Below are 1,023,178 nucleotides of genomic sequence, written 5' to 3' on the forward strand. Positions count from 1 at the left end.
CAGCGAGTTCAATGAATTATGGCAGGACGGGAGCTGGGGGTCAGTGAGATGACATGGCATCAATTTAAGAGAAATCTCCAGGTATTACAGATAGTAATGTAATATGGCCAAAGGGATGGTATTAAGGGAAGTTTGCAGAGAACAGTAAAGGAGACAAAAACACATATGAAGGATGGAGGAAGGGCAAAAAAAAAAAAAAAAGTCTATGGCTCTGAGAGGAGAGCAGTTTGGGGGCAGGATCTATGTCTCTGTGGGCAGTGGAGTGGATTTGGCTGACGCAAATGAGTGGCCCTTCCCCTTTTTCCCCTCTGTAATGTTTCCATCGCATCTGAGGGGAGCCATGCTTTCAACAAGGACGCGTTTCCTTTGTATCCCTCTCAGCTCATTTTCCCCTTCCTTGACTTTCTATTGTTATCTTTAATCTTCTTTAATACTGAAGGCTAGGACAGGATTTCTACTTGATACTTTTTGGCATAAATGCACCAGGGGACATTAGAAATAAGTGACTGCTGAACTCTGGTTACCCCTGACACACAACTGGTCAGCTATTACTATATAAGCTATTATGTCGCTTAAAATGTATTGCTACAGGGCAATCGGTGGAAGAAATATGGAGATATGGAGGGAAAAATTGTTCAGGGAGCTTCAAAAGCCAGAGCAGAATCTTAACTTTTATAATAATCCTAGGGAACACTTGGGCAAGGTTTATAAAAAGCCAGATATTCTTCTGAATGCCTTATACATATTACTTCTCAGTTCTTACATAGTAAATACTATGATTTTGCTCATTTTACAAGTGAGGAAAGCTTACATTAATTATCATCTTGTCCTAGAGACCATGAATGAGATTCAGGGGTAGATGGTCTTGATTTTAAGGCAGAAACAAATACAGATTTCTTTGCAAGGACAGCATTAGAGCTCAAGATGGAGTTTTGATGTGAGAGAAAACAAAACTTTCAGCAGAAATGAATGTTTGAAAGTCAAATTAGGTACATTTTGTTTCCTCTATGTGAATTACCTGATTATATTTATAAAAGTCATTTTAGCTTCATTTATATTTTTTCACATTTAGACATTTAACCTGAAAGCAGTTCAGCAGTTCTAGTTTTGTTTTGTTTTTTTGTTTTGTTTTGTTTTGTTTTTGTTGTTTTTTCTGTCTTATATTTTAAAGACCCACTTTTTCCCACTGCCCACTATTTTCAGACTGAACTGTTGACTAGATTTTGTTCAACAGCAGTCAACAGGACGACTCTTGTTACCACCTGTGTGGGTCCCATGACCCAAGATAGTATTTTAAGTTCTCTGCATTTGAAACATTTCTACTTTTCTATTTTACACGTTCCTATTAAAGGCATATATTTTTAGGAAATATTTCATTAAAAGCTTAGCAGGTTGGGTGTGAGGGAGCTGCAATGAAATGATAATATCAGCAGAATAGAACATTGTTTCAAGATAACATTCAGCTCCCCGGCTGCAGCATAAAAAGGGGTGGTGCAGAGCAGAAGCACTGATTTTCCAACCAGGGGACATTTATTTGTTTGGTGACAAAGTCTGATTACAATTAATTGACTTTAGTATACAAATGACTGAATGCAAAAGTAATTGTTGTTCCTATAGATTAGGAGGCATTGTTTTCCGTATCCCTTTCTTCCAGTCCAGCACAAGCTGCAGTGAATATTTCCTTCTGCCTAATGGTGATGTCGCTCACTTTCCCATTACAAATTTTTTTAGCAGTTTCTTTCCCTATTCTCCTCACGCCCTCTTTCTGTTCCATCTCTCCCCGTTGGCTTGTTATTTCTTCTGCTGATTTTTGTGTTCATTTATCTCAGACTAAGACATGATTTCCAAACCCGACGGTCCATCAGAATCAATGGAACTTTTTTCAAATCAAAATAATTATTGCTGGGTCCCACCCCTAGGGGATTCTGACTCAGGAAGACTTCACTGGGCTGTGAACATCAGCAGTTTTAAAAGTCCGTGTTTTGTACAAGAGTCCCAGGTGATAATTAGTTGCAGTCAGACCTGAAGATCCTGAATTGATACCCTTTCAACGGCCTTAGTCAGCTCTCAACCGGTTGTTTCAAAGCAAGAGAATCTTTAAAGACCAAAATCGGTGCGTCATCCTCTTTAGAACAAATGCCCCCGTGTGCACATGCGCAGAGCCCTAAGTCTCTCTGCTCTGACTCCCGCAAAGAGCAGGTGAGCTCAGATTCCATGCGGAAGGTTTTTCTGGTTGCTGACAGTTCTGAAGAATACAAGATTAATCAGCTGGTGGGCCTCCTGCCCAGAGAGGCCATTTTTGAAAAAAAGTGGACCATGATTGAGGGAGCAGCCAGCAACTTTATCTGAGATTCATGCCTCTTCCATCTGAGCCTTGCTCACAGTCAAGGGAGATGCCATGCCTCTCAGCTCTCTCCCCCATACATTTTGCAGAGTATCTGGCAACTGCCTGACAGGCACAGAGAGGCTTCGTTTGCTATTATTAGGCTGGTTCTTCAGTGAGTGGTGTGGAGCTCAGTCCCAAAAAAGAGCACACAGACCCCACAGAAAGGGTATGCAGCACCTGTGATCGTGAATTATTGAGTCACCGAGAGCACTGTGACCATGACACCAGCTCTTTTAATGTCCCTGGAAAATTCTATCATGTGATTCACCATGAAAATATATTATTTATGGAAAAATGTAAGGAAGGATGTTTTGGAAAGTCTTTTACTGTATGACTTTCAGTACAGTGAAGATAAAATTCTTATGTGATCTTTCCAGACAAAAGGAAATGCAAATATATATTTGTATTGCTTAAGTAATTCCTACTTATTTAAATTGTGTAGGTGTAATGTGGTTTGCTAGCATACCCTCAAACTCCAGAAATTAAGTCAACATTATTTCTTCTTTGTTTTGATAAGACAGCAAGTTACCTCACCTCTACTAGTTAGCTATGATAATTATAATAACAAATAGACATTGATAGGTCTGGTCTTGCCAGGTATTGACTTCCTACCTTTCTCTTTTCAAAATAAAAACAATTTAATTTTGTTCTTATTATAGAATATTATGTGGTCATGTTTATTGTTTTTAAAAATAGATAATATACAAAAGAAATAAAAAGGCCCATCAAAGTTTTATCTCCCAGAGATACCCAAATCTTGTACAATCTTGTTCTCTGCAGAACTCTTGTTTTAACTCTTGGAATTGCTACTCTTTTTCTTTTTTTGGCACCAGTTCTAACCAGACCTGGACCATCATTCCCATTCCCTAAAACTCTGTCAATACAAGATTGTTGCATGTAACACATGGTTCACCAAAGATCCGATATTAGCAGAGGGGAAGCCCAGAACAACTAGGAGAATAAATAATTTTAAGATTAAGTATTATCCAGCTTTCATTTCGAGCACTTTTTTACTCTGACCAATCTTTGGGTTTCTTAGTGTCCATCTTCTGCCATAAACTCCATCCTGGGATGTGACCATTTTCTCTCCAAAAATTCTCTCCCTGGCTGAGAATTAGAATTTCTGGAAAGACTTCATAAAACTGTTGTCATTCAGCACCCACCCACACCGAGTAAATTAGAAACTTTGGGGAGTGGAACCAAGAAGTGAAAGTTCCCCTTGTTAGTTCTAATGTGCAGCCAGGTTGAAAATTACAGTTTTAGACCCTTCATCCAATTCTATTCTTTCTGATTCTTGATTCCTACAATCCTTTAGCCTACCAGCCAAAGCCTGCAAATGATTATTTCTTGTTTTTGCTGAGCAAGCCATTTCTTTACTTTTTTTTTTTTTTTTTTTTTTTTTTTTGGTATCTTTCTCTTTCTCCCCCCTTTCTGCATAGTGCCGTAGGGCATGACCTTTTCATAGTCAAAAAGGTGATTTCTTAATTAAAAGGGAAGCTCTTTCCTAAGGGAAAATTTGCCATTTTTCCAAGGCAATTGGGTCAAATGTAAACCACCCCCCCTCCCATCCGCAGTAAAATGTCAACCTCTTTTAAACTGTGGAGGTTTTTTTCTTTTCTCCCTGATCTCCGTAATAGTTTTCAACAAATTAAGTAACACATAGACATTCTAACCTCAAGCATATCCCATCATGTTTGTGGTATTGATGGTAAAATAAATAAATAAATCTATTAAAGTTGCAAAGGCTGAAATAATCAAATCAGTCAGAGAATCTTCTGCTAATTGCCATAAAGTTGTGGTCTCTGACTTAATCACAGGACCTATGGGGAAATGGTTGAGAACCAGGATGTGGCCGGTGAATCAATGCGTGCCTTTCTTAAGAGCATGCATTATTCCAGCCATCTCAAATTTACACGCTGACCCCTCTACAAGCAAGGCCAACAAGTCACCACACTGTCAAGATCACTCATTTACCTCCAAATTTTGTAACATTCAAGGAACAAAGTAAAATTTCATATTATATCACTTTTAAATACATCAAAATTTATGGTTAACATGTTTTATATGACAAACTCTGTATGTCTAGAGATGAAGCAAATGTCTTTGACTCATAGTCAACTTACTTTGTAGTTTAATTCTCCAGTGAAAAAGCACTACTCTAGGAAACAAGTTTCCTTAGGTACGTTTATGACATAACAGACCTTTCCTAGTGCAGTTCTGCCCTGGAAATTATACATGACCGGCTATCCCTGACAGGTGGGTTCGATGGATTGTTTCCATTATTTTCATGGTGACATTTGCCTGCCTTGCCTATAAAACAAGACTCAATGGAGAAAACCAGAAGAAGTGCAATATATATAATATATATATTATACATACACACAAACACAGGATATAGTATATGTATACATATTGTATAATATAATATATTATATATTATATATGCATATATAGGATATATTATCTATATGGCAAATGTAATGTATATTACATATCATATTCATATTCATAAATATACATATATTCTCCTTGAATATATATATATATGTGTGTGTGTGTGTGTGTGTGTGCGCGCGCATGTGTGTGTATTCAACTTGAAAGGAGCCCATTTGAAGTTCCTCTTATTTTCCTTGCTGGTATTTTGTATTGTCAATGTCCCAGATTTTGGCCACTCATTTTTTTAGAGAATTCTTTTCCTTACTATGACCCAAATGATTTTTCCAATATCAATGAAGGTGAAATTTTCAGAATTCTAGAAGTACGATATGAGTTAAAAAGATCTTTCAGTAAAATCCTTTTAATTCAACTCAATATAAAATTAGGTAATTATCAAACCACCCATCTGTGTTTCTCAGTTTTTTCCAGGACCTTATTCTCTTCCTTAGTTTCTCTCACTCTCTTCTTTTCTAATTCTTTCAGTCATATGACCAAGATGGAAAATGGACCATTTTTAGGGGGCACAAATAGAAGAGTGTCTACAGTTAAAGTCTATGAACAGAGCTGGTCACAGCTCTTCTTTATTGAGATCTGTCTTCATTTTTAATATACAAAACAACTGACAATGACGACTTAGAAATATAGCCTTTCTATTCTCATGTGGGCTAGTAACAGATACCTAATAGGCATTATAGTGAAGAAACACAATCTAGGATTGCCATGTATTTATTTTATTGCCTCATCATAAACCAAATTAGGTTTTTTTTGTCGAATTGGAATGCCCTATGCCTCATACCACACACTCTCTTAGTGACAGACTTATCAAGCCCCCATGTTTCTAGATCAGTGATACATTCGTGATCCCATGACAGGTTGCCTGGGATGTCTCAGAGCTGCAGCTGCAGGTTTGTCCAAGCATCTCCTAACCTTGGGCATGCCCCCACCAGAACTCGGTCAAGTTTAATGGCAGTAGGAAGACCACAGAGGAGAATGGAAATGAGAAATTAGTACCCTTCATGGGCAAGGAAGGGGAGAAAATCAAGAAAAAACTTGTACCAGATGCCTTTACTAAAACAGAAATATAGAATACGTGGGATTTGTAGACTCAATCTGAATAATTAAGATATTTAAATGTTGGGGCACCTGGGTGTCTCAGTCGTTAAAGGTCTGCCTTCAGCTCAGGTCATGATCCCAGGGTTCTGGGATCGAGCCCCACACTGGGCTCCCTGCTCAGTGGCAAGCCTGCTTCTTCTCCCACTCCTCCTGCTTGTGTTCCCTCTCTTGCTGTATTTCTCTCTGTCAAATAAATAAAACCTTTAAAATATATTTAAATATTACTTTTGTACATCAAAAACAATATTTTAGGGGCACCTGGGTGGCGCAGTGGGTTAAGCCTCTGCCTTTAGCTCAGGTCATGATCTCAGGGTGCTGGGATCAAGCCCCACATTGGGCTCTCTGCTCAGCAGGGAGCCTGCCTCCCCCCAACCCCGCTCTCTCTCTACCTGCTTCTCTGCCTACTTGTGATTTCTATCTATCAAATAAATAAATAAAATTAAAAAAAAATATTTTAAATCATCAATGACATTCATATCATGTTTAATACTCCTTCCAGGATAATTCAAATTAACTGAAAACAAAGAAACCAAACCAATTTCCTGTCCCTTGTCTATATATATTCAAGACAGTCCAGTTTTTAATGACAAATTTTCATTTGCAAAGTCATTGAAATGAAAGGTTTTTTTTTTTTTAATGAAATCGTTTTGAGAATATCTGAGACACAGATTTTCTTCCTCCTCCGCCTTCCCCTCTATCCTTCTTGTCTCTTCCTTTTCCACCACTCCCATGTCTACTCTCCCAACAAGCATTCCTAAACTCCTTCAAGAGGATTTAGCAAGCACACAAAAAGGATGCCAGATGTAGCCACAGCAACTCAGAGAAGATCACATCTCTGAACACAGAAAAATCCAAAGCTAAGGAGTCATTCTCAGTGATGTATTTGATGTATTTCTCTTTCTATTATTTCTATTGCTATTATTTGTTCATCCCTGATAAATCTGACTACATTTCCATGTGGAAAATCAAGTTTGAGGGAGCCCCAAGTGCATTTCTAAAGCATTCATTTTCCTAAGCTGCAGCTAGCTGATGCCACAGGGGATGGAAATATAAATAGCCAGCTGATAAAATGTGGCTGATAAGAAGATTCCATGGAAAGTTTCCTCTCATCATGGTGTTTTTACTTCTCCTCCTTTAAAGGGCTTGCTTTCTTTGCTTGGATGATGGAAATGAGCCAAGGAATAAGTGCGATCATTTACTTTGCTTTTATCAGTTCTATAATGTTACCCTCCAGTCCTTAGCTCCAAAAACGTTGCAAATAGTAACATATTTATCACTTAGCAGCATCAAAAAATAAAAGAAAACAACACAAAACCTCAACAAATAATAATCAGAGAGATAGACAGATAGATAGATAGAAAGGAATGTATAGATACATGTGGAAATAGAGACAGCTTTGTATTCCAGGCAAATTCTCTCCAAAGGACCCCTGAATCAGATGTATTCTTATAGAGAGTCCATATAAATACAATGTTAATAGTCATGAGTCACAAGTATTGGGAATTTGAAACACGTTAACTTCATGCATGCCCATGCCTACTGCTTATAAGCTCTTTGCTTCTTCCTCACCTGGGAAACATGGGAGGGGTCTTGGAAGTTGCTCAAGGAAGCTTCTCTCTGATCTTCCCTAAAATCCCTCTCTACCAACCTCAGCTACAATATTCCTTATTTAGGAAACACGTCCTTTGTCTCACTTTTACCTCAATGTAAATGATCTGGTTTCCACTGATCCCACACCAGAGTAGTAGAACATTCCTCATCTTCTGTCATCAACATAGTATTCTTAATCATGGTAGAAAGGAAGTGACAGATTTAAGTGATCCTTTTGAGTTGAAATATCAATCAAACTTGACTCTATGACTGTGGGAGGTAAGAGAGAAGAAGGAAATCAACTGTGAATCAAATATTTTGGCTCAATATCTAAACAGTTGTTATGGAAGTTTACAATGTATGCACTTTGTTTTATAAAAATGACTTTGGTCACTATTGGTCCATTGCAAAATCGCTTAAGTGGCCAAAATAATATGTGAGCTAGTGAAAAGGAGCCATCATTAGATAGCATTTGTATATGCAAAATTAAAGAAAGATTGAGTAGTGATTCAGTTACCCTATAGATTTTCTCCCACTTCCCTGCTATTTCAGCCTTTATGTATTCATATATGAGTAAGGGACCTTATCACACAATACTTTGATAGAATTAATTGGCTCAGTGATCCAATAATTGGCCTTTACATTCTTGGACCGTCATAATTTTCTAGCTAAGACCAATGAAAATGACAATAATTAACATATATAATCATTACAATCTCTTATCATTTCCCTATTTCCTGATTAAATAGACTACAGTGCCTTTGAATATACCTAAGCTCATTTAAACAGCAAAATAGTACCTTGAACTAGGTGTTTGCTGAGATGAGTAGTTCTGACCCAATGCCTGGAGTTTTCATTTCATACAATGTCACTTATGGCTGTGATCCAGGCATCTCAGTAAGTAGAAGCCAACCTCAACAAGGACCAGAGATGCAAATATTTCTATTTAAGTGCTCTTTCTGCTTATATATGCTATGCTTATGAGTGGGATTGTGTATAATGAAAAAGGATTCTTGTCTTGAAGATAGATTTCACTATGTGACCTGAGTAAAATTAATTTGCTTCCATTTCTTCCTTGGCAAAATGGGTGTAATAACGTCCTCTCCCTAATAAGGAGTTTGTAGGAATAATGTAAGATGGTTTAACTCGCTGACTGGCACATTGTAACCTTTTAATAAAAGTTATCATTATAATCATGACCAGTATTCTCTTGATTGATGATCAAGAGATATTTCTTAGTTCTTTGATTGGACTATTTTCTTATGATCGAATTCCTACAAAGGTAAGTCTAAAGAGAAAACAATTTGTTCTGCCCTGCTTCTACTGGCATTTGATATATTGTCTATCCTTTACTTGTATAGCACAAGCTTAAATCAATAACTACCTCTCCATTACATTTAATGTCCCTGTTTTGAAAATGTAATCAGAATAAAGACATATATAGCAGAAGAGTGATTGCAGAATTGTTTACTATGGAGAAAAAGCCATAATTTACAAATGATCTAAATGATCATCAATGGAAAATTAAAGAAATGAATTATGGTTCATTCTCGCAATAGAACACTATGTCATTTCTAAGGACAGTGATGAATCTCCATATACTTTGATGTAGAAAAATAAAACCAGTAAATATTTAATAAAAATATTTTAAAGAAAAATATGTACCTAGAATACTATCAATATTTAATTTTTAAGGACTTACTTATTTTTAGAGAGAGAAAGAAGGAGTGGGGTGAGAAACAGAGGGAGAACGAGAGAGAGAATCCTCAAGCAGATTCCACATTGAGTGTGGAGACTGACATGGGGTTCGATCCCAGGGCCCTGAGCTGATGACCTAAGCCAGAATGAAGGGTCAGATGCTCAACTGACTGAGCCACTCAGGTGCCCCTTTACTGCTGGTATTTTAAATAAATACAACAAGATGACTTACATAGAGCATCATGCCTTTATACACACATTATCATATAGGATTACTGTATCCTGTAAACTTTATCTTCAGAGTGTAAGAATCTAGAGTATTCTCTTTGATATTTCAGACAATGTTGTATTATTTGTACTATATTGTTGAATTTGGCCATGATTTGAAGACATAGAACTTAAATATGAAGATAAAAATCTATGTAAAGCCTATAAGATATATTTTACAAAAGTAAATAAAAACTGATAGTTATGGTAGAAAGATTCTTGAGCTACAGAAGTTTTTTATTTTTATTTTTTAATGGACTCATTAACACAATTTAATAACTCTACTATATTCCATTATGTTTCTGTAACATGCTTTGTCATTATCTTGAACAGCTTAGTCATTTTATATATCTTACTATTTAAATAAGAATTTAAAAACTTCTGTGAATAAAGTCTTTAAAAAATTAAAAATGCTTTATTTAAAGATTTACATTTCTTTTATTTTAGAGAGAGAGAGAGACAGCAGGAACGCATAAGCTGGGGGAGGGTCAGAGGGAGAGAGAGAATCCCAAGAAGACTCCATGCTGAGTACAGAGCCCGACCTGGGGCTCCATCCCGGGACACTGAGCTCATGACCTGAGCCGAAATCAAGAGTTGGATGCTTAATCAACTGAGCCACCCAGGCACCCCTAAAATACTTAATTTAGAACAATGTCCCAGAAACGGGAAAAGTACATGCATATTTTAAAGATCTTAACATATGTTTCCAAATTGCTTTCTAAAATGATTATGCCCATTTAATCTACATGGGTGGGCTTGCCTTTTTCTGCATATTGATTTTTAAGGTCTTAGGAATTTTTAAAATCGCTCTCAAAACGAAAAATACTCTTATATTTTGTATTGCTGAATATTTTGTATATCTTGCTTTATACACAATGGTATTTGGTCAATATCATGCCTTGAGGGATTATCCTATGAATACATTCAGTTATCAAAAGTTCAGACCAAAAAAAAAAAAAAAAAAAAAACAAGAAAAAGGAAGTGACCCCTATATTTGTATGCCTTTGCCTACCACTAGCATTTCCCCATTTTTTTTTAAAGATTTTATTTGTTTATTTGCCAGAGAGAGAGAGAAAGAGAGCGAGCGAGCACAGGCAGGCAGAGTGGCAGTGGAGGCAGAGGGAGAAGCGGGCTCCCCGCCTAGCAAGGAGCCCAAAGTGGGACTCGATCCCAGGACACTGGGATCATGACCTGAGCTGAAAGCAGCCGCTTAACAAACTGAGTCACCCAGGCACCCCATCATTTCCCCATTTTTAAGAAAGAATGAATAAGTGAAAGCAGAGACATAGAGAATAAAGAAAAAAGTCAGAAATTTGAAAGGAGCCTGGGTGTGGTGCCTAAGCAATGAATTTTGAAACGCTGAAAGAAAAAATAAAATTTAAAACAACAACAACAAAAAGAAATTTGAAAGGAAAATACTACACTGATACATTGCTGTAATTAATATTTTAAAGGTATGGATATGATTAAACTACATAGTGCAGGAAAATAATGTATTGAACAAAAGCCTCACATAAGCATGTTTTATAATGTAGGATGGATTATAGGTAAAAAAAAAAAAAAAGAAATTTAGTAATAGAGGTATAAATAAGAAACAGGTCATTTTTTTAACATTAAAATATTGAAAGAAAGCCAAACAACAACACGAACCGGGTGGGATTTCCAGTTCTGACCACGTCGTACTGCAGGCTTCCAGCAGTGCACCAAAACCATTACAATGATGAAGTATTTTTATTTCATTAACACAGAGATACATACCCACTTTGAAAAATAATGCGATACGAATCCTGGGCATGATTCTGAAAGATAAAAAGTAAATGAGCTGAGGTTAGAGATAAACTTGAGCTTCAGAGTGCAACGCAGAGATGGTAAGTGAGAGGTATTGAGGTCGCCCAAACCAAAAATAAACTCTTTTCTACAAAAGTACCAAACTGATTGGGAAATGGTGGGGCGGGGGATGGGGTTGGGGGAGAAGAACCAGCTGGAAGAATTTGGCCTATATGTTTAAGGAAATGGGCTTCCACTATTGATTCTTAGACTTCAACAATCAAACCACCATCACGGAACCAGTATAGGGCACTACACAAGGCAGAAAATTGTTTCTAAAACACGCGCTTTGCTCAGCCTGAAAGAGCAAAGCACAATTCGTGTTTTATGGATAAGGCTGCTCCCAAAGAACAACAAAGTATGCATAAGAGTTCTCTGGTCCACAATTCGCAATCGATGCATTCCTCCATCCCCAGGATGCTTAAATATGAGCAGGAGAGAAGCACAGGCGTTTCATCCTCGCGGAACTTCCTCCCCCCCAGCGAAGAAAACATCAGGTGTAGGGAAGAAGTGTGCCTCACACTGAATATTCCCAATCTCCTTGTTCCATTTTTCCTTCACATTTAACTATTAAGAAAATGGCCAGCCAGCAGTGTAACCATCTCACTTGTGGGAGGAAATCCAAATCCATCAGGGCCGTCCAGGCCCTAGGCATTCATCATCTCTGATGCTCTAGAGGCCTCCCATCCCCTAGCTCAGGAATGGTATTTGAGACATTGCATCTTCTTAAAATACTCAGAAATTTGCTCCATCAGAGCTGCCCCCATCTCTCACAAATACGTTTTTCTTCCTGTTTCACAGTGACTACCTCTACGGTGGAATTGCTTCAGCTGTGAAGCTAGCCACGAAGGAATGCTAACATCTGGTCTTTGTTTTTTTTTGTTGTTTTTTTTTTTAACTGGAAGACTCACTCTCATTAGATTCCTTAGCAAGAGCTACTTGGGAGGACCCTGCAGAAACCTGAACCCAGTTGGACCCCTTTCCTCTACCATGTGCTCTTCAAGAAGCCTCTGCTTTGTCAAGGACATGAATGTCGTTCTTTCTTTCCCTTGTTTCTGCAGTAATTGGAAGTACTCTTTGTATATTCTTTATCTATTATCATTTATTGCAGAGTCATTTGTTGGGGACATAGCAGAGGGATCAGGGGGAGTGACTATTGATGAATATGGGATTTTTTTTCTTTTCCTTTCTTTTTTTTTTTTTTTTTTGAGGGATGGTGACTGCCATGACCACTGTGACCAGAGATGGCTGAAAGACTTGCTGCTTCCTCAGGAATGCGTGGGCCAGGGAGCTGGTGCTGGTCACATCCTTCACCAACGGGAGCCTCGCTAGAATGATGCCCCTGCTCAGTCCATTTACCAGTAACCACCGTAATCAACCGGACCATGCCCTACAACTATCCAGTGCCCCTCTGGGGTGATAGGAACAAGACCCATGTATCCAGCCACATCCAGGGCACCCAAGACACCCAGGACTCCCAGGGCCCAAACTTACAGTGGCTGAAAAAAGTGTGAGCACCTCTGGTGACAGAGAGGATGACTCCACTCCCGTGGCCAATAACATGTGGGGGAAAAAACAGTGACAATGGTTACACAACTTTGTAGATATACTAAAAACTACTGGATTGTGTACTTTAAAAGAGTAAATGTTATAGTATGTATATATATACACCCAAGCACAACTAACTTCCTTTATTTTATTGGAGGGTTGATTTTCTATCTGTTAATAAAAATAACCTAACAATCTTGAAACCATTCTCAGTATTCTAGGTTTGAACTTTTATTTTATATCAAATATTTATTATATATATAATATATACTATGTATTTTATATACTATATTTATAATGCATATGTATAATATATATGTAATATATAATATAATGGACATAAAGGGTAATGAGAGACAGTTTTTTGACTACTGGAAAGGGGAGTTACAAATACAGAAAGGGGGAGACTGAAATATTCCCTGTGATACAGTATTGGAATTAGCATGAACTCATATCACTACTACTATCTATTACAAGATAGGCAAATCGAGGAATACATAGGTATGCCCGTATATAGAGAGAGGTAGCTGTGTGTGTATGTGTTTGCGCATGCCTGTATTTTCTAGCTCTGTCTGCTGGGTTGTTAATGATACCACAGTAAGAATGAGTTTATTTATTCCCTAGACTGAGGTTCTAAAAGCCCGTCTCTTCTAAAAAGGAATCAGGACTCATTGAAGTAAATACTAACGCCAAGCCTGGGGCAGAGAAAATCCAACATGGGTCTGGAACATTTTCACTGTAAATTAAAAGAATGCTCAATAAATCATGGAGCTGAGTCAAAAAGATTGTAAAACTTCCCATGGTCAAGTTTAGGGCCACTTGAACATACAAATAATAACAATAAGTTATAACTGAATAAAACAGGAATCCATGAATCTATATGAATGTGCGTATATATATAGAGGAGATAAGAAATCTCTACTAGTGCCAACTAGTAAATATAGCAGAAATGATAGGGTTAGAAGTCATCAATGTTTGCCAAATTCAATGGATTAAAAACAGTTTGATGAGGAAGAGGGTATTTATGTAGTCTTAAACTATCCATACCCATCCACAAATTATAGACTCATAAATAGAAAAATAACTTACAGTGGACACTTTTCAGATACCACCTAACCTCATGACCAAAGTTCATGTTTCTGATGTTGGAACAAATAGTCATTATGTGCCTCCTGGTATGAGAAGTGAGAAGAACACAGCCCTATATCTGTGGTATTCTTGCAAAAAAAAAAATGTATAACCTATATTAAATCGTGAGGAAACACTAGAAACAAGGTACAGGACAGTTTACAAAATCATCATCATTATTATTATTATTATTATTTATTATTATTTTCTCCTAAAATATCAAGGTCAAGAAAAACAGAAAGGCTGAGAATCTTCCAGATTAATGGAGACTAACCAGATGTGCTAAGTAAATGCAACATATGTTGATTAGATGCTATATTAAGAAGAAAAAACTATGACTGGCAAATGTAAAATATGTGGATTAAATGACATATTGCAACAATGTTCAAGTTCTTGATTTTTACAGGTGTTTAGGAGTGAAGATATAATACCCCCAAATGACTCAGGAAAAAAAATACGTTTGCATACGTATCTAGTTATAAATATTTATGCAAACACAGATGTGTGTGTGTCTGCACATGCCCACAGGTGGGAAGAGGGAGAAGGTGATAAAGCTAATGAAGTCAGATTTAACAGTTGTTAAATTGGATTAAAGTATCAAGGAATTGATTGTACTCTTTTTTCTTCTTTTTTTAGAGAGAGGAGGAAGCAGGCTCCCCGCTGAGCAGAGAGCCTGATGTGGGACTCCATCCCAGGACCCTGAGATCATGACCTGAGCCGAAGGCAGAGACTTAACCCACTGAGCCACCCAGGCGCCCCTGACTGTACTCTTCTTGAAAATATTCTGTATATTTGAAATCAAAGCAAAATAAAAACTTACCAGCAAAAATATAATAATTTGCAGGAAAAGAAATAAAGCAAATGTACCAAAAGGTGAAAGTACATTGTACAGGTGCTAGGAAAGTTTTTACTTGCTTCCTTTTCTCTTATTTCACCCACACCCCTTATATAATATAATATGTATTTTATATACTATATTTATAATGTATATGTATAATCTATATGTAATATATAATGTCATGTATATAAAGGATAATGAGAGCCAGTTTTATTAAAAGTCTGTTGTAAATCAGCAACTGTAAAAGTGGTGGGCACTGGGGCACGTACCATGTCTCTGTATCAACATACGTTCACCTTGACTCTTAAGTAGAATGTGGCATTGCCGGACATCTTTACATTTTTCTTATTTATGATGATTATTTATTTTTATTATTTATTGTTTTCATTTTTTTTTCTCCTTTAAGATTTAGGTCTTTTTACCGCAGTATTTCAGAGACAGCCTGTGGCAGGAGGGTTCTTACTAACATACATGAAGCAATGAATTATAGCTCTCTTTTCTGAGGGAATAAAATCCTTAATTTATTTTAGGGATTGACAACGAAGGACAGAAGACATCAACAGTAACACTGATTTCAGAGGCAAATAATACATGAACTGAGGCTATCTGTTCCTCCATGTTAGTTCACCCCTGGCTAGACACTTTTTCCCCACTAAATAAAACAAGCCTGTTCCTGTGCTCTCAGCTGTGTAAGGTGAATACACAATTCTCTCTTAGCCCCACCTGGAAAAGGTAGTGTACGTGCCCAGTTCCAAGTATCGGTGTTAAACAGTTACTTAAACTTGGCTTATCTGTTTTGATCTTCTCAGGAAAAGGTATTCTATAAATGTGCCATATCATCATTAAATACCGACTTTCCCTTCCTATGTTTTGATCACTGACATTTAAATGATTTTTAATTAGGGTTTGCTTAAAAATACCACTAGCTGAATTTCTACTAGAACATATTTTGGAACTGGCAAATATTGACAGGGATTTTAGAGGTATTTAGGAAATGTCCACAAAATAAGGAAAACATTGTTTCTTTTGTAGCTGTTTTAGATAAAGGACTAGAGATCAGATCACAAAAACAAAGTTATCTCCACATGGTTGAGATGCCTTCGCTGCTGGGCCAAAGGAAAGAGGAGACACTTGTGGTTGGAGGTTAATGATGTCATATTCTTCTGGCAAATATCCTGTGACAGGAATTATTCTATGGGAATAATAGTGTTTGTATTTTAAGTCTTTATGTATAGCTTTCTCAGATTTGGTCACCCATCTCCTTGGCAGAGCTGAAACAGAGTCCATTGCCATTTTATCATATAGTCCCTATTTTAAATAATAAAAGAGGGAATTCATATTTATCCAGCATTATGTGCTAGTTCGGTACTTGTCCCGAGACATACATTATTTCATTCTGATAGACAAATAACAGTCCCTCAAAGATGTCTGCGTCGCAAACCACAGAACCCGTGAGCATGTTACCTTACACAGCAAAAGGGATTTTGTAGATGTGATTAAATTAAGGGCTTGGAGATGGAAAGATTCTCCTGGGTTATCTGTGTGGGTCCATTCTAATCCTGCATCCTTACCACCAGCGAAAATTTTCTGACTGGAGAGATGAAAGCAGGAGAAGGACTCGACCTGCCCTTGTTGGCTTTGAAGGTGGAGAAAGAATGCCATAAGTCAAGGAATGGGGATGGCCTTTAGAAACTCAAAAAAACAAGGAAATAGACCTACAGGGAGGAATGGGGCTCTGCCAACATCTTGATGTCAGCCTAGTGAGATTCATGTCAGAATATTCCTCTTTAGAAAGATAATACATTTGTTTTATTAAATCACCAAATTTCTGTTAATTTGTTACGGCATCATCAGGAAACCAATAGACTTATGAAATTCCCACATATTCATTTCACATGTGCAACCATTTCTCCACTTCACAGTTATCAAAAATGAGGCAAAGGATAATTTATTTAAGGTATCAAAGGTCCCGTAAGTAGTCAACTGCAAAATCAGAATACTCTGGCTTTGGAATTCTACAGTCCTTTAGGAATGTTGGTTTTTCACGTGTTATACACAGATATCACTCCATCTTTTAATGAACATGTTTGCTAAATAAATTAATAAAAGTAATAATCTGTATATGAATATAATAAGATTGTACTATTTCTATTGAAAACAATAGCAGACAGAAGAGCTTTAATCACAGAGTTATCTAGGCTATGGAAAAGGCATTCTAATGGCTTCACTGGATTTTTTATTTAAGAATTGAAGAATAAGATTGATGTACTCAAAAAGAGACAATAACTATTGTTGGCAAGGGTGTAGAGAAGTTGGAATCCTCACACTTTCCTGGTGGGGATGTAAAAAGTTGCAGTACTGTAAGAAATTCTTCGGGAATCCCATAAAAGTGAAGCAGAGAATGACCATGTGGCCCAGGAATTCCACTTCTAGATATAAATCCAAGAGAAACGAAGATAGATGTTCACATAAAAACTTGTACACAAATGTACAAATGTTCATTGTGGCATTACTCATCATAGAGAAAAAGTGCAAACAACCCATATGTTCATCAACTGATGAAGGAATGAACAGAATGTAATATACCCATAAAATGGATATTATTCAGCCATATAAAGAAATAAAGTAACATGCTATAACATGGACAAGCTTGAATATGTTATGCTAAGTTGAAAAAGCCAGACACAAAAGGCCACATAGTGTATGATTCCATTTATATACAATGCCAAGAAGTGGCAAATCCATGGATACAAAATATCAATTGGTGGTTACCAGGAGTTGGGGGGAGGGGTAATGGGGAGTGATTGCTAACTGATATGGGCTTTCTTTGGAATTGTTGAAAATGTTCTGAAATTAAATAGGGAGGATGATGGCACAACATGGTGGGTATACTAAAAACACTAAACAGGTATTAATGTTGTGTGGTATGGGAATTGTATCTCAAAGAGTAAAAGATGAAGGTGGTGCCTTTGGTCAACCAAACGTGAAAAGGTGGATCCAGGGAGCTTAAAATTTTATAAGCAATTTTCATCATGGATACTTACCAGGTAGTTTGAACAAGCTGTATGTAGTCAACATGTTCAAATTTGGTTTTAGCTCCCTTAAAATATAATAAAGGCCAATCTGAATTGAATTTGGATCATTACAATGTCAATTAAAAAGTTTTAAAAATATATTTATGATTTCTAAATAACAGGATATAATTATAAGGAGATGAGATACAAATTGATTTAAGCTAAATTTATAAATGCAAATGCATTCACGTTTAAGGTTAATAGTTTGTCCTTCTCTGAAACTCTCTTGCTCGACTTGAATAATCTATTGATTTGCTGTCTCACTATAAAAGGATTTTAGTCTCTAAAACATAGCTGTTTATCCTAGAAAATCTGCATGCATTATATCACATGAAGTTTTAATTGAGGCATGTTTTATAATAAACGGTATAACCTGGCATTGTTCTATTTGCTTACATAACAATATCTCAATTGACTATACTCATTCATAGTTAATTAGCCTCTTACCAAAGGGTGTTGGCTGAGTTTCCATAATATTCTTAGCAAATCAAATAAGGGATATAAAGAAACTTAAGAGACTCTGAAGCTCTTATTTCCAGAACTATTACTTCAGTATTTAAGCATAACATCGGTCTATTTTTGGATGCCGGGTCCTCCCTTTAGAAACAAGGGGAAACCTGCTACCATGCTGAGTCCCAGGCATCATTAGCAGGAGGGAAACCTGCAACATAGTCCAGGCCAGAGGCAATATGTAAACACGCGAGCTTTCTAGAGAACATGTTTGAGAAAAAAGTCTCTTTTTCCTTCCATAGAATTTTTTTTTTTAAATTTATCAGAGATATGTGAGGACTTCAATGTAATCCTTAGCCATCCTCCTTGTCTTTAATAACTGCAAATTGCAAAATTACCTGCAAATTTAGTTTGAAACATAAAGGTTGGTTATTTGCATTTTAATTTTGAAGTCACTGATAATATCCCACAAGCTTTCTCTTGTTTCTTAGTTCTCAGAACACAAATTCCAGGGTTTTCATTTGATACCTGCATGTCTTTCTGGAGCTGTAATGGATACCTTTTGTTCCAGGTGTGAAGCAATAGGAAAAATACACCAACGCCTGGATCTCTGATTCTTTTTTGGAGTGCTGCACCTGACCTTGGCAATTTAAAAGACGGGCTAATTCAATTTTGAAAGACAATTAGTCAGATGTTGGCGTGTTCTGTGGATAGCATTCCTAGAAATGAAAAAGTACAAAAGGCAGAATGGTGGGAAACCACTGGGGATATGGTAGTTACGGTCCCCTTGTATTACTCCATTGCCATATATGCTCCTTTCCCTCCCTGGTCTGGGCCCCAGAACTGCCGTTGGGTCACATTAGAAATTGCCTCAAGCAGACTCTTAGACCTCCAGTGTCTAAGTGGACTCTCCCAGTGGGAGACAGAGGATGATAATGTCAGATTGCTTAGCCTCCATCTCCCGGGTGCCTCCCCTAGGCTGTGGCTGTGGAATGTCCATTGAAAAGTACTGGGTGGGCTGAGTTCTTGGATAGCTTCAGCAGGGCCACACTTCTTTCTTGACAGACTGTAGAGAGTAAAGACAAGGTGAGAGGGACTGGATCACAAAGGGACACAAAGATTTTGACTAAGGAATACAAATACTTCCTGAAGATATGGGGACCACTGAAGGATTTTGCATAAAAAGGTATTAAATGAGATTTAGTTTTTAAAAAGGCAACACTAACAGCAACGAGAAGAACAGAGTAGAAGGAAGAGAGCCTGTAAGAAGAGAGGTCATGTAGGAGTCCATTAAAATAAACCTGGCAGGGGCGCCTGGGTGGCTCAGTGGGTTAAGCCTCTGCCTTCAGCTCAGGTCATGATCCCAGGGTGCGGGGATTGAGCCCCGCATAGGGCTCTCTGCTCAGCAGGGAGCCCGTCTCCCCCTCTCTCTCTCTGCCTGCCTCTCTGCCTACTTGTGATTTCTGTTAAATAAATAAATAAAATCTTAAAAAAAAATTAAAATAAACCTGGCAGGCAATGAGGGTCTGAGCTAAGGGAACAACAGTAAGTAGCTAGAAAGTGACACTGACCAGACTTACCACTGAAGTAAATGTTTGAACCTAGGTTATTTTCATTGATAAAACAGAGTTTTAATATCAATCGTTCAGTAGAATTAAAGTAACATAATAAAATGTATAAAACTACTTTTATTTTATAAGAAGATGTGAATAAGTTTATGGTTCCTACTATATGAATTATTGTTCCCAAAAGAGAAGTATTTTATAATGGTATCAACAGTTGTTTTTGTTGTTGTTTTGTTTCGTTTTATGATTTGTTTTGTAGCATAGCTTTTCCAGAATAAGTGCTATTTCTATTTGGTTCAAACTCTGCTAGTACTCACTGTAAGAAAGCTGAGAAGTAGAGACTAAAAGAGCAAAAGGATTTCGATAATACTATTTCCCTCTCTAGGGTAAACACTTAAAAAGTTTGGCATTTATCTTCCTGTTCTTTCCTCCTTTTGTGTGTGTATACACACACACACACACATACACATAAAGGTTTTTAGAGTGTTGGTAAATGGCATCACACTCTACAAGTTTTGTGAATTACTTTTTAGGCTTTTTAATTCCTACTGGAACTTCCCCTCATAAATAAAAAGAAAATATTTTTACCCCTACATAATAGTTCATGTAGGAATGTATTCTGATTTATGTATTTCCTTTGATGGACGTTTAGTCTTTTATAAAATCTATTTTTGCTGCTATAACATGTATGCATAGTATATGAATAGTATTTGTTCACCATGAGGGGTCTTCTGTCATATACTCTGAACAGGAGCACTGCTGGATCAGTGGGCTATACATTTTTAAATTGTAATAGATACTGAACCACTACATGAACATATGGATACCCCAATCCATGGCATGTGTGAATGTTATTTTGTTGCATCCAGCCAATAGTAGAAATTGCCACTCAACTCATTCTTTATAATTTGACAAGAAAAAACATTTTACTATTTTTTATGCAGTACTTTGATCACTAATGAGGTAGAGCAATTTGTCTTACATTTATTCATCTTTTTTCCTTCTGTAAATGTTCTATTCACATTAATTGTCCATTTTTCTATTGAAATGCCATTTTCTTAATTATTTCAGAAGCTCTTTATATTATTGCTCTTGGTTTTATTATATATAGAAAACAAAGAATATTTTGTCCATTTACCTGGAATGTGGCAGTTTCCATGAAACAGAAGTTTTAAAATCCCATGTAATCAAATTGGCAAAACATATTAATTTTTGATCTCCAGTGTTTATGACATATTTGAAAGATCTTCAATTTAAGTTTACTGCATTAGTCAGCTCGGGTTGCCATAACAAAATACCACAGACCGGTGGTTAAACAATAGGAATTTATTTTCTCACAGTTTCTGGAGGCCGGGAGTCTGAGATCAGGGTGCTAGCCTGGTCAGTTTCTGGTGAGAGCTCTCTCTTCTTGGCTTACAGAAGACTACCTTGTCATTGAATCCTTATATGGTCTTTTCCTCAATGAGTGTGTGTGCATTGTGTGAGAGATCTCTCTCTCTAAGGCTATCAGTGCTAGTGTATTGAGACGTTACTCTTATCACCTTATTGAATCTTAATTACCTTCTAAAAAGCCCTGGGGATTTGGGCTTCAACATACGAATTTGTGGGAGACACAATTCAGCCCAAAGCAATTACAAAGAGACATTTTTCTGATTCTTTTAAACAGATATTTAATTCATCTGGAATTTTATTTTTATGTCTATACAGAATTCATTTTCTGAAACATGGATCTAACTTATTTTTCCATGTTGATACAATTTTCCCCATATTATTTACTGAATCCCATTATTTTCTCACATATTGATATGAAATATCAGTATTATAATATAAAATAATTCAGTGGATACATGAATTATCTGGACTTTCTTCTATTCTGTTAATTCACTAGTTTCAACACCAGAGCCACATTTTTTTAACTTCTGGAGAATTACTCCATGCTTCGACATTTATTAATCATCTTATGGGCATTAAAATTTTCTAGTCTATTTTCATCCAATTTGTTTTTGAAATCAACTTTGGAAGTAATGAGATTTCACTTATGAAATAAAAAAGTTTACTGGAAATTCAAGCCTTCTTTTACATGTCTTTCGGCAAGTTAATAATGCTTAAGAATCTTGCCCACTTCAGGCAGGATGGCAATTAATTACAATAAACGGTGGTCAGGAATCTGTGCCCCCACTTCTAGCTTGTCCCCACCTCCTTTCATTGGCTTCCCTCTAAGCCATCTGTGGATCGTCCCTCAGAGTCAAGACGGCTACCAGAAGCATGAAGAGTCTGTTACAATCAAGCAGCCATTCTAAAAGCCAAGTATCTCTGTTCCAATTGTTCCTGAAGTTGTCTGCCATAACTTCCTTCTCAGAAATGTTTGCCTTGTGTGAGCAACATGTCCCGCTCCGAGCTAGTATCAGTCTCCAGTGAGGTAGATTATCTCAATGGCTCAAGTTCTCACTGAGCCCACCACCAAATGGACTGGGATATCCCATGCTGCCCTATACGGAGGACTAGAAGTGGCGTGGTTGTTCTGAAAGTAAAATCCAGATGATATTCTAATCAGAATAAGGAAAAATTGATGCCAGTAGTCAAACAAACAAACAAACAAAAGCCAAAAAACCAAAAACCAAACCTGCTCACTACCCACACAAGACCCTGTTCCTTTTATTGCCTTCTCATTTCCTTTCTTATACTGGACTGAACTTTCTTTGTGATTTATATCTTTATTTTCCTTTAGTAGTCTGGCATTTTAAGTCACATTTTTACGAGTCTGGTATATACCTTTTTAAATGGTCATTTACCAATATTACTTGACTGCCTGGAATCTGAAGCCCTAATAAGTAATTAGAGATTCTCATCGTGTGAGTCTTTATGGAAATACAAAAAGCCACATGGTTATTCTCCCTGTACTCTGGCAATCAGGGCAGGCAAGTGATCCACCTTCAAATAATTATATGTTTTTCCTGGGATGTTGAATAAATAAGAAATAGGTATAAACTACAGTTCTTTGTTTCAGCTGATGATGAATCTGGTATCTAGCAGTGGCTGGAACAAAGATAGCCCCAGTTTCTGTTTGCGGGATTAACACTAGTGTGCTAAAGAAATGAGTTCTGTGGCATGACAGTGAGTGTGCCTCTGGCCATAAAACACCCTTTGATTTCTGCTGATTTCCTGATCCCTGCTCTCCAGTCTTCCTATTAGCTACTTAATTTCCTTGGAACCAGTCCACTTCTGCCTAAATTAGGCATAAGGAATTTATGATGCTTCAAACAAGGATAAAAATTTAAGTTTTTGTATACATTCCTCTATAGTTTTATCATGCATAGAATTATTTTAGAGATTCTTTTTTAGATTTTATTTATTTATTTATTTTTCAGAGAGAGAGAGAGAGATTGAGAGAGAGAGTACACAAGCAGGCAGATTGGTAGGCAGAGGCGGAGAGAGAAGCAGGCTCCCTGACGAGCAAGGAGCCCAATGCAGGACTCGACCCCAGGACCCTGGGACCTGAGCCGAAGGCAGCAGCTTAACCAACTGAGCCACCCAAGTGTCCTGTCATGCATAAAATTATTTTAAATGGTGAAATAGGATAGATGAATTAGGATGAAACATTTTGACATAAAATCTGTTTAAATAAAAAACAAATAATGTCTTTGGAAGGAGTCCACTGAGCAAAAATTGCAAGAGATCAGGGTGAATGTGACTAAAAAAAATAAAAAACATTGAAATGTGAATTGACAAAAAGTGAAATAGAAAGGAAAACAAAACAAACATGTAAATGTATAAAAAGTTGTAGGGGAAATAAAAAAGTTGTAGGGAGCCACCTGGGAGACGGAAGTATGAAAGTTGGACAATTGAGCAAAATGAAACAGAAATAAAGATGGTAAAAGGACCAGGGAGTATGTGTTAAATAAGAGACAAATAAACAAGATCAAATGTAGATGTGATTGGAGATAGCAGTGATAGCAATCATAACAATAACAAAACAAATTTTTAAACCATGCATTAAGAAAATGTTTCTATTGGGGCACGGTGGCTCAGTCAGTGAAACGTCCAACTCTTGATTTTGGCTCAGGTCATGATCTCAGTGTTGTGAGATCCAGCCCTGTGCCAGGTGCTATGCTGACTATCAAGCCTGCTTGAGACTCTCTCTCTTCCTTTGACCCTCCCCCTGCTCACATTCTCTCACTCTCAAATAAATAAATAAATAAATAAAAATTTAAAAAAGAAACTTTTTCTTTAATAAATCATTTACACTTCCACAGTGAATACTGAACTGTGAAGGTTCAAACGATAGGCCTTGGTAAAATTATTGAGATTTATATTAGGACAGCTATGTAAAAATTCAAGACATTTTTGAAGAGAGAATAGTAAAGCTGACCTCCGATTTCTCCACAGAAATAGACAATAACAGAGACACTGGAAGAACACTTACAAGATATATTGGCAAAGACAATATTATTCAATAACTATTACCATAGCAAGGAGAAATTGAACTCAACCCCTCCAAAACAAAAGTTGGGATTGTTTTTTAGCACTGGGGCAAGATAGAGCAGAGGTACTGATGGGCATCAGGGCAGAAGATGTTCAATGTAAGGACACAGGCCATCCGTGTTTGCTAGTTGGCACATACTGAAGTTAGGCTCCTACTGGTTCCCAAAGACAGGGAGATAGAGGCTCTATGTTTCCTGATGATTACATTTCAAAGGGATGGCTCCCAGGTTCCTGAGAAAGACATTTCTAGGTCATAAAACTGGCAAGAGATTAGGAGAAAATTTCCATTTCAAAGGGGGCAGAGAAAGAATGTATAATTCCAAGTCTTTATAGCAAATGCTCTAAGAAAAGGGAATTCAGGAGCTTATCATAGGAAGAAAATGTTAAAATTAGTCAGACTGAGAGGAATCATAAGGCTGTGTTGGTCAATATGAAGGAAGAAAAGTGTGAGCCAAGAATTTTATATTTATCTGGGCTAGCCCTCACCTAGACCAGCTCCGTGATGAGAAGGAAATTGGGTCCCGTGTAGGTGGGTGCTGGTCCCAGTACTGGCAAGCAAGAGTATGGGGCATCCTTTCCTGTCTTGTTTCTGTTCTCCTTGAAGCCTGTACTCAGGTTGCCTTAATAAGGACTTGGGGAGATCCAGAGGCCCAAAGTGCCAGGGCAGGCTTCTAGTTGGCACTCACAGAACAGCCCAGCCCGTGCCACCCATAGGTCCTGTCCCCGTGTCAGGGAGGAGAGGTCTGTCTAGGAGACTGCCGCTGCCTTTTGGTCTTCCAACACCCTGTAGAACTTGTATAGAATGTATTTAAATCAGAGCAAGTGTATCAATCACAAGTTCAATTCTGACCTTCTTTGTTTAGTTTCCTTTGGTGAAAGGAAGACAAAGTAAAATGCAATTTTAAGGATATTTAACTAGGTTAATTATGAACATACAAGGACTTGGAAAATACATCGCCATGATTTCTAAGCATGCTTGAGGAAACCAGTAAAATGTCAGTCATTGCAGAAGGTGACCGCAAGAAATGTGGCAAGAAACCTGGTGCTGAGGAGCTGTTGTAAGAAGTGGGACTCAAACAAGTTAGGAGGTTTAGGTAGCAGAATGGAATTTAAGGATTATGTTCCTTGATAATGTAAAATGATACAACCAGTAAAATTGGAAAGGGAAGGGAGGAAGGCTATCAGACACAATTTGTGTTTATCACTGTCTCATCCCTGATAGCTGGGAAGAAATAGGATACCATTTAGATCTAGAAACATAAGGTACTAATGTCAAGCATTACAGAAGTCAACATTGAAAAGGAAACATTATTTACTAACGTTGGGTGATAGAGAATAGAATAAGCACAGTAGAAAAAGAAATAAAACATTTGTATGATCCATCTGAATAAGGATCCTCATGGGAGCTAAATGAAAATAGGGACCTGTAGACATTATGTTAAATTATATCCATAAAGAAAAACACCAGAACACACTTACTAACTTTTTAAAATTTGAGAGTAACATGCACACAAAAGAACATATACTTTATAGTGTATACATTTTTAAAACACAGAAAAAATTTTATTAAAGATTTTATTTATTTGTCAGAGAAAGAGAGGGAGAGAGAGCGAGCACAGGCAGACAGAGTGGCAGGCAGAGGCAGAGGGAGAAGCAGGCTCCCTGCCGAGTAAGGAGCCCAATGTGGGACTCGATCCCAGGACGCTGGGATCATGACCTGAGCTGAAGGCAGCTGCTTAACCAACTGAGCCACCCAGGCATCCCTAAAACACAGAATATTTTTAAAAATTGGTAAAATCAGCAAAAGAAATAATAAATGCAGTTATAAGGAGCAGAATTTAATAAAGTAAATTAGAAGAACTACACAATAGAGCAACCTCGAAAGTCAGGACAAAAAACTAATAAAATTTTTAAAATTATTGACTTTATGTCCATTAATGGAGGAATTTAGATGAAATTGACAAACTCCACAAGAAACACAACTTAATGAAATGACATGAGAAAAAATTAAAAATCTCCTATCAATGAAATTTCATTAATAAATAAAACTTTTCTTAAATAAAACTCCAGGATACTCTCCTAAAGCACCAGTAAACTCTCCTAAACATTTTAAAAAGAAGTACATAATTCTCACATAAATTCTTTCAGAAAACAGAAAAAAAAAATCCCTAACTCATTTTATATGGCCAAAATAATTTTGATATCAAAAGTTGACAGGAAAACTGCAGGCTGATGTTTCTTGTAGACATACACACATAGACTTATCCTAAAAAATGGGGGAAAAAAACCAAAAAACAAACGTGAAACAGATCTTCATCAGAATACCTTAAAAATAACAAGACATGATGATCAAGGTAGGTTTATACTAAGAATACAAGGTTGATTTAACAACCAAATCAGTACATTTCTACCATAAAGTAACATTTAAAAATGAAAAAAATCATGTCAACGTTTTAATACAGAAAGAAAAAGTATTTTTTTAAAGATTTTATTTATTTATTTGTCAGAGACAGAGGGAGAGAAAGCAAGCGAGCACAGGCAGACAGAGAGGCAACAGAGGCAAAGAGAGAAGCAGGCTCCCTGCCAAGCAAGGCTCCCCATGTGGGACTCGATCCCAGGACCCTGGGATCATGACCTGAGCTGAAGGCACCTGCTTAACCAACTGAGCCACCCAGGCATCTCCAGAAAGAAAAAGTATTTGATAAAACTAACTTCCATTCAAGGAAATCAGAAATATTAAGAAATGTTAAATAAAATATCAAAAAAAGTAATCGATAAACTTAGAGCACATTGGAGCACATGACTAATGATAAATGATGACTTGTTCTTTGCCTGAAATGGGAAATGACACACAGATGCTCATTACTCACAAATCCATTAAACATTTTGCCTAAAGTCCTAGACAGAACAGTGAGGAGAAAGAAGATATAAAGATTGGAAAGAAAGAGATAAAAGTGCCATTATGTACCGCCAGTGTGCAGATGAATATTGAAAATATAAAAGCTGTAATAAATTGTTATAAATAGTGATTTTTTTAGAATTGCTGGATACTATAATAAAAACAAAACAAATATAATTTTTCTATATAGTAGCTATAATAAATAGCTACTAAGACATTTAAAATATGCTATTTTAATAACATCAAAAATGTAAAATATTTTATATAAATCCATACTTCTATAAAATATAAATCTAATTATAGGTGCATAAGACCTCTAGTAAGCAACTTATAAAACATTAACCCAGATGCCTCCAAACTGTTTTAAAATTACAACTGAACAGACTTTGTTTTCCATAAATAAATTCTGGCCTTCTCAACCCACCCACTCTTGGAGGACATTACATTATATCAAAAGATTTTTAGGTTAGAAATCCAAAGTTTCTGAATAAATGTATTCAGATGCAGAAAAAAAAGGTTGCCAGATAAATTTTAATGTCAGATAAGCAATTTTTGGTCTGAGTACATCCCATGCAATATTTAGAATTACTTACCCAAATTTTTCTAAAGTTCAAATTTAGAACTTTAGAACTTAAAACTTAGAACACACACACACTTGCTCTGGCAGTCCTAGCAGAGAAAAAAGCTGTATTTTGCTATAGCTTTATAAATAATTTTTACAATGTCTCTCTAATGTCTGTCTCTTCTCTATTAAAAAAACTTACGGTTAAGATTCAGATTTGCATCACTGTCTATAAAGGAATAGATAAATGAACAATCTAATTAACATTAATTCTGTTCACACTTCTGCTTTGAACACTAATTATTTAAAGATTTAATTAAGACCTCAATTTAAAATTTAGTTCATCTAAGTGTTTAGGAATCTTAGATTTGTAAAATGAAATAGAAAACTGGTACATTTTAATTACAGTTGTAAAATGCAAATGTCATTTCATTTAGCAATAGAGAAAGAGAAAGAAACTAAGCGAAAAGAAACCTACTTTGAAGTGAAGAGTAATTTTACACAGTGTTCCTTTCTACTACAAACACTAATCCACATCCTTTTATTTAACTGTTACATGTACAAAAAAGAACTATAATTCCCATCATCTTACACTTCTTATGAGGAATAGTAACTAGTGCCTCAATCTCTATTATTCAAGAAATCCTCCTTTAGGCAAATACTATGAAATACCATGCATGGTTTGCTATTTTTTTTCTTTTTCAAGTTTTTTTTTCAAAATTCCAGACTGTAATACTAGTTTCAGATTTAGAATTTAGTGATTGGTCACTTATATGCAGTATGCGGTGGTCATAACAAGTAACGTTTTCTTTTTTTAATAAATATTTCCTTAAAGTAGTTCTTCAAGCATTTCAATTATTTTATGGCATTGGATGTGTCTATTATAATTATTTAAAATAATTCTTTTGGCATACACAAAGAAAAAAAATAACTCCATTTACACATTATTAAATAAAAGCACCAGTATTTTTTTAAAAACCCCAATGGTTATAAAAAGCACCAAATGAATTTTTCTGTGTTTTATCTATAACGGTTACTCTTTATTTAGTATCTTTTTTCTCTTTGTCTTTTTTTTTTTTTTTTGCAATACACATAGGATACTTTGCTGATTTTTGGTAATGGTAAATAGCTTGTAAAATTAGGCCACCTGGGCAAAACTTTCAGAAGACAATGATGGCAGTGATGATCATGGTGATGTCACTAGCATTCAATTAGTTGCTCATTTAATTCTCATGGCCCTAGGAAACTTGTGTTGTTATTTTTTTTTTTTTTAAGATTTATTTGTTTATTTGACAGAGAGAAATCACAAGAAGGCAGAGAGGCAGGCAGAGAGAGAGGAAGAAGCAGGCTCCCCACCGAGCAGAGAGCCTGATATGGGGCTCAATCCCAGGATGCTGGGATCATGACCCGAGCCGAAGGCAGAGGCTTTAACCCACTGAGCCACACAGGCACCCCAGAAACTTGTGTTGTTATTAACTCCATTTTTATAGATGAGGAAACCGAGGCCATTTAAATAGTTTCAGTAACTATTTAACTTCTCAAAGGCAGTAAGAGTCAGAATAGAAATATTAGGGCCAGGAAGCTGGGCTCCAGAGATGTACCATTTTCAAACTACCACAGTTTTTTAAAAATGGAAGGTGCACTAAAAGTAATGAAAATTGTTCAATTGTTGAAATATACATTTTTCAAGATTTCATTTATTTATTTGTGAGAGAGGGAGCAGAAAAAGAGGGAGAGAGAGTGCATGAGAGTGCAGAGAGGGAGGAGAAAACTCCCCACTGAGCAGACGGTTGGATGCCAGGCTCAATCCCAGGACCCTGAGATCATGACCTGAGCTGAAAGGCAGATGCTTAACGACTGAGGGTCCAGGCGCCCCTGATATATTTTTGACAGTAAATTAGCTTTGTTATGTTGATAGACATAAAATGATGTAGTCAATAGAATACAATGATAAAATCCTTTCTAAAAGTAAAAATAACATAGGCAACAAAATGAAACAAGAACTTGTATCTATCTATCTATCTATCTATCTATATATATATATATATTTTAAAGATTTTATTTTTGAGTAATCTCGACACCCAACATGGAGCTCAAACTTATAACCTTGACATCAAGATTTGTACACTCTACTGACTGACCCAGCTAGGAGCACCTCCAAAATATTTTAAAAATATACAATCAGGGGGTGCCTGGGTGGCTCAGTCCTTAAGTGCCTGCCTTTGGCTCAGGGTCCTGGGTCCTGGGATCCAGCCCAGCAGCCGGCTCCCTGCTCAGCAAGAAGCCACTTCTCCCTCCCCCACTCCCCCTGCTTGTGTTCCCTCTCTCGCTGTGTCTCTCTCTGGCAAATAAATAAATAAAATCTTAAATATGTATATACATACACACACACACATATACATATATAGACACACACACACACACACACAAATAGGAGAGGGGAACCTGGGTGGCTCGACTAGTTAGGCATCCAACTCTTTATTTCTGCTCAGGTCATTATCTCATGGGGCTGAGATCAGGCCCCACATTGGTCTCTGCACTGGGCTTGGAAATCGTTTGGGATTCTCTCTCTCCCTCTCCCTCTGCCACTCCTTTCTCTCTCTCAATAAATAAATAAATAATAGATAAATGAATAAATAAATAAATAAAATTTAAAAATTTAGGAAAAATTAAATACAAGCAGAATAATTAATTTTGGCACTTAGACACATTTCCTTTAAATAAATTTCTTAGCTGCATTTCTCTTACACTGTAACATTGGGATTTTTTTCCCAAGGAATGCATTTTGGGGGTCCCTGGGTGGCCCAGTTTGTTGAGCAACTGCCTTTGGCTCAGGTCATTATCTTGGTGTCCTGGGATTGAGTCCTGCATCGGGCTTCCTCCTCAGTGGGGAGCCTGCTTCGCCTTCTGACCCACCCACCTTGTGCTCTCTCTCTCTCTCTCAAAAAGAAAAAAAAAAAAATTAAAAAAATAAAGAATTGTATTTTTAATATTGTTTTACTTCTTTTAATTTTTCATAAAATTGGCATGATCTCCCTCTCAGGGATTTATTTTATAGTTAATGAATTTGAAATTATTTGTTGGTATCTTCTATTAACTCCTCTCTGTAGAATCTAACTGTAGAATATCCTTTTTTTGCAGGTGTTGAGATACCTGGTATGCTCAGAGAAAACTATGTAAAAAGAATATCCTCAATTCAATTTTCAGTTAAAATGCATAAATATTTTAGGTCAAATATTTTTGTAAGTACCATAATTTACCTCCATTCAAGTTATTGTTTTGGACAAATATGTTCATAAGTTAAAACTCATCAAAAGATTTTTATTCATGATTTATTTGAATTTTTAGCAAAATGTAGTTGCCACAAAAATCAAATGTCTAGTCAAAGTGGACATGAATCCAATTAAAACTATCAGCTTCACTCAAAGCTTTTTCCCAAAGTCAAGATATCACAGAGCACAATTATGTAATTTCAGTATAAAATTCTATATGCTTTTTGCTTTCTGTGTTTAATTTCTTCCATTTTTCTTTATTTCTGTAGGGATATATTTCAATGCCTTTTTTGATTTATTTTTAATAACTTATAATTTACTAAATCTTCAGAAGTTGAAAAATTTTGGCACTCATTGAATCCTTTAGCTAAAGATTTCTAAAATTTCAAACTAAATGCAACCCAGATCAGAAGTTTCAGTTTCAAAAGTTAGCAAGAGCATCTATAATTGTGAAATAGTTCACCTTCTCATCAATCAAGTTCCAATCATTGCTTAAATTCAATGAACTGAGTTTAAAAATGAATTATTTTTGGAATTAACTCACTTTCTCTATGGAGTCAGATGCCCCTGATATAATACTGAAATCATTTAGCAATGTCAAGTTTTTCTCCTAATGGAACAAGTTTGCAAACTCTCTTCATACATACATGAGAAAACTTGAAATTAAAAACAAGTGAAATTTGGGGTACTTGGGTTAGCTCTGTCCATTGAATGACCAACTCTTGATTTCAGAGCAAGTCATATCTCAGGGTCATGAGACTGAGCCCGATGTCGGGATCCATGCTCAGTGGAGTCCGTTTGAGATTGCCTCTCTTTCCCTCTTCCACTGCCCCTCCCTGCCACTTGCTTGGTTACTCTAAATAAATAAATAAATCTTTAAAAAAATGAGTGAAATTTATAAGAATGATTTTTTGATCTAAATGAAAAATGACATGCAGTGATGTGAACATGTGCCTTCTGCAGCTCTGCATATAAAATTAGTCTTATTAAAAGTCTTCTTAGAATAACTATTAGCTTTTAAAGTAGATGCAAATGCTTATTCAGCAGATTTCAGTTTTTCATGTGTTGAGGGACATCTCCACAGCCTCAGAGAAGAATGGTAAATGTTGACAAATAATTTGTGCAATTCAGCAAGAATCATTAACTTTTTAGAGAAGTGTAAGTGTACTTATTTTTTAAATTTTACATGCATTTGTGTTTTTTGAGCTCATTCCTGCTTTTAAAGAGTATCTTTCAAAAAGACAAAAATTAAATATTATAGATTTACACTACAAAATCTCTCTAATAAGAGATTTCAGACTATTTTCTATCAACTCTATGACTGAACTACTTAACCTCTATTTCCTGTAAAAATAAATTCTTCATACTAGTAACCTATAATTTCCCATATTTTCTACCGACCCTACCAGCTGGTTGTGTGGCGGCCTTGTGCCTCTTGAAGCCATTGACACAGGCCACAGCACAACTAGCTCTAGCATCTAGTGGCTGCAAGAACCAAGCAGAGTTGAGTACTTTTTTCCATTGATCAAATGAATCCTAGATTTTCCTATCAACATGCACTTTGTTTTATCAGCAAGTACCAGCTGGCTTATACTTAGGTGTTGGTTAATTATGGAAAGCTTTGGGGAAAGGAGAGATGGGTTACTACAGGTCTTTAAGATTTAATGACATGTTAAAGTCAGCATACTATTCACTGTACACATCTTTGTGCCTTTTCTCAAACACTATTAGATAAGAACATGACAGAAGCTTAAAGTACAAAGTCAAAGAATAATAGATTCTCATTTGTCCAAAGCCACCAATAAAATAGGGTAAATCTAGGATTAAACGCAGGTAGCCTTACTTCAAAGCTCTTGAATTTCACAAACTTTTGGAAGTAAATTGGAATCTATATTTGTCCAATGGGTTTAGAAATCACCAAAAATGGAATATTTTGCAACAGACAGACAGATCTATTTTCCTTCATCTGAGCGAGATTCTTTGTCCTCACACTGGCTAAGAGTTTTACAGGCATCCCAATCACTGGAACAGTCCTTTGTAATGAGGATGAAAGACAGAGAACAATCCCAAAATACATTTTCTATCAGAGTATCAGGTCAGAATATAAACAGGTAGATTGGCAGAAAGAAAATGGGGAAGCTGCCTTTAAAAACAGCAGACAAGTCTCGTAAGCTAGCTTTCTGCTTTGCCTTGACCTGAAAATCTAAAACCACCGCTTAGAATTTTTATCTTTTTTCACTCTGCCATACTATTTTTGGTTTGTATCTACTGTGCCTGGAGTATTTAATACTTTGCTCACTGAGCTCTCTCTTCTTCCTTTTCAAAAGCAGTCCGCAAAACATTGTCAGATTAATATTACAAAAAACTGTTCCGTATGAGCCAATCATTTAGCTCAGAATTCATTAGGAGTTTCAGAACTGTCTATAAAGTTCACAGTAAAGTTCAAGGTCCAACTGACCGTCCTGCCTTCCATAATCATCCACTACCTCTTTCCAGTTCTCCACAATATTCCCATTTTTTTTTGTATGTATGTATGCATGTACATTACACCCTCTGCAAACAACCCCCAAACCTGTCACCCACATTCATATCACTCCGCCCACATTCTTCCTATTCTTTCGGGCTAAACTGTTCTCCATCCCACTCCCCATCTCTATAAAATATACTCTTAGATGCAACTTAAGTCCCATTGCTTGCCTCCGCATTTCAGGCACAAGATAGATCTTTCCTGCCCTGTACCTCAACACTGTTGTTTTTCATACTGCCTTGTGTCAGAGTCCATAAAATTCAGCTTTCTCGTCTCAAAATGAACAGCGTCTTCAGACAAAGACCGTTGACGATACCTTTTGTATATTATATGATACCTCACATAGATCTGTAAATATAGTCAGAGCTTAGTTGACCCATATTCTATTAATAAAACCCATCATTAATTGGTCACTTCTCAAATTACCAACTGTAGAGTATATTCATCCATTGTAAGATTGTGACATTTGGGCTTCACCCAAGATAGAAAATCAACACAGCCACCAAGTGAGCTCCAGAAACAGGAAATACATGAGAGATCTTTATAGAAACCAACACCAAAATACTAAACTGAAAAAACTTCTGAGGAATCAGAAGAGAACTATTACTTCTGATACATTTGTTTTCTGAGCTTTTAAACTATTTACAGCGGCTCTTCTTCTCATGAGTTTGCTTTTCCATATTCAAATTTAATGCAGAATGTGCCTGAATTGTTTCTCATGCCATAATTAGATTAGGTATTGGCTTCTCAAGCCTAAAATCTAGACGTTAAAAACATTATAAATATCACTTCTACTTATTCTAATATTGTTCAAATTAGACATGACACATGAGCCCAGAGCTTTGTCCTATATAACTATAGGTGCAGAAAAGGCAAAATAGTTTTTTATTCACCCCCTGATTCTGAAATCAGGGCTACAATGATGTTCTGTTCTCAGTGCTGAACAGAGATACTCATCAGAAATGTTGATGCTCAGAGAGATGCTGTCAACAAATTTTTAAATATTAAATTGAATAAATGAATATTGATATATTCATTCATTTCTATTCACAGAATGTCAGTCACAGATCTTGTGAGAATCAATGGGAGTTTTCACATGAAAATGAGTTAAAAAGACTAAATGGCAATACTAACAATCATTTTACAAATGAAGAAAAAGAAAGGAAAGATTTGTGTCAAACAGACAAGACCAAAGAAATGAGAACAGCTATTTAAGGAAATTTTATTGTTATTTGTAAAAATGTAAATATTTGCTGAAGTGGGTTCTGTCTTTGAAAAATATTTTAAAATATTTAATGAGACATGTATATCAATCTATGAGAAAAATTAGGAATAAGAATCATTCATTCAAAATATTAACTCTGGGGCTAAATTCCATTGTTAAAAGGTTAAAAATCTGCCATAAGCCAAAAAGAATAGTTTTCTGGGGCACCTGGGTGGCTCAGTGGGTTAAAGCCTCTGCCTTCAGCTCAGGTCATGATCCCAGGGTCCTGGGATCGAGCCCCACATTGGGCTCTCTGCTCATCAGGGAGCCTGCTTCCTCCTCTCTCTCTCTTTCTCTGCCTGCCTCTCTGTCTACTTGTGATCTTTGTCAAATAAGTAAATAAAATGCTTAAAAAAAAAAAAGAATAGTTTTCTCTTTCGATTTGAGAAAGAATATTGATTAAATGCAAAATAATTTTCAACATTTTTATTTCCTAAAATCTAAAATACAACAGAACACAAATTAACGGAGAGAAAATTTTTACTTAATATTTTCCAAGTCCTACTTTTCAATTAGAAGCCAACTGATAACGAACAACGTGATGAAACGGATGGAGTTAGGATAGTGAACAAATTTGTGGCTTTAAAACTGGGAGCTACCTCCTTTTCTGACATTGTGACCCAGAAGGTGATAACTTCAGTTACTCGAGTAACAGGCCAGTCTATGGAGAATGCCAAAATTCCACTAACCATGTTGCTGTCTTCCTGGTAGAGATTGATAGTAAAATGGCCAGAGTTCATTTGACTACCTACTTTCTGTGACATAAGCATAAATATGGTTATGAGATTGTTCCACAATTAAGATGCTTTATGTATGGGTTGTCTGGGTGGCTCAGTTGGCTAAGCATCGGGCTTTGGCTTGTGTCATGACCCCAGAGTCCTAGGACTGAGTCCCACATTGGGCTCCTTCTCAGAGGGGAGTCTGCTTCTCCCTCTGCCTGTGCCTGTCCCCTGCTCCCCGTTTGTTCTCTCTTTCTGACAAATAAATAAATAAACTCTTTTTAAAAATCTCTATATTTGAAAGATTCAGACCTACTCTTTTTATAGCTTCATGTTAGTTCAAATCTGTATTTCAAAAAACGAGGGGCAGATTTTTAAAAATATGGCATAGGAGGTAAAATAGCAAAATGGCATAAATTAAAGGCTATAATTGAATATACGTAGAAGCAAATATAGACACACTGGCAAGACTGGAAGAAAAATTTGAAGAAGTAAAAGATATGGTGCCGCGTTGTAAAATATATGGATCCAACTTAAATTTTCCATTCTCAACACCCTCCTTATGTCTGCCTGCACCCCCTCTCCTACCATTCCCATAGATTATACAAATATCCACTTTAAACCTGTTAGATTCTTTCTTTCTTTCTTTCTTTCTTTCTTTCTTTCTTTCTTTCTTTCTTTCTTTCTTTCTTTCCTTTTTAGCAATTTCTACAGTGTAAGTGGCCATGGTTACTTAGGCAGGAGTTTTGGGCCTCTGAAATTGATGGCTACATGGTTGTACACACCAAGTTATTCTGTCCCTTAGGAATCTCTGTGAGTTTCTCAGGATCTCTCTTTTTACCGTGGTCTTCTTGCACCTGTCTTCTCCCTAAACCCCGTGCAAGCAGCAGACCGCTCTTCTCTCCTCCCTGTCCTCTCTTCCTTTCTCTCTTGCTGCACAAATTCTTGTTTTTCTCTTCAACACTTTGTTTCTATTTCCCTACCTTGAATAACAAGTAAACTTTCTTCCCATACGCCTGGCTAATCATTCAGAACATGTTTTATCAAATGCCAGGCCCCTTTGGGGGTAAGCCCCAGGCTTTGGAATCTGGGGTCTTGATCTACGCTGTCTTACCTCTAGAGTTCTAGAAGAATAACTCATTTGGACTCGATTTTCAAACAGGCAAGTTCAGAAACATTTATTAGGGGATTATCATCTGCCGGGCTCTCTGCTGGCTCTGGGAAAATAGAGGTGAGTAAACCAACGTTCTGCTCTGTTCCATCCTCTTCTCGTCCTTAACTCTACCTCCCTTTGACCCGGGGCCTGTCTTTCGCTTTCCTTGTCAGTACACCTTATGCTGGTACCATCTTGTCACACCTGACATTCTGCCGCTGGTCTCTCTCTTTCCATCTCTCTCTTCGCCAACAGGTGACTTATGAATTCGATTAAGAGATGAAGCCATGGTGTCTTTTTTTTTTTTCTAAGCAAGAAGGACTCAAGAAAAGAAGAGAGATTAAAAATGAAATATGCATCTTTAGAAAAGAATAATTCAGATTTCTAATTCAAAAGATTAATCAAGAAAATTTATTTTTTAATCAGATTTACATCTACAACATGCTCAAGGTCACAAGCAGTCATTACCAAGGAAGGAAAATAGGGTCTCTTGTGCATTTTCCCCTCTCCCTGGGTATCATTAGTCTAGTAACAATAAGATGCTAAAGAAAAGAATGTCACTGTATTTCCATATTAGGGCATCTTGACCTTCATTTACAGTGATGCACAAACCCTGATTTTGTCCTGTACATTCAAGGCCAAGTTTCTCTTGTTAGGCAACAAGTGCATTCTATTAAGAGCCCTTCTTGATAAGAAAGATGTCACCTAAAAGTGCATTTCAAATAGTTGTAGCTGGCTCCCTGGGGAGGAGTCTCGTGTCACTAGTTCAGGGCGGCAGTGTTGGCTGTTATCTGGGAAAAAAAACAAAGCAAGGATGATACCTAAGGAGGTGTGCGAGAAACTGCCTTTCCCCAGCAGGATTTGGGCCACTGGCAGGCATTGTGTTGAATCAGTCCCATGAATCATATCATCAACTGGAGAAAATATTGCAAGTGTTGTCAGTATCTGAAAAAAATCAACAGAAAGAAAGAAAAAAGAAAAATCCTTCTATCAGAGAATATGTGTCATACTAAAAATAGAAGTGAAAGCCTTTATAGGATTCTCCCCACAGCCTTTATTAAGGACATGCAGCCCTCCACCTAGGATTCTCCTTGTGGATGGATTTTATTTCCATTCTGACGTGTGCAATGACTTCTATTACCTTGTGTGAGAGTACATTTAAATGCCATGCCAGCTCAAATAAAAATAATCAGACTCTGCCGTTAGAAGGAGTAGTAGCATGCTGTAAGGTTTGCCGTTTGGCTTCAAACTTCCCTTAAGGTATATATTGTGCTGAGGTGAGAAGGGCTCTGTTATTATACTAGTGCTTCGAGTTGAAAAGTGACTTTTATTTCTTGGCTGTGCTAAAATGAGAGCATTTGCATGTACTCATGTGTGCACACGTGTCTAGCAATAGACACCAGTAGGAACACAAAAGCAATTTTGTTGATAACATTCCTTTCCTTGGGTTCATTCATGCATGTGGTAAATTATGTGACCTGCAACGAATCCGTGTATAATGGACTAAAAATATCCAAGGGAGCAAAGGCCCTTGGGAAGGTAGAAAGAGATGCTTTAAGTAGAAGCATTGCTTATTGTCTCCTACTTTCTTGACCTTTTCTTCATTTAAGGTGATGCCAGTGCCCAGAGCCAGGCTATTAAATTAACAACATGAGAAATAGTCTCTCTTTCCACGCGGCGCATGTGTGCCTGGGAAAGTGACGCCAATTTACTACCTAAGCTAACCCTGACAGAAAAAACTAAAGGGCATGATAATGTGATTTAGTATTTAATCTATTAGTGTTTATTCAAAGATCCTGTTCATGTTTTGTTTCTGTCTCTCTTTCTGCTCCATTTTGTATTGAATGATACTTTACCACCTTTAAAAGAACCAGAAATAAAAGTGCTCATAGTTAGGGAGGCACAAACCAGAATTCCTTGGGGACAAAACCTTAGTTGGAGTAAATATCATATTGTTTTGTTGAATCTGTCAATAAACCAATGATAGCTGATGAAAGAAAGGCTGCTTACCTGTGGGGTGAAACGGGGAAGCAGGTTGTGAACTCCAGGCGCATAAGACCGTCACCACCCAACAGAGTTGTCAATGGTGCGGGGTTGCGCGTTCCATGATAACCGTGTACTCAAGTGGCCACTAGACACGGTCAGGACATGGTTGAGAGGCAGGTAGTCTGTGTTGCTAACACCATCTCATTCTGTCCAGATGAGCAGTCTCTAGGAAGGCCAACATATTCACTAAGCAGAAAGGAAAAAGGGCACCAAAAATTAAGAACCCACACATAATAGCAGGGGCTGTGATCATAGTGCCTGGGCCAAAGCTCATGAGCTCTCCTAAGCAGAAACTTAGCTCACGGGCATGTGTGGGTAAATCCAGGGCAGAGCAAATGCCAGAGTCTTCTCTAGACTCCAGCGGTGCTTGAAGGTCCCCACATTCTTGGTAACCTTGTAGAGGACGACATCAGCCACCCTTGGCAAGTGCAGAGCACGTGGTGCTGCGTTCCTATTGTAGTCACGCTGATAGGTCACCGTCCCCTTTCCCACCGGTTCACAAGGCCCTTCTAAGAAAAGCCACTAATGCTGTACACAACAGAGCCTTGAAGTAGCTACTTCCCCATCTCCAGAGCTTTCAAGGGTTTGGTAAGAAGCTAACTAATTTGCTTGGGATAAAGTCTAATTACAAGGATATGTGTTCTGGGGGGGGTCTCAGTTCTTTGGTATATGGGATGTATTCCTTTTTTTGGTTTATATTCTTCTAGGGCTTATCTTTCATTTCCTATGGTTCCCACCTTCTCACCTACATGAGGTCGGGTTTATCTGAAAGGGATTTTGGCTTATGCATCTGTAATTATGCTTATTTAATTTCTCTGGAAGGATAGGAACAATGTGTTAGCCTTATCAGTGCAAACTTGGCACTCTTTACCATTAGATTTTCAGCTTCCATTAAGATCATAGTAAGCTAAGCTGGGGAAGAAAAAAATAAACTCTCTTTCTAAAGGTCAGTCTTCTTAATTAAATGAAAACTCAGGCAGTAGCACTATAAACTGAAATGACTATAGCCTGTGCTCTTTCGGAGGAGACCCTACAGGGTATTGAGCTGACCTGCTGAAAGCAGGCCAAGCTGAATTATTCCCTGATGGGTAGGAGGGTACGCCATTACAATGGTGGTTCCTTTTCGGCAAACAAATGGAATTGATTGTATGTGGCTGTGGCCACACTGGAGGTTTCAAGTCTTGCAGCGGTGCTCTGTGTCCAGCTCACCTTGTTGTCACCTCATTGTCTTTCACTTACTACCATGGCGACTGCCACTCCCTTACACTTCTGGCTTTTGCTACCACTATCCTTCAGCCAAGGCCAATGTGTAGGAGAAATCAATAAAGAGGCTCTGAGCTAGGTACTTTCACATTTAGGAGTTCATATCAAGCCTGTGAGGAAGGTATCACCATCTCCTTTTATATAAAGAGCAAACTGAAATTCAGAGAGGTTAATGCATTTGCTCAAGGTCACACAGCTAGTGAAGTTCTCAGGCAAGAATGGACTAGACTATCTCCAGTGCCCATTCTCTTTCTTTAAGAGTTAATGTTTGTATTGTTCTGGTACCGTTCCCACTGCCTGCATTCAGGAATCTTCTGGATAGCATCTGAGGATGATAGTATATCCACCCACTATCACAGCAATGCCTACTCCATCTACACTCTTAGCCTACCTCCATCCTGCCCCTCCCTTGCTTGGGTTGCTGTTTTCCAAGAAATCAAACCACTTTCAGTTGGTAAGGAGCTCTGTGAAGTCCTCACAAGAGTAAATGAAGTCAAAGGTTTTCAAAAATAGTAAGAAAACTCTAAGAAGTAAGAATGGCAGCTTACTGTAACCATGACATTGTTCTCCAGCTCAGAAATTAAAGCATTTTACCCAGTTTTGTACTTGTGATTCTATATGTATAATCAATCAAATAAATACATCAATTATGATAATTTTTGATACATCTAGAGGATGTTCAAAGTTGTTAAAAATGACCACATAATCCTTGAAGAGTTAGAAAATCTTTTCAGGCTCTGATTGGCTTCCTATAAATGAAGGATTCCAGTTAATTATACTTATTACAACTATTGGATTCGAAAGGTTTGTTGTTTTTTTTAAAGAATGAATATGCATTGAGTCCCAGCTGCCAAAATATACATCTTCGTGGGGCACCATCTGCATTGAGCTCCAGGGGGAGTCATGGAGGGTGTGTGAAAGTATGGCATCTTCCAAAACAGAAGGCAGTGAAGTAATAAGATGTGAAGCAGCAGTTTGCATCTCTAGCTGTAATTAGAATTGCCAGGGGAGCTTTTAGGACCAATGCCTGAGCTTCACTCGAGGCGATTAAGTCAAAATCTCTGGGGGATGAATGTAAGCATCAGTCAGGTTTTAAAGCAGTGGCTTAGAGTGTGGGATCTGGAGAGATGGACCGACACTGGAATCCCAATTATTAAACTCTCTAAGCTTAATGTTTTTCTATACTATGAGGCTATGAGTGGTTCTTACTTTATAGGATTGTGAATGTAACCCCCATCATGGCACTTCTTTTCTAGTAAACACATAAAAATGATGATCAGTTCCTCTTATTAAAAAATGAATCACAATACAGTAGTCCCGCTTTGTCATTTTTTTCACTTTTCACGGTTTCTGTTACCGGAGCTCAACTGCAGTCTGAAAGAAAATGATCCCTTGGGCCACCTGGATGCTCCAAGGCATGTACATCCTGGATGCACCTGGATTCTCAGTAGGTTAAAGTCTCTGCCTTCGGCTTGGGTCATGATCCCAAGGTCCTGGGATCGGGCCTCACATTGGGCCCTCTGCTTGCTGGGGAGCCGGCCCTCCCTCTGCCCCCCCGCCGCCTGCCTCTCTGCCTACTTGCCGTCTATGTCTGTCAAATAAATAAAAATAAATAAATAAATAAAAGCAGATGATCCCCTTTTCTGGTGTATCATCAGAAGGTCAATAGTAGCCTAATACTGTGTCACAGTACCTACATCATTCCCCTCATAGCATCTCATCATGTAGGCATTTTATCATCTGAAACCATTACAAGAAGAGGAAAGGTGGGTACAGTGCAATAAGATATTTTGATAGAGAGAGACTACATTCACATGACTTTTCTTATTAAAGTACATTGTTACTCTTCAATTTTTACTACTTATTATTGTAATCTCTTACTGTATCTAATTTATAAGTTCAATTTTACCATAGGTATGTGTGTATAGGAAAACACACAGCATATGTAGGATTCCATGGTTTCAGGCATTCACTGAGGGTTTTAGAACATATCTCCATGGAAAAGGAAGTGGGGGGAACTACTGTAATTACTACTAATTAGGCCCAATCTGTGCCCAGAGATTCAAAAGATATGTAATATAGATTAAGAGGACTCAGAAGTTATTTCATCCAGTCAAACCTGAAGAAATCCTACTAAACTCTGAACATGCAGTCTGCTAAGACCTAGCTAAGATCTGAAATGGAAGCCCTGGCATTGGAGTTTTGCCCTTGGCTAACTTATCTTTCCATTCCAACTATACTCTGCTTTACTTCATACACACAAATAACTTCAACGCTCTCTCAAACAGTAAGTCTGAATTTAGAGTGCCCTGTTACCTCTAGTGACCTCAGCTCTTCAAAGTTAACTTTCTCCTAATAAACTCCTTTACAGTTTAAGGCAACCAATAGCAAGTTCTGTCAATAAGATATCATAAATGTCTCTCAGGCATAAATCCTCTTCTCCGTCTTCTCTACAAAGCTGAGGACATTACTTTCTTGCACTATTTTGCTTGCTACTACTGCCTAATTAATTCTCTGAATGCTGTTGAAAATAATAACTTTCAGAAAAACAAATACAAACCACTCTCTGTTTTAAAATTCCCTTTATTTATGCTCTATTGCCTACAGAATCAAGTCCAATGTCCTTAGGTCAGAGGACCTAAAAATCAAAAGTTAGCTTTCGGAATCTTCCTTCCATTCACCCCCTTCTTTCAATAAACATCTTGATAGCATTCTGAATTCCACATCTCTGAACATGCCAACGTGTCATTGCATATGCTGTTCCCTTCGCTTATTTTACTGTCCTCATATTCTTTGCCTCATTAACTCCTAATTATCTTTGAAGTCTGAGATCAGGCATCATCCTTGTGATGTCCTTTCCTGACTCTTCAAGCAACATTTGTTCTTTCCCCTTCTGTGCTCTGTAATATCTCACTTAACTGTGCCTTAATATAATTGATTGAGAATGTCTTTCTCACCCAATAGCCTGAGAATTCCTTTAGAAATAAGACTCACTAGACTGTGATGAGGGTCTTAAAAAGTGCTAGTGGAAACGAGAACTCAGACTATAGATTAATGAATGAACTATTAAATGCATAAATGTTTCATTCGATATGGATTGAGAAACGGAGCTGTATCCTTAGGAAAAATCTCCATTGAAGTAGAAATATTTTCCTTTTCTATTTACAGTCTAACGTGACCTGGAAGAGTCACAAAGTGTCTGGAATTGATCTTGAGTTTAATTGTTGAATTAAAGAGAAGAAAAACTGTCTACTGCTCAGACACTGGTATTGACATAAATAGAAACATTAAAGGAAGGAAATTTGGTGGAAGTCTATTTGTGACCATCTCTAGTACATAATGCTTGCATATGAATACTAATATTTGAACATGTCAGGTCACAGGCAAGAGGTTAAAAGTCTCTTGTGAAATTTGTTCTCTAATTCATATCTTGCTTTTGGACAATGAAGACTAAACAAAGGACTTGAAGATGATCAGAAATCTCTTTTGAAAAATGTTCCTTCCCTAAAATTTCAGATTAATCATTTTTTTAGGAAGCTAAATTAAATAATTAAAAATGACCCTTACTGGCATGATTAAAAATTAGCCATCCATGGGGCTCTGGGAAGAGGGTAGAATCGAAGTACCAGGAATCTGTCTTCACACCTAGACAACAACAATCCTGGCAGAATTTGTCTGATGTAACTTTTTCAGAACTCTGGATACTCTAGAAAGCTTGAAGCTTCCAAAGGAAGTCATGGACAGAAATTGTGGCTATTTTCAGTCTGTTTCAACTCTTAGCATGGTAGCAGCTATCCATCCCAACTCCCAGTTGCATGGCTGGTATTACATATGTTCCTGGAGCAGCCTACACACAGTTTGTGGGAGCCAAGTTGGGCAAAACAGACTCTGTCTTCCAAATATTAGGGATCTATGCTCTAACCGCTCGTTCCTGCTCTTGATCATACAGATACAGACAAAGAGGTAGCAGCCATATTGTACTTACCCCATTCTTCCCCTCTGGCTGATGTGACTTCCAGGGGACTTAAGGGGCCACCACCCCTTTCCCTGTCCCTTCATTTTTTTCATTTCCCTCATTTGGGGAGCCAGACATTAAAGACTAGGACCCTCAAAATAGCTGCAAATGTAAGAGATAATAGAAATTAACCACACATGCCCAACAAAAGACTCAGAAAAAACCTGAGATGACCTGATGTTTACATCTTAGACTGATACGAAAAGCTAGTATCACTGTAACTTTTTAGTCTACAGCAATCAAACAGAAACAACAAAAACAACTCAGCGAATCCAGTTTTATTGAAAGCTGGAATCAAATTTCCAGTTTTCAATAAAAAATCATAAGGCAGAGAAAGAAATATGAATGCATGGCCGATTCAAAGGAGAAAAAAAATCAAGAGAAGCTGCCACTGCAAAAGAGTTGATGGCAGATATCCTAGGCATAGACTTTAAAACAATCATCTTAAAGATGCTCAAAGAACTAAAGAAGATGTGGAGTAAGTTAAAAATAAACAAACAAACACACACAAATGGAAAAATCAATAAACAGAAAATCTAAAAAGAAACCAAAAAGAAATTCTGGAGCTGAAAAGTACAATGATCAAAATGATTTTTTAAAATTTTTTTAAAGATTTTATTTATTTATTTGACAGACAGAGATCACAAGTAGGCAAAGAGGCAGGCAGAGAGAGGGGGAAGTAGGTTCCCTACTAAGCACCATGTGGGGCTCGATCCCAGGACCCTAGGATCATGACCTGAGCTGAAGGCAGAGGCTTAACCCACTGAGCCACCCAGGAGCCCTAAAGTGATTTTTTGATAGAGGAATTCCAAGACGAATTTGAGCAAGCAGAAGAAATAGTAAGCACACTTAAAGTAATGAAAATGATGAAGTCTGAGGAAGAGAAAAAATAAAAAGATTGAAGAAAAGTGAATAGAGTTTAGGGGACCTAAGCTATTGATAGCACACTATCAAGTGGACCAACATACACATTATGGGAGTCCCAGAAATAGAAGAGAAAGTTATAGGGGCATGGAGAATATATGAAGAAACAATGGCTAAAAATTTTCCAAATTTGATGGAATACATGAATATAAGCATCAAAGAAGCTCAACAAATTCTAAGTAAGATGAGCTTTAAGAGGCCCATATTGAGGCATATTATAATCAAACTTTAGGAAGACAAAGACAAGGAGAAAAATCTTGAAAGTGCAGGAGCCAGGCAAAGGATCTTCAATAAGACTGTCAGCAGATTTCTCACCAAAAAAACTGGAGGCCACAAGGCAGTGTAATGATAAATTCAAGGTGGTAAAAGAAAACAACTGTTGGATCAAGAATCTTACATCTGGCAAAACCATCCTTTGAAAGTGAGAGAGACATTAAGATATTCCCAGATGAACAAAAGGTGAAGGGATTCATTACCATTAGACCTGCCCTGCAAGAAATGTTCAAAGGTGTCCTGCAGAATGAAATGACAAGACGCCAGATAGTAACTCAAAGCTATATGGCAAAATAAAGATCTCAATAAAGGAAAATAAAAGGGCAACTCTAACAACTTGTATTCTTTAAACAACTGTGGAGTTTGTTACTTCACTTTTTGTTTTTTACATGATTTATGAGACTAATTCATTAAAAAAACCCAACTGTTAGTCTAAAAGCTAGTATCATTATAACTTTGGTTTGTAACTCTAAATTTTGATTTCTATATGGTCTATGAGACTAATGCATTCAAAAGAAATATTAGGTGATGTTTTTGGACACACAATGTAAAAAGATGTGATTTTGTGACATCGATAACCTAAATGGGTAGGGATGTGGTTGTGAAGGAGCAGAGTTTCTATATGTTATTGAAAGTAAGCTGGTATATATTCAAAAGAATGTGTTTTAACCTTGGAATGTTAAATATAATCCCCAAGGTAACCACAAAGGAAATAGCTCTAGAACGTAAAGAATTTAAACAACAACAACAAAAAAAATCAACTAAACACAAAAGAAAGCAATAATATAGAAAATTCAGGATAAGAAAAGGTATATGGCATAAAGAAGAAAAATAGGAAAATGACAGAAGTCCCTCCTTATCAGTAATTACTTTTCTAATGTGAATTGATTAAACTTGCCAATCAGAAGACAGAGATTAGAAGAATAGATAACATCACATGTTCCATTACATGTATATTGAATTTACATGATACTCACCTTAGAACCAAAGTAACAAATACACCAAAAGTGAAAGGAAGGACAAACATACTCCATAGTAATCAAAGAGAGTGGGAATGGTTATATTAATATCTGACAGACAGACTTTAATCACAAAAGATGATAAAACAAAGAAGGCTGTTATATATATTTTTAAGGTTTTTAAAAAATATTTTATTTATTTATTTGAAGGACCAAGATTACAAGTAGGCAGAGAGGCAGACAGAGAGGGTAGAAGCAGGCTCCCTGCTGAGCAGAGACCCCCGATGTAAGGCTCAATCCCAGGACTCTGGGATCATGACCTGAGCTGTAGGCAGAGGCTTTAACCCACTTAGCCACCCATGCATCCCTTTTTTAAGCTTTAATACAGCAAGACGATACAACAATTATAATCATTTATGCACCTGACGACAGACCATCAAAATACATGAAGCAAAAACTGACAAAATTGAAGAAAGAAATAGACAGTTCTACAGTAATAATTATAGACTTCAATACCCCATTATCAGTAATGGATAGAACAACCAGGCAGAGGATGACTAAAGAGATAGAGAACTTAATAATACAATAACCCAACTAGTAGACATATACAGAGAAGATGATGCAATGACAATAGCACAACCCATTCTTCGTAAGTGCACATAAGACATCTGCTAGGATACAGCATATTTTAGGCCACAAATGAAGTCTCCATAAACACAGAAAGATGGATATAATAGGAAGTAACTTTTCCTACCATCTTGGAAGTTAGAAATCCGTAATAGAAGTAAAACTGGAAATTTCACAATTTTGAGGACATTAAGCAATGCATTCTTTTCTAAAAAATTTTATTTATTTATTTGAGAGAGAGTACAAGTAGGGGGAGGGGCAGAGGGTGAGGGAAAGGGAGAAGCAGACTCCCCAATGGATCAACGAAAAAAAAATTACAGGTGAAATTAGAAAATACTTAGAGATTAATGAAAATGAAAAAAACAATGATCAAAACTTAGAGGATATATAGCAAAAGCAGTGCTTAAGGGGCAAATTCACAGCTATAAGTGTTTATATTAAAAAAAAGAAAGATCTCAAAACAACAACCTAATTTTACAACTTAAAGAACTAGAAAAAGAGCAAACTAAACCCCACACTGCAGAAGGAAGGAAATAATAAAAGTCAGGGCAGAGACCAATGAAATAGAGAAGAGAAAAAGAATAGCAAAAAAATTAACTAAATCAAAACATGGGTCTTTGCAAAGATTGACAAACTAACATGTAGCTAGGTGAACTAAGATGGAAAAAAGAGAAGACTCAAATTACTAAAATGAGAAATGAAAATGGGGACACTCCTCCTGATTCTATGAAGTAAAAAAGATAATAGAGTATTTTGAATAAGTGTACACCAACAAATTGGATAACCACTAAAATTTAACCAACTAACGTTTGGTAAGTATTCCTCACACAGGACATTAATGCAAGAGCTAGGCTGTTCTATGGTAATCTAGGATGGCTGGGACGCATACAAATATCTAATCTACTCCAAAATGGTTACAGGACCAAATATCAAGTAGAGGTGACAGAATCAGGTGGCAATTACAACTAATTGCTTGTCAGCTTAATTTTCTTATCCTCAAGCAAATGTACTTTCTCTGAGAAAGAGAGTGAAAGAAAAAATAAAATAAACATGATAAGAAGCGGAGAAGCACAGAAGAGTACATAAGATAGGCAATGAGAAAAAGGAGAAAAGAAAGGACCCAGGGAGACAAGGAAAAAGCAAGAAACAGTCAACAGCAACTTGTAATCAAGAAGCAGCTTCTCATTGACTTCCTCCCTCCAGCTGTGAGACGTGGGCTCTGGACCAGCTCTCATGTTAATTCTGTCACATTTCACTTACCATGGCTAGGGACTCTGCAGGCTGATGTGTCTGCCTCAGATCCTCTTCAGAACTCTGAAAGATTATTAATAGGACCATCATGAGAAGGAAAGGAGGGTACACCATGGATCATGATTACTGAAATAGACACACGTATGTCATGGTCATCATCAAAAGGAGTTTTCCACGTTGCTACTCAAGACCATTGATGTTACAAACCAACATTCCTCAACAGTGGTCACATGTTAGAATGGCCTGGTAAGCTAAAACAAAACAAAACAAATAAATAAACCAAAAAACAAAAAAATACAAAAAGCCAAACTCTACCCCTAGAGACTCAGATTTAATTGATCTGGGACAGGCCTCGATATTTTGTGGTCTTTTTGTTTTTGTTTTTATGTTTGTTTGTTTGTTTGCTTGCTTTATTTCCTAAATGATTATAATGTGATCTGGAGCTTAGGACCACTTTTACAAAAAAGAAAAATCCCAAAATATGCTGCATGATTATTTATTGCTAAAATAACGAATTTTGACTATTGTGAACTATTAAGCTCTTCTTCCTTGGAAATCCAGGGCATTTTCTGAATGCTTGGATTTCTTTTAACTGACAGGAAACAAAACAAAACAACAACAAAAATACCCCTAATTAATTGTTTCTAACACACAGTCAAAGCGCTCTGTTACAACTTTTATATTTTGTTTTATTTCATTTTAGCCACAACTTTACAAGGAGCTCAAGTTAGCCTGAGTCCAAAATTCATACCTTTTTCTAAAGTCTAAAATCATATCTTTTTCATTGCACTTCTCAAAAGGCATTTTAGTATCCTGTTTAGAGTTGGTACTATGCTATGTGTATAGAATGAAAATTAGGGAGTGTTAAGCCTTAAACAATCTCATCCTTTTCTCCTGCATTCGCTAGAGAAACTTACCTATCCCAGAGACAGAACAAACTGTCCACTGCTATTGTTTTCCTCATGTCTGCTCTGCGTGAACCTTTGGCAATACTACTCACTCTGCTGTTGAGAAGATACAGTGAGGGTATACATAGCTTCCTAAATCCTTACATCTTTTTTTTTTTTTTAAATAGGCTGTTAACATTCTTAGTTGTCATCATAGCAAAGCCTTGAGATTTCTTCTGTTTTCATTATCAAAGCACCTCATGAAGCACTTGAGTGAATGACGGGATTTCCCAAAGACAAGTTCAGGCACTTCTGATAATAGTCCCAGAATAGAGATGTTGGAATGAACAAGTGGAAAGAATCCTGGAGCTGCATTTGGAAGATACAGACTAAAACTGATTTGAAATACTTCCAAACGGCATGACCTTAAGCAGATCATTTAACACTTAGGAGTCCCAGTGTCTTTGGAGATGGTAGTTCCTTCCCCAGTCAGACCACAAAGAGATACAGAGAGTGTGTAAGAGACCCTCTTTTTTTTTTTTTTTTTACTTTTGAAAAGTACAGTGCAAATCGATGAGTTTGTTCCCTTTCTCTCTGTCACTTGTCTCCACCCCTCTCTGCAAGGTGCTCGGACTTTCTAAGGATCATGGCAGCAGAAGATTCCAAATAGCTGAGAAAGGCACCAGTACAGACAGGCAGAGCCCAGAGATCAGCCTGGGGTAGAGGAACCAGAGAAGATAGTGATACAATAGGGTAAAAGAATCAGAGAAAGGTAATGCATGTCTCCACTACGCTTTCTAGAATTTCTTTTGCAAAATATTGGAAGTTTTTCTTGTAAGAATATATCTTTGATGATACTTTTAAGTTTTCTTTATGGAGTAATCAAGGGCTTCTAAGACAAAACAGACACAAGGCTAATCAAAAAATCTACAGTAGGGGGGCGCCTGGGTGGCTCGGTGGGTTGGGCCTCTGACTTCAGCTCGGGTCATGATTCCGGGGTCCTGGGATCGAGTCTCACGTCGGGCTCAGCGGGGAGCCTGCTTCCCTCTCTCTCTCTCTCTCTGCCTGTCGCTCTGCCTACTTGTGATCTCCCTCTGTCAAATAAATAAATAAAAATCTTTAAAAAAAAAATCTACAGTAGGAAGCTCATTTGAAAAAACTAAACCGTACTGGGAGAGAAAATCAACACTTGATCTCCAGATGTCGTAAACACATGACCAATTATGACCAACAGTCACAGCTCCAGGAACAGAAGAAAGGAAGACACCGTCAAGAGCCCCAGTATGCTTATGGACATTTGTCTAACTCGCTGTAAAGGAAAGTCAAGGAGGTAAAATAAAATGAATATGTTTCTAACATGCAATCATAAAACAGCATAAGCCCAGGGAAGCCACTTACCTGTCACTTATTTCTGCATATTAAATTAATCATGAAATCGTAGATACTTCTTGGCAACTATAACTCTTGGTCAAGAGCTGTACTATTGTTATCTCAAATCATTTGCAGGATACTTCACAGTGTAATTATTATTTCATGCCTTCCTACCATCTTCTGCAGACTGGAAAATAGAGACAGAGAGACAAAGGACCAAAGTGCACTGATTCTAATGGGTTGTTTACTCTTTGTTTATTATCCTTTCTTTCCCTTGGAATCAGATTTGCCTTGGTTTAATAATTAACCATAGAAGACTGCACTTTTTCTTTTAATGAACAAATAGTAAAGGCAAAGACTGGGAGAAAGTTAAAAAAAAATCTATCTCTATCTCCTTGGTTTCAAGTAAGCAAAAAACTGGGGGCCCAAAACTTAGGGCCCAAACCAAACTCTTCTTATAGCCAGGAAGTCATAAAAATAAAATTTTAAGCTCAAAGAAGTGTATTTCTAAGTTAATAATAGAAGTAGGTATAATTATTAGTAAGGGAATATTGCTTTATTAGAGGAAATAAAACAGCAGTATCTTTAGCCAATTAGTATGTGTGTCACAGAATTATTTTAGAATCCATGTTTATTTGGAAAAAGTATGACGCCTTTGACAAAAATACTTTTATTTTGCAGTAAGTATAAAAATAAAAATGTAAATGAGTAGTTTATGTAATTTCTAATGCTAAAATAGCTCTGAACTATATCACTGGTGATATTGACAATCTTAATTAAGAAGTCATTTAATGATCATGTTAGCAAATTTGGCATATTTTTTGAGCCAGATTGACACTACTCAAGACACAAGCGTAACTGATGTTCCTTCAGTAAGATACAGAGTAGACTCCGTGAAGGAACATCTGATGCCTATGAATAATTAAGGTCAAGGACTTGGCAAAATATGTTATAAACTGTAACAGATGTTCCCAGATGAAATCACATTTCTATTAAAAACGATACAGATGCTCAGTCGATAGAACCCAGAATCTCAGAATTGTAGAACCAGAAGAAGAACCAATTTTAGAGACTGGCCATTCCCATCATTAAAAGCTGAGGAATTGAAACACACAAAATGTTAAAAGAAGATCTCAAGGTCCCACAGTTGGTTATGTGTTTGGACTAGAACTCAGGTCCTTTCTACTGTTCCAGGTTGTCTGTCATTATGACAAATAGAGAGACCTTTTAATATCTTATTTACCATAAAATCTTAATCTATTAGATCTAACATCTAAAGATTAAGATTAAAATCTAAAATACTTACGGTAACATCTTACCGTATTGTGTGGTGAAGTTAGGTACAGGAACATTAACAACACAGACCATTGCATCTTTTGGATCTTTCCTGATTTCTGCTCCTGGATATTGCCCAGTCTTATATTTACCCTTAAAGTACAAATTCCAGGGAATCTGCCATTTTCTAGGCATTATAAAGACACTGAACTAATGTGAAATCTGCAATACATTTTTTTTTATTTCAGTAGTACTATTAAGTATCAGCAAATATTAACACCACACTAGTATGTGGGTGGTACCTCTTTAAAGTCGGATGATGAAGAAATGTTTTCTCAGTTGATCTTTCACAAGATTTAATATTATCCAGAGTTTGGGTGCTAACACTAAACTTCTGTGAATCATGAAAGATTTGGCAACAAAGGGGCAGATACTTAACACTACCGAAATATAAAGCACTACAGTGAACTTCGCATGTTTTCTTTCACAGATTAATCAAGTTGACAGTGAAGCAACAACTTAAATGGGAAAAAAATATATATATTCTAAGATGCATGTAACTTATCACTTGGTATTTTTAAGATCTTATCATAGACTGAGAACTCTAGTAATCCTTTTTATCATGTCAGGAGGGATTCTGACCCCAGCTCGTCACTGACCAACTGGGATAGATTTTGTAAAACATGGACACCCATAAAATGAGGAGAAAAGACTGACTTTAATCTCTTTAATAAAGATGCAACCCTGATCATCTCTTTCCATTTTGGCCAATGGCAGAACTAGCCATTGTAGCTCATCACTTAAAAGTGAATAGGGACTCCTTACTTGTATCCATTCCCCCACGTCAAAAACTCATTCAACTTTATCTCATTATATTAAATTTACTTCAGTGGCCCTCAAATGTATGGCTTTCAGAGTCCCCTGGGAAAATTTGTACTGGTAAAAATATGAAGGCCCAATGATCTCTTCTACTTCAATGAGCCTGGACCTCTGTGGGCTTTAGTAGCTGTCCATGTGATTATGATATGCAACAAATTTGAGAAACACTACTTTGGCGTATGCTTGTCCCTGGAATATTTGCATTTGCTTCTTCATTGCTCTGGTTCCAGCTTCTTTCTGTACCAATCTGCTCTTTAGGCAGTCAACAAACCTGAAAATCTGAGCTTAGAAAAATAAAAATTAATGGCTGCTATCACCTCAAGAATAAGTCCGGCATTTGTCACGCATTTAAGACCCTTCAAGATTTGGCTTTTGCAGTCTTCTCCAGCCTCATTTATCATACTCCCCATAGGTGCACTTTCCCCTAATGCACAATGCCTTCCTGGAGTCCAGGCCATTTATAATTATTCCCATATTCACTCAAAAATTATTTATTGAACTCCTGCCATCAGTACAGCACTGGATCTAATTCTGCAGATAAGGCAGTAAATAAATGAAAATCATACCCATTCTCAAAAGGTGAAAAATATAAAAATGAACATATTTAACTTCATCAGAATTGTGATGCTGCAAAGAGTTGTAAGTTGTTATGTTGGGATTTTCAGAGGTAGCTTCCTCAAGCAAGTGACTTTTGAGCTAATGCTTTAAGTTTTTATAGAAGTTACAAAATAAGTGGCAAGAGGTTCAGAGGAGCCTTTAAAACTAGGGAACAGAATATGCAAAGGTCCAGCAGTGAGAGAACAACATTCTCGAGGACCTAAAAGGTCACAGAGCGGTATACCTTATTTGTGGGGATACTTTCCAAGAATCCCAGTGGATGTGTGAAACTGCAGATAGTACTAACCCTATATATATTTTTCCTATAATACATAATTATGATGAAGTTTAATGTATAAAGTAAGCCCAATAAGACATTAACAATAATAGTTAATAATAAAATAGAGCTATTTTGGGGGTGCCTGGGTGGCTCAGTGGGTTAAAGTCTCTGCCTTCTGCTCAAGTCATGATCCCAGAGTCCTGAGATCAAGTCCCGCATCAGACTCTGCTCAGCAAGGAGCCTGCTTCCTCCTCTCTCTCTCTCTCTCTCTCTCTGCCTGCCTCTCTGTTTCCTTGTAATCTCTATCTGTCAAATAAATAAATAAAATCTTTAAAAAACAATAGAGCAATTTTAACAATGTACTGTAATAAAAGTTATGGGGATGTGGTTCCTCTCAGACTATCTTCCTGTACTCTACTCACCATTGCTCTTCTTACGATGATGTGAGATGATAAAACATCTATGTGATGAGATGAAGTGAGGTGTATGACGTAAGCACTGTGATGTACTGTTAGGTTACTATTGACCTTCTGGTGATATGTCAGGAGGATCACCTGCTTCTAAATGGCAGTGAACTAGGTGTAATTTACTGTGGAAAGCTAAACCATAGAGCAGCGGTCACTGTTATAGAGATGAGGATGAAAAGAGAGAAGGGGTGGGTAGCCAGAGATGAAGTTGGTGATAGGGATAGAAACCATTCCACATAAGTACTTATTAACTGTAGTTGCTTTTTTAATCCTAAGGAAAACTGAGAGTTATTAAATATTTTTAAGGAGAGAATTGTCTCAGATTTGCATCTGAAAGGAATATTCTGACCACAGTGCAGAGGGTGGATCAGAGGATGAGAATCATGGGCCAGATACTACTTTATTAGAAGCCCATTGCAGCAGTCCAGGAGAAACAGATGCTGCTTGGAGAAGGCTCTAAGCACAAGATCTGCTGCAAGAAAAATGGCATGAGAAGATAATTTCATGGCATGCTTTACCCTCCACTCAAAGAACCATCTTCTTCCCACCTCATATTTTGTTCTCATCTGCAAGGCCTAGATTAAGTTGGGTTTTCTTACTTCAGTATTGTTAGCATTGGGCATTTACTCTTGCTACATTTTAACATTTTAAGTATTTAAATATTTTAATTTTTTATTTAATTAATTTATTTCTTTTTGAGAGAGTGAGAAATAGAGGGTGCACACACAGAGGGCGAGAGAGAATCTTAGGCAGGCTCCACACCCAGCATGGAGCCAGACACAGGGCTTGATCTCATGACCCTGAGATCATGACCTGAGCTGAAGTCAAGAGTCAGACTCAATGGAATCAGCTACCCAGGCTCCCTGACTCCTGCTACATTTTAAATATTGGTTTATCCCTCCCCTACACTGAAATACAGATTATTAAGGGCAGGTACAATGTTTTATCTTTATCTCTACGGCCCAACTAATTCCATGTTTCAATAAATATTTGAATGAATTGCCCATAAGTAGACCAGCCATGTGATGTTGGACAAGTAATTTAACCACTATAGACCTCAATGTCATCACTTAATAAGTCACCTCATCCCCTCACTCTCTATAAGCCCTTGGAGTTAGCTACCTGCAGGCAAATATCTTTTTCTTGGAACTGAGGATACATGGAAAATCAATCAGGCAGATTCCAAAGGAGAGACTTAACTGAAAAAAGATTTTATTGAGGGGGTTTGTATAGATATTAGGGCAGGGTTCAGGGTCCAACAATCTAATGTACCAACCTAGCTCTTCTCTCAGGCATCAGTATGTTTCCAGAGCCTCTTAAAGGACTGAGCCCATTTGAAAGCCAGAGGGCAAGAAAATCCTAGTGATTATGTTCTTGAGGTCAATCTTCCAGGCCACCTAAGCAGGAAATAGGAAAAAAAAAAAAAAAAAAAAAAGTTGGATCTAGTGATGCAAACAGAGAATAATCTGAATAGAAAGAAAAGGTTTACACAAGAAAAACATGGGAGATTGAATTCAGTAAACCAAAGGAGTCTAATGAATCCTTTTCAATGATGATGTTAGCTAAATATGAGCAAAAATAAGAACATGGAGGAATCAAAAAGGGGATGACAGAAGAAATAATGCCAAAAATTAAGTAAGTGGGCCAACAGGAGGACAATATAGCTGAATGTTCACTTTCATGTCCACAATTGTGTTTGAAGAGTAGCCATAAGCTTTCCAGTCAAGAAATCAAGTGATCTTGATAGGCACACCCATTTATCTAATGTCTTGGTAGCTCCAATGAAATACCTTTTTACTCTCTACGACTTAGAGACTCTTGTCCTGTATACTTTATTTAATTTGATTTAAAATATTGAAAACTCCATGACCTAGGAGTATAAAACTCAATGCAATTAGGTATATTGAATATCAGTTGGACGATTCTTCATAGTAACCCACATAATTAGGTCTCATCTCCGGAGGACCTATGTTCAAGATAAGGTTTAGAGGCTTTCCAGATCACATCCCGTCGTACTATCAAACTGCACATGGAAGAGGCTTGTAATCCACAACTCTCCTGAAAAGAGCCCGAAGTAACACACCCTAGGTGACCCAGCAAGTAGGAAGACTGAGGCTCACCCTCAGGTATCAGACTCTGTAGCTTTCACCCATTGCTTAACGTGCTACAAGCGGCCCGATGCAGGGGTGATGACTAGTTGTGGTTGAGGGATTTCCATGTTTAGACACAGGTGTGTTAATGGGAATTTACTTTCTTTTCTAATTAATTGAGAAAAACATATCAGAAGAGACAGAAATTTTGAGTTAATTGGTTCAGGGAAATGAGACCGCTTGATTAAGCAAGAGTACATGATACCCAATCGATGTTTATTACAGAGGGAAATGAGCCTCACCTTGAGTCCTGGGTAGAGTCAGTAGGCTGGGCCTGAAAAGTACAGTTTCAGCAGAATGAAAAGATTGGAGATGAGATTGCAAAAGGAAATATTTAGCTATGAGATATTGTTTGTGGGAAAGTGCGTTTGCAAGTCTGCCTTCCTGGGAAACTTCAGATATTTCTTTACATTATCTATTTCCTTTATTGACTCGTTCAATTTCTTCTTTAATTCCAAAAGCAAATTTGATTGCTTTCTACATTCCATGCACAATTCTAGGTGCCGGGCAGAGAAAGACAAAGTGACACACTCTTTCCCCTCATAGAGTTTTACATCCAGTGGAAGACACAGAGCCATGAACCAGCAAATATTATCTCCTATTACAGGTGTTAAAGAGCTGCTGAGGGGGCTTTGGAGACAGAGAAAAAAAAAAAATCGTCATTACTAAGAAGTCAGAAGGAGTCCTTTTTAAGAGCTTGGTCTTGAAGTGGGTAGAGAGGAAAAAGAAAATGAGAAGGTTTTAAGTAAAAAGAATAACACCTGGGAAATTCTTGAGAACATAGGCAAAGAATTTGCCGGACCAGAGTAGAGGATACTGGTGGGACTAGAATGGAAGATGAGCCAAAAGAAGTGGGCGGGGGTGCCAGGCCACGTACAGAAGCTAGGAAACTTGAGAGGATCCACAAAGCTCTGAGATAAGATTTAAATCAGCAGAGTGATAAAATCAGAGACAAGCTTAGGAAGGATTATATTGGATGCTATGTGAGGTGGATACAGGAGGAACTCCAGGCAGGAGGCACAGAGATCAATTGGAAGCTTGGTTGCAAAGCTGAGAGATTGTGCAAATGGTTGTCATGATGACTGACATGAAGAACAGAGGATGAGGAGTGGACTTAGAGAAAATAAGCTTTCAACCCAATTATTTTCCCACGATAAATTCTCATCCTCTCATCCTTAGCATACTAATCAAGAGAAGGAAGTTACATATAATTGATAAGAATGGATTTGAATATGCGTGTGCCTATTTTCTGGTTTTGATCTGAATGGAGTCTTCCAGGGAACTGTGTTTACTATAGACCCACAGAAGCCGGAGACATGAACTAAGAGGGACCCCGATGGTCAATGGTCTTGCCCTGTTCTCTCCAATCTTCACTCAAGATTTCAAAAGATAGGAAGGCACCTTTTCCCAGTGACTTCATAATGACCTTCGATGGGGAAAAATCTAAACCTTGGTCAGAAATAAGTGAAACCACTGAGAACATGATTTTTACTTTGATGCACCTATCTTTTTGCCAAGTAGTGTCTATTATGCCAAGATTCACATTAGCAAGCAGCATGTAGGAGGAAAAAGCAACTCACCTGCCCCTTTGGAGTAGATTTCTTACCTGCCCCACTGCAGATAAGGGACGTTATTGATCTGATCAGGGTAGTTCAGTTAGCAGAGCAAACAGATTCTGAGACTAGAGAAGCAGCTGAATGATTTTTGTCCTTGACCTAGAGAAATTACCTTGACCTAGAGAAATTGGGCACTACTTCAGTTTCTCTGTCTCCTACATGAGTCTCATAAGTGGTATAATATCCAAATGAGTGGGTCTCCAACCCAGATGATTTCAATGTAGTTTGGGAACCACTGCTACAAGTATAAAGACTGTAGGGTGCTTTCGAGAACAGATCTAGGTCATATGGGCTCCCTTCTCCAAAATGGAGTAAGCACAACCTATGAAAAGCAATGAGAGATTCAAGCAAAATGTGCCATACCTCGGTAAAGAAATGCTAGTGAATTGAGGAAATAAAATATTGCTGTAGTAAATAACTCTTGATGACAAAAATATCTGGTTATTTTACAGTATTGCTCAAACAAGGTAACAGCATTAATTTTAATGCTTTCTTTTCATTCTTGTATAGCAAGCAGGATTCTCTGGTGACGAACATAAGAAGCCAACTCTATAATTTAAGGAGAAAATTAAAATTGTAGAAAGTCATGGGGGTGGTGCATAGGAAAGAAGGGTAAGATGACAAGGAAGCTGGATGGAGATGGGACCTGGGTAGTAAGAACCAACAGAAGACTCTCCCAGGGAGCAGTTGAAAAAAGAGAAATTCTTATCAAATTGAGTCCTTTTGAAAATAATGTTCAAGGAAAAATGAGACAGCATGAAAAGGAGTAATTTTTAAGTAGAGAAAAGCATGCTTTAGAACTTCTGAGAAGCAGTCATTCAAAATGCATATACTTTAGTTCTCCAGTGAGTGTTGATCCCTTGATGAATTATACTAATTTGAAACTAGAAACAGCGCAACAAATACTCTATATAAGAAACATACCTTGGAGGAAGACAGCATGAGGAATAATAATAATTTTGTAAACTTGGCTGTACTATCTTGAGATCCAGCAAAGTAATGTAAAAAGATAGATTAAGTTGTGCAATGATATACTTACGAAGCCTGAAAGGTTACAAGAGGTCATGTGGGACAGAGGGAAAGAGAAGACAGAGTAGGTGGAGGAAGAGGAGGAAACTTACCTTCCAAGTAGTAAAATAAAACTTAATTTTGGCAGAATTTGTATGAACTGAAAATTAGTTCCTTACCATATGTGCCAAATTTTCTTAAAATAAATACCCTTACACAGATCGTGAATAGATATAGCCTGCCCCAGCCAATTGACAATATTCCTTAACTGCTATTTAGTTCAACAAAATTTTTAGACAATAATTAAGATGATTACTTTAGTGTTGATTGTCACAGAATTAAATCCAGAAGTCTTGATGATGGAATGATAGAGTTTATAGGACGAACTGTATGCAATGAAATGTATCATTTCCTTAATGCCACAGTAGAGAAGAAAGTCTTTTTCATCTTGAGACCTTTAGCTCAGTCTTAACACGTATTATCAATTAATTTAGCTTTAGGCAAGCATTTTGAACTTTTTCTTTAAAGCTTTTTATTTATTTGACACACAAATGGAGAGTATAAGTAGGCAGAGCAGCAGGCAGAAGGAGAGAGAGAAGCAGGCTCTCCACTAAGCAGGGAGCCCAATGTGGGTCTCCATCCCAGGATCCTGGGGTCATGACCGGAGCCAAAGGCAGCCACTTAACCAAGTGAGCCACCCAAGCACCCCACATTTTGAACTTTTTATGTTGCCATCTCATCATACAAAAGGAGACAATTACCTAATTATAAACCTTGCCTATCTCACAGGACTGTGAAGTACATTGGGCAAAATGATCGGTGGTAAATTCACTTTGCAAACTCTACAACACCTTATGAATGCAAGGGTTCCTTAAAGATATCTGGACCTACTATGTAATAATAAACTTCAGGGGAAAAATTCTAATGTTTTGGCTTTCTTGACCAAAGGCCCTAAAAACTGGAAGAAATAGAAAATTCTCGTTCATCACAACCATTTAGAGCAATATCTCATAAAGCCAAACGATGACTTTAAAGAGTTAACTTCGAAGTGCTAAGTTTATATTGTAACCCTTAAAAGGAAGTAATTTATGTCTCTAATACATGTATCTCCATAAACCATTTCTTTTTTAAGACCCTGTGAACAGAAGTAAGAAAAGCTGCTGGTGCAACACCACCTCTGATGTGACAGAGAATGAACATAATTAATATCACGTACAAATACAATCTTGAAGTATTAGATAGTGAGCTCACTGCTTAATTGTTCTGAAAATGATAGGGTATGCTTCTTTTAGACTACATCACCGAGAATTTTTTTTAATTGCCCTTTAATAGAAATCATGCTATATTTTTAGTCTAGAGAAAACAGAGTCTGTGGGAACCACCTTCTCCCACCCATGTCTTGGCAATGGGAACTAGTGTCTCAGATCAAGACTATTTACTGATCCCCATGGCAACAATGTGCTCTTTCTTGCATAAATCCTAATATCATAAGGACCCAGTGGTTCTCTAGTATGGCATCTCAATCCCAAAATAACTATATTGATGTGAAATATAAATGCTCTAAATAGGACTTTTTTTTTTTCATTAAAATATTGTGATGATATTAGAAAGCCCGATGCAGCCTTTTCACCAGAGTTTCATTTTGGAACAAACACTCTGCCATTTCTCGGTGTAGACACTGGACCCTCAAAGGAGCTGGGTCTTTTAATCGGTCACTAGGTGGAGTATTACGCTACTGTGGCCATGTTGGGGTTGGGGCTCTGAATGACATCCCTATAGCCACGGAGCAACCTTCCATGAAGCCCCTGCCCATGGGTAGCCTCGGTTTAGGGGTCATTACCTTCTTGTTTGCCAGGCTTAAAAAGAAACTAAATCTCTAAAAGGTTCATGTACCCTGAGACCTGGTCACTTTCCAGGTTGCTAGATGCATGAAAGCACATGGTTAAATTCCAAATAACAACAACAAAGATTGAGTTACACCCATAAGTTGCTTTGGGAGCCTCAAAAGAAAAATGCCCTCTAAATACCAACAAGTGGTGTTACACTTCTGTCTCATGGTCAGACCTGACATTTTTAAGCCTACACACCCATTTCAGTAAAAGTAGTGTTCCCCAGAACAGACTTCCTTCCATACACATACATTATCATTTGTGTTTGAGAGAGTGTAGGTGGCGGTACAGATCATCTATGTCCCTTCAAGAGCTTCCCCTCTAATGTTTCAAATGCATTAACACTCAGCAGGTGAAATTAAAATACTTTTTATACTTCCGAACCATTCCCCTATTAACATCTCTTGTGATTGTGAAATCAGGGTTGAGTGCGCTCTAACTGAATGTGTCATTCATTGATTTTTTTTTTAGGAGAGATTTAACATTTCTATGCATTTTAACACCCTCTTTTGGTAATGAAAACATTGGGAGCCAACTCCTTGTCTGCTCTCTCTTGAAGGCCTGCTGTTCTTTCTCATTTGTCAAGTGCTTCATGAACAAATAAAGTAACTTGGCATTGTCATGAAGGAGTGTTTCAATACCCTGGACCCACTGATTGTACTCCAAATAATTTGCCTCTGCCCTTTGCATTATAAAAGCAACCAGATGAAAAAGAGTGTTGTACATCTGAGCATCCACAAAGGAGTTCCAACAGTGGAAAGGCTGCCCAGGCTCCAGCTTGACTCCCAAGGTTCTAAAATAAGTGGTTTTTTTTTTTTTCTTCTCCTTCTTCTTTTTTCTTTCTCTGAGGTTGTCTAATGAGAATGCTGGTTGAGAAGGACTGGGTGAAGAAGCAAGTGAATTTCAATCTCATTGAGGTCAAGAACTTTATTTCATTCCTGTTTGTATTCCATGTGGTTATTGGCTCCCTCTAGGCCTTACAGAAAGAAAGAAAAGAAAGATTTATTAATCATCAAGCAGCCATTTTTGTAATACAAGCAGGAGAAAGATTTTTATTTAAAAAATTATGTTGTTAGATATACTAAACAAAGCATGAAGCCTAAGTTTGGGGACTATTTCTTTTTCCTTTCTTAAAATTTTATTTATTTATTTCAGAGAGAGAGAGTGCATGCAAGAGCAGGGGAAGGGAAAAGGGAGGGGAAGAAGCAGACTCCAAGAGCCAGAGACAACTTGGGGCTCATCTCAGGACACTGAGACCAAGACCTGAGCTGAAGCAGACGCTTAAGAAACTGAGCCACTCAGGTGCCCCAAGTTTGGGAAATTTTTCTTACATGGCTATGTGTCTTTCTTTATGTGTCTGCGATGTATTTGTGCGATACAGAAAGTATGACCTTGAAGTAATGAGGCCTAAAGAGACACACATTTCGGACCATATATTGGTGTTGAAGTGAAGTTTAAAGAAATTAGGCATGCTAACGTATTCCCCAAACTCAAGTGTCATCCAGACATGAAGTGTTGCAATTACAGATTAGTCAACAGCACATATTTATTGATAGACTCCTTTGATCTCCTTTGATCTATCTCAATAAAATAATGACATTGTTAGGAACCAGGAAGAATGAAATGACTTTGCCCATAGCTATCCAAGTCGAGAAAACAGAGCACAACCAATATAAAAATTGAGGGCAGGCTACAGAGGCAATGCATATCCAACACCATTTAATGATGAGTCACTCTTACCTGTCCCATACACAATTTGGCTTTGGAATATATTGTTACTTGTTTCTGAAGGAGCTTTTTTGTCCTTGTAAATTCAAATCATGACAGCTCAGAAGCTGTCATTAAGAATAAGAATACACTGAAGCACCTTTTTCCTCCTCCACAGTCTTGCAATCTATGGATGAAATGTGAACGTAGCAACAGAAAAAAAAATATGAAACCTGTCTGGTTTCAATAACTTCATACCTGGAGCCACTGGCGATTGTGTTTGCCCTTATTCTCAGCTGCAATCACTCAGTCTCACAGTTGGACAAACGTCTCATTCAAAATCAACCTCCCATTCTTGATTGCTCCCTATCCGGCTCCTGCCATTGCCAGCTGTTTCTTGATCAGAACACATTGCTTTAAGATTGGCCTCTTTATGTCCTCCACGCAGATGAACAAGCACAGAAATATTTTGAAACATCTTATTACACTTACCAGTGTTATTTGACTCTGCAATGAGTTAAAAACCAATCACAATGAGTAATGCTAGAGTTGGAGAACTGCCATTTCCACTTACCTGTATCTGTGGATAAGAAACTTGGTGAGATTTTGGACCAGAGACTCTCCATCCATCACGGTTGAAATTTCACATGCAGGATGAAAAGACTGGAGGAAAGCAGAGAGATTTACTGAACTGGTTGCCTTTAGAAAGCAATCCATTGGAAGTAGCTTGTAGGTAGTTCTAAAGTATTGCAAATAAAATAAGCTCAGGTTTGGAGAAATATAGATCTCCCTGTAATGTCTGGACACTTTTCTAAACACTTGCCACACTTTTTTCTATGTTAATGACTGGCTCACATGACGTATACAAGACTGGCTCACATGACGTATACTAGTGGCTGTGTGAGACTCTGGACATGGTTAGATTCTCAGAAATGCATAATAATGTATTTTTGCAAAGTCTCTTGACTTTTCTTTGGACCAATGGTTGAGTGTGTTTGGAGAAATGCTTCCTACAGTCTCACAGCTCAGTCCTTCCAAGTCCATACCAGCTTCACCGACCTTGCTAAGTCTGCCTCCTATTAACCTGACAGGATGATTCCTGGTTCATCGGTGCCTTTAAATCACCCTCTCCTGCAAACACTTCGCTGGGGTCCCAGAGGGACAGAATGCTATGGCATTCCAACATTTTCTCTTTACTCAGGTGTCCAGCAACTACAATCAAAATATGTTGAAATTTCTACCAGTGTTTCAGCTCATCTCTTCAAGCTATGCCCATAGCTGAATGAAATATTTGCAAAAACGAAACAAAAAACTTCTTCATTATATGTTAATGTCTCTGCCTGCTCTGTAGAGATAAGCCCGAGGACATCATCATGGTTAACTAGGCTATCTACATGGGAAGATAGAATAAGATAGAATAGACTTTAAATGATACACTCTTATAATTAGTTAAGGTTTTTAAACACAGATTTTTTTTAAATAGTATCTGATGACAAAAAAAAAAAAAAAAACCCACACCTAATAACAGAAGAATCTGAGTTGATTAATGTCCTTAATATTTTTTTAATTTATTTATTTAGAAACATTACTTTGGGAATTTATTTGGGAATACAACATTAAAATTAGGTACTATAAATAGATTAGATGGCCTGGAATCAAGAATATTCTAATCCAGTTTCAAAGGAGAATCTACAGTTTCAATAAAGAAAAAAAATAATTGAATTCTGTTACATTTTGGTTTTCTTTGTTTTGTTTTGTTTTTAATGAGATATAGAATTAAACTCTCAAGTAACTATGGCTATCCCGACTTGTGTGCTTGCTCCTGGAGGGAGGTCCTTAAGTTCCATATAAAGTCAAAGGAATATCATTGGACACCTATGAAGAGCTTGAGAACTTAAAACCTAGAGGAATATGAGACCAGTCTGGGCTTTCTATTCTGTTGTTCAAGGGCTCATACATTGGAAGACAAAAAAAAAATCTGCTTGCAATTTTTTTTTTAATTTTTCTTACAGCTTATGGGACATGAGTTTAGAAAGAAGCAGAGGCAAGAGGGCCTATCATTTGCAAATGGCAGAGAAAAGCAAAATCAAGCCCTATGAAGAGAGTACAAATGAGATGAATTTATCTAAGATCATCTCCCTGGATACTGCCAGCTCGGTTAGAGCCAAATTGCTATTGACAACTTCAAAGCACCAAATTATGTATATGATATATGACATGACATATGATATAGGATGCAAATAATCAAATATTTTAACAATGAAAATACCAAATGAATTAAATATTCCTCTTATATAGGGTTATTAAAATTACATTAAGAGACCTTCTAGATGCAGTCTGTTGTGTTGAGCACAACGATCTGCTTCTCAATGCTCTGGGCAGAATTTAAAATGCAAGTGATCATATAAGCACGGCAGACTAATTTTTAAACTAGGTGGAGCCCCAACACTTCATTCTGATGGGAGATCACACCTCTCTTCCTCTTCCTTCTCCTCTTTTAATGTATTCAATAGTTGACTTAGAAAGTAAGATGTACCTTTAGAAACAAAGAAGACATTAAGAATTTTCTTGCTGAGTAAGAACCCACCCACCTGCTTGTCTCAGTAAACACTTGCTTTCAAGATTGCTGTAGTATTCTATTTTATCAAGTCTCATCAAGAAGGAAAATTAAGTCTCATTAAAAAAAAAAATCACAATTTTGATTGTGCCCAAACTCCTCCCTTTAACTTACCCAAAACCAACATGATAAGCCTGTCAACTAGAGGTCCTTCAGGTTTTTTCCATTCCAAGCCTCAGCCAACGTGGGCTTCTCACAATGAGTCAAGCAGATCTTGCTTGACTTCTTGATTCTTGCTTCTTGGCAATGATTCAAACTCTGTCCACCGGGAATTCCTGCTTTCTCATTTACCCATTTTATTCACACAGGAACTCAGGACATATGTACTCATTACTTGGTCCATGCCTGTCTCAATTCTAACCCTGCTTTGAGACCAAGGAGTCTCATTCAAAGCCATGCAATGGATCCACGACATCTTTCTTTATCTTTCTGATCAAGAATAATTAGCCAATCTACTTATTTTGTCATTTATTCACTTAAATATTATATTGAATACCTATTGCATGCTAAGTCCTAATAATACAAGTACAAATGAAATATGTTCTCTGACTGTATGGAACTTGAAATGGAGTCAAAAAGCAAACCAGTGAAATAGTAGGTACCCCACAATGGTAGAGTGGAAGGGTTGTACGATGTGTGCTCCGGAACCTGAACCACATGGGAAGGTTTAGGGTCCTTTCCCCAGAGGAGAAAACTGCTGACCTGAGCCTTGAAATTAATTAGCTAAATATAGAAGAGAAAGAAGAGTGCTCTGTGCAGAAAGAAAAGCCACAGGAAAATAGCAGAAGAAGTCTGAGGAAAACCGTGGCTTTCTACCTGGCCAGGCTGCACACACACAGCAGTCACTCGAAGCTGGGGAAATGAAAGGACCTTGGTGGGTGGTGACCAGAGATGACATGAAGATCTGCACTGCAAATAAATTTTGAAACATATCTGAGAACTGTGCTAAGAAGTTTATATTTTATCCTAAATGGTTTGGGGAAGGATTGAACAGTGCTGAGGGTAGAGGGGAAAAATCAGAATTTGAATTTGAATGTTACCATCATCCACCAAAATACTTGGAACCGAAAAACAAACAAAAACAAACAAACAAACAAACAAAACCCAAGAACTCTCCACAAAAGCCTGATCTCTCAAAATGGATGAAATCCACTTTTTGTATTATTTCTGGTTTTCTTTTTCTCAAAGAACAAGAAGTCCAGGGGTGGGTAGTTCATTGTTACAGCGACTCAGTGACACTGTCAAGAACTGAAATTCTGTCTGTCTGTCTGCTCCAGCTTCTTCATCTCACAGGCCTTTGTCCTCCTTGTCCCCTCCTGCCCACTGAGAAGCTGCTGCGATTTCAGAAGTCAAGTCTATTGTCTGGGAAGGAAACAAGTGGAAGAGATATAGAGCCAAGGGGGGGGGGGCAAAAGCTGAATCTGTCCCTTTTTAATAAATAAACACTTTCCTGAAGTCACTCAGGTGATTCTTGTTTACACCTATGTGGCCAGAAACCTGTTACATGGTTGTCCCTAGCTGCAAGGGACAGTGCAGGGGGGGAAAAAGAAAAAAAAAAAAAAGAGTTTCCCTTTAGGATTTCTTTTTTAAGATTTTATTTATTTATTTATTTGAAAGAGAGACAGAGAGAGAGAGAATGAGAGCAACCAAGCATACAGAGGGAGAGGGAGAAGAAGGTTCCCCGCTGAACTGAAATCCCAATGCAGGGCTCAATCCCAGGACCCTGGAATCATGACCTGAGCCACAGGCAGACGCTTCACTGACTGAGCCACCCAGGCGCTAACCACCCCCCCATTCAGATTTCTAAAGCAGAAAAAAGGAAGGGAAGAAAGGGTCCTGAACCGCTTGTGGGTACAGTCACCATTCATCATATCCATCACTGAACTACATTTGGTCAACTTTTAAAATACCATATCTTAATTTTCCTTAGTTATACCTTATTGTTATATAGGATACATATTATATAGATAATATATTATTATGCATATATATAATACATTGTATAGATATATACAACATAAGATGTATTATTATATGGAATACATGTATGTATATACACACACATAGGTATGTCTGATTGAAGGGGAAGAAGGGGAGGTTTGAATATCAGAATATTCTGCATGAAAGAAAAACAAACAACTTGCCCCTTCTTGTTCTGGCTTTAGTGCTTTGCTTTGCCAAGATTATGCAAATCTAGAATTCCTCAAACTCACCATTAATATATCTATCTTGCACTCTCCTCTCTTCTCTTTACTTTTTTAAGATTTTATTTTTCAATAATCTCTTTTTTATTATGTTCAGTTAGCCACTGTATGTAATGAACATCATTCATTTTTGATATAGTGTTCAGTGATTGTGTATAACATCCAGTGCTCATCACACCACGTGCCCTCCTTAGTACCCATCACCCTGTTACCCCCTCCCCCTACCCCTCCCCTCTGAAACCCTCAGTTTGTTTCCTGGGGTCTCTAATTTTAAAACATACACAAAGTAGAGAAGATAATATATTGAGTCCCCTATTGAGCATTCAACCACCTGCGACGATTATCATTTTGCCAATCGTGTTTCATCTATCCTTCCCCCTTTTCCTCTGGAATGTTTTAAGCAAATTCGTTCCATTTCAGTATGCAAAAATGAATTAACCTTGTACACCTCCAATTTCTTCTTCTTCTTCTTCAAACAAGAGACTCTGTGAGAGTTTTAACATGACTCAAAAAAAAAAATGGTGAACGGAAAAATGTTACTTGGAAATTCTCTCTCTCTTTTATATATATGTACACACACACACACGCGCACACACACACACACGAGTAACAACAGACATGGGACAGAAAAAGAGAAAGAGAGTGAAATTTTAAGACGGAAAAGCCCAATTTCCAGGAACTAGAAGACTAAGTGGAGTTTCCACCACCCCCTGAAGGAGTAACTCTCACCAATACCTTTATTAGCCAGAGCCGAATTTCTCCTTCTCCGACTCCTACCCTTAAAATTTAGGTCACATTTAAAGTATCAGTCACAGTTAACAAATGTAGCAATTAGTATTCCATTCAAGTTTACATTTAACATTAAAAGGAGTTTTCTAAATCTCACGCTATATGCTAGATGGTAGCTTACTGCTGCTATATTCTAAATGAGAAGCTGTTTAAGGAAGAGGCTGGCCTCTCCTGTCTTAGCGATTTGATTACTTTGACCTTCTGCTCCTACCCGATCCTTTAAGACAAAGATTTCAGAGTGTTAACAACTATTCTTCACTAATTAAATGCATTAAATATGTGTGCATTCGTTCACACACACTGTCCATTTGTTCAGCCGCTCATTGATGTGTTCATTCATTCACTAAACCTTGTGCAGGTCCTGTACGTATCTTATCGCTAAATTCTGTAAGCATGAAGACCCTGGTCAGGAACTGTAATCGTGCCTCTGTTTTCATAAAGCTAAGCAAACCCACATCCTAAAAGCTCTATGTGGGAATGAGGGGGAAAGCGGTTATGTTCCAAACGTCTGAGGAGTAGAAATGCCAATCTGAAAGCATCTTTCCAAAAAGGCATCGTGGCAGGACGGCGGGGCGGGAAATGGGCCTGGCTGGAAGGATCTCTAGATGTGTATTTTTATCGTCCATGTGTTGGATGAAGCGGGGAGCTGCCAGATAGCTGCTTTTCCACAGCTTGCAGTTACTGTTGGGAACAGATCCATGTATGGAAGCGAAAGCCGAAAGGCACAGATAAGCAGAGATCCAGCTATGCAAACCATGTTTAGAGACACTTAAAGGACAAGCATCCCAGGTCCTTTCTTTCTGGTAAATTCGGAGAAGCCATCATCCCGGGTCTTTTTTCACATCCAGCCCATGCGGACTGAACAGCCCAGACTTGAGAGAGAGGTAGGTGCAGGGCTTTTGGGGATGAAACTTATCTAAAGGATCATTCAGGAATATTCCCTCCCGAGAGCTCTTGATGTCCTTTAAGGGAAGCTGCCAGATGACATTTTGGGGGGGGGGGGGGATAAAAAAAGGAAAGAAAGAGAAAAAAAAAAAAAAGAAAGAAAGATTTGGGTTGGAGCTGGTGACTAAGAGATATTTGACAGCTCTGCCTTCACAAAACAGGGCAGCTTGGTTGCAGAGAGAAGGGGACAGCACAGAATGGCCGCCAATTATAATCCCTTTGTCTGGGGTCACTTACCGTTTGGATTTTTGTGGATATGAATCTTCCTGGATGTTGCCAGCACCTTTGGAATGGGCCACAGCTTCCCTCAGGTTCTGATACGGGGTATTTTAGCCTGGGATTGGTAGGATTTGCCCTTTTCCTTGCTAGCTCCTCTGAAGCCGGCATAAACTCACACGTGGGGCTAGTTCTTCCTCAGACATGGAAGAGCTGCTTGTAAACGACATTATTATTTTTGGCAGGGGAAGTCATTTCTGCAGTGTTTCTCAGCAGATCGGAGGTTGATTACATCCTGTTCAAAGATTCTTGAGTTGCTTTCACAAACACGGGTCTTGCGCAAGTTGAAATTGCTGAAACCAGCTGTAAACACTGGATGGTTCTCGCTACCTTTAACATTTTTCTTTCTTTTTTGTTAATGACTGAAAACATAGGAACTTGAGGGGAGATTTCCCCAAAGATTATTCTAGTTTAGCTGTCAGGGATGTTTGAGAATTCTGGATTGGGACAGAACCACAAAAGCAGCATGTCTCAGGGGTTCAAAGTTTAAGTGTAAACGTGAAGGCAAGAACAAAACCAGGATCTCTGTGACTCTAGTCTATTTTCTAAAATACTCGTTAGCTCAAACAAGTCATATCAATAACACTTTGAAATGCTACTCTAGCTAATTACCAAATTGTAATAATTAGATCATTAAAGCAGTCTTTTCAAAATTGTTGGCAAAATCTGGGAACTATTGCCAAACACTCACGAAAGTCAAAGGAAAAATTTATAGGTCATATCTGTAAAATGTGTGTGTTTTTCCAAGATTGAATTAAAAGAATTTTTGTGCAAGAAAATGAAATGTAAATTTACAATTTCAGTTGTTGAGAATAATTTGTCTCTATTTCAAGCAAGATTTCAGCCCCCTTGTTATGTAGGTCTTCAATCTTAAAATAGCGCATAAGAGGGGGGAAAAAAAGAAAGAAAAAATTGAACGTATTTTTTCCCTCCCTGATGACAAAGGATGACATGCAAAATGTTTAATAAACAAGTATAAGAAAATAATAAAATGGTTTATAATAACAAGCAAGGAGATGTTCTTTGTATAAATTAGATAGAGGAAAAAACAATTCACTTAGGTAATATAGATAAGATGACTATAGTTATGTGGTGGCTTCTTTCAAATTGTGAAGTTTCCATAATACAAAAAAAAAAAAAAAAAGCAGCAGCGAAGGAGAAAACATTGTTCTACTCCAATAATAATACTTCATCATTACTAAAACAATTATAATACAAAACATGGATGTTTTCATAAAATTATTCCTTTTCATGTCTAGACTATTTACACTGACAACACGCTAAATTAACAGCACATTCAAACTTACCCTTCACACACCTCTAAAATAGGCTATTTGACTTAACAACACTAATATTCTCATGCGCATGCGCGCGCACGCATGAGCGAAACAGGCAATAAACTATGCCTTCTTTTTTTAAACCAACTGAGACAAGCTGTCATAACTTTAGCTAAAGTGGAACAGGCCTACAAAAGGATGGCTTTAAAATATTTAATTAAACACTACATACCAACCAGCTTTTCTAAAGGAACAGCACAACAGGAGTCTGGGCAATTTTCAATAAGTAAAAGGTTATTATAAATTATGTCACTAGTATTTGTGACCAGATGCAATGCATAGATGACATCATTGGCTGTTTTCTCAGTTGCTTACTGCCAAGTACATTTCATCTCATGTGCATTCCTCATGAGAAATGCCTATTCCTGTTCTTCTTTAGCAAGCAAATTTGAGAAGTGTAATATAAGTAATAAAGAGTGACTTACTGCTATTTTCATATGGACTATGTAAACATCTATGAAGAAAATTGACAAATAAACTACTTGACCTTTTGACTATGACCTGTGAAGCACTCAGGGATGACTATACATGTAGAAAATCTTGGGAAAGTCATATTTTGAGAGGGGAATTGAAAATATTGACAGTCTCGTGGGAAAAAAAAAAGAGATGTTCTATGCCATAGTTAGCTGAAGATATGAAGGAAATTCATGGTGACCAAGAATGACACAGGAGTTGAAATTTATCCCAAGAGCATAGAGCACGGATTTGAGGCTCCCGTGTATATGGCAGGACCAGAGACAATAGCTCCTGGGCTGGGTCAGCTGTGCCCCAATGAGTAGGAAGATTAAGGGCTTTTAGGGGCTTCAGCGGGAAACAACTTCCCTGAATACTGAAGGGGGAGTTTATATGAAAGTAAGAATAGAAGTTTCCTTTTCCAGAGATAATGAAAAATTTTGGCTTACAGGAAAATTCATCAAGTTTCAAGGAAATGATAGCATTGGTTACTTTGTTTTAAGAATCCCTTTAGGAACATAAAGTAAAATAAAATTCTCTCAGATGATTAAAAACTGTGGGACTTCGAGTGGTCTCAGACAAACCACTGATGGCTGCAAGAACCTTAAAGGTGACAAGAGACTAGGGAACAAATTTGAAGACCAGAGAGGCTGTCCACTTTCTTCAAGGTTAATCAATGGGAAGCGAAGTTTCCCCAGAATCCAGATCCTTTGGTTTTCCGATCAGAACTAGCCTGTTCTTGTAGCACGTCTTTCTTAATCTTAAAGTTACACGCTCTTTTCAAGTGTCATGGCAAGATATTAGAAGAATTTTATGGCAGAGGGTTTTTAAAGGCAGTTTTAAGGTATATAAAGTAACAAGAAGGTAATGAACTCTGTGACACTTGGTGCTGGTGAGAAGATGGGCTTTCCTCCCCTTTGACTTTTTCCCATGCTTCTCACTTCTAACTGCTCATTAGAAGCACTTGGATAAAGTGCTGCCCACACTACACCCCTGATGAACTACAAATGGTCATGGGGTCCAGGCAAGGGTAGTTAATTTTTTTAAATCTATCCCATAAAATTTAAATATGCAGCCAAGGTTAAGAACCACTTCCTTTTTGTAATAAAAAAGGTGGTAACCACTTCAGTTTATTTCAACTGGGGGAGTTAACAGAACCACAGCCGAAGATTAAAAATGAGCTCTTTCCCAAAGAGACTATTTCTTTGAAAGTTTTGTTGATGTAATCTTTGGTGACATGGAGTTCCTCCATAAAAGTTTCAGGATATTTAAAAAGAAGTTTCCTCTAAGCCATAGGATTGATACGAATCTATTTGACATTTCATATACTTCTTTAGCCTGAAACATATGCGTGTTAGCCACAATTATTGAAAGGTAAAAAAATATATGAATATATGATATTATGGTTCTGAACTACAGATGTTAAATGAAATTTTCTATTGTTTTAGCAACTATTAAACAGCCATCTTGAAAAGCCTTATTAATTTTGGATAGCAACTGTTTTCTAAGGAATAAGCAAATCATTGTCTTATTTATTTATTTATTTATTACTTTTGCATTTTTAAATGGCAAGACCTTTGAGAAGAGAGTGCATGATTTTATGCAAAATATATATTAATTTATCACATGTCAAAGTCTATGAACAAGAAACTAACGCTAGCCAAAATACGATGAGGACATGTAAGGCCACAAAAGACTTCTGCCATGTAGGTGGGAAATGAAGACTAGGTTGTCCAAACCCTGTAAGGAAAGAGTCTGGACTAAATGCAGGTAAATAAAATTTAAAAGCCTTAGACTTCAGCCTGGGCTGAAGTCTACCTCTTCAAGGTAGTGGAAAGCAGCCAGCAGAGTTCTGGTCGCTGTGGGTGGGTAGAGTCACACCCGCTAAATTTCATTCTGGCTCTTCAATGTACTCACGGCTGTGTGACCTTGAACAGGTGACATCACCTCTGTGACCTCCATTTCCTTCCCTCCATTTCACAGTGAAAACCACAGTGAAGGGATTAAGTAGAAAAATGCAAACGAGGAGTTTGGCATAGTGGCCAATAAATGGTGGTACCATCTTTGTAAGCAAGAATAAAATCAAATCAGTCTCTCAAGGAAGTCTCTGAAACTAGAAATACTAAGTAGAAGAGTGATCACATTTCAAGGAGAGTATAGATGAATTCCTTTTTTTAAAGATTTTATTTATTTATTTATTTATTTGAGAGAGAGAGAGCACATGGGAGCAGGGGCATGGGAGGGGCAGAGGGCTGGGCTCTATCCCAGGGCCCTGAGATCAAAACCTGAGCACATGGCAGACGCTTAACTGGCTTTGGGAGGTACTGATTAAACACTCTTTGGTTGATTATAAGCATTGAATGCCTCTCCTATTTCAAATCATATCATGAAGTTGAGTCTGCAAACTATTAATATACCAAGAATTAATAAATACAGATTTATATTTATTCATGAATATTAAGAGATATACAAAAAAGCAATCTCAAAATGGACTCATATCATCATAGAAAAGGGCACCATTAACAAGACACTTCTTGAATCCTCTTCTGAGCAAGGTGTGTTTTAGAAATAGAAGAATACATCGAATACTCTATTCAGAGTAATGCATTATGTTCCAATTAATAATAATATATAATAGTAATTATAAGAGTAATTATAGTCTGGTCCTTTCATCTGTCCAGCAGCTTGTCCCCTGAGAGATAAGATGTGATCATATATGAAATGACATTATCAATTGCAAGCTATTCTTAAATTTTGTTTAGAGAAATATAATTTTAACATATGATTTCTAAATCTTACCTTATTTACTGTTGTTTTACCTATATGGATAAAATGTATGCTATAAAATAAAAAGCTTTTTTTTTCTTTTGGTTAAAGCTCTGAATTCTAGATTCAGACAAATCTATTAGCTCCCAAATGTGCATCTTAATGCAAGCTTCCTTAAGGCAAGCTTCCTAGAAATGATCTTGACATGTGTTGAGGTCTATTATTTTCCAAGCATGGTTCTAAACAAGTCACATATGTTAATTTATTAATTCTGACAATTGGTTTGTAAGATAAGCATCCATTTTACAAAGAGTGCTACACAGAAAGGTTATGCGATATATCCAAGGTCACACAGCAGGTAAATAAAAAAAACAGGATTTGAAGTCTGTGCTTAGCTTCTGTATTACAACTGCCTCACAATTGTTTCCTGGCCTTTAAAAAAGGGAAACAAATAAATTAATGCATCAAAAAAGTAATGTTGAAAGTATTCAGTATAGTGTCTTATAAGAAAAGCAAACTTTTCTCAGATTAGTGTTCATTTAATTTAGCCTGTTGAACAAGTAAGCCAATCATTTGAAATAGTGCTTCTGAATAAGAATCATAAGAAATGTTTATTTAATATTAAGTATTATTTATTGTTAAATAGTTATTAAATAACACTTAATATTTCTGAATAAGATATAATATTGATTTTTCTTTATAAAGTAACATTTCCAAACTGTTGATTGGATACTTTCCAGACATAGAAGTTAAATTATTATTCTGTGACTATATTCCAACCTCTTCCCCTCGCTGTTCATTGTATCATGTTTCAATAAATACGCGTCAGAATCTTTACATCCTTCCCCCCATTCTTCATTCTTCCTGTTACGTAGGAAAATGAGTTAGACAAAAATCATAAAATGGGATAAAAATCATCCAAATGAAAGTTAGTATTATTTTCAGGGATCCATCTCTCAAACATATTAAATTGCCTTTAAATTCCAATTAATCTAAAATGAAGAACAGGAACTCCACGTGACATTCAACTTACATTTTAGTTTATGCTTAAGAACATGGAACTTTCAGGAATTCAACATACAATATTGCAGAATTATGTATTTGTTTTATGAAAACAATGATGCAATCTATTTTATCTATGGTAACAGAAATTATACAGAAGTTGGTTGCTTGTTTATTTATTTTATTTTTTGCAAAGAGCATGTCATGAAAACTTACCTCTTTTCTCCTCTTTCTATCATGTGTATGCAGAGAAATAGAGGTCAAATTCACTCCCTACCACTCTATTGTGTTCTGCCACACAGGAAAAATTATTTATCTTATTGTTTCCCCAGAAATTATTTTGCAACTATTAATTTAAAATATTCTTTTGCCTTAGAGAAATGTCTACTCTGATGCAGGTAGGAGAATGGGAAAGCAAATAAGATCAGAGGCAAGCAAAAACTAGAGCTCCTATAGGCCCCATATATTTATAAGCCTTAATAGGTTACATTTTTTAAACTACCAAAAGTCAACCACCGTATCAACAGTAAACAGCCGTAATAATTCATTAAACTAAATCGCAGTTTCCTGAGCAGTTCAGAGGGTGTAAAAACAAAAATAAAACCACAAACCAGACACCAAAATTTTCATTATTAAGGAACTAAATTTAAGTAACACTATATATTTAGCTTAAGTTCAGTCCCTGAGTCCCAAAGCCAAAATTTAGACCCATGCTTTTTAGGGAACACAGATGAAGTAAATACTATAGAGAATGTATGTCCCAAAGCTCATTTTGTTGTTGTTGTTGTTGTTGTTGTTTTCCCTTCAATAATCTATTTGAGTGTATGAGGATAATGTCTAGAGGTAATCTTTGCTGCTTCATGGTATGAGCTTGGTTAAGGGTAAAGACTGAAGCTCACTGGGAAGACAGAAGAAGTTCCTTGATACTTTGATTCCCTGGTTATAGCACCAAGACCAGTACCACTCATTGCATTCATGGTGGGTGGAGGAGATGAAAGATTCTCTCTCTCTCTCTCTTTTGTGGTCTTACCATTTAAACCTCTTTAATTTAAAATAGGATATTAGGGGCACCTGGGTGGCTCAGTAGGTTAAAGCCTCTGCCTTTGGCTCAGGTAATGATCTCAGGGTCCTGGGATCGAGCCCCGCATCGGGCTCTCTGCTCAGCAGGGAGCCTGCTTCCCCCTCTCTCTCTGCCTGCCTCTCTGCCTACTTGTGATCTCTGTCTGTCAAATAAATAATAAAATCTTTAAAAATACATATAAAATAAGATATTAGATGCATCTTTGCAATTTGCCTAATCAAAAGTTTCCAGGCTTATGTGTTTTTCTCAAAATAAATGGGAATCCAGTCACCAAAGATAAAGTCTTTTTTTTTTTAAGATTTTATTTATTTATTTATTTGACAGAGATTACAAGTAGGCAGAGGGGCAGGCAGAGACAGAGAGAGAGAGAGAGAAGAGAAAGCAGGCTCCCCGCCCAGCAGAGAGCCCAATGCGGGGCTTAATCCCAGGACCCTGGGACCATGACCTGAGCTGAAGGCAGAGGCCTTAACCCACTGAGCCACCCAGGTGCCCCACCAAAGATAAAGTCTTAACAACACAAAGAAAGCAGCTCGCTCTGGCTGGGACCCTCTTGGGCCAGCAGTCTCTGAGGAGAAAAGGTTTCTTAGCACCAGGTCCCAATAAGGATGCTGCTATGAGTTGAGGAAGGTAGGAACTACAGCTCCCCTTGGATGGTATATTCTTATTAATAAGGTCCAGTCAGGTCCACCTGTGTACTACATGAGATGGGGCCACAGAATTGAAATTGCTGCTAGGTGGGCAAGGGCAGCCCCCAAAGGGCATGATGAGGAACAAACCCAAAGAGGACAGATGTCCACACACCCGGTCAAGAACTTGAAGAAACACTTTTCTCCCTGTTTTCCCTGTCTTACTAAGAGCCTTACTGGGTGATCTCTAGAAAGTTCTTTGTCTCCAAGTGTCTCTGGCTCAATTACATGTCAATTTTCAAAAACAACGAATACAGATTGAATCCATGTTTTTTAAAATCCTGCGTGCTTGTCAAAAGACATTACTTGCCAATCAAAGCAAGTAATGTCCCCTAGAATGGTGGGGGGGAGGTGTTCATGAAAAAATTGGCAACATTATTTTAAAATGTCAGTTTTCTAAAGTGAGGAAGTGTGTGGAGTTATTTTCAATTACTTTGTTAATTTATGTCGAAGAATTGAACATAGTAGAAACTGTGTATAAAGAAGATACTTACACCTTAAGGTGTATATAACATATACCTTAACTGTAATATAAAGAGGATACATACACCTTAACAGAGGTTCCACAGTGCTAATAGAAGTGGGGTATCAGAGGTATGACTCAATACCAACACCAAATAAAAAGTACAGTAGGATAAGGAGATAGACAAAAAGAAGGAAAATCATTTTTAGAATAGGGTGGTTGGAGGAAGTCAAATTCAAGCAGAAAATTAAATATGGTGAGGAAACAAGTCACATGAATAATGAGGGGGAAGATTATTAACAGAGGGAAGAAACAGCGAGTTGAAAGGGATCGAGGTAAGAGCATCCTTGATCTGTTCTACAAACAGACCCAGTGAAACTGGATAAAAAGTAGGAGTGGTAAAAACAAACAAATAAACAAACAAACATCAGAGATATAGCCAGCTGCCAGTTCATTAGGTCTTTGAAGCCCAAAGATTTGAAGACTGAGTTGGGGGACTTTAATTCTGAAGGTGTTAGGAATCTGTTGGAAGATTATGGGCTCAGAAATGGAATGAACTCACTGACATTTTTTTTTTTTAAGTTAATTCTGGCTGCAGTAGGAAGGGTGAACTGTAGAAAGGTAAGCAAAACGAAAAAAGGCAGGGCTGACTGGGTGGCTCCATTTGTTGAAGATCTGACTCTTGATCTCAACTCAGGTCTTAATCTCAGGATTGTGAGTTCAGGCTCCAAGTTCAGTTTCACGATAGGCCTGGAGCCTGCTTAAAAATAAATAAATAAAAGTAGGTGATAATCATAGTGCCCTTATGGGTCGAGTGTCTATATAATTGGTCATGAAGACATTCTTGAGAACAAAAGGGGCAACTATTAATAATTACACCAGATCAGGTCCTGGGATCGAGCCCCACATCACGCTCTCTGCTCAGCGGGGAGCCTGCTTCCTTCTCTCTCTCTGCCTGCCTCTCTGCCTGCTTGTGATCTCTCTCTGTCAAATAAATAAATAAATAAATAAATAAATAAATAAAATAATAATTACACCAGATCAATGGCAGTGAACCAGAAATGCCCTGGGCGAACTGAGACATGGGCTTGCTATAACTAAGGGACTGTTTTCAAGAATAAATGTGTACTGAGTAGGTGTTCAAGGAAAAGCAGCTAAAAGTTATAGTTACGAATTGTTTCACCAAGTAAGATTTATAATATATTAATGGGCTATTGACTAAACATAATTCTGTGAAAGAATAAACTACGTACTACTATGTAAAACATAGGTAAATTGATTCTTGGAGCTTTTAGTAAGTTAATCTGCCTTGAGAATATCTAGACACTCTTTCTGGTATATGCTATTTCTCAAAGTCATTTGTCCATAGATTTTATTTTTTCAAGGAGATAATATCCTGTGACTTCAACCTTCCATGGAATAATGTTCTAAGAAAAAGCTATCATTCGGTGATAGAATAGAACGGATGATGAATGTGGTTTCAAGATTTGATCCAGAAATTTTAGTTAGATTGCTGGGTAGATAACTCAGTATTATGAAAAAATGCAAACCACAATTTAGAAGCAATCTCATACTGATTTAGCTGCTACCAGAATGTCAAGGTTGCTCTGATCTTCTAGAGATACAAATAAGTCTTTTTCCATTTTCCATGAAAATCTACTATTTGCTTTGTGCTTATGGTTCTATGGACTTCAGTTTATGCCTGGGAACTTTTAGAAGTAAAAGCTTCTTGGTGCTCTTTCATTTTCCCTGAATAAGGGCTTGGATTTGGTCAAGGATTCTGAATTGCCATTGATACAGAAGTCAAAAACTTGCATGGAAATCTAAAGTATGTAAAGTAAGAAGTCAAGATGAGCTCAGAAATAAAAGTAGTATCTAACCTTGTCAGATGATCAAGAAGAAATTTGTTTTGGGCCCTAGAGTAAAGCTACCACTTACAACTGACTTCCCATATAGTCTGATGGGAGTTGTGTAGTTGAATTAGCAACCAGAAGACTTGGAAACTGTCACCAACTTCTGGACACTGGCTTACAAATAATTCATAAATTTTAAAAAGCTGCTTAACGAGTACATCTCTAAATCTCTTTTTCTATGTAGTATCTCCTTGGGGGTGGAGGGCAATTGTCCTCTATGTTCCTGTAAAGACTAATAACAGTAGTAGCTAACACATAAAGCAATTTCTATGTGCCAGAGGCTTTTCTCAGTGTATTTACATGCATCAATTCATTGAATCCTTATGAACTGGGTCTTATCATCATCTCATTTTCTGGTAAGTAAAAAGAGACAGGGAGGGAGAAAATGAAATCTGCCCAAGGTGAGCCAGAAGGACAAATAGTAGTAAATAGTAAATAGTAGAGCCAGACAAATATGGCTCCAGAGCCAGACAAATATGGCTCCAGAGAAATGATATTATCCACTCCACTCTGCACAAGTGCATAACAGCACTTATTAATAAAGAAGGGTATTGTATTTATTTATTATATATTTATTAACAAAGAAGAGATTAATAAAGAAGGGTAACTTCTTGTATCTAGTAATGCTACTTCTAGTTCTTATAATCTTGCAAAACATAATTCGTATTCCAACTGACATCCCTTGAAGTCTCTGAGGACCAACAATTACTACATTTTCCTCGAACTTGCTCTATGGCTCCAGTGTCTCCACTGGAGTACTCCAGAACTCCAGTGTCAGTGGATTCTTCTATGATGTGTGTGTGAATTCTAGCTTAGTGTAAAGCCTAAAAACTCTCCTTTGAATGTGCACTAGTCTCTTCCTATTTTTTAATTTATTTAGTTTATGTGTCAAGGGGATTGATAACAACTCAGCCAACAAGTAAGTGGCAAATAATTTTGAGAGCTCCATGTGCAGGACCTTGAGACCTACCTCTATCAAATATCATCTGTTAAGATATTTGTGGATCCTAAATGTCATCCAGCCTGCTTTTATTCTTCAATTTTGGTATCTGTTGCAACCATAGTGAGAGTGGCTTTTATGTCTTTATCTGCTGCTCTGTCAAAGTATTTGGCCAAAGCCAAGGACAGTGCCATGCAGCACACCATTCACTTTCTATCCATCTTGAGTCAGCAGTCTTTGACTGCAGCTGTTAATAAGGATTCCACCTAATTACATTATCAATCAGTCCATATTTTTCCTTTTGGTCCAAAGCACTTTTGTGTAGTTATGTAAAATATCTTGATAAAATTTAAAAATCATGTGCCACTGAAAGACCTGCGGATCCCCTTACCCAAGAATCCAACACTGCCACTGGATGCAATCAGCAAGAGGTTCTTTATTGTTACGCAGGCGCCTGCGGATGGTCAGCGCACGCCTGCAGGTGGTCAGCAGCTCCTGCTAGCTGAGCACACCCGGCTGGGGTGGTGCCGGGTTTTTATAGACAGGTACAAACAAGTTTTGGGTGGGGCGCAACTGATTGGTTGACAGTTAGAACTTTTGAAAAAGGCATACGTGGAGTTTGCTGATTGGCTCTAAGGACCCACGCGTGGGAAGAGAGAGGCGGGAAGAGAGAGGCGGGAAGGGGGAACAAGCTGATTGGTTCTGAGGGCCCTCGCGCGGGAGGAGAGAGGCAGGGAGGGGGAACAAGAAGGGGGAAGGTAGGAATGCCATCATGGCGTCTTCTATTATTTCTATAAGCCAAGCAGTTACAGAAGGGCAAAAGAGCAATTAATAACCTAATTTACGCCTAAAAGCCAGCGGTTCACAGAAAAGCAAACAAGCGGTTAGTTATCCTATCTATCTTCTAGGGGAGGGGTCTTTCACCACCAGCATCTCTCTTGTCTGGTTAGTTTAAGATCCTTACATGTTATGAGGTTAGGCTGACTTGACCTTGGACATTGAAACTCTATTGGTTTATTAGGAATCTTATGACCCCTCTTCCTATCTCCAGAGTTCCTCAAGCTACGGATTGGCTGGAGGTTCTCTTTTGAAAAGTTTTCATACATAAGTATGTAATTTACTTATGCAAAGCAAATGAACAAATTTGGAGTAACCAAGTACTATCTCCACCACTTTTACCTTTGATTCTACTTTTCCTTACTAATGTTTACTGTCCAGCCTCCTATCCATACATCTGACTGTCTATTAAACCATGTCTGCAGATCCCTTGATCTACACTTAGTATTTTCAAAGTTACACTCATCAGTTTTACAATCTACCTGACTGATCTTTCTGGTTTATTGAACTTTTTGATTAACCTTAAATCAAAAAGTCAACTTGGACTCCTTTCCTTGAGTTGCTGTCTCCCTACCACAACAAATCAGTCCTCAAATCCTGTAGTTCATATCTCCTGAATGTCTCTCATATCCATTGCCACTGCCTTTTATAGTTATTACATGAATTACTGCAGTTACATGCTAAGAGAAGCACTTCCTCCAGCCTGGTCACTCCCAACATCCTCCCCCGACCCTACTCAGTTGCCAAAGTCTTCTTGCTAAAATGCAATTTTAATCAGGCATCCTCATCTGTAAAATTGTTTAATGATAACTTCCAGGATAAAATCCAAATTCACTGGGTAAGCTCCAAAGACCCATGAAATTGTGGGCCGGCCTATGTCTTTAAGCCTGTTCTTCTCTGTCTCCCAAGAAACGTTCTTTGTCCCAGCTTTACCAAACTACTCTTGATTCACTGAAGCAGTCAGAAGTGGCTCCGCTCTCCATTTTCTTACCTGTTCATACCGTCTTCCTTCAGTGTGTGTTTATGTTTTCACTTAACAAACCCTGCCCTTGCTTTAAGACTCAAAACAAGAACCATTCTCTCTGTAATGCCCCTCCCTGTTATCCTATTCTGATCGATATTCTCCTGCTGTGCACCTATGGTTCCCTGCCTAGATCTCCATGATCCTATTCCGTATTGTGGACGTGTATTTTTCCGCCTCCTCATTAGACTCTAAGCAACTTGGGGGCATGTACTTATCTTACTCATCTTTGTATAGAAGGGCTTGGCACAGTGTCTGACATACTGTGGGTGTAGTCCATAAATGCTTATGGAATAATGAAGCAAATGAGCCAAATAATTCTCATCAGATAGAGAACTAGAAGAAAATGTTCTCTCAGGAGTTATGTGTTTCTTTTGTATTCCACATGCCCCAAGCTGGGGGCCTGTCCCTTCCTTATTTAGCTCCAAACTCTTAATTGTAAGAATCCCATTGGTTCTTCATACCCTAAGGTCCACCTAACTAATAAACAGATTTTTATAACACTATTCATTCACATGTTGAAGGCTTTCCTTCATCCTATATCCCTATATCCAAAACATAGTCCATTTATTGTAAGAGTATCCAGACTCACCAATCTCAAAAGCTATCCACCTCACCAGCCTCAAAATGAGAGAACTTAAACAGAGGAGAAGATAATTAAAATCTTTCTCTTTTAGGTGAATATTCTTTTTCATTATTTTATATCCCAATACTCACAAATATTTTGAAGATAGCTTTTTCAGAATCAAGTGCCAGTTTATCCTGTTATGAGGGCAAAAATAACACGTGGTGATAGTGAGAAGCTTCCATTAGCATTTTTAGCCACATTATCCAGAACCTAATCCAACTGTTTGAGGTCCTCGCCATAGAGGGGTATTTTCTATCTTTAGATATAGTTCTGAAATCCTTTTGGGTGTCACTTTTAGAAATGGATTTTAATCTGACAATACCAGACACCACTTGGGTTGTGCCTTCATTTGGATCTGAAAACTTATCTCAGTTTACCAATGTATACAAGTAGACATGCCAAGTGTACCTCCTCAAATAATCTGTTTATTTAAACCACTGTGGATACCCCATTTGGGTAACATCTAAAAACTTAGGTAGCCTCTAAAATCTGACTCAGGTTTTGTATTCTTCCATTGATTAGAGTCAAGGTACTTCCTGCCAGTGAGGAAAACATGATGAAGAGTAGGTGCCTGACTGTAGCCCCTGAATGGGTCTTCTTTATTTTTTTAAAAAAGGATAAAATTATACCATTTGAGAACCAAATAATTTCTGACATCTAACCACTGAATAATTACTGACAGTCCTTTATGACAACGGCTCAGTCTATCAAAAAAGGAGATAAATCTTTATAGGCATTGATTTCAACTTGGAGACTAGGAATAAGACTACTACACTCAAAATCCTAAGTGCTGTCTTTAAGGTCCAATTCTGTCACGAAACAAATAGTTAGACCTCTGTTTTCTCTATGGGATGAGGAAATTGGACTTCGTAACCACTGAAATGCCTTTGTGTTGTAAAGTTCATGTTAAAAAATGTGTGCAACAAATAGACTTGTAAGAAGGCTTTCATGGTATCTGTCGATTTTTTACTCACTGACTGATATATCCCTGATTTGCTCATAAACACAATCTTTGTTCTTAGTATGGCTTCAAATTTTTATGTAAGTTGTCCTAGTCATCGTCGTCATCTGATGAAACATAAGAAGGCATAAGTGGAGAAGAAATAATAACATGCTTTAAGAGCTTGTCCTGACTTAGACCCTCCTCTTTGTCCTATATATTTAATATAGGATATACTGTTCCTCAAAAAATCATTAATCATTTACAACAACATAGAAGGACCTTGAGGGTGTTCAGTTTAGTGAAATAAATCAGATAGAGAATGACAGATACCATGTGATTTCACTTATATGTGGAATCTAAAGAACAAAACAAACAACACCCCTGAAAAATATGGTTTACTTTCAGACTAGAATAATAATAAAAATTATTATGACCACCACTTGTTGAGCTCCCACATTGGAAGGAGACAAGCCAGAATTTGAATGTATGTCTACCTAACATTAAAATCTATGCTCTTCCCATATTTCTTGGAATCTGGATAATCATCCTTCAAAATGGCAGCTTTTGTTATCATGAACACTGAAGAAATCATGTCTATGAGCAATTATAAAATTGGGTACCAGTTGATGTGCAACTTTTCAACTTTATTTATCAGAATACTGACATTATAAGTAAAGAGTGCAAAGTTGATAAATCTAGCATCAAAATTCATCGGCCAGGAGTATGACTTTTCAGTTCAGTTTTAGCTTCAGCTCTTCCTTTGTAAGTTAAAGATAAGAATAATGATTTCACTGCATTTGAGGGTGTGTAGGCAAATGAAATAATGGATGAGAAAGTTTAAAAACGTGATACATGACAAAGAGTTTTTTTCATTCCCCTGAGCCCATATTTTCCTCAGAAAATGCAACTAAGATCATCAGACAGAAGGACAGAAGCACTTGCCTCTGATCCCAGCTCTGCCAATGGCTGAAACAAATCCCATTCATGAATGAATGACAGGAAATTTTCTGAACATCAGCCAAAAGAATGGTAGAACTAAATAATCCCTAGGTCCCATTTGGCCTTACATAATTGTAATTTATTTAGGCTCAGAAACAATTTCTCATGCTTGTGCTTGCTCTTTAGAACCTGGAGCTTATTTTTGGTGTTTGCACTGAAAAGGTTTTTCAAAAACGTTACTGGATTGAGGACAAAAATGTCCAGGTACCTGAAAGAAATTACAAGTTAAATGGATGAGTCACCAAAAGGCAGTGGGATGGCCAGACCTGTCAGGCCTGTTATTCAAATTAGGGCCAAATGATTCAACTATTTGATCATAGTGATTGGCAGAGGCCTGCAGATGGGAGAAGGTACACGAGTTTGGGTGAATCAGGTCTGACCTGAAGTTTCTCAGAGCAGCAGAAAGGGGAAAAGTATCAAGTGTGTTAAAGAAAAAACCAATTTGGGAGAGAGAAAATGAAAAAGGTGGAAATCCTGTCACAGAGTCAGAAAATAGCTACTGACTGGTTGTCCACTGGCATAAATAATATGGGAAAGATTGCCGGATTGCAATAGAGCTGGGCCTGGTTCTCCAACGTCCCCGTTCTGTGATCTTGGTAAATTTATTTTCATTTTGTGGATCTAAGCTTCTTTGGCCATAAAATAAGGGCTTGACTTGGATGATTAACAAAGGTCCCTCACAACTATTAAATTGCATGCGCAGCAGAAACGTAGCTAATGTTATGAAATATCCCTTTTTTTATATGGAGAGAATCTCTTTTGTATTGGTTTGTCTTTTGGCCTTACAACTTCAAAATAAAAATTCTGTATTTTAACATCAGGCTTGTTATTTTCACATTCTTATTTGAAGAAGTATCACTATGGTAGAAAGTAGAGTGAATGGCAGGGTTTTCAAGCCCAAATTTGAGAAAATATTGTTACCAATCCCTCATTGTTATGATTTGTAAATATCCTAAGTATGACATGATTCACATCTTTGCCCATATGTTCCAGCTAGATATCAGCCATCCTAAAGCTTCACTGTACTTTATAATTTTTGCTTTCCAGTGATGTTACTAATACCTTGTGTTCAATGTCTTTGCCAAATGGACATCAGATGTCATCCCTTTTGAGTTTTATCCTCAGGCATCCCTAGTTATCTGAGTAGGCAATTGTGACTCTAGGACTCCATGTCATTCCACACAAATCATCTCAAAGTATTACTGTGTTATATTCAACTTTGCACCTTCAGCATATACCTAGAATTTTTCAAAATGAAGTTTCATTAGGGTGCCTGGGTGGCTCAGCGGGTTAAGCCGCTGCCTTCGGCTCAGGTCATGATCTCGGGGTCCTGGGATCGAGTCCCGCATCGGGCTCTCTGCTCAGCGGGGAGCCTGCTTCTCTCTCTCTCTGCCTGCCTCTCCATCTACTTGTGATTTCTCTCTGTCAAATAAATAAATGAAATCTTTAAAAAAAAAAAAAAAATGAAGTTTCATTAAATACCTAGAAGACACTCATCTTTGTTTCCTCAACACTTACTGAGATGCTAGGTATCTAGGAGGTTCTAATCAGTCTTGAATAAATTAATGTATTCATATTTATAAAGGGAAGCATAGTATATGCCTTCCCTATATGAGCCAAAGCTTTAGAAAAACAAACAGAGTATATGAAAGGAATAAATGAAGATCTGAAAACTTCACTACAGAATTATTCTCTGCTTATTACCTTTAGAAACACTAAAGTTTCTGTTTAGAATCCACATCAATAATCAAAGGTTAAAACAATAACAAAAAAAAAAACTTACCTCTCCATGCTTTCCAATGAGCCACATGTTTTAAAGTCAAGCACAGTGCATTTGCCCTCATAAATATGTGATTGCACATTCCAAGTGATTGATGATATTTAAATGATGCATATTTTTCTTGGGTACAAGTAAAATATCCACACTTACACCAGTTTCTTGGTGGAAAGAAAAAACTTATACATATTTAATGTCATCAGATTTCTCATGAACATGTCTTGACAGGTAAGGGAAAAACTATTTTTGTGTGTGTTTGTTTCTAACATAGATTTAATGGCACAAGGTAAAATATTAGAAGGGTATCCTTATGCACCCTTTCCCCCAGCCCTGGCAATAACCATTTTACCTTCTTTCCTTGTTTTTTTTTTTTTTTTTTTTTAAACATTTTTTAAATTGCCCCCTACATTCCCTCCCCAGTCTCTGGTAACTGTCTTTCTACTCTACGTTACTATGAATTCAATGTTTTTTCTGGTTTTACTGAGAAATAATTGACATACATCACGGTGTAAATTTCAGGCATACGGCATGACGGCTTGAGTTACATATTGTGCAATAAGCACCATAGTAGGTCCACTGACATCCATCATCTCATACTGCTATATGGGAAAAAGAAAGAAGAAAACAAAAAAGAAAAAATTTCTCCTTGGGATGAGAATTCTCAGGATTTTACTATCTTAACAACTTCCTATATCCCATACAGCTGCGTCAGCCATAGTCACCATGCCGTACAGCACGTCCCCAGTACTTACTCACCTTATAACAGGGAGTGCAGACCTTTGGACCCCCTTCCTCCAGTTCCCCCCACCTAACCCCTCTCTGTCTCTGGTAACCGTATGTCTGATCTCTTTTTCTATGCGTCTGGCTTTGGGGCTTTGTTTGGTTTTTGTGTTTTTTGGGGTTTTGGTACTCCACATGTAATAGAGATTGTGTAGCATTTGTCCTTCGGTGTCTGGCTTATTTCCCTAAGCATGACATCCTCCGGGTCCATCCATACTATTGCAAATCAATTCTGGAGGCAGTGGTGATGGTGGCGTAATAGCATGAGTGTATCTTTAACACCGCTGAACTGTATGCTTCAAAATGGCTGAGATAGTACGTTTGATGTTGTGCATATTTTACTGTAACAAAGAAATCAATTTTTTAACAGAAGTGTATCATCCCAGAGGCTGTGTGAGTTCCTTCAGTTTCACATGGGGCTGGGAAAATCTGAGGACTGGCTTTTTGATAAGGTGATACTCTCTTGTCTCCTTCCGGACTTAGAAAAAGTGTTTTATTGGCTAAATTTTGGGGATTGTTCCTATGCGAGAATTCTGCCAGCGAACCTGATCCTTTTCTGGCTCCGAAACTAGTTCCATGGAGGAAGAATGTCAGGAAGCCACTGGATGGCTCTTGTTAGAGCTGTAGCCTGGTTTAATTAAGTGCTGTGTCCGTCTCAAGGGAGACAACGGAGTCTGTCTGTTCATTGGCCCTCCAGCCTTCTCGTATTCCTTCTTTCTCCAACTGAAGTGTTCTAAACCCAAAGTAAAACTGAGTCTCCATCCTTCATCCCCTTCCAGAAGTATCCCACACTCCTCTTACCACCAGAGTAGACAAAACAGCTCTGGTATTTTAAGAGAGTAATGCTGAACGTCAGAAAGGTGAGAAGAGACTTTTAGGTTGGTGACAAGGCATCAAACTATGACACTGGGAAGGAAAGTTCCTCCTACTTTCCTCTGCCTTGTACTCTACCTTCTGAGTGGGGTACATTTTCCTTTCTGTGGGGTACATTTTCCTTTCTGCACCTGAATTTTACATCATGTTGTCCTTCACGCAAATGCTTTGGCATATGTATTTCTTCAGGGTCTGCGAGGTTCAGGAACCGCCATTTCAGCTTGGCAAAATTGGGAGGAATTATACCTTTATTTTACAGGCAGTGAAACTGAGCTGAGAGATCAGATTTCAAATTCTGGGTCTGCTGTAAATGACCAGCAGTGTGTCGCCTAAGCCTCTGTATCCTATCTGTAGAATGGGGATCCTGATAACCTCCCAGGTTGAGGCAACAGCTTCCTGAGATGTTTGCAGAGCACTCAATGCTATGCCTGACACAAGGAAGCACCCCATCAGCAACTGCTATTGTCGTAGGGAGATTATTATTTCCGCAATTGTGATTATCTTGTGGGATTCCAGCACAGATCTCCCACTTCCAAACCCACCATTCTCTTCTCGATCATGGGGCCAGAGACTCACACAGCATTGCAATCAACCTTGGGACGGATTGAGGGTTCTGTCAGAGAACAGTGTGCATCTTCTCTCCGCTCTCCCTGAAATATTACCAGGAGTAGCTACTTTTGAAGATATTAAGAGTGCTAAGGCATGAGTGCAGTCCTGAAAAATCTCAGTCAAGTAAAGAAATCAAACTATACTTAATACTAAGAGGGCACAAAGGAGGAACTCCTGTGAATTTAAGTCACCTTTCAGCTAGAAGGAAAACAAAATATGAATGAGGAGATTAACGGTTTAGTGCAAAATGCCTGGGTTTCTTCCCTTCCCCCATCCTGCCCCCCGTGTGGTCACTTCACTTAAAAAGAAAAGCAGTTGGTTTTGCTCAAAAGTACACTGTCATCTGAGACTTCCCTTTTGACAGTTAAAAGGGAACATGCTTATTCTTTCCACGTGCTGAGCAGCTCTAAAAAAAAAAAAAAAAAAAAAAAATCAAACCCCCCCCCCCAAAAGAAACAAAACAAAACAAAACAAAAAAACTCTATAAATTGGAGAGTAAGCAGCTTAGGAATCGTGTTTCAAGAGAACAAGCCTGCATATCTGTGAAAGGAGCCAGTAACCGTCAACCCGAGGGACATATTAATGGACCCAAACCTCTTATAGTCTCTCTTAACGGCAGTTCCCTGGCATTTAGAGTCTTTCGCCAGCTTTCTCAGTGAACTTGAAGGAGGAGAAGGAAGATTATGGACAAAAAGCCCTTCACTTGCTTTTAGTCTATTTATTTCTGTCCGCAGAAGGTGTCCCCCTTGTGGTAACAGCATAGGCTAGTCTGGCATTTCATCTAATCTTGTGATATTTCACACATGTACCAAGACCTTTTGTTTTCTGTCTATCCAGCCTTTAATAGCTCGTGTCTCTAAATGGGTTTAACTTCTATCCAAATACTCATTCGTATCTGAAGGTTAATGCTAAACTCAAAGCCAGAGATGCAGTCCACTGGCTTTCCACTTTATCACCTTGCTTACTATTATTATTTAAAATTCTCCTTTCCTGGGAATGGGTGTATCGTTCTTGCATGAAGTCGTATCAGAGATGAAGACGGTGTTAACGATCTATTAATGATTTACTTACTGGAGCTCAAGAAAGGGCTTAAGGAGAAGGGTCAGTGTCAATGCCGGAAGCTGACCATCAAGATTTCTCAGTTACGCAACCCACTCTGCCTTTCTAGAGGGGACGGGAAAACCAGTCTGAGTCAGCAGGCACCGCAATGTGTTTCTTTTATTCCTGTTCCTCTCTCCTTGGAGTCAGAGTCAACAGCAAAGTAGTGAGAGTTGGCAGTTTTGCTACTTTTAAAGGAAGTATCTTGATTGAACTGCTGGGTGTCTGTTTTGAGTAGTGAGTTAGAATACACATACCCCCCAGCCCCCAACCCCGTGCTGTGTCAATAGATCCAAATATCTTCACCAAAAGCTCAGGAATAAAAAAGGCTTATGTGCTGCTGTATTCTAGCAAAATAAAAGGTGAATAGGAGCTCGGAGACATAAGTTCTAGAAAGGAAATCCAAACTAGATTCTGTGTCCATTGGAGAATCAAAAGAAAAAAGGGGGGAATGTGAAATGTTCTTCTCAATCAACTGTCTTCTATTACTAGAGGAATTTCTATGAAACGTATGTTATGGATCTAAAGCGTTGAAAATTGCCAGTTATTAAGGAGAAAATCTGAGCAGTGGTAAATTAGTGTTTAGAGGTATGGATTTCTACATCTTATATATTTCATTTCTAATGCCACCTTCTCAAAGAAGCCTGACAGAATGGGTTTCTCACCTCTGGTGACTTGATAGCCTAGCATATTTCCTACACACAATGCATGGTATAGATTGACTAATGGGGGGGGGGAAATGAAGTGTATATTTCAATAATATTTGGTTTATTTATGCCATCTTTTTCTCAAAAAATATTAATGCAACAATATTATATACAATGATTAGGATGATACTAATAGGAATCCTCACTAATATGATATCCTTGGACATATTTTCCCATCTTCCACATATTTTAATCTAACTTTTCCTCATTGATATGTTATATTCTGTGATTTTCAAATATGTTACAATTTCCAAAAGTTTTAAAACATTGAATGGTGCCTATAATACACATCATGGAGCACGAGAATTACTTGTTAGAAAGAGAGAAATATATATCTTATTTTATGCAAGCAGAATTACATTTCAAGGCACATGATCTGATTAAGTATCCAGACTCAGGAACCCGCTGAAGTAAATTCCATCACATTTGATACTCAGAATAAAGCAGAAGATAGCCATACTCTCTTTCACGGTCTGTGTTATTATTCCTCTCATATATCCTCTTACTTATTTTTATGGCAGACATTCTTTGAGTAAGTTTGTTGATCATATGTTTAAAAATCCGTCGCATGAACAATTCTATTGCTTCGTATCATCAGCCTGTCCAAGAGGAGAAGGTGGAGGGGACACGTAGATCCATCCAAAACAATGGTTGATGGGTTCACTGTCATTGACATTTGTGAACAGAAGTGAATTGATAAAATACAACTGCACCTTCAGCAGTGATTGAGCTATTCATTTTTCCGTGGCATTGGGCACAGGCTAACTAATAAAAACAGTGCTTGGATCATGTCCTGTCATCTTAAGACAAATTGCCCGTGAGCGAATATTGAATCCTGGGATCCTTATGAAGCTCACGTAAAGCAAAATACCCACTGTTCAAAGAACTAAACTGTTCTCCTGGGGAACACCATACATAAGACATCACATATTTAAAGAGTGAAAATATAAATGAGCCACAAGGCAAAACATCTGGGTTGGTTGTCCGTGGCAATCAGGTGAAGGAGCCACGGATGTTTAAATGTATTTGACAAGACCTAAGAGCTTCCTTGCCATATGGGAAAGTCCATCATCCAAAAGTTGAGGGTTTTGTTGAGAGTGTAACCACAGAACCCACTGGAGATTCTACAGCACAGAAGAGCTCCAAACAACATAAAGACGTTTCCAATAATTTGAGAGGTACAGCAAAAGGTTGCGCTTCATTGCAATGAAGTGTGTTTCTTAAGGGTGATTAAAAGTGTTCAAAGAGTGCCAGACAACTAGTTTTCAGATGCGTGAAGGAAGGAAATATTTTATTACAAAAGAATTTAGACTCTACATTCGTAAGCGCTCTTCCAAATCAAATAATTTAAAATGATCTGATTAGCTGGATGGCAGCAAGTTATCAAAGAATGAAAGACTCAGAAGATAAATTCAGCTTCACATATAACAAGTGAAAACAGATGGTAATTGGAGAAATAAAGGAGAATTATTCGCAAGGGGCTTGAGTATGAAACCCACAATCGCAGAAGAGGCAGAATAGTGAGTTGGCCAAGAAAAATGACCCTGAATCAAACTATTGCTATAATATAATTTGCACAGTTCAGGGAAGCACAAAGTATGTTCTCAATTATTATTTGTGTGTTCACTCATGCAATGCCCAAATTTATTAGGCAGTTATTAAGGGCTGGGCAAAATTCTAGATGCGTATACTTTGCCCAAGGGACTACACCAGATGCTGGGAACAACAGAGTGAACATTCTTTGCCCTCCAAGAGCTTATTTCTCTCAGCTGTTGCTGAGCTAGATATGAAACACAAATGACATTTTTAACTCATTACAGTTATGGTAAGTATATTTCTAGAAGTATAGGGTATATAGCAGGGGATCTGATCTGGTCTGGGTAATCAGGGAAAATTTTCTTAAGGAAATAACATTTTCCCTAATGAGCTGACTGGTGAGAAAATAGCGACCAAACTTTAAAATGCTTATAGAATGAATATAGCTGTTCTACACTAAAAAAGTAAAAATGCATAAATATGGACAACAGAAAAGCATGTGGCACTATGGGAAGACATGTTAAATATAGATGGTATAGTCATATGCTATTTATATTATAGCATCATCATGTGTAATCTACTTGGTTATGATAAAAACATATGTCCTGCAGGTAAAAAATTACATTTAGCAAAATTTGGGCTAAATATTAGTGAAATTATCTTAAAGATCTCTTCTATAAGAGATCTATAAAACAATGATATCTACGAGACAAACAAAAATGCAACAAATTAGGAAAAATACAGAAAATGTTTCACCATTGGGGACGCCTCGGTGGCTCAGTTAGTTAAGCAACTGCCTTCGGCTCAGGTCATGATCTCAGGTCCTGGGATTGAGCCCCGCATCTGGCTCCCTGCTCAGAGGAGAGTCTGCTTCTCTCTTTGTGTGCTCTATCTCTTTTTTCCCCTCTCAAATAAATAAAATAAAAACCTTAAAAAAAAAAAAGATGTTTGACTATGAATCATTAACATTAAAATTAAAGTAATCGAGGCAATGCTGAGGAATATCTAGATTATATGGCATCTTTCACTGTGTTGATCACTTAACAGATTTCAACAAATAATTATTGAGCAATTGATTCTTTCCTCTAATATTTGAATTAATTAATTTGTTTAGAAAAAGCAGATTTTCTTTTCTCTGGAAGATAATGCTTTGTTGGTTTAAGTAATTATTAATCCCTCCAAAAGTAATTATTTGACAATATGGCTGATTTTTCATGACTAGTATTTGTTCTCCAAGCATGAATTGCCAATCTTGTTCCATCGATCAAACACCTGCTCCAACTTTTCACACACCCTCCTCTTGTCCCATGAAAGAGATTTGCTTCAAACTTTCCACCAACGCCCTCCATATCTCATATGTTTGCATTTGTATCACGTCCACCAATGGTGCTATCTATAAAACAGCATTTATTTGTTAAATTATTCATTCAACAAACACTGAATGCCTGACATAGTCAGATCATATATGAAATTTTCTGCATCATGGTTTTCGAGCATTGCCAGAACGGTACTGCATAAAAAATGTCTTCTCTTAAAAAAAAAAAATGTCTTCTCTTTTGGCTAGAAATTCCAGCATTGGCAGAATTACCTTTTATTAACCACCTTTAATACAATAAATATCCATTATAGGGACCTAATTTAGAAGAAAGTATCTATGGAAATCATCTGAACATGCTTCCAAAGGAAAAGCTTTAATGCTAATTTGATTAAGAGTAGTATGATTAGAATAATCGTATTTTCTCCTAGAGTGAAAGTTTGTAAGGAACAATTTCATATGGATGCATAATAGTAATGTATTCTTTTTAAATTTTTTATAAACATACAATGTATTATTAGCTCCAGGGGTACAGGTCTGTGAATCACCAGGTTTACGTACTTCACAGCACTTACCATAGCATATACCCTCCCCACCACCTTAGCCCGACCCACCTCCCCTAGGCAACCCTCAGTTTGTTTTGTGAGATTAAGAGTCTCTTATGGTTTATCTCCCTCCCGATCCCACCTTGTTTCATTTATTCTTTTCCTGTCCCCCAAAACCCCCACGTTGCATCTCCACTTCCTCATATCAGGGAGATCACATGTTAGTTGTCTTTCTCCAACTGACTTATTTTGCTAAGCATAATACCATCTAGTTCCATCCATGTTTTCACAAATGGCAAGATTTCATTTCTTTCGATGGCTGCATAGTATTCCATTGAATGATGCATGTTTTTAAAATTGTAGCTGTATAATGTTAGTTATAGCTACTTTATACAAGGAAATCTTAAAGAAAATGATGGCTGGAGTTAGCATTCTTGGTATAGGTTTTTATAAATTGGAATTAAATTCAGCTATAAATGAAAGAAACCCAAAATAATCACTTCTTAAATAAATAGTGGTCTCTCTCTGATAAACATAATCTGGGAATCAGCAGTTCTGGGCTGATAGAGAGATAGAGAGATCTTATGGTTGTTAGGACTCCTAACAACCATAATCTTGATGCTTTGCCAACCTTAGTTTGCCGTTTCATGGACCATGGTGGCTCATGGTCAAATTCCAGCCATTGGTCTGCATTTGAGCCAGGAGAAAGGAGAAAGAAGAAGTGAAAGGAACAAAGGTAGCGTGGCAGTTGTCTTTTAAAAAAGTTTTTTTGGAAGTTGCCTCATAACACTTCTGTTCATCTCATCAGGCAGAATTTAGTCACATGGCCACCCTTCCCTGCAAAGTCATTCTTATTCTAAGCAGTTAAAATTGAGGGGTGTGTTGCTAACAGAATATTGGACTAGATAATTAGCTGTCTCATTCTTTTTTCTTTCATTCTGTTTTGGTTTTGTTTAATGTAGCTATTCTTATGCAGAGGTTAGGAACGTGTCTCCCCACTCTTAATGCTGAAGCTTTCCACATACTTCCTCATGCTGCTTATAAAGTTCATGGTTATCTCACCCTTGAGATCTACCACCCCCTCTATTCACAACCTTTGCTTATTAGATTATAAATTTACAGGGGTGATAAATGTATCTTCTTTTACTTTTAACCACCCAGAGACTTCACATCCACTATATAATGCATAAAATACACACACATATATATGCATATAATACACATGTATATATGTATATATACACATATAATACATACATATATATGCATAGTTTCTCATATATACCTCAATATATATTGAGTGGTTGTGTATTTTAAATTTAGATTTTAGGGGCTCCTGGATGGCTCAGTGGGTTGGGCCTCTGCCTTTGGCTAGGGTCGTGATCTCAAGTTCCTGGGATCAAGCCCAGCATCAGGCTCTCTGCTTGGCAAGGGGCCTGCTTCCCCCTCTCTCTCTGCTTGTCTCTCTGCCTACTTGTGATCTCTCTCTCTCTGTCAAATAAATAAATAAAATCTTTTTAAAAAAATCTAAATTTAGGGGCGCCTGGGTGGCTCAGTGGGTTAAGCCGCTGCCTTCGGCTCAGGTCATGATCTCAGAGTCCTGGGATCGAGTCCCGCATCGGGCTCTCTGCTCGGCAGAGAGCCTGCTTCCCTCTCTCTCTCTCTGGCTGCCTCTCTGTCTACTTGTGATTTCTCTCTGTCAAATTAATAAATAAAATCTTTAAAAAAAAAAAAAAAAAATCTAAATTTAGATTTTAAAATATAAAGATATACAAGTAAATAGAGTAACTTCATAGTAACTAACAAGACAAGACTACTTGACTGATCATTTTATCTTTTTATTTATTGTAACCAGCACTTTATTTCATCCACTAAGAGTGTCACAATGGGTCCTGTAATGGAAATAAGAAGTATTGTCTCTCTATGGTTTTCAGAAAACAGGAAGTATCTCTAAAAGACTTTATGTTGTCATGGTGAAAAGAACAAAGGCTCTGGAGACAGACTGGATTCAAACCCGTGTTCTGCCACTTACTAGGTCTTTGACCACGACTAGTTCCTTCATGTCTCCTCGCTGAGTTTCTTCATTGTGTAAAATGGAGACAATAACGAGGATGCATTGTCATGCTGGTACTCGGAAGAGAATGTGCTGGGAAGCTGGGGAAGCTTATGCCCAAGACCCCCTTGTATAGCCATAGGTCTCTTCCCAGGCCCTGGAAAAAGTCCTGGCAATATGTTGACATGACCATATGCTTTGGCAACATTTACAAAAGTAATATTTTTTGTTTGTTTGTTTGTTTGTTTTTAAAGATTTTATTTATTTATTTGACAGAGAGAGAGAGATCACAAGCAGGCAGGCAGAGAGAGAGGGGAAGCAGGATCCCTGCTGAGCAGAGAGCCCAACACGGGGCTCCATCTCAGGACCCCGAGATCATGACCTGAGCCAAAGGCAGAGGCCTAACCCACTGGGCCATCCCAACACCCCAATCTTTTTTGTTTCTTTTCTTAAAACAGACCCCAAACTGCAGAAGCTTCAGTCCCCACAAAATCCAAGCCTCCTTTGGCCGTGCCCCTGAATCGGAAGCCATTTGACCCCACAGTGGTTAGACAGCCCAAGTCAGGGCTGTTGTGTGTGGGTGTGTGGGCCACTGAATCAGAGATACTTAGGACATTTGTTACCAGCAGGAGATGGGAAGGGGCTTGGTTGAACCAGGGGATGGGGATCAACATGTGAACTTATGGTGAGGGTCACCAGGTGATATATGGAAGTGTTGTATCACTAAATTGTATGCGTGAAACTAATATTACACTCTATGTTAACTAACTGGAATTTAAATGAAAACTTAAAAAAAAAATGCGGGAACTCCGAGCTTAGACCTAAAGAATGAGAACCTTGGGGGATAGGTCTGGCAAATCTCCATTCTGATCAAGCTTTGCAAGTGATTCCAAGGTACCTTAAAACTCAAGACGCTCTGTTGTAATAGCTCTTCCAACTCTGAAATTCTAACTTTAAACTACATAATTTCGATTCAAAAATCACCAATCAAAAGAATAAACGGAAGATTGTATGGAAGAATCAGAAACGTGGCTCCCTCTTCCAGGATTTGCCCAAGGCAAGGAGTGCTCTGAATTTTGAAAGAGACAGACAGGGTGGAGCTCAGAAGAGCTGAGATCCCACTTTCCAGCCTGTAAACACAACTTGTCTACAAGTGTGAAGACTTGTGAACCACTACTTCTCCTTAGGTTTATTTTCAAGAATAAATAAATTACTTCATTTCCTTCCCCTCCCCATAAGCCCTGTGGCAAAGATCATGATCATCCTCTGGGATAGGAGATTTTATTAGCCCAAGTCAAGCTATGTTCTTTTATGGGGAGAGAAAAGAGACCTAAATCCAAGAGTTACCATTGCTCTTTCCCAAACTCACTGTTAGATGTTCTACAGACATGATCTTGTTGAATGTCCGTGGCAATCCTGCAAGAAAGGAGTCATTCCTATTTGTATGAAATAATCTTGCATAAAATCACACAGCTAACATATGGCAGGGATTCACCCTGTATGACTGAATTCAAAGCCTATTTTGTCCACCCAACGCCATGGCGCTTACAAACAAATTTGGCTTACATTTGTATGTGCAGTGACATTCAAAGCCTAAACCTTAAGAAAATACAATATGACATGATATGATATGATATGATATGATATGATATACCTCAGAACCAATAAATTGCCCTCTCTCTTATATCCATTGCTCCCCATGGTAACTCATGTTCTTTAAAATACTAAAGAGCATAGTCTTTTTTGCAAACACACATACACACACACACACAAGGAGAACATTTGCTTCCTTTTGGAAAAGGACTCTGAATGACGCCATCTTCCTAAAACAGTTGTATCTAAGGTTAAAGAATATACTCCTTTCTCCCCCTTCCACATTAAAGGGTATCTCCATAATTAGAAGATTGTGAATGTGACGCTTTGTATTGTTAGGCATTGGTGCTGTAGCATCAGTCCAGCTGTAGGCCGTGAGGACTGTCTTCAAAACAGAAGAAGACAAGGTGGGTGAGGGTCACAAATGCTGTGGGACCTTGTGGTTTTCATCTCTTAGCATATCATTGACTTAATCCATTCCTGACAAGGTATGGACTGGGAAAAGAGGTGTATTTTTGGAGGCGACAATCATTCAGCACAACTTGAAAATGAGGCCTTCTCACCCGAGCAAGTCCTCTTGGTTAGGATTCTACTAATACACTCGACCTCCTTGATCAAAGCGTCATTAAGGCAACTAACAACTAACCTTTGGCCGCCAAAAGCACTTCATTCAGGAAGAGAGCAACATTTGGCTTCCTCTTTCAAAGCTTCATGAGGCTTTTTGTTTCAGTTCTAAACAATACACATTTGTAGCCTCTCTCCTGGCACCACAGAAAATCTGAATGGGAGAAAAAACAATAAAGAAAATATGCAGTTTTTATCTTGTGATCTTTCCTTGTCCCATTTTTGTCCCATTCCTCAGTAAAATCAAGTCACTATGGAAACCTTATCATGTGCCTTCAGTCGGTTTTCATAGCTATATCAACAGATGTGGTGTCAGGAAGAAATTGCCTTGCTACGTTAATTAACCACCCATGGGTGGGGACTGAGGACAAGCAGTTACACAGCTATTAAAAGGACCACTATGAAGAGACAAACAACACAAGGGACGTTAAATAGGCTTGTATTTTTCTCCCAATAGTCATGGCTTTTAAAATGGTTTCCGCAAATCCAGAAGTGTTAGATGTCAAAGCAGTTTGTAATTAAAGCTAAGATGGAAACATTTATCATTACTACTTCAGTGAAATTTCCCAATTAGAAACAAAACCAGTGTTTTCAGAAATAGGAACATGAAAGCTCTATTTACTGCCCCTGGAATGTTTTTCTCTTTCTAACCAAGAGGAGAAATTTCTGTTTCCTCATCTGTGGAATAGAAGAAGTATTTATCACTATTATCTCTGTATCAGGGAATCTTAAGGGGAAAAAAAAGTAGTATCCAGCTAGGGGACCAAGAGAAAGATTTTTATGAGTTTAAAGAACACTTATGATTTCCCTAAGCCCGAGAAAATTCATGATTAGAAGATAAAGAGTATATAAAAAGTTTGGGGTTCAGATTCTAGTGGAACAATGAATTCATTGTGATTATATGCTATAAACATAAAAAATTACACAAAAAAAGTAATTTTAAATTTGTAAGTTAAAATTACATACAAAAGGGGCACCTGGGTGGCTCAGGGGGTTAAGCCTCTGCCTTCGGCTCAGATCATGATCTCAGGGTTCTGGGATCAAGCCCCACATCGGGCTCTCTGCTCAGCGGGGAGCCTGTTTCCTCTTCTCTTTCTGCCTGCCTCTCTGCCTACTTGTGATCTCTATCTGTCAAATAAATAAATAAAATATATTTAAAAAATTACATACAAAAAAGGACAAATTCTGACATTTCTTGAACATTTACTTTCTTAATATACTGGTTTAGAATTCAATTCCCCCCAGAAAGGACCTCCAACATTCAGTCAAGTATTTTAAATGTTTATTCAATAATAACCACATGTCTAAATGTTTGCACATTCTGAATTAGTGGTCCCAACTGGCAGAGCTTGAAACTTTTCCTGAAATTTAAAATTAGTTGATCAATAATAAAGTGCAACATCCAGTGACATGGATGTGAATTTCCTTAGTAAATCTGTCACAGAGGGGCACCTGGGTGGCTCAGTCCTTAAACAGCCCCCGGGGTCCTGGGATCGAGTTCCACATTGGGCTCCCCACTGTGCGGGAAGGAAGCCCACTTCTCCTTCTCCCACTACCCCTGCTTGTGTTGCCTCTCTCGCTGTGTCTATCTCTGTCAAATAAATGAATACAATCATTAAAAAAAGAAAAGAAAAAAAGGAAAGGAAAGGAAAACAAAGAAAAGAAAATCCATCAAAGAATAAAATCATACTGAAACCTGGCTGCTTCGGAGATCCTTTGGAACCCATCAGAAACGGATCTTTTAAACGGGGGAAAGATATGCATTCTATATGATAGGAGAGTTTTTCAATGAGAAAACTAATCACCTGGCTTTTTACTACTCCAACAAAATCGTAGGCTCTTAAATGGACAGTGCATTTGATTCTCTAACACATGTTGCTTTAAAGACTTTTTCTAGTGTTTGGATTTATAAATACGAAGATGACTATCCATTGCAGTTTGTGGGGATAGTTTAGCTCTGTTAAGGTCATACCGAGTTTACTTAGCCTCAGCAATATGTAAACAGGGACTGAAAGACACCTGGTTCAGCCCAGTTCTCTGCTGATTAGGGCTTAAATCCATTGTCCTCCCTGTGACAAGTAGAACAGCCTTTAACAGGTGGCTTGTTTTGTTTTGCAGAAAAATGGAAATTGTGTGTACTGGAGTGAGTTGTTGAGGGGTCAAGGGTTGAGGGGGTGTATGTGTGCGTGGAGAGTAGAAAAACCATGCAAGAAAAGGACCTTGAACAGAATAAAGAAATTAACTCTCAAACAGTATTAATGGACAGGAGAGTAAAACAACCCTCCAGAAGTTTTATCGTTGGATTTTCACAGTTTGATGCCAAAATGGGTGGCCAAAGGAGGCAGACCAGAATAATAACAATGCCATGTAGTAATACAGTGTTTTTCTCAGAAAAACTGTTAACACATGGTGATTGTCTCCAGCTTTTTCCTGAGCTGCCGTCCAATAGCTCCTGAGAAGTACGGCATCACAACTATTCTGGAAATTCGCTATGCCATATCAAGCTACTATAATTCAGAAATGGACCTTTACCGAACATATTCTGGGCCTCTTGGAACTTTATTAACCAATGTCTTCGCATTCAGTTCCCATGTTGACCCAATCTCCCCCTATATACAAACACGCACACACACAGGCTACCAATACTCAACAGTTCAACTCAAGGGTAAATTACTCATGTGGCTTGAGTGTTCAGAGCAGGGAAAAATGCAGTGAAGTTCATCTTCAGCCAGAGGAAGGGAACTTTCCATGCCAGCTGACCCCTTTCCTTCCTTCAGCAAAAGGTCAAGAGTCTTTTTCATTTGGATGGTGACTGTAAAGTTGAGCAATCGCTTCTCAAATATTGTTTACGTGGCAAGAAATTACCTCTTTTTAATAATGTGAAACATAGAAATAGGGTGGGGGGCTGGGGGAGAGGAGCAGGTGGATTATTTTACAGATAACAACCTGAAGCAGAAAGGATTGAATTTATTTTATTTTTTTAAGATTTATTTATCTATTTATTTGGAAGACAGAGATCAGAAGTAGGCAGAGAGGCAGGCAGAGAGAGAGAGGGAAGCAGGCTCCCCACCGAGCAGAGAGCCCTATGGGGGGCTTGATCCCAGGACCCTGGGATCATGACCTGAGCTGAAGGCAGAGGCTTTAACCCACTGATCTACCCAGGCGCCCCATGAATTGATTTTTTGCATGCATTCAGAGGGTTTCAAGAATAGGGAGCTACAGCTCTCAGTCTAGGACTACATTGCAGAAGGTCTTCCATCTTTTAAGATAGTAGAAACCAGATGTTTTCTTCAGACTCCAGTGGTAGTTCAGCCTATTAAAAACAAATTTTAAAAGATTATGTTGGCCAGGAAATTAACCTGTTTATTTAACAAGCTCTCTATCCCTGTTTTCAGAAAACAGTATTTTATATATATATATATATATATATATATATATTTTTTTTTTTAAGATTTTATTCATTTATTTGACAGAGAGAGAGATCATAAGCAGGCAGAGAGTCAGGCATGGCAGGGAGAGGAAGCAGGCTCCCTGCTGAGCAGAGAGCCCAATGTGGGGCTCGATCCCAGGACCTGAGATCATGACCTGAGCCGAAGGCAGCGGCTTAATCCACTGAGCCACCCAGTCGCCCCAGTATCATATATTTTTAAACATTGAATGTTACAAGTAATGCATGACACTGTCATTGGAATGTTACGTTTGCTATATTTAAGATGCATCCATACATTTAGTCATTACCATATTTTCCAGACCAAAATATCACAGAAGATAGACTATTAACTTTAATTCATTGACTTAATCATTCATTTGCCCCTTCCAAAATTTAATGTGTACTTAATATGCAGTAGGCATCAGGTTTGGTGTTATATATAAAGGAGTGAACGAGACAGACTATGGAAAGGTGATTATATTAGACCATCTGAAATGGATGATCACTATTCCCAGACACTCAGGCATCAAGAGAATCATGCATGTCCTCCATCCCAATTAGCTTTCCTTGGAGAGAAAAGAAATGTACATTTCTCAAGAGATACTCCACTCTTCTTGATATAGTCATACCATCAGGACAGAAGTTAATAATGGAGGTGCCAGCCTCCAGTGTGCTCACCCCTTTTTTTAGGAATTTTAATAACCATACACGCATCAATAATGCTCGAATTTTTACTTCGGACCACAACCCCAGACTCACACACTCAACTGAGAAGACAACATTCCATCTTAGATACCTAGTAGGCATCACAAATGTCATACATTCAAAAACCTTCATTTTTAGCCCCTAGATTCTCTATCTTAGGAAAGAGCACTGACATTCACCCCGTTGCTCAACAGAAAAATCCACTCACCCTTGTTTACTTACTTTTTCATATATCCCAGTTTTGATCTGTCAATGAATTCCACTGTCTTTGTCATCCAAAAAGACCTTTTCTCCCACTGCTGATATCCTAGTGAAAGCCACTGACAGCTCTCCTCACACTGGTCTTTCTACATCCACCGTGTCCCTGAGGCAATTCTCCACAGTGGAGTGATTCTCTTTAAACATGACACTCTTCTACTCAAAACCTTCCAGGAGCTTCCAGCACTCTTAGAATCAATTTTAACAACCTTTCCTGGTCTTCATCTCATTTCCTGTATCTCTTTGACTTGTTCTCTTTGCTCTAACCACACTGGCCCCTGCTCTTTCCTCAAATGCAAATAATCTAAGTTTCTTCTGACCTGAGGCAATCAGCATGTTCTATGATCTCTACCAGGACTGTTCTTGCCCCAGAAATGACATTCCCCTTTCTTTATTCAGATTCCTGGACAAATGTTACCTACTGAAAGAGGTCTTCTCTGACCACCTTGCCTAAATCCCTCCTTTGTCAACCTCTATCCCCATTAACTTGATTAAGTTTTTTCTAGGGCCATTATTACCTAACATTAGATTTTATCTGTGTTTCTTGTCAGTATTCCTTGGCTAAGGCATCCGTCAGAAGGGTAAGACTTGACCTCTCTATCCCTAAGTGAATGCACTGATTCTAGCGGGTATCAAGAATTCAGCCTCCTTGCAACTGACCAAGACCTCCTGACTAGGCAAAGAAGTCTGGACAAGAGCACATGGTGTCCTTGGGAAATGGATAGGACTGTGTTTTAGGCCTAGGCCCAGAGATTTTATAGGATTCCTTTATTGGAAAACAAGGGAAAATAAGTTGCAAATTGGATGATATGAAGAATATGTACACAGGAAAAGTAATAATTCTTAAAAGAGACTCTTACACTCGCATAGAAAAATCAAATGTTCTACAATTGCCCTCAAAATGCTTCAACTGACTTCTAAAAATTGCTTTTAATTTCTCATTACTGATTTAGTCCCATGCTTTGAAACAAAACAAAGGCTCTTAGAGATGAAACAAAAAAAAGGCTCTTAGAAATAAAACAAGTCTGAGAATATGTTAAGGTTGTTAACTATATTCTTAATAAAAAATTGCTGAGGGGAGCAAAATTCCTCCAAACTCCTTAAATTCTGAAGCATCATAGGAAGCTATGTGTTTTTTTGAAAACAGAACTGAAAATAGGAGAATCTACGGCTTATGTAATTACCTAAAGGAAGTCCTAAGGTTTCTTTTGTTTTTCTCCTCGTCTGTCAGTGTAAGACAGCAGTTCTCAATGTGTGATCTGCATCCTCTTGAATACCTCGGAAATTCTTTCAAGGGCTGCACAAGGTCAATGTTGTTTTTTTCATAATAATATAAGATGTTATTTTCCTTTTTCATTCTTATTTTCTCACAAGTGTACATTGGTGTTTTCCAGAGGTTACATGGTGTGTGATATTGTCACAAACCAGATTAAATGGGGAATCAGATATGCAAATTCAGCTGTCTTCTCTCAAGCGAAACATCAGAAATATTTTCAACTATGGAAAACAAGACCATTCTCATTGCTAAATATTTTTGTTATAGAAAATGTAGTTATTTGGGTAAAAATTTATCATTTATGTTAACAGGTAGTAGGTATACTATTGTTCTCTTTGCTGAATAAATAACCACATAATAAATTCTTAACTTCTAATAAATATCTATACAACCACACAACCAAGGATCTGTTTGATCCTCACTAATTTTTAAGAGTATAATGGGGTCCACAAAGTTTGAGAACTGCTGATCTATGACACCAAACTATCAACAAATAGATTCCTCAATAAATATTTCATAACTTAAATTTAAGATGATGAAGACATAGTTAAATACCTTGGTTACTTTAGTTAGATGTATTTCTAAGGACTCCAAGAAAATCATGATTTTTGGTTTTTTTGCATTCATTATGCCTCCCTCTTTCCACAAGGTTTTTAGTGTACCCTCAGTTGTTTCAGCTTATTTGCACGTGCAATTAATTAAAGTTTTGCAAACATGAATCCAAATGGGAAGCCGTGGAAAATCTGAAGATCTAACACTGTGGCCATGAGCACAGGCTCCCCCAAAATGGCCTACATTTACTCAACCCTTCTATGCCTCAGCTTCTTTAACTTTAAAATGTAGATACTATTAGTACCTAAATCGAAGGACTGGTAAGAAGATTAAATAATTTCATACTTCTAAAGTGTCCAGAACAGTGCTAGGTATATTTAATAAGTGTTAGCTCCTATCATAATCAATATAGAAATGGTAGCTACCATTATAAGCATTACTGAGAATAACATGAAAATATTAGCAGGAACTGTGGAGGAAAAAAGGGAAGCTGACATCAACACTTTAGGATGTATTGAGATTTTCAAGTAATTAGAAACTGAAAGATAAACTTAATCTTACCATTGAGAAATCATATACGTTTTTATTCAAGAGTAAATTTCCCTTTCTGGTACTCTCTTTCGTAACCATGTGATAACTCTTCATTATGCAGGTTAAACGTATGCCCCAAGAAAGAAAACAAAGACAGTGTATTATGAAGATTACTAATTATAGGAAAGATAATCTGTGAGAGCTAAGAATATCATCTCCTGATAACGTTGTTTCCCAAGCCAGAACCCATATTTAATCATCTGGCCAGAGGGTATTGTCCCGATGAAGGACAGTGGGAGTCAGTAAAAGCCAGCCTCCTAGGAAGACAGCCTGTTGGAGAGCCAGTCTCATCCTTTGCACTATCGGGAAGGACAGCAGTGGAAATAATCTTAAATGGAATGCTCTAGATCACATAATTTTTTTTTTATTAGCACCATGACTGTATCTTGTAAAAGTATTATCTAGGCATGTTTTCAGTCCTAAATCGGTTTATGTCCACTTCTATATTGAATATCATTTCATATTGGAATTAAGATCACTAAATAGCAATTTCAGAGTGGCAAAATTTGGTTCAATGTGAGAAGAAAACATGAAAGATCAGAGTTGTCTACCCACCTCGCCTGAGGAAATGAGTTCCCCAACACGGGATGGACAAAAAGGACAAGTGTACTTTTCTATCATGAAAAAAATAGATCCATCTTGAGTGTACTCCTTACCTATTGCATTAATACTCCAATAAACACACCCATTAACTTTCAATCATCTGTAATAGAAATAAAATGTTCTATGTGGCATTTCATATTCTGGACAACTCTCACTCATTGATTCAACAAATATTCGTAGGGCAACATTCTTCGAGGATCTTTAAATATAGCTGTAAACAAGATGTATAAAATCTCTGCCTTTACATGACATATTATTTTGAGACAAGGTGGATTACTAACTAATGAGTGAAATACGTATATTCACAAGGTGTTATGTGCTTTGGAGAAAACCAATACAGGGAAGAGGATAAGGAATGTCGAAAAGGAGATGAGGGGATGTTAGCTGGATAAATAGTGAGGGAAAGGTATTTCCAGAAGGAATATAAGAAATGGGAGTGGGGATTTTAGGAAAATTTATATTTAGCCATTGACAGGAATATGCTATCTGAAATCATGCCAAATAAATTTATTTTACTTATAATTAAGTATTTATTGGGTTTTAGTGTTTAATAGTCCAAGATAAGTATCTTCAGTTTTTATCATCATTTACCAGGTGCTAGGACCTGTCAATCCTCTTTGTCTCAGGTCTGTCCCCCCGACATACTCACTGTACTCAAAACTGCAGGGCAGGATGGGAAAATTCTTTGTTCTGTCTTCCGGCATTCACAGTCCTTCCTGAAGGATGCTCTCCTGGCTCCTAAATCTGACTTCTGTGTCTCCTCATTGCATTATCTTCACTATACTGTGCTGTAATACAGTCCATCTTCAACCTGTTGGACTCCAGGCTGCCTTCTAAACCATGAGTTTCACCTCAGAGAGTGTGTCCATTCTATTCCATCATGGAGGTGGCCAGGAATATTTGTTGAGTTGGATGAATCAATGGCCCTTACAAATCTACTAGTCTATAATTTTGCTCTCCACTGATTGCATATGCAAACTCCAGAGGGGTGGTTACGTTTTCTTGTGCTATATTCACCGCACCTGGAACAGCCTGGTATGTCCTAGGCGCTCCAAAAACATCTGTTGGAGGACTATACGTATTTGAAACTGGCAAGAACATCATATGCAAGTCAGAAGGTCGCTGTTGACAGCACTTGGCTTTCCAGACCACTTTGATTCCTCTGCTTTTGTGTCCATGTTTCTAATCCCTCTGGCTTAGACATAGGTCAAGCGTGTTCATAGCACATCTCAGTACATTCCTTCCCCAAGCCAGAAAAGTGCTCTCTCCTATACTTGATGCCTCGCCCTTTTCATTTATCAGATGGTGCATCACAGATGGATAAATATCTTAAAATTTCTTGATTTTTAAAGATTTGCCAACATGATATAGAAACATGTATATGTACATTTGGTCTTAGAATATTTTGATTTAAAAATGAATCTTGCCCTATTTTGCCAAAGTTATCTGATATTTTCACTATTTGCTATTTCAAACAACCTGTTTCAGTTCACTGAAATTGCAGTAATCATTTCAGATTTCCTGTCAAATTTCTTGCCTTGGGGTGAATGAATAGGATATTCCCAGCCAGATATCTAAGGTCGGTTACTTCTTACTTTAATGAAGGGTGTGCTTCCTCTGTGTGACTGATGGAAAAACATTATGTTTAGGCAACACTAGCAATTTCATGTGCTTGCCTCACCATTTATGACCATCTCAGTAGCTGGAGTGGTGGAGGAAGTAGCATGTCCTTTCACAGGAGTTGAAGCTGTGCTCACGTGTAAGAGCTTAGACAATGATGGATAAGGTAATCTATTCCAACAGAAATGTGGTGGCAGAGAGTTAAGTAAGATATTCTCTGTGTGGTTAGGACTTGTCAGATAAGACTTTCAAGGCAGAAAAGAGGTGAATGAGACCAAGAGGGGATACAGTGGTCAAGCAGGCAAAGAAGGGACTTGGGAGTCAAAAATCCTGGGTCCAATTCCCAGTTTAGGGGTTTATTAACTGTGTGAACATGGACTTTCCTCTCATCTGTAAAGTGAGGTTATCGATACTTACACCACAGAGTGATTCTAAAGATTGAATAGTGTACTATGTGTAGAGTCTCCATAGACCACAGAACATTAACAGTGGCAAAGGCTTCTGTTTGAGAAACTTAACCTTCAGTGTAAAGCTTCCAGCAGCTCAGTTCAGTGTAAAATCAGCAATTTCACAGGTGATAAGAAGCATCATGTCCAGAAATAAAATTTTAAAAGTGGGAAGGTAGAAATCATAGCAAGAGCAAAACCACTTAACTCTTTGTAATCTGTACCATGACGTTTAAGGGAAGAGGAAAGGGTGATGTATGTTAGTTAAGTGACAATAAACAGGGATCTTCTTTATTTGCAATTGAAGATTTATTTATTGGGTTTTTTTGTGATTAAAGAAATGTTTTTTATCATGAGTTGAAAAATACTTCTTTAATCATAATGATGTTAATTGTGAAAAATAATTATGTATTAATGAAAGCAAGTAAAGTAAAAGAGAAAGTTATTCAAATGCCACAGTCCAGAAATCAGTAAATATAAATAACATTTGAAAGGATAAGCTTTCTTAATTTATGTATACACATATGTATATATATGTATGTATCTATTCTTTTGAAATTATTCTTTTTACAATTATAGCATTTAGCTATACGTGATATTTTATAACCTGCTTTTAACACAATATACGTTCATGTCAGTATAGCTCTATATTCTATATTGATCTATAGATCATTCTGTTCATGTCAACATGGATCTCTAATTCCATTTTTAATGGCTACTCATGGTTATCATGTGTTACACAGCCTATTGGTAGACATTTAGGTCATTTGTAATAATTTTTAGCTATTATAAACAATGCTGTGTTGAATTTCTGTGCATTTATATTTGTGCATACTTTTCAGTTGTTCTCTTTGGCTAAGTTGCTTGATGTAGAATTACTCTGACTAAAGGCATGTACAATAAAAATAAAAAGTTTGCCAGCTTGCCCTCTAAAAAAACTACTTGGACTTAAACATAACAGGAAATTTTAAAATCTCTGTATAAAGTATGGAGCTCTAACTGAATTAAAGCTGTTTTTAAATTTTTAATTAAATGCTATGTTAAAGGGGTGGGTTACATTAAAAAGTGAATTAAGCCAAGTAAGAGAAAATAGGGAAAGAGTGTGCATAGGCAGGATTAGCGAAAGTATTAAAATTGTTCAAATCAAACTTCAGGGTAACCAAATGGTTGGTGAGAGTGTAGAGGAGGAAAAATAATTTCCCCTCTACTTTTCTAGGTTCTTGGCAGTGATTCCCTGTAATAAAATACAGATTGACAGGAGATAAACAAACAGAAATTTAATAACATGTATACTTCCTATATATATGAGATATGCAGAAAACTGAGTAACTCCCAGAATGGCCCAAACCATCACCCAATTGCCATCTCCATGTAAAGACAAAAGAAAAATTGTGTGGGGGGGGGCAGGGGAAGCAGCCAGTTAATGGAAGGTCATCAAGAAAAGCACAGGTATCAAGTTTACTGTTGTTACTCAGATTTACTTACAAGGCTTCCTCATTGATAAGGGTTTCTAGAGATTTGGTCATCCCCCTTCTCCTGGTACACAGAGTAGGTCAACCTTACAAATGAAGATATCCCTATAAAAGTAAATGTTTCTTACAACATGGTAATTTCTATTCAGTTTTCAGAGCTTTTCCTGTGTTGTCTGCTTCTGAAAAATAATCACTCTGAAATAATTTGTGTACCAAAACATATTTAGGGTGGCAAATTCTGCTCCCCTTCAAGAGAAATGTCTGCTTTTATGAATTCCAACTAGTAAATTATGAAGTAATAACAGATAGAATATTTTCAATTTGAAATCTCCAATGAAATAAAGGATCCAGGCAATAATCAATGATGGCTGCTGATAACACCAAATGGGGAAATTGATGACAGATGAATCAAGCTGGTAATACCTGAATACACTAGGTTTATCAACACAGAAGGAGAGCCAACCAATATTATTGGCTTCTTTTTTTTTTTAAATTTTTTTATTTTTTATAAACATATATTTTTATCCCCAGGGGTACAGGTCTGTGAATCACCAGGTTTAGACACTTCACAGCACTCACCAAAGCGCATACCCTCCATTATTGGCTTCTTGATATGACAAAATGAAAGATATGTACACAAGTCTCCCTATCACACAGTCATGCCAGATAAGCAACAAGTTTATAGAAAAGATAGAAGACAGAAGTCTATTAAAAGATACCACAGTAATGTATTCAGTGAATTCTAGAATGTGTGAAACTTGACAGAACAAAGGACTTGATTTCTTAGGATATTAAATTGTAAAAATAAAAAGAAGAAGAATTTATAGAGCTTCTTCAAGACATTTTTCAAGACATTATGTACATACATAATGTTTTAATGTTATTTGGATCACTGTTCTCACAAACTACCTGCAAACATATTTATTCAGAGTATCAGAGAAATTTCTACACTGGATATCTGATAACATTAAGCAATTTTTGCTAGTCTTCTAAGTGTGACAATGTTGTTGAAGTACAAAAAACAAAGTCCTCTTTTAGAAATACACATTATTTACTGATGCAATAGTGTAATATCCAGGGGTGGCTCTGAAATATCAAACCTGGACAGTGGAGGGAGATCTAGATGTCACAAAGTCAAAAATTTGTTGTTAACTGGTGAAGCCAAAGATGGGTACGTGGGGACTAGCTCTACTTCTCTCTTTCCTTTTACTTATGTTTGAAACTTACTACAATAAAAAGTGAAGAATGTATTTAAATATAGATTACTGTATACAAAAAATTTATGCACACTGGGAATACATGAAATGCAGAAAAGAAAATCTACTTTTAATTAAGAGAAATTAAAATAAAAATGGAAAATTGTGATAATCTAAAAATTCTTGTGATTTCAGGAGAAGCCTACTTAAACTTAGTTGGCAATGCTAAGAACCATGTGGCAAAACACGACAAGTCTTCATTATCAAAATGATTGAGAGATTGTTAATTTTAAAAATTATTTTTTAGATGGATAAGAAAGAATAATTTTCTATAAAAAGCAATCACAATAAGCAGTAAAAAATACATAAACACCACTTATTTTTAAATAAATAAACACCATCGAAGTCAGTATTATCTGAAAGTTATCTTTCCAGAGAAAATGAATGACTAGATTCTTAACAAGATAAAGAGAATTTCCAATCATGGAAGAGGTTGCTGATAATTCCATATCACCTCTCTTATAAGTTGCAATGTAGACCAATGATGGAACATGAGCTTTGAAACCTAGAGTAAGCACTGAGACTTTATATCCTGAAATCTGAATGTTTTAATGGAAGAAAAAAGAGAAATCAGTTCCAGATACCCGCTTTACAGATGTTAAGCCTGAGATGTAGGATCCTGAAGTAGTTTGCTTATTGTTATACACACAGCTAATAATAATTAAGTAAATTTTGCACAGTAATATGGTCATACATGAAAAAGTCTTAATTCTAATTTTGTTACTAAAAATTCCTTTGTGAAGATTACGAGGTGAGAGCCATAAATATTTAATATCATGAATATCATAGAAGTGGTGAGCCCATTGCAAATTCAAATGTATCAAAGGAAAACACTGTTGTTCTCTTTGGGAAAAAGTGGAAATTAATCAGGATTTAATTAAAGCAAACAGCATTTTGGAGGTAATAAGAAGGACAGAAGATGTTTATGTGAATGTCAGATACAAAGAGACATTATATGACCTTTCACGAAGGAGCATAAGGTAGCAAATCACCATTCTGGAGAAGAGGCAAGAGGAGACAAAGATGGCAGCTAGCAACGTTTGGGAGGAGAAAGAGAATTTAGAGAAGGGAAGGAAACAGTTTAGAGTGTGTCCTTCCTCTGTTGTACTTAAATAATTAAAAGCACCATCACCCCTCATCAGAAGCAACTTGAACCCTCAGGATGCTGACCTTTGTTTCGGAGGGCAGTGCCGCTGTATGACCTACGGGCCACACTTGACAAAGCGAATCTTTTCCCTTTGAGCTGGTCTTCAGCAGTGGTACTGGGTCGGCACCCATCCCCCTTCACACTCTCAGCTCTGTGCAATAGGAGACATTTCCAAGGTAGGCAGCTTGGGCTTGCCAGCAAAGTCTTCGGACAGGTAAAAACTGAAGCTCAACAACCCTCCTGAGGGTCAGATACAAACTGAAAGGGGCACAATAAACACCGTGTTCTACCAGTGTAGACTCCAGCCAGCCTCAGGGATCCACTCCATTCGTTTCGCAGGCTTTAATTAACAGTTCGCCTGGTGGGATTCACTCTCACATTAATCCATCTTTTAAAACGCTTATCCAGCTTCTTGCCTTCTCTGTATATTTTGATTTTAGAATACCTGTTCTTATAAAATATATGATTATTTCTCCTCAATATCTAGACACTACCATATTTAGTGTTTTCTTGGGCCCTTTATGAAAGAGTTAATGATATCAAGTGATCATAGTTTTTTCAGGTACATAATACATGAGAATAAAGAAAGTAGAATCATCCATGGAAATATAAAGACCAAGTCAAAATTTCCAGAGTCTGTGCTTGTTGGGTTGAGAAGGGGAGGAGGACGTATTCAACCAACCAATATGAATTAAAGGTCTGAGGACTTTGGATGGTAAGAAGGTACAGAATCACATTTCCCCTCATGTTTATTGAACCAAATGATTCTCAGAATAATCCTCAAAGAGACAGAAAATTTATTAATATTCTCAGTTTCCAAGAGAAGCAAAGCTTGGTGCTGTTGTGGACTTTTTTTTTTTTTTTAAACGATTTTATTTATTTATTTATAGAAAGAGAGAGAGAGAGAGGGAGAATGTGCATGGGGAGGGGCAGAGGGAGAGAATCCCAAGCAGACTGTGCTCTGCGCTGAGTGTGGAACCCCATGGCAGGGGTCTATCTTCCAACGAGGAGATCATGACCTGCGCTGAAATCAAGAATCTGTCCCTCAACAGACTGTACCACCCAGGTACCCCCGAGTGCTCTTATGACCTTAAGGAAAGAGCAAACTATAGCAAATTATTGTTCTGTAGAAGAAGCAAAAGGAGACAAAGTTGGCAGCAGGGAGGTAGTTGCAAAACTATAACTACACACTCTTTCTGCTCTTCCGGTATGTGATCATCCAATTGGATATGAAAGCTTCAGGGAAGACCATTATGACCTGTGGGAATGATTGCCTCCAGTGGAGCTCTGGTGGAGGTCCTTCCCTGCAGTGACTCCCTAACGGGCAGACCAGTTCAGAAAAATTCTGATCAATTTTCGTTATTGAAAGAGCCTCATTATTGTAATTGACTCATTCATATGTATTATTAAATTTCTACCTCAGAATAGATTCAGAATTCTCCCACAGCTCCTGCCCTTGGCGCCGCAGACTGTATTTGTAAGTAATAGACATTTATGAACTTGGAGAGGTGATCAATCCCTTCAGATCCAATTTCCCTCTTTTACAGGAAAATGCTACAGCAACCTCCTCATTATTGCAAAATAAAATTAATTGATAATATAACCTATTCCATACATATTTCTTAATTTTATAAAATAGTCTCATTATACTATGAAAGGGGAATAAATATCAACATTTTATAATGAGCTGATATGTTGTTCAGTCTATACATCCCAGGTATGACTTCAGAAGATATGTGGGAGCAGTCAGAAGCTTGTCCTACTATGTAGAACTCCCCTGAGGGGAACAGCTACAAATGTTGGTTAACAAACAACATTGCCAACCATGAAGTTTTTCCAAAATGGTAAGCAGCTCTTGTTAAATTTCAAATAAAACAAAGTTCAATCTTCCCTCAATATACATAATAGTTTTATTCCTGGAGAAATCAGTGTAAGTTAATACATGCCAAAAATACTTTGTTCTTATACAAAAACTAGAGTAAGGTTGTAGGCTCAGATAATAAGTTTTTCACCTATATGAGGGCTTCGTAGAACATCCGAAAATTATATGAAAGGAAGGACAATTATTCACCATATGGGACTGACTCACGCATTGTAAGATGTGTTACATTCCTGGCCCTGGCCCAGTAAGTGTCTATAGCAACATCCATATTATTGTGACAACAACAAAACATCCCCACGAATTTCCAAATTGCCCCTAAGCAGCCCTACCACCCCAAGACCCTGGGGAAGAAGGGGATATTGTCCACATTCTGCCTGTCCTCTTTCCTCTACATTCCCAGACTGTTCCGGCTGGGAAGAAGGAGGGCTGCTGAGCCATCTTCTAGGTTATATGCTCAGTGTGGTTGGATAAAGTCCTCAGCTGTTCCCATTGGGGAGGGACACTTTACTCAGCATCTTTTCCAGGCACTGAGGAACTTCTGTGTGATTGGATTATTATTTTGAGTTTTAGTTCCTGTGATGGAATCCTTGGCAGGTCTACACCCCAATCTCATTTCCCTGAGGCAGTCCTATTTCTGAGACCACCACACCCCACTTCTCCCCAGTGGTCTTTCCACCACCTCAGGACTATAGGATGCAAAAGTGGACTGGAGACTAAGACGGAAATCAGCTGGCAGTCTCTGATTCTTCCCATCCTTAAAGCAATTCTGGGAGCCTCCCCTCTTTACCTCAAAGAGGAGGGACTGGTTGAGTACTACCTTCCCACAGCTCCTGACAGAGTGTGCAACACACCAGTGTGCTTATTTGTTTATATACCACATTCAGAAATTTTAATTTTGAATAAACAGGTAGAAATATAGGAGTCTTTCAGTTATGAAATGTGTTGTCTCCATGTCAGAATTGAGCAAGAATTAGTATTTTATTTTATTTTATTTGACAGAGAGAGACCACCAGCAGGGAGGAGGGGCAAAGGGAGAGGGAGAAGCAGGCTCCCCACTGAACAGGGAGCCCAATGTGGGGCTCAATCCCAGGATCCTGAGATCATGACCTGAGCCGAAGGCAGACGCTGAACCGACTGAGCAACCAGGCGCTCCTTGAGCCAGAGTTAATTTGTTCACTTTGGCTGTCAATATTTCTTCTAATCTATAAATGTAAGAGAGTAATTTCTAAGAGCATTTCTGGAAGATATGCAGATAAAACAAAACAAAACAAGAAACAACAACAACAAAAAACCCACAAAAAAACAGAATCTTCTAAAAATGGTCATCTTCCTGCATTAGGAATTATATAATTTGGTTAATGTCTTTTTTCTTCCCCAAGATGAAAGCTCCATTTTTTCATGTGTTCATTGACAATTCCTAGGTCTGACATAGTCCCTTGCTTAACAGTTACTTTTAAAAACTTAATAAATAAGTGATCCCATGAATAAATGATTTTTATCTTTCATTGTATAGCTAGCAAGTAACTTCCAAAATTCAAGGCCATTTCCAGAAGATTCAACCATGCATCTGCTCTGACCATAAGATACTTTCTTTCACAGAAAAAAGAAAGATGTTTCCAAACTTGTCAGAAAAATTCATTAGGCATTTTTAAATATTAGTATTAATGAAATTTTATTTAAATAAATGTATTAAAACTCAATCTTAATAATCATTTATTAAATTTATTTAAATAAAATAAATAACATTTCATCTTAAGACAAGGGGATGAAGATCTAGAAATCTAGCATATGCTTTTCACTTAAAAAATATATCCTACAATGTCAAGTAGTGTTAGTGTTAAATTAACACTAGATTTCTCCTAATGACAAATGTACAAACTTTCACTTTGTGTCAGAATAAGGGTGGGTCACAAGAGATGTCAGAAATACATATGAAAAATCAAGCTAACTTGTTCATCTTGGATCTGTTATCCAACAAATAAGACTAGTTTTAAAAAGTAAAACAGGGTTCTTATGGATGTGTGTGTGTTTGAAAGACAATAAATATTTGATTAAATGTTCTGACTACATTCAGCTTTCCTTCATTGATTCTGTATATTTCTAAAATAATATTAAAAACAGCTATAGTTAGGGGAAGCAAGAGGCCCATTATAAAGGCCATCCTTTGCCAAACTTAGCTCCATTTGGCTTTCCCACAGTGTCGATTTTAATGTCTGGCAATTTACTAGTAGACTGGCTGTAAAGGCGGATCTTGTCACCTGCTCCCAACTTACAAGTCAGATCTACGTCACAAAAAGAAGACCAGATAATCCCAGTCTCCTATAACCTATTAAGAACTCAGCCACACATCAAGGGGGTCAGGCACTGGGAGGAGTGATTCTAAGTTACAAAGTATAGAGATGCATTGTCCATAGAGAATTTAAAATCAATAATAAAACCAACTAAGTGCTGTCCTTGGGTCATTATCACCACGCACCACCCCAGGGATAAAATAGTCTCCTTGCCTGCTGAAGCAGATGACCCTCCCCCACCCCTTTAGTATGCCACACTCAGAGGAGACTTGTTTCCTAGAATACCAACAGCCTTACAGAAATCATATGTGTTCCAATTGGAACTATCCAGAAGGATTCCCCTGAAAGTGAAAACTCAGTAATTTTCAAAAGTACTGGGCTGGGAAAGGAGCAGTAATGAGACTCTGCTGAAGATCTGAGCCAAGGAGAAAAATAACTATATTCCCTTTCTTCTCTAGTCATAGCTTAGAGTCCTTGTACTGGCTGGGGTTTCCCTGAGATGACTGTAATCCTCTCCCTGCTGGACCCTTTATCCCTGCCATGTTCTCTTTGACATAACGCATACCCTCCCCAAGATGTACCTTCATGAAATGCATATTTGGCTATAGCACTCACATGCTCAAAAATCTTCAGAGTCTAATTCTTACTACGAAGCTAAATTCCTAGAGTTACCTAATTCTCATTTTTAAGTACCACAGGCCTTATCTCATGGCACCGGATGGAGTCATCACTCACTGTTTGCTGCCTGAATGATTTACAGGTTCGGCTAGGATATGGGCTTCAAAGTTTCCTTTATATGATTTTCCTATAATAAGGTGTGTCCCATTAATCTGCATCATTTATTCAACATATACTTATTGATCATCTCTTTGGAGTTAGGTTGGCAGTTTGTTGTGAATAAATTTCATCTAAAATTTCCATCTAAAATCTTTCCTAGAGCCATTTCTAGATTCAGAGATTTTTTTTTTTGACAAAAGAAAAAGGAAGACAAAAACCAAATGTCTCTCAAGATCTGTAAGTTGCATAAATCAAGTATCTTTTTTAGGCCTCAAATCTATCATCATTCTTTTCGAAAGAGAGCAGTTCCTAGGTGGTACTCTACATTAGCCTATGAGCCTCTAAGGAGATTTGAAACCAAGTGTATAGGACTTGGCCAATAAAAGGCCATGAAGGTTAAATAAAATTAGAAAGCAAAACAAAACAAAACAAAAAAATAAGCAAGAAGTCAGCTATTATTTCTATGGGTTTTTGCAAATTTGCAAATGGTGATTTTTCCAATAAGTAGATATTTAGTCACAGTTAAGATTTGTGTATGTGAGTGTGTGAGTTTGCGCTAGAGTGTGTGTGTGTGTGTGTGTGTGTGTGTGTGTGTGTATGGGTGTGTGGTATGTGTACTGTGTGATCTCAGATAAGAATATAGGAAGAAGGATACAGGAGGTGTGACAAACTCATGGAAAGAAGCCCTGGAACCATCAGTAAGCTACATGTTATGCCCCTCCCTCCTCACCAGTGCTATTGACTTTGTGGGAAGAGATCCCCCCATGAGAGCTCACTTGTGTAAAGTTGGTCATCCAATTGCATTAAATCACCATTCTTGAAATGAAACCCAAAGGGGTAGTCAGAATTCTTGCAACAGCTGTGCCTTAGAAAGAATATAGCCATTTTATGTGCAACCTCTGGGAGTTGTCTGCTGTTTTGGAACAACTCTTGGATTTATATCAGATGAACATGCACCTGAATACAGAGGTGGAAATGGTGTGCTTGGGCCCCGGCAGCTGAGTCTGACCAAGGCTGGCTGCTTTGAGGTGGGAATTCCTCAAGGAACTCCGACTCATGGCAGAAACTAAGTATCAAACAAACAAAACACTGTGCTCTATCATTTCATCTGTGTAGGACTCTCAAAACGGGGAAGCATGGTCGATGAGAAATTCTGACTTCACGGAGGTGTCCACAAAACTCACCACCAAAACTTGTACTTGTTTCCTGAGGTCACAAGCTTGTTTTCATTGCTTCATTTCTCCATAGCACTATCTCCAGCTGATACCCTAGCATGAGTTCATTTGTTTATTTTGTGTACTGTCTCTTCTTTTTCCTGTAGAATATAAGTTCCAGAGGATGGGAAATTTAACCGATGTTTCCTCCATTGTATCTCTGGGTCTGGGACAGTGCCTGGGAGAGGGTAGGCCCTCATCAGTAGTTGGTGAATGAACATAAAGGAATGAATGAGAAAATGAATTAATATGACTATTCCCAATTGTGTTCTCTTTGTCTCTGCTCTGTCCAGCTTTTTGCCTTTAATAAGAATTGCTTGATGACTTTGAACATATCAGAAAATTCACAGGTCCCTTGACTCTTGAAAAATAATCAATAAGGAAACAAGCACATATCCATAAATTATATGCTTAAAGAGCCTCTCTTAACAGGAAATAAGAGATTCTCTGACATTCTTACAAAGTGAGCCAAATGAGTTTATAAGTAATTCCTGAGATAATTGACAAAGGGTCAGTTTACCAGCATAAGCCTGAGGCTCGGTCAGATTGCCATCTCTGTGTGGTCTGGCCTCCTGCAATGTCACAGACAATCTGTCTGTCATCGCAGAGCAGGTGGCCAGGCAGGACTGTGGGTGTGGATATGGTGATGATATCAGTTGCTAACCAGGGCCTGCACTATAGCTACAAGGAGATGATTGCTATTGAGTTACAATTTGCACTGGACAGGGGCCCAACAGTTTACTTGACCCTAGAACCCAAATCCATCTTTTGTCAACACAGGGCAGTCCCTGACAGGGCACAATATATGCTTTATTAATTCATCTACCGTGTACCAAAAACTGTTCTAAATGCTGGGGATTGAGTGTTCAACAAAACAGAAAGAGACCATGTAGTCAATTGTCTCAATTTTCTTGAGCATCTCTTCCAATCTGCTTATCTATCTTTGGTCAATTACAAAACCCAATTGTGCCCCTTAGAGATGTAAAAAGACTGCCAAACATTTGTGAGCTCTCAAGTTTCCAGAAAGAGTCTCCATTTTTATATTCTATTAGATATCAAGGTTTGATGGAACCGCAGAATACAAGCAGTGGATGTCAAGGGATTTTTTTCACTCGTCTTTACCACTAATTAGCTATTTGATCTGAGGCTAGAGGTTCTCAGCTCTGGCTGAAACTCGGAACCATCCAGGGAACTTAACAATTTTCCAGTGCCCATTCTCCACATTCAGTCAGTGAAGGCAGAATCTCCAAGAGTAGGTCTGGGCTTCCTTATTATTTTGTAACAATATAACTGATACTTGTTGGGTTGGGCAAATCTCTTCTAGCTCAATCTGTAAAGTAAGGGTGATCATAGTTCCCTCATCAATGCCTAAGGATTTCTTAAATTAAAGTTAGGTGGTAGATAGCAAATAATTTTAATATCTACACAAATAATTGGTACAGAGCACGCTGGAGGCTTCGTCTTCAGTCTCTTTTGGTAGAGTCCTTGAATCAGTGTTGAGGAAAGTTTGTGCAAACTTAGTGAAGAAGTTTATGTCACAGATAAGTTCATCTATTAATATAATTGATAAGACGGACTCCTGGGTGGCTCAGTCCTTTAAATGTCTGCTTTCAGCTCAGGTCATGATCTCAGGGTCATGGGATCGAGCCCCACATCGGGCTCCCTGGTCCACAGAGAGTCAGCTTCTACTTCTCCTACTCTCCTCCTCCCCAGGTCATGCTCTCTCTCTGTCTCTCAAATAAATAAATAAAATCTTTAAAAATATATATGATTGATAGAACAAGCAAAATCTTCATTATAGTAGAATTTGTTTGAATTACTCTATCGGAAATTATGCCCCCAGATTATAACGGAGACGGGATGAAGTTAATACCCAGACATAAAGGAAAATAAATATTGTGAGTCAGCAAAAATGTTGTTTTGTTTTGGAAAGCAAATTAATGCTCAGAGACTGACGTTTTGTTGTTGTTGTTGTTTTGTTTTTTTGCCAGCAATTTATTCAATGCAGTTGCACTGTGGGAATTTCACTAGTCAATAGCAAATAGGATGTCTCTTAATAAACCAATAAAGAAATAATAAAGTCCAAATCAATGATAGATTAATCACACTATTATCCCAGGCAAGAGGAGAGGGAAGGAATAAAGTCCACCTTCAGTGGGGTTGAACCTTTATAGGAGGTGGTACTTGGGAGAGACACGTCCGCCAACTGTGAGCTCACGTCCAGCTGTCCCTTCAGAAGTTAAAGTTCCCTGTTGCTAGAGCGTGTTGCTAGGGAACGGTAGCTCTGGTGTTGATGGGCAAGATGATCTTTGCCAAGGGCTGTTGCATGGTTTTCACCACTGCCAAAAAGAGTCGCCTTGACCAAGGCAAGAGTGAATGCCCCAAGGTCTTTGGAGAGCTATTTTAGCTGAGAAGGAGTCACCTTGCCCAGACTGAGCACTCTCAGACAGGCCTCACAGACTCTTGGTATTTATAGTCTAAATGTCCCTTTGCCACAGTTGCCTCTTTATATGTTTTTATCGAGAAGCCCTCCCCCCAGTGCTCTACCAGCTGAACTGCTGAGTTCTCATTGGTGAGGAGAGATGAGATGATGATGCCGTGATATAACTTACCTCATGCTTACATCAACACAACTTTATTTCTATAAACAACTATTTGTTTTGGTCTTTGTCATGAATAAGTGGATTTGACATTGTACCAAGCCAATATACAACAGATAGAGTGCCCCTCTATGAGACAGATACCTGCACTCTGTACAAACAGAATTAGAAAGCATGCAACAGCTTCTTTCATTACAGAGGAAGGAAGTACTCTCAAAGTGTAGAGCATTCATTTTCCCTGGGTTTATTTCTAGTATAGAATTCTGTATAGTATAAATGACAGCCTAATCATTATTGATAATGAGATGGCCTGATTATGTGGAACTTAATTATATAAATACTTTTTTTTTTTACTTTATGAATATCATTTTTATGGAAACTTACCAACAATGGTAATAACAATAGCATCATTTATTGAGTAATTACCATAACCAGGGACTAAGTCAAGCCCATAATATACATTTTATCCTTCCTATAACTCCTTTAAGGAGAGTCTACAGTCTAGGTTTCTCAGACAAAGATACTGTGACTCAGAGAGATTAAAGAACTTCCCCAAGATACCATGGCCTCAGGTGAGATACAGACCCAGATACTCTGACTCCAAATCCTTAACTCTTAATCAGTTTCAGTTCTTTTATGATCTACTCATTGCTCTAGATAGTGATTCTGCCATGAAGTTACTCACTGGTCAAGTTGTGGGACACTGACTAGATAATGTCCTTAATGTGATGAGGCAGAAATGGAAAACAAGAGTGTCAGGATTTTGTACAAGCCCACTCCACGACAATAAATCGCTCAAATGTGGAAGTGCCGGTCCCTGATCCAAACACTGTAACAAATTCAGAGGAAGTGGGTGACCCCTTCCCAATGAAGGAATTGTGGGTTATAACTGTGAGTCTACTGGGGAGTCTGCTTCCACCCAGCAGTAGGACCCACTTACTGGATGAAATTCAGAATGTTGCTGACCTAGTGAAAATAAAACAGAGAAGTAAATGTTTACTTGTAGGAACAAGACTCCAGCGAGGAGGAACAATAGCACTTAGAAATCAATTTAAAAAAAGTCCCTGTAGTCCCCCTTGAAGCAAAGAACACTGGATCCAATCAGTAGCATTGGAAGCCCAAAAGACAAATGATGCCAGTGGGCTAGTTGAAGTTCCTAAGAGAAGGAGAATGGCTAAAGCTGAGCTCCTCGTGCTGACATGCTGGGACGAGCTATTCTACTGTTTTCTTATGTAGACATGAGTATCAGATTGAGCTCAAGAATGAGCCGGTAGTTGAGTGTGAAGACTGGTTGAGGAGGAAACAAGGTGGAGAATTACTAACTCCATATGAACACACTTGTGAAGACCCAAGACTAGAAAAACAAGGATGGTACCTCTGACCTAAGTAATTCAAAGTACAAATGAAAGAAATGACAACAAAGTACTTGTTTTTCTTATGTTGGAAAATTATTGAGTGTTTTAGCGAAATATTAAATATTTTATAAAATTTTGGTAGGCTTGATCGTATGTCCAATTTGTCTGTAGACTGGATGGAAAGTAGGGCCTAATTCACAACATTTACACTTGGTCTGAAAGTGAGTTTGCTATAAGGTCTCCCGAAGGTTTGTGGGAATTATTTCATGAGAATTTGAACCGTCTTTAGAATAGATCAAATCTTAGTGATTTTCCTGTAGAGTCCCCCAAATGGTCATGCCTTACTCCTTCAGATACCTAACAGAAGAGACCCATATCTCTGAATCCTAAGCCTGAAGAAAAGATTGGCAATCAAGATTCAAGAATACAATTAAGAAATAACTATTGGCATTGGAATGTAAATCACCACCTTCCTACGTAGAGTATTTCTTCTTTCCAAAGCCACGGGCTGCAGAAACCACTCTGTTTCCTTACCTAGAGCCTTGCTAGTGATGTAGTCTTTGATAATTCTTGCAATAAAAATCCAGTCATGTATGACATTTAGGAGGGAGCAAAAGGTCTGACTTGCCTTGGGGCCCTGAAACCTTTATAAAGAGGTCTTAAACGAGAAATGAAAGGAAAAAAGAAATTACGGACTCAGAAATTGAATCAAATCAGAAAGGGGGTGCCAAATCACTAGGCACTAGGCTGCCTTTTAATGGTTCTAGGTAAAGAGAGGAACTTAGGAAAGCCTGGGTGGCTCAGTCAGTTAAGCCTCTGCCTTCAGCTCAGGTCGTGATCCCAGGGTCCTGGGATTGAGTCCCACATCGGGCTCCTTGTCCAGCGGGGAGCCTGCTTCTCTCTCTGCCTCTCCCTGTAACTCTGTCTTCTCGTGCTCTCTCTCTGACAATAAATAAATAATAAATCTTAAAAAAAAAAAAAACTTAAAAAAAAAGGAGAGGAACTTATGTAGATTTTCCCACCAAATTCAAATTAACGTAATACCAGACTACATTGGAAAAGAGGAGGAATAAGGGGGAACAAGATGAAGTCTTAATGCTTTCTCAGCTACTGATAAAGTGAAATCTGGGCACCACTGGAATACAGACAGGGCTGGTGTCGCCCACATCACAAGTGTGCTTACACTTCTGAGAAAATCGGAGCTTTCACCAAGTGGTCCCTAATAGCAAGACTAGGTTACGCCCCTTCCACAGAATCTGTTCCAATGAGATGTAGTCCACTCACATTTTCATTCAGCTCTTCTGCTCAGTTCCTGCAGTTTAGCCTGGTCCTATTTCCTGTGGGGAGAGTCATTAGTTACAGGCTATGCTCTGTGTCATTTAGAAAGCAGCCACTTTTCTCTCCAAATCCCTTTCATTGAGTATGAGCCAAATGTCTGCCTCTCACACTCTCTTGAAATCAGTACCCTAAGTAATTTTTGGCTAAGGACATACTCTTACAGAGAGATGGTGACCTTCTCTGTCTCCCCACATGTCATTCTGTTTACACCCACTAGTCAGGGCAATCTAACAAAAAGTCTGTGGCAAGTCAAGAACATTTAACTCCTAGTGAGGAAAGGAAAATGTTCTCAGGGGAGAACGACTCCTGGGAATATATAAGACAAGAAGAAGCTTGCTTTCCACCATGAAGCCGTGTATCCCCAACCATTAGGTGGACACAGCCGAACCTTGTTAATTAAAGCACAGACATCACCCGGCAATACCAACATCACTTGTAAGTTTGCTAGAAGTGCAGATCCTAGGCCTGCTCCAGAGGAACCCACAAGCCCCAGGTGATTCGTATGCACATTCAGAGTTGAGAGATATTGGTGCTAGAACAGTGGTTCTCAACCTTGGTTACAGGTAGGAATCAATTGGGGTATTAAAAAAAAAAAGTTACCCAGGCCTGGGTCCTACCCCCAGAGATTCCAAGTTAATCAGTCTGGGGTGTGGCCTAAGCACTGGGATTTTTAAAAGCTCCCCAGGAGATTTGGAAGTGTAGTCAGCGTTGAGAGCCACTGGCCTCATAATCCAACAGTGGGATTCCTGGAGTCAGAATCTCCTTTCCCCTGTGGCCTGGCTGCCAGAGAGCTCCAGAGTAAGTAGTGGGGAGATCTCTCCTAAGGACTTAACTTTCTGCCCTATGCTTTGTTCCTCTCACCTTTTCCATACAGCTGTCCCTGACCCCTCACACGTCCACCAAGCTACACCAGTGGTGAGGGCCAACTGGTGCTTTACAAACAGAAGCTCGGAGTCACGCTTGAGGACTGCAACGCCAGAGTCTCAAGATGGGATGCTAAAATCTGCCTTTTTAAACAAGCTTCCCAGGTGTGTCTGATGGGCAGCCAGGTTTGTGAACTCCACAGTGGGTCTAGCCTTCCATCCTGCCAAGTCATTAAGGATTTGTAAGGATGAATGAGCTGTCAAGAGAGCAAGGGCCTGGTGCAATGCTCCTTTATTAATTATGGGGAAGTGATGTATTGGCAATGATAATGCTTCTCTTGGAAAGGCCAATGAATGATTCGTCGATTGCTGCATTAGATTTTTCCCAACTCAACCTTAATGCTCAGCTTTTACTCCTCCGTGTAGTTTAGAAGCAGCACGGGCTTTCGCATTAAACAGCTTCTTGGTCTTTATTCCCAGGTGAGCTCTTTGCAATCTTTGAGGGAAATACCAACACGGAGAATCTTTCAGAGATCTCGGTTGGGGAATACCTCTCCCTTCACCCCCACATCCTTATCTGCTTGTGTCAGCAGCGTCTGGGCACGGTACTGCTGTGCATGTCTATACGTAGGAAAAACACAGTGAGGATGTAAGAGAAAATCATTGATACATCCCCAGGTCCCCTTGCTAAGCCAAAGCTTCCTTTAGCAGAGGGCTAGAAAGCGGAGGAAGAAAGATAGATCTGGATGAACAATTCCAGAGGTGAGAAATGGGTAGGCAAGTCGGGGTGAGGGTTCTGCCTGGTGGGAGAGGCGAGGAAGGTTCAAAAGAAAAGTTGCAGCGCCCGTCTGCGCGTGTCATCGATGGGCTGGGCGCCCGAGGGAGCGCTAGCGCGGGGCCAGAACGCACTGCGGGGCCAAGGGCCGGGAGCAAACCGACAAATCTTCTCGGCGGCGGAGGCTGCTAGGCTGGGAGGCTGGAAAGGCTCCCAGACCGCTCGGGGCTCCAGAAACGCGCCGGCTCTCCCCACCTCGGGCGGTCGCCGAGGGCGCCGGGGTTCGGCGGCGGCGGCGGCGGGGGGGGGCCGAGCGCGCGTGTGAGCGAGTGCGAGGCTGCGGGCGGCGGGCGGGCGGCGGGCGGGCGAGTGTGCGCGGGAGGGAGGGGGAGCGCGCGCGCCGCCCGGGCCCCGGCCCTCCCAGCCTCCCGGCCTCCGCCGCGCCTGCCTCCCGCCCGCGCGCACCGGCTGCCTGCAGCCGCCGCTCCCGCTCGTGCCGGCGCTGCTCGGGAGCCTGCCCGCCGCCGCCTGCTTTGTGCTTCCCCCAGAAGATGGGAGCGACCTCTTCCCGGTCGGGAGCTATTTAAAAGGAGGGAGCGCGCCGTATTGCCTGCTAGCGTGGAGGAACCGGGGACGGATCCATCCACACTCCCCCCAGATCAGGTAGGATCTTATGATGGGCAGCAGAAGGGATTTGGTCCGCTACGGCCAACTGTTTGCTATTTCTTGTTCCTGAGGCTACACTTCCCTCCGCTTGGGCCACGGACCGGCTGCTGGATTGTGTGTGTGTGTGTGCGCGCGTGTGCGCGCGCGTGTGTCCCCACACGTTTTCTGGGGTGTCCGCGCTTGTCGGGGAGCGAAATTGCTCGGGCTGGTGCGTCTGGGCGTGAGTGTGCCTGCCTGCCAGTGCCGGCTGCCGGAGGAAGAAAGGGCTGCTAAGGAGAGATGCTGCACCCTTCGCCGCGCTGGGCTCCGAGGCTTCGGGGCGCGAAGAGCTAAGTCCGCCCGGAATGCCGCGCTACTGGGGATCCAGGCGTCCCCACCCACTGGGCTCTGCTCCGCGGTCATCCCACCTCCTGGTAATTCCTGGGGTCTTCCCCAAGGCCACGCTTGAGAGGCTCCTTTCCGGCCAGCTCTGGGTGCGCCTTCACCTCGGACTGCGGAGAGGAGGGAGTTGTGGCTGGGGCAGGAGGAACAGGCAAGGGGGCTTTACAGCGTGGGGAATGGGCTGGAGGGTTCCCGTCTCTGAGCCCTATGCCGGGGTGTGCCTTGGGGTTCCTGCACACACAGGCGTCTTTCCCCCCACGAGATTCGAAGGGAACTTTGCAGCTGCATTATCTGCCTCTGGAGATTTGCTGGCTCTTGGGGAAATGGTCTGTGTTCTGAGGTGTGAGGATATCCTTCTTGGCTCCTCCTTAATGAAGAAGAGGGAGGTCTTACGGGTGGACAGTCGGCTAAAGAAACCAAATCTGCCCAGAGGATGCTTTTAAAAAGACAGTATGATTGCATCCTTGATTTTAAACATCCCCCCCACCAAGGATTCTGTTGACTGTTTTGATGAATGACTGGGGCTAGCAATTTGTATTTCCCTCTCCAGACAAAGTGGCAGTGGTTGGGTTGAAAGCAGAGTGATCAAATTTAGCAAAGAATTTTCTGAACAGAGCAATAGTGCATGGTGTCCGCAGTCATTGGAAAGAAAGTCATGCCTTGCACTAGATATCTGCTTAACCCCCCCTTAGCCCGGCTCCCTTGCAGGCGCTCTGTATCTCTCCTGCTAGTCAGCCACTAGTGGTTGTGACTATAACAATACAAACTTTGTCCTGCTGGAGGTGTAAAGACTAAAAAGAGAAAAAAGGATATCAGTAGGAGGTGTAGTGGAAGAAGCTTTTTAAAAAAATGACAGATGTGGTAAAGACAGTCCTGGCATCCAGATCATGGAGGAGCTGGCAGGGTAGGTGGATTCTGATCAGATCTGGTTAAAGGCATAGCTTGAGGATCTCCAAATATGAGCAATTGGAGCACCCACAACCCAGCATCTGTAGGAAGATTTGCTAAGGGAAATGGGGAAATGGGGAGCAACTAGGAGGGGGTTCTGCAAGTAGACCTCACCCCCCCCACACACCCCCCCAACACACACATGCACACACTTGTATGTTTTCTTTTTCTCTCCAAGCTACTCCTGCAGCAAGTCAGGAAAGGAGAGTAGAAATGTATCTAGATGTTCCATTCATTTCAGATAAGAAAACAAAACCAGAACAGGGGTGATGGCTTTTACGTTCCTCTTTCAAATCCTGTGTTACTTGGATTTAGCTCTATGGGTTTGCTAAACTTGCTTAATGGGCTGCTTAGGCTGGTGCGAAAGGAGGAAGGAAGGGAGAGCTAGCTCCATCTTTGGGGCCTTGTGAGTGAGAAGGTGGGGGGAAGACCCACTTACTTCATCAAGAAGCAAGATGTGTTTTCTTAAACGGTTTTCATTTTACAAACCCCGCCTGCTTGAAGAATTCCACTTGGTTCTCAGGGCTGTTTTGCTAAGATTTCTCCTACCTACTAAAAAAAAAAAAAGCCCTGATTTTTTTTTCTCCCTAAAATGGCTGTTGTCTTGTCTTAAATATGGAATGACTAATTACTAGGGAATTAAAGAACTGGATAGAGGTAAACCATTATTGACTATTGAGCTGTGCAGTGTTGCAAAGAATGCAAGTGTCCATGATAATCAGACTTCATTTACTCTGTCCTGAAAGCTTCATAGGGCTGGAAGAGGAGAGTAATGAATTAAAAGAATATGAAGCCTCTGCTTTATATCTGTCTATCAATCTATCTATCTGTCTACCTACCTGTCTATCCATCTGTCTTTCTATTTATTTTATCATCACTGTTGAATGGTTTCTGCTATATCATTTTGGATAAAGATTAAGAGCTTTGTTGACCATGAAGGGGAAAAAGAGAAATGATAGCGGTGCTTTTACTCCAAATCATATTAACAAAAGGAAGATGAAGTATGGTTAGGACTTTATGCAAGAATAACATTAATTGTTCTTTGAAGCTTACTATGTTTTGAAGAAAAAAAAATCCAAGAGAGCTTCAGCATTTTGTTAGCAAGCTATATTTAACATGTTTTTTTATCAGACAAAAATAGACTTTTATTTATCTCGCAAAGTAAACGCATGGTTTTTCTCTCTCTCCGTATTTAATCTGTTTCTTTGAAAAAATAAATGATGATAAAAGCGCTGCAGATCCAATGAGGTTACATTCTTGCTTTAAAGGAAGTTAAAGCATTCATTTAGGTCATGGTTGTGTTTCTTTTAAAGTAAGTGCATTTTAGGACTTTGTCGTCTGATTTTTTTGCTTTGCAATTCAGTGAGAGGAGCTCTTTCTCCATGACGCCTTCAGGTAGAGGGAGCCTAGCATGGAGGTAAGTAGCAAGCAGTCTATCCCATCAGCGGGGAAATAACCAAGGGCCAAGTTGAAATAGAAATTAAATCTGGAAGAAAGAAATAAATACAGGATTAAAAGAGGACGGGAGAGCACCTATCTTGCATGTTTTGTATTTTCGCAGTGTAAATGTATGTTGCTTTTAGCCAAGAATTAAATTGTTGCTTTATGTTTGCTGAGAATTTAGTAATCAACGTGTTTCAGTCTCTCTCTTCTTCCTGCTTCTTTCATTCCCCCCCCACTTTTTTTTTTTTTCTTATGAGTGATAGATGTCTCTTGCCAGAACATCTTCCGTTATTGTCCATACCTCATACTTAGACCCCTCATCATAACCTCTACGAGATTGCCTCCCATCTGATCCAATTCTCCTGCTCCCTCTTGTGGCAAATACTCTCCCTGACTTTCCCCAGATCTCAGAACCACAGGGAACCTCACTCTGGGCTCCCTCAGCCGCCTATCACTTGGGATCTGATCTCAGTAATACTTGTGGCTACCCTAACCAGTGGACTGCTGAACTAGCCATCTCAAGTTTTCTCTCGGAACAAAGGGATGTCTACCCCCTGGAGACATACTTGAGATTTAGTGGAAGTAAAGGTCAGATGCTTTCTGATCCACGGGGACGGAATAGATCCGGGAAATGTGAGCTTTCAGAGTTGGCCTCAGATTTTGATTTGGACTCTGAGCTGGTCTAGTGGGGCCTCATTACATGGAGTGAGATGATTTTTAGTTTTCTTTTTTTCTCTTCAAAAGGTACCTTTTGCCTGTGTATCTGTGTCTCTCCATCTCTCTCTCTCTTATGGCCTCCCTCCTTCCTTAAGCTCTCAGCGCACACACACGCCCACACGCCCACACAACACAAGATATATTTTATACAACACATATTTTGAAGACTTAAGCTAATCAATAGTTAGGTTCTCAGGAAGGTTTGTAACTCATACAGCCTATGTTCTGAACTGGAGACTTCTAGGGTAAGCTACGCTCCCCGGCAGGTTTTTAGCAAGAGCAGCTCAGAGCACGAATGAGATCGGGAGCTTGCTTCCTGTGTGTTGACTCAACTTGGAAGGCTTGTCTCCCTTGCAGCCTCAAGTAGATTCTCCTTGCTGACAAATCTTGTGAAACTCTAAGTGTTTTGTATCCACTCTGCGATTGTCCTTTGATCTGTCTAGTCAAGAGAGTGTAGTACCGAACAAGAGAGACAAAGGTTCAAGAGAATCACATTTCTTCTTTACCTGAAACTTTCCAGCCAATTTCAGGAGGAGGTGGAGGATATGTGGAAGGAGAAGAGTCCCGAAGTGAGGGGCATTATAGGCAACTGCCTGCTAAGTGATCGGGGGAGGGGGGTACAAAGCATCCTTGGCGCGGAAGCATTTCTCCATCCACCAATGTAAGATCAGAAATTCTTATTATTAGACTTTCATTTGAATAAAGTATTTCTATCTCGTAAGTCCCTAATGACATACAATGACATCACTTAGGAAAGAGCTACCTTTAATTTTTTTTTTTTTTAAAGATTTTATTTATTTGACAGACAGAGATCACAAGTAGGCAGAGAGGCAGGCAGAGAGAGGAGGAAGCAGGCTACCTGCTGAGCAGAGAGTCCAATGTGGGGCTTGATCCCAGGCTTCTGGGATCATGACCTCAGCCGAAGGCAGAGGCTTAACCCTCTGAGCCACCCAGGCGCCCCAAGAGCTACCTTGAATTCTTATAAACAACTGGTATCTGCTCGTCTGTTAACTTTGGTTGGTTTATCAGGTCAGCTGACAGAAAAGTCCCGAGGGCCTGGAACACAGGAAGGTGCAGAGGAAGTGAAAGTAGTTTGAAACTGGGTTGGTGCCCAGTTTGTGCCCTCAGAGGCTCCTTCTGGTGGGGAAGTGTGAGGACCTGTGCGCCCAGGAATGGGGCTGCTGACAGGGAATAGAGAGTAGTCAGACAGACAGAGTGATGGATTCCCACACTGAAATCTTCTAGGGCAGCAAATATATAAAAAATCTGATCCTTTCTGGAAAATGTAGCCTTTTGAATTCTTCTGAGAATGGGCAAATTATGTTCCCCAGTGTGAAATGATATCCTTAAACTCCTGAATGGCTTCTACTCTATGTCCTTTTGGAATATGCATACCAGTAACCTACAAAATGCCCATGCGATACCAATTCAGACAAATGTTTTCTTGCATATACAATAGGTACAGAAAAGTAAATATAAATATTAGAGCCCATCTTAATTTTAAAAAAGACCCAAAACATCATCACATGTCCTTACCTGTGAAGTCAGAGTAATTACTAATTTCTTCATTGAATCTAATGTGAGATGAAGTCAGACAGACAAGAGAGTGATTCAGCAATTTATTCCAACCCAACCATGGTATTTATTGAGCACTCCCTGTATGCAAGGCACTGTGCTGGGCTTTTTAGAGAACACAGATGATGAAGAGGAGTTACTTGACTTTTGCCGAGTGCCCATTGTATGCCCAGGGCCAATCTAAGCACTCTGAGTGTGTTTTCTCTTTAATAGTCTATAAATGCTCCACAAGGAAGCATCCTTATCGTGATGTAAAACTGAAGACGATGGCTCTGTTAAATAACTTATCTAAGAGTTAATAGGTGATAGTACCAGTTTTTGATGCTGCTCAAAAGCCGTGTTCTTCGCACCATGTTCTCTAGTCTTAGGGATGTCATGGTCTAGAACACCTACCTGCTGAGCCACCTGGGGAATATTGCTTCAACTGCCTAATGAGCACAAAGCTGTAGAACAGAAGGAAGAAGAGAATATTGGAAGAGGCTTCATGGAGGAGGACGCATTGTAGTTTATTTTTCAAAGAGTGAAAAGGGCTTCTAAAATAAATAAAGCCAGTATGCCTGAGTGGCACAGTCGGTTAAGCACCCGACTCTTGGTTTTGGCTCAGGTTGTGATCTCAGTGTCGTTGAGATCCAGCTCCGCGGCCATCCCCAAGTGGGACTCCGCAATCAGACTGGGCTTGAGACTCTCCCCTACCCCTCCCTGCCACCATGCTCCCCCCACCCCGCCCATGCACACAGGCGTGTGGTGTGCTCTCTCTCTCTCTCAAATAAATAACTCTTAAAATAAAATAAATAAAGTGAGCATTTTGGGAACATGTAAACCAGCTCCAGCTAATTTATGACAAGGACAACCCTGAGGTCATGTTAGGGCCGTTACCAGGCTTTCCAAATCAGCTGTGTGTCCCAGTCAGAACCATGCCATGGGAACTGTGGCTCTGGAACCAGGGATAGCATCAGCCACCAAAATTCCAGATGAATTTCCAACATGACCTTTAAAGAGAGACACTGTAACCATCAGAGAGGTCAGACAAGGGACAGACCACCTGCTATCCTGTTCCTCTCTTAAATTTAATGGTTATGTTTTCTGGGCCATTACAAGTGGTCCCCCCCCCCCTTTTTTTTTATTTGGCACCAAATGGCTCTGGTAGTTTCTCCCTTGAGCTTCTTGAACTCCTGTTCCTCATTTCTGCTTCCCTGTAAAGCACAGGACCTGCTGTGGCTGTCCCTGCTAGATGTAGAACATCCCGTCCCAACAGCAGGTGTAGAGAATCATGCTGCTTATCCTCGCCGGCAAACCTAAACTTCCGGCATAGACTATGGTAGAGCCTCCAAAGTAAATGGCACTGGGCAGAGACGAAAGGATAAAATTTGGAGACGTGCTAAGTAATATGTCCTATGTCTCTCAAAAGTTCCAAGTCACTCTTCCAAAATAACCTACCAGCCAGGTAGTGGGGATTGTGAGCTCCCTAGAGCTGAAATTTGTGAATCAGTCCTGGGCAAAAGTGGTGACTCGTTCTCCCGGACTCCTCACTGCCTCTCTTCTCCTGGCCCGAGAGCTTCTCCTTCTCTTTGCTCTTACTGCTTAGAACCTCAGCCAGCTCCGGAAGGAACAGCAGAGATTCAGATAGTCCTTTTGAAACAAATGAGCCCCTGAAGGCCACATGAAAATAAATGACTCTAGAGAGTGAAATAGGAGAGAGTTGAATTCAGTTCTAGGGCTCTGAGGTCATGTCACCAAAGTCACATCTTCTGTTTTTGTCTGATAATGTAGAAGGCCTCCAGAAATGTATCTGTGTTTTCTGGCCTCAAGGGTCCCTGGGTATCTCCTAATGATTCCCCAAGGTGGAAGGATTTGCTTCTAGATTGAAGGTATTGACTAACAAAATGAGGGACCTTGGTATCCTCAGGCTAAAGTTCTCTGAGGTCAACAGCCATTTCATGACAGTCATAATATTTATTTGGACTCATGGCGTATTTAACTTCGTGCTGGGTACTTGACTTCTCTGTGCCTCAATCTGATCATCTATTCGATGGGAATGATAATAGCAAAAAGCCACGTGGGATTTTTGCGAGGAATAATACATTAATACTTATAAAACATATGGAACCGTTTCTGGCATGTGGGTGCTCAATAAGGATTTGTTCTGACTTCTTGAGACGAAGATTGAGAGTTTCTGTCCCCGCCTGCATGCCTTTATATGAACGTGCTAATTGTGGGAGGTTGCCATGGCGAGAAGAAAGATAAGGACACACATAATGACATACACCAGAGGTCACAAAACTGTATTTCAAAAGGCCGCATAGTAAACATTTTGGGCTTTGTGGACCACAGGGTCTGTGACAATGATTCGACACCGCTGTTGTAACCTGAAAGCACCCACTGATGATACTTAAATGAATGGGCATGTTGTGTGCTATACAACAGTATTTATTAATGCTAGAATTTGAACGTCATATAATTTTCACATCACAAAACATTGTTTTTCTCTTTGTTTCAGTTAGTTAACAAAGTAAAAAAAAATTAATGAAGTGGGTCTGTAAAAATAGGTAGCAGGCTATGGTTGACCTGTTGGCCCTAGTTCGCCTATTCCTGACACACAGCCAGACTATGAGAGACACAAAGGCAATATCGTTGAGCTTGAAGAATCTTAGCAGTCGGGGTTGGTGTCATGCAAAGAGAGGTGGCCTAGAAACGGAGACCTCGTTTTAGAGCCTAACTCTGTCAAATCTGAGATGTGTGCCTTTTGAAAAAGTCTTTTAAGTTATCATGGACTGAGTTTTCGTGTTTGGAAAAAGGGGGGTAGAGGCAGAGTTAGGTGGCTTTCAGGGGTCTTCCTAGGTGTAAAAGCAGTTTTATGAAGGGAAATTGGACATTTAAGATGGATCGTGGAGGGCAGGTAGAAAAGCATGAGAGAGGAAAACATAGTTCATATTTGGGTAATTTTTGTTTAGTAGCTCAGTTGATTATCAGGAACAGTAACCCTGGGAATGTAGACACGTGCTGTATTATGGATGGTGACCTTGAATGCCAAAGTGAGGGATTGGGGTACTCTAGCTTCCTGTTGTTAGCCTGAGTCCCAGTTTTATAGATCAGGTTGAGAAAGGGAAAATGCCTTGTCTTAGGCCACAGTACTGCTCCTTCAGAGCTGACACCAGCACTCATTTCTTCTGGACCCCAGATCAGTGATCCTTCTGTCTACCACATTGCCCCCAGCACAGTGGTAGAATGAAATTAACTGCAATTACATGATTGTGACCTCAGAGGGGCAAGTCTAAAAAAAATTACAGAAGCCACTTTGAGTATTCTCTTTGATAAAAAAGATATTTATTTATTTATTCCAGAAAAAGAGAGAGAGAAGGGGGAGGGGCCAAGAGAGGGAAGGGGGAGAGGCCAAAGGAGAGGGGGAGAGAGAGAATCTCAAGCAGACTCTGCTGAGCAAGGAGTCCCAGGTCAGGGTTCAATCCCAGGATCCTGAGATCATGATCTGAGCCGAAGTCAAGAGTTGGCTGCTTAACAACTGAGCCACCCAGGTACCCACCTGCCCTGTGTACCTCTCCCCTCTCCCATCCCCTCGCTTTGAGTATTTTCTAAACATGGTCTCATTCTGCCTCCCAGCATATCTAAGAAGGTAAGTCTGTGAGTAATTCCATTACAGAGAAGGTGAACTGCAAAAAGTCTAACCCAAGACCTGGCCCTCCAACCATCTTTGGTCTGGCTTCCTGCTGACCATCTTAATTTTCAGCTCAACGTGTTGTTTCTTCAGCAAAGCCTTCCCTAATACCCTAGTAGTTCAGGTCCTCCATTGCTTACTCTTGGAGGGTAGTGTCTTGCCTTTATAACATTTATCAGAGTTAATAATATTTCTTTTTGAAATAATTTAAATTAACATCTGTCATCAGTCTTCTCAGATACATAATAAATTCCAGAAGGGGAATTGTATCTGTTTACTTCATGGCTCTAGCCCCAGTGGCCCTCCCACTCCAGACACGAAGAGACATTCAGGGTTTGTTGAGTGAATGAGTGAATGAATGTTCTTGCATAAGTCATTGATATCGATGAAAGCAGTCTTTGCTTAAAAGGCAGAAGTTACTATCTTCACTTGCTAATGAAATGATTAAATGATTGGCATTTCTTTCTCCACTGACTTTTTTCTCAACTATTCTATTGGCTCCTCTCCAATCCTGGCCTATCACAAAAAGACCATAACAAAATAGTCTTGGCATAGTTACTTACATTGAAACTATAACACTTCAGCCAATATTGAAACAATTCTTCAAATATAGATTATGGGATTGGTATAAAGGGCATATTCACTAGATGCTTTATCTAGTAGAGAAACTGTATGTTTCATAAACTGTGCTCAGGGATTTATGTAAAAATTTTGTTTTCCTATAAGCTACCCAACTTATTCCTGTAAATACTAAAATTTGGCCAGTTCCTTTCTAAGCTGTTTTCATTTAAAATGAAGTATCTGTTCTATGTGTGTATATATATATAAATACACATAATGATAAATAAATTAATATATAATAATAATAATAAATACATATAAATAAATACACACACACACACCTGGTTTTAGAGCCATGTCACTGCGCATATTGTCAGCAACTTTAGAAAATTGTAGCACAGAATATTGAGAAAGGGTCACCATTACACGAGCATCTGTTAACTTGAGTTTTTTTAAAAAATATTTCTTTTTACTTCCTTCTGCTTTTCTCAAGAGCATTTTATTCTTTTCAAGGACTGTGATTTGACACTATGCAGGAAAATTTAAAAGACTCACAAGCTTCAAGTTGATAGGGTTCCATCTCCTGAAAAGCAATCTACTTGAAGATGAAGCTTAATGACTCAGGGAAAAAGCTGATGAAATTCACCAGCCTCTGCTCACATAACCAGCATTTTCCTTGTTATGAAAGATTTTTTTTTTTTAAAGGCATTCTGAATGTTCCTATCACATAGCTTGAAATTAGATTCTGTATTAAACATCTCTAGTCCTGAGAGGCAGACTAGAAGGCAGAAAGTGAACGGCAAAGATTTACTCTTGAGTTGAGGTAAACAGAGGGAGTGGTGATATTCCCCTAAAGAGCCTATGATTTAAAGAGCAGAACTTTCCTCACCACCCAAGGACCCAGTTTTGGGGTTTACATTTCAACACATTATCTACTCTATTCAGGAATTGTGCATGGAACTTGGATAGAAGGTCTCCAAGGACTTCCATTTATCCTCTGTCTTTGCTGCATGTTGATACGGTGTCTTAGAAATCCTTAGCTGTTTCTATTTAAAGAGGCACAACTAACCCTTTGCAAAATTATGAAGTAGATAGAAGTTACTCCCAATGCTTTAACCTCCTCTTCTGGGGACCCCTGTGATCTCCGGGTAGGGTCCATTCTTCTCCATTGTCCTCTCCCCCACCTCCCCACCAACTTACCTAGGGGCTCCCTATTTTCATGCTGTCTGGAGTCCCAATCTATGATATATTATTTCACATCATCATTTTACTGATATGACAAGAAACACTACATTCTAATTTGGGGCCACTGCCTTTGGTCAAGTACCTTGTCTAAGTGCTTTGCCCTGCCATCTGTGTTTGCCAAAGATACCGTATGCCCTGTCTACTCTCTACCCAGTTCTGCCCTTTATGCCAGGGTCCTTAAAGTATGGTGCCAGGACTGCCTCTATCAAATCAGCTGGGGTGCTTATTAAAGTTCAAATTTGGGTGTCCTCTTTAGAACTACTGTACCTCTGATGATAACCCCCACTTATCTGCATATTAATGTATTTCCCAGGTGATTCTTAGGTGAGCTTAAGTTGAAGAAGCAGCACTCTGTGCCTTTATAACATCATTCCTTCCTTCTGTAATGTCCTCTTACTCTCTCCAGCTTTTCGCCATCCTTCCAGCCCTCTCATTTTAGGGAATCTTCCATAGCCTTCCTAGTACTCACGGCCATTAGAGTAAGTAGTTGAGTTTGAACACTGTCAGTTCATTAGGCACAGGTGCAATTATCTTTGTAATCCTCACAGTGTTTGGTTTGCTGCTTTGCCCATAGATGCCACTCCAGGAATGCTTGATGAATATATGAGTGGTACACTGTCTCAAACTAGAAATACAGAGAGAGCTGTCCTTCACTCAAAAACAAACAAACAAAACAAAACACAAAACAAAACAAAAAACCCTCAAACAACAACAACAACAACAACAAAACAATCCCACAAAAACCCACACACATTTCTTAAGGTGAAATGTCAACAAGCTAGTGTGGAAAATATTTTTAGATAGTAAATCTTTTTTGGTGACCCAGATAGAAACGCATGCTTGTGACCTCATTTTTTTTTTTTGTTCCCAGTGTGTAAGGTCAGACATCAAAAAAAGGCGGCTCTTTCCCTTCAGGGTGGATGGTGAACAAATTAGTATCCGAAATAGTTATTATTGTCCATCATGAGGCCCCTCAAAGATGCACAGAGTACAGACAAGGTGCTCTAAGGCCCTGGCCTGCCTCGGGGAGTTCACCAGGCTTGAAAACCCTGGGTGGTAGAATTGTAGGCTGAGCAGTGTGAGGTTTCTAGAACCCTGGTTGTATTAACCTAAGAGCTCAGGTGCATTAACCTGGGAACGAGGTGGTCCACTTTGATTGTCTCACTCTCTTAACACCTGGAAAGTCTCTCCGTCTCTGTAGCAATGAAAGAGTTCTGTACCAGAAAGGAGACTCACACTCTGATGTTTGTAATCCATGCCCCCCCACCCCCCACTAGAATGTGATCTTCTTGGAGGATATTAACTTATTCATCTTTTAACACGTATCTGGCATATGTGAGTGGCTAAGAACGCTTGGCAGATAAAACCATGAATGAATGTGTTGTTTTCCTGTTTCTTTGAATTACTGGTTTAAAAATTAAAAAAAAAAAAAAAAAAAAAAAAAGTCTTGACCCCCCCCCCAAGACAGCGGATTTGTTGAAATTCTTGGAAAAAAAAATTTTGATTTATCGCTATCAGAGCAAAGTATTCCCTTGTTATGCTGAAGTTCAGTATTATTCTCCCCAGATCCATCCATCTGTCATTTTAGTTTTGCTTGCTCACTGCTAGAATTTCTTTCTCTAGTTTCTTTTCTCCTGACCAAATGGAAAAACCTTGAGATTATTACATGACTTTGGAGTGATTTTAGACCTCAGATTTTAGCTGATGATCTCCCAAATGGATTAGCTTTCGCTTGCTACGTGATAAATAGGAGTGCTTACCAAACCCTTACTCGGGAGTTGGGGAGGCAGGAGACAGGAGCCACAAACATGAAGGCTCTGGAGGAGGCAGTACAAACTACATGCATTTGTTCAGGGGGAAAGCAGAGCGCGTGGAAAGGTTACTCTGTGCTAAGTATCGAAGTAGGGGGCTCCTTGCTACCAGAGGACAGTACTGCTCACCTAGGAAGTGAAAACAAACAAAAAGATGCTGCCATTTGGGAAAGCGCGGTGGCAATGTGCTTTCCACGTGTAAGCACTGGGATTAAAATCCTAGTTCACCTCTGTTTGTACGACTTTAACCAGTTTACTTTTACGAACCGTTTATTTTTCTCATTTATAAAATGAGAATGATACTACCTCCTTGCCGTATTGTCAGAAAGGCCATGGACAATGAACACAAAGCAGTCGGTGAAGCACCTGGGACAAAGCAAGGGCTCGGTCAATGGCTTCAGTCTTTATTGTCCTCAGTGCCAATTTATGACAATAAGTGAGGCCCTCACTCTGGCTTTGGCACTGGCAAAATGAATCTGAGGACAGCCCTGGCCCAAGATAAGCACAGCGGCTTCCCTTTGAATTCCTCTTTATTTAGTTAGTTTTGAAAGACTCTTTATTCCCCAGCTTTCTTTCTCTTACTCGTATTTCCATACCGGTATGCAGAGTTAATATATTTAAATTGAAATTCGTGATGCACTTTCCCATTTATGAGCCTTCTGTAATGGAGCTGATTTTTAGTTGGTGCCTGACCAGATGTCTTCTTAATGCACTGGAAGGAGAAGATACGCTTTGTTGAGGATGTCTGAAACATTAGGACCCTCTCAACACAGTAGATGAACTTGGCATTCCAAAAGAAATCAGCAAGCTAGGGCTCATGGAGGAGGACCTGCGCCCAGGTACTGGGGAAAACTGCAGAGTCCCCCTTCTCTATGCCGGAGGTCAGTTTTTCCAGCCTGAGGTTCTCTGCCCATGAGCCTGAATCACATTTCCTCTCCTCCACTTAATCCTCACATTGGCTTTTCAGGGCGATACTGGCATCTGCTCATTTTAGGGGCTTCTGCTTCAGTCAAGGCACATTTTTCAGGGCAAATGCCTCGTCTCAGCCCCCAGATTCTGATTCACCTTCAGAGATTTGGTGAATCAGCCCATGACCCTATGAAAATGATTTTATTCATTCAGTAAGCAGGTGCTGTGTGTCTTTTATGTGCCAGATTCTGCTCTAGGAACTGGGTTGGGATCCATCAATGAACAAAAGAGACAAAAATCTCAGCCTGTACAGAATTTAACGTCTATCAGAGAGAGAAAGGCAATACACAGAACCATCAAATAAGTTATATTAGCACATAAAGAAGAAGTTCTATGTAGAAAAGCAAAGTAGGGGAAAGGGCCATGGGTTACATCTCATGACTTTTCAATAACTTCTTCATTGTTTAAAATCCTAAATTCATCTTTCTGTTTTTGGCCTCACTGTCTGACCAATCATCCCAGTGTCTTCCTTTGATGAATGAGGTGAGTGTTTTCTGACCTGGCCCAGGATCCTGGCTGTAGTCTCAAACATTCAACCAGAGGACTTGAGCCCCTTATATGAACTCTTGCTGCTGTATTCTAGAGGACCTGTCCCAATTTATTAAGCAACAAAAAGGAAATTCTTTCTTTAAAAAGAAAAAAAAAAAAAAAAAAGGTAAAAGCAGAGAGTCCTTGTGGGACCAGAGCTCCTCTGTAACTCGTGGTCATGGTCTGTTGGCCTGAGACTGGGTGCCAGAAGAGTAATTTTCACCCTGGATGGATGGTCAGATAAGGCAAATCATTTTGGCATCATCTCTTTGTCTAAAAGCATTCACCAGTGCTTGTCTCAGTAGTGGATAAGAACTTAGGGTTGCTTAAATGTTGCCTTAGAAACGGATGAATTGCTAAGCTTTGATGTTTTCACTCAGCAAGAGTTACATAGAAGGGAATTCCAGGTCCTGATGAGGGAGAGTCAAGGAGTTCCTTTGAATCACTTCAGCTGCCAATCAATGGAATGAGATTCGGCCGCCTTTGTGCACGGGGCTGGCGGGAATGCCAAATGTATTTCTTCTCTAAGAACCGGGTCCTCCTTGGTGGTCAACCCTAGCTCCAGCTTCCCATAAGGAACCCATTGCTCTGCTGCCTGATGAGTCTTTATGTCTCTGCCAGGGGGTGGGGGTGGGGGGCTCTTCCTCACCCTTTATAGAAGCCATTTGCCAAAAATATGTCTTGCAGGTACATGTCCCCTTCCCCTACCAAAAGCACATCCCTCTGTAGGAGCTGGGATTGTCTGTTGGCTTCAAGATAAAGAGTGAGCAGAAGACACTCTGAGTCTTCTTGCTACGGTGCTGAAGGCTCCTTTGGATGATGTAACGGCTATTCCTGAGCAAGAACTGGCTGAGAACTTAAGAGTTGTTTGGAAAGCACCATGAAAACCAACCTATCCTTGTTCCAGAGTTCAGGTGATCAGGGCAGAATATTTTAAAAAGCCAGGCAACAGAACAACATACTAGCAGCTTCTTTCCTGCTGAAAATTTATGGAAATACATATTTGAGGAGACAGTAGGGAGGATTTGCTTGAATCTGATGATGGAAGAAAGACCCTGAAATGAAAGAATGAAGAAGAACCTCTCGTTTAGATGCTGTCTTGCCCCCTCTCCTCCCAAACATTTGAATTTGGTGTTAATTTAATAAAAGAAGAAACTAAAGTCCAGAGAATTCTTTCCATTGCCAAAAACCTGTCTCAGTGTTTTGTGTCTACTGATTTCACAAATTATAATACTGCCACCTTTTGAATATAATCGTGATGTTTTGCACTTAACCTCAGAAAGCCCTTTCCTTTTTCTCTGATCGGAATTTTTACAGTTGCATCCACTCTTAGACATCTGTACCCTTTTGGCTAATAACAATTGTGAGATGTGGGGTGGGGGAGGGCTTTTTTTCTCTTTTCTTTCTTTCTTTTTTTTTTTTTTTTGGCTGACCTTATAGATTGCCCTGAGAATGTATGTAGGAAGAGGTGGTCGGGTAATTGCTAAAAACTGACCAGGTAAGGGGCAGTGATCTCTAGGGCATGTCAGCTCACACATTACATCACAGCTATGCATGCCTGTTTGTTGGAGTCTCTAACCCATAAGATAAAAGCCAGGCTATTGGAAACCTTCCATGGAACTTTTGCTACTGAGACCCTCCTTACCCTGCATGGAAGCCAAAAGGTTTTCCAACAGGTCAGTCCAAGCCCAAATCCAATACTCTCTGAGATGACTTCATACACTATCAGGGATGCTCTTATCAGGGTTTGGATCTTAGTTCAGGAGTTTCCTATCTGTATGACTTTCTGACAAGCACTTAACCTGTCTGAGGCTCAGTGAACCCATTTCTGAAATGGGCTAAGAATATCTACTGCAAAATGTCATTCTTAGGACACTGCATTGCACAACTCCAGGTGGTGCTATTCTCATGGACCATATTGGAAATGGCAACACCAGGAGCTGTGTAAAATAACAACACTTGTTAGTGTAAGTATTAGATATAATAATACACTTAAAGAATTTAGCATAGTGTCTGCCATCGTGTTTACGAATAAAATCTACTGTTAATCTCTTGGGCAACTGACCATGATTTGCTGTTGTGCCATTTTGACCTTTGCTTCTAAGAAACAAAATAGTTTGGAGCACAGAAAACACAATCTTGAATCTTACCTGGAGGTAAGAAAGTGTTGTCATGGTCAGGAAATGGAGAGAATTTCCATATTTTAGAACTTGGAGACTGGATCCTAAAAGGTCTGAACAGCCTATTGAAAGGATTGGGTTTATTTTTAGGGCAAGAAGCAACCAATGGAGAGCTTTAAGGGGGGGTAGGGGGTCACATCTGTACTTTAGGAAGCTCATTTTAGCTGAACTGTGAAAATGGACAGATGAGATTTGGCAGGAATTTAAAGGAAGTGGTTGATTATATCAGTCCTCGAGTTGGGCACAGGTTGGAATCACTGTTTGGGTTTACTTTCTCTTTTCCATACTACTCTCTGGGAGCAAATACTTAACCTTTCTGATCCTCACAGGTTCCCAAGACATTTGGAATTGTATATCTTCCAAAGGGTCACTACCAGTTGTTTCCTTCTCCTTTTTAAAGTTGAGATTGCCACTGTGTCATTTTTTATACTTGCCAGGCATTGGAATCAGTTGTAATTCTGGTTTTTTTTTTGTTTGTTTGTTTGTCTGTTTTTTGTTTTTTAATAAAAGGCAAAAACTGGTCTCCTTGTTTGCACTCGTATCCCTGTACTCTTAGTCTTTTTTTTTAAAGATTATATTTATTTACTTGACAGAGAGAGAGAGAGAGAGAGAGACACAGCGAGAGAGGGAACACAAGCAGGGAGAGCTGGGGAGGGAGAAGCAGGCTCCTCACTGAGCAGGGAGCCCAATGTGGGGCTCGATCCCAGGACATTGGGATCCTGACCTGAGCCGAAGGCAAAGGCTTAATGAATGAGCCACGCAGGTGCCCCTGTACTCTTATTCTTCATGGAGCCAGCAGAAAGATGTTTTTAATAGGAGACTCAGCGGATACCACTCTTCTGATCAGAACCTCCCCGAGTCCCATCTCTTTCACAATCAAAGCCAATGCCTTATGGTAGCCTCCCTGCCCCTCCTAATCCATCCGCTGTCTGTTCCCAGCTCCAGAGCTCTCTCACCACACTGGTTCCTCTGTGGTTCCTGGACTATGCAAAGACAAGTCCTTCCGGGTCTTGGCATTTGCTGGAATTCTCTTCCTGTAGATATCCACAAGGCTTGGTCTCTTACTTCCTTCAGGATTTTGCTCCAGTGTTGCCTTATCAGAGAGGCCTTCCTTAATCATCCAGTACAAAATCCTGCGTGCTGTGTGTGTACACACACACACACTCACACACGCAGACTCCTTGTCTTACTTAACATTGCTTTCTGCTCCATCCCTCTAGCACTTTTTAGCATCTGATATTTCTATTTATTTGTCTGTTTCCACCCCAATAGAATATATGGTCTGCAAGGACAGAGACTTTGTTTTTGTTGTTTGTTTGTTTTTAATTCTCTGATGAACTCTTAGGTCCTAGGAGAGAGCCTAGCAGGTGATTCTGAAACACGTGGTTAGGCAGCACCCATAAATATTTGTGGAATAAATGGCTCATAATGGAATTGGAATTAGAGTTAGACCTTCCACTACTCTTGCATGTTGTTTCGGTGACTCCTTGTGGGTTTTTTTTTTTTTTTAAGATTTTGTTTATTTATTTAACAGACAGAGATCACAAGTAGGCAGAGAGGCAGGCAGAGAGAGAGGAGGAAGCAGGCTCCCTACTGAGCAGAGAGCCCGATGCTGGGCTCGATCCCAGGACCCCGAGATCATGACCCGATCTAGAGGCAGAGGCTTAACCCACTAAGCCACCCAAGTGCCCCGTGTCTCCTTGTTTTGAGTGGCAGTCCCACCCAAGCCCTGTAATGACTGATTAAGTAGACCCACTGACCATGAATCTTGGCATATTTTGAAAAGACGCTTTTTCTATTTTTTTCAGCCTTTTATGTAGAATGTAATTCTGCCATTACAACCTTTAGCCGAGGCTTGTCTGAGAAAAATGTCAGAGCTTATCTCCCCATAGTGATGAGCTAAAAGGAACTTTAGGCCAATGGTGGGCTCTTTGAGGGTCTGCCAGAAAGTGCTGGACCAGGGGGCTCTGCCCGGGCCTTGGTGAATTTCCACTCCCGCCATGAGTGGCCAACCTGGGCCAGAGAACGTAGGTGAGTGCGTGGGTGGCTCTCAGACCACCCCAGGCCGTGGAAGGTTCCAGTCTAGCTCCACTGTGAACTTTTTATCGGGCCACAAGACTATGTTCTGACTCAGGATGCCCCCTTGCCATCACTTTGTCTGATGTTGGAACTGGCCTTCTAGGCCGGAATTACCCTGACTTAGAGCAGACCCTCCTCTCTGTCAGCACCTTACAAAGCCTCAGGGGCAGAAGTGATATCTGGGCAGAGAAGCATTTTGCCTGAGCTGGTGGGTGAATTCAGAGCCATGGTTTCTCAGTCTGCCCCTTGGCCCTGTGTGGCTCGGTGACTCTCCTGCTCGATCTGTAATTGCCTGCAGCCCTTCATCAGATGTGTAGTTTGTGGTCACTGCTGTTCTGCCACATGAGCTAATTTAGTTGGAATTATAGCTCCTGTATTTTTTATTTTTTTTATTTTTTTTGTCACTTGAACCCTCTGTAGAACTAATATGTGTTTTAGAATTGCCCTGGAAAGGATGACATCAACCCCGAGAAGGAACATTTTATGACTGGTAAAGCTGATTTCACAGCCTGCCAGACAAGGGTCTTAACACACAACTAGACCCAGGACTGTTATCTCCCTTTCCTGTTGCAGACAGCCACAGACTCTAGTGCGAGATCTGTCCCCAGATGTGGAGCGCTGTGCTTTGAGACCCAGGTGCCCAGCCACTAACACATCAGGAGCACTGGGCTTGCTGAAAATGAGGAGGAAATGTGCTCTCAGCAAAATGTGCTTTTCAAAACTGTACTTAATGTGCGGAAAGATTGCATTACAGAAGATTTCTTTTCCCCCTCAAGTACAGCTTCTGTTGAGTTTGTAGGAAAGCTTGAAGAGATCTCTGTGTTTCCAAGTCCATTTGGTGCAGTGGGACATGATTTAAAAAACTGTGGTACAAGTCTGCTCCAGCATTTAAGATCATCAAAAGGCCTTGTGTTGGCTAGGTTTTTAGAGTCTGAACTTTAAAGTATCAGTCTTAATAAGGTGATTTTGGTAATGAAATGGTTTCTGGAAGGTAATTGTACTAACCAGAATTTAAAAGAAAATCTGCATTAGCAACAAGGAGAAAATTATTTAATGCATCAAAAGGTTTTTTTCCTCCCCTTATTGGCTCTTAGCATGCGTAACTATGTAGTCAACAAGGCAAGGTTATAATTGAACTTTTCATTTCCAATAAGTCAATTGTGTACATTGCTCAGTGAATGGAGACTACAAGTAGAAAATTCACACGTGGAGAGATTGAATTGTAAATTTTTCAAAAGATTGCTTAATCACTGATGGACACTTAGAATAATTATTTACCATAGGTATTATGGTAGTCAAATTTAAACAAATCATTGGTAAAAGCAATAAAAATCAGTAATTGGTCATGCTTTGGATCTGCCTCTGATGATGTGACTTTTTTTTTCCCCACCCTCCCTCCATCTTATTTTTGCCAGAAGGTTGGGACACTCGGAAGTCTACCATTGTACAACATGCTGCGGTTAAGACCCTCACCTACCTTTTCGATGGGATGTCATCTGTTAGCCATTGTGGCTCTCTTATTTTCCCACGTGGACCTTATAAGTGCAGAGACAGAAATGGAAGGAGAAGTTAATGAAACTGGCGAGTGTACTGGCTCATATTACTGTAAGAAAGGGGTGATTTTACCCATTTGGGAACCCCAAGACCCTTCCTTTGGAGACAAAATTGCTAGAGCTACTGTGTATTTTGTGGCCATGGTCTACATGTTTCTTGGAGTCTCTATCATTGCCGACCGGTTCATGTCCTCTATAGAAGTCATCACATCTCAAGAGAAAGAAATAACTATAAAGAAGCCCAATGGAGAGACCACCAAGACCACTGTGAGGATCTGGAATGAGACGGTTTCCAACCTGACCTTGATGGCCCTGGGATCTTCTGCTCCAGAGATTCTCCTTTCCGTAATTGAAGTGTGCGGCCATAACTTTACTGCAGGAGACCTGGGTCCTAGCACCATCGTGGGAAGTGCTGCATTCAATATGTTCATCATTATTGCCCTTTGTGTCTACGTAGTCCCAGATGGAGAGACAAGGAAGATAAAGCATTTGCGTGTGTTTTTTGTGACAGCAGCCTGGAGCATCTTTGCCTATACTTGGCTTTACATTATTTTGTCCGTCACCTCTCCCGGGGTCGTAGAGGTCTGGGAAGGTTTGCTTACCTTCTTCTTCTTTCCCATCTGTGTCGTGTTCGCTTGGGTAGCAGATAGGAGGCTTCTTTTCTATAAGTATGTCTACAAGAGGTATCGGGCTGGCAAGCAGAGGGGAATGATCATCGAGCATGAAGGAGACAGGCCATCTTCCAAGACTGAAATTGAAATGGATGGGAAAGTGGTCAACTCCCACGTTGACAATTTCTTAGATGGTGCTCTTGTTCTGGAGGTCGATGAGAGGGACCAAGATGATGAAGAGGCCAGGCGAGAAATGGCAAGGATTCTGAAGGAGCTCAAGCAGAAGCACCCGGAGAAAGAAATAGAGCAATTAATAGAATTAGCTAACTACCAAGTCCTAAGTCAGCAGCAAAAGAGTCGAGCTTTTTACCGCATCCAAGCTACCCGCCTGATGACTGGAGCCGGCAACATTTTAAAGAGACACGCAGCTGACCAGGCAAGGAAGGCTGTCAGCATGCATGAGGTCAACACCGAAGTGGCTGAAAATGACCCTGTGAGTCAGATCTTCTTTGAACAAGGGACCTATCAGTGTCTGGAGAACTGCGGTACTGTTGCCCTGACCATTATCCGCAGAGGTGGCGACTTGACTAACACTGTGTTTGTTGACTTCAGAACAGAGGATGGCACGGCCAATGCTGGGTCTGATTATGAATTTACCGAAGGAACTGTGGTCTTCAAGCCTGGTGAGACCCAGAAGGAAATCAGAGTTGGCATCATTGATGACGATATCTTTGAGGAGGATGAAAATTTCCTTGTGCATTTGAGCAATGTCAAAGTCTCTTGTGATGCCTCAGAAGATGGCATCCTGGAAGCCAATCATGTTTCTACACTCGCTTGCCTCGGATCTCCTTCCACTGCCACTGTGACCATTTTTGATGATGACCATGCAGGCATCTTTACCTTTGAGGAGCCTGTGACTCACGTGAGTGAGAGCATTGGCATTATGGAGGTGAAGGTATTGAGAACATCTGGAGCTCGAGGAAATGTTATCGTTCCCTATAAAACCATCGAAGGAACAGCCAGAGGCGGAGGCGAGGACTTCGAGGACACTTGTGGAGAGCTTGAATTCCAGAACGATGAAATTGTGTAAGTTGTTTTTTTATACCTGTGTGTGGGGTCGAGTGCCTTGGTGGATGGGAGAGTGGATGTCATTTTTTTTTTTTTTTAAACTAAATGGCACACAAGGAATGGAATATTTGCTATACAAGACCACTTGAAAATGCCCCCTGCTGTGCCATACTTATCAATCTGCTCCATATAGAGATCTTAATTTGGTTCTATTTTTAACTACTGTACTTTTGCATAATTTAAGTGCATTATAGCAGTTAGGATAGAATGAGTTTTGTGAAACAATTTATCAAACCGCTTATGATGGGTTGGGAAATTTGTATTCTAGTTTGAATCACATAATACACACGCAGAAAGGGAATATTTATTTATTTATTTATCAAAAGGGAATATTTAGAACATTACAATAAGTGCCTAACTTATTACTGAGTACAAATTGGGAAAGCTTAAAAAGGAAACACCTTTGAAAAGAATTTCCTGGCTACCAAGGCTGGCTGGAATGTTTTTTTGCTGCTTTTATCTGATGCTGTATATTTGTAACGATGTAAGATAATGTTTCTGCTTACATGGTAATACTTAATTAGGAGTTAATGACCACCCCTGCTTTTTTTAGTCTTATGCCAGTGTGAGAAAAGTCATACAGCTCTTATGGAGTTCTAGTCTGATTTTATTTTCCATGGTTAGGTAAACCCTTCTACCCTATTGACAGAGGGATGGGGAGAGAATACGATTCTGTCCCAGCCTCCTTGTTGACAGGGAACAGGTCAGAGAAAAGAACTGGGAACAACTTACTCTTCCTATTGGCACTTCATGGTGACACTTGCTAATGTATCACCAGGTGCCTGGTTGTGCAATGATTCTGCCTTTGACAGCTGCTGTTTAGAACTGTTCCTCCTCCCTTGCCTAAGAGGGGGCATTATACTTACCAAATGCAAGCCAGAAAGTTGACTCAACAAGCAGTGTCGAAACAGGAAGGAAGGAAGGAGGGAGAAAAGGAAGGAAGGAAGGAAAGAAAAGGAAGAAAGGAAGGAACGAAAGAAACTATAATATTTGCAGTACAACAGAGGACATTACAATGATTGATCATGTTGGTTGAATCATTGGCAACTTAGGAATTTCCAGGAAAGAAAAAATATATATAATACAGTTTGTTCTAAAAATGGTTAACTCTTGCGTAAACGTTATGTGATGTGTCAAATGCCAAGTACATTCTCTCCAAAATGAAATTTCTCTTGCTAAAAGAAGAGGGTGGAGGGGGACGGGGGTGGAAATGGGCAGAGGGAAGAGATGTTCCTGCAGATGCCTTCCTTTTTACTTCTCTTTGATACTGTATTATAGAGATGAACTCTTACTGAGTGTGATATCATGATGAAATCAAAGCAAAGATGATAATATCCACCTTCAGATGTGTGGGGGTAACTTTGGATGAATATGTTTTCTGTTGGTTCTTATATTGTTAATGTTCCACGTGTTGAGGTGTGTTTTGTTGGACATGTATTTTACTGAAAGATAGTAATATAGAAGCAAATGAATATCCTGCATACTTACAGAAGGATTTTCCCAGAGGCCTTTTATTGAATGGGATCCTGCCCACAATTAGCTCATAAACTTGAATCCTTTGTTAGGGATTCTTTCTCATTATATTTTCTAATCATTTCAGTTATGGAACCCTGTTGTATGAGATGGCCCTTCTAATCCATGTAAAAGTATATTGCATGTTACTAAAGGAGTATTGAATATTCTTAAATGAACTCCCAAGGGTAGCACTTAAATAGGACCCAATGGGTATTTTGTTTTGTTTATTCATTTTACTTAGGATGTTTTCTCCTGAAAATTTGGTCTTGCTTTTTGCTAAAAAGAACGGCTTTGTATTGTTTATTTGAGAGGCAGTCTTTCCTAATCGATTCTGCTGTCCAGACTTTACCAAACTGTAGATAAATAACCTTTTTTTGGACACAATGTAGAAGAGGAAGAAGGGAAAAAAAAAAAAAGATTGACAGTGATTTGATGGAATAGTTTATTCTGCCGAACTCCATTTAAAACATTCACCCTATGCCATTAAATTGATTTAATTCTTGCTAAGGAAGGAATAGTGCCAAATTCCAGCTTTAGAGATTTAAATATCTTGTGAAAATTGGTAGGATGGGTAGTATTATTGGCATGCCATCTGTGTGTTTGTGTGTGTGTGTGTGTGTGTGTGTATTCTTAGGAGTATTCTAGATCAATCACTATTTCTCGTTTAATAAAAACTCTTACTGTATTTTATTCCCTAAGTTGAAATATGAAATTTTAGAAATGTCCAACATCTTACTTATCAGTGGGACAAAATTACAGCCCTCCATTCTTTTTTTCTAGAATTTTTATTTTAAAGAATCTTCATCCTGACGTTATAGACTGCTAAGAAGCTTTGTAGATGCTTACTACCTCTGTTGCTTAAATAAATGTGTTTAGGTGACTGGGACTTAGCCTTCAGCTAGGGATTTCAACATAATGCTTCTAGAAAAACATGATATTATCAAAGGCTCCTTGTTTTTCTCCTTCTTCTCCTTCTCTTCCCTTTTCTTCATGGGTCATTCTTCCTCTGGAAGTTGTTTCTAATGCCAGGTCCACACAGTCAGACCCAAGTGACAGAGTTGTTATCAGCTGGACCATGCGGACTTCAACCCGGTTTTTCTTGAAGAATGAATTTATATCTCATCCAATTACATAATTCATCTTGAGAGGTGACTTTCTTAAAAACCTACAATACATAGATAGGACTGTTGATGCCAGTGAACTTTATTAACTATTTTTTTTAAAACATGTTTTTTTTTTTTTTTTTTTTGCTTTTCTGTTTAATGTCGTGCACAAAGCCAGAATTTATGGTTTCTTTTCAGAGCACCATAAAGAGATGCTAGGAAAAGCCTGGATTTCAAACTTGCCTATTTTAAAAAGCCATAAAGACAGGTAGATAGTTTTACCTTGGGTCCAGTGTAATCAGGGATGGAGATCAAGAGGCAGGCAGCTTTACTGATTCTTCAGTTTCAAAAGCAAGATAGATTCCTAATCTCTGATCTTATTTTTGTAGAAATCATTTAAATGTATAATATAAGCATATCTGTACCTATTCATTCACATTTCTATATAAATGAGTTGAATTATTTCAACCTGACCTTTTTTTAAGATCAAAATCTGTATCTGAAAAAGATACTGATAAGTGATAAGTGGTGCTTGGAACCTTAAATAAAGTGTATTCTCAGTAAGGCGTTTTCAAATTACAATGCAAAACCCATTAATAGAGATAATTAACAGTTAGCACGTGCTTTTGTATCAACTCAATCAATGACAGATACTAAGCCCATGCCAGCTAATCTTGACTTTCAACAGGGAATTCTGTCTAATGTTAACAGCTAATAAAAAATAAATGAAGAACTTGCCAATTTGATTTGTGGTTTGGTAGGTGATATCCACAAATTTGAAGAGCCACTAATGGTTGTTTTTTAATGATGCTAGTTTAGTGGTAATAATTATTACAAAATGTTGTTTGGTCTTCCAAGGTCTAACATGCGCTTGACTGTTCTGGAAAATGTTAAGGTTAATTAACTAATGTAGATACAAATCAAATTCAATTACTTAATTATAACCCAATAACAATACTTTTGGAGGAGGACTCAAAAGATCACGAGCATTTACTATTACCTATTTAAAATACAGAGTTGAAAGATGAGGTGTGTGGGTTGGAAAATGCATGGAATATATTGCTCAACAAATCAGTTTCCTGGGGGTTCCTAGCTACAATAATTTATTAATCAATGGATCTGTCCAAAATTGATTTTGCTTTAATGACTATTATGTTTTCAGGTGTGATTGTGACTCTTATTTTTATGTTGTTAGCCACTATACAGTACATCATTAGTTTTTGATATAGAGTTCCATGATTCATTGCTTGCGTATAAAATGCAGCGATTGTGACTTTGTTAAGTTTAGAAAATACGATATGCAAGATGTCCCAACAAATATAGCTATTTGACACTCAATATTTATATTGCTTTTTCTGGAGAAAGAAACAGAAAAGAAATAAAATTTCAGTATTATATAGGCTCAATGGCATTATTATTATTATACTCCAGGAAGAAGAAATACTTTGTTTTTGCTACCTATGTTACCAGTATTCTATTCTTGCTCTATAGAATTCCAGGGAGTAAAGACCTCGCTTTATAAGAGAGAAGTTCAGTTCGGAGAGTAGGACAAATGTATAATGCAAGAAAGCAGCCCGCTGTTTAAGGAAAAAAAAAAAGATGAAACAAAAATTGTAAGAAAACTTCAGGTGGTCAGAACAGAAGAATAATTTTGTATCTTTAGGGGAATCAGAAATGATGAAAAGCACTACAGAAAATAATGCTAGACAGGAAAGGCCATTAGTACATATTTGAATTCAACATACTCAAGATTTACTTTATGGAAGAAGAATTTTATTTGATACATTTAATCTATTAGAATGATGGAACCATGATTTTATACTGATATAAAACTTTCTTAGGTAATATGCTGATGTAAGAAATTTAGATGAAATGATTTTAGGATTTTAATGGATTTCTGCTTTGGTGGATTATCTTCTCAGACTGCAATATTTGTCTCTTTTTAAATCCAAACCACATGTAGTATCATCTGCAAATCTAAATTATAAGTACAAGAAGTGTTTTTATAAATGCATATATTTTCATGAATGCAGAACTATTACAAACATAAGGCAGGGTAATAGCCAAAAAATATTTTGACTTCCCATTCAATAATTGCCAGAAGCCTAAATTGATTATGTGCTGCAGGGTTGTTTACTATGTCAATCAGATTGCCATGTTTACTGTGGTAATCTCATTTTCCCACTGCTGATTAGAGTTTCGGGTTATAATATAGTTATGTAAAGAAGTTTTATCTTAGCAAATGAGAAGATATCTTAGTTCAGACACACTGAAGTGTTTAAATTATGGACTCTTTTCTGAATCGTCATTCAAGGTCATTCCAGAGGGGGATGATTGCTTTACTTGGTTAGGGCTAGAATAGAATTCCTGTACCAATCACTCTGCACATGCTTAATAAGCTACTGATCTGTGCCCAGTACTGGGCTAGTTATTACGAAGGGAACAGAAAAAATCTATTCCTTATACTCTAAAATGGGAGATGATGAGATAACTCATATTTTGAAAGGGACACACACCATTATGAAGACACGGGGGACACAGTAGAACTCTAAATTTTGGACAAAATATTTGGAGTTGCTTTTGAAGGACAGAAGGCATAACCAGAGAGAAAAATGTGTTTTTTAAGATGGAGTAGTATCTTGGCAAACCTGAAAGTATGGACCATTTCACTAAGTAGACTGGATGGTTATCAAACTGAATGAAAGATGCAATGAACAGTGATTTTCTTTAATGGGATTTTAGATCCTCGTGAAGGTATTTAAATTAATCTGAGTATATGTCCCTTTAAGCTAGTCACAGAAGAGCAAACACCTAATGATTCTACTTATATGAGATAGCTAAAATATTCACTCCTAGAAACAGAAAGCAGAATTGTGGTTGCCAGAGGCGGGGTGGGGGGGAAGGAAGGGGTTCAAATCAGCAGGTATAATGTTTCAGTAATGCAAAATGAATTAGTTCTAGAGAGCTACTATACAACAACATTGAGCCTGTAGTTAGCACTATTGTACTGTGCACTTAAAATCTGTTAAGAGAGTAGAGTTCAGGGTATCTGGATGGCTCAGTGGGTTAAAGCCTCTGCCTTTGGCTTGGGTTGTGCAGGGTCTTACTTGCGATAGAGCCCCGCATTGGGCTCTCTGCTCAGTGGGGAGCCTGTTTCCCTCTCACTCTCTGCCTGCCTCTCTGGCTACTTGTTATCTCTGTCTGTCAAATAAATAAATAAACTCTTAAAAGAAAAAAAAGAAGGTAGAGCTCATGTTAAGAGTTTTACATTAAATTAGGTAAATATAAATAAAAGAGCTGATCTACTTTTAAAAAAAGAAAATGCTCAAGTGCTTGTCCCTCTCTACCAGATTGCCTCTTGTATTTCTAAAGAAAATTTACAAGATTTCTAATAACATGTGGTCTAATAACATGCACTTTGTGAATTAGTGGTTGATCTCTAGGGATGCTTTTTTGACTTACCTGAATCCTGTTCCCCCTTGAGCTGCCCTTAACCCATTGCACCTCCCCCTTTTGTCCCAGTTTTTCAGGGTTAGCAGGGCACAGCCACCCTCTTGGTAAAGACTGAGCATGTTTTATACTAAATTGTTGAAGTAGGAAGCAATTTTCTTTTTTTCTGAGGACGCTGGTAACCCGGGGAAGAGACTTAGGCATGCTTAATTCCTTTGAATGAGCAATCTTGAGGGTCTAACACCTATGGTGGGGTTATTTGTTGTTATGCTGCTCTGTCCTTACTAGCTCAGGTGTAGAAGCCTGCCTGTGGGTTTCAGTGTATTGAGAACAATAGAGGCTTTCCCATAAAATATCTCCATCATGTTCTGTCGTGGTTCCTGACATCTGCTCATGGGAGATACATTCTGGGGGGTTGGGGAAGCTGTTAGGCCGCTATTATATTATACACACCACGCGATTCTTAAGTGTTATCCTTGCGAGAGGATAGAACAGAAGTGGCTTTGGGCCAGGTGGCAGGAAAGAAAGAGAGGACAGCCAAATGTAAGGTGGGTGAGTGGCACTAGCCATGATCTTTGTAACTGCTCAGGACGAGCCCACAGCAGGGAGCCCTGTGGAAGGTGCCGGCCAAGGAAGCAAGAGACTGCGGCAGCTAGTGGCTTTAGCTCCTGGCTTCCCACACTGCCTTGTGCTTTCTGCTCTGATAGTGGGGAAGTCCAGAAGGCCCTGGGAGGGAATGCAAGCCGTCAACAATATGGGCAGAATTAAAGGAAATCTCCTCCTTCGCTTCCTCTCCTGGCTCGACATACTGCCTACGTAATGCCCATCTATTTGCCAAAGGTTGAGCCAGCCGGGGCTCAGTCTTCTCTCAGGCCCATACAGCTGTCTCACTGTAGAGCCAGGCGAAATAAACAATGCCTTTTCATTTCCTGCCTTTCTCCTGAGGATTTGTGCTCTAGATGACATTTTCTTTCCTTCTTATAATGTCTCCACAGGGTCAGATAGGGGAATAGACATTGTGTTCTTCGGGGACAGCAGAAGAGAGGGAGGCAGGGGGCAAAAACAGAGCCCAGCACAGAACTTTGCCTTTCAGGCTGGTGTTCATAACAGGGCACCCAGGGAAATTTCCTTACACCTGGTGATTCAGATAGTGATGAAGCAGCCTGGGATATTTTATTTCCAGGAGGCTGAGGCATGGGGGATCTGGAGTTCTGGGTACTCTTGAAGCCCTGCAATGACCCTGCAAACTAAGACCACTCCACTTTTCCATGTTAGACTCCTTGAGATAAAGATGGACTTAGAAGGAATTCAACTTGGATTCCATACCTATGGTTGAGCTCTACCTTGGTTTCCTCCGAGCTTCGTGATTTTCAGGAAATGACTTGCGCTCACCTCACCTGTAAAATGAGGATGACAGGGATAGATGGTGGCGGGGTAGTGGTGATTGGGGTGGTGATGGTTGTGATAGGGGCAGGGTGGAGGACGTGGATGTGGTGGTGGTGGTAATGGCGTTGGAGGTGGTTTGGGATGTGATGGTGGTGGGTGGTAATGGTGCTGGTGGCGATGGTGGTGGTCGTGCTGCTATTGGAGGTGATGGTTTTAGAGATGGTGCTGGCGGTAGTAGTAGTGGTGGTGTTGGTGGTGTTGGTGTTGGAGCTGGTGGTGATGATGGTGGTAGTTGTGGTTCTGGTGTTAGAGAGGGCGGTTCTGGATAGGGTGCTGGTCAGGAGGTGATAATGACGGTGGAAATGGTAGTGGTCTGAGATGTGTTGGGAGCCAGGTTTCATGCTGTTTTTCTTACAATGTTCATTTGATTTCATCTTCACAACTGTTAGCTAGGTGCTTTTATACTGCTTTCACAGATGGAGAACCTGAGGCTTCACACAGCTAATAGGGATGGATCTAGAATTTAGCGGTAGGGCTGCCTGACTATAAAATCTGCAGGGCTTCATTTGGGGTGGTTCTCCTTCTGAACAACTTTCCCAGGTGAGGATGAGCATGTGTGTGGGGGGGGAGGGGGCGGCTTTTAGTGTGGTCATCTGGACTGCAGCATCTACTCATGTGGTTCTGAGGATGAGAAACTAGAGCAGCGGTCTGTGTTTTCTGGAACTGCTGCACATGCATGAACCACACTGTACCCCACCCCCACTCTCTGTTAACTCAGAAGCGCCATGAGTAAGCTGACTGCGAAAGGCAAGAACATGCTAATGGTATAATCCTTCCATGTACCTGACCTGTTCAATTATTGTCTATTCTTTTGTCCCTTGTGGTATTTATTTTCACTTTGTGCCTAAATGAAAAAGAAACTTCTTTATTAGTAGCTATCTGTCATTGCCTGCACTGGCCTTGTATGGTGTAACTTCCTAACAAGGCTGAACAGTGAAGGTAGCTTTTCTTCGTTCTTAAAATAGTAGTTTCTTGGTCGATCTTTCTTATGTATGTTACAAGACAATGTAAATTAATGACGACAGAGAAGCATTACCAAAGGATGCTTGTTACCTTGTCAGCACAGCCAACAGCTTACCAAGTTCAGTTCTTGGTCCCCCCAGAAATGGTAAGAATTCTTGGTTAGGAAGTTTTCTAGAACAAGGGACGCATGTGACAGTTCCTCTGATACAAATCTTCTCAAGTGACATGGAAATTTTAGATACTTTTTAAAAAGCCCAATGCCAAGTCACTCTTGCTTCCAAACTATATTTTCCCTAGGGGACAAGAACAGTAACAAAGAAAACTTCTACTTAAAATCAGATGACTGTCAAATGATAACTTGCATACACTCTATACAAAAATCAGTGTTCAAGTGTGTCTGTCACTACTTTGCTTTTTGAATAGTTTCATTTTATTTGTTTTTTTAAGTTTTGGAGGTGAATTATTGGTCTGTTCGGAGTAAACTTGTTGTCAATGTGTTTATAAATATAATTAATTATAACCTCTAACAGAAGCCCCCAGAGGTTCTCTTTCAACAGGGAAGTTTTCTCTTACAACACATACACACGCACTCATTTACCAAGGTAAAGGTGAGAAAGTAAAATTAAGTCCTGTTTACATAGAGCTTAATATTTAGGGCACAGTTAAAAACAAAAACAAAAACAAAACCAATTCTCGGAGGGTAGCTTTCATTCTCACATATAAAATGTTATAAACTTGACACAGTTTTAAAAATGAGCTATTTAGTTCAAGGTGTGTATCTCTGAATGTGAGATTTAGGTATTAGCTGAAAGAGGGAGAGAGAGAGGAGGCAGAGAGAGGCGGGAAGGAGAGGGGTCGGAAGAGGGAAGATTGGGGATCAAGAAAGGGGCAGAGGGAATGGGGGGGAGGTCAGATGGGGGCAGAGAGGTGTGGTGACAGAGGTGTGGACACTGAGAAAGGAACAAAAGGAGGAAGCGAGGAGATAGAGTGGGAGGAGGGGAGGGAGGGGGACGGGGAAGGGGAAAGAGGGAAGGAAAGAGAAGAGAGGCAGAGAAGTACTTCCAGGCTGAGGGAGGAGGAGGACAAAAGGGAGCGGTGGGGAGGCAGGGGCAGAGCCAGGCTCAAAGAGTAAGGAAAGGGAGGGGTAGGCAGGTAAAGAGCCAGGAGGGAAGAAGGGAGGCAGGCAGAGGGACAGAGACAGATACAAAGAATTTGCCACCCTGATTAGATTTCAGTTATTACTAAAACGAAGTGAAGCCTGAAATTAGTCCAGATTCTTGCTCAAGCAAACAAAAGGCAGAAGGAGAGTACGAGAGTAGACAGGGGATTCACTCAAGCTGCTGCTTTGTTAAAAATAGACAACAACTTTGTCCTTGAAACCAAATGTATACACAGTTGCCTCAGGATGTTTGGGAAGCCAGAGGAAGCTTATGGAATCTTCTTAGATCTGAGAGAATGGGTAGGGGCGCTACCTTTTCACTGGTTCCTGATTTCAGCAAAGGTTTGAGGAGCACCTGTTCTGTGTCGAGGTCATTGCAAGGTTATGGAAGAACAATGGAGACAAAGATGTGGTGCCATGGATCTCATGTCCCTGAGGTGGAGATGCAGATAACTCAGTCAAACACTAGTGCGGGTGTTTCACTACCCCGTGCCTTCTTTCACATTCTCTCGGCACTCAGTATTGATGGGGCTCTTGCTGGTGGTTAGGCTGAGAACAAATGATAATGAGCTGGCAGCATCACCCGGCCATGGCCACCTCTGACAGCAGCAACCCACCCACTGCCTGCTCTTGGTTCATAGAAGTGATGGACTCAGAGGGGTGTGGTGTAAGGAAAGGAGGCCATATTGGTTTCACTTGTCTCGCACTATTTCCTTATCCTCTGCATTATTGAGGGAGCTTATGCCACCCCGTGTGAGTTCTTCTCCGAAATGATATTATATTGAGCATGAACGAGCAAGGCTATTACAGACACCATAGCTACCTAGCCCAGCAACTTGCTGGGCCTCGGTGCCTTCAGGGTCTTGGACTCTGGTAGGCTAGCATCTCAGAACATCCTGACGTGCTATTGAAGGAGGACACCCAGATTTCCAAGGAAAGACTGAAAGCTGTGGGAGGTCTCTTTGAGTTGCTGTTAATACGGACAAAAGGACTCTATATGGATGAATTCTGGGATACGTTTAAACTGTTGTATTATAGGAAGTGATTCGTCTGACCCACACATAGTCTCTAATAGAATGGTAGAATATGAACAGTATTAAATAATGTATCAATAACACAATCACTATAAACATGACTATAGATAAAATATCAAGTATCCTAAAATAATCACATAAAGCATATCAAGTCCTCATCTGGATGGGTACCTGACAATATCTATGGCCAAAATATCCTGCAAAACTTCATTGTTTGAGTGACAGGCATATTCTGTAGGTTTGAATTCTTTCAGGAAAGGAGCATCTTTCCTAATATCCCATAATCATTCTTCCATAATCATTGTATACTGTGATCTCTTAAATTCATCTGTTTTTGTTTGGGTTTTAATTTAATGACTCATTTCTGCATACGGAGCCCTTGAGATATTTCGAGGTGGATCTGGGTCTTGGGCCCTACAGTAAAGTGTTCCGGTCTTCTGGTCTACTGAGTTTTGAGTCCTTGCATGTGCTATATATATATAGATATATTTATTACATATGTAACATAAATATAGAAAATATATTTTTTCCTTTTTTTACAGGGCATCAGGGAATCAGTGCACCAAATTCTAACTATGTGCACTTTAAATTTGTTGCTTCCCAAACTTGCACATAGAATAAGTATGCATGGTAGGTATTCATGGTGGACACAAATGACAGCCTTACAAAGTCAAGTGCTTAGCATCTCGCTTGGGGGATAGGTTTCCTGACAGTTGTAATGGCCACCCATGGGCATCTTCTGCAGTGATGTAATGATCTAGAGCACAGGCTCTGGGGCTGGATTAGCAGGGGTTTAAGTCCTCCTTCTCACTCATAGACTTTGTAAATGCATAAATGTTTAGCCTGTTTGCATTTCAGTTCCATCATCTGTAGCATGAGGGTAATAGTACCTATTATAAAAGATTACATCCAGTTAGCCAGTACCTGCCTTATAGTAAGTACTTAGTAAATATTTGTTGCTATTGTTGCTGCTTTTAATTCCTTCCCAGATGACTGTGCCCACAAGTCAATTCTAGTCTTGCTGGGAAGTAGGCACAGGTGCTTCTTCTCTTATCTTCCTTTTCTTTAAAAAAAAAAAAAAAAAAAAGCACCCTATTGGATTTTTTGATTCTGTGCGTATGGTGTGCATGAGTATGTGTGTGTGTGTGTATGTGTGTGCGCGCTGACATTTAAGGTAGGGGCACTCAAGGCATATCGTTTTCTTCTAATACCCTAGTAAAAATGATAGCTAGGGAAAGTGATCAAAATGATCAAAATTATAACAAGATGCTGTCCAGAGTGTGCGCCATCAATGAAATCAGCATTTTGGTGGGGAAGTGGGGGAGAAAAGATATAACGTGGAGCCTGGAGTGTTGGAGCTGCTGGGGAACGTGGGAACGGTCAGAGAGAAGACTTTTTCCTTTTACGTAACACTGTACTATTTACAAGGTGCCTGAATGTCTGTTTCATCTTCACACCAACCAGGCATTAGCACATCTATTTTAGGGCACAGGGAGTGCCAGAGTGATTAATACCTAATAGGGGCTCAACAAATGGTTTTTTATTAGACAGCAGAAAGCCAGAAGGAAGCAACAAAGACTTTTACAGATGGGAAATTTAAGTTCAGAGAGTTAAATGAATTGTTCTAAGCGGCAGGACCCAAACTGGAAACCAACTACATGGACAGCTCCTCTGGTAATCCTGACAATCCCCCCAGCGGAGTAGTCTAGGACTTAGCCTGTGGCTCTTTCCTAAGCAAGTCCAGCTCCTGAGAAGCTGCCTGGCTGGGTACCCACTCACACCCACAAACCTTTCATGGTGTCTATTCACCTTATTATCCTTTTGAAGAGTATTTTAACAAGTTTCCTTTGGATTGGATTGTCCAAGGAGAGAAAAATGTGTTGCATTTTGATTCCCTGAGCCCTGCATCTCTGACTCAGAGGAATGTCTTTGGTGATGATAGAAATATGCCTGAGAAGTTTTCATAAGATGTACTGAGTCATTCAGGATTAGAGTTGGGGGGAGGGTTATGATTGAAACAGTAAGGATAATAATATACTGTATCGAAGTAGTGGGATGTTCACTTTTCTTACGGCTTCTATGAAATGAAATTCCTCATGTGATACTGCCAGGATCATGTTCTTACTCTTAGCCCAGAACAAAAAGGTGTGTGGAATGGGTGATTCCTGTTCCTTTTGCTGCCTTAAAAGAAGCCTGTTTGGTTAGCAACTTACCCATGAATCCTCCTCATACCTGACATGCCACTGTGGTCCTTATTATCTAAATTGATCTTTATTCCTCACCAGCTGTGATACTGCATACATCCATGTATTAGTGGACCATTTCATTCAACATAAATCTGTTTAACTTCTTTTTTTTTTTTAAGATTTTATTTGTTTATTTGGCAGACAGATATCACAAGTAGGCAGAGAGGCAGGCAGAGAGAGAGAGAGAGGAGGAAGCAGACTCTCTTCTGAGCAGATAGCCCTATGCGGGGCTCAATCTCAGGACTCTGAGATCATGACCTGAGCCAAAGGCAGAGGCTTTGACCCACTGAGCCACCCAGGTGCCCCCAAATCTGCTTAACTTCTTTTTTTTTTTTTTTTTTTTTTTTTTTTTTTTTTTTAAAGATTTTATTTATTTATTTGACAGAGAGAGATCACAAGTAGGCAGAGAGGCAGGCAGAGAGAGAGAGGAGGAAGCAGGCTCCCTGCTGAGCAGAGAGCCCGATGCGGGACTCGATCCCAGGACCCTGAGATCATGACCTGAGCCGAAGGCAGTGGCCTAACCCACTGAGCCACCCAGGCACCCTCTGCTTAACTTCTTAATTGTGGCTTATTTTCTGCTTAATCTAGAGATTTGAAGAATATCAGGAGAGTCCCCACCCCTTTTTATTTTTCCCCAAACTCAGAATTTAGTGGGGGAATAAAAGAAATATAATTACAATATAAAATGACATAGTTCTGGGACACCTGGGTGGCTGAGTCGGTAAGCGTCTGCCTTCGGCTTAGGTCATAATCTCAGGGCCCTGGGATCAAGCCTTGCATTGGGCTCTCTGCTCAGCGGGAAGCCTGCTTCTCCCTCTTGCACTCCCCCCTGCTGTGCTCCCTCTCTCTCTGTGTCAAATAACTAAAAACATCTTAAAAAAGAAGAATAAAGTGATATATTTTTGATGATAGCAAGATATACAAAATGCCACAAGAGTTCAGTAACTCTGGTCGGTAATTTACTACTTTAATTTGTCTTCTTTCCTTTCTTTTTCTATTTTTTAATGATTCAGGACAAGTTTGTTATTAAAAACAACAACAACAACAACAACAACAACAAAAACCAAAAAAAAAAAAACCAGCAACAAAAACCCAACTGAATCCTCTCAGTAATTGTGGAAAATATGTGGAAATCTCATCTGAGCCGTCTGGAAGTGTAATAAATTTTTTTCACAATTATGACCCTACTGGATATTCATAGCATGTTGACCAATTCCTTGGTGAAAATAATTCCTAAATAAACATGGTTCATCTGAATCTGTATTGGTGTAGGACAGACGGGGTCATCAAATTATATTAAACCTTCCTGCAAGAAATTTCAGTGTGTTAAAATCCAGTTAGTGAAACTGCTTCTTCTGAATTTATTGATAATATAAATTCTGTAAATAAACATATTTCCCTGAAGTCAGATGCACAGTCTAATGCAACTCAGTAACTAATATAGGACATAAATCTGTGTTAGGAAGGAAATAAAAGCACTTAAAAATGGATTTTTTACTATAGTAGTTTTACCGAGTACCTTGCTTTGAACACATTTCTATTTTTAAAAATTTTACCTTTAAACTCTTCAGCAAAACTTAATCCTAACACTTGCTTTAGAACCAATTAAACTTTATATTACACTGGATGTTAAGAAATAAATCTTGACCACATTTTTCTTTTTTTTTTTTTAAGATTTTTTTTTAAAATTTATTTGTCAGAGAGAGAGAGGGAGCGAGAGCAAGCACAGGCAGACAGAATGGCAGGCAGAGGCAGAGGGAGAAGCAGGCTCCCTGCCGAGCAAGGAGCCCGATGTGGGACTCGATCCCAGGACGCTGGGATCATGACCTGAGCTGAAGGTAGCTGCTTAACCAACTGAGCCACCCAGGCGTCCCTTGACCACATTTTTCTTAGTTAAACTCAGAAGTCCCAGTGATGGCTTATGGGCCAGTCCTCCCCAAGTCCCCACTCTTCTTTCGTATTAAAGTCTGTTGCATTAAAACCGGGGACAAGATGCAGAGCCAAGAGAGCCTGCTTTGCATTATTTCAAGAAGCAGTCAAATATCAACAGTCCAGGAAATTTTACAGTGCTGATTTACAGACACTACTTTACCTTGCCCCCTGAGAGAGAAGTTGGTAAGTTAAAATTTTCTTTTGGGGTCCTTTACTTTTTCTATCTCCCTTGCTCTATTGGAAAATGTACTATTTAGGGAAAAGCTAGATTTTGATCACTTTCTCCCTGCCAGGTGTATGGTCATTACTAAAATAAGTAAAGAGTTTAATGCAGGGGACAATGGAATGCGGAAAGGAGCACACATGTTTGACCTGAATCCTCAGACCTAGCTCTGCACTAATCAGATCCAAGACTTTGGGCAAGTCATTTCCTTTCCCTGAGCTTCCATTTTCTTGAAAGCAAAATCAAGGAGTTGAAGTAAATGTTCAAGGTTTTCCTCTATCTTGAAAATGGTTGTTGTTGTTCTGAGAGAAAACATTAAAAAAATCACCTAACACTGAATAAGACTTATAGTCAAGTATGAGGAAACTTAATTTATATGTGTGTTTTAAAATCACTCCTTGCCTTAGTTTTCTTGACATAAATTTTTATTGAAAAGAAACATGTGGGGGGAGGGGGAGTCCTGGGTGGCTTAGTCAGTTAAGCATCTGCCTTTGGCTCAGGTCTTGATCCCATGGTCCTGGGATCGAGCCCCATCAAGCTCCCTGCTCCACAGAGAGTCTGCTTCTCCCTCTGCCTGCTGCTCCCCCTTCTTGTGCTCATACATGCTCTCTCTGGAGTAAATAAATAAAATCTTAAAAAAAAAAAAAAGGAAAAGAAACACATTGAAGGACAACAAATGATATAAAAAAAAACAAATCAGAAAAGCTTACATCCTTTCTTAGGAAGCCCTATAAATTTCTGAACTTGCAAAATTTTATATGTCCACTGGATTGATCTGGTAAAGGGGTCATACCAAGTTTGTTTTTCAATGTCTTAACGTATATTGACATTCCTGTCACAAGGTATCTAAGGAAACCCCTTAATGCATTGTCCAAGTTGGAGCACTTTTTCGAGTAAAATGGGGCCCTATAATAATTTTGCAGGTATAATAATTAGGAAATACAGCCAACCATATTTTGACCACTATCTATGTGTGTGGTGTCTCAGAGAAGTAGAGATTGCTCTTCTGTTAAAGACATTTGTAATAAGAAAGCAATAGTCCTAAGAAATGAAAGTCTTTGATGTTTCTGTCTATTTGCATCTCTTGCCCACACCCTCTCCCATCTTTTTCAATGAAGCTATTCAAAAATCATCTTAGTACAACTTGGCTAGTAAACACATCTGCTGGAATGGAGACAGATATGAGGAATTAATTAGATTAGAGGCAATGGAAGAGGGAATCCATTATACTTAAACCACAACTCCAGTGGTTTGCTAGTCAAACCACATTGGCAGGGTTTTCCTTTTTTTTCACATGGATTAAATAATTGATTTTTCTCCTGTGACTTTAGGGAAATTGTAGGGTTGCTGCTGAAAAAGATCTGTAAGATTTTCAGTATGGTGTCTCTGTGTCACTCAAAAAGTTACCAGTTATGTCTTTAGGTTAAAAAAAAAAATCTCTGATGTCCCTTCTAGCTCTAAAATGTAAATATTCAGCAGTGGTACACCTTCATGAGACCCCATGACCTGTATTACCTTACCTTGCTCTTAGTCTTGGTTGTCCAAGTGTCAAGAAATGCCTGGTATGCTTCTAATCTACCATGCCTCTTTAGGCCATCCCCATCAGCTTTTTCTTGCTGATGTCCACGGATATTCCTCAGGAATCTGTCCTTAAATACTCTTCCATTCTCTTCTACAACAACCATCTGAGGTAGATAGTCCATGCTCTTTGGCATTCTGAGGACACAGATCTGTCTGTGTCCTTTCTCCCTTAATATTGCCATCTGCATAGAGTTTTCTCAACTTGCTGCCTATTGTCCTCTTATAAATATACAGTATTACCTTTATCTAACCAAAAGCATGTTTCAAGATGGCTGCAGGAGTAGAAAAAATTATAAATTGATCCCTAGGTATAAACCAATTCATTTCTAATTGTTAGCTCTGTTTCCTCTAATATATATATATATATTGACTTATCTTAAAGGTGTGACAAATGAAGCTTATTTATTGATTTAAGAAAAAAGGTAATGTGGCACCTCGGTGGCTCAGTAGGTTAAAGCCTCTGCCTTTGGCTCAGGATCTCGAGGTCCTGGTTTTGACCCCTACATCAGACTCTGCTGGGCGGGGAGCCTGCTGACCGCCCTCCCTGCCCCCCCCCACCGCCCCCCCCCCCTGACTCTCTGCCTACTTGTGATCTGTCTGTCAAATAAATAAAAATCTTAAAAAGAACTAAATACTGAAAAAAGGGAAAAGGTATTACAAAAATACATGAACAATGAGTGAAACTCCAAGAGACTAAAACAAGTCCTTACTTAAAAATAAGACTGTGGATGGAACAGAAAAATAATTGAAGTATGGAATATTTTAATGAATGAAGTGCTGGGTAATTATAGATCGGTGAAGGTTTTGACAATACAGAGTTTAGTATGAGGGAAAAATCAATCAGGCAAGAATCAGTTAGTTGCCCTGGAAATATTCAAAAGTAAAAGAATATCTGAGAGTTTTAATTGACCACAAGTTTGAAGTTACTCAGCACAGTGTATGGGTAACACGATGTAACGGTCCCAGTGTGTTTGGAATAAGTCATCTACACTGTCTCATTAGGACATAGGTGGTTGCTACATCCCATATGGGACCTTACATGAAAACAGATGTGTACAGATGTTTGCATCCCCACAGTCTAGTGCTCTCTGAGGCTAGAACCTCAATAGTTCTCAGAGTTTTGATCTCAATATAAGATATTTTTTGTTTAATAAAATCAATGCCTAAAATAAAAGAGATGACTGCAATTTCAATCATGAGTTGTTCTGTGTACACTTTGATTTGTATTTCATTTTATAAAATACTTGAAAGATATGAACAATGTTTTCATCTTGTAGAAATCAGGTGTCAATTTTCTGTTTATAAATTGCTCATACAATTAAGGGACCATTCACACATTAGGTTATTTCTCTTCCATGTTTGTCATGAATTTTCTTTTTCAACTGGTATAAAATGTAGTACTCAAGAAACACATTTTCTTAGCAGCTGTTAGGTGGTAAACTGGTATATATAATTACAGGCAACATGCAGTGAAATATCTCATCAAATGCTTACAATGGTTCAGGTCAGTTCATGAGAACATAACGCATCTTCTTCTATTGACAACTATTACATTCCCACCTATTTATCTAGAAATGAGTAAATATAAGTATCTGCCTTATAAACAAAGAAAGTTGGAATAAAACTTATTGACACACAGTACACCTTTGTATGCCTTTGAGTTCCTACCTAAAAGATGTTGATTTATAGCATGCTGTGCAATGATATTATATATAATAAAGCTTCAGACAAGCTATAGGACATTAGTGTTTTACTTGGCCTTAATAGGAGACTCATGTGGTATTTGGAGAGAAGAAACATACAAGGTTTAAAGTAAATCCATGCTAGCAATACGTGAATTCTTCCTGGCTGTTTTTAATTAAGAAAAACAGGGATCTGGTTGTAAATAGATAATTTTAATAACAAACAATAATACCCAGAAGAAAAAAACCCACTCTATATCAGACTCTAATTTTTCAGAGGGCTTTTAAGTGGAATCACTAACAACAAAAGTGTCCATTGGTAGTTTTCTTCTCTAGTAAAAAGTATGTCTGCATCTTCCCAGTTGATACAGTCATTGTCGTACTCCATTTTTGTTGTGTTGTGACTTACACCTTTGTAATTTTAGCAGCTGTGGTTTTGTGGACATGTTTGCTGGTGAATTTAACAGGAATTTCTGTAACCAATAAAATGACTGTGTTGTCTTTGATCTACATAGACATTAATGCCTAAGAAGCTATTTTGGCAAGAAATTATCTGAATCCCCCTGCTCTTAAAGTCTTGCTCCTTTCCTATGGACAAGAAATAGCTTCAGTTAAGGGTGCATGCTCCCTCCAAGGTAGTGTTAAACTTGTAGCAAGGAGAGCTATCACTAGCTAATTATTCTTGACTGTAGCACAGTGTTTCATATATGGTAAACAGATAATCACAAAATAGACATAAATGGATGTTAATGTCCCTTTAAGTTGAAGAGCCTGGTGTTCTCAGGATTAAGAAGTAACACATTCATGAAAACCAGTTATATAGAGAGTAAAGTACACTTGATACACCCTCAGAATCATAAGCCACCTCACCAAGAGGGTTCTAAAAGTTCATAGGCAAGGGTCACAGGTGTAAGAGATTGCTTTCTCCATGACCCTAATGTGTTCAGTCACATCAATAAGCATCTTCTGTAATATGAAAAGGATGGTATGGCCAGGAGGTGTATGAGTTCTAGAATCAGATGATTTGGTTCAAAACCCAGTTTACAGATTTACTTGGAAGGTGATGTGGGGCTAGTTGTTTAGCATCTCTCTGCCCCAGTTTTTCTCTCTTAAATGGGATAAATAGCTCCATATCAATAATGTTTTATAAGAAATAAATAAGATAATATGTGTAGGGACGCCTGGGTGGCTCAGTTGGTTAAGCAGCTGCCTTCGGCTCAGGTCATGATCCCAGCGTCCTGGGATCCTGGGATCGAGTCCCACATCGGGCTCCTTGCTCCACGGGGAGTCTGCTTCTCCCTCTGACTCTGCCTTCTACTCTGTCTGCCTGTGCTCACTCTCCCTCTGAAAAATAAATAAATAAAATCTTTAAAAAAAAAAAAAAAAAAAAAAGATAATATGTGTAAAAACATTAGAACCATGCCTGACTTATGGTAAAAATTCAAACCATGTTGACCATTGTTTAATTCCTGACTTTAAAATTATGTGGATGTCTGTATAAAAATAATATGCCCCAAGTAAAACATTTTTAAAAAGATTTTTATTTATTTATTTGACAGAAAGAGATCACAAGTAGGCAGAGAGGCAGGCAGAGAGAGAGGAAGGGAGCAGGTTCCCTGCAGAGCAGAGAGCCCCATACGATGGGTGGCTTGACCCCAGGATCCTGGGATCATGACCTGAGCTGAAGGCAGAGGATTTAACCCACTGAGCCACCCAGGTACCCCTAAAACATTTTCAAAAGATAAGGAGAGAATTGTAAATAATTTCACAAACCAGAGATGATTACCTTTTAGTATATGTAATCTTTGTTTTGCTCATGCAAATCTATGTTTAAAGTATTCTAACACAAATAAAATTCTTTAAAATAATATCTTAATAGTTGAATAATATTCTATTATATACATACAGTTTTACTTAATGAATTGCTATTATTGGTTTTTGTTTTGATATTGTTTTCTCTTTTTACAAGTGTGTACACATCAATAATGAGTATATGTGAACATTTAAACATTTAACAACACGTTATATACTTAATAGTTTAACAATGAATATTTATAAAAGGAAATCTTCCTTGACTTCTTAAATTAATTCTTTAGGTTAAATCCTTAAGTTGGAATAAATAGACCAAAATATATAGCCATATTAAGGCTGTTAATTACTTTCACCTGGTTTAAGAGAATCTGTATCAATGTGCATGTCTAATGTCTATGCAAAATTTTCTGATGGAAATGATTATTTACTGGAAAACTTTATCAGTGGGGCACCTGGGTGGCTCATTCGGGTAAATATTCCACTCTTGGTTTCGGCTCAGGTCATGATCTCAGGGTCGTGAGATCCAGCCCGACATTAGGCTCAGCATGGAATCTCCTTGAGATTATCTCCCTATCCCCCCCCCCCCGCCCCTCACCCTGCTTGCATTTGCTCTCTTTCTCTCTCAAATAAATAAATAAAAAATACACAAATAAATAAAGTCTTAAACTCATCAGTGCTTATATATGGAAGTGTTAGCTTTAAGATTATTTTGCTGTTATTTATCGAGTGCCTACTATGTGCAAATTATTGTGCCACTCATTATCATACTTTAAATTTGTTACCTTGAAAGTGTGGCTGGATTCAAATGTACCATTATTGTTCAGAAATCTTAAATTCTTCTCTTGAAAATTATTTTGAGAACCATAGATAATATCTGTTTCTTAAAAAATTCATATGGCATTATTTTACCCAATCATTCACTTTATTCAAAAATCTTTGTGCCAAACAACTTTAGGCTGGTCCCCAAATCCAATCCAATCTAAGGAAATTATTATTTTTAAAAAATTATGTATCAAGCTTGAAACTATATTTCAGTATTATAGAATGGGAACATTTTGGTGTTAAAAAACCTCATTTTGAATTCAATTCCCTGGCTTTAGAGGCATAGTTAATTTAGTTATATGTTCTTAGACTCAGTTTCCTTTTCTGAAAAATCATGAAATTAATTAATTAATCAATTTATGAAATTAGTTCTTAGCCAAAGTGCTGGGATGAGTGTCTTAAGATAAGGTATGTGAAAATGAGAAATGAGAGAAAATGATATTTGATATTATTAGAAAATATTGGAGATAATTTGTAGAAGAGTTCACAGAGCGGGAAGACATGTTTAAAGGGCATGTTCGAATTATGATGATGATTATATTTATATAATAGAAAAATCTCACAATAATTCTACTTTCCACTGCTATTTTTGCAAAGAGGTATCTGCAAAGTTTTATTCTTTCTTGTAATGCACATAAACATTAAACTATTGTTAAACGATATAGTTCTCCTTTACTAGTCATCATCTAGAAAGCTTTTGATGAAAACCAAATAAAATTACTTTCTGCGTGATCTCTGGAATTAGAAGTTAACTTCACCCTGACTGAACTGGTAACAAGTCCTATTGAAAGATTTTGCTGCGATTTCTGTAAATTGGCATAGGTTAGTGTTCTGATATTGATTTTTTAATTGCATCATTTTATTGACTTCAGAGGAGTACTCTCATAATCTAACAAAGCATCTCTAAAACTTACTGCCAAAGGCATTTGTGAAAAGAGGCATACATTCTTTCTTTGATTAAACCAGAAAGTTTTTATTTAGTAGGTTTCCTCTAGTACATCCTTCCACAGGTTGCCTCTTCATTTTCTCTTTCTTTTTTCTCCTCCCTCCCCTAACTCTTCTCACTCTTAGCCCATGGTTGCTCCTATATACCTGGGCTGTTTTTTCTTTTCTTTTTTTTTTTTTTTTATTTCTTTTTAGCATAACAGTATTCATTGTTTTTGAACCACACCCAGTCCTCCATGCAATCCGTGCCCTCTATAATACCCAACACCTGGTTCCCCCAACCTCCCACCCCCCCGCCCCTTCAAAACCCTCAGGTTGTTTTTCAGAGTCCATAGTCTCTCATGGTTTACCTCCCCTTCCAATTTCCCTCAACTCCCTTCTCCTCTCCATCTCCCCTTGTCCTCCATGCTATTTGTTATGCTCCACAAATAAGTGAAACCATATGATAATTGACTCTCTCTGCTTGACTTATGTTTTTCTCATGGGGCCAGCTCTTCATTTTTGGTGGTGAAGGCACAGGAGGTATGTGACAGCACCATTAATAAATGTGCAGCTGAGGGGTGCCTGGGTGGCTCCAGTGGGTTAAAGATTCTGCCTTTGGCTCAGGTTGTGATCGCAGGGTGCTGGGATCGAGCCCTGCATCAGGCTCTCTGCTTGGCAGGGAGCCTACTTCCCTTCCCCTCTCTCTCTCTGCCTGCCTCTCTGCCTACTTGTGATCTCTGTCTGTCAAATAAATGAACAAAATCTTAAAAACAAAAAAAAAGAAGTAAATTTGCAGCTGAATGTTTGGTTGATAGGCAGTTGTGAGACTGAAGGCAAAGCAGGAACAAGGCACCCGTACAGGGAGGAGAACATTCTCATCCCACTTCTGCTCTTTAGATTGGTAATGGCAACCATTGGACAATATGGCGCTGGAATGCATAATTTCTACTGTATTGTGAGTGAGATGATTTCTATTGTAATTGCTTCCCAAAACCCTGAGCATCTTACTTTTCTTATTCCTTTGCATCCTCCAGCCACATTATTTGCCATTACCTCCAACTTTTTTCTCCTCAGAAAGCTAGAGGACAGGGGGAGGTTGTGTTGTGAAAATGAGTATTCTAAATTGTTGATTACATCCCCACACAGAATAAACTGAAGCTCTGATGTGGTATTTTGTGGTCATGTTTCTGAAGGTTTCTGAATTTGAAAACTTTTGGGGTGAGGGGGTTTCAAATTTATTTTTGGCTAGCTGTTTGCTTTGGACAATTCTGAAGCAAGAGTTCTTGACAAATTGCCTAAGAATCCATTATCTTTTGGCTATGAAGTGAGGCAGAAACCCTGATTTTTCTATTGACTCCAAGTGTATTTCTAATCCTGAATCTGCAGATTTGTTTTCCCAATAGAAGAAAAGTGCAGAAAATAGCCCTGTAAAAAAAATATGACAGGGCACTTAAAGGTGTTATTTTATTCAACGAATAGGCAATTTTAAATGAGTACCAGAAGCTGAACAGTGTGAGTGTTTCAGGGAGATTTGATCTCTCTGAGAAAAGTACTTTGCATTCCTTGCTCAGGGTCTCAAAAAGAGGAAGAATTTTATAGGCCTTTCTTGCATTGGTGTTTTGCAGTCATATCAAAAGTGATGTTTAAATGTAATCATTTACTCTGATTTAAACGTGTTATATAATTATAACATATTTTTCATTCCTGTGCCTTTGCAGTTAAGTTACCAAGGAGAATTCATATTTAAGGCATCCTGAGGCTATAAATTATTCCTTATATTTATGTCTTTTAATCCAATATTGCAGTTTAAATGTGTTCCAATGCCGTATCTTTCAACGTAGCAGAATTGGTCAAGCCCAAGGGACAAGTAATTTATATTGCTAAACCTTGATCAAGCTCATGAATTTTAAGTATCTAACCAGAGCCACTCCAAAACACGGGCCTTTGATGCTGTTTTACCCCTTCTGTGAGCACGAAGACATGCTTCAATATGCCTGCCGTGGTTTATTAATTAGTAGCTCTGTCCCTTCAGTTCCCCTAGTTAGGCCACCTACTTGTCACTCTCTTATTTCCCAAAGCTGTCCTAATTGCTTTCTCCCTCGCCCAGATTCAGGCAGTTGAATTATGTCTTATTGTGTGAAGGGAATGTCCCAAGTACCAAAGCCCCATGTGGTTTCCAAAAGGAAATGTAAGAAAAAACAAACAAACAAAGCAATATAAGGTACAGAGTGGTGACTGGAGTTAATAATGTTATCTTGTATATTTGAAAATTGCTAAGGGTGTAGGTCTTAAAAGTCCTCATCGCTAGAAAAAAAAAAAAATTGTAACCGTGTGTGGTAGTGAATGCTTCCCACTCACTGTGGTAGCCATTTTCCGGTATGTGGTGAATCCCTGTGTTGTACACCTACAGCTAATGCATTGCTACAAGTCAGTTAGGTTGCAGTTTAAAAAATTCTTGAAAATCCTGCCCCCCAAAACAGATAAAAAACAAATGTTGATTAATTAAGGCCCAGGGCAGGGGGGTGTGTTATCTGAGAGCCTGCATATTGTACAGAGAGCAACGTGAGAGAAAGACTTTGAAGGGTATGAGTTTCGGATTGAATGGGATCTGAGTCAACCCTAAATAAACTTCCATTAAAAATATATTAAACCCAATATTTGACCCCCTAGGCTATGTCAGGAGCTGGGTGTTTGGAACAAAAGAGAGAAGGGAATTTAGAGGGATGAAGGAAATATGGCCCTTTCCGTGGCTGACCTTATGGTATAGTATGAGAGAAAATTATTAAATTGTTACAGAGATAACATATTTGTAACTTTATTACTTATGGGATATACTACTTAGGGCCGGACACAGTTATTTGCCTCCACTTGTGAGTGAATAAATGGGAAGTGGTCAGTCATTACAACAGGGAAGATCTATAGCACAAAAAAGTCACCTCAGAAAAGACAGCAGACAAGATGGGCTCTTTGTGAAGAGAACTGGACAGAAAAGCAAAGTGTGACTCCTCTTGACTCTTCCCTCTGCTGAAAGGGACCATCCAGGGGAAGGTTAGGAAAGTCATTTATTTAAAATATATTTATTGAATGCATGCTAAGTGTTCCAAAGTTGGGAACATGGAGAAGGTCTTTGTGGAAAGAAAGCACTGCTTGTGGAGGCAGAGCAATTGAAATGCAACATGCCCAGAGCTGTGGGAGCTGCAGTTACAGAGCCTGGTGTTTTCCCAGGGTGGCGGGTATGAGGTGGGAAAGGTTCCACGGAGGTGAAGGATTTATGACTTCCTAAAATAGAAATGAAATGGACACAGGCAACAGGCAGGGAGAGAGCAAAGTACCAAGAAAGGAGAAACCACTGAAATTTAGACATGAGGGAACTACAGATGGCATGGAGTTAAACATCTCCTTTCACAGATAAGGAAACAGTCTTTTTTTTTTTTTTTTTTTTTTTTTTTTTTAGATTTTATTTATTTATTTGACAGAGAGAAATCACAAGTAGATGGAGAGGCAGGCAGAGAGAGAGAGAGGGAAGCAGGCTCCCTGCCAAGCAGAGAGCCTGATGCGGGACTCGATCCCAGGACCCTGAGATCATGACCTGAGCCGAAGGCAGCGGCGTAACCCACTGAGCCACCCAGGCGCCCCGATAAGGAAACAGTCTTAAAAGAAGACTAGCGAGTGACCTCCTAAGATCACACAGTAGGAACTGCCTAGAACCCAGTTAGCTTAACCTTCATCTACTTTGTGCATTTGCATGACAAAGTAAGAAAATTATGCAGAAGAAGTGGGAGAACACAGCACAGAGAGGAACTGACTTGTTCCTGTTTTATGTCTATGCAGTCAGCCTGTGACATAGATATGGGGACTGTATATCATATGCTAACTTTCCTAAGTTTAAACCCTAAGTGGGAAATGTGGGACATTAGGTTCTTCTGTGGATGTCTCAGAGCTTCAGAGAAGTGACTCACCAAAAGGTTTTGCTGGGAACTAACAGAGGATGAGCTGATAATGGTTCCATGGTAGGCTTAGTAGAAATGCCCAACCACACCAAGTCTGTCTTCATGGCCAGGCCCTCAGAACCACACATGCAATAGCCCGTTGGCTTTCCCGCAGCTCCCCCTCGCTGATCTCATCAGTTGGTCTGGGAAGACATTCGGCTCCTTTGGCTTACTAGCATACCCTCCACGCCCAGCCCTTACCACAGGGCACATGTTCACATACTTTTCTATGCTTACCTGTCTGGTAGTGAAAAGCCGTGGTCATTGATAGCTCTGCAATCCCTTTCGAAGTTCTAAAATATTCTATTTGGCATTTGTATGTCTACTGTTATGTGAACATGGATTCGGGAACATTCTGGCATCTTGCCAAAACAGTCACACATTCGCCAAGAATTAGAAAGTCCAGGAATGCACAAAGCTCCAAGAACAGTGATATCTTCTATTATCTTTAAATTGCATGTCAAGGGGAGCATGCTCTCAACGTTCTCTGAGACCCTACTTAGCATAATCTTTGGCTTATTTTATAGATTTTTAAGGAAATGCATTATTTAAAACCTGGGGCTTCTCTGTGTATATTTGTGTACATGCATGTGTTGTGATGATAACCGATGACAGATGAATCCAATATTAATTGCATTTTCCCATGAGTGGAAAACATCTAGGAGCTCCAAGTTCTCTGTAGAAAGAGGATGATGTAGAGGTAGCATTCAGTGATGTAAGACGTATTGCCTAAAGTAGTTTTGCCAAGATTGTGATAGTCTTGGAGAACTCAGTTAACAGGATTTTCAAACCCATACTAATTATTTTTGAGAAAGAGGGCAAATTAATGGAAATTCAAATTAGATTTCATGTCAAAGCTTAGTAATACAATTGGAATAATTTGCTGCTAGTGTGTTACATGGATTGACCAGAGTAGAAAAAAAAAGTACAAGGGAAAACAAACAAACAAACAAAAAACCCACCTTTTAGCTCAAGTATAAACATTGTATTTTGTTAAAATTGCTAAAGACTGAGACAGTTGAAGAATTAACTCATCCTTCCCATTCTAATGCTTCTTAAAAGGAAGCACACCAGGGTGCCTGGGTGACTCAGTGGGTTAAGCCTCAGCCTTCGGCTCAGGTCATGATCTCAGGGTTCTGGGATCGAGTCCCGCATTGGGCTCTCTGCTCAGCAGTGAGCCTGCTTCCCCTCTCTTTCTGCCTGTCTTTCTGCCTACTTGTGATCTCTCTCTCTCTGTGTCAATAAATAAATAAAATCTTAAAAAAAAAAAGAGAGACACGAGACACGCCCAGACCAATCATAAACCATCCTTGAAGCACTGCAATGCAATGAAAATACAATGTAAAAAGTTGAAGTACCTTCTCTGTTGGAAATTGGAAGATGAACTGGGGCACGAGGTCTCGCAAGAATTCTAATTTGTAGAATGTGCTGGAAAAGGGCCTGCTGTTACATCATGACTCATCCATTTAAAAGATAACTTCCTAAAAACTACCATTTACAAGATAGGGAAACATCCATGTCCTTTTCATAAGCAATGTCTATTGAAGACATTGCTTGACTTTGATCTACAATGTTTCCCATATTTATCTTCTCTTGTAGTAATTGCTTTAGCAAATATAGGTATCTGGCCCATCCTAATGCTAAGCCACTAATTCTGCCCTGACACCTTCACCTAGCAACAAAAATGATATCATTTGTGCTCTGAAAATGTGGCTATTCTGTCCAACAATTGGGGTGTTTCTTACAGAAATTGAGCAGTATGTTTTCCTAGCATTTTTTGCCTTCCACCTATGAGAACTACCTCATTTACACCATTGACTCCATTTCTCTGTTGAAACGAGCTACATCCTATGGGCCTGGGGAAGAGGAATAGCATGGACTTGCTCAGTGGTTCAGTAAATTACAGAATTTTCATGGGATTATAAATCCACACACAGAGATAATTAGTTACCCATAAGCTTTCATCAGCTTCTGAGAAAAAGGAAAAAAAAAACAGTCTGTCAATTGGTTGGATTTAGTTTCTCTATAAAACAAAAATCACCATGGCACCCTACTTTTCAGCATTCATTCGAACAGTAATAGGGTCATTTTTACACAGTCTGTTTAGCTGTTCAGCAACTAGTTTTCTGGTTAATTACACATTTCAAGCCAGGAAGCAAAGTACTCTCGCCAGCCTAAAACTGCTGAAACGCTTTAGTTCTACTTTCTAATTATGAAAATGCAGGAAATGTCACCGTAAGTCAGACCTGTTGGCCTCTGTGCCCGTAGTCTATTTTTTTTTTTTTTTTTAATGAATCTAGGGCTTGAAGACCAGTGAAAAAATGATGATTCATTAATTTAGTTACATATTTCTTGAATTTGTTTCTCCAATATGCACAAACTCTTTGGGCTATTGCATTTTTACAAATTTGATCGTTATTGCATAATGTGATATATCTTAATATGGCTTTTCCAATTTATCATATCTGTTTCAGAAAATTTATTCCTGAAGGCATCAGCTAAAACCACATATCACAGATGGAGTGGAGAAGTGATTTTAGTGTTTGCAAATGACTAAAAATAGTGTCAGGTTTGGTGATTATCAGCATACACGCCTAAGGACAAAAAAACAGAGAAAAAGATTTATTGTCAGATATGTATAGAGAGAAGCATTTCTCCCACTAATGACTGGCAAGTGAGAAAGCTGTAGAGAACTATATTAAAATTCACGGTGCTACTTTATCTTGATAATATCAGGTTAATATGTTCTATTAGATACCAGTGGACCTGTAAATGCATATTATCTTAAATTTACAAAGAGTTACATTTAAAAATAATCAAGTGAAATACTGATACAATATTCAAAAGCAACAAAAGCTTTCCACTTATTTCCTTGAGGGCACATATGGCCTTGTCAGGAGTTTATTTTTACTTCATAGCTATATATTCCTGTTTGCTTTCAGAGACAATGCTATTATTATTCATTATTAGTTACACATTTGTTTTGGATGCCAGAGTGCTTTCTATGAATAGGTTCTGTACTTTTTTCAATCTCACACAATAAATGTTCTTTTACTAGTTTGAAGCTAATGTTGAATTTCAAGCTAGCCCTGTATAAGCAGAGGAATAAGAGAGAGGAAATTATAACCGAAGGGTTTTCCAGATTACTGTGAAGATTGCTTAAAACACCCAGGAGTCAATGACTTGACTGTTTTAGACCAGTTAAAGGGTTCTCCTGAATTTCCTCCTACAGGGAAATTGAAGGCAAAGTCCTAAGCACTCCCTCAGTAGACAATAATGTCTTCCTCAATAGGGGAAACTGTGGCTAATGGGCAAAGGTGTTGGCTGCCATGGCTTGGGGGGAATGAGGGAGCCGAATCTGACTGGGACTCTTTAGAAGCCACTGAGAACGCTCCCTGGGCTGTTGACACAGCTAACCTTGGAGCAAATGAATTTCCTCCTTGAGTAATTAAGACTCTACTTTCTTCCTAATGCTTGAATTTATTGGGAGGAGAAATTTTTGCTTGGGAAAATGTTTGCTTTTGAATAAAGGGAATTGGCATGTTACACTGAATAATGCCAAATTGCTTAGTGTTTTTCAAACTTGCCTCGTTTTTAATGTTTTCTGTTCAGCAAGGATTAACTTTAAATACCAATTTGGATCTAAATTAAGTTCCGAAATGGTTTCATGTAGTGCTATTGATGTGTTTCGTGCATAGAACCTATATCTTAGAACATTCGAGTGTCATTCGTGAAAGGCGCAAATGCCTAATTGGGGGAGAAATCCATGGCCTTAAATTTTGTGAACTGTGATTTGGAATAAGTCACAAGTAACAACCAAATGGTGCAGTTGTGTCCATAACTAACAGCAAAGGCTTTAGTCTGAGGGAGGCTTTTCCTGAACACAGAGTTTCAGGAGTGAGTAGGAAGGGATAATCAGGGTGAGTAGCTGAAGGATGACTCTGGACTAGCACCTGAAAGCTTTCTTTTTCACTTCCCTGTGGTGGGACAGGTAGGATGGAAGTGTGGCAGTGAGATGTGGTGAAGACACTCACCTGTGAAGGCACATATTTCTTTAGCACTGGAAACATGGCAGTCATAACTAGGGGAGAAATGAATACCAATCCTGGTCATGACAGATGTCAATGTGAAATCTGAGATTCTGTTAGCACCTATGTTTTACTCAATAAAAACCGAGAATGTACACCTAAAGCTAGAAATCCAGATGTGGGACAGTTGGCACTTGGATTTTCAGTACCTGAAATGCATATGATATTTCAACGGGCACTGACTTCTGTCTTTAGACATGACTCATAAACTCACAAAGATGAACAATTTTCACTCGTTTTAATGAATTACAGAGGCCTACAACCACACACACAAATTGTTGTGTCATTACATAGAAATAGATACAAATAGTTTCCATAAACATGGCATATGAAATTCAGTTAGTCAAACTTTATTGTAAATAGAAAAACCAATTGTAAATTAATTGTAAGTTAATTGTAATTACAATTACAAACTAATTATAAATAGAATCTGCTTTGGTTTTAGGGAATATTTTTCATTTAATGTACAAGGAAATACATGTTAGAAACTCAAAAGCTTTTTTTTTTTTTTGCTAGTCCATTCATTCAAACTAAATTCTTATAGTATGCAAAGAGTTTTAGTAGGCATTACAATGTTAAATTTAGTATGGGAGAAGAAATGTATATAAATATCTTTAATACAAAGAGTCATGATAAAAAATATCATGGAAGAAAAACAGTTAATGTGGAGATTTAGACCTTGAAAGATATGAGTAACATTCTAACAATCCAGATTGGGCAAAGGGAGTTCAGGAGTCAGAAAATAGCGTGAGCAAAGACATAAAGGCAGAAAAACTTGAAGCATGTTTAAGGAATGGTTCTTATACAGTTTGCCTTAAGTTTAGGATCCTGGAAATAAGTGGTGTCTGGAAGATAACACTGAAGCGATTAGTTGGGCTCAACTTTTCAAAGGCCTTGAATGCCAAGTTGATTTTTTTCAGAGGGCAAGTGGCTGAGCACTTTTGAGCAGGAGTTTAAGGTGAGGTTCATGTTCTATGAAAGTTAATTTGATGGAACTTTAGTGTAGGTTTGTGTGAGTTGGATTAGAATTGGGAAAAAAAAAAAACTTGAACACCAAAGGAAGGCAGAATGGAAAGAAGGAATACACCTTTGCAAGATCCAATGGCATTTAGAGATACGGTAGACTAATAATCTATAGGGTTTGGCAACTGATTGGAAGTCAATTAAAACAAAACAAAACAAAAACAGGTAAGGACTAGCCAGAAAGGAGACTGAGGTAGAAAGGGGAATTTTACAGTTTCAGATTTGGATTTGAATCCGTTCCTGAGGGATAGCTCTACATGCAATAGCATTCAGAAAAAGACGCTAGGACTGAGGGCAAGCCACTTCAAAGCCAGGGTACCAGAAGATTCTTGATGCTGCAGTTTGAAATTTGCATTTAGAAACAGATACTAGCAAGTAAATAAATAAACAAAAATAAAAACAAAGTACAAAATGGGACATCTTATTTTGTGATTATGTTCAAATTTGTAAGAATCTCAACCTGAAATGCCACATTAACAGTTACATGCATTGCATACAACGAAGCACAGGGTCTTCATGTCTTTTTATTGCTAAATTACGTTCAGAAATGCAAATGAGGGATAGATGGAATTACTTGTCATCAGCTCTGTGTAGTTGATTGTAAACTGTACAAAAGTGGGACTCTTCACTGGGTAGGAATATGGCCTCGCCTCCCAGGCTCCAGAGCCACTGTGGAATTGAGCCCTACCGCTAAGTAGTGAGTTCATCATGTAGGGAGGGAAGCCAAAGAACTGGTGGATAGGCGGATAGAACTCTGTGAATACAAACTTCCTTTAAAGGCAACATTCAGTTGTCAGCTTCATTCCCAGCTGGGCCCCCGGGGCTGGCCCCCAGGTAGGCACTTAGTAAAAACATTTGTGGAATCATTGCATAAACCATCATCGATCGTGTATGGATTGTCAAACTTATAAAAAGAAATAATAAAAAGTCAATTTCCTGGGGAGCCCGGGGGGGCTCATTCAGTTAAGCCTCTGACTCTTGACTTCAGCTCAGAGCTCAGGTCCTGATCTGAGGATTGTGAGTTTGAGCCCCCTATCGGGCTCTGTGCTTATTGTGGATTCTGCTTCAGATTCTCCCTCCTCTTCCTTCCTCTGCCCCTCCCTCACTCTAAATAAACAAATAAATACAACTTTTTTTTTTTTTTTTTTTTAAAGGGCAATTTTCAACAGATACTGTCCATCATCCTTGAAGTTTATAAATTAGAAGAGGGGAAACATGATTTTCTGGGGTCCTGGAGAAGGTTGAAAATTTTACAGTTCTAGATAGGGGGAAAGGGCAGCTTCCCTGTATCCTGATTGGCCAAGATAACTTGGTTACCTAACTTCACTGAACTTCAGTTTCTCGTGTGCGTGATGGGGTTTATTAGATCTACCGTGCGTGTTACCGTGAGGGTTAAATATATTCTATGTAGAGCACAGAGCACTGAAGAGGCCCTCGAAGAGAGCCACTGTTAGGATTTCGTAGCATGTCACTAGGAGGTGGAGATGGAATCAGACCATGGATTTGGATCTCTTGTCTTTCTTGTCCTGCAGCCTGTTGGCGATGCCATATTGTTTCCTCTCCCTGCCAAGTGGGAAAAGCTGCCCAAACCCTGATGTTCAACCAGGGCTTTCTTCAACAGTAAGCTCACTGTGCTCTCCAGCAGTAGGAAGTTAAGTGAGGGTGTCAAACCCAAAGAAATAGGTCTTTTCTGAAACAGATATTTGAATAAACACATAGCAAAATAAAAACTCGACTTGGATTCACCAGAAGCCTCAGATTTGTTACCGTATCCCCATTTATTTCCTGCTGTTCCAGAACTGTCCCTTACCTGTCGTGTTCTTAGAGAGGGCTGGCAATACATGGAAGGGGGGGTTGGGAGGCAGCAAAGTAAGATGATTCAGAAGCTAAGAGAGGCCAAGATCTATCCTCTCTGGGGGACACTGATTTAGAGGTCAAAGGAAGCTCTCCTGGTGGTCAGTGCTTGAATTAGGCCCTTGATATCACATTGTTTGAGGAGATACCTTAAGTATTTAGGAATACTTTCTTGTTTCCAAAGCCCTTCTTGTCGTATTCATTCAGCGCACACCTGCCCCAGAGAAGCCACTCAGATACACAGAGTAGAAAGGCCATTAGAACACTTGGCCTGTATGAGAAGACTTGCAATCAAGTCTATCACTTAAGTTTGGGTGATAATTTCTTCATCTGGGAAATAGTGATAATTCCGCCTGCCTCCCAGATCACCGTGAGGTTTCAGTGTGAGGGTGTCTGTGTTTTGTAAACTGTAACACACATACATCCGTATAAAATACGAATGTCTTCCTCACTGAGGATATCAAGATTTCTTGGGGGTCCCTCTCTCTCCCCTCTCCTGTGCTTCAGAGGTGGCTTTTCCCACTGTGTTTAATACTCCCAGCCCGTTTCCTGCCTTTCCTTATTACAAAGAGAATTGGCACTCTGGACCGTGCCCCCGATGCCAGCTGGCAAGTCCTTAGAAGGCAGATGCTCCGTTTCTGACATCACCACCAAAATCTCTCCCAGTGTTCAGAGAAGAGCCCTCCCCTGCCCCCTACTTGCGAGGGACCTGGTGCCTTTCTCTCCCATGGCGAGCTGTCCCTCCCCCTTCTTTCTTGCTCTGGCGTAGGCAACTCAATCTCTGCGGAGTCTGCCAGCAGGAACACCCTCTCATTTCCTCCTTCCCTGCCTGCCTCTCCTTCTCCCCTTTCCTCCCCGTCGGACCCACGAGAGTTTTACAAATGACCTTTACCCAGAGGCTGAGAGAAAACAGATGATCGGAAAAGAAGAATCCAATGAGTGTATGGTGTGATTGCAGATGACTTTGCCATGTTGCTAGGGATGTTTGGACTGGTGCAGCTTTGGTTTCCTTGGTGAATTCTCAGATAGCCCCGTCTGATGTCTGATTCCTTTGCTTTTTTTCTCTGCTGGATGTGTCTTCTCCTCAATTATCCACTGTTATCTTTCTGGTCTAGGCTCTGCCTTCAGCCTCTTTAGTCTGTTCTCCTTAAACTTAATATACCTACTTGTGCAACAGAATTTAATGTAGTGATTAGTGATATAGGTTGTTAATTGGCGATGGAATTTTTTAAAAAATGACAATTTTCATTTTGTCAGTTTTAACAGCTTAAAATAGCATCCAGTTCTTATCAGTGATTTTATTTTTTTCAAGTGTTCTGAGTAAAAGAGAGAGGGGCTATTACTGAATATTAGGGTTTCCCACAGTATAGCATTTTTGGAAACATCATAATTTAAGGCCCCTAGGGAACATTTAGATAGTTTTTCAGTGAGAGTCAGATAAAAATTGCAGTCTCTTTATTTTTTGAATCCAGACCTCGAGAGATGGGCCATTCTGGACCTGAGTGAAATTCCTTCAACAGATTTCTTCTCTAAGGGTCTGCAGAAATCATGCTAGAGTGCCCCTGATCTGGAGCAAAGTCCCAGGGACCACAACCAGTCTGCCATTGTTGCAGTCCTGCTGACATTGTTCCCCAGATGGCCCTGATCCACAGGTGGGGGATGTCAGGAGGACAGGGGAGGGAGGGTCTAACAAAACTCATGTCAGCCAATCTCGCCTTTGGTTTCCCCAAGGTATCTTGTTAGCCACAGTTTGCTGTTTCCTGTTAAGAGGCTCACGCTCATGGAGAATCTTCTAGCACTTCTGCAGTTCTGGTCTCACCTAGTCAAAGGGAATGAAGTCATTCTTGTCCTTTGCTCTTTTATACCCATGGAAATGTTAGCAAATAGAAGCAGACTTTCTAAATAGCAGCTAATCCCAACTGATGAATCTCTGAGAGATGTTCTCCCAACTGGCGTTCTGGGCTATTTGTTCCTCCGTGTTCCTCATTTCATTTGTAAAAGTCAGTTTTTTGAAATTTTTTCTCCAAATATGGATATCATATATCATATATATGTTTGCATTATGGTGGACTCTCTTGTTGTCCAACTTTAACAACACAGGAAAAAGAGATCTGCAAGGTCTAGGCCTGTACCATGCATGGCTACAGCAAAAACAGGACCCACTTGAACACATTCCTCCACCGCCCAAACCTACTCACAGGATAAATGTGTGCTACAATAAAAAAAAAAAGGAGTGGGGGAGGTGCCTGGGTGGCTCAGTGGGTTAAGCCTCTGCCTTCAGCTCAGGTCATAATCTCAGGGTCCTGGGATGGAGCCCCACATTAAGCTCTCTGCTCAGCAGGGAGCCTGTTTCCTCTTCTCTCTGTCTGCCTCTCTGCCTACTTGTGATCTCTATCTGTCAAATAAATAAAATCTCTAAAAAAAAAAAAAAAAGAACAAATTAATAACTTCAGTGATGAAGCACGAACAGTGATTTGAAAAATCTAAATTTTAAATGGTAACAGGGGGCAAGGACTTAAGATTGTGTCTCCTCACCCATTTTTTCCCCAATGAATAGTGAAAAAATAGTGACCAATAGGAGATTTGATTTATACATATATATGATTGCACACACACACAATACACACACACACATAAACTCTCCTTTCAGTGAACAGCAGTGCTTCCTTCTTTCGAGGCATTGGCTATGATGATAATACATATTGGCCTGTTTCTTGATAAGCCACAGTGACAGGCTTTGTAAACATCAGAATCTGTTGCTTTTTCCTAAGCCATTGACCAGTCATGATGGCATAAAGGCATTTGAAGAGCTTATGAGTATCACTGAAGCATAGTTTTTAACAGCAGAATATTGAAAACAACTAAATGTCAATGTGAAGATGGTTATGTAAGTTACAAGGAGAAGCCGTACAACCAGAGAATATAATATTCTAAATGGATCATTATTGACAAAAAGAGATAGTCACATTTTATTTCATGAAAAAGGAAGATAATACAATATTGAGCGTTTGTGATTGCATTTTTGTAAAAACAAAAAAGAGTATGTACATAGATAGGGAAAGCGCTTGGAAATTGTGTTAACAGCTGTTAACCTTTGGTGGTATGATAATGGACATTTTTTGTTTGTTTATAAATTTTATAATGAACTTGTACTGATATTATAATTTTCCAAGTTATTTAAAATTTAACAACATACAGGAGAAAAAAGTAATTAGGGACAGGCAAGGGTCTAGATATGGTATATTTGTGAGCAACATAGCTCAGAAGGCCGGTCTGCTGATCGTGTTGATAGACTTCTCTGGAAAGCCAGCCAAGTTGGAGCCCAGCTTAGTCAGAGGAATTGAAAAAACAGATCAGGACTTAGCAAAGAGGTACCAAGGCACGCTCTTGAACCAGGAATCTGGTTTGGCTTGAAAATAAACTGAAAAAGAGACCATGTCTCCATATTTTAAGAGCTAGAAGACTATGGATGTTGCTAGATTATCTTCTTCCAATGTCTTCAGGGGGAAAAATGCTGTTCTGTTACGCTGTCCCCTGTGTCAGTTGCACAGAGGGTCTCCCCGCTCTGTGATTTCTTCGGCTGTTGGAGCATCCGTTGGCTCAGCTGTGTGATGTGTAAGTTCAGGGTCTCATGGGCCGTAGCAGTAGCTATGCAACCATAATAAATTTGGTGTCAGGTCTGGATTCGGAGCACACTGTGTCCCACTTTAAGAAAGGGCTCTGGGTCATGTGGCCCACCATAGAGATCTGTGCAAATGCTGGGGATTCCCAGAGGAGAAAGAATATTTTCCTTTGACCCATGATCTCTATTTCTATGGATTCTCAGGGTGGTCATCTTGGTGAGAATCCTTTCCATTTCAGAAAGCTTTGCTCCACTTTTCTCAGGGTGGAGCGCAAGCACGGACATGTTTATGAGGCTGCATTAGTGAGTCTCGTGTGCAGCCAGAATTGAGAAGTTCATCTGGAGTGTTCAGGCCCAGCGAATGTGTCCAGATACATAATAATGACCGTATGAAAACTTTCAAATGCAGAGATGGTGCTCATGATGTGTGGGTGATGCTCCTTGCGTTGATTTTTCCACCAGAGAAAGCAGATTTGGGGCTGGTCTCTTCCCTCGTCTTCCCTTTGAGTGATGGGAAACTTGGTTGAGGTAGACTTGGACTATGGAACAAGACAAACCAACTAATCCTTGTTGGAACTGCCCCTGAACTCTATTGTCCACAATTCTCTCTCTTTTTTTTTTTTTCTTTTAAGATTTCATTTACTTATTTGACAGACAGAGATCACAAGCAAGCCGAGAGGCAGGCAGAGAGGGAGAGGTAGAAGCAGAGCTGAGCAGAGAGCCTGACGCGGGGCTTGATCCCAGGACCCTGGGATTGAGCCTGCTTCCTCTCTCTCTCTGCCTGCTTCTCTGCCTACTTGTGATCTCTGTCTGTCAAATAAATAGATAAAATCTTAAAAAAAAAAAAAGTTTACTGGACTAGAATAATGGTATTATTATTATTACTGAGGATAGAATTGAAGGTAGGTGTGCAAATGGTTTGCGGACCCATCCATAGATTCATGTAACCTTGGAGATTTATGAATTAACAACTGACCTCTGAAGGAAAGGTGATAACTTCTCAGGTTGCTTCCTGCTTAACAAATACCTTTTGTCTGAACTGAGGATCTAAAGCTGAACAGAGGTCTTCCTTACTGCCCTAGCATGCATATTTACTCTCAATTATGTATTTCTCACATTTTCCCTTAGAGACCGATTGTTTAAAAAACATTTCGTCAAATGTTTTTGTTATTGTAGCAGAGATTCATGCCTTTAAGAGAATTTTCAGCAAAACATCCAAGGTTTCAGGAAATAGTATCTTCCGTTTAGACCCTTGCCTAGTCCCATGAAGTTGAAAGGAAATGCACAGGAAAACAATAGGAAATGTGCTGAGTTTACAGGACAATACGGACACTTCTAAGGCTCTGTTTAAAAGGCCACAGTGTGTTCATTCTCCATGTATAGTCTTACTAAAAATGAATGGTCCTGCCCTTTATCCATTCTCATTTACAGCAGGTCTTTCTGGTTTGAGGCTCCTGTGTAAGCCAGGATCCACTTCTGGAAAGCCTTTGAATAAGTGACAGCTTTAATTCCTCCTTTTGAATCTTTTCTTTCCCAGGACCTTAATTTTGAGTTCTCATCGCTCTGATAGAAGCAGACATTTCTGAATATTGAGGACCCTTCCCTTCTGCCTTTGTTTCTCTCCCCTCTACAGCCTTTCTTCTAGAACAGTAAATAGGTCTGGAATTTTAGGGAGTCTGAGGTCAACCTTTGTTCCTTCTTCCCTCGGCTCAAATGCTCTGGCCCAGATTGGTGGCATTTCCCATCAGGTCTTGGGCACGCATATGGAACATCACAGACAGAGGAGCCAGTGGATTTGTCTTGAAAAATTGAGAGGAATCTGGCCTTTGCAGATCGGAGTGTCAGTTACAAAAATCCAGGTTAGCATAGACCATTGATTGTCATAGGACAAGCCTGGACACAGTTCTGCATAGGTATGTGTATAGGCATTCCGCAGCTGGAATTGCAAGGATAGATCAGATTTAAGATCTGATTACCTAATACGAGAAAGAATTCAGTCAGTCGGGAGACTCCAGAAGGATTTTCTGTTTTATCAAGAACTGAACGGTCAATTTTTGGTTTCTTCAACAAGGGATTCCTACTTCGTATGCCCATCACCTCAAAGGATTGTTTTGTCTTTATTGCTGTTGTTGCTGCCCTACCTTCAGAGGTAAGTAGATTAACTTCTAAGGTTCATCTTTGTCTTGGAAAGTGTTATGTAGTTAAGTCACTGTTTTCTGGACATCAGTGATCTTTGAAAGCTCTATCCAGGGGACAGACATCATATCGTACCAGGGAGTTTGAGGGTTCACACCCTGCTGGGTAACTTTGTGGGGAAATAGAGCGATCTCGCCTCCTGAGCTCCAGAGTCTTCTTTCTGTGTCCCATTTCCTCTCTGGGACTGGGGTAGAGTTCTTGGCACAAAAGATACTAACAATTAGCTTTTTGGAATTTTTGCTAAGTGACAACTTCTATGGCCTTCAACTTCCCTAAGCGAGCATAATGGGTAGATTAATATGTTCCTTCTTGGCAGGAATGGAAACTTAACATTTTTAAGAGAAGGAGGAAAAAACATGTTGTTGTGCTAGATCAGTGGTTGCTATGGTAGCAGTTACTCTAGACATATTAGAAAAAGAGGGAAAATGCAATCACCGTTCTCTAGAAAGGAAGAGAGTGGACATCAGTTTATGAACTCCCGCCACCCACAAATCAATAAATATTACTAGATCTTGGCTATATGCTCTGTATGATCTTATCGAACAATGCAGCAGGAAGTTGGTGGTAATATTAAATGTCATTGGCTTTGTCACAATGCTCTCTATTGCAGAAAATTACAATTTTCTGTGATAATTGAATATGTGTTAATGTTCACACATTAGGAACATACATCACATTTTTTTTTTTTTTTTAAGATTTTTGTTTATTTATTTGACAGAGATCACAAGTAGGCAGAGAGGCAGGCAGGGTGGTGGTGGTGGAGGGAAGCAGGCTCCCTGGCGAGCAGAGAGCCCGATGTGGGTCTCAATCCCAGGACCCTGGGATCACGACCTGAGCCGAAGGCAAAGGCTTTAACCCACTGAAACACCCAGGCACCCCACACATCACATTTTAAATAGCACAGTTACATTTCATTGCCTTGGTATATACACACATTAGAGGAGCAAAACATCTTACTTGTTTAGAGGTCAGAAATCACAAAGTGGAAAAAATGATTCTCGCTGAAACGGCTGCCTTCCCTTGACCGCAACCCGCCCTAGAATGCAAAGATTTGTACAACGTTGAAATGGCATTGGGTGTCCAGTTCTGAGTGTTTAGGGAAGGCTTTCTCAGCTTGAGCACTTTGGACATTTGTGCTGTCTTGTGCATTTGGGGTGTTTTACAGCATTCCTGGACCCTGTTCCTTACATTCCAGCAGCATCCCCCAAATTGTGACAACTAAAAATGTCTCTAGATATTGCCAGATGTCACCTAGGGGGCAAATGGCCACTGGTTTAGAACCACTGGTTTAGAGTAACCTAGTTGTGTTCCCAGAGCTTGTGGTATCTGCAGGAGCTCACTGGTATGCCAAGGGCAATAGGCCTAGGTATGAATGCTGAACTTTTCAACTTTCTGGTTGATTGGGTGACTCAGACGATGACTATCAGGGATTTAACCCACTTGGATTACATGTGTTCTTTGTCTAATGACAGCTTATTGTAAAAATAAAATGACTGATTTTTTCCAGCTGTATTTGTTTGTGTTGCAAGGTGAATTTTGACAAACCAAAGAACACAGGGATAATATTCCAAATCTTTACCCCTTTCCATTTAAAAGGTTTTTTCCTGATTGTTTTTGCTGGGAGCATCTTCATATGGGTTTATGGTGGAATTGGAAAGGATTTACCAAATTGCAGTATATATCTGGAGTTAAGATTTCACAATGAAATAAGAAGAATGCAATAATACTTTACGCAAATGGGAGTGCAGTTTGTTTTTATGGACTGAAAAACTATTGAATTAAAAGAGCACGGATAAACATTTGGAGAACAGAAATCCTTCCTCTGATCTTTTAAGTGCCTGATATATTTTATTTGTGAGATTTTGTTATAATACCAGATAAAGTGACCACAACAAAGATTGCTAGGTTTCTTGATGTACATATCCTGAGAAATGAGCCCAAAGTATGAGAGAATATTCTTAGATGGTTGTTGGAGTATGTTCTAATTGTCCCACTTTTTTTTTTTTAAGATTTTACTTATTTATTTGAGAGAGACAGAGATAGTGAGAAAGAGCAGGAGTGGGGAGAAGAGGGAGAGGCAAGCTCCCCACTGAGCAGAGAGCCCGATGCGGGACGCTGTCCCAGGACCCTGGGATCATGACCTGAGCTAAGGCAGAAGATGCTTAACCGACTGAGCCAACCAGGCACCCCTTGTCCCACTTTTTTGAATTTTCAGAAAGAATAGAGGGGATATTATTACTTCGTTCTTGACATTTTATAATTCTGTAGAGAGTTATCAAATGTAAAAGATTAGACGGTTCACACATTTTTAATAAATGTGAATTATTTTATAAATTTGGATTACAAACAATGAGAGACTGTGGACTCTGAGAAACAAACTGAGGGTTTTGGAGGGGAGAGGGGTGGGGGGTTGGGTGAGCCTGGTGGTGGGTATTGCATGGAACATTAAGTGTGGTGCATAAACAATGAATTTTGGAACACTGAAAAAAATTTAAAAAAAAAAGAAAACATAGTACAATTCAGTCAGTAGCACCACTGCTCTGACAATTTATTTCTCTGCCCTGTTTTGTCTACTGCCTTATGTCACCAAGAGTATATGCATTTACTAATACACTGTGATCATTAGGGGTCTCACATGCATAAATAAGTATTTAACTTCCTGTAGGGTAAGAGTAAGGGCACCTAGAGATGGATGATATAATCTGCCTCAACAGTTGGACACATTAATGCCAGAAGCATTTGCTTCATAAATCATAAGTGTGATGTTTCCTTTGTCCTCTTACTCACTCTCCTATCGTTCTCTGGACTACTTTGATCATCAGTACGCCATTGCCAACACAAAGAGTGAATGTGAAGAAGGTAGACAGGACAGCCCGAGTAGGTAAAATCTTGAAAATTCTTGTAAGTTTCCAAGATGTTTGAACAAAACACCAAGCAAATTTGGTAGCTCTTTAGCGGTTAGCCCTTACCTACAACAACTGATGCCAGTTTGTTATAGTGAGATAAACATGATACCCCATAGTGTTACTCAGATACCTAAAGTGATTTCATTTTGCTCACTTTCATCAGTAAATAAGCTTACATACTTACATGTCCTGAATTTATCAAGGCATTTCTCCCTTTTCTGGAAACCTCTAGTAACAGGTTTCTAGCTGTTTTTGTTCTCTGTTTGGTAACATCCGGGTACAAGGGGTAGATAAGATGGCCTCCCTCAATGTCTTCTGATCTGTAATTCTATGATACAAGTTATTTATAAAAGATCTTTAGGTACATGGATTTACCAGCGTTTTGCTTTCTCTGCTTGAAGACTCGATGAGAAGAAATGATGTTGAGCTTGGTCATGGATAACTTAGTTTAGCTCTGTGTAAAATTATCCCAGTGGTAAGGACATTTAGTCAATAGGATGATTTAGTCAATAGGATGATATTGGTAGCCATGGAGGATAGTGACTTGAGACTAGGGCTCTTCTGGACCATGGGGAACCCTGGCTCTTTGTCACTGTGAGGCATGGGTAAACCTCTTTGTCCACCTGACTTCATTTTATCAGCTGACAAATGGTTTCAGTGCCCCCTAACTTCCCTCTAAGGTCTGGTAAGTAAGTGTGGAGTCTGGGACTCTTGAGTTTTACAGTGTAGAAGCAGGATGACTGGTGAGTGGCTCTTCTAGTCCCAGTAGATTTTGAAGTAAAAAATTTTGGGACAAAAAGAGCATGAAAGACATAACGCCCTCATAAATCTTGGGAGATTTATAGAAGGAGCTTTTTATGGTTAGTGTCAAGTTCCTCATGGCTGTATGATTTCTGCACATTGAGTAGGGAGAGAGAAATTAGGCTATAAGCTCCTGGTTTACCATTAGCCCAAACAACTGGATTTTCTTAAAATAGGAAATGAGAGTTTCCAGAAAGTATTTCTAGTTCTGTACTCTGCTTTTTCCAAAGGATGCATACTTTTACTTATATGAATTTTTTAAAGTGATACCAACATCACCTTCTCATTCTAAACAATAACCCACTTTTCCTCTAGTAGGCTCTCCCCTAAAATGGAGTTATTTATATGTAATATATTTTAAAATATAAGGGTTTGGGAGAGCCTGGTGGTGTATTAAGGAGGGCATGTATGGCATGGAGCTCTGGGTGTGGTGCATAAGTCATGAATCTTGGAACACTGAAAAAATTAAAAAAATAAAACACAATACATACACATATATTTTAAAGGAGAGAAGAACACTTGGCAGGAAAGAACAGTAGAGGAGTACTCTTTAGGAGCCACATTTTTCAAGATAGGAGAAAATCAAAAGGGAATAAAGGCAGTTTCTCTAAAATGAACTATGTAGATACACTCTAAAGCATTCTAGCCCTGTCTCAAGATACATGCACGAAGAGTCCTTCGGTAGCTCCCATATTTACTATTTGCCCCTTCAGGCAGTTTCTTACCTGGGGATAGAAATGCTAGGATATGAGAAACCCTCCATCAAATTGGTTAGCCATCTTTGAAGAAATGGACTTCTCATTTTCTTAAGCCGCATGTTTGGAATAATCCCACCAAAGTATTCAGATTAAGATAAATGCAGACCAGTGATATTAAAATGTTGCTGGGATGAATGTTATGCATCAGATTGTTAAAAGAATTGGTGGGGGGCACCTGGGTGGCTCAGTGGGTTAAAGCCTCTGCCTTTTGCTCAGGTCATGATCTCAGGGTCCTGGGATCGAGGCCCACATCGGGCTTTCTGCTCAGCAGGAAGCCTGCTTCCCCTCCTCTCTCTCTGCCTCACTCTCTGCCTGCCTCTCTGCCTACTTGTGATCTCTGTCTGTCAAATAAATAAATAAAAATCTTTAAAATAAAAAAATAAAATAAAAGAATTGGTGGATGCCTTGGTGGGCTTATGCTCGTGTGGAAATGGCGTACCTCAACGCATGGTCTAGGTATAAGAAAATGCTTGAGCAAGCATCAAGATCACCTGGAGGTTTGTTAAAACACAGATTGCGACATCTAATCCCCAGAGCTTATGATTTAGTAGGTCTGGATGGTGCCCAAGAATTGCCATTCTAACAAACTCTCAGGTAACGCTGATATTTCTGGTCCAGAGATCACATTTGGAGGACCACTGGGATCATAATTACGTTCCTGTAGCTATTTAGAATAATTAGCAGGAAGTATGTGAGAAATTGCTATAAGTTTTGTAGCTGAGGTGAGACAGCCCCATTTAAGATAGCACCTTGTTCACAATTTAAAACTTTGGGAAAAAAAAGGGGTGAATAATTATGTGATTCTAAGCCAAGAGATAGTTGCAGGATAAACAGAATCTTTAAGGAACACCAATGAAGAGAACAGGGAAAGGCAGCCGAACCTGTCACTTAAACAGCATCCAAAAATATTAAATTTTCTGTAAGTACTTACTTTACTACAGTGACAAAGCAGTGCCATCCAGATCTTCCAGAAAAATACTTCTGTTACTCTTGCCCAACCATAAATTATGTTGTATCCATATAATGAAATATCATGGAGACACTGAAAAGCACATTTTGAGGAATTTTGAATGAGGAGAAAATGTTCATGACATGCTGTTAACTGGCAGAATACCAAATTGTGTGTGTGTGTGTGTGTGTGTGTGTCTGTAAATTGGAAGAAAGTAAACAGATTATTGGTTGTGGTAATTTTGGGGAGACTGCATTATAATAACTAATTTTCTTCATTATACTTTTCCATATTTCCCAAGTTTTTAAAGTTTCATAATAAAGATTTATGTGAAAGGGCACCAGGATGGCTCAGTCAGTTAAGCGTCTGCCTTCAACTCAGGTCATGATCCCAGGGCCCTGGGATCGAACCCCACATCAGACTCCCTGCTCAGTGGGGAGCCTGCTTCTCCCTCTCCCCTGCTCATTCTCTCTCTCTCTCTTAAATAAATAAAATCTTTAAAAAATTTTATGTGAAAACAGTTTCTCATAATTTAAACTTCTCTTCTTTGTTCCCCTATACCTGGTTATGAGACGCACAGACTGACATGGGGGTTAGGAAAAGAATAACCCTGGAGGAATTGGAGCTGCCCCTTCAGTTGGTGGGCATGGGACAATAAGGTTTTTTTTTTTTTTTTTTTTTAGGTGAGACAGAAGACCTAAGTAGTAGACTTGTGATTTTTGGTAACTGATAGAATTTTTTTTCTTTTAATTTATCAGACAGAGATCCCAGTAGGCAGAGAGGCAGGCTGCGGGGGGGGGGGGGGGGGGGAGGCATGTGGGAAGCAGGCTCCTCGCCAAGCAGAGAGCCCGACATGGGGCTCGATCCCAGGACCCTGGGACCACGACTTGAGCCAAAGGCAGAGGCTTTAACCCACTGAGCCACCCCAGGTGCCCCAACTGATAGAATTTTTAAATCTCGTTTAGTCTCCCATCCATATTAGAACAATTTCATTTCCTAACACTTAGGCTTCATGGTAAATATTTCAAAATATCTGTTGTATCGGGGGAGAAAACCCTGGAAGGTTAGGTTAGATTATAAACAGGAAATATTGTGAATTCATGGTTTAAGATTGCCCCCAGAGGGTTTAGGAATGGGGTGCTCTGATCACTCTCTTATAGAGTGATGATCACTCTCTTATATAGAGTATTCACCTGGTGATTGGAGACAAGTGATCCCGATCACTCTCTTGGGCAGCTAAAACATGAAGGGATAAGGGGGGAGGAGATATACATATATAATTAACATAAATAGACAAAAACGTAAATAATTAAATATATATACATGTAATTCATTTTCATTATCATTTGATTAAGCCCACACTTCTGAGCAAAACAAGATATTTAAAGATTTTATTTATTGGGGCACTTGGGTGGCCTAGTGGGTTAAAGCCTCTGCCTTCAGCTCAGGTCATGATCCCAGGGTCCTGGGATCGAGCCCCGCATCGGGCTCTCTGCTGAGTGTGGGGCCTACTTCCCCCCACCTCTCTGCCTGCCTCGCTGCCTACTTCTGATCTCTCTCTCTGTCAAATAAATAAACAAAATCTAAAAAAAAAAAAAAAAAAAAAGATTTTATTTATTTATTTATTTGGCAGAGAGGGAGAGGGAGCACAGATAGGCAGAACAGTAGACAGAGACAAAGGGAGAACCAGGCTTCCTACTAAGCAGAGAGCCCAGCCTGTTGCAGAGCTAGATCCCAGGAGCCTGAGGTCATGACCTGAGCGGAAGGCAGACCCTTAACTGACTGAGCCACCCAGGCGCCCCCAAAGCAAGACATTTAGAAAAGGAAAACATTCAGCAAAAATTGTCAGAAAACAGTGGCTTTAACAAAAGCATTTGCCAAGGTGTCATGAACAGTCACTCACAATATTACACAGTGTTGCTTTGACGTACAGGGTGATTTTGTGTTGCCTACTCCTCTCGATAAATGAGTTTAAAATTTAAATCTTAAATAGACCCTTCTTGTTGTCTAGAAACTTGAAGTCAGTATTGAAAGAGTTGTTTTCCAGTATTTTCTCTATTACCAGACATATTTTACATACTGTGGAGTGAGAGTTGTGGTACTTAGGAGATAATGTCATCTTCTAGGAAGGATACAGGCAGAACACATCCTGCAACAACAAATTTATATCTTATGTTAACTCGGGACACACACACATTAACATGATCCATAAACATTTCCAAATGTCTGCTGTATTTTGTAGCAATTCAAGTTTAATCACTTTCATGCATTTAATTACACTCTCAAATGCAGTACCCTAATCATGGTCTATAACAGGAATCCCTAAAGCAAGTTATGATTTCCAAGGGGCACCAGTCATCAATAAAATAAACATCTATTTATCTGGCCTAAGAGGAAATATTTTTTACAGTCACTGTCTTTGAAAAAAGATCATACAGTTTTCAGTCACAGTTGCCAGGATTCAGTCTGAGTTGCTTTACCAGGATTGTGCTTTTATCTGTATGGTAATTTCAACTGTATATCAATTTGACGAAAGCATTAGTGCAAGGGATTCCCTTAGTTAGTGACCCATCAGTCTCAGCGAATTCTTAACTCTAAGTTAATATCTTGCTGGCAACAGTTTAACTCAGCATCATCAGCATAACTAGTTATACTATGAAAATACACCCATAAATTCTATGGTGTCCCTTTATGCAGATATATAGCAGTGAAAGTCAGAAATAACCAGAAAGGAACAATCAACCCCTCTTCATTATATTGGCTATATAGTTATGTATCCAGCTTCGATTAGCTTTATAAAAATGTAGAAAACATATTTGAAGTTTGAATACTTCAGCCAGTTCATGAAGAGCTTGTTTCTTCCCACCTTTACCCCTGGGTGATATGTTAAGAGGACACATTTAAAACCACAAAATCAAAGTAAGGATCAATAGGTTCATTGATTCATTCATTGTTCAGCCATTGAGTACCTCTAATTTGTCAATCACTGTATCTCATACGCATATGTCAACATGCTTATAACCATAAGGTAATAGATTGTGCCTTCGCTAATACAAAAGGTAGTATTTACCAAATATTTAAATGACTCAATCAAGGAGGACATAAAATAGGGGCGCCTGGTTGCTCAGTGTGTTAATGCCTCTGCCTTTGTCTCAGCTCATGATCCCAGGATCCTGGGATTGAGCCCCGCATTGGGCTCTCTGCTCAGCGGGGAGCCTCCTTCCCACCCACCCCCGCCTGCCTCTCTGCCTACTTGTGATGTCTCTCTGTCAAATAAATAAATTTAAAAATCTTAAAAAAAAAAAAAAGATGGACATAAAATAATTGCAGTGGTATCCTTCTAATTTTATGTCTGGTAGTTAATCAAATAAGCAGGAATTTTAAATAAGTTTAGAATAAATATACATTTTTTAAAGGATTTTATTTCTTTATATATTTATTTGGCAGAGAGAGAGAGACAGTGAGAGAGGGAACACAAACAGGGGGAGTGGGAGAGAGGGAGAAGCAGCCCCCACCCCCCGTCAGCCAAGCAGGGAGCCGGTCGTGGTCATGGGGCCTGATCCCAGGACCCCGGGACCATGACCCGAGCCCAAGCACCCAAAGACGGAGCCACCCAGGCTGGAATAAATATACATTTTTAACTAAAACTAGAATAAATATACATTTTTAACTAAAATGTACTCATTCACCAATATTTTAATGGAATAATTAATTTTTTTCTTGAATTTCTTAAATTTTCTTAAATTTCTTTAATTAAGGATCCAGCAGTTGTAATTCTGTTTTCTTATTTGCTTAAACCATGCCCATAATGTACGATTTCAGTTTCAGTTTCTTTAAAGATAGTTGCAAGGCAGTTTATTGGCAGAGTTTGTCCATATTTTTCCCGATCTCTTAAAATTGTCTTGCTTACATAAAATCAGCTTTATTATTTTTAAAGATTTTTATTTATTTATTTGAGATAGAGCAAGGGCGAGCGAAAGAGAGCACAATCAGGAGGGGAGGGCCAGAGGGAGAGGGAGAAGCAGGCTCTCCACTCAGCAGGGAACCCAACACAGGGCTGGATCCCAGGATCCTTAACCCACTGAACTACAAGGTGTCCCAAAATTAGACCACTTAAAAAAAAAAAAAACTAGTATTAGTTGATTATTTATGAAGCATTCTACTTGATTGGCATACGACTGTCTTTTTAAATAGTCCTGTTGCATTAGTTCATATAATATTTGATCAAATTATGTGATGACAACCATAAAAGGGACATAGCATGTTGGGAATAAACAAATGGACCCTTGGTGACTAGACAGGTCTGCCGTCAGGCACACCGGAGAATAATCAACAAGGTGCAGTTGCTTAATGTGCCATGGAGAGCATTAAGCTTATTATCAACATCATGATCAGTTTATCATCAAGTAGAGATGGGTTAGGGGAACTTCTACTGTCAAGTTCTACTGGGCACCTACAAAGAGCAAGGCTCTGTGGAAGACCACTGGATTTAGCCTATCTTGATGAACTCACAGTCTAGTGAGGATAGAGATGTAAAGAAATAACTACAATCCAGTATGTTATCTATACTCAAGTTTTAAAAAGTAGAAATGATTATAGTATTGGGTGCCTCGATAGAGGGATGTGTGTGTCTGAAACTGTGGAGGAAGGTTAGGCTCACGGTATGGGACCAGGAGGAATGGGTCACCAGAGAGGACATTTGACCTGAATTTTATAAAATGAATAGAATTGTAGCAAGGTGAAGAGAAGTTTGTTCTAGAAGTAAAGGTGGAGGGTTTACAAATTCATGGAGATACGTAAGAAGTAGGAGCCATGAAGCTCATCACACTGGAGCCTCTAGGATTCTAGGCAGCTTGTTGTCATCAGTTGAAGAGAAGTGTAAAAGGAAACCTAGGGAAGGACAGAGGAGTGGAAAGGTTAGTTCCAGCTGGATGTGTGGTGTTGAGGGATAGAGGAGTGGAAGATGTGGTAGTTGGGAAGACTTCCTGGCGGAGGTGACAATCATGAAATAAACTGTCTCAGACAGGTCTAGTGGTATTGCAGAAGGCTGCCAAGCCCTGATTCTGAGGTCTAGAGCAACCACAGAGGTTGCTGATGTGGATATACAAACTGACAAGCTTGGCTAGCCTGCTTGGAAATTTTTTTTCTCTGTAGTCACATTCTCTTAGAGGAAACAGAGGTTCACAGGGTTGGTGGATTCTGGGTTGTTTCATTCTGGGGAAAACTTCAAACTCAGACACTGAAAGGTTTGGAAACTCAGTGAGTCAAAACTGAGGGAGGGAAAGAATCTGGCACGTCACAGAAAAAGGGACATTTTTACTGCCCTACTTTGGGTCAGATATGCAGGGTGATTTGTTGAAAAGTAGCACATTCCCTAAAGAAGTAGGACACCTGGTAACCCTTATTTCAGTAGAAAGGCCAAATTTGGCTGTAGCCAGATTAGTAAGTGATTTCTGCTTTCCTGAAGTTGTGAAAAGCCCACTTAGATCCATGTGGACCCTCGTTACTCAGGAAATTCTATTAAGTATAATCAAGTGATTTCCTAAGAAGTGTAGCAATAAAATAATTAAGGCGTTCATCACTTGCCAAGTTACTTTATTTTGCTTTATTAGGACGATGAAGCATGCTTCAAGCGCAGCTGGCGGAACCCACTTATGTGGAATAATTAGTGATGATTTCAGTCAAACTTTGACCAACAAATCAAAGAATTATCTAAACATCTGTCTTAGAGCCCCCCTTTTTTTTTTAAATAAATAAATAAAAAGTAGGATGACACAGATAAGTTTTTCCCATTGTGAAACATTTTCGCAGAGACTAGAGAGTCTCATGAAAATATCAAGTCACACATCCATCACACATTAATGCCTACATCTGTGGTCTTTCATGGCGATTCTTCTGATTGATTTATCTTTTTTCTAGGGTGTTTTGTAACACTCTTTGGTGGTAAGGACCTGGCACCCTTGACATGTAGTTGAGTTTAACTCCTACTGCCTCTCAGCTTGGCCAGGGGAGGGGGGCTTGACTCCAGTTTGGTTATAAGGAAAATAAATACAAGAGTAATTATCTGGCTGACCTCTTAATATTGCTGTTAAGAGGAAGCAACAAAGAGTGCTTTGCAAATTGCAAAGCGCTAAGCAAGTTAAAGTATTAATTTGCAGTGTTGCGTAACACTTATTGTGGACATTATGACACAATTATAGTACCACAAAGTGCTGGTGTGTGGTGTCAAGTTACACAAACCAGATGTGAAATACTTCAGTAATGTTCACACCTCAAAGAGTATTAGATCTTCCAGAGCTCGCTCGTAATAGTTCCACATGGGCAAAATAGTTGAGGGAGCTGTTAAGCCTTTACAGTAGGTATGTGTTTTATATTTAATTTAGCCTGAGAACTTCATGGTTTAACAGCAGCTCCTAGAACAGTGCCTGTCACATAGTAGGTGCTTAATAAATATTCAATGAGTAAATGAATGGATGGCAAGGCTTATGGGATTATTTTCTACAAACCCTGAGTTGAAGGTGAATTTAGAGTGGGAATTATAAGGCAGCAAGAAGGGTTATAGCTGAATGGAGTAGAAAATTTTCAGATGGCCATGAGACCTTCAAGATGTGAGGCTTTAGTCTTAGTCTTCAAGTGCATGGCTTTGAGTAAGTCACTGCAACTTTTGGGGACTTTATGTTGTCTATAATAGGGAGAGGACTAAACACTATTTGTGGCTACTTGCAGCTCTCACTCTGTAATGTAGTATCTAGAGCCCAAAGACCAAAAGTGTAGAACCGAATATTCTAGTGTCCACGTGGACATTGAGTGAAACACACCTAAGAATAAAGAATGTGGCAAATGTGTGTGTTAATTCCTTAGCATCTGAAGCACCCATCCCAGCACTTAAAGAGAGCATTTCACATCACTTTTTCATAATTCATATGTATCTATTTTCTATTGCTTCGTAATAAATTGCCAGCAACATGGCGGCTTATAACAACATGCATTTATTACCTCGTAGTTTCCATGGGTTAGAAGGCCTTGCAGAGTTTAACTGGGCCTCCAGCTCAGGGTTTCACAACCCTGCAGTCAAGGTGTTGTCCAAGGCTGGGGTCTTATTTGATTCTTGGGGGTGTTCTTCAAAGCTCATGCTGTTGTTGGCAGAATTTTTTTCCTTGCATCCATAGACTTCAGGGTGGCTCGCTTATTCAAGGCCAGGATGAGAGGTTCGTTCTTCCTTCCTTCGTTTTTGTTTTTTTTTTTCCTTTCTTTCTTTTTCTTTTTAAGATTTTATTTGTCTATTTGACAGAGATAGAAAGAGTGAGAGCAGGAACACAAGCAGGGGGAGTGGGAGAGGGAAAGCAGACTTCCCACCGAGCAGGGAGCCTGATGTGGGGCTCAATTCCAGAACCCTGGGATGGCTACCTGAGTGGAAGGCAGATGCCAGTGCCCCCAGGATGAGAGTTTCATGGCATATCTTCTTTCAGTGAGGGCTTGGACCCTCCCTTTAAAAAGTTTACCTGATTAGATCAGACCCACCTAGGAAAACCTCTTTTTGATTACTTCTAAGTCAAATTATTAGGGACCCAATATATTAGTGCTCCCAGGATGAGAGTTTCATGGTGTATCTTCTTTCAGTGAGGGCTTGGACCCTCCCTTTAAAATGTTTACCTGATTAGATCAGACTCACCTAGGAAAACTTCTTTTTGATTACATCTAAGTCAAATTATTAGGGACCTAATATATAATCATCTTTGCCATATTATGTAACTTAGTTTTAAGAGTGGCACCCCATCATCGTTGCCATATTCTACTAGTTAGAAGCAAGTACTTCTCGTGCTGGAGAGAAGGGAAAGAAACCATTGAAAGTCATCTTAGAATTTTGCCCGTCATACCATAATAGAGAGTTTGGTGATTATCATGAGATAGAAGAATTAACTATCCATTTCAGAAATAAAAATTGTCTAGAATATGGTGGACCAGGGAGATTTTATGGGCCCCACTGTACCTATATGAAGCATGTACAGAAGTAGCTCAGCTGCCCAGCATCTTGGAGATACTTTTCTTGATAAAAGTATCCTTGGTCCCCAGGTACGTGGGTGGCTCAGTCAGTTGAATGTCCTACTCTTGATTTTTACTCAGGTTATGATCTCAGGTTGTGAGATCGAGCCCCGTATCTCTCCCTCTTCCTCATGCTCTCTCTCTAATTTTTTAAAAAAAAGGTGGGTGCATGGGTGGCTCAGTCATTAAGCTTCTGACTTTGGCTCAGGTCATGATCTCAGGGTCCTGGGATCAAGCCTCACATCGGGCTCCCTGCTCTGCGGGAAGCCTGCTTCTCCCTCTCCCACTCTCCCTGCTTGTGTTCCTGCTCTCACTTTCTCTTTGTCAAATAAATAAATAAATAAATAAAATCTTAAAAAAAAAAAAAAAAAAAAAAAGACCATCAATGGTTCCATTATCTCCCGTTCCATGGGGGATCTGCCGCTCAACTCACCTGTATGGTCCTGCTGTGCCAGATGGTTACACCTGTCTCAGCATGCACATTTCTTATGAGGCATGACAGAGTGTCAACAGAATGGGCCTTCGCTGGTCTTACAATGTCCCTTTTTGTGCCTGCTTGTGACTTATTTATTAATTTATTTATTTATCTTAAAGATATTTTTTTTAAAGATTTTTTTTAAAAAAGATTATAATTATTTATTTGTTAGAGAGAGAGAGAGCACACAAGCAGAAGGAGTGGCAGATGGAGAAGCAGTCTTCCCACTGAGCCTGGAGCCTGATGTGGGACTCGATCCGGGACGCTTGGGTCCTGACCTGAGCCAAAGGCAGATGCTTAACTGACTGAGCCTCCCAGGCATCCCTATGACGACCACGAATTGAAAGTTTAGCAGAATTTAAGATTTGCTTTCAGGGAAAAGGCCATTTAACAGTGAAATCGTAGAAGAGACCACAGCTACCATCTACCTCTCATTTCAGGTGACCGTGAATCCTCCCCAGAATACGAAGAAGCAAATTGGTTTAGGTCAGTTTATATAAGAAAGAATTCATTAGGGTGCGTAACATTGTTCATCGTCACACACTGGAGGTTGCCAAGAAATACTAGAAGGCTAGGTTAGCAGTTAAGTCACAAATTTGTGTAGCAATTAGTGAAACTTAAAAATAGCATGATAATGATGTTGGAAAAATGGACTCTGGGGAACCTTTAAGTTGGAAAGTCTGCTTCTTTTATTCAGAGTTCTAAATACCTTGCTGAAGAAGTCAACCTACAAACCTAAACATCTGGGTCCATACAGTTGCTGAATTTTTCACTTGCTTTAATTTCGTGAGGGATGGCTCTCGCCCTATTTAAAATATGTAATACTTTTTAAGAGAATAATTGGCTAGAAAACTCTAAATCAATTTCATTTAATTCTGTGATAATGATCCAGAGTCAAATGTTATACATGGAAGTTTAATGAGGATGAACAGTATTTGACATCATGTTGAAAATGGAATATATAAAAAATCTTCTAGAACTCTCCATTGTGATACATGTTTTAAAAACGAGCAGTACTTTACAAAATTGATTTATTGTAAGTTTGCTCGTTAGAAAACCCTTTGCTCCAGATTCCATCGTCTTATAATTCCCTACTTGGGTTGAAAAAGAAACAAACCAACAGGAAGAGAAATACTAGTGATATCTTGAGTAAGTTTCTGGCTTGAATTCATCAAAGCTGAAGGCATAGATATCTGTGTTTGCTGTTCTACAAGCCCATTTTTGTGTCTGTTTGCTGTGTTTTGTGATTGCTAATGAACTGATTGAGGACTCCTTCAAATCTCTAAATTTCTTTAAAATATCAAGTGTGTCTTATGACCACCATCAGCTGCAAACACAGCATCAATTAACTTACCCAAACAGAGCCGTTGGTGATTAATCCGTAATGACAGGGCTGTTCTCCCGACTGATTAAATTCATTATCAAGCAGCCAGAGGTAGAGCGCTTTCCATGGAAGATTTATTGCTCTGGAATTACCTTTCTCCCTCATCCTGATGAAACTAGATCTGGTAAATAAAAAAGATGACAATGCAAGGGGCTTCTTAAGGATAAGAACGGTTCTTTTTTAAATGGATAGTCTATGTTTCAGTGCCTTAACTCCCACCCGCCCCCCAAAAACAAAGTACCTCCTTAAACACATGTCATCTTTGGTTATTCACAAAGCAGTTGAAACTGTCTTATGATCACAATGTGGAGTGGTGGGTTTCTTGTAGATCCTATGTGTGTGTCCAGACTGGGAAGCTGAAGGTCCCTTCTCTTTCTACCACCCCCGATTTGGGTAGTAGCTTCTGAATGATTTCTTTGCCAGTTCTTCCTCTCTATAAGCCTAATTCATAGCCGAATTCATTCTCCCTTGTTGTGATCTAGTCTCCCTTGTGCAAAATTATTCATACACACACACACATACCCCAGAATAGTCTATACCTTTTCTGCATTGAAATTTGATTAAATTCTATTCATTCATCCCATTCTTTCTTTAAAGCTTTCCTAATCACCTGAACCCAAAGTGACTTTCCTTTCATTGATTTATGGCATTTAAAGAGTTCTTTCTGTACCTTATTATTATTTCTGGATGTTGGTTGTGAATCCTCAGTGATCTTGTGGGTAGCCTGAGGGTAAAAAAAAGTTCCAATTTTCACTTCATTTTTCATACTGGGTCAGGCAAGGAATATATCTGTAAATAGACCAGTATCTCTGAGATTTCTTGGGAAGGTGACTTGAACTTATTTGTTCTTTTGTTCTGCCTCCCAACCCATCTGATCCCTATTCCTTTGAAGATTTATGAAGAATCCCTAAACTTATTACTTTGGGGGCAGTGTTAGGAAATGTAGAGCACAAAGAGGAAAGAGAGGGAGAAAAGAAGGTTGTGGAGATATATATACACATATATGTATACATATATATATATATATATATATATATATAGGAATCCATCTCTCTATGCCACTTGCCATTGATCCTTACCCTGTTTTGTTTATCTACTGGTTGGTTGGTTGGTTTGCTGTCAGGAAAAATGAAAATTCTGGGCTCCAGATCTTACTGTGCAATTTTATTACTCAGGTTCTCTGAGCATTGTTCCCTTCCTTATCTGTAAATTAGGCATATTAATACCTATTCCAGGGGTGCTTGGGTGGCTCAGTGGGTTAAAGCCTCTGCTTTTGACTCAGGTCATGATCCCAGGGTCCTGGGATCGAGTCCAACATCGGGCTCTCTGCTCGGCGGGGAGCCTGCTTCCTCCTCTCTCTCTGCCTGCCTCTGCCTACTTGTGATCTCTGTCAAATAAATAAATAAAATCTTAAAACACACACATACACACAAAAACCTATTCTAGTAAATAAAGTCGCATGTGTAAAACAACTTGCTAAATACCTACCTTAAAATACGTATTCAAGGGATTTTGTTTTCCTCCAAACACTGCATTAGTCTCAGACTCATTTTAGCAGGAAGGAAAGAGAGTGACTATAATGTTATTATTGGTGACTTCGGTTATTTTTCATATTGACATTGAATTACAGGCTGTAAATTTTGAGCATGGGCGATTTAATGACAACCATGATTATCCATTTTTGAAGGTAATGTGCTTTTGCTGAGATTGACCCAAGCAGAGGACCTGTGGATGGAAAAGTGGGTATAAGACAGTTATGTATATTAGCAAAAGGAGAGCCATATTTGCCACTGACATTCACCCTTTCATAAATTCCCTCTGTTTTTTTCATCTATTTCTCCTCCCCTCCCCATTCTTCCCCACCAATTTGTTCTCTGTATCTATAAATCTGTTTCTGTTTCTGTTTTGTTTTGTTTGTTAGACTCCACATATCAGCAAAATCGTATGATACTTGTCTTTCTGTGTCTGACTCACTTCACTTAGCATAATACCCTCTAGGTCCACCCTTACTGCAAATGGCAAGATTTCATTCTTTTTTATGGCTGAGTAATATTTAATTGCATATATATATATATGTATGTATATATGTATATATATATTTATATCACTTATATCAGTATAGATATAAATATCACTTTATATTCAGTATAGACCACCAGATACTCAATTGTTTATTTATCCATTGATGAACACTTAGGTTGCTTGCATATCTTAGCTATCATGAATAATGGTGCAATAAACATAGAGGTACACGTATCACTTTGAATTGGTGTTTCCATTTTCTTTGGGCAAATATTCAGTGGTAGAATTGCTGGATTGCATGGTAGTTCCATTGTTAATTTTTCAGGAACCTCCATACTCTTTTTCATAGTGGTTGCGATAATGTGTGCTCCCACCAATAGTGTACGAGGCTTCACTTTTCTCCACATCTTTACCAACACTTGGTATTTCTTGTCTTTTTGATACTAGCCAATCTGATACTAGCCAATGAGGTGATACCTCATTGTGTCTTTGATTTGCATTTCCATGATGATGAGTGATATTGGGAATCTTTTCATACGTGTGCTGGCAGTCTCTATGTCTTCTTTGAAAAATGTCTGTTCATGTCCTCTGCCTACTTGTTAATTGGGTTGTTTGTTTTTTGACATTAAGTTTTGTAGTTTCTCTCTATATTTTGGATATTAACCGCTTAATGGATGCATGATATCCAAATAGCTTTTCCCAATCAGTAGGTTGCCTTTTTGTTTTGTTGATGGTTTCCTGTCACTGTGCAGAAGCTTCTCGGTTTGATGTAATCCCATTTGTTTATTTTAGCTTTTGTTGCCCTTGACTGAGGAAACTGGTCCAGAAAAAAATATTGCTAAGACCAATGTCAAGGAGCTTACTGACTATGTTTTCTTCTGGGAGTTTTATGGTTTCAGTCTTAAATACAACTCGTTAATACATTTGGAATTTATTTTTGTGCATGGTATAAGGCAGTGATCCAGTTTCATTTTTTGCATGTAGCTATCCCATTTTTCCAAAAGCATTTATTGAAGAGACTTTTTCCCATTATGTATCCTTGCCTCTTTTGTCATAGATTTATTGACCACTGATGCGTATGTTTGTTTGTTTGCTTGTTTTTCTGAGCTTTCCATTTTACTCTATTGATCTATGTGTCTGTTTTTGTGCCCCATGCTGTTTTGATTACTATAGCTTTGTAGTATAGTTTGACTCCAGAAACCCGACATTGGCAGCTTTGTAAACTCACTCTTAATGTTGTGACAACACAAAATTTACTAATAATAACTTTTTAAAAGGATATTCTTCAGAGCAAAAAGGAATAAAAATATTATGGTTTACACATTTTGACATATCTGGATTCTGTTCCTCAATTTACAGTTGATGACACAGTTAAAAAAAATTTTTGTTCCTAAGTTGGATGTGTAAGTTTCAGTGGTGTCTCTAAGGCTGATAGGGATATTCTGTAAGAATTCATTTTTTCCCTTCAGCATTCTTCCTCCTTTATTCCCTCAACACCTCTCCCTGTAAACCACCTGGGACTTCCTTTCCATTCACTAGTAGATGAGGCAATTTGAGATCCCTTCCTATGTTAAGATCAAAGCCAGCGATAATGACTTTCCATTGTTACACCAGGGAAATGAAACAACAAACTATCACCCCGTAAACAATGGATTATTAACTGCAGGGGAGGAAGTGTCTCCTAAAAGATTCCTTAGAAGATATGGATCCTGGAAATGTCTTCAGCCTAGAAAGAATACAGGAAAATGTGGCCATTTCCAAAAATATTTGAACACTTTCAAAATACATTCTTTTGAACCTAAAGGCCAGAAAAGGCAAAGAGAAAGGATCGTTGGGGGTGGAGGTGGGGCTAGATAGAGCATTCATGAAGTTCGCCCCAAGAAAAATTAATTTCTTTTGCCCCCTCTGGGGCTGTTCAGCCCACAGAATATATAATCCAGCTGTCTTTGATGTTTGTTGTAGCAGTTTTTCTCTGTGAAGAAAATACTTCAGCATGACAAACAGAGAGATTTCCCAAAGGGAGGAGAACTTTTGGTTTCTTCCAACGGAGAGCGCTCCGTGTGCTTGAGTAAAGCTGATTAATGAACCTTACTTACAAATTTTGCCTGAGTTAAAAGATTCCCATGGTGGGGCAAATACACAAATTATGAGACATGGCATCTGAGATTTTTTTCCTCCTTCTTTTCCTTTTTCTTCCCCTAGGAGTTCTCTGGCCATATATAGCCACGGCATCAGTTTACAGTGTGTAGGATTAAAGTTTTCTGTTTAGATTCGGAGATGAAAGTCTGGAGTTGAATGTGATTATTGTAAATATTTCTCGATTTCTGGTAGTAAGCTGTCTAATCCTTCCTGCATTACGAGGGGCTTATCATCATTTTCTTCTTTTTAAATTACTGGCTTTTGCAACCATGCCTTGGAAGAGCATCGAATTTGCTCTGAAGGGAAGAAACAATGCTTAGAAATGAAGAAATGGGTAAGACACTGATTTCATGTACGAATATAGCCCTGCTTTTGGTTCTCCATGCCTGCCCCCTGAGACCTACTCCGAACCCTGTTCTGTTGTAAAACTGTGTTGTCTGGCTGCTGGGCGGCTGCTAGGGCAACAGAAGATCGAGCCAGTGAGGTCACATGCTCAGAATCTGCCCGCCGGAGACAGCCTTTCCACAGAACAGGGTCAACCCTACACAGAGACAATTTGGCATCCCCCATTCCAAAGATTTACAGCTTAACCTTTCATTTTTTTCGTGTTCTCTCTTTAGATATATTTGTCTCTGTTCTATCTCCAGAATCAGATAACATCTCATCATAATAAAAAGAGCTAGGATTGATTGAGCATTTACTCTGTACACGTTACTAAGCATTGTGCTTGGCTCTCAGTAGTTCCTTCAGTTCTCACAAATACCCACAGGGGGAAGATAGTACTTTTCTTCTGTTCCTTTACAAATGGGGAAACCAAAGCTTGGAAAAACCGGGACTCAAGTTTGCTGGACACAAGAGCCCATGTTCAGAAGCACCAGGAACTCTTACTGAACTTTCCCAGTCAGGTCCATCAGAGTTGACAGGGCTGTCCTGGACCTCTGGCCCCTTTTGCCTTATGCCCCCCACCCCCAAGTTTCCTGATTTCTGACGTTGTGATGTTGAGGTGAAAGACAAAAGTGTAGAGATTTTTTTAAATTGTATTTATTTATTTATTTATTTTTAAGTAAGTGCTATGTCCACTGGAGGTCTTGAACTCATAACCTGGAGACTGAGCATCCCATACTCTCCCAGTGAACCAGCCAGGCATCCCCACCACCATATAAAATTTAATCTGAGAAATCCTCTTCCACTTAATTCAAAGCTGACCCCTACACTTGAAATTCAGGTTCTTGTGGAAAGACCCTGAAATGAAGTAAACTAGAATCATTCCAGGGGTGGCGTTGGGACCACTAATCTCATAGCTAGATATCCTTGAACACTGGGATTTTGCCAAAAGAGACACAATTTTGTGATACAGTTTTTCTAAAAGAGATCCCTCTAGTTATTACCGCCTTGAAACAAACCTTTCTGAAACTTGGTAGGGGGTGGGGGGGATGGGGGGGCAGAGTGTCTTAAGGCTGCTGAGCCCAGAAATGAAATGCAGGTGGTTTTTATAGCTGTGGAGGTGGTGTGCTTTCAGAGAGCTACAGGTGAGCTGGTTCAAAAATTCAGGTGCCCTGAATTGTGGCAGCTTTGTGGCTCAATGGGTTAAGCCTCTGCCTTCCTCTCAGGTCATGGTCTTAGGGTCTTGGGATGGAGTCCCGAATCTGGCTCTCTGCTCAGCAGGGACCCTGCTTCCCCCTTTCTCTCTGCCTGCCTCTCTGCCTCCTTGTGAGCTCTCTGTCAAATAAATAAATAATATCTAAAAACAAAAACAAAACAAAAAAAACCCCTGAATTTAGAATCACGAACTTTGGGGTTAAATTCCCCAGTATCCCAAGTTATTTAGTTTCTCTGACTTCCGGTTTCTTTATTTGTAAAATGGAGGTGATAAGAGTAATGTGGTATTAAACACACTGTTACTACTGTGGTCATAATTAAGTCCAAGGGCAGATGCGAAAATGCTTGGTAAATTGTAAAACCCTAAAGTTGGTATTAATTTCTTGAGTTACTGACCCACGAATACAATAGAGCTTTTTTTGTTCTCACTGTAGTGTGTTTATTATCTTAGTGTACTTTGTAAATTTAACTTATTTTGTAACTCATTAGAGATAAACACTTTTTAGCAAGAAGCTCAACTCATGGGACGCCTGGGTGACTCAGTCAGGTAAGCATCTGCCTTTGGCTCAGGTCATGATCCCGGGATCCTGGGATCGAATCCCACATCATGCTCCTCACTCAGTGGGGAGCCAGCTTCTCCCTCTGCCTGCCCTCCCCCCTGCTTGTGGGCTCATTCTCTATGTCTCTGACAAGTAAATAAATAAAATCTTAACCAATAATAAAAATAAATTTTAAAAAGAACTTCAAGTCAGTCTGACAAGAGTGAGATACCTAAGAAAATTTCCACTGGGAGATTTTGTTAGACTCAAGGATAGGATAGGCTGTTAATGACACAGGATGGAGCAAAATTGCTTTAAAAACACTAGGCCAGTGAGGCCAACACACAAGTTTGAGATAAAATGAAGGGGAAATGAGAAAATAAGGTATTTGAGAGTTTTTTTGATACAAGAATTTGAGGGAAGGTAAGGCTGAAAATGTAAATTTATTTCCTTGAGATCTGGTGTCCTGTCCTCTGTTTACCTTTTAGAAAAATGCCCCAGCCCAAAGAACTTACCAACATATGGTAAGGTTCTAGGAGTAATTCTGAAAGGGTTATCAATCCTGTCCATACAGTGACTCAGTGAAAAGAGATCCTTTTCCTTCATTTTAATAGGCATTATATCTCTGTTGAATCTGTTGCCCAGAATTTACATCCAGAAATTATAGATGTGCAACTGTTTCAGTGCTGTATTTGTCCGTGCCATGCTTTCCAAGATTAACAGCATCACATAAGGTTTTATGGTTATCCTTTAAAAATATCACAAAGATGTCAAACCAAAGGGGAAGTTTTGAATTGTTTTTTCAATGTTTCAGACCAGTGTTTTGCCTCATTTCTGTTCTACCCCAGTAGCTCTAAGCGCCATTCCTTCTCATGATGCTCATCTCTCAAAATCCGCTGCCAGGCTTAACTTACAACTGATTCCCTAAACCGGCTCCAGCCAATGGCTCAACTATTTAACTGGAAAGACATATGTAAGAGCTGATAAAGAGAATCGAAGTGGACTTGCCAGAATTTTGTTATTGGAGCTAGAGCATACTGAAATGGCTGATAGCCACAGATAGAAGGACAGGGACCTTGGGACTGGCTAGTCCATGACCCATTGGAGTATAGTGAACCATCCCAGGACAAATGATGGCTGAAAAATAAGACAAATTCCTAAATTCACATTGCTAGCGCTGTCCAGTTTTTCTTAGAGTGGAGCTGTTCAAACCCATGCACATTAATAATTAATAGGTTATGCGCTGATGTTTCTGTTCCCAACTTAAATATTATAAGTACTCTGCTAATGGTTGTCATATAGTTACATCCCTGAACATCATGGAGGTTTACAGACACGGAGAACACAACCCATCTTGGATGATGACAACACGAGGGTGGCAAAAAACGAGTAATATTAGAAAATGTTCCTCAATTTTCATGAAAGAGAAGGGAACTATCTTGGAATTAACAAATCCCACTTCTTCCCAATAAACTTCAAAGTAAGAATATTAATCATAGCTAGACTACATTAAAGGAAGGATGATTATACTAATGATGAAATTAATATTACTTTGATTATATGAATAATATTCTAATAAATAATATTTGATTAATATTAAATAGATTATAGAAAGAATGTGAGATACACATAAAGAACTGAATTTTGATTTAAACAAGACACCAGATGAATAGTAAGGATGTGGGAGACCCTTGGCACCAGTTCCCATGAACAAGGTATGGAGGGTTCTGTTGCCTTCAAGGTTCACGTGGGTCAATGGGATAAAGTGTCTGTGAATAAAACTAGTGTTGTCTTAGATAGCATTTTAACAGAAGCAATGTATCCCAGACCCTTAGATGTCATTGTCTCCCTACTTACACTTTTTACTGGCTAGACCACAGCTCCCATATTCAATTCCATTGTGGACCTGCATGTTCAGATGGCATTGAGCGTCTAGAGGTTATCTCGATGAGATGGTTACCAATTACAGCAGAGTGGCACAGGCTGATAATACAGGCACATTTGTCTCACAGGAGAGTGAGTAGTTGGTATTCAACAGGACAAGGAAAAGACCTACTGCCGTTTAGTAAATTGTGTTTCCATCGGAAGAAGCAATTTCCCAGCATTTACCAGAAATCAACAGAGCAGGGGTAGAAACAGGGCCGGACTAGTATGTCAAGAAGCCACAACTTGGTGGGAAATCAGTAAGGGCAAAGGGGACACGTAGGTACCATGAATGCAGAGGACAAAGAACAGGTCACAGTTGGATGTTAGAAGTTATAGCGTGGTGGCAGAGGTGAGCGGGGGCCAATGTCAGGAAATTTCGAGTTGGCTGGAAGACCTAGGCAGAAGCAGATTCTGAGCTAGAGACTTGACATTTGATGTGCAGGAACTAGGGGAAGCCGAGAAGAGGAGAAGGAGCCAGGAGACCAGAAGTGGCAGCTCAGAGTCTGGCACAAGTGAGAGCTGGGATTACAGATCCTACGTGGTCACATCGACTTGATGAAGCAAGAGTTGCTGGGAGCTTTTGCCACATGAAAACTTGTCTTTGGGGACAGGCACACTGTCAGGGGGCTGGGCTCTTGAAGGGGGACCTTAAACCCTACCAGTTTGCTTTTGTGAAAAATCCCTGTGAAGTCACCCAGAAACCAGAGCAATTCATCTTTCTTTTTTGACAACCCCGCCTTCAAACCTTGAAACATCAGACGCCAGAGGTTAAAGTCAGGTGAAATTTTAAGATGTTTCTTTTTAATATTTGTAATCTCAAACTGATAGATGAAGTCCTTTTAGGAGCTCTTTAGATGGATTAAACTTGTTAATTACTGTTATTGGATTGCTGCCACATACTTTATTTTTTTTATTCCTTGGCAATGACAGAATATCCCTAAAATATAAACTATATTTTTATCAACATTTTCAAATGCCACTTATGAAAAAAAAAAAAAAAACAAGCATAGGAACACTGCTATAGAGAGATCCTAGCTTTGTATGAAACAGTTAGGAAGTAGTGAAAAGGATCCTGAAATTGGAGGTACCAAAAAAAAAAACCAAAAAAAAACCAACCTATTTTTGTCCTGAGTATTCCTCCAAGCCTCTAAATGACCTTGAGCAGTTACATAATCCTCTTTAAGCCTGTTGCCTCATCTATAAAATGGAGATAATCACATCCGCAGAACAGTGTGTTTGTGAGGATGAAAATAGGGTATAAACATGATAATTAACATTTTATTTCACACTTTATAATTTATAAAGCATTTCTGACATATATTATTCCATTTGATCTTCAGAATAGCTTTGTGAAGCAGTTTTCATTATTGTTATAGTCTTCTTTTCCTGATGAAATAATTCTCCCACGGATCACATGTTGGCAAAACCGGGACTCAGAGAATGTGCAGCTCACAAACATTTCTTTTGTGCTACTATGTGCTAGAGCTGTTTAAGAAGCATTGGCCAGGGCGCCTGGGTGGCTCAGTGGGTTAGGCCTCTGCCTTTGGCTCAGGTCGTGATCTTGGGATCCTGGAATCCAGCCCTCATTAGGCTCTCTGCTCAGTAGGGAGCCTGCTTTCCCTTCTCTCTTTTTGCCAGCTGCTCTGCCTACTTGTGATCCCTCTCTCTCTTGCTCTGTCAAATAAATAAAAAAATATTAAAAAAAAAAGAGGAAGAAGAAGCATTGGCCAATGTAGTATTAATAAAACTAAAAGCTAATGTATATGGAGTGCTTGCTATAAGTCGCTCAATGAACTTGTGTGTATCAGCTCATTTAACAGCCCCTCATGGAGGCAGGTACTCTAACTATCCTCATTTCACAAATGGGGAATACAGAGATAAAGGAGGTATATCCACTACCCATTTTTAGGGAACTTATAATGTGCTGGAGAAGAATGAAGACTGGGTTTTCGGGCTCCAAAATCTATTTTTTAAATGTATAGGAAAGCATTTCTTACCCTCTCCAGTAAAATGCAAATGAGTGACAGGTTTGTGTGTGTAAATGTCACAGGGTCAGATAAGGTCAGATTATTAGCTAAACAGGAAACCTGACCTATGTCATCTGCGTAAGAAGGACTATTCCTGAAGAGATCCTCCAAAGGGGTTCTCAGAGCCTCCATACCGCAGGAATCCTTAAATGGTGTGATTAAGTCCAAGAGTAGAAAAATGCTATTTGGCTACAGATAGGTAGGAGAAAAGTAAAATGGGCAGTTGACCATCTCTCTGTTGTGTGTGAATGCCAGAGATTTGGATAATTGTAAAAACACGTAAGTCACGATTTTATTTTCTGCAGGTTGTTTTAGGTGTTTGAACTTATAATGACGTATCTCTGAAGCAAATCCCCATGAAGTTACTAAGTATCAAAATATGATATATCAGTGGGTGGCTGGTAGAAGGACCACCAAGTTGGGTGCTGGAAAATCTTGTCCTATTTTCATCTTTTTGGTCCAGTCATATGTAAAATATGAGTGTAATTCTTTCCCAGCTGACCCTATGGTTTTCCGAGGTTCAAATAAGGGAAAGCATTTAAATACAGTCCCAAAATGGTAAAGTACCATAAATAACTCATTGAGAACGTGGCCAGTGTGGACCAGTCCCAGAGCGGTAGCAGAATACACGCCATGCAATATAATAATAGCATGAAATAACTCAAGTCCCTTACTCCATTTCTTGATTAAAGAGACATGTGCTCTAGCCATAAACTTAACATCCCCTTTTCTTCTCCCATCTGTTACCTCCACATACCCTCAAGCTGCTCCCTTTCTTCTCTCAATAAAAGGGATAAAAAATGTTGTCTGTTGCCTTTCCTCTTTCTTACCTCTTTATTCCTTTCCTCCTTGTTTTCCTCATAAAAGTAACTCAGGAAGCAGACTGGCAAGAGGGGATTTCCTGGAGGGTAGGGTCTTCTTTAACCAATGGGAAAAGAGGTTGGGGATGGATTAAAAAAAGTTTTTCCCCATTGTCTATTTGTAAATGCATGAGGGCTGGGGATGGGGGTGGTAGTGGTAAGAACGGCTAGTACCTTTGTCATCTCCCAAACCTAAGTCCCTGGGGATAGAAAAATAAGCTGAAAATATTAGATGGACATACATGTGAATGGATCAAAATAATTATTTAGAGAAGGGACAAAAAAAGTTGCTCAATTATGTTAGATTGTGAACTTTCTAGTTGGGAAGGCTCTAATTTTTTTAGTTTTACTTGCCATACCCTCTAGCTTATTTTATTCCTATTTTAAATAAATCATTAAAGCCTATTACCCTTAAAAAAAAAAAACCCATAACTCTTAGTAATTGAACAATTTCAATGAGCTTGAAATTGGATAAAATTAAGACCTCATGATTTTAGAACTCTTTTTCCTAAATCATTTGCTTCATGTTTCCATCACTTAATTCGTCTCCTGATTATTGAAAAAGTCGTATCAACTGACGTGTTTTAATTGTTTTTATCAACTGTTCTTTCTTTTTTAAAAATCCGAAACCTATACGATTACGCGAGTCAACTATTATCAAGCAGTTGTACTTTTGTACTGTCTTAGAGAGAGAGAGATATAAAAGCTGCTCTTATAAAAACTGTTTTTTTTTTAAGAGTTTTTATTTCTTTATTTGACAGAAATCACAGGTAGGCAGAGAGGCAGGCAGAGAGAGAGAGAGGAAGGGAAGCAGGCTCCCTGCTGAACAGAGAGCTGGAAGCAGGGCTTGATCCCAGGACCCTGGGACCATGACCGGAGCAGAAGGCAGAGAGGCTTTAACCCACTGAGCCACCCAGACGCCCCATAAAAACTGTCTTTAATGCTGTGGGTGCAGAGGTAACAAGGTGAAAAAAATCCAGGGTATTTCTAATTAGTCATTTTCAAAACAATTTATATTCTGCTCATAGATTTTTTTTCTCCCTAGTCTCATAGGCACACATGTAAACGCTACCCCAAAAAATCTCCCTTGGAAAATTTCTTACCCTACTGAACAGGCAAATAATGTGACTGTCCAAAATCAGTCAACCATAAAGAAATGGATGTTACAACTCAGAGCCCAAACACAAAGCTATCATTCGCAGCACTAGGCATAGTCCGAATGACAGCCAGTTATGCATAATCTAAACCAAGCCTGTGGATTATTGCCTGCCAGAGAGGTGCAAATTTAAAGGACGTCTCTGGTTCTGATGGGCTTGCTTCCATGCATATTTTAAGAAATGCGTCGTTCCTGGTATCAATAAATAATTACTGAACAACTGACATGACAGTAAGCCATGCTTTCATTTGAGTTATTGCTTCAGGGTGCTTTGGGATTTAACGATAACAGCTTTTGGTTTTTAACCCTTTATCACGTGTGAGGTGGTATGTCAGGTTATTATGGATCCTTTCTAGTTTTCACAAGGACCTTGCCAATGAGGTCAGGGGACTGTTGTGTAGTTCATGTGCATTTTATTTTATTATTTTAATTTTTTAAAATATTTTATTTATTTATTTGATAGAGATCACAAGTAGGCAGAGAGGCGGGGTGGGGTGGGGAGGGAGGAAGCAGGCTCCCCTCTGAGCAGAGAGCCTGATGCGGGGCTCCATCCCAGGACCCTGAGATCATGACCTGTGATAAAGGCAGAGGCTCAACCCACTGAGCCACCCAGGCGCCCCAGTTCATGTGCATTTTAAAGTACTTTGTTTGGTCGTGGCACAAAGTAAGTGTTTTAAGTGGATAGAGGTTAGCTATCTTATTATTTGTTCCAGGGGTACAGGTGTGTGATTCATATCAATCTTACACAGTTCACAGCACTCACCATAGCACATGCCCTCCCCAGGGTCCATCACCCAGCCACCCCATCCCTCCCACCCCCTGCTCTCCAGCAACCCTCAGTTTGTTTCCTGAGATTGAGTCTCTTATGGTTTGTCTCCCTCTCTGGTTTCATCTTGTTTCATTTATCCTTTCCGCAATAAGCTGTTAAGTTTGAAAGAGAAACTATGTTGAACGGATGACTTGTCTCATGGACTGGAAGTAGGGTTTTGGGTCTCTGAGTTTTATTTACATGAAGAAGAACAATTATAATACTCATCTAATTCTAACCTTCACCAGTGAAAATGATCTCATTCCTCTAGGTCAGGTGTTCAAATTGATACAGAAGAATCTTAAGCCAATAGTCCGTGAATGAAAGCAGCAGCCCCTGGGTTTACAGGTGTGGGAACGGGATGATTTGGGACATCTGTGGGGGCCTATTATTGTTCTCCTAGTGACTGTGAGGGAGCAGAGTGAGAATTTAGTGAGTGGGAGCTAAGGTGGCTTCAAAAACTGTGACGCGTGGCGTGGTCTCAAATAATAAACCATTGCCTTGAGTTCTTGAGGTCACTCTGAATGTCTCTGGGAAATCAGTTTGTAAGTATCTGATCCATAGAACCTACATTCAAAATGCAGAGTGGTCTTGGCAATGTTTTAATCTATACCGAATGTGTGAGTGATGCAATTATCATGTAAATGGAGGGAAGATTGTGTTTGACTTGGTTTAGAATTTTGCCAAGAATTAGTCACAGTTTTGGAAAATCGCATCACTCGGGCAGCACCAATTGTGGCCTTCAGTCACCAAGGCAACACATCCATATCAATCTGCAGTTAAAACTGCCCCATGCAAATATGTAATTTTATTAACAGTGTATATTGTTAATAACATTAAGTTAGGAAGTATTTAAAAATATTTTGGTTTTTGCTGTCCAGTATATTAAAAAAACTTAATTGGTGGCACAATGATAAATCTTTTCTTTCTTCAGTTTGAGTTGGTAATTTGTCCTGGACCTATTATTCCTACTTAAATTAAGATTATTTACATTTTTCTATTTTCATATAAGACAGAAGTCTGTCTGTCATTACTTATCCTGGGATAAGTTGTTTTTTTTTTTCTCTTTGGACCCACCTAAATATTGTCTGTTTTTCATTTCTCATTTAGATAGGAATAGCTTCTAATCTTTACTTTTATATCCATACTATTCATTATAGGAAGGTATAGCCATCTGGCTGCCTAGTGAAATTAATGATTAATTACATACTTTATTATAAGTTATTGTACAATATTTTATCATAAGTTAATTTATTTTGTATTCTTTTATCTTTTTAATTTTTCATTTATATTATAAGCCAGGCCTTATACTATATATTTGTCTTTGATTAGGGACATGGGTAAGCTTAATTATCTAAGAATTTCATTTCAGGATAATGAAGAAAGATGTTATAAAGCATTTGTTGTAAAGGGGAATTGGATCTGATGATTCCAAACCATGGAAATACAGCTAATTTAGAACCAATCCCTTAAACGTTCATTCATCATTATTTTTTTCCTAGGGAACAATTTTCATGAGGTAATCATATGGAGCTGGTGCTGAATGTGATAAAAAAGATCACTAAATTGCCTTGTTGTTCATATGGCACAAATATATAGTTTCCTTTCAGGATCTCCAAGAACTAGCTGTGAGGACTTTGAAAGGGTTGCTGTTCTGCATTACACAGAAATAGAGCCACAGAAATACTGTTAGTTCCTGCTGATGTAGACATGTTTTAAACTTACAGACTTATGTTGTCTGGAAGACACACTTGGTCAAGGTGAATTGCCAGATGGAGAAGAGATGAGCCTAGAAAGGCGAGTGGGGCGAGATTGGGAAGAACTTGGAGAATGCTCTTCTGCGGAGTTGAAGTGACACAAGCTACACAACTTGTTAAGCAGGGAAGGGACAGGATGAGGATCTGACATCACGACGATGGTCATGACATAATGAGGAAAGCATTTGCTGGGAGCCAACTGGGAGAGAAGAAACCAGTTTTGCAAGTTACTTAAATTTTAAACAGAGGTGCTGATGCTGGTGGAAATGTGGACAGGGATTTAAAAGATATCAGGAGGGACGCCTGGGTGGCTCAGTTGGTTGCACAACTGCCTTCAGCTCAGGTCATGATCCCGGAGTCCCGGGATCGAGTCCCACATCAGGCTCCCAGACCTTCTCCTCGCTCATGCTCTCTCTCACTATCTCTCTCTCAAATAAATAAATAAAATCTTAAAAAAATATATCAGGAAAAGAAAATTGATAAAAATTGGTTTCTGACAGGATAGGGGCAGAAGGAAGGAGGAAGCAGGAGAGAGACCTGAAAGTGAATGCGATCCCAAAGTTCCCACCTTGAGTAAATGTCTTTCATCAAGGTAAAAAACTCTGGGTGGTAAGGAGCTCTGGGGGGCCCTGGTCAGTTTGGTGCATGAGCCATTCAGCTTCAGATACCTATGGGACATCTGGATAGAAGTGCGAACTACTCCTATACTAGTTAAAAGGTTGGAAGATTGAGGTGGAAATGTTCTATAAATCTTAAAAGTAACATAAAGCACGTTACCTACCTTGTGAAGTTAATCCAGGTTTCCAAATCATTTGATCTTCTAAGAGAAAAGGACCTGAAGAAGCACAAACATGTAGTTGTTATATAACTTTCTTTAAAATTTCCCACTTGAACAAGTTTGCCACAGTCGTTGGTTTTGTCTACAATTGTCATTTTACTTGGGGTAAGGTGAAGTGGGGCCATGGTCCCATAAGTCCTCATCTTCTCCTCTTTCCATGGTGTGGAACCAGTTCCAGAATATTCCATACCAATTAGTTACCCTTGAGGAGCTAATGTAGGTTGCTCTTGCATTAAATTTGACAGAAATAAGAAACAGCTGATATGATGTTTAAAAGAAAGAAGTGATATTCACAGAGGAAGCTATCTGTGTTTCAAAGAATCTTTTCCTAGGTGAGTTATAAAAATAATTGTGGGGTAAAAATAATGCAGTGTCCCTTTTTGTTTTGTGTTACAAAATACAAAGCGAAAAATCTCTCACCTCCACTGTATCAATTCCTGATCTTTTCTCTCCAAATGAAATAGATTTGACTAAATATTCTTGAATGCCTTTATTTCTTCATTGTAATAAATTCTTTTATTTTTTAAGATTTTATTTATTTATTTGACAGAGAGAGAGAGAGACAGAGATCACAAGCAGGCAGAGAGGCAGGCAGAGGCAGAGAGAGAAGCAGGCTCCCCACTGAGCAAGGAGCCCGATGTGGGGCTCAATCCCAGGACCCTGAGATCATGACCTGAACCGAAGGCAGTGGCTTAACCCACTGAGCCACCTAGGCGCCCCTCATTGTAATAAATTCTTAAAATACTTTCAGTTATCCCTTTCCCTGCCACCTCCTCTCTCTTAACCCCAATCCAATTATTACCAGCCTTCATTTTCTGGTCTTAGAATATTGTATGAATGTTAGCACACTTAATAAAGGCCATCAGAGAACATTGTGGAGAATACATTTCTAGAACACTGTTTTCATTCTTCCAAAACTGTTAATTTACTGACAGTATCTAATGCAACATACAAAAGCAGTTGTATTCATTAATTAACCGTGTGTTGTGTGTCTACACTATGTCAGGCATTGTACTAGATGCTAGGGGTGTAGTCATTAAAATGAGAGATATAGGATTTGCCCTCCCAGAGTTATTAGTCTAGCAGAAGAGAAAATTAGACAAGCAATTACAATATAGTATAATAAGTTCTCTGACAGAACAAGTGCTGGGAATCTTGGCAGAATTACTTCTCATGGTTGCTGGGTGGGCATGGACAGTCTGGGGAGAGTCCCCCTCATCTGTTCTATGTGGTCACTGGGCACATAGAGCATTGGTCTAGTTCCATGACTCTATAGTGGCCCAAGATGACATCACTGAGTAGGGAAGCATCATGGTGCTGTCCGTCTCTAGGCAGTGAGGCACTTAGCTTAGACCACTTGATAATGAAGTCTTAATTGTACTTCAGACTATCTTGATGGGGCACCAGTGGGATCCCTTTGTATCAAACTGCCATAAACGGAATATTATACTAACATTTTTACAGGATTAGTAAGGCTATTTTTTAATAAAACAAAAACAACAAAATGTAATTCCTTTAGGAACTCTGGTGACATTCATGGCAATTTTCTTTTTCTTTTTTTAAAATTTTCTTTATTTATTTGACAGAGAGAGTGAGAGAACATGAGAGGGGGTCAGAAGGAGAAGCAGACTCCCCAAGGAGCTGGGAGCCCGATGTGGGACTCGATCCCAGGACTCTGGGAACATGACCTGAGCTGAAGGCAGTTGCTTAACCAACTTTGCCACCCAGGAGCCCCGGCAATTTTAAAGTCTCGATAGAAGTGAAATGTTCCCATCAGGTTCATATTTGGCCAACAGATTTTCCAAATCAAAACCCTAAGCCCTCTTATCCATCACAGCGTCAATCTCTAATTTGACCCTTGAAGTAAATGGCATAGTAAATGCCCGGATGGCTGGTCATAACCATCTAGTTCATTATCTGAACTGCTAGCAAGCACTTAATGCCCAGGGTGCCCAGAGAGTATCTTAACTATTAAGCTCCATCAGTGAACAAGGGTCTCTTGTTAACACCCTACTGAGACCGTCTCTGCTGCTGGGAAATCTTCCACTTGCTAAGGCTCTTGCCTCACCTCTTTCCCTTGCTCTGTCTGATGCTATCGGAGACAATTGACAGCTTCCTGCCAGTGGACGTTCCAAGACCCAGGAAAAATGTGCTCTTCGCACTGAATGAGATGCACAGGCTCTCTTTGTACTCCTTTTGCTCTGATTCTCCAAATGTCTGACTCACTATTGAGCTCTGAATGATTTCCTAGATTCACAAAGGGTGTGCCCTAATAAATCGTCACGCTGCATGGCCCCAGGAGAGGGTGCTGGACCAATGCCAGAAAGGCAGACTTTGTCTTCATCCTGGGGAGGTCTTTGCAAGAACTAGGGTCCCATGGAGTAGAGGGCTCCATCTCATCGTGGCTGTGAGTTTGGTGGGGGCTTTCCAGTTGGCTTCCTTGGGCTTAATTCTTTGACAGCTGTGTGACTTCAGGCCAATGACTGAACCTCTCCGTGCCTCAGTTTCCCACTTTATAACATGAGAAAAAGAAGAACACCCACTTCACAGAGTTAGTAAGAATGAAGCATAAATAAGAGAAATCAAGTGAAATGATTAGAACAGTGTCTGGCACACAGTACGTTTTCAGGAAATGTTGACAGTTTTTATTATTCAATGAAGTGTGGGATCGCCATCTGGCTGATAAAGAGCTCTTACGTAAATACCTGTTAACCGTGTACAAATATATGAGCTGGCTCTGCTTCTAATGTCTTTTAATTTTGACTTTGATACCCTGTGCCTGAGTGAAAATACAATGGAGCTGGAAGTTGGTTCTACCCCTCATGACCTGTCTAGCCTTTATTCACTCTCTCTGCCTGGATTTGTTCAGTATTTAGTCTATGCTGGGCCATACGCTGCGCATTGGAGATAGAGTGGGGAACAAGATCAAGGTGCCCTCTGTCTGTAGCTTCAGTCAACTTTTTAACCTCATGGAACTTCATCATCCTTATCTCTAAAATGGGTTAATGAGATGACTTCGTAAAATTCTTAGGAGGACTGAGTAAGTCAAACACAGAAAGCTCCTGGCACGTGAGAGTGGGCCCTGCCTAAATGCTAGCCCCTTTTCCTTTTCCCTTGAAGCCATTTCGGGGTCTCTTGCCCGGAGTTGACACTCATTATGTATCAGTTGATTTGAGACCAACTCTGTTAAAAGATACTGTTCCCACCAGAACGCAATTTCTTGGTGTGATGTCAGACCCTGACTTCCAGGGAAGCCCACCTTAAAGCAAGCAACAACAAACAGCAGAGCTGATGCTGGAAAGCACTTCTTCCCACTTTGTGACCCCACTACCCTGAACTGTGACCTCTAGTATCAGCCACAAGTTGTTAGGTTTTTCTATTTCCATGTATGTCTTCATATTCCCAGCTGGCCTTTCCCCCCCATGCAGATTCTGGATACCATAGCCAATTCACTACGATGTCTTCCTCCTAAAAATCTTTCTTTTCCCTCTGCTCATCATCTCTGGATGTCTTGTCTCTGTACCAAGCTGTTCTGAAACTTCTGGCCTGTCTGGTGCCGTACATCGCTGATTTTCCATCTCCCCTCTGTCTGCCTTGGGATCTGTTCTCCATCCAGAAGCTGGAACCATCCCGTCAACCCTCTGCCCAAAGCTTTCCAGGGCTCCCCATTGTGCTCAGGATAAAAACTCTTGCCCAGAATTAAAGGGCCCTGAGTGTACAACTAGCAGGGTCCAATAGCAATATAACGTGAGCCATGTATGCACCTTTAACTTTTCTAGTCATTACAACCAGAACATAAAAGAATTCAGGTGAAATTAATTTTCATAATGTCTAATCCATTGTATTTGAAATGTTATCATTTCAGCATGTAACCAATATACACAATTACTGATGTATTTTACATTTTTTCATGTTACGTCTTCAAAATCCGGGGCGAATTTGACGTTCACAGCCCATTTTATTTCAGACAGCTACATTGTGTGCCGAATGCTCCCTCCCCCACCTTGAGCTTCACTTTCTCTTCTTTTGTGGCTGTTGTGAACCTTCCAGCCACTATGACCTTCTTGCAGTTCCCCATTACTTGTCCTGTTCTGAGGCTTTAGCCCATGCTGTTCCACCCACATCCATCTCCACACCTTCTCCCGGGACTCTCTCATTTACCTCTAAGGTGCAAAGTGTCTCCCTTAGTGAAGCCTGCCCCCATGTCCCTGTCTTTGCTGGTTTGCTTTCCAAACTTAGAGAAGCAGGTCCCTCCATTAGAGCACATACTCTAATTTGTCATCATGAATTCACTAGTGTGGTTATTTTATCAGCATTTGGATCCCTAAGACATGAAAATCCCATGAGAGTGGGGGCCTTGTCTGTTTTTTCTCACCCTGTATTTCTACCACACCTAGAATAGCACCCTGGTCATTCAGGGCTTTTTGAATGAATGAATAAGCCAGATGCTTGTCATGTGAATTAACTTTTTGGATCCTCAGTTCTATTTGACAAAGTAAACAGAATAGTTAGGAGGAGACAGGGCTAGGTCTCTAACTTTGGATTTTCATACTCCAAACCCCTTGTTCTTTTCTTGATACTGCAATGAAGAAGAAAACCCAAACTTGCGAACTTTCTGATACAGGCATTGCCTTTGCTCTTCCCAAGCACTCAGGCACCCAGTTCTTTAGTTATGAGGATGTCTATGAAAATATGCTTTATGTGGACTACGGGTATTTCTGCAACCACACTTTTTAGGACATATTTAAACATAGGCACCATGTGGTAGGCTTTTATTTATTTATTTATTTTAAATCTTCTGCCTGGATTTTAATTTTAAAAAGTATATGCATTTGAGGAATGATGTAAAACCTGCAGCTAGTTACTGAATCTTGCTTGAATGAATAATGAATGAATGGGGGATGGGCAGGGAGTGGAGGGATGAATACATTCCTCAGTGTTCCTCCTGTTTTCCCATCATAGCAGGGATGAGGGCTAGGTCACTACCAACACCCCCACTCTGTCTTTATTTTTTTAATTTTTTTGCTTTGGTCACATATGATTTTTGGCTTTCAGTGAGCACAAATAATTTTGTGATGGATTCATGGACACATCAGGTTAAAATATCTGGCAGTTAGAGATGAAATGTGCAAGCCACCAACAAAGATTTGTCTTCCTAACAGCTGAGGTCTCCCTAATGTCAGGCACTAGATGAGAGAGGGAACAGGGGAGCAAGAAACCATCAGCCGGACTTCCCTTACGAAGAATGATGGGCACCAAAGGAAGGCCACAGAAGCCACTGGGGTCTGAATCTATTTGAGTAGCATTCAGTGATGTAGCTGGCATTTTCTATGACGGTTAGTAATGTGAGGAGGTGGCTTCCGCACTGAGCCCAGAAATATTGCTGTTTTCATCCTTTCTTTAAATACATCTGAGTATCTTTTGGAATGTCATTTCAAAGGTATGTGATTATCATAAAAAACTACACTCTCCGGTGATTTGTTCAGATGAAGTGGCATGTTTTTTATTTTATTTTATTTTTTTTTTAAGGCATGCTTTTTAAAATGCATCCTACCCCGGCATCCATTTCTGAAAGGCCCGTTGCAGGCTTCTATAGGTGTACCCACCCGGCAGGGCGGCTGGGGGGCTGTCATTGGGCTCTGAAGATATGTGTGGCATCCTTTATAAGAGGGCAAGGCAGTTGGTGATGAGAAGCGGAGAAGACATGACATGCACCATTTGTCACTTTTTTTTTTTTTAAATAATTGGGGCTTATGGAGATGTAAGGCTTGTGTTTCTGTAATTAAACTGGAAATGTGACTGCCATCATCTCAGAGTGGTTTTTTCCCCATGTTAACAGGCATGTGAGAGCCGAAGCAGAAAGAGATGACAGCCCCCCGCAAAGCGGGCAGATTCACACAGGGGGCTGTGCCATAGGTCTGTCTTGGCTGTGATTCAGTCTGGCCTCCCTTTGGGTCCTTCTCTGTCCAGGACCCATGACTGAGCTTGAGACCAAGATCAGATAATTTTAACACTATATGAATTCTCTGTGAAGGGTAAATTGGAACATTTCATAATTCAAAAATATCTCTGTATTTAAGAGGCATTCCTACAATTTGTGTTTAAGACATTATAAAGACGATACTGGGTTTTTAAAGTAATTTAGAAATACTGAGCTTGATTATGTGCTCTTTGAGAACAAGAAGTGTTTTCTCATACCTCAATCAATGAATCAGCCATAAATCTGGTTACTTCCTATGTGGCGGTCACTACCATAGAAGCTGAAATGATGGAGAATAAGGGCGGGGGGCAGGTATGCCGTAGTATAAGTGCGATGTTGGATCTGTAGAAGGAACTATTCGGGAAGGGAGGGGTGCGGGGGGGTGGTAACATATAGTCCAGACTGAGGTGAGGTGAAGCTCAGTAAGGCTTCCTGGAGGAGGAGGCATCTGTAGGGAGAATGGCAGAGTGCCTGGCATCCACAGGCTCAATACATTTTATAACCAAAGGAGTGAAGGGGCCAAGTAAAACAGTAGGCTTTTTCAACAGATCCCACTTTGGGCAGTTATAGAATATGGTTGTATCGTAATGATTTGGTGACATTGACAGATTAGAGTCTTCGTTGTAGTAAAATGACATAAAATACCAGCAAGAGCAAATGGCAGAGACACAGAATGATTAGAAGCACCTGTGGGTTTGTTTTGACATTTAACTGATGAGCCGGATCAGAGGACAGGCATACTGTATATGCGTGTCCCACAGGTGGCTGACTCGGGGACCCAACCTGCAGGTGAATTGCTACCTAGACAGGTAAGTCCAGAAAATCAATAAGAAGAGGGCAGGCTCTCCGTCTGAGAAGAATGATGATAAGTGTCAAGTTCTCCATGATATCGTGTGAGAGAAGAACCTCGCTGTTTCTTCGGCTCTTTCTTATGGCGTTGGAAAAGCGTTGACTCACTCCCTTTAGATAGTACCCTTCAGAGGGACCAAGGGAGCCACATGCTGAATGATCGAAAGGTGAAGCCATTAGGATGTCCTGGATAGCACGCTCCACCTTGTGGGTCAAAGGCAGTTAGAACTGAAGGTGACCTTGTAGGAAAGCCCCACTTTAGAGATGAGTAAACTGAGCGCTGAGAGGCTAAGACACATGAGACGCATTGTCATAATTCCGACTCTTCTGGATCACCTGGTTAGACGCTTTTCTCCCTGGACCGCCATTTCCCAGCATTACCACAAACACTAGATCTTTGTTTTTGTTTGTTTGTTGTTTTGTTTTTGGTTTTTGGTTTCTCCGGGACAAGGATTCTGCAGCTGGATTCTGCCAGGAGATAGATGCTGATTAAGGTTTCTTCCCATGAAAGGCTTTGAGAGATCCTGCGATAAAAAGCTTGCTTATCTTTATTCAATCCAGCACTTTCCATATATACTTGCCAACAGAACACTTATTTTTTTCAAGAAGTCCTTATTATTAGTTAATAGAAATTTTATTATGTACAACGCTCGGTAAGAGGTGCTTCTCTTACCGTGCTACCTGCTTACTCCCAAAGCTTTCCAGAGATTTCTGGAGGCAATCTGGAAGGGAGATGGCACCGTCGGGGCCCTCAGTGCTCCCCATATTTGTCAAAAAGTTACAGTAGGAAACTAAGACGATGCGATATATCAATTGTATCTCTGCTTTAAAAAGCAGAAGCAACAAGAGGAATAGATTAATAAACAGAACTTAATGAGAGGTGTCTGGAAATAGAATGCCATAAGCCACATCGAAGTTCGGATGGGAGAAGTTTTTCTTAGGATTTCCTCCCTCCCCCCTCCCCTCTCTTCTTTTCTTCTTTTCTCTTCCTTCCTTCCTTTCTTCCTTCCTCTCTTTCTTTCTTTTCCCCTCCCCTTCCCTTCTTTCTCTCTCTTCTCTTCCTTCCCTCTCTCCTCTCCGCCTTCTCTCTCTCCTCTAAGATTTGCACAAGTTTCAGAAGTACAAATACTACGTTTTAGGAAAAGGAGAAAGCAGATCCTCTAGGCGAGATTCCCAAATAGCACAGCACTCAGACTCACAGCACCAGCGACCCTCCCTGTGGCCTGCAGAGCTGCCTTCACGTGCTTCCTTCAGCGTCTGCCGAACCAGTAACGAGGGACTGATGATGAGAAGTACGAAGCCTTTGGATTCTTTTTGCTCCTTTGACACATATGTCAATCCGTTCTCACTGAATTCCCAGAGCATGGATAAGCAGCACTGGCCTTCTTTCCTTCAGATGGGGGGTGGGGGCTGCCTATGGGGTGTGACTGGAAGGTAAAGAAACTGTACTTTGGATTGAAAAATGCCTTCTGTCACATATGGAAATCTAAGGGAGAATACAAATGGCCCATAAACATATGATAATCTCACTCATAATAATGTAAATTCAAACTGCACCGAAAAACTATTTCTCATTCATAAGACTAACAAAATCTCAGTTGTTTGACATCAGGCTGGGCTGCAAAGCTGGGAGGGAAGCAACACTTCTGTACATCTCTAGGACGCACAAAGCGGTAGAACCCTCAGGAAGGACGATCTGGAAACAATGAACAGAATTAGAGATGCGTTTGTCCTTTGACCTGGCAACCTCATTTCTGGGACTCTGTCCTATAAAAACATCTGCACAAGAATGAAATGACTTATGTATAATGTTTTTCAATTGGGTGTTGTTTTCCATTGTTTGACCACTTACTGTGTATCCGGTCAGTAAAATGATATGTTTCCTAAAGGTCCAAGTCCCTTTCACTTCTCTGAGTCAGAGACTGTAGCAAGTAGCTCCTACGATGATCCATTCCTCCCTTTTCCGAGGGCTTTACCAGTGTGGAAGGGTGTACAGCTTACAGGGCGGACCTGTATCATTTCACACCATCAGGGACTGACTCAGGAAATTAAAGTGGGACAAAAGCTTCCAAAGGGCTGCATAGGAAGGGACTTGGGGAGAGGAAGTAGAAAGGTGTATGGATAGTGTTAAGGGAGAATGGTGGGTTATACGATGCGCGAAGTATGCTACCGTTGGGGATTCTTCTCACAGTTCTCAGCTCGAGAGAGAGAATGTTTTGTACTCATAATATTAGACTGTTGGACTCCATGTGTTAGCAACATTAGAGAAGACATTAGCAATGAGAGAAGGGGGGTTTGGGTGGAAATTGTTGAATCATCGTTGAGGGCCGTTTTCCTTAATGAAAAATCAGCAGTCCTTGGAGAGTCTGTGAAGAACAGGGGAAGAGCACAGATGAAGCCAGGTTTTCATGGTGGCGCGACGAGGAGGTGGATGGGGCCATAAGGAAGGGCTCTAGGAAGAGGACTGCTTTCTTTGCTTCATCTCTCTCTTTTTTTTTTTTTTTTTAACTGTCAAGAGGTGGCCTCCAAAGAGACTCAGAGACCTAGCCGTGTTTGAGGAAAGGAAGATTTGAGCAGGCGGAAGAAGCTTTCCTGAAAAAGTTCTTGTCAAAAAAAAATTTTTTTTTTTTCTAGCTCTGAATGAGATTTACCTCCTCTCCCCCTAAATGACTTAGTAGTTGATGATAGAAAGTTGTCGATGAGGACACCTGGGTGGCTCAGTGGGTTAAAGCCTCTGCCTTTGGCTCAGGTCATAATCTCAGGGTCCTGGGATCGAGCCCCTCACAGGGCTCTCTGCTCAATGGGGAGTCTGTTACCCCTTCTCTCTGCTTGTCTCTGCCTACTTGTGATCTCTCTCTCTGTCAAATAAATAAATAAAATCTTAAAAAAAAAAAGTTGATGAATCGGGAGTCAGTCAGAAGTGGAACACAAAAGCATGGCTATGAAATCACCCCTTTCGGAAGTCAAAGATAAGAACATTAAAAATAAGGTAGGGTGTAGACTTCTTGTAAATGAGCTTTACACCCTGCTAGCTTTCAACACCTTTCCTGGTTTTTCTTAGATACTACCAGATAAGCTACAAAGGCTTAGAAGACTCTTACTTGTACAGACGTGACAGGAGAGCAGGGACTAGCTCACCTGGATCCAACAGAAAAACATCTGTGCCTATTTTTAATGACTTAGCACCCTGGTATTAATTTAAAGCAGTACTCCCCTTCTTAAGTCCGTCAAGTTGTATGAAAAAATTAACTTTTTTTTCTGACTGAAATGTGACCATATCAGTTAAGACCACTGAAGTTATTCTTTGCCCATAGCCAATATTGCATCCGGATTTTTAGAGACTGAAGTTGTGTATTATATAGTCTTCATAATGTCTAAGAAATTAGATTTCACTCCCATTTGTAATAATGAATTCCGATGACTCACAGGCTTGTTTGAATTCCTAAAGATTATGGAAAGAGAACTTTACCAGCTTTTGGGTAACGATGAGAGATGTCCATTCCCCAGTGGAAGGAACAACGTGGAACACATATGATAGCTATTTGAGATATTCGTTGGATCCTAATGCTCCACAGGAAACATCATGGGTTACTCTTAGCTTTGGAAAATATTATTTCAGAGATAATCATCTTCATTCTCTAGGCAAAGTTTAGCTCCTAGCTACTTTAATTTCCTAATTGAGGATGTTCTTAAATTGAGTTGTTCACAGGATACCTTGGCTCCAAACCGTAATACAACTGTATGTTTCTTCTCTGAATTCTTGTGAATAAGTTAAAAAAAAAAAAAAAAAAAGCAAACTAAGCACATAAAAACCATCCATCTAATTTATTTCTGAGGGAATAACTTATCATAGGTGCTAGGTATAATTATTAAGTAGATTGATACAAGCAATGTCCATTTAAAAAACCTTTTCATTTTCCTTATATTTGCTTTTTGCTTCTTTTTGCTAAGAGTTGAGTTCTTTATAAATACACGTCTATGTATTTTGCATCGTCCGAGAGAGATCTTTGAAAACCCCTTAATTTGTATTTGTCGTCCGTTGCCTTTGGATCATAGGGGGTCATTTGGATAATCGGCACAACCTCAAATAGTCAGGTGAGCCAACCCATTTGCTGTAATACACAGAGTTCTTTTCTATCCCCATCAAATCTCCCCGCCCTGGCTGTCTTCAATTTAATGAGAAAGGAGCAGATTGTAGCGTATGTAGAGAGTTGTTGGGGAGTGTTTGGTCTGTCCTGGGTGGAAATGGGACTAAAATATAGGTTTTCTGGCTCTTTGCTGAATGCAGGAGGCAGCTGGCCAATCTTCTCAGATGTAATGTGTTGCTGAGAACAGACACTAGAGTGGAGGGACATTAGGGCACTGAGGCATCTCAGAAGGTTAAGTCCGGGCACCCAGGAAACCACATGGAAGGGGACTTGTTGTGTTGGATCCTTTGTGGCTGATGAGTTCTTCCCTCCTTTAGGATTTTCCATTGCAAACACTGTCTTCCTATAGTTAGGATGAAACCTGTATCCTCAGAGTTTAGATGTCTACTCTATGCAGAAATACAGTTCTGACTCCATCTCTGCCTTCTAAAGTGGGTAAGATGTGGCCCCTGCCATAAATAGCGAACATACAAATATGACAAAATATGATACAAAGTACAGTGGGGGGTTTCATTCTCAGAGAAAATCCAGTAATTATGCTTTCTCTGAGACTGTCTAAATTTTATTAGTGTATTCAATATTCGTTGGAAGGTGATTTAATCTTATGCATTCCAGGCAATGGAATAAGGATGTGGCTGTGAGGTTGGGGTTGATCTCCATTTGCTTTCAGCCCTATCAGGTAATAGCCCTGGGCCCTGGGACAGGTCACATTCCTCTAGAGGTCCCAATTTCATCAACTATAAAATGGCAACCTTAATGATATCTTCTTTACAGGAATATTTTGAGAATTAGAGATCATTTACAGAAATGAGCCTACCAGAGGATCTGGCTCACTGCAGATAAGCAGAAAATGGTAGTTTATATACTTGTTACCAAAGACTAGTTCCTGTGCCTTTATAATTTATAACATCTTTTAATTTTGTTCAAGATATATATTAAGCTTAAAATAATAATACACACATAAAATGAATGCCAAATTACTGACCTTTTTCTTTCAGTAGATACATAAGTGTTGGAGTAGATACAACATATGTTTTCAAACATATTAGATTTCATTTTAAAAAATTCTAATTCAAATTACTCATAAATCTGAATGTGCCTTTTTAGACCATGTGTGTGTGTGCACGCACAAAGGACATATTTGATGTGACCCATTGTTTTATTTCTCTTTTTTAATCTTTATTATTAGTGATGTGGTTGATGTGAAGGTGAAAATACATGGGCTTTAGAAGAAAAGAAATCTTCGTTTAAACTTCAGGTTAAACATGTATCTCTGTTGGCTTTCACATTTGATCATGCTAAGCCTATTTGCAAATATGTAAGATGGGGATAATAATAAATGCTTTTGCTCTTAGAATAAAGAGGGTGATCTATGAAAGCACCTGGAAGCCTGCCTTATTGAAGATACTTAGTAACTTCTACTTCACTAAATGTGTGTAATTAGTGAGGGAGGTACCAAAATATCTTTACTAACAACTCCTTAAATGGGATAAAATGGCTTAAGAAAGGACAAAATTTCCTAATTGTGTATTATTTCCTTTGAATACCCTCTCCTACTAACTCTTGAATCTTCCCTTGTCCCTAACAGGAAATGTGTGTTCTTCTCTCAGATTTCATTGCTGTGTTTTCCTTTTAACTAAGGCTACTGTGCTTGTCTGAAATCACAGACACCATAGGCGATGAATTGATGCATTTATTTAATTATGTCCTTTAAAATAAACACTGTAATTGCCAAAAAGATAAGTAAATGGGGACTAAATAAAGACCTCTCTTCTGGCCAATAAAGTTCGACTCTTTTTCAGGGGTCCTAAGTTAATGCAATGCACAATATTTTGGAAAGTATTTAGTTTCCTTTATTTAGAAATCATCAGTACAGGGTTTCATTAAAGCTTGTAGATGTTATACACAGCTGAAAGTAAATCTTGGTATCACTGAACGAAAATTATATTTTCTCACTGAGGGTTCAGAGCTCTGTGATGTTGGTGTTACACACATTTATAGATAAGGAAACGAAGGATCACAGAGGTTAGATAAGTAACTTCTTGGATGTCACATATATAGCAACAGGTGAAGCTAGACCTTGAACTCAAGTTTTCTGGCTCAAAACCATGGATTCTCCCCATTGTTCCACGCTGACTTCTTTGATAGTACGTGTAAAGGGCCTGTGGTGAGAGAAAGCACGGCATAGGAGATTCTCAAAATGATTTCTGCCTTTCATGTGCTTGAATTTATAGGTTAGAAGCATAAGGTGTGGCATTCTTTACTCTTAAGAAGTGTTGAGGTAACAATGGTTTACTATTTATTGCAACTTCAACACCCAGTCACATCATTTAAAAATGATCTTATTCTAGCCTGAGAAAAATAACAAACAAGTTTCCTTTGAAGGACTGAGATACTATGTCTCTCCTTACTATTGATTTACTGCATGTTTCTTACATGCTTTATACTGTGCTAAGGATTTCACATTTTATGCGCTACACACTCTAGGATGTGTCTACCATATACCTAAAGATTATGAAGTAGGTATCTTAAATTTAACCCATTACACTCCTTACCCACACCTGCTCCTCTCTGTGGGTTTTTGATTTCACCAAACATGATTACCATTTACCTAGTTCTTCCAAGCAGAAATCTGGCAGTCATCCCTGATTCTGGTTAGCTCCTCTGACATAGAAAAATGTGCTACCTGTCTATCTCTCGTCTCCTCTACAGCTTATCCAAGACACCACCATCTCTCTCTAGTCTCCCCCATTCTTTTCTTGCCGTGATCCATTCTCCCCTGTTAACTCCAAAGTAAATTCTCACACAGCTGCTAGAAAGATCCTTTAAAGTCTAAGCCAGACCCTACCATTTTCCTGGTTAAAAACCTTCAATATGTTTCTATCACACTTAAAAAAAGAAAAAAAAAGAAAAAAAGAACAGTACTACATGATACCACATATATGAGGAATCTGAAGTAGTCAGATTCCTAGAAGCAGAGAGTAGAATGTGGTTGCCAGAGAGTGGGGGGAGGGGGAATTGGAAAGGTATTAGTAAAAGGGTACTAAGTTTCAATTTTGCAGCATGAATTAAGTCCTGGATATCTACTGCACCATGGTGCCTGTAGTTAACAATAGTGGATTTTCTGCTTAAAGATTTGCTAAGAAGGTGGTTCTTATGTTAAGTGTTCTTATCACACACATAAAAAAATCCATAACCGTTGGCTACAGGCCCCATGTGATCTAGCTCTACTCTCATCCTCCCTTATGCCTCTTGGCTACACTGGCCTTCTTGATGCGCCAGCCACCTGACACTCATTTCTGTCCCAGGACCTTTGCACTTACTATTCTCTCTGGAAAATTCTTTCCCAGAGACTGTGATGTCTTTCATTTTATTCAGATCTCTGTTCATGTATCAGAAGCTTTTACTAAGCGTTGTGTTTAAGATGACACCTTCACCATCACCCATTTTCTGTCCCCACTACCCAACTTTATTTTTATTTAGTGTATTGATATTATTTTATATATTTAATTATGTGACTGCTTTTCTAATCTTCCTCTGGAATGTTTATTTTATGAGATGAGAGCATCATTCTTCACTGTGTTTGCACTCTGTATGTAACAGTTTTGGGTACATAATAGGCACTCAAAACATCATCATTGAATGAATGAACAAATCAATGAATGAGTCTTAGAGAGGGTAAGTTAGTTGCCACATTTCAAGTAGCCGGTAAAGAGCAGAGACAGAATGTGAACCCAGGCACAGAAAACGAACCAAAGTCTATCTAAAATGCTATTTATTACCTTGATGTGAAAGGTGTTCTTGGTGCAGGCTATCCCTTGATGTGTATACCAAAGGAGACATGGGAACTGAAAAGTGAACTATGTGTTTTTCTACCTTTTCACCTGTCTGTATCCAGGCTGATTCCTCAGGAGAGTAAAAGTCAGTCTGAAACTTGGTGGAACACACATGCTGGCTGAAAATATGCTCAGATTATTGCTCAATTTAAAATTACTCCAAACTTGAAAGATCATTGAGCTCCAAGTTGTTTTTTTTTTTTTTTTTTTTTTTTTTGGTCCTTCCCTCAGTTTATTCTCTGTAAATTTTGGTGCCTTTAGACAGGATGCAGACAAAACAACTTAGCCGTACAGGTCATTCTTCTCTGTTTGGCACTTGGGCTTTTATTTCCTCTCTGCCTTCCTGCGTGCTACATTCCATTTGGGGGACTGCACTTGAAAGGCCAGACTTGGAAATTCCGTCATAGCATGAGTTCTGGTGGAAGAGAATGAAACATTGACTCAAGCTTTGCACTCTTTCCCAGAAAGGGTCACAATAACTGATGGCAGGCTGCGACCCTGCGACGTAGGAGACTGTGACCGCAAAGCAGGGCTTGTCCCAATGCTGGGTGCTGGACTCTCCTCCCAGAGATGCAAATTCATGGGGGGAGGAGGGAGCCCTGGGATTTCTGATTTTTCTTTCTTTCTTTATTTCTTTCTTTTTTTTTTTTTTTTTATAGATTTTATTTATTTATTTGAGAGAGAAAGCGACAATGAGAGAGAGAGAGGGAGAGAGAGAACTTGAGTGGAGAAAGGTCAGCAGGAGAAGCAGACTCCTTGCTGAGCAAGGAGCCGGATATGGGACTCCATCCTGATCCCAGGACTCCAGGATCATGACCTGAGCCCCTAGGCACCTCTGAAATTTCTGTTTCTAAGAAGTTCCCAGCGAGGGTGATGCTGATCTACTTTAGCCTAGGGTAAGGTGAGTTTTCTCCTGATGGGGCAGGAAACAGCCCATCCTAGCTCTAGCAAAAGGAAAACTCAGGGAAAGGGAAGGCTTGGCTTTCTTGCCACTTACTCTATCCATGGCTCGCTGTTTGCAGTACAGGGCAACAGCAGTGACCCCACAAACAGAGGTATATAGCCAAGCTTCCTGAGAAACAACATGATTCAGAGTCTTAACCCAGCTTTTGTTAGTTTTAGAGAATACAGTTGAGAGCCTACAAGAAAGATTAGAGGTTCTCAAAATGCAGATTTGCTTCCTGGTCATTATAAAGCATATTGGTTCTGAGTTAAGGGAGACTCGGATCCGGATTTGCTTTAATTCTTTCTTTTACTCGTAGGCTAAGAATTCTGTGAATAAATCTGTCCTGCCCCTGTCAGAATTGAAGGGTATCATTTTTCTTTTTCTTCACTGTATGGATTTTTTTTTCTCTCTCTCTGACATTCTCCTTGGTCTCGGAATAATCTTCTGACTGCTTTCCTGCATAATTAAGACATAAGCTTCAATTTCCCCTGCAGGAAAATGGAAATATAATTTATGAAGCACCCCTAACATTTTTAAAGCATGTTTATTTTTAAAAATGTGTTTATCGAAGCAAAAGTGTAGTGATTCCTTTTAAGGCATGTGATAAGAGGTGGGGATCTGGGAAGGGCAGCAGGACCAGAGTGAAAGCTTTTTGCTGTGCTGGCATGGGAACCAAGGGAGATGAAACACCACCAACATGAGCATCCGCCCCACAACAAAGACAATGTTGGACTTTGGAGAAGCCACCAATATTGGAAAGGCACTGCCTTCTAAGCTTGGCCTACTCTAGTTGAACCAGTTATAAAAGGTGAACATCCATGGCTTTATAACACCTTTGCCCCTTTTTGAAAACAGACAAGCAAGACACAGAATGGGACTCTCAGAGCTCTTGAGGGTCTGCTCGTCCTGACCTGGGCTGGCTGCTTCGGTGTGGCTGTCAAGGCGAAGGGAATGGGATGGAACCGCATAGATATGTGCCCTGGGATCTCACATACTCTTTACTGTGTTTGATACTTGGTTTTGCATGTCAGGTTCAAGAATTCTTGGCATCAGTCTGGGAATCTAGGTTCTGCTAGGTATAGGGTCTACGCCCAATTCTGAATAAGAGTTTCCTGGCAGGCCCAACCGCAAGATTTTAGATTTGTATACATAGGGGTAGGTTGGCCCAAACTCAGGCTACTGAAAGACTTGAACTTTGGGGATTTCTTCTTCCTCACAGGCATTTAAATATTGCTTCATAAGAGTGCTTACTCTCAACAGATACTTTTTTGAGTGCATTTCTTCCAGATGTTTTCCTCTCTTAATAGTTTACATTAAAATAAATAGTGGATCTGGGTGTCTTACTCAAAGATGAACTTTCTTAGAGCCAGAACCACTATGGGATGTTTTCAGTGCACACCTGGAGTGACCTGGTGTTTTGTCCCTTTGCTTTTGTGTCCTTGAGGACTGGATGGAAACCACTAGAAATTTGTACCAAGTCCCTCCCTTCAAAGCACCTTACCTCATCTCTGTCAGTGTAGACTCAGACCTTGACACCAATATCGCAAAAAATTCCAAACATCTTGTGCAGTCAGAAGAGCTGATCTGAGTGGCTTAATACGTGTTAAGTGAACAGAGCTGTGCCTGGCAGCTTCTGAGTGCTATATACAGATTAAGTAAGTAATTGGTTAGAAACTCAAGTAACCTCAGAGGGGATGAATCAGAATTTCCTAAAGTGCTGCTTAAAACCTGAGTTTTCAATTCATAGGTTATGTTCATAGGCACATCCAGGTGTGGGACAAGAAGAGCTGAGGCAGGAGGAAATCAGCCTATGGCTAGAATGAGGAAATGTATAAACAGAATTGGGAAGGTTAACTTGCAGGTAAATTCTTTACAGGGTTGATGAGATGTTGCTCTGACTCTCTTTTTAAGTGGGTGTTTCCCAGGTTTTAATTTGATTGTATATCTTTGGCCTTCCCTTTTTTGTATAAAACACTTCACAGAGGAATGAGAAATTTGAGGTAGCCCAATATCCTTTTATCACTCACAGTTGAAATGGGGTCCTGAAAACTCGAGTCCTAAAAGCTCAGGCTTATGCGGAAATTTCTGGATACAACTGGAAGTATCTGTACAGTCTCTTATTGTATGCAGTGAGGACCTCTGCAGGGACAACATCTCACCCAGATATAAATCTGAATGTGGTTAGTACATTTAGTGTGGTGTCAAGGATCCTGAATACTGTTTGCAGCGACCAGTCTTTCTGGTAACCCCCCGAAACTCTCTGGGTCTCCACCATCTCAGACATAAAGTGTAAACAGATGATAATGTTCACTGAAGTTTATTCTGTGAGAATTTAGAATCACCGAGTACAATTGTAATAGTGTATATTCTGGTTATTAATCAGAAAGTGCCACTGTTTAAGCGAGTTCCCCAACTTGTAACCATAAACCCTATAATAACATGTTGACACCCCCCAAGAGAAATAGAGAAAGCAAATTTTAACATTTTCATTTAAATTTTCCAGAAACTATGTTCCAAACTAGCCATTCATCTACCTCTCTTCCCATTCCCATTCTAATATTCTTTTTTTCAATATCAGAATATATGCTACCATCTACCAAATCCCACTATACCTATCACCACAAAAACAAAATATCTTTATCCCAGTGAAAGTATAATTTTAAAAAATTAAAAACATGGCTTATATACATAAAATGAATATGTGTCAAAAAATTCATTCAACTCATTTATTATTTAGGACTCTAGTAAGAAGACAGGATCATTTTAAAGAGCTGAGTACAGTCCATTTAATAAATGTTGGAGTAAGATTGCTGAGTTAGATATAGAAGTGGTTAATATATACCTTATGGGTAATAAATTACAAGCTTTGGGGTTATCTTCCCATTAGAAAAAAAATTATTTGTATCTCTACCGCAAAGAATTTTCCAGGTTAACATGAAACTTCACTAAGTCTTGTACCTTTCATCAAAAATCAACAGAGTGAGTCAACAAAGTGCACCTTCCCTAAATAATTAGATAACCCTTGATTATTAGGTGTCTGTCCTTACATGGTACTTAAAGGACATGCTACCCACATTTCCCTTTCTCTCTCTTTTTTAAAGATTTAGTTTTTATTTGAGAGAAAGAGCACGCGTGCATGTGTATACCCACGAGCTAGTGGAGGGGCAGGGGGCAGAGGGCAAGGGAGAGAGAGATTCTCAAGCAGAGTCTATGCTGAGAACAAAGCCCTGATGTAGGGCTTGACGTGACTACCCTGAAACATGACCTGAACTGAAACCAAGAGTTGGACGCTTAACCAACTAAGACACCCAGGTGCCCCCACATTTGTCTTTTCTAAGGTTAAAAATATTTTTCCTTAATATCATAAACAGTGTCCATGCTCTCCTTGCTCTAGGCAGATAGCGTACATAATTTCAGAAGGATTCACTTACAGGCGAATCTACTTCAAGGATAAGAATTGTGTTCTTCCTATTTAAGCCCTGGGGGGAGGGGGGTTGGGAGAAGGGGGGTGGGGTTATGGACATTGGGGAGGGTATGTGCTTTGGTGAGTGCTGTGAAGTGTGTAAACCTGGCAATTCACAGACCTGTACCCCTGGGGATAAAAATATATGTTTATAAAAAAAAAAATTAAAAAAAAAAAAAAGAATTGTGTTCTTCCTTGGTGGTCTGTGCAGTGGGATTTGACCTACGAGCACTATTGCCCTATGGATGTCAGAAATGGAAATGATGCATAAAACTAACATTAATACTAATGTTCTAAAAATAACCTTATAGTTTAGAAGAATATATTCACATACAGTTGTATAATCTTAAAAAATATTTTAAGAAGGGCGCCTGGGTGGCTCAGTGGGTTAAGCCACTGCCTTCGGCTCAAGTCGTGATCTCAGGGTCCTGGGATCGAGTTCTGCATCAGGCGCTCTGCTCAGCAGGGAGCCTGCTTCCTCCTCTCTCTCTCTCTGCCTGCCTCTCTGCCTACTTGTGATGTCTCTCTGTCAAATAAATAAATAAAAAATCTTTAAAAAAATATTTTAAGAAGTAGGTGGTATTAATTGTATTTTATACATAAAAAAGAGAAACTCAGAGAAGTGAAGGGACTTTCCCAAAAACAATGTTAATATGTGCCAAAGCCTAGGACTAGAATTTAGATCCAGAAGCATGACATTTTAACCATGTATTGATATATTCTGGAATCTCAGAAGACCTCAAAGACACAGTAGTTGGATTTGTTTACTATTTTGAAAACACTAAAACATTTTTGTCACTTCTAGCAGAGAAAACATCCTTACTTCATAGAGGGTAAGTTAGGGAAGGACCTTGCAAAATCAACGAAGTCATAGGAGGAGCTTTCCTTTATTTTATAAAGTAACCTGCAAAAATGCTGAGTTTCCATCTCAGTTACTTGATTTGGACTCCAGAGTAATAGGAATGAGTTGTGATGTTGTGATTCTAATTTGCAGGATAGTCAAGTCCAGGTAAGAAGGCAACTCTTACCCCTACCATGCTTGCTTATCCTATTTATTAATCCATCTAAATTTGAGACATGCTTTTGAAAACCAAGCTAACCCAGGGACCAGAGCTTGCTAATACTCTTTGAGCTCTTTCCAGGCGATGGATTAACCTGTTTCAGGGAACCAGTGAATTGCTGATCTCACTTTTCTGCATATGAAAGCATAGGCACAAAGGACAAGCAAGCACACAAAGCAAAACTAGTACTACACCAGGCAAGGAAAGAGGTCAGGTTGCTCCCTCTCCTGGGTACCACTCCATCCTTCCCTACTCTTGGGTTTGCCCCTGCAAGCTCCTTCTCCCATATGAATCACATAAAACATTTCATAGTAGGTTTTAAATGGCTGGTAATAGCTCAAAAGGTAAACTTTTTCAAGGTAATTTGTCTTTGTGTAAGGATTGAAAACTTAAGCAAAAAGAACAAAAACTAAAGCATAACTTTCCCAGTATGTTTTGGGCAGAGAGAGGGCAGCTTGCCCTCTCGATGTCTCTGAAATAACTGCTTTAGACTTCTTCCTACCCTCAAGACCCGTAAGGCTGATTAGCATGATGAATTTGCATTTTCCATACTCCCACACGGAGCTGGCAATTTAGCAAGGAATGAATGAACCCAGGCCAGACTTAGGAATTAAATTCAGAAAACCTTGAACACTTGGAGGCCTTTCTACTGGACAGAGGATTGCAGAGCAAAAATCCTAAACCTGGGATTCTCAGGGAGGGGATGCGGAGCCGGTGTGTGATACACCCAGCATCCCAACTCCTCTTTTGACCAATTTGCCCAAGTGATCCCCAGAAATAGGACATTGGAAATAGGGTGTTTTGAAATGGACACATTCCTCATGCGTATTAAAGGTATATGTTGGTCAAAATCACAGACCACCATTTTTAATATGCAAAGAGTACCTAATTTATCTTGACTAAAAAGCAAATTGGCCAAAACTTACCAGAGGTATAGGCCACAATGAACAATGGGAGGTTCTATTCTCTGCATATGAACATTTTTGTTCTGCTTCACTGCAGGTTAAAAACTCTGAAAAATCATGTAATTAAGTAATTAACTATATTAAAATAATTAATATATATTAAATATATTTAAGATAAATTAAATATATTAAATTACTTAATATATTATATGTAAATATAGAATATACATAATATGTATATTATATACTTATTATATAATAAATTAAGTAATTTAATATATTTCTCTTTATCAGCCAGCATTTTCAACTGAATTTGTAAAGGTATACACAATAGGTATTCAATAGGGTGCATTGTGTATTGATAATTTTCCATACCATGATATTTGTTCAAGATTTTTCTGATTACATAGTAGCATCTACCAATCTAGACATGTTCTAGAAATTGAAAGTATTCCACAATACCCAACTCATACTTCATTATCCCAGTCCATTGCTAATAATCAGGTACTTTCAAAATTTCCCTCTACATGTGCTAAACATTCATTAGTTATCTATAAAATGGCAAAATGGGATCATAGATTGCAATCTGTTCTATACCCTACATTATTCACTTCATAGTACATTCTGGGCAGTTTTTCATACATGTACATAATTGTTTCAATTATTCTCTTTTCACAATCTGGTATTGTGAAAAGGGTGACATACATGTTTCTAAAATAAAGTGTATATAAAAGATAAGGAAGTGAGTTTTGGCTCTAAGCTTAGAGAACCCTGGCCTTCTCTGTAACTGGGTTGCTACAACTCCCAAGAGAGGCTGGAAACCTTGCTGTTGCTTCTGCCGAAGTATAAGGTAACAAGAGAATGCATGTTACCTTTATGTAATCGGTGGCCATCTTTAAACAGGATACTGGCTCTCGCATGAAGCATGACGGCCTTCGAGACAGCAGCTGCTGCTGGTAATGGCATCTTGGGAATGAGTGACTTACTATTTCCATGCTCACTAAGAACTAAACAAAGAAACATGAAAGAAGATGCTGGAGAGAAATAGCTGCCTTTGTCCATTAATTTGTTTGGTTCTTGAAATTTGGACAGATTCTGTGTGTGTGTATGGTTTCTGTGTTGTGGGTTGGCTAATTTTCTTTCCCTTAGGAATATCAGAAGAGTACATTATCTAAGGCCAACATTTTGCTTTCCAGCAAATTTATTGTCTCTGGCCTAGAGATAGTTTCATCAAGAAGATCATGTATTAGTCACTTAAATTTTAATCCCTGGTTTCCATTTCAGTTATGTTTATATTTATGTTTACTTATATTTATAACATATAGCATATTGTTTTCAAATATTTCAAAACACAGTTATGACTTCAAGCTAAGGTGGTATTTTACTGGATTCCTGTAGTGTATAGTATACCTTTTTCAGGCCCTATTAGGAAATTTTAAAAATCAGAAAGTCCAGTTACTGAAGCCACTCACCGTTTAATTTCAAAGTAAGACTCATCACTACTTGTTTTATTGTGACTGCCCATAGTCACTAATTTTACTCTCAGTAATCATTCACATATATTTATTGAGTGCTTTCTGTAAGATCTGATGCCATGTGAGGAAGTTTACAGAGCAGCAATGGAATTAAAACCATGATTTGTGGGCCAGAAGGTTTTTATTTATTTATTTATTTATTTATTTATTTATTTATTTATTTGACAGAGAGAGATCACAGCAGACAGAGAGAGAGAGAGGGAAGCAGGCTCCCCGCCAAGCAGAGAGCCCGATGCGGGACTCGATCCCAGGACCCTGAGATTATGACCTGAAGTGGGCCAGAAGTTTAACTTGGGTTGCATTCCATTCCAGAGTTATCTTCAGTCATCAGGCTGAGTGTTCTTAGATTATTGGGGTATCTCAGATTATCTGAGGTCCAATTTATAGAAAGCTGGCCTTGGGGTGCCTGGGTAGCTCAGTCAGTTAAGCATCGGACTCTTGATTCAGCTCAGGTCATGATCTCAGGCTCATGAGATTGAGCCCCAGGAGATAGGCTCTGTGCTGGGCGTGGAGCCTGCTTAAGATCCCCCTCTCTGTCCCTCTCTACCTCCTGCCTCCCCTACCTCAAGTAAGTGCACATGTGTGCTCTCCTCCTCTCAAAATGAAACAAAACGAAACAAAACAAAAAAAAACTGGCCTTTACACACACACACACACACACACACCCTATTGTTTGTTTGTTTTTAGAGGTTAGCAGGTGCCAAAGTTATTTTATTTGTGTCAGGATTTGTCTCACAGGCAGAATGGCTGTATTTCTATTGTAAATCCGTAAATATTCCTATTTTCTGGAAGTTACCAGATACTGACCCACTAGGATTATCCACTGGCTGAATTTTAACCTCATTGAAAAATGTATGTATGTGTTGGGAGGAGAAGGGAGAGAGAGATTGGGAGAGAGGGTTAAGATAGAGCACAGCTTCTGAACTTCCATATTTTCTAGGTTTATATGAGCTGGATGATACTGTTCCTGTTACTTTACTTCTCTGTGCCTCAGACCTCTCCTTTACAGTTATGTCTCATAATAAAATATGATTTTGTGAGCTAAATGATGGTAAAATGTATCTAAGTTTGACGATTTAGGATTATTGAATGAGAGACAGAACGGACGGGTGAAAAGAAATCAAGGAATTTCATGGTAGTATGTACTTTGGAAAACTTACAGTAATGAGAAGAGGCAGACTTCCTGGCAAAGTCTTCAGGATGGTATATTTCTCCACAAATAAGAAGAAGAATGTCATATATTCCTAAAGGTATAAATAAGAAAATAGGAATAGAACTAACAAAAAGTAAATTGAATGGAAGCCAAGGAGAAAAAGTCCAAGAGATGATGGGAAAAGTATATAGAGAAAGAGAAAAGTAAAAGATTAATCCATACCAAATATTATCCCTGCGTGTCTGCTCTTTGGATCTACAAACTGTGGGTACATTATTGAGGACACGCTGGGTGGAGATGAGTAATTTGTTGTTTTTCTTGTCTTTTTACCTCTTGTTAGGTACTTTCTTAAAGCTTAGAGAATTCAGGGTCCTAAGGCAAGAAAGTAAAACTGTTCTGCATGAATCAGCTGCTCAGAGCAACATTCCAGTGTTTACAAAACAATATCACTCTTTGTGATGATACATTCTTTCCTGGAAAGACATTCCTAACAAACTATTGCCATTCAGGTATAAATCTCAAAACACCATTCTGAGACAGTGAATTTATTTCCTCCCCTCCCCTCCCCCCATTCTTAAAGTAAAAAGAAAAGAACATTTATTTTACGTTTTTAAAGATAAACAGTAGCTGAAAAATATACTCAGTACATTAATTAACTAGTTAACACAATTACCATGTGTCTGTGTAAACAGACATTGGCCTTGTTTCCAACTCTCTTGAGAAAAATGGGTTGGCTTTTGTGCATTACAAAAATGTTCCTGTTTTCTTAGGCATAAGGTCACTATTTACTGAATACCTATTTGGTTCACTGTGTTGATGTATCATATTGGATGCTTACTACCCCTTAGGAATTAAGGACAATTATCCCCATTTTTCAGATAAGGACATTGAAGCTCAAGGAGTTAACTTATCCAGAGTCAAGCAGAAAGGTGGCAGAGCCGAGATTCTCGAAACTCTGGTCTCTGACTCTAAAGTCTATGATTTTTCCATGAATTAAATGCCTTATTTTTTCATTTTTTTGTTTACAAAGGTAACAGGAGGGGCAACTGGGTGGCTCATTGGGTTGAGCCTCTGCCTTTGGCTCACTCAGGTCATGATCTCAGGGTCCTGGCATTGAGCTTTCTGCTCAGCAGGGAGCGTGCTTCCCCTCTCTCTCTCTGCCTGTCTCTCTGCCTACTTTTGATCTTTCTCTCTCTATCAAGTAAATCAATAAAATCTTAAAAAAAAAAAAAAAAGAAAGAAACAGGAATAAAAATACTAAGGTGTCCTAAAATGGAACATGCTGGCAGGGCACAGAGGTTTGTGCCTCTTTTGGTGGTGAACCAAAGTGAACCTAGCAACGCGTATCTATGATAGCATCTCCAGAAATGGAGCCTAGACCAGGAGCTGGAGGAGTCCCAGTGGAAAGGGCCAGTTTAAATAACCTCCCTAAGGGATGTGAAGTTATTTTTCAGAGAAGAGAAGTTTGGTTAAACAAGATTTATCTGGAACTCTGGGGAGCCCTCTGAACCAATTTAGACTTTCCAGGGGCATTCAGAACAGACTGTCAATAGTATGGAGCATTCTGAGCTTTCTTAGTGAACATTGTAGTAAACTGCAGGCAGAGTGTCCCCCGGAAGGCCTTTGCTGTCTTAGCTACATCTTTATTCATGCATTGATCTGTTTTGTCATTTGAGTGTATAGAATATGCCAGACACTGGTGCCTTGTGATAGAAATATATCCTCTGTCTTCAAGTGGAAGGAGGAGATGTGCAGACAATTACAATGTAGCATAATCATTGCTGGACCAGAGATGCTCACATATTGGGGGTTCCACCAACACTAGGCCTACGGAGGCCAGAGTCATCCTTGAGATGGGAGCAAAGTGGAGAATCTTAGAGACCAGCCATGTGCCCTGAACCATAGGCAGAAATTTTGGTTTGTCACCACAAATGTCCTTGCCATCATAAGGAAGAATACAGCCCTATCTTCTCTGATTTGTAAATCCCATTTGTTTTCGAGATGTAGCTCTAACATTACCTTCTCTGTGGACTCATTCCTTCCTCCCCACTATTCTCAAACACTTGGTTCATCAGCCAGCTACCAGTGTTTTCCAAACTCATTCATTTATCTCTATCTTGACTTTTTTTCCATAGGCCCATTCCACTCACACCAATAAGGTCAGATTTCAAAGAGCCTATTTACACAGAGCCGGATAATCGTGAAAAAGAGCCTCAAAACACATTTATTTGCTGCTGAGAGGAGAAAATGAGCTTCTTTCAACTTAAACTTCTGTGAGCCAGGCAGTTTGTAGGAAAGGGTGATCCTGGGCTGGCTCTGGGGTCCATGGAAAAGAACCATTCCCATTCTTCTTTTGGGGCTGTCGTAGTTCTAAGTTTGAAGAGAGGATACCTTTTTATTATTCACATGATTTGTAAGAAAATAAAAGGGAAAGAAAACTATGCTCATCGTATTTCTTAAAAGAAGTTAAAGAAGTTTACTGTCATTTCTCTCCTATTTTCCTGTTTATAGACAACATTCTTTGCAGATTTAACCGGAGAAAACAATGTAAATTTTACCACAGTTACAGAGCAACCACTTTTGCTTAATTAGAGGAAGTGTGTTTTCCACATGAAGCCATATTTGAATCTGAAAGAAATCAAATAAACAGTAGATGTTAAGTTCTTTGAGAGGTTATTTATGGTTTGATATTTTAGGATATTAGAAAAATTTATGAATATGTTGCTAACTTTCTGAGCATATATCGATGCATTTTGTCTCAACAACTAAAATTCCTAAGATAGTAGGAATGAAAGTCACAGGTAGGAAGATGACTATATATATAAAAAATATATATGAAATCCAACCACCTGGATTGCTCAGTCAGTAGGACCTGTGACTTGATCTCAGGATTGTGAGTTCAAGCCCTACGTTGGGGATAAACTTTACTTAAAAAAAAAAATCCTTAATATCTATATCTATATAGATATAGATACAGATATAGATAATCTATCTATGTATATATGTAGGTATCTATCTGTCTTAACTAGAAACTCACTTGGGGTTCAGATTATGGCTATTTACAAACCTGGAACACCAGTGTCTACCTGGATGTTGAGATTGATGATATGATATAAATAAGGGTTTTGGCTCTTTGGCAGTAGGAGGGATGAACAACTTTTACTGAGGCCTTGGTAGAGGCCAGGGGATAAAAAAGGTAGTGGCAGCCTGGCACGAAGTGTCCCATCCAGACCCAGCAGGCTGAGGGATGAGTTTTAGGATCAGAATGAGGGAGAATGACTACAGGAAAGACACTGTTCTTTGTCACTGGATTTCATTTAAATGTCCCAGACACAAATTAGATGTCTTTTCCCTTCGCTATTATGGTGTTATCTGCCTGAAAATAGAACACATCATTTCATCAATGGTTTGAGAATTTTGTCATTATAACGCTTTGCTTCAGGTATTCATATTTATGGCTGAATAAAGATGTTTTGGGGGACATTTTAAGGGCATTCTTTTTAGAGTGATTCTTGCCCTTGGAGGGCTTTTCTTCTTTCTCCATAGTAGAATCACAGAGAGTGCTTTTGATTCTGGTACCGATCAAAAAACTGCTTTTAGGAATGTTGAAGCATACTCACTATGTATTACAAACTAAATTGGATCATAAATTTCATTTTTAGTATTATTTTTAAAATATGTCCACTGGCCATAAAGTATGTTGTTCTTGTCCAGATATATGACCTTCAGCTACACTAAGATATCTATATATAAAGCTGAAATGACAGTATATATGATAGTACATTGCTGAGTGTGTTTGAATGCACTAAAAGGCATTATACAGGCCTTATACAGTATTCACGTGGTGGTATTACTTTCCTCCATCCACAACATCATACTGGTCTGGAACTTGGGGTTGGAGTGGGGGATCAGGTACAAGCTTTTTGGGGGGGGAAATGATGAAGGTCCCTGAAATAAGGTGGCTTTGCTTCTGAAATAGGTGGCTGGATAATTTAACTGACTCTAACATTCTGTGTGTCTCTGTATATATTGGTGATGGCACCACAAGATGGGCTCTCAGTATGCAGAGAGATCGATTTATAATGTGACGATTACTGACTCCAAGCTAACAGGGGAAACTGATCATACGCTGAACTAATACTAAGTTGTGGAAACCCTAAAAATCAAAATTGGTGTCTGTTGTTGTTGTTGTTGTTGTTCTTCCTTAGACTATTGAGAAAATAGGGTGATCAGAAAAATGTATATTTTCCATTACAAAGCAGAACGTATTCAAATGGGAGGCCTGGGTCTCAAGCAAAATAGATCCGAGAGTTCCCATAACATTGGTTGCCTCACCATCCTGACGAATGAAATTCTGGAATGAAAGAGACTTTTTATTGAGTGCAACAAGCATTTTGGTTAAGACTTTTCTCCCCCACAATTTATCATCCTACTCAGCCAACCTTCAATCCAACTGGAAGTCCTCAAACTCTTAAGATAACATAAAAACATTAAAAAAAAAAAAGTGCAGAAAGAAAACTGTGTTTGTTTCAGCTTGTACAATATTGTGTTGAAAAGTACATTCACGTGGCTCATTGGCTTTTTCTGTCTGCGAGCAAACTTGGGCAGTCCCCAAGGGCATCCCTTAAGTTTCTTGCGCTCCCCATCGCCATTTTGGTTAAAAATATTCATGTAAAATATGTTGCTTTGTTTATCTGATAACAGATAACCCTGGAAAAGCTAATCAATCTAACATAACTCAGGGAAATATCAGAATGACTCAACAGGATGGTTAATTTTGGTAGTCTGGGATTGTAAACTCACTTCAGAAGATTTTTAAACAGGTTTGAAATTCCATTCCCATAAGAAAGTCTGTATATATTTGACCTTTGGAGTTTGGCCAACTTTGTTCTTTTCTCCAGCATTCTAGAGAATTATGTTCCTAACCCATTTTTGACTTACTGGTCTTTTTTTTTTTTTTTTTCCACCCTGACTCCACCACACAGTGCTGAAGCATCAAGTTAAAAAGAAGAGTCCGAATAAGGAAGTTTAGGGAACAGTAGAATCCTTTCATGAGAATGAACTGGCTTGATAAAGGTACAGAAGAAGGCACAAGGGGGAAGCACCCTTCTTTCCCCTGACGCTACTAGAGCGGGAGGATAATCACTTTGCTGTTTGAACTGAATTATGTGGTAAAGTGAAGGATAAATCCAGAGTCAGGACTTGCAGTACCAAAGTTCAAAGCCACTTAATGAAAAACAGAAGCTCTTCACCATCTCAAAAAGCATTTCCTAAGCAGCCAGTTGCGTCTGGTGCTGCAAAGTAAATTGCATAGACCCAGCCCATGACCTTTACAAAGACATGAAAGGATTTAGAAATAAAATGCTTAGAGTTTGTCAAGTCACCCCAGAAATCCCTCAGTAAATCTCTGTTTAGAAAAACAGTCATAAAGGAACATAATTGATAAGGCCCTCTACAAAGCCCGTTTATACAATGGAGATAACTCACACAAAACCCCACTATTACATAGAACATTTTGATTCTCCCTAGTGTTCTTTTTCTTTGCTGTGGGGTTGTGTATGCATCGGAATGGGCTATGGAAGTGAACCTGAGAAGTACCAAGCACAGCTGAGCATTGGGGAAAATAGTTCCTGTGTGTGTGTGTTTGTGTGTGTGTGTGTGTGTCTGTGTGATCTAGATTATTCTGTGAACTTCCTGTAGAATCTGAAGTTAAGGGCACTGTCTAGACTGTTCAGTTTTTTAGCGTCACTGATAATAATATTTATAAAAAGCCCACAGTTACTGAGGATGTATCACGTGTCAGACACTAAGCCTAGCATGATTTCTGGCCTTCTCTCAATTTGTGTGACAACCTCATAACATTGATATTATCAACCTCATTTTCCAAGAGAGGAAACCAAGGCACAAAGTGAGTAGGTCAACTTCCTGAAATCATGAGCTGGTAAGTTCTGGCAGAGGCAGGACTCGAACCCTTGACTGGGGACATACAAAGCCAGGACTCCTGGCTTGCACCTCTATGACTCCAAACAGCATAATAAGCACCCCACTATAGTTGAAAAGAAGAAATGATCTATGATTGTCTTGAGATAAGTGTATGTCGTGTGTGCCTCTTGTTTGCAGGTAACTGGGCAGTATTACATCAGATACTTAATCTCTCAATATTGGCCTGGATTTAGTGAGTACATTCATTAGATTGCAAATCAGTGCATTTGACCATTTGTCCAGAATGCCTTAATTTACTGAATCATAACAGTTCCTTAGCAGTCAGTGCAAGGAAGGGACTATGTTTTCATTTTCTTTCCTTCCCTGAGCTGGTTCTTGGTGAAATGATGACTATTTCTGCATCCAACTTTGCAAAATACTCAAGCAAATACTCAAGCAACAGACTCAAAATATGAGACGTTCTGTATACACTCTTCTGTCTTTGGGATTGTAAACTGTTGGCGTACATGCATCAGCTTGGAGTAACGGGCTGATTTCGTAATTTGGGGAAAGCATCAGGTGCCACGCTCATGTCTTCTAGCTTTCTCTTTCAATTTAGTTTATTAAATGTAGTCAGCCTTAGAGATTGCCTTTCTCATTCACTGGTTATTTTATCTTTTTCACACATTTAATACAACAACAGGTGCAGTTTTTGAACAAATAAGACTAAATTTCTGGGAGTTTAGCCTGAAGAATAGTGGGAGGAACTGCTCTTAATGAGACATGACCATTTATCCTCATTATTTTAATGTGTTTCTTCTAACAGTCTCACTTCAGGCAAAAGCAGATACTATCCTTATCATGCCTGTACTACGCCAATGGCAAAAACACACTGCCACCTAATGTCATGAAGCCAGGAAGTCAGAAATGGGTCTTGGGAATAACCCTGACTTCTCACAAACAAGGCTGTATAGATCATTCAAAAATATCACTTAAAACTCAGCTTTCTTTCTTTCTTTTTTTTTTTTTAAGATTTTATTTATTTATTTGACAGAGAGAGATCACAAGTAGGCAGGGAGGAAGGGAAGCAGGCTCCCTGTTGAGCAAAGAGCTAGATCCCAGGATTCTGGGATCATGACCTGAGCTGAAGGCAGAGGCTTTAGCCCATTGAGCCACCCAGGCACCCCAAAATTCAGCTTTCTTAAGATATGGCCTCTACTTTGAAAAAAAGACTCATGCTCCACACCCTTTTTTATTTAGAAACATTAGTTTATGTTTCTGATGTTTTAGCTCCTACTCTTTAAATAACTTGGGTTTTTTTTTTTTTTTTTTCATTTTTTTATTAGCTCAGTACTTTCCCAGGGTAAGCGATAAATAAAGTTGGAGTGCTAGTTGCAAATTCCCTTCTTTCCTCTCCTCTCTCTCTTATCTCAGATTTATTCGTAGACCAGGACATCCCACAGGGTGCTAAGGACACCAGTCAGCCTCATGTGCCCTTGAAAGGGATTGGGGGACACTTGCAACCTGGGAGACTTATGAACTTAAAGCTTTCACGTTAAAACTAAGCATGGGCCTTGAATGGAGACAAAAGAGCCAGGCACAAGAACTTGAATTTGCAATGCCATATTTATGTTAATGAACCCACTAGAACACGGGATTAGAGGTCTTGGCTCATTTTGAAGATAAGTCCTAAGACTGATTCAAAAGAAAAATCATTGGTAACTTCTCAAAGTGTTTCCTTCCTTCTTCCCTTCTTCCTCTTCACACCTTTTAGATAAAGATTCTATTGAACATCTTGAAGGCTTTAGGTTTGGCTGATGATCTTCTAATAGCCATTTATCAAATAGCAGGAGGAAGCTCAGCCTTTGGCTAGAGAAATTAAAAATTAAAACACACTGCATTTATTGAATTTCTTGACTTGGCCTTCAGAAAGGGAGCATTGTAGTTATACAGATAGAAATGTAAATTACTTTGTGCTGTAGAATACAGAGGTCTAAGAAGGTTTGTTTTTGTTTGTTTGTTTGTTTTGCTTTTTTGGAAGTTGGTTGAATCTAAAAATTGTATATGATTTCAGTAGGCCAGAGTGTGTGAGAGTGTTCAATTCAAAGGAAGTTGTAGAAGAAAAGGTTCAGCTTGGTGAAGTTCCACATTTGTTTTCATTTGTAGGGTGGGAGACAAAATCAGAGAATAGAGTGGGTCAACATCATAAATGACCAGGAGAGACACATCAGTGTGTTTGAATTCAACTCTACCTGCTGATTAGCTCTGTCTTTGTTAGACAAGTGACATAATCTACTCTATGCTTTAGGAAGGGACCTGGTAATAGTATGGAGCGCAGATTGAAGGGGATGAGGCTAGAGGCAAGCAGATCAGATAGGAATTCTCACAATGGTCTAGGTGGGGGATTTTGATTTCTCCTAAATAGGAGAAAATTGGATCTGCTGTGTCGTAAGGACCAAATTTGGAAACTTGACTGACTGTGAACTATGAAGATGGAAGAGCCAACAAAGATGGTATTCTTCTGAACTGCAGTGCTTTCCAATGATCTGGAGAACACAGAGTTTTTGGACATGTTGGATTTCGAATGCTGTTAGTGGCAGGTGGCAATGTACATATCAGGCCAACAAAGACAATCGAGAGCTGGAAATTGAGATTGGGGAGTTAGAAGCAAGAAGTTGTAGTTAGAGCCAACAGCTCAGATGACATTACCTAAGAAAGAATATAAAGGTACAAAAGGACTGGAAGAGAACTCTGAGAAATGCTTTATTTACAGGGGTTGTTGGAGGAAGAAAATGAAAGAAAGAAGAGAGGGACTGGTTAGAGGCAGAGGGAGGTGAACCTCCGTAGTGTCCCATCAAATGTAACAAGGGAAGGGAAAGTTTCAAGGACAAGGGTGAATAACTATTCGTAGCAATGGGACCATCCTCGGGGAGTTTGCAATTGATGTGGATCAGGCTAATGAGTTATATTTATTCTTATGATGCTCTGAGTCACAAGGAATTCCTTAGTGTTCTTTCTTACCACACTACTTACAAGCCTTGATATTTTGTTATCTCACATCATCCAAACCTACGAATGTCCTAAGACTCAAAAGCCTAACTCTTCAGCTACTTTTGCTGAAAATGATCTTGTTCTTTCTTCCCAGAATCCCTGTAGTTGATAGAGTTAGTCCTCTTTCACATGTATATGTCTTATTTCATCAACTGGACTGTACGATTTTCAAGGCAAAGACTGTATTTTAAACTCATTCATTTCTGCCTCAAACTATTCAAAACTTTTGTTTTTGATTTGTTTTTTGGAAAAAGCTATGATGTGAAATTTAGGAATATGTATTAGGTATCATAAAGTGGTTACCACCTTTGACACATTACTACCTCTTCTGGGACTGTATTTTATAAGCATAATCTGAAATGTGGAAATGCCATATACACAAGCATACTTGCCAGTGTTCTATTCAAAATAGTTCAAAGGTCCAGTATTGTAACAACTGAATGTTTTTGTGAATTATGTAAATATTTTATTCAATGGAATTACATAACTGTTAAAAACTATGAAAGCTGCTTACCAACTTAGGAATGTGATTATTATTTAAAAAAAAAAAGGATACAAATAATTTGTCTTCTATGGTTTCAAATGTACAAAATGTACATAGGAAAATATTGGAAAAGAATAAAATAAGTTTTGGTTTGTCGAAAGATGGCGGAGAAGTAGCAAGCTGAAACTGCTTCAGCTAGCCGGAGATCAGCTAGATAGCTTATCTAAAGATTGCAAACACCTGAAAATCCATAGGCAGATCGAAGAGAAGAAAAACAGCAATTCTGGAAACAGAAAAACAACCACTTTCTGAAAGGTAGGACCGGCGGAGAAGTGAATCCAAAGCGACGGGAAGATAGACCCCGGGGGGAGGGGCCGGCTCCCGGCAAGTGGCGGAGCAACGGCGCACAAAATCAGGACTTTTAAAAGTCTGCTCCGCTGAGGGACATCGCTCCAGAGGCTAAACCGGGGCGAAACCCACGCGGGGTCAGCGTGGCCTCAGGTCCCGCAGGGTCACAGAAGGATCGGGGGTGTCTGAGTGTCGCAGAGCTTGCGGGTATTGGAACGGGAAAGCCGGCTACAGAGACAGAGCCGACAGTAAGCTCGCAGCTCGGTGTTACCTTGAACCGGTCGCAGGCTCGGTGAGCTCGGAGCGCGGCCGGAGGTCAGGCAGACGGGAGTAACTGGGCGCTGTTCTCTGAGGGCGCACTGAGGAGTGGGGCCCTGGGCTCTCGGCTCCTCCGGGCCGGAGACCAGGAGGCCGCCATTTGTATTCCCGTCCTCTGGAACTCTACGGAAAGCGCTCAGGGAACAAAAGCTCCTGAAAGCAAACCCGAGCGGATTACTCACCCCGGCCCCGGGTAAGGGCGGTGTAATTCCGCCTGGGGCAAAGACACTTGAGAATCACTACACCAGGCCCCTCCCCCAGAAGATCAACAAGAAATCCAGCCGAGACCAAGTTCACCTACCAAGGAGTGCGGTTTCAATACCAAGGAGAGCAGCAGAATTCCAGAGGAGGAGAAAGCCAAACACGGAACTCATGGCTTTTTTCCTGGGATTTTTTTTAGTCTTGCAGTTAATTTGATTTTTTCTTTTTCATTTTTTTTTTTTTTTCTCGCCTTCGGGTAAATTTTTTTTTTTTTTAACTGTTACCTTTTTCTTTTTTAACGATTTTTTACTAGTTTATCTAATATATATATTTTTTCTTTTTTACATTTTTCTTAGGTGTTTTCTTTTTTTTAAAAATTCTTTTCTTTTCTTTTCTTTTTTTTTTCTTTTCTTTTTGTTTTTTTTTCTTTCTTCCTTTTTGAACCTCTTTTTATCCCCTTTCTCCCCACTCACGATTTTGGATCTCTTCTAATTTGGTTAAAGCATATTTTCCTGGGGTTGTTGCCACCCTTTTAGTATTTTACTTGCCCCTTCATTTACTCTTATCTGGACAAAATGACAAGACATAAAAATTCAACACAAAAAAAAGAACAAGAGGCAGTACCGAAGGCTAGGGACCTAATCAATACAGACATCGGTAATATGTCAGATCTAGAGTTCAGAATGACAATTCTCAAGGTTCTAGCCGGGCTCGAAAAAGGCATGGAAGATATTAGAGAAACCCTCTCGAGAGATATAAAAGCCCTTTCTGGAGAAATAAAAGAACTAAAATCTAACCAAGGTGAAATCAAAAAAGCTATTAATGAGGTGCAATCAAAAATGGAGGCTCTAACTGCTAGGATAAATGAGGCAGAATAAAGAATTAGTGATATAGAAGACCAAATGACAGAGAATAAAGAAGCTGAGCAAAAGAGGGACAAACAGCTACTGGACCACGAGGGGAGAATTCGAGAGATAAGTGACACCATAAGACGAAACAACATTAGAATAATTGGGATTCCAGAAGAAGAAGAAAGTGAGAGGGGAGCAGAAGGTATACTGGAGAGAATTATTGGGGAGAATTTCCCCAATATGGCAAAGGGAACGAGCATCAAAATTCAGGAGATTCAGAGAACGCCCCTCAAAATCAATAAGAATAGGCCCACACCCCGTCACCTAATAGTAAAATTTACAAGTCTCAATGACAAAGAGAAAATCCTAAAAGCAGCCCGGGAAAAGAAGTCTGTAACATACAATGGTAAAAATATTAGATTGGCAGCTGACTTATCCACAGAGACCTGGCAGGCCAGAAAGAGCTGGCATGATATTTTCAGAGCACTAAACGAGAAAAACATGCAGCCAAGAATACTATATCCAGCTAGGCTATCATTGAAAATAGAAGGAGAGATTAAAAGCTTCCAGGACAAACAACAACTGAAAGAATTTGCAAATACCAAACCAGCTCTACAGGAAATATTGAAAGGGGTCCTCTAAGCAAAGAGAGAGCCTACAAGTGGTAGATCAGAAAGGAACAGAGACAATATACAGTAACAGTCACCTTACAGGCAATACAATGGCACTAAATTCATATCTCTCAATAGTTACCCTGAATGTTAATGGGCTAAATGCCCCTGTCAAAAGACACAGGGTATCAGAATGGATAAAAAAACAAAGCCCATCTATATGTTGCCTCCAAGAAACACACTTTAAGCTCGAAGACACCTCCAGATTTAAAGTGAGGGGGTGGAAAAGAATTTACCATGCTAATGGACATCAGAAGAAAGCAGGAGTGGCAATCCTTATATCAGATCAATTAGATTTTAAGCCAAAGACTATAATAAGAGATGAGGAAGGACACTATATCATACTCAAAGGGTCTGTCCAACAAGAAGATTTAACAATTTTAAATATCTATGCCCCCAACGTGGGAGCAGCCAACTATATAAACCAATTAATAACAAAATCAAAGAAACACATCAACAATAATACAATAATAGTAGGGGACTTTAACACTCCCCTCACTGAAATGGACAGGTCATCCAAGCAAAAGATCAGCAAGGAAATAAAGGCCTTAAACGACACACTGGACCAGATGGACATCACAGATATATTCAGAACATTTCATCCCAAAGCAACAGAATACACATTCTTCTCTAGTGCACATGGAACATTCTCCAGAATAGATCACATCCTCGGTCCTAAATCAGGACTCAACCGGTATCAAAAGATTGGGATCATTCCCTGCATATTTTCAGACCACAATGCTCTAAAGCTAGAACTCAACCACAAAAGGAAGTTTGGAAAGAACCCAAATACATGGAGACTAAACAGTATCCTTCTAAAGAATGAATGGGTCAACCGGGAAATTAAAGAAGAATTGAAAAAAATCATGGAAACAAATGATAATGAAAATACAACGGTTCAAAATCTGTGGGACACAACAAAGGCAGTCCTGAGAGGAAAATATATAGCAGTACAAGCCTTTCTCAAGAAACAAGAAAGGTCTCAGGTACACAACCTAACCCTACACCTAAAGGAGCTGGAGAAAGAACAAGAAAGAAACCCTAAGCCCAGCAGGAGAAGAGAAATCATAAAGATCAGAGCAGAAATCAATGAAATAGAAACCAAAAAAACAATAGAACAAATCAACGAAACTAGGAGCTGGTTCTTTGAAAGAATTAATAAAATTGATAAACCCCTGGCCAGACTTATCAAGAAGAAAAGAGAAAGGACCCAAATAAATAAAATCATGAATGAAAGAGGAGAGATCACAACTAACACCAAAGAAATACAAACTATTATAAGAACATACTATGAGCAACTCTACGGCAATAAATTTGACAATCTGGAAGAAATGGATGCATTCCTAGAAACATATAAACTACCACAACTGAGCCAGGAAGAAATAGAAAGCCTGAACAGACCCATAACCAGTAAGGAGATTGAAACAGTCATTAAAAATCTCCAAACAAACAAAAGCCCAGGGCCAGACGGCTTCCCGGGGGAATTCTACCAAACATTTAAAGAAGAACTAATTCCTATTCTCCTGAAACTGTTCCAAAAAATAGAAATGGAAGGAAAACTTCCAAACTCATTTTATGAGGCCAGCATCACCTTGATCCCAAAACCAGACAAGGATCCCACCAAAAAAGAGAGCTATAGACCGATATCCTTGATGAACACAGATGCGAAAATACTCAACAAAATACTAGCCAATAGGATTCAACAGTACATTAAAAGGATTATTCACCACGACCAAGTGGGATTTATTCCAGGGCTGCAAGGTTGGTTCAACATCCGCAAATCAGTCAATGTGATACAACACATCAATAAAAGAAAGAACAAGAACCATATGATACTCTCAATAGATGCTGAAAAAGCATTTGACAAAGTACAACATCCCTTCCTGATCAAAACTCTTCAAAGTGTAGGGATAGAGGGCGCATACCTCAATATCATCAAAGCCATCTATGAAAAACCCACCGCAAATATCATTCTCAATGGAGAAAAACTGAAAGCTTTTCCGCTAAGGTCAGGAACACGGCAGGGATGTCCATTATCACCACTGCTATTCAACATCGTACTAGAGGTCCTAGCCTCAGCAATCAGACAACAAAAGGAAATTAAAGGCATCCAAATCGGCAAAGAAGAAGTCAAATTATCACTGTTCGCAGATGATATGATACTATATGTGGAAAACCCAAAAGACTCCACTCCAAAACTGCTAGAACTTATACAGGAATTCAGTAAAGTGTCAGGATATAAAATCAATGCACAGAAATCAGTTGCATTTCTCTACACCAACAGCAAGACAGAAGAAAGAGATATTAAGGAGTCAATCCCATTTACAATTGCATCCAAAACCATAAGATACCTAGGAATAAACCTAACCAAAGAGACACAGAATCTATACTCAGAAAACTATAAAGTACTCATGAAAGAAATTGAGGAAGACACAAAGAAATGGAAAAATGTGCCATGCTCCTGGATTGGAAGAATAAATATTGTGAAAATGTCTATGCTACCTAAAGCAATCTACACATTTAATGCAATTCCTATCAAAGTACCATCCATCTTTTTCAAAGAAATGGAACAAATAATGCTAAAATTTATATGGAACCAGAAAAGACCTCGAATAGCCAAAGGGATATTGAAAAAGAAAGCCAACGTTGGTGGCATCACAATTCCGGACTTCAGGCTCTATTACAAAGCTGTCATCATCAAGACAGCATGGTACTGGCACAAAAACAGACACATAGATCAATGGAACAGAATAGAGAGCCCAGAAATAGACCCTCAAATCTATGGTCAACTAATCTTCGACAAAGCAGGAAAGAATGTCCAATGGAAAAAAGACAGCCTTTTCAATAAATGGTGCTGGGAAAATTGGACAGCCACATGCAGAAAAATGAAATTGGACCATTTCCTTACACCACACACAAAAATAGACTCAAAATGGATGAAGGACCTCAATGTACGAAAGGAATCCATCAAAATCCTTGAGGAGAACACGGGCAGCAACCTCTTCGACCTCTGCCGCAGCAACATCTTCCTAGGAACAACGCAAAAGGCAAGGGAAGCAAGGGAAAAAATGAACTACTGGGATTTCATCAAGATCAAAAGCTTTTGCACAGCAAAGGAAACAGTTAACAAAATCAAAAGACAACTGACAGAATGGGAGAAGATATTTGCAAACGACATATCAGATAAAGGACTAGTGTCCAGAATCTATAAAGAACTTAGCAAACTCAACACCCAAAGAACAAATAATCCAATCAAGAAATGGGCAGAGGACATGAACAGACATTTCTGCAAAGAAGACATCCAAATGGCGAACAGACACATGAAAAAGTGCTCCATATCACTCGGCATCAGGGAAATACAAATCAAAACCACAATGAGATATCACCTCACACCAGTCAGAATGGCTAAAATCAACAAGTCAGGAAATGACAGATGCTGGCGAGGATGCGGAGAAAGGGGAACCCTCCTACACTGTTGGTGGGAATGCAAGCTGGTGCAGCCACTCTGGAAAACAGCATGGAGGTTCCTCAAAATGTTGAAAATAGAACTGCCCTATGACCCAGCAATTGCACTATTGGGTATTTACCCTAAAGATACAAATGTAGTGATCCAAAGGAGCACATGCACCCGAATGTTTATAGCAGCAATGTCCACAATAGCCAAACTATGGAAAGAACCTAGATGTCCATCAACAGATGAATGGATCAAGAAGATGTGGTATATATACACAATGGAATACTATGCAGCCATCAAAAGAAATGAAATCTTGCCATTTGCAACAACATGGATGGAACTAGAGCGTATCATGCTTAGCGAAATAAGTCAAGCAGAGAAAGACAACTATCATATGATCTCCCTGATATGAGGAAGTGGTGATGCAACATGGAGGCTTAAGTGGGTAGAAGAAGAATAAATGAAACAAGATGGGATTGGGAGGGAGACAAACCATAAGTGACTCTTAATCACACAAAACAAACTGAGGGTTGCCGGGGGGAGGGGGTTGGGGAGAAGGGGGTGGGATTATGGACATTGGGGAGGGTATGTGATTTGGTGAGTGCTGTGAAGTGTGTAAACCTGGTGATTCACAGACCTGTACCCCTGGGGATAAAAATATATGTTTATAAAAAATAAAAAAATTATAAAAAAAAAAAAAAGGAATAAAATAAGTTTTAAAAGGTAAAATTTTAAGTAAGTGGTTTCTATTCATTTTAAAATTTATTGTCATATATTATTGTAATAAGTCATCATATGTTTTCCTATGAAGGACCTAGTACTGGGAAGTGAACTTGGAAGGTTACTTGGGCCCTTGGAGGTTTCTACGAATGAGCCAAGGTCTTGGGATCAGTACCTCTGCACTCCAGTTAGGACCCTTCTCTCTTATTTCCACACATTCATCTTTATACTCACATTGTTGATCCTCATAGAACACATAGATTTGACTAAGGCCATACACTTAAGGTACACTTCTGGAAGTGGCTAAATATCTTATTTATTTATTTGTTTGTTCATTTGTGTATTTATTTTTATTCAAGTGTAATTAACATTACAGTGTTATATTAGTTTCAGGTATACAATATAATAATTCAACAACTCTATACATATCTCAGTGCTCATTGTGTAAGTATACTACTAATCTGCATTATCTATTTCCTCTACCACCCCATCCAAAAAGTGTCCTTTTTAAGTATATGAGCTTGTACCAGGCTGTCAGGATTCATTACTGGCCCATGGTAGTGACCATCACCGTTGAGCTGCACCCCCAATTTTTTTCAGCTTATAATATAGGACAAGGTGACCATCTCAGCCATTAATGGTTGGCAGTTCTAAGGGCAAAAGAAAGAAAAAGCAAGAAGAGAGGGGGTGCCTGGCTGGCTCAGTCATTCAGCATCTGCCTTCGGCTCAGGTAAAAGGAAAAAAAAGGCAAGAAGAGAGTCAAGGGGGTGGAAATCCAAGAAGAAGGGAGCAAGCAAATGTATGAGCCATACAAGAAATGGGAAGAGACAAGAAAAGACCAAGGGCAAAGAAGAAAGATTTTTCACTCTAAGATAAGTGTGTCAGCCTCCCTCTGATGCCTTTTTCTTCACTTCTGAAAAATCTCTTCCCTGCTGCTCCATGGAGCCTTTCAAACAGAGGCACTGTATTTTCAAAAGCCATGACTATTTTTGATCTTTCCTCTAATCAATATTCCGAGGTGGTCTTGACAAGAAAGAGAACTACTCTCTCGAATCGCAGAGTATACTATACCGGAAGTGGGAGCCCCGGGCTCGCAGCCAACACACAGGACAAAATAATGGGGTAAATAGAATACTCATGGCAGGAAGGGGAAGTGAGAATGTAGGTTTATAGGGAAACTATAGGATGCACGCCCCATGCACCATTTAGCCTTTATCACATAAGGTCCCCAGCTCTGCATTTGAGAAGGCCGGTACTGATGAACGGGTTCTGTCTCTCTGCTACCTCGGCTTGCCTGAAAAATCCAGAACAAATGATCCCTGATTCCAACACCACACCAAGCGCATGATGACCCGTACAGGTGCGTAACACGTGCTTGTGAATCGAATCGGTTCAGTTCAGAGCTGCAGGTTTTCTTTCTTGAGCTGCTGAAGAAGACAGCCCCTGCGTCAGGACACAATGCAGGCCCAGCAGGGAGCCCCAGCATAGACATGAGTGGGCATTTACCTTTCTACTTGCTCTACAGAACCTGTAAAGGTCAGCGACACTTAAAGAGGATATCAAAGCAAAGAGGTGTTTATTCTTTATGACAGTAAATCAGATACCTCTCAATTCAGGTTTTAAGACTGGATCTGAAAGGAACTGAAGCAAGGTTTTTGGTGGTGGTTATTTTTTTTTTAATGGTATTCTTGCAATATAAAAATATATATTACAATATATAATAATGAAACATTAAGTAGGTACAACTTTCTTCTATGTTCACGTGGCTCCTAAGTTGGTTAATAGCATTCTAGAGTAGCCATTCCATCCAGACTTTCTCAGGCACACCACTGGCCAAATTATTGATCTGCATGCCCCATTGGAAAGGAAAGAGCAAGGCTCCTGGGCTAGACTGGGACTCCTCCCTAGTTCCGGGGCCCTACCGGGCCTCTCAAAAAAATGTTCTTCTTCTGACCTACCTCAGGAAGTCAAGTTTTTTTCATAGTATTTGCTGGAAGGGGCAAAGTTGTGTTTCCCTTCAATCTCCAGGCATCAACCAAGAGCCTTCCAAGTAAACTGCCTTTTTTTAAGGTCCTGAAACAGAAGATATGTTATATGCTCCATACAAGAATGAATTGCAGGCTTTCTCTACAGAGTTTGTAGGGAGAAAGCAGACCTTTAAGTAAATCAATTGGGTCATTATTTGAGGAAAGAGTAGGAATGGATGTGTTGGGAATTTCCAGGGAATAAAGAAAGGGCGTTGGAGTGCTCAGTGCTGAGCACACCGTCAGGGTCTGGAGGGAATGATAGGAAGGAAAGAAGCAGGGACTAAAGCTTGTGGCGTATACCGTGGGCCACATGATCTGGTCAGCATGCTGTCCTCCCATAGCTGGAAGTGAGGTAATGGCAACACTCACCTGAAAACAATCTGCACCCTCAGAAGATGCTGTGGAGAGAGAGGCTTGAGTAACAAGTCACGGCACCGTGACATTGCTGGTTAAACCAAGAGCTTGGCAAGATACAGCTTTTGTGAGTCATCAAAAGTAGTCTGTTTCTGATGAATTTCAGATTTCAGACATGTATGCTACTAGTTAAAAGAAAGAGAGCAAGGGAAGAAGGGTGGAAGGCAAGGGGACAGAGAGAGAAAGGGAGGGAGAGAGAAAAAGAGAAAACAGAAAGCGGCCATCTTGTGGAAACTAAAACCTTACTGTCTTAATAAATGCAGGAGTTACTTCACTTTGAATCATATTTAGAACAGGAATTTTTGACATTTCCTGTTATAGTGACAAGAAAGAGAAAGGACACTTCTGCAGAGTGAGAAGAGAAGAAAATGGAATGCTTCGTCCTATTTAGGCATACGACAGGAAATTTGAATAATCCTACCATGCAGATTTAGGAAGTGCCTCTGAGATAGCCTCACTTTAATCTCGAACCCCATTTTACAGTTGTCTGTTCAAAACAAGACCAACCCTCATTCTCCTTGATTTTTGTGGACATGTTTGCTGTTTAAAAATGTAGGCCTTCCTTACCTTTGCCTTTACAGTGTTGATTAATGTTAAGTAATTACTTCCAGTTCAGTGTCTGTTTAAACGCTGAAAGCCCTTGACTGATTTTTAAGCTCATCCTATTTCATTCTCTTTAGTTATTTCTGTTTATCATATAAGCTTATTTATAAATAAGATAAGACAATCTCAATTTCATGAGACAATCTGGGTTTACACATATTATAATTATCCGTTTTACCCACCGAGCATTCCACTTTGGAATGTAAGTTTTAGGGTAAAACTCTGTTTATCAGTGATGTGTGCATGGAAATGAGAAGCTATCGTTACAGGCTATTTCTTATTCTAATAATTCTTTTTAAAAAATTACAATTATAGAACTAGAATTATCTCTCTCATCGTTTTCTGAATCAGAGACAAAATAAGCACCTTAGTAAGAGAATTATCGACATCCTTTCAAATCAAACAATCTGGAAGATTTCTGAATGCCTACAATGCATTTAGAGTCTAGTTAAACACTCCCAGAGGCTGCCTGGGTAGGAGAGTTTGTTTTTGTTGTATTTCCCCTTCCAGAAACTGGGCAGTGGGACAAATAATCATGGAGTTGCAGCTGTTTGGGTCATATGCTCCTTTATAATGCCTCTCTGTTAATTTTGCATTATGCTGTTTCCTGGTATTTGAATTTTGCCATACAAATATTTGTGGAATGCATGTTAATAGAATTCTTAAATTAGGAATTTTAAAAAGAATATTATGATAAACAAATGAGCCAGAAATCCACACTTGTTTTATGTCATATAGATTATTCAGAGTTATTTTTAACTAGGAAATTGAACTTTTTTGTAAAACCAGGTGAAATCATTTGAGATTCAAAAATGATAATTCTATTTCCAAGACCTTTGAACTTTTCACTGACAGTTTTTTATGAGGGTCAAAGTCTTAAGTTCCTTCTGTTTGTATTTCAAATCCTGAAAAGAAGTGTTGATAAAAATCAGAATTTTATTTATCAAATATCTACTGTGTATGAATGTCAATCTTTATAGCTTTTCAAGCAAAATGATTATCAACTTTGTATTTGTCTGTGATAAAGAGAGTAGAAGCTCTTGGGAAGGAAAGCATTATGGTGCCTATGCGGTATTGCTTTACAAAGAATTGAGAATATTTCTATAAACATTACCCCCTCTTTCAGTAACCTTAGAATCTACCTATCATTAATTTTAATTGTTATTTAATCAACTGAGTTTTAAATTATAAAATTCCTTGGACTAAAACTTTAGTAGGAGTGGAATGGACTATGACTCTGCCTTCTTGAACAATGCTAAATACATCTCAATTTATTTATTTTTAAATATTGGTATAAATCTATCATAAAGGATTGTTCTAAGGATTAAGTGGAAATATATATACATTTGTATTTTTAAAATGTTATATAATTATTTGTAAGATCATATGGTAGATATGTGTTTATATAGTAATATGTGTATATGTGTGTGTGTATGTGTATATATATATATATATATATACACAAATATACACAAATACATAATACCCAATATGTGATATATGAAAGCTGCAATACATGGAGCATTTATATGATCATCTTCGCTGTTATTTCTTAATAAATTGATTAAATTGATATTGTTCAGACTTGGCTTAATAATAACTAAGGAAGAATTACATATGATAACATTATGGCTTACTTGTCCTTCAACAAACATTGATGGATTAAAGATACTCCTGTGGGATAGTTCCTTGGAATGAAAAAAAAATGAATAAAGTAATTTTCTGTTTCGACAAACCTAGCTGTTGAACTAAGAGGGATACCTGGAAAACCCTGTTCTTATATTATGCAAAGCTACAGAGCAGGCTTCCTGAAATCATTACTGATGCAATCTTTTTTTAACCTCATTCGATGAAGTGTAACAGGAGTAAGGAAAGTCAAAGAAATTGATTTACTGCTTAAGAGTGTATGAATTTTATGAAAAAATGTTGCATCAGCTCCAGCAGCGGACATCACGGTCCTTTCCATTTTCATAGAGCCTCAGAAGCAAATTCTAAGGTGAATGATGAGTAACAGGATTCCTTGGTTGAAGCAAACAGTAGAAGCTTAATAAATGCTTGTGAATTGATGTAATGAGTAGGGAAATCTTTACGTATCTGTATATCTAGTAACTCATGACATAGACGATAACCCATAGACCCCATGCCTTAGTGAGAGCTTTCTGGTTTGTCTTCAGATCACTGCCTGTCTGAGCATGTCAATCTTGAGGCTCTGTTTCTTTTCTAATGAACAGAGTCCCAGTTACAACTGATGCAAATGGTCATCATGGTCATAAATGTCTTAGATAATTGACTTGTGCAAACCATAGACCGACATATATGAAGAATCAAGTACATTTCTCATACAGATGTTTTCTGTGCAATGTTAAAGGTAATTATTTCAAAAGGGAAAATCCAGCTCTTGGATTTATATGACAGAAAGAGATATATACTGGAACTTAGGAAAAATCAAGTGTCATATGCTGTTTAATTTATAGATGAGGAAATTGAGACAGTGGAACTGTAAGTAGATGTATGACCTTGAAAAACATAGCCAAATCTAACACAGGCTTTCCAACTCTCAGACTGGGGATTTTATAGACTTTTACCTTTGATTTGCATGGCTCTTTCTCACTTGGAGTCCCTTTACCTGCATGGTTCAAATGGGAAAGCCAGTGGACAGGCGATTAGAATGGGGGATAAAAGCTATTGATGACTAAGAGCCAAATCGGCTAATTTTGTTCTGATGGGATGTTCTGAGGGCACAGGGATGAAAGAAGTCAGCCACGTGTGATTTTAACGCATTTTCATTAGTTCACCAAATTCTTTTTTGGGGAGAGTCTTAAAAGATCAAGTTTAAAAACTACTGAAAATGGAGGAAAATGTCCCTTTTAAGTAATCTATGTTATATGATCCATTTAAGATCAAGCCATTCCTCACTGTTCTTAACAATGAGACACAAATCAAAGTCATTCAAAGAGGAAGTTAGAGTTTAAAGAAACCTAATACTTCTCATCTGAAAATATTTCCTTATCGTACTCATCCCCACCCTTATCTTCAGTTTCACTTTCTGTGGGTCCAGTTACCTTCTGTCAACCGGGTTTCCGGAAACAGATGATCCTCCTTCTGACTTACTGTTAGAAGGTCAGTGGTAGCCTAATATGATGTCATTCACCTTCCTTCTTACCATGTTGGCATTTTATCTTCTCACGTCATCATAAGAAGAGAAGTGTGAGTAAAATACAGTAATATATTTTGAGAATGAGAGACCATATTCACAGAATGTTTATTACAGTATATCATTACATTCATTCAATTTTATTATTGGTTATTGATGTTGATCTCAAACTATGCCTAATTTATAAATTAAACTTCATCATACATATGTATACACAGGAAAAACCATAGTGTATGTAAGTTGGGTTGGGTACTAGGCATTTCCTGGGGGTCTTGGAATGTATCCTAGTGGATAATGGAGGACTAAATTTCTGAGCTTAGGAAGATCCCATTCTTTTTCATTTTTAACATCAAGTTGTAGTTCAATGTGGATTTGTTTAGGGTTATTCTAAACTATCTTGAAACATACATGAAAGTGGACTCTAGGTTCAAAAAGACGTCAATAATCCCAGGTAAAGTGGACCAGCCAACTAAGCACTGGAGTGCTGTGGAACATAATGGTTTGAGGAATTACGTGATAATGGAGGGTAAGGTTGTCTCCCACCACCACGCCCCCCACCCCCGCGGCCCTTCAGCATGGTCAATATCTTAATCAGTATTTTGATAAAGACATAGGATGTTTATTAACTTTGCATTGAATAACAGAATAATCACTCAATTTCTTTCTGGAATAAACTGGGTATATTTATGTGTATGCATGCAAATGTATTATTATATGGTACTTAAAGAAATAAAAAAAACACCTGCAACTGCACAGGCTGTGACTTAGATAATGATGTTGATGGTGATGATGGCGACGGTGGTGACAGTGACAACAAATAGTAATATTAATTGAATCCCAACTCAATGCATGGTTCTCCACTTGATAGTTTACCTATACCCTGCATCCTCGCAACAACCTCACAAGGAAGTTTCCATAATCCCCAGAAACAGATAGAGCAACTGTTCCCTTATTCAAGAAAACACTGAATATTTCCTCTTTGCTCAAATGACACGAAGGTCAATGTACTGAAGGTGAATAATAGAGAAAGTTCTTCCTAGATCCTGAGAATACCCTTGTTTCTCCTGCTGTACCATTTATCTTTACATAGGCTAAGGGTACCTCCTAGTGCATTGCACGTGGTAGGGGTTCAAAAAATAGTATTTAGGGGCCCCTGGGTGGCTCAGTGGGTTAAAGCCTCTGCCTTCGGCTCAAGTCATGATCTCGGTCCTGGGATTGAGCCCTGCATCGGGCTCTCTGTTCAGGCAGGGAGACTACTTCTTTCTCTCTTTCTCTGCCTGTCTCTCCGCCTACTTATGATCTCTGTCAGTCAAATAAATAAATAAATAAATCTTTAAAAAAATAGTATTTACTTCCAATGTTTTTAAAGTGCAGGATTTAGGACAATTAATGATATTTTAGTTCATTGTAAGTTATTGTTCGCCTATAGTAACTCGTAAATTCTTGCAATCTATGGTGATAATGCAGACTAGTTTTTGGAGGCAGCAAGGGTGTTGGGAAGAAATGTAAGGATTCAAAGGAAACTACAATGTTGAGCTCGCATCAGGAATATCGTGCTCAGCTTTTAGCTGAGCTCACGTTTTCATGGGGACAAAGGCCAACTCTCTCTAGAGAAAGGTGATCAAAAGTGGGAAAGATGTAGAAGTCATATTATAAAAGAGAACACTGATGAGAAATGTGGAAGAAGAATTAGGACTGAGGCATTCCTCGGAGCTTCTTTTAGAAATTGAAAGAGTTGCTCTCTCGGGGAGCTGTTTGTAGCTCGAGAGAGGAGAGAGGCAGCGTGGTGGCTAATGGAGGATTGAATGAAGAGAGTGGTGTGTAACGTGAGCTGCTTTATGACAGGCGGAACTGCTCACACTTGGGATTATGGCACGGGCTGCTTAGTGAGGCATGCATTCTTTCATTAATTTAATTGTTTGTTCAGGAAACATGTATTGAACCTCTCCCATAAAGAACATATGGCCCAGGGAGGGATCGATACTGCCCAAGCTGGAGCAACCAGGTAACAAAGGAGGCTCTAAGAATTAATTGAATAGCAACTGTAAAGATCCATGCTGCAGGGATCCAGAGAGAGAGGAATAAAAGCCTAATGACGTAAAGCGAGGCACGGTCGGTCCCTCAGTCCAGCTGCCTCGGAGCAAAGTGAAGGAAAGCAGAATTAAATAGAGTCAGTGTTGTGCAATCTGTGTCTTATTCCAAATGGTATTACCTGCTAGAGGCTTCATGAACACCTGCTAATTGTTCCACTTGGGAAACTAGAACGTTCTCATTGTAATCGCATGCATCTCTTAAAATGATTTGTCACTTTGATTTCTCTCTGATGTGAAATGATGCCATTCGCACAACCCCCTAGAAGCAGGAGCACGCCAGGAAATACAGGCCCTCTCATGGTGTCTCTCTCTATTCCCTACTCTGGCTGCCTGCTCATGGCTTACTTTCCAAATCCAGGTTCCTGGAAGTGGAAGGCCCTCCAGGGGGCATTTTCATAGTACTGACAAACCCATGGAATGGTTGTTCACTTATGAGCCCCTCTAACATACATCCACAGGAGTTCTTTATCCCGGGCACCAATCTCACATTCAGACATCTCAAGAAAGGACACCTGGGTGGCTCAGTCGTTAAGCATCTGCCTTTGGCTCAGGTCAAGATCCCAGGGTCCTGGTTCCCTGCTCAGCGGGAAGCCTGCTTCTCCCTCTCCCACTCCCCCTGCTTGCGTTCCCTCTCTGGCTGTCTCTCTGTCAAATAAATAAATAAAATTAAAAAAATAATGAAACATCTAATGAAAAAGGTGAGAAGGAAAGACAAAACAAAACAAAGCAAACCTTTCAAAGAATAACCTTCCAAGTGCTGTGTACAAGGCACTTAATACAATAGTCAGGCTCCAGCCCGACCCATTGTCATGTAACTTCAGGTGTCCTGCTGACTGACTTTCAATACAGGTATTTTTCTTTATTGGTTACACTTGGTAGATTAAAAAAGGCATTCTTTTTTGGATCAGTTCTCATGAGCAGCTCTACGTTTTACTCAGATAGCAATGGTCTACATTGATATGAGGCATAAACTCTATGTGAGCAGAGGCAGAGTTGATAGTGATTAAGGGTGTGGGGGATTTTGGGAGCAGATGATTCTAGTCTTTTCAATTTACTGGTCATGTGACTTTGGGAATGGTACCAAGTCTTGGTTTCCTTCTCCGCAAAATGGGGATAATAATACTACTTGCCTCATAGAGTTGTAGTAAAGGTTATTCATCTAAGTAATGTGGTACCTAGAAATAGTTTGGTAGAGTTAGCAGGACGTGGTAAGTGTGACGTCAAAGCCAGCACCTGGGAAACTGTGCTGAGTCTCAGGATCACCTGGAATGGCTTTAAGAAAAAAAGGCAGATGTCCACCCCACTTCACGAGGGTCTCTGATGAGGCCGTTCGGAGATAAGGCTCCAGTGCTCAAATCTGGTCATTTGTCCAGGAAATTGTGATGCACACCAGAGTTTGAAAATCACCTGATGATTTGGATTTTTTGCCCTTCAAAACTTAGCGGGCATCTAAGTGGTTCAGTGGGTTAAGCCTCTGCCTTCAGCTCAGGTCATGATTTCAGGGTCCTGGGATGGAGCCCCGCATCGGGCTCTCTGCTCAGCAGGGAGCCTGCTTCCCCCTCTCTGCCTGCCTCTCTGCCTACATGTGATCTCTCTCTCTGTCAAATAAATAAATAAAATCTTGAAAAAACAAACAAACAAACAAACAAACAAAACCTTAGCCCTTGTTACCATAAAAACCACTCTTTTCCATCCAAATCATGGTCGGCCTCCTGTTGCTCTCATATATGCTCCTCAGCCCTGACCCCACCAGGAAATCAGTGCGGTGCAGGCATGCTGAACATCCCCGCAGTGACCTCAAAGCAGTGACCTCGAAGCAGCCCCCGCTTCGAGGTAAGAAGTGAATGCCAACATCAGTTCTCTAGAGTGAGGAAAATAAAATGCAATTTCTAACAACTGAGGAAATAGGACAACGTATTGTCTTATTTATATGCTGCCATGATTGTCAGACAAAAATAGTCCTTTTGAATAAGGATCACTTGAAGTGATAGACTTAAAGGACTTGAGGAATTTTAGATTCAAGTTGGAAATGGAAATTTTTTCATTTTTCAGTCTTTTTTATCTTTTAAAAAAGCACAGTGCGGAATAACCTTTTAAATAAATATTCCTATCTTTCTAATTAGATATTTTGTTTTTAAATTATTAGCACATAGCCTGTGTGTGTTTTTGTTTTAAAGGATATTGAGCCAACCTGTAATTAACCAATAGTTGTATAGAGTTGTTGTAGATTTTCTCTAATAAAAGCTGCCTTCAGTTTTTTTTTTTAATTTATTTCTATCAGTGCCTGGTTTGTCAGTGATTTGTTGACATGAATCAGAATTCTACTCTAACCTAAACCAAAACAGCTATTTTTCCTAACTCAAAAAAGATGAATCATAAAACCAGAGTGATTACATAAAGTGGAGAGCTTATTTTATTCTCACTAGCTTGCATCAATCTGAGAAGGGATGGATACTGTGTATCTCCAGTCTGGAGTAAAAATGAGGGAGAAGTTGAGCAAGAGAAGTTTGAAAATGAGATCTATACTTGAGTCAGGGAGAAATAACTCAAGTTCAAAGCTTTACTTTTTAGTACCTTACCAACATAATTCTGGGAGAATTAATTTTCAGTAGTATTTCACTAATTAATCTTACTAAAATGAATGTTATGAGTTTGGGGAAATTTTTGAACATCTACTACAAGCCAGTGAACAAAATTAATTCTTTGTCCCTGTGGAGCTTTTATTTGAGTAGAAGGGGGAAGAAATAAATAAATGTGTGAGGTGGTAAAAACATAAGGCAGGGTAAGAAGGGGCATACAGAGAGTTTGAGGGATGGTAAAGGCCCTGAAACCTGGTTTTTCTCTCTTATCCCGAGGAGACTAAAATTAGAGCTTGGCCACTTTGATCTTTATTTTTTATTTTTTTAAGATTTTATTTATTTATTTGACAGAGATCTACAAGCAGGCAGAGAGGCAGACAGAGAGAGAGGGGGAAGCAGACTCCCTGCTGAGCAGAAAGCCCGATGCGGGGCTCGATCCCAGGACCCTGAGATCATGACCTGAGCTGAAGGCAGAGGCTTAACCCACTGAGTCACCCAGGTGCCCCAGGTCTTGGCCACTTCGAGATGCTGGACGGGGTGATGTGTGGAGAGAAGATGCCAAACAAGGCAGGGCTCTGCGTGTAAAGTGAGACTCCCATTTGGAAGTATGCTCAGGTGGATCTGAGAAGCAACAGAGGTGAGGAGAATTGCATAAGAATACTATCTGGCAAAACCTGTGGGAGGGGAATCAACATTGACCTTATAGATTATCGTCTTCCTTTTGAGATGTCTTCCTTTTTCTGCTGCTTCCTGTGGGGGGGAACTTATTAGAAAGGCAAATTCTGGACAGCATCCCAGACCTCCTGAATGAGGAACTCTGTAAGGGGAGCCTTGCAGTCTGTGTCTGATGGGACCATCCGGTCATTCTGGAGCCTTGTTTTTGGAGAGGCTCCTAGCCTGTGAAGGAACTTCATTCTGTCTTCTGTTCCTTCTCTTGGAACAATTTCACTAAATAGGGCTGTTGACTAGCTTCCAAGGGCCCCATCATTAAGGTAAAGGAAGCTCTTTGAAGTTGTCTGTAGGATCTTTAAGGACCTGATGGTGCTGGGGACTTGGGTGCATCGTTTCTTGTTTTCCACCCCACAGCATAACAAAACCTACTCAAGTGTTAATAAAACTTGAGTTTTATTAGTTAATGGAAAACTTTCCATTACGGGAAACCTAGAATGAAAAGAAACAAGAATTTTAAAAAAGAGACACAATCAAATGGGCCAATTTGGAAAGCAACTGTGGAGGCAATGCTAGGTTGAAGTTCACAGGGTTTGCTAAGCTCTTAGGTACATAACATCAGAGCAATTGTGTCCACAGTGCTGGAGCAGCCAGATATGCTAAGAATGTATTGGAATGTGGCAGTCCTGTTCATAGGCTCTAGCTTCAAACTGCCTAGGTTCAAACCTTTACGCTACAGCAGCATTCAAAAGATAAAATTTTTTATCAAATATACTTTACTGGTTAGGAAATGGGGGCACTATGGCTCTGTTTCATCATCTTTAAGATGCAGATAATGTTAATGATGATAAGAGATCGTTGTTGAATGCTTACTAAGTACCACACACTGTACTAAGCGTATTAAATGTATATGCCATTTAATCTGCCTAACATCACTGTAGATAAGGTATAATATATTATTATTCCCATTTTGAAGATAAGGAAACTGAGCCCAGACAAATTAAATAACAGGCCTGAGACCATACTACTAGCTTAGTGGATGAACCAGTATACAGAACCAGGCAGTGTGGCTTAACTATTATTACACATTAATGTAATATTGTTCTAGTTCTAATTTTAAATTCACTATTATTCAAAGATAGTGTAGAAACACAACTCAAAGTCAAATATCAATGACTTCCAGATTATCTGTAGGCAAACACCTTTTCATTTTTCCCAGTAAAACTTCAATGGCATCCTCTCTGTGAAGTCTTCTCCTGACTCTCCCCTGAAAGTTCCTACTTCACCAGCTTTCAATGATGATGAGTCTCTCTCTGACCAAAAGGAAAAAAATGAAGGATAGGGGTTGTTTCATTTACCTATTTCTAGCACCCTCAGGTCTTCCTTCCTTTTTTTCTTGCCACATCCTTGCGTTGGTATATGTGATGAAGGGTTATGTTTTAAGCTGCAAACAATACACTGTAGTGTGAAATGACATGCAAGCCTATGTGTGCAGCACATGGAACAATATAACAGGCTTTCATTAAAAAAAAGAGTGTTAGAGTAACAGAGGCTTTCACTGGCCCTTGGTGAAAGACTTTTCAAAATGGCAGTGGATGGTGTACTGAGAACGCTGAGGACTTAACAGCATCAGACATCACACTCCAGTTATATTAGCTTTCTGCACACTTTATGCTTTTTTCACTGAGATCATCTTCAAGGGCGTTCTCCAGGTTTTTCATTGAATTGGGGTGTGAAAACCTAAAAAACAAACCCATATATTACTATACTACATCCCAAGACTACATTCAAAACCCGGGTAATGACTGGCAAGGGGGTAGGGGGGCATCAGAAGGGAATAGTCTCAAATTTGGTAATTGTTTAAACCTCATCAATTAAGTGGAAGGTCTAGAAGCTCTCAAGCAGCAGTAGCCTCGGAATTACAAGTGAACTTGCTCAACCCAGTGCATTTCCATTCACAAATCTATCTGGGAGACATTGCAGGCAGATTCTGAAAAACTATAATTCCGTTCCTAGAAGACCCTACTGACCAAATCCACCAGGTTTATCCTTTCTAATATTCCTGATAATGTATTCTGGTCTCCTGTTTTCTAAATTCCTTTCATTGTTTTTTAATTCATTTTGCTTATGCAAAAGTCTTTAGGAAACATCTACTTTTTCCTTGGCTGAGTTTTTGTTCAGATTAACCAAACTCACTTAAGTTTACAAGGCATTTAAGAATGATATATGGAGGGGTGCCTGGGTGGTTCAGTGGGTTAAAGCCTCTGCCTTCAGCTCGAGTCATGATCCCAGGGTCCTGGGATCAAGCCCCGCATCCAGCTCTCTGCTCTGCAGGGAGCCTTGCTTCCTGCTTTCTCTCTGCCTGCCTCTCTGCCTACTTGTGATCTCTGTCAAATAAATAAATAAAAATCTTAAAAATAAAAAAAAAGAATGAGATATGGAACTATTCAGGGTCTGCAGCTTTTTTGCTAAATTTAAAGAGAACGTATGCATTTTCCCAGAGAATGGAGTGAAATAGTTTGACAAGTATACCCCCCTTCCTGTTAATCTGTAGTTGTATATTGATTTCAGAATAGTTTTATTTGGCCCTTGTCATGATTACATTAATGATTAATGTAATGGAACATCAACAACAGTCTTGATTGCAGTGTTTTTCATTAATATCATGTAGCCTCCCAGGCATCATTGGCCTGTACACCACCAATAACTAGTTGACTTATAGGAATATCAGTAATTTTACCAAAGAAAATTATTTTTCTGAATGAATGATCTCAGGTAAAATGTTGGCCTTGATAAATCTGACATCAACAAGTACTTCTTTTTCATTAAACAGTTGAATATTAATGAACATTTAAATGGATATGTGCAGTTCTGGAATTTTTAATTTAATTTAATTTATATTGAGTATTGTAGACATTACTATTATTGTTATCATTTGCAATTCCCATATGACCTATGTAAGAATTCAGATTTTTTAATCAAAAATTAATTTAGAAATACTGCTTTAAAAGAGAAACAAACTTTGACAATGGAACATTCTTTTGTTGTGGAAATTCAAGATCTTAGCTAAATTGTTATCATGCTGAAACAAAGAAAATATGCTCTTAATTTTAATATTTATAATGAGCTAAGCAGACTTTTTGTATAAAATGTATTTATTAATATTTATCCCAATACTTTGTTTATACACGATGCTCAAATTAATGCAAAAAATCCTTCTAATCCCTTCAGCTCTTTGAGTGTCTCTAGGTCTTCTGCAATAAAGTGAACACATTGCTTTGTGGAGGTATCTAAACTTATGCAAGTGGTGTTCCTTTTAGTAAATTACTTTTTTCTAACAAATTTGCCTCCTAGTTCCTTATGCCCTTGAACTGCAAAAGAAGGTCTGGCTTACCCCAGAATCATACCAGTATGAATGGATTCTGGCTTATAGGCCAAATATGTTTTTATTGACCATGATCAGCACAAACCAACACTTCCTCTTGCACCACACATACTATGTCTAAGGAGTTCTACACACCCACAGAGGTTGTCTTGCCAAGAGAAACTCAGGTCTGCTTGGAGAACAAAAGACTTTCATATCATGGTTTTTTTCCACATAATGTTTGAATACAAAGCCTGTGAACTTTTTTCTGCATAGACGGTCTATAGTACACAATTTAAACTGGCCTGGGACCAGTGCAATTACTTATCTTGGTTGTATGCCCAGGTTCATTGCTTGATATAGCCCAGTGATAAATGTTCTCATTGCAAGAAGCTTTTGAATATCCCCTCCCCTTTTGTTTCTTAATGTATTGTAAGCATGGGCCAAAGGCTACATAGAATCAAGGTAAAAATCAGATAAATCCATATCTCTAGGACCCTGTTACTGGAAAATCATTTTCTAAGATAATTGCTACTCTAGCTTCATGAAAAGACTCTAGATAACTATTCCAGAAAGTTTATTTTGGATAAGTGCCATTAAAGATATGTGATCCATTTTTGTTTATAATCATCTGTTTTGACCAGTTCTTCAGGCAGAAATCATGTTTTGGGGCTACATTTTAAGTTACATATCAATTTTAAAATTGACTGCATATTTTCCCATTGCTAAGGCTAGTTTGGAGCTAATTCATTTGGGTCTAGCAAATACAGACAGAAAAGCAGTTATAACAGATTTAGACAATTGAAATTCAAAAGTGTTCCTAAGATAGAAAGTAGTTATTTATTTACTTAGCTCAGGCCAATCTAGAGTTACGGAGGCAGCAACCTTGGCTAACCTTCTGCTTATTCAGAAACTGCTTTGTTTTAGAATTTAACAGGAGTGAAAATAATAAATTAACTATATGCTTATGCTCATGAACACCATATTAACAAATTGAAAATGGCAAAACATATGATTACCTCAGCAGAAGTAGAAAAAGAATGAATAAGCTAAACATCCATTCTTAATAAAAACTCAGAAAAACTGGGGAAGTTCTTCGATCTAATGAAGGGTATATATGAGAAACTTAAAACTAGCATCACACATAATAATAAAAGATTGTTTTTTTCCCCTAAGATCAGGAACAAGACAAGGATCTCTGATCTTACCAATTTTATTCAGTGTTATACTGGAGATTATAACCAATGCAATAAAGGGGAGAAAAAAGTATCTAGATCGGAAATGCAGAAGTAAAACTATATATTCACAGAAGACATGATTGTGTATGTTGAAAATTCAACAGAATTTACAAAATTAGAATTACCAACATTACTAACACTAGTAATTTAACAAGTTTGCAGGGTTCAAGATGATTTGTAAAAATTAATTGTATTTTTATATACTAGTAATAAATGAAAATGAAACTTAGAAAAACAGTATGATTTACAAAATCCTGAAATCATTAAAGATAAATCTGACAAAAGATGGGCAAGACCTGTACACTGAAAACATCAAAACCAAGAGAGAAATTAAAACCTAAATAAATGGAGAGATGTACCTTTCATGAGTGCTCAATATTTTTAAGTTCTTTCCAAGTTGACTAAAGATTTAACATGATCCCAGCAAAAATCCCAGTAGGCTTTTTTTTTTTTTGTAGAAATTGTCAAGTTCTTTCTAAAATTCATATGGAAATACAAAGGATCTAGAATAGCTCAACAGCTTTGAAAATGAAGAACAAAATTCGAGGGGTAACGCTACCTGGTTTCAAGACTTATTTTGTAGCTACAGTAATCAAGATATTGTGGTAGTGGCATAAAAATAAAAGATCAGTCAAACAAAGTGGAGATAATAGAAATAGATTCGCACGTATGAATAGCTTTTTTTAATGAAAAACTTTTTTTTTTTTTAAAACAAAGTTGCAAAGGCAATTCAGTGAAGAACAAATGTTGAAAACATTGGATACCTATCTGCAAAGAAAGTTACCTCATACTTTATTGCAAAAATTTACTCAACATGGATATAAACCTAAACTATAAGACTGGTGGGGAAAAAAAAAAAGAGAAATTCTTTGAGACGTTACATTAGGCAAAAACTTCTTGGGTGCCTCACCAAAAACATGATGAAAATTGATAAAATTTAAACCTTCTGCTCTTTGAAGACACCATCCCATGAATAAAAAGATAAGCAAGACTGAAAGAAAATATTGGCAGATAATTTATCTAACATAAGACTTCTATCTGGAATATATAAAGAATGCTCATAATTCAACAATTAAGAACAAATAAAAATTGACAAAAGGTTTACCTAGACATTTCACTAAAGAAAACATGCAGATAACAAATAAACACATGAAAAAATATTCCATACCAATAGTCACTAAAGAAATGCAAATTACAATCACAATGAAAAATCACTACAGACCAAATAGAGTGGTTACAGTTTAAGAGACCGTACCAAATATTTGTAGTATGTGGAGGGACTGGAGACTTCCAACATAGTGTTGGAAGTGGGTTGGATATACAATGGTGTAATTACCTTAGGAAACAGTTTCTCAAGAAGTTAAACATATCTCTCCTCTATGACCCAGCCATTCTATTTCTTGGTGTCTATCCAAGAGAAAAGAAAACATACATCTATACAAAGACTCGTATCCTTAAAAACAACCCAGATGTCTATTAACAAGTGAATAAGTAAACAAATGGCAGTATATCCATATACCACAATACTATTTAGGAATAAAAAAAGATATGCATTCAACAATGTGGTTGACTCAAAATAATGATGTTCAATACAAAAGCCAAACTCACCCTTCTCCAAAAATATATAATGATGGGTCATTCTATTTTTGTGAAACTATTAGAGATTCAAACTAATCTACAGTGACAGATCAGTGGTTGCCTGAGAAGGGGACAAATACATGTCTGAGGAAAACTTTGGGGGTGATTGGATATGTTCATTATCTTGATTGAAGCAATATTTTCACAGATATATATTTCAAAACTTACCAGATTTATGAAATTGAATACTTATATATGTTCAGTTTATTGGATGTCAACAAATGTTTATTAAAGAGCTGGAACTATAGACATGGAGAATATGAAAATAATTATGAAAAATTTTAAGACATAAAACTGACCTATACTTGCTACCGTTAATCAAGACTAATACTCTATCTGACATACTATGATTCTGAATTTAAAAGTAGAGGCTTTTGCGTCTCTTTATATGATCAGCTTGCTAACCAATGGTATTTTGTATTTTTCAATGAAGGTAGTCCATTGATTTTGGAATTAGAATTCTATCCTTAAAAATATCCGTAAAATTTACAGGATACGTGAGGAAAATGTGCACGTATATGTAGTCAAATACTGATTAAAAATGGAATTAGATTAAAATGTTACAGAATGCAGTTTCCTGGACCACTATTAGAGAATGTACACAACACAACTCTAGAGAAAACCATCACTGTAACATATGGTGAAAATGGTGCCTCTTACAATTATTTGTCATTATGATCTTGGCAGTTTGAGCCCTTGGAATATAAACATGATCTATTTTTACAGATTTCAACCCTATGAATTAGGAAGGAAATGGAGTGATTCAAAGTGCCCTATTTTTTTTTTAAGATTTTATTTATTTATTTGACAGAGAGAGGTCACAAGTAGGCAGAGAAGCAGACAGAGAGAGAGGGGGAAGAAAGCTCCCTGCCGAGAAGAGAGCCAAATGCAGGGCTTTATGCGGGGCTCGATTCCAGGACTCTAAGATCATGACCTGAGCTAAAAGCAGAGGCTTTAACCCGCTGAGCCACCAGGAGCACCCAACGTGCCCTATTATTAATAGGACTTTTCTCTGAGGTAAACATTTGGTGAAAGCAAGCTCAGCAGATAGGCCTGTGGATGTGATGCACCTGTAAACTTTGCAACGGGACAGAGGTGACTTGCTTGTTTCAGAAGTAAAGTCCACAACCTAAAGCTTGAGAATAAATTCTAAACCATGAATTTTATGGCTGGTCTAGAGAGAAGAGGCTGATATAATAAATCAGAATAAATGAAAAGAAGCTGTACCCCTTTGAGCTACAAGGGCATGGGCACCAAGGGGGAGGGAAGGGAAGTAAATCAAGATTGTGAAGCTTCCTTCACAAGCTTCCTTTTGTACTGATTCATATTTGATGTAGAAGAACTGTATAGTTTCTGAATTTCCAAAGATGATAAGGACAACTAGGTTTTATTTTGTTGTGAATTCTGAAAGATCTTTTTTCAGGAACAAATAATAATGAACCTGTCTTACAATCACAATATTCAAAATGAAGTCTATTTTTAACATTTTTAATTATACAAAGGATTGTTTTCATTGTGGGAAAACTAGAAGATAAAGAGAAGAGAACAAAACAAAGCAAAAATCCTCCTGTAATTCCATTGCGGGGATACAATTCTTAATATGTTATGGATGTCCTTCCAGGTTTTCTTTGTATATATACCTAAATATAAAGTATATTTATATAGTAATATATGTAAACATAATGTAATATAATTTAATTTATATAAATATAATATGTATTTAATGTAATTTAATATAATATAAATATATGTTATATTTAGGTATATATGTGTATCTATATCTATACATATCTCTATCTATATCTATATATATATTTGTGTATCTGTATCTATATATACATAAATATCTCTATCTATATTAAACCTTAAATATTTCTCAGTATGCTTTATTCTCTTAACAAATTATCTCCATGTCAATAAATACACATCCGTACCACCATTTTATACCTTCAATTGTTTCATTGTATGAATGAGCCAAAAAACTCCTAGCCAATCTCAAGGCTGTTAAGGTCTGTTTATTTTTAATTTCTCTTGCATTTTTCTGAAGGAACAAAGATTTCCTCTATCACGTGATTCTAGCAAAAAAAAGATTAAAAAAACCACAGTTCCAAATTTTAAAAGTGCTTTGGAGTCATGCCTGTTGAACTGTTAATTTTACAATGCTGTTGAACACGAAGCTCTTTTTAGTGGTCATTACATGATATTTATGTGCAATTTCTGGGCATCACTGTTCTAACCACAGTAACAGAATTGGATCTTTCCCTTTGGCTGACCTCTCAGGGAATCTCATGCATTTTCCACAATATCTAAATCCATACATCGATACTAATTTATGAAATTTATTTAAAATACAAAGGAACCTCATCTGTTCAAACAATTAGCCAATAACCATTAGATCAAAGGACACCAAGTTTTTCTCTTAAGCTCATGTAAAAATATCTTAAGATATTTTGTGTATCATGGGGATATTTGCCTGCTAAGCTGCCTTTTGACACATACGACCAAATCCAACTGTTGGCCTTGTGGCCATGAGCTATTGTGGAAAATGTATTTTATGAGTAGGAAGGAGACTAAGGGGGTAAACCCTAAAGTTTGTGAACTTGGGGAGTTCTCAGCCTCTCTGGGGCCCAGACTATTCATCTTTAAAGTGATGGAGTTGGAGAAGGTAGCTCTAAGTTCCTCCAGTGCTAAAGTTCTATGAATCTGTTATAGAGAACTCTGGAGCCCATTCCTTTAGTCATGGCCCTGTTACAGACCCAGATACTTCATCCCTGGCTGCTTGGTTGTATTCCTAGCCACTGACCTCATCTCACCCACTTTTTTTCCTTGATTATTTTGCTTTCACTTCTGGTACCTAGATCTCGGATACTTTCTCCTTCTCCTTCTTCTTCTCCTTCTTCTTCTTCTTCTTCTTTTTCTTCTTCTTCTAATTCAATTAGCCAACATATAGTACATCTTTAGTTTCAGGAGTAGAGTTCAGTAATTCATCAGTTGCATGTAACACCCAGTGCTCATCCCATCATGTGCCCTCCTTAATGCCCAACACCCTGTTATCCCATCTCCCCACACCTCCCCTCTCGGACCCCTCAGTTTGTTTCCTATAGTTAAGAGTCTCTCATGGTTTGTCTCTCTCTCTCTCTGATTTCTTCCCATTCAGTTTTCCCTTCCTTCCTCTATGATCCTCTGCACTATTTCTTATATTCCACATATGAATGAAACCATATGATAATTGTCTTTCTCTGACTGACTTATTTCACTCAGTGCAGCCACTCTGGTAAACAGCATGGAGGTTCCTCAAGAAGCTAAAAATAGAACTATCCTATGACCCAGCAATTGTGCTACTAGGTATTTACCCCAAAGATACAGATGTAGTGATCCGAAGGGGCACCTGTACCCCAATGTTTATAGCAGCAATGTCCATAACAGCTAATGTCCATAAACTATGAAAAAAGCCCGGATGTCCATCAACAGAGGAATGGATAAAGATGATGTGTGAGATATATATATATATATGAACATATATGAATATGTTATTCATATTATATATGAATATATATATTCATATATATAATCATAATATATATATGAACATACTCAGATACTTCCTTTATTTTGCTCTTTCTTTCCTCACTCTCCAGTTATGTCCTATCTGTTGCTTATGTTCTGTGAAATCTGCCATGTCCCATTGGATTAACCCAACAATTTTTTGTCCTGGTAACCATTGGCCTGTACCACAAACATGTAGCTTGTGACCCTTGGCATTCAAGGCTAGTGAGGGTGTGTGGGATCTGCTTCTACTCCATATATCCAGAAGAAAAGAAAAGCTTCAATACCTAGCCATCCTGTGCATAGTAATTGCCTACAAGATGGTAGTACTGACACGTGCTATAACATGAACTTGAAAACATTATGCTAAGTGAAAGCAGCCAGTCACAAAAAGCCATATACTGTATGATTCCAGTTACGTGGAATATCCAAAATAGGCCAATACAGAGAGACAAACAGTAGGTTAGTGATTGCTAGGGCTGGAGAAAGAGGAAAGTAGAGTGACTGGTAATTGCTACAAGGTTTTTTTTCTTTTTCGGGTAACCAAATTTTCTGGAATTACAAAGTGATGATGGTTGCACAACCTTGTGAATACACTAAAAACTACCAAAATGATGGAGTTGGAGTTTATGATATGTAAATTATATCTCAAAAAATTTGGTTAAAATATTCAGGAAATCATTATTTATATAATATTAATTGCTCAGACATTTGAAAATATTTCAACAACCAGTTTTAGGGAGGTGGTCAGGACCATGGAGGTACAGCCAAAACACAGTGCCTTTTTATCTGGTGCTTTCCGGGGCCTAAGACTCTCCTTCTCTAGGGAGGTGCTTCTCTTGATTACTGTTGAGAGAGCTCTACAAAGGTCTGCAAACTTTTTTCCTGGGTTGGTAATGTAGTTCCTGACTAAAACATTAAAGTGCATCTTGACTAAGAAGGTAAATAAAGAAGAAATGAGATTCTGCCTGAAGCATTGTTCTCTTGGTATCTGGCCCCTCAAGGCTAAATTCAACAAGATAGTTGATGGACAGACAGATGGCAGGTAAGGCAACATCAACAATAACAAAAACAAGTTGGATTTCAGTGGCAGAATTTTTTTTTTTCTTCAAAGAATTGATTCAACTGACTATTGCACTGTGTCCCAGAGCTTTAAGTTGAATAAACATAATCTAAGTATCTTCGGTTAGCTTTGGAGTCCAACTGTCTATGAGACCCAATGCCCCAAATATTTTGGAAGGCCATCTCCCCTATTCGCTTCCCCCGGGGAGGTTTATACCTCGTCATCTCACCCGCTGAGAGCATGTCCTATTTTTAAAGGCCTCCAGAGAAGATGCCTCTTCAAAGAGATGGGAAGACAGAGCTTTGCCCTATGCAGCGTTCCCTGTGGAGCTAATTGGCCAGGTGTCTGATCTCCATGGCGTCTACCTGGCTCCCTCCTCCCCCACAGGACTGAACGGCTCTCGGAAAAAACTCTGAGCCCAACACACCTTTAGGGCTTTGTTGTTATTTTGTTTTGATTATTTTTCCGACAGAGAAACTCCTTCAGCTTAGGCAGGGCCAGCATTAGGATAGTGGTGATGCTCCCTAGAAGTCCTGGTGGCTCAGAGCCTCACAGCCTCACTTCCCAAGCTGCCCCACACGAACGACCCAGGTTCACCCAAGCTGAGGAGTCGCTGGTTACTTTCCGTCACGTGTTACCTCAGTGTACCCTCTGACCCTTCCATGTCACCCTCTCTCTCTTTTCCTGGTAGATTGGAAGGTATCTAGCACAGTCTTGTCACTTTGTGAAAGAAGAAACTAAGGTGAGGTACAGACTTGCCCAGGACGATCCAGTGAGGTACTGATTGATTGAGGTCCAGATCTGGAGCACCAGCTGAGGGGCTCCCTGCTCTCGGCATGCTGTGCTGCCGTTCTGTTAGATGCATGCCCAGTTAGATGCATGCCCCTTTCACAACAGTAAGAATTATTAAGATGATATCATTGCAGCAAAACATAGGCATTTTCTGCTCCAAAACTAGCAAAAGCCAGATGCCACAAAAACAAGAGCCCCTCTGCTTTTATAGGGACCAGAAATTCTCTCATGAGCCAACTTGGGTTTCTTCGGCATAAGAAACAAAACTCTTGAATAGTGTTTGTTTTGATGTGTATCATTTTATTTCATTTTATTATTTCTATTTTCTGCATGTCTTCATGTTTTTGTTTTTTTTGTATTATTTTCCTTGCTCTTAATGACACAAAACTGGCAATTGTCTTCAATGTTGATTGCTCGGGACGTTGCATAATCACAACACCATGCCGTCAATGGCAGCCAACCCAGACTCAGTACTGACTGTCCATCTTCTCCTCTGGACTGTTCCAGAGGCTCTGCTGTTATCACAAGCCAATGAAAGGCACAAACTAGATAGAACATGAGATTATAGTCCTAAATTGACATTTGTGGGTTTGCTTCCTTTATATGAACTGTGTTACTAACCAGATGCCCTGGGAAACAGGAGTTTAGACCGCCCTTCCTAAAACTCTAACCAGAGACCGTATCCTTCTATCCAATTTCTGATACTCAAACCAAAGGCTCTTATTATAGGGTTTGGGGTTTTCTTTGGTTGAATTACTTATATTATTATTTTAAAAATTTAGGGGTTGAAACAGAAGAAGCCCTTTTTATAGTAAATGCAAGAACACTCTGCATTAAATAACAACCCCCCGAATCAGAGAGTTGCCCTCTGATTTACCACAATATTCCTTTAGCATAGATTGGTGGAAAGGATTAGCTTCCCCCATTCTCCAGACAGGAAAATTGGAGCAATGGTGTTGTTTCTCAGAGCCAACCAGCCGTGGAGCCTGGCCTCAGCATCAGATCTGCTGATTTCCACTTCTGTGCAGGAACTGACATTGGGGTTTAAATTAAGAAACTGTATTCTAAAAGGAAAGGTTTGCCATTATTTGGGCCAAGGCTTACTGACTTTGGCAATGGGACCAAGTGTCACACTTTCCTTTGGCAACTGTGGGTATTCCAGTCCGATCGGTATATATTTCCAAGAACTTTCCCCGTGGGCCTCTTTTTTGGCTTCCATTTACAAAATGTTAAGGGATAATAACATCTACCAAGTACGTGTCTAAAAATTTTGCACTGAAATGTTCCATGCTATGCCCCCTCCTTCTCCATTCTTCTTCTTTTTAGATGTCCTCAAATGCCCTTGCACCTCTGTATTCTCCAGGCACAGACTTACTGTTCTGCTTCCAAATCACCCTCTTCTCTATTCCTGCCTCCTTCATAAGATAAATCACCCAAACACCTTCAACTTGCGACCCTGTTATGTGAATCCAAATGTCGACATTATTTTTGCTCTACCACTTGATGCCAAGACCACAACCTACAGCTCTGCTCCTCATCTCCATTCCAGAAATGTGAACTCTCCCCCAGCTTCCCTCTTACTTGGGTTCCCTAAGCTTATCTCCTCGCCGGCTTGCCATCCTGTTTATGCGTGGTCAGATGTCAGATGCATCTGTGTAAGAACAGGAGCCTCTCAGAATAGAGTGCCTTGGAAATGTATTCATCCTCACAAAACCTGTAGTGGAAAAGACACAGCTGCTTAAGAGAATACATGAAGGTGAGCCAGGCTACAAAATGCACCATTCTGCTCGAATTCATTTACAGAGTTATATGTACACACGCTCTGTTTTGTCATTTTCTAGTGTGAATGTGCTTATAATGTCAAAAAAAGAAAAAAGTAAAAACTTCCTTTAAAAAATATTTATTATTGGAAGAGTCTCATCTTTTTATGAATAACCCCACTCCATCTGAATTATTCTGGAAGATAAGCTCTCTTTCTTCCCTTTTAATGCACCTGGTAAGTAAATATATCCATGGAAATTCGTTATGTCAGTAAAATAGATGTTTATCTTTGGAATGTGCAAGTATCTTTTCCACTAGCTGAGGCCAGCAAGGTAAATTGTTACAGTTACCAGGGCATGTGAGGACATCAGCAGTTCATTTGTTTACCTAACAAACTTCACTTGAGCACTAACTATATATGTCTGATGTTCGTCATATGCTCCGAAATGTGGCCAATCTCTTTTCCTAAATTGTGCTTGCTAACTTGACCCTTCATTTCACTTATTATTAACATGTCTGTCTCCCTCCTAGACAAGATTCTCAACCAGGGGACATTTGGCCTGTACCTGAAGACATTTTTTTATTTTCACAGTGGGTAGGTGCTTCCCTAGCTTGTGGGCAGAGGTGCTACTGGTATATAGTGGTTAGAAGCCAGGGGTGTTGCTAAACACCTTACCATTCACAAGACAGCCCACCACAACCAAGCATCACATCAAAGTGTAATTAATTATTCACATCAAAATGTGACTAATTATTCACATCAAAATGTGAATAATTCTGAGGGTGAGAACCCTGTCTCAGACTATGTGCTCTTGGGAGACAGGGATTGTGTCATAATCTCTCTCTCTCTTTTTTTTTTTTTAGTTTTAATTCTGCTATAGTTAACAATCCGTGTTATGTTAGTTTCCAGTGTACAATATAGTGATTGAACAGTTCTGAACTTCATTCAGTGCTCATCACAATAAGTGTACTCTTAACCCCAACACCTAGTTCACCCATCCCCACACTCACCTCTTCTCTGATAACCACCCGTTTGTTTTTTATAGTTAAGAGTCTTTTTTATTTTTTGTCTTTTTTGGTTTGTCTTTTTGTCCTTTGTTCATTTCATTTCTTAAATTGCACATATGAGTGAAATCATATGGTATTTGTCCTTCTCAGACTTATTTCACGTAGCATTACACTCTGTAGACCCATCCATATTGTTGCAAGGGGCAAGATTTCTTTCTTTTTTATGGCTGAATAATATTCCATTGCCGTTCACACTGCATCTTTGTTATCCATTCATCCATTAATGTGCGTCATAATCATTTTGTATCTCTGCTACCACACACATAGTGGTGGCTGTGGTCATAAGGTTGAAATTCCAGGTGTGCCAAGAGGACCAGGACCAAGCCCCTTTTCTAGAGACTTGTTACTCAAGGTTGATCCTAGACCAGTCAAATTGGTGTCATGGGGGAAGTTTTTAGAAAAGCAGAATCTCAACCCCCTACTCCAGACCTACTGAAGCCTCATTTACATTTTCACAAACCCTCTGGTGATTCATCTGCACATCAAGGTTGAGAAGCTCTGACCAAAAGGGTTTTATTGTTAAATGGGTGGATAGGCTGAAGATGCTCAGAGGCAAAGGTCCAAGTTCATCTGGCAGCAAGGCGTGCAGGAATTCCACCTGGATTTATCTGTGTAGCGCGTGGTTTAGGTGCGCATGCGTGCAGCCTAGAAGACAGCCGGAACTGGGGACCGAGAGCCACAGCCGGGAACCCAGGAGAAACCATGCAGTACCAATAAAGTAGAAGGCTGTGGTGGTGATGAATGGGCAGACGCTAAGGCACAAGAGGCAGCGGCCAGGTCAAGGGAAAGGGGTGGGACAAGACTCTGGGCGTCCGTGTGGAAGAGAAGGACTGCCAAGCAGCGCCAAGGAGGCTGACAGTGGGAAAGGGCAGGCCCTGTGCCAAACCTGGGAGAGGCCAAGGCTCTGAGACTGCGGGGGTGAGAGGCAGCGGCCCAGACTGGCTACAGGCTGTTCATTCCATTGTCTGGGTGGCTTGGGTTCATTAGGGGAATCGAGTTACTCAGAATCCTTATACAATAGCTCCCAATCCTTCCAGGACTTGATAATGTGGTAATTAACATGGGGATTCCAGGAATGCCTTGGATTTGAGTTCTGTCTGTAGCAGGCTGATATGTCTGGAATCTGGACATTGGAAATTGCTATTCCAACATCCTCCTTATTTCCTTCACCAAGAATCAAGTGGCCTAAAAATCTGAGTGAAAGGGCAAATAGGAACCAGACGAAGGAAATCTCTGAGGGGGGTCGTTCCAGTAACATTTGCCAGGTTTCCCAGCAGCCCTTTTGTATTTGCCTGTGGTCAAAACACTCCCATTGTTTTGGAACATTATGACATTAGGAGAGCCTGTGACAGATGTTCAAAGTCTTTGATAGTGTGTGTTTTTTTACCAGCCACTGAAGCCCTTTTTTAAGGAGATATTGACTTAACCAAGCTCTCTTGGTAAATGACATCTGGTGTTTCAGGGCTCCTGTCACAGCCTAACCAGGGCCTGGAAAACTTACTTGCTCTGGAAGGTGAAGAAGAGTTGCCAGCTGGCCAAACTGTGGTTGTAGGAAGACCCATGTCTCTTAGTAAAGTCACTTGAATTACCTCAGGAACCTAGCATCCCGTGGTCAGCTGAGAAATGTACCCCTGGAAACAGCTACTTGTCCAAAATAAATCAGATTCTGGCAGAGTATAGACACAGCACCCAGATCCCAGATTCAATTCATTTTGCTAGGGCTTCCCTTAGGAGGGAAAAATTTGAAAATGCCTTATTGGCTTTGCCTCTTTTAGATGTTTAGATCTCCATGCATTCTCAGAGCTAGGCTGGCAAGCTCTCAGATCCTGTGGGGCCAAGTTCAGAAAGGCATGGATAAGGAAACAGAGACTTGAAGGACAGAGTAGACTTGAGACCATGAGTTTGAGTGTTGGATTCATTACCAGCTTAGCCACTAACTGTCTCTGTGACCATGGGCAGGTTCCATCAACTCCTTCACAGCCAGTTTCTTTCTCTCTAAGAGAGGCCTTGTAACACCTAGTTTAAAAGGTTGATCCAAATCCTAAATGAAACAATACATATAAAGTACTTAGCAAATTCTTGACATACAGAATTCAAGGAACAAAGGTCATCCCTGTTTTATTGTTTTCATGTGATTGTGCATAGTCATGGAGCTGGTCAGTGCAGGAGACGGGCTGCAAAGCCAGACCACCCAGTCACAGGAACTTACTGGAGCTCCTCCTCCCTCTGTTCCTACAAAGTTGTAGGGCCCAATCACATTTTCCTATTTCTCTTCACCTTGAAAAATCCAAGTCCTCCAAAAGGATGATTAAATATTGATTTTTCCCAAATTTGAATCAAGTTGCCTTAACCTGCCAGTGAGAGACACGTGTTAGTCACCCCTTCCCAGCTCTCTGGTCTATGTATTTGGTTAAATAGTTCTCCCTATGGCTCTTGAAGATCTGCAAAGCAAAAAGATTCTCTATAAGGTGAAACAAAGAATGAGCACCACTGTAGCTGGCTACTGTCTTCAGCCTTTCCCCGAGGAGGCTGCTTAGCTCAGTTTGCTTCTGGAGAGCCATCATTGCCCGAATACCCCAGTCCCTCTCAGAGATCAGAATGGCTTGGTATCTGGTCCCAAGTTTGAGCTCAGGTTCTAGGTTATGGCAAAATTCAAAGCTGCAGCTCAGAGCTTATGTCTGAGGCTTGAACTCCAGACAATTCCTTCACTCTTGGTACAGTGGGACCCAGAAGAACTCTAGTCTGTTCATCCCTTGTTTCAGCCTTCTATTGAGGAGCCGAAGCAATACTTTATCATGAGCAAAATGTACAAATAGCAAATGCACAGTGTCTTCTCTGTAGCATAGAACATTCTAGATTTCAAGCACCCAACTTTCTAACACAGCGAAACAGAAAGGCTTTGGAATCATCCAGATCTGGATGGGAAACCCTGGCTCCACAATTTACTAATTGCTTGATTTTTTTTGTTAATTATGTGACCTCTCAAAGCCTGCTTGCTCATGTGTGAAGTGGACATGATAGCAATAATGACTTCGTAGGATTGCTGTGAGGATGACATGAGACAGCATTCAACACACGTCTGGCATATGCTGGAGGAACTTAAGTGTCCTAGATTTTATGGAGAGAGCAGTTGGTGCATAGGGAATTGAAAAAAAAAAAAAATGCTTGTTTTCGATGTTTGTCACCAAAGCAAATAGTTGGCTTTATGTCTTTTCTCTTTGGAAGTACTAGTGCAGTGTGTTCATCTCTTTTCCAAGGGCGAGGATTGTGACAGAAGTAGCTATGTGTGCAGTGGAGTTCAGGGGTTCACAGGGCTCAGGGTTATTCACAGGGAGATTCTTTTGGAGACTCTGCCACTGTTTTGTTTGCGGGTGAAAATACAGAGCAATGGAATTGAAGGGGCATGGAGGCAAAAAGCCAGTCCTCCGGTTCCCTGGATCACCACCCTTGCAAGTCCGAATGTTTCCTAATGGGCTCTCAGTCCCCATTCCCGAGAAGCCAGCCAGCAATGTGGAACTTTCCTACTTCCACCCCCTTCTTCATGTCACATACGGTTTCAGGACAGGATTAACAGACGTCCCAGGGATGTCCACCTCGAGATGAGCAGCACACACAGGGGATGAGTTAATCCGCAATTCCTATTAGAGAATGAGCGTGTGAGAGAGAGGAAGAAAGGAGGAGAGCCTGACTGCTGACAGTGCAATCTTGTAGCTGAAAGTGCTTTAATGGTGGTTCGCCACTCTGTGGAAGGCAGGCAAATCACTTAGGCAATCAACTCCTTTCATGGATAATGAGTATGGACATCTTTCCCGGGATCCTGATGGCGCAAGATGTAGAAACAAATTGTTTGTGACACAGAGCCCCAGAAATATTCACTGGTAGGTACAGCGTGAACACCTCACAGGGCCCCGCTGCCCAGGGAGCTGGGTTGTGCGGTGCCCACCATCCTTGGATCCCGGTCACCTGGGGAGAGACGCCTGGCTAACTGCCTTGCTGGAGAATCAAGTCTGCAACTTTGCTTTTTATTACTCTTGGAAGAGCTTGTATCTCTGTTCCCAGTGGATCCAGGTTCATTGCCACTCTTCTTACTCCCTATATGTGGCCAGGACACGGTGGGCCGGCAGATTGAGCCCGGGGCAGAGTATGGACTAACTGAGTAGTTGCTGTAAACATCTAAGTCACTCAGTCAGGGTGCTCTACAGATACATTTTTTTAAGTCTAAACTATCATCTATTGTATTTCACCATCAATAAGAGTACTCTGCAATTATGTTTAATATATCATATAAGCTTTTATAGCCTTCAGCATTCTCTCCTGTGTTGTCTCTCACACCATCTTTAATAAGAGTGCCCCAGATTGTATAAATCATTACCATTTTACAAGTCCAACGCTGGCCACAGTGTTGAAACCATAGCTTTTTAACTTCTTTCAAAATGGAGTAAATGGTGGGACCTCTCTGGAACTAATCTCAAAGATTAAACTAATTCATCAGCTTGAGGCACAGTAAAATTTTGGTGATTATTGTCGCATATGTTTTTTTTTTCTCCTTGAAATTAATATCTCCATCCATTCTCCATATGCCTCATGCCTCATCCTCTAGTAAGATGCTCTTTTTTAAATAAAAACAAGAGTTTTCATTCATAAACCTAATTAAACTAAAGCTGCTGAAAATAAAACATACCCAGTTTTCCAAACCTTATAACCAAATCCATTAATGGGAAGAAAATAGCCAAGAAGTTGGTGTGACTCCCAGTAGGAAGCAGGTGGAAGCAATTTACTGGACAGAGTCGCCAGTTTATGACTGGGGTGTGTTCCCCATTCTACCAGCCACACACTAATTAGCCATAGTAAACAGACGCTAGGGTTTTTTAGAATGTGGATTTCATAGTTCTCCCATTCTGTATGAAGCTTATTCTTAAATCATTCTTCTTTTTCTTAGTTGTTCACAGATTTCTTCAGTTTATGTATTATAGTAGCAGTCCTTTATCTTTTTTTTTAATATTTTATTTATTTATTTGACAGACAGAGATCACAGATAGGCAGAGAGACAGGCATAAAGAGAGAGGGGGAAGCAGGTTCCCTGCTGAGCAGAGAGCCTGACGTGGGGCTCGATCAGGACCCTGAGATCATGACCCGAGTAAAGGCAGAGGCTCAACCCACTGAGCCACCCAGGGACCCCCAGTCCCTTCTCTTTAAAGGACTGATTGAAGATTAGTCCTTAAGGGCTCACTCATGCCCTGAAATCGTCAATCTGTATCAATCTAATGCTAAGATTATGGCACTTCCAGTAGGTTAGGGCTTCTAAGTTCATATTTACATATGTTAAATAGCAGGATGAAAAGATCCAGACTGCATTATTTTGCCGAACTTACAAGTGATTGGCACCATATTGTCTTTAGACATGTGATTAGATATTTGCTTTACACATGTGGAGCTAACATACTTGTTTTTATCTTGGGATATATTGACAAACTAAAATATGTATATATATATATAATATATATTTTTAGAGATTTTATTTATTTATTTGACAGAGAGAGAAAGAGAGCAAGCAAGCAGGGGGAGCAGCAGGCAGAGGGAGAAGCAGGCTCCCCACTGAGCAGGGAACCCAATGTGGAGTTCAATCTCAGGACCCTGGGATCATGACCTGAGCTGAAGGCAGAGGCTTAACGACTGAGCCAGCCAGGTGCCCCTAAAAATACATTTTTTAAAATTTCTTTCAGAGAAGTATGTGGAGTTCTGGATATAGGTCCCCATTCCACTTTGTTACAAGGTAAAGAGTGCTCAATCTAGGTAGAATCTAGTATCTGAAAGAAATCTTAGAATTCGATTCCAGTTACTAAGAGTTACACAGCAAGAAGGTGGCATGACTAGGACCACAGAGCAAGTTCTTAGAAAACCTGAGATTCTCCCAATAAAAAAAATTATTTAACGCATATTTAAGGTCCTGGGTTCCACTGGGTCTGAAACTGGAAATTCAGAGATGGATAGGATATAATATCTGCCCTTAGGTAATGCACTTGCTATTTCTACGTCTTTGACCTTGGTGGGAAGACCAGGAGAATACCACACGTATCATGTGCCTTTGGTTCAGGACAACATTTAAGAAAAGATTTCATTATAGTCATGTGACCAAGATGAGCACTGGGAGATTAGGGAGGGCTGGATTATGGAACTAGTAAGGGACTATTAAGGTGTGGTGCTCAGTGTCAGTATGGCCTAGAGGAAGTCTCCGGTAGAGTGACCTAGAAGAGTCCTTGGAGAGGTCCATCCAATGCCTCCTCTGTTATCTGGGCTGATTAATGAACCTGATAACATAACAAGAAAGAGAGCAAAAACTCCATATGGCAGTTTTAGTAGAATAAATAATTCCCACCAAAGGCAAAAATGAGTTAGAAATAAAATAAGGAAAAGTAATAGGAATAAATATAAAATACTACATGGAACCATCTAGCTTGATGATAAATACATTTAATTAAAATGGCTTAGCTGTTTTACTTCCATTGAACATTTTTAGCAGAGTTTTGTCTTTATTTTGTTTTATTTGATAAAAAGAGAAATAAATAAGAATCGGTAAATGTAAGCAATTGTACTATGAATATATATTAAGGGGTGGATCTATTGTTGCCTTAAGCAACAGTTTGAATTTTGTACATTTGATAGTGAATCTTTTATATTCAGTATTTGGTTTCAAGACACTTGCTAATGAAATGGTGGATGTTTTAGGAATATAGTAGCTCCTCCTTGAGTTTCATTCGTTAGCATTCATTCGTCTATAGAAAACATGCAGTTTGGCATTCAGGTCTAACACCAAATGTCCAGTTACCAGAAGTCACCAAAAGTTAATGGAGAGTTTGAAGAGACCACCGAGTTTCTCCCATGGATGTGGTTAACAGGGGAAAATAGTAAATGTTTCTTAAAGTTACAGAAGGTAGCAAAGCCTCATTTTCTTTTCTTTTCTTTTTTTTTTTTTTTTTAAGCAAAGTCTTATTTTAACTGGAAGTGTAATAGATTTCCTAAATGAAGCATACATAGTCATAAAAAAGAAATCAGTTTACTGTTATGGTTTGGCTGGTGTTATCTCTCTTCCAATAACTGGGAGGGTTTCTTAGGAGTTAGACTGTCACAAGTGCATATTTCAGGTTGTCCCCAACAAAGAGATGTCATTCCTAGAAATTTGGGGACCTACTCATTCTGCCCTTGGGCTCTCCTAGTTAAGGAAAAAATACCTGAAGCACTTTCTGGCATACCTTTTTTTTTTTTTCCTAAAATCACTTTTAATATTCTTCAGTTGCCATAGAGTGAGTACTAATGCACAATTCAAATCAGAGTTGACTAAATGGGTTAAGAGAGTGGATTGAGGCCTGTTCCTCATTTCTTGGCAAAACTGAGTAAAAGATTAGGTTTTCTAGCTGAAACTCAAGAGCGGCGACCGGTTCCACAGGCAGTAAGGACACTTTCCAAATTCCCAATATGGCACCTGGACACTCTGAGTTCTCTCTTCAGACTCTCTGAGTCTTTCCCCCATGTCCTGCTCACAAGAGTAAGAACTCTGCTTTTCGGACTTACTGTAGCTATGGCTCAAGATATAATATATTCTAAATGTATATTGTTTATGGATGGACTGATAGTCACATGCTTATGTTCACAGGGGCTTATTAAATTGAATTGAATTGAAAGGGTTAATACCCTTTTGGTCACATTATTACTTTATAAGACTTACCGAAATTCCATGTCAACATGTCATGATTCACAGGTATTTCTTGTATCCTATTTCTTTCTTGTGATCAAAATCTTGTCTTGGGCTACCATCCTGCCTTCCAACATTCATCACATAGATGGATTTTAGAGCATCACACGAAATAAACACAGCAAATATCAAGATAAAGAATTTCCTCTTTCTTTAGCCATATTTATCAATATTTTTAAAAATAAATTAAAAATATAAAAATTTAAAAATGAATCTTCTAAGCATGACAACAGTATACACCAAATTATTAGCAAATCAACTCCCATTATGATTTTTACATTCACTATATTTATTTTAACCCATTATTAATACTGTCATCTTTCTGGATTCATCATGTCATCGTTTTTCTCATGTATATGCTATGTGTCTAAAGAAGTTTGGGAATAGTTTTGGACTTAATATAATCTTAACTTTCCCTGTGTTCTTTCTGTTCTTGCACAAAAGTCATCTATTTAGGACTGTACATGTTACATATAGAATACAAGTACATGCAAAAGGAGACTGTATAAAATTGGACTCTTTAATAACTTTTTTTTTTATTATTAGGAAACAAAAATACAACCAGTAAGTATTACACCCTTTTAATTACTGCCTTTAGGTCAGGGGTGGGAATGTGGGATACATTTAATTTTATTTTAATAACCCAGGAAGTCATTTCTTTGCCATTTAAATATATAAAATTTAAATAATTCAGAAGTGTAGAAAACATAAAAGATGAAAATGCACTTTAGAACTCTGCTTAGAAATGAGTTAACAGCTCACTGGTTTGGATAGATGCTTCTAAATCTTTTCTAGACACTTATATACATATGTAGACATACATATAAAGCCTATTTATTTAGAACTATTCTTAATATGCAACTGTCTTGTTTTTTGTAACCCAAAAATGTGTCGTGGATAGTGGATAGTAAATTTAGGTCTACCTCATTTTTAAAAATGTTTGCTTAGATTCAAACCCTAGCTTTGCCACTTAGTATCTCTGCTACGTTACCTCATTTTTAAAGTGGAGACAATAACTGAAGATTGTTGTTAAGAAGACTGACTGTGTGAAAAATACTTGCAACAATTTCTGGCAGAAAGCAAACAATATATGGTAGGAGGGAAAGTCCCCTATTGATCGACATTTAAGTCGTTTCTAGGGTTTTTGTCCTTAAACGGAAATGTTAAATAATTTTTATGCACTTGTCCAACAATCTATAAAATAAACTCTTGGAAGTAGAACTATTGGATGACAGGGCACGCATAAATAATGTCCTTGTAAGTTTTGACCATAAGGTATCTCATTGCGGTTGTAGGCAAATCATAGCACGTTCTAGTTGGTTTCTCTCATACCATTCAGTGCTTTATACAAAACATTAAACAGGCAAAAAACAAAACAAAACAAAACAAAAACATTAAACAGAGGGGTGCCAGAGTAGCTCAGTCTGTTAAGCCTGTGCCTTCCGCTCAAATCATAATCTCAGGGTCCTGGAATTAAGCCCTGGATCAGGGGTCTCTGCTGAGCACGGAGACTGCTTCTCCCTCTCCCTCTGCCCTTCCCTCCCTGCTCCTGATTTCTTTCTCTCTCATGCCCTCTGTCTCTCTCTCTCTCAAATAAATAAATAAAATCTTAAAAAAAAACCACACACACAAAACATTAAACATCTTGTCATGGAATCTATTCATCTCAACACTTTCTCTACACAAAATTTACTAAACCTGCCACATAAACCTTTATATAATAATTGAAAATGCCTTGAACTCTGTACCAATCAATACTGTTTCTAAAGTCACATCTGGATACCTTATTTTACAATGGATTCAGTAACATCAAGAGTTTGACCTTTTTTCCTCCTTGATGACAGAAAATCATGTAAGTGAAAAGAACATAGATAAGTCTATAAAACCTACTCTATCTGTATGCTTCTGACTGGACAGCCCTGGAATAGCCACCCTCAAATTGTACCCGGTGGAGGACTTTTCAATTGCCTTCAAGAAACCAGAGAGAAAGAAACTAGGTCAACAGCTTAATAGAATTGCTTTTTCTACCCTTCACTTAGCGTCAATACAGTAATTTTTCTGGTACTTATAAAGCCCTATAAAGCTAGATATTAAAAAGCCCCTAATATTAAGGGACAATAGAAGTGTGTAAACGTCTCCTAGAGTACATGCTTCTTTTGAAGAAAATAGGATTTTAAATATGCATGATTGAGTCTTCCCCTGATTTGTGTACAGACTCTAAACTCCTAGTCTGAAGTTTACTTCATTGAACACAATGACATCAGCACAACTTTATTTAAAATCCACAATAATCGCTGCCAGTTTTTTTTTTCCCAGAAACCCTATGTATTCACATTTTAAATAAAAATTCCTCTCGTATGGCAAATATTTACTTAGCTCTTACTATCTGTTAGCCTGCGTGTTCCTTTGTGAGGCTTCCATGCCCATGGCATATACAGAAAGAAGAAAGGAGGCAAGCCTTAAGTATAAATGCAGATTGTGAAAAATGTGCAAAATTAAAAGCTTCAGTAAAGGTCTGAACAGGGCACCTGATTTGGATTCCTTTGCTAAGGAAGTAGTATTTAGATGGAAACCTGTGGTAAAAGTAAGATTTAGAAAAATGAGCAGTATAGAGGAAAAACATCCTAGATGAACAAACAGCATGTGCAAAGATTTTATAGCAGGAAAAAAAAGTATGCTGGCCTCAAAAAGAGAAAGAAATGAGGGAGAACTTAATGAGGAAGAAAGTAGCCCAGGATTAAGGTGGAGAAGCACATAGGCCCTCTCTCACGTGACTGATGGTCTCTCAAAGTCAGTTGAGGATGAATTTTCAAATGCCTGTTCTCTCTGCCTTCCTGCAAGTACGGTAGATGAAGGAAGAGAAGCTTGGATTACTGAGTTTGGTAAGACAATAGGAAAATAACAGAACATTCTTTTTTATCCTCTGTTGATGCTATTCAAGGTCTAAAATCCCCTGGCCCGGCCCTTTGCTCAGAATGGTTTAAGAAAAGACAAATCAAAAAAATACAAGTGGTGTGTTGAAAAGGGAAGCATGATTTTCTGAGGTCAATTTACAGAAGGCTTCCAAGGTTTTATTGACTTAAAAGATCACAGTCACCCCTCCAGGTGTCCTTTTCTCTATTAGGTCTTCTATCCGTACCATATTCTGTTCTGAAAGGAGCTTTCCTTGGATGCATTTATTCCCATGACCGATAATCATATCAATCATGGCAGATGACCAGGTATGTCTCTAGAGGGGTGTCTCTGGAAACAGCTGTCCATGGCAGCACGACTCCACACCAGCTCCCAGCTCAGGCACTGGAGACCAAGCTCAAAGCCTCACATGAGGCTCCCTGGTTCTTCTGGTTCTTTTATTGCTTCACTTTCTGAAAGCCACCGCATTATGATGCGAGGAGAGGAAAAATGACAGAGCAGATGGGTCCATGGTCTGACTTGGCCATCGTTGGCATTTGAAGTCTCCTCCAGGGTGGGTGGGCATTGTAAGTAGAAAAGTCCTGAAGAAATGTATTTTCATTTGTCATTGCCTTGGTGAGAGTGCCTAGGTCATGGAAAGAGAAAACTCTGGATATTGATCTCATGCTTCGTTTTTTCCTCCCATTTTCCCTGATTGCTTTCCACTCTTTCCCATGTAACGCTCTTTTTAGTTTATCTTTAACTCATAAGTACGCGTAAAGACTAAACATAAAGTAATCAACCGCTAACCACTTAGTGCTGTAGGTTAACGTGGCCTTGGATCGCTGGCGTCTGTGGGTTGTATGGGTGTTCTTAATGATTTTCACATTGTATGGTTTCAAAAGTGAGCAGGTGGGTAGTGATCGAGATAAAGCTGCCTTTTCCAATCATCAGTGTATTGTTGTGACTCAGTATGACCTCAGCCTCACAGTCAAAATTAAGTGTGAGTCTACTATAGCTTGTTTTATGAAACCATGGTAAGAAGTTTACGATGACTCAAAGATCCAATGGGTAAATACACTAATGTAAAATAACAAAGGGCCTTTGGAGGGCCATGAGAAGTTACTCTATGGTGCTTTCAAAGGTGACTTTAGCAGCATTGCTCTGGAGTGATGCCTCAGCAGAGTCACTGGGAGGCTTTTGCAAAATGCAAATCCCCAGTATAACATTTAAAGAAGCTCTCCCCACTTTCTTGCCTCTTTGGGGAAAATACCCCAGTGACTCATCTACAAATGGGAAAGATCATATTGTGACAGCAGAACCCTGGGTTTTATCAAGGGACTCTCGGTTTGGGATCTGGGTAATAACCAGAATTTTAGCAGGGAAACTCACCTCCCTGTTGCTCATGGACAGATTTTGTTTTCATTTTAAAATTTTGTTAGACACAGTAAGGCCCTCAGATACAAAGCCATGGAATCGTAAACTCTCAAAGCCCTTCACTTAATGCTGGGGACTCGCCTTCCCTTAGTTTTATCTGCGGCTTTACATCGTAGGCTGGCAAGTTTGTTAGCGAAAGCACTTCCTATAATAAAAAACACAGATGTTTAGTTGGCATAAGGTTTTCCTGCCTGTATATGACATTGAATTTTTACGTCTAGAAAATCTGCCCAGCGGTTATACGTTTTTGTCATGGGCACAGACCATGGGGGAAAATATCAGAGTTGCCAGGGGAGCCAATTAGAGTTTAACCAAGTTGCTTGAAATATTTTTGGTTTCATTTTTCTTATTTAACTGCTGTGTATCGAAGTTGAAGATGGGGAGGTAAGGATGGGAACCACTTTCAAATACCTGTGAAAGAGGAAAAGCCATTACTTATTATTATTAAATGTACCAGTGGGATCTTTGGGGTCCTTCAAATCCTGATGACTAAAACATAAAATTACCTACAGCCACTAAAATCCTCTTCATTTTCTGGTTTTTGAAAAATGCATGGTTGTGTTTTAGAGACCCAGTTTCTCCTTGCTATGATTCTTTTATTTGTGAGCATCTTACAAAACCTCCTAGGACAGTGAGCGTGGATAATAAGAAAGCAGTAAGACATCCCCAGAAATTCATTATTGAAAGTGTGGCCCTAATTCTGCCATGGTCTTTCCCTCTGACTATCCGTCAGCGTGGCTTCATCATCTATAGGAAGGGAAGGAGTCTTCACTGTAGGAAGAACCTAAGTTTAAAATTCAGTGTTCTCTCCACCCCTTGTGAGAATTAATGCTATAAAGGGTCAAAGAGAGGACATAGAATTTGCCTCAAACTCTCCTGAAACCAGTATTACCCTATATGTTAATTAGAATTTAAAATAAAAACTTGAAGAAAAAAATGAATTTGCTTCCAACTGTTCTAAACTCTGATAAAAACACAGAAAATTTTTGAAAAGTAGTAATTTTTTGACTTTCATACCACATTCCTCATTCATTCAACTGATATTTGAACTTTAATATGATCCAGGTGCCATCAGGGCACAGCACTGAGGAAGACATAGTCCTTGATTTAGTGGAGCCGACTGTCTAGCCTGCAAACTGACACCGAATCATGGGCAAAAATTCTCCCCCTCTCCAGTTCCCTTTAAGTGCCCTTACACTGTCACAGTTTCACTTTTCTTCTTCTTCTTCTTCTTCTTTTTTCTTTTTAAGATTTTATTTATTTATGTGAGACAGAGAGAGAAAGAGAGATCACAAGTAGGCAGAGAGGCAGGCAGAGAGAGAGGGGGAAGCAGGCTCCCCGCTGAGCAGAGACTCTGACATGGGGCTCCATCCCAGGACCCTGAGATCATGACCTGAGCTGAAGGCAGAGGCTTAACCCACTGAGCCACCCAGGCACCCCCAGATTTGCTCTTCTGGATCTCTTATCCTACAAGACAACACTTGCTTAAGACTTCTCAAAGGTCCAGCTACCGACCAAAATATGTTTGTCCCTCACCCCACTTCTCAAGCCCTATCTCTGTCCACTAATCTGATTAAAAAAAAAAAAATATATATATATATATATATATATATATATATATATATATATGTATAATTTTTGCTCATCTTTTATTGCCATGTTACCTTTCCAGGGTACCAGTGTGTATTTTAATGAGATTGTCTGGACATGGTAGCTCAATGCTGCAGATAAACTACAAGTAGGGCATTTAGGGCTTTAAAGCTCACATGCAAAAAATTCATGAGAGACCCTTTGGAATTCCCCACGTCCCTCCCCCCAACATGAAATGATGTTTGTGACTCAAAGAGGAAAAATTTGGGGGCTCCTTGGTGGCTCAGTGGGCTAAAGCCTTTGCCTTTGGCTCAGGTCATGATCTCAGGGACCTGGGACTGAGCCCCGCATCGGGCTCTCTGCTCAGCGGGGAGCCTGCTTCCTCCTCTGTCTCTCTCTGCCTACTTGTGATCTCTGTCTGTCAAATAAATAAATAAAATCTTAAAAAAAAAGAGGAAAAATTTTACCATTTGTATTATACCATAAGCCATACTCATAAATGTTATAACCAGAAACACTATTCCCAATAATTTAACAATTTTCTCAGACTCTATCAAATTATTCTTTGAAAAATTAGGATTTGGTTAATCTACCTGCTTTCCAATTCTTTTATAGCTTCCATCCCTCTACTTTTCCCAAAAGGAGAAAAATGATATTGCTTTTGATTTTATAATGCATTTCAGTGACAAAGAAAAAAAGTAACTGTAGCTGAGCACTCAATTTAGCTCTTAGGTGATGATTTTATAGAACATGTAGTTCTATAGTCTAAGTCAAAATATCAGGTCATTTGGTAGAGGTATTTTAGAAGTGGAGTACTTTTTGAGGTTCTCTGGGGGTGGGGGAAACGCTGTTTTGTTTTTGTTTTTGTTTTTACTTTCACCCAGTGGTATGCTGGTAGACTGTCCCCTGATTCAAGGCAGTTGTCTAGTCCCATGATATCCATACTTGCGCGATGGATGGCTGGAAGTTCCTAACATGAATTTCCTGAACACAGAATTGGAAGGGATATGCGTAATTGGTTCTCAAGAGCCAGGATGCGTTGGCTTGTGCACAACACAGGAGTCCGACTCACTCTGAAGATATCCTCTGCGTGGGAGTCTCAGCTGAGGGAAAAGGGGAAGTCAGGGGACAGGAGGTGGGGGGGAACTCTGTCCAAATTATGGCGAACAAGAACACCTCATCTCATTCTCGGGAGCCACACCAAAGCCAGAACTTTCCCCTGGTGGAACTTGTGTCATTTCTCTTTTTCTTCAACTGAACATACATTCCTTTTGAGGACTGTTTTTAGAACCCTTTTCTCTGGGTTAGGTTTTTTAATGACACATGAGTTAGCCTTCCCGAAATGTGGTTCTGTTCAATAAAAATAAGGCAGAGGAGAAGTTCATTTCGCGTGTGAAGCCCTAGGAACAATTCTCCAGGAAGGTCTTTATTTGCTTTTTAAATGAGAATTCATTGTAGTTCTGTCATGCATCCAGACTCCGTGGCAGGTTTATTACCAGAACAGACCACGTTGCCTTAAGCAGCCCATAGGGTTGGCATCGTCTGCAGGGGGCAGTAGGACTGAAGACAGTGGAAGGGAAAAGACGTGGTTTCTAAGCCAAAGAATCAGGACCTGCTTTCACACGACAGTCCCCTTCTCTTTCTCATCCTTGTTGTTTCAGGCCACCACCTATTAAAGTTTTATAGCCTGGTGTGTGCTCCTTCCCTTTCCAGAATCCCCGCAGGAACCATAATCAGGTGTGGGGCTTGGCGAGGCAGAACTGTCAGTGATGAGTAGTGGAGCAAAGGGAAAAGTGCCTTCTGTTTCTATCCTTCCTCTCTGCCCTCTAGAACCAGCCAGAAGTTCAAGAGGCAAGGCAGGGCTGCCTCGTTACGGGTGCACTACTCCATCTTTCTGCAGAGGCAGGAAGTGCATGGCTCCGAGTCACACCAGGAGTTAAGGAGGGGGCGGGAGGAGAGGAGACAAGCTTGCATCCTGGCATTTGCCAGGATGGCTTTTCGCAATCACACCCTGAAGAGCCTCCATTTTAATTTCCCATCCTTCCGTCTCCATCTCACACCCGCCCTGTCCCTTGCTTCAGCCTCAGGCCCCCGTCTTCCTGGTGTAGCAAGCTGGAACTAATGACACAGACAGACAGACACACAACCTCTCCCCTGCCTGGTTGGCCGAGAGGATCAGGACTAGAATTCTCGGCAGAAAGCTTCTGGGCAGGAATATTCCTGGCATTTCAGGTAGTTTTCCTCTTGGAACAATAAAACATCATGAGTTTGTATTCTTAAGTCTCTGGTTCAAGGGCATGCTATATAATGTAAGCTTTTGTAAGTGCCTAGGTCTCATTATTTTTTCGGAGACCATATGTAGATGGCTGCCAAGTCACAAACATGTTTTGGATGCAGAATAGTTTTAGACGCTCTTGACTCACTGACATCTCAACCAACCCCTTCGTTCTACACCTAGACTGCCTTGTATTGCTCTATAATTATTACATTTGTGTTTGTCTCTTCTATTCAACTAGACACCACAGTACTGCCTGTTTTATTGTGCTTTTTTCTCAAGGTGATATTGTTCAGTACAGAGTTACTGACAGCCTGGGAACATGGTGAGTCTTACATCCTTTTAAATATTCTCTGCCAGACAAACAAGACTTAGAAGCTCGGGGTAACATCACCTGTTCAGTTCCCAGTTGTTCGGTATATTTTTTAGGAAGTAGGGGAGGGGCGCTTGATGGCCTATTCCACTTTTGGAAGAGGGTGGACATTTCTTACGCACCCTGGGAAGTCATGTGTCAAAGTCTGACTCCGGTTGGCATTCATAATGGCCTGAAGGCATGACTCCATCCTGCCTATTGTCAAGGGATGTCTAAGTGGCAAGTACAAGGAAGAACACAGGTGCAGAGCTGGTCCAATCATAACTTTGTTCTGACCACTGAAACCCACGTGACTTAGAAGACATGATCCATGAAGTCCTAGAACCATTAGTTGCTCCAAGGGGCACGTGGTAGGCCCATGGTTATTTGGTTTTAACTGGAAGTTACTTTAAAAATGGTTTTCAATGGACTGTGTGTGAATGTAGTTGTCCATCTCAGCTCAAGGCTGTGCAGAAGGTCATTGGTGGACAGAGACACCAGTAGAAGTCGCTTGGTTCAGAGTTCAATAGACTGGTACTTCAGCCCAGTTCTCTTAGAATTTAAACTTGCCATCTTACAGCCCAACCATTACTGTCTTTCAATTGGAAAAACATATAGATATAGATATGTAGATATTTATAAGAGATATATGTAAATAATAAATAATTTTTAATTGGAATCTTCAGAAGAAATGGCAACAAGATGGACATGCAGGGCTTTCTACAGATAAAAATATGTTTTCAAAAGTAATCTCCTGAGCATCTGGGCAATATATATTTTCAGAGGCAGTCTATAATATGGGCAAGACCAATGCTTCTCTTAAATCACTAGGATTACACAAACAATTACAAGTCTACTTTTCCTGAATCCCTGGGTGCCTGGCTACACTGCTTTGCTTTTCAGGAAAAACACAAAAAACAAAAAACAAAAAACTGAGGGAGGGGGTGGATAACTATGCCAAACCACAGACTGTTCCAATTATTTTCCTTCCGCTTGATCATAGCTCTCTGTTTGCAAAGCCTTCCTCTGCCAAAGTCTTAACTCTGTCCCATCTTCAGTGTCTATTGCTGGGAAGGATACTTAAGGGTCGAGTAGGGCATTCAGCTTCTTCCGGAGATGGAGTTGTTTTGCATGTGGCAAAAAGGATAGCCGAGGTGAAGCCCAGATGAAGAGCTCAGGCTTTGACGTTTTTACGGACTGGGTGAAGAGAAAATGAAACAGCGTCCATTTTCCCTCTTCACGCTTTGTCTTGTTTTCTTGCATGATTCTGGAAAGGGCAGGCATAAAGACAGTGCTGGGATGATGTAAATTGTCCTTGGTGTCATTGACAGCTGACGGTGCCTGTCTTTGTAAGGGAGGATCTGAACAGACACCTTTCAAGCGGCCTTGTTGAACCATAAAACGCTCTCCAGATAACTGTTTGTTTTTCTCTTTTATGTCATTGCCTGTCAGAGATCCGTGTGTTTTACCATTTGTTTAACTTGTTTTTCAGGTTTATAATAAAAAAGAACAAAAAACAAAGATAGTACTAGCATCTAGCTCTCACTCTGACATCAGGACCACTGGGTGAGAAGTCATGAAATCTGTGGAGACACTAGCTTTATGTTCTTCACGTTTCCATCCTTCTCTTCCCATTGGGGAGAAGGAAAGGGAAAGTGTTTAAAGTTTTGGGAATTTCTTTTATTTTCACTGAATGGATGGTTTTTTGAACATCATGTTGCAACCTCAGTAGCTCCTGAAGTGTCTTGTGGTCTGGGAGAATATTTAACTTAAAAAAGCAAAACTAGGGGCGCCTGGATGGCTTAGTCATTGGGCACCTGCCTTCAGCTCAGGCCATGATTCCAGGGTCCTGGGATCGAGCCCCTCATTGGGGTCCCTGCTCAGTGGGAAGCCTGCGTCTCCCTCTCCCTTTCCCCCTGCTTGTGTTCCCCCTCTCCCTGTGCCTCTCTCTGTCAAATAAATAAATAAAATCTTTAAAGTAAAAAAGCACAAAACTAGGGCTTGCTTGAGAACCAAGGCTGTTTTGAGAATAAATTAATGAGAAAGAAAATTGATGAAAATAAGATCCTTCCAGGAAGCAGCTTTCATGAGGCAGGACCAATGGGGCGTGCACTCAAGCCATTGCTGCATGGACAAAATAATAAGGCTAGCTCCAAGCTTTTCAGTATTCCTGCAGGAGAGGGGCTCACGGTCAGGGATGTGAGAAGGATGTCTGTCTGCATCTGTCGGGTTTATACTGGCCCAGAGGTCAAGCTTCCCTTGTAGTCCGGGTTTGGATACTTCTAATACCTGTCTTTTGTTAGAGAAGACAGGTATTAGAGAAGATGATGATCCCTTTTAAAATTCCTGGTGATTGATTCCAGCAAGAACAAGACATCATCCTTCCCCCAAAATCTATAACATCTGTTTCTTATGGTACTAGACTGATTCAAACAGAAGAAGGGTGTGGAATGAAACTGATACATCTCACCTAGCATTGCAGTTGGTGGGAGGAAGTTCTCTTGAGAGCAAAGTTGTTCAGTTTCCGTTTATATTTTTAATCTCGGACAATAATAACATTGGCAGCCTCCGTGTGCCCAAGTGCATGACCGAATGTACATCAGCAGCCTTCAAAAGTAGACAGCCCTTTGCATTTCCATAAGTGGGAGACTTGTTCACAGAATGATACTCCATGTTCTGGCTAGCATGGAGATACAGAAGTTGTAGTCTGTGCCCCCTGCTGGGTGTGGAAAAGATTTCATCGGGCAACTGTAACACCTGTTCTTTCCTCTTCCAAATGTCCGCTGGCCTTCCTGTGTTTTGTACCTGGGGTAAGAAAGCTGATTAGTGGGGTTGATCCCGGATCAGAAATTACTTCCTGCTACTACCCCAATCCTAAGGATTTACAGAACCTTTCCTTTCAGGCTTAGATTTCTCAAGACGCTTCTGAGTTAGATAAGAAAAATAAATGCCGTGGAAGAAGACAAGAAAAAAAAGAAAAGCAGAAACGGTGGTATTTTATTGCCTTTTTTTATTTTGTTGTTAAAAGGAAGCAAGCTGATGTGCCCGCTCTAGTTACAAGGCTGTACTCTCCTGTTGATAGGGCTGGACTGACGCGGGGGAGCCAGGAATGAATCTCTCTTTACTACACTGTTAAGCATAAACAGGCTTCTATGAATCACCAACTTTGAGGATTAGATTAGGAAGAATCCAGGAGGGCTTTATTCTACCCAGGATTCAAGTGAAGACAAAGCCTCAGAAGCGCCAGGTTGAAAAATCACTTCCTGAGGATCAGGGAACATTTACCTTTAATAAGCATCATTAGCTGATTCTGGCTGCAGAAATTCTCCTGAGAACTGGTGTGGAAATAATCGCTGTTCTCTGCTTTACTTCCTTAAAAAAAAAGAACTCTGTTTTAGATGCTAGGCCTCTGTCTTCCCCAGAAATTCCCAGCTCCATAGACTTCAAGCTTTCCTTTGTTAAATTGCCTAAAGAGAGCGGAGCCCTACTTCTGCTCAGAAATGAGCGTGTTTCTCTGGGCGACCCGGCCAGGACCCTGGCTCTAGGCCAGGGAAGGTGGCTCTCCCTTCAGAGCGACTTTCACAAATGCTGGTTGGGACTCCAAAGTGGTGAGATGGGGCTCCCCAGCCCTGGCTGATTTGATTTGCCACACCGGATCTATTCTTGGCACAGGGCCTGGGGGGAAATGGTCTATCAGAATTTTCCCAGTTTATAGCACCTTTCAACTCAGGCACTGAGAATGCTGACCAACAGCGATGCTTTTTTTGTCCTTACTGCCTTTTCCAGAAACTGTGTAGAAGGCAAAACTATTCCCAGTCCTCCTTCTAGCCATGCCATCTGAGAGCACATTTCCCAGACCCTTTTTCCACTTGACCACAAAAATGTCTTAGGGATGAGAGTCGTTGAAAAGACTTAAGACTTAAAGACTTTCTCCTGCCCCTGCCCTGGGAATGGGGCCATATTTGCAGAAACCCAGGAGTTTCCCTTGTTAATGAGCAGTTCAGTGGATGTTTGGGCCAATATATATTTCACAGGTGATCTGATTAAAAACCTTATGGTAATTCATTTGTTCTTTCCATCAAACCTATGCTGGCAAGTTAAAAGCACGAGAAGCAATAGGAGGTCGGAAGATGGATCGGCTAGCTTCTCAGAGTTTACCGTGTGCCAAGGGCGACATGTAGATCAATGAAAATAGGCCTAAGATTTGTGCTAACGGAACTAGAGACAACGTGCTGAGGTGCTGTATCTGAGATTGATTAATTCTGTCTGAACAATGGTAAATGTATCTTACCCATCTGTGCTTTTGCACAAATCATTCTTCCTGCCTCGACAACTTCTACCTGGCTATCTTTATTTATATAGAGCCTTGAAAGACACCATTCAGATGTCACACCCCTTAGGAGCTTTTCCTAATGCTGCTGAACCAGATTTCTTGTCTCATCTCCATTCACTCCCTTTATCTCTATCACAGAGCTAATGACACCATATTTTATTGTTTGGTGCTTGATGTTCCTGGCTAAAGTGTGAAGAACTCAGAGCAGGGCTTACTTTTTTTTTTTTTTTTTTTTTTTTTTTTTTTTTTTTTTTTTTAATTTCGGCATTCCCAGTGCCTGGATGTCACTCACTTTTCAAAAGGAAAGGGAAAGGATGAGTTACATGAATGAGTTCATGAAGCAGGCAGGATTGGCATTGCAACTCTGGGACTGATCAGACTTTTTGTGATTGAAGGCAAATGTGATTTTTGTGTTTTTTCCACCACTGAGGGTTTTTTTTTTGTTTTGTTTTGTTTTGTTTTTTACATCAAGAAAGTAGTTATCTAAAAATGGAATACATAGTTCCATCTATGCATGTGAAAAATTCTCTGCGGGGCTCTTCAGAAATGGATTTTTGTAATTTTTCCATTAGAACAGATGTTTTATCCTGTGACTCTGCATGGCGAAATTAAATTTCAGGACTTTTAAGGAAGAGAAAATAACCTGCTATTTTCTCATTCTAATATTTCCTCAGGTTTTATTATCACTAGATTCTTTTATAATGGCGGATATCCATATTTTAGGGTCCTGTTTTAGTCGGGTTTACATTCTCAATGTTCATGTCTGCTTTTGCAGTTTACACGGGCCAGAGATAATCCTAAAAACTGCAACCCACATCCAAAAGTCTAAGATTTCTAATTTTTTTTTATTGTCCTCATCTAACTTCTCAATCCAGCATTCAATGCTCTCCATAGCTTGCAATTCAGAAGTGCTTTATTCTTTTTTTAAGAAAATGGGTTCCATGATTTTAAATATCATATGGTCTACATGGCCTACCACACGCAGATACAATGTATCGATCAATTATTTTTTGTCAGAATAGAAAAGAGGAAGGGGACTTTTTTTTTTTAATCAAACATTTTACAGTGCTTTCTCTGTGCCTGACATAATTTTAATATTTTATAAATATAAATGAATTTAACGCTTATCACAATCCTATGATATTATTACTACCATTTTATAGATAAGTAAAATAAAGAATATAGTGTTAATGTCAGAGGGTTGAAGCACGAGTGATCAAAATCTAAAAGCAAATGCAAACAATAGGAGGGTCAAGACCTAGAGCTTGTTAGCAAAGTCTGCACATTGCAGGCATGTTGGACGCAAAAACCAGAATGTATCCATTTTTTACCCTGGTAACAGATTTTACTTTGTACACCAGTGAGCTTTGGATTTCCAGTTCACACTCGTAAAGAGAGGTGCCAGGCCCTATAGAATATGGAAGTAGAGAGAACACTTCTAAAACCGTACCCTTGGGTAATACAAGTTGGTCAGTGGGAGCCTGGGTGGCTCAGATGGTTAACCGTCTGCCTTAGGCTCGGGTCATGATCTCAGGGTCCTGGGATTGAGCCCATGTGGGGCTCTCTGCTCAGCGGGGAGCCTGCTTCCCCTTCACCCCCTGCCACTCCCCCTGCTTCTGTGCTTTCTCTTTCTCTATCAGATAAATAAAATCTTTAAAAAAAACCATTTGGTTAGTTTGCCAGAAGGAGCTTTGCTTTTTTCCTCAATGACAACATCAGGAGGCATTCCACTGAGTCTCATATATCTCAGTGCCCCAAACCCATATGGCATTAATCACGTCTCCTTACACTAAAGAAGTTACCTACCCCCGACACTAGTTTATGCGATTTTTCTCTCAGTTTCTGCCACTTGCCTTTTTTTAATCCAAGAGTCATTTTCTTTTTCACTGAAGTCGCTCGTTTTTAAAAACTTGTATTATAGATCATTGCTGAATTGCCCAAGTACCCTGCGAATGCCTGAATGCTGTGAGGCTATAGTAAAAGACTAAGAGAACCGAAAATGGACGGTTGAAGGAAAAGCTGTCTAAAATGAGAATGAAATTAATAGCAGCCGCAGGAGGACTGGTCCTGGACTCTCCATGATGCCGGGCACAAAGAGACCACAGCTGTAAACCGCTCATAAATAGCTATGGGCCACACATTTCAAGATGTCTACATCAGTGGGAAAACAGTTTTGATTCTTAAAATTACAGACTTGATTCAGGATTTTGGCCTTGTAAAATAATCAAGCTGTCACATCTTAAAAGTCTGAGATCAAATTTAAAATTCCATGGCTCTGGAGTAACCATTAAAACCCAGAGCAACCAATATTTAAGCATCTGGGCTTAGAAGACAAAGGGGGGGAAATATATATATATATATATATATATATATATGAAAATCATTATAAAATAAGGAGGGAAAGAAGCTATAAAAAAGTAATACTGATGAAACTGTACAAGATTTTTAAGAGTGCTGTTGTGAAGTAGGGGCAGGCGGAAGGGTGGTTTGTTTTCTTATATAGGCTTTAGTTAAAGAATAGGAGCTCAATGTACAGAAAGAAAAGAGAGATAAAAGACCACCTGGTCATAAGTCCAGGCATCCCTTAGTGTATGCTTTGTAAGAAGAAGTGGGAAAGAGATCAAAATACCGTTAATCTCCAAAGCTTACTCTCCAACACCAAAAGGATATTGACTTTGCCCACATTTGACGAGAGATACTTGTTTTCCCCACCTCTGCATGAATGATTTACAAAGCAACTCTAATTTCCCCATATCATCATTTTTATGATGCCTCTATTTGGGGGGATACAAGGAAAGAAATTGGAGAGTTGACTTCTATTCTACAATAACGATTGCTTATTTTACACGACAGAAACCAGTGATGTGATAAATAAGACAATAAAAGCAAAAATGTGTTAATTCACTCCAGGAAAGATTGAGGTACCTGTAGATTGCCTGGCCAAATCCTAGTTCCATCATGGAGACCTGGGTGAGTCACTTTGCCTTTCTGTGCCTTGGTTTTCCTGTCTGTCCAATGGGGATAATAGTACCTTATGAAGTGGGTTGTTAGAATTAAATACATTAATAGATAAAATACTTGTATATATTTAGGACGGTGTCCAGCACTTAGTGAGCAAAACTGTATACATGCTTGTTTTTGTTCTCAGTCTTAGTTTTTTAATTCATTCATGTAGTCAAATGAGTGTTTACTGATCTTCTCACAGCTAATGCTCGTTGAGCATTTACAGTATTTCCACCACTGTGCTAAATACTTGGCAGTGATTCTTTCATTTAATTATCATGACGACTTCATGAGGTAGCTGCTATCACTGTCCCTGTTTGAAAGATGAAAAAGCTACAAATGGGAGAGTGACAAAGCTAGCGAGTGGCAATAGCAGAGCCAGAATCTGCCTATATGGTCATTGTTATTGTCAGCAGAAGCCGTTTATACTTTCGTTCTATTAGCTTCCTCTTCCTCTGTCCTTGCACCGTGGGCGGTGATGTTGATGCAGCAGGATTCCATCGCTGATTTTTAATTTACATGGCACGTTATTTTTAGTTGAATAACGTGAGGCTGCTGGGTTCTGAATCTCACTGTCCTTCTATGAAGACTTTCTAACCTAGACCATTTCACTCAAAATAGCCACTGTAAGCTGAACCACCGCAAAAGGTTAAGCTTTCCCCGTAAAATTCTCAATGTACATTGGGCACTGGCAGTGTCTGGAATAAGTTCTCTAAAGTGCATCATTTTAACGATGAGAAATGCCTCATAGAGACGTAAGCAAAGTGGAGAAACAAAAAATCCTTGCGCTCTGGAATAAAGATGTCCAGTGAAAATAACAGCCTCTCTAAAATGCATTTTGAGAGGCATCTGGGTGGCTCAGTGGGTTAAAGCCTCTGCCTTCGGCTCAGGTCATGATCCCAGGGTCCTGGAATGAGCCCTGCATTGGGCTCTCTGCTCAGCAGGGAGCCTGCTTCCCTCCTACCCCACGGCCCCACCCGCCGCCTGCCTCTCTGCCTTCTTGTGATCTCTGTCAAATAAATAAATAAAATCTTTAAAATGCATTTTGAAAGAGTAACAAAGTAGTAGTTTCCTGAAATTTATCAACACACTGAATAAGACAGAGCAAGAGAAGCCCTGTTCTTCACCATACCCCTCCCTGAATATTTTATAGCCTCCATTTTGCTGACCTTGATCTGTGTTGAAATCACTTGATTGTTTTGATCAGTAGCTGAGAGTCTCTGTCCTTTGAAGCCACAAGTCCACGAAGAACGAATGCACCGGCCTCCTTTTTTCTGTTGGCTAGAGAATCATGGGTTAGAAATAGATGTTCTCTGAAACGAGGAAAATGCATCAAATATGTTTTAGGCTCTTTTGTTCTCACCCATTGTCTCATGAAGCCTGGGAGATTTGATCGGGGCCTTCACCACAGGCAGAAGCTGCTTAGCCAACTTCTCTTGTGAAGACTTCCGCTTAAGGAGCTGGGAGTCACAAGAAGCCCTACAGATTAGGCAGCAAGCCCCTTTGCCCTCTGCTGTCTCTTCTTTCTGCCTTTAGAGCAGGTGCAAGAACAGGAAGTGAAGGGAGAAGCCCCCATTAATTAGCTCCCAAAGGTACACTTCCCAAGTATTTGCTAAATTTGCCAATATAAAGCTATCAAAGTAGCAAAACTTAGATCAGATTTCACCTGTTTGATTTTTCCAGCTAGCCGTAGAGATCTGTTCGTCTGTTAGGGTAGAGACATCCTTGGTGCTCTGTCAGCTCTCGTGATAGGTAACAGAAGTGACGGCGGACGAGTTGTTCAGAGTCCAAATGCACTGTGCTGTGAACGGGGGTCCAGCCTGGGAGTATTCAGCCCCCGCGGCCTAAGGAGACAACTATCAGGCACAGAAATTAACATATCCCTCTCTGTACCCCTCACCTCTCATGCATCTGGGCTGAAGCTCCCTGCAGAACATCGAGACTCGAATCTGGACGGCGGCCCGGTGCCCTGCCTTATTAATGTATTTCTCAATTGACAAAGCACCTTTCCCATAATTATTCCATGTGATTCTCACCACAGCCCTTCGAGGTAGACAGCGCTGGGTTCTTCTATCTTCATTGTAAATTCAGGGACATCAGGCTACTTGGGGACCGCAGCTTACCCACGCCTGCCTAAAGGCCAAGTGAGGAGAGAGGCCCCAGACCCAGGCCTTCTGGTGTTAGGTCCCGTTCTCCTTCCAGACTTCCAGACAATCTGCTACCGTGGAGGAAAGCAGGCTGCACCCCCGAGCAGCATAGAATACATTGCTTTTAGAAATCAACTTTAAGAATTTTCTCCATAGGTAGTAAACTGGCTTCTTTGCAAAAGCTTGTACACTTTATTTAAGGTTGGAGTGATGTTTGTAGCCAAGGGCTAACTCTGCGGATCCTTCACATAAAGCAATTCTCTCCTTTGTTGGGATAATGAGGATCTGATGCTCACAGCCTTTCTGTCCTGTAGGGACCTCCGGGTCAGAATGAGTAACCCAACTAAGGTGCTGTGGGCAGGGTCTTCAGCCTGTGTGCTTGTTGCAGGATGATAAAAACTGGAACACAATAGGTTCAACTCAATTTTAAGGTGCTCTAATTATAAAAGCACAAGCATATAGTTCCTGTTCCATTCATTTAAAATAAGGCAATACTGGGGAATTTAGCCATTTGTCATATATTTCAATACCAATTTGATTAACCTTTGTTTATGAAATAAAAATGTTTCAGAGTTGATGCCCTTCTGCAGTCAAGGAAGGAATGCTTATGGAAAACAGGCACTTTGTGCCATTATAATTTCATATCTATATATAGCCTCAATTTAGTATAAGGGGAAAACCAAATGGTCAGTGCACAACACAGCTTCAAACTTTGTCCATTAGTTGAGGGACCTTAGGATAAGCCAGTCCCCACTTGAAACCATCCAATTATATGTAGATGCACTTTGAGGTTTTGTAAGTGTCGGCTGTTCTTTTTTCTACAGAGATGTGTAACTTATAGTCATCTTTATTTACTGAGGTGTCCCTGGAACATTTTGATTTACTGTCAGTGGTAAAATTAGTTTCCTGATGAAAAGAATGAGAATCCCTGTATCTGGATTCTCTACACACAAATAGAAGCCTGCTGATAGTCATGCAGCATTATCCAATCTTTTGTAAAACTATTAATGGCATTTATAAAGTCAAATGGTCAGGAGAGTTTCCAGTCTCTTGATCACCCCCCCACACACACACACACACAGTCTGTAGGTCTCTCCAATATTCTCATTTTCCAGACAGCCCCACTCTCTGGCTTTCCACATGGCTGTGGCTGGAAAGTCTGGGGACACAGTTTCCCCAGCCCTTCAGTGTGGAAACTGGACAGCCTAGCTTTGGCATGACTAGTTTATTTTTAACCCTAGAAATTATGTTTATATGTACAACCAGCAAATTTGGATAAATCGATACATAGAGATGGGCCTAAGCACACAAGGGTCTGTGTGCTGGGTATCTTTGGTGGAAGGCATTATGTGAATGTCATCATGGGTTGGCAGATAGCCCAGAAGGCAGTAGTGCCTGGGGTCTTCTGTCCAGAAGGACTGTTCTGCATCCTCCTATGGTCCTCTCGTCTGAGACTACTCAGGGAAGGAAATGTGCAAATGTGACAAAATGATCTAGCAGCAGTGTGATGCTTTCTTTATAAGAGGCTGGAAGACAGGGCCCAAGAGGGGGTACATAGATCCTTCCCTGAGTACTGACACCCAGCAGTCCTGGGAGACACGGAGCCCCCCCACCCCTAAGAAGCAGTACCTCCTCGCTGTGCTCTGGTCAAGACAGAAGACTGCATGCCAACTGAGCTAAAATGAAGAGAGAAGATATAAAATAAATAAATAAATAAATATATATATATATATATATATATATATATATATTTTTTTTTTAAGCTCTTACTCATTGAGATAGAGAGAGAGTGAGAGAGAGAGCGCAAGTAGGGAGGAAAAAGAGAACCAGACTCCCCGCTGAGCAGGGAGTCCGACACAGGGCTCAATCCAGCATCCTGGGATCATGACCTGAGCCAAAGGCAGATGCTTAACTGACTGAGCCACCCAGGCACCCACGGAGTATGATGTGTTAACTATTTCTTCTGCCTCCTCTTTGCTGTGTGAGTGACTTAGAAATTGAGTAGTCTCAGACGAGAGGACCGTAGGAGGATGCAGAACAGTCCTTCTGGACAGAAGACCCCAGGCACTACTGCCTTCTGAATGAGTGACTTAGAAATTTCACCCCACCCTGCGGCATTAAATCAGAGAGAGAAAAAGTTCATAGAAATGCTATGGTGTTATTTAACAAACTTCTTTAGTGAATTCCCTGTTACTGAGCCTCACTTGCAAAATATGATTATACTTAGCCCTTATGAGTCTTTATTAGAACTAAAAAATGACACCAAACTTTGGATACCCTATAAAGTACTTTGTGGCTTTCCACATTGCTTGTACTTCAAAATAAAGCTTCTGACATAGTTTTTAAAAAAATAATTAATTAATTAATTTTTTAACCACAGATTAGCAAGCAGGACTAGGATGTGTGTGCCTTATATAGCTTCTTCTTGGTTCCTATGTTCTAGGAAGCATCTCCTCGTGTGTCTTAATTATTAAAGAGTATTTGAGATAAGTGCCTCTTCCCACAGAGAGCCCGAACTCTGCATAACGCACCTTGTAGTAGGCGCAGGGTGGGGTCCGTGCTCCCTATCTGATTTGCCACAGGCAACAGAGTGAGCTCCTGGTCTAAATTAGCTCCAGCTAATTTAGAGCCACTTATTTAGCATATGTTCTCTAAGTAAAACATAGAATTACAAGCAGAATGGTGAACAAGAAGGGAAAATGTTAAAAGGGCAATATCCAGTGCACGGCCGCCTAGGCTGGGCTGAAAATCAGGATTGCACACCTATTCTAAATTGGCCAGTGGTAAAGTAGGGTGACCTTCGAGAACCTTGTGGCAGGATCTGCAGAGACCTGACACCATCCGCGTGGCACAGTCTTTGCATGACTGGTACCGAGATCATGCCTCTTGCCTCCTACATTACTGACTACTTTGATCATCTAAGGAGTCTCTGTTGTCATTTCAAGATGCTTTCATTTTTGCAAAGGAATTCCTATGAGAAAAGAGGAAGAATTTAGGATTAGAAGAGGGAGACAATGGTAGGAGTGTGCATAGAACCTTTCTATCCCTTACCTGCTTCTGGTCATGGCCGCTAGCAAAAGTAACCTTCCTAAGCAATAATGTTCTTATTTCAGGGACAGGGACCTTTTAGGGCTCTAGCTTAGGTGCTCAAACTAAGTATGTGTTGATTAGTTGAATGAATAAAAGAATGAATGAGCCCAGGCGAGAGCCATGAGGTGGAAACGGGAATTAAAAAATAAACTTAGATCATCAGTAAACGTTGACTCTGGACAGGAAAACCAATGAGTCAGTGGGAGATTGGAAGAAAAGGGTAGACCCTGTGTGTCTTTTTTATTGCTGTATTACAGTGTCTTTGGCAAAATGAGCCCTCAACTGGTATGAGTTGAATCCATTCTTCCAGCAAATATTTGCCTGCCTTTGATGTGTAAGGCGCTGTTGTTGGCTTGTGGGAATTTCCTGCCCCTGAGGTGTGTTCTGCATTCTGGTTGCAGAGACAGATTGTCCACAAGGAGAACAAGGCAACAAATGCCATGTCAGGTCGCATAAGGAACATGAAAAGTAAATAAATATGTTCAGTTAGGGGGATAGAGAGTGAAGGAAGGTCTTGGTCAGAGGGAATGAGGATGTTTAAGAGTTCTCTGAGGAGGGGACGTGTCACCTGGGCCTGGAAAGAAGGGAGAGAACAAACCACACGAAGGGTTCAGTGGGGACCAAGGTGAGTGCTGACTTGCGGAGCTTGAGGAACATCAAAGAAAGGGTGCTGCTGGGGTCCAGGGACCCCGGAGGCAGGGGGGTGAGGGCAGGTAGGAGTGGAGTCCTAGGCCAGGCCGGGCAGGGCTCTGTTGGTCATGGTGAGGCGCTCTGGGGTCTTGTTGTAAATGTGAGAGAAAGGTATTAGAGTTTTGAACATGGGAGTGAAAGAACATGACTGAGTTTTTGGTTTTGTTTTTTAATATTTATGTGTGTGTGTGTGTGTGTGTGTGTGTGTGTTCCAAAACTCATTGTTTATGCACCACACCCTGTGCTCCATGCAATACGTGCCCTCCTTAATACCCACCACCAGGCTCACCCTCTCCTCTCCAAAACCCTGTTTGTTCCTCAGAGTCCACAGTCTCTCATGGTTCATCTCCCCCTCCAGTTCTCCCCAACTCGCTTCTCCTTTCCTTTTTCTAAGTGCTCCATGTTATTCCTTATGCTCCACAAGTAAGTGAAACCATATGATAATTGACTCTCTCTGCTTGACTTATCTCACTCAGCATAGTCTCTTCCAGTCCCATCCATGTTGATACAAAAGTTGGGTATTCATCCTTTCTGATGGAGGCCTAATACTCCATGATATATATGGACCATATCTTCTTTATCCGTTTGTCTGTTGAAGGGCATCTTGGTTCTTTCTACAGTTTGGCAACTGGTCATTGGTGCTATGGCTGAGTTTTTAAGGATAACTCTGACTGCTATGTGGAGAATAAGTTTGGGGACAGGGAAAATTTGGATGTAGAGCCACAGGGGACCAATTAGGAAGGATTGGTGCATAATCCAGGTGATAAGGGGTGGGCCAGGAGGACAGTACGAGCAGTGAAGGTGATTTTTTAAAAGTGGGGACTTTAGAAAACCAGCCAGAACTATTTAAAGGGTCCTGGAAAGATAGCACCAACCTGAGGCCCCACAAAGATAGCCTCTTCCAGCTAACTTTTTGTCTAGGATTCTTTGAATATCTGGGAACTTCCCTCCTCATCATGTTTTACCCCATGTGGTGAACAGAATAATGCCCCTACACACACACACACGCGCGCGCACACACACACACACACACAGCCAGTTCCCAGAACATATGAATGTGTTACCTGCCTTGGCAAAGAGGACTTGGCAGATATAATTAAATGAAGGACCTCAGGATGGGGAAATTCTCCTGGATTTCCCAGTGGGTCCAGTCTAATTACACGGATCTTTAGAAGAAGAGAACCTTCCTTGTCTGGAGTCAGAGGCAGCTGTGACTATGGAAGAATGTTCAGAGAGACACACTGCTACTGGCTTGCTGGCTTGGAGGAAGAGGCCATGAGCCAAGGATGTGTGTGTGGCTTCTAGAAGTCAGAAGAACAATACAACAGATTCTCCCCTCCAGCCCCCAGAAAGGAGCACAGCCTTGCTGACACCCTGATATCAACCTGATGATCTCTCTTTAGGACTCCCAACCCACAGAACTGTAACATCATAGATTTGTGTTGTTTAAGGCATGACGTTTAGGGTGTTCATCACAGCAGCATTAGAAAATAAATACAACATCCTATATCATTCCTTTTTTCAGAGCTCCTGGCCACCACTTTGGACTTGAAGCTAGAGCTGGAAAGTTCCTGACTGTATGGTAGAGAAAGTGGAAAGATTCTGGCATAAAATATTGGACTCTTGAATTTCCCCATAGACACAGTGGTCATAATTATGGGGCTCTGCACTGTGCCCAATGCCTCAAGGATAGCGTGGTTTGCACCAGTGCTGGCTTGAAAGCTTATGGATCACTTATCTTGGAAAGATGTGTATAGACTAGGGGCTTTAGTCTGGGGACTCTTTGTTAAGGATTTCTCAGGCTCTCAGACACTCCAAAAGGCAAATGGTGTAAGATATGCCATTCATCCTCCATTCCGTGTGCCCTGGGAGACCTCACCCTTTCCATGCCTCGGCTTGGCTGGTGATTTACAAAGAGCAATGGTCAACATGACCCATGAGAAGTAACTGAACAGCAGTGTGGTGATGGAGAGTAACAACCTGTAAATTCTGCTGAACCCAGGACCCAGTAGCCCTCATGCTTCGTTGTAATCAGTAGCTTCCTGCTCCAAGACCTGAGTGAGGTTCATGTCTAGACTGAGCTTGATAAGTCCTCCCCTGCCTTAAAATATTTCGCCCAGTTCTAGAACTTCTCTTCTTTCATAGAAATGGTTAATAATAGAGTTGAATTATAAAGCCTTGGGAATGCTAACTATTCTTTTCTACCAGGTTCCCTGATTTTCTCAGAGCGTATAGACCCGTCATCTTCACACTTAGCATGGGAACTCGAGGGTCTGGAAACCTGATAGACATCTTGAGTTCATATCTGGAGTTCTTAGGCTGTCCAAATTGTGTTTCTTGATTTCATGCTGCTCTCCAAACTGCCAAGTGAGGTTATTTGGGGTAGCAATGTGTTCTTTGGGGAGGTTATTAGCTTTTAACAAGTTTATTCCACACTTTATCTTTTGGGGATGATTTGCTTTATGTGTTTTCTTGCTATTGAAACTTCATTTCCTTAAATTTTGGACTTTCTCTGACCTCTCTTAGCTGTGGGGCTGTCACTCACCAAGGGAAGCAGGAGAGCAGGAGCCCTGTCAGGACTTTGGAGTTTGCTGATACAATGCAATTGTTTCCAGAAAGTAGCTAACCAACTGTGACCTATTTTCTGCCCTTATACATGTGCATAGGAATCCAGATGGTTTGATTAAATATAGCTTCTCCTGGTTCTAAAGGGAACACTTTTCAGCATGGAATTTAGAGAATTAGCCACATGATTGCCATTAACATTAATGGGGACTACCAAGGCATTCCTCATATTCTGAGCTGCAAAGCAGTCCTAACGCTTACTAGAGGGACATTTCTTCCATTTATAGAGCATCGGGCTCCTCGTGTTGTGCGAGTGCATGAAAAATTTCTTGCCCCAAGAATATGCATTTAGAGGCAGCTGGGTGTAGACTAGCACTTCTCAAACTTCAGTTGCCATTGGAGTCATCTAGTGAATTGATAAGACTGGACATTTGGGGGCCCTGTTTTCAGGAATTGCACTGTAATGAATTGGGCAGGGCTCCGGAACCTTCATCTTTAGCACCTATAGCAAAAGATTGTGCATTGGAGTTGGGGAAAACTGCTTCTTTTCCTCTAAATTCTCATTGCTCATTTGATTATAAGACCTCTAATGTCAGCATGGTAAGTTTGTTTCTAGGGTTAAGTGTGGTAAAGAATACAGCAGACACAGGAGTCAGTCAGTCAGTCATTGTGCTTTCCTTCTCCCTCTTATCCCATGACCAAAAGGTTAGTGCTCAACAGGCAAGGCAAGCTCTCATTAGCCTGTTGTTTTCATGCCATTCCCCTGGCTGGGCACAGGGACTCAGGGAAATATGCGGGAAGGGCCCTGATGGTCACACGGGAGAGTGTCACTGCCCAACCGTTCCTTATGTGATGGACACACTCCTGAAACTCACTGAAGCTGTTCCTCCTCCTATTATACAGGACAACTGATATCTACTTTATAGAGTGGCTTCAAGAGTTCAAAATATGGTTAGTAAAATGCCTCGCATCCCCCACCCCTGAGTAGCAAGTGCTTAATCAATGGCAGCTTCTATCGTTTTTTCTCATTCATTCATGCATTGAACTAACAGTTGCTAAATATCTTCTTCGCATCAGGTACTAGAGTGGCTGCTGGAGATGGCCATTGTGAGTGTTTCTTGCTTTCGCAGAGCTTACATCTGAGTGGGGGCAAGTAGGCTAGGACAGTACAGTGTGTAGAGTAGTTAGTGTCTCTCTCTGGACTGATAATACTAAGAAGAAAAGCATCGCATGTAGAAAAGTGGCATGGCAGGAAAATGTGAATGAAAAAAAAAATTGGTCATTTGTATGTGTCATGAGCTCACTCACCAAGCAAATACTATCAAGTTTCTAGGCTATCAGTCCATAGAGTCTCCCAGCCTACATCCCTTTACTCCTGTTACTTATAAATGATAAGGGTTATAGCCGAAGTTACCTGGAGACATGAGACTCATTGAGATGACTCAAGCAAATTTAGTTTACAGGAGAAGGATCCAGGGTCTTGTTAACATGTCGGCAAAGCTCTTGCTCTTTTGTTCTCTTGTTTTAGATCCCAGTTAATGGAAGTGTCTCAAGATCACTGTGGTAGAAGGGTCCCTTTCTTTTCCCCCTCTATTTTTAACCACTTTGCCCACATTTTAGCCCAATAAACCTAATGAACTGGGATTCCCAAAGTTCACTGATAAGTGATGAACCCCATACACAAAACAAAGTGCAAACAAGAAGAAAAGCCCCCAATCTCTGCCCTTTGGTTGTACATCTTTTATTTCCAGAAGGCTTAACAAATAACCTGTGTTGACAGGTTGAGCTGTCAAACCAGTTCAAACCATTTACTGATGAGCAAGCCATGCCTTGTAAACAACCCAAGTTAGTGAGAGTAGAAGCAGAGTCCTAATTTGATCCATAACCCACTTGAGGGTTATGGCCTGCTTAATGATGCAGGAAATAGTGATCAATAGGCATCAGCCTGGAGCTTAGCCAATATCATTAGCCTGATGAGGAGAAAGTGTGCAATGATCCGAGGAAAAGGATGTGGTATGAAATGTACACGAATCTGTGAATCGTCTCTGGTGTGGAGCTGGTAATTAACCAAGCTGTCTTCTCCTAACCACTCCCTTGGGAAATTGTGTCCTAGAAGAGGGTAGAAGATAAAATGGTAGGCACCATTCTCCACAGCCTTCTAACTTTCTAGTGTCTAGAAGCAATGGGAAGACTTCTTTCCAATGGTCTCAGAGTCATTTCTGTTTGCCCTCCTTGTTCTACAAGGTCCTTACCCAAACCTGGAAGTCACAGGTGGAAAGGAAATACAAAGTGACTCCTCATTATCAGATGACTGTGGGCCCAGGGCTAGGAATTTCGGGGTGATATGGTCGATGAGAAAAATTTGAACCTTGCACTGATGGGGTTGATTCTCAGATAGTGATAGACATATTGGGTTCAGTCTGGCAAGCTGAAGAGTAGGAAGCCTGGGAATATAGTTGTGCTGCAGTTTTGAAAAAAAAAAAAAAAAATGAAATAGCTACATATGGTGGCCCAGAAGAGACATCCTAGCATTTTTGTAAAAATGCCACATTTCCACATTTATTTAAAATTAAGTTGAAATATGCTGTGTGCACCAAATTCTAGAAACTTTTTGAACTCAGTCTTCAAGGGGAACAAAAACCATAAAATTTCCAAGTTCTTCATCCTCTCTTTGTTGAAGTTAGTGGGGAGTATGGATTGATATTAAGATGGCTCCCATTGGGAAATTAATTTGGCTTATTTACCTTAAATGGATTGAACTGAATAGACTGGAAGGTTTGGCCTTGGAAAGTTCTTATAATGGTTATTTTAGTGCATGTTGAGATCCTTGGCTTTTAGTAGATTTTGTTTTTTCCTTTTGCCTGGGACTTCCCTTAGTAAATAATTTCATGCTATAGAAATGTCATGCTCTCAAATCTTGTTTCCAGTAATGTATGAGGGGAGGCACGGTGTAAATAAAAATTAATCATTTTTCAACATCTAAGCAGCAGCCTGAATGCCACGTGGGGAATGAATTACTGCCTTTGGTCCTGAAGAACATCACATAAATCATTTAAAAATTGATTTTGTCGCTATTTTTGATAAGGGCCTTCCTTCATCCTGTGTAATCTTCAGGTCATGAACCTGTGGGAAATAAAGAGTTCTGCAAAATGAATGAATCTTTTCAACCAGTTATATTATCTGCGCACCTCTCTCCAACTTTTTAGTTACCCTCCATTGACCTTTGCTCAGGGAATTTTCTTCCTGCATCTGTGAGGGAAAAAAAAATTAATTTCGTTCCAAGTCAAGGATAAGAGCAATAGGGAAGTCAATTTTTCCCTGGAGAAGTTACATCCACTCGGTATCTCATTTTTAATAAGCAATAAGGTTATCTGTAAGGTGCTACAAGAAACATTGGCCTTGGTACCTTAAAACCTGAGTTTGAATCTTAGATCCAAATAGCTTTAATCTTGGGCAAATTAGGATAAGCAAGGTTTTGCTGTGGTAACAAACAACTCCAAAAATCTCGGTGAGAAAAACAACAGAGACTTCTTTCTTGCTCATCCCGCTTTCCATCAGTGTTCGCCGTGGGCTCTGCTCTGCACTGTAATCATTTTGAGACACAAGATGCTGGACAATCCTTCTTCTGAAACTTCACTGTTCATGTGGCATAGGGAAGGGAAGGTAGCTTTTTTTTTTTTTTTAAAGATTTTACTTATTTATTTGACAGAGAGAGATCACAAGTAGGCAGAGAGGCAGGCAGAGAGAGAGGAGGCAGCAGACTCCCTGCTGAGCAGAGAGCCCGATGCGGGACTCGATCCCAGGACCCTGAGATCATGACCTGAGCCGAAGACAGCGGCTTAACCGACTGAGCCACCCAGGCGCCCGGGAAGGTAGCTTTTAAAGGCTTTCACCCCAAAGCAACACATACCTCTCTCCTAATATTTCACTAACCAAAGCAAGTCACATGGCCATAGCTCCTTTCAATGGGGAGGTAAAGTGCAAACCTCCCCTGTGCTCAGAGCAGTGAATTGGTGTTCTATTGGTGTTCTACCCCTTTAAGCCTCAATTTTCTCACCTACCAATTATATATATTGCACTCCTCTGAGTATTGTGATTAAAAAAATGCGGGCTCTATCTCTATTGAATAATAATGTATTCAGCTGCGATTATGTGTCACTTGCCCTGCTCACAATGCACTGTATTATTTTATATTGTATTCACGACAACCCTGTAACCTAGGTATGATTATCTCCTCTCTACATATGAAACTGACACTTAGAAATGTGAAGTAACTTTCTCATGACTCAATCAGCAAATAGTGGAGCTACAACTTCAATTTATCCTTGCCAACTGACTCCCCAACCCGCTTTCTCCTGGTTCAAACCTTAGATCATTCACTGAAGGGAGGTTTACATTATGGAACCACTTTAATGGAGTTGGCATGGCCATCTCATGAGATCCATTCAATACTTAAATACCTTACCTTCTGGAAAATGACCAGAGGACCATTCGCTAAGAACGACCTTACTGCACTGATCCCCGGGCACCTCTCTTCCCACCTCCTTCTGTGTTTCCAGGTGCACTTCCTCCTACCCAACTGAGTTGATGAGAGGTGGCAGGAGCGCGAAATATAATCAAGATTTTAGCCATTTCTCCATAACATCCCCATCATTTGTTTAGAGCAGTTTGGCTTAAAACTGCCATTTGTGATTCCATGCCCACCAGTTTCAATCATATATGCATTATTAGACTGAACGTTTCATGAGCAATGGGGTGCCATAGTCATCAGGAATCAACAACAGTTCCCAGCATGATGCAGGGTCTCAGAAAATATTTCCTGACTGTATAAATGAATGTTGTTATAGCCTATCTTTAAAAAGGACAGAGTTAGTGTTTCTGTATTATGGCTTGAGAATGGTTTATGAACCAGTACACCAAAACGGACTAGGAAATATTATAATTTTATTCATTGGATGTCCAAGTCAGATATTGCTAGACTATCCCAATGAATCAGAGACCATGTTTACCAGCTAATCTTTATTCTGCTCCTAGCTTTGGTCATCATCCAGCCTCAAGAAAATCCATACCAACCTCACACTTGGAAAGGAGTGAGAGCCAGAGATTTAAAGGAGACAAAGTATTTATTTGTCCTTTCTTGCAGTGTGCCAAGAACTGTAGGTGGTATTGGCAATATAGTAATGAACAGAGCAGACATGTTTCCTGTCTCCATGGAGCTTAGAATTTATTTGTGGGGCAGTCACCAAATAGGACACAAAGGAAAACAATTGTAAACTTCAGTAAGAGTAATAAAGGAATGTCCTTCTCTTATCTACCCCAAAATATCCACCATCATCTTTTGTTTTTCTTAGGAAGACTTGACAAGAAAATCTTTTGTACTTCTCGAAAAACCCAGTGCAGAGGCTGAGTTTCATCACTGTGCAGTGCCCATTCCTGCATTTTCCCCTTTAAATAATTCATTCACATCTACACACAAATGAAGGCATAGTATCTTGACATCCAGAATAGCATAGGATTTTCCACTACTGAATGGCTGATGTAAAAGCTGCCTCATTTTCAGGGTCTACCAGACCTCCTGTCTCAAACTAGCATTGCCCAAATCTCAAAGAGCAGGAAATCAAGTCCCGCTAGTGAGACCTTGGGGTTGAAGTCACCCCAAACACCCTAAAATGTTCATCACATTTTGTTTGAGTCTTTCTACCCCAGGAGAACGCCAGCAAAATACCAATAGAGTCGATTCTAATGCATTCTCTTAGATTGGTACCTCTGCTTAGTATGAAGGAGAAACCTTTTCAGCCAAGGGGGAAAATAAACAATAAATGGAATCTGAAAGCAGCTGAGAAAAGATTGCCTCTGTGAGCACAAGCTGTTAGTGTGTGTGTGCACAGAATACCAATGGCCCAGGCTTCCCCTGTTCTTACCAAAGAGAAACTCCACAGGGACTTGTGGGTAATTGATCTCAACACATCCAGTGAGTGCAGTGGGGACTGGCCTGCCAGGGAGTGTGATAGAACCACCCCGCCTTTCTACTAGAGAAGATCCTTACAGCCAAGATTTCCCAAAGCACAGCAAGGGCCATTTTGATCTGGTCTGTTGCAATCCTCATGTACACAACATACTTAGACTGTGGAGAAGAATATAGAGAAGTCCTTCAATTTCTATCCCTTCCCGTTTCTTCTACCAAACTCTCTTTCCAGCTGTGGCTCCGTTAGGTAGTTCTACCCCTTTTAATTTGTGGATGGAAACAAGATGAAAAATTCATGAAAAAACTTTGTATTCTGAAATGTTTGCCCCATGTCTTAGGTCTGATTATGAGGGAAAGAACACTGTACATCTAGCTCTGGCACCTGTAAGAATTCAGGTATATAAAAGGAGCCACTTTGGCTCATGTAGAAGATCTAAAACAAACAAGCAAAACCACACACACACACACACACACACACACACACACACACACTCTAGACTTCATATCTCAGAAAGGAAAGATAATATATTCCAGTAATTCCAGTACTATCAAATGTTAGGCTATGTCATAATTGGATTTGAAAGGAACCCAAACTTATCATTTCAGCCTCTTCTTGACTAGAAGTGTGAGTTCATATTACCTTGGTTCTAGTGACTGTAGGTATAAGTGATATAAATTTAATGTTTCTGAATAAGAGAGAAGGCTTCTGAAAGCTAGTTCATTTATTTTGGTCTTCACTGCTTACTTTTGTGTCTGTTCAGCCTAGATCAGGCAGGGTAGGTTGGAAGCCCACAGGACAGAACGGGTGTTAAAATTGATCTGGTGAGTTTGGTTGAGAAGTGGTGACTTGTGCATTCTATAGCTGGAATGGGTTTTCAGTGAGCCCTGCAATCCTTTACCTGGTCCTTCCTTGTGGGTTTTCCCTTGGGAAACCAGCTTCTAGAATTAGATGAACAGGTAGTGGGGGCTAACTCACATTTGTCTATGAAGAGGAATGAAAAAGAGAAAAGATGGAGAGAGGAAGAAAGAAAGAAAATGAAACCTCTGTTTCCTTTGTTGGGCTAAGGAAATGAATCACTGTTGATGTGTAAATGTTAGTTGGGTTGTAATATATTAAAGCGTTCTTTTTCTTAAGTGTTCCAATAGAAGCTGTCAACACCCTAGTTTAAATTAGTCACTGAATTTATTAACAACTTTCTCAGATATGAGACATAGGACACACGGATTTTTGTAGGAAAGCTTGTTGGCACAGGTCCTAAGTGCCATCCAGTAGGGCTTAATCTAGTGAGAGGGTCCCTGGGCAGCCAGCAGTCAGCAGGGAGGTATTGAATGCCTGTGAAAAGATTAATAGAAGAAGCTACATGGTCAGGGGGGGAAATTAGAGCTCATTTACTCTGGGTGCTAACCTACAAGATTTGCTATATTCCAAGTAAAATGACTGTTGCCTTTTTCTACAAATTTACATCTAAATAAAAGGAAGATTTACTCTACTGATGATACTCGCTGACCGACCAAACTGTCACAAAAGTGGGTCCAGAGAAGGAAAGGTTCACTTGTGGGTGTAAAGATTGAGAAAAGGGTGAAGGAAGCAGTGGAAGTGAGCCCTTGCAACAGGATGGAAGGAAATGGATATTCAAACAAGGCAATAGATAGCGGGTAGGGGTTCTCACCCTTGAGTGGATCTTGATGTCGGGACAGGGTAGGAGGGACTGTCGCAGACCCTAAAGATCCAGATCTTAGGTTTTTCTGCAGCCAGCTGTTCCTAAGGGAAGAGCTGCCTCATCCCTAAGATTAGAAACATTCCAGGTCAGAGCGTCAGCCAGAAATATCATAGACCGGGTTTCTCTCATTAGCTGAAAAGGTAGATTATATGACCTCCAAGGTCCATTTCAACACTCAGCGGCCCAGACATCTAAGTTAGAGACTGCCTTTGGACTCTCTATTAAATCATCATATTAGTACCTATGTCTGTCTCATTGGCCCAACATCCCTGGGAGAAGGTCTCCTTGCGGTACTTCTCAATTTATAAGAGTAGAACTGAGCCAAAGGCTAAAGAAATTGGATTAGAAAAGTATTGTTTCCATTTCCTTTTCTTTCTGGTTCAATTACGGCCATTGGGGACATCATCTGGAAGTTTGATTTTACATTGAAAAAAATCAAAGCCCTTAAAATACACTTTCAGCCAAGTTCAGAAACCCAAAGTGGGTCTTGGGTGGAAAGGGAGGAAGACATGATAGTAAGAGCCTTGGTGCAAAAGATCCTATTTCCAAGTTCTAGGATCCGTGTGACCTAGGGAATCTAAGAAAGAAATGTGGGTGGCAGATGTTGTGTTTCATTTTGACATCTGAAAGGCAAGCAGCTTCCCATCCATTAAGAGGTGTTTTGTTCCTGCTCTTGGCACACTAGCTCTCCCCTACAGTGTCTAGAACCCACCCCAGCTACCTGCTCAATGAATGAGGGAAAAAAATTGCTGAGCCTTGCATTCAATCCTAGAGATGTCAGTCTGCAGGCAGTCAGGAAAGCCGGGGGTTGTAATTTGAACAAAATGTCACTGTTTACAGAGATTTTCTTTTTAATGCACTTTTTCTGTGATGATAAATCACAGGCCTGTGCAGGGGATAATAACACAAAATGTTTGACAGCTTTTCTTACAATTGTTTGGCATTCTGTTGGCCTAATTATTGTCAGCATCACCCACACTGGTAAATTATTGTAGAAGAGAGCTCAGTGGTGACTGTCAGAGTGTGCGTCCGCCTTTCTGCTCCTGTCACTGGGATTAGCGCTTGGACCTACCAGTCTTTGCTGTGTGAAAAGCTTAATGAACCTTGGAGTCCTGTGTCCATGTGCAAATGTGCTTCTACTGTCCCACCAGATAGGAGGACAAAGCAGAAAAAGTTGATGGAGAATTTCTGAAAGGTCACGTTTGAAAAAAAGGAGAATGGAGTTCAGTTAGGTTCTTTAACACATTGTGGGAAGTGCAGAGAAATCACTTGCCTTATGGGTATGGATTGGGGAATTATCTATTTATGTAATCACCCTGCTTTGAAAGGAAAGGGAATTAATTGCTTTAATTAACTCCAGTAAAAACTAGATGGTCACAGGGGGAGTGTTGACATAATATGCTTGGCCATGATCTGATACGCTCTTGGAAGTAGTGGCTATCTCTCTAATCGTTTTTCTTTCTCTGGGACCTTACTTGATGATGTTCCTGCTATAAACTAAGGCTGCCTATGAGTGAGGAAGATCCAAAAAAAAAGGAAGGAAGGAAGGAAAGAAGGAAAGGTCACCAAAAGGACCAAAAGGGTGGTAAAGGAGCTCATTTCTGTAATTGTCATTGATTTTTTTTTTTTTTAAACCAGGAGTTTCGTTATTATTTCTTACTTTTCCTCTGACTTTGGCCCTTTCTAATTCTCCCCCAGTAGCTGATGACAAGTGAATGGGTCATAAGGAGTCAAATGCTGTCATCTGTTTAGAACTGCTTGCTTAGAAGACATTGGGGAGGGTATGTACTATGGTGAGTGCTGTGAATTGTGTAAGACTGATGATTCACCGACCTGTACCCCTGGGGCAAATAATACATTATATGCTAATAAAAGAAGAGACATTCCCTTGAAGTATGTCTGAAAATATTTTGGGAAATACGTGAAAGGGTGTTGGTGTGTTAGGAAGCCTCCATTGTACACCGGTGTTCATTTAAAATGAGCTAAGACTGGGGCACCTGGGTGGCTCCCCTGGGTTAAGCAGTGGACCCTTGATTCAGCACAGGTCAGGGTCTCAGGGTCCTGGGATGGAACCCCTCGGGCTCCCTTCCCATCGGGGAGTCTCCTTCTCCTCCTCTCTCTCTGCCCCTCCCCCCAGCTATGTGCGCTCTCTTTCTCTCTTTCTCTCTAAAATAAGTAAATCTTTAAAAAAAAAAAAAAAAAAGATAAAATGAGCTAAGATCAGCAAGCAGTTTCCACCATGCTTTTAGCTAAAATGCAATTAGAAAGATTATAGCAGACTATAAGATTTAGACTAAGAACTATGAATATGTTATATGGCCATATATATGTAAATTACATGGATAAATATATATATACACACACATACATATATGCATACATTTAAGTAATGTTATTTTTTTCTTGATGGACTCAGCCCCATTTCTGGGCAGGTGGAGCTGCTGAGATGGTCAGGCTGCACTTGTGATGGGCTTGTCTCCTGTTCTAAATTGTAGCAGTATTTTCCCCACATCCTACCCTCACCACCTGCATTGCTACCCGCAACTACAGAGAGGGAAATACCAGAATGCCGTGTGACAAGCTGTCCTGTCTCAGGCAGCATGTTGGAGGAACAGACCCCGCATTCCCAACCCTGTGGGTGCAGGAAGTGCCTTTGTCGTCACCAATGCAGTGGCCTGGGTGTGTTCTGGAGAAAGCCCAGCTCAGGACTCAGAACTTCTCTACTGACTCTTCTGGCTTCTCTACAGACTATATGTTTCCCCTGACTACTTGGCTTAAGCAAAGGAAGCTTTGAGTATGTCAAAAACAATAACAAAAACAAAAACAGGGGCACCTGGATGGCTCAGTGGGTTAAGCCTCTGCTTTCTGCTCAGGTCATGATCTCAAGGTCTTGGCATCGAGCCCCGCATCAGGCTCTCTGCTCCATGGGGAACCTGCTTCCTCCTCTCTTTCTGCCTGCCTCTCTGCCCACTTGTGATCTCTGTCAAATAAATAAATAAAATCTTAAAAAAAAAAAACACCAAAAAACCAAAAATTATCAAGCTCACGTATAGAACAAACATATGCCCAAAAGGGAACATAAAATTTAATAAAGAAGAAACAAGAACTACCTAGATCCAATAAAAGCCTATAGATAGTAAAGACAGAATTATTTCCATTAAAGAGCATTTGAAACAAGGGTTGTGTTTTACATTCACTTGGGCATTTTTGTCATACAAATACCTGCACACGTATAGGGCTGGGTCATTGTACATTCTCAAATTCAGGAAAATGTATCTTGACCAATGAGCCTTGGTTTTAAATCATATGACTTACCCCCTTAGAAGCCAAGCAGCCACCCCAAAAAAGTAATTTTTATATTCCTTATCTCTCCTAACTTCTCCCCCAGAATTTGTGAAGTGTCCTTAAGACGGTGTTGACATGACGTTCAGTTAGGAGTGGAAGGGACCAATATCACTGGACTCAGGAAATAAATTAAAACGTTCTGTATCTTATGGTTTTACTAAATTTCTTACAAGGTTACAAGGTGGCTTTTCATACAAATATTTCCATGTCACTACTCCATTGCAGTTATCCCTCCTGTGGCTTCTGTTAGATTTTTGTGTTCCAACCTAGCACCGGGAACATGGTGTGCTCAAGGAACAGCACCTTGGTTCCCTCAGCCTGCAAACGGGGATGACTGTGCCATGGCCCTCACTTCCGTTCTGACACACACATGGACACAAGTTGGCGCCACTGAGGGCACCAAATGGAGTCATTGCCTCCATCTTTTTAGTCAGTCTCTTGGGCTCAGAGTCATCACATTTCCTCAGTTAATTGATGGGAAGAGTATGGCATTCTATTCACTTTTCCACCATAACTCTGGCCTCAGAGCCATATTTTGGAAGTGCAGTGATATTCTACTCTTAGCGTAATTTGTCAACCAAGGCAAAGGAGACAACCCTAAACTATGTTCATTCTTCTCTTCATTCTGCACCTATTTTCCATGAACAAAATCATGGAATTTTAAAGCTGGAAGCTCTCCTTTTTAAAATGAGAAACCCAAACTCCAGAGAGGTGGAATGACAGACCTAAGATCCCCAAATTGCAAACGGAAGACTCCCAAGGACTCGGTTTCCTGATGCTGAGTGCAGAACACCATCCCCTACTCTGCCTTAGCCTTGTGTTAGATCCTCTCTATACAGATTCCGTTGGGAAAATGTTTTACATTGTCCCTTTGAATGCACATGACAAGAGATAATCCCATAGCTGGGAAGCATCGTGAGCTTCTAGGACCTCCCAGAAGCTGAGGCTCTGGATCCTTGCCACGGGCTGCATCTCCAGCTGGTTTTCTGCCCACTCACAGCCTGCGAATGTGCAGATGGTGAGGATATCATCACTTCCACCGTGGAGGTGGGGGAGAGAAGAGCCACTGTTTCGTGTCAGTTTATTTCTAATTCCTTGTTGTTTGTCATGTTAAAATCCTCTCACATTTGCAGATGTTAACCAACAACCAGGAGGAAAGACTTCTTGTTTCAAGTGCAGCCGTAGAGATGGCATTAAAAAAAAACAAAACAAACAAACAAACAAACAAAACAAAACAAAACAAACCCTGTCATTTACTGGGGGAAAAGAAAGGCAAGAAGAGAAAGAAAGCAGGAAAGGAAGGAAATCTAGGAAGAAATAGAAGAATCTGGAAAAGACGAGATGAGAGGCATGGAAGCATCAATCCCATACTGTTCTTCTAATTGAACGGTGCCTTCCGCATCAGCCCAAATGTTCACTCTTTGATATAATTGTCTCCTCATTAACATATGCAAAATTACAATTGCACAGTATGAGCAATCCAGTAGAGATGTCCATATTACCATAATGAGCCTGTCAATCTTGTGAAAATGAACAGAAACCAATATGCCCGCAGGAGTTCACAGTCTCCTGAGAGTTGGGTAGATCTGGTACATTCACCAGCTAAAGACACTGACTAGATCTCACGAGGGTGGCATCAGCTTGGAGTGTGTGTCTTGATGGTTAAAACACAATTTTCTGGAGTGAAATTTGAAATAGAAAAGCCAGGTAATGTTTCACCCCGTGGTCTAAAGAAAATGATATTTTTGAGAGTTGAAAACAGTAATTCTTTGCTGCATTTAACTTCCTGCTTTCTGATGACCTTTCTGAAGAGGCTGTCTGTACGATGGGGCGGTGAAACAGCTCGCAAAGAAAAAAGCACCTTTAACAACTCAAGTTAAGAGCAGCTTGATAGGCAGTGTTATTAGTTCGACTTGCCAAGTCTGGGCACTGAGCGTTGGCTGCCTTCTTACAAAGCGGTGTTCTTTTTGACCCTTCCCATGTAGGGGAATGACTTAAGACCCCAATCTCATTTCTATTTCTAATCTATTGATGACTTAGCAATTGGAAAGAACTCTTTTTTTTTTTTTTCCTTTTTTTAATGTGTAACTACCAATGCTAACATTTGCCTTCTGATTAGGTGCAAACTTTCCAAGGAAGTTAAGAGCTGGTTTCAAATCTCATTTTAACCCCCATCAACTTCTACAGGGACAGGTTTGAAGAGACACATTAGAAAAAAGCATTTTCTTTAAAAAAAAAAAAACAACTTGCAAACAAACCTACAGATGTAGAAAGAACTGTTTTATGTCTTGGTTTTGTCAAACTTCGTTGTGCTCACCTCAGACTCTCTAATAGAAGAAACGGACAAAGTTCAACATCTGAAACCAGATTCGCATTAATAAAGTATAAGCTCTTATATAGGCACATCATAGAAAATTTGGAGGCAGAAATTAAAAGAAGGAAAGAAACAAGAATCCCTAGTTTTCAAATCCATCATTAACAATCCCTACTTACTTACTGATCGTTTGTTCAAGAGTTTTACAGATGTGTAATCATACTGCATAGATGGTGGTGGAAAAACACAACATTTTTCTCACTAGGGCTTATAATGAGAGCGTTTTTCTAGGCCGTGTACTGTAAACATCTTGACCGGGATCACTTGAAAGCCCACTGCATTTGTCTGTACTGCCCTGTATGTGTTGAAGTTAATGCGGGGGAAATAATCACATTTGGATATGTGGTTGGATTAGATAAACTTCCAAGAGGAAAGAGATGTACGGCAGATGACGCTTCCTCTGTATTTACTTGTTAGGTGGTGACCTCCATCAGTCAGATAGACTCAGTTACTCACCCTTTCCCCCAACTTCCAGGCGCTGCTCCGATCTGGAAAACACAAAGTAAACATAGACTGAAAGCTTGAATTAAAAGATCCCCATGTGGGGCGCCTGGATGGCTGGGTCAGTGAAGCCTCTAAGGACTCTTGATTTTGCCTCAGGTCCTGATCTCAGGTTCCTGAGACTGAGGCTGTCGGGCCTTGTGCTCAGTGAGGAGTTAGCTTGAGATGCTCTCCCCCGTTCCCACCCCAAAAATGTAAGCTATAAGACTACTTCCTCACACAGCTGAAGAGAGTTTCACAGAAGAGAGTTTCAAGTAGTAAGGGAATCCTGAAACAATCCATAGGCCTTCCAAGCTTTACTTCCAAGTGATTGACTAAGATGTCATCCCCGGTGGTCTAAGGTCATCCCTCACGGACTCAGATGCCCCTCTTTGGAAGAAAGAGTTTTTTTCCCTCTCTGCATGCCACCTCTTCCTGCTCTTCTGAAAAGAAGCACGCCCCACAACAATGAGGAGGTTTTCCACATTAGCCTGATTGCCCGCCAGTCACTTCTCTTTGTTTAAGTCTGTTTACACAGTCTCTTTGGCAACGTGAAGTAGAGGTTGATTTTTTTTTTTTTTTTTTTTTTTTTTTTTTTGGTACCACGGACTAGCAGGTTTGGTTTTCCCTTTGTCTGAAGCTTATCCACCTCACACACTGAGTTTTTTTTAAATGAGGTTTTGTTTTGTTTGTTTGTTTTAATTTTAAAAAGAGAATTCTTTCCATGCCCTAGTATTTGAGTAATATCCCATTCGGACATCCAGTATTTTAGGGTGTTCCTTAAAAAAAAAAAACCCTGCAAAATGTTTATTGAATACAGCATTTCTTCTTTATTACAACTTGCTAATATTGAACCCTTCCTAGTAATTTCAGGAGGTTCTGTAGATCTGCACACATTCTGCTGCCTGATTCCTTCATGCAATGGCTTAGAAGGGCCAGGGGCCCAGAAGCCAAGAAAACTAAAAAGCCTGAGTGAGAATCAAACTCTTACTTCCATTAGTTCCAGGATGCCATTATTAGTGGAACTACTGAATAGTCATAGGTACTTTTTTACATCAAAAATACATCAGGTTTCCCCCCTACCCCCAGCTGTATAACACTAAGATACTCGGAGAAAATATCCTGTCTGTCCCTCCCCAAACCCCAAATTAAATACAGGCCATAGAGAGACTTGGTTAGGAGAAAGTTTCTTTAGTAGCAGACCACTGCGATGGTGACCTAAAAATATTCCAAACACATCTCTATTGAAAAGATGGAAATTAACTTGACCAGTCATTCTGAATCAGAGGTCCCCATCAGAATTATCTGAGGAGCTTTCTCCAAACACATAAGTACCACTTGGGATTCAGACTCTCCTGTCATAGGACCAGAGCATGTGTATATTGAAAATTTGTCCAGATTATTTTATTATAAAGCGCTAGTTAATAATCGCCAACTTTAATGACAGTGATAATGTTAAGTACTTATTATTGGCCAAGCATGTCTAAGATAGTTTCAAGATAGTTAGTATTTATCTCTTCATAACACATATACTATTCTCACTTTCTAGACTGAGAAATTGAGCCCCGAGATGCTAAGTGATTTGTCTAATGTCACTTATTGATAGGGTAAGAATTTTAACTCAACCGAATTCCAAAATTCTCTTCTCCTTACACTATATTAAATCTCTCCCTCCCCAAATAACAAAGCAATACCGAAGAAACCATTTTCCGTACTTCCAGACGATTTTTATCTGGCTAACATTTTTAATATTTACCACAATATGCATGTAACGTTAAGGAATTGTTTCATAAGTTGTTAAGTCGGTTTGAGTTACTTTAAAAATGTCACACAGACATGCACACACACGTTTTAAGAGTAGATACCTAAAATAATAGATTTGGATATGTACTTTTTAATAAAGCCTCAATAACTTTTCTCTGAAACAGATATTCCTACTTATCAAAATACTTTTTTTTTTTTTTTTGCTCAAATAAAATCCACAAATTAAACATCATGAGTCATTTCCAGTGAAGTCTCCACCCTTCCTTGTCTTAAATAAGGTCTTGGTAGCTAATCAGATAGGGAAGCATTTTGAGCCACAGAATATATTACAGTTCATTAATACTCTCAGTATTTAAATGATTCTTGGGCAGTCTTTACTATCATACAACCTGAGAAACAAAACGATGGTGATATTCACCTTAACTTTACATACAATTTTTTGGTTCTTTTTAAATTTAAATTTATTTTTTTAGTGTTCCAGGATTCATTGTTTATGCACCACACCCAGTGCTCCACGCAATACATGCTCTCCATAATGCCCACCACCAGGCTCACCCAACCCCTCGCCCCCATCCCCTCTAAGACCCTCAGTTTGTTTCTCAGAGTCCACAGTTTCTCATGGTTCATCCCCCCTTCTGATTTCCCCCAATTCACTTTTCCTTTCTTTCTCCTAAAGAGTTATTATATTATTCCTTATACTCCACAAGTAAGTGAAACCATATGAAAATGGACTCTGCTTGATTTATTTCACTCAGGATAACCTCCTCTAGTCCTGTCCGTGTCGATGCAAAAAAATTGGGTATTCATCCTTTCTGATGGAGGCATAATATTCCATCGTGTATATGGACCACATCTTCCTTATCCATTCATCCGTTGAAGGCCTCTTGGTTCTTTCCACAGTTTGGCATTTTGGCCATTGCTGCTACAAACATTGGTACAATTAAAAAAAAGTTTTTAAAAAGCTTAGATATTTGAGGGCGATTCATCTAGAAAAATGCTTCACAGGGTGGGAAGTGGAAGAAGAGCAACACCTCCTTTCCCTCTTACCACCTGGGAGTGGTAAGACTTACTGGGAGGGGAAGACTCAGGCCTCTCCACTCACCCGAGAAGCACAAAGGCTTATGAAAATATGAAACATGGTGAATTACGGGAATGAACCATGGAGGAACTGAGTCTTGAAAACCACTGATGTAATGGAACACATTGCTTTGTGTGTTAACACTTATCCCAAGTAAAGATACTTAGAATCTTATAGCTGGTGTTCTATTTATTTTAAAAGGTGTTGAGAGAAACTACTTCCAAGCATGTATGGGCATTTGTAAAGCAATAGAGCTGTTTTCCATTTGATTGACATTGTAACAGAGACATTTCTGATGAGCTAATGACAGCCCTGAGAAGTGGCCACACCAAATGAATCCATCTGCTTAAGTTGTCAGGTGGTTCGCAGCTCTTAGCTTGGTCTGCTTCAGCAGTCATTGCTTTGTTTTATTAAAAAAATTGTTCAAAAATAATTTTTTTCACCTGTCTGTAACATCATGAAGAAAATTGGAAGGAGCCATAATTAGCATCCCTGGAGCAATAGAGTTCTGTGAAATTGGGGTTTTGTCTGTGTGTGTTTCCTAGCAGTATCACAGAGACCTCTGAGACACAGTCCTGTAACAACTGGCAGGCTTATCCCCTCTTCAGCCCTACTAGCCATCCTGTTCCCACTAAATACCCCTAGAAATAAAAAATCTTTTGCCCCTGGTAATGCGGAATCAAGGTAGAAGACATCATTGGGTATAGAATTTGTTTGTTTTGAAATTGCTTATGACCAAGATGTTACTTTACGATGAACAAAGAATGCAATCCTTTCAAAACCAGGAATGACCTAAGGCTCTTAAGATTAGAGCTAGATCTTCTCTATCAACGAGCAATAAGCCCACCTTGAGGTTTTTCCCTGGCTACCATCTTCTTAATTTGCTTCTATATGCAACTTATTCCCAGCTATACATCACTCAAAGGAGATTTATTAAGCCCAAGGAAAAAACCTGACATATATTTTTATCTCCCCCAACAAGACCTCAATAGGAAAACCTTATAATAAATTTCAGATGACTACGAAAAAAATAGTCATACATACATACGTATTTTGTACTTTATTTTTAATCTACAACCTGGAACATTTTGTTGGCTTAATATGCCTGAGTGTCCTCAAAAAACTGAAGATTTTATTTACTTATCCCCTAGAATGTGATTTTTTAAAAAAATTCTATAAAGAGTTTTGGTGGAATACAGAACCAAGATTCAAAAGAAAAAATCAAGCAATCTGTTTTAATGGACTCAGACTTCAAATTTCCATCAAGTTTGAAGTCAGGAAATATGCACTTATAAAATATTGTTGCAACATTTTACAGGAATGAAGTATAGTTGACACAAGTTAATTTTTTGCCCTCTATATCTAGTACATGTGGTAGTGGAAATAGCACTGAACATGGAGTCAGAGAATCTATATTTTAATCACAGTTCTATCCTTAATTACCTGTAAGACCTTTAGCGAGTCACTGAACTCCTCTGCAATTTGGTCTAATTCTTGACCTCACCTTTACAATGAGGGCTGGAGGGAGATAATCCCTAAGGTCCTTTTCTCTTGTAAAGTCTAATTATTTATGCATTTTTATTAGAATTCCCTGTGTAAATTTGCATTTTCTATTAACATATTAACAAAAAATTGAAAAACAGAGCTATAACCTGCAGTGATTAAAATGTTTATCATTTGAATGCAGGCCAGTATAGCTAATATGACATATATGCCCTGAGCCTTTTTTCTTCATTTTTGTAGCACCATCTGCTACTCTAGCACTTGGGAGAGTTTATTTAAATAACTGCATTAGTGAAATCTATGCCTCAGACCCATCTCTGCACACATGCACACACTCTCTCTCTCTCTCTCTCTCTCTCTCTCTCACACACACACACACACACACACACACACCTTTGCTGCGTTCTAAAATTGCTTCGGTCAGGCTCCTTCTGTATTCTGACATGAAGCATTTCCAATCACCTGTCAATTGATGTGAAATAAAGCCCCTCTGGGATTTGGCCTAACCTGGAGACTGACTGGTCTGGACTGTGGTGGGTCTCTGCTAAGCAGTGCACCTTGCCTGCACCTGCCATTCTCCCTGGGGGGCAATAGACTTCTTCATTCCAGGCTATAGAAAGCCAGTGACCTGTGCTTGGAAAATTCCCCAAAGCTCAAACCTTCACATAGTTCAGAGTTGATTCCACGATACCAATCCTCCCCCACTTTTGCCCAAGATGGTGACCAAACTCACTTCTAGCGGCAATCTCTAGGAAATGACCTTTCCACTCCAGCATGTTTTCACACTAAAATGACTGTTTTCCACCCTTTAGATATTACATTTCAGAAAATATGGGGAAAGAAGGGAGACTCTGAGGTAATGATGGAAAATGTTCATTTTTTAAAAATAGAAGTCTGTTAGACTGTAGGCTTTGGTGGACATCGGCAGCAAGATCGTGAATGCACAACCCTTATCACCTCTGACCATTTTCCTTTAAAGTGGCAGAATTAAAAATGAATTTTAAAAAATATATGTTCTTTAAAGTGTTGTAATAGAAGCCAATGGACAAGTAGTCAGAATTTTTGAAAAATTGTATGCTTAAGGAACACAAACCTCCTTTGAACAGATTTGGTATGAAAGCATATCAAAGCAATATGCATTCACCATCTACTTTCTAAAATGAATTAAACAGCAGCCACTTTTTCTTATAAAAGGTCTGCTTGGAAGGCGCTGCTGGAAACAACACACTCAACTGGCAGATCTTAAAGGTGATGGGCAGAGGGATCGACTGCCCAGCCCAGTGTCTGGGCCCCCCTCTCTGATCTGAGGTTCTGCTTAATGAAAGTCAAGAGGAACTGCAGTGAGCGAAATCTGTCATTTGGAAGCATTGACAAAGGAACCATATTGAATAAAATCCAAGTAGAAAAACATCATTGCCCTATTTGACTCTGGCTAAAAGTTGCATGATTATAGGGTAATAAAAGCAGGCATTATTAAGTAGAGTCAAGACCACAGTCTGCATAATTCAAGTTTTCTCTGTTCAAAATGGGTTTCTAAAGAAAAGTCTGGATGGACATGTATCATGTGTTTGTAGTGTGGGTGTAACCACCCGTCAGCAAGAAACACAACTAGAGTCTCTATCGGGAGCATGTGTTTGGTACTTTTTTTTCCCCCCATCTGAACTTACATATGTGCAGCTTAAAAATTAAGTTATTGACTAGCAAGGAAAAGAAAGACTTAAAATCTGCTGAAACTGTTAAAAGAAGAGAGGTTACTTGAAGAGCTATTTCATGAAGTTGTCCAAGATAGGTCATGTAGGACAGCAAATACAATCATGGGTCATTGATCAAGTCCCAGTTCAGCTACTTCCTAACTGCGCAAACTTGGACAAGTTGCTTGACCTTTGTAAACATCGATTTCCTCATTTATAAAATGGGTTTTGTGTAATAAAATGAGGGAATAAATATAAAACATTCAACATCTCTTTGACACATAATACATAATTATATAGTTACAGTAAGTGTTATGGTAAGATTTAAGACATCATTGCAGCTTAGAAACTGGACATGATGTCCATTTGGGAACACTTGACATTGTTTTAAAACATTTGTTTGCGTTTATCACAATATGCATCTCAAGAGAACAGCAAATAGTGTAGGAAAAGAGTGATTTTATTTTTAAAAATTTTTAAAATTTAAAAAGTTTGAATATAGTTGACACACAATTACATTACATTAGTTACATTAGCAATTACATTACATTAGTTTCAGGTGTACAACATAGTAATACAACAAGTTTTATACATTATACTATGCTCACTACAAGCACAGCCACCATCTGTCATCATACAATACTATTACGATATCATTGACTGTATTCCCTATGCTGTACCTTTTATTCCCATGATTTATTCATACCATAACTGGAAGCAAAACTAGAAACCTATATCTCTTCCTCTCCTTTACCTCGGACAACCATCCGTTTGTTCTCTGTATTGATTCTGTTTTTCATTTGCATGTTTTTTAATGTATGTATGTATGTATGTATTTTATTTATTCTTTTAAATTTTTTTAAATTTTTAATAAACATATAATGTGTTATTAGCCCCAGGGGTACAGGTCTATGAATCGCCAGGTTTACACACTTCACAGCACTCACCATAGCATGTACCCTCCCCAGTGTCCATGGCTTGTTTTTTATTTAAAAAATTTTTTAGACTATGTATTTATTTCAGCAAGAGAGTGCATCAGCGTTGAGGGAGAGGCAGAAGGTGGGCAGAGGGAAGCAAGACTCCCTGCTGATTGAGGAGCCCACTCAGCGCTGATCTCACCACCCTGAGATCCCTGAGATCATGACCTGAGCCAAAACCAAGAGTCAGACGCTTAACTGACTGAGCCACCCAGGCACTGCATAGATTCTACATATAAATAAAATGATATGGCATTTTTCTTTCTCTGACTTACTTCACTTAACATAATATCCTTCAGGTCCATCCATTTTGTCGCAAATGACAAGATCTCATCCTTTTTATGACTGAGTAATATTCCATATATGGAATATATATAATACATACACACATATTATATATATACATATTTTATACATATATATAATATCTTCTTCATCCATCTATGGATGAACATGTGGGTTGCCTCCATGTTTTGGCTATTATAAATAATGCTGTAAAAACATAGGAGTACATACATAGAAGGAGTGATTATTTTTTAAAAAAATGAGTCACCTTTATAAATGAGATGAAACCAAATGAAAATATTAATGCAAAGATGTACCTTCTTCGGTTTGGTTTCTTCTGCTAAATTAGATGGTTCTAGTGGGTCTCATATATTAATGGTTCTTTCCCAGGCAGAAACAAATAGATCTGGAGAGCATACAGTCAGAACATGCAAAAATTTTACCTTGTCAAATTCCATGCTTGCTAAATCGTCCTCCCAAGCACTCTGTCTTGAGAAATTCTCACTAATCTACTTTAGATTTGCACATTATTGTTTCCAGGTGGGCATTTACTATTTACTGTTAACTTTTACCATTAATTCTGTCACAGCATAAAAATGGCTTGAACATTTCTCTTCATTTACAGGCATTTGATGTAACTCTGTAGCATAGACTCTCAAAACTTGAAGAGGAGGGTGGCATGCTGGGGAGAAGATTTGTACATAGAACAGCACAAGGCATAGAATCCCAACCAATGTGCCACTTCCATGAGACTGGGTCATTTCAAGTGGGAATGATTCTCAATTTATACTGAATTCCTTTTCTTTTGATTTTCCATGGCCGTAACATATGATATGTATCATAGCCTGTTTCAGGTTACTCAATTATATTGATTGCCTATTTTTAACATCACTGTTTATATAATTCTTTCGAGAGCTAGGAAGCTACCTTTGAACACTGTAAATAGTCAAATGGCCTTTGACTTACTAGATTTCCTAGATTCCTTATCACTTGGCAAATATAGGAAACAGACATTTTCCAAAGAATGAGCGCACTGAGTCTTATCCTCCAGACATTCCTTCCCTTTGTTAAACACACCCAGAAGCTCCTCTGGGACTCTTCTTTCCTCGGTAGGAAGACACCTCTGGATCTCAGGAGTGCCCCCCTGTGGCTGCTCTACAGTGTAACTGATCTCTTACTGATTCTCCTGAGGCTGGCTAGGGCACTCCACCAAGAGCAAAAGCCCAGCTGAAAATGGAGGCAAATCTGTTCATTTAAAAATATCCAGCAGTAGGTAAAAGGCCTTGATCATGCGTAGAGGGACTGAAATTAACTAGTGCTTTATGTCACATTTCTCTCTCTCTCTCTGTCTCTCTCTTTTTGGGGGTGGGGGAGTTTCATATCATGCACAACACTTGCCTATCCAACTCCAAAAGCAACATTCTCTCACAGCAATTGCCAGAGAAAAACATAAGGTGGAAAAATCAGAGTAACGTCTTCCCTCAGGGCGAGATTATACAGGAAAAGTCATTGGACAACTCCCAGCCTGGGCTTCATAGGTTGGCAGGAAAGGCTGTCATTACCTTAGCATTGTTGGGAAATTTAAAGAGATAACAGATGTGAAAGGCTCAGAATAAGACTCTCACATAGTAGGTGCTCAGTGAACGAAATGGGGGTGGTTAGCCTGGGGCCCTCTTCGTTTGCTTGACTCTCTCCTGACTCACCTCCCATTGCTAAATCCAAGGGCCCAGAACTTCTGCTTACTTTCTAATCCCCTAGGGAGAAGGCCTGGAAGGCTTCAAATTTTTTAAATCGGAAAGCTTAGAGGAAGCAATCTTGCTGGACTGCAATGCTTGCAGCTGCGTTTTCACAGCTTCCCATTAAATTGCTCAAATATTCATTTTTCGTATCAGAGAAGGCGGGCTGCTGATGGAGAGTTGGCCCTCCGACTCCAGAACCTTCTGCACTCAGTAATTACTCAGAAATGTCACAATCTGCCTGCAAGCTGTCCCCATTCTACCTACTTCCCTTTTGTGTTGCTCCTGATTGAAGTGGTCCTCTTGAGGTCTTGGAAATGTTTCTTTCTCTAGCACTTAGACTTATCAGAGGGAGGCCCCTGGAGCATGGAAATTCTTCTCCCATCTGAGTATCTTTATCTTCATGGAAAGAAAAATAGATTCAACTATATTGCACAGCAGAGTCAGGGCCCTCTCCATAGTGACTATATTTCAGGGGAATGGGCAGACCCATCACAAAGGAGAAATGCAAGACTCCCCTTCAGAAGATAGAGGGCCTGGCCCTGGTGTCATTTTGCATTCCTTTCTCGGTTTTCCCAGAGGGAGGTTATAGGCCAAAGGCTCCATTTGAATGGACTTCTTAGTCTAAAACAGAGAAAACCAACCCTAAAGCCACGATGTCACTAAAATTTTGATAATGGAATTCAGAGTTCAGAAATTGTTCTAGTTTCTTTTCACGAGTCGAGAAGAACTCCACTAAGTACTGACTTTTTTGGTCTGAACATTTAGGTACTTAGTATCCAAAGCACTGTGGCTACTTACTGTAGAAACTACGGGCCATGAAATGACTCCTCCATGTCCTGCTGACGCTCAGTAGGCCCTTGTAGGCACGCTCCTTGAAGGAACACATGGTTTGTCATACACAATCTCCTCAAAGATCCCATATTTAGAAAAATAATCTCAACCCCATAGAATAAAGAGCAGAGAGCCCCATTAGCTTTGCTTTTCTAGAACGCAGATAGCACAAAGTACTTCTGCATTTCAAGTTCCTTCTTTCAGTCTGGCTAACTTGGCTCCGAGACGCAGATTTAGCTTCTTTTCTTTGTAAGCAAGCCTAGAAAGTCTTGAAACGCGTGATGGTTGCAGCCCTCTGTCTTCTGCTGTTACTGAGTAATTGCAGGCAGGCTTTCTTAAACTCCCTGGCCTTGGGTTTGCTCCTGACGGGATGGATAAAGTGGTACCCTGAGTCCATGTTGAAAGAGGCGCCTGGTGCAGAGAACCAGCAGCAGCTGTTTTCCTAACATATTTAGGCCTTTGACATTCAAAGTGGTATCTACGCCATTCTGTCTCCTATGTAGAGAGCTTCACAGAGGGAGGGTTCAGTTGCTGGGGGCTGCCATTGTTGTTGGTAGTGGACAGAGATTTATAATGATATCCTTTTCTGCTCTGAGCGTGTGGCACAGGGAGCAGCTCTGTAAATATGGGAGGCCTGACGAGGGAACAACAGTGAGATTCCAAGTTACACAAAGTCGTTTTACTATTGGTGGAATGGGCTTTATTTGTAATTATGACATGAAATATAGACTTTTTATCCATATGTCTTAGTTCGTTTTCTAGAATGATACTTAAAAAGGCCTAGATAGGCCTAGTTAAATGTCTTTGATGTTTTCAGTTCTGGCTTGTCATGAAATTCTAATGGACTCATTTTTCCTCAATATTCACATAAACATTCTCTCCCTACCCTCTCTTGCTTGCTCTTTTCCCTCTCTCTCTCATACACTACACATCTTTTCCTCTGCTTAAGAAAGTCCTAAGGCACTTCTGCCACATAGAAATTAAGGAATTAAGAAATTAAGGAAATCCTAAGGCATTTCTGCCCCATATCTGTAGTCAAAATTGAGACTGTATAGTCCCATGATATTCATTTCTTGGGAGTCTGCCCCGAAGTCACGAGCAAGCTATAGGAAATACACCAAACTGTTGAGCAGAACATTGCTAGAATTGTAGAATTATATGTAATGATTTTTTTTCCCCACCCCAAATATTCAACAACATAAACGTATTTATTTTGTATCTGTCTGGTCTCACTGGATTTGGACAAATTAGCAGATATTTATGCTGAAAATACTCCCACCGCTTTTGGATCTAAAAGTTGACAAGCCAGAGCCTATGGGTGCTTTCTTTAGAAGTAGAAGATTTCTCATGGCTGTCGCAGGCTTACAACAGATCACCTTCACCCCCTTCCTTGTCTCCCATGTTGAGGGTGGTTTGTAGAATTTGGAAGGACAGAAAGTTTATTCATATCCCAAAGCTGGGGGATGGGAAAGAAGAAATGTGAAGGGAATTAATATTCATGGCAACCTTCTACACCCCGTGTACTTTACTCAGGCTATGTCTTGTAATACCTGTGAGGAAGGAATTCATTACCTCTGTTTTAAAAGTGGCACACAGGTGCGTCTGTATGTGTATGCATATGCATATATATGCTGGAACAGTGTTCCATTGAGTACGTGCACAATACATATTTATGGGATGAATTATTCCAAGAATATAAATTTATATAACTTTGAGCACCTTATATACCTGTATATCTATATATTAAAAAAGTGTTTATAATCACATTCATCTGCAAACAAATGCACGATAGAAAGATGTCTCCCCTGAGACTTGCTGAATGTGGCCAGCATATTTCCCCTTGTCTAACACTGCAGTGGAGTTCAGTTCAAAAACTCCTCTTAACCAATCCAAATAATATCATTTTCCAGCTGTGGTATTACATTGGGGCCAGTTCAAGTGCCAAAGCCTAGCCCAAAGGAAGCCAAAACAATCCACATCTTGAATAGTGAGAGTATTTTCTTCCCATCATCTCCACATGACACACTGTCTCAGGGGCCTCCTAGAGTCTGGGGAGTCCTCAGCTCTGCCAGAGACTTGGCCCAGAGCCTGCTACACGATCAGCCCTTAACGAGCATTACATAATAAGTATTCTCTGTCTCTGGGAGTACCCATTCCTACTCATAATTTATGACCACGAGGACTTTCTTTCCCCACATATAATGCCCTATGTGCTCAAAATAATATACCGAAATCCCAGCCATCATCTAATAGCTTTAAATTCTGCCCTAGGGATGGGTTTCCCAGGCTCTTGACTTGAGGGTGAACGCTGATTTCACAGTTGGCTTTATTATAAGCCCAGAACATTTGATTCACATGACATCAAAGTATAGAAGAGGTGAAGCAATGATTACAAATCAAAAAAACTTTCCCTTTTTTTTTATTATATTAAGGTAGTAGTTCAGTTTCTAAAGTGCAAAGTAAGGATCCCCACATAATCAATAGATTTTGTGAGGAGACACATACTTTAAGGGAGAATTTCCAATTTTAATTCATTTGCCAAATTGGATTAGTTCATTTAAAGGCAGAGGTGGGCAATAAAGGTCCAGATATTCTAATCCAGAGCTTGACTTTCTCTCTTCATGAAAGAACGCACCAGCTTTCACTGGTGGAGAGGTGGTCAATATTCCCAAGGCAGCACAGTGACTGAGTATGGGGAGGAGTCAGGGACCTGACTTTTGGTCCAGGTACATGATCTTGTGTATCTTGTACAAGTCATTTACCTTTGTGGTCCTCGGTTTCCTCATCTGGAAAATAAGGGGCTGGAATAGATGTCTTTTAGGTGTCTCAGCTCTGAAGATATTGTAGCTCTAGATTTGTTTACCTTCTAACAACAAAAAGGCCAACGATGATGGAAACTAGAAAAATCTTCAGAGAACTCCATGATCTCAGTAGGCTCACTGGACAGCTAATGCTGTGCTTCAAGCAATGATGGGAATGGAGATTGAAAACACACAATGTTAAAGATAAACATTGAAAAGGTGGCATTTGGGTGTTTCACTTACCTTTAAACAGACCTCCTTTATGTTTTTTATGTATGCTTGACATTTACTGACTGTTGTCTCCTATTCAGATGAAGGTTGGCAATGTGGTTTTAGTAAGTTGTTAGTCAAAAACTTCACTAAATAATTTAAAATCATTCTCCATAATATTCTTCTTTTTTTTTTTTCCCTCTTACAGTTTCATTAAAATTTATCTGGGAAACTATACAGTCCTCAATAATAGAATTGTGTCTTATGGTTTGGAACTGTTTCCATGGCAACAATGACAGGTGCAGGTTCTGGTTCATGCATATGTTCACTTAAAAAGCTACTGCAATTATCACTGTAAAGGTAAATTTCATTGCAAATAACACCTAAGTGCCTACATTGTTATTCTTAGGAGAGAAAGTCTTCTATAGCTAATGATATACATTAATCTCCCTCAGAAGAAAAAAATTCACAAAAGAAATTCCTTGAACAATATTTGAGTTATTTTATACAATAGAAACACACTTAACTTCATAGAATATGCAACTTTAAGGAATTTGGAAGACTTACTGTATAGCTCTGACTCTGGGGGCTTTGCCAGCAAGAAACAGAAGAGGAAGTTGGACAGCAAGAGAAAGTGATTAGGACAACTTCTAGAAAGGCCGTTCAGTTTGAGGACATGTATCAAGTCTCCGTTTTTCTATCTAATCCTCTCCTCCTCTTCAGTCTCTGTGCCTACATAGATGCCATCTAAACAGCACATCATTCTGAATATATATATACATATATATGTATATATATACTTGTCATTCCTTGAAAAAGTTTTAGAGCAAAAAATAACGATCTGCACCATATTCTCTTGCTCCATCTCTTAAAATAACATGCTTTGTCTGTAATCAGAGCATCTATGTGCCCACCCAAAGTGGACCCCCTACTTATATGTCCCTGATTTCTTTGCCTTTCATTACTATCCTTACGACTTAGGTGCCCAGATAGAGTTGAAGGCTCAAAAGACAGGAGCACAAGTAGTTTTTGGGTCAACCCAAGGTCTCGTTGGGGTGTCTCCTTCCCCAAACCCCTAACTAGATTCTGACCCTTCACCACCTCTCAGGCCTTGCTTTCCCATTTGAACAGGACACATTCATTGCCTGCTAACACGTTCCTGGCCTGCTCTATCTTAGGACACAGCATCATTCTATTAGATCATGAGCTTCTGAAGCTCAGAAAATTTACCTTAGTTCTGTGGACCCCTCTAGCTCCTGGTCCAGTGTCTCCCACTTTCCAGTGTCCCAGGCCAGCGCCCAGGAGCAGCCAGGCCTGGCACCAGTGTCCCTGCCCTGGGCCTATTCACATTCAAACACGGATGCTGAAGGAAAGAAAAGAGTTTCCCAAGGTGTAAGATGCTTCCGCAGGTGGCAGTGAGGGTGGACGTTATTGATGTAGCTGCTGCTGGCACTCGATGAGAAATGCCGACAGCAGTCTAACCTGAGGGGTTTGCCTTCCAAGTGAGATTTATGTGAAGGAGATGAGAGAATATAATTGCCCAAAGCTCAGGGGAGGAGATTCGTGTAAAGGACTCTGCAGAAGAGTTAATGGTAAGAGAAAAGCGAGAGCACCGGATTCACAATAGCTGGCGAAACCCATCTGAATCCCAGAAGAAAAGAATGGATAGTTTAACCTCAAATCAAGAAGGAAGAAAAAGAGGGGATGGAACCATAGCACAATAAGGCCACTTTGAGAGAAATAAAGAGTCACTCCTCCTAAATGTCACCTATGAAGATCAAGTGGGAAGATCTGGAGTCCTGAGCTACCAGAAAGATCTGTAGATGTGTATCAGGTACTCCCACCAAAATTAGAGGTTAATGCCAAAAAGGTAATGGATGTTTTCCATCCCTTTTATGTGTACACATATTAAACTCTTCACAAATTTAACTCAATTTTTGCTTTATATTTTTCATACCATCTTTTTTCATTTCAGAAAGAAACTGTGCCAAGGGCCAGTCCATCTCTTGCATAAGTGGCATTTACTACATTTGTGGAAACACTGAGTATTCCTTACCATGTGTTCTAAGATGAAGAAGGAAGATTTTAACAAGCAGTGATGGGTCCCGTTCAGAGAACGAAGCAGGGCTTGAGAAAGTTGACACATCATTAAAGTTCAGGCTTGACTTCTCCCTTCCCTCTTGGTTTGGTGATACAGTCTGAGCATTTAACTACGTGCACCTCCAAACAGGTTTGTTTTAAACTGCTTCTAGCCATAGCCATCATTTCCGCCTTCCATATATATGGCAGCAGATATCTGCGAATGGAAAACTCCCTCCCACGTGAAGTAAGCTTTCAGACAAAGACAAAGGGGCTCCTCTAAATGGAGGGCAGTCATCCTTTAATTTATTTATAAAAGTACATTTAGCTATAAAATAAATATGGTAAGGAGCAGGATTTGATTTATATACAAAATTTGCATTGAATTGTTTTATTAAATGTCTATATAGGCTCATTATTCCTAAAGAGCATTCCATTAATTATGATTTTAAAGGAAAATTGAACAACGCATGAACATTTCCCATTCACTGAGCCGTTCATAATGTGCTCTTTGCCTGTCATGCACATCCTTTTCGTGATCAAGTAAAAGTATAGATGGAAAGTTATAATCATCTCATTTGTTGAGCTAAGATTGTAAAACAGATAAGGGCAAGTGTTTATCTTGTAGATCAAAGTAGTGCTTCTCATTTGACCTGAGATGTAATGCAAGAGTTGTTAGGATGAAAGCCATCCTCTGGAATGTACATTAAGGGAGCTAGAATGAACTAATGAGGGTCAGAGCATTCTGGAAAGTGGGAAAGGCCCAAACAAAGTCAAAACAGTAGGAAGGCAGAAGGGCCCAGGGTTTGTTTGGAGCTGAGGATTTGTATACAAAATGAGGGAAACTGGTTAAACCTAGCCAAAGCTTAATCTTTAGAGGAACCCATAATATTTCTGGATTGGCTGGGCTCACCATCGGCCAGTACCCTTCTCATAATACAGTGGCTTGTCTTTGAGCCTGGAGCCTGCAAAAATGTCCCAAACTGGGGACCTAGAGAAATTTTACAGCCAGAGTTCTGGTGCCAATTTTGGAACTTACTTAAAAAAATAAATCAGTTCATCTTCCTAGACCTTAATTCTCAATCTGAATAATGAGTTTTGTTTGGCTGCTTTTTAAAGAGCTTTCACAGATCAAAAGTATCTGAAACGATCGAGTAAGACAGGACCTGACTTAGCTTTTTGTACCAAGGTCACAGCCATTAGTGCCTGGACTCTCGTAGATATATGTTATTCACCACTTCAACCTGCAGAGTTTTTTTTCCTGATACTCTTTCTTTTACCCATGAATAATTGCTCCTTAGGGGAGCAAGCACAGAATACCATGGGGCAAAAAGGTAGAGTGTATGACACACAACACAAGTGTTGTCAGGCTGTTTCTAGAACATTCTTAGAAAAGTGTAGTCATCAGGGTATGCTCAGGAGATCCTAGTGAACCTTTGAAGAGAAGATATGGAGTGGAAACACCCTGACAATAGTGAGGCAGTGCTGTGAAAACAGAGACCCATCAGTATTTCTTCTGGAGATTGGTCAGCAGAGCACAATATGGACTCCTGACCGACTACACAGATGAAGTCTTGTAGCTGCATAGGAAGTACTGAAGAGAGAAAAATGCAAGGACAGGTTCTCCTAGCTTTGAAAAGAATTAAGGGGTTTCTCAGACAATAGATTTTTTTGAAGTGTTGTCTCTGTTTAATTAGTTCCTGAGTTGTGTTCTTAAATACAGATTATCTTTATTTATGGGAAAATAGATGTCTCGGGAGTTGCATTTTAATTTCCCTATCTTTTATAATTATGAAAACGGTATTCTTTGCAGCTTAGTGGGGTCAGAGGCCGTTAGCTATCGCTAACTGGCCTTTTCTATTCAAGTTTTATCCCTGTTAATTGCATGTGGAACAAATTCGGTGTATATGTGAACAGCAGTCAGGTAAACAGCTTTCTGGAACATGGTCAAAATGAAAGGTTGAAATCAGTTAGCTTTGTGATAACAGTCATTAGATTATATATAAAAATAAATACAATGTATTAACATGTGCACATTGTAGCATATAACCATTATGAAATTAATCCTGACTGGCACATCGCAGCTTTTCAATCAGTAATGACTTGGGTACATGAAAGAACAGTTGCTTTCCCTTCCTCAAAGGTTAATGAAAGGGAAGCAATTTAGCACAACATGTTATTTGCAAGAACTAAAAAGTGAGCCCCCTTCACATAAAAGAGCTGTTAGCCAATAACGTCTGTAGGTCTAGGTGTCTCTTCATCCCGCAACTGCCATCCCCACCGTGGTTCAGTGGTACAATCTAGAATTCTCGATTGTTTGTGCAGCAAAGAGGGTTTGTTTTAAACCACTTCTAGACACACACCCGCCCCCATTTGTGCTCTCCACATGGATGGCAATAGGTTTCTGCATGTGAAAAGCTCCCTGCCGCCCCAACCTTTAATGAGGACCAGAATATGGCAGTCGTGGAGTTGGCGCACGACGAAGACCTAGGGGTCTTTTTCATTAAGTGCAGTTCAGCGATGCCAATCCGCCGGTGCCTCTGCCAGGCCCCACAGCGCGGCTTTTGACACCCTGGGATTTGGGCTGCAGCCGTTTGCCTCCGCTGTCAAATTCCCCCGCTTTGTTTCTCAGGCTGCTGCAGCTGCTTCCAGTTGGCTCCAATTCCAGCATCACACCAGTGTAGATGGCAGCCTTTTCCACATGGTTGCATATTCCTAAGAGCTAGAATGAACTCCATCCTGCTGCTTTATGTGTGTGAATTCTCCTGTAGGCATCTCTGCCTCTGTCTTGTTTTGTGTGTAGGTTGTCTGTACGCAGGCATGGTTACAGCCCGTATCACTTGCAGGAAGAAAAAAGATACCGAGTATATGATCCCAGAGCTCAGGTATCCTTTATGCCGAGATGAAATTAGGTGGAGAATGACTGACTTTCCAGAGTTCCGTTATCTCCTAGCAGAGAGAGCTATGTCAGGGCTCCGTCAATAATTTTATTTACTAAGAGCAGTAATCAAGGCCAAAAAATTTTTTAAATAAATGATTTCATCTGGAGAGAGAAATTGTCATTGTAAGCACTCGTTATGAATATGCTAATTACATTTCGTCTTGGGGCTTTTATGCACCAGTGCAGGCTGAAGTCTATGTACATATGGCTAGACTCTAAGCACATTGACAGCAGGGGGCAAGTCCTTGTTCTCTTAGTTGCCTTACGTATGACATAGCACAAATGGAGTCTAAACAACATGATTATCTCTTTGGTCACAGTAATCAGCACAGCCCTGGCCTTGTTGCAGAGACTGGTTCTGGGTGTAGGGTACAAGAGATAAAAGGCAGGATCCCTGATTCAGAAGAAACTTGTCAAGGAGATGGGTTAACAGCTTTTTGCATATTAGGTTGTAAAGATTAGGTTATAAAGAAAGAAACAGAACACTCCAGGAGATCAGAGAAGAAGGGGCTCACTCAACCCAGAGCTGCAGTTTGGTGAGAAAGAAAACAGTGAGGGAAGACATCCTATTGTGATTAGAGTCTCTGGTTTCTATTGCTAATAATTTACAGCACCCATAAAAGAAAGAGCCATTAAGAAACTTGGAGTGTTGCATTAAAAGCTATGAGGTCCTTGTTATGTAATAAGGGTTTAGAGAAATGATCAGAGCTTTGACACCCAGTAAGAATAATTGAGAAAGGTCCTACGGAGAATGAGGGTCTCAAATCATAGTTGTCCACTACTTCATTTAAAACTCAGCAGTGGGGGGCGCCTGGGTGGCTCAGTGGTTTAAGCCTCTGCCTTCGGCTCAGGTCATGATCTCAAGGTCCTGGGATTGAACCCTGCATCGGGCACTCTGTTTGCAGGGAGCTTGCTTCCCTTCCTCTGTCTGCCTGCCGCTCTGCCTACTTGTGATCTCTCTCTCTCTCTCTCTCTCTCTCTCTCTCTCTGCCAAATAAATAAATAGAATCTTTAAAAAAAAAAAAAAAGAAAAAGAAAAACTCAATGGTGAGCCCCCTGAGCAATGACCCTGTTGTTACAATGTCTCCTTGCTGTGACCATTTTCCAGCTTTACATTTTTCAAGTGAGCTACTTTGATACAAAACAGTATTTGGTTTGCTTCCTCCGCATGTTTTATTACTCCTCCTGGCCATTACATTAGCTGTGTTACATCAGTTGCCCCTATTAATAGATGTTCATCAGTGGCACTTCCATTAACTAATTTCAGGATTAGACTAAAAGCCGCCGAGTAATCTTTTAGATCATTCATTAACAGCTGGAGGCCAGCATTTGCTACTTTTTAGGGACATTCAAGTGTGGATGCATTCCTCAAGGATGCTTCTACTTCATGTCTAACAAGGAAACAAAATGCAAGTCCATCTAATACCAACTCTGCAGTGACTCAGAATCATTTGTGCAACTAAAAAAACAAACAAATAAACAAACAAAAATAAAGCTCTGTACTGGCCTAGCTCTAACCCAAACCCCAAGGAATCTGAGTGTCTAGTGGGTGGTGGGTTGGAACACATGGGCATCTATGTATTTTCCCGTTGCCATGGGTGATTAGGATACACCATGGCTGCTGATCACTGGATTCGATGAGGTATGCATACCTCGAACCACTTAGCACAGTGCCAAGCACGTATAAAATATCCCCCTTCTCCAGCTATGATGTCTTTAACAGCTTCGTGAGATTCAGCTCCCTTTCCCATAAAGTAATGGAGTTGTAGCTCTTGGTATCTGCCATTCTAAATAGTGAAGTTAATGAGCTTTTCAGGAGGACTGATTCATACCAAATCTGTAAGAGAAGCAAGGTACATCTTCGGCTTTTCTGACTCCGTCTGTCTTGAAACCTCTCATTAACAGAGTCTCAGTCTTTTTGAATCTCCCCAGGACCCTGACTAGACTCTAGGAGGTAGCCGCTTCATCTCATGCGAAGTCCAGATCTTTGCCATTCAGTTACAATAGTAAGGAGCTAAGTGATCCACTAAAATGACTCTATCTCACTAGACAATTAGCTATCCTTCCTGCCAAATACCAAGTATGAGTCCCAGTGAAATGAAAATTTCAGGCCCTTTAGTATCTTTGTGGTGGACATATTTAGAGCTGAGCTACTTTGGACCCATACCAACTCAGGTGGCCCCCTGTATAGTTTCTGAGCAAGACCCGCTCTGGTTCTGGGAGGTTCATTTCTACTTTGTCTCTGATGGTTCCAAAGACAGGGCAAACCTCTTGCTCATCCTCCGCTACTTGCCTATTATAAATCAGAAAATGCTCGCTTCTAATACACTGACAATCCAACAGATTAGTGAACAAGTTGTTCTTGTGATAAAAGTATTTACTTAATGGAAATGAATCAGATATTTAATCATTTGTATATATAACCTATTCATTGCTGCTTGCTTTCCTGAGGCCAACATTTAGTACATTAGATATTGGGAAGCAATGATCAGTATATCACCAGGGACTAGTTACAAATGGGTCTTTCCTCTGTGTTCCCCCACCAGCACCCCCCAGCCCACAGTCATTTGCACAACCTAGGAAGAGATGGAGGGTGTAAGGAGCCCAAGAGAATTTTAACTTTTCTCCTAGAAAGATAAAGCCTACAAATAGCAAAGACTAAACTTAAGATCACTCAGACGTTCTCTCTCTTTTTTTTTTTAATTTTTATTTATTTATTTGACAGACAGAGATCACAAGTAGGCAGAGAGGCAGGCCGAGAGAGAGGAGGAAGCAGGCTCCCTGCTGAGCAGAGAGCCCGATGCGGGGTTTGATCCCAGGACACCATGATCATGACCTGAGCTGAAGGAAGAGGCTTTAACCCACTGAGTCACTCAGGCGCCCCTCAGACATTCTCTTAAGAAGACATTATATAGGGGCACTGGGTGGCTCAGTGGGCAAAGCATCTGCCTTTGGCTCAGGTAATGCTCCCAGGGTCCTGGGATCAAGCCCCACATCAGGCTCCCTGCTCCATGGGAAGCCTGTTTCTCCCTCTCCAACTCCCCCTGCTTGTGTTCCCTTTCTCACTGTCTCTTTCTTTCTCTGTGTTTGTCAAATAAATAAATAAAAGAGAAAGTGTTTTGTGTGTGTGTGTGTGTGTGTATTTAACCAAATATATATGTATTTGACCAAATATATACATTAATATATAAAATACACACACACACACACACACTCCATTAAGAAGAGAGGAGGCTGGGCGCCTGGGTGGCTCAGTGGGTTAAAGCCGCTGCCTTCGGCTCAGGTCATGGTCTCAGGGTCCTGGGCTCTCTGCTCAGGAGGGAGCCTGCTTCTCTCTCTCTCTCTCTGCCTGCTTCTCCATCTACTTGTGATCTCTCTCTGTCAAATAAATAAATAAAATCTTTAAAAAAAAAAAAAAAAGAAGAAGAGAGGAGGCTATTCCCGAGCTGTCCCCCTCCCTCATCCAGTGTGAACCTGTTACAACTCTGCACCGCTCTTGTACCCGTCAGGCAGCCTGTCAGGAGAAGGAGGAACAAAGAAGACAGAGCAGGGAAGAGTGAGATGAATGCAGAGAGCTGGAAGCCGAGCAGAGCTGTAACCGCCCCCACATCCAGGGCCTAAAATAGATGCAAAATGGCACATGCTTCTGTTTCATTGGCCAGGTTCAGAGTGAGCAAAAATTAATAGCTCAGTGCCTTTTTCTTAATGAAGTACTGCTCTGTCAGGAAAATAAAACAGAAGGGCCGTGAGAGGCGACCCATCTCTGGATCCGCTGGCTGAGCGGCCTGCCAGCGGCGAGCCAGTCTCCGGGAGACCCGTGCCCAGCGGGTACCCAGCCCTCCCAGCGGGCGCCCCGACCCCAGCGGTGCCGGCTAGGGCTGCAAGCCTGAGCCTGGCTTACTAATGAAGTCCTTCCGAAACACAGCTGTTCCTCCCTCACAGGGGAGGTGAAGGAGCCACCTTGGAGACCCCTCAAGGGGTCAGAGCCCCACTCCCACTCCCTTGGGAACCCTGAGGCCACAACTGGTTTTCTCTCCTCCTTTCTAACCGGCCTCTCTCTTCCCTCCCTGCCTCTCCCTCTTCTTTTCTCTCCACCGTTTTCCTCCTGCTTCCTCTTTCCCTGCCTCTCTCCTCTTTGTTTCTGTCTCTTCTTGTTCTTCAAAGAAAACCCTCTTAAGCCATGGCCTTGATTTTCTTTTTCAGGATCATTGTTAGCCAGTGGCAAGGTCGCAGGTTCAAAGATGTAAGAACAGCCAAGGGACTAGGGCCTGGAAACGTAAGAAATTGTGATCCTTCTCTCTTAGGCAAGACAAAAAAAAGTCATCTTATTTACTTGCAATTTCAGTCAAATTCTGCCTAACCAAACTTGGCAAGAAAGATAGACTGCTTTTAAAAAGTCATCCTAGCATAGGGGAGCCGTGCTGGGGCTGCGTCGTGGTCGCCAAGCCCTCTCGTGGACGGCAGACTGAACCAGATGACGTCTCTCCTACGGACCTAGTAAGACTAGTGAAAAGTCTGATCCCACTCCTTTAGGGTTATTTCTAAAACTTAGAATGGGCTGAAGTGACTTCAGAAGACATTACTTGTGAGAGAGCCTAACAATTTCTTTAGGATGAAGACCAAAAGGGGAAAAAAATGACTTGTAATGGGGGTCTTGATGGCCTTTTAAAAAAATGCCAGAACGTTCTATCGAAGATTAGCAAGTTTCACCAAAGGAGACTGTGATCGTATACTTTAACTGCATTTGGGGTTCTGTTGCCCGGGACTATGTCATGAGCCCTGAACTGGACAGAGAATTTCTGATGTTTCCAATCATCTCTATGGGTTGATGAGAGATTGAAGAAAATGTTGCTGATGTTTTGAGTGCTTGGAAAGAACTCCCTGCTGTCCTACCCATGGCGAACTTGCTGTGTGCTGACAGTAGGGGACGAGGCAGCTGCTACGATTACTCCTTGTAAGCCTCAGCCAGTTTCTGAAATTTAATGCCATGCAGGAAGCCTGCAAGGTCAAGTGAGGGCTACTCATCTTCACAATAGTATTTTTTTTGCATGTCGTTCCTCTTCTGTGCACATACACACTTCTTAGGGTTCATCTCCACCACCCCACCCCGCTCCTGCATGCGCCTGAAAGGGACAGCACCATCCACGGGGTTGCCCCAAACTAGGAGAGTCCTATTTCCCTTCTTCCCTCTTTAGCAGCGCCAACAGGGATTTGTGTGAATATGGCGATTCGATCAGCGCAGCGGGTCTGATTCTGGGCTGCAGGTGGAAATAGAATTTGAGTTTGACGGTTATAGAAGGAAAGCCCCGTTTCCGCTGATGCTCTGGCAGATCTTGCTTTCTAAGTCAAAACTTTAGCGTAAGTTAAAAAAAGCACTCGGGGGTAACTCCCTGCCACAAAAGCCGGGCACGCAGCCAGGACACTGTGCTCATTAGCCCTGGGGTGAGCCAAGATTCCCAGAACACACCGGTCAGCATTTTTCATCCAAAGATGGGGGTGTCCTGCTGAAATCTAAGATCCAAGAAACAAGGTTACCAATCTCGGCAAGCAAGGGAATTAATTGGTTTTTCTTCCCACAAGAATGTTTTCATCTTTTATAAAGCATTCTAGGCCCTAGATAAATGTGACCGTCCATAAAATCAAAAAAGTACACAGGCTAATGCCTACAGTATGCTTCCTCTTTATTCTCTTTGCTCTATGGACGTAACATTCAATAAATAAAAATATATAGTGGTGATCCTGACCTACTCGGTCGTGCCAAATTGGTTATCATTCAGAAACAGTTTTTATCAAGCTGCTTATATTTTATTCAAAAATGCTATGCCTAATTTATTGTCATTCCCTTGTCCACAATGCAGTAATTACACACAATTTGCAACAAGTTTATCAAAGCAAAACATAACTAGCAACAGGAAATAGGATATTTTTAATGTAAGTCAAGCAGTCCAGGCATCCTAACAGGTAGAAGAGGGGACAGGTACGGATAATGTGGAATTTAGATCCAAAATGGTTATTAATTGAAACTTCTATTAATAACAGTGCCAGAATTAAGTCAGCTTTACAAATTAACCATAAGTAGTTGAAATGTAACCTCCCGTGACATTCTGAAGTGTGTGTCCCTCGGCTGCCTCACTGAGACAAATTGTTGTTCCCTTCCTCTTAATACTGGTTCTGGATGTGAAGACACGTCTTCATGTAATCCGTTCACCACATGTTTGTTTGTTTCAGAATACAGAAATGCTTGCTGTTGGGTCAATATAAATTAAGCCAATGATTGCTTAACGTGTTTCACTTTTCAACCGCAGGTCTGTCGTCATGCAGGTGTGACTTCGATGGGCTTATCCATCCGTTCAGTTACATAACTGTATGACATTAGCGTTTTGTGTGTCAATGTTGTGATTAAAATCTTCAAACTAGTGGTTTCACAGACAGACTGATGGGATAATTTTAGCAGAGCCTTACCTTGTTGTTCTATTTAAGTTGGCTCCCGCACGTGGTCTAGGGGTGGAGGGTAGGATCCCAGTTCACTCTAACGCGGGAATCCTCTAAACTCAGAAGATGACTGCTACTTACCTAAACGTAAGGAGCTATTTAGGGTCAGGAAGAGAGGCATCTGAGAAACTATACAGGACAGAGGAGAAGCCGGAAAGCAGTGGAAGCGCTAGGAAGGCGTAAATGTCAACCCTAGTTATTTTGGCAGGTATCAGACCAGTGAAGAGGAGTCTGTTAGGATCATGAAGGACAGGGTGGTTGGTTAAGCATCTGCCTTGGTCATGATCCCAGGGTCCTGGGATCGAGCCCCGTGTCGGGCTCTCTGTTCAGCAGGGAGCCTGCTTCCCCTCCTCTCTCTCTACCTGCCTCTCTGCCTACTTGTGATCTCTGTCTATTAAATAAATAAATAAAATCTTCAAAAAAATTAAAAAAAAAAAAAAAAAAGCATCTGCCTTGGGCTCAGGTCGTGATTCCAGGGTCTTAGGATTGAGTCTTGAATTAGGCTCCCTGCTCAGTGGGGAGTCTGCTTCTCCTTCTCCCTCTGTCTGTGCCACCCCCCAGCTCTTGCTTGTTCTCTCTCTTTCTGACAAATAAATAAATAAAATCTTTAAAAAAAAAAAGGACCATGAAGGACAGAAGGGAACTTCCATTGGTTTTGGGGCCAGGAAACATGAACTATGATTAGCTTCAGCAACTACAGGATAAGAATAATAAGAGCTAACCTACAATGAGGTCTTTCTATATGCATACTTTTATAAATGTTTGAGCAGGGCAAGGAAGGGAAACCATTGAAGTACCCACACTGATTAGCAAAGAAAAGAAATTAGGAAAATATTTCTAGTGCATTTCAGAATTCATGAGACCCTGCCTGACTTTAGTGACTTTAGAGCATTCATGAATTTGAATATAGAGACTGACCCAAGCTGTTCCTCTGCTCCCCAGGAAATGCTCCTGTAATCATTAACATATCCATAAAAACAAAAATCAGGAGACAAAATGTAAGCCAGCAGCCTAGCCCAGTGAACTGGAGAGGGGAGAGAAACAATGGACTTCTAGCTGACCTTTGAGTTCTTCTGTTGGGCAAACCTCACATGGCTGGGATTGCTTTGCTCTCTCTGAAGTTAGAGGCACAGTGTGATCCTGGTCTGGATTCTATAATGAACAGATACTTGGAATGTTAACATAATCAGATGGCATGGTCCTGGAGCACAAATGTAGTAGGAGCATCTGAAAGTGGCTTCTACTTGGGATGAGACTCTCACCCCAGATATCCTTCCTTTTACCCACTAAACATCCATTCAAAATGGCCACCATCTGCATTCCTTTGAACGGTGGCCTAGAAATCCTCTGTGAAATACTGATGCATTAACATAATATGCAAATAGATGACCTACTAAGCAGTTTCTGAACACCTGGCTCAGGAAACACAAAAGACAACAAACACAAAAGACAACATATTTAAGGAGATGGAGGGGTTGAGGACAACTCCCCAACAGGACTCCCTGATCTAGAGGGAGGTGCTGTTTGGTTCCTGTTCCAAGGGTCCTTGGATGATCAAGGAGGCATACTGAGGGCACCAGAAGATTGAGGAAAGAGTAGAGAAAAGCTGACCCCAGAGGCTAGGAGGAAAACTTCCCCTGATTCATAGCAGAAGAAAGTATAACCCCTCCATCAGCATCCAACACTGGTGTGTTTTGGTCTTGCCCATGTGAAGGCTCACATGTGCATGTGTGTACATATTCATGCAGGGAAATGTACAGAAAGAGACAGATGTAGAAGCAGATGCCTGTGCCAACTCCTAACAGCCATGAAACCAGGCTTCTCCAGGACACGGTCATGACTCCTACCACTAGTGGCCACACTCAGGCTTTCTGAGGATTTCTGAATATCCATGATCATCTGTGGCTGTTCGTTTCCCATGGCTCATTTAATTGAAAGGTGGTGTGGTTACTGTTTTTCTTTCAGGAAAGTGGAGTTTATTGCCCTGCTGTCTCTGGAAATTAGCCACAGCTTGCAAATTTGGAACATCCAAAGCAAGCATGATAAATTATCCCCAGTGTAATATCCCCAGTGCTTCTGCCAAATGAAAGGCTTGGCAGCCTTCGAGAGTTGACGCAGCTCTCTTCTGTGTCGTACCAGCTGTGAAGTGGACTTCCCCTCATCCCACCCTTTCACCAAACCACAGAGTAAAATGATCACTTTTGAAAAACATTTAAGATGAAGGGGGTGGGGAAATGCACTTGGGGTTGTTTCCCAAATGCTGGGCTAGCGTTAGGCAAAATTGTAAAGAAATGAAGGGATTTTGAGTATCCCAAGTTTACTCTTTGTCCTACTGCTTCCCTTCATTACTCATATGTCCATATACATACTCATCTATCTATCTATCTATAATCTATCTATATGAATGAATGCCTCCCTCTTACAAAACATGGCGGGCAAAAGCCATCCATGTCATTGATTACATTTGCCAGCTGCAATTATACATTAAGTTCTATAATTAGTTATAGTAGTTTGTCTCTTTTTGAAAGACTACAGCAGTAACTAGCAGGTACAAGGTTCTGGGAACCACTCACTTCATCTACTGGTAAAAGACATTCTGTCTTGAAAAAGGTATTTTGACTGTAGACCCTATGGATGGTGGAGGGGTTGGGGGTGGGGAACAAGGTATGCCATTCTAAGTGGACCTCTTGAACCTTTAGCAGTCGCTTTCCTTCCTCAGTCACTTTGTGATTGCCCCAGCAAATTATCTATGCATGCTAATATCCCCAGGTACTGGATGAGGCTGGAAATTAGAAATGAAAATGTGCCATTAGTTCTGAAGTCAAAGAGGGGTCCTGCAAGGAAGTCAACATGGTCATCTATTTTAGATTGTCAAGATTTAAAGCTGGCACACCACAGCTGAGTTTTTAAATTTTGACCAGTATTGATCCAAAGCTCATGATGATGTCACTTCCACAAATCAGACAGGAGTGTTCTGTTGAGTTGCCTGGGGGCGGCTGCTGGCCCTGACTTAGTCTTGCCTCTCTTGTCCATCCCCAACCCTGCCTCCATACATGTACTTTGTTGTTACAGACTTTAAGATCCATCCATGGGACATGTGGGTGCTGGAAGCAGACAGCACAGCTGACTTAGGAGGAACTCTGAATCCAAGCCACTTTGCCTAAGAATTTGAAAAATGTTCATGTTTCCTGGAAGAAAGAAAGAGGCTAGAGGTCTTTACTCTTTAATGTTCCTTCCTTCTTCGAGATGCTCACAATGCCTTCAAGATACTGCATGTCCACTAGCGCTTGGTGATAGGTAGCAGATAGTCACCAGGAAAAGGAACTGTCACTTACATGTCCTCCCTTAGGAGCCTAGGAATTATGTCCTTTCCTCAACTCCCTTTCTGGGTCCTACTGAAATTCTTTTCTTTCTCCTCCTCCTCCTCTTCTTCATTCCTTATTTAAAATAAGGAATTATATAAACATTATAAAATGTTTATAGATTTTTTAAAATAATGACAAATGCAATGTGCTGGTGAATATATTTTGAATTTTATAAATTTTATTCAAATTTTATTTATTTGAAATTTAATTAATTTTATATTTTAGAATATAGTTTGAATTCATTCAAAATTCCTTTTGTATCTTTTAAAAATTTTTTTAAATTTTAATTCCAATAGAGGTAACCTACAGTGTTGTTTTAGTTTCAGGTGTACAATCCTGGAAGTGATGCAACATGTCCATACATTACTCAGTGCTCATCACAACAGGTGCACTCCTTAATCCCCATCACCTATTTCACCCATCCCCCACCCACTTCCCCTCTGGTAGCCATTAGCTTCTTCTCTATAGTTAAGAGTCTGTTTCTTGGTTTCTCTCTCTTTTTTTTCCCACCCTTTGTTCATTTGTTTTGTTTCTTAAATTCCACACATGAGTGAAATCACATGGTATTTGTCCTTCTTAGTTTTATCGTCTGTCTCCACCCATGTTGTTGCAAATGGCAAGAGTTCATTCCTGTTTATGGTGAACTAATATTCCATTGTGTGTATGTGCCACATCTTCTTTGATTTCTGCTTTACATTTTGGTCATTGAATTTTGATTTCATATAGAATCACGGTATTACATACAGTTCCATATTTTATTCATATGTCATATTTTTGGCTCTTATTGGGGTATTCATGAACTGCTCAACCTTCACAGATTTTCCTCCAGAAAAATCATTTCTTCTTCTTGCTAAAAGCAACATTCTTTCACCTGCACGTGGCCTCCACCCCTTCTGTCCACTCCTGTGAAATAAGAGGATTATTAGTCCCTTGGAACAGGGCTTTTTCACCCATTGTGTTGCTGAGTTAACCCCCTTAAGGATGACTGATTTTTTTCCACGTTCCAGATCTGTGAGAGTTACACAGTGCTGACCCCTAGAGCCTTGACCATTTGAAGTACCTTAAAGAGCTATTCCTTTGACTTCCTAAGTTTCAGAAGCCCGCTGCTTAGCTTTTTCCTTTGCCCCCAACGGGTCCTTTTATGGCTTGTCTTTCTCTTCCTACTACCTAAATATGAAAATCTCCCAAGATGCTGCTGTCAGCCACATCTTTGCCTCCCAGGGTCTTTTTCCTTTGCTAGACCAACACCTCCCCCTCTCTGCTTAGTATTAATGATTTTCTCAACTATCTCTTTAGCCCCAATCTTTGTTGTAATCTTCAGGTTCACATTAGTATTCGTCTATTGGAAAAACCCCACTATGGGTTCCACTGGCTCTTTGCAATGACACACAAAATGTCAAAACTGAATTTAAAAGTCCCAAGGTCATTAACAATTTTTATAGGACAAACTATGGCAATTATTTGTAGAGGGCCCAACCTGCATGAATTTCCAGTCTAATGAGCAAACACAATAAAAAAAAAAAATGAAAAGAGATAGGCTGGCCTGATTGTTGGGGGTGGTGGGGAGAGACTCTCACTAGCTCCACACCCCAGAGCAGGTCCTCAGTCAACAGCAGCCATTCATTTTGTTATTGAACTTGACACTGCAATTACTTCTGGGCTGCAAAAACAAAGAAAAGACCTACTTAATAATGGCCTGATTTTTCTAAGAGCGATAGACCACTTGAAAATGAAGGTCTTGATAAAACCAAACAGGGACTCTGCAGTGTGTGAGCTAGCCCTGGGCATGTGTTCATAATTACATGTGACTTTATGGTCTTCACGGTGCCTTATGAACTTATCCATTCTAAGAAACTGTCTATGAGAGAATGGATGAACTTATGAGCAGACTTAGATCAGCCCAGAGAGAGGAAATGATTGTAAAGGTTAACAAGCCTTCCAAGAAGTAAACTGAGTGGGAAGGAGAGTAGAGAGAGAAAGGATGAGAAGCAATTCAGAGGAGTGGGGAGTTCTGAAGGTCACAAACCAATTCCCAGTGTGGGTGCAGAAATGTCAATAAATGCTTTGATTATTCAGCATTCATTAGGTAAGATTAAATTACTGGTAAAGCAGGAAAGTCATTTGTGTTTCATATTTACCCCTTCACTAGCTTTTACTTTATAGCAAGAACACTTTCAGGATGACATAAATGGCCCTTGCCCACCGCCACCTCTAAATTGCAGAAGCAAACATACACACTACTAGTAACTAAAACACGTTCTTAATTATCTCCTCAATTTCTTGAAATCAGATGTGACTCTGTTGGGTCCTGTTTAAAAGTCATGTCAGTCAATTCAAAAGACAAAAAAAAAAAAAAAAAAAAAAAAAAAATTCCCTGGCTGATCTCCCTGGAACCTTTCGAAAAATGAAGCCCGAATGTGCAAAAGCTGTAACTTTGGGCCAGAATGTACAGAGCTAAGAGTTAAGTGGAAATCTATCGAGCAGGTAGCTTCTTCTTGTGGCATTAACAGAAATCTGTTTCAGACACTCAGCTGTAGCCCTCGGTACCCTTATCCTAAAAGAGGGAATTCCTGAAAACCGTGGCTATCAGGTTCTCATGGTGCGTGATATTTAGATAGATGTTCTAATTGTTTTTCTTACTAAGGCGCTTGCTAATTGGCAATTCAAATGATCCTCAAAGATGGAAATTTAAAATACACTCCCTGGACTTCGGTTTCCCAAAGGAGTAGGTTAGATTAGATCAAAACTGGCAAATACGCATGCTCTCCTCTGCCCACTCAGATCAGTCAATATGCCTGCCTAAAGGTTCTGGATGAACAAGGATTTTGATGCCTGTGGGAACGGAGCCGTACTGGGTAGTAAGCATTGATGATGTCATCGGTCACTGCATTTCCCTAGTTTTCATTTCCTCTCCACCATCTAGCTATTTCCGTCCAGACTTTTCCTTACTGGTTTGTCCAGTGCCTCCTTTCCTCTGTCCTCACCCCCAGTGGATGATCAGGCCCCGCATCTCCCAGAGGAAAGAGGAGCACTCAGAACAGACTTTCCACAGACTCCCACCACCACGCCGACCCATCTGCCCACATCTAGAGCTCTGCATTTTGCCTTCCTGAATGTTGCTGTTCCCTTCTGAGGCGCCACTGTCTTTTGCCTGAAGCTACCATGGCCTCCTCCTTATCTCAACAATCTGTTCTCGACAAATTGCCAGAGTGATTCATTAATGCTCCAGTCGAATTAAATCCCTTCTCTGCTCCAAACCTTGTTCTTGATTTCACTTAGAACCAAAGTCCTTTCCAGAGTCAATGTGGGGGGGCACCTGTGTGGTTCAGTTGGTTAGGCATCTGCCTTCCGCTCAGGTCATGATCTTGGGGTCCTGGTATTGAACCCCAGGTTGGACTCCCTGCATGGGATGGGGGTGCAGATCTGCTTCTCCCTCTCCTTCGGCCTCTCCTACCCCACTCTTGGGCACAGGTGTTCTCTCTCTCTCTCAAATAAATAAATAAAATCTTTTAAAAAAAAAACTCTGTGGCTCACTTGATCTGGCCTCACCAACCATCTTCCTCCTGACGTCCTGACCCTGCTCTTATCTCTGGGTCACTTTTTCTGCAACCACAACAACCTCCTTAAACCATAAAAAAGGCCGGCACTTTCCTACCCCAGGACATATGTGTACGGGCTGGACCTTCTTCACCTCTGCTCTGCCCATATCCCCGCCCTTGGCTGAAAAAATCTGGATAAAAAACTTCCTTGTTTCTTTGAAGTCTTTTCTTAAATGCCACATTTTCTTTCTTTCTTTCTTTCTTTCTTTCTTTCTTTCTTTCTTTTCTTTTTAAAGATTTTATTTATTTACTTGACAGAGAGAGAGATCACAAGTAGGCAGAGAGGCAGGCAGAGAGAGGGAAGCAGGCTCCCTGCTGAGCAGAGAGAGAGCTCAATGTGGGGCTCGATTCCAGGACCCAGGGATTATGACCTGAGCTGAAGGCAGAGGCTTTAACCCACTGAGCCACCCAGGTGCCCCTTAAATGCCACATTTTCAATAGGACCCCCTCTGACCATTCTATTTAAAGTCAGAACCGCGCCACCCTCTGCCCAGCACTCCTCTAACTCTCCTTTATAGTTTCCATAGCACTTCTAGCATACTCGATAATTATTTATTATATATATTGTCTACATCTGTCTCGCCTCAAGGAGAAGGCAAGAACCTTTTCATCTTCTGTTCTCCTGATCTATATCCAGCTCCAAGAACAGTCTCTGTGGCTAAATGAAGGAATCAGCGGATGACCCCTGGCATAAGTGGGGGCAGGGAAAACAGCAGCATTCCTCTCTGGACAGAACAATCTCGAAAGCCTCTTAAATGTGACATTTTCTGATTCTTTTCTTCTCAGAAGTAAGCATTCACTGAGTGTGCAGAGTTCTGAATTCTTTCAAGACGTTTATGCCCAAGTGGACATATGAGAGGAGAAGGGGGAAAGAGCCTCGCTGCCCCCTGGTTTCTCATTTCAGCTCTTGTTTACTTCCCATCGGGTAAGAGGATTTGACTGCCGAGACCCAGAGGATTCGACTGCCGAGACCCAGAGGATTCCTCTGGTACCCAAATTTGTTCAATGGGACCTTCTAAGCAGAGCTGACTGATGAATGTCAAAGAGAAAACTGTTGCCCTCTGTATAATTTTACTTCCAAGCATAGCAACCAAAACCCCAGCATAGAAGAAGGGGGCTCCCGTTGCTTTCCCAGACCAGCTTCCCTGCTCTCTGAAACAAAGTGTCAGGATCTTCTTCCCATTTCTTCCCTCCTGACCAGTGGCACGGGAAAGACGAACACTCCAGAATATTCACTTGACTTCAGTTTCACTCCCTATTGAGGGACAAGTGCCTAGTGATTCCCAGGAAAGATTTAATCAGTTACCTGTCATGTGTGTAAATGATATTTAGATCTATTCTAAAAGGATTTGGTAAGGAAGACAGGACGTGGGCTTTTGGAACCTTGACCAGAGAGAGAAATCTAGAACTAGAAAGTGAGAGGCTCAGGAGACCAACTTTATGAATGTACTTCAAAACTCCCTGGCTTAAGGCATAAACTGGGTAGAAGCGAGACAGTAATACCGTCCTTTCTTATTGCTGCCTCTCCTTCCACCCTCCATGTTCTCTTCTCTTTCCTTGGCTGTGAGTACTCAAGCTGCATAAAACATTTATAACCATTCTTTTGGATAGCTTGAATTCTAGAGAGAGAAGTCTTTCCAGCCATGTGGCAATGAAGGAGTGCTGGTTCATAAGCCTTACGGTTACTTCAGTCTGGCCAATTTCAAAGAGCTGCAGCGCACTTTGAAAAGTGATCTAGTACATATTTTCTGGTCTTGTCCTTGGAAACCTTTCAAATAAGAAAAGTTGCAACTAGTGGGAGCTCCAGGGAGCTGTACCCCATTGATGCTTACAAAGGGGAAGAAGAGAGGTTACATTTCACCAACTTAACACATTTTCTAGGACCAGCCATATAGATGATTAAACCGAATATTCCAGAAGTCATGATTCCATATTCTAATTAAAAACTTAGAACCGACATCTATGTCTCCTATTTTCTTGAGCAATCATTTCATATTATTTTTATCTTTTTAGTAAAGTGGATTTGTTAAATGTATAAATATAATCCATCTTGTATAGCAAAGTCGTTTCAAGTAATTAAGTTCGAAAATCAAAATCAAAACTTCTTTTGTCTTACCTTGGATCACTTGTTGAGGTTTAAGCAAGTGTAATCCTGATTTCGGTAGAGCTTATTCAGGAACTAGAATCCCATCGCTTGTGTAGACAGCCATCATTATACTGGCTCTAATCTCATGCTTTTGGTGATTGCTTTTTAGGATAATCAAAGGCAGTATTTGGGTCAGTTGATGAATCTAATTTTTAATTCCTATCAAACCCTCAGGCCTCCTCTGAATTTGCTAAGCCTAGATGTATCGTTATGATGAACCATAATATTAGCACGTTCTCATTTTGAGGCTGATGTTCAGAACATCAGGTAGAAAACAATTCTTAAAATCAAAAAGATGTAAGAATCCTGAAGGTGATTGTTCATATTGGCTGCTTGAAACTTGCATTAAAGAGGCATTGAAATCAAGGAATGAGTAAGTGAATAATGCAATCACTCTTTGAGTTAATAGGATTTTGTGACAATAGCTTGATGGAATAATTACATTCAGGACAGATTAAAATAAATGTCCCAAGGTGATGAAATGACATCTTTTAATTCTAGAAGTAGATATTGGGGGAAGTGGCAGGTACCCTGACTTTAAGACTAAAATTCAGCAGTCTTCCACAGCTCTGGTATTTGTAATAACACTGGCTTATTCATGCAGCCTTTCAGAAATTAGGTGAGGTTGAAATCTAATGTGGTCTCTCTTGGTTCTCCATAGCCCCAATCCTTTCATCCCATTATCATTGCCAAGTTCAACCTTAATTATTTCTTCTCCCCAAGTTTGGCAAACTCTCTGAAAACAAACTAATTTTCTATAATTTTGCTTGTTCCCGCCAAATCTTTTCACTAAATATATCTGATTCCTATGTCCGGATGAGGATTTTTACGTCCACAAATCACATAGGCACAATTCATTCCTTTGTCAGCTCAGGTTTCTCTACTTCTAGATAGGACGCTGTGATCGCGATACCTGCAGACGGGTTGTACACAACACAGCTGAAGCAGAAAGTTGACGAAATTTTGGAAATGACTGCTTTAAACTCAAACTTTCACACCATGCCTTTAGGTGCTTGAAGCTTTCTGTAACCCCTTACTTGAGAATAGGTCAGCAAGCTAAAGGGTTGGGCCTTATTCTGCACCTAGCACTTTTTAGACCTAAAAAAAAAAATGTGTTTTTCATCAGAGATGCTTTCCTTAATAAGGAGCAGCCTAGCTGTTATTCTCATATCTTTAGGTTAACTTACCATTATGAATGTCTGTATGTCTAGATAATGTTCAATTGTGAAAAGTGAAGGATTATTAAACTCTTGAAAAAGACTATGGATTAGGGCACATGGGGGGCTCAGTGGGTAAGGCGTCTGCTTCGGCTCCAGTCATGATCCCAGGTCCTGGAATCGAGTCCCATGTAGGGCTCCTTGCTCCACGGGAAGCCTGCTTCTCCCTCTCCCTCTGCCGCTTCCCCTGCTTGTGCTCTCCCTCTCTCTCTCTCTCTCTCTTTCTGTCAAATAAATAAAAATCTTAAAAAATTTAAAAAAAAGATACAGAGTGCTACATTGTACCACTCAGTCCTATGCTGTCCAATAATACATTAGCCATTAATCCTAGGTGGATACAAAAAACAATTGAAATGTGACCAATCCATATTAAGAGATGTCATAAGTGTAAAACATATACCAGATTTCAAAGATTTTGTAAGAGAAGAAGAATATAACATATCTCATTAACAAATGTTATATTGTTTCTCTGTTAGAATGATAATGTTGTGGACATATTGGGTGTATAAACCGTGGGATTAAAATTAACTCGGCCTTTTCTTTTTCCTTAAGTAAAATGATATATGAGATTTGCACTAATCCATCTAACCTGTTCATAATGGGGGAAAACTTCTCTGGGCTGTTCGGAAAGGAGATACCATTAGCTCTGCCAAAGGGATGGAATCATTAAAATGCAGCTAATCCAGGGTCTCTCACTGGTTGGGCTTTGTAAATTTAATTAGCTAATGGAGTGCTGGCTAAGAACAAGGTCCATATGGTTGTTTTCCCTTCAGTTAAGGGCAAAAACGTGTGGTTGCTTCTGCGAAAAAACTGAAGTACATAGTTGTTATTGTGGTTGCCCTTAATTGGGATGGAAGAATAATCTGAAAATCTGTAGTTGATTTTGTTAAAGGATCATGGGAAATATGAGAAATTTAAAATCCTTCCGAGGCATAGAGGAATTGACAGACCTTAGAATTTTCTGTAAATGTTGCACCTGGAATAATCCCCCCATTATTATAAAGTAAGTAGCCATCAAATCCAGTCTTAGAGGATAGACCAGCGAAAGCCACATTGAAGATGTTTTCTGAACATTCAAGCCTACCACCTGAATAGCAACGGCAACAAATGGCTTTTAAAAGCACGCAAGAGTGTTTCAATTGTCATCTAAAGAACACACAGATCTCTCTGATTTTTTTCCCTTCCGCTCTTAAACTTAGGTTTATAAAATTGCTTTGAACCCTCCTGGTGTCAGAATGAAGGAACTCGGGTTAAAGCTCCCTCCGCCCCATTAGCCACACTGGATTTGTTCATCTTTTCCCATTTAACCACTCTTTTGCTTTTCTTCCTATGTTGTAATTATGTATTTTTGGCCGTGGCTTCTCTGAGCTCTCCTTGCCGCTCTCTTGGACCACGAAGGGAAGCTTTAGCAGGAGCCATACCACAGAATGGCAGTTTTTTCAGTCCAGTGATTTGGGACTGGTTCATGGATGTGGAACGCTTTCAGTTTAGGCTCGCTGGCAAGCAAACCGGGCAAGCGTGAAGAGCCCCGGAGTAGCGGAACGTTGTCGGGGAGCAGAATGCCTGGTTTCCCAACCCACGTCAAGGAGGCTCGTTAGCCGTCGACTGCCCCAATCTCCCCTGCCCTTTCATTTGTTTGTCTCCGGCTACACTCTGAGCCTCTTTCCATTTGCTAATGAAAGCTGTGTGTCCAGGTTTATTACCTCCAGGATCAGGAATGCAGAATTCCTAATAAGGGACATTTGGAAGGAATTGCAAGTCAACATGCTTCAGGGAGCCTGGGCAAAAACCGGCACTAATAACATCAGCCAATTACGGAGACTGAGGGAAGGCTGCCTAAAGCGATCCCTTTGTCTTATCGAACGTGAGCAGTTGGTACACGAGCAGCGATCCCGAGGTGCGGTCTGAGTGGGATCCGAGCAGAGCACGGCTTGTAGGGTCGCCGAGTCCTTTCACATAGCGTGCGGGCTCTCGTGGCTCATCACGGGGGCACTTTTTATAAAGCGTGCCTGAAGTTGCTTACAGAGATGCCATTCTGGTTGGCATTCACTTCCTCGAGAAAAGCCAGCAAGATCTCTCTCCGGGCCTAGAGACAGTTTCTTAGTCAAGAACATATGCTTTCAAACTAAATGGTAATTGCGATTCATGAACGGTGACTTTTTAATGAAGTGACACACGGACTGTCCAGAGCCACAACTCCAATGACTCTGAGAGGTGGGAACCTCTCCCTGCTGACCTAGGCATCCACAGCTGAGTTCCAGTGTACTTCTAAAGTTTGCCACTGCCGCTTTGTGAGCCTCCGTGCTTTTTACAAATCCCTTTTTTTTTTTTTTTTTTAAGAATGGCACGGTGGGGGTGGAATTGGGGAGGGGGGTGGTATTAGCCTAGAAGCAAAAATACCTATGTGTGGCTATCACGAGATATTCTGATTCAAAAAATATGGATTCTGATGGATGGATTTTTAAACTGTTATCTTCCAAGTTCCAAGTGTTAAATGGGAAAGATAGTTGCACATGGTACTCTTACATACTGGACAGTAAATTCCAGAGTCGCCAGGGCCCAAGAAGAAGGGCAAAGAAAACAGGCGATAAAAGAGCTCCAGCCACTGGAAACTTTGGGCTTCTAACTACCACAGGAACAAGTACCTATAATTTCCTCCAGGAATCAAAGAAATCAGCAGAGAGGACATTTTATATTGCAGTGCCCTGAAATATGCTACAGAGAGATGTGGAGATACATAGGCTGTGAGCCAGCTAGTGAATGCCCTGAGAAAATCTCAACTCCTCCTATAGTTTGGGCTTGGCAAGTCCTCTGGAAAGATCTAGCTCACTCTCTCCATGACAGTATACAGAGGAACATTAGTGTGATCTATTTAAGAGTGATGTAAGCTGACTTTGTTATGAAAGCAATGTAATTTTAACATTGAAATGACATCTGGTCTGTGTCACAGCTCTATCAGGATGAATGATAATAGTAGGGGAGAGAGACCTGCCTTTGCCAAATACGGCCACTGATGAGTAATGCTTTATGCCTCTCCTTGTTTCCCTGTTAAGACTGGAACTAAGAACAAGAGCCTAATGTTTAAGTTCTGTCAATTTCCAAGTGATCAATTACTGTGTAGAATCATCAACATGTATCAAAACGCACACACCTTGAAGCTGAATTTCTGGAGTTGTGTTTCTCTAAATGAGGAGAGGAATTTTGAGGACATAGTTTCCTGGCAAGTAGTATAGGAGAATTTGCTCTGGTTGTTTCCAGAATCCTAATTCAAATGGTCTGGGAAATACAAAGTTTGAACAAGTTTGCCTAATCGTTAAAGCTTCCTTTGTCATCTCATTATTATTCTGGAGTAGAATCTCTCCCTTGGAAAAGAAATCTTATTGGCTGTGGGGGTTTTCATCACTTGTGTTTCTAGTTTGGACAGACTCTACTTATTAACCTTATGGAAGCTCTGTTCTCTAACCATGATGGGTGAAGAGCATCATGTGTTGGTCTAGGGGAGTGCTACTTCAGGACTCTTTAGCCCCTGTACCCCAGATTCCATCCTAAGCAAACCAGTGACCCAGGTCAATGCAGTCAATGTTCCCAAAGTGAGCAGCTTCTAGTTCCACTGCTGCAGGAGAGCTGTACAATGCATAGTATATTATTTAATTCCTCTGTTTTCTAGGATTCCAAGGAGGCCTCACCACAGACCTTTAATCTGATAACCAAAAAATACAGAAATATTTATATAGCCCCACTTTTGGGATCATGTTAATTTTTGGAGTTTTCAAATTGAACAAGTTTCCATTATATCAGCAGCCAATTTCTGTCTTTATTAAGTACATTAGCAAAGAACTTAAAAATATAATGCCTTCCACCAGGAAACTTCTATGGAGGATCATGTTATGGGCCCTACAGGAGATCCTAGTTCAACTCCTTCTATGTTTTTCTTTTCTTAACTGGCTTTCCATAAAGCTGGGCAGCTTCTCTGGAAGCTCAAAGTGCAGAACACTGAGAAATCCCTTCCATCCTGTATCCATAGTGAGAAGGACTGATGGTTGAGTTGATGTGAATTTTGCCACAGTTATAAGGGGCTGGGAGCTCCGCGTTGGAGTCAGTCCGAACTTCAGGCTGGTTAAGTGCCTGAAAGAGGAAACTACCCAGCACCACGCCCGTGTTATTAACATGCTTCCAAAGACTGCTTCCGGTGAACCTGGAGAGTAAGTTGGCCATTAAGGTCTTAGACTTGGTGGCTTATTCTCCTTACTTTCCATACCACTGTGCAATTCATTTTTCACTGTGAGTTACATTTTGTATTTACACCTTGAGTCAGTTTTACTACATGCTATCTGGCAAAAAAAAAAAAAAATCAATAAATAATTTTCTCATAGAAAATGAAATTAAAAACACTTGAAACATTGTATAGAACTTCTATGAGTTAGATATGTCACCAAGTGTTTGGGGATATGAGATTATACTCCATAAATACAGAATGTTGATACTTATTTATCATATTTCGAGGCTAGGGAAATACAGGTACCAACTCTGGTTAGTAGCATTCCCTAGAAGAATGTTCAGTCAGGGGGCACCTGGGTGGCTCAGTGGGTTAAAGCCTCTGCTTTTGGCTCGGGTCGTGGTCCTGGGGTCGAGCCCCACATTGGGCTCTCTGCTTGGCAGGGAGCCTGTTTCCCTTCCTCTCTCTCTCCCTGCCTCTCTGCCTACTTGTGATCCCTGTCTGTCAAAAAAATTAAAAATAAAAAAGAATGTCCAGTCAGTTAAGCCAGTGGGCATGTGACTAACGCCCCATTTGAAGCACAATTGTTTCCCAAGGGAAGGGTTTTTTTCTTTGCTACCATTATCTTCTCTACCACTAACTCCTTTATTTCTCATTTTTATGTTTTACCCGTGTGGACATGGTTTTATTGTACCTCTATCTTTCATTAGAACTACCACGGATTCATTTGAGAAGTTAACACATATGACTTTGTGAGTTGTTTAAGGTAGAAGTAAATTTTTGTTACATGATTTCCTCTTCTATTTTCACTGTAAAATAGACTTAAAGATCCTCAATATTTCCTTCTTCTCAAAGGCCTGACTAGAGTTGACAAGTCCTTCTAGAAATTTGGAGCTGATATAATCGTATGATCCTCTGCTTTTCCCCCTCTGGCTGGTGCCAGTGGGCCCTCATGAGGGTCCTTCTGACCTGGCTTCTATTTGGCACTAGAAGGCAAGTGAGAGTACTGAAGATACAGAAGAGAGGCACTACTTTTCTCTTACTAAAGCCATCCCCAGAACACTCTTGAGCAATCATTCTCTTCTGGAACTTTGACAAGAGATGCAATTTTGAACCTCATAGATAACACCACTCTCTTGGTTCCACAGAGGTGGGGAAAAAAAGATATAGCCCGACGACTTGGAGAAAATCCATTTTACTCTCAAGACTCAGTTCTCTCCCATTCTAAGAACACTCACTTTTGCCTGACAGTCCTTGTTTATAAAAGAGTTTGTGAAATGGAAGGAACCCAAGAGCATTATTTATCAGAGAGTGGTGCAAGCCAGAGGAGGAGAAGAAAGAGTGGTCTCGTGCTAAAGAGGGAAAGCACCTTATTTTATCGTAACTGTCTGCTTAATTAAATGCATTTCCTGGGCTGTTTTATTCATAAAAGTCAGTGTGTAGGTTAGGGAATAATTGATTGCCCAGAAATTGGCAAGTTCTTCCTAAGGAACATTTTTCTTTATGATGTCTTTGGCATTTGTGGTTTACTAGTTCCATTTCCAGCCTTAGACACCACACCATAAAATTATAGCTCCATCCTGAGGCACCAGCTGTTACTTCTGCCAAAAATCTCTGGGCTTGGAGAAAATAGTACCATTACCGCATGTGTGGAAAGTGGATCCCTCAGTAAATGCTAAATTTATCAGGAAGGATATCACTATTGAAGCACACTGACTATTATTTCATCTGGCCCCCAAATAGGAACTAGGGCAAATGACTGTGTGGAGCCCTGCCAGACAAACTTGGGGCAATTCCACAATAATAAATGCCAGACTTCATTTTATTTGCAGCCACTGATGTACGAGATATGTCCAGGAGCATTTCCATGAGACCTTCTAAGTGACAATTATACAGGTTACCGAAGCAATTGGTCTACCATGAAGAATGCCCCCTCTGCAGAATGCTTTATAGAGTCAGTAATTCAATGAGATAATAAATGGATGTTACCACTAATCAATGTCCTGAGAGTAGACTTGATAGAAAAATTACCTGCTGTATTACAGTGGGCAGAATCCACACAGGCTATAAAGAACCACCTTTTGCTTTTACCCTGAACAATAGATAATATGCCCAATTAATCTAAGAAATTGTTACAGAAAAGGATAAATTTCATGAACTGTTTAAATATGGGAAGTGAGATCATATGAAAGATGGGTCTTTAAAGGCTCTTCTCTTAATGAGTTTGCTGTTGAGCCCCTTAAGCTGAGGATAGGAGCAAGGCTGGTAAAATTTTCCTCATCCCAAAGAATGGATTATTGCTTTAGAATTATTATGGGAGCTTTTTAATGCTAGAGAGAGCCCCATACCCTTTCTCTACACATCCAGAGATTCTGAGTCTATGGTAAGGACAAGAAATCAATGTGTTTGGCTTTTTAAAAAAACTCTGCAGGAAATCCTAATGTTCAGCTGGAGCTGAGGACTTATTGTTCTAATATGATATTCCTTCCATAGGCCTCAGGACCCTACAAGTTTATAATCTGATGTCTCAAGATTCCATGAGTCTTCTTTTCACTAGGAATCCATTTCCAGTCACTTCCTATGTAGAAGTCACCATTCACCATGACTACCCCTACCATATGCCATCTCATCCCCTTTCTCTTTTGGGTTGAAACCAACAACAACATTACTAACTCAAAATCTTTCCTATTGTCCTTCAAATCACTACACAAATCAGCCCTTTGGCTTTATTTCCAGTAGTCTCTCCTTCGCCCAAAACGTGACCTCTTTTTATCCTCTACAATTGTGGATCTTCTGATTTTGACATGCTAGAGTTTCCCTCTTCAACTTAAAAGACATCCTACCTGAAGCTTCAATTTCCCACCTTCTGATGACTGGTGCCTTGATGTGTGTGTGTGTGTGTGTGTGTGTGTGTGTGTCTGTCTATCTATCTCCTCTTTTTCACACTGTTACCAAACATATTACAGTAGCAGGTTCTACATTCCTTGGCTTTTCTTCTCCCCCCTGAGGTCACTACTTTGTGGAAAGTCCATCAGCTCACATGATGGGCATCAATTTCCATGTCAATAGGCATGACAAATAGATAGGGACCCTTCATCAAGACACTTCATCTTCACTGAAGGCCCATATTCCACACATAGGATAAGATATTCCCATCATAGCTTAGATTAAACATATCAAGATCAGAGTTTATCATCTCCTCCCCATGAAATTCCTTAGCCTTCCATATTATGTCAGCTATCTCCCATGCTTAGACTCTTGAAAACACCATTTACTTAAGTATCTTACAGTTATAAATGATTACAAAGAAGGATATAATCATACAAAAGAGATTTGGGAGGAAGGAGGTAGAAAGAGTCTAAGAAAAGGCATTGTGGTAGCCAAATTCTGTCTCAGCTTTATCCCTTTCCTCAGTTCTCCACATACCTGGACTGACCCCAACCAGCTTTCTCAACCCCACCCCACTCTGACCTGAAGTGGGAGGGTTTTTAGAAACCTTAGCCTAGCCCTTTAGCCCAGCCTAGCCTAACATCACAATAAGCTTCTTAATCATCAGGTTCTGACCTCTTCTCCAGCCCAGTCTGTGATTTACCAGATACTGTGAAATTGCTGTGGACCCTATGAATTCGTCCAGGTGCTCAAGAAAAACGACAACAATAACACACAAGCAAACAAAAAACAGTCAACTGCCAGGTTTCCAAAATTTATCTGAAAATCAGGTTTGACTGCTGACCCAGCTTCTGTCTTCCTGTCTTGATTTCAGGACTTAATTTCATCCTAATGAAAGCACATCCTTCCTGCAGACATTTCCCTTGGAGGATCGAGGCCCTTCCCAGGAGAACAGGGTTCTGCCACGTGATACTGGCTGCCATGCTTTGTCCTCAGACCTCTTGGTTTTGTTTATTCTTGAGTCCCTCAGCTCCATGCTTCCTTGCCCATCCCATGCAGTGGTTTACCTACCTTCCATCTACCATTTCCATACTTTCTGGGTGCCATGTCTTAGTGTGTCCTAATGGAGTTCCTCCCCTTGGGTGGCTCTGTACAGCCTCAGTCATTTCCAGCCCCCGGCTCTTGTCCAGTAGGCTAGATCTTGTTCCAGTGTCATCCTCTCTCAGGCTGGTCCATCCCAGGGTGATGAATCAAGTCAGGCCCTCGGACATAACACCAACTGCTACTGCTGAACCCTTGTTATCTCTTTTGCCTTCAACCTCTCACTGCTCCCATCTGCTTAAACAAAGAAGAGCAAGGAGCAGAGGTCATTCTATTTGTGCCTTCCATCTTCTTGGATCTCATTTGCCTCCTATAGTAAATTACTATTTCTCATCAGAGACCTCAAGATACTATATTCTTTCTGTTTTCTCTTTTCTGCCTCCCTCTCTCTCTTATCTTTGTGTGTGTGTGTGTGCTCACACGCACACATGCACACACACACACGCACGCACACACACACACAGCCTGCTAAGTAGCTTAAGAATCAATCACTTTTCTTAGTGACTGCTCACTGTATCAGAAGAATGATATTCTTTTTACCCTTTCTACACCCCAACTTGTAAATTTCCATTTCATTACATGATTTCGGTTGTAATTCTCTCACCAATCCTCCTGCCAATACTGTATAAGATAATCTAATGTGACAGCAATTTTCCATGTAATTCATTAATCTGAAACTTTAGTTTTTGATACTTTCATTTAAAAACTCAAGTGTGTACGTCTAGATATTTTGTCATAAAGCTTGCCAAAACCACTCACACCTGATAAAAATAAAATGAAATATGTGCCCAGACCTGAATTGATGGTAGATAATTAGATTTTCTGTTCCTGAAAATCAGGTCATCTTTACAATCTGATGTTTTCTCCAGCAGAATTTTTATTTTACGACCCCCACCTTGCTGTAAGAAATTGACCGTTGCAAGCGAAAAGAGGAACTCAGAGAGACCATTTCATGGAATTTCAATTTGTTTTTCTCTAACCCATGGACAAATTTTCAGAAAGAAGAGGTTGCAGAAAAGAAATTAAAACATTAAAGCAATTTCTGTTTCTTCAGCTTCGACAGATGTAGACTAGAGGCTGGGGGCCAATTTCTCAAAATGTGCTGCTGGCGGGGTAACCTGGCCAGCTAATCTGGCAGGGACGTTAGGCTCTACCCATCCAGGAGATGGCATTTTCCCCATGGCTGCTTCCCTGCGCTCTCTTTCCCTGTCTTTCTAGTCTTCTACAACACAAGCTCTATTCAGTAAGACTGATTGTCCTTAAGGGCAAATCATGGCAGCCATAATCAAAAAGGCCCATTGGTTCTTTGTTACAAGATTGTGCCCACTTAATAGCATTTCTTCCGACCCCAAGCTCTCTTTCCTAGTTCATCTTCCATCAGTCCTCCAACTACACGAACACCAACTATAGCAGCACCTTATACTTCTCATGCCTTTTCATTTCTCTCTTATTTGCACCAAGTTTGTTTGTGTTTCCTCTTTTTGAGCCTAAATCTATTTCTGCCCGGCAAAACCCTACTCTTTGTTCAAGACCCAGTCCAGTTATTCCTGTCATTTGGGAAGTTCTGACACCCTCTGAGCTCCCTCTGCCCAAGCCCTAGCTTCTATGTAACACATAAGGAGGTAGATGATCTTTGGTTTCCATGACTGTCCTCCCTTTAAGCTGTGGCTTCCTAGTCTTTCTTTCTTTCTTTTTTTAAAGATTTTATTTATTTATTTATTTATTTATTTGACAGACAGATCACAAGTAGGCAGAGAGTCAGGCACAGAGAGAGAGGAGAAAGCAGGCTCCCCACTGAACAGAGAGCCCCATGTAGAGCTCGATCCCAGGACCCTGGGATCATGACCTGAGCCAAAGGCAGAGGCTTAACCCACTGAGCCACCCAGGTGCCCCCCTATTCTTCTTTCTATCCCTGACACCTAGCATGGACATGACACATAGTTGGATACTAGGTAGAGGTCTGTGGAATGGCTGGACAGAATAACAATGCCTGATAACTTCACTGGGCCCTTCCTAGTGAGGTCCAAGTTGTGAGCGTGAATCACTTACACGCTGCCCATTTTGCTCACTCCCATGGCCAAACCTACACTGTCATTTCATCTAAAAAAAAGTATGTGGGCTGCTTTTTACCAAGAAATCTCAGAGACCTTGATAGCTCAGTGCAAACTCAAGTACAAACGTGTGACGATGAGAATAGCTGTGTCAGCACAAAGGTCTGTTAAGCAAATCGTCATGTCGGCAATGAGCTCACTATCATGAGGGAGGCACATGACGTACCGAGGGGTATCCTGGCCCTTGGCAGCTGTGTTGCCATTGAGTACGGATGGCTTGGATAAAAGATTTTCATTTGGGGGGGCTCTAAAGACCCAGAACTGTGTTTTTATGGACTCTCTTCAATTTACCACCACCTTTGCTAAACTTTGAATCCCTAGATCAGGAAGTCTGACCTCATGGAAGAAATTTAGTTAAAACTATGGAGAGGGTTTTGATTATTCTAGAAGCTCAAAGATGATTTGGTAGAAAAAAGCATTCAGGCCCTATGAATGCTATACCAAGACAGCAAGTTAATAGAAAGAGAGGAAAATCTATAAATAAGTATTTAAGGCTTTTCTGATCTAATTAGTACAAAATACGAAAAAATTCTTATTTCTACTGAACTAGTAGGATTTACTCAGGAAATAAATCAGTCTGTGAGATGTGCCTTATGTCTCCCTTATTTCTTCATTTTATTAAATGAACCATATATTATAATTAATAATGAGTTAAATCGAATTCTATATAACAAAAGTTAATAGAAGTGTTAAAATCCAGTAGGACAGTATCATAATACATATGTAATAAAGTATTAGCTCATGTTCTCACACTCAATTTTATCTGCTGCTATAATTTCTGTGTTTTAGTGATATAAATGTAAAACCTAACTCTGAAAGGAGATCCATGGAGAGGCATCTGGTATTACTGCTGTGGTTACTAGTGTGACTGTTCACATAGTAAACTGTTATTTTCCAAAATGAATATTGGAAGATTAATATTAATACCCTATCCATATTTTAGAGTGTCACTGAGGAAGCTCTAATGGAAAGACAGTTGGAATCAAGAGACCTAAGTTTGCTCAGTTGTGAAATGAGAACATGAAAACTAGGTAGTTTAATAAAAGCACCTGCCTTTTGAAAATGCTTCAAGTGGGAAAGGTCCTTTCATATACGGTATTTCATTTGTTTTTCATGTCAGCTCTGGGGAGTTCTCAATTTACGTTTGATGAAATTGAAATTTGGAGAGGGAAGGTGAATTGACCAAGGTCACGGTGCTATGAGCTGTTAGGTTTATATATTTGCAGTTAACAGCTGTAAATCCATCAATGCCGCCAGTATCGTTCTAGAGATCATATGTCCTCTCCACCTACCAGATTCTCTGAACAAAAGTGCAGACTTTCCGGAGAATTTGTCAAATAGCACAAATCATAACAACAATAACCTTTCCCTGTAAGAAGATTATGCCTAGGTCAAAAGGTGAAATAATGGTCAGGATTTGCTTTTTGAGCACTAACTGTGAACCACATACCATCCTTCGCAAAATAAAAAATGGGGAAAAAATGGAAAATCCTATTTACAGATTTTCTCCTAAAATCAATGGGCATTTTAAAATGCCTCTCACCAGAAGCCCTGTAATTAATCCAAGATTTGCTCACCAAGTGCTTTCTCACTGTGTTTGGCCTAGCGGTTCAATTTTGTTAAACAATGGCATTATTTGCATTGTGCAAACCTGTTCAGGTTCTGGGGAATCTAACTAGGGAAAACTTCCATTACAAATAAAAAGCATAAAAGGGGAAAAGGCAAAACACATTTTCAGTTCAAAGCCAATAGATCCTATTCTGCTTTTGGTTAATTTTGACTTTAAGCTTTAAATTGCCCGCATCAGTAGGAGGCTAAATTGTCTTCTTGCTGATTTGCTCTTGCGATGATTACCTATCAAGTGCCTTGGGTCTCTTCTGTTAAGAATATGAGCTCCAAAATGATAACTGTGCTGAGGAGTTCCGAACCAAGTGAAATACCTGAAAGACTTTTAAACATCCAAATAAGCACTCCACCGAAAAGTTCAGCGAGAGTCCATGGCCAGTGAATCATTGTGTTTTGCACAGCGTGGAAAGTAGCAGCGCAAAGCAGGGGGCATACCGAGGCCCTTGATGTTTTGTTGGTAATTATTTTTTGATTCATGGTTTCTATCACTTTTAATTTTTGCCTGGTTGGATTAGACACCGAGGAGGGACTTTGCCACACAGAGGCAGATGGTTCAGAGCATTTACATCTGACCAGTTTGCTGCAAAGCCCATGCCTTCCATAGCTGCTCTCTTTGATTTAAGAAAATGGGGTCCCTTTAGAATTAAACTATCTTCTTTAAGTGGAAAAATATTACACATCATTATTGGGCATTCTCATCTCAGTACAAAGAGATCTTCAGGTTCCTCATCTAGTGACTACTAGAGGTACACCGTGGAAGAAGGAAGGAAACCAAGAAAAAGCCAAGATGCTCAACTGCTACCCATGAGGGCCCAGGAGACCTGAGATACAATTAAGACTATGGGTTGGTTTTGATTTCTCCTTCACTTTGTGTTTCTGTGGATGTTGTGGACCGTCTTCCCGTCACAGACTCACCCGGTCACGGTTGTACACAGCCCTCCTTACTAAAGGAAGTCCATGCTTCCTATGGGCCATGTACTTTATAAAGCCATCACCGGCATAACAGACAATGAGAAAAATGCGGGGACTTAACAAAGAAAATCATGCGTTTCCTTTTGTTACTAGCACCAGCGTTTACTTCATTAAAAAGAGAGGAGAGAAGGAAAGATTTTCTCTAGAGGGGTGGATCAGAGTCCAGCAGCACCAGACAAGAAAAACACTAGGATAATAACAGAATAAACAAATACCAGATGTGGACTGAAAGTCTGGGGATGAATTTTAATCCTGACTCTGTTATCTAGTTTTGAGGTGTTGGCCAATGGCAGTGCATGTGTTTGCTCACCTGTATCCTGAGATGTAAAAAGCGAGATTTCTGTGATCAAGGATTGGAAGACTGTGCTTCTCGGCTGGAGGGTGGGGTGTTTGTGAAGGCAAGGACTGAATTTGAGTAGAAAACGACTAATGCTATTTTGATGACAAAAGGGAGTGGGTGATTAGGAGAAGGGCATGAGCGCGGGTATTTGTGAGTGATTTAGCATGAGGAATTATTTGCTACGAAACGAATAGGAGCTTAGTGAGATAGCCAGAGTGGCCTTCTAGGGAAACAACATCGGCAGATGATTCCTGAAAAAATTTTCCAGCAAAACTAGCCAGACGGTTAGGAATGAGTGAGAAGAGGATTTCCCTGTTTAAAAATGGATGTACAGATTTTCTAAGGGGCAGAATTCAGACAAGAACTTCAAAGAAGGCCAACAGAAGATGGAGCTTCCACCTACATTAGGAGTCCAGAGTAGGACCCATGCATGTAAGGAAGATTGCGGGGAAAATAACCACAAAAAAGCATCAAAAGTTCATAATATTTTTGGCTTGTTTTATTTATTTCCCCCTATAAAATAGAGATCAGTCTAGACGGCTAAGGACAGCAAAGAGAAAAATGACTTGCAATCCATTCATAAAGAGTTAATTACATTATTGTAAAGACATTGCATGGAATCAATTGTGCCATTCTAAAGGAAAGGCTTTAAAAAAATTGTGCCCCAGGAAATGTTCAAGATACATTAGGTGAAAAATCTTGACACCGAATTTTATTTACACTTTTATACAACCGAAACATAGTCCAAATTCCGTAGCTGTGTATTTTAAAAGCTAAAAGTGAACATTTTTAAACATTTTTAAATGTTAAATGGTGATCTCTAGTGGTAACCTTATGGGAGATTTTAATTTTTTTTTATTTCTGCATTTGTCAAATTCTCAACAGTGAACAAGGATTATTTTAATAAGCAGGAAAAGCAATTTAAGAGAAATAACTGCAAATTATCTGAAAGCAAGTCAGATTATTTTAGCTGTATTTGGTGAAAAATGAACCCATGAAATATAGGCTTGCTGATATTTCACATGAATAAGGACAGAATTCTGTTCAGAATCAAATTGTTTGTTTGTTTGTTTTTCTTAGATTGCTGGGGAAAGCAAAAGCCAAAGATGGACACTGAAAGTTTGATTTTTTTTTTTTTTTTAAAAAAGGACTGTATTACCAATTCTACTAAGCTACCCCTTCATGCCAGGAACTAAGCTTCACTGAAATACTTCAGTTCTCTTTGCTCTCCTTAATAATGATTTTAATAACCATCACTTATTGATTGCTTACGATTTTGTTTTCCTTTCTAATCCTCTCAATAACCTTATAATATAGATCTAATTATTCCATTTTTAAAGAGGTGAAAATTAAGGGATAGATTAAGCCTCTTGCAAGAGTATTAGGCAATTCCTTCCCAAAAGTCCCAGTTCTTAACTTGAAACAATATCGGTCATGGCCATAATAAAAATAGCTAATATTCTTTTAGTGCTTAGTATACGCAACCTCTGTGTTAAGCATTTCATATGTATTATCACAATTACTGTTTGTGGCAATCAGTGGAGATAAATACCATCATTTTAACCACTTTACAGAGCAGGAGCTTGAGCCTTAGAAAGACTAAGTAATTCACACAGGTGCAACTAGTAAATGGCAGAGGCAGAATTTTGCAGTCTAATTCTTTTTTTTAAGAAAGCATCTTGGGAGGTCATTTTCTCTACCCATATTGTGGAATGACAATGACTCAGAGCCATAGACAGGGTCACAGAATCCTGATTCGCCTTAATAATTATGTTATTTGGGGGGAAAATAAATGAACATTGGAATAGAATTTCTGGAGAGCTCCTTACATGATGTCTTCAGTATAAACAAACCTTAGCCCAATCCGCATTTCTAACATTATACCCCACTGAGTATACCCCACAATAAATATTATTATTTGCTGTTTCTGATTTTTTGTAAACCATAAGCCCCACATTGTGAAATGCAAATCTAAAATCAAAACACAGCTATCGAATATATAGTATGAACGCCTAAGGATTGATTGCCTAATCTAATGTAAAATAGCAATAAGATGTTAGACAAGCATCAGAAATGTGAAATATAAAACTCAGCAACAATCACTAATTATTGATTTCATTTGGCTCTGTTCAAGAAAAATATGCAGCATCTTGTTTTTGTTTTTTTTTTAAGATTTTATTTATTTGACAGAGATCACAAGTAGGCAGAGAGGCAGGTAGAGAGAGAGGGGGAAGCAGGCTCCCTGCTGAGCAGAGAGCCCTATTCGGGGCTCCATCCCAGGACCCTGGGATCATGACCTGAGCCGAAGGCAGAGGCTTTAACCCCCTGAGCAACCCTGACGCCCTGGCATCTTTTAGAGTATTTTCTATGAGTGCATGCAGAGAGAGACTGATTTGCCATTGAATATATCGTGGTCATCGAGAAAGGAAGGGGAGGAAGGAAAAGAGAGAATGTAAATTAAAATACACACACACACACACACACACACACACACACAAAACAAAACTGAAGAGGGCCTGGCTTTATTTATTGGTGTTCTATTTTTAAAGCTGGCCTTTCTCAGATAGAGATGCTTTCGGCCTACACTATGTGCTATTCTGTAACATTCTAGGAGTGAAATTTTTCCACAGTCTTCCAAGGGTACTCCACTTTGAACAAAGAATCTTGACAAAGGAGGAAGGTCCAAATGCAGAAATGATCTCTGGAGAGAGTTCAGTAAAACCCATGAATGTTTAAAATGCCCAAAATGAAGAGAGCTTTTGAAAAGACTGGGTGGGGGGGCGCCAGGGTGGCTCAGTGGGTTAAAGCCTCTGCCTTTGGCTCAGGTCATGATCCAAGGGTCCCAGGTTCGAGCCTCGCATCGGGCTCTCTGCTCCTCTGGGAGCCTGCTTCCTCCCAACCCCTGCCTGCCTCTCTGCCTACTTGTGATCTCTGTCTGTCAAATAAATAAATAAAATCTTTTTAAAAAAAGAAAGAAAGAAAGAAAAGGAAAGGATGGGAAACCGAAAGCTTCTTTGCAATTCAATAGCATCAATTCCACTGAATTCCAAATTCTTACAAAGGGCAGTGGCAAACTGAGGACTTCACAGAAGTTTCTAAAACTAAACCAAAGATGTTTGTATTCACGTTAAAGAAAAGATGCTTGATGCCACACAAAGTAGTCAATGTTTATCCTCACCTTTGAGGGATTTGTCAAAACCATGTTTTCTAGAGAATTTGACCTTTCTCGTTCCCTTTAAGGAGGACAGCAAAGATCTCTATAGACAATTGGGTAGTGCTGACAAGTTTAAAAAGCTGTTAGGAGATGATGAGAACCCTCCAGCGTCTGGTTAAAAGTCTCTCTCTCTCATGGAACTGGCACAATGCTAATATTATGAAACAGTTCTTACAAATCTAGACAAAGATCTGTGTTCAGCATGAGGTCCGATGCTTGATCCATTTTATTTCTCACTAGGTTGACAAGTTGTCTCAGCATATACACTTAGGTAACAAACCCAGGATTTTAGACTCTACCCTCCTGAAGACCGCCACTACGGACTGCAGAAGAGTGGAGCAATAATCAGGTGTAGATTTTATATATCACAAAATGCTGGTCATTTTTTAACACATTAGTATCATTTTCTCTGAAACACTCGACTCATGTGGCTTTCCCACTAGCCTGCCATAATTGAATAGAACCTTGGGAAACGTGATAATTGTTAGCAGATATTTCATTGGAACAATAACTCCAGAATCCCTGCAGGGTCTCTGTCAACTGGTCAACCAGGCAGGTCTTCTAGGACCAGGAAGGTAGCTCCTAGGTTTTTCTTTTGAGACTAAAACTGACAATGCTAAAGGGAGAGAGATCAAAAATGAATTGCCTTGGCTCCCATTTTGCATTTGGAAAAAAATAAATTGGTGGCCCTTCAGTTACAAAAGTCAGCGGAAGAAAAGAGAATAGAGCAAGGTTCTACTGGCAAAGCCCCTCTCCAGTGCTCTGTATCATTCTCCTGGTATCGCCAGAGAACAGCAGGATTTTAGTTGTCCCTGCCTTTTGCCTTGCTTGAAGCAGTCATTTCAATTACCACTTGATAATGTAGAGCTCGGTGCATGGATGACAAGGCCTCCTGGAGAATTACTTTGGTTTAGCTACTTTAGCAGCTCTCAACCTCAGAGTCTATTTAAATTACAGAATAGTACTACCCCTGTTCATCAGGCTCTGCTTCATAGCAGGAGCTCCAGGAAAAGGAGGATTTCAGTCCCTTCTGTGTAACTAGCTGATGTGGTCAAATGCGACCTCACCAAGCTGGGCCTGAGACGCTGAACAGTAGCCCTTGTGCTTGTTTCTCTGAGTTTAGGGGCCCGTCTTTGCCCGTTATATGGGATGTGATCCCAAGCTACATATGAGAGTGAACTTGAGCTATGGCCCATTGCTCCATCAAATATTTCCTGACACCCACCTCCACCATCTGCCAACTGCCCCTTTGGGTGGCTAGGTGAACAGGCAAGTAAGAACTACAGAACAAACCACTCCTTTTCAACGAATAATAACAATTGTTCCTAACATCTTACAGTCCTTTGCAAAATTATTTGGCCTGCATTGAATTATTTGATCTTGGCAACACCCTGTGAAGTTGTATCATCTACAGCTGATGAATGATGACACCCATGATTTGATCGTCACAATCACTGTGAAGTGAGTTGTATTATTTCCATTTGATTGATGATAACACTTAGGTTTGGAAAGATGCCAGAACTGGTCCAAACCCCTTGGCTAGAAAGTGGCAGAACCAAGAGAGGAATTTGGGTAATCTGCATCCCGGGTCTAATGCTCCCGACATGTCATCAAAGGACACAAGAGCTGAGTCATGGCCTGGTCCCTTCTCTAAGACCCATCTTAACATGGGATCTTGAGCAAATTCCCAAGCGAGTCCATGCCCAAAGTTTCTCCTAAGCTAAAAATGATGGGAAAATGTTATTAGAAATAATGTGACTAGCAGCCTGTGTATCCTATTTAGAATATTCATTGGACAGAAGAGTTGATTTGGGCTGCTTATAGAAAATGAGATTACATGCCTGGGTCTTCTCTGAATGCCCCTTTCTTTCCATAACTCCAAATCCCCAAGTCAGTCATCAAACCAATTTTTGAAGAAAAGGGAAAAAAAATCTGAAAATGGTCCAGGATGTAAACCAAGGGATAAAAAGGTAACCCACAGCAAGCCCATAGTTCCTCGTAGGCCGAGAGAAATCCATGCCAGCGAGGGTGCTGGATAATGCCCGATGTGATGTGAACAGAGCTGGGGACTCTGTGAGAGGCAGCAGCATGACCTAGGATTTTAGTCCTCTTCTTTTCTTCTTAAACAAATGCCATGAAGGAAATGCCACTTCTGACATACTCCATAACACTCAGGCCAAGGAAACTAGGCCTGAGGTCAGAGCCACCAGAAATGTTTAGCCTGTTTAAGTACAACATCCGTAGCCCTTGGTCCTGGAGGGACCGATTCTGCGGGGAACCTGGGACAAGGGATGGATTAAGGCCAGCAGAATTGACAGGCTGAGCACTTAGCTTTGGGGCCCGTGGCTCTCCCTGTCTGGAGCATGTGGCCGTCTGGTTTTCTGTTTGGCGAGGCTGACAAACTTTGTAACTCCATACCAAAAAACCTAAAATGTTCTCATCACATTTTCTCACCCAAGGAATAGTTCTTTTTAAGGACTGGATTTATGCTGAAGCTTGCTTTTTTTTTTTTTTTTTAAATAAGAGCTTTGTTAAGATATAATTCACATGTCATAGATTCGCTTAATTAAAATAAGCTATTCAATGAGTTTTAGTGTACTTCTGGAATTGTATAACTATTGCTACAGTCAACTGTAGAACATTTTCATCACCCCCAAAGGAAAACACATCCCCATTGATCATCATGACCCATTTACCCCGTTCCCCCCCGCCCCGCCCCCGCCACAATTAAGCTACTTTCTGTCCCTGTAGATTTGCCTGTTCTGGACTTCTCATGTAAATAGAATTATATAATATAAGACCTTTTGTGTCTAGCTTCTTCCATTCAATGTAATGTTTTCTAGGTTCATCCATGTTGTAGTGTGGGGGAGGAAACGTAAATTTTCTTCTACCTTTTAGAGTTCATAGCTGAGATCATGTAATAAAAAACAGATAAACAACAGGAAACTCCCACCCAATTTATTAACATGTACACCTCATGCATACACGAGAGACACCCAGGGAAAAATTAGTCACTCTTGAAGGTAGCTGAAATGTAGGCTTAAATACCACCTTAGGAGGGAATGAGGTGGGGGATGAAGGCCTCTTGGGGGAAAGTAGATGATTTGGGGGAAAGATGAAGAGATCCTTAGAAGAACAGATGGGAGGTATGACAATCTGTGACAAACGTTTGTCAGGATGTGGCATCTACTTCTAACCTCCTCTCCTGTAATAATGGCTGACGACATTCCCAGGGAGGGAAACTGTAACAATGGAGATCATTTTGGAGCATCGGTGTTTAGGCAGATAGAGGAGTTCAGAGAAAGGCTCACCCTGCATCTGCTGTTTTTCAAGTGCCTATAGCTCCAAATTATCATTATACCAAAATGGCATATTTTGGGGTGGCATGTTCTGCTATCTTTTAGTAACATGTGTCAAAATCTCCTCTCTTTTTATTGTTGAATAATATTCCGTTGTGTAGACACACCACTTTGTGTTTATTCATTCATTAGATGGTGGCTATTGAGGTTGTTCCCACTTTGGGGTTCTCCTGAATGATGCTGCTATGAATATTCAGTATAAGCTTGTATGTGGGCATATGTTTTTAAATCTCTTATATACCTAGAAGTGGAATTGCTGGGTCATAAGGTCCCTCTGTCTTTACATTTCTGAGGAACTGCTAGGTTTTTCCAAAGCAGCTGTAACATACTACATTCCGACCAGCAGTGTAGGAGAGTTCTCATCGCTCTGTGTTCTCTACAATACTTGTTATTATCTGTCTTTTTGATTCTAGCCATCTTAGAAGGTTTGCATTGGTATCTCATTGTGGTTCTCATTTGCATTTCTCCGATAGCGAACGATGTGGAGCATCTGTTCCCATGCATATTGGCCATTTGCTGATCTTCTTTGGTGAAGCATCTATTCAGATCTTTGGCCCATTTTTAAGTTGGCTCATCTTTTTGAGTATTAAGAGTTTATTCTATTTTAATATCAGCTGTACTGGGAGTGAGATTTCAAATTTGCCTTACCTGATGACATCACTCTGTGGTCAGAGAAGTTGCCAGGTCTTTTGCCTTCATGTGTGATCAAACCTGGGTCATTGCTTTCTTGAGTCTAAGTGTGGTGGCCATGATGGGGAAAATTTCCAGTTCCACAAACGTGGCCTTTCACTGACATGGCTTAGAAACTCTCTGAGAGCAGAAGGATGAGGTTTTACTGTCTCACGTGGCAGTTGAAATCCTTAGGTTTTCTACTTTCCAAATAGAACTTCCATTGTGTAAAAGCCTATCACCAGACTTCCTATCACTTTGTCGGGGAAGGAAATCACTCTGTGTGAGTGTAAACTTTGCTGCCTGAAAGCTGAAAGTGTTTTCTCACCTGCACTATTAAAGTGGCCCAGGGAGACCAGCCTTTCATCAGAGGAGAAAACAAAATTTTAAATACTCTACATAATCCAGAAAAAACAATGGTGAAGAACAAAGCAAAATGGTTCTCCCATGTTTCAGTCTAGACTGCTATTTAGATCTGAAATTTAGTTTTACTCTGAATTTCTCACAATTCTATCTGTTCTTTATTTAATACATTCTTTGAAACATCAGGCATATATTCCTGCCCTCCATTAATTAGCCAGCTGCCAGTCCCTGCTGCATACTGGAACCACCCAAAAAACATTTAAAAACTTTATTCATGTTGGGGCCCCACAACTAGAGAGCTTGAGGTCACTGGTTTTGAGTGGCTCCTGCACCACACTCAAAGTTTGCTGAGCTCCAGGTGTGATTCTAATGGGCAGACAGTCCCTCTAAAAACACAAGCCCAGCTTTTAGTTCATTCTCTGGCTTAATAAAAGAACACATTGTTCTCTCTAGATCCATGCTTCTCAAACTTTCACATGTATAGCATCATCCTGGTATCTTGTTAATATATAGATAAGAGTTGGAGAGTCTGGCATGGCCCCTGAGATTCTGCAGTTCTAATAAGCACCCACTCCACCTCCGCATGAGGCTGAAGCTACTGGTTGGTGGCTCAAAGTTTCCAGAATTACCAAGTCCATACATACTCACGGCACTTTTCAATTACTTCTGATAGGAACTCTGTCTCCTCAATGATTCAACTTTTTAGGACAGCCATCAAAAATAGATGTGCTCCTCTCCTTTTAAAAATAGAGTTGAAATTCTATCATTGCTAATCTAAGCAGTCCTTGTTAACATAAAGATGAAACAATAAACCTTTATATTAATTTAAAATAATGATCCAGATCCTTTAAAGTGATCATAAAAATACTGCACAGCTGAATGAATAAGGAACTTTGTGGGTTATATAATTGAAGGTATCAGCCTTTGGAGCCAGTTACAGGAGTCTCCCTTTGTGACCTTTGGAGTTATTTAACTTCTCTGAGTCTTTGTTTCCTCTGTGAATGGTAAGTAGCAGAAGTTCCTTCTAGGGCTGTTACAAAGACAGGTGAATTAAGAAATGTAAAGTCGGGGTGCCTGGGTGGCTCAGTGGGTTAAGCCTCTGCCTTCCGCTCAGGTCATGATCTCAGGGTGTGGGATCGAGAGTTGCCAGACTCTCCAACTCTGCTCAACGGGGAGCCTGCTTCCCACTCTCTCTCTGCCTGCCTCCCTGCCTACTTGCGATCTCTGTCTGTCAAATAAATAAATAAAATCTTTAAAAAAAAGAAAGAAATGTAAAGTGCTCATAGGTCCAGTGACCTCTCAGTATGCCTAAAGTGAGTTTAATTTTTTAAATAATAATTTTTAAAACAGCCATTGCAGTATCTAAATATGTGAAATCCTCACTAACATCTTTTGCAGGGGGATTTAAAAGGAGAGTCTCTTCTCTTTTCAAACTCATCTTTTTCTCATTTCTCCTAATATCAAGGGCAGTCTTGAGAAGAAGAAACCACAGAAGAGCAAATTGAGGCCCAGATTACTTTGGCTTACTGAGGAGAGGTTAGAATGTATCTTAAAGATTTTTTTTTCACCTCCACTAATAAAGCCCCACCTCCTTCTTTCCTTTTGCACCGTCTGCCTGAGTCACCATCAGACCTACAAACTCCTTGGTAGAATGTTGGAAGGTGTTCAGGTCTTTTGAGACCCATCAGTTGAGAGAGAGAGACTGAGAAGTCAAGTATAGATGTTGGTTTAGGATTACCAAAAGAAAAGCACGGCAAAAAAAACAAAAACAAAAACAAAAAAACAACAACAACAAAAAAAAAACACCTGCCTTTTTTCACTCAATAAACTGATCTTTCTTAATCAAATCCTTTTATTCCCCTTAGAAATGGAACCAAGAGGGATTTCCATAGAAACTTTAGCTACACTGAGAAATTATTTAGTGTTATAAGATTTGTAACTGCTTTGCTAGTTTCCAGAAAACATCATTTTTATAGTACACTATTCAACTTTAGAGAAATGTGTAAAAAAATCAGATGAAAAGCTCTTATCTTCTTCATAATTATGGTAGTTGAAAAGTGCATAACATCAATTTTTCTATTTGTTTCTTATTGGGGCAGTAAGAGCATAAGAGTTGTCATTGGATGAAATGCTGTGTCTACCTGACTGTTCCAGTCTTGTTTGGATTAATTTGTCAATCTAAAGAATGAAAACTTGGGATGCCTGGGTGGCTTAGTGGGTTAAAGCCTCTGCCTTTGGCTCAGGTCTTGGTCCCAGGGTCCTGAGATTGAGCCCTGCATCAGGCTCTCTGCTCAGCAAGGAGCCTGCTTTCTCTTCTCTCTCTCTGCCTACTTGTAATCTCTGCCTGTCAAACAAACAAACAAACAAACAAATAAATCTTTAAAGAAAGAAAACTTGACTGCATCCCATTGGTAAAGAGAAAAAAAGAACAGCCAATGGACTAGAATGTCCTTTCATAAACAAGCTTCCTATTAATTGTTTTGCTATGCAAGAGCACCGAAATCAATTTATAATTTAATAGTTTGTCCTGTCAGGCACACCACTGACAGTATTATTAATGTTTTTGAAATACACCATTATGCAAATCTCATCTATTTTAGGGGTCTTGGTCAGGCACCTACAGAGGTACTGGTTTCTTTTTCTTCTTTGATTTTCCAGTGTCACAGTTATCAAATTCTGAAACATTTTCTAAGGATTATGATCTTAGTAAATAGTGGTAATCTAAAAATAAATTTCAGTGCTTATTTTATTCTACAAACAAACTGTGTGGGGCTTCATGTATCTCACACTCATCAGCTACTCAGAGTATAGGAAATAAAGCTGTTAGGACAATAGAGGATTAAATTTGCCAAGAATAAGAAACAATGTTATTTGGTTGCTTCTATTTATTTCTGAATGAGTGGTCATGTTGCTCTTTGGGAATAAAACTAGAAGCTTTTTCTAAACAAAGCCTCACCCTTTTAGCCAGGCTATACCAACCATCTCTACTGTACTCTATTTCTCTAATCTAATAAAACATGGGATGAGATGTAGGATAGGTTGGGAGTACTTGATGGAGAAAGAGAAGTCGAATGTTTCAAGGTAAGACAAGCAAGAGCATTGCAACATGGCATCCACCTTGGTGTACCCAGTCATGAAATGATAATCAACGTTGGGCCAAGAGGTCCAGAAGATGGTAGCATGGCCTTCCTAATGCCCATTAACCCTTTCCCATGCTTGCTCTTATAGCTGGTTACTTTAGTAGAGCTGCACAACTGCAGTTTGTGATGATAAGGCAGGAAGACAGAAATTAATATCCAAAATGAAGAAGTTTGATGACAAAAAGGGTAAACGTTTGGCAGACTTTTGTAGAATAAATTTGATTTCCCTTATAACATCAAATTCAATTCTGAAATAAAGAGTGCATATATCATCATTTCTTACATCTTCTTGTACTTTCTCTAATAATTTATAACTTTTGGAGATTGGGGAATGTTTAGATATCCTAGTGTAGTCAGGGTAGGCTGATTTGATATGTATATTTACACACACACACACACACACACACACTAAGTAAATAGGTCAATTCCACAGACTAGTTCCAGAAGTTAGACAGGAATTGTTCACTGTGTACATGTAGTTGGACTTTGTCACACCGTTGGAAGTCTGTAAATATCTAACTTCTCTGAAAAAATGATTATTGCCTTAGTCATTTACAACTGCTCATCTGGCCTTAGTATTTCAGTCTTTGAGGACACAGCTGAGGTAGAAAAGAAAAGGCGCTGTCATCAGCCCCAACTCCTTAGTAATGAGAAATTGGATATGAACATCATGTGGAGATATTTGTAAGCTGAGGAGCAGAGAGCTGGTTATGGGGCTCCAAAGGACCAGAACCAATCATCTGATCTCATTTCCCCAGTGTTAACCCAAGAAAGCATTTAACATTAAATGGGGGCTAGGAAATTTCGAGAATTGTAAGAAACTTCTACCTTTCTTCTCCTTCATACTAGGAAAGAACACTGATGCTCTTTGGCATATGTTGGTCGAAATAAAACTTGGTGGGTTTGATCAATAATTTTAAAAAGTGGGGTGGCACCTGAGTGACTCAGTGAGCTAGGTGTCCAACTCTGGATTTCGGCTCAGGTCATGATCTCAGGGTGGATCCCACCTAAGATCCTCTCTCCCTCCTCTGTATCCCTCCCCACCCACCTCTACCTCTCTTAAAAAATAAAAAGTTGCAAACTAATTTCCTTCCAGAAGACCTAGAAAATTCCACCAAAACTAAACAATGCCCGCGACTTTAAAACTATGCATCTGTGTAAACTCATTGTTTCAAAAGCCTTAGTCAGAAATGTTCTTGGCCAGTGTTACTGGAAGAAAATTTTTTTTCAAGGACAAACAAGGGTTTAGGGGGCTCTGAGTATGTGGTAATACAGGAAGTGATTAAGCTTTTATTAATTAGGGGTGCCTGGATGGCTCAGTAGGTTAAAGCCTCTGCCTTCGGCTCAGGTCATGATCCCAGGGTCCTGGGATCAAGCCCCACATCAGGCTCTCTGCTCAGCAGGGAGCCTGCTTCCTCCTCTCTCTCTGCCTGCTTCTCTGCCTGCTTGTGATCTCTGTCTGTCAAATAAATAAATAAAATCTTTAAAAAAAAGCCTTTATTAATTAGATAGATATATCTTCAGTCATCAGGTTTATGGGAAATTGAGATTTGCATAATATTTACATTTGTCCTACAGTCTGCCAGTCACTCACAACCAGAGGACCCTAAAGCTAGAAGTGCTAACAGATGGATTATGGGAAAAATTCTTAACTGAATTCCTTGGTGTACGGGTGGAGTTTGAAAGTGGTGTAAATGGTATATTTTGTCAAAGTTGAAACTCAGCTTTGGAGGGATGAGAATCAGTATAGCATCATGACTCCCATCCCCCACCTTTCAAAACAGCTATTGGGAGGCCTCAGCTTCCATCTTTAGAAAGACAAATAAAACATGAACATTTTCCCCCTGTGACCTAGATGGAAAATCTGACTAGTCTGAATAAGAGTTTGATTCTAGGACATTGGGTGGGGTAAGATAAAAGAGATTGATTTTATTTTGTGATGGTCTTATGCATTTATTACTTTAATAGCAGTTTATTACAAAAATATTATGTTTGGAAATAGAGTAAAGAGAATGAAGGCCCCAAAAAAGGACCAATCAGCCTATCACTCACAGATAACCTCTGTTGATATTTTGATGTGTTTTACTTATTTGTTCTAAATGAGTGAATTCCAGGGCACGGCTCAGACAATCCTACAGCTAAAGCATTTACCAAATAAATATATTTTTCTTTTCTTATTATTGTGATCTGTGTTCTGCTTTTCCTTCTGCTGGTGATGATAAACCTGTGAGTCCTGAGTGCCTAAAATCATCCCATGGCCTTGGGCAGGGGAGCTGTGCATTGGGTGACCTCTCCAATCTTTCAGAACTATCCCATACCCCTCCTGGAAGAACAGAGTCACAGTACAGGATTTTCTCAGTTGCCATTTGTCTGGAAGTGCAGCACGTTAACCTGGCTTTCCTCTTCTCTATGTTCCTTCTCTTCTCTTTCCTCTTCCCCTTGTTCGTCAATTTCTATTCTTCTCTGTTTCAGCAAAACAATATCAGTCAAGGTAATTGATGATGAGGAGTATGAGAAAAACAAGACCTTCTTCCTTGAGATTGGAGAGCCCCGCCTGGTGGAGATGAGTGAGAAGAAAGGTGGGGGAGCTGCTCCAGGGCAGAGCCCAACAGCTTCTGCTGGCCTGTGCCACCCCCTGGATGCCTGCACTCTTCAGACGTGGCTCACAACACACACATCCCTCCACCTATGTAACAGGGCATAGATCTCACCCCCCACCCCCAGACCACAGTAGGCCCAGCCTGGGGCTCCATCAGCCAATCCTGACCACTCTGCACACGGCAGGTCTGAGAGACGAATTTTCCGGGCAGTCAACCCGGCCTCCATTTCCGGGAAGGGCAGGGCTGATGCTGGCCATGCCAAAATGGAGGCCATGCTCTGATTTCTGGGTACTTCCTGCCAGCTCGTAGAAGCAGGAAGCATTTGTGAAAGTGGCCCACAAGGAGACCACGTCACGGGGGCCCCCTGAGAGAAGCCGCCATGCCCTGTTACATACTTGTGAGGCCCATGTGTTGCCAGTTCTCCCTTCCATAACATCACGGTAACATGCAGCTTGGTGAACCCCTAGCATGAGCGTGTGACTCCAACCATTTGTTTTGCCTTTGTCTTGTGTTCCCACAGGAAGATCATTACCATTAGAATATTTGACCGTGAGGAATATGAGAAAGAGTGCAGTTTCTCCCTTGTGCTTGAGGAACCAAAATGGATAAGAAGAGGAATGAAAGGTGTGAGAGTATACAAAGACATACCAGCGAGAAATTGTACTCTTCTCTCTCCGTGTCTCCTACTCTCACACTTAACTCTCTCCTCTTCCTCGGCTCCAAGTACTACTATCCTTTGTTTCCTTTGAAGCTTTAACAGTTTTATCTCCCTTCCCTGATTCACAAATGCACCAAACAGAGCCCATTCTCTTCAGGAAATGCCCCACTAACTTTGAGAGCAGACCCAAGAAAGACTAGAAGAGATTTCTGTAATTCAGAAGGGAGGACCTAAAAGCATGATTTCTGTGTTCAGGTATTTATGACTCAGGGATCGTTCTCGAATGTACTTCCCACTGCTAAAGCTCCCCTTGAATGTTCATGATAAAGACAACTTAATACCCACTAGTCCCGACAGATGAGTCCAATGGTAACTAATAGGAACTTTCGGGAGAATTCAGTAATTAGGCTTCTTCAGACAGCCCAGTTTTCCAAAAATATGTATTTAATAAGAACGAAGGTCCTTGAAGAGTAGCGTTATCCACATTCTAGTGTTCATCTTGGCCTGAGATTTTTAATATCGTCAAAAATGACATTTTAAAGGGACCAGATGTAGGAAACTATAGTCATACAAATTTCCTTTAGTAGGAAGGATATGGTCCTTCAGGAAGAATTTGACCCTTGCTTATGGCCTAGCCAGCTTTATGCTCAGAAATGTTTTGATGCTTATAGAATTGACAAATTTCTAACATATGTAGTAAATAAATAAATAAATAAATAAACAGCAGTATCCTCATAGCTAGGTTTTTTTAGTTGAGTTGCACTCACATATTTTTGGAAAATATTTGAATAAAGAAGCCAATTTCTTTGTCTTCTTTGGTTTTATTTCTATTTTCTATGGCTTACTTTTGATAAGGAAGGATAGGAATTTTATACCACCATCAAAGATAATTTTTTGTTCTGAGTTATTACAAGGGCCTCCTGCAATTATCCTCTAAGAGTGGCCATTTTAAAGGGATTGTGTAGTTATACATGTAAAATGAGTTTACTACACATTAAAAGCTCTTACGCATTTCAAACAATTGATGACTAGCATAGAAGATGATCAAATGGACCACTTCATAAGAAATTTATACTTTTACACATAAGGAAAAATATCAAATATATAGGACTAATTCCTATATAGACCCAACATTTGGAGGAATTTAATCTCACATTTGTAAGAACTCAGTGACTTCAGATTCTATGAGAAAAAAGAAAGGGAAAAATGTGTATGTCCCTGACCTAGTCATGTCCCAAATGGTACCAGGAGCCATTTGGAATGATGGAGAATGGAGCACTGGGGACCCATTTTAATGTGGCCTGTTTAATATGCTTCAATGGCAGTAGGCAGAAGGCAAAGACACTAGAAAACAGCTGATTTCTTACAAAGATGGGATCAAAAATGCCTCATTAGCATACAGGAAAAAAAGCACTTACTTCTAAATGTATTCCTCCAAAACACTGTCTTCTATCTAAAGGAAGAGCATCTTGGATAGAGCTCTTTCAATTGTCGTTTTAGTAAAATATGCCCTCATTTAAAAGCAAATTAAAATTCCTTGATAGCACTATCTGGTTTCACACCCTCCAAGTGGATTCTTGTCACTATAAATAAAATTACTGACTTGTTTTAGAAAGTATCCTCTAATGCCACTAGCCGTTAGCAGCAAAATGGGGCTGAAAACATAATTGTAGCATTCCCCACCGCTCCTAAAGAAATTTATATAATATGTTTAGCTAGGGAGCTTCCACCAAAATAAAGTGCTGCGGTATAGTCTGGGTTTAAAGCACATAACCCGGAAATCAGATTATGGATACGATGCCTCCTCCCCACTACCTGCCTTGTCAGTTCCCACAAGAAATATGATTGCCCAGTTAAAACACGCAGAAGTCATAGAGAAGAACGCACAAATAAATGCTCATTCCTGGTGCTCAGGTTTTGAGAATTTAAAAAAACATAAGCGTCCCTTCACTGGCCAAGAAATACCATGCAAATAGAACCTTCAGGGAGAGCTTTACGTTGGGCCAGTCTTCTTCAGGAAGGGCAGCCAGATTGGAATTTCCTAAGATGTTTCATCTGTTTTCATTGAAAGAAAGGTATAACACCTGAAATTCTGCATCATTTAAGAATTCAGTGGAATAAAAAAAAAAAAAAATTCAGTGGAATTCAGTGACTTCATAGCTCCTGGGCAATATTTACTGAGGAAGACTTACTCAAATGAAGTTAACAACAACTTCATAAAACGTTTCTACTCTCTTTGGTAAATTAGATATCTATATTATATAAGAATAGTCAGTAGAAATGTTTTATAAAGTGCCAAGAAATAACAGCTAAGGGTAATTGTATCTGTATCTAATCAGTCACACACATTTGCAAAAAATTCGTGTTGGGATTGTTTATTGGAAAATATTCCCAGTGCCGCATTTCCCTGGGAAGCACCCATGTTAGTGGTGGCTTCCTACCCACTGGAATCAGATCTGCCTGGATTTCTTTCTGCTGATATTCCTCTTACTTTCATTATTCATCTGGTCTCTTATTCTGTGTTGTCTTTGTCTGTTTCCTTCACAGCCCTGTTATTGAATGAGCTTGGTAAGCATTTCATTTCTTCCATTTCCTTTCCATTTCTCTAGGTGATTTTCCATGAATGTCAGGTGATACAGTAGCTTTCTGACTTTTATATCTATTGATTGACTGGCAAGACTGTTGTCTAGGGCCATTGGCCTCATTTTTGTGTAGGTTAGACAGTTAATATTCCATTTTTAGTTTAGTACAATCTCTTTAAAGACCAGTGATTGTTTAGGTATGCACGAGAATTAAATTTGTGCACTAAGTCCCATAATCTTAAAAGAATGAGTAGTAATTAAATTGTGAATGGATACTTTCAGATTTTTCTTAATTATAAATATAGTTTGGCAAGATGTTGTATCTTGGATGGGTGGCCAGGCAGTCCGATATCACTGGTATTTGTTATTTAGAATATAAATTAAATAAATTGTAACATTTATTATTTTTTTTCTTTTTTAGGTGGCTTCACAATAACAGGTATGAATTTTTAAAGCTAATGACATTGAATTTTTTTTTTTTTGCTGTCTTTGCCATATGTTGTTTACATTTTTAAAAATCGTTTCTCATTTTTATTTGCTTTGAATGAAGGGAAATACCTGTATGGTAAGACAGATTTATTTTTTTTTTTAATGTTCTTCATTTTCCCCCAAACACCCTGGAAAATCCAACTCGAACCACATTTTATGTAACCTGTGTTAATGTTTAGCTGTGGCACATGGTGTGCTCTTGCTGATTTTACACAGTTAACATTGTGCACATTAACAATGTGTGTGTTGTGTTGATGTACAAGCAAATTCGTATGGAGAACCTGTAACTGATCACGTTTTGATACTGTTGATATGAAAATGTTCACATAGCACTGATGGTGTACTGTGCATTCTGTTAGATGCTGCAGGGTACCAGATTAGATAAGACAACCGCTGGCCTCAAGGACACATGGGGTGGACATCCAGGACCAGGCTCAGGCACCTAATGCTACGTGATGCCCTGTGAGCAGAGGACAGAGCAGTCCCTTCCCCTCATCCCATGACATCAGTCTGAGCCCCTCTTTGAGGATTTTAGTTTGAGTGTTATTAACATGACCCCTATAAGTGCATTACACAGTGCTCTATACAGACCCAAAGTGCCACTCTAAGAGTTTAAAACTCTTACATTCCTACTGGCGTCGAGCCTGTGTTGATCACATTACTTAACAGAACTCTAAAGCTGCTTTCCCATGTACAGGAGGAAGAAGGGGTCCCCTTCCAGTATTCCCCCCCAACCTTTCGGAATCATCTAGGCAGAGTTAGAGAGAGACAGAGAAATATCAAGTGGTCGGTGTGATGTTTCTGAAACTGCAGGTTAAAGATGTCTCCAAGCGCATCCTACTACTGGCCAATCTATTGGCATTTGCCAATAGATTGTACAGATAACACTACTGTCATTATTTTTCCTGCAATCAGCTGAACCAACACATTTGAAGAAGGAAATATTCCTAAAAATTCCAATTTTGCTCAATCCTGTAGTAGGGGAGTTGGGGGTTAATTAAACCACTGTTCTTGTAAACTCGTGATCAGGTGGTTCCAACTAGATTCTGTCCAAAGTAGAACTTTCTGAAAATGAGCAGTTTCACAGGGGCTCTTAGTTCCTCACTGCTTCTTTCCAGACACGGCATCTAATGACAGAATGATCCACAGACTCTCAGAGACAGAGGAATTGCAAAGGATAAAAATGTTAAACAGGACAAGTCCTCATAGAGGATTTTTTAAATCTGAGCCATCCAAAGCTCTCCCAGGTCAAGTCTCCCTGACTGTGCACTGCTGAAGATGCTATTTTTGAATCAATGCAGGAATTTCCATTTATTTTTTAAAAAATTTATCTTCTTTTTCTCAACCCCTCATTTGAACTCACTGAAGTCTTGGAAATATACTGTTCCTGTCACCCAATAAGTTGGTTAACTTTGTGAGATTTGAGGGCTGTGGAAATTGGGGAAGGCAGCCTTCATGGCTTCTGAAATAATTAGAAAGAAGAAAGCCAACTGTTGTAGAAATATTGTAGTCTCTAACAGCACCCTTCAGCCTTATGCAGCCTGATAATGAGATTTTCACCAAAAATCTTGGGCTATAGATGCCTTGTTAAAATGCACTGATATATTTAGATATTTTCCTATTTTTCTTATTGAATATGTCAGGATTTTGCTTCGATGGCCTTTCTTCCATATTATCACTTGAAGCATCTTCCCTTTTAAGTATCTAGGTAATAACAGAATCCTAGTTTTCTTTTCACAGAAGTTGTTCCTATCATGTTCTAGAATATCTGTCCGGCAATGCCCAACATTTCCTGCCTCGGACACATCTTGCCTTCAAGAGAACAGAATCTTTTCTTCCAAAGAGTTCTATCATTTCATGTACTTATTTCATTAAGTTCTTCCTTATGGCTTCAGTTTGATATAATAGTTTTTCTATTGTTACCACCTCTTCCCAACCCTTGAAATTGATAGTTAGAACAAGACAATGTTCCAGAAGCTCTCTGGGAACCTCTACCTTGGCCTGTTCTTCCCGGTGTATATCACCCTTCTTCTCTCAATCCAGGTCAGAATGCCTGGGATCCACTCTCTATAGATGCCCTGGGGAAGGTTTTAGAACTGGGGTTTACACAGTGAAAAGCAGCTCTAAGTTGGAAGAACTTTTCTTTGAAGTCAGTTTGAGGCTTTAAAGTCACAGCTTTGAGATGCTGGGACAATAGAGAAGACTTAATCTAGCCCTCAGACTCTGCCTGCAGGTTTTATGTGGTCTTGTGCAGCTGAGTGTGAAAATCTAAATTTGAAGCAGGATATATGGAAATTGAAAAAGTCATTTGGTCCACAGCCCAATATATTTCAGAGATTTCATTAGTGGTGGACATTAAGTACTAGAGGTGATTCTGGAATTTACAAATCTTTACGTGTTGCTCCTAGACCTTGCCTCATTGAAAGGCCCTTGTTGGAACCTATGATCTCATTGTCCCTTGACCTTTTTGGCATATAACATGATAACCCCCTATACATTATAGCTCATCAGAGTTTGTGAAGCATTTCATATCCATTATCCCATTTAATCTTCAGCCTTATGGGTTAAGATTTTATTGTTCTCACTTACAGAGAGAAATGAAGGTCAGAAGTGATTGATCAGTCCACCCCAAATCACCCATCCAGGATTCAGAGCCTGGCCCTCTGACTTTAAGTCCATAGCCATTTGATGGGTGTCCTAACCCCAGCGCTTTTATCTCCTCCCTTTCAATCTCTTTATTCCTACGTTCATTTTAACCCCTTGGCAATCCAAAGCCCAGATGCTTCACAAATGCCATCAGTGTGTATTCCAGTCAAATGAAAAATGAGGGGGACCCCAGAAGGGGGAAACTAGAGCACATTAATTTGAGTTGTTTAATTAAACTAAATATCCTGGTTCAATTTGGAAAGAAGAGAGGCCCATCTGATTCCCCAAACAGACAGCCATAGAGTTATATAACAAAAGTCAATATACTTCCTTAAAAGTTGCTTTCCCAATTATATTATGCTCATCATATAATAGACTTAACAAGGTACATGGCTTTTTAAGAAAGCCAAAGTATGAAAATTTAAAACACTTTAATCACTCCAGTACCTACAGCAGAGGAACAAATCCCCTTCAACTTTAGCTTCATTTACAATTGAGAAAACTGAGTCTCAGAGAAGAGAATTGCTCTACCCAAATTCAGACAGCAAGAATTTGAGAGTTGGCACCAAGTCCCAACCTCACGATTTCCAGATATGTTGAAGGTAGCTCCTTGGTAGAAGCCAACAGCAGGTGGATTTGGCAGTCAACTGAACCAGAAGTTTAATGGAGACCCTAGGCCTTGCTAACCCAGCAGTTGCTCTGGTGATGGCATACCCTTGCAAAGCCTACCAGCGTATGAAACTTCCCCATTCAGATGCTCAGAAAATAAATAAGCATGTTCCCAGATGTTATGTTACTCAACAATCCTGTAATATGGATGGAGCAGGGGCTGCTATGGGGAAATGTGGGGAAACTGGGTAAGTGGCCTGCTCAAGGCTATGTCATTGGCACCCATAGGCTTTAAAACCAGGTTACCTGTAATCACACCGAGTGCTTTCCATTGTTTCATGAGGCCTCTGGAAGCAGTAACTTGAAGAACAAGGACACTTCACTCCAGATGCCTGCAGAAACCTAGCTGCAGGAGTGTGTAATTCACGTACATGACCTGGTTTGGCTCATAGCACACTTGACCCATTTATTTGCTCACTTCTGTGGCCTCCATTGGAGTGGCCCCTATCCACTCAGCCCCCAAACTAACACTGCTTGTGATGTGTGCATCTGGATGTGGTGTTTAACTGACTAATTCCACAGAGCTCTGGTAACATACCAACACCATCCATTCTGCTGATTTTCTGCCTGTCCTTTTCGCTAGGCCAACCTGTCTTCCGGAAAGTTCATGCTAGAGAACATCCGATTCCCTCTACTGTAATCACCATTGCAGGTACTCATTGCATCATGGTCCTTGAAAACCACAGTTTACTAGCTTGAAGCTAGCTATCTTCAAGTGTTCTTTAAGTCTTTAGACATTGAAGTAGCAGACTTTGGCCCCTGTCCCTAGTAGAACGTTGCTAAATAATGCAGGGGCTTCTCTGACATTCCAAATATGGTGGGTCGGCCACAAAACACAAGCCTATCCATGCAGGAGGGGAGGCCTGGTAGAGGGAGCACCATGGGCCTGCAGAGGAGATTGGACACCATGACCTCTCCCTTTCACGTCTCAATATATTCCAGATTTCTTACAAATCTGGCTTCTCACACATGGGTCTTTCATTCCAAGTATAATGAAGTTTCTTTAAAAGCAAGTTGTATTTCTTTGCACAACTTGCCTTTCTGGCCTCCAGGCAATATGTTAGCCACATATGCACGGATGATAGTACATCTGTGGGGGTTCTCCAGAGGGAACATTGCCAAGGTGACCAGTGGATCCCACAACCATCCCACATCTACTGTAAGCTTAGAGCCGGGCATCATCTCCAAGTCTGGATGATGACAAGGATATTCAATCCTCGGTCATCCCCATCACCGTCACTGGCTGTGGCGGTAGAAACACTTCTCCACTCCTCATCCTCATGCCCCACTTCCCTACTTGATAATCATGATACCCCGACCTGACTGCAGACTTGTTCCAGAATATTCCCGGTGGAAATAAATAAACCAGTCTCCTTAGGCTCTAACCAGAGAGGCCAGTCAGGAGCTGAAAACCGTTAAGAGGTCTCTACTCTCAGACTTGTTAGTGCAGATCTGAGCGAAGGATTAAAATAACCTTGAGCGATTGTCCCACTACTGGCCTTACACCCCTTTCCAAATTTGACATTGTTGGTTAAGATTAAAGATTGCCAGGATGTGAGAGAACAGCAACAGTAACTTCTCAGGTGCAGATCTGCATGTGGGTTGTTCTGTTTTCTAATAGGGACTCTCCCACTGAGCCCTTCAGCTCTCACGGAGCTGCTGCTTCAAAAAGTAGCCAAGCCAGAAAGCATAAGCGGCCACTTTTTCAGACAACCCAGGTATCTATTAGCTTCTGTGATTTGTCATTTGCAAAATCAATTACTGAAAAGAAGGGAGGTCCTCTACTGGTGATTTTATCACGGGATGGTTTTATGTTATGTCAATACGGATTTTAAGAGTGGGTATGAATTACCCAGTGGTCTTTAGGTTGTGCTGGTTAGTGGAGACCCTGATGTTCTGTGATTGATTATCAACTTTTCAGTTAAATATGGTGAATTCAAAAAAGCATACATGTATCTGTATGGAGAGACAGAGAGAGAGAATGCATTTTCTGTCTGAGAAGCAAAATGAAAGGCACAACATGTGGTCACTAGACATAACTAAGGAGGTGAAACTGACTTGGCCAGAGTGAAATGGACAGCACTTGATCCAGTATTCAAAGTGAAAAAGAAACAAAACAAAAACAAGAAACAAAATAAAACAAAGTAAAAAAGAAACAAACATTATAGATGATCCAAAGGGGAAAAAATGGTGTTAAACTACTTCCCCAATTAATAAAAGATATCTAAAGAGAGGACACTTTTTTAAAACACAGCTCCAGCTCTGTTCTTTGCCAGGATCTGCAGATCCTAATTTATCAGGATCGTCGTAGAGCAACAATAGGATTTATCCAGTTGTCTCTTCTCCATTACCTGTAATTCTCTCTTAAATGCTCGTGACATTTACTAAGTGAAAACAGCCCTGACACCTCCATGACATTATGCCTTTGTGCTTTGACTTCTGTCCGCATGGAATGCCCCCTCTTACTATACTACCTCCTACCCAACCTTAGCACCACCTTTCCCTGGCAAGCTTCTCTGGAGGCTTCAATGCCAATTTCAAGTACTTTTTCTTTCCTGAAGCCTTCCCTGACTCCCGTAGGCAGAGCAAGCTGCTTCCCCGCCCTGTTCCCTCAGCCCTCACCTTGCTGCACTACAAGTTGTCCCGTATCTATGCCTCACTTCCCGTGTGAACAATGAATAAAGGATCTTTATACACATAGAGTATATGTCAGGAACTAGTTACAGACACGATGGCACCAAACTAAGCATTTCTTCCTGATCAGAAGGATTGAGAGGTGGTTAAAATAGGAATAACCTTTTTAATCACTGTGATTTGATTTCATTTACTACTGCGTCCGTTTATCTAGCACCATGTTCCAAATAATTTCATTTTGTGAAATGGGGCATTAAACAATGCTACCACATCACCTTTCTTTTGTAATTTCCCCAGTTTTCTACCCAAATTGCCTTGAGCCCCATTTAAAGCAACTTACCATTTGTAAGTAAACTACAGAAAAGGAAGTCATAATAAATATTCTCTCCCAGGGGCTTTGCAATTCAAATAATAAACCCAGTTGTTCTGGGGGAAAAAAAAATTCCTTTGATGTAAGTCTCTAGGACACCCATGTTCAGCCAAGGTTTTGAACAAAGACACTCAAATGTGACCTGCTGCTAAGAAACTACCAATAACCTTAACCTGGGCTCCAGGATCAGAAAGCCATGAGAATCACAGTGTGATTGATTTGAGCACTGGGTGGATTAGACATCACATACCTCAGCCTCCCACTTCCATGGCTGCACACACATAATTTCCAGGACAAACCCTGTGGACACAAGTTGGAACCCTTTGCCCTCTCTTGGGTCATAACTTCCCAAGCCTACTATAAAACACATTACTACTTGTACAGTTAAAATTAAGTTCCTGGCACCTCTCCTTTGCATCTGCTAAATTTTAGCAGTTTCTGGCCAGTCTGAAATGCCTTATTTTTAGTCTTCATCTAATTTCATTGGGGGCCCTGTAAAAACTTGGGATAGAAAAACAGATTCTAAAATATTCCTTTAGGAAGAAACTATTGAATCCATACTAACAAATTAATGAATACGCTACATTCTGCTTCTGCCTTGGGTTGGTTTTGACACTTGGTATACAAAATGCCAGCAGTATTCCTAGCCCATCTGCTCCGGGCCCCAGCCATGAACAACTAGCCTAGGAACCCGTTCTCTACAAAATTTGCTAGAGCATCAAATGGAACCACCACTGTAGGGTCCTTAGCAGAGGGAAACCATGTCTTTGGAGGGGATGTGAGGTGTGGACTCCTACAGAGCTGATGCCTAAAGGCAAAATGCAAGAAGAGTGGGCTAGAAGTCTCTCCCTTTCTCATGTTTTCATCAGTCAACAGAGTCCTCCTGCAGGCACTTTGCTTGGAAAGTTCTAGAAGCAAAGACATCAGGGCTGAGGTCTTTCCATACCACCCATACTTCCTTGAGCTGAAGTACATTTGACTTGACTCTAAGGGGAAGTAGTCTGTCTTGTTCCAGAGTCCTGGGCCTGAAGGATAAGGAGGTAGAGTGATTATAGGAACAACATTTACCCTTCACATGTGCATGGCCTTTTCAGTCTGGGATTTATCCTAATGACCTTCACACAGAGAGGAGCCAACTGTGAGCTTCCCCTCATTAATGGACTCTCAAGTCCATTAACATTTTCTTAACACTCACTGGCCTCTCCTGCAGTGTCAGCTACATGGTGGTTCTGGAAATAATCACGCTCACATGGTGAGTAGTATTAACTCCCAAAGGCCTCACCTCTGCCCTCCCTGTTTACTTGAAGATGAACGTGGTCAAGGTCTTCCTAGCAAATTTGAACTTTCCACCAGAGAGAGGAAGCAATGGAGCACAGACATCTTAGTGAAATGGAATGGATGTTTTGCTTCTTGACTTGCAACAGAGGCTCTGGCTATCATCAGAATTTCCCTTCCACCAACTCAACTCATTGGCCCTGGAGGATTTTCTGTTGCCTCTAGAAAGTGGAGAGGAGGAGGCCAGAGTCCTCCATTCCTTGTGTCACTTTTCATAGTGGCTCCTTCGGTGACCTGCTAAAGGAATGTGTCCAAACAGCCAGATGAACCAGCATCACAGGGGATGGTAGATGACGTCCTCAACATAGACACTGTGCAGGCAGAGACTTTCTCAGTGACATGTGTCTATGCGTGATTTTCCTGATCCGCACTTTGGCTTGTGCTCGGGTTGTGGATCACCCTCTCCACTTGCTTTCAACAAGCATGACAGTGACGGGCTGCGTGGCCTGCCCCGACCCTCAATCCAATTCTCCCCTCGACTGATGATCTCACCCAAGGGACTTTTAGTGGGCCATCAGGGCTTCCTTCCTTCTTGGTTTTCTTGTAGCAGAATCCAGGGATTTCCAAAGAGGTTTGAGCACACTGCTAACTTTCATGCCCTTCCCTTTCACAGAGGAATGTGATGACAAGCAACCACTGACCAGCAAAGAGGAAGAGGAGAGGCGCATTGCAGAAATGGGGCGTCCCATTCTGGGGGAACACACCAAGCTGGAAGTGATCATTGAAGAATCCTATGAATTCAAGGTACGCTTGCCAACACTGCCCACGGGGGAGGCCAGGCCCATCTTGGAACCAAGACTATTCATAATGTTAGCAAGTTCCAAAATCGGCTTATTAACCAAGAAGCTTTTCAGAGAAGAACTGGAATTGGAAAGTTGGTAGGGAACCCACAGGTCCTGCAGACCAAACTGTATCAGGGGGTGGCATCTGTCCCTGCACAGGGGTTCCCCAAAGGGAGGATGTTGTCTGCGGGGATAGCAAGGAGGAAGCAAATGGGAATTGCAAGAGATTGTTCTGTGTGGAAGGAACCGGGCTCTATTTAAAGAAGCAAATAAATTCATCAGAAGCAGAGCATTCACACACTAACAATTAGGAGGATTTTGTTCTGGAGAGGGGATGGTAAGCTCTCCCTTGTCCCAGCCCACTGGGACAAATTCTCATTTATAGTTAGTCCTCCTCTTCAGATCCTAGGGCCTATTAGCACAGTCAACCTACCAAAGGTTTACAGTGCCTATAACCAGAGAGTTTACAGTTGAGCTGATAAAATTGGATTCCTGGTTCTCTGGATGATGAAAGTCATTTTTCCAAAGTCAAGCAGTTGGGTCTTAGGGTGATGAGCTTAGCATTTTGAAGTTAACTTCTTCCCACCCATCTTAGCTGCTCCTGGTGTTCCCTATCCCACCTTCCATCCCGCCTCACCCACACAGCCCTGACGTCTGACCCCAGGAGAGCCACTTTGACTTTGTAGTGGGACATGAAAGGGAACATCATCCTCTGGTTTTTCAGAACCACAAACTCAGATGGCAGATGTATTTTCCCTACTTATTTTTCAAAAACAGACTCTGCTTCTCTTTGCAAAACCAGAATGAGGATCCCAAAAGAGAGAAGCAGGCCAGGGACTTGGAAGCCTCGGTATTTTATCTGAGATGTTTCAGAACAGTGGCCTCTTCCTTTAGCTGGACCCATTAATTGTTTTTTAAAACTGGTCCACAAAGTGAGGTGCCTGATAGGAGATAGGTAGAAAGAAAAACATCTTTTGCCATTACAGTGGAATTTTTAAAAAGATAAAAATGCAATGAAACTTCCCCCTTTGGGCTGCTGAAAAATCACTGTTTCTTTCACTCATTCCCACGGAAAGAAGGAGCAGGGGTAAAGACTGGGGTAAAGACCAGTGTTTTCTAGGCAGACTCCAACTATCAGAGCTCAGTTGTTGTTCAATCTAGAACCTGCCTTACTGCACACCTAAGACTGGCACACATACAGACACACACAGGTTCCCTGTGATCCCAGGGTACAGGTGATGCAGACTGTCTGTTTCTATGGACCAGCCTGTCCAGACATATCCAACCTCACTCTTTCTCATGAACCTTCTTCACCTGGAACCAGAGCACCTGGTGCAAGCTTGTCCCCACCCCCACTCCACCTCCTAGGGCTCTCATGGGGGAATAATTGCGTATTCTCTCCCTTATGGGACAACCCTCAACCTTCTCCTCGCACCCTTGACTAAGAGGAGCCATCACAGAAACTTTCTGGTGGAAGCATTGAGTTGGGTATGGCAGGGCACACTCTCCCAGGCAGAAAAGCTTTCTTGGGTCCAAAGTTCTCTGTAGTAACAACTCCAGTGACCTGAACATTTGAAATTCCCCCCATCTCTTCATATAAGTTCACTTGTTCAGGGTTCTTATCCTCCCAGAATAGCTTCCATAGACTGTTTTGTCCCACCTCCCAGAAGTTCATCAGTAGTTACTGTTAACACAAAAGGGAAATTGGGAGCATGTCCCTGAGGTGCCCTCAAATATCAATTTTGATAATATGTCATTCTTTTAAGACTTTTTTTTTTCTAGACCAAAGCTGTTTTAAAGACCTTTTTTCAAGACTCTCAGAACTGCTTGAAGACCCAAATCTGGGTGATACCTCACTATATCCCACTTTGACTTTGCCCACTGAGTTCTTTACTAGGTTGTGACTAAGGGCTTGACTTTCCTAATACCCACTGGTGAGGATGAGGTTACACCGATGGTTTCCAGCTCTAGGGCAGTGAGAGTTGATCACTGGCAGTTTATAATCTACCCTGGGTTTTTCATCCACATAAATTTTAACTTTCATTTATTTTAAAACTTCATTCTTTAGAGAGATTTCTTGAGGCAAGCCTGTGTGTTGAACTCTTAGAACAGCTTATCTCTTTCATTGTTTATCTGCCAGGTGATGGGATTCTCTGCCTTGGCATCAAAACGGAGAGGGCTCCTTTGGGGAGACCTGGGCCATGTTTCCATGACCTTTAGCAAAGATCAAGGTCATTTCTTGTAACATTCTACACAGAACTTTGAACTGACATCAGTCAAGATGCTCAGAGGGCTTGATGAAATGGGCCTGAGTCCAGAGAGAAAAGACATGCTTGTCATGTGCTTCAAGTTACCGTGGCCAAGAGCAGTGACACTAGAGCTGTTATCAGGGACACTAGCAGTTCGAGACACGGGCCCGGGGTGGAAGGTCGCCACCCTGAGCAAACAGCAGAGCAAAGAACAATGTTGAAAATACAGAATGGGCAAGTTGGAGATGGGCCCTTCAGTGCTTATTATCATCTCCGCGTTCAGAGGACCCTTGTTGAACGAACCCACGTGACATTCTGATTGAGCCTTGGCCTCCCACAGAGGCTGCTTGGGTCCCGTTTTCCTGACTCCCAGTGAGCTGATAACTTGCTCTCTTCCCAAACCATAGTCCGTTCGGGTCCATTGCATTTAGGCACATACAGAGTTTGACCTCAGACAAATAATATGTGTTTTCTGCCTCTTTGCAATTAGTGGGAAATCGAGGATGCTCTGACAGTAAGTGTGGATGTCCGGTGGTAGACTAGTCCGTGTGGTAGTTTCTCTGGGAGGAGCGGCCTCGTGCCCCGGAAGTGACCCTTCTCCCTCTAGTCGCTATGGTTTGTGGTAGCGCTTTGGGTGCACCTGCTTGCTTAGTTTTCCTGTGACCGTTTGGCTGTTCCTGTTGTTACCTTAACTGACATTTAGAAAGCTAGAGAGTGCTAATTGTATAAAATCAAGTGCTAAAAAAAAAAAGTCTAAAGAGAAAATAAAGTCTAAAGAGAAAAGTAAAGCATGGGGAAATTCAGTGCGACGCCAGTGGCCATGGGCCCAAAACCCTATGAATTCACCTGTTCCTGTCTCGTCTTTTCTTGCCTGCAACAGAAGCAGAGTTAGAGTGAATTCTCTAACAGCTGCCAGGCTGACAACAATCAGTAGCCAAAGAAAAATCTCTTTATTGATGATCATGCAGCAGCAGTCTTGGGGCTCTGCTGTCTGGCGGCAGTTCATTGACAAACAAAAGTATAATAATAACAATTTTTAGTTCCATAATCTCTCCGCCAGTTGCCACGATTCAGAGAAATGCAAGGCTGGGCGGGTCATATAGTAATTCCTTTGCAAGCAGCATCCTACCAATGAAGCCAGCAGAAAAGCAAGTCCAGGAAGCATTCAAGGGGAAGGGCATGGGGTTTTGCAACATCTGCTGTTATAACACTGAAACCATTCTTCCCTGGCCATTAGGCAGTGAAGGAGGCTCATATCTGCTATGAAGAGATTTCTATTTCAGAAGGGCTCCAAGCAAGGACTCTGCTTGTTTGCATTATCACGACAGTGTTTGATGTCAATACTGTCGTCCCGAGCCTAACATCCACCATCCTATGTGTAGCCCTGGGGTTTCAAAATCAACAAGGCCTTAGATTTCCCGTGGCCTTAACCAATTCAGCAGTTATTATCTTATTCTTTCCAACCTTTCTAGAGTACCGTGGACAAACTTATTAAGAAGACAAACTTAGCCCTTGTGGTTGGGACAAACAGCTGGAGAGAGCAGTTTATTGAAGCCATCACTGTCAGTGCTGGTGAGTGCCTTTTTCTGCATGCTATAAATTACAAGCGCCCAGCCTGTGCTTGCTTTTCCTACTGTGACCACTTGGTCTGTGTCAAAGCTCCGGAGAACTTCCAGGGTAAAATGAAAAGAGAAATAAATGTATTTGTAGCACACCTGCACATTTCGGAGACTGATTTAGACTTTCTAGATGAAGCAAATGTCTTCAAACGTGGCATTCTTCTCCATCCGCATTGTGTCTTTCTTTCTGGAAATAGATGAGATAAATTTAAAGGCTTTTGTGCCTCTACTTCACAGATAGCCAATCACGGGGCTTTGTCTGGAAAATTCCCTGAGGGCAGGAGAAGTGGCCAAGTGAAGGTCACAAAGGCGGCAGGAAACTCCTAGGTGCGATTAGGGGACGTGAAGACCCTTCGGCACTCCCGTCCACTTTATACTCTCTTCAACAACATCTGACAAATAAGCATTTGCACGGTAGAATCACCTTCTGTTTCTTCCTCTACAAGCAAAGTGCAGAGTCTTATTTAGGAAAATCCTACAAAAATGAAGTTGTTTTGCAACTCAAGGAGTCAGAGACCGGAGGGAATTAAATATAGTAAGAAGCATCTTTTTCCTGGATTGTCAAGCCTTGTCCACTGTTGAGTGATTTTTTAAAGACAGAGGAAAGTCCCTCTCCAAGATATATGGAAGCAACATGGTTATGGGCTCCCCCTACCCCCTAGTTCTTCTGCTCCATCTCTCCTGGTTCTTTCTAACATTCTCCACAGGTTCATCTTCTACTGTTGCAGCTAATGAACAGAACTAGAATTTTTTAAATAGGGATTTCCATGTAAAGTATGGAGGTAGCATCCCTGGTGGACGGTCCATGACTCCGAACACAACCCCCCCTTTCCAATCTGCCACAGGACAATGGGACGGATCTCTGAAGTGCTGCGGGAGCAGAGGGTGGTGAGATTTTCGTGCCTCTTTGCTATTAGTGTTGTTTATAATCACACTTTAGTTTCTTGAGATTGAGTGTACAGGGGAAATTTATGAACATTAAATGGTGGAAACTGCTTGGAGAACAGATTTGGAATTTACACGCAAATTCTTAGGGGAGGGGGAAATCCCCTGTCTCCATCCCTCTGGGCTGCCATTGCCAAATACCAGGGAGTGGGCGGTGATCACAACTCCAGAGGCTAGGAAAATCCAAGGTCAAGACACTGACAGATTTGGGGTCTGGCAAGAGCCCACTTTTTGGTTCATAGACAGCTGTCTTCTTACTGCATCCTCACATGGAGGAGTGAGCAAGAGAGCCCTCTGAGGTCTTTTTTATAAGGATACCAATCTCATCCATAGGGCTTTGTCTTCATGGCCTAATCACCTCCCAAGGGCACTACCTCCTAATACCATCATATTGGAGACTAGGTTTCGACATATGAATTTGGGGGCCAGGTGGGGCGGCAGGGGTGAGGAGTGCACAAACGGTCTGTAGCACTCCCTCATTATGGCTTGTGTTTTTCTAGAAATCTAACATTAGTATCTGAGATGGGAGCTACACTCTGTATCTTCACAGAGACAAAAACGAAAAGGACAAAACCAGCTGGAATAAGAAACTGCTGAGGAGGCCAGCTGAAAACATTAAAAATAATAAAATTGTTTTATGAGCTTTGATATACCAGAATCAGAACATTAAAAACATTAAAAGCAGCATAAACTTTAATGAACCATTCCCAGTGGTTCCCAGGTCTCCTTGGGCTGCAGATGTATGAGCGCTTACCTAATGGTCACAAGCCGGAGATCATTAATTCACGTTTCTATATGTCAATCGTTGTTCTCGGCGGAAGAGATACAACAGGCCACCTTACCCAAGTGGAGCGTACATTCTGCTGAAGGAGATAGCAAATAAGGCAGATAAGGGAAGAAAGTAGATGTATGATGGGGAGCTTGTCGTGGAGAGCAGCAGGAGACAAGGAGGGTGTGCAGCAGCTGCCCTGGGCTGTGGCCGAGAAGACACCATCAACAGACACATTCACGATGCAGTTTGTTTTCTAGAAGTGGAATGGGTTTATGTGGCTTTACTCACCCATTCTTGTAACTCCCAGGGACCAGAGCAAACATTTTATGGCCACTCCTTGGCAGCAGCAACAGGGAGAGAGATGCTGCCAGCCACAAGACCAACGTTGTGATCTTGGTCAGAATAGGTGTCGAGTGAAACAATGAAAAAGATGCTAATACCCCCTTACTTGAAAGGGGCAGATTCGGGTTTGATGATACTTTCATGTATAATGTTGAATGAAATCCTCTCCAAATCGTGGGTGAGAGGTGTTATGATTATCCTTATCTTCTAGAATCTGAGCATCTGTGAGGCAGTGTTAGCTTTGGAACAGTACTCACAGACCCAGTCTACCAAAGATCAGTCCAATGGGCTCTCTATTCCCTTAATAGAGAGAGAGGATTAAACTGAGGGAAATTGCTCCCCACCTCTGTCTTCTTGAGGGACGCCGGTCTTGTCCACCTCTCTGGTACCCCTGTTTCAGACCTCTCTGGGTGGGATAAGTTCCTGCCCAAATCCTTTGAAGTAATGTTAAAAGAAGGAAATGTAAAACCTCTCAAGTGTTCTTATTTGTCATGCGCTATGTTGTGTTTTATGTTTCTAAATGACTGCATGGGAATGACACAAAATTGCTCAAAAATTGGCAGGCTGCTGGGTAAATTGACCTTATTTACAATTTTGAGACAAAATATCAGAAAAGCAAACCCATATTTTATGGGCACTAAATTATGTGAAGGGCAGTTAGAGAGCTCAATATTTGTCATTATGATTAAATTTAAGTGTCTAAAGAATGTTAATATTCTTTAGTTGTTAAATGGACAATAAAATTTGTAAAGCAGCATTTATTGAAAACAGACTTTCATTGGATTTTAAGATTTCATGGTTAAAGAGTTGAGAATCAAAGCCATTTGCCTTATTAAAAATATTAAATTGCTTTTAAACAGCCCTACTGAGAGGTTTTTTCCTATGCAATTTTCTGTGCAAAATTGAGTCTATATATCTTGCTAAACAAAAATAATAATTTTGGAAATAGGATTTTGCTCCTGTGTCTCACTGATTATATTTAAATTAGTTTCAAGTTAAGCCCCCTGGCAGCCTTTTTGTTCCCTTGCTTTTCCTGAACTTCATAGCTCAGTATCTGGGCCTCTGATGACTGGTCTGTTTTTGGGAACCAAGTTTGTAGAATCTAACATTTGAAGAGTTCAAGGATTCATGAGACTCGAGAGATTAGGTGGGGATTCAACGGTCCTTTCCTGGAGGTTCTCCTTCTGTGGCCTCCAGGATGGAGTGCCAGGAGCGGCGGCCAGCAGCTGGTTAGGCAGCCGTCAGATGCTTGCAAGGCCAGTCCAGTACCATCAGGTGCTTCTCAGATATGTCAGCAGATTCTGTGGGAAGTGAGGCTAGCATTCACTGTGTGTTTAGTTTGAATTGTCCCCAAGTCCTCCTTTAAAAAAAATATATATATATATATTTATTTTAGAAGGGAGAGAAAGCATGCACATGCACATGCAGGAGCAGGGTGGGGGCAGAGGGAGAGAGATTCTCAAGCAGACTCCGCCCTGAGCAGAGCCCGATGCAGGGCTCCATCTCATGACCCTGAGATCATGACCTGAGCCAAAACCAAGAGTCAGATGATCAACCAACTGAGCACCCGGGCACCCCCTCCCCAACCACCCCACAAGCTCTCCTCCTTCCCAGTGTCTCCACCCAGGCAGAATGGAAGGATGGCCTTAAGAAATTGTTTACCAGTTGGGATGTAGAAGAGAAATGGATATGTCAAGGAACAGGACAAACATTAGCTGAGTAAAAAGAACCAGATGCCAACGTTGCCAGTACCATAACCACCATAGTATTGTTCCTCACAACAGTCTTGGACTGTGGTGAGGTGAGGGAGAATGGTTGCAAGCCTGGCTCTGGAGTCAGTTGTGTGTTTGTGTCCCAGACCTCCAGAAACTCTCTGGGTGACTCAGGACGAATTATCTCCCCTCTCAATCTCTGCTCCCTCAAATGCAAAGCAGAGATAGCTTCTCCTCACCCATGGATTGCTGTAAGGATCAATCAAGGCAATTCCTATTTTCATGAGGGCTGTCTGTCCATTTAGATACCACAAATGACTCTTTGGGAAGCCAATCTTGTTGAAGAATCTACAATAAAAGATAACCAAATTTTGTGCGAATAGAGTCAATTCAGCTTAATTACTAAAATGACTAAGTGACTAAACACACTGCTTTTCCCTTTTTTTATAGTGAGAGTCACACACACATTTTATAGGTAAAAAACAGAGATTCAGAAAAACAACATAACTTGCTCAAAAGGCAAAGCTGGTCAAGGGCAGCACAGGTCAGCCCAGGATTCTCTCCAGTGTGAAGCACGCTCACCTGCCGTAGCTGGGGGCTGCGTACACACACGGACACACACGTAGGACACACACATGCACACGTACTCTGATACACACAGACATGCATGTGAGCATGCAAACACACATGAACACAGCGACGCACATACCCAGACATGAGTGCACACACACGGACCCACACAACACACGTATGGAGACCCACACGTCATCTTATATAGCACGTTATCTTTAGTCGTTTGGACCATCGAGCCACAGCTTAAAATATGAGGGCTTTTTTCCTTGAATATTCATTCAGTCTCCGTAAGCCTCCTTCACAGGTCCCCACAGAGGATACCAGCAAGCCTTTGTTTGCCTCCTGCATTCATAGACTTCTCCTGCCGAGTAATTTGTGTTATTCTTTAATGAAAGTCAGCACACGGCCCTCTCTTTTCCCTCATGATTTTAGGGACCCAGCACTAAAGGTTTTTCTGAAATTCTTTTACTACTTCTGACGTAGAGTTTGCCCACCTGACAGAGTATCTGTTGGCATTCTCACATTGAACACTTCAAAGTGGAAAAAAAATTAAAAAATAAAAATAAAAGTCTTTTTGTGGTCTTGGTTCTGTCTCTGACCAACTGTAAAAAACCTTGATCAAGTATTTCACCTTCCTGAATTTTCATTTTAGCAACGGCAGAATGACAGGGTTGGACAAGGCGGGTTCTAAGATCCCACCTGGGACTGAAATTTGAGAGTTCTCAGTGGGCCAGTATCGTTCTGCAGGATCCCTGATGACAGCCTGATTTGGGCACGGACATGCCTACTCTTCCCACCCACCCAGCTTGCTTCCCTTAGGTACTGAGCACCATAGGAGCTTATGCTCTACATCTACTTGCCTAGAAGGAAAGGGATGAGAGGATAGTTTTCAAAGTGTAGCCTCAAAAAAAAAAAAAAAACAACAACTAAGTGAGATGATGCTTCAAAAGTGCCTAATATTTTTCTCCCTAATGGGAAATCAGGAATGCCTGTGAAATCCTTCCCAGTAGAAGGCCAGACATTCAACACTAGGCCAGACTGACAAAGGCAGCTGGCCTGTTCACACTCACCCTACTTCACGGGAGATCACAGCCAGAGACCGACCCCACACATGATGAGGGTGTGCTCTCCTGAGTCTAGAAAACCCATGTGGAGGCTAGTTCAGTCTGGGGAATGGATGCTTCTTGTCATCAGCTCATCATCCACACATGCTATGTGGAGAAATAAGTGCTATCAATTAAATTGAATTATTTAATAGCAAAAACTCTCAACTCGATGGTGCCCCAGACAATAATTCACTAGAAAATACTGTCAGCCTGAAGACTGACCTGCTCCAGGAGCCAAAATAATAAGTCATAAAAATGGTGACTCTAATGAGGTTCACGGGATTGCCATGTAACCGGGTCTGAGCAGGCATCTTTCCGGCATCTTCTCTGTTACTGAACATCATTACGGAGGAGACACTCTTTGTCACTTAATGTGGTAACCTTGGGTCATTTGAAAATCCCATTTAAGCAGTGAGAAAAAGTGCTGCTGGGTCAGGTTTGGCACAGCCTCAGCGTAACTAGAAGACAGGGAATGAAGGAAGGAAGGACGGACGGACAGGCAAGCAAAGTGGAAGGAGAAGGTGCTAGAAGTTAGTAGGAGTTTTCATTTTGTCGTTTTTTGTGTGACTGTACAGATGTCTAACTATCCTTTATCTAAAAATCATAAGCTGACTTTTCCATTTCATGAACAAGGGTGCTATTTTCATGCTGGTTCAGTAAGTACAACAGCCTTAAAGAAAGTCTCTCAAAGACCTGTGTATGAAATTATGGCTCACGTTCTGCTCCAATCATGTTCTCATTTATTGACTGTCTTCTACATGGCTAGTGTTCTATTTATATTATTTTTTTATCCCTCACAGCTATACCCTAAGGTAAGTTGTTGGTTTTTTGTTGTTTTTTTTTTTTTTTTTTTTGGTTTGGTTTGGTTTGGTTTCCTGACTTGATAACTCTGAGACCCAGGGTGCTTACAAGTATATGTTTAGTTAGAGTCACACAACTAGCAAGTGACCAGCTAGAATGGGAAGCCCCATCATTGTGAGTCCACAGCTGGTAAGCTTTTCGCGAAACCCTGGCTGTCCCTCCTACAATCTTAATTCAGGTCCTAAGTGGCCAGATTTCAAAGGCGTTAATTCAGGAGAAAGGGACAACGCTGGTGAGTCCTTCACTCTCAGCTACACATGGTGAAGTTGAGGGTTTGGAACTGAGAATGAAAGCACTGGACAGATGTGCAGAAGGACCAGAAGGAATGCAAATTGTAGAAAGTGGACAGAATCAGTCAACTGCAAGGTTAAGCCCATCATGAGGAACCCAGAAGCGCTTCCAGATTCTTTTCGTGATCTTGGAACTGTATTTGTATCTACTGCTAGAAGTCATGTCAGGTCTTCAGAAACAAAAAGAGTCCCTGCCCGTCCTTTTTTGTTGTTGTTGAGCTCCTGCTGTTTCCTGGTGATATCATTAGTTATTCAAGTAGGTCTTTCATGCTCTGGATCACTCACATGTTTGAACTAATAGGAATAGCAAGTATTTTAAACCCTAACAGGAGATGTGAACCCCACTGCTGTCATCCAACTTGGTTTTTGTTCCTTTTGCTAGTATACAGCTAAAATATTCACATTCATTGTGCTAGAGAGCACATGTAACATGGGTGACAAAGCATTTCATGTAAAAATTATATGCTGGAATCTTCAGCTTCTCTGAAGACTTGAGTTCAAGGAGTCGAATACCTAACAACTAGTTGGTTAGCTCTAGACAAGTCCACTCGCTTCCCATGTGAAACTGGGGGATTGGAACAGGTGACCTTTATCTCTGGAACATGGAAATACTAAAGAGTCCTCTGAAGAACCCTTCATTTTCAGCAATAAATGTCAACTTGCTTTCCCTAGTCCTGCTCCTTGAAATTTAGGGCTCTGACTTTAATCAAGTGGAATTTCTGCCCTAGAGTACCTGTTAGATAAATTGGGTAATTACGCCAACTTGGCTAAAGCTCATTTAAGACATTTAATGCTTAAGACACACCGTCTGATGGTCACATTAACTAAATTCAGTAGCTGCTCTTCCTTACTTTGAAGTAGTTATTAAGAAAGTAAAACTGCTTTAACTTTTTTTCAGAGCCCTTTTCAAAACTGCCTTCACTGGATGATAATTTAGTTACAGTTTTAATTTTTATCTTTAAAATACAATGTTTTTAAAAATATTTTTATTTGACAGACAGAGATAGTAAGCAGAGCAGCAGGCAGAGAGAGGGGGAGAAGCAGGATCCCTGCTAGGCAGAGAGCCTGATTCTGGGCTTGATCCCAGGACCCTGAGATCATGACCGGAGCCAAAGGCAAAGGCTTAACCCATTGAGCCACCCAAGTGCCCCTAAAATATAATATTTGAAAACTATAATTTTATCTTTCCTTAGAGCTAGAGTCATTATTCATGATGTCACTCTCTATAAAGAAAACATGATAAATTCCTACTGTAGTTAAAAGTTTTTCCCAGCAAATTATTTTTATCACTTCTGCATTTAGAAAATCATAAGTATATATGATAGCTTTGGCCATCAGAAAGTTTACTCGATTCTTTTTCCTCAAGTGGTCAGAATTCACTCAATTTAGATGCCTGAAAGTGTCCTTTATTTCTGCTTTCGTCAGACATTTGTGTCCTGCTGTATCTTAAAGTACGTTATGCTCTAGTAGTTGGTACATATCTGCTCAAGTCCTCTAAGAAGTATAAGAATCTAAATTAAAATCCTTTTTTGTTTTAAATAACAGCAAATCTGTGTGTGCTGTTAACCGTGATTCCCCAGCACTTAGGGCAGTGTTAGCAATGACAAGTATTTGTGGGAAAAGAATGAATGAATTTATGTGTCAGTCAATGTTTTTCAATCCACACGTAACTGGATTAAAAGCCTGTTTTCACTATGTCATGCAGCTATGTCTGATCTAGAAGAAAATCTGTATAAATGCATACTCTCACACAGACATATGCCATGTTTCCAAAAAGTTCCAGACATGTGTAATTCACGTGTATAACCAATTCATATGTAATACATACATATACACTAGCCATATAGATACTCAGATGCATGTATTCGTACCCATAAAATACTATTTTTGTATGTGAAAACTGGATCTGCAAATATCTATTGAGCAGTGGCCTTGCCTATCTGTTTTCTTAGTGAAATCTTCCTGGTATTTAGCTGATAATCATGTTGCTAACAGAGAAGGAGGAGAAGCAGAAGGCATGAGGAGGAAAGGATTAGAGTATGTTACAAAGAGACCACCACTGGGGGCTGTGCTGGTAGGGAGGCAAGGCAACACTAGAGTATAAACTCTCAAAGTGAAAACGTCAGTCGTAGCAGGATACCATATTGATCAGGGAGCTTCAGCTCTGTTTCCAAAGGAAGCAGCCCTCGACACGGGGAGGTGGGAGTACAAAAGGCCGGGAGAACCCAACAATCCTCTTCTGGCCCTTGGATAGGCTTTAGCTGGCATTTCTGAAAAGGTTATTGGCTTGTTGAGCTGTTTTCCTCTTAAATTGCTTATTACAAACTCTTGAGGAAAACACAGTCCCGAAGGGCGCCAGGATGATTCAGCCGCTCTTCTTTGTAAGCCTGGAGTCACGTCTGGGATGTGGCTTTTGTGGGGAGAGGCAGCCGCTCAGCTCTGCAAACAGTGAGCCCCACCGGATGCAGTAGCCCTTCTGCTGGCATCGCTGCTGCTCCCCGAACACAGTGTCAGTGGCTGCTTACAAATCAGTGCTGGAGGCATGGGGAGGGGGGATGCTTTCTGTCCCCGGGGGATCCCTTTGTATGATGTTTTCAGTGGCGGAAACATGTTAGCCTAACCAAAGAGGTGGAAGGAGGAGAAAACACAGCCACCCCCCACTGCACACACACACCCCAAAGGCAGAGGGGAGCCTCCTTCAGAGTGATTTGCAGCATTAATTCTTGCTGTTCACAGTCTGCTCTCTTGATAAAGACCTTGTCATTCTGATTCCTGCAACCAAGAGGCACTTATCTGAACCAACAGGCTTTGACGCGACCCTCCTGACCCCTGATCCCATTCGTTCCCCTGCCTTGCGGTTGCCTGAACACGTCTGACTGGGGGTTGTGTCTTCTGTCCTGTTAGAGCATCTTAGACCAGAATCCGGCACAGAGCAAAGCAAGAGTTCAGTGATCAGCTATTCCAGCTTCCCCTTATTTTGATAAAGAAACTGAGAACCAGAGAGGGAAAGTGTCTTCCAAGGCCACACAGGACCTGTTTTAGATTTCTGGGTTCTTCCCAAGCTTTACGGCATCGCTCTCATTTTTCTTTTCCAGTTAGCATTTGTAGAACCCGCACCTTAGCACATATTCCATCCATGCCTGTCCCCTGATCTCAGCTAAGGACCTCTGAGCAAAGACCAAAACTTTCCCGAGCCAATGACTTAGCAGCACTGATGAGTGAATGGTCTCACCCTGTGGACAGGCTCCTGATCACACAAGCCTCACGGCCACCCTGTGCAGTAGGCATTCATGAACCCGTTGACAACATGGGGAAACAGAACCTGGGATACAGACCCCAACCTACATGTTCTGATTCCAAGCTCAATCCTCCTTCCGTCTTGTCACAGCTGTGCCTCCCAGAGTTTAATGCCTGTAAACCATAGACTTCTTCTTTTTTTTTTTTTTTTAAAGATTTTATTTATTTACTTGACAGAGAGAGATCACAAGTAGGCAGAGAGAGAGAGAGGAGGAAGCAGGCTTCCCGCTGAGCAGAGAGCCCCATGCGGGGCTCGATCCCAGGACCCTGAGATCACGACCCGAGGGCAGCGGCTTAACCCACTGAGCCACCCAGGCGCCCCCATAGACTTATTCTTATTCTTCACATTATGCTCTTGCCTCAGGGCCTTTGCACAAGCTGCCCTTCCCTACCCAGCCCCAACCCAATGAAGGCTTTCACTCTGTGTGGATGTTCTCACCATTAAGGTCTCAGCTCACAAGTCACCTCTTCAGAGGAGTTTTTCAATCTCCCCCTTGCACAAGCATGCTACTTGACTTCACTGTCTTCATAGCCCATAGCAGTATCTGAAATCATCGTGCTTGTTCATTTGTTTTACTGGATTGCTGTCTCTCTCTCCTGGACAGAATGGAAGTTCTATGGAATGTTATCTGTCTGGATTTCCAATGCCTAAAACTGTGCCCGACACATAAATTATTACTAAATATTCACTGAAAAAAATAAACAGTACAAATAAAGCCATTCTTCCAGCCACTCCACTCCCTTTAAAGATTATGGCAGATACCAGTCCAGGTGAGGGGTTCAGCCTAGGCTTGCGGTACAAAACAGTGGCTTCAAATATTGTTAGACTTCCGACCTATAAACTTAATAACATTGTTGCATGCTTTAACTAGCTAAGAAAAACAGACCGTAAACATACAGATGATGAGAGTGAAAGAGACAGTTTTATGATGATTTGTATGGAAGAAAACCATCCCAACATCTCCATTTGAGGTTATTGTTTATGAGAGATTCAAAAGCTACTGGCAGACGGACTTGATGGTCAACCGTCTGCAGTAGCCAGTCCACCCCCTAAGAAAAGTGTACGTGAGCCATGAGGGAACGGAGATGCTCTGTCTGAACGAGCTAATCCTCTGTCCAAAGCAGACTGTACTACATATCAGCATATAACCTCTCTTAAAAAGCTCATTTATCTTTTCATCAGCACTAAGGAGTTAGTAATGGCTCCCCTCAGTTTCCAGGAGACAAAGCACACAGAGAATCTGTGAAGTGCCCAAGAACATGGAAATCGCTGAGGTCCCTTGGTTGTCAGCGGCCGGCCTCTTTACTAGGGGCAGAAATCACAACAGAGAGAAGGGAACCCAGGTGGGCATATGAGGGGTGCTGTGTCCCTGCAATCGCTCCGGATTGTGGAAACCAAAGCCATGATGAAAATATTAAAGACTCAACTGACATTGCCACTTGGCCAGTACATTAACTCACAAACGTCACAGTCAGAACAAAGTCCCGTCAAGAGATCCTGAGGCCAGGAAGTCAGGCAAGGAGCAGGGGTACTGGGGGTGGGAAGCAGCTGCTGAAAAGCTGGATTCCTGCTGTAGGCTCTGCAGAGACATAGACGTTAGCCACCAGGATGAAAAGGATCCCACTTCTCAATGGGGCCAATATAAACCACCCATAGAGGATTTTGCCAAAGATGAAAGGAAAATCAGACTCCTGAGAAAGCAGAAACTAGAGCCATCCATTCATTCCCTGAAAAAGCGTTCAGTGTTTTGCACGTGATCTATGCAGGGGAGCCTGGGTGGTTCAGTCGGTTAGGTGTCCGACTCTTGATTTCGGCTCAGGTCATGATCTCAGGGTCATGATCTCAGAGTTGTGGGATTGAGCCCCACATGGGGCTCCACAGTCAGGGGGCTGTCTTCTGGAGATCCTCTCTCTCCCTCTCTCTCTGCCCCTCCCTTATGCATGCTCTCTCTTGCTAAAATAAACACACCTTTTATAAAAATGATATATGCAGAGGATTATTTTAAGAAGGATCATTATTGGGGGCACCTGGGTGGCACAGTCACTTGAGCATCTGACTCAGCTCATGATCTCAGGGTTGAGAGATCAAGCCCCAAATTTGGCTCCACGCTCAGCATGGGGTCTGCTTGATATTCTCTCTCTTCCTTTGCCCCTCCACCCCCCACCACACACATTTTCTGTCTCTCTCTTTATCAAAAAAAAAAAGGTGGGGGGGGTGGTTATTTTCTAATTAAACTTTTCATAAAACAATGCCAAATGAGCTTAGATTTTTATCAGAACAGATTTGTGCTGGACAAACCACAGAGAATTTTTTCCTCCAGCAACAGTGGGTCAAGTAATTTTAGCGAAGTGGTGGGAAGAGTTTTAGCTCTCATAAGCACATCACTTAAACTCTTCGAGACTTGGTTTCACTTTTAAAATGGAGAAAGTAATACCTACTTGAGCAGGTTGTTGGAGGATGGAGATTAGGTGGGATGTATATATTTACGCACGTACATGAAGGTAGGCACTCGGGAAGGGAACGTGACCTCTTAGCTTAATCACAGCAGCAGCATCTTACGGGAATCTGGATGGGTCCCTGTGCTGCTCTGCTTGTGGGGCAGGTTTTGGTACACATCTAACCTTATATAAATTTCAGCGTTTTCCTAGAACATAACATTGAGCTGTTTGTTGAAAATTACAGGGTTATTGCTGCCCAAACAGTTTCTCCAAAGCTCCACTGCCTACACTCTAGGAGGCTAATTCAGACGCAGCTGCTGATATTTACAAAGTGTTATCAGAGCCCTCAGGCCGATCTTAGAACCTGGTGTGCTCACAAACCACCCACTGTAACTAAACCATCAAAACTAGCAGGAGGCATCTAGACTTGCTGAGTGTCAGTTCTCGTCGAAAGTTTATTTCTTAGGCACTCACGTCTGTGGAGAGCCTGCTTCCCTATTGTAGGAGCCTGGAATTCTTGTTAATCCTACAACCAATAATAGGTAAGAGTACACTGAACTTCAAGGTATTTAGCCTGATATGGAGTTATTTTACAAAAACAAAGCTTGGGGCAAAACCACATGAAATCCTAGTTACATGAACCTAGGATCATTTAGGAACACTCAGTTCACGTAGAGGAACTCTTTAAGCAGAGAAAGAGGCAAGCTACACTGTTGGTTTTCAGCTTTAAACTGATTCGTTTTGCTAGAATCAAACTTACATGGAACTGGAACTCCTTCGTGGGTTGTTTTTCAATTTTGACACTGGCCACATTTGCTGAGAAATATTTCTGACACATTAGATATCTCTTGGGTCAACCATCCTAACAAGGTCCGTAATGGCCTGAGCTGGTGAAGATTCTGTTCATTCATCCAGGGGTTCATCTGTCTCAGACAAGGTGAGATGTTATTCACAGAGAGTGAATCACCTTCTTGTGTCCCTTCTCGCACTGTCGTGTATCCCAGGCCCCTCGTCCCCCAACGTATGGACTGAAACCAGCACTGATCCTATAGAGCAGAGCAGCCCATACCATTCTCTGGCTTGGAACTGGGGGATGGGGATGATTAACAAGGCCTATGTAGGTGTCCTCTCCCTCCCAGAGCAGGCCAGCAGTCCAAGTTACAAATCTACAGCAGTCTTGAACTCACATTTTGTGCACAGTGGTGTTGCTATCCAATGCATTTATTTACCTTGGGACATAGAATTAGAGACCAGTCAAGTATCCAGGAGTAAACTACATACACTTAGATGTGGGCATACAGGCACACTGTATTCTAGACTCTGAGTGTCCACACCAATTCACATCCCCACTAGCTGGTGAAGAAGGACCTCTCAGCGTACCCCCAGGCTTGCTCGCAGGCCTCTGCCTGCAGGGACTAGAGCAGTAAGACTAGAGACCAACAGCGAGCCTCACGCCCTCCCCAAGGACAACTAGCTTCTCAGGGACTTCTCCACATTCCAAATACATTTCAAAGAAAGCTTTAAGAAGGAAAGTTCTTAGAAAGAGCCGGCATGATATCAATTACTGGTATTCTAATACCAGTTTTACTGTACTGAAAAGACAGTAAGGAGTCACTTATCTTAAAGAGAATACGCACAAGTTGAACATTGTACGGTTGCGGGGCACCTGGGTGGCACAATTGGTTAAGCATCTGGCTCTTTGTCTCAGCTTAGGTCATGATCTCAGGGTCATGAGATCAAGCCCCACATCAGGCTAGGTGCTCTGTGCACAGTCTACTTAAGACTCTGTCTCCCTCTCCCTCTGTTCCTCCTGTCCCCCCCCCCCAAATAAATAAATAAGTCTTAAAAAAAGAAAATTGTGTCCCCAGCCGTCAATTATACTAGTGTAAGAAATGGAAGACAGGAGCTAGAAATGGCACTGAAAGAGTTGTGGATTTATAGGTGTAAGTTATAGGTAGGCTGTTTGTGAGGTGGCTACCAAAAGGCCAATGTGTACATTAATGAAAGGGAATAGTGTCCAGAATGCAAAAGGCAAAAGACCTTCCCCGATGCAGGTGAGTTAGGTGTCTTAAAGTTACACTCAGCGCCACACATCATATTCTATGATTCTATGACTTAGTGCTCAGAGGACCATGGCCAGCCTGATGAAGGAATGTGGAGCAAGGATTGAGGTTGAAACGGGAGTAGCCAGCTTCAGCTGCCTGGAGGAATGGCATGCGGAGCAAGACTGGACCTTTTCCATTGGCCTGTGGTCCTATGGGGTCTGGGCAAATGAATAGAACCTAACAGCTAGAGCCACTAAAACTTGGGTTGTGAGATCGTGAATTCTCTAATAGCTAAGACTCTGAGGTTTGGCACAGGTGACCATTCGGTAGGCAGATTTTAAAGGAATGTAGAGAGTTGACCTTATCAAGCTCTGAAACCCTCCCAAAGCTTTAAGTCCAAGTATTTTCCAATACCCACATGTTTCATTTGATAAAAGCAAAGGCCTGCATTCTTTTCTTCTGTGCTTTGACAATGCACAGATTTAGGAATCTGAGTAAATTGTGTTTTGAGATCTGTCTTGATAATGAATTATCTTGCAATATGGCTGGTGGAAAAATTGCTGATACCGTCTACTTTTCATAAGAGAATATATACGTAAGTACTTCCCAACTATTAGGTTAGAGGAAAATGTTTACAGCTCTTCTCCAAAATCCAGAACAAAAGGTAAATTCTTGTTTGGGGATGAATCTTTGTGTTACTGAATTTAGTGGCAAATAGAAACTGTTATGAGTGGGAAGAGATGAATAAATGTTTTCTCACTAGAAATAAGAAAGAAGCACATAGAAGGGGAAATGGAGAGAAAAGTTTTTAGATCCCTGAGTGAGCAAGACAGGGTTTAACTCAAGCCCTCATGTATCAGATGGGGGAAGAGAGGGAGGGAGAGACACTAGAAAGCAAGAGAATAAAAAATTCAATCAAATCACAGTTTGTCATGTTTCCTCTTAAAATGAGGAGGGGTGCCTTTACAGATTGCTAAGGTTTCTTTTATCTTAAACATCTATAATGCTATCAGAAGCTTTGAAAGCAAAGAGAAATGGAAGTCTACAACTGAAAAGAAGAAATCTTCTTGTAATTACTTTGTATTAGGTTGCAAAAAAAAAAAAAAAAAAAAAAAAAAGCCGATAGCTATGGAGGAGAAAGCCCATTCAATCAGGTAAGCTTGTTAATTTGTTTGAAGGCAACAAATCTTTGTGCTCAGAAACTAAAGAGACACAAAATCAAATCAACCCCACTTGGGAAAAAAAAAAAAAAAGGAATAGTATTTCATAAAGAAATTAGGCCCAAAACAATATGTGTTGAATGGAGAAAACCAGTGTGGTGATCTAGCTTCACTAGCTTCACAGTTAACTGATTTGTACATTACATGGGGCTGTTGAGTAACACTTGCTGGGCTCAGATCATATGGATAACAGTGTGACCGGCAGATGTCATTATATCCATCTGTCATACTCCTGGAAAGCATCTGATCATTCTCATTATTTCCTTAGTTGGAGGATACTCTAATAAAATAAAAAATGGACTAATCATAGGTAAATACCTAAAAATAATTGAAAGCCAGACCCTTCCTTAGGTTCATAGCAGCATGCTATTCCCCAAACTGCCTTCCCCAATGTAGTCCAGTTTCCCAAATTCTAGAGTGAAGAGCTAGATATAAACCAGGGTGTTTGATTCAAAAACGACATGGTTGACCTTTGACAGTTAGAAATGGAAACAAGAACTTGTTCTACTCAAGTAGAGATTGCAAAATGGTCACAACCATGATGCCCTCCATTTGTTTATTCTTTTCTGTGTTTAGTTGGTCCCCAAGGTCTTGAGAAAGATCATAATATGGCTGACTCTACTAAAAATGTATCCTATCTAGAAAATAAATTACAAAACAAACATGGTGCATCAGTATTTTCAAAGTCCTAAAAAAGGCAACATTTTATCTGTATAGCACTAGGCATTAAGAGTATTCTCAAATGCAACTTTGAATCAAGATGTGAATGATGTTATGCTCAACTTGCATCAACAAGACATCATGTGTAACAAAATGTTCCCTGGGCTGTTAGGCCAAATCCCAACTCAGTCACTTACCAACTCTGTGATTATTTTAGAAAGTCACATAAACTCTCCGAACTTTAGGTTTTTCCTATGCACAATGAGATTCATAATGCTTACCTTGCAGCATTATTGTAAGGATTAAATAAGATCAGGTATGTGAAAAAGTTTAGTGCCTATCGCTTAGAAAACACCCTGTTGTGCTCCTCCCTCCGTTCCTTTCTCCCTTTCTTTTCTTAAAATCAAGCAGCTTGGGGAAGCAGTGGTGATGATGACTCATTCAAACAGAATATAGATTCTGTGAAATCAGGATACTCAGATCACATTGATTTGCTGCCTGCCTTCTGACAAGTAACAGTGATGGACTATGGCACAGATGTCTGTAAGGGGTTCACAGTTTTTTTTTTTTTTTTTTTTTTTTTTTTTTTTTTTTTTTTTAATTTTTTATTTTTTATAAACAACAGTTATACAAAAGACTTTCACATGTCCTCTTCCAGTCCTCACAATAGCTCTCTAATGTGGAAGTTAGGAAACTCAGTTGACAGATGAGGAGCTGAGGTTCAGGAAGTTCAAGTCCCGCTCCCAGACAAGCTCTGAGAACTAGAAATTGTGGTAAGTCTTCTGACCTAAGTGTCCACTGCACCCCAGTGGTCTCTTTCGCCGACTGTCAAAGCGCTCCCTGAAGGGAAACCCTGAGCACCTCTGCAGGGACACGCACCAACACCTGGTCTACATTAGATGCTCAGTTACCTGCAGGTGTCCAGCCCTGGGTTCCCTGTCATGATCACTTGTGCTGATGCTGATTTTGTTCTCATGTTCCAGGGTGGGGTCCACCCAAGTTCTGTTAGGTCAGCAGTTGAAGTGATGCATTCTCTTCTGTTTTAATGATTTGGCTACTTTTGTAGTTATATTTAGGAAGTCCAACCTGTCTCAAGGAAACCATTTGAAGGGCCATGGGAAGGATTAATCGAATGCAGCTTGTTATCTTTCCATTAGGGGAATCCATAAAGCTGAAAAAGAAGGATTCTGAGATAAGAAGATCCTTCTCGTAGGATCCTATAAAAGGAAACTGCCCCCGCCCCCCAAACTGCCTGCTCCTTTACTAATGCAGAGGAGGGACTTGAAAGTATTACATGGCCTCCAGTAAGCCTGAGCGGGCGCACATACTGGCAGATTACTCTCTTTGCCATCACATAAAAGATGCTCCAGGTGTTTCATTTTTAATTTTCCACTGTTCTTTGCAAGGACCAAACTTTTAAGTACAGCCCTGGTGGTGGTGGATGGACATCCTACTTCTTTTTCCCGCTCCAAGACAACGTAATTGTGCATCGTACAGGGCAGTCTGCAGTCATTTTTAATATTTAAAGGGCATCTGAGTTGGAGATTAAAATTTATGAAGAACAGTGTGATCCCAGGGAAGAGGATAGGAAGCCATTTCTACTTTCAAATGTAATAAAACAGATGGACGTCCCATTCCAGACATAAGTGCTACAATATTTCAGATACCTTATGATGCTGGAAACCTACCAAAGGAAATTTGTCTCTCTGCCCCTTTTGGTGCGTGCGTGTGCATGTACACGCATGTGTGCATGCATGTACACACACACTTGTTTTGCATTGCACACATATAGATCATGAAGATAATTCCAGAGGGCAAGATTCAATTTTGTTTCTAAAAGCCTAGACTGTAACCTCAGGACCCAGCATGTTGACTAACCAATTAAGTAATAACAAGGAAACACAGTAGAATACTAAGTGGAAGACAATAAAGCTAACTACCATGCTCATCATTATCTTGAAATACCCTTACTTGGAAGAGATGATCTAATTATTCCCTTGTGCATCTCTCATGCGAAAGGTGTTATTATTTCCATCTTGAAGACAAATATAATGTCTACTCTCGATTTATAAGTGTCATTTCTTCTGAGAAGCTTCACTATTTGCTTTCTGGCTAATCTTCATACTATGAGTCTCAGCCCAAATTAAGTAATTTTGTAGAATTAGAGGCAGAATTATCTGTTTCCATAAGTGATTAAAATTCAGTGTTTTCCAACTTGTTTTAATCATATACCCTATGTAGTTTCAAAATGTCCAAAAATATGGAATATAGGAACTTATAAGGATCATATACAAAGTGAATATAGCCATAAAGTCTAGTGCTTTCCCTGAGTTTTTGTAGGGTGTGAGCAACTCTTCCCTCTTTGGGATGCAGAGATAATTTAGCCCAGAACATGTGCTTTTATCTAAAATTATCTTTTGCTTTCAGGCAAGATATTAGAAATATGTAACCATATAGCATGGCACTATAGGAAGCAGTGATTAAAAGGGAAGTAGAGGCACATTAAAATTTTAAGGGTTTATTTGAGCAAATATATATTCAAATCAGGCAGATTCCAGCCTACGTGGTTTAGGGACACTGCCGACCGGAGGGAGGGGAAAGGCTTTTGAGGAGCAGAGGCGGAAATAAAGCAAGGAAATTATTTGATTGGCTATAGCTTAAGTGGTTGCCTTACTTGGTAAAGCCTGGGTGGCTCTTGGGTTGGTTGCTCTAAAACTATGTTTCCTCGGATACAAGTGTATTGACTGAAATTCACATGGCTTTGGTTGTGATTTGCCTTCATAGATCACCCAGGCATCAGAGCCACCTCTGTCGCAGGGCCACCATCAGTCACTTTAACATGGTCAACAATGCTGTCTTACTCTAGTTAGTCATACACTTTCCTACTAGCTGGCCTGACTTGCGTTCCTGCCTTCCGGAGTCTCCAAAGGTCACTCTGTTCATCTGCCGGGGGCTTCCTCCCAACACTTCGCTGGAGACGGTCCAAAACCTGAAAGAGGAAACTGTTTTCTCCACAGATCCCCAGAGTTTGCTTGCATAATAATTCTGACCATGTGCTCACGGAAGAGCGAGCCATGGCCTCGTCTCTCTTCCTGTGACATGACCAGTGACAAACGGAGATATTCCTCTTTTTGTGTTTTACGAGAGGCACGGTTTCCTCCAAGGTCCTCTGCCTTAAGGGTTTTCCCAGTAATGATGTGTACCAGATGGCCTCACCACCGAGTGCCTCACAGAGAACTCACGTATTTGCTCCTTGCTGGTAATCTCAGGTCACACAGTCAGCTGGGAAGTCTGACAGCCTCACCTGCTGCCAATGGCATCAGTTGGACAAAGGAAAGTAGGTCCCTGTTGACAAGGTTTGGGGCCGAGAGTGGAGGTGAACAAAGTCCTCGAGGGCTGGGGAAGCCTGGGTGGCTCAGTGGGTTAAGCCTCTGCCTTTGGCTCAGGTCATGATCCCAGGGTCCTGGGATCGAGCCCCGAATCGGGACCTACTTAGTGGGGAGCCTGCTTCCCTTCCTCTCTCTCTGCCTGCCTCTCTGCCTACTTGTGATCTCTGTCTGTCAAATAAATTTTAAAAATTTAAAAAAAAAAAAAAAAAGACCTCGAGGGGTTCTTTCCAAAATGGCACAAAACACGTGAATTTATGTTTGCCACCACTCCGAGAAGAGCTGACATTCAGTATCCCAATTTTAAAATAATGTGAGTGGGGATTATATCCCATTATTAAATGAAGTCTCTGTTTTAGAACATTGCTATTGATTTCCTGGTTCCTTTAAGTAGTAAGCTTGGTGCATTTCTTTATGCACCAATTATATGATGTAATTGGCAGAACTGGGTTGTGTGTACATGTATATATATTATGTAATTAGGGAGTTCTATAAAGTCAGCAGAGGTTCCTGCGTGCATTAATTCATTTAACAAGCCCTTAGCCTGCTTATCCCACATGTTGGAGATGGTACAGAACACTAGGGACACAAAAATGAACGAATTCCTGCCCTTGCTGGGCTCACAGTTAACTGGGGAGGAAAGGGTCTGGGTGACTAGTCTAGAGAGAGGTTGGTTGTCAACAATCACCTATGCCACTTCCCCTCTACTCTAACCCCAGTCCTCCAGTTTCTGATTCAGTGTAGCCGGGAATTTGCTTTTCCAACAAGTTCCCTGGTGAGGCTGATACTTCTGGTCCAGGGACCATAGTCTGAGAACCACTGATCTAGTGTCCCAAGTGTCAGAAGGCCAGGTAGGGAAGCTCTAAGGAGGAATTTCCAGCTCTGGTGGGAGGACAAAGGGGTTGTCCGAGGTTTCACAAAGGAAGTGAGTTTTAAAGGATCAGTGGAGAGGGAGAAGGGGGGAGGGATTAGGACATGCCAAACACATTTGGTTCTAAAAGACAAAATTAGGAGAGAGTACTTATAGTTTAAAAAAAGTGCAGATAATTTCCATTGGCTCAGATGAGGTTTGAGTTTGAAGTAATTGCAAGAGATGAAGCTGAAGACATATGTGGGGCCCGGGGCTATGACTGAGGGCCTGTCGAACACGGTCCTGTGGCTGAGTATTTAACCATGAATCCACAGAGCCTGGCTCCAAGCTGGAACAACCTTGGTTAGGAGAACTCCTGTCATCATTCTCTTTTATCAAAAGAGGGTTCTTTCTGACCCTGGCACAGGGCTTCCCAGTGTTTTGGAAGAAATCCTGTTCCTGTCCCTGAAATGACAACCTTCACTGGAGGGGATAGGACCATCGAAAGCATGTGTTGATTGCATACAACCAGAACTGGGGGGGGGGGGGGGGGGGGGCTTAAGTTTCTGCCATTGACCCATCAGCCACCGTGATGGGGTACGTCAGTAGCTTCATAATTCATTGGTTAATTATGATTGACTCTGAGCTTATGATTGAACCCTAAGCTTCAATCACCTCTAATGGCCTCCTGCTTACTCAGAGGCGAGGGATGACAAGATCTAGGAAGGCGGGGGTTGGAGAAAGGAAGACCACACTGAGCCCGGATTGCGACAGTATGTGCTTCTCCTCCCTCCAGGGGAAGACGACGACGACGACGAATGTGGGGAGGAGAAGCTGCCCTCCTGTTTCGACTACGTGATGCATTTTCTGACCGTGTTCTGGAAGGTCCTCTTCGCCTTCGTGCCCCCTACAGAATACTGGAACGGCTGGGCCTGTTTCATTGTCTCCATCCTCATGATCGGCCTCCTGACGGCGTTTATCGGAGACCTGGCTTCCCACTTCGGATGCACCATTGGCCTGAAAGATTCTGTGACTGCAGTGGTGTTCGTCGCACTCGGCACTTCGGTACCAGGTAGAGGATACGTTTCGTGTATGATTTCCCCCAGACGTGGCAGCCCATTCACCTTCTTGACCTTTTCTTTCTCACAGTTTCAAGGACTGTGATAACAGACAGGCCTAGAAAAGGCAAGAGCCCAGAGGTATAAATACTGTCCCCGCCAGAAGACTGTCACGGCAGTTTTCAAGGTTAGAAGGCTGGTCAGTTTCATCGTGATGACAGGAAAGCAGTCCCAGAGGGACTGCCTAGAGAGCACAGACTGGTTTGACGGCAAGATCGATAGATCAGCTCCCCGTTCCAGTTAGCACTTTCAAAAACACAAAATTATGAGTCATCCTGAAGCACAAGGTCTGTCTTTTATAGAGTTACTGACATTGGGTCATTTCCATGAAACTGTATTGGTTGGGTAACTGAGATAAATACATCCTGAAGACCTGATACCATATTCTCCTGACCCGAAAGTTAATGTAAATTAAAAAAAAAAAAAAAAAAAAAAAAAGACGTTGATCAGGACAGAGCAAAAGTAATCCCAGCCAAACCAAACAGGCCAAGTACACATTTTGTGGATGTCTTTTTGTGCATTCCTTACAAGCTAAAGTCTTCTAACAGTCTACAACCGTAGCTCATTATATTTGCCCAGACTTCTAAGAAATCATCCTCCCAAACATGAACTTGACAGCACTAATTTTCAAATTTCGGTGAGCATCAAAATTACCTGGGAACTTGTTTTTAAAAGGGCATCTTAACAATCCATAAACATAGTTGTTTTAATTGCATTTATTTAGGATTTATTTTCATGTCTGTCAGTGTTTTGTAGTCAGGAATGCTTTGTATCACATCTTTTGATAGATTTATTTCTAAGTATTTGAGGACTTTGGGTGCTATTATGATTGTCTATGTTATGTGTCAGTTTTTATTTATTTGTTGGAATACAATTAAATTTTATAGATAATCATTGTACCCAGTGACCTTATTAAAGTCATTTATTAATTAAAAACCCACCATCAACCTTTGGAGTCAGAAGGTCTAGAGGAAGGGCCCAGACATGTGTGTTTTAAGCTCACAGGTGATTCTGGTGCACATCAGAGCCTACTGTCACCAAAGTTCTAGTTGACATCCTGACAGACATCCAGGTAACCCTGGCTTTTGGTTTTGATGCTGAAAACAAGTGCACTTGAAATCACATATTTATCTCTTTGCTGGAATTCACTAATTGTTCTTCTGCACTCAGATATTTATCACGTCAGTGTCTCTGAGCCTTTCTTTACTTGTAAAATAGGGATAACCATACTGAACTTGCAGAGTCGTGACAAGGACTGGAGAAAACACCTATAAATGATGCATCTAGTAAAGCACTTAAAAAGTAGAAGGAGTTGGATTAAAACAACAGCTTTTGGTATTATTTATGAATTGCTGAGGGTGATCTGACCAGTGTAGATCTGATACTTGATCCTTGAGTAACCAGAAGGAACCTGTCCAGATGTAGAGTGGTGAGCCACTGCCCGTGGTGTTATCCAACTGATCCACCAAGGGGGTGTCCTCCTCAAGAGTCCTGACAAGGTTCTGGTGTCAGTGAGTTAACGGCGGACTCAGGGGACCTAGGGGGTCCTCGTACAACTGCCTTAGTGAGTAGAACCATGCGAAGTCTTCCAGTAGACTGCTGATCTCTCAACACCAGCTGTTTCTAGCAGTTTCCAATTTTGGTCTTTATTTTGATTTTTTTTTTCTGAAAATACCCAGAAATTTAACAAGCAGGAGGAAAGCCTTAAAATGTTCATATTGAGTTGTTTTGTTTAGAGAACATATACACCCAAAGGAACTAAACAAAACAGTTAGCCATCACTCTATGTCAGGTTACCATAGAAATATGTTTTAGAGGCTACTCTCCCTAAGGCTTAAATTACTGTATCAAATGGTACCCAGGTTAGCACACTCTTCTGGCCCTGGGTTTAACCCTTGAGGAGAATATGTGCAAATTATGCTAATGAAAGCAAAATTAGGTCTCTCATCAGAGTTACTCAAAATCAACCTACCTCTCCGGAAAGTCAGCAGTTGGTCCTACCAAATGCATCTTTGTTTGCCAAATGATAAAAAAAAAAAAAAAAAAAAAAGGCTTTTACTACATAAATCCTTGTTTCTAAAAATATACATTTTTAAAATTTCCCTGCTCCTCCTCTCAATACCTCAAAACAGACTCCTTTTCTTGTATACTAGTCTTCCAAAGTAGCTCTGTTCCTCTCTTGTATTAAACTCTCTTGAAAAGTGTGGCCGCCATACCATATCATTAATTTTTATTTTTTCCTGTAAAATGAAATGTGGATTACACTAAACCTTCGTGTACAAACCTCATTTGTTCTGCCACTTAAAACCAGCTCAGAATCCAGGCAGGGGCAAGAAGAGGTAAGAAAACCTGTTGGAGAATACAACAGAAACAAAATGGTTTCCCTTCACCGCCATAAACTCTTCCCATTGGGAAACAGATTTCTTTGCTCTGTTACCAAGAGAATTCCTGTAATTTGCTGTGGTGTGAGCTGTGCAGCATGTTTTCCACACAGTGTAGTCACAGGTGATCTCATAATCATATTTATATAAACAGACACCCCCCCAAAAAACTGTGCAGATTGAACAAGATGCTGAACAAACATAATATTTCTGACTTTATTCTTGAACCCTGATGATTCAGAGCAGTGCTTTATTACCTCTCTGACTCCTCAAAAACAACAACAACAACAACAACAACAAACTATTATTCCCAGATGACAAAGCCCAGTTGCTACCGGTGGAAAAGAGACTAATTCTTTTCACTCACAGCTTACCACTAAAGGGCATTGGTCCTGAGGCCCAGTTTTTTTAAAAAATCAAATCTTTAAAAAAAAAAAGAGAGAGAGAGAGAGAGAGAGAGAGCAAGAGCCTACTTTTCCTGAATCACCCTCTGCAGAACTCCTTGTCTGGAGAAGAGGGGCTTCCTGAATGGTCTTCTTCTACCTTTAAATGTTGGAGTAAGTAGAGTATGGTCTCTTCCCCATCTGGAAGCCTGACCCGTCACATCAGTCTTCGTGGCTTAACTGCCACCAACACGCTAATGATTACCAAATGTTTATCCCAGCCTCGTCTTTTCGGAGTTCTAGAGTCACATGTCAATTGCCTTCCCTATATTGATGCTGGATGTGTAATGTGGGGCTCCAAATCACCATGCCCAAAGTAGAACTGCTTATTTCCACTACCCATGGCCGTATCCTTCAACCAAACCTGTTCCTTCCAGATCTTGCCTTTTTTCTGGAAAACAGTATCATCATCTAAAACAGTATGATCACACTGATCATCATCATCATCATCATCATCATCATCGGTAACATATCAGCCGTGTCCCTGATTCCTTTTTCCTCATCCCCACAGTCAAGACATTCATAACTCCTACAGATCTTAACCTCTACAGTGCATCTTGACGGGACCCATTTAGCTCTCTCTCCACCACCAAGTCCTGGTAGGCCGTTCTCTTGGATCCCTGCAGAGGCCTCCTCTCTGTCTCCATGCTTCTGCTGAGGATTGTTTTAAGATGCAAATCAGACTGCATTTCTGCCTACAATCTTCCGTGGGCTCCTTACACAGGACAAACGTCAGAAGTATCCCCCTGGCTTACAAAGACCTATGTGATTTGGGCCCTGACTGTCTTTCCATTCTGTTTTCCCCCTTCCCCACTGTTCTTGAGCCCCACTGGTTTTGTTTACTGTCCTCCGTGCCCCAGGCTCACTCCTTTCTCAAGGTTGCACTCACTGTCTAAAATGCCCTTTCTTCTCATTGACACAAGACTGGTTCTTTGTCTTCAAGTAGATCTCATCTTAAAAATCACTTCATCAAAGAGACCTTTCCTAACCACCAATGTGAAGCATCTTATATCACCTTCTTTTCTTTTTTTTTTTTTTTTAAGATTTTATTTATTTATTTGACAGGCAGAGATCACAAGTAGGCAGAGAGGCAGGCAGAGAGAATGGAGGAAGCAGGCTCCCTGCTGAGCAAAGAGCCTGATGCGGGGCTCGATCCCAGGACCCTGGGATCGTGACCTGAGCTGAAGGCAGAGGCTTTAACCTTACTGAGCCACCCAGGTGCCCCTTCACCTTATTTTCTATAGAGTCTTTATTACTTTCTGGACATTGCGTTTGGTTTTGAATGTTATTGTCTACCTCTCCCCGCTGAAATGTAAGCTTCGTGGAAAAACCCTGCCCTTTCAATCTCTCATTATCTTTGGCTTCTAAAATCATGCCTAGCAAATACATAAGTAATGGAATTGTATATGCCCATGTGCTTGTGTGTTTATGCAGATGTGCTTTGTCTATAAATGAATGTACACATCAGTCATTTACACATCAGTACGAGTTACTTAAATCAGATGGCTTTCTTAACACCTAGAGGCAAAAAAGAATTCAAGTTATGATTGAGGGAGATGTGCCGTACATACTTTTGTACTGGGACTTATTCTTGGGGAATATATCTGGGTAGGTTATTGTGGTAAGAAGGGCATGTGTAACTTAGGAGCATGGAGTCTCCACTTTCACAATTTGGCTATGCTGGAAAGTGTGATGAGGCGTGAGATAGGTTGTCCCTTCTTCATTCTTTTCTCTGCTATCATCCCTGCTTTTAAGATCCCGAAATCAGGCCAATACTTTTAAAACTTTTGATACATTCTGTGTAGTGCTAAATAGGAAATTTTGCAGTAGCCTGACTTGGGTCCATAACTAGTTACATCAGATTGTTTCTATAGAACACAGGGTCAAAATTCAAGAGAAATTAATCCAACAAGAAATTAATCCAAAAATGGCTAGAACCCAGCCATTTTTGTAGTAGGCGTTATCTGTATCGTACAACTTTTTAGCTTAAAATTATTTACTTGGATAATACTGGGTATATTGGGTCAAGACATCCCAGCTTCTATATCATGTTCAAAACGTGGTTTTTCTTTCATCTGTTGCTCTACTAGAGTCAAGTAGAAGCAAGCATCCTTCCTTAATTACAGAGAAATCTCTTAGATGTTAAGGAGTTGGGAATATTGTTACGTCACTCAGTTCTGCCTTGGTCTTTCTCCATACATCTTGATTAAGGCTTGTGCCTGAATCTCACCTACTACCCTGTATAATTTTCAATTATGAGTTGTTTACTCCTAGGACCACAACACTTTAAAAATTGGGTATCATAGAGCTGTTTCTTAGCCTCTGGCATTGTTGGATTTTCTGTTCATTTCCAGTGTTTTAAATATTCTTTACGTTTTGTTAAGTAGGAATTATTTCACTGTAGAAATTTTAAGTCATGAAGGGAAAGAAAATAGATGATTTTAGGCATTTTTTCCCATTCTGTATATAGAAACTTTGGTTAAAAATAAGAGAGAAACTGTGTGCTATTTTAAAGTTACATTACTTCCGGATTTCTAACTATCATAGGAAGAATTTGACAAAACCTGGTTATCCTAGCTAGTCCCTACATTCTCTTAGCACAGTATCAATGACAGTAAACTGAGGGGATACAGGTATGGGAGCATTAGAGCTCAATCCAGGAACGCTGGACTTCCAACCATTACTCATTGTATGACTCAAATTGAATTTTTGACTCAGCCTTGGTTTTCTTGCCTGTAAAACAGGCATGTATTAAGCAGAGTTGATGAGAGGATTAAGCAATATGGGCCTCAGAGCACTTTGTCAGCTGAAAATTGGTATTAATCCAGGAAATAATTACACTGACATCGACTCTCAAAACGTCAAAAGGAATAGAAACCATCAGAAACGAGAATGAGTAGGATAAGTTTTATGAGCAGAGGTGGAAATTTTAAAATATTTACATCACTCCACCATGTGCTAGGCATGCGCACTGTATTTACATGATCTGTTATATTGTTTAGGTTATTTCATTAAGTGATAGGAAGTGATTTTGTCCCCCCCTGAGGTTTACTATTTATTTTTTGTTCCTTAAACCCTTCTCCTAAAAATGAGTTTTATTTTTTACTTCTTTAATACTGTACTAGAAAACACTATTTGTTTTGCAGAAGAAAGAATCGCTATGGATGGTTAACATGTTTTGGGTTTTAGTTTCCCGACCTATAATAACTCTAAAAATTACAATACTATATCATATACTTGAGTAATAGGACATTGCAATTTATTATATCTTGCTGCTCTATTTCCACTGGATCCTAAAGTAACTTGTATGGTTTTACACGTTGTATATGGCAATCTGAAGGGATCACCATAATCTAAATGATACTCCTGGGTATGTACAGGGTACCACACCCATGGATGTATATAGTGGTGGCCCTGTCTAAAAGTCACTTTATTGCATAAAGAAAATAAGCACCAAAGTCCTTAGTTAACTAGGAAATTAAGGCTCAAGAGAATAAATGATTTGCTCATATCCAGTTCAAGTTTCAGTCAATGACAAATCGTGTCTCTATTATAATCTGTACTCGACCACTCTCATCCCACCTTGATTTCACTTTTTTTAAAGTAAGCATTCTATACATTCTTCCTCACATACCTTATAATTTGGGGAAAATTACTTCTTTCTTTGCTTCCATTTAGTATTTTCCATTTTTAAAGCATACAGCAGGATTATACGCAAGCTCTTTGGGGCCAGGCACTATCATTATTCTCTTTGGCATGGAAAACACCTAGTAGAATACATGCTTCCAAAACTTTCAGAAACGGTAAAGGCCTATTTCTATACCCATAAACAGTTAGCATTTCTTACACATAAAAATTTAAACACTAAGACCATGGGAAACCCTTTTAAATCTGTTCAGCTCTGACTTAGCTGGCAAAAAAAAAAGCCAAGGTAATCCACATGAGCATAGCCATGCATTGCTAATGGAAGTGACCACAAGAGGAGGTCTGGTCATTCTGCACCAAGACCAAAGATTTTTATGATACAAGGCTGGCCAGCCACTGGGGTCAGTAAGACCCAAGAAAGACATATTGGGGATGTTCTCCCAGCAGTAATGTTCTGCAAAGACTTACTGACCATTCTGGAAATCAAGCCTAGTCTTCTAAGTCTCTTAGCAGAAAGAAGTAGGAGCCCAGGAGTAGGAGCACTAGAGATAAGTGTCCAAGGCATCTATCCCTACACACACTCAGCCTACCCCTTACCGAACAAAAGAGATGGGGCCAGAAGGAAACACAGCACCCCACACAAATCAGATATTCTTCTCAGGGGAAATTGTATTCAGCCATTCGGAGATCTCACAGCCATCTGATCTACCCAGGAGAACCACAAGGAATCCGAGGGATGCCATCACTTCCTCTCCTTCCATCCTGCTTGAGACAGTGTTCTCATTTCTGGGCTCACAGATGAACTCATTAACTCTCTCAATATCAGAAAGATTATGCGAAATCTTCTTTAGTACAGTGTTCATGGAGATCCATCCACCAGGAGGTATAAAAGCACACGAGCTTTAGAGTCAGACGGACATGAGTTCGAACACACCCACGCCGCTTCTAAGATGTATGACACCTAGAGGCAAACTGCTCACCTCCTATCAGCCTTAGTTCCTTAACCTGAATAACAGGGGCATGAAAATCTGTCTCAGAGTTGTAGTGAGGATGACACGAGAGCACTTTAACCAAGTACCCAGCACAGGACCTCGCATATGACTGCTACTCCAAAAAAAAAAAAAGAGTTAGATCTCTTTTCTTTAAAAAAAAAAAATGTCTATCTGACACAGAGAGAAAGAGCACAAGCAGGGGGAGCAGCAGGTAGGCAGGAGAGGGAGAAGCAGGCTCCCCGTTGAGCAAGGAGCCCCATGTGGGGCTCAATCCCAGGACCCCTAAGGCAGCCACCGAACTGGCTGAGCCACCTCTCTTTGCTTTTCTACTTCACTGGACTGATACGTGGGTTTAGGCCTCCTGGTACTTAGCTACATCATAGCAAGTGAAAATAGCAAACCAAGTAAATTTGCAGCCTGGCTTCATTATGGTCCTGTGTAAGGAATCCTGGTGAGATGGACATTCCTAATTTTGTTCCTGTTTCCTGCCACTGTACTGTATCCTCTCTGAACTTAATCCTCTGAACACTGGCGTTTCAACTCAGCCACAGGCTGGAGAGGAAGTGCCGTAGCTACAGTGTGTATACATTTTTAATTGGATGATTAACATTTCACATCAGCTTAAATGGGAATGAAAACAGAATTGCTTTACTCTGCATCATGATTTCCCCACGGCTTTAATGTCTGCTCCCCCAAGAGGATCCTAAAGGGCAGGTGTATTTCATTTCCAGATACCCTAATAAGCAGTTTCTTTGCCACCAAGAAAGGTCAGCACTGCTGAAAACAGGCCCTCTGATCGTAGTCCGGCCAAGAGGCAGAGCCACCCAGGGACACAGCCAGAGCGCAGCACCACGCAGTACTAATCCTAGGCTTAGGACCTTACTCAGCCTCGTGCCGGGGACCAGAGAGCTGGAGGTAAAATGCTCCATATGTATCAGCACACTCTCTTACGAATAGGTGATGTCATAGCAGTTGAAAGCAGCTCACAAAAGCAAACATAAGGACAGAGCAAAACAAAGGAAGGCTGAATACTAGATTTCACAAGATTTGCTCCATAAATGGCACACGAACAGCCTGTTACCGAAACTGAAAAAACACTGGGCAGTAGACTCCAGGCAGCAGACCCAAAGCATCTTGTAAAAACCTGGGAAACACCCATTTCAAAACGATCCGTATCCTTTATTCTTATGGCCCAAAAGAAGAATTTGTGTTTAGTACTTTTGTTTTTTGTTTTTTTTTTGTTTTTTTTTTTTTTGCTGGCAGTTACAATCCTGGATTTGTCTCCAGGGCAGGACTGCGTGAACAGCGGGCAGGGAGCACGAGGCTGGGGGGGACCAAGATGCTGACCATGAGGTCCCCTCGTAGGGGGTCCAGGAGAATTCAGCGTGTGGAATGCCCAACAGGAAGCTCCATGGTCTTTAGATTAGGGCCCCAACCCCACGCCAGCCGCCTGCACTCAGTTCCACAAAAACCACAGTGTAGGAGAAGGGAAGCTAAAAATATTTCATCCTGGTCTTATCTGATCCTTCCTACAGAGTCTAGGTCACCCAAAGCAAGGACATTGGCAGAAACATCACCCCATTCAGCGGTGTGGATAATCAGTGTGTGTGTGTGTGTGTGTTTGTGTGTGTGTGTGTGTGTGTGTGTCCAGAGAGCGGGTGTTATGAATGTGCAATGTGGATGAATATAAATTTCCCCCCCTTTTTAGTCTCAAGGTATATTCCAAAGGGAGCCAATGTCAAGTGCCCTGAAGGCCTTAGACCTGTTTGCTCCAAGGGGATCCATGAGAGCACGGGTCTCCTACAGAGGACTTGTAAATAAGGTTGAGGTGGCAACTTTCATCTTTCTCCCTTCTCCCATTTGAAAATAAGATAATGAAAATGAAAAATTTCAAGAGCCACTTTTTTTGCATTTCTTTTCTTCCATAGTCAGGCCTCGGGCTGCATTTTTTAACAACTTTATTGAGACATAATATATATATACCAGAAATGTCCCTCATCGAGGGATACAGTTCAGTGATTTTCTTAGCAGATCTCTAATACCCTGCAACCACTACCCTAATCCAGTTTTAGCACATTTCCTCACCCTCATCAGATCCCTCTCGCCTCCTGACAGGGAATCCTCACTTCTACCACCTGTCCCAGGCAACCACTAATGTAACTTCTTGACCCACAGAGTTGCCTTTATTCAACATTTCTCAGGGACCAATTTTAATATAAAAAGGTCACGGGTTCTCTACATGATAGTAATTGCATTTTAGTAATACAAAAGGTAGTCATTTATCTCAGGTTCTGTAAGATTTTTAAATAATTTTTGTTTTGTGCACCACAAAATCTCTACCGACATTTGCAAACTCTGAGTGAGAGAGGTTTTCGGCTTCATCCCTTTGTCCATATATGGAACTGGGCAGCCAGCCTTTAGAACAATCCCACTGTCCTCCCCACAAAGGTAATCTTGGCTCATATATTCCAAATCGCTGGGGAAAATACCACACAATAGTATTTTGAATTAGCACTATGACTCTTGGGGTAACACCTTGAGCCTAAATATCCTTGGTCCAGGGAGTCAGGTAATCATAACGCAGTGCTCACGAGGGAAATCCAATGAGTTCAGCTTCTTACTCTTATCCCTGGCCTCAGCATGTCACCCTGTAGATACTAGTCATTGGCCCCTGGACCCCTTAGGGAGCGAGTAGAGCCCAGGACCTTGAACAGAGGCCATGTACATGTTCTCCCTACACACAGACTGACCCATTATTACTAAATTCAAAAGAAAAAAAAATGTGTAGTATAAAAAAGCAAAACTTAATTGCCATGTCATGGCACTGCATGAACAACAGATTTAAAGCCCAATGGTATTTTGAGAAAAGAAGGCAAATAAAAAGCAAGTCTTACATGTGACTGTAAAAGCATTTTAATATCTGTTGGGGATAGTGCATATTATAGCATGAAGCCGTGGTACTTGGCATTTCTGCACAAAGCCAGCTGGAACGCCGCCGTCAGCGTTCCTCAGCACACAGGCCTCACATCCTGCCTCTTCCCAAGAATGAAACATAAACTATGTATTATTAGTTCATATTCTGCTTCATTCCAGAAAATGGATTTAAATCCATAAAACGCCTTACGTTCTTTGGCCACCTTTCCTGGCACATGACCCAGAAATGCCAAATCTATTGGTGATCATATTTGACAACCTTTGTTTAGCTCAGCACATATAAATCATGTATTTTGTGCTAAAGAGAAGTCAGCTTACTTTGGTTCTATCATTTACAGTCCGAGTATTACGTTTCGTATTTGTTTTCTTTCTCCTCTCCCCTGCCCTCTGGAGCCCAGGGGGCTTTTTGACATGGTCCTCCATAAATTGTAAACTCTTATTAGGTTATCATTATAAAAAATCATGGGTTGAGACAAGAAGCAAGACTTGCTGTCGTCCCGAACTGCAGAGATCCCCGCTGGGGTCTACAAATGGACCCAGCGGGCTAATTATACCTTCTCATTCCTGCATTGCAGTTGTAAAACAACAAATCACCACAAATGTGGCAAAAGGATCATATAAAACGTCCTTCCCTGAAGGATTCTATGTCTGAGGATGCTTCAGCCGGCTGAAACATGGCAAGCCAGAACCCTTAATCTCACCCGTCAAACTAGAGCACCGCAAGACAGGCTGCTCAGAGGGGGCTCAGTATTCAGGGTGAGGTCGCATTAGAAGTGGCTCGGGTGCTGCCCATCCTTTGGTCTGTGCTTCTAGAATTTCACATTTAGGGAGACAAGGGTCATAGCACCCAGAAGAACCTCGTGTTGGTAACTTCAGTATCAAGTCTTCTTGTCCCGAGAATGTGGATCAAGTCCTTTCTTCTACAACAGCTACACCAGGGTTGAGTCCGCAGCAGGGATAGGAGTGAAAAGTAATCTTGAAAATTAAAAGCTTTTGTTTTGACAGACGAAGCCAGGAGTCAAGACGTGCAAACTGAGTGAGACAATATGGCGTTCTTGATCATCAAATCGTCAGGTGGTCTTCTCTTTACACTAGTCATCAGGCATTAAGAAGGAGATTAATACCATTTTTAAATGAAGTCAAAGGAAGCAGTAGGATAGGGGGCCATAACATATGATCCAGAACTATTCTGCACTCAGTTTCGTTGATTTTACAAATATTTAGGGAGCCCCCACTATACAGTAGGCTCTGTGGGACACAGTAGACACAGAGGGATAAATAAGACCAATGTTAGGTTGAATCCCATGAAGTTCACACCTCAGTGGAAGAAAATGGATGCTTCACAAAAATAGGATAACATTTCAGATAGCAGTGAGCATGAACCGTGTTGAAAAGAAAATAAAGCAGGATTATGGAATCCTGGCATTGACAGCACGTATGTTCTACGCACGTGGAGGAGGATTTTAATAGGGTGGTGTGACTCCTACACCAAGAATCGGCAAATTACCTACTCAGACCTCTAGTTATCCGCCTGAAAATTCATCCAGGCAGTTCAAATCTTAGAAATGATGAATAGAGGTTACTTTTTCCTGGCCTATTCCTTTAAATAACCCCTTTGAGTTATTTGGTGGTTTCCTTCTCTCCCTGGGCAGCTGAGACTCTCTTCTCAGCCCCTACCACATCTGTTCTTACGGGAGAGTACCCAAGTGCCCTGGGCTTTTCTCCCCAGTGCTTCTTCCCCTCCTGTTGGGAATGGTCTGTGTCAGTTATTACTTTGGAATAACCAACAAATGATTCACATTAAGGCATCAGTGATTCATGATGATTTCATCAGGGCAGAGCATTTGCATGAAACAAAAAGTGTCTCAATAGGAACCACGTTTGCATAGCTTCATTGTTTAAAAGGTACATTTGTATAATTTATCTCTTCCATATCCACCGCAGCCCGAGGAGGTAGGCAATCTTGATGTGTTATTCGGTTCAGAGCATGGGGTAGTAGCTGGCAAGAACAGGATTTGACGAAGGATCTTGGAAACAAGGCTGCCGCGTGAGGACCTGGGCACCGGGAACGACAGGACGTGGATTCTAAGCCCACCCCTGCGTTCCCATTTCGTCGGACTCCTGGGGAGCTTTGGCTTTGTCCCCTGAAAAGATCAGGACTGATCTTTTCCACCTGCTCCTCCCGTCCACCCACCCACTGAATTGTCACGAAGAGCAAATGGTACAACATCTATGGGAGAGCTCTGAAAATTCTAAGATGTAAAAATAAGAAATTTTTGTCAAAAGACATTTTAAAAGTGTCTACCGAGAGCTATACTAGGTGCCTGGGAGAGAGACAAGGATAGAACCTGACGTGAGAGTTCCGTCTCATCACGTACCCTTAGCAGCTTGGATACAGCTCCACACCTTCCTTTCTAGTCTCTGCAGTGCAAATTGCATCTCTATTGAGAGCTGAAGCACCAATGAACACTTGGGTCTTAGGTCCTTTCCCAGAAGTCTCAAGGGGACAGAGCTCTTAACAAATGAATATGCGAACTGATTTTGTGGGTTGAAGTCAATGGAATATACAATTAGTAAATACAATGTGATGGTTGGAAGGAAACTAAGACTCACACATCTCTTCCCCTCACAAGTGGTCTTCAGAAAACTTTTATAGTGGGTGAAGTTTGTTTTCAGAATCCTCGTTCCCCTTTATGGCCTGTCCTGGGCACCTGCCTGACTCCGAACTCCAGGCCAGTCCCTGAGGGCCAGGAAATCTCCTCATCACTTCTACCTGCCCCCCACCCTGCTGCCCATTGAAATGCACCTGCTCTGTGTGTCCTTCATAGGATACCTTCCTTCTTAGGATCTTGCTACCATAGCCCTGACCACCGAAAGGACCAGAAAAGTCTGAAAATCAGCCTTTCCTCCCTTCCCAGACAGACTCTATTATGTAGATGAGGCTTTTTTAAAAAAATGTAGGTTAGCCCTTTAATAATACCATAAACACAATCTTTGTAATTAAAATGGAAAATATTAATAAGCACAAAATTTTTAAAAAACCATCCAGCAGTCCCACCATCCATTTGCATTTTTATATCTTTATTTCATTTTAAAATCCTGGGATGTTTAAAGAAATTGAACAAAAATGTATATACAAGGATATAACTAATTACCCACATTTAATGGACTTATATTAAACATAGTTACAGAACCTTTTTCACTTAGCAGTGTCATAAACATTTTACTTTGTTATTGTACCTCTAACCATAATTTTAACATTTGCACATCAAACTTGTAATTTTTTACCAGAAACGATAGTTTTCTAATTTTTCTCTAACATAAAAACTCTGCACTGACTACCCCCACACATAAACGTTCACACTTGCAGGATTACTTCTAAATCCCCCAAAATAAAATTGCTGGATCAAAGATTTTGTGATTTTTTTTTAAGACTTTTGATAGACACATATGCCTTTGGGGACCATTCAATTAATCCATAGTAATAAGCTAATGGAAAAAAATTGTACACCCCATCAACGCAAAGTAGGAGCAGAAGTAGAAGAATTACCAAAACTTTCTAGAACCGCCTCAACTCCCAACTGTCAGGTAGCACCTACTGCCTCCAGGCCTGGGTTGAAGTTGTATGCAGTGACCTTTTTTTTTTCTATTTCTTGAGTTGCCTCTGTTTGCCTACTTTTAATAGTGCTGGTGCTTTCCTGAGCTCATAACGCACAAAGCAATCCCTTTCAAAAAGAGAAGGTCTGTGGGGGAATATACCTGGGTAAATATCTACAAGGACACAAAGCACATGGGTGTCTTCAGCATATCATGTAGATCTGCAGGCCCTGAATGACACTAACAGGGCCCAGCTGACAGGGAAGTTCTTTTTTAACCTAGGAGGGCTACCTGGAAGGGAGAGGGAGGTTTTCTGTTTTCTCTAAGTTCTAGTGCAGTCCTTCTATCCTGTCTCACTCAGCCATGTCTACTGCTAGCAAGACTCTTTACCATCTCTGAAGTAGGACTTGAGACGCTTCAGATAAGGGATGGATGTTCCAGAAATAGAACAAAGTAATAGAAGAACGAACCTGGCCTCAAAGGCAAGGGAGGGTTGAGGGAAAGAGGGGGATTAAGGGGAAGGAAGGAAGAAGAGAGCTGAAGGGACCCTATTTCGTGCAGGGCAGCCCCGGACTGTGTTCGAGGCAAGGCGTTCTAGTCGTGTCTAGTAACAAACTGGTTTGGGAAAATGACAGTCAGCTATTTGTTTGGGCCCCAAACATCCCCTTTTTTGCCTTTTCAAAATTACCAAAATGTTGCGTGACTAAATCTCAACCATGCTTTACCCTCATGGACTCAGTATTAATAAAATAATGGTATATTATAAGGGCACCTGGGTGGCTGGGTCCATTAAGCATCCACTCTTGCTTTTGACTCAGGTCCTGATCTCGTGCCTTATGAGATCAGCCCCAAGTTGGGCTCCAAGCTCAGTGGGAGGCAGCTTGGATATTCTCTCCCTCTGACCCTTCCCACACTCATGCTCTCTATCTCTCAAATCAATCTTAAAAATAAAAAAAAAAGGTTTATTATAAAAAATAATAGGATTATGGCTCAATGCTGAAAATAGCAGTACCTTGATGTTATTTTAAAAGTAGGTTCTCTCAAGCCTATTTTTATGTACTAGAAAGACAGTGTAAATGTAATACCCAAAAGAAACCAGGAACTTAAGGAATTGATAAAATTACCTTGTCAGTGATCTCTAATGTAGTTCTAAAGAAATGAAGGGTCATCCATGAAAATAGCCCCTTCATAATCTGTTTCTGTCCCAGGTGAACATGATGAAGTTTCTGGATATCCTCTTTGAATGCTTTGTCCATTTTCAAATTTCAGATATGTTATTTAGTCCTTGTTAATACCCACACTCTTGTGCTCTGGGACACCTGCATGGCTCAGTCTGTTGATCGTCCAACCCTTGGTTTCATTTCAGATAATGATATCAGGGTCATGAGATCAAGCCCTGTGTCAGGCTCTGTGCTCAGCACGGAGTCTGCTTAAGATTCTCTCTCTCGGGGTGCTTGGGTGGCAGTGGGTTAAAGCCTCTGCCTTCAGCTCGGGTCATGATTCCAGGGTCCTGGGATCAAGCCCCACATCGGGCTCTCTGCTCAGCAGGGAGCCTGTTTCCTTCTCTCTCTCACTCTGCCTGCCTCTGCCTACTTGTGATCTCTATCTGTCAAATAAATAAATAAAATCTTCAAAAAAAAATTCTCTCTCTCCCTCTACCCTTCCCTCTGCACACTTTCTTGTTCTCTCTCTCTCTCTCTCTTCCCAAAAACTAAATCCTAAAAAAATAAACTACCATGGACCTGTGGTTAAGAACATGAGCTCTAGCTAGAATCATATTTGTTTGATCTGAATTCTAGTTTCACCTTTTACTAGCTATATAACTCTGAAAAAAATTTTCTTTTCTTTTTTTTTTTTTTGGTAAGATTTTATTTATTTATTTGACAGACAGAAACTGCAAGTAGGCGGAGAGGCAGGCAGAGAGAGGAGGAAGCAGGCTCCCTGCTGAGCAGAAAGCCTGATGTGGGGCTCGATCCCAGGACCCTGGGATCATGACCTGAGCTGAAGGCAGAGGCTTTAACCCACTGAGCCACCCAGCTGCCCCTGGACAAATTTCTTACACTCAGAGATTCAGTTTTCTCATCTATCAAATGAAGATAATAGAAATTCCTAGCTCATATGGTTGTTTTGCAGATTAAATGAGAAGCCATATGTAGAGCCTCTCCTAGGAGCCTCGTAAATGTTATTGTTGCCCTTATCACCACCATCATTTCTGGACATCAAAGAGACACACATTCTCCCAAAATCCTACATAAGATCTATGAAACATAAACCACCTAGCTGAAGGAAACCATAATGAAAAATTTTAATAACATTAACATTGCCTTTGTTATCACCAGAACAAAGAATTCTGAAATATAACAGTATTTGCTGTGCATTTACGAACTTCCAAAACCATGCTAAGTTGTGTTGCAGTACTTTTGATCATTGTCATGGCTATATAAATGAGGATTTTTATTTTCCCTATTTTATATATCAGAGGCTTGAAGAGAGGTTATCCCAAGGCCACATTGCCAGCGTACGGCAAATGGGAGGAGAACTAGGTCTTACTCCTTAGCTCAGGCTCCTTACTACTCTAACTAGAGACATTGTGCAGTCCATGGGAATCAGGACCAGCATTCTTCAGTAATGACCATGGTTAACCACAGAGTAACATGGAACCAGGTGACCAAAGGAACTCCTGACAATGACCTCAGCTTACTTATGTGTCTCAATGCCAAGCAGAACCACTGATTCACATGAACTCACTGGGACCTGCGCAATATTATGGTCAGCATCAAGCTGCCTGTTCATCGCTTGACCAGATCAGGAGACTTTTCTCAAGTCAGCCAACCTAAGCCCCTTAGTTTTTCAGGCACACACTGGAACTTCCACTGCGATGATCTGCATGAACCTTTTAATTTGGGGAAGGAAATAAGGACTCCCAAAGTCAAAGTACCAAACCTGCTTAACATACATAATCTAGTCCACTCCAGAACCATGTTAATCCAAGTCTCAAGAGACCACCAGGGCAGAACATCACTTCTTTGCTTTACACCCAGCTCGTTGGCTTGGGGCTTTTTTCAGGGTCAAGTGTAGGAGTGGGGAGAGTGATGAAGCGATTGAATAGAATGAGCCCCATCTCAGACAGAGTTCTCTGAGATGCTCAGGTGTTTTTATTGACCTCAGAGATTTAGAACCAGGGATTTTAGAAAATTTTAGCAAATCTCATGAAGCTAGAGGTTTGGACAAGGAAGGGGAACCTTGGGCCCTCTCCTGGATGTTCATGATCATCATACTGAAAAATCAATCACCCCATCATGGAGGTGTTTAAGACTGGAGTGTTATTTTCTTTTGAAAACACAGATCAAATTACACTTTGGAAGTCCGATCAAATGGCACTGTTGGTTTGTGTTTATCCTCTTCTCTGTTTTGTGTCCCCTGGAAAATAAGCCCCTATTATTTTTCTTCTAATTAGAATTCATCTCTGAATTTAAAATCTACCAGGATATCTTTTTTTTTTTTTTTAAGATTTTATTTATTTGACGGAGAGCAGGCAAGCAAGCACGCACAAGTAGGGGAGTGGAGGAGGGAGAAGCAGACTCCCCGCTGAACAGGGAGCCTGACACAGGGCTCAACCCCAGACCCCTGGATCACGACCTGAGCCAAAGGCAGATGTTTAACTGCATGAGCCATCCAGGCGCCCTTAAAATCTACAGGGATTTCAAATACATGCTAGGAAAACCAAGTCCCAAGGTACTCTTGCACAGTGCAAACATTCAAGTTAATATAAGCAGAACAAAAAGTTACTTGGTAACAACAGCAACAACAAAAAAATGGTGTCAGGGCTATTTCATATGTTATCCAGGCTAATCTATGAGAAGTGCCATTGTCCTTACACAGACGAAGACACAAAGGCTCTGAGCGGATCTCAGTCTAGTTGGGGGAGCTTTAAAAATACTGCTGTCCAGGGACAGGTCAGTTGAGTGTCCAACTCTTGATTTTGGCTCAGGTCATGATCTCAGAATTGTGGGATTGAAACTTGCGTCGGGCTCTATGCTGGGCATGGAGACTGCTGAGGCTTCTCTCTCCCCCTTCACACCTCCCCATCCCCCAAATAAATAAATAGAATAAGTAAGTAAATAAATAAAATTAAAAAAAAAAAACCACCAGTGTTCAGACCAATGAAGCAGAAACTTGGGTGGGGTTAGAAAGCTGGTATTTTTCAGAAGTTGCCCTGGTGCTTGATTTGCAGTTGGGGATAAAAATGACTAGAAGCAGGTGTTCTGATCTGCCAACACGAGTCCTCTGGAGCTTTTTGCTTACCTCCGTTTTCTTCTCTTCTAAAAATAGGCCATGTCACCGTCTCTATTTCTTTTTTCTCTCTCTTTCAGGAGCAGCTTTTATGGGCAGAAATCTCATTTAAGTGCTTTACCCTTTTTCTGTTTTTACAACTCCTGACTGGTCATTAATCAATCAAACACCAGTAATTCCTTGATCCCTTGAACTTTGCTTGGAAGTCAAATAAGGATTCTTTTGAGATGAACCGGCAGAGTGTGTGAGGCAGTGTGGTTTTTGTATTTACTTGGGTAAATGTCACAACTAAAGACAAAACCTTGTTCAAAGTCTTCTGTGACAGAAGAACTAGTACTTCGACTATTTCCGTTCGAATTCTAAAAGAGCCAGGAGCACAGTGCCTAAAAGAGAGGAGTAAGAGAGGAACAGGTGCATCATGCAGCAGAGATGCCTGCCTTTCAGTGAGATAAGAGCCTTAGAAACCAACACATCTCCAGTGTCGTTTTATGCCTTAGGTGACATGGAATTTTTAAAATAAAAAATGTCTTTGATTTTTAAGAATAATTTTATGTTCTATCACATTTTAAAATGCATAGGATCATAAAGTAAGTCTTTAAAGGACGTGATAGCTTCCTAAAAGTTGAGAATTATCACATTAGGTCAGAATTCCTTACCACTTGTTGATTGTTTGGGGCTCTGGTGCTGTTTGTTGTATTATAAAAATAGCTAATAATACTGAACACTCCTTAGCTGCCAGGCCCTCGTCTGAGTGCTGTTCATGTTAACACATTTCTTTTAAAGCCCTATGAAGTAGGTAAGCTTCTTACCTGGCAAGGTGACAGAGCCAGAATTCAACTAAAGTAAATTTCCTTCCTGCTTTGGCCTTTCGTAGCATCTATCCTGGAATGAAGTTTAAAGATAGTAAAACATTAGTGCACCTCGGTAGCTCAGTCAGTTGAGTGTCCAAGTCTTGGTTTTGGCTCAGGTGATGATCTCATGGGTCCCAGGATGGAGCCCAAGGGCTCTGCACTCAGCAGAGAGTCTGCTTGAAGACTCTCTCCCTCTGCCCCCTCGCCAATCCATGTGCTCACTCGAGCTAAAATAAACCTTAAAAAAAAAAAGTAATAAGAGCATTGTGTAACTTGAGAGTGGGAAGACATTATAGTTAGGCAGGCCTGGCCCCTCCACCAAGCCCACCTAAGTGGTTCTGTGAGTAAAATAACCCCGGTATCTGAGGGCATCACTGTTTCTAAGAGAAATCAGCTGCTTCCCCAAAACAAACATCTGTTCCTTTCAGCAGGGCTGCCCAAACAGTGGCCATTTGGAACAATAGCCATTCCCATGCCTTAGAGCCATGGTTCTGAAACACTGGTGTCAAGAAGACTCACCCAAGGCACTTACTAAAATGCATATCCCTGTATCCTTTCTTCTGAGAGTCTGATTAAGTGGGTGAGAATGAAGCCCCAGATCTTATAACCAGGCTCTTCCAGTATTCCCCATGCCAGTTGTGTGTGAACTTGACATTACATGCACTGTTTGCCAGTAGTCATCACTGTCTCATGTGTACCCATGGCTTTACTCATATAAATGGATGACTGGTCCAACTAACTTCAAGTAAATTATTTCGCCAACATTTCTCTCTTTGGAAAAGTAACAGACTCTGGGTGGTATGGTTTAATTTCATAAATACTGTCACAATTTGATCAATGGCAGTATCTTCAGCTCTAGAAACCCTCCTAGGATCTTTGAAGATTTCATTTAGGCCATTCTTTAAAATGAGGAGATAATGTCACTAATCAAGTCTAATGAAGAAGGCTGCTCTTGTTCCAACTCCTATGGAAAAAAAAAAAAAAAAAAGAGAGAAATACCAAAATCATACATGTGAATTTAACATTTTGATGTGCTATGTGTACCACCCAAACAATAAACTTAGAGTCTTAGAGATATTCTAATCTAAATCCTTTATTTTAGATAAAGAAACTAGAACCTAAAAAAAAAACACTGAAGTGTCTTGTCCAAGAACACTCAGATAGAAGAGCTAAAACTGTCTCCTTAATGAAGCTCCGTACCCCCCGGTCTGTCTACTGTCAGGAATTCACAGGTGCTGGGGAAACAGCGAAGCCTCCACAAACAGGCTAGATCCCAATTAAAATCACCATCAGTGTCAGCTCCTAAGCACACTGCCTGGGAGTTGAACACCTGCCCCCCCCCCCAAATATGCTAAAAGTCAAGAACAAATCATCTGGGATGAAACCCTTGCTCTAGATCGTAAACCTGATGTGTGACCTGTAGGAATATAATAAGTATCCTTTTTACAGAAGGGACATTTAAATCTGTATGTAGCTACAAAGTTTGAGAAATTCAGGAGAAAAAAAAAATTCTGGAGGAAAGGGGAGTGTGCTGACCTCTTTTGCTCATTGACCAGATGTCTTGGCCAAGGTTACACACAGGAAACTCTTAAGACAGGTCTGCCGAGAACAGTTATGTCCTGATTCTGTGATGTATGGTTTAGCTCCAGCCATGCTGTCTCCCAGTCGAATCTTCCCCATTACTGATTTTTTTTTTTAAGATTTTATTTATTTTTTGACAGAGAGAGACACACAGTGAGAGAGGGAACACAAGCAGGGGGAGTGGGAGAGGGAGAAGCAGGCTTCTGAAAGCTGAGCAGGGAGCCCGATGTGGGACTGGATCCCAGGACCCTGGGATCATGACCTGAGCAGAAGGCAAATGCTTAACAACTAAGCCACCCAGGCACCCCTCTCCCTACTTACTGATTTTTAGTCAAAGGTACTAGGCAGCAGAATGAAAAGTCTAAGGCTATGACTGAGTCTAAGGCTATGGCTAATTCAAAATTTATTAGAGTTCAAGGTGAGAGTTAAAAGGAAAAATTCCTACTAGAAATCTGACCTAAGGTGTATACGTAGGAAGATATATATATATATATATATATATATATATATATATATGTAATATATATGTAATTTATGTAATATATGTAATATAATATGTAATTATCAACATGTCTTACTTTGTGCCAATCACATGGGAAATCTGATTTGCATGTGTTTGTTTAATGAGCCAAGTTCTGCACAGGATTACGACACCCCCCTTCCCCCTGAAACCACAGCAGTAGTTATTTCTTGGATTTTACTTTGAGGAATGGCATATGAGTGTCTTTTGCCTTGTTCAACAGTAAGCAGGTTATGGGCTTAGCGTTCAGGGTAAGGCTTGGCAGTGCCTGACATATGGTGTGTGATGTGTTGCTCTTTGCGTGAAGCAGCAAAGCAGTGATAGAAGGTAATTTGGGGAGATTCCATCATACTTTATTTGAAAAACAGCATTGTCTCTGCTGGAGCTAAGGTTAATGGTTTGGATTTGCTTGTGTCTCTATCATTTTCGCATAGCTTTTGAATTAAAACAGACAAAAGGCCTGATGTCGAACGCAGGTAAATAAAGCCTACCAGATGCCGAAGGCCCCAAACAGGTTTCATTTATGTGACAAACTGGTTACTTTGGCTGTTAATTCTGTAGGGAAGCCAGAGAAAGGCATTTGAAAACAGGAGCCTGTTATTACAAGAATTCCCCTTGGATATTCACAACAGGCTATTGAAAAACCGAGGGAGGGGGACATCCCTGCAGATCTGGCAAAAAGTCTAATCTGGGTGTTTAGGGTCCCCGAGGCTCAGGAATCTTTGATGTTATGCCTCATTCCCTTCTGGTTAAGCGGCAGAAACCTCCAGAAAGTCTTAGAGGTTGAGCGGAGATGGGGCACCCTGGAAGTCCAATGTGCCCTGTAGCCCATGCCGGGGGGTGGTAGGCAGGTGTGGCCCGGCACCAGGCCACCTGCCCCGGCAGCAGAGGGAGGCAGCGCCTCCACCCCGACGGCCCAGCCTACCGAGGCCATCTGTTCGCCACCAGCTGGTGCCGGCCGCCATGTCAGCGCAGAGCAGCGTCTCAGATGTTCCTCTGCAGCAGCTGAGCGCCGAGCTTTCTCCTGCCTTCCACTCTTTCCTTTACTTCCCTTGCTCAGCTGCCTGTCCTTGAAAAAGAAAAGCAGAACTTCATTTTTTTATTATTATTTTTTTTTTGTTTTGCGACTGCTGCTGCAGCTCCTAATAATTCTTCATAATGAAGTGCAAGAGACCATTAAGATGCGTCTCGCCTGGGCTTTTCCGCACCAGCCTCCCAAACAGCCCTCACGGGGCTGCAGGGCACGATCTGAACACACAGAGCCGCGCACATCCAGGCGGGCGGGCGGGTGAGCAGACACCGACCCCTTCTGCAGTCTTCGCTCCGAGGCAGGAAAGAGCATCCTGCAAGCCCCTGTGTCTGGGTTTCCGAGCGGAAGGATCAGGCCCATCTGAAATGATGGGAGTCTTCCTGGGAGTGGCAGTGTGGTAAGGAGGGAGAACGGGCTCGGGAATGGAATCATTTTGGTTTAAAAAAGCCTTTGATCTATTGGCCTGTCCAAGAGGTGCTCCCAAATCACAAAAGGGAACAGGAGCATCTTTAAGGCTGATAAGGGGGATTAAATGAGAACACACGTGTAATACGTGTCGGATAGTGCCTGGTACAGAGGAAGCAGTGTTTGCCTTAGTTTAATTATAGAACGGTAAGTAAAACCTGCTTTTCCACTGCAAAGGTCAGGATTAATGAGATGGAGCCTTCCATGTTGACTGACTTCCTTTCCAAAAAAGGGAGTGGGGTATCCTCTGAGCAGCCTAAATAACCTACTTGCCAGGGTAAAGCACAAAAATCTAGAGGCTGATAAAAGCTCACAGGCCTTATGGATCATCTCCACTGGGGATTTACCAAAGGTTAATGGTGGCAACAGACTAGCAACAGAGGGGGAGAAGTAGTTCCAACATCCCTCAAGCCCGTGCGTGCTCACAGCGTCTGGGGAACCTCCAGATGACCAGAGCAGGTGGCATGATAATACCTTCCCGTGATATCATACCTGCCGTTACTGGCTCTGCAATTGTGAGTTCAATTGGACAAGCTCTTCACATCTTCTATAAACCTTCTGTGCAAGGTCTTCTGCCAAGGTAGCTGAGAGGACCTCGATGTTATTAATGAGAAAATTATATAGAAAAGAAACAGTATCTTGCAAGTTCTGTTTACCGGCTCGATAAGGGGAGCTGTATCAGATCCTGCCTCCGCTTTTAGTAAACTGATCTAGCCTGCATTACATGGTCTTTGCAAAACAGGAAAAAAAGAGCTACTCTTACCTTGCTCCAAGAAACATGAGCATTTCACATGTTGTATTTCAGGCTAACAATACCCTGAAATGGGCGTCCCTATCCCATTTCACACATTAAAAAACTGAAACTTAGAGAAATTAAGTAATCTGCCTGGGGTCACACATTCTATTATGACAGCAGGACCCCCACATGATTCTGACGTCGATGGGCTACGATCCCTCTGAAAAATGTGACCCTGCGAGATCAAGATGAGAGAGACCTGTGGTACCTGTGGGTCAAGAACTTGACCAAGATCCTCTGGTCAATAACACAGCCGACACCAAACCTTTGGCTTCTGATGCCTCGATCCCATCGTCCTGACCACAGAACCGGGGCTTCAGAGAACAGCAAAACCCTCTCCTGGTCCCTGGGTTTCCACTGGGGGATTGGATCCTAGAGTACATGGCTGACGCTTCCAGCGCTCCACAGCCCACTTTAAAATACTGAGTGACACTGCCTTTTTCTTTTTCCTCCACAGACACATTTGCAAGCAAAGTGGCGGCCACCCAGGACCAGTATGCAGACGCGTCCATAGGTAATGTCACCGGCAGCAACGCGGTGAATGTCTTCCTGGGAATCGGAGTGGCCTGGTCCATCGCTGCCATCTACCATGCAGCCAACGGGGAACAGTTCAAAGTGTCCCCTGGCACACTAGCTTTCTCTGTCACTCTCTTCACCATTTTTGCTTTCATCAACGTGGGGGTGCTGCTGTATCGGCGGAGGCCGGAAATCGGAGGTGAGCTGGGTGGGCCCCGGACTGCCAAGCTCCTCACATCCTGCCTCTTCGTGCTCCTGTGGCTCTTGTACATTTTCTTCTCCTCCCTGGAGGCCTACTGCCACATAAAAGGCTTCTAAAGGAACAATCAGATATAGTAAATTTATATATATATATATACGTATATATATACATAAAATATTATGTATAATGAACAGAGGAAACTGACATTTGTCATGTTCACTTACCTGCTGATGGAATCCAGCTTCAAGAGCATACTCTGTACTAGGGCCGGAGTGAGAAACCATCACCTCCCATTCCCAGGGGCATCATCACATTGAACAAAGGCATGGAGGCAGGGGCGTCTTTGCAGCTCAGTCTAGAAGGACTGTGTTCTCTCCAGGATCATAAATCGTTAAGTCTTTGATTTTGTTTTCTGTTTCTGCTTGTTTTTGGTGGGGGCTGGGAGGTGGCTGACGTTCGATTTTGTGTTGTTTCGTTGGGAGGGTCAAGGTTTTCGTTTCGCTTGTGGGAGGTGATGACCAATCTATATGCAAATGGGTTTTTGGTAAAGAAAATTGAAATCCTTATAATTACTCTCTCCAAACACTTTTAAAAAGTTATTTTGGATTCGGAAAGGATATGGGCATGGAAGCAGCAGCATGTCTTCACTAGATTGCTAAATTCTGCACTCATCTCTGGAACATGAGCAGAAGTAGAGCTGCCTCCCAGGAGAAGTGTGGGAGCCAGAATGCAGCCAGGAGAAGTGATGGTTCTAGATACAGTCTGGTGTTTCAAGATATGATGCCTGGCACTCTTGTTCAACAGGTACAGGAATGATGTGCCTCGATTCCCAAGAACGTGCAAAATCATTTATTTATCTCTTTAGCTCTGGACTGTACTTAGCAAGGCCCTTATTCTGGTTTTCCAGCCTGGCTAAGCCCCCGGATCCCCACCCCAACCCTCCTCCTGCCCACCACCTCTCATGCAAACAGGAATAACCCCACTCAAAAAGCACATCATTCTTTTCCATCTGCATCTCTGTGTCCCAGTCCCATGTTCGCTGTCACCTGGGATCATCTTTAATTTTAATTTCAAAAGCATCTGTGGCTTGCACAATCCTGTTCCAGCCATGACTGAACATTGGCTCCTTCTTCATGTGCCTGTTTGGGAATGTTGTTGTGATACCTGTTACACAGTGCATGGATGAAAAACAAAATAAGCGTATCTGTATATAGTAGAGTATAGTGTATACTGTTCTCCCATTCAGCAATGTTGACTGGACATTGAAGACATAAGTGAGTTTTCTTTTCACCTGAGTTGTAACTTCTGTGTTGTTATTGAGTTTGATTATACTAGAGATAAAAGGAGAAAATGGCTTATTGTTCATGGACCTGCACATTCATTTCTAAGAAGCAATAACAGTTCGCTGGGAAGTTAAAGCTATTGAGAGGACAGTAGGCAAACTACCAAGTATCTTCACGGGAAATTAGCCATGTGGAATACACCAGAGGCCTCTAAGCAGTCACCTGTTGACGATTCTGGAAGGCCAAGGAGAGAAGTGTAGATCAGTGGCTGGATTTGATGTGCCCAGGCTTTGAGAGCCTCCATTAACATGACACCCCTACCCCCAAAGTATTTATTTCACTTCTGCTCTGTCTGGCACAGAGGGTAGATAGTGGCTTGTTTGTTTTATTTTTTTATGTAAAAGGCTATTTTGAGCCCCGTTTCTTTCACCACCCAGACTCCTCTGACTGTGTCTGCAATTCCTGAGCAGGAACGGAGCCAGGGAGACCAACTGGCCTTTGCACGTGCATCTTCTGTACTTAATGATGAAGGAGTAAGCAATTAAATGAGATTAGTGCCTCCCAACAGGATGGCGCTGGGAGGTTTTTCAGCCTGGAAAAGGAATGGCTCTTTCTATTTCAAAATACCAAAGAGCATGGATAAACCCAACATTCCAAAGTAGTGAAGCCAGTGAGGAGGACAGATGGAATGACATTGGTCCCATCTCAGAGACGTCTCTCTCTAAAAAGAATCTAAATCAGAGACACCACTGGACCTCTGTATTGATTCAAAGATACTTAAGAGATAAAAGCTGTTCAGTTATTTCCTCTTCTTCTACTCAGTAATCATGATCATTCATTTAATAAACATTTGGTGACTGGATGAATAATTAAATGCTGGTTACTACTCAAAATGCCAGGTACTGTGCTACTCTTGGGGCCTAAACCATGAACAAGACAGCCCAGATCCCTGCCCTCAGCGGGCTCATGGCTAATGTGATTGCTGTTTCCATGAGTAAAAGTTAGCACAGTCATATGCAAACAGTTTTATCTTGCAAGGGAAAACACAACTACAAAACTCTTAACATAAACACATTGAAATTGTACCAATACAGTTGTCCAGATATCTAAGATTTTTAACTAAGAAGTAAAGCACAGGTTAGGGGAAGCATCCTATATATCCTTGGCTGATCTTGGAGATCTGTACACCTCCCCATTATAAGCCAAGAAAAGCAATCATGTTGGTGATCCAGATGACTGACAAGATCCAATAAACCCCAGTTTTTATCTTTGTTGGTCAACAGTACCTTTCTATGCCCCGTATCTCTACAGCTCCTCATATCTCCAGGAGACTCACCCCATCAGGCCATGGCCCAACACCGTGGGTCTAAGTTTTTTGGGGATACATCTTAACCTTTTTTTTTTTTTTTTTTAAGATTTACTAAATGGAAATCTAGCCTAGAAAACACCAAGTAAATATAGTCAAAGGATGTGAGTTGTTTAAACATTAGATTTTTGCACTCAATTTTAGCCATATTTGGAATGTCAATAATCCCATAGCAAATTTTCACAGAGGACTTTCAGAAATTCTTGCCATTGATTTTTAATTTCAAAGCTTTTTGGTTTGTTTGCTTTTTCAAGTTTCATGTTATAGGGAAAATATGATTCTGATTGTTCAGAGTTGTTAATAATTGTAGTTGTGTAAAGTTATTTCATTTTGTTTATTTTGTGTGTATTGTGCACAGCTTTAGGGGGGAAGTGCACGAATTGTGCTGTTCCTTATAAATGGTACACATTATTGACACAAACAAATAAAGTTTCTAATTGTTTCTGATTTAATCACTAGTGATACAGCATAATCTGTATGGAATGTTTCCTCGCATTGTCATCTACTTCATTTTTGTTTTCATGTTTTGAAGAAATAAAGACCAAAAAGGTATTATTGTGTAGTTGGTATCCTCATCCAAAAGGAAGAAAATAGATACCCAATATTCAAACTCTTGCAAATGTCAACCCTTTGATCATACAAGATTTCATTTTTAAGGTCCGAAGAGAGCAGAATGTCAGAATATATGTGTCTGGTAGATGTTTCTCCATTTCGCTAATTGGTTGTTTTTTGGTTTTTTGGTTTTTTTTTTTTGCATCTTTTAGTACCACTTTATTCTTTCTGCATCCAAGAATATGAACCATAAACATCAGACCACTTTGTAGCAGAATATTACAGCAAATAAATCAATCCCAATGAAGTGATCAGAAGTAAATAGTTGTTTCCTAAGGGATATTTAATCATTTAGTATCATACTATATTCTGCTTGATTCCCAATAGAACTTCCTTGCAATAATTTCTGACTAATTACCTGTTATTGTCTTGATGTATCATATAGTCAATAGTATAGAAAGAGGTGACACCAGAAATCAGCATTTGTGAAAAAAAATGTGACCTCTAGTTTGTGTACTTATTTGTAAGCCCATTGATATCATTGGGTTCAGTTCTTATAATAGAATCTATTCATGGTGTACATGTAAGTGATTTTTATATGATCTTTAAAATCTTCTTTGAATTCATTATGTCCACATATGGTTATGTGTGGCACACTTTCACATGTGAAGGAAATAAGGTCTAATTTAAATATTTTCTTGCATCAACAATTAATGTCTCCTAGTTACCAATCTTCGGTTAAACACAAAATGAGCAGCGGACATTTATTTCTTTAAATACCAAAGACAGTAATTCAATGACCAGAGTAGTCTTGACTGTTTAAGTACTCTTCAACAAAATGTCATGGCTCAATGATTCTCAACATCTTATAAGCTAATTTTAGTTCACAGATAATGATTCAAGCCTGCCACCGGTGAAGACTTCAGAGACCTTCGCTTTCTATACAGCATAAAGACAGTTTTACTTGTTGTTTTCAAAGGAAAAAATGATAAAATATGCTCTTTAAAACCACCTTGCAGGTATTCTGATAGGTGGATTCCATTCACGATGAGAATCTGCCAACACACCTTTCCCTGGGTGGTCTCACGGGTAACAGAAGCACTTTGCCTTTTCCACCCAGGGCTAGGTTCCTTGTTGATTCCACAGCCCAGGATTCCTGATCCTAACCTGTCAAAATAGAGACTGACTCATTTGTTCTACACATATCTGCAATTCAAAACATAATAAATTTCCTCCTGTAGAAGATGAAGCCTTCCATTCTCTAAGAGTGACAAAACATCACCTTCTCCAGAACGTAAATTAGCCCCTTTAAGAACTTCCCTTAAAATGTGTTTCCTGGTTCAAGCTGTAGAGAGTCTCTCTTGATTCTGGTTTTCTGTCTCTGATCTTGGGCAGTTGCATTCAGAGCACGTCTTTAGTATAATTTCATAACTTCAAGAACAGCTGGCCGTTTCACGATTGTCAATGCACAACCTTAAATCTCTCTCAAACTTACAAGTGGCCCTCACAGCTTTTGTTATAGTGATCACTTCCCTTGGTGAAAGCATTGTAGCTGTTGGTAAAATGGAGCATTTTGATTGATAAACAAGTGAGTGTGTTACGTGGAAAAGCTTCACACAATTATATTTTTCTTACAGAGAAAGAAAGATGCTGTTTGGAGTGCATTTATTAGCTTTCAATAAGATCTACCTACAGATTTTTGTTAGTGGGTTCCATTTCTGCTCTTCAGTATTATATTCCATTCACCTCTAGGTATGGTCATTGTCTTCCACCCAAAACATTGTAAGGTTGGGTGGTCCAGATGGTATTCTACCCACAAGGGCATAAGAAGGGGAAACAATTGCACTAGTGAGATATTTCATTTTTGGAGCTTAATCAGGCCATGATTAATCATCTCCCAAGGCAGAGAATGTCCTATAGAAGGAGCAACCATTGAGAGCTAGGTCTCCCAAGGGAGAGCATACTTCAGCTTTCCAGCCCACAAGAACTGGTGAGTAGCTTCCTATGACTTTTCCCTCTGGCTGCCAAGATGTCCAAAAAGATGTCCTCAGAGGCTCTACCAATTTTCACTTTTCTCAAATTTCCTCTGATTTAATCTCCTAAGGGACCTTAAAATAAACAGTCATTCTATATATTACTATTTTGATGTATTTGTAGGAAAGAACATTATTTCACAAATTCAAAAGGCAACAGGACCCTGTAGTTAAAACCACAACTCCTATCTTTCCAGGAAGACTTACCTGCCAAGAATCACCTTATCTGTAGTCAATGAAGTCATTCACAGCTGCTTGACCTACTCACATTCTTTAGAATCATGCTGTCATAACCTTTACCAAAGATCCAGAAAGGCGTTCCCTTGGAAATATGCAATCTTGGTCTTTCTTTTCCCTAATCCCAAATATTTGTATTTCTGCCATGCTTATTCCCATCATATTCATCACCCTTAGTAATGCTCACTATTACCTCTCAGCATTGGAGAGAGGCTCATGATAAAGTGCTCTGCGCATGTTTTGCTGCAAATTAGCTTATCATAGGAAGAAACAAATATAATGGCATTCTACTTGGAAAACAATCATTTGGTGTACATCTCTATAAATGTTTAAGGGGGTTATACCCTAAGCTACTCACTACAGCAGTATTGATTTTCCTTTTTGGATCACATTTTTCATGCTTCAGTGTCATCTGCCTAGGATTTTATTCTATCGATACATGTAGGTATGGATCAGGATTAAGGAGCCTGCCCTAACACCCACGAACACATACTCACACTCAACTGCTATGAGAGCTTCTACAAAGAAGTATGTAAACATAGAAAAACATAATGTATAGCTTCCAGGCCTCCAAAAAATATGAGTAGGTCAAATGTTTCTCTGATGCAAATTATAAATTCTTTTTTTTTTTTAAAGATTTTATTTATTTATTTGACAAAGAGAGATCACAAGTAGGCAGAGAGGCAGGCAGAAAGAGAGAGAGGAGGAAGCAGGCTCCCTGCTGAGCAGAGAGCCTGATGCGGGACTCGATCCCAGGACCCTGAGATCATGACCTGAGCCGAAGGCAGCGGCTTAACCCACTGAGCCACCCAGGCGCCCTGATGCAAATTATAGTAAAATTTCACACTAATAACCAAATACACCGAAAGAGAAATTAGCTAACTTCAATTTACTGAATAGACTTTGATAGTTAATGAACAGCCCAGCCCTCCTAATTTGTTGACTGCGAAGACAGCTCTCCCTAGCCAAATCCAAGAGTGTACTAAGAGTGACAGGCGACTTAATAGACTGGCAGCCCTCTATAATGGAAATTCCTTATTTACCAAGAAGGATCTGGCCCAGAATTTTCCAAAGACCTCTCTCTACATTCTCAAGAAGCAATAACCCACTTTTAATTTACAGAACTTTTTATTAGACTTCTCGAACCCCCACAGTAAGACAAGAGAGAAATTCTCTAGGGAGAGCGTTCTTAAAAATGTAATTCTATTTTTTATGATCCTGTATTCTAATGTAAATGTCCTATTCTTTCAAGTGGGAAGGAACAATTCTAAGAGCCAAATATATAACCTCTTTTCAAAGGTTTCACTTTAAAAATTAACTTTATAAATGCTTAAGATAAACGTTATATGACCTAGCCAGTTCTAAGAAAGATAATTTTCTCTATACGTACATCTCTCTATCTTCTTATAATTCTTGTACTTCGAAAAATGCTCCAAAGAAGAAATCTTGAAAGATTTTACATTCTAATAATGTTCATGTAAGTGAGTAGTATGGCGAAAATACTGTTTTAGGTGAAAATTATCTACGTTGTTGACAAAACATACTTACAAATGAGAGAATTTAGCACAAATAAAATGTGAGGTAATATTTCATCACAGATTACTCTTGTCTAAAATATTTGAAAGTCATTAACCTCAAGGAAGATAAATTTCCAGTTTCCAAAAACAATAGTACCATTTCAACTTGTGTTCTGTTTTTATATGAAAACCAAAGCTGGGCAAACATAACTTTTGACTTTGGCAACCCCCCCAAAAAGTATGTTTTTGGCACCCTTTTCCATATTATTGAGTTATTTTGTGGAATATACTGGATCTATACAGGTGTCTCACAAAACTGCCTTCAATAATATCCCTCTTCCTTTTTTTTTCCAGACTGAGAAGTTTTTAAATTTCAGAACTTAATAACTTGACAATTTGATTTATAAAAAGCTGATTCCATTTTGATGTTACTAAAATTTCAGAATTAATTTTAATATTTTAAATAATCAATCATCAGTCGGGATATTGAGCTTGAGTCTAACCCAAATAAACAATAAAGTCCAGACAGACCTACCAGTAGTTAAAAGTCTTCTGAAACACTGGCCTTTTCATGCAAAGCAAATAGAAGGGCTGTTTTTGATCTTTTTTTTTTCTACCAAAGGTTGCCATTTCAACCAGCATAAAAACAAAAAAGTTTTGAAATGGTAGTTTGAAGATTATTTCTCTAAGAATCAGACACAGTTTCAGTGTTAAATCTCCTCCATCCCTTCTTTTCCCAGGGTACAGCGATCTATACATAAATACAAAAACAAACAACATATGTCAAGTAACTTGAACTACAATTTTGGATGTCTTTAGATTACTCTAAAATCCCATGTCAGCTTAAGTATTCCTTTTATCAGGTGTCTTTTATAAATGAGAAAAGGGAGAGAAATGCAGAAGGAAACACATTCCTAATTTTCTTTTTGTGAAAGATGCAAAATCAAAGTTGTTTGAAAACTGCCTAGAATGTTAATTATATGTATCCTTCTAAAAACATAAGTAGGTCTTGAAAAGAAAAAAATTCACTTTTCTTCCCTTCATTTAGCAAGCATTTCTGATAGAAAGTCTTTAGGATCAATTAGGGGACCCTTCTGACTTTCCCTATTACCCTCTATTATTTGGAGGGTGTTGAAAACCACTCTTTAAAAAAAAAAAATGCTCATTTAGGTCAAATTCTGAAGGATTAAAAAGATGAGATTTTATATTTTCCCTGGAAACATAGCATTGAGCAGGCAGGCTCCCATACATGACTTGACATTTTCGAGAAATGTGTTTTGGCACAACAGGAAAGGGAGGGATGAGACTTCTACACACTTCTGCCATAAAAACCTGATCATTTACCACCACAGATCCTCCACTAGCTCTAATTTAACTTAGATATTTTCACTGAAGCAACCCTCAACTTTCATATACATTGCTTGTGTGGTATCTAGTGTTATCCCTCCGAGATCTTACTAACAAAAAAACTAAGCCTTTCAACAAATGGGAAATAAGATTTCTCCAAGGGGTCATGTCAGGGTGAGGAGTGAGTAGAGAGAGGGGTAGTAAGATTGATGTCAGGTCACTGGACCATATATAACTAACTGCTTCATTACATATTGGGCCTTATCTGGGACTCGGGCTATTGGAAATACTGGAACAATTTTATCTTATGGCTATTTCAACAAAATTTTTGTGTTATTGATCTAAGCAAAGGATAACATGCAAAAACTGTAAGTCATTTTTGTTAGCCTTGGTATTGTTACGCTTTGTAAGAAAACATTATCTTTGAAGTTGCAATCGAAAGTTCTTCAGAACAACAAGGACTTTGCTGCCATTAGTAATCCCTTAGGAAATGTGACACTTCGAGTCTTCTTTGGGACAGATGATACTGTGGAAATGAATGCATGTGGCTTAAGATAGCCTTGATATCCTCAGGTGGTCCTCACAGATCCTGCATAGATTTACTTTAAAAAACAAAACAACAACAACAACAAAACAGTATCTCTCTTATCAGAATGGCTTGGGAAGTTCTCCAACCACTGGTTTCATTTTGTTGAAAAAAAAAGGAGTCTAGCACCCAAAGAAGCCGTGAGCGGTAGGGCAGCTCCCACAACCTTCTTCTGTGCCCCTTTGTGTACTCCTGACTCTTAATCCCTGTGGCACAACTTTCAGAAACAACTGTAGATGAGAAAGCTGAAAGAAAAGGTTTGTACTCATTTTCAAAATGGACTAAATCTGCTTATCACCTTGAAAATATTGTTTATATTTTCAAACCTTAAACATCAAGAGGGATGCTTCTCAATACCAATTCTGAAGCCAAGATTGCAATTTTTGCAAAGCTATAAGGGAAAGGTATGTTAATTATTGAGACATGGGATTTAGTAACCTCAGTGCCCAACCCCTGCCCTCCATACATTCCATTAATACAGTATATTGGGAAAGGAAGAGAAATCACTATCGGTGTCCTAAGTCCTATCACCATTCAGTTAGTAAACGGAGTCAAGAACAAGACAAAATAGATGGGACCAATATTAATTCTCAAGCCTAACTGCCACCCTTGCTCACCCCCCTCATGGATCTGGTCTATGAACATTAGAACAATGCCAGAGTATTCTTTTCACTTAATGTGAACATTACCTACAGAGATTCCGCTCTGCCCTGAGCCAGATCTTTTTGTTTTGTCCGATGCAGATCTTTCCAGAGTCATGCATCTCAATCAGATACTTGTTGCCTGGCTGGACAGTGAACCGGTCTTTTCAAACTGGTTGCCATGGACCCAATTTTCAAAAACACTAAGTAAGAAAGCAGCATAGCCAAGTGGATTGGACCTAGCAAGGAGTCTAAACTTAAAGGAGTCCAAGCTTATTTTTTTTCCTTCCTGGCCAACACTCCAACTCTAGAGGTCATTTCATTAGTAAAATGAAAATAATTGCCTTTTTATTGCTTAGAAATCATACCTCTTTAGAGCTTGACACTTCCATTAACCAAAACCAGATCCATACGTAGCATCATGAGGACTTTACTCAAAGACAGAGTTTTCTGTTGTAGAGAAACCAGAACTGGTTTGGGTCCCTTTAAAGCAACAGATAAGCTATTTAATAACATTGAAGACAACGAGAAAGGTTCAGTACAGGCTTCTGGGTTAAAGAGGAGGGCAGAGCTTCTGACAGGCTCTCTTGATGTTTTGTTCTTCCTCGTAAGTTTTTATCTGTCATGGTTCCCAGTGGAGTATTTCCCCACACTTATTCTGTGGGAGGATGCTGACATAGCTCCAGACTCTGCCTTTTATTTCTTAATTCTCCCATGAGAAACAGCCATTCCTTAGCTTCTAATACAAAAGAAATAAGAGAGAAACGATAGCTGCCTCACTGGTTGATTCACAAGTTTTGGTACAAAAGTGGAGACCATTCAGAGTATTTGAGGAAACATTCCCAACTCCTAATCAAAAGTCAGGAATTGCTTTGACACTAGGATCTTACATGTCACTTTATCTTCCTGCTCGGTCCTCACAAATCAATAAGGGTTGAGAGATGCAGGGTATGTTTGGACAGTGCTGATCAATTAAAATTCAGATCTGGATACTGGGGCTAGATAAATATCAAATGGCAAGTTACCTGAGGAAAAAGAATCACAGTTTAAACCAAACAAGGCAAAAAACTGGTCAACTTAGCAACTGTCTTCCAGAATTATTGATTCACTTTACATCCAGTCAAACCTTTTTTTTAAAAAAAAAAAAAAAACAAACAAACAAACATCTAGGGGGCGCCTGGGTGGCTCAGTGGGTTAAAGCCTCTGCCTTCGGTTCATGGTCTCAGGGTCCTAGGATCAAGCCCCGCACTGGGCTCTCTGCTGGGCAGGGAGCCTGCTTCTCCCTCTCTCTGTCTGCCTCTCTGCCTACTTGAGATCACTCTCTCTGTCAAATAAACAAATAAAATCTTAAAAAAAATATTGATACAGTCAAGGCTGTGGAACAATTTTTAAATCAAATGTCAGAGTCTATTATATATTTTTTTCAATCCTACAATTCTATAAATCTCAAGCATTTATTTTGGGCAAAGTATTGTATTAAGTATCATATCCTGAGAGGATATGAAGAATTTAAGATAAAGTAGTTTTAAGAAGATTAATACTGGCCCTGCATTGAGTTAAAAGGAGGCCACTTGTGGCACTCAAATTAACCTTCTATTTTGGTGGAGATATTTTATCAATTTCAGACTGCTTAATGGGGCCATTCTGAACCCTTTCAAGAAGCTTTTCTTTAATAGAAATAGAAACACTAATTTTCTTAACTTCATAGTCTTTCACCAATGAGACAGATGATTTTAGACTCAACTAACAGACCTTCAGTCTACAAGGAGCCACACTCTGTGTGGAGTTGACGTATGGTCTTTTACATTTCCGGTTGGGAAAAACTGGTTACAAAGATCCTTTGCCTCCCCATTCCTGAATTTTTTCTCTGTTGGGTGTTGATGCTAATTCATTGCTGGGTTTTCTTAACTCTGCCAATTGCTCTTTTGACTTTTTGTACCTGGCTGTATTTCAGTCAGGTACAACTCCAGCGGTCACATTTTTTTTTTTTAAAGATTTTATTTATTTGACAGAGATCACAAGTAGGGAGAGCAGCACAGCGGTCACATTTTAACAGCCAACTAGAAGAGACCTCAGCCCCCACATCTGAATACACAAGGTTCTCTTCATTTCAACATCAAGTAATCATCAGAGAGGAGACTCAAAGGCTCTCTTTTTTTGAAAATTAGTATTTGTTTCAGAGGGTTATGAATTTTAGTTCTCTCTGAATTTGAATTCCCTCATCATTAAAGGAAGGGCTTCACCTTTAGCTTGCTTTCCCAGAACACATGAAGCCCTATGTGATCTGTGGTTCCCTATTATCCACTGGCTATAGGTTGAAGGTGCTTTCCATTGTAAACCAGTTTCTCCTCATAATACTTGATTGCAAGTGTCAAGCCAATAAAAGCACATTAAGTCTGATGGGAATTTAAAGATTTATTTTGAAATAATTCTCTGTGCACTGCTAGAAAAAAATTTCCCTTCCCAAACAGGGAGTGAAAAGTTTCTCCCTTCGGGGTAAACTTACAATAGAAAATTTAATGAGATTGGAATGGATTCCACATCGGTGACCTTTGTGAGACTGAATCCCCTATTCTTCTAAATGTAAACTTTAAGTTCATCCAATTTCCCATAATAATTCCACTTACTTTTCATTCTTTGTACTCAATGACAACCTTTTAGGAGAGAGACTGACAGCAGTTATTTTATGCTAAAGTGAGTGAATACAAACAGGAACCGGCAGAAAGATATTAAAAGATTGTAAAGGAAGATGAAAAAAGAATTTCATTTGCTCCAGATTCAACTATCTTTCTCAAGCCTCCCTTGTTACGGAGAAAATGACTCCTCCAAAAGGTTTTACAAAGACTTAAATCCTACCCCTCGCAATCATCTGGTTTGCCCACAGCTCAACTGCCTCATTAGCAATCTGAAATTGCACACAGTTGGAGAAAATATAGCAAGAGGATGTAGGCATTGCCATGGGGAAAAGAAAAGGCATCCATGGTGAATTCTGCTTCTATAAACAAAAAAGTATCTTAGTGGAATAAACATAAGCTTTCTCTTGAAGGAATCCCAGTTAGAAATGGCAAAACCATTTCAACATCATAACAGTCCTATACTCCAGCTTTCTCAGCACGGAGATGACGCCAGATTTGTCAGGGGAAAAGGTAAACAAACGTTCCCAGCACTGTAACAGATAAAGTGATCTGGTGAGCCTCCCTGTTGAGAGAAAAAACTTAAAATAGGGAGTATTCTTCTATAACTATATTAATGTCCATGACTTCCACCTAAGGACAAAATGATTTTTTTCCTTCAATCTTTATATAAAGCTGCTGTTAGTTGCAGTAGGCATGGTATTTTTATATTTTGATAAGTCCCTCACATTGACTTTGACCCCTATTTCATGTTTGATTAGGAGATCCTAAATTGGAAAGGTAGGATTTTCTGTCTTCTTTTTAACAAATCTGCACCATAAGCAATTTCTAAAGATGACTGCCTTAAGCCATCTAAGTAGCTCTGTCAATCAGTGGTGGGTGCTTGGTGAGAATAGATTAAGCCTCCCTTCTGCATAGGCAGCTGCTCATTCAGACCCTCAGGTGTCTTCCCTCACAAGTCCTTGTCCCAACCCAGTCTCTTGAACGAACCCACATCCCCCTGTCAAACCAATGGCAGTCTCTACGTGCCCTGACAGCTTGTCCAACTTAATTCCTCATCCCCTGAATTTCCCTGAAGTCCCTGCTCTCTCTTTACTCACGTAGATAGGTCCTTAACATTTGATGGACTTTAAAAAAGATTTTACTAGGGAAAAAAAAAAAAATCAACAAACTTTTGTGCTCCGTGAAGAAGGTGTGACCAAACTTTGCTATTACGTTAATCACCTTGAGGTAATAAGGAGAGTGTCACCCGTGTAGCAAAAGAAAACCTGACGGCTACTACAATCATACCCTGTGCAGAGGAACTGTAAAGTTTTCTACAAAGCCTGGGTGGCTCAGTTGGTAAAGCATCTGACCCTTGATTTTGGCTCAGGTCGTGATCTTAGGGTTTGTGAACCGAGGCCCGTGTGGGGCTCCATGCTAGGTGTGGAGTCTGCTTAAGATTCTCTTTTTCCCTCTGCCCCCACCTATCCCCACCCCCGGTCCCTCTCAAAAGCCTTTTAGAGACTCAGATTTAATGGTATGGAAAAATATTCCCTTCAGAAGCAGGTCATAGGTTAGAGCACGAGTTTGAGTCACATTTTACTTACCGGTTTGCTGCAAATGCAGATATGGCACTTAAACTTCTGAACCTAATATTAAATTAGCATCTGTTGGGTCTGTCCCTCACCTCCCTTATCAAAGTGTCTGAGGGGGAAAAAAGTCCAATACTGACCTTCATCTTCCACATGGAAAAAGCTTTGTCCTGGGAGCATATTAAGGTGATTTGATTATACAGAGTGTTTTAGAAAAAGCTACTGCAATGATTCTTAACATTTGGTCCCTAAGAAAACAGTATCAGCAATAACCTGACATTTGGTATTTATGCAAATTCTCTGGTCCTGCCAGAGACCCCAGCCCAGACCTGTGAATCAGATTCTAGAAGTAGGTCCAGCAGTGTAGCCTCTGACAAGCCTTTAGGGATGATTCTGGAGCATGTTCAGGTTTGAGAGCTACTGAATGATGCTCTGACAAGAAAGTTAATGCCACCAATAAACTCCGCTTCCTCAGAGGAAAAACCTTAAAAGCTTAAATGGTAGGTTCCATGTAGGCCCAATACATTCTGATGCATGGACAGAAATGTTTGCTGTTTGGACTTAGAGTATCATTTGGAGGTAAATTAATCCTTTTCTTTCCTGGCATAACTGAGCTTCATGAAGGCTCTCCCCAGAGATTTCTAATCAGCTTTCCTAGTTCTTTCAAAAAAAAAAATCAACAGCTAATCTACTTTGCTTGACTGGCCCAGGGCCTCTAGAATGACCTTGGACACTTTCTTCTTAATTGATGAGCTCTGGACCATTTGCCTTAATGCTACACTACCATTTATCAGTACTGAGTTATACTTAATGACATAGTCTACTGGTGTAAAGACTAGGTGCAAACTGATTAAGTTAAAATGACTACTAGTTACGAGTGAGTTTTGCTTTTAGAAGATAGTTTCCAAGGCTCGGGGTGGCTTATAAAACCTGGAAAGCACAGCCAACGTAGAGATCATCCTAAGTCCCTCCGGAGCTCCTTTCTTGGCTCCCTCATTTGAATTGGTGCAGAAACAGAGTAGAGAGCCAGCAAGTGACTGTTTATAAAGAGGTCTTGCAAAATAGAACTTAAGGTTGTTATTGTGTGTGCACATGTGTATATGTTTCCTGAAATCTCACCTGTAAAGAGCATACTTATAGGTACTTAAAACATCCATATACATTCTGACCCCCCATTGGGGGGATCTAGAAAAGTAATTCAAAGTGTACAAAAGGCAGCCTAAAATGAAGGCTTAGCGGTGATATTCTGGAGGAGAATTCTGTAACTGTTACTGACTCCAGGCCTCCCTTAAAAGGAGTCAAATTTGTCAGATATTTTGGAATGATTGCTTTTTCAGGAATTACTGAAAAAGAATAACTGATACATCATGATGTGTTCTGCTTGCTTCTCTAAAAATCTGTGTGCTCCTCTCCTGTTGCTGGTCAAGGTTTGAGCATTTGAGTGTCTGTTTTCTGTCTCCAAGAATATTTCCTCCTGGGTTCTTTCCCCTTTATCCTATCTCTCTTTCATACCTGATCACCAAATAGCTCCAGCTAAGGCAGTCCCTCCTTTTCTTGTCTCAATTGTATAATATCCATTTACATATTCTTTTCCTAAAAGTTAAAGTCTCACTAAGAGTCTGCTTTCTAGAATAATCACCAGTCTCAAGATGCTTTAGTGATGGGAAACATACCTTTGTGGGGGGAGGGGCTGAATTAGATTGCCTGGGATTCATACAGATCCAGAGCCTTGACCTTCCTCCAGAACTTCAGAGTCCATTGTGGTATTTCTACACTCTGAAACACAAGGCGAAATTATAGTGGTGGCTTGCCTTAGTCCACAACCCATGGTTTGTGTTATTGGTTCAGTCCTAAAATCTTGAAACAAACCTGGAATAAAAATTTCTTTCAGAAAAATTAGCGGGAAATTTTATATGCTCTAAAGATTCCTACTTACGAGGTACACCAAAAAGACCTTGATATCAGAAGGCGACAGATAATTGTTTTCTTCTCCCAACTGTTTTGCCTTTCAGGGCCATTCATGGTGATTTTCCTAGGTCAGTGGTGCAATTCAACACTCTTCTAATAAGCCATAATAATTGTTGGCACAACTGTTATTACAATGGGACTTTCCTGGGTTTCATTCATTCATATCTATAGACCATAGGAAGCTCACACTGGGAAGACATGGGTAGCTTCCCAGACAAGAGCAAGGAAAGGATTTAGCATATCATACATACTATATATATGCACTGTGAGTATTCTGAAGAGGGGCAAATGAGAAGGGAGAATTTAGGCAGGAAACGAATTTAGAACTTCACTCTTGCCTTTGATGGTTACTGGTGGCAAGTTGTTCCTACTGATAAGTCTGGTAAAAACTTTTCTAGTAAATTGAACTCCTCTTGAGCCAGAACAGGTAATCCGTAAAGAAAAAAAAAAAATGTGGCAGATCATTGGGCCAGAAATGACCTCTCCTGAGGAAGTGATCACGAATCACCTGCACAGGGCAAAAAAAAAAAAAAAAAAGGAAAAACCACTTGTTCACATCTTGTATGGGCAGTTTAAAGGACCTACTACAAATAACCTTCAAAGACAGAGAGGGAGAGAGTGGGAAGGAGAGCTTAAAAATGGAGAGGAGATTTTACCTTGAGAAATGAAATAAGCAATCCTAATATTCCTCTAGTTGATTCTGAAAATGGTCACATGTCTACAGCTATTTATTAAGTAACTTCACTGCAATTTGAAGTTCCTGAGTGGTAGTGATATGCCAGTAATGCACTTAGATACTTGAGTTCTTTGGGTTTTCTTCTTTACGCCAATGAATGTAATCTCTATACCTGCCATTCTGAGTACACACACACACACAGACGCAACACACATATATTAAGGTAAATGCATCATCTATTACTCATTTTGTAGGAGACGCTATGTATAAAAATCAAGATTCCAGTGGCCTCATTCCGTGTGTTTCAGTGATAACATGTAGTGGGGAATAAAGGTATACTCTCCCACCTGCCTCGCTGACCATATTGTTAAAATTATAACCTTAAGCAACACTGTTAAAAATGCCTGTGTAAAATATCTTCTCTAGTATCAATGAATCAATATATTTTGAATTCAACTTTCAAAAATATGTGCTAAACTTAAATATTTTTGTATCTGTGGTGTTTTCCTATTAACTTATAGTAGTGAACAAGTGATCACACACCTGATACCATCAAGAAGGAAAATGGTCTAAATGGAAAGTTAAAAGGAGAGGTTTTTAAATAGTCTTTTGCCAAAGAGAATTGTTTAATGAAAATGTAGATTCATTTCTTTCATTATGAATGTGATTATAAGAAATGCTCACCCTATTAATCTCTAGCTTTTGAAAATCAATGTTTTGTACTCCTAAGGGCCAAGGAAAACATTCTTCAAACTAGTGTAATACACAGACACCTTGGGAATGAAAGGTACAGTAACTTGGTCACAGCATAATGCTAATTAGCATTCCAACATTCAAGGGTACATACATCAGTCTTCCCTATAATTCTGCACTGAATCACTTTTGGGAATTTCAGCTAATCCTTTTGAATGAAAGGCACCAACATTAATGACAGATCTTATCTAAGATGGAAAGCATTCACCTGTTCCCTTTCAGGCATGGTTGTGAGTGGATGGAAATTGCCATCTAGTCTTCCCACCTAATCATCTCATGTAAATTACTCCAAGGTCTAACAATGTTGCACAGAAGGCTAACAGACTATGTGTACCAAGGATGTTTCATTCGTGCAGTTAGCAAGAACTAGCCATTTACAAAATATATTCAATGATTTGTAAATAAAATTTTTGATTCCTATAGTTTTGTTCAAACTGCTATCTTTTAAAATACTTAGATTTTATTTGAATTTTGAAAATAATCTGTTATAAGTTAGATGTTGCTTTTTGACTCTGTGATTCAATGTACACTCAGCCATATTCCTGTGGGGAAATATCAATTCTATTGACTTCCTTGGCATGAGCCAGAGATTCATAGTTTCTTTAAGGACTCTAAGTATGAGACAAAACCAAAATTAAATTCGAGTGAAGAAATTAGAAACCTATTGTATAAAATGTATTTTTAAAATCTTAAGATACATGTGATTTACACTGCCTGTTATTCTAGTCTCTTTGTGAAATAACCACAGCATAATATTTGTTAAGACTCTGAAACACCAAATATTTGTGATGTTTGTATAGCACCGTTGTTATAATATGTGATTTCAAATGGTAAGCATCTTTGTTGTAATCATGTGAGCCCACAGAATTCCTGCTGTTATGTACAACCAGCTCTCAGAATTCAGATTTCCTGCAGCTGCTGTATTACCAATAAATGAGAATTGTGAAAACAATTTTTTAAAGAATTGAGTTTATGCTCACTGTGCATTTTCCTAATGAATGAATTCAGAGAGTTTTATTTTTACTAGAAATGCTCTCTTTCAGTCACTAAATACAACTGCTGATTTCAACCATACTACCATTCAACAGTTTCTATATTCTTGATCTAACTACCCAAAATTGGAAGCTTATTGCAAGGTGTGTCCTAACAAATGTACAATAAATGACTTTTCCTGCATGCTGCCTGAGATATGTTATAATTTGAAATGTCTTATAAAAAAAACCCTACATATTTAACCCAAAATTGAACCAGCAATATTTCTCATGTGTATGATGGTATGTTAATATGAAAATCAGAAGGATTTTCTGTCATACATGTTTTATGTGACATTTAATCTTGTTAAACTGTAATCTATGAAGTATATTCAATGCCTGAACTAGTCAATTCTGTACAAATCACTGTCTTAACTGTTTTCCTGATCTTAACCATATTTTCCAACACTTAAAAATATAAATGTTTGTAAATTAGCCATTCATTTTTTAAAAAATCAACTTTTATGTATCTTCAGTGTTACTCAGTTAAGTAACCTGAAACAAAGAAGAATTTAAAGTCTTCCTTGTCATAGTCCAGTCCAGGCTCAGGGACATTTCAGCTAAGCAGAAATCCATTCATTCATCCAGCAAAATTTACTGAGCATCTGCTGTGAACTAGGCTTTATCTGAAATATTAGGTGAATTCTTAAGAAACAGAGAAATCACAAACCTCTATCTCCCAGTGAGAAATTTCTGAACTCCCCTATACCATTCTTCCATAATTTCCATAGAATTAAATTACTTTGTTTCTCCTACATTAAAACAAAGATAGAAATTATCCAAGGAAAGATCTTGGATTAAAACACAGTCCATCTGGCTCAAGAAAAATGCAACTATCACAGAAGTAAGGTCTTAAAGTCATATTTAAAAAATTAAATTAAAACCCAATATAAGAGATTTGACCCTAACTTCTAGAAGAAACCCTTGAAACAAGCATATTGTGTTGGTTTCAAAACATTAAGGTTCTTTGTTAACATTTCCTAAAATGTTTCCTTAAAATAGACACCTAAAATGGTGTCTCTGTAGGGGATCAAGGAATTCTGTGAAAGAGGAGGAAAATGACTGATGTAAGGGTATTTATCTACGTAATACCATGGAAAGGAAGACACCTAGGATGTTTTCTCAATGACAGATTTCCTTACATGTACCATGTCTGTTTATCACTTTTTAAAAGTGCTTGTATGTCACCCCCTCACTTACAGCCAGATTCACATCTGAAATGTGACACATTCTCATTTTTCTTATTTAAGGAGATGCTGCCACTGTCTTTCAGGATGAATTGTTGTTATGACAGAGATAAGGGGGTTTCAGATCCAGCCGTGTCAGAAGATCAAGCAGGATCAAAGAATGAAGCCCAAAGTTCCAAGGCAATTGAATAACTTGGAAGAAACATAAAACCTTGTGATTTCTTCCACTGTGGTGCTTAGGGTAATGAGGCTGACAGGTGCTCTATGCCTTGACCCTATATCACACATTAATTTCAGCAGCATTTGAAGTTCCTCTGAACCTGCTGAAACCAGCTGTAACTTGCCATTCTCACAGAGAGTTATTAAGTCATTCATCGCTGTAAATAATGGAGCGATGGAGGCAAGATTAGATCTATCCAAACAGCTACACATGCACAAGATAAAACAGTGCTCAGAGATGCTGGTTTGCAGAATCAGAAAACTCTGGTTTCAAATTCCAGCTTTGTCAGTCTACCTGGGTAGTCTAGCCTTGTGAAAATCCTGTCACCATGCAGAATCTCAGTTTGTTGGTGTATAAAATCAGACTAATAGCATCTGCTCTTTAGGACTGTCTTAAGGGGTCAAAGAAATAATTAATATTTACTAAATACCTGGCACAGTATCTGATACATGTACATCACTCAAAAAATGTTAATTGGTATTTGTGTCCTATGCAATATTTATATCCCTTATGCCAGTGATAAAAATTCTCTCCCTGACCAAACTTGAGTCGCACTCCTATGAAACCTCTTCTTGAGAAGGCCCTGACCTTGGGATCTGTCCCTGGCTCACTTAGTCCAGTCTTAGCAAAAATCTTGTTGGGTCATTTTAGTCGAAGTCCTCCACCCTTGATATCTGGTCAAATTCCTCATCCCTCACCCTTGATATCTCACACCCTGGCCTGCCTTCAGCGAGAATCCTGTGGACTCAGTCTAGCAAAAATCACCTAGCTTGGATGTATCCTCTTAGTAATGTTCCTCCCACTGACCTTCCTCCTTGTTTCTTGCCTAGAAGTCCTCACTGTCCTCATTCTATTCAGAGTTGAACTCGGTCTCTCTCCCCATCTCCCCATAGCAGCAGTCCCCTTCTTAAATAAAGCCTTCTTTTCTTTAACAAGAATCTGAATACATTTTTTCTTTAACACCAGCAACATCTTCCATGCTGAGAGATGAAAAGACCAAATGAGACTGATTCTAACTCTAACTACTAATTCTAACTACAAGTAGACTTAGCCAACATTTACTGAGTGCTTGCTACCAAACAAGCAACATATTGAGTACCTGGATTATCACTCTGTTCTTCACGAAAAACCTCTGAAGAGTGTAATTTGTCCCTTTTTACACATGAAAACTTTGAAGGTGAGAGAAATTACATATTTGCCCCAGATCACATAGCTACTAAGTAGCAGAACCAGAATTTGAATTCAAGTCTGCCTGACCCCGAAGCTCAAATTTATGATCATTGGGTTATTCTGCCTCTGTCAAGATCTTCTTGGTTTTGTTTGTTTGTTTGAAGATTTTATTTATTTGACAGAGAGAGAGAGACAGTAAGAGACGGAACACCAGCAGGAGGAGCAGGCGAGGGAGGAGCAGGCTTTCCCCAGAGCAGGGAGCCTGATGCGGGCCTCCATCCCAGGACCCCGGGATCATGACCTGAGCTGAAGGCAGATGCTTAATGACTGAGCCACCAGGGTGCCCTGCCTACTTGGTTTGAATAAACTCCCAAATTGACATAAAATGATATATCTACCAATATATGCCTCCTGTACAATCACCATGAATAGGTCAAAAAATTCCATACAGATTTGATAGACACAACTCCACAATAACAATCCTACATCGTTATTACCACAGGTCTTATAACTTGTGGCAAGAAATCCAATAGAATGTTTTATCGGTAAAGAGACGTTAGCTAATAGTCCCCAGATGCAAGGAAAGTTCACTAAGTTTTTTGTGCCTCATCCAAGTCACCTTAGACACAGCTCATTCAATATCTCCTGCAATATTTCAGATAACCACAGAGAACAGAGATATTTATTTCTGTCTGTTTTGGCCTGTTTATCTGTATACATCTGATTTGGGAACAAAAATAAGTCTAATTTCGCTTACAAATCTAAGCACAGTTCTTTTAAGAAATCAAGCTACGAGATCATCCAAAGCAACAAGAAGGCCATGCCTACGCACATAATCCACGAATGGGCACAATTACCAGTCCAAAAGGTGCTTGAGTTTACCATGATATCTCCTTGTTGCAAATGACCATTTCATTCTAGAACTGCCCTCACAGCGGCTACAGTGCCGCCCCACTATCATCTGGGAACAGCCGTGATTCTGCATGACATGGAGTCCCCCAAACAGGGAAGGACGATGTAAGTGAATCCAGAGCTGAGCCAGTAAACTCTTGATCTTCTTTTCAATTTTAATAATTGAACATGTTTAACTGTAGACTCTCAAGATCCTACCCCCTCACATGCCTATGTATGTGGAACCAGGAGCAGCTCTCCCGGGCTCTGTGCTCAGCCATTCAACGGCAAATAAAACCTCACCACATTTCAAGGGATAATGGCGGATGCACTGTAAGTATACCTTTAGCAAAAGTTCATATTCGATCTTTGGTTGGCACCTGAGTCAGATGCTTTCTAATGCCTCTGCTTCCACATTTTAATTACTGGCTAAAAACAGAATTCCATAAAATATTTTCAGAAATTCAGAGATGATAAATCTATAATATATGAAGTTATCTACAGTGGTCCCATGCATGTCCCATCTACTGAAAGGAAATCATTTCATCTGAGCAATAACGTGGGCCTATACTGCCAAAGAGTTGATATCGCAGGGAAATTTTTATTTTCATAAAGCAATGACAGATTATTAAATAGGCTAAATGCAATAAAAAATTTATTCTATGTTCTTTTCTTACTATACCTAACTAAAAATAAGGTCCAAGTGTAATCAGAGTCCAGCGACACAAACCAGAAAATACAACAAAAGGTCAAGCCCTCATCAAACAGCTACACCTGTTCTGAAAGCTCTGCTGGTTTTACTTTATGAGGAAAAATGTTAACAGCCTTCTTTGGTTACCATGAGAACTAGAGGACAAACAACCAAGCAAGTTTCCTAGAGGGAAAAAAGAACGTGGCCATCTGTTTTAAAATTCTAGCCAACAAATTCCAAGCGTATGTAAGTCCCAGCCCTAAAGAAGCCAGAACTTAAAGATGGAAAAAAAAAAAAAATCACACACACACACACACACACCCCTCATGTTTATTGATCAGAGGGCACTCATGTCCCCCATGTTTGGGACACTGCAAGAAAAAAAATGGGGTAAAAATTATGGTTCCTATTACTGATTACAGAAAATCTGTATTTTTGTGACTCAAGCCTCCATGATGCCTCAACCCTCAACACATTCCTGAGGGGTCCTTCTAAGCCAGAGGTCCATAAATTCCATTAGAAAGATTAACTCAAAATTCTTAACTAATCTCCTTCTGTTGACAAATCAAAACCGAGACTTCTCTCAAGCATCCTTCCCCAAAGACTTCTCCATTCAATAGAAAAAATGACCAGAGTGCCCATGTCTTTCCAAAGATGATCAGTAGCGAAGACCAATTAAAAAAAAAAAAAAGCCAATCGTCAAAAAACAACATACACATATACATATGGCTACAAGTAGAACAGAAAAATATCAGCGCGTTTTAAGAATTGATGGAGGATGAACAGAAAAAAAAAAATTGGCAAACATCAGAGCCTTTAAGGTCCATCAACCAGGGCACTTCATTTCATTTGAGTCAGAGGAAGCCTGAGAGGAAGCAACATATTTTGTAGTCATGGGAAGCACTAGTGCTTGACCTGCTGTGACTTCTGAAAAATTGCTGTGCCTCAGTTCTGTGTTGGGGGAACATATGAGTCTATGCATCACTGTATTACAGTTGCCTGACTCCTAATATTCCTCCAGAGGGGCTCTATAGAGTAATGGCTCAAGAGTGTAAATTCTGAAGCCAGAGTACTTGGGTTCAAATCCCAACTCTGCTAAACTCTGTGATCATGGGAAAGTTACTTACTTTGTGCCTCAGTTTCTTCATCAGTAAAATGGGAAAATAATGGCACCTAGCTCATGGAGTTCTTGTAAAAATGAAATGAATTAAGATATACAGAATCCTTAGAGCGTGCTATGTAAAAGTCACATACTGTCTTCTCTGCCCAAAGACAGAGAGCTGTAATTGGTTCTACTTGCTCTCCATCCATAGTGAACTAGGACTTGACTCTTAATGTTTAGGAAAATAGAAACAGAGAAGAAGAGAAGCCACTGAGACACAACTGGGAAAAGACAAAAGGAAAAATACAAAAGTGAAAGTAGTGGCGTGAGATGGACACTGAAGGACTCATTTTAATGTAAAAGAGGGAAAAAGGGAGGTGAAGTTATGAAAGAAACTTGGTGGGTTTAAAGTACTGATACAATTAGTGATGCCTGCTAAGTATCCCACGACTTTTATTATTGTATAATAAAAAGGAATATTAACAATAGTTCACATTTAGTAAGTGCCAGCCACTGCTAGACACTTTGAATATGTTCAACTCACACACACACAAAATCTCCATGAGTCTGGTATTATAATCCCCATTTTTCTCAAATGAAAAACTTGAAAATTAAAGAGGCTCCTAGTGTCTGAATCTTCTGTGATAATCAGGGCAGAGCCAGCATGAAGACGTCTGACTCCAGAGGCTACACCCCAACCACTGTGCTGCGCTCACTCCTACACAGGCGCCAGGACACGGATCCAGTTCTGGAAAAATCCATGGAAATGTTTTTGGAAACAGACATTAAAAAAAACAAAACAAAACAAAAAAATTCCCCCACAATCCTGGACTCTTCTGTTCTCCTCCTTGTGGGTTTTTTTGTTTGTTTGTTTGTTTGTTTGTTTTTGTGGGTTTTTGGTGTTATAGTAATAGTTTTAAATTGTCTAACTCCACCAGTAGCAAAGAACTTTTACTCTTTGATGGTCTTAATGAATCTGTGGATGTTTTATAGTTGTTACTACATGTATGCAAACAAAAATAAAAAGCAAAAAACAGTAGAGCTTCAGAAAGCAGCATAATTGCAGAACCAGGCCTCTACTATGAGCAGAATAAAAGTAATCTTCACATTACAAATATATATACTTATGTGTGGTATGCACGTGCGTGTGTGTGTGTGTGTGTGTGTGTGTATGTGTATTTTAGTCCCATACATCAAAATATTGTAAATCAAACCTAACTTTCCCACATGGGGGGAAAAATGTGAAAAATGGGAAGTTAGGTTTATAACCACAGGCACTTATATTTGATAAATGATTACATTCCAGAAGACTGAAATACATCATTTTCTAAGCTGAAATACATGGTTTTCTAAAATGCATATAAATCTTTTTCACAAGAAAACGAATTGCAGAAAATTATGTCAAAGTTAACATTGCATCACGGCATACTTGACAAAGTTCTTATCTTATGAATTTTTCATAGCTCCTTCAATATTTCCATAGCACCAGGTCAGAAGGTGAAAGAACATGTTTATTGTGATCATAAAATTCAAGAAGTATGTTTTGGGAAGAAATTTAACAGAAATCCCTGAGAAAGATGCAGAGTCACTAGTCATCCAAAAAAACTTATAGTGTCCCCTTCATTCCACTGTAATGACATTGTAGCACTATATCCATGGCAGGCGCAAGAGAGCAAGCCACTGTTCAAAGTTGGGATTAATTTCCTCCAACTGGCAAGATGACAAATGATTGCTTACATGCTGTATATGAGAATCTCTTAGGAATAACATGTGTTTAATTGGTGAGGTGCTTTAAGGGTAATTACTTTGCATCAAGACTGCTTATATGAATTTAGGACTAAATCTCTGACCAGGAGAGGGCATTTCCTTTTGATCTACTAATAATGAGAAACACTGAATAAACTATTGTCTTTATGTAACTGATTAAATGGAATTAAAGATGAGTTTAGAACCAATACAAGATTTATTTTTCCCCCTCATATGCCAGAATATAGAAGTCATCCTTGACTACTTCTGGAGGTTTATTTTACTAAATTGTCTTATGTAGTCACACTGAAGATGTTCAGGAAATTAAGCCAAAGCCATATGCTTGACCTAGGGTGGTACTTGTATACTGAATGATTAAATGAATGAGAGGATGGAAGGGTGGATGGATGGATGGATGGATGGATGGATGGGTATCCCAGGAAAAGTCAGGGTCTAAGGATAAGACGAGACCCACTGTGGTAGATCAGGCTATTGGGAAGATTTCACTCTTAAACAATTAGAGAAATGCTTTTAACTCTGGCTACACTTTAATACCACTAGGGGAATGTTTATATAAATACTTGGCTTAGAACCCACTACAGGCCAATTACATAAAAATCTTGGTATAGGAGGGTAAATGGTACAACTTAGGTACAAGCATTTTTTTAAAAACTTTCCCAAGTAGAGTTAATAGGTTTTACAGATAAAAATACAAAGAATCATTTTTAGGGGCACCTGGGTGGCTCAACTGGTTAAGCATCTGCCCTCGGCTCACATCATGATGTCAGGGTCCTGGGATAGAGCCCTGCATAGGGTTCTCTGCTCAGTGCAGTGTCTGCTTCTTCCTCCCCCTCTGCCTCCCCGTGCTCTGTTTATCTCTCTTTCAAATAAATAAATAAAATCTTAAAAGAATAATCTTTTGTTTAAGTATGTCCCAGATACTACAGAATATACTTAGACTAAACATTATGTGTTTAGTGAAATTCATATTTAACTTGGAGTCCTTATTATATCTGCAACCTTATTCCCCGATATATCTAATGTGCCATATTTAGAACCTTTGAATTATACAGACAAGTGCCTGGAGTGTGACATCAAGAAAATACAACACCAACAAACTAGGATGCCCAGGACACCCAGGATTTGGCAAATGACAATGGAGATATAGGTTTCAAAGCAGTACCTTATCATGGAAAATTTATGGGGGTCAAAGAAAATCCCCAGTTTCAGAGAAATTGGGGCATCTGATAAGCCACTTAGAAGACTCAAGTTCAAGTGAGCAAAACAGGACCCCAACTGTTTACTAAAATACACTATGGGTGTTTTGATGGACAGAATACTGCCATGGAAGCAGAGTTGGAAGGTGAGAACAAAATTCACAAATAAGTAAAATCTTTCACTCTGGTACCAAATTACGGATTTTCTCTGCTAAGAGATGAACTCATTCCAGAGACTAGGGTGCGTAATTCCAAGGGAGTTCTCAAGTGATGTTAGTTCTGTGATTGGAGGCCTTCTGGGTTGAGACCTGGGTATTCTTATGGCATAATCATCAAGTAAACCAATATTTACATCAAAAACTCTTAAGAGTATCTCTATTGACCAGTATGCATGTCAGACACCAACCCAGATGAGGATAGTATGAAGAGTTTAAGCCTTGAGCAAGATAAATGTCAGTCACTACCATGAGAGTTTCCTTTTACAAACTGAAGATGGGAAAATAAAAATAGGACTTCCAGTACTACCTTGAATAAAAGTGGTGAGAGGGGACATCCTTGTCTTGTTCCTGACCTTAGGGGAAAAGCTCTCAGTTTTTCACCGCTGAGTATGCCATTAGCTGTGGGTTTTTCAGATAGGGCCCCTATACTCTAAATCTACTTTGTTGAGGATTTTTATCATGCGTGGATAGTGTACTTTGTCAAATGCTTTTTCTGCATCTATTGAAATGATAATTTTTTTATGCTTTCTCTGGATGTGATGTAGCCTGTTGATTGGCAAATATTGAGCCACCCTTCCTCCTCAGGAATAAATCCCACTTGATTGTGGTGAATGATTTTTTAAAAATATATCATTGGATTTGGTTTACCAATATTTTGCTGAGGATTTTTGCATCTATGTTCATCAGAGTATATTAGCCTGTGGTTTTCTTTTTTTATAGTGTCTTTAAGTGGTTTTGGTGTCAAGGTGATGCTGTCCTCATAGAATAAATCTGGAAGCTTTCCTTCCTCTTCTATTTTTCTAGTAGTTTGAGACGAATAGATAATAACTCTTTTGTAAATGTTTGTTAGAATCACCTGAAGCCGTATGGTTCTGGGCTATGATTTGTTGGAAAATTTTTGATTACTGTTCAGTTGCATTGTTGATACTCTGTTCAAATTTTCTATTTCTTCCTACTTCTGTTTTGGGAGGTTATAGGTTTCTAGGAGCTTATCCATTTCTTGTAGGTTGTTCAGTTTATTGGCATATGCTTTTCAAAATATGCTTTTATAATTCTTTGGAGTTCTGTGGTCTTATTTATTCTCTCATTTCTACTTTTGTTTTGTTTTTTGTTTTTTTTTTTTTAATGACTCTGGCCAGTCTTGTTGATCTTTTCAAATAAACTGCTCCCAGTATTGTTGATCTTTTCTATTGTGTTTTTAGTTTCTATTTCATTTATTACTATTCTAATTTTTATTTTCTTTCTTCTACTGGTTTTAGGTTTTCTTTTTTTCCCCGCTCCCTTAGCTAGCTATAAGGTTAGGTTGTTCGAGATTTTTGTTTCTTGAGGTAGGCCTATATTGCTATAAACTACCCTCTTAGAACAGCTTCTATTGCATCCCAAAGATTTTTTAACTACTATGTTGTAATTTTCATTTGTCTCCATATATTTTTCATTTCCTCTTTGATTTCACAATTGACCCATTATTATTTAGAAACATGTTATTTAACCTCCATGTATTTATATTCTTTCCAGATTTTTTTTTTTTTTACTGGCTGATTTCTAGTTCCATAGCATGTGGTTGGAAAGGACAACATGGTAGGACTTCAATCTTCTTGAGTTTGTTGAGGCTTTTTTTGTAGCCCAACATGTGAACTATTCTGAAGAATGATTCACGGGCACTTAGTAAGAATGGGCATTCTGTTCTAGGATGAAATGTTCTGAATATACCTGTTATATCATCTGGTCCAATGTGTCATTCAAACCATTGGTTCCTTGTTGATTTTCAGTTTGGATGGTCCATTGATGTAAGTGGGGAATTCAAGTCCCCTACTATTATTATCTGTCAATTTCTTCCTTTATGTTTGTTTTTAGCTGCTTTATATATATGGGTGCTCCCATGTTGGGTGAATATTTATAATTGTTATTATCTTCTAGTTGAATTGTTCTCTTTGTGATCATATATTGTCCTTTTTGTCTTTTCTTACAGTCTTTGTTTTAAAGTCTATTTTGTCTGATATTAAGCATTGCAACCAAGGCTTTCCTTTCACTTCCATTTGCATGATAAATGCTTTCCACCCCTTCACTTTCAATCTCTATATATTTAGGTCTGAAATGAATCTCTGGGAGACAGCATACTGATGGGTCTTGTTTTTTTTTTTTAATCTATTCCACCACCCTATGTCTTTTTTTTTTTTTTTAAGATTTTATTTATTTATTTGACAGACAGAGATCCCAAGCAGGCAGAGAGGCAGGCAGAGAGAGAGGAGGAAGCAGGGTCCCTGCTGAGCAGAGCCTGATGCGGGGCTCGATCCCAGGACTCTGAGATCATGACCTGAGCCGAAGGCAGGGGCTTAACCCACTGAGCCACCAGGCGCCCCCGCCTTATGTCTTTTGTTTGGAACATTTAGTCCACTTACATTCAAAGTAATTATTATTAGGTCTGTACTTATTGCCATTTTGATACTTGTTTTATGGTTATTTTTGTAGTTTCTTACTGTTCTTTCTCTGTAGCACTCTGGTTCTCTGTTCTCTGTTTATGTTCTTCTCTTGCTCTCTTCTCATGATTTGTTGACTTTCTTTAGTGATGTATTTAGATTGCTCTTTAATTCTGCTCACCTACTACCATGAGGTTTATATATAACATCTTGTGCATATAACAGTATATAGTAAACTGATGGTTACTTAAATCTGAACTCATTCTTTACTTCTCTTCCCCCTGCCACCATGGTTTAGGTATAGTGTGTCATACTTTACATCCTTTTGTAAATCCCTTGACTGATATTCATAGATCCCTTGACTGATATTCACAGGTGCCTCCTAGCTTTTTTACTCTTGCAAATGGTCTTTCCTTTCTGCTCAAAGTCCCATATAACATTTTGGTTTAGTCATGAGGAATTCCTATAACTTCTGTTATATAACTGTTATATAACTGTTATATAACTCTCTCTCCTTCTATTCTGAATACTAGCCTTGCTAGATAGAGTATTGTTGGTTACGTGTTTTCTTCTTTCAGCACTTTGAATATATCATGCCACTTTCCTCTGGCCTACAAAATTTCTGCTGAAAAATAAGTTGACAGTCTTATGGGGTTTCCCTTTTATGTAACTGTTTTCTTTTCTCTCATTGCTTTAAAAATTCTCTATCACTAATTTTGCTATTTTAATTACTGTGTGTCAACTCCTTGGGTTGATTTTGTTGTGGGTTCTTTGGGCCTTCTCTCTGTGCCTTCCTCAGATTTGGAAGGTTTTCTTCTATTCCTTCAAAAAACCTGTCTGCCCTCTTTTCTTTTTCCTTCTGGGATCCCTATAATACAAATGTTATTATGCTGGATGGAGTCATTGAGTTCCTTTAGTCTATTTTCATTTTTTTCTCTCCTGTTTAGCTTGTTTTCCATTCTCTGTCCCCTAGGTTGTTAATCAATTCTCCTGCTTCCTCTCATCTAATATTTATTCCACCTAGTGTATTTTTAATTTCGGTTGTTGAGTTGTTCATCTGATTAGTCTTCTTAATGTTTTCTCTCTGTTGAGATCCCCCCCTCCTTTCTCAAGTCCAGTGCGTATTTTTATGAACATTACTTCCAATTCTCTATCAGGCATATTACCTCCATTTTGTTTAGCTGTCTTACTGTGATTTTGGTCGTGTTCTTTCATTTGGGATATATTCCTCTATTTCATTTTGTCTAGCTTATTGCATCTGTTTCTATGGGTTAATAGAGTCAGCTACCTGTCTTCTGATCTTGAAAGTAGCAGTCTTATGAAAAAGAGGTCCCACAGTGCTTTGCATTGCAATGTTCCCTGTTCACTAGAATCTAGCACTCCAGGGGTATCACCTATGTGTGTTATGTGTACCCTACTATTGTGGCTGAGCTGTTTTTGTCTTTAGTCCAGTCATCTGCTGGCTCTTGCTGCCTATTGTGGGCAGGATTTGGTCCCTATGTTGTTAGTGGGCCAGTCTGGGGCCACCTCGGGCTTGAGTTGAGTCAGAACAGGTATTTGCCAGAAAGGCAGTAGTACCAAATTGCAAGGCACTTTCTCCCGAGCTTTCATTGGTGGGTGAGACCAGCAGCCAGACTACATGTGTTACTCCAGCACACCATTGGGGATACGGGCAGGCTGGTGTGTGTGGTTTTCTTTCCCTCTCCCTGATGCAGGAGTCATAATGGAGTGGTGCCAGCCCCAGTAGGGGCTGCTTACGTACTGCCTGGCTCATGGCACCGCTTTGGATTGGCTCTGGCAAAGGGTGTATTGAAGGGGTCAGGGCCACAGAATGCAAGGGCAGGGTATGAGAAGCCAGCAAGTCTGTGCTGTCAGATGCAGGAGGGACCTGCAGCTCCTCTGTATGCTGTCCAGAAGGGATGGAGAGGGCAAGTCCTCTAAGAGCACAGGGACAGGGCAAGCTATTAAGCTAACTGCAGAGTATATGTGCTGTGCTGGTTCCTGCAGCTCAAACTGGGGCAAGGTGGGGTGGGGTTGGGGTGGTAATGGCACTTGTGGCTCTCCTGTTCTTACAGGAGTCTCCCAAAGATCCCTGCTCCAGCACACAGATTAGTAAATAAATCTCCTTCCTGTGTATCTGGAGTATTTTTCAAACTTTCTCTCTATGTTGTATCTCAGTGGGGTTGTTGTGCTTTTTAAAAGCAGAGACTCAATTTCTTATCATTCTCCAGCTCTCCCAGAGCTGAGCCCACTGTTATTTGGGTTTTTTTTGTTTTTGTTTTGTTTTGTTTTGTTTTTAAGGTCCAGATATTAAGTCCCACTGATTGTAACAGTTCACACAGTTAGACCTCTCTGGTTTTCAAAACCAAATGTCATGGGAATTTATCTTCCCAGTGTGGGTCCCCTGTGCCTGGGGTGCTGGGTGTCATGTCTGCTCCTTTCTCTTCTCCATGCAACATCCCTCCCTTCTAGGGACAGTCTTGAGTGTTGGTTTGGCACCTGACCACATCTTTACCCTTCCTAGCTGTGAAAAGTCTATTCTACCAGTTTTCAGTTAATTTTCTGGGTTATTTACACAGACGTGGATGTTATCTACATGTATCCTTGAGACTAGTTGAACTTAGGATCCTCCTACTCCACCATCTTTCCCAGAAACTCCCTGAAACTAAGCACTAACTTTACTTGCTTATAGCTGATTGGCTAGTAAACTGCAAGGCCATGCTTACAGAAGAAGCACTATTGTTTAAGGTGAGAGTCAGCATTTCAGGGAAATCAGGACTGTTATAGTTACTTGACTGTAGGAGGATGGTTTATAGGTATACTCAAATTGTAGCCTCCATTTTGGTTTTCATCAGTAGTAAAACATTTAACAACTTAGTAGTAAAACAAAGTGTTAAATTTCTAAGTATATAGGATATAGGTTAAAATCACAATAAAAACAGTTTAGGATGTGCAAATGAAGAATAGAGAGATTAATAAATTAAACATAAATCATAGTCCAGAAATAAAGTCAATTACACATGGAAATTTGGTAGCATTCTAACTCAGCAGAGGAAAAACTGAATCAATAGAACACTTCAGAACAATTGCACATTCAATTTACAAACATGTAAGATACTTACATCACTATAACAAAAAATATTTTGGATGGATGAAGTATTTAAATATAAAATTAGAGTAAAGACAAATACATAATCGCAAAAGAAGTATTTCTGAAAGATCAAATGTCAAATTGGTGATTTGAATTACACATGCAAAGTTTTAATCTAAATGGAAAAAAATGCTATGAACCTCATTAAAATTAAAAACTGGGAAAAATATTCAGAGCAGATGGCAAAGAGCTATTTTCATTAGTATAAATAGACCTCTTAAAAACCAATAAGAAAAAGAACATTAAACCAATAGAAAAAATGGACAAAGGACAGGAACAATGTATAGATTTTAAATATATTAGGGTTTAAGTATATTAAATTTATATATAGGGTTTAAATAAATATCAAAATATATAAATTTACACTGACTTTTATCATCTTAATCATTGAAGTGTACAGTTCAGTTTATATATTCATGTTGTTAAACAGATCTTCAGATATGCTCTCAATATATGAACTACAGATTAAAACTAAATTTTCACCTAGTAAATTGGCCATAATCAAAATTTTTGTAAGGTGCAATATTGAGGAAAGAAACAATTACTCTAATCCTAACTGGTAGGAGTATAACTTAGCTTACCATCTTTGGATGGCAATTCAATAATTTCCAAATTTTAAGTGCAGACATTCTGATACAGGATTTATACGACTAGAACTTTTCCTCTAAGGATGTGGCCACATATGAACACAATCTAATAAACATAAAAACCAAATGTTTTTGCATTGTTTACAAACCTAAGTGTCCATAAATAATGTTACATCTATTCAGCAGAAAAAATGTAATGGAATACTAAGTAGCCCCTATAAAGAGAAAGGTCAATTTTGGGGTAATGATATGGAATAATGTCCAAAATATAACAGATGGTGTAGAATTCAACATGATGCCAATTGTGTTAAATATATATACATAATCAGGAGGGATAAGTGATGTCCTCAGATATACAGAGAATTTCTTTGGAACCACTCACAAGAGTGTTTTGAGAGTTACCTCCAGGGACTGGGAGAGTAAGGTCGCTAGCACATAGGACACAAACATTTTTCACTGTAACATCTTGTACTACTTGAAATAAGCCACATTCATGTCTTACTAAAAACCAACAGCAACAAACCAAAGAAACTCTGAAACACAGTAATTTTCCTGTCCTTGAATCTGTAGAAATTTTACCATCTGGGCATATTTCCCTCAGAGTAGAAGTTGTTCCTAGCAGCTCGACTGCCTGGACTTTCCTGAGGAAAGGAGGTGGGGAAATTTTGTAATCTCCTGATGTCGGATGCCAGGCTATATAATGGTTTCTGAACTTGCAACATAAGAGGCAACATCACTAGTCCAATATTCTCTGTGTTCTCTTGAAAGTTAGATTTAAGCACCTAACCACCCATATCTACTTTATGTTCATCTGCAACCTGGGAATAATAATGCCTGCCTACTTTAGAGGTTTGTGTGATGAAATAAAATCATGTTCACGAAAATGTTTCACTGACAATCATCATCATCATTTGCTTTATTCAGTTAGGTCCCTCAAATAGTTTTCAAAGTACACTAGCTTACATGTACACTAGGTCATCTGATGTCACAGAAATGTCTCTCTTGCTTTCACTAATTAACCAAGGCAAGTCCAACCCATTGTTCTCTCATCCCATGTGAAAGTGGAGTTTCGATAGCCTTCACTTTCAGAAACAGAAGGCATTTGAGGATGATCAGGTATCACCCCCACAACCAGGAAGCAATTTCACATAGCCTCTCAGAAAATGAGATAGATTATTCATTAAATTCCTTATACTCACTATTCATCTACTCAGTTTTCTCAGTGATATTCATCAAAAGTTTCCGTACTGTTTCATATTTGAAATTTGACATCTCATGAATAGCAAGTGCCCTAGAGAAAGGACTTGTTAATACTGAAGTAAATTGAGGTGTAACAGGTGACTTGTTTCTCTCCTGTTCTTATTCCAGGAGGAGAGATCTTACAGAGAGGGTAAAATGTACCCTCTCTTCCTTTTCCTTTAATGCATGCCAGCTATACTTCCAGGGGCAGTGGTCCCTCTGAGGCTTCTGCTGGCTCAACACAGCCCATATCTGCCTTTGTACTGGTCTATAGGCAGGTTACCCTAGATTAATTCTCTGCATGATTGAGTCCTCCTCTGGCATCATACCTGCTTCTCCTCTACCATGTGAAGTTTTAGAATTGGATTTAATCAGCTATCTCTCTTCTTTCCCTTTTCTACCACAAATATTAAGGTGAGGGTTTTTCCCAAAAATTTTCCTAAGAGGGAGTCACATTACCCACACTCCTTAAAAAAAAATCTCAGAAAAAGGGGGCACACACTCCATAAAACTTTATTTGGAAGAAAAAATCTTTTGGATTGAACATGCTAGCCTGAAATGCCCATGATTAATATTAGTTAAATGTTTATAGAGGTCACGTGACAGATTAGCTTGTAGACAATGAGGAAACAAGAAATCTCATAAAGGTGTAGTAATTATTCCTGGGGCATGAGTTCATAATTGTGTTAGGTGTCATAAACAAGCTTTGGAAAGGTCATTTGAAAAATCAACACAATAAGCTATGTTGTAGCTACCAAATACACACACACAAAAATAATAAGGAGTATACTAATGCCTTTTGAAAGAATATTTGTGATGAGGGGCAATAAATGCCAGTTCAATCATCATGCACAGATTCGAAAGGGACTATGTCTTAGATGAAAGTGAAGACAGCATACTCTGTAAAACTGAGATGGTTCAAAAGTGGCTCTATTCATGATGATGCCAATGCTGAGTATTTTATGTGTTTAAAATTTATGAAATGAGAGAAAAATACTGTATGACTAATTAATCTTTATAAAAGATGCTACTTTAATATGTCTGCATAACTAAAATATATTTTGACATTCACTTGCATACTGAAAAGCATACTTATTATAATTGAACATAACCTGTTTTGTGTGCCTGTGATACTTCCCAATGGGAAGGAAACACCTTCTTTGGAATCTCGTATTTATGCTTGTATAATAGTCACTTGAGTCCCTCTTCATCTCATGTAATCACATATTTAAGAGAACTGAAGCCCAAGGAGATGGTGTTACCATCAAGACTCAGTGCTTAATGGCAGGGGTTTGATTAGATCCCTGGCCTCTGTGTAGGCCACACACTCCTTTCAATCAGAGAGAGAAACCCCAGCAACATCATGAAGACAGGAATAAATGCAGTGGGAGGAGAAATTAATGAGGACAGTAAATCAAGAATTTCTATAGGATGTTGAAAAGAGACCAGAAATGTCCAAAAGACATTTTCAGTTTAAAAAAAAGTAATGAAGTATTGTCGGGGATGTCGACCATGGAATTCTGCCCTAAGGGACAGGAGAGGTACATGACTAGGTTAGGCCCATAAGAGTGTCCCCCTCTCCTGACCATAGTTGTGATTCCATCTAGGTCACAAGATTCAAGAAAGACCAGTTAGAATCTTCTGGAGAAACCTCTCCAGGGGTTACAGGGTGGAAACAAAGACTAGTGTTGCCACTGGGTGTGTTTCCTGGTCACATGGAGGAAACTCATCTTCAGTGAGTTAGAATAAGGTCAATACTTAAGAAGAAACAGGGTCAAGAAATCTAATAAAAAAGAGCACCCTGCTTTGAGTCCCTCATTCTGGCTGTTGCTGAAATAATGCCTGTACACTTCCCTGTCATAAGTATATTGAGGAAAATAGAGATAATCAAAAGAAACTAAAAACCTACTATACTCACTCAGAAAGGAATACACGCATACTCAATTACATGTGGAGATTCATGGTTTAATACAAGTTTTATTAATAATATATTTCATAGGAGATTTCACTTCTATTATCAAGACTAATGTTAACTAGATCAATGTTAACCAGTTGTGTAAGAGTGAGCTAGCTTTTGAAATCTTTGGTCATCTGATTTTGCATCCATCAAGCAAAGACTTTGGAATTACCTGGCTAAGATCTGGCAACACTGGAGAGGTAAAGTGAGACCAGAGGATGGAAGATTTTAAGTGCCAAGGGGCAAGCCAGAGAGGCCTTCCCAAACTCCATTACTCCATATTTTCTCCTTTTCCCCATCTTACAGCTCCATTTGAAATTTTAAGATAGCCCCTTCAGACACAATCAACTTTCTTTTCTTCTTTAATGTCCTGTCCTTTCTTAAAAACACATTTGTATTTCTCTTGTTACATGATATATATATATATATGCGCGCCATGGTGATCTTGGGTTCTGAAAAGTGGAATTTTTGAAAGCTCATTATTCCTACCACTTTCATGGTCTTAGGTACATGCTCTTGTTTAAGATCCTCTCCTAAATCCAAGTAAAATTAATAGTACCTTACCAGCTGTTACACCTCAGTTCACCTCTCATCTAATAATAGTCTATATCTGAATTTCCTTTTAGGCGGTTCTAAATTTGATTCCTCTTGCATTCAGCCATAGAACAATCCCTGAGTAAAGGCAGAAGTAGGTTATGGGCCTTCGTTATGCCTGGGAATCTTAGAAACCTAAGAAAAAATTCTCCCAAGGAGGGAGGGACTCTTCAGTATAAAAGATCTCCCTGTTGGGAAGATAAGTAAACCCATTTATCTGGCATGTAGCATTTGCTCCTGCTTACAGTAAATCCCCTGAGGGATATGACCTCCAACAGCCTTTCCTGGAATTGGTGGATGTTGTAATGCTCAATTACACCCTGAGAAGAGAAATTCCATCACAAAACCAGAATTTGCCAACAGATGAAGCCCCAAATCCCACTGTTAAAGTCTCTTCCCTATCTGTGTGAGGTGGCTTTACTTTAAGAGATGCCCCATTTCCCAACACAAGTAGTCTCCTTTCAGTTCATCTTTAGTGTTACACCCGCTTCAATGATACCTGGTTATTATGCTTAGACTGAAGGCTTTTAAGCATGATTTCTTAGCTCTAGAACCCTCTTTACAAATAAAGTCAGGAGTAGGGACTCTAAGAAGAGGAAAAGAGGATGAGAATCCCCCACATTTCGGGGCACCTGTCCTCCAGGTCATCACCAACACCTAGATGGCAGGTGTTCCACAACACTGAGTGGCTCCCACTTAGGCAAGGTAGGAGGAGATCAGTATTTTGAGTGCCAAGTGCCCATGAACCGTGCCTGGTGTTTATGTCCACTGTCCTATTTCACCATTATAACCTCTCAGTCTATAAATATTTTGTCCTTTTTTTTACACAAATAAACAGTCTCAGAGAAGTTACTTTCCTCTTGTCCATTGTCATGTAACATGGTAAGCGCAAGAGGTAGAATGAAAGCTGGCATGTGTCATTCTTCCCAGATTAGAAGAGAACCTTTAATTCAGAGAAGCTGCTAGATGAAAAAGGAAAACAGAGAACAGGATTGTTATTTTCTCAGTGAGTCTGTCATGGTTAATAATTCACTGGTTGTCCTTGAGCCATTGACGACATTCTTTTGCTAGGATAGAGTCCAATCTCCACAGGCAATCAGAAAGGTAGGGGCCTCAGGGGTTAAGGACACATTGGTGATGCAGCAGATGTTATTCTTCTAGCAACCTATTCTACAATTGGATTAACTCTCCATGGCTTCTAAAGAGTTCTAGAAGCAATTGAAAAAATTTGCACTCTGAACAAGCGGCCCTATGTCTTGCACCCATAGCTACACCACACAGTAAGTTCTAGCACAAAACCTCAATGTTCCTTAATAATACCCTGCAGAGTGAGGAGGGGAAACGGAAGATGGGAAACAGCTCACTACGCTGCTATCAGCTCGTGTGACACTTTCATGTGACTAAATTCTTTAGAGAGTTTATAGGGTCTACTGTAAGCAAAATTCACAATCCCACAGATAATCCGGAGGTAGGGTTGGTATTATTCTCTTTCTACAGATGAGAAAACAGACCCAGAGTAAAATATCCATTTTGTACCCATTGTCCCTACTGCAGTGTTCTCTCTACTGTATTGCTAACTGTGGGAACGGGGAATCCAGTACCTATAGTGGGGTTAATCCAAAATGTGTAGCATTTAATGTACAGCAGGAAAAAAGCACAAAAGGGGTCAACTAAAGCTCCAAAGGCACACTCTTTAGGGAGCTCCTTGCTCTTCACTTCTCAACTATATCCACCAAGGGACCACACTCTACACTCCCCACCCCTTCTCCTATCCTGATTCTTTACTTTCCTCCTATGAACACTGTTATACGTTGAATGGTGTTCCCCTACAAAGATACACTTAAGTCCCAATTCCACTACTTCAAAATATAACTTCACTTGGAAATAAAGTCTTTACAGAATAGACTTAGCATGAAGTCATTCGAGTGGGCCCTAATGCAGTGTAATTGATGTCTTTATAAAAAGGGGGAAATTTGGACAGACAGACAGACATGTACAGAGGGATGTGTGAAGAGAGAATGCCATCTGGAAACAGGGGATTGGAGAAGGGTTTCTTGAAGCCATAAAACATCTGAGGCTACCAGAGGCTTCAGGAGAGAGGCATGGAACCGTTCATTCCTTTGTGCCTTCAGAGGGAGTGTGGCCCTGATGACACCTTGACGGCAGATCTTGGGCCTCCAGAGCTGTGGGGCATAAACTCTGATGTTTAGGTTACCAGTTTGCCATACACTGGTATTCTAGCCCATATGTCCTTTCTTGCCACACACGGACTCCTCTTGGGCTCCCACCCTAACCTTGGGTATCTGGGTCAGAGATCAAACTTGCTCTGGTCTATTAGGACCTGAAGAGATTTTACTTCTTTGTATTTTATTGCCATTCAAGTTTTTCCTACCTCCTCATGTTGATTTCTAATGTTCCCTCCGGGATTCATATGATAGTTGATCTTTCAAGTATACTTGCTGCCAATAGAGCTAGACCTAGCCATATTCTGATTGATCCACAATTCTTAGCACACTGTGATCTAAGGATCTATACTTTACTTTATTGTCTCCTGCCACAGAGACACTGATTTGCAAACTTGAGTGTTGATCAGAATCACCTGGAAGACTGATTAAAAACAGATTATTAGGGCACCTGGATGGCTCAGTGGGTTAAGCCTCTGCCTTCAGCTCATGATCTCAGAGTTCTGGGATCGAGCCCCGCATCATGCCTGCTTCCTCCTCTCTCTCTCTCTCCTCTCTCTCTCTCTGTGCCTACTTGTGATCTCTCTCTGTTAAATGAATAAAATCTTAAAAAAACAAAAACAAAAACAGATTATTAAGCTGTAGCTCCAGAGTCTCTGAGTTAGTAGGTCTGGGACAGAGCCTAAGTATCTTCATTTTCAGCAAGTTCTGAGGTGTTGCTGGTTCAGGAGGCCACACTTTGATAACCACGACACTGACATAACCATGCTGGGATGGGGGATGGAGGTGGGTAGTGATGTCCTGGGGAGGTTGGAAGGCAGGCATGTTCAGGTTGCATAACCTCAAACCACCTGGGAAATCCAGTGCACGTTTTAAAAATTATTTAATGCTTGTTGTCTACAGTGTAAATACCAGGGCAGATTCTTCAAACAAGTAGATTTGTACCCACAAAGGAAAATATTTTTGAATCTTCGCATCTTATGAGTCAGCCTCAGATGAGCGTGGAGTAGTGCTCTCATCCTCCTACCCTACTTTTATGATTCAAGAGTCTTGGGACTTGTTTTATAGCTCCCTGTGCCTGTTCTTCTCTGCACCCTTCAGAGTCATTCTTTAAGATTAAAGATCCTAGGAAGTGCCACTTCAATGCAAACACATTGAGAAGGTTGTAAGTCAACAAGAGGCAGTAAGCATAAAGATTAAGAGGTCAGGCCTCAAGTCAGATGGCCTGTGTTTCAATTTCTATTCCACAATGTGTAAGCAGTGTGATCAAGGGTGAGTCACTCAACTTCTCCATGCCTAAGTTCCATTTTTGAAATGAGGATAGCAGTACTACCTCCTTTCAGAAGGGTTATGAGAGTATAATGAACTAATCCCATTTCTGACATGTAATAAACTTCCAATAAAATTTGAGTACTGCTAGTTCTATCCCAATATTTTCCATGAACTTCTAAGCATGAAATCCTCTAGCGGATGAACAGTCTGCCAATGAGTAAAGCATGAGATACAAAAATTTGGGGAACTGTGTTAGGGGATCATGAGGTTGGAGTACTATGTAAAAATGGACATACAAGAGCCCCAGAGGAAGGGGACACCCAGAGACAGTAAAAGTTAGATGATTAAGTCACAATGTTGCCTAGGACTTGAAGAGAAGGCTCCCATGCTATGAATTAGACTAAATGATCTGGTATTTTTTTTATGCCTTTCCTTTCTGGAATTGAAAATCAATCTGTATTAATTAAATCCAGAAGAGACTTTTCAGCCTTTCCTCCAAACATTTAGAGGAGTTAGGTGTAAATGACTATGAAGCAGATGGATTAAATTGCCACTTAAGTACACAGGGAGTTGAGAAGCAAATGTAAGAAGGCAGTTAAGCAAAATACATTCAGAGTTCACTGAATCTGAAACACCTGACAAGGTGTTTGCCAGGTGGAACATTCCCAAAATGTAGCTCTCCAGACGGAGCCCTCTGTCACAGATTCCCCAGAGACCCCCATCTTCCACTTACCTCCCTCTGCTTTCACCAAAGAGTCTATACAGACAAGCAGCAAAGTTTTCATTTTCACCATGGGAACATATTCCAATTAATTATACTTTTTAACAATGAAACTGCTCTAAACATTCTCTGACTTTCAAGACTTGCCTGTATTTCTTGCCTCTGACAAGCGTAACAACAGGAAACTGAGGTTAATGACTATCTGAGTTTGAAATTGTTATCACTGTATTCATGTAACCAGCAGGTATGTAACAAGTAACTACAATGTGCAAGGAATGAGTGATTGAACAAACAAACATGCAAACATTGTGTCCTTACCCAGAGGCAGACAGCAAGTTGAGTGACAGGCCCTCAAAGACATTATACTTGGGAAAAAAGCACTGGCAATAATCAATATAAAAAGAATGAGATAGTGCCACATTTGCATCCAAAGGGGTGACAGGTATTCAGCAAATAGAATCCCAGAAAGCAGCAAACTCAAGTAGAAGCTGTGAAAGTGAGCTGACTTCTCTTCCCAGTTATCCCACTTACCAATCGCTTCCCTCTGGTGAGTCATTCTGGTAGTTGGAATAGATTAATTTCCCAGCAGCAGCACCCTTTTACTTTCTATAAATTAAATCTTAACACATAATTCCAGTATATTAAGTAAGTAAAATCAGATCTTTTCTAGGAGACATGGAGTGGGGTCCCCACTTACCATGCCACCCACAAAACAGAAGTAGAAAACTCCAGACTACATGTTTGAGGTTGTCAAGTCCAAACATCCATAATCCTACAAAATCAACCCCAATCCCCGGTGAGATGAACAAAGATGCCCTCAAAGGAGAAACAGAAAGCCAGATACATACAAAGGGATTTAAGGAAGGAGCACTTCCTCATGGTGTACGACCTCCAAGTGGCAGAATAGCCTGAAGGAAGGAGCTTGATCACCCTCATGGAGCAAGATGACTAGGAGGAGTACTGGCTTTGGAGTCAGAAAACTGAGTTTAAATCCTTACTCTGCTATTAACATGGCTGGGTAACAGGACAAATCACTATTTCTTTGATCCTAATTTCCATACCTCTAAAGTGATTTAATACTGTCAATCCTCACAGGGTTGAATAGTGCTAAATGAATAGTGTATTTTAACAAGTCCGATTCTCCATTAAGTATTGGCTCTCTTTCTTTTTTGATGTTTTGCTGTTTAGCAAAGGTCATCATGTCTGGTCATTTATATTTTATGGATTCTGTTGTTCTACTTACACTAAATTATCCCCCCCCCCCAGATTTACTTATTTTAGGAGAGAGAGAGAGCCCACGTGAGCAAGCACCTGATCAGGGGGATGGGCAAAGGGTAAGGGAGAGGATCTCAAGCAGACTCCTCTCTGAGCTTGGAGCCTGACACAGGGCTTGATGTCACAACCCTGAGATCATGACCTAAGCCAAAATCAAGAGTCAGACACTTAACCAACTGAGCCACCCAGGTGACCCTTTAGTTACATTCGTTTTATAACTCTATTTTTCCTCTTTCCAGAATCTTTATCCACTGATATTTTAAGTTGATGCCTTCTCAAACAGAGAAAAATTAACTCTGCAGTTATGGCAAAGGACGAACAGGTGCAACCTCTTGAAGTTTAAATTTTATTCAATAGTGCTTTAAATTATTTTTATTTCAAAACAAATGTGTATATTATGGAGTAGAATGTACAAGCAACATGAATATGTGAAATAAAACTGAAGACTGCAGAAATGTTTTTACTGGGAGGCTGCTTTGGGTAACCCTCCCACCCCCAGGACCCCAGAAGTGTAACTTCATTTTCCGTTATTAGGGGCATTCATGAAAAATTTTATGAAGCACATAGACCTGAGTATATATGACAGCATCAGGGTTGAAGGGGTAGGGAATGAGAATGCAGAAAATATAGAAGTTGGGGAGAAAAGGATATCCCTCTTCTGTCACAGGATCTAATATGGTTTTTTACCTCAATCTGGCCTCTAATGAGTTTATACCACAGTGTATCCTCACTGCATTTATGAAGGAACATCTTATCTCCCATTCTCTTCTCTCAACTACAGTGGTTTTCAAACTTACAAGTTGATAAGACTCACTCAGGGAATTTTTTGAACATCCAGCTCCCAGTCCCCACTTCATAAGGATATAATTCTATAGTCTGTAGTAGGACTCAGGAATCTGCATGTCCATCAGCCCCTAGATGATTCTGATGTTCTTCTGACTATGCAGAGAACCATTCCTCTGTTATGTATCACAAATGCAAGTGTGAGGAGGATATGAAACCACCAATATTTCTTAGTGGGCCTTTGACAGGAAAACAATACCAACTGTTAAGTACAAACTTATTTCAGCCATATTTTCTGACATAATTATTTTAGTAAATCAAGCAAGAGTTAGTTCCTTAATGCTATAAAATTCACTGAATGGCTCATGTGCTGGGATCTTAGATAAAATCAGAAACACATAGTCCCTAAACCCAAGCAGCTCACACATTAGTTGAAAAGACAGATGTCTGAGCAGTTAAATTGCAACAAAAAAATCTTAAGTATGATCAGAGATAGAAAATGGGAGGCAGTGGGGCACCTGGGTGGCTCAGTGGGTTAAGCCTCTGCCTTCAACTCTGGTCATGGTCTCAGGGTCCTGGCATCAAGTCCCACATTGGGCTCTCTGCTTGGCAGGGAGCCTGCTTCCCCCTCTCTCTCTGCCTGCCTGTGATCTCTCTCTCTCTCTCTTTCTCTCTCTCTGTCAAATAAATAAATAAAATCTTTTAAAAAAGAAAAGAAAAAAGAAAGTGGGAGGCAGCTAATGCTTCTAGGCAGTCACTAAAAACTACATTAAGTCAATGACATTTAGGCCAGGAGTTGAAGAATAAGTCCACTTTTTTAGCAAAACAAGAGGCAAGGGTACCTGGGTGGCTCAGTGGGTTAAGCCTCTGCATTTGGCACAGGTCATTAATCTCAGGGTTCTGGGATTGAGCCCCACGTCAGGCTCTCTGCTCAGCGAGGAGCCTGCTTCCCTGCCTACTTGTGATCTCTCTCTCTCTCTCTCTCTGTCAAATAAATAAGTTTAAAAAAAAAAAAAGAGGGAAAGAACAGGTGCAAAGTACCTACTGACCCTCTTTTCCTATCCATAGAATGGTCAGAAATTCACTGTGGCACAGGACTGGCTAATGGGATATAGGAAGAAAAGCCCATCACTTCAAACTATAACAGGGAAATTGGACCAAGAGCTAAAGAAAAGGGCACATGTGGGGCAGGACCAAGGATAAAGTGCTAGGGGGTTATTTAAATCCAGCCAAGATGCAGCCCGGGGCCTACTTGATGTCTCTCTAGAGTCAGAGTTGTTTAAATGCCCAGAAAATTGTACCCAGATGTTTTGACATGAGGACCTCACTTTCCAGGAAGTCAATTAGACACATTTTTTGCTTATACATAGAACTCTGGTCTCTGCCAGATTATTATGCACTCCAGGGGGATGTGTTGTTCAACCCTGTCGTGTCTCCCCAGTGTAATTGTCATGTATGTGTCTGGAGTTAATTGATGCTTGCTTGCTTTTTAATAATTAGTCAGGTGGTGGTAATAAAAACTGAACAGAAAAAAATGTGGGCTGAGTTTCATTTAATGACTGTTTGGGTAATGAAGATTAATAGCAGAAGAATCATGTACAACATGCTTTGACCTTATGTGCTGAAGTGGAGGGGGGCTGAGACAGGTCTTCTTGTGATTTGCTCAGCCGTGTCTCCCACTGAGAACAACGGGTGGGGAGAGAGAAAGGATAGTGGGTATAGTCGGAGACTGCTTCGTTTCCCTGAAGACACTGAGCAGTGAACAGTAGAGCAGACAAAACCTGTCTTTAGAACATTCCCTTCTTGTGTCTTCCTTCTTTTCCCACTCCCGCACTTTGTCCCCTCATGGTGATTCCTGTGGCCCTATTTTGCCAAGCTCCCCTCTGCAAAACTGCATGAGACATTTTCAACCAACAGGATCCTTTGGGTACCACCTTGACCTACCACATTCAACAGGAAATGTTAATAGAAGACTCCTGCAAAGTTACTACTGACATTTCCGTCAAAGTCCCAGAAACCTGTGAAATAAAGGTCTACAACACTTTACTAGACAAAGAAACTCAACTCGTTAAAGCTTTGGCTAAAAGGCGAAGAGAACATAGAATCAGTAATGTCATAGAAAATTCATTAATAACAGCTAGACCCTTGCAAGTAGTTTGTAAATAATTATTTCAGCTTCTACATGTATTCTTCTGTCTTATACTTACCACTCAAGCCTGAACCTCTCTAGTGAACATAAGACTCTTATATCCTGTTGACCTTGATACCTGTGCTCTTAGAAATCTCATAAGCATCTGAAATCTAATATATCTAAAGACAACCTCTATATCTGTCCCAATCAATAGGTGGAAGCCACCAGCTTTCCATTTGCTGTGGCCCAAATCCATGACATAATCTTTTTCTCACACTTCACATTTGATCCATTAGCAAATATAGCTGGCATTCTACTTTCTATGTAAGTCCAGAATCTGATTATTTCTTATCACCTCCATCACTATCCCCCTGGCCCATGCCATCTCTCCATTAGCCAGTCTTTCAATTGGTAGCCTCTGAGATTTTCTGCCTTTGGGCTAAGAGATTACTTTTATTGAGTGCTTACTATGTGTGAGCTCCTATTCTAAGAATTTCAGGAGTATTAACTCATTTCATACTAACAGCAACTTTACAAAGTCAGCAGTATACTTATCTCCAAAGTCTCTATATGAGAAATCTGAGGCACGAGGAGGTAGTCATCTTGACTACTCTAATTTTTGTCCTTCTTAAAGCCTGACTGACTGCCTCTTCCTCTAATGCTGCGCACAACAAGCATCTTTCCAGTAAGTTATTATTAACAGAGATAACTTTCTTTTGCTTCCACCCAAAGAACTGCTACATGCTTCTCTCACCTATCTGAATGTTCTTCCCAATGTTTCTTTCCCAGTAAGATAGCTATTTGATTAATTAATTCCCAGTCTATAACTGGGAATTGGGATGCTTGTGCACAAATGTACACACTTCTAAGGCCTCATAAGAAAAAAAAAAAAAACCTGCATCTTCAAAGAAGACTCCCACGTATATAATCCCTTAATCCTGGTAGAATAAATAATTAATGGCAAAATTCCTGGCACTGTAATTGGTTTGTGATGGCAGTATTTTGGGGAGGAAATCTGCTCATAGATGATTCCCCTAAAGTCATATCACATAACTGATTCCCAGTCTGGGCAACAGCCTCTAAACCTCTCTATCTATGTTTAGCCTGATGCCTCAAGGTAAGATTGATGAGTCACCCACTGCCCTAATACCCACATTTTTCTGAAAACTCATCTACTGCTAAAGTTCCATAATCATTTTGAAAGAAGGTTTAGAATGTCAGGTTAAGATATTTGACCAATAAATGAAAATACAAAAAAATAATCTCTTTATCCTCCCACAATTTCTTTTCTGTTTCTCTTTCTAATTTCTTTCTTACTGTCATTTCCAAGAGGCTAAAAGGAAATCTATATATCACACTCAAGAGATTTTTCAGCTTTCTATTCTTTAAAATGCTCCCAAAGTAAAAGTAGTATTGGAGATCTACATTAAGTAGAGATGACCAATAACTTGTTAAATGTGGCCAATAATTGCCTCCCATATGAAAAATATTAAAATGTCCTCTGAAGCCAATTCCTTTAGAACTGTTTTTACATACTTCAATATAAGGACAAATTTGTCAATTGCCAATGAAAGCAACAGTAAAAATGAAAGCCTCAGGAAATGATTTAATCTAAAACACCATTGAAAAGGATGGATTTATCAAGTATACTTTCCAAAACTCACCCTTTTGCCAAACATATACAAAGGGATAGAGGGTGTTTTGCATTAAGAATCACTGGACAGACTCAGGGGTCTTCCAGATCTGATTAGGTCCAAGCTCAGAAGAATCTTAGTAGAGAACTTGCAAGGAATTAATACAATCATGGTAACTAACACAAAAACAGACATCACATTTCTAATTCCTGTGTCTGTCTCATACTCCACTCCAACTCACATTTCATAGACTGGCAAAATGAGAATGCAGAAATTGAAAAGAAAGAGAGAGAAATGACAAAAGGAGGGGCGCCTGGGTGGCTCAGTGGGTTAAGCCGCTGCCTTCGGCTCAGGTCATGATCTCAGGGTCCTGGGATCGAGTCCCGCATGGGGCTCTCTGCTCAGCAGGGAGCCTGCTTCCTTCTCTCTCTCTCTCTCTGCCTGCCTCTCAGTGTACTTGTAATTTCTCTCTGTCAAATAAATAAATAAAATCTTAAAAAAAAAAAAAGAAATGACAAAAGGAATGTACAAGTCAACTATATTAGTGGGTTTGGATGGTGTGAATTATTCATATTGGTGAATATTTCATTCATTCACCCATCCATCCTTTCATTCAGCAAAGATTTCTATTACACCTGCTGTATAATAAACACTGTAGTGAACAAGAGTCCCAGATTTTATGCTAGTGTGGAATATAAGCACTACATACATTTTTAAAGGTGTGAAAATTACTATGAAATGGGCAGCAGAGAGTGCTATGGAAGTCTGTAATGACAAAATTTGCCTGGAGGTCCGATCAGGCTTGTCTGAGGAAGGAGCAAGTAGTACCAAACATGAAGAATTAACAGAAGTTAGCAAAGCAGAAGAGCATGGCAAAGACTATTGTAGGAAAGAGCATGTTTAAACATCCAAAGAAAAGGGAACTAAAGATACCTAGTAGGTAACCAAGTGGCTAAATGTGAGCACGGGGCAGTAAGATTGAAAAGGAGGGCAAAGGTTGCTTAAGCAAGTTTTAGATTTAATTTTAGGAGCAAATATATGTCATTGAAGGCATTTTAAAGTAGAACAATAGGAGGAGGAATATAATCAGACTCGAAGTTTTCAAAGAATATTCTGGGTAATATTGTACACTCTGATTAAGATGATGACCATTAATTTATAGCAGTGTCAATCCTTTTCTAAAGAGATAACCAAGAGAGCAGATACAAGTACATGAGAAGGGGTGTGGTTGTATTCATCTAGTATTTGGGGTTTCTCCAAGTGAGTATAATGAACATAAGATGTGGGAGCTTAAGTTATTAGAAGAGAGTAGTTGAAATGATAGAATATTGCATAGAAGCTGAAAGGGAAAGGCAGATGGTAAAGGAGTCAATGAATGAGAAATCCTGATATAGTGGAAGAAATGTAAAAATGAGTCTGAATTATGACTTTGAAACAGATTTGACTGCTGACAGGATCCAGACTATAGGTGTGCAAGGATGAAACTGAATGGAGGTAGAGATCCTTGGAGAGAAAAAACAGAGACCAAGATGTTGGATAGGTCATCCACACAGCATGAGAATCACCCTGGATAAGGACTGAACTTTGGAAGCAGAGGGAAACCACAGTCAAGATTAAAAGCTCAATGAGAAGCAAGTAGATGGTCAGTAGATAATAGCAAGGAGAGCTAGAGATTAGAGGGTGCTGAAACCAAAACTCAGGAGCCTCAGAGAAGGGAAGTGAAGAATCGTGCTCTGGAAGCCTTAAAGAGTGAAAATAATGGCAAGCAATCTCAGAAGCTGAGATAATGCCATGGTAGCTAGAACAGATTGGAGGATCAAAAGCCTTTCTTCCATTTTCTGAATCATCATTAGAGAAATCTACTCAAAATAAGCTCCACTTTTTAAAAATTTCTTTTCAGTGTTCCAGAATTTATTGTTTACGCACCATACACAGTGCTCCATGCAATACGTGCCATCCATAGTACCCACCACCTCAGATTGTTTTTCAGAGTCCAGTGCATTTTTATTCTCCTTTTTATGTCAGAAACATTTCCTATTTGTGGTTTTTCTTCTTCCATCTTCCTTCATGAATGTCTAAACCAGACAATTTCTTAGAAAGCATATCAAGTTATCTGAATTTTAAATAATAATTTACTCATTTTTAGTACATGGAACAATGCCATACATTGTTCAGTTTTTCTAGCCAATGGAGACATGAGGTGCCAGCTGGCTGATCTTAAGGCTGATGACTATAATGTGTAGGCACAGAGATGACATTAATAGAAGTGAAAACATATTTTTGAAATGTTTTCATCAAAGATTATTTTTTTAAAGATTTGAGAGAGAAAGAGAATGCATGTGAGGGTAAAAGAAGTGGGGGGAGAGAGAGAATCTCAAACAGACTCCCCGCTGAGCGGGCAGCCTCAGGCAGAGCTCCATCTCACTGAGATCAGAACTAGAGCGGAGATCATTGAGTTGGACACTTAACCAACTGAGCCACCCAGGCAACCTTCATCAAAGATTATTATTTGGGGGTCCTAACTGAAATGGGAAAGTTTGTATTTCCTATAAGGAAACCTGAGTTAACTAGCCCCATATTTCCAACATTTCTGAGATTTCTGACCTGCCCCCTAATCTCCTTCCACTGGAAAGCACAGAGGTGCAGATTGGATGGTCTTTGGGAGGATACCAGAGATAGTGACACTAAGCAAGAGAGCTGAGACCATGGGAAGCCAGACCACAGAGTGTCCTTGCTGAGGAGGCAGTAGGCTTTGAAACAGAGCCAAGGGCTCCTTTGACTCTTAGTCCAATGAATGACCAGCAGGTGCATGGTTCAAAAGGGTGAGCAGGAACCTTGATACCCTGCACATATGGGTGGGTAAGATTCCTCTCCATCTTTCTCAACTTCAATTTGGGCTCAGCCCTGAGTTTGGGTCAGCCCTGAGAAGGAATCTCTACTGGGCAGCTAGCTGTAATACTCAGAATATGGTACACTTTAGATTTTTTTCCTCAAGTACTATTTGTTAGACTTTTGCTTCTGAAGATTATTTTGTCTTTGTTCTTAGTTGATATATTTATTGGATATTTATTAACATCTTTGTGTTTGTCTAGCATCTGTTTATATCCTTTCCAGTCAGCACTCCATCTTTCTGTGGGGCCTTGTGGAAGAGTAATTTCTTTTTTTTTTTTTTTATTTATTTTTTAAATTTCTTTTCAAAGTGTTCCAGAATTCATTGTTTATGCACCACACCCAGCGCTCCATGCAATATGTGCCCTCCATAATACCCACAACCAGGCTCACCCAACCTCCTACCCACTACCCCCTACCCCTCCAAAACCCTCAGACTGTTTTTCAGAGTCCACAGTCTCTCATGGTTCATCTCCCACTCCAATTCCACCCAACTCCCTTCTCCTCTCCATCTCCCCATGCCCTCCGTGTTATTCCTTGTGCTCCACAAATAAGTGAAACCATATTACTGACTCTCTCTGCTTGACTCATTTCAATCAACATAATCTCTTCCAGTCCCATCCATGTTGATACAAAAGTTGGGTATTCATTCTTTCTGATGGAGGCATAATACTCCATAGTGTATATGAACCACATCTTCTGTATCCATTTGTCCATTGAAGGGCATCTTGGTTCTTTCCACAGTTTGGTGACTGTGTCCATTGCTGCTATGAACATTGGGGTACAAATGGCCCTTCTTTTCACTACATCTGTATCTTTGGGGTAAATACCCAGGAGTGCAGTCGTGGAAGGGTAATTTCTAATGCCTGCCTGCCCTAGCAGGCTTCTATGGAAACTCATCTGATCTATGATCAGTCAAATTGGATACTTGCTCCTGGGACCCAGAATCTTGAGCAACTATAACCAAGGCAAGACATTTAGATGTCAAATTGATCAGAAGTGGTGGAAGAGCAGTGGCACTTGGGCCAAAGTGGCTTTGCAGTGTGACCCCAACTGCATATCCAGCTGTTCCACCTCCAGGACTCTCTTGCTTTGCTGTCATTTTCCAGTCTTGGCTCATGAGTCACCTATCACTTCAGAGACCCCCTCCTAGCAACCTGATAGCAAGCATCTTTTTTGTTAAGATGGTTTGCTTACAATCAGAAAACTGTTATATTTTCTACAAAGCCTTTTTAGCTCATCAGTCAAAACACTCAAGAAACAACATTTGATATTCTCCCCTATTCCAATAAAAAGTTGAGTTGGGAGTATACTTGTTATGATGAGCACTGGTAATGAATTACTAAATTCTGCTCCTGAAACAAGTATTACACTGTATGTTAACTAACTAGAATTTAAACAAAAATTTGAAAAGAAAAAAAATACACAAAAAAGTTGGGATGGGGATGAGGTCAGAGGCAGAGGAGTATAGATCACTTGGGACTTGCACTGGTTCTGTGCATTGTTTCTGAGAAAAGTATGATTCACTCCCAGTACAAATGAGAGAGAATGGATTTTTTGAGAAATGTTGAGACACAATGTCTCCTAGCATTCTTCTTTGTTGGTGACATTATTTGTGAGGAAATACTGAGAATTCCCACAACTCCACATACGGCAACTAAAATTTAATCACAAAATTACATTCCAACATAAAATATATTCTATAAGATTAACTACTTGGATTATCTCAGATAATCATATACAATAGAATACAATCAGAATTCAGAGAGACTAACTGATGAAGAATAATTGAAAAGTGCAACAGAAGAAAAAAAAATTCAAAAATCCTGAAAGGTATAAACAAAAGGAGCAGATAGATCACTCAAATTCTTTAGATTCCAAGACCATTCTAGGCACCACACAGAGATTCCAATCTCTCTCTCTTATTCACATTGATATATAAGATTGTGCTTACTCATGAAAATTCTAAAGCTAATAGCTTTTAAAGAAAAATATTTAAAGCTTGAAAAAATGTAGACACAACACACAAAATGACAGGTATGATATCAGCCAGCAAAAGATCAGAAGTCAGAAAAAAAAAATTAAGTTGAAATGATCTAGAGAAGACATGCTTCCTATAAGAGGTAATAAGAGAGTCATTTGCCAAGTTAAACAATATGACAATTATTGGTTTTCAATTAGGCCACCATAACTAACAGCATAAATTAAAAGTCAAATAGCACCCATTCATCAAGGCACTGACATTGGTTTATTAGTTCCAAAGACATTCTGTGAAAGCTGAATAGGCTGATTGCTAGTACAAAAAGGAAGATTAACAGGTAGATCACTGCCAACGCTAAGGAATTTTTGTAAATTAAACAGCAACAGGGATTGCTCAGTTATCACATTCAAAGCTCCACTACCAAAGAACTCTGGGAGCTTATAGCTAGAATCATTTAGTAATATATAATATTTATTGTAATTTCAGCTTTTAAAAAAATTCTTATCTATAAGTGTTAAATGTGAATGAAATTATATGTTTGGTACATGAGTGTTAGCCCTGAATTCTAGAACACAGAAAGATCCTAAAAAGCAAGACCTGGGGCACCTGGGTGGCTCAGTGTGCTAAGCCTCTGCCTTCAGCTCAGGTCATGGTCTTAGGGTCCTGGGATTGAGCACCGCATTGGGCTCTCTGCTAAGTGGGAAGCCTGCTTCCCTCTCTCTGCCTGCCTCTCTGACTACTTGTGCTGTCTGTCAAATAAATACATAAAATCTTAAAAAAAAAAAAAAAAAAGCAAGACCTAAAGAATCCAAGTTTATGAAATCTGATGGTTTGGCACTAGCAATAATTCAAGCAAGTTTCTTTCATTTTGGGTGCTTTTCCTACATGTAATCTGTTTCTCACCCACCCCAAACTGGGAAAAACATGAGAGTACATAGATCTTGAAGATTTGTAAAATACTTTAAATTTCACCCTGCCTCCTGCACTTACCCAGCAATATCTGTTTGCATTAGTATCGACGCATATGTTGAATTAGAAACATTTATTTAAGCTGGTATCTGTCAACAGTACACTGAAAACATGAAACCGCATAGAGATGCAGTATCTGCTACCAAAGGAATAGGCCCTTCCTAGTTTGATCTCTCCAGTCCCTCTTTCTGCTATTTATGTCAGATATAAGTGAGAATACCAAGTCAATGAGAAGAGACTTAAGAGGTTCTGTGGGTGTGGCTGAGATTCCCTCTCCAGAGTCCAACTTCCTTCCAATCCACCCCTTGCCCATTATCAATGCGCCCAACTTCTGGGTCTTGATGCCAAAGGAGCATAAAAGCCTTCGGAGAGAGAAACTGGCCTCTGGCAGCAAAGTACACAGTGCCCCTGGCTCGAAGTGGATAACCGGCAGCCCCCAGTGGGAGAGCTCCACACTCTGGAGCCTTCAGCCACTGTCCCATGGGAGCTGCTACCTGTGTGCAAGGTAGGGAAATGATGGTCTGTAGACTCTGCCGATGGGAGGCAAGGTCTTTGATTTTAAGTCAAAAGAAAGGCAGGAAAGGCAGTATGTGGAGTGGAGAGTAAGGAAAGGCTTGGGACTGGAAGCAGCCAAAATAAAAATCCTAACTTCTTCATTATCTAGGAAAAAAATTTTTCAAGGTATGGATAATCACATCCTGTTTCTCCCAGAAATGCCCCATATATAGATTAATTTTATCTATCTTTCTCTCTATATATAGATATATATATCACCACTATTATCACTTGTTATCCACACTCATCTTTTCTTAACACAGTGTTAAATATAGACCCTTACATAATAGTACTATATTCATTCATTGGAATAGAAATTATGTGGGAATATTTTATGAATGAACGTCTATTTTTATAATGATGACTGCTATCCAGATACATCTGGGGTGTAATCCTTATGACAATGTGCTTACTCAGAGCTTTTTAATAATGCCCTTTTTAGTAGAAATCTCTTGATGAGGTTAGGATAGTAAATATTTTCTTTATTTTTTTTGAATCCTGCTAATTTAGAATTACATGGGGAAGGGCACCTGGGTGGCTCAGTCGGTTAAGCATCTGCCTTCTGTTCAGGTCATGATCTCAGGGTCCTGGGATCAATTCCCCCAACAGGCTCCCTGCTCAGAGGGGAGTCTGCACCGCCCCCCCCACCATGCTCACTCATTCTCTCCTCTCTCTCACAAAAAAAAAAAAAAAAAAAGAAAGAAAGAAAAGAAAAAAAAAACCTTTAAAAATTATTTAGGGAACAAATGCTTTTATAAATATCTTACTTTGTCCCCAAATAAGTTAATGTAGCAAGGTAAAATAAAGCGGGGGGGGGGCATCCAACCAAACAAGAAATAAAATTAACAAATGAACACAAAAGGATGTAAAATAAAGCCAAAAGTGAGGCTGATTTGACTACATTCTTCTTAAATAGCCTGTATTATTTAGCACAGTCAAATGCCCTTCCATTTATTTTAATAATTAAATATTTAGTGCCTATGTGCCAAACATGAACTTTTTTCTCCTTCACTTTCAGAGCAGTGTCTTTTTATGATGCATCTCCTTTTTCCTCTTAATTCTCCCTGTTCCTTCTTCCATGCCTTAAGGAATCTTTTTGTGTTCTCCCATAATCCCTTTGTTTTTAGCTTCTAAAATAAATAATTTCTAAATACAGGAGTAATCCCTCCAAAATTCGAGTTCTGTATTTCTAAAAGGCCACGGGGTGTCCCCATCTGAATGTTCTGCCAGCACCACAAACTCATGTGACAAACTGTTCTGTTTAAGAAATCCCACTCCCCCGAGTGCTGGCCCGCTCATACGTGACAGACACCCCTAGTTCATTGTCTCCTTTATTTCACTACGGTCACTGCCAAAGTTCCACCCTCCACCCCAAAAGCATTAAACCATGGAAACATCTTGTCTGGTGCCTTTCCAGCTCTCTTGATCACCCCTACCACCAACCTAAAAAAAGGGAAATGGACAATCAGGGATATACTGCCACATGCACTCACATAAAACAGGCAAGATGGGCTATCTGTTGATGGAAAGAGGAGCTGGCGAAGACCAGCCAGATTTAGAGAGAAAAAAAAAAGAGTAAAAATAGTCTAGCTCAGAAATGATAAAGACACATCATCGTGTGAGCTGCAAAAGATTAAAATATTTGTAACAGCACTACATGAAGCTCTGTGGCAACAAGTATGAAACAGTCAGGCTCAAACATTTGATTACTGCCCACAGTAAACATACACTGACTCAACCAATACATCTTCCAATGCCATTTCTTATGCTCAATAATTGGTTCTAAATATAAACAAAGAACATGGACACTAAGATTGCTTGGGAGTATTTACATGCTTATACTAACAATTTTGTTTTAGGTTTTAATCATCCTTATGCATAATTGTCATCAAAAAGCTATTACTTTTTGAACATTTATTATGAGCCAGACAGTATTTTAAACACCTCATCTTGGTGGTCTCCTTGCAACTCTGTAGGGTGCTCCTACCGAGGAATGAAGAGACTAAAGCTTGGTAAGATTAACTTGTAAGGTCAACCACCAGGTAGAAAATGGCAGGGCATGGAATGGAGCCTAGTAGGTCTGATTCCAGAGTTGGTCATGTTCATCAGATTAAGGCTTAACCATTACTTTAGGATATGCTATTATAAGACACCCCTAAATGTTAGCCATCTGAGATAACAGTTTATTTCCCAATTAGATCACAAAGTCTGATCCAGTCAAGGATTTCTCCATAAGAACTGGCCCTCTGGTCCCAGGTAGCTTCCATTTTGCATCTCTACCATCTCGGCACATAGCTTCTACAGGCGGTGCGGCAGAGAGCGCGCTGACAGTGGCACACTGCCTGGTAAATACTCCACCTGGAAATGACATGTGTCCTTTTTGCTCCTGGCTCATAACTGAGACTACTCACATAACTACAACCTAACCGCAAAGGGAGCCGGAGAACATCTTCTTGAGTGCCCAGGAAGAGAAAAACGAAATGGGATTTGGTGTCTCTGCCATAATGCTCTCCATCGCTTCACTTGAAAATTCTTAAAGAGGCTGTTTTATATAGGATAACTGTAACTTTAATCGATAGAATGCCTTATAAGAAGTGCACTATATATCTAGAACTATCTCCTTAAGGTAACTGTGGAGGAAGAGGAGACCCTCAAGGTCACAATCAAGCTCCAAAAGGTCATTAGTAACTTATAATAAAATGAAAAAGAGATTTGTTTTGCTTCTTAGAAGGATGATCAGGAACAGACAATATGGGGCACCTGGGCGGTGCAGGTGGTTAAGCATCTGGCCCTTGGTTTTGGCTCAGGTCATGACCTCATGGTCATGAGATTGGGTGGGCTCAGAAACTTTAAAAAAGAAAGAACAATATATTTAACAACAAATAGAACAGACCAAATAAGACCAAACACCAGACCTGGCCTAAAGAGCCAGGGTACCCACAGGAACCCATTCTTGCTATCAGAGGAAAGGGAAGAACCAGAAAGAAAAAAGGTAGTTGGAGAGATGGCACGAGACTCCAGATAATGTGATCTCTCCCTGACCCCTGGTCTTTAGTAAAGCTGATGAGATGAAGTGGAATAAGTAATTTTTTTTTAGATTTATTTATTTATTTGACAGACAGAGATCACAAGTAGGCAGAGAGGCAGGCGGAGAGAGAGGAAGAAGCAGGCTCCCTGCTGAGCAGAGAGCCTGATGTGGGGCTCAATCCCAGGACCCTGAGACCATGACCTGAGCCAAAGGCAGAGGCTTAACCCACTGAGTCACCCAAGCGCCCCAGTATAAGTGATTTTTAATTTTTGGTGGAAAATGACGAAAGAGTTACACATCTGGGTCATTGTGAGCTTCATCAGAGGTGGTTGGCTGGACTCAGGAGATAGAAGCCAAAGAGGCCATGAGAAAGTAATCCCCCAGGAAACAACAGAAACTAGAATTTAAGTCCTTTGTCATATTTCTTAATCAAACTAAAGCCAATTGTAAGCCCATATCCATAGAGTTGATAATATAATTCATACCAGTCGTTTCTGCGGGTCCCCCTCCTCAGGGTTTCAGCAAAGTCAGAGCATTATGCAAAGCCAAGCACAAGGGAGCCCCCTGAGGTCATTACTCATCACTCTTGGCTCGCATCAGTCACTCACCCTATCTCCAGATGCTATTGCCCCATAGGCTGGAGACTTTGAGAAAGGCAAGTCTGTTTTTTTCTGTACCTCTTGTGGGGTCCTGGGAGCGTTGGTCAGCCTGAGAGCCACTGTGCCTCAGGCCAGTCCTTCTACCGTGGTCACTTACTCAGGGTATAGCCACAGCCTGGGAAGAGGTCTGATGTATTTGAGCATCTCAGGCCTGTAGTAACCCTCTAGTCTTGGGTTGAATCTCTTTCTCCCTTGCTACTGCCAAGGTGCTACAGACTGAAAGTCTGTGCCTCTCCCAAATTTGTATGGTAAATCTTACCGCTGAAAATGATGGTATTTGGAGGTGGGGTCTTTGGGAGGTGAACAAATCATGCAGATGGAGCTCTCATGAATGGGATCAGCTCTCATGAAATGGAATTTTGTAAGTGACCTTATAGAAGAGACCCCAGACAACTCTCTGCTATGTGAGGATACCAGAGGTTGGCAGACTGGACACCAAGCAAGGGCTCTCACCAGAACTTAGCCATGCTGGCACCCTGATCCAGGCTTCCAGCTTCCAAAACATAGAAATGTTTGTTGTTTATTAGCCACCTGTTCTGTATATTCTGTTATGGTAGCCCAAACTAAGATCCAGGAGTTCCCTTGTTCCCTGCCCCCTTTCCTCCAGAATGTCCACAACATTTTCAGGTCTTGAACAAAAGACAGGAAGATGCCCCAACCTCACATACTGTCTACTCTCAATTCTTCAGAACTCTGAGATAAGTAAATATTAAACATCGGGCTGTCTTAAAGGATGGAGAAAAAGAAAAATGAAGTCAAGTCTTCCACAAAACAAAGGAAAACCCTGCCAATATACATATACAGAATACACACACTAGGGAAAAAATTTTTCACAGGAAGCCCAACAGAATGATAACAGTAGTTACTTCTGAGAAGTGGGATTGTGAAATATGCTTTACTTTCCAAATGTTCTGTGGTGAACACATGTAACTGCTGTAATAAACAACCATCTCATAGGCTGCGGAGAACTCACCAACAAGTGGTCTCCAGCCTGCCACAGCTCCCACCTCCAGCTCCTGCTTCTCTGTCAGAAAGCCTTCTCCAACACTGGGAGCACCTGCTAGCCTGTGGAAGTGCTGTGGAGTTGCTGAGTTTGGGAACAATCCCCAACTTATGGGGAATGTAGTCAGGAAGTATATAAACCCCCCATCCTCTGGTAGGACAACTTAGCATGTGTACTGAAGGGTACTTCGGAGAGCTCCAGTGGGATCCATCCCCACCTGTCCAGACAGGAACCTGCTTCTAAACAAACGTTCTATTGGCTTTTCTCCCTTCCTCATGTCACCGACCTCATTTCCTCAGCTGTGTTTCCTGAGATATCTTCCCAGATAAACTACTCCCAGCAGGGTCTGATTTGGGGAGGCGGGGAGGGGAATGTGAATTAAGAGAGAAAGTCAACATTTCACAATCATGAGCTTGTTTGCCTCTGTCTATAATGCAGGGAGCTCTGCTAAGAGCTTCACAGAGCCAGGAAATCTGGATTACCAAGCACTAACCCTTATCCTTTAACTCTGTACCTCTACATCACCTGGCAGAGAACCTTGTCCACATTAGATGCATGATTAAATGCCCGTGGAATTCAATGAGATTTTAATTCACCATAGCCATAACAGAAACTTGAATCCTTCCTTCAATGAGCCAGCACCAACGCAGATTCAAAACCAGGCCTGTGAGTCACTGTTCACAGCCCAACCAAAGCCCAACCTTTGAAGCATCCTGTATAGTGACAGTGGGTTTTTATAACTCAATACCCAGGAACACCAACATGGTTGAAGTCAATGTTGTTAGTTTACAAATCAGTTCAAGTAGGCACCGTGTCAATGATAGCAAGCATTAGAAAAGGCCTCCTCTGCCCATCTCCTCTAGAGTTGTCATGTCCTTTGCCACCAGCAGAATCTCCCCAGTGTTAGCTACCCTCAGAGAGTAAATACTGGTTCAATGACATTCCCTTAATATAAGCTCTCCATGAACCACTGCTTCCACAATTTGCTGGTATGATGAGAATTTATATTCCTAATGATGACAGAAACACTAATTGCATGATCTTCAAGTGTTACCATCAAAGAAAAATTGAATTAAGTTTAATTGGAGTATATTTCAAAAGTTGGGCGTCCATCTGGGGGCAGCTAGTACCTCTCAATTAACCATGGTGTTTTATTAGAGTGAGTCCCCAAGCATGCTGAGCAATCTGAAGTATATGGACTACAACACGTGGCACAGTTAACTGTTTCGTCCCTCTGCCCCATGGCTAGCGTGTAGCTTGTGCCTTTCAGTTTGGCATCCTAAAAGCAAAGAAGGTGGCTGAGTGGAAGAGAGGAGAATCCATAAGAGCTTTGAATTTGGAATCAGACAGAAGTTTGTAATCTTTGTTTCCACATTAAAACTAGCTCATTATGACCTAGTAGATATTTAACAAATGAGGTGAGCATTTTCATGGCTTTTTAAACACCCAGAAAAGAATCTCAGGCACCTGATAGCATTGAAAACTTCCAGAAAATGCTTCCCATCTCCCATGGCACTGGAAGCATGGGATCCATTTAGGACTGATCTTGCCAAAGGAAAGTCAGCAAAATTTCTCCTCTCTTTTGGTGCCTCAGTCCCCCACTCTGCCCTCTTTTTACTCTTCCTCTTGAGTGCTCCCCTATCAGGAAAGAGCAGGTAGATTACAAGCATGGAACATTGTTCCACAGACCACCACCTGCATTTGGGGTTTTGTTCAAAATTAAATGTCAATGTGAAGCGTTACTAGATCAAGAGAGCGATTCATATTTTAATTGTCTTTATGTCTGACTTGAGACAGGAGCTGGAAAGACAATAGTGTCTTCACTATAGAAGTTTGATGTACTCTTACTTGATAGAGTCTTAATCTTTGGATGTATGTTCCAGTTTTCTTTCCTTTCCCTCCTCTTGCTATCACTACTTCAGTTTCTCTTAGTCTTATTGTTACATATTTTCATATGTAACAACTTAGTGCATCTGTTTACATTCAAACCCAATTCTCCATCTTCTAAATTGACTATCATGTTCTCTACCCAAAATCATTAAAAGAAGAGTTAACGAGTAAAAATGCCCTTGTATGTATTGCATGGAGCACTGGGTGTGGTGCATAAACAATGAATTCTGGAACACTGAAAAGAAAAAGAAAGAAAGATTTTTTTTTAAAGTACAAAAAAAGGTATTATGCTATTTTAAAAAATGCCCTTGTACTTCTTTCGCCCAAGTACCCAGTTTGAGGTTAAATCCAAAAGTAATGATGAATTCAAAAGAACCAAAAATATGTACAACTACATCATTCTAATGAACAACAGGAAGTAACTGAAGGAAAAGTACTATTACAGCTGTGATCAAGGACTACTGTAGCTGTGACCCAGATAAGATACCCAAAAGACAGAGTGGCTATAATTTGTTTTTTTTTGTTTTTTTGTTTTTTGTAGTTAGGTCACCTGCTCCCATCGTCTACTACTTAAGCTTTCTAAGCCTCAGTTTCCTTACCAAGCAAAGGGAGACCCAATTATCCCAGGCCACAGCAGCACTAAACAATGACATGAGATAATGCATGTAAAACACTTAGCACAATCCTAAAACAGAATAAAATATCCATAAAAGGGAGAAGCTAATTCTGAGCACAGAGTTATTTCTTTCTGCTAAAACTCATTTTCCTTCTCTTCATTTTCATTTCATGTAGTTTATACTTGAAAGTAATAACCTTCTTTCCTGCCTGATTTGCTTATGTTCTCTGTGTGTCATCAATTAGAATCTCAGCTATTCTGGGAAACAAGGCCTAATTCACCATGGGTGTTGCCACTTTCATTGATAGTAATTATGCTAACAGCAGTGGCTGCTCTTGAACCTTAACTAGAGCTGTCTTCAAAGGCACTGACTAGTTTTCTTCAGCCAGTGGCATCCTGATTATGCATTTTCCTACCTCACACTCCTGTGCCCTCAACATGGTATTTATGATCCCTACCCTCTAGCTCACTCCTTCAGGAAAACCAGCCTGAAATGCTGCCCAGTTTCTGCTCAGTGTGAGAAAATGGAGGGTAATGAGGAAATACGGAGTGAGTTGATAAAAGGAGCCAAGGACAATGGAAAGTCTGACAGGATTCACACATAACAATCAACAGTGAACACTAAGAAAAAAAATACAACATAGCTCAGACAAAAAAGAAGTACAAATTTCTGTGTTGTGTTTTATTTTACAATCTTCCTGATTCCAAAGGAAAGAAGTGAAACTTGTTAATAAGCTTATGATCAAATCAAATTTGGAGCTTGGTAATCATTCAATTAATTGAGTGTCTACTATAGAACAGGCTGAACAAAGCAAAATCTCTACCCCCAGAGAAGGAGCCACACTTGTGCATTAAAATGTATCACAAGCACTAGGGGGGAAACAGAAATAGAAAAAAGAGCTTTCATAAACTAGAAGGCACACAAAATCCAGGCCATCAAAATCAGAAACTGTATTGATAGTAAGTGAAGGAATCAGAGAGCCTTTACTACTTTTCCCAAGTTAACTCTGTTAAAAGCCGGCAAGCATCATGGAAGAAATATATGACTGTTGGGATTTCCCTTAGCAAAGATAGCAGAACCTTGGTCTACAAGTCATATAACAGTCATGTATATTAGAACCTAAAAATAAGAGTAATAGGAGTCTGTCTTCTGATTCTCCATAAATTCTCTCTGAATAATTCTTAACATCTAGAGGTTTTGCTGAGAAAAGTCTATTTAAGAATTAAAAGATCAGGGGGGTACCTGGGTGGCTCAGTCAGTTGAGTGTCTGCCTGTGGCTCAGATCATGGTCCTGTGGTTCTGGGATAGAGCCCTAAGTTAGGCTCCCTGCTCAGCTGGGAGTCTGCTTCTCCCTTTCCCTCTACCCTACTTGTTCTCCCTTTCTCTCTCAAATAAAATCTTTAAAAAAAAAAAAATCAAAAGATCAGGTGGACATGACAAGCGGTTGTCAAGAGAATAGTTTTTAGTGAATATGTGTTGCCTTAACACATAGTGAATATGTGTTACCACCCCTCCAATTAGTAACTCACGTCAGAAATTCTGTTGTAACCAAATATTTTGAAAATACCCAGTAATTTATAATTTTCCCATCTCTAGATCACAGCTCCCATTTCCAGACTGTATTAACTTTCATAGCAATAGGTAGCTCCCTTTATTGCAATTATTATGGTTAGATTTTTATATTGATTAGTTAATTAGTCTCATTTCCAGAGGGCCACTACCAGGGTATAGGTGCCCTGAGAGCAAAAATCAAGTTATATTTGCACTAAGTGTGCTAAGAGCTGGTAATTCAGTAATAAGTACAAATATAACTTATTTGTGTATATATATATATATGTATATAAGTTATATTTGTACTTATTACTGAATTACTAGCACTTAGCACATAGTCACACCTCAATAAATATTTGTTTATTGAATAAATGTTCAACCTCCAAGGTGGTGGAATTGGTTATATTCCAACTATTATGATGGTTATATTCCAACTATTATGATGGACACAGTTGGTGTGAATAGGCCATAAGGAATTGGGGAAAGGGAAGCAAAATGAGATTCTTTGTGATAAACAGTAAATTGTGCCTGTGGGAAAGTCCAATTCAACTCCAGGAAAGAACAGGCATAAATCCATGGGAATCAGATGTACTCATGCCAGCTGCTCCAGAAGTTTTCAAAACTGATATTATCAATAGTTGTCAACATCATCATCCACATTATTTGGGGCTCTTTTTGTGCACTTTATATATATTATTCTTAACATCCAGTAATCCTCAGGCATTCATTACCCCAAAAGATTAAGGCCCTAGAGTTCTTAAGCAGGAGAACAAGAACTCAAATTCAATTCTGCTCCAAGCTTACTGGAATTCCTTCCCCATCTTTTCCAGTGGGAGGTCTTCCTAAAAATTCACCATCTTAGACCTCACAGCTCTAGAGTTTTGCCTCCCCATCTCCCTACTGGCAGCCATTAGATTCATCTTATTTTTTCAAAGGAAAGGTTTCTGCCCATGATGTATTCATTTCTTATAGAATCCTGTTCTGACAGCTCTGGCTACTCTAGCAAAAGAGTAAATGTGACAGGCAGCCCTAGGAGGAATTACCATATGGTGACATGCTGAAATCATTCCTTTTTTGGCTTGTGGGATACAACCAGCTTGAGACTCTTATTCTTTCCTCACTAGAAAGCCATAGAATATGAACAAAGGGGTCCCTTTGTTAAAGTAGCCTTCAGAAACCTTAGTTCTTTTTTGTTTTCACATATAGGAAATTCAATGGTTCAAAAAAGGAAAATGCCAAGTTTTCATCGTGTTGCACTTTCCCATCCAGAAGCACAATTATTTGCATAACAGAAACCTCATAAGTGTTTATTGAATCTAACTAATGTTTTAATAGATCCTATATCCCAGGGAGAAAGGAAGATCTAGTTTGAAGATGATAATGAAGACATGAAATCAACCTAATCAGGTTTGGTGGCAAGTCTCGAGTGTAATTGAAATTGAATTGAAATTATACAAAAGTGCATGGCTCTACCTAGTCCATGTTGTGACACCTTAGTGAGCACCAATCCGTAATACCAAGACCAGAGAATGCCAAGACCATCAGAGCAGGCTTGGAGAGACTAGGATTAGATTTAATGTGGCTTTCTTTCCTCTCATTTACAGATGGCTTTGGGAAAGTAAAGGTATTTCTCATTGACCCATGTTTACACAAAACTTCAGATCCCCTGTGAGTGGCTAGGATAGAAAAACAAGGAAACCATGTTGGATACCATGTAAATAGCATACATCAGTGAGTCTCCCTCACTGGTTGTTGTTGTTGTTGTTGATTTCTAATTTGAGAGAGAGAGAGAGAAAATGGAAGAGCAAGCAGGAGAGCTGCAGAGGGTGTGCGAGAAGCAGACTCCCCAATGAGCAGGGAGCTTAATGTGGGGCTGGATCCCAGAGTCCTGGGATCATGGCCTGGGCTGAAAGTGGACACTCAACCCACTGAGCTACCCAAGCACCCCAAAATTATCTTAATAATCAGTGAGGGTAGGGGCACCTGACTGTCTCAGTGGGTTAAGTGTCTGCCTTCGGCAGGTCATGATCCCAGGATCCTGGGATTGAGCCTCACATTAGGCTCCCTGCTCAGTGGGGAGTCTGCTTCTCCCCCTCCCTCTGCTGCTCGCCCTGCTTATGTTCTTTTACTCTCTCTTGCAAATTGAAAAAAAATCATTAAAAAAAAAAGAATAATTTTACTTTTGGGGTAGCTGGATGGCTCAGTAGGCTAAGCATCTGACTCTTGATTTCCACTCAGGTCATCTCATGGCCGTGATTCTCTCCCCCCCTCCCTTAGCTCATGTGTTTGCTTTTAAAAAGACAGTAATTTTATTCTCTTTACTGGATTTCAGTATCTAGTATATAGATATAGATACAGATATATTAAAAACACCTAGCTAGGGGCGCCTGGGTGGCTCAGTGGGTTAAAATCTCTGCCTTCAGCTCAGGTCATGATCCCAGGGTCCTGGGATGGAGCCTCGCACATCCCTGCTGAGCAGGGAGCCTGCTTCCCTCTCTCTCTGCTTGCCTCTCTGCCTACTTGTGATCTCTGTCTGTCAAATAAATAAATAAATAAAATCTTTAAAAAACAAACAAACAAACAAAAAACACCTAGCTATACACCTTCTATTTTTCATCCTATTTAGAAATGTTTGGTCTTTTGCCAAAATATTGATAAATGTAATAGGTAAATGACCTGAAGGAAAGAACACTTCTTGGGAAACATTTCAAGTTAAAAGTGTTCCCAACTTTAGGGAAATACAATTTATGAAATCCTAAGATTCAACCCAAAGTCTGTGTACAAATTATGTATTGGGAGAAGGAGTGAAGGATTATTTGAATTACGAGAATAATCTGTTTTATTACACAAGATTCTCTGAAGGTTTCCTTTAAATAGGTGCATTAGTTCATTCAAAATATGGGATACATTTAATGGAATGGGTGAAGTTAATATAGTGTCCCAAAGCTCCTTCTGTCAGATAGATACTCAACCTCTGGATTCCATTCAACAAATTTACAAGGAAGGCTTGGCTGTGGTAAATACTGGCGGTGTGGAAAGAAGGCACAGAAGCAGTGAGTTGCCTTACCTCCCAGGAACATAAAAATACAGGATTTTCTTTTGTTCCAAATGGTCTTGGTTGGATTCTAAGACCAGCAACCGCAATGTAAATGAATCCCCAAACGAATTAACCATATTGTTTTAATAAACTAGATGGAGCATTCCCTGACATGAAAGCAGAGCTTAATTAAAACTGAAGTGTAGATGAGCTGGAACTGAAGAGAGAGGAAGCACTATGAAAACCAAAACTGTATTTCCTCTCATGCCCTCTCTCCCCAAGCACACAAAACAAGCAGTAGTATGCACAAGGGATATCAGAGCCCTATTAGGATAAAAATAATCATGCTAATAATACTACCATGGACAACTCTTATAATGATTATAAAGCATTAATTATATCAAACTGAATTGCTGATGATATCACAGTAAAGGCTACTTTATGGAACTAAATCTTAAAAACTAGTTTCAAATATTAACAGTACTCATAACAACTGAAATTGCTTCCCCTATCCTCTAATAAGGAAGCATTTTCTCAATGGCAGGGATTAAGAGGACACGTATTTAAAAGTCTGGAGAAAAACTTGTGAAGAGAAGACAAGATGACCCCTTTTGCTCCCAAGTGGCAATGAACATAGATAGATTCACTTCTTCCCGATTCCTACTGAGATGATTTTCTATGTTTTCTCACTACTTCTTCAACTCTCCAAATAAACTCATCACCAAGATGCCCCTGCATCCACTGTTTCTTTTAACCTGAAAAAACTCACCTGATTCCAAGTCTGTCTAACTGTTTAACCTCACCCCATTGTTTTAAGAGATTTCAGGAAGGAAAGAGAAAAATGCCCCCTGCCCCCATCTTCCCACCAGTACCTCCATTCTTGCCTAAAATCCAATGATACAAGACTTCAGAGAAATAAAAAAAAAAATTATCTCATCATGAAAAGATTAGGAATCCTTAATCTATATTCCTTGCTGACATTCATTAATGCAATCTGGGGCAAAACGTCTGATAAATCAGAGGTTAATCGATGTCCTAATAAATCACCTTCAAATGACAGGCCCAGTCCAAGAGAGAAGAGGCAGCTCTGTATTGCAGCTCCGTTGGGCATACTAAATGTTTCCTGTACCAAACCCTGCCTTACTTAGCTCTCTAGTGTCTGACATTCAGTACCCTTATATTTAATGTATATGTACATTTTATGAGATAGATCTCTCATAAGCAAGATGACAATGAGTTTTGGGGTTTTAAAAGTCTAGTCTGACCACCTTTATCTTTAAATTGGAGTATTTTTAGCATGTTTACTTGAAATGTAATTACTCATATATTTGCGTTTAAACTACCATATTACTGTTTACTTTCTACTGCTTCCATCTGGTATGTGTTCTTTTCTTCTCTCTCTTTCCTCCCCCCACCCTCCTACCTTGGCTTCTTTAGATTTATAGAATGTGTTCTTTTTTAGTCTGTTTTCCTCTTATTTTCTTTGTACTAGTCCTACTTGGGGTGTGTATCTGTGACTTGAAGGTTTTTGTCACTTCTGGAAAATTCCACAGCATTTATCTCTTCATATATCATCTGTCATATTCTCTTGCTCTCCATCTCAACTTTTCTTTTCTTGAAAATATTAAGCATGGCTATTTTAAAGTCTCGCAGGGTCTCATAAAGTCTCGCAGGATCTCCTGTGGGTCTGGTTCTTCTGTCTCTTCTTTGTTTTGGTCTGAAGTCACAAATTTGTGTTTTCCTCATATTATGTGGGAAAATGTAGAGAAAACTTGAGGCTCTGCAATACAGCATCTTCCCGTTAAGGAGTTTTAAATTTGCTTCTGGATCTAGGTTAAGGGTGTTTGCAATTCCAGATCACCACAATTCAATCAAGGGCTGACAAGATCCAAAACCTATCTACTTCCAATTTACCCTTACTCCTAGGGAGTACACCTTTGAGGTTTGAACACAAAACCTGATGAATTTGGCAGAGCTCCCCCTTAGTGAACCCTTATAGGGTGTTTGTTGCACTAGCCCTATAAGACTATCAAGGCCCTGCTTAAGCTTCTGAGCCTTTGAATTTTCTCCTGTAGAAATCTCTTCAAGAAAGCAGCCCCCAAAGCCAGCATTGCCTCTTTGGGTTTTGTTCTTCTCCCAGATCTTTGATCGCTGTGGGAGGCAGCAATAAGGCTTGAGACGAAGACCAAACCAGGCCCTGACTTGTGCCTCTTTTAAAGTCTGAATAACCTAACAAAAGGTTTAGGACGGGAAAAGTTGAGTAGTACTGAGAAAGGGTCTGTGCTATGTGTTGTGCGCTCGCCTACGTGATTTCCCACATGCTTGCTAAACAAATGAGAACAATTCGGTTAGGGTCAAAAGTTCATTGCTGGTCCTCGCTGCCCTAGTACAGCCCATAAATTACTTTCAGGTTTGCTGTATCAATACAGAACACCGTACTGGCTTCAGCCATTTGGGGTCACAAGGTCTGCTTATAGTCAAATGTGAAACTAATTATGGGAACTCGTGGTTGTTTAACTAGACACAGGTGTATTGCTTCTCCTATTATCACTATATATATGGCCTTAGTACTTTGAATAAACTTAGCACTGTTGGACATCCTCCTCAGCGCTCCTCCTGCCCCCATCTCTTTGCTTCTCAAGTTCTTTTCTTCATCCTCTTACCCTCACGTTCCTGGTCGATTTGTCGCGCCGGCCGCGACAGATGGCTAAGTTGTCACTGTCTTACTACTTTGTTAAGCCTTAGAACAGTTGTTTTCCATAATTGATCCAGATTTTCCACTATTCCCAGTGGAAAGATTGGCCCAAGTGACCTGATTCACCATGACCAGAAATGAACTCCAAATACCTAGAATCTAACCAATGGAAAAATGTCTTTGGCTAAAGGCTTTGCTCCTACTTAAAATCTAAACACCAACAAAGAATATATTAAGCCTATCACACATTTACATTTTCAAGGAAATACATTTTGGGGTTGAAGGGTAGGGTTGGGGGTAGAGAACACAAGAGGAAACATTGGGTGCTTTAAATTACAGTTTACCTGGTGGGAATGATTTTTCCAGAGCCCCTTGATATACAGGTAACAGGGACAAACCAGTGTAACACACTAATTGACACACACATATTTTTCACGGTAGAGCTTTGTAGTTGCTGCTGTCTGGATGGTTCTTTGCCAAGAGTGCCTCACTGTAAAGAACAGTATAAGGACAATAATCCATCTATCTGTGGCTGCCAATGGCAAGGGCAATCATCATTTGTACTGTTTCCCCTTAGCATGAAAAATCTGTTCAACCTTAGCCTGATAAGCAACTCTGATGCCTTTCCTCAGGGAAGCACTGCCTGCTAATTGTAAAATGATTCTCTGGGTATTCCATAAAATTTATGCTCCCAGATGAGGGTTGGGATGGCTATTTATTTCAATATTTATTCTTAAGAATTTTGTGTGTGTGTGTGTGTGTGTGTCTGTAAAGCACTAAGCTGGTTGATATAAAAGGTAAAAAAGATGAATCTTATTCCTAACCTTTCATAACATGATTCTAGCTACCATGGTTTTAAGAGTTTTATTGTATGCATTTTTTATTGTAAGTCATTTCAGGTCCTTTTTGAAAGCAGTCAAAGCATAAATAATTAATAAGTCTATGAACAAATCTTTATCCCTGTTCTCAAGGAGTTTATGATCCAGAACTAACTCAGCTTACTGCAGAGTTAATCAGGATTGGGTTGCCCTTGAATGGGAGGTCATTGAGCTACTTGAGAGCACACAGGGATGTTTTTTTGAAGCAGACACTGAGTTCTCTTCCCAACAACCAAGGCTCATCCTTCCTTTAAAAAAAAAAAAAAAGAACAAAATATAACCCAATTCTGTTCATGTATTTACCTTCCTTACCTCAGGGAAAGCTGACCAACCATCCCTCCCCCAACTACAGCTCCAGGAAAGTGTGGATCCATATAAAGTTAATTCTCTTCCCCTGAAATTAGGGCAGTGATAGGCACATGGCCCAGTTCTGGCCATTGAGATGAAAGCAAGTCTCCAAGCAGTTCTTAGGACAAAGCCACAAAAAGAGACTTTCTCTCTCCTTTCTCTGAACATTACCACATTTAACTATGGCACCTACACCTGCAATAGGCATCTTGCAACAAGGCTGAGGATGCAACCAACATAAAGAACAGGAAACTCTAGGGATGAAAAAGACATAGCACCTTGATGACACCATTGAGCCAGTGGGTTTAAAGTATAACTACTCACTATAGCCATGATTTTTAAGGAGAGAATATAAAAAGTGAAAGTCCTTTAAAAATGACAAAAAATAAAACTGTGGTAAACCTAATTGGAGCAGTTTTTGTAATGTCCTTTAATATTCCAAGAAAAAAAATAATAGGATGAGCAATATGATCTCTGATAACTATATCTATCAGGTTCAACTATAATACTCCCCAAAGATTTTAAAAGCAATTACTTCAAACAATCTCTTCATCATAATTAGTATGTTTCTATCCACTGTTCTTGACCGAATGGCTAAGATCTCAACCTTGCACTATTGACATTTGGGCCTAATGTGGTGGGGGCAGGTCTTGTCCTATGTTGGATGTATATCAGCATTGCTGGTACCTACCCACTAGATGCCAGGGGTATCCCTCATTCCTTGGTTGTCACAACTAAAAATGCCTCCAGATAGTGCCAAATGTCCCCTAGAAGGGGTGGGGACAAAAACACCTCCAGTTGAGAACAATGACCTAGATAAAGTGACTATTTTACCCACCTCAATCTAGTATGAAAGAAAATATGCACTTCTTTTAAAAATACACTTATTTTGGGGCACGTGTGTGGCTCAGTGGGTTAAAGTCTCTACCTTCAGCTCAGGTCATGGTCTCGAGGTCCTGGAATCAAGTTCCGCATCTGGCTTTCTGCTCAGCCGGGAGCCTGCTTCCCTCTCTCTCTCTCTCTGCCTGCCTCTCCATCTACTTGTGATTTCTCTCTGTCAAATAAATAAATAAAATCTTAAAAAAAAATTAACATTTTGAATAAAATCTTTAAAAAAAATTAACATTTTGAACACTAGATGTTCAAAATGTAATATAGAAAGTCATTTATATAGCCCAACCCCTAACAGTTGAGTGTATAAGTTTCAATATTTTTTCCATTCATATGTTTGCATATAGAGATAATTTTGTAAATATAAATGAGATTGTAATATAGGATATTACACAATACAAATCCTATAAATATTACAATATAAATCCTATAAAAATAGGATTGAAATATATTTTCTATTTCAAATTTTTTATTCCCTACTTATAAATGTATATAATGCATCTTTTCACACTTACATAGATTTATACATATTATATATGTATATTTCCAAGCCTTGCCCTTTATAATAGCTCAGTGGTATTATATTGCATAAATGGTCCATAATTTATCTACATAACTCCATAAAAAATAAACACTGGAGTTACTTCAAATTATCTGTCATTATTAACAATGCAATGAGCATACTTGTATGTAAACTTTGCATACATATGCATTTCTTTAGGATAAATTACTTGAAGTGGAATTAATGGATCAAAGGTTATAAAACCTTTTTTTTTAATTTTTTCAATTTATTTATTTTCAGAAAAACAGTATTCATTATTTTTTCACCACACCCAGCGCTTTTTGAAAGTGTAAGTGTACATCCAAATGTGGAATAAGAATAAGAATACAGTGATATTGCATAGCATTCAACTATGCTAATTTATGTACAATTAAACTGAGGGAGTTTGGGGGTCATCCTACAGTGGGGAAAGAGGGCAAAGCCAAGACTAGAACCTGGGCATCCTGACTCCTAACACCCATTCTCATATATTAAATAGGGAGAAGCATGTAGAATCCCAATTTACAGTGCTACAAATTTTATAGATTTTAGAGAAAGCTGTTCTCCATTTGGATGGCTTATAAAAAAATAAACAAGAGTTGAGTTTTATAGGGAGCAGTGATTCTCAACAGGGAGTTAGCTTGTCACCCATCCCACTCCCAGGGGACATTTGGCAATGTTTAGAGATATATTTCGGTTATCATAACTGGGTAGGTGCTATTAGTATGAAGCAGACAGAAGCCAGAGATGCTAATTTCCTATAATGCAAGAACAGTCATCATAAACAATTACAGGGCTCAAAATGCCAACAGTGCTGAGAATGAGAAACCCTATACAGAGAAAACAAATTTTTTTAGATATACAGAAGTAAACAGTTTTCCAATGTTTGGTCCAGGAAAACAACTAAGGACCTGCCATGTCTCTTTCTTACCTCATTCTGCCCTTATTAATGAATACAAGAACTAGATGGCAGTTACCAGATTTGGGAGATAATCATTAACTACATTCTTCTCTCCACGAAGTGTTTGGCTCCACTCTATAAGATACAGGAATGGGACAAATGATAATGAAAATGACAGTACTGGACTTTCAGAGAAGATGGCAGAGTAGGAGGATCCTAAGCTCACCTTGTCCCACAGATATACCAAGATAATACCCACAAAGTGTAAATAACCCAGAAAAAAACACAAAGATGGGCAGACTCCTTAGAGTTAAATGAAGAGGACAGGCCACATTGAAGAGGGCAGGAAGGGCAAAGACATGAAGCCAAACTGACCCACAGGATTGTCTGCAGGAGGGAGAGATACTGCAAGCATAGAGAGGGGAGAGGACAAGGTCCCACGTCGGGTAGCCCAAGTATAGGGGACACACTTGGAAAGATGAATCCCCATAACATTTGGCTTTGAAAACCAGAGGGACTTGAAAATTAATGGGGCTTAACACTTGGAACTTTAAAAATCAGTGGGTTTTGCTTTGATTGAGCTGAGGGTGAGAGTAAGGGGAGTCCCCACCCTTAAAGAGATAGCACAATAAACAGCCCCACTGAGATAGAGCAGTTTGGAAAAATGCCTGGGGTATCCAAGAAAAAGATTTATTTACTAATCACAGAGCATGTGCTGGAAGGGCAAGAACCTTGAGGGTACTTCTCCAAGAACAAAAGGGCTGGCAGGCTCCATTTCCATCTCCTGCCCCCTGAACTAGATATATAGATACTTGCAGGAACTACTGCAGTGAGCAACCTGTCAAGCCTTCCAACTGGTCCCCCACAGTGGACCAGCATCAAGCTTGCTGGTACCGTGTGCCCTATCCCTGTGTTCTCTTATGGACATGGCCCCTTGAATGTGCCCTGGGCAAAAGCCTATCCACAGGGGGGCCACAATGCTAGCGAGGTACAAGCAGCATTGACAGGGCCAGCACCCTTCCAAAGTGACTCCTGCACCAAGAAGAGGGGAAAAGAACTACACATACTAGTCCAACTTGTCTCAGCTAGGGGCTGGGAGCAGATATCTAGTCTGACTGCTGGTCCCACCCACCAATCTAAGCTTCTCAGGGACAACACAGGGAAAGTGCCCTGCAGTTCACAGTGCTACTGCATCTCTGGCAAACACCTGGCCTGTCTCACCTTAAGCTTAAGGCAGCCCCAGACCAGTATATTAACACCACAGGAAGCAAACCCTGCCCACAACAGGGAAAGAGAGCCATTGCAGATGACTGGACTGAAGGCAAACACAGTTCAGCCACAACAAGAGGATACATACAATACACATAGGAGACACCCCCTGAAGCTCAGGCTCTGGTGAACAAAGGGCATTGTATTGTAGAACACTATGGGACCTCTTTTTCATGGCCACTACTTTCAAGATCAGAAGACATAGCTGACTTTGATAACACATACAGAGACACCAAGAGTTAGACAAAACAAGGGGATAGAGGAATGTGTCCTAAGTGAAAGAACATGACAAAATCACAGCAAGAGAGCTAAGTGAAATGGAGATAAATAATATGCCTGATAGAGAACTGAAAGTAATGGACATAAAGATACTCTCTGGACTTGAGAAAAGAGTGGAGGATCTCAATGAGATCCTCAACAAAGAGATAGAAAACATAAAAAAAAAAAAAAAGAACCAATCACAGAGGAAGAATAACTGAAATTAAAAATATATTAGATGGAATAAATAGTAGACTAGAAGAAGCAGGAGAATGGATTAGCAAGCTGGAGGACAGAGAATGGAAAGCAGTCAAGCTGAACTGAAGACTAAAAAGATTAAAAATAGACTAAAGGAACTCAGCAACTCCAACATTTGCATTATAAGGATCTCAGAAGGAAAAGAAAGAGAAAAGGGGGCAGAAAATTTATTTGAAGGAATAGAAGAAAACCTCCCAAATCTGAGGAAGGAGACAAATCCAGAACCAGGAGGCAGAGAGCCCACAACAAAATCAACCCAAGGAGGTCAACACCAAGACAAAAAAAATGGCAAAATTAGTGATAAAGAGATAATTTTAAACAGAAGCAAGGAAAACAGTACATATAAGGGAAACACCATAAGGCTAAAGGCCAAAAGGGTGTGGTACAATATAGTCAAAGTGCTGAGGAACTTCTGGGTAAATAAATAAACTTTATTTATTATTTATTTAATAAATAAACTTTTATTTAATTTAAAGATTAAATAAATCTTTAAATATTTTTAAAGATTTAAAAATCTTTAAAAGATTTTTAAAATCTTTTTTAAAAATATAATTGCTTTGAATATAAATGGACTAAATTCTCCAATCAAAAGACATGACAGAATATCCAAAAAACTAGACCCCTCCATATGCTGCCTACAAGAGACTCATTTCAGATCTAAAGACATGCAGACTGAAAGTGAAAGGATAGGAAAACTTTATCATGCAAATGAAAGTGGAAAGGCTAGGATGCAATACTTATGTCAGATAAAATAGAGCTTTTTTTTTTTTTTAAGATTTTATTTATTTGACAGAGAGAGATCACAGGTAGGCAGAGAGAGAGGGAGAAGCAAGCTTCCTGCTGAGCAGATAGCCCAATGCGGGGCTCGATCCCAGGACCCTGGGATCATGATCTGAGATGAAGGCAGAGGCTTAACCCACTGAACCACCCAGGTGCCCCCAAAAATAGAGTTTAAAACAAAGACTGTAACAAGAGATGAAGAGGACAATATATGATCACGAAGGGAACAACCCAACTAGAAGATATAAAAATTGTAAATATTTATGTACCTAACATTGGAGCATCAAACACATAAAGCACCTAACAACAAAGTAACGAACAGTAATATGACAATAGTAAGGGACTTTAACACCCCACTTACATCAATGGACCATCCAAACAGAAAATTAACAAGGAAATGATGGGTTTGAATGACACATTGAACCAGATGGATCTAACAGGTATATTCAGAATATTCCATCCTAAAACAGAATACACATTCTTTTCCAAGTACACATGGAATGTTCTCCAGAATAGATCACAAGTTAGGCCACAAAACAGATCTCAATGAATTAAAAAAGAGTGAAGCCCTAGCATGCATCTTTTCCAACCATAATGCTATGGAACTAGAAATTAGCCACAAGAAAAAATCTGGAAAGAACCTAAATTCATGAAGGTTAAATAACATGCTACTACATAATGAATGGGCCAACCAAGAAATCAAAGAGGAAATAAAAAAATACATAGAGATAATTGAAAATTACAACATAGCAATCCAAAATCATTGGGATGGTACAGAAGCTGCTCTAAGAGTAAAGTTTATAGCAATTTAGGCCTACCTCAAGAAGAAAAATCTGAAATACACAACCTAACCTTATACCTAAAGAAGACAGAAAAAGAACAAAACTCAAAAGCAACAGAAAGAAGAAATAAAGATTAGAGCAGAATAAATGAAATAGAAACTAAAAAAATAATATAACAGATCAAAGAAACTAGGAGCTGATTCTTTGGGGGGAAAATCAACAAAACAGATTAACCTTTAGCCAGACTCATTTAAAAAAGGGGGGGTTGCCTGGGTGGCTCAGTGGGTTAAAGCTTCTGCCTTTGGCTCAGCTGCATCGGGTTGTCTGCTCAGCAGGGAGCCTGCTTCCTCCCCTCTCCTCTGCCTGCCTCTCTGCCTACTTGTTATCTTTGTCTGTCAAATAAATAAATAAAATCTTTTAAAAAAAAAAAAGAGAGAGGACTCAGAAAATTGGAAATGAAGAAATAACAACCAACACCATGAAATACAAAGAATTATAGGAGAATATCATGGAAAAGTATATGCCAACAAACTGGACAACCTAGAAAAACATCCCAAAACTGAACCAGAAATAGAATATTTGAACAGACTTATTACCAGCAATGAAATTTATTCAGTAACCAAAAACCTCAAAAATCATGGGGCACATGGGTGGCTCAGATGCTGGTCTGCCTTCTGCTCAGGTCATGATCTCAGGGTCCTGGGATGCAGTCCCACATCGGGCTCCTTGTCATTGGGGAGTCTGCTTCTCCCTCTCCCTCTGCTCATGCTCTCTCTTGCTCTCTCAAATAAATAAATAAATCTTTGAAACAAAAACAAAATAAAAAAACTCAAAAATCAAACAAAAGCCCAGGACTAGAGGGCTTTACAGGTGAATTTTACCAAACATTTAAAGAGTTAGTACCTATTCTTCTCAAACTATTGCAAATAAATAAATAAATAAATAAATAAATAAATAAATAAAGGAGAAGAAGGAAAGCTTCCAAATTCGTTCTATGAGGGCAGAATTACCCTGATACCAAAACCAGATAAGGACATGAAAGAGAGAGAGAACGAACTACAGGCAAGAGAATGTATATGCAAAAATCCCCCAAAAAAATTAGCAAATCAATCATTCACCCTGATCAAGTAAAATTTATTCCTGAGAAGGGTGGCTCGATATTCTCAAATCACCCAATATAACACATCATATCAACAAGAAAAAGGATAAAAACATGATTTCAATAGATGTAGAAAAAGCATTTTACAAAGTACAATGTGATAAAAACTCTCCAGAAATCAGGTTTAGAGGGTATATATCTCAACATAATAAAGGCCTTATATGAAAAACCCACAGCTAACATTATACTCAGTGGTGAAAAACTGAGTTTTTCCCCTAAGGTCAGGAACAAGACAAGGATGTCCACTCACCACTTTTATGCATCACAGAGCAAGAAGTCCTAGCCACAGCAATCAGACAACAAAAAGAGAAGGAATCTAGACCAGTAAAGGGCTGTGTCTTGTATGAGACTGATGAATCACAGACCTGTACCCCTGAAACAATATGTTATAGGTTAAAAAAAAAAAGAAAAGATATAAATTTACTAAGAAAAAATTAGGATAAACAACAATCATTTCATAAGTTAAAAAACAAAGCGAAACAGAACAAACCCGGGAAGCCTGAGTGGCTCAGTTGGTTAAGCGTCTGCCTTCAGATCAGGTCATGATTCCAGGGCCCCCCATCAGGCTCCTTGCTCAACTGGGAGCCTGCTTCGTGCCCTCTGCCTGCTGCTCCTCCTGCTTATGTGCTCTCTTGCTCTCTCTCTCTCTTTCATAAATAAATAAATTAAATTAAATCTTAAAAAACAAACAAACAAAAAATCCTTGCCTGTATGACAAAAAAAGTGCAATTTAAATGACTGCCTTAAGTTAGTATTAATATTATGTATTAATACTGGTTCTTCAATTATAATCAATGTATCACACTAACACAAATAGGGGAAACTTGGGGAGTAGAGGGAGACAGGCCATAAGGCAACTCTAAACTTTCTGTTCAATTTTTCTGTTAATATAAAACTGCTTTAAAAATAAAGTCTATTAAAATCTTAAAAAAAAAAACAAGTAAAACTTTCCTATTTGCACATGGCCTGATACTATATATAGAAAACTCTAAAGGCTCCAACAAAAAACTACTGAATAAATTGATAAATTTGATAAATTGATAAACAAATTCAGTAAGTTTGAAGGATTATAAAAATCGATGTACAGAAATCCATTACATTCCTGTACACTAATGATAGAGTAGAAGAGAAATTTAAAAAAAAATCCCATTTATAATTACACCAAAAATAATAAAATACCTAAGGATAAACTTAACCAAGGAGGCAAAAGACCAGAACTCTGAGAAATATAATACACTGATGAAAGAAATTAAAGATGGTACAAACGGGAAGATACTCCATGCTCATGGATTGGAAAAATATTGTTAAAATGCCCATACTACCCGAAGTAATCTGTAGATTTAATGCAATCTCTATTAGAATAGCACCAGCATTTTTCACAGAACTGGAACAAATAATCCTAAAATTTGTACTGAATCACAAAGACCCTGAATAGTCAAAGGAATCTTGGGATGGTGGGGTCGGGGGAACAAAACAGGAGTTATCACAATCTTAGATTTCAAGATATACTACAAAGCTCAAAACAGTGTAGAAGTGGCATGAAAATAGACACATAGATCAGTGGTACCAAATAGTCCAGGAATAAACCCACAATTACATGGTCTTTCTTTGATAAAGGAGTCAAGAATATGCAATGGGAAAAAGACAATCTCTTGAACAAATGGTGTTGAGAAAACTAGACAGCTACAAGCAAAAGATAAAATTGGGCCACCTTCTTATACAATACACAAAAATAATTTCTAAATGGATTAAAGACCTAAATGTGAGACCTGAGACCTTAAAAATCCTTGAAGAGAGCACAGCAAGTAATTTCTTTGACATTGGCTGTAGCAGTATTTTTTATATAGGTCTACTCAGGTAAGGCAAACAAAAGCAAAAATAAATTATTGGGTCTTCGTCAAGATAAAAAGCTTCTGAACAGCAAAGGAAGAAACCAACAAAACTAAAAAAATAACCCACTGAATGGGAAAAGATAATTGCAGAGGACATATGTGATAAAGGGTTAGTATCCAAAATATATTAAGAACTTACACAACATCAAAAAATATCCAAATAAAAATGGGCACAAGACATGAACAGACATTTCCACAAAGTCATACAGATAGTTAACAGAAACATGAAAAGATACTTAACATCACTTATCATCAGGGAAATGGCAATCAAAACTATGATGAGATATCTATCACTTCACACCTCTCTGAGTGGCTAAATTAACCACAAGAAAAAAGTGTTGGGAAGGATGTGGAGAAAAAGAGCCTTCATGCATTGTTGATGGGAATGCAGAGTTGTGTAGCCCCTGTAAAAAATAATATGAAGGTTCCTCAAGAAATTAAAAATAGAATTAACACATGAGTCAGTAATTTCTCTACTTGGTATTTACTCAAAGAATTCAAAATACTAATTTGAAAAGATGCATGCACCCCTATGTTTATTGCAGTATTTATAATAGCCACATTATGGGAGCAACCCAAGTGTCCATCAATAGATGAATGGATAAAGATATGGTCGGTGTGTGTGATGGAATATTACTCAGCTATTAAAAAAAAAAAGATGAAAACTTGCTATTTGCAACAACATAGATAAATGTAAAGGGTATAAAGCTAAGTGAACTAAGTCAGAGAAAGACAAATCCCATATGGTTTTTACTCTTGTGGAACTCTCAGAAGCAGAACAAAGAGAAAAAAGAGACAAATCATGAAACAGACTTTTACTTACAGAGAGCTGATGGTTACTAGAGGTGGGTGGTGTGATTTGTGAAATAGGTGAAGGGGATTAAGACTACACTTATACTGGAAACTAAGTAATGTTCAGAATTGTTGAATCACTATATTGTATGCCTGAAACTAATATAACAGTGTATGTTAACTATACTGGAATTAAAATTTTAAAAAAAAATCAGTGATAGAAAAGAAAAAGATGAAAAAGAAAATGACAGCATCATTTCTAATAAGGCTAAAGAGTGGATTGACCTATGGCCAGAACTGACTTTCCTAATCTCTCTAAAGTATCCTTTGCCCCACCAAAGGAAGCTTCTCCCACCCCTTGTGGGACAGGAAGTTACACAGAAAGCTCAACAGAGGTGAGAGCAAAGAAGTACTGCTGAGAACAGGTCATTCTAATAGACACCTGGGCAAGGCTGAGCTCTCCATGTTCAATCCCTTCATTTTCTACACTCATGGATTTTCTGTCCCCCACATTTTCCCTGAGAAATATAATGAGGGCTTAGAAAAATCCATGTATGTTCCTCCCATTCTTTTCCACATTCCATGTTGGGCAATGGTAGTTCCTATCAATGAAAACTTAAACTTGAGAAAGGGGAGAGCCCTTTTACTAGGACAGGGAAAATGGGTGTGGGGGGGGGATCAAATCTCAAAGCATCCGTTTTTAAAAACCTTGGTGAGTCACATATCCATGAATACTAATATTCAGAAACTCCCCAAAATGAAGTGTCTCCATTGAAAAGATATCAGCCTCACTCTTGATTTTGGAGTACCCGCAAGGGCCTTCACAGAGTTGATCCACCATCAAAGGAAACAATTGCTGGGCTCAGGCATGAGTTAAGCAACTCAAAGTACTTTTTTGAGTCCTATAGCAAATTCCCAGACAAACAAAGTAAAGCCCCTTAGGAGGGCAGGTACAAAATCAATGCTGAAGAGAACATTCAACATGTGCATAGAAAACTGCTGTCCAGGAAGTGTTAAGGGACATTTGCATGGCCAACCATCCTTGATCTGAAGCACACAGGAAGTAAACAGATCCTACAGAACTGAGAGCACTCAGTCACACAAACTAGGTTTGGTATTTTCTCACATGAATCTCTCGCAGAGATAAAGAAAAGTGAAGTAACACTGACTTAAGCAGATTTAGTAGATGCATTCAAATAACACCCTCTTCATTCTCAGTCTTTTTAACTGAAACTTTTAAAAAATAGATTTTACCAAGAAAATTAAGAGGATAATATAATGGACCATCTGTGCACATACCAACTAACTTGAAAAATAAAATATTATAGACACATAAGAAGCCTTCCTCATTTGCATTACCCTCTCTGCCTCCCCCCACCCAACAGCTAAATACTCTCCTGAATTTGCTGTTCATCGTTTTGATGTATGACACTTTCTCCCCACATATATGTAGTCCATAAACATACATAGTACTGTTGTAATAGTTTTTAAAAATATATATGGGGCACCTGGGTGGCTCAGTGGGTTAAAGCTTCTGCCTTCGGCTCAGGTCATGATCCCAGGGTCCTGGGATCAAGCCCCGCATTGGACTCTCTGCTCAGCAGGGAGCCTGTTACCTCCTCTCTCTCTGCCTGCTTCTCTGCCCACTTGTGATCTCCGTCTGTCAAATAAATAAAATCTTAATAAAAATAAAAATATATAAATAGCGCCCTACTGTGAATATCACTTTTGCAAGTTTTTTTTTCTCTCAAAGTATTTCCCAGATTTAGTAAACAATGAGTAGTGATTTAAGACTTTTAAGCAGAGGAATGACAAAATTTTTCCTCTTGTTTTGATTTAAACCATCAGTCTTGGGAACAATCAGGTAGATGACTAATAATCAGTCTAAGACCTCACACCAAGGTTATCAGGTTTACTTAGAATGAGCTACAACTGATACTCTTTGAACAATTGGGGGGAGAAAACCTATTCCTTCTTCTGTACGTTTTGCATACCATTTCTCCTTTCATAAATACCACCCCACCCTCCCACACTCCATCCTTTCTAACTGCCACTATCCCTCTAAGACAAAGAGAAATATGTAGATACCAAAATATCTTACAGTAGGAAGGAAGTTGATAAGGATGTGATTCTTCATGCTTGATCCTAGAAAAATGGGAGTCATCTTTGAAGAGTTATGATGGAATGGATACGAAGGAAGCCAAGTCCCCAAGTCATTCAAAAGCAGTCCCAGTTGGTTATAGTCACAATTCTTAGAGCCTGTCCCCCTACATTGTAAGCCCAGTGAAGGCAGGGGTATGTTTCTATCTTTCTGTATCCAGTGTTTGACATATGCCTTATACAAAGCTCGTTCACAGTGAATATTTCTTGATGAATTTGAAAACGGTGATAATGACTCACACCAAAAAAAAAAAAAAAAAAAAAAAAAAAAAAAAAAAAAAAAGCAACATGAACTCAATTTAACTCAATTTCAGGGTTTATGGACCTGTTGCATTTCTATGTAAGCTCTCTTATTCCTAATATTTTCATCACAAACATCCCATTTAGTGTTTTCTCAATCTCATTAGGAAAAAGGGAAAACTTACCATCTTCGAATACTAATTTTGATATCCGAGGCTAAATGTATCATCAATGAGCTTTAACCTTATCTTCAAGCCCTGCACCACTGTGCTGACAAGAGGGCCAGCCGGTGCCCAGAGGGTATTCTGTCATGGCTTCAAATCAAGATCTTCTTCAAGAAACCATCAAACCTTGCTTCATGTAGGCCACTGAAGGAAAAATAAAATGTATGTATCTGAAAGCCAATATGTTAACTCCCAGGAAGAAATATATCTACCCAGGAGAACAGACTACGACAGCTACCAAGCTTGGGCATCCTCTTCCTCACAAAGTGTTGGAGATGTGCTGATGGCATTTGTTTTCCAGGTCACCTATGTGTGTGTGCCTCTTTGCAGATTTGCAAAGGTTGTATCAATCTCAGTCAGCAGGAGTATCCTGTTTGACCTTAAACTAAGCTTACCATTCTCAAAGATCTATTTTACATTCTGTGGGCTTCTAAGTAGAAGTAGAATCCCTGCTTGCAATCCCCTTTGAGTCCTAGTTTTTCCTTCTATTAGTCTTTATTCTTAGAGACTTAGCTGATTAGACCTGGATCCCAAACGCAAAACTTAAAGATACTGAGCAATGTGCATATAAGTGTTGAGCTTAGGACCATAAAACCCAAAGAGGCTCTTTCTATATCTAAATAGTTTGGACTAGATCTATTGGATTCAATCTGTATTTATAGGCATCTAAAGATTAACTAAAATATTACTATTGCATGAGACACAACTCTTCAAAGACTTACATGGTTGTCAGCAAAGCTCTCAATTCTGAAAATCATATATTAACTCAGGCTAAATTGAAGATACAGACAAGGAAATAGATGAATATTACACATGCTGAAAGACAATAAAAGGTCTATGACAATGCTTTATGACATTGTTATTAATACTTTTGTGTGGCTTTTAAAAAATTAATTGATTTTTAGGACAAATCTCACAGTAATGTTTAAATTGGTGTTGTACAGCCAAAATAGTCAAGCTACCAGAGAATACCTTGTCAGGATATTAAAACATTTGAATCAAACAATGAATAAAGAACACCTGAACAAACCATCAATTATTTAAAAACCACTGATATGATCAAAATTTATATTAAAATCAAAAACACTGAATCTGTCATATGAAGGTCAAGTATGCTCCAGCTTAAACTGACCCTACACATCTAACCGAGCATAAGGCTCCCCATAATGCCCAGTAATTAAATATGTATGGATTTTACTGACTCTCAAAACCCATAAAAGAGAACTGGAATCCAGTCAGATTGTTAGAAAGTCCATCATATATTGATTTTAAAGGCACTTAAAGAATTTGAAAAATCCCGAAGAAATTCTTAGAAAAGGAGTTAAAGCAATTACAAGTTTGGGCTGATGTTAAAAGCCAATCTTTCAATAATTCCCTTGTGAGTTTAATAAAACCTGAGATGATACAAAGCAAAATCCTTTGGGACAAGATCCAAAGGATTAAGATAAGGTGTCCTTTTTCCCTCTAGTAAAATGATAGGTTTGTGTTCTAAACAAAAAACAAAAAACATCATGTTGGGGCACCTCCGTGGCTCAGGTGGTTAAGGATCTGCCTTCAGCTCATGATCCTGGAGTCCTGGGATCAACCCACTAAAGCTGGAAGGCTTCTTCTCCTTTTCCCTCTGCCCTGTCTTCCTTGTGCTCTTTGGCTCTATCTGTCAAATAAATAAAATCTTTTTAAAAAATGCATCATATTTTCATTTGAAGATCTCCCCCCTTTCTAACATCAAAGCCAGAATATAAGCTAGTGCATTGCCTTCAGAGGTTGTGAGTCCAGTAGCCATCTTCATGTTGAATGCTGAAACCAAGCCATTAGAAGAATCGGAGGCAGAGAAGATCAAAATAGCTCCAAACATTGACCCTGCAGTGGCCAGTGAGTATGAAAGAAGAGCTAAAGCAGCTAAATGAATGTCCATCTCCTCAAACCAGAAGAAAAAAAAATCCTACACATTATGACAAATGGAACAAACTCTGAGTAATCTTTTGAATAATCTTTACCCAATTTGTCTCCAATTATGAGCCGGCAATGGAGTTCATCTCATCCAACATTCAGCAGCTACACAAAAGAACAGCAAAGCTTTTCCCAAGCAGTGTGGGATAGGATGCAAAACACAGCTCCAGGTCTATCCTGGATTTTCTGCCACTTACAAGACTTTTAACTACAAACAAGTCTATCAACCTGAGTCTGTTTCTTCTTGCAGGGCTATGGCCAAGATCTCAGGAAAAGAGAACTATTGTTATTTCAGGGGCGACTGTAAGATAGCCTAGGGCAGTAGAAGGAGCACAGAATGTTCAGGGTCTCTATCTCATGTTGGCCAATAAGTACTACATTACTTAGAAACAATACTGAACATGCCTAGGTTTTATTTTCCTCATCTGTAAAATGGGGACAAGGACATCTATCTTGCTTTTTAAGAGACTTCTTTGAAATGAGTTTTGCAAAGGCAGGGACTGGAACAGAGTAAGTACTCAGTAAGAGAGTAGTTATTGTTGCTGCTATTTTAAGTATTATCATCCTTATGCTGGTTTATTGATGGAGGGAGGCTGTGGGATGTACTGAATAATAAGGCAAAGGAGGAAAAAAGATGAGAAGTGGAGCTACTTTGAGAGAAAGAAAGGGAAGTAGTAGCAATGGTGGAGGAGGAATAGGTAAGAAAAATAGGAGTAAAAGCTTTATAAAGTCAGCCTAAGAAGTCCTTACTGGGAGAAAGCCAATAACCAAGTGAAAGTAGGTTGAGGGAGGGAGAAGCAGATATCAAGGGGATGGCAGTGCTGGAGTTGTTCCAGCAAAAACCATCAGGCAAATGCCGAAGAATAAAGTGTTTCCCTGGTTAGCAGGACTGCAGGTAAGCACTACAATAAATAGGACTGGCAGGGATTTCTTGAGAAAAGCATGCCATCACTACAGCCACTGGGAAGCTCCAGGAAAGGTATGATTGATGTTGGTCTACAGGCATCTGAGAACTGCTTTGATTACACTGAGAAAAGAGAACAAATATACACAAATTCACTCTCCTGCTGCCTCCTAGTTTAAAGGAAAGGAAAGAGGGTAACAGGGAAAAGAGCATGTCAAGTTCAGTCGATTCGTACGTAGTACTGAATAGCAGAAGTACTATGGAGCAGGGACACAAAGCTTCCATCAACCTTCAGGACTTTAAGTACCAAAATATTAGGTCCTCCTAGTCCACAGACACCATACATGTTTCAGGGGAAGTTTTTTAGAAGGAATTCATTGATAAGCAAAACAAGCTTGCCAAACCACAACTAACCAACCAGTTTTTACTTAAAGAAATCAAAGTTTCTTAGTAAATACCACACCAGGATCCTACTTTCCAGCACACAGTGGAAGGTTTCCCTATCTGGGACTGAAGGTGCCTCTCACAATCTCTATCTTATCATCAAGAATGTAGACTCCAGGGCAGTTGGGTGGCTCAGAGAGTTAACCTTAGCTTTCAGCTCAGGTCATGATTCCAGGGTCCTGGGATCCAGGACCTCCTCAGGCTCAGCACTAAGCAGGGAGTCTGCTTTTTCCTCTCCCTTTCTTTCTGTCTTTCCCATTGCTCCTTCTCTCTCTCTCTCTCTCTCTCTCTCTCAAATAAATAAAATCTTTAGAAAAGAAATATAGATTCGTCACCTCTTCTCCTCCCTTACCAAAGGCATCCTGCTTTTAGATTACAGAACTTTTCATCAACCAGGAAGCTGAAGCATACTCACAATAAAATGGCCATAAATCTAATAACCTCAGCTTCTGAGGAATCAGAACACCTGATATTAACAGGGCCTCCTGCCTCTCCTAACCTCTCCACCAAGGGAAGAGCGGTTTCTTGAAATTGTGAAAATTCCTCCAGGCTATACTAATACAGGGTATGCGTTCCTAGCAAAGACACTTCAGCCCCAAACAAGATGAGCAGAACCAACCCTAACATGGGGAGACAACACACAGAGACCCAGCTTGAATGGAACAGAAACACTGAGTGAGAGAAAATACATTTGCTAGGATGTGAGGGGCTTCCATCAAGCAAAGGGTAGAAGAGGTAGCATTTATTCTTACCTATCAGCTTTCCAACAATTTTCATTAATACGCATTCCTCAAATACCTACACAGGACAGGGTTCGGTGAGCAAACAAGGCTTACTTATTTTCAATTAGGTCTCAAAATATTAAAATTAAAGAACAAATCCTTTTTGATCTTCATGAAAGGAAAATGCTCACAAAAATAAAAGTGAACTCAAAAGTCCTATTACTCTGGTCTCTGAGCTGCTTAGTTACTAACTTTAAATAACTCATCACTGGCCCTTTTGCAGACCTGAGTAGCCACAAGTCTTTTACTGAATTATCCTTCTTTGATAACACAGTTCTTTAGGCAGATTTACTTACACCCCCAAAAATATTTAGCATCAAAAACTAAAAGCAACAAATGGTTACAATGCTGTATAGTTTAGTATTTGACCTGGGAAGACAGGGGGATTCAAGTGTTATATCTCCAATACTATAGCTGCCCTGTGTCCATACTGCTCTGAGTACCCAACTTCTCTGTTACCATTCTGATAAACCAGCAGCAAGACCTCAAGCACTATGAGTGAAAAATAGGGGGAAATAGGTGCCAAACAGTTTAGGATTGGTTTCTCTCCTCCTCACCCTTCTCTTTCTTCATCCACAAGCCAAGAAGGGAAACAAATAAGGAGAGGGAAGGAATAGAATGACAACAGGATTAATCCTGGGAAAAGAAAGGAGAGGTTCACAAGTGGTAGAGTCCTACTTAAACACCTGAATACCTACTTAAACACCTGAACACCCTTTCAAGGTGTCACTGAAATCAGCCAGTACAATTATTGTATGATCACCTGGAGACATAAGGGAGACGTTCTCACATATGGATCAGAAACTTGCCTCCACTGCATCTTAAAAGCGTATCTAATCTTCATTGTGAAAAGATGACTCACAATGTATGATACCGGGTGATACAACCTACAACAGACCATCCAGGAATGATGTTTAGGTGGCGTCAGTGAAGCAGCTACTAAGTAAATATTCCTGATGTCTGATTCTTTGCAAGATACATTAAAATACAAACTATTTTGTTATAAAACAAAACATGGCACCCCAACAAAACGGTTTCTCTACTAATATGGTCATAACCTTATTTTAGATGAAAGGGTGGTGAATTAAAAAAAAAAAAAAAGAAAAGAAAGGGTGGTGAGTACCTGTTGCAACTGGGCTTCACAAGTTAAAAAGATTCAAAGACTCTTTCCTGCTTTGTCAAAGATTAATTGAGCAATTGATTAATTGATATAATCATGGGTTTATTTCTGGCTTTTCTATACTGTTCTACTGATATGTGTTTATATATACTGCCTGATTACTACAACTTTGTAATGTAATTTGAAGTCTGGAATTGTGATACCTCCAGCTTTGCTTTGCTTTTTCAAAATTTCTTTGGCTATTTGGGGTCTTCTGTGGTTCCATACAAATTTTAGGATTGTTTATTCTAGATTTGTGAAAAATGCTGTTGGCACTCTGAATTGCATTAAATCTGTAGATTACTTTGGGCAGTATGGACATTTTGACAATATTTGTTCTTTCAATCCATGAACATGGAATATCATTCCATTTGTATGCATCATCTTCAATTTCTTTTATCAATGTTTTATAGATTTCAGAGAAGAGGTCCTTCATGTCCTTGGTTATTATTTTTGGTATAATAGTACATGGGATTGTTTTCTTAATTTCTCTTCCTGCTACTTCATTATAAGTTACAGGAATGCACACTGATTTTGTATCCTGTGACTTTATTGAATTTATCAGTACCAGGCGATATATTATCGCCTTTATTGAATTTATCAGTACCAGGCGAATTATTAAATCACTCTATTATGAAACTGAAACCAATGTAACATCCTATGTTAACTTTACTAAAATTTAAAACTAAAAAACAAACAAACAAAATGGTTCAGAGATACAGTTTGCTTTACTTTCTATAACTCACCTGAGGGCTCATCACCAACTTTTGAAGCCTGATCCTCAAAGGGAAGATATTTATTGATTTTTCACATGGGTGGTGATCAATAAAATAGTTACTTTAGTTTGTTCACTTAAAGCCATGCGTCCTCAACTCCTGCTCCTTTCTACCGCTTTTGGTGTTTAGGTCTCCAAGTGCATAGCATGAGCCCCATGAACAGCACGATGATATCCAAATGTAGGACTTGCACATTTAGGGTCAAACAGACAGTGTAGGAGTCTATAATAAATACTGGTTCCTAAAATTTTAAATAAAGTCATCCCTGGAGAATGAAACTACTAAGATTCAACACATGACTCAGAAGTGGTTTGCAAACATACTGCTGATGAAGAATTGGGAAACACTCCAGATCAGTGTAGCTTGCCAGCAATTAATGAAAGTTATAAAGGAATCCTTTGTCCCAAAATCTATCTGAGGAAAGACTGTGTTAAAGAAGTTGAGTAGTATGCACAGAGGTTTCCCAAGTATCTGCTGGTAGATACTTCCTAGTTAAGAGCAATGCCTTATTTCTTATAGAATAGGCATGGTTCATAATTCATCATGCTTCTCTAAAATCTGGAGATATTTTTCAGGACAATTTTCTTGCTTTTGTTCTGACGCCATGATTTAAAAACAACTTTATGATCCTTAACTTGTTGTGCCAAGTAACACATCAAGAAGATATTCTGGATACTAAACACATTATTAGTCCAGTCATGAGAAAGGCATTTGCCCCAGTGTAAGTCAATAAATCAACCTCTTAGTTTATCATGTATTTCTTGGGGGTTTAGTATCTGTGTCAGTATCTAAAAAGCCCCAGGAGCACTGAAAGAATTGAATCCAGAAAGCTGTCTCTTGCCCTTAATCCACAGCATCCCTACCAAGAAATATCTACTGAACCTTACCTGAGCTATGCCTACTTCACTCAGAAGCACCTTTTTTAAAGCAGAAAAGACAAAATGTTCTAAGTACCCTTCAGACTTACTCCAACAGCATTGTGTGCTTTCAACAGATCAAATGTATCTCCCCATTGTCAGGCTTACATTTTGTGTTTCTGGCAAATAGTAGTTCCGAAGGCAGATGTTAGAACACAAAAACTTATTTTTATTGTGAAGCCTTGATAAGTGTACTTTGAACTTGTAAATCTGATAACTTCTCATTCTAGCACCCAAAGGAAATATGTCTGGTCTGCGTCATTGAGATCAAATGCCCTACAGCACATCAAAAACCTATTTAGAAAGAACAAGACACTCCAGATACTTGTGGCACAAGGTGGAAGATCCTTGCCATGTGCACATGTGAGATCTCAGGCCCTTGAAAATGGGAAATTACATAGTTTCTTTGTGGAAAAAAAAGTCATTATTTCCTTCACTGGGATGCTCTAAGTAGAGAAAAGGGAATCTTTGTGCACTGATGGTGGGAATGTAAATTGGTACAGCCATTGTGGAAAACAGTATAGATGTTCTTCAAAAAATTAAAAATAGAATTATATGGTCCAGTAATTCCACCATTGGGTATATATCCAGTAAAACAAAAACAGTTATTTGAAAAGATATATGCACCCCTATGTTCATTACTGTTATTTACAAATAGCCAAGATATGTGCATGCACATATACACTCTCTCTGAGACACATACACACACACACGCCCCACAGAATACAATTCAGCCATAAAAAAAGTGGGAAATCTTGACATTTGTGACTGGATGGATCTTGAGAGTATTGTGCTAAGTGAAATAAACCCAAGAAAGATAAACAACCTAAGATTTCACTTACCTAAAGAAAAGGGGAGTTGTGGGGTGCAAAATAGGTGAAGGGGATTAAGAAGTTACAAACACCTAGTTATAAAATAAGTCAGGAGAATAATGTACAGTATGCAGAACACAGGCAATAATATTGTATTAACGTTGTAGGGTGACAGATAACTAGACTCATTACGATCATTTCACAGTGTACGTAAACACCAAATCACTATGTTCCACACCTAAAAATAAAATACTCTATGTCATTTATACCTCGTTTTTAAAAAGTATAACCACAGGGACCTGGGTGGCCTAGTCAGTTAAGCATCTGCCTTTGGCTCAGGTCATGATCTCAGTGTCTTGGGATTAAGGACAATATCAGGCTCCCTGCTCAGTGGGGAGCCTCCTTCTCCCTCTCCCTCTGACCCTCCTCCCTACTTGTGCTTGCTTGTGTGCTCTCTCTCAAATAAATAAACAAAATTTTTAAAAATATATATGTAATCAACATTAACCACCTTTTTCCATTTTCCTTGGAGATCTAGGTCCTTCATAAAATACTCCATTCACCACCATGTATTTAAAATTTGTATCTGAACAAGTATCTAGATGGGTCAAAGCTGCTTTATTAGTCAATGTAGATGAGGCTTAAAATTTGGCTTGGGCTTAGACTTGGAAGTAATTTAGAAAAAAAAAAAATAGAAAGTACACTTGAAAAGATGGTTTTACACTCTGGAAAACAGCATGGAGTTTCCGCAAAAAGTTGAAAAAAGAGCTACCCTATGACCCAGCAATTGTACTACAGGGTATTTACCCTAAAGATACAAATGTAGTGATCCGAAGGGGCACGTGCACCCGAATGTTTATAGCAGCAATGTCCACAATAGCCAAACTGTGGAAAAAACCTAAATGTCCATCAAAATATGAATGGATAAAGAAGAGGTGGTATATATATATATATATACAACGGAATACTATGCAGCCACCAAAAGAAATGAAATCTTGCCATTTGCCATGACGTGGATGGAACTAGAGGGCATTATGCTTAGCAAAAGAAGTCAATTGGAGAAAGACAACTATCATATGATCTCCCTGATATGAGGAAATGGAGATGCAAGGTTGGGGGGCTTGGGGGGTAGGAAAAGAAAAAATGAAACAAGATGGGATTGGGAGGGAGACAAACCATAAGAGACTCTTAATCTCACAAAACAAACTGAGGGTTGCTGAGGGGATGGGGGTTGGGAGAGGGTGGCTGGGTTATGGACATTGGGGAGGGTATGTGCTATGGTGAGAGCTGTGAAGTTTATAAACCTGGCGATTCACAGACCTGCACCCCTGGGGCTAATAGTACATTATATGTTTATTTAAAAAATTAAAAATTTAAAAAAATAAAAACATTGTTTTAAAAAAGACATTTTTATTTTTAAAAAAAAAATACAAATTATAGTTAGAACTTAACCTGATGTCACACAGTGCCTGGGAGTTTTGACATGTTTACAATTCTCCCACCTATTCTGCAAGATAATTATTATCCATATTTTACTAGTGGAGAAACTGGGGCTTAGGAAGATTAACTGAATTTCCCAAGGTCACACAGCCAGACAGTAAGAGAGAGCTACCTGATGTCTGAAGGTGTTTTCCTTGAAATAAACTGAGCACCTCTCTGAACATCTTTGCTCAGTTCTGGATCAATGAACACCTTTAAACAAACAGGCTCTCTTTGCCTCAGGTTTTTCCTCTATACAATAAAGGCAAAACACTAAGTAATTGTGAGTTTCCTTCCTGCTTTAAACCTTAGGACACCATGTGAAGTCCACTGCTAAAGACGGCATGGCGTGATATATCCTGTAACATCAGCTCCCTAGGACCACAGAAGCATTTGAAGTTCTGAAACACAAAATCGTGTTTATAATCTATTGATTAAACATTATGCCAGCAATTATTTTCAATAGACAATTACAAATATTGAACCTGGAGGGCAAAAAATCACCCCTGTTCTTCCTGAAAGTTTGAGAGTGGTCAGCAGAAAAGAGCAGACGTTCCTCAATGAATCTAATTGTAGTTCCACCTTGGCTGAGTCATCTTTGAAGGCTGGACCGGCAGACAACTGCCGCAGCCACAATTCTAACCCCATCTTTACAGGCTTTGGGCTACCTTTTCCTTTCACTGATGCCTCTTCCTTATGTCATATGAATATCTGAGGGCTGAAACATGACACCTGACACTTTCTGCAAAATTCCAGGTTCACATAATCTAGCCCATTGCAAGATCCCTCATAATTTTGAGTTTTAAATTAGGCAACATAGCTTTGCTGTAATTGTGGACTATTGCTGTCAATATGGCAAGTATTTAAAGTCAGACTCAGCTTCAACCCTGTTCTGCCATGAACAGCCTGTGTGACAGAGTTAGAGAAAGAGCTGACTGACTTCCTCTGAACCTCAAGTTCTTGCTGGTAAGTGAGAACAGATTCACCTTAAAAAGTGGTCTTGAGAAATAAGATCAAAGTATATTGATCTTGGCTAGGCCGTGGTCATATCGTAACTTGGATTCCTGGAACAGCCTCCTCAGTGGCCCCTCTGCCTCTACTCCAGCCCCTACAGATTTCCTCAACATTTTGATGAAAGGAATACTGATAGAAATGTAAGGGAAAGGACTTGCTATCTTAGTCACAAAGGACTTGCTATCTCTTTCACATACAAGAAAAAGCCAAATGTTCTTGTAGGCTTTATTAGGTCCTCCATGACCTGAACTCTCTTCCCATTCCTTTACCCCCTACACTTACTTGACTTGACTTCTGGTTACCCTCCCCTCCCCTTTACCCTGTAACAGTCACACTGGCTTCCCTGTATGTTCCTGAGTGCCCTAGACATGCTCCTGAATTAGGACCTTTGAACTTGCTGCTTCCTCAGCCTCGAATTCTCCATCCCTGGATATATGCATGGTTCATTCTCACACTCCTTTGGGTTTTCAAGGAGCATCTCCTTAGTGTGGACTTCCTGGGCATTTTTTTTCAAACTTATAATTTCTCTGCTTCCAGGACTTCTTTTCACCACCATGTATTTTTTTAACCTTAGTATTTATTATCACATAACAGACTATACATTTTACTTGTCTTCCTTATTAGCTGTTTGCCCTCTAGGATCTAAGCTACAAAGACAGAGATCTCTGGTTTTCCACTGTTACGAGCCCAATTTTTAGAATATTACTTGTCATATTAGCACTCAATACTTTTTTTCTTTCAATAAAGAAGAGGGGGGCACCTGGGTGGCTCAGTGGGTTAAGCCTCTGCTTTCGGCTCAGGTCATGATCCCAGGGTCCTGGGATCGAGCCCCGCATCAGGCTCTCTGCTCCGGGAGAAGCCTGCTTCCTCCTCTCTCTGCCTGCCTCTCTGCTTACCTGTGATTTCTCTCTGTCAAATAAATAAATAAAATCTTAAAAAAAAAAATAAAGAAAAGGAAGGAAGGGCAGCATTGTCCATAGTAGCAAAAAGCTGGAAAAAATATTCATGACCATGTGAGCGGATAAATACATTGTGGTATATACACAAGAAAATATTTAGTAATGAAAAATCAATGCAACTATGTGGAAAATATACACGACTCTTCAAAATACAACTTGAGTGAATAAAGCAAGTTGCAGAAGACTACACACCGCCTAATACCAAAGCCCGATGAAGGAAAACTGAACGGCATATTTTTAAACATATATTCATATGTAATAAAAAAAAACAAAAAACTTTTTTTTAAAGGGATGAATTTCTGGCTCCCAGAAAATCCCTGAACACTATTCTTTCTCAGCTCTCATATATGTAAGTCTGGCTTACCACACAAAATGATGATATATATTATTTAAAGGTGCATATACAGAGTGAAGGCATAAAAATAATCAAAAATGTGAAGTGCAATTGCTTCAGATTAATGGTTCTCCCAAGAGAGAAGACTGAAATGGAATGTAAAGGATTATCTTTAGCTCTATCTGTAATATTTCGTGTGTTCTCTATTTCCTTCCTTCCGCCCCATCCATCTTCCTTTCTCTTCGAGAGATCTGAAGCAAGTATCCAAAATTGTTAGAACCTATTGAATTTTTTTTTTAAGATTTTGTTTATTTATTTGACAGAGATCACAAGTAGGCAGAGAGGCAGGCAAAGAGAAAGAAAGGGAAGCAGGCTCCCTACTGAGCAGAGAGCCCGATGCAGGGCTCGATCCCAGAACCCCGGGACCACGACCTGAGCCGAAGGCAGAGGCTTTAACCCACTGAGCCACCCAGGAGCCCCAGAACCTATTTAATTTGATGGGATTTTATATGACTGTTATATCATTTTCCATATATTTTTCAATAGGTTTCAAGTATTGAGAATTTTAAAGTAAATTTATGAGAAATTTTGTGTGAATATGAACACAAAACAAATGGACAGTTTTCTAAGGAACATGTAACTTATCAAAATAAAATAGAAATAAAACAAGAAAAAACCTAAAACTGTTTAAGAAATGAAATAGTAATTTAAAGCCTACCTACTTGGGGAGGAAGAAAAAAGAAAAAAAGCCCCAGGTGATTTTACAGACAAGTTCTACCAAATATTCAAGGAATAAATAATATGAGTGTTATGCAAAGGATTCCTGACAATATGGAGGAAAGAAAAGGAAATTTTTCCTCTTTTTAAGAGACAGGTAAAGGCTGGATTACAGTATCAGACAGGGATTTTAAGAGACTCTAAAGGTGTGAGATTTGGAAAAGAAGAAAAAACTTTCCTTCACTGAAATTATAATTGTGGATTTAAAAAAATCTAAAAGATTTATATTCAAACTAGTAAAACTAATGAGAAAAATATGGAATTTCATACATAAAAACTAAAAATATACTATGCAATTGTGCTTTATATAGAAATTTTAAAAGTAAAAATACATTTGTAAAAAAATTACTATTTATATTAGCATTAAAACCAATACATTTTTCAAGAATAAATTTAAAGAGGGATGCCTGGGTGGCTTGATTTAGGCTCAGGTCATAATCTCGGGGTCATGGCATCAAGCCCTGTGTCAGGCTCCACACTTCGCACAGAGTCTGCTTGGGATTCTCTCTCTCTCGTTCTCTTCCTCTCCCTCAGCCCCTCCCACACCACTTGCTCTCTCTTTCTCTCTCAAATAAATACATTTTAACAACAAAGAAGTTTAAAGAAAAAATAGAGAGGTACCATCCCTTCATGAAAATTATTTTAAAAATCATTGAAATCATTTAAGGAGATAAAGTCAATAAAGAGGAGAGACAGAAAACACTCACTCATGGGAGGAAACAATGGTGTGAAAGTATTAAGTTTTCTCAAACTGTAACTTCCACAAAATTAAAAATTCCAACAGGATTTAGAAAAATCTGATAAACATGTAATCTTAAAACTCAAAGGGAAAAGGGCCAAGAATAGCCATGAAAAATATAATAAAGGAGAAGATGAATAAGAACAAAGCTATCTACCCAGACACCAGCACATAGTGGTTAAGCATATAAACTCTCCAACCAGGGGCACTTGGGTGGCTCAGTGGGTTAAACCTCTGCCTTTGGCTCAGGTCATGATCTCAAGGTACTGGGATCGAGCCCCACATTGGGCTCTTTGCTCGGCAGGGGGCCTGCTTCCCCCCCCCCCCCGCCTGCCTCTCTGCCTACTTGTAATCTCTCTCTGTCAAATAAATAAATAATATCTTTTAAAAAAAAATAAACTCTCCAACTAGATTTGATGGATTTAAATCCTTGTTCTCCCACTCACTGCTCATGTGAGCTTGGCTGAAGTCTTTCACAAGACTCCCTTTTAGGTCAAAGGGCTTCATATATAAAGCCCTATAAATGTTGCCTGACTTGCAGTAAATGCTTTGTGTTAGGTGTTATTAGGAATATGAGAGACTAGCAAAGATATAAATAGACAATTCACTTAAGGAGAAACCTGAATGTCCAGTAAATATAAAAAATATTCTTAACCTCACTAGCAACTAGAGAAATGCAAGTCAAAGAAAAAAAAGTCACAGGCAAAAATTAAAGTATTAAGGAAGACGTGGGGAACAAAAACAATTCTAAAAATTACATAATCTCCCTTCACCTCCCCCCACATCGGACAGTATTTGTTAAAACAGAATAGCTCACGGGCTACAGCCTGACAATTCCATTCATGGGTCAGTACTCTCCGGAAACTCTTAAGTTTTGCACAGGTAAACTACCAATAGCAATTGTTACAATTTTGTTTGTTAGAGCAAATATTGGCGACCCTACGGCCATGCCAAGATGGGAGAATGACTGAATACTTGTGGGATGTCCACACAATACAGCATGAAGTATATAAATAAACTAGAATTCTATCTAGCCATGTGAGCAAACATAATAGAGTGAAAAAACAGCTGTAGACAATATGTACAGCTCCCCATTGACAGAATTTTAACTACATTCAAAATAATGCTAACATTTTTATATGTGAAAACATGTTTAGTCCAAGTATAAACACATGCATTGGGGTTGAATAAGCACTAAGTTCAAAACAGATTACTTTTGAAAGGACAAAAAGATAAAACAAAAGTTAAATGAAGCATCAATATCTCTAATGTATAACTTTGTAAATAGGCCAACTAAATAAAGCAAAATTTAACCATTTCATAAGGCTTAGGTTGTGGGTGTATTGATATTTATATTATTGCCTATGTTTTCTATGTGCTTCAAATACTTTATCATTTTTTTAAAAATCTGAGTATTATTCAGTATATTGCCAAATGCCACATTTAGAATGATCACATCCCTGCAAAATAAAATAAAATAAAGCAGAGAGGAGGAGCATGGAGAGATGCATGTAGGTCAATGTATTAGTGAAAGCCTGGAAGAGGCATATTGACCATTGACAGTGGTTACTTCTGGACTAATAAGAATGAGGAGGAAGAAAGGAGAGGGACTTCCAGGTCTTGCTCTCTATGCTTCTGTGTCATTTCTATCTTATTTGAGAATATATCAGTTAGGTCATAACAGAAGTCATAAGAGAAAACATAACAGGATCAAGCCCAGAGGAAAGTCAAAGGCAAAATTCAAAGAACGTAGAGGTCAGACACCAGTTATGTAGGATCCTTCTTGAGAGAAAGGTCTCTTGAGAGAAACTAGAACCCTCCTTGAGAGAAAGGTGTCTCCTCTTCAGTATCAGTGAGTTCCTTTAAGCCACTGAAGAGTGCTAAAATATATGAGGCATGGGTTTGGGATGGGGGGTTGGGAGGTGACGATTACCAGTAATATCCTGAAGCTACACTTCTCTTAGCAGGAGGAGACTCAGTCTTACAACGATACAAAGATTATTACCACCCTACTTACTCATGCAGGACAGTTTCCCAAGCCAAGGAGTATTTATGAAATGCAACCATCTTGAGTCCTATAGATTAATGGCAAGATAGCGCTGGGGTGGAGAGTGGTTGAGAAGCTGTTTTTCTGATCTCCAAGGACGAGGGAACACATTCTCATTAATCACGGTGAAATCAGAGGTCAGCAATAAAAGCAGCTGGCTTTAGAATGAGCTGTTTTCCAGGAGCCATTCATTTATCTGATGTTATGTCACTGATAAACTGTGCCAACCATGACTTGCTGTGATTAAGCCAAGTTTATTCAGATGCACACCACTGCCTCCTGAAACAGCTAAGACCAGAGCCTTCAATCTTTGTCAGGGACTACAAACTATTTGGGAAACTCAACAACAGGTCTCTGGTAGTAGCAAACAGTGCCTTAAAAGTAAATTGTGCTCATCAAGGTATATAAAAAGCAAAAGGAAGGAAGTCTGGGGGTGGTGGGAAGGAATGAGAGACTGCAGAACCATGTCAGAGAATCTTATCAAAGTCAGGAGGATTGTTTGTTGTTTTCTGAAATTCAAATATTTAGAGCAATACATAGTAACAAGAATATTAACTGCCATTTTTTCTGGATCAATCATATGGCCAGCAGGATGCTATTTGTTTCTTACTTCGTTTAATGATAACCTCATGGAGGCAGCTATGTCATCAGGTCAAGCCCTCTGAGTCCACAGGAGAGCTGGGCTACCAGGAGGCTGGTGATAGAGGGAATTGTAGAAGACTAATTCTGTCACTTACATGCTGAATATCTTTAGGCAAATCACTTAACTTCTCTGATCCCAGATTCCTCTTCTTAAAATTGGATATGTTAATCGATAAAATTGTTATAAGGTTAAAATAAATGTAGAAAGTTTTCGAAAAAATTTTAACTATTAGTTGCTATAAAACCTGGATGAACAGTAATGAGATATGATATTCCTCTAACATCTAACACACACACACACACACACACACACACACACACACACACACACACACACCTGTCCTCCATTTCAGGCACCACGTCATCCTCCCTTTCTCTCAAGAAAGGCATATTCTCAGCCTCTATCCTCTAAGCAACATGGTTCCTTAAAATTCAAATATCTGGAGACAATAGAGGATTCACTTTGGTGCTATTTAGTTTAGTACTTCTACACCATCTGCTAACATCTGGAGTTTTGCTGGGCATGCTTATGAGATAGCCGTAGCTCATGGGGGAAGGAAGTGGAGACCAGCTGAAGGGATAGCGCTGAGAGGACTTTAATAATCCCAAATAGGGGCACCTGGGTGGCGCCTTTGGCTCAGGTCATGATCCCAGGGTTCTGGGATCAAGCCCCATGTCAAGCTCTCTGCTTAGCGGGGAGACTGCTCCCTGCCCCCCGCCTGCCTCTCTGCCTGCTTGTGATCTCTGTCTGTCAAATAAATAAATAAACTCTTTAAAAAAAAATCCCAAATGTGTTGCTGGGGAGTCCAGCCAAAGCCCGCATTCCAAAGTGACCTAAACCAAATCCTCAGAAGAAGACAAAGAAACAGAACAAAACATGAGGATGATGAGTAAGCTTGAGTAAGGTTTGAGTAAGCGCCCAGAATAGAGCAATACACACTTGTACCATTTCTCTCTATCACACTGCCCATCTTACAACATGCTTCTAACACCCACTCCCCTTCCCACCTTAGAAACACAAAATGCATCTGTTCACATAGCTGACCAGCTTCCTCTGGTCCATCCTCAGTGACCCAATGTAGTTTCCATCTAAAGGTGGCAAGCCATTTATGACCAACAAAAATTACAGTGTAGATCTATTGTTTTTAATTATTTATATAAAGAACACCTTCCTCTCAGGGCACCTGGGTGGTTCAGTTGCTTGAGTGCCCAGCTCTTGGGTTCAGCTCAGGTCATGATCTCGTGAGTTATGGGATTAAGCTCTGTGTTGGGCCTGTAGGGAGTCTGTATGATGATTCTTTACCTCTACCTGTCATCTTTTCAACTCTCTCTCAAGTAAATAAATCATAAAAAAAAAATTTCTTCTTGTTAAAACCATAGATAAGCCTTAAATTCTCTTTGACCACTACCCCAATCATTTTTTATGCATTATGTTCAAGCATACACACACACATAAAATTGTTACACTTGTCACATTGTCCCTAGTCTGTGACGTGTTTCTCTGCATCAATATGTTTAGAACATCTATCTTTGTTAGCTGGGATGTCCTGTTTATATAGACTGTCTTCTGTGGAACTTGAGATTGAATGTAGCTTATTTATTGCTACTCAGAAAAAGTAAGGACAGCTTCCATTTCCAATTGAGAAGAGAGAGGTACAGAAAGAAACAGCTGGGGGCTGGTTTCAGGGACATCAGGTGTCCTGATCTTCAGTTCCTCAGCTGAATGATTAATCCATACTTCATCCCTTATTTATAAGGGCCAGTGTCAGGAATCACAAATCAGCATAAAACAGACAGTAATTGCTCTCAGGGCTTTAAAATACAAACACATTTTTTCAGCTGGAAGAGCAAGATTTCAGATTTCAAATCCTTTATTTTACAGATAAGAAATCAGAGACTTAGAAATATTATTAATTTATCCAAGGTTACACAGCCCAAGTCTCTTGGCTTTGCTCTAGGATTGGGTTTTCTTTTTCCTATTTCCACAGATCTGTCTCACGGACTTCAGCAGTGATCAATAAAGTAGTCCATATTTTTAAAACAAACCTTTGCAGCTCACCAACTATTTAAAAAAAAAAAAAAGGTGCTGTATTTGAATCCTTCTTTGAGCAGGGACACTGCACTAAGAATTATTTGGTACTTAATCAATGAACAGGGATGGTGACAGATTGCTTCAGTCATTTCCAAAGACTTAAAAAGTCAACATCTGCTCAGGTGGGACGACCACAGGACCTCCACCAGCCACAAATACTACCTGTGCTGAGAATTAAATTTAACTGATACGTTTGAGGTATTTACTGAGTACAAATCCTGGTACATAGATACTTCCTACTGGTTAAGCATTCTTATTTAAAGATGCCCTCTTTGCTAAAACCTCTCTCATTGCTCTGAAATGAAAGAAACTGAGGACCACTGTGTCCTCCTTGGCAATGCCCTAGCCCAAGTCAACATGCCAACACTTGTTTTAATCAAAGAAGGTCTGATGATTATGTTGAATTCACGGCCATCTGGGTCAATTCCAGAAGAAAAAAAGAATCCTATTTTATTTCACTAGGAAAAGTGTCTTCCCATTGTGGAAGTCAACACTTTTCCTACTTGGCATCTCTGCTCAGTCGTGAGTGGAAATGGTTTCTAATCTTCCTCCCAGCCCCTCTCCGAGTCTTCAGGCAACTGCCATGTGCCAGCTGGCAATGGGCTCTTAAGTTAAGAGACTCCTTCTCAGGTTTTTCACATTTGCTGTATTAACAAGTTTATCCATTTGATTTTTTCCAAGGCTTTCTCTCTAAATGAAAAGTAAACATGCCATTGTCCTTGGATAAGAGCCTCTTTGACCTTCTGTCTTAGCAGCTTATGAGAGGCAGATGCTATGTGGTTATAATTTGGGCCCAGGGAAACCCATCAGTGTTCTAATCATATATGTGTAAACCAGATGTTGGCCAAGGAATCCTGGCCCCTTCAAATGTAGACAATCAGTTTCAATTCTGGTTCCATGCCCGTGCACATTCAAAACATCTGCCCTCCCTCCCGATCTACCTTCTGATTTCCTGGGCAGTCTCATTCTCCTTGTCACCTCTGTTCAAGGCAACTCCTCATGTGCTTCCTTTCTTTTTTCAGCACCAAATTTCCCCAAATGTCAAACTGAACCTTGTAAGCAATTTCTACTCAATCAAACACATCCCCAAAGCACATATGATTATAATTCAATGAGCCCAAGATTTATCACAACTTTTATGTATCCCAGTTCTTGAGAAGTCTTTTGGTCACCTCACCTTGGGAAATTTCTGCTAGCTGCTTTTATGAGAACAGCTTCTTCACCCCATTTTTCTGGTTTTCTTGCCCAGACTATTTTCTTACCCTCTTATTCATGGAACTCCAAATTCCTCTCCTTCAGTTATACCAAGCCATTCAATTCTCCCACGATAACACAACTGTTTCAGCTTACCTTTATTCACCAAACCCAAACCCAACAAACTCTTCAGCTGAACCATATAAGCTCCACCTCCCTTAGAGGGCAGTCTTCATAGCTAACCAAAGCCTTCCTCTCCACTGCCCATTTTGTTATATGGGAATCAAGTTCCTGGTTGGGAATGGGACCAGAGGACTACATTGGCCATGTTGAGGTTTTTGTGGATTGCTCAGATATATGGCTATTTACAGCCATCTTGAATGGACCCAAGGAACAAATCGATTGAATCTGTAGAAATTGACACCTAGAGGAAGAATATTCAAGATATAGGACTGAAATGAGTAAACAGCTAAAATTATTGGCAGAGAAAGGAATGTAAAAGAGCGAAGACACAGGCAAGGAAGAAGCAAAAGTGGCTAAAAGGAGAAGAGGGAACAAGTTTTATGACAAATAGGGAGAAAAAGGAAAATTGTGACGAGAACACTGAGGGGGCAGCGGGAAAATGGAGGTGGCAGAGAAGAGGCCATTCTGCCCACATTTTCTCCTGGCTTCACCACACTTTTGATGTTACCCAGCCTGTAGGCCACTGGCAGTATAACATAATGAAACAGAACGCAAGGCTTGAGCTCTGGTTCAAATTCTGATGAGTGTCTGTAGGTAGGTCATTTACTCTCTCTGGTCTAACTAATCTCTAAAAGACAGCAATTAACATCAACATAAAGGTCCCTTCTAGTTATGAGATACACGGTCTCCGTGAAGTAGGATAGTGAGTTCTCTAATCTCCTACCCTACTGCACCTAGCCACCACCCACCTTCCCACCTCCTCTTCTTTTTTTTTTTTTTTTTTAAGATTTATTTATTTATTTATTTGACAGAGAGAGATCACAAGTAGGCAGAGAGGCAGGCAGAGAGAGGAGAGGAGGAAGCAGGCTCCCTGCCGAGCAGAGAGCCCGATGCGGGACTCGATCCCAGGACCCTGAGATCATGACCTGAGCCGAAGGCAGTGGCTTAACCCACTGAGCCACCCAGGCGCCCCCACCTCCTCTTCTTAATCTGGGCATATTGAGGCCAGACACCAGGAGAAGGAAGCTCATGCTGGATGAAATATCCATCTACTATCTAGCTTGCTATTAGCTACCTAACAGGGTCCTGCCACCCCCCCCAGGAGGCATCACATGTCCAAATGCATCTTTTTAACCATGATTCCAGCCACTTTAAGTACCATGTAAAATCAGGTGACATTAAAATAAACTGGTTTTATGATTTAGTAACTCATATCACTGTTTGGCCTAAAAGGGCAAACTGCTTATCTGCCTATTCAACATTCATCTAGTTCCAGAATTGCAGATCTCTGCATAATCAAAGTCAGATGGACTGAGGAATAAGGAGCACCCTGACCAAGAAAGAGGAGAGATGGTAACTGATGGACTGGGCTAGAAGATTCTGGAGGGAAAATGCATTAGCTGTCATAGCCCTCATTGAAAGTCCCACCCTCTCAAGGCCCCAACTGTAAGGGCTTTGGCAGTTCCAGGGAAGGGGAGAAAAGGTAGATACAGAACTAGTGAATCTAATTTACCAGATGCTGTCATTGGCTACCATATATTCCTTCTAAGGCAATACTAATTATGCTTTATATGGGAATCGTTAAGTAGATCATTCAGGTCATGTAATGGACTAAAGAAAAATAGTTTTGGTCAAATGTATCTCTTCTGTGTTTCTGAAATTATATAACGCAGACTAGGTATTTCTCCACCTGTATGTCAAGTTGCATTTTTAAATTTAAAAAAAATTGCCATGTGCTGATACTACAAAGGGAAAAAAAAATGAAGGGATAAAGCCTGGGAGATAAAGGCTAAGAAATTGATCAGGAGTACTAAGGATGCGGAACCATTATACTTGGAGCAGGCTTTACTATAGAGAGCAAACCTGGCTGTAGCAAATGATGTGCCTGAGAATTAGGTCAGAGACTGGATGGCACTTACAGTTCTGTAAGTTTTAGGGGAAGTACTGAGAGAAGGTTTCCATGGTCAAATATATTTGGGAAATGCTAAACTCTATATCTCTGTCTTTGATATCCATAATACATACTAAAGACCCTGAGGTTTCTATCAGTAAAAATTACCTAATTCAATAAAGCTCAGCCTTGCCCAAATTTAGGGGGCCAGAGAACAGTTTCCCTATATAAGGCCTCTTAGCATATTGCAGATCTGATATTCCAGGAACACAGTTGGGGAAGGACTGACCCAACATCATTCTGATGTTCATAATTAACCTCTCCATAACAGGGAGATGACAGAGCCTAAGAGCAATATAGCATTAAAAAGGGGCACCTGGGTGGCTCAGTGGGTTAAAGCCTCTGCCTTCACCTCAGGTCATGATCATGGGGTCCTGGGATGGAGCCCTGCATCGGGCTCTCTACTCAGCAGGGAGCTTGCTTCCTCCTCTCTCTGCCTGCCTCTCTGCCTATTTGTGATCTCTGTTTGTCAAATAAATAAATAAAACCTAAAAAAAAATAAAGCATTAAAAATAAAATTACCCCTGACTGGTATTCACAAATGAAAAGCAAGTGGTGGGAGAAGGGGGTTATAAATTTGTCAGGCATTTTCTTGCTAAAATAAGATGCAGATTGGCCAAAATCATTGAGTCATTGAGATGTTTATTACCGTAGGATGGGAGTCTTTATTGCTCTAGACATGTAAAGGACCGCACAATAATGAACTACCTTTGTATGACCTATTACTTGACCTCCTTCCCATTTTTCCTTCTTAATTCTTCGATAATACAGTTTTGTCATTAAGGCAAAAGTGGTCTCTTCTAAGTGTCACAAACCAAAGACTTTCATGGCAAAGTCTAACTAGCACCAGTACATGGAACACCAGGACACATGCAGTTCGATACTGCCTGTAAGAACTAAGTAAAGATTCTTGGACACGGCCAAGCCACCAACTAGCTGCTGTGCAACCTTGCCCAGACCACTTAACATTTGGCCATGACTGGCCTTACTTCTGAAATGAGAGTATAGGACTTGATTCAGCTCAGAAGCCCCAGTCAGCTCCAACAGAACAGGAAACAAGATGAAAGAGTGGTTAAATATTCTGGCTTTAGAGTCAGACCGATCTTAACTTCAAGCCCAGTTCCACCACTTATGTACTATCCGCATGCTTAGACCAATTATAGAACTGCTCTTTACTTGGGGATAATAGTAATCCCCAAGTGTCTATTAATATTCAGTTGATCTAATACATGTGGATTAAATAAAATTATATTAAAAATATTTATAGCCTGACACATAAAAAGGGATCTATAAATATTCATATTATGATTATCCCTCATTGCCTATGCCATTGAATGCTGGAAATCTAGATAATGGGTAGAGCCAAAAGAAAAAAAAAAGGGACAGTTTGGGCCAAGTTAAGTCCAGACACACATAGGATAATAACTTGATCATTCCAGCCTACACCACGGGTTAGGACACTCTACTGTCAGATCACTGAGAACTTGAAATAAATTAAAATACTATCTAGTGTCAATGCTCTGTTTATAACTTATTATTGGCTGCTGGTTGCATTGAAAATAAAATACCAAATGCCAGTAGATCCTGGTATCATCTGGCCCAGATTTTCCCTCCTCCTCATCACTGCTCCAGCCATGCTGTTCTGACTTCAGGATTATGCTCCTGCTACTGCCCCTGCCTGGATGGCACTTGCCCTTGTTCTATGATAGCCTGTTTGTGCTCATCTTTCGGACCCCAATTGAAATACTGCCTCCTCAGAGAGGTCTTCCCTAATCATACCAACTAAAGTGGTTTCCATCCCCTAACCACACCTCCCAAAGTGGCTTCCAATTTTCTTTACTTCCCTTGTCAAAACTCATACTCTTTTATCCTAGCATCCTATAATCAATTCATTTGTTGATTTATTTGAGTCAGGCTAAAATATCCCAGAGCTTATCTGAATCGTTTATGGAAGCAGAGAGGAAAATTAAATCTAAAATTATTTTAGTCTTTTTCTTTAGACTCCAGTGTTCTCTAACCCCAACTATGGCCTCTGTCTATTAAAAGCCTAAAAAAGAGAGAATCTTACTGGTGCAGCCAATGTTAGACATTCATTCTTAGCCCAATCAACTGCAGTGACGAGATGGAGCCATGTCATACACACATGACCTACTACTGTGAGCATGGACTGGACTTACACCCCAAAACGTGTCTGAGGAGTGTTCCAAGGTCCATGAAGCACAGTAAGAGAATCAAGCTCTGAGCAAAAATTAGAATACTTCTGCTCATTCAAGACCAAGACCAAGACCTCTCCTCCTCCTCTTTCATAAGATATCCCTTACCCACAAGAAATCTCTTCCTAAGCAGCAATGACCACTTCCTTCTCTTGGAGAGTGCCCACATTAAAGCATGGATCTCACCGCATTGTGATTCTTCATGAATAAGTCCATCTCCCCTCATGGGCTACAAGTACCTCATACAGCGCTAGTGCATACTAGATGGTCAATAATTCTTTAAAAAATGAATAGGTTAATATGTGAACCAACTGATCAATTGGAAATTAACTGGTAATGGTGATCTTGTAAATGGAAGGAGAGCAAAGAATCGTATTGTGCAAAGTCAGATCAAATGTTAGTAGTGTTGAGATAGGGCCATGATGTAGTAAGAGATAATCTGTGTACCCCAGGGACTAGCACACAGTAAACCTTCAATGATTGGCAATTGTTTGTTAAAATGATGATGATTGAAGCACTTATTGATGAGGTACTTAAAACATTTTCCACTTCTAATAAAAAGATAAAAATTTTCTGATCATTTTCATCTTTGCTTCTCTCTACATACTTTTAAAGGTCACTTTTTTGAAAGACCATTTTATCCTGGTTCTATGAGTGGATAATTAAAGTTCCAATAACTGCATTTCAGAGAATGCCTTAAGCTAAACTGAAATTAAAATTAAAAAAATAATAATTCCACTTTTGTCCCAAACATCTTGAAGCTCTTTTTGTCTTTAGCAAGGAAGGGCAATCCAGTTTTTATCATTTACTTTGCTTGAATACAGCTGCTTCCTTTTGCTGAAGCAGATGGAATTTATCTCATTTCCAAAGTTTTGCTTCAGAATTTGGCTTTTCCCCCTTTTTCCAGGCCTGGTGTAAATAAGAACATGGGCTAAGAGAATGAAAACATAAACCAAGAAGAGCCATTTAAGGAGTTCTAAAGTGTGTTTTTATTATAAGCATTGTTGAAGCTACAGTCCATCACCAATTTCCCAGGAATGTTTAGGTGTTGAATGGGAGACCAATTATAGATAGTCTGCAGAGAGCAGTTGGTGTCAAAATGGACAGAGCTTCAGAGAAATAGACAGTTCTGTAAAAACATGTATGTTTCTCAGAATAACAACCTACATAATTTGGGCAATGTGAATGAAAACTTGCTGAAGCATCAGCCCATTTCCAATATGCTTGGAAACAGGCCAAATGGACTGCTTAGCGGCAAATGGATATTGTTGGGCTGGACCTCAGTCACTGACATTCCAAATTAGGAATGTTTCATGAGAATACTGGGAGATGTTTGATAAAAAGGGTAGCTGTTTTCCACATACTAACAATAATGATGGTGATTCCATAATTGTTAATAAATACTATCAAGGATATTGGATAGCTTAACAGTTACTGGCAGTTGGGTTTGAATCTCAACTCTGTCACTTACTATGTGACCTGTAAGTTATTTAATCTTTGTGCCTTGGTTTTTTCATCTGTAGTATGAATAGTATTTATCCCATAGACCTGAGGATTAAATCAAGAGTCCATGGTAGAGAATGAATGATCTATAAATTTTAACTCAATTGTTATTTAGATCTTTTTATGTGTCTTGGGTTGGTTTGACACTGACATCTCTGTTTTTAATCATTGTTCTAGCTTGCATCCTGGATGACGGATGGTAGGTGGGGTGGGTGAGGACAGACAGATGGGTGAAAGATGGAGCTAAGGAAAGAACAAATAGACTGAAGAGTTGTAAGAGTTCACTTTGTGGTTCATATCAAATTCAGAGAGAGCTTTATAAACCATGATCTCTTTAGAAAGAGGGGATCTTGGAACAAATCTCATTGTGTACTCCCCATTTCTTTCAGAATATTTTCAAGCAGGAAAATTCTGACTGAAATTAAAATTTATTTAACAAAGTTTTGTTGAATTATAAGCGAATAAACCAAGGATAAACGTTGGGTAGTGAAGAAGAGAAATTTGCAGAAGATAAAGGTCAAGAGGCAGCGTATGGGGGCAAAGTGGCAGAGGCTGGGATGAGGGGAGGCTCATCCCAGCTACAGAGATGAGGCTACAGAGTAGATGTACAGAGTAGATGTAGAGGCTATAGATGAGGCTACAGAGTCGAGGGCACCTCAGTGAGCCCTCTTCTGTAAGGAGGACAGAGCCTGGATGAACCCCTGTTGACAATCAAGTTCTCTGGGAAACCAACTCTGAGACAGAGTCTAAAGTGCAAGATTTTTAAAATTTTATTTATTTGAGAGAGAGAATGAGCAAGAGAGAGTACACGTGAGCAGAGAGAGAGGGAGAAGCAGACTCCCCCCAGGGAGCAGGAAGTCTGATTCTGGTCTCCATCCCAGGAACCTAGGATCACAACCTGAACTGAAGGCAGCCCCTTAACCAACTGAGCCACCCAGGTGCCCCTCATGGGCAAGAAATTTATTAGAACGTGCCCTCTGGACCAATTCTGGTGGAAGCTGAGCTGTGAAGTGAGGCCTACCACCTCAGCTAACGCCATAGGGTGCTCTGGAGCTAAATGGCCCATTAGGTTGGCCTATGAGCAGATGACTTGGCCTACAAAAGCCAAGTACAAACTCCCGGCTGGGGTCACCTGATGTGAGAAGTGGCACATAGGAGAGGCGGTTTTCTGCAGCTGAGCCCATCTCTGAAGGTTCACAGAGCTGAATGTTATCTGCTGATGGCACTCCAAACCGCCAGGGCAGCAATCCTTTTTAGAAGGGTGATTTGGGTAACAGAACTAACTGTCCCTTGCAGCCCCAGATGAGGGTTTTCCTACCTGCAGTCAAACCACCACCTGCATCAGCATCACCCCAAAGGGGCAGATTCCTGGGCCCCAACGCCTAACCTAATGAATCGGAGTCTCCAGGGCCAAAGCCTGAGTACCCATTTTCTAAGCTTCGTGGGTGATTTTGGTCCACGGAGAAGATTAAGAATAGCTATCCAATGAGAAAAAAAAAGAAACATGCTGCCAAACCAAGTAGGAACTTGAAAAAGAGAATTTCCAAATATGGCTAATTCCAACAACGTTCAATGTAATTTACAAAGTAAATCCTTGCCCAAAATAAATTCTCCCCTCAGCAGCTCCTCTAGGCAGATTTTCCTCTGTGAGCTGGACGCATTATCTGTAGCTGGCCATCCATCCCGTATGTCTGCCCACAGACACCTACAGGGACACAGGGCTTCCAATAGATCAGCACGAGCCTGGCAGGCCTGGTGAGGTGAAGGGTGATTCATCGCGCCAAGGTCCACAGGCCCATTTATGCCTGTCTTCAGTAGAAACCTTGTTACTTCTGAAGAGCCCATATGTTAAAAGTATAGCCAGGTTAAATCACTGCTTGGTATAAGGAAGCTTTGAGAGGTCACTGAATAAAGTGCCAGGCTCCACAACCCTCCAAGCACCAGAATATTCGGAAGTCAATTTCATCTGAAACCCATCCTCCTGGCCACAGCCATGCTTACCCTTATCTTCCAGCCTTCCTTCTGATAAGGTCTGAGGTCAGCAATGACACATTATCCTAAAACCCTTTAAACCTGAACCAGAAATTGAATGAGGCAGGGAAAATTAGACCTATGGAAAACAACAATGTTTTCTCTCTGACGAAGTAAATATTTGTCACACACATTATGAGACTTAGAGCTCACATGCTTTGACTGTCAGAATTCATCTAAGAAATAAAAACCGCAGGAAAAGCACAAAGATGTTCATTACGAGATTACCTGTAACAGTGACAAAAATAGAAACAGCTAAATAGGTACAAAATGAGTATACAATATTATATTATGTAGTCATTAAAATGTTTATGGAGAGTTTTAGATAATACTAAATGAAAGCACTTCCCTTTGCTACGTGAGAAGTGCAGGATACATTGTTGTTTCTGCAAAAAAGAATTCAAACGTTAAAAATGCTTAGAAAGGAAGACCAATTCACCAAAATGTTAACAGCCATGTGTCTGGAAATGCATGATTGCTTCTTTGAGAATTTAAACTTTAATTAAGTTTATAATTTTTAAAGAAATATGTAAAATGTTAATAAATGCTTGGGCTTCTAAGTCTCATTCTTTACATTATCTACATTAAAATGCAGCTTCCTAAATAGGAAGACAATATTTGCTTCAAGGAGCTAGTCTGTTCACATAGAAAGATTACAGACGTGATAATCTGTTAATAGGTATAGCCAATCTACAGACTTGGATGTTCTTTCATCTGTGTTTTCTGCAGTTTTATTTGTTCATAATCCCCAAAGAAACTAGCCCTTCCCTGGTGATACAATCACAGCCACAAGCACGTGCCTCTGGAAAGCAGCTTACCGCCCGCTGCCCCTAGACTTGTGAGAGCTACAGATTGCTTTGTTTTATGATCTGGCTGTCTCTCCAGGATCCTCAGGTATTATTTCTGGCCATTCTGTAAGGATTAATCGTCTCTGCTTATTCTTTCATGGAGAGAAGTATCAATAGACTTGATTGCGAATTCATTTACATAAAAATTATGAACAAAATTAAAAGGATAAAAGTTTTAAAAGCAGATAAGCTGGGGGAACGTGCGACAAATAGAAAAGGGTAGTGTCCTTTTATTAAACGACTAATCAAAATGAGTTTTTCCTACCGAAAGATCTGCTGTATAGAACCTGTTTCCTGCCTTTTCACCCATTGTTCTAGTTCTTGAGGCTAGGAAGAGATAAAAAGAGCACTACACTAAAAGATTTGTACAGATCAAGAAGAAAAATAGTTCACATAAAATAGCTACTAGAAATGTATTAAGTAAACAAGTTAACACTCAGAAATGAGAAGTGAGGGGCACCTGGGTGGCTCAGTGGGTTAAAGCCTCTGCCTTCAACTCAGGTCATGATCCCAGGGTTCTGGGATCGAGCCCCACATCGGGCTCTCTGCTCAGTGGGGAGCCTGCTTCCTCCTCTGTCTATCTCTCTCTGCCTGCCTCTCTGTCTATGTGGGATCTCTGTCAAATAAATAAATAAAATCTTTGTAAAAAATTATTAAAAAAAAGAGAAGTGATTCTTGATATAGTCAATGTACACTGAAACAGACATTCTCATATGCTAACGATGGGAGTAGATAGTGATACAGCCCTTCTTGAGGGCTGCAAAGCAATATGGATCAACAGCTTTTAAAATATTTATACGCTTATAGTCTTTCCTAAGAATCTAGTCTAAGAAGACAAAGAGAAAGTGGTTCTGGTTGTTTATTGCGGTGTAACAAATCTTTTAAAACTTAACTGCTAAAACAATAACAACAACCCATATTTAGCTCAAAAATGTGTGATTCTGCAGGGAAGGCTCATCTCTGCTTGGTGCAGCATAAGCTGAGGCAGCAGGGGCAGGAAGAGCTACCTCCAAGGCTGGTAAATTGGGTCCAGCTGGGCGCTGGGATGGGCTGCATTCTGAGGGTCTCGACTACCCCCACCTGAGGTGGGCTTCTGCATAGGGATCACTCCACATGCTGCTTGGGCTTCCTCACAGCATGAAGTACAAGGGCCAAGATTAAGAGTCCCATGAGACAGGAAGTGGATTCTGAAGGTTTCATAAGGCTTAGGCCCTGAAACTGGCTTAGGTCCCTTCTACCCAAGATTTAAAGGGAGGGACCTAGAACCTACTTCTAGATAGAATTATCAAAGAATCTAAGGGCCATGTTTTTAAACTGCCATAGAAACATTACTACAAATGTATGTTATAAGCCCTTTATTGAAGTATTATACATACTTATTATAATAAGTAAAAATACAAAAACTGAATATTCAGTATTAAGGGAGTAGTTATGGTACATCTAAGAAATGGAATATTAGATGATTAAAAATTATGTTTCTAAAGAGTTTCAAACATCAAGGAAAATGCTGTTATATAAAAATTATGGACAAAACTAGCATAAAATTGTGTAAAGAGGACAGTAGTCTTACATGTCTACAAATCACTAGTTTTTATTTTTTGCTTTATTGTTTTCTAGTAGCTCCATAACATCCCATAACAAGTTTCATTATAAAAGACAAATATTTGATTTAATGCGTTGGGGAGAATCCCACAGACTATGTTACCAGTTTTAACATGGTTCATCAGCCAATCCTGAGCCCTGAACTAGAACAGCTTAAAATCTGCCCTTATCCCCACCTGTAATAGGTACCCTTGCACCGTAACTGCTCTTTGCTTTAAACTTGCTTGGAGTTCTGCCTTCCACACTACCTGTGTAATTTACTACCTGACTTTACTGACCCCAGCGTCACAAATACACACCAACTTGGCCATGGTTGGTTGGAATGACATGCCAAGTAATAACTGTGCACTGCTGTTCCTCCATGGCCATGCCATCCAAATGCAGGACTGACCCTTGCTATACCAGAAGGAACTGGGCCTATCTATGTAAAACCATTTCCTTTTCTCTTTCCATACCTTAGCTCACTCCACTGCTACCACCGGAAACATTCTCACAATCAATCTTCACCCGTTGGTGGGAGTCTGAGCAATATTCAAGTAAAATGGTATTATCCAGGAGATTCCACCTTTTCTCTTTCCCCTCTAAATGCTTATAGCTCATTTCCACCATAATTATGGTATTTAGTTCCATCATCTACATGACATTCCTCTCCTTGATAATTCAACTTAGATGTGGCTTCCCTGACAGCCCTCAAAACCTAACCCCCACACACGGCAATCCTATATGCCCTTTCTGTCTGCTCCTATACTGACCTTTCTCTTTGTATGTGTAGAATTACCTGTTTATTGCTCATCTTCCCTAAGCAAATTATTAGCTCCCTAAGGACAGGAACTGTATTCACCATATTTGTGATAGACATTAGCTTCCCCCCAAAACCATCTGCAAAACCTTCTCCTTTGCAGACTGGAAAGTCTGCAACCTTCTACAATGCAGACTGGAAAGTCTAATGCTTGTGTTGCCAATTTTCCTTTTATCTAGGAGTTATGGCCCATGAGACATGCAAGTCTGCCATGAGGACTTCTGCTGATATTCTCCAGTGACCTAACCTTTTCCCTTTCCTGTTATTACTACCTGAATTATCCTCTTAATAGCTGGAGGACAGCAGTCATCTTGCAACCATAGGGAAAAGCCAAAAACTTTCAGGGACAGTGTAACTAACTTGAATTAAGCCTCTAATACGATAGTTGCTCTCTGCGGCTATCCCGTTACCTGAGAATAGTAAAGTCCCATCTGTTTAAATCAGCAAACTATGGCCCTGGGCCAAATGGGGCCCATGTCTTGTTTTTATAAATAAAGGTTTATTGGAATATAGTCATTCCTCTTCACTTACATATTATCTCTGGTTGCTCTTACAGTGGGCTGAGTAGTTGCAATAAAGACCATATGGAAAAACCTAAAATATTTACTCACTGACCCTGGTTTAAGCACCTGTTGGTCAGGTTTCCTATAGACCACAGCCAAGTGACCTTGATTAATACCCCCAGTACCTAACACAGAGCCTATCCTCAGAAAATGCCGAGTGATTGTCTGATGAATGGATGAGTCAATGATTTGAGACCAGTAATGATTTCTCCATTAAACAAACAAACAAACAAACAAAAACAAAAAAAACCTCCCCTGGTACCTAGCAGTGACTTAAATGAACACTTAAGTGTATATAGCTTTTTGTCTAAATATGGATATTTTTGTCTAAATTTTTGTCTAAATAACTACAAAACAAAGAAAAATTAAATACTAAGCTGTGTAGACTTAGGTTTAGGAGTCCCAAGAATGCTGGGCTGTATGTGCAGCATCATGCATTAGAATTTTCATGGTGCAGCTGAAAATCTTAGCTATTCCCTTTTCTTGATAGAATTATATTCAAATAAGTTCACATAGCATTGGATCAATAAAAATGAACTTCTAGAAGTATGTTAATTCAGAATGATTCAGAAGAACATCTCCTAGAACTTCTGGTCCTTAGGATTTGACAAGGACTTCACATTGTTTAACCAGGTAGGATTTAAAGAGGAGCTGGTGAAGTGGGACTTGTAGATGGAAGGTAGAAGGGACTGGCACAAGTATAAAGCACAAAGGTAATAAAACCCCTGGCACAAATAATGTAGAGCAGAGTTTCATTTCCCCATTTATATTGGAATATAAATATCATTGTTTTCCTTCTAAATAAAAGCAAATACTAATTCAGAATATTTTTTAAAAGATTTTATTTATTTATTTGACAGAGATCACAAGTAGGCAGAGAGGCAGGGAGAGAGAGTAGGGGAGGCAGGCTCCCCACTGAGCAGAGAGCCCCATGCAGGGCTCCATCCCAGGACCCTGGGATCATGACCTGAGATGAAGGCAGAGGCTTTAACCCACTGAGCCATCCAGGCGCCCCACTAATTCAGAATATTAATGGGACCTCTTACCCGATAAGATTATTCATGGTCTCACATATCTAGAGGTCTATTTTCCTGCAATGATCAATGATTGTAAACCACAAACTATACTTTTATCTGAGGCAGAGTTGGGTGTAGAACAGTATTTTTACAGTGTATGCCTTTAATCTGAAAACTCAGGCAAATCTATTAATAATCCAAAACCCTTTTGCATTTCGAAGTCATTGCTATCATAGACACCAGGTATTTAAACAAAGACTCTACTTTTGATACACTTCTATTTCAAGAACAATGGAGTCCAATATGAAAGACACTGTTTAAGGGCACCTGGGTGGCTCAACTCGTTGAGCATCTGACTCTTGATTTTGGTTAAGGTCATGATCTCAGGGTCCTGAGATCAAGCCACACATTGGGCTCCATGCTCAGCAAAGAGTCTGCTTGAAATTCTCTCTCTCCCTTTGCCCCTCCCCCCACTCAGGGATGTGCACCCACTCTCTAAAATAAATACAGGGGTGCCTGCGTGGCTCAGTGCATTAAGCCTCTGCCTTCAGCTCAGGTCATGATCCCAGAGTCCTGGGATGGAGCTCTCTGCTCAGCAGGGAGCCTGCTTCCCTCCTCTCTCTCTGCCTGCCTCTGCCTACTTGTGATCTCTGTCTGTCAAATAAATAAATAAAATCTTTAAGAAATAAAATAAAATACATAAAATCTTTAAACACTCTTAAACCACTGTGCCATCCTTGCCAACCATTATCTGCAAAACTGCCAGAAATCTGAAATAAAAATCTAATGCTCAATGAAGAACAAACAAAAAGCACATTTCTAGGAATGTAAACATGATTTTGCTGGGAGTGGGAATAGAAAAATGGAAGTGAAGGAAACCTTCTCTTGAACGGAACCAAACTGAAATCATAATAAAGACCATAACGGATCTACCAAAAGCTGAGATGAGTGAGTGAGTCAGAGTTGGGAAAACAGAGTTTATCAGGAGATAAAAATGGAAAAATGAAGAGCAGGCATATAAAACCAACTTGCTGCTTCTACAGTCTAGAGCTTCACTCTCTTAAACCCCACCTTAGCTTGGTCAGCTGAAGCCCTGACGGAAGGACAAAAATAAGACTCAATGAATCTGTTTCTCTTATACTTGAAATCCTTAACTCACCAGGAGACCCAGTAACAAAATTTCTGCCTCTCTCTTAACAACTTTATTCTCTTTCTTTGAAAGGCTTCCATTCAAAACACACACAAAGCACTGGCTATTAAAGGGCTTTTAAAAGTGTATTGACCCCTGATGATTCAGAAGAAAACCTCAAAAGATTTCTGATCCTAAGGATTTGATAAGAAGTCAATTTCATCTAAAGACTCTGACACCTTGGGGTGTTCAAGAACTCTTTGCCATATAGATTCTGTTTTTGCCTGTTCACCCTTTGTTCTAGCTCCTGAGGCTAGTAAGAGAGATAAAAAGAACACTGTTCCAAAATCAAGACCTGAATTCTGGCCAAGGATCTGCCACAGATTAGCCTATGGCTTCAGTCAAGTCACTTAACCTTTCTGTGTCTTAATTATGTCTTCTGTAAAATAATAGTTTAGAGCTCTGAAGTCCTTTCCAGCAATACGAGCCCTGATAGCAACCAAAGATCATGTAGTGATCATTATTCTGTACTGTTACTGCTCTAACATCACTTCTGAGCTCCTGTGGAAACAATTTTAAAGAGTGCATTTGGGAAGGTGGCAGAACATAATAAGGCATTTGTATTTGGAGTCAGATACCTAAGCTGACAAAGCTAAAAGAGCTGCTCTACATAAATAATCCATGTGACCTTGAGCTGGTTACTCAACCTAGTTGAGCCTCATTTGAATATAAGGGTATCATGAGAATTACATAAAGCAACACATATAAAATATTTGGCAAGTTGCCTACTAAATGTCAGGTACTTGATTAATGTTAGTTCCATAACCTCTTAACCCCTCACTGATTAAAGATGAAGAAGAGAGGCAAGAGTTGAAAATTACTAAGGGCTTGACCAAGAGTAACTAGGAGTATAGATAAGTAGAAATAGAAATTTAGTAGAATAAGATGGTTTGAAGGTACAGAGAGTTCAGTTTTAGGAATATCAGTTTGAGATAAAAGCTTAACAACCTAGAGAAAATGTCTAGTAGATGATAAGAACACAGAATGTAAGGCTTATTAGAGGAAAGATTTGAGAGTGTAATTCATCAGTAACAATTCTCTAGAGCAAAGATTTCAAATATTGATTGTAAGCCATCTGAAGAAATACATTTGATATTTCTAACAAGTATTTGTTAAAGTATATGTGTGTGGGCACACATGTGTATACAGACATAGGACAGTAAACTTACCATTAAGAAGTTTGTTTCCCGGTGCCTGGGTGTCTCAGTCAGTTGATGTCTGCCTTCGGTTTAGGTCATGATCACAAAGTCCTGGGATTGAGTCCCATGTCTTCATCTGGCTCCCTGCTCAGTGGGGAGTCTGCTTTTCCTTCTCTCTCTGCCCCTCCCCCTTCTCATGATCTCTCTCTCTTAAATTAAAAAAATAGTTTGTTTCCTTGTTACATGAGATACAGCTATACTTTTTTTTTCTATTGTATTCTAGTCTCTTCTACTTTTTCTGTTTCATTAAGGAAAAAAAATCTTGATGGCAACCCTAAATTGATTGCAATTCCCAATAAGGAGCTGAAATATAGTTTGAAAAACACTGTTTTGGAGGAAAGAGAGTCATCATTTATAAACTATTATCTAAACCACATAAGTTATGAATGCAATAATGACCTCCTAGCTTTCTCCACAGAATGAGAACAATCCCTGCTTTCCTGTGACATTGTAAACTATACCATATGTTTGCTAATTTGCTGGGTTCTTTAATGTTACACCCTTAAATAACTCACATAAATGGAAGCCCTGAACAGTTTTTAACTGGGTTCATCTGTACTTGAAACTTGGATCTCACCAACTCTAGTGAGACTTAATATTCTTTTTATTCACAAAAAAACCGAGGTCCCCAACTCACACAACTGTGAGTCCTGATTTCCTGAATCTAGAGATCTTGGCCTTCACGAATAGAACTTGCCTTCCTATTTTTTTCAAAGCACCATTACAGATGAAGTATTCTTACTCAAATCAATTCTGACTACTGCACAATAGGTAATCATTTTCAAATTCCAACCAAAACATAGTACAACCTAGAGTTATGTCTCCCTCTAACAAGGTCTTCAAAGTTAAGGTTCTAGGCATCTCTCTCCTATCATAGCTATGCTTTAAGGCTCTGCTGTTTCCATATAACAAGATGAGAGATGATCATAATTATTATTGCCCTTTATCTCTCTGAGTGGTTTCCATTAAGCCAAATCCTTAGCTAGTCTCAGTAAGAGGTAATTTCTTAATTTGAGTAACTCAAATGGGGGAAAGAATGCCTTTTCTCACAACACTTTGTCTTATAAAAATTTTCCACCTAAAAGAAACATGAACATAAGCTTTTGTTTTATTCCCTTTAGATTGCTGCTCTACCCCTTTTAAATGCTTTGGGTAAAATTAAACTAGGTCACTCAATAACCAATTTTTTTTTTAAGTTTTATTTAAGTAATCTCTATACCCAACACGGGGATCAAACAGAGTCAAGAGATCAAGAGTCACATGCTCGTCCTATCAAGCCAGCCAGGCACTGCACGCATTCCCCCCTTCCGCTTTTTAAAACATCCATTTCTTTTCCTTTTTAATTTTATTTTTTAATTTTTATTTTTTTATTAACATATAATGTATTATTAGCCCCAGGGGTACAGGTCTGTGAATCGTCAGGTTTACACACTTCACAGCACTCACCCTAGCACCTACCCTCCCCAGTGTCCATAACCCAACAACACTTTTCCTCCCCTCTCCCCCCTCCCCAGAAACCCTCAGTTTGTTTTGTGAGATTAAGAGTCTCTTATGGTTTGTCCCCCTCCTGATCCCATCTTGTTTCATTTTTTTCCTTCCCTACCCCCCAAACCCCCAACATTGCCTCTCAAATTCTTCATATCAGGAAGATCATACAATACTTATCATTCTCTGATTGAATTATTTTGCTCAGCGTAATATTAATATCCTCTAGTTCCATCCACATTGTTGCAAATGGCAAGATTTCATTTCTTTTGATAGCTGCATAGTATTCCATTATATATATATAATGGATATAATAATATATATTATATATATTTATTTATATAATTTTATAATATATAATTATACAAATATACTTATAATATTTATATAATATATTATATATATATATATATATATACACACACACACACACACACACCACATCTTCTTTATCCATTCATCTGTTGATGGACATCTAGGTTCTTTCCATACTAATAACCAATTCTGCTCATGATTTTCTTCTTGAAATTCTCCTCCTTCAAGGTCCATAGTAAATGCATCTTTTTTACAAAGATTTCCCCAGCTGTAATTAATGACTCCTAATGTCACATGACCTGCTCTATGCATCTCTGTTTTACTTGTGTCATTCTGATTTCATTATTTAAAAAAAAGTACTTAAATTTTATAATAAAATTACTTATAGGTTTCATATTCTTATTATTGTTTTAAGTTTTTATTAATTGACAACTAGATTCCTTCAAAAGTCTAGATTTCATTCACAATTTTTAGTCTCAGGATATAATACCTTATACATAGGAAATCTACAGCAGTGAGATTCAATCATCCATATGTCGGAAATCAATGTGGTTTCACAATATTCTCTGGTATTATTATAAATAGTTTTTATACTGATATTACCTCTCGGAGAAAGAAAATCATAATTAAAACCATGGGTAGGGAGAAAACTTCTATAGCGGGCAAAGAAAGCAAGAAAGGCAGAGTCAACCACGTGGAATTTCAGTAATTAAACAGCTTATAAGGTGAATAGGGATGTAGAAAAAAATTTTACACAGAAATCAATGAAAAGATATAAAACTATGAGATAAGAATTGGAAGGAATGGTCTAGCACTAAAAACCTAGTATACAGCAAATATACACAGTGATTTACCCAGTTCTCCCTAGTGTAACAAAGGGGCTGACCTCGCCTTCCACATAAGGAAGTTTAAGTTTGGAGAAGCTAAACACCTTTGCAAAATTTGTACTGGTTTAAGTGCTTGAATTGGGATTTAAATTTGGGTCTGATACAAATCCCTTCCTTCTCCTTACACAACTGCCTGTCTAAATTTTCTTTCCTAATTCAACTGAAAGAACTATAAGCACAGATAAGGTATTCGAATTTCCCATCTCTCTGCTCTAATTTCTGCCTTTGTCTTTCTATTTCCTCAGGTAACATATGCCCCAACTTGTAATAATGGGACTGACCTTATTTGCTTTCCCATAGACCTTTGATCATAATCCACTGGACACTGGAGATGTTTCTATCAAGGAACTATCATATCTGCTAAGATTTAATCGTAGGTGTCTCAGGACAAGTTTCCTTAGGCCTTAATATGGAAACAGCAAGAGTGAGGGCCCTGAAAGGGGTAGGAAACCTTGTTTACAGGTAACTCAAGCTACTCAAGTTAATTAATTCATTAATTAACGAAAGTATCCTGGTAAAGCATTCCAATAGCAGTTCACAGAGCACCTCATTTTCACAACCATAAAGTCCTATATGGAGGTACCATAGTCAACGCAATACCCCATGATAGATGGCCCTTTAGATTTGCCCAGTATTTCCAGTTACAAATGATAAGGTTTGTGCATTTGTATTTTCATACCATTGTTGCTATATCTCCAGGGCAGATCTCTAGAAGTGAGGTTGCTGGGTCAAAAGGAAAGCACTTAACGTTGTTTTGTTAGGCATTACCTAGTAACACTGATGAAGGGTTGCACAGTTTGCATCACAAGTGGCAGGTGTAAGAATAATGGTTTCCCCACAGTCTCACCAGCAAAACACGTTGTAAAGACTGATTTTCACTAACTAATGGGTCAAAAATGGCATCACAGTGGGATTTAGTACTTTGCCTTTAAAAATGTAGTATTTTGCTGTGTTAAAGGGCCATTTTTATATATTAATTTGTGATGTATCGGATCAGGTCTCCTTTCCCACTTTCCTACTGGGTTTTTGGTCTTTTGTTCCTCACTGTTTAAGGTTTCTTCTTTAAATGTAAGGAATAGTTGGCCTTTGTAGTATATGTCCCAAATACCATCTCCTAGTTTTCCAGTTCTGGTGTATTGACTGCAAAAATATTTTATGTAGTCAAAGTTATCACTCTTCTTTTACTGCCTGTAGATTTTGAGGCTTTTCCTATGGTAGGATTAAAGACAAATTCACTCATATTTTCTTATAGTACCGAACGGTTTTACTGTTACATTTAGATCTTGGATGCACATTGAACTAATTTTGTGTGTAGTGTGAAATATGGAATCTAATTTTTTCTTTTTCCAAGTGGCTACACCAGGTTTTCCAAGCTTCCTTTATTAAAAAGTCCATCTCTGCCTTTTAGCATATGCCAAATTTCCATGTGAACTTTGGTCTTTTGAGTTTTTCTATTCCACTGATTTATATGCTCCAGTACTCAATCATAACAGGCTGTATAGCAAGTTTTAATGTCTGATGGGATTTATCCACCCTCAATTTCTTTTTCAGTGTTTTCCTGGATATCCTTCTACATTTGTTTTTCTGGGATAATTTCAGTGTCAATGTGTAAAATTCCATAAGACAGCTTATGTATATTTTATCAGTATTATGGAAACTTCTGAAAAGAAGAGACAATGGATAATGACGCATTTGAGTTACTTGTATCTTTGGTTTCTTGAGTTTGTCAAATGTGATACATGCAAATAGAGATAATTTTAATACTTGATCCATTCTTATACTTTGATTTCTCTCCTCAAATACATTGGCTAATGCCCCTAAACAAAATGTTGAGATTTAGTGACTATGGTAGCATCCACGCTACCCATTGCTGATCTCAGTAGAAATTCCTCTAGTGGGCGCCTGGGTGGCTCAGTGGGTTAAGCCACAGCCTTCGGTTCAGGTCATGATCCCAGGGTCTTGGGATCGAGTCCCGCATCAGGCTCTCTACTCAATGGGGAGCCTGCTTCCCACCTCTTTCTGCCTGCCTCTCTGCCTCCTGTGATCTCTGTCAAATAGATAAATAAAATCTTAAAAAAAAAAAAAAAAAGAAATTCCTCTAGTATTTTTCCATTAGTAAAATACTACTTTGAAACTAATAGATCTATTAAGAAACTACTCCTCAGAGGAGTAAAGATGGCAGAGGAATAGGGGGTCTCTAAGTTTGTCACATCCCTAGAATACAACTAGATAGATATCAAATCATTCTGAACACCCGAGAAATCAACTGGAGGTCTGAGAAAACAAATACTGCAAGTCTACAAGTAGAAAAGTGATGACCTTTTGGAAGATAGGAGGTGTGGAGACTTGAATCCCCTATGATATAGCTGAGTATATAGCGGTGGGGAGGGAGCCTGCTTAAGGAGGTTACCACAGAGCAGCAGAGTGCAAAATTGGAACTTTTAGAAGTCTGCTACAGTGGGAGCATGTCTAACCTAACGGTGTTCAGGTGGTGAAGGGTGGGGAGGGATCCCAGGTGTGAACACCATGAACTTAGGATCCCCTGGGTCACAAGAAAGGATGGTACCTAAGTGGTGCACTGTTCCCAAGCATAGGCGCATGGAAGCTGACAGAACGACGACAAGTCTAGGTGCTGGTTTTCTGCTCGGAGTTGCCATAAACTGCAAAGTGCAAGTTGAGGCACGTTACCTGGGGAAAGAGTAAGACAAAGGCAGAAATAAGAGGTGAGAGGTGGAAATTCAAACACATTACTCCTGTATCTGTGTTTATACTTCTCATCAATTGAAATAGGAAAGAAAAACTATTTTAGACAGGAGTTGTGTAAGAGGAAAGAGGAAGGGATTTGTATCAGACCCAAATTTAAAACCAGAAAGACTCCACGAAAAACAAACTGCTACAACTGATACAGGAATTCAGCAAAGTCACAGGATATAAAATCAATGCACAGATGTTGCATTTCTCTACACTAACAGTGAAGCAACAGAAAGAGAAATCAAGGAATCAATGCTGTTTACAATTACACCAAAAACTGTAAGATACCTATGAATAAATCTAACCAAAGAGGTAAAAGATCTGTATTCTGAAAACTATAGAACACTCATGAAAGAAATTGAGGAAGACACAGTGAAATGGAAAAACATTCCAACATTCCATGCTCATGGATTTGAAGAATAAATATTTTTAAATGTGTATGCTACCCAAAGCGGTCTACACACTCAAGGTACTTCCTATCAAAATACCACCAGGGGCACCTGGGTGGCTCAGTGGGTTAAGCCTCTGCCTTTGGCTCAGGTCGTGATCTGCCACATTGGGCTCTCAGCTCAGTGGGGAACCTGCTTCCCCCCTCCCCCTCTCTGCCTACTTGTGATCTCTTTCAAATAAATAAATAAAATCTTTAAAAAAAAAAATACGACCAGCATTTTTCATGGAGCTAAAACAAACAATTCTAAAATGTGTATGGAACCAGGAAAGACCCCAAATAGCCAAAGGAATGTTGAAAAAGAAAACCAAAGCTGGAGGCATCACAATCTGGACTTCCAGCTGCATTACAGAGCTGTAATCTTTAAGGCAGTGTAGTACTGCCACAAAAACAGACACACATATCAATGGGACAGAATAGAGAACTCAGAAATGGACCCTCAACTTTATGGTCAACTAATTTTTGATAAAGCAGGAAAGAATAGCCAATGGAAAAAAGACAGTCTCTTCAACAAACAGTGTTAGGAAAATCAGATAGCCACATGCAGAAGAATGAAAGTGGACCATTTTCTTATACCCTACACAAAAACAGTCTCAAAACGGATGAATGACCTAAATGTGAGACAGGAATGCATCAAAATCTTAGAGGAGAACATAGGCAGTACCTCTTTGAGCTTGGCCACAACAACTTCTTGCCAAACATAACTCCAGAAACAAGGGAAACAAGAGCAAAAATGGAGTATTAGAACTTTATCAAGGTAAAAACTTCTGCACAGGAAAGGAAACAATAGACAAAACTAAAAGGCAACCTGCAGAATGGGAGAAGATACAAAGGACATATCAAAGAGCTACTTTCCAAAATCTATAAAGAACTTATCACACTCAACACCAAAAAATCCCAAGATATCCAGTCAAGAAATGGGCAGAAGACATGAACAGACCTTTCTCCAATGGCAACATACAAATGGCCAAAAGACACCCCAAAAAATCCTCAATAGCACATGGCATTAAGGACATACAAATCAAAACCACAATGAGATGCCACCTCACACAGATTAGAATGGCTAAAATTAACAACTCAGAAAACAACAGATGTGGGGCAAGGCTGCAAAGAAAGGGAAACACTTCTACACTGTTGGCAGGAATGCAAGCTAGTGCAGCCACTCTGGAAAATAGTGTGGAGGTTCCTCAAAATGTTAAAAATAGAGCTACCCTATGACCAAGCAATTGCACTACTAGGTATTTATCCAAAGGATACAAAAATAGTAGTCCGCAGGGGCACCTACACCTCAATATTTATAGTAGCAATGTCCCCAACAGCCAAACTGTGGAAAGAACCCAGATGTCCTCTGACAGATGAATGGATAAAGAAGATGTGGTGTATGTGTACACACACACACACACACACACACACTGGAATATTACTGAACCATTAAAAAGAAAGAAATCCCACCATTTGCAATGCCATGGGTGGAACTAGAGGGTATTATGCTAAGCAAAATAAGTCAGAGAAAGATAAATACCATATGATTTTACTCATATGTGAAATTTAAGAAAAAAATCAGATAAATATAGGGAAAGAAAAGGGAAAATAAGATAAAAACAGAGGGACGCACACTATAAGAGACTCTTAACCATAGGGAACAAACTGACGGTTGCTGAAGGGGAAGTGGAGGGATGGGGTAACTGGGTGATGGCACTTGATGGGTAATTGAGGAGGGCACTTGATGGAATGAGTCCTGGGTGTTATATGCAACTGATGAATCACTAAATTCTACCCCCGAAACTAATAATACACTGTATATTAACTAAATTGAATTTAAATTTTAAAAAACAGTGCATAATACATAAAACATACTCAGAAAAGTACCCCTCAATTCCTTTCATAAACTGAATTCCACCAATGGCTTTATCAGTATCTATGGAGAGAATCACATGACTTTTTTCTTTAGAGCTATTAGCATCATGTGTAATATTAATGAATTTCCTAATAGTAAGCCGAACATGGAATTAATCCCACACTTGATCTAGTGTATCATATTACTGTAGTACTGAATTATATTTACTATTTTTGCATCAATATTCATAAATATGGGTCTTTGATTTCCTTTTTTGTACCGTGTTTATCAGGATTAAGTTCAATATTCAATTTTGCTTCATAAAAGTGAGGAAGTTCTCCCTCATTCTCAAAGCCCTGAACAATTTATAGAGCATTAAGACTACTTAGTCTTCAAAGATTTACTAGAATTTCTCTGTGAAACCATCTGAGCTTTGTCTTTTTATTGTGGGACAGTTCTTTAAAACTGTCTCTATTTCTACTATGAAAATAGAACTTTCCAACACTAGTTAGGCCGATTTTGGTAATCGCTATTCTCCTTAAAATTATCCATTTCACCTAGATTTTAATACTTATGTGAAAGTCTATAATCTATTGATAATTAAGATTGTAAGATTTCTTCTGTTTCAGTAATTATTTCTTCCTTGTCAATTCTTTTTTTTTTTTTTTTGTATATAAATGCTTCTCCCTTTGTTCTTCATTAAGTTAGCTAGTTTTGATTTTTTAAAAAAACTGGATTTTGGAGTCTACTATTTTGTTATTCTTTACTTCATTAACTTCTGCTTTTATCCTTATGACTTGTGTTTTATTTACTTTGTTGTCTCTTTAGTTTTTTGAGGTAAGCGTATTCACAGTTTCATTTTTGCTAGTAAAATAATTTAGTGGTATATATTTCTTTGACAACTGCTAAAAATGTATCCCAGAGATCCTGATCTATATAGATCTCTCCTTGTCTTAATTTTTTGTTCTGTAATTTCATTTTGTATGTCCCCTCTCATTCAAGAGTTATTTAAAGGCCACCTGGGTGGCTCAGTGGCTTAAAGCCTCTGCCTTTGGCTCAGGTCATGATCTCAGGGTCCTGGGATTGAGCCCCACATCAGGGCTTCTGCTTCTCCCTCTCTCTCTGCCTGCCTCTCTGCCTACTTGTGATCTCTGCCTATCAAATAAATGAATAAAATCTTTTTTTTAAAGAGTTATTTAATAAAAGGTTTTTAGATTTCAAGATAGACTTTCTATTGTTTAGTAATTTCTAGTTTTATTGCTTTGATCATAAGATAGAAATATTAAAAATGTTATTCTATGAAACTAAGTGGTGTGCGAGAGCAGACTTGTATGGCTTATGAAAGCCAAATGTATAGCTCTCTTCCCAGCTTCTTGATCAGTGACATTACATGGGTAGTTTCAAATTGACCATAGGAGGATTTACATCAGAAAAATCAACAAATGCTATAAATCACAGCTCTCCCCCCCTAAAAAAGCCCTTGTTATTTATTAACCTACCAGTGAACTTACTTTGTATGTGTCAATGTACGAATCATGTGACTATTATATGAACTTGAGAAGACATATTTTCTATCGAGGGTATAGGGTTTGATATTTATTCATAAGATCTTCTCCATTGATCATGTTTAGGTCTTCCTCTCATTTTTTTGTCCACATTCTCCTTTCTATATTAAGAGCGCTGTATGAACATGTCCTATTATTACAGTGATTCTGTTTCCTTGCATCTCTTGTATTTTTTATAAAGATGACTTCTCTGTCATTTGATGTAAAAATATTCATAAGGCTATATCTACATTGTGAATTGTGACTTTCCCATCAGAAAATGCCTCTAATTTTCTGGGGATTCTGATTGGTTGGATTTTGCCTTTGACAGCTTGGTTTGCCAGTTTTTGCTACCATACTTTAACTTCCACCCACTGTTTCTACAACAATCAACAAGCTTATTCTCATGTTTACAGCAGCATTATTCACAATAGCTAAAAAAGGTGGAAATTATCCCAGTTTCTAAAGGATGAATAGATAAGCAAAGTGTGGTATGTACACAAACTAAAATTTTATTCAGCCTTCAAAAGGAAGGAAATTCTGACATATGCTACAATTTGAACCTTGAGGACATCGTGCTCAGCGAAATAACTACTCACAGAAAGACAAATACTGTATGATTCCACTTTTAGGAGGTGCCTAGAATAGTCAAAGTCACAGAGACAAAGTAGAATGGTGGTTATCAGGGGCTGAAAGGTGGGGTATGATTTCATGGATATGGAGTTTCAGTTTTGCAAGATTAAGAAGCTCTAGAGATGGAAGGTGGAAAATGGCCGCACAACACAAAATAACGCATGTACTTAATACCACTGATCTGTACATTCTAAAACAGTTTAGATTTTATGTTATGTGTATTCTACAATAAAAGGGGAGAAATACCTTTTCTCAATTCTATCTTGTCTGATACCAGGCTTGCTAACTTCCTTACTTTTTCATTTGCCTGTATGCCTTTGTTCACCATTGTTAGCCTTTCAAAATGCCTTTGTTTCAGGTATACCTCTTGTACACAGCACATACACGGTATGTGTTTTACGAGCCAAACTGAATGTTTGTCTCTTAGTACCTGAGTTAAACCTATTCTCATTTATTGATATGACTTATGTTTGTTCTTATCTGTGGCAAAATATTTTTATGTATTTTGTTATAATAGCTAGGTTTCTTTTTCTCTAGTATATGTACTCTTTGCCCTTTAACTTTTTTTTTGGTATTTAGAAGTGTTTATATTTTTGTTCTGATGATTATCATTGTAATTGTTAGTGCCTCTAATTTCTTGGCATTTTTTGGATTTTGCCTATAAAGATCTGGTTTACCGCTTTTTGTTACCCTATTTTAACTCTCACCTACTGCATATACAATAAGCAAAAAGTTTTATTTCTCTTTCCTCCTGCTTTTCAGCTACATTGTCTACTTTGTCACAACACACAACATTTGTACTTTAGACTTCCAACCTCTTTCCCACCAGGTTGTCATTATATCTACATTGACATACTGAAATACCTTAGTTTTAGGATTTTCAGCAAAATCCTTTTGCTGAAATTTTCCCAGTTACCCCCTGGTTAGCTGAAGCTTATCCTCTATGACTGGGATAAACCAACCAAACCTCTTCAATTCATTTTGCTATTCTACAACTCTATTGTTATTTTCCATAAACTAAATTAGTGACAGAATATCAACTCTTTCCCATCCACCTTCCACAGAAAAAAAAAATTTTTTTAAGATTTATTTTAGAGAGAGAGAAAGAGAGAGAGCATCACTGGGAGAAGCAGGGAGAGAGAGAATCCCAAGCAGACTCTGCGTTGAGCACAGAGCCTCACTGAGGGCTCTATCTCATGACCCTGAGATCAGGACCTGAGCCAAAACCCAGAGTTGGATGCTTAATTGACTGTGCCACCCAGGCACCCTGCAGAAAGTTTTAAGTCCATGGTAATTGGTCTTTCACATTGAGTAACTCATTTGGGTTAATGTCTTTCAATGTCATTAAAAGCATTTATGTAAATCCTCTTCTGTTCAATTTGAAGCTACTAACATAATGTCACTGATCATGAAGCTGGGAAGAGAGGTGCTGGCTTATGAAAGCCAATTGTGTAGAAGTCCACTCTAGCACACCGTTCAGTTTCATGGGGTATCTTTTGTAGTATTTCCATTTTATGGTCAAAGCAACAAAACTAGAAAATATTAGCCAACAGAAAGTCTATCTTGAAATCTAAAAGAACTTAGAAATCTAAAAAGTTTTTATTAAACAACTCTTGAGTGAAAGGAAATACAAAATGAAATTACAGAATTAAAAATTAAGACAAGGAGAAATCTCTATAGATCAGGATCTCTGGGATACACTTCTAGCAGTTGTCAAGGAAATGCATACTACATGTAAAAAAAAAAAAAAAGGATTTTCAAAGACCTTATAATAGCATACCCACTGAAATATTTTGGTATAATCAACATTTAATCCAATCTTTGTTAAAACCTATAACCTTAATAATGATACTCAATGCTGGCATCATCCCCAGTCAATTGTAGTTCTATTTATTCATTTGTTATCTTAACATTTAGTTGAATTATCTAACCAAAACATCCTAAGAAACAGAATGGATTAATTATATAAAGAGAGCAGAACAATTATAAAACAAGAGCAGTTAACATTTAGCTGGGTTGGAGAGTTAATTTGCATATGCCTCTCTCAGGTTCAGGTTCTGGTGGCCTTGGCTGTTTTATTTTGTCCTTCTTTGATTTCTGCATGTTTCTTAGTTTTCTTCAACGAGATGCTATAGGGTGCTTTCTTTACTTAGGTGTCACTCTTACGCATGTATTCATTTCCATTCAGAGATATGCCCAGGAGCCTTGGAAACACAGGTGGGGTGTAATTATAGGACACTTTGGGATGACAACAGGGAAGAAATGCACAAGGGAGTCTGTCTGGAATTAGACCTCTGTTGCCAAAGAAGGCACAAGATCTTAGATTAAAATTCTATGAGCCTTCAACCACATGTACATTAGCTCATCACGAAAACCTCTAGCATTTAACTTTAAATGAAAAGTTCATAATTTTACAAGACCTTTTTGCAGTTCCAGGTCCATTTTTTTAGCCTGAAAGGAAACTTTTATAAGGAGCAATTTCTCTGACCTTGTTTTCTCAATATCTTTTCATATCCTTTTCCTTCTTACCATCCTCTTGCACAGAAACTATAAATATATATTCCTTGAACCTACTTGCTTAGGTACTTGGCAGCCTGACTCAGTTCCCAAGGAAGAAGTGGTTTGGATTCATGTGTTTAAATCACTTGCTTTAAAAATACATTTCTCAAAAATACACCTCTTGAGTCTAAATGAAGGCTAGAGACATATAATGCAGTTTGTAAAGCTAAAATTCTCTTTGGAAACAAAAAAGGAAAAAACTCTTACCACTATAGTATGTTGTTCTGCAGTGTAAGAGACTGAATAAGTCTCAAAAACAGAACGTACCAGAACATGATGTTCTGTACACAGACAACAAATCTTCATAGGTGTATAACCAGAGTAGGTTCACTGTTAATCCCATTTGATGTACCCCCCACAAAAAAGGGAAAAAAATGAAAATTTAAAGGCAGTGACATTTCCTTGCCTTTATGTCCCAAGAATTTCAAGGACAGGTGCATGTAAATTTAAGTCTTGATGAGGTGGTTAGAGTACAAAGGAAACATAAATGACTCATTCTCAGTGACTCACTCTCTCAATTTTTTAAAAACACCGTGTAATTTCAAAGGTTCAAATTATGTGACTGATTTTTCCATGACATGTGTTAAATCCCTCACAGCAATTAAAAATTTCCTGGGAGGAAGGGTATGATAGTTATCTGCCAGTATCTTTTTATATTGACACATATTTTTCTAAAATATCTCAAATCCCTTTATAATTATTCTCAAAAGTTTTCTAATAGTGTAATTTTTAGCCTTCTCCAGTCTAGATGAAGACAGGACAACAAGTACACCTAGAATGAAAATGATGTATCACCAGGAGAAGAAGGATAATATAGTGGAAAAGTCTGAATTTAGGACAGAATGGGCAGGCATATGATATACAGGACAGGTTTTTACCCCAAACAGGCAGGCTGAAAAGATGCCAAGAGGCCTGAGGCCAATTGGACATTATACCTAGATAAATCTGTCATGACATGGTTCTTATCCTCAACCTTATAGTCCTTGGTACTGGAGACTCAGATGAACAGGTTATTACTGACAGGTACAAAAGTAAATTCAAATGAGACTTGTAAATGAGCCAGAGGCCAGTTTGGGTGTAGTAGCCATGGAGATTCAAGAGAACCTGCCCCAATGTGTGGTTAGATCCTGGAGATCTGCTGTAGTGTTTGAGCAGAGGCTATGCTTTACTTGGCAGCCCCTGCTAATTACTGTGCACGGCTCTGAGAGGGTACTGCTCCACTCAGACTTCTCCCTTCTATGGGCCTGGCCATTTCTGCCCGACACAGATCTTCCTTCTCTAGGGAATCACTAGAGCTCCCCTCATTACATTTTCTGAAAATTGGGGCACAGTCTAAGGCTCTTCTTACCCAGTCTTCCTTTTTTTCCTCCTCCCCTTTCAGAAGTGTGAGACTTACATTACAGACTGGTCTCTCTCTGCCTTCTCCTCTTCCCTCTCCCCTTTGTCTCTTATGGTCATCACCCCTGATAAATAAATCTCTTTTTCGGCATCTTCTGGTATTAACTAAGCTCAATAAATGCATGATGCAGAAGGGCATCTGATTTTGAAATGAGAGCAAAATAAAGTAACTTGAAAATTTCCCCACATAAACACCTACAAATACTATCAAAACTTAAGAAATCTTCCTTAGGATACATTGCTCGGCTTGCAAGCAAGGGGAACACCCAAATTTCAAGTGAGAACAGTTACAGATTCCATCTGTAAATCCCCATTATGATCTAAAATGCAAAAAGAGGGACACCTGGGTGGCTCAGTTGGCTGAGCATCTGACTCTTGGTTTCCACTTAGGTCATGGGATTGAGCCTCATGTTGCAGAATCTGCTTGTCCCTTTTCTTGCTTCCTATCTGCCCCTCCCACCCCCACTCTCTCTAAAATAAATATATCTCTTAAAAAAATAAAATAAAATACACAAAGGGACAATCCATTTTGAACTAGAGATTGTATATTCCAAAAGAATCTACAAGAAAATAAAAATAAGTGTTAAAATTATTACATATACGAACAGAAGAATCAAAGTTCTAAGATGACACTATCAAAAGCTACACAATTCAGGAAAGCTTCACCTAATGTTACAGAATCTCAAAGAAAATACAAAATGTTATAAAATGAATAAATAATCTGAAGCCTAAGAATGAGATATTATGGGGAAAAAAAGAAAAATTAAACCACCACCATGTCTCAGAATAAAATACAGGCACTGAAATTGAATAATAGACGATGAAACAGTTTCAGAGACTTAAACTGGAAAACAGATCTTTGGAAATCTAGAATGAAACAGAAAATACAAAAAATTAAGAAGAAGAGAAGAGAAAGAGCAACACTAAGAAGAAGTAAATGGAGAGGCAATTTCAAGAAAGCAACGGCTGACATGACCTACAGTGAAAAAGACAAGAATCCTAAGATTCAAGAAGCATAACAAGCTCCAAGAAAATAAAAACCACTGAAATTATAGAAAACAAACACAAAAGGAAAATCTTGAGTAACTAAGGAAAAAAGGAACAAATAGACGACCAGATTTCTGTTCAATAGAAACTAGAATAAAATACGGATGGAATGAACTTAAAAATGAGTTTGGTTTAGGCCAGAGAGGACAAATCAATTTAGTAGGCTCCCCTTCCATTACCTAGTTACATGTCCATAGAAGGATTTTAAAGTTCATTCAGTCCTCACAGGGGGGGAAAAAATCCCTCAATTATTGCTGTCTGTCAGTATCAGAAGAAAAGCATGTAAAACTCCAGAGGGAGGGTGAGTGAGATCCATCTAAGATGTAGGCCCTGGTGAGACTCAGTGAAATTACTACCGTACAGCAGAAAACACTTTCTCCTATAGACAAAATCTCACAATAATGGGCCTTAAGTTTATCTAAGGGGGTTTCAAGAACCAAGCTCATATATATATAACATGTTTCCTCCTTAAGAGGAATGGAACTAGTGAGGACACTGCTGAAATGCCTTCAGCAACAGCCTCTGAGCCCAGCACTTGGCTCCCAGACATGGCCTCTTCAGCTCACCAGAAGTGGATCCCTGTGGCATGGAGACTAAAGATGAAACTCAAGAGAGCTAATACCAGACTAGCTCTAATTAACTGCATTTTCCTCGACAATGGCTTGGCATTTATGAGCACAGATGTCAGCATAATCATAATTGGATTTGTAAAGGCAAATTTCAAATTAAGGAAAATGGACCTTCTGACTACAATACTACGATGTTGAATTACTATATTGTACACCTGAAACAAATATAACACTGTATGTAAACTACAATTGAATTAGATTTTTTTAGAATTAAATAAAAAGCAAAAAAAAAAAAAAAAAGCCATATTATAAAGTACATAAAGGCTTTGGAACCTGGGAACTATTTTCTCATATCGACAGTGTAACAAAATGATTGGGTCTAAAACCAGCTTGATAAAAATCCACATTGCTTATAATGAACCGGAAATAGAATATGTATTATTACTCAGTACCACTTTACTAATGTATCTTGTCCCTAAGGGATTGCCCACATACAGATCCAATGTGAAATGTTAGATCTAGGACCAGAAGACCAAAGCCCTTTCCTCTAGCCATGGCTTTTCCACTACACCATCTACCAGCCCCTCCTATCTCCTGCCTCTTAGCACTACACGTACCCTCTCAACCCCAAACCCAGAGGAGGTTAAAGCAGGAGTGAGAGGCTCCAATAATGCCTGTGTGGACTTAGGAGTTGTTTGCATGGAAGATTTCCTTCCTTGGAGAAAATATAGGCATGCTTGTAGGCTAAGAATTTTTTAAAAAAGAAAAAAGATAAAAAGACAAGGTGACAAAGGCAGGATGCCTCTATAAATATTGTGTAATGAAGAAATCAGTGTATTAAGCTCTAACTCAAGAAATAACCAGGTTTAAATGAACCTGGTAAGGTCCTGTAGTTAAGCACTTTACATTTATTTTAAGATAGGTATTCATATGTTCCCCATTTTATAGAGAAGCCAGAGGCCTGGAAATGTTAAGATGCTAGTGTAGGATCACAGGGTTAGCAAGTGATGGAGACAGGATTTGATAAGACAAAGATGAAGTCTGGCACCACTGCGTAATAGTCTCCTGTCCAATCCTATTAAGCTGTCAGGAAGAAGGATTACACAGAAAAATGGCAAATGGGTTTTAACTCGTGCCAACTCTGATCTATTTGTGGTTATTTTGATACAGATTCCAATGCTCCATCAGGGCTCAGTGACAAAGAACACTATGATCATTTAGCAATGTCTGCCATTGGTGAGAAAGTGGTAGAGTGACAGTATTTGCCACATATTTGCCATCCCCAGAATAGGGAGCTCTTTGGAGAGTTTCTATCTTTAATAGTCAAGTTAAAATTATGAGGAAAGGAACATTGACAATTGCTGTCACTCCAAATTTTTTTTTTAATGGAAAGACACCCATCTGTGATATAAAACTTAAAAATGGAATACAAGCTACTAAATTGTTCCAAAGTCTGGATGGGTGAAGGTTAACCTCAAATACTATTGCTCACAACATTCCATAATTTTAAGTAATAAAAAAGTGAGTGATAATCCAGCAGCAGGGACAAAATGAAGTAGTATGCTTTAAAGAAAGAAAAAAAAAAAAAAAGGAGAGAACAATAAAAAGTCTCCTGCCAACCAACTGCCAAGAGTTTCATGAGTCAAGCCCCCAGGTTAATAAATCCTTGTTTCCCCTCAAATCCAGGGAAACACATAGGGAAAAATCACATCTGTCTAAATATACCTGACCACTTCTCATCACCACGCCAGCAACTACCACCCTTGTCTCTCACCGGAATGATTAATATCCCCTTCCACAGTCCCATGGCTCTACCTTTAGCCTCTACAGATCTTAGCACGGGTGCTAGAAGAGTCTAAAACCATCCAATGACATTGCATATTACTCAGGAAAAGACAAAGTTTGTATAGTGGCTCACAGGCTCTAAGAGGCCCCTTTTCCCATCTTCACCTCCCTAATCTCCCTGGCCCTCTACTTAACGACACCGGCCTTCTTGCTATTTTGTCAGCATGCCAGCCTTACTTCATCTCTAGGCCTTTGTCCTTGTAATTCCTCCAGCTGGAATATTCTCCCCTCTGATATCCCCACAGCTCACTTTGTCACTTCCTTGTCTTTATTCCGCCTATCCTCTCTTCCGTGAGGTCTTTTGATTTAAAACTCCTACTCCGTACCCCCTTACTAATTGCCTTCTCTTTCTAAAAAAGTGGTTTTCCTTCTCTATCACCTATAACCACTCTAGAAATTATTTACTTTTAGTGGGACTTGTCCCCTTCTCTTCACCCCAACTAAACTAAATTTCACAATGATGGGGACATGTTCCATTTTGTGCTCAGCTCTATGCTCAGTGGCTAAAATTGTGGCTGCCGTAAAGTCGCCATTCCGGTGACCCATAATTCTGTTTCCTGGACAACAAGGAAAAAGTAAACTCAAATTTTCAAAAAAAAATTTTTTCCAGTGGATCTGAAGCTCAAAGATTTTCCAAGATGTTGCTTTAGGTGCACTATTTCTTGACACAGATGCCCCATTTCTGGAGGCCTTACTGCCAAAGACTCCAAACTAAAGCACACAGTCCACAGTGAGCCCAAGAACATATTCCATCCCCACTACTGCACATGCCATCTGGAGACATGGAGCATCAGCTATGAGTTTGCTAGAAATGCAAATCTTGGTTCTCAGACCAGAAGTTATGAGTCATAACATACATGTTAACAGATATATACGCACAGGGTGGTTTTTAGGCACAAAGTCTAAACAGCATTATCTTGAGTTTCTGGCAAAGGGCTCTGAGGTCTTATCAAGGGAAGCACAAACAAGTCTTTGGGAAACTCAGATGTTGCTTGTTTCCTAAAAAATAACCAAGCTTTAACAAGCAGTGGGAGTCCACATGTCAGCCTTCCATTTCTAAGTTCTATGACAGCAATGTGAAATCTCTAGAAGTTTAAAAAAAAAAAAACCATAAATATAAATCCTTAATATCCCATGCCACCTTTAGTTAGTGTCCCACTGCCAGCCCACATCATGGCTTAGCGAGGAAAACAATGCATGAGGAAAAGTGGCCCTTGAGCTCTTGAGTTATAGGCCCTTAGATAAATAATATTTTCCTGCTCAGGGTCCAGCTGACTCATCTGTTTAGGTGGGTAGGAAATCAGGCTCTCCCTCCCTTGAGTATGTTTGGAGTTTCAGATGGGATATTTGTCAATTTCTCTGAAAATAGTGTTGCATGAAGTCAGTTATTATTGAAGCCTTAGTATTTTGCTTGCCATTTCCTAACACATGCTTGGTTCATGCTTAGTGAGATGGATTCACGCCATATCACGATTGGCATTTGAAGACCAACTGTTGTTTGTTCTTATACTAGAAGCCACAGCAGCTAAGGTAGGACATCTTCCAATTAAATGGTTTTGGTTCTAATTATCTTGCACCCACACAGGAGTAAGTTTTCCCTTACCACTAGAAGAATTACAAGAATTATCATTCCTTCCGTTGCTCTCTGAATTCACTACAATCCTTAGAACTGAACTCTCCCCAGAGAATTTCATTCTTTTTCTCTGCATCCACTACTAGGTCCCTAGTGACTCTTGCCCCACTTTGAGGAGAATAACCCTATATTCACCAACAAGGAAATTTCTCACCTACCAGAGGAGACAGTTGTCACCACTGGATCAACAGGCAAGCCACAGTTTCAGAGTTGCATGTTGTCTCTATATGTAGGGACGTGCTGTCCCTGATCTCCTGGACTGAGTCCTGTTTACCACCAGTTTCCTAGTACATATCTCCTGCCCATGTGTAAATTTGTATTACTATCAAAACCCTTTTATTTCCTGAGGTTATTTGGTTGTCAATCTCAGCTTACCTGCTCTGTTTTGCTTTTCACAAGCTCCTCTTTGACCTCAACGTTGCTCTCTGAATTCACAGGATTTACCCAGGGTCAGTTCCACTATCCCCCCAAACCCTCCGGATGTGATCTTTGCCTATATGCCACATCATCAGTTAGAGACAAAGTACTTGGACCTGGCCCTTTCTAGGTCTCTTGAGCACTAACATGCTGGTCCTCCTAATGAAACAGCACTCTGTTTGCTACATTTAGGTGCCATTGTTATTTACAACCCCATGGTTGTTCTATGGGACACTCTTCAGCAGCTCCTAGGCTACACTCATTTTTTTAAAAATAAATATCTATACTGAAGTATAATACACATACAGAAAAGCACACAAGTCATAAATTACTCAAATATTCAGAGTGAACAGACCTGTATAATGCCCATTCAGGTCAAGAAACAGAACACTACTGGCATCTTGGAAGCCCACCCATGTCCTCAGTCATTAAAATTCCTAAGATAAATACTTTTTCCTCCAAGTCATTACCCACCCACCCTCCCACCTGCAAAATAGCCATTCCCTTGACTTTTTAGCACCAGAGATCAGTTTTGCCTGCCTTTGAGCTTTCTGTATGGAATCATGTAGTATGTGATACTTTTGTGCTTGCCTTCTTTTACTTGACTTGATGTTTATGAATTTCATCCACATTGTTGCATGCAATATACAACTATATAGCCTTCCACTATATGAATATACAAGTATTTACCTATTTTTGGTAGATATTTCTATTTCTAGTTTTGGTCTATTATAGACAGTATTGCTATAAACACCCTTGTGCATGTCTTTGGTCAGCATAATGTACACATTTCCAGGTGAGCATATAACTGGTACTGAGTTACACACCCAAATAGTTCCAGAGGATAGTTACAGGAGAAATGGATTAATATGACTATATATAATGAAGCATTTTGATACTGAAAAACTGGAAAAATGTCCAACAAAAAGACATTTAATTAAACACATTATGATATAAGCATATAATGGAATGCCATATCATTAAAGTGAAGATGTAATAAAATATTAAATGATACCAGAAGACAGTCATAATATTAAGGTCAAAAAAATTATATTGGTTATTATTTGCTCTACTTGTATTTTTTCAGTATAACTTTTCTAAGGATAATACAATTAGTTTTGGTTCTGCAATCAGAAAGATAGAACGCTCTTCAACAAAAGGTTTGTCCATCCTCTCATCTACTGCAAATGTAGCATAAAAGAAACTCTCCTGATCTACCTTCACCAGTATGGTATTATCACTGAAGAACTTACAAATCTCACGTACTGTGGGACATTGTTCAAAACTCGAAGCTCTGCAAGGAGTCATGACCCTGTGCTGACCAGTCATTTGCTGTTTTAACGCTCCAATAACTGGTATAGGCAGTACAATTTATTTGGAGTAGGAGACGTAAAATGTTAATAGATCCAGCTTTGCCACATTCTGGTTGAATGACTTGGAGAAAGTCACCATCTCTTCATTTCATTTTCCCATCTGTCAAATGAGGATACAACAGACTTCAAACTCCTTCAGAAAATACTGACCAGGCCTAACTCAACTTTGTGTCCTCAACCTTGCCTGTGGATGCATTAATGTGCTCAAATAACATACATGCCTAATTCATAGAAGTATCTGGGGGGGAACCATGGAGACTATGAAACCTGTAAGTGTACCATCATTCCGCAAGGAAGGCTTCTCTAAGGAGGGAAGATGAAGTGGACACTTCTTACATACCAAGTCATATCCTTACATATCCACCTATCCCCAGGGCATCTGGCCACTTGTTCCAACCTCAGTGGCTATAGTAGCTACCACCTCTGTGGGAAATTTGACCAACTTCACATGGGCACAACCCAACAGCATTTCACCACATACCTCTAGCATATTCCCTCTTGCCTCCTGCCCTAATGTTTCATATATGTGAAAGTACATAGGAATACTCGGGGTAAAACCCTGACTAGTGGAAGTTTTCCCCCTTCCTCTCCAAACAGACTGTCCTGAGAAATGGTCATTTATGGGGTCACTGTCCCTGATATCAGTTTGGTAATATGCCATTATGGTAGATTTCCTACCTTTCTGGCTTCATTCCCCTTTTCCTACATTCCTGCTTCCTGGGATTTCAGGCTCCCTCAGGGAGGGCTTTAAAAGGCAATTGTTCAAGAAATCTTAATGGTCAGAGCTGTCAACAGTTTATTTTATTGTTCACTTTGTTGGAGACAGAAGTGCTCTGAAATATAGATATACAAGTAATCCTGGGCAGTGGTGAATGAACTGGTTCACTGCTCAGGGGCCTGGTGGGAACAGATTAGAAGATTATAGAGAAAAGTCTGTGAAAAAAATATAATGGACATACGAACACGGGAAAAACTTTGTCTCACACTGTCCTCCAGAGAACATTCACCACCGAGAAGACCATCAAAAATGAAATGGATTGAAATTATTTGTCCTGTGAACATCAGCCAGGAGGTCTTCTTGACCACTTCCTGATGGCATAATAGAACCAGGAACGGTGACCATGGAAGAATGGAGGCTGTGCAAGAACCCTGCAGCATAGACTCGATTTCAGCAAGACTCATCCAGTTCTACTGCTGAATGTACAAACGTCCAGCAGTAAAGACTAATGCTGATCCCTCATATGGCACTATTCTGCAGGAAACCCAGCAACCATTTGATGACAGGTTAATTATATCAGGTCCATTTTATCTCGGAGGAGTAGCAATTAATTTTAACTAGAATCCATATCTACTCTGGTTTCAGGCTTGGTTTCCCTACTACTGTGCTACAGCCAGCATTGTCATTTATGGACTTAGAGATTGCCTGCCTTACTGACAGGATAGCCCATATAATATCACTTTGGACAAATGGACAAATTTCTCATCAACAACATTCAACATGGGTACATGACCATGTGGTCAAGCAGCCAACCTAACAAAACTGTGATTAGCTTGTCAAAGGCTCAGCAAAGTTACCAGGTTGAGGACCACCATTATGGGGTTGGGAGTCTCTTCTGTAGAATGTAGTATGTGTATTTAAGGAATAAGTGTTATGTCCTTAATACTTAGAATATAGAGGTTTAGAAACCAAGGAATGAAAAAGGATTGGCCCTTATCATTCCTAATAACTCACCAGGGAATTTGTGTTTCTTATCCTATTTTCCAATTCTGGGTGGGTATAGAAATGGGGTGAGCAGAGTGAGTAACAGATTTTTCCATGGGGGGATGGTACACAAAACTAGTGAACTGCTCACTGTAATAGGTCAATTCTTCCTCATGCTACTTGACAATGAAGTCATTCAAGTGGTAGGAGTGATTTGATCCTGACTGCCATGGGGAGCTAGGGGAGCTATTACACAATGGATGAAGGAAAGAGCAAGTATAGAAGCAGAAGATTCCCTGGAACATCCCTTAGTGTTTCTCTGCTCATTAAGACCAATAAACAGACAACTGAAGCAATCACAATCTGACATTAAAAAGATATAACCACTGAAGTACAGGCACAGGTGGGGAAAATCTAGAACAGATGGAGGAAGATGATAAATATCAATTAAGGCCTTGTGACTAGGTTTAAAAGCAGCAACTATAGTTTATTTCATTAACCCCTTTGTCAGGGCACCTAGGTGGCTCAGCTCGTAGAATACACAACTCTTGATATTGGGGTCATGAGTCCAAGAAGTTAAGTAGAGCTTACTTAAATCAAGAAATACTTATTTTTAAAGACCCTTTAAAAAAAAAAAAAAAAAAACCCTTGTCCAAGTCATTTCAGAGTTGGCAGCTGGTCAATACAGTGATGGAGCCACTGTGATTGCACTGCTCTCCCCAGAGGGCACCATTTTGTAGTACAGCAGCAAAATGTAACACCTCTTCTTATACCTGCACCAGATACTTCTTGCCTCCTGCCCAGGATTTCTTGTTGACACTGAGATGGGACACACTGCAGAGCCTACATATGCATATTCAATAAGTTCAAAGAAATTAACACCCAGAAAGTTAACTTTTGACCAAGGGCAGATAGGAAGAAGAATTTACCCACTGGCTCCTTTCTCCCTTGGACAGACTTCTTGCCAGCTGGTCATTCACACAATCTCAGAAGGTGATGCTGCAAGATCGAGCCCTCAGAAGCTCTTAACACCAAATGGAAGCTGGTTTAATAATGCACCTTTATATTGGCTTTCCCTCCTTTTCTGATGCATTTCTGTTTTCCTTTCCTCCTATTCCATGGGATTTCACTCCTGAATAAAGAAGTAGCACATGAGTCTCTACTTCAGGCTCTGATTTCTGGCAAAACCAGGGTAAGACCTAAAACAACTGGCAGCCACAGCTGTGGTGTTCATATCGCGGGGGGGGCGGGGGGGGTTGTGGGATAGTCATCAAGGCAATGTTGATGAGATGGGATGAGATGGGAAGACACAGCCCACTCTTTCCAGAAACAAGGTAGTCTTCATGAATTTCCTCAAGGAACCTGGTCCTTTTCCAAAATTAAGGTAAAGAGTAGCCCTTGCTGACCCAAATGGATAGCTTCATAATCCCTTTCTTTATCAGCCTTAGAGTACATCTTTCCTGTTCTGATGGTGCTGGCCCTATCTTCACCCCAAATGATAATCGTGAAATTAGACCTGGCCTGTCAAAAGCTTCCTTTCCCGTAAGTATCCTGACTGCTTCAGGGATTAGTTTCTGACTGGAGCCAAGCCAGTCAGGATCCTCCTCTGAGATCTTCCTACCAGTTCTACAAATGCTTTCTCTCTACTGGGGATAGGAGTCTAGTGGTCTTCATGGATGCCACATAGAATCTGCCCAATAATGAAGCCTGCAGACAAAAAGCAGAGCTTAAGGTGAAAATAGAGACTTTTGTTGCTACCACCATGGTCATGGACCCAGCAGGGATGATCAAGAGTTAAGCACATATCAGTTTCTAGGAAAGGAGACAGGGTTTTTTATGACCAGAGCACCCAGAGCACTTGAAAAATGTGTTGGGACCTTTATCAACCAAGATTTGAAGGCTGTCAAAATGCCATTAAAGCTAGTATAAGCAGTCTATACCGTTTAGTATAGTCTAAACGGTGTTGCTGGCTTCAGACATGGCTGGATCTAGGGGGTCCAAACAATGTAATCATGACGATCACTTCAGTTCTGAGCTCTGCTTTTCCTCTTTTGGCTTCATTATTGGGCACAGTCCATATGGACAGCAGTCACATCCTTTAGGTTCTGTGTGACTATAGCAGCCGCAGTAACTGGTGGCTACAGTAGGCAGGAAGTAGGAGAGGGAGCCGCTCTGACGTGGTGGCAGCAGGTCCATTCCCAAGTTAAGAACAAGCAATAGTTGACAAGGGCAGCAGGGAGAACAGACACACCACCCAACTCCTGGGTTTGGTGGAGGAAAAGGCAGGCAGAAATCAGTCAGATTTCTAGGGATCGCAATGGAAAAAGTGAGGGAGAGAAATTATACTTTTGATTAACACTTTCTTCTTCTATAGCCCCACGTGTATCCTGCTATAAGCACAGACCAGATCAAACGTTAAGTAGATGATATTTGACAGTCACAATGCAGTATTTCCTCTTCTCATCACTGTACCCTTTCAGCATTTGAAATTCTCCCTCCTGCCCAGAATTCCAACAGCTGAGTCATGAGAAGTGACAGACTTAATACTTTTTTTTAGTTTCGTTAAATGTAAGTACCTAACTGTAAAGCCTGAGCATATAGAAAATTTAGTTTTACAATTAAAACTCCAACAGAGCTCATGTCTTGCCCTCCATGGTGTACATAGACAGCATTCATGTGATGCCCAGCAACTGAACATGTAAGATGAATGGCCCAAGGAAATGACTATTGTAGCATTTTTCATAGAGTCAAATTAAATGTGTCAGTCAGTTGTAAAGAGGGGAAAGAAAAATGGTTCCTTCTCTCCTGCCAAAGAAGCAATGCTTGGAGGAGATTATCATTGCTGCAAGAACCCCATCTCCAACCTGACCCTAATAATCCAGGCCAAGAGTATGTTCAGTTGGTAGTTTCTACAATAGCTGGAACCTCCATTCACATACACAGAAACCTCAGGTGTATCTTCAACTCGTCCCATAACTAATCCAAGGGATTCCAGGGAAGCTCCCTGTTTCTTTCAGGAAACACAAAACTTTCAACAAAAGGATTTTGAAGTTGGCAAGAAGCTTCCAAAATGTACAATAAAGTATGGAGTTTTGGCAAAAATAAGTAGTTTTCCTGTTGCCAATGCTTTCTGCTTTCTAAAGGATTTTAGTATAGTTTGACTGCAAAGAAGACAGCAGTAAGGGGTGAATTGCAATCCTTGTAGAAACAAAACAAAACAAAAATCTATAACAAGACAGACGAAGCAGACACTAACAGTTACTTGGAAGAAAATGTAATGCTTTCCTGTTTTTAAAGGAGCCAAAATTAAAAAAACAAAAACAAAACAAAACACCACACATACCTGTCCTTTCCCAAACAACCTATCTACTTTTCATGCCTCTGGCCATTGCACTGCCATGTATCAGGAATGACCTTATACTGAGGGCACAAAATGGTGAGGAAAAAGAAAGTAAACCCCTGCCTGTTTACAAGCAGGGAAGCATAGACTATGCAGAAGTGGTGAGAAGGGGCCCCTTACCCAGACTCTGGGGGTTAGAAAACCTTTCTGCAGAGAGCTTAGCGAAAAATGAAAAATCAAGTTTTAGGCAAATGAGGAGGATAATATTCCAGGCAGAAGAATGACATCTTAAACCTAGAGAGGATAGCATCATTGAAAGTAGTTCAGGAGAGTTTATTTACTCGGGGCTTGGAAGTAGAGAAAAAGAGATGAAAATGGGAAACAGGATAAAGAGCAAAGAAATCATGAGGGAGGGACACAGGAGCCAAATCATGAAGGGTTTTTAATGTTATGCTTTGGTTTTCACTACTTATTCTAAGAAAATGAGAAGACACTGAGGAAATTTAAGCTGACAAGAGAGATGAAAATATATATTTGAGAATCTTTGGAATCCCAGTGTCTAACAAAGTGCCAGACTCTTAACAGGTGTTAAATAAATGCAGGGGTGACGGGGTGTGGCAGGAATAGAAGAAAGGACGCACCAATGGAACAGTCTTTATGAAAACAATCTTTTTTTTTTTGTGGTTTTTAAATTTTTTATTTTTTATAAACATATATTTTTATCCCCAGGGGTACAGGTCTGTGAATCACCAGGTTTACACACTTCACAGCACTCACCAAATCACATACCCTCCCCAATGTCCATAATCCCACCCCCTTCTCCCAAACCCCCTCCCCGCGGCAACCCTCAGTTTGTTTTGTGAGATTAAGAGTCACTTATGGTTTGTCTCCCTCCCAATCCCATCTTGTTTCATTTATTCTTCTTCTACCCACTTAAGCCTCCATATTGTATCACCACTTCCTCATATCAGGGAGATCATATGATAGTTGTCTTTCTCTGCTTGACTTATTTCGCTAAGCATGATACGCTCTAGTTCCATCCATGTTGTTGCAAATGGCAAGATTTCATTTCTTTTGATGGCTGCATAGTATTCCATTGTGTATATATACCACATCTTCTTGATCCATTCATCTGTTGATGGACATCTAGGTTCTTTCCATAGTTTGGCTATTGTGGACATTGCTGCTATAAACATTCGGGTGCATGTGCCCCTTTGGATCACTACATTTGTATCTTTAGGGTAAATACCCAATAGTGCAATTGCTGGGTCATAGGGCAGTTCTATTTTCAACATTTTGAGGAACCTCCATGCTGTTTTCCAGAGTGGCTGCACCAGCTTGCATTCCCACCAACAGTGTAGGAGGGTTCCCCTTTCTCCGCATCCTCGCCAGCATCTGTCATTTCCTGACTTGTTGATTTTAGCCATTCTGACTGGTGTGAGGTGATATCTCATTGTGGTTTTGATTTGTATTTCCCTGATGCCGAGTGATATGGAGCACTTTTTCATGTGTCTGTTCGCCATCTGGATGTCTTCTTTGCAGAAATGTCTGTTCATGTCCTCTGCCCATTTCTTGATTGGATTATTTGTTCTTTGGGTGTTGAGTTTGCTAAGTTCTTTATAGATTCTGGACACTAGTCCTTTATCTGATATGTCGTTTGCAAATATCTTCTCCCATTCTGTCAGTTGTCTTTTGATTTTGTTCACTGTTTCCTCCCTTCCTGATCAAAACTCTTCAAAGTGTAGGGATAGAGGGCACATACCTCAATATCATCAAAGCCATCTATGAAAAACCCACCGCAAATATCATTCTCAATGGAGAAAAACTGAAAGCTTTTCCGCTAAGGTCAGGAACACGGCAGGGATGTCCATTATCACCACTGCTATTCAACATCGTACTAGAGGTCCTAGCCTCAGCAATCAGACAACAAAAGGAAATTAAAGGCATCCAAATCGGCAAAGAAGAAGTCAAATTATCACTCTTCGCAGATGATATGATACTATATGTGGAAAACCCAAAAGACTCCACTCCAAAACTGCTAAAACTTATACAGGAATTCAGTAAAGTGTCAGGATATAAAATCAATGCACAGAAATCAGTTGCATTTCTCTACACCAACAGCAAGACAGAAGAAAGAGATATTAAGGAGTCAATCCCATTTACAATTGCATCCAAAACCATAAGATACCTAGGAATAAACCTAACCAAAGAGACACAGAATCTATACTCAGAAAACTATAAAGTACTCATGAAAGAAATTGAGGAAGACACAAAGAAATGGAAAAATGTTCCATGCTCCTGGATTGGAAGAATAAATACTGTGAAAATGTCTATGCTACCTAAAGCAATCTACACATTTAATGCAATTCCTATCAAAGTACCATCCATCTTTTTCAAAGAAATGAAAACAATCTTTTAAATAAGAAATCATTATGAACCTTGTAAGGTTTGCAAACATATACAAGAAAACTGTAAATTCATTAGACCATAGTCACAAAAAACGCCAAAATGTTTAGGATGCCAACATTGCATTGTAAGTATTAAAAACAAAACCAAAGTATTCATGAGTGTTTTCTCATTGCATAAATCATAGTTTTCCTAATGCTAACACTAAGGTTGCTTTCTCAAGAAGAGGGAAGAAAGCAAGAGTGCTCTGGAACCTGGGGCGGGGAGAGAGGAGAGCATAGCTGTGAAGAACATCGACTCTGACTTTACTTAACATTCAGATAGTTCCTAATAAGATTTCCAGAGGTGGAACCTTGGCCTCTGTACTTCTGTTTCCTCATTTATAAGATGAGAATGTTATCCACTATCTCAAGTTTGTTACAGCAATTCAGTTACATAGTTACCTATAAAACAACTATACCATGCCTGGCATAGAGCAATGGCTCAAGGACTATTCACTCCCACAGGGCAAAGAGGCAGGCTTTGAAGAACACTATGGACACTTTGAAGACAGCATGGTACTCTTGAGGGCTGGAGGCCACAGAATACAATTTATAAAGAAGGAGGGTGCCAGAGAATCCTAACCTGTTCTGAAATCTTAAAGATAGGCAGGACCACCTCCTTTGAGAATTTAGAATTGAAACTGAGTTTTGGCTCATTTTAGGTTTATTCATTCCCCCAAACATTTGCTAAGCACCTACTGTACACTAGGCACTACTCTAGGAACTAGATACTAAACTATTAAAACAGATAAAAAAAAAAAAAGGAAAAACTAGGAAAATTATAGTAAAAAATTATTTCAAAGAAGATTTATACCCACAAAAAGGAAATAGAGTGATTTGGCTGGGTTTCTTAAACATTGTGTGAAAGATGGGTTTCTTTTTACTTCTGTAAGCCCAGAGATGAAACACGGGCAGCAAAAGCCCCGAGCAAAGTAAACACACTCACACACACACACAAACACACACACACACACACACAATGGTCATGACCAGTGATGAGATGTAGCAGATACCTGTGGACACCACCAGCAGGTGCTGGGGTGATTAAAGTCAGAGATGGCGGAATTTGTGGGGACTTCCTGAAGAGTCTTGAAAATTTAAGAATTAGGGAAAAGTAGAGATAAAGCATGAAACATTTTAATACCTTTTTTTGTTTAGTCCAGCAACAAAGTTCAAAGATAGCTGGTAGGGGATCTGCTCAAGAAATGGGGGTGGGGGTGGGGAAGGAGGAGGAGCAGCAGCTTCTTCAAAGGTGATGGAGAACTTGGAACCTTGTGTGGAGGTGAGTGAGTATGCAAGTGGTGTCAGACTAAACACAAAAGAAGAAAACCAACATGTTTGTCTGGATCTCATTAAAAGAAGAAGGGAAAGGAAGTCCCTAAGAACTAGAATTCACATCTGTTGCTCAAAAGGGTCCAGGAGGACATCAAAAGAATAAAGTGCATTTTCCTATTTAACAAAAACTACAATGTAATTTGTTTTATCAATGTAACCAGCATGGCTTCATCTCTCTCATGAATCCCTAAATCCTCAAATTACAATATCTGAGATCCTTATCCCATTTGACTGAATAAGTTTAGTATTTATCAAATTTCCACCCTAAGTAATCAGGACTCCTTGGGAGATGCTTCTGTGCCCTTCAAATCCATCTTGTCACCGGATACCCGAGTCAGCCACTTGGCTCCAGGAGTCTTATGTGGCCTCTTATATGACCTCCTGCCACCTCCTCAGAGATTATGTTTCTTGTTGTTGTTTTAACCACTCCTCTCCCTTAGACTGCTTTGTCTAGAGCCGGGGTATAATGCTTCCTCAAGTTCTGTTACAGCAGAGATCAAGCCAACCAGATTTTATTGCTGTTTGGAGGATAATAGATCAAAGAAGAGGAAGGAAGGCAGTAAAATTGAAACCATTTTTTTAATATATGGTGCTCTCATAACCTGCAAGCCAAGACCCAAGACTAACTTCAAGAGATCCCTACTTGTAGCTCTCCCATGTAGACCCTGTTTTAGGAGCCAGCTTATGTACACCACACGTATTTCCTAGCAGAAGTTCCTTGAACATATCCCGGTTTTCAGTGAAATGAGTTCTTAATTTCAAGGCCCAGAAAAATACAGGAGTTTATTCCTTACTTTCCAGGGCTCATTCCATGTTCTGAGACCTGCCTCTCCCCTTCAAGGTAAAATTCCCATGATAAGGTTTTGCTCAGTGGCCTTTAGAAAGACTACTGGGGGAAGTCATCAAGAAGATACGACCACCAGTTGATATACAATTGGACCCAGGCAATCAGAGATTCCTCACCCCTTTTCCTGTCCTTGGAACATGCATTCAGCTTGCCTTACCATTAGGAGCTTCCACAGGGACATGCCCTTGAAATAATGTGTTGAGATCACCTGGACAGCAAATATGTGACTAAGAACCCAGTTAGGGCCTATATATAAACTTTTAAGATGTGGCAGCCAGGTAATGGAAATTTGCTTGTCTTGTCGCCACCAAGATAAGCCTTCTAAGTAAGTTTCCTTGCTTACTAAAATTGCCACTTGCCAATCTGGAGTGGTTTGCTCCTTTCTTTGGTCCCTCCCTGCCCTCCACATAAGATGGCCAGTTTTGTGACCCCCAAAATACATAATAGTTCAGGTATATTAATTCCCAGGTCTGGATATTCACTCTTCAATGTAATATTTGGGGCCTCAACAGTATATCTTATGTTGAACTGCATCAGACTCAGGCCACATAAGGTGAAGATCATATCTGCCCATGTTTTCCAGCCAGGTCTTACATTCTATTCTCCTATCAGCAATGGCTTAAGCAAATGCACATGAACTTATCCCGAGCAAAGCAAGACTACCTCACTGTAGGTATATCCAAATCTATACACAGGCATGTTCTAAAGTAAATAATCCTCTGAGATGCAATTGTCTGCTGTAAAGACATACTTTTAAATTATAAAATCAAACAATTTAGTCTTTTGGGCCAAGAAGTCTCAACCCCTTTGCAGTCCACAAAGGAAACTTTGCTCTGAGTTTAACTGAAGTTCCATGGAATGGAGGATGATGATCTCAGAATAAAGAATGAAAGAGAACCTCTGGTTCAGTAGCTGCTGTTTGTGAAACTCTAAGATTTTTTTCAACTTCTACCCACCACATCATTAGGGACTGTCATATAAGAGCTTGGATGTATAACCAATTGGGTATTTGTGAACTTTTTATTATTGTGACACTAAATATGTATATTACACATTTATCTTTCAAAACTAAAAAAAAAATAATGTGGAAGGGCAAATGTATGTCAAAGAGTGTTAGAAAGTATAAAGTGTTGCCTTAACAACTCTAAGGTCAATTTTGGAAAGTTGAAGACAAACTAGAGACAGTACAAATTAAAATAAGCCCAAGACCTTCCATATCACAAAGAGAGGGGCAGTGTCTTCAAATTCTTTTATATCCCAAATTATATCCTTCGTATATTTTGAAAACCCATCGCCACATATCCCTGGCCAGAGGTCATAGAACCCATTCAGCTCACTGAGCCCTGATCCCTAACTACTTTTAAGTTCTTCAGGGCCAGGCAGTCACTAGTTGATCAGATGCTACTCTAACTGCATATGTTCTTTTTATCTCAACTCTTCTCCTAGAAATTGTGTTGAAATACATGAATTTTCCATAAATCTCTATCAACCTTGGGGTTCCTATTGAACATAACTTAAACACACATTTATCTTTATATCTTCCCAACTCCACTAAAATTGCAATGAACTCATTTCAAAAGACAGGCCAAATTCCTTAGACACAGGAATTCCCCGGAGGAACCAAGTGCCTCTGAAGTCATGGGAATTCAGTAAAAATCCACATGCTGAATGTGAAATCTCTAGTTTTTTTCCCAGTTTAAGTCCCCAGATGCAAAGCAACCAGGCATATGCTCCTCAGCCAGGAGACTGAAGAATTCTCCCTAGGAAAAACTGTAACTCAACAAAAAGACCCACATACACTGAATTTTGCATCTAGTAATATTCACTTCCCAGTGAAATTCAATCACAAAAGTCAGCAAGTCCTATGCTCACATGAGACCTTCCAAAAAGCATTTAAATACCCCACTCTTAAAATGCATAGCCCAAGATCACCAGATGTGTAGGAAATACTTCTAAAATGAAGATAGACCCAAATAGGAACATACACACACACACACACTACAAAGAAAGAGAGAATATTTGAAAAGAACTATTAGTCATTGTGCTTTAGGAGATAAGAGTTTTAAAAACATCAGAATGAAGAACTTGGAGGTGATACCAACATCATGATGGCATAAGCGGTTTCTCCTTTTTGCCCACCCCCCCCATCCCACAATCCCTCCAAGACACACACAAATTCAGCATCCATCCATAGACAAAAGAGCCTTTGAAGGAGCTGTGGGACCTGGTACCAAATGCCAAGGGACCCAGGAGTCATCTCACTCATCCACAAATCTGGTAACAGGCAACTAGACCTCAGCCTACAGTACTAACCTAGCAGTAGCCCTTAAACCAGTTCTAGCAATCTCTGCTGCAGTCTAGAAGCCTTAGAAAACATGGTCTTAGGCACTCACCCAAGGATGAAAAAGTTCTTGTGCAAGTCCAGAGGAGGTTTCCAGAGACATTCCAGCAACCTGTTGGAGAAAAAAAAAAATAGGAGTTTGGGTGCATTTGAGTGGGTAAGAACACTGACTAGTATCATGAAAATCTACAATACACTGTTAAGAGTATGTAGGCTTCTGTTTTATGTAAACTTCATAGTAACTACAAAGCAAAAACCTGCAGTAGATTCACAAAAAGTAAAGAGGATATCAAAATATACCACTAAAAAAGTAATCAATTTATAGAGTAAGGCAGCAAGAAAAAGAACAAGGCAACTAAAAACAGCTAGAAAATGGTAAGTCCTTACCAGTCAATACTCTGAATATAAATGGATTGAATTTCACCATCACCCCCAGAAAACAAACAAATGAAAAAGATATACATCAACAGTAGAATGGCCAAATGGATTAAAAAGAAGAACAAAAAGGACTGAACTACATATGTTGCTTACAAGACACTCAGCTTTAAGGACACACAAAAGAGAAGGAATAGTTATATATAACAAAATAGACTTTAAGCCAAAAATGATAAGACAAAGTCATTATATAAGGATATAGGGGTCAATTCTTTGAGAACATAGATCATAAGTGTGTGTGTATATGTGTGTGTGTGTATATATATATCTCCAATATCAGAACACCAAAATATATTAAACACTGAAATCTGAAGGAAGAAATAAACAATATAATGATAGTATGGGGACTTGAATATCAACTTTCGACAATGGTTTTCTGTTTGGAGGACTGATCCAACAAAAAAATTCTGGACTTGAACCATACCTTAGACCAAATGGACCTAAAAGACATGTACAAAACATTCCATCCAATGGCTGAAGAATATATATTCTTCAAGTGCATATAAAACATTTTCTAGGATAATTCATATGACAGGTCATAAAGCAAGTCTTAGCAAATTCATAATTGAAATCATATCACCACAAATATTTTCCTACCATAATAACATGAAACTAGATATCAATAACAGGAGGAAAGCTGGAAAAAATCACAAACACATGGAAATTAAACAATATGCTCCTGAAACAATAGGTTAAAGCAGAAATCAAAAATGGGTATCAAACATCTTAAAAAATGGAAATGGAAACAACATATCAAAAGCTATGAGATAGGGGCGCCTGGGTGGCTCAGTGGGTTAAGCCGCTGCCTTCGGCTCAGGTCATGATCTCAGCGTCCTGGGATCGAGCCCCGCATCGGGCTCTCTGCTCCACAGGGAGCCTGCTTCCCTTTCTCTCTCTCTCTGCCTGCCTCTCTGCCTACTTGTGATCTCTGTCTGTCAAATAAATAAATAAAATCTTAAAAAAAAAAAAAAGCTATGAGATAATCCAAAAGCAACTCTAAGAGGAAAGATTTCAGTGATACATTCTACATTAAAAAAAGAAACATTATGGGGCGCCTGGGTGGCTCAGTGGGTTAAAACCTCTACCTTTGGCTCAGGTCATGATCCCAGGGTCCTGTGATCAAGCTCCCCATCTGGCTCTCTGCTCAGCAGGAACCCCGCTTCCCCCTCTCTCTCTCTCTGCCTGCCTCTCTGCCTACTTGTGATCTCTGTCAAATATATAAAAACAAAATCTTAAAAAAAAAAAAGAAAAAGAAACGAAACATTTCAACACGGATGGTATTAGAGGGTATTATGCTAAGTGAAATAAGTCAATCAGAGAAAGACAATTATCATATGGTTTCACTCATATGTGGAATATAAGAAATAGTGCAGAAGACATAGGGGAAGGGAGAGAAAACTGAAGGGGAAGAAATCAGAAAGAGACTGAGAGACTCTGGACTCTGGGAAACTAATTGAGGGTTGAGGAGGGAGAGGTGGACAGGGAGATGGGGCAACTGGGTGATGGGCATTAAAGAAGGCACGTGATGTGATGAGTACTGTGTGTTATAAGCAACTGATGAATTATTGAATACTACATCTTAAACTAATGATGTATTATATGTTGGATAATTGAATTTAAACTAAAATCTTCAGATGGGAAAAAACTTTACAAATTAAAAACATATATATATATTTTAAATAAACAACCTATATTCACACCTCAAGGACAAGAAAACTAAGCCCAAAGTCAACAGAAGGGGGAAAAAGATGAGAAGTAAATGAGACCAGAAAAATAGCAAAAATCAATGAAACTAAGAATTGCTTTCTTGAAAAGATAAACAAAATGAACCAATGCTTAGCAGGACTACGATGACAAAATCAAATGAAAGATGTTTCACGTGATACCGCACAAATACAAATGATCATTAAGAGACTACTACACTATGTGTTCATAGCAGCACTGGCCACAGTTGCCAAACTGTGGAAAGAATGAAGATGCCCTTCAGTGGACAAATGGATAAAGAAGATATGGTTCATATATACAATGAAGTATTACACCTCCATCAGAAAGGATGAATACCCAACTTTTGTATCAACATGGACGGGACTGAAAGAGATTATGCTGTGTGAAGTCAAGCAGAGAGGGTCAATTATCATATGGTTTCACTTACTTGTGGAGCATAAGGAATAACATGGAGGACATTGGGAGATGGAGACAAGAAGTGAGTTGGGGGAAATTGGAGGGGCAGACAAACCATTAGAGACTGTGGACTCTGAGAAACAAACTAAGGGTTTTGGAGGGGGGTGGGGTGGGTGGTTGGGTGAGCCCGGTGGTGGGTATTATGGAGGGCATGTATTCCATGAAGCACTGGATATGGTGCATAAACAATGAATTTTGGAACACTGAAAAAAAAAATAAAATAAAACGGAAAAAAAATAGGGGCACCTGGGTGGCTCAGTAGGTTAAGTCTCTGCCTTCAGCCCAGGTCATGATCTCAGGGTCCTGGGATCGAGCCCCGCATCGGGCTCTCTGCTCCCTCTCTCGCTCTCTCTGCCTGCCTCTCTGCCTGCTTGGGATCTCTCTCTCTCTCTGTGTCAAATAAATAAATAAAATCCTTTTTTAAAAATGGAAAAAAATTAAAAATAAAAGGGAGGAAGCTGGAGAGGAAAATAAATTAGTAAATAAGTAAATGAAAGGGAGGGGGTTGTATACTCTATGTTATTTTTAGTAAATCTAATTTATTCATTCTAGAAATTATTGAAAAAGTTAAACATTTAAAAATAATTTTCCCTGTTCTAGAATTTTTTTTAATAAGGAAGCCAGGAAAAAGAAAATAAAAATCATCTCTAATTCATCTTCTTAAGATAAACATTTTAATGTATTAAAATATAAAACATTGTAAGTTTTATTCCAGGCTTTTTAAAATTTTATATATGAAAGTGAAATGTAATCAAAAATATCTCTTTTATAAAATAAAGGTCATACTGTACAGTTAAAAAAAAGAGAGACAACTATGAACATTATATTGCCAACAAATTGTATAACCAAGAAGAAATGGATCAATTCCTAGAAACATAAAGCCTAACAAAACTGAAAGACATAAAAAATCTGAACGAACCAATAATGAGTAAGGAAAGTGAATCAGTAGTTAAAAACTTTTCAAAGAAGGTCCAAGAACAGATGGCTTCACTGGTGAATTCTACCAGACATTCAAAGAATTCACACCAATCTTTCTGAAACTCTCTTAAAACAACTGGAGAGAATAACGACCAAACTAATTTTAGGAGGCCACCATTACCCTGATACCAAGGCCATATAAGAACACTACAAGAAAACTATAGGCTAGTATTCCTGATGAATATAGATGCAAAAATTCCCAACAAAATATTAGCAAACCAAAATCAACACTACATTGGAAAAAATCATATGTAATGATCAAGAAAGATTTATCCCTGGGATGCAAGGACAATTCAACATATGCACTATCGATAAATGTTTTTAGAATATGAATAGAATAAAAGATTAAAAACACAGGATCTCAGTAGACACAGAAAAAGCATTTGACGAATACAACCTTTCATGATAAGAACTCAACAAATTCAGTATAGAAGGAATATACCTCCATATAATAAAGACCATAGATGAGAAGCCCACAGCTAACAGCACACTCAATGGTAAAGGACTGCAAAAGCTTTTCCTCTAAAATTAGGACCAAGACAATGATGCCCATTCTAGCCACTATTATTCTAATAGGATTGGAGGTCTTAGCCACAGCAGACAAGAAACAAAAAGCATCCAAATAAGAATGGTAGTAAAACTGTCTTTGCTTGCGGATGGTATAATCTTTTTTTAAGTTTTTATTAAATTCCAGTTAGTTAACTAGCAGTATTAGTTTCAGGTGAACAATTTAGTGATTCAACACTTCCATATAGCATCCAGTACTCATCACAATAAGTGCACTCCTTAACCCAATATAATCTTTCATATATAAAATGCCAAAGACTTTATCACACACGCACAAGAAAACATACCAAAACTGTTAGAACCAATAAACAAATTCAGTAAAGTTGCAGAACACAAAAATCCACATGTGGAAATCAGTAGCATTTCTATACTCCAACAAAATATCTGAAAAAGGACCAATCCCATTCACAATATTAAAAACAAACACAGGAGTAAAATTAAATCAAGGAAACCAAAGACCTGTACCCTGAAAACTATAAGATTTTGGTGAAAAGAAATTGAAGAGGAAACAGAAAGCTATCCTGTGTCCATGGATCATGAAAATATTGTTAAAATGTCCATACTACCCAAAACCATCTATAGATTTAACACAATTCCTATAAGTTCCAATGGAATTTTTCATATAAATTCAAAAACAAAAAAAATCCTGAAATTTGAATGGGGAAAACAACAACAACAACAAAACCCTGAATAGCCAAGACAATCCTGAGAAAGATCAAAGCTGGAGGGATCACATGTCCTGATTTCAAACTATACTACACAAAGCTATGGTAATAAAGTGCCAGCAAAAAAAAAAAAAAAAAAAAAAAAAAAAAAAAAAAAAAAAAAAAGACACAAAGTCCAAAGGAACCCTCATACCCTCATATATACAGTCAACTAATATTTGACAAGGGATCCAAAAACAACGGCAAAAGGATGATCTCTTCAATAAATGGTGCTGGGGAAACTGGATAACCACAAAAAGACTGAAACTAGACCTCTACACCATGCTACTCTCAGAAATTAATTTGAAAGGGATTCAAGACTTAAATATAAGACATAAAGCCATAAGACTCCTAGAAGAAAACATAGGGAAAACCACTCCTTGATGTTTGTAACTGTTTTTTTTTTTGGATAGGACACCAAAATCATAAGCAACAAAAGCAAAAATTAGTAAATGGAACCACATCAAACTAAAAAGCTTTCCACAGCAAAAGACTTGACAAAATGAAAGGCAACCTGCATAATGGAGAAAAAATATTTACTGGTCATATATCTAATAAAGGGTTAATATCCAAACTATGTCAACAGAATAAGAAAATAAAAAACAATCCAATCATAAAATGCGCAGAGGAACTGAACAGACATTTTTCCAAAGAAGACATACAAATGGTCAACAGTATATAAAAAGGTACTTAAAATCATTAATCATGAATGAAATGCAAATCAGAACCGCAATGAGAGAACACTGCATATCTGTTGGGATGGCTATCATCTGAAAGACAAGAGAGAACATGTTTGTAAGGATGTGGAGAAAAGGGACTCTTTATACACTCTTGGTAGGAATGTAAATTGGTACAGCCATTATGGAAAACAGTATGTCTGTTCCTCAAAAACTTAAAACTACCATATGATCTACCAATCCCACTCCTGTGTGTGTGCATGTGTGGTGTGTGTGTGTGTGTGTGTGTGTGTGCATATGTGTGTGTGTGGTGTGTACATGTGTGTGTTTGTGCGTGTGTATCTCCAAAGTAAATGAAAATGGAATCTTGACAAGATACCGGCACTCCATGTTTATAGCAGCATTATTCACAATAAGCAAGATACGGAAACAACATAAGGGTCCATCAACAGATGAATGGTTGAAGGAGAGGTATTAGACCTTTATAATGGAGTATCCTTCAGGCACGAGAAAGAAAATCTTGGTGTTTACAACATGGATCTTGAGGGCATTATGCTAGTGAAAAAGGTCAGAAAGAACCACACTGTATGGTCTCATATGTGGAATCTAAAAAGCCAAACTCCCAGGAACAGTAGAATGGGGGTTACCATGGATTGGGGGAAATGGGGATATTTTGGTCAAAGGGTACACACTTCCTGATATAAGGTGAATAAGCTCTGGAGATCTAGTGCACAGTGGGACTATTTATACTATACATATTTATCCTATTACACATTTCAAAATTGCCAAGAGATCAATCTTAAATGTTCTCACCACAAAAAAAAAAAAAAAAAAAAAAAAAAAAGAGACGGTCAATATGTGATGTGAAGGAGGGGTTAGCTATTACTACGGGGGTAATCATTTGGCAATATGTAAGTGTATCCAATCAATATGTTCTACATCTTCAGCTTATGAATCAATTATATCTCAAAGCTAAAAAAAACAATAGCAAACACTATGATCAACATTATTTGATAAGCATTTAAAAAAACGTATGGTAAACCAAATTGTACATTGACTGCAATGGAATATTTCAGAAAAGTAAATATTTTTGAATTTAAAAAAAAGAATTAGGTGCTTTAAAGAATAAAAAGCTATTACCCCAAAGATACAGATGTAGTGAAAAGAAGGGGCACCTGCACCCCAATATTCTTAACAGCAATGTTCACAATAGCCAAACTATGGAAGGAGATGAGCTATCCTCAGATGTGATTCATATGAACAATGGAATACTACCCAGCCATCAGAAAGAATGAATACCTACCATTAAATCAACATGGATGGATCTGGAGAGTGTTATGCTAAGTGAAATAAGTTAACCAGAGAAAGACAATTACACGGTTTCACTCATACGTGGAACATAAGAAATAGTACAGAGGATCATGGGGAAGAGGGAAAACAGAATGGGAAGAATCAGAGAGGGAGACGAACAATGAGAGACTCTGGACTCTGGGAAACAAACCGAGGGTTGTGGAAAGGGAGGTGTGTGGGGGATGGGTAACTGGGTGATGGGTGTTAAGGAGGGTTTGTGATGTGATAAGCACTGGGTGTCATATGCAAATAACAAATTCCTGAACACTACATCAAAACTAATGATGTACTTATATGTCAGCTAACTGAATTCAAATTTAAAAATAAAACGGAACACTATGGAACAAGAGACCATTTGTGATCATTAAAAATACCATACATGTTAAAATTCAGTACATCTTGGAAGACAACAGTGGAACTAATCTCCTAGGGAGACAAGCAGCAGTGGTGGTTTCAGGGTGTAAGCCACTGAGAAGCTGTCACATGAGTGCCTGTCACACTAACGGCTGCCACTGGCGCTGGGCCACATCTGGCTCTGCTCCAGAACAGAGCTTCGAGGGCACTCTATAAAATTTAGTCCATCCTAAACAGTCTGAAGCAGACAAAGCCTTTTGAGCTTTTGTTCCTTCCTCTCGTCACAAAGCACCAAAACATTCTAATAAATGCGATCATTTACTTCATTAGATAGTTGGAATGCTGGATGCCAACTCTCTCAGTACTGGGTTCCGTCTACACAGGCACTGCCCTGAGACCCAGAAATCTCCCATTTATTGTGCAATGGGCACTGCACAGCAAGAGGGCATCTCCCCCGGCCACAGTCAGTTCTAAAGAAATGATTAAAACATGGGAAAATATGAGCTCCTGTCACCCATCACTGTTGAGTAATGATCACTGCAGTCACGAAGGAGCCTGCTCCGATAAGGAAACACGCTGCCTGGAAAATGCAATGTTTCAGACTTCTGCATCTGCGCTCTTGCAAATGCTTTCTTGGCACCATCCTATTTCATATGATTAATTTTCCACGAGATTTACAAAGGAATAAAATTCCTCCTTTATAAAAGTTTGACTTTTATTTTCTGAGTAACTCCTGACACCAAGTGCTAAAATTCCGCCTTGGGGGGTTCATCAGGAAAAAAAAGTTATTTTCCTCAGCTGGACATTTTCAGTTGGACATTATCTTTTCTACTATACAGTAGGAATAGTAAATAGTCAATTTGTTATATCACATTTATTTAGCAAAGCACATACTGAGTATGCATTAAAATACACTGAGTCAGGGGCGCCTGGGTGGCTCAGTCTAAGGTTAAGTGTCTGCCTTGGGTCAGGTCATGATCTCAGGGTCCTGGGATCGAGTCCCACATTGGGCTTTCTGCTCAGCAGGGAGCCTGCTTCTCCCTCTGCTTCTGTCTGCTGCTCCCCCTGCTTATGTTCACGCTTTTTGTCAAATAAATGGATAAAATCATTTTAAAAAGACACTGACTCATCATGCCTATTGTAGGCCTCCTAAACTCTTGTGTAGATAGACAACAGAGGAAAATGGAGGACCCCCACTGTCCAATGACATACAGAGCAGGCTACTAGAGATCCATCAGAACACAATCCCAAGAATGTATGCAGGAGAGCTCTGTAGGAGAATGGCATGGCACTGAGCTGGATTTGGGGTCTTTTCTAAGAATACAGAATTATCCTTATTAGGAATTTGAGTCACAGTCATAGAAAAGTGACAGAAACCTCAGGATCCTGTGTTGAACACAGAACTAGGTAGTAAGCTATATATACACTAGGTGCCATGCATATAGATCAGGGGGCACTAGATTTTATAGACCATTTTTGTAGACTGTGTTTCACATCTCTAACCCACCATGCCCTCATCAGGCACACACGCACGCACGCACATAAACACACACACACACACACACACACTTCAATTCATTACATAGAAGATGGGGCATGAGAAGCTCCCAAGTGATACTGATAATCAACGAAGGAACACCTTCCAAGTGAGTTTTTTTTTTTTTTTTTTTTTTTTTTATTTTTTATTTTTTATAAACATATATTTTTTTATATACATATATTTTTATCCCCAGGTCTGTGAATCACCAGGTTTACACACTTCACAGCACTCACCAAATCACATACCCTCCCCAATGTCCATAATCCCACCCCCTTCTCCCCAACCCCCTCCCCCCGGCAACCCTCAGTTTGTTTTGTGAGTTTTTAAGTCCCTTCCAGAGCTTTGGTAGATAGACAAGTTTCCAGGAACTCGAAATACAAAGTTAAGGGCAATGTAAGGTGGTATAGGAGCCAGGGGAGTATCTTAAATAACAAGAGTCCTTAGAATATAAAGGTTCAGAAGCTCATCTCTTAAGGAGAAAGACCATGATAGAAGTCTCAGAATTCTTAGAATGCACAATAGCAGGCGAGATGGAGGAAGGCACTCCTGGAGAGACCTAGCAGAACACAGGTGCAAGACACAAGAGGCCCAGGGATACAAGCAGCTGAATACTGGCTCTGAGTGGTGACAGCATGGTCTGTACCCAGTAATTCCCCCCTCTGGTGAGTCTTTTCCCAAATTTGTTTTCCTAAGGATTTCCTGCAGGGGAAGAAGAGCACATCAGATGAATCCCCATCCTTACATAAAACCTTCTCAGACCAAACCAAACGTCTCTTCTTCTTCCTCTGAACTCAGTTAAGGATGAATTAAAAGTGCCTAATCCAACTCACTATATTATGTGTCATCATACTGATGTTTATTTATTTCCCAGTGTCACACAGGTAGGAGAGCGAAGAGAAGGAGATCCATGGTCTCCTGTTGACAACCCAATATTCTTCTCATTACTTCACCTTTCTCTCTTACTGGAGGGATGCAGCATCTATTCATAATGTCTAAACCTGTGTTTTCACTACTGGGATCGAGTCCCACATTGGGCTCGATCTACTTCTTATAGAATCTACTTCTGTGTCAGACATATGGAATACCCAATAAATACTTGTGAAATGGAAGTAAATTCTTTTAAATTCTTTCTATACTTATTGAATAGAAGACAGACAATATGAATAGAAGACAGAAAGGTCTTGAATAGAGGACAGAAAGAGCAACCAAGTTTATTAGCCTTAAGCAAAACTTTCCCCAAACCCCCATGTTCTCTTTTCCTTTATGTCTCTGAACTTGCTCCCTGAAATTCTTCTCTCTACATCCTTCCTCCTCTTTCTCTGGATATGGATAATGCATATCCAACTCGCAACTGACAACTCTTTGGGAAGCCATCTGTTTGGTGTCCCTACTCCATATTCCCATAGCATCATACACCTACCCCCAAAAATAAATCACAATGAGTGTCAATCCTTCCAACTGGATTCGGAGCCATTTGCAGAGAGGTACCCTACTTTTAACCACTTCTATTTCCCTACTATCCATGGCATGGTTCCTGGTAGAAAAATACCCAGAAGTTCATAGGACAAGTGCCCTCTACTGAATTAGAAATTTATTCATGTATCAGACAAATAGACACCATTAGGGAAAAGGCAACAGACTAAGAAAATTATAGGTAAGCATAACTTAATTGAAACATTTGGTCTTACTAAACTAAAAAATTTACACTCAAGCACCATTTTTCAAATTTATATTTTCTTTTGTCAGTTATAGCTGAATTTTTTTGTATAATCCTACTTTAAGTAGGGCAGTTATATATCCATACAATGGAATGTTTGACAATAAAAAATGAAATATTGGGACACCTGGATGGCTCAGTGGGTTAAGCCTCTGCCTTCAGCTCAGGTCATGATCTCAGGGTCCTGGGATCAATCCCCGCATCAGGCTCTCCATCCCACTGGGAGCCTGCTTCTCCCCCTCTGTCTGCCTCCCTCTCTGCCTACTTGTGAACTCTCTCTGCATCAGATAAATAAATAAAATCTTTTTTTTTAAAGTGAAATATTGATCCATGCTACAACATGGATGAATCTTGAAAACGTTAAGTGAAAGAAGTCAGTGGCAAAAGATCACCTATGATTCTGTTGGTGTGAAATATTCAGAATAGGCAAACCTATAGGATGGTCAGTTAGTGTTTGCCTAGAGCCAGGGGAAGCTAGGAGATAGGGGAGGGGAGTTAAGGGGTGATAGCTAAGGGGTTTGGAGTTTCCTTTTGGATAAAGATTCTGATGAGAGCACAGTTCTAGGAATATACTAAAAGCCACTGACTTGTACAGTTTAGATAGGTGGACTGTATAGCATGTGAATGTTTCTCAATACAACTTAATAAAAATAATGCCAGACTTCCATTTTTGGGATAATGGAGATCTACTTTTCCCTATTCCCCTTCTGCCAAGTGTAACTGAAAAATTCCTGGACACTGTATTAAAAAAAAACATAAGGCTTTCATAGGTAGAGAGAACACTCAAGGGCGCCTTGGTAGCTCAGTCTGTTAAGCATCTGACTCTTCATTTCTACTCAGGTCATGATCTCATGATCCTGAGATGGACCTCTAAACTGGACGTGAGCCTGCTTAAGATTCTCTTTCTACTTCTCTCTCAGCTCTTTCCCCTTCCCTACCACCCCCCCCCAAAAAAAGAGGGAAGACTTGAAAAACCTATAGATATTTCAAAATGCTGAAAAGTTGTTCAACTACTCCATAAAAAAGTGGGGGGGGGGGGATTAAAATGGCAGATTTAAGCCCTACTATATAAAGAAGATATATATTAAATATAAGTGGTTTGAATACATCAATATTAATGACTGGCAGATTGGATTTTAAAAGGTGATCCAATTATAATGCTATGTACAAAAAGCTCCCTTTAAATACAAAATATAGGCAGGTATTAGGTAAAAAGCTAAAGATATATAATATAATTTTTAATCAAAGGAAAGCAGGAATAGCTCTATTAATATTGGATAAGTAGACTTCAGGGCAAGGAAATATACCAGTAACAAAGTGATATAATGATAAGAGATAATCCACAAAGAGAGAAATACTACATATGTATACATCTAACAGAACTGCAAAATATACAAAGCAAACACTGATAGACTAAGAAAAAAATATACAAAATCCACAATCATACTCTGAGGCTTCAATATTTCTCTCTCAATACTGACAGAAGAACTCAGAAAATCAGCAAGGATGTCAAAGGACTCTATATCATCAATCAACAAGACCTAATAAACACAGAACACTCCACCCAAAACCAGAATATACCTTCAAGCGCCCCCAGAACATACATCAAAACAGACCATACCCTGGGCCATAAAATAAACCTCAACAAATTTAAAATAACTGAAGTCAATAGTCACTAACCACAATGAAATCAAACTGACAAATCAATAACAGGAAAATCTCCAAACATTTGAAACGGAAATACTTCTAAATAATCTATGAATCAAAGAGGAAGTCTCCAAGGACATTTAAAGATTTTATTTGAGAGAGAGAGAGCAAGCTAGTATGAACAGGAGGAGGGGCAGAGGAAAGGGCGATGGACAAGAAGATTCTCCACTGAGCATGGAGCCTAACACCAGTCTGGATCCCAGGACCCCAACATCATGACCTGAGCCAAAACCAAGAGTCAGTGGCTTAACGGACTGAGCCATCCAGGTGCCCCTCTAAGGAACTTTAAAATACACTGAACTGAGAGGTACCTGTTTAGCTCAGTTGGTTAAGCCACTGACATCTGGTTTTACCTCAGGTGGTGATCTCAAGATCCTGAGATTGAGCCCTGTGTGGGACTCCACATTCAGCATGGAATCTGCTTGAGATTCTCTCGCCTCTCCCTGTGCCCGTCACCCCACTTGCACCCACACATGCACACAGTCTAAAAATCCTTAAAGAAGGGGAGGGGGTGCCTGGGTGGCTCAGTTCGTTAAAACCTCTGCCTTCAGCTCAGGTCATGATCCCAGGGTTCTGGGATCAAGCCCCACATTGAGCTCTCTGCTCAGCAAGGAGCTTGCTTCCTCCTCTCTCTCTGCTTGCCTCTCTGCCTACTTGTAATCTCTGTCTGTCAAATTAATAAAATCTTAAAAAAAAAAAAAAAGGAAGATCTCAAATTAATCTAAACTCAAGTCTCACCAAAAGAACAAAGTAAAAAATAGCAGAATAAGTCAATGAAACTGAAAATAAAAAAACAATTGTGAAATCAATGAAACAAAAAGTGCGTTCTTTAAAAAAGACGTTAAATTGTCAAGCCTTAAGACTGACAAATTACCAATATCAGGAATGAAACAGGTGATATCACTACAAATACTGCAGACATCAAAAGGATAATGAGGGAATACTAGGATTATCTCTGCATGCATAAATTTAACAATTTAGGTGAAATGGACCAATTCCTCAAAAACAGAAACTACCACCCACCCAACATGAGACAGAAAACTTCAATACCCTATTACTATTAAAGAAATTGAGTTATAATTTGAGAACTTCCAAAAAAGAATTTACAAGGCCAAGACGACTTCACTGGCAATTTAATATTTAAATAAACAACCATTCTACATAATCTCTTCCAGAAAATGGGCAAGAACACTTCCCAATTTGTTTTTTGAAGCAAGTACTGCTCTGATACCAAAACCAGGCAATATTTTAAAAAGAAAACCTACAGAGCAATATTCCCATCAACACGGATGCATGAAGTCCTTAAAATAATAGCAAATATAATTCTTTTTATACATTGCTGAATTCTGGGTCAATCATACCTCAGTTTTTAAAAAAAAAAGTTAATTATACACCATATGCAAGTGAAGTTTATTCTAGGACTATAACCCTGGTTCCATATTTGACAAGTAAAAATATCATCTGCTATATTAACAGGCTGAAAGGAAAGATCTGTGATGCTATTAATGTGGAAAATGCATTCAACAAAATTCGACACCCATTCTTGATTTAAAAACAAAACTTCTCAATAAGGAGGGAACCTCCCAAACTTCATCAAGAGAATCTATAAAACCCCACAGCTAAAATCATACTTAATGATGAATGACTGAAGGAGCAAGGAGGCCTGCTCTCACCACTCTTATCCATGATTGTACTGGAAATTCTAGCCAGTGCCAGAAAAAAGTCACACAGATGGAAAAGAGAAATAAGTTGTCCATGGCTGTAAATGACATGATGGGCTATATAAAATCCCAAGACACCTACCTCCCCCCCCAAAAAAAAATATATATATATATATGTATACACACACATACACACACACACACACCTCCTAGCACTGAGTCTACAAAGTCACAGAGTACAAGATAAACATACAGAAATCGACTGTATTTTTATATACTAAGCAATGAATACTTGAACACTCATAGTTAAAAAATATACTACTACTTACTACCGTTCAACAGCAACAAAAAACAAGGTGTAAATCTAACAAAACCGGATAGGACTTGTACGCTGAAAACTCCACCATGCTGATGACAGATCTCCAAGAAGATTTAAAAAGAATTATTAGACTAACCAAAATAAAAACAGTGACACCACCAAATGCTGTTGAGATTGTAGAGAACCGCATCACTCACACATTGCTGTGGGAACTGTAAGGATGCTAGTCACTCTAGAAAACAGGTGGACATGGAGCACCTGGGTGGCTCAGTCAGTTGAGCGTCTGCCTTTGGCTTAGGTTATGAACCCAAGGTTCTGGGATCCACCCCTGCATCAGGCTCCCTGCTCGGCAGGAAGCCTGTTTCTACCACTCCCCCTGCTTGTGTCCCCTCTCTCACTGTGTCTCTCTCTGTCAAATAAATAAATAAAATCTTAAAAAAAAAAAAAAAACAGGTTGACAGTTTCTTTAAAATATGAAGTTACCATATAAACCAGCAATTGCCCTTCTGGACACCAGTCTTAGCACCATTATTCATAGCCCAAGTGGAAACGACCCAGATGTCCTTCAAGTAAATGGTTAAACCATGGTATATCTATACCATGGATTACTACTCAGCAATGAAAAAGAATTGATACATTAAATGACTTAAATTTCCAGAGCAACCTGATGAGTACAAAGAGATAATCCCAAACGCTTATGTGCTATATAATTCTATTTAGGTGTCATTCTTGAACTTACAAAATCCTAGAAATGTTAAACCTGGCAGTGGCTGCAACAGGAGAGGGAAGTGGGTATGGCTATAAAAGGACAATATGAAAGATCCCTGTGGTGATGGATATGTTCTGTATCTTGACTATATCAATGCTGATATCTTGGCTGAGATATGGTACCATAGTTTTACAAGAAGTTAGCAACAGGGCAAACTGGGTAAAGCGGACTCGGGATCCCTCTGCTTTATTTCCCACAACTGCATGAAAAGCTACAATCTTGAGATCTACACTGTCAAAATAATTTTTAAAAAGACATAGAAGGCATGCTTCAGGAGATAACATGAATAAAATTTTGAGTAAACAAAAATATTTATTTCTCAAAGAAAAAAGGTCTTAAAAATCTTGCCCTGGACACTCATCTACTGCTTTCAACCTGATGGTTCTAGGGACTAGGAGGGGAAGCAGGGCGGACAAAGGGCAAAGAGGGTCATACACCAAAACACTGGAAGTCAATCAATGGGGTTAAACAAAATGCATTCCTTAATCCAGCTGCTGCTCTACAGCCAAACAGTGGGGGAGACTTGGAAGCTCAAGGACTTCATTTTTTGGTCTCTGTAAAAGGGCACCCACGGCAGAGCTCTAACGAGGATAGGCACGATGATGTCTGGAACAAGAATCAAATTCCTTAAGACACTTAGGTGAGGTATCAACGTCTCTGGTGGTCATGGTCGCAGTTTGAAAAAAAAAAAAAAAAGAAGGTAACTCACACTGGGAACTGTTAGCATGCCTCCAATTTGCAAATGGAAAAGTGAAGCAGAGTTGAGGTAGAAAAGTGAAAAGGAAACGTTTTAGTCCCAAATGGCACTTGCTTGATTTGTGGCCTGAGGTAAACCACCCCCATGACCCACAGACACTGGACCTTAAGACCTCCCTTCAGGTTGGATGCTGCCAGTAACAGAAGAATCCAATTACAATCATGTGGTTTCTCCTGCCATATCAAATTGTTTCATCAAATCATTTCATATAAATTTAGCAACAGTCCACAATTCACACACAGGCATCCTCTCCATTTGAGGAGCTGGCAGGGTCTATGTGTCATTTCAATGCCAATACCACCCTCTAGTGGCCAGAACAGGGGCTGGTCTGACAGAGCTGAGCTTTTTGGCTTGTTTTTCATGTCCTAGTGATGGCACTCTCCCCATCAAGAGCAACTGCACTGAAGAGTTGTTCCTTTTGACTGACAACCAACCCATTCTATAGTACCACGGATTAGCATGCTAGAACAGTAGTAGCTAGTAGGGCAGCTCTTCTACCTAAGCCCCTCAGTAATATCTAAATTCGCCTAAAAGTTAAGATTTCCTAGGATTCTATTTAAATATCAATAATCCTTGTAAATTTGGAATGGAATTTGATTTATGGAAACAATCTTTGCCCACAACTCTCAGAATACACCTATGGCATGAGTACATAGGTTTTCATTGCCATTTACGGGTAAAAGGATGGTTTCTGCCTTCCACAGAGGGCAAGAAGGTTTAAGGTGTTGTGTGAGGTAAAAGAAACAAATTTCAGAGGATCTCAGATGCAAATTTAGATCCAGTCCTGCCACTGGTTAAATGTCTTGGTCAAGTCAATCAGTTAAGCATTTGACTCGAGTTCAGCTCAGTTCATGAGCTCAGGGTTGTGAAACCCAGCCCTGCCTCAGGCTCTGTGCTCATTGGGAAGCTGACTTCAGAGTCTCTCTCTCCCTCTTCCTCTTCCCCTGCCCCTTTCCCCTTTCTCGAAAATAAATAAATCTTAAAAGTAATAATAATAATAAGGCAGGGGGATTAAAAATAATGCCTGGCTGACAAAGTGAGGGAAAATGTGTAATTCCTGGTATGTAATAGGTACTCAATAAAGTACATTATTAGGTGTAAGTCTGTACCAGCTCACACATGCCCCCAAAACAAAGTTTAAGTGAACTGTCATTTGGGAGAATTATAAAAAATGAGATGGATACTAGCCTTTCCTTTACAATTTAATTTCCAAGATAGGATTGTAAGACCTTCTCTCTAAAAGCTGTATCTTTTAGTAAGTCTTTGAAAAACATTTATTGTATACTAATGGCTGCTCGTGATACTTTACATAAAATATCTCAATTAATCCTTCAGGTACCCTACAAGAAAATAAGGTAAATTTCCCATAGCTTGTATGCAGCTGGATGGGTACCTGAACAGAGATACCTAAACTCTGGCTTCACCCTCCTGCTCCACTATCCCATCTCCTTAGATCCAACACACGGCCAGGTGCAGGAGAACAACAATTTGGGATTTTTGTTACTGGTGGCTTATTCTCGATACTTAGTATCAGGCTTACCAGGCTTTGGAGGATACAGAAGTGAGCTTCTACCCAAGATTCAAAATATTTCTAATTAAAAACTCTTCCTACCCACTCACATTTTATGTGTTATCCATGCATAAACTAGAAAACAGGCAAAATGTTTGCAATTGTTTAGCTCTTTATTGTAAGTGGTTTCTTCAAACTACTGAAGACTATTTTCCTCCTCACAATAATGCTGACCCAGGAAAATATTACATCTTATTTTATACATCTGAGGCCAAGAGAATTAAGATCCCACAGCTAGGAAATGGCACAGCTATGACTCTTAAACCCCATTCTTTGCTGCCAATCCTGATCTTCCCCTCACAATGTCTCTACAGATAAGGTCTGCAGAAAACCTGTTTCTAAGTGGAAGATATCAAAAGCCTACTTTCAACAGGGCCAGCAGTTCAAAATCAAATCAAAACTTCATTGGGGGAAAAAATGGAAATAAGTTTAAGGTTCAGGCTAGAGGTGCCACATTCTCAAGGGGCCATTGTTGCCTTTTTCTCTTCCCAGGTTAGCTATGGTCTGCTAAGCCTCAGAGGAGATTAGGACAGAAGAGGGCTGGGTAGATGGGAATCTCCCTATCTGTTGTGAATCTGCCAGTACTAATAGAAACAAATCCTCATCTGCCAACTTTCTGGGTAACTGCATTACTGCATTTGGAGGCCACACACCATATTTTGCTTTACAATCAGACAATGGGATTGGTTTTGTAGACTGGTATTCGGGCTATACTTTCAAGGTGTATCTATCACATCCTAAAACCTCATCTTCAAAAAGATATTTTAGAGGGTAAACCTGAAGGGCCCAGTCCCTTGAAATCATTCTTCTCTACCCTGGATAACCTGTCAACAATTCATGTTTATAATTTTCACTCAAAATGAAACCACACCAATTTGGGAGGGGGGGCAGGGAACCTGTAAAGATAAAATTGGCTGCCTGTCCCCCAGCTACCATGGTCTCTCTCAGGAGGGTGGAAGCTTCAGTGACTTTCCAGTTTAAGAGGCAAAGTCACCCTCAAGCATATGGGGACAACCAAGACTAACACTTTGCAAAGTTGTCTGGCAAATTATCTTGTCCCCTACTAGAAGAAAAACAAATCCCTACAGATATGTGCAGCTGCAAGCAATTACTCATCTCCATTATACACTCACTTAAAAGACTAATTCAAACCCTGCTGCCTACACCTGGGTGAGGCAAGTAAACAAGTTATAAGGGGAAAGGGCAACAATGAAAAAAACCTGTCTATAACAGCATGTATATGGTCATTCCCAGAACCCCAGCATTAACTAATCAAGGCATCAAATAACTGTTCTCATGATTGAGTGGTCTGGGTTACTTTCAGGATAAGCAATGTACCGCCTCTGTTGCTAAATATCGTCGATCCCTTATGGAATTACAAGCCCCAAGCTACCCTTTAGAAATGCCATAAAGTTAATTATCTGAAAGAGACCTTAGGGTCCAATAATCTCCTATTTCCCCCCAGGGACAGAAGACTATATGCTTAAAGGTTCCATGAAGCAACCAAAAACCTGCAGAGCATGAAGGAGAGATGTGCAAGTTCTACGTCCCCTGGGCCAGACCGATGTTGCAGGCCGTGTGCTAGAAATGTTTCATGGGGGTATTTTTCATCACAAATAGGACATTGTTAGTATCATTTTCAAACTTCAGAGAAGGGAGGAAATCAGTCCATGATCACACGACTTGAAAGCCAAACAGAAATCAGCAATCCTCTTACTCGTAAGCCCAGGGCATTAAGCACTCTGCTAGGATAGCTCACAGGCTAAGCATTTAACACGTGGAGTCTCAAAGTTGGCTTCATGTTGGAGTCAACTGAAGAGCTTTATTATTTAATGCTAATATCTGGATCCCAACCTCGGGGAATTTGATTTAATAGGTTCAAGTGTGTCCTGAGCTTGGGAATGTTCTTTTTCCTAAAATTTCACAGTTCATTCTCCTGTGTGACCTCATTTGCAAACCTCTGATGAAACAGAACCAGGAGGGCTAATGTATCCCTTTCCATGGTGGGTGCCAGAAATGGGAATTTAGCATTAAGGGGTAAAAGAATCATTTCAGGGATCCTTTGGATCTAGATTTCCATCTCAGCTTTGTCACGTGCTAGTTTTATTACCTGGGCAAAATTAACCCTCTCTACACCTTAGTTTTCTCACTTGTAAAGTGGAAATTCAGTGTTCACCATGATTAAGTTGAACGGGACTATATAAGAACCTAGCACAGTGCCTGACAGGTGGTCAATTACTCCAAAAATATCATTATCCTTATAATCTTTGAAATATATAGGAGTCTAGTGATTTCATTTAATCTAGATTATAAATCATACATAATACATCATTAATGTTGGTAACTACCCTGGGAATTACCCAGTATTTTGAGATATATTGACATCTCATTTAATGCTCCTCATGTCTCTGTGATATACTGTATTGTAAGTGAAAATGAAGTTCAGGGACAGGAACTATCTTTCCTAATGGCACCCATTCCTAAATGACAGAATGAGATTTTGAATGGATTCCCTAACAGCTCAGAATGGCTCAGATTCAATCAAATAATACTTCATACAAATGGAGACTGAGAATTTTTGCTGTGTTTTGAAAAAAATACAAGTTTTTCTTTAATACAGACTTCCTACTTTATAAACAGTTGGAGGAGTTATCTTTTGAACTACCTTTGGAGCCAGTTTTTAAGTACAGATTTAAAATTTAAAAAAAAACAACACTCTTGTGGTTCTTGTTCTTTGTCTTATATTTTAGAAAGTATTATCCAGTTTAATCACTCGATCCATGATGCTTACTTTTAAATTATATTCAAGCACGGACTTGATTTCAAGAAATGAACACTGGAGAGAACGAACATGTTCAAAAGATTCTTCAAGTAGTTTCAGAAAAGGGATTTCAAAATGAAACTATAATAGCTTATCAAAAATCAGAGGAGGTACAAGATCTGCTTTGCTTTTAGTTCATTTCCTTATTTTATTGAGGGAGCTTGTAAATGTGTAAATCACCAAGAAAGCACAAGTGAGACTTCAGGAAATGTCCAATAATTTGTATCCATTACAGAAAAAGATTTTTTTTTCTTAACCTTCAATTCCAGCCAATCCTAAGGCCCCCAAATCTTTTTTTTTTTTTTTTTTTTTTTCAGTTGGGAGTAATTCTTCCTCTGATACATACAAGTGAGATCATCTGACTTCATTTTTCTTTCATGTTACAGAATGACCTCTGTATCGTAGAGGGTATCCTAGAATCCTGTCCTAGGATTAGAGAATTGTTACGGATTCTCAATTTCTTTATATTTTAATTGTTCCTGAAGTTATATAACTATACTCCTATCAACCCTATAGTCTTTATGAAATTGAGATTATTCTTTTAAAAATGCCTGAAAACTGGGGTAACTGGGTGGTTCAGATGGTTAAATGTCTGCCTTTGGATCCTGAGTCCCGGGATCAAGCCCCACATATGACTCCTGGCTCAGCAGGGAGCCTGCTTCTCTCCCTCCCTGCTTCTCCCCCTGCTTGTGCTCTCTCACTTCCTGTCAAATACGTAAAATCTTAAAAAAAAAAAAAAATGCTGAAAACTAATCTCGGAAACTTGATTTTAATATCTATAAAATATAACACAAGAAAACTTAAAACCCAATCTAGGCAGCAAATGTAAGTTAGATGCAAAGGCTATTAAAACTAGAAGGCGTAAGAGCCCACCCACTGGCCTGCCCGCCCAAGAGTTAAACTGCAAATGAAGATGTTAAAGGACTTGTCTAGTTTCTCAACAGGAAGAAACAGAAAGAATTCATAAAACTTACTTTCTGAGTCTAAGAGAAGGATTTGCTCCAAACATCTACTGGATAGCTCCTACAGCTGTAACTATTTTCAAAATGTGATCACAATGAGATATTACAAGGGTAAGGAAAAAAAACTGATGTTGAGTCCAAACAATGTTAGACTGTTCAAAGTCTAGCGATTCCAGGGGCTAGAAAATCAATAAGCATCGGAGGCTTATAAAGATTCAGATCATCTATTCATTTTATAAGTAAGAAATCCACAAAGGAGGACATTAAAAAAAAGAAAAAAAAAAAAAAAAACAGGAGAAGTAATAGTACACACTGATTTTGCACTGGATTGAGCACTCAGCCAGGCCACTGAAGTGCATTCTCCTTATCCCAATAGCCTTAACAGGTAGCTTCTATTAATATTCCTGTTTTTTAAGATAAGGAAACTAAGCAAGAGTGTCAGTAGCTTACCAAGACCACATGGTTGTTGTAGTAGGCAGTCTTAAATTGGCCCCCAGCAATCACTGCCTTCTAGTATTCACATTTACATCGATGGATTTCTACCAAATGAATACAGCAAAAGTGATGGGAAGTCAGTTCCGAGACTGGGTGTACAAAAGACAGACTTCTGACTTACTGGCACTCTTCGAGTTCTAGCTTGCTCAAGGCAATGAAGCCAGATACCATGAAGTGAGCTGCCCCATGGAATGGAGAAGCTTCTGGCCAATAGCCAGCCGCAAGCTGAAGCCTTCCATTCAACAGCAACCAAGTGACTAAAGCCTACCAATCACCATGTGATTGAGTTTAGAAGCTAATCTACCCTCAGTAGTATCTTGAGATAACCACAGCCCAGCCCAACACCTTGCTACAGGTTGTGGGAGACTCTACAGATCCAGCTAAGTTTCACCAAGATGGCAGACCTACAGAAACCAGGATGATACTATGTTAAGCCACTAAGACTTGAGATAATTTGTTACACAACACTTGATAATATATCTAGTATATTAATATCTCAAGATTTAAGGGTATTGGATTCTAAGGTCTATTCTCTGATCTTACCCAACAATATCACAAGCATAGGCTATGCAGATCGTAGCTATAATATGATGACTATGTCCAAGTTTTTATCCTTTGGTTCATTTTAAAATTACTGAAAATTACTGCTAGTTGTCAGGAACTCCCCTTCATTTAAAGACAGGAAGACAAGGCAAGGTTTCTGATCGTATTCACCTTTTATAAGGGAAGAATACATGCAAACAAGCCAGCATTGTTAAAGTACCACTCAAATTCAAATTGTAGCTATTTACTTTAATGATTGAGTATACAATTCTGGCCTTTCCAGATTTTAAAGTAGATATTCACTGAGCATTTAATTCCTACCTTCGTTAGTCTTTTTATTTTTATTTTCTTTTAGCAGTACAGAAATGAACCTTATCTTACACACAATGTTACTTAGTATAAAAACCATTATTCACTTCTATCTCTTTGCTCAACCTAAGACAGTATTTTAAATACTGTTTCCTAAAATTAATAAAGTAAACATACAGCAGATGGGGTATTAGAAAAATCTATAGGGAAAGAACAATGGGAGATGTAGAAGTATAAATTGAAAGGAAATTTTTAGGAGGGAAAAAGGCAAGGATGACATTAAAATGGGCAGAAAAGAGCTAGTAGAGTATTGATTGCCTGCTGTAGCAAACCCATGTGCTGACATTTCCCCCCACTCTTTCTTTTTTGGGGCAATTGAGGAGAGTTCACACTAAAATGATAATCCATGGTTTATTTGAAAATGTATCTGACTTAATTAGCCGAGAATGACAGAGTGGATAATGATGGCACTGAGTGTTGACTTTGGGTTCCTAATGGTTTTCAGGAGAATTTCTCTCAGTTTAGTTGAGGAGACTGACAGGCTATGAAGTGAAAACAGCGACAGAATGAAAAATGATGTGTTTTTCCTCAAGCTATTTGATCAAGAGCTGGAGCAGTAGGTATAGATTTTTCACGAATTTACATTTTAATACCCATAAATTTCTTTCTGCTTCAGATAGATTAGTCTTTTTCATCTTTTCAAAAATATTAGTTTTGGCTACACTTCTTGGTTTTACTTATTTTTCTGAACGGTCCCAAGTGCTGTATGTTCCACCCTACAAATGATGCTTATGGGAATTAAAGCAATTTTTTTTTTTTTAATTCTCTGAAGTAGAAAAAACTTCATACTGAATTAGTCATGTCCTAATCATTCCTGCCAGACCATGTGTCCAGCAAGTAAGTATCTTCAGGGGAATTATCCACCAAGAACACAAAGACTCCATTTGAGTTTCTAAACTGAGTGGCTTAACCAACAGACTATTCTCACAGTTCTAGAGAATGGAAGGTCGAGTTCCCAGCATGGTCCAGATCTGTTAAGAATCCTCTTCCTAGGTTACAGTGGCTGCCTGCTTGCTGTGTCCTCACATGGCAAGGGGGCAGGAAGGGGAGCCAGCAGTAGGGAGATCATTCTAGCCTTTTCCTCTTTTATTTTTTTTAAGATTTTATTTAACAGAGAGCGATCACAAGTAGGCAGAGAAGCAAGCAGAGAGAGAGAGAGAGAGAGAGGAGGAAGCAGGCTCCCTGCTGAGCAGAGAGCCCGATGTGGGATGAACTGAGCTGAAGGCAGAGGCTTAACCCACTGAGCCACCCAGGTGCCCCTTTTTCCTCTATTCTTATAAGGACACTAATCTTACCAAGGGAGGTAGTCTACCTTCATGACCTCATCTAAACCTAATTACCTCCCAAAGGCCCCACACCTCCAAGGATGATCACATTTGAAGGATTAAGCCTTCAACATGAATTTGGAGGGGACAGCAATACTCAGTCCTGACATTCTTTCTAGTGCTAATGGAAGGGCTAATGAGCCCAAGTAGAGAGAGAAGATGCTGTGCTCAGCCTGTGGTGCCACAGTCCTGAGTAGCTAAGGCAATCAGGTCAAACTGGATGATGTGTGAAGCACAACTGATAGAATAACCTATACATGAGGGAAACCAATGGAACAGAAATTTCAAACAAGTATAACAAGTACACAGAACAGACAGAAGATAAAATAAGCACGATGAATGCTGGTGACAAGATAAAGCTGAGACAGGATAAAGGATCGTAATTCTGAAAAACTAGATAAGGAAGATACTGCATTGAAATGAAAACAACTGAAGGAATTAACAGCAGAGTGGACAAAGTTAAATAGCAAATTAGTGAGCTGAAAGACTGGGTTGAGGAAGTTGTCCAGAAAACACAAAGAATGAGATCGCTATTAAAAAAAAAAAAAAAAGGACACATTAAAAAATATAAAGATATAAAGAAGTAGAACTGTCCGAAGAGAAAGGGGAGAAATTATTAGAAGAAATTATTAGAGGAGACCTTTCTGGAACCACAAAAAGACCTGAGATCACAGAAAGAATATAGACTGTAAGAGGGCTTGAAAAAAGTCATTCTTGAGACTTCTGAAGGGGAAGAGGGAAGCAAATCCTCTAAAACCTGAAACTGATGTCCAATTTCTTAGCTGCATTGGAAAAAAACACAAATATGATGTGTGAGTATCTTCAAATTCCTGGAGAAATCATTAACCCCAGAATATATCCTACCATGCTAACATTTAAAAGAAAACCTTTTTCAGATTTATGAGAGGTCAGAAAATATACCAACATTGAAGCTGTTTGAAAGATATTCTGCAGGAAGAGGAGAAATGAATACAACAGGAAGAGATATGAGAAGTAAGCAGAGATTTATAAATGTAGTCGTTTAAAGGAAGAACAGGAGGAGGAGGACGGAAGACAAGATGGGAGACGGAGGGACGCCTGGGTGGCTCAGTTGGTTAAGCAGCTGCCTTCGGCTCAGGTCATGATCCCAGCGTCCTGGGATCGAGTCCCACATCGGGCTCCTTGCTCCGCAGGGAGCCTGCTTCTCCCTCTGACTCTGCCTTCCACTCTGTCTGCCTGTGCTCGCTCTCACTCGCTCTCTATGACAAATAAATAAAATCTTTAAAAAAAAAAAAAAAAAAAAGATGGGAGACGGAGTTGAGGAGGACAGTAAAGGACAAGAGAAAGACAAGGAAATACGCCCTTACTTTGGAAGAGAGGAACAAAACCTTAAGATACTAAGAAAAGAATTCAGAAATGATGTAAGGCAGGAAGAGACAGCAGGAAGGTCAGAGGATGCTCCTGTCCTCTCCTTATTTGAGACAGAAGGAGTCAGTGGAGGCAGAAGGAGAGACGCACTTTATAAATGGATAGGGGAAAAACAGGTACAAATATGGCTTTCAACTTAGGAGTAACTAGCAGGATAGAAACTACAGCTCAACTTTCAAGTCTATCCAAAACAAAACAAAACAAAAGTTGAGAAAAGAAATAGCATGGCAAATAAGAAACATCATTCTCAAAAATTTTTTCTTTAAGTGTAGTGAACTACACTTTCTAATGTTGACTCATTCCTTGAGATAAACTATACTTACTCATAATGCATTTAAAAAATGCTATCAAATTTGTCTATGCACTATATTAAGATTTTTACATCTATGATCATGAATGCCCCTATAATTTTTGAGGTTTGTGTAGGATTTATAACAAGGTTAATCCACCCCTGTATAATGATTCAAGCAGCTTTTTTAAAAAATCCAAGTTTAAGAAAAACTTGGATACCTTTACTATTTGTGCTGTGAAGAACCTTCAAACACTTTGGGTCTAGCACATTTTACACAAGGGTGGATTCTTGCCATTTTAAGGTCTTTAGTGGTTAACAAATCATCAAGGATCTTTTCAATCTGGCCCATCTAGATCTCCAGATACATCATCCTCAACACGTGGAACTTACCTCCACCCCCCCCACCCCCCACCCCACTCACTCACTTGTCTTTGGCATAGGTTAGGTCTTCTTCCTGGAATCACCACTCATTCACCTACTTACTGGCAAGGATAAACTTGGAATTTCGCGTCTCAGTCTGTCTGGTCTGTGCATTTAATTCTTCTCCTAACCCTTAATCCATCCTCTAAAGGGCCTACATAGGTCCTCCCCACTGGACTGGGTCAACTCCCACAAAAACCACTTTTTCCATTATACACATCTCCCAGTTCCATGCTGGACACGTTCTCACAGTACCCTTAGGTCAGGACCCAAAAGCATGGAACACGTGGTTCCTGCCGCAGCCCCCACCCCCATCTCCTCTGTTCTGCTGAGCCACTGACCTTGATGCTGGAGCACTTCTCAGACCTTGGCAACCTGAGGATGCTCAGAAGGGAATTTCTGAAGATTAATGTATGAGAAAGAGGTGGCATTTTTGAATTTGCAGGCACCATCTTTTACAGAACCATCGACTTAGTAGGATATACCGTTCAGGCTGAGAGAAACCTCGGGGCATTCTTGGGTCAACTGTCCTTCCCTGGCTCAACCTCTTCACAGAAGCCCAACCACCATACCTCAAAACCTGTTTACCACCTACAAAATCCTGAGCAAACTGTTCTGACACCTTTCCATTCCTGTGTGTCCCTAGACAGGAAGTGGGGGGGGGAGGCAACTGGGGAGAGGCCGCTGGGCTGAAGGCAGACCTGAAATCAGAAATGAGGCTGAGGCCCAGCTGCAAAATTTGGTACATTGGGATAGTGACCTTAGTACTGCCTTTCCTTCTCCCTTGCTAAGTATTCCCACCTAGCTCACAGATCCCGACCAAAGAAGGGATAAAATGAGATTTCTCATTTGGAGGGGTTTTATAAACTGAAGAATCAGAAGGGAAGTGAGCAAAGCCTCGTTGGCTGGCCTTAAGAAGGGCTGCAGTATTTTGTGGCTGGCTTGTACCATTTTATGTACTAAGTAGAATTTTCTAAATGACCGTCTCTTAGCCCAAAAACATTCATATCATTTCTCCTAACTAAAAATTTTGCTGACTTCTTAGAGGAAGTCCCAGACTTTTCCATCTGCAGATACATGTAACAGGGTCAAAAAAATTTAACTCACAACTCAGATGTGCAAGGTGGGTAAATCATTAGTCTGATTAATTTTTCTTTTGAATCTTTAACTTCTCAATCCACTTTAGATATCATCTGATTCAATAATTAAACGGTCCTTTAAAATAGTATTCCACATCTCTAAGAAAGGCTGCTCAGAATTCTAGGTTCCCTCTACCTGCCCTGGCATGCAGGTGTACAGGGGAGTCAGGTGTGGGAGTCCTTGGGGACACTGGGCCTCTGGAATGGTAGCCCTAGTCTGCCTGGGTGCCCCAAGGCTCTGCAGGCCTTCCCTGAAGATGGTTGAATTCAGCATCCTCTTCTGATGCAGATGTGCTCCTGTGCTGATTCTAGCCATAGTTTGCCTTCAACAGGCCTCAGGCCCCTGAGTTACATCATCCCATCAAGGACCACACTGCCCCATGGCTCTATCAGCCCTCTCAACAGGCCCTCAGGCTCTCAGTTCTGTGACTTCCTGACAGAAATTGGGGTGACTCAGGGAAGTTCAGCTGCTGCCTCTCCCAGGCTGAGCCCTCAGTACACTTTCCTGTGGTGGGGCTCCAGAGAAACGGTTCGCCCCCTTCTCTGTCCCACACTGGACATTTTCCCAACACACCGATTTCTCAAGTCTAAACCTAAAGGACAAATGGGCAACATAGGTTCCGCCATCTCCCTTCCTCATCTCCATTCTCTGCACACAGCAAACAGAGGCAGTGTTTTCTTTGTTCGCCTACACCCTCCTCTCTCCCTCAGAGGGGCAGGGCTGGTATTCCCAGGCAAGGCATCTTCCTCACACCTGGGAGGATGTGGCTTATTTGTTGATCCATCAGCCTTATTTATTGATATTCTTAAGGGAACTGGAACATCCTTCCTCAAGACCATTACCATGGCTTACAAACCTATTATCTTGCGGACTAATCAGATTTGGGTTATCAAAATCAGAGAGGATCCTTGCTCTTTCCCTTAGCATGTCCTTTTGCAATGTATTCTGTTCCCCAGAACTTCCCTCTCCCAATGTGCCCGCCCCAGACAGCTGCAGCGGGAAGTGTAGCAAGAGTGCTTGTTATCAGAAAGGGGAAGAAGGAAAGCAAAGTAGTAAGTTTGAAGGTATTACCCCTGCAACAGACAGGTAAAAACACTGTGGTGAGATACAACACTTTCTTGGAAGGATGAGGAACAGAGTGCAGACACAGACTTCCTTTGGAAGCTTGAGCTCCTCAGGCTTCTTTAGATTTTAGTACAAAGGACACCCTGGTGTTCAGGGAACCTCAAAGACATAGCCTAGAGAGGTTCCAAGTCTGAGTGGTCAATCCCAATAATTCATGGTCAAGATCCCAGCTACTAATGATGGTGACAATGAGCAAGCATCTAACTAGAGCTAACCAGAACCTCCATGTTTGTAGATGGCGGAGAGCTCCAGCCCAGGTGTTCACAGGCAGCAGGCTGACAGCATGTGTATGAAGCAGTTGGTTATAATAGGATATCAGAGTGGACAGGGCTTCTAAGGAACTAGAGAAATTTTTTAAAGTTTCAAACACCATTTCTACCCCCCACTCCAAACTGAGCATTTATTAAGGATAGAGATGGCCTATAACAGTTTCCCATCTTTGGGATTATACAAGATTAAAATGATCCTAAATGATTAGAGTTCTCCAAGTGAATAGGAGGTTGGCAGCATTGAGAAGGTTAAAAAAAAAGCATCTCAGAAATACACTAAGTATAGTAACTTGCCACCTTTCACTTCGTGTTAAATAAGAATGAATCTTCAGAGTAAACCTTTTTTTGTCTATTTATGGCAGGAGTAGTAAGATATAGTGGGGAACTGGTTTCTATCATGATGGATCCTAAAGTATATTTAAGTCAGGGGTCACAAATCCATGGCCCCAGGGTTCTTGCAGGCAGGACCACTGTGTGGGGCAAGAGGGGGGCCACAGTGTGTGTGGGCTGTGAAAACTGGAAGAAGCAAATCTTCCCATAAATACCAAAACCTACATCTTATCTAACTCTGGGTGATGAGACAGCTCCTGTATCCCTTTCACCAGCAGGGCACTGCACCACTTATAATCTCCAGTGTATACAAACAACTCATGGATCTTCTGAAGGAATGGGACTGGTTTCTGCTTCATAAAACAAGTGAAGTTTATGGTGTGTGAATTAGATTTCTCTTCCGTGTGTCCAAGTGCACATGTGCCTATGGCCAGAGACAAAGAACAAGTCTATCTCCTTTGAAGGAGTGAAAACAAGTGAGACAGCCAATTAAGATACAAATCCCATGGGTTTCAAACCTTGCTCCATAAAACATGAGCTTAAGACACTCATCCCTTTCATATCTTCTCATCCTTGAGGATAACCTGAGGAGGAGAAAACCATGGATTGATGGGTGGGAGGAGGAGGTGGACGGAAGAGAAAGAGAAAGAGAAAGTGTTTATCCTACATGTGCTGAAGTCCTTCCCTCACTTTAGGACATTGGGTCTTTTTATAATGATCCAAACCAGCCAGATTTGCCTGCAGACATGTTTCCTTCTGCTTGTCTGGTGTTTTTAAATCTTTGAATTATTTTCCACCTTTTAAAAACTGGGGGATTTCAAAAAGCCCAGCAGCACTAGAGCCAACACCCCGCCTGTGCTGAACAGAGGACGCCTCCCCAGACGGGAACTGTACTCTCCAGTTCATCACAGCCCCCACCACAGAGCTTGCCTTTTATCACCATCTTCGGCTACTGTTGGGTTTTATTTTTAAATAGCTGATTACTCGGATTCCCTGCCTGACACCATAGGCTTCGGAGCCTATAATCCCTCTTCTAGAAGTTCCCTTCCCACCTTCTTCCTTGCTGCGCGCTCACCAGGCTGGGTTCAGAATTGCCACCCATGCTCAACACCATGTCTGTGCACCCATGGAAATGCCAGAGAGAAAACACAGAGCATGCATAGTCAGATGGGTTTTATCAACTAGGGAGTAATAATGGTTTCAGAGGGACAGTCAGGACTCCACTGTACTTCCTGCCCTAGGTCAGACTAGGCTCTTGACTTCAGCCCTGAACAGCAGGTGGCAAAGTTTCCAGAGAGATTCTCACAGAAAAGCCTAAAGGGACTTGTTCCAAGTGTTGTCATAGATAAATTTCCTCTTTCTGGGAAGAGAGTAACAGATCTTAGTGACACTTGCTTAGTAGTCATAGTTTCTCTATTTTCTAAGAGAAAATAAACATCATCAAACCTGAGGAGTGTTATTAGGAGTGTGTGGACAAGCTATGCTTGAGATAAAAATGGACTTTTTTTTCCTTACTAAGTTTGTTTCGTTTTCTGCCTCCACGTATGGAGTGATAGAACTTACCAAATATCTTGTAATTAGATCTCAAGAGCCTATACTTCCAGCCTCACTGATTGTAGGGATTCATCCTGCTGTTCGTGGCAAGCATCTGCCCACCCTGGAAGCTTAGCCTATGACTCAGGTGTGACACTGCATGGACCCTCTGAAGATCTCATGGGCTGATGGCTTCTCTTCTTCCAAGCACAAGCCAATCCTAAGAGGATAAAAGAAGTCATTTGTGAAAAGTGGGTGCTAGCTGTTCAGTGAAAGCAAGCAGAGTTAGAAGTAGCAGGCAGGGAAGAGAGAATTTTGACCAAATGTCATTTGCCTGTATGTACCATAGGAATAGGTTTTAAATATCTCCTAGCATATTTGTCCTTGGTAACTGTTTCCTTGCAGACCTTCAACTTTTGCCCTGGAGAAGAGGAAGGCAGGTATCATCTGGGGCAGAAGAAAATGTAGAAGCAGTTCCTGTTAGTCAAGGAAGCGAAACATGAAGTTCTTGGTGTGAGTGAAGTAGCTGTGAGAGAGAAAGATAGCCTGTGAGCAGTCAGATATATTTTAACTGGCACAGAAGGGAATACATTAAGAAATCCAAATGGCTATGGGTCAAGACAGGTTCTAGAATCAACTATCAGTAATGGAACATTTTCCATTTCATTTTTAAACTTTTTTTTCCAACTGGTTATAAATAGAAAACAGGAAGGGTATGATTTAGCAATTCCTTCATAAACCCCAATAAATGGCAGTAGGAGATTGCGTGCAGAATATTAGCCAATCTCCTTAAGTGCAGCCTGATTAAATTGTAACATCTTAAACAATGATAGGGATAAAAGTGGGCCTCTGAATCTAGCTAAAAATCATTGTCTGCCTTCCATGAGAAATAGAAATGAAACTATACTGTTATACAGCAGGTCAAACGGAAAGGACTTAAGAAATGAGCAGTGGAAGAAAACTCTTGGCTGCAGAACTAAAACTTTGCCATTAAACCAAAATCAGGTTCCTCCCAAAGACAAAGTCTAAGAGAGTGGAAGATGTCATTTGTGAAAGAAAACAAGTATATATAACCATCTACAAATTATATAGAAGAATTAAAAGTTACAAGGCAAGCCGTGGACATTTACAATGTTAACATCAGAAATGTAATGCTTCACCTTGAACTCCTATCAAAAAATGGCAGAACAAATGCTGATGTTCTAAAACAATTATTTCCTGGGACAGAAACCCTGAACAAAGGACAAAATATGAGAGAGCCAAAGTAAAGGGCATTGTAAAGATCAAAATTAGAAAGTAAAAGAACATGAAGACACATCACCTTACACATCCTGTCCCTACCTCTCCTACAGTAAGGTACATAGACAAGGCCCTGACCATCTCTCACTAGTGAAACACATAATCAATGAATTACCTATGACTTCCTTCATCAAACCTCAACATTTAGGCCAAAGGGGATTTTCCCCCCTCCACCAACTGCTTAAGGCCTATAGCCAGATCCTGCTATTTGGAGACATGGGCAAGGCAGTGGGTTCCCAAAGCCCTTCACCTCATGACTTCAATCTATTTCCTTTTTTCACTCAGCTCCTCAAACTAGTTTCTCTACATCTTCCCCTCCCTGCAAATTTGCTTTTCTAGGATTATTTGATATCTTTACTCACCTCAAAGACTTCTCACAGAGCATACCTGTGGAATTTCTTCCTCATCGTGACTCCTATTCTAGTCAGTCACCTCCACCTCACTCCCCACCAATTCACAGATTTTTCACTAATTTTCCCAAAAGCTTTCACTATCCACATTTTCTAACCCTGACTTATTAGAAATGGACACTCTTCTAGGACTCACTCTGCTTAAACATACCAGTTTTAGGAGTTTCTATTTATTCACAGAATTTTTATATCCTATGCAAGCAAAAGGGTAAATGCAGTTTATGGAAGTAGTGAGGATTTCTAGATAATACTTTCTTCGGCCTCTGCTACATATCTCCCAGAATGGCAATAATAATGCTTTTAACAATGAAGTTGAAATTCCCCCACAAGTCTGCTTCCATTCTTCAAGGGAAGGAAAAAAAAAAGAAGAAGAAGAAGAAGATGAAGAAGAAGAAGAAAGGATTTCTAGATCATACTTTCTTCGGCCTCTGCTACATATCTCCCAGAATGGCAATAATAATGCTTTTAACAATGAAGTTGAAATTCCCCCACAAGTCTGTTTCCATTCTTCAAGGGAAGAAAAAAAAAAGAAGAAGAAGATGAAGAAGAAGAAAGGTCACCTCCAGCCTACTAGGATAATTACCATCCAAAAAAAAAAAAAAAAAAGTGTTCGTAATATGGAGAAAAAAGAACCCTTGCACACACTTAATGGGAATGTAAAATGGTACACGCACTATGGAAAACCGTATGAAAAGTCCTAAAGAAATTAAGAAATAGAACTACTTACTATATGATCCAGCAATCCCCCTTCTGAGTATGTATCCTAAAGAATTGAAAGCAAAGTCTCAAAAAGATCCTTGCACACGCTTGTTCATAGAAATATTCACAAAAGCCAAGAGGTGGAAGCAACCTAAAAGTCCAACAGATGAATGGATTAACTAAATGTGATATATACACGAACATAATATTATTCAGCCTTAAAAAGGAAGGAATCCTGTCAACATGGATGAACCTTCAGAACAGTAGGCTAAGTGAAGCCAATCACAAGAAGACTGCACGATTCCACTTAGAGATATCAAAAGTAGTCAAATTCATAGAAACAGTAGAATGGTGTCAGGGGCTGAAGGAAGGGAGAAAAGAGTTGTTTAGTGAGTACAGAATTTCAGTTTTGCAAGATTAAAAAGTTCTGGAGATCAGTTTCATAAGAACATGAATATACTTAACCCTACTGAACTGTACACTTTAAAATGGGTAAGACGGTAAATTTGTGTTTTACAACATAATAAAAAGTGCTTTTACTACTGGGTATTTACCCTAAAGATACAAACGTAGTGATCCAAAGGGGCACGTGCACCCGAATGTTTATAGCAGCAATGTCCACAATAGCCAAACTATGGAAAGAACCTAGATGTCCATCAACAGATGAATGGATCAAGAAGATGTGGTATATATACACAATGGAATACTATGCAGCCATCAAAAGAAATGAAATCTTGCCATTTGCGACAACATGGATGGAACTAGAGCGTATCATGCTTAGCAAAATAAGTCAAGCAGAGAAAGACAACTATCATATGATCTCCCTGATATGAGGAAGTGGTGATGCAACATGGGGGCTTAAGTGGGTAGGAGAAGAATCAATGAAACAAGATGGGATTGGGAGGGAGACAAACCATAAGTGACTCTTAATCTCATAAAACAAACTGAGGGTTGCTGGGGGGAAGGGAGTTTGGAGAAGGGGGGTGGGGTTATGGACATTGGGGAGGGTATGTGCTTTGGTGAGTGCTGTGAAGTGTGTAAACCTGGCAGTTCACAGACCTGTACCCTTGGGGATAAAAATATATGTTTATAAAAAATTAAAAATTTATTAAAAAGTGCTTTTAGCCTCATGCCTAAATGCTACTTGCTGGGTTCAGATGTTCTCAACCTGCTGATTCATACTACATTGTATACCTGAAACTAATGTTATACTGTATGTTAACTGGAATATAAATTAAAAATTTTTTAAAAACCCTGCTGATTTAGTCCATTCAATAAAATCTTATTGAGTTGGTGTAAACTCAATAGCTCAAGTTAGTTTTTGCACTGAATTCAACTAAAACTTCCATAGACAAGGCCTCAAGCATGTGAAGGTGTCTGTATGGCTAATCCAGTATGTGAAAATAATAATAGCATTCCTGTTTAGAACCTCTGCCAAATATTGTGCTAGAAAGTATAGTGGGGGCGGAGGGGACCAGTTTCCCCTTCCCCAAGAATTAGGAACTGGAGCTTTCTTCTTGTGGTGTTTGGGAGTCTGAACTGGCAGTAGAAATAGGGACTGACTATAAGCTTTAAGACTGAAATAAGGCAGATGGCTTGAGATCACAGTTCAGAAAAGAGAATCCAAACAGAATGTCCATTTGAAGAGGAAGGGCAGATCAAGAGAAGTGGTTGGAGTCCAAGGAAGAGAGAGGATGACGAGGCAGGAAATCTCTCAACTTCCTTACAGGGTCAAATGGCCATCTCTTCTATTCTCCTCAGACCTCAAGCTTTTTGTCAGAGTCTTCAGTGTCAATTACCATAGGAGAAATGTTAAGTATTTGACCTGAACCCAGTAGTCTAACTAGGTCTTACAGGGGGAAAGCAGGGAAGCCACCTTCTTAATCATATCACAAACAAGGAAACCTGAGAGTTGCAGAGGGTCAGTCATCAAGATTGGAAACTCTAATTTAAACATGTGTATTCTGCCCAACCCACGGGCCCCAAATTAAGCATGGGAATGGAGTACTCCTATGTATTTGAGAACTACTTAAATTTCTATCTGGGAGACTGGAATCCAGAGAAGGCTAAAGTAGGATACTAGGCAGCAATTGTTGATTTGCTATTTCATCAGGGTTTCTCCTAGCCATTTAACAACTCCCCTAGAAGAAGGAGAGCAGAACAAAGAATTTCCCAGATTTGTAGAGACAAATCCAAACAGGATCGATCTTAGAAGATTGGGGTTGTTGTTGTTGTTGTTGTTGTTTTTCATTATCTTCCCATCTCTCATAAAATTTCTAACACTGTTAAAGACTTATGGATTAAGCTATTTTCAGGCTGTTTAGGATTTCCTGAATTAGGACAACTAATTTTTCAAACACTGCAGTAAATAAGGAGGCTGTCCCATGTAACCTCAATAAGCCTCAGCATCTTTTTCCACTAAGAAGCCATCCAAAGCAGCACTTATCTAGGTGTAAAAAAAAAAAAAAAAAAAAAAAATCAAAAATAATTTGCCTAAATTTGAATCCTAATTGTACTACTTTCCTGCTAGACAGTCCTAAAAAGATTTAAGTTTTCAGTACCTTCATCTTCTCTTTCATGAAAAGGGAACCATACTATTTGCCTCACGGGATTATTGTGAGGGTTAAATGAGTTGATCTATGTAAATGCCTAGAGCAGTGTTTAATCCAGAAGATGACTATACATATTAACCCTTATCGCCTAATATTTGCCATGTTGGTTTGGTCTGAATTTTCTTATTCAAACACATGAGCAAACTTCCATAAAGTGATGTTCACTCATCTAAAATGGGAAAAACCATGTGCCTCCTTCAAAGTTCAGTGAGGTTTAAAGGAAATAACTTCACCTAGTGCCTGGTCCATGCTAACTTCTCAGTTTTTGTTTTAGCTTTCATACATTCAATTACCAGCTTTTGAAGGCATTCTACTTAAGGCATCGGGCAAAGAGACAGTCTCTTCTCAGAAGGCTTGGTCCCTCTTACTGAATTAAGAAATTTATCATTATGATGTGAAGGAAGTGCTAGAAGAAGAAGGAAGGAGACTCAGGACAAGGCTCATGGAGGAATGGCATCTGAATCAAACTCTGAAGAATGGGCAACACCCTGAGGGATAGAAATAGGGGACTGGTTATAGCCATATCTTACAGGTGAAGAAATAGAGTCTAGAGAGCTAAAGTCACTTGTCCTGGAACCCTGGGGGTGGGACCCAAGCAGGCCACTTGGAGCACAGCCCAGGCTCTCCTATGGTTTCAGGCAGATTCTTCCAGTAGTCTCCCATCTCTCCGCTTGTGAAATAATATTGAGAGAATACATTTTAAATATTAAATGCTTCGGGGGCACCTGGGTGGCTCAGTCAGTTAAGCATCTGGCTTTGGCTCAGATCATGCATGATCTCAGGGTCTGGGGATTAAGCACCCCCTGCCCAGTATAAGGCCCCCACTCTCAGCAGGGAGTCTGCTTCTCCCTCACCTTCTTCCTCTACCCCTCCCACCACTTGTACTCTCTTCCTCTAATAAAAATCTTTAAAAATAAATATTAATTTAGATTAAACTAGAAGAACTTCCTGGCCTAGTTGACATCCTCTTTCCCATGGCTATAATAAGCCTCTGCTCTTTATTGACTGAGACCCAGGCCTCCATTACAACCCCAACACTAGAAAGGCCCATGGGATTAAATTTAAAAAGCACACCACATTCAGAGGACAAGAGACCAGCTAGCCCGCTTTCATCTTGGCATTATGTCTTCACTCCAGATGTTTGTAAAGCTACTATTAAGGAGAGGGCCAATCCTCTCAGGAGAACAGGAAGAAGGACAGATGGCATTAATTTAAGTGACCTTGAGAGACTTCATCTTGAGTTTTTCCTCCTGGAGCAGGAATGGTGACATTTACTATATATTCCTCACACACTGACCAAGGCCCAAGTCTATTAATGTTTATGTTTTTCTCAGGGAGGCACTGAAACCTTTAAGGAAAACAAATCTGAAGCTCTCTGATATTGGCTGACACTCATGACCCAGTGGGGACCCATTGGTCACCCATAGCAGTGACTTTTCAGAATAGCTCGCTAATAAACCAAGTTAACTACCAAGGGTAATGGCCTATCCTTTTCTGCCCACTAGATAGATTAACCTATTTTCCACTGATTGTAGTTTGTTCTCAAGTAGTTTTCTTCCCAAAGTCTCTTTCAAGTTGTGGGTCATAGAAGACCTTGAGTGATACCAGATGCAATTAGATTTGCCAAAAGGTAAGAATTTGTCAGAAATTGTTAAGTAGATTATTCCAGAGCTATAACTTATGAAGAAAACTGAAAACCTAAGTGGAGAAAGTGGGAGTATTATTCTAGGGAGGAATGGAGAGACAGAGCAACAGCTTCCTTCTCCCTCCCCAACATCTAAGGAGATTGACAGCTCCTGCCAATGGGGTGTTTACTAGAGGCTAGGCACAGCAGCCATGTGCTTTCCACACAGCCCAGTTCATCTATACAACAACTCTGGAAGATACACATTATTGTTTAGATTTTACAGTTAAAAAATCCTGAAGTTGAGAGTAAGTTTGTCCTAGGTCACAGAACTACCAAGTGGCAGAGCTGACATCTGAAAATAGCATCGCCTGATTTCAAATTTGCTATCCTTCTTCCACATACCCTGATCCTATGAATGGCCCATTGGAGACCCCTGAATATTCTGGAAGCAGGAAAAGAAAGGGCTAGAAGAAATGGATATAAATAAGTAGGCATCTCCTAGACATAACCTGTTAAAAAATTTACAAGAAAAGATAATCAGGGCATATAAAGCTGAGGTTGAGAATCAACCATTACAAAATAGTGTTTGTCATGAAACAGAGCCAGGCTCTGTTCCAATCACATACTACATGGCTTCTGAGAGCTCTCCTATAAAATAATGCTGCCACCACCTGGTTCAGAAGGTATTCATGTCTCTATAGGTTACTTAAAGCCCATTAACTCATCAAAAACATAGGAAGTGCCTAAGAAATGCTAATTCCCCCAACCCTTTCTCATAGGAGAGGTCCCATGACACCCCTTTGCTATCTACCCCCCCCCTTTTTTTAAAGATTTTATTTATTTGACAGAGACACAGCAAGAGAGGGAACACAAGCAGGGGGAACGGGAGAGGGAAAAGCAGGCTTCCCACCAAGCAGGGAGCCTGATGTGGGGCTCATCCCAAGACCCGGGGGATCATGACCTAACTGAAGGCAGACACTTAACAACTGAGCCACCCAGGCACCCCACCATCTCCCACTTTTATAAGAGATGAGCATTCAACCCAACATAATAAAGCTCACTCCAACAAAATGTGTAATTTTGTCATAGCCCACCTTTCTCTTATAAAATCATAGAAATTGTAAAACTCACTGAAAAAAAAGTCTTGAATAAAAATCTACCCTTAGCCAATCTATTTTCTTTGGTTTATTCCCTTTTCTATATAAACTTTGCTTATATGTGGGAGACAAAATATACTTGATAATATGCTTTCAAATAGGATTTCCTTCCTTCCATCTTCCCTATGGCACAACTCCCAGAAAAAATCTTCATACCTCACTTAAAAAAAAAAAAATTACTGACTTTATTAAGAGTTTAGTTCTGGCTAGTCTTTCTGTTCCAAAAGATCTGATTATTGTTGGCTCCCCACCCCCCAAAAAAATATTCTACGAAGATAATGGAAAAACAAACCTCCACCAGCCAACTGTAAATCTTATCACTAAGGCATTATTAGGTAGAAGATTTGCCACACTTGATAAAGATGCAGCTTTAAGAAAAATACATGTGACAAGGAATTGCTAATTATAGGATTTGATGCTGGTGCTAGGGAATGTTGTTGGCAATCACTTTGCAAGTGGAACGAATTGACGTATTACATACCTCAAACTTACACTAGGTTACATCTCAATAAAGCTGAGGAAAACAAATAGATGGGACTCAACAGTTATAGTCAAATGCTTGTATTATATTATCCAAAACATTGAAATCATTTCCTAAATTTATGGGATTATGATTTCATTTCTTCCATATTTTTTATATTATTTGGAAATCTCTAAGTACTGTTTTTTTTAAAAAAAAAAAAACACAACTAACCAAGTCCATTTCACACTCCTGCTTCTAGCAGATCCTCACATCCTTCTAACAGCACAATGTAATAGCAGTTCATGGATATCTGGAGAAGATTCTAGTCCCTGAAGGGCAGAGGACTTGTAATTCATTTTGGCTCCTGGCTCAGGGTCTTGCACATAATGGATGTTCAAGAAGTACCTAAAATCTATTGAGCCACACCTTATTTATCTCTTGAACATCAAACATACCCTAAAATATTTCCTGGCATCTAGGCCAAACTTCTTATATCCTTGGATAGCTTACTGAACTGGTGGTTTATTAACCTCTTTAAGGTAAGCATGGTACTTCACATGGAAGAATACATTGTACAATGAAACATTCCCTGCACAATCAATTAAGTGGGAATTAAACTGAACATTCCAAGAACAACTCGTAGGCTGTATAAAGCATCTTGGAGTCCTACTTTATGCTTTTATGGAAAATGAGTAATTATAGTTAATTCTTCTAGAGAGCAAGAAAAGATTCACTTAAAGTGTGGAAGTATACTTTTTCTCACTAGAGTATGGAAAGTTCTCATTACCCATAAGGTTCCTCCTCGTAAAATGTTCTAATTTTGTGAATATTGCATTATTTGAGAACTAAGCAATATGGGACTTCTCCTGCAGCATAAAAGAAAAAAAGAAAGAAAGAGTGACTTTTAAGTGGGAAATCCTATTCTAGATCAGTGGTTCCCAACTGGGGGTAATTTTGTCCCCAGAAGACATGTAGAGACATTTTTGACTGTCACAACACAGGACAGGGGGCACTTTACAACTGGTATCTAGTAGGTAGAGGCCAAGGAAAATATCCTACAATGGAAATAGCCCACCACTACAAAGATTTCTCTACCCCCAAATTCCAACAGTAAGGTTGAGAAACCCAGCTCTATAAGAAGCTCGGCCATGTACATGACCTTCACCAAGTAACTTTCCCTAATCATGATGTGGGGCATGCAATTCTTTCCTTATCTAGCTTATAGTGAAGACACAAATGTTAATGAAGTATTTGATAAACTGTAAGTACTGATATTAATGTGTTTTTAAGGCATAAGAACACATAAAAACTAGTTGCTGAGTTATAGGTAGCATTAACCTGCCAGTACACTTAAAGTAAGCAGCCCTAAGGACATGGTTTAGAACACAGCCATCTAGCACGATAGCCTGTTTTCCCTAGGATCCTAGGGCCCATGCCAAAAGAGACCCTAATACCTCAGACTCTTCTAGAATAAATGTAGTCCCTGAGAGAGCATCTAGGAGATGCTTTGGGAACCACTAGGGAAGGATAACTTGTTCACTCCACTGTTGGCTTCCATTTGGCACCAAAGTAATGGCCAATTAGCCTACTAATGGCAGACTTTCAACAACTAGAACCAACTAGTGAAGCCAAATTTCCTTCCATTCCAGTGACCACTCCTTAAATACAGAAATTGTTTTCAGTCCATAAATGTTTGTCAAAGACATTCTACTAAAACATGTTGACTTCAAACCTTAACATGTGAGTACCTAGAATTTGGGAATTAGTAGTGGTAATTCCAGCTCTAGCCCAAATTTCTATGGAAATAGGGGCAAAGGAGTTCAGAAAAGCAGTTTATATCAAAACATAAGAGGTCAGTTCTTTTCCAGCCGATGAGAACTCTGATAGAAAATCAACCCTAAAGTCGTTGACAGAGGGAAAGGTGGCAGGGGGTGGGGAATGGGTAAAATGGATGAAGGAAGGTGGAAGGCACAGGCTTCCAGTTAAGGACTAAGTCATGGGAATAAAAGGCACAGCATATGGAATATAGTCAATAGCATTATAATAGTGTTGTATGGAGACAGATGGTAACTATACTTGTTATGGTAAACAGAGCATTATGTATAGACTTGTCAAACCATTATGCTGTATACCTGAAACTAACATTGTGTGTCAACTACACTTCAATTAAAAAGTTAAAAAGATAAGTGTTTAGGTACACCCAGAAGTTCAATCCACAAGTTTAATTTTTACAAATCCTTGATATTTAGGACATTTGAGTAGCATGCCCCAGAGGCCAATAACTGAACATAAAATTTTAAGATTTTTCCTTGAGTTTTGGCATCAGAATTAGTTCAACCTGCATCATGATCTCCTATAATAAAGTCTAAGTCTTTAAATTTGTAAAATAGATATCAAAATAAGAGGAATTAAGATCTGTGGATTTAAAACCTGAACATGGGAAAAAGCAGAGGAAAGTAATAGATTATAGATGTGTGGCGCTTCAACTTCATCTGTGTTGGGAATCCAGAGTTGAGGCAAGTTTTCCTAATATGTATGGCTGTGAATTAAGGCATGAGGATAATATTTTCTAGATTATAAGAAACTAAGAAATGTTGGTGATTATAGTATGTTACTATTCTTTTCTCTTTAAGATTTTATTTATTATTTATTTGACACACAGAGATCACAATAGGCAGGGAAGCAGGCAGAGAGAGAGGAAGGGAAGCAGTCTTCCTGCTGAGCAGAGAGCCCAATATGGGGCTCAATCCCAGAAACCTGGGATCATGACCTGAGCTGAAATCAGAAGCTTTAACCCACTGAGCCACCCAGGTGTCCCTATGTTACTATTCTTATTACTAGTTTTTCCTTTCAGAAAACTTTATTAAGAGATCTGAGAATGAAAAATATTAATTCCCTCTACATTCTGTACTTGAAAACATACTCAATCCAAACTTTATTGCAATGTGTTTATGTCTCTTTAAATGATGCCTGGATTAGGGGCCACCAATGATAAACTATGGACAGCTTCTTCTCAAACACCCAAGTGCAAAGCATTCTAAGGGCTCAAAAAAAAACATCCAATCCCACAAAATTTCTGCCTTCCTTTTAAAAAGCATTTTTAATTTTTAATTTTCATTGGAACATATAAAATTTATCTTTATTAGAGCAAGAAAATGGAATATATAAGAGTTTAGTTAAAGTTTTATATACTATCATAAAAAATTTTTATGAGTAGGATTACTTGTTCTCTGCATAAGATAAACTAAATGCTATTAGAATATAAAGTCAGAGGAATTACTGTGAACAGGAAAGACCTTAAAAGGTACCATAGAGAGAAATTAGAATCATGTTTTCAAAGATGAATACAATTATGACAGGAAGAATTTTAAAAATGGAAAGATATTTCATTGTGCCAAACAAAAGGCAAAGGTAAAAAAAAAAAAAAAATCTAGGGGAAAGAGGATTGAATGATATGGACTCGAGGTTAAAGGGGGGGAGCCACTGCAAGAAAAATTGAAAAAGAGCACATTATAAAGGGTCTTGAAGATAAATTTCAATTTGGATTTTTCCTTGCTGATAAAAAAAAATAAAATTTTAAAAATGAGGTTGCAAGAATTCCTTAATGTCCCAATCCTGCCAGACCAATGACAAATCAAGACAACATTTTTACAAGACAGATGTAAAACATAGTACCTCAGAAAAGGAAAAACCAAGAGCTAGATGGACCAAGGCCATAAACTGGAAAAACTACAGACTACCTCTGAAGCTTAATTTCCTTAGTTATCTATCCAAAGCTATATATAAACTTTACTAACAATGACAGAATACTGATTTGACACCTACTGAAAGATTGGTAGCTATGTTTATTTAAGTACACTTTCTGCATACCAATCAATATTGTTAAAAATGAATCCTTCTTTGGTGGATTCTACCAATTCACAACCAAAATGTTGCTCAAGGAGAACCAAGCATCATTGATTATCATGAAGACTTAATAAAATTAGGTAGTCTTATAGTGGCTAAATGATAGAAATATTATTTGAATTATGAAATTCAACAGTTCTACTGGTTCCATCACATCTGGAACATGGTGTTAAATTCTAGAGACCATATTTTAAAAGGACATTGGTTGGTGTATGAGAATTATCCAGAATGGAGCAATTAGGTAGGATATAAAGCCAATCCAAGAATTAAATAAAAAGTCCAGATTCCTTAACAATCTGGTTGCCCCATTCCAGACCACTATATGTAAAATATAAAAAGGAGAAAGGAGAATCACAGCAACTTTCCCCAAGAGTTGAAGAACCATCCCAAAGGCATTAACTTGTACTACTCTGCATGTCAGACCATAAGCAGAGGGAATAAAATATAGAATATAGGGAAATATCTTTAGATGAATATAATTAAGTTCAGATAACTGCAGATAGTCATTTAACAACAGACCTTCTCAGGTAATGGTGAGCTTCCATCACTGGAAGTCTTCAATCAGAAGCTTAGTCACTATCTGTCAAGGAGAATATGGAGGGATTTCTAAATTTGGTGGAAAATCTAGAATTAATACAACTCCTACCCACAGGATAGGGTTTGCTCTTCCCTGAAACTTTTTTTAAAACAAGGAAATAAAACCTATTCTAACTTAAATGGGAAATTTTACTGAAAGGACCTAAGGGTGTCTCTAGAACCCCAAGGGCAAGAAGAGTAGTTGGGCCACAGAAGGGACTAGAAACTGGAACAGAAGATGATCAGGAACCAATCTGTTGCTCCATCTCTTGATCCTTCTCTTCCTAATGTTTTATATATATTACATAGGTTATGTGTTTATTAAAATATATGTATAAAGTATTCACACACCAAAACATTCAGGTAGCACCAATACTTCCCAATACCTGGAGGTCTCATTTTGATCCTCAGAACTATAATGTTTGGCTGAGCATATTACCATCTTCATTTCATTCTTCATATTTCATAGACTATAAAACTGATTTGAAATTAAATGGAGTCTACTATTCTTATGGGCCTGCATCCAGGCTTTCCCAACTCCTTTCAACTATTCCTTCTACACAACATGCTGCTCCCTTCATTATTTTTTAATAGATTGGTAGACTCAAGAATTACTTCACAGTCTGATGAAGAGTGGTCTTTTGCTTCTCACATATCTTTTTATAAGTGGCTTTCAATGACACATTAAGTTGAACTTGGTCTTGAAAATAGTTTCAAATATTATAAATAAAGACAAATTTATAACTGGTGTTCCATCTTGGGCAATCTTGTCACCAAATACAAATTTATTCATCATCTCCCCCATTAAAATACAAGCTCCATGATGGAAGTGCCTAGAATAGCACCTGGCACCATGTAGATGCACAGTAAATATTTGTTGAATGAAAGAGTAAATCTATCTCTCATCTATAACCCTCCAGGAATTCTGGATCCTTTTATAATAAGAACCACTTTCCTGCAGTTATTTTGTTTAGGAGAAAGTTCATCCACTACAGGAAGTTGAATACAACCTTGAACAAGAGATGTAGATCAGATTCATTTCCAAGAACAAATAGGATCTCCTCCAAAACCCACCTAACCAAAAAGAAAAAGGAAAAAGGAAATAAAAGACCCACATTACGAATGGTAGATAAAGGCCTCCTTTGGCTGAGATACCTACAGAGGACAAAGTGAAGCTGTGGGCACCTGCATCCAGAGAAGATGGACAATTGCAAAGAGATCATCAGCTATCCAATTACCCAAAGAGAACCTAAGAATCCCTTCTGCAAGTGAAGACCAAACACAAGATAACTAGAAAGTCCAGCGGACTAGTTTCAGGTACAGCTTTGAGCAGGGTTCCAGTGATACAACCAGGACTCCATTTCTTTCCACTTCTCTGCCTTTTCCTGCATTTGGTTCAACCTCCCAGTAGGCTTTTACCCGGGGACTGCAAAAGACTGCACTCTTTTTAGTCTATATCCTTCTAATCTTAATTTCAGCAGAAAAGAGGGAATCTGCTTCCATGATGGCAAACCAATGTCCCAAACTGAGTCTCACTAACTCCTACTGGCCTGACCTGGATCAGAGGTCGGTCCTTAACCCAGCCACTCTAGCTAGGGAACAGGAGGTTTTGACTGGCCTATACCTATGCTCCATTTCTAAATCAACTTCTCTTGAAACACACAGACTAAGAGTTGTGGGGAGACAGGATTCCCCCCAATGGACTATCAGGATATAGTTTTCATACAGGGAACTAGATGCTAGAGGCTAAAACCACTACTATGTGCTCTTTTCCAACTAAACTTAGGTATGGCTTTTACTCTAGTTGGCCAAGAATATGCTTTGTTCTTGGATTCTCAGAATCCCTCAAGACGAAAGAAGCAGCAGAAATTTGGGAACATGAATTAAAAGCTGGCTCCTGCTTATTATTTGCCATGTGGCCCAAAGTTATTTAGCCTCACTAATCCTTAACGTCTCATTTATAATTCAGTGATAATACCACCTTCCTCAGAGTTATTAGGACTTGGAGAACGTACACAAATTGTTCAGCTCATTGACTGATTAGTGAATCCCAAAAATGGCTGTGATGATGGTGATAATGAGGGGACATTTAGCTGCCTCACTGCCAGTACAGCTCTGTTCACCTATTTCTCTATTTCACCATGCTTGGCATGCTCTTAATGAGGCATAGCCAACATGAAGAGGGTGCAGTGACCACCCTAATCCATGTGTCCTACCTTTCTTTGATTATAACCTCATTTATAGGAGGCTAAAATTAATTCCACTAACCTCATCCCTACTGTATCTTTTGGTAAAGATTATATGAAACAAAAAGAATATTTTTTTCCTCTCCTACAAGATTAAAGATTTCAGTTAGTTCTACCCTAGAAAGTAGATACTTCATCACTGTTAAAAACAAAACAAAGGCCAAATCCCTTTAGAACACTGATCATAGAAAAGTCCAATTTAAAACGAACACACTTTGCTTCTGTCATTCTCTGCCTCCACAATTCTGACATTCTCTACAAAATCCCTTTTCTTGAATAATAGAAACATCCACAGTATCACTCCCTGTTGGTAGGGCCTATTGAAGCTGGTTTCTCAACAGAAATGGGGACATTTTCTCTCCCAGCACCTTCCCAAAGTCTGGGAAAATGGATCTTCCATCTTGAATATAGAAAGTCCCCATTTTGGTTTTTCCTTAGAACATGCTGCCTAAACTTCAGGCTCTCAATGACACTGGGAAGGACTTGTGAGGACTTAGAAGGCAATATTTCTCGGTGCATTTTAATACATCTGTATTTCAAATGCTTTTTCTATGTCCTTTGCCTTTCACTATCAATAGCAAATCCTCAGAAGACTTTGTGGCATGGTCCGTAATTCAGCTTGTCCTCATTCAATTTTATTCTATGTTGGGGAAAAAATATAGCTGATTACGGTCACTCTTGGCACACTGCGAGCATCCATTACATCAGAGGTAAAATTCGGTTCTATGATTTGGGTCATAATGACATTCTTAGAACATGTTTTACTACTAAAGTTATCCTAAAGGAATTTTTTAAAAAGTACCTGGATTCCATGGAACATTTCTAAAACCCGTTTTCTGACCTCTTCTGGAAGTAGGTTAATTTGTCAGCAATAGACACTTAGCATTAACTACATTCTTTCTTAGATTTATTTAGGAAATGTTAGAGGGCCAGGTGAATTATGTATTCCAAAGTGTAGAGATTCAGAAGAACACTTCAGATTGTAGAATTCCTTGACCACATTGGATTCTCTTCTTCATCACTGTGTTCAGCACAAATCAGGGCCCACAGACAGAAGCTCAAAAATCAAAACCATCAAACTCAAGTGGATGCCCATGATGTGTGGTCATGAACTAGCTAAACCCAGCACATTCTTTTCTAGTAAAGAGCATTTACAGGAGATAGTCACTGTGAAAGTATCTGTGTAAGGACTGTAAAAACACAGATTTCTAAATATTCTCTTTGACATAGATAAAACTTCAAGTAAATTCTCTTCCAGACTAAACTGAGTTAAGGAAGCCAGAGCAGAGCATTTTCTTCAGTGATCATGAAAAGGATTTCTCAGATTAAGTCTTGCTAACCAATCAATCTGACCACATCAACACCCACCCCCATCCCTCAACAACACCTGATTTCCCTGGAAGGCACTAGTGTTTAAGATCGTAAGAAACGCTCTATTTAAAATCAAATCCTACTTATGAACAGACTCCAATTTACCTTTCTGCTTTTGATAGACGAAGATGCATTTTTTTTTATTTCTTTGGATTTTATTTCATCCTCTCTTCAGCCTTAAGGGCACTATCCTTTTATAGAACTTATGATTAAATAATTTCCTGGACTTTGGAGGAAATGAAGTTCGGGAAGCTTGAACAAGGCTTACTATAGATCAGAGAACCTCCACTCCGGCTCCTAGCTCATCTGTTAGAGCTCCAGGAGAGGAAGAGAGGATGGTGATAAAGACAAGTAACCTAAATCCGAGTCCTCCTGCCTCCCTCCGCACCATGTACTAGCTTCCTTAGAATATTCATGCTCCTGCCATCCTCCTGGAGCTTACAGACAAGCACTGCTACCACCAAAACACAGTACATTAAATGCCACATGAGTGCACATGGGGTAGCCACATTAAGGACAGAATTTCCTGGTGTACAATTTGTGTACACCATATTCTCTGCAGGATCCCAAGCTTCCTTTCATGCTCTGTTGTTGTGGTCTTGAGGTTCTTTGTTAAAAATGCTGCAGCATTCATGTTGCTATGGGCCCAGCGAGTTCTGTAGTTAGTCTTGGCCACACTTGTCCATCCAAGGTCAGATGCAGGCCCTTCTCCTGCTCAGGCCCAGTATGGCATCTAGAGCTCCTTCTCCAGAGCAGACTCCAAGGACTCAGCATGTTTCCCTTTCTTCCTTAGTGCTACCATGGCATTCTTTCTTCCTTGGGGCTTGCCACCCTCCTAAATTGGCTGCAGAATGATACTTCATGCATTGGCTCATCTACTTCCTAGCTGACAAGGATATTTTTCATTTGATGATCTTATAAACACTAAAGAGAAAACTAATAAGAGGTTATAAATTTACTAGCTAAGCAAATGGCAGATCAGTTACATTGCAGCCTGTTTTATTACCAGGGATAGAACAAAAACTCCAGCCCCCTAAGCCCAAACAGCCAAGCAGGGGAAAGCAGATACTACTTGGGTGACTAGCCTTTCTGCAGCCCAAACTGGGTCCCTAACACCTAAGGAGGGGAACCCCTGGGGCATTTTCTCAGAGGTTAAGACTCCATGAGACTCCAAAGCAAGCAAGTTGGATGAGCTCAGAGGACAGGGCCCTCTGCTCTGAGATCTGGAGCATTTTTATGAGAAACAGCCTAGGATTAGAACCATTTTGACGGGCACTGTGATGCTTAAGAGGGGGTGAGGGGTGCAAAGGTCACGCAGCTAACAGGTGAAGGAATCCAGTCCAACCCACGGGACTCCAAATTGCTATCTCTTGATAGCAAGAGGCTATCTAGAGGCTCACTAGGACTCCAGTCTTCCAGGGCAGGGCTTTGCCTCTCCAGGATTCTCCCGAACAAATTTTCAGCCACTGTTTAAGGAAGTGGGTAGAAACAAAAACAAGTAGCCCCACTCCCCAAGCAGCTTCAGTTCCCAATCCTAAATGTGTGCTTTGGGGAAGAGGCAGCAGCCTAGCCAGTTCTAACCTCTGGGGGGGCCAGGCTGGAGAGAGGGACAGGTAAAGGCACCCCATTTCTACTTGCCAGGGAGCTGCACTCTGGGAAAGGGTCTTTATAGAGAACAGAGGCTCTGGAGAAGAAAGGCAGCGGTGTGAGGTCACAGCACAGGAGAAGGTGAAGGGAAGGGCTGGGGACAGGGCCCAGAGAGGAGCAGTTTCAGCAGCTGCCAGAAGTAGAAACCATGAAGAAAGGAAGAATATGAAGTTTAATTTTTAGAAAGCCTTCTGAGTGGAAGTTTGCACAGGAGACTCTGGGATCGAAGTTACATAAGGAACAATCCAGCATTCCCCCCCCCCCCATTTCTACTGCTATGGAAGTACCCAGAAGCCTCTCTGGTAGGATTCATCCTAATCCATGAATTCTGCCACTAGCCAGAACTCTGGTAGATACTAGCTGCTTCTTTTTTTAGTAAGAAAGTTTTTATTTTATTTATTTATTTATCAGAGAAAGAGAGAGAGAGAGACAGAGAGAGACAGAGAGCACAAGCAGGCAGAGTGGCAAGCAGAGACAGAGAGATAAGCAGGCTCCCCACTGAGCAAGGAGCCTGATGTGGGACTCGATCCCAGGACCCTGGGATCATGACCTGAACCAAAGGCAGCGGCTTAACCAACTGAGCCACCCAGGTATCCCTTTAGTAAGAAACTTTTAAAAGGCAAAACAAAACCACAGAAATAAAACATCAGTTTTTAAGAAGCATACAGGTAAAGATTCTAGCAACATATAATCAGCTACCTAGAGAGCAGAAAAGAAACCCCATATTCAATGACTAGATGAATTCCATCCAAAATGTTAAACATAAGGTTTGGTTATGCAGATCCAGCAGGGATGAGGGTGTCCCTAATAAGTATCTGGATTCCAAAGGAAGCCTTAGATTCTTGAGGACCCTGGGAGCATGTGTATGTATTCAGAAATAATTAGTCATCATTTACTGGACCCTATGCCAATTTTTTTTTAAACCTTAGTGAATTCCCAGGTTAAGAATCCATTAAATTAGATTTGCTCCTTGGAGACGGACTTCCAGATTAACAGAGTAGTGAAATAGGGAAACTCACATCATATCGGGGAGAACTTAAAAGGCTATTTTCACCTTAGCAGGGAATAATTCACCTGGCAAGCCACCGAGGGCAGAGAGTTTGTTGGGGGGGGGGGGGGTGATGGAGAGAGGCTAAAATGTCAGAAGTTAAAAAATATTGATTAGGTTAACTCCCAAGATCCTGAGAAAATGGTTAACTCTGCCAGCAAGAGTTTTCTAGCCTCTTTAAGTTCCCTTAAATTTCCCTTTAAGTTCCATTACCTGAAATGGAGATTAGCTCCAAGGGTGTGTGGGGCAAGGGAAATACTTTATCTTTGGACTAGTACACAATCCACTCTAATGAAACTGGATTTTTTTTAAAGATTTTATTTATTTATTTGACAGACAGAGATCACAAGTAGGCAGAGAGGCAGGCAGAGAGAGAAGAGAAAGAAGGCTCCCCACTGAGCAGAGAGCCCGATGTGGGGCTCATCCCAGGACCCTGGGATCATGACCTGAGCCGAAGGCAGAGGCTTTAACCCACTGAGCCACCCAGGTGCCCCATGAAACTGGATTTTTAAGTGGACAAAGAACTTCCATAACTTTTGCCTAGATCTTACCTCATGAAGAGAAGTTATGTTGTCATGTGATCCAAACTGTCCCAGTTCCATTTTGTTTTTATTGGAGGTAAAATTCATATAAAATGGATCTAGACAATCCAGTGGCCTGTAAAAATTCACAATGTTGTGCAAATCACCACCTGTAGTTCCAGGACATGATCAGTCTGAAAGGAAACTCTGTACCCACTGAGTAGTTGCTCCCCTCCTCTGGCAACCACCAGTTGTATTGTCTGTTCCTTTAGCTCTCAGTTGCCTATTAAAGAAGCCATTCAACATGTGTCCTTTAGTCTCTGACTTCTTTAGCATAAGATTTTTGAGATGCATCCATATTATAGCTTGTATCTGTACATTCTTTTTCATGGCTGAATAATGTTCCATTGTGCGCTGATATCACAATTTTTTTTAATTTTTTATTTTTTATAAACATATATTGTTATCCCCAGGGGTACAGGTGTGTGAATCACCAGGTTTACACACTTCACAGCACTCACCAAAGCACATACCCTCCCCAATGTCCATAATCCCACCCCCTTCTCCATTTGCGACAACATGGATGGAACTAGAGCGTATCATGCTTAGCGAAATAAGTCAAGCAGAGAAAGACAACTATCATATGATCTCCCTGATATGAGGAAGTGGTGATGCAACATGGGGGCTTAAGTGGGTAGGAGAAGAATAAATGATATCACAATTTTGTTTATCCACTTGATTGATGGACATTTGGGTTGTTTCTGCTTTTTGGCTAGTAGGAATACTGCTGCCAGGAATCTACTAATATTCTTATAAAATACCTCATAATCCTTAGCTATATATATATATATATCTCCACCCATATGTCTATATTTGGAGAGAGAGAGAGAAAGATATTGCCTGCTCATCTCAGGATTTTCCTCAGACATCAAGATATAAATTTCAAAGGTATAATTCCAAGTCACCCATTTACTAAATGGTAGGACTCCAGTACTTGGATTCTTAGTAGATAGCTCTGTACCCCACTCAGGACTTCTAGTCCTTAACTATTTTCCTCTGGGACCAGTTTTCCTTCAGCAGGGAACCCATACTAATAATCTCCCAATCCAAACCCCACTGAGAACAGCAGCTAGATATTAAGCTCCAAGGAAGCAGAAATTATGTTTTGTTCATCTTTATGGTCCCACATCTAATACAGCATCCATCTAGCACAGAGCTGACACCAAAAAAAAAAAAAAAAAAAAAAAAAAAAAAAAAAAAAAAAAAAATTTTGGAGGGAGGGAAAGGAAAAGCAGAGGAAAGGACACATGAGGAACATTATCAAGGTTAGGAAAGCACAGTAACACCTCTCACACCTTATCAACAGGGGCTACATTTCCAGACTGCCAGCGAAGGACTGAAACCATGGGGAGTACCAAACCTTGTATACTCTATATTTTCCCTATAATTAAAACCCCCAAACAGAGTCATCTGCCTGCCACCACCACTACAACAGCAAACCAAGATTTATTCCAACTTAGGAATGTGATTTAAAAAAAAAAATTTCATTATGGTATGTTATGGTATGGTATGTCACCAGACGGTACATCATTGGTTTTTGATGTTGTGCTCCAGGATTCATTATTTGCGTCTAACACCCAGTGCTCGTTGCAACGTGTCCTCCTTAATACCCATCACCGAGAGAAATGTGACATTTTAACAATCTGATGTTTCCTGATCAGCACTAGGGAGAGAATCTGCTTGGTAAAAATCCCCACTATTCTCTTCGACCCCAAACTAGAAGGTGTAACCTTTCTTTTTTCTTTTGCTAACAACTCCTTGCCCTTCCCTCCTTCCTATAAAAATCTTCCATTTTGTACAACTCTTAAGAGCATCTCTCCATAGTACTTGCTAGATAGGATGTTGCCAGATAACATAACTTAAATAAAGCCAATTAGATCTTGACGTTTACTTGGGTGAATTTTTGTTTTTTAACATTGTACATATATACCTATGACCATTTAGTTTATAAATTAGGCACAGTAAGATTAACAACTAAAATAGAACAGTTATAAGAATAGACTGGGAGGTGCCTGGGTGGCTCAGTTGGGTGGGCCACTGCCTTCAGCCTAAGTCGTGATCCTGGAGTCCTGGCATGGAGTCCCGCATCGGGCTCCCAGTTCTGTGGGGAGTCTGCTTCTCCCTCTGACCTTCTGCCCTCTCATCTCTCTCTCACTCTCTCTCTCAAATAAATAAATAAAAGCTTTAAAAAAAAAAAAAGGAAAGAAAGAATGGACTGGGACAAGTGACCCTGTGAATGTAGTCTCTCAAAATCTTATTGCACTGTACTCACTCTGTGTGAGGATGTATGATGATAAAACGTCTACATGAGGTGGTGAATGACATAGGCATTGTGATGAAGCGTTAGGCTACTATGGACTTTCTGATGATTTTTCAGGAGTGCTTCCAGACCACAGGTAACTGAAACTAAAGAAAATGAAACCCCACATTAGGGTTGGGGGAGATACTATAGTTGCACCTGTGACTTCCTGAGTGTTGTGCTTTTACACACCGTGGGATCATGAGCCCCAATAAAGTCCTGACTGTAAGTAAAAAAAAGGGGGGAGGGTAGAAAGCGCTGTGGTCAGATCCCCAAACAGCAAAATTCCTGCCACAGTATTAAGCCTTTTTCTCTTCCCTGTTTTGAAACCATTTCATAGTCTAAAAACAAACATGAAAACTAAAAACAGTAGCAAAAACAACAACACTTCCTAACAGGCATTAGTTCTATCATCCTATTGCCAAGGTTATACTGCCCAACTCATTCTCTATGTCCGGGACAAATTATAGCTCTGAATACACCATTCTATCCAGGTGAGCTCTAGATTTATAATCCTACCAAAAACTACAGAGTTTCTAGGACACTGGACAGATTCAAGATGGATTCCAATCCTGGAATGACTATAGAATCAGAATCTCAGAAGCCTGTCCAAGCCCTACTCCCAGCTTTTTTTTTTTTTTTTAAGATTTTATTTTAGAGAGAACATGCATAAGCAGGGGGAGGTACAGAGGCAGAGAATCTTAAGCCAACTCTGCTGTGCACAGAGCCCAATGCAGGGCTCGATCCCAACACCCTGAGATCATGACCTGAACTGAACTCAAGAGTCTGATACTTAATGGACATGAGCCACCCAGGAGCCATCCCCCATCCTAATTTCTCACCTATTGCAGTACGCATAAGAAATCTCTGCAGAGGGGTGCCTGGGTGGCTCAGTGGGTTAAGCCTCTGCCTTTGGCTCAGCTCATGATCACAGGGTCCTGGGATCGAGCCCCACATCTGGCTCTCTGCTCAGCAGGGAGCCTGCTTCTCCCCCTCTCTCTGCCTGCTTCTCTGCCTACTTATGATCTTTCTCTGTCAAATAAATAAATAAATATATATATATATATATATATATATATATATTTTTTTTTTTTTTAAAGAAATCTCTGCAGAGCATGTTGGGCTAAGTAAAGAGCTGCTTACAGCTGACACATGGGCTTGGACATACTGAAAGTTATGGGAAACTGCTCTAAATAGGAACAAAAACCCAACCAACAAAATCTATGGTAATAACTTAGAGCTTACAATTTTCCTAGTTCCTGTGGGAACTTTCACATTAGCATCCAGTCCTCCTGATGACTACCTGAAGTAGGTAGCAGTCCCATTTTGCAGATGAGGATCCTGAAGCTAAGTACATTCATTCATCCAGCTGTCAAGTAGCAGATCTACTGCTCTAAGCCAGGTCTTCTGATTACACTCAGGACATCAATTGTATTTTAACAATCTTCTGATCTTGATGCATATCCAAGTTTGGGAACAGAATCCAAAAGGTGGTGGGATGGAATCTGTTTCTGATAAGCCACCAAGTGCAGCTGGTTTGGGGGCCCACATTCAGGAATGAGTGCTGAGTAGACCACCACTGAAAGACCACCGCTACCCAGAGAGCCCAAGTGTGGCCAAGTGTTCACATGGCCCACTAATTACCCACAGACTTAGCCTGAACTTCAACCAGGCTTCTCTCCTTCCCACAGGACCCTGAACTTGGACTCATTCCAAGCCTGAGCAAGCACTAACATGCAGAACATGGAGCTCTTAACAGCTCACCCCTGGGGATAGACCAACCACACTAAGAATGTTCCGGTCAAACCGCCCCATCCTGTCACCTTTCCACCCTAATTGCTTATCCAATCTCCCCACAGAAGTTCCTCTTACTCCTGCTTCCCCTCCCTGTGAAAGAAAAGCCTTTTCCCTTGCTCAGTTTTGAGACTCTTGTAGATCCTAAAGTCTGAGTGTGCCTCTTACTACAATGGTCTCTGAATCAAGTTTCCCCTTACCTAAGCTCAGGTTTGTTTTTATTTGAAAAAGGCCTGAGCCTCAAGCTTCAGAGAATCTGGGGCCACTATTTTGGGTTCTTTTGTGTGTGCAGGACTCTGGCCAGAGGGCTGACCCCATCACGGACAGCCATGGGCTGCCAGCTCAGGCTGACGGGTGTTTGCATTTCGCCGCAGACCTTTCTGACCTCAGCTTCAGGACTCCATTTCTGGCATTTGAACATCAGCCCTATGGGGGTCCTGCGGTGAAAGCCTTTCTATTTCTGCAGTTAATTCCTCAAAACGGAGAAAGGTAAAAGTCTCTGCCATGACCAATTTCTCTCCAGAGATGCACCCAGCATGCATACTGTGCAGAGATGTCAAGGCCCCATCTGTCAAAGTGATCTTGACCAGCGACTATTCCCCAACCCCCAACAAACTGCTTCCTTTGGTTGTTGTGACTCCTCAAGGTTGAGACACTTTCCTAAAGTATGACGAAGCAGAATCTCAACAGACCTAGGCTGAGCCCCACCCCTCCGTCGCCCCGCTCAACATTGGCCATGGCTTAGCGGAACTCTTGCCAGGAAATCACCCAGGCTCTTAAGATGCAGAGGAGAGTGCCAAAGAGTGAAATTAAAAGAACCGTTTTCTAAATGTAAAATCCCTTCCCATCAGAATTAGAAAGCGTTAGGCTGTTTCTCGCCTATTGCTAAAAATGAGTTCATTTGATGGTTGTTTCTATAATTATACAATTATGCCCTATTACACAATTCTGTGATGTTGCCAACTTTGTCTTTCAAGAAAAAGAAAAACAAGTTCTTAGTCATAAATTTAAGAAAAGACTGTCACAGGAAATGCCGTCTGTAATGCTACCAGCACAGCTCTGAGGAAACCATGGTAGGTAACGCCTTTCTTACACCCCTAGGAGACTTTAAAAAAAAAAAAAAAAAAAAAAAAGGACCAAGAGGTTAATAAGCAGCACATGCTGGGAGAAAAACCCTGAAGTGGAGACACCTGAGTTTAAATCACAGCTCACTACCCAACGCAAGTCACACAACTTCAATTTGATTACTCGATCTGTAGACATAGGCACAAATAACACAACCTAGCCTACCTCGTTGGAAAGGGGAGAGCAAGGCAATTTGAAAGCATTTTAGCACAGTCTAGTGTTTTAGAAAAGCAAAGCTACAAATATGAGTGCCATCATCATGGCCTTCCGGTCACTGGAGCTCTACTGCTATGTGTCCTTTATTTTATGATCTCCAAACAACAAATAACTCTCCCCTTTGGAACACATTCCGGAGTGTTCACAAAGGCTTTTGTCAAAAAGTCATTTATACTGATCAGCCTTGTTACGTTAACAAAATTCACGATGCATGCAAATCTTTCTGGATAAGTCTTAAATCATATACCATGAACTTTGTAAAATAGCACTACACTGTGCTTACAAGGCCTCATTTGAACTCTTCTAGGGATTAAGCAATTTATGTAACTCAGTAAATCTGGCAGTATACGTAAAGGCTCAGGTTTTTCTCCTTTTTAATGGACTGAAAACTTTGTAATGTTTTTCCAAACAAGTCTTATAATGTCTCAAATATAGTCCTGTTCTCATAATGCAGCTGCCACAAAGATTTCTTATACTATCCCTGTTGTAGAGAAGAAAACCAAGGCACAAACAAGTAAGTCAAAAGGAGTTTTAAGGGGCCTCTGGGTGTCTCAGTAGGTTAAAACCTCTGCCTTCGGCTCAGGTTATGATCCCAGGGCCCTGATATTGAGCCCCACATCAGGCTCTCTGCTCAGCAGGGAGTCGGCTTCCCTTCCTCTCTCTGCCTGCCTCTCTGCCTACTTGTGATCTCTGTCAAATAAGTAAATAAAATCTTTAGGGGGGAAAAAAAAAGGAGCTTTCAAAGGTCTACTTTGTTTCTCTAGTCTTGAGTGTGGAAAAGAAGTTGAAAATAAAGTCTCTCTCTTATGTGACTTTACCTTGGATGGCGAAGGGGTCCCGGCAGCCCAGAGGGGTAAGAGAAGATCCTGTGGAAGGGTGGAATTCTGAACCAAGACTTCAAACACAGCTGTCACCACAAAAATTCAAAACCAGCTCAAGAGCATACCTGGGCCTATTCTCCACTGAAGCACTCTCCTCTTCAGTCGTGCTCAAAATGCTGCCTTGGGTCCAGCAGCAGAAAGAGTAGCCTCTTGTTAGAAGTCCACAGCCTCAGGCCCCACTGGAGACCCACTAAATAAGAAACTCTGGGTGCAGGGCCAGTCTGCTTCCACATTCCCTCCTGATGATCCTAAGGCTCACCTCTGAGCACCTCTGCTTACCTCATGATATAGTACAAGTTTGAGGAGGCTGTTCCCAGGGCCTGAAGTGATCCTAGGTTCAGGGCAAACTCCCTGTATCTGCCATCTTGTAGGATTTTTATTAAAAGAAAAAAAATTGAAGTCATGAGTTTTGTTTTAAAACAAACTAACCAAAGCACTACAGAAGAGAGGACACCTGTGATCGACCTCCCAGAATGAACCAGTCGGGCCACTGCATTGCACAACTCTGGGGCCGTGTTTCATGCAGAATGCAATGCACGTTATCTAACACAGGAGTCTGGACCATGATTCATATTTTTGTGAATATCCTTCAACACCTCCTCCATGGTTTGATAACTTGCTTACTGACAATTTAGAACCCTTATCAGTATTACAATAAACAACTTAGAGCTGTTTCTTTGTGGCTTATCCCCTTATAGCTTATGCAGAGAATAAAGTTTTCTCTTTATAGTTTTGCAATTCTGTTCTTCCTGGTAGCAAGCATTAATTTCCATTATCTTGAAATCTCTCTGACTTAGGCTTGCTCAAATACATTAGGCTTTGTATTTACTAATCACCAAAGCATCTAGCTCAATGAAGAACTGGTAAGAAAACAGGTGGCTGCCCCATTTTTTATTCCTACCAACGGTGCACAGGGTCGCAATTTCTCTACTTCCTCATCAGTCTTTGTCATTGGACATCCCCACTTCTGGCGATCTACCGAAAATCACTGAAAGCAGGAGCTCAAAGCAGTATTTGCACACCCATGTTTACAGCACTGTTCCCAACAGCCCCGAGGTAGAAGCAACCCAAATGTCTGTTAACAGATGAATGGATAAACAGAATATGGTATACGCATAAAATCAACTACTCAGATTTGAGAAGGAAAGAGAAAACCCCGCCACAGCAGATGCCTTGAGGACATCATGTTCAGGGAAATAAGCCAGGCACCAAAAAGACAAATTCAGCACTCCACGTGTGAGGTATCTCAAGGAGTCAAATTCACAGAAACAAAGTTGGATGGTGACTGCCAGGGGCTGGCGGGAGGAGGGGAATGAGGGGAGATGTTTAATGGATAAGAACTTCAGGTTTTCAAGATGAAAAGGTTCTGGAGATCTGTTTCACAACAATGTGAATACACTTAATACTACTCAACCGTACACTTAAAAATGGTGAAGATGATAAAGTTCTAAGTTACATGTTTTTACCACAAGAAAAAAAGCACACTCAGCTTCATGCCTAAATATAACCTGCGAGATTTGGATGTTTGGTTTATTTACAAAACCTGTATCTAAAAGCGTCAAACTCATACAAGCAGAGAGTAGAATGTCAGATGCCAGGGGCTCGGGGAGGGAGAAAGGGGAAGTTGCATCTCAACAGGTATAAAGTTTCAGTTATGCGAGATGAATAGGTTCTAAAGATCTGCTGTTCAACATGGTGCCTGTAGTCAATGCCGTATTGTGCCCATAAAAAGTTGCTAAGTGAGTAGATGCTGTGTTAAGAATTCTTACTATTGGGGCGCCCAGGTAGCTCAGTCAGTTAAGTGTCCAGCTCTTGATTTGGGCTCAGGTCATGATCTCAGGGTTGTGAGGTCAAGCCCAATGTTGGGCTCTGCTCTGGGCATGGAGCTTGCTTAAGATTCTCTCTCCCTCTCCCTTTGCTTCTCCTTCCCCTCCCTTTCTTAAATAATAAGAATTCTTTCAATAAAAAATAGAAGTGAATACAAATGTTCAACCTCACTGGTAATCAAAGCCATGCGAATTAATGGAAAAAAAGAAGAGAAGGTGGAAATGGAGATCCTAACGCCAAGATGAAGTTCTATTTGATAGTGATTACCCACATGTCTCCTAAGATCAGTACTGCTTTCCCACAGCTTTGAAGGAAGCTAATTAGCCAAATTGAGTCTTGTCAGCTGAATCACAGAGGAGACCTTTCCCGCATACTCCAGATGCTCTTTGGTCACTGAAGTTCAGTTACTTTCCAGTATCTGGAATTCTTCACTGGCCTGTTTTCCCCTTCGACCTGTGAATAAATGGACTTTTAATCAATTTGCATCATGTAGAAGCAAGCTGCTCTGGGACGGATGGTGTCCCTGTGCTCTAGGCGCTGGTCAAGGTACACTCTGGTCCCTCCAAGGAGCCAGCTCATAACAGAAGGCATGACAGGCACTTAATAACCCTAGAGCACTGGGATTGCAAGCTCCGGGCCTGTGTGAGGCCGGAAGGGGAGATCTGAATGTCAGTACAGGAGAGCCAGGCCCCTCCTGGAGCCCTGCAGCGTCTGGCTGAAAGCTGCAGAGACCGCTCCAACTCACCAGCTGGGGGGAGGAAATGAATCACACAATAACACCGAGTGTGCTCACCTCTCCGGCAGCCGCACATCCACGTGCGGGCTGGTTCCTGATCTCCAGTATGTCCGAGTGGTGCCATGAACCAGGTTGCAGGGCTGGTGGAAATGCAGTTTTCTCCTTCTTCCGGATTATCCCTCGGTCTGCTGGGTTCAAACGACCCTAATATAAAGAGGGAAGCAACACAGTCCATGGGCAAAGGTAGTGTAGAACCTCGTGTAATCACCAAGACCTTGGCTTCTCCTTCTCCCCTGATTGCTCAGCTCAGTGTCTTCACCTGTAAGCTGGGGAGAGCAACAGCTGTCCTCCTCTCTCACATGGGGGCTACTCGGCTGGGCCAGCAATTCCTACCACTTATGAGCTTCTCCTGTGCTCCATACCATCTTCCGTCTTCAGGGGCAAGCCCCGAGGTAACATGGGGTTAGTTCATCATGTCAGGATTTAGAAACACATGGTTCTTGTTTTGCCCAGTTGAAACGGTCTCTTCCTGGCCCCCCTTCCTTCTCCACCTGTTTGAATGGTATTTACTCTTTGTCATTCTTCCAAATAAATATCAAGCCCCTAGCCCCCATCCCCAAGTTCTGGCCATCCAGGCCACATGGGCTGATGGGTTACTGAAGGATTCCAGACACTGGAAGGTAGCTGAACTTCAACTTCATTTACTTCAACCATCTATTTCTGGCCATCCCATCTGCAATGGGTTCTCTCCTCCTGGTTCTCCTTCAGCACTTGTCCCTCCCACTCCTTAAGGGCTTATTTGCTGTGTTATCCTCCAATTTTTTTAAATATACATCTCATCTCTACCACTAAATTATAAACTCCTTAATGTCAGAGATTAGGAAGTATACTCCTGCATGTGCCCTACAATGCCTCCCATCATCGAATTTACCCTAAGAAAAGTATCACTGACACTTAGATTGATTAGTGGTAATCAATATGTCCACAACAATAACCACTCCAAAAATTTCTTTTCACCCCATAGAGCCTTAGAGGGCGGTGACAATTTGTCCTTCCCTCACTTATCACTGTCATCTGCTTCTTAATTCTCTATATTCTAGGATCCAATCCTCTGGAAAAGTCTGTTCTCTAGTCCTCCCAAAACTCTAGATACTGCTGGACTGAGGAGGGCGGAGTGGGCTTGTTGCTAAAAATATCCTGTAGGATAGAACTTGTATGGCAAAATTCCACATTGTCTTCAATTTCCTCAGAAACAATCGTCCTTGGGTTACCTGGGTGGCTCAGTCAGTTAAGTATCTGCCTTTGGATCAGGTCATGGTCCCAGAGTCCTGGGATCGAGACCCTCATTGGGCTTCCTGCTCAACATAGAGTCTGCTTCTCCTCTCTCTCTGCTGGCCGCAGAGCCTACTTGTGCGCGCGCTCTCTCTCTCTCTCTCTCTCTCTCTCGGAAATAAATAAATACAATGTTTTTTAAAAAAAAGAAATCATCATTCTCAAAAATTTTCAAAATCAACAAAGCCCTGTCCTCTAGGGAATTCTGAACAGAAATGAGTGAAGATGGTGGAACTGTAGAAAAATGGGGAATCATTGACCAGGATAAAGGTCCCTTGTTGGTGGAGAGGCCACTGATGTAAATGACTTCCAGGTTCAGTGGCCAGCAGGAGACGGCAGCTCAGTCCAGATGGGTTGGGCTTCACGGGCCACTCCTTACCAATGCTTGACATTTATTTTAAAACAGACAAAGCCTTTTGTTCTTCAGTCAGAGATCTTATGTAAAATGCAAATACCCACAGTGTTTAAGTTATCATTATGATGCAAGTGGTCTATGTCTAATCCTTTTCTTATGGCAGGCTTTGACAGAACAACACATGGAGACTCACCTAAGGAGAAAAAGAATAGAAAAGGAGAAGTCTCCCTTTGGAGCCAACAGTGGATTTTATCCCATTTTTTAGCCCTGATATCATCTACTCTAGATTAATAATAAATTAACGGAATAAAAAAATAGCCCTTTATTCTTACAGAGTGGGAGGAGGTCTACAAAATACCTTCATCTCCATTGCCTAATTTGTTTCGAATAATCCTGTGTGCAGAGTTCCCACGTGGGTGCCAAGCTGTCCAAATCTGAGGGCTCTGCACCTGACCCATGACCATAATCCCATCTCATTTCCATCCACCCAAACCTCTCTAGAACACCCATCAAGTGGGGTTCTGGGCTGGGCACCACAGCAAACAGTGATGTCCCAGACTCAAACTGCTCTAGGAGAACAGCTATGTGGACAAAGAACTCTAGATCAAGGTGGGGAATAAGGACTGCCTCTTGGTAAAGGGAAAAGAAGTAATCACAGAATGACTGTGTTGCAGTCTTCCCTCAAAATTTTGGACACTTGGGTCCCCTTGTTTTCTGACACTTAGTGTAGCCAAGAAGTCAGAGACCCATGCTGATTCCTTTTGTTTTATGCAATCTCTCCTTTTAAGTGCTGCACATAGGCAAGCTTTATTCCTGTAGCTTTGCAATTCAAAATTTGACCCTGAGGTCACTTTTCAGTGATTTTGCTGACAATATACAGGGTTTTCTATCAGCCTATCCAAATTTTTTTCAGCTCAAGAAAGTTTTCTTTAAACTTAAATATATTGTTAGTTATTGCTTCTCTTTGGAATGTTCTGGTACATCCTCAAGCACATATAAAATGATTAAGTTGGCTCTCTATTCTCCACTATATCAATATATATGTATGTGTTTATGTGTGTGTGTGTGTATCTATACATCTACATACATCTGAGCATACACATATATATATTTGTATATATATGTGCAAGTATATATACCATCTAATATACATATGTATAGAATTTAATCTTACCTGTCATCTTATTATCTCTTTGTCCTTTTCCTTTGGATTCTGAGAAAGCTATTCTGCCTTCTACATCACTGATTTGATGTTCAGTAATGTCCATTCTTCTCATTAAAATTGACTCTAATGAGAATTTAAATTCTACTTCACTTTTAATTTTTTTAATCTTTTCTTATTACATCAGTGGTCCTGATTATATTTCTGGTAATTTTTTCTTTATAGTTTTCTGCTTTTGCTTCATAGCTATCATGTCTTCTTGCTTTTTACTGAGGCAGCTAAATAGTTATCAAATTTTCCTTTGTGGTCCCTACAGTAAATAATTTTAATAAGTCTGTTCTACCTCTGAATTTTCAGGATGACATAGCTCCTCACTTTTCTTGCAGAAAGTTGTATCCCATAGGAAATGCATCTCGTGCAGTTCTTTTAAATTTTATTTTTATTAAAACTCAAATGAGGGCCTATCTATCCAGGCCTGCATTTGCCAAGAGACAGGAGTTCGAGTTGTCGTTGGCCCAACTCTCTGTTCCATTCAGACCTTATTTAAAATCACTTCTTGGGGCACCTGGGTGGTACAGTCTGTTAAGCGTCTGCCTTGGACTCAGGTCATGATCCCAGGATCCTGGGATCAAGGCCGGACTCAGGCACCCTGCTCAGTGGGGAGTCTGCTTCTCCCTCTCCCTTCCTCCCCCCTTCCCTGCTTGTGCTCTCTCGTGGACACGTGCACTCTCACGCGCTCTCTCTCTCTCAAATAAATAAAATCTTAAAAAGCAAAATAAAATAAAATCACTTCTCAAATCCATAGGTTGCTGTGCATAATTCAAACCAGTTTGCAGTCTTGAGTGAACTTTCTTCTAGAGGAGCTCTGCCAGGCTTCTGTAACATCGTCCCCAACTCTCACTGGCTACTTCTCTGGTGTACTGGCCAAATGAAGTAAATAAAAACCTCTCTGCATCTGTCTTCAGCCCATTACATGTGAGGTCAGTACCGATGAGGAGATCACGAACCCCACAAGTCTCCCCCCACGACCGCTTCCTGCCCACAGATCTCCCAGTCTCTGAGTGGATGTGTTACACCCACAGCAAGAAAGGAGACTATATTGTGACAACACTAATTTACTAGCCCACGAGCTTCGCAGTCGTGGAGACAGATGGACAGTTTTCTGTTTGGTACCAATCTCACATTTCACACATAGGTAGCCCACGTGAAGTGGTCACAAAGGGTATTTTGTATTTACGTTTAGGAGGGTAGCCTTAGTTCACGTCTAAGCAAAGGCAGCTGCTGACTGTGTTTTGCAACTCAGTTCTTCATCCACGTGGTTTGTGAAAAGTTCTCCCAACTTCTGGCAATGGGTTAACTGTCAGTCATAGTCCCCTTATTTTTCAGCGTCTTCCAGAATACTTTACTCAGTGGCTGAGAAAGGTCATATAGGTACCATTTAAACCCCACTCAGGAAGCCCATGGTTCTTATAGAGCCTGCTACTCTTTAAGCATCAGGACTCAACTGTGACAATTATCTCCAAAGCTGAGGAGACAGCAGGACAGGGAATATGAGGGCTGGGAAAATTCCTTCCAATCCTCTCATCCTCTACTGGATCGGGAATCTAGAATGCAAGAATAGGGTAAGGACTTCAACTTTTCAGTGTTTATCATGTCTGCCCTTGAGAGAATGCTTCCGTGAGCACCAGACCTGAGTCCATGCGTGAAAACTTAGGGATAATGAATCCGAAAATAAAAACAGACCTAAATATGAAGGTTCAACAGGACTAAGATCTCTAGACTCAATGCCTGCCTCTATTCCCATGTGGCTGTTTAACTTTGGGAAAATTCCTTTACCTTGAGTGTTGGGGGCACTCATTCATTTAAAAAGTTGTTGCTCTAGGGGCGCCTGGGTGGTTCAGTGGGTTAAGCCGCTGCCTTCGGCTCAGGTCATGATCTCGGGGTCTTGGGATCGAGTCCCGCATTGGGCTCTCTGCTCAGCAGGGAGCCTGCTTCCTCCTCTCTCTCTGCCTGCCTCTCTGTCTACTTGTGATCTCTCTCTGTCAAATAAATAAATAAAATCTTTAAAAAAAAAAAAAAAGTTGTTGCTCTAAATTAATGGTTCTCAACCAGGAGAGATGTTGATGATAGGACCAGACCACATGCAATGAGTGTGGAAACAGATAAAGGATTTCAAACCCCTAAACCTTTGCCCAAAGTGGCAGCCAAGTCTAAAATTCTATGATTTTATGAAAACTGAATTCAGCAAATGAGAAGTAGAGTTCTGGATGATATTTGGTCCTACATCCCGAAGGCCTGTAACTTTCCTGAACTGCCAGGAAATGCTCTTGCCAAGATTTCTGGAATGGCTTATCCCAAGATTACTTTAGGGCTGGTATGTGCTTTCCAAAGTGGTAATGTTCGCTAGATTGCCAAACCAGCTGTGCTGGATTCAAACAATGACAATAAATGTAAAACCCATTAAACCCAAACAAGCATAAAGTAGTTTAGGCCAATGTATATTACACACAATAGATAGTGTTACCTCATTTTTTTCTTTCCTTCCTGTAGAGTGGGGTAAAGGAGAGAAAACCTACTGCTCTTGTAGTTCAACAAGGGGGAAATGGCACCTTCTTATGGTACCTTTGCTGTGTCGCCTACCTCTGTAAGTCACACACAGTGCCACCTCATAGGGTAGGGTACTCAGACGGATTATAATGTAGAAGGCATTAGGTTATATACCAGACATCCTAGACAACCATGCATAGCAACTCTTGTATGTACACCTGTGAACATATGTATGCACAAACCCAACAAAGACACATACACATATCCAAACACATAGACTCAACATATACACATACTTAGGCACACATACATGCAAGTATCTCCAACAAGTACACCCCTACATAAATACTAATGTGTGTGTGCAAATACAAGAACATAGCTCATACAGCACATATACACCTAACATATAAACATTCATACATAAAGGTATACATGCACCCACATGGGTGCACATCTATGTATACATTGAAACATCTATGTTCACAATAAGCATGCATATGCACACACACTTTCATATTATAAGCACACATGTACAGACATATAGGCCAAGTTATGGATCTGCACATATGTTTACAGGCCGACTCCATGGAAGTAAATTATAATTCATCAATAAGAACATCAGTAACTTCATTAAGCACTCATTCTTTTTTTTTTAACTTTTTATTTTTTATTAACATAGCACAGCACTCAGCACATACCCTCCCCAATGTCCATAACCTAAACACCCTCTCCCTACCCCCCCGCCCCAGCAACCCTCAGTTTGCTTTGTGAGATTAAGAGTCTCTTACGGTTTGTCTCCCTCCCAATCCCATCTTGTTTCATTTTTTTTCCTTCCGTCCTCCCCAAACCCCCCACGTTGCCTCTCAACTTCCTCGTATCAGGGAGATCATATGATAGTTGTCTTTCTCTGACTGACTTATTTCTGAGCACTCATTCTCTGGCAGGTACTTTTCTAAATGATCTGCGTGTACTAAATCATTTAAAACCAAAAAAATTCAATGAGGTAGGTCCTATTTTTAATCCCCATTTTACTGATGAACAAACTGCAGCAAAGGAAGATTCGTTACTGAACCTGGGCCCGCAGCCACAGAGCAAATACGGATTGGAGTGCTGACACGAATAGGGTCCCTACTCTCACAGCTCTCTGAAAACCCGTGTATTATATATATATAACGTATTAGGGAGCATTTCTGTGTGTGAGAATACTGCTATCTTAGTAAGAAAATGGTTTGTGACAACATCTGTGATACAATGAAGTCAGACAGCTATGTCCCCTCAACAGCCCTTTCAAAATGTTTTATTCCTTTCCTGATGCCTCTGCTAAGCATCCATGCACCCCCCTCCTACCATTCCTGCCTTTGCCCTCCTACACACACAATCACACACACACGCACACACGCACATTGCACTCACTCATTCTGGCAGTGTTTCATACCTTCACTTTATGCATCCACATACATTATGGATAGCTATTTGTAATTATATCCGATATGTACCGAGTGCCTGCTGTATGGAAGATGCTTTTCATGTATTTTTGTATTATTTCATTCTCATAGCATCCCCCAAAGGACTTGGTATTGTTCTCATTGTATAAGAAGAGACTTCACCACAGAGAGAAGGAAATTCACTCAAAGGCCCACAACTAGAAAATGGCAGGGCAGTTGTGAAAACACGGTGTTCTGGCTCCAAATCTCCCCGTCTCTTCACAATATTACCCCGTTACCCTCTTTTCACCCCATAAAAGTTACTGCCACAAGATCCCAGCAATGGTGAAAGATAAAATCCATTGAGCAAAAAGATTTAAAAATTTTTGAGAAATGACTGCTGAATTCAGTGGTAAATAATACAAGTCACTATGGCCATGTTTGGGAGAAGGAATTTTACCACAAGTGATAGGGTGCTTACTAAATTATATTGGAAGGTCTGAAGGAGCAGAGGCTAGGCCAGGCCTGGCCTCACTCTGGGCCTCACTGGGCCTCACTCCCAAAACACCACTGCCCAACGGCCCACATGTATAATGTCCACCTCCATCACAGGCAGCAATCTGGAATTCAGAAGATGCTGTACCAGCTGTTGGCTCCCAGGTCACACCTGCCACTGGTGATCTGAGAATCAGGATGCCCCTCTGGAATGGCTGGCCCTGAAGCAGTGCATGGCTGTTGGCCTCCTAGGAGCAAAATAGACACCTCCTGCAACACCACCACTATCCCTTCTGAGCTGATGTCTGAATTTCAGTCTCCTTTGACAGCACCCAGTTGATGGAGCCCAAATCATATCCAAATCCCTACTGCAAGGAAGTCTGGGGAAGAAAGTATACAGTTTTCCAGCCTCTGCAGGACACAAGGCCCACAAGAAAAAGCGAAACAGATGTTGAGAGATCCAACCTACAGTTCCTACCTCATCATTTTTAGCAGAAGGGAGTGAATCTCCAAAGGAAGGGTTTCTGAAAATGTATTATAGTCAGTGAAGGGAGCCTCCCAGTCATCAGGCAAGGAGCCCTGTAAAGGAAAGAACCTCATTCTATCCATTGGTAAAACCAGCTTTGCCTCAGGAACTTTGAAATACTCCACCTGTGACGGATGGCCTTCAAAGACTGTTATCATTAAAGCTGTTGTGAGAGCCAGGGATTACAGGCCGTCCCATGCCCAGGCTCAAACTTGAAGTGCATCTTTCCTTCACTGAGAGAAAACAGATGGCTGCTAAATGCCCCTCAGCGGGCTGGAAGGGGTAAAGTCCTTCCTGAGGGCTCTCATTTACTGGACTCCCACCACTTGGCTCCAGCCCAACACTTGGCATTTCGATCTGCACACTAAGGACTTGGCAGGGAGAGAAGCCATCCCAATCCAAACCAGGCAAAATGAAACACTTCCCTCTCCCAGTTCTGAAGCAAAATAAATAAATAAATAAAATTTTTAAAAAATGTTATGCTCACTCCCTTCTTCCAAAACCACCTTTATTTTAATCAGTCTGTGTTTGCCTAACTTTGTGTCTGGTGGGCTACAAAGTAGATGTGACAAGTCAAAGCAACCAAACAGTTATTTGAGTGAAAGAGTGAACTTCAAAAAAAAAAAAAAAAAAAGGAAAGAAAATTTGTTTTTTAATACCTTCCGTGGATCAAACACTATTCTAGACCATCTACTATATATGGTACTTGATAAATCCTCACACAAACCTGCAAAATAATTATTACTCTCTCAATTTTCCAATGGGGAAACTGAGGCTCAGAAACAGAGCAGCTCGCTTCAAGTACACAACCACTATGCTGTGAAGCTGGAATTCAGACTAATCCCTGATTTCACAGCCCTTGTGGCTCTCGTTACATGGGTATTTTTCCGCGCTTTTCAGCTACACCCACCCTAAAAACTCAGCCAAACATCCTTTCTATGGCTTACATTCCAAAAATAATGGCAGTCATTTCATTTTCCAAATATGACTTCATATTTCACTTTCAAATATAGAATTATTATGTGATCATATTAACTCTAATCCTCCAAACTACACACACATCCTACCTCTTCCAATGGTTTCAATGATACACCATTTCCTTCACTACTACTATTACACTGAAAAGGATGAAAGTAACATTGGGCAGCGAAAAATAATTGAAGGGGAAGTAGAGGCAATTTCTAAATGAAGAGCCATGACATGTAAACACAGTCACCTTAAAATAAGGTATTCTGAATTGAAATTTGGATTTCTTTCTTCCTTTATACATTTACAATATCCCATATACCTTGAAGAGTTGTGAAGATGAATTATAAATTATATGCTTTGCAAAATGCCTTATAAGTTGGAAGACAGTACAAAAGAAGATAAAGTGTTACTTTTGAATAATATTTGGGTTGTATTTGGGGATGATGAGACAGCTATCACTTAATTCATTCCTGTGACTTGAATAAACAAATATTCATATTAAAAAGCCACTGCTTTCTTCCTTAGATAGACCCGAGCATACTACTCTGAAAGAAATTTGTCTCCAAATTGTATGGACATAAATTTCTAGAAAATGGAGATTTTTGTGTTGTTTTGTTTTGTTTACACTGGAACCAGGAAGTGTTCCAGCCACAGTGAAAGAAAGAGCACACACTTTGGAGTCAGAAATCCTGGACCTGAATCCAGTTCCTCCACACACTTCTCCACACACTCCAGACTTCTTTTAAGAATTAGGTGAGACAAAGTCTATGAAACCTCTATACACACATAATAATGATTACATTACGCAGGTTGTAGAGGCTTCATGTGACTTGCTTCCCACAGCTTCTAACATGAAATATTAAGATGAAATTCTTGTATCTCTTTAGTTTCTACTTTGAACATTTACATCCCAATACAATTCATCCAGCCAAGACAAGATTTTCGTAATATTACAGGAAGCCCCGTTCAGCAGGAGCAGTACTGAGAGTTGATTCTCAGCAGCGCCACCTACTGGGTTAGGAAGCAAGTCACATGCAATCTCTACAACCTCCTCCTCTAGGATTTCTCCAAGTTTCTGAGACATTTAGGAAACTTAATAGTAACTTCTCAAATGTGCACTACGTGTTAAGGTATATTAAAGAAAGGAAGTTGATTTTATTCATCCATTTAATTTTTATTAAAAATGTAAAAAATAATGTATTATTCCTTTCAAAAATATTTTAAAAGAATACTTTTAAAGGGGTGCCCGGTGGCTCGGTGGGTTAAAGCCTCTACCTTCAGCTCAGGTCATAATCCAAGGGTCCTGGGATAGAGCCCCGCATGAGGCTCTCTGCTCAGCGGGGAGCCTGCTTCCTCCTCTCTCTCTCTCTGCCTGCCTCTCTGCCTGCTTGTGATCTCTGTCGAATAAATAAATAAAATCTTTAAAAAAAAATACTTTTAACAGACCTTGTCCTCTTAGAATATGAGAAAAGCATGTTTCTAAAAATGTTTAAAATACCCTTTGTATATGTATATCTAGGACTGGTTGTGGGAAAGTTAATATTAATATTAATCATAAGCAAAATCTGTTAGTAAATATTGTCCCCCAAAATGGCAAAAATTATATCTTTAGTCACAGATTCCAAGTACCAAAGAACATGAAATATTTTTTTAGAAAGTGACAAAAAAAAATAAGGAAAAAAAATATAATTTGAAGGGATGGATACTGGTGCAAAAAATATATATATGAATAGTCATGAAGTATCAAGGGTAAAAGCGCACACACGAACACACACACACACAAATTGCAAGTTTTGTGATGTACTTTTTCTGGGACTACAAATACAGTGGGGAGTTACCTTTATCTGTATTGAAGAGGCGGTAGAGTAAAGGAGCCTATCTCCCTGAGGGCCCTCATTCATTTGCCAATATCTTCCCCAGGCTAATTCTTCTCAATTAAAAAAAAGATTCATGACAGTCCCTGGAAAATTTACATGTAGTATCCCAGAGAGCAGATGCCCATCAAATTCCATTCCATAGCTAACACATGAATTCAGAGATTTGGTTACTAATAATTTTTAAGCCTGAACTAATTCAAACGCATGGGAAAGTAGAAAGAATAATGAACACACAAAAACCCACATGAGCACATGTTGACATTTTTCTAATGTGGTTCAAATATTACTTTGTCTCTATTTTGTTTTTAAAAACAAAATATTGCAGAAATTGCTGAAGCCCTCTATTAACAACTCCCCCATCCCTTTTCCTTTCTTTCGACCCAGAGGTAATCACAAGGGTGTTTCAAGTTTAAAGAAACGCTATCGTACTGCATAAAGCATTCAGCAACCTGCTTCTTCACTCAAGTTTTTTTTTTTTTTAAGTATCTACATTGATAAATGTGGTCCCAGTTCATCCACTTATATTGTAGCATTCCCATGTATTCTTATACCATGTTTTATTTTTCCATACCTCACTGATGAATATTTTAGTTATTACAACATTTCCTGATTACAAACAGGGCTTTGATTTAAATGGTTATGCGTGCCTTTCTAAATGTATAAGTTTCTGTGGGGTATACATAGAGTACTGCATATTACCCAAAGTAGAATTAATGAGTAGGCATGACTTGACCCTTACTAGCTAGTGCCAGATTAACCGTAGAAGAAGTTATATCAATTTATACTTCCACTAGGATGGGAGTCACCACTACTTAATATCCTTTCCAACACGTGGTATTGCCAGTCTTACAAAACGTTTGCCAATCCTGGGGCGCCTAGCTGGCTCAGTCAGTTAAGTCTACCTGAGACTCAGGTAATGATCCCAGGGTGCTGAGATGGAGCCGGATGTGGGGCTCTGTGCTCAGTGGGGAGTCTGTTTCTCCCTCTGCTCCTCCCCCATTTGTGCTGGTCCTCTCTCTCCCACTCTCTTTCTCAAATAAATAAATAAAATCTATTTTAAAAAATTTGCTGATCCTATGAAATAGTACTTCATTTTGCTTTGGTTTGTATGTCTTTGATCACTACTGAGATTGAGCACTTTGTCATTTGTTTATGGTCCGTTTTACTCTTTGTAAACCATCTCTTCATATTCTTTGTCTATTTTTGTGCTGAAATCTTTGATCTTCATTCATTGTTATTTACATGTTCTAGAACAAAGCTTTTGTCAGAATGTATGTTTTTTTATAGTCTGTGACTTGTACTTTCAGTTTATTTGTCGTTTTCTACACAAAAATAAAATTATGAAAAGAGAGAGAATCATGACTGACACCAACAAATAAAAACAATCATCAGAAACTATTATCAACAGTTATATGCCAATAAGTCAAGCAATCTAGACAAAATGGATGCATTCCTAGAAACCTATAAACTTCCAAAACTGAATCAGGAAGAAACTGACAACCTGAATAGACCAACATCTAGTAACAAGATTGAAGCAGTGATCAAAAACTTCCCAAAAAATAAGAACCCAGGACCTGATGAATTCCCTGGCAAATTCTACCTAACATTCAAAGAAGAAATAATACCTATTCTCCTGAAGCTGTTTCAAAAGATAGAAACAGAAGGAAAACCTCCAGACTCTTTTTATGAAGCCAGCATTACCCTGATCCCCAAACCAGACAAAGACCCTGTCGGGGACCGCTTCCGGCTGGGAAAGTCCCCACCATTACAAGATGGCGCTTGGCTCACTGCCAGCAAAATATGCTGCAAGTATATAAGGAACTTTCTGGTGAAGCCCGCCTAAAGGAGGACATAGTCATTGGCTGTTTCAAATTTAATCAGCATAGTAACAGGACTCTCATTGGCTCTCCCCATTGCTTGGCCCCTTATTGGTCACCCTGTCGCATATAAGCTAAGGAAATTGACGAAATAAACGGGAATGAAGCATTAACACCGAACCAGGCTTCCTGTCGTCCTTGCGGGTCGAGGACGATAAGACCCCACCAAAAAGAATAATTTCAGATCCATATCCCTGATGATTATGGATGCTGATTCTCAACAAGATCCTAGCTAATAGGATCCAACAGTACATTAAAAAGATTATCTGCCATGACCAGGTGGGATTCATCCATGGGATGGCAAGGGTGGTTCAACATTCACAAATCAATCAATGTGACAGAACAAATCAATAAAAGAGAGAAGAACCACACGGTCCTCTCAATCGATGCAAAAAAAAAGCATTTGACAAGATACAGCATCTATTCCTGATTAAAACGCTTCAAAGGGATAGAGGTAGAGGGAACATTCCTCAACTTCATAAAATCTATCTATGAAAAACCCACAGCAAGTATCATTCTCAATGGGGAAAAGCTGACAGCTTCCCTTTGAGATCAGGAACACGACAAGGATGCCCACTTTCGCCACTGTTGTTCAGCATAGCACTAGAAGTCCTAGCAACAGCAGTGACACAACAAAAAGAAATAAAATTATTCAAATTGGCAATGAAGAAGTCAAACTCTCTCTCTTCGCAGATGACATGATACTTTATATGGAAAACCCAAAAGACTCCACCCCCAAACTACTAGAACCTCACACAGCCATTCAGTAATGTGGCAGGATACAAAATCAATGCACAGAAATCAGTTGCTTTTTTATACACTAACAAAAAAAAAAAAATGTTTTTGATGGAACCAAATTTAGCAATGTTTTCCCTCAGTTTTGTTTTCGGCATTTGAAAGGCTTTTCTATTCCTAAAGTTATAAGACAGTTTCCTCTATTTTCTTCTAAAGTTTTAAAACTCCATTTTTTAACATACACATCATTAACCCATCTGGATTATTTTTGTAAGTGATTAAAACAATAAATTAGTTTAATTTTTCCCCATATGCATAACCAGCACCATTTACTTAATAACCTCTTCTTTTCTCAGTGCCACATAATACCACCTCTATCATACACCAAGTTGTCTTTTTAAAATATGAGTTTTAAAATTAATTTATCAAAGTCCCCCCCAAAATCCCAATTTTTATTTCACTGGAAATACATTTAATTCATAGGTTGAGAGAGAATTAATGTCAATTCTAAGATATTTAAGATATTGATATATTAATTTAGATATTTAAGATATTAAGATATTTAAGATATTGATATATCTTGATATTGACATAGTCATCTCCTCTATGAACATTTTAAATTCTCCATTTAATTAAATACTACTTGATATCCTTAAAAAGCAAAAAGGGCTTGTACCTGTTTTGTTGAACTTATTCCTCCATACCAAAGAGTTTGGATTCTATCTTCTAAATTCTAAGGCTGTTCGAATCCCATCTTCCTCCTCAACAAAATAAAGACTTTAAGATTCTTGAAGTATTCCTTTGAATATATCCCATCTCAGTATGTCTATATATACTTTACTTTCTGTGTTCTTTGTGTGTACAGGCCAAAATTAATTCTTATAGTCCATACTTAAAACTTACTGACATTTTATCTTTTTTTATGTTCACTGCAGTTTCTTGGTTTCTTGCCTCTACACCTTCCTCTGGGTTTACTTTTACTTTTACATTTGGTTTTTTAATACTTCCTTAGTTTGGATTCATCAGTAATAACCTCTTGGTACTTGTATTACCATGAAGTTTTATTTTGTTTAATAACTTAGGGTGTACAATTCTAAATTGACAATTATTTTTCCCTGATACTCCAGAGATACTGTTTTTTCATTTAATTCAGTGTCTTGTTATTGATCAGATCTTTGCCATTGGTCTAATTGTAATTCAGTTGTAAGAAAGCTGACTTTGCTCTCTTGTAATTAAATTTTGTTTTTTAAGATTTTTTTATTCATTACCCAGCAATAATATGGTTAGATGTGGATTTTTTTATTTATTTGATCTGGGAAACTTTGTCTTTCTTCAGTTCTGGAAAAATCTCAGCCATTAGCTCTCAAATATTGCTTTTATGTCCTCTTTCCCTCTTCGTTTAAATGTAGACCAGAACCTGTCAGCCTGTCTTCTGTATCTCTTAACTGTCTTTTCATATCTTCAAAATGTTCCCTCTGGGTGCATTCCTGTATATTACAATTTGATAATGCTCTCTTTCATTAGGTCAGTGGCTACTTCTATTTCCAGTATTTGTACTGCTTTATTTTTATATCTACCTGATATTGTTTCATATCTCCATGTTCTATTTAAGAATTTGTCTCTCTTTTTTAAAGTAAATGTTATTATGTCTCCATGCATCTCCTTGAGGGTCCTTGACAAACTACTAAACTAATGAAGTTTTCGTTAAAGCTGGCTTCTAAAGCTGCCTTATTATTTTCATTTCAAGTGAGCTGAATTCTCCTTTTTCATCTCACATTATTGTTTATATTGGCTGCCTTTCTTATCTCTTCCTTTGCGATTTTATTTGCCAGTTTATTTTTGTATGCAAGTTGTGCTTTTTTTCCGTTTTCTTCTTCTTCAACCCTTCCTGTCCAGCGGTTTCATGGTTATCGACTTCCAGATCAGAATTAAGAGTATTGACAGGTAAGAGTTATGACCTAGAGTGGGATTAAGAATATGGCAGATATCCACATGGAAAGCACCGTACTTCAGTTCTTGGTGAAGAGACCAGATCTCAGTCACTTCCTAGGCACTGGTCTTAAAGCTTCAGCCTAAGACATTGGTCAGCAGCAGGGTTTTTTCTCCCAGATTTAACAAGAAGTGGAAATTCCAAATGTCTAGCCTGACTTAATACCACCAGCCCAGAGGGACCAAACTTCCAGTCACCAAGCATGCATCCAATCCTGATTCTAGTCAGTCTGGGGCTTCAGCTTCAATAGCACTTAGTATTTCCGATTCAGATCTTGTCTGTGAGATATTTATTCTTGTTCTTCAGTTTCTGGATGATTTTAATACTTCCTTTTAAATATGTTATCCTTCATTGGAGAAAAAAGGATGTGGCTTGAACACACAGAGCCAATTTAACTAAACGTCTTTCTTCAGTTCTTCTATTACATTATTATGGAGTCAGTGTTTAGGCTTTAAGTTCCAAAGATACTGAAAAGAGAAATGTTTCCTTAGGTAGTCTGAACGATCTACACCTGGATGATATCCTCAATGATTCTACGGGAAAGTTAGTATCTACTTAATTCTACAAATATTGCATTGTCAGAGTACTGAAGAATCTGGTAGAGATCATTTCTGAGTTTCTGGCTGAAGTTTTAAATTCTAAGACTAGAAAAACATGCACTCTACCACTACTCCCTCCAAATATATAACAGAAATCATGAATTATATATGTTCTTCTTCCCCACTTAGCCCTGAAAAAGACTCAGAACACATCTCAACACACAGCACCATCAACTCACCTGACTCCATCGGTGACAGTCCAAGAAATGAAACCTATTTGCCACGTCCAGTTCAAGACCATAAAATCAAGAGTGTGGCCAAAATAAGACTTGCATGTATATGAATTCATTACAACAGGGTGCCTGGGTGGCTCAGTGGGTTAAGCCTCTGCCTTTGGCTCAAGTCATAATCTCAGGGTCCTGGGATCGAGTCCCTCTTTGGACTCTCTGCTCAGCAGGGAGCCTGCTTCTGTGCCTCCCCCACTCCACCTTTCTGCCTACTTGTGATCTCTCTCTATGAAATAAATACGTAAAATCTTTTTTAAAGAGTAAAAAAAAAAAATCATTACAACAAAATATTAGCTCCATTTAATAAGACATGTTGTGATTAATACTGTCAATTATGAGATAATATAAAGTGTATCTGTTGAGGATAGTCAAAGAGAGAATGCATTGCCTTTATTCGTTTGTTTATTTTACTTTCCAGCCTAAGTAAACCTGATTAAAATCTACCCCAGTCTGGAAAAAATTAACTTTTAAAATTAAAATAAGTCAGTGTCTGTTACAAGGATGGCATTCTTTTTAGTCTGGTGTGATATTTTTTCCCCAGGCACAACAATCTCAGCCAAGGGACTCAATATTGCTTAATTTCTTTTGTTCTAACAGCTTTCTTTGCAATATTTCCCCCGTCCCTTATGTAGTATTCATTATCCAGAATGTTCCAGCTCATATTAGCAGTTTCCATCATAAACCAATGGGATTTGTAAAAACAATGGCAACATTTCAAATCAGTCTGCAGTCCTTTCCCAATACTCACTGGTAACTCCCTGCCACTATACATTTGGTCTGCAGCTTCCTAGCTTTGCAGCTATGCTTTGTGAGGACTGTTATTTTAGAGCAATTTTCATCAACTCTACTGTTTTATTAAATGAATAATAAAATATCCCTTCATTCATTTCCTTTCTGAGGTAACTTTTGAAAGCACTAAATAGAATAAACTTTTCAAATCTTGCACTGACTCTTGTTTCAAAGTTTACATCATAAGCTGAGCAAGAATTTCTATCATAAGCTGAGCATTCTATCTTCCTGGCTAGAAATGTGAAGAATATAATATATCCAAGAAGAAATATTTGGGGGTACTGACTATCTGGTTTTGCCTTCACTGGGGATCAGAGTCTTGCCAGCTATCAAATTGCCAAGAGGGAATATCTTTAGCTTCAAGACTTTATGAAAACAAAAGAAATTGTCAGGATTACTGAATGCACATTTGCCAGTAAAAATTACAAGAAACTTACAAGAATATTTATAGATAGCAGTGTATAGAGCTTACCAACCGATAATAAACTTTGACTGTAACAGCTGAGGGAACAGTTGTGATGGTCAATATTCCTCCTTTGTATGACTCTCCATCACTATTCTTTCCCTAAATGGTCCTATTTCAGAATTCTTGTTACTTTCACAGATCATTTGCAGGCTTCTGTTATTAACCCCTGGGGGCCACAAAATAATGGAGCTCTCCCTCTCTCCCTCTGCAGCCTGGTGTCTGCATAGCAGCCTCACTGTAATTCTGAAAGACACCTGAGCACTGTGACTTTAGATGGGCAGTGGAAGCATTGCATTCTGCTAGTAATGCCCCTGCAAATGGATTCCACATTTGCACTGTGCTATGATACGTAGTGTGCCACATCCAAACATTCTCTCCAACCTCCTCATAAAGATGACTGAGGAGGATCCAGGACATTGTGACTGAAGTCCCCACACAGCCAGTCATCAGACTGCAAATGTCCTTTGACCATCACAAGGATCCATCAGAAGTGACTGATCTGTTTTCTGACCTTCCTGACTTAAAATATCTTGAATAGTAGAGCAGAATCTTGGCCACACAAAAAATGAACTGAATATCATCAATTCCAATGAAGAGTATGTTCACGGCCCTCTCTAGCTATAAGGAATGTGTAGCCAAAGGAATAGAAATGCACTGACTCGAACAGTAGGAAAAGAAACAGATGATATGGCTGAATCCTATCTTTTTCATATCTACTTCTTTCACTAACTCTGAATCTCTCACTCTGCTAATGTCCTTTGAACTTCTACTGCCATACATTATCAATGGCTAGACACTGAGTCATATACTCTGCCATTGTGTCTGCCTTAGGCTTGACTCTGCAATCTTTTGTTGAGACTGAGTGCTCCCCAATACACACAAGTCCCTCCCAGCACCTCCCCTACATCTAGGCACATGTCACAAACCTAGTAGACACTATTGTTTGATAGCAGAGCACTCATGATTCACTACCTGATTCACCTTTGTATGTCAGCCTTCCCAAAATAAAAGCTAACATGCCACAAAACCAAACTCTCACAGGTAGAGCCACTGTCAAGCATTTCATCTTGAAATGGAGTCAATATAGGATAAAGTTGGACAGTAACCAGAAGCCTGTGGCCTTCAACCCACTGCTGAAGACCTGGTCTGCAGCTCTCACCCGAGTAAGTACTGGTATGAGTATCCTCAGGATGCCAGCATCAGAGTGAGCACCATGTCATCACCGCCAGTCTCCCCATGGTCATGGTCATGCCAACACCTTGTATCATCCTTGCTTTCCCCAGGTTGGCCCATGAGCCTTAAGCAGGAGTCTGCATCATGGTGGTTGTTCGGGGCAGAGCACCCAACGCTCTACTTTGGGGTGAAGAAAGGCCGACTTTGGATTATTTTCTTTCATGGATTATTCTGCAACTGCTTACAAAGAAATGAGCTGTGGAGCCAATTGCAATAAAGGTACTATTAGACCTATGACCCTAACAGAGAGGAAGAGAGACCTATGTGGCCTGCTGTGCCATGAAGCATGAAATGAAAATCTATTCATTTTTTCTTATATAACCCTATGGCAAAAATAAACAAGCCATGAGTTCTAACCTCCAAACTGAATGCCATTATTATATCGATCCATTCTTCAATGAATCTATAGCTCCTTCTATCTTCAACAGTGCCCTTCAACTACCCAAGTCACATCTCTTTAAAATTAAAACATGATGCAGACTCCAACACAACAATTACACTTTGATTTATTTATTCAGTCTGCAGATAATGCTCAGTATGCACATAAAGTCACTCATAAATTTTATATAATTCTGCGGCTCCTGGGATGTATGGTTCACTGATTGAAAATGACACTATTCATTTCACAAGTATTGGCCAAAAATGAGGATTGTCTTGAATTGCTGTATTATTCATCTAAAAGTAAACTCTGTAAGGAAAAGGATCTCATGTATGTTGTTCAGTTTTGTTGCCAGGCCCTGGAATAGTAAGTCTTATACAGTAGGCATTAACTAGGCAATTGTTAAACGTTACTTGACCTAATGTAACTTCATTTCATTTTTCACATAGTCATGGTTTGTTTCTCCAATTAGATTTTGTGTTATCAGAATAAGGGGCCATTTTATTCATTGCAATCTCCAAAGCACCCAGCATTGCGCCATAGTTGCTCCTTAAATATCTGAACATTTCCCAAAATATAATATGTCAAAGATAATATGTCAAAGATTCACAATGTACATTTTGAAGACTTGAGAAGTCCTACAGTGAAGAATCCCAGTTTCCTCTGTGCCATTAATTTTTCTCCAATTTGAGCATAGTTGCCTTCGGCTCAGGTCATGATCTCAGGGTCCTGGGATCGAGTCCCACATCGGGCTCTCTGCTCAGCAGGGGGCCTGCTTCCCTTCCTCTCTCTCTCTGCCTGCCTCTCTGCCTACTTGTGATTTCTGTCAAATAAATAAATAAAATCTTTTAAAAATATAAAAAAAATTAAAAAAATAATTTGAGCATAGTGCTTCCTTTTCCATGGCATACCCATTAACTCCTTGCAGAGGAATGTTCCATGATTTATCTACCAGTTTGAAAATGCAGTCCTTCAAGTCTGGTCTCTATATGTAAATGTGGTGGTCACATAATGATACAGTGGAAAGAAAGTTAGTTTAGGTACAAAAACAAAACAAAAACAAAAACCACGAGTGCTAGCTCTGGTTCTCATATTAACTAACAAGATCATTCGGAGCAAATCATTTCATGAGAGGTTGTTCCGGTGGAACTCTTGCCAAGGAAAGGAGCTGAAAAATGAGAAAACCAGTTGTGATTTTTTTTTTTTTTTCTATTTTGAAATGTGAACATTGAAAGCCCAGACCATGGAACTTTGGAATCTGGATTCCTAGCTATCTTAATTTCCACTGTATCTTAAAATGTTATTTTTTAAAAGATTTTATTTATTTATTTGACAGAGAGACACAGTGAGAGAGGCAACACAAGCAGGAGGAGTGGCAAAGAGAGAAGCAGGCTTCCCACTGAACAGGGAGTATGATGCGGGGCTTGGGGCTTGATCCCAGGAGTCTGGGATCGTGACCTGAGAGGAAGGTAGCTGCTTAACACTTAACGACTGAGCCACCCAAGCATCCCTCTTATAATGTCATTGATTTGCATCTGAAAAGTCACCTTAGAATCACTATATAAGGTGCAGCACATCAAAACACCAAGTTGCACACCTTAAATATATTCAGCTTTTGTCAATCATACCTCAATAAAGTTGGGGGGAGGGAAAAGTCACCCTAATATTGCAGTAAGAGATGAGCTGCTATAGAAAGAATATAAGCTGATTGGTGTTGACTGAATCGGCCTCTGGGGCAGAGGTGTCTTTTAATGCCCATCCTCCTCGTCTCCTTGTTCAGCGTGCCTTGGAGCTAGCATGGTTATATGATAAAATTCTGGCTACAAGATGTAAATGAGAGTCTCATGTAACATATCCGAACTTTAGCTGGCAGGCACCCTTTGCCTCTTTCCTTCCTTGTCCCTCTATTTAGTTCCTTGGGACGTCAGTGTGATGGCTGGAGCACACAAGGACAAGGTCTGTCCCTAGGGACAATTTATCAGTGAGTGGGAAAGAGCCTGAGAGCTTTATGGCCAGAGCTGCCACAACTCTGGATGGCCAATCTCCAGATTTTCACATGAGAGAGAAATAGGTTTCTATCTTATTTAACTCATGGGAGGAGTCTGGGGGGAGAAGGGAGATTGGAGCAAGGGGACAGGAGTTTCTATTATTCTCAGCTGAATCGAATCTTAACTGATACACAATTTTCTACCTGGCAGTCGGGGGCTGCAGGGAACGAAACCTAGAATACAGGGCCCTGGCTCCATGCAGACTACTGGAGAGCTGTATCCTCGTGTAAAGTGGCAGAATATATGATTATACTGTCCCCTACTATACCTTGGGAGAGCATGTGCTGACCAAGGCTGTGGCATTCAGAGAAATGACAGGAATAAAATCAGAATGTTGCAATCTGTGCTTCTTGATCATGGAGGAGATAAGCTCAGCCTGGAGCTAACCAGTCTGCAAGCTTGAGATGAAAAGTTTGAAGCCCTATAATGGATGTTCTTTCTGCCTGCAATTTGGAGCCTTGCCCGACAGAAAAGCCAACCGCTTTTACATCCTAAACTGAAACAATAATATGCAGGCTTCAAGCCGCAGCCTGAACAAGAGATCAGTAATGCTCAGGCATATAAAGGTAACATAAAAGTCCTACAGTCCTGTTGTTAGAGATCAGATTAACCGTTGCCTTCCCTCCCAAGCCTATTGTTTCCTTCAGTCTTAAGACAGGCAACATTACATTGAAAAAGAGAAGAGCACAGCACAGGGTCTAGGAGGTTAAAAAAAAAAAAAGACTCGTGTCTTCAACCTTAAAATTACATCTAGCCAAGAACTTGGCTATGCATGCTTGCACATGAAACTACATGGAAATTTACAAAGTTAGCCTGAGAATTTTCTAGTCAAAGAAAACTAGCCTAGTCTATAAAAGCCTGCGATGGTTCGACCCCTTGGAACTACCCTGGCCCTCAAATTTGCACCTACATAAAGCCCTCTTTGTAATTTATGGAGCCCCCAAGAAATGCATCCTTTTTAAAGAGCTCTGACTTAATCTGGAAGATTCTAGTCAAGGACAGAGCCAACGGTCACAGAGGACAAATGATAAGGGAGTTCTTCCCAGAAAGCAGAACCAGGGGCTCCAGATGATCTAGTCTAGAAGCCTATACTACTTCGTGGAAAATAATCTGCACCACTCGTCCTAGCATGCTTTGATAACTGCTGTGGGCCAGTGCCTATGATGTGTTTCCCATTCTTCTCTCTTCCAGTTATCTTGTTTCTACTCCACCATTTTATATTGCGCTATTTCAAAGCAGAGAGCTTGTGTTTTCATTTATGGGTTGCTAAGCCATGAAGAGCCACATCTGAGATCATGGAAAGGAACTTGTATTACTCAGAGATCGTGCCTTGAGGTTGGATGGGACTTGGGGTTCTCTACCTTGGGAATATACTCTAGACAAGGGAAGAAGAATATGTAGGGATACTGCATGGTCAAACAGGCAGACTATATCAGAGACTTCTGAATGTCACCCAATCTTTTTTCTTTTTGTTCCGTGATAATAGCGCCTCCAAAATTTAGCTCGGCACATGGATACTAAAATAAAAATGTGGTAGAAGTAGTGAAAAACTGTCTGATTCTGCATATATTTTGAAAATAGAGTCCAAAGGATTTGCATAAGGAGGGGAAGTGGGATGAAAAGAAAGAAATGGGTCAAGGATGATGCCAAGTGTTGTGGCCTGAGAAACTGGAACAACAGAGCTGCCATTTCCTGAAACAGAAGAGACTGAACAAAGAGCATGTTAGGAGGATGAAAGCCCATGAAGGTAGTTTTGAACTTACCAAGAAATCTATGCAGAGATGCAAGCTGGAACTGAGATACAGTTTGTAGTTCAGAAGAGATGTTGGGGTCTAGACAAAAATTTTAAAATCATTGGCTCACAGACTATTTAAAGTCCTAGGGTCTGATGAGATTACTGAGGCAATGGGTATATATGGAGATGAGAAGCCAACCAAGCCTTGGTGTCCTCCACTGCTTAGAGGTTAAAAGATGAGGAGGATCTAGGAATGGGACAGAAGAAGCAGCCAGTGAGAGGAAGAACATGTCTCAAGAGGTGAAAAGTGATCAGCTTTATCAAATGCTGCTCAGAGTTTGGCTCAATAGAGTCCTAAGGAGCATCTGTTAGATCCCTCCCCTGTTATTGCTATGAAGGGAGGAAGCATGGTAACCACCCAACACTCTAACCCAGGGTGAAATGTTTGGTTGCACAGTGTACAAACTGTACAACTACACATGACAGCCTAAAACACCTCCAAGTTCCAGTATCAGCCAGAATACCTGATGGCATTCACACATAACCACCTATTAGAGCAATACATATATACAATATCCTATAATACCTTGATTTTCCTACCTCTGAGTCCAGTCTGGAAGATGGTCGTAGGCACACACTCTATACTTTAACTCAGTACTTAATGTGGAACTTTGGAGCATGTGCTAGAACCCAAAAGGAAAATACTTGGGGATTCTGATTAAAGGTGTTTCTTACGGCCCTCAAAATTACAGTATTGTTGTACTCCATCCATTAAAATGACATCGCAATGTTTTCTTTTCAAAGCTGACTTCAGCAAGTGTTGGACAAAGCAAATGTTGGCAAAACAGTGAAAACACAGAAGAAAATGGGTGCAGAAGAAAATACTCTATGACATAACACATGACTTATGTCATGACTGGCTGGTCCCATAGACATTTGGAGAAAGAGGTGTAGACCTAAGGAGTGAAGGAGAGGAAGAGGGAAGGGAGAATTTGCCAGCAGTCTTCTATATGCAGCTTCAAACTTAAGTGAGATGGAAATTTTAGAATTAAAAACCCCTTGAGCATCTCTGAGCCAAGAGAAAGGGACAATGAAAAACATTTAAATATCTTTCCTTGCAAAACAAATCAAAGAGTTGAGACATTTTTATGACACATAATGGAAAGTCAAGTTTCAACCCTGCAGGAGAATAAGTTATTTTAAATTTGAAAATAGAGATTAGGAATTAATCGTATCATTAACATTTAAAAATGCTGTCCTGAGCACTTGCACTAGAAAATTATAATAATGTGAAGCTCCCATATTTAAGAGCTCTTTGCTTTTATATACCCTGCTCTCAGTCCAAACACATGGAATTGAAGAAAAGCCACATTGCCCTTTGTTCACTGATATGTACACAAACAGTAGACTTTTTCTGATGGCTCCTATGCTACCTTCACGATAACAGTGGACCTCCTACAGTTTTCCTCCAATACTATTTCCTTCTCTGTCTTCTAAAAAACAGACCACAGCTGGACTCAAATACAGCATCTTTCAGTTACCCACTTTTTTCCCTCTTAACCAACTGACAAGATGGTGCAATCAATTTCAATCTGTTTACGTTAATCTGTTGAGTAATACCTTTGGTTCTCAGGGGTCATCACATCCAATCTGCCAGCAAGTTGTTAATATTTAGATATAAGGGAAATATAAAATCAAGATGTAAGCAAAACTCCCGAATCTCACAATACAAGTTAAATTAAAAAGAATGTACAGGGGCGCCTGGGGGGCTCAGATGGTTAAGCAACTGCCTTCAGCTCAGGTCATGATCCTGGAGTCCCAGGATCGAGTCCCACATCGGGCTTCTTGCTTGGCAGGGAGTCTGCTTCTCCTGCTAACCTCTCTACTCTCATGCGCTCTCTCTCTCTCTCTCTCTCAAATAAATAAATATAATCTTTTAAAAATATTTTTTAAAAAAGAATGTACAAATATGCTACTTTCTTCTAATATTTGCATTTTCGGTAAAATCACTGGGGCAAGGAGACAGGGACTATGCCTGCCTTCTAATCTCACTTTATTGCATTTACTTTTGTCTCTTTGTAGCATTAAGGATAAGTCTAATCAAGAAGCAAAAAGACCCAAATGTAATCATGGTTCTAGCCCCCCTCTTAGCTGTGTGGCTTTGAGCAAAGTATTTCTTGGAGCTTTAGCTTCCTCATTTATAACTCTATTCTAGACCCTCTCTTGAGTTCCAGATGCATAAATCCAACTGTTTCTCTGACATCTCCACCTCAACAATCTCAAAGTATCTCAATCTAACAAGAGACCAACTTGTGATTTTCCATCATGAACTTGGTTCTCTTCCATAACTCCTCATCCAACCACTTGAGCTAGCCAGAAATCTAAAACCCATGCCTCACCTCACTTTCTCCTCTTGGGCCCAATCTACTACTAAGTTTTGTTAAACTTAGTAACTTGTTAAACTTGTTAAACTTTTACCTTCATTTCTGTTCACCTCTCTCTGTCTCCACAATAGCACCAACTCCATTCAAGCCACCCTCACTCACTTCAGACTACTGTGAAAGCTTGCCCACTGGTCTACCTCAATGTACTCTTACTCCTTCAATCATTTGCCCATCTAAATCAGTATTCTTTTTGAAATACAAATCTGATCATGTAACCTCCTTCAAAGAAAAAAAAGTTCAAATGACTGACACTAGCTATTTGGAAATCCAGCAATGTTTTATGAACTCTTACCACACAGTCCTTCTTTCAGTTCCTTGAATGTGCCATGCTCTCCCAACCACAGGACGTTTGCACATCAGTTTATTCAATGTTCCATGCTCTCCCACACCATAGGACCTTTTCACATGTTTTTCCCCACTTGCCCTACTGTCTATCCTCCAGTCAACATTTAGTCTTCCATCAAGACTTCATCTCAATTCTCATTCACTCAGAGTAACTTTCTCTCGCCTCCCGTATTAAGTCAATTCTTCTTACCATACATGTTCACAGTACCATTACAGTTGTAATTCTTCATTTATTTTGTGATTAGACTAGAAACTCCATAAGGGCAGAAACAAAATCTCACTTATGGCATATGCACAAAAAATATTTGTTGAACAACTGAATGGATTGGTGAGCATAAATAAATTAATAAAGCAAAAAATTAAGTGCCCTCTGAGCTCTGAAATCCTACATGTCTATTATTCTCTGTGTATCAGATTGTGTAGCTAGTAAAAATATGTGGGTTTTGAAAATAATTCCTGATATACCCAAAACTCTTAATAAAAAGAAAACCACCTATCAGGGGACTATAGGAAAGGTTTATAGGAAGGGAATATTTTGATGGAGAGGTTGAAAAGAGGGAAGAAAAAGTGGTTCAGACAAATACTGACAAAGGAACAGCCTAGATAAAAGATAATTGGGGTGGTAAGGGGCAAGGAGAGTGCAGCTCTGGGGTAGACACAAAAATATGACCCACATAAAGAGAAAAATAGATAGGAAATTATGAAATAATAGAGCTGGGTCATTTATCACCATGGATGACCTCACCTAATGCAGGCTCTGATTGAACAGGTTCCCTATAAAATAGTTTCAGTCTAAAAGTTGAAATTTTTTGCTTGGGACAGCAGTTTTTCTATAGTGTTTTCAGTTTTGGCAGCCTAAGAGGTATCAGAACACTGACTGTCTTCTGCCAGCAGTGTGCTATTTTGTTGGCTGTGCTTGTGGCAAAAGAGTTTGATTCTAGCTATACATGGGAGTTTTTCATTACCTGTGTTAAACCCCTTACTGAGGGCTATGTGAACAGATTCTGGGAAAGGGTGCTGTTAGATGAGCTTCAAGAGCTCCCAGGAGAATCTAATACACACAGAGACTTACATGCGCGCACGCGCACACACACAGACACACAGACACACACACACACACACACACACACACACGGGCCTGTTAAGCACAACAAAGGTAATGCCTTCAGGACTTTCTCACTCAACTAAAACCAAGAGAAAAATGTATGTCACCCATTTTAGGAATAAGCACCTTTTCTGGATAACCCTGTCCCAATGCTACATCGACATAGCTAAGGGACTCTCTCATTGGCTCAAGCCCCTACCCAAGATTTATATCTCAAATCCTCCAAATCTCATAGGGGTTGAGATGATTTTTACTCCCCCCCCCCTTAGGTTGGGATGATTATTACAAACTAGTACAATCAGCCCAATGATTTGTGCCCTTCCTACAAGTCTTAAGCCAACAATTGGGAGCAGCTCTTTCTTGAGGGAGTTCCCAGCCCAGCAGGTAAATGAGCAGCTGCTCTTAAGGGCAGTGCCCTGTCAGGAGTTCCCTCTGGCCTTCATGGCTCCTGACGTTTTATTGAGAGGTGGAAACTGAACCACTGGTGTTTCAGAGCCCTAGAAGTGTTCTGCTGAGCCCTCTCATAACCACTGGGTCTTGCTAGGCACAAGTCTTAAATAGGACTTGTTCAGGATGTCTTAGCACTGGATTAGGGACTCTAGTCTCTGAAGTAACCATCTAGTCCATACCTTTCAAGTCTTTGTTCTCTGAAGGAAGAAACAGATGTCTGGACTTTCCCTGAGCACCAGGTCATTTCCATATGCAAGGCTATTTCCCCTAGCAGTTCAGGAAAGAACCCGTAATTCTCCTGGCAAACTCATACATGGGTATTTTAAGGACCTTATCCCCAAATCCTTCCCATATACCCTTCCAATAAAACACTGAGACATGTTTGAGAATCAAGATCAGGAAAAACTCTAAATTTCCTAATATTGCTATTCAAACTCACCTCCCCAAATGTATAAGAGATTCCATTATTTTTTTATAAGGAACTATAGATTTAAGATAAAAACCATGCTTCCCCAACTACATACCATGAAGTTCACGCTATCTCAGAAAAATGTTTGAGCAGAGGAAGTGGGAAAATAGAAATTACTTTTAGTATGCATATGAATCTCTGGCAAGGTCTTATATTTAGTACCTGACTAATTTTTACCATGTGAAAAGTCAAGAAAATATGAGCATCACATGGATCCTTGGAAAACAGAATTGTCTCTATCCTCAAGCGACCTGTCAGACTTTCCCAGTATATTGGGAACAATATACTTGTTAGATGTAAGACAACTGTAAAAGTTGCCCAATAAAAAAACCAATTACAAAATACTGGGAACATTGCCTTAATCTAAAGCTTCCCATCCTAATGCTTAGAAGCAAGGCATTATCCCTTTTCATGCCCTCAAAAACCATCCTAAAGTCTTCTAACTTCTGTGAAAATTTTTCTCCCAAAGTAAAAGTAATACATTTTTTTTCATTCAGGACACTACAATTATACCTCTTGATTATGTAAGGTGTATATATGATCATCAAACCCAGCTTAAGATACTTTTCACACAATTATGGTTCCTGAAGCCTACATGTAGATACAAGAGATAAGTAACTGCAGAGTTTCTCACTTTTTTCCTAATAGCAAACAATCACATTAAGAAGCATATTAAGTGACTGTTCAGTCTAACTAGAAAAATATTCAGGACCTCATTCTCTGTATTTCTGCACTGGAATTTCCTAAATCAGATGCTTCAAGGACTCAAAATAATAACTGTGAACTTAGCAGCTTCCTAAGTAACCTCTGCACATGTAAACATAATTTTTTTTTCTGGTGTTTCCTACAGTTGGAGAATCAAATTGTTAAATAAAATGGTCTACCCAGTGCATGAAATTATATGTATAGGCAATGTAGTAATAGATTTTTTTAGTTGTCATCAGCAGTTAACATTAAGCTTCCTTTATTTAATTTAGGAGTTGGAAAACTAGCCTGTGAATCAGGTCAGGGCCTGTCATTTGTTTTTGTAAATAAAGTTTTATCGGAAAACAACAGCCACAACCATTTACATATTGTTAATGGCCTTGCATGCTGTAGACACCATATGGCATTCAAAGCCAAAAATACTTGCTATCTGACCCTTTACAGAAAAAGTATGCTAACCCCCTGGTTTAATTACCATTTTGAAAATCAAGGTTTTATCCATTCCTTTTTCTCTGGTTTCCTTACCTCCGTTATCTGTATTCTAACCTATTCTGGATATCACTGATAGATTTAGATTTCAAAACTCAATTCTCATCACATTACTCTTCAGCTCAAAATGTTGGTATTCTGTCTTAGGTAGGTTATTTCTATGTACTTATTTTATTTTCTTACTGAACTTATGCATAGCATTCCTTCTTTGAAAGCAGGATTTTCCCTTTGCATTCTAAAATTCCTTTTTACTATGCTACATATGATAGGTAATCAATATTTACTCATTTAATAAGTTCACTGTTAGAAAATTTTAAATGCTCTTTTCTCCTCTGTAGTCTGAACATTAGTAGTTAGGTATCTGAAATAACACATATTATTTCCAAATCATTTAACTGCAATTTCACTTGAAAATAATTCACCACCACCTCCACTGTGCTGTTTGCTTCTCTGCCATGCATCATCCCTTGTGGGATTCAAATTTGTCTTTCCATCCAAGCCTTTGTTCTCACTGGCCAATTCAATTTTGAGCCCTCCTAATTAGTTAAACATTCTACCTTCTAACTACGTCCTTCTCAGTGTGTATGAGATGTATCTTGTCTTGATTTCTGCCTTGTCCTTTTGTTCAGAAGTCATGGCTTATCAGATAAAATCCTGCTCTGTGAAACTGTATGTATAGCCAAACTCACTTCCCCACTCTCCTTTTGATTCTAAAGCCATAGGGTTTAACTAGAAGGATAAACGAATATAAAACCTTGGTAACCTTTACCCTTCTCTTCTATTTTCCTGTCAAGATACTCAAATCTCTATAGAAAATTATAGATGACTCATAGCAAGTGACTCAGCAGATGTAGAGAAGTTTTGGGTGGGCAGGACTAGCAACAAGGCTACAATACACATCAAACATTAGTCTGAAAGGATTTCCAACCAACTTTCTATACTCCTTTGTTTATCACTGACATATATTTAACTCCCAATTTTCCATAGATTGTTCTTTAAAACCATAGGTATTCCTTAAATGGTCATTGGAATTGTGTTAAAAAATGACCTTCTTAGGTATACTTTGGGAGTTATAAGTTAAATAGGTTTTTCTACTGCAAACATCTCAGAGCCTTCCCTGTTTTAATGGGTATCCTGTATCTCTGAGGGAGGAGTCCATAGCAAGTAACTTTCCAAGCTCATCTCACCTCATTTTTGGAGATCAGCTACTACATTCTTGATGAACTACCAGTGTTCCCTCTGAAAACAATTCGCTGAGTGCACATAGAACTCCCTACTACAGATTGGTTGGGAAGGGAAAATAATCTTTTTTAAGCTAGGACACGAAAGAAGATGTTTAACACTAATTCAACACTTCTGTTGAATTATATTCCTCTCATTATTGAACTGTCATTCCTCTCTACTGAAATACTGCTTCATTGTCAACTTAAGCTCATAGTTCCCATGAAAGCTTAATTTCTCACAGCACAGTAGTCCCAGAAAGGCCTAACCTATCTACCTATGAGCTTCCCTGGGGAGCTGTGAATAGCAACGTATCTCTTCACAGTGCCTAATTGAAATTGGATAATGCTGAAGTTAACCAACCAAAAAACTACAGAAAATCCCAATTTGGAGTCTTTAGACTTCTATATATTTTTCTTTCATTTTATCCTGCTTGTTTGATTTTAAATTGCTTCTAATGATAGAGTCAAAAAAGAAAGTAAATTACAATTATATAATTATATTCTTCTTTGCCAACCTTTCTCATCTCTTTCTTTCCTTAAAAGAAAATAGCCCTGGGCGCCTGGGTGGCTCAGTGGGTTAAAGCCTCCGCCTTCAGCTCAGATCATGATCTCAGGATCCTGGAATGGAGCCCCACATCAGGCTCTCTGCTCAGCAGGGAGCCTGCTTCCCCCTCTCTCTCTGCCTGCCTCTCTGACTACTTGTGATCTCTGTCTGTCAAATAAATAAAATATTTTTAAAAATTAAAATTAAAATTAAAAGAAAATAGCCCTGACTGGTTGGTTATATGTTTCCTTTTCCTCTCTGGGTAAAATTATGAAATCAGTAAGTTAGGAGAGCCTGAGTGTCTCAGTGGGTTAAGCGTCTGATTCTAGATCTTGGCTCAGGTCATGATCTCAAGGGTCAGATCAAGCCCCTCAAGACACCCAACATGGAACCTGCTTAAGATTCTCTCTCTCCCTCATCCTCTAACCCCCCTCCCCACTCTCTCTCTCCCTCTCTAAAAACAAAAACAAACAAAACAAACAACAACAGCATCAACAACAACAAAAATATTTGGGTATTGGTGTCTCACTTGGACCACCTTGCTGTAGAAGCAATTTTTTTAAAAACTATTTTTCATCTCTAACACACTAATAGAGAAGTACATGATTAGTTTGTGAACAGAGACACACTGCAGCTTCCTTCATAATGTAACCATGAAAAAAATACTTAAGAAACAATCACGTCAGTCCAGGAGCAGTTATGAGGCCAGAATGAGTGGCACCTGGTAAAGCAGCCTGGTAGCATCCTGGTAAGAAACGGGTGACAGAGAGCAGTTATAGTTTACTAACCTATTTCATATTCAGCTGAATTTTTTAAAAAACCCACTTCCAAGCCTGTTACTTTACTACTGGTTTTAAAAATAGAAATGGCTTCCTCTCAGAAATGGGAAACACTCTTGTAAAAGAATTGCCCACTTGCAGAACTAGTAAGATATAAAATGGCATCCACATGCATTTCTCCTATCTCTTCTCCTTTCCCAATTTGTACCCCTTTTAAAAGGGGGATGAAAAGGGAAACCTGAATATGATTATTCAGGCATAATTTGACCACTCGACTCCTGATGTCCCATTTATCTCACTCTTAGGAATTTATTCTAGAAAAACAGTGTAACTACTATGTGCATCAGGAAACTGTTGTAAAATTCATAGCAGAAAACAAAACAAAACAAAAAATCTAAATATACTCCAAATATTTAAAATATACTCTAAATATTTAAAAATAGGGAAATGTTAAATAATTTATCTACAACATGAAATTGATAACAATATTGATATAGAAATAATATATATTAATAAAAATAGTGTATATATATTAATAAAAATGTTGTATATGCTAAACGAAAAGGCAAAAATATATAATCTTTAAACTCTAGGAGCGCCTGGGTGGCTCAGTGGGTTAAAGCCTCTGCCTTCGGCTCAGGTCAAGATCCCAGGGTCCTGGGACGGAGCCCACATCAGGCTCTCTGCTCAGCGGGGAGCCTACTTCCCTTCCTCTCTCTCTGCCTGCCTCTCTACCTACTTGTGATCTGTCAAATAAATAAATAAATAAAATCTTAAAAAAAAAAAAAAATAAATTAACTCTAAAAGAAACATATACACGTATAGATATACTAGGAAACACAAATCAACACGTGCAGTTACATCACTTTATATAAAAGGATATCATTTTAGGTGATAGGAGTTTATTGTTATTCATTGTGAGGGTGTGCTTAGCACAGAAACCACCTCAACACCATTCTATTTCCTTTGGGTCCTAGTTAAGATCCCATTTATCCAATGAAAATACCGTACACCATTAAATTTGAATTTGAGATTTTAAAAACAACTAATTTTAGTGTAATTAGAATAAAAGATAATTCAGTATAATAGTTTAAATCTTTAGTGTAATATTCATGTAATTGAGATATACTACACAAAATTTTTTTTTGTTTTATCCAAAATTCAAATTTAACTGGATGTCCTGCATTTTATCTGTCAATATTACTCTTATTTCTTCTAAAATAACAAAGTCTAATTGAGAACTGGAAGAAGAGGTTAGCATTTGGAAAGAAAAGATCACTTAAACTCCAGTGACTGGTCTTCTCATTTATGTCCCTATAGAGGTGTTCATATTGGGTAGACTTTCACACCATGCTTCTGCAATGACTAACTCATTCTAGTGATGCCTTGTACTTAAGCATTGATCCTTAGTGTGGCCAGAAATGGTTCAATCTACAAACATGGCACAAAGCCCCAGAAATTTCATGCAGATATAAAGGTTTGAACTGCTTTTCTCAGATGGGGAGTAAGCAAGCACTTCAACTTTCTAGACTCATCTCCATGATAAAAATCCTAATGAAGAAAATAAAATACAAAATGCTTCCAACATGTCCATCTTAAAAATCAGTATATCTATATGCAAATGAGGATTTTATAGCAATACTATTAGCACCTGACTGCAGGAGAAAGATTCGATTGTGAAAATAGGATTATAGGAATCACAAGAGAATTTAATAAAAATCTTGGTAGTCCTTCAAATTCCCAATATTTTCCTTTACTAATTCCACTACTGGTCTGGTTATCAGAATTTTTAATGAGAGAGCATCATAAAAATCTCCTCAAAAAAGTACAGGAGACTGCTTAAAGAGTAGTCAGTAAAATGCCTTGTTTCACAAATAAAATGGAGGTACCAACAGGTTAAATGAGATATTCAAGGTCACATCTACTTCCTGACTTCCCTTTGGGAAGAATAATTGAAATTTTTTCATTTTTCTCACCAAGGCCCAAAGGTGACTGAGGACCAACCAATGACAGCAGCAGACTGATTTACTTGGAGTAGGTTTCTGGTAAGCAAAAAGCAAAATACTAGGGCAACACAGGTAATTCTTGACATTTCGCTTTCAACACAACTCAAAGATGAATTCAAAGATTATGACCAATAAATATGTATAGATTTCAGCTAAGAATATAAAATTTGATAAGGAATCACAGTGATTTCTATTTTTCAAGTCTAAACTTTGCTGAGACAGCAAAATTTCATTTTGCATTCAAATGAGTGGTGCTTTGATAGGCGCAGAGGGGTGTGGGTTTTTGTAGAAGTAACCCAGCAATAATCAAAAACAAACCGTATCCATTCTTCCACAGACAAGAGATCTATACATTTCTTTTGGAGAAACTGGAAGCTTAAAATTGTGAAGAGTGATAATGTATTATTTTGTGTCTTTTGTAACAGCTTGATTATACATAAAAATCTAGGCTACAACCAAGAACCCAAAGTAATAAAGCTTGTACACAAAATGGTAATCCATTGTCAGATAAGATGGGAAAGTAGTGTTTCCATAACAGTTTAAAAGAGTTTTCATCACCTTTGCTAACAAGGCACTAGTTTCTTTTGCTGCACCAAAACGTTATAGAACAAAATACAATTGCTTTCCTTCACCCAAGATGAAGCTTCTTGATGTAAAAACAAGAGAAATGGACTCATAAAACACTTGCATTTTATTTAGTTATCTTAGTCTCTTCTTTTCAAGGGAAGGGTGGCATCTTGTGGCACAAACACGACTTACTTCAATAAGCTTACTTTACCTCTGAGCAAAACAGTTTGGAAAACGACATCTGGTTGGGAGCAATTATGCATATTTTTAAATTTCTTTTCCCTCCAGGACCAACCCCTCTCCTGCCCTATTGTGCTTGTAGTTGTTGTCAGAAGACAGAGAGCAGTGGGTGGAAGGTGCTTGGTTTATTTAACACAATCTGACAGCCAAACCACCAGAACAAGATGCTTTCTACACAGCTTCACTTACCTCTTCTCCTGGGGCGGGGACCCTGATTTTCAGATTTCTCAAGATTTTTCTCTCCTTGCTTACTTAGCCTAAATGATTAACCCTTCCTATAATTACCATCTCAGGCAGTTTGCTTCTAAAAGCACTTGGCCTATTTCTGGGATAGAAAACAGTAGCTGTGGGTTTATAGCAATTCAGTGTTAGAATTTTAATCACAGGGCAGGGGAGGAGGAAAGAAAGCCCTGTGCACTTGGGGCCATGAAAGAGAGAAGCCAAAGTGTTCCCAAAATGTTAATTTCATACCAAAGGAAGGCAAGAACGCTGACACTATTATGACTTCCATGGGAGTGAACTTTAAGTATAAACTTTCAGCTCTTCAGAAGATCTAATTTGGGGAGAAGCGTGTTTTCCTTTACTTCTCAGTGACAAATAAGACTGAGGTCTGACTGTGTTTCTTCCACACCCTGAAACCACACCGGCAGTATGGTAGATACACGTGTGCGTGACACAGTGATTAGTCCATTTAACCCCTTTACAGCTTTCACAACCAAAGAGCATCAAAGCCTTGCATAGATGTTTTAAACCATGCTTATTAGGGCTCCCTATGTTCCTCTATAAAAATAACATCAGAGCACAAACTATTTCACAAGCAGATGATTTCAGTATACATGCTATATGAGTAGACATTTCCCCATGGCATGAAATTTAATGACAACATAGTGTTGTCCATGTGGTATATTTTTTAATGCCACACAACCCCCCAACAATTGTTAAGCACTAGGGTAGTTCTCCTTCTAAATAATACTTTATAAATCTTTGTCACATTTCTGATTATTTTCTTGGGAAAAATTCCCTCAAAGGTAAAATATGAGTAAAATAATAAATATATTTCAAGAGTCTTAAAATATATTGCCAAATTGGCATTTGAAAACATGGTACCCATTTACATTCCTTGAGATACAGTTTCACATAACGATTTGAGTTTTATCACTTCTTTAAACCTTGCCATTTTTGATAGGTGAAAACTAGTGTTTCATTGCTAAAAGACGAATGTGTTCTAGTGGACAAAATATTTATTTACATATTTTATTATATATTATTTTCTTCATTTTCACATTTTCAAGCCCTTTGTCCATTTTTCTATTAAATTGTTTATTTTTTAATATTATTTGGAATAGTCTTTTTATGTGTTGAGAAAATCAACGCTTTAGCACCAAAAATAGAAAATATCATTCTCAACTTTTCAATTGCACTTTAATTCTACTTACGGTATTTTTTCTTTGGATTCTGGTTTACCATGTTTATATATCTTAGTCTGCCAGTAGTCTCTTTTCTTCCTTTTCTAGCACACTTCAAGTTGCCTAAGATTTGGACCCTTTATTCCTACCAGAAATTGGCTTTCTTTCTTCATCACTCTACGATTTGTAACAGATTGTATTTCATGTCTGAAAAGAATGGATTGATTATTCAATAAACAATGATCAGACAATTTAATATCCAAAAGGAAATCAAACTTAGATTCTTACAACAGACCTTATACATACATACAGGTATGTGTGATTTGCAGATGAGTTCAAGATCTAAAGATAAAATAAATAATAAATGAAAATAAAATAAATAATAAAGTAACTAGAAAAAGGAATGAAAAGAAATAAAGGCTTTAAATCTAAGAATCTTGTATTCAAGTCCAGCAGAGTAGCAGAGATAATGGGGGCTTGCCAAAACGGGTATATGGATGATGTCCAAAAGGACTGTAGTGCCCAAAGGCCTGGCCAAATATATTGTTCTGCCTAAGAGAACCTTCCCATATTCATGATGGTTTAGGAGAAGAACCCCAGTGATGACTGACCATGAGTTTCTCATCTCTGGGAAGGTACTGCAAGAGAGGCATATAATTGCAATTAAAGAATATAAGGGAATGGGGCAGTTCTTACACACCTGAGTGGGGTCACGGACTCATAACTGATAGATTATAGATATATCAATAGATGATAAAGATCAAAGTTCAGATTTGAGATATTTTAAAGCTCCTTAGAAAACAGGAAAAATACGGTAAAGATAGGTAAAGTATATGAAAAGAAAATTCACAGGGAAAACATGCAAACGGGGAATAGACATATGAAAAGATCCCTGACCCATTAGTAGTCAAGGAAATGCAAAATCAAACACCAATTAGACATCATGCTTTTATCTATAAAACTGGCAAAATCAATAGTATTGATATTAAACAATCTTGGGAAAACTGGCAAAAACTCTCAGATGAATGTAAATTCGCACAATCCTTTTGGAAAGACGTTTGGCAGTAACTCCTCATTTTTTAAATGTATAAACTTTTTGACTCAGAAATCCACGGGTGCATGCCCTAGAAAAATACTTGAAATTATGCACAAAAGGAGCACAAAAATTTTTTCAGCATTATTTTTCTATTTTTCAATTTTACAAGAAAAAATTCAGTTAATGTCTTTTACATAATTTTTATATATTTCTATAGCTTAGAAGTGAGTTTGCTGAGGGTAAGAGTATACACATTTAAATTTCTATCTCAGTGAACTAATATCCCACTAAAATGGTCTAATGGGCTCTCCACCACCTGGTTTGAGAATACCTATTTTCCTGTTCTTTTGCCAAATCAGGTATTGTCAACTTTTACCAAACAGTGATTGAGAGGATAATATTTTGGTTAAAAATTTTGCTTTTCGCTAGTTATTAGAGAGGTTTTCAGTTTTTATGCGGTGAAAGTTGTTTAGAGTCTCTTTTATAGCTTCTGAGTTTTAGAATTTTTTCCTAAAGCTATTTATTTTTTCACCTTTTTAAAAATTGTAGTAAACTGCCCATAACAAAATTTCGTACCTTTACCATTTTTAAGTGTACAGTTCAACATTATTAAGTACAACCAAATTGCAGTGCATCCAATGTCCAAAACTCATCACCTTGCAGAACAGAAATTTTTTACCCATCAACCAGCACTCCAATTCACCTTTTCTCCCACCCTGTAGCATCCATCATTCTACTTTCTTTCTCCATGAATATGATCCCTCTGGGCTCCTCATATAAGTGGAATCACATAACATTTGTCATTTTGTATCTGGCTTATTTCAATGCAATTTATTTTCAATATTGAAAAACTGGAAATAACCCACTACGAAACAGAATAAACTATAATTTGTCCATACTTTTTATTACATGCAATTATTTGCATATTTTATAAAACAGATGCAGATAGACTGGCCAAGCAGGAGGTGATTATAACTTAGACAAAGATTACCATCTTGGGTGCAGGTGTAAAAACTGGCCAGATTCTGGACATATTCTGAAGTTAGTGTCAACAGTATTTTCAACTGGATTGGACATGGGATTTGGAAGAAAGATGACACTAGTGTTTCTAGCCTGTAGAAAGGGAAGATTGAAGATAGTATTTCCTGAGGTTGGGAAGATGAATGGAGAAACAGGTTGGGATGTGAAGGAATTAAGAGATGACTTTTGATGGTATTCAATCTCAGATATAAAACTGACATCTACAGTTGCATATGAAAATAGTAGAATCATTTAAATGCATTTATTTTAATTCACTGTCTCATGCTTTGAGATTAGAGCAGTTTTTTAAAAGGATTCAGTAACTTCAACAGGCAGGCTTTTAATGTTGTTGTTGTTGTTGTTTTTTAACATTAAAAAATGTGTACCATATGCAAATACAATCTTTTAGCCAAATTTGCATTTTAATATGGTGGTCTATTATACAATACTACCACCTGTGTAAAATGAGTCAAACACAGCTTAATAGGACTTGGATATAATTTATAATACAAAACAGAATTATCACATTTGGTGATTATCAAAACAGTAAGCTGAATAAAATGAGAAGTTCCATCTGTTACTACCTACCTTTCACCCCTACATGAAGGAAATGTAAGAGGGAAGAGTTACAGGAGTTTCTCCAAGTGGTTGTAGAGAATGAAAGTTCCCATTTGGCAAGGACCATGTGTTATTCATTTTTGTATCACCCACAATGGCTTGTGTGGAGTAGGCGTCCAATTAACATTAGTGGAATTTAATCAAAATCTATTGAGCTGTAAAGAAAAATGTCACAGTCATTACTCAATACATTTGCACAAGCATTTAGTATGGAATGTTAAAAAAAAAAAAAGCTCAACTTCTGTTAACTTCAATTATCTACAATACAGATAGTAACTAACAAAATAAGTGAAAAAGGATTAACTACCATAAAAACACTTGTACTTTGCAATTTGAGAGAAGCTGCTTGTCACCTTTAGGCCAGAAAAGGACTAAGAACTGTAAGTAAATTAAAATTCATTGATTTAATAACTTAGGAGAATAGATTGGAAGCAGCATGTACAGGAGGGTGTCTAGCTTATCTTAAGAGTATATACAAGAAGGCTTACTCTAAGTGCTAACACTCAGATTCAATCCTAAAGGCACCTAACCCTGAAACAAACAAACTCGGTGGAAAGATATGTTCAAAATCTAGTCAGAGGATCAACTCATGCTACTCTGGAGCCTACCACCATCTGAAAACTGATTAATTTCATAATAGTATCAATTATCTCTCTTACATCCTCATCCTCTCCCTTTCATATGAGCTCTTTTTTGTCAGCATAGAAATCTTTTTCATCTCTATGTCATCTTTTGCAGGATGCTTCTAACTATTGCCCTACTTCTCTCCTCTACAACCTTTTCATAAAACATGCGACCTTCGCTCTCTCTGCTCCCTCAGCTACATCCATTCTTCTTGCCACCTCACCAGTAATTACCTATGCCCAGGGAGCCAGTGATGTTTTGCCTGCCAAATTCATTTAATATTTTAGCACACCTAACTTGACTACTTTTTCTCCTTCCTTGGCTTCTCAAATATTTTAATGACTGTTCATTTTATTATAAAAATTCAGGCTAACAGCATTTTGTGTGAGGACTTACCTAGTTTGAAATCTGTCTTTATTTCAGAAACAAATGCCTGATGGGAAATAGATTAAGACATGTCACAATGAAGTCCCAAAAAAAGCTCATCATATTTAATCAGATAATCAACTTATAAATACAATTTAAGAAGCATGTGGCAGAATTAATAATCTCATCAACCAGAGTCTTTACTCCCAAGCTAAGGCCATGGATAAGAGCAGACCAATGTTCCTGATCCCTGTAGACAGGAAGTTCTCAAAGAAAAAAGGAATAGCAGACTAGGTAATTTGAACTAACCCTCTCACTGAGAACAACTAAAAAAGCTACACCAAAAAAATAAAATAACTTATGAAATTATGTAGTATTGCTAGGCCAAGACTAGACAAGAATTTAGAAAGGTAAGCCCAGCCACTTAAAGCTGCATTTTTTCTAAAGGCACTTGCCTGTGATGGAAAGGAAACAATGAAGCTCATTTGCATTTTAGAGTCATCTTGAGGCCAAAGAGACAAAAACCAAAGTTTGGATACTGCCAAGGGACGGGACTCTGATAAATCAGTTTCCACTTTCAAATAAAATTATGACAAACATGCCCTCAGGATAGATGTGAACTAAAAATAAATCAGCCAGAGCAGGGACTTGTAATCTAGTCTCCAATCAGCAGGATATCCAGGAATCTTAAACTTTGCATCAAGATTAAGAGGTCCCAGAATGGTAGCTCTCCAAAATACCTAGCTGAACCAAATGAAAGTCCTCTCTGGGAGAAGCCACCATCACCCTAGGTATCAAAATATTTTCCCAAATGTCTTTTAAAAACAATGTGCAGCACAGACTTAAAGATAACTAAGCACACAAGGAAATAAACACCCCAAGCAAAAAACAATATAAATAATAAGTAACAGAAATGACTCACATATATAGTTTACCCTTGAACAACATGGACTAGGGGCCCCACTCCCCATGCAGGCAAAAATCTATGTATAACTTCTGACTCCTCAATAACTAATTACTAAGAGCCTACTGTTGGCCAAAATCCTCACCAAGAATATAAACAGTCATAAAGTAACCTAAAGAAAATATTGTTTAAGAAAGCATAAGGAAGAGAGGCTCCTGGGTAACTCAGTGGGTTAAGCCTCTGTCTTCAGCTCAGATCATGATCTCAGGGTCCTGGGATCAAGCCCCACATTGGGCTCTCTGCTCAGCAGGGAGCCTGCTTCTTCCTCTCTCTCTCTGCCTGCCTCTCTGCCTATTTGTGATCTCTCTTTCTGTCAAATAAATAAAAAATCTTTAAAAGAAAAAAAAGCATAAGGAAGAGAAAGCACATTTACAATATTGTATCAAAAAGAAAATCTACATGTAAATGGACCTACCTGGTTCAAACCCACATTGTTCAAGGGTCAACTGTATACAAAAACTGTGTTTATTAAGTTGAAAGAAATAAAGGCCAAGATTGAAATTTTAAGCTGAAACTGAAAACTATAACAATAATAAAGATAATGAGAAGAGAAACAAGTAAAAGACTAAAACTGAAAATTGTAATTCTTAAAATTAAGAATTCAGCAAATGGTCTGAATAATACACTGCACACAGAAAATTAGCCAACTAAAAGAGTGAAAGATCAAATGAAACTAGTATAGTACCAAAAATTCAGAAAAGAAAAAAAGGTACCTGGAGGATGTACTGAGAAGGTACAATAAATGTTTTGTTGGTGCTCCTCTTGGTTGTTCCTCCCCAGAGGAGAAAGAGGATGTGTCAGAGGCAATATCTATCTGAAAGAGAGAGTGGTTGAAAATAGTTTCACAGTGATGAAAGACATTCATCTACAAACTGAAGAAGAAAAATAAATTCTAAGCAGAATACATAAAAAGAAACACACCTAGACACATCATGTCAAAAAGGCAGAAAATAAAGACTATGAGAAAATCTTAAAAGCAACCATAGTAAAAAGAGCTTTGAAGCATCAAAAGTTAGACTATAACTAACTTCACAATAGCAATAATAGAAGCCAGGAAACAATGGAGTATCTTCAATGTGTGGGTGTGGAATTCCATATCCAGGGAAAATATCTTTCAAAAATGAAAACAAAATACTAACATTTTCAAATTAAAAAAAAAAAAAATACTAAGTCATCCCCAGAAGACCCATGTTAAAGGAAATGCTAAAAAAATATACTTCATGTGGGGTACCTGGGTGGCTCAGTGGGTTAAAGCCTCTGCCTTCGGCTCAGGTCATGATCCCACGGTCCTGGGATCGAGTGCTGCATCTGGCTCTCTGCTCCACAGGGAGCCTGCTTCTCTCTCTCTCTCTGCCTACTTGTGATCCCTATCTGCCAAATTAATAAATAAAAGCCTTAAAATATATATATATATATATATATATATATATATATATACACATATATATATGTATATGCACATATATATATATACTTCATGCAAAGGAAAAATGATCTGAGGTGGAATCTGAAATGCAGCAAAGGATAAAGGATGAATAAGGTGGTAAAAATATGGGGTAAATACGAAGGAATATTAGCTGTATCAAATAAAAATAATGTCTTGTGACCTTTAAAGTGTTAATAAAAAAAATTACCTAGAAACAATAGCATATTGGGAGGGTAATTAATAGAATTAAAATACTCTTAAGGTTCTTGGATTACCTGGGAGAAGGGTAAAAATCTTGATGTACTTAAGCTTTCACAAGTTTTTAATGAACAGTTTTGGTAATTATAAGTGTAACTTCTAATTTTGAAGGTAATCCCTTACAGGATACAATAAAATGTATAATTTTTAAAATAACAGACCTTTTAAAGATGGAATCATAACTAAATTCAAAAGGAGGCAAAAAAAAAAAAAGAAAGAAAGAATACAATGAGAGAAAAATAAACAAAGAATAAGTGGGACAAATAGAAGACACAAAACAAAATGGCAGGTTTAAATCCAAACACTCACTAATTTCATTAAATGGGCAGAATCTCAGAATTAGAAAGTCCTCCTCAGCTAGTCACAGGAAGTGTTGAAACAATCACAGACCTCTCCTGGACACAGATGGAGGAAAGCCAACCGGTAAATTTTGCAGCTGGGAGAAGCAGAACAAAGTGCATTCTTCCTTGTGGCAACCTGATCTCAGAAGAAAGGGGAGGGGAAAAAAAGTGGCCACTTCCTGTTCCCAAGTTTACCAGGCAAATAATTAACTATCTTCCGTCCCCCAAAGAAATGTATGAGGTAGCAGAGAGTGGTCAAGAATATAACAGTGATTGAGAAAGCTAGGGAAAAGTCAGCCCACCATTTTAAGAATATTTATTTTTTCTAGTCTAGACCACTATAACATATTTGTTTGAGAAGAGGTTAAGGACAGAGGAAGGGAGTGTACATATACCAGGTCAATCTTTTTTTTAAATATATATATATATATGGTGTGTGCGTGTGTGTGTGTGTGTGTATCAAATCTCAAGAAAACTATAAATTCTCAACCAGGGTTAGGGAGGTATAAGGAGATTATCTCAGCTATTTCTGGGAGTTATTAGAACAAAAATAAAGAGTGGTAGGAACAGATACAAATAATTAGGAGAGACAGGGAAAAAGGATTGGTTAATACAAATTTTCAGATTAAATATAATTCCTTCAAGGCTCTATGTCTGTCTTAACCTATATCCCTTGAAAAATATCAGTTGTACAAAAGCACTTTTTAAGAAGGTGCATTTTTTAACTAAAATTAGAGAGCAGTTTCAATCAAAGGGCTCAGAGTTAGAAAAGATATTATCTCAATCCCTCCATCTTTAAAAATACCCCTGAACTAGCCACCTCAAAAAGATAAAAATATATTCTATATTTAAAGACCTCCAGAGAAATATTTCACAGGTCATCATCTCAGTAATTAATTTTAGCACTTAACACAAATTCTTTTTATCAACTAAATTATCATTCACAACCTTGAGAGGAATTTCTTTTAAAAATAAAAAAACTAAATTAATTTAACCTACATCTTAAATCTAATTTTTTTTCCTCATGGAAGATAAATATTACATGAGCTCCATAAAGCTAGTGGTAAGATGCCCTGTGGAACTCTCAAGCAAACCTCCCCACAAGAAGACTTACAAAAGGAGAAAGTTGCATAAAAATGAAAAAACAGAAAGAGCATCGTTCTTCATCATTATTGCTTGACAGATTGGGTGTAGTTGCAGGATTTATAATGCTGAAGTGAATTGCTTGACTTTGTGGAAATCAATGAAAGTAAAATTCAATTTAAACTTTTTATTAAAATAACATAAATTTTAAGATGTGACTTTCCTGTCAAAGTAAATCATCAAGACTGGTAAGGATTACTAGAGGTAGAACCAAAGAGTCATCATTCGAGCACATGAATTATACCCTTGAAAGTAGAGTGTTGGCCCTTTTGGGCCCATCACAAAAAGAGAAGCTGAGCCAAGTCCATATACTACAGGCATGCCATTCTTTCCATGTCATCAGTCACCAGAGATGGTGATTGAACTGTTAAGTCAATTATATAGTAATCACCAGAAGAATAATTATTACAATTACTACAGTTATTAAAATCAATGAAATTTGGGAAGGAGCTATGGTATATGCTATCCTTTTCAAACATTGTGATACAGTTTGAGAACTGCCAATAGTATAAAGAATGAACCCTTGTAGCATGACATTGAACTAGCCCAGGCTGCTAGCTCCCTCTGCTGAACCCTACCCCAAAGAAGCAAAAGCAAAACAGTGCAAAAACAAGCAAAACAAAGCAAAAAACAACCAAGAAGAAATCAGATGCATTTAAAAAACTAATATAAACCTCCTAAGAGACACTGGAGACCTTAAAAGTGATTATGACTATGAGTAGGGTGGAAATGGCACTCTCACCAGGAGGTTTACAAACCAGGGCCTGAGTTTCAGACTCTTCTCCCTGGATACTCATTAAAATCCAAGGTAGCAAGTAGCCTGGGTAATATAAACTCAGATGAAAAAAATGGCATATGAAGAACATAAATGCTATAAAACAAAAAACAAGAAACAAAACAAAAAGTAAACAAAGTTGAATTAATGGAAGGAGCAGATGAAGAATTTAAAGGAGGCAATGGCTGAGTGTCCCACTCTTGATTGCAGCTCAGGTCATGATCTCAGGGTGGTGAAATCGAGCCCCCACGTCGAGCTCCCCACTCAGCAGGGAATCTGCTTAAGATTCTCTCTTTCTCCCTCTCTCTCTTTGCCCCCCTACCATGCTCTCTCTCTCTCAATAAGTAGATAAACCTTTTTAGAAAAAAGCAATTTAAAGTAGGCATAATACCAAGGACTAGTTACATGATGCAGAAATAAGAATTTTAAAGAAGAACCAATGAAGAATCATGAAATACAGGATGGATGAAGTGGAAAACTAATTTAGTGAGCTGGAAGACCAAGTCAAAGAACCATTCCAGAAGAATTCAGGGATTAACAGACAGAATATATGTGGAATATTATAAACCTACATAAGAGATATGACAACAAATTGTCACCATCTGCTTGGTAGTATGATGGCAGAATAAACAAAAGGAAGGAAATATTTGAAGAAGAAATGATTGATAGCTTCCCAGAATCAAAGATGAAAGACCTCAGATTAAGAAGGCATGTAGAGTGCCAAGAGTCAAACAGAAGAGAGAAGATAAAAAGAAAATTCAAAATCTAGGTATCAATGGGAAAAAATAAAGGATTTCAAAGTCTAAGGGAAAATTCTAGGAGCTTCTAGAAAGAAAAAATAGTTCAACTACGAAGAGTTAAATTCAGATTATCCTCTTAACAAATATACTAGAGTCAATGGAAATACATTTTTAAAGTACTTTAAGAAAAGAACATTAAACTTAATATTTTAAGTCTTGTAAAGTACATTTATTTATTTTTTTAAAGATTTTATTTGTTTATTTGAGAGAGAGAGAGCATGAGAGGAGAGAGAGCAGAAGAAGCAGACTCTCTGCCAAGCAGGGAGCCTGATTCAGGATTCGATCCCGGGACTCCAGGATCATGACCTGGGCCAAAGGCAGTTGCTTAACCAACTGAGCCAACCAGGCTCCATAAAGTACACTTAAATAGGAGAAGGCAATAATATTCTTTGCATGCAAAGTCTCAGAAGGTTTACCACACAAAGACTTGCTGTGAAAACATTCTTAGAAAAAGTATTTTAATGGGAAGAAAAAAAAATAAGCCAGATATCAAGGAAATCAGGGTAAGCAAATAATTCAACAAAGCTTATTTTGTCTGAAAAAATTAATATACGTAATAATCTAGAACTTAAATAGGTTGATACTAAATGGGCTTTCTTCAGGAAAGAGGGAAGTAAAGGTTGTAGTCAGAGAGAAGACTCCATTTTACAGGTGAGGAAACTGAGTCAGAGAAAGGTTAAGAAACTTGTACAAGGACACAAAGCCAGTTAAAAGCAGTGTCAAGATTTAAACTCAAGCTATCTGACTCAAAGTACAGTCTTCAAGGGGAAGATATGAATATTGACAAAAATCAAGAACTATGAAAGAAAAAACAAACGTAAGAGTAGGTCTTAGTAAGGTTTAGGTAACCATCAGATAAACAAAAATTTAAAATGTAACTACCTAATCATCATAAGAATATTTGATTTATTCATTGGAAAGAAGGAGAAGAGGGGCACCTGGGTGACTCAGTCAGTTAAATGTCTATCTTCGGCTCAGGTCATGATCCCAGGGTACTGGAGTCAACCCCCACATCAGGCTCTCTGCTCTACGGGGAGCCTGCTTCTCCCTCTCCTTCTGCCTTCTGTTCCCCCTGCTTGTGTTCTTTCTCTCTCTCTCTGTCAAATAAGTAAATAAAATCTTTTGTTTAAAATGTAAAAAAAAAAAAAAAAGAGAGAGAGAGAGAGAGAAAGAAGAAGAAAAGAAAAATATTAATCAAATGAAAGTATGATAAGGAGATCATTTGAATTAAATGGTCTCAATAACTCTAAATATGACCATAACTAAAATAAATGTAAATAGTTAAAAAAAAAAGGCAAAGGGAAATAGAGTATCAAATTGGCATAAAAACAAAAAGATGCAAAAATAAGTTGTCTAGAGAGATACCCTTAAATACAGAAAAGTTGAAAATAAAAGGGAGGAAAAAGATATAATAGTTAAGTATTACCCAAAAAACAGAGGAGAAATTTTAATGTCAGATGAAAGTAAGTTCAAGGCCAAAAACAGCAGAGGAAAATATGAATATGATATACAGATTAAAAGAATATAAACCAAAAAGGTCCAATGATTATATCCCTTCATTTAGAGCTTATCATATTTCAAGCACTATTCTAAGAACACTTGATGTATTAATTCATCCAATCCTCAACAACCCCTTGGGGTAAATATCATTGTCATCCCCCATTTGGCAGAGAAGGGAACAGAGGCACAGAGGATTAAGACGCATCCACAGAACACTTTCAGACTGTCTGACTCAGAGCTGACATTCTCAACCTCTATTTTCTGCTACTCTTCTAAATTGTAAAGTAACAACAGATAGGTTTTTAAGGACATAAATCAAGAATAAACCATGAATTTATTCGGAAATTTTATCATACCCTATAGAAATTGATAGGTCAGGTAGAAAACAAAGTAATAAAACACGGATCAGCAAATCATGGCTTGCAGACTGGCCACCTACTTTTGTAAATAAAATTTTACAGGAACACAGCTGCACACATCCATTTCTATATCGTCTATAGCTGTTTCTGAGTTACAAAAGCAGAGTTGAGTAGTTACACTTTAACCTATGTTTACCCTCTGTCCTTTATGAAAGTTTGCCAGCACAAGGTTTAAACAAAATTAACTAGTTCCACCACTGATACAAAGAGCATTACACCCAGAGAAGAGGGTCTGCATATCTTTCACACAGTGCGTCAGATTCATTATTGTAAAGCTCTAATTCCCCCTGCCCTGCGTAATAACACAGCTGTCCAAAATATAACCCTGATCACAACATCAGAGAATTAACAAACACGAAGACCAAATAAGTAAGATGAAAATCAGTGCCTTAAGAAAAGGCATTTGAATGTGACAGTGAAATGCACAGATTGCTGGTGCTAATTTAAATGAGTGCAGAGTTATGAACTAGTAAAATGTCTCAATGTAACTGTGAATATTAGTCAACATTTCCTGCACAATTACTTGAAGCACCTACTGCACACATCTTGAAGGAGAAAGCTGGTAAGATCCTGGGTATTGAGATGCAGGAGCAAAAATTCTATTCTCAGTTCTACCCTTTAGCAGTGCTGTGTTTGGGAAAGTCACTTAACCACTCTGTGCCTCAATTTCCTCATCTGTAAATTGAGGCTAATAATAATAACCACCTGACATTATTAAGAGGGCATAGAGTCAAGAGGTAAGGTAATCCAAGTTTAAGAGGCTATCTTTTGTTTAGTTCTGTGACTATCTCCTAATAATGACTGTCATGAATGATGGTCAAGGCAGAGATTTTTTTTTTTTTTTTATCAATACCACAGAAAGCAAGACACTTGTGCCAAGGTTCTCTGTGATAGGAAATCAATTTTAAGAATAGAAGTGCAAAGTATATATTCTCCTTTTTTTTAAGGTTTTATTTATTTATTTGACAGACAGAAATCACAAGCAGGCAGAGAGGCAGGCAGAGAGAGAGGAGGAAGCAGGCTCCTCTCGGAGCAGAGAGCCCGATGTGGGGCTCGATCCCAGGACCCAGGGATCACGACCTGAGCCAAAGGCAGAGGCTTTAACCCACTGAGCCACCCAGACATCCCAGTATATATTCTCTTAACTCTAACTCTAACCATAATGCTGTTGTTCAAAAGACTATAACTTGTTCTGATCAAAGCTAAAGAAATAGGTTACCAGACTTTACCAATATTTAGGGAATCCATTTCTTAGCATATGGGCATCAAAAATAAAGACAGAATAAGAAACACTGGCAAAGCTCATGACTCAAAGATCTGGTGTAAGAGCAGAACTTAGACCCAGAATATGTCATTAATGGTGCTTGGGGGAAAGTTTAACTTTCCATACCCTAGATAAACATTTTAATGTATATACTCAAAAAATAACCATAACCTCTACAACAAAGGAAGCCTAGAGAGGAAGATTAGAGTACGTCCATCACTTTAGGTAATGTTGCATCCAAGACTGTGAATCTCTTCTGTAGGAAATTTCTTATTGCAAATATTATCATTTATATAAACAGAAGCAACTGACTCATGGCTGACCTTGTGTATCATGGGCTTCATGTGACCTGAGACCCTTTATGTAAAACATGGGAATCTCCTAAGTGATCATTAGAACTCTTAAAGCCCATCTTTTTTCTAAAGGTTTTTTTTTTTTTTTTCCTCTTGTGCCTGTTAGTCCTTGTAGGAGAGCCTCTTCTATTTTCTCATCAAGGCTCAGCAATAAAGATCACAACTGGTCATTTTCATTGAGACTATTATTTAGAAAATTCCAAAATAAACTTTGAAAACTTAATAGTTTGAGTTGTATCACTGTTCTTGCCAAAAGTTGCACTGGTAAAATTAAATCTTGTATTTAAATAAATTATACTATCAGTTCCAAAGGAAAAATAATTAGAATGAGTTTATAAACACTCCATCTACTGATCTGCCTTTTCTTAAGGTATACTGAAAAAAAATACTTTCTATGGTTTCTAAATATTTTTATTGAATTAGGTTTAACCATGCCCAAAACATATGGTTGTGCTGATTTTCAAAATCATTCAAACAACACAAAGTGTCTTGGAATTTAATACATATTTCCTTCTGGCATTTATCTTCTGAATGTATTGAACAGTTTAAAAAAAAAAAGGATCACCTCATAAAATCTCATTTCTGTAGGCAGTGCTGGTGTTAATGCAATCAAGTAGCATAAACAGGAAAACCCTTATAAAAAATGGTTACCCGTGATGATTATTACTAGTGTTTAAATTTGTTTCTCAGGGATCACACTTCTTACACCTAATCCAGGATGCAAGACTGGATGATTTGCCTCTGTCAGATATTGAAGCCTGGTAAAATAAACAGTTTTCATTTGGTACCATAAAACTTGAGACCAGAAGGTTATCACAATAAGTCAGGGAGGCAATCAGAACATAGAGCAATCTGAACAGAATATTTTCTTCCCCTCTCACTTCGGGCTGAAATCATGCCACCATGAAACATCAGCCAGTCTAGACCACATCTCTGAAACATCAGCCAGTCTAGACCCTGACTTCCAGAGACTTCTGTTTGTTCTGCAAAAAGTAATTTTATGAGCAAAATCTTATGATTATCAGTTGTTCTAAAGAGAACCATAAGAACTCCTGTACGTTGCTACTGTTTGGCTGAGAGTGAAACTGTATCCCTTTTCGTGGACATTTTTACCAAAAAAAAAAAAAAGCCTTCTCCCTGGTTTTCAGCATTTACGCTATTCTTTTTTTTTTTTTTTTTAAGCTCTCTTATTTATTTGAGAGAGAGAGAGAGCACAAGCAGAGGAAGCTGGCAGGCAGGAGAAAGCAGGTTCCTCACTGAGCAAGGAGCCTGATTCTGGACTCAGTAGCTGGACCCTGGGATGATGACCTGAGCCAAACACAGACACTTAGCCAGTTGAGTCACCTGGGCATTCCTGTTTGCTATACTCTTTATCCCCCAAGTACATTTAAAAAAATATATTTAAGAAAAAAAATTTGCCGAAGGATAGCTAGTGAAGAAGAATTTTCCCTACTGAGTTCCCTATAAGAACCTCTATGATTAGTTGATAATAGTTAAATATCAATAATATTTAATTGCAATAGGTAAATAAAGTTTTAAAATTAAAAAATGTTTGAACATTTTTTAAAAATGTTAAAGAATCGAAGAAATAATATTGAAGCCCCAGTCTCTGGAGATCTTGGTATTTCTTTAGATACTAGTTTTCTACCATTATCTTCAAATAATTTTAAAAAACCTTTTTATGGATAAAGAATACATGTTCCATATATACAATGGAGTATTATGCCTCCATCAGAAAGGATGAATACCCAACTTTTGTATCAACATGGACGGGACTGGAGGAGATTATACTGAGTGAAATAAGTCAAGCACAGAGAGTCAATTATCATATGGTTTCACTTACTTGTGGAGCATAAGGAATAACATGGAGAACATTAGGTGAAGGAAAGGAAAAGTGAATTGGGGGAAATTGGAGGGGGAGATGAACCATGAGAGACTGTGGACTCTGAGAAATAAACTGAGGGTTTTGGAGGGGAGGAAGCTGGGGCGTTGGGTGAGCCTGGTGGTGTGTATTGAGGAGGGCACATATTGCATGGAGCACTGGGCGTTGTCCATAAACAATGAATCTTGGAACACAAAAAACAAAATTAAATTTTTTAAAAGAGGAAGAAAAAGAAAAAAAAACTTTTTAAATGTGTCACATAAAAATTAATCATTTGTGTGCATGGTTTTATACATATCTCAAGCAATTAATTGAGGTAAAATCTGAAGAAGACTCTTAGAGGAAATTAATTCCTGTATCTGTCTCTTTTTCCCACCTCTTTGCATTCATGGTTGGTGGATTTTCTTGGGAACTCACTCAAATGCTGTTAAAGTGACCAAAGCAAGCAGGAGAGTCAAGAGTAACAAGAGAGGCACCTGCCAGAGGTCAGAAAGAAATGGCCACTACTGGTTATATTCCTTTTCTATTTCCAAATAGAGCAATATGTTGCAGTCACAATATCAGCTGTCAAATCTTACCAAAATAAACCAAAACCTAAAGGGAGCAGGGAACTCTTACATGGTCATTAACCCAGAAAGGTACTTTCTTAGAAAATGAGCTCTGTGAGCTTTGACCTTTTCAGTCTCATTCATTACCATATTCAAAGGACCTAAAACAGATATAATAACGATTTTTAAATACCATTGTTTTTAATTCTGTAAATTTAAACTGCAGAAAATAATGCCAACTTCTGGGTTCTGAAGATTACACACCATAAGATGTCTAATGACAATATAAGATAGACAGGAGGCCATATACTGGTGTTTCCCATATGCGTAGCTAAAAATCACACCTGGCACAGAGCTGATGGATGCTTGAAAAGATTTTTGGATCAATGAATTAATATTATTTTTAAAAATTAGATATGCCATTCTACCATGCTTATGTTAATGATTGGAAACATAAAAACATAAATGCTAAACTTAGAATTATAGTATACCAATCATGGTCTGGTGTGGGGTTTTTTGTGTTTTCTTTTTTTAATTTAAATTCAGTTAATTAATATAAAGTTTATTATTAGCTTCAGAGGTAGAGTTCAGTGATTCATCAGTCTTATATAACACCCAGGGCTCATTACATCAAATGCCCTCATTAATGCCTATCACCCAGTTACTCCATCCACAGCCCACCCCTGCCGCCTCCAGCAACCCTCAGTTTGTTTCCTATAAAAGAGTCTTTTATGGTTTGTCTCCCTCTCTGATTTTGTCTTTTTTTATTTTTCCCTCCCTTCCCGTTTTGTTTCTTAAATTCCACATGAGTGAGATTCTATAATTGTCTTTCTCTGATTGACTTATTTCCCTTAGCATGATACCCTCTAGTTCCATCTATGTCCTTACAAATGGCAAGATATCATTTTTTTTAGGATTTTATTTATTTATTTGACAGACAGAGATCACAAGTAGGCAGAGAGGCAGGCAGAGAGAGAGAAGGAAGCAGGCTCCCCACAGAGCAGAGAACCCGATGTGGGGCTCGATCCCAGGACCCTGGGATCATGACCTGAGCTGAAGGCATAGGCTTTAACCCACTGAGCCACCCAGGTGCCCAAGATATCATTTTTTGATGACTAAGTAGTACTCCATTATGTGTATGTATATATTATTATGTGTATGTATATATGTATTATATATACATATAAATATATATTCTTTATTTATTTATTTATTTATCCTTCTTTATCCATTCATCTGTAAATGGACATCTGGACTCTTTCCATACTTTGGCTCTTGTGGACATATTGCTATAAACATTGGGGTGCAGGTATTTACCTAGTAGTGCAGTTGCTGGCTCATAGGGTAGCTCTGTTTTCAACTTTTTAAGGAACCTCCATACTGTTTTACTGGCTGCACCAGCTTGCGTTTCCACCAATGGTATAAAAGTTTCCCCTTTCTCCTCATCCTCACCAACACCTGTCATTTCCTAACTTGTTAATTTTAGCCATTCTGACCAGTATGAGGGGGTATCTCATTGCAGTTTTGATTTGTATTTCCCCAATGCCAAGTGATGCTGAGAATTTTTTCAAGTATCTTTTGGCCATTTGGATGTCTTCTTTGGAAAAATGTCTGTTCATGTCTTCTGCCCATTTTTTGATTGGATTATTTGTTCTTTGGGTGTTGAGTTTGATAAGTTCTTTATAGACTTTTGGACACTAGCCCTTTATCTTATAAGAATTTGCAAATATCTTCTCCTATTCTGTCAGTTGTCTTTTGGTTTTGTTGACTGTTTCCTTTGCTGTGCAAAAGCTTGTTATTTGATGAAGTCACAATAGTTCATTTTTGCCTTTGTTTCCCTTGCCTTGGGAGACACGTCTAGCAAGAAGTTGCTGCAGCTGAGGTCACAGAGGTTGTTGCCTGTGTTCTCCTCTAGGATTTTGATAGACTCCTGTCTCACATTTAGGTCTTCCATCCATTTTGAGTCTCTTTTTGTGTGTGGTGTAAGGAAATGGTCCAGTTTCATTGTTCTGCATGTGGCTGTCCAATTTTCCCAACACCATTTGTTGAAGACACTGTCTTCCTTCCACTGGCTATTCTTTCCTGCTTTGTCGAATTAGTTGGGTCCATTTCTGAGTTCTCTATTCTGTTCCATTGATCTATGTGTCTGTTTTTGTGCCAGTACCATACTGTCTTGATGATTACAGCTTTGTAATTGAGCTTGAAATCCAGAATTGTGATGCCACCAGCTTTTGTCTTCTTTTTCAACATTCCTTTGGCTATTCAGAGTCTTTTCTGGTTCCATACAAATTTTAGGATTATTTGTTTCAGCTTTGCGAAAAAGTTGATGGTATTTTGATAGGTATTGCATTGAATGTATAGATTGCTCTAGGTAGCACAGACATCTTAAAAATACTTGTTCTTCCAATCCATGAACATGGAACATTTTTAACCATGGTCTGTTTTTGATAATTTTATTCCAGTGTAATTTATGGGAAATATCATGGATGTTTGTGATAGCAGTTATATATTTAGACAAATTATTTTAGAGTTTTAGCCAGGTCTTCCAAAAAACATTTCATTTTGGGGATTTATTTGCATCTAATTTGAGTTTGGTCTAGGATACCCTTTGTTTCAGTTTGAAATGCTTTTGTAAGCAGGTAATTAACGAGAGAACCATTATTAGGGAGACTACACATAAAGACACTTACAGCTTACTTAGCAAGAAAAAGTAGATAGTCAGGGTTCAACAATGTTATTAGGGATCCAGGCTCTTTCCAACTTTCTGCTTCCCCTTTCTTAACTTGGGGTATTGTTCTTAATGCTTGTTGCCTCGTGGTCGCAAGATTGCAACTAGAGCATGAGGCATCACATATGCATTCAAGGCCGAAAAGAGGAAGATGCTACACCAGATGAGTTCTCTGGTATTTGTTTCTTTTATCAGAAAAGCAAAAAATTTTCCAGAAAACCCAGTGGAGATTCATTGCCCTGAACTAGGTCACGTGGCCAACCTCAGGTGGACAAGGATAAACAGCCTGGACAAGCCAATATCTGATAAAGAAGAACAGGATTGCCTGGCAATGGTTCTCTATTCTAGCGGGAGGTATTTTTAAAATTCTAGTGCCTAGGCCCCACTTCAAACCAGTTAAACCTCCCCCATGGAGGGGAAACAGGAATCTGTATGTGCAGCCAGGAATGAGAATCACAGACTGGACCATTCAAGAGTCATTGCTAGGACTGGCACTTTGTCATCATGAGAGAAATCTGGGTTTTGTTAAAAAGAGAAGAAATAAAGAGGTCGGGTTAGGAAAACACGTAATAGTGCCAGCCACACCCTTCAACTTACTATTAGTCCCATAACTCTATTTGAAGATTCATTCTGATGTTCCTTCTGACATTCATTCAACAGACATTTATTAAGCACCTCCTATGTGACAGGTTCTGGGGACAAAAGATGGATAAGTTCCATAACTTGGAGACTAGTGAAAGGGACGAATATGTAAGGAAAAAAAAATCCATCAAAATCCAGTATGACAGGCATGAGGAGAAGAAGGAAATGGGAAGTTGTTCAGCTTTACAAGATGAAAAGTTCTGGAGCTCCATAGCCCAACCACGGAGATGACTACGGTTAATGTTGCACATTTAAAAATAGTAAATTTTATGTTATGTGATTTTTATAATGAAAAAACAGAAACAAAACAAAACCAATCTGAGAGATAAATCCTAACAGAAGAATAAAGCTAAAAGCTCATGGAAGACAAAAGAATCTTTTTTTTTTTCTTTTTTTTTTTTCCTTGAGAATTTTTTTCATTCATCAAAATCTTGATGTGCATAATGATCCAACTATCTTTTTCAGTAATCATCTGTCTCTGCCCCGTGATTTCACCCTTTCTGACCTGATCTTAGGATATCAACCTTGTATAGAAAGTGATAGAAAGAGGTAAATATCAGTTGCTGCTTTCTGGGACACCCAGAAGACACCATCATGGGAGAGGAATCAGCAGGCCACACAGCCAGAACATCAGACAAGGGGAACTGCCAGTCTCAGAAATCTTGGAAGGGTTGAGCTTGTGCCCTTTTCCAGTTCTCTTTATAAAGAGGCAAGTATCTCACGAAGGATCTCATTCATATTTTTGAAAATATTTAAGGCATTTCTTAGCCTTTCCTTCATTTTGGGCAGAGAGGCAAGCAGAGAGAGAGAAGAGGAGGAAGCAGAGTCCCTGCAGAGTAGAGAGCCCGATGCGGGACTCAATCTCAGGACCCTGAGATCATGACCTGAGCAGAAGGCAGAGGCTTAACCCACTGAGCCACCCAGGTGCCCCTAAACTTCTCTACTTTTAAACCCATGTCAAAATGAAGTGATAATACAGGGTGCCCGGGTGGCTCAGTGGGCCTTTGGCTTAGGTCATGATCCCAGGGTCCTGGGATGGAGCCCTACATCCCGCTCTCTGCTCAGCAGGGAGCCTGCTTCCCCCATTTCTCTCTCTGCCTGCCTCTCTGCCTACTTGTGATCTCTGTCTGTCAAATAAACAAATAAATCTTTTTAAAAAATAAACTGATCATAATAGAAAAAATGCTATATTGACTCATAGAAATTAAATATGAAATTCATGGTCAGTTTGCAATCCACTTTTAGCATTTAAGCTTAGAACAGCTAGATTTGGATTAAACTTGTGCCTCATCTGCCTTCCTCCATTTTTTTCGTTGCATTTGTTCCTTAGTTTTATCTTATTATTGAGACATTTTTTTCTCAAGTATTTGAGTATCATTCTGGTAGCATCTGGGTAGAAGGCTAACCATAATTTAAAGAAGAGGGAGGAATTTCCCAACCAAGTTATCACTTCATGCAGTTTTCAACAAAGTTATGTGCGTCAATGTTTTTATTCTGTGTGTGATCAGTTTGAAAGAGCAAATGCTGACCATATTGAGCAATATATTTAAAACATATGGGTATCACATTGGTCTGGAATTGTTTGGGCTAACAATGGTTTCTAATTATTTGTTGTAAGTGCTCTGTCTTCTGAGGAAATCCAACTCTTCAAAACTGTCATTGTTGTTCTCAGTCCACAAAGAGTCTCTAAGTTTGTAAGAGTATCTCCCCGCTCTTCCAACACATACATTCTGTCACAACTTTAGAAACTTGTCATTTATAAGAAGCCAAGCTCACCACCTCAGTGGAGAAGAATGCTGCCAACTTAAAGAGCATGTGTGCTCAGCCCAAAAAGTCTGGGAAATCTACACTAGGATCTACATCCAATGTAGACAACCAACATAACATCCAGTACAAACTACACACGATGTCCAGATAACAGATTTAAGCAATTCTGATTAATATGATTAATCCTTGTGCTAGTGAAAAGCTAGTACTATTTTAAATGTTGCTTGAAAAAACTAGAAGAAAGTGATCATCCAAAAATATAAAATTGAGACTGTTAGGCCAAGCCATGATTCCCTGATTCTAATCCCCATTAGTTAACCCGCTCTGGGTTGCCCGAGATTGCAATGTCTACCAGTGATTAAATATTAAGACGCTTGGTTTATATAAAATTTGTTGTTCCAGCTGAGGGGATAAATGCAGTTGAACCCAGCTGTTGGCTGGATTTCCATCATTTGAAATTGGCCTGTCTCCCCATAGTATGTCAGTGGTGACCACACATCCCTCTCTGTACATTTCCTGGTAACAGACCGACACACTCAGGTTCTTCTTACCAGCTCTGCTCTGAGTTTCTGCTTCTGCTGAATTTTCTCAGATCAGAAACATCCACAGGCCCTGTAAATGGTGCTGCCTCTTTTCCACATCACAATACCCTGATACTTCGAATCCTAAAATACCTCAGGCAAAAATCTATGTTTTGTCTATTTGTTTTACTGAAAGTTGGGATCACAGAAGAGGGTTTAATATGGTAACACCAGAAACAAATTTAAATTGAGCAGTGACTGTCCTTAGAAATTCTTTAGGTACCACACTACTGGTTGGATTATCCCCACTGGCCTCAGTTTCCCACGCTGGTGTCCCACACATCCCTTTCCTTATCAGATTTTCCCTCTCACAGTATTCTCTATCTCCTGTTGATTTTTATGCAGAGAAGTTTAGTAATTTCCATATTTCTCTGGTTGGTGACTTGAAGCCTTGCTGAACTTCATCAAGGAAATTTCCTAAAAACTATTTTGTACCTAAGATAAAGCCAGCTTTTAAGATTTTTCCCAACCTGGCTACATTTAGATTTTGAAGATTTAAGATAATCTATATGGTATAAGTTAATAGGGTAACAGGGCAATAAAGCAACATATTGTGATAAAAATACAAGTATTATCTGCCTGTAATCTAGAAGCTCATCTAGTACCAAATAATGTCTGGCATTATGTCCTATTCTGAAGGTATTTCATGGAGGAACCAAATGACAGCCTAACCGCATGTTGCAGGTTGCACGCTTTTATTTTGTATCTATATTGTCTGTTTAGCCAAGTAATTCATATCATTTTAAAAATTCATAACATTAAACATAAGTAGTATATATTTTTTTAAGATTTTATTTATTTATTTGACAGAGATCACAAGTAGGCAGAGGGGCAAGAAGAGAGAGAGAGAGGAGGAAGCAGGCTCCCCAATGAGCAGAGAGCCCCCAAGACCCTGAGACCATGACCTGAGCTGACAGCAGAGGCTTTAACCCACTAAGCCACCCAGGTGCCCCATAAGTAGTATATTCTTAATTATTAAATTTCAAGCTTTCTAAAAGAAGAGTGTTGAAAGACAAGCCTGATTATGTATGGCTATATATCAGAAAAAGGTTTTCAAGGGTGCTAAAAAATTTTTTTTTCAAAATAGCACAAAATGTCCACGAGCAAGGAAAAATTATTTCCCCCCAACAAAAAGAAAAATAGAGATGAAAACATATTTATATGCTTGCTTGCTCCATAGTCCACTCTCAGTTCTCAAGGAGACAATGGGAGAAAAGTTGATTGAATTAAGCCAACATGCTAATAAAATCTTCAGATTCTATTCTGCCAAATACGATTCACATTAAAACAAGGTACTCTCTATTTGTATTTCTGAAGAAGTAGAATCTGTCTTTGGTTATTTTTGTTCATTTGTAGATTACATTTGCTTGAGTTTTAAGGTGATTCTGTTTAAATTGCTATTGTTAAAAGAGGCAAAATAAATGACCATCTATTAGAAAGAGTGAGTCTCACCAGAAAATGGAAGAAGGGAATATCAAAATACAGGAATCTGAGCTAGTCTGGGACATTTATGCGGTTTTCCTCATACTAAGAAATAGGAAGATTGGTAATAACAAGCCTCTAATGGAAAATAATTGATAGTAAATATACACACAAATGCAGCACAAGGAAAAGGAATATTAAAACAACAATCTGAGTGAGGTGAACATAACTGCAAGAAGAAAATAACTTGATTTTATTTAGGCAATATAGTTCATCCAAGTAAATTGAAGAAAATTGCATACTCAGTCATTTGTTCAGTCAGCTAATGTATCAAAGAAATAATTTTCATATCCTCTTCCAGCTGGGACATTATAAAGGTCTATCAGATATAAATATGGTTTTATGAGTTCAAAATATACTTAAAACAAATAAAATCACACCAAATATCCTAGTGTTTTGAAATATGCATTAAATGCATGTCTTACTTTTCCCAAAAAGCACTGGGTATACTACAGTATATTTGTACATCAAAATAATAATGAAATAATATTTTCATTGCATAATGACATAGCTAAAGCAAGATAATACATATAAAAGAATTCTCTCTCTAGATCAAGGCATGGAGATTACACCTTTTGAATTTTGAAGCTACATTAAAACTACAGTGACATAAACATTAATGAATAAATAATATTCCACAGGCAGTACTTACATACACAATACAGTGATTTTCTGCTCAATTTCCTCTTTTCTAACTGTTTATTTAAAGGAGCACTATTCAAGGTAGTTACCATGTACATATAAGTGGTTTAAATGATTACTGTGTGACCAATTGCTTTTGTAGTTGCAACCATAAAAATTTGTTGATTCTTTCACAATCTATACTGACTTGTTTGGAATATGTGTCCAACAGACTTCTGTGTCCATATCTGAGGTTTTACCACAATGTTGTAACTCCACTGAATTCTAAAAAATCTATAAAACCTTATAGTTACTACCCTGGGTGGTGTGAGCATGAGTTCACTGTATCTCCATGGTGTGTACAAACCTTGGGGAGATGAGTTTCAGAAGATGGAGAATTGGAGGGCCTGGGTGGCTCAGTCAGTCAAGTGTCTGCCTTCGCTCGGGTCATGATCTCAAGGTCCAGGAATCGAGCCCTGCATCAGGCTCCCTACTCAGTGCAGTGTCTGCTTCTCTCTCTCTTCCACTGCTCCTCCACACGCACGTGTGTTCTCTCTTTCTCTCTCTCTCTCTCTCTCAAATAAATAAAATCTTAAAAAGAAGAAGGAGGAGGAGGAGGAGGGGAAGGTAGAGGAGAAGGAAGAAAGAGGAGGAGAAGAAGAATGTCCTGATTTAGCAAAAATGCTCAGAGGGAAATGAAAAACCACCAACATAACAAGTGCTCACTGGGCTTCAGGATAAGTTCATTTATGCAACTCCACTTATTTATTAAGTGCCTACTATGTGCCAGGCCCAACTGTTTTCCTTTCCTTTCCATATATTGCACTGTGCTGTCATCCTTCATGTGTCTCTCTCAGCAATCCAGCACCATCACCATTACCACCCATTAAACTAGCAGTTTCTCCAAGGCTGGAACCTCGTTATATTAACTGATACACTAACATGGACTCAATAAATATTTATGAGTGAATAAATAATAAAGGTATAAAATATATAAATAGAAGCATGCTAGAAAGGCAGCAGAAAACATTCTGGAAGATGTGGCATTCTACCTGAGACTTAAAAAAAAGAAATGGAAGAGAAGATGATTCTAGACAAAGGAAGCAGTATAAGCAAAGGCCTGGGAAGAGGGAGAGAGTGGGCATTTTGGAGAAGTTGGCAATTGAATGGGGAGAAGGGGTCTGGCTCGCCACCAATCCCACTCAAATGTACCAGAACACTGGAGGTGTGAGGGCGTGGACAAGCATGACATATTGAAAGGATCCTAAAGGTCATTCTGACAAGTACTCCTAGTTAAGGAACATTATTTATAAAGCATGTGGGGAGAATAAAAAGGATGCTAAGGAAAGAGGGGAAGTAGTAGGCAAAATTGTGAAGAAGTTACCTTTGGGGTCCCTTCTATCCCCTCATTTCCCTCCATTGGCCTCAATCCTCTACCCTTTTACCCATACCTCACTCCTAAGGGCCCCCATTGGTGTGGTGGTTATTACAATCTCTCCTAGATGAGGAGGACTTTCTTAGAGGAAGTTACATTCCATTTAGTTACATTCCATCCAATTCAGCACAAATTAACTGAGAAACTACCATAGGCAAGCCAGATGCTTGTTATGGATGCTCAGATCAATGAAGTCATCCCATCCTTAAAGATCTCACAACCTAAAGCATTTGCATTTTAATATCTAAGTACATATATCAAACACTTTTTAAAAGATTTTATTTATTCATTTGAGAGAGAGAGAGAGAGAGAGCTGCATGAGAGCACAGGTACGCTGGGGAGGAGCAGAGGGAGAAGGACAAGCAGACTCCACATTGAATGTGGAGCCTATGGGGCTTGATCCCACGACACTGAGATCATGACCTGAGCCAAAACCAAGAGTCAGTCACTTAACTGACTGAGCCACCAAGATGCCCCTATATCAAACACTTTTAAGAATTTAAGGAATTGGGCACCTGGGTGGCTCAGTAGGTTAAGCCTCTGCCTTCAGCTCAGATCATGTGTCCTGGGATCGAGCCCCACATTGGGCTCTCTGCTCAGCAGGGAGCCTGCTCCCCCACCACCACCCCGCATCTCTCTACCTACTTGTGATCTCTGTCAAATAAATAAAATCTTTTAGAAAAAAAAAGAATTAAAGGAATTCCAAAACATGGAGATCTTGAAGCAAATAATCACGCCCTAAATTCTTAAAATGGTCCCACTTAAAAGCATTTCTGTTGTAAAATTGTTCCTGACAACTGCCAACTTCCTACTTGTTGAATATGCAATATTAAAACAGCAAAGCTCATCTGGACATGCTAAGCATCCATAGGGGTCAGTGGTTCTTTTCCAGTAGAGATATATTTTAATGATAAGCAGAAATGATGGAGCAAAGAGTATTTGAGTAATGAGGAGAGAATTCCAGGTAACTCTCCTCTCAGAAAATCAATTATTTTCCCCCTAAACAGGCAAAACTCCAGCTCTTTCACCTCATCTCAAGCACTGTATGAAAGGCATTCTTGGAAGTGCTGTGCTACAGCAAGACCCAACAGTGAGCAAATGTACCTGCCCCCCCACCCCCACCAACTACAGCAAGAGTAGCCCCTGACCTTGCTGACCAAAGGCTCCTGGGGACAGAAAGGCAAAGAAGAAAGGAAAAGAGGATGTAAGGGGAAGATTTTCTGGAGGACTGAAGCCTCAGCTCAGCAGTGGTTCTGTCCAGGAAGGCATATTGCTAGCCATGGAGGAGTCACTTCTTCACCCACCGTGGGCAGCACCACCATAACATTACCTCTACCCACCTCTCTACCTTTATCTCTACCAAGTCTCCAACTCATATAATTATGCTCTAATAATACCTAACTGATGATGTGGCCTTCCTGTCCCTCAACCCACCCCACTCCCAGACACACATACAGTCAAATTTAGATCTGCTGCTCATACTGCCTGAAAGGCTATACCCTCCATCCCCAGAGAGAAAGAGTGATTTAACTCTTACACAACCTTCAAGGACTGGCTCAAGAGTGACTTTCATCAGGAAGCTCTCCCTGCTGCCTTTCAGTGTTACCACAGCATCTTGGGTACATCCTTATTAAATCAATCATACCATTCTCAAAACCCCATAAAGTCCAAACCCTTGCTCACTCATATTGGCATCCTCAAGGCTTAGGGTGAGGCCTGGCAGAGAGTGGGTGCCCAGTATTTACTGAACTATGTCTGGGTGCTCACCATCTTGGGGACAGAGTGTAGGAAGTACTAAGGAGGTTTCATGGGTTTCCCCCAGACAGACTTGAGTGTCAGGAATCCCAGAGTATAAAGAAGTTGGGATGAGCTATGTCAACTGCCAAAAGAACGAGAACATAGTCTGGAGACCAAAAAAAAAGAAAAAAAGAAAAAAGAAAAAGAAAGGAAAAACAAAAAAGAAAGGAAAGAAGGAAGGAAAGAATTTGTCAAAATGAAAGGATGTGAGAAGTTGTTTTAGGACTGAAATGTTGAAACACTTGTGTTGCATAATGCCATAAGAATTTTCTTACTACTGTGCCAGTAGACCAGGAGCTGGGGTGGAGTGGGGAGGAAAAGAGGGAGACCCCTTATTTGCCTAGGTCCCTCTGGGAAGCACATGAGAAGCACTATTTAATAGTTTCTATATGTCTTCATATAACTACATATATAACGTCTTTATAACTTCATATAACTGCAGAGCTAATGTAATGCTGTCCACTTTGTAATATGGATTCTACTCCTCCCACGTAATATTTTCATTGCCAATTCAAAATCCAAAATTAAAGAAGTCCCTTCGATACTGTTAAGAGAGACAATTAAATCAGGTGGCCTAAACTGGATGGTGCATTCATTACCTTAGTAGAGCAAGAAATGTGACCTATTCCATGAACATGAAAACATTTAGTTGGAGAATAGGAATTTCTGCTCTGGGTCACAAGGATTCCCAGCTTTGGCCCAATTCTTGGTGTAGACAGAATAGGCCTCCTTATTTTAGCAGAGTAGTGGGGCGGGAATGAGAAGAGGAGTGGAGTAAGTCTGGAGAAATAGAAGAAAGCTCATTACACTGGCCATCAAGACCAGCCTCAGCTGTGCCACTAACTATACCTCGGCCTGTCTAGGGATCAACTTCCTCCGTTTCCAAAAATAAGACAGATGGATCAGATGATATATATCCTTTTTGTAGATCCAAGAACAGATCCCAATTGTATCCCTTCCATCTGTGATTCTAAATAGTCCCACAGGCCTAATCAGGGAAGTTCCAAGCAGTTAGCCAAGCCAACCCACAGGCTCGCCTCCCAAGGGGACCGCACCCCCTAACCCCACCTCCGGCTCCACCCAGCCCTCCGGCCCCGGCGCACAACGCCGGGAGCGCGGGGACGCGCCGTGCGCGCGCCCCAGGCCACGTGACCCCGAGGCGCGGGGCCGCGCGGGCCGCCATGGTGGCATCGCCGACAGGTTCCGGTTGGAGCCCCACAGCGGGCGCCAGGTTTTTCTGCACCGCGGGCCGCGGCCTGGAGCCCTTCCTGATGCGGGAGGTGCGGGCGCGGCTGGCGGCCACGCAGGTGAGTCAGCCTCACTGCGCGGCCCGGCGGAAAGGAGGGCGGCCCTGCTCCCTCCGTGCCCGGGTCCGTGTAGACCCTGGAAAGCGACGCGAGTCCCCAGCTTTCAACCCCCGGAGCCACCGAGGCTACGGTCCTGGGCCTCGGAGTTCTGACACATCCTTTAATTACTGCTGGAAAGAACCGCCAGTCGTTCTCCCCTCTCCTCCTATGACCTCTTATCTCACGTCTGTAGTTTTATTAAGGGGGGAGAGCGTTGAGCGAAGTTATTTCCTAGATTCTTTAATAGAAGGTATAGGATAGTGCCCCTGTCAGTGAGACCTGACAGAGTTAGAAGCCTTTCTCCAGCCTTTACGTACAAATGCTGTCTTCAGGTTGGGTTACTTGAGTCCTGCCAGTTTCCTGATCACCACTGTATTCACTTCGTAGGATTGTTGAGAGGATTATATGATAAAGGGTATCTCCACTACACAGAGTAAATAGCAGCTACGAAAGTGATAACAGTCTTGGAGGCCTCGCAGTCCAACTTCTGGAGGAAGTTAACAGTCGGTGATATCTATCTGTTCCTTTCAAAGAGATGAACGAGGTTTGGAACTTGAGTTTAGTTCTAGAAAATGCGGGACTGGTTTCTTGAAAGCAGAGAGAAAAGATGTAATCGAAACAGACTCCCGTAACGTGGTGGGCTCTAGATGACAGTGTGCATGATGTGTTTTTGGAAAAGGAAAACTTACTAAATGAAATTGACCACGCCACTCTAGCAACCCCTTACAGCGCAAGCCACAAAAGGATTTTCTGCAGTGAGGGAGGTGGAGGCCTGGAGGATAGAGGGGGTCATGAAAAATGGTATCGGTTTGGGTCACAGAACTTAACAGAATGCTGAATGTAGCTAATCTAAAAAAGCAACAATGTAAGAACTGCGGACATTAAGTAAGCATTTAGTCTCTGTCAGGCCCGCGTTCTTAGGTCTTTACTCTGTATTCACCTGCTTAATTTTCACAACAACCCTGTGAGGTAGGCTCTACATTTAACAAGAAGGAAAATGAAGCATAGGTAAGTCCAATAAATTATTCAAGTCATGTAAAGTGGTAGACGTGGAATTTAAACCCAAGCTGCCTGAACTCAGGCATGAATATATAATCATGTCCAACCCAGGCAGGCCAGAACCTGGGTCCAGTTCCTTGGCTCCTGTGCAGCTGTTACATCATGCTGCACTGATTTGAGGGGGAAAAAATAAAAAAAGAATGTTAACTTAGAATTCTTAGTATGAAAAATAGAAGACTTGACCCAAATGGAGTTACCTTCTCTGTTTGTTCTCCATCTTCTCTAAAGACAAAATGAGACACGGAGGACTAAAGTGTTCATCACAGAAACAAACAAACAAACAAATCAGTTCATTATAGGGACAAACTTCTTGGCAATGAGAAGAATTAAATACCAAAAGATTTAAGGATTCGTATTTTGATTGTGTATGTTTTAATGATAGATATGCTGGGACGCCTGGGCGGATTAGTCAGGTAAGTGTCTGCCTTCGGCTCAGGTCACGATTCTGGAGTCCTGGGACTGAGTGCCATTATCAGGCTCCCTGCTCAGTGGGGAGTCGGCTTCTCCCTCTCTCCCTCTCCCTGCTCCTTCTGACTCTCTTGCTCCCTCTCTCTCTCTCTCTAAAATAATTAAAAATCTTTAAAAAAAAAATAAGGATAGATATTCTTGGAAATGGAATCTGAACAAATAACCTGTGAAATTCCATCTCAGTTTCATGATATAAACTCTGAAAAGTTAAGGCAATCCTGAAAGAATAATGATAGCATCTAACGTTTATAAAGCACTTAAAGTGTGTCAGACACTTTTACGTACATTGGATATGATTTAATCCTCAAAAGAATCCTATGTGAGAGGTCATTTTCCCCTCCATTTTACAAAGAAATAAAAAGAAAACTGACTGCTACATGGTGCAGCCGGGACTTGTATCTGAAGCTTTTTTGCTTTGAAGCCTGTGTGCTTTACAACTACGTTAAATTATGGTGGGATACCGTCCGGAAGCATGTAGGTTATTTCTGTAACAGCATGGAAAAGAGTGTATGTAGACTTTAGAGGCCAAAGATATGTTCAAATCTTAATCTCCTTTTATAGATTTTTAAAATTTGGGCAAAATACTCAAATTTCTGAGCCTCACTTTCCTTGGATATAAAATGGAGATGATAACACCTACTTTAAAGATTAGAGCAGGGGTGCCTGGGTGGCTCAGTCTGTTAAGCATCTATCTTCAGCTCAGGTCAGGATCCCAGGATCTTGGGATCAAGCCCTACATTGGGCTCCCTGCTCAAAGGGAAGCCTGCTTCTCCCTCTCCCTCTGCTGCTCCCCCTGCTTGTGCGCTCTCTTTCAAATAAGTAAATAAATAATCTTCAAAAAAAAGGATTAGAGCAATCCTTGAGATAAAGATTGATAGCATGTGGAACACAATGTCTTGCAATTAATAGGTGATCAATAAATGTTCCCAAAGAATGAGTTGCACAGTAATACTTAAAATCATTCACACGGTAACAAGAGTCTGTTAGAAATTTTGGTTTGCTTCAAGAAATTGATGTAAAATCTGAATTTACAAAACAAATTAATTCAGAAGTGATTGTTTACTTTTACAAATGAATCACACCTTTCTAATCAGTGTTCTTCCACTTTTAGTGGAAAAACATGGGGAGCTTGTTGAAAATGCGTGTCTCTAGTTACCACCTCCAAAATTGTTTCTTCCAGTAGAAATGAACATAAGCCCAGTCATTTGCATTTTAACTCGCAAACTCTTCCCCCGATTTAGGTGCTTCCCTGAACATGCAGCTTGCGATAGAAGATGCCTTGTGTATTCTGTTTAGCTTTTTATCCTGGAGAATTTCAAACACACACTAAAGTAGAATAGTGTCGTGAATTATCACATACTCATCGACCGGCTGCAAGAACCATTCCAGAGTGAATTCTGCTTTAATGCTCCTCCCATTCCACCTATGTTATTTTGAAGCAAACTTAAGATAACTTCATCTGTAAATGTTTGTCTATATAGCAGTGGTGTCTTATCCACAGGAGCCATGTTCCAGGACCCCCAGTGAATGGCGGAGAACATGGATAGTGCTGACCCTACATATACTATCTTCTACTATATATACATACCCATATACATACATATAAATTGGGCACAGTAAAACATTAACAATAAATAAAATAGGACAATTATAAATATACAGTAATAAAAGTTATGTGAATGCGGTCTCTGCTCACTCTCCATCTCTTGAAATATCTTATCATTCAGTACTCACCCTTCTTGTGATGTTGTGACACGACGAAGTGCTGAGATGAAGTGAGGTGGAAGACTTTAGGCTACTATTGACTGACTTTCTGACGGTACTTCAGGAGGAGGATGGGGCTTTAGGAAGGTGATTGACTCCGGTGACCTTACACTGTTGACCTTACGTCAGAGCAGAGGTCTTCTGCTTCCTAATCACGTGGTTGAGCGCAGTCACTGCCGGAAGCTGTAGCGCAGATAAGGAGACTATATATCTGGAATGAGAGAACTCCTATAGCATAATATATATGGTATAATATAGAAGAGAAAACATAATGGCATGAACTGCAGTATCATCACATATAAAAATATTTTTTTAGAGATCTTATTTATTTGACAGAGAGAGACAGCCAGGGAGAGCAGGAACACACGCAGAGTGTGAGAAGCAGGCCCCCAGTGGAGCCAGGAGCTCAAAGCAGAGCTGGATCCCAGGACCCCGGGATCATGACCTGGGCTGAAGGCAGATGCTTAACGACTGAGCTACCCAGGCACTTCTAAAAATGATATCTTATCAAATATCTAGTCTGTTCAAATTTCAACTTGTCTCACTTTTGTTTTTAAGTTTGTGTATTTGGATGAGGATGCAAATAAGGGCCATGCATTATGACTGGCTGATATTCTTTTAAGTATCTTTTATTTTTCCAAAAAAAATTTTTTTAAGCCTGTTTTAATTTATAGATTTTCCCTTCACCTCTCTTCTTCCACCCTGCAATTTATTATTTGTTAAAGAAGCAGAGTTGTTTGTCCCATAGTCTAGAGCAAGGGCCAGACAACTTTTTCTTTAAATATCCAGATGGATATTTTATGATTTCGTAGGTCACATATGTGGATCACTTTGTGGTTTCTGTTATCCGTTCTTTGTTGTTGTTTGTTTTTAAATCCCTTTAAAAATGTAAAGACCATTCTTAGCTCAGCAGACCTCATTTTCTGACCCCTAGTCTAGAGCTATGCTATCCAATAGGATGTGGTGGCTAGAATTAAGTTAAAAACTCTGTAAGTCATATTTCAAGTGTTCAGAAGCCACATATGGCTAGTGGTGACTGCATGGGACAGCACAGATAATGGAACGTTTTTGTCATCATGGGAAGTTGTTGGACAGCCGTGCTCGAGTTTCCCCTGGTCTAGATATTGCCAGTTGCATCTCCATGGTGTAGTTTAACATGCTTCTCCGTCCTTTCTGTTTCCTGTAAATTGGGATCTTGTAAGTTGTATCTAGAGTTTGGTCAGATTCAGGTTAGATTTTTTTGTTTCCTCCTGGTGGCAAACTTTGTAGGTTCCTGGGTATATTTAATAAATATTTAATTTATATTGTATAATTAATAAAATATATTCTATATACACATGTAATATATATTTATTTTACCTGGACTACTTTTCTTTAAAGAAATATATTGGTAAAAATTAAGCTTTACTTTATAACAATGTTTAATGTATTAAATACTGTTGTTTATTATAACAATAATAGCAAGAATATTTTTAAGATAAAATCAATAAAATAGAAGTGTACCTAATGCCAGCTAGCCAGAAAGGCCCTGTCAGTGAATTAATTGGTCCTCATAAACCCATATAGCAAAGACTTTTAACTTGGGTCCGAACCTGAATAAGTCAGCCAGTTTTTTATTTTTTAGTGGGATGTTGGTGATGGAGGGTAGTGGGGTAGATCTAACCAAATAACCAGATAGTTGGATTATTTCATAGTTATTTTACTTAATGGGGTAATTGTATAAGGTTGATTTTTTTTTTTAAGAGTCTCTTCATTTTTTGGAGGGAAATTTCTTGAATTTTTTAAATTAAGTAAATTGTATTTTTTCAGTTCTCCTCAAATGAATCAGAAAAACTCAAGTACCACCTCAGCTCTTCACTTAACAATTTAAAATTAATTCTAAAACAAAATGGCATCTGTAGAATTAGGAGAACTTTGATATCACGTATCCTCCTAAGCATTTTTACCTAGGCTTAAACGTTTAGTTTTTGTGTTAGATTTGAATGCCTGAATTTTAAAAGGAAGGCAAAACCACTAACTGCTTAGATATGCTAGCTGACAACAGAACTGTTTTTACTTTGATAAAGACTGTTATTTCATCTTCAAAAGTGTTAGACATAAAACCAGCTGGTTTTAGACACTTGGTTATGATTTAATTCCAAATGGAAAAAACAGATTGTATATATAAATAAATTTTCAAATAACAAATATTAGGATGAAATGTCCTAAAATGCCACATTTCTCCCCTGGGTATTGTAACTGAAATATGACCAATTATAAGCAGTAAACTAAAGAAAAAGATTAACACCGGCTTCAGCAGTTTTTAAACTCATAAGCACCAAAATTCATTCTCCCTACTGCTTTAAGGTATAATACTCTATGTTTACCTTTGGTGGAGGTAATGCTTTCATGATATATCATTATTTGATTCTCATAGTGACTGTTTTGCAATTTAGTAAACTGGTGGCTCAGTGGATTAAGCCTCTGCCTTCAGCTCAGGTTATGATCTCAGGGATCCTGCTTCCCCGACCCCCTCCTCTCTCTGCCTGCCTCTCTGCCTACTTGTGATCCATCTCTCTCTCTCTCTCTCTGTCAAATAAAATCTTCAAAAAAAGAAGTAAACTACTTCTGATTAGTTGTATATTACTTGTGAAAGGAATGTAAGCCTAATGTTAATTTTTAAATAAAGAGAATAATGCTGCTTTTGGTTTTGAAAATATATTTAGCATTTTAATGCCTCAAAACTTCTTACGATTTGTTTCCCCAAATAAATTAAGCCTTTAGTTCCTTTTAATTAACTTGATTTTTAATCTTGTTTTGTTGTTCCTCCCACCTCCCCAAAATGATATTTTTAGAGGAAGAACACTGTATAAAATGTTTCCCTTCATATTCACATAAGATAAGATCTTTCTACAATTAAAAAGTATAAATTAGGGGCACCTGGGTGGCTCAGTGGGTTAAAGCCTCTGCCTTCAGCTCAGGTCATGATCCCAGGGTCCTGGGCTCTTTGCTCAGCAGGGAGCCTGCTTCCTCCCCTCTCTCTCTCTGTCTGCCTCTCTGCCCACTTGTAATCTCTGTCTGTCAAATAAAATAAATAAAATCTTTTTTAAAAAAAAGTATAAATTAATATCTAGATTACTGACTAGGTTAAAATCACTGGTCTAGATGTTTTCATCAGTTTGCTTATAGAACTTAAATCTTAAAACCATACATTTTCAGTAAAATATTTCATTCAGTTCCCCCACAATCTTGGCAAGATATTTCATGTCAGTTAGCTTGTTTTGTGACAGCTTTAATATCAGCTATATTTTTATGTCAGGTAGCATAAACTCTAAACTTTTTTTTTTTTTAAAGATTTTATTTATTTATTTGTCAGAGAGACAGCGAGCGAGAGCGAGCACAGGCAGACAGAGAGGCAGGCAGAGTCAGAGGGAGAAGCAGGCTCCCTGCGGAGCAAGGAGCCCGATGTGGGACTTGATCCCAGGAAGCTGGGATCATGACCTGAGCCGAAGGCAGCTGCTTAACCAACTGAGCCACCCAGGCGTCCCGACTCTAAACTTTTTTTAAAACTTGTTTTCAAGTTCTAAGCATTTTGAGATATCTATTTAGTTTTGATTTTTGTGGGAAAATGTCACTTTTGTAATGAGAAAGAAGTTCTAGAAACTAGAAATTCTTATTTTTGTTACTCCTTATCCCCTTAAATGTTGAATCCTAAACATTCTTCTCATTCCCTGCTTTCTCAGTCTGTCTTGGTCAGCTGCACTTCTAGTACCTAAGCTGTTTGCGTTTTATTTAATTTGTTTTTCCAGCTTTATTGAAATATAACTGATATATACCATTGTGTAAATTTAAGACGTGCAACATGTTGACTTGATAAATTTCATATTGCAGATGATTAACACCATAGCATTAGCTAACACCTCCACCCAGTCACATAACTGTCATTACTTTTTTGTGGGAGAACATTTAAATCTATTAGCAACTTATAATTATATAATATAGTATTATATGCTATAATCACCACTCTGTACATTAGGTCCCCAAATCTTGTTAATCTTATAATGAAGTATTTGGGTTTTACTTGATGTCAACCTAGGGCTTCCTCTGCAGTGATTCTTTTTCATCAAGCTAGAATGGTAACCCCAAAAATTACCATCCCAAAAACTTAATTAGACCATATCAGATCAAGAATACAAAAATACTTGGAATTTAAGTTCCCATTGGATGGGAGCTGCCTAAACACATGGGACCCTCCAAATTCCCCATTACTTCAGTTCTAGGAGATAACTTCAAACCATCTTAGTCAGCCCATGGCCACCATTAAATTAAGACAACCCACATCCATCCTGAGCTTGAGAGAATTGGGTTGATCCCAAAAGTTTTAGGGGTCCATTGGTATTGCACACCACTTGCCATACCTCACCAGACTCCATCGTCAGTGCACTTTTTATTTTCATTTTTTCTCTGGCTTTTATAACCTATCCATCCTGTCTCCAAAGACTCTTTCTATGTGATGCATATTTCTTGCTGTTGTCTCTTTTCCAGCTCCACAGCCAAGTGTCTCATTATTGCGATCCCAGTAATCTGCTTCTTCCTCCAGCATAACAATCTACACTTAGTACTCTTCTAAAGTAATTTTTTCTGCTAGCTAATTCAGTGTGTCGCAGCTTTCATCAAAAGTCTGTAATGGTTGACCATTACCATCTGGGATACTCAGATTTTCATGACCATTTATCAGGCTGGGCTGAGCTACACCATCCATTCACCTAACACTGTCAATCACAGAGCATATTTTGCCATACTGACTTAGAGTTTGCTTCAGCGAGCCTGTCACTCCCACCTCTGCATCTTGCCCTTTCTTCTTTTAGAAACTCTCTTCCCAAATCACAGGGCCCTTTTCCGAGATTTTTACTAATGACGGTTCCTTATTCAGGCTCTTTGTTTTACCTTGTACCTAAGGTTATCAATGCATTTATTATATTAACTTTTTTTTGTTGTCTTCTGGGTTTAATTCAATTTATTTTCTTATAAATTTTTAACATTTTAATTTGTATGCCAGTGTATAGGTATTAAATTATCACCCATCTTTAGGACATGTGCTGGATGCTTCCTAGTAGACCACGAGGTAGGTGTTTAATAAACGCCTACTGATGATGTTAACCTTGGGCTGGTCACCTGATTTGTCCTAGGAGTGCCTGTGCATGCACACATGCACACACACACACACACACACACACAGTCTTTACAAAAGGTACCATGACATAGATTGTAATCTTGGTCACTGTTTGACTTCATACAGGTTATTTAACCTATCCAAACCTCAGTTTCATAATCTAAGAAATGGGGGTGATAAAATCTACCTTAGAAGGCTGTTATAAACAAGAGCGGGAAAATGTATTCAGAGTGCCTAGCACAGTGTCTGACAAATAGTACATATTTTAAAAATGGTTGTTTTTATTGTCCATCTAGACGCTGCGTTTTAATTCATTAAGAGCGGAAAAGGGAATTGATTCTTACTCTGACACAAGACTACATTAATCTTTTCTGTTTCTAGGTTGAATATATTTCAGGAAAAGTTTTCTTTACCACTTGTTCTGACTTAAATATGCTGAAAAAATTAAAATCTGCAGAAAGATTATTTTTGCTGATTAAAAAGCAGTTTCCACTTAATGTTTCTTCTGTAAGTAAAGGTATGTATATGCCTGTTGCTTTTACCCCCATGATATATTGTATTCCAAAGTTTTCTGCTTGATAATTAATTTGTAGCCATTTTACATTTTTAAGATTCATTCATACCTGTGGGATCATTAATTATGTTTTTTTCCATATTTCCTGATTATCACCATATTAATTGCATTATCAGCTAATTTTTTTCTCTTTGCAATCTGTTGCCTATTTTCTGAGCCTTAGTGTCCTAAGTCACATTTCTTCCATTTTAGTTATGTTCAGACACCATCTCTAGAGATACATACAGTCAGATGCATTTATTTAGACCTAGGAGCATGTAATAATCCAGAATGCATGGCTTTGTAAATAGATCAAAACTGTCACTTTATACATCTTAACCAATGAATTATATAATTAGAAAAAATACTATGTAATAAAATCTCCTGCTTAGGGGACCTTAAATTTAAGGTTTTGAATAAATTTATACCCACTTATAAACCATTACAGTTAAAGGGGGCTTAAGAGTTTCCCTCTCCACTTTCTAATTTTATAAGTATGCTACTAAAATAATTTAAGGATTTTCATAGAAGCAAATATCAGATACTACTATACTAGACATTGCCTTAAACTTTGCTTTAATCTCTGAGATCATGTAATATTGTGGTCTGTACTAAACTGCGTCTGTAAAAATGCAAATGGCAAGAAATCAAAACAGGTCAGAAAAGTTATTATACAGCAAATCCTAAGGTGTTATACCATGGGGTCATTATAATTTACTCCCAGCATTCCACACATTCTCATCTTTAGAGAATACAGTAATTACTCTTGGGTCACCTTGATGAATCTTGTTCATCAAAAAAAGATTACAATGTATTGAGTGTGCTGGCAGTCCCTAAGTTATGAATGGGTTGTATATCTGAAGCATTACTTTATGAAAACTCATTTTATGATGTACGCTAATGTTGTATGGTCTAAGATAGCTTCAGTATTCATTTTCTCTGTTTCTGAGCTTTGTTTTGCAATTTATTCTTTTCTTTAACTTAGTTTTTATAGGCAAGATCAGTGTTATATCAAAAATCAATAATACTCTAGGTGTATGCGTATATTGAAGGTATAGATATATATTATCATAGGACAAATGATCTTGCTAAAATATAAGGTAATTCTATAGGAATTTTAAAACAGTTTTGATGTTAAGTTTGGAGTATAAGTAAGAACTTTATTCTGCACAATATTCTTATTTTAGATTATATAAATCCCAGATGACGGTGAACCCACTATTCACGTAGCAGTTTAGTAAAACTTATTTTAAAGAAATAAAGATAATGGAATTTAGGGGTGATGAATGTAATAGACTGTTTTTAAGGCTTCGGTATAGGACAAATTGAGATCTTATTTATTTAGGAAACATATTTAATGAAATGCAAAGACTCGTAAATGATGGTCCAGAGAGCTGGTTGAGTGCCATTTCAGTTTGGAAAAATCTTCTTGAACTTGATGCAAAAAAGGACCAACTTTCTCAAAGAGATGCTAACCCACTAAAAAGAAAAGTAGGAGAAAATGATGTCACCAATCCTAAGAAATTAAAAACAGAACCAATGCAAGAGCTGCAAGAGAGCAGGGAATGCCAACCGGAAAAGCAAATGGAAGAAGAACCAGTGGAGCAAGGAGATTTTCTCATGAACAGAGAAAAATCTCATGAAGCATTTCAGAATGAGGTAGTAAAAGCAGCTGATGACCCAAGCCAGAAGGACTTGACGTTCAGAGTTTCTTGTCGCTGCAGTGGAGCCATTGCAAAGACCTTTACCGCACAGGTACGCTTCCCTCCCAGGGTGAAGTTCCATTTTCTGAATTAACCACTCTTAGATTTGAAATGAGATGGCAGCCTTCCACAGAATAGCCTCAGCAGATAACCAGGCCTAATTTCATATAACTAAATCTCTTTAAAAATGTATTTTCCTTTTTAACTTTATCTCAGATACTTTAGAGTAATGGTACGCTATTCCATGTAATGACCTCCTTTTGATACTTTCTCCCCCAAAGTTTCCTTAAACTAATAGATATCCTTGACACTTGGAAATTCTAATATTTCTGTCCTAAGCTTTTTGGGTTTTTCATCAGTTCTGTGCTTATTAATTGGTTGCTCTACACTACACCTTGTATGTGTAATTGTCAGCAGCACCCAGACTGCAAAAACACAAATACAACACGAAGTGTCAACTGTCTACAGGAGAGCGAACATAGTTTCCTTCAAAACACTTTATCATTTGGCCCTTACGAAGTTCAGTGATACAAGAGCACAGATCTGGGTCCTTTGGCCAGCCTTAAAATCAGGTAGACCCTAAAGACTGAGTCTAATGCTACCGTTCTGTAATTTGTCAACATATAGGATTGTAGTAGCTCAAATACTTCATCTTTCACCTTGCATCTGTTTCCTAAAAACCACAATGATCATTTTTATCAATTCATGGTCTGGTTATTACTAGAATCGAAATTACACATGAATAGACATCAATGCCATAGGATATGTTGGGGGTTAGAAGAGGTAAAATGCAGCCTTCTTGCCTTGAACAGAAAATGCTTTTGTGTCGTTTGGTTTTTTTTTTTTTTAAGATTTTATTTATTTATTTGTCAGAGAGAGAGTGAGTGAGAGCGAGCACAGGTAGAGTGGAAGGAAGAGTCAGAGGGAGAAGCAGGCTCCCTGTGGAGCAAGGAGCCCGATGTGGGGTTCGATCCCAGGATGCTGGGATCATGACCTGAGCCGAAGGCAGCTGCTTAACCAACTGAGCCACCCAGGCGTCCCAGTCATATTTTAATATTGTAACCCTAAGTTACCATCAGATAGTCTGACTCATACTCTTTAGTTTTTGCTTACATTTAAATGTAAAATTTTCATTTTTAGTGTCTTTTTCTATAACTTTTCTGCTTTTTCAGGAAGTTGGAAGAGTAATTGGAATTGCTCTTATGAAACAGTTTGGATGGAAAGCAGATTTGAGGAATCCAAATTTAGAGGTATTGAATGTTTGTTTTATTTTATATCCCTGTAACCTAATTGTTTAAAGACAATGTCAACTATCTGTACTGTACTTTTCAGTTTTGCTTTAGAATTTTTTAAAAAGCATGTCTAGATGGATGGATCAAACAGTCTATTTTCTCTTTAGCAGTAGAATAGTGCAGGTAATTTTGTAGTACTTTTCACTGTGAAAATGTCTTATCCAAAGAAGATGTTTTGGGATGGAATTGTTTTGTTACAGTTGAATTTTTTAAAATTTATTGTACGGTTGCAGAGATGCTCTCTTCAATCACTATAATACGTAACAATCTCTAAAATAAGTCTAGCTAATGTTAAAAAAAAAAGAATGGTTAAAATAAAGTTTAAAAAAATAAAAGAATGGGAAACCAAAAGGCCCACAAAAAATCCAATATTATTGTAACAGTGACTTTGTTCAGATTTTGGGATCATGTTTTTCTTTTTTTTCTCTATTTTCAAAATGAATTTAATGAGGTTACATGAGATTTTTTTTCATTGAAACAAAGCGAAACACTTATATGGGGAAACCAGTGCTAGCTATAAAAATATTCTTCACAGAGCCCCTGAGTGACTCAGTTGGTTAAGGGTCCAACTCTTGATTCCTGCTCAGGTCATGATCTCAGGGTCCTCTGTGCTCATCAGGAATCTGCTTAAGACTTTTTCCACCTGCTCCCCCCCAGCTCATGATATATATGTGTGTGTGTATGTATATGTATATGTGTATATATATATATATATATATATATATATATATACATATTCTTCACTTTTATCTGATAAATTTGACAGGTAGTTTAGTTATTTTCATGATTCATTGACCCATAAATTTATTATTCTATAGCTTTGAATGCAGTAATAGCTGACTGTATTAGAACATTTTGTGTTTTTATTTTTCAATGTTTTCACTTGATATTCTCACTTTTATAAAGTAATACCTGATGTATTTTTTCATTACTGTCATGAAAAATATTTGGGGGCACCTGGGTGGCTCAGGTTGGTAAGCCTCTGCCTTCAGCAGAGGGCCCTGGGATCCAGCCCCATATCCAGCTCCCAGCTCAACAGGGTGTCTGCTTCTCCCTCTCCCTCTGCCTCTCCCCCAACTTATGCTCTCTCTGTCTCTCTCTCTCTCTCAAAAGAATAAATAAAACCTTTTTTTGAAAGAAGAGAGAAAGAAAAATATTTTGACCTCAAGGATGTTTTGACATGAGGGTGTCCTCCTTCTGTTTCTTCTTTCCAGCTCTCTTATCTTGTACTCTGCTGGTTCCCAGCTCCCCATTTCCCCTTGACCCTCTATCACTGCCTCAAAATTACACTTTTCTCATAGTTTGGCTCCTAAGTAAATATAGCTCATTTAATTCCTACCAGCCAGTTAGTGTAATTAATAATAGCTGTTAACATAATTGACAACAATAAAATCATACAGTAAAAACTGTGACCAAAATTAACAGCAGAATCAAATCTTAACAAATTTTGTTCAGCAAAATTCAGGGAAAAAAATTTATAGTGGGAGAAGCTAGTCTTAATAACATTTGATATATAAAAATATCAGTGTATCTTTTCTTGAGTATCAATTTTAAATAGAAAAGAATCATAATAAATACTTTGGCTAAAATAAATAATGCAAAGCACTGGCAAGTTTAGCTTTAATGATCAAGGATTTAAATTGACTCAGTAGGGTCCATTCCAGGTCATTCTTTTCGTTATAAAAATAACCTTGGGGTCAAAGTATTAGAGATCAAATGCTCTTGAGGTCGAACAGCAGAGTTGGAATATTCCATAAACTTTATCAGACTATGAAAGTAAGAATCTAATTTTTAAAATTTAATTGAGCTGCTAATTATACTTGAGACATTTAAATCCTCTTTATGGCCTAACAGAAGAGGGGTAGTAGAGAGGCTGAAGCTCACTTATGGTTGGTAGAGAGAGAAAAGATCACCCTTGCTATGATGTCCTTGGCCTGAAGAAAATTTTGTTACCCTGGAAATATGTGTAACTTGTGATGGTCCTGTGTGACCTCCAGTCTTATTTGAAGTTAGAATTAGGGTGGGTTTAGGAAGTCTTCTCTAGCCCACAATGCTGAAAAGTCTGATCCAGTTATGATTATTCAGAGAATCTCTGGAAAGAAAGACCTCAAGATGTCTTCAGAGCATGAGTCTCCATATACCTTGTATACCAGATTATCCTCAGAATCTTTCTATGCAATCTACTAAAAATGTACTTTGTCTCTGCTCAAGAAAAAATATTATGGAACATCTTTCCCTATATGATAAATAAGGCCTTGTATTTTTAATTAAAATATGGATTATTTATGAAATAAAATATAAAGTAAATTAATAAATAAAACAATTTCACAATGGAAGTTTTCCAGTAGTCAGTGCATTTGGTAAAGCAGTTTCTGTTTTTTTTTAACTTTTCTATTTGCTCTTTCAGATCTTCATACATCTAAATGACATTTACTCTGTGGTGGGAATCCCTGTGTTCAGGTAGATATTGTTCTCTAAGCTTCATGTTTGTCCCTTAAAGTCTGTAAAAGTAAGAACTTTATGTTCTTATTTATAATATGAAACATCAATATAACAGAGGAGGCTAATGGCAAAGCATTTAAGTTCTTTACTTGAGCCAGTAAAGTGTGTTCTTGGTGCTTAATGCATGTGATTTAATCTGGCTGGTTAGAGCTATAAAAGATTTGATTGTAATCATTCACTGATTATGTGATTCATACCGAAAATTATATCTAATTATTTCTATTATTAAATGATTTTCACAGGCCCTTAGTCTGTTAGCATCTGGAGTTTTTATTAAAATAGAAAATACAGCACAGTTCTTAAAATTCACATGTGAACATTCTACAAATTTCATTGCCATTATTCTTTTATTGTGGGAGAATATTTCTAGTTTTTAAAATCCACTTCAGGTATCTCTCTAATCTTGCAGAGTACTATTTGATAATAAATGCAAATGATTCATTTCCCTATTCCAAAATATTTGTTGAACACTTATCATATAACAGGTACTTTTCTAGATGCTCTGGAAAGAAAGAGCTATTGGATGAAAATAGTGATTTCAGTTCCTTGGAAGCAAGTAAATGTCATTGGCCTCTTCGAAACATTTTATATGCACATCCCTGTTTACAAGTATAATGTGATTTAGATACCCTTTTCCTGGATTCTAGGCATGGAATATTTGTAAAGATTATAAAAATTTAATAGGAATACCCCATTAGCTCTAAGCTCACTTTTATGCATCTGTAAGCCAGGATATAAAAAAGAATGCTTAAGGTTATTGTAATAGCTCTTCTCAAGCTTTCTTGTTCATTGCATTAGAAAGATAGAAATAATATTTTGAAAACCCCTATCAAATCTGGAAACACTGATAGTAACCGTGATGAGGTAGAGGATAAAGTATGAAGTGAAACATAATGGAGGCCAGTGAACTCATTTGGGAGATGTCTGCTTCAGCTCTTCATTCCACAAATTATTTTAGACAATGCAATGTCATGCTTCATTTCATCTTTTGAGAAAGATGCAAATGAGCAAAGAACAAATTTACAAAAGCAATTTTTTTCTAGAAAACAGATTTCAAGGGTTAGCATCCATTCAGCCCTACTTCCCTTACCACATCCATATCACGGAACAGTATGTTCCTCTTGATGACTCCAGATCCAGCAAGAAAAGTTCCTGTATATTCCATATGGGAAAGCAGGAAAGTATATTAACAATTTGAGAAAGGTTTTTCCCTCCTATATGATTAGATTTTTATAAGTCAAACACTTAAGAGTTTAAATTTTAGTTTTCCAACAAATTTACCTTCCTTTTTTTTTTCTTTTTTAAGATTTTATTTATTTATTTGAGAGAGAGTACAAGTGGGCAGAGGGACATAGGGAGAGGGAAAAGCAGGCTCCCTGCTGAGCAAGGAGCCCAAAGACAAAGGGCTCATGATCCCAGGTATGGGAATTCCAGGGTACCCTGGGATCCTGACCTGAGCTACAGGCAGGTGCTTAACCGACTGAACCACCCAGGCACCGCGCAAATTTACGTTTTTGAAATACTCCACTGGCTGGTTAGTCAAGGTGCCAATTAGAGAAGGTATTTTTGTAAAAAAGTTAAAATATTCCATAATCTAACAGATATTTAGCTGTATGTTAGATGAATATATTAAGATGAGTCACAGATGTGAACAGGTTAGTCATTTTTATTTATATCATGATCTTCTTTACTGCACAGTAATACTGAGTGTATCCTCAAGTTCTTTTCTCTGTAGGGTTCCTTTAGCCAGCAGAGCTTACATCAAGACTGCAGGCCTCAGGTCTACCATAGCATGGGCAATGGCCTCTCTTGCTGAAATTAAGGTAAGGAAAATGTTTGCATTCTTAATAATAGCAAGCTCCTTTGCATAATCAGCTGATTGGTGAACATCTTGGTTGCTTGCTTTCTTGTCCTTTCTTTTTTCTCTTTTTTTCTATCCTTTTCTTTCTCTTTCTGTTGCCCTTACATTTATGAACTGCTACAGCGATATGTTTTTATATATTGCTGAACTTCTGAGAGTATTTTGACTATAAAAAAGCTGAGTCCAAAGATAGTTACATTTTTATTATTTCAAATCTTTTATGTCACAATCACATGGCCTGTAAAACCTCTACTTAAATTTTAAGTTTTTCTCTGTGACTAAGATCTGAATCAATTTTTGTAAGTATTCGGTGGATAGAAGAAAATGATTTTTTTTTTTAGTCAAGGAATGTCTGCCATATTACTGTTTTACTATCTGCACAATTCTGAAAAAGGCATTTCAAAATTTCATTAGGTTACTATATTTATATTTTTAAGTTTTTGCACTTCTGCTAGTTGTTGCCTTAGCTGCTGTCTAGTTTGCTATATGCACATTTATAACTTTTACTGTTTCATCAGGAATCATGCCTTTTTATTGGAACATAAAGTTCTCTTTATCTTGATTAGTGAGTTTAAACTTAAATTTCATGTCTTACATTTGTATTCCTTTCTTTTTCTTGGTATTTGCTGTATTTCTTTGCCACTGCTTTATTTTCAACTTTGCATTCAGTTTGTTTTTTCACAACACAACTCTGTTTTTTTTTTTTTTTTAATTTAATTTTTTCAGTGTTCCAATATTAACTGTTTATGCACCACACCCAGTGTTCCATGCAATACGTGCCCTCCTTAATTTCCACCACCAGGCTCTCCCAACCCCTCACGCCCCTCCCCTCCAGAACTCTCAGTTCGTTCCTCAGAGTCCATAGTCATTCATGGTTTGTCTCCCCCTCCGATTTCCTCCAACTCACTTCTCCTCTCCAACTCCCAGTGTCCTTATGCTCCACAAGTAAGTGAAACCATATGATAATTGACTTTCTCTGCTTGACTTATTTCACTCAGCATAATCTCCTCCAGTCCCGTCTATGTTGATACAGAAGTTGGGTATTCATCCTTTCTGATGAAGGCATAATACTGCATTGTATATATGGACCATATCTTCTTTATCCATTTGTCTGTTGAAGTGCATCTTGGTTCTTTCTATAGTTTGGCGACTATGGCCATTGCTGCTATGAACATGGGGGTACAGATGGCCCTTCTTTTCACTGTATCTGCATCTTTGGGGTAAATACCAGTAGTGCAATTGCAGGGTCATAGGGCATCTCTATTTTTAATTTCTTAAGGAATCTCCACACTGTTTTCCAAAGTGGCTGCATTCCAAGTTGCATTCCCACCAACAGTGTAAGAGGGTTCTCCTTTCTCCACGTCCTCTCCAACATTTACTGTTTACTGTCTTATTAATTTTGGCCATTCTAACTGGTGTAAGGTGGTATGTCAGTGTGATTTTGATTTGAATCTCCCTGATGGCTAATACTGATGAACATTTTTTTCATGTGTCTGTTAGCCACTTGTATGTGTTCTTTGGAAAAGTGTCTGTTTATGTCTCTGCTCATTTTTTGACGTGATTATCTGTTTTTTGAGTGTTGAGTTGAAGGAGTTCTTTATAGATCTTGGATAAAAGCCCTTTGTCCACAGTGTCATTTGAGAATATTGTCTCCCATTCCGTGCGTTGCCTCTTTGTTTGGTTCACTGTTTCCTTTGATGTACATAAGCTTTTGATCTTGATAAAGTCCCAAAAGTTCATTTTTACTTTTGTTTCCTTTGCCTTTGGAGACATGTCTTTAAAGAAGTTGCTGTGGCCAATGTTGAAGAGGTTACTGCCTATCTTCTCCTCTAGGATTTTGATAGATTCCTGACTCACGTTAAGGTCTTTCATCCACTTCAAGTTTATCTTTGTGTATGGTGTAAGAGAATGGTCGAGTTTCATTCTTCTATATATAGCTGTCCAATTTTCCCAGCACCATTTATTGAAGAGACTGTCTTTTTTCTACTGTATATTTTTTCCTGCTTTGTCAATACTATTTGACCATAGAGTTGCAGGTCCATATCTGGGCTCTCCACTCTGTTCCACTGGTCTATGTGTCTATTTTTGTGCCAGTACCATGCTGTCTTGGTGATCACAGCTTTGTAGTAAAGCTTGAAATCAGGCAACGTGATGCCTCCAGTTTTGTTTTTTCTTTTTCAACATTTCCTTAGCAATGTGGGGTCTCTTCTGGTTCCATACAAATTTTGGGATTGTTTGTTCCAGGACTTGTGAAAAATGCCGGTGGAATTTTTATGGGGATGGCATTGCAAGTATAGATTGCTCTAGGAGTATAGACATTTTAACAATGTTTATTCTTCCAATCCATGAGCATGGAATGCTTTTCCATCCTTTTATGTCTTCTTCAGTTTCTTTCCTGAGTGTTCTGTAGTTCATCTAGTACAGATCCTTTACCTCTTTGGTAGGTTTATTCCCAGGTTTCTTATGGCTCTTGGTGCTATAGTAAATGGAATTGATTCTCTAATTTCCCTTTCTGTATTATCATTTTTAGTTTATAAGAAAGCATCTGATTTCTGTGCATTGATTTTGTATCCTGCCACATTACTGAATTGCTGTATGAGTTCTAGTAGTTTGGGGGTGGAGTCTTTTGGGTTTTCCATACAAAGTATCATGTCGTCTACAAAGAGAGAGAGTTTGACTTCTTCTTTGTCAATTTGAATGCCTTTTATTTCTTTTTGTTGTATGATTACTGTTGCTAGGGCTTCTAATACTATGTTGAACAAGACTGGTGAAAGTGGACATCTTTGTCATGTTCCTTATCTCAAAGGGGAGCTGTCACCTTTCCCTGTTGAGAATGATATTCACTGTGGGTTTTTCATAGATAGATTTTATGAAGTTGAGGAATGTTCCCTCCATTCCTTTGAAGCGTTTTAATCAGGAACGGATGCTGTATCTTGTCAAATGCTTTTTCTGCATCAATTGAGAGGACCATGTGGTTCTTCTCTCTTCTCTTACTGATTTGTTCTGTCACATTGATTGATCTGTGAATGTTGAACCACCCTTGCATCCCATGGATGAATCCCACCTGGTCATGGTGGATAATCTTTTTAATGTACTGTTGGATCCTATTAGCTAGGATCTTGTTGGGAATCTTGGCATCCATATTCATTAGGGATATTGGTCTGAAATTCTCCTTTTTGATGGGGTCTTTGCCTGGTTTAGGCTCTGTTTTTATCCACTCTGATAGTCTCAGTCTTCCAGTGAGAGAACGCAGTATTACGACAGACATGCTTGATTATATTCCTCCTATTTTACTCTGTTTATAACGTCTTACACTGTTTCTTAGTTTTATTTTTGCTAATTTGATCAAGTTACTTGGTAATCATTTCATTTCTGTCCTTGAGGTTGGAGATATACTTTATTGTTCTGTTCTACTAATAGTTCCTATTTCCCAGCTCTCTTGATTAAACACATAGGACTCTGCTGTTTCTTTAAAACAAGATACGAACTCTTTCCACTGTCAAGACACTGTTTTTAACCACCAGGACCCTCTAAACTGGCCCTCTTCCCTATCATAATATGAGGTCTCTAAAGTGCTTTTCTTCTCTTCTCCTGACTCACCTTACTCCTCCCTACAACAAGACCTTTGAAACATTTTTATACCCTTCAACCCTCAACCCCCAACAACTAGATTGAACTAAATTATTTATCATGTGTCAGAATTTCCCTTGAAATATGCCCCTTACATTTCAAAAGTCCTTATTTAGCACTTACATTAAACAGCCTGTCCTTAATCACTAAGCTCTAACTGTGTTTACACACACGCTTTTCTGGATAAATACACAGACATATCACTATGCATAGCACTCCTCCTTGTTGTTCTTCACTTTGTCTTTTCCTGTTGAGGTCTCTGCTCTGGTTCATTTGCTGCTTAGTTAAAACCTTTTCTTAGGTAATTTCCTCAGATGTGGTATCCACATAATACACTGTCTGAAATTCCTACTATCCTCAAATTTGTTTTTTATCCTGGGATACACACCCATCTTGGCTGGATGGAAGAGTCTTGAGTGGCAGTCCCTTTCCTTCAGAGATCGTAGAAGCTCTCCTGTTGCCATTTACTCTCCTGTGTTCTAGATGAATAATACATGCCAGTATGATTTTCCCTTTCCTGTCTAGCTGTCTGTTCTTGCTGGGGGGAGGCTTGTAATACTCTACTCTTTAATCCTCTACAGTTCAGGGGATGAGTTAAATGGGTGATGGGTATGGAGAAGGCCACTTGTTGTGATGAGCACTGTGTGCTATACACAAGGGACGAATCACTAAATTCTACTCCTGAAACCAGTACCACACTATAGGTTAACTAACTTGAATTTAAATAAAATCTTGGAAGAAGAAAAATCCTCTGAAGTTCAGGAGTATTAGCAGGATACACTTACGTGTGTGTTTTCTACTCAGCCCCGAACTTGGTGTATCTGGCTGCTTGAGTTCTAATTCTGGCTCCACCACTAACTGACTGTGAAACTGGGGACAAGATATTCTACATCCCTGTGCCTCCATTTCTCATCAGCAAGATAAAAATAATTATCTCCTGGGGGGGCACCTGGGTGGCTCAGTCAGTTAAGCATCAGACTCTTAATTTTAATTTGGGTCACATTCTCAGGGTTGTGAGATCGAGCCCTGCATCAGGCTCCACGCTTTGTAATGAGTCTGCTTGAGAGTCTCTCCTTCGCCCTCCCTCCATTCCTCCCCGACCCCCACACACGCACTCACTTGCTCTCTAAAATAAATAAATCTTGAAAAAAAAAAACCTCCTGGGGTCATGTGAGGATTAAGTGAATTAGCATTTATTAAGTGATTAGAACAGTGCGTGGCATGTAGAACGTGTTTAAGTATTAGCTACTGCTATGGCAATGATTATAATAATTATTAGGAATATATAATAATTATAAAAGTTATTTCTCTGTCTCACACACTCTTTCTTTCATTACTTATTTAATTATTATTGCCTCAACTGTTTTGCTTTAGTGACTTTTTTAGCTTAAACTACTTTGTTTTTCTGCTTGTGAAATTATTAACATGTTAAGCTTCCTGGAGCTATCCTCCAAGTTGCTTATCTTTTCTCACATGGCTTCCATCTCTTTATATTTTGGGTCTGCATTTTGAGTTATTCTTGAACATAATCTTCCAAGCTATAGCAAGAGTCACAGAGATATGTTCTACTTTATTTGTCAGAATTTTTAGCTTAAAAATCATCATTTTTTAGCTCTGAAGGTTTTGTGTGTGTGCACACTACATTTGAATATCTCTAAAAGCTCTTAGTTCTTTTGTTCGAATACTTATCTGTCTCCTCCAGGAGTTCCGTGTCACTAGATGTATGCTGGGAGTGTTCTGCCTATTTACTCTGTAGCTACTCACCGACCCCAGACCTTTGGATGTGCCATTATTTTCTTGTTGGCACACTGGGACTCAACTATGTTTATTAAAATATTTTAAATGGCCAAAATCCTAAAAATGGCAGAAGGCAAATGGATCTCTGGTGCCACTGAGGTTGTTGGCAGGGTAAGGAGAATCTGTTAGCCATGCTGAAAACTTTTCTAAGTGAAAGCTTTTCTATTCACTGGTCTCCCTGCAGATCTGTAGATCTCTGAAGACCAGGTTCTCCCTGGTTCCAGTGATTTTCCCCCTCTGGGCTCCAGGGCTGGTCTCTTAATCTCCCACCAAGCCATAGCTAAGAGGCCCCATACTAGTTCCTTCTTCTGAGACCCAAGTGAAGCCCAAGGCTTTCTTTCTCTTAGCACTAGTTGCCTCTATGTCTGAGCATCACTTGGGCCCAGAGAACTAAATAGCTTGGAGCTGAGAGAAAAGAAGAAAGCTACTTTAAGATTATCATGTTCTCAGAATCCATGATTTTCTTTTTTATTTGATTTTAATCTTTAGTCCAAATTTCTTTTAGTGTAAGGAGAGAGAGTTATGGTTACCAAACTGCCAGTGATCTCACCACAGTTTATATAACTATATAACTATATATATATGTATATATATACACATTTATACATATTATATAAATATAAATTTATATAACCACCTTATACAAGTTTGAAATGTTACCTTTATCTTGACATAAACATCCATTTGTCAGAAAAGTAGAAAGTAAATTAAAATATTCAAAGCTAATGTTAGATAAAATTTTTCCTTACTGTGAGTTTGCCTTGCTAGAACCTAGAGTAAGAATGGTTTCTCTAAATGTGATCACCAGCATAGGACGTCTGTTAAAGCACATAAGAAGTAGCACAGCACAGTTGTTTTGGAGGAGTTTAGCAATTGTTACAAGATTTCTTTTCCTTCAGTGCCCGCAAAGCTTGGTCACGCAGCTTCAAAGAATGAAGAGGTAGACCAGATGAAGAGTGGTGGGCAGCAAAGCCAAGTTTATTGAGAATAGAAAGCTTCCAAAGAGGGAGGGACCGGAGAGGTTTGCCAGTTTAGATCTAAGGGGTTTTATGGGCTTGTTGGCGGACTATTTTAATCTGATTCACTCTCCACGTGCCTGTCACCCAGTCTGGTTTTTGTCATCTACCTGATCCCATGAGCAAGGGTGGAGGACTCCTTCTAGGGTGGTGTAAAATCCTTTTAAGGTAGTGTCTTCTTAGGGCAGGGACTTTCTTCATTATAATGACCCACAGCGTAAAATGATCCCAGTATCCAATCTTGGGTATGTCATGGCCACTAACAGTGAAATCTAAACGGGAGGAGGTTAGATATTTTTCACGTTTACCACAAGCTACATATCCGAACAAGGAAAATCAAGTTCTGTAAGTCTTAGTTATTAATATAAGCATACAGGAATACTTGTCTCCTGCCCAGGTACCCAGATGTCATAGCTAGAGAAGGGCCTAATATTTAAGGTCAGATTACACCATGGACCATGTTGAGGGGAGGAAGAGCACAATGTTTGATACATATTAAGATCTTAATAAAAATTAGTTCTCATACCATTGTTATTTTTAACTGAATTGTCATTTAGATCCTTATTCTTTTTACTTAACCACCCCTTCATGGGGCATCCATAGGATACTCCCCTTAGAATTTCTACCCAGGGGAAAATCTCTCTCTCTCTCTCCTGAAGGACATTATGTTTCTTTCCATTAGGTCCCCTCTGGCTCTGACTGAAACTTGGCTGTCCACTGAGCACTCTGCTTCCTCTGTAAACATATCAAGGGACCATGGGCCTGGAGGTGGTAGGTGTCTTGCTTGCTTCTCATTGCTCCTTCTGCCCAGAACCTCTCTGTGCGTTTGAAGCACATGCCGTGAAATTATGCGCATGCAGGTGTCTCTAGCTGTCCTGTCCTTTCTATGGGAGTATAAGCTGCTATTCCTATCATAGTTCTTTATGATCTCAGTGGCAACTCTGTAACCTGACCCTTTAATGTCTCGGTTTCCCTGCCTCTAATGATCTACCCTAGCCATATCCTGGACCCTGTCATACCCAGAGGAGTATACCTTCCAAATATCTCAATTTCAGGAATCCTGCTCTTAGCCTCTTTCTCCCTGCTGTTCAATTCCTTTAGCATGCTGCCACACAGCCCCTTAACCCCTGGGACCTCTCGTCATTTGACCTTACTCATCATTGTCCATTACTCACCGCCTGTCCTCACCCCTCCTTCACAGCTTGGAGTCTATGTTCTACCACTATAGTCATTTCCTTGCCCACACTTTTCACTCTCTTGCTTCTTATTTGACTTAAATATTGGAATCCGAAAAGAACTTCAACATGTTCTCCTCACCAAATCTACCAACATCTTGGAGTCCGTGCCCACATACTTTGCGTTATCATCGTTGCAGTAAGTGAATTGTCCTTGTTTCACTCCAGTACTTGCTTCCTGGATTCTATTACCTCGTGCCTACTTCAGGACTTTTCTCTCTACTGCACATTCCCAGCAGCATGTACCCTTGATTACATATCTTGCAATTTAAGAAAATAACCCTTTCCTGAACCCACGTGCTCCTTCTCTGCTTCCCTTTACAGAAAAACTCTTAAAAATAGTTGTCCCTATTTGGTGTCACTACTTCCTCACTTCCCCTTCTCTCTTGTGCCCACTTCATCAGGCTGACGTCATCAGCACGCCGCTGACACTGCTCACCTTGCTTACCTATTAGCACTTTGATCCTGCAATCACTCTCCTTCCTGAAATGTTTTTTTCCAGAGTTTTTTGGAACACCACTCTAGTTCTCCTCCTACATCAGTATGTGCTGCTGTCAGTATGCATTGCTGAATCTTCATCTACCAACGTCTATACTTAGGAGATCACTAGGGTCCAACCCATAGACTTTTCTTTTTTAACTTCTCTCACTTTCTAGATGACTCATCTAGTTCTCATGCTTTAAATATCATTTATGACTAACACTGAGTGTTCCCAACTTTATATCTGCAGCCTGAACCTCTCCCCTGAACTCCAGACCCATATGTTCAACAAATTACTTGATGTCCATACTTGGTCTAAGAGGTATTTCAGAATTAACATGTCCAGAACTACACTCTTGTCTCCTTCGAAGCTTCTCCTTCCCATCTCTTCCCATCTCAGTAACAGAGAACTCTTGCAGTTGCTCAGGTCAAAAACTCTAGTCTAATTTCTGATTATTGTCATTCTTAAACATTCAATGTCCAGTCCATTGGCTCCACCTTCAAAATATACGTAGAATCTAACCACTTCTCACCACTTTTACCAATAACACCCTTCATTCAAGTCACCATCCTCTCTTGCCTGCTTCCCCTAACTAGCCTCGCTATTAAGACTCTTACCCTGTCTGGTCCATTCTCAGTAGAGCATCCAGAGTGATCCCTCTGAAGAGTAAATGTCACGTTACTCTTCTGCTCAGCACCCTCCAGTAGTTTCTCATTCTTCAGAACAAAACCAGAATCATTGCAGTACTTACAAGTTGTGACATGATGGTGACTTCCCCAGAATGGGAATAATTCCTTTTTTCTCCACATTTCTGGTTTTCCCAGGCACAGGTAGGATTAGACTTTCCCGGCCCCTTCAAATCATGTGTGTCATGTGACTAACAGGCTTCAGCCAGTTAAATGGCAGTGGACATGATGTGCCTCACTTCTACATGGCACCTTTAAGAGCCAGTACACCATTTGTAATGCTTTTCTTTCCCCTCTGCCACAGTCATGGGCAGCACTCCAGATGGGGACCACTTGACCAGCCTGGCTTCCAGTAGGAAGCAGAAACCCCCGATGCCCTACCGTGGGGGTGTAGCGTGAGGTGTGTGTTGTTTTCAAACTCTAAGGTGCAGGGACTGTTCCCACGTGCAGCATAACCCTGTACTACCTCTCACATGACCACCACCAGGGACCTTCATACATACCCAGCATACATCTGCCTTACGCCTTTAGCCACCTGAAACTCTGAATAAGGTGTAAAAAGCAATCATTGCTCTTGAAATTTATGTTTCTTTTATAATACATATTTATGACAGGCTAAATAATGCCAAATCAATATTTCTGTCTGTAGGCTGGTGCATTTGTTTTCGATCCAATGTGTGGACTTGGAACAATACTTTTGGAAGCTGCTAAAGAATGGCCAGTAAGTTCTAAAGTAGGATAAACCAAGCAATATACTTACTTTAATCATTGTACGTATATTCACTTCCCAATTATTAACAAGTAGATTATCTTTTTAGGAGTATTGGTTTTGATGATATGAGTTGCTATGTCCTGTTGTCAAAATGGATTATGAAGGGTTAATTAAATTGCTTAAAAGACTGATAAATTTAGGAAAATGTGAACAGTTTCTGTGATTAGTCATGATAGACTATGCTAATCCCCAAATTCTTTAGACATTTTTTATTGTAAAATAAGGTTTTTTTACAGTAGTTTTTGTTATTGTAAAATAAGGCTTTTTAAAATAGTTTTTAAAAATTAACAAATACTTGTAATTTTTTACCATTGAATATCATTTTAAAGAAATACTATAAATTTGTTTTAACCTGAATTAACAAATCTATTAAATTCATTTTCATTATTTAAGAAGAAGCAAGTCGGTTTTCTGAACTACATAAACTGATAGTTTAACTCATACTTAAAACAGGACTTTCTTTCCTCATAGGATGTGTATTATGTGGGCGCTGATGTCAGTGATTCACAGTTACTAGGTGCATATGATAATCTGAAAGCTGCAGGCCTTCAGGATAAAATTGAGTTACTTAAAGTCTCTGTTACAGGTAAGATATTAAAAATGCAAACTTTTGGGAAAATGAACATATTTAAATATATTTAGGATCATAATATTAAATAAAATTCACTTTCTAACATAAAGGTTGAATATATCTGTGGAGTTAATCCTTGATTTATTTCCTATAGTATAATTATAACATTTTTTTTTTAAAGATTTTATTTATTTATTTGACAGACAGAGATCACAAGTAGGCAGAGAGGCAGGCAGAGAGAGCGGAGGAAGCAGGCTCCCTGCTGAGCAGAGAGCCTGATGTGGGACTCGATCCCAGGACCTGAGATCATGACCTGAGCCGAAGGCAGCGGCTTAACCCACTGAGCCACCCAGGCGCCCCTATAACTTATTTTTTTGAAAGATTCATTATTAGTAACATTTATTCAGTCTCCCTAAACATTTAAGTGAAAGTGCCTTTTTAAGATGTGTTTGTTGTATCTGAACCATTTCTCACATCATAACCAGGGATCACTTAATGTAGGCATAAAATAAGGAGTATAGTGTAATAATAATAAAACTTCAGATTTTTTTTTTAAAGATTTTATTAATTTATTTGAGAGAGCACATGTAGCCAGAGCAGCAGGCCGAGGGAAAGGGAGAAGCAGCCTCTCCACTGAGCAGGGAGCCTGATGCAGGGCTCGATCCCATGACCCTGGGTTCGTGACCAGAGCCAAAGGCAGATGCTTAACCAATTAGCCACCTAGTGCCCCAAAACTTCAGACTTCTTCCAGATAAACTGAAATGCTCTAAATTGTCTTACCTTACCCTTGCCTCACACTGGACAGTATTCTTGTTATACAGAAATGAGGTAACCATCCCTGTGTGCTAAACCAGTACTTTCAGTGCTAAAACCAGAACACATTGGCAAACCACGACAGTTGGTCACCCTGTGAGGTAGAGGGAAACCTTTTACTGATGGGGGATCAGGAGGGACAAACATGACTAGAAATCAACTCTGCTCAGTCTAGTCAAAAGAATGCCTCCTTAAGGCCCATAGTATTTAGACCATTTTAGTCAAGCCTCACATTCCTTATTTCTTTCCCTTTCCTCTAGTACATCTTTCTCCCTTAAAAAATAAGCACATTTAATTCCCTGTTACAATGGTATTCTCTTGAAACAGTATAAACAGGTAGTAGATGGTCTCAGTATTAAACCTATAATCCGGAGGAACTAAATGTTATTTTAAAATTTTTTATTGTAATGGAAAAGTAGGAGAGTGTCAGGAAGAAAACATTAGGGTGACTTATGCGTAAAAAGATAGTAAAGCAGCCCCCAAAGAAGAAGTTGCATTGTTGATTAAGATCTCATGTTGTTTGCTGCCAACAACTACTTTTTCAACCTGTCAAGGTTGGTTTTTTTTTCCTTTTTAAATTTTATTTATTTATTTATTTATTTTTGTGAGAAAGAGGGAGGGGGAAAGAGAATGTGAGCGTGTGCTCACAAGCAGGGACGATGGGTGCACAGAGGGGCAGAGGGGGAAGCAGGCTCCCCACTGAGCAGGGAGCCCGATGTGGGATGCGATCCCAGGACCCTGAGATCATGACCTGAGCCGAAGGCAGATGCTTAATCCACTGAGCCACCCAGGTGCCCCTCTGTCAAGGTTTTTATGGGACTCTGTGTGTAAGACACAGGTTTTTAGAGGAAAACGACGGATGAGGAGGCTGAAATCAGCTTTCGTGAACTCTAATTTCTTTCAGAAAGCTGTTTTGGGGGGACCTTCAAGAAGACTGGGATGGCTTCCTCAGCTATTGCAGAGCAGTGATTTTTCCAGTACTTTGCAATCTCCAGAGGGCCTCAGAGGCGTCAGGAAGGAAGTACCCAGCTGTCTGTCTGACCTCTGCCATGCTTCCAACTCCGTTTTTATTTACTTTCGTGTGGGGGGCATTTTCCATAAGATTTCACTTTAAAACCAAGCAAAGGATTTCAGTTACTGTTTTTAAGTGTTGAAAACAAAAGGTTCTCTAGGGCACCAATGGGCAAATAAAGGATCATTCTAAGTGCCATGTTAATAATGGACGAGAGCAGGGAGGATGGAAACCGGAAACACAGAAGCTAGTTAAGGTTCTTGCGATGATCCAGTAAGGAGTGAGGTGGCTCGGGCCCAAGTGCTATTCATGGAGATGTTGAGGAGAGGTCAGATACTTAATTTTAGAAGGTAGAGTGAGCAGGATTTATTGTTGGATTGAATGTGGCCTCGTGTGAAAAGGAGCAAGCATGACCCAGCTGCCTGACTTGAGGAGCTGGAGGGTGGGGTGGCCATTCACTGGGTTGGGAAAATGGTAGGGGTACAAGTTGGAGTTCTGGATCATTAGGCATCAAGTGGAGAGGATGGCACGGTTAGTAGCCCCGTACCCAGATCTGGAGTGTGAGGGGAGAGGTGAGGCATCATCAGTACGGGTAACATCTAAATCCAGGAGATCACCTAGGGAATAAGCATAGAGAAGGGAAAGAGGCCTCAGGATGAAGAGAGCAGTTGAGAAGTTGTGCTTACCCCAGGCCAGCATCAGCTGGCGGGGCACGTTTCCCTAAACCATTGTTGAGGCCAGATAGTATCATTGTACTGCAGGATTGCACTCTTGAAAACTATAAATTTGATACATTTTTCAAACTTAGTTTTCCTTAATTACTAGTGAGATGAAACATTTTTCACACTATGTCATTTGTAGATTATTCTTTTGTGAATTGTTCTCGGAGTAACTTTCTGGAAGAAAGAATGAGCCATCTATTTTAAATTGTTTCAACATCCTAACCTTTTAACATTAAATTTCAGATGAAGAAACCATATTTATTCTAGTGTATAGAGGAGCCAGTATTAACTGTTATTTAATAATTAGCCCTTCCTGGGTGCCTGGGTGGCTCAGTCATTAAGCATCTGCCTTCAGCTCAGGTCATGATCCCAGGGTCCTGGGATCGAGCCCCGCATCAGGTTCCCTACTTGGCAGGAAGCTTGCCTCTCCTTCTCCCACATCCCTCTGCTTGTGTTCCTTCTCTCACTGTGTGTTTCTCTCCCTCTGTCAAATAAATAAACAAAATCTTTAATTTAAAAAATAATAATAATAATAATTAGCCCTTTACTACATATCTTTACTTTAGAGGTGGACATTGTAGCTAGAGCCTAGTGTTTATTTTCCTCACTAATTTGGTTTTGCCTTTAAAAGCTTTAATCATAAACACAATTTAGAATGCTGAGACCCAAGAATTGTTCTTTGTTAGACATTGACAGATGTGGGGATCTCACATCTTTTTTACCATAGTAAGTAAGAGGACCCAGGGACTTCAGAGTCCAACAGACCGAGTATAAATCCTTGCTTCACCATTGTTTCTCCAGTGTGTGGCCCTCAGCAAAAGCATAGACCTCTGTATTTTGTCATCCACAGTATGAGAATAATCCCTACTTCCTAGAGCCCGTGGTGGGGATTTATCCCATAAGCACATTGAGTACTTTGCCTAACACACAGCACGAATAAAGACCTCAGGGGCGCCTGGGTGGCTCAGTGGGTTAAACCTCTGCCTTCGGCTCAGGTCTTGATCTCAGGGTCCTGGGATCGAGTCCCGCATCCGGCTCTCTGCTCGACGGAGAGCCTGCTTCCTCCTCTCTTTCTCTCTCTGCCTGCCTCTCTGCCTGCTTGTGATCTCTCTCTATCAAATAAATAAATCAAATCTTAAAAAAAAAAACCTATTTAAGACCTCAGTCAATGTGGGTATGTCTAGGAAGTTAGTAATAACTCCCATTGTGATTTGTTTCTGCAGAATTACTCTCTTAGTTCTCTTTGTGTGCGTTAATGACTGGATTATTTTTCTACTTTTTTAGTAATGTTTACTTTGTGACTTTCTACTGGTATAAAAGAAGATGATCCTTTAATATGCAGAACTTGCTTGTGTTTATTCCTAAGTTTTAATTACCATGAAAGTTTGGAACCAGATGAATATTATGTTACAGGCTATCTTAGGAACTAATTAGTCATTGGTTAGGCTTTGTTTTTTGTTAATCTACAGATATATTTACATTCCTAGGATAAGATAGAGAGCTGTAATAGATACAGATTTGAGCAAAAGAAACACATGTATAAGTTAATTAAGACCACAAAATTGTCAACAGGAGAAAAAAGGAACGTTTTCCCTTCCAATTAGACATTACTTCAGTGAGATTTTATAACAAGCTTATTGCTAACAACTGTGCTTTGTTGTCAGGTGTCATTCCTTTCAACCCTTGTAGGAGTAAAGCCTGCTTTTTACAATACACCCAGAAGCTGCCCATAATGTGGCGGCTGCCCTTGATGGCCCATGTCATGTGATGCAAAGCTCATGAAGCTGCCAGGCCGCCCATTTGGGGAATCAGAAGGAAATGTGGGAAGTGATGGGTTAGGTGTACATAGAGTATGTGGAAGTAGGGAATCAGAAGCTTCCCACAAAGAGTTGAGTGTTTTTTGGTATAATGGCTTTACAGTTTGTTACATGGTATCAGTCCTTTTTTAATATTCGATAACACTTATATTCTATAACAAACTCAGCAGTAATAAGTTTTTTAAAGCACATGTTTAATGAGAAAGTTAATAAAGAGTTTCCATTTCTCAAGTAAGCTGGTGAATACATTACTTAAGTAAAATGTTGACATTTATCATCCACTGTGTGGGCCAAGGTGATATCACTGATCAAATGAAACAGATGTATTTATAGAAGCATCTAGCATTTACTCTAAAACATAGTAATTATTTTAAGGAGATTGAGCCCCAAAACAGCCACTTATCAAAAACAGCTAGAGAGACGAATGCATTAACCATCATTCTGTGAAGCATGACTTTTCATTTAGATCAAATGACTATTCTAAATTAATTTTGCTTACTTTCAATTCCAAGTTTTCTTATACATGCAAACCAAATGAAGCTATAGCCATTAATTTGTTGGTTCCATTTGAAGACCTTTGCAGACGGTTAGGTGTTGCCAGTTTTGTATCACTGTTATCAGATGTATTCAAAAAGAAAATCCATTAAATCTGTTCCAGTGGTGGTTTAGCTTTTCTTTTTCCCAGTTCTTGGAAATGCAGGAAATTTTTTCTGTCAAAGATAACATCTTTTATAATTGTGAGTGCTACTGTAAATTCAGCTCAGAATTGCATATGTGTCTGTTTATGCAGTATTTAGTGGTAATTAGTATTCTAACGAAATCTATGAAGCAGAAATGTACTTGAAATCTGGCGTGGTATCCACATAATTCATAATTATCTTCAAACAAGCTCTGATGTTCTATAAATGAAATAGAAACTTAAGTTACCAAAATAATAAACTTTTGAAAAACATTTTTTAAATACACATGGGATAACTGACTTGCAAACTATTTGTGATGAAGGTGGTTGCAAAAACAAACAAACTTCATAACAGAACACAGTTTATATCCCTGCCCATCATCAGTTAGGTTTAAAAATATTTAAGCCTTCAAAGAATGGCTTTTTGGATCAAAGTACTCTATAATTGTATTATAAAAGTTTTTTTAAATAAACCAATAGGCTCATGGTGGTTGCATTTTTCAAAATATCTGTTGGAAATCTGTAATCAAAGAATTTAACAAATATAATGCCCCAAAACTTAAGTTTCTGCAATTTTTGATGATTGCAGTTATGAAAAGCAAAACAGTTAGAGGACATTAAAATCCCTAAAAACACCAAGGAAGAAATGAACAAACTAAAACTGAGAGCTTAATAATGAACAAGATTTAATTCTGAAATTCTATAAATACTCCTTGGATATCTTATACGAAGAAGCTTCTAATGGCTTTCTTTAATTGGATAAATGTATATTCTAGGATGGAATGGAATCAAATTGAGAAGGCTTAGATTCTGCAGGCTCTACACTTGGTAAGCGAATTAAAAGAACAGTAGAGACAATTTGAGTTTTGTGTCATGAAAATGTTTGTCAAAGACACTATAAATGAAGACATTGAACTGCAGGGCTGAAATATTTAGACTTTTCCTATGTAAGAAATAAAATTGAGAGTATCCTCCAGTTAGCAGAATTTGCTCTGAGCTCAACTGTTACTTTAGAACCTGTAAGGAAAGGTTCTCTACTTACTTTCTCAAATAAAAATATTAGAGTCTACAAAGAAGTCTATTAGCCATTAAAGTGAAACTTTGAAGAATATTACAGGCAATTCTATGAAAAAAATTTGAAGTTCCTATTAAAAAAGTATTACATTCTTCAGAAAAATATCCATTAATGACATGGGATTAGAGACTAATACATCTAAGAAACCAATCAGTATAAGAATACAGATCACAAAAAATCATTTTACTTGTTAATTTTAAGCTTGTGGGGGTTTTTTTATTTCAATGTGCCCAGATAATTTTTTTCGGTCCACTATAATAATAAACAATTTGTCAGCCAATAAATATTTCAAGAAGTATGTATTCTTATTTCTAATCATCTTGTTCTTGAAAATGTTCCTCTTTGGACTGTAAGTTAAAAGGTCACCAGTTCCAGATGCCAAACTACATTTTGCATATTTAAGACTAATTATGAGCTTCTGGATTAAGACAACAGACTGAAACTTGATGGAAGGATTTGTATTCTCCTGCACTTATTGAAATAAGAAAATGAATAATAAAAATAGAAGGAAAAAAATCAGCAGCAGCAACCAAAGGGCATAATCTAGATGCAATAAACTTCAAAATCTGGCCACAATGGAAAGAAACAGGAAGTTATTGAGCAGTACTGTCAGTAGAATAGTGGCTATTTACAAGGTAAATAACAAGTGCAACCCCAAAAATATACCCATCCAAGATGTCATTTTAGTACAAAGACATTTCAGATATAAAAAATGCCAAGTGGGCCACCTAGGTGGCTAAGCCAGTTTAGAGCCTGACTCTTGGTTTCATCTCAGGTCGTGATCTCAGAAGGGTGACACTGAGCCCTGTGTGGGGTACCCCACTCAGCACAGAGTCTGCTTGAGATTCTCTACCTAATCGTGCCCCATCCCCGCCGCCTCCTGCTCCCCACCCCCACCCTGGCTCACAAAATGCTCTTCCACTCTCTCACTAAAAGTAAATAAAATATTTTAAAAAATAAAAAAGTTCAGTCAACATTTCACTAATAAACCCTGCAGGGGAAAATTTTAATAAAATCCAAACATCTAAAAGATAAATCAACTGAAAAATGAAGAAGGCCAAGACAAAGTGATTGGTCATGAGGACTGAATCAACTTGAATATATAGCTGATTTTAAACAGCTATGAGAATTACAGACACAGAACAATAAGAATGTTATAAATCTGGAAAGAATTTATAAAGAATGTTCAAACAGGAGGAAGTATGATGAAAGAACATAGGAAGGGTGTGTCCAGTTTTGTAGAAGATCTCAATTTATTTCATCATTTGTCTAAATATAAGCACAAAAACGTATCTCAGAGACTCTTAAAACCTATTGGAAGAAAACACATTACGGCCATAATCCTCCCATTTTTCTTCTGGAAGGAGGGAGAATGGTTCTTTTTGTTCAAGACACACCAGTATGTTAATTTTTTTTTCATGTTCTTGAATCATCCTGCAGAGTTGTAAAGGGGATGATTTTTACATACTTGTTTTGAGCTATGTTTCTATTTCAGAATTTTATCTCCTTAGTTACAGGCAAACTCCTTGTTCTCAGGCAGTTCAAAGCATTTAATAACTTAACAGATTCTACTGTGTTGAAAATCAGGGGTCAGGTGCTCCTGCTTTCAGGAGTTTCCTCACCAGAAACCCTGGAGGTAGGGACAACAGTCTGTGTTTCACCAGCCGTTCAAATTCTGATACACACTAAATAGTAGGTTTGGGATAAAGGGGGCGAGGATTTGCATTTGTAGTTCCCAGGAGATACTGCTGCTGCTGTAGCTCCCGATGACGCTGCCTGGGAGAACTGTGGCTCTGAGAACCACTGCAGGAGGAAAGGAGTAGGAAAGAGGCCCATCTGGAAGCAGTTGCCCTACGTGGCCTTTGAGGAGCCAGGGGAAGGACATGCTGTGTTGTGCAGAGCTGCTTTGAAGGATTCCAGCCCACTGATCTCCACCTAGCTGTCATCCGCCCGTACACACAGAGAGGACGTTGTTCATGATAACTACAAGACCTAACCATTACTGAGTGCTCACTCCGTGCCAGGCACCATTCCAGATGCTTTCCATAAACGACCTCACTTGTCAACTTAAGAGTACCCACTTTACAGATGAGAAAACTGACACAATAATTTCCCAAAGTCCCCTAGCTACTTAGAGACAGAGCCAAATGCAGGCTGTTGGATGCCAGGGCCTGCCCGCCTTCTCACACATACCCACAAAAGCTCATCTTAGGTTCTATGGGAAGAGAACATTGCTTAGTTCTAGAACTTCTTGAAAGAATTATTCTGTGAAGATTGTTCCTTCAACTTCTAAAATTATTTAAAGCAGTTCAGCAAATTATATAATTCAGAGTAGGAAAGTTGCAAATAAAAATAGAGACTGACAAGAAAAAAAAATGTTAACCAAACCTGAGCAAATTGGACAGCTAGTGTGTGTGTGTGTGTGTGTGTGTGTGTGTGTGTGTGTCTGTGAATGCAAAAGAAAGATGTGGGCTCAAACTCAACAGTAAACTACTCCATGGTTTCTCATGTATAAAACATCTGATTGCCACGATTGCCTTCACTGTACATTGCCTTGAGTAGTTCTGCAAAAATATTGAAACTATTTATATGTACATGTTCTATATCAACACCCAAAAACTAAATGTGTGAAGTTTAAATATGACTTGGGGGGCGCCTGGATAGTGCAGTGAGTTGAGCAATTCTTGGTTTCGGCTTGAAATTCTCAGTCCCTCTCCTGTTGTGCTCCCTCCCCTCTCTAAAATAAATAGACAAATCTTTAAAAAATATATATGAGGGGCACCTGGGTGGCTCAGTGGGTTAAAGCCTCTGCCTTCAGCTCAGGTCGTGATCCCAGGGTCCTGGGATCAAGTCCCACGTCGGGCTCTCTGCTCAGCAGGGAGCCTGCTTCATCCTCTCTCTCTGCCTGCCTCTCTGCCTACTTGTGATCTCTGTCTGCCAAATAAATAAATAAAATCTTTAAAAAATAAAAAATTTAAAAATATATATGACTTAGAAAAAAAAAGAATTCCTGCCAAGCTTTAAAAGAATATTATTCTGGGGGCACCTGGGTGGCTCAGTGGGTTAAGCCGCTGCCTTCGGCTCAGGTCGTGATCTCAGGGTCCTGGGGTCGAGTCCCGCATCGGGCTCTCTGCTCAGCAGGGAGCCTGCTTCCCCTCTCTCTCTCTGTCTGCCTCTCCGTCTACTTGTGATTTCTCTCTGTCAGATAAATGAAATCTTAAAAAAAAAAAAAAAAAAAAAAAATATTATTCTGAAACTTTTCTAACAACCTATTCTTATTCTACTAATCTCAAGCAAGGGTTAGAACTAGGTGAGATTTCCCAGGTGTTCTTCAGATTTTTCCCAGTTAATGGGACTTTTTGTTTTGTTTTTAAGTTTCCAGCCAACAAAAATGTATATGGTATTCAAAATAATAAAGATTATTTACATTTTATTATATTTTTATAGAATTAGATGCTATCGAATACCTTATAAATACCTAATGTACATGATGGGTGGCAAGTAAAATAAGTAGAAAATGAAAAGTATACTCAGAAAATGTGGAAGTTAAACTTATGTCTATTACCTTCTGATAATCTAATTTCTGAGAATTGTAAAGATGAGCAAATTTAGATTTAGTAATCAAACACTATATTTAATTTTGTTTAGCGATAATCACTTTGTTGATTTGTTTAGCATTTTCTCTGGTCTTAGTACTTAAGTAGATGTTCTTAATCTTTTGGGTCTCCTTTAAAATTTCAGTGAAAGCTAAGATCATCTCCCTTAAAAGCAAGTATATCTACACATGCAAAATTGTATAAGTAACTATGAAGAGAGAAATACAAGTTACAGAACATGGTTTGTGGAAGGTTCTAGACAATTTAATGTATTTCTTCTTGGATCTGGCAACTTTCTAGTCATGTAATATGTTTAGAGAATTCAATTTTCTGATTAATTTAAGATTCTGCTTAATTTATATCCTATTGTCATAACAGAGAAACCAATTTTCAAAAAACAGAATATAATAACTTTACCATTTATTTTTTAGTGAAAAGCCTTGTGATTTCTTGGAAACAGTGTTAGCAACCCTAAGTTTTATTTAATATGCAAAAATAATTTGGCATACTTCAATTTTTTTGTATTTAGGTTGTAAATATTTGAACTTAATGTAGCTGGATTCTCTGGTTTCTGTATTTCAGAATTGCCATTGCCCTCAGAGAGTGTCGATGTTATTATTTCTGACATTCCATTTGGGAAAAAGTTTAAGTTAGGGAAAGACATCAAAAACATTCTACAAGAAATGGAGAGGTAAGTTGTTGAGTTTATTCTTACAATTTTTGAGTTAGTGGACATTTAACCAAAATATATCATAGTTCTTCAGTTAAGATTTGATTGCATCTTAGTGATTTATCCAAAACTTTTGTAGTTCAGTTTTCTAAGGTTTCAAATCAGAAGCTTATAATTGAAATAGTTATTCCATATCATCTTACACTATTCTAAGTTTTATTTTGGAAAAGATACCAGTTTGTCGTTATTGCCTGAAATTTGAGCATCTGAAATAGTGATGTGTATTTTAATCACTGAGTAGGTAATTTACCTATTTACTTGTAATCCTCCCCAAAACCTTGCCTGTTGTGTGTTAATCACCCATGCTTTCCAGATGAGAAACTGGGACCCAGAAAGATGAATTTTCTCGAGATCCCAGCTACTAAACCACACAACAGTTCACACAGGGAACATCAGTAACCTAGAGAGGTTACAACACTGCTTATTATAGAAGGAAGACAGGTGTTATTCACGGCATGGTTTCTAAGGTCAGCCTCAGGGAATCTAATTCAGTGAAAGTATTTCTTTGAGAGGTTCAGACAGTGAGGCCTGTTTTCCTATCTGAGAAAGGAGAGAACCTAGAAAACATGGAGGAATAAAAAGATATGACTAAAAGGTCGGTTCATGAAATCGGCTCAGTTGGGCATTTGATAGAGCAAGACAACATAGATGTTTGAGAGCCTGTATATAAATAATGTCACCAGCAGAAAAAATGAGCCATGGGTGTTGGGTAGAAAAAATTGAGTGTCAAGGCCGACATTCCATAAGAAGAATTAAAGCTTGACATGAACTCTGAGTCCAACCAGGAGCCATCTCAGCTCCATCATGTGAACTGGGTGCTCCACACTTCTTTTTGGATTATCTTATTTGGATTATCTACCCTCTGCTGCACAGTTAGCTAACCCTTGGCATAATTACATGAGGTCTCTTTCTAGGCAACACCGATAATTCAGACATTTCCTCAGCTCCTGTACATGTTACCCTCAAGCAGATTTGGCAACCCTGAGTTCTTATTAAAACCATTTGAGGAGCTTTTGAAAAACTCTAACTCTCATTTTCCACCCCTCCCCACTGAGGCTCCAATTTAATTGGTCTGGAGTAGAACTTGGGTGTATTTCCTAACCACTCCCGAGCTGATTCCATTGTGCAGCCAGGATTCATAACCACAGCCTTTGTACCTACCTAGGTAATTCACCAGCCACACTATTAAGCCAGCTCGTGGTGAAATACAGTATGCGTGAGCAGTGACTTGCATTTAGCCTGGAACTTTCCAGAAGATATTCAGGAATTTCCCCCCCTAATCTGAAGGCCTCAGTTGGATCAGTGTATGTATTTGGACATAAGGAACTTCTATGACCATGCTTCCCTGACACCTGCCCACAGACTTTGTGGTTTGATTTTTTACTTTTTACATAGTTTGAAGCTTTATACAGTCAGTATAGCATAACACAGTGCATTTTGGAGACAAACTTGTGTTGATTCACTGATTGTTTAGATGAGGGAAAAGCTCCTTGAGCTCCTGACGTCTTTGTCAGGTGTGGGAGAGATTCCCTGTAACTCCTGGCCCTCAAGCGGTCATCTTGTTTCCCTACGTATACACCCAAACTTACTGGAAGAATAGTCTACCCTGACATCTCTGCTTCCTCACCTTCCAGTCCCCCCTCAATTCTGGCAGACCAGCAATTTGCACCTGCCCTCAACCAAGATCACACACCCAGGTTCACTGATGACTTCTTGTAATCCTAGACACTTGTTAGTCCTGCCGCACGACACACTGTTGAGACTATTTCCTTCTGGAAACCGAACATCTTTGGCTTCTGTGCCATCACTGTTGTCCAGACTTTCTTGTAGGATTACGGACCCTTCCTCCTCTCTCCTCCTTTAAAAGTGAAGTCTCTGTTCCTTGGCCTTTTTGCTCTTCTCACTTGGCACCGCCTCCGCCCCCCATGATGTCCTCCCCTGTTATCTGCTGTGTACTATAAAACTCTGAAATCTCTCCCTCCACTGGTCTTCTCCTTGCCTCCAGGCTGTATCTGCAGCTGTGGATTGGAATTCACCCTGCACATTCCAAACAGCCTCTTTCCCTCCCTCCTCCTCCCACCCCCTCCCATTCACCCCCTGCTGAATTTCTTTGAGTGCCTCCCCCACCTGATGGTTTTCCTGTCTGGGCTTTGCTGCCTCCAGCTCCCTGCCCTGCTCCAGTCCCTCACTGTCACTTGGCCCACCTCACTCCTGCTTGTCCTTAATTCACAGCGCAGGTTTGGGACCCACCTAATGCATTCCTGGGGGCACCTCAGACTTGCCTGGAGCATTGGCCACCCTCCTTAGCTCTCTGCTGGCCGCTCTCCCACTGTCAGTAATCTCTTTAGCTGCCCTGGAGACTGTGGTGTTGGTCACTTGTCCACATAGACCCGCTGTGCAGAATTTGCTCAAATGTTTTCATCTCAGGGTCTTCCCTTCCTTTTCTGGTCTTCCCTGTTGTCCTTCCCTTGTGCATGTGATTTATGGTGATTTTCTTCTGCCAACAGCCTACTACCTCTCATATATGCTGATTCTTTAGGATTCTTTCATTTGCCTTTTCCTTTGTACTTATTAGAATGTGACTATGAATTACTTTGAGGCTTGCCTTTTAAGTAGAGTAAAAATAGATAATTAAAGCAGATTTGTGTTAGTGATTCTGTAATTACTATAATGAATATGTATTACGGAAGCTACTACCTAATTATCAAAATCCTTGTGTTTAAATAGATAAAATTAAATTTCAAATTAAAAACACCAAATATTTAAAATAAAGTGGGATTGTTTGTTGTCTAAAAAGAAAGAAATACTCATGCCAATTACCATCTTCCGTCAGAGTGCTCCACGTTGGAGGAACCATTGTGCTGTTGCTCAACAATGATCACCACAGGCGCCTCCAAGACTGTGAACAGAGCGGCATCCCTTTGAATTCCAAGGGCAGCCCCACAGATGAGCCTGGAATCGAGAAGTGCTTGAGTCCCAGAGAGAAGACTGACCTATCGGACACAGTGTCATCTTCATCTGAAGCCAGCAGCCAGGGGGGCTTAGGCAAAATGCCACCAGTTGGCTCTTTAGTGCCAGTGGAATGCTACCAAGTTAGCCTTGGAAGGACAGAGGCATTCATATGCAAATACAGGAAGTCGCACTCTTTGGGACTCTAGCAGGCTTGCTGCTGTGAGCCAGGTTCAAGTCCTGTCAGGGTAGCTGCACAGCAGTGAAGGTGGTTGTCCTGGACCCTCACAGGGCCCCAGAGTCCCAAGGAAGCAAACTCCCCTGAGGTCCAGCATCGCTGCTGGACATAGGTTCTGAGTAGAGATAAGCTTTACACCCAAAAGAATTAAAGTTGCCAACCAAAACCAATGAATGTACATTACACCAAATGACTCTTAAATTTCGTATTCTGTCAGAAGGTGAAAAGTTCTGCCCCGCCTGCACTATTTCTGAACAGAAACTGAAACTTGGAACAAAGGTTTTCAGGGGTTCACATAAAGTATACTGCAGTCATCACAAGGTTGGTGATGTTTTCACGATCAGATTTTTCTAAATGTAGAAACTTTTATGTCTTACTTCTTTTGCTATTAAACTTGATTTTTAAATGTGTAATTTTCTCCTCCATTGGAATAAAAATAATTTTTATTTGCAATACCTTTTGTACGTCCCAAGTTATATAAAACATTAATGGGAATAATAATATAAATCAAGCCAGTATCCTCCAACATGACAGAAAATAAAGTTTGCTCTTTTTATAAAAGCATTAATAAGTTGTCGCCTCTCCCTTATTTAAATTAAATACATTCCTTGTGTTTACTATTGAGAAGAAGATCTTCTTAACAGGAAGTTGATGAGAATATGATTTTCATTTTTTTTTCAATTATCTAAAGCAGTGGCTTGGCTTCTTGGCTGTTTTACTATTTTAACAACCTCTCCATGTTTGGGAAATTTCTCACCTGTGAAATTTTTGGATTACCTCTCCAAAGGAGAAGCTGAAGAGTCTTTTCCAGCTGGGGCGTGGCATGCAACTTCGTCCACTCATCACTGTGGGGCTAGTGGGGCACAGGTGATAAGTGGAAATTCTACCTGAGAGCACTTTATAGTAAGCCCAGTGGAATCTGAGCCTGTCCCGTATTCATACAACAAATATTGATTGCATACCTATTCTCTGCCAAGGCATTGTTTGGGGTCCTTGGAGCATGTCCGTGAACCAAAGATCCTTGCCCTCATAGAAGTTAAACACTCTAGCAGGGGAGATGGATAAGAAACAGCAGACACAATGAATAATTTATTTGATGGTCCGAAGGTAATAAGTGTGGGGCTGGGGGAAGGAAAGCAGAGTAAAGTGATCGGGAACCAGGAGGATGGGAATAGGACTGTTTTGCACTTTTAATGGTCAAGCCTCTTTGAGAATGGGAGATTGGAGCAAGTATTTAAAGGATATGGAAGTGTTCCAGGCACATGGAATAGCCAGTTGCAAAGGCCATAAGACAAGAGTGTGCCTGATGCATCTGAGGAACAGCGGAGAGGAAGTCGGACTGGAGCAGAGTCAGTGAGGGGGAGAAGGAGAGGTTGACGAGCAAGTCAGTGGCAGGCAGCAGGGGCAGGTTAAACCAAACAGATCACTAGGAGGACTGGCTTTGACTTAAAACTACTGGACAGGTTTGAACAAGGAGGAATCTAACATACATTTTAGAGAACCACTGTGATAACAGTAGTCGGGGGAGGCAAAGGCGAAAGTAGACCAGTTGGGAGATTTCGCAATAATCCAGGCAAGAGAAAATGGTAGCCTGGCCAGCAGGAGCAGCAGAGGGGGTAAGGCACAGCTGGATTCTGAAATATCTTTCCTTTCTTAAACCGGCAGGATCTGCAGATGTGTTTGATGTGTGGTGTGATAAGTGGGGAGGAGGCAGGAGTGACTCTCCGACACTTGGCCAAGCCCCCCAAACAAGGCGCTTCCATCAACTAATGGGGGAAAGGCTGTGGAGGGGGCAGGCTGAGTGTGAGATGGCATTTTTAGACTCGCTGACTCTGAGATGTGCATTAAACATCCCAATGGGGGTGTTGAGTAGGCAACTGAATACATGAGTCTGAAGTTTAAGACAAAGTTCTGCCCTGGAGATAGAAATTTGGGGAGTTTCAGCATATTGGTGCCCTGAAACTGGATGGGATCACCAAAGGACTACATGGAGGAGAAGGAAGAGGAACAGGGCTGAGCCTCGGGTTCCCCCAGCACTAAGAGGTCTAGAGAAGGGAAGCAATCTGCAAGGGAGCAGGAGGAAAGCGAGGGGTTGCCCGGAAGGCCAATGAGCACAGGATATGGAGGAGGCAGTGATCTATCAAATGCTGCTGGAAAAGATAAAGACTAGAAATTGACCCATGGAGTTAGCAGTGAGTGACCCCCGACTATGGGAGTTTTGGTGGCCTGGGGAAGGAGCAAAGCCACCCTGGGTTGGAATTAAGAGAAAATAGTGGGGACATCTGGAGGTAATGAATACAAATGACTCTTGCAACTAGTTTTGCTGAAAAGAGTGGAAAATGGAGTTAGTCGCTTGGTGAGGGATGTGGAATCAAGAGAATGATATATTTTAAGATGGGAGAAGCAGCAGCATGTTTTTCATATTGAAGAGACTGTTCCGGGAAAGGTGGAAAACTCACGAGGTAGGGAAAGGATAATTGCGGGAGCAGTGTCCTTGAAAAGGGGGTTGGAATACATTCCACACATGGGGGAATTAGCGTTCGATAAGAGCATGAATAATTTCTCCATGGTTACGAGTGGGGAGGCGGCATACAGGCATTTCTGCAATAACATGATAAATGTGCTCCTGAACGTTTCATTCTCAAACTCATGCACTAAAAATAACAGAATTTACGGGAAAAATACCAGCCAGACCATTCTAAACCTATCCAACTTAGGAAATGGCATACTATCAAAAACGCCAATTAACATAGTTTGAAAGAACGGGTTAACATTCCTAATAAATAAATACACTTGACCCTTGAACTACCCAGGAGTGAAGGGGCCCTACCCCCACACAGCCAAAACCCGCTTATAACTTCTAAATCCCCAACAACTTAACTACTTATAGCCTACCACTGAACTGAAACCTTACCAATAACATCAATAGTCAGTTAACCTCTACTTTGTTAAACAGATTGTACCCTGGATTCTCACACTAAAGAAAGCTAGAGGCAAGAAATGTTATTCAGAAAATCATAAGAAAATACATTGGTAGCATGGTGGATCTGTTTCTTGAAAACAAACCATGGAGGCCGGCTAGGAGGGCAGGGCAAGGGCAGTGGCAGCAGGGGGCTGGGCCCTGGGACAGCGTGGTCACCAAGCCCGGTGGCCCCACCTCAACAGCAGAGCCACAGGGCAGGCCGGTGAAGAACACCATCAGCCAGGCACAGTCTTCCAGAAGGCATACTTCCAGCCCATGGCCATCAGCCTCTGGCCTCCCAAAGGCCACGGGGAGGGGTCTGCACTGGGCCCAGTGAGGCCACCCCCATGAGGCAGCGCTAACCAGCTGCAGCCCTACCCCTGCCTCCTGGCCATGGTCCTTCTGTGTCTGCCTAGCCTCCTCCCTGCCCGCTGGAGTTCTCCAACCACCCTGTCAGCACACGGGCTGACCTGCAGCCTTGCCTGGCCCTGGGACCCAGCGGTCTGTTCATGGTCTTCCATGGCCTCACCGGTTCCTCAGAGGGCAACAGGCATGACCTCTGTCTGCTCCCTTCACCTTTGATTTGGTCCCATGAAAGCAGAGGCGGGAAGCTATAAATAAATGCCCTTGTGGCTTTTGTGGTCAACTCTTAAAAGGGGGGGAGAGGAGCACCTGGGTAGTTCAGTCAGTTAAGCATTTCTTGGTTTCAACTCAGGTCATGATCTTAGGGTCGTGAGATCGAATCTGGAATAGGGCTTTACCCTGAACACAGAGTCTGCTTGAGATTCTCTCCCTTTCCCCGTGCCCCTACCCTCCCCACCCCACGTGTGCACAGTACATAAATACATCTTAAAACAACAACAAAAACATAAAAGTAGACCCCCATACTTAAAACCCATGTTGTTCAAGGGTCAACTATTGATCAGTAAATAAAGGATATCACCTTTCCAAGAAAAGGGCAAAGGCAGGTTGAATAGAATTTGGTAGAAGAAGGGTAGAGGCTGCTACCTACACAATAGGGATTTCCAAGACAGAACCTGTGGCCCAAAGGAATCAGTAAGAAGATGCTGTGAGAAGGCCTCATGCAAACCTTCTTCTTCCTGCAGTTTACTCATTCAGTTCATTCCATTAACGTCTTCACACTCAGCTGCTCTTATCTTGTAGCACAAAGTATTAATGCGCTGGGGGGGAGAAATGACTTATGAACCGACCCGATTTCCACTTTAGAGTGACGTCATCCCCGACCTAGCAATAACATTTGAGTGACTGCCTATTGCAGAAACACACACTGTAGAACAGACTGTAAGTGGGAGCAGATGCTGGAGGGTGGGCGGATGTGGTGGTGGTAGACTGTGCAAGTTCTCTTCTGACTGCTTCAGTTTTCTCAGTGAAAAACTATGTGATAATTTCCCCAGATCCTGACTCTACACCTGGAACGGTGCCCTGAGCAAATGCAGAATCTCGACAATGGCTCCCAAACCATGGAGTAAGGGTGACTGTTATCGGAGGACTAAGACCCCGTCTACCTCAGGCTCCCCCCACCTCCCCATTCCTACCAAAATGGCCCAACAAAAGCAGCGATTCCTTTGTAAGAACTGCAGCTATTAGTGCTGTTAAGAAAGAGGCACAGATGCTTGATGAAATTCCTTGGTATCCAAAGGCAATCTATGGCACCTTTGGATTTGTTGCTCTGACTCATTTACTTTTAATGGAGGCTTCCTGCAAGGGAGGGCCCTTCAGCTGGTCCAGGCCCGCTGTGAGCAGCTCTGCGTGTTTATCCTCGTGACCCAGCGGATGTAATGATACATGTAATGGCGGGAACAACTGCTCATCCTAGACTTGGATTCTCCAGGCAGCGGCACCTCCCGTGGATTTACCAAACTCCCCTACGCGCCACAGTGCTTCCCACCAGAGATCAGTTACAGAGATGGAAGTGAGACCACAGGCCTAGGCTCTTGGGTTTTCTCACCAAGTTCGCCACCACCGGAACGGAGTGGCGGAGTGGCGTGAGCTACCCTCTGGGCTGGCAGAGAGAAATCACCCCTCCCTGCCGGGCGCCGTGTGTGCTGTGACCCGCTGACCGATAGATGGAGCTCTTTCTCCCAAAATCGGAGTAAAGAGACCAATGGGGGAGAGGGGAAGGGGGTACGTATTACCGTATCACCTCTAATTAAGCAGGCAACCAAAATAGAACCCGCTTTCTGGAAGGGTGGCAGAATAAACATGGGGTCTCAAAGGTCAGCAGGGACAGAGGGCAGCATTCAGGGTCCACCATCAGGGGTGCCAGGTGCGGCGTGAACGTCCAGCAGAGGCTGCCGGGGCTCATTGTGGCAACAATCCCCTCATGGGGTTTGCCTGGTGTTCCTGGTTGTATGGTCAACCAGACACATTTTTTGGCCCTCTTGAGCACCTTAATTATTTTAAAATAAACTCCTTCTCTTTTTTTTAAATTTATTTTATATTTATATATATATAATTTTATATTTATTAATTTTAATTTTATTTATTTATTTGACAGAGATCACAAGTAGGCAGAGATGCGGGGCGGGGGGTGGGGAGCAGGCTCCCTGCTGAGCAGAGAGCCCAATGTTGGGCTTGATCCCAGGACCCCGAGATCATGACCCGAGCTGAAGGCAGAGGCTTAACCCACTGAGCCACCCAGGCACCCCAAAATGAACTCCTTTTCTTCTAAACTACCTAAAGTGGACTGTTGATCGCACCTGGGAACCCCATCCTGCACACCTAGGTTTCTAAGCACGCTCGTGTTGTGCAGCCTCTGTATGTGTCAATCTCACTGGAGGGTTTCTGTATAGTTCGCATTTTCCCTTTCGCCATATTTTCCAGGTCTCAATGTTTACTGTTTTGGCCTCAACGATTTTGAACAATACGGTCTTTTTTGCTCTGTTCTGAAGCCTTGCTTTCATCTTTCAGAGGAAAAAATACATGAGGGGGTGGACATCTTTGTGTGTATAACCAAGACGCAGCAAATGACAGAAAAATGTGTTTCTTCAGTAACTTGAATGACAGCATCAGAGATCATCAGAGGCCGTGGTTCTAATTATCTTAGTGTATTTCACAGAATTAAATCACAGTTCTGGGTTTCGCTAAAGCATCTTTAATATCAAATGCATAAGGCAATACAGCTTTTTGAGGATTTTCCAAAATTTGAGATTATCTTCTAGTTGGAGCATTTTATAGTATTTTCCCCACCTTTGGCACAGGGTGTGGCACATAAGAACGATTAATATTGTTTGAACTAAATTGTACTGGCTCCTGCTGGAGGGGAGGAAATAAATGCTTGTGATTCTGAGGATAGTGAATCAAAGGGACACTCAGAAAGCAAGAGACAGCTGTCAGGGAGACACCTACTTCCTCTATGACCTAGAAAGCTAAGGCTCATTGGGGACTCAAAATATATTAACTTTTGGGATGCCTGGGGGGTTCAGTCAGTTAAGCACCTGCCTTCTCCTCGGGTCATGATCCCAGGATTCCGGGAGTCCCAGGTGGATCTCCCTGCTCAGTGGGAAGCCTGTTTCTCCCTCTGCCTACCGCTCCCCCTGCTTGTGCTCTCTCTCCTGCTCTCTGACAAACTATAAATAAAATCTTTCAAAATATATGTAAACTTTCAAGAGGAACCACTCACTTGGATATAAGGTAAATGATTGTTCAAAGAGCTATGCAGGAAAGATTTTGTACTAAAATTAGGTGAGATGCAAAATCCTGGTCATTAAGAAATCTCAAGGGAGAATTTTATGCATGTTATACCAATACTATATCCTATGGTGTATGGAGTGTAGCTTTTTCTATTTTCCAATTCTTTCACTCTCTCATCTACTCCTTCATTCACTGAGCTATCAAGCGTTGACTGAGTACTTATTATGTGTCAGGCTTCAGGGATGCTCCTTGGTAGACTGGCCTTGCCTGAAAAGCTGCCTTGACAGCAATCGGGAAGGAGGCAGGTCAGGGGCGGGTGGGGGGCACCAGCCAGAAGTCAGAGTGTTGGAGAGAAAGCTGTCTTAGCCTCTGGAAATGGAAGGATGAAACCACTCTCTGGAAAAGCTCCACGGAAAAAGATGAAGGAAATGCAGGGAAATGTTTGAGTGACAAGCAAAGGACTTGGGAATTTAAAACAACTGAAAACATGCCTAGGTACAAGAAGAGCTCAGCTTTCTTTGTCTTTCAGTTAAATTCCATGACTTTATTATGTTCGAGAGAGTCATGTGATCTGAAGTATAATTTTGCCATCTGAATGCCATAATCATTTAATATTGTCAGTTTTCATCAAGTTCCTTCAGCAAGTAACATTTTCCTCGGGGGTGTAACAAAGGAGCGCAATTACTCCAGGTCCCCCTCCCTCTTACTCATTATTTCTACTTCGTGGTCATGCTTCTGACACCCATTTGTGACTCTGCCCCAGATACCTCCATGCTATTAGAGATTGAATTCATCTTGGAAGAGTGGGCATATTAACGATGTGGTCTGCCTGTATGTCCCAAATGCCCAGCACCAGCCTCTTGATATTGACATGGAAACCAAGGAAAATTAATTCACTGAGCCAGAAGTTTTTTGTTTTTATTTGTGTTGAAGTTGGATTATACCATTCTCCTGCTCAAAAGCCTCCAACGACTTTTCATTTGACCTGGTGTCCTGAGATGCACTCTAACCTCCTCTCTAACTCTGCCTCTTGTGTCCTGCCTCCCTTACTGACTCTGGAATATGCAAGGCTTTGTCCCATTTCAGGCCTTTGCACTACCTGTCCTCTCTCCAGGGGCATTTCCTCCCACACCTGCATTATTCAGGATCTCTGCTCCAGTGCCCCCCTGTCAGCAAGGCCATCCCTGGCTTCCTTGTCACAACAAGCCACCACCTCACCAGCTCCATTTCTCTTCATAGCACTTCCCTCCAGCACAGGAGACGTGTCTGCTTGCTGTCTGTCTCTCCAGCTCCTGAAGGGAATGGCTTTGTTGATCTCACTGATGATCCCCCGCCCAGAAGTCAGTCTCTGGCACATACCAGTCCCTCGGTATAGATCTGAGAAACAGATGACCACACGCAGGTTACTTTTCGAGGTCGTCTGCCAACTAAGTGAACTAAGCCAGAAAGTTCCAGGATGCTGGACCCAGCTCCCCTTCGCTCCCTCAAACCCGTGCATTCCAATGTCACGAAGGAAAAAAAAGAAAAAATGTTGACTGTTACATCCCGAAGGAAGATTTTCTTTTTTTTTTCTTTTTTTCCTTCCTGACAGGGGGATGTATGGAATCATGCAACACAGAACCAGCTGCTCGGTCGTTCCTAGGTAAAAGCTTGACATTTTCTGTGACACCCTTCTTGATTATGTAGGCGTATCACAGACCCACAGGCCGATTGCTTTAAAAATGATGAAATTACACACTAACTTCCATCTTAACCCATTGCATTCTTCACTCATCTGGCTCCCTGCAGAAGAGCTGGTATTTTGGACAAGGGAGGAGGGAAGAGGGTGTCCACATGTCCTGCTTGGTGTGGTTCCACGTGGCTCCACGTGGCTCTCGTGGCTCTGCCCTTCAACCCGCCTCACCCGCCTCCCACATTCTTCCCTCATGTTGCTTCAATTCTCTTGGAAACCATTTCCCACTCCCGTGAACCCTCTTTAAACTGTTACTTTATTTGGAAAACCCTTTGTTTAAGAACCGGCTCAGCCTTTGGATCAATACTGCATTAATCACTTGTGTTATGTCCCCCAGATTACCTTTCACAGTTGGTTTAATTTCAATTCCGAAGACCATTTTATTTGAGAAACATGTTGGCATGATAGCAATTTACCATAGTCACCACAGAGGCATATAAAGCAGAGACTAGTGCTTCATCGACATGTTTGCAGGAACACAGATCCTTAGACACGTGGGCCTCAAAACCTACAGATCTCACTTTCTGGGGACTTAGACACCTTGCCAGACACTGGCGGAGAGACGTTAGGTTCAGGCTCGAAATCTGTTTCCTCTACTGTCAACAGGGATGACAGCCAGAGCTTCCACATTCCTCCCAAGGCCGTCTTGACATTTATTTTGAAGTTGCTGCGCAGGGACCAACCCCTCAAAGAGAAGAGAAACACGAAGTGCCCTCCTTGATGTGTACTAAGAAGCTGGGAAGATAGCCTTCTATTGACACAGCATCAGATAGCTTCATTGCATTATTGGAGTCATCTACACGCTGTGCTTTTAATTTAAAATCAGTTCACATTACAAAGGACGAGTTTACATTCAACTTGGAAAAGAATAGAAAAGTTTGCAAAAGCGTTGAAAGTATTTCATGGGCATGTTACACGTGTGGCCTTGCCCGTGTCCCTGGAAAGCCCATCAGCTCCTGAATGTCTCCAGAGGCCCAGGAGAGATGACTGACTTTCAGGAGCTCACAGCTACAGAGTCAGGAAATAAGGACTAGAAGTCCTGAGTCTCGGAGTTCCTAGCCTGTCTCTAACTACAAGACTAGCTAGCTTTCTTTTTGGAGTAATTGCTTTCATTGAATAATTTTCAAAAAGTCACCAGGGATGCTTTCACAGGACAAAGTAAGGAGGATCTACCCCACTTAAATATTAATCTTTGAGCAGCCCTGGTGACATGGGAATTTCTCAGAATGTTCCGTGGGGGGAGTGCCAGGAAGGTAATTAAAATTGCTGTCATACCTTTAGGCTACTGCCAAAGACAGGGGCTCCTGAAGGTCAATCAGTAAAGAGAGGTTCTGTGCTTATAAAAATAGGTCTGGCATTCTTTACAGAATTACAAAGGGCAGTATGTGCTCTGGTTTAGAAATGTAGCTCGTTGACTGAAAACTGCAGAGTGGGTGCACCTGGCTGGCTCAGTTGGAAAAGCATGTGACACTTGATCTCAGGGTTGTGAGTTCAAGCTCTGTGTTGGATGGAGAGATTTCTAAAAAAAAAAAAAAAAAAAAAAAAAAAGATAAATAAACTTTAAAAACTGCAGAGCAGTAACTTCCAAGTGCAACCACAAAATCCATGAGGGAATGTTAATCTAGATGTATAAAAATCTTGGGGGGAAAGCTCAGATATGGTTAGAGAGGCACGATTAGTGTATGTGTTGGGTCTTGGGCACGATGAGAATGCTATGCGGGAAAGTGGAAGGAATCACGACTTGGGAGTAAAAAGACCAGAATCTAAAGCTTAGCTCCACCACTTAGTATCTTAGGGGAAGGTTATTGAACTTCTATGAGCCCTAGTTTCTCCATCCATAAAGTAGAGGCACTAACAATAAGACAGAGGTCATAAAGAAGATGGCCCGTCACTAAGGAAAGGCTGACTCATCCTTACACTTAGCATCTCACCAACGCCAAGAGACAGGACTGGAGAGGATTCTGAGAGTCAGAGCTGTCTTTTCCACTTCTTATTTATATCTAACATTTAGAAGAATGTAGGAACCCTCTGAACCGAAGGGAATGGGACTCCAGCACCATTCTTTTGGAATCAAGTGCTTGAAAAGCAGAGTTGGTTTTTTGAGTACCAATAGAGTCCAGAAATAATACAAGCTTTGGGAGAAATGAGAAAACCACAACAATCTTTGCAGATTTCTGGGTTCCTTTTGTGCTCTTATAAGCTTAACAGTGTCAACCGATGTGATGAGATGGTGTGTTTTCCGTGTGGTGAATGAGTTTGAAGCCCGCCAAAGCCACCGCCTAGTGAAGTTCAGTTCAGGCAAGTTTCTTCTAAAGGGTTTATGTGTTCCTCACAGCCAACTTGACTCACTGGCAAAGCCACAAGGATACAAATAAAAGGTGTTCTATGATTCAAGAACTAAACACCCCCACCTTGACATCTGGCTGTGATTGTGAGGTACCTATTGTGTTCTGGGAAGGTAGTCAAAGGAGTCCCAGGCCCTTCTTGTCCAGATAGAGTGGATTCTCCGTGAACCTGTTCTAGCAAGCTTTCAATGTACTTTCCAGAATTCCCAGAGGATGTCACTGCACATCTATGCAACTATTGAGGGAATTTACCCATAAGGTCCTGTATAGATTGAGGACATGTCTTAAGAATTTGAGGCTACAGTTCATCCATCCTCACAACCCACACTCAAGGCAGTGATGTCATCAAGGTCTTGGTCATCCAAAATGACCAGATCACAGGGCATCTTGTGAATGTTGGCAATGGCAGCCTTAACACATGACAGGAAGCATGGCCAATAGTCTACCAGGTATGATGTGAGCTGAGGAAGCTAGTGGGTGACATCTGTCTCTTCCATTAACTCACAATCACTACATGCATTCCCCTTGTGGCTGGATCGGAATCTTTGCAGTCACCATTAATTGACAAAATTCACACTCAAACTGAGCAGTACAGCTGGCATAAACAGCTTCCAGAGAACAACTAGAAATTAAAGAGGAGGAAGCTGGCAGTTGGATCAGTTAGGGAGAAGGTACACTGGGGTCACTGGACCATATTCTTACCTAAAGCTTTTCAGTCCTGGGCTCTACTCAGTTAAGGATAACCGCCATCTTGTGTGACACTGGGTTTACCATGACACTTAGTATCTTCCCCCCATTTCAAATCCTACCCTCCCTTTTGTTTTGGTTGGGTTTTTTAAAAAAAAAGATTTTCTTTTTTTTTATTTGAGAGAGAGAGAGAGAAGGCACAAACAGGGGAAGTGGGAGAGAGAGAAGCAGACTCCTCACTGAGCAGGGAGGCCAATGCTGGGCTTGATCCCATCCGGGATCACGACCCAAGCCTAGGGCAGACACTCAACCGACTGAGCCATCCAGGTACGCTCCATCCACCCTTTATTCCCCTTTGATACAAGAATTCCTTAGTAAATGACCTAACTCTGAAAACTGCTTAGTTGCCATCCTTGATAATGTCTTTTTCTTTCTCCTCTCCATCCCCTTTACTAGCAGGTCCTGTCAACTCCATCTCTGAAGTATATCCACCCTCTTGTCTCCATCTTCATGGCCACCTTTGGGTCCAGATCACCACTGTGTCTCCTGGATTCCTGCCACACTCTTCTCTTCAACTGTCTTCTCCACCTCCACTTGCTTTTTCCAATCCATCTTCCATCCAGCAGCAATACTCACATTTTAAAATGACAGTCACATCACATCCCTGTGATGTGATTAAACTCTCATTGCCTTCTACAGCCAGAGTAAAACCCAGCCTCCTCCGGGCAGCCAGCACAGCTCTGCCCTATCTCTACATTCTCATCAGCTCCACTGCCCCCTTGTTCTCACCTCTCTAGCGCCCTGGTCTCTCTGCCCCTGTCCACAGAGAGGCCCAAGCACTGCCCAGGACAGCAGAGAGCAGGCAGTATTTTACCATACATGCTGATAGGGGAAAAGAACAGGAAATAGGAACAGGAAAGTATCTTACAGCCAACCAATTTGTTTTCCTTTTATGGAAGCTATAAGAAGATACATGCTAATACATTTTAGAATAAATAGAAATCCTGCCTTGAAGATTAGCAAAATACAGGTTGCATATGGGCAGGGAGTATATTGACAGGCAAATTCCCACTGTGATAGGGTACCTTGAGTCTCTTCAAGCATTTGTGGTTGTCCTACAGCAAGAAGAATTTCCTCTCCTTCCAGTCCTAGGATAGGGTCCTGGAGAAACTCAACTAATACAATTTTAAAAGGGCTCTTGGTCAGTATAGCTGTTTGCATTCAAAGGAAGTCACATTTGAAGCATTTCTTTCAGAATTCTAATTAGAGATTTAAAACATACCTGCACATAAATGGGAAAGCTTTAAATGGAGGTGTAGAACCATATTGAGGTTACTAACTTAATACTGTTTGAGCCATCAAATAAATGTTCCATAGTACTTAGTTCATAACACATTTCAAGTTATGTCTGGGCTAGTTTTGGTTAATAGTCCCTTTAATTATTCTAATGAGGCTTACTTGCTTGCCAAGCTATAGTCTCATTTCATTTAACCTATTATACTACCATATATTTTTTGATGGGCTCCCTACAATTGGTGCTGAGGGAGTCACTTCTGTCCAGGGAAGAAGAAAGTTTATCTTTGTGATCTGAATTCATGCATTTATTTGGCAAAGATTTAGGAGCACCGACTGCGTTCCTAGGCAGAGCGCTGCCAGCACAACACAAACAAGGCACAGTTTATACCCAGGTAGGGGTGAATAAGTGATTACCATGCAGAGTGTAACGAGCGACAGGCAGGCTTCAGAAGGGTTGTATGGAAGCTGACACACAAGGAAAAATCAGCCTGAGCCTGGCAGAGTGGGAGTGGGAGTCCCCAGTAGTGGAAACAGCCTGAGCAAAGACGGAGCCAGTGACCTTCCCTGGGTAGCTCACCTTGACCTTGTGGCCTTCTGAGTCTCAAGGATCCTAGATTCGTCTTCATCTTTAGCCCAGGTAACCTTGAAAGTCCAAGAACCTGGGTTCCTTAGCTCAGGTAATTGAGGTCTACCTGGACAGTCCACCTTTAGTTGTTCTCAGGTATAAATTTCAAATGGGAAATCTTTGAGAGGACACTCCCCTGCAAGTAATAATGTTACTTTTTGTGTAACTGAGGATAGATTCAATTAAGAATGATATGAAGTGAAATGCACAGCCAATGAAAGTATAATTCAAAAGAAACTTATTTTAGTCACTGTATGGAATCACTTTAATCCTGGACTTAGGAAATCATTTGGGGCTTAAAAGGGTGACTTTAATTTTTACTTGTACTTTACTGCATTTTACTAGAATTTTACTTGTACTTTATTGCATTTTACTACCAGGGTATAAACTGTGTCTTGTTTGTGTTTTGTTTCCAGAACCTTTGTTCTCTTCCATTGATGTTTCCTAAGGGCCTAGAATAGTGCTCGGCCCCTAGTAGACACTCAATAAATATTTCTTGAAAGATATAGTGACTTTTATGGAGAAATTACATTCTCTGTAAGTTTCCTACATCGTGGACTATAAAGGGTCCATGTACTCCAGTGAGAGGGGTTAGGGTTCCCTCAGAGTGAGCTACAATTGTTCTAACATTGCCAGTAAACCAAGGACAACATTGTTAAAAGGAGGGGGCTGTAGGGCTTATGATGATCTAATCCAGGTTTTGAATGAAGCTCTCTTTTTTGGTGTACGTTGTCTATCAATGACAGATGGACATGACTTTAGTCTATAATCCCAAGTGTTCTGTAAATACACTTCCCAGCCCTATCTTGCAGGACTGGGAGGAAATTGGCCCTCACTCACTGTTGGGGATATTCACGCACAGTTGTGCCAAAATCCTTGAGCCTTCCAAGGGTCAGACTGGCTACCAGTGAGAAGGCCATTGTTCCAAGGGCTTTAGTTTCCCTGGAAGCCCCACACAGACATCCTCTCTGTGGTCCTGATGCCTTTAGGGAGTGTGGGGCCCAGCTAATCACATGGTTGCCATGAATTTCTCTTTCAGCCTCTGGGATGCCCCTGAGCGCTCGAAGTCCCCAACCTCAGTCCTGAGCCTGTCCTCCCCTCTAGATCCCCTGCATTTCTCAATCTCAACCACCTCTGCTTTCTGCCTTGTAGAAAAATCTCCGAGGCAAAGTAATACAGTCTGGGCATGACATGCATGTAGAAGTGGGACAGAGAGAACTTAAGAACAAACAGATTGTCTCAATAAATTACTCTGCTCCATGCAGTAGTGAGCGGCCGTTTCCATCATCCTTCATTCATAAGCCGGTGAAGAAAACACCTCCTGGAGAAGCCCATGGGTGGGGACACAATGCCTGACTTTGGCAACATTTGCTCACTCTTCAATGACAGTAAATAGAAAGCAAGGAACATTGGGCACAGCACTCCTTGCTCTGAGCTCACTTAGGCTGGAAGGCAGGGAGGCTGCTTTTGCCAACCCAAGTTTGAATGTAACTGAACTCCCCTGGCTTCTGGGCACCTTTCTGGTGTGTGAACCCTTCAACCTTCTGTCACTCCGAGGCTTTCTTCCATTCTCACCTCAAATCCCTAGGAAGCTTCTCGGAAACTTCAAAAGTCACTCACTCAGACACTGCTTTGGTGGTTGGAATATAAATGTTGAAGAGTCTTGACATTCTCTATGGGGATCTTTAAAGAAGACTTCAAAGAAACAGCTCTCCTGCTTTGAGAATTTCCCACATAAGTAATAAATGAAAATAATGCCCCTTTCTATATGTCTCTGATCTCACCCTGAGGGATGGGTTTATTAAACAGACCTGAGAGATTGCTGAGGAGTCTCTCCACGGGTCTCGGGAGCTTGTGTGGTCACCGGAATCACTGAACCTCTCTGAAAAGGCTCACGTGACAATATGTGGACACTGTCATTTACAAGTCAGGCTTTATTTGTGGGGGAGGGGTGCAGGAAGGGGTGGATTTCATTATCGTTCCCCTTTCTTAAGTTCCAAATCAGTTTTTATAACAAAGGAAAAGTGCATCTTTCACGAATTTAAAATCTGAAACAATGTCTTACTTCTGGATGTGGCACCTTCCCTAATTCTACAGAGCATCTCTATTCAGCACACCATGTGTGTAGGGAACAGGACAAGGTTGGAGTTAAAAGGAAAAGCTGGGGGGCACCTGGGTGGCTCAGTGGGTTGAAGCCTCTGCTTTCGGGTCAGGTCATGATCCCAGGGTCCTGGGATCGAGCCCCACATCGGGCTCTCTGCTCGGCAGGGAGCCTGCTTCCTCCTCTCTCTCTGCCTACTTGTGATCTCTGTCAAATAAATAAATAAAATCTCAAAAAAAAAAAAAAAAAAAAAAGAAAGAAAGAAAAAGCTGAGAAGTTAGCTGGTGCCAACCCGTCTATTTAAAGATAAGGAGACACAATGGAAGGATTTTAACTTTTGTCCTATACCCTGGCATGGGGAAAGGATTGAGAAAAAATGAAGCAAACAGCCTAAGGCTGATCCTCAGCTTCCTTATCACGAAAATGGAATCATTGTTCCTGTCTCACAGAGCTTTCCAGAAGGTTAAATGAAATCATACCTGGGGAAAAAAAAAAAAAAAAAAAAAAATAGCCCAGTTCCTGGGACACAGGAAGTGCTAAATAAATATTAACAGCGGAGGATACTACTGCGGCTCTGGCCCAGAACAGTGACTCCCAATCCCAGCTGCACATCTGAACTTTCTAGGATGTTGTTTCAAAAATACTCAACGCCTGGGTCCAGCTGCAGACATCCCAAGTCAATTGGCCTGACGAGGGGCCCAGTTCAGGTGTGGATGAGGAATTCACTAGGTGATTCTCCATGTGCAGCCAAAATGGAAATCCACTGCCCCAGGAGATCCAAGGACAAAGGAGAAACTATATATCCTTAGCACTAGCCCATTACCAAGCAGGTGGTAAAACGAAGCGCAAGAAGAAAACTTAGAACACCAAGGTAAGGTTTTCAAAGAAGTTTGAAAATGACATCTTTTATCAACAGTAGGTTAATGACCCACCTAGTTGAAATGAAGCAATTAGTAAGACTTCATAAGAGTCTTAGTAACACAAGAGAGTTTCCCTCTGTCCACATAGCTAAGGAGACCCATCCGCCCACCACTGAAAGAAGACACACCCATGTTAACAAGAGGGCAGCCATTTAATGCAGAAATCCAGTTAACAGAAAGAGACAGAGGTTAAACAACAGGTAAAACATCGAACAATACTGCATAGTGTCACGGATTAGCTCTTACGCGGTTGGTCTGTCTCCCTTAGGATCCGGATTCCAGTACGAAGACAGAGAAGAGACGCCCGTTGAAAATAAATAAATAAATAAATAAATAAATAAATAAGGCAACAGAAGGGGAATCTTCCTGTTGACAAAGAACATCCACGAATAATGCACAAATATTTGGTGCTGACACAACAAGACACCCTCAGGACAAGTTCCAAAGATACCGCATTCAAACTGAACAAGCGTGTAACGATGACAAGAAAATTATACTCGCTTTGTTATGAATCCTTTAGCAAATAGAAATGACTCTCAGGTAATTGTTATATACAAACTTTCTGAAATAAATGGCAATCATACAAATTTTTTTTTCCATTGCAATTTCCTCTTTTTTCTAAACCTAGAAATGTTCCATGGCACCGCTCCCTCCATCTCACAGTCAAAGCATAGATAGTCATTAAAGCACTTGAATCCACAGTAGTCTTGTCCGTAGAAAGGTATGGAGGCTTTGCATGATTTTTTTCTATCAGTCATCCAGAAAGGGCTGGCAGGCAACAGGTTGGAATGTAAAAAGACCGTTTTGTGCTTGGGATCCCGACTTGAACTCCACTCCGTTCCTCTCAGGAGCCGTCTGCATTGTGGATGGGCCACTGTCCTCCAGTGTGGACAGTCATACCGTGGAGTCCCTGCCAGACTTTAGATGTGCAATCTTGGTCCGGCTAATAAATGGATAAGCAATGCAGAGACCTCCAGCTGCCACAATAAAGCCTAAACTACACCAGGCACAAAAGATAGACCAGCTGTAGCCATGTTCCACATCATCAGGCAGGCTATAAATTAGCTTTGGGAGCCGGTTCAAATCATAGGAGATGCTGGCAGCATACGTGCAGAGGGAAATGGTGCAAAATATCCCTATAAATAATACAAAGAGAACAGAATGATTGGTTACAGTGTTGCCTGCTACAACGCACATGCCAGACAGGCCTCTGTGAAAATCAGGTCAACTGATGAGGTGGTCACTCCAAATTAGTAAAGGAGCTATAATGCTCATGCTGGAATTAACTTGAATTCGTTCAACAAACATTGGCAAAACCTTTATGCACCAGACTGTACGCTAGGTATGGAAGGTATACAAGTAAAGAACACAGGAGCATATTCTGATAACTTGAATTATGCAGGATTATCTTGCTCGGATGGTGATATATATTTGAATTTATTTTTGGGTTTTGTTCTTAAAGCTATGAAATAAAAGTTCTATCTTTAAGGAAAAGATCTTCTAGAATCACTCACATCTAAGATAAAACAGTCTTCTTTTCCCTTGTCCTATATCTGATCTGACACATTTTTATATAGTTGCAAGCATCATATAATGTCTGTTTTCCTTTTCAGCTACAATTATCAATAGCATTTGTCATGGTCCCTATAAATAATACTTTAAATGTGTTTCTCATGTGCTAAATTATGTTTTAAGGTTCAGAGCATGACACATGTTAAGGACTCAACAAATCATTGTATTTTTCAATGAATGAATAAAAGCTTTTGTTTGTCTTTTTTTTTTTTTTTCTTATTCATTATTCATTTGTTTGAGAGAGAGCACAAAAGGTGGGGAGGGGGAGGAGGAGAAGCAGGCTCCCCACTGAGCAGGGAGCCCGACATGGGGCTCAATCCCATGAACCCAAGATCATGACCCTCGCTGAAAGAAGCCACTTAACCAACTGAGCCACTCAGGTGCCCCAAATAAAAGCTTTTAAATGATACAAATTAAATCCAGGATGTTGGGATTGAGGTAAAATAGCTGAGTAAGGAGAACACATACTTCAACCATTCAGAATATACAAGATAATTTGGATGACATAAAGAAAGCGGATCTATTTACTTCTTTGTACCAACACATGTATGTATAATTATCTGTCCTTCCAGGACACTAAAATCAGAACTCTGATAAAAATTTCCCAAACACAGTATTTTTAGTATTTAAGTGACACTCCTAGGATTTAGGTGGTTCTGTTCCATCACAGTGGACCCCTATGGATGCTCCTTTGGGATGGCCAGGGGATCAGAATGAGGCTTTTGCCAGAGATGGGTCATGAAAGCAGAAATAAACACCTAGTGAAGTATTGGAGTATCCAGTTTGTTCCAAATCCTGTGCCTCTCTTCTTCATACTTTGGTTTATCCCACATACAATGGAGGTTGCATCTATTGGCTGGAAATTGCTTTGGAGATATATTGAACATCTCTGTAGGTGACAGAGACAGATTTGGGGACTCAAAAGAGAAGGCCAGAAGTAACAGATTTCCCTTGATCCTTTTGATAGAGCTCTGGGGATCAGAAACACTAACAGAAAAGCAAACTCAGAGAAGGCAGCAATTGGGAGGAAATAAAAATGACCTTAATGCCATTTTTAAGTGTCAGAATTCTGCTTGCTCTCAAATTACATAAAGGCACATTGCTTGAACCCTTTCCCAAATGTGCGTTCAGAAAAGAAATGTTTCGAATTAAAAGGACACTCGATCTGCAATAATTTGATATTTCCTACCCTTTGTCTGATTCTGTCTTTAAAATCTAAAGGGATTCTATTTTCCCAAAAAGGATAAAAATCTTATCTTGTGACTTCCTGCTCTAGATTATTATGGCAAATGTATCACTTTAAGTTCTCCAAAGATCATGATGGAAATAATTCTTTCATAAAGGAATGGACTCATCAAAAAATAATACTCTTCTGCTTTTTTCAAACCTTGTGAAAAGCAAATGTTCCTACATTTACATCAATGTTTTCATTGGCACCATAACAAAGAAAATGTTTATATATAATAAGGTCTTTCTAAGAAATGCTGGTAATAGAACAATAAGGCAGTTAGAAAAAATTGATCTCTAGAGTATCAACAGGTAAAATATAATAATAGAACAATGACCCAATCACAGGAAAACAACTCTGTTTTGCATTCAACTGTCTGCACAGAGCTGAATGCCTAAAAGCAAGGCTTTTTACGAGTAATGTAGTTTTAATGACCTCTGAAAACTTGAGTTCAAACTAAGATTTTAAGCATCCTTTGATGTCCAAATGCACTAAGCTGAGAGGCAGGAAATGTGTATTTTGGTTCCCAGATCTGCTCCTAATCATTGTGTGACCCTGAAATTACCTAACCTGAGTCTTAGTTTCTTCACTCGGTGGGGGAAAATTGGGGGACTTGGTTACTGAAAACCCTTACTGTGTCAAATTCCTGTGATTCTGTTATTCCAAAATAAGGCATGGAGCAAGAACATTCCCCCACCCAAACTCCACCAAAAAGAAGAAGAAAGCTGTGTATATACTATACATGCTCCCTTTGATTTTATACTAAACATTAATTTTGTTAGACCTTTCCCCTTCCAGCTCCACAAAGGTGTTTTTGGTGAAATGAATTTCAGCAGAACACCACCAGTTCACACAGAATAGAAAAAGATTATAAGAAATCAGCTAACCTGAGGACTTAACCAAAAGGATGATTTTCTCTGCCCTCGGTGTCACGAATGATTTTGCCTTCCATCTGTGTACCTCATGGACACCTCGTTTGATGTGACTGATAGAAACTTCTGTCTCTGATGGAGCTGCTGAAACTCCCTAAAGCTAATCAGCAGCCCACCGTGAGCAAGAGTTGGGCACTTCATGTCATGCTTTTTGCTACTGACCTCACCTTAGAGCCATCTTGCCTCACAAACCTGATTGCTCCTTTTTCTTACTTGTATCACTTCTCTCTATTTATTTTACGGTGATATATATGCATGTCTGTGCCACTTAAATTCTTTTTGGAAGAGGGTACTTGTCAAATCTTGACAAAAACCTGCCTTATTTTCTGTTGTCTTTATGCACTATGCTTCAGGTTGGGGAGGGTTACCATGAGCCCACAAACACGTCCCCATCCGCCCGCCCCCTTCCCACAGACTGTGTCATGGGGGTGCCCTTTGGTGACGTTTTTAATTCTTCCAAGACGCTTTTGAAGTAGTTCTGAGAAAGAGGAAAGCAAGGAGTCACCAAAAAGCATACGCAAGAGTTCCTGTGTGTTAGACCCTCACATCTCAGAGTCGGCACACAGAGCGACAGCGTGGCTGTTATTTGTGGGATGGGCAGGCGTGTTTCTGATTATTACTAGAAAACATACTGAGGGGAGAGAAAGCTTTGTTTCCAACTTGCCCAACAAGATTTTGTAAAAGAGGCCTACCCCACTCAAGATATTTTAAAAAGGGGGGAGAAACATCCTCACTTCAAAGATACCAAGTGTAACTTAAATGAAGAGAGCATCTTTGTTGTAGCTGGATTCTTATGCTGATACTGAGGAATTCTCTCTCTCACTTTTAAGATTATTTATTTATTCATGAGAGACAGAGAGGCAGAGGAGATGGAGAAGCAGATTCCCTACTGAGCAGGTAGCCCAATGTGGGACTTGATCCCAGGACCCTGGGATTATGACCTGAGCCAAAGGCAGATGCTTAACCAACTGAGCCACCCAGGCAACCTCCTTTTTTTTTTTTTTTTATTAAAAAAAGAAAATTTTTTTTAATATACTGCTAAATTCTATTTTAGCTCCATATGCACATCTCCCAGTGCTCCTGTGCTTGCTTAGGCTGCCGTCACTAAGCATCAGAACCTTAGGTGGCTGAAACAACAGAAATTTTCTCACAGTTCTGGAGGCAAGAAGTCTGAGATCAAGCTACTGGCAGGGCTGGTTTCTTCCAAGGCCTTTCTCCTTGGCTTGTAGATGGTGGTCTTCTACTTCTCTTTCTAATGTCTTCCCTCTGTAACTGTGTCCAAATGGACTCTTCTTGTAAGGACACTGGTCATTTTATAGGATTAGGGCCCACCCTAATGATCTTATTGTACCTTAATCACCTCTTTAAAGACCCTGTCTCCAAAGACAGTCACATTGTGAGGTACTGAGGGTTTAAACTTCAAGCCTAGGGATTTGAGGAGGGACACGACTCAACCCATAACATCCTATGCGTGTGCAATCAATGTATGAAGTATATTTCTATTTCTTTTATGGGTCTTAGCAAGACTTTACTATTTTTATATGTTAATCAGTGATTCTGCAATTAGTTATCAAGCATCTACTACATCCCACCCTGGGTCTGATCATCTTAGAGGTGGTTTAATGAGTCCTCGTTGATCACAGCTGTGATTGGTTTGATGTGGATGTGATCAGGAACCCCAGGTGCTGTTTCCAGTCCACTTCCCAGCATGCATCTCGGGGCAAGGTAAGAGACACCCCTTGGACTAAAGTTCCACGTGGATCCTAATAGTGCTGAGCACAGGGAGTCAACAAAACCAGCCAAACAAAACGGAGTTCTATAACACATTGAGTTCTACCGACCTCAGGACTGGGGCATCCCAAGTTACCCCTGTAAGACTTACCCAGGGGGCAAGTTAGCGCAGATAATGCCACACGTTTGTCCATAGCAATCCAGTTCATGCAAGGTATGCAGCGGGGGTACAAAAAGATAAATAAGGTACCACCCCTGCACTCAAAAAGTTCAGTATCTAATGGTCCTTCATGAAGACCCATGAGGAGAGAGGTCATCTCTCCTCCATTCTTCTCCTAGGCTCTCCTTCCCTTCTGCTCACTCCCTGACCAGCCAGGAGTCTCCTGCAGTCCCTTGCAACCAGGACGGATACTCTTGAGCCCAGCTTGAATCCCAGGCTGGGTTATGGTTATTGCCCGTAGCATCTTCAAGAGTGAAGAGTTACTGGTTCTGAAAAGCCCGGGATGCAACTACTTTTCTTATAATGCATTAAAAAGCTTTCCACCAATATTCTTAATTAGAAGATACAAGGATGTTGCAGAATTACAGGGTTGGAAGGGATTTTTTCGGATCAGAATGGAAGTAAATTTATGCAACCATCCCAGATCATCAACCCAATTTCCTTCCCTGAACTCCTCGAGGTGCCTGTGGCCAGCTGGCAAGCTGTAATTAGGGTAACTGGGCCCCTTCTTCTGACCATCCTCCTTTGATGTGCTTAACAGTGTGAAAGGAGTGGGAGCTGCTTCATCCCAGTTAGCCTGCTTGATAAATAACACAACTACAACACCCAAAGGCATAAACATTGATTTTTTTTTTTTTTTCCAGTCCTTCAAACGATGGCCTGCCCATCATCCTGGTCTCTTTGCTCTTCCAGCAAAAATGCCTCATGCTACTCTCACACAGATTGCTCAAAAAGCCATTCCCAAGTTGTCTTTCCTAAATGAATGCGCAAGAAACAGACAACACTTTAAGAAGTAAAATAGAAGATCCACAATGCACAATTACTAAATCAAAAAAAAAAAAAAAAGAAAATCCCATCTTTCCCTGAAAGATCTCAGCAATCTTATTTAATGCAAACCCTGACCTGGTGTGACATGAGGCTATTTATAGTCCTTATTGATCCTGCTTCGTGTGAATATTCATATGTTTTGCTGCAGAAATGTTAATGCATTTGATTTTAGACCGTGCTGAGGGTGTTAGATAATATAAGATCTATGCACCATATTTACCTTTCTAAAATAAAACTTGAAAATCCTGAATTCCAAAACACATCTGGCTCCCAGTGTTTCAACTCAGGCACTAAGGTTCTGTGGTTTTAGGTCATAACCAATGGATAACCTAGATAATTCTATATATCTACTATAGTGGCTTTTGGTTTTTTAGGTTTTTTTTTTTCTTTCTTTTTGGTTTTTTGGTTTTGAGTTTTTGTTTTGTTTTGTTTTTTGTTTTTTGGTTTTTTTTTTGGTAATGTGTTGAAGCAAAAGAAGGGATAACCGACCATGGTTGTTGACTGTCGCTGAGCTTTCTTGGGCAGCCTGGGCCCTGTTACCTTTCTGTCTGCTGTCACAGTACTCAATGGACAGCCCTGCCTGGGCAGGGGAATGGATCCAGTGGAGAGTGAGGCCCCTGTGAAGGGAGGCCAAAGCTGTAACTAATTTTTGAGATTCCCAGTGTTTTAAAAGATAATAAAACAAGAGCAACAGCCACATAAACATTATACTTTAAAATGCTTACATTGAATAAATAAACACTTTCAAATCTTTGTATACATAACTAAAATTCTAATCATTTGGCTTATAGCACCATGGCAATCTAACACAATCCGTCATCAAATGTTGATGGCAAATGCTTTCACAGGCCAAGAGCAGATGAGCTGCAAGTGTCTTACCCTCTCAGTCCTCTGCCTGTACCTCTTCTATATCGTGTGTGTGTGTGTGTGTGTGTGTGTGTGTGTGTGATCTCAGAGGTCACGAAGTCCAAGGGCCACCTCTGGTTCCCCTAGGGGATATGAAGTCTATGGAAGGCCCTTTGTGAGGCTCCAGGGGAAAGGAAGGGGGCAAACACTAGCACTGCTGGCCCACATGTGGGTAACCAAGAACTGTCTGCAAGCAATAAGGCAGAAGGAGGAAGACTGTTTCAAAGTTTCCATTTTAACATCTCAAACTGTCACATCACTGACGCTCCTCATTGAAGGCTTGGCTAATAAGTTCAGGCGGAGAATGGAGATGCCAGCACATTAGAAGCAGCTAAGTTTAGCATCAGAAATCTGTGGGAGAGATGCTGACAAGGGCTGCTGAAGACACTTCTGCTTAATTAAAATCAATTCTTTTAACCCTTTGCTGCTCACCTCTGCAGCTACTGCACGTGAACAGCCTCCAGCTAATTTATCTCGGGCAATGGATTCATGTCGTTATCCGGCGTTTGCAAAGGAAAGGTAAAGGCAGTATTTGAAACCGCAAAAAAAAAAACAAACCTCTCTAAGCCCAACAGTAAGGGAACAGATGAGCACGACATAGCAGATCCGCCCACGGCAAGGGCCTGCAGCTCTCCAACATTATTGAAAACCACTGAGTAGAACAGCGTAACAAGCTTATGGTGGGAGAGTAAATGGAAGCCCAGAAAACTAAGTTCTTTAATGGGATGATGGTTGTGAACTTCTTTTTTTCTTTTTTTAAGATTTTATTTATTTATTTGACAGATAGAGAACACAAGTAGGCAGAGAGGCAGGCAGAGAGAGAGAGAGAGGAGGAAACAGGCCCCCTGCTGAGCAGAGAGCCCGATGCGGGACTTGATTCCAGGACCCTGGGATCATGACCTGAGCCAAAAGCAGAGGCTTTAACCCACTGAGCCCCCCAGGTGCCCCTTCTTTTTTTTTTAATGAGGCAAAGTCAACAGTGAGATTTGATTCAGAATAAGAAAAAATATTTAAATCACCCAATTTTTCAGGTGGTGGGAACTACAAGAGGATTTTCCCCTTTATTCCAAAAATGTTGCTTGGCCAACCAAAGCAAAGAAAGCAAAAGAACGTTAGTTTGTGTCTGTTAGTCCCTTAGGACAGGTCATCAAATGCCAAGTTGATAAGTTTGGGTTTTGGGGGGTTTTGGGGGGGGTTGGTGGTTGTGGGATTTTTGTTATTGTGGCTATTGTTTTGTTTGTCTTGTTTTTGTTAACCAGTTGCACAGGGGTTTTGATGATAAATTCTGAGGATGCCTGAGCCAGTATGGCCCGGAGTTACAGTCCATGTGTGGATCAGAAACGAGGGCTGAGCAGGGAAAGGTGGAGCTGGCAGCTGGCCACCTGGCGGCTAGCTCTCCTCCGTGTCCACTCCATGTTCAACAACCACCCTCCGTTCATCTAAAACCAGACCGGCCCACGACCTTCACGGGAGCTCTCACTACCCCTGGCTTTTATGGCCCAGTGATTTAGTTCCTTGCTAATAATTGTTTTATATCTAAGAGCATTCTAAATTATTTATGCATTATCCATATTAAAGTATGTTTTTAAACCATCACTAAGGCTTTCTTGTCTGTAGCCCCCCTCATTTTTCCTGACAAGGGGCCGTGATGTGAGCCTCTCCAGGGTTGGGGGAGAGTGAACCTGAAGTCAGTCCTTTGACACGAGTAAGGAAAATGGGGGACTCAACTAATAAAAAGGGGAAGAAGATGGACAAGATTTTTAATGACTCTTATGGCCCAGCAGAGGCTTAAAGGAATCTTCTGGGCAGAAACAGTCTCTCTCTCTGCTTCTTTGCTACCCTGACCCATTTTTTCAGTCATTTGGGTTTTAAATGAGGCATCCGGTGGCTGGTCTCAGGGTTCAAATCCTCCTCCAAAACGTCAGGAACTAGAATCTTGGCCTCCCCGTGCTACAGTCTTAGCGTATTCACCAAATTCTGGAAAGCTTAAGTCGGTTTTCTGCTCAGACTCTACGAGGGCCATATGATTTCAGAATGCTCTGTCTGCGTGTTTACAACAGTGACCCATGTTACTCACAGGGAGAGAAAGGGACCCGTGGCCATCAGAAGGAAGGGTCTCTGCCTGTGACTTGGGTTCCTCAGGCCTCAGACTGGCTGACCAGAAGGCAAAGCGCTACCTACCTGTCAACCCTGAAAGACTGGCAGACAGAAAATGGCGTCAGCCAATGAGAGTCAGGTACAGCTGCCTCCTGTTAATGCGGGCGTGCGTGAGGGGCCATTAAGTGAGTCGCGCTGGCAAACCCAGCCATGGCCACTTGAAAACTGAACTCCAGAGAAGCAGAAGTAGGCTTGTTCAAAATGGCTGCATATCCACAGTCATATTAGCTCTGATACTGAGTGAAACTGTGCATTTGACATTCACTAACCACTAATACGTTAATTTTTACCTTTGTGAAGGAGCAAAAGGAAAGATTTCTTCCCTGTCACCACCTTTAGTATTAGCTGTCAGCTCAGCTCCTGACTCCTTCACTTGCTAATCGAAAAGACCACAGACGCGTCTCCACACACCATCCTCCTTCCAATCCCCTGCTTTAAGATCAAGTCTCTCTTCTGCTTAAAACCTCCCAGTGGTTGGGGTGCCTGGGTGCTCAGTGGGCTAAATGTCTGACTTTGGCTCAGTTTAAGATCTCAAGGTCCTGAGATCAAACCCCATGTCAGCAGGTAGTCAGCTTGTCCCTCTGCCCCTCCCCCACAGCTCATTTTCTCTCTCTCTCTCTGTCTCTCAAAAAAATAAATAAATCTTAAAAAAAAAAAAAAGTGGGGGGCGCCTGGGTGGCTCAGTGGGTTAAAGCCTTTGCCTTTGGCTCAGGTCATGATCTCAGGGTTCTGGGATCGAGCCCTGCGTCGGGCTCTCTGCTCAGCGGGGAGCCTGCTTCCCTTCCTCTCCCTCTACCTGCCTCTCTGCCTACTTGTGATCTCTGTCAAATAAATAAAATCTTTAAAAAAAAAAAACAAAAACTGGTGGCTTCCATTATTACGCTTAGATTGAAATTCAAACCACTGTCTGCATCTCCCTGCTCTCTGGCCACATTGGTTGGTCTTCTTTCTGTGGCTCAAAACACACCAACTATCCCTGTCTCTAGGGCTTGGCATCCCTGCCCCTAGGGCTTGGCTCACCCCCTAAGCGCACTCCCAAAAGCCGGACGCTTTTCCTAATTCAGCCTGGAAATCACCACCTCAGCAAGGTGTCCCCTGAGCCCCCTACTCCACCTTGTTTGTTTTCCTCACAGCTTTTATTACCATCACACCTTATTGTCTCCTTCTCCTCTAGATGAAAATGGAGAAGGATTTTGTCTCCCTTATTCATCGCGTCTCTAGTACTTAAAGTAGTGCCTGGTACATACTGAGTCCTCAGAAACTATCTGTGAAGTGAAATGAATGAATGTTTTGTGTGTAAAAATGATCCCAAAGACACCATCACTAAGAGAAGTACTTGGAGTTGGCTTTCAGCTCAGGGGGGTGGTTTTGCGGATCACTGTCTCCCCGGGCACGCTCCTGATAAACAATGGCCCATGCTCCCCAAGAGTCCAGGCCAGGGCTAGGGCTGGGCTGCAGAAACGAGGTCTGCATTAGGACCACTGTTGTTTTCTTTACATTCTCTATCACCCACCAAACCCAATGACCCCTGGCTGCTTTTCTCACAGGGGCAAACAAAATTAGCAGAGCAAAGCTGGCCACAGGCAGAGCAGCCTTCCCTTCTGCCCAGAGAGGAGTCTGAGGTGTTCAGCGTACCTGTCATGAGGAAAAGGAGTCCGGCCACGTGTTGGGTCAAGCTTTCCTCCCAGAAGAAACTGACCGTGGCCACGATGCAGCCGCAGAGCAGGACGGCCACCGCCATGCCCAGGAAGCCAGCCGTGATTCTTCTCAGGTCTACTCTCGAGGTATAGACATTCAGAATGGGAAGCAGAAAGAACAGAGTTATTGAAAACTAGAGAATGAAGAGCTTTGCGAACATTGCAAACACTAGTCAGTGGCACGGGCAGTCTTGGGGTCTGCAGGCTTGGGGTGGTTTAGGGATGTCTCTCCCCAAGTTTTCCACCAGAAGATAGATGGGGTCAGAGTCTACCTTCCCTGCGTGCACGGAGACGTCTGCACCACGCAGACAGCAGAGCAGAGAACAATGCCCGAGTAAACCTGGCTCATAGATAGCAGTTACTTAGGAAACAGAGAGCGAAATATCTCCACTTTCGTTAAAAGAGCAACGGGAATGCAGCTTACCACCGCTGCGGGGCTACGCTTAGCTTGGCTTTGGAGAAAGCGCCTACAAGCTATGCTGCTGGGAAATAGGGTTTTACCTGAGCACCACAGGTGCCAATTATTTTATTTGTCTTTGTCATAAAGACACAATCGTGATCCTTAGGACAGAAGCCCAGCCCCTCCCCCACCTCCGATGCAAAACCAAGACACGGATCGATGACATGGACCCAAATATATTTTCGCTGTGCTCGTTGTCCTAAAGCAGCACTCTGATTGCCCAACCTCTGCTCTTTTTCTTCTTCTATTTCCTTCCTTCCTTTTCTTTGGGGAACAAATTGAGTTTTAAAAATGAGTTTAAAAACTCATTTTAAAAAATGAGTTTTGGGCGCCTGGGTGGCTCAGTGGGTTAAGCCGCTGCCTTCGGCTCAGGTCATGATCTCAGAGTCCTGGGATCGAGTCCCGCATCGGGCTCTCTGCTCAGCGGAGAGCCTGCTTCCCTCTCTCTCTCTGTCTGCCTCTCCATCTACTTGTGATTTCTCTCTGTCAAATAAATAAATAAAAATCTTTAAAAATAAAAAAAAAAAAAAAAATGAGTTTTTAAAAATTTAAAAATTGAGTTATCTAAACGTCTGTGATCCTTCTTAAAACAGTAGATCTCAAGCATAGATGGTCTGTCCCAGAGGCCAGTCAACAGCTCTGGGCCCATATGGACCATTCCTTTCTTTCAAAGGGATTTCTTTATTTCCAGCTCAGAGCATCTAAATGAAAGCCAGTTGCCTAGAAGAGGAAGTGTAGACACCTCGGGCCAAGGGCGGTGATCATTTAAAGGGGCTGAGTTTAATTTTAAGGGAATAAGTCATTTTGTGACATCCATATCTGAACAGGGAAATGTCGTCATAGGTCAGCCATTGTTGTCTCAATTTCCTAAATTCCCTGTGGTTTAAGTAGTAGTTCTATTGTCTACAACCTTTAAAAGGCGCGAGGTTCAGATATAATCTACAAGGGATTTGCATTAGTACCAGGCGTATTAAGTTTATCTGGGAAACCTGGTACACATCCACAAATGTGACAATCTTAGAAAGAGCTATGCAGGCAAATGCTGAAAGTGTCTTTCTGTCCTCAAAAAAGTATCTTTCTGAACCTTAAAAAAGATTGAGAGAACACTCAAATACTGCCTTGCTGGGCAACAGCAAACCACAAACTCCTCGAGTAAAGAGGTGAGGTTCTTTCTCAAGCTCCTACATTGATCTTTTTTCACTGGTCTTAAAACCAGTGACTACAGGGCTTTCAGGACTGTTGATTAAGACAAAGAACTCCAAACACACTCATAAAAAATTCAGGTGTAAGAACACTTAGACAAAACTCTAGCTTAAATCTGCCAAGAAATCCTAGAAAAGATCAGCCAACAAGAAAGAATTTTCAGGAAGTCGTACCATTAAGAAATAAGCCACATTTCAGACAATGACTTTCCAAGTCCTAAATTTGCCAATACTAATATGTATAGCGTGAGACGACGGCTAAACCAGTGTCCTAAGAACTTCCTAGTCCATGTTTGAGATTCAAAACAATGTTTGGATCTGCAGGTATTGCCTCACAAAATGAGATTCTGCTTGGTTTTCTGCAGTGGTTTCGGTCACCAAACAAGATCCCCAAAGTTCTTACTGTTTATTTCATTGGAAAATGACGTCAACCTCTGACTAGGGTCTAGTTTTTTTGCTTTCCTGAGTCACCTATCACCAGGCAGCATGAATCAGCAATTTTCAGGTAAATATCAGCCCCCATTAGTGTTACACTGCATGATCCTTACTAGATTTTCACAATTTCCTGACTGTGGAAAAGAGTGGTTCCCATTGTCGAGATATCCTCTGATGACAGACATCCTCTAAGGAAATTGCAACATACACTCATAAAGATATTTTAGCAGAAATACCAAGGCCTGAGGTAGATATGGTGGCTAAAATGAATATTGTATCAACAAAACAAAACTGAAAGTACCTAAGGTACAATCTCCTTGGTTTACCAAGACTAGTGGCAGAACAGGTCCCCGTGCCAGATGACCTGGTAAAGAAAAGATGCAGGAGGCCATTCATGTACGGAGGCCATTTGTATACAGATGCCACCAGGGCAGAAACACACACCGCCCTGTCTCACAAAGCCTCAGGCATGATTTTCAGACATTCCATCTGTAAACAAGTTGTGGAGCGTAGTGAAATGACTCTCAGAGTCTCTGACCAAGTTGGATTTGGCCCATAGGCCCACAAATGCTCAGCACAACATCTTTTGGTTCAAACCTGAGAGGGCTAGTGGGAATACTGTTTGTTCAGAAAGACACCATTTCCTCTCTGACCCTTCCCCAGAAATACTCACGAAGCAGGTGCCATTCATCTTGCTGAATTGTCTTGGTTAAATTGAAAGGAATGTTTCGTAAGCGGATTGGCTGAGAAAAGTGGTACTTGATAGCCGTGCATCTCTGTGCAATACCTTGAAGGAAATAAGAAATGGGATTTACTAGTCTGGGCATTTGTAACACCATTCTGGAGACCTACGGCAGAGTAATGTGTCCCTAAACTGGGTTGAATGGGGGAAGGGATAGGAATCTCTTGATGACACACAGTAACACGGGCAAGTTGGAGCAATGAACACCTAAAACATGACATGATTTTTTAAATCATGCTTCACTCTTCACAATGTGTTAAAATTGATAAGGATCTAAACTCTCCTAAGTGTTTTTCAATACTGAATTTGTGTTAACTAAACACAAAACTCCACAAGGAGAAATGGCCCAAAAGTATACAGATAGTTGGGGGAAATCAATTTAAAATTTTAAGTTAACCCAGATAAGTTACATGAGCCTGAACTTGATCCAATCTCAAACTCTCAAATGGGAAGCATCAAAAAGATCATTAAGAAGTGTGTTATTTGGAAACCAGAAGACATAATTCCATGAAAACAATCCTCCTATTGGTGGTTTAGGTGGTGATTCAGTGACCAGAGAACCTTCAACAGGATCTTTAACACCAGGGCAGCTGATGTATTCCCTTAACACAAATTTTACTGACCTAAATTCTGGTCCCCAAGAGAAAGAGTAATATTAAAGGTAGAGAGGGGGAAAAAATAAAAATAAAAGTAGAGAAGAGAAAGAAAAAGAACTCTATCTTTTCTGGTTGCATGACCAGTCCTAGGTGCAAAATTTTGAAATGGGCAATACCCATTGCTTTATGTGGTACCTTCTTCCACCCTCCCTTCCAACCCAGGCTTTAATTGCATAAATAAATATGAGTTTATTTTTCCCCTGAAGTCTTCTGAGTCCCATGATTCAGCCTGAGTCCTATGATAACCCTGACAGCAGCTTAAAAACAACAACAAAAAAAACAAAACAAAACAAAACAAAAAAATGAAACAAAACAAACACCTCATAGATGCAAATAAACCTCTAGTTGATGGGGTTTGATGAACTATAGAAATAAAGTGATTTTTTTAGAGGGGGAAACTACTATTCAATGGATTATGAGCCCATCTCTGAAGTGCAGGCACCTATAGGATCATCTTCCCTAAAGAGTTTCTCACACAGTAGTGTACATCAAGAATCAATGGGGAGCTAGTTAAAAATGTAGATTCCTGGATGGACCCACCCAAAGATATTCTAAATCAAAAGATCTGGAGTGGGGCCAGGAAGCTGAACTTTAACAAACATCCCAAGTAATTCTGAGACAAGCAGTCCTTGAATCTCTTTTGAGCAATACTGCCCAAGACTCTCTCTGCTTTTGGGAAGCTTTTTTATTTTTTTCCCTTATGAAAGCACAGATTCTTCCAAAGTTCAAAGCTCTTTTACTTTATTCTTTGTTTTTTTTCAACATGAGCCCATGGCAACAGTTATGTGGTCTAAGGCATAGGAATTAGCTGTTTATAAGTCAGAAAAGGCCTGTGCTTACAAAGAACAAACAATCTGGTATGAGAACAATAGCAGATACCATGCTGCAAATGTATTAATAGCTTGCATTTGTATTTTTCAAAGCTGTCATTCCACTTGATATTTGTCTTCAGGGTGACCTTGGGGCTCCTGTAAGCAGGGGGTGAAGACTAAGGCAGAACTGAAGACATGCCCAACATACGCACAAAGCCCATCAGCAAAGACTGAGACTTATTAGCTCCAGGCAGCTAAAGACATTTCTGTCCATTAGCTTCACACAAAGCTAGTCAAACAGAGACTTCAGGGACCACATATGACAAAGAATACAGACTTTACAGAATTAGTTAAAGAAAGACACTAAAAACCCAACAGCAACAGCACAAAATAATACCAGACCCTGGGGAGGAGGAAGAATCTAATTTCCCGAGTTGCTACATAATATTATTTTAAATACTCAGTTTTCAATAGAAAAGTACAAAACATGCAAAGAAGCAAGAACATATGGCCCAGGCATGAGGAAAAAAGCCAGCCAGTAGAAACTATCACTGAGGAAACCCAGATGTTGGACTTACCTAACCAATACTTTAAATCAACTGCTTAAACTATGTTCAGAGAACTAAAGGAAATCATAGTCAAAGAACTAAGGCAAGTATGAGAATGATGTCTCACCAAGAATATCAGTAAAGTGACAGAGAGTATAAGAAGAAGGAAAAAAATAGAAATTCTGAACTTGAAAAGAATAATAGCTGAAATGAAAATTCCACTAGAGGGGCAGAAGAAATAATCAACAAACTTGAAGATAAGTCAATTCAGATTATCCAGTCTGAAGAAAATAGGGGAAAAAGTGTGAAGAAAATAAACAGAGTCACAGAGATCTGTGAGACACCATCAATCATTCCAATGTAAGTATAGTGAGAATCTCAGAAAGAAGGAAAGAGAAAAAGGGCCAAAAAGAATAATTGATTAAATAATTTTCAAAAACTCCCCAAATGTGATGAAAAACGTACATTCTTACCTCTTACATCTAAGTTTGATGAACTACAAGTAAGATAAACTCACAGCAAGCAACACCCAAATACATCATAATCAAACTCCTGAAAACCAAAGAAAAAATTTTGAAAGAAGCCAGAAAAAAGCAACTAATCACATCTTCCTCCAAAGAGTGGAAGAGTTTCTCGTGATAAACTATGTAAGTCAGAAGGGAGTGAGATGATATATTCAAAGCACTGAAGAAAATCAGTAAGGAATTCTATAAGCAGCAAAGTCATCCTTCAGAAATGAAGAAAAAATTAAGGCATTTCCAGTTAAACAAAAACTGAGAGAGTAAGACTCTAGTCACTAGGCCTATCCAATAAGGAACAGTGAATGAAATGAAAGGACAGTTCTGAATCCACATGAAAAAATAAAGAACATTTGTCAAGTCCATGACATGGGTAAACATAAAAAATGGTATAAATGTATTGTTTGTGTTTTCTGTAACTTTTTTTCTTCTATCTGATTTAGAAGACACAAAGCATTCACCAGTAATTATATATCTGTGTTGAGGAACATACAGTGTAATTTGTATGGTAATAGCTGTGCAAAGGACAGGACATGGAGTGGGCTATAAAGCAGCAAAATTTTATATACAAATGAAATCCAGTTGGTATTAAGCCAAAATAGATGGTTATAAATTAAGATGTTAATTATAATTCACAGGGTAACCACTAAGAAAATAACAAAAAAATACAAAAAGAAAATAAAACAAAAGGGATTTTAAAAGGTTGCCGGAAAACATTTATTTAACACAGAAGAAGATAGTCAATGGAAGAGAGTAGAGGAACATACAGAAAACACATAGCAAACTGGAAGACGTAAGTCCTCCTTGATGAGGAATTACATTAAATCTAAACAGAACAAACATCCCAATCAAAAGACAGAGATTGGCATTATAAATAAAACAACATGATCCACCTATATGATGTCCACAAAAGACGCACTTCAGATTCAAAGACACAAATAGGTTGGAAATAAAAGTATGGAAAAAGATATGCCATGCAATCACCAAAAGAGATAGGAATGGCTATCCTAATATCAGACGAAATAAACTTCAAGACAAAAATTTTTACTAGAGACAAAGGCATTTTAGAATGACAAAAAGGCCAATCCACTGGGAATTTATAAAATTGTAAACAGATGCAAAATCCCAAATACCCCCCAAAATCTAGGAAGCAAAAACTGGAGGAAGAAATAGTTCAACAATAACAGTTGGAGATTCAAATATCCTACCTTCAATCTGGTAGAACAAGTAGACAGAAGATAAACATGGAAACAGAAGACTTGAACAACATTCTAAAATTAGACAAAACAGACATCTACAGAACACTCCTCCCAACAACAGCAAAATGCACATTCTATTTGAGTGCACGTAGAACATTCTCCAGGGACAGACCACAAATCTCAATAAATTTAAAATTATTAAACTCACAAGGTGACAGAAAGTCACATTAAAGTCATAATGACATATAAAGTCAAGGTTTTCTGACCATCCTACAATGAAATTAGAAATCAATAACAGAAGAAAATTTGAGAAATTCCCAAATTTGTGGAAATTAAGTAACACACTCCTAAACAACCAATGGATCCAAAAATAAATCACAAGAGAAATTTGAAATCACCTTAATGAAAACAAAAAACAATGTCACAACATACCAAAATTTATGGGATGCTGCTAACATGCTTAGAGGAAAATTTATAGCTGCAAGTGCCCATGTTAAAAAACAAGACGTCAAATCAATAACCTGTCTACCTTAAGAAACTAAAAAAGGAAATGCAAATTAAATCCTAAGCAGAAGAAAAGAGATTATAGTAGAAATAAATGAAACAAAGCATAGAAAAATAGCAAAATAAGCAAAGCCAAAAATTGGCGCTAAGATTAATCAAATTTACAAATCTTGGTCTCCCAGTTGGCTCAGACAGTTAAGTGTCTGCCTTGGGCTCAAGTCATGATCTCCAGGTCCTGGGATAGACCTGCCCATCAGGCTCCAGGCTCAGCAGGGTGTCTGCTTCTCCCTCTCTTCCCTGTTTCTCCCTCCAACTTGTGCGTGCGCTCTCTCTCTCTCTTAGATGAATAAAATCTTAAAAAATAAATAAATAAAATAAAATTGACAAATCTTTAGTTGGACTAACCATAATAAAGAAAGGGAAGACTCAAGTTACTAAAATCAGATATAAAATAGAGGACATTACCAATAATCTTATGGAAAGAAAAAGGAGTTTAAGAGCATACTACCAAAAAAAAAAAAAAAAAAAAAAAGCCAACAAATTAGATTATACAGGCGAAACGGAAACTTGGTAGAATGCCACAAACTACCATAACCGGCTCAAGAAGAAATAGAAAATCTGAATAGGTCTATAATAGGTAGAGACTCAGTTAGTAAATAACTCATTAAAAATCTTCCAATGATGGGTCACCTGACTGGCTCAGTCAGTAGAGCATGGATCTCTTGATCTAGGGGTTTGTGAGTTTGAGCCCCACATTGGATATAGAGGTTATTTAAAAATAAAATCTTTAAAAAAGAAAACTTCCAATGAAAAAAGTCCAGGACCATATGTCTTCACTGGTGAATTTTACCAAATATTTAAAGAATTAACAATCATTCACAAAATCTTCAAAAAAAATAGAATTCCCAAATCATGGTAGGAGGCCAGTATTACCCCCCGATACAAAAACCAAAAACATCATAAGTAAAGAATAATTCAAAGTATTCCTTAAGAATAGCTATGCAAAAATCCTCAACAGACACTAGCAAACTGAATTCAGCAACATATAAAAAGGATTGTACATCAGCACCAGGTGGAACTGATGTCATGAATGCAAGATTGCTTCAACATACGAAAATCAATTCATATAACAGACCTTACAAATAGAATAAAGCGCAGAAACCACAAGCTCATCTCAAAGATGCAGAAAAAGCTTTCGACAAAATTGATACTCACCACAACCCTATAAACCAGATTAAGAAAAAGAAAAGTAGGATTCACTCCATTAAGTAAGTAGAAAACTGAAGTTCAGAGACGTCAAGGAACCAGCCTAAGGCCACAGTGCAAAGCAGTAACTGAGCTCTAAAACATGTGTTGTTACCCAAACTCTGTATTCTACTCGTATAGGAAAATGAGAAATCCTAATGTTTTAGGAGTGCATCTTAATTCCGTGGGTGGTTAGAACTGTATTATTAAGCAAACTATCAATGTGCAGTGAAAAACACATTTTTTTCTCTGTTTAGTAACAACATACGCTCTTTTGGAAATAAAGCTGATACCTAAACGAGGCTTCTGTCCATATATTACCCCCATCGTTCAATAACGGTATTTGGAGATGGGCTTGGCTCTGTGGCTGACTCAGGGATTTCATCCCACCTGCATCTCACAGAAGCTGCTTATGGATGGAAATGGGGAGAAACCATTCTCTGAGAGTCCAAGGGGCTGGCCTTAGAACAACTTCTGTGCTGGGGAAATCACTGTGGACATTCTCAGGGCTCCACTCCTCAGCCCCTTGCTGGGAACAGGCATGATCTCAGGAGGAAGACAGCAGAAAGGAGGCAGGCAGCAGGCCAATGCACTCTTGCTTCCCCGGGGGCATCTGGCTTGTGCCAGGAGTGAGGTAAGCCGCACACACAGAGCCAAATTACTTTTCCTTCCCCACTAGGCTCCCAGGCTAAATTTAAACTGCCAAGAGCTCTGAAATGAGAAGAGAGAAAGGAGTGTGGAGAGGAGCAAGGTCCGGACTGGACAGTAACAAGCCGTTCTCCACGATCCCACGCATAGGGAGCCCGGTGGTGAGCCCAGAGCTTCTCAGCTGAGCTGGCAAGAAAACAGTCTGCAGCTCCCGGGCTCCAGTCCCTTGGAAGATGATTAGAGACTCCAGGCAGGATTAGGAGAGGAAGTAGGAGTGAAGGACGGACCAGCAGCAATGTCAGAGGCCTGCGTTAGCTGCATGATCTCCTTGTTCTTAAGGACCGGATCCGCTGCTCCAGCAAAAAGTCGGAGAGATGCAAAGGGGTGAGTATTTTATTAAGGTCGGCATCCTACAGCATACACTTGAAACTGACAAAATGAAACTAGACTAACATCACACAGGAAAAGACCTGGAGTTGCCTGACAGCTCGCCAAAGACAAATGAGGTCGTTTTGATGAAACGACCAGTGTACGCATCTACGCGGATGGTGGTAAAGACAGAAGTTCCCTGCGATGTTCTCTGAAAGAGTTGATGCTGTGAAAGTCCACAAGGAGGCATTCGATTCCAATTTTTTCAAAGCCGTGCATGCAAACTTTGAAATTAACTGGCTTTCTGGGTAGAGAGAGCAGTGAAGCTGGCTCCCTGAAAAGGAACACAGAAAAGCATGAGCTCATAGCACCAGATGGCATCACACAATGGGGGGAAGAAACATGCAGAGGGTTGAAAAGAACAAGTTGTGATCTATATTTAGTGATTAATTAGCTTCTTAAAGGGCCAAGTAGAGCCAAGTTAATGATGATACAAACCACAGAAGAACAGACATAAATATGTCGCACAGAGGTTAGGAATGGGGCTTAGGGTCTGGTGAATTTCTATTGTCTCTGGTGCTCAGAGCGAGGAATTGAATTCTAAGCTAAGTCACAGAAACCCATACGCTAGGTTACGTGAGAGAAAAACATGAGAAACCAAAGATGCTGTAAGAAGTCCCTGTGAACCAGTCAATGACAAGGCAATGGATGTGGTAGCTAAAGGCCGTGCAGTCAGACTTAGATTTGAATCCTGGCTGTGTGACTTTTGGCAAATCACTTCACCTCTCTGAGCCACTCATCTGTAAAAGAGGGGCAAGAATGGCAGATATTTTACTCTGTTATTGCAAGGAATGAAAGAGGTCATTCAAGGACGTAGCATGGGATGCAGCCAGTCACAGCACTCAACAAATGTCAGCATTTGGTTATGAAATATCTCTTGGCATCTGCTCCCATTCGCCATAACAGAACTATTGCCACACGCTAACAGTCTGCACCCTAAATGTGCATCGCAGATTAACCCAAGTGTGTAAAGAAAGAGACAGACAACAGGTAACGGCTGCCTGAACACCGGTCTGCCCAGGGGCTCGCAGGTGTCCTCTCTGCTCATGCTCAGGGCAAGACGCCCCCCACTTCACTCCGGAATGGCTGGCCAACTGGCCTCCTTGCCATTGCTCTCTCCACCCTCCAACCGACCCTCATGCCTCTGCCGGATAAATCCGCTGTGTGAAGATCTGGAGCCCCCGGGGTCTCGGCTGCCCATCTGTAACGCAGCATGTGAAAACCTTGAAGATGTCTGCCATGTCCACCTACCAGTTCCACTATCATGTACTTCCTATGTTTCTTTACATTGATTACTCTCAGCAGGACAGAGTTTTACTTCCCATAAAGTAATTTTGTATTTATTGTAGAATTACATATTTATTTAAAAATAAAGTACCCAGCACATAGTAAATGCCACATAACAGCTTATTAGATAGGTTTAATGCTATGCCCATGTACTGACTTCCACACGTGGACAAACAGAAGATGAGAAAATCTCTGGTGCACACTTAGAGCAATAAAGCCTGAGGTTTTTATCCTCTGCCCCTGTCTTGCCTCTATCCAAGGACATACCATAATCAGACCCAGGCTCCAGACCTCTGTCATTTATCCCTGCCATCCAGCTCAAGCGCAACCGGTCTCCAGGGCTATCCCCATCCCTTCCAGGGATGTATCTTGGCAAGGTAGTGGCCATTTCTTATATAGCTCTATGGCCATCATCTTGGGACAACCCCGGACACCCTAGGCACATCCGCCTCCCCCTGTCCCAGTTGAATGCCTTCATTCAAAATGCCTTCCAGAAGGAACGCAGCAGCCCACGCAGCTCCCTCAATTCTCCGGCTTTGTTGGGATGTCAGAGGCTGGGCCTCCCCAATCTGGCTCCTGATCACTAAGTCTCTGTCATTTCATAATAGATCAGAAACTCTGCCTCCCTCTGAGTGTCCCAAGGTCCTGAAGAGCCGAGGCTGTGACTTCTTTCTGGGTCCCTGACGTTTAAGATCTCAGGTAGCTCCCGCTGCTGACAACAGCAGTATAATCTTTGCTTCATTCATCCAGCAGAGGAGATAGTCAGTGAACAGTCTGCACTGTTTCCTGGAACACTGCAAAGGTAACTTGGAATTCCATAACCGGCCCGTGGGCAGAAAAATAAAGAACTTCCCCCTGGCTCTGCCTGCGCCCCTCCTGGTCTGAAAGGCAAGATTCAACCTGGGGTCACAGGGCAGCGTGGCTGCCGAATTGTCCTCAGATTTCATTTCAGAGGGAATCAGGGGCTAAGCAGACAAAAGAAAATGCTTTCCTCGTCGCCTCCTGTAGGGGGTATAAACAGCCCTCACTTAGATCAATGAAACAAATACAGTGAGTGTAGTGGCCCAACACTGACTTTTAAGCCTCAAATGGCCAAAACCAGTCCTGAAGTCAAGCCCTAAGGGCAAACTCATCACCAGGTCTCCAGAATTAAGAGGACAGAGATTTAAAATTACAGACAGTGGAGGGGCACCGTTCCAGGAGAAATACCAAGAATCGATAAGCCACATAGAGAATTTTAAATTGTCTAATAGTCACGCTACAAAAATAAAGAAGATTAATTGTATTATATTTTAATTTAATATACAATCAATATTCTGAAAATTATTAGAGAGGGCTTTTTAAGTCTATTTATTTTTTTAGTAATCTCTACACCCAGCTTGGGGCTTGAACGTGGGACCCTGTGATCAAGGGTCCCACACTCTTCCAGCTGAGCCAGCCAGTAGCCCCTATTAGTGAGACAGTCTACAGCCTTTTTTATACCAAATCTGTGAAATGTGGTGTTTTCCACTTACAGCACAACTCCTTCCCTTTAAGTCTCATCCCAAACGCTAATCTCATGTGACTGGTGGCCACTGTACTAGAGAGAGGAAAGCTCCAGATGGTGAATAAGACTCTAAATAGAGTAAAAGCCACTGAGAGCAAGTGCTTGATCTAGGAAGTACTTGAAAGGTGTGAACGTTGTTTTGTGTTTAGACTCTCTCTGCACAACCTACTAGCCTGTTCTGCTACCCTTGTTTCTTACTAGTAATGGACAATCAGCTTCTCACTTGTGTGAAATTGTCTCTCTGTTCACTCCATATTCTCTCTGAAGCAAGACAACCTGGATTGGTGTTCTGGCTTCACCACTCACTAGCTGTGCATCCTTAGCAAGCTTCTTAACCTCTCTGGGCATCAGTTTCTTCAACTGTGATATACAGACAAAGGTAGTCTGTTTATCTCAGAGGAGGATTAAATGAGACACATCATACTGTTAGTGTTAGCTTCCATCATCATCGTCACTATTATTATCATTATTATTACTGCTGCTACTGCTCCTTTATTTACCTGAACAAACACAGACCGCTATACTATTCTTTAAAGGCAAGACTCTGGTAAGTTCCTTGAACTGTAAACACACGAACTCTAGAGGCCAAAGAGGGAGGGTTCAATGACAAGCCTGACAGATTCAGCCTACCACAGAGAGAGTAAACATCACAGGAGGTTGAAAAGGGGAGGGGCATTGGAGCAAATCAGATCGAAGAGTGCTCCAGAAGCACGATCTGGAACACAGGTGGAAACTGTCACAGTATTAAGGCAGTGAATGACCACCAGTTGGCTGAATTCATTTTAAAATTTCCTCTAATGGAGTTATTGTGTTATATCTACAATAAAAAGTAATACAACTTGCGGCACCTGGGTGGCTCAGTGAGTTAAAGCCTCTGCCTTCAGCTCAGGTCATGATCCCAGGGTCCTGGGATGGAGCCCCGCATCAGGCTCTCTGCTTGGTGGGGAGCCTGCTTTGCCCCCTCTCTCTCTCCACCTGCCTCTCTGCCCACTTGTGATCTCTCTGTCGAATAAATACATTTAAAAAAAAAAGTAATACAACTTGGAAAAATCAAAACCAGGGATTCTCGGATTCTCAGAGCCATCATGGCACGGCTCTGAGATGGGTGATCATGGTTGATCGTGGCTGGTGATTAGCTGGTAGGACAGGAATTCATGAGTGGAGATCAAAGAGAGGATAGGATTTTATGTGATTTATGGGGGATTTCAGCCCAGCTCAGTGCACTCTGCTTCTCTCCCCCCCTTTCTCCTCACCTTCACTTACCTTCTCTCTCTCTAGCAGGAGGCAGCTTCTATTCCTTCTTTTTTGCTCAGAGTTGCCAATGTGGGCAAGGGGGATGTGACTATCCCCCTAGCAAGAAGCCAGACACCCTACGCCATATCTTGTACCCCAGGCTCTGATTCTTGTGAAACCAAATACAGCCCATTGGCTCAGTGGAAGCTCCAACTCAGTACATTGTAGTATTTTCCTTCCCACAGGGATACCATGTTACAGGCACTGCCCGACAGTTACTGCTAGTTACTCTTGGCTCTGGTCATGACATGCTGACCTCAGATAGATCAATACAGTCTGAACAAAACCTGTCTTAATAGTACACGAGTCTGAAGCTGTTGTTAATACACACCTGAAGTTCAAATCTCCTGGATTCTGGAAGGCGTCCAGTCAGTGTAGGAAGCAAACGTAAGCTTTATTCATTCTCCAGTATGACTTTTTCAATTAGTATGGACATCGATGAATATGATTTTTTTTAATTGGGAGGGTAAGCCTGTATACTCCCAAATATGGGGAGAAACTTGGAAATATAGGGTGTGTGTGTGTGTGTGTGTGTGTGTGTGTGACCTTTAATATGTGCTTATAAGAAGCAGCGTCCTGGAGTAGAAGGGAGAATACTGGCTTTGGAACCAGCTGTGTGACTTTGAGCAATAAACTCAACCACTCTGAGCCTCCATTTCCTCATTTGTGAAGTAGAAATAATACAATCTCACAGACTTGTTATGAGGACTGAATGAGATCCTTATATACCAAGTGTCCTAATCACATCTAGTCCATAGAGACAGTGACCTTCCACTCCCTCTTCCTGCTGTCTTTCTAAGAAGGACCAGAAAAGTGTGGGTCCTGACCTGAGGAACTGCAGCCTGTGTAACTTCATCCTTACCTCCAGCATCTTGGAAAAAATTCGGGGGCCAACTGTCAATCATTACCTTTTGCCGCCAAAGTCAATTACACCACCATGCAATCTTTCTTTCTTTCACTCATTCATTTATTCATTCATTCAATAAAGATTTATTGAGCAGCTGCCTTTTAGACAGAGGACCTACTTTCTGAATTTAGAATATGGTTCCCCCAAAATGAGAAACTAAAGACTTGAAACTAAACCATGAGTCTGAAACAGGGAGTGTGAAGGGAGAGAGAAGGGATAGAGGGGAGGGAGAGAGAGAGAGAGAGAGAGAGAGATCTCCCATCTGCCACACAGGGACCCAGGAACGCTGATGGCTTTAGCAATTTCCCAAATACTCAGAAAAGAGCAACTTGCTGGAGAAAGATGAGCCATTGTGGAGTGAGCTGACCGTGTTCCAGGGCAAATTATCCTTAAAAACAGTGCACCATTGGCCCCTTCCAGGTGGCTGGATAGACTCTTTCTAATTGAGCTACACTTGCAGAAGTTTGTCTCCTTTATGAAAATGAACCCTGGATCAAGCTGAATTGACTAATTACCAGTGTAGATGGAGATTAGGAAAGCAATGTTTGGTAGAGCTAATTTATGACGGTAGAGACAAGGGTAATAGCTCTGCTCAAACTGTGAAAAAATTTAAACATATTTGCTACCATGAACAATGTTCTCGTGTCCCCTTCACCAGATGGGCTGCTGGATTTATGATGAGACGTGTCACAGATACACATCAAGATAAATGGAAACTGGGAGCCCTTCAGAGCCAGCCTTCGGGATCTATAGAGAGCGCCTGTTCCATTGCTCGCTCGATAATTGATAGAGCTGTCCTCCTGGGTCTTGGTAGGCTATTGGAATCAGTTTCAAAAAACAATATAAATTGATTTGAAACAATATTTTCAACCTTTTCCAAGCAATGATCAACTCTAAGCCACGATCAAGCAAAACTGACAAGTCTGCTTTCATTTCCTTTCTCACCCCAGCCCCCACGTAGTTCGGTGGACTGGCAGACCCCAGAGACAAGAAGGGAAGGGGGATAACGTCTCCAAATTGAATGAATTATCGAGGCTTCACTGGAAGGAGAGAGGAGCACTCAACACCTTCCAGCGGCAAGAAACTTATGGTAGAGGAAGAAGCCAAATCCCGAAGCCGTTTGCGGCAGCGGTAAGAAGACGGCAGTCTGGGCAGGACCCTCTGTCTTTGGCAGCCTTTGCCACTATTTCCCGTGTGTGCTGGTTCCTCCAGCAGCCCCACAGGCATTGCTAAATCAGGGCATTAATCTGTAGCCAGACAAGCACCCTTGTGAGGCCACCGACATTGCTTGAGCGTGGTTATAGAAAAATGATGATCAAGCTTTTATTTATTACATAGCATGTGACACTGTGTTTAGAGTGCCTCACCACACATGCTTGTAAGTTACATAAGGAAGACATTCTGTTCCGTTTACAAATAAGAACAAGGCACAGACCACTTACGTGGCCTGCCCATGGCCACATACCTAAGTGGTTGTGATAATAATTTACAGAAGGCTTGCTGCATCCCAGGCTCTGTGCTCAGAGTTCGAGTCACATTTCCACCATGAAACAGGTGCCATCATTACCTCTGTTTTACAGAGGAGGAAACTGAGGCTGGGTGAGCTTAGGTCAACTGTCCGCAGTCCCATGGCTAACAAGAAGCAGAGCTGGTATTGAATTAGCATCTCCTTCCAAAGCCAGTCTTTGATATGTTAACAGACTTTGTCCGATGAGAATCCCTATGACTACACCTGATCATACCCAATTAGGCCTGTTACAGGGACAAACACAAAGCCGGCAGGCATGCGTTGACATGGGGCATTGATGGGGCATTGCGTTTACCACAGAATTCTTTTATACTTCCATCCCCTTTGCTCTCACACTGCCCTCTACCCTCCAGGAAACAGAAAGAAAGACTCAAGGAGACCACACTGTCCAAAGGATTTCTTTTCCTGCTTGCTGAGCAGGTGGTCAGGCCCTGAAAACCCCAGACCGGGACTGAGGAAAAACAGGAGGAGGGACAAAGGAGTGGCTGAGGAGAGAAGGTGGGAAGGATGAAGGGAGGGGGTGGGGGTGAAGGACCATGATGGGTAGAGACCAGAGCTGGCATCGCTCTGTAACCCGAGAGCCCCGGACACACATGAGCCCCAGACTGACGGCGGAGGTGCTCAGTACCTCAAGTGAGGGTCCCATCGCAAGGGAAAACCTCCCCCTTGACCAACCTCCCCCCTGATCCAGTTGGAACTGCCATCCATTTGGGAATCTCTGCGTGGGGAGAGGTCCGCTCCCACAGCCACACACTCCAAAGTGAAGTCCCCACTGCTCATCCTACCAGAAACTCACCCACCCACCCACCCACACGGTTCCAGCCGTCAAAACAACCATCAGGTGCTCGAGGCCGAAATATACACGTACTTGCAGTCCAGTTCCAAGGACGGCGTGCAGCCGAGCTGTACTTCTCTTTCTGACCACCTGTGCTGATCCCGTGCAGCCCCGGGAAGCCTGGTCGGAGGACACGGAGGACAGGAAGAGGAGCCGCGCCTCACGGCTGTCCCCGCTGGATCCCGTCACACACGCGCCCCGCCACATTCCAGCCCACATCTCATCAGAACATGCCCACGCAATGTTTCCAGCCCTAATTTTACATCAAGCAGCGTGAATGACAGAGACAGCCAGACGGGAAATTTTTAAAAAGTGCCAATAAGCGGTTTTGCGAAGCATCACTTCAATCCTCTATTTGAAAATACAGTGTTTCGAACCAGGGAGCAGGCAGGGCCTATCAGAAAGCACAAAAATTAAAAATTTATGTTCAACCCCACCCCCCAACTCCCCCTTCACCTGGTGGGGCCAGCCACCCTGCCCTGTTTGGGCAGGCCCTGAGCAGCTCATCTGCTCCCCACCCTGCCCCCAGGCCCCATGCTCAGTGTGGCCTCTCCCTTGAGCTTCCAGCCCAGCCCCAAGCCTGAGCACATTAGCATTCCTGACACTCCCCACAACCCAAGGGGAAAACTTGCAGCTGCCTGCTACTTAAGCATCACCCTGGGCACCAGAAGCCTCAGCCTGTGCATAACTGACAAGGAATATGTTCATAAGGAATGGGACTGTTCCAAGTTTCTGAAGGATAACTGGTAATTAAAAGGAAAACCTAATTTAAGAAAATCCTGGAGAAATTTTTTTTAAACTCTCTGGCAACATCCTTTCTGGATTATTCTTTGCCAGAAGACTTCTGTTTTCCTTTGTTGGGTTTTCAAAGCCCGAGGCTAGATATCCAGTGTTCCAGGGATCCCACAGGCCTCAGCCTCCTCAAGGCGGTGACTTTAAAAAGCCTTGGACCAGAAGTAGAAGGGCCACGTGTTTCCTTCAAGGGCTCCTGAGTACCTGTTCTCCCCATCTTGGCATCTGGTGACTTCCTCCCTGAGGCTGAGCACAGGGCCCTGTGAGGACCCCGGTGCCCCAGGCCAGCAGCTGCCCCCTCTCTTTTGTAGGGCAGCACAAAAGGACTGGGACAACACCATTCATAGCCAGGGGCACAAATGTGATGAGAAGAAATCAGCCTCTGCAGGGCTCCCTGTTTCTGGCTGTAGGTCTTTCGCTGCTGACTGGTTTCATACCACGCGTTGAGCCAGCCAGCTGCCAAAAAGCACCCTGAGACACACAAAGAGAAAGGGACTCCACAACGTACACCAGGAGCTCCATCACTTCTTAGACCGGACCTGTCCTTCATGCCACCTTGCCCTCCCCCTCCTGGAGGTCGGCCTAACATTAACTCAAGGCCCTCTCACCTGCTACCTTTATGAAATCCTCGCAGTCTTAGTTCATCTGTAAAATGGGGCAGATCATATTGATTTCACAGCGTCTTCCTGGGACTATAAGAGCAGGGACTTTTGTAAATGACCATCTTCAGTCGGCAGCTCCCATACCGCCCAACCAGGTCCGTCTAACGGAACCGCTCTTCTCCAGCCCGATCTGCTGATGGGTTTGTTTGACCTCGGCTGTGGGACGTTGTTATCTTCCCCCAGTCCAATCCCACCTCTACCCTGAATGAAAACAGACACCCTGCCCTCAGGAAGCTTAGAGTCTACTGCTAGACGCTGGCATTATTGAAATCATAGCACAAGTGATGGCAAATGACAAGACTAACATAAAGGGAACCCCAGGGCTCTGAGACCATTGAACAGGATACCTGAGCCATGAGGGGAAGAGGGAGGCAGTCCAGGAAGGCTGAGGTTTCAAGGAAGGGCAAGAATATGCTTGCAGGGCAGAAGCAAGGGCACGGACAGGCCTTTGAAGAGGAAGGTCTGCAGGAGTGGGGGGCAGAGTGTCACTGGAGAGGAAAGTGGGGCTAGATCATGGAAAGCCTGAAGGTGGGTTGAAACTTGCTCTTTATCGTAAGCCTCAAAAGAAGTCACCACAGATTAGAAATGATCATTGAAGACCTGATCAGAATTGATTTTTGTTTGTTTGTTTTTGAAACAAACAAGCATAAAACACTTCACCCTTGCCTTAGTGTGGCGAACTGACTGGAGAGGGCCGGGAGTCATCTTCGTGATGCAAATACAAAAAGGCTCCTACAAAACTGCTCTTGGGGAAGGCGGCGGCGGTGGGGGGGGGGGGGTGGTATATTGGGGTCGGGGGGAGTCCGAGAGGCCATCCTAGGGTGAATTTTAAAAGTCAGTCTGAATCAGTCAGGTCCTGGGTGGTGACATTAGGAGGAGGAATGGGCATTCCAGACAGAAGAGCAAAAAGCGCCAAGTGCAGAGGTAAGAAGCGTTTCCAGGGGCTGACGGACAGGAGGTTTGAGGCTGCGGAGCATAAAGCGTAAGACAGTGAATGAGGAGGGTAAGAAGCTGAGAAGGGAGGCTAGCAGAGAGCAGCAGCAGCCGAACACCTTCCCCCCACTGCCAGGCCTCATCTGGGAAGTTATCAGGAGCCACAGAAGGGTTTAAGCAGGCCAACCATACAATCGAGTTTCATTTCAGATCCATGATCCTGTCAGTTGGGCCAAAAAAGAGATATGAGGACATATGAGAGCCGGAAAGAGTAAATTAACTAGAAGGCCGAGCATCCACAGGTTAAAATATTATGCCGATATTAAAAATGATGAAATTTGCAAAATTCTTGTGGCTTAATACTGGATAAGAAGCAGGATATATTGTGTTCTCTCAAATATGTCTTTGTGTATATATCTGAATAAAGATCGGATGAAAAGAAATCAAACTTTCACAGGTTTATATAACTAAGTTGCAGGGTTACAAATGATTTTTGTTTTCCTCTTTGTAGGTTTCTGCATTGTCTACAATGAGCATATGTTTATGAAAGTTCATAATGAGGAAAATGTAAGGATTTAAACAACATAAAGTCAGCATGAATGGTCCTATCAAACAGGTAGCAACGACTTTCATTTTGCTAGTGCTTGATATCCAGTGACCCTAAATCTTCAGCCACAAGATAATATCATTCTCTCTGTGTTCACAGAGAGGAAAATGAAAAACAGGGAGGCAAAAATTATTCATTTAACATGACATAAAGGGCTAGAGGCAGAGCAGATAGAAACCAAGGACATATGTATACACTCTTGAGCTGGTTCAATTCTTTTTGCTGAGAAATTATTTAAACAGAGCAGATCATGCACAATCCAATAATTAAGATAGCCGAAATAATTAGAAACAGTCCAACAGACTGCATGATTATCAGCCCAAATCAATAAAGAAGAAGTCAATCTGAAACCTTGGATAAATAAGGCCGGAGGCTCTACTGTTACAGGGACTGTCACTCCAGAATCCGGAGCTCAAGTAGGACAGTATTTTTCTGGAAGTGAGGAAGGGCCAGCATTAGTTGGGAAGAAAGCAGAAGGTGCTCCCACACTGTATCCATCATCTCCCACGCTGATTGTTAAAAAAGAGGAAAAACCTAACCTGGAAGGTGGGGTGGTAACACAATCGCCGCAAGCTTGACTTCTATGCCAGAAGGGATGGCCCGGGCAGTCCCTAATGACTGGTCATCTCAGGGCTTTTCCTCCACACCTCCCTATCGCTCTCAGGAGTTACAAAAACACCATCCTGGATGAAGCCATCCACACAGTTCTTAGACCTTCCTGCTTCCCCCATGCCCAGGATGGGCTCCAGGTCCTCCACCTGGGCAAAGGAGCTGTGGTCCCAGGAGAGCCCCAAGTCTGACTGCTTCTCTGACTGCACCCACAAAGCACAGCAAAGAGAGCCCCAGGAGAGACTGACCAATGTGATGCTTATTAATCAATTAATTAATTAACACCAGAAAAGCTTAAAGAAACCCAGTGGTATTTTGCAATATGCTTCCCATTGCCTAAAGCAACATTCTTGGCTTTGTCGGATGGTGAGGTGAGATTATGGGGAGGGGGGATGGGGGAAGTAGGAGGCTTCCCAAAATTGCCAAGCTTGCAAGATTAAACAAGTGCAAATTAGTCAGTGTCCAAATTTATGCTGAAATGGAAGATACTGTACTTTGCAAGCTAATAAAGTGGCATTTCCATGTAAATACACAGCAAATGAATCACCAATTTACATTTTCTTAATCTACTACAAGTGGTCTCCAGGATCAATAGAATGACAACTAGAAGTTCAGCATCCCGTGGGTCCTAACTGAGCCTTGCCACAGCCAATCCCAGGCATCTGCTTTATCTAAAGGAGGGAATAATGGGCAGTCGTGGTAGCGAATGGCGGGCAAGCCAAGGCTGCGAGCAGGATGACTGTGTGGGATGCCCTACAAATGACAGGCCATGCCTGTCCATCACCCAGACACTGCCACAGACCTGCCCACCCCCCCTCCTGGTGACCTCTTTCTATTTCTGAGCCCTCTTGGCATTCTTGCCTTGTCACAGTTCTCTATTTCTTTGTAGGAAGAATGGTCACAAACTAGACATTGTTCCATAAATAGTACCTTCATACTGTACTTCCACAAGACTTGTTTCTTGCCACACAGAAGAGGAGCCCCCCCAAAAGTCTCCTGCAGTGACAATCACATCCCACAGTCTACCTCCCGAAACCTCATCTAGAGACTATTCGCTCTAACTTTACACCTAATTCCTACATGCTTCATCTATGACGCCCTGTTCCTAGCCCATTAGAAGCAGCAAAGTGGAATATATAAAAGGTCAGCTACAGGCAGACCACAGAGGCAGAAGGAAGTGATATTTAGAAAGCAGCCAGTGTTTAAAAATATATATATATATATCAGAGCAGCCACAGTTTTTTTAAAGAATAGTAGACTGTTTTATTTCGTTTTGAGGCACACAGTTCTACATACCTCTGCATGCCCTATGGTACCTAAGTATTATATCATCATTCATAAGGATGACCTGAATCATGATGCGAAAGTTAAATTTGGTGCTCTCTGTTTCAGAAGGCAAGGATGGGCATCACCCATTGAATAAATACATCCATCCATGGAGATGCACAGAAAGGTAGGTTTTAGCTCTCTGGAAAACTCACCCTGACTTCCTGATGCTCTAAATAAATCATGAAATGTAATAATTTGGAAAACTCTTAGAAATCATGAAGTCTGACCCTTTACTTTAGAAAACCACCAAGAGGGATCTAGAGAGGTTTATGTGACTTGCCAAGGTCCCACAGGCAGCAAGAAGAGCTGGACCTAGGCCAGGAGCTCCAGGTGCCCAAGTCTCCTCATCCCACTCCCCCCCAACAACTCCACCCACCCCAGGCTATGCCCCCAACCCCTCTCCTCATTCCTGCCCCCCCCCACCACATGGACCACCCCTACTCTGCATACAAATGGTAATTACCAGGAGTTCCGATGTCCTTCCCCTGGACCACCTAGGCTTACTCAGGGTACATGTGTCCTTTTTCTCCTCGTGAAAAGCTGCTTTGAGGGATGTGGAAGGAATGTGCTGTGTACATTTAAGGTGTTCTTTTATACTCCGTGAGTATCTCATTCCTTGTCATATGGCTACTCCAGAGACATTTCACTTACTTAATTTATAATCTCCCAAGGATTGTGTAAGACTGTTGTATTACTGTTTGTATAATTAAACAAAGAAACAAAATCCCAAAAGAATGAAGAAACTTTCCAAGAAATATTTTCCCAAACCAAGAGAGCCAAATTAAGACCATTATGTGATGGCTTGCCTCTCCTTTTCTATGGACTTGCTTCTCTCTCATCTTCCCCACCACCATTTAGGGTAGGTTAGTTAACCTTCTTCAAACAGTTTTATTTTCCTCCTCTTAGATAACCTTCTAAGTAAGTCTTCCAAAGAGCCCAAGGTTTAGGACAGGGGCAAGGTGTGGTGTACCTCCTCAATACCATAGACCACATACAGTCTGTCTGCCAGAAGTCACACTCTGGCTCTCTCGATAAGAACCAGCCTGACCCTGATGGAGATGATGCAGAAGATTGGCCTGCCTTCCTAGTCTCTGGCTTGCGTGGAAGGATTTAAGTAAAAACAACGGGTCCCGTCAAGGATCAGAAAGTTGCATGGCGAATAGGCCATTATAATTATTGCCATGGATGACCAAAGAGGTCATGTAGGTATATCCTTTCCTCTGCAAAGGAGGAAACTTGGGGTCAAGGCAAGTCATATCACGTTCAAATTTTCTGAATGAGGCTTTCAGTAAAATTAACTGTTATGCCAGTTACAATATGTGGCAAGTCACTGAAAATATCATTTGAGGGGGGAAAAGAGAAACTGAAATGAATAATCAGGATTCATAATATAGATTAAATTAAACTGATCGAATATAACTTCCGGGTATTTAACACAATGGATTATTAAATTCGGAGAGCATATCTTTAAAACTTTTGAACAAAATGAAGCATCACACATAATTGTAGACTTCCCATTGACTTCACATGGATTATGAGTATTAAATACGCTTCGAAGCAAAGAAAGAATAAAGCTGGAATTTTTCCTGTAGTAACAAAAAAAGTATACGATTTTTTCTTTCATCAAAATCTTTTCAAAACTTCCCCTAAGACATTTAAAAATGAGCAAGTAAGGCAAAATTTAAATTGTACTATGCAATTTTCTAAAGGGTACTCCCTTTTGTTCTCTTTTATAAACTCTGACTCCAGTCCCTAAAACCAGATCTACCTTATTATTACCAATTCCTTATGAAATCATCTAAGAAGAAGAAAAAAGTAATACAGTTGAATTCTTCCAACCAAATGGCAAACATTGCTCCCACAGAAGAGACTTCCTGGAACAATATAGAAAGTCCTGCTTTCTCCTTTGAAATCCTCAGGAAACGAAAAAGAAAATTAAGCAATAAGAAAGCCTGTCACATTCAAAAAAGCAAAGAAAAGACATATGGGTGAACAATTTGAAAACAAGAAAAGGCTCTCAAGTTTGGATTGTCCTAATGCTTGCTTACCTGCTTCTAGAAAGAACTGACCTTTTCCTCTCCTTACACTTTGCAGAGTTAATTAAGCTGCTGTTTTCTGGGCATCCTATAATTACAGCCGCTTAATGCCTGAAAAAGACCCACCAGGTTACACGGATCCAATCCCTGTATTTACGAATAAGAAAATGAGGCTCTGGGGAGGTGAGGTGACTTGCCCAAGGTCACAGAGTGAGTTAATCACAGAGTGGAGAAGATGCCCCAAGTCTCCGGACTCCCGTCTCCATGCCCCAAGTCTCCGGACTCCCGTCTCCTCAGAAAACTTTTGCAAAATAAACTTGCTGGAAAGATCACTTGAAAACGTCAGCAAAGCCACTGGTCTCTTAGAGAGCCACTTCTGCCAGAAAAGCCCTAGGGGAGCACTCCTGCATTGCATCCCCCACGATTCTGTTGGGGGGAGGGCTGTTCCTAAGCAATGAGCCCGCCGCAGATGAGCAACCAAGAGTCTTTCTGGAGTGTGTTCCAGCTGTTCTGCCCTCTGGCCGAAGGAAGTATGTAATTGGACTTGCAACAGTTTTATTGGGAAAGAAAAGAGTATTTAATATACCAAAACTGTACAAAGAAATACTTGGAATGAACTTTGCAAAACACTATGTATGTACCGCATTCCCAGTATTTCTAAAGCCCCCTACTAGGTCCTGGGAGAGAACAGAGACAACAGAACCGTTCCTTGAAGGTAGAGACTTCCTGCAGAGATAAGCAGGGAGACAAGAAAACCTCAATGATAACACAATCCTTTAGTTCGGGATTAAGAACAATTTATGAGGAAAATCTCCCATAAAGAAGCACCCTGTTAATTTTACACTGATTCTTTGAACACTTCAAAAGGAAAGCATAGCATAAATGTTTTTGTTTTTGTTTTTGTTTTTTACATCTACTACTATCACTACTTTTTTAAAAAATGCCAAGGACTTCATCTTTTTGAATTAATTATTAGAGTCCAATGCTTTGAAAATGGAGAATAATTCTCCCTTCTTAACCTTGAATTGAACAAAAATGATGGAGTGGGAGAGAAGAAAGCAAACCAGATAGGATGGCCGTGATATAAGTCAAGCCAATGCCATTTTTTTAGCAGCCATTCTATGGAAAGATCACCATGTGCCCGATACTAATCAGGTGGCACCTGTCCCTGGCCTTAAGGCAGGAGACGAATGGACAAGGAAAAAGCCACAATACAATGTAGGAAGTACTGTCATACAGGTATAGATAAAGCATACTCTCAGCTAATAAAATAACTTTGCAGCATGAGGGGCTGAGGCGCAGGTCAAGGAAGTATCTATAGCATGAAGCTTTCAAGGAAGAGAGCCCAGACGGACAAGAGGGCGTGGTATTTCTAGCAGAGGGAACAGAATATGCAATGACAGACTGTGAAGAGCATCTGTATGGAGAGAAGAGCAAACAGGCTGGGGTAGCCCAATCCTGATTTCACTGAGGAGTGGCTGGGTAGATCACTGGAAAGGGAGTTAGAGCTAGACAGGGAAGATTATTTTATGACTTTTAGGATATGCTGAGAAGTTGAGACTTAGAGCTGTGAACAGTGGGAAACCATCCAATGTTTTTTTTTTTACCCTTTTAACCATTTTTAAGTGAATAATTCCATTTCATTTAGTACATAGTATAGCCATTGCCCCCTTTTTTTCAGAATATTTTTATCAATCCAATAGAAAACCCATTAAGCAGTCACTACCGCTTCCTCCCTCCTTGGTTTCTCTATGGATTGGCCTATTCTGGACATTTCTATAAACAGAATCATACAGTACATTGCTTTTTGTGTCTGGCTCTTCCACTTAGCCTAATGGTTGCATGATTCATCCTTATTGTGGCACGAATCAGCATATCGTTCCTTTTTTATGGCTGAATAATGTTTCATTATATAAAATGCCACATTTTGTTTATCTGTTCATCAATGAGTAGGCATTTGGGTTGTGTCCACATTTTGGCTCATGTGAATAGTGCCGCTATGAACACTTGTGTAGAAAAGTCACCAGATAGCTGCTCATTTGTTCCTTCCTGCTTTCTTTTCTTTTCTGCCTGTTCTCCTGCTTTTTTTTTTTTTTTTTTTTTTTTTTGAACCTACAAATTGGCATGCAATCTGGTGGTCCAAATATATGTCCACCCACATACCTTGCGGCTCTACACCATCTTCTGAGGCTTCTGTGCTAAAATCCTCCTAGCTCATCCCATCTGTAATGGTTCAGATTGTTTTCTTGCTTTGAAATGCCTGCTCTAAAGAGGCATCAAGCTTTAATAAATAGGACTCTCAGTTTCAAATGAGATGTCCAAGAGGAGCCTAGTAATTCCATCTGAAAATGTGAGGTGCCCTGGAGTGGGTTGGCCTGCTGAGATGACCAGGGTTCATCCCAACACAGTCTCCCTCCACCCACTCCTTCAAACCCAAGATCACACACAGCCACCAAACAACTGCTTCCTCACGTGGCCTTCTGGGTTTGCAATTTTGAAAGCAAACAATTCTTCACAGAAATTTCATGGCTTATTCAAGCCCTTAAAGACACTAGCAACGTGTCAAATTGGAATTGGTTAGTTTCTCGGGTTTTGAACCCGGGCCTCTACTGGCACATCAGGACACAGACAACAGCTGGGGGAGGGTTGCTCATTTTCCTTCTCAAGTCGTTCTAGTGATAGATGCACTTTGTCATTGTAATTACGGTCACTCAGGTACCAGTCAAGGGATGAGAATGAAACATATGATTGTCACTGTTGTTTTCCTACTGGAAATTAAAACGAGTCATACTGTGGAGTGAACAGATTTTTATAAACCAAGCTGGCTTGGGGGTAGGTGCAAGGCCTATTCAGAGTAATGATCTCCACAGAGCTCTTCTCTGATGTGCACAGAACTTCTGTGTAAGTTGCGGGTGGGGGTGGAGGAAGGGAAATGCTGTATAACCAAGAAGCACTGAAACACTGCCCTCACCAAACCAGTGTGCATTGAACTTATCAACGGCACTATCAGACCTTAGGATACATCTATATCCCCTAAAATGCACAATTTTAGACATTTTACATTCCATTTTTAAAAGTGTAATTACCAACAGGTCTCCTTAGAAACAACCACAAAGAATTAAAGATTAGAGATTAAAGAACCACAACTGGCTCCTTACAAAGGCACCAGGCTTTCCAGATACTTCCGTGTATCCAAAAAAGGTAGTAGAATATGCTGTCTTCAAATATGTCACTTTTGCATAAGGATTATTATGAACTGAAAGCAATTGAGAAGTAGATTTAAGAAAACTTTTCTGCTCTCCTTCTTCCCCTCTCTACCATGAAGGATAGAAGCCAATCACCAGAGAAAATTCTAGACCCTTATCAGCCCAGAGACAGTATCAGATGATCGACATTTAACAAACAAACAAACAAAAAAAATCACTGAAACTAGTCCTTGTTTATCCTTAGTTTTCCTCATATATTTGCCTTCCCACAATCTGTCAGTCCTAAAAACTCAAAGGCCTTCTCCTTTGTATGGTCTCTTCTTAAAAAAATGTATTATTCTTTTGTTATGATACTATAGAAGCCCAAGTTCTAACCACCACTTTGAGTTACTTATCTCTTAGCGCTCCCATGTGCATGAATCATGCACATGTTAAACTTCTGTTTGTTTTCTTTTATTAATCTGTCTTCTGTCAGTCTGATTTATAAGGTCCCAACCAGAGAAGCTAAGAATGGAAAGGGAAAAAAGATGTTTTTCTTCTCCTGTGCCCATCAGGGCAGGATACAGTATATTTGGAAAAGCTAGTAGTAAGCTAGTAAAAAAATCTGGGTTTTCAGTCCTGCTCCACCTGCACAATGATCAAAGGTAGGACAGGACGACATTTGGAGCCCCTTGCTGGGAAAGGCACTGTGATTGTACACACACCAGCCAAATTTCCTTAGGTGACAGAGCCCAAACCTTATTCACCTGTCAGGCAGCCAAATGCTTCCCTGGGGAGACTTGGCCTTTCCCCAGGGCCAGGGGAAAACTTAATTGGTCTAAGGGAATTATGATAATTCCATCCCATTTGCCAGAGATTGGTTTAGGAATGGTCATGTGACAACGGTCCCACCAATGGCACCAGTGGGAAGTCTGCTCAGAGACCTTTGGGAAATTACCCTTACTATTAAAAAAGGTTCACAAAACAGGGCATGGCCTCCCTTCCTTCCTAGGTTTTGAACATCACTGTGTAAGGAAGTGACTCGTGGCTCCGCTGTGACCAGGACGAGACAAGCCTGAAGGCAAAAACACCCATGTTGGGACCACTAAAGCCCAACAGCACTGAATCTTTAATCAGCCCTGCATACAGGCTTCCTCCAGACATCTTGTTATGGGAGATAATACGTTTTCCTTGTAGGTTAAGCCATTTTATTTGGGTTTTCTGTTATTTGGCACTAAGAGATCCTTAACTGATAAACCCACCTATGTAAGTAGATGTTTATCAAGCACTTTATTAATTGCATTTTTAAAAAATTAGACCCACAGCTCAAATTATAATGTTTCATACCTAATCAGAAATGCTGCTGTACCTGACCTTTTCAGAAATAAAAACAACTGTAGAAAACTACATATGTGGTAGGGGGGACAGGAGGGGGAAGTTTGTCGTTTTAACCTGTAAACAGAACTGGAAGCATGCTAACACAAAAACTCTGTCATAGTTTAGAAATAGAAACATGCTCTAAAACGTACCCCTGCCACAAATTTCCAAAATGAAAATCCAGGGCCTGTTAGTAAGAAGCACTCAATTTCCCCCATGGCATAATCAAAAATATTCTTGCAGAATCATATGTATGTGTGGCTTGGAGACTAGGGAATGACTCTGTTTAATGCTTCTCAGGAGCTCTCAGACATATTTATTTCAATAACCGTGCCACATTTGGAGGGCATACAAAACTGTGACCTTTTATATGCTTTTTCTTATCATTTTAAAAAAATTTTTCCCAAATCAGGTGTGTCAGGACCAGTTCAGAAGACGAAGAGGTAATGAGTTCTTTATACATCTCCCAATTTTCCAAATCAGTGGTAGTGTCTGGGGATGACTTTGGGGGACCAAAGCACCCATGCATACGATATCCATCAGCCTCCCTTACAACCCTCCACCCCTAAAAAATTATAGACGAAGTCTCTATCCCCACTGCCAGTCAGACTGGTGTCTTCAAGCTTCTTCTATACAAGACGGAAGGGCCTCCCTGATCCAAATAATAGACTCTGTCTTATTAATTAAAACAAATTTATAAAATGATGCTGAATACAACATCCCCTCCCTCCCAGGCATTCTAATAAGACACTTTCAGAAAGAAAAGGAAGGAATTGGCTCTGGTCTGCTGGAAATTGACAGGCACTGGAAGCACGTGTGAAGATCTTCCATCATGGGCATCACAGCGAGAAAAGAAGGTGAGCATCGTTGCTCCAAGTTCCTTTCAACTCTGTGGATCTTTGATTCTATATGTGCTCACCCATTTTCCTCCCACCAACCTGAGTTTCCTCCAGAAAGAAAAGGTGACACTTGGGATGAAAAAAAAAAAAAAAAGGAGAAAATGACAATACGACTTTGATGCTGCTTCAGCGGACATCTTCTGGCTGGATGTTATCTTTTACTGTTGAATAGCAAATGCTTTCCTTGTGTCTTTTGTTTTGTTTTGTTTCCACACTTGAACAAAAGACACTATTTTTCAGAAACGTTCATGTTAGCTGTCACTGTCACTTTCCTGCCACTCCTTACTTCAGCTTATCTCATTATTTGCTGAATACTTGCGAGTTTCAGCTTCTTCAACAGATACTTCCATTCTCTGAACACCCAGGTGTCCTCCAGTATGTTCCATGAGAAGAATGAAGTGACCTGGCCCAAGGGATTCTGAGGTATCAGTGGCATAAAACAAATACTGAGCCCCAGTTGGCCTCGGCTCTATTATATTTTTGGTTTCTTCACCCCTACGGTTGTCTCCTGGGACATCAAACTGTCATGGCAATGACCGGTATCATAATTTCTCAACCACATGACAGGTGATCACTTCTGTTGTTTTTCAGGATAACTTCACGGAATGCCATTTAAGGGGATGCCCAGGCTTAAGATTCCATGACAACTGTCAACATCACTGCAAGCAGTTTTCAAAATTGTAAGAGCTTAAGAAATGGCATTTAAAGTCAAATTTGTCACCTACCCAGACTTCCTACCTCGTTGCTCTGGGTATGGTTAGGGAAACACAACCCCACAACCCCACAAGACAGGAGGACATAACAACCCGTATTTTTCACTAAGCAGCCTCTTATCACCAACACTCAGTAACATTGTTGACTGACTGACTGATGCAAATGCTCACATGCCCTACACCAAATAAAAATCCTTAAAATGTAAACAAAAGAGATCAGAGCCAAATATAGCCCTCCCTCCCCTGCCCACCCTGCCTCTTCCACTGTAATAGACCCTAAGCGGGCATTGGCAGATGGAAGCATCAGTGTTGATTTGCAGTAGAATGACCTGTTGCAAAGAGACAATTAAGCCTTCTGGAATTATCGATACATTCAGAATTTCCCACTTACAATTCTGGAACCTCTCCCCACGTACCTATATAGCATCAAAATACTTGGAGAAAACCAAAAGGGAACACAGTAGCACCTTTATGTCCTTCCAGGAGAAATTAGTAAGCTGATTTTTACCTGTGAACAGAATATCAAAAAAATCTGAACACTGGGGGACATCTAGCAAGTTATAGAAAATAATTCCATGTCCTCAGTCATTTGAGATAACAGAAACTAAAACATGGCTCGTATTGTTCCCCCCCTTTTTTTTTTCAGATGCTAATGTGTTCTCTGATGGGCGTTCCCACGACATTATTGTGAGGTCTGCAATCAGTTTATCTGGCTGAATTTCAAGAAAGATGGAGTGCAGCACAGTTTCCATTACCCTGCAGGAAACAAAGGCTGTCAGCCTCAGACACGGAGGCCGAGTCGCTCATGCTCCAAGTTCAGTTACATCCTTTTAGTTAAAACTAGCAATAAGATAGATTAATCACTACAATCACTTTTAACCACAGGGAAACACTATAAGAAAGTGAAAAAAATCAACTGTCATAAATTTTATCAGCATTTGAGGATAAAGCCCACTTTCTATTTACAGTTGCCTATATTTTGATAACAATCTTTACAACGGCTGTGCAAAGCTTTAGACAATGTCAGTGTGGTGGTGGTTTTGTGTGTGTGTGTGTGTGTGTGTGTGTTTTAAATAACAACCATAGGAAAACTAATTATTAAGCCTGAAGCAAGTCTACATGGTTCAGATGACCTTGGCTGAACTGCCTTGAAATGGTGAGCTAACGTTTTACTCCAAAGGAAACCTATCTGCTCTTTGAAGTTTCTGGAGATCCTCAGTTTGGTTGTTTTCAACTTTTCCTTTCTACTTTACCAGTTGCTTTTGCCAAGGGGCTGGCAAGCGAAGAGGATGACCAAATCTCATATTTTTATTATTTTAGCCAGCAAATAGTACCAAAAAATAGAACTCAGATGTCCACGTAATTGAGTATGAAAGGACAGAGGAAGTTCCCTGGGAGAGAAGGTGAATAGGAGAAAGGTGGGTGGAGGGAATCAGGAGACCACACCAAGGTCACAGCTGGCTTGGCAGAGGTCACAGATCAATAATCAGGGGGTATACTGCCCTTCAGGTGTAACAGAGATGAAAGGCAAGTTCATCGTTGGTTAACGGTTGGGAAACCCTATGACCTGCCTAAATTTCTTCAATGTTCCCACTCCCCCTGGGCTCCAGCTTAACATCTGGAGTCTCCCTTTCTCCCTCAATGGATCTGAACGTCCAGATGCTCCCCTAACAAAAGCTTATCGCCTACAGCAATCAAGAACACTTGCAATTACCAGTAGTCAGCCTGATGGGGTTTGAGGGCTCTTTTTGAGCACTGGAGAAGAAAAATCAGTAACTAAGGAAAGAAAAAAAAAAATCACAGCAAGTTGGATATAATTGAATGTGAACCTTCTATGACATAGCAAAAATTCTTCCTTTTTTTTCCCCCTCAAAGCCATTGCTAAATGTTATCCATGAGACATGGTAGATACAAATGTCATTGATTCTGGCAGTTCTGATCCCAAACCACTTAAAACCCCACCCACTTTTGTGTTTATAAATGACTTTTACAAGACAATTCCTATGTGTGGTTGGAAGGATTTAAGCAAGTGTCTTTTTCTGAGAGCAGAGTGGCAAGTAAGAATTTAATTTCTATTCAACATAACCTTCAGGACGTTAGCAATAGAATGCATTGAATCATAAAGTACTACCCTTGGCTATGTTCAGCCACAAAACACCTTGCAACAAAACCACAAATCTAGTCATTAAGAGTTGTGTAGTACAAGCTGGCAGTTGGTTAATCAAAAAGGGCTCATTTAATACTGTGCCTGGTGTCAGAAAGGATACAGAAAATCAAATGTGTCTCTCTCCACTGTGCAAGATGAATGTGTGTGACAAAACAGTGCACCGGGAGGCCCCCCATAAAGTTCAGCTGAGGAAGGAAAAATCCCTCCTTTTGGGCTCAGATGAGAACTTGGCTCTGCTGTTGAGTAGTGAGAGAAGCCCTCTTCAAAGTGGAGTGAGCACACGCCAGGGGGTATACAAGCAATCTTTTGGAATGCAGGGTGAAAACAGTTCAACTTGTGTTGATATCTGTTACCGCCCCACTTCCAAATTTGCTTTTGTCTGTGTTCTATGATGCATATATTCGTATGGTCCATGCCCTAATTTAAAAATGAGTAAATATAAATTATAGAGAGTGAGAGTCAAAAACCATTTCAGAGACCACTTGCTTTCCAAGTGAAAAAAGAAAAAGTCTTAATGCTATCCCCATCACCCCCAAAGCTGAGGAATTCCTTTGCCAGCAGCACCTTCTGGTTCAAGACAAGATCTGAAAACTAGATGTGAGCCAATGGGTCAGAGAGGAGAAACAGTGCTGGTCTCAACTGTCCTAGATCATCGGCTCTTGGGCAATAATTATTCTAACACAAATGATACTTTGGTCTACAAATGAGCTGAAGAAAAGCATCAATCTACTTCTGTGTCAGGTAGAACTTGGTGGGTCCTGTACAGACTATTAATTTCATGGAAAATAAGCAACAGGGGAAACAGATAAATCATTAGCAGAGTGAAGAGCAGATCCAATGAATTCCTACCAATTTTCCTACTTTCTCTTGCAGAGAACAAAATGACAAAGTATATGTGTCCCACTGTCTTTGATATCTCTGTTTATCTCATTAGATGAAAAATGCTTCTGAAACCACAAGGACATGTTTTATTTCAAGTTTCAAGAATTCAATCCCAAATGATTTATACAAGTTAACATTATGCATACAAAATACCATCTTCACATTTCTGAAATTCTACCCCTTTAAATTTCATAAAAACAAAACCCTGCAACAGTAATATTCCTTTTGTTTTTTGCAGGCCATATGTAATATTAGGATTTGATTGACATCAACAAAGTACATATATTTGAAACGTAATGTTAATTGTTTTTAATGAAAATTTTAAATTAAAAATTTTTAGAAAATTTAAGTGAAGCCTAGTAAGAACAGTTGGAACTTTTGATACAATTTCAATGACTAATTCCCACTCAAAATTAATTTCTCCGAAGTTCTACATAATGGATTCACAAGTCTCATCAATGTTTATTTATTAAAATGAGTGTTTTCAGTAACCGAAAGTAGCATTATATAATGTTTTCAACTGAGTCTCCTTCCATCTGTCCTCCTATTTGAATGTTCATCCAGTAGTTTAAACAGAAGAGCTGTACTTGGAACAGAAGGGCCAGCATCTCCCAAAGGGCAGAGTGCTCCATCACTCTGCACGTCTCCTCCATCATTTGCCTACCAGTGCTAGCAGCCCTCCCCAGGTCCTCCTCCCGTAACCTACTAAGGGTGGTTCCTACATTACTCACTAGAAACTCCACCAGTTGATATGAACTCTATGAGGACAGACATTTGTATCCTTTACAACTAGAGCAATACCTGACACCCAATATTTATTTGTTGAGTGAATAAATCAGATGAATGAATGAATGAATGAATGAAGAACCTATCTGTAGGTCACCTCTTCTCATTTCCAGGGCTTCTTACGTAATCCACGCCGTGTCTCCTGCTCTACTGGTTTTCCGTGACTTTTACATGGACAGGTTTCTTTCAAACCTCTAACAGTTCCAGTGGCACAGAGGGGCCAGAGCTCTGAGCTCTAAATCCATTCTCCCAAGTTCCTGCAATTAGGCTCTCTCAACTTCCAGGTCCTTCTGATTGGTCAGTGGGGGATGCCTTCATTTGCATACAGCACTCATTTTGACCAGGGCAGCAGCTTCCTTAGCATCAAAAGTTAGCTACAAGAAGGAACTATATGGAAGAATCATTTAGAATCAACTGAGCAAGTCAAACACAAAAGAACCCCATAGCCACATCTTCATCACAACTTGGCATATCATAGGCTTTCAATGGGCATTTATTGCACTGGATAGTAAACTATGGGAATAGCGTGTGAACCTAATCTCACAAAAGATTTTGCAGATTATCCCATAGAGCAAGAAAGTAAAAATGTGGACTGGCCAATGCAGTGTTAGGAAGAGGACTTGCAGATGGAAAAACACCTGTAATCAAACCATGCTGGTGAATGGTTGTCAGTCTGGCAGAGTAGCCCGGGGTTCTAGTCTTGGCTCTGAATGCATTTATGAATAGCTCTACCACCATTCTAATCAAAGGTCCTTCTCAGAGGTCCAGTCTAGACCTTCTAGGGTCACTCTGGGCTAGAAGTGAACTAGAATCATAATGAAGGGTGACAATTAGAATTTGGTAATTTTTCCCAAATATTTGGTCCATCGAGCTGGATGCTTTTCTGGCTCATGAGATTTCTCTTAAGTAGATTAAGAAGAGCTAGTCTGTACATTTCATTTCTAAACTAATTTTTCATTGTTTACATGGACTGTTTCTGTCTCTGCTACATCTCTCAGAAATACTCCTCTGGCCTCCAGTAACATGAGATTAAAATAATTCCAACTGTGAGGATGCTTTCCGTATTACAAACTCACACTTTCTTCTCTGCAACTTCTACTCACCTCCAGGCTTTCCTTCTGAGTCCTATGAAGAACAGCTCATCTCTTTTTTTTTCCTCAAAAGCTCACTAAATACCCCAGGTGGTTCTGGGGTCCTTTGCCATCTCACCCCACTCTCCCATCTGAGGCTATTTTTCTTCTTTTCTGATGATTAAAATTGCTAAATGTTAAAACTCTTAAACAAGGTAATTCAGAGAAGAAAGTACAAATAGACCATAAGACCCTATTTATCTTAATTTTTAAATTAGATGTGATGTTAACCACTGGATATATATGATTCATTTAAGAAATTCATGCCACAGCCACTAACGTCAGATGCTGAAACAAAGGTAATGATCAAAATCAAATTATTCATGGAATTATAGAATTTTAAAGCTGTTCATTTTGCCTATTCATTTCATAGGTAATGAAATGGAGATCCAGAAGGGTTATGTAACTAGCCCAAGGTAGGCTAGTTGCAATGTTAAAAGTACTTGAAGCGTTTCTGGCCATCTTCCAAACAATAAATTATGATCCTATCATGTAATGATATCTGTCATTCTCTCCAAACCCCTCATGTCGTAATAATGTCAGCTCATTAACTTCCCAGAAAGCTAAATTTACACTGTTATTATTACAACAATGTTAAATTTTAGAACTAGAATATTCCCCAAAGAAGAGTCAGCTTTCCTAATACCATAGACAAGAAAACTGAAGGCCATTGAGGTCTGAACACTTCCTGGAGGGTGCACTGCACTGAGCAGTAGAGCTTGCAATGGAGCCCATGTCTTCTGGTTACAGCCTAGAACCCTTCGTGTTCTGCACAATTAGCTAAACACTACCAATACGACAAAGCTGATTATTGTTTTAATCTAAAACACTGCACTCATGATGAAAAAAAGCCAATGAATTTAACTAGTATGGGAATCTTATGGAAGTGTTCGGCAGGACAAACATTTGCCAGAAAGACTATAGAAGAAGGGATTTTGAACAATAGGTGGGAGACTGATTCAATGACCTCTAAAGTCCCTTTACCTTTAAGATTATTTGATCCTGGACTACCCCGGAGCTGGGCACCTCAGCTAGCCAGGGCACTTCCAGAGGTGGGGAATGTGCAGGATCCTGTGGGGGTCCCTCTCCTGCTGTTGGGTTAGACTCTGCTCTGCTGTTTCAGGCACTCCTCTATATGCAATTTACATGCAATCAACTACTGTAGGCATAGAAAGAGTGTAAGGCAATGCAGCTCTGTCATTTCCAAAGACAGACTACACTGCTTAGCTTTCAAAATTGCCTTGCCTAAATGAGCATTCCATAACGGAGCCTCCAAATCCAGCTTTTACAGTTTGTTCATGTACTATGCTACTATCAGAATTAATTATGCAGCATTTTCATGAGGTGAAATCAGATCTGGATGTGAGTTAGGAGAAGAAAGAAAAAGGTGCACTTCCCAAAGGAAGGTTACTGTATCTTATTCCCCCTAAAAGAGCTGGAGTCCTTCCATGCACAGACAGATTTCAGATGGCAGTCCCCAGCTGAGCTAGCCATGAGAAAGAGGAAGTTGACATGTATGAGAAATGAAGAAGATGCCAACTAACAAGACTCTGAAGGCCAAAACGTTATTAACCCCCTCCTTTCTACGTACTCCCATTCCACACTGCAATTCCACACCAGTCTGTTCACTGGCTTTGCTGAATGGCTACTAAATACTAAAATGCAGTGATTTTAGACTTTTTCTTTTTCTTGCAATAATGAGTCCAAGGAAAAGAAAAGAGGTACTCCCCCCCCCATTCCAGAGAAAAAGAATTGATATTAAGAGTGGAGCTCTGAAAGTTAGAAGGAAACTTCACCAATGGGATTGTCACTTGAATATTTTTACATGAATGAGACTACCAAAAAAAAAAAAAAAAAAAATCAAACTTCTGATTAACCACACATGGGAGCCAGGTGTTGCATAGAATTCAGAAGAGCAAACTGATGCTCTACAACTCTGGACCAAAACCAAAACTACCACAAAAGCAACCTTACAAGGTATCACACACCAGAGATTCCATGCCACATCCAGAGAGAAGCACTTCAAAGGGTTGGGAAGCTTCTCTCCTCCCCTCACCCCGTTGTGCCCAGACATTGAGGATGGAGTGGGGAGTCACCAGGAAGGTTGGAAAAAAGTAGATATCCTATCGGTGTTCAACTGCCTCGCCAATGAATTCATGCTATCTGAGGTCCAATCAACAGGAAACCCTGCACTTTGGGGTTGGGAAGAAGGTCTTGGGCCTTCTTAGCTTCCCTTTAGCCTGCCAGGCTGGGATGGCCACACCAGTTCCATCTAACGCCAACATGAGCACAGTATAAGAAGAAGCCCCTTGCCGCCTCTTCGGAGGCTTGCACCACTTTTCTTCCAAAGGTATTTCTCAAAGGAAAGCACAACTTGAGAGATGCCCGGCTGGGAAGGGTCTGGTCTTTTTTAATTGTTACCTCCGTAGGGGAGCAGCGTCAAGAAAATCTACACCTGCATTCCAAGTCAGGCAGGTGTACAAAGACAGGGAACGACGAGGGCAGAGGGAAACGGAGGCAAAGGAAGGAAAGAAGCAGATAAAGGGGGGGGGGGGGGGAGCGCCTAAGGCATAGACTTGAGGGAAAGGGGAGGAGAGGGAGAGCAGGATGAGAAGGAAAGAAGAGAGTCATGGAAAGAAAGAAGAGCGAGAGAGGGAAGAAGGGAGGAAGGGGGTCGTCAAGAAAGGGAGAGAAATGAAGAAAGGAGACGGCCGGGAAGGATGAAAGAATGAGCCGGGGAGCGGAGCGCGGGGACGCGGCCGCGGGAACCGGCGCGCCCCTGGGGAGCAGGGGGCTGCGCTCTCCGAGCGGGCGCCCAGGGGCGCAGGGCGCAGGGCGCACCCGCCGCTCACCTTTCAGGATGAGGGTGTCGATGTCCCGGTCGATGCCCAGGAAGTAGCACTTCCTCCAGAGGCCCGAGTAGGTGGCGAAGAGCGGCCGGCCGCACTCGGCGTCCAGCCCGCCGAGCCCCAGCAGCGAGCGCCAGGACTCGGGGTCGGCGCGCCCCGGGCCCCCCGGGAGCAGCCGGCGCCCCAGCGGGGGCGAGTCCCGCAGCGGCAGGTGCGACAGCGGCATCAGGCGGTTCTTCTGGTCCGGGGGGTCGGCGCCCGCGCGGCTGCGCTCGCAGCTCTCCTTGTGGCGCCGGGGGTCGGTCTCGTACCAGTGGTCGGTGAAGATGGCCGTGACGAGCAGCCCCAGGGAGCAGAGGCTGAGGCCGAGGCTGAGCGCCGTGACGAGCGCCCGCGGCTCCATGGCTTCCCGCCCCGCCGCAGCCGCCGGTGGGCTCGCGCGCCGCCGCCAGACACAATGCACTTGGCCTCGGCTCTCCTCCGCGCTCCCTCCCGCGTTCCCCCACCTGCCCCCCACCTCCCTCCCGCGGCCTCCCCGCCCTCGGCTCCCGGCCCAGCTCGCTCCCGGTCCCCCTCCCCGGCACGGCTCCGACTGCCCTCCCGGCCCCCCGGCCCCCCGACCCCCCGGCTCCCCGCCGCCCCCCCCCCCAGCGCCTCTCGCACTTTCTAGCCCTCCGCCTCCTCCCCAGCCCCTCGCCCGCCTCTCGGCGCCCCCCACCCGCTCGGTCCCCTCGCCTCCTCCCCACCTCCCGAGTCTGCCGTCCGCCCTTCTCTCCAGCGATCCCCCTTCCCTTTTAAACCCTCCCTGCCGCCCTCACTTTTCTCTCCTATCCTCCTCTCTCCCCTAACCCTGTCCCCACTTCCCCCTACTTTTCTTCAACTCTTCCTCTCTCTTTTCCCCACTCGTTTTGTCTCGCTGTTTGCGGACTCCGCGTCCCTTTATAGCCCTGCCCTGGACTCGAAGCTTCTCTCCACCTACCCCTGAGCACACTGCCTCGCGTCCTCTCCCCTCCAACGACCTTAAAAGACATCCACCGACATCAGACTCGGGCTTGTCACTTGTCCAAGTTGATTTTGATCAGTGTCCCGTTTTGTACCCAGAAGCAAATCCCATCCAGATCGGGCTGCGTGGTAAAATTTAACTCTTTGGAATCGTGGTCTGGAGTCGAAGACCCTTTCTCTTGACGCCTGAAGGATGCAGCCTCTTAGACCCCTTGGCAGCTCTCTGGCGGTGCTCTCTGCCTCTCCCTTGCCCACTGCCACCTCTAAGCGTTCTCTTTCCTCCAGCCTCTCTTCTGGAGGGAAGGCGGGGGGGGGGGGGGGGGGGGAGGCACCGAGTGTCACTGAAGCGTTAGAGCGATGGCCGGGGATTTTCTCCCACTTCCCTTCAGCCTGCTCCGAGACTGAGTTCTTTTTTGTTTGACCACCTCCATCTCCCGGCAGAGTGATGGCCTCCTGGAATTTCTAGAAGAGCATAGGATCAATAAACCCTTGCAATGGCACCTGCTCTGTGAGGTGATTCTTGCATTTGAATAAAGAAAGCCCCCGGTAATAAATCAAAGTAATGATTTTCTCCCGTGCAAGTTTCTGGCATGGAATGGGACCACAAAGTCCCCATCTCAGCTCCCTTCTGTTCTTTCAGGGCGCTTTGCAGTCCATAGATGTTAATTAGGAGACTGACAGATTCACATTCACTAAAATGAGGAAATGTTTAGAACCCAGGATTACTGGAAGATTCAGTAACCGCTTATGCTGTGTAGTCTTACAACAGAGGAGCAAAACCCTTGTGCCACTTAATGCCCTTGGGGCCATGTCAGGGACAGAGAACCATGCTGCAGGAGCCCGGGATGCCAATCCTTGTGTTCTTATGCTATAAAATATTAACGATCAAGAGATTATGAGGCATTCATTAGATGCTAAATGTCATTACTCCATGATTTAATGGGACTTATTAATTAGTGCCCCACATCAATTGGTATTAATGGGATTTATATACTTCCTCTGGAATGACATCTGTAAAGGTGGAATGAGAATCTTGCTGGGATTTATTTTCATTGCTGTTTGTGCTCAGCGTCTTCAGAGCATGTATTTCTGCCTAAGGTTGTAGTCCTCTTCTGAGCTGTTTAGTTCACAGATAGGTCACCTAAGCAAATCCTTCCGTCGCATCGGACCCCTGTGCCCGTATCTGCTGACCTGACAGTGTGAATTATTGCTTGGGTTTTCTCACAGCTTCAGCAAGATCTATGGGGAGCTCTGGTCTAATTAAGGAAGACAAAGAATTATAATTTTAGTGTTTCTCTCACCTATAAGCTTTTCCTTAACAGGAAACGCTAAGCTCATCAAAGGAGTCTTATCTGGATTTACACCAAAATGACGAGACTTAGAAGCCTTCTTTTATTTATACGCTATAACGTGTGTAAAACCCTAGATCTTTACGGATACGCAGAGAGAAATACCTTTAACTGTAAACCTACAGTTGACATCTGAAATTCACTCAAGTGGTCATGTGTCCTGCTATTTAAAAACAAAACAAACAAACAAAAAAAAAAAAACCCCACCTCTTGAGAGGAGGTGATTACAGACCTTGCAAGCCTCAAGGGCGAATGAACCTTTGGCAAGCCCGCACCCCCATTTTCATACACCAGTGCCCTACAAGACATAAACAGCCTGCCACATTTCAGAGCCGCTCGATTATCTTCACACAATAACCCTGTCCCCAATAGAAGTGGACGGAGGGAAACCTCTTTTTCAGGCACTTTTGTTCAACTTTAAAGAGCATAATTCTGCTTTGTTTTCCTAGCCACAACTCTTGGATCATACCCTTCTTAGAGAATAGCATTATTTTCAAAGCTCATTCATGGCTCTGGTTAAGACCGGCCTCAGCATACAATCCAAAGGTTATTGTATGATGGATTACCCTTGATAGTATTTCATTAAAAAAAATGTCACGCATTACAAATATGGGCCAGCAGCCTGTAATGAGACCGCTGCCTCTGCTGGTGCAGTATCAACAGCCTCAGCGGGGATGGGACACATGATACACACACAGGCTTTGCTAAAGCAACTAACTGCACAGTGCACCATCCGTGTCCTTAAAACTTCTCTTTTGGATATTTCCCACTACCAAGTGTCACCCACTAACCCCCACTCTGTTACAGGAGTGGGGATAGGAAGATGAATGGATAGTTCCCATCTTCAAGAGGCTCCCAGTCTAGTGGCCAGAGACAGTCACATCAACTGCTCCATGTGCTGGAGCAGAAACAAGAATGAAGTGTTGCTGGAACAAGGACTTCCTGCCCAGGGAGGCAGGCAGGCAACTTAGAGGTTTCCGAGTTAGCGCCAAAGAATGAGGTAAATTTCACCAAGAGGATTAGATCAGAGATATTGGCATTACAGTCAGAATAGACTGCTTTGATTTGTAGATCTACTTCACAAGCTCGGAGGCTTTCCTATTTGGGGCCATCGTAAAATAAGAACTTTTTTCTACATTTTCAAATGGTAAAGCTGACAGTTTCTAATGCCTGATGACAAGCTAAATGCTTGTAGGTGACTGGAAGCAGAAGCAGAAGCCAGAAAACAGTCAGCGGATGAGGGCATTTAGCCGGGCAGAGACTCAGAATGATAGGAGACCAGATACCCTGCCAGGGCTGTGCGGCAAGTCTCGGCTGTGCTGTGACCGCGTTGGTTCTTTGCCTGTCTTCAATTTCCGCTTTGCTGTCCCCAGGTCTGATCTCCCCCACACGTCCCCCAGAGAACCACAGTGTCCAAAAATGACAGGGTAGAGCCAGGGAGTTGTCACTGCCGTGTCTCACTGCCTTACTGAATTCCACGTGTCCAAAATCAAACCCTTCTATCTCCCTGTGTCCGGCTGCTTCTCCCCGCTTCTCCTTCCTTGGTGTTGACAAGTCATTCAAGTTACTCCAACTCGGTATTTTAGAATTATCTGTCACCTTCACAAAAATCATAGGGATTTTTCCTTTGAAATGTCTTTCATAGCCAATCCTTCCTCTGCATTCTCTCACTTGCCAGCACGATGTCTCCATCACCTTACAAGCGACTATCATTACAGCCTCCTCCTTGGCCTCCACAGTTCCGGGAGCAGCCCTGCCTGCCGTTATCCTGGCTACTGTCGCCAAATGCCTTTTTCTCAAATATTACTTTGATTATGTCATCCTTCAGCTTCCAACTCTCCTTTCTAAGTTGGAGAGAATCACCCGCTATATAACTCTGGAGTCCTTCTTTATTCCCGTAACATTTAAACATCCCAACGGACATGTCGGCCATGTTTAAATATTTAGAAAACAAAATATTTTTGTCTTCTGCAAACACACTTATCATAATATCTAGGTGCTTTGTGACATTCATTGTATTTCTCTTGACAGTCAGGAAGTTCTTAAATAAATATTTCCTTATAAAATGTCTGTGTGTGGGCACCTGGGTGACTCAGTTGGTTAAGCCACTGCCTTTGGCTCAGGTCGCGATCCCAGAGTCCTAGGATCGAGGCCCGCATCAGGCTCCAGCTCCATGGGGATTCTGCTTCTCCCTCTGACCTTCTCCTCTCTCACGCTCTCTCTCTCAAATAAATAAATAAAATCTTTTTTTAAAAAGTCAGTGTGCGTGTGCACATGTGTGTGCGTGTGTATGCACACACACAGATCTCCAATCATCACAGAACAATGGCAATGATTTATTGACATATCTATACTAAGCTACCCATGCTAACCATGAATATTCTTTTTGGCTCCAATGCTGAGACCAAAAGCAATATCTTCCCTCATTTCAAACATTTAGATTCCACAGGATTTAGACAATGCCATTTCACCAAAACCGCACTCTGGCTTTCATAACAAATGGGAATTTTTATATATATATATATATATATATATGTGTGTGTGTGTGTGTGTGTATATATATATATATATATAATGGATAGTTCCCATTTTTATATATATATATATATATATATATATATAATATCACACACTTTTTTAGCCTTTAACATAAGGATGGTGTCAATTATGTTGTTAATCAACAATATGTCATTTCTACCAATAACTGAGGTTGAAGTCACCACCCTACATTGTTTCCATGAAACAATTTCATTTTCATTCAAAAGATATATATAGTACCTCCCAAGTGAGTTATTGCACTAGGTCCCACTGGTTTATACAGAGATGAAAAACACCACAGTCTCAAGGAACACTAGGTCAGTGGAGAAGAGAGATAGAGACCAAGAGGCTACAAGGAAGGGCTGCCTGGGATGAGAGCCATCACAGAGGTTCACACAGGAAAATCTAGTAATGAGGGATTCATTTCCGTTGGGAAGAATATAGGTAAGCCAAGTAGAATAGATGCTTTCTCAGTTGCGCCTTGGAGGAGAAGGGAGATTTTCTGTATGTGTGTCAACTCAGTCCAGGGCAAAGCCAAAAGTAAATTTTAGAAGCAGTGCCTACCACAGTACTCCTCTCCACCCCACGTATGTGGTTAAGTCATCTTGGCAGTGCCATTTTGTCACTAACTCGAAGCCTGGAACCATAAAATACCACAAAACCCCCAAAATAGATGGTGCCTGATAAGTTTCTCATTTCAGTGACACACCGCAGAATGTCACCATTCTTTTTCACATTTCTGGATTAAGCTGTTTCCTTTTTGGAGCCTTTAAACACATATGGTGGGAAAAACGCGCGCGCACACACACACATTCAAAGAAACCCATAACCATGTTAAATCCCACTCAGAGTGGGATGTTTTAGCAGATGGTGGCTTATTAATTGCCATACGTAGCTGTATTCCCCGCCTTATCTGTGTGTGTGGATACTGGGTTTTGAAGTTGAGGTCTAATGCAGCTCATTTAGGCCATGTTTGACAACCAGCAGAGACTTGGATACAGCTAAGATACTCAGTCTCTCCAGTTCATAGCAGCCTGAGCCGCGCTGTCCACATGAGCAAAAGAGCTAGTGTTTTCAGTGTCTCCCCTTTTCCTTACCCTTGAATGTCCTCTTTCAGCTGGGTCTGCTCTAAGACACCAGGACCTGGGAACCACACGGAGGTGCTGGAGTCAGACCACCTGTAAATTCCAGACGGCTACTTCCTACCTGCTCGCTCTTAGCCAGTTACCTAACCTCCCCAAATCACCTAAGTTTGGAAAAACAGGTATATCAATACCTACTCCACAGGATTCATGATGACCACATGTTAAATATGTTTCCTCCCAACCCCCACTCCCTTCTTGTCCCTACTCCATTCATGTAAACATATCAACGTGCTTCAGAAAACCCATGGCCTAATTATATTAAGCTCATATCATTTATATGTCATAAATACAAATATCTGACTATATTATTAATGATGTGATTTTTTTTAATATTGCTTCTATTATTCTTGTAGGAGAGATAATCTATTGTTCTCATTTGTTCAGTTAACATTAATGAGCACCTTTTAGCCAGGGAGAGAACATTCCAGGTAGAGAGAACAGCCAGTGCAAAGGTCCTGAGGCATGGAAGAGCTTTGTACTACTGAGGAACTGAAAAGAGACCACTGCAACTAGAGAGTAGGGAGTGAGGCCACGAGTGGTATAAGGCTCATTTGCAGGGTTAGTCAGAGGCCAGATAGTATGTGGTCTTGAAGGCCATGCTATGGAGTCTGGACTTTAGACAAAAGAAAACCTTGGAAGAGTTCTAAGTGGGGAGGAGCATGAGTTAATTCACGTTTTAAATGCCAGAAGACTATGTGAAAAATGAATTGGCTCTGGGTGTGGCAGACGCAAAAACAGGGAAAAAAGTCAAGAGTCTTATTACAACAGTCTAGACATGGCATATTGTTAGTAGCTTAGACTAAAGAGACAGCAACATTAACAGAGAAGTGGGTGGAGGTCAATGTCACAGCATTACTATTAGCCCAGAGGAGGGAGGGGAGAAATCAAGAACCATGCCTCCATTTCTGGTCAGTTTGAACCGTGGTATACATGTATGGAATGTCAGACGTACTTGGGGAGAAGTAAAAATTCTGTTTTGGACTTGTTAGGTGTGAGATGCCATTTAGAAATCTCAGCTGGCTCTATGAGCCTGAGAGGAAGGGAAGGAGTCTGGAATGAAGATTTAGATTTTAGAGATGTCAGCATATAAGTGTTATACGTATGTTGATATTTAAATTCTCAGGACTGGATACGACAGCTTAGGGGGAAGTGTAGCTCGAGGAACAGAGAGATTCAGGTCAAGGCCTCCTTGTAGGCACTTAAGCATCAAGACCATGCATGTCCCCCCCGAGCCAAGGCAGGGCAGTCCAGTGACGGTGACACATAGAGAGACAACAGAGTCTGGGATGTGGAGTCAGACAGACTTGGGCTCAAACTCTAGCATGTTGGGGTTTTGTTTGTCTGTTTGTTTTGTCTTTTGTTTCTTTGTGGGAAAGAGGGATTTACCTCACCTCTCCAAACCTCTGTTTCCTCATCTGTGCAATGGGGATCCAAGGAGTAATTATTCTTCTTAGGGTTGCTATAGGAATCAAATCCACAGTGAATACAAAATATTTAGCGACGTAGCGTTAAGCCTGACCTATAGGAAATGCTGCAGAGATGAACGGCAACTCTTGTCATTTATCATCCCCAACAATAATATTTGGTTACTGCTCCCATTTGCAAACCATAATCCCAGTTACAGTACAGACCATCACTCTCCCAAGGATTGTGCCTAATGAAAAGCCCAGAGACCTACCATAAGGCCCTGAAAAACATAAATCGCCTATAGTGCTGGTAGAATGATGGGCACTCAAAAGTATGAGAAACCATTATGCTCTTTCAATAGGCTCTTCTGTTATGAGCCCATAAAGGAGGTTTAATGCTATTTTGTGAATAGCCAAAATAAGCTGCAGGAGTACAATAAGGTATCTCCATTTCTCAAGGTCTTTAAATGGGTTGGATAGAAATGCCTCTCTAGAAATGATTGCCCATAGCTGCTGCATTGTATGGGTACGAGAATCATGTTAGGAGAACGCAGGGCATGCCTGGACCTTCCCCTCCCTCAGCAGGGGGGCCGAGGAAACCCAGAGAGGGCGAGAGGACCCTAAGCCAGCAGGGGATAGCATCTAGAGGAGAGAAGTAAAAGAGACAGACTCCTTATAAGGCCCGGGAGAAAAGAGCAAAGACTTGAGAAGGACTTGAGACATAGCCAAGAGGCAGCTGCTAGAAGTCAGAAGAAGTTCTCTACCTATGATGAGAAATCCAAGCTTTGGCTCACACGAGCTACATCAGCATTCCAGATTCAGACTACCAAGACCAGGAGATGAGGACTGAGTCAGATGTGCCTGTAAAAGGTGAATTCCACACGGGTCTGCAGGCAGCTGCCACCATCTCAGAGAGCTCACCATCCTGGACAACTCCTTTCTTACCTTCAATCTTGATTTGGATAACCTTCTTGAAATAGTTATTTGGGTCCAAGTAATTGTTAGCCAGAACACGACTAGCTGTCAGGAAGGAGATCCTCTGGAGAACACGTAACAATATGCTATATTCTTTAGGGTTGTCAGCATGCCAAGGATTTCATCCAACACAGTGGAGTGGAATCATCTGATGTGCATGGTGCTTGGAGAAGCATCCCATGCTTTTGGAAGGAGTAACCAGGTCGGCACGACTTGGCTCACACCTCCCCACAGCTGCACCTGAGCCCCTGTAATGAATGGGTGCCACGTGGAGCTGAGGGTCACTTGAGTGGAGAAGCAAATGAAACCTTAAGGACAAATTACCATCTCACCTCCGACTGCTGGTCTGGAGAGGTAGGACCTTGTCAGGGTCAGATTTATGAGGCTGATTAAAAAAGAGAGAGAGGAAACGCACCAATGGCCAAAAAGGATTCCAAGTAGGTAGCTTTGATGTATGAGCTCCATTTGCCTAATTTATCTGGTGTCTACAATCTGTATGTGATCAAGAGCCTTGGACTGTGTGAGTGGCAAGTCAGGGAAGCGGGTGGCAGTCGGGGAGATGTGTCTTAGTGTTTTCCTGCCAGGTTACCATGTGCCCTTATGAATCCTGCTAAGACAAAAACACACCAGAAAGGGATTCTCTCCTAAGCGTTCCAATATTTAGCTAAAAAAAAAAAAAAATCTCTGAAGTTTTTTAAAACATTGAAACTTAATCCCAATTTCAAGCAGTTGCTTTCTGGATATTGAGAGAAATTCTTTCATTTCTCAAGTTCCTTTACTGCCTGATTTTTTTTTTTTTTTTTTTTTTTTGGTCCTAAATTTTGTGGCGAGAGTTTTCATTACTTCCTTTTCCCACTCTCACTCAGCACTCTACCTTTTTCCATTTCATATCAGCCACTTTAGCCAAGAAGCTCAGGTTCTTTGTGTCAATAAAACGGAACTTAAAATGGCTCTCACGGCAGAATTGTTGACTGAATTTGTACAGCACCCTTTTAAGTGTTATATTTGGTAGCAATGACAGCAAGCTAGGTATGGAATTCGGAAAGGGGGAGATCAACCTAGTATAGAGCCAGGATCAGACCAAAGGCTGTCTGAGGTTCCTGGCAATTCAAAGGAAGCTTGGAGAAGAGGAGCTACAGAAATTGCTATCAAGAAGCAGTGGAGAAAGAGGCAATGATAGCAAATAGTACACAATCAAGAAATGTTACCTAGGTACTACTATTCTATAAATCATACAGTGAAAGCTGCACAAAATGAGCAACATACCAAGAAGTAGGCACAGGTCAGAGCAGGTTGGAACAGTAATTCCCAAGCCTGGGTCAGTGTGGGTTTGGGTGCTTAAATTTGGATGACTCATGCTTAGGAGAATGGCCATTTCCACAATTCCGCAGATCTTCTTGCCTACTACTACTTTTTTTTTTTAAGATTTTATTTATTTATTTATTTATTTATTTATTTATTTATTTTAGAGGTGGAGGAGGGGCAGAGGGAGAGAGAGATTCTCAAGCAGATTCCATGCTAAGCACAGAGCTGACTTGCAGCTCAATCTCAGGACCCTGAGATCATGACCTGAGCCTAAATCAAGAGGTCAGACGTTTAACCAATTATGCCACCCAGGTATCCCTAAAGATAGAAATTTGGGAGCCAACAAGATCTACATACTGACGGCATGTTAAACCATGAGATTGGATGGTGTCACCCAAGGAGGGAATGTGGATAGAAAAGAGAAAAGGGCTGAGGATTGAGACAGGGAAAACTGCTACAAGTGGGGGTCTAGGAGATGAGTCGGAGCCAGCAAAAGGGACTGACAGGAGTAACCAGAGAGATAGGAGAGTGTGGCATCCTGGAAGCCAAGTGAAGAAAGTTTCAAATAGGGGACAGTCACCAAATTCTCAAAGCTTCTGACTGGTTAAGCAAGATGAGAAAAAGAGAATTGAGCATTGGATTTAGCAAAATGGAGGCCTTTGGTGACCTTAATAATAGTATTTTCAGCAGATTGTTGGGTATGTAAACTTCACTGGAATGCATTCCAGAGAGAATGGGAAGAGAGAGGTTGGGGCAGTGGATATAGATCACTTTTCCAAGGAATTTTGCCATGAAGTGAAGGAGAAAAAAATGGATACTGGGAGAGTTTAGAAGTGAGATTGAGAGAGGGTTTGTTTTATCGAAGATGAGAAGATAACAGCCTATTTGCCTGCTGATGGGATTGATCCAAGAGAGATGGAGAAATTGATACAAAAGAAGAAGAAGAAGAAGAAGAAGAAGAAGAAGAAGAAGAAGAAGAAGAACAGAACTGCTGGAGCAAAGTCAGTGAATGGCCAAGATTAGGTGAGTGGAGAGGCTGTCTTAGGTAGGTGAATGAAGAGTTCATCCCTAGTAACAGTGAAAGGAATTGAGGACATGATGACAGTTGCAGGAAGATGGGTGGGTGGATGATTGGACCTTATGGAAGTTCTCTGCTGATCTATATTATGCTCAGAAAATGTTAATGTGTTCAGAGGAAGGAGAAATCTTATAAATAGAGATGGCCAAAGAAGTACTGATGAGGAAATTGGGACTTGAGCTTTGAAAGATCTATGGGAGTAAATTGGTAGAGAGGAAGAGAATATTTTCAGGGATGGAAAACCACGTGCACCCAGATATAGTAACAAACAAGGTTATGTTTCTGGGACAGTGAGCATCCTGGTCCTGCTAAAATGGAAAGATTGTGATGAAAAGTTTAGGATAAATTTGGAAATATTGATTAGATTCAGACTGTAGAGGCTTTAAACAACATTAAGATCTTAGGCAATGAAGAAAAGAAGAATGATTGATGGAGGAAGGGAGATTAGGAATTAACTCTAGCACCGGCAGTGAAGTCAATGGTGGTGAGAGTCAGGATGGTGGCATTGGACACAAAGGATGAGATGCCAGAAATATTATGAATGAAATGGTAAATAGGTCAACCAAAGAGACACAAATCCTGGAGATTCAAGCCAAGATGATTAGGACAACGATGGATCTGTTGGTAAAACAAATAAACAACATTTAAATTAGTAAGTAGGTAGATAAATCAGGAGGGAGAATGGATTTGAAGGCTTAAGCTCTGGCCATTTGGGTTTGAGAAGACAGAAGGACATCTGTATGGAACTGTCCACTGGCTAACTAGACAAGTAGATTTCTCAGGTATTCACGTAGAGGTGACTATGCTGAGAAATCTGGCGGCGGGGGAGACGGTACATGTAGAAAAGGAAAGCAGGGGCTGTGTCTGGAGGCCAGTGAGAGGCGGAGCACAAGGAACCAGGGTCTCGCAGCCTGTTGTGAATGAGTCAGGAGAGCCACACAAACCAAGGGCAGGGAGTTTCAAAAAGTCCTGGCCAGTGGTTAGAGAATTGCAGGCACATCCAGCAGTCAGTAAAGAGAGAGAAGGGGTCTCAGTGACATGATCCCTGGAGCCTTCAGTGGGTCAGTGTCAATAGAGAGGTGAAGGAAGGAATAAAATTTCCAGGTCTGAGGGATGAACAGAAGTTGAAAAAGTTGACAGGGAAGAAAGGTAACACAAGTTGAATAATTTTTGTAGAACTTTGGCAATCAAAGGAGGGAGAAGAATTATTCTATAACTAGAGGCCAGAAAGATTAAAGTCTTTGAAGACAGAGAAAGGTCACATTTGTATGAAGAAAAGACATGGAGAAGGAGAGACCAAAGTTACTTCTAAGATGGAAATTAAAGAGATAATTTGAATAAAGAAAAAGTATGATATCACTAATATCATTATTGCTTGCATTTTAATAAAATTTCATTTGTCTCAGACTGGTTTGATGTCAAATATGGAAATTAAAAAAAAATCTATGAATATCTCATTAGACCTGAGGGAGACAAAAGAATGTAGGTCCAAAAGTAGAAGTTTCCTTTTTCTTTTCTTTTCTTTTTTTTTTTTTAAGATTTTATTTATTTATTTGTGAGAGAGAGAGAGAGTGAGAGCGAGCACAGGCAGACAGAGTGGAAGGCAGAGTCAGAGGGAGAAGCAGGCTCCCTGCGGAGCAAGGAGCCCGATATGGGACTCGATCCCAGGACGCTGGGATCATGCCCTGAGCCGAAGGCAGCTGCCCAACCAACTGAGCCACCCAGGCGTCCCAGAAGTTTCCTTTTTCTACCACAACTTTGTGGTTGTGGTAGGACAGAATAATTCCTCTCCCTGTTTTTGAACCTAGGAATGTGTTCCCTTACATGCCAAAAGGGACTTTGCAGATGTGATTAAGGATCTTGAAACAGGGAGATTATCCTGGATTTTCCAAGGGAGAGCAATCTAATCACCTGCATTCTTAAAACCAGAGAGAGAGAGAGAGAGGTATACAATGAGAGCAGGGTTAGAGAAACGTATCATTCCTGGCTTTGAACACAGAGGAAGTCGGCCACAAGCCAAAGAATGCAGGAAGTCTCTGGAAGCTGAAAAAGGCAAGGAACAGATTCTCCCCTAGAGCTTTTAGAAAGGAACTCTGCCCTGCCAGTGCCTCGGCTTTAGCCTGGCAAGACTAATTCTGAATGTCTGACCTACAGAACTGTAGAGAAAATAAATTGTCTTGTTTTAAGTCCTTAAGATGGTGGTAACTTGTTATAGCAGCAACTGAAAACTAATACTGTTTTCAGACAGGTAGCCTATAACTCACCACTACTTCCCCTCTTCCTTTACCCTGTTCCCTCTTTGGTCATCCTCCAAGGGTCTACTGAATTCCAAGGAGAAGGTAGTTAAAATTCCTGACAGCCGGAGATGGAATGTCTGAGCCAATCCCCCTGAGCTCCAGGCAGCCATTTTCTTCAGGCATGTACTTGGGCGGAGCACTCCTTCCCCGACCCAAAGTGCTGGTCTAGCTGCCATCCAGAAATAGGAGAGGCTTGACAGTAAAGGTAGCAGATGCTCCAGAAAGGAACAGAGAAACCTGAGTGCAAACGATTGTCTGTTACCATCATATCCAGTGGGTTCTTCAGACATGTGCAGACCCACGAGCTGTTTCTGGTCTCAAACAGCCGGGAAGATCCTTTCAGCTTTTTTTTTTTTTTTAAAGATTTTATTTATTTGAGAGAGAGAGAGCATGAAAGGGGCGAAGGGCAGAGGGAGAAGTTGGCTCCCCGATGGGCAGAGGGCCCGATGTGGGACTTGATCCGGGACTTCAGGATCATGACCTAAGCTGAAGGCAGTTGCTTAACCAAATGCGCCACCCAGGTGCCCCTCCTTTCAGCTTTCTGTTGACCTCAATCATAATGGATATCCACCGGGTGTTTAACAGAATGAAGCATATGTAACTATTGCCTCAATTACATAAACCCAAGTTATCAAGCCCCTAGCAGTTGCATTTGGACACTAAATATTAACTCCGAAAAAGGACCCAAGTTTCTTGAGAGTTACTCTTAAGGCAGGTATATACTGGGTGAGTAGTATTGATTCCGAGGAGGAATTTACTATACAGCAGGAAGGAAAGACATCAAGGGTAACCAGTAGAAATAAAAGGAGCTAAGTTAATAAATCCAAGGGAATGTGGACAGATCATGAATATTTTACGGACAAACAGCCCAAAACAAAAAAACGAAATAGGAAAGAGTTTTGTAGGGTGACAGCCATTAAGAACACTGATTGTAGTGAGCATTTCCTAATATTTGCAACTGTCGAATCGCTATGTTGTACACCTGAAATACAATTCTGTATGCCTACTATACTTCAAGAAAAAAAGAATCAAACCTTTAAAAAAAAAAAAAAAAGCCATCATGACCATAAGGAGAATAGGAAGGAGAAACCAAAGAATGTTAATATTCTTAACACTATAAAAGTTGAAAGGTGTCAAGAATACAGTTGGGCTACGTGTGTCTAATTGGCACCATCTGGGGAGGAGATCTGAGTAGGGGGTTGGAGGAAGGGTGTGTCGAAGCCATAAATGAGATCATGAAAGAAATAAATGAGTTACTAGTCTATAGGATTGACTTGGACCCTTCCAGCAGAGAGCGCTCCTGGCCCAGAGACCTGTTTCCTCTCTGGCAGAACCAGCAAATGGGCATAGGTATTTAAAAAACAAAAAAAAGTATTTGTATATAAACATTGTCTTGCCAGTCCTACATGGAAGAAAAGCCTCCATACATAGGCCAAGAAGCACTTTGACCCCCTTGAACTCTGTGACTTACCCTGCCTCATCAGGGTTCCAGAGGGTATGTCCACCCAGGTGGGTAAATCACAGAGAATAGAGTCAGTGGCACTAACCATTCATTGTAAAAACAAAACCAATGTTCAATTATGTAGGTGGGCTCATTTTCGATGTAGGCTTGCTTCAGGGTACCACAGGTTACAGCAAACAAATCCATTGATCCTGATAATGTCTTTACCTAAGTCATTCCTAAAAAAATGGATGATGTGTGCTTATTTGTACATTTTTCAGGAATCTTTTCTCTCTAACTAGAGAAGGGAGGGGCAGGCGTTCGTGGGTAGAGGGGCAATAATGTGATAAATCTTTTGCAACTTTCAGATGCATTTTTGTTGACATTCCGTGGTAATTAATAGTAAGGTTTATATTTTAGCTTCCGGTACCTTGTTAAAAGGTAGATAGTAAGAGGTGTGCGTATCTATATCAACTTGCATACACCCACACACATTTATAAATATATAGCTCCTCTCAACTTGACAAGTGAGTTAATATACATGTGTATGTATAATGGGCTGGGGAGAAGGACCAGAAGCTCCCACCACTAAGAACCCACCACCACCTAATAATTGTATACCTTAATTGCAGGAAAACTGAAAAAACAAGCTAGCTCACATGACAAAGTAATCTAGTGGTCTTGGGAGAAAAAAACATATGAGTAAGCCTTCCCAAATAAATAAATAAATAAATAAGCCTTCCCCATGCTTATTAATGCCAAATCAGGGATCGGCAGTAGAATAGTCATATGTTAGTACACATTATATGGAGTAATAGGTTATAGATCCAATTTTATGAGCACTCCTCTTTGCCAATTCTTTGCTTCTTTTTTTTTTAGAAAGAGAGAGAGAAAGCACACAAGCAGACAGAGAGGCAGGCAGTGACAGAGAGAAAGGCAGGCTCCCCGCAGAGCAAGGATCACGATGAGGGACTCAATCCCAGGACCCCGAGACCATGACCCAAGCCGAAGGCAGCAGCTCAACCCACTGAGCCACCCAGGTGTCCCTCTTCGCTTCTTTTTGAGGTTAATGTAATTTATGTCTTTTTATTCTGATGCTTTGACCTCTGGGGCTTTGTTGACCCTGAAGAAATGAACCCTCTCAGGGCTAACCAGTTCTTGGAGGGTAAAAACCTCACCTGGCTTTCATAGGCAGACCAGCCAATCCAGAGCCACACCTAAACCACCTCCTTTCCTGGGGTTCCACATGCTGAGCCACTGTATCCTGCCCTAATCACCCCAGAGCAAGGTACCCAGCAAGTAGAGACACACCCTCTACCCCAGAACTCACCGGAATTATTCCAACTAGCCAATCCTAAACCTCTTTACCCTGCCTCACCTGTTTCTTCCTGTAGAGACCATAATAAAAACTGTGTATTCCCCTCGTGCCCTCTGCCTCCTGGCTGACCTTAGTGCTTCCCTGTGCCCCCCTCCACCCCCGCCATGGCATGGCATGGCTTAGCTCCGGCTCCTGGGAACCTTCAGAAACAAACTACTTTCTCAGTGGCAGTCATCTCTTCATCTATTGGCCTCCCCATGCTCAAATAAAAACAAAATCTGCATCTCAAAATACAACCCTATGAAAAAAACAAACAGGCAAGCAAAAGGACACAGCCGTCTGGGTATAGGCTCATGAAAACTGTGTTGATTAGTAAAACATGAGGATTTGAGTGTTTGAGAGGACTAATAAGACTAAGGTGATAGTTCAGTCATAAGAAAAGTCAATTATTTTACTCCGACCTAAATTTGCCAAATATTCACATTGCAAATTCAGTTATTTAGCAAATATTTATTTAGATCTACAGTATACAAACTAGATCTGTATAAAACCATCTCTCTAGGGGCGCCTGGGCAGCAAAGTACAGAGAGCGCCTGACTCTGGATTTCGGCTCAGGTCAGGATCTCAGGGTCTTGAGATCCATCTCAGACCTCTGAGCCCTGTGTGGGGCTCCAGGCTCGGTGGGGAGTCTGCTTCTCTCCCTCTGTTCTCCCCCGACCCCAACATGCTAGTTCTCTTGCTCTCTCTCTCTCTAAAATAAATAAATCTTTAAAAAAACAAAAACAAAAACAAAAACCTCTCTACTCTTATTTAGGTGGAACCCTTATGTAAGCTGTAATTCCCAAGATCAGGAGAGAATAATTCATCTCTGGTGGGCCAGGACCACCTGAATCAGTAGAGATGCTCGCTGTGCAGGTGCATCAGGATTTCCTATCTGTGACACCTGGCAAGGAGGGCCACAGCAGAGATAATAGAACCATATGACGTTGGGTTCCTTCCAACGAAGCTATAATAATTCGTCCTTTAAATCTCTTTATGAATATCTAGATTTTTACTCACACCGAAGTATGCTAATGGAGGGTATGTCTGCCATGTCTTTATAACACAATTATCTTTGAACGTATCCATGGAGTCGTCCAAAACTAATTGATGGTGGAGGGTAGAAGTGTTTACTTGGTTTCATTTAAATTATTGTATACTCTTAGAAAACTTCCCCAACTTGATTTTATAGTTGAGAAGACTGATACCTAGAAAAATAGTGATTTATCTAAAATTAATGGCTAACTGGGGATAGAATCATTATCTGACTTCTACTACAATTGTACTTGAACTTGTTGTGTGATTTAGAGTCCATCAACTAACTTTCCTAAACCTCAACTACTCTTTCTGCAAATATGGATAATAGTATCTCTTCCCAGCTTCACTGCATTATTCAAGATGTGAAAAGTGCTTTGTAAACTGTAAACTAGGAAATGAATAATGTATGTTATTAATAGTATCATTAATAGTATCATTAAAGGGCTAGATCAATAAATGGCTTGGACTTATAGTTCCACCTTCTCTCAGAAGACAGAACCCACATTCTAGAAGCACACTGGGATGAAATACTTTGACCGGTAGCCTGGAGCTACTGTAGAACCTCTGTTTGTAATTATGGATTTATTCTTCTTGGCTACTGTGTAATCCCAGGATTACTTTGGGAATCTTGACTGAAAAGCTTTTAAATTATTTAATCTCCTCTTGCAAATATGTATTTAGTTACAGAAGTAATACATGTTAATTGCAAACTTTCTAGCAACAGAAGAACGCAGGAAGCTCAAGCAATCATCCCTCCCTCACCTTCCCAAACTCTAACCCCCAAAGGCAACAGTGTTACACACATATAGTTTTTAAAACACAGAAATGGTAACAAATCAAATATGTGTATATATATATATGTATATATATATACATATATATATGATATACGTATATATGCCCTTTGGTATTTTTCCTTCGGCAGTCTATGGTGGACAGGCAGAATGGCTAAAATAAAAAACACAAGGGTGCCTGGGTGGCTCAGTGGGTTAAGTCTCTGCCTTCAGCTCAGGTTATGATCTCAGGGTCCTGGGATTGAGCCCCGCGTCGGGCTCTCTGCTCAGTGGGGAGCCTGCTTCCCCCTTTCCCTCTGCCTGCTCTCTGCCTACCTGTGATCTCTGTCAAATAAATAAAATAAAATCTTTAAAAAAAAATAAAATAAAAAACACAAGAAACAAGTGTGAGCGAGGATGCAAACTGTTGGTGGGAATGCAAACTGGTGCAGCCACTGTGGGAAACAGTATGGGGTTTCATCAAAAAATTAAAAATAGAACTACCCCATGCTCCAGTCATCACACTACTGGATATTTACCCAAAGAATATGAGAACACTAAGTAAAAGGATATATACAGCCCTATGTTTGTGGCAGCATTACTTACAATAGCCAAATTATGGAAATAGTCCCAGAATCCCTCGATAGATGGATGGATAAAGAAGAGATGGTACACGGTGGAATATTACTCAGCCGTAAAAGAGAATGAAATCTTGCCATTTACAATAACATGGAGCGATCTAGAGGGTGTAATGCTAAGGGAAGTCAGTCAGTCAGAGAAAGACAAACACCATACGATTTCACTCATAGGTGGAATTTAAGAAACAGAACAAATGAACAAAGGGAAAAAAGTTGACAAACCAAGAAACAGACTCTTAACTAGAGAAAACGAACTCGTTACCAGAGGGAGGGTAGGTGGGAGGGTGGGTAAAAGAGGCGAGGGGCATTACAAGTACCTGTCTTGCTGAGCACTGATATACGGAGCGGTAGAATCACTGTATTGTACACCTGAAACTAATACAACCCTCTGTCAGCTCCACTGGAATGAAAATACAATAAAACAAGGGTTTTTTTTTGTTTTTGTTTTTTTTAAATGGATGGTGGACATCGGTTGCCATGTAAAGCTGCCTGGCTGCTTTTCCCAGCTGCATACTACTCTCCTGCATGCCCCCAGCATCATGTGTGGCCCCCTCCCATTTAGGTGGTTCCCAATTTGTCATGCCTACAAACGATTCCATAATTAGCTTCACGGTGTATGTATTTGGGGATACTTGTTGGAGTACTTTTGCAGAACTGATTCTGCAAGCCAAAGGGTAGACCCTTTGGGAGGGCTCAGAGAACCCAGGCTTGTACGTTTTCACTTGAAGTAAGTGTGCTGACTTTCCTCGCCCCTTCTTCACCAGCGACACCTCAGGGCAGACAATTGCACAAAAGCCCAAGGCTGCGGCAGTCTAGAAGGTGCAGAGCTGGTAGCAGGACCAGAATAGAGCCCGTTGCGTAAGAGGGGTTATCTGGTGTGCTCTGCAGAGTGACTCAGCCCTCACATCATGTGCCCCTCTCCCTGTCAAACTCGGTGTTCCTGCCGACGCCAGGCATCTGTGTGGATAATGAAACTTTTGACAACGGCAGCCTAGGGTTGCTTTAAATATACCAAGGAGGTCACGTCAGAGTTAGTGAGCAGTCATAAATAACTTCCTAATGAATACAAACAAGAGGACACCGAAACTCCCGTTCTGCAGTAAGGTCAGACTCATTCTCCATTTGAAGACGGAATATCGATCCCTCATCAGCCAGGCAAGGCTCTGGCCCGCCCAAAGCACACTTCTACCCAGGGGGCTGCTCACAACCCAGCCTCTCTCAGTTCCCACAGTCTCAGTCTATGCATCTCAACTCCAACTTCTGGGAAAATGCTGGAACAAATCCCAACTTTCGGAGTGATCTTCAGCTTTGAGACAATATTTTCAGGAGTCTAGTTGTATTTCCTGAACATTCATGGACAAATTCCTAATGCATCCAATTTTCTAGACCGACTATAATTCACCTGTTATGTTTGGACTCTGGGCTATGCTATAGTTTTTCTAAATCAAAATGTTTCTTATGCTTAAAAGCCTCCCTTGTGTTCCAAAGCAAAATTGGTTTCCTATAAAAACTTGGCATCACTATCATTAATTAACAGAAAGCAGAATGCCTCTGTGTGTTTACCTTCACCAAGTGTATCCATGCAACACATTTCTTTCCCAGAGGCACAGTTTATTCCTATAGACCCCAAATTAAGAATGTATTAAAAAAAATAAATGCATGTCTTTCACCAGCAGGGAAGTTTTGAGAAGTAGACTAATATATTTCATGAACAGACATCAGACACAGGGGTGTGAAAATTAAACAGAGCCTCTCACTATGAGAAAGTAAATTATGTTAAATCATTCACTTTATCTGAAGCTACTTTGCTGTGGCTTGATCCAATTTGCCCAACAATGGGCCAGCCAGTCATTAGCTGTCTGTTGGCCAGCTTTCTGTCTGATCCAACTGATTAGCGACGCAAGGTACAGGTGTGTGTGCCCATATGCACCCAGGCGCATATGATTTATTAGTAGTTTTAACAATAGGTACTCCCAGAACTTTCGAGCTTGAAGTTAGAATTCTTTGAGAGACTGGGGACTGGAAAGGAAGACTTTAACAAGGGTTCTCCGTATGGTTTCTTTTCAGTTGGCATAATTCGAGTCATTGTACATCGAAATCTGGGAACCATATTGGAGTATTAGTTAATTTCTACATACATGAGACGATTTCACGGCCTAACGACTTCTGGGTACACCCCTGAAGGCTGGAGCCACATTTTATATTTTTGCCTCTGTTGACTATTATAACGAGGTGAGGAATAATGCCGAACATTAGACATTTGATAAACACTTGCCGACTTTAATTAGAGATGATCTCTTCCCTCCACTATTTATGTCCTGTGATTGAGAACATAAAATATTTGAATTCAAAAATCCTCCTCAGAACCCTTCAGGCTGTCACTCAGAAGGCGCAGGAAGCACGGTGGGATTCGCAGTTGAAGGAAATGGCCTCGTTGGCAGTTCTCTTTTCTTCTCCCCCTTCTGTTGAAATCCAGGCCCGAGCCAAATGGAGCAATGCCATGTGTCCTGGGAGCGCTGAGTAACATCAATTCTATTAAACTGAAAATGGGACAGAGCCCAGACTTAGGCAGGCAGGAGGCTTGCTGGGGCCTTGGCAGCAAAGGGCAGGCAGGAACGGGCAGTGTGAGGCAGAGTCAAAGCCAGGCCAGCTGCAAACTTGAGGTTTCTGAGTCCTGTCTGACAGGTGCTCCTGCCCAGGCCGGTCCGGAAGCCATAGGGCCTGCAAGATCCACTATTGTTCTCCCTCTCCCTGCCAGAGTCCTGCCTGCCCAGGGGCCATCTGTTTTGGGTTTTTTTTTTTTTTTTTTTTTTTTTTGGTAGCCACCCCTCACCTCCAGTGATGATGTTTCTTCTTCCTCCTCATTTCAAGATGCTCCAAGTGCTTTTCTAGCACCGTGACCATCATGACCCCTCAAGTCAGGACTTACTCTATGGGAGTAGAGTAAGGGCTCTACACCCTTGATGGGCTGCCTGATGCCCCCACAGGCAACAGCCGGCAGCCCATCATCCCAAGCTTATCCTTTGCCCTTGGCTTTGGGCTTAGAAAGGCTCAGACTTAGGCTCAAGGTGCAGTTGTCAAAAGGGATGGTGAAGTCAGCCCTGGTTCAGAGTTTGTAGATACACAGAGCTTCAGCCCAAAGGAAAGAACCCAGTAGCAAGAGATTCGTAGGGCAGCCTCCGTTGTGACAACAGGTGGGAGGCGGCAGATGGGAATAGTAGGAGAGGCAAGAGCTCTCGGGGCCAACGCCAAGACTGACATTTGTAGCCACGTCACCGGACACCCAGGCTGGGAATTGTGAACTAGTCCTCAAGATGAGGCCACCTGCCAGAATTGCTTGTGAAACAGAAATGGATATGAGGTTGGAATTGGGTCCATTTTAAAGCCACCTTTAAGGAATTCAGGAGGATGAAGCAGGAAGAGAGAAAAGATACATACAAGAAGGAAGTGATATGGATACTTCTTGGAGGAGACACAGACTCGAAAAATGACTTTATAGTCTAGGAAGACAGGCAGAGAAAGATCTTTTATTTCCACTAAAAAGAACTGCATCTGAGAGAACTTTTAGGAAGAAAAAAAAGGTGGCATAGTTAACAATTTTAGGTTTTCCAAACTAAAGAGAAAATGGTTATGATAGTAGCTATAAATTTACTCACAAACCAGGAACATTTCCTTTTGGGGGGTCTGCACCTTGCTGAAGGAAAAAGAATAAATTTCCATTTCAGAACTCACAAGTTCCAAGTTAAACGACAACTTTCTCAATAGAGGAGGCCATTCAAAGTCAACGTGCAGACTTCAAGGGGCCTGCTGGATATAAGGTCACATCTGAACCCACACACCTGGATCCCAAGGCATCCTCCCGAAAGTATGTGTCGGCGAGTTCATTCTTGCCACTGCATCATCCAGCGTGTCCCTCGAAGTCAAGGCAAGTACCAGGGCAGCAAATCCTTAAACATATGCTTCAAACCTGGATAATTGCCCAGAAGTAAAATACATCCAAGGATCTGATATTCTGACATTTAATAAAAGTTTGAATTATATTTGCAGTCTGCTGTGATTTAATTTTCTTGAGTTCAATATTTAATAAAACAATAGAAAATTATTACAAGTATCTTGTGCAATTCAGAAACTCCTGGATAGGAACCTGATTCTGGGGTCAGATTGAAAGAGATTAAATCCCAGTTTAGCCACGTACTAGTTGTCCGACCAGTGAATTACTCAACCTACCTGTCCCTCGTTTTTTTTCTCACCAGCAAAGCAGGAATGATTACCAAATCGACTTAACATGGCTGTTGTGAGGATTAATGAATTATTATATACAGAGAGGTTAGAGCACTGCCAGGCACGTAGTGAGCATTCAGCCTAAATTAACCAAGTTTATTATTTTTTAAAGTGGAACCAGGCTAAGGGCGACTGGGTGGCTCAGTCGGTTAAGCGTCTGCTGGGTCATGGTCCCGGGCTCCTGGGATCAAGTCCCATAACTGGCTCCTTGTTCAGCAGGAGTTCGCTCCTCCCTCTGCCTCTGCCCCTCCCCCTGCTTGTGCATGTGCATGCGTGTGCTAGCTCTCTCTCAAATAAATAAGTAAAAGTGTTATGGGGAAAAAGTGGAACCAGGCTACCCGCTCTTCTCATTTGTTTGCTTGCTCATTTGTTTCAAGTAACTGTCCAAACAGCTGCACGTTCTCTCAGTTTGTTTCAAATATTCTTCCAAAGAAATTCTTAGAAAGAAAAGAATTGTACTGATTGCAGATTTCAGCCTGGGGAATCTGGGGTTGTGGGGACACATCTGAACCAAACAGGATCACAGAGAAATCTGACTTTAGGGCACTAGCCTAATTTCAATTCCAAATCCAAGAGAATTTTCATAAATCACAGGGAAAGAAAGACATGGTGAACAGGTAACACACTTGAATTTCCGGTGGGTTGTTTCAATGAATGAGATTAAAAATGAACCATAGCCTTGACATGCGGCTAATAATGCGTCCTTTCTTCATGCACGCCAGCACTGCGTCAGGGCAAAGTACTTGTGAAAATCATGCTCGCTAGCGACAAGTGTTCTGCTTCATTTTTCTATTAAATCTTGTTGGGGGCTCTTGTTTTTCTTCCTGGATCTCTGATTATTTAGGTAGAATAGGGTATAAAGGGTAACAATGACATATAAGAATGATAGCTCCCATTTGTGGAGAGTCTAAATTGTGCCAGTCTCTATGCTAAGCACAATACATTTAATTTTATAAGAAGTCTAGGCTGTAGCTATTACTATTACATCAGTTTTATAGATGGTGAAATGGAGAACAGAAAGGTTATATAAGTTTTCCAAGATCACACAGCTAATGGGAAGCTGACCTAGCCTTGAAACCCAGCTTTATCTGTTTCCAAAAGACCCTGCTTTTAACCACTGCTCTGCATTAAACTCTCTTAAAACCACAAACAGGGGGGTGCCTGGGTGGTTCAGCAAGTTAAAGCCTCCGCCTTTGGCTCAGGGTCCTGTGATCAAGCCCCGCAGCGGGCACTCTGCTCTGCGGGGAGCCTGCTTCCACCTCTCTCTCTGCCTACTTGTGATCTCTCTCTCTCTCTCTCTCTCTCTCTCTGTCAAATAAATAAATAAATCTTTAAAAAAAAAAAAAAAAAAAGAACAACACACAAACAGGTTAAGGACTCTGGCACCAGAGGTGTGAACAGCCTAGCCAAATACCCCCTTGTTCTTCAAAGGCAGAGCCTGGGACTTGTACTTAAGATTCCTGTCTGACAATTCAAAATACTTTTTTCTGTACCTAATTACTACCTTTTTAACAAAAGCGTTCCTGTTCTAACTTGGGTAAACTTCTGTCTATCCCTTTACTGAATGCTAAAAAGAATTTCCCTTACGGGAATGACTTACCCTTCTTTCATAAACTCAGTCAATTCTTTTATAATCCAAAAAAACCCACACAAAATAAATCCCACAGGTTAGTAGTCTAAGCACTCATAATTTTTTTTTGTTCTTTCTCCTGCCTTCAAAATTGCCACTCATGCAACCTGTCACGGACTCTGTTCCGGGGACGGTGGCTGATGAAGGGAAAAAAAAAGGAGAAGACGAAGACCAAATCTATTTTCTCAATCAGATCTAGCATTCACCAGATGATTGCAAAGTAAGAGATGTGGGTGACAGCAGTCACCTGATAAGGTCTAGCGTCCTAACTAAGACCCCATTGTGTCCAATCCGTGTGTTAACGATGCCCGCACTACCCTAACCATGTGATGATTAGGCATTGTTCACCAAACCAGGCATTAGGACTGACGTTTAAGGGAAAAAAAAAAAAAATGGTGCCATATATGGAGAATGCAAATCTGATCACAGCAATAATAATGCTCTTTTTAGTTTATACAGAGATGCTACCCCAGCCTCTGTACAAGCTGTTTCACTCTATTAGTATCATCACAGTGAAGGTCTCACACTCACTCACTTCTCTGTTAAGAGGGTGTCCTCCCAAGAGAGGGAGGGGAAAGGATCCAGTTTAGGGATATAGGACAAGGGGCAATGGACATGGGATCTACTCAGTCTCTCTGGAATCACCAGCAGAGCGACAGAAGGACCTCCCCCCCCCCCTTAAAATTGTCCTTTTCACATAGTGTGACAAAATGTTGGTAACTGTTGAATCTGGCGATTGGCAAAGGGATCTATTGTTCTATTTGTGTGAATGTGAAAACTTCACAACAAAACCTGATTTTTTTTTTCTCAAAGTAATCTTTTCCTTGGGAAGAATCTTCCTAGAGCCTTGTTGCAGTGAAGATTCCCATCCAGAAAGCATGGAGTCACAGAGGGCAATGGACTTAAACCTAGAAACCCATGACCTCTGGCAGTCCAGCTACCTCTCTGGCCCCACACCCTTGAGGGTCCAGCCTTCCCTGACTCCCAGTCTATCTTATATTCTCCTTTCCATTTGCTCCTGTCTTACTGCTGATTGTCCTTGTCATATTATATTTCCTTTGTTTTCTCCCCCATTCTCCCAGGAATAGGAGAACTCCTTGAGAGAAGGGGTCACAAGCTATCTGACGTTGAATACCAACCCCTAGTACAATGTCTACATGCAACCAACACTCAGTAAATACTTGCTCAGTCAAGAAAGAGAGCAACTGACATTGAGCTCACTTAGCACAGTGGCTGGTATGTAATAAGAACTCATTTAATGGTTGCTCCTATAATAATGATTCTTATTATTACAATCATTTTTATTACCCACCTAGTGTATGCAGTCTAATCACCACCTGAAAGGTAATGCTCAGGAAGTTCTCAATCACACCATCACTAGGTAGCAGAATTCGAACTTAAGACCATCTGTCTCCAAAACTCATGCTCTTACCTCTGCATTATTCTGATCTATTTCTCGTGTCACTGACAACTCTAACAAAATCAGCCTGTAGATCAGCCTGCATGGAGCCAAAGGACCTCAGTTGTGGATTATCCCCACCGATAGGATGTCAGCTTCCAGAGGCTGGACACCTGGCACTTTCCATGGCTGAAAGGAAGAGTCATCAAACGGTTCCGGGCGGCTTAAACTCAATTTAATCCCTCAGTGAACAGAAAGAAACAAACAACAGTCCCTATAAGTTCATGTGGTTGAAATAATGTATATTTTACTGAAGTCAGCAGTTTTCTCCCCAAATATGCATTAGTGTTAGTTTACTGTGCATCCGCTCTTCTTCTTTAGACTGAGTTTAATCGTGATGATATTAAACCACGTGGGTGCTGCGCGCCCAGCAGCCCAGGTTTGGGTGAAATGTGAAGAGAACACTGGGCTGAAACCGTTTCCTTTTTCTTTATCTGCATTTGAATTCCCCCTTTTCTAAGGAGCTGTGAACAGCAGCTGTCATGTTGAGACGAAGTGTGAGGGCAGACGGGCTGTGCAAGGCATGCGCTAAGAGACGATCAGTCTATTAGCTCTGCCTGCTTTGCTAACTTGGTGATCTCAGACGAGCCATTGTATGTCTTTATGCTTCTGTTCGCAGGGCCATAAATGAGAGAAACAACGGGCAGAGGCAGTGAGATTGGGAGTTCAGATTTGCAAAGTACCCTGAAAACCCACATAAGAGTTAACAGAAAGGAATTTATTCTAATGCAGATCATGCATTACGTTAGACTCCACATTAGAAAGGTATTGAGAAAGCACAGATTATCTGAGCTTCACTATCCCATGCTGTCCCAGCCCTCAGCTGAAGAGCCAGTGCCAGGGGTCAGAGCCAGCCATTCACAGTCAGAATGCCTCGGGATCCTTTTGGCTCCAAGAGATCCGCTATGTCCTCCTTGCCATGTAATTTCCCTGTGAACCGAGGCAGGGATCCAGGCTTGGACTTCCAGGACCAGCCCTCTAGACACCCCTTTTCTAAACCTTTTCCCCAGATCATCAGATAAAAGTATAAATGTGTGGAACAACCTAGAGGAAGCTTACACTTGCAGCTCCTCAGGACCTTAGAGTAAAACTCAAAATGACCTGCCTGGCAAAGGAAGGGAAGCCCTTAAGACAACAAAATGAACCACTAACGTGGTGATACAAGGTTAAAGGCAGGAGTGCGTCAGATCCTCAGAAGTCTGCCAATACCTAACTGTCAGTGTTTCACCTCTTCCTGCGAGTTTGGGACTTACCTAAAGAAGAGCAGCATGAGGGATCTTAAAGAAATCCCAAAAAATCAGACATTTCCTTTTATGACAGCAAGCCTGCCTCCCACAAGCTCCACACACAAAATAATAAATAGGAAAATAGTATGGGAAACAGGAAATAGTAGCATCAAAGAAGACTAAAGGTTCAGAAAGCAGAAGAGAACCTGCAGTTGGTTTAACAACTCGTTGACTCCAAGGGTAAGTCTAGAAATTGGAATCAAAATGGAACACTCCTTCCCAAAGGAGTCCATAAGCCCTTTCATGGTGAACAAAGGGGGAACAGCAGATCAGGATGCCTGGGAGAGGTATGCACCCAGCCCTAAGGGTTAGGGAACCATTGCCAAATCCCTGCTGAGGAAAAATTTGTCTTACCCTTGTGTCCTGGGCAAGGGCTAAACATAACTAGTTGTGCAATGAGTAGACTGGATGAATGAACACATGAACAGGGAATCAACTCCATCAAGCACATTGAGTTCTCGTCAAATAACCCATTCATGTTTTTAAGCTTCATTCAAAAATCCTAACCAGATAGTGTTTTTAGCCATGAAAACCTGAATCTGACAGATCCCAAGTGCTACCTGACATCCACACCGGTGAACAGATCATCCTGAATTGGAAATACCTGCACACTCACCATCTTGAGGAGAGACGGTGAAAACACCACATAGAAATGACAATAGCCAGTCTTCATGTTTCCGTATTTGTCTCTTAACCTTGTACTGGGGCTCCTCACCTAGTCTGCCCCTCCTCACCTTACCTGAATTGCCACTCCCCACACACAACACTCCTATTCCCTCAGTTTGCAGTACTCTGGTTAAAGTAATTTATATTAAATTATGAGCTGTAATCTTTCCAGAAGCATATGCATTTTTAAAATAGAAGATCCATTAACAAACTCCAATTGATCCTCAATGTAAAAGTTTTAGTTAAGTGTAGGCGATTTAAGAAAATATATATATTAAAACACCCTGGTCTTGAGATGCAAGTTATTGAAAGCAAATCAAGCTACTTCAAGCCAAAAGGGACACTCTGATTCATTCTTTTCTCTCCTATAGACCATTTTAACTGCTTCTTTAACCACATAGCAGAATAAAGTCGTCCCATGTTCTAAAGATTCCATGTTACAGTTCTAGAGACATACTGCCCATCCCTAAAAACCATTTCTAGTTTGTGGAAAGAAAATCTCACTGGTACAGCCTGGCTCCCTTCAGGGCCAGGGACGTAGGGGTAACTAGCTCAAATACGAATGCTCAGTTCCAATGTATGGGTGGGGAGTTACGTTAGTTGGTATCTTATTATCTGGATGGACATCCTAAAAACTATCTCCTACAAGAGGTTTTCCTTCAGGGAACCCTTAAAATCAGTGTTTTCTGAACTTCCCTGATGGTGGAATCATCAGATCCTCACGGGAAGAGTCTGAATCAATGGGTCTCAGACGGAACCTGCAACTGTCTGTTCATAGTAAATGCATCAGGTCATCTTTATTATGAGAGAAGCTTAGGAAACCCTTGATGACTCAAAACACAGAGGCTCCTGCCTATACAGATGGACATTTGTGAGCTGTGCACCCAGCCCTGCCATTCCACAAATCTTCTCAAAATGTCTTGGCTTAAGAATCTCAATGAAGTTACTCTGTCCACAATCAGATATCTTGGGAATCCTCTATCATGAGTTATTGCAAAGTCTTGGGAAGTGATTGTTAAGAAGACTCAAAATTAGGGGTGACTGGGGGACTCAGTCAGCTGAACATCCAACTCTTAATCTTGGCTCAGGTCTTGATCTCCTGATCTCAAGGTCATGAGTTCAAGCCCTATGTTGGGCTCCATGCTGGGCTTGGAGCCTACTGAAGAAAGAAGAAGAAAGTAGAAGAAGAAGAAGGAGGAGGAGGAAGAGGAGAAGAAGAACAATAAGAAGGCTCAAAATTACCCAGATTTCAACTTTAATTGGAGATAGGAGTCAATTCTTTCAATGTTAGATGTAAAGCAAGGATTTATGAAAAAGAAACAGCTTTCCATACAGATTTCTCACTTTTCTTTAGAGATCAGAGTGATACGAAAAACTTTCTTCCCTTAATAACTTCAACTGCTTTGGGAGTAGATGAACTTGGCATCTCTCACATTCTCTCTTCACTCCAATGTCATCATTATAGCCCACCTGGGGATTCTGGTCTCGGGCATTTTATCACAGAGCTTGGAAGATCAATTCGCCTCTCCTAGAATATCCCCATAAAGGGTTGATGGGACAGTGATGGATAGCAAACTACAGGCATAGCTTTCTTTACCTGTTGTTTTAAGACTCAAATAATATGATCCTAAGGCAGAAAACATGATGCTGGTTATCTTTAAGTGGGGGTCATCAAAGAAAGCAAGCCACTAGTTACAACTAGAGTAACGATCAAACGACAATTAATGACAAATGCTAAAATCCTTTTCCTGGGTAAAGTACAGTTGAATTTTTAAAAAAGAAGGGTGTTGGGGCACCTGGGTGGCTCAGTGGGTTAAAGCGTCTGCCTTCAGCTCAGGTCCTGGGATCGAGCCCCGCATCAGGCTCTCTGCTCAGCGAGGAGCCTGCTTCCTCCTCTCTCTGTCTCTGCCTGTCTCTCTGCCTACTTGTGATCTCTGTCTGTCAAATAAATAAAATCTTTAAAAATAATAATAATAAAAAGAAGGGTGTCGCAAATAAGAAATACAAAATGCCAATGAATGTATGAAAAACTGTTCCACTCAGTAGGTACACAAATGAAAAGAACAATGAGCTTCATTTTTGCCTATCAAATGGGCAAAGTTAAAAAAGAATAATCCTCAGTTCTGGTGAGGCCATGAGAGGGGATAATACATTGCTGGTAGGGGGAGCTCCTGGGTGGCTCAGTGGGTTAAAGCCTCTGCCTGGGATCAAACCCTGCATCGGGCTCTCTGCTTGGCGGGGAGCCTGCTTCCTCCTCTGCCTCTCTGCCTACTTGTGATCTCTATCATATAAATAATATAAATAAAATTATATAAATAAATAAAACCTTTTAAAAAAAAAAAGGGGGGGGTGCCCTGTTTTAATAACAACTTGACTTTGGTTGATTAAAGTAAGAAGCCGATTAATAGCCTGGAATTCTCTAAGCAGCAATTGACAAGAGACACAAAGACCGTGTTCCCAAGATTGCAAAGGATATTGTCCAATCAGGGCTGGCTGGCCATCTTCAGTCACCTGCGAGTGGAATAGGAAGGAGAGAGCCTTGTCTGCAGCAAGGAGAGGAGGAAGACAGGGAAACAGAGAATGTGTGCTTTGTTACTTTGATGGGTAGAGAGAGGGGTCTCATTGTCTCCCTCTTCTCCCTACTTTAAAATAAGTCCCCTTTAGTTGAACTATCTTGAGTCATGTAAGAATAAGCCTTCAAATTTAACATATTATTTCAGAAAGATGATGTTTCAGATCAATTTTTTGGTCTCACTTTTGCTTTCAGTATTTTTTTTAAATTGTAATATGAAAGCCTACTCTGCCATTTACTGAATGCCTACTGAATGTCATTCCACTGTCTAGATTCTGTGGGCATTTCAAGCAGGAAATTCTGGGCTTTTTGGAAAGAAGAAGGAAAATTCGTGGCGATAAGACCAACAGAACTCCGTATCTGCCCACTTTGTAGATAGATGGCTCAAAACCTAAGTAAGAGGGGCGCCTGGGTGGCTCAGTGGGTTAAGCCGCTGTCTTCGGCTCAGGTCATGATCCCAGGGTCCTGGGATTGAGTCCCACATCGGGCTCTCTGCTCAGCGGGGAGCCTGCTTCCTCCTCTCTCTCTGCCTGCCTCTCTGTCTACTTGTGATTTCTGTCTGTCAAATAAATAAAATCTTTTAAAAAAAAAAAAAGAAACATTTAAAATAAAAAAAAAAAATTAAGTAAGAAAGACAAAATAATGACCTGAACTTATAAAGCCAACAAGCAGCAGCCTAGAGGTGAATCCTAGTTCCATGACATAGTGTGTGGGGGTTTGGGCAAATTGCTTAATGGTTTTGTATCTCCGTTTCCTTATCTGTAAAATGGGATTCGTTTTTATACTACTGTCCAACTGGCTGATGAAGGATTAAAGTGAGATGAACCATGTAAAGTTCCTAGCATTGTGCCTAGAACATAAAATAAACCTTTGTTGTAACTCCCAGAGGTGGAGAGGCTGTGGACTCTGAGAAACAAACTGAGGGTTTTGGAGGGGAGGGAGGTGGGGGTTTGGGAGAGAGTGGTGGTGGGTATTAAGAAGGGCATGTATTACATGGAGCACTAGGTGTGGTACATAAACAATGAATCTTGGAACACTGAAAAAATAAAATTAAATTTAAAAAAAAAGAGAGAGAAAAAAAAGGATTTCTCCCTTTCCAAGAGCTAGAATCCACCCCCCCACAGACACACCAGGGTTTCTCAAACTTCAGTGCCTATGAATCCTACCCCCAGATACTGCTAAAATGATAATTCCATTCAGTAGGTCTAGTATGGGACCTGAGAATTTGCATTTCTAACTAGTCCCACTAAACCTATGGGCCACTCTGCCAAGCTGGTAGTGTTAATAATTCTGCCTCAAAGAAAACCTAACACATAAAAGCCTTTCATACCTGTTATCAGTGTGCAAAAGAATCGTCAATTAACTGGGAAGCTTGAAGAGTGGAGCCTTTTGGTTACTTAGATGTTCTAGTTAAATTGGGGTTAATCACTACCACGTTTTCAGTCTCAGCTCCGGGAGCAACTGTTTCTAAAATATATTATTAGTTCACTTTTTTGGCTTTGGTGAGTCTGGGATATAATTTAATCTTCCTTTGATGATTTGTGAGGCACTTCAGGCTTTTACAGAGCTTCGGGTCATTATTTAGAACATTCATTCTCATTGCCCAGTTCCATAGACACGGGAGTTAGAGGATAAGAAATTGAACTGAATTTGTTCAGACTCAGAGCATAGACTGAAGTCTGTGGGAGCGTTTTCACATGTTTCTACTAACTCTTTGGAGTAAGAGTCTTTTCTTGCTGTAAACTGAAACGAAGGGTGCTTTTTTGGTTATGGAAAGGGCCCAAGTGTTCTCTGCATCGATGATTTATACACAGTGAGTCATAATTGTATCAAGTCAGGGCCTCCCTCAGGCCGCCCTGACGGACCTTCTGTGGAGACGTCCATCGCAGACCTCGAGGACCCCGGAAGCCATTTTCCCTCACCACTCACCCAAATGCTCCTTCCTCCCTAGTCTTGTCTTCACATAGAATGAGGGTAGCTTCCAAACCGTTTCTCAAATACATAGAGTCAAGGCGGCTGGCTACTACTGAACATTCAGGAAACCTGCGTTTTTCCTTAGCTCGTGGTGGTTTTACAGAGGATTTCTGCTGCGTGGGGTGGTCATTTCTCAAGCTGTTTCGAGCACAACATCGGTTAGAAACCACATGGACCGTGTCTAGTCTTGCCCACCTATTTTTCTCAATTCAGTTCCGTTCCATTCTTTCTCTACTATTCCCTCCTTTCTTTCTTCTTTTCCTGGCTCTTCTCCCTCCCAGCCCTTGTGACTGAGGCATGACACATGGTGGTCACACTCACCCAGGAGGCTACATCTTCTCTCCAGGGCTCACCCTTAGTGTCCGACCCTTGCCCTCCGAGCTTTCTCTGTTAACACTCGTTCCATTCTTGTAGGAAAACTCGGTCTCCTTTTGACACATTTAAGTCAGACCGCATCTCTCCTGGATGTTTCTCTGATTCTGCACGCCTGGTACTCTCAGCACACGCGCGTGCTGACCTCAGAGTGCTGGCACATGCTCCTTTTGGAGACTGAGACAGATCAAGTCCAACCCTCCCTTCCATTTTGGTCCGCAATAGGCACGGAGGTGAAGGTCTGCTGGAACCACCCTGCACCCCTGCCCCTACCCATCCAAAATAATCCCAAATCTAACCCCCAGAAGCTCTGAAGGATGACGCAGATTAGTTGTATCCAATAGAAATATAATGTGAGCCACGGATGTAACTTCCAATTTTCTACATGTTTAAAAAAATAAAAATAAAAAGGAACAGGTAAAACGAATTTGAATCATGTACTTCAATCTAATATACGAACAATAATATCATTTCAACAAGTATTTGATGTAAAAAGTTATCAGCGACGCCAATGTTTTACATTCTTTTTTCCCTACAAATGTTTCAAAATCCCAGGCACATCTGAGTTTGGACCAGCCACGCTTCAGTGGCTCGGGATCTGCACGTGCCTCCTGGTCCCCACACTGGGAAGAATGGCCTGTGGATATTTAGTGATTTTCATAAAGGAGCGCGGTGAGAGGTTTTTCCACAGGCTATCATAAAGGCTACATCCTTAAAATCTTTTTTCAGATAATTCTCTGCACCCAAGGCAACTGCTGAGACTCTCTCTGTTTACCCCCAACCCCTCCCTACTGGGTCTCACTCTCCCTTTCCCCTCCTCCTTCAGAAGTTGCCATTGGTGCCCAAGGGCCCCGACACCAGCATAAACTCTCCTGTGACTGCTTTTTCTTTTTCCAAAAATTCGTCCTCCCGGAAATGTGGTGAATCCAACTGTCTGTTTTGTTTGCTGATTCTTAAGCCAGACCCGCTTTCTGGTGGGGGCCACGCCTGGGGAAGCACTGGGGCTCCCCAACCAAGAGCAGATGAGCCGTTCTTCAGATGCGTGGGGACTTCACCAAGGCAACCGAACCTGCCTGCAGTGAAAATGCTTCAGCTCCCCAGCCCACTTTCCAGAGCCCTTCCAGGACGGCTGCCAGCACAGCTCTGACGGGAGGGTTAAGGGCAAGAGCAAGGATTCTGCTCCAATGCAAACACCGGTCACTCCCTGCAACGCCTGAGGACCTTGGGAATGAGAGTGTAGGGGGACATGAGGCAAAGCAGCTCTCCCTAGACCCCAGTCTTATCACAGGCAGCTGTAGGGGCTACAGAATTCATCATGATCTGTTTTTACAGTGTCTCTGTCGACACCAATTACATCTACTCTCTGCTTCTCTAAGACTCAGACGTGCCATCCCCCAATGACATGGATGTTGAGTTACAGCTTCCTGTGATGGGAATGGATTTGTTCATGTTCCGTTCTAAACCCCCTTAGATTCCTTATGAAACACACAGTTTTACATCATAAGTTGGGATGAGATGGCAAACTCTGCTGATAAGATTGGGTGCTCTATCTATGGAAAATAGACATACATAATAACATCACATTGTTGGAGCAACTGAATGAAGCCTTGGTAATACTCTATTCCCACAAAAGATATAATCGGACCATACAAGATCTACCCCAAAATAAGCCAAATTATCACAAGAATCAAAATTTTCTCAGACTCTGCAAGGTCATTCAGATCAGGAGAGACCTAAAGCTAATCTCTTGAACCCAAGAGTTTTCTAAACCAGTGAAGTATGGCAGAAAGGAGTCATCCAGGGAGAGAATGGATTTGACCTGCATTCAGTTCAGCATCTTTCACCACATATCAATCTCTCAGGGAAACCTTGGGCTTCAAAGAAATCTGACGACTTTTCATCAACCCTCTGTATCTAAACATTAAAAATATCTAAGAAATATCGATTGTTCTTTTCACTTTTCCCTGCCTGAATTGAGTCATGCCAACATTGAATGGCTTTTTAATATCTTTGACATGGTCCTCCTCCTCTGTCTGCCAATAGTATAATGCACTATTTGGCTGGCGAGTTTTCTCATTTCTTTTCTCAACTCAGCAGCCAGAACTGCTTCTCTCTAGTTGGCCGAAGTTGAAGATGTCCACTCCTGCTGACTTTTGTGCCCGTTCCTTGTCAAAAATCTGTAATATTTAAGATTTTTTAAATTTTTCTCAGCTTTTTTGGGAGGGTATTATCTGTGGCCAGAAATTCAATGTTGCCTAAATTTACTCTATGGTTAAAAAGTACCTACCACAAGTCTCGACTTCCTTGCAATCCTCAAGAAATATTTGTCAAGTAAGACAAGTTAAGCAAGAATTTGTATACACAACCCCATTAACTGAAAGATGTCTTGTTGCTATTTGTAAGTATAGGAGCACGTCCTTCTGGGTGTGGTACAGAGCGAGTTCATTTATGATACTTCTCTCTGCTGGTCTGCAAGATGATAATTTCAGAAAAGTTTAAGAAGATTGCCATGCAGTGGAAAAGGTCTAAATCAGCTGGAACCTGCCACTAGCTAGTTGTGTTCTTGGAAAGTCACTCAATATCCATGAACCACATCCATCTTTGTCTGTTAAAATAGGAGATTAGATTAGACCAGCGGTTCCCAATACACAGGTCTCATTTTGGGGTCCTCCAAGTCCCTGAGCTCTCCAAATCCATGTGTACCCCTAGTACTATAGTATAGATGAAATAAAGGACATGCTTCACTCATATAAGTGTAGTTATTTGTTTCAAATAGATGTAATTATTGTTCTGATTCATAAAGTTTATTTGTTTAATATTTGATTTATTTGAGAGACAGAGAGGGAGCATGAGCGGGGGAGTGGAAGAGGCAGAGGGAGAAGGAGAAGCAGGCTCCTCACTGAGCAGGGAGCCCGACCCAGATCTCCATCCCAGGACCCTCAGGTCATGACCTGAGCCTAAGGCAGACATTTAACCAACTGAGCCACTCAGGTGCCCCTCAAGTTTAAATTCCTGTAAATGATTATTGAATTCATAAGGATATATTGTCACTATGCACCTTCTCTATCCATGGATGTTATAATGTAAATCCTACTGAACGAGAATCCAAGATATGTAGAGGTCAAAAGGGGGTTCTCGCAATTGAAAAGGCTTAAGAACCTCTGTGGTATAATAGTCTGTAAGATCTCTTGCAGCAACAAAATTCTGTAGCTAAACATTTCTATTTTGACAAGGAGTTTGTCCATGTTCTAGTTCAAAGACCAATAAAGGAAATAACTGAGTGTGGAGTAAACTTGGAATAACTGTCAACTCCCACCATGCAGACCAGACCTCCCCCGGTCACCCTGCGCTCTAATTAACAGCAAAAGCTCTCGCGGAGGAGAGGAAAATTCCAGATGGGGTTATTGCTGTCTTAAAAGATTCCTTGAGACTTTTTTTTTCCCCCTCTTCTCTGTTCCATTTAACTGTCAGCTCACTTCCAGCTCTATGTTTCTGGAATATTCCATCTATATGAATTACAGCAGCCAAACATAAAGAAAGTAATCTACTCTCAATTATAGCCAAAGTGTTTTAACTTGAAACCAAGAAGTCTTTTCAAAACAGGCACATGCAAATAGTAAGCAAATTATACCCAAACCACAAACCACTTCTGGGAACATCTAATTATTTTTTTTCACCTTAATATAATGAGCCTTAGGATAATTCTGATGGTGAGAACTATTCCAAGGGTATAGGACTATATAATCATCTATGTAAGAAGCCAAGTTCAATAATTATAAAAATAAAAGGATATAATATCCTTTTAAAATTTTAGCTCCAATATAGTTAACATACAGTGATATATTCCTTTCAGGTGTACAATATAGTGATTCAACAATTCTATACATTACTCAGTGCTCATCACGATAAGCGTACTCTTAATTCCCTTCACGCATTTCACCCATCCCCACACCCACCTCTTCTCTGGTAACCATCAGTTTACTCTCTATAGTCAAGAGTCTGTTCTTTGGCTTGTCTCTTTTTTTCTCTGTTTGTTTTGTTTCTTAAATTCCACATATGAGTGAAATCATACGGGATTTTTCTTTCTCTGACTGACCTATATGACATAGCATTATGCTTTCTAGATCCATGTGTGTCACTGCAAACAGAAAAAGTCCATTCTTTTTATGGCTGAGTAATATTCCATACAAATTCCATACATATATATATATATATATTTATGTATGTATATATGTACATATTTATTTATTTATATTCTTTAACTATTCATTTGTCAATAGACACACTTGGGCTTCTTCCATAATTTGGCTATTGTAAATAATGCTACAATAAACATAAGGGTGCATATATATTTTTGAATTCATGTTTTCATATTCTTTGGGTAAATACTGAAATTACTGGATTGTATGATAATTATATTTTTAAGTTTTTGAGGAACCTCCACGCTGTTTTCCACACTGGTTGCACCAGTTTGCATTCCCACCAATAGTGCATGAGGGTTGCTTTTTCTCCACATCCTTGCTCACACTTGTTGTTTCTTGTGGTTTTGATTTTAGCCATTCTGACAGGTATGAGATGATATCTCATTACAGTTTTGATTTGCATTTACCTGATGATGAGTGATATTGAATCTGTTCATACACCACTGGTATGCCTTCTATAGAGAAATATCTATTCATGTCTTCTGCCCATTTTTTAATTGGATTATTTGGGGGTTGCAGGTGTTTTATATTATTTATATTATATATATTATATTTATTTATTTATATATAATATAAATTCATTATATATTTTGGATCCTAACCCTTTATCAGATATGTCATTTGCAAATATCTTCTCCCGTTCAGTAGGTTGTCTTTTAGTTTTGTTAACTGTTTCTTTCATGGTGCAGAAGCTTTTTATTTTGATGTAGTTTCAATCGTTTAATTTTGCTTTTGTTTCCCTTGCCTCAAGAGAGGCATCTAGAAAATGTTGCCATAGCTGATGTCAGAGAAATTACTTCCTGTGCTCTTCTCTGGGATTCTTACAGTTTCAGGTCTCACACTTAAGTCCTTAATCCATTTTGAGTTTGTTTTTGCATATGGCGTAAGAAAGTAGTCCGGTTTAAGTCTTTTGTATGCAGCTGTCCAGTTTTCCCAACACCATCTATTTATTGAAAAGACTCTTTCCCATTGTATATTCTTGCTTCTTTTGTTAAAGTTTAATTGACCATATAATTGTGAGTTTATTTCTGGGCTCTCTGTTTAGTACCATTGATCTATGTGTCTATTTTTGTGCCAGTACAATAATGTTTGGAATGCGGTGGCTTTGTAGTATATCTTGAAATCTGGAACTGTGATACCTCTAGTTTTGGTCTTCTTTTTTAAGATTGCTTTGGCTGTTTGGGGACTTTTGTGATTCCATACAAATTTTAGGATTGTTTTTTCTTGTTCTATGAAAAAATACTGTTGCTATTTTGATAGGGATGGCATTAAATCTGTAGATAGCTTTAGGTAGTATGGACACTTTAACAATATTGGTTCTTCCAATCCATAAGCATAACTATCTTTCCATTTGTTTGTGTCATCCTCAATTTATTTCATCAGAGTTTTATAGCTTTCAGAGCATAGGTCTTTTATCTCCTTGGTTAAGTTTATTCCTAGGTGTTTATTCTTTTTGTTGCATTTATAAATGGGATTGTTTTCTTCATTTCTCTCTCTGCTACTTCATTATTAGTGTATTGAAATGCAATGGATTCCTGTGAATTGACTTTGTATCCTGTGATGTTACTGAACTTGTTTATCAGTTCTAGTGTGTTTTTGGTGGAATCTTTGGGCTTTTCTATATATGGTATCATGTCATCTGCAAATAGTGAAACTTTTGTCTTTTCCTTACCAATTTGGATGCCTTTTATTTCTTTTTCTTATCTGATTGCTGTGGCTAGGAATTCCAGAATTATATTGAATAAATCTGTCAAGAGTGGATTATGTAGCCTTGCTCCTGACCTTAGGGGGAAAGCTCTCAGGTTTTCACCATTGAGTATGATGTTAGCTGTGGGTTTTTCATCTATAGCCTTTATTATGTTGAGGTGTATTCCCTTTAAACCTATTTCATTGAAGGTTTTTATTATGGACAGATGTTGTACTTTGTCAAATGTTTTTTCTGCATCTATTGAAATAATCATATAGTTTTAATCCTTTCTCCTATTAATGTAATGTATCTCACTGATTGATCTGTGACTATTGAACCACCCTTGCATTCCAGGAATAAATCCCATTTAATGATGGTGAATGATTTTTTTAATATTGTTGGATTCAATTGCTTATATTTTGTTGAGCATTTTTGCATCCAGGTATATCAGACATACTGGCCTGTAGTTCTTTTTTTTGTCGTATCTTTATCTGGTTTTGGTGTCACGGTAGTGCTGACCCCATGAAATGAATTTGGAAGATTTCCTTCCTCTTCTATTTTTTAGAGCAGTTTGAAAAGAATAAGCATTAACTCTTCTTTAAATGTTTTGTAGAATTTACCTGCGAAGTCATCTGGTCTTGGACTTTTGTTTGTTGGAGTTTTTGATTACTGATTCAATTTCATTGCTGGTGATTGGTCTTTTCAAATGTTCTATTTCTTCCTATTTCAATTTTAGGAGGATAGGAATATCTTTTAAAGAGGTAAGGAAACAAAACGATAACTTACTTATTATGTGTTCCTTGAGTGATAGACAATCTTATTTATCTTTGCATCCCTGAATACTAGCATTTGTTTATGGTTGTTGTTGTTGTTAGAGATAAATATTTGTTAAATGGTGAATTTCCTGAATTCACCATAAAAAAAAAAAAAAGCATTAGAATTGGGAGAGGATCTTGATCACCCCACAACTAAAGATAGGATTAGAAATTATCAATCACAATTTATGAAATTAATATAAATGATACAGAATTGAAGAATACTTATATAAATGTTTTCTAGGGCTTGGTGAAAAACAGGCAATAAACCAATAAAACATATCACTGTAAAGAGATAGGTATCAATTTTTCCACTATCTTAACAAATGACTTCTCAGGACTGATGTATCAGATTACATGTGGAGTTAGCAAACTACTGTGACAATATGAAGTGACTAAAAATGTCAGAAGAATGGACTATAGGGACATTTTCTCCAATCTAAATGTGCCAAAGAGTAGTCGGCAGTAAAATAGTTAGAAAAAGAATGAAGAAAATGATTAAAAAGAGAGGTGGAGGGGTGCCTGGGTGGCTCAGTGGGTTAAGCCTCTGCCTTCAGCTCAAGTCATGATCTCAGGGTCCTGGGATTGAGTCCCACATCGGGCTCTCTGCTCAGCAAGGAGCCTGCTTCCCTCTCTCTCTCTCTCTCTCTGCCTCTCTGCTTACTTGTGATCTCTGTCTGTCAAATAAATAAATAAAGTCTTTAAAAAAAAAAAAGGTGGATCAAGGTGCTCAGGAAATACAAAGTTCAGGCAAAAACTAAACAGCTGACTTAGAATATTTCAAAAGAGAGAAGGCATTGGTGAGTTTGTGACACGCAACTAAGTTGTTACATGACAACAGAGAAACTCCAGCCAAGAAAGATTTATAGGAATAATAAAAGTGGAAATGAACATTTTGTTTTAGTAAACACAATTCTAGCCACTTTACTTTCTCATCTAATTCCATCTTCTCAATTCTGTCAGGTAGGTATGTACAATATGATACCATTTTATAGATGAAGTTAAAGAGCTTTGCCCCCAGGTGACCCAGCCAGAAAATGGCAGGACCGGGACTCTTTGATTGATGTTCCACATTATACGGCTCCCATTAAGGATCCTAATGGAAACCAAAGGAACAATGGATTTAAGGAGCAAGTGGAGAAGCACCTTTGACTGTGAAAAGTTCAGTGTTGACTTGTACTCAGTTCATGAGAAAAGCCTAGCTGCACACAGAAGAAAGGTGAAATGGTCCACTCTATAAAACAAAGGGTCTGAGCATCATTTTAAAAGGAAGAGAAGGCATTAGTAACAGAGACCATGGCATTGGAAGACACTATTTACAAGACTTTTGTACAAATTCTGCTGCTATGGCTGACGAGAACAGCCAAAGGCAATGATATATACAATCTGACAGTCTGCTATAGTGAGGCAGGAAAGAACTGACAGTCTGGGTCAACTTAAAAGAAGTCACAAAGAGGGGGTGGGGAAAAAATTTACTAGATTTTGAGCTGGAAAAAAGCTTTTTGCTCAGATAATACAAATCATATACACACAAACTAGACAATACCACAAAACAGTGTGATATCAAGAAGCATGGGAACTATTACTTGTGATGTAGACTATAAGAAATATAGAAAATCAGATCTTGGTACTAGATAGCATTTGTGTATTTTACCATAATTTTTAAAAAAAGATAATCCTAGACCCAAATTTGAAAAGTATTTTTAATTAGAATTCAATTAGACAAACAAAAACCAGTAAGGTTTCATTGAATAACAGAGGAAGTACTGAATTGAAAATCTAGAGATTTAATATAATATTTTTAAGCAAATACCTTTCTGTTTCTAAAATGTAATTTCCTCACTGATAAACAGACTATAATAATAGGAGGAGGCTCTGAGGATCTTTGTGAACATTAAATGCAATGGTGTTTGTGAAAATTGCCAGTACTATTTGGTCTTCATCATCATTATTATTATTCCTGCCCCAGTCCTACTTAGCACCGTGACCTTAAACAACAGTAAAGTGAAGTGGAGATGGTGGGTTAGACTAGATTATCCCCTTAAACTCTCACATTTTTTGCTTATAAGAATCATCTCTTTCTCTTCAAAATTACATCAATGTATTTTGTAATAGATAAGCAATTAAAATATGTAAGAACACAGCAACCCCATACCTAGTGGGTAGAAAGAGAAATTAAACTGACAAGAGAAGCAAGCTGCCCATCTAATCCCATATATTTGTTGTAATAATATATTTTATTTAACCAAGGTATCCAAAATATTTTCATTCTAACATATAATAAATATAAAAAATGATTAAGGATATATTTACATTTCTTTTTTATTGAAGGGCAGCTGACATATTTTTACATGAGTTTCAGGTGTATAACTTAGTGATTCAAAAATCTCTATACTTTATGCTATGCCCACCACAAGGCGTAGCTCCCATCCATCAGCATGCAAATTACAGTATTAAATTACACTACTACAGTATCACTGACTATATTCCCTATGCCTTTTATCCTCATGATTTATTCATTCCATAACTGGAAGTCTGTACCCCAATTCCCTTTCACCCATTTTGTCCATTCCTCTACCCCCTCCCCTCTAGCAACCATCAGTTTGTTCTTTGTATTTATGGGTCTGTTTCTGCATTTTGTTTATTTATTTGTTTATTCATTTGCTTTCTGCACATACAATTTCAAAAATGCCTTTTCCTAATGTTTGTCCAACTAACGTATAACTGACATCACATTAACTCCCAAGAGAGACAACCCAGCAGCGCATCTTCGCATCACAGATCTCTGAGTGATGCGCACATCGCTGGCATTCAGATATGGCTCCTCTTAATCCAACAACCTGTAGTTTAAATAATCAGTGTAATGATCCCCTACACCTCCTTGACATGGTAGGGGAAAGAAATCAGCATATCTTCAATTACAGGTCTATTTAGAAAGACCGACATGATAAGTTCTGCAGCATGTACCATACCCTGTAGAAGAACTTAAAATTTTGACAGTGGAACCAATCTGACTGCTCAGGTTTTGCCCTGTACACAGATCACCCAAATTCATTATTCTCTAAGGCATGCCTGAAATGAATGCAAGACAAAATTTCTTCTGGAGGTCTTGCCCCTTACTGTGCCTTTTGTATTTGGTGTTTTGACAAGGACCTGGGGATTGCCTTAGAAACCTAAAAACCCCAAGCTTTTTGAGGTTGTCATTTCTCTGGCAAGTCAATACTTTTTTATTTTTTATTTTTTTCATTTGACAGAGAGAGAGAGATAGAGTGAGAAAGCACAGAGGGAAAGGGAAAAGCAGGCTCCCAGGGAGCCAGATGCCAGGCGCAAACCCAGGACCCTGGGATCATGACCTGAGCCAAAGGCAGACATTAACTGATTGAGCCACCCAGACGCCCCGCAATTCAATACTTTTTAAATCCTGGTCATCTACTGATTGGAGCCTACTTCTGTAAGTGAAAACCAGAAATCCTTTCTTATCGTGCTCTTGATTACAGACCAGAGTCTTTTGCATATCTGTCCCTTAGCAGCAGGTCTTAGCTCTCAGCTAAATGACTCCTCAGCTAAATGATAGCCAATCAGTTCTGTGCCCAAACTGAAGCCATTGGCTGCCTGTTTGCTAGAGAATGAATTATTACTTCACCACCAGCACATGCTCAGCAGGATAGTTTGGGAGAAGGGCTTAAAGGATCAGGCTTCCAGATTTCTCAAATTCCTCCTGAGTCCCATCATATCCCCTCCCGTGTCTCTCATCTCCTCACTTCTGCCAACAGTAACTTCAGCTTGGGGCAGGGTTATTGGCTTTTGTAGTCCCGTGAGGTGCCTGATTATCTGAGTCACAGCAGGCTTGGGTTACTGTTCATATCTAAATAGGGGAAAGGCATCACTTAACAAAGTTATATACTATTTCCTTCCTTCCTTCTTTCAGAGGGACCAATTTATGCTTAAGCTTTTTCTTTTCTTGGAAGATATGCAAGAAGCAGGCAACGTCCTAAAATTTTGATGAGTCTTCTAAAGCTCCAGTCTCAGCAGACATGTGGTCTGAGTCCAAAGAAATAACAGGTGACCCTTCAACCATATTTTTCAGAAGAGCATAACAGTGTCAACTTTCCTGCCCTTGGTATGGAGGGTGCTCTCCATCCTGTGCCACACTTAGGCTCATCCCAATCCTCACAATAGAGTCTATCCCCAGAAATGGCATATTCCTAGTACCAGTTCTATCCCTTTTTCACAGTTATAAAGGACAGAAAACCAACCCAAACTATCTTAAGATAAACAAAGGAAATTTAGTGGGTTGTATGACTGGAAAGCCCAGGAGTAAGACTTCAAGCACAACTAGATCAAAGATTTTAAACAATTCACTTGGACCCTTCTTAGTTTCTCATTCTCCCCTTTCCCTTGTTCTTATTCTCAGTCTGTGTCTTTCCCTCTATCTCTTAGAACTGCTTGTTTCGTTTTATTTATGGTGGCTTCATTCTTCTGTCTTGTTATAGATGGACTGTTCACATGACAGGAAAGATGGCCACTGGCATCCCATACATCCATATGACTGGTAGTCCATATATGTAATTTAACCAAGGGAACTCATAGACCCTATTTGAATTCTATGCCCATCATTTGCATAAACCATTGTGGATGGGTTATCACAACGAACCAGGTATAGGCACCTACTCACTCTGAAGTGATAATTGCACCAAAATACTGGGTTAGAGGAGTAAATGTTCCTCAATCAAAGAAAAGAAAAGAAAAGAAAAGAAAACTATCAGTCTGAAATACTTGTCTTCCATGCTTGAGGGCCTTCCCAATATTCATAGGATCATAAAATACACTCTCCATTTATCTTTTTTGAAAAATGTACTTGAAGAATTACAGATAACCAAAATTAAGATATAAGAAAGAAGATATCCAGATATGTAAAAATACTGGTGTGGTCACTTTCATCAGTTTTGACCCAAGAATTGGAATTAAGTTTTATTTATGTTATCAGATAGATCCTGTCATCCTAGAGTGAAACTTCTTCTTTTTTTTCTTCTTGTCAACTTTGCTTCTTCTTGGCTTCTTTCCCAATTCCTAGAAATATGATTCTCATCATACATTTAAGATGACATCTCTTACTGGATTTGACCAGTGAAATATCATAGTTGGTACATAATTATTAGGATGGCTAAAATCCAAGAATACCAACAATATCAAATTCTACCAAGTATGTGAAACAACAGGAACTCTTATTCATTGCTGGTGGGAATGCAAAAATGGTACAGCCACTTTGGGAGACAATTTGGCAGTTATTTACAAAGTTAAACATAGTTTTACCATACAATCCAGCAATTTACCAACAATCCAAATACTTCTAGGTATTTACACAAATAAGTTGAAAACTTATGTTTATAGCAGCTTTTTTCATAACCGCCAAAATTTGGAAGCACTCAAGACATCCTTCAGTAGGTGAACAGATAAATTGTGGTATATCCATAAAATGGGATATCACACAACAGTAAAAAGAAATGAGCTATATTTCTGTTTCCATAACACAACCTTCTGAACCAGACACACAGCAGGGAAGTACAAGTCATTGACACCTCGACCAGGATAATCCAGTGAGCTCCCTGTTTTCTGCTATTACATTAAACTCAGGACAGCTCCAACAGCCCAAAGACTACCCAGATTCAGTCCTAACGAGAAACAAGCTTGAAGGACCCAACAGTCATACCTACTTTGAGGAAGGTAAAATGATGTGGGTTTTAGGATAATTTGAAAAGGGAAAAAAAAATCCTGAAATTTAGAGATTCTAAGGAAAGAGTCACCCTTAAATAATTTGTCCAAGTTACAGGGAATCCTGGGAAAAATTAGCCTAGTTCAAGGGAACTCTTGATCAAGAATCAGGCAAGTTGTATAGACTATCCCACAAGCACAACCAAAGATATTGATCTTTGTCTTGATATAGCTACAGCTTCTCAGAAATACTGTTAGTTAATATTTCATTTCCCTCCAGCCTGGTATCTTTCTTCTAGTTATCCTTTAGCTATCCTTTGTTATTGATTTATTCCTTGATTGTGCTGTGCTTAAAGTATGTGGTCTGTAGATTACAAGTTCTTGACATTTATTGAGACTTGTTTTATAGTCCAGTACATGGACAGTTTTTGTAAATGTTGCATGACATGCAGGATTCTATATATTTAATGAAATAAAACTCCTTAATGATCTGTGAAGCTATGAGAAGACATAGAAGAATCATAAATGTCTATTGCTCAGTGAAGGAAGCCTGTCTGAAAAGGCTGCACATTGTATGACTCCAACTATATGACATTCTGCAAAAGGCAAATCTATGGGGACAGTGAAAAGATAAGTGGTTACCAGCAGCTTGGGGTAGGGAGAGGGAGGACTGAATAGGTTGAGCACAGGGACTTTGGGGGCAATGAAACTCCTCTGTAATTGTTAATACATATTACGTACTTGTCAGAACCCACAAAATGTACAACAGAAAGACTGAATCCTAATTTAACTGTGGACTTCAGTCAATAGTAATATAACAACATTGGTTCATCAAGTATAACAACTATACCACACCGATTAAGATGTTAATAATAGAGGAAACTGAGGCAGGTATATGGGACTTCTTATTCACTTTTTTTGCAAACCTAAAACTACTCTAAAAAATAAAGTCTAATAAATTAAAAAATAAACACAATCGGCTGAAGCATCTTTTGGTGTCAGAAATAAAAAAGTGTTCAAAAACAAAATGTGGGTATGTCAAAAGGACAGAGGAGCCAATCTAAAAGAGCTTCCAAATCTAGCCGAGGCTAGATCAACTTATGTAACAAAATAAATGATGGTAGTATGGGCTTATAATCCAAAGAATAAAGTAAATATTCAAAAGTCCATACTGACATATATAAATAAGTAAGTAAGAGGACACCTGAGTGGCTCAGTCAGTTAAGCATCTGCTTTCAGCTCAGGTCATAATCCCAGGGTCCTGGGATCTAGTCCTTCATCAGTCTCCTTGCTCAGCAGGAACCTGCTTCTCCCTCTGCCTGCCACCCTCCATGCTTGTGCATGCACTCTCTGGCTCTCTCTCTCTGACAAATAAATAAAATCTATATAAAAATATAAGTAAGTAAATAAAGAAGGGACGACTCTTCCTTATGGAAGAATTCCAATTAATAAATATTTAAGGAATCAGGGGCATAGGAAATCACCATTAGAATACTACAGTGGTAATTGCTACCTGTCAGATCTTCTGTTGAATGCTCATATTAGTAGGTGAAAGTGAAGAGAAACAGGATATTTGTAGAGTCTCAAAATATTGCCCACAAACTATTTATTAATAACAATGGAGAAGACAGTAGCTATACAGTAGAGAAATCTGACAGACACCACCTTCACTCAGGGATCAAAATTAATATCACTAGTAATCAAATATATTGACTCATGTACCCACCAATATGGTGCACTGAGAAGGGTATGTAACACCTGTAGGACCCTTCCCAAAATTCATAATCACAATCTGATCATGAGGAAACATGGGGAAATCCCTAACTGAGGACATTCTATAAAATATCTGATCAGACTCCTCAAAACTATTAAAGTCACAGAAGACCCAGAAAAGCTGAGGAACCATCCCACATTGAAGAAGACTAAAGGCAAAAAGTCATGGTTGGTTCCTGGGCCGAGAAGGAAACACAGTGGGAAAATTGATGAAATCTGCATAAAGTCTGCAATTTAGTTATTGGTATTAGACCAAAGTCAGTTTCTTAGTTCTGATAATTGCATTATGGTTATGTAAGATGGGAGCATTAGTGGAAGTTGGACAAAAGGTTTATGAAAAAGGTCTGTGCTGCTTTTGTAATTCTTCTGTAAATCTAATCCCAGAACAGAGAGTTAGGGGCACCTGTCTGGCTTGGTCAACGGAGCCTGTGACTCTTGATCTGGGGTTGTGAATTTGAGCCCCACATTGAGTGTAGAGATTACTTGAAAATATTTGTTAAAAAAAAAAAAGACAAAACTTAACAAAACAGAAAGTTAAAAATAATGGTTGGTGTTGTTCTGTGCTAACGTTTGTTACCAGTATCTAATCCATTCCCAGAACTTGGAAGACTACTAACTAAAAGCTTTGTCTTTCCTCAAAGGTAGAGTCCTATAAAACATGACAGTCATGCTCATTGATGAGAAATCTGAAGAAGTTCTATATGTTATTATTTTTAAAGATTTATTTACTTATTTAGAGAGGGGTGATGTGGGGGGACAGGGAGAGAGAGAGTCTTAAGCAGACTCCCTGCTGAGCTCAGAGTAGCCAGAGGTGGGTCTGGATCTCAAGACCCGGAGTTTACCACCAGAGTAGAAACCAAGAGGGGGAGGCTTAACTCACTGTGCCATCCAGGAGCCCCTGAAGAATTTCTGTATTTTAAATGTTAAAACCTAATGGCTCTAATCCTTTGCATGTCATCTTCAATCTAGCCCATGGGTTTGCCATGAGGACTAAACAGGTCATTACATGTAAAGCACCTACAAAGTGGCCCACAGTAGGCACTAAATCAAAGACAGCTGTTGCAATGGTTGCTATTCTATAAACCACGAAGAGACTATTGCTTGGTTTTAGAACTTCAGGTGGCATAGATTAGTCTTTGTACTTTTCTGTACTTTTCAGATTTGCTTTAACACTTTTATGATAAAAACAATGGGCTTCTAGAAAAGATTCATACCAGCTGTTTGTAATTTTTGTTAAAAAAAAATTACACCTATAGTCATATAACTTTCCTCCTACCTCCTCATTGCCCTCAAGAGAAGCCTGAGTCCTTAACACAAAGAAGGTCTGCTAGAACCTGCCCCTTCTTTCCTCTTCGGCCTCAGTTCTCATTCACAACCCCACAATCCAGCCATAATTCATGTCTTTGAGCTGCTGAAAATGCTGCTTTCTGTCTCTGCCAATGCTTTCTATTCGGTCTCTTTCTTGGACACTTTTCTTCACCTTACTCTACAGGCTAACCCCTTCTCATCTTTCAGAAGTCTCTTGTTGGGGTGCTCATTCACTGACTTCATTCATACCACAGCATTTTATCGAGTTTCTACTTTCTGCCAGGACTCTGGGGTAGAACATGAACAGACCAGGGCCCTCTAAAATCAAGGACCTAGTGGAAATCAGACAACATGCTCACTTTGTGTAGTTTGAGTAGACTTTAACACAGGGTTGATTTAAGAAGGTGTAGGCAGTGTGTAGAGAAACCACAAGGGATGGTCACAGTGGACACCATTGGGGCTGAAGGGGCAAAGGGAAGAAGTAGCTCGTGGAGCCTGGAGAGATTGCTTGGAGAGGCCTCCTGACAGGCTTGTGACTTTCAGTCAAGGCCAACAGCCATCCTGATGTGACCCCCTCGTCCAGAGAGGAATAAATTCCCCAACTCAGCCCCCCTTGGTCCAATCTCCTGCTGGCGTTCCCCGTTAGCAAAGCCCAACCTGTTAACACAGGCAAACACGACTGACAGAGACCCAGTCTGCTGGGTCGGTGTGTAGGATGGAGAAGGCAGAGCATGTGACTGAAGGAGTGAATGGAAGACCTTCAGCACAGACCTTGCTCTCACATAGTCTCTCTTCTGGTGGAGGAAGACGAACAGTACAATAATAGCCAAAATTCAGGGAACCCTGACAATGTGCCAGGCACCTTCTAAGCTCTTCAGCAGCTGTACCTGACTTGGTCCTCACCATAACTAATGACCTCCAACTGACAGATGAGGAAACTGAAGCACAGAAAGGCACTGGAGGCATCAAATCTCTGTCTTCTTGGTCAGTCGCATTTTCTCCTTTTCTGATGGAGGTCAACTTAGGAGCTAGGGCAATCAATCATCACAGTTTCCCAGAACTGTCCGTTTTCCCAGGATTTGGCATATTCAGTGCTAAAACCAGAACAGTCCCAGACAACTGAGATAGGAGATGGCGGCGGCTTTTTAAAAGCATTTGTGAAATCCAGGTTCACCTCCAAGAGCCTACCCACTTCCTTCAGGTACGTGACAATCAGACATTCTTGATAGATGGACAGATGAATCCCTATAAAATTCAAGAACAAGGGCACCTGGGTGGCTCAGTGGGGTAAGCCTCTGCCTTCAGCTCAGGTCATGATCCCAGGTCCTGGGATCAAGCCCCACATGGGGCTCTCTGCTTAGCAGGGAGCCTGCTTCCCTCTCTCTCTCTGCCTGCCTCTCTGCCTTGTGATCTCTGTCTGCCAAATAAATAAATAAATAAAATCTTTAAAAAATAAAATAAAATTCAAGAACAGAAAGAGAGCCGCTTGGATAGCAAGGTCAGTCACGCTTTGATTTCAGTTCAGGTTGTGATCTCGAGGCTATGAGTCGGAGTCTGGCATTGGGCTCAGCATTCAGCAGGGAGCCTGCTAAAGACTTTCTCTCTCCCCCTGCCCTTCCCCCCTGCTTGCTCTCTCTCTCTCTTTTTCTCTCTCTCAAATAAATAAATACATCTATAAGCAAAAACAATAGAAAAGAAACATACCTAAGAGACCTAATTTGAAAAAAGACCAAGTCACATCTAAACTCTAAATAAACCATGGCAATGTTTTGGGAAACTACAAATTAATATTTGGGGAAGATGGAAATGAGGGAAAAATGAGTATTATGAATAAAAGATAGAGTTTTTTGTTGTTTTTTTTAAGTAGTAAGATAAAGCACTAAGACTAATGGTCCCAGGGATACACTGAAATACAGTTGCCAACGTGGGTATAAAAAAATATCAAAAGAGCTGGATCCAAAAGGAAAACACATTATAGAAAAAGAAAAGAAAGAAATAGGAGAGGGGAAAACAATATTGAGCATATTCTGTTAAACAAAATTAATATGCAATTATAAGTATTTGAGTATTCATACTATGTAAATGCCTTTTGCAAATGAGATTATAGCTTTGCTTGCAAACAGTAAGCATGCTAAATAAATGTAAGGTGCTATTATTTAAACAACAACCACAACAGCTAGTGGATGGTATTGGCAGCAATCCGTACAGAAGCCTCAAGCCTCCAGGAAGATACTGTCTATAAGCAAATGGGCACCGCTCACAACACCTCCACAGCTAGACAGAGGTTAGCAAATGAGAAATAAAGCTTTCTCTCTAAAGTCTCCTATGGATTGAAGTTGATTGGTTGGTTGGACAATAGCATGGGGAGTTTCAGGGTACATGTTCAGGGGACAGAGTCCTTGGGCTTATGATTGCTGGACAAAATTTCTTTGCGGGACCAGGGGCAAACTCAAACAGAGCCTTAGCCCAAGTAGATGGCCCTCCAGCTGTGGCACTTGTAACTGTGAACACATCTGTGCTCCCGCTGTCCACTTGAGTGCCCTCCTCCCCCTTCACGTGAGCCCAGAGCCGAGGAAGCACAGGGACCACAGGGGAAAAACTGAAGTCACTGTGTGTTTAGATCAGTTCTGCAGGACACAGCAAAATCCGAAACGGATTGTGACCTGCTGATAATCTTTCACAGCGAACTAAGTGATCATTGATTAAAAATAGCTTTGAACATGTATCGCACATCTATTTCAGGCCTCGTTTTATTTGGAATGCAGAGAGAGCTGGAAGCCAGAGCTCCATGAGCAGCAGCTGGAAATCTACTCAGACATTCTAGCCAATTCACGTCAAGCCCAGTTGGCAAAATTAATGCCATTCTGCGGTCTCAGTGAAGGAGAGATTGTTAATTATGCCCCACTGCCCAGTGGTTTCTATTATGGACACATCTGGACTGAAAGGCTCATTTGAAATCCCCAATTTCACTGCTTCCCAGAGTCTAAACCAAGTTTAAAAATTGATTTGTGAGGATGAGAGTGGAGTGCACACAAACTGCCTTGCCCACAGACTCCAGGTGAGCTCTAATGAAAGTCTGTCCCGGTTTCAAAGGCTCTTTTATGCCTTTGGTGCTCATATTTTCATCGGTGTTTCCTGCCAGTTCCTAAAATGCAGTATTTGGACAGGTTTCTCGGTAAATAATAAATAAAACACACACTCCCATCTCTGTACCTCAGGGCTAAGGAGCCTCGCCTCCATGTAACCTCCACCACGGCAGGCTGACATTCTCATCTCTTGGATAGGAAGGCAGCCTGGGACCTCGTCTGTTTTGAACAAAAAGCTTTCTAAGGAACATTACTGCCCTGCATCAAGAGACAGCCGTTTGTTTGGAGGAAAACTTCCTTCCAGATGATTGCTGGCTCCTGTTTTTGCTGCAGGCATGGTAGAGGGGTGCAGGCACTGTTGGAGGTGCCGTAATTGAGAAGAGAATTAAAACAGATCCTCCGTGAAACCCAAGGTGCCATTCAAATCCTACAGGGCTTGAAGTTCTGCAAACCGGCCACTTGCTGTTGTGCTTAGATCTCAGATCGCACAGGTCCCTATGCTCGGTTCCAACTTCCTGGAGACCACCAGTGTTCACAGAGCAGAGAGCAGCACTGGCCCAGGTAGCAGCCCCAAGGTGGAGGTTCACCTTGCTGAGTCGGGTGTCCCTATGTGAAGTGAGATCAGAGGCTCCAGGAAGCTGTGTTCCCTTCCCCCACCCTCCCTCGAATGGCCTGATGACTACAGTTCATTTGAATTTGTTCCTTTACATCAAACCTTTCAAGGCTTCATCCTTAATAAATAGTAAATGCTCTTAGGAAGGGGTGGTCATGCCTTGTCCATCACTTATACCGAATGGTGGCTAAGCTTCCAGACTTCTCTTCACAGCAGGGATTCTGATGGAGGAAGAAAATTTCAACCAGGGAAGGTAAAGCAGGACTGTCCCCTAAAGGAAAGCAGCAAGACTAAGCACATTGAAAATAGGCTTCTCTGGAGACTCTATTGATATGTTTGCCTGGAACTAACCTTGCTCAGGCTGTCCTAATTCACATAAATAACTTGGTCGATGGATCAGCTTGATAGAAATCAGTCTTTGATAAGACTGAGGAAAATCTGTCAGCAGAGGGACTGAAAATTATAGAAAATAATATATAAGCTTAATTTTAAAAGAGTTTCTGAGCTATGGGGCTGCCTAACAATGGGCCAGGGAAGATAGAGACAGCTGCTCCATCCCTGGGAAGCATTTTTTTTTTTAAAGATTTTATTTATTTATTTATTTGAGAAGGAGAGAGACGGGGAGAGAGCGCATGAGTGTGGGGGCAAGACAGAGGGAGAGGCCGACTCCCCACTGTACAGAGAGCCCAATGCAGCGCTGGATCCCAGGACCCTGAGATCATGACCCGAGTCGACGTCATATGCTTAACTGAATGAGCCATCCAGGTGCCCCTCTGGGAAGTATTTAAATGACGTCTGCATTCATTCCTGACAATGGCGCCACAGAGGACAGTTTGCCCTAGACAGGTGTTAGAACTAGATCAAGCTGGAGGTCTATTCCAATCTAAGGGTCCAGTGGTTTATTTAATCAGCTCAGGGATACGCGTGATTCTGACCAAAGGAGCCAAAGTCAGTGTGACATCACAACAGCCAAAGCAGAAATGCAGGTGCACAAGACTCAAGGAATAGGAGATCAGATCACAGCTCCTCTGTCCCTCTTTGAACTGCCTCAGGATAGAAGAGGGGACTGCAAACTTATCTGACCTAGACACAGAGATCCTTCAGAGGCAAGGTCACCGTGCAGGACTCCTGGCTCTGCCTCACCCTGAGCTGCCCACAATGTACAGGACAGAAGGTGGTAACTATAGGGTCAGCCCCCTACATTCCTCTCCCATGAAAACTATCTTAAGACTGTGAATGTTTCTTCCAGCTGGAGCTAGAGAAGCAAGTCAAAGAAGGGAATGACAGGTAGGAGTCAAATTTGGAAACTAGGTAGTATCCAGATTTGCTCAACACAAGGGTAGATCCCGGATTCAGAAACATAAGGGAAGAACAAGTGCTTTGGAAGCAAACAGATTTGCCTTCAAACTCCACATATACTATGAGATTCTCGGCAATTTCCTTATATTTTCTGAGCCTCAGTTTACTTTATAGAGAAAATGGGGCTAACGATGCTGCCTTTAAGGAATTGTATGAGAATTAAGTTAGATAGAGTTTGGGGAAAAAAGAAGAAACTGGGCTCAGAGTGGGCATTCTGTAAAGGTTAATTATCCTGCTTCCTACTCTCTTTACACAGCAATTCCCCCCACTGGCTGCAGAATCCAATCTCCTAGGACATGTTTTCGACCATTCCCATGCCTGAGCTTCCCTTGCCTCAGAGATTCTGATGTAACTCATCTAGCATAAGATGTAGTCATCAATATTTTCAAATATTTAAAAAATCTAGGGCACCTGGGTTGTTCAGTTGGTTAAGCATCTGACTTTGGCTTAGGTCATGATGCCAGGGTCCTGGGATTGAGCCCCACATTGGGCTCCCTGCTCAGCGGGAAGCCTGTTTCTCCCTCTCCCTCTGCCTGCTCCCTTGCTTGTGCTCTCTTGCTCTGTCAAATAAATAAAACAAATCTTAAAAAAAAAAAAAAGTCTTCCCAGAAGACTCTAATAATTTCCCAAGATTGGACTACTGCCCAAGGATATCAGAATAAGTATCATCCTTGGTTTTGAAATTTTCTATTAAGGTTTAGACAAATATTTTACATCCCTAAGTCTTAATTTATTGGTTATTTTAATAAGGGGAGTAATATTCTGACTTTATAGAATTGCTCCTAAAAGAAGTAATTGACAATTAATAGATGCTCAATAAATATTCATTTTCCCCCTCTCTTTTCTTGTTATTAATCAGGAAACACATGTGTTAAAATATTAATAAATCAATAGGGACAACAGACATGACATAATACCAATCAGAGTTTTGAAATTAAGGAATTCCTAACTCCCTTAGGCAAGAGTATCTTACCTATCTCCTGCTACATAAAGTTAAATCCCAGAATAGGGATGGCAAACACGGTGTCCATTTACCCCATTCCTCCCTTTCATGCTCATGGTGGACATCACTAATCTATTATAACACTCTTTCCTATCAAGCCCCAAAGAGGTGTCAAAGTGCTTTACCTTACAGCTCTCTAAAGCCTATGCTAATAATTAATCAGAGCTGGCATTCGTATTGAAACAGATTTGCCCTCCTTAGTTTAGGTCATTGGTTTCCTCAAGCCTGCAAATGAAGACTATTTCAGAGATGGTTAAGTAGGTTCCCTGGTAAGTGGAGAGTGTATTACCAGAAATGAAGGCAGACCCCAAGAGTGGCCAGCTTTATGCAATCTGATCTACACTGAGCTAAAAACCTATGCTTTTCGGTGAGTTTAGGGAATGCAGTTGGATTGGGGGCTGGGGGGGAGGGGGGGAGGCAGTGAGTAAACACCAAGCTAGAAAGAAAGAGCTGGTACCTGCGTGGTGTTTGGTGCACTCAAGATGTGCTTACATCCTACAATTTCCAGGAAGGGCTATCAGATGGTTTTCCAAACGCCAGATTGTTTCTTGGACTTGAAAATGTGAAACTAACTATTGCACTATTTCTCCCCTAAGGTGATAGGCAAAGGCTCTGATGAGGAAAAACTCATGAAGCTCCAGTCAGCGGGGGGCAAGGCAGGGGGTGGGGGCGAGCCCGACATTGGTGTCAGCAGGCTTATCACAGCCGAGACCTCACAGACGCCAAGGACTGGTGCGAATGGCTGGGGGCCTCCTCTGCTGTGCCCACCCAAGGACAGCCAACACTTCAACAAATGGAGGCTTCCGCTGATATTCCTTATTACTGATTAACCCCTTTGTGGGTGGTAAGCATGTTGGCTTGTCATAGAGCAGCATCAGCCCCTGCTGGGTGACCCTGTGAAGACTCAGAGCTGACACCACAGCAGGCACAAGTTATAATTCTGATAGACTGGTAGAAAGCCTTTTTTTTTTTTTCAGGACCTTAAGTAAAACTGTAACTTGCTTCACTCAATCTTTCCCTTATAGTTTAAAAGACCAAGTGCTCCCCTTTTTGCAAATTCAAGGGCTAGAAGCTGAGAAATTAAGAACTCCTGCCCATGCAATAGAGGGTGGGTTTTGTTCATTTTCATTTTTTACCTCCAAAAAGCGCTCCTGTCACTTCTACTCCCAGCATGGAAAAGTCAGCAGAGTGACTAATGTCACAGGGCGGTGACAGCCTTTAGGAAGCCATGCAGAAGCATGGACGGGGTGTCCCAGACCAAGGATTCAGGGCAGGGAGAGGAGAGACACCAGGCAAGAAAGGTGTGGGATGTGGAGCTGCCAAGTAGAAGAGACAGCAGGTGTGGTTGGGAGATGGAGCAAATAGGTAAATATACTGAGGATCGTCCGAGCCAAAATGCTCATTGTCAGAGAAGATATTTATAAACATTGAAACAGGAAATTTAGGAAGAACTCTGAGGTGTTGGGTTGGAATTGAGGTATCAGTGTGAACTTATGCTTTTATTATTGTGTGGATGTGTATAAATATATACAGGTACACAGATATAGAAATAGTCACAGATATATATGTGTGTGTGTATATGTATATACATCCATTTACACACACTTACACATGTACAGTATATGCGTCCTATCTCTGTCCACTGAGTGAGCCTAAGAGCAATGGCACCCCAGTACCAATTAATAAATTGAGTGCTTAGATCTTGGTTTCTAAATATCCTTTATAAACAGAAACTAGACATCCTTGAGAAAATGGCTGATTCCAGGGCTGCAACAGAGAACATGTAAGTTGACCCTGAGTTATCATCTTAGATCAGGAAATGAGGAAAGGCTCAATGAACATGGGGATGTGCCAAAAGGACACAGGAGCCAGTGTGATAGGTTTGCATCTGGGACCCTTCAACAAGAACAGTAGGAATGGATTACAATCCACTGAATAAAATTGGAATCCATGCGTGCATATTCATATACATGCTGAATGGATGGTTGAGGGAAAAGAAAAGCTTCCTAACAGAATACCAACTCATAAAAATGGAAGAAGTGATAGAAACAGACACTTGCCATGCAGCAACCTTGATAAAGGTGGTCGATTCGGTCAATGGAGGGTAAGGGCAGTAGTTTGAAGTTTAACCAGGAATTGAATATTGACTGATCTTGGAATATGTCCCCATAAAACACTAATCAATTCCAAAGGCCAAAATATTCAATTTAAGGTGGAGAGATTGAACAGACAACAACATAATCAAGTGACCAAGGTTAGTGGTGAGTAGAGGTGACAACATCTGTCTCCTGGTGTGAGGCACTGGGGAGAACATGCCTCATTCCTGCAAAATTACTGCCCAGGATGCATGACCTCAGCATATATATCCTATGACCAAGTAATTGCATTCCTAGGTATTTTCCCAAGAGAAATGAAAGTGTAGGTCCACAGAAATACTTGTATAAGAATATTGGGAGGAGTTTTCATCACAAGAGCAAAAAAATCACAAAGATCCCAGGTATCAATTAATAGGAAAATAAACTGTGCTGTATTACAATGTAATACTACTGAATAGCAAGAAATACAATAATAACATAGACGAATCTCTATGCTGAAGGAAGTGTTACATGAAAGACATACTGTATCTTTCCATTCATAGAAGTTTTTAAACAGGTAAGGATGGGAGAGGGGATCAGAACAGTAGTTTCCTACAGGGGATTAATAGACAGGTGGGGAAAGGGCCCCAGGGAAGAGACAGGAGGGAACTCGCAGGTATGGTCAAGTTCTCTCTGACTAGAAGTTGGAGGTAAGCAAATGGAAGGATTAGTTACAGCTCATCAAATGGTACACTTAAGATTTGTACATTTTTTTGTGTATCAATTTTACCTCAAAGGGAAAGAAAAAGAACTATAAATGAATATTAAACTATAGCTATTGATATGTATACAGAAGTATTTAGGGGTAAGTGTATTTATTGACTGATGTCAGTGACTTACCTTGAAATGCAACCCCAGAATGAGATGGATCAGTGGAGGGGTAGAGAGAGAAACAGCTGAATGACAGAGCAAGAGTAGTAAAATGTTATCCAGTCTAGGTGGTGGCTGTGTGAGTGTTCCCTGTAAATTTCTTTGATCTTTCCTGTTTGTTTTAAAATTCCCACAGGTAAGTGCTGAAAATATACTTTAAAAAAAAAAAAAAAGGTTGCTGTGGACTAAAATAGGAGGAATGGAGTCCCAGTGGTGAAACAGCATGATGTTAAGAGTTGGGTCAGCTGAAAAGCCGGGGCATATCACACCAAAGTAGGTCTCTCTTGTGTGTGTGCTTAAAGAAACAAGATATAGGAAAATCTATGGGTCAGTTCTTCCCATCATCCCTAATGTCACAATCATGCAGTATGTCCTATCTGTTTGATCACTAACTGAAAGAAGACTCTAGAACACCAAATCAACCTGATCATTTTAATTGTCTTCTTCTGAAAGTATTACCAGTTAATCAAAGTGCATGAAAACAGCTTATTTGATACAACGGAATATCCTTTCATTTTTGTGCTCTGTCAGTAGTTATCTCCCAGGAATGTTCATCAGAATGGGATGTCTTACTTTTTGTTGTTAAAGTATTATCCTGGGGGCACCTGAGTGGCTCAGTGGGTTGAGCCTCTGCCTTCGGCTCAGGTCATGGTCTCGGGGTTCTGGGATCGAGCCCCGCATCGGGCTCTCTGCTCAGTGTCCCCACTGAGCTTCCCCCTCTCTCTACCTGCCTTTCTGCCTACTTGTAATCTCTCTCTCTGTCAAATAAACAAATAAAATCTTCAAAAAATTAAGTATTATCCTGGCAATGCATAGTATATTACACTAAGTATTCTGCTACATGTTTTGTGCCTCATATCCCTGGACAGTGTTCCATGTCAATACATATAAAACACATCTTCTGTAAAATGGGAACAGGATAGTTGTGAAGGCTAATTTAGTAAATAACTTACAAATAACCTAGAACAATGTCTGATACATGGTAATTGTTTAGTTAATATTAACTATTTTATTCCATTGGACAGGTGTTCCATAATTTGTATAATTTATTGATGTGCTGGTAGGTTGCTGCCCTTTTTTCCTTATTTAGTACAAATAATATGGAATTGAAAAATCATATACATGTATCTTGATACATATAAATATTACTTAGATAAATTCCTAGAAATGGAACTACTAGATCCCAGGAAATGTACCCTGTGCCAGTCATATATTTATTTCTCTCAACAAAGCCCATCCTCCCATACTTTGCTTTGTGACCCTGGGGTGGGAATTTATAAACTGCCTTTCCCAAGCTGCCTTGCCAGCTGACTTCTTTTTTGGTTTCATCCAGGAAGATACTGCCTAATCAACCTCCAAAATGGTTGCTTCAGTTTGAATTCCCACCAACAGTGTATGAAAGGGCCTCTTTCTCGTTTTATGGAGTGTTTTGTTGTTTTCTTTAATACAACCTTAGGGCCCCCATCCAGACCTTCTGAGTACGAATCTGGAGGGGTGGGGCCTGGACATCTGTGTTTTTCTAGGAGCATCACAGGTGATCAGCACAGCCAGAGAACACTGTTCTAGAGCTTTGATTCCCAAAGTGTGCTCCCTAGATCACACCTGGGAGCTTGTTAGAAATGCAGGATCTCAGAAACTGCATTTTAACAAGCTCCCCAAGGAACTCACATGCACATTAAAGTTTGAGAAGAACTGCTCTATAAAGGATGCTCTCAGATGAGCAGCAACACAGCCAGATTTTGTGGGACCTAAAGCTTGCATCATTTGGGAAACCTTTTTTTTTTTTTTTTAAACCAAAAGAGAATACAAAATTACAAATAAAAATTGAGTACAAATTGAATATTTATTTACAATGAAGAAATAAATCATAATAAAATACTAATTTCCAGGAGTTTAAAAAGTCACAAACATCACAGAATCCAGGGGGGAAATGATAAAATATGTTTACAAGTGAACTGATAACACACATCTTTATTATTTTTCTAAATTTTTGGCCATTTCATTACATGATAAGCAATGGTTCCTGTCATCTTTCTACCTATAGAGAGAGGGAAAACATAATTCAATCTGCAAGAAATAGTTTTTTATTATTGATCATTTAGGGAAGTTTTCCTCAGCTTCCAACTTGTTCAATGTCACATCAGATTTTCAGAGTTTTGTCAAATCTGGGATAAGCTCTATCCAGTTTCCTTCAGCTGTGAACTAGAAGACTCACGGCATTTCAGGTTTCTTGTGCAATGGTTAATTTTAAATACCCTTTTCATCAATGATACTCATTAACCTTTTTGTAGTCCGTGTCCTTAAGTGGAACGTTACATTTTCCTTCTGCTTTGCCATCGCTTGTCCTGGAATGTCCCAATTCACACAAATTTCCTTCTTCAGTTATCATTTTATCTGTATTTTCTTTGCTATCATGCTATTTCTTGTCTTCATGGTTTTTTAAAGTTTATTTACTTGTTTTAGTGATCTCTACACCCAATGTGGAGCTCAAACCCATGACCCCAAGATCAAGAGTACATGCTCCTCTAACTGAGCCAGCCAGATGTCCCTTGTCTTTGTGATTTTGGCCATCAGAATTTTTAGCTTCTGTTGTGATCAAGTAAAAAACATTTTGAAGTTTCTGCTAGTGTTCTTCATTTCAGTTTAGAGTTTCTTCCCTTCATACTTGAATTTGAGTATAATCAACCATTCTGAAAATTGATACAAAATTAATCTGAAATTAAGACATCTACAAGAGTATGTCAAATACATTTTTAAATTGTGTCTACAATATATTGAGCTACATAATAGAAAAACCAAATTACTCTTCTCCTACATCAATTGCCTTACTGATGAATATAGGAGCTCTGTCACTAGAACCTTTGTTTCTTTGAAGCTTTTTAATGCAGTGTATCAATATTACATGCCTTGTCATCTAAAACCAGCAGAATTCATCTAGACAAGATGAGTCATCTATGCTAAGAATTATTTTGAGATGCATAAAACCTGCAACCTCACAGACTTACTATTTCTAGTACTATTAAAGGTTTTCGCTCCTACAAATGCGGACATTCTGGTAAATTCTACTTTGAGCCCTTTTCATAAAAAAAGAGAGAGAGAGAAAAAACAACAACAACAACAACAGTGTGTTTATAATGGTATATGCTGCATTACTGAGTATTTTCTTGATGGAAGAACACTTCCTTTCTTTCTTTTTCTTTCCTTTTTTAGGCATCCTGTAGAATCAAATCCTCCATTTACCTTTACATGTTTGATGATTGCAAGACACAGACCACCTTCTGGCTCTGCACATTCCAAGCATTGTCTCCCTCCCCTTCTCCCCCTGCTTCCAGGGCCAGGTATTGTAGGAGCATTTCATTCCATGACACCATGTGTGGCTTTGTATCTTCATGCCACAGTAGGTGGTAGAAATATTCGTGGAAGCCATACTTACATGAGAAAGGCAAACAACAGGGGAACTACCATAAAGACCTATCATTAAACTATTGATCAAAATCAACATATCCCCAACTCAGCTTCCCTTTATCTGGATCCAAAAAATGCCTGCCATCTCTTCAAGGTCCCCCAACATCTAGGGAATTGTAATGAAGTTGGGGAGGGGTAGAAAGAGGCCGCTGCCTTAGCCGATTTCAGCCAAAATATCTTTCTTTTGAAACTTTACAAAAATTTATGGCCATGTAATAGACTTTGACAGGGCCCCTCCTGGGACTTTTGAAAGGAATTATGCAAGAAAAGATTCCTGAAACTTAAGCGTCATTAAGGTCATGGTCCATCTGTCCCTGCAGAGGACCACATAGGATCAAAATGACAAAGCAGAGAAATGTCTTCAAAGATCCCTAGTAGAGGCTCCTTGTTACAAATACTGGGAAACTGAGGCCCTCAGAGGTTGTGTCACTTCCTCAGGACCACACTTACTGCCCTATTTGCCACACACCAGCACAGGATCTCAAGAGATACCTTCTAATAACCATCTCATGTAAACATCTGGAACCAGACTCCTCAGGGCTGGGTAGCCAAAAGCCTTCCCTGCCTTATTTCATCCAGTTAGTAACAGAGTCAGGACCAGAAACTTGACCCCACATCCAGTATTCTTTCTCTGGAGTGCTTCTAACTTTGTGATTGTTCCCCTGAAGATCTCCAGACTCTGATTCCCCTGAAGAGCTTTAGTCTTTGGGAGCTAAATTGATGCCCAGTGTGTACTAAAGGAAATAAATCATTAGAAGAGGTGTCACTCCAGATTTCATTTAGGCAAAGCAGCAAATAAATACCCCCCACTCTGTGATCAGTCTCACAGCCTCTCACAAGGTACTTGCCAACAGAGATATTTTGCTGACCCATTGAATCTCACGTGACAAAGAAAAAAAAAAAAAAACCCTTCCATAAAGTCATAGTCACAATGTATATATTAACGAGACGTGGTTTAGTACCAAATAGGCATTCTCTGCCCCAAAGACAGAAGGATTACTGAATGCTGATACTGACGCTAATGTTCGTCTATTACAAGTGTTTCACGCTGTGGCTCTATTCTGATTTGTGCCTTGAGATAAAGATTTAATATCCCTCATTTAAATTACAGTATCTATTGGATTTTTATGGGCTGCAGTATGCTCCTATACTAACATTTCAACACAGTCATTTCCACCCAAAGATTTATTTGATCTGACAAGTCACACACGTCACACAATTAAAACAACTGAAACATCAGCTCTGTGGGCTACATTCTATTGTCTTTATGCATACAACAATTATTTTTTTTTAAAGATTTTATTTATTTATTCGACAGAGAGGGATCACAAGTAGGCAGAGAGGCAGGCAGACAGAGAGAGAGGAGGAAGCAGGCTCCCTGCTGAGCACAGAGCCCAATGCGGGACTCGATCCCAGGACCCTGAGATCATGACCTGAGCCAAAGGCAGAGTTTTAACCCACTGAGCCACCCAGGCGCCCACAACAATTATTTCTTGAATGCCCCCTCTGTGACAGAAGCTGTCACAAGTGGGAAATAGGAGAGGCATGTGACATTGAAGGGGGATAGAAAGATGGATACAAATATATGTCCCCATGGAATTCCTAGACAAGTAGGAGAAATAGACACCTGGCAGCCCAAAATTTACAATGCAGCATGGTAGAGTCTGAGACCACAGAGGAAGAGAATATATTTTTGATCAGGGGAGAGGGAAATATGACAACTTTGAGAGCTGACATTTGAGGGAGTTCTCAAAAGACAACATTGACCAGAGAGCACAGAGGCAGGATATTAGACGTAGGAGGTCCAACAATGTGCAAAGTTTTGGAGATGTAAAGAAGAAGGTTTAGGAGACAACTAGCATTTGATCTGGGCTACACCCAGAGTGCCTGGGAGCCCCGAGGGAATTCCTAGAGAAAAGCTGAAATTCAAAGAGTATCAGAGCATCCTGTGTACCCTGCTAAGGAGAGAGGACTTGCTTCTGTAGAAAATAGTAAGATTTAGGCAGTGTTGTGACATCATCAGGTATGTGTTTAAGAAAATCAAGTATAGGAGGGATGCAGTTACAATGCTGGGTGGCAAATGTCCAGGCAAGAAATAAGAGCCTGAGCTATGAAAATGCCACCACTTTAACTGGCAAAGGATCTCAAGAGGTACCTTATGATCACTACATTTGAAGGGGCACGTGTACCCGAATGTTTATAGCAGCGATGTCCACGATAGCCAAGGTATGGAAAGAACCTAGATGTCCATCAGCAGATGAATGGATCAAGAAGATGTGGTATATATAAACTAAGGAATACTATGCAGCCATCAAAAGAAATGAAATCTTGCCATTTGCAACAACGTGGATGGAACTAGAGGGTATTATGCTGAGCAAAATAAGTCAATCAGAGAAAGACAATTATCATATGATCTGAGGAATTTGAGAGGAAAGGCAGGGGGTTGTGGAGGGTAGGGAAGGAAAAAGTGAAACAAGATGGGATTGGGAGGGAGACAAACCCTAAGAGACTCAATCTCAGAAACTGAGGGTTGCCGGGGGAAGCGGGGGGGCAGGGAGAGGGTGTTTGGGTTATGAAACTGGGGAGGGTATGTGCTATGGTGAGTGCTGTGAAGTGTGTAAGCCTGCTGATTCACAGACCTGTACCCCTGGGGCTAATCATACATTATATATTAATAAAAAGGGAGGGGGTTAAAAAAAAAAAAAAAGAGGTATCTTCCGATAACCTTCTCATGTAAACATCCGTAACTAGAAGCATCAGGGTTGGGTAACCAGCCTCAAGCCCTGCCCGCCTTCTTTCATGCAGCAAGCTATTATTTACAACATAAAGTTCTCAGACCACTTCTGTAAGAACACAGGTGTCTGGAGGATCCAGATCTGATCTCTTCCTCCTCCCCCAGCCTAATGATCTCATGTGCCATCCACTTCGGTTTTACTTTTTCCCCCATCAAGGAGGCTGGATCTAAGTGGGCCAGTAAGTCTGATTCATAGACACAACAATGATGTAAGAGGCTTGGGACCTCAGTCTCAAATCTCCTCCCTTTTAGGCCAAATAGGAAAATAGAGAAATGCACTGACCCAGTTGGAAAGAAAGTATCAGCTTATTATTAAGCCGCCAAGCACCCAATAACACCCCAAATGCAGAGTTCACTGGTAAAAGGTAACTGAGGAAAAAAAGGCTATAGTTTAGGACAAATGGGGCCTCTGCTCCCATCCCAAATGCATACATGGGGGCCCGAGCTCTCAGCAGGCCCATGATGAATGAGCCCTCAGAGCTGACAGCAAGTTCACTCCCTCAGCCATCAGAAGGGCTGAGGTCTGCAGAAGGCAGCGGAAAAAGGGAGAGTTTCCTACGGCTTCCCCTGCTCCCGGGGGGGGGGGGGGGGGGCTGGTGGTGAAGAGAGCCCTTAGCTCTTGCGTCTAGTCAGTGAAAGCCTAAGGAGAAGCCAGAGGTGTTGCCTTAGTCACAACCATCCTTGTCCCTCAGTGGCCAAGGAGGTCCCAGAAAGAGGATGCAGCAAGGCAGAAACAACCCCCTGCACAGTGAGAGGGGCAGAAATATTTGGTGAGAGGCAGTTTGCCAAATAAAACACAAAATGCAGAATGCCTGGGCAGCTCAGGTGGTTAAGTGTCTGCCTTTGGCTCAGGTCATGATCTCCGGTCCTGGGATCAAGCCCCGCATCAGGCTCAGCAGGGAACCTGCTTCTCCCTCTCCCTCTGCAGCTTCCCTTGCTTATACTCTCTCTCTCTCATACACTGTTCCTCCCAAATAAATAAAATAAAATAAAATTTTTAAGTGATTTTAAAAAATAAAATAAAATACAGAATGCCCAGTTAAATTTGTATTTAGGACAAACAACAAATAGCCTTGCAGCATAAGAACATCCCAAGTAGGGACCCTGGGCGGCTCAATTGGTTAAGCATCTGCCTTTGGCTCAGGTCAGGATCCCAGGATCGTGATGGGATCCCACATCAGGCTCCCTGCTCAGCGGGAAGCGTGATTCTCCCTCTGCCTGCAGCTCCCCCTTGCATGTGCGCACACTCTCTCTCTCATTCTCACTCTGACAAATAAAGAAAGAAAGAAAGAAAGAAAGAAAGAAAGAAAGAAAGAAAGAAAGAAAGAAAGAAAGAAAATCTTAATTTAAAAAAAAAAGAACGTCCCAAATATATCGTATGGGACATGCACTAAGAAATGTGTTGTCCGTGTGGAACTGGACACTCTACACTTCCATCTGATAAGTCTCATCCCCAGTGGAAGAGTCTTCCTTGGTGGCGGAGATACTCACATCCCCACCTCTGCTTGTGAAGCCCAGGGCTCTGGCCATGGAGAACTTTCCCATCACGCAGTCCATCAGCTGACATTTGCTCGTGATGAGAGCGAGGAGGCCCAGAGAACTGCGAGAACCGGCCCCCAGTCCCGCTGCTCATGGAGGGCAGACCAGGCAGCAAGATACACCCACAGATCCCGCCACCGGGTTCTTTCTCTTTGGTCACCGCAAGTCCCCTTTGTCCCTTGGCTCACCATCTCCTGGATTAGCTGAATATTCCCTCAGGGCAAACAGAATTATTTTGTCCTACCTTCTCGCAATGCCTATTGCGATGCTTTACGAGCCCCACAGCGTCCTTGATACCGTGGAGTGGCGGGCCATGTCACTAAGTTACCTGGACAGCTGCCACCTCTCCCCATCGGCCACCTCCCTTGAGGTGCAGCTGCCCCGAGGGCTGCTGGGAAGCTGGCCCAGCCTCCAGCCAGGTGTGAAAATGGTCTGAGCCCTCTGGACAGGCCATGAAGTACCACCCTCCTGGTAACCGATGGCCTTGCGGTGGGGACATCCTCTCTGCGGGGGTTAGCCTTCAAGGAAAACGCAGCTACCTTTCAGGAAAGGCAGTCTTACTTGCATCAGGAGCTTCATCCTCCTCCCCAGCAAACCTCTGGCCAGAGCTGCCAGCAAAGAACCAGCTGGACTTTGAGGATTTCTTTCTCTCCTTTCCCTTACCTCCCTCTTGTGGACAAGCAGGCACGCAGTTAGCACAAAGGCGGTGAAGGAGAGGAGACCACCACCAGCGGCACAGCCAGGCTGAGGTCTCTGCCACACCCAGCCTTGTGCAGCAGCGGGATGCTGACAATTTGATCTTCCCCGAGGCGACCTTCCCCGGCCCGCCACCACTTCTCACAAATCACACCACACTGTCCTCTCCTTGTTCCCAGCACGGGTGTGTGTGGGGGGGGGGGGGTCCCATGCTCTCGTGACTGAGCCAGCCAGATGCCCCAAACACAGGCTTAACCAGGATGCCCACATGCTTTGTGAGGCTAGTAATAGCATTTATTTAGTGCTTAGTAAGTACAAGCTTCTTTTTGCTAATCTTCACAGCAAGCCACTGAGGCTCTGAGGCTTGTGCCCATTTTACAGATGAGGAAACTGAGGTTGGGAACCATTAAACAACACACAGAAGCTTTTCCTCTAAGTGGCAGAACTGGGATTCAGACTCCGAAAATTCTGATACGAGACTCTAGAAAGTCCTCCCCAAAAGAGGACTTTCTGCAGTAATGGAAATGTTCTGTGTCATCCAGAATGGGAGGCAGTAGCCACACGCAGCTCCGGAGTGTTTGAAATGGAACTACAGCAACTAAATTTCAAATGTTATTTAATTTTATTTATTTCTAACGTCAATAGACATGGATGACTTGTGGCTCTTCTGTTGAACAGCACGGCTTAGACTATAAACCCCTCTGTTATTCTAACTACTCACTTTCCTCTTTCCTACACGCATACGTCCATGCCTACCCTGAGTGGGTTAGGGAGATATTCGGTTCACATCATTCCCTCGGCCCTCTCTTCACAAAGTAGACTCCAACTAGAAAATTGATAATGGACGTGTGTATGTCCTTGTTGACACTATAAGGCAAGGAAAAGCAAATTGATGACATAAAAGACAGGAGCTCTTACCTTCCCTCTCCTAGTGACCAGTCACGTAATTTCTCTGGGCCTCCGGTTCTGCCTCTTTACAAGGACAGAGCTGTACTCCAGGATCCCAAAGCTCACTTCCAGTTTTCACCTTCTGCAGGTGGAAAGGGCTTCCAGAAGCCCTCTCTGGCTCTCAGGGTGGTACATTTAAACCAGGCACCCCAGGTGATGAGTCTGGCACCAACAGTGATTACCTAGAGGAACAGTCAGCGAGCATGCTTGATTGTGCACATCTAACACTCCATAATATATGGGGTTCTTTTTTTAGAACCCTAATCAGAGACTCCATTTACATAATTAACATCTTTAGGAATAATTGCAAATGACACATCTGTTCACTCTCACCTCCTTGGCAAACTATGTGTTATAAACACAGTTTCTTGAGCTCTGTAAACAGTTGGTGCCTGTCCTTTGCTTTTCGTGTGCGTCACTTTCCATCTTGGTGAGAACCCCGCGTGACCTAAGCCTGCGTGGTTCCACCCCTTCTGTCCATGGTACTCAAACCAGAGCAGGACCTGCTTGCAATGACTAGCTGTCCTGACTGGCTACAGAGCATGAGCTCTTGACGTTGGCTCCCCAGACCAAGTCTTCAGAGGAATCACGAAATGTGATGAAATTCTACATGTCTATGGTTGTGCATGTCCATTCTGGGGACAGGGTTCATGGCTTTCAGTAGAGTTTCAGTGGCTTAGAGAAATGGGCCATAGACTGTGAGTGCCCATAGTGAGCCTGGACCCTCTCTGTTCCCAGAAAGCCTTGGGTAGGACCAAGCATGGTTCCTTTTTGGAAGTAAGGCCAGCTTTATGTGGGGCCTCACATGGGATATAATATAATGGAATCAAGAAGGCTACCCAGGCTTCTCAAACTTTAATGCACATATGTATTAGTTGGGGATCTTGTTAAAATGCAGAATCTGATTCAGTAGTTTGGGGATGGGCCCAAGATTCTCCTGGTGGCCCAGCACACACACTAGGAGTAACAAGGCACTAGACCAAAACCATGTCGGCATCCTCTCTCCTCTCCTGCATCTTCGTGCCGTGTAACTACTTATGACGATACTTAATTTCCTGAGATATATATAGCCCTGGGTACACTTTATTCCTGACTAGGACTTTCTCCCCAACTAATTTATCGGTTTCCTTGCTCTAGTGAACTAAGCTGAACAACTTGGAATCCACAAGGGCCCCCTTTATCCTTTGCCTTTCCAGACTAAGTCAGGCACAGCCCTGGTCAGCTCATTAGTTTTATTTCCCCTCAGCCCCACACTGGCCCAATTTAGCCCTTCAGAATGAGGTTGGTTCCCACAAATGGCATTCCTAGCTCAAACAGAACTCGGACAAAGTAAGTTGTTCCATCTACGTACCCTAAATGTGAGTTTCCTTTGACTCATCCCAATAAATGTTTTGTTTCCCCAACACTCGCTAAAAAAGCATGGGACCCTGATGCTTATTTTGAACTAAGACGGTATTCATCTGAAGGGAGAAGGCTCTGGGTGGTCTACATGAAACAGGTTGCCCAGGGAAAAAGTGAGGACCCCTTCACTAATCTTATTCAAGGTGAACAATAGCAGAGATGCCATAGAAAGGATGGAGTGATGTAGTACACTGAAAAATATGGCCACAATATTGTGCGACAACTCTCCTCATGGGGTAGAGTCTGCTTCTCTGCCTTGAGCTTGGGCTGCATCTTGTTTTCAATCAAATGTGGCAGAAGAGTTCTAGAGCCCAGCCCTCAAGAAGCACTGGCGCTTCCTCCCTCTGAAATGCTGAACACCATGTAAGCAACCCAGTCTAGCCCACTAGGAGGGGAGCTGCATGGAGAAAAATGAGGCACTGCAGGCCACAGTCAGGACCATCTTCCAGAACATGGGTGAGGCCACTTTGGTTCCCCAGTTCAGTACAGCCACTTATGTGAGCTCTGGGGGAAAACAGCAGAGAAACCACACAGCCAACCGAGAATGGTGGGAAAAAATACATCACTGTCCTCCATCAGAAAGGCTGAATACCCAACTTTTGTAGCAACATGGACGGGACTGGAAGAGATGATGCTGAGTGAAATAAGTCAAGCAGAGAGAGTCAATTATCATATGGTTTCACTTATTTGTGGAGCATAACAAATATCATGGAGGACAAGGGGTATTAGAGAGGAGAAGGGAGTTGGGGTAAATTGGAAGGGGAGGTGAACCATGAGAGACTATGGACTCTGAAAAACAATCTGAGGGGTTTGAAGTGGCGGGGGGGTGGGAGGTTGGGGTACCAGGTGGTGGGTATTATAGAGGGCACAGACAGCATGGAGCACTGGGTGTGGTAAAAAAAATAATGAATACTGTTTTTCTGAAAATAAATAAATTAATTAAAAAATATATATCACTGTCATTGTAAGTCACTACATTCTTGTCATAGGTAGCTTTTATTAGATTAAAAAACTTCATTTCTATTTTGAATTAGCAGGATCTTTTTCATAGTGAATAGCGGTTGAGGGTGATCAAATCGAAGTGACTACATTTTGAGATGGTTAGTTATACAACAGTAGATAACCGAAACGGGTGGGATGCTGAAGACTCTTCAAATGCAGGGGCGCCTGGGTGGCTCAGTGGGTTAAAGCCTCTGCCTTCAGCTCGGGTCATGATCCCAGGGTTCTGGGATCGAGCCCCACATCAGACTCTGCTCAGCAGAGAGCCTACTTCCTCCTCTCTCTCTGCCTGCCTCTCTGCCCACTTGTGATCTCTGCCTGTCAAATAAATAAATAAAATATTTTAAAAAAAAAAAAAAGACTCTTCAAATGTGATTCTGTGTTTTAAGTAATGTTGGGCAGGGGGAGGAAGGGGTGGGCAGTAGATTAAGCTCCAGTCAAGCTTGTTCTTCTGTGTCTCTACAACTCTGTTCTCCATTCACAGGCTTTTGTTGCCAACCTACCCTGTGAGAGAAACAATGAATGTCTTTCCCCACCAAAAGGCGGCTTCCTTCCGATCTTTAGTGATGCTAATAGAACAGGGTGTCCTGCTTGAACTGCCCCAAGGATTTAGATAGGCTCCAAGAAACAAGAAGGTCCCATCTCCCCACCGCCACAAAGTGCTATTCCTGCAGGCTTTGAGATTTAGAGTGCAGCCGTGGGGTGCCTCGGAGAAGAGCTGGGAAAGCGAGGTGACAATGGCAAGGATGGGTTAGTGTTCCCCCGCACCTTGACTGCAAATCCATTGCAAAGGACTAATTTTAAATCTCATTAAAAAAAAAAAAAGGAATGGTGCCAGAAGCTGAAGGAAGAACTTGAGGAAATCTAGGCACACACACTCTGCCTCAGAGCCCAGGAGACTGAGCTGGGGACAGGATGTCTCCCTTCCTCACCCTGCCCCAGCTCCCGTGGGCAGACCCCAGCAGCTTTGGCTTCCTTGGAGGAGAAAACTATGGATGGACGTACCGCGGTCCCATCAGCCAACCCACACAAGGATAAGGGCCCCGGACAAAGGAGTCAATGCACAAAATGAGCAGCCAAGAGAGGCCAACTCTTTGGGGAACCTCCTGGAGACAAAGAGGAGAGCCTCTGGGGAGAAGGCGAGGGGGTCTAGGGTGAGCACATGAGGCTCCGTCTATAGCATCCGTGAATGTGTCCACACATAGACTCCCAGGCTGGTTACACAGCCAAATTAAAATCTTCTTCAGTTTCTCTTCCTGATTGTCAGAGATTCCCAGACCTGCACCAGATACTCCGATCTCATCCAGGTGCTTCGTACATCCTCCCTTTCTGAAGAGCTGCTCTCCTACAGGTGTTTTAGGTTATGTACACACTGAAGCTAATATCCTCAGCTGGGTTGATATTTCAACAAAGTTTTAAAATAAAGTTAGGGAATGAAAGTTTGGAGCTCAGAGGGGTAACTTAGGACTTCTTATCCAGCTACTTGCCTATTGTTATTTATGGAATATGGAGAGATATCATATATAGACAGAGAGAATATAGATATATAGATACATGGTATCTATATATGGTAATCCACGCACTATTTTACCTCAAGTAGGATACAGGTTGCATTATATTTTTATTTCAAGAGGAGAAATCATGTATATAATGGACCAGGTTACAGAGAATAAACCAATTGGCCCGATTCAACTAGTTTTTGTTACGTCTTGCTATATTGATTTCCTACAGCTTATTCCTTTTTAGTCATTAGGAGAATGCCATACAAACTGTTTTTTTTGTTGTTGTTGTTGTTGTTTTACGATTATTTATTTATTTATTTATTTGTCAGAGAGAGTGCGCGTGCGCGTGCACAAGCAGGGAGGGATGGCAGGCAGAGGGAGAAGACTCCCCAGGAGGAGGAAGGAGCCCAATGTAGAACTCAATCTCCAGACCCTGGGATCATGACCTGAGCCGAAGGCAGACGCTTCACCGACTGAGTCACCCCTGGTGTCCCCATACAAACTGTTTTTCAGTGCCCAGTTTAACAATTTGGTAATAGCTAATAATATTGAAGAAAAGCTTCCTCTGTTACCCCACAATTCTACTCTGAGGTTGTATCTTAGGCTATATACCCTAAAGAGAAAATCTCATACTTGGGTCTGAGGACACCTCAACAGGAATATGCATCATAGCATTGTCTGTAGTAGGGAAGAGTATGTTTATCAATAGGGGAGAATGAAATAAATTTGGAAAGCAATACAATGCCACAGTTAAAATACTTGAACTAGACCTACCGATATCAGGATGGATAAATTGCAATATGATGTCAAATATAAAAAATTCAAAATGATACTTATAGGAAAACCACAAGAGTTAATATTAAAAGCTCATCTCCAAAGAGAACTACATATTCTTTCTGTATGTATTCTACATAGCAAAATTTTAATGAACAAGAAAGATAAAATCTGGTGTTGTGATAACAGTTCTCTCTGGAAAGAAAAAGAAGAACACAGTGGAGTAGAAATACAGAGATCTGGCTACACAGCTAGATTTTATTTCTAAAGAAGAAGGAGAGAGATATGAAGAAGGAAAAAGAGAAGGTAGGGAACCAAAATCAATATGGCAAAATGGCAAATCTCCATAGTTAGTACCTGAATATCAGTTACATTCTTTTTCAGTTTCCTTGTCTATTTAAACTCTTTCCTTTTTTAGGGGCACCTGGGTGGCTCGGTTGTTAAGCGTCTACCTTCAGCTCAGGTCATGATCCCTGGGTCCTGGGATCGAACCCCACATCAGGCTCCCTGCTAAGCAGGAAGTCTGCTTCTCCCTCTCCCACTCCCCCTCCTGTGTTCCCTCTCTCACTGTGTCTCTGTCAAATAAACAAGCAAAATCTTGAAACTCTTTCCTTTTCTTAAATTTAAAGATAACGGACAAATTACCAGCAAAGGGTCTTCATTCCCTCTGCTTTGATACTAGAGGAACTTCCCGGGTTTGCTAATGCTCCAGGTACAAGAAAACGCATCCTTGGTTTACACGCCACTTCTCACCTCTTCTCATTCTCATACCATTTTTCCTTACTCTTATTTACATGCTTTGCTTTTGGTTGCTCCCCAATGACATTAGCCCCAGGAGACAGGATAAGAGGGAGAGAGGTTGGAAACACAAAAGCCAAGCCCTTGTAAGACACAAAGAAACACGTACTCGAGACAGCCCACGGTGGAATGCTCAGACACAAGTCATTTAGCCAGCCGACAGGAGGAACAATTACTGCTGGCTTAAAAGATTGGTTGATTTCTCCGGCGTCTATTTGCCTGCAGTTCTGGCTCCCTGACAAATCAAGTCAGATCAATTTGTACCCTAAAGAGTAAATGGGAGGATGTGATTATTTTCCGGTTCAATAGAAAAGCATTTCATTTCAAAGGGCTGCTGCATAGTATTTCTTTTGACATTCACTAGGAACAGGTCAAGTCCCTAGAGAGTAAATACGGGTTCTCAGGAGGACAGCCCTGCGGTGCTGCTCACCTAAGCTTTGGGAACAGAGGCAGGATGTGAAGGTGAACAAAATGCATTCTCCTCTGAGAGAGAAGGCTCTGCATACCCTACTGCCTACTCGGTCCAGGCGGTTGTAACAAAATACTATAGACGATGTGGCTTATCAACAACAGAAATGTACTGCTCACAGCTCTGGAGACTGGAAGTCTGAGGTCAGGGTGCCAACATGGCGATGTTCTGGGAGGTGTGCTCCTCCAGCCCTCTGATGGCTTTCTTCTTATTGCCTCATCCCACAGCAGAGAAGAAAGCTAGCTAGCTCTCTGGGCTCTTCCTAAAAGACCATGAATCCCATTCCTGAGGGCTCCATCCTTATGATAGAATCACCTCCCAAAGGCTTTACCTTCAGATACCATCACACTGGGATTAGGTTTCAACATAAATATTTTGGAAGGACACACATATTCGGTCCATCACACTCATGTTTAAGGAATATGTTTCTTGGCTCCTGAAAGGAGTGAGTCTGTAAGAGTTAACAAAAACGTGTTAAAGATTCAAGAGGATGGAAACCTAATTCTACCGGTGGTCAAATCAAGATCTAAAAAATTACCCCCGAAAAACAGAACCGAAAAAGCAGAAATGAACCTCTGAAGAACAAGAGGGAAACAGAGGGGAGAGAATATTCACACCAGTTTGGTCCTTGACACTTCGATACACTTTACTTGCCTGGTAAGAGATTGGTTCACTGAGACATGGTGTTGGGATGGAAGCCAAGTGAGAGAACCTTGGTTGGTTCTGGGTTCCTGTGACTGAGGGCTTCCCCTTGCCCTCTGCCTTCTCAGAGGTTATCTGACCCCTGAACTCAATCTTCAGGGCCAGCTTCAACCCCTGCTCCTGCACTGTTTTCATTCCCTCACCACACTGATGTTATAGCCGACATGGAGGTATTGGAATAATGTCACGGAAACATGTGGGCTTTGGGGACAGGCCGCTCGGGTTCAGTTCTCAGCTTTGTGGTTTATGAGTTGTGAAACCTTGACGAATGACGTCAGCTTCGATTCCTTCATTCTGTAACACAGGAACAGGAATAGCCCTTTCTTCACAGGCTTGTTACAAAAGACAGTGGGTATAAAGCTCTTACACAGTCCCTGCCATAGATCGAACACTCTGCAGATGTTCATTATAATTATTGCTGTTATTATCTACCACCTTGGGTATGTGATGCTGTTGGACTTCCTATGAAAGACTTCAAGATTTTTAAATCCAAATTTAGTGAGAATATGTCTATGACATGAGCATCAGGTCTGTTGGTCACAGTGAGCCTCTATCCTTAAGGGTGAGCTAGAAGTTTCCTCTAGGTCATTGTTAGCCGCCATGGAATTTTCATCCTTTTTACATTGATCGCCATGGCAATCAGATATTTACCAATGCTCCCCATCTCCACAACCTCTACGTGAGGTCAGTTTATTCACGAAAACCATAGTGTAGCAATGTACAAGAAGTCAGAAAGCCAGAGTTTGGGCTCTTTCCATGGCAATAACCAGTTGTGTGGGGGAGAGTTTTATCTATCATCTCTGCCTCTTGGTTTCCACAACTATAAAGTGAGGATCGTTTTTCATGTTCTATTCACTTCACCAGGTTGTGGAAAATTGAAAACACGAATGCGAAGGTATGTTGGCTTCTAAAGGGTGAAGATGAAATGTAAGAGATCATTGTTGGCTGGTCATCTATATTCTGCCATCTGCGTGTCCTAGAATGCATGAACCCAACAGAGTCTAACACAGTAATGTCTAGAATGCAGGAAGTACATCTACCGAAGACTGCTTAAACAAGCCTCATATCGGAAACAGCACGTTTTTACAACTAGGCACTTTATATATATTGTTGATAATACTGGGTCCCTGAATCCAGTTTAAAGCTCTTCAGTATAAACTCTAGCGTCTATCAGTAAACTGATCATGGCTGCCCCATACTACATACACTTAGCAAATGAAAAGCCTTCCATCCTAAAACAAGAAACTGACGGAGCACACTTTCTGGCAGGTTTATAGTATTTGCATCTGAATTTTATTTTTATTTTTTAACATTTTCTCTTTTTTTGACAGATAGAGATCACAAGTGGGCAGAGAGGCAGGCAGAGAGAGGGGGGAAGCAGGCTCCCTGCTGAGCAGAGAGCCCGAAGCAGGGCTCGATCCCAGGACCCTGGGATCATGACCCGAGCCAAAAGCAGAAGCTTTAACCCACTGAGCCACCCAGGAGCCCCTGCATCTGAATTTTAAATGTCTCTTTTCATCAAGGAATGGTAAGGGACAAATAAATTTTCAGTTTGTTTCTTTTTAATAATACAATTGTTAAGTATTAACCAATTTTGTGTTTCCTGACTCTACGGAGAAACTCCCTAGAACCATAGCCAAGCCCGTTAAAAACTTTGCAGCAGCAGGAAATGGCTGTGAATATTTTCTTTGGACCACTATTAGGACTGGGCTCACACCTACTGCTACTGTTATCTGATGCATGGTCCCAACAGAAATGATGTTCACAAAGTAAATTGTAAACAGTTTATTTGCAACAAGCATTTCCTGCTGCTAAAGACTTTTGAGCACCCTGCTTCATATCCTTGGGCAATTTGGAAATGATTAATCACCACTCCTGCTTAAAGAATGCAAATCTAAGCAACTAGGGAAAATACATTTATTGATATTAATGGGATTTATTTCAGACTTCTTTTTAAAGGATGCAGTCCCCATAGGACTGAGAGCTGAGCTCTCAGGACCTTTGTTCACAGGAAATCGCTATGACCTTCTCTTCATGCCTTTGCTCATACTGTTCCCTCAGCCTGGATGTCCCCATTCTCCCACTATTTCTTTGTCAATGTCCTTCCATACACCCCTTGGTCTGTGGTGCCTCCTTCCCACCCCAGCCCCAAACCAACTGCTCTTCCTTTGCGATGTCAGAACCATGCCCCTCTCTGCAGTAGCTCTTCTGCTTTGCTTTTAACTCCTCATCTCCCATAGGATATTCTGTTTCTTGAAGGACATGACCCCATCATTCAGATTTTTATCTTTTTCTCTCTCAAAACACATGCATATATAGCACCTACATGACGCTTTGCCCATAGTGAACACAAAATAAATATCAACCCACAGAATCCTAACAGTCATAACATACTCCTTCAATAAGCATCTATTAAGTACTTTCTATGTGCAATATTATGCTGGACTCTGCAACTGGAAGGGGATAACACGGATAAATAAGACCCAGTCCGACGGAGGAGACAGCCATGCCAATAAAAATTATATTTGGTAAATGCTCAGATCAAAATGTATAAGATAAAATGGGTACACAAGAAAGGGAGAGACTTACTCTATGGGGGCCGGGGGCGGGGGTGCGGTCCAGACCGGCTTCACAGAGGAGGTGAACCTCGGTCTTCAACTAAAAGCATGAAAGGAATTCACCTGAAGCAAGGGTGTGATAAGTCTGGAAGTCATTAAAGGAAAAGGGAATCATTTATGAAAAAAGTCCTAACTGTGGTAAGAATGATGGGGGTGACGAGGACCGGAGCCTGGGCATGCAGTGGTAATACAGGGGGATGGGCTGGAGAGAGATGGAGCCAGATTGGAGTTCACCTTGACCCAGCAGGCAGGAGACCTGCCAGGTTTTGCAGCAGGAGAGAAAGTGGGCCAGAGCTGGGTTTTCGGATGATCATGCTGGTGGCTGGTAGCTTCGTGGGCCATAGCTTCTGGCCCTGGTTTTCCTTTCCTGCCCTCAGCCCTGGGGCTTCACTGCTCACTGGGGAATTTAGAACAGACGATGGTGAGTTCTGAGGAATTGTTAATTCCCTTTAATGGCATTTTTTTTCAGTCCAAAGCAGTCACATTCTGAGAATATAAATTTACTTCTGCATACTTTCACGTAGATAATCAGAGTAAAATAAATGTTGTTAATTAGTGTTGGTCTTAAAGACTAACAGAATTTAATCCCCACCCCCACCCCCACCAATGGAATAGCATTGCCTTCATAAGGAGTCAGAGAGGAAGGGCATGGGGCAAGTGAAATGTATGAATAAAGCAATCACAGTAGTTTAATTAAGTGAAACTCAGCCAGCTCCTGTGAATGTGACCCCACAGACTTATTTTGTTTGTATTTCAAATCATCCTTTCTTGAAAAAGGGAAGAAGCGTGCCTAATAAGAATCTTCCTACATTCCTCACGCCCCCCCACCACCAGCCCCCCACACCTCCACACCCCCGCCCAATACACACAGTTTTAGGCAAGCCTGATCTAAATGGAATCATTTTCCAGATCATCAGTAAGAGACAGCGGGAGCAGTTGACAGTGACCTTCTGAGTCTTTCTAACAGCCCGCAAAATGCTTCACAGAGCCTGTAGGGAGTAGAACTATCCTAAAGCCTCAGGAAAGGAGGAGTCGGGGTGGGGGAATGCTCTAATTCTCAATTGGTTTTACCACCCTCTGTTTAGTCTTAAAGAGCAGGGACGGGCCTGGCTAGAAGCTAAGAACACTAATTTCTCAAATACCAGGCTCTATTTTGAGGGACCATAACCTTTAGCAGCCCAGAATGGGAAGATCTCTTTCCAAATAGCCACTATTTCCTTTTTCCAGTCCTTTGAGGGGAAACAATTAGCCTGTTCATTTCAACCCTTGACTCATCCCTGGCCAGTGAGACCAACAGTTCAAGTCTGGGCTTGGGAACAGGACCTCCCAGGTTCTGTTTGGGGCATGTGATGTACTCTCTCTAGGCCTGAGCCTCTCGTCTGTAAATGAAAGTAAAAAAAGCATCTACCTTGGGGCTCCTGGGGGGGGCTCAGGCAGCTAAGCCTCTGACTCTTGGTTTTGGCTCAGGTCATGATCTCAGAGTCATGAGATTGAGCCCTACATCAAGCCCCATGTCGGGTTCCAAGCTCAGTGCCGAGTCTGTTCGAGATTCTCGCTCTCCCGCTCCCTCTGCCCCTCTTCCTGCTCGCTCTCTCTCTAAAATAAAAAAATAAAATCTTTTTTAAGTTGTGAGGATGAAGTAAAATAATGGCTGTGTCTGGCACTGAATAAGACCTTCATAAATGTTAGCATCATCAGCAAGTGTCAACAAAGCCTTCTTACCTATTGTCTCCTATCTGGGAATACGAATTCGTGGGAATTGATTCATCACATACCTTTAGAAATAGAGTTGCAGAATCTGGGTTGCCAAACGTCAAAGAACATCAAATCCAATGTTTCTACTCTTCAAAGGAAGAGACTGGTGTTCAGTGATCTGTCCTAGAGCTCTACCTCTTTTGCAGTCAAACTGGGACCAGGACCCAAGGTCTGCAGTTCTAATTAAAAGCTTTTCCACCATGTCATGCTTTCCTCTGTAAGGATCTGAAACCTCTCAGCCTTGCTGAGCACCTGAGAAGCTAATAGACAGTTTACAGAGCTCCCAGACCATGCTCCACCTTGGGTTAGGGTGACCAGCTGTCTGAGTTTTTCCAAAATGGAAGGTTTCCTGAATCATAGGACTTTAAGTTCTAAAACCTGGACAGTCCCAGGTAAACTCAACAGTTTTTCAGCTTACTTAAGGCAGACCCTCAAAAAGTATTATTTTTTTTCTTTTCTTTCTTTTCTTTTCTTCTTTCTTTATTTTATTTTTGTTTTGTTTTGTTTTGTTTTATATTTGTTTTTGCTTTTTGGGGTTTTTTGCACCTCCAAAGTCCTTTATTGCTCTGGCAAAGCCAGGAGATGCCCTTGGAGTGGGGTCCCAGTCCCAGTTTGGAGTCTCCAGGTTTATGGCACCCCTGCCCCTGTTCCTGACTGGGGCAGGCAACCTCCTCTGATAGGCTACTCAGTTCGCTCCCTCAGGTGTTCCCAGCCCTCCTTGGAGGTTTTGCAGTCCTTAGAGGGAGCCACTAATGGACCCGACATCACTGAAATAATGCCTGAATTCCAGGTGTCACAGATGGGAGTTAAACTTCGGAGGGGCTGGGAGCTAGGGTATCATTGGACCAGTCTGCTCACACACATACTGGCTGAACTGGTAGTACAAGGCTGGAGGAACTACCTCTTCCGCCTTCTGAAGGACAGCCTGGCTCTTGTCACTTGGTCCCAGCAACTCCTGGTCATATACCAAATAGATGGCACCCCTAGCCACACTGCCTATGATGAGGAACCTCATCACTGACCAAACTCAGGGCACCATGGTCACTCAACACGGCAAGTGAGCAAGGACACTTGACTCACCCAGGAGAATGAATGTCTCCTGAGAACAGAGTTCTCCGTGTGAAGGTGACTGGCCTAGGAGAGGAAGACATATGAGGAAGGGAAAAAGGAAGGGTCTGGCCCCTTTGTCAACAATAGGAAGTCTGGTTTGCCAGAGAATTATATCTTCTTGGTGAAAAGGACGGTGTCTCAAAATGGATCCTCAGTGAGAAAAGAAAAATCAAAAAGTAAAAATGAACCACATCTTTTTTTTTTTCCCTTTTATCTAAAGGAAGAACGCCAAAGGTTAGCTAATAAAAGCCACAAACAGGTACAGGCTAGCCCTGGTTCATTTTCCCTCAGGCCCCTATCCTAGCTGAGGGCTTGGAGTGAGGCTGGAGCTCCCTCTCAGACATGCCCCTATTCCGGGGCAAAGAAACATGACCTGAGTCTACACCTCTAAGGGCTGCATGGAATGGGGGACCCTAATGGAAAAGAATGTTCCTGACATGAAGAGGTAACACCCTGTGAGGGAGAGAAATGGGAGGACAGAAGAAAAACTACAGCCACTAGCCAGCTACTTTCAGAATAATTGAAGGATTCTTATACTGTGCGTCACAGGCAACCCAGAAGGACAGTCAGGAACCACAAAGCCATATTTGAGGGCCCAAGACTTTGCTATGCACAAACATCTATCACTGTCCCTCCAAAACAGAATGGTAATTCCTGAAATCTAGTGCTTCATTAAACTAGTAAAATAAGTGCCTTTCTGCCCCAACTTCCTTAAAATTGCATATTGGCAATATGGTCTTTGCTCAGTGAATTAAACCTTGAAACATATGGAAGAAATGTTTTCCCTTTTTAGTAATAATAGTTTAGTGCACAAACTCCACCTGTTGGTAAAAGGTAATAAACATGCCCACTGTTCATTTCCAATTCCTTTTTGGAAAGTTCCCACTTCTGCCAGACACTCTTTCAGGTGATCTTGGGTAAATCACAGCCCCTCTCTGGACCCGAGCCTTCTCTTGGACTTGGTGAGTTTAAAAGCTCCTTTCTGTTCTTCCGTTCTATGCTATGACAACATAGTAACATAGATATATTGCCTATACTCCCAACAGCTTTAAGGTTCTGAGCAGCCTTAGACTGTACTTAGAACTGGTCATGAGAAACAGACCCAGAGCAAGGTGACTGGAACAGGTGCCTTAAGACTCTGAAAGTGGGAGTTTAGGAGTCCAGAGACAGACTTGCCCAAATTAACCAGACCAACCTACAAACACCAGATATATATCAAGAGGGAAAGAGGTTACCATCCACCTGATCCTCAGTCAATAGCTTTACTGGTTTCGGTTGCTAATTCATGCATAAGTTATTCCTGCAGCTGAACCAAGATCACTGAACCTGAAAGCACAAGGTTCATATGCCCAATGATGAAACTTGGCAGCAAGGCTGGGATCTCATTCCTCAACAGGGCTGTGCCATAGATACCTTCAGCATAATACCAACTAGCTATAAATATACCTGTTGTTCATTCCCACCCCCATCAATAGCATACTTTTCCCTATCTGCCACTAGTATTCTGCCACTACTGCCTAATTACATATGCTAAGCAGGCCAAAGTGTAGTAGACAAAATTTAATAGTAGATGGACCCTTCCTGAAAGACACCTTTCATTTTTCCTTGAACACCCTGACATGGTTTTTGCTCTACCAGTTACCTCCTGCTGCTCCATGGTCAACAGGCTACCACAACCTGGGCACCCCAGCTATAACCACCACTTCCATGTTATTATTCTCTAGACCTTTCTGGAACCATGTTCTTTCTTTGGAGTTTCATCTCTCTCTCTCTCTCTCCTATTTTTTTAGGGCCTTTGCTGCCAACAAGCTAATGAATCTTAGTTAATTTAGGAGCTAGAAAGGGATTCTTATACTTTTTCACTTTATGTCCTTCACTTTATTTTTTTAAGATCTGTCCATCCACTTAGAAAGAGAAAAAACACTCATGTGGGGGAGGGGCAGAGGGAGAGGGAAAGGGAGAGAGGCAGATTCCCCAAAGAGCTGGAACCTGACCCAGGGCCAATCCCACAACCCTGAGATCATGACCTCAGCCAAAACCAAGAGTCAGACACCCAACCGACTGAGCCATCCAGGTCTGTCCTTCACCTTGGTAGGACAAAGCAGTTATATAACAGTGGAAACAATGTCTCATCTAAAAAGTTCTTCTAGGGACACTTGGGTGGCTTAGTAGGTTAAGCCACTGCCTTCGGCTCAGGTCATGATCCCAGGGTCCTGGGATCCAGTCCTACATCAGGCTCCTTCCTTAGTGAGAAGCCTGCTTCTCTCTCTGCCTCTGCCTGCCACTCTGCCTACTTGTGTTCTCTCTCTCTCTCTCTCTTTCTCTCTCTGACAAATAAATAAATAAATTCTTTTTTAAAAATAAATAAAAAAATAAAATAAGGCTGAGATTCCAGATATGCTAGCATTTTTTATCTGATGTCCTCAGTCTGTCTCTTATAATAACTTATTTTGAGGTACGCCATCAAGCAAGAAAAATCTCCTAAGTCTTCACGACATTCTCTGGTGGAATTCTTGTCTCTCCATAGGAGATCTATGATGTAAAATAGTGCCTGGCTCCCATTGCTTTTATCTGGCGGGTCAGTCACTGTACTATAGCAACACTGAGTAATAATCATCTTTCATATCTGCTTGAGCATGCTTCTCTAGATCATATCCCTGGAGTCAATAAGCCTAAGGACTTCTGAGGACATTTCCAGCCAGCTGAGCTGAACATTTCCCAGACTGTCAAATGAAGTTGTAAGATACCAGGACAATTTGAATAAATAATTGTGGACAAATAATTTCTGGCTCCCTAAGCCATGATGGCAGAACAGGATCTCCGTGCTCCCTCCCCAGCTCCTTGAGGCATTCTCTTAGCCACCAGGGTCCCAGCAGCCAGATGCCAGGCTGATACTGTTGAGAATACTGCCCTTTGTTTCAGTTGGAAAGAAGTTTGGCAAATTTGCAAGTGCTGTGGTATGAAAGAGAAAGCAGAGTCTGGCTTCAGAGGGTTTGGGGACATTTATCAGTAAGAAAGACACTAGCTTATGTCTTGGAACAAGTTGTTTTGGTTTTCTTTCCCCCTCTGTATACAAAGTACTAATGAATTACTTCTAAGGAAGAGTATGAGACTGGGGAGAGTGACAGGGAAACCATTTGTAACTGTTCCTTTTGTCCTTTTCTAGCCCCACTTCAGACTTCCTTTATTCTTGTTCCTTAGAGATAGGAAAATTACTTCATATAAATCTAAAAGAAACGTTCAAAAGATAGATACAAGTATTTTGTAGAAAGTCTCCTTCAATGATTATACAAAATATGAGAACGCTCTGCAAATGATCCAGAAGTCAGGGCAAGGGAAGAATCCGGTTCGTAGCAAGATTTGTTACCAACTAAAAATCTATGAGCCAAGAGGCCAAGAGATTAGCACAATATGGGAGCTGGGGTGGAGAGTGCCAGTGGGTTGCTGTGGTCATGAGCAAAAAATAGAATCAAAAGGTCAAATGTAACAGGAAGGAGTGAGCAGCTCCCAGGGGTCAGGACAGGTGAGGGTTAGGATTCCGGAGGTCAGGGCCATCCAGGGAGGCGCACTAGGGAGTAGAGACCCCACCCCAAGTCAAAGGCTCCATTGCACTTTACTTACAAATCCTGCCTTGGTAGAACCCAACCTGGGAGTTAAGCCAGTGAGCCAATGGATATTTCCAATAAAAGAAAGAACAGGAAACCAAGGGGAAAAAAAACAAAAAAACAAACTAAACTCCCGAGGCAGACCAGACATTTAACAGACTCAATTTTCACAACTCCTTGAGAGATAATGTAGGTCATCATTTCCAGTTGCTTCACACCTTTTACACATTTTGCTATGTTTGGACAGTTCCCTGCCTTAAGAGTTCTGCCTCCCTAAAGTCGGAAAATTTGCTCCCCTGAAGACCTTGGCAGCTAGAACACAGGCATAGAGCCTAAGATCTGCCATTAACATGTGCCCAGGCAACAGTCTAATAGGAAGTAATGAACCAGAGGAAGGAAGTGATGCCTGGGACCAATCTGTTGATAAGGGTGGCGGCCGAGGCATCCAGTTTTCTGGGGTTCCGGATGGATTCCTGGCCCAGAAATATCAGTGCTGGCAGAATTCCAGCAGAGCTGAGCTCCTGGCCACTGACCTGTGCTCTGAGGGAAAGAAGGCTCAGCAGCTTCCTTATCGGGTCACCCCTGCAGCGCTTTCAGGCCTTGACCCCAGAAGCTTAGCTTCAAGCCTGCTTCCCTCCCTCTCAACTGCCCTGTGAGCCACCCGATATCCGTCCTGCTTAATCAGCTAGAGTCAGCTGCTGGTGCTTATAATCAGGAGCCCTGAGTGTCTAGAGTTAAGGATTGCTGCCATCCCTTTTTAGCGGAGACCAAAGAGGAGGAGGAGAACCTGAGATACAAGAAGCTAAGACACCTGCCCAAGGACATATAGCTTATACGTAGCAGAGGCAGAATTTGAACCCAAGACTGTCTGACCACAAAGCTGGTGTTGCTTGCAATTTATTAGAAAAAGGTCAAAGGGAAAGTACGTTAGGTGGGGTGCGGTACGGAATGGTCCCGGTAATATCCTGCAACTCCACCTACCTTCGGAGTTGGGACGCCTTTTTGTCTTTGTTGTGCTCTGTTCCTTTCTGACTTAACTGTGCCAATAAACAGATGGGTGATACTAAAGATAAGCTAGCATGGCTGATTCCCATTGCTACCTTCAGATATTGTCGTTCACAGTTTGTAAGGGGTGGGACCACTGTCTGTAGATTGCTGAGGAGGTGGCCAACTGTTTGGGTTTTGTTTACCACTGCTTTTGATGAGTCACAGAGAATTATGCATTATTCATAAACTGGAGGTTTGAAGAAAGTTCCCGCGTACACAATTTCTGCTCCTTGGCTCCTCCAATCCAGGACTGATATAAATAGCAGCAGGTAATGGAGAATACAACCCAACCTATGCTTTCATACTGCATGAACTAACACCCCGGGGAACTGGAAAGAGAGGCTGGAAGGGTGAGTTTTAATTCAGAGTCCTGCAACGTGTACTAAAAAATGATAGCAGGGCATAGGCATAGATACACAACAAATTATCAATAATCTTAGGCACCTGAAAATTCCAATATCCCTTAAGGTGAATAAATGAAAAAGAAATAGGTCTCAGGCAAGTGCTAGGAGTCTGAACAGTTCCAACAAAAATGGAAAGTAGCAGAAATCTGTCCTAAAGATGTAAACCCCCATTCTTTCCTTTTTTTCTTTTTAAGGATTTTATTGGTTTCTTTGACACACACACACAGAGAGAGAGAGAGAGAGAGAGAGAGAGAGAGAGAACACAAGCAGGGGGGAGCGAAAGGCAAAGGGAGAGGAATAAGCAGACCCCCTGCTGATCAGGGAGCAAGATGATGGGCTCAATCCCAAGACCTTGAAATTATGACCTGAGCAAAAGGCAGCAGCTTACCAACAGAGCCACCCAAGAGCCCCCCAACTTTTTTTTTTTTAAAGATCTTTACTTATTTACTTGACAGAGAGAGAGAGCAGGAGCAAGCACAAGTAGGCGGAGAGGTAGGGTGGGGGGAAGAAGTGTCCCCTCTGGGCAGGGAACTAGACCATGTGGAGCTTAATCCCAGGACCCTCGGATCATGACCCAAGCCCAAGGCATGCACTTAACCAACTGAGCCACCTACGCGCCCCTAGGTGCCCCCTCCTCCTTTATTTCTAAGGTGTTCTCAATCCCGCCTCTTCTCAAACAGCTGAATTAAGTTCTCTCTCTCTCCAAACTCCATTCAACAACCTACTCATTCTCCGTCAAACCAAGATCCAAAAGACAGCTGCTTAAAGAACTACTCCCTCCACAGTCATTTGCACTTGAACCCAATCAAAATCTCAACTAAAAGGGTTGCATTTTGTGGTGGATATCAGTTGTACTTGACCAAAAACTCACTTTTTGTATCTTACGCCAAAAAAACATAATATTTGATTTATTACATAAAGAACAGGTAACATATATTGTGGTGGTTCAGTTTGATGAGTCAAGTTGACTGGGGCACTAGATTAAGCAGTATTTCTGGGTGTGTGAGGGTGCTCCTGGGTGAGATTAGCATTTGAATCAGTAGACTGAGGAAAGCAGATGGCCCTCCCCCTTATGGGTGGACCACTTGAAGGCATGAGTGAAGTAAAAGGCTTCTTAGAAAGAATTCTTACTCTCTGCCTGCTTTTCTTTGATCTGGGGCATCAGTCTTCTGCCTTCAAATTCATACTAGAAATATATTGTTGACTCTCCTGGGTCTCTCGCTTCCCAACCACAGATCTTGGGACCTCTCACTCTACATAGTCCTATGAACCAATTCCTTAGATTTCCCTGGAGAACCTAAACTAATGCATGCATGCATTCATTGTAGTACTAAAAAATAATGGATACTCATGGACTTACCACCCAACCCAAGAAGTAGACGGCTATTGTTCTCCTTTTTCCTATTCTCCAGCCTCCTTACCAGTTGTCCAGAAATGTCTTGAACACTTTTAACGTTTTGATAGTTCCCCACTCTAGATCCTGCCTTCTCAACAATAAAGGAAAAGGAAATAAAATAAAAGATTGTACTTCCCAGTCCTCTTTGTGCTAGGGTGTCTAGGGGGCTTGAGACTCTGTCAATCAGATGCACCCATGTTGGACTGATGGGGAACTAAAGTTTGTGGGTTTTTAAAAAATTAACATATAATGTATTATTTGTTTCAGGAGTACAGGTCTGTGATTCATCAGTCTTACACAATTCACAGTGCTCACCGTAGCACATGCCCTACCCAAGTTCCTTCACCCAGCTACCCCATCCCTCCCACTTCCCTCCTCTCCAGCAACCTTCAGTTTGTTTCCTGAAATTAAGAGTCTCTTATGGCTTATCTCCCTCTCTGGTTTCGTCTTGTTTCATTTTTCCCTCCCTTCCCTTAGGATCCTCTGTCTTGTTTCTCAAATTCCTTATATCAGTGACATCGTATGATAATTTTCTTTCTCTAATTGACTTATTTCATTTAGCATAAAACCCTGTAGGTCCATCTGCATCTTTGCCAATGGAAAGATAACATTTTTTTTATGGCTGACTAGTATTTCACTATATATGTATATACCACATCTTCTTTATCCATTTATCTGTTAATGGACATCTGGGCTCTTTCCATAGTTTGGCTATCGTGGACATTGCTGCTATAAACATTGGGGTGCACGTGCCCCTTCAGATCACTGTACTTGTATCTTTGGGATAAATACACAATAGTGTAATTGCTGGGTCGTAAGGTAGCTCTATTTTCAACTTTCTGAGGAACCTCCATATAGTTTTCCAGAGTGGCTGCACCAGCTTGCATTTCCACCAACAGTGTAGGAAGGGGAACTAAAGTTTATACAGGAAAGAGCCAGGGCATATTTCTATTCATATTTTTAGCATGAACTGGAACTAGCACTTTGGTGGCTTCCTGATCATAGCAGATGCTATAGCTCCCTTGGAAGGTTATTTTGGAATGTGGAAGTACACACTGGGGTTATTCCTGGAGGATTCCCTAGAATCGGTTTCTTTAACCTTTGTAACAATTCTTTAAGCTCTTTGTCCCTTAGCAAATTTTTTTCTGCTTAAAATAACCAGAATAAATTCATTGACCACGTCTAAGGGACTCTGGCTAATACAAAAACTGAACCGTAAGTGATTGCAAACAGCAGACTTCAAGGACATGAAGCTTAGATTGGCTCTCTGACCTTGCCAGGTTTGAAGTTTTGGGGTATTACTAAGTGATGGGACACTAGTAACCCGTTATACGTAAGGTAGGAAAACAGCAACTTAAATGATTACCTTTTGTCATTTGGAATAAAGTATCTACTGAAGCCAAACTTTTGCTTTCCGTTTTGATTGCTTCCCTATAGACATCATTATGTGGTGCTAAGGAATAAAAGAGGCATGGGTTGAGAAAGCTCCCTCTGTTGCCATCGGTGAGCTTCTAAAAGGAAAGACAGGCTTTAAAGAATTTAAATTCTCAGACCAAGACATCATTAAAGTTTCTAGGAGTCCTCTAAAATAATTTTTTATCTCATAGTCACAAAATTGGCATGGCCAAAAAGCAAATGCAGAGCCAGATTGAGCTAGTGACTGAATTTCACTGTGGGCTGCACCCTACCCTCACTACATAGCTCATGTGAAAGTTAGGAGATTATTTGGGAAAGAAGGAGCCACAAAAATTGGAAAGAGAGAATTTGGGAAGATCTAGATGATTCTGAGTACCCTAAAACCTCACTGCATCTTCCTTACTGAAAAAAGCCGTCCCTCTTCTATAGTGGAAGATGCTGGTCTGGCCCCTGCTTGAAGACTTTATACTGACCTCATCTGAGACAGCTGTCTCATACAGGACTTCTGGCTCTCCCCCTTCCCTACACCTGTGACCTTTCATTTCCACCTCACTTAAAACTAGCTCCAGATCAATCATGTCCCTGGGGCCCAATTTAAAGTCAAACATGGAAGGGAAAGATTCACATGCCATAAGAATTGCAAGATTTTGCTAAAACTAATACTGACAAAAATCTGGAGACTATACTGGGTATTCCACCAGAGACATAATTTTATGGACCAAATTATTGGCCTGGATACACTACACCAGAGATTCTGGATTCATTTTTCTTAGCCTGAGGAAATTACTAACTCGGTTAGTTGACTGAAATCTGGATCGTACTATGGCCTATTGCTGAAGGAAGCTGAAATGTGTGACTCCAGAGGTTCAGAGAGATAAGAAAGCTGGAATGGTTTTCTGACATACAACATCTAACATATACCCAAACTAAGCCTGAAGAACACTCCCTTTTCTAAGGCATTGAGGAAAACATTAATGAAGAGAGAACCAGGATCTTGAAGAGTACTTCACTGAATTTCTTCTGTACTCCAGAGATGAAGGTAGGAGATATTGCTATTTAAAATAGTTGTCTGGGGTGCCTGGTGGCTCAGCCAGTTAAGTGTCTGCCTTCAGCTCAGGTCTTGATCTCAGGGTCCTGGGATCTATCCTTACATCAGGCTCCCTCCTCAGTGGAGAGTCTGCTTCTCCCTCTCCCCCTCTTCACTGCTCATGCTCCCTCTCTCACACTCTCTCTCTCAAACAAATAAAACTTTAAAATTAATGAATTTTTTAAAATAAAATAAAATAATTCCGTGATTTCAGTAGGGTTGGTGGACACCCAGAAGTGCAGACATGACATAGTAGGATTTAACTTCCAGAAACAGAGGGGATGTGGTTATTATAATAGCAGAATGAGGGGCACCTGGCTGGCTTAGTTGGTGGAGCATGGGACGCTTGATCTTGAGGTCCTGAGTTCAAGTATTAGGTATAGAGCTTACTTAAAAAAAAAAGATAGAATAATTTTACTTGCAGAGATATTTTGGTAATGGCTAATTGATCATGATGTTTCCTTTTTTTTTTATTTGTTTTTATTTATTTATTCAACAGAGGGAAAGAGGGATCACAAGCAGGCAGACAGGCAAGCAGAGAGAGAGAGAGAGGGAAGCAGGCTCCCTGCCAAGCAGAGAGCCCGATGTGGGGCTCAATCCCAGGACCCCGAGATCATAATCTGAGTTGAAGGCAGAGGCTTAACCCACTGAGCCACCCAGGTGCCATGATCATGATGTTTCTAAAAGTAAACTAGATGGGCAGCCTATGAAGAATGTACTTGACCTGTATAACTGAAAATAAACCTACACTTAAGTAATCATATCTAACTTAAATCATCACTAGAGAGTCATGGCCTATCTTTCAAGATCTATACTCTCAATTCAGTAAATGAAAGGGAGGAACGTGGAGGAAGGACATCATAAGAACCTACCTGAAAATCTTCCTCTACCCTTTCACCAAAAGTACCTGCATACACTTACCAAGATAATTGTATACTAGAGAAAGGGATACATCTATACTTTCACAAATTATTGGACATGGCTTTGAATTTGTCTTAAACCCCAGTGACCCAGAACATCACTGTTTCTCCACACACACACACACACACACACACACACACAGCAGAGCCTTATCTAGGGGTATCCAGTGATAAATGAAGTTTGAGTCCAAATCTACTTCCTGATGGGCACAAAGTTTCTATCAATCCAACCCCTGGTAATTTGCCCCAGTTCCTGAATTACAGTATGAATGAATAATAAATTCAATAAAAGCAGAATCCTCAAATTGTCTTCCTGACCCAAAGTAAGCACTATTGGAACTGTCCCCTCCTTAAAAAAAAAAAAAAAATAGTAAACCAAAAGCAATGCTATGTTTTTAAGAATTCTGGGACTCGGGCGCCTGGGTGGCTCAGTGGGTTAAGCCGCTGCCTTCGGCTCAGGTCATGATCTCAGGGTCCTGGGATCGAGGCCTGCATCGGGCTCTCTGCTCAGCAGGGAGCCTGCTTCCCTCTCTCCCTCTCTCTGCCTGCCTCTCCATCTACTTGTGATTTCTCTCTGTCAAATAAATAAAATAAATTAAAAAAAATAAAAAAGAATTCTGGGACTCTTCGTGTCATCATCAAAGAAAATTAAGTGTGGGGATTTCCATTACATCCCCATTTAACTCACCTGCTTAACATGTGCAGTGAACCGATGGATATCAGAACTTGATAATGAATTATCAAAATCTGAATTAGTAACTTCTGTTGCTGCCCCTCTTCCTCTAGTTTGTCTGTCCTGGAGTAAATTGACACCATTCTGACCATCTAATATGCACTGATTATGCATTTGTAGAAATGCTTTATTTCTGGGGCACCTGAGTGACTCAGTCATTAAGCACCTGCCTTTGGCTTAGATCATGATCCAGGGTTCTAGAATCAGGAATCAGCAGGAAACCTGCTTCTCCCTCTCCCACTCCCCCTGCTGTGATCCCTCACTTGCTGTCTCTCTTTGTCAAATAAATAAATAAAATATTTTTTTTTAAATGCTTTATTTCTCTATCCCCAAAACCCTAAAATACCAGAAGCAATTTGCTTTCACCTGACAGGTACATCACCCCATGTCCTGCCTCTGAGCTACATCAATTCTCTGTGTGTCTTTTACATGTGAGAAAAATGAACTTCTAGCTGTGTAGTATTGTTATTTCAGGTCTCCTGAACTACTGGCTAAACAAAATTCCCAGCAGAAATCCAGACAATGTCAAAATATGTACCATAGTCAATGAATGTGGAAAGAAGGACTGGGAGATATTTGAGCCTTTCCTATTTAATGCCCAAGAATAAGAATTTAGAATCTGATGGTCTTTCTCAAAGGCTGTTAAAAAGACTCTCTTAATTATAATAATCCACCTACTGGTGGTCCACATGCAGTCAAGTTAGTAGATGAATCAAACATTCTAAGTTAAAAAAAAAAATCCATCAAAGTGGTGATTGGGCTGAATTGACCAGTTGTTCCATGAGACTAACAAGTCAATTCTAATCAACAGCCCTGAATAGATTCAGTCTGTGAAAGTCAACTGCCTTTGATAAACAAAATAGCCTCCTTTCTACCATGCAATAGCAATTTTTTTTAAGTTTGTTTTTGTTGTTGTTGTTTTTATGTAGATATAGCCACAAACCTATTCCTTTACTTCTGGTCTGGAACCAATACAGAATTAGCTGGTTTGACTGAAAGCTTAAGCTCTGTAGACCTCAGTAGTGAAAGAATAATAATACTACCTTCCCCATAAATTTCGGAGTTATGAAGATGAATGAAACCATATTGGGCCAATTTCCTATTTTATGTAAATCTAAGACAAAGTCAGAGTCACACAGGATTAGAACCAAAGGCACTGTTTTTCAGATTCCCAGAAGAAAATCACTTTATCAACATAAACTTGGCACAATTTCGAAACACAACAACATCCATCTTATCAGCCCATTGACTGGTTGTAGTAAGTTGTGGTATTTTCCTTATTATTTTATGCCTGGAGCCACAGAAAGATTAATGTTACAACAGGTAAAACAGTGTGATATTTACAGCTTACTCTGGTGGTGAATACTAAAGTTCTTTCCTATCTCTAGCTTCCTGAAGACCACAGGAGAAGGTCACACATGTGCTGTGGAGAGAGTCCATGCACTTTCCATAATGTTTAGTCTGCAGATTAATGTCCATGTTCAAAAGCAAGAAAGACAAGGAAAAACTGCCATCTGACATTAAAAGCCAGGGTATAGAGCAATGAATCAATTTAGAGTACATACTGTTTACGCATAAGAAAGAAGATCTGTACCCAGCTCTGGGTCAGAGACAAGCATTGATTTTATAGATTAGAAAGCAGCAGTGAAATATCACTTCCAAAGGGACCTGCTGGCTTCTGGATTTTCAAAATATCACCTCCATCAAAGACTCTTGTTGAGAATGTCAGGTACAGGCTGGAGGCTACAAGAGCTACTAAGGCCCTTGAGAAGTTCTATTTCTGTGGCATCAGGGAAGAAGGGAGTGAATCCTAGGTGACACTATAACCTGAATATCATGGGACCCTTTCAGTGCTGGCAGCATAATGAACACCTGGACTGCAGGTTATCGAAGAGTCAGATATGCCATTCCAAAATATGCCACTTGACATATTGATTATTTTGAACCAAAGGCAATTGAGAAATAGATATAAGAAAAGTTCTCTATCCTTCCCCTATTTGTCTAAAAGTAGGACCTAAGTTTTTAAAGATGCCCCTTTCCCTCTCATCAAAAAGACAGAAGTCAATCATTGGAGCCAACTCTAGACCCTTCTCAGCCTAGAGAAGAATCCATGTAACAAACTTTACTAACAAGCTGTTATTTTCCATTAGTTCCCCTGTATATTTACCTTCCCACAATTTGCCCCCCTAGAAACTGAAAGTCCCTTTCCTTCGTCTTGTCACTCCTCTAAAAACGTATTGTCCTTTTGTTAAGATACTATATAAGCCCAGGGGTGCCTGGGTGGCTCAGTCCATGAAACGTCCAACTCTTGATTTTGGCTCAGGTCATAATCTCAGGGTCATGAGATTGAGCTCCACATCAGACTATACACTGAGGGTAGAACAAGCTTAAGATTCTCTCTCTCTCTCTCTACCTCTCCATCTACCCCTCTCCCCTGCTCACACACATGCACACTCTCTCTCTTAAAAAGAAAAAAAAAGTTTCCTTAGGGAAAAAAAAGATACTTACAAGCCCAAGTTCTAACCACCTCTTTGAGTTATTCATCTCTGAGTGCACCCATGTATATGCACAATGCACATATTAGTGAACTTCTGTTTGTTTTTCTGGTTTTTTTTTTTTAAAGATTCTATTTATTTATTTGACAGACAGAGATTACAAGTAGACAGAGAAGCATGCAGAGAGAGAGGAAGGGAAGCAGGCTCCCTGCTGAGCAGAGAGCCCAATGTGTTGCGGGGCTTGATCCCAGGACTCTGGGATCATGACCTGAGCTAGAGGCAGAGGCTTTAACCCACTGAGCCACCCAGGTACCCCATGTTTTTCTGCTGTTAATATTTCTTTTGTCAGTCTAATTTGCAAAGCTCCAGCCAGAGAATCTAGGTGAGTAGAGAGAAAGAGAGTTTCCTCCCCCATGCTTGAATTAGGCCACCAGGAAGATAGCTCTCATGTACATCTGAACAGTTACCACAAATCAGAAATTTGACTATGATTGAAGATACACATAGGGTAAAACATGAAGTCCTCAATGAATGCACAATCCAGTAGAGGAGAAAAACATGCAAGCTATCCATTAACATAGAGTTTTCAGGCTTCACCTATCTTCCCTGCTACATAGAAAATTCTGTTGACCAGTTGTTCCATGAGACTAACAAGTCAATTCTAATCAAGAGCCCTGAGTAGATTCAGTCTGCTCAGTGGGTCCTCCCTCGCCCTTGGAGAAGTAGACAGCTTTCCCAGACAGTTCCAAGACTTGGAGATGCTGTCCTGGAAAAATGAAAAGTTAAAGGCCAAGGAGGGGATCTGCTTATAAAAGATACTGGGCAGATGTACCTATAAGTAGAGGACTGGAAAGGAGGAGAGAGATGGGGGAGGAGGTGGAGGAGAATGAGCACTTTGAATCTGGAGTGAATTGGAGAGGAAAGATAAAGGGTCTTAAGAAATGCTGTTGCGTGTTCTGGTCTTGATTCCTTTTTGTATTGTTTGGTAACTATAAGGTAAGATAAGGCTTCCTTTTCATTGTTTTGGGCTATTTGGGCTCTTTCTTCATATTCTGTGTCCTTACAGAGATTGGACCACGTGGGACCTGAGGATCACAACTCAAATTCTCCCTGGATTTACACCCTCTATATCTGAGCCCAGAGGGTACTTTTCACCAAGTTGCCAATGAACAATAGAGGTTGAACAGGCTTAAGCCATATGGTTATTTGTAGAAAACCAAAAAGCCAAGTAAACATTGAGAAAAACAAGACCATAGTCAATGCTACAAAAAAATAAGCAAATGCATAGTGAGAGAGGCCAACCAGGGAACAAGTCTGGGCAGTAGAGCACCTTCTCAAACTGTAACCAAACACAATCACCACCAGATATGGATTCTGGTGGCACCTGGATGGCTCAGTTGGTTAAGCATCTAACTCATGAGATAGAGCCCCATTTGGGATGCTCAGCAGGGAGTCTGCTTCAGTCCGTTTCCTTCCTCTCAAATAAATAAATCTTTTTTAAAAATGCAGATTCTGCTCATCATACCATTTAGGGTGGCTACAATGAAAGAAAAAAAGAAAGAGAAAAGGAAGGAAGGGAGGGAAGAAGAGAAAGAAAGAAGGAAGAAAGAAAGAAGGAAGGAAAGAGAGAGAGAGTTGGCAAAGATAGGAGGTGGAACCCTTGTGCACTGTTAGTAGGAATGTAAAATGATGCAGTTACTATGGAAAACAATATGGCAGGTCATTGCACTTCTGAATATACCAAAAAGAAATGAAACAGGGTCTCAATGAGATATTTGTATACCCATGTTCTTATCAGTACTATTCACAATAACCAGGAGGTGGAAGCAACCCAGATGCCCACCCATAGAAGAATGGCTAAACGAGCTGTGATCTATCCATACAATGGAATATTGTTTAGCCTTAAAAAGAAGGAAATTCTGACACATGCTGCAACATGAATGAACCTTGAGGACATTGTGCTAAGTAAAATAAGCCAGTTACAAAAACATAAATATTGTATGATTCCACTTATATGAAGTACCTGGAATTCATGGAGAGGAAAAGTAGATTAATGGTTAGCAAGGCCTGGGGGAATGGAGTGGGCAAGGAAATGGGAAGTGGTCTTTTAATGGATATAGTGTTCAGTTTTGCTAAAATAAAAGGAGATATGGAAATTGGCTGCACAACATTGTGAGTGTACTTAATACGACTGAACAGTACACTTAAAAATGGCAAGATGAAGGGAATCAAGATGGCGGAGGAGTAGCAAGCTGAGATGACATCAGGTCGCAGGAGTTCAGCTAGATATTACTATTAAACCAAACACCTACAAACCCAACAGGAAGAAGGAGAAGAGAAGAAGAGCAGCAATTCTAGAAACAGAAAATTGACCACTTTCTGAAAGGCAGGACATGTGGAGAAGAATCTGAAGACATGGAAAGATAGACCGTGGGGGGAGGGGCTGGCTTCCAGTGAGCAGCGGAGCAGCAGAGCCCCAAATCAGAACTTTTAGAAGTCTGCTCCACTGAAGGACATCGTTCCAGAGGCTAAGCAGGGTTGGAGCCCTCATGGGGACAGTGTGGTCTCAGATCCCGCAGGGTCACAGAAGGATTGGGGGTGTCTGAGTGTAGCAGAGCTCACAGGTATTAGAGCAGGGAAGCTGGTTACAGAGACGGAGCCAAGGAGTGAGCTCTCAGCTCAGGGTTACTTTAAACCAAGGTCTGCGGCACAGTCGGGCCACTGCTCTTTAAGCAGGGATCCCACAAGTGGCAGATCTGGGGAGATTCACCTTCATCTGCTGGAAAAGCAGAGCAGCAGGATTCTGCTGGGTTTGGAGACTCCAAACAGGGCTGTGTGCCAGAGACAGAAATGCTCCATCACAGGCCGGGTGAGCTCGGAACATGGCCAGAGACCAGGGAGATGGGAGTGATTGAGCATTTTTCTCCCAGGGTGCACTGAAGAGTGGGGCCCTGAGCTCTCCCCTCCTCTGGGTTGGAGACTGGGAGACTGCCATTTTCATTCCCATCCTCCAGAGCTCTACGGAAAGCGTTCAGGGAACAAAAGCTCCGGAGAGCAAATCCGAGCAGAATACTTAGCCAGGCCCCTGGCAAGGGCAGTGCAATTTGGCCTCGGGCAAAGACATTTGAGAATCACTACAACAAGTCCCTCTCCCAGAAGATCAGCAAGAATATCCAGGCAAGTCCAAGCTCACTGATCAAGAACAGCAGAATCCCAGAGAAGGGGAAAACAAAACATGGAATTCATGGATTTCTGCCCATGATTCTTTAGCCCTGGAAAGCTAATTAAATTTTTTTAATTTTATTTTTTTCTTATTTTTTTTTAACTTTTCCTCTTTCCTCTCTTAATGATTTTTAACTACTTTATCTTTTTTTTAATTTTTTTTATAAACATATAATGTATTATTAGCCCCAGGGGTACAGGTCTGTGAATCGCCAGGTTTACACACTTCACAGCACTCACCATAGCACATACCCTCCCCAATGTCCACAACCCCACCACCCTCTCCCGACCTAACTAGTTTATCTTAACAATGCCTTCCCCCCCTCCAAATTTTTTTAAACCTTCATTGTTATAGTCCTATTTTATCCTTCATTGTATCTAACGTTATTTTTTGTATACATATAGGGTTTTTTCTTCTAAAACATTTTGGGATACAGTTCCTTCTAATAGATCAAAATATACCCTAAATCTAGCACAGGGCTTTGTTCTAGTCTCCAGCCTAAGGAAAATCTCTCCACTTTCTTTTTCTTTCTTTTTCCAACCAACTTACCTTATCAATTTTTTGAATTGAATTTTTTTTAATTTTCATCTATAGTCATATTTCATCCTTTCTTCGTGTTTACCTTATTTTTGTATATATATAAGTTTTTCTTTCTTTAAAATTTTGGGAGGTAGTTTCTTCTAAGAGACCAAAATGCTCCCAAAGTAAAGTGGGTGGCTCTGTTTATTCACCAGTCTTATTTATACACACCCACCCATACACACAAACACACACACATACATTTTTTTAAATTTAAAAAAATTTTTAAACTTCTTTTTACCCCCTTTCTTCTCCCTCTGATTTGTGGTCTCTTCTGATTTGGTTAGCATACATTCTTCTGGGGACTTTGCTATATATATATATATATATATATATATATATATATATAAAATTTATTTGACAGACAGAGATCACAAGTAGGCAGAAAGGCAGGCAGAGAGAGAGGAAGGGAAGCAGGCTCCCTGCTGAGCAGAGGGCTCAATGCGGGGCTTGATTCTAGAACCCTGGGATCATGACCTGAGCCAAAAGCAGAGAATTTAACCCACTGAGCCACCCAGGCGCCCCTCATTCATATATTCTTATCTGGATGAAGTGAAAAGGTAGAAAAGCTCACCATAAAAAAAGAACAAGAGGCAGTCCTGAAGGCTAGGGACATAATCAATACAGACATTGGTAATATGTCAGATCTAGAGTTCAGAATGATGAATCTCAAGGGGCTAGCTGGGCTCAAAAAAGGCATGGAAGATACTAGAGAAACCCTGTCTGGAGAAGTAAAAGACCTTTCTGGAGAAATAAAAGAACTAAAATCTAACAAAGTTGAAATCAAAAAAGCTATTAATGAGGTGCAATAAAAAAAAAATGGGGGCTCTTACTGCTAGGATAAATGAGGCAGAAGAGAGAATTAGTGATATAGAAGACCAAATGATGGAGAATAAAGAAGCTGAGCAAAAGAGAGACAAAAAACTACTGGACCATGAGGGGAGAATTTGAGAGATAATTGATATCATAAGATGAAACAATATTAGAATAATTAGGATTCCAGAAGAAGAAGGGAGAGAGAGGGGGCAGAAGGTATATTGGAGTAAATTATTGTAGAGAATTCCCCTAATGTGGCAAAGGGAACAGGCATCAAAATCCAGGAGGCGCAGAGAACCCTCCTCAAAATCAACAAGAATAGGTCCACACCCCATCATCTAATAGTAAAACTTACAAGTCTTAGTGACAAAGAGAAAATCCTGAAAGCAGCTCAGGACAAGAAGTCTGTAACATACAATGGTAAAAACATTAGATCGGCAACACACTTACCCACAGAGACCTGGCAGGCCAGAAGGAACTGGTATGATATATTCAGAGCACTAAATGAGAAAAACATGCATCCAAGAATACTATATCCAGTTAGGCTGTCATTGAAAATAGAAGGAGAAACAAAAAGCTTCCAGGACAAACAAAAACTAAAAGAATTTGTAAACACCAAACCAGCCCTACAGGAAGTATTGGAAGGGGTCCTCTAAGCAAACAGAGAACCTAAAAGTAGTAGACCAAAATGGAACAGAGACAATATACAATAATAATCACCTTACAGGCAATACAATGGCACTAGATTCTTACCTCTCAATAGTTACCCTGAAGGTAAGTGGGCTAAATGCCCCAATCAAAAGAAACAGGGTATCAGAATGGATAAAAAAACAAAACCCATCAATATGCTGTCTGCAAGAAACTCATTTTAGACTCAAAGACACCTCCATATTTAAAGTGAGGGGGTGGAAAACAATTTACCATGCTAATGAACATAAAAGAGCTGGAGTGGCAATCCTTATATCAGATAAATTACATTTTAAGCCAAAGACTGTAATAAGAGATGAGGAAGGACACTGTATCATACTCGAAGGGTTTGTCCAACGATAAGATCTCACAATTTTAAATATCAATGCCCCTAACATGGGTACAGCCAACTATATAAACCAATTAATAACAAAATCAAAGAAACACATCGACAATAATACAATAATAGTATGGGACTTTAACACACACCCCCTCACTGAAATGGACAGATCATCCAAGCAAAAGATCAACAAGGAAATAAAGACCTTAAATGACACATTGGACAAGATGGACATCACAGATATATTCAGAACATTTCATCCCAAAGCAAAAGAATACACATTCTTCTCTTGTGCACATGGAACATTCTCAAGAATAGATCACACCCTGGTCACAAATCAGGCCTCAACCAGTACCAAAAGACTGGGATCATTCCCCACATATTTTCAGACAACAATGCTCTGAAGCTAGAGCTCAATCACAAGAGGAAAGTTGGGAAGAACCCAAATACATGGAGGCTAAAGAGCATCCTACTAAAGAATGAAAGGGTCAACCAGGAAATTAAAGAATTGAAAAAATTCATGGAAACAAATGAAAATGAAAACACAACTGCTCAAAATATGTGGATCACAGACATATAGATATGTATATATATAGCAATACAAGTCTTGTTTCTTTCTCAAGAAACAAGAAAGGTCTCAAATACACAACCTAGCCCTACACCTAAAGGAACAGGAGAAAGAAAAGTAAAGAAAGCCTAAAGCCAGCAGGAGAAGAGAAATAATAAAGATCAGAGCAGAAATCAATGAAATAGAAACCAAACCAAAACAAAACAAACAAACAAAAAACCAGTAGAACAAATCAATGAAACTAGGAGCTGACTATTTGAAAGACTTAATAAGATTTATAACCCCCTGGCCAGACTTACTAAAAAGAAAAGAGAAAGGACCCAAATTAATAAAATCATGAATGATAGAAGAGAGATCACAACCAACACCAAAGAAATACAAACACTTATAAGAACATATTATGAGCAAATATATACCAGCAAATTTGACAATCCAGAAGAAATGGATGCATTCCTAGAGACATATAAATTACCAAAACTGAACCAGGAAGAAATAGAAAACCTGAATAGACCCATAACCAGTAAGGAGATTGAAGCAGTCATCAAAAATCTCCCAACAGACAAGAGCCCAGGGCCAGATGGCTTCCCAGGGGAATTCTACCAAACATTTAAAGAAGAATTAATACCTATTCTCCTGAAACTGTTCCGAAACATAAAAATGGAAGGAAAACTTCCAAACTCATTTTATGAGGCCAGCATTACCTTGATCCCAAAACCAGACAAAGACCCCACCAAAAAAGAGAGGCGCCTGGGTGTCTCAGTGGGTTAAAGCCTCTGCCTGCAGCTCAGGTCATGATCCCAGGGTCCTGGGGTCAAGCCCCGCATCGGGCTCTCTGCTCTGCAGGGAGTCTGCTTCCTCCTCTCTCTCCACCTGCCTCTCTGCCTACTTGTGATCTCTGTCTGTCAAATAAATAAATAAAATCTTAAAAAAAAAAAAAGACCCTACCAAAAAAGAGAATTACAGACCAATTTCCTTGGTGAACACAGATGTAAAAATTCTCACCAAAATACTAGCCAATAGGATCCAAAAGTACATTAAAATGATTATTCACCCCAACCAAGTAAGATTTATTCCTGGGCTGCAAGTATGGTTCAACATCTGCAAATCAATCAATATGATAAAATACATTAATAAAAGAAAGAACAAGAACCATATGATACTCTCAACAGATGCTGAAAAAGCATTTGACAAAGTACAACATCCTTTCTTGATCAAAACTCTTCAAAGTGTAGGGATAGAGGGTACATACCTCAATATCATCAAAGCCATCTATGAAAACCGACAGTGAATATCATTCTCAATGGAGAAAAACTGAAAACTTTTATGCTAAGGTCAGGAACACAGCAGGGATGTCCATTATCACCACTGCTATTCAACATAGTACTAGAAGCCCTAACCTTAGCAATCAGACAACAAAAAGAAATTAAAGGCATCCAAATCAGAAAAGAAGAAGTCAAACTATCACTCTTTGAAGATGATATGATACTTTATGTGGAAAACCCAAAAGACTCCAGTCCAAAACTTTTAGAACTCATACAGGAATTTAGTAAATTGTCAAGATATAAAATCAATGCACAGAAATCAGTTGCATTTCTATACACCAACAACAAGACAGAGGAAAGAGAAATTAAGGAGTTGATCCCATTTACAGCTGCACCCAAAACCATAAGATACCTAGGAATAAACCTAACCAAAGAGGCAAAGAATCTGTACTCAGAAAACTATAAAATACTTATGAAAGAAATTGAGGAAGACACAAAGAAATGGAAAAACATTCCATGCTCATGGATTGGAAGAACAAATATTGTGAAAATGTCTATGCTACCTAAAGCAATCTACACACTTAATGCAATACCATCAGTTATTTTTCAAAGAAATGGAACAAATAATCCAGTATGGTATCGGCACAGAAACAGACACATAGATCAATGGAACAGAATAGAGAGCCCAGAAATAGACCCACAACTCTATTGTCCACTAATCTTTGACAAAGCAGGAAAGAATGTCTGATGGAAAAAAGTCTCTTCAACAAACGGTGTTGGGAAAATTGTAGAGCCACATGCAGAAGAATGAAACTGGACCATTTCCTTATACCACACACAAAAGCAGAATCAAAATGGATGAAAGACCTCAATGTGAGAAAGGAATCCATCAAAATCCTTGAGAACACAGTCAGCAACCTTCCACCTCAGCTGCAGCAACTTCTTCCTAGAAATATCACCAAAGACAAGGGAAGCAAGGGCAAAAATGAACTACTGCAACTTCATCAAGATAAAAAGCTTTCACACAGCAAAGGAAACAGTCAACAAAACCAAAGACAAATGAAGAATGGGAGAAGATATTTGCAAACGACATACCAGATAAAGAGCTAGTATCCAAAATCTATAAAGAACTTATCAAACTCAACACCCAAAGAACAAATAATCCTATCAAGAAATGGGCAGAAGACATGAACAGACATTTTTGCAAGGAAGACATCCATATGGCCAACAGACACATGAAAAAGTGCTCCACATCACTCAGCATGAGGGAAACACAAATCAAAACCACATTGAGATACCACCTCACACCAGTCAGAATGGCTAAAATTAACAAGTCAGGAAATGACAGATGCTGGCAAGGATGGAGAGAAAGGGGAATCCTCCTACACTGTTGGTGGGAATGCAAGTTGGTGCAGCCACTCTGGAAAATAGCATGGAGGTTCCTCAAAAAGTTGAAAATAGAGCTATCCTACAACCCAGCAATCGCACTACTGGGTATTTACCCTAAAGATACAAATGTAGTGATCTGAAGGGGCACATGCACCCAAATGTTTATAGCCGCAACATCCACAATAGCCAGACTGTGGAAAGAACCTAGATGTTCATCAACAGATGAATGGATAAAGAGGATCTGGTACACACACACACACACACACACACACACACACACACAGGAATACTATGCAGCCATCAAAAGTAATGAAATCTTGCCATTTGCAACAACGTGGATGTAACTAGAGGGTATTGTGCTGAGCAAAATAAGTCAATCAGAGAAAGACAATTATTACATGATCTCTCTGATAAGAGAAATTTGAGAGGCAAAGGGGGGGGGTTTTAGGGGGTAGGAAGGAAAAAATGAAACAAGATGGGATCGGGAGGGAGACAAACCATTAAGAGACTCTTAATCTCACAAAACAAACTGAGGGTTACTGGGGGGAGGGGATAGGGAGAGGCTGGTTGGGTTATGGACATTGGGGCGGGTATGTACTATGGTGAGTGCTGTGAAGTATGTAAGCCTGACGATTCACAGACCTGTACCCCTGGGGCTAATAATACATTATATGTTAATTAAAATAATTAATTAGCTTTTAAAAAATGGTAAGATGGGGGTGCCTGGGTGTCTTGGTTGATTGAACATCTGACTCTTGATTTCACCTTAAGTCATGATCTCAGGGTTGTGAGATAGAGCCCTGAGTCTGGTGCCATACTCAGTGGGGTCTACTTGGAATTCTCTCTCCATCTCCCTCTGTGCACCCCCACTCACTCTCTCTCAAATAAATAAATCTTTTTTTAGAAAAGGTTAAGATGGTAAATTTTATGTTATTTATACTTTACCATAATTATATTATTTTTGATACAAATTCTGATCCTGTAGATCTGGAGTGGGGCTAGAGATTATGCATTTCCGAGGAATCTTTTTAAAATCCCAAAGCCTAGGGTATACCCCATACCCATTCAAATACTACCTGTGATGGCAGAACCCAAGCAAAAGTGGGTTTTAAAGCTCCCCGGGTGATTCCAACGTGCAGACGTGCTTGAGAATCTTTCTTCTCCACTGAAGAGGTATTCACAAGTAGAATCCATCACAGTTCATTCTAATAATGATGTGATTAGACAGCCCAGAACAGAGTTTCTCAATCCAGGCTTCACTTTAGAATCATGTGAAAAACATTTAAGAATACTTGTGCTTTGGGGGTGCCTGGGTGGCTCAGATGGTTAAGTGTCTGCCTTCGGTTCAGGTAACGACCTCCAGGTCTTGGGATTGAGCCCTACGACAGGGCTGCTTCTGCCCCCCGCCCCCACTCCTGCTCTCATGCCCTCTCTCTCTCAAATGAATAAATAGAATCTTTAAAAAAAAAAAAAGGATGGCTCGGTGGGTTAAAGCCTCTGCCTTCAGCTCAGATCATGATCCCAGTCTTGGGATCGGTCCCAAGTCAGGCTCTCTGCTCAGCGGGGAGCATGTTTCCTCCCCTCTCTCTCTGCCTGCCCCTCTGCTTACTTGTGATCTCTGTCTGTCAAATAAATAAATCTTAAAAAAAAAAAGAAAGAAAAAGAAAAGAAAAGAAAACTTGTGCTTTGTCTCCAACATTTCCCACCTCCCAAGAGATTCTAATTTAATTGGTTAGGAGAGAGGCTCAGGCACTGGGAGTTTCTGAAGCTTCTCAGGTGAATCTAATTGAAAACTCTTAGGTGAGATGCTGCCTGTTAACCTGGCCTTCTGGTCACCCTGCCTCTCTGATGTAGCCTGCCTGCTTAGACGCCAGCCCTTGTCTGTCCTCTGTGTGAGTCCCAGCGTCCCACACTCTGATATTGTTCTGATTATCCGTGTATTAAAGGGTGGCTGATGAGGAAGGGAGCAGAGTAGCAACTGATCAAGAGAATCCAGCAGACGCTGAATGTTATCAGAATCACCAAGTCACTCCTTTTGTGCCAAATAGCTTCATGCCCAGGAAATTCTGATCTGTGGCCATAAGGCACGCATCTGTGAGGCTTACTGTAAGCCTCACAGATGCATGTCATTCATTACAAACGCAGTCAGGAGAAGGGTGATTGATTCACACAACCTTTCCCACTACGGGGGTAGTGTGGGCAGGGCTTTTGGGGAATATGGGTGTGATGGTTAATTTTAGGTGTCAGCTGATGCACAGGGGGCCCAAAGATGTGTTTAATTATTTTTTAGTGTTTCTATGAGAATGTTTCCAGATGAGATTAACATGTGAAGGGGTAGACTGAGGTAAAGCAGATGGCCTTCTTCCGTGTGGGTGGGCCTCATCCAGTCCACTGACGGCCTAAATAGAATAAAATCCTGAGTAAGAACAAATTTTCTCTCTCTGCCTGACCATCTTTGGGCTGAGGCATCGATCTTCTGCCTTCAGACTCAGATTTGGAATGGAACTTACACTGTCAGCTCTCCTGCTTCTCAAGGCCTTCAGCCTGGGATTGGAACTCTACCTCAGCTCTCCCGGTCTGGACTTCTCTCAGCCTTCACAGTTGGGTAAGCCAATTCTTTAGAGGTATGTATATATACGTGTATATATATGCTGCGTGTGTTTGTATACATAGGTATGTGTGTCTGTGTGTATATACTATATCAAAATGTATTTAAATAGACACTATATATTCATGCATTATATATTCATAAATATAAATATTTATATATTATAAATATTATAATTATATATTCATATATAATATATAAATGTATTTATATAATATATAATATATAAATATATTTAGATATTATATAAATATAAAATAAATATATTTAGATATTATATATATGCCCAATACATGTGTGTATATACATATATGCCCAACATATGTATATATATTTCATATATACATTTTATGTTTATATAAATATATTGTATATATCTAAATATAAATATATATATTTAGATATTTTATATATATATTATATATATATATATATATACCCAACACGTGTACACATTCTATTGGTTCTGTCTCTCTGGAGACCTCTAATATAATGTGCCCTAGTAGTATTTCATTCATTTATTCATCATTTAAAAATACGTATTTATTGAGAACCTACTATATGCTGTGCACAGTTTGAGGTGCTTGAATAAAATCAGCATGTCCTCTCCCAGCTGTGGATGATAGATACCCTTTCCCAGGTTAGTATCAAAATCCAAAGACTGGTACCTTGGACACAATAGAAGATACAGGTTCTGTGCAGACTAGTGTCAGGTCTTATTAGCAGAGCTTTGACAATCAGGCCAGGTATTAAGTCTCTAGCTGCCATCTGTAACGTTAGACCCAGAGCTTTAGGCAAACTCAGGGGCACAGTGTCACGCAGGGCTAAGGAGAAAACATACTTTACAAACATTGATTGCTTCTTGTTATACCTTGCTAATGTAATCTGCGTTGCAGATCAGAATTAGCATAATATTATGGGTAATGCCGGTAAGAATGGCCTGAGCTGCAGCGTTGTTTGCAGCTTTGGTTTTGTTCTTCAGGAAATTGCTTTAGGAAGGGCATAGCAAGACCTTGTATTTTCTGGCCAGAGTTTTAAGGGCAAACAACTTCTTTGCCCTTTCCTTTTTCATATTATAAATCATGAGTAATAGGCTACATCACCGCATCATTTATGATTGCTCCTGGCCAAAGAACATTTAACAAAATTCTGTTAAATCACAGGGTTTGTGGGTTTCATTTTGTTTTGTTTTGTCAGTTGCCTTTGACCTTTCAGATCGAAGCTGTGACTAACAACAATGTTTGTGCAAATTACGTTCGCGGTGTGCTATTTGTAAAGAACCGAAGCCATGGGCTTTCTAGAAATAGGTCCTTACACACTACACATAAGTACAACTCGTCAGAATACTAGTTTTCTGCTGATTACATGTTGGCCTCTCTCGTCTGCCATATTGTACTATAAATCTCTTGTGGGCAGAGGCCTTGCCTGTTCAAGAGGATATATTTCATGCCTGCTGAGCTGTTGGACTTCTTGTGGCTTTTTGATGATTGTTCACTGACTTCCTTTAATACCGAGAAAGACAGACTCCAGGAGGGACCTTAGCCACTGATTCTCCAGGCAGCCAAGGATGCAGATGGGGTCAATGGCATTTTCAGGGCCTGGGAAGGATTTCCTGTTGGGGGTTGGCAAGATGCTTGAATCCCCTCTGCAGCCTTCAACTTGACCTCAATCTCTGGGCACTGGACATGGCTCATTCTTTCAGATTCACCTGCTGGCAGACATCCCACACTTGGATGTCTACTTTGACATTCTGAGCTGAGTCCCCACTTCAGTTCTCTGGAGACCCCTCACCACCAGATCTCTGTCGTGAAAATAAAATTTTTCTCCTGTCTAAGGTATTCATTCTCATGTCTACTCAAGAGTAAAATAGGATCATTGGCCAAAGTCTTCATTAAACGTGTAATTTTTCCAGATTTGGTAGGGCCAAAAGATGAAGCTGTGGTTTTGATTTTTTTTTTTTTCCTCTCCAGCAGAGAAGCAAGAATATGGAGATCACTGTGTTCTTGACCCACTTTGACCCTTTAGAAAACCATTTGTCTCTATGAGGTAGATTGGCATTGACCACAAATAACCCTTATTAATCCAATTTTCACTTTTTCCTGATTTTAGATATTTCCATCATTGTTATCACACCTCTCCAGGTTAATTATAGAGAAAGGCAATGAATTTAAGTGCTTAACTCAAGTATGGTTCAAATTTTAAACTTGCAAGTACTTGAGATTAGGAAACATGAATTGCATGCAAGAGAACTTTATTTTATGTAACTATTTTTGTGTTTTCCTCAATTAGAATATCTTCATTCTTTTTCTCTGAATATAAAAATAATATTTTCACATTATAAAAAATTCAGGCCATATAGGAATGAATACATTTCAATGAAGTGAAAATTCTTTATGATCTCACCATCTAACGATTTCTGTGAATCTTCTTAAACGGAGATATAGTTCACACACTATAATATTCAGCCTCTTAAAATGAACTATTAAGAGGTTTTTAGTATATTCACAAGGTTGTGCAATCGTCAGTGTTACCTAGTTCTAGAACTTTCTCATTATGCCAAAGAAACCCGACTACCTATCAGCAGTAACTTCCCATCCTCTGTCCCCCCCCAGTCCCTGCAACCACTAACCTACTTTCTGTCTATGGATTTCTCTACACTCTAGACATCTCTTTTTAATGGAATCATACAACACGCGGTCTTTAATGACTAGAGCCTTTTACTTAACATAACGTTTTCAAGGTTCACCCACGTTGTAGCATGTATCCATATTTCACTCTTTTTCATGCCTGAACAGCCTTCCACTGTCTGGATATACTACATTTTTTCACCCCATTTGTCATTTTTGATGAATATTTGGATTGTTTCCACTTTGGGATATTATGAATAATGCTGCTATGGACACGGAATGTACAAGATCTTGTGTGAACATATATTTTCAATTCTGGCCTAAGAATATTTTAATGAATAACGTTTCAGATTTTTTCTATGCACATCCATGTTTACAGATAAATATATGGTTCTATATTGTATTATTGTTCCTATTTATTCCCCTTTACTGTAGGAGAAATGATTCCTATAGGCAATCAGATGGCTGCCAAATGACTTCCAAGCTAACTATCCCTACCTCCTCATCATGCCCAACGTTTTCTTGCCTTGGCCAATGGCCTGTGAGTGGATATAAAATGCACCCCCAACCAAGCAGAAGTTTTAGGGTCATTGTGCATCTCTGTGAACTTTCTCTTTCCCTCTGCCACGAGTAGGAGATTCAAAATAAGTCAGACCCAGTCTTGTTCTGGGTCCCAGAATAAGAAGAGACAGGAGCTGAAATGCAGCTTACTGTAGTCATTAACATATATATGAAAGAGGAATAAATTATTATTTTAAGCCGCTGAGATTCGGGCGCCATCGTTTCTGTAGCAAAGCTGCCTAATGCATAAATAAATCATTTATAGCTGCTTTTCCCACCTAAGGACGTAGTGCGGACATTTTTTACAGATGTGAACATGTAATAGTGATGCTACCAAAACCTAGATCCAAACAGATTAACTGACTTGTTCCAGGTGACAAAATGAGGAAGAGAGACAAAGTCAATTTTCTATCCCTGTTCTGATTTGCAACATGGTTTTCTAATCAAAGTGAAGAAAAGGGTAATCTTGGACATTTGGGGGAGATTATAGGAGGCTTATAAAGATCCTCCTGCAACTGCATTTTTGTTGGGCTGAAAATTCCCAACTCACTCATGCTGTGCTAATGAGTTAATACTAATTAGAAAATTGTAAAAAACTGAAATATGTGTGTTATGCTTCTTGCAAAAAGTTTTTTTGAAGCAGGAGAGTATGTCCTAAGAATTAATCCTTATTCTTTATCATTGCAGGCTTTGTGTCTGGGATGGATTGCTACTGACAAATAAGTAGTTTTCTGCTTTCAATTCATTTTGCGTGCCTCACCAAACTGCCACTGCATTTTGCATGATTTAGCACAATTGCCTGCCTTTGCCCCAGAGGCTGGGTGCGTAGCCGGCAAAGGGCTGCGGATAGAAAGGAATCTTGGCCAGCATCTGCCCACACTCCGTCTGGTTTAGAGCAGTACTTTCATCTCTTCTTCTATCTTAAACTCATAAATAAATAACAGTTCTGCCTGACTTATTTTCAGAAAGAAAGGATTTTGGTAAATTACCACTAATGTTTAATAATAGCTGACCTCTTACAATCACCATGGTTGGAGGACTTGGTTTTCAGCGCTGATGTCTCTTAGAAGGGACAAAATAGCCACTGGTGGGCTTGAGAAACCTAAACCCAGCAGGCCTATACAGGAAGAGTTTTCCTTCCTTATATTATACTAAATAGGCAAAACTCTGTGAACAATAACTGATTTCCGTGCTTTAATAGAGGTAACAACGGGGTGCCTGGGGGTTCAGTCGGTTAAGGATCTGCCTTCAGCTCAGGTCATGATCCCAGGATCCCAAGATTGAGTCCCACATGGAGCTCAGCATCAGGCTTCCCGCTCAGCGGGGAGTCTGCTTCTCCCTCCGCCCCTCCCCCCACTTATGCTCACTCTCTTTTTCTCTCAAATAGATAAAATCTTTTAAAAAATATAGAGGTGGGGTACCTGGGTGGCTCAGTCGGTTAAGTGTCTGCCTACAGCTCAGGTCATGATCTCAGCGCCCCATAGATCAAGCCCTCATCAGACTCCCTGCTCAGCGAAGAGTCTGCTTCTCCTCCCTCTGCCCGTCCCCCACTTGTGCACACGCACACACATGCACACGCGCTCGCTCTCTCTCTCTCTCAGATAAATAAATAAAATCTCTTTTAAAAAGATTTAAAAAGGGGCGCCTGGGTGGCTCAGTGGGTTAAGCTGCTGCCTTCGGCTCAGGTCATGATCTCAGGGTCCTGGGATCGAGTCCCGCATCGGGCTCTCTGCTCAGCAGGGAGCCTGCTTCCTTCTCTCTCTCTCTCTGCCTGCCTCTCAGTGTACTTGTAATTTCTCTCTGTCAAATAAATAAATAAAATCTTAATAAATAAATTTAAAAAAAAAGATTTTAAAAAAAAGATTTTATTTATTTATCTGAGAGAGAGAGAATGAGAAAGCATGAGAGGAGAGAAAGTCAGAGGGAGAGCAGACTCCCCATGGAGCAGGGAGACCAAAGCAGGACTCGATCCTGAGACTCCAGGATCATGACCTAGGCCAAAGGCATTTGCTTAACCAACTGAGCCCCCCAGGTGTCCCTAAATAAAATCTTTTTAAAAATAGTGGTAAGAATGGCAGAAGAAAGAAGTTTCTTTTATCAATGTCTTATTTCTCAAGACGTATATATTTACACATAGAAACGTGGGTATATAGCATACTCCCAGAACGCTACAGGTGTTAGCTTTTTTTACCACAGAAATTTTCTATTTATTATGGCATAGACCTTTAGAGATCATATTAGTCTAATCTCCTCAACTTATAAACAAGAAAAATAATACCCTCAGAACTTGAAGGGTATTTCCTAAACCCCCGTCTCCTGACTCCTCATCCAGTACTCCTCTCACTCCATGCCACCTTCTTAGTAAGTGTACAACCAAGAGGTAATGGCTCAGACTGGTTCAAGATGGGAATAAGATGTCACCATTGAATCTGCTAGAAAGCTGAACCACCAACGCAAGGTGCCCTCTCAGTAAGCAGAAAAAATACTGTCAAAGACTAGGAACAAAGAATTAAAGTCTTCGCTGGGCCCAACACAGGCTTTGTCTGGTGGCAGAGTTATGACAAAGATTCTCCAATGCTCACATTGCCCTCTCCACCTCCAATGGGACAAGGGCTGGTCAGAGACGGTGTCCTCAAGAGCAGTAGAACAAGAAACACTGAGAGGGGGCTGTTGTTAAGACAGTGCAGATATATTAACCGCTGAGCCCAGCAAGATCTGGGCTTCCTCTGTGAAAGCAAAGAGCAATTGTGGTGCCTCTGGTTCTTGTGAGGTTAACGGAATTCTCTTCATCCAGCCAAGACCCTTCAGTGCCTGGAACCAATGGGAGATCAACATTCTCTAGCCAGATTCCCCACAGTGTCCACATTTTGCCATGACCCATGTCCTCTGGAACTGGGAGAAAGGTCAGAGGAAGCAAGATTCTGACACAAGGCGGCAGAGGAAAAACTAAACTCAGCAAGTGACCCCGAAATACGACTACGGACTCTGATCCAAGATCAAGCTTCCAAGGGGGAATTAGAAATGCCCTTCATGGGAGGCTTACATGGGACTTAGTCTATTTGTTTTTAAACCACCAGGTTATTCTTAGGCACAGTGTTTCATAAGGTCCCCAAGATAAGCCAGTGTTTGGAAGGTCAAAAAGCTGAAACACCCAGGCTCGGTAATAGAACTTATGGGAAAAATTAGGTCATCAATGGTTCTAAGGCCCCAGAGGGCCAACAGTCTAAATGGTTTTCTTTTTGAGCTTTCAACAATTGCTGGGGGGATGGGGTGGGAGAAGCAACTCAAACTGTAAGACAATGTGGAAAGCAGACCTGGTGTGAATAATCTTAATAGAAAGATCTTTTTTTCTATAAGTAGGAGGACTTGTGCATCAGTAGAATTTTTGGTAGAGACCTCTACATAGATTATTCTTGGCATTTTAAATTTCTTTCCCTTTTCTCCTTTCCCTCAACTCCCCCAAATAGCCTCTGCTCACTGAGAAAACAAATTCAAAATGCCAAATAAATCTTCACTCTTACTAGAAAACTCCAATGTGCAGGCATTCTGTCTCTGCTTGTTATTAAGTGATTTGTTTCCAAAATGTAATTTTTTCCCCTTTTTTCTTTCTTTCAAGCTTCCCCCACCTTTGGTGCTCCCAATCAGGTGTTTTTGAAGACTTACCTATTAGGTCAAGGAGAGTTTTATCTGCTTATTCCGCTGGAATGCAGAAAGGGAGGTTAAGTGGCAAGATCAAGGACACAGAACCAGCCAGGAGCAGAGCAAGAGCCTGGAGGTCCTACCACCCAGGGTTCTGCATGCCTCATTATTACACAGCCTCTCCAAAACCCGTGCTGAGACTGAAGTTCCTCCAGCTTTTATTGTCACCATTAAAAATATTAATGGACCAAGAATCCAGAAGCCCAACTAGAATCTTGAAATACCTTACCATGGTTGAGGCACACTCAGTGGGACGCATCATTAAACTGCACTGCCCATGGACCAAGCAAGATTAAAAAAAAAAAGAAGAAGAAGAAAAGAAAAGAACCCTACTTGTGAAACAAGGGGTGTACTCAAGGACCCCCATTATGGTCACCCCTTTATTAACATGGGGGCCCCATTCCCTTAGCACATTGGTGTCAGCCTCATTATTACCAGAGGCAGAAATTGTATCTGAGATGTTAAGATATATTGAAGTGCTGGCTTCTCTTCCCTGGGAGGGCATGGGTAAAGCACTCATCTACCTCACCACTCCCTTGCCTTCTATACTTTACAATTTTTCCTCCCATATTTGTGATGGGAGCCCACTGGAGATCACCAAGGGTTGGATTCAGAAGGATCCTTCTGTTCCCAGGAAGCCAGGCTAAGTGGGCTCCAGGCGTGACCCTGCACTGGGCCCTGAACCTAGGAGCACCTCCCATAACCATTGTAAGCAGTTGGTCTTCCTGACCATGAACGTGCACTGAACGCATCAGAGCTGCTGCCTGAACCTCACGAGTCAGGGCAAAATGGGGCGTGTTCCTGGCCCACCCAAGCTTACTAGTAAGATATCTAGCAATATAGCAACACGACACCCGATTTAGAGCACAAATCTGGTGCTCTAAATCAACATTTGGACTGTTCATGATGAGAAACCGGGGGCTCTAATTTTAAATTCTAATTTTAAGGATTCATACTGAGATGTTTGTTACCAAAGCAGAAAGCCCTCAAAGGTCGATCCTGGATGACATTAACCTGAATCTACCTGGTAATAGCATGCAAAGAAGGACACCTGCTTTCTAATCTCATTTCCATCTGTAGCTAGCCTTGTGACCAAGTCACAAGGCTTCTCTCGGCTGTGGGACTTCCTTATCTGGGGAAAGGCAGTGCCTCCCGTTTGAATCACAAGTGCTTCAAAATGACATTATGTAACATGAGTGAAAACACGCGGTGAAATGGGCAGCTCTGTGTTCAAGAGGGAGACAATTATTATGTCTTTGTTCACTTGTCATGCCTTATGAAAACTTGAGGACCCTTGTTGGCCAGTGCCAATGTCAGCCAGATTTTAATCATCCCCAGCGTATTCTAAAAGCTGTCCATTCTAAGCATCGTCATATGGTATATTTTTCTCTTTTTAATACCAATAATATATTTGTCTACGTCTTCATAGTGTGTGTGTGTGTGTGTGCCCGCACACTTGTGTCTTTATCTAAACCTTTCAATGACACAGGAATCTGTTTTCAAGGAATTTTTTTTAAATGTATTTCCTGGACTTCTTTTTTTCTCAGACCTTCTCTCCAACATCCACCTAAAATTAAAGGCTGCTGTGCAGGCAGCCTTTTCTTTAACCCTGCCTAGTGATGCTAGGGATGGAAATGCACAGGAATTGCTGAGATGACAACTGTTTGGTTGGGAAGCAGCCCGGACTTAGAACAGAGGCCTCCATTACTCAGCCTAAAACGTGGCCATGGCCTCTGTATGTAAACAAAACCAAACAATAAACAAACAGCAGCAACTACAAAACCAAAAACCTACAGATTCTCAGCAACTAATTTGCAGAGGAAAAAAGACAGAGAAAGATGAATAAAAGAGATTTAAAAAGAGACTTGAAGTCCTATTTTTTTAAAATATTTGCTTATTTATTTGAGAGAGGCAGGGGAGGGAAGAGGCAGAGGGAGAGAGAATCTCAAGCAGACTCCCTGCTGAGTGGGGAGCCTGACATGGGGCTCAATATCACGACTCTGTGGTCATGAACTGAGCCAAAACCAAGAGTTGGACGCTTAACCAACAGAGCCAGCCAGGCACCCCAAAAAGAGACCTGAAGTCATATTGGTATATAACGTCCATGAGAAGGACACTTTACCTCTGTAGTATCCTTTCCCCAAACCCATAACTTCAGTCTAGATAATGAAAAACCATCAAATAAATCCCAGCTGAGGGAATTACTACAAACTACCTGATCAATATCAAAGTCATGAAAAACAAGGCCCAGAAGCTGTCACGTATTGGAGGAGTCTAAGGACTCGTAATGACTAAATGCATTGTGGTGTCCTGGATTCGATCCTGCAACAGGAAAGGGCCTTAGGAGGATAACTAGGGAAATCTGAATAAAGCCTGTAGGTTAGTTAGCGGTAATGGACCAACGTTATTCTCTTAGTTTTGACAAATCCGCTGTAATTATGTGAGAAACTGGGTGAAGGCTACATGGAAACTCTCTGTACTCTGTTTGCAACTTTTCTGTAAATCTGCAATTATTCCAAAATAAACAATTTATTTTAAAAAGGAGAGAAAGAGAAATGTAATAAACATTCCAAACAAGATTTATTTGAATCTGGACCAAACTATTTAAAAAATCCGTTCATGAGACAACTAGAAATTTAAGCACTGGATATTTGATTATATGAAGAAACTGTTAATTACTTTTAGGTATGCTAATGGTATTATGGTTACATATACATATTTTTTAAAAGGAGTCTTTATTTTCGGAGAGACAAAATATTTATAGATGAGATAATATAATGTCTTGGATTTGCTTCAAAAATAATACAGGAAGAGAGAGTTGGTGGGGATATCAGTTAAACAAGCATGAATAAATGTTGAAAATGGGTGATGGGTATATATAATTCATTACTCTACCTTACCTTCTTTGGATATGTCTGCAGTTCTCTAGAATTAAAAATATTGATTCCAATTAAATATAAAATTCATTATAAAATTATAAAATTCATTATATATTCTAATAATAATATATTCTAATTAATATAAAAATATTCATTTGGAAAATCCATAATCCATTTGGGGTTTGGTCATTTTGATCACACAGCATTATCTCTGCTGCTGTACTGGCCACCTCAACCACTTTCCAGTTAATTTCCACTCAGCCTCCTATCCTCACCAAACCCACAGGCCAGCTTCAGGGTCAAAGTCCCCTCTGGATACGTCCACTCACATGGGCTTCTGGAACTTGCTCAAGGATGCTGGAACATCATCCTCCAGCTGCGAAACCACTCCAAGAACCTGATAGGGTTTTCCTTCCGGAAGCCATAGGGGCCATAGAGTCCCAGAGTGAGGAAATGGGGTGTCTATCATGAGTCTTATGGCAACCCCATCCTTCAGCCAACCCTAGGAACAGAGAGATTCCTCTTCTCTCTTAGTGATGATTTTGACATTTTCATTCCTTTCAACCTCAAAGCAAATTGAATCTGAACGGAGATGAGCAGGAAGAGAAGTGACGACAAGTCAATGCTTAATTTTAATGCAGAGCTTTTTTCTTCTCCAGTGCAGAAGTCTTATTAAAGAAACAGCAGGATGCTGACAGGAAACTGTTTGTAAGTAGAAATAACACTTATTATAACAAGTCAGAACAGCAGGCAGATAGGTTTGTTTGTTTGTTAATTATATCTGGTTTTATTTTCTAATGAGTGCCTTAAGAAAGGGGGGGAATCATTCTGACAGCTGTTTGAAACCAACTTTTAAATCCTCTTAGAAAGACGATAGGGAACGGGAGCAATCAGATTCTATGAAGCAAGAGGAGGTCTCCCCCACCCCCTTTTGTGGATCAGATCCGTGAAGCTTAATGACTTCTAATCCCGTGAACGGGTATATAAATTCCTACTTTAGCTGATGCATGTGTCAACAGATAGAGAAAGTTTTTTGATCAAGATATACAGGGAATGCATATGTAATTTGCCCTCTTAATGAAGAGTAATCTAGAGGCCTTCTCTGTATATGACATTCCCAGAGAGAACAAAGTAAATGTGCCTTTAGAGGAAAGTGTTAACTTTATCCAGATTAACTTGAACTAAATGCCTACACACTATGAATCACAAAAGATTGATAATTTTTAAAATGAGTACTCAAATGAGAAAGGGGAGAAGAACTATTTGGGGGGCAGGGTTGGAAGCAAATTAGCTGGCAATAGTGTTTTTAAGTTGTCCTCGGGGTAAATTAAGACATCTGCTTTTTTGCCAGATATGAGTAATTACTAAAAGAAGGCAGTGGAGTTCACATCTTGGCATTTTTATCCACAGTTAAGGTTTCACATTATACAGTCGCTCTCTTTTCTTTCTTTTTTTTTTTTTAAGACACGTTATGTGTAATAATAAATTACCTGCAAAACCAATCTAGGATACCTTGGAGATCAGATGTATGCAGGCAGAGAGGTCTGAATCATTTAAACTATAGCAAAAAAATAAAATAAAATTAAAAAGCGAAGTATAAAATACAATAAGGGAAAAAGCAGGTTTGACTAGATAATGCAAATCACCATCTCGATTCCCAGAGGGACTGCCCTCCCTCCTTTTTCCTCGGCATATCCCTTGCCCCAGACCACCTTCACTACTCTGCTTTGAAGGATGCCTCCTACAGAAAGTCCTTCCTGGCTAACCGACTGATCCTTTTGTTCTACTTCTTGCTACAAGAAGCATGTCTGTATTTCACATTTGGCCCTTTTCAGCTTGTTTTATGTCATTATTAAAGTGTTCCTCTGCCTGCCTGTGTGTCTTTATTTTATCTACCTGCTTCTGGAGAAGTTCTTTTTTTTTTTTTTAAGATTTTATTTTTTATTTATTTGCGAGAGAAAGTGCACATGCATGTGCAGGAGCAGGGGCGGGGCAGAGGCAGAGGGAGAAGCAGGCTCCCCACTGAGCCTGGAGCCCCATGCAGGGCTCATTCCCAGGACTCTGGGATCAATACCCCCACAGACCAGACGCTTAACCAGATGAACCACCCAGGCACCCTGGAGAAGTTCCTTAAGTACCCCACTGTGTCTTCCATTTTTCTGGGTATTTCCCGAGGGTACTGCTCAATGTTTGCAAAGAAGACTCAAGGACATTGCCTGTGGACTTTGTAGAGCCAGTATCAAATGTATGGCTTGGACTTGGGCTTTGAGTCCCTTCTAAAAGTTTTGGAGGGAAAACATGCGATTATATAAATAATTTTAATTAGATTCTTTTAAGCTTCTTCAAACCTGTTGTTTTGGGATGTTTTTGTTTTTAAGATTTAATTTATTTATTTTAGAGAGAGAGCACGAGAGCACTCACACGGGCAGGGGGAGGAGCAGAGAGTGAGGGACAAGCAGACTCCACGCTGAGCTAAATCTCACAACCCCAAGATCATGACCTCAGCCAAAATTAAGAGTCCTCCACTCAAGGGACTGAACCATCCAGGTGCCCCTAAACCTGTTTCTTTATCTGTTCTGTAAGGATAATGTGAAATCCCCCTCCCCTCTCTCCCTTAAACAAAAACAAAAACAAAAAAACCTGGCTCTTCTTGTTTTCGGTGAATCAAGGGTTTCTTCAGGCTTGCCTGAATTTCACGAATAAACTCAAAAAACTGGCCGGTGGACTCGATGCAAGGCTGGATCTCAGGGCAGCCATGCCTCCTTCTCCAAAAGACTGGCTTGGTTGCATTCTTAAGTTAATGTGATGCCTAGAGCTTGGGGAAATTTGGCACAATAAAGAGGTCTGAATTCCGTTAACCACAGACGGTGGCTGAAGTCCCTCTGGAGAGAAAGAAGGAAATAGAATTCTTTATCAAATTCTCGAGTCCATGGAATTCTGGCAAATCACAGCCATGTTTCATTCAAGGTGGGAATGAAGTGAAGTAGGGCAGGAGGTTGGGAACTGGTTTCCTAGGGATGGAAGTAATGATCTTTTGAAAAATTCTCCAAACGGGATTTTTCAACCTCTCTTTACTAGCATCCAGCCCCCTCAGGAGCCTCTCCTGAGGCTGCTTTAGCAACGACATTTAGGCTTGCCCTTAGAATTTCATCTATGTTGGGATTCGGGAAGGGAGGAGAACTCAGTGAGAAGAAACACATCCTTTCTGGTACGGCGCCAGGGAGAGCAATCCAGTCTGCAAAATGTCCCCTTCTTAGCTTTCACTCCGCCCTCACCTTGCAAACCTTCTCCCCAGAGTTTTTAAGAAAACCAGTGGAAGAGGTCGTGCTGACAAAGAGAATAACTGTATGCAAAAAAGCTGAGGTATGGAGGTAAGAAAGAAATCAGGATAAGGGTCAGACAACTAAAGAAAAGAAGCAAAAGGAGAACTTGCCATTCACAGCCCCGGTGATATCCGTCAGCTGCCACATCGTGGTCATGCTGGGTAGCGGGAGAAGCCCAGCAGAGAGAGCCGTCACCAAATGTCCAGAGAGGGAGTTCCAGCCACGTGACCAGCACTCATCAGCTATGGCCTGGCTGCGTCTTGCTGTGCCTTCTAGAGCTTGGTTTCCCCATCTGGAAAGAAGTAAGGGCTGCCTTCATAGGCGTGCCTGTGCTTTAAGGCTCTACTCTCATCATCTTGAAATTGCTAAAATTCACCACATTTTCATTTTGCCCTGGGCCCCACAAATGTTGCACCCCTCCTGAAAGTGAAGCTGGGGTCTTAGTGGTCCTGGTTAAACTAATTGTTTCATTTCCCTTATTCGGCTTTAAGTTGTCTGTAAAAGGATCCTATGAAATCAGTGAGGAGAGGATAAAAACTAGAAAAAGCACACATTTGACAATAAATACACCGTATTGGCAATTGATGTGCTCTTAATCAATCAGCGACTCCAATGAATTGATAAGGTTAGCTCTACTCCTCCATGTTGACTAATTGTCATAAGATACTAAGTTACATAATAACTCCTGAAATCCATACTGAACGTATTTGAATCCTCTGGCTCTCTCACTGCCAGGTAATGCTCATTCTAAACCGTAATTCCCATTGAGAAATACGACGTAGAAAAGGTGTGGTTGTTTTGGTTTCTGGTCAAGATTATAGTAACATTCATAATAAAAAAAATTTGCTAAAAACTGACTTTGAGTGGGGATCTTTGCTAGACTCCAGGATTTCAGATTTCAGATTAGGATCCAAGTCAGGATTAAAGTTAGGGGTTAGGATTATGGTTAAGGGTGGGGATTAGGGTTAAGGCAGAGTATCTGACCTGAACACTAGAATCTAGACAGACTATTCGTGTATATAAATAATACATATACACGTACCCACACTCACACACAAGAGCAGAAGGAGGAAGTCTCAGTTAAAAGCCAATGAGCCTCAGAGTCACAGAATGTTGTAGGAGTTCAGGGGAGGGGACTCATAGGAAGCAGGAAACCAGTTCAAGCCATCATGGTCCCCTGGATGGCAATGGGGTGCACCCCATTGTATCACCTGCTGTGGGGTTCCATAAGTTTGGGTGTCACCATCAAATCAGTGACTGTGTGGTGAACACCCATTTCCAGGAGGCAATGGCTAGTTTTATGGAGATACAGAGGTGACCAAGTTAAAGTTCTGGCCTCCAAATCGTTCCAAGCCAAATGAGTGATGAACACAGAGGTACGACTAAAGTCTCACTATTGAGCCACCAACCCCGCCCCCTACCAGCTGAGTGACAAGAAGACGCAGAGAAGATGAGTCAATAGAATTCTCTTTGCATTATTGATTGAGACATTGAGTTGAAAGATGAGAAAAACATCAATCAGGGAAATCAAAAGAAGCAGTCTTCCGTCAGGAGAGGTGCTCCCAGAAAATGTGGCTAAGGGGAGAGGCTCTAGTTTTATGCATTAGCTCCCTGTCTGACATTCCCAAGATTTTCCAGATCCTATTTGCTCAGGGCGACAGTCATAAAAAATAATGTTAGCTACTTTTCTAGAAGTAAATAAATATACAGTGTAATTTTGCCATGCTTTAAGCAACCCTGGGTTTTTCAATCCCAACAGATAGTTCACTGAAGAATTCTTGACTTTATAAAATCTCTCACCACAAGATGGCCTTAAAAAGTAAACTCCCATAGCAGTACAACTTGCAAAAAAAGAATTTCTATGCAACACTGAAGCAGCACATATGCTGCATAAAATCAGGTAGCCTTGTACTTGATCCAAAATCATAAATAAAATAAGAAGCAGTCATTCTTCACCAGCGTTATTCAATTGAGAAATATGGACGAGCAATCTCAACCATCTTCCCATCAGTGGCCATATTATTAGACCACTGCTTTCCAGTTTCCTGTGTGTTGACAGGAAGCTGGTCTCCTTAGAAAGAATAAGGCAATATATACCCGCAGGATCATTTCTTCAGCCCCATTAAATATTACCCAGGCCCAGTTTGTCTACATACAGCTGCTTCCTCTGCAGGGAAAAGTCCGAAATAACAGATTGGCTTACAGTGATTTCCAGGCAAGTTCTAGAATGGAGAATTTAGATACTGATTGGTGAGCCCTTAGAAATTAAGAAGTGTGGGACGCCTGGGTGGCTCAGTTGGTTGGACGACTGCCTTCGGCTCAGGTCATGATCCTGGAGTCCCAGGATGGAGTCCCGCATCGGACTCCCAGCTCCATGGGGAGTCTGCTTCTCTCTCTGACCTTCTCCTCGTTCATGTTCTCTCTCACTGTCTCTCTCTCAAGTAAATAAATAAAATATTTAAAAAAAAAAAAAAAAGAAAGAAATTAAGAAGTGATCACTCAGAGTCAGCCTGAGTTCACTAAAAAAAATAAATAAATAAAAATTAAAATGATAAATAACATCTTTTTCTTTTGGAGCTACTTCCTGTTATCAGTAAAGCTGAGGAGTGCTATAGATGAAACTGAATTTCAGAAATGTATTCGATTAAGTCATGAAATTGTCAGAGACATAGTGGAAAAAAAAAAGTGTGCGTTCAATGAAAATGCAATTATGTGGATTTGAATTTTCTTGAGCAACCATATTCAGTGGTTGATGAATAGACCCTTGTGAACCTGTGGGGAGGACCCTAATGGTATATCCCAGGGCTCTCTGCTGCTCTGCATTTTATAAACGTCTGGAATAAAGATTTAAAAAGCCTCGTCACCAAAATCACATAGTATACAAAACTGGAAGGCTAACATATTAGATAGCAAAATCTGGATTCAAGGAGTTTTAGTAAGGCAGAAGAAAAATCAAAACCAACAAAATATAGTTAATAAGGGATGAATGTAAAAATCTACATGGAGGATTCTATATAAGGTGAAAGACAAGATCTGGCTTCACAGAAGGACATGTGTTGGAGAACCAGGTGTTTCAACTGGCCACAGGTTTTATATGGGCCCTTAATGAATCATGGGTATTAAGAATAACAACAAAAAGCAGATAGATTCTTGGCAGATAACATTTATTTTCTCCTTGGTTATCAAGGATTCTTATTTTCTTTATACTACTGGAATTTTCCAAATTTTCTACAGTGAACATCTGTTATTTTTATGAACAGAAAGAACTACTCTTAGTATTTGAAAATATTTAAATGGCTGTCTATGGAAGTTGGAGCAGACCATTCTGTATAGTTTCAGACGCTAAAACTAGGAAAAATGACTTGACGTTACAGAAGACAACTTTAGGCCAAGTATCCAGCTTACAGTGGAGTGAGTGCCTAACCCTGAAAACATCAGAGTAAATGTCGGCTAATTACAAAAGTAGCATAGTGGGGCACCTGGGTGGCTCAGTGGGTTAAAGCCTCTGCCTTCGGCTCAGGTCATGATCTCAGGGTCCTGGGATGGAGCCCCGCATCCGGCTCTCTGCTCAGCAGGGAGCCTACTTCCTCGTCTCTCTCTGCCTGCCTCTATCCCTACTTGTGATCTCTGTCTGTCAAATAAATGAATAAAATCTTAAAAAGAAAAAAAAAAACTTAAAAAAAAAAAAGCAGCACAGCATAGCACAATGGTTAAAAACTCTGACTCTGCCAAACTGCATGGATTTAAATCTCGACTGTGCCATTTACCACTCAAATGACTGGAGCTAAGCATTCTGCTCTCTCTCCATTTATATAAGATGCATGATGGTGACAGTATTTAAATCGTACTTTCCCATACGGTTGTTAAGGACTAAATGCATTCGTCCATATAAATGGCAGTAACTGACCTGTGCTCAATAAGCATTAGCCACTGTCATGAGTCATATGGAAAGGATTTCTGCTTTGCTTAAGAAATTACACTACATGATTAGTAATATTGCCTCCAACTTCATGACCTGATTGTTCTAGGTAGCAGAACACCTTTCCTCGGGTGGTACTCTCATTGCCTAAGCCTGAAGTGAGCAGAATCCTAATAATAACAAAATCATTCTAGGAGAGCTAAAGATACAACAAAGGAGGATGTGCTCAAGGGCTATACAGAATCTCATAGGTTTCATTACCAATAATCGGAAGTAGGTCCAGCTGCCCTGGATGTATAGACCAACTCCATGAACTAAAGCCTTAATGACTCAACAAAGGATAGGACATGGATGAAACAGCCAGAAGAAGAGAGAGCCAAAGAAATTAGAGAAGACAAATGTCTGTATTCATTCATTCATTCATTCATTCATTCAACAAATGAATTTACCAGGCACTCTGCTGGCTCCATACACAGAAAACCAGACACAGTCCTTACCTTGATGGAGTCTCCACTCAGCAAGAAATGTATTTCAACCAAATAGTCACATCAATTAAAAAAAAAAAATTAAAGCTGTGATCAGTGTATGAAGGAGGAATACCCAGGGCCACATGGTAGAAATTTGCCCTAGTCATAGTGGTCAGGGAAGATAGCCCCGAGGAAGCCGTGACTGAGCTGAGATTTGAAGAATGGATGGAAGTTACAGGGCAAAGAAGGAGGAGGGCGCTCTGGGCAAAGAGTAATTAGTGAGAGGCAGCACACTGAGTAAAAGCAACTGAGAGAAGGCCAGAGTGGCTGGAGGGCAAAAAGCCTGGCAGAGCATGATTCGAAATAAAGCTGGATGGGTGCAAGCCTTGGGGTCATGTTAAGGAATACTGTATCCCCAAATAATGGGAAACTATTCAAGTAAACATTTTTAGGTGGGGTGACAGCAGGACATGAAGTTCAGACGAAGAAATCCCTCTGCATACATTGTAGGAGGTGAAGATCAAACTGGCTGCAGACAGACACATAAGGAGGTGTTCACAGTAATCCAGATAAGAGATGATGGCAGTTTGGACCAGAATAATGGGAATGGAAGTAGGGAGAAGAGTATGGGCTCACGAGAGGTTTAGAAGGCAAAATTAAATGTGAAGGCTAAGGCAGAGGGAAGGGTCTTGGTGACTCTAAGTTCTGGCTTGCTTTACCATTCAGTGAAACAGGAGCCACTGACAGGATTGGAAGGAAAGTTCAAGCTTTTGGTTTTGGATGAGTTACATTTTGGATGCCTGGGAAATTTCCAAATGGAGATGTTAAGTAGGAAGTTGGACATGTGAATCCAGAGCTCAGGGGAGAAGTCTAGGCTGGGGAAACATTCTGGCATGAATAAAATATGGAATAAGAAAAAAAAACATGTCTAGGATTGAAACTTGGGTATTTTAATATTTTTTGACCTGGGAGGAATAGATAAAGCTGCAAAAGAGATAGTAAATGGGCTGTCAGAGAAGATAGAAGAAATGAAAAAGATCTTGTGTCAGGGAAGCCAGCAAAAGACTGTTTCAAGGGTAGGGGGGTGGTCAACAGTGCAGACTGCTTCTGAGAGGTCAGGGAAGGTGAATGACCTTAGCACAAGCCAGCACAAACAAACTGTTTGGTTGGGTTGATGGGGCAGGAGCCAACCTGAGAGTGACCTGAGGATTGAATGAGAAGTGAGTAAACAGAGTCTGTAACTACAGAATTCTTTCTTTAAGTCTCTGCAAAGAGGAAAAGAAAATGCAATAGTCTGAGGAGAACATAAGGTTGGTATAGTGTTGTCTCCACTCAACCTACCCCACTCCCAAAGGGAGGCTTAAGTATGCTTTCAAGCTGACAAGAAGAATCCAGTTGACAAGAAGAGATTGAAAATGAAAATATATGAGGGATAAGGGATTGAAAAGGATAGATGGCCAGGGGACTTGCCTTTGGGTCAGGGAGATGAGGCAGGGAGAAGTGCCTGGTGGCCAAGTGGTTACAAACGACAGGAATTCTGTCAATGGTATGAGTGTGCTGGCCAAGGGTGAAGCCCCTGGTATCAAAGCTCCATGTCACTCCCTGGTTTAGGATTCCAAGCAAAGTATTTATGAGAAGTTAGTGAGAGACGACCAGAGAAATCCTATCTCATCCATCTCAGAGACTGGGTCCTCACCCAAAATTGAAACAGTAGCAGCCCCTAGGGGTGAGCGTTCTCAGCAATCTCTCCTGAGTTGAAATCCCAACCAGTCATTTTCTGAGGAAATGACACCAGGTATGTGTCCTCACTCAAGGCCCAAAATTATTTCCCGAAACCACAGTGTTTGACAAATAAGGGAACTGAGCTCCGACCCTACTGTAGCTCATCGCAACCAGAGTAGAAGAATTTGGAGTCTGCCTGCATTCGACTTTCCAGTGTTTTTGTTTTGTTTTGCTTTTAAAGATTTTATTTATTTGAGAGAGGCAGAAGGACAGAGGTTTTTTGTTGTGCCCCCCCCCCCCCCGCCTCCCAGTGTTTCTAAAGTGCAGAATATTTTCATGGCATGAAGCCATCATCTGAGATGATGTCCCACTCCCAGGTCTTGCAAAGTTGCGACAGGGAAGGAAACACACTTGGGAAGGAAATCTTGAGCATCTGCTGGGTGCCAGGCTCTGCGTCCTTGGCCTTCTCAGATAAATTTAATCCCTACAATACTCTACAACATGTGGATCTGAGCTTCCACCCGAGTTGAGAGAAATCTGCTTAGCTGCAAGCTCCAGGCTGGCTCCTCTGATCTCCCTGGTGGCCTTCACATATGACCCCAGGCTAATGGGGCCCGCCAGGCCCCGGATGAGGTAGGTGTCTGAGTGGATGGCGTTGCATTTCCCTAGGCACTTCCATACCTCTCCCAGCCTACCGACTGCTGGGAAAGCTTTGTATTTTTATCTTCTCAACTTTCCTTTTTTCCAAGTTGTGTTCCAGACAAATATTTGTGGTCATTGCCCAATAAAACAGAAAGACACAAATGTCATGGGCTGAGAAAAAAAAAAAAAAAAAAGGCAGGGAGGATTTTCTGCCTACTTACCAGGGACCTAATGCATTATTCTTTTTTAAGCCAACAACCTCAACCCCAATGCCCATTGCCAAAGCCCTTCTCTTCTCTTGGAAGACAGAAATGGAGCAGACCCCTGAGAAGGGCTTCCAGGAGGAGGTGAGGTTTCTAAGAAATAGGAGGTGAATCTCCTCCCTGCTCCATTTCTCAGCTGTATATTCCGTATGTTTTTGCCACTAAGGACACTTAGGATTAAGTTTCCTTGTCACTTGCCCACTATCATAATGCAATACCTCCTGTGAGAATATCTCATTATTCAGCTTTGATGTTCTGGCTTTCTATCAATTTTTCTTGGTGTCTTTTTTCCCAGCTTCATAGTCAGGTGATAGCAAAAGCCTAAGTAGAATGCCGAAAATTGATCCCTCGACTCATAAAAGCAGTCCCTAAACAATTTGCTCCTAAGAAATCAACAGCTCCAAACCCAGAGGACCTACACTGCACAGGGCAAGTAAACACAAGGCTTCCATATCCGCCCTCCCGAGCGCCCTGAGGATTGCTGAAGTGTGTCAGAGATTCAGAAGGCGGGAGACGAATTGCTACTTCCTTCTCTCTCCAACCTTTGTCCCCCTGCCCTGGCCTCCCCCACACTCCTCCACGGAAGATCAAGGAGACTTTCTTCCCACAGGTCAGCACAGGCTGGTCCCCAACTGAATTCAGTGATGAATCAGTCAACACAAATTTATTGAAGATCAGCTACACGGGAGACTAGATTCAACGTCCTTTCATTACCTGTATTCTGTGTCGTTCATTAAGGATGAGGAACATAACACTTTGAAAACACATACTGTAGAAATACTGAATGATAGAGGTGACTAATAATAACTCATCAGTCTGGGTGGAAAGCAGATTTCACTAACGTGGATAAAATTACCTGAGGAGTACAATGCATCTACTGATTAGAGTGAGTCAGCACCCACACACTTGTGCTATTTGTAAAAGTGATATTCTTTATTCAGCTTTTAAGTCACACCTGGAATTCAAAGCCTATCTGTTTCTCAAACACAAGGCCCTGGAAAGCTTTTCCTTTTGAATATACCGTGGCATTGTCTTATTCACCAGAGTGAGTTCAAGTTATGGGCTCTTTTCTCCAACACGATGAGAGAGGAAGAAAAACGTTGATGTAAATTTATTGTGGGTTCAGTTCATTGACCCATCCATTCCTCCAGTGAGCAGTACCAGTGATGCCAGGTACCGAGACACCAGGGTGAATAAGAAACAGCCCTGCTGGTGAGATGCTCACAGTCCAGCGGGCACCTACACAAATTACAGCAATTAAGTATTACGGGCGCCATGACAGAAATCTGTAGTCATTATGGTACGGACACCCCAAAGCCTTTACAATGGTTCTAACCATGGAAGGTCATAAAAGACTTCACAGAAGAGATGAAGAGGGATGGCTTGGCCAAAAATGCATGACATTTCAGATTCTCATCCAAGCTCAATACATTCTGTCATTGCATTCTGTTCTATACATCCTGTCATTAAGTGACTAATCTTTCTAGAAACAAAAGAATTTGTTATTTCTGGTAGTAATGATAGACACGCTTAGGAGCTGTGGCATTCACTCAGTCAAAATGTGTGAGATGTTTTTAATTAAGGTCTGTGGTCTCTATATTCTTCTGCAGAATAATCTACAATTACTGTCAGACTTCTTAGTCCTCAGCTGGCTCAACTCCCAACATGAGAAAGCAATGATCTCAACCCATTCTGGAAATATTTTCTGGCCCAGTAGCTACTAAAGTCACACATTCTAGAGTTGTGACTTCACCATTTAAAATATACATGGTGAAATTTGAATCAGCTCTGTAGTTTTGTTAATAGTTTTGTACCAACGTCAGTATCCTCATTTTGAAGAATGTACTATGTTTATAAAGATGTTAAAAATTGGGGAACTTGGGTGAGGGAATAGATAGGAAATCTCTGCATTCATTTTGCAACATTTCGACAAATTTAGAATTAGCTCAAAATGAAAAATAAGGAAATGCATGTGTGTAAATATGTATGCATGTATGTACGCATTTACATTTTTATGAGATCAGATCTAAGTCTTCTTAGATCTGTCTTCTAAAAACAATTGTCAATCAGATAAACTAAATATGGAAACTGAAAGCAGGTATTTAGAAACTTTTATAACAATTTAACATTTTCACAATATTTAAGCATATGATCATTTTCTTAGAAATTTTTTTATTGCATTTTTAAAGTATCGATCTACATTAGTTAGCATTCCCCAGAGAAATAGAACCAAGAGGGGTACGAGTTTGTGTGTGTTGTGTGTATGTGTGTATATATGTATAGAGAGAGATCTATTTCAGGGAAGAGTTGTAGTCCAAAGGCAGTCTAAGAATTTCTCCTTGCTCATGGAAGTTTTGTCTTTATTCTGGTAAGACCTTCACTTACTTGGGTGAGGCCCACCCATGTTATAGAGGTAATCTGCTTTACTCAAAGTCTGCTGATTTTCATGTTAATGTCATCCCAAAAAACACCTTCACAGGAATATCCAGAATAATGTTTGACCTGGGCACCATGTTTGATCTGGGCACGATGTTTGATCTAGGCACCATGGCCCAGCCAAGTTAACACACCCCAAAAAATTAACCATCACATAACTCCATTGGAAATTGGAAGTTAAAAAAAAAAGAAAGAAAGAAAGAAAGAGAAGAAAAGCCTTTCACTGAAGATAGCTTGAGAAGCATGGTATAAAATAACGTTAGTAGTTGGGACACCTGGGTGGTTCAGTCAAGTAAGTGTCTGCCTTCAGTTCAAGCACAATCTACTGTTGATCCCATGAATGACCTTGACCTCATCATTCCCACGGTGTCCCACAGGGATCCACATCCCCATGTTTCCCTCCACCCTTAATGTCCGCCGAAATGCCCTTATGACTTTGCTGTGGGGTCTGGGGCACCTGGCATGTAGTTTGGGATTCATGGCTCTATTCTTTCTCCCGTTTTGAATCTGTTCTCTCACTGGCAAAACATAAGCATCTACTTTAAGTGCCTAGCAACCACCTCTACTAAACCTAGGATTAAGCTTCCACTAACTTTTACCTCCATATTATGGCTCTGGCCTCCCACTGCTGCATTCCTCCCTCTGTTGGAAGGCCTCCAACCGCTAGGCACCCCAAACAGGTACCTCAGAGAGCACCGCAGACTCTTTTGCTCTGCTACATATTAACATAAGAATAGTTTTTAACTCTATTTTTAACAATTAGATCAAGACTGAAAGCAGAACAAAAACAGGTGTACATTTGATACCTTTCTCACTAATTTTTAGCTGTTCTCATTCCCATCTTTATCTAATCCTGATTTTTCTATTCGATTATGTTTATTTCACTCACCCCCAAATTCCTCTAATTCTAGTGAAAAGTCCTTTGGATCATATAAGTGGCTCTAACAGTAGTGTCTTCGGGCTCATGTGTAGCTTGAAACCAAGCACCTTCCCCCCCCCCAAATCTGGGTCAACACCATCTCTTCATCATTAAGGTCATTGTCATCATCATAATATAAATTATTTATCCTGTGTGGCTGGTGTCAAGAGTTAGAATGGTGCCCCCTCCCACCCCCGTCTCCTATTCCTAGTGTTTTCCTGGTTCATTGTTCACAGGCAGAGGCAAGGGGAGAAGGATCCATACATCTCTTATCTTCCCTTGTTGGTAAAAGATTGTCTCTCCCTCTTTCTCTTTGTTTATGAAGATCTTCTCGGTTCTTTTCTCTCCTGTTTACTACCAACTACATACAGTTGGTACAACCTACCTCTGGTATGAAGCTACTGTCTTATAATGGAGACTATATTCCCTCGCTAGAAACAAAGCCAAGCTTACCAGAACACACTATTTAAAACCTCTTTCATGGACACATGGGTGGCTCAGTTGTTAAGCGTCTGCCTTCGGCTCAAGTCATGACCCCAGGGTCCTGAGATCAAGTCCCACATCAGTCTCCCTGCTCAGCAGAGAGCCTGCTTCTCTCTCTCCCACTCCCCCTGCTTGTGTTCCCTCTCTCTGTCAAATGAATAAATAAAATTTTTAAAAATAATAATAACAAAATTTTAAAAAAATAAAACCTCTTTCATAATAAGCAGCATGCAATTTTGGGTAGTGGCACAGAGGGGTTTCACTCTCCAGGACCGGCCTTTCCTGCCAGAACACAGGAGAGCAGTGTCCCCCACTGCCACGCCCGTTTCCCCAGCCTGATGTTGAATGTCCCCCTGCTTTCTTGCTGGAGCTTTTTTATAAACCAGGTGTCAACACATATATTGGATTCTTTATACTTTAATCCGTGTCCCATTTTGAAAGGGTTGACAGAGCTGGGCACATTATTCCTTCAACTCTAGCTCCTTTCTGATGACCTCGGGGGGATTAGCGGGCTACCTGTTTGGAGCAAAGTTCCCAGAAGCCACCTTGTTGTGTTTGGAATCCAGCTGGCACACATCCTCCCGTGAGAAGGCTGATGAATGGTGTTCAGCCAAAATTAAAAGCCTTAGAAGAGTACAGGCCCCCAAGCCGGAACAAAGCAGCTGAATGATTGTTCCTTCTGGGGACAGAGGTGGGAGCATTTTCTTGCACTGCTCGTGGGGATAAAAGTGAAGTCCAAACTTCTGGGTAACAGTGACTCATTATCATGAAAGGGCCTTCCTGCTCTGGCAGAGCTCATTACTTGAGTGGTAAATGAAGTGTCGTTCACAGGGGTGCCTGGGTGACTCAGTGGGTTAAAGCCTCTGCCTTCGGCTCAGGTCATGATCCCAGAGTCCTGGGATCGAGCCTCGCATCAGGCTCTCTGCTCAGCAGGGATCTTGCTTCCCCCTCTCTCTCTGCCTGCCTCTCTGCCTACTTGTGATCTCTGTCTTTCAAATAAATAAATAAAATCTTTAAAAAAATAAAAAAAAGAAGAAGAGGAAGAAGAAGAAGAAGAAGAAGAAGAAGAAGAAGAAGGGTCTCTCACAGTGAGAGCTGATGGAGGTGGAAACAAAGAAAAAGTCCAGCGGAATCCCTAACCATGACCCGCATTGTGGAACAGGAGGAAGCATTCTGAAGCAATGAGAGAGACCAGCCCACCCCCAGATCGCCCTCAGCCACGTTTTCTTCCTTCCTGACTCATCAGATTTCTTCAGGGAAAGCCTGCAGAGAAGGGATTAGGAAGCAGGCAAGGGAGCCAGGCTTTTCTGGCAGCGTGGGGCATTTTGATTTCAGATTCTGCAAATCTTCGAGAACAGACTCAGTGTGCTAGCGTTCTAGGCTCGAGGCCAGCAGCTCGAAGCACATCAGATGGTCGGCGCCACCGGCATGAGACCCAAGGACTTTCCTGAGGGCTGCCCCTCTCCGGAACTTAGAAGATGTCAGCACAGGTTTGCCTTCTTGAAACGTGCAAATGTCACCAGCCGGGAGTGGCAGATGCCAAGAGGCTTCGGAAAACAAATCTCCATCTGGTAATGGGTTAGGCTTCCTGGTACACAGATGAGAATAGTTTGAAACAAAGTGACGGAAGCACCGGTTTGGCTTTTCACATATTGTTACAGGCTCTGGGTCATTTCCTGCCTTTGCAATTTATTTCCTCTGCAGGTTCAACAAAACCTGCTGAAAGACAAGAAAGAGGTTAGGGCTTTTCTTTGCCTCCGGCCCAGCGAAGGGCAGCTCCACCTCGTCTGTGAACTTGTTTCTCCGCAGGGGCTGCTTCTTCCCAGGCTCCTGCGGGCTCATGGGGAGCCTGGGAGTAGCGAAGCTTCGGGAATAGAATTAATTAGGGAAGGGAGCCATCTCCAGTTGAGTCAGATGAATCCTCTTGTTCCTCGAAAACCATAAGGATTGGGAAGGAGGGATGATGCCTTCCAGAGGGGACCTGTCTACTTCCGTGACTCCACACAGGGATGCAGCCCCCCTGAAGGAAGGAGGCAGAAACCTCCTCCACCCGGCTGCACCCCAACCTCCTGGAGGCAGCCAGGGAGCCAGATGGATACTGCGGACAGGGACATTTGCGGCAAGAGTGATGACCTGCTTTGTTTTATTTTACTAGAATTCATTTCCCGCCTTGTGCCAAAAAAGATTGCAGATAGCAACAGCTGCCTTCCTGGCAACATTTTTGTGCTCATTTTGGGCATTTTGAAGGTGATGTGAAATCGTTATTGCAAAATCTCTCTGCAGCCCCCAGGATACCCTGAAGACCCTCTGCCATTCAGGGCAGAGAGCCTCGAAGGGGCCAAGGGGAAGGAAGCCTCTTGCTCTGGGGGCTACAAACTTAAAAAAGCAGAGACTGCAGCTACTGCTGTTCCTCTGAGTCTGGAAAGGCTTGTCTCTCTGCAGAGGGACCCATGGTCACAAGTTCCTTCTGCAAAGCCAGCTCATGCAAACCTTGCTCTCAGGAGGAAGCTCCTGAAGTCTGTTCATGTGTCCAGAGCCCATCTCCCTCTAGACTGAGAGGTCCGAGTTCACAGCCTTCAAGACACAGGTAATTTTGACCCCACGCCTCCTTCTAGATACAGCCATTGTCACAGTAAGCGGTCGGTCAATGCCAAGGAAGTGGCAGCTGGCAATCCCTGTATCTTGGTGCCCCCAGTCCCCAGAAACAAAATCCAAATCTCCCTCCCCTCCCCCTCTGCCTTGACAGGAGGCCAGGTGATTACCATGGCTCAGGAGAGAATCCAGCTGACCTTTCCAAAGCACGCCGTCTCATCAGATGTCCACAGAAACGGTCTCCTGTGACCTTCACAGAAATGTTTCCAACATTTAGGAAGTTCCAGGGGAAGGAAGGAAGTATCTAGGGACAAAGTTGGCTCTGTGAATAATGCAGGGTCAGAAATACTTGTAGGGTACGATTTTCGAACCAACAAGACATCCGCCCAAGGGCCCCAACCTCACCCCACGAAAGTGCACTTGGCGGATTCAGGCATTGTATTCCCATGTTAAAGTTGTTCCTGGGACTGGGAACTTTGTAAGCCTTTGCCTTTCAACTTTAGAGGATCTGAGTGCACAGGTGTGGCAAAGAGCCAGGAATCTGTGTTTTTATCAAGTCTACCTTCTGACGCTGGTACAGGGGGCCTGTGGCCCACACTTTGGAACAATATGCTGAAAAGAACTGTGGGTCATTGTCACATTAGAATGGATTAACTGGTAATACAGGACAGTGTTGCTTGTGGATTGCAGGCCAGGCTTTGGCCCACTGTGTAGCCATGGGCAAGACAATTTAATCCTCCAAGACCAAAGCCTCTGGACCAGTTGGTGATCTCTAAAAATCGAGTTGGGGACGGGTTTCTTAATGATGGCCCACCAGTCTGTGAAGAAGCATAAAGCCTGGTCCAAAGCGTCATGGCTGCCAAGCCTCCTCCAGCGTGTTCTAAACACTCAGTGAAGCTCTGTGGTGCAGAAAGCCCCAGAGGCCACGGAAGACCCTCTTCCTTGACCCAGAGCTGCAGTCCTGGTGCCTGAGGTCTCGGGGTGCCAGACCCACCAATAGATACTTCTTTGCTCCCTGCCATTTCCAAATAGGGAAAAATGAAAGGGAGAAGATTGAATTCATTCCATGCGTTGTCTGTGTGGGAGAGCCGACAACGCTGACTCCATCTTTAGCCCTCACTCCTGTTCATGCCCACACAATGACCTCCGTCCAGGCTGCATGTTCAAGGCCTCATGGAAGCTAATGGATGCCCCGACCGGAATGCAGGAACATTCATTCTTATCTTTCCTAGAGTAGTGCAGGCCCCACTTCAAGTAACAAGTAGAGACGAACAACACACCTCAGGTCTCACTTCAGATAACTATGCTGTGACCTCACCACCATGCCCCTCACTCCATAGAAACTGGGGGGTAGGGTCCAGAGGAGCAGAGAACAGCCGTGTGTGTCCTGCCCTGGTTGTCTGTCTGTCCTCCTACCTGCCTCATCTCTCCCGTCAGCAAACTCCCCTGCCTAAAACTCTCTGTAAATGGAATGGAGTCGCTTGCTTCGGTTCTTGGTCTGAAAGTACCTCGTCCGACTGACCCTCCTTCGCCTTCAAAGAATATCCATGACCTTTTAATTCTCAAGTAACCTCAGTATTAATAGTTCCATTTTGAAGATGAGAGAATTATAGACGACGGAGGTTGACTAACTTTCCTAAATTCCCAACATCATGTGGCTATTGAGTGCTTGGGTATTCAAGATTTTATCTATTTATCTGACACACAGAGAGAGAGCGCGAGCGCGCACATACAAGCAAGGGGGAGGAGCAGAGGGAGGTGGAGAAACGGACTCCTGCTGAGCAAGGAACCCAGTGCAATGACGGCCTCCATCCCAGAACCCTCGGATCATGAGCTGAGCCGAAGGCAGACGCTTCACTCACTAAGCCATCCAGAGGCATTTGTGTACTTACTGACGTGAGAGCCCTCCCTCCGCCCATTCCCCCCACCCCAGCTCTTCTCAACCCAGGGCAGAGATGCCCAAAACCTGGGTCAGCCAGTGCCCTGCCATGAAATAAATGGTACCCCCCCACCTGCCGTGAAACATCAACATCCTAGTAATAGAGATCATGCTGGGATGCTGGGCACCCCCTAGTGGGAGGAATGAAGAGAGAAGGCAGCCGGTGTCCATGCTGTTCTCAGTCATCCATCCACCCCCAGCTTCCTGCCCCTCAGCCACCTTCGCGTTCCAGCCCTTTCTCACTGTTCTTGGAATGATTCATTCTTCCCACGATGATTGGGCCTTTTGCCCCATAAAGCCCTCCCTGTCTTTACAGACATAATGAACTAAAATTAAGCAGAAGGCGACTCAGGCAGAACAGCAGGGGAAACTTCCTATTGGGAGAGCTCTTGAAACCCTGAAATCCCTTATAAGGCAAACCGATTAAGACCCAACTGCACTGGGCAAAACAATAGAGAATATCTGGGAAAGATATTTTTGGAAATGAGGAGGTTAGAGAAAGGCTAGCTTCCTGGTTTCAAGATATATGCTAATGCTCACATCTGACACCCTTAGATTTCAGACTTACATTAATTCCCCGTGCTGTCTTACCGCCTTCTAAGGTCAAGAGAACACCCAGCATTTACCTATTTTGGGATAAGCAGATAAAGCCCTGTCCCAGCAGAGGGATAGCCTGTCTGTGGACTGGGCACATTCCAAACTTTTGTCACTATCACTTAACTCTTTAAAGACCAGGGCCGTAGCGCCCCACAACAGAGCATGAGCCCTATTATATTATAATCAACAAGCCATTTTCTGAATACCTACAATATACAAACTCAGGCAGGCTGATCATAAGAATCAGCCTTGTGCATTTTTAAGATCTGCCTACATCTACTTTAGTTCTTTATCCAAGAAAGGGCCTTAATAAAAGACAAAGAGCTTAACATAGTTGAGTCCGTGCACTAAGAATTCGGAGTATATGCACTATCCATATTTTAGCTTGATACCTGATCATTTCACTGGGCAGGGGTTCACCAATCTCGTCCTGGGGCCCAATGCCTGTTGTTACAATTACACAGAGCACCCCACATCCCTGCAACTTTGGCTGCTATGGTCTGACCTCCTGGATCCGAGCCATCAACTCATCAGTGCTCATTCTCAAGTTGACCTTCTCTGATAAGTTCCCTGAAAACTTACAGTTCCTAATGCTGGAAATGCCAGTGCAGGAGTTTCACGGCTATGGTTCCTGGCTCCTCTTGAGCCTCGTCCCTTGGACATTCTAATCTCAAAACCACTGTCAGTGTCGATCGCTTTCATCTTTTCAGTCATTTGATGATGTTCATCTCTCTGACCACCAAGAACTTTGGAAGACTCTCTACTTCAGGCACTTCTATTTTTGGGGTCCAGATTGGCAGCCTTTCAGACTCACCAGAGGCCCCGCAGAAGGCCATGCTTTGGAGGGTCAAAGGGCAAACAACACAAGTTCACTGGACATCTGGGAGAAAGAAGACAGGGGTCAAGGATGCCCCAGCTTGGTCAGCGTCACACGCCAACAGCAGAAGCTGTTGGGATTCCTTCCTGCCTAACTTGGGCTTGATGAAAGGCAGGCATTCTTTGGTCTGGAGACCTCTGGCCTCGTTCTGAATGGGACACCCAAAGGGCAGAGCAGGGTTCTCAGCACGCAGGAAGGACACACAGAGTGCCTTCTCCAGCCTGGGAGACACCAATGCCATGGTGACTTAGCTGAGCCACCTGGAGTGCTTCTGTCAGTGTAAGCTTTCCCGCACCATGTGAGCTGGCCTTGACTTTGTAAGAAAGGGTAGCAATGTGTTTATGTGCTCAGACGAGAAAACATGAAGAGAGAATGAGGATTAGAAAGAATGAACATGAATGGTGGCTGCGTTGGGGGGGCCAGAACAGACGCAGTCCTGAGCAGAGGCCTCCGTGCTGACAGATAAGTGGACTTTCACTACTTCTGTTTCTGTTTTCAAAGAAATAAAAGCCAAATCATAAGTCTAAAACCGTAGGTGCATTCATGTGGGGAGAGGAGGAAACAAGGTGTCGCGTTCCAAACAGATATTAGCGCCGCAAAAAAAAAGAAGCCTTTTAATCTGCTAGTAGAAGTATGTCTTTCCTGAGAGTCACCATTGATTAACCACCAAAGAGAAGGTGACAAAAAATTCTATTTCATGCAGACTTAAGAAGCAATCATTCGGGCTGTCTCTAGTGAGCTGGATTTCTAGCTCTGGAGGCTTTCCAGGAAGAAGTGAAAGGGGCACAACCTGAGCAGTTATGGGAAATTCAGGTGCTGTTTTGTCAGTAAAGATGAGGAGAGGGTGCTTGCGCTGGCCCAGAGCCCCAAAACAGATCCATGGCTGTGGAGCTGAAAAGATGCCCTGAGGGGAGGGAGCCCCTGAATCAGCCAACATCGAGAGCCAACATCGAGCCCCCTAAACAGTGCTTGTAGGCAGCAGGTAGAAGCTACCTGTTTCCGTGCCTACAGCAAGGTGGAGATGCGTTATCTGCTAATATCCCTGAGGGAAAGGAGTTCGGAGCCGGCTGGAGAGCTCCCAGGAGGGACAGGTATGCAGCTCTTGGATGATGTCCAAAGAAACTAGGTGAGGGCTTGAATTCTGGCGAGGGAAGCAGGGTGTGTAAGACCTGAGGAAGCTGGGCAGGAGTCATTAGGCCTACACTCAGGCTAGGGAAATTGGGGTGTGGTGCGTCCAGGAAGGATAGGTATGAGCATTCCAGAGCCCAGATAATGTTTATGGAAGAAGCTTCAGTCAACACAGAATACAAGTCACTCTGGTTGTCCTCAAGCCATTTCTGCAGTTAAGTTTTTGACTCCTTTAAAAGCTCCACCTAAGGAAGCTGTCAATAAAGGCAAAGCTAAGAGGTAACCATCGTTGGGGGGAGACGCCCAATCTGTCCTGGAGAGCCCAGGATTCCATGCAAGCCCTTTGACTTGAAGTAGACAGCTATGTTTGTGAATCAGCAACTCAAGTTAGAGGGAGCACTCTACGCCATCAACTGAGTTTTTCTTCCCTCACTTTTGAGAAAGGCAAGAGACCACTCTACAGTATCCTTTCTGCTCTTTAGTTTCTTCTTGTCCTTTCTCCCAGTTATGTGCAGTGCTGTGCTGGATGGAGCCTGTTGTACCCCCTCCCGACTCTGTGTTCAGTTAACGTCATGGCGGCTTACAGCCGGCCATGATGGCACTACTCGTGCTAGGTAAATCAGCAAACTCTACAAATTAGAGCTTTATATTTATTTCTGGAGAGCCCAATGTAAAACATTTACTGGTGCACCATGCCTGTCACTGAGAGTTTGTCCACAGGAGAAAGGGCAGTGAACTGAGGGTAGGAGTTTGGGGTAAGGGGAGAGTCAGGGAAGGCGAAGCCAAGAGGGGTTAGGAGGAAGTGGCACATGGCCAAGATTGGTTTTACCTCCCTCCCAGATATACAACCCCACCCCGAACACAAGCCTTCAATTCAATATTTAACAGTTGTTTGGTGAGAACCTGCTCTGTGTTTACAACCACACATAGACATTGTCTTCTGTTGATGGGGGGGGGGGGGCGCTTATCTTCCCACTTGAACATTTTTTGAGGTTTGTGGTACAAAATACAATAACGTAGGTGTAGAATGTTTTTCCTATAGAACATTTTCCTAGAATGAAAGTGTTTCTCATAGATTCAATCCCACTTTTCCTCTTCCAACCCCCCCAAACACACACTCACAATAGTGTGTGTCCCCTGCTCCGATATGTGCTTCTCAATTGACCTTTGGATTCAACATCTTAAGTCTTGTAAAAATCTCTCTGAGCTGGGTAATTATTACTCCCTCTAGAGGAGAATTCTTTAACTTTGATGTACATGCAAATCACCTGGGGAATCTTGTTAAATGCAAATTTGAGTTCAGTGGGTGTGGCTGGCGCTCCAAGAGTCCCCACTTCTAACAAGCTCAGGTGATACGGAAGCTACCCGTCCGCAGATGATAATATTAGCAAGGCTCTAGACTGAACTGAACCTTCATTCTGCCTCCCACAGCTCTCTCCCTTCTACCTCTTCTACTTGAAGAAATCCCATGAACGCCTCTAGAAGTGACAGCCCCTCCCAGGAGATTGGACCAGGAGTGGTAGCATAACCAAACAACCAGATCTATATGCCAGTATGGTTAAATTCTCTTTCAAAAATCTGTACTAGAGGGGTGCTTGGGTGGCTCAGTTGGTTCAGCGGCCAACTCTTGATTTCAGCTCAGGTCATGATCTCAGAGTCCTGGGATGGAGCCGTGAGTCGGGCTCCACGTTCAATGGGGAATCTGCTTCAGGATTCTCTCTTTCCTCTGTTCCTCCTGCCACTTACTAGCACTTTCTGTCTCTCTTCCACATAAATAAATAAATCTTAAAAAAAAAAAAAAAAGAATTTGTACTAGAATGCTGTCTCAGTCTGGGATCCCCCCCAGAGCAGAGCCAGAGCTAGAAGTTTGCATGTAGTAATTTATTTCAGAATCTCAGAATACAAGCATGCAGAATATGGGAAGTAAAAGAAGGAAGAAAAACTAGGACAAGGATGTGTTATTGAATTAACATATGGTGAAGGGCAACAGGTGCTCAGTCCCATGGGACCCGCTAATAGACCTTCTGATGATGCATCTCAGTACTATCTCCATTTATCCAGGCTTTCCTTCAGAAAGTATCGATTAAATATTTGATAACCCTTCATTTTCCAGTTTTCAAGTGATGACTTGGTTCCCTAACATCTTCTAAAAGACCCCAATAAATTGTATTTTAGTATAAACGTGAGTCATGGATTTAAATATATTTAATATACTTCAATCCATTGCTGTTATTATTCTAAATGGTGCTCAAATTTATCCCATCTTGGGTCAATAGGATATTGACTTATTTGTGTTGGCTGCTGAGTCTTTTTGGTATAACCCCAGATATCTTTGATAGCTTCCTTCTTTTCTGATATAAGCTACTCTAGAGCCACTCCATCCAGTAGAACTTTCTGTGATGATCGAAATGTTCCGTGTCTGCACTATATGATGCTCTAACTACCAGCCACATATAGCGATAAATACCTTAAATGTAGTTAATACAACTGAGGAACTGATTTTTAAATTTTATAGAATTTTGATCAATTTCATTTTAAATAGCCACATGTCGCTAATTGCCCCTAGACAGCACAATTATGGAGTTTACCTATTTGAATTACAATTGAAGAAAGCTAGGTACAGAGAAGCAGAAGGACTTGTCTATGATGGAATTCAACCTTTCCTTTTTTAAGATTTTATTTATCTGGAGTGAGAGAGAGTGTGCACGAGAGAACATAAACAGGAGGAGGGGTGGAGGGAGACTGAGCAAGGAGCCCAATGAGGGACTCCTTCAGGACCCTGGGATCATGACCTGAGCCGAAGGCATACACCCAACCGACTAAGCCACCAGGCACCCCATCATTCTTTATCCATAGAATATTGCGGGAAGTCAGTGCATCTGAATAATCTGGGGAAACTTTGTAAAATATTGATCTCTGAGCCCCACCTCCAGATGTTCTGATTCATTGTGTATGAGCTGGAGCTCAGGAATTTGTTGTTTTATTATTGTGATTCTGATGAGCCACTAGGTGCAGGAGCCACTTCGTGAAATAGCCAGGATGTGACACTTATGTTATAGCTACAGTTCATTGAAAAATCACTCCAATGAATCAGCTGTACATCTTTAACACTTTCTAGTCAGTTCTAGAACTTCTCAGAGGACCATACCACACTGCTAGTTATGCAGTCAAGAGCTATAGGTTCTCACAAAGGCTTGCCTCTCTCTGGCTTCAACACAGGTCTTCTGGCCTTAGTCTGTTTAGGCTGCCATAACTTAAATCCCATAGACTTGGTGACTTACAAACAATGGAAATCTGTTTCTCTCAGTTTTAGAGGCTAGGAAGTCCAAGATCAAGGCATGAGCATATTCAGTGTCTAGTGAGAGTCTGCTTCTTATATGGTTGTCTTTTCACTACGTTTTCTTTTCATTTTTGACTTGATATTTTCAATTGCAATGAAATTCACATAACATAAAATTAAACTTTTTAAAGCAAACATTTCAGTGGCATTTTGAGGCCTCTTTTATAGGAGCACTAAAGAACTCCAATCTTTTATAAGGAGCTGCAAGCAAACTTGCCCAACTTTGCCCCAGAAGGAGGCATGATCTTTGGGATAATAGCACAGCAAACTAACCTTCCCTCTGCTCCAGAGGGAAACACTATCTCTATCTTCCAAGGTGTTCAGTATGAAAACATAGTCCCCAACAAAAGGCTGCCAATGTCTTTGCTTAACGACATGCAGAAACATGAGAAACTCATGGAGAATAGTGTACACCCAGAACACTATTCTTGGTCTACCTTCAGCAATGGTGAACCCCTAGAACCTGATCTGAGACTGTAGTACTGATATAAAAGCTCTTCCCTCCCACCTATGTTAACTTGGGACTTGACTGTGTCCCTTGGCAGGAGGAAATAATGCACAGTGGTTAGAAGAATAGCCTCTAGGAGCCCCTGGGTGGCTCACTCAATCAACAATGGGACTCTTGATTTTGGCTCAGGTCGTGATCTCAGGAGGGTGAGATCAAGCCCTACGTGGAGTCTGCTTGAGATTCTCTCTCTCCTTTCCCTCTGTCCCTCACCCCCCATCCTAGCTCTCACCCCACTCTACCCCGGTGCTTACGCACCTGCACACACATTCTCTCTCTAAAAGAAAGAAAGAAAGAGAAAGAAGAAAGAAAGAAAGAGGAACGGAGGGAGGGAGGAAGGAAGGAAGGAAAGAAGGAAGGCAGACAGACAGACAGACATCTCTGAAGTTAGACTGTCCAGGTTCACATCTCAGCCATGCCACTTACTAGCTATATGTCAGTGGGAAATTTAATTAGCCCCTCCGTGCCTCAATTTCCTCATCTATAAAATGGGAATACAATAATATCTACCTCCAGATTATTATAAAGATTACATGGAAAGTGTTTGATACAAGTTACAAAGCAAGTCCTCCGCAAACACCAACCATTGCTGTTATCACTCTTTAACTGTTAGTGTATTCTCATAACTTTTCCTATCATGGTGGACCTACTTGTTCATACAGAAGCCCAGCAGAGCCTGGCTTCTTTGGGTTGAGTTAAAATTCCCGATCCTGGCTTACACCTTCCCATGGCCACCTGAGAGCGCTCTGACATCCTGTTGGGTTTGCTCTATTCCACTGGTGGGCAAACTATAGCCTGTTAGCCAAATCCAGACCGCCACCGGTTTTGTTTTGTTTTTTTCAGAAGAGGTTTTTTTTTTTTTTTTGGCACATTACTGCATACACTCATTTACATATTATCTCTGGCTGCTTTGGTACTACAGCTCGAGTTGGATAGTAAAGCTGAAAATATTTACTATTTGGACCTTTAAAGAAAAAGTTTGCCAATCCCTGCTCCATTCTATTCGGACTGTATCCCAGCTCCATGCAACAATCTTTTGATGAATTATCGATTACCAAGGAGACCATGTAAGGTTGGGAATGAGCCACTGTTGCTTCTTTTCATTAGAAAAGCAACACCAGAGGACTGTTAGTAGAGAAGGGGGCATCAATGTAACCTTTAAAGAGTAGTGCTTTAAGAGAGAGTCAATTATCACATGGTTTCACTTATTTGTGGAGCATAACAAATAACATGGAGGACAAGGGGAGATGGAGAGGAGAAGGGAGTTGAGGGAAATTGGAAGGGGAGGTGAACCATGAGACACTATGGACTCTGAAAAACAATCTGAGGGTTTTGAAGGGGGGGTGGGGTGGAAGGTTGGGGGAACCAGGTGGTGGGTATTAAGGAGGGCACAGATTGCATGGAGCACTGGGTGTGGTACAAAAACAATGAATACTATTACGCTGAAAAGAAAAATTTAAAAAAAAAAGAGTAGTGCGTTATGTTGTCCTTCTCTGAACTGGACTATTTACACAGCCCATCACTTGACTAATGTCATTCAACAAGCAAAACATCAATAAATTTTGTGTAAGGTTATTAGTTTGAAAACAGAAGACTATTTCTAAAGGAAACTTCCCTTTATTAAAAGCCTTTTATCAAAGAGTACTCTAAAAATAAATTAGGCTTTCAAATAAGAGTAAATATAGATGGAATGGATCACTTGCATTTTCTCTATAAATATCTTTGACATGTTAATAACCACCTAATGAAGACAGACATTAGATGAATATTTATGATGGCCTTGGTTGGTGAATATGATTCATGAACTGTGCATTTAGTACTGGATTTCAGAACGGAGTCCCGAGATACATGCAGTCATAACTGAATACACATGGAATGACCACTTACATTAGACCCTCCACAATGAGAATGTCCATACCCACGTAGAAGTTTCAACTTCTCTCATGAAATACTACTTCAGGGCAAAGAGACAAAAAGTTCTTTGAGAAACCCAGCTCTGACCAAAGAACACAGATGCTTTTATTATGATCAGAGGTCGTGCTTCAACAAACTTCTGGAAACAGCCCAGACCCAAAATCCCGAAAAGACTGACTGGGGAGGGAGTGTTGGTAATTAGGGTTGTTTTTTGTTGTTGTTAAGAAGACAAAACAGTATTTTTTTAATTTTAAAGAAAAATACCCTTTATCTTTGTTTTCATGCTGTTTTCATTTTTGTGTCTTCTGATGTGGACTCCATCCCAATGCACACGCGTTCACAAACAGCTAACAGCCCGTGAGAGTTTGTCGTAACAGAAACAACGTTTCGATATGCACAAAGGGTGAGGATCGTGGAGGTATCAATAGAGGTATCAATAGTATTGTTAGAGTTACAAGTGCCTCTCAAACCTGACTGCATATTGGCCTCACTGAGAGGGTTTCTTAAAATACTAACCTTCTGGGCCCACCTGTCAAGCATCCTGATTTAATTCTCCTGAAGTGGCCTGCAGGTGTTGAGTCTTACTGAAAGTTCCCCAGATTCTGCAGATTCTAAAATGCAGCCAGGTTGGAAGCCATTCATCTAGCCGGCTGTCTTCATTTTACAGGTCAAGTATTGAGGCCAAGAAATGTCCTTCAAGCCTGCTGCCCTTGTGCCAGCCAAAAAAGCTTCCCAGGGACCCTGACATCATGGCAAACACAGAGCTGGAATGAAGACCTTCTGTGGAAAGGACGATGCTCGGGCCTTTCCTTGGTTGGGCTGATGTGGGCGTGTTCCGGGGTTCTGAGAAGAAAGATCTGGACCTTTCCAAGGAGAGAATAAAACTTTCTTGAAATAGTCCAGGTCTGCCTTCTGTAAATAGATGTGTTATCATGCCTTAACTGGAGCTGTACTTTTGGCCAAGTTAGTACTTAATGTCCCAATGTCTGGGGTTGTGTTCCCTCAACTATCCATGTCCCAGTGTCATAGTCAACAGGTGGAGAATTCCCCCGAGAGCAGGCTCCAAAGCTGGAGACTTAACATGCTCCCTCCGCTTGGTTGTGGTTCCAAACGCCACTGGGCTGCCTCTCCCTTTGGGAATTTCCTCTGGAGCCATAGATTAATCATTATGCATATGTTAAATACTTTGAAAGTTGGAGAAAGGAAGGGAATTTTTTGAAGCACTTTTATTATTATATCTTAGGAGAGATCACAAACAGCTGTTGGGGTTGACCTGCACTCAAGTTCTACTGTGCAGTTTGTGTGATATCAAATTATATATATGTATATGTATTTTTTTCTATTCAAGTATTTAAGATGTCTATGTACTTTTGGGGCGCCCGGGTGGCTCAGTCGGTTAAGCATCTGCCTCTAGCTCAGGTTCTGATCCTGGGGTCCTGGGATCGAGCCCCTGCATTGGGTTCCCTGCTCTGTGGGGTGTCTGCTTCTCCCTCTGCTTCTGCCTGCCCCTTCTCCTTGCTGGTGCTCATTCTCTCTCTCTCTATCAAGTAAATGAGTAAAATCTTTAAAAAAAAATGTATATGTACTTTTGCCAAAACCTCCGGTTTCCCATAAATATCCAAATATATCGGCCATCACCCAGGCTGTTTGTGTTTCCTCCCAGACTTAAGGGCCATTCTGGGAAAAGACAGATTAAAACATTTCACCCTTGGAATGTGAGTTTGACTGAGATGTTATTTAGATTTTTTAAATAGCCTAAATGCCTGGGGTGATCTGAAAGGAAACGCCGCAGAGTCATGTTGCCTAAGAAATAGGGCAAGTCTTGCTCACTCAGGCATAGACTGAAGGGAAAAACAAAGTCCTTTCTCTTATCCTGAAGGTCAAAACTTCTTTGGCTTCTCTTGTCCTAGTTCTCTTCCTCTGTGTCCTCAAGGGTTTCTAAATAATAAACCGCTATTTAATAATTTTTTAATATTAAACTTTTCCTGTTCAAATGATGGTGGGCTTTCTCCCTCCTGTTCTGACCCATACTGACGCCAGGCCCTTCTGAGACACTGGGCTCCCCAAGAGCACAGGATGGTCGTTGCTGCAGGGCTGGGATGAGGCAAGCAAGGCTCATGGGTTCTTGAAGCTTCGGGCTTGTTCAAGTTCGGGGAGGACACCTGAGGATGGCTACCTCCTTGCACGTAGAGCCCTAGGTCCCTTGCTTGCCTTGCCCTAGTCCAGACCTTGCAGTGCAGTTTTCTTTCTCAGAGTTCTGTCTAACACATTCCAGAGAATTCATCTACTGAAGCCCTTACCCCCGCCCCTCCCCCCGCCATGATGGTATTTGAAGGTAGAGCCTTTGGGAGATAATTAGTTTGGATGACAACAGGAGGGTGATGCTCTTATGATATAATTAGTGTCCTTATAAGAAGAGGAAGGCAGAATGAGAGCTCTCTCTCCCTCTGTATTCGCCCAGGAAAGATCACATGAGCACACAGAGAGGCCAGGAAGTGGACCTCTCCAGGTACCGAATCTGCAGGTGCCTTGACCTTGGACTTGCCAGCCTCCAGAACCGAGAAAGAGATGCCCATTGTTCAAGCCACCCCATGATGATGTTTTGCTCTGGAAGCCAGAGCTAAGACAGTGCCCACCCAGCATGTCCTGAAAGGCTGAATCACCTTCTCTGCCTCAGAACCATCCCTCTCATGCAGCTTAAGCAAACAGTCAAGTCTCTAGGCAGGGTAGCATGATATTCAAAAGCCAGACTCTAAAGTCTTGTAGACCCAGGCTCAATCTTAGCCTTACAGCGACACCACTCTAGTCACTCCTTCTGCCTCAGTCACCCTTTCTTTAGCTGTGAAATAAGCAAAATAATAACCTACTCCATAGGGGTGTCGAAAGGATCGAGTAAGACTGTGCACACACAGACTTAGTTCAGTGCCCTCAAATAGCTGTACTGTTAGTAGTAGGCTGAAGTTACTACCCACTATATTAACCCCAAATTCCCCCTAGTCTGAGTCACAAAATAATGAAATGGAGTCAAAATCCAGTATGTCAGTAATTAGTCACTCAGAGGGTCTAAAGTCTCAAAGTTGAACGTTGCCTCTCTCTGTCCCAAGAGCCAAACCACAGCCAAAGAAAACAAGGTTTAGGAAGGAATGTAAAAAACAGAGAAATGGCATCGATATCCTTTCCCATCAAAGATTAGATTAGGGGCATGAAGCCAGCATCACCTTGATCCCAAAACCAGACAAGGATCCCACCAAAAAAGAGAGCTATAGACCAATATCCTTGATGAACACAGATGCGAAAATACTCAACAAAATACTAGCCAATAGGATTCAACAGTACATTAAAAAGATTATTCACCATGACCAAGTGGGATTTATTCCAGGGCTGCAAGGTTGGTTCAACATCCGCAAATCAGTCAATGTGATACAACACATCAATAAAAGAAAGAACAAGAACCATATGATACTCTCAATAGATGCTGAAAAAGCATTTGACAAAGTACAGCATCCCTTCCTCATCAAAACTCTTCAAAGTGTAGGGATAGAGGGCACATACCTCAATATCATCAAAGCCATCTATGAAAAACCCACCGCAAATATCATTCTCAATGGAGAAAAACTGAAAGCTTTTCCGCTAAGGTCAGGAACACGGCAGGGATGTCCATTATCACCACTGCTATTCAACATAGTACTACAGGTCCTAGCCTCAGCAATCAGACAACAAAAGGAAATTAAAGGCATCCAAATCGGCAAAGAAGAAGTCAAATTATCACTCTTCGCAGATGATATGATACTATATGTGGAAAACCCAAAAGACTCCACTCCAAAACTGCTAGAACTTATACAGGAATTCAGTAAAGTGTCAGGATATAAAATCAATGCACAGAAATCAGTTGCATTTCTCTACACCAACAGCAAGACAGAAGAAAGAGAAATTAAGGAGTCAATCCCATTTACAATTGCACCCAAAACCATAAGATACCTAGGAATAAACCAAACCAAAGAGACACAGAATCTATACTCAGAAAACTATAAAGTACTCATGAAAGAAATTGAGGAAGACACAAAGAAATGGAAAAATGTTCCATGCTCCTGGATTGGAAGAATAAATATTGTGAAAATGTCTATGCTACCTAAAGCAATCTACACATTTAATGCAATTCCTATCAAAGTACCATCCATCTTTTTCAAAGAAATGGAACAAATAATTCTAAAATTTATATGGAACCAGAAAAGACCTCGAATAGCCAAAGGGATATTGAAAAAGAAAGCCAACGTTGGTGGCATCACAATTCCGGACTTCAAGCTCTATTACAAAGCTGTCATCATCAAGACAGCATGGTACTGGCACAAAAACAGACACATAGATCTATGGAACAGAATAGAGAGCCCAGAAATAGACCCTCAACTCTATGGTCAACTAATCTTCGACAAAGCAGGAAGGAATGTCCAATGGAAAAAAGACAGCCTCTTCAATAAATGGTGCTGGGAAAATTGGACAGCCACATGCAGAAAAATGAAATTGGACCATTTCCTTACACCACACACAAAAATAGACTCAAAATGGATGAAGGACCTCAATGTGCGAAAGGAATCCATCAAAATCCTTGAGGAGAACACAGACAGCAACCTCTTCGACCTCAGCCGCAGCAACATCTTCCTAGGAACAACGCCAAAGGCAAGGGAAGCAAGGGCAAAAATGAACTCTTGGGATTTCATCAAGATCAAAAGCTTTTGCACAGCAAAGGAAACAGTTAACAAAATCAAAAGACAACTGACAGAATGGGAGAAGATATTTGCAAACGACATATCAGATAAAGAACTAGTGTCCAGAATCTATAAAGAACTTAGCAAACTCAACACCCAAAGAACAAATAATCCTATCAAGAAATGGGCAGAGGACATGAACAGACATTTCTGCAAAGAAGACATCCAGATGGCCAACAGACACATGAAAAAGTGCTCCATATCACTCGGCATCAGGGAAATACAAATCAAAACCACAATGAGATATCACCTCACACCAGTCAGAATGGCTAAAATAAACAAGTCAGGAAATGACAGATGCTGGCAAGGATGCAGAGAAAGGGGAACCCTCCTACACTGTTGGTGGGAATGCAAGCTGGTGCAGCCACTCTGGAAAACAGCATGGAGGTTCCTCAAAATGTTGAAAATAGAACTGCCCTATGACCCAGCAATTGCACTATTGGGTATTTACCCTAAAGATACAAACGTAGTGATCCAAAGGGGCACGTGCATCCGAATGTTTATAGCAGCAATGTCCACAATAGCCAAACTATGGAAAGAATCTAGATGTCCATCAACAGATGAATGGATCAAGAAGATGTGGTATATATACACAATGGAATACTATGCAGCCATCAAAAGAAATGAAATCTTGCCATTTGTGACAACATGGATGGAACTAGAGCGTATCATGCTTAGCGAAATAAGTCAAGGAGAGAAAGACAACTATCATATGATCTCCCTGATATGAGGAAGTTGTGATGCAACATGGGGGCTTAAGTGGGTACGAGAAGAATAAATGAAACAAGATGGGATTGGGAGGGAGACAAACCATAAGTGACTCTTAATCTCACAAAACAAACTGAGGGTTGCCGGGGGGAGGGGGTTTGGGAGAAGGGGGTGGGATTATGGACATTGGGGAGGGTATGTGATTTGGTGAGTGCTGTGAAGTGTGTAAACCTGGTGATTCACAGACCTGTACCCCTGGGGATAAAAATATATGTTTATAAAAAATAAAAAATTAAATTTAAAAAAAGAAAAGATTAGATTAGGGGCGCTTGAGTGGCTCAGTGGGTTAAAGCCTCTGCCTTTGGCTCAGGTCATGATCCCAGGGTCCTGAGATCGAGCCCCGCATCGGGCTCTCTGCTCAGCAGGGAGCCTGCTTCCTCCTCTCTCTCTGGCTGCTTGTGATCTGTCAAATAAATAAATAAATAAAATCTTAAAAAAAAAAAATAGAAGATTAGATTAGAATAAATAATTTATTCTTTTTTGTTTCCATTTCAAAAAGTCGAAACTTTATTCAAACCCCATTCATTGAGAATGTTTGGTGCCCCTTCCAGGTTCCAGGAATCATGCTAGTTAGTAAAGATTTAAAAATAAGATACCCTCTTTGCTCTCCAGCCGCTGAAGTTCCTGACAAACAGAGATAAGCATGCAAACAAAGCAAAGGTTGTTTTGAGTGTGGGTTACTCTCACTGAGGTGGAGTTCCTGGGCTCAGCAGGAGGGAGTGGGCAGGGAGCTGGCAAGGTCAGAGAACCTTTTCCACAGGAGAAAAAGGTACTCTCCATTATCCATATTGCTATCGCCCTGAGGAAGTGGAAAGGGAAGTGTGGAAGCTAATTCCTGTGATAGAAATAGTCTCACCATGGCCCGGTCGCAAAGGTTCACCATCTGGCTTGCGCAATTCCTTTGTATCTAACATTCAGTTCTCACAAGCTGATAGGAACCAAATTCAGAACATCCCCGTGGAGGTACTCTAAACCATGAGTAAAACTGCTCTCAAACTGTATTGAGCATAATTTAATTTCACCTTGATAATCCTGGAGAGTACTTCATGGCATTGTAGTTCCTGAGAGTCAACATGGGGAACATTAATTACTCTCGAACTGTGTCTGTGCAGAGTTGCTAATCAACAGCATTGTGGTAGCCAGCTTGCAACACTGAGGGGCTGAGAAGGAAAAGATGCAACAGAGTGTCTTGTAAATTGTCCGTGGTATGGTTTTACTCCTTAAGCAGCTCTGGAAGGAATCCAGTAGAGGCTATCACCTTCCTTAGGTAAATTTATTACAGTATAAATAGTAATAACAGCGACAGAAATCATAATCATTTCCTTCCGAAGGAATAAGGCTTTATAATTTTCAAAGTGAATTGGATTTTCACCTTGAAGAAAATAGAATAGAGGCTTTATCTCCAGAAACAAATGGAGTGTATAAAATTCCGTCTTTCTCGTCAGCCCCATGCTACTGACTTCTGAATAACGTTCCGGTTGTATGTATCTGGGACTTGGGAAATTTTCCTAGCTCTTGGGAAGGAAGTTAACTAAAACATATGACATTTCTGGCAAGAGTCACAATTTCACACAAAAACTTTCTTGCAATAACTTCACATATTGCTTCCCCTGGTGGAATCACCGTCTCTAGGGAAAGCTTGGGTCTAAAATGACAACTGTTTAATGGGAGTGAGAGCTGAATGCTAAATCCAGCAGGACTCATTTCTCACGAAGATGTCTTCATCTCAGAATCACTCGTTCCGCATGACGTTATGACAGAGGGAAGTTCTTCCAGATTTTTTTCTTCTTGTTTGTAGAACACAGAAGCATTTTTAAGCTTCTTGAATGAAAAAAAAATAAGCAAATACGGTTACTACTTCTGCAAGTCAACAGTGTCTCCTGTAGATAAAATATTACGGAGTATTTGCTATTTACGTGAAATTGGGGGGGGGGGTGGCCACTGCAAAGAGGGCTGGCAGAGATTGGTGGTTGTAAGATTTCTTCCTGAATTAGACTAGTTATGGGAATCGATGCTTTCAAATTTCAAAATGTGCTAGATATGGCAAATATATATATGCCTTAAGGAAATAAAAGCCAGATAGGTGTTTGCTGTGCTTGCTAGTAGAGGAAAGTAAAAGCATTTGAACATTAAGGGATGAGGTTACCTCTTACAGCGGTGGCACATGCTCTTTATGGTCCCGGGCGCACAAGGGCTGGTCTCTGCACCGCAGACTCTCTGATATTGGACTGCAAGGTGTGCATGCGAGAGATTTTCAGGACGCATGTGTTGATAATCACAGTGCGGAGATGGTGTGAAAAGGTTGAGCAAATGCCTACTGTAGGCAACATGTTCATGACCTAAAGGAAGGGGAGAGTCAGAGCGAGGAGGGTGAAGGTCTAAGTTTATGAAGCTTCGGTCCTGTCAGCCGCACTGAGAAGTGACAGGGGAGGCTATTCAAGCCCTCTGGAAGCCCCAGAGACTTTGAACTGTCAGGGTGAATAATTTGCCATGAGCTCAAAATCGCAAAACCAATAATCAGTCCTGATTTGGCTACCATATTGACTAATTATTTGACTATTTGCAATTGACTATATCTTGTGGAGAATTTAAAGAAAACCTTCATGGTGTATATTTTCGTGAACCCAAAAGTTACTTTCTTCCATCTGTTGAAAGGCTGCGAGAACACAAATGTCTGCCTGTAACAATTTTAACTAGCACTTTCCCACAAATGAGCATGTTCAAGAACCCCTGAAAAGAGTCTAATAATCAGACGCCAAATGTATGAGGGAGTAGGAGGAAGAAAGAGACAGTATGGAGAAATACCAATCCACAGATAACCCGAAACACAATCTCTTAAATTAGAACATTTAATTTCAACAGCTACTCCATGAATTCCATAGCATGTTTTTGCTCTTGGATAAAAGCAGTGACAAAAAATGAGATGGTCAACCAATAGCAACAAAAAGATTAGGAGAAGCAATGAGTCTGTAATATCCCTGAGCCAAAGGAGCACTAATCCCTGAATAGTGAGAGGAACATGGCATGGTTTTGGGATTAAGATATAAACCGATGTTGGAATCCCAGTTGTCCACTTAGAAGCTGTGTAATAACCTTGAGCAATTCACCTAATTCCTCTGGGCCTTATTTTCTTCATTTCCTAAATGGGATAATTATACCAGGCATAAGATTTTTTAAAAGATTTATACTAGAAGCTCAATTCTAATTATCATCCAACAGGCCGAAGAGTTTGCCGTGTGATTGTCTTTGAAGTTGTGAGTGAGTGGATATGGATTTCTCTAGCTGATCTGTGTCAGGGGATATGACTGTGCTGGGAGACAGGAAGTGTTGGAGGTGTGCGAAGGCTCCCGCCTCCCGTTCTCCATGTGCACGCTTTCGTCACCACTGGTGGAATCGCCTGGCTGTGGTTAAGTCTTCACCGAGATGGTTTGCATGGTTCCTGTTCCCATCTGGAAGAAGAAAGCCCTGGAACGCTTTACCACCTCCCCACAAGTCACCTGAGGGCCAGGCATCACACGGCAGCAGGAGGTCTTGAGGCTGACACCGCAGCCCTTCCCCACGTTCTATGTATCTTGTCCTGACAGGCAGGACCAGGCCAATATACATTGAGGATGCTGAGTGCTGTCTCCACACCATGGACTGTTTTAAAGACATTGTATAACTCAGTTCATTTCTCCCTTCAACTCTGTGAAGGATTTTACAAGACAAGACATAGAAACTGAAACACGGTTTCCATTGCTTGCCCAAGGACCCATAGCCATACTGGTCTGGCTCTGGGTCCATGGGGTGAACTATTATACAACCTGGTCAAGAAGAAGAAATGAGATAACATACATACAGCTCCTAGCACAGTGTCTGGCTCTTGGAAACTGGTCTGTCCATGGAAGCTGGTGTAGCTATGGTACATCTGAGACTTTGTGAACTCCTTCTTGGGTGGCCACCTGAATCTCTGTTGGAGCTGTTCACAGCCCTTTGTACTCTGACTTATCAGTAGATAAACTCACAGTGCAGATTTTGGGGGCCCTCCTGGTTGAATTCTCTCAAGACATTGGAAATTTCAGAACAGCTCAATAGATCGGCCAACAGGACCAGCAGTAATTGTTATTCATCCTCTGGGTAATTTGGCACCTAATCTCACCAAACTATTGAGAAATCTGTTTTCTTGGCAAGTAACTTCAGAACTGGTGAATCTTGGCAAAAATGTGGCCGTCGTTTAGGTTAATAAATGTTTCCATGTGATAATCATCTATGTGAGTTATAAATTTGGTTATATCATTGGAAAGGAAATTCCTTTCTGTTAATCGTATGTGGGAGCAGGAGGGATGTGAGGACAGAAGTGAAGTTAGTAGGTTAGTTCACAGTATCATTCTGCAAATATCTCAAGTGGGGAAAGAGAAAACCACATGGCAAATAAAGGAACTATTAAGGACAACACAACTGTATTCTAACTGGACATATTTTTATCACTATTGAATCCATGTCTTACAGTTTTTCTGAGAAGTCAACTATCAAAGTGACCGTAAAGTAATTTCACTTTGCATCAACTGTTTTGTAGAGGAAAAGAACAAATGTTCTTGAGGACTGCTACCAGATGGGCTGGGATTTTAATATCAGCCTTCATACTTACCAACTGTGCAAACTTGGGCAAGTTACTTAACCAATCTGAGCAGAAATTTCCTCATATCTAAAATTCACCCAACAAATTTGCTGTAAGGTCTAAAGTATGTAAAATTTTTGTCACACAGGAGATGCTCAATAAATGGTAATTAATGTTATTATCTCTGGTTTTTCTTTGAGTAAATAAATTTCTGTGACCCAAATGAGGGAGCTTATTCAAGGCATATACCTAGATCTTTATTAGAGGGATTTTTTTAACCCATAGAATATACATCAAATTGTTTACTTGAGCAGAAGAAATTCTAGAGTGAGGAATTAACTTTCTAATGACTAGACAAACTTAGTTGAGTAAATTATCTGATCAGTTCAGGAAAGAAATAGTAGGGCGGGAGACTCAGAGGTTGTCTTTCTCTATTGGTTCAATTTATCTCTGTAAGCTTCTTTTTGGGGGGGGGGGATGGAGACACGGTTATTCCATTTCCATAGAACTATATATTTATTAATATATTGTTTTTATTTTAAATTATTTAATTATTTTTTAATTTTTAAAATTATTTTTAAATTATTTACTAAGTAATTTTTTAAACTCACTACCCCAAGATCATGAGTCGCATACAGAACGCTCTACCAACTGAGCCAGCCAGGCATCCCAGAACTATATTTTGAAATAGGGACAACTGGATTTAGAAAATTCCTTTTGTACAAACATAACTCATTTACAGCTAGTTATTCAAATATCCCATGACAGAAAAATAAAAACGTAGGACTTTCATTTAATTAAAGGCTCCAGTATACTCTTCCCTGAAAATAGTTGCTCACATTAGGAAACTGCTCTTTTTCACGTATTAGAACAGCATCTCATAGGAAGACGGTAATTGATTAAGAAGTGACTTGCTGATATGAAATTGGTGATGTGATTTCAAAATGTCTTTAAGATGAATCCAGCTCAATGAGGCTTATATGCAGAGATTGAGAGAAATAAGGAGCTTATCATAGGATTTTCGTAGCCACCTCAAAATGGTAAATGAAGATAAATTGCAGAAATCAGGACTCCATGTTGTAATCAAAGAGGAACCTTGCCCACAGACTGAAACAAACTTGGAAAACAAGTGAATGGAAGATTAAACAATGAAGTCTGAATAAGATTCCTTGTTCCCCTGTGATTAAAGCCCGACAGGCTCCATGAGTCAAAATGTAAACATATACTAGTTATGGTGGACCTCGCTAGTTTATACTTTGGCAAGCCACAGCTGCCTCAAATTTACCATTGAAAAGGTGTATTTGGGGAAATGAAACTAGCTAAGGCCTTCTTTCAAGCATGAGATCTATTATTCATAATAAGGAATTCCTACGATAGGAGTAAGCCTTCTTATAATATTCCAATGACTTTCCTACATTTTAAAAAAATATATTCATAATATTTGATACCCTTACGTTTTTCATACCTGATTCACAGAATATTCAAGAATTTCCTGCTATGTGCTTAATTTTAAGGCCTGAATTTTTAGATGCCTTCCTTTTTCTGAGATGGCAGCCTTACTAATCAAGGTACTACCAAACGTATGGATGGACAAACACATACCAAGAAGCACAAATGAGAGGAACCTAGGTATGAAACCAGCCAATAATAGTAAAGCTGATATTTATTCAGTTACTTACTGTTTGCCAATATCGAGCTAAGCACTTTGGAAGAACTATTTCTTTTTTTTAAAGATTTTATTTATTTATTTGACAGAGAGAGATCACAAGTAGGCAGAGAGGCAGGCAGAGAGAGAGGAAGGGAAGCAGACTCCCTGCTGAGCAGAGAGCCTGATGCAAGGCTCAATCCCAGGACCCTGGGATCATGACCTGAGCCAAAGGCAGAGGCTTTAACCCACTGAGCCACCCAGGCACCACAGAACTATTTCTTTTATTTATTTATTTATTTATTTATCAGAGAGAGAGAGGGAGAGAGAGCGAGCACAGGCAGACAGAATGGCAGGCAGAGGGAGAAGCAGGCTCCCCGCCGAGCAAGGAGCCCTATGTGGGACTCGATCCCAGGATGCTGGGATCATGACCTGAGCCGAAGGCAGCTGCTTAACCAACTGAGCCACCCAGGCATCCCCAATTATTTCTTTTAACCAGCAATCCTAATAAAACAAAATCCCAGTATCCCAGATTATAAGAATAAAGGGTTTTGAAAAATCTTAATTTTTGATAAAGAATTAAATCCCTAAATGAGAACAGAAAGCGTTTTTGCAGGTGATTTCTTGGTAATTCGTAAAACTGAAGTTTTCCTAAAATTAAGTGTATACTGATGCTTATGAATCATGCACTGCAAGTGTCTACAGTCAAATTTTAAGTGATTTCTCTGCTTTATTAGTTATTTTTATTAAAGCTTGTATTAAACTTCTGATTAAAGTTCCAAATGTAGCCAAAAAGATAAAACCTTTTCCCTATTTTAAGTTTTCACTGAAGTACACTGTCAACAGAAACAAATGTTAAGTCTAAAAGATCTTCCATGATATGGACTTTTCGTTCATTTCTTGGGCTGTGTTAACTACCTTCTGTGCACCACACCTTGGGGACACAAATAAGACAAGAACTCCACCCTCAAATAATACCCAGCCTATTAAGAGAGGCATGTAAACGAACCATAGCAAATATAAAACACAGTACATCACATAATAGGGGTAGATAGAATGGAGGCCCAAAGAAGGAAGTAGTCAATTTTCACAGAAAAAAACGGAAATTCTATGAAACTTTCATGACAGAAAAGGTAGTTTTAGAGGCACCTGGCTCGCTCAGTCAGTGAGCATGCAACACTTGATCTCCAGGTTGTGAGTTCGAGCCCCACACTGGTGTAAAAATTACCTTTAAAAAAAGACAATGTGGGGCGCCTGGGTGGCTCAGTGGGTTAAGCCGCTGCCTTCGGCTCAGGTCATGATCTCGGGGTCCTGGGATCGAGTCCCACATCGAGCTCTCTGCTCAGCAGGGAGCCTGCTTTCCTTCCTCTCTCTCTACCTGCCTCTCCGTCTCCTTGTGATTTCTCTCTGTCAAATAAATAAATAAAATCTTAAAAAAAAAAAAAAAAGACAATGTGGGGCACCTGGGCAGCTCAGTCAGTTCAGCATCTGTCTTAGGCTCAGGTCATGGTCCCAGGGTCCTGGGATCCAGACCCACATGAGCTCCCTGCTCAGCGGGGATTCTGCTTTCCCTCACCCTCTGCTCGTCTCCCCACTGCCCATGCTCTCCTACACTCTCTCTCTGTCTCTCAAATAAATAAATAAATAAATAAAAAGATGATCTACTAAATGTAGAGGAAAATCAGTAGCTTTTGGTAGTTGTTCCAGGTACTTACGTGCTCAATCTATTTTTCTGTCAAAATATGAATTACTTAAAAAAAAAAATAGAATTCTATCTTAGTCACTTACCATTCCATACTATTTTATTTCCTATTCCTGACATTCTGTTTCTCCCAGGACTTCACTTTTTTCTTTTAAGTAACTAATCAGATAGTTTTCCTATCAAATGAAAATTCATCTCAGCATTGATAACAATCCTAGTGACATCACACGTAGGTATAGGAGACAGGTACGAGCATGTTTATTCCCACATTTTTTATAAGAGAAAAATATGGAAACCATTTAAAGATACATCAGTAAGAGAATGGGTAAACCATGGTCTTTTGACACAATGAAATACCATGTAACTATTTAAGTGAACTGGAAGACGTGTATTAATACATGTTGAGTAAAAACTTGAGAAGTGTAGAATATATCGTTTTATAAAGATGGAAAATGGACAAAACCATTGCTGTTTATGGATACATTTAGCATAAGCATTTAAAAAAACACAAAAATTAAAACTCAAAAAAGTCAGGGGCATGTGGCTGGCTCAGTCAGTAGAGCATGTGACTTGTGATTTCAGGGTCATGAGTTCAAGCCCCACATTGGGCATGGAGTCTACTCAAAAACAAAACTGAACTAAACTAAACTAAAAACAAAACAAAACTGCAAAGGGTGCCTGGGTGGCTCCATCGGTTAAGCATCTGGCTCTTGATTTCAGCTCAGGTCATGATCTCAGGGTCCTGGGATCAAGTCCCTCATCAAGTTCCCTGCTCAGCAAAGAGTCCGCTTGAGAGTCTCTCTCTTCCTCTCCCTCTGCCCCTCCCCCCCCACTCACACACTCTGTCTCTCTCTCTCTCTAAAACAAATAAATAACTCTTTAAAAAAAAAAAAAACACCCTCAAAATTCAGGCTAGGTGTTAACTCTGTCAAGAGCAGGACAAGAATGGGGGCAGGTGGGTTATAGGGACTTTACATGTGTAAGGTTTTAACTTGGAGGGGAAAAGGGGAGGAAAAGAATAAGGGAGGGCAGGAGAAAATAAGGAAAAGAGAGATCAGGAGCGAATAGGCAACATTTTATTATATGACTGAGCTGGGTAGGAGATCTATGTTTTGTTTTTTGTTTTTTGGGGTTGTTTTTTTTTTGGCTACATTATTCTCTGTACTTTTCTGTATGTTTGAAATATTCTTGGGGTGCCTGGGTGACACAGTCGGTTAAGCGTCCGACTCTTGGTCTCAGCTCAGGTCAGATCTCAGGAGTGTGATCTCAGGTCATGGGATTAAACCTCAAGACAGGCTTCACACCCAGCCTGGAGTCTGCTGAAGACTCTTTCCTTCTGCACCTTTCCTGCATGTGCACACATGCACATTCTCTCTCTTTCTCTCTCTAAAATAAATAAATAAATCTTTAAAAGAAAAGAAATAGTCTATATTAAAATGAAGGACTGGTAAATCTCTACAATAGTAATCTACACCGTTACTGACCAAATCTAATAAATAGTCAAAAAAATTTTTTTAATTCTTTTTTTTAAATTTTTTTTTTATAAACATGTATTTTTATCCCCAGGGGTACAGGTCTGTGAATCGCCAGTTTTACACACTTCACAGCACTCACCAAAGCACATACCCTCCCCAATGTCCATAACCCCACCCCCCCTCTTCTAAGACATTCTCAAAAAAGACGTGAACGTCTTGGCATTATAAAGGAGGTACTGCTGCGTATTAGCTTCTCTGCTGCAAACCTATCTGTGATAGAATAAAGGGCTCCTTAGAGACCAACAAAAGACTAACAATCTGTCCAACACTTATTTATGTTTCTTTTTTTCTTAGGTTCCCCTGAGGATTTTTAAAAAAGAGGTTCAGAGTTTAGCAGGCCTCCAAATGAAAAAGCATAATATGAATTCATTTGCTGATAACCAAATGACTAGTTCCAGAGGCAAAATTAAAACCTGAGCCTGGTGAATAAATCAAGGTCAAATTTGTAGTGGGTCTCTGACACCAAAAGAGGATAAAGATTTGAGTGGCTCTATGCAGGGAAATGGAGCCGGGGCTGGGAGGATGGAGACCCAGCCCCGGGATTAACTCTGTCACCAATTACACCAGTAGGGTGACTTTAGAGCGGTCACTATACCTCTCTCTGAAACTTCATGTCCTTGTCTGTAAAGTGAAATACTGGATTTGATCATTCTAAGATCCTTTCTAGGTCTCAAAGTCTATAATTTCGTATCCTAAATCATAGCAAGATATGAGCCCTTGGTTTAAACCATGGGTGATAAAAAAAATTCACATTAGAGATTTCTGCGAGACTGATAAATGAGGTAGAAACAGGTCTCTAAATCCAAGCTTAAGCAAATCATATCCCCCAAAAGAGGAGGTAGGGTTGGAGAATATATGTGATGTAGAAATTAACATGAGGTCTTTGTAATCTGTGAGAAATCATGGAAAACTACAACAGAGCCAGAAAGTGGCAAGCGTGAATGCAGCCACTCTATACTACTTTTCTGAAGCTGTTGGGTGTAAGGCACAGTTAAGCACTAAAGGATGAAGTCCTAGCCCTCAAAAACCTCAAGGTTTTTGTAGGGAAGATGGAAAAACAGACACTAAGTATTGTTAACAGAGGCATGTACGATATGTTACAAACTCAGATAAAGCACATCATCCTCACTGGGGAAATCAAAGAAGACTTCCTAAGGGAGGTCAGGTTTAAACTCAATAGTTTAAATAGATAAATAGGACTTAGGTGAGGAAGTCGCAAGTAGGAACCTCACACGAGAAAGCAGAGATGTGATATGAGAACATGGTTATTTCAGTAAAGAGCGAGTAGCACGGTATGGCCATAATTCAGAGCAGAGATATATGGCAGGAGACGAGAGTGGCAATTTAGGCGAAGGTCGGATCACGAAAGGCATTGAATGTCAACAGAAGGAGTTTAGATTTTTATTAGTGGTAATGAGGAACCACTTTAAGCCAAGGATAGAGACAAGATACAGTGCGAATTTCAGTTGAATCTTTCTGAAAGCTCTGAGGATGACAGATTGTACATGTGAGAGACAAGTCAGGGGGACCACTTATAAGACACCAATCAATACAGTCATCTAGGTGACAATGAGGAGGGCCTAGGGGATGGGCAAATGTTCTGATTCTCAAAAGCGCAGATTCTGGAAACTATAGATTGGTGAACTATATTTTCCTCTCTAGAAAACTCTTTAAAAATCACCCAAAAGGCCATTGAAGTGCCTCAGAAAATGCATTGATCACTAGGAACTACTAACAGTTCGCCCAGAGGCATCCAGACCAACCTTCTCTCCTTTGCAAGCCAGATTGAGAGATCGGAGAAGAGTTTGATGGTCAGTGTGCCATGATCTCTCCACATTAACCCCACCCCATGCCTTGTTTCTGCCCTTACCCTTTATCACAATAACCTCAATAAAGGTTTCTCTGTAAGGATTGTTGGGACCTCAGTGAGGCCCTCACAATTCAGAGATGGGCCTTTAAATCCAAAACAGACCAAATAAAAGATGCCGGGACCTGCAATTTTTCCCAATTTCAGAGATGATGGCAGCCAATCACTCAGGAGCCTTGACACTCTGATATGTCAAAAACTCAACATAATACTCCAGTTGAGAACCTAACCAGGCTGTCGAAGCCAATTAAAATTTTGTTTCATATCGATTATTCTCAGCATTAATCCCTACGTCCATTTGTATCCATTCCCAATGGATGGCTATGGGTTCCCAAGATCCTGCCGGCCTCTCTTCGATTCCCACCCTTGGGTATTTGTACAGCTGGTTCTTCCCTAGAATGCTCTCTTGCCATGCTTAACCTCTCTGATTTTAGGCCCCAGCTGAAGGCTTTCTCTGGCCACCTGACCTAAATAAAGCTAGGATGTCCCTTGGTTTCACTATCTCTGACTCTAGTTTTCTTCCTTCAGGACATTCTTTACAACCGGCTTTCTTGTCTGCTTCGGTTTGGTTTTGTCTCATCAGTCTCCCACAAGAATTAGAATCCCCTGAGGGCAGGGGCCAGGTCTGTCTTATTCATCACTGTATCACCAGCAGGTAGCATGGTGTCTGGAACGCAGTAGGTTGTCAATTAATATTGAATGAACGAATGAATGAATGAATCTGTCTGCCTTGATCCAAAGTTGGCTCACATAGGAATCCAGTTTGCTTCCTTAGCCTCTCCACTTTGCTTTGGGCCCCGACCAGCCACCAACGGTCTCACCCATACAGTATCCTATTTCACCCTTCACCTCCCCTGCCTCAGCTCTTCCAGCCAGAGCTTCCCCTCAGGCAACACAATGAACAACGTGTTTGTCTCGGAGCCATTCCTCTTGCTGCCTCAGTGATCAGCTATTGCTATTAACCTCAGCTGATTCTTGCTGCCTCTCCTTGACAAGAAAATAAATAAATAAAAATGAGCAACAGAAAACAGCCCAAACCACAGCTGCCTTAGGATCCTTCAGCCAATCCTTGAGAACTGGCTCTAATCACCAAATTTACATCAGGCACAAAGTTGGCAGTGTGGCTAATATAATGGTGAATCAGTGTCGGGATGATCTGGAAAATCACAGCTTTGGTCAATCACATCAATGGAACACTATTTCCAAGCTGGGTTCCACACTTGAAGGGGGAAATATTGAAAACTTAAAGTATGCCCAGACGAAGATGATGAGTTTGTAAACTGTTGAAATAGGAATGGAGGGGCACCTGGGTGGCTCAGTGGGTTAAGCCTCTGCCTTTGGCTCAGGTCATGATCTCAGGGTCCTGGGAAGGAGCCCCTCATGGGGCTCTCTGCTCGGCAGGGAGCCTGCTTCCCCCCCCCCCTCTCTCTGCCTGCCTCTCTGCCTATTTGTAATCTCTGTCTTTCAAATAAATAAATAAAATCTTTTTTAAAAATTATTTTAAAAAAAAGGGAACGGAGCTTAATATGCAGATTCTGAAGCCAGACGGAGTTTGAACCCCGGCTCCACTACTTACTATGTGATACTTACAAATTAATTAACTTTGTGCCTTGATTTCCCCAGCTGTGAAATGGAGCTAATAATAGCACCCATCTCATAGAGCATTATGAGGATCAAACGAGTTGACACGTGCAAAGCAGTTAAAATACTATCAGGCACATACTAAGTTTCACTGTGTCACTGTCAGATGGTATATGAAGCATGGGGAAGAAACTGGTACGATATTTGATACATTATGCCTGAAGACCCTGGCTACTGAGAGTGGGGTCTGAGGATCTACAGCCTTGCCTTCACCTGGGAGCTTCTTGGAAATGTAGAATCTCGGGCCCCAGCTTGGGCCTACTAAATCCGAGGGGGCACAACAGGAGCCAAGTTGGAAGGAGGGAGAAATACAGCCAGTAAGATGCCAATCCCATAGAACAAAAATTGGTTTTTTCATTCTTTTCTCCTCTCCCATTCCCCCATCTCTAGGGGTTTTTTCCTTTTCCCTCCAACTCTCACTCTCTTTCTCTTTTTTAAAAATTTCCTTTAATAGTGTATTTAAAAAGAAGAAGAAGGAGGGGGAGAGGAGGAGAAGGAGAAGAAGAAGAAAGAAGAAGACAATGACGACGACGACACCATCGTGTCGTGCAGCACCATCCGGGCCACTGCCCCAGATCATCACGCTAAAGAAGCCCCAGACGGATGCAGCCACTGGGGCTGTCTTCCTTCACCCACCAGAGAGCAAAGCCCCAGAGTCAGAAGTAGGCCAGCAGAGGGCTGAGGTTGGGATGGGGTGGGGAGTGGGCCAAGCCTTCTGCCAGGCAGGAGCTGTACTGACTCCTCTTTTCTCTCTAGCTCTTGAAAGGAAGAACTTCCCAAAAGGTACAATCCCAGCTTGAGCAGCTCACTGTGCCCAACATGGCCATTCACTGGAAGGTCCTTACTCTGGGCCAGCCTCCATCCACCTGCGGGAAGTAGGAGGAAGCAGCCATGAGGGGGGCTGGGGGAAAGAACCTTAGACTGGTTTAGTTGGTAGAACATGTGACTCTTGATCTCAGGGTCATGTGTTCGAGCCTGACGTTCAGCATAGAGATTACTTTAAAAAAAAAGAAAAGAAAAAGAAAAACCAACCTCTGGCTGCATGTTGCATGGAGGGCTTCACACTGAAGCAGCAGGAGAAAGAGTGTGTTTGAGTCCCAGCCATGAGACGCCCCCATGGAAATCCAGTCAACCATAAATGGCCCATAAGTTCCCCAATAAAAACCTAGTTTCTGCCTCATGGGGAATTGTCACATGTAAGAGGACACAAAGAAGTTGCCAAACAGACTGCAGAGATGTGCCAAGGAAACGTGGGAGAAATGGCTTCAGGTTTGACTCCTCTTGGACACCATCTTATTTTGAGGGGCCACAGTAAGAGAATCTTTGGCTGTGATGGGAATGTTGTGGAAAGGAAAACAGTTTCATCTCGCTGATGAGATGAAGGAAATATGTTGTTATATACAGTTTTTTAAATCATTTTCTGTGCATTTGAGTTCCTAGCTAGCATATAAGACACAATATGTCAGAGGCTGTTATCTTTTTCTTTTAGTTTCCTCAGACAGAACCTAATACACTGTGTTGCATGCAGTAGGTGCTCAATAAATGAACAGAATTTCAGGAGATGCTCCTCTCACCGGAAGTAAATTAACTTGACAATAATCAGATGATGAAGAGCATTAATATGAAGTAAATCTATGGCATTTAAGGACCAGAGTCTGCCACAATCCTCTGCTTCCTGTGTTAACTAGGTACTTACATGGAAGGCAGCAATGGGAATTACAAGGCAAAAGTGTAAACAGATAAGGATTAAAATCCCTGTGCCTCTAATTTGCTATATGAGTTCTGCCCTTAAGTCACCTAACATTTAGTAGGGCTTCAATTTCCTCATCTGAAATGAAGGCAGAAGACAGGAGTTATTACAGCAAATAAGAATTATGGGGCTGAGCATTAAAGATATGACTGGGAAGAAATTCATTTCTGTCCTATTTCTTGGCAGAGAAATCCCTGGTTTCACGTTGGCAGTGTCCCAGACTTCCCTAGTTGTCCCTCGTACCTGAAAAATGAAGAAAATGCAGGTGGTCAGCGAGGTCTGACGAATATTAGGAAAAGATTCTAAATCCATCAAGATTCACAGTCAAGCTACCCCTCATTACAAACTGCTAACCTGCATTTTAATATAGATGGAATTACACAGAACTTTTCCGGGACGGAGCAAATGGCTAGCTTTAGAGTATTAAGGGGTTGGGTTGAGGGAGCAAGATTTGGAACCAACTGGTACAAGTACCCATTGGTGTAGGGTATCCAAGCCGCGAAGGTCCCTCTCTGCCAAGTGAGGCGATGCAATGGCTACTACAGAAAACAAGGGATCCATATTGCCCTGATCCCCTTCTCCTCACCAGACAAGGTCTTCCTATATCTTGGTCCATTCGAGCTGCTATAACAGAATACCATAGACAAGTGATTATCAACCACGGAAATTTATTTCTCACAGCTCTGGAGGTTGAGAAATTCAAGATCAAGATACTAGCAGATCTGGTGTTTGGTGAGAGCCCACTTCCTGGTTCACAGATGGCGATTTTTGGCTGTGTCCTCACATGGGAGAAGGGGCAGGAGCAGCTCTCTGGGGTCTCTTTTATAAGAGCACTAATTCAAGTCAGGATAGCTTCTCTATCATGACCTAATTAACTCTCAAAGGCCCTACCCTCCAAACACTATCACATCGAGAATTAAGTTTCGGCATATGAATCTGGGGGACACAAACATTCAGTTCATTGTACCATTCTTGAATGAGTAGAAGAGGTCCATTTTCTCCCAAGACTCCTCATTACTAAACCAAGGGTCAAGAACAATAAGTAAATCCATTGCTTATTGTTCTAGGACTGCTTGGTGGCTTAATCTTGGTTCAAAAAAAATGAGACCAGCTGATGTTTCAATGTCAGAACGGTAGGAAAAAAAAAATCTGGTGCCAAATATGGAAGTTTATTATATCCATAGTGGGGTGGAAAGCAAAGAATTAGCAGGAACAAAAGTAACACATATGCCCCCAAATCTTCAGTTATCTCATGATGAGTCATTTGCTGAAAGCAGTGGTTCAGGAGGGCTACACCATATTTTGAAACTATGCTAAGTAACGGAGTGAAGAGGACGAGAAAGGAAATAGAATCTTATCAAGAAGGAAATGAGCCAAGCAAAAGCAAAAGAATTTCTGGAATACTTGTGAAGTAAATCTATTTAGAAACCTCAGAGCCCCTTAACCATTTGGGGGAGGAGAACCGTGAATGTAGGCCCTTTGTGGTTTACCATTTACAATCCTGAAACTTGGCCAAGTCCAGTCAGAACTCCAGAATTGTATTTTTTTAGATCCCTAATATTATTGGAACATCCGCTTGTTGTTGAAAAAACGACAATTCTGGGCGCCTGGGTGGCTCAGTGGGTTAAGCCACTGCCTTCGGCTCAGGTCATGATCCCAGGGTCCTGGGATCGAGCCCCGCGTCCTGCGGGGAACCTGCTTCCTCCTCTCTCTGCCTGCGTTGCTGCCTACTTGTGATCTCTCTCTGTCAAATAAATAAATAAATTCTTTTAAAAAACAAACAAACGACAATTCAACTAAGCAAGATGAAGATCACATGAAATCAAATACATCATTTAGAAGTACATTGATTTCTAATGCAGACGTTTCCATTCCCAAATGGAGATCATTATCTGCCTCAGGAATATTATCCAGATGATGAAAATAGAGGCCAAATATGTAACTTACTTTATTGGTAGGTGGTTCTTGAGGTGGCTTCGGGAAATAAAATCAAACAACTTTTCTACCTACAGTGAGAGTAATTTACATATATTGGATTCTCTTTACCATGTAATTGTTAGTTTCCTAATTTCCTGCTTGATTGTTAACTCTTCATTTCAAAAACAATATTAGCTTCTCCAAGAATATTCTATCCATTCTTTCAAGCTATAATTGTAGAAATTTCTTCACTCCTGAATTCCACTAATTGCCATTAGTTACCATTAAATTAGTAGATTAAACTTTAAGACCCTTTTCAATTGAAATGTTTGTTAATCTAATTCTGCCATTCTCCTTAGGGGACGATTAACTCAGAAATATTTGTTCTTTTGTGTTTGTATTTCTGTTTACTCCTCTCCCCTCTCAAGTTAATCATTGGGGACTTTGTTTTTCCAACTTTGAAATGAGTACATGTATCACATAAGCTTAATATTTTTTTTAAGATTTTATTTATTTATTTGACAGAGAGAGATCACAAGTAGGCAGAGAGGCAGGCAGAGAGAGGTTGGGGGAAAGCAGTCTCCCCACTGAGCCGAGAGCCCGATACGGGGTTTGATCCCAGGACTCTGGGATCATGACCTGAACCAAAGGCAGAGGCTTTAACCCACTGAGCCACCCAGGTGCCCCTAAGCTTAATATTAGGAAAACATATTTTAGCACCTGTGATAAAAGTGACCTATTTGCTGAAAGAGACAATGAACTGATTTAAAAGCTTTCTTTGTTTGTTTTTACATATAAGCTATAAAATAATTATTAAAAAGTAAAATTCCGTCTCTTTTCTTCACTGAAGATCAATTCCATCAGAGTCTTAGAGTTACTGAAATCAAAGCTCTTACTATTTAGTGACATCAAATTCTCTGATGAATAAGCTTCTGTTCAATGTTTACATTTTTAAAACAAGAACAGTGTTCCAGATTTCTTATATATTCATTTATAGTCATCATGTGATACTGGAAACTGTGTGTATTACATTATATTACAATGAGTCATTGCCACTAGGCCAACAGGAAGTAACAAAAAAAGCCAAAGAAACAATGTGATTTTTTTCAGAATTAACTGAACGCTAGACATTTTTTAATATAGCAGCATTTTCTTTCTACAGAATAGACAAGAATGCCAACAGACATACGTGTGTATATACTATATGCATAATACATAGCATAAATTATATACACAAAGGCATACATATGTAGATGTACCCATATGAATAAACACATGTGATTAAATTCCAACACAAATACATTGCTCTCCTATCCTCAGTTAAAAAAAAAATCTGTATCTTAAGGTTGAATTTTAAAAGCCATTATAAAAAATCATCTTCATACAGTATATCTAATCTATATCTAATATGTGGTTCTTTGTCTATTTCTGCATCTAGTATGGTTTTTCTTACTAAAGTTTAATTTTCTCTCAATTTTAACACATCACAAAGATGATCACATATATTTCCTGCATAAAATTTCTTTTCCTGAAAGCTTCTCAAAGCAAAAGATAAACTACGAAACAATAAGCATATTGATTTAAAAATCAACAACCCTTAAAATGAGCTCTTAAAAATGAGACTCTTTTTAATCCCGGTAAATTACTGCATTGTAACTGATCCTTTTGCACAGTGTTTATTCAATGTAGAAGGGTATGACAGTGTAATCACTTTCAGTCCTACAAATTATTGGCAATAAAATTAGATACTCGTTTCTGTTTTACATTTTTTTCCAAATTAAAAAAAAAAAATCATTATCCTTATCTCTACATCTCAAATTCTGGTAGCATCTATAGATCCCTAACTCTTGGCAGGTGATACCTTAGACAAACATATCCCTTTATAAAATGTATATAAAGGAAGGGACCTCCCAAACCTTTCTCCCTGTCTTACATTATTTCAAAACTAAATTTAGGGCTCAGCAGTATGCATTTAAGGTTACTAGAATTTTTTTTTAATTTTCAAAGAAATCATCAAACTCTCGAGTTGATTATACTTAAACAACAGAATCATGGAGTTTTAGACAACAATCCCTCATTTTACCTCTGATTACCTCTGACTTGCTCAACAACACATAGCTCAGCAAACAGAAGGCTTGCACCAGAATCCAGGTCCCTTTCCCAGGTGGGTAATCCCCAGGGTGTGAGCTATAAAATACATATAAGTAATGTGTTGCGATCTTTATTGAAGAGAAAATGAGAATCAGCAGTCTAAAATACCATTCAGTTCCACAGGATCCCAGGCTATTCTAGCCCTGTTCTAAACAGATAGAAATTTGTAGATTTTATAAACAAAGCCAAATTTTCAAATAAGGGAATAAGGCAAAAACAGCAGCATAGGAAGTATAGGTGCTAAAAAAAGAATGTGCCTCTTCTTATCTCAGAAATACTGCATATACATTTTCTTAACTTGAGAAGTCAAGCTAAATTTGGTTAACCAAATTTCTACATATCACATGAGCCTACCACTAGTATAGAAGAGAGTGGAAACCAAAAGAAATGTCACAGATTTCATGGTGTGATTCAGTTTCTTTCCAAATGACACTTTCTTTGAAAAGGCATATATTTGGAATTTGCCTTTTAGAAAATGCTTCTTTTCGGGCGCCTGGGTGGCTCAGTCAGTTAAGCATTTGCCTTGGGCTCAGGTTGTGATCCCAAGGCTCTGGGATCAGCCCACACGAGGTTGAGCAGAGAGTCTGCTTTTCCCTCTCACTCTCCCTCTGTGCTGTCTCTCTCTCAAGTGGATAAATAAAATCCTTAAGAAGAAAAGAAAAGAAAATGCTTCTTTTCCATTTTCAAATATAATTCTAGTGTAATTAATCTAATCTGCATTTCAAAGCTTCTTGAGCTGAGCTTTCCACCAAGCATGAGATCTCTCTTTACGGACCAGAACAAAGAACAGTATATTGAACACAATCCAGAACAGTCAACATGGTGGTAGCCGTAAGATGATAGAGCCTCCATATGTCATCAAAAGCATAGTCTTTCCAAGATGGCTTATCAGACATCTGTTTATCCTTGTCCGTGTTCAAGTGCCCAACAGACATTTTGTTGCCATACAAATCCTGCAAAGTAAACAGAAAATGTGCTGAGAAAAACCAACAGATGAGAAGAAAGATGAACCTTTCTGGAAGGTGAGCCTGAGGATGAGGTCTACTTAAAATGCTTGCATCCAGGGGCACCTGGATGGCTCAGTCCATTAAGCATCTGCCTTTGGCTCAGGTCATGATCCCAGGGTCCTGGGATGGAGCCCTTCATTGGGATTTCTGCTCGGGGGGGTGGGGATCTGCTTCTCCCTCTCCTTCTGTCTGCCACTCACCCTGCTCCTGTTCTCTCTCACTCTCTCACTCACTCTCAAATAAATAAAATCTTTAAAGCAACAACAATTATGGGGCGCCTATGTGGCTCAGTGGGTTAAAACCTCTACCTTCAGCTCAGGTCATGGTCTCAGGATCCTGGGATCAAGCCCCACATAGGGCTCTCTGCTCTGCAGGGAGCCTGCTTCCCCCTCTCTCTCTCTGCCTGCCTCTCTGCCTACTTGTCAAATAAATAAACAAAATACTTTAAAAAAATAAAGCAACAACAAAAACCACTTATATCTAAGGCAACCATATGAGGTAGAGACAGTTAATTGCTTACTTAAGGCATTTCAAATTCTGGACTTTACTAACCCAAAGTAAAGTGTTTACCCTGATTTGACATTAGACACGACACTGGGGAAGAAGAAAAATGGGGAGCCATTGGCCAGTGTTCTTAGTTCTCCATACTCCTGTGTTTCAGAAATCAATAGTTGCTGTATTTACAGGGAATGCATCAGAGATTAAAATAACCCAAGGAAATGGAGCTGCTGTTTGAGGAGGAACTAATCTGATTCAGAAGATTTGGAATGATGAAATTCAATCAGACTTTTATGTAGCTGTTCCAGAAATAACGCCCAAGCTCAATCCATTACAGAAGGAAATGGGAAGAAAAAAAAAAAAAAAAAAAAAGCTTTCCAAGGCTTACTTGGAATTCCATTGCTTGTGACATCCCCAAAGTTCTTGAATTATTTAAAACTGGATATGAAATTAAGGTAGATGAAGAAAGGGAGAACATTTTCAAGACCAAAATAGCAATAGTAGATATGGCAAGTGACCAGATAGCTGCCAATCTGCTAGCAGTGGGTCTGCTACTAATGTAGGCACAGACTGCTGAATTTGGGACACTTCGTGCTAGGTCCTTTCCCTGGAAGTCTGTGACCAAAGATGGAGCCATTGTTGCCTAAAGTAACAGAAAATGAAGAAAGTAACAATGAAGCTGCCTAGAAGTATTGTGCTGTGAAATTTTCAGTGGCTTAGGAAGCAACAGAAAATTCTGAAACTGTATAATTTAAGTGTCTTGTTATTTCTTGATCATCATACTTGAAAATGAATTTTAATGCTGGAAAATCTTATCACACTTTCAAAAGTAAGAAAAGAAAATGTTCTCTATGTCTGGGAAAAAAAAAAACAGTGTCTTGAATTATTAGATAAATTTTTGTTCTTTCCTTCAACTATTTACATGAATTATTTGGACTTTGTATGGAGGGAGCTTTGAAATATTCAAATTCCTTGAAATATTTTATTATATAAGGTTCCTATTTATTAAACCCTGTAGGATGCACTTTTCTGGGGAAGTGAAGATTCAGTTCAATTATCATTTCTTCAGTACAGAGAGTCCACAGAGCAGAGTTTGGGGAATAGAGGAAGTGCAAAGATTAAGTAAGCCAGTCTTGAGAGATTTTACCCATCAGGGAAAATCCAAAGTGATAAAATACTTGTAAACCACAAGCTAGAGAGGTCCTAAAAAGAGGTAACTGCCAGAGGTGGCTGGAGGAAAAGCTTTAGACAGAAGCTAACATTCCAGATGAGTCCTAAAGGGCCAGCTGAGGGGTATCACAAGTAGGGGAGCAAGGAAATGAGGGGCTGAGGTGTCAACTTGACTCCTGCTCTCTTTGTCATTTATGAAATCCCTTTGAGGTATGATAATGACACAGCTCCTTTGGTGCAAACCTTGGTGCTGCCTCCCCACTGGGCAAACATTCTGACACTCCCAGGAGTTCCTTTTCTGTGGGCTGCCCTGCACTCCTTCTCCCAGAGAGACTCCCCTGTTCAGCAGTTGTGCCCTTCACAAGCAGCCCAAAAGAAGCAGTGCATATTAGCACTCACAAGCTCATCAGGACCCCCAACAGATACCCATTCCCCCTCTCTCTCAAGTCCTGCCTGATGAAAGATGCCATCTAATCCAGCAACCTGGCCACGCATGTGACCTCAGCCCTACTTTCCAATGCTTCCATGACACCCCAAGTAATAGTCCTTGATTTGGGATGAAAAGCTTTTCCATCCAGCTTCAGATCTCCCCTGTCCCTCGCTCACAGTGACTCTTTGTAGACTCTGCTATACAGACACACACACACATAGACAAACACACACAGGCCTCATATTGTTTCATCTTTCTGTTTTGTTTGTGCTTCCCTCTCTGTGTGGAATATAAGCCTCTCTTCCCTGGGTTGCCTAAATACTTCCTACTCATCCTTCAAGTCCCAGCTTGCATGAATTTTCTTTTGATAAGGTCTTGTTCTTTCTGATATAGCCTAGTAGCCTTTCTAAACTAAACCCATTACTCAGATCAGCACAACACATCAATCTTGATGTTTTGTCCATTCAACAGAGGATTCTTCCTTCTTTGGAGTGGGAGAGGGAATAAAGGTACGAATATTTATGTTGTTGTTATTGTTTGGTGGGATGGCTAAAATAACAAATTTTGACAAAAACTCATCAAATTATTACCACATTAATCTATCCTGCTTCGTTGGGACAATGCTGAAGTTGCCTAAAAGAGGAATGATAAAGGAGCACAGCAGACACATGAACAGGGCAATGGCAAAAAGAGAAAATTCAAGGAAAAAAGAGCAATAGAAGGTATAATTAACTGGCTCTGGATAAAATAAGAATCAAGAGTGGGTATGAGTTTGAGTCTTAGAAACTAAGAGAAAGATCATATCTGTGATGGAAACTGGAAGGTTCAAAAGGGGAAGAAATTTCTTTTTTAGAATTTGTTTATTGAAGTGTAATGAACACAGAATGTTATATTAGGTTCATGTGTACAACATAGTGATTCCACAACTCTATGCATTACTCAGTACTCACCATGTTAAGTGTAGTCACCATCAGCCACCATACAATGTTAGTACTACGTTATTGACTGTATTTCCCATGCTATACCTTTCATCTGAGTGACTTATTTATTCCGTAACTGGAAGTTTGTGCCTCTTAATCCAAAAAGGGAAGGAAATCTGATGGCACAGCAGGACATCAAGCAGATGGACCACAGCAAATTTATAGCTATAGAACTCAGGGGGGGAAAACATCCTAGGGTAAAGATAGGGAATCATTTTACAGATTACCAAAGACATGAGAATAATTTAAAAAGAGAGGGTAAAACCAGAGTTCAAAGACCGTGACCTTGTGGAACACCTACAGTCACAAAATGAGGGAAGGAAGTGAAGGTAGTTTAAAAAAAAAAAGGAAACGTCAGAAGAGGGAGTGAACCAGGACAGTACAGTATCCTATCAGCCAAAGGGAGAGAGGGAAAGAGGAAGCAAGGTCATGGGGCGCCTGGGTGGCTCAACTGGTTAAGCCTCTGCCTTCAGCTCAGGTCATGATCTCAGGGTCCTGGGATTGAGCCCCACATCGGGCTCCCTGCTCAGTGGGGAGTCTGTTCCTCCCTCTTTCTCTGCCCCTCTGCCTGCTTGTGCTCTCTCTCTCAAGTAAATAAAACCTTAAAAAAAAAAAAAGGAAGAGCAATCAACATTGTTGGATGCTGCCAAGGAGTGAAGGAAAATGAGGACCAAAGAAAAAAGCCATTCAATTTGGTGACTCGACATGACAGTGGTGACCTCAGAGAATACAGCTTTCAAAAGAAAAGCAGGAGAGGAAGCTAAACCACAGACAGCCAGTGGACTTAGAGCCACGATGGTGTTTGGAGGACCATTCCAATCCAAAATGATAGTGATAACAGATGGAATATAAAATGGGAGAAATGTTAGGCATGTTCACACTTAAAAACACCTCTGCAGCCCAGAAATGGAACAGAAACAATATGGTGAGTGGCTGGATTCTGCCAAAAGCAAACAGAGGCATTCAGGAGCAGGATTCATTCAGGGCTTCAGAGGCTAACCATCTCCAGGTGAGGCAGAAGACCCACCTGAAATCAAGGGCTGGGATCAAAAGTCAGGAGCTGCCTAGGGCTAGGGCTTGTACAAACCGAAAGACCTGGGGGGCGGGAGGGAGGAATCAGACACAGCCTCATGCCAAAATCCGATGCTGGAGAAGAGATTGGATGTACAATACTATACGATAAGACCAAGGTCTGGCCCGAGAGTCCCGGAAACAAGATGGATATAACCACAGAACTGCAAAATAGGGAAAGTTGAGTTCAGAAGGACAGAGGAAGGAAGGAAGGAAAGCAGTGCTTAGAAAGAGTGCCCAAAATAGAAGCAACAACACTGAGAAGAGTTCACTCCAGACCAAAAAAAAATGGAGGGTCAGGTTATAAGACAAAGAAAAGAAATTGGAGGTTTATATATTGAAATATTGAAAGAGGTTTAAATATGGTGGAGAGGACAGCTCTTGCTTTGTGTCTCTCCAGCATCAGTTTCCCTTTTTCCTAATGACAACACTCCAATTTTCCTTGGAGAACCAGACTCACTCCCTGCCTACATGCATAGTCTAACCCCCAACTAAGATGATTGACTCAGAGATGAGCATGTGAGCAAATCAATGAATTAGAACCAACCCTTAAATTTTTGTGGGTAACAACACTAAAAATGAAGCAAGTTTCCTCTGGGTATTGCTAAGAGACTAGGATGTAAGCCTGGAGGTTCTGGCAGACTTTTTGTCACCACACAGGGAGGTCCTGCCTAGATATGGAGCCAAGAGAGAGAGAAGTATCTTAGAGAGATGGAGAAAGCAAGACCAATATCTAATGACAGTGTTTGATATCCTGGATCCAGTCATATTTGTTTATCAGTTGAGTGAGCCCATGAGTTTCCTTTTTTGACTAAGTTGGTTTGAATTATGTTTCTATTATTCTTACCTGAAAGATTCCTGACAAAATAAAAACCAAGAGGCACATCTATTTCTATTAGCAGATAACATGAGCAACTACTTAGAAAAAAAATAAGAGAAAATCAACTGAAAAACTTTCAAAAACTAATGATGCAAGATCAAAAAAAGTCAACAAACTAGTCATTTTAAAAATAGTGTGATATGAAAAAAAAAACAGATTCCATTACAATAGCAACAAAATTAGAAAGTAATCACCCATAGCACCATATTTTTCAGTATGTCCAAGAACTAAGGGAAAAAGAAAAAGGGGAACTTGAGTGGCTCAGTCAGTTAAGTGTCTGCCTTCAGTTCAGGCCATGATCCCAGAGTCCTGGGATCGAGCCCCACATGGGCTCCATGCTCAGCAGGGAGCCTGCTTCTCCTTCTCCCTCTGCTTGCCTCTGCTTGCTTGTGATATCTCTCTCTCTCTCTCTCAAAAATAAATAAATAAAATCTTAACAACAACAAAAAAAGAGAAACTTATTATTTAAAAATAAAAGAATTACAAGAAAAAAATACAAAACTTAGACAAAGACCTGAATAGGAGGACTTAATGTTGTCAAGATAAGAATTGTCCCCAAATTATTCATAAATTCAATGAGTTTCCAATAGAACAAGAATTGATCAATAGCTCAATGGAACAGAGTAGAGATCCCAAAGACAAGCTCAAGTATATGAGAATTTAGTATGTTATAGGGGTAGTATTTCAAAATAATGAGGAAAAGAATGAACTCTTCAACAAATGATGTTGAAACAGTTGGCTATTAGGAAAAAATTAAGTTACTTGTCTACATCATGTGATTTATTAAAATAAATTCTAGGTTGATTTAGGTAGGAAAACAAAAATATTATCAAACAATTAAAAGAAAATATATAGAAGACCATGTTTATGACCTTGGGGATAGGAAAAATCTCCTAAAACAATATCCAAAATGCAAAAGCTATAAAGAAAAGGATTGAAAAACTAAATAAGTTTTACTTTACTAACACTTCAAATCTGTTCAACAAAAGAAACTAAATTAAATCGAAATTCCAGTTGTAGACTGGGTGAGCACATTGTAACAAATATAGCAAAGGACTTGCTCTTCTATGTCCTCAAGAAAAAGATACACAGAGGGGAACCTGGGTGGCTCAGTAGGTTAAGCCTCTGCCTTCTGCTCAGGTCGTGATCCCAGAGTCCTGGGATCAAGCCCTACGTCAGGCTGTCTACTCAGCAGGGAGCCTGCTTCCCCTCTCCCTCTGCCTGCCTCTCCACCTACTTATCTCTGTCAAATAAATAAAATCTTAAAAAAAAAAAAAAAGCAAAGAACAGAAAAATAGACAAAACATAATAGGCAATTCATAAAAGAGGAAACATACATGATAAACATTTGAAAAGATGCTCAGTTTCATCAGTTTGGGGTGGGGGAGGTAGGGAATACAAATAAAAACCAGGAGATACCATTGTTCCACACATTTGACTGGCAATAAACAAGACAGATCAATAGCCAGTGTGGGCAAGCATTCCGGGAAAGATGTGCTCTCTTGGTCAAGCTCTTTCGGAGAACAATTTGGGCAGTGGTCCTTCCAACTTTAGATGCATCTCTCTTTTGACTCAGCAATCTCATACTTTGGTATCCACCTTTCAAAAATAATACTTGCCAATGGGCAAAAAGAAAGCAGGGACAAGGTTGTTCACTAATATATTAAAAACTTACAGCAACCTAAATGACCGTCAGGAAAGGGACAGTTAAATAAATAATGAGGCATCTAGTTACATAAGCATATGCGGTGGTTAAAAAGAATTAGAACACACAGACACAGAAAAGTCTCCAAGAGAGAGAGCTAAATGAAAAAAAAAAAAAAAAAAAGGAATTGAGGAACAATCCACAGTGTATGCAAAATTCTCCCTCTCGCTCTCTAAATCTCTGTGTGTTTGTGTATACCGACATACACAGATGTATACAAATACATAATATACTGGGGTAAATATCTGAAAAGATACATTTCAAATTGAGCTCAGTGTTTGCACAATGCAGGAACCTGAAATGTTGGGAGGAAGGGTGGGAAGAAAAATGTTTTATTTATCCGTAGTGTGTGTGTGTGTGTGTGTGTGTGTGTGTTTTTAAGTCCTTATAGTTTTGTGAATGTAGGTCTTCAGTCTATTTAGGAAAAGGCCTTCCCCTTTCGAAAGTACTGCTCCGCGACAGGCATTGCGGGCCCTGCACTGCATTCCAGACTAGCTGCATTCCTGGTGAAGCTGTGAGTCAGCCCAGGGCGCCCCGGGGGCCAGACCCGGGTCCAGCAATTCTGTGCTTCGCTCCCATGTCAACATTCACAAGGACCTACCGTGGGCAAATCGGTTTCAGTTCCTTTGTCGCCTCCAGCTCGTTTTGGGAACAGATATCACAGAACGGGGTGAGAAGGAGGGTCCAGCGAATCCCCACTTTGTAAGCTGCCTCCTCCCGCCTTCTCAGGGTATCTGGGAACCAGCCAAACCCGCCTGGCAGCAGGGAGGGGGAGATCTCAGGGAAAAGGCTTGTGGACTTTGGTCACTGACTCACAGCAAAAGGGCAAGCTGGGGATCCTACTGCTGGAAATTTTTCAGTGCAGTCAAGTGTGCTCTGCCCATCTGGTTGACTGTACAGATTTTCTTGCACTCTTTTTGGATAATTGTAGGACCCTTCACGCGGTGACGGAAGCTCTGGAGAGATGAGCCATAGACCACAAAGACAGGCTGAACTGGGTGGGGGAACCCAAGGGCTATGACCAGCCTCCTAAAGAGAACGCCATAAATAAATTCCTTACAGACCAGTCAGGGGCATCAGAAAAGGAGAGGAAGCCGGCATGTATAAAACAGCTGTGTAATTTCTGAAGCTTACAGGGTACGACAAACCTTATCGTGCTACTTCCTAGTGGCTGGGTTCCCTCCTCCTTTCTCCTCTTATGCCCCAAAATAATCTAAAAACAATCATCAAACTGGGGGAAAGGCAAACCATTCTGGGAAGGAAAAAATAGCAGCTGCTCTAGATATCTTTTTCAGAGTTTGGCTAAGACTGTTTAAGTTATTTCTCATTTTCTTTTCTTTTGGCTGCCTTGATAGCCCTTCAGGATTTCAGCTGGCTCCAGGCACAGCTCAATAAAGATTATTCCGGAGAAGTTTCATATTCCTAAGATTCCTTACATTTCTTTCTTTAATTTAGGAAATGAGGTTGAAAAGGCTGAAAAACAGCCCAGATTGCACCATTTCCTATGCAAGTATCTTGCAAAGCAAGCTGTGCCTCCCCTTCCAGCAAGAACAGAGAGAGGCAGTTCTGAATGGAAGGTGGGCGGCGGGTCCTTTGGAGCAGTGGGTCCTTTGGAGCAGTGGTAGGACTCTTTGCCTTTTGATAAGGCCCAGCAGGCCCACAGGCTGTCTGAAAACTTGTTGTAAAGGAAGGAAGGAGAGGGGGGAAAAGGAGGGAGGCGGGACCTCTGTGTGCTCAGCCATTGAAAAAGCCAGCAACTGCACTGTGGACTTCATTCATTCACCAAACGCTTCTACTTCGCACCTGTGGCATACCAGGCTGTGTTCTAGATGCTGAGGTTAGAGCAGTGAAGACAGCCAAGGGTCTGATCCCTTCAGGGCTTGGCTATGCATGGGGACTGCTCCATGGAGAGGGGTGGAGGAAACCCTCTCTCTCTGGCCGTATTCTCTTAGCTGGGGCATGCTGTTCCTTCCCTCCTTTCGGCTCTCCAGTCCCTTCCTCCCCGGCATCCTTGGTTTATTATACCCTTTACCTTTCCCCTTTATAATCACGTGGCCCTTTGTAAACATCCAAGGAAAACAAGCAGGACCGGGCCACGGATGAAAACGAGGCCCATGACTCAGAGGAGGCTGTTTTTCTATTTTTCATTCTGACAGCTCTCCTCTGGGAAGAGCCTAGGAGCTTTTTCATTATAAGAATAGTTTGTCTCGGGGTGCCTGGGTGGCTCAGTGGGTTAAAGCCTCTGCCTTCGGCTCAGGTCATGATCCCAGGGTCTTGGGATCAAGCCCTGCATGGGGCTCTCTGCTCAGCCGGGAGCCTGCTTCCTCCTCTCTCCCTCTGCCTACTTGTGAGCTCTGTCAAATAAATACATGAAATATTAAAAAAAAAAAAAAAAAAAAGAATAGTTTGTCTCTCCTTTAAATAGAGATTCCTCAATGCTGCTATTGTTGTCAAAGTCTACTTAAGTTCAGCTGTCCACTGCTTATCGGCCTACAACTCACCTGGGCCCTCAGAGCAGTCTGGCAATCATTTCTTGTTTCCTTATGCAGCTTTGGTGTTTTTCATCCTTCCTTTATTCTACTTAAAACAAAACAAAACAAAAAACAAAAACCTCCATATTCCTCAGAGTTCCCTGTTCACGCCCCATCCCAGGCTCCATGCTTGCACAGTCAGCCTCAACAGATGGCAGCGCTCGGACTTAGGAGAGAACATACCAACCATCCGAAAAGGACTCCTTTCCTTTCCAATCATCTCACCTGCGCAGACTGATTATTTGTGTCCCCGCCCCCCCCCAATTCATATGCTGAAACCTAATCCCCAAGGTGATGGTATTTGGAGGTGGGGGTCTGGGGGAGGTGATTAGGTCGTGAGGGTACAGTCATCACGGGCTGGGATCATTGCCCTCATAGCAAATGCCCGGAAGAGCTCTCCTCACCCCAATCAGGACACAGCGAGAAAACAGCCAGGAAGCAGGCTGTCAGGAGACACTGAACGTACCATGCCTTGATCTTGGATTTCCCAGCTTCCAGAACTGCAAGAAATAAATTTCTGTTGTTTATCAGCCACGCAGCCTATGGTATTCTGTTCGAACAATCTGCCCCTGCAGACATTTTCTCCATCTTGCACAACGAAAGGGTGTCCTATCAATTAAAGTGAGCCCCTGCACCACATTTGTGTAGCTATTCCCTTTCCTCTTCTCAGAGACAGCACCCCATCAGTTATCCCCCCCTCCACTTCTTCCCCTCTGCTGGATCCTTTCCTTCCGTCCAACACAAGACCCTGGCCTTTCCTCATACAAATTTCCTGATAAAAGCTGGTCCAGAAACATTCAAGGACAGATAAACAAAAGGAACCAGGACAAGGGCTACATAAAAATACTATTGGATCTTTTGGAATCACCCTTTATGTCTCTCACCTTCTATATATATATTCTACTTTCTGAGAATTTTATCAATTATCTGATCTTTCCAGTGAATTTTTTATTTCACCCATCATACTTTTCATCCCCAGGATTTCCTCCTATTTCTGAACATTCCTATTATAGCATCCTTGCTCTTGTTTTAGGCAGGTAATAGCTTCTCAAATCTCTGAAAATACTAATTAGAGGTTTGTTTGTTTTTAATTTCTGTTCCCCAAATTATTTCTCTGTGGGCTCTTTATCATTAGGCATATGCTGCTGAGCACACACATTTATATTGCTGCTCTACGTCACCCTCCTGAACTCCAGGTTTATATCTTTAATTGCCTAATGAATGACTCTACTTGGACATTGTAAAGACACCTCAAAATGAATTCCTATTTTCCTTCAAAGTTTTCTCCACTCCTTACCCAAAGGGTGAACCAAAATCGCAGATCTGATTATCTCACTCCCACATTTACAACTCTTTCCTGGGGCGCCTGCCTGCCTTAGTCAGTAGAGCATATGACACTTGATCTAGGGGTCATGTGTTTGAGCCCCGTATTGGGCATAGAGCTTACTTAAAAGACAAAACAAAACAAAACCAAAACAACACAACAACAACAACAAAACTTTGTCCTGCTTTCCCCTTACACTCAGGGATAGATTTAACCTTAATAGGGCTGAGAAAGCCAACAAGATTTGATTTAAACTCCCTAGTCTGATCTGATTCTCTTCTCACTCCCTTACCCTCCACCTCTGTACTTGATGCTCCAACAGGAGAAAAGTCAGTGGTTTCTTGACTCTGTAGCTTTTAAAAATATTTCCTCAGATTAGAATGTATTGAACTGCTTCCTTCTCCAATCTCCCTCACATGGATGTGAGCCTCTTGGGAGCTGGGACACTTCCGTGTTCTTACAGCAGGCACTCAACAAATATTAAATGAAGGCATGAATGTATCTGGAAAGGATTTATGGCCTGTTGCATGCTCACTTACTAGCAATGGCCAGTGAACATGGAAAAATGTTTACCCTTACCATTAAAAAGGTACTCTGAAACAAGAAGATAGAATTTTTCACCTAGAAAATTGGCAGAATTACTAACAATAATACTTAAGGCTAGCAAGGGTATGGCAAAATAGGTACTTTGATACAATGCAAGCATCTGGAAAGCATTTTGGCAATGTGTAACAAGTCTTAAGATGCTTAAACCGTGTGCTCTAATAATTGCACATCTAGAGATCTATTCCATCTACTCAGAGACAGAAGTAAAATTTATACACAAAGTATTCATCATAACATGTTTTTCTGTTGTACTCTTATATACCCATATGTTCCATAATGGGTCTGTTTTAATTTTAAAAATCAGCAAAATGTTAGTAAAATACTGGTAGGGTTAGAGTGGGGATTATAGCTTGTGGGAGTCAACCTCCAGGACAGCCCAGTGACTCTTGCTTCCTGGTAAGTCACACCCCTGTGTAGTTTCCTCTCACACTGTTCAGAGTTGATCCGTGTGACTAATCAAAGTTGACAGAAGTGATGACACACAACTTTCCAGATTAGGTTATAAAAGACTCTATAGCATCCATGTTCATCTCTGTCTCTTTCCCTCATATGCTTTTTGGGAAAGCCACTCGTTACATCATGAGGGCACTCTGTGGAGAGACCCACATGGCAAGACATTGAGGCCTCTCGGCAAAACCACACAAATAAGTGCAGAAGCCCAAGTTGAGCTTTCAGATGACTACAGCCCTATTGACATCTTGACCACAACCTTCTAAGAGACCCTGAGTCTCCCAGTTAAAACTCCTCTGGAATCTTGTCCAGAGAAACTATGAGATAACCAATGTTTATTGATTTAAGCCGCTCCACTTTGTACAGGATGATTTGTTTTCCAGCTTTTACCAGGACTGAAGCCTTTCCTTGGGATATGGGATTGTTAGTTCTAAAACCAGAGAAGTCTGGACAAACTAGTATAGTTGGTAACCCCACTATCTTTTAAATACAGCTTTATTAAGATATAATTCACGTACCTTAGCATTCGCCCATTGAAAGTTCAGTGGTTTTAGTATATTCAGAGTTGTGCAACCATTACCACAATCCAATTTTAGAACATGATAAAAAAAAATCCTGGAGGGAAAAAGAAAGAAAGAAAAGAAACCCTGTCCTCTTTAGCTATCATCCCCAATCCTCCCAGCCCTAATCTACTTTGTCTCTAGGCACTCTGGTTTTGAGGGTAATTTGTTAGGCAGCAATGGATAATAAACACAAGGGTATGGAGAGTGGGATAAAGGATGCCTGCTTTTTCATTACTTTTTTGCTATATACTTTTCTAAATCATGCAGATTTTCCACACCAGGCATGTTTTCAGTTACTCTAAGAAGAAGGTAGTAATATTCTGATTTATGGAAAAACTGATTAAGATTTCATGGACCGGTTGCTTTCTCCACCCAGCATCTTTTGGCTCCCTGCTCACCTGGTAACAACATTACCCCTATACTCCCCTTAGGAATGTGCCTTTCCTCAACTCCAGATTGTTCTGAGATGGTCGCCAATCAAAGGACAAGGTGGATACTTGACTCAGGCTAGGACAATCAGATTTTGTCTCCCAGTAATTTGAATCTTGAATAGAGGCACACAGGCACAGAAGGCATTTAAAACAGTCATCAGGAGGCAGAATACTGGAGAACAGGTTACAGACTTTAGATTCTAAGATCTTTACAAACTTCCTGGCTCTTCTTCTTTCTTCTTGGGCATTTAGTTATTCCTTTGATTCTGTAAGTTGCTCCTCTACAGCTCCTTAACTCTCTCTCCCTCTCTCTCTCTCTCTCTCTCTCTTTTTTTTTTTTTAAATTTAAGTTCATTTCTATTGCTTGCAACAAAAAAACTCTAACTGACCAAATAATAATTAAGACTATGCATGGAGAAGAGTGCCCTTCTACTTGTTAGATGAGATGTTTTCCCATTCATGAATTGTTTAATAAAGCCAGTTAGGTCTTCAAAAAGAGAGAGAGAATATTTATAGGGAATGGAGGGAAGTTTACTCCCTCAAAAAAAAAAAAAAAAAGAATCCATAAATCTATGACTCCAGCACAAGGTTTTTATATTTTCATCTTACTTAATGGTTCAGCTCTATGAAGTTAGTATCATGGTATACATATCATCTTACATTTGAATTTTGCTACCTAACATTATACTTGCAAAAAATTTTAGTATCTCTAGAAAGTCTTCTATACATCATCTTTAATGTATGTTATTTTCTTGTACTGGCATATCATAGTTTATTAACTCTCGATCCAGTGGTTGGATATTTGAGCTTATTTTAGTGTTTTGCTGGCAGACATCATGTTTAAAATGAACATTTTCACAACAAGCTTTGTGTGTTGAGTTCTTTCTTTCCTTAGGATAAATTTACAAAATTGAAAAATGGATCTGCTATGGGTGTTATCCTTGTTCCTTTCATGCATGTGATGTTTTGCTTTGTAAAGTGAAAGGTGCTTTTTTGCTTCAAGTACTTTTCTGTTTTGTATGTTTGGATTTCCATTTATAAGATAGTCTTAGATTGGGCGAATTCAAACAAGTAGGATTTACTAGGTTATAAATTGTGCTCTGTGTTATGACTGTTCTATAAGTATTCATGTGAGTATAACTTTTTAAATAAACCTCTTATTGAAAATACCATAAATAGGGACGCCTGGGTGGCTCAGTTGGTTAAGCAGCTGCCTTCAGCTCAGGTCATGATCCCAGCGTCCTGGGATCGAGTCCCACATCGGGCTCCTTGCTTGGCAGGGAGCCTGCTTCTGCCTCTGCCTGCCACTCTGTCTGCCTGTGCTCACTCTCGCTCCTCTCTCTCTGACAAATAAATAAATGAAATCTTAAAAAAAAAAAAAAAAAAGAAAATACCATAAATAAATAAAATGGTTCAAATCATAAGGGTAGGATCTCAATGAATTTTCACAAAGTAAATGCACCCATGTGACCGACATAAAGATCAAGGAGGACTACAACTCTCTAGAACCCCCTTATGCTTCCAATCTCCAATCAATTACAACCTCCTGTCAGATAACCAGAGTCCTGACTTCCATCACAGTAACCTAATCTCTTCTGGTTTGTTGGGTTTTGTTTTGTTTTTTGGATTTGTGCCTTTTATTTTATTTTTTAAATCTAATTTTATTTTTCCAGTGTTCCAAAATTTATTGTTTATGCACCACACCCAGCGCTCCATGCAGTACGTGTCCTCCTTAATACCCATCACCTGGCTCACGCTATGACCCCAACCCCTTCCCCTCCAAAACCCTCAGTTTGTTTCTCAGAATCCACAGTCTCACGGTTTGTTCTCCCTCTCCGATTTCCCCTAACTCACTTTTCCTCTCCTTCTCCCAATGTCCTCCATGTTATTCCTTATGCTCCAGAAGTAAGTGAAGCCATATGATAATAGACTCTCTCTGCTTGACTTATTTCACTCAGACATATCTCCTCCAGTCCCATCCATGTTGATATAAAAGTTGGATATTCATCCTTTCTGATGGAGGCATAATACTCCATTGCGTATATGAACCATATCTTCTTTATCCATTCATCCATTGAAGGGCATCTTGACTCTTTCCACAGTTTGGCGCCTGTGACCATTGCTGCTATGAACATTGGGGTACAGATGGCCCTTCTTTTCACTGCATCTGTTATCTTTGAGGTAAATACCCAGTAGTGTAATTGCAGGGTCATAGGGTAGCTCTATTTCTAATTTCTTAAGGAATCTCCACACTGTTTTTGAACCTTAAACAAATACACCATGTTGTGTACTATTTCTTGCACTCAATATGTTTATAAGTTTCATCCATGGGTAACAGCAGTTCATCCATTCTCATTCTGTGTATCATTGGATTGCACAGATATATATAATTTAAGTAATTATTCTACTATGGGTGGACATTTTCACTGTTTCCAAACTTTGGCCACTGCAAATAGAACTGAAATTGCTGGCTTCTAGGTTACGCACATATTCAGTTTTCTTAGGAACTGCCAGTTTTCCAAAGTGGTATACCAATTTACATTCTCACCAGCAGCATTGAAGAGAGTTCCAGTTGTGTCACATCTCCCGATTTTAACTTGTACTTATGCTATGTTTATTGGCCACTTGGATATTCTCTTTTTCCGGAGTACCTGTTCAAGTCTCTGACCCATTTTTAGAATTCTAACCAATAAATATATAAGGAATGATTAGATTGGAAATCATTATTTTGTTATCAGAGTAATTATTAACTCAGGAAAGAATCATCAAAAGATGTTAAGAATTAGTGAGTGCAATTTAATGAAAAACAAGATGTTTATATAGTCTCAAAACATCTCCACTAAAAATACTTTTAGTTACAAAGAAGACAATGTAATTTTACAACAGAGGAACCGGATAGACATTACCTTAACTGGGTGATTAAAGTCAACATTACCAATAGTGGGACAAACCAACACCATGGGCCTCCTGATGTAATACACTGTCACAGGCATAAAACCACTTCTTTGGTATTCCTGCCAAAAATGCATTATCTGAATCTATTCATAAGGAAACATTAATTGAACCCAGTACAGGTACATTCAACTTAGTAACAAGCTTGTACTCTTCAAAATGTCAGAGTCATAAAATAAAAAGTAAAGGTTATGAACTATTTGGGATTTTAAAAGACAAAAGTGACATAATAACTAATGTACTGTGTTTTCCTGGATTGGATCCTGGACCAGAAAAAAACTTTTTTGTTGTTGTTACAAAAAAACAGTATTAGGAAAATTGGCCAGATAGAGAAAGGTCTATAGATTAGATTAGATAATATATCCCAGTTTTGGTAATTTTACTATGTTATGTAAGTGGATTGTCCTTTAAAAATACACACTGAAGTATTTTAGTGATAAAGAGATATCATGTCTTACTCTTTAATGGTTCAGGAAAGTAATATAGACAGAGTGGCATTAATAAAACAAATGTGATAAAATGTAAATAATTACAAATCTTTGTGAAGGTGGTACAGGAGTTCTTTCTCTTTTTTGCAACTTCTCTAGAAGTCTAAAATTATTTCAAAATAAAAGACTACCAAAAAGAGAGGAAATTCCTAGTTTTTTAAGAATTTTAAATCATGGGGGGTGCCTAGGTGGCTCAGTGGGTTAAGCCTCTGCCTTCAGCTCCGGTCATGATCTCAGGGTCCTGGGATTGAGCCCTGCGTTGGGCTCTCTGCTCAGCGGGGAGCCTGCTTCCCCCCCACCCCTGCCTGCCTCTCTGCGTACTTGTGATCTTTCTCTCTGTCAAATAAATAAATAAAATCTTTTTAAAAAAAAAAGTTTTAAATCATGAATGAATGTTGAATTTTATCAAATTCCTTTTCTGTATCTACAAGGATGAATATATATATTTTCTTTTATACTATTAATTGCATGTATAATGAGATTTTATGCTCGAATGCTTGAAGTAAACATAATTTTATGTTTAATATATTACTGGGTTTGTTTTGCTGATATTTAATTTATAAGTTTTTTTATCTTTTTTTTTTTTTTAAGATTTACTTATTTTACAGAGAGAGTGGAGGAAGGGACAGAGGAAGAGGGAGAGAAAATCTCAAGCAGATGCCCTGCTGAGTATGGAACCTAACAGGGGGCTCAGTCTCATGACCCTGACATCATGACCTGAGCCAAAATCAAGAGTTGGATGCTTAGCCAACTGGTCTATCCAAGTGTCTCCAGAAGTTTTTTTCTAATAATTCATCTAATTCTATCTAATTCATTGATAACAAATAGACTGGTCTGTAATTTTCCTTTCTTGTAATGACCTTCTCAGGTTTGGGGATCAACATTTTATTGACCTCATAAAATATGCTGTCATTTCCTTTTTCTGTTCTCCGAAAGAGTTTATATACAATTGGTGTTACTTCTTTCTTAAGTATTTGGAAGAATACACTGGTGAAATCATCAGAACCCAGAGATCTATTGTATGTTGTGTACCTTTACTAATTTTCATCTCCTTATTCTTTCAGACACTCACAATATATTAAATCCTCTTGCTGTGATTGTAGATTTATCCATTATTCCTTTCTGTTTCTGCAATTCCTTTGCCTTACATATTTTGTAGTTTGTTAGTTGTATACAAAATTAGAATTGTTACAGCTCCCTGATAGGTCAATATTTTTATTGTTGTGAAATATCACACTTTATTTTTAATAATGCTTCTTTCCTTAAAGTCTACTTTAAGGTATAGCTATACCAGCTTACTTTGGGTTCGGGTTTTTATAAAATGTCTTTATTTCCTTTATTTTTGCTTTTCTGTGGTATTATTTTTATTTATTTATTTATTCGTTCATTCATTCATTCACGTCTAGGATTTTATTATTCCCCCCAATATACCTGTTTGGGAAGATTAAGACAAAAATGTGCAAACTCACATTAAATAACCATGGTGATCAATCATTTCTATGAAGTCTATTTTATAAAAGAGATAGCAGTGGGAACCAACCAGAATAAGTCAGGGAGTTCCATTAGAAACTATAAGAGAACTTGGGAAGACATACACATGTCCTGACCTCTCTCTGTTAAAAGGCCAGAGCCCAGCACCACCCCCATCCAGAGGCATTACAGCTCCAAATAGGACTATGACCACGGAAATCTGATGGAAGCAGCTGGTCTGAAGGGGCATGGCACTCTCTTGGGTACTTCTGTGGTATTATTTTAGATCGTAATTTTTATATCTTTTGAAAAAGAACATATATTTATTACATTATTAAATATATATATTTATTTTTTAAAGATTTATTTATTTTAGAGAGAGAGAGAGCATGTACATATACACATGTGCATGCATGAGCAGGGGTGGGGGAACAAAGGGACAGGGACAGAATCTCAAGCAGACTACCTGCTGAGCATCGCGTCTCATCTCACAACGCTGAGATCATGACCTGAGCCAAAATGAAGAGTCAGATGCTTAACTGACTTAGCCACCCAGGCACCCCATTTATTTATTTATTTATTTGTTTAAAATTTATTTATTTATTTGACAGATAGAGAGTACAAGTAGGCAGAGCTGTAGGCAGAGGGAGAAGCAGACTCCCTGCTGAGCAGGGAGTCTGATGTGGGGCTTGATCCCAGGACCCTGGGATCATGACCCGAGCCAAAGGCAGTCGCTTAACAAACTGAGCCGCTGAGGTGCCCTGGCACCCCATATATTTAAAAGCTGTATGGAAATCTTTGGGTTTTAGTGAAATATTATGCCATTTATATTTATGGTAATTAATGATATATTTGGATTCATAGTTAACATCTTACAATTCTGTTTTGTATTTACCCTACTGGTTACTTGGTCCTTTTTTTAATCTTCTTTCCTGCCTTCTTTTGGTTTCATTAACCATTTTTAAAAAAAAATTATTATACTATCTTCTATTTATGCATTATGTTGTTTATACATAATATTATTATTCTCTTAAAAGTAACCCTAGAGTTTATAATATGTACCCTTGACTTGTTTCAGCTTAGTATTATACTTTTACTACTTCTGAGACAAGATATCCTTGCTGGCATCCTCATCAGTGGTATATACCATTCCAATCTGTTATCTGGGAGTAGATATAGATCTTTACCATTTATGGAAACTGACTCTTGTCTGGTTCTCTCTCCTTCTGGGTTCAACAGATCCAAATTCTCCTGAAGCCAAGGCATTCCCCCCCCCCTTTTTTTTTTTGGAACACTTTCTCTGCCAGGTAGTTGTGTTTTCTATCTCTCTGAGGCTTTAGAAAATCACCATCTCAACCCACCCTCTAGGCTGGAAAAGGGAAAAATATTTCTCATTTTTCTATTATAACCTCATAGACAAGAAAATGAGATACAATTTCTTAATCAACTATCCTCTCACACCTACTTGTATTGGGTTTTAAATCTAATCATAATCACAGTATTTCCATGGGAAATTAATTCCAAGTTACAAACACTTATCCTTTAGGGAACTTTGAAAACCCAACCTATTAATTACATATATTATCTGTATAAAAGAATTTTGTTTACTTCACTTTATTTAGGGAAAGGAAAAATTGCAGAGACCATTACTATAGGAATACTCTGGTCACTTCGCTTCAAGGTTTTGCTTCAATACTACATTTACAAATGAATGAAAATGAGGGAATATATGATCTCTTACCAAACTGCAAGATATTTTTGTGCCTTTAATTGTCTTCACTAGGATACAAATGACATAGAGATAGAGGAGGGTAATAATAGATATAATTCCCTGAGGTATACTGTGGAGTTAAAAAGGAAGTCACATATACATACGTAGGTAAGTTTTATTTTAAAGAATTGTATTTTGAGTGTTAGTACTTAGGCCAAAGAACCACAAGGCAGTGGCCTGGTTTAATAAAATATTACAAAGTTTCATAGGAAACTCTTCAGACACGATGTGGTAGCAGTTTTGACTAAACAGTTGCTACTTTTACGAAAAGTAACTGTCCTGATTCTTACATTTATCTCATTCCTCAATACCCAGCTTTTGGTTCTGAGGAGAGACAATGTGGTCCAGACCTCTTACCACTCCCTATGCTGTTTAGCTTTAATCCTGGGCTCATAGAGACCATCATTCTTCTCAGAGGTTTTGAGTACCCTGGTTGACTCAAGGACCAAACACCTTTTACAAGAGGGACTAAGGGTAAATTAGACTCAAAGTAATTTGTTTTTCTCCAGAACCCTTTCCTGATCTCACAGATGGAATACCCTTTGTGTTTTAGTTTTCCTGGACCACCATTCCCAAGTGTAGTCCGATAAATATTGGAATGAAGGCAGAATGATAACAATTGTGTATATTGTGTGTGGCTATGTAGTATATCATAAGAGGAAATGTTTTTCCAAAATAATTCATAAGTTTGGCCTGGGATCATCTGAAAACTGGAAATGATCTACAACACACGTCCATAGTCATAAAACAAATTTTTTAAATCTGCTGTTACTCATAAGAGATTTTCCGCACTTAATCATTCAAGAGCTGATTATCCAGAATGTGTAAAATACAAACCCGTTATTTCTTTCTTTCTTTCTTTTTTTTTTTTCCTCCCCTTCTGCTGCCCGAGTTTTGGTCATTTCACAGCTCATTACTATTCTCTCTCTGGGAAAATAAAAGCAAATGTAGCTCCAACTAGTATTTTCAACTTTCTATATAAAGGTTTTGAAGGGAGGATAATAATTATTGGTTTATGCACCACTTTTCATTACTAAGCATTTGGTTAGGCTCCACTGGGCACTGGGGAAGAATTTTAAAAGTTCAAAACATTGTCCCTGCTCCTAAGGCTCTTACAATATAATTGGAGAGACAAGGCTTGTGTACAATACAGCCAAATATTAATGCAAGGCAGTATATATTTAAACAATAACATGAAAGGATTCTGGCCATACAAACATGGTGTACGAGAAAACTTCATTTTTTTTCTACTCTTTCTCAGTACCTGGTAGGTAGCTTCAGCATACTCAGAAGAGTGAAAGTCATTTTGATAAAGTCATCATAGAATATAAGAAAAACTTACAGACCTACAGAACTTTATAGTGCATAGTATGGACTGACAAAACTGTCACAGAAATTCTAAATAAGGTAGTGAGACTTGAGTTAAATACCATAGAATGGATGGAATTTCAACATGAGAAAAGGAAAAAAAAGAAATTTCTGCACAAAGAAAAAAAATCCAGAATTCCAGGGTTGAAGACCCTTATATACTTCTAAATGAAATATTTCAAACATACAGGGGATAAAAATAATAATATGAACTCACCTTCCCCACCAAATTTTGTCAAATATTTACTTTTTAAATTATTTGTTTCTGATCCACTTTTTCAGGGGGGAAAATACAGATTTGGCTAAAGGCTTCTGCCTATGCTGTCATTATCCATCTTCTTCCCCAGAGGTAACAACTATCCTGAATTTGGAGTTAATATTACTGTGAATATTTTTAAATGTTTATCACACATAGAAATATGTGAAATATTGTGAAACAATACCATTGTTTCATGGGTCTAAAGTTAATGTAAATGGTAGCACGCTTTATGGATCTCCTGCCACTTTATTGTTTTCGCTAGATATTTTATTTTTTGAGATTGATGCATATTATAGTTCCAGTTCTAGTTCATGTATTTTAACTACCAGATAGTATTCTTCTGCGTGATCATACAACAATTTACTTAACCACTCTCAGGCTGATGAACATTTAGGTTGTTTCCAATTATTTTTCTGTTATACACAATACTTCACTGAATATTCATTTACGCATTTAAGGGAGTTTCTTGGGTATATATAGTGAAGTGGAATTGTTAGATTGTAAGATAAGGGCATCTTTCGTTTTAATAGATATTGTCAAATCGCCTTCCGATGTAATTGCACCAATTTCGTCTCTGCTCAGTAACGTATAAGAATTCCCATCTCTTCCTTATCCTGCAATTCTGATGACCACGTCACAGGCATGGCATGGCCAAAGGACTCTGGAATTGATTCTTTCTGGAACCTTGCTGTTTGTGTCGGTGATGCTCTGAGTTAGATCTCTTTATGAACCAAGTCCAGGCTTAGAGGAGATATGAGTCCTTTCAGAGAGAACTGGGAAAGAGTAAAGAAAGAATGGCTGAGGATGGCATGCACATTTTTAATCATTTTACATTGATATAGAGCACAACCTGAATTTCAGTCAGCAAGGCTCAGCAGATGTTCAATTGACTGGAACTAATCATTAATCCTGATCTGTTTCTGGCTTTCACTTCTCTAAGTTTCAATTTCCCCATCTGTAAATTATGGATGATAATAATTTAAGGAATCATTCCTTAACATAAAATAGAAATGTGAAAACATATAGAAGCTCTGTGAAAGCATATAGAAATGTGAAAGCATATAGAAGCTCTAAAAAACAATGTAAATTAAGTTACAAAAGATTTGAAAGCTGTTTTTGTGTCATGACTCCTTAGTATGAGCAGATAACATTTTAGCAGCTCAGAACCATTGCCAGATTTCCCATTGGCGTTTTTCTTGTGACCCTAGCAAGTCCTGGAGTCCCGCATATCTTAGACTTTGCTCAGGAGCACAGTAATTTTAAAAACCTATTCCAACCTTTATTTACCTTGACTGCTCTCAAAGAACATTAGAGGAATCCATTCATGGTTACAGAGCCCCCCTTGAGTTCCATTCTATTTCCTCTACTCTCACATAAAACCTTCAAATTCTTTCTTTAGAACCCAGTTTATTGGGCTTTGGGTCATCTCCCTTCTCCCTTTCTTCCAACACTTTAAAGGTTGACTTAACTCCTTTCTGGCTAACTTACCCCCTTCTCTTCTCACTTCTCCACTCATGTCTACAATCCGCTTACCTTAAATTCCACATTGCAAATGTATCAAACTAGGACAGGCTAGAAAACCCTGCCTGAGAGAGAATAGAAATTCTTACCTTAATAATCATCCTGGAATGTAAATTCTTGTTACGGCAGTTAGTAACACTATTTTCACCTTTGAATGTTTTAAAAATAAGGTTCATAAACATTTTCTGCTCCTTGCAAGTTGTTCTTTTTTTTTTTTTCCTTCAGAAGGGGTGTGCAGAGGAAGAGAGAGAGACTCAAGCAGTCCTGTCGCAGGCTTTGATCTCATGACCCTGTGATCTCATGACCAAAGCCAAAGTCAACAGTCTGATGCTTAACCTACTGAGCCACTCAGGCGCCCCTAAATGGTCCTTTAAAGAAGAAGAAGAAGAAGGGGAGGAGGAGGAGGTGTTGGAGGAAGAGGAGTGGGGGGGACAGGGAGGAGGAAGAAAGAAAAGAGGTTGCTCGCCACTCCTCTACACTCGAGGACTTTTCACTTGGAGATCCCATGACTCTACCGTCTTTATTTCTATGACTTGCATTTATACATCATGATGTAATCACCTTTTGCACTTCCTCAATCTAGGACTGTCCTTGTGATGTCCCCTCCTTAGTGCCCTTTCATCTCCTCAGACTCAATATGCTTCAAAGTGAACTCACATTCATTCCAAATTTAGCTTCCCTCAGGACTTCCACATTTCCATTGTTGGCATTTTAAGAGACATGTTTATTGCCCAGGTGTAGTATTATCAGAAGAGGAAGAGAATGGGGCCAGAGAGACTAATTAAGAGACTTGCAACGCGTAGCAGAAAACAGACTGCATTCAGATTTGCAGACATGGTGTTTTGGATTTATTTGGAATGACTGGTGAGTGCTCTCCTTAGGTGAGAGGTAACCCTAAATATTGGCATCGGCAACCTAAGAGTGTTATACTTTCTGGCATTAACTTTCATATGGGGACCGGGGAGATGGGGTGATGGGCATTGAGGAGGACATGAGACGTAATGAGCACTGGGTGTTACATAAGACTGACAAATCACCGAACTCTACCTCTGAAACTAATACTATACTATATGTTAATTAACTGAATTTAAATTAAAAGCATAAATAAAAATTCATATAAACATTTTCAGATATTGGTTCCCAGTTAGCAGTTTCAAGGTTGACACAGAGAAAGACTGTCTGTATGCAGCACCACATTTATGCTTGAAAAAGGCTTTTCACAAATTTCATATAGTGGCTTAGTAATTTATTAATAAAAAACAAAGCAGCAGGGAAATGTTCATGAGTTTCCTTCCTTTTATGATACCACCAACACATGTTTAAACTATTCTGATGGTATCAGATGTTTAGCTGGGAATGTTCATACTACCAGATGAATCCTGATTTAAATATGTATATGTAATATATATATACATAAACATATATATATGTATATGTGTGTGTGCGTGTATTTTTTTTTTTTATAACAATGTCTCTTTTTTCCTTCTTTTTTTTTTTATTTTTTTTTAAAGATTTTATTTATTTATTTGACAGAGAGAGAGATTACAAGTAGGCAGAGAGAGAGAGGAGGAAGCAGGCTCCCTGCCGAGCAGAGAGCCCGATGCGGGACTCGATCCCAGGACTCTGAGACCATGACCCGAGCCGAAGGCAGCGGCCCAACCCACTGAGCCACCCAGGCGCCCTGTGCGTGTATTTTTTTTAAGCATCTTTAAGCAACCCAGATGATCAGATTCCAGACGGAAGTTTTGACTCTAATACCAAGAAGAGACATACCTTGATCCAAATGGGCTTTGTTATGGACTCAGCAAAAGGATCCATCCCCGGGGCAGTGATCTGAGTCCGTCTGAGATTTGGGTTAGCTTTACATCACCTCGAACTATGAGCAGGGAGTAAGGAAAAATGGAAAACTCTTGGCATGTTATTCGGATTATGTAACAGCTTTTATTTCTATTTTTTGTCTGTTTTGATCAAGAAAACAAAGCTTTGGTCCAGGTTTAAACCAAATTAGAGATTTTTTTTTTCCAAAGTGATGAACTTTCTAGATCTATAAGCAGATTGATTTACTACAGGTTTTGTTGGGTGTAGGGGTTGGAGTCCTCCTAAGGGAGTAAGAGTAACTAGAATAAAATAAAACTTCCAAAAAAAAAAAAAAAGGAGGGCCAGCAGGATAACACTCTGGGCAATAATCTACTTGGGAAACAGGGTTATGTAACCACATTTATTCTGGACCAACTTGAACTGGTCCAACAGTGGCCTCACTCTGTATTTGGGAACAAAGGTACAGGACAACACCCTTTAACTGGGAGAATACAAGGGGAACTGTAGGCTACGTATTATGTAAAAGAGAACCAGGCAAACACTATGCTCTAATTCATCATGGATAAAAGATGAATAAAATCACGAGTTTCATCAATAAGATTATCTCAGCAGCTCTTAGTCTCTTACCCAGACTTTATTCCACCTGTACCTCCTTGTAATCCTTTGATACTTTGTTGCCTATTTTTTACACAGTCTGCACCCTTCCACAATTAGTTAAGCCTAAAAAGGCATCAGTTACCTACTGTGCAGCCAAAGCACCCCCTTGGAATCCTGGCTTCTCAAGAAGACTGGAAGTTCTTATCTATCTAAACAAGCTTCTAGGCTTTGGTCTGACTTGTGTTTGCAAGATGTCACCTGGAAGCAATATTGGGTAGAGATACTCTGTGCCCTGTTTTGTTCATGGTGTTGTTATATATGGCTTTGTGATAAGAAGGTGATATCTGGTCTGATCAACTGCTGGCAAGGCAAGAATGTTACAGTAGGATGCACGAGACCAGTCTCTTCACCTGGAGTTTTAGGACAAGGAGGGTTCAAGAGCACCTCTCATGATCTGATTCAGAGGGGAGCAAATATGGATTTTGGAGATTTAAAAAATCAGGACCCAGGGGCCAGGTGGAACTTGAGGATTATATAATCTGAATGGCATCCCCTGATGTTGAGCAGTACCGTGGCCCTGGGTTTTTTGTGGCTATAAAAAAACGGAATCAAAGTGCAGACTATAATAGAGTGTTCAGATAACAGGTAGTTATAAGGAAGAAGGACTGGGTAGAAAGAGCCTCCGTCGGTAGGGATGCTCTGAGACTAACTCAGTGATGCCAATGGGGTGCCCCAGAGCAAAGATTGCCCATTAGAAGAAACTGCATTGGGCAGGAATGGCTGGTTGTGTTCAGTCATTGGTTGGGAGCCTCTGGGGATACTGAGACCTCTCCATGAAGGCTGTGATGGATCCCAAAGGCATGGAAGCTAGAGGCTGTCTGTGGTTCTCACTCCTTATAGCATGTGCTTCCTTGAAGGGAGTCCTAAGTATGAACTCCTGTGACTTCCATACCATTGTATTTCCACATATCATATTGGAGCCCACCCTTCCTTGTCTTCTTTGCTAGATTCTCTGCCTTTGCTCACAGTCTAAATGTTGGGGGTTTCTAATAACCCATTTTCTGCCCATTCCATTTATTTCCCCTCTGAAAATTCATCTCAACCCACAATTCAAATACATGACTGAATGTTGATGCCAAGGCCATATGTTAACTCAGACCATCATTTTCTCCTACCTGGACTGCTACAATGGCCTCTGAACTATTCTCCTAACTCATCTCCAGTCCTGCCACCTGAGTCCAATTCATTCTCCACCTGCAGTTGGTGGAGTATCTCTAAGGAGCAAATGAGATCATGCTGAAAATCCACCAACAGCACCCTTTTGTTCTCAAGAAGAAATGCAAATTATTTAATACAATTTCCATGCTGTTTAATGGACTGGTCTCTGCTTACCACAGTGGCCTCATCTGTTATTCTCCTGAAACAGAACTACCTTCATTTCTTTGAATGTAACCACTATACCATTGGTATGGAGTATACCTTCTTGCTTGACTAACTCTCTACCTCTAAGTCTGAGCCTAGAGGATCCCTCCTCTGTGAAGACCTCCATAACCTGCAAAGACTAGATTTGGTCCCTTCCTATGTGACCCCAGGATCTATGTGATAAAGAGGAGGTGGTCTCTTGGCTGTGCACGTACAGAGAGCAGTGAAACCCTCTCCAAGCATTGGAAGTAAGAGGGACAATATTCTACATATCAGAACTTGTCTCAAGGAATATTCTATATGAGATAGAAAGGAATACTAGGATAAACAGTTTGCTGTGGATGACAGTTCTCTCAAGGACACGATAGACAAACATTCTCAATCCATTCACCCCCACCTCAGCCCAACTCTAGACATTGGGAAGGAAATATGTGTGGCTATTTTTGTGGTTGATGTCAGTGCAGCTGGGAGCAGTGCTGAAGCAGAGGACAGTCCCACACAAGGAAGAACTGTCCTACCCCAAATGCTAATAAAACCTCCATTGAGAAACATGGTGCTGGGACATATGCAAATCTGGGAGCAGAATTGAATTGCTCAGAATATCAGGGTGGAACCTGAAAGCTGACATTGAGGACGTCCATCTCCACCAGCATCCCATACAGAACTCCTCTTGACCTGTAAATAAATGTTGAATACATGACTGGAAAAAAAATTATATATATAATTTTATAATTATATATATATATATAATTCATATATATATATATATATGAAATTTTAAAATATATGTTGGCTTGAAATAAAGCCAAATTATTAGCCTAAGCAACACCTTATATCTCCTTCTGGCTCTGCTTCCCTGCACCTCAGTACTCATCTCCTTGTAACGGAATTATCTGAGAATTTGTCTGCAGCCCGACTTGAATTCAGGGACCATGCCCTATTGCAGTGTTGGAGCCTAATATAGTGTTTGGCACCTAATAGATAATAAATATTCCTAACTTTAACTCTCAGCATTTAAAAATTAGCCTTAACATGTTTTCTAAGTTTCAACTCTATTTTTTTTTTTGGTCACTAATTTTATATTTCTAGTTGAGCGTTTTAACCTTAACAGATAGGAAACAGAATTATTTACTTTGACCCAACCCTAAAATCTTGCCCCAGATAACCCTAATACCTCCTACTATGGCAAATGCTATCATCCTCTCAGGATCTTCCCATTGGAAAGTCTGTATGTCACCCATTGTTTGCCTGCTTCCTCACGCCACCAAACCTTCTTCAATTCCACCTTCTAAAGATCCTTGTGTTCTTTCTCTTCTCTCTGTCCTCAGCATTCGTGGCCTTAAATCAGGTTTTCTTATATATGTTATCACATTTGTTTCCTAATACCTCTATTCCCAACCCCATGACTGCCACCCTTCAAAATATTCTAAAATAGAGGCTGGGAGACTGGGTTAAATTCGTGATAGGGCTAAGGAATATACTTGTCGTGATGAGCATCAAGGGATGAATGGAATCATTGAATCACTACATTGTACACCTGAAACCAGTATAACACTAAAAAAAATAGTTACACCATAAAAGGTAAAAAAAAAAGTTCTAAAACATACTACAAATAATAGTAATTAATACTTTGTGGGCTTGTTGTGGTCTAGGAGCTGGTGACTTTAACAAGTATTTTATTTATTCTTAAAAATTTATTTATTTGAGAGGGAGAGGGTAAATGAACATGGGGGGGGAGGGGCAGGGCAGAAGGAGACCATCTATAGCCAGCTTCCTGCTGAGGACAGAGCCCGACACAGAGCTTGATTCCAAAACCCAGGAGATCACGACCTGAGCTGAAACCAAGAGTTGGATGCTTAACCAACTGAGCCACCCAAGCACCCCTTAACATGTATTTTAGTTTTGACTCCATAACAGCCCCATTTTGAAATAACTTCCCAAGGTCATTCAGAAGGGGACAAGGAGACAAAATAGGAATCCCAGTAGCCTGGCTCAGTGCTGTGCTAGGCTAGGTTGTATAACATCCTGGAACTTTCTGTCACTGCTTCACATATGTCTGAGTCTGATTCTCTTCCTCTTGTAGGGGCTTTTTTGAGCTAAGGCTTGCTCAGTATTCCTTTCCCAAAGCTGTTTGCAAACTGAAATGTGAGTGGTAATTATGAGGTCAGTAAGCCAAAGAAGTGGATCTGATGGGTGGTTAGACAAGAAGTCCTGAGGCTAAAACACAGAGTTGGTACAGAGACTAAAGAATCCCTAAGCCACAGACCCACAAAGGACCGGCCAAGAGAAGGGTGATCTGGATACACTATTTTAGCCTTTACCTGCCCCCTACAGTGTGATGGGTGGGAGCTTTAAGAGGCTAGGGCTCTGTGGCCAGCCTGGAGTGTATGACTTCCCCTTCATTTCTCTGACTAACTGCAACACATTCTTTAAGATTTTTCTTTAGGAATCTCCCTGTATCTTCCTGTCTGCTTTCCTGCCCCTTTTCTGTGCTTCTCACAGTTTTGTGAGACTGCAAACTCCCCAATCTCAGGCACTGTGGTTTTCTTCTCTGTATTCTATACCACTAGAATTTAATAATTGTTGATTCTAAATGCATGACAAGGAGGCAGATTTTAGTTTAGCATAAGAGAAATTTTTTTTTAAAAGATTTTATTTATTTGAGATGGGGGGAGGGGCAGACGGATTGGGAGAAGCAGACTCCCCACTGAGCAGGAAGCCCAAAGTGGATCTGTATCCCAGAATCCTGGGATCATGACCTGAGCTGGAGGCAGATGCTTACCCGACTGAGCCATTCAGGTGTCCCAGCATAAGAGAAATTTTTAAAAGTATACCTAAAGCAAAGTACAGATTAGTGGTTAAGTATAGATTAGAGTACAGATTAGTGGTTAGTATAGATTCTGGCCTTCTTGGAGGCCCTACTAAGCGGGGAATCTGCATCTCTCTCTGTCCCTTCCCGCCTTGTGCTTGTTTGTCCTCTAATAAATAAATTTAAAAAATCTTAAAAAAAAAAAGTTTCTGGCCTTCATGTCTTACCTCTGTTCAAATTTCAGATTTTTGTTACGTTGAACCAGCTTAATCTGCCTGTACCTCAAAAAATTATGATAATAAAACCTATGTCATCAACTTGTTGTGAGAATTAAATGAGATAACACATGGGAAGTACTTGGCTCAGTTCCAGGCACCTTGTAAGCCCCTGGTGATGTTAGATATCACTATTGTTTTTATTATTGTAACGGTAGCTCACTAGCACAATCTCAAACACAGTGAGTGGCTTTTGGAAGCAGTGAGTTTCCTTTTCCTGAAGGTATTCATGTAGTAGTAAATTCAGGAGAGATGCTGTAGAAGCAGTTCTTGAATTGAAAAGATTAGATGACTTCTAAGGATGCTTCTAATCATAGAAGAGGGAAACTATTTCTCGGATTCAAAGAAAGTGTGATCATTAGTGTTACTTCTAGCAAAGTTGAGGAACATTGGGAAGAGGAAAAACAAAGACATCAGATTTGGCATCTGCATGTATATATTACAAAGAACGAAATATTTTATTCTTTGTGAGCAGTTAATTGCAAAAGCCCTTTTATTTATGCTGTAACCCACATAGCAAATCAGGCCCTTACATGAAAATCAATCCTTTTTCAAAAGGAATAGCTTGGTCCTGCCAAAATGGAACAAACAAAACCTTAAAGACTCGTTTGAGCCCTACTGAAATGTCTTTCCCCTTTGAAAGAAATCTATTAGTGATGCAAATGCAAAGTTATCTGCACAGATGATAATCCTAGCAAACAAAACAGTGAAACTATTACCAGGTTCTCACGCTGAGAATTTGGCTTTCCAGCATTAAAAAGGCAAAGAAAGAAAGCAGAACTGATTCCTATTTGGGATAGTTTATTAGGTCTGCTTATCTGAATCCTGGACTAATTATTCTCATGTTTGGCTTAAAGAGGCCAAACAATTCTCCAAATGTGGACAAGCTGAAGAAAGACCTGCAGTCCGGGTCCCCCGCAAGTGCTGTAAACAGAGAAAAGCAAGAATGGAATAACATTTATATTTAGGAGTTTAATTCTCAAGATACCTGAGCCTTAAGGTGAGATCTAGCTAGAAAAAATCCAATGATAAACACTCACGTGGTAGTATCTTAAGAGATGAGCACATATTTCTGATGCTTTGATTAAAAATTAGACAATTGGGGGCACCTGGGTGGCTCAGTGGGTTGAAGCCTCTGCCTTTGGCTCAGGTTATGATCCCGGGGTCTTGGGATTGAGCCCCCTATTGTATGGACTCTCTGCTCAGCAGGGAGCCTGCGTCCCCCCCTTTCTCTCTCTGCCTGCCTCTCTGCCTACTTGTCATCTCTGTCAAATAAATAAAATGTTTTTTAAAAAATAGACAATTGGAAGGCTTCTTGTATAGGTGAAGAGATGGTCATTTTCCAACATCTTTTAGTCAATACCTACTCAGATAAACAACTTATTTGAGAACTTAACATGCAATCTTACTGTAGGTAAAAGGACTGAAAACATAAAAATGTATGAGACAGTTAACTGTAAGTATAGTGGTTTGACTATTATTTGATTATACTTATTCTTAAGTTTGATAAGACCTAGTTTCCAATTCCACCAGGCAATTGGAAACACTAGTGGTCAGAATGTGTGGTGCCTATGGATATTAAGCAGGTATTTCTGAAGCAAAACTCAAGATAGTATCATCCAAGTGGCCATCACCTATTTCGTTAAAGCTTTTGGAAATGCCTAGTGGGCAATGGGCAGTTTCTTGAGAACAGAAAATTAACCCTCCACTTCTTGGACAAGTATTAATAGTTGAGCTGGTGTCCACAGAGATCGGATGTCATGCTCACAATCTGGGTCTCACGCCGGGTGGGGCTTTCGGTGGGTAAACTCAAGAGCTTCCGCCTCATCATGTGTTTACATTTCAGGAGCAGGATGAATCTTGCTCACGCTCCACCCTCCACCACCTCTCCTTTGCAAGGCTGCTCCACGGGTTGCACTGTCCCCGCCCGGGTCTTTGATAATCCAGCGTCTCCAGAGGTCAATCACTGCTTCAGTTCTAGACTCTATGCTTCCTTCCCACGCCCTCC

General features: G+C 40.2%; 3 protein-coding genes, 6 long non-coding RNA genes, 1 other non-coding gene and 2 pseudogenes across 37 annotated transcripts; 3 read left to right on the top strand and 9 right to left on the bottom strand.

The window, feature by feature from the left end:
- Positions 1–37,186: 37,186 nt before the first annotated feature.
- On the bottom strand, positions 37,187–49,370 carry LOC131808151 (uncharacterized). Of its 2 annotated transcripts, XR_009344697.1 has the most exons (5): positions 49,074–49,370; positions 48,166–48,219; positions 44,093–44,224; positions 38,809–39,030; positions 37,187–37,743 (listed from the first exon to the last, which is right to left on the bottom strand). It is a non-coding gene; the product is annotated as an uncharacterized LOC131808151 (long non-coding RNA). The 2 variants fall into 2 exon arrangements; XR_009344698.1 differs by lacking the exon at positions 44,093–44,224 and having other exon boundaries at positions 49,074–49,362.
- An 11,558-nt stretch (positions 49,371–60,928) lies between these two features.
- Positions 60,929–69,380, bottom strand: LOC131840490 (uncharacterized). The gene is made up of 3 exons (XR_009357374.1): positions 69,075–69,380; positions 62,857–62,945; positions 60,929–61,551 (listed from the first exon to the last, which is right to left on the bottom strand). It is a non-coding gene; the product is annotated as an uncharacterized LOC131840490 (long non-coding RNA).
- Positions 68,586–454,190, top strand: SLC8A1 (solute carrier family 8 member A1). 18 transcript variants are annotated; one of them, XM_059188503.1, is made up of 12 exons: positions 68,587–68,776; positions 123,380–123,533; positions 144,332–146,166; positions 388,967–389,073; positions 392,300–392,320; positions 392,756–392,773; positions 392,885–392,899; positions 396,722–396,790; positions 401,091–401,221; positions 404,981–405,080; positions 426,422–426,697; positions 450,729–454,190. In XM_059188503.1, exons 3-12 carry the CDS (start codon positions 144,368–144,370, stop codon positions 451,103–451,105), a joined length of 2,913 nt encoding a protein of 970 aa, XP_059044486.1. In that variant the 5' UTR covers positions 68,587–68,776; positions 123,380–123,533; positions 144,332–144,367; the 3' UTR covers positions 451,106–454,190. The 18 variants fall into 18 exon arrangements, with proteins under 18 accessions (XP_059044478.1, XP_059044480.1, XP_059044486.1 ...); XM_059188504.1 differs by having other exon boundaries at positions 144,335–146,166; XM_059188495.1 differs by lacking the exon at positions 123,380–123,533 and having other exon boundaries at positions 68,586–68,776.
- Positions 442,366–654,993, bottom strand: LOC131840491 (uncharacterized). 5 transcript variants are annotated; one of them, XR_009357378.1, is made up of 6 exons: positions 654,902–654,993; positions 629,038–629,227; positions 598,743–598,802; positions 466,432–466,534; positions 445,838–446,843; positions 442,366–445,411 (listed from the first exon to the last, which is right to left on the bottom strand). It is a non-coding gene; the product is annotated as an uncharacterized LOC131840491 (long non-coding RNA). The 5 variants fall into 5 exon arrangements; XR_009357376.1 differs by lacking the exons at positions 466,432–466,534; positions 598,743–598,802; positions 629,038–629,227; positions 654,902–654,993 and adding exons at positions 448,906–449,049; positions 449,968–451,101; positions 451,214–451,354 and having other exon boundaries at positions 442,368–445,411; positions 445,838–445,910; positions 446,412–446,843; XR_009357379.1 differs by lacking the exon at positions 629,038–629,227 and having other exon boundaries at positions 654,902–654,977.
- Positions 654,994–695,023: 40,030 nt separating this feature from the next.
- LOC131808238 (uncharacterized) lies at positions 695,024–699,854 on the bottom strand. Of its 2 annotated transcripts, none has more exons than XR_009344742.1 (5): positions 699,767–699,854; positions 698,406–698,506; positions 696,759–696,795; positions 695,709–695,893; positions 695,024–695,213 (listed from the first exon to the last, which is right to left on the bottom strand). It is a non-coding gene; the product is annotated as an uncharacterized LOC131808238 (long non-coding RNA). The 2 variants fall into 2 exon arrangements; XR_009344741.1 differs by having other exon boundaries at positions 699,686–699,841.
- A 20,735-nt stretch (positions 699,855–720,589) lies between these two features.
- Positions 720,590–761,426, top strand: THUMPD2 (THUMP domain containing 2). 3 transcript variants are annotated; one of them, XM_059188509.1, is made up of 11 exons: positions 720,590–720,761; positions 729,625–729,760; positions 731,142–731,551; positions 732,672–732,749; positions 735,199–735,251; positions 737,029–737,116; positions 746,649–746,720; positions 747,243–747,357; positions 748,918–748,930; positions 751,640–751,730; positions 757,639–757,710. In XM_059188509.1, exons 1-11 carry the CDS (start codon positions 720,636–720,638, stop codon positions 757,708–757,710), a joined length of 1,254 nt encoding a protein of 417 aa, XP_059044492.1. In that variant the 5' UTR covers positions 720,590–720,635. The 3 variants fall into 3 exon arrangements, with proteins under 3 accessions (XP_059044492.1, XP_059044490.1, XP_059044491.1); XM_059188507.1 differs by lacking the exons at positions 748,918–748,930; positions 751,640–751,730 and adding an exon at positions 760,620–761,426 and having other exon boundaries at positions 720,594–720,761; positions 737,014–737,116; positions 757,639–757,747; XM_059188508.1 differs by lacking the exons at positions 748,918–748,930; positions 751,640–751,730 and adding an exon at positions 760,620–761,426 and having other exon boundaries at positions 720,594–720,761; positions 757,639–757,747.
- Positions 761,427–770,540: 9,114 nt separating this feature from the next.
- TMEM178A (transmembrane protein 178A) lies at positions 770,541–826,839 on the bottom strand. Of its 3 annotated transcripts, none has more exons than XM_059188512.1 (4): positions 826,320–826,839; positions 791,337–791,450; positions 788,505–788,642; positions 770,541–770,840 (listed from the first exon to the last, which is right to left on the bottom strand). In XM_059188512.1, the coding sequence occupies exons 1-4, from the start codon at positions 826,717–826,719 to the stop codon at positions 770,770–770,772; spliced, it is 723 nt and encodes a 240-aa protein (XP_059044495.1). In that variant the 5' UTR covers positions 826,720–826,839; the 3' UTR covers positions 770,541–770,769. The 3 variants fall into 3 exon arrangements, with proteins under 3 accessions (XP_059044495.1, XP_059044494.1, XP_059044496.1); XM_059188511.1 differs by lacking the exon at positions 770,541–770,840 and adding an exon at positions 777,429–778,431 and having other exon boundaries at positions 826,320–826,838; XM_059188513.1 differs by lacking the exons at positions 770,541–770,840; positions 826,320–826,839 and adding exons at positions 777,429–778,431; positions 805,394–805,478.
- A 58,520-nt stretch (positions 826,840–885,359) lies between these two features.
- On the bottom strand, positions 885,360–898,634 carry LOC131808221 (uncharacterized). Its single transcript, XR_009344732.1, has 3 exons — positions 898,487–898,634; positions 892,874–893,085; positions 885,360–886,151 (listed from the first exon to the last, which is right to left on the bottom strand). It is a non-coding gene; the product is annotated as an uncharacterized LOC131808221 (long non-coding RNA).
- Positions 898,635–904,602: 5,968 nt separating this feature from the next.
- LOC131807449 (MICOS complex subunit MIC13-like) lies at positions 904,603–904,960 on the bottom strand (annotated as a pseudogene).
- Positions 904,961–990,283: 85,323 nt separating this feature from the next.
- Positions 990,284–999,384, bottom strand: LOC131840498 (uncharacterized). Its single transcript, XR_009357380.1, has 2 exons — positions 999,117–999,384; positions 990,284–991,727 (listed from the first exon to the last, which is right to left on the bottom strand). It is a non-coding gene; the product is annotated as an uncharacterized LOC131840498 (long non-coding RNA).
- Positions 991,637–993,115, top strand: LOC131840497 (large ribosomal subunit protein uL1m-like; annotated as a pseudogene).
- A 12,969-nt stretch (positions 999,385–1,012,353) lies between the features above and the next one.
- Positions 1,012,354–1,012,428, bottom strand: LOC131808732 (small nucleolar RNA SNORD59). The gene has a single exon (XR_009344930.1). It is a non-coding gene; the product is annotated as a small nucleolar RNA SNORD59 (small nucleolar RNA).
- Between the last annotated feature and the right edge of the window lie 10,750 nt (positions 1,012,429–1,023,178).

Source organism: Mustela lutreola, chromosome 9 (genome assembly GCF_030435805.1).
Source record: "Mustela lutreola isolate mMusLut2 chromosome 9, mMusLut2.pri, whole genome shotgun sequence".
Taxonomy (NCBI): Eukaryota; Metazoa; Chordata; class Mammalia; order Carnivora; family Mustelidae; genus Mustela; species Mustela lutreola.

What these genes read in the sequence shown, in the direction of transcription:
- TMEM178A (XM_059188511.1), bottom strand. Translation starts at nt 826,719, where the DNA reads ATGGAGCCGCGGGCGCTCGTCACGGCGCTCAGCCTCGGCCTCAGCCTC. An exon ending in CGACACCCTCATCCTGAAAG is followed by an intron (nt 791,451 to 826,319) that starts GTGAGCGGCGGG and finishes ATTTCCTTCAAG; the next exon opens with GTATTGCACAGAGATGCACG. An exon ending in AGATGAATGGCACCTGCTTC is followed by an intron (nt 788,643 to 791,336) that starts GTGAGTATTTCT and finishes CCTCGAGAGTAG; the next exon opens with ACCTGAGAAGAATCACGGCT.
- THUMPD2 (XM_059188507.1), top strand. Translation starts at nt 720,636, where the DNA reads ATGGTGGCATCGCCGACAGGTTCCGGTTGGAGCCCCACAGCGGGCGCC. An exon ending in TGTTTCTTCTGTAAGTAAAG is followed by an intron (nt 729,761 to 731,141) that starts GTATGTATATGC and finishes TTATTTATTTAG; the next exon opens with GAAACATATTTAATGAAATG. An exon ending in CAAAGACCTTTACCGCACAG is followed by an intron (nt 731,552 to 732,671) that starts GTACGCTTCCCT and finishes CTGCTTTTTCAG; the next exon opens with GAAGTTGGAAGAGTAATTGG.
- SLC8A1 (XM_059188487.1), top strand. Translation starts at nt 125,154, where the DNA reads ATGCCGCGCTACTGGGGATCCAGGCGTCCCCACCCACTGGGCTCTGCT. An exon ending in AAGAATCCTATGAATTCAAG is followed by an intron (nt 401,222 to 404,980) that starts GTACGCTTGCCA and finishes CAACCTTTCTAG; the next exon opens with AGTACCGTGGACAAACTTAT. An exon ending in ACTCGGCACTTCGGTACCAG is followed by an intron (nt 426,698 to 450,728) that starts GTAGAGGATACG and finishes TTTCCTCCACAG; the next exon opens with ACACATTTGCAAGCAAAGTG.